General features: G+C 45.1%; 3 protein-coding genes across 7 annotated transcripts; 2 read left to right on the top strand and 1 right to left on the bottom strand.

Annotated features, from left to right (window-relative positions):
- Positions 1-158,544: 158,544 nt before the first annotated feature.
- On the bottom strand, positions 158,545-221,876 carry SPCS3 (signal peptidase complex subunit 3). The gene is made up of 5 exons (XM_086962459.1): positions 221,616-221,876; positions 208,436-208,509; positions 192,389-192,465; positions 189,910-190,025; positions 158,545-158,906 (listed from the first exon to the last, which is right to left on the bottom strand). The coding sequence occupies exons 1-5, from the start codon at positions 221,756-221,758 to the stop codon at positions 158,774-158,776; spliced, it is 543 nt and encodes a 180-aa protein (XP_086818585.1). The 5' UTR covers positions 221,759-221,876; the 3' UTR covers positions 158,545-158,773.
- A 118,423-nt stretch (positions 221,877-340,299) lies between these two features.
- On the top strand, positions 340,300-925,703 carry ASB5 (ankyrin repeat and SOCS box containing 5). 5 transcript variants are annotated; one of them, XM_086962453.1, is made up of 7 exons: positions 340,300-340,541; positions 679,075-679,154; positions 759,366-759,473; positions 819,117-819,267; positions 819,370-819,504; positions 879,910-880,101; positions 925,420-925,703. In XM_086962453.1, the coding sequence occupies exons 1-7, from the start codon at positions 340,346-340,348 to the stop codon at positions 925,563-925,565; spliced, it is 1,008 nt and encodes a 335-aa protein (XP_086818579.1). In that variant the 5' UTR covers positions 340,300-340,345; the 3' UTR covers positions 925,566-925,703. The 5 variants fall into 5 exon arrangements, with proteins under 5 accessions (XP_086818579.1, XP_086818584.1, XP_086818580.1 ...); XM_086962454.1 differs by lacking the exon at positions 340,300-340,541 and adding an exon at positions 559,772-560,065; XM_086962455.1 differs by lacking the exon at positions 340,300-340,541 and adding an exon at positions 665,570-665,736.
- An 87,243-nt stretch (positions 925,704-1,012,946) lies between these two features.
- SPATA4 (spermatogenesis associated 4) lies at positions 1,012,947-1,153,024 on the top strand. Its single transcript, XM_086963326.1, has 6 exons — positions 1,012,947-1,013,156; positions 1,020,810-1,020,939; positions 1,037,073-1,037,191; positions 1,084,065-1,084,285; positions 1,136,976-1,137,098; positions 1,152,432-1,153,024. The coding sequence occupies exons 1-6, from the start codon at positions 1,013,038-1,013,040 to the stop codon at positions 1,152,557-1,152,559; spliced, it is 840 nt and encodes a 279-aa protein (XP_086819452.1). The 5' UTR covers positions 1,012,947-1,013,037; the 3' UTR covers positions 1,152,560-1,153,024.
- Positions 1,153,025-1,153,433: the final 409 nt, after the last annotated feature.

Genomic DNA, 1,153,433 nt, shown 5'->3' with positions numbered 1-1,153,433 from the left:
TGCTAGGGTTCCCGGAGAAACAATGTAAACATACAGCTCTGGCTCCGGGCCCATGTGATATCCAGTCGCCCCAGTCAGATCTTCACATTGTGTTTTATCATACAGAAAGAGAAGGTTTTATTCTTCCAATTGTAAGGTGCCACCTTTTTTCTCAGTGTAGGGTGGCATTGTATTTTTTAAAGACTCTTTCTGATCACTTGGTTTGTTTTTCTGTAGCCACTTTCCTCTGGGCTTGTTTGAGAAAGAGAAAGGCCCAGAAAGGCCCGAGCCTTAACTACTTATTGTAATCATGAAATTAATGTACCTAAACGAAGTGTTCTCGGCCTAATGTTTTTAGTGAAGATTTTAAATGTTTTAACTGATTTATAACATTGTTTGTGAAGATTTTAAATGTTTTAACTGATTTATACCATTGTTTGTTCCGTATATACAATGTGATGTGATGAAATTGTGCTTTTATGATGTCTGTTACAGAGATCGAATAAGGATTTTGACTGTCTGACTGAGTGGAGTTTGGAAAGCAGTAGCTGGCGTTTGGTTGAATCAGTCTAAAGCGTAAGGAGTTAATTTTATACTTGCATTTTCAAGAGTCCTGTTAAATCCTCTGTCTCGTGAGTGATTTGTGCTGACAACTGTCTGGTTTGGCACTGTCCTAGACTACAGGCTTGCCAGCATAAAATGGGCCAGGGAGGATGAGCAGCAGGTGGAGCAAAACCCTTCTAACAAACGGAAAGACTTCCAACTATGCTCCCCTCCCTTCCAAGTGGAAAGAGGGCGGTGTTTTTCCTGATGCCCGAGGCCTCTGGGAACTAGCACGACCGACTGCCAGGAAGCGTTACCATACGGAGCCACTAAAATTAGGGCTCCCCTCATCGGCTCTATTCGCAGCCAGATCCCAGCGCGTGCATATCAAATTGTACTGCACATTGGCTTCCCGCAGTCCCGCCTATGAGGCCAGTCTCTTATCCCCTCACTCCATCACACTCACAGGTGGTAGAAGTGAGGGTACCGAAAGTGAATTAGCAGTACAAATGTACTGTGAATGATGTTTTCAGCTGGTCACATCTGCTGTGCGTTTAAAGACAGAGTTCAGATGTTAGGCTCATCTTCTGGCAATTTGCTGTTTATTCTTTTAACATAAAGACTGGGGTTTCTACTTTTATTTTCTGACTGCAAAGTATGAGGGTTTTGTATAGTGAACTATTCCACAATCTTGCTAGGGCATGCTGGCATGCTTTAGTATGTCTTTGCTAACACACAGCAACATCTAAATACCTATAAATGAACTGTACAAATATTTCAAAATAAGTAAGCAGGTTCAAAAGCACAAAGTGTTTTTTTCCTAAATCTGAAGTATGATGGAAGCAAAGATTGTATTAGGAACAAGACAAATCAACACATTTTACTTGGTGATGCAAGTATTTGCTGAACCGAATTTCCAAACATTATCTTTTGTGTGCAATATAGTTTCTCCAGTAAAACTGTATGTCTGTGCTAATGTAGTGGTCAATTCAAAGGAAACGTGCTCTCTGTAAACACCAATGTGCTACTACAACATGCTTTAGTAATATATTTGTGACAGTGTGCTTCAAAATGCAGCATGCCACATGCTTCACACTCTCTTGCTGAATGAGCGTGGCTCTTGTTCTCTGTTTGTGAGGTTTGGATTGTTCCGAATCTCTATGAGTTCAGTTAAGTAACTTTGATGGCAGCACCCGCACTGGAAATTGTTCCAAGACCACTGCATTCCATAGGGCAGTGTAAAACAAAACAACTCCATACATGAGGCAGAATACATGCATGATGCTTTGGGCCTACACCATACAATGCACTATTTGTGAGAAACAGGGTAGGAAAGGCATCAAACACTTAAAATGGGTTCGAATGGAAGGCAGGTAAATGCACGGCAAGCTGCTAGCAATGCTGCTAGGAGGCTCCACATTCTTTCTTAGGGTATGGTTGTCATGGCAATATGTAGTTTTGCTTCAGCTACCTATTTCCCCTCTTAGTGTTGTTTTGCTGCACTTTGGTGTATTATACTGTTGTCTCTGTGCATAGCGCACACAAACAAAAAGGTCTGTAGGGAAGGTGATGTGTTGGTTCTTTAGACTCAGGTAAGGTGATGCATTAGTTCCTTGCTCCGGGGTAAGTGATGCGTTGGTTCCTTACTCCTGAGCAGGGGAGGTGATGCATCGGTTCCTTACTGGAGAGGAGGTGATGCATTGGTTTCTTACTGCGTGGGGAGGTGATGTGTCGGTTTCTTACTGTGTCCCCCAACGATGCGGCTCACCTGGCGCTTCAATGCGATGAGACGATCTGGGACGTTGAGTGGGTTCTTGCAGCGGCATAGCAGGGCTTGGGTCGGAATCGGGGCAGTGATCTTGGAATTCGTAAATCGTGCACTCTATGTGATGTTCAGCGATTTCTCAAGCTGCGGGCAGGCGCTGTGATGATATCTTCGGCGTTGCATCGGAAACAGATGCGGATGCATCGTGCTTCTTGGTGTTGCATTACTTTTACAGCTCCCAACAGCCAGAACAACCTCCATAGGCCCAAAACAGCTACAGGCGCCCCTTGGCAGGTCATAACTCTCAACAAGGAAGTTCAGGGAAGCTACGGGTGAAGTAGTTGTGTCCCTGAGACTTTAGAACAGGAGACAAGCTCTTCTTCAAACCCTTGGATATCTTTCCCATCCTGGGGACACAGCAAACAGCAAAGTCCTTTTTTCTTTTCCTTGGCAGAAAGTAGCCTCTGCAGGCCAACCCCAGACAGCAAACAGCACAGGGGCAGCATTCCTCCTCAATTTCTCCAGCTCTTCTCCTTGGCAAAGGTTCCTCTTGATTTCCCGGAAGTGATCTAAAAGTCTAGGGGTATGGGCCCCTCTTTTTATATAGTACATCTTTGTCCTCTCCTGGCCCAGGGCTCTGAGCACAGTCCAAACCAGTTCTGGGGGACACTTTGCAAGTGCACAGCAACCTCCATAGTCAGTGTGAGCTCTGGCTCCAGACACACCACAGGGGGGCAGAGCCACCACTGTGGAAGGCAGGCACAACCCTTTTCAGGTGCAGTTGTTACTCCCTCCACTACTCCAAATGCAGACCAGGCCTATTCAGTCTAGCACTGACTCTTCCAGACTCTCTGGAGCCACTGCACACCCCCAGCCCCTGTCACTTCAAAGCCAGACAGTCGAAACACATCCTAGCAGAGGCTCACTGGATGGCTAAGCAAGAAAATACCTACTTTCTAAAAGTGGTATTGTCAAACACAGAATGTAAAAATCACCCTCACTAAAAGATGCATTTTAACATTCTGAATTCAGGCATACTAAACTTTATTTTTCTATCTGGTTCCCAGGGGCAGTTATGCTTATAAGTTGTTATAAGCAAACTCCTCATTCTATCCTATGGGAACAGATAGCCTTACAATAGTGAAAAATGAAATTGGCAGTATTTCCCTATCAGGGCATGCCACACATGTTAGGAATAGAAGTCATTAATCCTCCTTGCTGTACATATCCCAGAATGCCTTAATTTAGAGGTATAGTGTGCTTTCTCAGACTGCCTGGATATCTTCGCACTACAACTCCCAGAATGCCTTGTAGTGGAGAAGTAAGAGTGTGCCGTCCCCTTATGCCCAGGAACCAATCAGACACTCTGAAAGGAGGTTCATAAGCCTCTCCCATCAAAATGGCGATGCTTGGTTTTCCACGCCAAACCCTCCCCGTATTTCCTCGTGTTCGTTTTAAAGAACCTTGGACTCCGTTTGGGAAGTAGATCAGTCCGAAGAAACATACTCAAGTCCCTTTAAGTGGGAGTTCGACGACTTCCAAGAAGCCCCGCCTTCTACTGACGTCGACAGTCCTGAATGGGTGAAAACAGGGGAAGCCCTGTACGCGGGGTGTGACGTCATCGGCGAGCCAACGGACGGAGGACGCGAAGCACACCGATTGAAGGAAGAAGACGTGGGAGAAAACCGAGGACGAGAAGCAGACGGAAAGCCAGGAGGCCAACGTTCCTGCGATTCGCCGTGCCACACTCCCGGGGGAGGAGTGTGGCTTAACCAGGTACGGCGGCGTTGGGCGGCCTGGGTGGGGAAAAAGAGTGCCCCGTGTGAATAGTGTATAAAGCCCTTGTACGTTCCATCCTCTGTGTTCCCTTTCTCCCTTCCCTTCCAGCTCCCCTCTCCGATTATCGTACCTTCCCTTCGTACCTCACTACTCTCCTTATTTTGCCACGTTTCTCGCACTAGAGTGTTTGTGTATACCCCGGTGTCCCACACATTCACGGGAATCCTTTGGGTGCAACACTTATCAGATAAAGCGACTAACGGCCTCCCTCTGTCCATTCTCTTCCATGTTGCCGGACCGGGAGACGAGAACCAACTAACAGCCCGTAGCCTACCTGGAGTAGTTCCGACGCTGAACCTTCTTGCGTGCCCTGGAAACTCCGAGCTGTAAACCTGCGTGTCCCGAAGACCTCCACCACGGATAAAATTGAGTTTGCGAGGGAGAGACTTACATTCCGTACCAAGAGAACTTTAAAAATAAAACCCAGTTTAAAACGGTATACTGGTCAAGTGTCTGTTGAGCCTGTTGTTACCACTGTGAGTATCCCTAGCCCCCCTGCCCAGGCTACAGACCTTTAACCAACTAGTTACTGAAACCCAATGGCCTGTAGAAAAACACACTTCTCTCTTTTATAGAGGACTGAAAGACAAATTTAAAGATATCTTATCGCAGATAGTCGACCCTCCTGAAGAATGCTCACCATTCATGGATTTGGTGGTAAAACTCGATCACCCTCTCACGGAACGTAAGGGAGAGAAGACGAAGGGAGAATTTCTGAAACTCATGATTTCTCGGCCAGAAAAAAGACATCCCAAAGACACCAGTGAGCCTATGCAAATCGGTGGAATCCGTGGTCCGTTGACCCCTGAAGAGAAAAAGAAACGTAGGAAGCTCAGTCTCTGTCTTTACTGCGGTAAAGGTGGGCACTTCGCAAGAGAATGTCCCGTGAAACCTAAAGTCCCTGCCCGAGAAGCACAGGGCAAGATAGCCAGAAGCATGCCCTCGGGAAACTGAAAGACTTGGGGAGTCACTCTTTTTCACAGACCTCTCAATACCTAGTAAATACCTGGTCTCCTATCCCCAAGCCCTTCACCATTAATGTGGTGTTTGTATTGCCTTCTCAGTTTAGACACACCATGGCTATTCTCTTATATTCCGGGGCTACTGGCAACTTTTTGGACATACCATTGGCTAAGTCATTAGGTCTAGACTTTGTACCCAAGAAACATCCTGAAAAAGTTAGAGCCGTGGATGGGTCAGAACTGTCTTCAGGGATGATATTATATCATACCCCTGAAGTCATCGTTAAGTGTGACAATGGCCACTCTGATGGTGTGTCTTTTGATCTCATTGATACGCCCAACTTTGGAGCCATCTTGGGAGTACCATGGCTCCAAAAACATTATCCCCATATAGACTGGATAGCAAGAACCGTCACTCTACGTTCTCCTAATTGTTTGACCCATTGTTACCAGGACATATCCCACTGGCATACACCTATATATTGTGCCTTGACCACTATCGATGGTGCCTCTCTACCCAGGGAGTATCAACAATATGCTGATGTCTTCGATGAAGTAAAAGCAGTAGCCCTACCTCCCCACAGAACCTACGATTGTAGGATAGACTTGGTACCCGGTGCGGATCTACCTGTAAGCCGCATATACGCTCTCACTGAGACGGAAAACAAGTATCTCCAGGACTATCTGAAGGACATGTTAAAAAAGGGGTTCATTAGACATTCTACATCACCCGTCTCATCCCCCATTTTTTTTATTTCTAAACGGGGGGGAGGTCTCCGGGCATGTTTGGACTACCGCGCCTTAAATAAGGTGACCGTAAAAAACAAATACCCTCTTCCGCTCATCTCTACCCTGTTGGATCAGGTGAGGAAGTCCACCATATTCACCAAATTAGACTTAAGAGGGGCCTACCACCTGGTCCGCTCCAGGAAGGGAGATGAGTGGAAGACGGCTTTTCGGACCAAGTTTGGCATGTATGAGTACTGTGTCATGCCATTTGGTCTGTGCAATGCTCCCGCAGCATTTCAATTCTTTATTAACGAAATACTGCGGGAATACTTGGACATATTCATCATAGTATATATTGACTATATACTAATCTACTCCAAAAATGAGACCGAACATGTGACACATGTACAATCCATCTTGAGCAAACTAAAAGAACATCATTTGTTTGCTAAATTGGACAAGTGCATCTTCCACACACAAAGTGTTGCATTCTTGGGGTTTATTATCTCACCCAACGGTTTTCATATGGATCCTGCCAAGGTTTCTGCCATGGTGGAATGGACCAGTCCTACTTCTGTAAAGGAAGTCCAATCCTTTTTAGGATTTGCTCATTTTTACAGAAGGTTTGTCTGCCATTTTCAGATCTTGTTTCTCCTATAACCAAGTTACTAAAGAAGGGGGTTGAATTCAAATGGGACACTGAGGCGGAGAAGGCTTTTCAAGTTCTAAAAAACAGGTTCACCTCAGCTCCTGTAGTCAAGCATGCTGACGAAACTCAACCGTACTATCTAGAAGTAGACGCTTCTTAATATGCTGTGGGCAGGGTCCTATCTCAAAGTGACAGTGAAAAGAGGACACTCCATCCCGTCGCTTACTATTCCAAGACATTGTCCCAGTCTGAGCAAAACTACACGATAAGAGAAAGAGAACTGCTAGCAATAAATATGGTTTTTCAAGAGTGGCGCCATTATTTACTAGGGTCCCCCCATTTGATCACTGTATATTCTGATCATCAAAATCTGCAATATTTCTGTACGGCCAAAGCCTTGACTACACGACAATTGCAGTGGGTCTCGTTCTTTAGCGAGTATGATTTTCAGATACATTTCCGTCCTGGAATTAGACAGGGAAAAGCTGACGCTTTGTCAAGATTGGGTAAAGAAAACAAATGTGCAATTGAAATGCCTTTGCCTATTATCCTTGAGCATAAAATCATCGCTGTAGGGGATGCGGAGGCGAATTCCCATACCTTCCTAGCACATCTCGAACAATCTTATGCTAGCATAGATCACGAGAAATGGTTCGAAGACACAAACAATGTGATCATCGACAACTTGTTGTTTCATAACCATAAACTATTTTTGCCCACCAAAGAAATACAGTTGCTTAATATACAATTGTGCCATGACTTACCTTTAGCAGGACACCCTGGAGAAGCCAAGACGAGACAAATGTCTCAGAGATGGTTCTGGTGGCAGGGAATGTCTCAGGACATAACTGACTATGTCAAGACATGTCCTACCTGCGCCCGTCAAAAATCTACACACACTGTACCTGATGGGTTGTTGCAGCCCCTCCCTGTACCAAATAGCCCATGGACCTCTATCAGCATGGACTTCATTACTGATTTGCCTATGACAAGAGGATACACCGCTATATTGGTGGTGGTAGATCTAATGTCAAAGATGGCCCATTTTGTACCCCTTAGAAAGACGCCTACTGCATTAGAACTCACAGAAGTTTTTATACAAAACAGTTTGCGTCTGCATGGCCTCCCATCTATGATCATCTCAGACAGAGGTCCGCAGTTCATCTTTAGATTTTGGCAAGGATTGTGCCTAGCTCTCCACATAGACCACAGATTGTCTTCCCCATATCATCCCCAGGCAGATGGGCAAACCGAAAGGACCAATCAAACATTAGAACAATACCTACGTTGTTTGATCACTACCACATGTCAGGACTGGGTACAGGCTCTGCCCCTCGCCGAGTTTGCCTACAACAACTCCACTCACTCTGTCTCCAAGATCTCTCCATTCTTCTTTACAAATGGTTATCATCCCAAATTCCTCCCACTAGAACTCCCTCCCTCTGTTGCACACACACCCGCTTTGGTAGACCACCATAAGAATCTCCTAAAAATCTGGAAACAAGCCAGAGTAGAGTTAACACAGGCTAAGGAAAACATGAAGACACACGCTGATAAGCATAGGCGTCCCGCTCCCGAATATAAGGCAGGGGATAAGGTTTGGCTGTCCTCTAAGAATCTTAGATGAGAAGGTCTACGCAAACTACAACCACGCTTCTTGGGACCTTTTACAGTCAAAAAGGTCCTTTCTCCAGTGGCCATCAAATTGAGTCTCCCCCCGCCCCCGAGATACAGATACACCCTGTCTTTCACACCTCCTTACTAAAGCCATACTTAGTTCCTGTTCACCCTGAGCCACCTCCACCCACTGTGAACATAGAGGGTGAAATAGAATACGAAGTAAGACGTGTATTAGACTCAAGACGCTACAGAGGGAAATTACAATATCTGATTGATTGGGTAGGATACCCTCCCAAAGATCTAACCTGGGAGCCATCTGAAAATATACATGCCCCCAGATTAATTCGAAGGTTCCATGCTTTAAACCCCTCCAAACCCAGACCTGTTAGGCGGTATTTAGGGGGGTACTGTTAGGAATAGAAGTGATTAATCCTCCTTGCTGTACATATCCCAGAATGCCTTAATTTAGAGGTATAGTGTGCTGTCTCAGACTGCCTGGATATCCCCGCACTAGAACTCCCTGAATGCCTAGTAGTGGAGAAGTAAGAGTGTGCCATCCCCTTATGCCCAGGAACCAATCGGACACTCTGAAAGGAGGTTCATAAGCCTCTCCCATCAAAATGGTGACGCTTGGTTTTCCACGCTAAACCCTCCCCGTATTTCCTCGTGTTCGTTTTCAAGAACCTTGTACCTTGAACTCCGTTTCCCCGGTAATTAGCATATTGCCGATTGTGAGACCTTTTTGAACTATATCCTGGGATCCTCCTGTGAGCTCCTGTGACTCCCGGAAGCTATTGGTCATTATCACGGTATTCCGCCGCACGTCTACAGATCTACCCGACTACTTGTTTTTTTTGGCAGAACAAAACTTTATTGACAAGCAACATCGCACTGGCTACACTCGTAGCGTGAGTCTGCAGAGTGAGTTCCTTGTTCCATTTCACCCCGGTGCGTTTAACCACTGAACCTCTGTGACTGTGTGCAGGAATTGGTGGCGTTTTGTTTTCTTTTTTGTTTGAGGCCGATTTCTGAGTAAACGCGAGGACGCGTTTCATTGGTATTGCCATACGGCTATTCTGTCTCCTTTGGTTTGAAAGATGCGCGGACGCGTCAACCTATTTTTATGACATTTTGCAGAGGTGAACTCTCCACTGCTTGGACTATACACGGGAAGAGTCTTGCTATTTACTTTTGTTGGACATCGTGTACCCCCGGTTCTTAGAGACAACTTGCAAGGATTATTCAAAGGGGGAAGTCACAAGTTGGCTTTTTGTTGCTTACAGAGAGACCAAACAAACATTTCTTTTTGTTTCTTCTCTTTATTTCGAAGCTATTATCAGATTCCTTTTTTGCATCTTGATTCACCAGGTCAGGTGAGTGTGGGACAGCACATTAGCCTATGGGTAGTTCAGAGTCACACTGAGTATTCTCCCTATATTAATGTTTACTCTCTTGTGTTTGTATCTTTCCCTTCTGCAGTGCGCTGTGCTGAATTGAAGCCCGGTTTCCACTACACCCCTACGGTGTGGGTAGACCTGTTGGTTTTGTCTCTCTCTTTTTGTGAGATAGTTACCCTCTCTTTGGTGTTCCTTGAGTCACCTAGGGGGTGGTATGTTATTGGAGGAGAGTGACACTATCTTCACTTCTGAGGAGATTGGATTTCTGCCTGGACACAAGTCTACGCCAGACAACACACATCAGGGCTTGTCCTACTTTTCACATACACTACACCCTGTTCACAGGGGTACCTTGGCCCTCCCTTAGGGGTGACTAATGTGTAAGAATAGGGAAGGTTAGGGCCAGGCAAGTGGGTGCTCTTGCCAGGTCGACATGGCAGTACTAGACTGCACATAGGCTCTGCAATGGCAGGCCTCAGCTACATTTACAGGCTGCTTATGTGGGTGGCACACTCAGTGCTGCAGGCCCACTAATAGCATTTGATTTACAGACCCTGGTCACACACAGTGCACTGTACTAGGGACGGACTAGTAAATCATGGAATCATTAATCCATAACAACAATTTACAAAGGGGGCACTTGCACTTTGGCACTGAATAGCAGTAGCAAAGTGCCCAAAGCATCTAGACCAGCAAAACGAAGTCAAACATACAGCAAACACACAGGAAGCACAGGCAAAAATACAGGGGAAACCCACGGCAATGATGCCAGGTCTAATATTCACGTTGTTGGGGGTGTGGAAAGGTATGTGAGTCAACCATGTAAATATATGCTTCAGCTTGGGCACTTTCGTAGATTAATGTGCATGCATAACTAAGGCTTTACACCCTCATGTTGAATATTCCTTTTACAAACATTTCTGTCTCACACAAATTCCTGTAGCATTGCTTCTTTCATCCTTGTACACCACACTTTGACTTTTTCAATCAACTGCATATATTACTTTTCCTTGTGTTGTGCGCCTTGCTTTTCTATTAGAACACCTGGTAAATAATTTATTACCTACACAGTTTTGAACAGAAAGTTTGCTTAGGAATGAAAACAAGAGGCGAGTGGCAAGTGAGTTTCCTGCGAATGTGGTTCTCTTCTAAATGTAATCTAACCTGTAGTTGGATGGAAATAAAATGTTCTGGGCTCTCTGCATACTGTACTCAGGGGCATATTCACAAGGACTTATCTCCGAACTATCCCCACTTTAACTCATAAAAAGTGGTGATAGAATTAACACCCCATTTACAAGCTGGTGCAAACTGCAGAAAACACCAGTATTCCTGCTATAACTGCCCCCAAATGTATCTCCACCAACTAACACTAATGGGCTGCAGAATTGGTGTTCTCGTGCAAAAGCATACGAGAAAACCACAACACCACATTCACAACGAACTGCCAGATCTGCAAAGTGAACTAAAAACAGGGGATAACCCGCATTAGCAACAGGGATTTTACAACTGCCTTTTGCTGCCAGTCTCATAGTGACACCTGGTTTCCAGCAGGGGCAGTGTTGGGCCGGGAGCTAAAAGTAGTGATGATGGGACTTTTCAGGGGAGAATTGGCCATTCACAACATATCGCCGGCTATCGCTGGATTTTAATTCGCCATTGTGATGTACGTGGGTTTTGACACCCCTTCCCTGTTACTATCGCCATGTACAGTGGGCTTGAAAATACCATGCTAACATGGCGATATTAATCAGGGTTAGGCAGCTTTAACTTTAACTTTTCTTTTAGAACCAGACAAAAGAGCGTACAGAAATGCTATTAGAAATTACAAGTTGGAGATCAAAAAAGCTCAATCCCAGCACTACACACAAAAGATCAATGATGCTAGGTCCAACTCGAGGGAAATATATAGAATAGTAAAAAGTCTTACTGTACTTCCCCAGCCTCCGTTAAAAAGTAAGGATTTACAAGTTCGTTGCAATGAGCTGGCAGACTATTTTTTCAACAAAATAGATTGCATTTACTCTGCTTTCCCTACTATCCACACACAGAATCAGTTAGCTATTGCCGGCCCTTTCAATTACGGGGCAGTAGACAATAAATCTCCAGTATTGGAGAATTTCCCATTGCTGCAATCGGACCTATTAGCTAGCCTAATGACCCAGGTAAAATCGGGTTCTCCCAGCGACTCGGCTCCTCCTAAGTTTCTAAGGACCGTCAGTCAGACCATTCTACCGGTCATGTTAAAGGCACTCAACGCTTCGATTTCCACCAATATAGTCTCCCCTAAGTGGAAAGAAGCGAGGGTGAAAGCACTTGCTAAAAAACCCAATATGAGCGTTACCAATCTGAGTAACTATCGTCCAATCTCTTTGCTCCCCTGGGCCAGTAAGCTTCTAGAAAAATACATCAATGGCCTCCTGACCAAGTTCCTAGAGGAAAATAATCTCCTTGATCCTTCTCAGACCGGCTTCCACCCCAAGCATGGGACGGAGTCGGCTCTGTTGGCGGTCCTGGAGGAAACAAGGGGTATCTTGGATCGAGGAGGATCGGTGGCAGTCATCCTCCTCGACCTCAGTGCCGCTTTTGACACTGTAAATCACACCATCTTGTTGCAGCGCCTCGGGGAAATTGGGATTCAGGGAGGAGCATTAGAGTGGATCCGCTCTTTCCTATCTCGTAGACAATTTCAGGTCTTTGAGGGAGCAACCATCTCTACAAACAAGCCCTTGGACTGTGGAGTTCCACAGGGCTCCTCATTAAGCCCGACGTTATTCAACGTCTACATGAGACCGCTAGCTGGGATCGTCCGTCCGTATGGCATTAAGATCGTAACATACGCGGATGATACCCAGCTGGTGGTCTCTATCATGCGGGCTGGAGACCCTGTAGGGGCGGTGGACCTAGCGGGATGTCTGAGCGAGGTCAGCAGATGGATGACCCTGTCTTGTCTCAAACTCAATGGAGACAAGACAGAGGTCATGATGCTGGGACATCCGGCACCATCCACGATCAATCAGATCTGGCCTGCATGTTTGGGTACTCCTCCAGCCCCCAGGGATGCCATCAAGAGCCTGGGAATCTGGTTGGATAAGTCCCTGACGTTTAACCATCAGGCCACTGTACTATCTGCCACCTGCTTCGGCCTCATCAGAGTATTGAAGAAGATTCCTCCGGTACTACCGTTTGAGGCTAGACAAACTGTGGTCCAAGGACTAATACTTGCGAGGCTAGACTTTGGAAATGCGCTCTACCTTGGGGCTCCTGACTCCACGCTAAAAAAGTTGCAGGTAATTCAGAACTGCGCAGCTCGAACCCTGCTCCAGCTTCCCCGCAGGACCTCTGTGAAGGCTGGATTGAAAAGACTACACTGGCTTCCGGTGAAAGACAGAATCAGCTTCAAATCCCTCTGTGTTGCTCACCAATCCTTTTGGGAAACTGGGCCACTGATCAGTCGCCCTTTAGTTGTTCCCTATCTTCCCAGCAGACAGCTTCGGTCTACCAACGCCTTATTGGCTGTTGTGCCAAAAATTAAAAGGGCTAGATCAGGAGGTCGCTCCTTTTCTCTAAACGTAGCCAAATTGTGGAACAGTTTACCCTTTCACCTCAGGTCCAACTCTGACCTCACTTCTTTTAGGAAAAACCTAAAAACTTTCCTGTTTAATAAATAGTCTGCCCTCCTGTATCAAGCCTCTCAGGCAACACTTGTTAGTTACTAGCGCTGGGACGCCTCCGGGTAGCTATTTTTTTGCGCTTTACAAATTTATTTTCATTTCATTCATTTCACTTTCTTCTGGCCAGATTATATGCTGGGCAGAAGAAGAGGATTTAGAAGGAGTAGCTCTGTTATGTTTTATATCATCAGGAAAAGTAATAATACATCTTTTTTACTGGTAAAGTTGGATTTAACATTACTATTATAGAAATACCACTTTTAGAAAATTGAAATTTCTCTGCTCTTTAGACTCTGTGTGCCTGCAGTCTGTCTCTATACCACGCCTGGGGTGGGTGAAAGCTTGACTTCATGCATTTTCTCTGGACAGCCACACACAAAGGAAGGTTAGGTGAGTCTGAGTGCCCATCTGCAACCTGATGGCTTATCCTGAGCAGAATCAGAGGGAGGAGCTGACACTTACACCTGAATAGGTAGTGCCCTGCCCCAAAACAAAGGGTTGATTACCCCCTTGAAGTGAATATGGAGCCAGGGATAGGAAGAAAGGGCCTATGTGGATTTTAAAGACCCTTCTTTGAAGTCATACCCAGTTCAAATGTACAACTGGGTCTAAGTACTGGGTCTCTGACTTCACCAAATGAGACACTTCTGGGCCTGTAAAGAAACTCTGTCAGGAAGAAAGACTGCTGTGCTGCTACAAGGACTGTCACTCTGTTTGACTGCTGCTCTGGAGGAACTACTTGACTGCTGGGCTTCCCTAATGCCTGCTTCTCTCTGGCCATGCTGAAGAAGAACTAGACTCTGCTTGAACTCGGAGTATGTATCTGACTTACCCTGACTAGGATTGTGGTTCCTGCTTGGACAGGGTGCATACCTCTGCCAACCAGAAACCCAATTTCTAACATAGGTGATCAGCAACAAGGACAGAACTTAAGTTTGTGCAGTGCCATACATTAATTGTGTACACTATAATTCATATCTAAGACCGTTACGAGTTTTAAATTCTCTTTTTTCTCTCAATTGGTAATTTTGACTCCTGCTTTACCATCATCAGCTTTGGACTCTTTTTATTGCTGCACGTGTGATACCTTGTTAAAATGACAATGGATCTCAACTGACTAGCATACTACACTAGGAGTGAGCTGAAGAAATTCTGTAAGTAGAGGGGGCTGAATGTGGGCAGGAAAGCTTTCCAAGTAGACCCACAAATGGCCCTCCTAGCCTATGAAGTATTCTGGAGGCTGCAAGCAACAACAGAGGAGGAGAACCAATGAGGGAAGGACCCATCTGCCTCCAGAAGGGGAACCAAGATACCCAGGATGAGGCAGGGAGCAGTGCATCTACCAGGGACCTGTCACGTACATACTTATGTTATGTTATGTTATGTTATGTTATGTTATGTTATGCTATGTTATGGGTGGTTTTGTAGCACGCTCAATTACTCTGGAGTATCCTGGCGCGAAGAAAAATGTGGAGACATCAACACCATTGAGAGCTACATCAAGGCTGAGCTGCGTAATTTGTGCAGAGAGAGAGGGCTGAAAATCCCTATGGGTGATCCAAAGTTGGAGTATCAGATAGCCCTTAAAGCCTGGGAGGAGGTCCACAGAATGCAATCTGCACCACAAGAAGAGTTTGAAGATGGCTTGACTGTGCATTCCCTTTAGACAGTCACACAAAAAGGAGGGTTAGGTGTGTTTGAGTGCCCATCTGCATCATGAGGACTCATCCTGGGCAGGATGGTAGGGAGGAGCTGACACTTACACCTGGATAGGCAGCATCCTGCCCCCACACAAAGGGTTGATTACCCCCTGTAATGAGTATTGACCCAGGGCTATGAAGAAGGACCCCTGTGCACTTTAAAGATTCTTCTTTGAAGTCACCCCTACTTCAAAGGCACAACTGGGTATAAGTACTGGGTCTCTGATCCCACCAAATCAGACAGTTCTGGACCTTTAAAGAAACTCTGTCAGGAAGAAGGACTGCTGTGTTCCTACATGGACTATCACTCTGATAGACTACTTCTCTGGAAGAACTACATTTTTGCCCTGCTGCCCTGTTGTGTGTTTCCCTCCCACCCTGCTGTAGAAGATCAGGACTCTACTTGAACCCAGGGTGACCCCCAAATACTTGTTGGCTTACCTCCTATTTTTGAGACTCAGGGATATCAAAGTCTCACCCCTTGTTCCTGTTCCTAGACCATTCGAAGTGAACTCAAGTGCGTGCTCCAGTCGAACCACTGAATGCGTGTAGCAGAATTGACGCATCATTGCTGTTGTAGGAGCAGAATCAGCACATCACACTTGGAACCTGCAAATTGCTTTAAAGAATCAATGCATCAGAACCAACGCATCGCTGCCGCTGCAGTGTGGGAAGATCGACTCATCCCGTCAACTGCATGGAGAAACCCGGAGCATCGTCTGTGGAACCAAAGCCTCTTGGTTCATCTTCTGCAGTACCAGTGCATTGCCACCACTGTGTAAAGAAAATCAATATATTTCCTGGACTGCAAGATCGACAGCGATGCATCGCTCTGCTGCACCCTGCATCTCATGTTGCCACCAGGATCAAGGTACTTTGTACAGCAGGCCTTGCATGGCTCCTGTATCCGGCCCAGGGTCCACCGCAGTCAGCCTGAACTCTTGACTTTGCCCCAGTTCAGCATGACCCGATAACCCCCATAGGAGCTTATTGCTTCTAAGCGCTATTTTTACATTTCATCTTTAAAAATTAATATCTCAACTTCTAATAATTGGATTTTTGTCGTTTTAGTATTGTTTTATTCATATGAACAACAGCTATTTTTCAAAACTGGTGTGGAGTCTTTGTGTGGTGTTTTTACTGTTACTCTTTGAAGCATTGCACAAACATTTTCTATATTGCCTCTTAAGTTAAGCTTGCCTGCTCTGTGACTAACTACCAGAGGGTGGGCACAGGTTCATTTATGGTGTGTATCTGAAATACCCTGAGTAGGATTGTGGTTCCTGCTTGGACAGGGTGCATACCTCTGCCAACCGGAAACGCAATTTCTAGCAGGGGAGAACTACCCAACCACTTGCGAGTTCTATTCACTAAGGCTGAATACCCTGGAGGGACCATCAGCATTGGCGTGTTCTGACCCAGGGCAGGGTTCCACTGAAAAAGTCCAGTCCACAGCTCAACAATTGTGGATTTTTGCACCGCATTTGCTTTAGCCACCTGAGAGAACTGTGGTCAGTCTGAACCCGGAAGTGAGTCCCATACCAGCATGGTTTCAGCTGTGCCAAGACCACAACAAAGGCTTCTTTCTCAATAAAACTGCTACTCTGATTCCTGGGAAGTAGCTTCTTAGAGTTGAAAGCCACAGGTTTATCCAGACCCTCCTCATTTAACTGTGATAGGACTGCCCCTATACCTGGCTCGAGGCATCAATTTTGGGCAATAAACTCTGGGAAAAAGTCAGGGGCTTTGAGCAGAAGGTCTGTCTAATCTACCTAATCTATAGATCACCGGGGCCGAGCACATTGTTTGTGCCCAGCCTTAAGGAACAAGTCATTCAATTGGCACTCCGATACTCCAATTTGTTAGTGCTGGGGGATTTAAACCTGCACTTTGATGATAAGGAGAATCTTGAAGCGCAAGAACTCCGTCAAGAAATGGCTACACTACAGATGGATCTACAATCTTCCCTCACAACCCACCAAGGGGGCCATTTGCTGGACTGCTAACTGGGGGGGGGTAACAATTGATAATCCCATTGCTGATTTTAGTGTGTCAGTTCCCAAGCCCACTCCCCGCATGAAGGGGGCAGAGGGTAGCTTGTTTGTTTGTATAAGCTTTATTCGAGACAATTCTCATAAAAGCACATAAAATCAGAACAATTACACAAAAATACATAGTCACAGAGTAAAAAATTCATTAAACACAGTGCAGCTCATACTACATTTACACATAAAGCAATTTATACCAATAATATTGCATAAAAATTTGTTAAAAGGGAATACCTGGTTACCTGCTACCCCCCAAGGACCGTCGTCTTATCGCCCAAGCCCAACCCATGTATTTGGCTACCCCTATGACTATCGAATCCTGGTTTGTTGTGCATAGGATTCTTAAGGCCACTACACTGTCTCGTGTCCCCAGGTTTTTGCATACCGGCGAGAGCCATTTTCTCCTCGGATTTACATAGGCTTGACATGCGAAGAGAAAATGGCCTATGCTCTCCTCGGCATTTTCGCAAGCAGGACATAAGTTGTTAGTGGGTCTGTGCCAGCCAGATGTCAATTTCTTAAGGGGGATAGATCCTGACCTTAACTGAAAGACAAGTTTCCTGTCCATAGGTACCGTGATATTATCCCAGTAATTTTCTAGAACAGGAAAAATTTTAGTCTCCAGGAAACGACCGGACATAGAGTCTGCCCTGGTGTCATTCAGCATCTTACCTCCCACTCAATCCCAATATTGCTCTTTGAGGGCTTCTTTGCTTGGGAAGATTTCTCCCTCGGGGTTGTTCCAAAGATTCGAAAACCCTAGATTTACCAACATGGTCTTCAGGTGTTTTAACCATTTTATCTTATGGAAGATATCTTCCTTGATTATCCACAGAAAGCCCTCTGCGTATTGTCTTATTTCTGGAGTCGTCCAGAGGCGTCTCCAGTAAAGGACTGGGCGCAATCGAGCTCTGTCGACAATCGTACGTCTGCCTAACTCCAAGAACAGTGGGATTAGGGGGGTGCTCTGTGGGAGTCCTGTAATCCCTCGCATGAACTTGTTCTCGGATGTCTGAAGAGCCACCAGACTATCCCAAGCCCATAGTTCCGCACCGTATAGAGTGGCACCCAAAACCTTCGCATCATACACTGTCATTGCGGGTTTTATAGGTTTTGTTTTTGATTTACGGTGTTCCCCCCTTAGAGCACCTGAAAGCTGCTGGTGCTTTAGGACTACTTTGTTCACATGATGCGTCCAGCCAGTCCCCCCCGCAATCTGTACTCCCAAGTATGTGAATTCATTAACTATATCAAGCCTGCTGTTATTTAGGGTTATCTTGGGATGACTCCTGCATCCTGCAGAGAAGGCCATTAGTTTAGTTTTTCCTACATTTACCTCTAGCCCGTGCTCCATGCAAAAAGCATCAAAAATGCTTAATGCACGTTGCAGCCCCATGGGGGTCTTAGACAGAATGAGAGTGTCGTCAGCGAACATCAGGATCGGAACCCTGGTGTCCGCTAACGATGGGGCATCTACACTAGCCTTCAACATTCTCTCGACTATCCCGTTAATGAATAACGAGAAAAGTAGAGGGGCCATGGAACAGCCTTGCCGAACACCCCTTTCCACAGGGAAATCCAATGTTGTCTCCCTACTTCCACCCCACTGGACTCTAGCAAAGTTGGATTCATGCAGTCGCATGATTAATGTTAGCAGATCTGCAGGAATCCCCAGCTTTTGGAGAACCGACCATAGCTTGTACCGGGGGACTAGATCGAACGCCGCCCGTAGGTCGACAAACGCGACGTACAGGCTGCCCCTTCCCAGTTCGACGGTCTTCCACCGCAATATGGTGAAGCGGAAGACCTGGTCAATGGTACTAGTTGCTCGCCTGAATCCCGCTTGGTATGGGGAGAGGGCACTATTATCTTCTACCCAGTCCATTAGCTGGTTTGTTACCATTCTCCCAACAATTTTCTGTATAGTGGCTATTAAACTTATAGGCCTATAATTAGCAGGCAATGAGGGATCGCCCTTCTTGTGGATGGGGATAATGGTTGCACCCTTCCAAATATCTGGGACCACTGCCCCCTTTGCTAGGGCATTTGCTACAAGGAGGGTGTATCTCGCCCATCTAGTCACATCATATTTGAAAATATCAGGGGGGATACCATCTGGACCAGGCGCCCTCCCACATTTCGCGGAGCAGATGGCAATTTCCGCTTCACTAAGGGAGAATAGATCTTCGGTTGCATAAACCGGTATTATATTATCGGCTGCCACGGGTTTGTTACTTTCCGCGTACTGTGGTCCGAAGTAATCGACCCAGGCTTCCACTGGTACATTGTTGTCAGGTTTTGCTGGGCCCGCACCACTACCCCACTTGATAATTTTCCAGAATAACATTGAGTCTTTGTTATCAGAGGCTTCTTTTAATTGGGCCCAATGGTCTTCGTCCCATTTCTTTTTGGCACGATAGATGGCTAATTTGTACAGTTTCCTATTCTCTGTCACTGCAGCACGGTCCCTGTTCCTTATAGCATGCCCCAGGTCTAGTCGTGCTGTTCTACAGTGGTTATCAAACCACCTACCCACTTCCTTAGTTTTCTTCCCTTTTCTTTTCTTAATGAAAAAACATGGTCTTAAAAGGGAGAATAACTTGTTGTGGATTTCAGTGATGCCGTTGTCCCCTGGAACCACTGGGACTGCTGCTTCAATCGCGGAAATTGCACGATCAACCTCATTGTTAATATATGTCATAGTGGCCTCATTTGCTAGTACCTTGGGCCATTTTAACCTTCGCTCATCATTACTTAAAAGTGGGTTTTCATCGTGTGTCTCTATAGGGTTTCCTGAACCAGTATTCCACCACCTATGGGACACACATAGGGGGTTGTGGTCACTTTCAACCCGGGGCCTAACAGCCATGTCAACCACCCCATTCCACAGCTGGAGACTACACAATATATAATTAATTCGGCTCCTATTAATACCATTGTCAAAAGTGTAGCAGCCCTCCTTGTCACCAAGTGTCCTGCCGTTAAGAGCTCTTAAACCCTGTTCCAAACAAATTCCGTTTAGTAATAAGATCTCTTTTGTCCATCGCTTCACGGGTTTTAGGTTTAGAGATGGTACTCCCCAGAGATTATCCTCTTCACTCTCCGTAGGGTCATTTGTACAGTCCAAGGGTTCAAAAGTCCTGTTTAGATCCCCAACAATTATCTTTACATTTTCCTGGGAATTGGCCTCCATGGCATCAGACAACAACTCAATAGTGGATAGATTTGTTACTTTGTCTCCTCTCACATAAACATTGTATAAATCAATTGGTTGGCCCTTAGCAACGGAGATTCTTAATGCTTGCCGATCAATGTTTCCCACATCCAGGATTTTTATGTTGATGTGCAGATCCTGTCTGGCCCAAACAGTTAGGCCTCCCTTGGGCCGCCCTTTTCCCCCTTTTGAGGCTGGTATACAATAATTCAAGTAACCTAGGCAAAAGAGTGGATCGCAAGCCCAGGTTTCTTGAAAACAACAAATGTCAAAACCCCTTATAAAATCCACCCAGGATTGGGAATCCAACTTGCTAGCCAACCCGGCGACATTCCAAGATAAAAGTGTACCAATGTCTGCATTTGTCCCGTCCCGAGCCTTGACAAGTGGAAATACTTGGGCTGACATTGGGCTTTCCATAGGACTAGTCAGCCTTTCTAAGTCGTCTATTGGGTCCACGGTTAGATCATCTGTTACTGGGTATAAGGCATTTGTGTTTAGTATTCCCAGTCTTAAGCCACCTTCTTCGGCCACACACCCCGCCTCAATGTTGTTAACCAATAGATTTGTAGCAATGGTATTACCACAAACATCACGTAACCCTTCTACTTCTTTTATGATCCCACTTGTGCTATCAATACCAGTATGTCAATACCCCCAGCCCGAATCCTGCCATCCTACATAGGGATTGTAATTTGTATGTAAGGTATGATTATGACCAGCTGGGGGAGGTGGTAAAGGAATAACTGGCCATGATACAGTAGGGGGGATTAAGGGCTCGTTGAATAGACTTGTAGTTACACTTGAGGGTCGGGGGTAAAAAAAGGTAAGGTCCACAATACCAATACCACCCTTATTTGTTCCCCATCCCTGCCTTGTTATCCATCCCACCACCCTAGGGTCTTGGAAATTAACCACAATACAATCCCCCCCCAGGGTTTTTGGTGTGTAACCCATCCAGTCAATTCTCCTTGCCCCTATTATTAGCCCGTCAATATCACCCGGCAGAGGACGGTTTTCCTTTAACCAGTGCATGGTCTTATTTTTAAGCATCTGGAAATTTTCTCTCTGTCCTGGGGGTAAAGGTGGTACATTGATAAGAACTGCCACATAGGGGAAGGAGTCTGGGGTAAGATTAATTGGGGGTTTTCTATGGGGTGGCTTTGGCAAGGGCGGTGGGATAGATTTGGGAACTTGGGGTACGAGTTGGAGGGCAGGCTTCTGCACCTGTAGTTTGTTATTTGCTTGGGACGATACTAAAGATTTACCTGCCGGCTGGCATACATTAGCCCCGTTTCCTCCCCCCGGGATGTTTGGAGCTATGCGTTTGTTATTGGTTACGTTTACAGATGTTGGTACTTTACCCACTTGTTGACACAATATAGCCTCAACATTCGCAGCGGCCGGTGGATTTTGTGTCTGGGGTATTATGGGCTGTATAGGATGTGTTGAAGTCGACTGCGATGGTTCAGAACCAGCAGTCACTCTCTCAGCCCTATCTGCAGTTTTTACAGTGGCTTTAGCTGGAGGTTTGTTTTGTTTGGGAGGTAAAGGAGAGCCATTTCGGGGATTTCTACCCTTGTCCTGTACATGAGGGTTGTTTACGACCTGGGGGTTTGTGTTTGCTTCCGCCCTATTTGCTTTAATCAGGGATTTTGTAGAATAGAAATTATCTAATGTTGTTTGCTCGAAGTGGTTTAACCTATCTGCGAGCTTAGCAATTCTATCCTCAATAGGGGTAAGTAGTAGTCTAAACATTTTTTCCAGTTCTGGGAGCACATTTGCAAATGATACAGCATTTTCTTTACTTGGTGCATTGGAAACAGTACAAGAATTGTCCGCTATGTCTTGGCTATCCTGGGATACAAGAATAGTTGGTATTACACTTCCTGTACTTTGAACTTGATCATTCACTACCTTTCCACTGTACACAAGTTTATGTAGCTTCCTGAGTTTTTGTGGGGGTCTGACCACCTTTTTGCATTTTTTTACGGAAGCTGGTCGTTTCCTTTTGGACCCGATTTTGGGATTGGTCAATGTAACCTGAGGACCTAGATCAGGGTGCGATATTGATTGGGATTGACTACCACATGGATTATTTGAATCTGCCACGACACTCTTGTTTGTTTTATCGGCCTGAACCTCAGAGTGTTCGTAAGTAACTGGGAGGTTCACTGAAGATAAGGGGGTTACCAAAGTGGGGTAGGCCTAATTTGGAATCTTGTCCATGGAGTTCTTAAGTATTTCAATGGATAACCTACGCTCTGCACGCTTCTCAGCCAAAGTTAGCTCTTTGTCTATTGTCAATGAGCGATTAAAAAAGAATTTGTCTAAGGGACCAATAGCCAGTGGACCAGGCTCCGTTGGAAGAGTCATCAAGTGGCTGTTTGCAGGGCTTGTATTTGTAGTCATTGCCATATTGATTACAGGATAATGCAGGAGTGTCTATGTCACTTACTGAGATGGAGGATGTATGGCGCTGGCAAGAGGGGTGGCCCAGCCCGGCCTCCTTCGGCCCCGGACGGCCACAGACGGTCCCGCCCTTGTCCCGGGCTTCTCCCGGCGCCCTCCCGCGCAGCGGGGTCGTAGTACACTGACAAGGGGGAAAGGGTGGGGCAGGGGGCGTGGCGATCAGGGAGAGCGACCCAGGTGTTGAGGGTTGACCGCACGCAGGGGCTCCTGGTAGTTGGAGTCCCTGCCGGTCCGCTCGCAGCCCTGTGCCTGCCTGCTCTTACTTGCCCAGTCCGAAATCCAATTCCTGTGGCACAGCGCCCCTTTGACTCACAGCGCCTCGCACCACGCGGCGAAGCGGGACCCGCGGAGCGGGTCCGGCGAGGAGCTGCTTCAGCAGGGAAGGGTCCAGGTGCAAAGAGAAAGACCACGGCAACGGTCAGTCCAACAGAGAGTCCCACGACGATCTAGGCGAAGGCTGCTTTCACCGCTGCTGGGGCAGGGGGCGTGGCGATCAGGGAGAGCGACCCAGGTGTTGAGGGTTGACCGCACGCAGGGGCTCCTGGTAGTTGGAGTCCCTGCCGGTCCGCTCGCAGCCCTGTGCCTGCCTGCTCTTACTTGCCCAGTCCGAAATCCAATTCCTGTGGCACAGTGCCCCTTTGACTCACAGCGCCTCGCACCACGCGGCGAAGCGGGACCCGCGGAGCGGGTCCGGCGAGGAGCTGCTTCAGCAGGGAAGGGTCCAGGTGCAAAGAGAAAGACCACGGCAACGGTCAGTCCAACAGAGAGTCCCACGACAATCTAGGCGAAGGCTGCTTTCACCGCTGCTGGGGCAGGGGGCGTGGTGATCAGGGAGAGCGACCCAGGTGTTGAGGGTTGACCGCACGCAGGGGCTCCTGGTAGTTGGAGTCCCTGCCGGTCCGCTCGCAGCCCTGTGCCTGCCTGCTCTTACTTGCCCAGTCCGAAATCCAATTCCTGTGGCACAGCGCCCCTTTGACTCACAGCGCCTCGCACCACGCGGCGAAGCGGGACCCGCGGAGCGGGTCCGGCGAGGAGCTGCTTCAGCAGGGAAGGGTCCAGGTGCAAAGAGAAAGACCACGGCAACGGTCAGTCCAACAGAGAGTCCCACGACGATCTAGGCGAAGGCTGCTTTCACTGCTGCTGGGGCAGGGGGCGTGGCGATCAGGGAGAGCGACCCAGGTGTTGAGGGTTGACCGCACGCAGGAGCTCCTGGTAGTTGGAGTCCCTGCCGGTCCGCTCGCAGCCCTGTGCCTGCCTGCTCTTACTTGCCCAGTCCGAAATCCAATTCCTGTGGCACAGCGCCCCTTTGACTCACAGCGCCTCGCACCACGCGGCGAAGCGGGACCCGCGGAGCGGGTCCGGCTTCAGCAGGGAAGGGTCCAGGTGCAAAGAGAAAGACCACGGCAACGGTCAGTCCAACAGAGGGTAGCCTACAGAGGAGGTGGGCTAGGTCACCGTGGTCAATTCTAATGTTGCCCTTCAGAGGGAAGGTCCACCAAGTGGCAGTGATATCGAGATGGCATGCACCTGCACTAGACAATAGGATCACCATGGCCCTAGATCAAGTTGCACCTTGGTCAACTAGTGCCCCTAGAAGACTAGGGCTCTGAGATCCATGGGTACAGGAAAGGTAGTACTGCCAGTAGTCAAAAGAGTCTGGATGGGGGGGAAGATCTTTCAGATGGCGGGCGGCGAAACTCTGGAAGGACCTTCCACAGTCACTTAGGTCTGAACCAATTCAAGGGAATTTTCCGAAAGAAATTAAAAACATGGGTCTTTCCACATATAATGCCTCAGTGAGGGATGGTTGTTATCTGGTGCAATCTGTCCGGAACGGGTTATCTTGCTGCAGCGGGAGGCCATACTGTGTAGTATAACCATGTGCTTTAGAAACTCATTTATTATTATTATTTATGTACTCATGGCTTGTTTTAAGGAGTCAAAGACTTTCTGACAGGCCTCTGTCTAGCTGAACTTCCCAGGCTACTTCTTGGAAGTCGTCTCAGTCAAGGGGGCAACAATGATGCCATATCTCTTAACAAACCTCCTGTAGTACCCGTTGAGGTTCAGAAGGCCCTTACTTCTATATGGGTTTTTGCAGGCTCCCAGCCAGGAAAGTGTATATTTTGACATGGTGAACCAGGTGCCCCAAGTATATCACAGAACACTACTACATCTGGCTCTTACATGCCTTGATAGTCAGGCCTGCCAGTCACAGGGCCTGAAGCACTTCCTGGAGGTGAATTAGGTGGTTCTTCCAGGTGCTGCAGAAGGCAGATATGGCGTCTAAATAAGCAGTACTGAAGGCCTCCATCTGAGCCAAGACCTGATTCACCAGCCTCTGGATGGTAAGGGGGCATTATTGAGTCCAAACAGCATCATGTTAAACTGAAAATGGCTCTCTGAGGTAGAAAAGGCCAATCAAAAGTGCTCAGGAACTTGGCATCCCCAGCCTATCAATGAACTCATCAGCTCAGTAGATGGGATGAACATCAGTCATGGTGACTGGGATGAGTCCTCGGTAGTCAACACAGAACCTGAGTTCTGAGGAGGTGCTCAGTGGGGCCACTTTAGGTACCAGCCCCACTGGCTGAACCCGGGACTACTGGTGGGCTCAATTCCAGCATCTTAATGACATCAGCTTTAATGCTGGCCCCCACTTTGCCAGACAGCTGGTACATTTGATTTTTGACAGACAGACTGTACCCAGTTTCCATATCAAGGTTACACAAGTGTGTATGCCCAGATGGGTGGGGAAATAGAGAGGCAAACTGTTCAAGTAACTAGCGACAATCACGGCTTAGCCCAAACTTAGCAACAAGCATTGCCTGCATGGGGGAACTCTTGGTCTGATCCTCTGTCTCTAGTGTTAGGAGTGTGTCCCTCCCCACCGTGGGCATGTGTTTCCACAGGCTACCCCCCAGTACTCCTCTGGAACCTTGTGTACCTTGAGTGCAACTTCATAAGCAGCAAACCACTTGTCTGTCATCTCATACCACATAGCTATGTACCAGCTCCTTGGTATGTGGACCTTCAACTTCCCAGGCCGAAGACTTGTCAGTCCCAGAGGGAACTGAGCCGCAAGAGCTTGGGACTTACATGGCAGAGCTTTTGGGCCCAGGGGGACCCTCTAGGGAAGATCTGTGCCAGGGGAAGAGAACCTGTCTCAATCTTCAAAGCCTGTCAGTGGTTCCCACAGGACCTATTGGGAGGAGGGGCTCCTATACATTAAAGCCACATTCCCCTAGCTTGGCATCTTGGCCAGACAAAAAATGTGGAGTAGGTTGGTGAACCACTTCTAATGGATAGTTATGTTTTAGAAGGAGAAGGAGTTTTGTAACTCCTGTGACACCTATCAAGCCAGTGGCAAGACCGGTAGCAACCTAAGGTCCCCTTAATTTCACTTCTAGTGCTTAAGGATCCTTTTGAGAGGGTTGGGATTGACACTGTTGGTCCCCTTGACCCTCAAACAGCATCAGGACACCAATGTATTCCGGAGGTAGTGGATCATGCCACCAAGTATCCTGAGGCAATTCCCCTGAGGACCAGCACTGACCCTGTATGGTGAAGGCCCTCCTTGGCATCTTTACCAGGGTTGGGTTTCCTAAGGGGGTGGCATCAGACAGAGGTACAAACTTTATGTCTGCATATTTAAAACACATGTGAGCTGAGTGTGGAGTGACCTATGCTACCCCATACAGTTTGCAGACAAATGGCTTTGTTGAAAGGTTAAACAAGACCCAACAAAAGGTATGATTGGTTGACTCCCTGAAAAACTCAGAAGAAGATAGGATGTTTTACTACCAGGCTTGCTTTTTGCTTACAGAGTGTGCCACAGAAGGGAGTAAGCAAGAGAAACAATTGATGGACGGAATGCTGGATAATGCAACATTCAACCCCGTCTCGAAGATCTGGGTTAAAACCATCATTCTTTTGCTCACCACACCACCCCAGTTTGGACCCAGGCACTTGGGAATAGAAAGGGACTACCAGTCCCATAATGCCCCAAGATGCTGCTTTGGTGCAGTGCAGTTCAGGAACGAAATTCGCATTTCCAATGTCTTTTTCCCCTTCTCTCATCCATGATGGCGGTGGAAGAGAGAAGGGGAAAAAGACATTGGAGTAGTGTTTAACAGAATATTTCCGCGTTACCAACGACGCGCATGCAGGACCCTCCCATATCTGAGACCAGAAAACCATGGGACTATCCTGAATTTATCGTAGAAACGAAGACATTTTCTGGCCCGCTACCGTACCATCTGCAAAATCACGAGAGTGACTATTGAGAACTGCGCATATGGCGATGGATGAGAGAAGGGGAAAAAGACATTAGAAATGTGAATTTCGTTCCTGAACTGCACTGCACCAAAGCAGCATCTTGGAGCATCATGGGACTGGTAGTCCCTTTCTATTCCCAAGTGTCGGCATGAGGTGCAGGGGAGCCAACCACCACTGGGCAAGGAGGAGCCAAACAGAATTCAAGTAAAGGAAACGCAATGCTGGGACCACGAGCATTTGAAAAAGGCAGCAACGCGAAAACCGGTGTACAGGTTGACTTTTTTCTAAAAAAAAAAAAAAAAATAGCAACGCGAAAACCGGTCATGCAGAGTTGGTCTGAATAAAGAAACCGCGAAACAAAGCCCCACCGTGTCCTGTTATCTTTCCTGAGCAGAGTAGTGTTTGACAAAATATTTCCGCGTTACCCACAACGCGCATGCAGGACCCTCCCATATCTGAGGCCAGAAAACCATGGGACTATCCTGAATTTATCATAGAAACAAAGTAATTTTCTGGCCCTCTACCGTACCATCTGCAAAATCACGAGAGTGACTATTGAGAACTGCGCAGATGGCGGTGGATGAGAGAATGGGAAAAAGACATTGGAAATGCGAATTTCGTTCCTGAACTGCACTGCACCAAAGCAGCATCTTGGGGCACTATGGGACTGGTAGTCCCTTTCAATTCCCAAGTGTCGGCATGAGGAGCAGGGGAGCCAACCATCACTGGGCAAACAGAGCCAGGGAGGAGCCAAACAGAATTCAAGTAAGGGAAACGCAATGCTGGGACCACGAGCATTTGAAAAAGGCAGCAACGCCGAAACCGGTCATGCAGAGTTGGTCTGAATAAAGAAACCACGAAACAAAGCCCCGCTGTGTCCTGTTATCTTTCCTGAGCGGAGTAGTGTTTGACAGAATTTCCACGTTACCCACAACGCGCATGCAGGACCCTACCATATCTGAGGCCAGAAAACCATGGGACTATCCTGAAATTATCGTAGAAACGAAGTAATTTTCTGGCCCTCTACCGTACCATCTGCAAAATCACGAGAGTGACTATTGAGAACTGCGCAGATGGCGGTGGATAAGAGAAGGGGAAAAAGACATTGGAAATGCGAATTTCGTTCCTGAACTGCACTGCACCAAAGCAGCATCTTGGAGCATCATGGGACTGGTAGTCCCTTTATATTCCCAAGTGTCGGCATGAGGTGCAGGGGAGCCAACCACCACTGGGCAAGGAGGAGCCAAACAGAATTCAAGTAAAGGAAACGCAATGCTGGGACCACGAGCATTTGAAAAAGGCAGCAACGCCGAAACCGGTCATGCAGAGTTGGTCTGAATAAAGAAACCGCGAAACAAAGCCCCACCGTGTCCTGTTATCTTTCCTGAGCAGAGTAGTGTTTGACAGAATATTTCCGCGTTACCCACAATGCGCATGCAGGACCCTCCCATATCTGAGGCCAGAAAACCATGGGACTATCCTGAATTTATCGTAGAAACAAAGTAATTTTCTGGCCCTCTACCGTACCATCTGCAAAATCACAAGAGTGACTATTGAGAACTGCGCAGATGGCGGTGGATGAGAAAAGGGGAAAAAGACATTGGAAATGCGAATTTCGTTCCTGAACTGCACTTCACCAAAGCAGCATCTTGGGGCATCATGGGACTGGTAGTCCCTTTCTATTCCCAAGTGTCGGCATCAGGTGCAGGGGAGCCAACCACCACTGGGCAAGGAGGAGCCAAACAGAATTCAAGTAAGGGAAACGCAATGCTGAGACCATGAGCATTTGAAAAAGGCAGCAATGCCGAAACCGGTCATGCAGAGTTGGTCTGAATAAAGAAACCGCAAAACAAAGCCCCGCCGTGTCCTGTTATCTTTCCTGAGCGGAGTAGTGTTTGACAGAATATTTCCGCGTTACCCACGACGCGCATGCAGGACCCTCCCATATCTGAGGCCAGAAAACCATGGGACTATCCTGAATTTATTGTAGAAACAAAGTAATTTTCTGGCCCTCTACCGTACCATCTGCAAAATCACGAGAGTGACTATTGAGAACTGCGCAGATTCTGGTGGATGAGAGAAGGGGAAAAAGACATTGGAAATGCGAATTTCGTTCCTGAACTGCACTGCACCAAAGCAGCATCTTGGGGCATCATGGGACTGGTAGTCCCTTTCTATTCCCAAGTGTCGGGATATATATATATATATAGTTCATATGTCATGTTTTACGGATCTCCTTCCCTGCCATTCCCTTCCTTCCCTCACTTGATCACCTTAATAATCTGTGCAGTTATAACAATCAGATTTAAGGCTATCAAGAGGGGGACCACTTAGAGCAGTGAGCCGATCCTGAGGGACTCGATTATTGAGACTCAACAGTACACAATGAAAAATCATTGAAAGGAGCAGCTCAGTTGTTGGCTCTGCAGGGTGTACTGCTTTTTACCCCTTTGTTTTTCCTAACCTGTGGTTGGTAGCTATAAGACTCTGGGCATTTTACCACTACTGATCAGTGCTAAAGTGCATATGCTTGCTGTGTAAATTGTTATGGTGATTGGTTATCCATGATTGCCATATTCGTTTTACCAGTAGGTCCCTAGTAAAGTTCACTGAGTGTGCCAGGGCTGGTAATTCAAATGCTACTAGTGGGCTTGCAGCACTGTTTGTGCCACCCACATGGGTAGCCCTATAATGTTGTCTCCGGCCTGCCACTATAGTGCCTGTGCGCAGTTTGTTAATTGCGATGTTGACCTGGCCAGTGTACCCGCTTGTCAGGCCTGACCCTTCCCTTTTCTCACTCATTGGACACCCCTATGGTAGGCCCAATGTATCCCCCTGGGCAGGCTGCAGTGTATGTGAAAGATAGGACATGTACTAGTGTGGGTACATGTCCTCATAGTGAAGTACTGCAAAATTCGTTTTTCCCTATTGAAAGGCCATTTTGCCCATAGGACAGAATGGGGAATGCTGTGTAACATGTTCACCTGCATATCTTCCCATAGGAGTGAGAAAGAAAATTGGAGTGTGGTATCCCTGAGCTCAGAATTTAATAACACATTTTTTTAGGAAGGATGGTTTTTAAAGTCTGTGTTTGATAATAGCACTTTCAGAAAGTGTCTATTTTCTTGCTGAACCTTTCTGTGTGCCTCTGCCTGTTTGTGGATTGACTGTCTGGTTTGAGAGTGACAAGGGCGGGGGTGGCTCCAGGAGTCTGGGTGAGTTAGCACTAGGCTGAATAGAACTATCTGCATTTAGAGTGGTGGGAGGAGTAGAACCTGGTCCTAAATAGGGTTGTGCCTACCTTCTACAATGCTGGCTCCGACTGCTGCGGTATGTCTGATGACTCTGGCCCACACTAACAAAGGAAGAAGTTTTGCACTAGCAGGGTGCACCCAGAACTGGTTTGGACTGGGTCCAGGACCGCTCACACATACAGAACAAAGACTTTTGGGGAATAAATAGGAGAGCTGAAACCCCTGAACTTTAGACTACTTTGGAACCAAGGAGGAAACTTTGCTGAGGAGAAGAGCTGAAGAGCGGAAGGAGAAGAGCTGCCCTTGCTGTGTGTCTGGGATTGGCCTGCAGATGCAATTGCTGCAAAAGGAAAGACAAGGGACTTTGCTGTGTGCCCTGTGAAAAGAAAGTCTCCAAGGGCCTGAGAAGAGCTGGACTCCAGTTGTGGAAACACAGGGATATAAAAGTTTCCAAAATTACTCCCTGATCAAGAGGAATCCCTGCCAACGAAGATCAGCTGAAGAGACTGAGGAGAAGTACTGCCCAAGTGTGTCTACGGCTGGCCTGCAGTTTGCTGTTTCTACTTAGGAGAGGACAAAGAGGCTTTGCTGGGTGCTTTGTCCCCCCCTGCTTGAAGAAGAACTTTGCTGAGTGCTGTGTCCAACTGAAGAGAAGTCTCCAAGGGCCTGAGAAGAGCTGGCCTCCTTTTTCTGAAGTCCCAGGCACAAAAGGACTTCACCCCCAGCTTCCCTGAACTTCCTTGCTGGGAATTTCAGTCTGCCAGGAGGGCTGGTAACTGTGTGTGAGGTCTTTTTGCTGCTGGGAGCTGGAAGCGCGACGCAATGAGAGAGAAGCGCGATGGCACCGCAGCAGCCGCATCGCTAAGGAAGCGTATCGCTGTGCTGCTGATCCCCAATGCATCACTGGAGAAGCTTGTTGCAGGGCCTGTCGCAACTCAAGAAATAACCAATTTCGCCGACGGGAGTGCACGCTTCGCATCCACATTGTCGCATCGTATCAGAGATGCCATTTTATCGCATCGCAACCGGAGAGCAGGAAGAGTCAATGCATCGCCTTCTCTGTGACCCTTTTGTTTGTTCTGCGTTACTTATCTGAGGTACTTTGAGAGTAAAGTGTTGCATTTACCATCTAAAAGTTATTTTTTGCAACAACCCTTTTTAAAGACATTCTACTGAGTATGTTGGATTTTTGTTGTGTTGGTCTTGTTTAGTTTAGGTAAAGATATATTTTTTTTTTAACTGGTGTGGTGTCCATTTGTGGTGTTTTCACTGTGTTACTGTGAGTGTTGGTACAAATACTTTTCACATTGCCTTTGGGATAAGCCTGTCTGCTTGTGTCAAGCTACCAAGGGGGTGTGCAGAGGTTATCTAAAGTGTGTATCCCCCTTACCCTGACTAGAAGCAAGGGTCCCTATTAGGACAAAGGTACCTACATCTGCCAACTAGAGACCCCAGTTCTAACATTGGTAGGCAGCGGTGAGGATTTGAACTTGTATTTGTCCTTGACCCCAGTGATTAGTGTACATCACTGGACTAGTGCAGACCACTACGCAACCGCATAATGTGTTTTATTTATTTATTTATCCTCATTTTGCGATTATATGTGTGAGGATTTTGCGGGAGCCCCTTTTGACACCTGTGCCTTCACTGTCCCGTGCTGGTCAAAATCGGGTGGGGAGTATCCCTTTGGTATTGTTCCGATCAGGGGTCTCCTTTATCCTTTATCATACCCAATAATTCGGTTTTGTTTTGGGGGGAGCTAGTCATCCTGGCTACTTGGCGGGAATAATTCCCATCTGAATTATTGTCACCGCTATAATCATTGGGTTTTGTTTTCCGGGGGCAACATTAGTACATTAGGAGTCTGTTTGAAAGGACTGTTTCCAGATTTCCCAGTAGTTTTGCTTTTTGCTGGGTTTTCCTTTTCTGTCCAGTTTGTTTGTTTTAATTATGGAGTTCAGCCAATCTCCGTGTCATGGTGGTACTAGTTTAACCCAGTTTATGCAAATCTCTCTCCTCGCTAGTAATATCAATACAAACAACAGGCTTTCCTGTTTCTTTGTTAGTTTACCTAGATTATGAGTGATGTAAATCCCAAAGATAATAAGAGTAATACTTACATCTGTTTGTTTTCCCAATACCATGCTGATCGTCTTACCAACCTTCATCCAGAAGGTTTTATTTTGTGTTTTATTTTTGGTTCTTTTTTTGATCTGATCCCTGAGTCATCCACGCATCATGTCTCAAAATGGTAAAGCGGCAAGTGAGAAGGCAGAATTGGAGTTTCACATTGAGGATTTGTATTACTACAAAGTAGATCAACTCAAGCAATTTTGCAAAGATTTTGGATGTCCCATGAGGAGCAGCTCTAAGGAGGATGAGCTGCAGAAGGCCTTAAGGGTGTAGGGGGAGGTCAAAGAGGCTGAGGAGACAGAGAATGCAGAAGTGGATGAGGATGCACGAGGGGATGGTTTCAGGTCACAGGAACTGCCTGTGTCCAGAGCAGCTTCCAGGGCTGGCAGCAACCATTCCGCTAGAAGTTTTTCCCCAGAGGAGTTGGAGGGAAAAAAGGGTTAGATATCATGAGTTAGAAGTCATGAGGCTCAAGATGAAAATATTGGAAAGGGAGAATCAAAAGGGTGCAATGGAAGAAAAGAGATTGCTTTAGGAGAGCAAGAAGGTTTATGCTTTGGAAGGATTGAAATTGACCTTGGCACATGAGTTAAGAATGAGGGCGCTTGATTTGGAGCTCGAGAGGCTGGAGGCCTTGAGTGTCTTAGCCAAGAAAGAAAAAAAGTGTGAAGCTCAAGAAGTGAGCTTTGCTGAGTTGGAGGTGAAGTCCAGCTCAGATGGTGGCAGTAAGACTATGTTATCTAGTGCTGAAGGAGAATTATACACACCCAGAGATGTGACGCCTGACTTGAGGGAGGAGGTTGACATACATCAGGAGGTTCAAGGTTATAAGGTAGCTCCAGTGGTGTGCAGTTTCCCTGAAGTAGATTGGGGAACTGACACAGGGGATCATATTCCTAGTGGTGGGAGGGACGCTCCACTGACTCTAGATGAGAGGTACAGGGAGAGGGGTTCCCCCATGGTTGGAGTCCTGGTTTGTGAATGTGGAGACCGCCCAGATGAGTGTGGGTTGAGTGACAGAGACAATCAGACACTGTCTTGCCAATCTCAGGAGAGTGGTGTGGGGTACTTGTGTGAGGCACTGGTGGGTGAGGCAAAGGGTACACTGGTTAACAACTGTGGGGGGCTGTGTGATTAATTTGTTAGAGAGCATATTTTAAGTCCCTGTTTTTCAGAGCTATGCCAACAGCCGGTGGAGTGGGAGTTCTCTGATCCCAGGGAACTTGTGCTGGAGGTAGACTTTTTGGGTGGATTCCAGAGGGTCTGAAGAGGCATTTGGGAGTGATCCTAAAAGGAGTGGCTCAGGTATCTTCCGGTCCTGTGTGATGGAAGAGGTTCAAAGTAGCCAAGCTAGGTCCCGGTGGAGTGGAAGGGGTGTAGGGGCTCATGTCCTGTCTCAGTGGAGAAGGAGTGAGTGTGGGCTGAAACCCAGTATCAGGGCCTGAAGGGTTCCCTAAGGGAACGCCAGGTTGGGGGCCTAAGCTGTCCTAGTAGGCCATTTCAGGGGGATCTCCTAGTGTCAGGAGAACCTGGATCATCTGTAAATGGAGCTCCAGTGGTTCTGGTGTCTGGCAGTGCTGCTCCAGTTGGAAGGGTGCAGAAGTCCAGATTGAGGGGTGAGAGGGGGATGTGTTCCCCAGTGGAAAAACCAGTGGGTCAGGGACCAGCCAGAGGGCTGAGTCTCCTAGGAGTGACCATGGGGACACCACTTCTGTCCTGGGGGATCTTCGTGCATTGTCAGATGGACAGGGGTCGGGAGATCTGTGCCAAGCAGGCCATCCCACAATACATGAGTCATGTGTTACCCTAGGGGGGATACTTTTTGAGTCCCCAGAAGTGCAGGTGTACCAGGCAAGTGTTCAACCGCAGGGTTTAGTCCCTGGGTTTGGAGGCCAATTTCAGGTTCTGCCTGACCTGGAGGGGAGGACATCTGTAATCAGTGTCCTGACAGGGGGAGATAACGTGTGAGTCCCCAGAAGTCCTGGCCTGCCAGGCAAGTGCTCAGCAGCATGGTTCAGCCCCAAGGTTGAGAGGCCAGGTTCGTAGCGCACCCTGCATCACAAAATACGGTGCAGGGTGCGCTACAAAATTTGTTTTATTTATTAAATTGTTTACTTACCTTCAATAATCCATACTCCAGTTTTTAGCAGCCCCCCACCTTGCCCCTCCCCCGCCCCGCCTCTCCGCCCCACTGAAACTCCCTCCACGGGCTGTGGCTGCCTGGGGCTACTGCCCCCCACTTTCTGACGCCACAGAGGGTAGAGAGGCCTGACAGGCATGAGGTCTAGCTCTCATCACTGACAACTGTCAGTGGCCACTGTGGCTGGTTGTCCTGGTGGACAGAGCTGACCGTGGGAGGGGGGCTGGAGTCACACCCTGGGGCTGGACTGGGCCACGTGGGTACTGTCTACCAGTGCCGACACATCAGTGAGCACAGTAGGTTTAGGCACTGCACAGTTGGGGTCCCCAGGTGAGAAGGGTCCCCCATGGTTTAAGAAGTACTGCCCTTACTGTGTGTCTGGGGTTGGACTGCTGTTGCTATTTCTGCCAAAGGAAGGACAAGGGACTTTGCTGTGTGCTGTGTCCCCCTGCTTGACAAGGACTTTGTTGAGTGCTGTGTTCTGAAAAGAAAGACTCCAAGGGCCTGAGAAGAGCTGGCCTCCTGTGGAAACACAGGGATGTAAACGTTCCCAAGGCTACACCCTGATCAAGAGGAATCCCTGCCAACGAAGATCAGATGAAGAGACTTAGGAGAAGTACTACCCAAGTGTGTCCAGGGCTGGCCTGCAGTTTGCTGTTTCTACTGAGGAGAGGACCAAGGGACGTTGTTGTGTGCTGCGCCCCACCCCCCAGCTTGAAGAAGGACTTTGCTGAATGCTGTGTCCAACTGAAGAGAAGTCTCAAAGGGCCTGAGAAGAGCTGGCCTCCTGTTTCTGAAGTCCCAGGCACAAAAGGACTTCACCCTCAGCTTCTTTGAACTTCCTTGCTGGGAATTCCAGTCTGCCAGTAGGGCCTGTAAGTGTGTGTTAGGCCTTTTTGCTGCTGGGAGCTAGAAGCACGACGCAACAGAGAGAAGCGCGACCCCGCAGCAGCAGCCGCTGTCGCATCGCTAAGGATGTGTATCGCCATCGCATCACTGGTGAAGAGTGTCGCAGGGACTGTTATTTCTCAAGAAACCACCTATTTCACCACGCTGCCGTCAGGCGTGCAGGCATCGCATCCACGTTGTCGCATCGCATCAGAGACGCCCTTTTATCGCATCGCAACCGGTGCGCAGGAAAAGCCGACGCATCGCCTTCTCTGCAATCCTTTTGTTTGTTCTGCGTTACGCATCCAAGGCAATTTGAGATAAAAGTGTTGCATTTACCATCTACAAGTTAATTTTTGCAACAACCCTTTTTAAAGACATTCTACTGAGTATCTGTATGTTGGATTTTTGTAGTTTTTGTCTTTTTTTTTAGATAAAGATATTTTAGTTTTCTAAACTGGTGTGATGTCCATTTGTGTGTTTTCACTGTGTTACTGTGAGTGTTGGTACAAATACTTTACACATTGCCTTTGGGAAAAGACTGTCTGCCTGTGCCGAGCTACCTAGGGGGTGAGCTGGGGTTATCTAAAGTGTGTATCTCCCTTACCCTGACTAGAAGCAAGGGTTCCTATGTGCACAAAGGTACCTACCTCTGCCAACTAGAGACCCCCATTCTAACACAGACATATTGGTATATTGCATTTGCAAATTGTCCATTGTGACAAAAAGAGATAAATGAAAACCTTGTCGCAAATTGTAGGTTTTCCTACTCATTTTCATCATTCTTTATTTCAACAGTCAGCTTCTTTGGAAAAAAAACTTGAAGGATCTATATATGATCAGTTGCTGAATCTGGAATTTTGCCTGGTTTTTAAAAATGTATAGCTTTCCTGGATCACCCATGGTTTCCATCACAACCTGAAAGTAGGTTGAGAGCAGAAAAAATAGGGAAAGAAACTACCTCTTTGAAAAATGCCAAAACTGTGGTAAAAAATTAAGGCTAGGGATGGGGTTTTTAGTGTAGTCAGGAAGAATGATGCTCGGACTAATGCGTGCGTTGTCTTCTATGGACCTGTGTTGGTACCTTGCTGCCAGGTCAGGGGATTTACCCGATAAACCCCAGAATTGTGTGAATCACAGAATCCACCCTAGAAAGTAAGCGCAGTCCTGGGCACACATGGTGGGGATATCACAATGTTAATGTACTCTCTGTACTCCATTCAATCAATCAGGAGTTTGTTTAAGCGTGACTACTCACCCGTAAGGGTCTCAAGGCGCTAGGGGTGAGGGGGTGGGGGGGTGCAGGTTCCATTCCATCAAGGAGGGGGTCTGTCGAAGAGCCAGGTTTTGAGGTTTCTTGCGAAGATGGGGAGCGATGGTGTCTGTCTGAGGAGGAGCGGAAGGGCGTTCCATGCTTTGGCCGCGAGGAAGGAGAAGGAGCGGCCTCCCGATCTGGTCTTTCTGGTGTGGGGGACCACGGCGTAGGAAAGCTGGGCTGATCGTAGGGTCCTTTGGGGTGCGTGGAATTTGAGTCGGCTGTTCAGGTATGCTGGTCCGGTGCCGTGGAGGGCCTTGTGTGCGTGGGTGAGCATCTTAAAGGTGATTCTCGCCTCGACGGGGAGCCAGTGGAGTGTGCGCAGGTGCTGGGAGATGTGGCAGTGTTTTGGCAGGTTGAGGACCAGTCTTGCGGCGGCGTTCTGGATGTTCTGTAGCTTGCGGATGAGGTTTTTGTTTATTCCGGCGTAGAGTGCGTTGCCGTAGTCGAGTTTGCTGGTGACCAGGGCGTGAGTGACCGTCTTTCGGTGTTCGAGGGGGATCCATTTGATGGTCTTACGAAGGAGGCGGAGGGTGTGGAAGCAGGAAGATGAGACAGAGTTGATCTGGCGGTCCATTTTGAGCTCGGAGTCCAGGATGATTCCCAGGTTGCGTGCGTGGTCTGTGGGGGTTGGCGGGTTTCCGAGGGCGGTGGGCCACCAGGTGTCGCTCCAGGCATCGGGGTTTGGGCCCATGATGAGTACTTCTGTTTTGTTGGTGTTTAGTTGAAGGCAGCTGTTTTTCATCCATTTGGCGACGGCTTCCATGCCTTCTCGAAAGTTGCGTCTGGCGGTGTTGGGCTCGTTGGATAGGGAGAGGATGAGCTGGGTGTCGTCTGCATATGACACGATGTTGAGTCCGTAGGTTCTGACGATGGGGGCAAGTGGAGCCATGTAGACGTTGAAGAGCGTCGGGCTGAGGGAGGAGCCCTGGGGGACTCCGCAGGTGATCGTTGTGGGGTCTGAGAGGAAAGGGGGGAGTCTGACCCGCTGCGTCCTGCCGGAGAGGAAGGAGCAGATCCAGTCGAGGGCCTTGTCCTGGATTCCTGCATTGTAGAGTCTACGTATTAGTGTGCGGTCGGAGACTGTGTCGAACGCCGCTGATAGGTCGAGGAGGATGAGGGCTACTGTTTCTCCTTTGTCCAGTAAGGTGTGGATGTCGTCTGTTGCGGCGAGGAGGGCGGTTTCCGTACTGTGGTTTTTTCTGAAGCCGGATTGGGAGGAGTCGAGGATGTTGTGTTCTTCAATGAATGTGGCGAGTTGGCTGTTGATGGCTTTCTTGATGACTTTCGCTGGGAACGGGAGCAGGGAGATGGGTCTGTAGTTTTTGAGGTCGGTGGGGTCCGCTGAGGATTTCTTTAGGAGGGGGTTGACCTCGGCGTGTTTCCAGTCGTCGGGGAACGAGGCGGTCGCCAGGGAGCAGTTGATGGTTTGGCGGAGCATGGGTGCGATGGTGTTGGCGGCTCTGTTGAAGATGTGGTGGGGACAGGGGTCCGTGGGGGCCCCTGAGTGGATAAACTTCATTGTCTTCAGTGTGTCTTCGGTGGTGAGGGCTGTCCAGTCATCAATCGCTGGTTTCCGGGTGTCGGGGGTGGTTGGTGAGGGTTCAGTGTGTTGGTTGTCTTCGTCGAAGTTGTCGTAGATGCTCTTGATTTTGTGGTGGAAAAAGATGCTGAGTTTGCCGCAGAGGTCTTGTGAGGGAGGGATGTCGGTAGACTCGCTGGTGGGTTGGGCGAACTCCTTGATGATGCTGAAGAGTTCCTTGCTGTTGTGTGCGTGGGTGGAGATTCTGTCTTCAATCGCTTTTTTCCTCGTTTCTCTGATGAGTTGATGGTGGGCGTTGGTGGCGGCTCTGAAGTTGTTGTGGGCTTCTGTGGATTTGGTGTTTCTCCAGGCCTTTTCAAGGCGGCGGCATGTGGGCCTGGACTCTCGAAGTTTGGTGGTAAACCAACTGGCTTTCTTGGCACGGGTATTGTTTTTCTTGAGGGGGGCTATGGTGTTGGTGCTGTCCGAGATCCATCTATGCAGGGTTCAGGCTGCGGTGTTGGGGTCGTCGTTTTCCGCGATGGTTGGGGTGGAGTTGTTGAGTGAGGAGGTGAGCTGGTCATCGGTGATTTTGGTCCAGTTTCTTTGTGGAAGCAGGTGCTGATGTCTGTGGATGGTGGGTGTTCTGAAGGTGAAGTGGACGCAACGATGGTCGGTCCATGGGAGTTTGGTGTGGCTGAAGGTGATGGAGTTTCCTGTAGTGAAGAGGGGGTCGAGGGTGTGTCCTGCTGAGTGCGTGGGCTCGGTCACGATCTGGCGGAGTCCAATGTTGTGGAGGTTGTCCAGGAGGGATGTGGTGTTGGGGTCCAGTTGATTGTCGAGGTGGAAGTTGAGGTCTCCCAGCAGGGTGTAGTTGGTGGATGCGATGGCCTGCGGGGAGATAATGTCCGTGATGGAGTTGGCGAAAAGTCCGCTGGGTCCAGGGGGTCGGTAGATGAGGGTTCCTCGGAGGGCGACGGTGGGGCTGGCCAGTATCTTGAAGTGAAGGTGTTCCATCAGTTCTGTGGACTCGTCAGGGAGTGTGCTCAGGCGGAGGCTGGATTTGTGGACGATGGCGATTCCTCCTCCTGGGTGGATGGGGCGGTCCTTCCTGGAGATCTTGTATCCTTGGGGGATGGCGATGGCGATGTCCGGTCCCGAGGTGGTGTTGGTCCAGGTTTCGGTGAAGAATGCTATGTCTGGGGTGGTGCTGTTGAGGAGGTCCCAGATTTCTGTTGCGTGTTTGTGGAGGGATCGGACGTTGAGGAGGATGCATTGCAGGGTCTTCGGTTCGGTTGTGTTCTTGTGGGCGGGTTGTGCTGGATCCGTGTTCTTGGCGGTGCTGCAGGTGTGCAGGCAGCGGTGACAGCTGAAGGGTCCATGGGTGTCGGCTGGTGATGCTAGCTTGCATTTGTTGTTGCAGACTGGGTTGAGTGCGTGGAGTGCTGCTGGGTCGTAGCGTTGGCGGGGCGGAGGTCCAGGGTTCCTGGTGCTGGTTGCGGACGGGTCGCAGACGTGCGCCGACGTGCTTGCCTTTGACGCGCCTTCGGTGCACCAGCAGCGCGCCCGCAGCCCGCGCCCGCTGTGCGGCCGCCATTAAGTAGGGGTCGGGGAGGGCTGGACAGCTGAGAGGCGGGGAGGGGAGCTGGATTGGGCCGGTCGTGCTGGGAGGGGATGGGCCGCGGGGGCAGCAGCGGCGGGGAAAGGTAAAGGGAGGAAAGAAGGGATAAAGAAAAAAGGGAAAATAAGCAGAAATAAGGCACAAAAGAGCAGAGATGCAGAAAAGAGCAGAAAGGTGAAAGATAGAAGGGGTAAAAAAACGAGTGAAAACGAGTGAAGGAGCAGAGGGAGAGAAAGGGAAAATGGGCAGAAATAAGGCACAAAAGAGCAGAGGTGCAGAAAGGTGAAAGATAGAAAGCGAAAAAAAACGAGTGAAAACGAGTGAAGGAGCAGGGGGAGAGAAAGGGAGAATGGGCAGAAATAAGGCGCAAAAGAGCAGAGGTGCAGAAAGGTGAAAGATAGAAAGGGGAGAAAAACGAGTGAAGGAGCAGAAAGAAAGAAAGGAGACAGAGTTCCACTGGACCACCAGGGATGAGGCGCAGGGAAACCTGCGGGTGGAGGAGGGCCTCGATCACCAACACTGAAGAGTGCAGGGGCAGGGGCACCTCACTTAATGGTGGAGCTGCGAGGGTGGGAGAGCAATTTCACTGACAATGAGTCAGTGGTCTTGCTCGCCTGTCCCCGCAGTGGCCACCATTAAGTAGGGGTCAGGGAGGGCTGGACAGCTGGGAGGCGGGGAGGGGAGCTGGATTGGGCCGGTCGTGCTGGGGGGGGAGGGGCCGTGGGGGCAGCAGCGGCGGGGAAAGGTAAAGGGAGGAAAGAAGGGATAAAGAAAAAAGGGAAAATAAGCAGAAATAAGGCACAAAAGAGCAGAGATGCAGAAAAGAGCAGAAAGGTGAAAGATAGAAGGGGTAAAAAACGATTGAAAACGAGTGAAGGAGCAGAGGGAGAGAAAGGGAAAATGGGCAGAAAAAAGGCACAAAAGAGCAGAGGTGCAGAAAGGTGAAAGATAGAAAGGGAAAAAAACGAGTGAAAACGAGTGAAGGAGCAGGGGGAGAGAAAGGGAGAATGGGCAGAAATAAGGCGCAAAAGAGCAGAGGTGCAGAAAGGTGAAAGATAGAAAGGGGAGAAAAACGAGTGAAGGAGCAGAAAGAAAGAAAGGAGACAGAGGTCCACTGGACCACCAGGGATGAGGCGCAGGGAAACCTGCGGGTGGAGGAGGGCCTCGATCACCAACACTGAAGAGTGCAGGGGCAGGGGCACCTCACTTAATGGTGGATTAAGTGAGGTGCCCGTTCCCGTTTCTACCATCTATACGTACAACCTACCACCACTGATTTGTGCTTCTTGTTTTGACCCTCTGGGTTAATTTTACATCTAAGTCACCACAACTGCTCACACTTGTATATTATGTCACATCACCTCATGTACCGCGTTTTCCCCTGCTTTTTCATGATCTCCAACTGATGACAATGGCACACTCACAACTGCCACTGTATTTACTGTTTTCCCGTGCATCTATCATGAGATCCAATCCATGAGAGTGGCACATTCACAACAGTCACTCTTCACCACACACTTTGTATAGTATAACTATCTTCAGATGCACCAAGGGTGATCCCTTCCCCACTGTTACCCATGTATGACAATGACTAGGTTACCCTCTGTTTACCCTGTTTCCCTCACCCAATGTTTTGTATCCTTCCCAGCCCTGAAGAGTCACAGGACTGCTCCTAGTGACAAAACATGTGTCGCCTGCTCTCCGCACTAGTCCAAACACGTAACAGCCCTGAAGAGTCACAGGACTACTCCTAGTGATGAAACACGTGTTGGCTGGTTGTTTGGTCCAACACAGTCGTTGCTTCGTGATACAAAAACTTTTCAAACTTATGCTGGTGTCGACCATTGCATTTATGTAACGCATAAGACTTACAGTAACATTGTGATATCCCCACCACGTGTGCCCAGGACTGTGGTAAAAAATTGTTTATTCAGCTCTGTTTTTTCCTGAAAGCTGATAAGATGTTTACTTTAGCAAAGCAAACCATTTGTTGATGGCATTTTTGGGGGTGAAAACAGACCTTTTATCCAGAGCACGTATTTCCTATTTTTCCCACAAATACACAAAAAAAAATATTTTGCCTAATTTTACAGTTCCCACCAGGGGGATCCACAAATCCTGCACACCTTTAGAATCTCCAGGGTGTTGGAAAAAAGGAGGCACATTTGGAATAGATACCTATATGGAAAAAAGTTATGAAGCCTAAGAGCAAAGTACCCCAAATAGCCAGAAAAGTGCTCAGCACGGGGTGAGGTGCAGCAGTTCAGGGGTTGACAACAAAGGAATACAATCCTATCATGATGCCCTTTCATTGTGTTATAGGACAAATGATATTGCCATTGTTTGGTCTGTGGCTTCTTATATATGGTGCGCTTTGCTCATCTTGAAGAAAGAGCCGAAGTCAGCTCTTGCTCAGTGTTTGTTTTGCACAATGTTATTACCCTCTTGATTTACGTTTTGTTTTGCCTATTTTGATAAACTAGCCATAAAAACGAATTGCTATTTGCTAGTATTGTAATATCATCAACCTCTTTAACATCTTTTCTTTCTTCGGTATCCCTGATTGTATTTTGACAATTATATTGGAATTAACTTTAAAGGTATGTTTTATTGTTAGGTGGAAGTTTTTATTGGATTTATTTGGTTATGTATTTTAAAAATTGTCTCAATTATTAACTTTTTTGTGTCGATTTTACCATTTTATGGCTATAAGCTGAAACATCAATAAACCAATAAAATATATTCCTAGGTGTAAGTCTTAGACCAGAAAAGTTGACCTAGCTCTATTGCGCCGCCAGGTAGCACCACATCACTGACTTGACTCTAGTGCATGCTTGGAAGTGACATCACATCCGTGCTCTTCCTTGGTGCTCTGACAACAATTTGCCTTCTTTTCCACTTCATTATAGACTGAGATGAAATGTAAATAACTAATTTCGATCTTAATACAATGCACAAAATCAGGAGGCATGTGGGTTGGGGATGAACCTGCTGATGCCTAGAGTTATATGAATATATAAAAATAGTGTTAGTGAAGGTATGTACCTAAGGGGCATATTTACAAGGGCTTTATCTCCGCTTTTTTAGCTTACAAAGCCAAAAAAGCAGAGATAAAAACAGCGCCCCATTTACAAGAGGGTGATAACATGCATAATCGCATGTTAGCACCCATTTCCCCAAAGCCTCCCTTTGCATCTCCAATGAGATGCAAAGTGGGCGTTAGTGGTACCCCAGATGAACTACCTTGGAAATATCGCTAATGTTTACATCGCAATATTTACAAGGCAGCCCACATGATTTCAGCACACATTAGATTTTGTCGAAAACAGCCGTTTTCGCCAAAATCTCACGTCTGCTAAAATCCTAACTTAGCAATCCTTTACATAGGGGTGGATTATGCTGATACGACCCTGTGGGTTGTATCAGCAAGGTTATCTCCCTTTTGCAGGGAACATCGCTGGAAAACTAGCTATGTTCCCTGCAAAAGGGCGATGACCTCCCTATCTCTGGAATTTTTATTGAACTGGAGTAAACGCATTGTTAATTACGTACTACCAGGGCGATAAAAAACAGAGATGGACGGCGATAATAAAACTATCGCTCAGCACGGCCAGCGATGATTATTGCTGGCCGTTGTTAATATGCCCCTAAGTCTTCTGATGTATACCTCTACCTGCAGACGTCTCACCTCATGAATCAATACGCCCTGGAGAAGAAAATCACAAACAGCAGTGCCATATGAACCCATGAAGGCAACCATCCCTGCCAGCTCAGTGTGGAGAAACTTATTTATGAAAGGAACAGGCTAGACCCTCCCAACAGCCTAACACATGACCCAGCTAGGAACACTTCTGGATAGTAGAAATTCACTGGTCTAGCCTCTGCAAAGTGGGCCCGGAATCTCTAAAACACCTCACATATAGACACCTAGGAAAGCCCACCTCATCGGGACATTTTTTTCAACGCGCTATAAAGAGTTTTATTTAATATTTTAGGCAGTATGACCGGATATCAATCTAAGTCAGACAATGCATTCTGTTAAGGTCGAACAAGAACTCGTCATCCAAAACATTACCAAAATGAACAACGTCACGCTCAAAACCAGGCAGTAGTGAGCAAAGCAGCCTCTTTTTATCTTCATTCAAAAGGATGAATAATGTGGAAGAAGTAGGAACAGATGTCAACATAGGAGTATAAATACCTCGGGCAGAAAGTCAGCATCGTAGGACACCAACCACACCTGTAGTCCTGTACATGAACCAAAACAAAACAGTGTTTTGGCAGTGTAGTGGCAAAACCGACTCCACTAAGGTTGTTACGAACAAAGATATTCACAACAGCAGGTCAGAAGAAAAAAGTGTTCTTGTAAGCATGTTGGCAAAAGATGACACGGAGTATACCACATGTAATGGTTTCCCCCATTACCAGTCTTGGCACATGAGTAGTCCCAATATGATGGCCTGCACATAAATAGCAGAGCACAAAAGCCCATGTAATTTCTACCCCATTACGTTCATAAAAAGACCAGGCATTAGCCACCTGTACGCAGGATCAAACTTCTCAATAAACGGTAATCTGAGTATGCGTTAAGTATCCTTTTTTCCTAAATCAACAGATTTGATCCATAAAAGGTAGACTGAATCAATGGAATGGGAGAGGTCAAGAGAACAGGTATACGATGAGTAGAAAAGCATGCAACCTTCGACATTTCTACTCACTGCAACTGAAGGAGCCAGGTTCCCTCTCTTGATTGGACTCTGGAACCCTCAGTCGATGGACCTTTTGTGTCTGCTTTAAAGGTGTAGAAGGGAAAAATAACTCATTCAGTTGCAATCACTGGTGCAAAGAATCAGGAATCCAAAGAATCACAGACTCCAGATTGTCAACTTTAGTGGGTTTATAACAAAGCCAAAAACAGCTGGACATACAGGCACCTCAAGAAGAGGTTGTAAACATACATTGAAACTAATACAAAGCCAAGCCTACGACCGAAATTCAGCTTCTGGAACATGAAAAGGATAACAAATTCCAAGACCAGAACGCAGGTGGTAAGTGTCCCACGTCTAGATTGGTCTTCATTTGAGGATCATAAGTAAAAAGCATTAGTCTGTCGCTACTCTACCGCTAACGTGACATGCCTACTTAGCATTCCCCAGGCAAGTCAGGAAAAGGTGTGCGCACTTGAAGACTTCCTAAAAAGTACACTCATGTTGTATGGGTCAAGTAGCCAAAGGCTACAGAGCTCGTTCTAAGATGCTCCTTCTCTCTCCATCCATCTCCTCTCCTCTACTAACTCAACCCCAAGGACACTGTCCCTAATTCAAACACCAAAATATCTGCTCACATCCCCTACTCATCTCCTCATCCAGTTAGGCGCTCCTCATAGGTGATTTTCCAGTAAGTTTTGATACTCTCAGCTCCTGGCTCGTGACCTTGATTCCTAGGCATTCTCCGGTGAGAAAGAACACCATCCCACGTTATTAGCGCTTTCTTGGATAAATGTATTATTTCCTCCCTTAAGCCTAACGCTTAAAACAAAGCGTCATTCTAACTAACAAAGACGAGTTTCTCCACCTGTAGTAAAAATGTGAGAAAGGAACAAATCTAACACACACACGAAACTCAAACATCCTCTATGACTAAAGAACACCAGGGAGAATACATTTCAGGCCTACAGAAATTGGCTAACATAAGTAATTAATACATAGGCCTCATAAGTTTACATATAAATGCACTCTTGCACTGAGCATTTCTAAATCAACAGGTTACATGGGCACATCAAATGCGTGAATAAATGCAAACAGTTAGCAGAAATCTACACGTTAATGTTTTCAGCTAGACATGCATGTATTGCAACCTTATTTTCTCCATGTTTATATGGAAAATGTCTCTAACACATCATGTTTCATTTTATTACAGTACACATTCTACTATAAAATTCACTAGAGTGGGAATAGTAATTTTTACCCCTACACTATCCAACGCTTTCCCTACTGTTGCACTCTCTGGAGTGGGAATAGTAATTTTTACCCCTACCCTATCCAACGCCTTCCCTACTGTTGCACTCTCTGGAGTGGGAATAGTAATTTTTATCCACCCGCTACCTAATGCTTTCCCTACTGTTGCACTCACTGGAGTGGGAATAGTAATTTTTACCCTCCCGCCATCCAACGCTTTCCCTACTGTTGCACTCTCTGGAGTGGAAATAGTAATATTTACTCCTACGCTATCCAACGCTTTCCCTAATGTTGCACTCTCTGGAGTGGGAATAGTAATTTTTACCTCTACGCTATCCAAAGCTTTCCCTACTGTTGCACTCGCTGGAGTGGGAATAGTCATTTTTACCCCTACGCTATACAACGCTTTCCCTACTGTTGCACTCTCTGGAGTGGGAATGCAAATTTTTACTCTCCCGCTATCCAACGTTTTCCCTACTGTTGCAGTCTCTGGAGTGGGAATAGTAATTTTTACCCTTCCGCTATCCAACGCTTTCCCTACTGTTGCACTCACTGGAGTGGGAATAGTCATTTTTACCCTCCCGTTATCCAATGCTTTCCCTACCGTTGCACTCACTGGAGTGGGAATAGTAATTTTTACCCTCCCGCTATCCAACGCTTTCCCTACTGTTGCACTCTCTGGAGTGGGAATAGTAGTTTTTACCCCTACGCTATCCAACGCTTTCCCTACTGTTGCACTCCCTGGAATGGTAATAGTAAATGTTACCCTCCCATTATCCTTTGGTAAAAATATTGTATATTTTTTAACAATATTTGTTAATATATATATATATATGTACAAGCTTACCCGTCGCACGTTGCTGCGATCTCAAAAGAAAAGGAAATTCAAGGCAACTCGTTATGATAACATTTAAATTTACATTGTGTCATTGTTATTGAAACTTATTCATTTTATTTTTTAAAACATTTCTAAGTGTGGCTTGAGCAGTGCGTCCTCGATTGGCTTCCAATCTTGATTCTGGTTGCTCTCCTGTTTCATTCGAGCGGGCTTGAGCAGTGCGTAATTGATAGTTTTCCAATCTGGATTCTCGTTGCTCTCCTGTTTCATTCGAGCGGGCTTGAGCAGTGCGTAATCGATCTGTTTCCAATCTTGCTTCTCGTTGCTTGTTTGTTTGAGAAGAACGGGCTTGAGCAGTGCGTACTCGATCGGCTTCCAATCTTGATTCTCGTTGCTCGTTTGTTTGAGAATTACGGGCTTGAGCAGTTTGTATTTGAACAGCTTCTTATCTTGCTTCCCGTTGCTCGTCTGTTTCTGAAGCTCGTAATGCCTTTTTCTTTCGTGCTTCTGATGTAGATTGACCAATCGATTTCCGTTTGGGGGTCATAACTGTCGATGATGCTCGCAAATTCGCTGTCTATTTCAGTATTCGAACGATTATGAGGGCCCTGGAGGGCCGATTTAAAAAAAAAATTGACAGGAAGCTTTACAGGAGTGTACTCAACAACTTCCCAAAGTTTCATGGCGATCGAATGAATGGTGTAGTAATGCATAAAGGACAGACAGACAGACATACTTTCGTTTTTATATATATAGTTTAAAAAATAAATGTGTATGTTTATTTTATAACTTAAATTAATCATTTAATAATTTCAAGGTTATTTAAGTATTTTTAAGTATGTTTTAGTTAATTATATTTATTATTTAATTAATTTTAAATTACTTTTAAGACATTTTAAAAAATTCAATATTTTGACTAACTATATTTTTTAAAACAATATTTTTGATTCAATATTTTTGTACTTATTGTTTTGAGATAGGAATTCGATATTTTTGCATCTATATTTTGGCCTCGCTACTTTGTTAATTCTATATTTGTGTATTCGATATTATGTCAGTGATCCACAGAATTCATTACGTAGATTGTGTTGGAGCTGATTGTATAGTAATGTGTGGAAAAGAAAGGAAAAAAGAAAAGACCTTTCCAGATGCACACTATGTATGCTATATAATACTCTTTGGTCACCAATAAAGTGTGTTAAAAAAAAGTCACAACCATCTACAGCTCCCTGTAGAGAGAACCAACCTAAACAGAAGTTGTAGCCAGCTTTCCTTGCCGGAACTTTTCTAGATTTTTGAGATTCTCGTAGTAACTGCCCTGCAGTCTCTCCATTCTCCTTTCCCGTTTTCTAAGAAATCTCTCAGCCTGTCCTGCTTTATGCCATTTTTAGGCTCATATCAATCCAACCAAAGGAAGCATGCAAATCACTACTAATATGATTGGCTTCAAGATATAACCAAGGCTTGTGATCCAGCACTGCTCCAAACCAAACCTCCAAACCATCACTATATTTCCTAGGAGTTATCACACTTTACTCGTCGGTGGAGCCCATGACACCGCGAGTCAATCATTCACACAAATCACCCTGCTCCCAAGATCAGTGAAGACTAGAGGAGGAGATGCTGGATTTATGCGGAGTGTTTTATTTCTTGTAATTAGTCTAACATTTTATACACTATATACATCTGCAGTTTATCGGTTTTACCATGGTTTTACCTTTAAGAAACATTTAAAACACCTCACCATTAGGTCAATGGATCAGCTAGTAAAAGTTAACTAATGGACAACAAGACCAGCTTAATTCTCTATTTAATTCATTTTTATTTAGAGACTTTATCTCCTAGCATGACCTTATTTTATTTAGCCTTAATTCAATAATCCTTAGACATTTAATTAACCTGAAGAAAAGAAAGTTAAAATTCAAACAGTTTAAATTTATTAACAGAATAGTTCAGAAAATAATTCAAAACCATTTTACCAAGATTTCAGTAAATGGACATCAGGGTTAGCGCAGGAAAGTTCCCAAAAACTGCCTCTCTATTCTTTCTTGATGTTCACCTCCTGAGGTTCTGCAAATTATTAATTTGTTCGTGCTCAGCCTCCATTTTGAGATCGCGCCATTTTGTGTTGCCCTCACTCAAGTAGCTCGGCGAACGCGATGTTTTTGTTGTTTCTGCTTTGCATGTCAGGTGGCTACCTCGCCTATGTTTGCTAAAGAGTGTCAGGGTCTGGCCGAGTACACTAATTCCTGCCTGAGCTGATTAATCCCCGTCCGGACTACATGTCATTTCACACCATTGTTTCCTTCAAGTTATCTTATCTGCTGTCCTTCGCTACATGTCTCATGCATTCTCCTGTTTCTCAACTGTCCTTCTACGACACGCAGCTGTGTTTTCTCTGCTTGTAAACCGAATTGTGTGGATTCACTTGTGATTTACTTAAGGGGTCGAATGACAAACAGAACCGGGAACTTGAGTTGCTTTTGATCTTAAAGCATTGTCTATATCATTTGCCTAGAGCTCATGCTCATGTTTGATTGCATTTTGCATTGTGTTGTATCATATATAAACCTGTGCGCCACTGAGTTAAGTGGCAGTCTCTTTTGAACCTCGTTGTACTGACGACTTCTAAGACCACTGTACTAGCTGCAGCTAATAAATACCATCTTCTACGCCAGACGAAAAGTCTGTGTCTCTGTTTTGACAAGGCAGGTGATTCCCTGGGATTTAGGCGTACCCTGCGCCACCGGGCCTTAAGGCTGTAGTTCTCCAACTGGAACCCAACGTGGGGCGACTTCAGCAGTAGCGGTTGAGCCCGAGGGTCGTGAGGAACCCCGCAAGAAAACTCCAGAGGAAGCGCACCACGTGATCGACCCCTGTATCTCGGAAGTGGACGAAGGTCTTTGACGGCGCGGCTACTCCTTTCCGACGGCTGCTGACGACTGCTGCCCTGACTGTCGAACTGCCTTGGACCCTTCTGAAGTTTTGGTAGAGCGAGACGATAGACGGACCTTCGCTGTCGCAGAACGATTCTTAGTTAAGTATTTGGTGGGTCGCTCCCACAGACCTTTGTTTTGTTTTTGTTCTTAGTCTCTGTTCAGATATTGCAATAGCTGAAGCCAAGGGGTAAGTACGATTGTACTGTTTCACTGATCTATACCCCTTGTTGTTTGTGATCAGTCTAGAGAAGTGACGATGCCTGGACTGAGTAAGTTCAAAAGATTTTGTTGTTTGGGTTGTACAGGGGATTCCCAGTTGGAGGAATCATGTCCGATCCCTCTGGTTGGAACTCCGACTTATGAGCTCTATTCGAAACATGGTATTGGTCCCATTACCTTAAACGAGACATGGGTCCGATATACGAAAAATAGTGGAGTTTTGAGATGGCCCCAGAATGGTAGCTTTGATCCCGCTATATTAGATCATTTGGAAACAATTCTGTTCAGAAGAAAAGCCCGGCCGGCTATGTTTGACTCCTTTCGTCTCTGGCGTAAAGAAGCCAAACAGAAAGAAATCAAACAAGCGAAAAAGGATAAGAAAGCACAAGACATGTCAGTCCTGCAGGCTGCCCAGCAGTTTAAGGACAACAAAGTAGATGATGTGAAGGAGATATCAGAGAGACAACATCGTATGGCGATAGATAGATGCTATCTGATGTTGCCTACTTCCTCTTTAGATAAAAGTAAGGAATTAGAAGAAAATTCCCTAATGTCTTGTTTATTGAATTCACCTCCGCCCTATGTTCAGAATGCGAATGCACCTCCGTTACCCCCTCCCGTCGCTCAACAAGTGGTTGCTCAAATACCGATTGTACAGCAACCAGCTCAGCCCCTTAATGCTTCCTTGCCTGCTTCTGCTCCGCCCTCACAGCTTGTACTTCAGCTCCCACCTTCTCCCGCTCCTATTCTTCAGCCTGCTACGTTTCAGTCTCCGTTGCCTTCTGCATCTGTAATACCTCCTATCCTTTCAAGGGATTCTCCTATTTCACAGAGGAGGATAGCAGATGCGGTCTCAAGTTTCTTTTCTCCTTTTGTTAGGTCTATAAAAATGTCTCCAGCTTTCTCTAGACGACAATCTCGTTGTCAACTTTCTTTTGTGGATGAGAAAGTAGCTTTGGGTACTCTCGCTCGCAAATGGATTGAGCATGGACCAGCATATAGTACCAATGATATCATGAGTTGTTTTTATCAATTGGGGGAGCCCACGCAGAGATATGTTTTCAACATTATGTGTCAAACTCTTATTAGAAGTTGGGAAGATATGGAGTTAGATACAGTTCCTTCGGACCTCCTGAAATTACAAGCTGATTTTGATAAAGGTTTTATTGTAGGGCACCAAGTTGAGGAGGCAGTAACTGGACTCATTGCGTTTCGAACAATGTTTCTGTCCTTGTCTTTTTCTGAGGCTGATCCCGTCAATAAAAAAGGTAGCAAGAATTATCCGATGCGTGAAGTTCCTCCGTATGGAGAGAAGAGGTGCTTGGTCCACCTCAAGTCCCTACTCATTTCCAGCGTATAGGGGTTCATGAACCCTGGAAGAGGTCTGAAGTATTGGCGCTTAAGCAAACTCTTCCCGACCCCCGTAAAAATCCTTCTGGATATTACAAAGAATTGTCCCAAACAGTTGACGCTTGTATTATGAATTTGGCTGACATTGATATGTTATTTGGAAATGTTGTTCCGCAAGATATATGGGCACGGATTCGTAGGGAGAATCATTTGGCTGAATTGGGTGGTGATTGGGCTGCTATTAGAGCTGCAGATGCGAATTAGGTGGGTGGTGCAAAACCCGAGGATTAGATTACGGCTCTTCCAGGTAGAATAATTGAGTTGATGAAGACAATGATGCCTGCAGTACGAGTAAATTGGGATAAGTTGGCCGCGTATAAGCAAAAGAAAGATGAAAGTGTCTCGGATTTCTTCACTCGTTTCGAAGAAACGTTTATAGACCATAGTGGTCAGGACTTGAGTGTAGAGGGTGGTCAGCGATTGTTTGTGGACAAGTTTGTATATAATTTGCTTCCCGAATTATCGAATAAATTAAAGAGTTCTGAAAGTGCATGGGCTGTCTCTTCTCCTGCTAAAATATTGGCTACTGCACAGTATTATGAGAATAGGGATAAGGAGGAGAAGTAGAAGCAAGAGAACGAAAATAAAGATTTGAAAAATAAAGTAATTTTACAGCAGGCGTATCCGCCTTGCTCGAATCAGCATCAGCAAAACCCTCAGTTTCAGCAGCCTCCACAGTTTCAGAGATTGTTGCAAAAGCCTGAGTATTTTACACCGAGACCTTCATTAGGTCCTAATCAATGCGCATATTGTAGGGAAGAAGGACATTTCAAGAATAGTTGTCCGGTCTTATTACAGCGTAATATTGGGATGTCTGCTTCCCGAGGTCGTGGTAATTTTCAGACAGGATATAGAGGTAGAGGACGAGGTGCGTCCTCTCAGGAGCAGCGTTCTCTCGTCCCATCCACTTCGAATTACTTTGACCAGCAGACAGTTCCGTCTATGCAGTATTACAACGATGATTACTACGTTGAAGAAAGGGCTGACAATTTTCAGACTGAATAGGACAGCCATGGACGAAGTGAGGGACTTGTGTCGATTCCAGTAGATCAAAATGGGCCGTATGTCACTGTCAATGCAATGGGTGTTTCGGAACCGTTTCTTTTGGATACTGGTGCGATGAGAAGTTCTATCATTTATTCTAAACTCCCTGGGGGCACCTTTGTCTGGCTTAATAAATACTTCTGTGGGATTTTCTGGTGCTCCAGTCCGTAATCCGGTTTCTTTCCCCTTGCGTTTTTTTGATTGGTCCTTATGATTTATAAGCTCCACTTATTTTGACAACTGGTTGTGGTGAGAATTTACTGGGCTTAGGTTTGTTGAAACGACTTCATGCAACATTGTATTGTTCCCCTTCTGGTGTGCATCTCACGTTGGAAAAGAGATTGATGTCTCCCATGTATTTATCTCGGGACAAGTTTCCACCTGAGTTACTTTCTCTCCCAGAAAGTCTTTGGGCCACGGGCCCGAATGAATTGGGTCATCTTGCGATCCCACCATAAGTTATCACAGTTAAAGATAATGTTAGAATGCCTCGCATTCCCCAATATCATATTTCTAGTGATGGAGAGAGAGCACTGTTGGCTATTGTTGATGACTTCATTCAGAAAGATGTGGTCAATCAGACTAGAGGCAATGTTTGTAACAGCCCTGTTCTTCCGATTCCTTAAGAGGACTGATCCTTCACAGCCTCCTGTCTATAGATTTGTGTTTGGCCTAAGGGAAGTCAATAAAATAGTGGTACCGCAGTTTCCTGTTGTTCCGGACATTACAGCTTTATTGACAATGATTCCTGCTTCAGCGGTTTGGTTCTCGGTGTCGATCTTAAGAATGCTTTCTTTAGCATTCCCATTGCTGTCTTTGCACCATGGAAAATCGTTCATCCGACAGCATGTCGTGGTGTGAAAATAAATTCAAAAGCAAGCTCTTTCTTCACTTTCAAACATCCTCTTTTATACCCTTTTTCCCTAACTATCTATCTTAAATTTGAAACTTTTAGGGTCTTCGCTCAATTACATTGGTCCATTTAAGGGGTGGATGAGCATCACCTCATCTCCTCATTGTCCATATTTCTGACAAATCATCGTTATTATCAAAATAAGGTTCTGATTGTTTATTATTGTATTTTCTTTTCAGAAGTGTCCTTTAACTTGTCACTTGGAGCAACTTTCTCAGCCTCACGACGAGGTCATACAAATCTTGGCACCCTTCTGCACTCCAGGCCACGCTGACCTTGACCCATGCTGTACAGGCACAGACTGCTTGCACATCTCTCTAGCATAGTCGCGCATGCATAAATGACCACAGTTTCAGAGTCTCGCAAACCTTCCAACTTAGTCTAGGCTGCATGGGCCTTAATGGGAACTATTATAGAAACAAACACAATTAAACGTTAGATTTCAAAGTATAGCCTTTCTGTTTACCTCCCCTCTTTCTAAGATAACCCTGTTAGTTATTACCTAGCATTTTAGCCACGATTAAGCATTGTTTTCTTACCATTCTCCATCATTTCTGCCACAATAATACATATAGGAAGCTTACATGCACGGATTTTCATTAGATCATGACATTTGCGTACTATATTAGTATAACAATTTTACTTAATTCGCATATTATGATTCGCAACACAAGCAAATTAGTATCCCACATGTATTTATGTATGTGCTTTCTATTCTATGTTGGTTAATTTCAAAACCACATGATTAATACATAATACAGTTATGGGAAAGAGATTTCACGAGGGGTATACAAACATTTTTGTTTTCACCCTCGCTCCATCACTTGCAAACCACCTGTCGACTTTTCAAGTCCTTTTCCAACCTTGTTACATATAAGAGGGGGGTCCCCGTAGGAAAGGGATGTGTCTTGTAAATAACAAACACAATATATTACAAAAACCACAAATTAAGAATTCTGTAAGCAAAAATCTGATTGGCATATATTATTTAATGACCAATGCTATATGATTAATAACTGCAATCTGGAAATCATGTAAATTAAGGGCCCCGGAGGGGGGGAGAAAAGAAGGGGAGGGGTAGTGCTCAAGGGAGTGTAAAAAAGTTATGACAAAATGTAAGGCAGTAACAATACAGATTGACAAAAGTTATCAAAGGATAATCTGAATACAAACGTCCCAAATCAGGACTACAAATTCAAGAACACATAAAAACATTACAATTCAACGGTCACAGCTAATTATTAGCGAATTCAGGAGTGTGCCGGAAGGAAATTAAAGAGAGAACAGTCGATGTTTCGACCCCTATGTCTAGGCCAGTTGGAGTCCTTTTACGGGGTCTTCATCAGGACAACATGTGAGAGAAAGGTGGGGCCATTCTGTGTAAAAAAATGCAAAAACGTATTTGACAGTGATCTATAACGTAGGATGCAGGACATCATCCTGTCTAACATTTAGACACAAGTAGAAAAGAGTCATAAATGATTTACCATGGTTGAAGACCCCAAAAGGGTTCAATATATATGCAGGAGGACCACGCTTTATGTCGTGGTGGATCTGCAGGTGATAAAACTACCAGCAATCTGTAAAGAATAAAGAGAACTTAATTTGAATATCTGCAGTTAAACGCAGAGGGATAACAGCAGTTAGCCTGAGTAGGCACATTCTACACGGTCCTATGACAGGACTCGGAAATTTCAAATTCAGGTACTAGAGACTAATCTCGGCTACATGGAGGTAACAGGTGATGATAGATAAGCACATGACTGCAGTGCTTAGTATAACCAAGTGAGGAGCGTGAGCTATGGATACTCAGCATGTTGTTATGGCAAATACTCACAATAAAAGGTGCTTGGTTTCACCGCTAAAGATTAGGCTCAGACTGTACGTGGCATAGTTAGGGAGTGACAGTCAATTCGGGTCGATGTATTGCCTGGTGACAAAAAGGACATTTTTAGAAAGACGGGCGTATATTATCACACATTGTCATCTATCTCCACGAGAAACACTCTTACTTGTGCAAATGAAACAGCTAGAAGGTTCCAAGAGGCGGCACCTTGCAATACGGCGCCTGTCCGTAGAAGCTGGGAATGGTATTCAGCGTGATATGCCGGTGTTAAAGTCTACAAAAAATGAAGCCGATTTTCTGTGAGAGCAGGGCTTACGGGTTAATAGTTGACAAACGGGAGTCTGGAAACTGCTAGGAAAAGTACTTACGAGCTACAGCAACGTTGCTGTCTGCCAAAAGGGTTTCGTTACGTGAGGCGGGTCCAATCTTGTAATCTTTTTATCTACAATGAAATACAGTGAGTTTGCTTAAGAGGCGAGACGCCGTGGGTTGAAAAATTACGAATTGGAGTCACTAGAGAGATTACTTACAGAAAATGCAGCGCCAGCCCTGCCTGCTACTTGACACACGATCGCAAACTCCGCAGTGGGAGCTTCGCGGAGTTGGGGGCGGAGCAAAACTACACGCCGGTATAGAAATGGAAGAGTTACTTCCCATAGCCTACACGTTATGTCAAAATACGGTGCTGGTGGAAGGCTCAAGTTTTTTAGAAACCCTATGATGTATCAATACCAACAGTTGTGATGAATTATTGACAAGAAAATAACCCAAAATAGTGCAGCACTCGTACAAGAGGCTGAAAACTATTTCATACATTACTGCAGCAATTATTAAATAAATAAATGAAGGACTGACAATGTTCCACGCGACTCTTATCACAGAAGGTCGTAGGTGGAAAAGGTGGCATAATTCATAAGGAGTTAGACCCATGTTATTTACACTGTAAAAGGCATTAACTATTTTAAATCAGTCAGCAACACAAGGGTGTTAAAGGTTAGTATACAACCATTACCACAACATTTGAGTACTGCTAGCCGAGTGCTGCCAGTTGAGATAGACTGCTGTCTTGTTCATTAAGCCCATTTTTAATGGAGTCCAGAAGGGACATCCATTTAGACTCTCGGGTGTTAAGTACAGTGGGAAGATTGCCCCCTCTTCTACCCAACACTACCTTTTCGATGACGAACCACCGTAGGTCTGATACAGCGTGTCCAGCCGCCCCCCAATGTTCCACAAGGGGCGATCCTGCAACTTTACACCTCAGTCTACTAGAGTGAGAGGAGATTCGGGCTTTGATTTTCTGCTGGGTTTGCCCTACATATAATTGATTGCAGGGGCACTGGATGATATAAATTACTCCCATGGAGTTGCAATTCGTGAAATGTTTTAAATTATATGTCCTACCACCATGGACAAATGATTTGATCTGGATGGTAGTGTCACAAGCTGTACAAGCACCGCATCTAAAGTGGCCAATCACTGGGGGTAGGTTCCAAAGAGTTGTCAAAGTGGGTTGGCTTACTGGCTCTAAATAAGAGTGGACCACCATATCCCTGATGTTTTTCGATCTCTTGAAGGAGTGTAAGGGTAAATCCTTTTGGTTGATCACGTCTGCGACCAGAGGCCAATTTTGGTTGATTATTTTCTTAAAATCATTACTGCGTGTAGAGAAGGTTGTGACGCAGATTATTCGATCACCGGTATCTCGGGGCATTGTCTCTGGATTAAGGAGGGCATCTCGTGGATTGTACCAGGCTCTTTTTCTGGCTCTCCTCACCATCCTTGATGGATAACCTCTTGAGATGAGACGTTCACTCAAGACTTCAGATTCTCTCATATAGTTGGCTCTTGTGGAACAATTCCTCCTGATTCGGAGGAATTGTCCGACCGGTAGATTGTCCTTGAGGCCTCTCGGGTGGTGGCTCTGGTATTGCAATAATGAATTGCGTTCCGTTGGCTTCCTGAACAACGTTGTATGTAACTTTTCGTCTTCCTCATAGATGGAAATATCCAGGAATGGTATGGTGTTGTGACTGGATTCCATTGTGAACTGGATGTGAGGATTACGGGAGTTAAGCCAAACATGGAATTCTTTTAGTTGGTCTAGATTGCCTTCCCAGATACAGAGCACGTCGTCGATATATCTGACCCATAATGACAGATTCAACTTGTAGGGATTTGTTGTTGGAAAAATATGTTCCTGTTCAAAAGAATCCATATATATTATAGCCAGATTAGGGGCAAAGGTAGCCCCCATCGCTACTCCCTTGGTCTGCAAGTAGAACTCTTCCTGAAAAATAAAGAAGTTGTGCATCATAGCCAGCTCCAGTAATTCAATGATGAAGTCCGTAGGCACCTGGACGGGTGCAGGTCTTTTGTCCAGAACCTGTTTCATAATTTCCAGGGCATGTTGTTGGGGAATGCTAGTATAGAGCGATACTATGTCGCAAGTGACTAGCAAGGCCTGTGTGGGATTAAATGATCTGTCATCGATCAGGTTAATGACCTGAGTGGTATCTCGTAGATAGGCTCTGGTATTGAGGGCAATTGGCTTGAGGAAAAAGTCCACGTATCGGCATAACGGCTCTAGTAATGATCCGCAGCCGGACACTATAGGGCGTCCGGGGGGGGTGTTGAGGTTCTTGTGCACCTTAGGCAAGGTGTAGATGGTCGCTAGTCTTGGAAACTTTTGATTGAGAAATTCAAATTCCTGTTTGCTCAAGAACCCTGCATCGAGGCCTTTCTGTGTGACTCTCAGAATAGTATTGGCCAGATCAACTGAAGGATCGCTGGGTAGGAGCCGGTAGCTGATCCCATCTGATAATTGTCTCCGAATTTCTGCCTTGTAGTCTGAGAGGTCCTGCACAACAATTGCACCGCCTTTGTCCGCGGGTTTGATGACTATGTTTTTATTGTTGCGTAGTGTTGTCAAAGCCGATCTCTCTGTTTTGCCCAAGTTAAGCTTAGTGAATTTTGGTTGTAGAAGGGAACGATCTATCGACGAGATCACCAAATCCTCAAAGGCAAGAATCCGAGGGTTCATGACATAAGTAGGCGGAAAGAAGGTGGACGGTACTCTTAGACCAGTTACTGAGCCTTGGTGTCTGGATATTTGGTTTCGAAAGTAGTATCGCAATCTAATCTTTCTGAAAAAACTATAAAGTTCTGTCTTCAGAAGGAACTTATTGACTGAGGCGGTAGGGACATATGAGAGTCCTCGGCCGAGGACCTTGAGTTCATCGTCATGTAAGTCGTATGTGGAGATGTTGATCACCGGACTGGTGAGAGAGACACAATTGTTTGGTATGATGGTTTCAGGTGCAGTTTGTCCATTTACCATCTGTATGTGTTCCTGCGTGTGGAGATCTCCCCGTGTACTTCCGGACGGAAGGTCACCTGCTTCTGTTGTTTGCCCCGTCCGCCGTCCCAGCCTGTCTGATTCTGAGGTTGACCTCTGGATTGGCCCCTGGCCCAGTTGTTGCCGCGACCACGTGGGGGGCGCCATTGGCCCCTGCCTCCGTCTAAAAAACGAGGTTGAAATTGTGGTGGGTACTGTTGATAGGCTTGGTCTTGTGGCGGGTAGGGAGGGTAGGGGTATGAATATGAGGTACTGGGTCCAGCTTCAGCTTCGCTTCCAGAGCTGTAAGAGGAGTCGGAGAAAGTTGTAAAATTCCGTCTTCCCCTGTAGCCCCCTCGTCCACGATTAGTAAAGCGTCCCTGGTTATCTTGTTTGTAATAATCCGGTTGTAAATACGGATAGACCAATTTCTTGTCAAACAACCGAAGGTCTCTTGCTAGTTTTTCCAACTTTTTTGTTTGGGCTGTGGTGTCGAACTCTTTGATAGTAACTTCCAAATTCTCCACCGCCTCCTTGGCTTTGGTTAAGGTGTTATCTCCCAAAATCTCGGCCTTCAAATCAGCAATTTCTTTACTTATCGAAACTACTTGTTCAGCAGCAGTCTCAACTCCCAGCACCATCCAGTGCCGGGAGCAGTTGTTGGCCACGTAGGAGAAACCCTCTTTGAACTTGGGTACATCTACGAATATTACTGGCTCAATTTTAATTTGCAAACCCACTGGGATGATATTCTCTTGCAGATACCTCGTGAAGAGATGACCATGTAGCCGAGTGCGAATGAGTTTTTTCTCGAGTCTTTCCAATCGGGAGATTTTGTCATTTAACGTAATGTCAATTGTCGGGACTGATGTAGAAAGAAAGGTAGTTGAGAGATCTTTAGTTAACTGATTGATATACTCTTCAGTATAGGAAAGTAATTCAGATTCAACCATGGTGTGATGGGTTTAAATGGGGAAGGGAACCTCGCAGGTCAGCACCTGCTCAGAAGACGTTACATAAGGGGGGGTTTTACCCATGCAGTCACGGGGACCTGGGCGCAATATGTTACATATAAGAGGGGGGTCCCCGTAGGAAAGGGATGTGTCTTGTAAATAACAGGGGCCCTTAATTTACATGATTTCCAGATTGCAGTTATTAATCATATAGCATTGGTCATTAAATAATATATGCCAATCAGATTTTTGCTTACAGAATTCTTAATTTGTGGTTTTTGTAATATATTGTGTTTGTTATTTACAAGACACATCCCTTTCCTACGGGGACCCCCCTCTTATATGTAACATATTGCGCCCAGGTCCCCGTGACTGCATGGGTAAAACCCCCCCTTATGTAACCTTTTCCAACCTTGTGCCAAACTCTCTCTGTTGCCAAGTCATGGATTGCATGATGAATCTCAATGATGTTGCTTATATATTACCTCAGATCCTTGCTATGGTCTAGCAAATAAGTACAGCAGTGTTGGACCCTTAAAATTTTACAGACTCCACCCTCTTTGGCCAATAATAAGTCGAGAGCAAGGCGGTTCGGCATCACTATAGACCTTATCGACATCATCTCTCTGTCCACAAGCAACAAAGATTGGGCTGTGTTTGCTGACAGCTTATCCACAATAGTTGACAACCTTCTAATCTTCATATCATTCAAAACCACTCCCAAACTTGGTATCATTGCTCCAAATACATCTCCAACAATCTCTCCTGCACTTGCACCTCACTTTTCCCTAGGATGTAATCCACCTTCGGACGAGCCCAAATCCTCAACATGATAGATCTTGGGAAACACAACAGCCACATAGCATGTACCGTACCAATTCAGTGGTAGCCGCACATATGCATTCTTTCCACACACAAGATACACATTGGGCACCATTTGCACTGCTTCAATTGTGAAGATGTGAGCACACACACTTTGTCCAACAAAAATCTTATCATAGTAAGTCTGCACCTGTCTAAAGCAAAGTTCTCCTAGCTGTTCAAAATCTAAAGCTATTGGACCGTAACTCCCTTTTGCCTTATGGGCCAACTCCTCCTGGGTCCATGTAAACTTCCCATCCCTACTATTTAACTTGACAGGTAATTGTCTATGTCTATCTTCTAGTTGATCTAAGAATTTCTTTTCTATATACATTAGTAAGCATGTCAAATTATGACGATTAGCATAAGCTGTATCTAGGGAAATGGTAGATATGAAATACTTCCCTATTCTCCGTAAAACATACTAAGCAATAAACTATATGAAATTCCATAAGTCAGGGGTAGGTGATGGTAGCAAATACTCTCCTCCACTGACGCAGGCAACTGCATACACACATAACAATCTCTCACACCCATCGTATTGACATACTCATATAGCAGCTTTGCGTAAGCATCAGGGGCCAGATGTAAAACCATTCAGTTTTGCAAGAGGCAAATTGCGTCGAATTGCGACTCGCAATTTGCGACTCACAAACGTGAATGTACAACCGTGTCTCAGACACTGTTAGCGATTCCTAATGGGTCGCAAATTGCATGCCTTAATAATATTCATGAGGCAAGCGCAATGTGCGACCCCATTGGGAATGGATAGCACTCCCAGGGATGGTGACCTGGTGAGGAACTGCTACGTCATCAGCACAGCTCCTCCGCAGCTGATGACTGAGCGGTTCCGTCATCAGCAGGGAAGGCGTTAAAGGAGCTAGTGTATCTTAAAAATATGTTTCAGAGCTGGAAAACTTTGGGGGAGCATTCATTCAATACCTGGGTCACTGCCTACTCCCCCTGTGGTCACCCAACAACGTTCACAAAGGGGAAGATGCCCCAAGCTGGGACACTGTCCACTTTTTGGAACACCTTTTGTGAATCATTTACCAGTGATAATGATGGTAACTGATCAATGGTTTGCGACTGCATTTGTGGTCACAAGCCATGGATTCATGTCCCACTGATTTCTAATTGGGAGGGGGATGCCCCTTCTTAATTGTAGTTTGATATTGGTCAGTAAACTTAATTTGCGAATTGGAAAGGTTTTTCTGGCTCTCAATATAGTGTTATTGCATACCTAAAAAAAGAGGCGCAACTAGGGCCAAAACACTGAGGGGGGGGGGGGGGAGGGAGGGGGGGCTACTAAAAATTTCGGATGTTGGGGGCAAATTCTCCCAGCAATAGGCAGAGTGGAGATGAAGGGGTGAAAAAACAACAATGAATCATTAACACGTAAATGGTCTTTTAAAGACCTGTGAAGTATTCGGGTGTGGCTGCGATAAGCTCAACAAGCATTGGAAATGCAATAGGTCTTGGATTTATTTGAGTTAGAGCTAATGGCATTGTAAATGGCAATGTCTTTTAGCCATGTGTTATGGAGTGTATGCATGTGGTGTGTAGTGGAATTATGTGGGTTGGACTGGAATTGTAGCAATGGTGGCATGCTGTGCTTTAGATGAATATGTAAAGTGCACCATACTGTGATTGCTGCAATTGCACTCACTCTGCACTAGCATTCACTCTGCACTAGCACTCACTCTGCACTCGCACTCACTGCACGCTCACACAGTGTTAACCCTGCATACTCACACACTGCTCACCCTACACACTCACACACTGCCCACCCTACGTAATGCAAAAAGACCTAGCTCTGCCCTTCGGCCTGTGTTGCAATCGTACAGTAGGTAGTGAGTAGTTGCCCTTGATTGGTTGGGGTGTCCCCTCTTTGCTGCTCCCCTCACAGAGGGCCGGCTGCCTCAATGAAGCTCCCAAGACACCTGTTCAGCTGTTCTTTGTTTTAGCTCCTGTGTGTCAGTGCACCGTGTAAGCGCACAAGCATACCCTGCTCTCTCTGGAACACTCACACTGCTGAGTCACTCGCACTCTGCAGTCACTCAGCAGTCACTCACACTCTGCAGTCACTCTCACTCTGCAGTCACTGTGCAGTCACTCTCACTCTACAGTCACTCTGCAGTCACTCTCATTCTGCAGTCACTCTCACTCTGCAGTCACTCTCACTCTGCAGTTACTCTGCAGTCACTCTCACTCTGCAGTCACTCTGCAGTCACTCTCACTCTGTAGTCACTCTGCAGTCACTCTCACTCTGCAGTCACTCTGCAGTCACTCACTCTGCAGTCACTCTCACTCTGCAGTCACTCTCACTCTGCAGTCACTCTGCAGTCACTCTCACTCTGCAGTCACTCACACTCTGCAGTCACTCTACAGTCACTCTCACTCTGCAGTCACTCTCACTCTGCAGTCACTCTCACTCTGCAGTCAAACTCACTCTGCACTCAAACTCACTCTGCACTCAAACTCGCTCTGCTCTCACACTCACTCTGCACTCAAACTCACTCTGCACTCAAACTCACTCTGCACTCAAACTCACTCTGCAAACACACTCACTCGGCACTCAAACTCACTCTGCACTTACTCTACACTCACTCTGCACTCTGCACCAACTCTGCACTCTGCATCAACTCTGCACTCTGCACTCTGCACTCACTCTGCACTCACTCTGCACTCACACTCACTCTTCACTCTGCACTCACACTCACTCTGCACTCACACTACAGTCACACTCAATCTGCACTCACTCTGCACTCACTCTGCACTCACACTGCAGTCACACTCACTCTGCACTCATACTGCACTCATACTGCACTCACACTGCACTCACACTCACTCTGCACTCACACTGCGGTCACACTCACTCTGCACTCACTCTGCACTCTACATTCACTCTGCACTCACACTGCATTCACAATCATGCTGCACTCACACTGCAGTCGCACTCACTCTGCACTCACTCTGCACTCACATGGCAGTTGCACTCGCACTGCACTCGCACTCACTCTGCACTCACACTGCAGTCACACTCACTCTGCACTCACACTCACTCTGCACTCGCACACATTCTGCACTCGCAAACACTCTGCACTCGCACACACTCTGCACTCGCACTCACTCTGCACTCGCACTCACTCTGCACTCGCACACACTCTGCACTCGCACTTACTCTGCACTCGCACTCACTCTGCATTCACTCTGCAGTCACAGTCACCGCTCTGCACTCACTCTGCAGTCACACTAACTCTGCGCTCACTCTGCAGTCATTCTGCAGTCACTCTGCAGTCACACGCAATCGCACTCACTCTGCACTTACTCTTCACTCTGCACTCACTCTTCACTCTGCACTCACGCTGCACTCACTCTTCACTTGCACTCACTCTGCACTCACTCTGCACTCAGACTCACTCTGCACTCACTCTGCACTCACACTCACTCCTGTGTGTCAGTGCACTGTGTAAGCGCACAAGCATACCCTGCTCTCTCTGGAACACTCACACTGCTGAGTCACTCGCACTCTGCAGTCACTCAGCAGTCACTCACACTCTACAGTCACTCTGAAGTCACTCTCACTCTGCAGTCACTCTCACTCTGCAGTCACTGTGCAGTCACTCTCACTCTGCAGTCACTCTGCAGTCACTCTCATTCTGCAGTCACTCTCACTCTGCAGTTACTCTGCAGTCACTCTCACTCTGCAGTCACTCTGCAGTCACTCTCACTCTGCAGTCACTCTCACTCTGCAGTCACTCTTACTCTGTAGTCACTCTGCAGTCACTCTCACTCTGCAGTCACTCTGCAGTCACTCACTCTGCAGTCACTCTCACTCTGCAGTCACTCTCACTCTGCAGTCACTCTGCAGTCACTCTCACTCTGCAGTCACTCGCACTCTGCAGTCACTCTACAGTCACTCTCACTCTGCAGTCACTCTCACTCTGCAGTCACTCTCACTCTGCAGTCACTCTGCACTCACTCTGTACTCACACTCACTCTGCACTCAAACTCACTCTGCACTCAAACTCACTCTGCACTCAAACTCGCTCTGCTCTCACACTCACTCTGCACTCAAACTCACTCTGCACTCAAACTCACTCTGCACTCAAACTCACTCTGCACTCAAACTCACTCTGCAATCACACTCACTCAGCACTCAAACTCACTTTGCACTCACTCTGCACTTACTCTACACTCACTCTGCACTCACTCTGCACTCATACTGCACACACACTGCACTCACACTGCACTCACACTCACTCTGCACTCACACTGCACTCACACTGCAGTCACACTCACTCTGCCCTCACTCTGCACTCTACATTCACTCTGCACTCACACTCACTCTGCACTCCTCTGCATTCACACTCATGCTGCACTCACACTGCAGTCGCACTCACTCTGCACTCACACGGCAGTTGCACTCGCACTGCACTCCACTCACTCTGCACTCGCACTCACTCTGCAATCACTCTGCACTCACACTGCAGTCACACTCACTCTGCACTCACTCTGCACTCGCACTCACTCTGCACTCGCACACATTCTGCACTCGCAAACACTCTGCACTCGCAAACACTCTGCACTCGCACTCACTCTGCACTCGCACTCACTCTGCACTCGCACACACTCTGCAATTGCACACACTCTGCACTCACACTCACTCTGAACTCGCACTCACTCTACACTCGCACTTACTCTGCACTCGCACTCACTCTGCACTCGCACTCACTCCGCACTCACTCTGCAGTCACACTCACTCTGCACCCACTCTGCAGTCACACTCACTCTGCACCCACTCTGCACTCACTCTGCACCCACTCTGCACCCACTCTACAGTCACACTCACTCTGCAGTCACTCTGCAGTCATTCTGCAGTCACTCTGCAGTCACACGCACTCGCACTCACTCTGCACTTACTCTTCACTCTGCACTCACTCTTCACTCTGCACTCACGCTGCACTCACTCTTCACTTGCACTCACTCTGCACTCACTCTGCACTCACTCTGCACTCACACTGCAGTCACACTCACTCTGCACTCACTTCACTCACTCTGCAGTCACACTCACTCTGCACTCACTCTGCAGTCACACTCACTCTGCACTCAGTCTGCAGTCACACCCACTCTGCACCCACTCTAGTAGAGAAGTGTGCTCAATGGTTAGAGCGGCAGACCCTGATGCAGTAGTCTGGCCGGGGCCAGGGTTCAATTCCCGCCTCGGCGGGTCTTGGGCTCAATTTCCTCGGACCTGATCATTCTCGCCTCGGTGCCTATTTTGATCATGAGCCCCACTCTGCACCTCTGGGCAATAGCTTGCTTAATCTCTACAACGGCCCCAACAACGCTGAGGATGCCTGACTTCACATTGGGGGTGCCCAAGAGTGAGCTCCTCACAGGGAAAGGCCAGGAAGGGTTCCTCGGCGATATTCGTACAAGCGCTGAGATGCCTCCGGATGGTCGTGCGCTATATAAGTGCGTAATTATCCTTAATTATCCTTATCCTTACTCTGCAGTCACACTCACTCTCCAGTCACACGCACTTGTACTCACTCTGCACTCTACACTCAGTCTGCACTCACTCTGCACCCACTCTGCAGTCACTCTGCAGTCACTCTCAGTCGCACTCACACTCTGCACTCACACTCATTCTGCAGTCACACTCACTCTGCAGTCACACTCACTCTGCACTCGCACTCACTCTGCACTCACTCTGCACTTTGCACTCACTCTGCACTCACACTCACTCTGCACTCACACTGCACTCACACTCACTCTGCACTCACACTGCAGTCACACTCACTCTGCACTCATTCTGCAGTCACACTCACTCTGCATTCACTCTGCAGTCACTCTGCAGTCACACTCACTCTGCACTCACTCTCTGCACTCACACTCTGCTTTATTGTAAAGCCCTGACCCCCCCCCACCCTACGCGTGGCCTATATTGATGCCACCCCTTGGCCTCCATTTGCAGAGGGCTTTTGGAACGTATTTAAAAAAGGTGATACAAGGACGGTTTATGTTGGCCAAAACCCCTCACATGCACGTGGTCTTTCTTGCCTTAGAAGTGCTTGTGCACGCAGTTCTTCTGCTGATGGTACGAATATTCGAGCCTACGAGAAAAGCAAATGTTTGGAAAACATTGTCTTTTTAGGGATGCAGCCTGACTTTGAGTTATGTCTGCCTGGCACGGTGGGCAGGGCACCCGTGTCATTTTACACAAACCTTACGGATTTCCAGTTTACTTCTACTCAGTCTCGAAGAAGACCGCTATGCATATGTGTACATGTGACCTTTCGCGCTGATGTCTTGTAGTGCGTGTTTTTATGATTCAATATCGGGTCAATTGTTTTGTGTCTGCTGTACTTGAATTGATTGGCGATATTGGCCACATCACGTGCACGATAATAATGAACACTCTTAGAATAGGTCAGCAGTAAATTGTGGCATGCTAGCGCTTATGCAAAATACTATAGTATATGATGTTGTTTTCACCGTTGCCAGTGTTATTTTATGAAATAACCTTTTGAGAAATAAAATACAGCAGAACGCTTTTACCACCAACAAATCAAATGCTGCTGAGATGAGATGACCTCTAACATGTTGGAAGTACAGCCGACTAGGGACGCTTTAGTAGGCGCTCAACTGCCTAGGGACATTTTGATAAACTACAAACGTGAGTAGACCTTGCTGCTGATCTACACGTAACGGAAAAGCGCACAGAATAAGTATTTCCATATTTCGAGGCTCCCCTTTTCCGCACACGGGTTTTGTGCCTTGAGGACGTTTGGCAGACAGTGAGATATTTTGGTTTGGTTTCTTTCCTTTGTATGTGACAGACTTGTGTGCGCACGGCTTATGGGCATCTGTGTTCTTATGAAGAACCATTTGGTATTTACTTGGATGGCACACCGTTGCTCCAATTAACGGGGTTTGCCTTGTTATTTCATTGGACTGTTTTTAAGCTCAGTTGGTGACCAGCGTGGTCTGATTTATTTATTTATTTATTTTTTGGGGCACACCCAAAATGATCGTGCTAGAACCGTAAGATACATTTTATCTTGACAATGCGATGGTAACTTAAATACCAGCTGATAGATATTTTGGCATTTGTCATACATTTGTAGGCAGTGGATAAACAAATCTTTGTATTGCAACTATATTTTGCCCACTCTTCTGATTTTGATTTTTGAAATCTATTTGTATTTTTAGATGCTTGAAATATCGTGTTGCTGAGAATTTGTTGGGGGTGGGAGGGGGTGTAAGGCTCTCCCGTGCCTCAAAGAATGTGTTATCTGCTTGTTATATAAACAAGCAGATAACAAGACCTAACAAAGAAGCTCGTGAGTTGTGCCAGGCACGCACCACTGCGAGCATATGTTTTGAATTATCTCGGCTGTCAAGCCATGATAATTCAAAACATATGGCCTTCTGGTGCCATAACAGACACCAATAGGCCATAGGCGGAGCTACTTGGCCGCCTATGGCCTATTGCGTGTTCTGTTTCTAAAGCACACGCACACGAAGGCCAATTGCAATGCACCTAGCAAAAAAAATAAAAACACGAAAAACCACGAGCAGCCTGGAATTCGTTAGGTACGTTTTCGGAAGCCCTGAGAAAAGGACTCGTAGGCCACGTCCACTGCTGACGCAGTGGGACGATAGGCCCGAGCCCTAAAAACTGTGTGTGTGCTAACCCAGGAAGCTGTCTCAGCCTGGGCTGACACACATGACGGGGGGCTGGCTGAAGCCCTTTGATTCCTATGGGCGTTGCGCGCCTGCCTAAAAGCCATTTTGCAGATTCTGAATATAACAGGGCTTGCGAGAGCAAAATGGAGTGTACATCGTGCCCAAGATCAGCTTACGTGTTATGGTGTTTACATTCCCACCTCGAGTCCCAGGACGATATTAAAGAATAAAGTTAGGACGTCAGAAAAGTCAAGTGAGAGCTGTCTTTCTCAAATTACATTCCAGCCCATCCAATATATTATGTATTTCACTAAAAATAAAGCTAATCCGCTTTTCTTGTACTGAATGTTGGCGATATGATCTTTCAGACGTCTCCTCTCCCTTCCAAATATTAAAAGGTGTGTATCTTTAACAGTTTTGATTGGAGAAGGGACACAAGGAGAGTTCCTAGTGACAAACTTCCTATTGATAGTTATGCATAGATATTCATTTTACGGTGTACAAAGAAAAAGAAAGAAAAAACAAGAAAGGTGTAACGAACGATGCGTTTAAGTTTTCTTGATATTCTCAGGATCACTCTTCTGACTAAAGCTAGACATTTCTTTACACCGCCACTGGGTGGCAGAATGAACCAAACTATCATACGCATAGAGCAAGAAATACCGGTTCTTGCTATAAGCATGCCCAAAAAAAAAAATTGATATGTGTAGATGAAATGCAGAATTCTTTCTAAGCTGCTTACAAAAACGTTTCAAGGTGTTCTCTAAACAGCGACGAAAACCTTAGTATTAATTGTCAGCAAACACACTAAAGTTTCCTATTATGAAAGATGAGCTGGAGGGCAAGGATGTGTTTGCCCCTATCTGATTTCAACACACATTGGCAGCAAATGCATGCGCGGCTCCTGCTGCAGATCACACTGTGCACGCGCAACGTTAGAACCCGTGCATTGTAAAGCGAATGTTTCCAAACTTTCATATGGGCTTCCCCATGCAAATAACGGAACTCCTCTGCCTGTGCCACATCACTAAAACTGTCATACGAGTAACACGTCTACACAGCGCTGACAGTTTAGACTTTTCTATAGTACACCCACACAACGTATTTCAACAAAGTGAGTTAGAAGCAAGCAGACAGCACAACAACATACCTACAGACACACAAGTTAGAGAGTAGGAGGAAGGAGATTTGTGAACTTAGGGGCTTATTTACAAGCCCATTGCGTCACCAGGCACACTGCCTGCCCATATTTACAAGGCCACATAAAGTCACCCTGCGTGACTTTTCATGGCCTTGTAAATAAGGGGGAACGATTCTCAGATAACAGCGACACTGACCTGGGAGAGACCTTGCATTTTCAGGACCAGAGAAGCGCAGGAGCGCCAACGACCGAGCACGCCGCTCACACCAGCCGCCTCGGGACTACAGATCCCGGCGTCCCTTGCTGCGGCGCCTACCCTGACGCGCTTGCAGCGACAGGAGGGGCCTTAAAAGAACTGTGCCCTCCGCGTAGCGGGACGCATGCGGCACGCCCGGGGCTAAGCCCGGGCAAAGGGCGGGCCCTCTACGGCCCTCATCGGCCAGAAGAGACTGGACTGGGCCAGTAATCCTGACCTAAAGTCGTCGAGGTATACATATCTGCCATTTGGCTATCCATAAGTCATCAATGTGCGGGTAGCGTGAATAGATCTTGCTTATCTCATTGTATTCTTTGAGCAGGGTTTTCTGTCCTACAAAGGCGCCCGCATCTACTGAGACGGTCATCTCAAAAGATACTTTATTAATAGCATGGAGATGCGTGAGACAAGAAGCAGGGCAGCAGCGAGGGGGAAGAAATTCACAGGCACCCTAGATGATTTTATTGTAAGAACAAATACACTGATAGACGAGGGGATTTCTTTGATGGAAAGAAGGGTATCGCAGGATTTGGCTTCTGCAAAACGGTCCTCTATGGGCCATTTTGCTAATGTACGGAGCCCTAACAGACGAGAGAATAATATATTATCTATGGACGTGATTAGTACAGCTGTTTCTCAAGCTGTTTCTCAAACCCCTAATCCTACTCAGACTCCCCTAGTTCATACCTTACCACCCCCCCGGCATCCACTAGTGTCTTGATACATGTAGCAGCCTCACCTAAAGATAAAAATGTCGTGTTACAGGGGATAAAGGAAGGGGCAATTCCTAAAAAGAGAACGAACCAAAATATGCCTACTAAAACTCGTGGTAAAGATCTATCCAAAGATACAAGTAATGCACTTATTGCTACTGATACTGATATACACGGAGAAGACGGCCCCCTAACATATTGCCCCTAGCTATTCTAGATGACACCATTTTGGATGACTCAATGGCTGATATAATCTCCAATAGCTCTAGAAATAGTTCCCCAGAGGGAAGCGTCAATACTAGCAGGGGAAAAGAGAGTACAATGCTATATATGCTGGAGACCTTAATGAAAACTCTATTAACCCCACTGACAGAATTTCTCAAGGAGATTGAGAAACAAATTCAAGATTTGAAGAGAGACACACATATGCAGTATGAGAATCTGGCCAAACGGATAGCCGATTCAAGCGCGCCCAAGGCCAAAGCCATAGCAACGACATCTAATAATTCTGGCCCTATATTGGCAAAGGGTGTCCCAAATAGCACCTCATCAAGAACAAATAATCCTGAAAAAGGAAAACTCCCTAGTAAACAGCTATTAAAAACTCAATCAATACCTAAAAACGCAGCCCCACCTGCCAAGGAAGTATCAGCTCCACAAACTCCTGTCCAATTACCTGATAAAGGCCAACCAGCTAAAACTGATGTGCGTAGAAGTATAAATTTACCCCAAGAGCATCACCATATGTTGTGGTTCTAACTGGGGTCCCGGAACTGGGTGCACAATCCACTGAAACCAGTGGGGCACTCGTAAACAAGGTTATCCATTGGCTTAACAATAACTACCCTCTCCCGCCAGCTATTAAAGCAACATTTTAATGGTAGAAAGGGTACCATGGATTGGGTATAACAGAAAAAGGGCACAGGGTGACTGTGTGGTGATAACTTTTGAAAATTCCCGTACTGTGGAGTACATTACAACGAGGGCCCCTAGAAACCATGGCCTGTCCATTGTGGCCAGGGCATTACCCTATTTCTACTCTCATGGGGAACATTCGGATAACAGATGGAGCTGGACTAGGGACAGCCGTTATCCAAGGGGCGGAAATGGTGTGGATTATGACAGGAATCAGCATAATACACAATGGGGAGGGGTGAATGAAGATGGGTGGACCGTGGTGAAACGTAGGGAGAGGATTCCTCATTTCTTCCCGCAAAGGCATGATCCAGGATGGTTCGGACATCAGCAATTTCCTCCACCACTTACTCCATGCTACAATCGTTTTGATTGTCTTGAAATGGTGGATTGACTCCCAGAGGCTGAAGAGGTATCTAAGTCACCTATTCCTGTAAGCCTGGGGGAGATTAACTCATCAGGGCATGATGTGTCACACGAAACTCGAGTGGAGCCCATGATAACACAAGGGATGCTGGGTGGCCAAGCAGGGGTTGCTGTAGAGGTGTTGCCTAAAGAAGAATTCTGTAAGGTGGTCTTTTGGAATGTGGCAGGCATTAAACAAAAAATCCTCAATCCATTCTGGGATGATGTAATTACTGGTGTAGCCATTTTAGCCCTACAAGAAACTTGGGTCATTGCACCGATACATTTAAATGGCTACAAAACCTACTTTACTCCTGCGGTGGGGGGTTCATATGGAAGACCCAAGGGAGGATTGATAACGTATATATCTAACCTGCTAGTATATGATAAGATTTCTTTCTCCCCTGGATCCAGTTATTACCAGAAAATAGTGATAGATACAAGGAAGGGTCTAAGGATTGTCTTTTTAAATTTCTATAATAATCTTCCAAGTAGCATGATTAAGGAAGTACTCGTTATGATAAGTGAAGATATACAATCTGAAATTGATTAAAAAAAAAGGGGGTGAAGTAATGATACTATGGGGGGGTGACTTTAACTGCTCATTGTGCAAAAAGCGTCAAAAGGGTATATGCGGCCTGATGTTGGAACAGGATATTAATTTAACGCATTTTGAACATACCCTATTTGGAGATTTAGTCAATGAGATGATTTTTAATTATTATTTTGGGTTTACGAATTAGATAGCCCACCACCCAACGTCATTTGCTCCAACTTTTGTGGGTCGGGGGCCTCGACTATCATTGATTTTAGCCTCTGTACAAATAGCTCTGCTGGAAGATTGACTAGCTCTAGCTTAATGGACCTAGCATTAAGTGATCACTTCCCACAGGTAGTAGAAATGGAGAACCTATTTGTCTCATCCCAAAATGTACCAAGCTCTAAGTATATGGCGCAGGATGTGAAGTTAGGTACCCAAAATGGTTATACTCTTAAATGGAGTGAAGTGGTCCCGGATGATTTTTTGTCCAAAGTGGTGAATAAGTGTATGAACAGCTTTTTGATCTGCCTGGATGAGCACGCAGAGAGTAATGATATTTTAGCTCATTTTAAAATTATTGCTACCACAATTAAGGAGGTTTTGTGGGTTACACGTAAACATTGCCTAAAGACTAATAAGAAATGGTTTGATAAGAAGTGTACTAAAGCCTTACAAATCTTAAACATGCGATTCATCAGAGACCACGGGATGTAACTCTAATCAGAGAATTAAGGAAGAACTACAACACAGTACTGAAAGACAGGAAGGATCTGATAAAAAGGGAGGCTTGGGACGAACTTTGTTCGACGTCACAATCGAAGGATCAGGCTGCTTTTTGGAGGGTTATAAATACTCCGCTCCTTTATGACAATAAAGCACGCATGGAAATTGCCATTACAGAAGATGAGTGGGTGGCTCTTTTCTCCTCCCTCTATATGACTGCTGAACTGGTGCCCGATACAGGCCCTGATTCCATGACGGCAAATATGGATCTACCAAAAGATTTGGTCGTAACCCTTCCTGAAGTCCTTGCGAGTCTGAAGGCAACTAAGGGGGGTAAGGCGGCTGGACCCGATGGCATACCAGCTGACCTTTATAAGGCTAATACTGATTTATGGGGGCCAATGTTGGTCCAGCTTTTTAACGTTGCTTTGGCAAAAGGCCTAATCCCTACCTGGTTTACGTCAATCATTGTCCCGAATTTTAAGAAAGGAGATAGGCAGAATTGCACATGTTATAGGCCAATTTCTCTATTAGATTCCTCCATAAAAATTCTTGGGAGAGTGGTTTTAGTTAAGCTGCAATGCTGGGCAGAAGAAAATGGGGTGATAAGTGATTTTTAATACGGATTTCAAAGGGGTTTGGGGACTATAGAGCAGGGGTTAAACTTATTTATTTTGCAACAGAAGTATATAAGGGTTAAAAAACAACGCCTATACCTCACTTTTGTCGACTTATCGTCGGCCTTTGATTGTGTGTCCCATAACAAGCTGTGGGAAATAATGGCTGAACTGGGGGTAGATAATGCTATTATATGCTTCTTGAGAGATTTATATTCTGGGGCCACTGCAACGGTCCGGTACGGGAAAGAGGGTGAATGTAGCAGACACTTTGGGATTGGTCGTGGTGTACGCCCTTTTTATTTTTAGTGTACAAGCTGTGGGAAATAATGGCTGAACTGGGGGTAGATAATGCTATTATATGCTTCTTGAGAGATTTATATTCTGGGGCCACTGCAACGGTCCGGTACGGGAAAGAGGGTGAACGTAGCAGACACTTTGGGATTGGTCGTGGTGTACGCCCTTTTTATTTTTAGTGTACATAAATGGTCTGGAGCATAGCCTCGTGCAGGAGGGCAGGGATATGCCTATGGTGGGAAGGAGACCTGTCCCTGCTCTACTGTATGCGGACGATGCAGTCCTGATGGCACGCACCCCAATGGCACTTCAAACTTTGGTTACATCTTTTAATAGTTTCATGCTTAGCTTGGACCTGAAAATCAATTGCTCCAAGACATTCTCTATGTACTGTGGGACAAGAACAAGCAGGCATTTGAAGCCTATTTTTATAAATTCCAATCCCCTAGAGAAGACCTCTACTTTCCCGTATCTGGGCATCTTGTTTCATGAAAGTGGCCCATGGACTAGTGCAATTAATGCTAGAACCCTGTTGTTTTCTAAAACTGTTATGGCTCTACAGTGTTTTCTAAAAAAGTTGGGGCAAAAAACCCATAAGGGAACTTTTAACCATCCACAATGCCACTTGTATAGCGGTAGCTATATACGGTTCTGGATTATGGGGTTACTCTAATGTCAGTACGATTCAAACCGTGGAAAATAAGTTTTTACGGCACATCTTGTCCATCCCAGAAAGCACTGCGACTTTTATATGCCATGCTGAATTGGGTTTGGTGTATATTACTGATATAATTAAGATCCAGACGATTCTCCTTTGGCACAGGGTTTGGACAAATGATGACTGTGTGGTCAACCGGGCTATCTTAAAGGACGTACTAGTACTTGATAATATTAATAATTTTAAATGGATATGTTATGTTAGAAATTTTCTTGAAGAACTGAGCTGTGTTCAATATTTTGAGGACCCATTATCTATGGTACACATTTCAAGGAGTGGACTAAAAAACTTGTGTATCGATCACCTCATGGAAAAAAGACGACTAGAGGAGGTGAAAAAAAAGACTGTCATTGCCCACCAGGCGATCATAACTGGAGAGAAACTACAGCCATATTTATCTCTATAAATGTCTAACCATGAACGTTTCCTTTTAACCCGGTTTAGACTCAACATTGTTTTTAGGTTACTATCTTTCCCTGAGATGAATTGTTGGCTGAAAGACTTGTGTCCCTGTCCATGTGATGATGTGTCCCCGCAATCCGACATTCACATTTTATATTTTTGTAAATTTTATATTTATTATCGCAGAAAACTTTTCATCCCAATTCTTACAGATCTAAATGTATATAGATGTCGCCTAGCGTTTTTAGAGTTTCAAAAACTGGAAACTGTTTTTATGGTAGCGTCACTCTCCGAATTTCTTAAATTGGTTTTTAATTGTCGTAAAACCCTTCCTATGAATTAATTCTTATGCTGTATTTATGTCTTTTAATATGTCTTTTTGCTGTGATTTTAAATAATAGTCATCCAACCCATTGTAAACTGTATTTTACATGCTAATTTCATGGTTATTCTTTGTTTTTAACCGAATAAAGTACTTTTGAACCTTGAACCTACACCCACGCAACGTATTTCAACAAAGTGAGTTAGAAGCAAGCAGACAGCACAACATACCTACAGACACACAAGTTAGAGAGTAGGAGGAAGGAGATTTGTGAACTTAGGGGCTTATTTACAAGCCCATTGTGCCACCAGGCACACTGCCTGCCCATATTTACAAGGCCACTTAAAGTCACCCTGCGTGACTTTTCATGGCCTTGTAAATACGGGTGATAGAGCGCGCAGGTCACCCGGCTAGGATATTTTTACTAAATACTCACCTGGGCCCATAATTTTCAAATTGCACCCTTAACATTCACTTTGGGTAACTCACGCTCTACTATCAGTATATCTTGTGATTCTTCTACTTATTTTGATTCCTGTATCTATAACCTAGCAATGTAGATATTAGGAACCCAATCACCTAGGATCAGGGAGTTAAGTCGAAATATTAGGTAGTCAATAACATTTATAAACATTTACGAAATATGAAATAACCACAGACTCTGGGTAGGTTCAAAACTTTATCTAATCATCATCATCATCATATGTCATGAGCAGAAAATTGAAGGTGATAAGGCTATCAATAACTAGAATCAGAAACAGTATATAGCATGAATAAGACAGAGTATGCTTAGCATCTAGCATTTTAAACTGAAGGATAGGTGAAAACAAGGAACATACTAATTTAGATACCAGGCTTATGCAACATTGATTAAAGGAGAGTAAAGAAAGGGAGCATGCTATATTTAAGAGTCTTTAGAGCAGTTTAAAGAAACCTATTGTAATTTGAGATTCAATTTTAGCTCAAATATTAAAAGGTAGGTAAGATTTTGAACATACTATTCAATTCAGCTTATCTCCTAGAGGTAGGGTAAGATAAGGAACATAAACTAAAATAGAAACGATTTAGCATTAACTAAAGGTAGGTCAAAAAGTGGAACATGCTAATAGACGAGAAATGCATGAAAATCTCATTTATAAAGGGACAGGGGAGAAAAGGGAACATATGCAATTGCGCTTTGCAATATTCGAGAATTAGAAATGCAAATATAGATAAGCAATCCCCCACACCGACTTTATATTTACCTAGGATAGAGTGAAGACCAACCCTGGCCACGGGTCAGTTTGGAAAGACGGGAAGGAACCCTCAAGAACTTAGGTGCCAGTAGGCGAGCAGGTACAGCTCATGGACAGTCAGGACAGGATAACCCCAGGATTTGGTTCAGGACCGGGTTCTCCAAAGGGTACGACCAACACCGCAGCTTCGGTTGCAACGCCTGTGCTACTCCCTCTCTGCAAGGAATCTGCCAATAACCCAGATTGGGCTCTCGAACCTCCCGGCAAAGTGCTTCGCCAGCACTTTCAATTACCAAAACCCCAGAATGGGTTTCTCGAACCTCCCAACAGAGTGCTCTGCAGCTCTCTGTATCAGTCACCTATAGAGTACGTTGGGTCAGTGACAGGTCAGCTATTCGGACAAGTCGGAAACATTCTCTAAATAACCTACACTAGTTATACTGTTTTTCGGGTCAGTGTACCACCTCCCAATGTTGCAAGTATAAGGATCCCCAATTTTGATTGGACAAAGGAGGAGGACAAATCATCACACCACCTAAATTTTAGACTTTCTCAGGCTTCTTATTTAAATCTTGCTCCCGCCCATTGAATTTGGGTTCTCATGATGTCTTCATTTCGTATAACAATAAATGTTCTATTTACAAATACATTGTATTCGTTTAGAGTTCGTGAGGTTAGGTTTTCAGGAGCATCTTCTCAGTCAATCTACTCCTTGGCAGCTTTTCAAAGGTCATCTGCTCTGGAGACTCGCGAATCTCGTGCAGACGCAGTATTGTTCAAAATGGGGCATAGCATAATTCAACGGGTCAAGTTTCGAAGTGTACATGAAATGGAAAAAAAACAGTTTTAAAACATAGAAAAAATGATTTCACTGTATACCATGACCTACTATACTATTCCCATTAATTTATAATAACTAAAGCATTTAGTTTTAAGCAGAACAAACAGCTTAGCAAAAGCAGCAATGCAAGCTTTGAGCATGTGAGAACACAGAGCAGCCATATTAGTTGAATTGCGCATGAGCAAACACTTTCCCACCAGTACTGCGAGTACGTCACATCACATGGGTATGACCGACGCATGCGCAGTCTAAATTCCCGCGTAGCAGCGACCATTTTGTAGTGCAAGGGTATTAGGATTAATAAACACATAGGCAAGAGTCTCTTGGACACCCCGTATAATGAAAAAAAACGTGCAAATTAGTAAGACGAACATGTTGATTATTTTATTAACATTATTTGAGGTTCATGATGCAAGCAAGTCGCTTAACGTGCGAATCCCTGCTCCATCACGGGCCCCTTTCACGCATTACCCTTTACATGATATTGTAGATACGGTGCATTCCAGCCCTTTTTTTTTACGCATGGCACTGCAGCAGGAAGGCTTACTGAGCTGCCATGCCTCAATATATAGTAAATGACACCCTTAATGTTTCCCAGTAACGTAGCAAGAGTGCTCAATCGCCTTATGCAAGCAAGGGAAATGGGCCCCAAACTATCCTAATGTGTTAGTAAAAGATCGACATAACTTGGGTTCAAGGTGTGCCCTCACAAGAATCAGTCCTCGGGATAATGCATTAGTAACTGTCACCAATATTGGTCAGTAGAACTCAAAAAGAGGTTAACACACCTTAACTTGGGACGTCGAGATTCTCCTGTAAATGGATTTTAAGGAAATTATCAGCCAATGATGTAGTTTTAGGACCATCAATTTGGTCATTCACCAAACAGGGTGGGGGCGGGGTCAATAATAACCTGACAAGCCAAACCTGGGAACAGGAATCCATCACTATGGAACTGAGGTATATCACACAAGTCATAACTGATGGCTATACTGGATCAGCGAAGTGTGCAATTTAAAATAGAAAATAGTTAGTAAAATAATCAGGGAAATGATAGAAGAAACAGCCCTTTCATTGCCAAAAGCAAGAGCTTGCTCAAATGTAATGAAAACAGAGCCATGTTCCATAATCCTTGAAACATCTGGTGTTGGGTATCAGTGTTGGGGGATGGCAGCAGGGATTGGTCAATTTCGAACTTCCTTCACCTCCCTGTACCCACTAAAAGGTCAGTCAGTCTAAATCGAGATGTTCAGACATGGTGTTTTTTTCAGTAGAGGGTTTACTGACATTTTGTTTTAGCTTGGAATGCCAGAGACAGGACAAATGACCTCATACAGTATTACCCACTAAAATTCTATCTAGTGGGGTTCCCTAGTCGATAATGGTAGGATCCTGATCTGTGAGAATGATGGAGAGGGTGGGAGGGGTAGTTTGCTCTTTCAATAGTGTTTCATTGTGAACCTTTTGCCCTACTTTTAAGATTAGTAATTGATATAGTTTTACTTTCACTTTTTCCCGCATGGTGCTGTGATGTTCACAACTAACATAAGTGAAAGACTAGGCAATTGACTGGGCAGTATCTTGCAGTTCTGATGACGAAAGGGGAGATATGTGGCCTCGTGGCAGCTGGTGCTTTTCGTTCTATATTGTTTAACTGTCATTATTATTATTATTTACCTTTCTTTTTGTTTTTTACTGGGAGCGTAGGTATGGCCTGTCAGGCCTTTAAGTCCAAAAACCAACAAGCATTTGCAATGCAATAGGTCTCGCATTTATGAGAGTTTGAGCTAGTGGCATTGTAAATGACAATGCCTTCTATTTATGAGTTGTTTTTAAAACAGATAAAAGGCATTTTCATTTACAATGCCAATGCCAATAGCTTAAACTCTCTCCTGAAGAACTTGGAACTAGAATGAAGGTGGTGGTTAGGGTCCCGCTTTTATACACGACTTCTAGACAGGGGATGTGGCTCTACTGACTCAACAAATAAAAGGGCAAATCTCATCTAGAGACTAACTCACTTTTCACAGCAGAGTCTACAGTCCCATATCTCACCCTCCCATCCACCAAATGGCAGTGCTCAGGAAGACTACTCAGCAGTTCCTTGCTAACTAAAAAGGTTTGTAGAATTTCTAAAGCCAGCCTTGTTCTAGACCTCTAAGTTCAGTGTCTGAGTGTCCTCTTTCTATATACATAATTATAGGCAATGCACTTCCACTGTCTAGGAGCACAGTTCTCACCCTCCATGTTGGCCTAAACCAGGCATATCCAAACTGGATTCCCCGACCTCCATTACTATGGCTTTTTTGCCCCATTATGAATATGTTACACTTATTTCAGTTTAAGGTGAGTTTAACATGAATTCAGAATGTCAGCCCAAGGATCTGCCTATGCACATGGGAGGGCAACTTTACACTGGTGTGCCTGTAGGCTTCAAACTCAAGTGACACAGATAAAAAGGCATGGTTACAATGTTGAATTCTATTAACCACAGCATGTGGCCACCATACCACTAAGCCTATACCGACGTCAGGAAATGTAGTCCACTGTCAGTAATGAGGGTGCCCTTGCTGTGCCTCTCCAAGTCACAGAACAGGTCCAGTACCTCACATGATCAGGGACGGACATAGGCCTCTGTGCAAGGTTAGATTATCATAATGTCTCAGCCACGATAATAGCCAGGATAACAGATATACAATCGGTTTGTGTGTATTGGCATTTATATAGCGCACTACTTACCCATAGGGTCCCAAGGCGCTTCGACCGCTGCGAAACCCTTCCTGGCTTCCCTGAGAGATGGTCCCTTAATGGGTATCTCCAGGGTGAGACCAGGCATCCCCGGCGGTCTGGTGGGGCCGTTAGTGAAGATGAGGCAAGCTAATGCCCAGAGTTGCCGAGTGTGATCACTGATCAGAGTGGGCACCGAGGCGAGAGAATTATCGAGTCCGCTGACCCTGGTCCCGAAACCTGCCGCGCCGGGAATCGAACCCTGGTCCCGTGCCGTCCTCTGCTCTCGGGTCTGCCGCCTCTAACCAGTGAGCCACACTACTTCACTTTTGGCATCCTGTGCAGGTCAACATGGCTGTATGTCATGCAGGGGACATTACAATTCCAACAATCTATCAGCCAACGGCTTTAGTCTGTGGCAAGGGGTTCATAGGCTGTATATTTTCAAACGCATACAGTAGTTGAGCTGAAATCTTCAGCAGCCAGCCTCCACCTCTTAGTGAGATAGATAGCAGGTTCAGCCTCTTCTTAGCAATGGAGAACTCCTTGGGCTGGCTGGGGTGCTCTTATTAGCAGTAGGCTAAGCAGGCAGAGCTATAGCAGCTACAGGCTTGGTCTCATTGAGGAAGAAGTGAGGCAGAAGTAAGCAGCAAGCCAGCTTCACCCTCTGGATAGCATCTTCAACAATGGGGTTCACACTGGTTCTCTGTTCAAATACTGTTCAGTGAGCTACAGCACAGCTAAGACGTATACTCATAAAGGCTGAAAGTTGGGCAGATGCCTTCTGCCAATCACTCCCCAGTGCATTCGCACAATTTCAAAGATCAAGCCAACCAAGTCTGGGTTTGATTTTCTCTATTCAACAAAAAAAAGGAGTCTGGAATATTAGGAGCCTCATCCTATGTGTATGGCCTAAGGTGAAGCATCTATGGGGTCAATTCGTATTCCCTCCAGGTTAGCTCTAAACAAAGAATAGAGAGAGAAGAAGTTGGAGACAGTGTTGTCTTCTTTTGGAAACACTCATTCTCCATCTTCCAAACACCATTCTCACATTATCGGAAATGTTTGCAAATGTTTATGGATAACCCTAAAATCATGTGCACAACAATGCTCACTAAGTCCTTTACCAGAATTGTACACATTACTACTCGCAGGCAGGCAGTGAAAGCATGCTTCGAAGGAAGGGATATCCAGCTAGCCTGTCGCATGGTTCAATTAACCCTTTGCGTGCTCCCGTCGGCTGTTGCCCGACGGGAGCACTACCTCCCTAATGCTGCCGTCGGTCAACGGCTGATGGAGCCCCGCCCACCCTTTAGAACGCCAGCACCGCGGCTGAAAAACCGCCGCAGTTAAGGCGTTAATTGGCGCAGTCGGAATAAAGCTAAACACCAGCACTTACGTAACTCTTCAGAAAAAAAATAATTGGTCACTTCTCCCGTCAAAATGAACTATAAGTGGAGGCACAGGATTAAAGGTTATAAAACAAAATGATAGTGACCCACAACTTCTGGAACATGATCAAATGGTTTACCGTAAACATTTTGCACATTGCTATTTTTTGCACATAACGGCCCTCACTTAGAGTTAATTTATGGTTTTATGAATTTAACGATAATTTAAAATGGCTGTTTCACTGATTTGTCTTAGGGGCACTGTTAGACCAGGCACCATTGGTGTGGGTTTCCGATCCATTTTTTGCTGTTGCCTCCTGTGTTTTTGCTATGTTTTTCCTGGTCTAGATGCTTTGGGCACTTTGCCACTGCTATTCAGTGCCAAAGTGCAAATGCTCCTTATTGTAAATTGTTGTATGGATAAGTGGTTCCAGGATTGGTTATTTGATTTACTTGTCAGACCCTAGTACAGTGCACCATGATTGCCCTGGGCCTGTAAATCAAATGTTGCTGGAGGGTTTGCAGCACTGATTGTGCCACCCACAGAAGCAGCCTGTAAAATATCGCTCAGGCCTGCCATTGCAGAGCCTGTGCGCAGTCTTGGACTGCCATGTCGCCTTGGCTAGTGCACCCACTTGCCAGTCACTAAACCTTCTCTTTTCTACATTTTAGCCACCCCTAAGGTAGGCCCAAGGTGTTCTACCTTTCACATACAATGCAGGGTGCATTGTATGTGAAAGGTAGGACATGCCCTGATGTGTGTGTCATGTCCCGATAGTGAATGACAGCTAATTTTGTTTTCACTATTGCAAGGCTACCTGTTCCCGTAGGCCAGAGTGGGCAGTTTGATTACATCATCTTATTATCCTAAGTGACTCAGGGAACTAGGTAGAAAACAGAGTTTAGTATGCCTGAACTCAGAATTTTAAAATACATCTTTTAGTGGGGTGATTTTTACATTCTGTGTTTGAAAATACCACTTTTAGAAAGTAGGTATTTTCTTGCCTAACCATCCAGTATGCCTCTGCTAGGTTTGTGTAGTGCATGTCTGGTTTGTGAGTGACAGGGGGCTGGAGAGGTCTTTGGCTCCAGCAGTCTGATGAGTCAGGGCTGGGCTGAATGAGACCTGGGTTGAATAGAGAGTAGAGGGTGGAGATCTCCTTTCACTTGCCTGAGCCTACATTGAATAGAGAGTAGGGGGAGGAGTTTTACTTTCAGCTACCTGGGCCAGGTCTGCTTTCAACAATGCGGTCTCCACCTCCTGCCAGGAAGCTGCACCAAGGAGGACAGAACTGGTTTTGACTAGGTACAGACACTCTCTGCCTTCAGAGAACAAAGGATTTAGTAGTATAAATATTGGGGCTCAGACCCTAGAACTTTAGATCACTTCTGAGAATCAAGATAAACCTTTGCCAATGAGAGAAACCAAGGAAGCTGAAGGAGGAGACTGCTCCTTTGCTGTGTGCTGTTTTGGGGTTGGCCTGCAGTGGTTAATTATTGCCAAGGAAAGGAGAAGAGGAACTTTGTGTATACTTTGTCATCTTGAGAAAGATCTCCAAGGGCTTGAGCTGAGCTTGCCTCCTGTTCTGAAGTCTCAGGGACACAAAGACTTCACCACCAGCCCCCTGGAATTTCCTTGTTGGGAATTCTTCCTGCAGAGAGGTGCCTGCTGCTGTTTTTGAGACCTCTATAGACTGCGTGTCGCTGGAAGAGTAAACGCAAAGAGGAAGGTGCCTTTGAATAGCTAAGGAAGCATGCCGTCACTACAGCTGTTCGCTGTTGTATCTCCAAAGAAGTATGTTGCATCACCGGAGAAGCGTGCTGATGCCGCAGAGATTGCCGTTGCATCACCAGAGAAGCATGTCACCGGGCCCGCTGGGCGTGCAGGCATCGCATCCAAGATGTCGTATCACATTAAAGACGCCATTTTGTCACATCGCACGGGATCGTCACATCGCATCGAGGCGCCATCTTGTCTCATCCTAACCAGAACGCAGTAAGAAACGGATGCAGCACCTCCTCTACGGAAAGGAACAGATGCACCTCCCCAGAAGCAAGGAACCGACTGTCATGTCTCGGCGTTTGCCGATCCCAGGAGGGCTCCGCCGCTCCTATACAGGAGACCGAGGCCCTCACTGCCGGGCCAGACAGCTTCGTTGGACCCTGTTCTTCAACGAGTACAACTTTACGATTACGTTCCGACCCGGAAAGAAGAACGCCAAGGCAGACGCCCTTTCACGTTTGGAAGAAGCCGTCGATGCAAACCCTACCACCGAGCCTGTTCTTGTTATTCCAGAGCATCGTTTCCAAGGGGCTATAGTATCATCAAGGTTCCTGGCTCAATTACAAAAGGATGTACACCAAACCTGTTCAACCATTCAAGCGAATGGTCTTCAAGGGGTAACGTACACCGATGGTTTCCTGTACAAAGATAACAAATACTGCCTGCCAACGGTGCCCAGACAACAGCAAGCACTGCACATGCGTCATGATCATGTTCTCTCCATTCACTCTGGGTACCACAAGACACTCGATCTACTCCAAAGACATTTCTGGTGGCCCACGATGGACACAGGCGCTAAGAACCACGTGAATTTTTGTGCCATCTGCCTCCAGGGCAAAAACAGATCTGAACTGCCTACTGGACTATTGCGTCCCATTCCTGTCCCTCCATACCTGTGGCACACCATATCCATGAATTTCATAGTGGAACTTCCTATCACTAAAAACGGTTACACCACGGTTCTCACCATTGTGGACCATCTCACTAAAATGGCTCATTTTGTACCTCTAAATAAACTACCCACGGCAACCGAACTGGCTCTGGTCTTCATGCATGAAGTAGTCCGCCTTCACGGTATTCCATCGGTGGTTATAACGGACCGAGGGTCGTAATTCGTGTCCCGCTTCTGGAAGGAAGTATGCAGGGCTCTGGATATGGATGCGCATCTGTCTTCCGCATACCACCCCCAAACGGATGGACAGGCAGAGAGGACCAATCACACCATGGAGCAATACCTCCGCTGTTTGTTGCTCGCTGTCGACCGGGAATGGGCTGATGTGCTATGGTTGGCGGAGTATGCATACAACAACAATCGGCAATCCGCCATCGGCATGTCTCCTTTTTTCTGCCTCCAGGGACGGCAGCCCGAACCACTGCTTGGGGGGAACTACTGCCCAGCCCCTTGCCCACTGTGAGGGCCTACCACGGAACACTTTGCACCCTCTGGCAGCAAGCCCGGTTCGAGTTGGCCAAAGCTAAAGAGTCCTACAAGATGCATGCCGATGCTCACAGGCAGAAAGAACCGGACTATCACACAGGTTACATGGTATGGCTATCCATGAAACACCTTAACGTTTTTGGCTCCAAAAAACTGCTGCCTCGCTATGTGGGGCCATTCGTCATTGAGAAGGTGATCAATCCGGTGGCCATGGAGCTCTCTCTGCCTCCTCACATGAAAATCCACCTGGTATTTCACGTTTCCCTTCTGCGCTCTGTCCATCCTGAGTGCACCACTGCTGTTCCTCCTACTCCAGTGCAGATAGAGGGCCATGTGGCGTATGAGGTCAGGGCCATCCTGGATTCTCGTCGTACCAGGGGGAGACTCTACTACATAGTGAACTGGAAGGGGTATGGTCCCGATGAGCGATCCGGGGAACACCTGTCTCATGTACGCCATGCTCCCAGGCTGATCTGTGCTTTCCATCTGAGTTACCCTCTTTGCCCCCGACCTGCCTCTTCTCTCTGACCTCCGGGTTGTGGGTGGGGGGGTCTGTTTTAGTAGGGGGCTCTGCCGTCGGAACCTGCATTTCCTTCACCACGCTGAGGGGCTTATTCACGGGATTATCTTAGCACCGCAGCGCTTCCAGGTACTTTGTCGTTACGCGCAGGATCGCATTCTTTGTTATAGCTTGCAAACCGCGCTGGAGCGCATTTTGTTACTTCGGGAAATCACGGTGGTACTGTCTTCCCCTTACTCTTTGCTGCCAAAGCACAGGAAAGGGGGTGGTGATGAACAGAGTGTCTGAATTAAGCAGACCACTCTTACCCAGTCCAAAGATCAGGGCTTGATCCATCACCGGTATTTATCTCACTGCCCCATCCCAGCTCAGAACCTGGCTATATGCAAATCAGTCTGTCCCTGGCCCAGTGCATCATGGGAACAGGGCAGACTAAACTACCAAGCCAATTCTTCACCAGAAAGGAGACAAGCTACCGGGGACCGGTTTCTGGCATTTCAGCCTTCTTCGGCCCGGCTTGCTTGAATCCTGATGGTGCAGTGAGAAAGGGACTCATGTCTGAGTAAACCCTGCCACACCTATAGTGGCCAAAAACGATTCAGAAAAGGGGGTGGTGATGAACAGAGTGTCTGAATTAAGCAGACCACTCTTACCCAGTCCAAAGATCAGGGCTTGATCCATCACCGTTATTTATCTCACTGCACCATCCCAGCTCAGAACCTGGCTATATGCAAATCAGTCTGTCCCTGGCCCAGTGCATCCTGGGAACAGGGCAGACTAAACTACCAAGCCAATTCTTCACCAGAAAGGAGACAAGCTACCGGGGACCGGTTTCTGGCATTTCAGCCTTCTTCGGCCCGGCTTGCTTGAATCCTGATGGTGCAGTGAGAAAGGGACTCATGTCTGAGTAAACCCTGCCACACCTATAGTGGCCAAAAACGATTCAGAAAAGGGGGTGGTGATGAACAGAGTGTCTGAATTAAGCAGACCACTCTTACCCAGTCCAAAGATCAGGGCTTGATCCATCACCGTTATTTATCTCACTGCACCATCCCAGCTCAGAACCTGGCTATATGCAAATCAGTCTGTCCCTGGCCCAGTGCATCATGGGAACAGGGCAGACTAAACTACCAGGCCAAATCTTCACCAGAAAGGAGACAAGCTACCGGGGACCGGTTTCTGGCATTTCAGCCTTCTTCGGCCCGGCTTGCTTGAATCCTAATGGTGCAGTGAGAAAGGGACTCATGTCTGAGTAAACCCTGCCACACCTATAGTGGCCAAAAACGATTCAGAAAAGGGGGTGGTGATGAACAGAGTGTCTGAATTAAGCAGACCACTCTTACCCAGTCCAAAGATCAGGGCTTGATCCATCACCGTTATTTATCTCACTGCACCATCCCAGCTCAGAACCTGGCTATATGCAAATCAGTCTGTCCCTGGCCCAGTGCATCATGGGAACAGGGCAGACTAAACTACCAAGCCAATTCTTCACCAGAAAGGAGACAAGCTACCGGGGACCGGTTTCTGGCATTTCAGCCTTCTTCGGCCCGGCTTGCTTGAATCCTGATGGTGCAGTGAGAAAGGGACTCATGTCTGAGTAAACCCTGCCACACCTATAGTGGCCAAAAACGATTCAGAAAAGGGGGTGGTGATGAACAGAGTGTCTGAATTAAGCAGACCACTCTTACCCAGTCCAAAGATCAGGGCTTGATCCATCACCGTTATTTATCTCACTGCACCATCCCAGCTCAGAACCTGGCTATATGCAAATCAGTCTGTCCCTGGCCCAGTGCATCATGGGAACAGGGCAGACTAAACTACCAAGCCAATTCTTCACCAGAAAGGAGACAAGCTACCGGGGACCGGTTTCTGGCATTTCAGCCTTCTTCGGCCCGGCTTGCTTGAATCCTGATGGTGCAGTGAGAAAGGGACTCATGTCTGAGTAAACCCTGCCACACCTATAGTGGCCAAAAACGATTCAGAAAAGGGGGTGGTGATGAACAGAGTGTCTGAATTAAGCAGACCACTCTTACCCAGTCCAATGATCAGGGCTTGATCCATCACCGTTATTTATCTCACTGCACCATCCCAGCTCAGAACCTGGCTATATGCAAATCAGTCTGTCCCTGGCCCAGTGCATCATGGGAACAGGGCAGACTAAACTGCCAAACCAATTCTTCACCAGAAAGGAGACAAGCTACCGGGGACCGGTTTCTGGCATTTCAGCCTTCTTCGGCCCCGCTTGCTTGAATCCTGATGGTGCAGTGAGAAAGGGACTCATGTCTGAGTAAACCCTGCCACACCTATAGTGGCCAAAAACGATTCAGAAAAGGGGGTGGTGATGAACAGAGTGTCTGAATTAAGCAGACCACTCTTACCCAGTCCAAAGATCAGGGCTTGATCCATCACCGTTATTTATCTCACTGCACCATCCCAGCTCAGAACCTGGCTATATGCAAATCAGTCTGTCCCTGGCCCAGTGCATCATGGGAACAGGGCAGACTAAACTACCAAGCCAATTCTTCACCAGAAAGGAGACAAGCTACCGGGGACCGGTTTCTGGCATTTCAGCCTTCTTCGGCCCGGCTTGCTTGAATCCTGATGGTGCAGTGAGAAAGGGACTCATGTCTGAGTAAACCCTGCCACACCTATAGTGGCCAAAAACGATTCAGAAAAGGGGGTGGTGATGAACAGAGTGTCTGAATTAAGCAGACCACTCTTACCCAGTCCAATGATCAGGGCTTGATCCATCACCGTTATTTATCTCACTGCACCATCCCAGCTCAGAACCTGGCTATATGCAAATCAGTCTGTCCCTGGCCCAGTGCATCATGGGAACAGGGCAGACTAAACTGCCAAACCAATTCTTCACCAGAAAGGAGACAAGCTACCGGGGACCGGTTTCTGGCATTTCAGCCTTCTTCGGCCCCGCTTGCTTGAATCCTGATGGTGCAGTGAGAAAGGGACTCATGTCTGAGTAAACCCTGCCACACCTATAGTGGCCAAAAACGATTCAGAAAAGGGGGTGGTGATGAACAGAGTGTCTGAATTAAGCAGACCACTCTTACCCAGTCCAAAGATCAGGGCTTGATCCATCACCGTTATTTATCTCACTGCACCATCCCAGCTCAGAACCTGGCTATATGCAAATCAGTCTGTCCCTGGCCCAGTGCATCATGGGAACAGGGCAGACTAAACTACCAAGCCAAATCTTCACCAGAAAGGAGACAAGCTACCGGGGACCGGTTTCTGGCATTTCAGCCTTCTTCGGCCCGGCTTGCTTGAATCCTGATGGTGCAGTGAGAAAGGGACTCATGTCTGAGTAAACCCTGCCACACCTATAGTGGCCAAAAATGATTCAGAAAAGGGGGTGGTGATGAACAGAGTGTCTGAATTAAGCAGACCACTCTTACCCAGTCCAAAGATCAGGGCTTGATCCATCACCGTTATTTATCTCACTGCACCATCCCAGCTCAGAACCTGGCTATATGCAAATCAGTCTGTCCCTGGCCCAGTGCATCATGGGAACAGGGCAGACTAAACTACCAAGCCAATTCTTCACCAGAAAGGAGACAAGCTACCGGGGACCGGTTTCTGGCATTTCAGCCTTCTTCGGCCCGGCTTGCTTGAATCCTGATGGTGCAGTGAGAAAGGGACTCATGTCTGAGTAAACCCTGCCACACCTATAGTGGCCAAAAACGATTCAGAAAAGGGGGTGGTGATGAACAGAGTGTCTGAATTAAGCAGACCACTCTTACCCAGTCCAAAGATCAGGGCTTGATCCATCACCGTTATTTATCTCACTGCACCATCCCAGCTCAGAACCTGGCTATATGCAAATCAGTCTGTCCCTGGCCCAGTGCATCATGGGAACAGGGCAGACTAAACTACCAAGCCAATTCTTCACCAGAAAGGAGACAAGCTACCGGGGACCGGTTTCTGGCATTTCAGCCTTCTTCGGCCCGGCTTGATGGAATCCTGATGGTGCAGTGAGAAAGGGACTCATGTCTGAGTAAACCCTGCCACACCTATAGTGGCCAAAAACGATTCAGAAAAGGGGGTGGTGATGAACAGAGTGTCTGAATTAAGCAGACCACTCTTACCCAGTCCAAAGATCAGGGCTTGATCCATCACCGTTATTTATCTCACTGCACCATCCCAGCTCAGAACCTGGCTATATGCAAATCAGTCTGTCCCTGGCCCAGTGCATCATGGGAACAGAGCAGACTAAACTACCAAGCCAATTCTTCACCAGAAAGGAGACAAGCTACCGGGGACCGGTTTCTGGCATTTCAGCCTTCTTCGGCCCGGCTTGCTTGAATCCTGATGGTGCAGTGAGAAAGGGACTCATGTCTGAGTAAACCCTGCCACACCTATAGTGGCCAAAAACGATTCAGAAAAGGGGGTGGTGATGAACAGAGTGTCTGAATTAAGCAGACCACTCTTACCCAGTCCAAAGATCAGGGCTTGATCCATCACCTTTATTTATCTCACTGCACCATCCCAGCTCAGAACCTGGCTATATGCAAATCAGTCTGTCCCTGGCCCAGTGCATCATGGGAACAGGGCAGACTAAACTACCAAGACAATTCTTCACCAGAAAGGAGACAAGCTACCGGGGACCGGTTTCCGGCATTTCAGCCTTCTTCGGCCCGGCTTGCTTGAATCCTGATGGTGCAGTGAGAAAGGGACTCATGTCTGAGTAAACCCTGCCACACCTATAGTGGCCAAAAACGATTCAGAAAAGGGGGTGGTGATGAACAGAGTGTCTGAATTAAGCAGACCACTCTTACCCAGTCCAAAGATCAGGGCTTGATCCATCACCGTTATTTATCTCACTGCACCATCCCAGCTCAGAACCTGGCTATATGCAAATCAGTCTGTCCCTGGCCCAGTGCATCATGGGAACAGGGCAGACTAAACTGCCAAACCAATTCTTCACCAGAAAGGAGACAAGCTACCGGGGACCGGTTTCTGGCATTTCAGCCTTCTTCGGCCCGGCTTGCTTGAATCCTGATGGTGCAGTGAGAAAGGGACTCATGTCTGAGTAAACCCTGCCACACCTATAGTGGCCAAAAACGATTCAGAAAAGGGGGTGGTGATGAACAGAGTGTCTGAATTAAGCAGACCACTCTTACCCAGTCCAAAGATCAGGGCTTGATCCATCACCGTTATTTATCTCACTGCACCATCCCAGCTCAGAACCTGGCTATATGCAAATCAGTCTGTCCCTGGCCCAGTGCATCATGGGAACAGGGCAGACTAAACTACCAAGCCAATTCTTCACCAGAAAGGAGACAAGCTACCGGGGACCGGTTTCTGGCATTTCAGCCTTCTTCGGCCCAGCTTGCTTGAATCCTGATGGTGCAGTGAGAAAGGGACTCATGTCTGAGTAAACCCTGCCACACCTATAGTGGCCAAAAACGATTCAGAAAAGGGGGTGGTGATGAACAGAGTGTCTGAATTAAGCAGACCACTCTTACCCAGTCCAAAGATCAGGGCTTGATCCATCACCGTTATTTATCTCACTGCACCATCCCAGCTCAGAACCTGGCTATATGCAAATCAGTCTGTCCCTGGCCCAGTGCATCATGGGAACAGGGCAGACTAAACTACCAAGCCAATTCTTCACCAGAAAGGAGACAAGCTACCGGGGACCGGTTTCTGGCATTTCAGCCTTCTTCGGCCCGGCTTGCTTGAATCCTGATGGTGCAGTGAGAAAGGGACTCATGTCTGAGTAAACCCTGCCACACCTATAGTGGCCAAAAACGATTCAGAAAAGGGGGTGGTGATGAACAGAGTGTCTGAATTAACACCTTAAGTGCTGCGCCCGTTCAGCGGCCGACGGCACCACCACCTCCGTAGTGCTGCCGTCGGCCGTTGAACGTTCGAACTGCACCTGCGCAATGGAACGTCCAGCACTGGAGCTGGACGTTCCATAGCTGCTAAGGTGTTAAGCAGACCACTCTTACCCAGTCCAAAGATCAGGGCTTGATCCATCACCGTTATTTATCTCACTGCACCATCCCAGCTCAGAACCTGGCTATATGCAAATCAGTCTGTCCCTGGCCCAGTGCATCATGGGAACAGGGCAGACTAAACTACCAAGCCAATTCTTCACCAGAAAGGAGACAAGCTACCGGGGACCGGTTTCCGGCATTTCAGCCTTCTTCGGCCCGGCTTGCTTGAATCCTGATGGTGCAGTGAGAAAGGGACTCATGTCTGAGTAAACCCTGCCACACCTATAGTGGCCAAAAACGATTCAGAAAAGGGGGTGGTGATGAACAGAGTGTCTGAATTAAGCAGACCACTCTTACCCAGTCCAAAGATCAGGGCTTGATCCATCACCGTTATTTATCTCACTGCACCATCCCAGCTCAGAACCTGGCTATATGCAAAACAGTCTGTCCCTGGCCCAGTGCATCATGGGAACAGGGCAGACTAAACTACCAAGCCAATTCTTCACCAGAAAGGAGACAAGCTACCGGGGACCGGTTTCTGGCATTTCAGCCTTCTTCGGCCCGGCTTGCTTGAATCCTGATGGTGCAGTGAGAAAGGGACTCATGTCTGAGTAAACCCTGCCACACCTATAGTGGCCAAAAACGATTCAGAAAAGGGGGTGGTGATGAACAGAGTGTCTGAATTAAGCAGACCACTCTTACCCAGTCAAAAGATCAGGGCTTGATCCATCACCGTTATTTATCTCACTGCACCATCCCAGCTCAGAACCTGGCTATATGCAAATCAGTCTGTCCCTGGCCCAGTGCATCATGGGAACAGGGCAGACTAAACTACCAAGCCAATTCTTCACCAGAAAGGAGACAAGCTACCGGGGACCGGTTTCTGGCATTTCAGCCTTCTTCGGCCCGGCTTTCTTCGTGTCAAAGAAGGAAGGTGATTTGAGGACCTGCATCGACTTCCGGGCTATGAACACCATCACGGTGAAGAACCGGTACCCGTTGCCGTTGATCTCCGGTCTGTTAGACCAGGTGAAAAATGCCTCCCTTACACTAAGCTGGACCTACGGGTCGCTTACCATCTAGTCAAAGTTCGGAAGGGTGACGAATGGAAGACCACCTTTCGGACTAAGTTCGGTCTTTTCGAATACCAGGTCATGCCTTTCGGACTCTGCAAGGCCCCTGCAGCGTTCCAGTACTTCAAAGATTAGGTATTAAGGGAGTACATCTATGTCTTCTGTATCGTCTATATGGACGATATACTGATCTATTCCAGAAGCATCACGGAGCACGTCCACCACGTACGTGCTGTCCTCCAGCAGCTGAGAAAACATTGTTTATACGTGAAGCTGGAGAAAAGCGTCTTTCACTTAACCGAAGTCGAATTCCTGGGTCATATCATCACCCCTGCTGATATACAGATGGACAACAAAAAGGTGGAGGTGGTACTACTATGGCCACTCCGACATCAGTGAAGGATGTCTAGAGATTCTTGGGGTTTTCGAACTACTACAGTTGTTCCATCACGGGATTCTCCAGAATGGTAACACCTATCACTCGTCTCCTATGTAAAGGAGTGCCCTTTTGCTCGGATGCCAAAGTAGAAGAGGCCTTCTGAGAATTGAAAAGACGGTTCACCACAGCCCCCGTTCTGGTACATCCTGATACCGAGTTGTCATTCATAGTTGAGGCGGACGCCTCCCAGGATGCTTTAGGGGGAGTGCTGTTGCAAAGGGACGCTAGCACAGGTCTTCTTCGCCCCGTGGCCTTCTACTCCAAGAAGCTTCAACCAGCCGAACGGAACTACACTGTGACAGATAAGGAGCTTTTAGCGATCAAATGGCCTTCGAGGAATGGTGCCATTACCTGAAGGACGCAAAACACTCGGTAACCATATACACCGACCACAGGAATCTACAATTCCTACAATCAGCACGTCCATTGACAGCCAGACAGCTTCGTTGGACCCTGTTCTTCAACAAGTAAAACTTTACGATTATGTTCCGACCCGGAAAGGAGAACGCCAAGGCAGACGCCCTTTCACGTTTGGAAGAAGCCGTCGATGCAAACCCTACCACCGAGCCTGTTCTTGTTATTCCAGAGCATCGTTTCCGAGGGGCTATAGTATCATCAAGGTTCCTGGCTCAATTACAAAAGGATGTACACCAAACCTGTTCAACCATTCAAGCGAATGGTCTTCAAGGGGTAACGTACACCGATGGTTTCCTGTACAAAGATAACAAATACTGCCTGCCAACGGTGCCCAGACAACAGCAAGCGCTGCACATGTGCCATGATCATGTTCTCTCCATTCACTCTGGGTACCACAAGACACTCGATCTACTCCAAAGACATTTCTGGTGGCCCACGATGGACACAGGCGCTAAGAACCACGTGAATTTTTGTGCCATCTGCCTCCAGGGCAAAAACAGATCTGAACTGCCTACTGGACTATTGCGTCCCATTCCTGTCCCTCCATACCCGTGGCACACCATATCCATGAATTTCATAGTGGAACTTCCTATCACTAAAAACGGTTACACCACGGTTCTCACCATTGTGGACCATCTCACTAAAATGGCTCATTTTGTACCTCTAAATAAACTACCCACGGCAACCGAACTGGCTCTGGTCTTCATGCAGGAAGTAGTCCGCCTTCACGGTATTCCATCGGTGGTTATAACGGACCGAGGGTCGTAATTCGTGTCCCGCTTCTGGAAGGAAGTATGCAGGGCTCTGGATATGGATGCGCATCTGTCTTCCGCATACCACCCCCAAACGGATGGACAGGCAGAGAGGACCAATCACACCATGGAGCAATACCTCCGCTGTTTGTTGCTCGCTGTCGACCGGGAATGGGCTGATGTGCTATGGTTGGCGGAGTATGCATACAACAACAATCGGCAATCCGCCATCGGCATGTCTCCTTTTTCCTGCCTCCAGGAACGGCAGCCCGAACCACTGCTTGGGAGGAACTACTGCCCAGCCCCTTGCCCACTGTGAGGGCCTACCATGGAACACTTTGCACCCTCTGGCAGCAAGCCCGGTTCGAGTTGGCCAAAGCTAAAGAGTTCTACAAGGTGCATGCCGATGCTCACAGGCAGAAAGAACCGGACTATCACACAGGTTACAGGGTATGGCTATCCATGAAACACCTTAGCGTTTTTGGCTCCAAAAAACTGCTGCCTCGCTATGTGGGACCATTCGTCATTGAGAAGGTGATCAATCCGGTGGCCATGGAGCTCTCTCTGCCTCCTCACTTGAAAATCCACCTGGTCTTTCACGTTTCCCTTCTGCGCTCTGTCCATCCTGAGTTCACCACTGCTGTTCCTCCTACTCCAGTGCAGATAGAGGGCCATGTGGCGTATGAGGTCAGGGCCATCCTGGATTCTCGTCGTACCAGGGGGAGACTCTACTACATAGTGAACTGGAAGGGGTATGGTCCGGATGAGCGATCCGGGGAACACCTGTCTCATGTACGCCATGCTCCCAGGCTGATCTGTGCTTTCCATCTGAGTTACCCTCTTTGCCCCCGACCTGCCTCTTCTCTCTGACCTCCGGGTTGTGGGTGGGGGGATCTGTTTTAGTAGGGGGCTCTGCCACTCCTATACAGGAGACAGAGACCCTCTCTTCCGGGCTGAAGCAGAGTCCCGGTCTAGTCTTTCGTGGGCTCTCTGTTGTCCTGCAGCGCTTCAGGGGGAATCGCTTAAGACCAGCGATTCCCGCCGGGTCGGCGCTTTGGATCTTTTCGCTTCCTGGCTCGCGTCTTGCGAGCACCCGAGCAAACATTTGAAAGAGCCAAGGACGCTTCTCCTTCGGCTTTCCAGTTGGTGATCCGTCAGTGGGAGCACCCCTGTCTCTGGGCACGCGCTGACTAGCGTCGGCGTTTCCGGACCTTCCAGCCTTCATTCCCCGTTCCGTCGGAACCTGCATTTCCTTCACCACACTGAAGGGCTTATTCACGGGATTATCTTAGCACTGCAGCGCTTCCAGGTACTTTGTCGTTACGCGCAGGAGCGCATTCTTTGTTATAGCTTGCAAACCGCGCTGGAGCGCATTTTGTTACTTCGGGAAATCACGGGGGTACTGTCTTCCCCTTACTCTTTGCTGCCAAAGCACAGGAGCGCTTGTACTTACCTGCACATAGCGCTGGAGCTCTCTTCACTTTTTACTTTGCCAACCCGTGCAAGGCACCAGAGCTTTGGCTACTTGAATAGCGCATGAGCGCTATTCATTGGGGCAGTAATTACTCCAAGACAAATGCTCATAGAAACACAGGATTGGTTGTGCATGCCTAACAACCACCTGTAATATTTGGTTCTGTTCAGCGCAGGAGCGCTCACGTTATTTTCCCCTTCCTGGTTGGGAGTTCTCCTGTCTTCATTAGTCTTGGTGAGTGGTCCTGTGGTACGGTCTTCTGTATATGATTGGATTGCGGGAATAGGACATGGGAGGTGCAGGACCCTTCTAACCTGGTCTCCTCTTGTCTCCCCAGCTGTTGACCGCTGCCTCACCAAGAGTCTACAGCCACAAGTCTCCTGTCATCCTTCCCTTAATTTTTGGCTCCCTTCCCTGGGTCCATCTACTCCCTGCCGGGTATTTCCTTTCTGCACGGGGTCAGGTGGGGACAGGGGCGGTGGCTCTTGTCTTCTCTGCGGAATCACTTCACAAGCAAGGTAAGCCTTGTGAGGTACCTGATACCGACGCATCACCTTCCCTGCGACCCTTTCGTGTGTTTTGTGTGACGCATCCAAGGTACTTTGAGAGTAAAGTGTTGCATTTACCATCTACATTGAACTAAGCAATTTCTACCATTTTAAAGTCATATTCTTGATATTCTATTGTGGATTTTTGTTGTTTGGTCTTGTGTTAAGTATAGTAAAGATTACTTATTTTTCTAAACTGGGGTGGTGTCCATTTGAATTTTTTTCTCTGTATTACTGTATGCGTTCACAAATGCTTTACACGCTGCCTCTGAGATAAGCCTATCTGCTCGTGCCAAGCTACCAAGGGGGTGAGCAGGGGTTATTTTAGGAGTGTATCCCCCTTTCTCTGACTAGTAGCATGGGTCCCTATTTGGACAAAGGTGCAAACCATTGCCAACTAGAGACCCCAATTTCTAACAGGAACTGTAGAAAAAAAGCCAAATATCACTTACTGGACATAAATCCTTGGCCTTAGCTCTGGTCAAAACGAACTACACCTGCGGACTTATAACCTAACGTTTTGGCATGGACAATAGGGGTATTGCAGGTTCAGACACCCAAATTATTCAGAAAAATGCAGTCTCTGCACATGCCTAAATGTTTTAAAATGAACAACTTCTATATTGCTGTTTTTTATATATATATATTACGATTTCATATAGAGTTAATTATGGTTCTATAAATGTGAAGAGATTTTAACACGGCTGTTTTAACTGTGTAATGGTTTTAATTAATCATGCAAATAAAGATGTACTTACTTACACATTCATACTCGAGAACAGCATGCCGACAATGTCAGTTTGCAAAATAATAAGCAAGAAAGTGCCCCTGTTGGCAACCTAGATATACATAGGAACCCCAAAAAACGAATACAACAGCTACCTTTGGTGACAACTCAGTCTTAAATGGTTAGGGAGGCTACCACATTAGACTAAGGATCCAACCTCTCTCATACATCGCGAAGTAACTCTACAAACTAGTCTTTCCTTCTAGGTTACATGTAATAATTTGCCATTAAAGCACAAGCACCTTAAGTCTGTCCTAAATATGGCATGGATGAAGACCTGAACTGTGTGCTCTGGGAAGTCATTTTGGAGGTGGCCTACTACAACAAAAAACAAAGTGATGTTAGGAATGCATGAATTCATCTCAGCCATTAGTGATTGCTCACCCCGGTATTCCAGGCCATGGTTTTCGCCCCGTGCCATTCTAAATAGAGACCAATCATATGCACATCAGCGCTGCTTGTACTTCAGTACTACAGCCCAATCCAAACTGTTTGGCCAGGAATCCTCCAGATCAAAACACAAGCAAAATTAATCTGGTTTCATCCCACTTAAGTCACATCAGCAAGGGATAGCTTGATTTCAAGGATCACAGAACCGACGTCTGAGTGTATGCGTCACACTTAAGACATAAACTGAAGAAAACAAAAAGGCAATCATTGGAATGCTTGAATTCATCTCAGCCACTCTTAGTTATTTGGGGCCGCATTTCAGCCCACTGTTTTTCGACCACTAGTCACATGCTAATCTGCATTGGTGTTTCTCCAATAGAAGTTGTCCACCTTGACTGCCAGGACATCTTAGCCCTGGAGATGGGCTCATCCTCTTGGCTACGTTAGCAAGCAGAAAAACATGGCTGCTGTAAATTATAGTTTTGATGTGCTAAATCAAATAGGTGCAGTTTAATTTCACAATCCCTCACTTTTGTGTTATTTTAATTTATCTGTGCAACATCACACATCATTAAGACAGTTAATTATAAATTAAATATTATTTTCCCTTCGCAATCTTCTCTACTTTCTATGTTCTCTTCATCATCAAACGTATTAGAAAATCATAATCATCATGAGTTAATCAATGGATACGCTGGGGAAGATCCTTTGCCTCTAAAATCATTTCACACAGAAGCAACACATGCTCAAACAGGAATGCAATTAGCAGGAGAAACAAAACAGTGATGAAGATGAATTTCAACATCTTCATTCCCTGACTTCCAAAAATGAAGTCTAACTAAGACCATCGGTTTTACCATCAGCTTCAATTTTATGCAAGTCTTTGGCAGTGTCATGTATACAATTACCCACTTTATAAATCCCTCCATTTCTATTAGGGATAAAAGTACAACATTCCGTTATGATTTTGGCTGTTAATACAAATTTGAGAGAATATCTATTCTTTAGAATCACGGTTCTTTGTGCCACTAATGGGAACGTTATAAGCTTTAGGGCACTCACAGTCAAATTTGGCACTTACTCCAGTACCCTAGGAATACGACAAAGCTCTATGATGGAGAGGACCATTGTATAACTTAGTATCAGGATAGCAAAGAATCAAGCAGTCACTGAAATGCCTCTTCTTTTTGTGCCTGCAGATTAGGAGGTGGTATAGTGAACTGTCTAACACCAGGTACAACATATCCAGGGCAGTAGGTTTAGGACCAGCCTTTCTGTATCCACACATGGGCAGGGAAGTTACAGTGAGATTCTATTTGCTCTGAGACACTGCTGTGGGAAACAGCACGCAAGAAGGAAAAACAGTGTTCTCGATCTCAACCTGGGTTAGATACTTTGCACTCACCGTGTCCCATACAAATGTTTCCAACTAAAGCAAGATGAATGGAAGTGGGCACATGCCACTGGTCAAGTGGGTCAATTGCCAATACTGAGCAATAATCATGAAGATTGATTTTACCTTTGTCTATACAAATGAAACATATAGATTCACTTGGAGATTATTCCATCTGTTATTGTTTTTTATTTCAAAACCATTTAGACCATATTTTATCAAAAACACTTTCTATACATGTGTAAGAAAATGATAAATCTGACAACAAAGACAAAATCCAATATACAAAAAGCTAAACCTAAATGCGACACCCACAATCTATCTAGACTTTCCCTTACCAAAGCAATCAAACAATCTTCCACAGCCACAACTCACTCTCACTCTTGTCATCCACACAACAGACCAGTGCGAATTAAGCTGGTTAACAAACACTCTAATCCCTACGTCAAACGATAAATCCAAATTGCTTATAAAAAATGTAGGAATAGTTCAAAATAGGCAATCTTCCAAACATAAACGTCTTAAGTCGTTCAATTAATCAATATCCACAATTCGTTTGACAGGGACAAATAAACGGGGTCGACGGGTTTCGAACCAGACCCTTTGTCCGGTTCTCATCAGGACCACAAATATTCTGAAAAATGAAAAAACAAACCTTCGTAAATAAACAACTTTTGACTTTGTTTAGGTCACAAACAACCCTCACCGGTGTCTGCCGCCAACTTTATTTATTATGCAGTGGCTTGTCAAGTTCTACAATAGGGGTTCTGTACACATCTACAAAAGACAAGACAAGACGTAAAAACTTTCAGTCAGCCTAATATCGGGTTAGACTTACTCAACTGCAGGGGCATGCGTAAAGTATTCTTACCGATGAACGGAGTCTCATTCACTTGATGTAACCAGATTCCTTCGTCAGCGACGCAGTCAGCTGTTAAACCGTGGCGTGATCGAGGAAGGCTCGGCTCAATCGTCACCAAACCTGGGTTCACAAATAAATACCTGATTCGGGTTTCTATTCTAAAAACGCTCCCAAATTGAAAAGTTTGAGGTCGTGGAGCAATGATTACCTTGATACGTTCTGTTTTTGGTTGAAATTGCCTACATCACCTCCAACTATGGCTTGTGGCGTCCGTTCCCGAAAAGATCGAAGAGATGTCAGCGCCGCTGAGATCAGTAGTTTTAATATGTGCAACCAATCAGGAACGTCGGCTGGATATCACGTGGTCGGGTGCCGTGTTGTTGGGTCACCATAGTTACCAATTAAACCTTTAGCGCTGTGCACAATCCAATTCCCTAAATGAATATGGCCTTTGGGGGACAATCACCTTAATTATCTTGTCGAAAAATTGCCAAAAAAAACGTGTCAAGGTTGTGAGATAATTTTACGATAAGCCAGTCTTACACTGTTGTCTGCGTTTCACGTGACCAAATATTGAGTTTGTTTTATTCCCACGTTAATTTCAACAAAACTTTATTGGTGCTAAGCACCATGCACAGATTGATTGCAAAAAGCGGTTACTTGGCATTAAGGCGCAGAACTGATCCATTAGGAAATGGCTTGGCGAATTGCCTGCAAGCCCCAATGGATGGAGAGCTTCTTAGAACTATAAGGGCTCTGAGAGCCCTGAATACTATATAAATCAAGGGATTACTCAAGCGTGTTGTGTGCCCAAGGAGGTGTCAGTGGGGTATTCCTCTTAAATATTGAACCTCATTACTCTCTGGCTTGTTAAGGTAGCGGCCATCAAGATTCTGGACTCCCAGATATGATCTAGTCCAACTAGTGTAAATGCTTCATGTACGGAAAATTTCTGACACCTCGTTCAGTCCATGTGTCGCTGTGTTGAATTTCATAATGAGTAGTGCTTCACGTTGGCTTAGCTTGGCCTTAATGTCTCCACCTCTGATATCTACTTCGACTTAGCACATCACTGTCCATCTTAAGTCTTTCTCTGCGTGTTCCTTAGTCTTCTAATGGTTTACTAAAGGGGCATTCAACACATTCCTTCTCAGTCTTGATTTATGTTGGGTGATGCGTTGCCGCACTTCCAGGCTGGTTTTGCCTATGTACAATTATGGACATGGACAAAGAATCCCATAAATAAATTTTTTTGATTTACAATAGGAAAATGTATTGTGTTTCCAATAAATACCTTCATGCGTGAATGCTGCCCCTTCAATAGTCTGTTCGCAACAGACACAAATTCCACATTTGTGGTGGCCCTTTATTGGTTCAAGCCCTATCATGCTCCGTAATGTAGCTCCTTCTAGTTTTGGCAGAGACACTCGTACCACATAGTTTGCAATGCTTTTTTCTTTTTTAAAAGCAAACAGGGGTGGCTGTCGTAGCCCTTCATCCAAGTTTTTTTACCAAATGCCAATTTGGTTTATAATCTTCTTTAGCTGGTTTGCGTTTGGACAAAATGTAGTCACACAGACCATTCTTTTCATATCTAGTTAGGTTCTCTTTCCAAGTAATGTCTCACGTGGCACGGACCAGGCTCGACGGAGAGTGTGCTTCAAAAGTTTTTTTGGAGAGCCTCGATCAGATAAACGGTCCAATAAATTTTTCGCATTTTCAAAGTACTCATCTTTGAAGGTGCAATTTCGTTGTATCCTCAAAAACTGCCCAAAGGGAAGATTTTGCCGTAAATTTCTAGGATGATTGCTTGTATAGTGAAGCGCCTTGTTTCTATCAGTTTGTTTTCTGAACAACGTTGTTGCTAATCTCCCTTCTGATACATAAGCATGTACATCAAGGAATGTAATCCGGTTTCTTGAATAGTTGCAAGTGAATTTAATGCCTTCTGTTCTTCCGTTTAACCAATTGCAAAAACCAGTCAATTGATCCTGTGACCCTGACCAAATCAGAAAAGCGGCATCGATGTAACGCATCCAATTTGAGATGAACTCAGAAAAAGGGTTATTGTTAAAAATGAATTTGTCTTCAAACAGACCCATAAATAACACAGCCAGCTCTGGGGCATAAGGACAGCCCATGGCGACTCCCTTTATTTGATAGAAATATTCAGGACCGAATGCAAAATAGTTCTTCTGCAGGGCAAACTTCGCAAGCTCAATGATGAAACTTGTTGGGACTCTTGCTGGTTGGTCTCTAGTCTCCAGGAATTACGTCAATGCTTCGAGAGCCTCCTCCTGTGGAAGTTGAGTGTATAAAGACACTACATCCATAGTCACCAACATGTGTTTGGTGACATCATATTCAATTGTCGACAAGTTGTTGATAAATGCTGTTGTGTTATAGATGTGCGGGGATTGTTTCAATGAAGGGTTTAAGAAAAAATCTATAGATTTAGAAATGGGTTCCAGCAAAGAGTCACATCCTGATACTATTGGCCTACCAGGTGGATTTGTCTCACTCTTATGGACCTTAGGCAGGACATAAATCACCAGAATCCTCTGGTTTTTGTTTTGTAAAAACAAGTGTTCTTTTGGGCCTAAAATCCCTTGGTCAAATCCTTTCTGTAGAATGTTAAATAGTTGACCCTGGAGTTCCGCTGTGGGATTTTATCCAATCCTTCTATACAACAGCTATCATCGTCCAGTTGTCTCATTACTTCTGCCTTATATCTGGATATGTCCCAGAGGACCACTGACCCTCCCTTGTCTGCCTGCTTGATTACTAACGATGTATCATTTTTTAAAGACATGATGGCATCCTACAACCTTGACACGGTTTTTTGGCAATTTTTTTGACAAGATAATTAAGGTAATTGTCCCGCAAAGACCAAATTCATTTAAGGAATTGGATTGTGCACAGCGCTAAAAGTTTAATTGGTAACCATGGTGACCTCAACAACACGGCGCCCCACCACGTGATATCCAGCCGACGGTCCTGATTGATCGCACATATTAAAACTACTGTTCCCAGCGGCCCCGACATCCCTTCGATCTTTTTGGGAACCGACGCCACACGCCATAGTTGGAGTTGATGTTGGCAATTTCAACGAAAAACGGAACGTATCAAGGTAATCATTGCTCCACGGCCTCAAACTTTTCAATTTGGGAGCGTTTTTAGAATAGAAGCCCGAATCGGGTATTTATTTGTGACCCCAGGTTTGGTGACGATCGAGCCGAGCCTTCCTCGACCACCTCGACGGTCTAACAGCTGACTGCGGCGCTGACAAAGGAATCTGGATACATCAAGTGAACGAGACTCCGTTCATCGGTAAAAATACTTCACGCATGCCCCTGCAGTTGAGTAAGTCTAACCCGACATTAAGCTGACTGAAAGTTTTTACGTCTTGTCTTGTCTTTTGTAGATGTGTACAGAACCCCTATTGTAGAACTTGACAAGCCTCTGCATAATAAATAAGGTGGGCGGCAGACACCGGTGGTGGTTGTTTGTGACCTAAACAAAGTCAGAGGTTGTGTATTTACGAAGGTTTGTTTTTTCATTTTTCAGAATATTTGTGGTCCTGATGAGAACCGGAAAAAAGGGTCTGGTTCGAAACACGTCGACCCCGTTTATTTGTCCCTGTCAAACAAATTGAGGATATTGATTAATTATTTAATCGAACGACTTAAGACGCTGATATTTGGAAGATTGTCTATTTTGAACTATTCCTACATTTTTTATAAGCAATTTGGATTTATCGTTTGACGTAGGGATTAGAGTATTTGTTAACCAGCTTAATTAGCACTGGTCTGTTGTGTGGATGACAAGAGTGAGAGTGAGTTGTGGCTGTGGAAGATTGTTGGATTGCTTGGGTTAGTGAAAGTCTAGATAGATTGTGGGTGTCACATTTAAGTTTAGCTTTTTGTATATAGGATTTTGTCTTTGTTGTCAGATTTATCATTTTCATACACATGTATATAAAGTGTTTTTGATAAAATATGGTCTAAATGGTTTAGAAATAAAAAAACAATAACAGATGGATTAATCTCCAAGTGCCTCTATATGTTTTATTCGTATAGACAAAGGTAAAATCAATCTTCATGATTATTGCTCAGTATTGGCATTTGTTTAGTTGTGACGTTATACGGACTCAGCCTTACTGAGGAGAGTCAAGGCCCTTGGGTGTTTGCTACTGGTCAAGTGGGGGTACAGTCAAGACTGCAAGTGTAACAGTGTCACGTAGTTGGGTTAGGCCCTGGAAGAAGCACTGCTATTTTACATGCACACATTTCTTAAGTTGCCTTCTTTTCTACATGATGACTTTTGACACACATTTTCTTGCATGATTAGTTTCTCTGAAACCACATTGCTTACAAATCCACTTTGTAAGTACACTATCAAGACAACTTGAAATTTTCCTACAAGGCCTAGATACACATTGCGCAAATGTTGTTTGTTATTCATGAGGTGACATGACTAGCAAAAGACAATAAACAAATGGCAGCCTGGACGAAGCCTCAACACAGAAGCATGGATGATGTTATTATAAATACACATGCATTTCCGTGCTCAAATTAGAGGAGCACTGTGCTAATCATTGCGAGTTCGTCGCTGTGTCAGAGTCTCAGTCCAGCTGATTCCTGTTTACCCTCTGCGATGAGGGATGTTCAACTTGTGACCGAGACAGAGACTTACATTCCTTGCCTTCAATTAATGGGGAGTTAGAATATCCAGTAGGAGATTATTGGCAACTAGGTTTGGGGACGCACAGTAGGAGTACCTATATGCCAGCATACATGCACTATTTTAGCACAATTGTGGAATCGTTCATTCTTTTCACTGTCCTTTTATTGCGATTACATTTTTATCTGCTCCTATCCATTAATCTTTGCAGCACTTGTATTTTATACAAGAATCACAAGGGTTCAATCTATATTGAAAACGCCCCCTTGTGTATTTCTTGTGTAGCTTTCTGAGTGAGCAAGAGTGACTGAGCAAAACAGTTCTAGATCTGTTACCACGATTCCTTGGGGAGTCAGGGTTGTCATGTTCTGAGGTTACCCAACCGATGTGTTACCTTAAAAGGTTTAAGGGTAGTTATGGTGGCACTGTGAAATAGCTGGTCTATAGGCCAACATATCCGGAGGTGGTGCAAAGAATCAGTGTGGCACCATCTCAACATATGTTGTCCAACAAATGAACCGTTCCTACTGGGAAAGTGCAAACCATGGATATGTTACCATCAACGTTGGTAGACTGGGTTCTTATTTAATGGATCACCCGAGTAGTTCTCTTGTACATTACCCAGAAACCCCTCCATGCCTACTAACGGGAGACGTCAGTGGTGGTAGGGACAATCCTCCTCAGCTAAGTAGGTAACTTCTAAGTATTGGCTGTAGGTTGCTCAAGCTTGAACTCTTCAAAAGATTTTTCCCCATTGTGTTACCCTCTCTGAATCTCTTTTCAGAATTATGTCAGAAAACGAAAATCTTAATATTACTAAGAACTGCAGACATGCAGTTACTCAGAAGCAGCTACAAAATGGTTTCATACTTACAGGTGGGGATGTAACCATCATGGTTGAGGCTAATGAAGCATATAGGACAGAGGTATTCTTTCATGGGTTACATTCCCCGCAGCAGACAACACGACAAAGCTATTTCACAACTATACGCAAGTTTAATTTTTAAATAACAATACACCATATGAGAAAACATAACATACCATGAACACAGAAATTGGTTTGATGGCCCCCTACCACACACAACAGAAAATGTTAGACTAGGTCCCCTTAGCCATGAGGGAGCAATATGTACAATCTTAGCAAGTTGCATACCACATGCTGATGTTGATAATTTATCAGCAGCAGAATTGTAACGACTATACTGACATTTAGTCACAATATACAGATGTTTGACACAGCTTGCAAACATTAATACTAAAACCTGAGCGGACTTCTCAAGCTGCACAACCATAATTGGCTACACTGGGCATCAGCCCACAAACACTAAATACAGTTGTGGGTAAGTTTCCTATCAGACGGGAGGAGATTCCATTCTGGATTGCACAAAAAGCAAAAAAGCTTAAAGCGGTGTTTCCCCATATGGGACCACAAGAAAAGCACAGGATTTTAACAATTTGCTTACCAATGGGGATGGCTCCCCTTGTGGAAGACTGCACCACATTGGATACAGTTTTTGCTGAAGTATATAACAGAACACTAGTTACTCCATTAGTTGTTTTGCCAGAGGTGCTTAAACAGATTCACAATGAGTATGGAACAGCACCTGCCCTGGATTTGGGGATGAAACTGATGGGCAATTTTGCTGCAGTATCCGCCATGAGGTTAAGTAACATTAAAGTGCTCTGAGCTTGCATTGCCGCTTTCGCAAAGTTGTTTGTTCTGCCTAAACCATAATGCTATAGTTATATTACAGTAATGGGTGCAGTACAGTAATTCATGGTATACAGTGTAATCATTTATTTCTGTGTTCTAAATTGTTTTCTTTTGCTTTTCATGTATCGTATCCTTTTGGGCCTGGGAGGTGCTTATTACTCCATTTTGGAAGTCCCTACTGCGCAGGTCTGGATGCGGAAAGAGAAAACCTCTGCAGCAGTGGAACCCAGCCAGCTGGCCTCCACAGCCAGGATGCCCCTGGGAACCGACCTGCGACCTAGCTGAATGAAGCTGAACCATACAACATTTTGATACAAATGTACATGAATATTGTATTCAATATTGTTCACCGAAAAACATATGTCATGAGAAGATGGAAAATAAGGGGTGGGTACAAAGATTGAATATTAAGCCTGAGAAAGTCTAAAGTTTAGGTGGTGTGATGACCTAACCTCCTCCTTTGTCCAATCAAAATTGGGGATCCTTACACTAGCAATATTGGGGGTGGTACACTGACCCAAAAAACAGTATAACTAGTGTAGGTTTAGCTAGAGAATTTGTCCGGCTTGTCCGAATAGCTGACCTGTCACTGACCCAACGCACTTTATAGGTGACTGAACTCAGAGAGCTGCGAAGCACTCTGTTGGGAGGTTCGAGAAACCCATTTGGGGTTTATGCAGACTTAGAAGTGCTGGTGAAGCACTTTGCTGGGAGGTTCGAGAACCCAATCGGGGTTATTGGCAGATTCTTTGCAGAGAGGGAGTAGCGCAAGCTTTGCAACCGAAGCATCGGGTGTTGGTCGTACCCTTTGGTGAACCCGGTCCTGATCAAAATTCTGGGGTTATCCTGTCCTGACTGTCCATGAGCTGTACCTGCTCGCCTACTGGCACCTAAGTCCTTGAGGGTCCTTTCCCGTCTTTTCCAAACTGACCAGTGGCCAGGGTTGGTCTTCACTCTTTCCTAGGTAAATATAAAGTCTGTGTGGGTGATTGCTTATCTATATTTTCATTTCTAATTCTCAAATATTGCAAAGCATAATTGCATATGCTCCCTTTTCTCCCCTGTCCCTTTATATATAAGATTTTCATGCATTACTCGTCTATTAGCATGTTCCACTTTTGACCTACCTTTAGTTAAGGCTAAATCGTTTTTATCTTAAGTATATGTTCCTTATCTTACCCTCCCTTTAGGAGATAAGCTGAATTGAATAGTATGTTCCAATCTTACCTACCCTTTAGTATTTGAGCTAAATTAAATCTCAAATTTCAATAAGGTTTCTTTGGCTGCTCTAAAGACTTTTCGAATATAGCATGTTCCCTTTCTTTACCCTCCTTTAATCAGGTTGCGAGAGGTTGTTATCTAAATATAGCATGTTCCATGCTATATTTATATATATATATATATATTTATATTATACCTATCCTTCAGCTTAAAGTTCTAGATGCTAAGCATACTCTGTCTTATCCATAGCTATATACTGTTTTTGATGCTAGTTATTGATAGCCTTATCACATTTAATTTCCTGCTCAAGACATATGATGATGAAGATGATTAGATAAAGTTTTGAACCTACCCAGAGTCTGTGGTTATTTCATATTTCTCAAATGTTTATAACTGTTCTTGACTACCTAATATTTCAACTAGACTCCCTGGTCCTAGGTGATTAGGTTCCTAGTATCTATATGTAGGAAGGTGGATATCTGACTATGGTTACCCCCAAACTTTTTGCCTGGTGTTTAGCTGGTTTTTGACATAGTTGGCCTGGGATCCTGCTATTCAGGGCCCCAGGCTGATTGCTCTCTCCTTAAAATGGACTCCATGTACCCTAGGTGCATAACATAATTGGAACTGGTTCATCTTATAGGCCCCTGTAACAGTGTACCATAGGTACCCAGGGCATAGGTGCATCCAAGGCCTACCAGGGGCTGCAGCATGTATTGTGCCACCCCTGGCCTGGCCTCCACATTTGACACAACTGGCTGATCACTCAGCTGGGGTAAGTTGGTGTAATCACCTCTTACTTAGATATAGTATCCCTATATCTAACCTTAAACTGGACACATATGTTCCTATCAGCCACTCCTATAGAAGGCCTCATCAATCCTGGAGGCAGAGTGCTTGGGAATATGTGAGATGGTGCTCTAGCATGAGCTGAGCCTGTCTGCAGCTGTCGGGAACCACTCCCTTAGCTGTTCCGGGATATTGCCATACCATATACTCTTAAGTGCATTATAATCCTCGTGGTTATTTGCTATCTTTGGTTTGGCTTTATCAAAACATGTCGAGTAAGGTGTCATACGAATTGGAATACTATCCCCTCGACAGTTCAGTTCTGTCGACGGGGATAGCATTCCACCCTTCTAGAGGGACATGACATGTGTGTAGCCTTAACCCCGGTCAAAGTTAACCAGAGCCTCAGCATCACAAAATGGATGCTGCCACCACAGACACAAGTCTGACCTCCTGCTGCTGGGAGTCCTTCCAGCGAGGGAGGCTTGGACAAAGGGTTTCCTGCCTTGGGAGGTGCGAGCACCACCCCAGACAGGGTTTTGTGTATTGGGTAGGACAGGGCTGAATAGATTGAGACATGCCCGGGGCACACAAGGTGTCCCAGTGCATAAGCCAGTCCAAACAGGTCCTGGGACTTTCCAGACCCAGGCCTGGCGAGGAGCTGGACAAAGGAAAGGGGGTGTAACCGCCCCCCTTCCTGGTCCCACCCAGAGGAGGGACCTAGTAGGTGATCCACCCCTCAGATTGGGAATAAGAGTGGGAGCAGTGCCATTGCACAGCAGATCATCCTGAAATCAACTTTAAACAAAGATGAAGACTGGACTTCGACATTCTGCTGCTCAGAAGACTGAAGAGAATCTCCCTTGTGGCCTAGGAGTGGCCACTCTGTGAACACAGGTACCAACCAGCGAATCGACGTCTGCTTTGCCGCCGCCTCCCGCCGGAGCCCGAGCCCAGAGCCTGACAAGACCCAGACTCCCAGACTTCTCACAGCCCGATCCACAGTCCCTGCAAAGAAGGGACCCGTGGAGGCACCGAGAGACGTGGGACCGGACATCTTTGGAGACCCCCGAAGAGCTGACTGCGCAGCATCAGAGGCATCCTCGACGTTGTGCTTTGGGGACTAAGAACCCCCACCACCGAGCAGCCCTTGCACCGAAGATCAGCACCCCAGCATCTCCACGACCTTGCTGGTCCGAGTGGTAAGCCTTTTTCGACTCCTGCGTGGCTTGCATTAGCCAAAGCCTGTTTGCTCCGATCAAGTTGCCGACACCGCCAACAGCAAGAAGCCTGCGTGGGACAGCTCGTGACCGACTCCTGGATGTCCTCGACCCCCGGTGTCCACGTGGCTGCAGAGAGCAGCTACACCTCAACGCATGTTTGCACCCGACATCGCCTGGTTCCAATCTGGTTCCACGGTAGTCACTGGCTAGTGACTTTCAACATTGTCCCCTCTGCTTTCAGGTCTTCACAACTTCAGATCCACCCTTGGATCCACCGGAACTCTTCACCTCGAGCCGCCTGCAGCATCTTCAGCTCCAAGCACCATCGACCAGCGTGACGAAACCCGACACTACTTCGACCCTATGCACCCGCTTCCTGTGGGTGAGGTAACTCAGCTCCGCCGGTGTTCCTACACTGGTACACATCTCTAGGGCCTGTGTCTCAAGTTTCAGCTTTCTAGGTTACTCGGAAGGTTCCAAACTAACTAACTTTGTACTTTTTACGCACCATAGACTTTGCATTGGTGAGTGTGTGCACTTTAAACACTGCACCCGAGTCCCGCGGACCTTTCCCGACTTAGTCACTGCTAGTCCCGACCAGCTCCAGCGATTCCCAAGGCCCAAGGCCTGTTTCCTTTCAGATTGGTATCTCTTATACCACTTTCTTAGTATATGGTTTAGGTGGCCCCTAGGGCTCATCCATATTGTGCAACTTTTGTGTATTATAAACTGTCTTGTGTTTAACGCTTGTGCTTCTGTGCTCATAAAGAGTCCAGGGGATACTTTTAGTTAATAAATCTATATATATTTTCAATATATATCTGTGTGGTGTCCTTTCATTTGGTATTCAAGGGGGTTGTGTATGGTAATACAGCTGGCTTCACATGCCTTTCAGAGTTTAGCCTAAGACTTCTTTGTCCACGTTACCACTAGGATAACTGGTCTATAAGGTTGACTTACAACCAATCATCATAAGGGTTGCTTGTCATGGTACAAAGTGATCACTAGAATTAGTGAGCATTATATACCAGGCCAACTTCTCACACTATACTGCTAGGTTATAGATATAGGAATTAGTAGTATAGAGAATCTCAAGATAAACTGATAGTAGAGCGTGTGTTACCCAAGGTAAATATTGACGTGTGTTTAATCAAATTTATGGGCCCAGGTGAGTATTTAGTAAAATTATCCTAGCCGGGTGACCTGCGCGCTCTATCAAGACCATATTAAATTTAATGTATGGCCCTTGTTGGACTTGACCTTTTTTGCAGGGTCATACCTGAACTTTTTGCCTTCCTGCTGTATTTTTTCTGACCTGTTGTTGGCTGTTTTATTACCCTGGGCACTTTACCACTGCTGATCAGTGCTAAAGTGCATATGCTCTCCCTATTGTAAATTGACGTATGGATTAGTGACTCTATGATTGGCTGATTTGGTTTTCTTGTCGGACCCTAGTACAGTGAACTGAGTGTGCTCAGGGCTTGTAAATCAAATGCTGCTGGTAGGCTTGCAGCACTGGTTGTGCCACCCACAGAAGCAGTCTGTAAAAGTGGCAGGCCTGAGACCTCTTTTCAGGGCTACTCATGTGGGTGGCACAATCAGTGCTGCAGGTCCACTAGTAGTATTTAATTTACCTGCCCCGGCACACCCAGTGCAATTTACTATGGACTGACAGGTAAATCAAAATATGCCTATCAGGGAGAACCACTCATAATAATTTACACAGAGAGCATATGCACGTTGGCACTGATTAGCAATGGTAAAGTGTCCAGAGTCCTAAAACCAACAACAATAGGTCAGGAAAAAATAGGAGAAAAAAGCAAAATGTTTGGAGATAACCCAGCAAAAAGGGCCAAGTCCAACAGAAAGGAAATGGGGGAAGTAGTATGAGCCGGTAGCCTTGTGGGGGTATAAAGCAATGCTGGATATATATAAAGGAGCAATCATAACAGAATGTGTATTTGTATAGCACACATTCACCTGTAGGCATCTTGGCGCTGAATAACCGATGTTTATTGTCGCCCAACTCAATGCTATTAATTTTATCGTCCTCAGATGGATGAAAGGCTGAGTGGCCCGAGAGATCGAACACAGGCGCCTGCAGTGGGCGTATTAGTCCACTGAGCTACCCAGGTATTACAGCAACTAAAGCTGGGTTTACAGAAGCCAGCAACACTCAAAGGGAGACTTTTAAAGTGTTGAGGGAGTTAAGCCATAGGAAAGAACTGAATGTAATCTTGGATCCAGAGGAATATAATAAGAAGCAGAACTTCTTCCTAAAGAAACTTAGTGATATTCTAACTGAAGTAAGAAACACCCAGCTCTGTCACTGCCCACTGATAGTGGAGGCTGTGCCTGGCTTCCGGGGTGAGGAGCTTTCAGTGTTCTCACCACTGGACTTTGAGGCTTTAGCAAGGTTAATGACAGCAGTTAAATCTGGCTCACAAGTAGGTCCTTGCCCTCCCAAGGTGTTCAGAATGGCCTTTCCTGTGGTGGAGGGTGAGCTGCTCTTTCTTTAAACTCTTCCCTTGTGGCGGGAAGGTACCACTCAGTTTTAAGAATGCCATGGTAACCCCATTACTGAAAAAGGTGGGGGCAGACCCTAAAAAGCCAATAAACTAACGCCTAGTATCTAGGTTACCTTTCCCAGCTAAAATTGTGAAACAACATGTGAACAGAATCCTGTCAGAATTGATGGAGAAGCACCAACAGGTCTACGCTCGCCAGGCAGGTTTCAGGGCGCATCACAGTACGGAATTGGTGATGCTTTTGGTACTAGATGAGCTCAGGCTGGCGGCTGATAAGAACAAGCCCTCTATGCTGATCCTATTGGAGCTTATAGCCACTTTTGATACGGTTAACCATCAAGTATTGATGGATCGACTACAGGTGTTTGGGATCACAGACTCTGCCTTTCGCTGGATCTCTTCCTTTCTGAAGGATCAGTCACCGAAGGTACAGCTGGGTGTCTATGTATTGAGAGAAAGAGTACTCCCATGTGGTGTTACCCAGGTATCTGCTCTGTCCCACTACTATTTATCTTCAGACTTCGGTGGCAGCAGTAGCACAGCTGAACTGCCAGCTGTTCAATTAATGCTGTTGACACACAGTTGATTCTGCGGATTAATAACTCTAAGCAAGAGGATTTGAACGCCCAGAACATCCTTAGGCTTACGATGAAGTGGATGATGGCTAACTTGCTCAAAGTGAACCAAGATAAGACAGGGGTCCTAGCAATCAACACCTATGGTGATCCTTGGATAGCTAGTTTTTGGCCCCAGGAGGTAGGTGCTACTCTGACATCTGTACTTCTCGTGAAGAGTCTGGGTATTATGTTGAATAAGACGTTGGCAATGACCAGGCAGGCAACAACAGTGGTAGGAAGCTACGTGGGTCTACTTAGGCAACTTCAGAAATTGGTACCTCTCCTATCTTTCTCAATGCTGCAAACTTTGGTTGCAGCACTGATTGTGTAGCGACTGGAGAATGGAAATGCGTTATACATTGGACTCCCGGACAAGCTGCTGGGTAAGCTAAGCTCAAAGTAGTTAAGAATGACGCTACAAGATTAATATTCAATTTACCAAGACAGGCGCATGCCGGGCCACTGCTGCAACAATTGCACTGGCTTCCAGTAAAGCAGAGGGCCAAGTTCAAGGGCATATGGATTGCACATAAGACGCTGTAGGGGATGGTAGCAGTCTATATTACCGGCCATGTAAGGCAATATGGTGCAGGAATCTGTCTTCGTTCCTCTGAGGCATCTTTGTTGACCTGCCCACATTTGTTTAACAAATCGACTATGGGTGGTTGGGCTTCTTCAGTCCTCCTGATACCTCAGCTGTGAAACAGACTGCAGGAAAGTTTGCGAAGAGAAAACAATCTCCTTCCAATTTGAAAGAGATTGAAAACTTTTTTGTACAAACAGGCCTTTGGACATGATAGAGTTGATCGAATGCTTCTGGCAAATATTAGCTGGTGCCTGGCTGCTAACCCTTAGACAAGCGCTAAGAGACCTATGGTAAATAGGTGCTATGTAAGTGGTACTAACATAACAAAACAAGCGACTCACAAATTTGGCTCCAGGACAACAGGAGCGAGAATTAACTAAAATTATATAAGAAACCTATTTTATGCTAGGTAGACATAATTTGGGAGCCAGACCTGGTAAACCACAACTAAAGAGTAATTCTGAAAAGGATAACTCTAAGCAAGCACCGAGTCTTCTATAAAGAAGAAGTGGGATAAGAAAGACAAAGACAACACTAAATTGCGTGTAAGTCTCCTCAACAGGAATCCATTGAGAAGTGCTATTACCTGTGTAACAGTGATAATATTATAACACCTGACAGGTATCAGGCTACTGATACCAGTTAATCTTGTTCCTTTCAGGAGTCGTCTGAGAACGTTCAGAGAGAGATGGGCGGTCAGACCGCAGATCGGAGGAATGTGTGAAACTGAAGAAGTACTCACAACACTCATCAGACTACATCATTAAACAGGAAGACAAACCTAAAACATCAAAACCTCAATATAAAAAGAAGAAGGTAGCTGGACTTAACTTTGTGCATGCAGCAGACACTGCTTGTAAACAGAGAGTTGGCTCTGACCATGCAGGACAGCGCTGCAGAAGTCACAATAGTTTGCCAGAACCTGATGGATGGGGGCAGTAGTGCTGATGGACTATATCAAGTTGGAAACACCCAATACATGGGTGAGTGTCCCACATTGTCTATAGGAGATGCAACTTCAGATAGAGGGGAACATACAGAGCCCCAATAAAGTTCTCTTTTGAGAGAACCTGTAATTTGGCTATGACATTCTTCTGCCAGAAAAAGATTGGCCCCCAGAATTTGTCATGGGCTGCCCAAATGGAGAAATGGTAATACACCCTGCTTTCTCCAACTTTGTTCTGGAACATGTGAAACATTCATATGCCAAGGAGTGGGCGCTAGCACAAGCTCTGGCATTACACCACAACAATGTGCGGAGGGATGATGGTTCCCCTTATCATGAAATATCTCTACGGTCAACCCCACAACCTGAAACACATTACCCCATTAAAAACTAGGCTAAAAAAAAAAAGTTATGGAAATTCTCCAACAACATGAATAACAAGGTGTGATTGAGAGTTGCACCTCTTCTAAGAATAATCAGTTGTTTCCAGTGATGAAACCAGACCATTCCTATCATCTAGTATTAGAGTATAGACACTTAAACATAGCTACTTGCACGTTTGCAGTTCAAAACACACACAGCGTGGCACTAATGAAAAATATAGTGAGGAATAATTACTAAACCACACTAGATATCTTGAATGGATTTTTCTGCCAAAATATAGCACCTGAAAGCAGGTATTTAAGTGCATTCAGTCAGCTGGGTTCTCAAAAACAGTTCTATTGATCACCACAGGTGTACAAGAACAGCCCCTGGCTGCTTTCAGCCAGGGTAACAGAACGTCTAGAAAATGTTGATTCCCAGGCACTTTCCTATGTTGATGACATATATTTGACGGATGATGACCGTTCAATACACTTCAAAAGAGTAGATCACATAGTTGTGGGATTTGCTCATATGGACTACAAATTTAACTTTGAAATAATCAGAGAATGCCAACCTAAATGTCCTCTTTCTGGGATATGAGCTATCAAGTGAAGGCAGAAGCCTTGCAACACATTTCTTAGAGAAGTGTGCACTCCAACTACATTAAAGAGATTACAATCCAAATTTTAGCAGAACATACATCTCATATTACACAGAGTGGGTTAAACCGTTCTATGACCTGATTCGTCCAGACTTTTCAAGCTCACACTACACTACTGAACACACAAACATGCTACGTTCAGTGCAAGCAGACATGCTAGGTTCAAATCATTTACACACGTGTGAATACAACAAACCAGGTGATACATTACATTCAATGAAGATGACACTGTACCAATTGCATTTATACACCAATGTCGAAATGTGTTTTGCACTGACAGAAAAAAGAATGACAGCGGTACAGACGTCTCAGTTGAGGGAGTGAGCACTGGTTCAGAAAAAACAACTTATTGTCGTGACACTGGTGCTGACCTTAGAGGCCGCAAGAACAACAATGGGTAGGGCTCTAATCAGTAAGGCTGAGCCCGCAAATATCAAAACAACCAGAAGTGCCAGTACTGATAATTACTCAAATAACTATACCGGACACAAAAGCCACTGGTCAGTCTGTGTCCCGATTAATCAATAATCTTTATTTTGTTGAAAAACACAGTCAATTTTTTAATAAACTTTTTCTCAAAGCAAACAACACCTTTGGTTTAATGTTGTATATCAAACAAATGCTCTGTCTTGACAGATAGGGCTGGTTGTGCGGTGTTTAAATTGCTTTTCGAATTTATGATTGTCATCTAAGAGTTTGTGCACAGTCAAGCCTTCATATTGAACCTTTGCATTGTTTGGTTTGAGACCCCTAGTTCGTCCAAATCTTTGAAAACCTCTCTCTTTTTTGTATATGGGGTCATGAGTATGTGTGTGAATGTTGAGCAGGATGATTGATAATATGTGGTATGAAAGATGAAAGTTTTGGGTGATTGTATTGGGTTTTGATCTTTCAGATCTTCTTTTTGTACATAGATCAATTTTGTTTCAACACCAGCTGTGGTGTCTATATTTGTCTAACACTTTTTTACATTTCTTGTTAAAACTGGCGTTGTTTGCTTTGAGAAAAAATTATTAAAAAATTGACTGTGTTTTTCAATGAAATAAAGATTATTGATTAATCGGGACACAGACTGACCAGTGGCTTTTGTGTCCTATATAGTTATTTGAGTAATTATCAGTACTGGCACTTCTGGTTGTTTTGACCTTAGAGGCCGTCACAAGAGCAAATGTACAACGGGCTAACTTACTCCCCGCAACAGATGTAGACTACAGATTTGACTCAACACTACAAACATAAGCCTTTTTGCAATATGAACACAAATATCTTTTGCTTAATGAAGTCATGCCTCTTTATCTGTATGATTACTTCATCTATACTGATGGCTCTGCCCAGCCTGCCATAGGGATAAAGCACCAATACTCTACAGCATGCAGAGTCATAAAGGAGCGCATGCAGGAAGGAGAATTCCATCCTGCGAAACCTACATGCAGTCACTGTGTAATTCATATTACTGTGTCCAATCTTATTATGAATATCTACACTATTGAAGCCAGAATGGATTCAGAGATTCAAAAGGATGCATAATCAAGCACAAGAGGCGTTGGCAGTAAGTGGCAAAGCTGAAAGATTTCTTGCTACGGACTCATGTAATACACACATTGAGTCGTCAACATGTTGGCGTACACATTGCAGGAAATTTCGTGGCTGATGAAGCTGAAAAAGCAACAGTGCAAACATCTGCAGTCCGTGCGATAACACATTCTAGTACGAGAATAGACAGAGTCATGGTGGCTGTCAACACTGCACGCAACAGCACCCACCTGCCGAAAGGTTGTCCACTTAAGTACTCCTACAAGTTAGATGCACAAAATAAACTATTTGCTCACATTTCTGAAGTGGAGGATAGAGTAATACCAAATTCAGACTGCAGGTTAGGCGTAATTCTATCTGCACACAATAGTCTTTCATCCTCACAAGCAGGGGTGGCTTCTACAAGCTCTCTATTGCAGCAACGCTACAGGTGGCCGGGTCTTTACAAACAGACCAAGGACTTTGTCCTCAAATGCAGCATTTGCCAGCAGATGAAGGGTTCAACAATGGCACGTCCACCACATAAACCTCTACTGAGTTCAAACTAACCCCTGGCTTGTGTTTCCTTAGACCATTTCAGCCCTTTATAATCAGATGGGGCTTAAAATGACATCTTGGTTGCAGTGAATTCTTGCTATCAGTTCCTGTGGGTATGGCCACTGGGGTCAGCTGATGCCTGAATGTTATAAAGTATCTGCAAGTCTCGATCAGGACATACGCAGTGGACACTCTACATTCCAACCAAGGTCCAGCGTTCGCCTCCAGAGCATACAAAGATGCCAAGGGAAGTTTGGGTGCAACTGTGATAATACTCCCTGTACCATCCTGAGGGAAATGTGGTTGTGGAGAGAAAAAAACAGGACTCAAATCAGTCTTTAATAGCCAGGTTATTAGGCACAGGTCGCAGGTGGGTCTATCATCTATATGGGGTCCAGGGGCACTGAACAATGTGCCTAGAAAATCCTTAAGTGATCAGACTTGCTATGAAATCCTGTTTGGAGTTAAAATGTGGGTCCCTGACTTTGACAGTACCAGCACACAGGCGGCGGAGACACTATTTGATCTAAACAAACGTCTGACTGTTTTACAGAAAATGAACAGTTTCTGGGACGAACAAAGCCACATCCAAGCAAAACACACCACCACTAGTGAAGTGAAGGAAGTACTAGCAGTTCCAGGTTGAATCCCGAAGATTTGAGATCTGGTCAGAGATAATATTGTGGATCAGAAAGAATTTGGGCCATTTTACAGAGCACCTGTACCGGTCTTGTCCAGTGAAGGTATCAGAAATGTACGTTCCCCACCTCTTGCCAGATGCGGAAATAAGAGATTTGTCTCTATCGATCTATATTGATCTGATAAAACCACATTATGTGGCCGATACTCAACAGTAAGCCCGCATGGACTCCTGGGTAGTTACCTGCCTCCTTTCACTACCCTACAGGAAGGTTCTATGGAACCTTTAATTACTGAAGATGCCTCCTTTCCCTGGCTGGGGATAGCAGAAAACAACAATGAAGTATGCCTTTAATACATTATTGTAACAACTACTATACAATCCCCTTGTACAGAAACACTGATTTCAATTCAGAATCCTGACATGAATACTGTCTACGTTAATGTACCACAGATCGAGTCAATTCCCATTTCTACAAAATGTGTAGAGCTGTCAAAAATAGATGGCACCACCTCTGGCTACTTCATAGACTCTGATGGCTTCTCTTCAGATTCATTTGAGCGCCCATGACCACCACTTCTACCATTTCAGATAAAACTGCGGGTTTTCTATCTTTGGCTGAAAAATACATACTTTGTCCCTGCAGTGACAGCATTTTTCCTGCTTCTAAACGGACACGATCAGAACTCTCTGCAGTGCAACTGGTGAATTTGGTTCTAAAACCACATTCATCATCACAAATTTTAGCTGTTACAGTTCCTGATGGCATTGTTTGGGATAGGGTATTGTATGATGTGCATGGCCACACTGAACTTTTACAGATTCCACATTTGTTTAAATTATCATTGAACAACATTATTAACCTTAGTACGATCTCTGATGATTGGGATATTGTCAAAAAGAACAACTGACGGATGGAATGCTAAAAAAATCAAACATTCACCCCTAGTCACAGATCTGGGTTTAAGCCGTAGTTATTTTGCTCGCCGCGCCACCCCAGTTTGGACCAAGCCATATGCAAATTAGTCTTGACTCTGCACCCAGCCATATGCAAATCCGTCTTGACCCTGCTCCCAATGGGAACAGTCCAGCCTGAACTCCTAGGCCAGTTCTTCCCTTGACCGGAAACAAGCATCCTGGGACGGGTTTTGGGGTATCACTCCATATCAGCCAGGCTGGCTTGACTCCAGTGGCATAGTGAGCATGGGATCTACGTCTTGGTGTACCCTTCCCACTTAGGGCGACAAAGGCAAAAAGAATGAGCTTCATTACAAGGAGACCTAATACATACTAAAGCACTACTGGGAGCGCAGGATATTGCAGCCAGATCTACAACTACACTGTGCATTTAAGGCATATCAGGGCAAGATGCATATGGAGGGAGATAAATCGGGACGCCTTTTAGCCTGTTGCCTCCGCAGAACGGCTTCAACACAACCTATTATTAGAGATCACTTGGATCACATACACACCAGCCAGGCAGACATACATGAGGCCTACACGGAGTATTATCAGAGAAAATATATAATCCCCCACATGTTGAGCACCAAGCAGAATTACAAACTTGCTTGTCGGCTTAGAACAAACAATCCGTGACACACTAGTGAGAGAGGAGATGAATAACCCTGTGATGGTGCAGTGGATACACACGGTGATAAAGGGAACTGCCACATTCAAATCTCTAGAATTGGACGGATTTCCTGATGAGCTTTATAATGCTTATGTGCCATACTTGGCCCCTAGATTTCTGGAAGTATATCAGGCCGCCCTAAACGAAGTGAGCCTGCCATAGTCTATGCGTGATTCCCTAAAGGTATCACTAATTAAACCTGACAGAGACCCGATAGAACCGACATCCTACCGCCCATTGTCATTGTTGGGAATGGACTATAAAATCCTGAGGAAGGTGGTGGCGCTCAGCTGATTAAACATACAATTCATCTGGTCCATGCTGACCAAAATTGTTTAATTCCAGATAGATCCACCACACCTAACATCAAGAGGCTGCCGAAGGTATTGGAGTTTGCCCCAGAGTGGTGGCCATATGTGGTCTGCCTGAGGTTAGACTTAGAAAAGACATTTGAGACCGTCAACTGGGGCTACCTTTTGCCACCCTATCTCTAGCGACTAAAGCCTGGAATCTCCTTCCTAGCCATTTCCGTTTCATTCAGACAGAATTCATTTTCAGGAAAGCCTTGAAAACCTGGATCTTTGGAGCCTCAGAAGCCTTAAGTCTCTCACTTATCTGATTTCTGCAGTTTACACTCTGAACGTTAAGCACTGCCTGCTTAGCACCATGATGGTCTTAGGACCATGACAGTTGCGCTCTATAAATACTAAATACATAAATAAAATGGGTATTGCAGGGAGTTTGCTGAGATTCATATGACTCTTCTGTACAATGCCAACTGCTGGGTACAAATAGGTCAATATGTGTTGCCCTCTTTCTTGGTGAGCAGGGGCACTCAGCAGGGTTGTCCCCTCTCCTCTCCCCTCTGCTCTTTGCCCTGACAATGGAGCCACAGGCCCAGCGGCTCTGTGAGTAGGGTAGTGTCTGGGGTATCCCATTGGACAATGGAGTCCATATAGTCTCATGATGAGCTTCTTTATATACGGGACAGTAGCATTGAGGGTCCCCATGATTGCAGGGATTTCGGTAGGTGTCAGGATTGGGAGTCAACTGGACAAAATCTTGTGTAATTCCTCTACGCGCAAATTGCCCTCCCTCAGGAAGTTAAGGTGGGAGACCAGGAGGTGAGGTGGGAACCTCCCACTTTCCGTTATCTGAGTATCCGCATCTACCACACTACACAGGATCTCATTGGTGGGAATTTGACTAGGACAACAGGGTCAGGAGATTAGTGCAGACTGCAGTTGCCACTGGAGAGGGGAGGCCTAGAAGCACCAAATGTTAAACATTATTTAGCGGCGCAGCTGCAGTGCCCTACAAGATGGTTAGCCGGGGAAGCAGCTGGATGAGGTAGGCGGGTTGCCCACACTCAGAGTGCAAGAAAGGGGGGGGGGTGAATAGTCTGGTGAGCAAAGTCTACCAATGCTATAAGAGAGACTTATGTACTATGCCAGACATAACTCCATACTCTCCGGCTATTGGCCGGAACCTCATGGTGCCATTTCACACACACATAGGTAGGGGAAAGTTTGGCGGTATGGCGAGAGGCTAGGTTACCCTCTGTAGAAGACCTGTTTAGAGACAGGGCACTATTACCCTTTGGGCAATTACAGGAGAAACATGAGTTGCCGGTGGGGCATTTTCTAGCCTATGGAATGCTAGTGGTAAAGTTGGGTTGTCTGTGGAATCTAACAGATAGTGAACCGGAACAACACCCACTGACTCACTCCATACACATTATGGGTTATGGTCACAAACTCATAACCTGGTTCATTAAAGCCTTGGCTCACCCTACTACCGAGCCCTTGTTACCCACACTCAGACTTTTGGAGATGGATATAGGCCATGACCGGACACTTAAGGAATGGGAACGAGCCATTCACTATCCACATAAGGTGTTCAGAAATGCCAACTTCCTGTACATACAATAGAATATATTTCATAGGGGATATCTCATCCCCAATTCCTTACATACAATATTTGGCTCCTCCCCTCTCTGTCCTAGGTGCCATATGCACAACACGGATATGGGCACATCTTCTGCCCAGCCGCTGAAGCTCTGTGGACTGAAGTTAAAAATACACCAACTATACTGACCAATAGTAAAGACCTTTACACTCTGGAAGGTGCATTACTGGTGTTATACAGGCTTAAAGGACCCAAAAAGTGACCAGCAGATTTATAGATTTGGCGATGCTCATCACTCGTTGTGCCATAGCGATGCACTGGAAAGCAACCATACTTCCGACAGTAGAGCATTGGTGCGCAGCAACACAAAAATGGGTTAGGGAGCTTGTGTTGCGGAGGGAAGAGGCTAGGGGCCTTTGCAGGGTCCCTATTGCTGAGCATAGGGAGAATATATTCCAAGAGCTGCAAGAAATGCAAGAATTTTCCTCAGACGGGTAATAGTTATTATAACTTGGGGTGACCCTAGTAGAGTTTGGTGAAGCAAGAGACGTAAACTTGTAAACTTGGGGATTTATAGAGCGCAGTTGTTGCCCGAAGGCGTCCAAGCGCTAGGATAACCGTAACCTACAGAGAACAAGGAAGGGGAAAAAGACAACGGTTTTAGCAAGCGGATGTGAATAGGTGAGTCTTCAGTTGCTTGCGAAACATAGTAAGGTTCTGAGTGGCTCTGAGATGAAATGGTAGAGTATTCCAGGCCTTGGCTGCGTTGTACATGAACGTCCTTCCGCCGGTTCTAGATCTTTTTATTCTTGGGACTACTGCTAAGAGAGTCTGGGTCGAACGAAGGCTACGATTTGGGATGTAATGGGTGATCAGATCACGGGTGATGATAGGTCCCATGTCCCAAAAGGCTTGATGGGCTATACATAGCGCCTTGAACAGAACTCTCTGCCGGACCGGTAGCCAATGAAGGCTAGTCAGTCCGGTCCTCACTGAGTGTCTATGAGGGATTTTAAGTAGAAGGCGAGCTGCGCAGTTCTGTACAGTTTGCAGCCTACGAAGGGTGTATTCTGGTGCACCCAGATAAAGTGCGTTGTTAAAATCAAGACGGGAGTGAATGAGCCCTTGAATGGCAGCCTGTTTGGCTTCCATGGGAAGGAGGGGGAGGATTTTATTTAGCATTCTCAAAATGCCAAAACAGGTGGCTGACAGTTTTGTGGCTTGAACATTGAAAGATAGTGAACTGTCCAGCCACACACCAAGGCTTTTGATGGTGTTTTTTGGGGTTGGAGGGAGTCCTAGGCATGGGGGCCATAGGGAAGGGGGAAATGCCGGCTCTGATGGTCCTAGGAGCATCAGCTCAGTTTTTTCTCCGTTCAATTTCAGGGATGATGACGACATCCAGTTCCTCACTTCCTTCAGGCATTCTCTGAGCCCGCCTGGCGCAGTTCGAGATGTCTCCTGCGCCAGTGAGACCACCAGCTGCGTTATAATTCTGTTATTCCTGATGTGTTATTGGACCGCTGTTCCCACTTCTCGTGTGTGGGAGGAGGAGTGAAGGGGGCTCTGGGGCTATGAGATGGTGTAAGTTGGATTGTTTATACACTTAATACTGCGGGATGCACCCAACAGATGGACTGCAAGCTATAATGTATGCAAACATTATCAATGTACATACTGTTATTATGATCTGCTACTTGGTTTAGTTTGACCCCAATATTATTTCATAATGCACCATGTACTCCTGTCACAGTTTGATATCTAATGTATCAGGCGTCATTTACTAACGTCATTACTCAATTATATTGCATAATGTGCTTATTATGACCTAAAAACCGATAGCACTTGGTTATTTAAAGAACACTGTGATACAATCAAGCTATATTTGGAAAGAACACTAAAGATACTATCATAATACCATGTTGTTATGCCACAATCCACGTTGATATTTGCGATTCACGTTTGGTCCAGGGTATCTGTCAGAAAATTGCTTTTGAATGGTTGCCGTCTTGCAAAGTGTACGTAGTAGACAATATCTTGAGACAGGGTTATATCAGAATCAGAGAACAAGTTGCGATTATTATAAAAAGAACTCTCCCTAGATCTCTCATATCTTGGGATGAATGGTCAGGTGCATAATTAAAGACTTCACCTTTCCTTGGAATCTGGAGACCATCAACGAACCTCCACATGACTCAATTCTTAATGATGTAACCAGTAGAAGAAGGAAGCACCAGTTGCAGCCCTAAAACGCTGATCTAATGTATGATGTCAAATGCATATCTTGAATTAGTATAGTCAGTCAATTTGTATTGAAAGTTACTTAAAACCAGTTCAATAAATAGACACAAACCTGTTTTTTGAAACAATGAAAACATCTGCATATCTATATAAAATATTGTTGTATAGTTGCAAACTGTGCATTAACGTTCTACCGTGTTGCTGGTCTTACAAACGTTTTCAATTATTCCCTTAGCAGAATCACAGCCTACATTATGACCCCTAATAGTTTTGCTTTCTAATTTTTGTAGTGGACGTCTAAACACCTCAACAATTGACAGGCCGTTTGTATATCTGCACTATCACGGCAACCCAGGCTTCCACCCAGCCCTGATCTTCACAATGGGAAGAAGATGGGCGTAAAAGGCACTTTATGAAGTTTGACTGAATTTTTAAGTTAAGGCTGGGGAGTAAGACTTTTGAAAGAGACAACCAATAATCGTCCTCTTTTCAGACTTAATTGTTTACTTTATTATCTCCTACGTATAAGAGTTTACACTTCTCTCCAGCCCATAGTTTGCAACCATGGTATCCTGGGGAATTGTTCCATTCTTCAGACAATTCAAATTTGGATAGCATGCTCTTGAGATAGGTGAGCAATTAAGACATCTGTGAAGGATTCTGTTACTTCATTTCAAACCAGGTTACAGATTTCAAAGGTCCTTCCTGTGCAGAAAGTAGGCAATAAAAATAGCAATTGCGTGTCCAATGTATAAGTCATATCTAGTAGGCCAAAAACTAATCTCAACTGCGTGACAGGATTTGGAAGTAGGGAGATTGGAAATGAACCTTTTTGCGTTGCCCATACGTTTATCCAGTCTATCAGACAGCTTGCCAACAAACAGATTCCTCACTAGCATACATAGGGATAAATATGGCCGAATAGATTATTAAAACTGAATTGTTAATTGGGCTATGTAGATTGAGGTACTACCTCCTATGAAAACTTTGTAAATCTAAAGCTTTATGATGCAATTCTTTATGATGACAGCAAGGTTTGGCTTTGCAATGTTGCCATATGCTCAAGAACTGACGCATTAGACTGCCATCAATCCAATAGGGTATATTTAACATGAGTGTTTCTATAGATACGTATTTCTGTTTATCAATATTTATCATCAAATCGTGGCTGTTGTTGTAAAGATGTAGGGCATTGAGGGAGCACTACAGACCTGTCTAAGTTGCCTAAAACGATGGTGTCATCAACATACTAGAGGGCAGGCATATGAAGATTAGCCAGCTTCAGAGGAAAGTTTCCTGGAGCTCTTAGATGCTTGGACATATCAGCTCTATCCAAGATAAATAATAGCAGGGTCAAAATAGACTCTTGCTGAAGTCTTTGGTTTGCTGGAATTTTCTGCTCATCTTCTTGCCAATTCCTAGTTTAATCCTTACTCCTGTATCACAATGAAGCTGCAAGATGGCTTTTAGAAAGTACTCAGGAATGTCCGACAGGGCTTCGAGCCAAAGTGATAAGGGAAGCAAAGAGCAACACTATTGCATAATTATACAAATTAGGATTTTGTGTTTTAGTATTAACAATGACGTTCCAACATGGAGCACAGCAAATGTGAATGAAGACGCAAGTACAATATTATGTTAGTCAATAGGCTTTATTTCGATAAAAACATATCTTAAAAAGCATCACATAACACAGATAAAAATAACAACACATGATTAAAAAAAGATACAAAGCAACAATAAATTAATTAAGAAGGTCCAACATAGTGGCCATAATTAAACAGTTTCATACAGCCTTATGTTTCCGACTACTTTAAACAATGTCATTAAATCTTTTAAGTCTAATCAGCCATGTCCAGCTTAAAAATGTAGCCATACCACACAGGATCATGGGCCGGGTATCAGACTTCAGGATGTAATGTAAATGTAAATGTATTGGCATTTATATAGCGCACTACTTACCCGTAGGGTCCCAAGGCGCTTCGACCGCTGCGAAACCCTTCCGGGCTTCCCTGAGAGATGGTCCCTTAATGGGTATCTCCAGGGTGAGACCAGGCATCCCCGGCGGTCTGGTGGGGCCGTTAGTGAAGATGAGGCAAGCTGATGCCCAGAGTTGCCGAGTGTGATCGCTGATCAGAGTGGGCACCGAGGTGAGAGAATTATCGAGTCCGCTGACCCTGGTCCAGAAACCTGCCGCGCTGGGAATCGAACCCTGGTCCCGGGCCGTCCTCTGCTCTCGGGTCTGCCGCCTCTAACCGATACGCATAGCGACTATGTGGTGTCTAGTCCCCAGTTCCTTGCACAGAGGTTTTAACCACCTCTCTCGCATAAATTTGTAGGCAGGGCATTCAAAAAGGAAATGGGGTACAGACTCAACCCTAAATTCACATATTGGGCAAAAAGGTGAAGTTTGGGCCGGAATATTCCAACGGGCAGTTAGTTCACCTACCGGGAGCATGCCTATTCTGAATTTAAAATACAGGGCCCTATCTCTAGATTTTGAGATTAGGTCAAGGTATGGTTCACGGGAGGGCATGTCCTTAATCATAATGAACTCACTGGTTGTTCTACAGTGTTTGGGGTCAGAACTACTCCTCTCATCCACCCCGTTCCAGTAAATCTTCTTGAGGACAGACTTAGGGGGGGCTGATCTAGATAGCCAAGCCTCCCTAAGCCCCAACTCCCCAAGCAGGGATTTGACGTCCCTGAGCCACCTGATTTTTGACCACCCGGACAATGACAATACCTCTTTTAGGCCTTCCGCATAGCTGGCAAGTTCTGGCACCCTCCACAAGCGGGCCCAAAGTAATAGGGGGCGCAGCATTGCCTGATCTTTAATAGTGCGGCATCCCATATCTAAAAGCAGAGGGAGCGTTGGAGTACTCTGGGGGAGGGCCATTAGATCCTTCAGAAATTTATTTTCTGAACAGGATAGCAGGTCAATATTATGGGTTCCCCAGAGCTCAGCCCCATAAAGTGCTGCACTGACACCTCTCGCCTCATAGATGTCTAGCACAGGGCAATGGGTTTAAGGGAGGACGTCCGCTGTTCTTTAAGTAAGGCCCCCACCACCCTTTTGTGACCTAGAAGTATCTTATTGAGGTTAGAGTTCCACCGCATAGAGTCGGATAGGCGAATGCCTAGGTAATCAAACTCCTTAACCCTTTCCAGGGGAACCAAGTTTAGAGTGGGAGCCCGCCCAAGCTTTTTGGGTGGGTTCAGTACCAAATACTTTGTCTTTTCAGTGTTGATCGTTAAACCCCTACTAACACAAAATGATTGGAAACTATCCAGAAGTCTCTGTAGGCCCATGGGGGATTTTGAGATTAGGAGGGTATCATCGGCGAACAGGAGGGTTGGTATTCTCCTGCCTGCCAGGGATGGTGAATCAGATGGAATCTCCAGAAGATGCTCCACCACTCCGTTCACATAGAATGAGAACAGAGTGGGGGCAAGTACACACCCCTGGCGGACTCCCCTGTTCACTGAGATTCTGGCGGTCTTCTGGCCCTGCCTCCCCCATCTCACCTGAGCGAAGTTTCCAGAATGGAGCTTCACCAATAGGGACACTAAATAGGGCGGCATCTCCAAAACGGACAGAACCTTCCACAATTGATCCCGGGGCACCAAATCGAAAGCAGTCTTAAAGGCAAGATAGAGACTGCCTTTCCCAAGTACAACTACCTTCCAATAAAGGAGCAGCAGTCTAAAAGACTGCTCAAAAGTTCCTGTACCAGACCTGAACCCTGCTTGATAATCAGAGAGGATTTTGTGGTCATCAACCCACTGTAGTATCCTACCCAGAACCACTTTGCCTGAGACCTTCTGCGTGGAGTCTATCAAGCTTATAGGGCGATAGTTAGCTGGATCGTCCCGACTCCCCTTTTCAAAAACGGGCACAACCTCAGCTCCCATCCATGATTCAGGGATTGCCCCCCCTAAAAAGTAGCGTTAAGCAGGGACGAGATGAGCCTCCCCCACTCTTCCAGGTTCAGGCGGAGAAAGTCCCCTGGGATCCCATCAGGGCCTGCTGCTTTATTTGGGACTAGGGACTTAATTAAACTCTCCACTTCTTTAGCAGTGAAAGCCAGGTCGTCACTTAACCCAGATGGGACCAAATAAGAGAAATTTGTCTGCCCCTCCTTTAAATCCGAGTTACCAGTATAGAGTAGAGAAAAATTATTAAACCATGCCTCCTCAGTGATGCTGCATGTAATAAGGGTGTCAAGTGGCCTATTCCTAGCTCTTACTGTATCCCAAAAACCCTTGGGATCCTGCCCTGCGCTGGCCTCCTTCAGTTTACACCAGAACTGGTCCTCCCAATCATTTTTGACTTCAATGACAGCCTGCTTGTAATCCTTCCTAGCAACCTGGATCAATCCCGGTCTCTTAAGTTTAACTGCTTCCACCAGTGCTCTTTTCATTTGCCTGCATTTCGTGGAGTACCACCCCGGGTGCCCTCATGCCTACGGGCGCCACTAGTTGGGGGACCCTGACTACGGGTTAAGAATAATTCTCCCAGGGCTTTAAAACAGCTGTGATACCTCCGGGGGATCCATGGTGGCGGGCGCCAGCCGAGTTACAGCGTTTTCCAGGAGCACCCCTAGAAGTTCAACCTTCCCCTCGTCCAGGGCGACCGTGTGCCATTTCAGACGCCTCCCACAATTAGCAGGACATACTTCCCCAGTTATACGCTGCACCGGTGGTACCTGTAGGCTTTTTGATAGTGACCATAAAGGGGACAGAGTCAAAGATAAAGGGTTATGATCACTGTCCGTAATGGGTAACACTTCCATATCCCGCGTATAGGCCCAGAGCTTAAAATCTAAGAGGATGTAGTCAATTCTTGATGAGTGGTCAACCCTATTAAACGTGTGTCCACCTGAGGGGTCCGAAAATTATCTACCATTGACCGCCCTTAGACCAAAGTGCATAGAGATCGAATTTAGCTGGATTGCCCGTTGGGACCATCTCTTTATAGGTGCTATTTCTAGGGAAGGAATACCCCTCCTGGCATCCTCATCTGAAGTGCCCAAAATATCGTCAGCCGCCAGGCGCTCAAATGTGCAGTTAAGGTCACCAGCGACCATAACATACATGTCCGGGGAACACTGGCTGAGTTCGTCTTCAAGCGCATGTAATAAGGGTGTCAAGTGGAGAAGTGTGGCTCAGTGGAGAAGTGTGGCTCACGGTGTAGAGCAGGCAGACCTGGAAGCTGAGGTCAGACCCGGGACCAGGGTTCAATTCCCGACGCGGCAGGGTCTTGAGCTCAAATGTCCACGGACTCGATAATTCTCGCTTCGGTGCCTGCTCTAATCATGGGTTCTCACTCTGCAACTCTGGGCATTAAGCTTGCTTAATCTCCACAACGGCCCCCTGCGGCGGGATGCCTGGCTTTCACCTTGGGGATGCCCTGTAGGGGCTATCTCACAGGGAAAAGCCAGGACGGGTTCCCAAGGCAAGCGCCGGGAAACCTCCGGGTAGCTGTGCGCTCAATAAATGCAATAATAATAATGTAGAGTTTGTGATGGTAATCCCCCATTCGGCCCTTTAGCATAGATGTTGAATATCTCCAGGGTAAGTCCTCTATTAGGCCCCCTAACTGATATTCTCAGTAGGTCAGGAGACTTTGTGTCTTTAAACTTGATGTGACACCCCAGTGAAATGCTAACCCAGATAAGAAGGCCTCCTGGGGGGCGACCCCTACCAGCAGAGGGGGAGGTTGCAGGAACAAAGTACGTGGAATAACCAACCTTTTAACAAGGCTCCAAGCACCAGGTCTCTTGAAAAATACATATCCTGAAGGATTCAATGAAAGTGTTCCAGTCTTGGAGATCAATGTTTTTGGTAATGCCTGCTATATTCCAGCTCACGACCTTCACATTACTGTCTGCTAGGACTTGTTCTACTGGTGGCTGCATTGCAGACATATTATGCCTCGAGCCGTACTCTTGTATTTTACCCTCCAACTCAACTGATGCACAGTAATTTCCAAGCGGGGACTAAACGGGTACAGACTTGGGGAAGAGGGTTGGGGAGCTTGTTTATTATGAAACACTTAAACACTGTAGAAGCCCAGCGACTAAACAATTGAGAGCAAAGGAATAATACGAAACCGGGTTCTTTTTGTCCCAGTGATCTTACATTAAGACACCAAGGTCTAAGCCCCCTCTTGAAGCAGTACAAAGGGATAGTTTTTAGTGTAGGTGTCAGACCTTAAAAAGATGGAGGTAGACAATCCATTTTTTGAGAGATAGAAAGGCCTGTTTGGTTTCCATAGCAAATATTCAGGAGTCTCTTCCATTACAAGGTCTTGTAGGACCCTTACAATCCTAGCATATTCTAAAATGCAATGAGAACAACATCCTGTCATTCCTTAAAGTGTTCATCTCTGAGATATGATGAAGGGTAATGGAAAACTACTGATGGCATCAAAGTGATTAGCACACAGATATATTTCTGCAATAGGTAAGATGTTACCTCGGTTTAGAATACGGAGTCAAATTGTAATTTTTCCCTAATGCCTTTGTGCTCACATTTTGCTAATTTAGTAGCCATATTATTGAGAGGTTTATATTCATCCAATAAATCAAAACGAATTAAAAGCACCCAACAAATTAATATACTGAACCACAGTTGAACATGAGAAGACTGCAAGCCAATATTTTTCTAAAATAAATTTGAAAAGATAGAAGATGACTCAGAGGGGAACGGAACTGGCCTCTATTCAGGAGCAGGCAGAAAATGCTGGGCTCCTTTCCGGTTACAAACTCTCATAAAACCCAAGTTCTTAACTTTCACTCTACTGTACCAGAAATAGGAGGCTGCATGACTACAACTTATTTTGGGGTGCGTATCTCCCCTTGGGTTGAACGGATATGGAGACTTAACTACGAGCCGATGTTGCCATCTGTCATTCAAAGCTTGAAAAGTTGGAATAAGCTTCCAACCAGGCAACCGTATGATCTCGATGACTTTCGAAGATTTGTAAATTTACAGTTGACGATTGATCTTCCAAAACAGTCTTTTTAAAAGTATTAACAGATAAGAGATTACCTCCTAATGCAGCAAATGATCCAAACACCTCAGGATTCTGATTTATTGCCATGCTTATTTGATACTAATCTGAAACTACGAGTTAGCACAATGTATTTACAGCTTTGCCAATATAGGAGGGATGATAGTCCACGCCTGCCCACTAAGTGGACTCACACTCTAGGCATAGATACTACTCCTGTAGACATAGTGTCTGCTTTAGATACTCTGAATGGGGCAATTCAATCTATTAGTTTAAAAGTAAAACAGCAAAAATTTCGTATCTGTATGCTGTACTACACTCCTGAAAAGATTGCGAAATGGGCATCATACACACAGGGAGATGGGGGAGATAGGAGGCCCTGCCAGAAATGTGGAATGGTTGCAGCTAATATCGTACATAACTTTTGAACCTGCCGTAAACTTGATATATTCTGGGAGGAAATTACTCAAATTATTGGTAGTTGCTTGGGACTGAATATTTTTTCCACTGCAAGAAAAATTATGTTTGGTGACAAAGAGGAAGCTAACAGGGGGTTGAGATCTTTTTTTCCTATTATTCTAGTCTTTGCATTGCGAGAGCATGGATCTCGCCGAATCCCCCTGTTGCATTAGAATGGTGGGCAATTATAAGGATCTCTATGAAAGGGAGAGAGCTTTAGCAAAAATTAGAGGTGTGCGTTCGCTTCAGAAACTAGACCGTATATGGAAGGTTTTTTTTTCTCATGTTGAATTATGATCTAAATTGCTTTTTCTTCATTATTATTATTATTTATTTTTGTCTTCATGGGGATTTTTATGTATATGTGCTAACATTTTCTTTTTTATATTATTTCTGTACTTTTTGTAATTTATCTTTGTACCCTTTGGCCCAAAAAAAAAGAAAAAAAGGAAAGATAGAAGATGACTTTATACCCTTTTGCAAGCCATTTCCACATCATTTGGGAACTGAAGGAACAGACGAAAAAAAGATAGACAGAGAAGGAAGGAGAGCATAAATCAACAGCAGAAAACACGAGGCTGGAGACAGACAACACAACTGCGTTCGGTACTCCTGGAAATCTGGGTAACATAACATCATTGATGATAGGCATGTCCTGCGCCAAACAAGGTTTCTTTATCTGGATACCTGATAGCCAAAATGTGAGTATTGCAAATAATAAGTGTGGATATTGAAGCCTTTGTTTCAAAACCGACCCATAATTGTGCGAGTTCCTCTTTCCACCTCAGGATCTAAGGAATACTGTGGTATACCAGAAAGTTTCTTTGTAGAGTTTAGCTGATCCTGCACAATCTACATCACTAGCATTTTAAGACCACAAGGAGGAAAAACCCTGTGCCAAAATACCAGCTACAACTTAGAGACTTACCATGGGGCATGGACCTTCGGGAAAAAACATGCTGGTCTGTAATTGGACCAAGAGAAATAGATACCGGATTGCCATGAGGAACCTGTATATCTGTAATGCCAAGTGCATCAACTGTTTTGTTTTAAAGAGGAAGAGTAGGGAACTCCTTGTTTTTCAGGACCGATCAGCTAGTTGCAGTACCTATGAGAAACCACGAACCATGCTTTCTGTGGATAACAGATCGTGCATATACAGCCCTTTCTGGGCTACAAAAAACTAAGACTGTCCTAAAAAGTCAGGCCCCTATTTGGAGTGGAGGAGGGAAATTGCTTTGATCATTCGGGCAGATTCTTTTCCAGTGCATCATCTGATCGCAACTGCAACAGAATAAGTTACCATGAGTCACAAATTCTCACCTCCCAGTCCTAGGCTGCTCCTGGCACTTCACTGTATACAGCCTGTTTCTGCACATTTTCAGTGGTTAAAAACCACCTGCACAGAATCATGGAGCAGCATATGTACTGCTACTCCATCATACATGAACAAGGCAGTGCATACAGTAACCCACAGTCTAGTGGCATGCATTACAGAAAGTGCATTTTCTTTGGTGATTAAACTCTGCCTAGTCTCTGTCAGAATAATTCAATAAAAGAGTACAACAGCACAAAACAGGGCCTTGCTACTGTTCCATGGTACAAACACACAAGACCCAATGCACTGAACTTTGTGTTCAGAAGACACTGAGAACAAAGATATGCCAATATGTGGAATTTAAACAATACAAGGGAGCAAAATGCCCACCATAGGTATACTAGTGCATGGCCCTGTTGAAAAATAGATTCTCTATACTTATGTTCAACATTATTAATTATTTACTAAATGCATCTAATATGGTGGAACAATGCAAATGATTTTGACTACTACAATTCAACGCTTAAAGTCCCATAAATGGGAACCAACATCACTACTTTAAGTCCTGTCTTAGTCGTCTGGTTTTTCCTGCTCCGAGCAATGTGTATTGTTGAACCTGGCCCTCTCTGCATGGTCACCCCCATCCCCAAACCTTTTGCCTTCACAGGTATGTACTATTAAATTTTACATGTGCAGTAGCGAAAAACTCACAAATTCGTTTTTCGCTACTGTGAGGCCTAACTCTTCCACAGGATAACATTGGGTTACTGTTTAAATTTATACCCTGGAACTACCTTAACGAATAAAATATTTCTGAAGAGGACTGCTCCAGACTTATTTTAAAATTCATCACCCATGCACTAACCTATCTTTACCCTCATAAAAATAAAAATAGTATACTTGTAAAGCGCACAGCTGCCCCAGCAACGGGGCATCCCAGCGCTGTATAACGCTGTGGAACCCTTCCTGGCTCTCTATGGGAGATGCCCCTCCTGGGCACCCCCAAGGTGAAGCCAGGCATCCCAGTGTTGTTGGGGCCGTTGTGGAGATTAAGCAAGTTATTGCCCAGAGTTGCAGCGTGGGACCCATGATTAGAGTAGGCACTAAGGCGAGAATTATCGAGTCTGCGGACATTGAGCCCAAGACCCTGCCGCGTCGGGACTTGAACCCTGTTCCCGGGCCTGATCTCTGGTTCAGAGTGTGCCGCTCTAACCAGTGAGCCACACTTCTGCTGAGTCATACTCGCACGCACCTTCTGGCTTCTTCAAAAGATCTCCACCAAAGAGCCCCATTTGCGGGAGTCCGTCGGGCATTGCAGTGCCGGCCCAACGAGGAGCAGAGCCCAATGATGAAGCATGACATCCTCCGGGGTGTGCGAGGGCATCACGAAGAAAGACCTCCCCTTTCCCTTGTCCCTTGATAGGAACTGCACATCCCTTTCAAGCATACCTTTTGTATGGAAGCATGTAGAAATCTCATGTTTGGTATCTAAGGAATTGTAATGTAAAATTCTCTAATGGTAAAATCAGATTTTAAGTCACAACTCTGAAAATGCCACTGTTAGAAAGAGGTCTATCATAGCGGGGAGTGATCCAGTTGCGGTAATAGGATGCAGGTTCAATATGCTTATATTCAAAAACAGAGATACCCCCTACACCATAGATGTATCACTATTCTGCGCCTGACACCACAGAAATATTCCACGTCTACTTGGCTAATCAAGGAAACGGTTTCCTTGTCAGATTCTCCCTGCTACTCTCACTTGCCAATATCCTTGATACAGGTATAATCAGTGTGCTATTTAGACGATGGTCAGCTTCCTCTATAAGGCTCAAGTTAAAAGTAAATGGTGTTCTTTCTTGAGAGTTCCCGATAGGCCAGAGAACTGGACAGGGATGCCTCTTGTCGCGTATGCTTATTGCCTTGGTAATGGAGTCGTTCAATGAGTGTATCTGAAATGGCGCACAGACGCAAAGGAGAGGCATCCTATCAGTAGCATCACGGTCATGCGTAGGGGAAATTTTCAACGTCTACGGAAGGGACTTAGGATGGAGTATTAAATGGTAGAAAGCACTTGTGTTTCCCCTGGGCCCATGGTCAGCCAGAAGAACTCCTCCCGTGCCTCTCAGAGTGGAGCAAGAGCAGTTCCAATACTTGGACCCTTGGATTGCCAGGGACGGGACGGCCCATTATGAGAGTAACGTGACCCCGCTTTTGCATAGACTAGAGGCCTATGCTACGCATTGGAGGACATTTCCGTTCCTCCTACTCGGTAGAGTGGCTTTGTTTAAAATGATCTCCCTACCAAAATTAATTTATATTCTACAAAATAACCCAGATATCAGAGGCCTTCTTCCGTAAGATTAATGGCTCTTTGAGGAAACTGCTGTGGGTGGATGGACTGCCATGTGTAGCCCTCCGCATCCTAAAACAGTCCACGTATAATGGTGGATTAGTGCTGTCAAAAGTCCGCAAACACTATGAAGTGGCTTGTTTCATGCAATAAACAACTGGCCATACGCGGCATTAGACAGCCGGTGTTAGAAATGGGATTTCTGGTTGGCTAAGGCTTGCGCCAAAGCCAGGCAGAAACCACGTCTCTAGTCAGGGCAAGGGAGTTACACGCTGAAGATAACCCCTGCTCACCCTCTTGGTAGCTTGGCAGGAGCAGTCAGGCTTATCCTAGAGGCAATGTGTAAAGCGTTTGCGCAACACCCACACATAGCAGCAACAAACTAGGCACACCACAAAAGAAACTCCACACAAGGTTATATAAAAAATAGATTTTGTATTCTCATAAACACATTAAAAACATAATCACACATTTACACTGTGCCAACTGGGCATGGGCAATATTCACAGGGGAATTATATACAGGACCAGGCCAATCGGGCCATGGTCAGAACCATCAGAATGCAGGTAAGTAAATGCAAAACACAACCAGTAACTACTGATACCATAATGACCTAAGCATTATATCACATTAGACATAAACCCACAGAAGGCCTACACCTTATCAGCATAAACACATTACGCAAAGGGCCTCACTAGCATAAACACATTTCGCAAGAACCTGGGTGCATACATCACATTTGGCACATTTCCGAATATCACATAAATTACAGACCCCTTGGCCAACTGGCCTCCCCAGAGGTGCGCAAACGCCCTGTGTCCAGAAAGTCCGGGCTGTTACCTATGCAGCGGAATCCAAAGTGCGCCATTGCGCTAGGGCAAAGGAGTGCATCTCACTCCTCCTCAAAACCTGCCCCCAAAGAACTGTGGCCTAAACGTTGCAGCTGGCACTAAGTGCTGGGCAGCTTTAAAGCAAATGAAGGCCCTGGCACCACTGTACCTCCTGTCCCACTTAGGGACTCTGAATCCATATTGTCCAATTCTCGTCAGCTGCCCACGCTGGTGCGGCGCAGCTGTGGCACTTTCCTACAGTGGGACCCGGCACCTCTCTGCCCTCTGGACCCCACGCGGCTTTAATACATGCCTCCCCTCGTTGGGGCGGTCCGCTCTCTGGCGGGACTGCCCAGGCACCAACAATGTGCCTCGATATGCCCCAAGTCACTGGGGGGCTTTTATGCTTGAACAAAAACTGCCCCTAAGCAATGAAGCAGCCGGCTGCCAGATGGGGCCGCTCAGAAACTCAGCACCCAGGCGTCAACACAAAGAGCGGTTATTTACCCGCTCTCCGGCTCCCTCGCGCTGGAGCCGCGTCACCGCTCTTCACCCGGGCCCCCTCCTGGGACCAGGGACTTCTGTTTTCTTCGGCCCCCACCGCGAGTCTCTCCCTCGTACCAGTGCTGCCGGCCTCCTCACTCGCGGGGCTTCCCTTCGTTATCGGAAGCCCCACCCACAGGAACACAGCCCCACCTGCCTTTCGGGTTGCGCTGGGCAGGGCCTGGAAGAGATTCCATTGCGGCTCGGGCCTCGGCGGTGATTTCTCGCCAGCAACGCGGGGTAGGCTCCCGCTAGTTCAATAAGGTATAAGCGGGGTGGGCACCCGTGTTTTCGCAGACTCCATAAGTGGGGTGGGCACCCGCAAAGCACCAAACGAATGCGCGGTAGCCACCCACCATTTCTGCATCACTGGGGGAATCCCTACGCCGGGGGATTCCCTCTCTCTCTATATGCAGCGGAGAAATGCAATAGCCCACTAGCTCCTTGCAGCAAAGAGCCAGGTGCTCTTGAAAGTAAACATTCAGCGCTCCCAAGCCGCTTTAGAAGAAAACCAAGTTCCTGTGGTCCAGAGAATATGTTCTTAAAGATGAGGGGGCAGTGCAGGGCCCAGGGAGGTAGCCCTAATGGCAGCCCCGCCTGGGCCCCAGCAGCAGCACGCCCCAGCAGGATCACCACCAAGGTACATAACTGAACCCCATTATGGGGTCACAGACCCTTCTTTTATACACCCTTTCTTCTTTGTGTCACAGCACAGGGCTTGGGGATACCAGTCAGAACTGGTTTAGGGGAGATTTGGAACACTTTGTTTGCCAAGCTCCTCTTCCCCTTTGTCAGGTGGGGGCTTGCCATGAGACACACCACAGGGGGGCAGAACCAGCATTCACTAGGAAAGCACCATCCTATTCCGAGTCAGGCGATAACCCCTTCCACCACTCTTACTCCAGGTGTACCATTCAGCTCAGCGCTGACTCACCCTGCCACTCCTGGAGCCACCCACACCTCTTAGCTCCTGTCAATCACAAGCCAGACATGCAATTCACATCAGGCAGGCAGACACATAGCACACAGAAATGCCAACTTCTAAAAGTGGCATTTCTCCACCAGTCACCATAAATCTGAGCACACCATTGCACAGCATTTATCCGCACACGTTCATACATACTAAACTCGACCCTGCACTCCCCTCATACCAGGAATTAACATGGAAATACTTATCCCCAATGTATTGCTATGGGACGGCAGGCCAATATCGCCACACGTACACAGAGAGCGCATGCACTTTACACTGGGCCACAGTGCTAAAGTGCATAGAGGCCTGAAATCACCAACACCAGGTTACAGAAAAAGGCTAGGAGAATGCAAAAAGTTTCGGGGTGAACCTGCCAAAAGGGCCAATTCCAACAGCCGGCGTATCACCATGACCTAGATGCAATGGCGGTGAAGGGTTACCTTCATGTTCTCTATAGTGGTAAACTTGATTCTAGTGCCCCAACCAAGACAGTAAGTAGGATTTGGGGGATCCTATTGAAGGAAATGGTTTTGGGAAGGAGGCTGACCCCGAGAACACCATTATGGGTAGGTATGAGACTTATGGCAGTGTCAAACCAACAGGGTTGCAGAGGGTGGGGCCTGATTGCCCTCTTCACACTTGATGAGGTCTGGGATGAAAATGGCGTGGTGCGGTCTGCACACCTTAGAGATGAATAGGATAAGGGTCCCTCCCAATTTCTTCCGTATTAACAATTGAGACACACCCTAGGAAAACATATAGCACCAGATGATGACACGATGGACGTATCCCCATTAGAAAGACGCCTTCCAGATGATCACATGCTATTTAAATGTGATTTCCCTAACTTAAAAGACTCTCATAAACAATTTGCAGAGGGAAAAGCTCACATTTACAACTGAAATGGTAGGCAGATGGGGGTTATTTGGAGGATGATGAATGACAGGAGGCACTACAATTCCCGAGAGAGGTGGCTATTCAGGTGCGATTGTGCCTCAAATTAAAATCCTTCAAAGAATTTACTACAGTAGGACACTTCTGCACATTATTGGAATGGCAGTGACTGATGAATACCTACAAGCCTGTAGTCAGAAGGGGTGCTTCACACATACGCTGTGGGAGCGCCCAAAGATCCACCTTTTTTTGGAGGACATAAAGGCTCGGTTGGAGATGGCGATTGGGGAACCACTTATACTACAGGCTGATACTGTTCGGAATGTGGGTTTCCGAAAACCTTAACTGTACTCAGAGAACCTTAGGGAACTTAAGGTTTACCCTAGGAAAGACATCACGCGGAGATGGGTAGTATAGTTAGTTTAAGAGAATAGGATTAGTCAAGAGAAGGATGTGTGCCGCACCGGAGAAAGACTGGTCTACAAGGATGCCCGAGAAAGTGTGGGGGAGATGGCCTATACATTAATAAGAGGCTAATAAGGAGACAGGGGTACAGCTGCAAAAGGGAGGACACGACAACGAGGGTTGGCAGGGAAGAGAACGGCTAGAGAATGAATATCCGGATAGACCAATTGAAGTATTGTTGTGAGTTTTCACAGATTCAGGCATCTGCCCTTACCCTGGTCGTTTAATAAGTTACTTTTACTGTTATAGTGGGTTGGAGAACATGGGTGGGGGTTGACGTCACTGTACTGTTTGGTTGTGTTGATGTTACACTAAATATTTATATGTTTTGGAAAATTAATAAAAATTACTCCTATAAAAAAGTGGTGTTATTTTTGGTTTGATAACTAGAAGCCATGTGTTTCAGAGAGAAAGATAGTTCAACTGAATGTGCCAACGTTTTACTTCATTTAGAGGCAGACTAGCTATACTAACACATACATTCAGTTGCTTGTTACCATGCTTAATTTAACTGGCTTAGCGCTCTATTAAATAATGTCCACACAATGACAACCTTAAATAATGCTGAATGAACTCAAAAGCAAACAAATCTGCATTTTTGTTTTATAATTCATACGATAGTCATTGTGAAGGATTTGTTTCATTTGTTCTCAGAAAAGGAATGCCGGGGGCACTCCGAGGGATATCCTTTTCCCAAGCTCACCACTTTATGATCAGATTAAAATGCAGTTATCACTACCTCCAATGTTATAGTGAAATAAAAACATTCACAGAGGGTATTATAGTTCAAATTTCGAAATTAGCATAACGGAAACAGTGTGCACTACTTTGTCAGTCAAATGAGGGCACCCTCTCAAAGCAGAACCTCATAATCAAGAAAAGGAATTAGATGTGCTGTTAACCATTCACAGCACTAGCAATATGAGTTCAAATGACACTTTTATTTGAAATTCTCCTGCTCCCCCTCTGTAAACAGTGTATAGCAGGTCCAAAAAAGCCTGTTACAACAAGATTATCCAGTAGATCAGTCAATCAGTCACTAGTCTGTTCACAGTGCTGCCATTTCTCACACGTAGAATATTGGGGTTTTATTTAGATATGTAAAGGCCATTTTTACAATTCATAGCTTGAATCTTTAGCCATTATTTCAGGCCTTTGTGCTCCGTGCCTACTCCGCAAGAGGAAGGGATGGGGAGGGGGCGGGGGGGGGGGGGGGTAGAGAATCTACAAGTATATCTCACATAGGAGCATTACCACCTGGCTCACTATCAGAAAAAAATAGTTGGCAAATTGTAAAAGGCTGTCTCTGGGAAGTAACTGATCCAGTTAGACAAGATGATGATAAGAAGGAACAATGTTAAATGTGTGAACTTTACAAAAATCGATTTACATTTTAACTGCGATTTCAAAATATTAAGGGAATCCTTGCATGCTTAATCATTTACTGTTTTTCTGCTTTACACATTTTGGTGGTGATGAGTCAAGCCAAAAAATTGTTCTATTAAGGATGCGACCAAGCACAAGACAGTACAGTGATGGAGGATATGTTACTCAAGTACACACCTAATGGCATGTGCCACTAACACAAACACTTCTTTTTTTTATTTACAGTCTTATTTCTTAGGCAGAAAATTTCACCAACGTTTGACGCAAAGTTCGAACTTTAGAAGGAAATACAAAAACTCTAATATGACAATACAAACTGTAGTTTGGTGTTTCTTATTGCAAATTATCCTTCAGCTCATACACAAACTGTGCCTATCGAATATCCCACCTTATATGGCAAATCCATCTGAAAAACCCATATTGGGTATAGCAGGCTGATGTGTTTCACTAATTCAACTATCGATACAGGTTATAGTTGATGCTCACTGCGTTCAACCCTGAATTTCTTTCCTGTAGCTCATGATTGTCAGTCAAGTGATCATGCTATAGACAACTAGACCTACTTATCCCATAAAATGCACTATAGCAGTGTAGCACATTCACCTCTCCATCTACCCCTCTTGAATGATTCAATAGTGAACTATACCAATATAAACCAGTCAACATTCTGCATGTCCACTGCCTGATCCCCATCATGCTCAGTGTTAGACCTGGCATCATTGGTGTGGGTCTCCCTTCCATTTTTTGCTGTTGCCTCATGTTTTTGCTGGTTTTAGATGCTTTTGGGCACTGTGCCACTGCTGTTCAGTGCCACAGTGGAAGTGCTCCCTATAGTAAATTGATGTATGGGTTAGTGACTCCATGATTGCCTTATTTGGCTTACTGTCAGACCCTAGAACAGTGCACTGCGTGTACCCAGGGCTGATGACTCAAATGCTGGTGTTGGGCTTGCAGCACTGATTGTGCCACCCACCGGAGCTGCTTGTAAAGTGTGTCTCAGGCCTGCAATTGCAGAGCCTGTGTGTAGTCTGGTACTGCCATGCTGACTGGGCAAGTGTACCCACTTGCCAGTCCCTAAACCTTCCCTTATATACATATTATTCACCTCTAATGTAGGCCCATGGGCAGGGTGCATTGTAGGTAAAAGGTAGGCCATGCCGTGATGTGTGTGGCATGTCCTAATAGTTAATTACAGCTATTTTGCGTTTTTCACTATTTCAAGGCTACCTGTTCCCCATAGTCCTGTCACCATGCCTTCTCTTTGCATACTGTGAGGTGCCACAGAAGTTCTTAGGGTTCAGCCCCTTTGAACTTCTCTATGGTCACCCAGTGAGAGGACCTTTGAGTTTGGTCAAGGAGGGCTGGGAGCAATCTCCCAGGAAACCTCTCCAGGATGTATATAGCTAAATGCTGGCCTTCAGGAACCAAACTAGGCGATTCAGAAAACTCGCTGAGACCAATCTGGAAGCCAGTGAGGAGGAGATGAAGCGGTGGTACTACCAGAATGCCACCCTGGTTGAGCTGCAGCTTGGTCAGAAAGTGTGGGTCATGGCCCAGTGGAGCCCTGTGCGCTCCAGGATAAGTGGACCGGACCATTTGAGGTGGTGGAGCGCAAACGTCCGGGTACCTACTTGGTGGATTTACGGTCTCCCAGGAGCCTCTTGCAAGTCCTGCATGTCATTAGAGAAGTCCGAAGTGGGCATGCTCCTAGCAACAGATGCTGAAATGGAGGAGGAGACTGAGCCTCTTACTGACCTCCTGTCTGCAACAAAGCGAGATGGGGCAGTTGATGGAGTGAACCTCTCTTCCACCCTGACCCCTGAGCAACAGAATGACTGTCACCAGTTGCTGGGACTTGAGAGGAACGTCTCCATGACTGATGAGAACCAAGACTTTGTGGTGTGTTTTTCCTTTGGGATTCAATCATTTGCTTTGGGATAGGGAAGTAGGAGTCTGGAGAGCTGCACCCCACCCCACCCCCTCTCTTTTCTTCTTTTAGTTTTTTGCCAGGGCGACAGGCACTCTGCAAGTTTAAAATGGGCAGTTTCAAGCCCAGAGTGCAGGGCAGTGGGGCGGGGGTTTATTGGGAGCTGGAACTTTTGTTTGTTTGTTGTTGTAATTGTTACATCGGTGCGCAATATGCGTTCAACCGTGGAAGGGGTGCTGAATATATAACTATGGAGGATTGCACGACTTATGAACTGAAATGCAAGTGTGATGGGGATAAAAACGTTAAAATTCTGAGTTGGAATGTCAACGGGTTGAGGGACTAAATCAAACGTAGTGTTGTTCTCCAACACAATAAGAGGCAGGCAGTAGATATCTTTCAGCTCCAAGAGACACACCTGATCGGGAATCTATGTAAGGCAATGCACAGAGAAGAATACAAGATGGTTGCACATTCGGGATTCACCTCTGGTTCCCGGAGTGTGGGTATCATGGTGAAAAACACGCTCCCTCTTGCCATAAGCTCCACATGGGTGGACTATCGAGGCAGATATGTTCATGTGTCCGGGGTGTGGGAGGGCCGTCTCATCACCTTTATGTCCATATACATTCCCCCAGGCCTGCAGGGCACTACGTTCGCTGACTTAGGTGCGGTGCTGCTCACTATTCCAGATGGTCTGTTAATTCTAGGGGGCGACTTTAATGCAGTGGTCTCGGGCATGTTAGATAGATACCCCCCTCGAGAGGTGGGGCCATCTGCACATTGGCTGCCAGATTTTCTTGAAGCGCTGGGACTGGTCGATTGATGGAGTCTACCATTCGGACCAGATACAGCACACCTTTCATTCTGGGACACATCACAGCCTCTCCCGATTAGACTATTGTCTCATACTTGTTGCACAGGTCGCCTACATAAACTAAATCAAACACTTGGCTAGAGGCATCTCCAATCACTCGCCCATCTGGGTCTACATGGTCCTTAGTCCGAGTAAAGTGGGGAGGTTAGTCCCAATTAACCCTTGGTACCTTCGTAACCCTAAAATCCATACAAATCTAATTAAAGCCATGGACAAATATTTCGCCGACAATGTGGGGTCAGTATCCTCTTCCCAGACCCTGTGGGAAGCATTCAAGACTGTAATTTGGGGGCAGGCCCTGCCACTGATATCTGGCTCCAAGAAAGATAAACAGAAAGAAGTTCTCGAATTTGACATTTGTAGACTGGAGAGGGACCTAGAATCTGGGGTGATGCCAGTGAAATGTAATCTACTGAGCCTAAAGCAACATGATTAAAAGGCTCTGGTCTCAGATAGGGCCAAGACCCTGAGCAGGGAACAACAGGGTAGTATCTACGATTTGGGAAATAAAGCAGGGAAACTCATAGCGTGGCTGGACAGAAGGGAGTGGGTGAGCCGGCTGGTCTCGGAGCTTGAGGTGGAGGGAGGCATCTCGATTATAGAGCCGCAGGAAATAGTGGACAGATTTGCTGGGCATTTCCAGACTGTTTATACAACAGTAACTTTCCCCACAGAGGTGGATTCCCAGGAACTACTGCGTGATATTACGCTCTCCTGCCTCTCCCTTGGTGACCGAGACTACATGGATAGCCTGTTGACAACGGATGAGATAGCCCAAGCGTTCCGCTCATTAAACTCCGGGAAAGCTCTGGGCCCCAATGGCCTCCCCATTGAGCAATACAAACTGAGACCAGATAAACTTGCCCCTTATTTGAAATCTATGTTTGAAGAATCCAGGGAAGCAGGAGTTTTGCCCAGGGAGCAGAGAATAGCCACAATTGTCACTATTCATACACAAGGAAAGCCCAAAACAGACTGTGCCTCGTACAGGCCAATCGCTCTCCTAAACGCTGAGCCCAAAATATTGGCCAAACTTTTAGCTAACCACTTAGTAAACGTGGTCAGTGGCTTAGTGCATCCAGATCAATCCGGCTTTGGCCCTGAACATACACGGAGTCCACAGGGAGCTAGATAGGGCCCACACCCATCGAGAGCCAGCTGTGATTGTGTCCCTAGACGCGACCATGGCCTTTGACACCATTGAGTGGCCCTATCTCTGGCCAGTTTTGGCAAAGTTGGGATTCGGTCCGGAATACATCCAATGTGTGCATCTTTTACATTCTGAACCACTGGCTCAAGTGGTGGTAAATAACACTTGCTGGGGAGAAGATCCAGGAAGCTGAAGGAGGAGACTGCCCCTGTGCTGTGTGTTTGGGGGTTTGCCTGCAGTGGTTGCTTCATTGCCAAAGAAAGAAGAAAAGGACTGAATGTGCTTTCTATCAACTTGAAGAAGAATCTCCAAGGGCTTGAACTAGAGCTTGCATCCTGCCGGAAGTCTCAGGCATACAACAGCCATGACTCCGCGCAGCGGACGCGCTCAATGGACGCGCCGTACTCGCGCCGGAGTCAAGCCAGAGTCCAGCCCGTCTGCGCCCGTCCGCGCACTGGCCGGGCACAGGGCTAGGAACCCTGCTGGGACCAATAAAGGGAGCTATAGCAGACAGAAATTATTAGCCCTAAAATCGGATTGCGGATGAGACCTACATAAATTCGATCCCTCAGATTGGACAGGCCCGGTGAGTTGTCAGGACTGCCACTGTATTTTCACGTGGTCTCAGGTCTCCGCCCTCTTAACATCTAATTGTACCCTAAAGGCAGGCTTAATCAATGCTAGATCTCTGCCAAAGCATGCCCAGCATATTCAGGATCTTCTAATCGATGACAACTTAGATTGTCTCTTTATTACAGAGACCTGGCTTAAACCTCCTTTAGGGAAACAATGGATTTATTGGGTCTCACAATTTGTGACACCCAAGCCACCCATGAGGCTGGACATACGATAGATTGCATTGCCACTGATTTAGATATTTTAACAACAGACCACCCGAAACCCCAAACGTGGACGGATCACACATTAATACCTTTTACGTTCTCACTGGAGACTAATAGAAAGAACAAACATGCAGAAGAACGCAACCTGGCTAGGCAAGATGACTGGAAAGCTATTATGAACCACCCAGAACTAACTACAATGGCTAGAGAATGTAGACCAAGGCCAGTAGATTCTCCAAACCTAAATACTTTTAGGGCTTGGATGAATGAACTGAAAGGTATGGCTGGACAGGGAAGAAATAAAACCAGACCCGGTAAAAAGAAGAAATCCGCCCCTTGGTTCGACCTAGAACTTAAAAACAAACAGGGGGAGCTACGTAGAGCTGAACGTAGCTGGCGGAAAAATTATCACAGTATAGAACGTGGTAAATACAAAAAGATTAAGAGTGTGTACCACGCACTAATCAAACAGGCAAAAACAAAGTATTTAACGTCAGCAATAGAAACAGCTAATAGCAAACAAAGCGATTTTTAAGATTGTGAATGATTTTAATAATCCTAAATGTTTAATGCAGGACATTCCGCCCTCACAAATACTCTGTGACTCTATCGCAGACTTCTTTGAAGAAAAGGTTCAGGGACTGACGAAAGACTTTGAGGTCCCTATACCGGGTTCAAGGAATGAGGATGACAACACAAGGCAGGAGATAACCCGGTTCACAGCCTTTACCACAATTAGTCCGGAGGAGACTAAGCAAGCCATTTTGGCAACAAAATCGGGATCACCATTTGACCCATGCCCCATTGGACTCCTACATCTCATTGCAGAAATTGTCAATCCAGAAATAAATGACATCGTCAATAACTCACTGTCTACGGCCAATGTCCCCTCAGAGTGGAAATTGGCAGCAGTGAAACCTTTGCAAAAAAAACAGCTCCCGGACCCCACTATACTTTCAAATTTACGTCCCATTTCACTCCTCCCGGCACTGTGTAAAATCACAGAGTCAATAGTAAATAAACAGCTTACTCGCTTCCTGGAAAACAGTGAAGCATGGCACCCCAACCAAGCAGGTTTCAGGACCCAACATTCTATGGAATCAGCTCTCCTGTTCACTACTGAAACTATCCGATCAGCCCTAGACCAAGGAAAGAAGGCCGTCCTGATATTATTAGATCTGTTGGCGGCCTTCGACACGGTCTCACATGTTATCTTAATAGACCGGCTAATAACATCTGGCATCTCAGGCACAGCCCTGGAGTGGATAAGAAACTTTCTAAGAGACAGGAGACAAGTGGTGACCTTGGGGGATTTTCGTTCCAGTGAGAAACCACTGTCGACGGGAGTACCTCAAGGTTCCAGCTTGAGCCCGACATTATTCAATGTCTACACCGCACCCCTGATAAAGCTGATATCGTCACTTGCATACATGTAATAGCATATGCCGACGATACACAACTTATCCTGGTAATGGATAAAGATAACCAGGTCTGGGAGGAAAAACTCAAATGTTGCCTAACGGCCACCTTTGATTGGATGCGGAGAAACCATCTAAAATGTAACACAGGCAAAACTGAGATCATGCCTATAGGCCCAAAAAATGATTTCATTCCCAGACTATGGTGGCCCGAGAAGGCAGAAATACCGCCTCACACCACCTCCTCAGCCCGTAATCTTGGGGTACACTTTGACGCCGACTTATCTTTTAAACACCAGGCGTCAAAAGTGGCAGGCACCTGTTTTGGCGTGATAAAGGGACTCAGGAAGTTCTTTGACTTGCTGCCCTTTGAAGCGAGGAAAACAGTTACCGTTGCATTAGTTACATCACGCATTGACTATTGTAACAGCCTGTATGCTGGTACCAAGAAGGTGGTTACCCATAAACTCCAGATGGTACAGCATGCGGCAGCAAGGCTGGTCCTAAAATGGCCGAGAAAATCCTCAGCAACCAAAGCACTTAATGTACTACACTGGCTGCCCATAACAAAAAGGGTCCTGTACAAAGTGCTGATAATTACCTTTCGAGCTGTCCACGACCTAGGCCCTTTATACCTAAGAAAAAAATTCGTAAGATACTGTCCAACTCTAGCACTACGATCCTCCAATGCCAACCTATTGACCGTCCCAGGGTTTAGACTTAAAACCCGTGGGGGCAAATCCCTGGCGGTACTAGGTGCAAAAGCCTGGAATTCCCTCCCCCCACACTTAAGAGCACTGGTCAAGGAATCAGAATTCCGTAAACAATTAAAAACCTGGATCTACAACCTTCCAGACATAACTGCCAGAGCACTAGTATGATTCCGGTCCAGGTCACTCCAAGCAGTAAGGCAACTTTGACATCAGGTTGACCACACATTGGCGCTGAGATGCTCCCTGGAGCGATTGTAGCGCGGTATAAATGGGCAATTACATTACATTACATTACAAGACTTCACCAACCAGCTCCCCCATGAATTCCCTTGCTGTTGGCCTTCTGAGAGACTGCGTGTCGCTGGGAGCTGGAAGCGCGATGGAATGGCGAGAAGCGTGTCACCCCCGCAGCAGCTGTTGTCGAATCACCAAAGAAGCGAGCCGCCGCTGCCATCATCGCATTGCTGAAGTGTGGCGCATCACCGGAGAAGCGGGACAACGCCACAGAGCTAGCCATCGCATCACCGGAGAAGCGCGGCGCAGGACCTGTCGCAGCCCAAAGATAATCGAGTCGCCGAACGTCCATCGGGCGTGCACGCATTGCACCAACGTTGTCGCGTCATAACCAAGACGCAATTTTGCAACATCGCACCGGAGAAGAGAATGGCATCGAGGTGCCATCTTGTCGAATTGTACTTGAGAACAGTAAGAAACTAACGCATCACCTTCCCACACAGTAAGGTAGCGAGCATCAACTCCCCTGAGCAGCAGTAAGGAGCCGACGCTGTTAAAGTTTGCAGGAATCGCTGTTAGCATGAGCTAAAGCCATTTTGTTCTTGGCAGCCATTTTAGTTAGCCATGTGCTTTCTCCTTCTTCCAGAGCCTTGCACATGCTCAGAAAGACCTGTAGCTGCCAGAATGCACCTGCTCCTAGTGTATAACGGTCAGGCTGTTCTCATTGATGTAAGGAGAAATGTCTCCCCTCCCACTTTGTTGAGCAAGCAAATTTTGTATACCCATATTAGTCAATTAGTATTCTTGTATGTGCCAGGACCTCCCCTTGTTCTTATGCAGACTATGCAACAAATACATATAAAAGGTCCCTGTTCTCTGTACTCCTTAGAATATCTCATACAGCAGCCTGAGGGTACTGTATGAAGCAGTCTCCCTAATGTGAGGCTAATAATTACTTCTTTTGATATTACAGCTTCCGTGCCAATCTCTTCTTTGTTGGTTTAAGGACCAGGTGTATCAGTGAACCCCATAAAAGGTTTTTAATTCTACAAAATGGCGCCAAACATGGGACTCATCGGAGAAGCGGCTACCCAAGGGAGTGGTCTTGACGGGAGACAGGAATCTACTGAGGAGGACAGGAATATACTGAGGAGGTACCCTGCGCACGGAGATTCTTAGTTTTTGCAGACCCATGCGTTTCTGGTTTCCCTGATCTGGCCCTTCAGGTGTTAGCCGCTCCCGACTGAGATCTTCCTTGACGTGAGTATTCTAAAACGACCGTTAGGTCACCCAGAACTTGGCAGTGGAAGGCTGGAGATTTGAGCTTGGTAAGGTAGTCAACATTGGTTTGCTTGTTCGGCCAAAAATGTGATTTATGTGATTTGTCTGGATATATGTAAATTGCAATTTATGTAGGCAGGTAATGAGGAGTTTTTAGATTTAGGTATATTAAACAAAAGGTATTCTTCCATGGTGACTCAGTACATCATGGAACTAAACACATACATAACAAGCATTTACAATGCAACGGTTTCGCCTTTGTTAAAGTTAGAGCTATCGGCATTGTAAATGACAATTTTTTTATTTATGTCTTGGTTTTGAAAACCGATAAATTAATGGCATTGTTATTTACATTGCCACTAGCTTAATCTCTCTATGTTCATGTGGCGCAGACTCCGCATCATATCCATCTGGTACTGAACTAGAGAGGAGAAACGAGAGCATGTTCAGAGCTTTTTAATCTCAGAGATGGAATTTACAACACAGTATCGAGTCCACTTGTTTGTCTTGAATGAGAAATGCCATGGTTGTGAGAGTTTGTGTGATGCAGAAAAATCAAACAACAAGGAATATTCAATATCAGCCAAATAACATGTACACACTGTGGAAAGAAGAAGTAAAAACGGCACCCATTTGCACTTGTTTTCCCAATAATGTTGCTCTATTGCAGTGTTCCCCATCATTGAGCTACATAGTTGCAAGTCCTCAACATAACTCATACAAGACCATGCACAGAAAGCAATTAAACACAAATACACCCTCGATATGTCATTGCAAGTCACGCGCAAAACGCCAACATAAACCGATAATGCGGACCTCCAGTTCATTCCAAGGCAAAGTGTTCATGCCATCTTCATGTCATCTTCCCCCAGAGGGACAAGCACAACCTCCCCTACAACAGCGGGCCCTATACGGATGTGCCCAGAGTATTTTTTAGCAAGCAAATAAACAGAGGGCGAAACAACCACCCCTAGTTGAGACAACTAAAATGAATCTGGAGCTTCCTCAAAATCATCTAGACATCCTATGCACTAGGCTCTAAAGACGACTAGAGGGACCTAGTTTGAGCATTAATTCATCCCTCATACTTAGTATAAAAAGAGATATACTAAGATCATTATAAATACTTGTTTTAACCCGCACCACCACATGCGTCATATAACAATAAGCACGAGCGCACATAGACATTTAGTGCTCTTGTAACTATAGTCACAGCATCAATTGAAATTAACACCAGTGTAACACACGTGACGCTCATGCAATATAACAATATGTAACAGTTTTCTATAACTAAGGGGTATGCAGATACATAGTTTATTTCATTTAGTCTCTAAGAGCTCTCATTTTAAGTTTTTTTAGTAAACCATCGGGTGCTATTACATCTCAGACCTATCATCAATCGCTGCACAGAAAGAAAACTTTTTTTTTTACCACTGCGGCTGGGTTTTTTATGTTTTATTCACAAATCAAAACGCAAGCCAGAAATAATGGATTTGCAAAGCTTGTTGACTGTGTTTTCTATTATATTTCTAAACGGGTTTATTCTGCCACTAGACAACAACCCAACATCGTCCAGTCCTTCACTGCTATTAACTACGAAACTGCATTCTGGGACTCCGAAAACCATGAAATGATTTTAAAAAAACACTCACGGATCGAACCGCCGTGTCCTCACAACATGAGGTTGTCTAGCGAACAAACAAACGCGACATGCACAAAAACTTGGAAATTTGGAACTCGATTGTACTGAAATTGGTTATAATAGCATTCTATGAGACAGTAGTTAAAACTTTGCAATCGAGGAACAGGAGCCCTACTACGGTGTGAAAGTGTGGACGGATGTGACCATAGCAGCTAGAGACGGAAGAAGTTGTAGAGAGTTGTTAAATGAGAGGACACCACCACGAAGGGCTAACACTCACCGTTAACCTTACGATCAGTAAAAGAGGGAACTGGATTACGATACTGAGAACTCAGAGCCTTGGCCAACACCGACAGAGGATGTTAACAGCCTACCAAGCGATTGTAAAGCACTGCCCGAATACCTCTCCACATTGCCCGATCTCTCTGACTTTTACACATATGTGTATCTTTTCACATAGCCTCAAAGCGAACAACTTGCCTCCCCCCTGCCAGTTCCTTACCCCGGAGTTGTTACCCAGGACCCAATCCTCCGTTCCCACAATGGCAGCCTCTGTATGTCCACAACGCGATCCCGGAAGCAGAATTCCAGGCCTCCAGAGTTTTCACCAATAGCGAGCTGCTAGGCAATAGAGGAACGATTTACACCAATGAAAAGCGGAGTACTAAAAGAAGGCGACCAACAGGCACCCATCAGCATAACAAGGAGGCCGATATAAACAATAGACAGAAAAGCAACACTACAGAACTTAATGGTTAAGGCGCATAAAAAGTGGACTGCAACAATCAAAGACCATAGACGCAGAAGAAATTGGCTGCCAATAAAATCGAAGAAAGAATATTTAAGAGCCACAGAGAAAACCCAGTTACGCTTAGTTCGCTTGATGACGGCCTGAGTCAAACATTGTGTCAGCTCCTTTCTGCAAACGAAACAGAGCTTCTGACTTTTTAGGTTTCGTCTACGGTACTTAAATACATCGACACTGGGGAGGGAAAAAGACACGGATAGCAGGGCAACAAGTAATGAGGCACGAAGAACGGCACAAACAGGGGGGCAGAGGCTTACCTCATGTCCTGTTAGACGTTGCTCGAGCAGCAAATTGGCGGCCGCAAGGGAGTAAAATTTCCGGATTCGGGGCGTGTTTGGCCGGAATGATGTTAACAAAGGGGTGGAGAGGGAAAAAATCGCGGGAACGCCCCCGAATCTGGTCCGGCCTTGACGGACAGATCCGGCTTCCAATGGCTAGCCTCCATTTATGGAGCTAGCCAATGGAAGCAGAGGCGGGACTAAGCCCCACACTGTAGGAACATAAGATTTCTCCTGGGCGGAGCTAGTGCTCCGGCCCAGGCGAAACCAAAAAAGGATCCTGATCTGCGCACTTAGTAACATTCATAAGTGGTAATATGCAGAGCGCTTTTTGAGTGTTCTGCCAGCCAAACTGGCAAATGTGGTGTATTTTGGCTTCTTGAACATGAAACAGTCTTTGGCCTGTTTTGGTGCAATTTTTTTAGAGCTCTTTGTAAATATGACTTACAATTAGTATTTACAAATGGTTTAGTTTGAGTACAGCCTGTGGGCTGTCTTTTTTTGTGTGGGTTGATTGTGTGTGTTTGACACCGGTGGTACTTGTGTGAGTGAGTAGCGATTGCGCTCTTTGTGTAAGAATGGTAGCCTTAAGCACACTGTGGTGTGTGTTATGAATGTGTGGCCACCTTGTTGAAAATGTTGAAAATGTTTGGAATGAGCTCAATTTGGTTTGTTGTCGTCATTTGTGCTCTGCAGATGCCATTGGGGAAATTACACTTTGAGATTTAAAGAATGAAACATTTAGCATATGGTAGGTAGCTACACGCTACTATTAACAATAAAGTAGTAACAGTAAGATTATAGATGTGTTAACCTTTCATTATTATATCGCTACAGTGGTTAAGCACAAAATTAGAATTCACATTCAATAGGAATAAAATAGGCCTCATAGAAAGGAAGAAAAAACGAAATTGTGTGCTTTGCATAACTAGGACTCCATACAAAATGTTACAGCAATCTCCTTAGATACATTGTATTAGATATTAAAAGGCATTCACATCATCTGAGTGAATTAGTTGTTGCTGAAATAAACACATTACAAAACGATAGATTTTGACTTGCTTGAAATGCCTGACTTTTAAATAAACTGAATTGTGCTCACATTTCACAACCAGAAAGAGTCCTTTTTGCAGATGCTCCAAGCTGTCTCACTGAGCGGAAGCTGTCTGTCTCAACCAAAGGAGATTAAACTTTTTCAGGACTTTACAATACAGCAAAGGGTTTTTCTCCTGAGAAAGGCATAGAAATTGACGCCTGCTGAGTCAATAACACATGGCTATTCCTGGTCACAAGTCACACAGAAAAAATGCTGGGTCAACTAGATCTTAAATTAGTGCAAACATGGTATAAAAAGTGCATTAAAGACTGCTGATTTTAAAAGTTCGAAAAGACAGTTTCATTATTTTGGATAACAGAGAAAAAATTAAAAGTAGGGATTTTCTTTCTTGTTGCCTTTTTAATAAGCACATCCGTGGATATGATGGTAAAATAATTACTGTCCTTTAAAAAGTGACTCAGACTTTTCATGTTTCAGTAAAGCTTTTGCGCTTAGTTCTATAAATGCATTTAATGGCGAAAGGAAAGGAATGAGGCCTGCTTTTCATATGTGGAACCATCAAAAGGGTTGGTGATCATTATTAAGAAAAAAAAAATGAATATATGAGGATTTTTTTTATTAAAAATAAGTGCACTAAAACAGTTTTTGATCCTTATATCTAATAATCCCACTGTGAATAATATATAACTCCTAGCATCAAAGTTGAAATTTTAGCAGCACTTTACCACAATGTGGGGAATAAAATGTGAAATTTCACTTTACCCAGGTCTGCAAAAACTCATTTTATAAGGGTGTACCTTATACATTTCTGATTCCCCCATTCCTGGGATATCTAGGGGTGACCCTGGGGGTCCCTAATATGCTAAAACATTGTAGGTTATCCATTTTTAAGTGCCCATACCACCAAAGTCGAATTAACTTTTTTTAAAGCAGTTCTGCCACTCAGGGCAGTTTCCAAACTGATCTCAGGCTTCAATAATGCACACATGCAAGTACAGAACAAACAGCTGACCTCTATACCGCTAGACAGCACACCACACACTGCACACAAATGAAAATAAGTATAAAGAAACCAGCAGAAGTTATTATCCTACCTTTAAATTATTGGCAAACAAATGGAACAGGACTGCCTTTTCAGCTGTGAGTCTCCAGTTACATTGAATTGGAAAAACCGCATGGAAATACCTTGCACAAAAATGGGACAGCTGGTAAGGGTCAGAGGTCGAGTTCTGCATTTAGCAACCTAGCAGAGCTAAGGGCAAGGTTTGACACTTCGACCTCTGAGAAGATTCTGAAAGAAGAGATGACAGCGCAGGGAGAGAAAGAGAAGCTTTGCTTACTATTTTTGGAAAAGCAAGTTTTGCTCAGTCATATGAACAGAAGGAAAGGCAGTGGTGTATGTGGGCCCTCTGTTGAGCATAGCTCTGCCATGTATATAAAAATGATGCTTTTGGATTACTGTGCAACGGCTGAGATAAGGAGGCAATGGAATTCAGTTTGCATTCATGCGCCCTCATGTTAAAATAGTACAATTGCTACGGGAATCGGATATTAACGCTTTCTAAGTTAACTCAATGTGCTTGTGTTAAGATGAATAAGACAACAGCCACTTTCTAAGATACCTCCTACAAGTTTGTTTGTGCCCAGTTGCCACAAATAGGGGTAGATAGTGTTGAAAGAAGGTCACCTGTTTCAGGTTTCGAACTGTCCAAATGGGGGAAAGGAGTTTAGCTCCTAAGCAAATTAAGGGAAACCAAATTTTTGTTTTCTCTCTCTTTTTCTCACTCCCTTTTGAGCCTGTATAAGCGGTCTAGGAAACGGCCATGAGACATTTAATTGACTATGTTATGTTATGTTATGTAGTTTTGTAAAGCGCACAGCTGCCCCAGCAAAGGGGCGTCCCGGCGCTAATCCTGAAGAGAAAAACAGAACTGAGTTCAGGGAGAAGGAAACAAGAGAGGATATTTCAAGGGAATAAATGAGTTTTTATGGCTCTCCTAAATTGGAGCAGCTCCTCCATTTCCCGAATATGGACTGGTAGAGTGTTCCATAATTTTGCTGCTAGGAAACGGAAAGTACGTCCACCCACTCTGCTTCGATTGAACCGGGGTACCTCAACCAGGTTCTGGCCAGCTGAAAATAGAGCCCGCGTGGGCACATACATGTTCAGCAATGGTCCCAGCATTTTGGGGGTAGACAGTTTTAAGATTTTGAATGAGATACATAAGGTCTTGAACTGTATCCGCTTATCTACAGGAAGCCAGTGGAAGTTTCCGGATAGTAGCAGAGGTAGAGCTAAAACGTGGCAGACCTACTAAGGTCCTAGCAGCTGCATTTTGAAAGCGTTGCAAAAGGGCAATTTCCGCCTTATTCGCACCTAAAAGCAGTGAACAAGCATAGTCCAATCTGGACAGAACCGTAGATTGGACAATCAGCTGCCTGGTAGCAGGATCAAAAAATTTCAGGACCGCTTTCAGACTGCATAGTATGCCAAAACAGGTGGCGGCCACTTTTTTCATTTGGGTACAGAAGCTTAGAGCTGAGTCTAACCAGACTCCCAGATTTTTCACTTCTGTCTTCGCATCTTTTACAGATCTTCTTCAGGCCCGCCAAGATATCGTTGTACCAAGGATTGGCGTCCTGTGTGCGCGCTTTAACCCACATGGCTAGAATAAGTCTATCCAGTGCACTGGTTAACCATGTGCAAAAAGAGTCATGACCTGTCTCAATGTCCGTAAAAAGGCCCAATGGATCAGATTCCAGAAGTGCATGAAAATCCACTAAGCGAAGCTTACGGCAGGGTCTTTTGTGCATGGCTCTTTGAATTTTACACATGTTAGGGGTAGAGATACAAAAAGTCAGCTCCACTAAAAATGATCTGACCAAGCTATAGGTGTAGGATTGGTGGTACTGGACAATTCGAGATTCGTAAAAATCGGATCCAACACATGGCCTCCATTATGGGTGGGGCCTTTAACTAATTGAAAGAGCTGAAAGGCGGCTAGATCCGCAATCAAAATACGAATCGTCAGATCGTGTTCCAATTCAAAATAAAGATTAAGATCGCCCAAAATACTAAAGTTAGCTGACCCCACAGCAAACTTTTCTACAGTCTCCAAAAGAGAGATGTTGAACCCGCACATGGGTCCAGGGGGCCGATATATTAATAACCCTGAGAAGGTAAAGTGGGTGTTGATAGTGATGTTAAAATGTCCGCATTCACCACCTTTCATATTAATCTTCTCAAAAAGGGATAGGCTGATCTTGTGATCACAGCGATGCCGCCACCTCTGGAAGCCCTATTTATCAAAGTGATCGAGTATTCAGGGGTAGTGCTAAGTTTGGAATGGTCGTGAGGTCGTCCCTCATCCATGTTTCCGTTAGGAAGAGGATATCCGGAGATTCATCCACTATGAGGTCGAATATTTCCGCATGGTGTTTCGGTAACGATCTCACATTCAACTGAAGCACCTTTAATCGTTGCTGTAAGGGAGACTCAGAAAAGGCTCCTATGGTAGTAGGAGTAGGGAGACTAAATTGATCACAAATACACATTACCGGGCCACTTATGGGATGAAGGGGGGCCAAACAACCTTGAGGCTTAGAGGGGCGCAGACTAAGCAACTCCTCTCTAGAGTACAATCCAGTAATTATTCAGTAATACGGTTTTAAAATTGTTCGCATTAATAAAAATGAATAAATAAATATGCCTTGTTACTGCCCATCCGGTCTGATGAAAATATGAAAGGATGAGTAGTCTAGATTGCTGTTCCCTTATTTGACCTTTAAAGGGGAACTATGTTATTCTCATGCTACATACAGTTTTGCAAGGGCATTGCTCGTCTTTTATTAGCTAGTCTGTGTAAATAAGCGGACAGCCTTTATTAGCTGGTGAATAGGTTTTGGGTTTTTTTCTTTGAAAATGATGTTGCATAGTCCAGATCATGAAAAGTAGAATGCACAGGGTTCCTAATGTCAGGAAATACGCCCATGTGATCCTCAGCAAAAGAAATTGAAGGACAGTATTGTTTTATAGGACTAAGTTGGTCACATGTTCTGCTGGAGAAATTCATGTACCCACTATGTTTAAGTTTTTTTTATTATGTATGCAATACGAATCCTTGTTAAATTAGCAGTTTTAGATTTTCCTGCTGCACCTATAACATGAAAGCGTTAACCCAAGTGTAAAATGTAGGTGCTTTTATTAAGAGAAATAATTTTAGAAGTGTCTGCATGTTTGTACAAGTAATGCAAGGTTTAGGAGTAAAAGTGTAAAAAATTTCCTTTTTTCTTGAGGTTCTTCAGATGAATAATATAGGAATACACAGATGTAAGGATTTAGAGTATGTCTGTATTGTTTTTCTTTTGTCCTCAGAATTTAGTAAATGAACACAGACTTCCTTGGCTGCTTGGGATTGGGAGAAACGAATCAAATAGTATAACGTATTACTCTTGTCAGTTTACCAACGAGTTCCTTTTATACTTGTCATTAGGTCTAGGGTGTTTTTTTACTCTCAGATAGATGAAGTGGTTCTTGGGTGCCTTGCTAATGTAAGGGGCGCCCCAAGACTAAGGAAGTATTTTGAGACTATCATCTCTGTTGATAGATTATTTCTGTGCCTTGTCTAAAGAGCTTTTGCTCTGTCCATATAGATATTTGCTGCCTTACAACCATTGCCAGGGGAATCAGCACCAGTCCAGCTTGAAGCCAAGGTGAAGGTAACCAGCACAGGCGTTGCTGGCAACTAGGACCTCAGTGAAGGTAGAAGGCCAGAAGCACTGGGATGTGAAGTGTGTACCCCTGCTACTGTCTTGCGCGAAAAACGGGGTCACAAATCAGATCGAGAATTGATGCTTTGTGTATCCAGTTGTTGATGTCCAGTTGAGTCACAGACCGACAAGGACAGCAAGGAGGCTTAGCTTAAGGTGACCCCCTTTGAAATAAGGGTTGCTACAGGTACTTCAGTATTACGCCCCTGAATCCTGATCTCCAAGTGAATGAAAGTCTACACCTTTGTTTGTTGATCAAGCGGTACCTGGGCACAATGTGTGGCCCCAACAAAAGAGCAGTGCGCCAGAGGAGCAACACAGGAGTTAGGGAAGGACTTGAGTTTAGGGTACAGGTGCTGTGTCTCTGGTGCCTGTTAGATTAAAGTGAAGAAAACTGGTGCACTGCCTGAGATCAGACAGGATCGTTGAGGGTACTTGCCCTGGAAGGTGAGTGCCCTATCCAGAAAGAAAGACTTTTTCCTTCTCAAATTGGGCCGTGATTTTCCTGAGTTGCAAGTTGTGCAGCTCCACCGTGGGAACAACAAGAGCCTGCATGTGAGGCTCAAACGGACACAGGGAGACGACTCCCCTTTGGCTAATTGTACAGTGGCTTCAATTTCCCAAGGACTTCTTTTTGTTAGCATTTTACCCCTTATGTCGTCCCATTTTTGAGGAGGAGCAGCCCTTTGCGGCTCCTCGCCCTAATTCCCATGGCCCAGTTTGGTCTTCCTGGTCCCCTGCAGCCAAGATAGTATTGTAATGATCCTTGTATTTTCTTTAATATTTGCATTAGGAATGTTTATTCTGCAAGAGAAACATTTTGCTGAACAATTGATAAATTCTTCTTTGCCCTCTTCCTAAATATATTAATTGATACTCTAGCCCTCAAAAAAAGAACACTGGAAAAGTCTTTTGAAAATATTTTTATTAGATATGTGCTGGTGGCTATTTTGAAATTTAAATAGATGGTCACTGAAACACATTGGAGCCCAGAGACAAAGAATCGGACTGGATGGTCTTGGGATCGGCTTTCAGCTTAGGGTTGGAAAATATTGATAGTTCTGTTTATAATAGCCATTATTTTCTCCTGCAATGTATGTGTTTAATATGACCCAATGCTCTGTTCCCCATGTATTCCTACTTGTATCTCACCAGTTAAAGGAAATGTTCAAATGTAAATGCCCACCTAGCAATGGATTAGGATATTGATGAATAAATGTGCAAAATATTTTCTATGTTCCTTCTCGATCCTAGAGATGTCTTCAGCTCATGCTAAAAGGACCGTCTGTTAAAGTTTGCAGGAATCGCTGTTAGCACAAGCTAAAGCCATTTTGGTTCTTGGCAGACATTTTAGTTAGCCAAGTGCTCGTCATGTGCTTTCTCCTTCTTCCTGAACCTTGCACATGCTCAGAAAGACCTGTAGCTGCCAGAATGCACCTGCTCCTAGTGTACAACTGTCAGGCTGTTCTCATTGATATAAGGAGAAAGGTCTCCCCTCCCACTTTGTTGAGCAAGCAAATTTTGTATACCAATATTAGTCAATTAGTATTCTTGTATGTGCCAGGACCTCCCCTTGGTCTTATGCGGACTATGCAACAAATGCATATAAAAGGCCCCTGTTCTCTGTACTCCTTAGACTGTCTCATACAGCGGCCTGAGGGTACTGTATGATGCAGTCTCCCTCATGTGAGGTTAATAAATACATCTTTTAATATTACAGCTTCCGTACCAATCTCTTCTTTGTTGGTTAAAGAACCAGGTGTATCAGTGAACCCCATAAAAGGTTTTTATGTCTACAATGCATCCACTCCCCTGCGTGTAGGGACCCAACGCATCACTTTCCCTGCGACCCTTTTAGTTTTCTTTGCGTTACGCATTAGAGGTACATTGAGGGTAAAATGTTGCATTTACAACTTGAGAACTGAACTATTTTATAACATTTTAGAGTATATTTTTGACTACAGTATTGTGGATACTTGTGTTAAGTCTATATAAAAATACATATTTTTATAACACAACCTTTGTGGTGTCCATCAGTAGTGTTGTCACTGTATTACTGTATGTGTTCACAAATGCTTTACACACTGCCTCCAAGATAAGCCTGCCTGCTCGTGCCAAGCTACCAAGGGGGTGAGCAGGGGTTGTTTTTGGAGTGTAGCCCCTTACCCTGACTAGACGCAAGGGTCCCTATTTGGTCAAAGGTACCTACCTCTATCTAACGGCTAGGGCGCTCGACCTCGGACCTGGGGATCTGGGTTTGAGTCTCGGTAACGACGGCAAAAACCTCCTGTGATTCTGGGCAAATCACTTAATCTCCCCGTGCCTAAAAAAAGAATGTGTGTCCTCATGTAACGTAACTGGTGCTATGTAAAGGGCTCTGATACCCGGTTCGGGTCTAGTTCGTGCTATATGAAATTCTGCAAAAAAAAAAAAACAACAAAAAAACTAGAGACCCCCAAATCTAACACGCAGACTAACCAACTTATTTACTCCGTTCTAAAGAGAGACAATCTTGCTTGCAACATCAAATGTCCTCGTCAGCAACTCTCATATTGTCAGGCAGGTGATCTACTAGAGATCCATCTCAGAAAAAGCCCTCTGCGCAGAACATTCCAGTTACCTCAGAAAAATTAATAAAACACTTCTAGATATTTAAAACGGTTTCTTTTAATTTACAAGATTGATTTCAAGACCAACAAATATTTATTCCGAACTTCCTTTTTATTTTTGTTTTTATTTTAAAAAGGAATTGTACAGGTCAACAGCTTTTGACTTAAGCAAAGAGTGAGTTTGTAACGTACTGTTCTGAGAGTTGTTAAATACAACGATCAACTTATCTGCACATATAAAAAAATTTTGAGTCAAGTACATGAGAATAACTTAGTAGGTTTTTGTCGTTTCATAGGTCTCTGGGAAGGGAACAGACATATGTCCTGATCCTGTGACAAGAGGTAGGATGCCGGCATTCGGTACAACGTTCCAAGAAAGCGTCAGTGTAATATTCTGATTCCCTCTGTGAATACAAGACAGACATAGATCATAAATTAAAAAATTATTTTGAACACAGCGGTTCTGTACCTCAATTCAGAAGCAATAAAAACAGATGCGCAAGCCATAAAGCAAATCATGGTCATTGTACTACCAAAGAAGAAGCAGGTTTCAAATCCTGGTGTACTTTCCATACAGGGCTTCCAAAATCGTGTCAGGGCACATTCATAAATGTTCTTTCAAGAACAGTGCAACGTCAAGAAAAGTGATAACGGCAGCTGAAGAGGCAAATAATGGCTACAAGAAATGCAGGTGACCCACCAGAATGTCAATGGTAGCTGCAACAATACACATCGCTCAGATCACTTTCTCATACAAAGTTCTCAAATGTTAGCAATATTAAACATATCTAGACTAGTCACTTATAATACAGGTTTTTGTCGGGGCTCTGTTGGTGTGAGAAGGACAAAGCGGGTAGAGTTGGAGTCTGATTTTTTTACCAGGAATGATCTAAGTCAGTTAATTCTGCTTATGGATATGACAAAATCAGTATATTTGTCTTCATTTATGGATATACTGAGTGTTAAGAGAAACTGAATACCATATGTTGCATGATGTCAATAGTCCTTCTGCCCGTAATACGTACAATATCTCCAGTTCTGTGGTGCACAACGCCTTATGCAGGTGCTGTTAGTTGGATATGCCAGCACAATTATTTTCACAGAGATCCTTACTACGGGAAAGGCAGCAGAACTCTGGAAACCTATTTCTCCTAGTAGTGTTTCAGTACAGAAAACATATAGGACTCCCCCAACGCGTTTCAACCACAAATTCCTGCTTTTTCTACAAGGAAGACCTTGTGGTAGAAAGGAAGAGAAGGAACTGATAAGACAATTTAAATTCCTTTCTGGGCACTAATAAAGGAAGGACTAAGACATCTGAATAGGTTGCAATGTGGTAGGTCTAACGAAACGTTTCTTACCTGTTGGTGTAGTTTTGCAGCTTGAATACTTTCTGGATTCACTATGCAGTGCATTATTCCGCGGTCTAGTGCGTGGGTCCGGAATTGTAGTATTTTTTCAGGTTTTTTTTCTTTCTCGTAGCCCAGGTGGGCGTCAACGTCCCACCCTTTGTGGTCCTTCCTGTGACGTCGGCACGCTTCCCCCGGAAGATCCCACCTTTGGGGCGTAATCTTCGGATTCTTTTTTTCTCGTTTTTGTGTCATGTTTGTTCATCTTTTTCCAATCTTTTCAAGTTCTTCCTTTATTTAAAGGAACTTCAGTTTTGTCTCCTGAAGAGTCGGATTGTATACTGTCCTTGTACTCTCCTCCTCCTGTTTCCTCTTTCTGGCGGAGGTGGGAGGGTTCACTAGTGAATCCAGAAAGACTTCAAGCTGCAAAACGACACCGACAGGTAAGAAACTTTTCGTTTTGTAGGGTGAATCTTTCTGTATTCACTATGCTGTGCATAGACTTTGTAGCGGTTTGCTATGTTTGTGGCGGCTGGGTGGAAGATGAGCGTTGGTTGTTTAATATATCTTGAAGCACTTTTTGTCCTACTTGTGCTTCCTTGTTCATTTGTATATCCAAGCAGTAGTGCTTAGTGAACATGTGCACTGAAGCCCATGTTGCGGCCAGGCAGATGTCTTGGATGGGTGTGTTTGCCAGGAAGGCTATTGTTGCTCCCATGTTCCTGGTAGAGTCGGCTTGTGCCCCTCCTAGTAGTTCTTGACCTGCCTGCTTGTGGCAGAATTGTATAGTTTGTGCGATTCATCGTGCAATGGTGCCTTTTGTTACTGGTCTTCCCAGGAAACTGCTTGCGAAGGATACAAAGAACTGCTTTGTTTTCCTGTGCTCTTTCGTTCTTTCCATGTAATGCATTACTGCCCTTCTAGCATCCAGAGTGTGCAGTGCTCTCTCCGCGCTTGTGGATGGTTTCTAAAAGAAACTTGGTATCTGTATTGTTTGGTTCATGTGAAACCTTGACACCACCTTTGGCATAAAGTGTCGGTCGGTTCTCATTACCACCCTGTCATTGTGTATTTGAATGTAGGGTTCCTGTAGCGTCAGTGCTTGTAGCTCGCTTACCCTGCGTAGCGAGGTGATTGCTACCAGAAAGGCTGTCTTCATTGTGAGCATCTGTAGTGAGGCCTTGTGGATGGGTTCGAAAGGCGCTTTCATAAGTTCTGTTAGAATTATATTACGGCGGCGGCGGCATCCTTTTTGGGGGGTCGGGGGGGGCGCTACCTTTTAGCCCCTTCTAGGAATCTCTTTACTACTTGGGATGTAAAGAAGCCCTTTCTCATCTCCCCTCTTGTATAGGCTACTATCGCTGCTAGGTGTACTCTCAGCGAGGTAGAGCTCAGGTTTGTTTTTAGCACAGTTGATTCCTTGGTTATTTTCTTGTGTAGGTTTTCCCTGATGCACCATTGTGTGAATTTTTTCCATTTCGCCCCATAGCACCTCCGTGTGGTAGGTCTCCTTGCCTCCATTAGCACCCGCAGTGTGCTCTCGGGGAGTTTTAGGTGTGCAAACTACGTCTTCAGGAGCCAGGCAGCTAGGCAAAGGCTCTCTGGCTCAGGGTGAAGTACCCCCCCATTTTGCAAGTCTTTTCTTTTTGCAAACTTGTATCGTGGACCCTGCGCCATTTCTACTATTTGTGAGACCAGGACTGCCTGGCCCACTGTGGTGCCACCAGAATCAGTGTCATGTTGCTGGTTCTGCATTTGCTGTGTACCCTGTGTATCAGTGATATCGGGGGGAAAAGCGTAGGCAAATGTTTTTGACCAGCTTATCCACAGGGCATTCCTCTAGGATTGTTCCCCTGGTTGCCTGGATGCGAAGTATTGGCATTTTGCAATCTGGTGTGTTGCAAATAGGTCTATTTTCAGTGTCCCCCACTTTTTGAATAGCTTTTTTGTTTCCTGTGCATTGAGCTCCCACTCGTGGGATGCTGATGTCTGTCTGCTGAGCCGGTCTGCCTCCACGTTGTCCTTTCCTGGTAGGTGTATTGCCAGGAGGTCTATTTCTAGTGGGATGGCCCATCTCTATATCTCCTGAACTAGATTGGATAGTGCAAATGATTGTGTTCATTCATGTTTGTTCATGTAGAACATAGTTGTTGTGTTGTCGGTTTGTATCACACTCTCTGCTTGTACAGTTGTTTCTGGAAGGCTTTTAGGGCAAGGAACACGGTCTTTAGTTCTAGGTAGTTGATGTGCCTGATCGCATCTGTTGGAGTACACAGACCCCTCACCTTGAGCTGGTTCATGTGTGCTTCCCATCCCCTTTGGGATGCGTCTGTGGTGATGGTCACTGTTGGGTTTGGTGGTGTTAAATACTTCCCCCTTGTTATGTTCTGCTTGTTCCACCACGCTATCTCCTCTTGCACTGCGTGTGTTACAACTACTAGATCTTCCCAACTCCCTGTAGCTTGTGACCATTGTTGTTGGAGCCATTCCTGGAATGGTCTCATGCGGAGTTGTATATTGGGGACTAGGTGTATGCATAACGCCATCATCCCGATCTTGCTCGCTGTTCTCCCTGTCAGAGCTTGCCCATTCTGGTATTGACGTGTCTCCTTTATCAAGGCGAGTGTTCTCTTGTCGCTGGGGAACACTTTGCTCTGGATAGTGTTGATCAGTGTGCCCAAGAAGATCTTCACCTGTTTTGGTTCCATCAAGGATTTCCCCCAGTGTATTGAGAATCCCAGTCCTGTCGGCGTCTGTGTGACCCGCTGTGCATGTATTTGGCATTGTTTGTGTGAACTTGCCTATTAGGCAGTCGTCAAGGTAGGGGTATACATGAATCCCTTCCCTCCGTAGGTGCGCTGCTACCGCTGCGAGGCATTTAGTGAAGACCCTTGGTGCTGACTTTAGTCCAAAGGCTAGGGCTGTGAACTGGTAGTGTGCTTTGTTGATGGCAAATCTTAGTAGAGGTTTGTATTGTCTGTTCATGGGAATGTGTAAGTAGGCATCTTTGAAGTCTATGGTGGACATAAAGTCTCTGTCTCTTATCTGAGGAATAACCTTCTGTAGGGATGTGTGGTATCTATGGTTCTGTCTGTCTACTCTCTTTCTCTCCTCCCTCTCTATTGCTTAGAATGTCCCCCTAGGTTCCTCACTTAATGTTCTAGCTTTGTCAGTTACTGCCTGAGTCCTGTTCAGAGCTGACGTTGCTTCGTGTCTGCTGTGAAGGTTTCTCAATAAAGAACCTGTATTGAACCAGACTGATTCCTGCCTGTGATTGGAGATCTGGATCTAACATTTGGCGACGTTTTGGGATTTTTCCTGAATCCTTCACACTCTCAGCACCCACTGAAGCACTGGGAGGCCTACGCGATCATCGAAAAGCGCATGAACCTTGTTCTTCAACTAGCGCAGCTTCTTCAAAAGGTCGTATATATACTTTCCTAACTTTTGGCTGTTTTCACCGGTTCTGCGCCACCTTTATTGTGTCTGCGCACCCGTTACCCTCGAGCGAGCCTATCTCGAGCGCCATAGACTCTACGTTCCCTTCCTCGAGCGAGCTTCAGCTCGAGGATTCCACCAGAACGTACCTGACCGAGTCTTCCACTCCAGCCATCTTCGTCCCTCCTCCCAGTCAGCCTTCGCGCACGTCACAGTTCTCCGCCTGGTCTCTGACGGAGTGACGCGCCTCACGTTCCTGCATTCTACGTGACTCCATCTTGCTAAAGGTCACGCAAGTCTTCACTGCTCATTTGCATGCGCATTCAGTTTCAAGCGCTCGTTTCTCTAAACTCATCGTTTTTTTGGTCACGGTGAGCTACGTTCTCCTCATTCCTCATTTGCATGCGCATTCAGTCTCAAGCGCTCGTTTCTTCAAACTCATCGTTTTTGGTCACGGTGAGCTACGCACTCCTCATCATATTTACAGCGTTGTTTTTTCACTTTTTACCTATTTTTCTTTCACGCTGTCCTGGATTTCAAACAACTTTTTCGATTTCAGGTTTGGTTTTATTCTACTCTAGCCTTTGGTTCTGCTTCTACCAGCACATCTCCTTGAATTCTACTCGATGATGTGCACATCTTACCAAGTACTTTAAACCTTATTTCACTGACATTATTTTTGTGTTTTTCTTGTTTGGCTACTTCATTGTATTCTCTGTACACTTTGTTGCTTTAATATGTCTCAAAATATTGTCACACCTCCTTATTTTCTTCCTGATCCTGGTGTACCTAAAACTAAGTGGAAACAATGGGTCAAGGGTTTTGGCAGTTACATTATTGCCTTAGATGGTCAGAAATATGAACCAGACAGGAAATTAGCCTTACTCTATAACAGTCTTGGAGCTGAAGGTCAACGCATTTTTGACCATTTACCTGCTTCTCCTCAACCTCATGAAACTGAGTGGGATTGTTTTCAAGAAGCTGTTTCTAGATTAGCCAAATATTTCATTGACGAAACTAGTGTTGTTGTGGAGCGTCACAAGTTTTATACTAGACATCAGTTTGAGTATGAGTCAATTGATACTTTCTTAACTGAACTTAGAGTTTTGATATCAACTTGTGAATTCGATGGTAATATTGATTCCTACCTCAGAGATCAGATAGTAGTTAACTGTTATAACAAGAAGGTTCAAGAAAGATTGCTTTGTTGTAGGGATCCATCTCTCAACGAAACTCTTGAACTAGCGAGAGGAATTGAGAGATCTGTCTCTTCTCAAAGGGTTTTGAACAAAAGCAAAGGTGACACCATAACTGAAGCTGTCAGTGCTCTTAACATCAAACCTAAACCTTCCCAGTTTAAAAACAAAGATTCTAGAGAACCTAAAAAAAACTTTGCATGTTTCAGATGTGGTTCTTCTTCACATCTTGCCAATTTCAAAGGTTGTCCAGCTCTGAGTAAAACTTGTCTTAATTGTAAACGTACGGGTCATTTTACCAGAGTGTGTAACAGAAATTCTGTAAAAATTAATGCAATTGAAAATGTTGAGTTTCCTGAACCTGAAAATGTATGTACCGTTGTTCCTTCTAAAAAAATCGTGTTGTACATTGATGCTGAGTTGGATGATGGTGGTCCCATCTGCGATATCACCATTGGTAGCACAGTAATTCAAGTGACGGTGGATTCTGGTTCTCCTATCACCTTTGTCACTGACATTTTGTATAATTTACACTGGAATTCTTCTCAATTATTCCCTCCTGATATTCACACCATTTCATTTGGTGGACATTCCATTGACATGCTGGGATTCTTCAATGATACCATAAAATTTGAGGACAGGTCCATTGCCACCAAAATATATGTTGCTAAAAATGGGTACAACATTTTAGGTTGGAAAGATCAGGGCAAATTTGGAATGGTTTTAAGACCTGGCACTTCCTGTCCTATTTCCTTGGTTGATGTTTGCTCGTCCTCCAATCTTGACCTACAACAACTTTTAGCCAAACACAGTGCTCTTTTCATGGACAAGCTGGGCCTTGTTCATGACTTTGAGCACCGCATTGTTCTCAAAAAGGATGCCATTCCTGTGGTCCATAAAGTCAGGAATGTTCCCCTATCTGTTAGGTCCCAACTAAAATTACACTTAGAGCAGCTATGCCTTGACAAAGTTATTGAGCCTATAAACTCTTCTGAATGGGTCGCCCCCATCGTTATTGCCAAGAAAAAGGGTAGCAAAGACATTAGGCTATGCATCGACCTAAGGTCCTTAAACAAAAACATTTTAATAGATTGTTTTCCCCTGCCCAAAATCCAAGACATGTTGGCTCAACTTGGTGATTCTAAGGTTTTTTCGTGCTTGGACTTAAGGTCCGCCTATCACCAGGTTGAGCTCAGTGAAGATTCCCGTGATTTGACTTCCTTTAACACACCCTTTGGTCCCTTCAGGTTCTTACGCATGCCTTTTGGGCTTGCGTCTGCTGCCTCTGTCTTTCAGAAGCTCATGTTTAAAATGTTTGGCAATTGCAGCAATGTGTTGGCTTATCAAGATGATATCCTTATTTATTCTAAGTGCGGTGATGACCATTTAAAGAAACTGTCTGAGGTGTTGCACATTTTGGAAACCAATGGTTTTACTGTAAAGAAAGAAAAGTGCAAGTTCATGGTTGATAGTATTGATTACCTTGGCCATCACATATCTAGCAGTGGCATTTCTCCCAAACAAGATCTTATCAAAGCCATTGTTGACAGTCCCAGTCCGGAAAACAAAGATCAACTTAGATCTTTTCTCGGTGTTTGCGAGTACTACTCAAGATTTGTGGATTGTTTTGCCCTGCAAACTGAACCATTAAGAAAATTACTCAGAAAAGGTGAAAAGTTTGTTTGGGATGATTCTCTTAATAAGACTTTTGTTCACTTAAAGAACCTCATTGTTCAAGCCCCCTCTCTTCATTCGTTCAGGGATGACATCCAATCCATCGTCACGGTGGATGCAAGTGGCGTTGGGTTAGGGGCTGTTTTGTCTCAATTGGTTGACGGCGTGGAACAGACAGTTGGTTTTTCTTCCAGATCCCTTTCCCCTGCTGAGCGCAGATACAGCACCATTGAGAGGGAAGCTCTGGCCTGTCTTTGGGCAACCAAGCATTTTGAGACTTATCTCTGGGGTAGAAGATTTATTTTGGTGACCGACCACAAACCCTTGGTGTTCCTTTTGTCTGATAAAGACCACAGTAATCTCAGTCCTCGGTTAGTCAGGTTACTCTCAAGAATGTACGATTTTAATTTCTCCATCTCTCATATTCCTGGGGGTAAAAATACCCGTGCTGATTTCCTCTCTAGGTGTCCCCTCAAAGATTGTGTAAATTCTTCTTCCCTTTTTGAGGACTCTGAATGTGTCGTAGGTATGGTTGATGGGTTGTTGTTCTCTGAGAATATCATCAGCAAGGATGAGTGGTTGGATTGTGTCAAATTAGATAAGGTCCAAAATGCCCTCAAGAATCATGTCATCAAGGGCTGGCCCGATGACAGGAATCTTGATTCTGGCCTACGTTTATTTGCCAAAGTTAAAGATGAACTTACTGTTGAGGATGATTTTTTAATGAGGGGCTCTTTGTTAATTCCTCCCAACAAACTCAAACTTAAATTATTGAATTTGGCTCATCTGGGTCATCTAGGGATCACCGGCACCAAGAAAAGGCTACGACTCTACTACTGGTGGCCCAATCTTGATATTGATGTTGAAAATTTTGTGGGTAGGTGTTCCTGTTGTTTTGAAGCTGACAAGTCTCTTAAGCTGCGGAATACTCCCCTTATTCCTGTTCCCTATCCTCAGGGCCCCTGGGAGAAACTGGGCATTGATTTTATTGGTCCCATGTACAACTTGAAGCCTCATCTGAGATTCGCCTTAGTTTTGGTGGACTATTTCTCCAAGTGGGTTGAGTGCAGGTTCATGTCTGATCCTTCCACGGTTGGTGTCATTGATTTTCTAGATGACCTCTTTCACAGAGAAGGTATCCCGAAGTTCCTTGTCTCCGACAATGGTGTCCAGTTCAAGTCCCAGGTCACTCAAAAATTCTTAACAAATCTTGACATCAAACATTTAACTGTTGCCCTTTACAGTCCACAAGGAAATGGTATGGTTGAAAGGGTTAACAAAATGCTAAAAGACACCATCCAATTAGCCTGCATGCAGAATCTGGATGTTTCCAAAGCTGTTAAAGAAAGGTTATGGAGCTATCACAACACACCCCATTCCACTACTGGAATTACCCCTTTTGTCTTATTAAAAAAACGTTTTGGCTCTTCTAAGCTTAGCCCCCCCTGGGTTCTTGACAAAACCAAGGTTGATGGCAAATTACCCAATGTTGATCAAGTTCGCAACAGGGTTGTTTCTATGCAAAACAAGATGAAAGTTGCTTATGATGACAAATTTAAAACTAAAGTGATTTCTTTCAAGGTGGGTGACTCCGTCAAAGTCAAGAGACCTCTCAAAAACAGTCATCATTCCTCAAAATTCTATCCTGCTTCTAAGGTTGTCAGAGTCTCTAAGAATGCTGTTTTACTTTCCAATGGGAAGTGGTGGAGTAAGAGAAATGTTGTTATTGTTAACCCTTTTGTTCCCAAGGACTCTAAAGACCAGGAGGACAGCAACCCTTCTGTTTCCTCTTCTTGGGATCTTCAGCCCTCCACATCTTCTCATCAAAGAGACTTTTCAGCCCATCCTGGTTTTGATGATTTGAATCTTCCTGGGCCTTCTTCCTTGCGTTCGGATCAATGTTCTCCTTCTGATGTCATCAATGATGTGTGTACATCTGATGTTCATCCTGTTGTTTCTGATTCACCTTCCAATGTCAATTCTGCTCTGCTTAACCTTCCTCCTCCTCTCAGGCGGAGTTCTCGCAACACTTCTGTTCCTGCCTATCTCAAGGACTATCAACTTTAATCTTTTCCTTTTTATTTCTTACTCCTTTCCTTGCCTCTGTCTTTTCTCTTTGGGGAAGGGAGATGTGTGGTATCTATGGTTCTGTCTGTCTACTCTCTTTCTCTCCTCCCTCTCTATTGCTTAGAATGTCCCCCTAGGTTCCTCACTTAATGTTCTAGCTTTGTCAGTTACTGCCTGAGTCCTGTTCAGAGCTGACGTTGCTTCGTGTCTGCTGTGAAGGTTTCTCAATAAAGAACCTGTATTGAACCAGACTGATTCCTGCCTGTGATTGGAGATCTGGATCTAACAGGATGTCATCTTGAATTTTTGAGTCTTTATGTATTGGTTTAGGAACCGTAGGTCCAGGATGGGTCTTAATGTTTCGTCCACCTTTAGTACGAGGAAGTAAACTCCCTAGTTTCTTTCTTTGAACAGTACTGTTTCTATCCCCTCCTTGTGGAGGAGTTATTGTGCTTACTGTTCTTTTGCTGAGCGCGCCTTGCTTTTTGGTTTCCTGTTTGGAAGATTCTTTTCCAGTTCTATACAGTATCCGAACTGTATGATGTGCAGTATCCATTTGTCTGTTATTTTCTTTCACTCTTGGAAGAAGTGCTTTAGTCTGCCTCCTACTGGTGTTACATGTTGGTTGATCCCTGATTTGAGTTGGTGTAAAACTTTTTTGGTTATTTTCTTTTGACCCTCCCCTAGAGTTGTTGTGTGGGTGGGCAAGTTTGGTGGAGCAAAGTCACTTTGAGGTGGGTTGCTGGCCCCCTCTTCTGGTTTGTCCTCGTCCATTCACCCTCCCGCGAAAGGACTGGCCCCTAGGTTGGTATTGCCAGGTTTGCTGTTGCGGACCCTGCTGCGCTTGATTGTGGTCCTGGTAGTTCTGCTGGAAAGTCTGATGTGATGTTCCCGGCTTGTTTTCCCCTCTTCGGTTTGGAATCTGTGTCGGGGTGCCCCTTCTCATGCCTCTGAACATGGACCTTGCAGTTTCATTTTCATTCCTCAGCTGCGTCCGTTTCTCATTTTCTGGCGCTCCGAACAGTGTTTCACATTGAAGGGTGTGTTTAGGATAGTATTCTGGACTTCCGGCTTGAAACCGGAGATCCTCAGCCAGGCATGTCCAGGGCTGATTTGAGGCATGAGTTTGCCATGTTCTTGCCTTCCTCCACCAGGTGAGCTGCTCTCTGTTGGTATTGTTCAGGGAGGTGTTTGAGTAGCTTTACAACCTCCTCCCAATGCGGTTATGTATGCCTAGGGAGTAGGGCATTAGAGTTGGCAATGCGTCAGTGGATTGCTGCATTCCTCTCTATTTTTCTTCCAGTGAGGTCTATCCTATTATTTTCCTTGTCTGGAGGGGGGCCTGAGTTTGTTGGAATGTTGGCCCTTTTTCTGGCTGTTGCTGCAATGATGGAGTCAGTTGTGATGGATCCCTGGATATATAGTGGGTCCTTAGAGGAATGTTTATACTTCTTCTCTGTCCTTGGTGTGACCGATCTGCAGATTGATGGTTCCTTGAGTGCTTCCCTTCCCTGGTCCAGGACACTTGGGAGCATTGGGAAGAATTGAATTGACTCCTAGTTTGAGTGGAGAGCAGGGTCTCTAAGAGGAAACAGGCTTTTGGTTTCTCTTCCTCCAGTTTCACCCCATATGCAGCTGCCGCAGTTCTGATGACCATATTGTAGATGTCAATGTCATCTGGCGGCGAAGGCCTCGAAGGATACATTTCTACGGCCTCTTCCTGGCTTTCGGCATTGAAGTCCTGCCAATCCAAGTCCTGAACCACCAAGGATGCCGACCCCAAACTTGTTTGTTGGTCTTCCTCGCCTTCTCCCTCCTAATAGTATAGGCCCTCTTCCTCCTGCTGTTCCTCGGGCTCCGGAGTTTTCGGCGGGTCTTTGGCGTCGAACTCCTCTTCGTTCTCAACCTCTACAATTGTCGTCGGCTTTGACGGAATGGTGAACCTTTTCATCAGTTTGTCGAATTCCTTTTTCCTTTGTAGGATACTGTCCATTTTGGCCTGGAGCCTTCTCTTTTTCCTCTGCATCTCGGCGGCCTGTCGGGCGTTGAGGGTTTCAGCCGATCTCTTTGATGTTGTCGAAGTCGGTTTGGCTCCTTTTCCTTCAGCATCGAGGCGCCTTTTCGGGGCCGCGCTTCGACAACCTAGGCTTGTCTTGAGATTTCGCTGACTGGGAGTCCTTTTCGAAAGATCCGCTGGGCTGTTTGTCCCTGGATGCAGCTGCTTCTGTCGAATGTGTCAGCGCCAGTGCTCCTTTTGAGGACTTTGACTCTGATTTTCGAGGGTCTGTCGGGGTAGATGCCTCTCTTACCTCCTTTGTGGATTTCATATCGGTCTCTACGAGAGTGTAGTCATCTGGTCCCTCAGCGATGTTGTCCTCTTCCCCACTGGAGAGGTCCAAGTCCCGGAGCGACGGAGGTTGACCTTGGCCTTGCATGTTGTAGTTTGCTCTCCTCTGTCTTTCTCTTACCCAGAGTGTCTTCTGGCTGAATGCCGAGCAGGCGTTGCAATCCTTGCTCTCATGGTCGACCGGCAGACAGAGGTTGCAAACCGGATGCTGGTCCTTCTGCCTGGATTAGTGGTGGCAATTACAGAAAAATGTTAAAGGTATTTTGTCCATTCCTGTGCTCAGGGGGCCCCCTGTATGCGCATTCTCCGTTGGACGTCAAAGTTTGATATTCTCTCCTTCTTCGTCATCCCGGCTCGGTGTTCTTGATTGCGAGATGTATTCCCCAATTTCTCTTGTGGTTTTCTGTCTTTATTTTCTCCTTTTCTCCAAAAACTCTGGAACCTCTCGGTGACTATCCAGACCCAACGGCGGAAAAAAATCTGAAGATGGCGCCCAAAGGTGAGAGCTTCCGGGGGAAGCGTACCGACGTCACAGGAAGGGTGGGACGTCGACGCCCACCTGGGCTATGAAAAAAAAAAAAAGAAAAGGAAAACTAGAAAAAATACTACAATTCCGGACCCAACCACTAGACCGCGGAATAATGCACAGCATAGTGAATACAGAAAAATTCACGCTGCAAAACCATTAGACTCATTTCCATATTTAAAAATAGATAGCTTCAAATATGGGTTGCGAGAGGTGTACCTTTTTTGCCAACTGTGCCACAGCAAATGTCAGCTGGGCTGCTTTGTGTTCTTTGTTAGTTAACCTCCTCATTTGTACTTGTATGAGGTGGCCCTGGGTCCATTAAAAAAACAACAACAAAATAAGTGATCAGTTCAGTTGTTTTTAGTCAAACATGACTTGGGGTTCATGGTCATCGATTTTGCCTACAGTACGGCTCCAAACCAAGTAAATGTGTAGTAACCATACACCCATCTTGTCCAGCTAGACTGAATCGACGTCACGCCGCTCCATTAGGGGTATGATCTATCGATTTTAAGACCCTCTCCCATATCTGTAATATTACATTTAAAAAGCAAGGATGCAAGCACAGAGCCCTGCTTAAGTTTTTCATTTCTAAAGATGTGCTTGACTGGTATAACTGTTGTTTCCTTATGTAATGCACAACCACGAGTTGTTGTTTAACTGCCGTACTGCCCTCAGCAAAGTAAGCTGAATACACCTATTCTCAAGTTCTGTCCATAGCAGGCCCTTGTACATGCAATCAACACCAATTCGAAAATCCACAAAACAAAAATGGAATACTAAAGAATTTAGTATCATGTTCACTTAGCAGTTTGGGCTGGACTGTTCCCATGAGGCACAGGGTCAGACTGATTTGCATATAGCCATGTCTGAACTGGGGTGGCAGAGTGGGCTAAAGAACGGTGATGGATTAAACCCAGATCTTTTGACTGGGTGTGAGTGTTTGATTGGTTCAGATGCTCCGTCCATTACCACCCCCTTTTGTACCGCTTTTGGCCGCCATAAGTGTGGCAGGGTATGCTCAGATGTGAGTCCCTTGCTCACTTTGCCACTGGATTCAAGCAAGCCGGGCTGAAGAGGGCTGGAATGCCAGAAACCGGTCCTCGGAAGCTTGTTTCCGGTCCAGGGAAGGCATGGCTTGGCAGTTCGGGCTGGACTGTTCCCATGAGGCACAGGGTCAGACTGATTTGCATATAGCCATGTCTGAACTGGGGTGGCAGAGTGGGCTAAAGAACGGTGATGGATTAAACCCAGATCTTTCGACTGGGTGTGAGTGTTTGATTGGTTCAGATGCTCCGTCCATTACCACCCCCTTTTATACCGCTTATTATCTCCAGCACTAAGATAGTGTCCATTGTACTGCCTTCTTCCATGAACCCTGTTTGGTATCTGGGGAGAAGCTGATTAATCACCAAACTCTGCAGTTTTTCCAATAAGAGCATGGCATAATGTCCATAAATAGCCTTTAATTCCCCAGGTATTCATGGCTGCTCTTTAGGTTTCGCCTGCACACCGTGCTTGTGAAATCTATTGCAATCAATATAAATATATAATGGGGCTTACATCCCACCTTTGCTTTTCATTGGTTCTAGTGTTTGCCACTTACTTTTCCTCCATTTCTATTGGCTGTAGCATATTATTTCCTGTTGTTCCCGTGTGCTTCTCATATCAGTTTCCAATGACCCAAGGAACGTTTTAATCTGCTTTGGAACATTTTTGTTTTTTTAAGTTTCTCTACTGCAGAGTGCTTTTTTTGTGTGCAATTTTACATAGCGGGATACACAAGCATCAGTTCTATAATTTAGGTTTTCCTGCATGGTGCTTGTTTTTTGGTGCAATTTCACCGCATCGATGCTGCGGCGATTTTTGCGCTGTGCGGCTTTTTTTTAAAAAGCCGCGTTACATGACGAGCTCAGCTCGTCATCAGCACACGCCACCCGTGGCTGATGACGAGCTGAGCTCGTCATCAGCAGCGAAGGGGTTAACTTACAGACGGACATATTACAGGCATGAGAGATTAAGTGGCACGGGGGGAGATTAAGTGAAAGCAACTTGCTCAGAATCTCAAAAATTAGAGCTTCCTGCCGAGACTTGAACCCTTTTCCCCAGCTTTAAGCTCGTCCTCTCTAGCCCTTACACCAACTAAATTCTGAGCTCTTTTAAGAGACAAGTAGATCAGCATACAAGATGGCTGGCACTCCTTTGGAATGCACAATTAAAATGCACCCCATTATGCGTTCCCAAGCAGGGCCGGCCGTTTTGTTTCATTAGTTGTTCTTGCGCATTTTTAAGCATGCTTTCTTTGCGTTCTATAAATATCTCCTGGCAGGGAGGAACAGCCTTGATTGCATGAGGAGAAGTAGAAGCTCCAGCAGGTAATGCGGCTGAATAAATAGTACAGAGCCGGAAGCTTCTAGAAACGAATAAGGTCTATAGTCTTCTGTGGATTTGGTATTTTATGGTGATTAGAGAGGATGGGCCGCTAAAAATTCCCTGAGGGAAAAAAATACCTCTTAATAATGACATTTTACAGCTGCAAACCCAAGGCAATGGTATAAAGTAACGATTATCGTTGTAATTGAGGTAACAAGTACTACATTTGCCATCGATTAGCAAGCTGTAGAAATATGGTTAATGCCAGCAGTATTTCAGTAGTTTCTCTCAGCTAACGCTTTGGACTGCTAAGTAGTTCAGTCCTGGTAACGCACTTGGGTGAGATGGTGTGGGATGGCAGATTATTTTAAAATGAATGAAACAAAATGACTGAGCTCTAGACTAATAACTGGACTCTTGTTTCAAGAAATGCTTCATCTTCAAAATTCTGCAAGCTTCAAACAAATGCCACTCCTTCCTTGCTTAGTTTGACACCATTTTAAAGGGTTACAGCGATTGGTGATCATGAATAATAATGAACAATCAATAATAATAAAATAATAATAGGGACATTTATAAAGCGCTGAGTTACGCGCACCGGCGTGTCCACACGCTGAAAAAGTGGGAAGAGGCGGCAAGCAGGGAACACAGCTGCCGAGCAGGCAGTTACTTAGCATAGAGGTGGGTTTTAAATTTCGCTCGGAACCTCGCTTCCTCAGGTTCCAGGCGCAGGTCCACTGGGAGTAGTTTCCAGTAGTTTGCCGCTAGGCACCTGAAGGACCTGCCTCCCATGCGGGCTTTCTTAACCCTGGGGATCCTCAATGGTCGAGGTGCCCTGCCATTCAAGATCCGGTGACAGGTGCAGAGGGCTTTGTATTCCACTCTGCTCCTCACAGGAAGCCAGTGTAACTTCTGCAGGGCCGCCTTCGAAGGCGCCCTTTTGGGCAGCCTGAGGATCAAACGTGCTGCCGCATTTTGCAGCACTTGGAGGCGTGCCATGCTTTTCTCTGGTGCCCCCAGGTACAGCAAGTTCCCGTAATCCAACCTGGCGGTCACCAAAGCATGTACCAGGGTTTGACGGGCTTCAATCGGGAGTAGGTCCAGGACTTTCCTCAATCTCTTCAGTACCCCAAAGCACACTCCAACCACCCGATTGATCTGGGGCCCGAAAGTAAGACCCGCATCGAACCATACCCCCAGGTTTCTAGCCTCCTGGCAGGGGGTGGGAGTTGGTCCTAAGCATGGTGGCCACCATGCCGATGACCAGGCAGACTGGGCTCTCCCTACCACCAACACCTCTGTCTTGCTGCCATTGAGTTTTAAACAGTTGATGGCCATCCACTCGGCAAGTTCTTTCATGCACGACCGGAAGCCATCTGCAGCAGGACAGGGCGCGTGTGACAGGGAGATAACCAGTTGCGTATCATCGGCATACGAAACCAGTTGGATTCCATGGCTCTCCACAATGGAGGCTACCGGCGCGACATACATATTAAAAAGGGTCGGGCTCAGGGACGAGCCCTGAGGCACGCCTTGGCCCAGGTGTACCTCTTTAGAATAGCAGTCGCCTTGCCTCACTCGAAAACTTCTCCCCGTGAGGAAGGCCTGGATCCATCTCAGCGCGGTGTTAGCGATGCCACCTCTGTTCAGACACTGTAGCAAGGTGGTATGTGCTACAGTGTCTAACGCCGCGCTGAGGTCAAGCAAGATAAGGGCCATAGTTTGGCCTTCATCTACGCCCGGTCTCAGATGTTCTGTTGCCATAAGAAGGGCGGACTCAGTAGAGTGACGTGGTCTAAAGCCAAACTGCGTGGCGTGGAGCAATCCAGTCTCCTCCACATGCTTCATGATTTGGGTATTTACCACCTTCTCCGCCACTTTGGACAGGAAAGGCAGGAGTGAGATGGGCCTCAGATTTTCTAATACCTCAAAACCAATGTGGGGTTTCTTCCGGAGCGGGAGCACCACTGCCTGTTTCCACCCCTCAGGCAACATTCCCGATCTGAAGGAGGTGTCCAGGACATGCCTTATGTAGGGCTCCAGTGCTTCCAGGCTGTCCCCCAAACGTTTCGGGGACACCGGGTCCAAAGGGGAGCCTGATTTAACAGAGAGGCATAACCTGACTAGGTCCTCAGGAGGGTGGGTACTAAAGTTTGTGAGAAGCCCCGCAGTCTCTGTATCCTCTGATGCTACCTCAAATTCAGCCCCTGTAGGGGGGGGGGGGCGGGGGGGTTAGGAAAGGTCGAGTAAATTTTCTCGACTTTGGTGGAGAAGTATTCAGCGATGCGGTCACATGATTCCGTCGAGCAACTCTCCAGATCTGCAGGTTAGTCTATGGTGGTCAAAGACTTATAGATGCCGAAGAGTTCTTTGGCCGAGTTTTTTGCCCCTGAAATTTGTCCTGCATAATAGGCTGCCTTAGACTTTTTAATCAGCCTGTGTTGAAGGCGCCTTTTTTCTAAAAACAGTTCCCTGGCCTGAGTATCATAGGACACCCTCCAAACTCTTTCGGCTCGCTTACATTCCGCCTTTGTTTTCCTCAGCTCTCCACTGAACCATGGGGCTGATCTTTCCTTGCGGCACATGCGGATGTGCGGCAGAGTGGAGCGGTCTGGTCAAGCGCTTCTGTGATGCGCTTATTCAGGTTAGAAACCGCCGTTTCTATGTCCTTGCCTCCAGGCTGGCCGTCTCTGATTAAAGCTCGATTAAAATCCTCCAAGGAGAATTTAGCCCACTTCCTCCTTAAATAGTTCAGGGGGGCCTGACTAGGTTTAGTGGCTTTGGGGCTGTTTATAGAGAAAGCCACCAAAGAGTGGTCAGTCCAGGGGATCGGTTCAGTTGCGGACACCTCAACCCCTCCCCAGTTAGCGAAAACCGGGTCCAAAAGATGCCCCTGCCGGTGCGTAGGGCTTGAAAGCTTCAGTTCAAGCTGAAGGGCTTGGATATCCCGGCAGAATCACCATTTACAGAACGGCCCATTTGTCAGCAGTTTGGATCTAGGGTATGCAGAGAAAAAAATGCATGTGCTCCCAAGGTGTAATTCAATAACAACTGACCATCGATTAATGCAGGAGTTAAATGGGTTATACTTTGGGAAGAGTGATGAACCTACACAAGTAAACTCCTTTTACCCCTCTGGAAATGCAAACATTTGGCAGGAAGGATAATGAACACGGGATCGAAAAACAAGCACATAGATTGTAAGAGATACCTGAACAGCTTTAGAACTATAGCAACATTATGTAGATAGTATTATTTGTATTACATACATCTATCTAGGAGTATGCATGTTACACTGATGGAAACAGCAAACCGCTGTTGCACAACATTGCTCAAGAAAGCTCAGTGTACACAACGAGACAACTACACAATCACAACAATATCCTTTGCCCATGTAGTGCTTATTCCGTCATAATAAGTAGGCAATACATGGGGAAAAGACAGTGTTGTAATTGTATTATATAAGGAGAGGAAAGTTTTGCATGAATACAATCTCCACCTGGTTTCAGAGTTTGCTGTTTTCCCATGTTTATGCCTTGGCATCTGATCTTCGAACTGGCAATAAATCTATTCGAGTGGTCGTTATCACTTAAAATTAATGTTCAGTTTTATTGGGAGTTAATTCTAAGCCGTTCTTTTATACCTCAGCGTAGGAGGGGCATCAGTGTCGAAATTTTACCATGAAAGCTCACATGCAGAAAACTTTGTAAACTATGTATTGCAATCGTAGAATTGGCGAGAATCACTAAAAGCTAATAAGAGGTTTTTTATTGCAAATTCTTGTAAACACCTGTAATCATCACATAATAAATATGCTCTTTTTGTACTGGTGTCACCTATTCAATATCATCTTCTGTCAAGTTAAGGCAACAGTCCAGCCTGGCTGATGAGTAGTGTTACACCGAAACCGGTCCGACAAGGTTACTTTCTGGTCCAGGGAAGACCTGGCTTGGCAGTTCGGGCTGGACTGTTCCCATGAGGCACAGGGTCCCGCCTAATTTGCATATCGCTGGGTCTGAAGTGGGGTGGCGAGGTGAACCGAAGAATGATTATGGATTTAACCCAGATCTGTGACTGGGGGTGAGGGTCTGAAAAGTTTCAGTGGTCCGTCCAGCATCTCCTTGTGTTTGCTTTGTGAGGGAACAAGACCTGAAAGGACTAAATCACGGCACCCTGGATGACAGAATTCCCTGATGTGATTAGCATTTCTGGAGAGCAGAAAACCAAGGGTACTGTGGGAAAACGCAAACATCAACTTTTCAGACATGTTTAGAATAATACAGTACCTTAGGGGCCGGGGACCCTTCCCCATCCTGGATGGAGCTCTCATCTGAGGGCCGATTGCAGATTCCTGCAAAGACTTTTCAGCCTCAGAGTTAGCACTTCAACAAGGGTCACCAAGGGGAGCAGGTCATGGGAAATGGCCCACTCACTCAGTTAACCATTATATGTGGGCATCTTTCCTTTTTGAGATACAAGCCATGGGAGCCCCATTACTGAAAGGGAGGAATAGCTGCCTGAAATTGAAGATCCTATCCAGTATAGGAGTCAGACTTCAGTTGTAGTGGAAAAGAGTTTCACTTGTAAGAAAGGACTATCAAGGGAAATCGCCAGCGTAGTGACCATTAAACCCAGGAAAATCACATTAAGTTCCACTAGGTTTATGTGGAGGCAGGTTTTGGATCAGCTGCATAAAATGTTACTGGGAGGTACCCACACTGTGTATAATACGCCCCCCCCCCCCGGGTCCTCTAACAGAAGAGGGTCATAAACAAGAAACACAGCTGAAGCAGACTGAAGTGTCACACCGATCAGATTTTAAACATGCGATTTCATTACAAGACAGGAGGCTACATTATGCATTAATCCTTTAATGCAGCTCACAAACAGCCGCTTACATCACAAAGACTAGAACAAGAACAAAGTGACATCATAGTATCAATAAAAGGCATGTGCCAGAGAAGATCAGCATCTTTTAAATGCGGCTCGCAAACTGATAAGTTGCTCTTATTTACTCTCTCGGTTTTCTATTTGTATTGATACTTTATTGATTGCCTATGTTTTTATCTAATACCTAGATTCATTACCACCTTACTTTGTAATGGTAAAAGTTATGCTGACTGCCTGCTTGCTTTGATTCCTTATTGCCTGCTTGCTTTGTTTGCCCTTTCCTCGTTGGATTCCCGCTAGCATGTGATCGGCTTCAGATCCCACCTTCAGAATCCTCCCATCGACTTCCAATTTTTGGTTGTCGACTTTCCGCCCTCCACCCAGTTTCTACCCTGTGCTCTAGCAGTGCTCACCACGTCCCTTTACCAGCGCGACTAGCGGTGCTCACCGCGTCCCTTTCACCGCCTTCATGCCTTTTTCTTCGAGTCTCCTGAGACGCCCGTGGTGCTTGAGGCGGCGCGTCCCCTTTCCTAAAGCGAACACCATTGAGGAGTGAGGAACGAACCTTTGCAACGGTGGCGTTATGCCCCCTGCCTCCCCAGGTTCATTCCTCACATCAGCTAGCTCGAGCGCATCTGTTGCGCTTCTGCCGATTCTCCCCTCTGCCTGGCGGTCAGCTGTTGAGATTGTCGGAGGGAAAACCCCTTCACTTGCCATTTATACGTCTCTTAGGAATCCCCTCCACTTGTCATTTAAACGCGATAATAGACAATTTAACGCTTTTACCATCTCTCATAATATTAGCCTTAAAAAAAAAAGCGGAGAGGATTTATTAGACACTAGAAACAAGACCCTTTATCTAAATTAACACCAATATATATTCTGTTTAAAATATAAATTACCTTTATTAATTCACCTTATTGTACCTCTTATCTTCAGTTTATATTATAAATATATATACTTTATTAACCATACATTAACTGGGTTATGTCGGACATGGAATCAGACGATGCTGTTGCTAGCTCCCCTAGCCACACTAGTGATTCTTTTAAGAACTTTCTTGAGAAAGAGATGCGGTCAAGTATGCTGGACACACTTAAAGAAGTGATGTCGCATAAAAGACCATTATCTAATGATGGCAACACTTCTCGTGATCCAGAATCTGCTTACTCTAAAGCTCATAAAAAAGTCAAACACTTTGAAGGCACTACAGGAGGTCTTAATACCCCACTTGACCTGGGAGGTCCTAGCACCTCACGCAGTATGGGAGGCCATAGCGCCTCAAGAGATATTGGTGCCCCTCGCGTCACAAACAGGATGGGTTTCCCTAGCGTCACAGATTTGGCGGGTGTCCTCAGCGGCACAATTGACGATAGTGCGTGTGTTGACTAACTCAAATTCTGATGAAGAAGAAACCTTCAATGACCCTTACGACGAGTTCGTACTTGACCTTAATGACCAGAATCTAGAAGATTTGGATCTTAATGTTCCTTCCGAGGTTGACTCTTCCCCTTCCTCTAAAGACACAATTTTTGAGCCACTCGGTGGTAAGATGTTCTCCCCGAACAACATCTCCCGTCCTAACAGTTGTAGATGGTTCCCACATGACCATGTTGCCACGTTCGTTACCAAATGGCTGAGGAACTCTCTTGAGAGAGACACACACAATACAATGCGCTCAGAATGCCCTAGGCCATATATCGAAGACAAGGTCGGTCAGACCCCAATCTTGATCCTGACAAAAATTTTATTCAAACTGGGAAAAGATCCCAGGAAAGGCCTTGAAAGGGCCCTTAAGGCTTGTCAAGATCGCATTCTCGATATTCTCGTACCTCTTACTAGAATCCTCGACTTAGCAGAGGAATCCCATATATCTAATTCACCTCTTGACATTAACTTAATTAGGGGTTGGAGCCAGAGGGCTATCGTACTTCTTGGTAATGCCAACTCTGGTCTCAATATCGAGAGAAGGAAGACTATCCTTAATATGGATTAACCCCAAACTAGGTGACCTCTGTGAGAAAGAACCTTCAAGTAAACCCAAAGGTCTACTCTTCGGAGAAGACTTGATTAAAACCATCGGAAAGTATGTTTCAACTTTCACCGCTCTAGATAAAGCCCATAATAATACGAGACGAGTCTTTCCTACAAACCTTTTTGGTCAGGCCGGGAGAAGGGGCCACTCTTCCGGCCGCGGAAACCTCCGGCCCTTCTCATCTGGTAGAGGCAGAGGCGCCAACGGTAGAGGCTTCTACCCCTCCAACAAACAATTTTATCCACAGAGAGGACGAGGTTCCCGTGGCAGAGGCTTTCCCTCCCGTGGAGCTTCAAACAACAACATTCAAAGTAAGTGCTTTTCCTTCTTCTTCCCCTCCCAGGGTCGGGGGGAGGCTCAAACACTTATGTTTGGAAAACATTGACTCAGGACCCGTGGGTTCTCGAGACAGTCCGAGGATTCAAAATAGACCCACCTCTGGCTCTTTCTTTAGAACATCCAGCAATTGTCAAAGAGGAAGTTTCCTCTATGCTTCAGAAAGGCGCCATTATCGAGGCCCCTTGGTCCCAAAGAAAATTTGTAAGCACACTCTTCTTAGTCGAGAAGAAAGAAAGTTTGGAGACCGGTGATAAATCTTCGGGAGGTAAACAAATACCTCGTTTATCAACATTTCAAGATGGAGGGTATCCATCTTCTCAGGATCTTCTCCTTCAGGGAGATTGGCTAGTCAAATTGGACTTAAAAGACGCCTATTTTACCATCCCTATGGCGATAGAACATCAACCCTTTCTCCAATTTATTTGGGACGGACACCTCTTTCAATTTCAGGCACTTCCTTTCGGTCTCTCATTCGCCCCTTGGTGTTTCACCAAGGTCATGAGAACTATCGTTTCAATTCTGAGAGCAAGAGGTATTCGACTAATTATCTGCTTCATTATAAACAGGGAAAAATCCATCCTGACACCCTCAAAATCCCTAGAGTTCCTAGGTTTTACTGTGGACACCTCCAGTTGTCTCCTCTTACTTCCAAAAAGAAAATTGCCAAAATTCGGAAAGAGATCAGATTGGTTCTGAGACAACAATCTCTCTCTCTCCGAGAATTGGCCAGACTCCTGGGTCTTCTTTCTTCTTCGATCCAAGCTATCTTCCCAGGCCCACTAAATTACCGTGCTCTTCAGAGGGTGAAAGCCAATGCACTCCGTTCCGGTCTTTGGTATGGGGACCATGTTTCTCTAGACCAACAAGCAAAACTGGAACTCTCTTGGTGGCTGGACAATTTGGACGCCTGGAATGGAAGGGCTATCTTCGGCTCGACCCCGACTTTATTTTGGAGTCAGATGCCAGCCTTCACGGTTGGGGAGCACGTCTCCTCGACCAAGACACTGGTGGAGTTTGGACTCATTCAGAGTCTTCCCACCATATACATTTCTTAGAAATGACTGCAGGTCTCCATGCTTTAATGAGTTTCAGACACTCACTTCAGGGCAGATCCGTTCTTCTGAAGATGGACAACGTGTCTGCAGTCTCTTATATCAACCGACTCGGTGGTACGAGGTCTGCGGACCTATCAGATCTGGCCAAGAAACTCTGGATGTTCTGTCTGGAACACAAGATTTCTTTGAGGGCGGAATATCTTCCAGGGAAATCCAATGCCTCAGCAGACTGGAACTCGAGATTCCTTCAAGATTTCAGCGATTGGAAACTCGATGTGTCAATTTTTATTTCCCTGGATCATTTCTGGGGTTCTTTCGACGTGGACCTTTTCGTCAGCCGTTAGACCTTCCACCTGCCTCAGTATTTCAGCTGGATGCCAGACCCGGGTGCTCTGGCTGTAAACGCTTTTCTACAGTCTTGGGCTCCTCACCACCCTTACGCATTTCCCCCATTCGCCATGATCTAAAGGGTTCTACAGAAAGTGAGACAGGAACAGTGCTCTCTCGTCCTGATAACGCCTTTCTGGCCCTCTCAAGCCTGGTTCCCCTCAGCTCTGGAACTTTCTTGCGACATTCCCTTCCTGATTCCCGCAACTCAGGGCCTCCTCAAACGCAAACAGAGAGGATCACCACCTGGTTCTATCAGGGAGTTTGAACCTTCTTGCCTGGAAAGTGTCAGGCAATCTAACCAATTGTCTGGACTTTTGTCATCTGCTCTCACTCTCCTTGGAGAATCATGGGCACCAGGAACCCACTACAGATATAATAACATCTGGAAAAAATGGTCTCGTTGGTGCTTGGAGAGGAACTTTAATCCTGTGGAGGCTCCTATCATTAATATAGTTAATTTTTTGGTAGACCTCTTCGACAACGGTCTCTCCTATAGGCCAATTAACTGCTTTAGATCTGCAATTTCAGCAGGACATTCTCTCGTCAACGGTAAGACGGTAGGTACAAATGTTATCATTTGTAGAGTTCTTAAAAGTATTAGGCTTAAAAGACCTCCTCGCCCTAAATACCAATCTGTTTGGGATGTTAAACTTCTGCTTGACCTTTTTTGTTCATGGCCTGACAATTCTCTTCTTAACAGGAAATGTCTTCCAAATAAGCTTGCCTCTCTTTTGTGCCTAGTTTCTTGTTGCAGAGTTTCAGATGTCAAAGCTCTGGACATCTCTAATAGATGTCATGACATGTTTGGTGTGAAATTTGAAATCTTTAGGAGAACTAAAACCATGTCCGACTTTATCTTTTATCCTCGTTTTGATTTCTGCAAAAAACTCTGTGTGGTTGATTGCATGAAGGAATATGATTCCAGGATGTCTACTCTTCGTCCTCCTGATGCAAATCAACTACTTGTTTCCTATGCCAAACCCTTTAAACCCATCTCGTCCTGCTCTATCACAAGGTGGGTTAAATTGGCTATGAACTTTGCTGGTTTTGACCAGTCTAAATTCCAAGCTCATTCTCTGAGAAGCGCAATGGCCAGAAAATCATACTGGTCTGGTGGTAAGTTGGATGCTATCCTTAAAGCTGCTGATTGGTCTAATGCCTCTACCTTTGCTCATCATTATTGTAAACCAATAGAACATGTTTCTGACGTTATTCAAGGCTACCAACATGCATAATGTAGCCTCCTGTCTTGTAATAAAATTGCGATTCTCCTATTAACATGACCAGAGAATCTGGATTTCATTAAAGACACGGAGGCTAACATTATCCCTCCCATCCCTCCCTGGAGGGAAAATGAGGATTAATTTGGTTTACAATGTTATGCCTTTTATAATCTTTGTTTTCCATATCTTACTGTACTTCTTTTGAAGGATAATGTTCCATATGCTATTGTACCTCCTTTGTAGGATACTGTGTTCCTTTCTTGATTTGCTATATTTTCTTTTCAGACAATTCGAATTGATGGATCTCCATGGATTTTTCAACGTTCGCTTATCCTTCTTTCAAGATTACAGATTAATTCTTCGTTTGCAGCTTGATCTGATGTTCGGATGCATTTAAAAGAGGCTGATCTTCTCTGGCAGATGCCTTTTATTGATACTATGATGTCACTTTGTTCTTGTTCAAGTCTTTGTGATGTAAGCGGCTGTTTGTGAGCTGCATTAAAGGATTAATGCATAATGTTGGCTTCTGTTTCATTAATGAAATCCAGATTCTCAGGTCATGTTAATAGGGGAAATCGCAATTGTCCTTCACAAAACCTACTCACCGCTTTCTAACCGGCTGTGCCTACGTCTGTCGAGTTCTAATCGGCTGTGCCTACTTCTGGCGAGTTCACCCAACTAAGTGGCCCTGGTACAATCGCACATTGGTGGTATGCTTAATTAAAGGGCACTCCTTGCCAGAAATATGTGTTGCCCTCTCTACTCGCCATGAGACCTTTTGATCTCATGTCTATTTTTGTGTATCTGGTTTTGAATTCTCATAGTGCTTGTAGGAGGTCTAATCAGGTTACATTTCAATGCCAGGGACAAATGTTGAGCTTACTTCTATACCCCAATGTCACAAAAATAAAAAGCACTCTCAATAGGCTTTGGTAATTAATCAATCAATCAGAACAATTTGTAAAGCGCACTACTCACTCAGAAGGGTCTCAAGGCGCTGGGGGGGGAGAGGGGGGGACATGGGGGGAGGGTCAGTTACTGCTTAAAAAGCCAGGTCTTGAGTTGCTTCCTGAAGGAGAGATGGTCTTGGGTCAGCCGCAGGTGGATGGGGAGGGAGTTCCATGTCTTGGCCGCCAGGTAGGAGAAGGATCTTCCTCCGGCGGTGGCTCTGCGGATGCGTGGTACGGCGGCGAGGGCGAGGCTGGTCGATCGCAGCTGGCGGGTGGTCGTGTAGAAAGTGAGGCGGTTGTTGAGTTACTTGGGGCCCAGGTCGTGGAGAGCTTTGTGTGCGTGGGTGAGGAGTCTGAACGTGATCCTCCTGCTGACGGGGAGCCAGTGCAGGTCTCTCAGGTGGCAGGAGATATGGTTGTGGCGGGGGATGTCCAGGACGAGTCGTGCGGAGGCGTTCTGTATGCGTTGAAGTCTTTTCTGTAGTTTGGCAGTGGTTCCCGCGTAGAGGGTGTTCCCGTAGTCCATTCGGCAGGTGACCAGTGCCTGGGTGACCGTCTTCCTGGTTTCGGTGGGGATCCATCACAAGATCTTTCGGAGCAGGCGCAGGGTGTTGAAACAGGATGACGAGACGGCGTTGACTTGTCTGGTCATTGAGTGGGCGGAGTTCAGGATGAAGCCCAGGTTTCGTGCGTGGTCCGTTGGCTTGGGGGTGGTGCACATATGCTGCATTATTATAGTTTTAAAATTCTTGAGTATAAAGCATAGGTATTCTGATGTATGTGCCGCTTAATGCAAATCGCATGTAAAAAGTGGGATGATTACATGTTTGGGTGCATTATATTGAGTCAGTATTGTCATATTGTATAAATCCTTCATCCGTCTCTATCTTGACAGTTGTTTTATTTCTTGTTTCATTATGTCGGTGCATAGATTGGTTCTTGATCAATTTGGACTTGTCAATCGTAACTTCTGGATGTGTTCCTGGTTTTTGTTTAGATCTTCGTCAATTGTTAGTATTTGCCAGAGCTTCATCAGAATTTACTTCAAGCGCTTTTCTTATAAATTGGCAGACATGTCATGTTTACAATGGTTGAATATCTTTGTGGTTCTTTTGTGATTTGGTTTTTGGTAACTTATTCTCAAGTATTAGTTCTGCTTTTTCTTGTTTAAATCAGTTTAAACCTGCACTGTGCACTTTAGCAGTCAATTGTTCTTCGGTTTTCTTGGCTTCTCTTTGATACTCCAATTCCTCACAGTCGAAATATTTTGATGTTATAAAACTGCTAAATGGAATATTGAGGGAGGGGAGTAGACCCAACGGCTGGGGCGGTCGACCTCGAATCTAGGGAACTGGCCAAAAATGAATGTGTCCTCATCTAATGCAACTGGCGCAATGTAAAGCGCTCCGATACCAGATTCGGGTCAGGTTCGTGCTATATAAACCAGTGTTAAATATATATATTTTTTTATTTGAATTTTAAATTCTACAGATTACAATTAGTAGAATGTAGTATTAGGTTTGCTTACAGTGGTGTAGAGTATAGAAGGTTTTTAATCATCAGTTGCAGATTAAGGAATGCAACTTACCTCGTGCCTGATTTTATAAAAACACAATGTTGTCATTCAGATTGTTGATAAACTCAACTGCTTGCTGTTCCATGGTATTTGAGATGAAAAACAAGTAGTCTACTTAGGCGTCCAGAGGACAATTTTTGCTACATCAACAGTCAAAGCAATCATTTGATTCCACCACCCTATAAAAGAGATTTGCTATGGCAAGGGAAATCTGTGTACGCCTCGTGTGTCAGTAATTTTTCTGGGCAAGAATAGATTATTTACCAAGATAAATGTAATCAGTAGCATTGCTATATGGTCACAGAACACACAAAAAAAGCACAGGCTTATTTTACATTTGCGTGCTTAATGGAAGCATTAATGGTTATTACATATTTTTTTAAATGCTACATGAGGTTTAATTTCTGTAGGGTGTCATTTGGGTCCTGCACATGAAAGGAGAGTTTACACATATGAATAGTGGAAAGGGTATATACGATTTCAGTTGTTCATGAGAAAGGCTGCAATGGATGATAGAATGAGTATATCATAGGGCTGTTGCAGATTTCTATGAATTGTTGGGGTGAAGTTAATAGTTTGTGTTTTTGGGTAACCCTCTTACGAGTACTTCAAGTTTATACCAAATCAAAATTCTTTTTTCAAGCCATGACTGTTCTTCATGGAATACTCTTCTTGCATGCGTTTTATCAGGTGTTCTGTTATTGGTGAAAGCAAGTGTGCATCCTTAAAATACATATAGATGTATTAATAATTATGATGGTCTATCTTTGTCCAAAGACTTAATAGTAGGTTATGGAATTTACTGGACTTCTTGTAGAGCTTTTTTTCCCTGGGTAAAGTCATTTTGTCCTTTAGTTGGAGCCAGTTTCCATGTCCAGTTTTTTTCCAATATTTTGTCACAAGGTTGTGAAATGTGTCAATATTGTTTTAAGGTGGCAACATTGGATGAAAGTAAAGGGACGTTTTCATTTCAGGCCACTTTCCCCTGCTTGATATGTGTTAATGAACTGACACATTATAACAAGGGGATCTGGTACCCCTCCCACTGCACTGCACGCATACATTTTGATTAACTTTTAGATTATTCTCATCATACATACAGACGCAACTATAGGAGTGCAGACCCACCCATTTTTAGGTCTCGCCTGTCGATGCGCATGCGCATCGAGCAAGGCGAGAGTATTGGCACTTATCCGCTCTTTATCCACACTGCAAGGAATCGTGGCGATTCCTTGCAGTGCACGAAAAATTTAAGCTCAATGCGCATGCGCATTGAGCTTAAATGCGCGTGCACATGCCCCCAGCCGCCTACTCTCTCTCACAGCCTCCCCCAGCTCCGCCCCCTCACTACTTGATTGCACGGCCGCTAGGCCGTGCCTCCCCTACTCTCCTCCCCCCTCCTCCTCTCCTCCCCTGCCTGCCTGCCGCTAGGCCGTGCCTCCCCTACTCTCCTCCCCCCTCCTCCTCCTACTCTCCTCCCCTGCCTGCCTGCCGTGTCGCACCTCTCCCCTCTCCGCCCCCTCCCCTGCCCGCCCCCTCCCCTGCCCGCCGTGTTACGGTGAAAGGCTTGTTTTTAATACACTTCGACCTCTGTGTCTGTCTCCATTCTGATGATGATTGAAATTCCCCTGCTTTCCTGCTCTGACTCACGGCAGTCGCTCCTGACCTCCGCAGAACGTGCAGGAAGTCCAAACTCCCGAAGGCCAGCGTCCACTGAAATATAAATGACTGCCGAACTCGCTGCGCGGGAAGGCGCATTGTAAATTCAGGAAGTGCGCATTCGGGTTAGGAGAGAAAGGCCATCCACGCGCCCCGCAGATTCTCCAGAGACTGGTGGCATCCAAGCGTAGCTGTGCGTGAGCGTTAGTGCTTAAGACACTGAGGTGACGTTGTCAATGCTCATCAGCGAGAACCTGCGCGCTCCTGCTCCTGACGGAGGCTCCTCTGCTCTGGCATGCTTCTGCCTGTGGTGGTCGAGCGTCCCCTCAGCGCACCTCTTCCATCAGGTCTATCTCTCCGACTCCGTCACAGCTGCACTTCCATTTTCCTTTAATTGCCTCTGCTCCCGGGAAATTCTAAGCCCGCGCCTTAACGTACTAATAACGCAATTTTCAATGTAAATTGCCAAAATTCTCCTATATTCCCTCTTTACTTGTTGATTATTAGTGCAGTTTGGCAAACTATACACTTTCATATTGTAGCGCTTTGGTATCCGAAACCATTACACGTTTGAAAATCGTATGCGTCCGGTTATGCAAAATAGTACTTATATGCAGGACACACACATTATTCACTGGGCACGAAGGCATAGGTGTTAATGTGCTATAGGGCATATGCGTTGCTTCTTCTGCTCCCCAGCGTAGACTCCTGATGGATATGTGCTCAACCCCTCCCCCTCACCCTCAACCCCTCACTCACCCTCAACCCCTCACCCTCACTCACCCTCACCCTCACTCACCCTCAACCCCTCACCCTCACTCACTCACCCTCAACCCCTCACCCTCAACCCCTCACTCACCCTCACTCTCACTCACCCTCACTCAGCCTCAACTACTCCCCCTCACCCTCACTCACCCAAAACCCCTCACCCTCACCCTCACTCACCCTCAACACCTCACTCACCCTCAACACCTCACTCACCCTCACCCTCACTCACCTTCACTCACCCTCAACACCTCACCCTCAACCTCAACCCCTCACCCTCACTCACCCTCACTCACCCTCACTCACCCTCACTCACCCTCACTCACCCTCACCCTCACTCACCCTCACCCTCACACAGTGCAATAGTTCTCAGACCATTTCAGTTAGAGCTTTTAGAAATGTTTATGGCTTTTTTTATTTGTAATACTTTAGCATTGGCTACAGGAAACAAAAATGCTAAACATTTACAAAAAAACCCCATAAACAATTCTAAAAGCACTAACTCTAATGGTGCGAGACCTATTGCATTTCCAATGCTTGTTTATATGTGTCAATGCCACAATCTACTGTAATTAATACTTTTTGATTTGCTAAGTTACCTGTCGTGGATCTATATTCATTTTCTAGTTAAAATACATTTTATAGAGAGTCAATGTCTGCTGTATATAGAACTTTAGTTGCTGTGGCATCCTTTGTTAGCAGTTGTTCATTCTATGGACTGGTTGTAGTATACTCGGGCAGAAGCTTATCTTGCACTTAAAACATATTGCAGTTCCTTCGTCAGTCAGGTTGAAGAAATGTTGATCACCGTTTTATCCGTTTTTATTTCCTGCTTGTGGTTTATTGGCTCTTGGCATTCAGAGGCTTTTCATCCTATACTGCTCCATGTTAGTCTACCTCTTTCGTTGCCAGCTGTCTTTTTGGTTGCACATTTTTTTGCCCAAACAAATGCATATTTGTTCTACAAATTGCCGCACTTTTTTCCATAGTTCATCATCTACTGATGTAATGGCTTCTGAGCAGTAATGAAAAGTTGTGTTTTCAAACCTGGTTACTTGATTCTACAGTTGCCATTTTAGTTACTAAATCAAACCTCTTCATAAATGTACAGACTGGGCCACATTTGTATTTCATTTTTTTTATTTCAATCCCCGATAAACTTGCAACATTTATTTTAATGCCCATTGTGAAAGTATCCTTTTATTTCAGGATTCCATACTGCTCATATATATTTTCCATTGATATTTTAATTCTTCTAGAAATCTTACTCTGTGTGTAATTTGAATAGCACAAACCTAGCTGCAAGATAATGGAGGCCTGTACCAAGTCAACAGTTTACAGTAGGACTAGACACAAAAGAAACGAAGTTGCATTTGAATCCCTGCTCAAAAATGTTTTCAATTTAGTATTACATTTGGACATTTATTCAGTCAAGAGAAACAGAAGCAAGGCAAATAAAACTCAAGCAATCTTTTAAAAGAAATTCAAAGAAAATTGTGATATTGTAAACCAACACACTCTGGTTAAAATGATACAAACTGTTGCCACTTACTTCAGACCATTTCCATCATCAAAGAAGAAGTACTTTGACTTTATGTCTCTCATTGTCAATAATGGATTATCTCCTCGGAGGATGATTTTGTCCCAGAGAACTACTTGATTTAAAGCCTAAAAGGCAAATAGGCACATATTAAAATAGCTTAGATTGGTTAACAACATTTAGTAAATAGAAGTATAGTGTATTCTTGGTAAATATGTAGTACACAATGAATGTTCATGGTATCAATTAAGCAGAGCTCTACCTATGCAGGTTGGTATATATTTCACAGGCATCAATGATCAAAACAAACAGAAAACTATTAGAACAAAAACAATTTAAGAGTAATTCCTTAACAAGTATTTGCTATGTACATTTGCAGATATTACATTATTTACAATTTAGAAGGAAGTAAACCTAATCACACTTAGGCCCTCATTTCAAGTGCCCCCCTTAATTACCAAGGAGCCTGTAACTGCAGTTACGTGTCCCATTGAAGTTTACTTTCACAGTTAGATTTTTCCTGCTTAAAACTGCTAAAATCTATGTGGAAAGTCTGGAGGAAATGAGAATTTGATCGGAAGATTCAGACATTGAATTAACATTTCCCCCAGTAATTCCTCATTTTTTAGTGGTTTTCTCCACTGCTAGAGTTACCGTTACTGTTATCCCTGGAGTCAGTGACTCCAGGGGTAGGCAAAATTTTCCAGGCCTCTCGTAATGAGGACCTTAGTCAGTAGTAGTCTTCTATCCTTGGAGATAACATATCCCCTAGGCAAGAGTCCCAGCTTGTTGCTACAAGGTTTTTCTGGCCCCAATTTTGGAAAGACATGCATGCAGCAGTACTCCACATCTTAGGCAAAGGTTCTGGTCCTGCGCCAGTGCTCGAGCAAGAAAGAGTAAAGCAGGAACAGGCTAGATAATGTCATTATGGTGCTGTGGAGTTCGTAATGACAAATTCCCAGCACCATATTACTGCACTTACAATGTCTAAGAATTGACTTGGACACTTTAGGGGTACAGGGCTCATGCACCTGTACCCCCACCACTGGATAGTGCACCCAGCTAGAGGGGTGGTTGACCTTTGCCAGGGTAGTGGGTTGCAGGCATGGCACACAGGGATGTGTGCCATGTCCACTCTTCACTTTGTTCTGACCAAAACACATAGCCTGCAATGGCAGTGTGGGTGTGTGTGTGTAAAGGTACAGGGCCTCTATGTAGGACACAATAAGTGTTGCAGTTCTCATAAGCCTTCCCCACAGTGCCCTTGGTACCTATGATACCATTTACAAGGGACTGACCTGTGACCAAATAGTGCCAATTGGCTTTTGTTTTTAAAGCAGTTTAGGGAAAGAACATAGGCCCTGGGTACATGTTTGGCAAGAACCCAGGGCACACTCAGTCAAAGTACATCAGCAGTTTGACAAAAAATGTGGGCAACCATGCAGAAAGAGGGCACTTTCTTACAGTCACCTACTTGTTTTGAGTAGGTCACCCGTAGCCCTCAAGAAAAGCTAGCAAGTAGCTTCTTCTCCACTCATAGGAACCTATGTACTACACAAATACAGACTGCCGTTTGTGGAGGGGGGATTTGGGGGGGGGGGAGAGAGAAAGAAAGCACATAATCTACTAATCTCAAACAAATGTAAATAGCTACTCTTTTGGTCAAGGTACACATTATTTTACCCTTGCTGTTTCATTGGCTCTTGGTCCAAATTCAATAGAATGCTTAACAGTTTATTTTTTTGATTCGTAAAGCATTGAGCTGTTCTCTCAAGAATGCGTAGAGCATGAAGTTACCGCCTGAAGTTACCATGTTCCTTTTCATTTTGAAATTGTTTCCTCCTTTTCATGACATTCAGAGTTAGCACATGAAAACAAAGTATAATAAATATGTATGTTTTCTTTCAAGTTCGATTTCCTAATTCTCTTAATTTCTTGATTATCAATTCTTTTGCTGGGGTCCAAAAACGTTTTCACTATGAACTGGCCAATACGAGGATTATCCTACAGCTTTTGGATCTCTCGCAATCTCTAGCCTTTTTTGTTTTACTACTTGATGTCCTTTTTCTGATAGTCTAGAAATCTCTGACACACACACACACACACACACACACACACACTGACACACACACATAGAATTCTTAGTGAAGAAAGGTTTCTGTAACAAGATTTGTGCGGACGCTTTCCATTGGATGGGTAGACCAATTGAAGCTCCAAATACATTTTAAATTCCTCCAATCTAGCACAACGGTTTGAAGAGAGTTAGACTTCCTCCATTGTTTTGTTACTTAAGGGCTACAACAGCAGATGGACATTGAACATTAGTCCCAAATGTAATCTCCTAATTACTTTTTAGAGAGGAAAACGAAGAGAGCACAACGAAGAGAGCACTAACATAACCCTTGACTATTTAAGTAATAAATGTAGAGACTAAAGTAAAGATCACAATTAAAGTTTTTGGAAAAACAGGATGTGGGAAATATATACTTACATTACTTCTTGTTGAATATTCAGCAGACAAGTATAAGAATAACTGCTTAACGTTCCAGTCAAATATTGGCTGCAGATGTGAGTTGTTAAAGAAAACAAAAGTCTGAAACGGTTATTCACCAATTTATGAATCATTACAGATTTAGGATAGACTACAAGTCACAATTTGTGTAATTTCAGACAAAGAATTTAATTTATTTAATCTCTTTAATTGGAACATGAGAGTCCTAAATTGTGCAGAGACAAATTAGAAATAAAGAATCAAAAAAATAACGGCATGTTACAGTTAAATAAGACCCTGCAAGCGGAGAGAGATAAATAGAACTTTTAAAATGGCATCAAGTCAAGACAATGCCTGCCAACTAAGACCTAAATTGAAGAATAAAAAAAACACATTACTGCCAAAGAGAGTACAAACCAGGTCTGTGACTAGGCGTCCATACCACCTAAAGGAATGACAGCTAGTAAGTCAATGTAACATGTTACCCTCACTTGCCCTGGATCAGTCCTCTTCAGCTGTTGGCTATTTTGGGTCAGCCCCATTCAGACGTTGTTTGTTTGATTTCTCTTACTTTTAACCCCTTCGATGCTCATGACGAGCTCAGCTCGTCATGCAGTACACTGCTCGTGTGCTTATGACGAGCTGAGCTCGTCATGAACAATGGGTTTCAAAGCCTCTCAGCACAGGAGGGGAATTGCCTTAGCATTCAAGGTGTTAAAACAGCTTAAAAGAGTATTGCGGTGATTACGGTTTTGCAGTTTACATTCTGTGTAAGCAATTGATAACAGATTTCTTCTATGGGGGTCAGAAAACCTCTAGTCACTACCAATCAACATCACACACTGGCTGGCAGTCCATATGATGTGTGGGCACGCAGGGGGAGAGGCTGGAGACAGCAAAGCAACTCCTAACAGAGGGACTATGTTATCATTCATAAAGTTCAGCAGGGCAACAGTGTGTCGTGCTCCCCTAGACCAATCCCCAAATGGACTGAACAGAGTCACTGCAGGAAACCTTCAATCAATATGGGGTTGGTATAGAGTATCTACACACCCGTAAGGGTCTCAAGACATGGGGCGGCTCCATAGGGTGCTGTGGTCATCTGTAAGAGCCAGGTCTTGAGGTCCTCCCTGAACTGGAGCAGTGATGGGCTTTGGTGGAGAGGGAGGTTGTTCCAGGTCTTGGCTGCGAGGTAGGAGAAGGGCTTTCAACCCGTTCTGGTCTTGTAGATGCGTGGAATGGTGGCCAGAGAGGTCAGCTGAATGGAGGTTTCTCTTGGCTGCATGGAAGGCGAGGTGGTGGTTTAGGTATGCTGATCAGATGTTGTGGAGGAGCTTATATGCATGCGCAAGGAGCTTGAAGGATATTCTTCTTTCAATTGGGAGCCAGTGGAGGTCTCGCAGAGGTGTTGGGTGATGTGGTTGCGGCGTGGAGGTCTAGGATCAGTCTGGCTGCGGCGTTCTGGATGGTCTGTATCTTGTGAAGGAGTTTTTTGTAAATTCTGGCTTAGAGAGCATTGCCGTAGTCCTATCTGCTAGTAATGAGTGGTGTGTGATCATTTTTCTGGATTCGGAGGGGATCCAACTTAATGGTTTCTGGAGTATGTGGAGGGTGTTGAAGCAGGCAGAGGATACAACGTTGATCTGGTGGTTCATGGGGAGTGAAGAGTCCAGTATGATGCACAGGTTTCGTGCATGGTCTGTCGGGGTGGGAGGGTTCCGAGGACGGGAGACCAGCCGGTGTCGTCTCATGCTGAGGGGGTGGAGCCATGGCTGGGGACTTATGTTTTTTCTGAGTTGAGTTTCAGGCAGCTGTCCTTCATCCAGCTGGCGATGGCTTTCATCCCTTCTTGGAAGTTGTGCCTGGTGATGTTGGGTTCCTTGGTGAGGGAGAGGATGAGTTGGGTGTCATTGGTGTAGGAGATGATGTTAAGCCCTTGGATTCCGATGATGGTGCGAGGGGGGTCATGCAGATGTTGAAGAGGGTGGAGCTGAGGGAGGATCCTTGGGGTACTCCACATCTGGTCTTTGTTGGTTTCTGAGAGGTAGAGTTGGAACTTTACAGCCCACACAAAGAAATGACATAGAATAGAATTAGGATGAGATGCTGTGCTGCTCATGTGTTTTGTCCTAGGCACCCGGATCCTTGAAATACTCAATTTGTACAATTACAACTATTGTGACTTATTCAACCAAAGCAATGGACCTGGAGCGGATGTGGTCTCACGGCAAGACTGTCGACTTTGGAGTTGGGAAATCAAGGTTCAAGCCCTGGGGTCGACTCCACATCTTAAGATTCTGGGCAAATCACTTAATCTCCCTGTGCCTACAAAAAAAATAAAAAAATTAATGTGTCCTTGTGTAACGTAACTGGTGTTCATGTAAAGCACTCCAATACCTTTGGTTTGAGTTTGCGCTATATAAAACTGCATAAAAAAAGTACCTTTTTTTTAATACATAATACTGGTTTGCTGGGATGGATATAAAGTCAAACTTAAGAGCAAGTTTACAGATCCAGCCTTATTAGTACAGTGTTTAATTGCAGGACTTGGAGGACCGCCAGGGAAACAGCAATTACATGCAGATTGTCTGAACTGGTAAATTGGGATGAAACTGAGAACAACAATTTAGACAACAAAAGCAGGAGACGTGACATAGAAGAAATGGAATGATAAAATCACTCATGTATGTGGAGACACACCATGAATGGTATGTACATCTATAACAGTATTTTAATCCAGAGGGCACACGTATAAACAATGTGGAGTAACCAAATGACTACTGGCAGTCAGGAATACAGCACAACAAGAGCTTAGTATAATTTACGAACTGGAGCAGAACCAGAGCAGCTGTTGGAAATACTCATCCTGAAAGTAGATCCAAAACAACTGTTGCATAGCTCAGGGAGGTAACTAGCCTTCAGATAGCTACATGATGCAGACACAGACATACACTGTATAAATATTTGTATACACAAATGTTTTGTGTATAAGATGTATGAGACACTCTGCATAATGCAAACAAAATATGAATCACCAGGATGCAAATTTCAGACTGTTTTATGTATTATTCAATAAAGATATGAAAACATTATCGCACAGAAAACATACAATCAGTGAAAATGTAATTTAAGGATATATGTACAAAATGAATGAGAGGTCAGAAAGGGGAAACCGACACCCATATAATAGCCTTCTTATAATGTGAGGCTATGGACAATATTTGCTTTGCCAGAAATGCATTTTGGTTTCTAATACCAAAAGCTTTTTACTTCATCTGGAATTGGGTAAAATTGCCACCTGGAGCGCTACACCCTCCAGTTATCATTTTTTCTCTCCGGTAAAGTCCAACAGGGTTTTATGTTGGCCGGTGTAAGCCTGCTCGAATTTATGCAGAATGGTGTTTAGGAGACAAACTAAAATAGGTTTGTCCTGATCATCCCACAAACCTAACATATTTTGTATATTCCTAACGAGTAGCACATTCATTGAGTTCAGGAACCACCTAGCCCCACTTTGGTGGGGACAGAAAAGTCAGAACTGCAGGTGTTTGCTAAAGACGTCCCTTATCTAGCTAGACCTTTAATTTACTGTACACATTATAGCCAGGTTCCTTGACTAAATTGTGGGGGGGAAGGGGGAGATTTAATAGTGGTTCCTGGCCTCCACTGGGGAAAGTTCCACAGTGACTCATTTTGCCTGGTCAGATACATGAAGCTCCTGCCATGAAATTGATAGGGTGGAACCATCAGTTAGAAGGGATGGTCAATAAAGAAAATAATAATACAGTCTACCGATGTCTAGAATTAAATTAAAGCATTTTTGTTAGAAAACTTGGTGTTGATTCAAGGAGCTTGCAGTTTGCACAAATCAGCTAGCTCAATGCATCAGCAGTAGAAAACACACTTTATATGCCAATTGGTGTTCTAGTTAGTCCCCTTGCCAAGCGTGTCATCGAGGCAACACTGACTGGTTATAGAGAAGTTTGATTCGAACATTTTGACCACACTGAAGCTTCATTAGATCAAATGTGCTTCTGTCTCACAAATGTACAAAGAACCAGGTTTTTAGAAGGTATGGTATGTCTTTCGTGACCCGTTCACACGGTTGATGAAGGACAAGAGAAAAGGAACTTCAGCACTCTGAATCCTGAGTGGGTGAAAGCAGCAATGTAAAGAAGGCAGGATGAGGAAAAACTAAGCTTTCACAATTTTGCACGAACTGTTCAAGTTCAAAAGTAATTCTTACTTAAAAATCCAGGACAAAACAGCTCTACACAAAGGTGATCTTAAGACAGCCCCAGCACCTCTCTCTAGTCTTTCTGCACTACAAAGACTAACAGCACTCACAGTTTTTGTCAGCTGAAACTCGCCCCACTTAATACTTACAGTGGGCATTTTCTTGAATATTTACCAAATGACAAATGTTTCAATAGGCGTTTCTAATGAAGATTCGTTTAAGGGCCATGAAGCCCCACAGAACAGTTACTACACCTTTTGTTCACATTTATATATAGCACTTCCTACCCTCGACGAGGCATCAAAGCACTTTTCAGCAAGTAGCATGCTACTCCGAAACCCATAAAGGATTAGTGGAGAATTTGCATAGTGAAATATGAAAGTAATTTGATTGGTGGATGCTGGGATGCCTACTGGTAACCAGGCGCTATACAAAACTCAGAATAATAATAATAATAATAATAATATGTTAGTCAGTTATTTGGATTGCAAATGATAGTGGAGGGATAGAGAAGGGAAAAAAGGCTTGCATATATATTGCGCTTGCTAACCCTGGTGAGGTGTTGGAGTGCTTTTTCGGTGAGTAGCACGCTACTCCGGAACCCACAAAGGATTAAAGGTGAATTAGTATAGTGAAATTTGAAATTCATTTGAGTGGTGGACATGTTAGTCTTATTTGGATTGAAAAGGATAGTGAAGTGATAGAAGGGAAGGATTTAGAATGTTTTTGTTTGTTTTGGAGCTCATAGCAGTAGGAGGAGACTTGGGATGAGTAAATGGGTGGTGGAGGGGGATGCGTAAAAGGAAGTTGGACGAGGACAAGTCAGAGGGAAGGTTTAGAAAGGCTTGTTTTGGGATATCGGAATAGTAAAAAGACGTATGAGATAATGCAAGGAGGGGTGGATTAGGGAAGAGTCTCAAAACGGTTATTGTGGGGATCATAGTAGTGGTATGGGGTTTGGGATGAATGAGAGAGTGGGGTTAAGGGATATATTGATGGGGGTAAAGGGTGAGAAAGTGGCTAGTGCATTGGAAACAGTAGTAGAAAGAGGTTTGAGATGAGTCAGAGAGTTTACGTCGAGGATATATTGAGAGCAGAATAGGGTGAGAAATAGGGTAGTGCATTGAATATGCTGAATTAGAAGAAAAGAAATAAATAAGTAAAAGTAATAACTATACAGATCCAAAGTAATAAAGATATAGGTCCATAAGTACATGGAAGGTCTATAGATGCATAAAGGAAGGTAGTATATGTAGATCAAAGATGCATTAAATAAACTCTGGCTTTCAAGTGTTGTACTTTAAATTAGTTTTATTTTTATATATTTTGTAGATCAATAGTGAAGCAATTGCAGATAGTTATGATAAAAAGATGTACTTATTTATGCAGTCACGTATATACATATTAAAAACTTAGAATAATGCAACTATCAGTAATATGTACATTTGTTAAGCATAACTAATGAATATCTATATATTATAATTTGTTTTGTTAAACATAAGTATTCTACACATTTATACAAAGCAATACACATATAGGTACATATCCATACTACAAATAAATGGTTTTATACAGAGAGATATGCTGTATATTTCTATCTATCTGTTTGAGAATGGTGGTCGGGCTTACTTTTGGAATTATCGCAGTTTCTGCATAATGCATTTTTAGTTCTTGAAATTTTCATTACATCTTATGTTATTCATCTGTGGCTATTTTTTATTTTTGTTTTAACATGCAGTTTGTTCTACTTACTACTTGCATAGTTAAGCCTTCCCTTCAACTAAGCTAACAAAACACAAATAAAGAGTAATCTAGAAATACAATGGTCCATTAGGAAGCTTCATGAAACACTTGTGGGGAAGCTGTTGCGTTGCATCCAAGTGACAAATACTGTCCATAACCTCATGGCCTAAGGAATAAGAGCATGCAAACTTTGCAAATTACATTTTATTGTATTAAACCAAGCCATACCAGGATTGCTCACCCAAGATATCAAAGCATTCTAAACAGCACAGAAACGCTCACCAACAGACACCTCAAGTGCCTTCCACTCATATGCTACGCTTCTGCAATTTCATGTTCTGTTGCGGAGATAATACGTTTAACGTTGCTATGTCCTGCAGAAACTGCAATGGATTTTGTGATTTAATATCCTGGGACAAATGTGATAGGCTTAGTAACATCATATCCTGCTACTGATGTCATATCTTGCTGCAGCTGTGATAGGATCAGCAGCATCATAGCCTACTGCAGCCTTGACAAGATCAGCAGTGTCTTATTCCACGGTATATGTGACAAGTACAGCAGTGTTGTACTATAGTAGCAGTGTCACCAAAGTCATGCAACATATACCTGAAGAATTTTTTTCCTGCTGGATAGGAATGGATAACTACACCCTCAGAGGCTAAGCAGAGTGTGTTTAAGAGACTGCTTAATATGCTTTATAGTTTAAACTGTGTTTGGAAAGTGCATGTAACACTCATTTTTTGCTAGAAAAAGTGATTTAAGTGAGCGAAAAGCAGTATTTTCAGTGGCTTTAGATTTTGATTTGGGACTTGCTTGCTGACACAAACAGGACATGAAAAGTGTGGATTCAGCCTGTCTGTATCAAAGGAGATTCTGACTTCAGAGGCAGCTTTCCCTGCCCCCTCGCCATCAGCCTGTGCTTACCTGATTGGCCATTCTAGACAACCCTGAGCCCTCCTCCTTCCACACCTGCAACCCCTTAAGGTCTATGTAGGGAACCCCAAGACAGCCACTTCGTCTTGTAGCCCAGCCTCTCTGTGCTCTAAACATCCCAGTGAACAAGCAACAGCAAAGGTGCCAAGAATATAGACTTTTACTGTGTATTCCTGATACTTTAAAACTGCAGTTTTTTCTATCCATGACGGCTTAAATTGAAATCTTGGATTCTGTGCAATCTGCATTTTTAGACCTATTCAATCCAACTAATAACGTTCACCACTCTAATTAATTTCATATTTCCCTATTACTAATTCCCCACTAGTCTATTTTCGATTCCGGAGTACTGCGCTACCCGCCGAAAAGCGGTTAAACACCCCTTCAGGGGTAGAAAGAGTTATTTAAATGCAAACCCTTCCCTCTTCTATCTGATCACTATCCTTTTTCAATCCAAATAAACTCACCCGCCGCTCAAACTAATTTCATATCTCCCTATACTAATTCACTACTAAACCTCTCCAGGTTACGGAATAGTATGCTACTCGTTAAAAAAGCACTTTGACGCCTCAGAAGGGGTATTAAGCACTATATAAGAAGGCAATTACAAATAGCATATGCTCTGTGCAAATATCACACTACACACGATTTATTAATGCCGACCAGAAGATTATTAGCCATCTCTCTCTAATAATTCACATTATTTCTCCCGTTTCACAGACTTCAGCACACACACTTAAACAAAACCAGCATTGGAAATGCAATAGGGCTCGCATTAGGAAAGTTTGAGCTATTGGTGTTATAAATGAATTATTTTTATTTATGTGTTTTTTTTAAAATAGCTAAATTAATAGCTTTATCATTTACAATGCCAATAGTTATAACTTTCGCAAATGTGACACCTATAGCATATGCAATGCAACATGTTTTGTATTTACATGACTTAGATGTATTGATATTACAAATAACAATGGCTTTTAATTTTTTTTAAATAATTAATACTTAATTTATTTAATTTGTAACGGCAATAGCTTAAACTTTTGTAAATAACATTTGTGAAGATTATGTTCAGTGTTTTTTATTGTGACGAAAATCCAAGACCAGAAGTGAAATATTAACATCTTTTTGTGATTTGTAATAAAGCGTGAAAGCTTGAAAAATTGAAAGAACATATTTGAACCAGTGATGCTGTGGTTGCGCTGAGTGGTGTGTGCATCGGTGTAGCTGTTTGGTGGGTGCATTGGTGGAGCATCGGTGGAGCTGTATGGTGGGTGCCACGGCGGAGCTGTTTGGTGGGTGCCATGGCGGAGCGGTGTGGTGGGTGCCACGGCGGAGCTGTGTGGTGGGTGCATTGGTGGAGCTTAGTTGGAGCATCGGCAGAGCTGTGTGGTGGGTGCCTCGGCGGGGCTGTGTGGTGGGTGCCTCGGTGGAGCTGTGTGGTGGGTGCATCGGTGGAGCTGTGTCGGTGGAGCTGTGTGGTGGCTGCATCGCTGGAGCTGTGTGATGGGTGCATCGCTGGAGCTGTGTAGGTGGAGCTGTGTGGTGGGTGCATCAGTGGAGCTGTGTGGTGGGTGCATCGGTGGAGCTGTGTAGGTGGAGCTGTGTGGTGGGTGCATCGGTGGAGCTGTGTCGGAGCTGTGTGGTGGGTGCATCGGTGGAGTTGGGTGGAGGGTGCATCGGTGGAGCTGTGTAGGTGGAGCTGTGTGGTGGGTGCATCGCTGGAGCTGTGTAGGTGGAGCTGTGTGGTGGGTGCATCGGTGGAGCTGTATGGTGGGTGCATCGGTGGAGCTGTGTGGTGGGTGCATCTGTGGAGCTGTGTGGTGGGGGCATGTGTGGTGGGTGCATCGGTGGAGGTGTGTGGTGGGTGCATCGGTGGAGGTGTGTGGTGGGTGCATCGGTGGAGGTGTGTGGTGGGTGGTGGGTGCATCGGTGGAGCTGTGTGGTGGGTGCATCGGTGGAGCTGTGTGGTGGGTGCATCGGTGGAGCTGTGTGGTGGGTGCAGCTGTGGAGCTGTGTGGTGGGTGCAGCTGTGGAGGTGTGTAGTGGGTGCATCTGTGGAGCTGTGTAGTGGGTGCCTCGGTGGAGCTGTGTGGTGGGTGCCTCGGTGGAGCTGTGTGGTGGGTGCCTCGGTGGAGCTGTGTGGTGGGTGCCTCGGTGGAGCTGTGTGGTGGGTGCCTCGGTGGAGCTGTGTGGTGGGTGCCTCGGTGGAGCTGTGTGGTGGGTGCCTCGGTGGAGCTGTGTGGTGGGTGCCTCGGTGGAGCTGTGTGGTGGTTGCATCAGTGGAGCTGTGTGGTGGTTGCATCAGTGGAGCTGTGTGGTGGTTGCATCGGTGGAGCTGTGTGGTGGTTGCATCGGATCGGTGGAGCTGTGTGGTGGTTGCATCGGTGGAGCTGTGTGGTGGTTGCATCGGTGGAGCTGTGTGGTGGTTGCATCGGTGGAGCTGTGTGGTGGTTGCATCGGTGGAGCTGTGTGGTGGTTGCATCGGTGGAGCTGTGTAGGTGGAGCTGTGTGGTGGGTGCATCGGTTGAGCTGTGTCGGTGGAGCTGTGTGGTGGGTGCATCAGTGAAGCTGTGTGGTGGGTGCCTCGGTGGAGCTGTGTAGGTGAAGCTGTGTGGTGGGTGCATCGGTGGAGCTGTGTCGGTGGAGCTGTGTGGTGGGTGCATCGGTGGAGTTGGGTGGTGGGTGCATCGGTGGAGCTGTGTCGGAGGATGTGTGTGGTCCTGCATCGGTGGAGCTGTGTGGTGGCTGAATCGGTGGAGCTGTGTGGTGGCTGCATCAGTGGAGCTGTGTGGTGGCTGCATCGGTGGAGCTGTGTGGTGGCTGCATCGGTGGAGCTGTGTGGTGGCTGCATCGGTGGAGCTGTGTGGTGGCTGCATCGGTGGAGCTGTGTGGTGGCTGCATCGGTGGAGCTGTGTGGTGGCTGCATCGGTGGAGCTGTGTGGTGGCTGCATCGGTGGAGCTGTGTGGTGGCTGCATCGGTGGAGCTGTGTGGTGGCTGCATCGGTGGAGCTGTGTGGTGGCTGCATCGGTGGAGCTGTGTGGTGGCTGCATCGGTGGAGCTGTGTGGTGGCTGCATCGGTGGAGCTGTGTGGTGGCTGCATCGGTGGAGCTGTGTGGTGGGTGCATCGGTGGAGCTGTGTGGTGGCTGCATCGCTGGAGCTGTGTAGGTGGAGCTGTGTGGTGGGTGCCTCGGCGGAGCTGTGTGGTGGGTGCCTCGGCGGAGCTGTGTGGTGGGTGCATCGGCGGAGCTGTGTGGTGGGTGCATCGGCGGAGCTGTGTGGTGGGTGCATCGGTGGAGCTGTGTCGGTGGAGCTGTGTCGGTGGAGCTGTGTGGTGGCTGCATCGCTGGAGCAGTGTGATGGGTGCATCGCTGGAGCTGTGTAGGTGGAGCTGTGTGGTGGGTGTATCGGTGGAGCTGTGTCGGTGGAGCTGTGTGGTGGGTGCATCGGTGGAGCTGTGCCGGAGGAGCTGTGTGGTGGGTGCATCGGTGGAGTTGGGTGGAGGGTGCATCGGTGGAGCTGTGTAGGTGGAGCTGTGTGGTGGGTGCATCGCTGGAGCTGTGTAGGTGGAGCTGTGTGGTGGGTGCATCGGTGGAGCTGTATGGTGGGTGCATCGGTGGAGCTGTATGGTGGGTGCATCGGTGGAGCTGTGTAGGTGGAGCTGTGTGGAGGGTGCATCGGTGGAGCTGTGTGGTGGATGCATCGTTGGAGCTGTGTGGTGGGTGCATCGGTGGAGCTGTGTGGTGGGTGCATCGGTGGAGCTGTGTGGTGGGTGCATCGGTGGAGCTGTGTGGTGGGTGCATCGGTGGAGCTGTGTGGTGGGGGCATGTGTGGTGGGGGCATGTGTGGTGGGGGCATCGGTGGAGGTGTGTGGTGGGTGCATCGGTGGAGGTGTGTTGTGGGTGCATCGGTGGAGGTGTGTGGTGGGTGCATCGGTGGAGGTGTGTGGTGGGTGCATCGGTGGAGCTGTGTGGTGGGTGCATCGGTGGAGCTGTGTGGTGGGTGCATCGGTGGAGCTGTGTGGTGGGTGCATCGGTGGAGCTGTGTGGTGGGTGCAGCTGTGGAGCTGTGTGGTGGGTGCAGCTGTGGAGCTGTGTGGTGGGTGCAGCTGTGGAGCTGTGTGGTGGGTGCATCGGTAGAGCTGTGTAGTGGGTGCCTCGGTAGAGCTGTGTGGTGGGTGCCTCGGTGGAGCTGTGTGGTGGGTGGAGCTGTGTGGTGGGTGCAGCTGTGGAGCTGTGTGGTGGGTGCATCGGTAGAGCTGTGTGGTGGGTGCCTCAGTGGAGCTGTGTGGTGGGTGCCTCAGTGGAGCTGTGTGGTGGGTGCCTCGGTGGAGCTGTGTGGTGGGTGCCTCGGTGGAGCTGTGTGGTGGGTGCCTCGGTGGAGCTGTGTGGTGGGTGCCTCGGTGGAGCTGTGTGGTGGTTGCCTCGGTGGAGCTGTGTGGTGGTTGCATCGGTGGAGCTGTGTGGTGGGTGCCTCGGTGGAGCTGTGTGGTGGTTGCATCGGTGGAGCTGTGTGGTGGTTGCATCGGTGGAGCTGTGTGGTGGTTGCATCGGTGGAGCTGTGTGGTGGTTGCATCGGTGGAGCTGTGTGGTGGTTGCATCGGTGGAGCTGTGTGGTGGTTGCATCGGTGGAGCTGTGTGGTGGTTGCATCGGTGGAGCTGTATAGGTAGATCTGTGTGGTGGGTGCATCGGTGGAGTTGGGTGGTGGGTGCATCGGTGGAGCTGTGTAGGTGGAGCTGTGTGGTGGGTGCATCGGTGGAGCTGTGTCGGTGGAGCTGTGAGGTGGGTGCATCAGTGAAGCTGTGTGGTGGGTGCCTCGGTGGAGCTGTGTAGGTGAAGCTGTGTGGTGGGTGCATCGGTGGAGCTGTGTCGGTGGAGCTGTGTGGTGGGTGCATCGGTGGAGTTGGGTGGTGGGTGCATCGGTGGAGCTGTGTCGGAGGAGCTGTGTGGTGGCTGCATCGGTGGAGCTGTGTGGTGGCTGCATCGGTGGAGCTGTGTGGTGGGTGCATCGGTGGAGCTGTGTCGATGGAGCTGTGTGGTGGCTGCATCGCTGGAGCTGTGTGATGGGTGCATCGCTGCAGCTGTGTAGGTGGAGCTGTGTGGTGGGTGCATCGGTGGAGCTGTGTGGTGGGTGCATCGGTGGAGCTGTGTGGTGGGTGCATCGGTGGAGCTGTGTGGTGGGTGCATCGGTGGAGCTGTGTGGTGGGTGCATCGGTGGAGCTGTGTCGGTGGAGCTGTGTGGTGGGTGCATCGGTGGAGCTGTGTCGGTGGAGCTGTTTGGTGGGTGCATCAGTGGAGCTGTGTGGTGGGTGCATCGGTGGAGCTGTGTCGGTGGAGCTGTATGGTGGGTGCATCGGTGGAGCTGTGTCGGTGGAGCTGTGTGGTGGGTGCATCAGTGGAGCTGTGTGGTGGGTGCATCGGTGGAGCTGTGTAGGTGGAGCTGTGTGGTGGGTGCATCGGTGGAGCTGTGTGGTGGATGCATCGGTGGAGCTGTGTGGTGGGTGCATCGGTGGAGCTGTGTGGTGGGTGCATCGGTGGAGCTGTGTGGTGGGTGCATCGGTGGAGCTGTGTGGTGGGTGCATCGGTGGAGCTGTGTGGTGGGTGCATCGGTGGAGCTGTGTGGTGGGTGCATCGGTGGTGCTCTGTCGGTGGAGCTGTGTGGTGGCTGCATCGCTGTAGCTGTGTAGGTGGAGCTGTGTGGTAGGTGCATCGGTGGAGCTGTGTGGTGGGTGCATCGGTGGAGCTGTGTGGTGGGTGCATCGGTGGAGCTGTGTCGGTGAAGCTGTGTGGTGGGTGCATCAGTGGAGCTGTGTGGTGGGTGCGTCGGTGGAGCTGTGTCGGTGGAGCTGTGTGGTGGGTGCATCGGTGGAGAAGGGTGGTGGGTGCATCGGTGGAGCGGTGTCGGTGGAGCTGTGTGGTGGGTGCATCAGTGGAGCTGTGTGGTGGGTGCATCGGTGGAGCTGTGTAGGTGGAGCTGTGTGGTGGGTGCGTCGGTGGAGCTGTGTCGGTGGAGCTGTGTGGTGGGTGCGTCGGTGGAGCTGTGTCGGTGGAGCTGTGTGGTGGGTGCATCAGTGGAGCTGTGTGGTGGGTGCGTCGGTGGAGCTGTGTGGTGGGTGCATCGGTGGAGAAGGGTGGTGGGTGCATCGGTGGAGCTGTGTCGGTGGAGCTGTGTGGTGGGTGCATCAGTGGAGCTGTGTGGTGGGTGCATCGGTGGAGCTGTGTAGGTGGAGCTGTGTGGTGGGTGCGTCGGTGGAGCTGTGTGGTGGGTGCATCGGTGGAGTTGGGTGGTGGGTGCGTCGGTGGAGCTGTGTGGTGGATGCGTCGGTGGAGCTGTGTGGTGGATGCGTCGGTGGAGCTGTGTGGTGGATGCATCGGTGGAGCTGTGTGGTGGGTGCATCGGTGGAGCTGTGTGGTGGGTGCATCGGCGGAGCTGTGTGGTGGGTGCCTCGGCGGAGCTGTGTGGTGGGTGCCTCGGCGGAGCTGTGTGGTGGGTGCCTCGGCGGAGCTGTGTGGTGGGTGCCTCGGCGGAGCTGTATGGTGGGTGCATCGGTGGAGCTGTGTCGGTGGAGCTGTGTGGTGGCTGCATCGCTGGAGCTGTGTGATGGGTGCATCGCTGCAGCTGTGTAGGTGGAGCTGTGTGGTGGGTGCATCGGTGGAGCTGTGTGGTGGGTGCATCAGTGGAGCTGTGTGGTGGGTGCATCAGTGGAGCTGTGTGGTGGGTGCATCAGTGGAGCTGTGTGGTGGGTGCATCGGTGGAGCTGTGTGGTGGGTGCATCGGTGGAGCTGTGTGGTGGGTGCATCGGTGGAGCTGTGTGGTGGGTGCATCGGTGGAGCTGTATAGGTGGAGCTGTGTGGTGGGTGCATCGGTGGAGCTGTGTGGTGGGTGCATCAGTGGAGCTGTGTGGTGGGTGCATCGGTGGAGCTGTATAGGTGGAGCTGTGTGGTGGGTGCATCGGTGGAGCTGTGAGGTGGGTGCATCGGTGGAGCTGTGTCGGTGGAGCTGTGTGGTGGGTGCATCAGTGGAGCTGTGTGGTGGGTGCATCGGTGGAGCTGTGTGGTGGGTGCGTCGGTGGAGCTGTGTGGTGGGTGCATCGGTGGAGTTGGGTGGTGGGTGCGTCGGTGGAGCTGTGTGGTGGATGCATCGGTGGAGCTGTGTCGTGGGTGCATCGGTGGAGCTGTGTGGTGGGTGCCTCGGTGGAGCTGTGTGGTGGGTGCCTCGGTGGAGCTGTGTGGTGGGTGCCTCGGTGGAGCTGTGTGGTGGGTGCCTCGGTGGAGCTGTGTGGTGGGTGCTTCGGTGGAGCTGTGCGGTGGGTGCCTCGGTAGAGCTGTGTGGTGGTTGCATCGGTGGAGCTGTGTGGTGGTTGCATCAGTGGATCTGTGTGGTGGGTGCATCGGTGGAGCTGTGTGGTGGGTTCATCGGTGGAGCTGTGTGGTGGGTTCATCGGTGGAGCTGTGTGGTGGGTGCATCGGTGGAGCTGTGTGGTGGGTGCATCGGTGGAGCTGTGTAGGTGGAGTTGGGTGGTGGGTGCATCGGTGGAGCTGTGTCGGTGGAGCTGTGTGGTGGGTGCATCAGTGGAGCTTTGTGGTGGCTGCCTCGGTGGAGCTGTGTGGTGGGTGCCTTGGTGGAGCTGTGTAGGTGAAGCTGTGTGGTGGGAGCCTTAACGGAAATTACAACTCTCAAAACAAAAAATCTATCCTTTAACGATGCTGGATAAATTATGACAAGTGCTTGCTACTGTTCCAACAGATACATGCAGAAAAATATGTAGTACGTTATTCTGGAAGGAAAACTAAATCACAGAAATGAAAAGAGTACGAACCGTAAATGAGAGAGGTTTGTTTGTTAACATCTGCATTGGGAGAAGGTTTTGTTAAACCTGTCGGTGTTTAATTAATACCGAAGCTACACTATATTTTAAGGAATGACAAATTTTAACGGTCTGCTTAGAAAATGATAAGTAGCAGGGCAAAATAAATCGCAACAATGTGTGCAGAAAGGAAAGAAAATATATATGAATGTTGTCTGGGCACGGCAACAGCACATGGCAACATAACTGCGCCTTAGCTAGCTACTACACAGTGCACTCAGTACTTAAACCAAAACTCCGAAAAGCCCTCTTAAGAAGCATGGAATTCGTGGACCTAAGTTATTGAGGCACATTTTTGGGGGAGATGTGTTCCCAAAAGACGGCACACTGATTCACTCAAAAAATGGTTTTACTGACAGAGCGGCATTTATCTTTACAGAAAAGGATACGGCATGCATTCCATGTTTCTTTTCAAGCAGAGCATAAACAGTTGTTGCAGCAAGGGGCGGGAAGATTAGGAGACGAAACTGAAAATACGGCCAGCAGGCAGTGAATAATTAGGAGGTGACAAATGACCTGGGACGGCTGCCTTTTGATGTGGTAATGCGAGGCAGGCAGGCAGATGGCTGGTGGCATTGTGCACGCGCTTTTTAGGGCTTGCGCAATGACCTAAAAAGCACATGCACTCAAAGGAATCGCCAGTGGAATCGCCAGTGGTGGTTAAACACTGGATAAGCCCCTATAGAGCTTCCAGCTGTGTGCATGCGCACAGCAGGCGAGCCCTAAAAATGCTTTAAGGTTGAGGCAGCAATCCAGAATAAATTCTCAGAATAAGCATGTATTCTGCCTTTAACACACACCGCAAGACATTTCCTTCCAAAGGTCCGATGACAAAGAATAAAAAAACTTTAAACATAAGGTTGACACTGGTCATACATACAGGAAATGGATGTACGTTTGGCAGGAGAACAGAGATCAATAAAACTAATGAAATCTGATGGTTTTGGTTTAAGAAGGAGATCAGTCATGGAAGGAGCATCAGCTGATGGTAATTTTAAAATGTTCTGGAAGTAAACTGTATAACGTGGGGTAAGTAAAAGAATCATTCACGCTGCGTTTTTAAAGTAGAACGAAGGAATGGACGAGAAGAGAGAGGGAATGCTCTAAATGTCATCAGAATAGAAAAACATTAATGAGAAATATCCACACAATAACCATCCAAAACATTCAAAAGTAGAAATACTGTAGACAACCTTGACAAATATTGCATTTTTGTTGCATATCCTGCATGGTTCGAAATGAAGATTTGCTACTTAAAGGATATTGGCATTGATATCAAACGTGATGAATCCCAGGTCACTTTGTTCTCGTGGTCCAGTAAAATCTTCAACATTTTTCCTGAAAGAGATAGGTAAAATTTAAAATCTGCAACTGTGCTTTCCTATAATGGCCGCTAAAACAGTTGCACATAAGGATTAAGAGGTGATCAGATACAATCTGTCCTCCTGCATTGGAAATGGCACAGCGCATTAACTTTGCAATTTCAAGTGACTGGCTCGCAAAAGTAAGACTAAAGATTAGTACCAAGAACCAGACACCATCATCTTCAAACAACACCTTGGTAGACTCCACTGCAAGGAAACTTGGGACAAGAGATAATAGTTGAGTAAACCCTACAACGGAAGCAAAAGGGACTCAGAAAAGTTTACACAGAATAGACTGCACTTGGAGGATTTTCTCTAGCCCATCTAACACTTCAAACCTCATCCACTAGTTACTAGTAAAACAGTCACAACAGAACGCTTCACCATAAGGATATTCAAAAGGAAAAAAAATGTGCATTGGCTCTTCATATAATGAATGCAACACACACTGCAACTATGATAGTTCGGTAATGAGCTGACTAATTCCTTCACCGAAATCCATTGCTACGCTGAAAGACTGGGAAAGCTAGCAGAGATTGGGAAAGCTGGAGGGTCACTGATCTGTCCAACTCCAGCAAAGGACATTTAGCAATTCGAGACAACCCGGGTTTGGGAAGTCAAAATGCCTATCAATCCGGTGAGCAACAGGATGCTGAAACTTCCAAATACAGATATAGATAGTTGAATTTAGCCCTGTAACTGCTTCAAACGTCATCCTTCTCTCATGCTGTTTTTGCTCCACAATAAAACAAGCGATTTTTTAAATGTCAACTGCGATATTACCAATGATTCCACAAATCGGTTATTGACCCATACTAGGTATTGCCAGTTCAGCTAGCCCAGTAGGACTACACTAACCTTATTCAACAACGTGCATATTCAAAGATCTGTTAAAGCTGGAAATTCGAGCGATACATTAATAACTCATAAGCAAAAACAGAGAGCCCGTTCAAGCTAGAGTTTAATGTAAACTTTCTGATCACTTCAATTAAAACATGGCGCTTTAGTTAAATTGGTACATAAATTTGTATTAAAAGATTTTATGGGGTATTAAGTAATGTTGTTTAAAAACGTAAGTCTTTGCTACGCAGTATGTGCCTGCCTTCAGTGACCTTACGGGAAGTGTTTGCCAAAACTATGTCTGGAAAAAAAATGTGTTGCTTTAATTTAGCACTGAATCAAAGGAGAGAGGGAGGACTAGGTAAGCTAGTCTGAATCCCCGCTTTTATATATCAAAAATCAAGAAAGACTAGCTAGGTTTTTTACAGGTAAGACTCAATGGAGTACGTATGTCAAGGGAAACCAGTAGGTTTTTAGGTCTCGCCTGTCGATGCGCATGCGCATCGAGCAAGCGAGACTATTGCGAGTTATCCACTCTTTATCCACTGCAAGGAATCGTGGCGATTCCTTGCAGTGCCCGTGACTTTTAAGGTCAATGCGCATGCGCATTGAGCTTATGCGCATGCGCATTGACCTTAAAAGCGCGTGCGCGTCCGTCTTTGTTTACCCACTCCGCCCCCTCCCGCCGTGTCGCATTTCTCCTCCCCCTCCCCTCTCTTCCTTCCGTCGGCTCCCCTTTTTCCACTCCCCTCCCCGGCCCCCCCCTTCACCACATCCAGATTGGCCCCTTGCTACCACATCACACCCCTCGCGACCGGCTCCCCGCTCCGCCCCCTCCCGCCGTGTCGCATTTCTCCTCCCCCTCCCCTCTCTTCCTTCCGTCGGCTCCCCTTTTTCACCTCCAGCGAAGCCCGCAGTGCCCCCCACCTCTCTCCCACCTCCAGCAAAGCCCGCAGTGCTGCCACCTCCCTCCCACCTCTAGCGAAGCCCGCAGTGCCCCTTCACCTCCCTCCCATCTCCAGCTAACCCACAGTGCCCCCCCCACCTCTCTCCCACCTCCAGCGAAGCCCGCAAGTGCCCTCCCCTCCTCCAGCCATGCCCTTCCACCTCTAGCGATGCTCGCAGTGCCCCCCACCTCCCTCCCACCTCCAGCGAAGCCCGCAGTGCCCTCCCCACCTCCAGCCATGCCCTCCCACCTCTAGAGTTGCCCGCAGTGCCCCCCACCTCTCTCCCACCTCCAGCGAAGCCCGCAGTGCCCCCCACCTCCCTCCCACCTCCAGCCATGCCCTCCCACCTCTAGTGATGCCTGAAGTGCCACCCCACGTTCCTCCCACCCCCAGCGAAGCCCGCAGTGCCCCCCCACCTCCCTCCCACCTCTAGCCATGCCCTCCTACCGCCAGCGAAGCCCGCAGTGCCCCTTCACCTCCCTCCCATCTCCAGCTAACCCACAGTGCCCCCCCCACCTCTCTCCCACCTCCAGCGAAGCCCGCAAGTGCCCTCCCCTCCTCCAGCCATGCCCTTCCACCTCTAGCGATGCTCGCAGTGCCCCCCACCTCCCTCCCACCTCCAGCGAAGCCCGCAGTGCCCTCCCCACCTCCAGCCATGCCCTCCCACCTCTAGAGTTGCCCGCAGTGCCCCCCACCTCTCTCCCACCTCCAGCGAAGCCCGCAGTGCCCCCCACCTCCCTCCCACCTCCAGCCATGCCCTCCCACCTCTAGTGATGCCTGCAGTGCCACCCCACGTTCCTCCCACCCCCAGCGAAGCCCGCAGTGCCCCCCCACCTCCCTCCCACCTCTAGCCATGCCCTCCTACCGCCAGCGAAGCCCGCAGTGGCCCCACCTCCCTCGCACCTCCAGCCATGCCCTCCCACCTCAAGCGATGCCGGCAGAGCACCCCCACCTCGCTTCCACCTCCAGCCATGCCCTCCCACCTCTAGCGATGCCCGTAGTGCCCTCCCACCTCACTCCCGCATGGGCCCTTTGGTACTCCTAATGCCCACTCGCCCACCAAGTGCTCTTTCAGAAATTTGCAGAGGGCAGGGTCGTGTGCACTAGTGACACAGGAATATAGTCACACGAGTGCTCAAAAGCGCACAACTACTACAAAAGTTCCATATATATATAAAAAATAGTGCGTTCGAAAGTAGTTTGCTTAGTGGCTTCAACACTCGTTGCTGACATCTGGTGTGGACGGGTTGAATCGTGTAAGGGCCGACTCTGCCTTTTATCCTTCTACGGTTGATAAATTGACATTGGTAGGCAATTACAGCGCGTTGACATCCCAAGGTCTGCAGTATTCTGGAGTTTGTGAAGACGAAAGGTATGAGATTGTACAGTGGAATGCTGAACAGTTTAATGAATTTTTGAGCACCAAGATCTGTATAGGGGTTATATATATAGCCTCTTTGATCATTCTGTGTTTTATTGGGAAATGCGAAGAATATATTTGAAATGTGGCTCTGATTTAAAACTGCCGAGTCCTTACAACGTGAGAGCAAAGGCTGAGTTTCAAATTATAATATCAATAACTCGTCTTTTATATAACACTTCATACCACATTCCTAACGTGTCTAAGCGCTGTTACTGTTACTTAATTAAATGATACTTGTGCACTAGTGACATGGGAATGAAAAGACACGTGAGTGCTCAAAAGTGCACAACTACAATGAAAGTTATATATATAAAAAATAGTGTGTTTCAAAGTAGTTTGCTTAAGTCCCGGGAGGTGGAAACAGCAGGCAGCTGCCATGATTTGTTTCCTTGTGGGAAACATTCCTTCAGCAATCAGTTTACCAGTCCGGCAGGAAGGACTTTGATTACTATCTGTGTCACCATCTTTTGTTAATCTAGGAGCAGGAGCCCCAACCTAAACATTGATTGCTTTTCACCACATGCTTGCTGACACACTTAACACTTTCTCCATGCCGTCTGCACTTTCACTTTCATTTGATTTGCAATGATGGCCGCTGCACACACCATTCTCGGAACGTTGCCCTTGAGCAATGGCAGCCGCTTTTCGATTTTATTTTCTGCGTGCCTTCACTTATGTTTCGCAATGCCCTGCTTTCCTGACACAATGTGATCCGGGCTTTAGGCTTATATTCATTCACAAGGGGGGAGTTGTCCCCAGTTTTCCACTTAGTCAAATACATTTTGAGCGTTTCTTAAGATCGCTCAGGGACATGTAACTGACAACTGTCTCGGGGCTCCGTGTGAAGTAATTAGCTTCAGCTCCAGGAACATGGACACAAAGCTAAGGATCTACTTTGAAGGTATTTTATTTTTGGTACATATAAAGTACACGACTTCAAGAACACCTGTGAAGCCTGGGTTTCCCAGAGAGCAGAACCGGTTCCTCAATTGCATTGCCGAGTTGTGAATCACATTCATATTAAATGATAAGGGTGTAAGCGGAAGTCATACCAGGGTTAATCAATAACAAAAATACACCTAAATATGTTATGACCATTTCCATTAAAATCACTCATACTAAACAAAACGAAATTCACCATGCATACCAAAACAAATATGTTCTATCTATCTATCTATCTATCTATCTATCGCCCTCACTCTATCGCCCTCACTATATGTATCTATTTATCGCCCTCACTCTGTCTGTCTATCTATCGCCCTCCCTCTATCTATCGCCCTCCCTCTATCTATCGCCCTAACTCTATCTGTCTGTCTATCTATCGCCCTAACTCTATCGATTGCCCTCACTCTATCTATCTGTCTATCCATCTATCGCCCTCCCTCTATCCATCTATCGCCCTCCCTCTATCTATCGCCCTCACTCTATCGATTGCCCTTACTCTATCTATCTGTCTATCTATCTATCGCCCTCACTCTATGTATCTATCGCCCTCACTCTATGTATCTATCGCCCTCACTCTATCTATCTATCGCTCTATCTATCGCCCTATCGCTCTATCTATCGCTCTATCTATCGCTCTATCTATCTATCTATCTATCTATCGCTCTATCTATCGCTCTATCTATCTCTATCTATCGCCCTCACTCTATGTATCTATCTATCGCCCTCACTCTATGTATCTATCTATCGCCCTCACTCTATGTATCTATCTATCGCCCTCACTCTATGTATCTATCTAGCGCCCTCACTCTATGTATCTATCTATCGCACTCACTCTTTGGCCCTCACTCTATCTATCGCCCTCACTATATGTATCTATTTATCGCCCTCACTCTATCGATTGCACCCTCAACCCCTCACCTACCCTCACCCTCAACCCCTCACCCTCACCCTCACTCACCCTCAACACCTCACTCGCCCTCACCCTCACTCACCCTCAACACCTCAACCTCAACCCCTCACCCTCACTCACCCTCACCCACCCTCACTCACCCTCACTCTCACTCAACCCCTCACCCTCACCCACCCTCAACCCCTCACCCTAACTCACCCTAACTCACACTCACCCTAAATCACACTCACCCTCACTCACCCTCACTCACCCTCACCCTCACTCACCCTCACTCACCCTCACTCTGACTCACCCTCAACCCCTCACTCACCCTCACCCTCACTCACCCTCACTCTCACTCACCCTCACTCTCACTCACCCTCACACAGTGCAATAGGTCTCGGAGCATTTGAGTTAGAGCTTTTACAATTGTTTATGGCTTTTTTTTATTTGTAATTCTTTAGCATTGGCTACAGGAAACAAAAATGCTAAAGATTTACAAAAAAAACCATAAACAATTCTAAAAGCACTAACTCTAATGCTGCGAGACCTATTGCATTTCCAATGCTTGTTTTGAAAGCCCTCACCCACCAACCTAGTTGGTGGCATGCTTCATCATCGGGCCCACCACAGTGGCACCTAACGTGCCCCGGGTGTGCTTCGACGCCAGATTACTGCGGAGCTGGTATAATTACTGAGTGTGCAGTGTGGTGAGTGTGAAGGTGAAGATTAAAAAGCCATACAAAAATCCCAGCACCCGAGGGTAAAAAATATTTTAATAAAACTGGGTATCTGTTGGCACATTAAAAGGCAGACGGACACGGTGGAGTATGGATTATGACCTCCAGTGTCCTGTGTGGTCTACATGTTTCAGCCTGGCCTTTCTTAATTTGAAACAGGCTTTCCTCAGGACCAAGTGAGTATGTGTGGGGTTATAAAGTTAATTTACAGTGAGTGTTTTAGATTTTATGTGTGGCACGCACTAAGGTGCTATATGGGTGAGAAGGGGATTCCCTCTCGCTTTGACAGTATTTTGCTGTTCAAAGCCTCCTTGGGTCGCCTGGCAGAGAAAAAGACCGAAACTCTCGATCTGGTTCCTCCTTGGACCTGTCGTCCTTCTGCGGCGCCCGGTTGTGCTTTAATTTAGTACATTCAGAGCAGTTATGACAGCCATTTAGTCAAGGTAGACATACATTTCATAAACGGATATAAAGTCTAAAACCACACACGGACCAATACAAGTCTGTGAAATGCAGTCAGATTAAATGAAAACCAGAATAAACACGCATTGTAGGAAGCCGGCTCCTTATTTAGTATATCAAAACAAGATATACTGTGCAAAGAGTCCAGGGTCCAGGGGTTCCCCAACAAGTAGATAGGGTTTGCTCTAGCAATCCCAAGGTGCTCTTTTAGGGAGTAGTGTGGTCAAGCAGCCTTAGGCTTATCAGAGAGGAGCGTTAGACATTTGCACATACACATACTAGTCAATAAATGATGCACACAACTCAAGGAGATCCACACCAATTTATAAAAATAACACGTCACCTTTAAATATGTTTAGGCACCAGAATCAATACAATCAGGTAAGTACGTTTTTCAAGAGAAATACTTTTGCCTTTAAAGTCAGCACTACGTTTTTCAGAAACTCCAATGTTATCCGATGAAAGGAAAAACAAATACGGGATACAAGTTCTTTCAACAACTTACAAGACCAATCTCCGGGACTTGAGGTGCTTGGGCAAAGGTCGAAGGCAGCACCAGCATTTCACATCCAGCAGCTGGTTGCAGTGGTGACAGTGTCAGGTGCCCTATGCTAGTCAGTGTGGGTTGGTCTTACCCAACAGATGCTGCAGTATTGGACTGGAAGGCCTGGTGGGCTAAACCAACACAACGGTTCAAGTCTTGATATGCTAGGGTGCATCAATGGTCCTCTTCTCCTCGGGCCAGGCAGTCGGGTGCAGAGGGTCTTTGAGGTGTTGGTTTTTCTCATAAGGAAGCACTCACAGTTGAGGGGGGCCTACACACTGAGGCGGCTTTGGAGAGTTAACGAGGGGGAAGCCACCATGGACTCTGTCTCTGGAGGCTGAGTACCACTGTGACATCGTTGGCCCACTTCGACTCGGGGACTCTGGTACTGTGGTGGTTTGCTGTGTCGGGATTGAGCAGTTTTGCAGTCTCACAGCTCGGTCTTTGGTATCTGTAAAATACAGGGAAATGGCTCTGCTGTTCCATAGGGGTTTCTCAGTCTTTGGAGAACTGCTGGCAGTCCTACCAGGCATTTGGGGGATCATCAGCTTGCAGGGCGAGATGACTTTGGCACAACTGTCGAGAATAGGCAATCAGGCAAGGGCTGGTGCCAAGTCAGTTGCTTCTTATGCAATTCTTGCTTTCACGGCTCTTCGGCCTATCTTCTTTTGGTCAGCAAGATATGATTCTCTGGTGCTGGGTGTGAGAAGTTAGCCTGGCATATGATGTCCACTAGTTCTAATGGGCACCTTGCACCAGTCTAATCGACCCTTATTGATAGAGGTTGTAAAGTCAACTTTATAGACAGCTATCCTAGTGGTAGCATGGACCAGCAGTCATCAGGCTAAGACTTCAGAGAGCGTATTAAGCAAGTTGTTTACCAATTATAATCTCTTGAGTACCAAATGAAAGGACACCACACATGTTATATATCAAATATATATGTATTTATTCTAAACACAACCCCTCTGCACTCTTTATGAGGTCAGAGGTAAAAGTACAATACAAGTTACTCAATTACTATACGATAAGTTGCACAGTGTACGTTCTGCTCTAGGGGCCTCACAAATCATATACTAAAATAGTGGTAGAAGAACCACGAGAGAATTAGAAAGCAGGCCTGGGGCCTGTGGAATCACTGGGGCTACTCTAAACAACCAAAGGTTAGGAAGTAGGAGGCCCACGGGCGACGCGTGCAGTGTCTAAACACAGCCGCGGGTTACCATTGACTTTCTATGGGAAACAAAGAAGTAACAAATATACAATTTAAGGACACTTCCGGGTGGACTATGATGGAACCCTTTTAAACTAGGAGACTCCGAGAGTCAAGACCCACGGGAGCACTGGAGTACTCGCGTTACCTCACCCAGGGAAGCCGGGTGCATAGGTGTCTTTTCGTGAAGGGTTTCGTCGTCGTTTTCAATGGAGAGCTGCAAAGAAGTTCTGTAGATGACCAGAGGAAAAGTGTCCGGGTGGAACGAAGATCTGTAGAACCTGAAAGCAGAAGGGACAGAGTCTGGGTAACTTGCCAGTGACCAGGGCGGAGATAGGAAGATGCCACCAAATGTCGGGTTATTTCAGGTGAAGATGTGAAGTTTGTCTCTTCAGCCATGAGGACCAGGAGGCATCGGCGACGACCAGGAGCTGGATTCGAGCTGTCCCACGAAGGATCTAGTACAAGCCTTGGCAAACGCAACCCACGCAGGATGTCGAGATTGGCTTCGGAGCAGACCAGCAACGTCTGAGGAACTTCTCCTTTGTAGAGAAGTTGGAGCAAGCCAGGAGCAACCAGAAAAGCAAGTTAGATGTAAAGGAAAGTCTTCGGGGGCTCACTAGCCAACGGACTAAGAACCGCGAAGACGCGTTGAGCTGAAATGCAAAAGCGGGGGCCCACGGGCCTCGTGGAGTGGGGGCCTCTGAGCTTCGGTGCAAATGGTGCTCCGGTCTGGGGCTTCAAGCACCCCAATGCACTACTTCGAGTTACCTCGTGAAGTGAGGGCAGCTTCCAAAATGCAGGATGTCCAGTAGTTCTGGTCCCACGTCTCTCGTGTCCGCCACGGGTCTCAGCTTTGCTGTGAGCGAAGATCGGGGTCAGTCCATGTACTGTATCGCAGATTCTTCGGGATCCGGCGAGAGCCTCGAAAATGCACACCGGCAAAGTTGCTGTTGGTGCCTGTTTGAACAGGGTGGTCACTCCTTGACCACAAGGCAAATGTCTTCCATCTTCCAGTCGAAATGGAATGTCGAAGGTCCAGGATTTATGTTTCAGAGTTTCGTCCAGGGTAATCTAAAGTCCTAGTGACTGGGCTCCTATACTTATACTAAGTTTAGGGGCTGGACTACCCTAAAGGTCCCTCCTATGGGTGGACCTGGAAAGTGGGTGGTTACACCCCTTTCCCTTTGTCCAGTTTCACGCCAGAGCAGGGGCAGAGTGCCCTAGCAACCGGTTTGAACTGGGAAATGCATGGAGCACCTTGTGTGCCCCAGGCAGTGTCTGGAAAGCATTCACTGAATGCAGCCCTCCCTGCACCAATACACTAAAGCCTGTCTGGGGAGGTGCTGGCACCTCCCTGGACAGAAAACCTATTGTCCAGGACTCCCCTGCCGGAGTTTCGTCCAGCAACAGGAGGTCAGACTTGTGTCTGTGGAAGCAGCATCCATTTTGTGATGCCGAGGCTCTGTTTAACTTTAACCGGGTAAACCCGTAACTACATGTCTTCTCCCTCTAGAAGGGTGGAATGCTACCCCCGCCGCCAGGACTGGTGGGGGAGGTAGTATTTCCAAAGTGTTTGACACCTTACACGACATGTTTTGATAAAGCCAAACCAAAGTTAGCATTAACCGCGAGGATTATAATGCACTTAAGAGTATATGGTATAGCTATATCATAGAACAGATGTAAGGAGGTGGTTCCGGAAGCTGCAGAAGGGTTCAGCTCATGCTAGGGCACCCTCTCACATAAAACCAAGCACTCTGCCTCCAGGATTGTTAAGGCCTGCCACAGGAATGACTTATAGGTGCATATGTGTCTATATGTATATATAGATATAGGTATACTATATCTAAGTAAGGGGTGATTACACCACCATACCCAGGCTGTGTGAACAGACCTGTGGTGTCAGTTTGGAAGGCAAACCAGGGGTGGCACAATACATGCTGCAGCCTAAGGTGCACCTAAGCCCTGGGTACCTATGGTACACTATACAGCGGCTCACAAGGGTAACCCAGTAACCAATCTGGTATGTACCTAAAGTACATGGTATCAATTTAGAGAGATAACAGGACTGTGGGCCTGACTAGCAGGTCCACAGCCACACTAAAGTCGAAAAACCAGAGAATCACAGCAAAAAGTGGGGGTAACCATAGGAATCAGACCCTACTCTCCTACACTGGGGACTCCTGTAAATACAGCATTTTTAGGGTGTTAGGAGAATGTAGGATAGTAGCCAATGGGCTATACACCCTTGGGATCACTACGACCCCTATATGACCACTTCGTGGGGGAGGACATCATAACCCTGTCCCGGAATTTCTGATTTTGCTATCACCAAGATGGCACCTTTAAATAGTCACATCCACTTCAAGTAGCCCACCATAGGTGTGGCATTAGCCTGAGGGCGGACATGCCTGTTCAACTAGCCAATTTCCCCACCCGTCATTATGCCAAGTGGCTCTGGAAAAAAGTGGTCAGCTATTTCTCCAGGGAAAGAAACCAGATTTGCATACGAAAGGCGGTAGGCCCTTTGAAGCTCCCTTGCCTAAGAATACTAATCTGCAGGTCATCCTTTTGGAGGATGTGTACCATACCCCCTGCCTGAAAAGGCTTGGTTTATGGCCCCCAGAGAGCAAAGGCACTCGCCCTTTGGGGGTCAGAAACTCATCTCTGGTGGCAAGTTGGTTAGAACCAGTCAGTCAGAAGATGCTCTTTGTGTTGCTGTATTACTAAATACAACACTGGCATCAGTGCAGGTTTATTATTAAAAGATGTTTGATACCAGAAATCTCTATTTTCAGTGAAGCCATCGTGTAGCTGGGAAATGCCTATACATTTACAAACTAATTTTCTCGAGTGTCCAGTACATTCTTTCAAAATGGCTTCCCTTATCACTTGTACTGACAGCAATGATACTGACAAGTACAGGAGCATATCTGCTCACACAGTTATCCCATCACATGTAGTATAGTAGACCTGCCTAATGTGGTAAGGCCTGTAGTATGGGTGACTTATTTACACTACATGCAGTGTGGGCAGGGCACACAGGCTGTGTGCCATGTTGTGTTTTCACTTTTGTGTGCACAAAGACACGCGGCCTGCAGTGGCAGTTTGCATGAGCTTGGTGTGGGGGCCCTTACAGGGCACATTTTGTGATGCCGCCCATAGGGATCCTCTTTAGTGCCTTAGGTACTATTTACTAGGGACTTTCAGAAGGTACTAAATGTATTGCCAATTGGGGGAAATAACTGTACAGTTTTGGAAAAGAGCTCTAGCACTTGGGGGCCTGGTTAGCAGGAACCCAGTGCACTTTCAGTAGAAATCAAAACCCAACCAGGCAAAAAGTGGGGGTGACCATGTCGAAAAAGGAACTTTCCTACACGCATCGAAACACAAATCACATTTGCTTAAGTATAGTGAAAAAGTTTTACCAAGCTTCACTAACACATACAGTATAGGCAATGCAAGCTTTTCCAGTACAAAAACTTGCACCTTATATAGTGGCAATTGCATACATTTCCACGCTCACAAACCAAGTCTAGCAGGGTATAAGAGCAGGTCAAGCTTCCCTCACATAAACACAACAGACAGAGCACAGAGTGCGCAACAGTTCCAGATTGCCTCCTAAACGCAGAGAGAGATGGGAATATGTGGCCACGTGGGCTGAGTGCATGGATTTTGTTTTTATATTAGTAGGCAGAGATGTATAGATGAGAAGTTAACTTCCTACTTTTGCTCACCAACTAGGAGAAACTCATGCTTCAAAGCTTAGGTTAAATTGTGGTGTAATGGAGTAAGAGGTGACGGAAGATAATGTTTTGGCTGCATTATCTAGAACAGCTTGAGTTCGTGATTCAGGCATCGAATCGGGACCCACACTGGCAATGCATAATTCAATGTAACTGCACAAAAAAGACGAACATGCAAGAGGGTGCATTGCGAGCCATCATGGAAGACACGATAGCAAAGTATAATTAAAAGGCAAGGAGTGAGTCTGAAGGGATTCCCTGCACACAGCAATTAGTTTGAGAAAACAAGACACGTATGGACTGCTTTTGGAAAGACCAGGGTATTAACAAGCGACTTGCCAAAAAAGGTCTCCTGATGGTCTTATTATAGTATTCACCCAGGTTCAAGTGTTTATTTATTAGGTGTGTTAATATGATAACAGTAATGTTTGTAAGACACTGGGCTCACTATACATCAGGAGTACAGCTGAAGGCAAGAAAATGTAGTCTCCGGATGGTTCAGATTCTGACTGGTGTGCGCAGCACAGTGAAATGAACAAACCTGTCTGTAAATGTTTTCTTTTTTCTGTACTTCCTGCTGTTATGGCTATATTAGCCGAAATAAAGTTGAAACAAACAAATCTGATCAATTTGATGTGGTGTAACAGTTCACTATGATATAGTTTATTGCATTTACGACTGAGCGTCTTCATAATGTTGTAAGATGACGATTGGCTATCAATGATCTATATGAATTAGAAATACATTTCATTCCATATGTTAAAGATGGGAACTGAAGAGCTTAATGGTCGCGACTCGCATAAAATAAAAAAAGATTACCCCTAAGTCCTGCAAAAAAGGTCAGCAAGTACAGACAAAAAGCTACTCAAACAAAATTAAACGAAATGCAAGATTTGGTAATAAAAAACATTTTAAATCCCATGTTAGACACAGGTTGGATAGATACACGCTCGAATAGCACAGCGGTCGGGTCTAAACAGATTGTGGCGGAGGGAGGAGCTGGGTGTCGTGCCTCTAGCCGATTGGCTGTATTGCAGGAAATCAATTTCCCGAAAGAGGACAAGCATTATTCGAAACAATGCACAGTGATGTTAAAGTCCGCATGTACGAGGTCGAAAAAAAAAGACAGGCGACAAGAAGACAGGGTAGAGATCGCCTCTTTTAGCTGTCAATGCTTTCAGTTTATGCCGATGAGCTTGTGTAAGAAGTTTAATGTGACTGTAACGAATGTAAGCAAGGGGAGAGTGGTGATGCTTGTGCATGAGATGATTAGGGCTTAATAGCTGGCTACCCTTTACTCCAGGATGCTCCTAAGCAATGATACTTACAGCATGACCCGGGATACGTGGATGTCCACCGGTACGACCCTCTCCTTAAAAGCAGTAGTGATGAAGCAGCCAAAGGTGAGGGCGGCCATGACGCTCAGGGAGAAAGCGAAGAGAGAGTTGGCTCGGGACAGTGCAGTATTCATGGTGGCAGCGGGAAGAGAGGGTAAGACTGCAATCCAAATGCTTAAAACGCGGTGCGAGTCGTCAGCTCCCCCGATGCACCGCACGCATGCGCGCTACAAACATCAACTTGTCTTTAGGAACTGAGAAACACTAGACCGTGCTAGTCGTAGAAATGACCCATTTGATTGGCGATCATCTTAGGTTGTAGGCTAATTGATCAACTTCCGGGGCAAGGGGTAACATGCTACCTCTCAGAGGCTGATTGTCGCCCTACTGTTTCCGCGTACAACTCGATCTGCGTTTGCGCCGTGCTACCGTGACGATCATGTATTATGTTTCGGGCTGTTAAAAGTAATGTCGCTGTATTTTTTATTTTTTATTTATTTATGCGTTTTTATATAGCGCGAACTTTACCCGAAGGCGTCAGAGCGCTTCACAATAGGAACAGAAAATTACAAGTGAACAAATTACAAAAGCAGACAATAAGTTACATGTGGTAAAAGTGACAATTGTGAGCAAAACAAAATACATGAGGTAGTAAACAGTGCATTACAGGAGGAAAGAGTGACAAGTGTGCAGGTCACAAGCAGGGTCGGATTGGGATCACAATTCGGCACGGGCACTCCCCCAAAAAGTGTCCCACTTTCCCGGATCGTTCCTTTTATGGATCACCATCTGGTTAGTCTCCTTAGACTAATTTTTTTGAGAAATGTTTGAAAAATTTAATATTTTAATGCTTCTAGAACCATTGAGATTGGCATAACTAGACTCTCTGCATACTGGCGAGGAGAAATAAAATAGCCTAGGTCCACAACACTTGAACTGGCTAGGGTTACCACATGGACGGTACCAAATAGAAGAAAACCACCCAAAGCCGGTATTTTTTCATCTGACAGGTGTGTACTATTGATAGAGCGCGCAGGTCGCCCGACTCTTTATTTCACCAAATTGTACGCACTTGGGCCCATAACGTGTTTAATGCTGTCCTTTTGTGAATCGGGCGAGCTTACACATCCCTATCAGTAATTTTTGTGTTTTTCTTACTATTGATTCCAGTGTACTTGACTTACCAATCCTTGTCACAGGTACCTATGTTCCTGATGAATTAGGAGCTAGCAGGGGTAGGAGATAAGGCTAACCAAAATACCTTGTACATTTGAATAATGCTTTATACTATTGTAATAACCACAGACACCTGAAGGGTTTTCAAGACTTTATATAGTGGAAAAGTTATATTCCTTATGCCATGAGAATAAAGTTTTCACAAATTAGAGTATCTATAACTAGGATCAGGACTATAATGTAACTATGAATGAGAGTGAGCACCATTGAATGCCAGAAAACTAAAGGAGTAGGGTAACAGGGAACATGCTATTCAGTTTCAGGCTTATACTAAGGCAGGTAAAGTGGAAACAGAACCTACTATAAAATTCATCAGTGATTTATATGAGATGGAACTTATGCTCTTTTCTAAATATGACGACTTAGATTCTAAAGGAAGGGTAAGAATGGTACACACTGAATAAGCAGACAATTTAATAATATTCTACAGGTGAGGGTAAAAGTGGAACATAACTAATAAAACAGTTTTCATGTAAAGTCCTTTAGAGAAAGACAGGGAAAATAACATAGGCAATGATGCTTTATTAAAGGAGGAGAGGAAAGAGTATAGATAGACGGACACCCACAGATATATATTTACCTAGGACGGGAATGAGGACTAACCCTGGCCTCGGGTCAGTTGGGGAAAAAGGCGAGGACAAGGACCCTCAAGGACTTAGGATGCCAGTAGGCGAGCAGGTACAGCTCATGGACCGTCAGGACAGGATACCCCTCAGGATTTGGATCAGGACTGGGCTCATCAAAGGGTACGACCAACACCTGCAGCTTCGGATGCAACGCCTGCGCTACTCCCTCTCTGCACGGAATCTGCCAATAACCCCGATTGGGTTATCGAATCTCCCAGCAAAGTGCTTCGCCAGCACTTAAAACTATTCCACCCCTTGGAGTTTGTGGAAATTATGGACAGAGTGCTCCGCAGCTCTCTGCATCGATCACCTATAGAGTTCGTAGGGTCGGTGACAGGTCAGCTACTCGGACAAGTCGGACAATTTCTCTATCTAAAACTAGGCTAGTTATACTGTTTTCGGGTCAGTGGACCACCCACAAATGTTGCAAGTGACAGGATCCCCAACTTTGGATTGGACAAGAGAGGTGGTTAGGTCATTGTCACCACCTAGAATTTGGTGTTCTCATAATTAATATGTAATATTTCGAACCCACCCCTTACATTCCAGTTCCCATGGCATTTGGAAGGTATAGTACAATAGGACACACATAAAATATAAACGTTGTTTCAGTTTCAGGTACAGCTGAAATCTTCTCCTGGAGCAAGGGTCACTTTCTCAGGCCCATCTCAGCTTCGGAAGCCAGCTGGCTTAGTTCCACTCCTGCGCAATTCGTTTTCTCCCTCATCACGTGATTAGGGTGACATGGGTTTCAAAGGTGGAGTGGCTCCCCTTCCCCAGGCCCACAAATACGCAGTACATGAAAAGTAAGCGAAAACAAATTAGAAACACAAAAAAAATGATTACACTGTATACCGTGATTGGCTATACTACATCCCTTACTTCATAATATCTATAGCATTAGGATTTAGGCAGAAATAGACAGCTGTGCCAAAGCAGTGGCAGCAAGCAAGATGCATGTTAAAAACAAAGCGGCCATGTTTGCAATAATGCGCATGTGCGAAAAAATCCCTCCAGAACTACGAGTGCATCACATCACATGGGTATGACCGACGCATGTGCAGACTGAAATCCCGCATAGCAGCGCCCAGTCAGTGTGCAAGCGTTGTTAGGATTAGAAAACACATAAGCAAGCGTCTCTGGGACACCCGTGTGTAGTGTGAAAGTGCGATATTAATACACGAAACGAGTTGGTTACTATTTTAAAGGTTAGGCGAGGCGTTTGAATCCAAGCAAGTCGCATAACGTGCGAATCCTTGCTCCATGATATGATCTCAACCAACTCCGGACGGCAGCTCACCCAAATATACCTTGGTGACTTCAATCTCCACTGGAATGACCGCAACGACGCAGTGGTAAATGGTCTTAAAAATTTCCTCGCTGCCCTTAACCTCACCCAAATATGCAACAGCCCAACCCACAAGAAAGGCTCTACCCTCGACCTGATCATCTCCAAACAGGAATCTATCCAACTCGAATCCATCCAACCCTGTGACTGGTCAGATCATTATATTATCACATTCTTTATCAATGAAAAAGTCAAAGTCATCCCGGCTCAACTCTCCAAGCCCAAAGTCTGGAAAAGAGACTTGAAAAAACTCAAACCAGGCTCTTTGCCCCCTAACAGTTGCAATCTCTTACTCCCACCTACAGGCGCCACGGACGTCCAAACTCTGACTGACCACTATATCAATGCTATGACCTCTATAATCAATGAGGTCGCACCTATGCAGCTAAAAAGAGTCTCTACTAAAATCTCCAAACCATGGTACGACGGGAGTCTCAACGAAGATAGACGAGACATGCGAATGGCAGAACGGACCTGGAGATCAGCCCCCTCTGCAATGCACCTAAAAGATCTGAAGAAAAAGAGAAACGCCTACTTCAGGAAAATAAAACGCTCAAAATCGGACTTCTTCAGCCTCCAACTCGACCAAGCAAAAAACCGCCCGAGAAAACTGTTCGAGCTAATCAAGTCACAATCAAAAGAGCAACCGCAACCACTAAACACTGGGCGTGAGGCACCCTCCTGTGAAGACTTCGCTGCTTTCTTTATCCAAAAAACCGACAAAATAAAAAGCGATCTCCTCATTGACGCAAGCCTCTACTCCAAACCCCAATGCCTAGCACCCACTGAACCAAAAAACAATGCTACATGGTCAACCTTCAGCATATACTCGGAAGAAGAAATTGGCAAACTGCTCAGCACCCTGAAACCATCCAATCACCTCTCGGACCCCCTCCCTGCCTCCGCAGTAAAAGACTTTACCCCTTTTCTTCTCCCTCTCTGGACTAAAATTATCAACAGCTCTCTCCAACAAGGCAGCATACCTGACTCCCTCAAAGTTGGCCAGGTCACACCTCTACTAAAGAAACCTACAGCCGACCCCTCGGACCTCAACAATTACCGTCCCATCACCAATATCCCCACTCTCGCCAAACTGCTGGAAAAATGCGCACAACTACAATTGTCTAAACACATTGAGCAATTCGATCTCCTCAACCCTCACCAGTCAGGCTTCCGAGCAGGACACAGCACAGAAACTGCTATGACTCACATAATTGACGACGCACTTCAAATGCTAGACCAAAACGACACCTGCCTCCTCATCCTTCTTGATCTCTCCTCAGCATTCGACACCGTCAAACATGAGAATCTACTAGAACTACTAAACACAAGAATGGGCCTATCTGGAACTGTCCTCAAGTGGTTCACTTCCTTTCTTCACAACAGGTCGCAAAAATTCAAGAGCAACAACCTGATGTCCTCGCCAATACCTGTAACGCTAGGCGTCCCCCAAGGATCTTCTCTATCCCCAACTTTGTTCAACCTAGTCATGGAGCCTCTCACCACCTTGCTACAAGCATCCAATGTACGCTTTCACATGTACGCTGATGACACCCAACTTTACCTCAAATTACAATCACCCAATGACATCCTGCTCCTGAACACAACGATCAGTTGCACCCAATCCTGGCTTGCCGATAACCACCTCAAACTCAATGCCCTGAAAACAGAGTTCCTTCTGATCTCACCTCCAGCTAAGATATCAACCACTCAACATTGGCTTAAGCACCTAACTGCACTCGATGTCCAACCCACCATCGTGGACTCAGCAAAATCTTTAGGCATAACTCTCGACACTAATCTCAACATGCAGCAACATATCAGCAAGGCAACAAAGGGAGCGAACTTCCAGATCAATACTCTGAGGAAACTCAAACCCTACCTCCCGGCCAAAGACTTCCAAACTGCAGTACAAGCACTAGTCATCCCACAAATTGAATACGGCAGCACCGCCCTCTGCGGACTCCCCCTAACTACAACCGCACCACTAAAAGCTTCTCTAAATGCTGCAGCGAGACTCATCACTGGGTCAAAAAAGTACTCCCACATTACCCCTGACCTGAAATCCCTGAATTGGCTGCCTTTTGAAGGCAGAATACAGCTGAAAATCGCCTGCATGACACACAAGGCGGTACACCTAAACTCACCCGGCTACCTCGCTCAGAAGTTGACAATCTCTGGGGGAATTAGAAACACGAGAGGCACAAACAATCTCCTGCTAAAACCTCGAAGATTTCGGAAGGAAAAAACATACAAGCGCTCCTTCTCAGGAATGGCGCCTAGGATCTGGAACTCACTCCCTCCCGAAACCAGGCTGATCTCCTCCACTACACTCTTTAAAAAAGAAGTAAAAGCTATCCTCATGGCTAAATACACTTGAGCTGCTATCTCGAATCCCATTAACACCTTGCACCGTTCTGTATTACATGTTTGATTCTTGACTTATTTGTATGAGTTGTTGTATCATCCACATGAGTGGTTGTGTCACTTAGTAGTACTATTATACTGTGATTTATTGAGTTACTCGTCTGAATATGCTCCCCCTTGCACCCTTCTATGTAAAGCTTGATTAGCCTGTTTGACTTTGCTCCCTCATGTACCCGTCTATGTAAAGCGCTCTGATATCTGTGAAGATCTTGTTTGCGCTATATAAAACTCTTTAAATAAATAAATAAATAAGTAAGGCGAAAGCACTTTAAAATGTGTTCTAAAGCTGGCTTAATACTCTGTGACTGATAGTTTAAAAAAGAAAAGCTGAAAAAATATGTTACAATGGAATAGGGACTTTTTTTAATATAAAGAGTTCTCTTTACTCATCATTGCCCGGCCTTTGCAGAATCTATCTGTTTATTTCTTGTTATTATTTTTTTGTAGTTTTATATAGTGTGAACTCGGCCTGGAGTCATTAAATCAATGTACATGGCCACCAGTTACAGTATACAAGATTATGCTAATATATTATACAAGATTAAATTAAATTTTAGAGTTGAGCCTGTGAGAGCATGCCCTAGCTAATGTTTACAAAAAGTGCTTGGAGCACGGGCATTGCTTACTATTTGTGCATTTGATGTCAGTCTTCTTTACAGGCTCCCTAATTGGCCAGACCAGGCCAAACATAATTTCTGGTCATTTCTGTGGTGTAGGGCCAGAGGTACAGATTGATTCAAGGTAAACTATGCCCATCTGCTGCTCACGACTGATTGAGATACTATTTCTTTCCCCGTCCAACTACCCCTGCCTGCTGCTCCCTCCATATCTTTTGCACTTTTTTTCTTCCTTTTCAAATTTTCAACATGGTCTAAGGCGGAGAGAGGGAGTGTTTTTTTTAGGTTTCAGTTGCGGCCCTGGACTTAAAAATATACGAAAACTCAGTAATAGTGTTATTCTTAAACAGTGGAAAGAAGTCCACTGACAACTTTCTCTCATGTTTCCCCAGTGGTATAAACACTATAAGTGAGTATTGCTGGGGCACTCATATTTCTGGTTTAGCAATATCCCTGGACTGCTCAAGGCTGCAAAGAACAGAATCTGAAAATGTGCTTGGGGAAGCCCCCCTTTGTGCCCCAATGTCTTCTTTATAAATGCAAAGGGCTGATGTGTTATGTATTTGTTTTATACAGCGCCACCCCTTGACCTTCTCAGTGCCTCGATGTAGTCACAAATGTGCGTTGTGACTAAACAATGAGAAATCTGGATACAGGTCAACACTCCCTTACCATTCTCTGATGTTTTCCATGCCTGAACGTTCCCTGAAACCCGCAATCCTAAAAAAATAATACATTTTAAAAAAACCTGCACCCCACTTTTCAAGAAGTGCAAATTGCATAGACCTTTCACAAGCAAGGAATACCCCTCCTTTGCATCAAATATCTTATAATAAAAACAAACTGGTTCGGGAAGCCCTTCTGTGGCTGCCTAACACCCTTTCTCTCTGACAGCAGAGAAGTCTCTGATAATTACTATTTAGGAATCTTGTCCTACAGGAGCTCATGGTTTACAGGTGACTCCTATTTCATGATGTAATACTCTATTCAGCTTTACTCAGTTACCTATAACCAGGGGCCCATCTGGTTTTGCCACATGTGTGCACTTGCTTTTTGTTTCGCCGACATTTTACTGTACTGCATTGTTCATTTAACTCATGTAAATGTTTGTTTAATGCACTGATACTGCTCCACTCAGAGCTTTCTGTACTTTTATAGACACACATTTTGTGCAGTGCTTCAGGTCTGACCTTAATGCCATATCCAGTCTTTAAGCCACGCACCCCCCCCTCCACACCCCCTAACAAGGCCTAAAAGACACTGGGGCTGAGGTGACAACACCTGGCTGCTAGGAAGGCCGCTTATCTTACCCCCCTCCCTGCCCACCATAGTCTGAGGTGAGAATGACACAAAGGCTACAAATCACCCCGCGCATATTAACAGCCTCCCTAGTTCCCCCATAACCTGAAGACTATGGCCCAGCAGGGGATGACACTGCTTCTGGACAGGCAGGGTGCCGAGGCGAGAATGCCCTAAAGGCCAGAGCAACACCAGGCCTCCCGTCTCAAATTGCAGCAGGTCAGGAGAGAGCGTGTTGCTGGCGCCTCATTAAATTGCCGTGGCCTGTCGGGGATTAGGGAAGACTGCAAGTCTCTTGGGCCAGTTTGCAGAGGCCCAAAAAAAACGGCCCACAAGTGCCCCTGGGGCACCGGCCCATCGGCCAATGCCCGAGTGCCCGCCTTCCCAATCCGACCCTGGTTACAAGAGAAAACAAAGTACAATTAGAGGTAATATAGTGCAATATATGCTAGACACAGAGGCACAAGAACAAACGTTACGCAGCCAGCCATCCATAAAGGGCTGTAAGCTGAAGATGTATAAGGCGGTGACGGATAGACAAACGTTCACTGATTCTGTGGATGATATTTCTTTTGTTTCAGATGTCCACCTCCCTGAGTGTCATACGACTGGCCAAACTCTGTCTGTGCGCAAAATAGTGGCACATTTCTCTCCCAATGTCCTTCAGCAACCGGACCGCGAGCGGTGTGTTCCTTAACGTACTGACGGTGATTTTTCGGATTAACTGTGTTGTTCTCTCATGTTTCATAAATGTTGAGCATTGTTTGATTGATCCTGTTTTAATATAATACATGTGTTCTGGTAGTTTAGTCAACCTAAGAAATTAGCCGTGATAAAAAGACTGAATGGACTCCTTGTTTGCTAATTTTGTACATTGGGTTGTTTTGTAGTTAATACTTAAATTTGTTGTATGCTTCTTTTTAAACTGTCTCATTTATGGCTACATTTTTATGCCGAATAAAGATTATTATTATTGTTAATGGACTTTTGCGCTCTCTGCTTGACTCTTCTCTTTTAGATAAACTTAATAAATGGCTGACCATTTCTGAATTAACAACAGACAAGGTCTAACGTTTAAAGATTTGCTTAAAGTCAGGGCTTTAAGTGGGGGGGTGGGGGAGGAAGAGGGGGAAACTGGGCATGCCCTAAAAGGGCCGGGGCAAACCTCTTATAGGGGTGCAGCCTATCCAAGTATCAAGGCGCCTTGATACCTTCGGGTTTAGTCTGCGCGTTATAAGTTGCATAATAAATAAATAAATAAAGTAGGGGCGTGGTATAAATCAAGATAACTAGCATTGTGGGCTTAAGAAAATCCCCTCAAATTATCCTAACACTATCTTTAAAGGGTTTCCCTTCCTTCTACAACGCAGCTCACCTAGCATGACGTGGCCACTTCTCAGTAGTGAGCAAAATGAGCATGCACACATCGATGTGCATGCTCTCACTGCAGTAAAAAAAAAAAACTACCTTTGCGAGGCCCGAAAATAGAGCCCGATAGAGACTCGTTTCGAGGCCCACTGAAAATAACTGCCGGTGGTCAGACCCGGCCCACTTAAAGCCCTGCACCCATCCATCCTAAGCACTGCGCCATCCAACCATCTTACAATCCATCCGTACATTCCTACCTATATACATACATACATCTGTCTCTGCACCTATCCTAAGCATCTATCGGCCCACCCGCCTCTCCTAAGCACTGGTCCATTCATCTTTCCATCCATTCATCCAGCCAACAATTCATTCAGTCATTCAGCCAGCCAGCTATCCATCCACACATACATACATTGTCCCTGGACGAATATATGACGTCATCCCGCGGGATAACATCCCGCATACCATTAGTCCGCATTTTTGATAACGCAAACCCAAAACAACGAAATACCATTATCCCGCAAACATTTATTCCTAATATGCCTTTACCACGCAGAAAAAATACCTAAGCCACTGTTTGCATTTCGCAAAAACAAAAACATAAAAGACATGGTTGTAAGATCGCGTATGCCAGTAAGTAAAGAAGACAGACAAAGACACATCATTACTTGGGACCCAGTAATTGGAAACCATAAGTGCGGAATCTGTAAAATTTGTCCGCAGGCAATTGAAACAAAAGAGATTCAACACAATGGGATTACCATAACACTAAATTACATGACAAATTGTAAAACAAAAAATATTATATATTTATTGTTATGCCCATGCAACTTGGGATATGTTGGAGAATCTTCCCGTTCTATCTATACGAGAGTCACGGAGCATAAATCTGCGATTCGAACAAAAAAAATGAATGCTCCACTAGTAGCCCATTATTTTGAATATGATCATAAACCAGAAGAGATCCAATGGATCATCTTGGTGAAGATTACCCAAAAAGAAGGACTGTGTATTGACAAAATCCGAAAAAAACGCGAAGTTTATTGGATATTTACTCTAGACACAATCAAATCAGGATTAAACATCGATATTCCCTGGGAACAAGCAATTATATAGCTTAGTCAGATTTATCTATGGTTCTATATTAACTTGAGGCCACAATGCAAAATAAACCCCTTTTTTTATAGAGGCTTTAATTTTTCATTCTATCTCCTGTTTTTGATAAACCAGTTTAGTAAATTCATTGCAGTAATTAATCCTACAAGTTGCGCCGCCTTATTACACTGTCTAGATATGGTTTATGAATGTCGGGTTACGCACTCACTACAAGCGGCTAGTCCATCCTTTATCTTTATGCCGAACAGTGGATAACATGGTGACGCCGCATTACGCATTTCGGTGCGGAAAGGAACATCGCCATATATCCGAGGCCATATCAGATTTTAAGGTTTGTAAACAAGGTCCGTGAGAGGGTAATCCGTAGACAGGATAGAATTCTATTGTATTTTGAGCACACTGACGCTTAATAGCGGTGTTCTTTTTGCTTTTTTATCTATTCCAGAAACATAGAAAAAAGAAATCGGACGGCCTTAAATTCTACTTTACAAAATCGAAAATAAAAGGTAAACGTTATGAATAATACTTTAGAATAGTACCTACAGGGGGGGCGTGGTCTGGACGCCGGCTAAGATGGTGGCGTGACCTGGAGGCTCCGTCACCGACCTCCGCACCTCATCGCTTTCAGGCTCCTATTCCGCATTTGCAGCGGACATGCACCAAGGCTCTTGCACCGGAACATGAGGAGAGCCTAGCGCCCTCATTGTTTCCCGGTTCTGGCCAATGCGGAGGTGTTTCCTGACGAAGTCCCGTTCCAGCGACCTGCGGCTGTCATTTTGACTGGTAGCCGCGATATCGAGCGACGGCCACCTGGAGGCTTCTACAGGCTCCTGCTCTGCTCCTTCGCCCTCTGGTGGGCGCTTCTCACCCTACTACTTACTGGTGAGCTTACAGAGTGACATTCCTCTTTTCCCTGCATGTTTTCACCACCTGCGGCTTGCCATTACAGTTATGGGCGCCATTTTGAGGTTCTGGTGATTTTCTTCACGACCTGATGCTCCTCGGACTTCCAATATGATCCGCAGTTGTTTCTTCAACAGCTCCCCCATCAAGCGCTCTTTCATTATGTGCTTTTGACATTGCTTACTTTTCCCAGGATACTTCTATTTCACAGCGCTTCAGCAGTGTATGACGCATCGCCTTTTGCGTCCCTCTTTGCTCCTTCACCTCTGTGTTCCTGTATGGATGTGCGCCATGCCTTCTCATGTTCTTCCAATGTTTTCTACACTTAAATCCTTCTGGAGCAACATTTCTTCCCTCATGCTTGTCGCAAATTGTATTCAACTTTTCAATTCAACCATTGTCGCTATGTTAATTTGAGGTAAAGTCCTCTCTTCTAACTGCATTGGCTGTATTTACTACGCTATTTACTATATCATAAGAGGTCCTATTGCTCTATTGACTTTTTCAGGCTTATTATTTCCTCCCCTAATATACATGGGGAAATTGCGCAATTTAAAGATAGCCACGATATCGAAGTTGCCTCTTAGTTCTGACTCTGATACTCCTACACAAGATATGGAAGAGAGTATGCCGGCTAAATCTGATTCTCAGCAGGGCGCCATTCCTAAGAGTCAATCCGGAGGCAAATTGTCTACTTCCTCCGTTTCAACATCTTCCAAACGCTTGAAGAAAGACCCACCATCTCCTGGGAGTGCCTCTTCTGCTGCCTCTGCTATGGAGCTCATCTTGGAGGAACTACGGGCTTTCAAACCCTTTATGGAGGCCACTACAAGCAACATGCAAGCCATGCAGGAAAAGTGGACATCACTGGACTCCCGAGTTTCTTCTTTGGAACTCTCCTCAGACTCATTACATTCCACCTGCTCACGCATCCCTTCAATAGAATCAGAGATCCTACAACTTAAACGTCTAACTGAGGATTTGGAAAATAGAAACCGCAGAAACAACCTACGCCTATACGGACTTCCGGACCTCTCAGAGGGGACCAACCCCACTCTCTTCTTCCAGTCCTTCCTGGCCAAGATTCTGGATGCTCCGAACCTGTCTTCCATCAACATCCAACGCGCTCATCGCCTCGGTCCTAAGACTACCTCGAAGCCAAGGGGCGTCATCATGCTGTTCCTGCAGTTCACTGACCTCTTGCAGGTCCTTTCAGCTGCCAAACTCAAAAAACAAATTATGTGGGAAGGACATCGTCTATACCTCTCTCAGGATGTCTCCAAGGCTACTGCAGATCGGAGAAAGAGATTTTTGGACATGAGGCCTCAACTCCGTGCTCTTGGCGCCAGATATGGTCTTTTGCATCCGTGTCTTTTCAAGGTTACATATAAAGACAAGACGACCACATACGAGGATCCTGCAGCTCTGCGCGCCTTTCTTCAACAACAAGTGACGGATGTTATGGACACTTCCAAACCTGGTTGATTGGCTTCTTATTCACTTTGTTTCTTCTATGATGAAGCCTTGGCGTTCTCTTATTTAGCGTTGTTGCTGTATTGCGTTTCCCTTTTCTCATGTTTCCGTTCTCCTAAGTATCCCTCCCTGTGACAGTTGTGTTGCATTTTCTCCTAATGTTTTTATCCCTGGTTGTTATCCCCACCTGATGTTTACCATAATGGATGTCATTTAGCCTTTGGCCCTGTTATAATTTTCGTTACATATTTTACTTTCTTGATCCTTTCGGATTCCCTCACCTCTCTTAATTTGTTCTTTCTCATTTTTTCAGATATGTCTCCTTCCTCTCCATCCTACCGTATCCTATAATCCATGTATGCTGCCCATTTTTGTCTCGTACCTTGGAGGGTTGGTGTCGACCCCGGTTGTCACTGTCGCCGTCTCCCGCTTCCGCCACCCCCATTCCTGTTCTGGTGTTTTCGTTTTCGTAAGTATGTTTTTCAGTCGTCCGTTTTGGACGTGTACTGTCTTCCGGCTCGTTCTTGTCTCTGTTCTTTCTCCTCCCTTTTTCCTTCTGACTTTTCTTACCATTTCTGCTTTTTTCTCTTCCTCTTCCTTTTTCCCCCTCCCTTCTGCACTCTTCTTTCCTTTCTTTTGTACTATCTTCTTTCTTCTTCTTCAATTTTTCTCTTCAATCTTCATTTGCTTATTCTTTGCAATCGATTAGTCTTGTTTTTCTCTCTTTTCTAATTTTTACAATTTTTTCTTGTTCATTGCATTTGTTAAGCATGTTTTTATTATCAATCTTTTTCTACTGTTTTATTCCGAGTTACAACTTGGAATGTTAAGGGATTAAACAATCCCATCAAAAGGCAAAGGGTTCTATCGCATTTTGCTAGATTGCATACAGATGTTGCCCTCCTCCAGGAATCTCATTTATCCGAGGAGGAGGCTCTCAAGTTGAAACGTTGTTGGGTGGGCCATGTTTTCTGCTCTCCTACTGTTGATAAAAAGAATGGTGTTGTGATTTTACTTCACAAAAAGTTGAATGTTACCTCTATTTCGCATGAATGTGATGTTAATGGTCGTTGGGTCATTGTTAACCTTTTAATTGATAACATTCCACTCACGATATTCAATGTGTATGCTCCTACAGGAATTGATAAATCTTTTTGGCCCTCTATCTCGGACAAGCTTGTTTCCCTCTCTGGGGACTATATTCTCTTTGGTGGTGATTGCAATCAAATTATGGACCCCTTCCTGGACCGAAACTCTAAGACTAGATTTATTCCCTCCAAAATGCACTCTCAATTTGTCAAAACCTCCCAACACAACGCCCTAGTGGATATATGGAGATTATGCAACCCAGATCTCAGGGAATACAGTTTCTTCTCCCCCCGCACCAGTCCCAATCCCGCATTGATCACATTTTCCTCAGAAAATCCCTAGCTCAACATGCCATTCGTTCTGAAATAGGCTCAATCCTTCTTTCTGACCATGCCCCTGTCTTTGTGGATTTAGATCTTCTCCCCTTTTCTTCACCCTCTGGCCGATGGAGATTTAATAACACCCCGCTTCAAGACCCCAAATTCTGATCCGAATTCTCTACCTTTGCTAATGAGTTCTTCCTTCTTAATTATACTCCTGATTCATCTTTCGTCATGGTTTGGGACTCCTTTAAAACAGCCTCTAGAGGTTTTATTATCAACTTCGTTGCAAAACGAAAGAAACTTCGGGAAGCTAAATCGGCTCAAATCCTGACAGATATTAAACGCTTGGAGCTTGAATATTACTCCTCCTCTTCCAATTCCTCCCTTAAACGTCTTATCGAAGCGAAGATCTCCTTCAACAAATTCAGACCGAAGCAGCCTCTAACATGTTATTAAAATGTAATTCCAGATATTACGGTGGTAAAAATAAGATGGGAAAGCTCCTTGCCAACTATTTGAAAATCCGGAAGGAACGTACGAAAATTGAATCCATCCGTACTTCTTCAGGTGTCTCTTGTTTTAAAGATAAGGACATTCTCTCTGAATTTGTCAACTTTTATAATGCCTTATATACCCCTGAATCCGTTCTCTCACCCTCTGATCTTGACTCTTATTTCCAAGCATTACTTTCCCCTCCTACTTCCCATGTTAATCTCGCTTCATTAGATCTTGATATTTCCCTATCGGAGATTTCTCTGGCGGTTTCTAAACTGCGTCATGGTAAAGCTCCTGGGCCCGATGGTTTTACTGTTGAGTTCTACTCCCACTTTGCTTCTCTCCTTCTTCCTAAACTCCTCCTTCTCTTCCAATCCTTTATTTCAGCTTCTGCTTCGAGCGGTTCTTTTCAGCAGGCTTTGATTTGCCTGATTCCCAAAGACGATAAAGATCACTCTCTTTGCAAAAATTACCGCACGATTTCTCTCGTTAACACGGATTACAAAATATTAGCTAAGATTCTTGCTCTCCGAATGGATCCCCTTCTTCCTGACCTACTTGGCCCGGAACAATCTGGGTTCGTAAAAGGCCGCCTTTCTTCGGACAATGCGCGTGTCTTCCTTAACATTATCAGCAAATCTCCCCGTTTGAATCTTGCCTTTGCGGCTATATCCTTAGACGCAGAAAAAGCTTTTGATAGGATTGGTTGGGATTTTATGTTTCGAGCTCTTCACTGGTTTGGCATCTCTCCAAAATTTATTTCCCTCATTTCCTTGCTTTATTCTAATCCTCAAGCTTCCATTTTTGTTAACGGTATGACCTCCGATTATTTCTCCCTGCATAGGGGTGTACGTCAAGGCTGTCCTCTTTCTCCTCTTCTTTTCGTTATGGCTCTAGAACCTTTTCTTACTAAAATCCGTCAGGATGATACCATTTCCGGATTTCATTTTGACTCCCAACAGGTTAAACTATCGGTATATGCAGATGATATCCTCTTTTATTGCTATGACCCTTCATCCTCTCTACCTTCCTTTCTCCAACAAGTCTCCTCATTCTCTGCGGTATCGGGTTATCGATTGAATGTTGACAAATGTGAGGTTCTTCCTCTAAATTCTCTCTGCCTCCACCATCACTTCGCCCAATCCGGTTTCTCGTGGCAACCCTCCAAAATTAAGTACTTGGGTGTCCTATTCGCTCCTACTCTCTTGGACACTCTTAAGCTTAATTTTACTTATCTTACTAAAAAGTTGGATACTAATATCACCCGTTGGCATCCTCTCTTTTTGTCTTGGTGGGGGCGCCTTAATACTATCAAGATGATGCTTTCTCCCCTCCTTCTTTACACCCTTTCCATGCTCCTGATACGTATTCCCCTTTCTTCCTTGAAAAAAATGGATTCTCTGCTTTTGAAATTCCTTTGGCGCGGTAAACGCTCCAGGATCGCTCTTGCGACCTTTCGACAAGATAAAGCTCACTCCGGCGTCCGTTTTCCGGACTTTAGGCAGTATCATCGAGCTTTTTCTATGAAACAAACTGCTCGGTGGCTCTCGGATGATCCCCCCCTTTTATCCTCCAGTATGGCTCTCCATGGAGTCTTCTTTCATCTCTCCCTTCACTTTCCGTGAAGTTTTGTCCTTCACCTCTAGCCCGGCCCGCCTCCGCACTCCGATTATCTCCCATTGTCGCACTCTTTTCCTTCCCTTCCTGTCTTCATCTTTCCCTTCCTCTCAATCTTTTCATGACCAACCTATTTGGTTCAATTCTCGTCTTCAAATACGTAATCGCACGATTTACTGGAAGGTCTGGCACTCACGTGGTTTATGTTGGATTTCTCAATTACTCTCTCATGGTGTTCCTTTATCTTTCTCAGTATTACAGTCCTCCTTTCACTTACCTTCCACCACCCGCTCTCAATATGATTCGCTTTTACCTGCTCTCATCTCCTTTCTTCGGTCTCTACCTCCCTCATATGATCTACCTACTGACCGTCAGACCACCTCCTCCTTGCTAGAATCTTCTCCCTCCGCTTCTTCTCTTTATAATTCTTTTCGTTGTTCAGTAGATAGGGCAAAATCTAAGCTTGAAGTTACATGGGAATCTGATTTCTCTCAGGATTGGTCCACCCTTTTTTGGGATAAGATCTGGTGTAAACTTCATAAGACCTCTAGAGCTGCGAATACTACCCAAACTTTGTATTTTCTTTATCATAGAACCTTATTTACTCCCCTCTCCCTCTCACGTTTCTCACCTGATACTCCTTCCACCTGCTGGTCGTGCCCCTTTCCCTCAGCTGATCTCAAACACATGCTTTTCGAATGTCCACACATTTCCCAGTTCTGGATTTCCGTTTGGGCCCAAATTCAGAAAATCTTCCACCTCCGAATCCCTTTTTCCCCCATCTTGATTTTTCTAGGTTCCCTGTCTCCTGACCTCCCTCCGTCCTCTGGCCACTATCAACTCCTGGACCTCTTAATTGCTATTGCTTTCCACACTATTACCTCTAATTGGAAACATGCTGCCAATGTGTCTTATCGTTCTTGGTGGAATGCAGTATGTTTCCATCATCGATTGGATACAAACTATGTCACTCCCATCTCACTAGCTATCAAGCGGGACCTTTTATGGCTCCCTTTGGTCTCTTATCTCCCTTCCACCGCTCCTGCTTGCCCCTCCTTAGCTCCTGATTCTGTTGAGGTTCGCAAACCACCTTGAATTTACTTTGCCTTTTTATTTCATGTTTTTTCATTATTTGTATGCAGAACATGTATTTATCTTTTTTATATTGTACATGCTCATATTTCACATGCTCATTGTAATATCTGTTTATTATACTTTGTAATTTTCCTTAAGTTGTAATTATTATTATACCCCTTTGCTGTTTCTTCTTCCCTTCTCTCCTTCCTTTTTCCCCCTTTTTCTCTTATTTCAATAAAATCAAACTTAAAAAAAAAGAATCGTACCTACAAAATAGATTCTAACATAATGAGACATTTAAAACAGTGTTGTGATTTCCTTTAGACTGTACCCACTGAAATAACACAGATGGCGGTCTGAAATAGATATATCGATCAACTACGATAAAGCTATACAGTTTAACAATAAATGTTCGGCTGAACACAACATTTTCAAGGGAAACAGAAATTTCGAGATATAATATAAATGACTATAAGAGGTATAAACATTCATAAATAATGCCACCTTTTTTTGTCATTGCCTCCCCTCTATCACCCGATAGGCATAGAGCTTCATTCCCTTTACACCTGGTCTGAACAACATCTGCAACTAATCTAATTGAAACTCGTTTATTCCACCTGGACACTGAAAATAAATTAAGGTATAAGAGGATATTATTTAGAATATAGATTCCACACTTATTTATAGGAACGGTTAGTTGAAATTATTTACAATCTAGTCGAAAAGCGCTGCTTTGAAGCTATTTAAATGCCACCTGGTAATGAATGATTGCCCTTCCTTTACGATGACTAACGCAAACTATTTTCTAAAATTTGACTGCAGACAAATAGTCTTCTTCTTTTTAAAAAAATATATATATCTGGCGAATGCTTGGGGGTTTAAATAACATCAGGTCTGTGTCACGCCAGGTGACAATAAAATGCACTCTTGAAAACTAGCCAAATTTTGTTTACTTTATCTATAGAAATAAAACATGATGCTCAGTTAAAGTCTTTCTTTATTATTCACAGAGCTCCTCCCCAGACTAAATACCTATAAATTTATAATCGAATGCTTTGATCAAAGGACTGAAGTCGTGATAAAACAAAAGATTTAAAAACGAACCGTATATCACAGTATTTTTGAAGAAAGTAAGTTCTAAACTTGACAAACTTTAAATAACATCAGGTCTATGTCACGCCAGGTGACAATAAAATACACTTCTGAAAACTAGCCGAATTTTGTTTATTTGATCTATAGAAATAGAACATGATGCTCAGCTAAAAGCTTTTTCATTATTCATAGAGCTTGATAAACTTTAAATAACATCAGGTCTGTGTCACGCCAGGTGACAATAAAATGAACTTTTGAAAACTAGCCGAATTTTGTTTATTTGATCTATAGAAATGGAACATGATTCTCAGCTAAAATCTTTTTCATTATTCACAGAGATTCTCCCCAGACTAAATACTTATACATTTATATTCGAATGCTTTGATCGAAGGACTGAAGTCGTGATAAAATAAAAGATTTAAAAAGGAACCGTATATCAAAGTACTTTTAAAGTAAGTAAGTACTAAACTTGATAAACTTTTGATCAAAAGTAATAGCTATAGAGAGTTACCACAGTATAGAAGGCAGTTAACCTATGCACTGGTTGGATTTAAATTCTCTGTACAATTCTGTGTCCCTTCTCTCTCTTTTTCATTTTGGATCTCTTGCATATAGAAAAGACACAGATTCAGATACATTGTAGAAAGTAATTGTTTAAGATATTTCTGTGGAAGAGTTTATTATGATGTAAAATTGACCAATATCACTAAAAGTAATGAACTGTACAGATATAACCATGTCTAGGCCACATGTTGAGAATTAGTATCTATCCTGATCAATCATAATATGGATAGTAGTGCCACCTGCCTTTCTCTTTTTAAATAATTATATAAAAATAAAAAATACTGACCCTATGATTAAGTAGATCTAAAATGTACTGTATAATATGTGTTCATATAATGCGACTGATATATATATTTTTATGTTGTTTTTTTCTGTAGATTTCTGTTGCACATTGTCATGTTTGTAATTTGCGAATGACGGTCACCTGACAAAGGCCATAGGCCGAAACGCGCGTAGTTCAATTCCACTGCATTGCCTACCTCAATATTTCATCGACCGAAATTTGTGTCTGTTTCTGTTATTTTTTCACTTATGTATATGTTATGTAATTATATGTATTTTATGTAATAGATCATTGATTGTATAAACAAAATATATTTATAAAAAACAGTGAGACAAGAAATACAAATTATCTTTATACACTAAAGAATATATACAATAAAAACAAAAAATAAACAAAACATTTTGGTTTGTTCAGTAATGATTGAAAGTCGCTTGATATAGTCTAAATATTGATTAAATAGAGGGCAGTTGTTTAATAAGTGTTTGCTAAAGAGAGCTTTGCTCTCCTCTTTTCCCTATTTACCATGCATGCCATCACAACGCAAAGGCTTGCCTGGTGTAGGAATATACTTTGTAAAAGTACTATTATATATATATATATATATATTTTCTTTTCACGAGTGCCGGTAGTGGAGAAGCACTGTCATCGGGCGGTCCGAGCCGGGCACCGGCAGTCCCAATTATAGCTTTCACGAATCAGTTCAATGCGAATTGATAGCCCGGACACTTTTTCTGTGCAATTATAGTAAAGATTTATTGGCAACAACAACGCGTTTCGGCGGTTAAGCCTTGATCACGCTTACCGTCTCGCCACAAACAAAGCCATTTAAATCCACAAACGAGTGAAAAACATAAACAAAGGACTGTTGTGTGGATTCACCCAAAATCGCGGTGAGTGTGTCGGCCATCTTAGCATGTCATTAGAGCCAGTTTGGATCAACATTATGACACACAAATAAGTTGTAAAGAACCAAAACAAAGCTAGTACACTTTAACACCTTAGCTGCTTTGGAACGTCCAGCTCCAGTGCTGAACGTTCCATTGCGCAGGTGCAGTTGGAACGTCCAACGGCCGACGGCAGCACTCCCGAGGTAGTGGTGCCGTCGGCCGCTGGTATAGGCGCAGCGCTTAAGGGGTTAAAATAAAAGAATATCCAGCAATATCAATTCCATTATTAGAATGCAAAACAGACATCGCGCCCCAGTGGGCGATTTGAGACTGTAAATACCAAAGAGTCCTCCTCGCCCCAGTGGGCGTTGCAATGAGAGTCATTGATAATGACACAGTTCTCCTCGCCCCAGTGGGCATGGTATAAAATAAGTCCAATGTCTCTTCAAAAGATGGGTTCTTCACAACAATACACCTAATCTGCAAAACAGTTTCTAAATACCTGAAAAAAAGGAAAAAAAATTTAAATTACTGAAAGTCAGTACTAACAAGCTAACATGCCACTTAACATTTTACTTAATGGAGATGTATTGCTAACTCTTCATTAACATTGAGGCCCCAAGGTACAGTGCAATCGAAATCAATGATATAGGTCGATTCAAGTTTTCTCAGAGAAAGTTCGCAGTTGCCCCCTCCCACCCCCAAATCTATTTTGTCAATCACCACCATGCGAAGTTTGGTTTCATCACTGTAGTGGTGTGTCTGGAAATGGCGAGCTACAGGGTATGTCTTGGTTTTGTTTCTAATGGCTCGTAGGTGTTCCAAGATTCTCTTCTTGGCTGTATGTTTACTGCTACCCACATACCACTTATTGCATGGACATATCAAAATGTATACACAATAAGTGGTATCACAGGTCAGGTGTTTTCTTATATGGAATTCCTTCCCTGTTGTTGGAACCACTAGTTTATCACAATTGACACTCCTTCTGCATGCTTTGCACTTTTTACAGCACCTGAAGCCAATTTTATTAGAGGGGGTGATGTTCCTGGTAAGTGTGACATGGTTGTGACTGAGTTCGTCTTTTAAAGATCTACTCTTTCTGAATGTAATCTGAGGATTACTGGCAAGGTCAGATTTAAGATGTTCATCATTCAACAATACATGCCAGTGTTTGTTGAATATGTCTCTTATATCAGTTGCTTGACCACAATAGGTGGTAATAAACCTGACATTCTTGGTAATATCTGATTCCTTGGTGGGATAGAGCAGATCAGTCCTAGAAATCTTTTCAACTCTTTCACATGCATTCAAGATGGTTTTGCTGCTATATCCTCGTTCGGTAAATCTGTCACACATTACTTGTTTCTCCCTTTCAAAGGATTCTGTGGTGCTACAGTATCTCTTGGCCCTCAGTAATTCCCCATATGGAATACTTTGTATCAGCTTGCGGGGGTGCGAGCTATTAGCCCTGAGTATGCTGTTACCTGCCGTTTTCTTGCGATGTAAGGTAGTTTCAATGATGGGACTATTGATGTTAACAGCTATATCCAGAAACTCAATGTCTTTGTTGCTATAATTAGCAGTAAAGACCAGATTTAAATCATTGTCATTGAGTTTCCTGACAAAATCAATGGCAGTCTGTTCTGAGCCATTCCAAATAATAAAAATGTCGTCGATATAGCACAGCCACAGGGCAACCTTGGTGTCGAATTCCTCCATGCGTCCAGCCACCTGCTCCTCCCACCAGCCCATGAAAAGATTTGCGTAGCTGGGGGCGAAGCAGGTACCCATCGCGGTGCCCTGTGACTGTCTATAAGTGTCCCCATCAAAAACAAAAAAAATGTTGTTCAGGCAGAATTCAATCATCCCAACAATCATGTTGGAATGATCGACCATAGAGATGGAACGGGTCTTGAAAAAATGTTTTATGGCATTCAGTCCAAGTTGGTGCTTGATGCTGGTATACAAGCTACCAACGTCCAGGGTAATTAGAATGTAATTGTCCTCCCAAGGTATGCCATTGATACTAGTCAGAAAGTGGGTACTGTCTCTTAGGTAGGATGGTAATGCCAGGACATACGGTCTTAGAAAATAGTCAATAAATCTTGACGTATTTTCTAGCAGAGAGCCCATGGAAGACACAATGGGTCTTCCTGGGGGATCTGCCCGGTTCTTGTGGAGCTTGGGCAGAAGGTAAAGAACAGGAATCCGGGGATGTGGGCAGTAAAGATAGTAAAATTCTTCCCATTCAAGCAGGCCCTTTTCTCTCCACTCCACTAGCATTTATCTGTAGGTAACATTAGAGCACAGCACTTCAGCCATATCAGATTTGACATAGCATGAGCCATCCTGTAGTTGGCGGATGCCCTCTGCCAAATACTTCTTTTTATCTAAAACCACCACATTGCCACCCTTATCGGATTGGCGAATGACAATATTTTCATCTGCTTTCAAGTTGTCAATCGCTTGAATCTGTACTTGTGTTAAATTCCTCCGATACATAGGGGTTTTGTTGGGTCTAAGTTTTTTCAAATCTGCTAGAACACCTTTCTCAAAAAGATCAATGGCTTCACATTGTACATTGGGCAAAAATGTTGACTTAGGTTTAAAGTCACTTCCTGGATTAACATCAGTATTAGTCCCCCATTCATCCCAATTAGGATTCTCTTCAGCATGTTGAGTATCATTGAGTAACATATTACCCATCATTATGTCCTCAATATTCAAATTACTCACAGTGTCTTGTGCTCTGTTCATCTTGTCTCTTCCAGGTTTGGTATTAAACCACTTCTTGAGTTTCAACTTCCTCGAGAAGAGGAACAGGTCAATTCTGGTACGTGCAAAATTCATGTTGGTGGTTGGGCAAAAGGAAAGGCCCAGAGAGAGAACATCCTGCTCATCTCTGGACAGTGGACGCTGGGAGAGATTAATCACAGTCATTGTGTTTTCTGTTGTTTGCTGCCCCGTGTTTCCACTCCCATGGGGGCGCTCTCCGCGTTTCTTCCGCCTTGCTTTGGCTTTGCGGTTCCTCTCGTTTTTCCTCTGTTTCCTCTGCCTCTGCCCCTTTGCGCGGCCTGTTCGTGGCCTTCTGTCCTTGTCTGGTTGATCATCTGGAACTGTAACAAAAAATTCTTCTGTGTTCTTTGAAGAGCCGGTGTAATCTCTTGGTTGAGGGCAGACATTGAGGCATCAGAAAGATTATCGTCTGATATGTCGCTTTCACTGATTGACACCACAGGCAATGACGGTTGCTTTGGTTTAGCTCCTCCTTTGTTTTTGTCAAAAAGGTGATCATATTTCTTGTGGAATGTGAGGGTGCGACCGGACTGATAATCTTTAAAATCTCTTAAGAATTTTCTTTGCTTTTTGGCCGTTATCTCTTTTTCAAGTTTATCCATCTTGACAGTCAGATTTTTTGTAAATTCTTCCAGTGTTTCCTTAGTTACTAGACTGCTCAGTTCTTCTGTGATCCTGTCGATTTCCGCCAAGATTTTGGCTCTGTCTTTTATGGCGTATTTGACAAGGATCCTCATCATGACTAGTGAGCAAGATGCAGAGTTATCCGACCATTCTTCAAGCATTTCTACATCTGGGTCCTCATACGTGGGGATTGTGAATATCCTCAGTCCACGAGAAACTCTTTTCACATCCACATAGCGTTGTAAACTTTCTGCCTCCCACCATTTGTTAAGCTCTTTTTTGTACAATTTCTCAAGAGTGTTGAACAGCGTCTGAGATTTGATTTCTTCCGTAATGCTCACTGAGTTGTTAACCGTAGCATTGTCAGTTACATCTTGGGCAAAAAATAGCTAGTCAGCAGTCTGCTTTCTGCGAGACTCGAGAGCATTTGCCAGCATAATAGTACTTTGGACAATTCCAAATGCACAGAAAATGCCGGTAAGCGAACACGCCTGTTCGCAATAGTAACCGGCTCCCTGGCGTGTTCTGGCTCTGTGTATCCCTCTGACTCTTCCGAGATATGCGTGCCCAACAACACTACCGCACTGCGCGAGAACGCGCACACAGGGCTCGCTGGACGAGCGGCAGTGCAACGCTCACCTCGAGGAAAAGTCGGGTTCCACGTCAGGCGTCTGGATTTTCCTCTGTATCAGGTGAGTTCAGATTTCACGTCTGGCGTCGCAGTCAGCGGCGAAAAGTGCATCAATGCACCCAGAACGACAAGCGTTCGTGATTCTCACCAAGCCAGAGCAGGGGTTAGCGCTTCCACATGAACAACTTCTTTTCACGAGTGCCGGTAGTGGAGAAGCACTGTCATCGGGCGGTCCGAGCCGGGCACCGGCAGTCCCAATTATAGCTTTCACGAATCAGTTCAATGCGAATTGATAGCCCGGACACTTTTTCTGTGCAATTATAGTAAAGATTTATTGGCAACAACAACGCGTTTCGGCGGTTAAGCCTTGATCACGCTTACCGTCTCGCCACAAACAAAGCCATTTAAATCCACAAACGAGTGAAAAACATAAACAAATGACTGTTGTGCGGATTCACCCAAAATCACGGTGAGTGTGTCGGCCATCTTAGCATGTCATTAGAGCCAGTTTGGATCAACATTATGACACACAAATAAGTTGTAAAGAACCAAAACAAAGCTAGTACACTTTAAAATAAAAGAATATCCAGCAATATCAATTCCATTATTAGAATGCAAAACAGACATCGCGCCCCAGTGGGCGATTTGAGACTGTAAATACCAAAGAGTTTCATTTAGCCCAAGTGGGCTATGCATACGTAAAGTATCTAATACATTGTTATACCAACATACGCACCAGTAATGTGCAAGCACTATTGGACTGCATTTACATGATGATGTCTTTTTTGGATATCTGCATCAATAACAAACTTGCTTGCACATTACTGGTGCGTATGTTGGTATAACAATGTATATGATACTTTACGTCTGCATAGCCCACTTGGGCTAAATGAAACTTGGAGGATTGACATTAATCATCCCCCTTTTGTGACTCATTATGACCATGCAGCCATTAAGATAGCAAATGTATCGATACTTGCCATAAACATGATAACTGCAAACGAAGGAGGTCTTCACATGATTGAAGAGACGATACGAATGTGCAACGTTATTAAATGTGTAAATTTTGGTGCTTATATTATTTAACCACATCGCTGCTGTGGTTATTTTTCCCCTGTGCTGGATCCTCTTATTTCCCATTGTTCATGACGAGCTCAGCTCGTCATCAGCACACGACACCCGTGGGTGATGACGAGCTGAGCTCGTCATCAGCATCGAAAGGGTTAAAAAGAATAGCCCATATGCACGTATGAACTGTGGACTGAAATGATTGTATTTTAACTGTACGATCTGATGCAGACATAAATAATGTACCGTATGTATTACGGGGTAACACGAGTATCTGACCTTTCTAAAATGGCCGGCAGGTTTACTCTTACCCAGCACAGCACCTTTCAAAGAGTCCTATGTCTATGTTGTTTTTTGTGTACACTGTTTATTTAAATTGATTACGTGCACTGAGGCTCTCGAACGTGATCAAGGCTTAACCGCCGTAACCCGTTGTTTGTTTGCCGCAATAAATCGTTTTTTGCAGAAGGAAGGTGTCCGAGTATCTTTTGATATAAGAAAAGATCGCTGAAATTATATATATATATATATATATATATATATATATATACAAATATATTTTACAAAATTTAAAAATAAACTTTTTTTTCATTTAAATTGAATTATTTATAATTATATTTGTTAATAAATATATATTTAATACATATATATATATATATATATATTTTTTTTTTTTTAATTACCCTATAAACCCTTAAAAAATATCCAACCCTCGTCCCTTAAAATACCCCTGCACCCCAAAATCATAGCCCACCCTTACTCCTTATAATACCCTAGCACCCTTAAACAATAACCCATCCTGACTATAAAAATACCCCTGTACCCCTAAACCCAAACCTACCCCTGAACCCTAAAAATACCACTGTGCCCCAAAAACCAAACCTACCCTGAACCCTAAAATACCCCTGTACCCCAAAATCCACTCCTAGCCCTGAACCCTAAAAATACCCCTGTACCTCAAAACCCAAACCTATCCCTGAACCCTAAAAATACCCCTGTACCCCAAAAACCAAACCTACCCTTGAACCCTAAAATACCCCTACACCCCAAAAACCAAACCTAGCCCTGAACCCTAAAAATACCCCTGTACCCCAAAAACCAAACCTACCCCTGAACCCTAAAATACCCCTGTACCCCAAAACTCAACTTTCACTGAACCCTAAAAATACCCCTGTACCCCAAAACCCAAACCTATCCCTGAACCCTAAAAATACCCCTGTACCCCAAACCCCAAACCTAGCCCTGAACCCTAAAAATACCCCTGTACTCCAAAACCCAAACCTATCCCTGAACCCTAAAAATACCCCTGTACCCCAAAACACAAACCTACCCATACACCTAAAATACCCATGTACCCCAAAACCCAAACCTAGCCCTGAACCCTAAAAATACCCCTGTACCCCAAAACCCAAACCTATCCCTGTACCCTAAAAATATCCCTGTACCCCAAAACCCAAAACTTTCCCGGAACCCTAAAATACCCCTGTACCCCAAAACCCACACCTAGCCCTGAACCCTAAAAATACCCCTGTACCTCAAAACCCAAACCTATCCCTGAACCCTAAAAATACCCCTGTACCCCAAAAACCAAACCTACCCCTGAACCCTAAAATACCCCTGTACCCCAAAAACCAAACCTAGCCCTGAATCCTAAAAATACCCCTGTACCCCAAAAACCAAACCTACCCCTGAACCCTAAAATACCCCTGTACCCCGAAACCCAAAACTTTCCCTGAACCCTAAAAATACCCCTGTACCCCAAAACCCAAACCTATCCCTGAACCCTAAAAATACCCCTGTACCCCAAACCCCAAAACTTTCCCTGAACCCTAAAATACCCCTGTACCCCAAAACCCAAACCTATCCCTGAACCCTAAAAATATCCCTGTACCCCAAACCTAGCCCTGAACCCTAAAAATACCCCTGTACCCCGAAACCCAAACCTATCCCTGAACCCTAAAAATACCCCTGTACCCCGAAACCCAAACCTATCCCTGACTCCTTAAAATCTCCCTGTACCCCAAAACCCAAACCTAGCCCTGAACTCTAAAAATACCCCTGTACCCCAAAACCCAAACCTTTCCCTAAACCCTAAAAATAACCCAGTACCCCAAACCCCAAACCTATCCCTGAACCCTAAAAATACCTCTGTACCCCAAAAACCAAACCTACCCCTGAACCCTAAAATACCCCTGTACCCCAAAACCCAAACCTAGCCCTGACCCTAAAAATACCCCTGTACCCCAAAACCCAAACCTATCACTGAACCCTAAAAATACCCCTGTACCACAAAACCCAAACCTATCCCCGAACCCTAAAAATATCCCTGTACCCCAAAACCCAAACCTAGCCCTGAACCCTAAAAATACCCCTGTACCCCAAAACCCAAACCTTTCCCTAAACCCTAAAAATACCCCTGTAACCCAAACCTATCCCTGAACCCTAAAAATACCCCGTACCCCTAAAACATATACCCCAACACCCCCAAACACACCCTTAAAATACTCTTGAACCCCTAAAACATATATCCCAACACCCCCAAACTAAAACCATATACTTACCTTACACTCAAATATTAAAAACATATGCTTTTACCAATCATGCTTTTACAATGAATTCCGTTGTAAAATCATGCGTGGTAAAAGCATATAAGATATAATGGCATACGTTTTAAAATTTTGCGGACTGATGGTACTTTCGTTATAACGGTATGCGGACTGAAGGTATGCGGAATGAAAGTTGCGGTATGAAGGTGATGAACCTCCCTGGACCTATCCTGAGCATCTATCAGCCCACCCGCCTATCCTAAGCACTGTGCTATCCATACGCCTTTACATCCATCCATACATACATCGGTCCCAGAACCTATCCTAAGCATCTATTAGCCCACGCGCCTATCCTAAGTACTGGTCCATGCATTCATTCATCCCTCCATACATTCATCCATCTGGCCATCCATCCACTCACCCTTAATTCACCTATCCTAAGCATCTATTAGCCCACGCGCCTATCCTAAGTACTGGTCCATGCATTCATTCATCCCTCCATACATTCATCCATCTGGCCATCCATCCACTCACCCTTAATTCACCTATCTGTCCTTCTTTCCGTGCACCCTCCGCCCCCAATCCTAAACACCCCGTATTATACTCATCCACCCAGCCTCTTAATGGGCCGAAAAGGCTGGTGATAACCATTGACAGGCAGTTGTTTCTTATAAAGAACAAGATACTGAATAACTGTAGTTCTTACATTTGAGAGAGAATACCAAACAGCTAATTTGGGGTGGTGAGAACCTGCCCTTCTGTATTTCCATGTGAAGCACAGTATAGGAAAATAAAGGTAATTCCAGCGCTACTATCTTCATAATAAAGAGGGGGTGTGAGAACTAAGTGAGCCAGGCACAGTGTGTGTATTCATAGTACTAAAACAAGACACTGTGAAAGGTCAGAGTAGGGTTGTGCTGGAGTTGGCTGCCTGTGGTTTTCTCCAGAGGCGTAACTAGCGCCAAATTTCGTGGAGGTTACTTCTTCCAGCAATAGGCAGAGTAGAGCTGCAGGGTCTCTAAAAATGGGTGAAAAACAACATATCTTCATTTACAAGCAAATGGTCTTTTAAAGACCTGTGAAGTACTCTGGTGTGTGTGTGTGTGTGCCCGGAAAGCTGTCTCAGCCCGGGGCAATGGGCGTTGCACGCCTGGTTGTCTCTCTCCTAATCATCCCACGATGATGTTGCTCCTGTGCTGTAAAAAGGGAAGGGAAATCCTGAGAGAAAATGGCTCTCTTTAAAGGATTGCCCTTCCCCTACAACACGGTTCACCTGGCATGACCTCTCCACTCCTCAGTAGTGAGCGATGTGCATGCTCCCACTGCAGTCCAATTAAAAAATAGAAAACAGACTACCTTTGCGAGACCTGAAAATAGAGACCCGTTTCGAGGCCCCCTGAAAATTACTGCCGGTGCTCAGACCCGGACAAACCCTGCTTAAAGTAATTCAGTTAGCGAAATCAAGAGCATTAAATGAAAAGATTAGTATTTTGTGATCCGAGAGCTCAAAGCTCCGACAAACCGGCAGAGACTCGCCTACAGAAATGGAGTCAAAGATAGGGTCTTCTTCAGCATGGAGAAATCACACCTTTTATAGGAATTTAGACAAATTTTCATACATTCTCTGCATGGAATTCAATATTTAGGCTTTTCTTCAATGATAAATATGCAGAAAGAAACATTTACTAATAGAACCCATTTGTGATTCTCTCACCATTCTACTACGTTGAGTTCAGGTGTCCCCTTAGAATGTGAGTGTGTTATATTGTATGTTATCTAGTCTGAGACTGTTGATTTGTCCTTGGAAAGACACATTCTTTTTCCTGTGTGACTGTCGTTTCATATCATGTCTAATAGATTATTTCTTATTAAAAATATAGACAGTAGAAAAGGTATTGTGGTGTACTGCGATGGGAAATCCAAAATGGACTACAGAAGCAGACGGTCGTGCCCCAAGTCAAGCCACCTGCAGTTTTGTTATTTATTTTGCACACATTTTTTAAAACAACATTCACAACCCATATTTATTTTTTTATATAGCGCGGACATTAGTCAAATGTACTAGAGCGCTTTATAATAAAACATGCTTGCTACATTACCTTAAAAATAGCAGGTGATCACAAACTGCACAGAATTACTGTTCGTTATAGAAGTTTCTAGATTACAAGATAGCAGATCGTTACGTAAGGCGTAGATTTACAGTTGTTTGACGATGTAGGTAGTATAAGTAGAAGCAGTGAGCAGTTTATTAAATGGTGAGGTCAAATGAAACGGAGGTAGTGCAGTTAACCAAAGCATTAGAGATGAGAGCTTATTTGTATTGGAGAGTATAGACATCAATTTTGATCCTCTTTGACAAAACAGCGTGATATGAATTAAACCATTTATGGATCGCACCAATCTTTTTTTTTTAGTGTCTCAAAGAGCTTATTGTGATTTACTGTATTGAGAGCTGCTGCTAAACCAAGAAGGATCAGTGGGAGAAGCTGTCAGAGTCTAGAACATGAACATCATCAACCACCTGTTGCAGTGCTGCTTCTGTGCTTCAGCCGTGATTGGAGCCAGATTGGAATTCGTCCATGAGGTTGTTGTCTTCGATGTGTTAGGTGAGCTTCTCCGCTACACATCTGATAATTTTAGCAAGGAATGGCAGATTGGCGATAGGGAGATAATTGTTGAGGATATTCCCATCTGCAGAGGGTTTTTTGAGGAGAGGGGTTGTCTGACCCGTTCTTGAGGCAGTCAGGGTATGTTTCTTGGCTGAGAGAGATATCCATCAATCTTGTCCGTGCGTGTAAAGGCCTTTGGCATTGTTACCTGGGATAGGGGCCGCTAAGTAGTTTGAAGGTTTGGCTTTCATAATGATTTTAAGTATGTCTTCCCAATGATATCAAAAGTTTGCTACGTGTTCTTGGATTTGCATACCCAGATAGGGGTAGGACTGTCATCTTGGCATAGAAGTGATTTTACTTTGAAGTCAAAGAATTGTGCAAATTCTTTTGCTTTTATGGATGGATTTTAAAATTTGATGGAAGTGAAAAAAGATCAGAACAAAGAGTTGTTTATGTCGATTCTTGACTGAATGAAGGAGGGATCTAAATTGATTTGATTTCTCACAGAATATACTTTTTCGTATACAGATCTTGCATTTTGGAGGCATGGTAGATTAGTAGTGGAGGGAGACTGTCACCACTTTTTCTCTAATGTTCTCAGAGCTTTTTGTTAATACTTTAAGGCCTTATTGAACAATGGAGCAGATGGTTTGGAGTGGAGGTACCTCATCAAGCAAAACAGAAAGACTAACAAAACAATGAGCAGTCAATTCAGTCACATCTGTGACGGGGCTAATGGGCAGTAGTACCTTCTGTGCATTGCAGAGTATGCTGATGTTCTTTGTGTCACAAAACCAGGTAGGAGCTCCTTTTGGTTTCCTCACGGTCATGAAATGAGACTTGTAACAATAAGGGGGATAAGAAAATGGTCAGACGAGTCTATCGGTAAGAGCAGGTCATTTTTGGAGATTATTAGGTCAAGTATGGAACCTTTTGTGTGTGTTGGTTTTAGGTTGTGGTGGATCAGGTCTTTTCCACAAAGGAAGACAGCAAACAAGTTCTCTGCAGAGTCTTCTGTGATGCCGCAGTGAAAGTTAAAGTCTCCCAGAAAGATCACTTTGCGTTGATTGGTCACTTCTGAGATCCATGTATTACTCGATTAAAGGCTTTGTTATCACCTGGTGGGTGGCAGATGCCTTTAAATTTGAAAGGGGAATTGTGTTGCACTCGTAGGTCTGGAATTGGGCATTGAAATGTGAAACGGAGCTGTTGGGTATCTCCCTGTATTGTGAGGAGTCTCTGAAGACGACATCAGTGCCTCCACTGACTCTACCTACGCAATTGTTTCTGATGAGTAGTTTGCAGGAAGTAAAAGATTTACAGGCACATGCATCAAGCAAAATTAGCGAATCGCAAATAAAGCCTGTTTGCGAGCGCAATTTAGCTAATCCCAATGCAAGAAACCAAATCGAAGAAAAAAACCATGAATTTGCTAAAATAAGGATTCACAGAATTTGCGGAGACATACTTAGCGAAACCCCTAAATGCGAATTGCTTTTAAAGAATCGCAAACAAATGCATGAAAAATCGCAAATAGCGTTTTTTGCTAAATTCGCTATTTCTCAAGTGCAATTTAAGGAGGATCACAATTAGGTGGTCACCAAGAGTAAAAATGCCTTACAGGTGCAAATCATCAGAAACCTATTTAAACCGACCCAGGAGGCCTCTGAACCTTTCACAATGGCAGCGCTTTACCTGATGGCGAGGAGGATGAGGCTCTAGGCAGCAGCACAGCGAAGAAGGAGAATACAGAAGCGCATCTACAGAGTGTGCATCACATTGTTAGGACAAACAGATGAAGAAATCTACGACAAGTACAGGCTGAATGGTGCCATAATCCGTGACCTTATAGCAGAATTGGAACCCCTAATGCAGCGCCACACTCGTAGGACCCATGAAGCTCCCATTCATGTGCTGGTCCTATGTTTACTACACCTACTTGCGTCCGGCAGTTTCCAGGGGGTAGTAGCTGTTGCTGGAGTGGGTCACAAAGTTCCCTTTCACGTATGTTAAATTATTTCCTGAACGCCACGATGACAAGGATCCATAACCAGATTAGCTTACCCACAACCCCACAGGAATTAAATAAGTCCAAACAGGACTTCTACCGGGTAGCCTTGTTCCCACACGTAATAGGATGCATAGATGGTACGCATGTTGCCATGTGTCCCCCAGCTGTGAATAAATAAATTTTTAGGAACCGTAAATCCAATCACTCACTCAACATACAAGTAGTCTTCAACACCAACCATATCATCACAGACATTGTGGCTCAATACCCTGGAAGCACACGTGACTCCTATATATTTAGACACAGTGGCATGCACACCCATCTGCTCAGGCGTGTTTTTGGAGAAGGACATCTGCTTGGTAAATGCATGTAATGGTTCCTCACACACAATGGCCAAATGGCAGTGCATAACGGTTACTAACCCTTTGGTCACTACCCTGTAGGTGACAGTGCATATGCTGTGCGAAACTACATAATGACTCCTTAACTCAACCCAGCTACCCCAAATGAGCAGAGGTACAATGCAAAGCACATCGCCACATGAAATGTCATCGAACGCAAATTTGGGCTGATGAAAAGTCGCTTCCGCTGCATGCACAAGACTGGCATGCGTTTCAGTACCGGCCCGACATCTGCTGCAGAATTGTGGCTTCATGTGTAATGTTGCACAATATTGCTACCAGTAGGGGCATACCCATTGAACTGACCGACAGTGAACAAGAGGAGGACAACCAGCAGGGGCCACAACTAAGACCAGCACATGGGGCAAGCTCAGCAAAAGGGTGAAGGAGACATGCAGAAATCACACAACAATATTTCTGAGGTGAGTAATGATGAGATAAGACACATCATTTATGAACTGTACTATATCTATCATAATAAAATCGTGTTGTAGGGTTAAAGAACACATATAAGGTGCCAAGTAGCACAGGGATTGCATTCTTAAAAATAATACAATGACCTAATCATAGGACTTGAAACTGATTGGCTCTGGACATGCCTGTCTATCTCTTCCTACCACGCATCCCCAGTCGCCTGCTTCATCTCCATCCCCGATGGAGGCTACGGAGTGTGTTGTGCTTCGAGTGGTGTGCCTCCTGCAAGTGGTGACTGGCGCTGACAGGCTACTAAGGCTTGAGACCTCCTCACTCCCCTCTTCCCCTGTCACATTGCTAGCCCCAACAGTGGCAGACGGCATCTGAGAAAACCATTACTATATTTACTCAACGTTATTGTCCAGCACTTCAGGACTTCGTTTTGAGCCAGCTGGGTGAATATTATCACCGGCAAAGCTGCGTTTTTTGAGACAGTAACTACTCCTGAAATTGTTTTGCCCAGCCGGGTGGAATTATCACCGGTTGAGCGACTACAGAGACTCTTATTCCATTATACAGCCCTGAGGTAGTCGCGGAATTATTTTCCACATGCGACGAAACACGCGTCGGCTGGTTTCTGTTTTGGCTCAATGAAAACTGAATTAAAAGACAAAGCAACACCCTACCTACAAGAATATGGATCATTGTTTCTATTTTTAATTAAGATTTTGTCAACATATACACACTGTTTGATTACTGTTATGTGTGCCTAGGTTTTTTCAGAAATTTTTAATTGTGAGGGATTTTCCAACACTAAATTGAGGGGTTATAGGGCTTATCCCCTCACCTAGTAGCACCATACAATTTGTGTGCCTATTCACACTTGCGTAAACTAGCAGAGTGCCATTTTTCCAGAGCCACTAAAAACCCTCCATCAGAGACCTACCTCCTCTATGAGATTTTCAATTTCCCTCTCACTAAACTTCAGCTTGCGTTTCCTCGCTGGTGTAATCTCCGCTGATGCTGATGTATCATTTTTAGCAAGGGGCAGGTCTGCAAGCAAAGTAGTTGGATGTCCTGTTGTGCTCTTGCACTCAGCCTACTCCTCTCACTCTCACTGAGCACTGAATGAAGCATAGGCTGAATGACTTCCTGGTTGTGATGTCATCACCATTCATCAAAAGCGACCAGGCTAATAGCGATTTTGCTAATAGCGAGGTCGCAAATAGGCATTTCGGAAATAGTGCGTCTCGGCGGCTGTATCGCAATTTGTGATTGCGAATTTTACCAATTAGATACTATTCGCTAAAATGGCCATGCATTGGAAATAGCGATTCTTAAAGAGCGATTCCTTATTTTTCGCTATTTCGGAATCGCTATTTTGCATGTGCCCATTAATATGTTGTGTGATGCGTCATTTAACCAGGTCTCTCTGAGGATTAGTAGGCGAAGGTTGTAGTTTGTGACAGTGTCCAACATTTCTAGCTTGTTTTTCATTGCTGATCAGCAGTTATGGATCATGCAAACTAAAGCTGAGGTGACTGGTTTGGTGTAAGGTTTGTCTGGAGTTTTAGTCATTATAAGAGTAATGTTTCTGTTAGGCAGTACCTGCTTTAGGTGGGTCTGATGTTTGGAGCTAGTCAAGAGAATTCTTGGTATTGTGTGATGTTTTGAGTTGTCCTCTTGGGGGTAAGGGAGAGGACTGTTCCTTGTTATTGAGTTTATCAGGTGATGTACCCTCAGCTGGGGGAATACAAATTCTAAGACAGCATTGAGCTTAGGTCAGATGCAGTAATATCCAGTTGGGTGAGTGTTGAGTTGAGATGTCTAGTTGGTGGTCTAGGTTAAGCAAAACAATGGTGTGTGACTTTTTGTGGTACTCATCTGAAGCTTTTGCCATTGAAGGATGATTGTCAGAGATAATATTTAAGCATTGAAGGCAATTGCAGACCAGGGTCTTGATGGGTTGTGCTAGTCCGGGGTTAGTAGTTGGGGGTTGGTGTAAGGTTTTCATTGGCGAGGTGATTTGCTGTATATTATTGGGGCTGTCTGATCTTGGGTGGGAGCAGTCAAAAAAGTGTGAGGGTATAAGCAAGGTATGAGGGATTTAACTTCTGTGGGTAGGCTTTTGGTGTGTGGAAAGATATGTGCTTGTGGGATTGAACAACGTGGCGAGTAGTGAGAGGTAGTGTGTGAGTGAACCATAAAGAAGAGAATTGTGTGTAGAGTGCCGTCAGTTTGTAGAAGATGTCTGTCATGACGGAGGGGTGCAAGTAGTGGCAAGTAGTGGTGCAACAATATCATGTTGGGAGAAGCAGTAACAATGGTGGCAGCAGAGGGATTGTAGTCAGTAGTTAGTGGGGATTATGTGTGCTTGAATTTTGATCCAGGGCTTGGCATCCAGTGCGACCCTGCTGTCTAAGCTACCCTGCACATCAGGAGGCAACCCTTTATTGACCACATTATAACACAATATGGCATTACCCCCTGTCAATTCCCAGCCCTGACCTATTTCCTGGGTCCATTTTACTTTAATGTTATTGATGTATTGACTAAGACTTGAGGAATCCAATGTCTTGCCTATTGGGGTATTTTCCTCATCTAACCCTACACTACAGATCAGACGAGATTAAATTGAGACCCATCACACCTGGCATCAGTGAGGGTCACATTTCTAACTCCAGCCTTTTGAAATACTATGCCTGTTTCATTCTATATGAGGGAACTAAGCAGACCTTTTACATCCCCTACTGCCAGGGTGATACCTGCAGTTTGTTTTTCACATGCCCTAATCTATTTCCCCACTTTCTTTGTAAGTAGTGGAAACTGTTTTCTGAAGTTTTCCTTGTCTATTTGTGGCCAAGGAACAAATATGTGGTGCCCCCGGTCCCTTACGTATCAGGGGCATATGATGCAAAGTGGTTTTAGCATGCAGGGAATGGTGCCGTCTGGTGTACCTCTGCCATAGATGGACATTTATCACTTGTCCACTAACCTCCCTGCATCCCATTCTGGGGTCTGGCCGTTCATAGATGTTTTAAAATCGTAATTGCTCAAGCTCTGTTGCTCGAAGCTTTCTAATTCTAGGGAGCACATCTTGCTCTCATTCCCTTGCGTCAATCAGTTTAGGCAGTCTCCATGTGCCCCTTGTGTGGTCTAAGTCAATGAGTGGCCTCTCTTGGCTATCATAGGTGGAGTGGCTTGCTTCTGGGGTTTGAAGCAGTTTACCCATGCTCTCCACACACTATTCTGTCTGTTAACTTTCCAAAACATCTCTGAATTTGCCCTGAAAAGTCCTCATCATACCTGTCTTCCCTCACTTCACTTGTCTCTCTCCGACTCTCACTGCATGATAGCCATATGGGGGTGGGGGAACAGATGGGGTATTACGATTATCTTCTTGTGAACGGTCTTTTGACTTTTTACAAAATATTCTCCAATAGGCTACGGTGACTTCCCTTTTTTTTAATTTGGCTCATATTTACTTCAGAGGTATGTGACAACATGCTCAATTAATTCTGGACTTCCGGCGCTCCTTTTGTGTAGTATGCGAGCACCATGAGCGCTATTGACCGCAGCTGCAACCTGGAGAAGATTTTCTCTTCTAAAAGCAGCTAAATCTCCTCAAAAAGAGAATTTGGAGTTAAAAAATGTTTCAAAGGGACAGTTACCGTTTATTTTTTGTGTGAGGAGCCCTTTTTTTATTTAATCAAGGGGGAAGTATCCCAGCCCCAGAGACTCCAACTTCCTGTTCCTGTCCAGCAGGCTCCTCCTCGTGCTTGGCCCACCTCCTGGTTAATTTTCATTTAGATTTGGGCTGCATATATCATTGCATTTGAGGACTTTGTTATTGTGATATTACAAGTTCAAAAACGGATTGGTGTCAGTACAACGCGTTGTGTTACAACGCATTCCGTTACAACGCAGATTTTACAACGCGGGATCCATTACAACGGATGTCATTACAATAGCCGGGCTGATGAGAGGTGTTACCTCGAAACCGGTCCGGTCCTCGGATGCTTGATTCCGTTCTGGGAAGGACATGGCTTTTGTAGTTCGGACTGGACTGTTCCCATGGGGCACAGGGTCAGAGCTGATTTGCATATCGCCATTGTCTAACCCAGGGTGGTGTGGAGTGCAAAAAAACGATGGATTTGGGCCCAGATCTTTGGACTGGGGTGAATGTGTGACATTGATCCACATTCGGTCCATCACCTGTTGTGTTTGCAATTACCGCCATAAGTGCGCTGAGGATGCTCAGACGTGGGTCCCAGGCACTCCACACCACTTGGAGTCAAGCTAGCCGGGCTGATGAGAGGTGTTACCTCGAAACCGGTCCGGTCCTCGGATGCTTGATTCCGTTCTGGGAAGGACATGGCTTTTGTAGTTCGGACTGGACTGTTCCCATGGGGCACAGGGTCAGAGCTGATTTGCATATCGCCATTGTCTAACCCAGGGTGGTGTGGAGTGCAAAAAAACGATGGATTTGGGCCCAGATCTTTGGACTGGGGTGAATGTGTGACATTGATCCACATTCGGTCCATCACCTGTTGTGTTTGCAATTACCGCCATAAGTGCGCTGGGGATGCTCAGACGTGGGTCCCAGGCACTCCACACCACTTGGAGTCAAGCTAGCCGGGCTGATGAGAGGTGTTACCTCGAAACCGGTCCGGTCCTCGGATGCTTGATTCCGTTCTGGGAAGGACATGGCTTTTGTAGTTCGGACTGGACTGTTCCCATGGGGCACAGGGTCAGAGCTGATTTGCATATCGCCATTGTCTAACCCAGGGTGGTGTGGAGTGCAAAAAAACGATGGATTTGGGCCCAGATCTTTGGACTGGGGTGAATGTGTGACATTGATCCACATTCGGTCCATCACCTGTTGTGTTTGCAATTACCGCCATAAGTGCGCTGGGGATGCTCAGACGTGGGTCCCAGGCACTCCACACCACTTGGAGTCAAGCTAGCCGGGCTGATGAGAGGTGTTACCTCGAAACCGGTCCGGTCCTCGGATGCTTGATTCCGTTCTGGGAAGGACATGGCTTTTGTAGTTCGGACTGGACTGTTCCCATGGGGCACAGGGTCAGAGCTGATTTGCATATCGCCATTGTCTAACCCAGGGTGGTGTGGAGTGCAAAAAAACTATGGATTTGGGCCCAGATCTTTGGACTGGGGTGAATGTGTGACATTGATCCACATTCGGTCCATCACCTGTTGTGTTTGCAATTACCGCCATAAGTGCGCTGGGGATGCTCAGACGTGGGTCCCAGGCACTCCACACCACTTGGAGTCAAGCTAGCCGGGCTGATGAGAGGTGTTACCTCGAAACCGGTCCGGTCCTCGGATGCTTGATTCCGTTCTGGGAAGGACATGGCTTTTGTAGTTCGGACTGGACTGTTCCCATGGGGCACAGGGTCAGAGCTGATTTGCATATCGCCATTGTCTAACCCAGGGTGGTGTGGAGTGCAAAAAAACGATGGATTTGGGCCCAGATCTTTGGACTGGGGTGAATGTGTGACATTGATCCACATTCGGTCCATCACCTGTTGTGTTTGCAATTACCACCATAAGTGCGCTGGGGATGCTCAGACGTGGGTCCCAGGCACTCCACACCACTTGGAGTCAAGCTAGCCGGGCTGATGAGAGGTGTTACCTCGAAACAGGTCCGGTCCTCGGATGCTTGATTCCGTTCTGGGAAGGACATGGCTTTTGTAGTTCGGACTGGACTGTTCCCATGGGGCACAGGGTCAGAGCTGATTTGCATATCGCCATTGTCTAACCCAGGGTGGTGTGGAGTGCAAAAAAACGATGGATTTGGGCCCAGATCTTTGGACTGGGGTGAATGTGTGACATTGATCCACATTCGGTCAATCACCTGTTGTGTTTGCAATTACCGCCATAAGTGCGCTGGGGATGCTCAGACGTGGGTCCCAGGCACTCCACACCACTTGGAGTCAAGCTAGCCGGGCTGATGAGAGGTGTTACGTCGAAACCGGTCCGGTCCTCGGATGCTTGATTCCGTTCTGGGAAGGACATGGCTTTTGTAGTTCGGACTGGACTGTTCCCATGGGGCACAGGGTCAGAGCTGATTTGCATATCGCCATTGTCTAACCCAGGGTGGTGTGGAGTGCAAAAAAACGATGGATTTGGGCCCAGATCTTTGGACTGGGGTGAATGTGTGACATTGATCCACATTCGGTCCATCACCTGTTGTGTTTGCAATTACCGCCATAAGTGCGCTGGGGATGCTCAGACGTGGGTCCCAGGCACTCCACACCACTTGGAGTCAAGCTAGCCGGGCTGATGAGAGGTGTTACCTCGAAACCGGTCCGGTCCTCGGATGCTTGATTCCGTTCTGGGAAGGACATGGCTTTTGTAGTTCGGACTGGACTGTTCCCATGGGGCACAGGGTCAGAGCTGATTTGCATATCGCCATTGTCTCACCCAGGGTGGTGTGGAGTGCAAAAAAACGATGGATTTGGGCCCAGATCTTTGGACTGGGGTGAATGTGTGACATTGATCCACATTCGGTCCATCACCTGTTGTGTTTGCAATTACCGCCATAAGTGCGCTGGGGATGCTCAGACGTGGGTCCCAGGCACTCCACACCACTTGGAGTCAAGCTAGCCGGGCTGATGAGAGGTGTTACCTCGAAACCGGTCCGGTCCTCGGATGCTTGATTCCGTTCTGGGAAGGACATGGCTTTTGTAGTTCGGACTGGACTGTTCCCATGGGGCACAGGGTCAGAGCTGATTTGCATATCGCCATTGTCTAACCCAGGGTGGTGTGGAGTGCAAAAAAACGATGGATTTGGGCCCAGATCTTTGGACTGGGGTGAATGTGTGACATTGATCCACATTCGGTCCATCACCTGTTGTGTTTGCAATTACCGCCATAAGTGCGCTGGGGATGCTCAGAGGTGGGTCCCAGGCACTCCACACCACTTGGAGTCAAGCTAGCCGGGCTGATGAGAGGTGTTACCTCGAAACCGGTCCGGTCCTCGGATGCTTGATTACGTTCTGGGAAGGACATGGCTTTTGTAGTTCGGACTGGACTGTTCCCATGGGGCACAGGGTCAGAGCTGATTTGCATATCGCCATTGTCTAACCCAGGGTGGTGTGGAGTGCAAAAAAACGATGGATTTGGGCCCAGATCTTTGGACTGGGGTGAATGTGTGACATTGATCCACATTCGGTCCATCACCTGTTGTGTTTGCAATTACCGCCATAAGTGCGCTGGGGATGCTCAGACGTGGGTCCCAGGCACTCCACACCACTTGGAGTCAAGCTAGCCGGGCTGATGAGAGGTGTTACCTCGAAACCGGTCCGGTCCTCGGATGCTTGATTCCGTTCTGGGAAGGACATGGCTTTTGTAGTTCGGACTGGACTGTTCCCATGGGGCACAGGGTCAGAGCTGATTTGCATATCGCCATTGTCTAACCCAGGGTGGTGTGGAGTGCAAAAAAACGATGGATTTGGGCCCAGATCTTTGGACTGGGGTGAATGTGTGACATTGATCCACATTCGGTCCATCACCTGTTGTGTTTGCAATTACAATGCATGGCATTACATCGCAGATGCTATTACAACGCATGGCATTACATCGTAAGTATAGGTAAGTATACCTTTTTTAAAAAATGTTATTTAGTTTATTGTAATTAATTTTTTTTAAATAATTTAATTAAAAGAAATTTTAAAATTGTCATTAAATTAATTTAATTAAAAAATATCTATTTAATAAATGTAATTTTATTAAAAATTGTAATTAATTTAATTTAATAAAAAAAAAGTAATTAGTTTAAAGTACATATTTTTTATAATGAAATTAAATTAAATTAATAATAATTATTTATTTTATTTAATTAATTTAATTAAAAAATGTAATTAATGTAAAATAATTAATTTAATTTATTAAATATATTTTAATTAATTTTAAAATGGTAAATATAATTTAATTATCCCTAAACACAAACCCTACCCTAAAACCTAAAAACACCCCTGTACCCCAAAACCCAAACCCTGCCCTAAAACCTAAAAACACCCCTGTACCCCAAAACCCAAACCCTACCCTTACCTAAAAACACCCCTGTACCCCAAAACTCAAACCCTGCCCTAAAACCTAAAAACACCCCTGTACCCCAAAACCCAAACCCTGCCCTAAAACCTAAAAACACCCCTGTACCCCAAAACCCAAACCCTGCCCTAAAACCTAAAAACACCCCTGTACCCCAAAACCCAAACCCTACCCTAAAAACACCCCTGTACCCCAAAACCCAAACCCTGCCCTAAAACCTAAAAACACCCCTGTACCCCAAAACCCAAACCCTGCCCTAAAACCTAAAAACACCCCTGTACCCCAAAACCCAAACCCTACCCTGAAGCCTAAAAACACCCCTGTACCCCAAAACCCAAACCCTACCCTAAAACTTAAAAACACCCCTGTACCCCAAAACCCAAACCCTGCCCTAAAACCTAAAAACACCCCTGTACCCCAAAACCCAAACCCTGCCCTAAAACCTAAAAACACCCCTGTACCCCAAAACCCAAACCCTACCCTGAAACCTAAAAACACCCCTGTACCCCAAAACCCAAACCCTGCCCTGAAACCTAAAAACACCCCTCTACCCCAAAACCCAAACCCTGCCCTAAAACCTTAAAACACCCCTGTACCCCAAAACCCAAACCCTGCCCTAAAACCTAAAACCACCCCTGTACCCCAAAACCCAAACCCTGCCCTAAAACCTAAAAACACCCCTGTACCCCAAAACCCAAACCCTACCCTAAAACCTAAAAACACCCCTGTACCCCAAAACCCTGCCCTAAAACCTAAAAATACCCAAACACCCCAAAACATATACCTCAGTACCCCAAAACATATACTCCTATACTCATACTTATTTAAAAAATCACTTAAATTAATATATTTAATTTATAATATTTAAAAACATAAATAAATATTTTTTTTATAATTAATAATAATTAAATCAATTAAATAATATTAAATAAAATTTTAAAAAAATTAAATACTTACCAATACTTACGATGTAATAGTATGCGTTGTAATAGCATCTGCGATGTAATGAAATGTAACAAAAAGAAATCTGGTACACTGAAGCCCTAAAAACTGAGAAACAAAAGTGTAGAAAGCTTGAGAAACAATGGAGGAAGAACCACTCCAGCGAAAGTAAAGAGCTTTATCAGCAAGCTGCCTCCTCCTACTACAATAACATAAAAAAGGCTAGGAAAACTAGCTTACAGTCCCAAATAGACGGAGCAGACAACTCTACCAGAGAACTTTATAAAATCCTAAGAAGTTTCACCAACCCCACAGCCTGCGAAAGTCCTGACACTTTTTCGCAGGATCTGTGCAACAAAATATCCCTATTTTTTGAGGAAAAAATTGATATCATCTATAAAAAAATACTGGCCAAACACCCCAACAATACAGAGACGGCTGACGCTCCCTGTCCACTAACCAATACTGAAACTTTCATTAAGATTCCGGAAATCTCTAAGGACGAGATAAAATCCTTATTAAATACCACTAAAACAGGGTCCCCTCTTGACCTTCTTCCCCCCAGAGTGATGAACATGCTCTGCACCGACCTCTGTCCCTCTATCCAGAGAGTTTTGAACCTCTCCTATACAGAAGGCAAACTCCCCCAACAATGGAAAGAGGCAGTGGTGAATCCTATTCGTAAAAATACCACCTCCCCATGGACAGAACTCTCTAACCTCCGTCCCATCTCCTTGTTGCCCCTCCTGAGTAAATTGGCAGAAAAACATGTCAACATCCACTTGTCCAGGTTCATTGAGGCGACAGGGGGCCTGGACCACTCCCAATCTGGGTTCAGGCCCAACTACAGCACCGAATCTGCTCTCCTCACCGTGACCGATAACATCAAGATGTCACAGGATAGAGGAGGCTCAATGATTCTGGTGCTGTTAGACCTGTTGGCCGCATTTGATACTGTGTCCCATAAGATCCTCACGAGCCGTCTACAGGGAGTGGGCATAGGAGGTCAAGCCCTCTCTTGGCTGGAGAGTTTTCTGTCCGGGCGCTCACAATCCGTCAGCCTGGGACCATACCGCTCTGTTTCCAGGGTGCTCACGAAGGGGGTGCCACAGGGCTCATGCCTAAGCCCCACATTGTTTAATGTGTACGTGGCCCCCCTCGCTGAGATTGTGAGAAAATATGGATTCACCCCGGTGTCTTACGCTGACGACACCCAGCTCCTCTATCCTTTCCATTCCTTCAACTCCAACGTTAGGGACAACTTTGCAGAAGGAATGAGGGCCATCTCCAATTGGATGGCTGTTAACCGCCTCCAATGCAACGTTGGAAAAACGGAGCTAATGCTTTTTGGGAAAGCATCCATACTGTGGTCCCCCGACTGGTGGCCCCTTGACTTGGGACCAGTACCCACCCCTAAACTTACAGTAAAAAATCTAGGGGTGAAGCTGGATCGGGACCTTACCATGAAGGAACACGTGAATGCAGTGGCTGGGTCATGCTTTCACACCATCGGCCTGTTAAGAAGAGTCTTCCCCTACCTTTCTGACAGCTACAGAAAGACCCTAGTGCAGACTATGGTGATCAGCAAAATTGATTACTGTAATGGACTCCTTATTCAAGCTAATGAGAGTGCTATTAATCGCCTCCAAGTAGTCCAAAACACTGCAGCAAGACTGGTTCTGAATGCCCCCCCCAGAACTCCCTCTAAACCCCTGCTGCGTGAACTGCATTGGCTGCCAATAAGACAACGCACCAAATTCAAGATCTGTTGCATTGTCCACAAGTGCTTGTTCGGGAAAGGTCCTGACTACCTGGTCCAAAAGCTACCTGTCTATAAACCTGACAGAGCCTTGCGGTCAAGCAATCAATTGCTACTCAAAACCCCTCTTGTCAAAAAAACCAGACAAGGGGGCAGAGCATTCTCTTTGGTAGGGCCCAAGCTCTGGAACAATCTTCCTACTGACCTCAGACAAACCCACAATCACTCCTCTTTCAGGAAGAAACTAAAAACTGTATTATTCCAGGAAGATTAAATATCCCCATTCATCAGTGTTCATCCACATTCTCTGTTCTATAGCAACTACTCCATCTTGCGAGCAAAGCGCGGAGATACCTCGTAAGGGGTCGATTCTTGCGCTATACAAGAACATAAAATAAATAAATAAATAAAATAAATGCCATGCATTGTAATGACATCCGATGTAATGGATCCCGCGTTGTAAAATCTGCGTTGTAACGGAATGCGACGTAAAAGATGCGTTGTAAGTGTAACATACCTCAAAAACTGTTGTATAAGGGTGTTGTTTGATAGAAGTCATGCACCAGGATTTATTTGTACTTTTATTTGATTTTTAAAATGTTTTGTGGTGGGTGGTCTGCAGTTTTAATAGTTATTTTTTTCATGTAATTTTTCTTCTTTTATAAAGTAAAAATGTTGAACAGTTCATTCCTTTTTTTCCATGTTTTTTAAATAAATTTGTAATATTCATTTAATTCAATATGTGAGCTAGTCTGCCAATTGGCCTTCAAGCCAGTATGCCCAGTGCTAGTCATTGGTGCATAAAAACAACTGTTCCTGTGGTTTCTGTTGAATTGAAACATCATTTAGGCCATGGATAGCATTGGATTCAAGTACAAAATGTGTTTTTTTGGGGTAGTTCATGTTTTTTTTCTGCAAACAATGTATAGATGGGGTAATTATTTGATCCCTTTGGAGGATGTGCGTTGTGAAACTTTTTTACCCAGTTTATTTTCATGTTTAGCATTGCTTTATTATTGCTGTTTCCTCCTCTGTTACCATGCCTCCTTTGTCTGGCCAGTGTGGGAGCGTGTTTACCATAGGCCACCATATGTCTTTGTTCCCCATGCCATGCGGCCAGGGGCCATTTTGTGTAGTCAGTGCCCATAAGCCTGTGTGTTCTTTGTTTTCCATGACCCTGCTTGTTATTTGACCATGTGACTGGTGGCCATTTTGTGTACTTTTGCTATAGACCTGCATGTGTTCTTTTTTTTCCATGCCTCCTGCTTGTTGTTTGACCGTGGGGCTCTTGCCCATTTTGAGTTGCCAGCCAGTGTGCCTTTGCCGTAAGCCTGCATGTGTTCTTTGTTGTGGCCATGCTTCCTTGCTTTTTGTTGTTGTTTGACAACATGGCTGGTGTCAATTTTGTGTAGGTAGCCAGTGTTTCCTATGCAATAGGTCTGCATGTGTTCTTTGTTGTGGCCATGCCTCCTTGCTGGTTGTTATTTGACCATTTGGCTGGAGATCATTTTGTGTAGCCAGCCAGGGTGCTTTTGCCATAGGCTTGCATGTGTTCTTTGCTGTGGCCATGGCTCCTTGCTTGTTGTTTGACCATTTTTCCATGTTGTGCAACCATCAGTTTTCAAAACCATTTTGTTTATGGAGGCTTTAGCCTTTTTGTTTGTGCTAATTTTTAAAAGTTTCCCCTGTTTTCAGTTTAGTAAATTAATATGCTTGAGGTCTATTAGGTCAATGCTCATACTAAATGTACTGTATGAAGAGTGTTTTATATTATTATATATCTTTTTAGCATTTTTCACCTGCACCACTCCTTGCTTCCCAAACCCCAATCTGTTTCTCTCTCTTTTTTATTTTTTTATCTTCACAGCAGCAAAAGAAAATGCATACAGCAAAAGAAGAAAAAAAAATGGAAGAAGACAATCAAAATCCAAAAATTACATTATATATAGCATATTTAAGATTCATAATAATCCCAAAATGATCCCCAAATGTTAATGCCAGTCTGAAGTTTTTTAGCCCCTTTAACAGAAAATAAACTCGATTCTAAATTATACAAATTGTACATTTTAGCCCGCCAATACTCAAATACAGGAGGATCTTTATGCAGCCACTCACTAGCAATGCAAAGGCGAGCAACAGTCATAGAAAAAAAATATCAATTGTCGATGCTTATGTAATGCAGTCACTTGATTATTAGATGGAATCATCCCCAATAACATAGTAACGGGAGTAATTGTCAGCAGAGAATTCATGACATAAGACAAAAATGTCTCTATATCCAAAATAAATCTAAATAATTCAAAACAACTAAAAAAGATATGCAAACTATCTGCATTATTATCCCCACAACGGAAACACTTTCCATGAAACCCAGCTCCTCATTTAGACATTCGTGCAGGGGTATAATATAGATCAAATATTGTTTTAAAACATTGTACCTTAAATTGGCTGACATTAATATCTCCCTGGAACTAACTATAATCTTCTCCGTAGAAATGTTTTGTTCTCCCAATTTCGTGGACCATTTAGCATTGTATTTATCAAGATCATCTGGTTTATATGACAATAATAACTGATATAGCGCACCAATTCTCTCCTGTCGTCTAACCAACTCTATAATGGAATGCAGTGCAAAATTTACTTTTGTCCAAGCTAAAAAATCCCAGATTTGTAAAAAATTTAAAAACTGCAATTTAGATAAATCACATTGTTTGGCTAGTCCATCAAAGGATTTACACACCCCAGATGAAAAAATCCCATAAATTAATAATGCCTTTCATTCTCCAACCATAAACTATGTTATTACCCAATATAGAAGGTAGAATCTTAACAGCATTCAGGGAGGTATAATATGATATTGTACCCAGAGGGTCCAATTTTTTTATTCTTTTCCATACTTTATACAACTTTAAACCGAGTGCGCTTAAAATAATATCAATTTCTCTAAATAAACATTGTCTCGCTATTGGGCCCAAAAGTATTAAAAAAATCGTAGGGGCAGAGGCGTTATTCATAGCGCCCTTCCCCATTAACATAACATGCATTTTTAGCAGGAAGCATGTATAGAAATATAATGTAAAATCCGGTATGGATAATCCCCCTTTATGAAATGGCAGCGTAATGAAACGCATTGTACGCCTAGGCTTGATCGGGGTCCATATAAACTTGCCACAGATTGATTGAAGGTGTTGTAACCTGGCATTTGTTACTTCCAGTGGAACAGACCGAAACAAATATAGAACCTTAGGTAAAATATTCATTTTTATATTACTGTGCCCAATTAACATAAAATGCAGGCATTTATCTAGTGTATATCTAACGCTCTGTAGTAGTAATTTCCAGTTCACATCCATCACCTCAGTCATGGAGTCACAAATTAAGATACCCAAATAGGTGACCTCCTTCACCACTCTAACATCTGTCCATGCAATGTTATCTTAGCACAAAATTTGAGTTTTAGCAGCATTCAGTTTGTAACCGGAAAATTGACCAAACGCTGCGGCTAGGCGTTCTATCTCTACTATTGCCAGAGATGGATCTGTCGTGGTCACGGCAATGTCATCCGCATAAGCGAATACAGAAAATTGATAATCATGTACCACAAAAGGAGGAATACAGAAATTATGGGCTAATTGTTCTATAAAGAGATTAATGTAAAGGGCAAATAAGAGGGGAGAACAAGGGCAGCCTTGTCTAGTACCCCTGGAAATAGACACCGCCTCAGAACATAGACCCTTAGCAGAATTTTTAGCAGTAGGGTTAAAATAAAGTGCCTGCAGAGCTGTGATAAATCGATTGCCAAATCCATAGTGATACATCAATTGCCAGAGATAATCTAAATCCAGGCGATCAAACGCTTTCTCAGCGCCTAATAGAATCAAGCCTAAGTCCCTCTTTTCAGAGTATGCAATATCAAATAGTGTTATTACTTTATTAACATGCGTAGCCGTACCTCACAGAGGTATAAACCCATGTTGATTTAAAGAAACTAACAGCGTGATTACTTTAGATATCCGGTTTGCTAAAATGTTGGAATAAATCTTACCGTCGCAATTTAAAAGCGAAATCGGACGGCAAGATCCCACTAACTCCGGGTCCTCACCAATCATTTTCTCATGGTAGTCCTGTAGTACATCAGTGTCTTGCTTGCACCTATCAGGTAATACAGAATCTTCCACACGGTAGCCCAAACCCACAAGACGTAACAGGAGACATAAACACACCACCTTTAGAAAAGGGTTTTATTTTACAAAATGCAAGGACTCCTTCTTTTAGAAAAAGGCTTAGTGTTTTATTTTACACGATTCTCTCTAACAGAAAGGCTTTCCCAGATGCCAAATGCACATGATTCAAATACACAAAGAGATATATATGTTTATATGCAAGCAATAAATACACAACTGGTCAATATAATGCATGAATAATACTGATGAATAAACAAGCAGCAAATAATATAAAATAAGACTCAAGCAAATATACTAGGATGTCCTGCAAGAGATCAGAAAGATATTGTTAGACCTGTCATCATTGGTGTGACATCGCCCTGGTACAGAACACGCCAAAGTTGATGGTCTGTCCAGATTTTTCTGCCTTAGTGAAGAGAACTCCCAAGGGGAAGGTTTGCTCTCCCCACATTTCAGCCGGATGGGACACGTGTTAGACCTGGCATCATTGATGTGAGTCTCCCTTCCATTTTGTGACTGATTGCCTCCTCTGTTTTGATATGTTTTTGCTGGTTATATGCTTTGGGCACTGTGCCACTGCTGATCAGTGCCACAGTGCAAGTGCTCCTTATGTTAAATTGATGTACTAATTAGTGATTCCATGATTGGGTTATTTGATTTACTTGTCAGACCCTAGTCAAGCGCACCATGTGTGCCCAGGGCTTGTAAATAAAATGCTGCTGGTGGGCTTGCAGCAGTGTTTGTGCCACCCACAGAAGCATCTTGTAAAGTGTATCTCAGGCCTGCCATTGCAAGGCCTGTGTGCAGTCTAGTACTGCCATGTCGACTTGGCAAGTGCACCCACTTGCCAGTCCCTAAACCTTCCCTTTGCTTCATGCTAGACACCCCTATGGTAGGCCCAAGGGCAGGGTGCATTGTAAGTATTAGGTAGGACATACTCTGATGTGTGTAGCGTGTCCTAATAGTGAATTACAGCCATTTTCGCTTTTCCCTATTGCAAGGCTACCTGTTCTCCATGGGCTAGAATGGGCAATTAGATCATTACATTCTTATAATACTAACTGACTCAGGGAACATGGTAGAAATTCAAATTTAATATGCCTGAACTCAGAATGATAAAATACGTCTTTTAGTAAAGTTGGTTTTAATATTCTATGTTTGAAAATACCACTTTTAGAAAGTAGGTATTTTCTTGCCTAACTGTCCAGGCCTGCCTCTGCTAGGTTGTATATTCCTTGTCTGGGTTTGTGAGTGACAGGGCTGGGGGATTCCAGGAGACAGGCTGGGGCAGCCAAGTAGTGAATAGAGAGATCTGCATCTAGATGGGAGGGATAATTGCACCTGGGAAAAGAATAGGGCTGGGCCTTCCCTCTACAATGCTGGCTCCACCTCCTTTGGTGTGTCTGATGTCTCTGCCCTGCACTGTGAAAGGAGAGAAGGAATCATGTCAACAAAGTGTCCAGAGCTGTGCCCTTCCTCCCCTGTGCTGGCTCCAACTCCTGTGGAGCTGCTGATGTTTCTGCCCTGCACAGTGAAAGGAAGGAGAGAGTCATGTAAACAGAGTGCTCAGCTACTGGTTTGGACTAGGCAGAGGCCTATCTGCCTTCAGGGAACAAAGGATTTTGGGGTATAAATATTGGGACCCTGATCCCAAGAAATTAGATCACTTCTGGAACAAGAAACCTTTTGCCAAGGAGAAGAACCAAGTAAGCTGCAGGAGTTTTACTGCCCCTCTACCAGTGTGATGTTTGCTGGGTTGGCCTGCAGTGGGTGCTTCATTGCCAAGGAAAGGAGAAGGAACTTTTTAAGGACATTCATAATTTACAGAATATTCTCCAAGGGCTTGAACTGAGCTTGCCTCCTGCTGAAGTCTCAGGGACAAAAGACTTCATCTCCTTGTTTTCGCATTGCAACTTTGTAAATGCTATATTAACCCAATTAGACACTCATTGCACAGCCAACACCGCAGTGCCAAATTAAACCATGCAGCAGTTAGATCATCATGATCGCAAAGACGAAATTCCATGGGTAGGGAGTGAGGTGATGATTGATGATGGGTGGGATACATAATATCTGTCTCACTTAAAAAATGCTGAGTCAAGGGAGTAGACAGAAATACCACCCCAACCCTTTGAACCAAAGCTTTGACAAAACCATTCCAAGCAAGTGAAGTAGGTGAGCACAACCCTATCTAGAAGAGCTCCCTTGTTTCTTTATCCAAGCAAGAATCCATCCATCATTGTATTGTTCTTCTAGTATTCTTAATCTTCACACTATTTAAGCTTTACATTCTCTCATCCAGTCTTTCACCAATGAAAACCATCCATCCATACATATCCATCCATTCAAACATGGCTCTCAACGAACTTTTCTCAACATACATTTACCCACCCACACATCCTTTCACCCATTCACCCATCCGGCCTTAACCCACCCAAGCATTCCTTTCACTCACCCAGGAAGGCATCCTTTTACCCATATCCTTTCATCCACCCAAGCTGGCATCCTTTCACCCATATACCTTTTTATCCATCCTTCACCCACCCATACATACTATCATCCGCCAAAAGAATCTTTCCATCCACGCATCCTTTCATTCATATTATATTTAACCCAACCTTTTCCTTTCATTCTTTTTATCCTTTTCCATCAACCCATTGTTGGTAAAGTTCATTATGAACCTTAGCTGCTGAGTTACAGATAGAAGAGATCATTAACTACTGAACTCCCACTGTTTCTGCTAAAGTGGCGTGTTCAAGAGTCAATGCCCTTGCAGTGAGTATATTACTAATACTCGCTAAGCAATCAATGTGAGTTACCACCGCCCGTCCATGCTGCCTCTGGGACCCCCCTTCAAATGCCACTGCCACGTCTGCTCTGCTGGCACTCTCGCTGCTGACGCTGGCACTGGTGATCCGTGAGGCTAGACAAAACATTACCTTTTAGATGCCAGATACGCCTCCCCCAATTATTATTTTGTTTTGCAAAATATAAACACAATACATCACTACAGTTTGGTTACAGCAAAATATCATGTTAGGCATTTGTTGATTGCCAATGTTTGAAAAACCAGATTGTCAAGCCAACCAAAAATGTTTTGTAATTGAGGGGCAAAGCTATGATGAATCTGAGTTATTGAAGGACAATGAAGGGGGTGCAATAATTGGTCAGTGAAGGACATATGGTCTTGGCAAATGCAATGGGGCCATCCTCATACTCCCGGACGTACTGCGCTGTCATCAACTGCTTGTAAACTATGATAATAATACAAGCATGACATGGGTGGTCCTCCATGACCATTTCCACTTTTTCGTTTTACTGTTTGAGCATGAGCAAGCAAAAAAAAGTCTTTGCAACTAACATGCATAGATTACCCTACTTGGGCATGCAATCTTCACAGTAGAGTACCTGACCTAAACTGGGTTCTCTGAGTCTTACAGTACCACCAGTCCACAAAATATACGAGGTGAGAGGGAAATCTTACAGACAAAGCAGAAGAAAGAAAGCTACGGACAGACGAGTACAAACCGTTTGAAGTCAAGTACAGAAACTTGAAATATAGAAAATAAGTAAATAGAATAATGCAGGGATAAGAAGAATTTAGGAAACAGATCAAATGAAGAGGATTTGGAAAAAAATTAGGAGACAGGCAAAGTAAAAAGTAAAAATAATTCTAAAAGTGGAGCAGTAAAAGGTAGCAAAATAATAATAATATTAACAACAGGAGGACTTACTGGTGCCAGCAGATCAGGCACCACCGGCTCCCTCACCTGCCTCGGTGGATCCAGGACCATCCTTCTTTTTGCCCCTGGATGCTGATGTAAGAAATTAAAGACCATTAAAAAAAGATTAGCAGTACAGTGAATATTCTCCCCAAAAATATTTTGACAGGTAAGGCATTTCCTAAACCTAACCCTTTTCAAAATTTCCTAAACTACATTTTGGAACTACTAATAAATTGCAACAAAATTATCTTTGCTTTTCATCTGATTCTCAATCTCTCAACCCCTTTTGATGGACTAACTCAGTCAGCATTTTTTTCAATGCAAAAATGCATGCGAACTACACATCACTGGGAAATTGCTTGGGGTTGTGACTAAACAAGCTACAAAAAAGAAAGGCAATAAAGCACAGAGAAGTGAAAGAACGCTAACTCACTAATACTAATAGAGGGTAGTCTCTGCATGACTTCTTAAATAATCAGCCCAAGCGAGCGCCAATGAGCAGGGTTTGGTAGCGCCGAGCACTTGGCTAGATGATGTTCACATAACATTTGTAACATAAACTTAACTTACCTCTGAGTGTGAGCAGTATGCTTTCTATTTGGGAAAAAAATAATAGAACACGACAAATAAATATTTATTACACACCAAGCTCCGCACTTACCAAGCTCCGTAACCTCAATGCCCAGCAGGTCGAGCAGGTCCTGTTCCCTGTCCAAGATGTCAGCCCACCAGTGGGTGCGCTGGACCGCAGAGCTGTGGCGTCCAAGCTCTGCGGATGCTCCCTGAGGCTGTACCCACAGCCAGGCCTACCGCCTGGTGCCAGGGTGTAGAGGAGGTGGCGCTGCACATAAAAAACTAGCATAGCCAACTCCACCTCTGAAAACATGGTGCGGGGCTGCTCCCCTTCGCTGCGCCACTGACTGCAACGTTGGCGACAGGTGCTATGGATGGTTCAGGGGGGACTGGCACTGCCGCTCCCCTGCTCTGCCAAGTCGCTGAGTGGGGGGAAGAGAAGAGAAGAATAGAAACAGGAAAAGAAAGAAGAAAAAAAAAGAGAAATTAAAGCAAAAAAATCACACACAAAAATTACAAAAAACTAATAAAATACACAAACTCAAAGACACACTAATATAATAAACACGCATTTTCAATGCAATGGTTGTCGCATTTATGATAGTTTAAGCTATTGGAGTTATAAATGACAATGCCTTTTTTATGTCTTGGTTTTCTAAACAGATAAAAAAAAGGCATGTCAATAGCTCAAACTCTCGCAAATGCGAGAGCTATTGCATTTGCAATGCAATCGATCTCACATTTGTGAAAGGTAGAGCTCTTGGTGTTAAAAATGACAATGTTTTTTACTTTTGGTTTTTTGTATGCAGTGATGTGGTGATATTTGGATAGTGCTATTGCTATTTTTATGCGTTTGTGGCGCTAGAGAAGCAGAAAATGGCAAACAGGTAATGTGGGAGGGGAGACAAGAGTAATACGCTGGCTATTTTTTTTTTTTAAAGTAACATTATCCTGGAAAAAGCAAACACTTATAAGAACTGCAAGATTAAGTAAAGCATGTGAAAGGTATCAGGAACAACATGGATATCTTAACGCTTTTACAGTTAGTGTTTTTGCCTGAAAAGTTAAGGGCATAACTTCAGGGACCTGTTTTAATGTCCATTGCCTATATCCTTAAGAAACGTGAGCAGAAGGGTTTAAAGAAGAACACATCCCTGAACACATAGCTGCTGTACACATTTTATAAACTAAAATAAGGAAAACAGCTGATACAATGTTGTTCAAAGAAAGATGAGAACACAAAGTTAGCACTTCACTGGCAAACTCTGTAAAGTGGCTAAAATGTGCCATTAGTTTTAAATGTATAATTTCCCACGTACATGCAGAGATAGATAGATTTTGCACTGCTCCATGTATGGAGTGAGTAAACAGTGCAGCTGTTGCCACACAATTATGTGTAAAGGGGCATGGGCTTCGTCCATATGTAGGAAGTCAGGAGTGAATGTTTTGATTAGGCAGAAGTTGTGTGCTTCCAAAAAAGAGTGCTTGCTAATCACACAGCTGGATCATTTAGTTTATCCATTTGCCTAAGCTTGAACTTTCAAGGGCAGCCACAAAACATTTCAATACTATTAAAGTGTTGTAGATAAATAGCTAATTTATGTTGTTTTCTCTGAGAGCAACACAGATGGAAGCAGGGCAGTCACTAATCTACATGGAGTTTTAGGCCTAGCTGAACAGTGCAACTGTCACCTGTCCTATTAACCTACACCAATATTATTCTATAGTTATTTATTCCAAATGAATAATATGTCTATTGCCATACTATTTACTGATAATTCTTCACGTCACAATACAAAATTCCCTTTAAGCCAGACCTATTGGCATTGGCAATGCTTGTTTTATTTTACATTCTGTTTTTGTAGTCTAATATTTTTAACTGATAAATAAACTATAAATATAAGCATTCCATGAAAAAAAAGAAATTAATAATTAGGATACTTGCTCGCCGTGGGCTAACTTGAGAGGTTTTTTTTCTGGTGTTCTAAATGTAAATGTAGCCCTGTCCTCCTAATGTTAGCTGCTCCCACTTGACTGCATAGTTCAGCATGCTGAAAGTATAATGCTTCAAAAGACAGTGGTCCTTAGCTTATCCAAATCAAAGGTGTGAATGAAATATAGGCCATAATAGGAGTCTATATTTGTCCACTGTCCAGCCGGACAGGGTATTTATTTAAACAATGAGAAACAATTAAATAAATGTTTTAGGCACAGTCCTGTACCTTACTCTGGAAGGACAAACAACATATAAGAAGAAAGAGTTTCACAGGCAAAAGAGAGCAATGCTGGCCACTTTCAAATCAATATTAGATTAAAGGTTTGCCAGGAAGTGCTAGACACAACTAAAATACAACACAATGGCTAGGTTGTGAGAGCACTACATTAGTCGACGTTTCGATCCACTTTTGCTCTAGTTACACGGGATCATCATCAGGACTAGGATTGAAAACAAATGCCTGTCTATAAATGTAATACAACCGCCTATTAATAGGCTCTTTTTATCAGTAGTGTTTGGCGAGTCCACCTACATCATAGCAACAGGCGGATAGGATATTGTTCCCTCGCTTCCAGACCCCCACCTGCAACGGAGTCATTGCACTCCCACAGATACAGCACGAATTACGAGCCCAACCCGGCAGTTCGACCTACGCTGCTCGGACGAAGGACAATGCACCAGAGAAATTTGGGTGGCGGTTAAACAAGACCCGGCAAGCCAATTGCATCTGCGCGGACCCCGTAATTCAGGCAGAGGAATCTTACTCTGACACCGCGGTTTACACCAATTTATGTAGGTGAACTGAAACTGAATAACGCAGAGCATAATTACACCATAGCCAAGAAGGAACTACTGGCCATAAAGGACGCCTTCCTGGAATGGCAGCACTGGCTGATGAGGGCCCAACATCAAGTAACAGTATACACAGACCATCGCAACCTTCAGTTCATGAGAGCCACCCGACATCTCAAATCTCTCTTTTGCTGAAAGTAAGACAAGGGATCCAGTCCTTTGGCTGGAGAAGGTGGATGAAGCATAACCCTGGATGGCAGATATATCATGGAATACCTATGAAACAACAGCAAGTATTGGTTCCTACTCCTGAGTTGAGAAAACTCGTGTGCCAGTGGTGTCAGGACTTCACCACTGCCGGTCATGTAGGTGGGAAGAAAATGTTGGAGAAAGTACTGCGTCAGTTCTGATGGCCCACGGTCCGTCCCGATGTTTTGTTGTGGGTGAAACGGTGTTCCACCTGTGCCCAGATGAAGACGGATCACCGTAAGATCCAAGCCTGCTGCAACCATTACCCACACCAACATCCCCTTGGGAAAAGATCTCTGTGCACGTCATAGTGGGATTGCCGCGGGGCCAAGGGTGCACTGCCATCATAGTGGTTGTGGACTGTTTATCCAAGATGGGACACTTCATAGCCTGTAAACAAGTACTGTCTGCAGGGCAACTGGCATGATTATTGCTAACCAACATAGTCAGAATACATGGCCTTCCCAGGGTAATCGTATCGAATAGGGGGACTCAGTTTACTGCTCTCTTCTGGGAAACATGGTGCTCCGAGTTGCGGATAACATCTTCGCTTTCCCCGAGTTTCCACCCCCAAACAGACGACCAGACCGAGAGACTTAACCAAACTCTAAAGCAGTTTCTCAGGTGTTACGTAGAAAACCACACAGAATCGTGGGTGGAGTGGTTATGGTTAGCTGAAATCACTTACAACAGTGCCACACATTCTTCCACACTACATTCATCTTTCTTTAGCACCTATGGTTTTCACCCTCGGTTCAGTCCCTTTTCTCTCCCCAGTCACAACACAAAACTCCCTGAGAGACATAAAAGAATGCTACATATTAGGAAGACCTTGCTTGATACGCAGAACAGTCTACAATATGCCAAAGAACAATACAAGGGGCAGGCAGACAAACACCGTAGACCTGGCCCTACGTACAAAAAGGGTGAGCTAGTGTGGCTGTCCACAAAGAACATCCAGTTAAAAAAAGCATAGCGTATTTAACCCCAAGTACATAGGTCCTTACAAAGTGGTTAGACACATCAATCCGGTCACTGTGAAGTTGAGGCTGCCTACACACTTCCGTATCCATCCTGTTTTTCATGTTTCTCTGTTGAAGCCTTCTCATAGCCCTGTTAAGAAACAACCTGTACCTCTTTGGGTGCATCAGGACCCTGAATATGAGGTGAAGAGTATCCTAGATTCCAGAATCACAAGACGTAAATTGTGGAATCTTGTATTGTGGAAAGGGTTTAGGCCAGAGGAGGATTGCTGGGAACCAGCCGGGGCGGTGCATACAGCTCGGATGATGACTGCCTTTCATAGGAAATTCCCAGACAAACCTTGTGCCTGTCAGTTATCTCCGAAAGGGGGATGTTCTGTCAGGTCGCATCTACCCGGTAGTCACTGACACGCACACACGATCAGGACAACCCGGAAATAGCCGGTCTGGAACTACAGTTACCGGCTTGCACGACGCCTACAACGCCTCACGTAATTCTGACCCGGATATAACGAGACGGAGGAGGCAGGACACTGCCGATAATTCAGAGTGCTCCATGGTGTTTTCCTGTTACGAGTCGGTCTTTGGACTCCATGCGTGCTGCTGCTCTTTGGCGTACGCAGAGGGGGTAAGGGTGCTTTGCACCATCTATTGGACTTGTGGTTTGTGCTATGTGGCTGTGCTCAATTATCCTCCATTGGCGAGACCAGATAGCTTGGTGGTCTATTGCGGAGAGAGTCCTGTGCGCTGGGGTTAGAGCGTTGCCCTGTTGGCGAGATCGCTCTCAAGCACGTTCTCATGCAGGGGACGCATCCAACCTTTTTGTACTCCTTGACTCAGTGCCCCGCCTCTGTGTTTGGTCCCATTTGAGGTCAAAGTGGGATTGGCACGTTTGGAACATTTGTGCCGAGTATGCTGGGTACAAGATTGCGTCCAGTGCCACATTTCACTATTCTGAACTTTTCAGATCTTTAATAAGCGCTGGGTATTGTACTCAGTCTCTGAGTTTGTTTTCCTGCCTGCGCATAACTAACTTTTACCTCAGTCATTTTGGTATTGTGAGATTTCACATACCAAGTTTCGTTGGTTCCTGCTTCAGAACGGAATTTTTCTCATGCTTCATTTATATTGGTTGTTTAGCCACACCTGATCTTGGTCATTATGTTCACACTGTAGGAGAGAGTAAAAGTGGAGAGGTATCCAAGAAGAACCTACGGTTGCATACCAAGCTGTTCTACTCCTAACTAGGGTTTGTGGGGGGGTTGTTTTACGTATCAATGTGTTTTCAAGGGGCAAATGTGCTATATTAGGCATATCTCAACCTCATTGTTTATTTTCTCTTCCTTTTAGCTTTTGTGTTGTAATTTTGCAAATTACCCTCTTCTCTCTCCTAATAAGCGCTCCTTCTTTTGATTTACAGGTAGCGTGCTACACTCATTTCATCAGTATTGTTTAGTAGTGTTTTACTTGGATGTGTCTTCTGGTTATTTAAGCTGGTATTCTTCTGTGTCACCCCCAGATCTCCTTCCCTGCTGTTCCTTCCCTTTCCTTCCCTTGATTGACTATCTCACTAGTCCGTGCTTATTTATAATCCGGACTTGGGGCAGTCGAGAGGTGGACCCCATTAAGCATTGGCACAACCCTGAGGATTCTGGAAGGTTAAAGGAAATAAAAGGGCGATGTAAACCCTTTGCAGGCCATACCTAAAATAGAAGCCCAATCTCCCTTAAAAGGAAGACTAAACCACGCAAATAGCCTACTGGAAAAACCCAACTGACGGCGACGATCGTAAAGTGCAAAAAGCCCAAAAATACAAGGACAAGCAACGATACTGGAGCCACAGTGGTGGAGGCTGCAGTAAATAAAGGTAGCAGTAACACAACAGTGGCATTAAAAGGAGGTGGGAAGAAGAATGCTTTATTTGAATGTAAGCTGCTAGGGACCTGAAGCTTAACACAGACAAACAGTAACAGAGCAGTAACCATGAAAAAAATAGTCCCCTAAAGGACAGATAAAGGATCACAGCGGAATGAGACAGTACTAAGTCCCAGTTCTGTGGGAGGAGCGGTAGAGTGAAAGGAGGGACAAAGAGGCAGGACCGACCACTATCAAGCAAGTATTTTTAAAGGACACTGACACAGACAAATGAAAAGCAAAGGCAAGAAAGGGGATGGAATAGAAGTACACATACTGATTACAGCAGGTCTTGAGGAGACAGGGTGTGCGCTGTCTAGCTTGACCTAATAAAAATGAGGAGTAGATAAATTTGATAGGGGGAGGACTAAAGAGATTAAGTAGGATTGAAAAGTGTGCCCTAGCACCATAAATAGAGCACAAACAAGATGGCCTTGCCATGCGAACCGTTTTCGTATGTGATTTCTGGCACGAGAAGGCAGTTGTGTTGTGTATGACGTAAAACATAGCACGAACGGGGGCCACGAGCACCTCCCCCTGCTCGCAGAACCATAGTGATAACAGATTTCCACATACCATGACTACTTGAACTTCTCCCGGGCCTAGTACTGGAGTGCACGGATCACTTCTGCAGCACGTGGGAATCATGCTTGCTTAAAGATGATATGCCACATAATTAGAAACATCCATACTCTTAGACTGCTGTGGAGTGAATTCTAGTGTGCTTGCTGATGAGGGAAGTTAGCAGAAACTCTATGGATGCCACTTTAGAAGAGGAAGCTGTGAAACATATGCTATTCTATAACATAACAAGTGTATTTGTAAAGTGCATGTTCACCCAGTGCATGTCCTACCTTTCACATACCCTACCTTTTGCACCCTGCCCATGGGGCTACCTTGAGTCTACCTTAGGGGTGCCTTACATGTTGAAAAAGGGAAGGTTTGGGCCAGGCAAGTGGGTGAACTTTCCAGGTCAACATAGGAGTTTAAATTTGCACTCTCAGATACTGCAGTGGCAGGTCTGAGACATGATTGCAAGGTTACTCATGTGGGTGGCACAATCAGTGCTGCAGGCCCACTAGTAGCTTTTCATTTACAGACCCTGGTCACACCTGGTGCACTTTATTAGAGACTTACTAATAAATATAATATGCCAGTCATGGATAACCAATCATAATCACAATTTACACAGAGAGTAGCTGCTCAGCAGTGGTCAAGTGCCCAGAGCTCTAAAACCACAAAAAACGAAATGCAGCACACAGTCAAAAACAGTAGATCAGAAGCAAAAAAGACAGGGGAAAAACACACCAAAGATGCTAGTTCTAACCATGTCTTGTTTATCTTGTCTGTGGCCCAGCAAGAGCTTGCAGTGGGGACTGTTAAAGGTTACTTGTCATCCATCTCTGCCTTTTTATGTTTGTCGGACCAGCCATACTTATTCAAATCACCTGTTATGATGCGTTTTCTTAAAGGTTTGGTGGTGGTATTGGTGGTGGTGGTGGTGGTATTGATGGTGGTGGTATTGGTGGTAGTGGTGGTGATATTGGTAGTGGTGGTGGTGATATTGGTAGTGGTGGTGGTATTGGTGGTGGTGGTATTCGTATTAGTGGTGGTGGTTTTGGTATTGGTACTATTGGTGGTGGTGATGGAATTGGTGGTGGTGATATTGGAGGTGGTGGTGGTGGTATTTGTGGTGGTGGTATTAGTGGTTGTGGTATTGTGGTGGTGGTGGTATTGGTGGTGGTATTGTTGGTATTGGTGGCGGTGGTATTGGTGGTGGTTTTTGGTGGTGGTGGTATTGTTGGCGGTATTGGTGGTGGTGGTAGTGGTGGTGATATTGGTAGTGGTGGTAGTGATATTGGTAGTCGTGGTATTGGTAGTGTTGGTATTGGTGGTGTTGGTGGTGGTATTGGTGGTGGAATTGGTATTTGTGGTGGTGGTATTGGTATTGGTGGTGGTGATACTGGTGTTGGTATTGGTGGTGGTGGTGGTATAGATGGTGGTGTTGGTATTGGTGGTAGTGGCATTGTAGGTGGTATTGGTGATGGTGGTATTGATGGTGGAGGTGGTATTGGTATTGGTGGTGATGGCATTGATGGTGGTGATGGTGGTATTGGTGTTATTGGTTGTATTGGTGGTGGTGGTGGTGGTATTGGTGGTGGGGTATTGGTGATGGTGGTATTGGTGGTGGTATTGGTGGTAGTGGTATTGGTCGTAGTGGTATTGGTCATAGTGGTGATATTGGTGGTGGTATTGATGGTGTTGGCATTGGTGTTGGTGGTGGGATTGGTGGTTTTATTGGTGGTGGTGGTGGTATTGGAGGTGGTGGTGGTATTGGTGGTGGTAGTATTAGTGGTATTGGTATTGGTGGTATTGGTTTTGGTATTGGTGGTGGTATTGGTGGTACTGGTTATAGTATTGTTGATGGAAGTATTGGTGGTGGTGGTATGGGTATTGGTGATAGTAGTGGTTGTATTGGTGGTGGTATTGGTGGTGGTGGTGGTGGTGGTAGTATTGGCAGTGGTATTGGTGGTGGAATTGCTATTGGTGGTAGTATTGGCATTGGTGGTGGTATTGGTGGTGGTATTGGTGGAGGTTGTGGTAATGGTAGTGATATTGGTGGTACTGGTGGTGGTATTGGTGGTGGTGGAGGTGGTTGTATTGGTGGTGGTGGTATTGGTGGGGGTGTCATTGGTGGTGGTAGTGGTGATTTTGTTGTTGTTAATAAAACAGGCTTTTGAAAACAATCCGTCAGGTGACTTTAGTACAAATGACATGTAGCACCGCACTAGAAAGATGTTTCCGGAATAAAATAACCGAGACAATGTGAAGGAAATAAACCCAACTATTTGCGGAACCTCGTTTCTGCCCTCATAAATGGTTGTATTTTCAAATATTCAAAGCTGCGTAACAGAAACCAGGTTTCCTTCGGTTTTGGCTCTTCGTAAGGTGCTACTCACAGTGACAGTTTAATCTGCTAATAGAAGAGAGCTCCCGTTCAACGAGGGGTCTTCGGGCCTACTTCAGACTCTGTCTTTTGGGGTTCATGGGGTTGCAGAGCCACACTCACTCCTGTTCTTTTTTTGGCATTTTTTCTTGTGTACATCGCCAGTTCGTATTCGCGGCCCTTGTTAGAGCTTGGAATTAAATGCATTGCAAACGGGGGCTAGAGGACCCCCACATTATGTCCACTTTCGGTTTGGTTTTAGGCATCAGCTGCTTCGTGTTTTCTGAGTACATATTTCTACATTTCATATCCCATGTTCCAGTACACCCAAATATACATTTATGAAGAAACTGTTCTGATATGAGTGGAGAGAGGCGCCTCGCCCCCTTGCACCCTGATGTTCGTGACACCCAGAAGGGATCAAAAGCGCCATCACCATTACCTATTGAATAAAGCACTTTAGTGACCAGCAAAGATTGTTTACTGACCATGAAGGGAATAAAACCGTGGGAATAATTAAAGTGAAAGAGCCGTCTGGATACTTAAAGTGAAAGTACGCCGTGCAACACAATAACATGAAATTAAATAAACAAGTAGTCCTTATAGAACACATAACACTTATAAGTGCAGGGAAATTGTAATTTACCGGTGCTCCTCGCATAAAACCGGAAATGACGTAGTGGAGCTCTTACAAAAAAAGGTGCCAGGAAATAAAAGTGAAGCAGGAGTAAACCAATTGCAACAGCAGGCTGGACTACACTCAGTATGAGTGATCACCGCAGGTCTTACTGATAGTGCATGTGCGCTGAAGCTCAACCTAAAAATGGTCTTACCAGTGGCAATAACATCAGCCCACCATGTGAGTGAGCTTAAGGCCCTCAGTCCAGCAGCCTTGTACCACCTTTTTTCCAGACAAACTGATGTAAAGAACTCAAGCTGTGTTCCTGCCAAAGGTAGTGAAGCTTTTTCATGTTGGACAAACCATTACTCTTCCAACCTTCTTGCTCTACTTCCTTGAAAGAGAAGGAGAGGCCATATCTTTTGAACCCTAAGAGAGTGCTGAGCTTGTACATCAGTCACAACAAACATCGGGTGGACAATCAGCTCTTTGTGTGGGCTCCATAGGGCAGAGAAGGGCAAACAAGGTGGTGCAAAAGCGGACCATTTTTATGATGGATATTCCTCTGTATTAAGATCTACTATGTATTAGAGCAGCCACCAGAAGGTTTGAGGGCTCACTCCAGCAGAGCTAAGGCTGCTAACACTGTGTTAGTATGTGGAGTTCCTGTCCTGGATCTGTCAGGTTGCTGTATGGGCATCAGTGCATACAGTTCACAAAGCCCTATTACCTTGACAGTCAAGTCTGTCAGGCATTTTACCTGTTGGGTTCTGCAGGATGTTTTGATCTGTGCGATTTCACAAACCCATCACCTTGGAGTTACTGCTTTGGTATTTATTTACAAGGTAAGGAATCTGCAGTTAGAAGTATCTATGAGAAGAACAAGTTGCTTACTTTTGGTAATCGCACTTTCTGGTGGATACTCTATCTATCCGCAGATTTCTCACCTCCCTGCCATTACCCATTCTGTTGAATAGTCTCCAGTTCCAAATAAAATGACCCAGTTTAGAACTCTGAACACTGGTCCTTCTGATCCTCTAATGTTCTCTGTGTCTGAGGGCATGGACAAACTTTAAGAAAGAAACTGCTGTTGGCGCCCATGGGTGGCGTTTAAATGCAACTCCAGTTGTCACTTCGAGAGTGGAACAAAGTCAGAGCGGAGTCACACAGAACCTAATTTTTGAATCAAACCCCCAATCAGATCAAGTGGGTAACTGAAAACAGTTAGAGAATCCTGTTGTTAGGCGCAATGGCTCAAACAACATTCATATTTAAAAATGGCTCTAATGTCTGGAATCTTCTGGTACAAAGCAAACCTCAAAGGCCCTCAGTCAATCTGCAAAACGATAGCATTTACTCACAGTCAAGGGTCATTTGCAAGTGTAATGTTTGACTTCCAGTTCACCAAACTGGCTGCAACAGTTATCCTAGACAACTATATGACTTGGGGGATTAGACAATAAACACACTAGGATTTTAAAAATGTAATGTATATTACCTGACCCTGCTAGATAAAGCACGACCTTTAGGATTATTAATTTGAGGGTTTGGGAACATTGAGCACAAGCAGACAAATAAAACTCACAACAACTTGGGTGCTCCATTTCTTTAAGAAGTGTCACTATCCTGATATGAGATAGATTGCCGTGTAAAAACTCTTTGTTCCTCTGAATGTTTCTGCCTGTCCATTTTGAAAGGAATGGATGTTTTCTCTTAAAACTCTTGAGTATCTAGCTGATGCTTCAACAGTATTATGAGTATTTTGAACATAATATCCATGGCATATTATCATTACCTCAGAGATATCACCCCAGAACACCCCATAACCTGGTGTATGTGATAGCATACATTTCGCACCTTCCTATTTAAAGATACCACCTACAGCATTTCTGCACTCCTCCCTCATTAGCAAGTATAAGGACACTAGAATATAGTTTCTAGCAGTCTCGAGAATGCTTATGTCCTCATTACATGCCTATTTACATATTTACACATATTGCCCACATGCTGCAAAAGTGACCATGACAAAATGCGAACCTGCAACAATAATAGTGACATATAACTCACTAAATCTAGAAGTGTGGATGGATAACACTCTGGCCTTTGAGGTCTAAGCTAAATCTGTTGTTGGTACCTGTTTTGGACTCTTGAGAAGTCTTAAACCTATTTTGGGCATCTTTGACTCCCATATCCATCAAATTATCTTTCAGGTGGCTGTTCTGTCTCGGCTGGAGTATTGTACCATTTATACTTAGGAGCCAATAAATTGGCCACGAAAAGACTCCAGCTAGTCCAGAATGCAGCTGCTAGGCTGCTCTTCTCTCTTCCTAAGTTCTGCTTTGGTATAGGCCTTTTGCAAAGGTTACACTGGCTCCCTGTGGAGAAGTGCATTCATTTTAAGACTCTTTTCATCGCCCATGAGAGTCTTTACTCCAAGGGTCCCCCTATTCTGAGCCAGCTTATAATCTCTTGCCAACCCACATGCTCCATGCTTTCTGCCAACCGTAACTTGGCTATAGGTCCTCAAGTCAGGAGAGTCAGAGCCTTTTTTTGCCTTGACCCCCTCCCTTTGGAACGTTCTTCCTCTCTTTATTAGAAACATTCTTAATCACCTTCTGTTTAGGAAATCCCTCAAGACTTGGCTTTTCTCAATCTAGCCTCTCTCCCTTATTTTTGGGGCGCTGACTGCTGCAGTTGAGTGTTCTTGAGGCCTAGCGCTGGGAAGCCCAATTGTGGGGGCAGCCATGCGCGCTTTACACATCCTCTACAAATCCTGAAACATAACATAACATAACCAAAGATGTATGGGAGGGGAAAGTAATGTGTTTTAACACCATGATATTTGACAAAACACACACATGTATTCTACAGGAGACAGATGATGGAGTAGTCTAAATGTCACCACTTACAGGCTGATAAATGAGATACTGTGACTTACAGGTTTTTTTTGTTTAAATCTTTTTATTAGGGTTTTTGTACCATATTCAAGCAAGATCCCATGTGGGACTCATAACAAATTACAAGTTTTGCAGTATAAACATAAACAGTGCTTAGTATCAGTTATCATGGCTCATCAACAGTAAAACAAACTCCAGTTTCCAGAGTGCGGTAGGTGGGAGAAAGTGAGGGATCTATAACGTGACCCCCCTGTGTGTTGTGGGAAACTGTCTCATCATGATTCATCTATATCTTTTACTATTTCATAATAATTTCCCCTTCTGTTTTCCAATTCTATCTCTTCTCTCTTTCTCTTTCTTGCTCTTCGTTTAGTATCCAGTGTTTGTTTCTTGCATTTGCAACACATATATTAACATCAGCATTAGTATCTCTGTAGTTACAGCAATTACAGGGTTAGTATTCTCTCTGGTAAGCTATTACCAAAAGTAGAAAACCAGTTACCCACTGAGGAGAAACCCTTACCCAGTCTCTCCCAAGCACCACCAACCTTCATTTTAGTTAAGTTTTCCTGCAAATCTGTAATATTCCTAATATATCCCTCCAGGCTCTTACTTTTCTCAGGGATATAGGTACAGCACTGTTGAATTTTCAACATAATATAGACTCCACCCTCTTTTACCAATAACACATCAAGGGCAAGTCTATTCTGAAAAACCATAGACATTATAGCAACCATTTCTCTATCAGTCATTACGAACCTACCAGCAGTGACTGTTGATAAACGATCAACCACTGCAGACAATTTTCTAATTTTATGTAAATTTAGAATTACCCCAACTGAAGGTATCAATGCTCCAAAAATATCACCCACAATCTCTGCAGCACGAATTCCCTTTTATTTCATGTTCATTCATTCTTCTTTTTGATTTTTATCCAAATGGTACACTTTTGGTAAAACTATTCCCATATAACAGCATTCATACCAATGTGGAGTCAACCTATAGTAGGCATTTTTACCAAACACATAATATATTCCAGGGAAAACAGAATCTATTTCTCCTCTTATTCCCTAACCTCCCGTAATTAGGAATGAAATAGCTGTTAAAATCAGTTTTTAATCTTAGTAAGCAAAGCTTTCCCCTATGATGCCAAACCAGAGTCATTGCAGCATATGTCTCACCCTTCTTGTAATCACCTTCTCTAAAAGCCCATGGAGGTACACGTGACTTTTGCTCAGCGGCTTTTTCCTTAAAACTCTGTCTTCTATCTTCTACTAAATTTATAAATTCGATCTCCTCCTGATGCATACTACAAGTTAAATTATTATGTGTGCATTTAGGTCACCCCCTCAGACACAGTTAAAGGTAATTGCATGCAGACATAGCAATCTCTCACACCCATAGTATCGACATACTCATACAACAGTTTTGTAAAAACATTTAACTAAAAATCATTAATTGAGTTGTCTTGATGATATATATTATCACCAGTTATTTTCTCAATATTAGTCTGTGGTTCTTCTTTAAGATTTCCCACTCTAATTTTTCACTCAGCACACTATCAGTAACATTATTTTTAGTAAGGTACATACAATAAGGCACAACAACAATTAGTGTTAACCAAACAAACATTAGTAGTAAAACATTTATAAAGCAAGCATTAATACATCTACGTTTAAAACTTTGGTTTAGATATCCAGTCACTAATAAATCATCCTTTTGCCATTTTAATATTGTAAAAATTCAAAATCAAAAAACTAGACTAAACTAAAAGAAAAACTAAAAAACTAAACAGATATATAGTTTATCCAAGCACTTCTTTAAACCTTCTTGCTTCACCCCCTTTTTAGGTGGAGCTCTCGAGACCTCTTGTATCTACTTTAGTATATACTTATATACCGACTTCTTTCATTTGTCTGTTTCAGTGTCATTTAAAAATACTTGTTTGCTAGTGGTCAATCCTATCTCTTGTCCCTCCTTTTGTCTTTGGTTTCCTCTCACAGTAGTAGGGACCAACTACTGTATAGTTACGCTCATTTTGGGGACTATTTTCTTTCTCTGTTTCCTGCTCTACCTTCCCTCACCCCTCCTGCCCACCTCCTCCCATGTGCTACATGCTCACCCCCACCTACCCCTGCTTGGTTGTGTGTTTATTCCCCAAAATCCATATTGATCTCCCCGTTGTCCTGTTCTCCCTGCTGCACCTGTCATTTCATCAGTCACAGAGAGAAATGGCTGTTCCGCTGAATACTGGAATATGTAGTTCTTTTTTCCTTTGTACTGCTCTAAGTGCACGAATAGCACGTGTTGCATAGACTACATATCCCATCATGCCAATCGCATTCTCACTGCGTGTTGATATCACCACCATAATCCATTTCAGTGTGTGCTAGTGTTTTCAGTGTGCTCTGGCATTGTTATTCATGCCATATATTAGTGCTGCAGCGGAGGATCACAAAGGAGGTGGCTGGGGCTCAGGAGACAGAAGCAGGTTGCTGTGTAAGTAACACAGGCTCAATTGACCCTCACTTTAGCAGCCAGCAGAGCGCAGTTTACAAATTCCTCCGACTCCATCCATTTCATAAACCTTGGAGGGAATGCCTCACTGTGATAGGCCCTTCATCACTTTATCAAAGACAGTGCATTTACAAATTCTTGTTTAAAATGAATTCTGCATCTAAACAAAAGCTGTGTCAAACATAGCTGAAGATGCTGTTTTGTCCTCGCTATCGGCCAGGGGCCGAGTACTTTCCTCCGGGTTGTGATCACGCGCTTCACCATCTGGGACTGTGAAGGCAAGCTTCGGATGCTGTACTTGATTGAGAAGGCACTCAGCCCACACCTTTCACTCCAGCACCCACACCTGTCTGGCCTTCCTCACATTTAGCCAGCACTGTGTCTTGATCCGCTGGTCTGGGACTGCAGATTAAGCACCATCTCTAAATATTAGCTGTCTGAAATATTACCCGGGGGAAAGCTGTACTCTCTTCTCTGTCGGGCAGGGGCAGAGTGTATTTTCTCTGAGTGGTGGACACGTTTCACTAGCTGGGACTGCATGGCAAATGTCCCTGCGCTATTGCTACTGCCTTCAGGGGATGTACTTGGGTGGGTACTCTTCTACCAAGGCTCAGCTCACTTTCCCTTTAATGACATCACTTAGGTCCCCATTCCGAGGAGTCTTGGAATACTGCACTGTTAGCTAGTCACTCAAGTACTGATGCCACAGACATTGGTAATTCCTGGATGTGGGAGTACCGCGGCATTCTGAGTGGCAGCTAAGGGACTCCACATAAAATAGTGGCATTGCTGAAATCAGTGTTACTACTGCTGATGAGTGCTTTAGTTCTCCATTTCCAGCTGGTTAACCACAGGGAAAGTCCTCAGGTTTCTGGTACTTTTCTTTGAATAGCCATTCGATGCTTTACAACTGTAGGAACATTCACAAAGTGTGTGATGAATTGTGACTCACAAGAAGTGGGGCAGCACATTCCCACTCCTTCTCCTTGAAGATTGCAATAGCCTTCAATGTGTTTACTGCAGCACAGAATGACAAATGCAAATCGCATGGCAACTTTGCTCATTCTGAATTGTAACTATACATTCTGCAAAGGCATCTGCATTGGGAGGGAGGAAGGGGGTGACAAGCACACCGACCACCATTTGTGTGTGTAAAAGGCCGATTTATTGAAACAGGTGCACATCACACATAAACTGGCAATCTGCCTTACAAAACTAAAACCTCTCGAAACATCGAATTACCTGACCCCCTTTACTTTTCCTCCCCCCACCCCTACGATCACCACATGATAAAATTCCCCATCCTGCAAGATACAATAAATAACTTCAAATACATTACATAATACACAATGTTATCACATACATTATAACTCCAAGCCTCCCAAGACCTACAGTCATATTTGCCTTCTTGCAACTGTAACTAACTACCCTCTAATGTAACTTCCAAACTGCTTAACCTTTCCCCGCTCCCGTTCCCCAACTCCCCAAACGTAACCATAACTTACCAAACTCCAGCCAAACTTGGCCAACTTCAAAAACAACTCTGCCACCCAGGAAAAGGTGGAAGGGTAGGTGGTTCCACCACCTCTCCCTTTTCCTGCCACCCTCCCCCCCCAAAGCAGACACTCCAAACTCCCACCGGTCCCCACTCCCGGCGCACACCCCACAACCTGGCCAAAACCTCACTGAGCTCTAACAAGTACAGGTCCATACCTATGCGAGAAAGGTGGACCCCATCACCCCTGAATAACCCTGGCGCGTCGTACTTGATATCCCGATGCCAAATACGAGAGAAACCCAAATGCCGACAGAAACGCACCATCTCCACATTAATCTTACGTCGCGCCTTGTCCACTGCCTGCGGCTTCACCGCACCTCTCCAAACTCTCCGCGGGACCAGCTCGGTCTAAACCACAGTACACCCTGACCATGTCCTCCGCAGCTCTGCCAAATCCCTTTTCATGGCCCGCATTAAAACCAAACCTGTTTCTTGCACCATATCGTTCTCCCCCAAGTGGAGAACTAACACGTCCGGACACCCCCTCCCTGTCACCAGACCATTCAATGTACTTATCAGCTCCTTCCAGCGCATGCCACCTCGCCCTGACCAAACAACCTGAAACAAAGCAGGATTAAACCCCAGATTTTCACCAAAATAGCTATCCTGCACTTGCAGCTTGGCCCTCTTCACAAAGGAGTTTCCCACACTCCATATCAACACGTCCCACACCAGGGGACCAGCCACAGAACCTTAAACGAGAAACAAGATTAAGTACATAGGTCACAAAACACACCGCGCGTTCAAAGAGTCTCAGCGCTGCGCAGGTATTTCTGATAACCGATGGATGACCACCTTCCCAGCCGCATGATGTCCCCTTGTCCACATCCCCGCCTGTGCGCCTCCGACGCTGCCCCAATACGAAAAGAGTGTGTGCCATAATGTCTCTCGTCAACCCCCAACGTGGCCAAAGCGTACCGCAACACGACTAACAGCTGTGAACCCGTCGCCCCCTTCCCATCTGCTTGTTGAAACACCTGTCCCTCTGCCATCTCACCCCCCTGCCATCTCCATCCCCATCGCACCGGGCACATGGCCCCTTTCGCCGCCTTCCGCAACACTACCCCATGCCAACGCTCCGCTGGTCCGTCCTAGACTTCGCAACCAAAGGGGCACCTCCTCCTGCCGCAACTGCACCTCCGACCAACGCAGCCCATGACCGGCTCTCGAACCCAGGAGCTCCGAAACCCGAAAAGCCCCCGCAAACATCCACGCCATCAAGGTAGCAAAACAGGCAAGTTTCCGTACCATCCCTACAAACTAAAGGCAAAACCCCCACAATCCTCTCCAACATCTCCTTCAACAGGGGCGGCCGAACCGCCCCAGACCTCCCATATTCCCGTGCCAAACCCTCCAGCATCCTGGACCTGAGCTCCCCCGCAGATGGGGCGTACCCCCACAACAGCTTACCCATGAACGTAATCCCAGCCAGCTTGCCCGCTATTGTAACCCGCGATATACCTTTGCCGATCATGGCCAAAATAAACTATACCACATCCTCCTGTCCCTCCCTCCCCGGGGCCCGCCAACGCGCCCCAGACACCACAAACTCCCCCCATGCAGCCACATACGTCATCTTCGTTGACTCCGCCAAGGATCCTAGAACCAGCTGCAACATCCTGTGTTGCCCCTGTACCACATCTGCGGCGGCATTGGCGTTGGGTCGCGATCCGCGTCCTTGGCTAACCCACGGAATCTCCCCCACTGCGAACGAGACAAAGCATCCGCAATGTCATTGTTAATCCCGGGAACATGCACCGCGCGAAAAGCAATGTCGTGGTGCAGGCAGCCCAACAAAAACACTCGCAGCAGCTTCAACACTTGCTCATCCCTGGCAGACTGGCGATTCACCACTTGGACCACTGCCATGTTATCCACATTGAAAGTCACCCTCCTGTGGGCGAATGCCTCCCTCCACTGCAAGACTGCCACCACCAAAGGGCAGAGCTCCAGGAATGCTATGCCCACTCTGGGGGCCGCTGCTCCGCGCACCACTTCCCGTGACAGTAGAGTCCGAAACCGCCACTGCCTGCCGCTTCTGAAAAAATCTGGACATCCCATACCATGTCCTCTGCTCTCTGCATGGGGACCCCGTTAAAGTGCTGCTGAGAAAATTGCCACATCCGCAAATCCTCGCGAACGCCCGCTGACAAACGCACGTGGTGAATGCGGGGGCCTCTTTCCAACCAAGGCCCTACCCAACCTCCTACAGAAAGGTCGCCCGACTCGCACCACTCTGCACGCAAAATTAAGGTGCCCCAACAGCACCTGAATCTCCAACACGTCACTTTGTGCTTTGCCTCCATCACCTCCAACAGCCCCAACATCTGCTGCTTATTTTTCACTGGTAAACGGGCCTCCATCGACACCAAGTCCAGCTCAATACCCAAAAATGACAGCCCCGTGCCTGGCCCCACTGTCTCCTCCATCACCTCCAGCAGCCCCAACATCTGCTGCTTCTTTTCCACTGGTAAACGGGCCTCCATCGACACCGAGTCCAGCTCAATACGCAAAAACGACAGCGCTGTGCCTGGCCCCACACTCTGCACGCAAAATTAAGGTGCCCCAACAGCACCTGAATCTCCAATACCGTCACTTTGTGCTTTGCCACCATCACCTCCAGCAGCCCCAACACCGCTGCATCTTTTCCACTGGTAAACGGGCCTCTATCAACACCGAGTCCAGCTCAATACCCAAAAATGACAGCGCCGTGCCTGGCCCCACTGTCTTCTCCGGTGCCAATGGGTCCTCCATGATCTCCTGAGACCTGTCCAGCGCAACCTGGCAGTCCGTGGAGTCTGGGGCCCCGACCAAGAAAAAGTCATCCAGGTAGTGCGTAACTCCATGGTGACCTGTCCGTTCCGTAAAAACCCATTGCAGGAACGTACTAAAACATTCAAAAAGCCCGCACAACATCGAGCAGCCCATCGGCAGTGACTTGTCCACATACCAGCGGCCGTTAAACTGGATCCCCAGTATTCACCAGTCGTCTGGGTGAACCGGAAGCAGCCAGAAAGCCGACTTGATGTCGCACTTAGCCATTTTTGCCTCTGCGCCTGCCGCCACCACCAAGCCCATGGGCGTATCAAACGAAGAGTAAGACGCTGTGGTCTCCCGCTCATCAATGTAGTCGTTAACCGAACCACCCTCCGGCCATGACAAATGTTGGATAAGGCGAAACTGCCCTGCCTCCTTTTTGGGCACCACCCCGATGGGGGACGCAATCAATTCCTGCAACGGCCAGTTTTCAAACGGCCCCACCAATTGGCCTTCAGTGACCTCTTTCTCCAGTTTGCACTGCACCACCTCCGGGTGCTCCCTGGAAGACTGCAAATTGTCCGCCCATCTCCTCTGCTGAGGCCCCGCATAGCCCAAACGAAACCCGGTCCTCAACCGATCCGCGGCCCCCATGTCCGGGTAATTCTGGAGGGCCACTATCAACCGATCCACCCTAACCGGAATACGGGCCCTTTGGCCCAGACCCCTTACCTCCTCTACCACTGCCCGACTGCTGTGTGTTGCACGACCGCGCGCTCCCGGCCGGGCCCTGTTGACCCCCGTGTTGCTGCCCCGGGGGCCCCCAACATCGAACCACGGGGTGGCCGTATTCGCCGCAACCGGAACACTCATGCTTAAAGTGGCAATGTTCCCCAGCGCATGCTCCTTTATTGAAGTCCTAACAGGCCCCCAACGATCCGGACTGATTTTTGAACCTGGCCCCCACCCCTCCTTGGGTGGGGCGCCCCTGAAAGGGCTGGTATATAATAGGTAATACACTGGCCGCAAATATGGTCTTGTCAGACCCCGCCAGCCCCATCGTATGCTGCCAGAGATCGCAATCCAACTCGCCCCATTTTGCCTCGGGGTCCCACGCCATCCGTGCCCGAAACTCCTCATCGTACTGCGCCCTGGCATATCCGCCCCTGTGATCTGCGCCTTCCGAATGACATCCATGTATTTGAACAAGGACACGAACGCTCTGGAAATTTTTCGCAATAAACGCTCGCAAAAATTAAAAATGCCGCCGTCCAGTTTTCTAAGCGAAACAAAAGGGGATGATGGACGGAGCATTTGAGCAAATCAAACACTCACCCCCAGTCAACTGATCTGGGTTTAATCCATCACCATTCTTTAGCTCACTCAGCCACCCCAGTTCAGATATGGCCATATGCAAATCAGTCTGAACCTGTCCCTCATGGGAACAGTCCAGCCCGAACTGCCAAGCCATGTCTTCCCTGGACCGGAAACAAACATCCTGGGACCGGTTTCGGATTCATAATCCTCATCAACCAGGCTATCTTGAATGCAGTGGCCAAGTGAGCAAGGGACTCACGTCTGAGCACACCCTGCCAACTTAGGGCGAACAAAGCGAAACAAAAGGGGATGATGGACGGAGCGTTTAAGCAAATCAAACACTCACCCCCAGTCAACTGATCTGGGTTTAATCCATCACCATTCTTTAGCTCACTCAGCCACCCCAGTTCAGACATGGCCATATGCAAATCAGTCTGACCCTGTCCCTCATGGGAACAGTCCAGCCCGAACTGCCAAGCCATGTCTTCCCTGGACCGGAAACAAGCATCCTGGGACCGGTTTCGGATTCATAATCCTCATCAGCCAGGCTATCTTGAATCCAGTGGCCAAGTGAGCAAGGGACTCACGTCTGAGCATACCCTGCCAACTTAGGGCGAACAAAGCGAAATAAAAGGGGATGATGGACGGAGCGTTTGAGCAAATCAAACACTCGCCCCAGTCAACTGATCTGGGTTTAATCCATCACCATTCTTTAGCTCACTCAGCCACCCCAGTTCAGACATGGCCAGTTCAGACAGTGTTCTATCGTCAGAGGAACTTTTGGCCTCTTCTGCAGCCCATACGCTTCTTCCTTCGAACCCTCCTTTGCCCAAGCCTCCCGATGCAGCAGCTCACACCACGCCAATCTCTGCGGGCCCACCAGGAGGTCGATCCGCCCTGCTTCACTCAGCAGGCGGATGGCCTCCAAAACTCGGATATCATCGACGGACGCCATCTTTATTATTTCAATAAGGTAAGCTCTCGCCGCAAACCACACTCCCACAAACCACGACAAAGAACACCTGACCAAAAAACACCTCACTACCCCGCTCCCAGCCACCAGGTCATCACTACCTAAAATGGTTGCTGGGAAAACGCGTTCACCCCCTATAAACCCCTTGGGCTTGGAAATCTGAAGTTGGGCTGCCTTTGGGCTACTCCCAGGCAGCCCAAAGCAGCTAAATGGCCGCTCTCGCGCTCGCCCCCCTTCCCCCTCCCAAATCTGCCCGGGGGGGCAGACCTCGCGGCTCGGCTGCCCCCCAAACCCCCCTTGGACAATGATAACTTTAAAAATACAAGGCAAGTGCCCTGATGCTTAAACATGATGTTGAGTAGTTTGATAAGTGTGCTTTTAGTCTGAACGTTTTACACTTTTGCATCCATGTCCGTATACTCTTCTGTGTCTATTAAGGTGGTCCACTTCATAAGTTGGATACATGATGTGGTGTCAGACATGGTTCATGATCCAAATAACTTTACTTGTGGCGTCATCAATAATTTGACTTTTGCTTTCCCTTGGTTGCTCGGCTCACCATCCATTGATGTTTTTCAGATTAGCCATTTCAGTTTTCTTTAATTCTCTGCCCACTTTCTTGAGTGGTGGATGTCCTTGCTTGATTAAACCCGTCATCTGTTCATTTTACACAAAAAAAACCAATTCTCAGCAAATGTAAATAGGTACTTTCTCCCCTAATTATACGAGACATAATAGACTTCTCGTGACAATGTCTGCAATTTGTTGTCATCTTTGCTTGGCAAGTAGGCCTGCTTTTCAGATTAGGGCCCTGAATGTAAGTATTTAAATTTATAATGGCATTATGTCATTGCTTTCACCTAATGGTACTGTTCCTATATTTTGAGTTTTCTATAATTGCCTTACATTTTATATTAGTCCTGGGTGTCAGTCTGATAAAAGCATATATGGCATATTGCATTGGTAAATTAATTGCCAGTGGCTTTTCATCTAACCCTTGAAAGCACCACCAGAACTTGTGTCATAATAACGATTAAGAAAATAGGTCAAATTGAAGTTTAGATCCAGTTTGTATGATTATCAATGTTGTTGCACAAAATCACCAAGACATATTTCTATTCCTTTTGTTTTTTAATAAAACGTAAAGGAATTCAAAAGAAGTTCCCCCTCTGTTTCCCTCTATCTCCATACATTTTTCTTATCATAACAATATCACAGAAGTTGTGCCCTATTTTTATCTCTCTTAGAGTGTGGCGCAGCAGAGAAGTAACGATAAGACAGGGAGGGATTTGTTTCACAGGTTTATTTGTTACAACACAAATATAGATCACTGTCTCTGAATATTTAATCTTCGTGGGATAGAAGAACGTTTTTCTCTCTCTTTTTGTCAGAGAGTATCTTCTCTGGACTTCCGCATCCAAAACCAGGAAGAGTTGACTCGTTGTGTAGAGCCCCAGAGTGATTCGGGTCCTGGAATAAAAGAAGAAAGGAAAAGAAAAAAAGGTTTGATACCAGGGATGTAGTTCCGTAGTTTGAGGGTCTGAGGTTCAGTGTTCTGGTTATCGTATCATGACGATTTTGGTATTAGCGAACCGCAAATGACGAGTGCGGTATGCACGAGTGTTTTCGTCATGTTACACTGATGGATTCACTATGCATTTGACGATTTCGTCTTGAACCCTTGGGTTCCATTTTGTGTACAGCAGCCATTTTGTGGGTTGCCCTCACATTAGACTGATGACTGCAGGATGACTGTGGCCATGCAAGTCTCTAGGACACGTACACCTTTTGCTGACTCCCCTGTGACCTGGGCAAGTTGACTCCACCGCCTGAAGCCAAACTTGTTCGGCCAGTTCCTTTCTCAGTGGCCGAATGAGATTAGCATCCAGGTGCACATGTCGTAAACCTTTCATCGCACACAAACTATGCCTATTCTTACACACACCTGTCTCTGTTTCTTTCTTTATGACTTGCTTTACGATGAGCAGGGGCCCGTTTTTATTGGGGTCTGTCGATATCTGATGGAAATACTGGACCTTGCCGGGTAATTGATTATGAGTTGGACAAACTGAAATGTGGGCTTGTCATCATGACTCTGCTTTTTCTTTGTAGCGAAAATATGTGAATGATCAACTGCAAAATAAGGAATGTTTGCCTGAAGCATGATATTTTGTATAAAAAGGAAAGGCTGGCTTTGTAAGATTGAGCAGTCTCCTGAGAACCTACATGCCGTTGTACTTCTAGGACCTCTGTTACTGGTTGCAGCCAATAAATTTGATCTATGAAGTCATCAAGAAGTATCCCGTGTCTCTGTACTCTAAGACAGGTGAATCCGGAAGACTAAGGGCGTTTTCCCTGGCGCCGCTGGGTTTACATACACGGTTCTTCAGTTGGCGCCCAACTCAGGGCCGACTTCAGCGGTACCGGTCCAAGCCTGATGATCGTGAGGAGCTTCGTGTGAAAATTCTGGAGGAAGGCCAGCCACTTCATCGACCCCTGTATGTCGTCGTGGTCCGAAAGTCTTTGCTGCGAAGTTGCCCGCTTTCCAACGGCTACGAAGGACTGCTGCCCTGACTGTCGCCCTGTCTTGGAGCCTTTTGATGATTTGTAAAGCGAGACGATAGACGGGTCTTCTGGCGACGTCATCGATACCTCAGTTAAGTATGAGTGGAGCGTCTCCCAGTCCTTAGTTTGTTTTTGGTATCCTTCGGGATCGCTTTGATTTGGTACCTGTAGGCCCCAAAGCCGAGGGACTCATGTTTTCACAAGGCTATCGTATTCGATAATCCTTTGAAGTTTGAAGCTAGACTAGTGAGCGAAGATGCCTGGTTTTAGCAGACTTGGAAATTTGTTTTGCCTTGGTTATAATAGGGATTCCCGATTGGAGGATTCGTGTCCGGTTCCTCCGATTGGAACTCCTACGTATGAATTGTATGTGAAACATGGAGTGGGCCCCATTGCTTATAATGACATCTGGGTAAAATATACTAGGAAAGACGGCGTCCTACAGTGGCCCCGTTATGGTAGTTTTGAAACTGAGATTCTAGATAATCTCGAAGTTAGATTGTTCAAGAAGAAAGCCCGGCCGGCAATGTTTGACTCTTTCCGCCTATGGCGCAAGGAAGCCAAACAGAAAGAAATTAAATTAGCGAAGAAGAATAAAAGAGAGCGAGGTTTGTCAATGGTGCAAGCTGCTATAGCGTTTAGGGATAATGAGGAAGAGCAAGAGAGCGAACAGATGCTTAGGGTCAGGAAGTTAGCGGTAGATAAGTGCTACCCAGCTTTACCGCCTCAACAGCAAGTTGAAAAGAAAGGCGCTGAGAAAGATCCTTTAATGTTGCATCTATTGAGTTCGCCACCCCCTTATGCACAGAGTGCTACGGCACCACCGCCACCTTTAGCTGCGCAACATCCAGTTGTTGTGCCACCTGCGATTCCTCCACAGCCAGCTCCTCTTCCGTTGGCTACTGTTCCTTTGGCGCAGCCTTCTCAAGGGCAGCCAACTTTGCCTCCTACTTCGTCTGCTACTCCTACGCCTATTCACACTACTCCTTCTGATTCGACCTTGGATTCTTCTACTATTGTTCCGTCTTCCCTTATTCTTTCATCATCTCCTTCTACAAGACAGAAAATGACTGCTGCTTTGTCTGGTTTTCTTTCTCCTTTATGGGGACAATTGAGTATGTCTCCAGTTAGTGAGCGTAGACAGTCACGTAGTCAGTTGCCTGACACAAATGAACTTACAGTTTTGGATCATTTGGCGCGTAAGTGGATTACGTATGCTTCTCAGTATGATCTAGAGGGTGTTATGGATGTCTTCCTTCAATGGGAAGAACCTAAGCAACGGTACGTTTTTGAGACGATGTGTGGATTCCTCCATGAACAATGGGCTGCAGAAGTAGGTAAAGCTCCTGATGAGTTGTATCGCGTGCGCTCTGAGTTTGCGAAAGGGACCGGTGTGGGTCCTCAGGATGTTGGAAGAGCAGTTGCGACTATTTTGTCGTTTCGCAGTGACACTCCTTCTGAGCGATTGTTTGAGTCCGACTCGTCAGATAGGAGAAAAGCGCATCAATATCCGATGCGTGAGGTTCCTCCAGTTTGGAGACCTGCTGACGCGAATGCTCACCCACCTGTTGTAGCACACTTTCAACGAGTTTGGGTACATGTTCCTTGGAAGCGTGTTGAAGTTTTAGCTATTAAACAGTCTTTGCCTGATCCGCGCAAGAATCCAGCAGGATATTATAAAGAGCTCACCCAGACTGTGAGTTTGTGCATTATGAATCTGGCGGATATAGATATGTTGTTTGGAAATGTTGTCCCACAGCCTATTTGGAGTAAGATTCGACATGCGGACCATGAGCAAGAATTGGGTGCTACGTGGGTTAATCTTCGTGCTGCGAATGAGAGACAAGTTGGTGGTGCTAAGCCTGAAGATCTCATTACTGAACTCCCCAATAGGATTATTGATTATATGAAAACTTTGATGCCTGAAGTGCGCGTTAATTGGGATAAGTTGTCTGCGTGTAAGCAGAAGAAAGACGAAACGGTGTCTGACTTTTTCACGTGGTTTGAAGAGACTTTTGTAGACCATAGTGGTCAGGACATGGCTACTGAGGGTGGCCAGAGATTGTTCGTTGACAAATTTGTACATAATTTGCTTCCTGAGTTGTGTAATAAGTTGAAAGACTCTGAGAGTGCTTGTGCTGTTTCTACATCAGCGCAGATTTTGGCTACTGCCCAGTACTATGAGAATAGACGTAAAGATGAGAAAGAGAAAGAGGATAAGAAGACTAAAGAATTGAAGACTAAGATTCTGTTGCAGCAAGCTTATCCACCCCGCAATAATCAGCGCGATTATCAGCAACCTCAGCAATATCAGAGAAACTCGCAAAGGTTCGAGTCTTCTCAACAGCGTTTTCCTGTAGGCCCTAATCAGTGTGCGTATTGTCAAGAAGAGGGTCATTTCAAGAATAGTTGTCCGGCTCTGCTGCAACGCACGAATGGTGCTTCTGGTGTAAGAGGTCGAGGTGTTCAGCAAACTCCTAGAGGTAGAGGTCGTGGTCAGAATACGCGTTCTTTGCCTCCACAGAATTCTATGAATAGCTTTGATCAGCAGAATGGTGCGTCTGGTAGGACGCCACAGTACTATGCGGACGACTACTATGTGGAAGGTGAGGATACAGATGGTAATGATTGTTAGGACAGCCATAGACAAAGAGAGGGAGTTGTTTCAGTTCCAGTAGATCAGAGTGGACCTTATGTTGAAGTGATTGCATCAGGTTTGTCAGAACCTTTTCTGTTGGATACTGGTGCTGCAAAGAGTTCTATTATGCACTCTAAACTCCCTGGCGCACCTTTGTCTGGCTTAAAGAATGTTTCAGTAGGTTTTTCTGGCGCCCCGGTTACGAATCCGATTTCTAGTCCGTTGTCCATTTCTGTTGGACCTCGTGAATTTGAAGCACCTCTCATTCTTACAACAGGTTGTGGTGAGAACTTGTTGGGACTGGATTTGTTGAAAAGATTGTATGCGACGCTATATTGTTCTCCGTCAGGAGTACAGTTTACATTAGGGAAGAGAGTGATCTCTCCGATGTATGTATCTAAAGATCGACTTCCACCTGAATTGTCTTCTCTCCCTGATTCTCTTTGGGCTACTGGTCCTAATGATGAGGGTCTTTTGGAAATTCCGCCATATGTTGTGACACTGAAAGCGAATGCTAGGTTGCCACGTATTCCACAGTACCACATTTCTAGCGATGGTGAAAGAGCACTTTTGGCGATCATTTATGATCGGATTGACAAGGGTGTGATTGAGGAAACTAGGGGTAATGTGTGCAATAGTCCTGTTTTGCCTGTCCTAAAGAGAACTTTTGGCGATCATTTATGATCTGATTGACAAGGGTGTGATTGAGGAAACTAGGGGTAATGTGTGCAATAGTCCTGTTTTGCCTGTCCTAAAGAGAACTGATTCTTCACAGCCTCCTGTATATAGGTTTGTGATCGATCTTCGCGAGGTGAATAAGATTGCTGTTCCGCAATTCCCTGTTGTTCCAGATATCACCGCCTTGTTGACTTTGATTCCGGCTACAGCCACGTGGTTTTCGGTGATTGACTTGAAGAATGCTTTCTTTAGCATTCCGATTGCCGAGGAGAGTAGGGATATCTTTGGCTTCTCTTTAGGAGGCCGAAGTTTCCGGTTTAAGCGCGCTACTCAAGGCTATTGCGAGAGTCCATCGATCTATAGTCAGGCTTTGAAAACGCAACTTGATCTGTTTGTTTTACCTGATGGTGCTGCTCTTATTCAGTATGTTGACGGTCTGTTAGTTGCTGCTGACAACGAAGAGATTTGTAAAGAGGCTACTTTGTTGTTGTTACGTCATTTGTCTGATTTTCATCATAAGGTTTCTCTTTCGAAGTTACAATTTTGTCGACAAGAAGTAACCTACTTAGGTCACCTCTTATCGAAGGAGGGAAGGAAACTGACCCCAGAAAGAATTCAAGCTATTGCGAAAATTAGTGTGCCAACGACACAGAGAGAAGTACGTGCCTTTTTAGGTATTACATCGTACTGCAGACAGTGGATTCCTAATTTCTCATTGCTAGCGAAGCCTCTGATAGCTCTTACTGTTAAGGATACTCCAAATCCTATTCCTTGGTCTGACGAATGTCAGAAGAGTTTTTCGGAATTGCGTGGTGCGTTGTGTTCGGCTCCTGTGTTGGGTACTCCCAACTACAGTAAGCCTTTCACATTGTATGTCCACGAGAGAGAGGGATGTGCATTGTCAGTTTTGACTCAACAGTTTGGCGATAAGCAGTGTCCATGTGCTTATTTTTCGTCGACTTTGGATCCAGTGGCTAGAGCATTGCCGAGTTGTTTGAGAGCTACAGCGGCAGCGGCTGTTTCAATTCGACAGTCTGCTGGTTTGGTTATGGACAATACCTTAATCGTAATGGTTCCACATGCAGTGGATACCTTGTTGAATCGTACCAAGACACAGCACTTAACTAGTGCTCGGTTGTCGGGTTATGAGTTAACCTTGTTAGCAAGTCATGTACATATAAAAAGATGCAACACGTTGAACCCAGCCACGTTGTTGCCGATTTCAGCTGAGACAGATAATGTTGATGAGCAACATGACTGTTTTCTTAGGACTGAGTAAGAAACGAAAGGGAGGATAGACCTTAGGGATACTCCTCTTCCAGAGTGTGATGGTGCATTGTGGGTTGATGGTTCGTGCTTCAAGTTGCCGAATGGTGATACGACTGCGGCATATGCTGTTACGACTTTGCATACGATTGTTGAAGCTGCACGTATCCCACATAATTCAGCGCAAGCGGCAGAGTTGATTGCATTAACGAGAGCGTGTGTGTTGGCGAAAGGAAAACGAGTGACTGTGTACACTGACAGTCAGTATGCATTCGGTGTGGCTCATAGTTTTGGACGTTTGTGGCGTGAACATGGGTTTCTGACTTCTCATGGTACAAAGATCCAGCCTGGTCAGTTGGTGAATGAACTCCTTGAATCACTCACTTTGCCATTGCAAGTCGCGATTGTGAAATGCAGTGCGCATAAGAAAGTTACTGATGATGTTGGCCGTGGTAACGCGTTTGCCGATGAAGTTGCGAAAGAAACTGCAAGAGATGTGATGAGTCGAATGTATGTTGTGGGTTCGGCGAGATGGGTTCCAGATAGTAGTATGTGTGAAGATACGATTGAGAGTGTGAAATCCATCCAAGCTGAAGCTACAGAGAAAGAGTTGAATGAATGGAGAGAAAGCAAGGGTAAATTGGACTCGAATGGTTGTTGGGTTGATTTGTCAGAACATCAGCGATGGTTGTTACCCGATGCGTATGTACTTCCAGTGGTTACAATGGCGCATGGAATGGCACATATCAGCGTGAAAGGGATTTGCAAGTGTTTGGCTCCAGTATGGCAGAATGTGGGCATTCCCAAGTGTGCAGAAAATCTGGTCAAGAATTGTATGGTGTGTTTGATGTACAATCCTGGTAAGGGAACTCCAACTCCAGCTGGTCATTTTGCCCCTCCAACGTATCCGTTCGAGGCTTTGCAGCTAGATTTCATCCACATGGAGAGGTGCAACAACCTGAAATATGTTTTGGTGGTTGTTTGCTCCTTTTCTAGATGGGTGGAAGCTTACCCTTTGAAGGACAATACTGCCTTGTCCACAGCGAAAGCTCTTATTAAAGAATTTTTCCCGAGGTTTGGTTTGCCGAGAATTATCTGGAGTGACAATGGGAGTGAATTTGTGGGTCAAGTGATGAAGAGAGTGTGTGAGGGACTAGGAATTCGGCAAAAGTTCCACGCTGCAAATCACCCCCAATCAGCTGGTTTAGTAGAATGCTATAACGGCACCCTTAAATTAAAGTTGGCCAAAATTCAAGCTAGCTCTGGTTTACAATGGCCAGATGCTTTGCCCCTAGCTCTTCTGTCCACAAGAATGACTGTACATTCTCGAATGGGTTTGAGTCCGAATGAGGTTGTGTTTGGCTGCCCGGCGAATATTTGGGGCATGCCAAGACCAACAAAGTTCAGCGAACTTGAACACCCTGTGTTGCTTGATTACCTTTATGAATTGACGTCTAAACTGCGTGTCTTACACGAACAGGTTCGTGACACTCTGCCACAAGCTTCTGACGATCCACGACACGCTATTGAACCTGGAAGTTGGGTCCTGGTGAAGAATTTCCAGCGAACCAAGAACGAGCAGCCTCACTGGACGGGACCCCACCAAGTCCTATTAGCAACCCGTTCTGCAGTTCGAGTGCACGGCAAGAAAAACTTGGTGCACGGCGCCCATTGTAAACGGGTTACGTTGCCCTTGTCACACGACCGGTGGGTCCAGGAGGGACTTGCTGATTCTGAGACTGAGATCGTGCCTCGTTTTTTGCCATTCAGTGATGCTCGTTTAACTGGCATGAACACTAAGGAGAAAAGTGACAGTACTTTGCAAGAAGCTATGTCGCCGTCAAATAGATTGAACACTATTGAACCTGACATTGCACAAGATGACCCTGCACACCCCAACAATTAGTAAATACAATGTAAAAGCTTAATATGCATATGTTCACAAAAGATCCAATTGTTCTCCCAAGAATATTCGAGATGTGCCAAAGGTCACACCAGACGACCGCACGAACTACGAGACGCCGGTATTCTACGAACGGCACTTACTTCATTTCTTTACTCTCATTGAAAATATTGGACCTTTGGCACATCTCGAACATATGATCTTCCCCTTTTTTATTGAACCCTGAAGAAGTCCGGTCACGGACGAAACGCGTTGGCTATTGGTTTTTATCTTCAATTGTGAATAAAAGGATTGCTTAAAGAAGAAATCTGACTTTGAATATTCTTGGGAGAACAATTGGATCTTTTGTGAACATATGCATATTAAGCTTTTACATTGTATTTACTAATTGTTGGGGTGTGCAGGGTCATCTTGTGCAATTTGATGTGTACACCAAAAAGGATTTTTTGTTTTCTAATTTTGGGATCTAGGGGATTGTATCCCAGACCATCTGCACCCACACATATGTATACATTAGGAACTTGGTCACCGGTGCAGGCATAATAGCCATAATCCCCTCTGCTGGCTTGAATTTACTATTCTATTGAACCTGAGCCTCTATTCAAAGATCAAGAATTGCCTGGAAGAGACCGCTATAATTTGAGACCGAGATCTATGGACAAATAAAAATTCTTTTTATTTTTGAATGTGCAGCTCTCTCATCTGAGAAACTTGCTTATTTTTGTTTTTGAACTGCCATCTGGTTCAGCTGCTAGGGTCGCGTTGCCTAAGACTTTGGAGTGCAGCTGAAAACGTTAGGTTGACAGTTCTGGTTGGTCTAAGGGAGTTGCCCTGGACTAACAGAAGCATTCCTTAGCAGAATCAACCTACCGCCGCGGGCAGCTACTTAGAGAGGATGGAGTTTTTCAAGATAGAGAACCCTGCAGAAACTGTTAATTTTAAAAGCCAGATACGAAAATTGATCATTCGGAAAAGATTTTTAATATTGTGTGTATTTTTGCTACTGAGTTTAATGATGTTTTTTATTGGTTATATGACATTCTCTTTTCAAGTAACGTTTATGCCTACTGTACAACCTACACCTCCTCCTACTGTTTCTTCGCATTCTTTTCACCCTCTGCCTGAACATGAGTCCATTAGGAGAATGGAATTCGCTAATAATTCCTTTGTTCAGCTTCTGCACCAACACCAGCTAGTAGTGAACACGACTAATTGTTGGGTGTGTGGCCTTATGCCCCATACTACCGATAAAGGTATTCCTTACCTGGTCTTGCCATTTAGTTACAATGGTTCTTTATGGGCGTTTCAGACGATGTTCATATATGCCATTGAACCGTATCCCCCACGTTCCACGAGAAGTAATTCAAGCAACAAAGCATTGGTAGTGGAGATCACAAACATGAGCAGAAACATTGATTCGTATAGAACGATTCCCAGAGATGAGTTGCAAGCTTACGATAGATGGAACATAACAGGATATGGAATTAGTCTGAGTGTTAACCAGCAAGCTAAAAGATCCTCTCCGATTTGGATAGTACCCCATCAGGGTCACCTATGTCTGCAAGGCAATGGCAAGAATCCGAGAGCTCAGTTAGGGAGAAGTGTTTGCACTGAGACGTATGTCTTTGCATCTCGGACTTCCCCGTCGTTTCTAGCAGCTAAGGGTACATATTCCATCTGTTATGACAAGGCGTATACATGGTTGCCCCCTGACTTCTCGGGCACATGTTTTGTTTCTTTTCTGTTGCCTCCCACTTTTACGGCTGCTGCAGATTACCATAAGATGAGAGTTGCTAGAGGTGTCTTCAGTAAGAAGGATACCGCAGGGCAAGAGTTGGGAGATTTCTTTAAGGGTTTTCTGCCGTTCTGGGGACCGATGGCAAACAGCAGAAACCTTCGCCAATTGACGAGAGTGGTTGAGTCCACCATAGTTGAAACTGCCGGTGCCCTTAGTAACTTGACTGCTGAGCTCCAGTAGGATAGACTTATGACACTTCAGAATCGAGTTGCTCTTGACGTCATACTTGCAGATAGGGGAGGGGTATGTAAATTGATCCAATCGAGCTGCTGTGTTTTCATTCCAGACAATGCTCCGACAGTTTTCCAGGCCATTTTCAAGTTACATAAGATCTCCGAGTCTGTACATCTGGCTGAAGGAGATTGGTCATTGATGGGATGGTTCTGGGAACTGTTATCTACATGGGGATGGAAAATTCTGATGATCATTGGGATGGTATTGGCTATCCTTTTCCTGTTCTGTCTCTGTGTACAGTGTGCTCCTGCTATATGTGGACTTTGTGCTACTTCGTGTTCGAGGAGACCGGTCCAGAGAGAGTTACTAAGTACTAGGATGATACTACAGCAACATCTTGATGATCTGATGAATATAGACCTGGATTCAGATTGAAGTGAGTTTAGGTTATTGCCTAATGTAAGGGCAAAAGGAGGGTCTGTAGTTCCGTAGTTCGATGGTCTGAGGTTCAGTGTTCTGAACCTGTTCAATAAAGGTTATCGTATCATGACGATTTTGGTATTAGCGAACCGCAAATGACGAGTGCGTTATGCACGAGTGTTTTCGACATGTTACACTGATGGATTCACTATGCATTTGACGATTTCGTCTTGAACCCTTGGGTTCCATTTTGTTAACTGCAGCCATTTTGTGGGTTGCCCTCACATTAGACTGATGACTGCAGGATGACTGTGGCCATGCAAGTCTCTAGGACACGTAGACCTTTTGCTGACTCCCCTGTGACCTGGGCAAGTTGACTCCACCGCCTGAAGCCAAACTTGTTCGGCCAGTTCCTTTCTCAGTGGCCGAATGAGATTAGCATCCAGATGCACATGTCGTAAACCTTTCATCGCACACAAACTATGCCTAATCTTACACACACCTGTCTCTGTTTCTTTCTTTATGACTTGCTTTACGATGAGGAGGTGCCCGTTTTTATTGGGGTTTGTCGATATCTGATGGAAATACTGGACCTTTCCGGGTAATTGATTATGGGTTGGACAAACTGAAATGTGGGCTTGTCATCATGACTCTGCTTTTTCTTTGTAGCGAAAATATGTGAATGATCAACTGTAAAATAAGGAATGTTTGCCTGAAGCATGATATTTTGTATAAAAAGGAAAGGCTGGCTTTGTAAGATTGAGCAGTCTCCTGAGAACCTAAATGCCGTTGTACTTCTAGGACCTCTGTTACTGGTTGCAGCCAATAAATTTGATCTTTGAAGTCACCAAGAAGTATCCCGTGTCTCTGTACTCTAAGACAGGTGAATCCGGAAGACTAAGGGCGTTTTCCCTGGCGCCGCTGGGTTTAAATACCCGGTTCTTCGGGGACCTTTCCTTACTTCTGTAATAATCGGGGAAGGGAGTGAAGGGCAAGACACCCAGCCACCACCGTGAGTTGCACTACTACCGGGAGAGCTCTGGGAGCTAAGTTACCAGTCCCAGGTGTTTGGCTTATTCTGTAGCCCCGGTGCGTTCGCCCCGCAACTCCTGCCTTCCCCTACCCCAAACGGCGCCCAACTGACCCCGTACCTTGTGAAGCCACAACCCTCCTGGGCCGTGGCCGCTTTCAGTGTGGTGCCGGGAAGGGCCCGGTTTCCTCTTGTCGTCATCTTCGGGTGACGGCTTCTGTACGGGCAAGAACACCTCTTCTTGTCACTTTGGGATCGGCAGCTTCTCCTCAAATGCCCGTGCGATGACAAAAATCCGTATGGATTCCTCGGCGGTTCTTTTCCAGCTGTCCCCAAGCGAGATTGAACACCGCGTCTCTTCCGTTTCCTCCTTTGTGGGCCAGATGGGATCATGTGACCACCCCACGTGAGCGACCGACAGGGATGACTTAAAGGGCCAGTGTTCCTCAGAGGTGATATCCGGAGCCTGATAGCAGATGAGGGAACATGGAGATAGGTGAGAGGCCAAGTGTTCAAGTGACAGTTCCGAGGAGGCAGGATCGTCATGCAGCCCTTCGTCACATAGAGACAGTACAAATTTATGTTCATAACAACATCTCTCTTTGTAAACATTACATATTAAACATTTAAGTTTTTTTTATTCTGTGCATTTGCAAATGCTTGCTTAATTTTAAGTGCCACCTCCAGATAAAAGCTGTATCAAACATTGTAGCTGGGGAAAGCTGCTGTCTCCTTGCTGTTGGGCAGGGGCAGAGTACATTTCCTCGGGGTTGTGAACTCACATTTCACCGGCTGGGACTGTGAACACAGGCTTTGGGTACTCTATGAGAGAAGGCGCCCAGCACCCCTGTCCCGCATTCCTCACCTTCAGCCAGCACTGTGTCTTCCATCCACTGGTCTGGGGCTGCAGTTTAAGCACCAAGCTGTTTTCTCTTAGTCTCTCTTATCTGACCTCAGTGTGTGCCAATGTGTCTTCCTCAATCTTTGTGCTTATACTCCATCTATTCCTTTTCAGAGTGTCTGAAGAATCCTCTGAGGCAGAACCATCTCCCCATAACCTGCCCTCTACCTTTGCAAGCTCAGGGAAGCCCCTCCACGAGTTTGGCTTTTGAAGTCACAGTAGAATAGGGACCACAAGCTACCATTTTATAAGGATCCATTCTGTACCCCATTATTTCCTGAATACAAATGTCGCTGGGGGTTGACTCTGAATGTTTTCCTTTAGATATTTGGACAAATCTATGCAAGTCAAGTCAAGTCATAAGCTTTTATTCGATTTGAAAGTACAAATCATACAAGCAAACATTAAAAAACAATTCCTTATATGACCTCAGTGTGTGCCAATGTGTCTTCCTCAATCTTTGTGCTTATACTCCATCTATTCCTTTTCAGAGTGTCTGAAGAATCCTCTGAGGCAGAACCATCTCCCCATAACCTGCCCTCTACCTTTGCAAGCTCAGGGAAGCCCCCCCACGAGTTTGGCTTTTGAAGTCACAGTAGAATAGGGACCACAAGCTACCATTTTATAAGGATCCATTCTGTACCCCATTATTTCCTGAATACAAATGTCGCTGGGGGTTGACTCTGAATGTTTTCCTTTAGATATTTGGACAAATCTATGCAAGTCAAGTCAAGTCATAAGCTTTTATTCGATTTGAAAGTACAAATCATACAAGCAAACATTAAAAAACAATTCCTTATATATATAATGATGCAAAAATGACTCAGAATGTACACAGGGACAATGCATAATAAAAGGGTAGAGAACATATACAGACAAATAATGGGCAACAGTTAATGATTTATAAATATAAACAGTATAAAAACTATAGAAAAAGATCATATGTGTACAGACAGGAGAAAAAAATATATTTGTCACACCAAGTGATACTTCCTGGCAGCTGTACATTTAAAACAAGGGTCCGAATGGCTCGAATGGGCACGGGAGGATTAATTTGATGTATAAGGAAGGACCGTACGTTACATACTGTAAGCATAATACGGTTTTAATAATTTCTATATTCTGCGTTAACGAAAACATTTATGTACAGACAGGAATGTATAAAAATAATAGCAGTACTATGCTTTTCCTGGCAGCTGTACATCTCAAAGGGCGTAAAACGGGCATAATACAAAGTTAAAAAATGTTTTATATACAGCATATACAAATCATTTATGTACAGACAGGTATGTATAAGTTTATGGCAACACTATACTTTTCCTGGCAGCGGTACATTTCAAAATAAAAGTGGCAACAAAAAAGCAAATGTCCACATTCTCTAGAGAAGATAATAATATCAAAGCAGTCTTTGAAGATCGGATATTATGTTTTATAAAGATGGGCTTTAGATATTTTACCCTTAGAAAGTGGTAAAATTTACAGAAAAGTAAAAAATGGAAACAGCTCTGTCGTGAAGTATTGTCACACGGGCAGGGAGTCTCAGATCTAACTTTCTGGTTTGGGAACGCAACAAGGTGATGTACAATACCCAATCTGACTCGAGTTAATACAAATTGGTGGGATGGACGAGACATGTTCACAAGGTAGGATTGAAGCCCCGGAGTTAAATTCAGTTCCTTGTAGAACTTCACGGTGGCTAACCTACCGTGCACTTTGTCTCGCTCAGCCTTTTTAAAGTTTAAAAATGTTTGTTTGATTTCTTTTTTGGGAATTGCGACTGCCAGTTCAGGATCAAGGAAAACATCAATATCAAATAAAAATGTATACCAGAATTGAATGTATCTCAGCCACTGTATACGTGCCGAGTGGTCCAAACCTATACAATCAAGAATAATCTCTTGAGTGAATCGAGTCTCTGGCTTAGCCCAAATAGAACGCCACAATAAGAGTGGCCGAACGGCTGCTAAGTCAGATATAATCTATGCATATTATAAGGTTTTTGAAATGTGTGTGCAATGAAAGGCCGCCTTTTTTGTACTTATGTTTCATCATTTTTAAACTGGGTAACACAATCTACACAAGTACACTCCGCACCATGCCACATAATTCCAATCAGCATAATTTCTCTCAACCAGGGCCGGACTGGCTACCGGGCATTTTGGAATTCTGCCGAATTGGGGGCTGATTTCACTGTGGTGGGGGCTGATTTTGTTCATGGAGACCTGTGTGTACTTCGAAAGAATTCAAGCAAAACAAATTTCGTTCAGTACTCGCAGGTCCCCATCAACGAAATCAGCCCCCAGATCAGCAGCATTCCATAACGCCCGGTAGCCAGTCCGGCCCTGCTCTCAACACCAGACACTTCCATGCCTCACAATTCAACTCTACACATTTTCATTTGATACCACATAATTCAACAACAAACCACATATTTCAGCTCAACAATACAATTACACAACACACCACATATATCCAATTCACACCACAGAATTCCACATCATGCCACAAAATTCAACAGCCAACCACATAATATAACTCTACAATATACCACTCCTCGAAACAAAATGCCATTCCACATAATTACAACTGACACACAATCTCACTCCACATTATTCCAGTGCATCCAATACCACATAATCACTATCCACATATTTCCACTGCACATCATGCCTCATAATTCCGCTACACAAATTCACTCAACACACAATTCCCCAACTAACATGTCCGGTGCAACCCACATAATTCCAATCCACACTATATACATCTACTCGACTCCACAACACATAAGTAAAATACATTGTCATTTACAATGCCAATATATCTAAATCTCACAAATGCGTGACCAATTTGCATTGCAAATGCTTGTTTTTTTATATATATCTTCACAGCCTTTGACTCAATTCCAACTTTAATGTTCTGTACTCTTCAGAGTGTGTTTTTTTCAATTTTCTACACACCAATTGTAACACTGTTCATATAGGGTGGCTCATAACAGTTTCTGTGACTCAATTCTGCAACAGTCTTTTCTCCACACTGGTTTGTCTTTTCAGCTATTTCAGCCGCCATGTATGTCCATTCAGGTGCTGCATACTTCTTGTTCAGAACCCTTGCTCTTGTTGTTTTCCGAATTGTATCTTCTTCAGAGTCACTTTGTTCAGTTTGACTCGATACTTCTATTATTGTGTTTGGAACCTTTTCTTTCAGACTGTATTTCAGTCTTTTCACTTCCTTTGGCCATATATCCCCCTTTCTTGCTTTTTCACTTGCACAGTTTCACCAGATTCAAGATTAATTTCATAACTTCTTTTATTTGCCTCTTTTCTCATTTGTACTGGTTCTTGAATCAATGTTTCTCCATCGTCGGTATTGACACAGTCTTACGAGACCCAGTAGCTGGTGCCCACTTTATCCAACATTGCTCAGGCTCAGGATCATGCTCTCCTTGATTCTCCGCCTGTTCTTGCTCTTCTTCTTCTGATCTATCAAGTGGGCTTGAGACTCTTATGACTCGCATGAATCCAATTTGGCAAGCCTCCACACTTCACTGCTGTCGTTGTCACCATTATCACTTGATATATCCCATGCCTACGTGGTTCCAAACACGATTTTCTCACATGTTTCTTCACCAGAATCCACTCTCCTGGTCTTAGATCATGTGCTTGTTCTTGCTGTGTTGTGGTTGCGACTTCTCCAACCTGATGAGACACAGAAGGTACCACATCAGCCAATCCTGTGCATTAATTGAGCACTAGATCATCAGTTATATTCATCAGTTGATTTACTGGAACTATTGGCTGCCTCATTGCTCTCCCCATAATCACTTCATGGGGTGATAATCCAGTCTTTTATCAGGAATGCTTCTGAAACCTATCAAAACCGAAGGTAAAGCATCTGGCCATTTCTGTGCTGTGGATGCACATACTTCCGAGAGTCTCGACTTAATAGAGCCATTAACTTGCTCGACCATGCCTGAAGCTTCTAGTCGATATGTTCAATGTAATTTTTGCTCAATTTGCAATGCTGCACAAATCATCCAAATGATTCCATTATTAAAATGAGTTCCTCTATCTGTTTCTAAAGAGACTGGAAATCTAAACCTCTCTTAGTAGCAATTTAGCAACTGTTAGACTATCATTTTGTCTTGTTGGATAAGCTTCTACCCAACGAGAGAATAAACAAACCAAAACCAACACATATTTCAAACCATTACATGGAGGCAACTCAATAAAATCTGCTTGTAGTCTGGTAAATGGACCTGCTGCTTTTCCAATTCGTCTCCAAATGACAACTGTCTTTCTTCCTGCATTCCGCTGCTGGCAAGTTATACACCTCTAGCACAGACTCTCTGCAATGACCCTGAACTTTGGGTTAAACCAAGACTGCTTACAAAGCCTGATCATAACATCTCTCCCTACATGTGTTAAGCCATGATACATCCTTGCCATCTGTGATAGCAGGCTATCTGGCATTATTGTTCTCTCATATATATACACCCATACTTCATCTTCTGCCCTTTGTGTACAACCAGCTTTAATCCATGTTTATTTTTCTTCCTCACTAGCTTCTTCTTGCAATTGTCTAACTTCTTCCCATGTCTCCACAGAAGAGAACATTAGATGACAATTTGTATCAGATTTGTGCGTTACCGGTAGGCGGAGCTAGCGAGGAACATGGCGGCAGGCTGAACGCCGGGCGCAGCGGCTTCTGGAGACTGCCCGATGGCTGAAAACGCAGAGGGAATACAGCGGGACTTCAGGCAGCTGGAATAGGCGCTTAGTGGCGGTAAGATTTGGATGGAGACGATGCGAGAATGAGGTTTTTTTTTTTAAATCTAATTTTTGCCTCCTATTTTCTCCTTTGCTCCCTGAGGTATATCTGTGATCACACGCAGGCTTATTAGCGGCGGCGGAGCTAGGACCTGCTCTTTGGAGTAGCGCGTATGACTCGGAAGGAGTTGTTGGAGGAGGGAAGCCCGGGAGGACGCCGGAGGAGCCTGTGGGTTCGGATACGTTCGGCACTCGCGCAGCTGCAGCTCCGGGGGCCAGTTTGTGAGGGAGTCTACCGTGTCTCCTTATTTGATGCGGTATTTGAACAAACACATGCAGTAAGGTGCTGTGAAGAGGGGTCAGCGCTGAAGCACGATTATATGGAGCTTGATCTAGGAATTGTTGCCCCGGTTGAACCCATAAGCGAGCAATACCGAGAGCAGCGCCAAGAGCGCGTTACGAGGCAGAGGCCAATTGAGAAACCAGCCCCCCCCCCCAGCTGGTTCTGGTTCTGCTTTGGCTTCTATACCAGCTGCTGAACTAGTTACCAAAGGACTAAGTCGGAAACAAGGCCAGCAGCTAGTTACATCCCTTTTCCCGCCTGGGAGACAAAGGAACAGATACCAGCTCAGATCACAACAGGAGCTGAGAGCAGGCGGGGTGTTAGACCCTGTTGAAAGAGAGCGGCCTATGCCTTTAACCCCCTGTAAGGGGAGGAAAAAGGCAGGTAGTATAATAAGAGTTAAGGGGTCTAAAACTGTGCAATTGCCCCTTAACAATGTTTTTAAACTTATTTAAAAATAATGGAGCAGGCTGTTGGTCTAGATATACAGTCAGAGACCAACCTTACTATACAGGGCACTGAGGCTCCTGTGCTCCCTTTAGAGAATCATTTTGCCCCCTTGGCGGGTCTGTCTGATGCCAGGAGTGGGATACAGCCGGAACTGACGGAGGTCGAGGTGGTGGTCGGAGGTACAGGTTTAGAGCCCCGGGCTGACCAGTCAGTATTAAGTTCCTCTACCCCTCTTTCCCCTCATCCCTCTCATAGTTGTCAAGTCCTGGAAGCCTCATATGGGTCCCAGGTCCCTTTGATAATGGCAGTCCCCCCGCCACAATGTGTGGTTATAACTCAGGGAAAGAATTTGGCTCAGGGTCAGGGTCTGGGTCTGGTTCAGGCACAGGGGGGTGGAGGGAATCTGAGAGTTTGGATGGGGACAGGTTGGGTTCCCTTTTTCAGTCCTTAAGGGGGGACTTGATGACTAAATTTGAGATCTCGGAGGGTAATCAAAAGGCGATCCACGACAGGTTTGATCTACTGGAGTCTAACTTAGACAACGTTATTACCCGGACTGGGAAACTGGAAGTGGAAGTTGTAGCCCTAACTAAATCAGTCCAAGGGAATTCAAAGGATATTGAAACTTTGAAAGTACAGAATAGATCTTTGGCTACGGACTTGGAGAGGCTGGAAACCCAAGCTCGAAAAAACAACCTGAGAATTCTAAAGATACCAGAGGGAGAGGAGCTGGACGACATCAAGGGATTTGTCTGTAATCTTTTAAGGGACGGGGTCCTAAAAGACCGTCCTGATATTGACTTGGAGGCTGAAATACAACGGATGCATAGGGACCCCTTCAAGTTACATGCAGACAGGAAGGTGCCAAGGAAGATCTAGGTGAATTTTCAGTCCTTCAGTGTCAAAGAGTTAATTTTGGGGAGATGTCTCGCTAAGTCGGACCTCCACTATCGGGCAATTCCATATCTTATTAGATCTGATATAGGAGGGAGAACAGCCCAGAGGCAGTGGGAGTTGGGCACCAGAATGCCAGAATTAAGATCGTTTGGAGCCCAAGTACAAATGAAGTTCCCCGCCCTTCTAAAGATTATGTGGAAGAATAAAATGTATAATTGTAGTCAGCCTGTGGATGTGGATGACCTTCTAGCTTTGATGAGACAGAAATGAGATGAAAAAAAAACTCAGGTCAAGAAGGAAAATCAGATAGAGGGGAGGGAGGCTTGGAATGAGAAAGGTATGAAATATTGGAGGTAGAATAGGACACATAGGGACACATAGGGACACATGGGGTTTACGTAAGTAATAGGAAAAATGGGGAAAGAAAGGAGTAGTAAAAAAAAAAAACAAAAAAAAAAAACGATAATAGAAATGTATTCACTTAAGCGCTATCTTTTCTTATAGTTGGTGCCATAATAAATATCCCGTTGATGAATGTAGCTGTAGTTTTTTTTTTAGCCAAAGGCAGTTCTCCTGGGGTCCTAAAGGCGGTTTTCATCGTTAGGTATGTCGGGGGGGTTCCTCAGGGGTGGGGTCGGGGAGGAGGGGTGGTGGGTGGTGGGGAAAAAAGTTAAAAAGTCCTCATATGTAGAAAAAAGATTTCACAAGCTCAGGATGGGAGGAAAGGTAGAGTTTGGCTATTAGTAGGTCAATAAGTATTAAAACCCTCTCCTGGAATGTGAATGGTATGGGTGAAGGGAGAAAGCAATCTCGGGTCTGCAAATTTTTAAGAAACACAGATGCCCACTTTATGTTATTACAAGAAACACACCTTGAGCTGAATGCATGTAAGGCACTTTTTGAGAAACTGGGGTGGGTGCAGGAAATTGTGTGTTCCAGACAGAGGGGAGCAACTAGGGGGGTTGCGATAATTGTCAGGGCAAATAGGGGGATAAGGCTGATAAGGTGTGAAACGGACCAGACAGGCAGATGGATTGTGGCGGCACAGCAAGATCGCCGACATACACAACAGCTTCGGCGCACAGACCACGCACCCAACCACCGAACCAACGCCCCCCACCACCACCCTCCGCGCATGGACCCCGGTCAGCACCGAAGACATCATCCACACGATGAACACCATCCACTCCGGATCACCAACCGACCCATGCCCCCACCACGTCTTCAACAAGGCCGACTCCGTCATCGCACCCCAACTCCGGGACATCATCAACTGCTCCTTCAACACCGCCACCTTCCCTGAGAGCTGGAAGCATGCCGAACTCAGCGCCCTCCTGAAGAAACCATCTGCAGACCCCACCGACCTCAAGAACTACCGCCCCATCTCGCTCCTCCCTTTTCCTGCCAAAGTCATCGAGAAGACCGTCACCAGACAGCTTGCCGCCTTCCTCGAGACGAACGGATCCCTCGACCACTCGCAGTCCGGCTTCCGAGCCAACCACAGCACCGAGACCGCCGTCATCGCAGCCACTGACGACATCCGAGCCCTGCTCGACAACAGGGGAACAGCGGCCCTCATCCTCCTGGACCTCTCTGCAGCGTTCGATACTGTCTGCCACCGCACCCTAGTGCAGCGCCTCAGCAACATCGGAATCCAAGAGAAGGCACTAGAGTGGATCACCTCGTTCCTCGCCGGAAGAACCCAGAGAGTCCGCCTCCCCCTGTTCAGATCCGAAGTCATCTGCGGCGTACCACAAGGATCATCACTCAGCCCCACCCTCTTCAACGTCTACATGAGCCCGCTCGCAGCCATCGCACGCCAACACAACCTCAACATCATCTCCTACACCGATGACACCCAGCTGATACTCTCCCTCACCAACGACCCAGCCACCGCCAGAACCAACCTACACAAAGGGATGAAAGACGTAGCCGAGTGGATGATGAACAACCGCCTGAAACTGAACTCAGACAAGACGGAGGTCCTCATCCTTGGATCATCACCCTCTGCCTGGGACGACTCCTGGTGGCCCCCTGCCCTGGGCAGCGCACCCAAACCAACGGACCACGCACGCAACCTGGGCTTCATCCTGGACTCCTCCCTCTCGATGACCAGACAAGTCAACGCCGTCTCATCATCATGTTTCAACATCCTACGCATGCTCCGAAAGATCTTCGGATGGATCCCCACCGAAACCAGGAAAACGGTCATCCAGACACTTGTCACCAGCCGACTGGACTATGGAAACACCCTCTATACCGGAACCACAGCCAAACTACAGAAAAGACTCCAACGCATCCAGAACGCCTCCGCACGACTCCTCCTGGACATCCCCCGACATAGCCACATCTCCGGACACCTGAGAGACCTGCACTGGCTCCCCATCAGCAAGAGAATCACGTTCCAACTCCTCACCCACGCACACAAGGCCCTCCACGACCTAGGCCCCAGGTACCTCAACAACCGCCTGACCTTCTACACTCCCACCCGCCAGCTACGAACGACCAGCCATGCCCTCGCCGCCGTTCCACGCATCCGAAGAGCCACCATGGGAGGAAGATCCTTCTCTTACCTGGCAGCCAAGACTTGGAACTCCCTCCCCATCCACCTCTGTCTAACCCAAGACCACCTCTCCTTCAGGAAGCAACTCAGGACCTGGCTGTTCGAGCAGTAACGGGCCCCCCCTCCACCAAGAGCTGAGGGTGAGTAGCGCGCTATACAAATTTCTTGATTGATTGATTGATTGGCGGCCCTCTCCATTTACAGTATTTGCTATACTTGTGCAGTGTATTATGGCCCCAATGATGATAATCCTGGTCCTCTTTTGAAATTGGCTGCAGGTCTACTTGAGACCTCGGGTCCCTGGATCTTGGGGGGTGATTTTAATTTGGTTTTTGATTATACCTTGGAAAGGACCTCTAAGGCTAAGTACCACGCTCCTACTAAATCACTTTCTGCCCTTGGATCTATGATGAAAGATTTTAACTTGTTGGATGTTTGGAGAGCTAAATATGGCTCTACTAGGGGGTATACATTCTATAGTAAGAAGTATAAACACTATTCGAGAATAGACTACTTCCTGGTGGATCAACATCTGCTTGCAGACATTACCTCCCTTTCCCATATTCCGGTGGGGATATCAGATCACTCTGTTGTCGAATTGGTTTTTTCATTAAGCTCCAGACCCTTAGATATCAGATGGACACTATAGAGGACATTGCTTTTAGATGACCGGGTAAAAGCAGAAGTGAGAGGAAAAGCTATTGAATTTCTCACTATCAACATCGGCTCCTCCACTGTCCAGATCGTGTGGGAATCCTATAGGGATTTTCTACGAGGTGTGCTGAGCTCTTTAATGGCCCATAAGAGGAAGACTATTAAAAAAAAAAGCTTGATGATCTGAAAGCAATTATTGAAAAAGATTCCGAACTACAGGTGGCTATTGTTTCAGACAGAGAGAGGATTCCGGAATTGGAGAAGGAGCTCTTTGATCTACAACTCTCCCTTAAAGTCAGTGATGAAAAGATCATTAGGGAAAAGTGGGAGACCAGTAAATTGAAAAATTTCGAGTATGGAGAAAAGTGTGGGGCCTTTTTCACCTGGAAATCTTGAGAAGAAAGATCCAGGAATAATATCAAAGTCCTAACGCAAAGCGAGACAGGCATATCAATCATGGAGAATGGGGGGATTAGGGAGGAAGCTAGGGGGTTCATGCAAGGCTTATATACGGAAGATAAGAGTTTCGGGATGGAGGAGGCTCCAGACTTGCCTGAGTCAGAGAAATCTGCCCCAAATTTCAGAAACAGATAGGAGGTATTTGGAGAGTGAGATCATGGAAGGGGAAGTAATAGATCAACTCAAGAAAATGGAGCGGGGTAAAGCGGGGTTACCAAGTGAGGTTTATATTGATTATTCAGAGTCATTGGTACCCGTGCTCACCACACTTTTTAATCATCTACTGATTCACGGCCAAAGCATCCCCCTCACATGGGCTGAAGCCACAATCACTCTCATCGCGAAGCCTAACAAAAACCCCCAAAAAAGTGAATCCTACAGGCCTATCTCTCTCCTGAATTCAGATCTGAAGCTTTAGTCGGGGATTTTGGCAACTAGACCTGCCAAAATTATAAAATCTATAATTCACCCAGACCAAAGAGGGTTTATCCCGGGGAGGCAGCTGAACAAGCTAACTTTTCAGGTGATTGGAGCCATAGACTATGCGGAGGATAGGGGGCTGCCGCTAGCTTTAATTGCGATAGATGCGGCCAAAGCTTTTGACCAGGTAAACTAGAAATACTTGTGGGCCACTATAATCTTTATAGAGGGCATTAAATCTTTGTATCAGAATCCACGAGCAAAGGTCCTGGTTAATGGTGGCCTGTCCGACTGGTTTAAAATCTCCTGCAGCACTAGGCAGGGCTGCCCCTTATCTCCCCTTTTGTTTGATATTTATATTGAACCTTTTGTTTGTTGTATCAGGGCGGATCATGTAATTCAACCTTTTAGAATAGCAGACCTAGAGCTTAAGGCCGCATTGTATGCAGATGACCTTCTCCTATACACCTCCAATCACGTGGATGCCATACCTAGGTTATTTTATCTAGCCGAGTAATTTGGAAGGCTTTCGGGATATCAAATAAATAGGGAGAAGACAGAAATATTGGGGTGGAATAATAGTACGCCCATTCAGGGTGCAAAACATAAAATGAGGTACTTGGGAATTTACTTGACTCAAGAACTAAAGAATATACAGAAAATTAGTTGGCAGATAGTAGTGAAAGCAATTATCAAAACATTAACAAGATGGGGTAGTCTGCCATTAAATATATACGGACGAGTTAATCTCATTAAAATGTCTATACTCCCTAAACTAACGTTTCTTTATAATTCCATCCCTTTATCTTTCCCACAGAAAGAGATTATGAGCCTTCAAGGCAAGATTGGTTCCTTTATCTGGGCTTGTAAATCTCCCAGGATAGCCTGGAAAAAGTTAAGGAGGGGGTTAAAAATCGGGGGGTTGGCCCTACCAGACTTACTCATATATTGCCATGCCTTTCATTTAAAAAACTTTAGGTTATTGACTAACAAATTGGACTCAACTTTGCAGGGCCGCTTATTTCAGGCATTGCTGTATGATCTACCACAGGGCCAGGAGTTTTTTTTTTCAAATTTGGTGACCAGAAATTTTATAAAAAAGTCCATCTTAAGATCCTGCAGACGGCTCTGGGAATTCCATATTACCACGCTAATGCCCCAGTTTGGGACTCCCCGGGCAGTCCGGAGTGCCTTCAGGACCAGTTGTCCCAGCCTTTAAAAGCAGCAGGTGTGAGGAGATGGGGGGATCTCTGGGTCAACTCTGGTCTTATAGACTGGGACTCTTTAGTGTCACTGAAAAATGGGTCTTTAACGAGATTCAAGTTTTACCAACTCTCCGCCTGGTGGTCAAGGCAGGCGTTGCAGCGGGAAAGGGATGCTGGGATCCTTGATTCCGTCTGCAGTGGAGGAGGGTGGAAACGAGAGGTCTTGTTTTGGTACAGGGCACCAACGGGGGTAACAGGAATGTTAAACTGTGAGCTGGTGAGTCTCTGGGGTAATGTGATATCAGATAGCTCCGAAGAAACCAGGAAGATCTGGACAGATTCTTTCTCCATGTCCCAGAGTCTAATAAAACCAGCTAATTTGAAGAGAAATCATTTGTTCACGGTCTATCGGGTGTATTGGACCCCGGCTAAACTGTCCAGGGTTACACTGGGGAATTATTGTTGCCCCCACTGTAAATTCCCAGCAACTGATGATATACATATATTTCTAGAATGTCCAGAGAATCTTGAATACTGGAAGGCGATTGTGGATTTCCTGGGGAAGGTTTTAACAACCACTATTATATGCTCTCCGAGGTTAGTTTTCTTTGGTTAACCACCTGGTTACAATATTAACAACTATTCCTCACAATTTATATTCTATGTGATGGTTATAGCAAGGAGAGAGATTTGTAAAGAATGGAAATCAGTGGCCCCTCCCAGGTTCACTGACTGTTTACGAAATATTATGGAAGTCAGTAAGATGGACCTAGCGTGCCGAGCAGAGAGCTCAGAGAAGGTGTGGTCGGAAATGGTGGCCTGGTCGAAGAGGTAACGGTCCTATGATTATGCCAGAAGTTTGTGTAGGTCCTGTCCTCCCTAGGTCCGAGGTATTCCATCAGAGGACAGGGGAGTTGGACAAGGAAACAGCCTACCTCTGGGTGACCCCTGATTGCCGCACATTGAGTCCAGGGCGGTATCAAGTTTGACAGTGTGAAAGGCATTAGGGGTTCCCACCTTGAGCATATATAAGGACAAAAAAGAAGAAAAAAAAGATTTTTGCGTTACCTTGAATTTTGAGCACAAAATCGTGCAACTTGATCAGCATATCTGTTGCCACCGTCACATAGTCGTTTCCGGATTTATGTGCAGAACATTTCACCACTACAATATCTTTGGGTATTTGCAGTGCGACTAACACATCCCTAACATTGTTACTGTTTCGAATTGGTGAACCTGAAGATGTCAAAAGCCACTTTGCATCCACAATTGTCTAAAATCATGCACCACCCCAAAACCATATTAGCTATCAGTGAATATGGTTATTCTCCGATTTTTGCCAATTATAAATGCTCTGGTCAAAGCAACCAGCTCAGAAACTTGGGCGGAGTGTTTTCCTTTCAAGCATGAAGCTTCAAGAACCATAGCCACTGTACATACTGCATAAGGTGCACATTGAATGCCATTTCATCTCTCAAGCAAGATCTATCCACAACCATTACACAATCAGATTCTGGCAGTGGTATGTCTTGAATATCTGACCTTGGTTTTGTACATAATTCAGTCTCATTCAGGCAATCATGATCTGCTTCATCCACCATTTCCTCACAACTTGGACTTGGTAGCAATGTAGCTGGATTCAAATTTGTACATCTTGTCACGGTCACATTCTCCGCTCCCAGTATCACTCTTTCATACCTTGTCAATCGACTACTCGTCAGATGCTATGTTTGAGTTCATGTCAACATAATCTCAACTGAATGTGGCACTAACACTCTCAATGGATGTCCCATCACAATCGATTCAATCTGCTCCAAACTCACACAAGTAGCAGCCACTGCTTTCAAACAGCCTGGTAATTCTACAGCCACTGAATCCAAGGTGGTAGAGAATTATGCCACTGGACAGCGTGCCGTTCCATGCATTTGCGTTAGGACTGAAAGTGCACAACCATCTTTTTCACACCAGAATAGTGCAAAGTCCTTACTGTAGTGTGGCATTCCTAGTGCAGGTGCTCGACAAAGGCTGTCTCACAACTCTACAAATGCCTTCATACATTCTTCATCCAACTCAATTGGATCAACCACATCTTTATGTGTCAATCTCTGTAATGGCTTGGCTGTCAGTTAAAAACCACTGATCCACTGTCTGCAGTATCCAACTATAACGAAGAACATTCAAACTTCTTTCTGTGTTCTGGGAGGACCCATCTGCAAGATCACAGCTATTAGATCTTGTGTTATTTTCCTGACTTCTTTTTCAATTTTGTGTCCCAAATATTGTACTTTTCTTGACAAAATTGTAGGTCACGAGGTGACACTTTATGCCCAACTACACTACTGCCAAATTGTTCAGTAGAGCAATCTTATCTGTCACACATGCTTCCCTCGTCTTTGATGCAACAAGTAAATCGTCAATATATTGCACCAATGCTGAGTCTTCTTGCATCACCAATGACACCAGAAATTTTTTCAAAATCTTACTGAAAATTGAGGGACTCTCAGTATACCCTTGAGGAACTCAGCAGAATGCCAAGACATGGTCTCCAAACCGGAATGCAAAAAGATATTGGCTATCCGGATGCAATGGTATCGAGAATCCCAGCTGGGTTTGGCACTATTGGACAACAAGGTATCACAATCTTAATAACTTTCCTTAGATCTTGAACTATCCTTTACTTCCCGCTCGGTTTCTTAATTCCCATACAAGGACTCCCTAATATCTCTCTCAAAATGCCTTGTTCAATCATTTGTTCAATCACAGGCGTCACTCCTGCAATGGTCTCAGGGCTCATTTTATACTATGGCGTTTTTGGAAATTCTTCACCTTGTTTTACCGACAACTGAATAGGATCAACTCCTTTCATCAATCTAATGTCTTTCCCCAAAAAGTTCCACATATCAGTCATCACTGTGTCTCTCAATTCAACAGGCAAATCCTTTGCTGTAAATAAAGGATACAAATCATTCACCTCTGTCCCTTATCTTGCCAACATTACCTTGAGTGCATTGTTTTCATTTGGCATTTGAAATGCAATGCCATCTGGTGTACAATAGATGGTGCAATTCATCTTACATAACAAATCCGTACCTAACAGCGTAGTGTAGTTCCTATATTCCCAATAGGCTCTGCGCATTGGAATTGACGTAGGACTGACGTCGACTAGGTCTCTATCGAATATATTAAACTTAATTGTGAGTGCCAGCTAGCTCAGAGGTCACTAGAAACTTTCTCGATTACACAAGAAGGGATTTGTTTCTGACAACCGCATAAACATGACAATTTTGTTTCCCCAAGAATAAACGTATCTTCAGAGTCGTGGAAACAATAGATAGATATTTTACTCAGTCAATCGTGCATGCTTTGTTTCATCAGAGGAGCAGACAAATAGAGAGACAGGCGTTATCGATAAAAGGATTTATTGAACAGTCTTCTTTCTCATGCAAGTAAAGTGAACTGCTACAATCGTAATGCAGGTTGCAAAGTATAATGCATACAGCGAGAAGAGTATTATAAAATAATACTGTAAAAGCATTGTACGGTTTCTAAACCATAGATAAATACATACATAAATAACAAAGGCTAAAAGTACTCAACTGGTGCTTCTAAAATACGCCTACCCGGATGTACCTAACCTAAGTCTTGTACGAGGGAAGAAGTAAGTGTGGTGTAGCATAGGTTTAGTTTCTTTGCCAAGAATCTACCCAAGATTTCTCTTAGGCTCTAATCAACTCCATACCTTAGTTTTAGAAGAAAGGAGGTCTGGTATCTCTTGTCTCAGGACTCGATTTTCCAGCTCTTACCCTAGATGGCTCCACTCTCCTCGTGGTGTGCTTGCACGAGTGTTCCTCAGGGAAAATATATATCTCCTGGTTTTCTGAAAATAATCATACGGATCAAATTTAGCTTGAACCTATACTATATTGCCTCTGCTATCTAGGGTAAGAGTATATAACTTAGGACAGATTTTAGTAAAAGATTTTGAGAGCGTATATATACAATTAGTTTTTTATTATACATTTCATACACGTTTGTCTACAGAGAAAGAGGATTCATGCCTCTGGACTCCAGCAGTTCCCTGATACATGAGACACGATAATAGACAGTTTGAATCTACCTTAACTAACAGTTGGTAAGCTTAGTCCATGTTGGATTTATCACGAATTTCCGTACTTTGCCATTGTAATACATTATCTTTTAATATACCTTACAGCTTGATCTTCATGATTCGATTGAACTAGAAGATTTTTTTGCCGTAGATACAGTATATAATTACCATCATCATCCATTTTTGGACAGTCGCAAGGTATTAACATCATGCATGGAGAGTTTGCAGTATTGCCTCCACGATAAAATAATGCATGCTACCGTCCTTCTTTTTAGAAGACACCTGTTCTTTTTAAAAGACACCAGTACTTTTTTAAAAGACACCCGTTGTTTAGAAAGTTATAAATTGTGCTTTCTTATTTTTTTCCGTACACGTCTATATTGACCACACTTGGGTGATTTTTGTAATTATACTTTTTCACTCGTGCTTATCACTCCGAGGAAAGACTACAAATGGGTCCGAGATATATGGCGTTCACATGTAAATATCTCAGTTTTGTGTAATTAATAGTCCTGGAGTATGTATATATAAACATATTTTTTGTTCCTAGATATTGTTCTTTAAAAGCCCTAGTCCTGATGAGGCCCAAAATTATTTGTGCTGAAACGCATCGACATTTGAATATCAAGACACCACCAAAATTTGAAGACTCATCAAAAAATCTCCGATTAGGAGTTTTCAAAAAAGAGAGGTTTAAATAGATATATACCTCATAAGGCTCCTATTGATTGTATGGTTGATCTTGTTTTGGATAGGAATGCTTCTAATACATATTTTTTAGCATCCTTTGTTACAAAAGAGGGGCTACAATTGATTTAAGTGTGTACATTGTGTATATATATTTGTGTATATTTGATACATGTATTGAATTTATATGTTTGTTGTATACATGTGAAAGTTAAGTATATATGTATATACTGTGGTTGACTTTGAAATAAGAAGAGAAATATCTTTTGAAAGAAAAAACATCAAGATAACAAAGAACATACTTAAAAATATAAAAAACAAATAAATACAAAATAGATCTTGTATTGTGTGATACATTTGGTCACAGAGGAATTTTCAAGAATATAGATAGATTTCCTAGCTCATTGATTTGAGAGAACAGAGAGATCATTTATAGATCTCTTTTTTGCATTTATGATTCGTTTATCCTTTCCTTGGCATCATTTTTTTCTACGATAATTGTATATTTTTCCCAGATGCCATAGGGTTATATTGGGTTGCCCCCTGGTGTAATATGTGATCTCTGTTGAAGTCATGGCAACTAATTGCAAATTTGTGAATGTGGGCATTTATCCCTGGCCACCAGTATGTCTCCTTTAATTCTAGTATAGATTTAGAGATCCCTTGATGTATCAGACCCTCTCCCAAATGTGCTTCGTGTATCAAAGCTACTATACGTTTCCTGTTTGGAATTACGCTATCCCCCACTCCAGGGATTCGAGCAAAAGGAACAGAGTTGGCATCAATTATGTATGAATATTCGAGTGGATATTTTAGAGGTAACGCTGCACCGCTACCTTTGCTTGTGGCATTGACAGCTAGCATTATTTTGCTGTCTATTTTCGTTTTCGAATGAGTGATTGCAGCTACTGAAGCCGTTTGCACAGCTGCCTTCGCGGCTTCACCAGCCAATGAATTCCCTGCAAAATGAACGCCATCACACTGATGACTCAGTGTATGGATCACATGAGACTTTTGTAGATCTTTCTGTAATTGAACACTCGTTACCAAAGCAACTTATACTTGATTGTGCCACCTTTTGCATCTATGAAACTGTTTTGAATCCAGTTGTGCAAGTATTCATTGTAAGATTGTACTCAGCAATAGGAATCGCACACTATGAGTGTTGGGAATTCGCGATCTGTATTTTCAAGCGCCATCTTGAATGCTTGTAGTTCAGCTCGCTGAGCTGTACAATCTCCAAGAGATTGAGTTTTTGGGACCATAGGTCGGAATTTACCATCGCGCCAGCGACCTTTAACGATTGTGCACGCAGCAATATAAGCTTGTTTACCCCCAATTGCGGGCTGTTCTGATCCGTCTCTATAAATTATACATTCCTATTGTTCTAGAGGCAGAATCTCAGTGGGCAGAGGACATTCTTGTTCGTATTGTAAAAATTCTTGAGTTTTTAGGTGAGGTTCAAAAACCTATTCAATGTCTGTTGCAGCAAGAGAGTTAACCCATTGTATCCATCTTGGATGTAAAGCCTTTGCATTCGGAATTCTTGCCTTTGTCACTGCCTCTAAGGCAGGTACAGGTGTAACAACCATTATGCGCTTTCCCTGTGCGAGGGCTCTCTCTTTTGCTACTACAGTTTGAACCGCTGTCAGAGTTTTTTCTGTAGAAGTGAATTTCATTTCAGCTTGTGTGTACAAGTGTGATTTTTAAGCTATTGGTACTTTTTCTCCTTTATTAAAGGTTAAGTACGTGAATCTGCAACTTCCTGGGATGATTTGGATGACAAGGTTGCGTACGTTTACGCGTCTCTGTAAATGTGTTGTTGCTAACATGTCTGTTTGCACTTAATGCAAAATTTCTGTGTGTTTTTGAGTCCAATTAGTTGTTTTGAAATCAGGTTTGAATAATTCGTAGAGAGGTTTAACCCTTTCTGCGTAATTTAGAATGTATGGTCTTCCAAAATTTTGTAAACCTAGAATTGATTGTAAGTTTTTCCGCGTTTTTGGAGGTTGGAGCAGCGTACACTTTTCTAAAAAGTTGGCTGGAGAGCTTTTGCCTTCACTTGATAATTCGTTTCCTAGAAAAAGGACGTTGAGGTGGACAATTCTTGATTTCTTAAAATTGAATTTGTACCCTTCAGATGCGAAGCCAATTATTATGGTGTTCACCCAGTTCAAGAGCCTGTCCAAGTCATCGACTGTTAGATAGATGTAATCGACATAAGATAATGCCTCATCATACGTTTATAGTAACTCTGTTACTCTAGCTAAAAATAATCCCGGACTATTCTTGAATCCCTGAGGGAGACGACAGAAGTGACGCTGTGTCCCCGTAATTGAGAAAGCGGCCAAGTACCTGCTTTCAGGTGCAATGTTTTGACAGAAGAACCCGTTAGAAATATCTAATGGGGTTTTATATTTTTTACGCACAATATAATTTATTTGTGCTGCACTATGTGCAATTTGTACTGCAAAGGTTTTGCAACAAGAGTTTAAATGTCTGTGATCCAAAACTAGACGATATGTATTGTCTGTTTGGAGACAGGAAACAAAGGATTGTTCATTGACGAGGTGCATGTTTCAATCACACCTTGGTATTCAAGTTGATCTAATATCTCCCTGACCTGTTTTTTAGCTTCTTGCTTAACTGGATACTGCCTCTGTGCAGTTGGTTGAGTTTTTAACTGGATTTTATGGTGAGGGGAATCCTCATCCCATTCTAAATGATTTTTATATTATGATGGAGCCTGGGCTACAGCCCATTTTCTGGCATAGGTGTATTTTAAGTGAATTGGAATATGATTGGAGAAGGCTGGCATAATGATGTCTTCGCCATGTGGGCACTCTCTGACAAATTTTGGTGGCCAGTCTTTTTCAGCTTGAAGAATGTCATAACCCTTAGAGAGCTTCTCCCAAAAGAGTGCACTTATTTTCCTAGCTATGTCCCCCTCCACCCAGAGCGTTACTTCATATAACTTATGGGGTACACTAACCCTAGTATCTGCAGTTTCAACTTGGATGTACTCATTCAAGTCCACTGTCTCCAGATGATCCTTCACGATCTTGTGAGCTATGGTGACTTCTGCTGCACTGTCCAGCATTGTCTGGGCCCACTCCCCGTTCTTGAGTTGTGTCCTCAAGATCCTCAGCATGTCTGATTTTTAGACCTGCTACCTTCTCTTTGGTGAATTGAGCTTTCTTATTTTTTGGAACGTGTTGATCGTCATTGGACTTCATGCGTTCTTCCTTGTGTTCTGACCATCCTCTTCCTTCCAATTTCTGTGAGGAAGTCTGAAACGTACGAGAGGAACGTGTATCAGTATCTTGATATCTATCAGGTTTTTTTTTAAATTATCCCTGTTCCTGAGGTAATACCTCTTTTCAGTGGGCTCCTTTTGAGGAGACCTTCCTCAGGGCTGAGAACGCTTCTCTTTAGAAGTTTCTTTAGTGTTATCCCACTTCTTTTTGGGAACAGTGAGAATGTTTTTAATAAAGACCTTTTCAGGACTTTCTGTTAGTTGGGGTTTGACTGGTTTCCCACCCAAACTATTTCTACCTAGTTCTTCATAGGATTTTTCAATTTTTCTGGCCAGTTCATATGGCTGCTCAGTTACATCAAATTCTCTTAATTTTTTTTGGCGGATCGCCACAGATGCTGCCTCACCTTTAATATTAGCTAATATTATAGCTGAGACCTGTTTGAAATCTCTCAGTAGTTTCATACCCAGATTTAAAGCAAGCAGGCTCTGTCCTGTATGCATTTTGAATCTGTTTCAGGACATCTGGTATTACCGCCATAGACGGAACACCATGTGTTTTTGTGTAGATTGTAGCAAAGACTGTACCCCAAGTGTTGCAGTCCTCCAGATGTGGTGCGATCCCCATTAGTAAACTGATTCTTAGAATCCTGTGTTTCTCATGAGGGGTAGTATTTGGAAATACTGCCTCGATTTGAGTAATTTCTTGAGCTATCCAGAATGGAATTTGTTCCATTTTTGCGGGCAATTTACCAATGACTGATTGTATAGTCTGTGGTGTGAATTTATTTGTGTTCCCCTCGTGAGGGAAGAAGTAAGTGTGGTGTAGCATAGGTTTAGTTTCTTTGCCAATAATCTATCCAAGATTTCTCTTATCTAATCAGCTCCATACCTTAGTTTTAGAATGAAGGAGGTCTGGTATCTCTTGTCTCGGGACTCGATTTCCCAACACCCCGCAAGGGAAGCTTGGAAACACTGGAGCTGGATTCTCGGCAAGAGAAAGGACAGCGTCTCTATCCGTGCGTCAACTGGAGGGTCGGCTTCCTTCAGCACTTGCTGTAGCGAGCTGCTCCGAACCACTGTGTCTTGCTAGAGCAAGTGAAGGCATATTTATACCTTGAAGGTGCCTAGTTTGACGTAAAGTCGGGCATAATAACGACAGAAAAGAACCCAGAGGAAATGGTAGTTCTTTGAAAACTCCATGAGTTCTTGGACAAATCAATATTCAAGCAAGGGGATGTCCCTGACTGCTTAAGCTGATTTTCCAAGAAATCGTTGTGGTTTTGTGATACGGGTGGAAGTAGCCATGCCGGTATTTGGACTGCATGGGCTATGTCTAAATATGGGTATGATTTCTATGCCTATATTAGGACAATGTGAATTGTACCTATATAAGGGCATGAATCGGGAAATATTCGCTCGGATCCTAAAACGCCATACAACAACAGGTTAACTGGACTCATATCACACATCACAAAACGATGCCAGTCCCTAAACTCTCCAATGTGTACGTTCATTGGTTTTGTCACTGAAGTTTTGAATAACTGATTTGAAACACCTGCAGCTTGGATAGTATCTCCTGAGAGGGGTAGGTTTGGAATTTCCACAGTTCTCACGGTGGAACGGGAAGCACCAGTATCTACAAGGAATGTAACAACATTACCTTCAACTTTTACATCCAGAAAAGGACCACACTGATCTACCTCTAAGGATGCGCGAAGCACCCTCTCCTCCTCCCTCCTCAGGAACCGTCATTGAGATGTATCTGAATCACTCTCCTGGCACTGTAACCAGTATTGTGAAGCCATTTGTACATTTTGATTATTAACAACTTGTTCTCCCGTATGGAAAACCACATTCACACTGTAATTTTGTGCTTGAGCATTCACATTATTTGGCATTGGGGCTTGTGGTATTTGTACTTGTGTAACTACCTGTTGTTGCTGCTGTTGGTTCGTATTCACTTCATTCTGCATTGGCGGATTGAAATCCTGATTCATTGCATCATTTTCTAGGAAAACCCTGCACTTGTGTTTTCAATATCCAACCTTGCCGCATGCATGACAAGGTTGTTTCTTTTTTATTTCATCCTCGTTACCTCTACCTCTACCTTTTCCTTGAGTAAGAACACCTCCATTCATCACGAAACCTCCTATGTTAGAAATCTGACCATTTTGAATATTCTGATTCTGACCTTTTCCCTGAAAACTTGTTTGAGAGTAATCCAAAAATTTCCACCTTTCTGTGCTGCTTTTATTTGTGCCCACATTAATTTTTCTTTCAGCTTCTTGTGTCTTGATTCAATATCATCACTACAATATTTTGCATATCGTAGTATTCCATCTACACTTTTATTTTTCCAACAAATCAAATGCTGTGAAATCATGTTACTAATTTCTGGTTTCAAACCAAACACAAACCTATATACCAAATGTCCAATATCTTTGTCAGGTATGCTCTTAAAACTACTATACTGTTTAAACAGATGTAGTAGCCTCTCATAATAAGCATGATTCTTAATCAATTTTTACCCAATGTGTCTCTTTTGGTGAAATGTATCCCTTCAAAAAGGTAATTACTTGATTATATTTTTTCATCACTTCATCTGACCGGGCTCCAGTCTTTGCATCTCTAGGATATTCCTCTTTTTGCCAATCTGTTGCAATCTTACACTCATTCCACAAATCAGCTGGAACCACAATATCAAATAACCCCTCCAAATCTTTTAACAAAACTTTTGAAACCTTTACAAACCTCTCTACTTGCTTGTATCATTCAACTGTTTTTTCTCTCAATCTAGGAAACTCATTGGTGAATGACAATATATCTTTTCTTGACCAAGGAACGTGAACATATCCACATCATGGTACCTCTCTCATTGGATATATCATTTCAGTCGTGGTTGTCTCTATCCCTGTCTCCCTCAAGGGATACACAGATCAGGCTCCTTTATTTGCAAGCATTTCTTCTTTCTTTTTAGACCATCTGCCCTTTCAACGTTCCAGTTTACCCCATTGTTTCAATGTATTAATCAACTCCATAATCTGCAACCGTTTACCAGAAGCATTCAAACTCTCCAAATCTTTGTCACTAAAATCCAATTTATATGTCTTTTGCAAAGCCTTTGATTTCTCAATGTCAACTACATAAGTTTGTGCAATTTCAGCAAACTTCTCATAAAGACTCTTCACTCTCATTGTAATATTTTTACACAAAAACAACAATTCTTCTTCCTGATATTTATGCAATCTCTCTGGACTAATCGTTCCTAGAATAATTTCTTCCAAACCTGCTTTTAATCTGCTCTCATCCATGCTTGTACTCACTTTATTAGACACCATCCCTCTAATCCATTCATCTAACTCTTTGGGTGAAGGTCCTACTGAACCCCCTGAAGTAGGTGTTACTTCTCTAACATTCTGTACTAATCTTCTAGGTTCTATCTGTACATTTTGCTTTGGGGTTTCCACTGCTCTCTCTGTAATATAAATCAACGTTCCTATCTCATTTGCTTCAGCACCACTATTAACCCTATCATTATTAACAGGTACTGTCAAAGCATGCACTTGTGAAACATTTTGGCCCTCACTATACAATGGAACTATGCAACCAATTGTCATTGGAACTTCTAATGCTTCTGCATTTAAATTCAACTGAGTAATCCTTTTTGTCTAATCATCTTTTGCTTTACTCATTCCATTTGTACTGCTCACTTGCGAAGGCTGAGGAACGTCAATTTGAATCAAGGGAGCATTTGGAGTAGGTATGTCCTGCTCCTCCTGATATGGTGGAGGTCTGTTTAACAATAACTCATCTAATAACTCATCATCAATTTCATTTGGATCTAGCTCAGTACATTCTACATTGTTCTTTTACTCCTCACATTTTCTTCCAGTCTGATCCTCTACTATAACAACCGGGTTAAACGTTCACCTCCTGCAATAATATCTCTCCTCCATCTTTTTATCTGAGCATCCATTTTTGCCTCTGAATTTCTACTCACAGTATTTCTATATTTGGTTGCAGATCTGTCTCTTTCTGTCTTATACGCGTCATGTTCCCATTCCTCAAGCGCTTTGTACTGCATAGGTTTAGGATTTGGTCTCAATTGATTCATTTGATATCTCAGGTTCTCTAAAATTCTCACATTAAAAGTACCATGTTCTGGAAATGCCATATTCCCATCTCCTTCTGTAAACTTCACCCAATTCTCCAACCATGTACATCTATGTAATCCTCATTCTAATCAGGTTATTTATTTTGTTGAGAGGTGCACTCCTTTATTTTCCGTTTTATTATGAATAATCCTCCTCAGGTGAAAATGTACAAAAATAATATTCAAATGGTGCTGCACCGCTGTGTATGCTGTTGACACATGCTACTACTCAGCAAAATGTACAAGAGCACGTTCTTGGTTGCGGTGTGTACTGTTCACAATAATGCATCTTGAATTCATCACAATTTTAAACGACAATATGAATATGCTTCTTATTTGCTTTCATCAAACATTTTTTTTGATCATTGTGTAATCAATTCATTATCCTTAGTACCATAATGCTAGTACTTAATACATATTCTTTACAGCAAAAAATAATCCTTCATCAAAGTTTTGCTCTATTACAAATTACATTATATAACATACAAAACAAAACATATCATCTCATCAACAAAAACATAGTTTTCTGTTCGTTTGTCATGCCCGATGCATTTTGGGACTGTGAGGTCCCCATATCTGAAACCCAAGTGAAATGTACAGGTTTAAACAATTGTAATAAACATGGAGTCTCATATGCAGACAACAACCCTTCATGCACTGTGGGTTCTAATGTACCATTCCTGGTGTTTATACCACTTCATTGTGAATTCTATATTCGATCAATTCAAAAAAAGTTATTTGTTTTGTGTGTGTATTAATTTATGTAAAATGCATGCTAGTGCCATGGTGACTTTGTTAGAGTTAGTTTGTTATCACACCACCAGATATGTGCCCCTTTAAAAGTAGAGGTGATGATACTGGATTCCATGGTACCTACCTCTTATCGTTATCTACAATCGGGAGTTTATTGTGTCAAGAATATAGATATGATCTGCAATACAATCCAGAATCACACCTAATCAAAAAAGAGGTACAATGAGTGAACTAACCAGTCACTTTAATGTGTTGCTCAAGCCATTGGTAACAATAGGATTGCGCTCACCTTACAAGTATGCAAATTCCTCAAACGAGTCAGTCCTACGCCCAAAGTTGGATACCTGAAATGACTAGTGGGTGCAATATTGTAAACTATCTGGTAACTAATATGACTAAAGCACAAAAGAATACCGTTGAATCTCACCGTCACACACTCAGTCTGCTTACCTGTAATTATGTTTCTGATGCTTCCCGTATATGCTCTATGGATCCTGTTTGTAGAGTGCACCGAGTGACACTAGATACTGACTTCCCTTCCAGGCTGTCCTGCACTTCCTTGAGGGGAAGAGGCTGACACCTGAACATTATAAGATACGTTTTTGTTGAGAAAAACAACCTTCTGTGAGGGGGTCATGTTACGTTGACTTGTATTGAGAAAAATTGTATACATACTACTAGGTCAATTACGTGTTTTTTTCTTTCTTAGCTCCAGCTGTCTTTTGATCTTTTGCTTTGGTGCCTACTATTTTGCATTAAATGGTAGCTAGCCTTTAGGTTTCCTCCATGTTGTTGTTTTTTTTTAGCACTATATAATTTTCCTGACATTGTTCTTTTTTATTTACATTGAGCCCATGTGTCCCAACATTTAAAGGTGCATGATTTATTCTCAACAAAAGAATGGTGAATTTCTGAAGCTCCCATCTCTTTTTTCAATTCTAACCAAGTACAATGTTCCTACAGGTGTTTTCCGTATGCAGTGTGTAGGGGGAAATATGTTTACTACACTCTAATATTAGTGTACATCACTGCTGTCTCTGTTACCTAGATGACTTTCTCTGTATTTTCAGAAATTTGACTAGTCTTTTACATCCATATTTAGGAAAGAATGGTTTTGGTCGACTTTGGCGGAATGGGCGTAGGGCGATGGTGTGGTGGCCAGCTCCCACACAGTCAAAGTCGTAATTAGGCCCTTGGTCTTGCTCCAGTAGTACCAGATCAGTCCCCTCTAAATGTGAACACGAGCACTTGGGGCGTTTCATGTATAAAAACAAAAAAAACTATCCCCCCAAAAAAAGATGGGTAAAATGCTTGAATTATTCTCACCAGTTGATAGTTACACAACATTACAATCCAGTCCATAATGTTGTTGCCCACTACTCCACATAGACACCAACTACATGTAAGCCAGATTTGGGGCCTAATTACGACTTTGGCAATGTGGGAGCGGGCCCCCATGTCACCTCTCTGCTCCCACACTGCCAAAGTCGACCGCCAACCACCCGCCAGATTACAAGTTTCCTCGTGGTCTGGTGGGTGGTGCTTTGGTGGTCCTGCGGTGGTGCAGTGCTAAGGCCCAAATGTGAACCTTAGAACTGCAGCGCTGAGGGACGACCTTAGCCCGCTCCTGCACATCATGGACTGTAAAGGCCATGCCGTGCAAGAAGAGGGGTGCAAACACACAGGGGGGCACAACATGTGCTCCCCTATATGCACCCCCATGCACAGGGGCATCATGGGGCCCTGTAGGCCCCCTTACTTTCCTGACTGCCACACTTTTCATGGCAGGCTCCCCTTCATGAAAAGTGCGGAGGTGTGGAAAGTCGTGACATGCTTTTTTTCCAGAGTTTTATATAGCGCAAACTTGCCCCGGAAGTGTCAGTGCCCTTTACATAAGCACCAATTGCGTTACGGACGGACACAATAATTTTTTGGTAGGCATCACGGGATTAAGTGATTTGCCCAGAATCACAGGATGTTGAGCATCCCTGCAGAGACTTGAACTTGGTTCCCTAGTGTTGAGGTCGACCACTCTAGCCGTAAGAGCACATGGTGGTGCAGCAGCAGCACCACCAGCATATTGCTGTCCAAGACTGCCACACCATTGCCAAGGGATCGCGGATCCCCAGCGGTTGCGGTGTTCCCGTGATTTTCCTAATATCTAAGTTGAAATATGGCTGTGCCACCGTGAGTTTGGCGATTCATGGACAGCCAAACTCATAATCTTGCCCTTGGTCCTTCTCTAATAGGAATTTTCCTGCCCAGCCAGGCCCTATTTAGGCGGGAGTACATACAACCCCAAATCCGGTCTCAGCCTTTTGGGCCTCACATACACTTCACTGAATCATATTCATGCATGCAGGGTAATGCTAGAGACATCATGTCCATGAAGATTGAGCCATCCTAATCAGCTCCTGTCTGGTGCATATCACACTGTTCTCCCAGGTTACATCACCCTGTCACTCTATGAGGTACAACCCTCCGTGCCACCTACGTTTTATAGCTTCTATAATTGTGCGTGAATGCACTATTCAACAGCCACTACTATTTGCTTTGTCAATGCTCAAATCAAATCAGGTGTTTGTTAAGCACGACTACTCACCCGTAAGAGTCTCAAGGCGCTGGGAGTGTGGGGGGCGTTCGCAGGTTCCAGTCCATCAAGAAGGGGGTTCGTCGAAGAGCTAGGTTTTGAGGTTTCTTGCGAAGATGGGGAGCGATGTTATCGGTCTGAGGTGGAGCGGAAGGTCCTTCCAGGCACTGACAGCGCGGAAGGAGAAGGAGCGGCCTCCCGATCTTTTCTTTCTAGTGTGGGGGACCAGGGCGTAGGAGAGCTGGGCTGATCATAGGGTCCTTTTGGGTGCGTGGAACTTGAGTCTGCTGTTCAGGTATGCTGGTCCGGTGTCGTGGAGGGCCTTGTGAGCGTGGGTTAGCATCTTGAAGGTGACTCGATGGGGAGCCAGTGGAGTGTGCGCAGGTGCTGAGAGACGTGGCAGTGGCTTGGTAGGTTCAGGACCAGTCTTGCAGCAGAATTTTGGATGTTCTGTAGCTTGCTGGTGAGGTTTTTGTTTATTCCGGCAGAGAGTGTGTTGCCATAGTCCAGCCTGCTGGTGGCCAGGGTGTGAGTGACGGTCTTTCTGTGTTCGAGGGGATCCATTTCAAGGTCTAACGTAGGAGGCGACGGGTGTGGAAGCAGGAGGACGAGACAGGGTTGATCTGGCGATCCATTTTGAGCTCAGAGTCCAGGATGATTCCCAGGTTACGTGCGTGGTCTGTTGGGGTGGGCAGGCTTCCGAGGGCGGGGGGCCACCAGGTGTCGTTCCAGGTGTCTGGGTTTGGGCGCATGATGAGTACTTCCATTTTGTACGTGTTTAGTTGTAGGCAGCTGTTTTTCATCCATTTGGCGACGGCTCCATACCTTCTCGAAAGTTGTGTCTGGCGGTGTTGGGTTCATTGGATAGGGAGAGGATGAGTTGGGTGTTGTCTGCGTATGACACAATGTTGAGTCCTTAAGTTCTGACAATGGGGGCGAGCGGAGCCATGTAGATGTTGAAGAGTGTAGGGCTGAGGGAGGACCCCTGGGGGACTCTGCAGGTGGTAGGTGTAGAGTCTGAGAGAAAAAGGGGGAGTCTGACCTGCTGCGTTCTGCCGGAGAGAAAGGAGGGGATCCAGTCGAGGGCCTTTTCTTGGATCCCTGCGTCGTAGAATCTGCGTATTCGGGTGCGGTGAGAGACTGTGTTGAACGCCGCTGAGAGGTAGAGGCGGATGAGGGCTGCTGTTTCTCCTTTGTTCAGTAAGGTACAGATGTTGTCTGTTGCGGCAAGGAGGGCGGTTTCCATACTGTGGTTTTTTCTGAAGCCGAATTGGGAGGAGTCAAGGATGTTGTGCTCTTCCATGAATGTGGCGAGTTGGCTGTTGATGGCTTTCTCAATGACTTTTGCTGGGAAAGGGAGCAGGGAGATGGGTCTGTAGTTTTTGAGATCGGTGGGGTCCGCCAAGGGTTTCTTCAGGAGGGGGTTGATCTCAGCGTGTTTCCATCATCAGGGAACGTGGCAGTTGCCAGGGAGCGGTTGATGGTGTGGCAGAGCATGGGTGCGATGGTGTTGGCGGCTCTGTTGAAAATGTGGTGGGGGCAGGGATCCGTGGGGGCCCGGAGTGGATTGACTTCATCGTCTTCAGTGTGTCTTTGGTGGTGAGGGCTGTCCAGTTGTCTATTATTGACTTCAGGGTGTCGGGTGGTTGGTGAGGGTTCAGTGTGTTGTTGTCTTTGTCGAAGTTGTCATAGATGCTCTTGATTTGGTGGTGGAAAAAGGTGCTGAGTTTGTCGCAGAGGTCTTGTGAGGGAGGGATGTTGGTGGACTCGCTGGTGGGTTGGGCGAACTTCTTGATGATGTTGAAGAGTTCTTTGCTATTGTGTGCATGACTGGAGGTTCTGTCTTAAATCGCTTTTTTCCTCGTTTTTCTGATGAGTTGGTGGTGGGCGTTGGAGGTGGCTCTGAAGTTGTTGTGGACTTCTGCGGATTTGGTGTTCCTTCAGGCCTTTTCGAGGCGGCTGCAAGTGTGTCTGGACTCTCGAAGTTCGGTGGTGAACCATCTGGCTTTCTTGGCTTGGGTGTGGTTGTTTTTTTGAAAGGGGCTATGGTGTTGGCGCTGTCGGAGATCCATCTGTGCAGGGTTCGGGCTGCGGTGTTGGCATCGACATTTTCCGCAATGGTTAGGGTGGAGTTGCTGAGTGATGAGGTTAGCAGTTGGTCGGTGATTCTGGTCCAGTTTCTTCGTGGGAGCCTGTGCTGGTGTCTGAGGATGGTGGGTGTTCTGAAGGTGAAGTGGACGCATCGATGGTCAGCCCATGGGAGTTCAGTGGTGTGGCTGAATGTGATGGAGTTTCCTGTTGTGAAGAGGGGGTTGAGGATGTGTCCTGCTGAGTGCATGGGGCCGGTCACGATTTGGCGGAGTCCAATGTTGTGGAGGTTGTCCAGGAGGGATGTGGTGCTGGGTCCAGTTGGTTGTCGAGGTGGAAGTTGAGGTCTCCCAGTAGGGTGTAGTTAGTGGACTCGATGGCATGCGGGGAGATTATGTCCATGATGGAGTTGGCGAAAAGTCAGCGAGGTCCAGGGGGTCGGTAGATGAGGGATCCACAAAGGGTGGAGTTAGAGCTGGCCAGTATCTTGAAGTGAAGGTGTTCCATCAGGTCTGTGGGCTCGTCGGGGAGTGTGCTCAGGCGGAGGGTGGATTTGTGGACGATGGCGATTCCTCCTCCAAGGCAGGTGGGGCGGTCCTTCTTGGAGATCTTGTATCCTTGGAGAATGGCGATGGCGATGTCCGGTCCCGAGGTGGTGTTGGTCCAGGTTTCGGTAAAGAATGCTACGTCCGGGGTAGTTCTGTCGAGGAGGTCCCAGATTTCACTGGTGTGTTTGTGGAGCGATCGGACGTTGAGGAGTATGCATTGCAGGGTCTTCAGTTTGGTTGTGTTCTTGCAGGCGGATTGTGCTGGGTCAGTGGTCTTGGCGGTGCTGCAGGTGTGCCGGCAGCAGTGACAGCTGAAGGGTCCGTGGTGATGCTAGCTTGCAGTTGTTGTTGAGGCCTGGGTTGAGAGCGAGGAGTGCTGCTGGGTCATAGCGTTGGCGGTGCAGAGATCCAGGGTTCCTGATGTTAGTCGCAGTCGGGTCGCAGACAGGGTAGACGTGCCTGCCTTTGGCGCCCCTGCGGCCGCCATTAAGTAGGGGTCTGGGAGGGCTTGACAGCTGGGTGGCGGGAGCGGGGAGGGGAGCTGGTTTGGGCCGATCGCGCTGTTCGTGCTGGGGGGGAGGGGCCGTGGGGGCAGCAGCGGTGGGGGAAAACGGGCTAAAAAAGGCTAGAGGAAAAAGGCAAAAAGAGAGAGAAAAGTGTAAATAAGGCAGCAAAAGTGCAAGAAAGAGTGACATGGAGGACACAGGAGAGTGAAAGGGGAAGATTGAGATGAGGATAAAAAACAAGTGAAAAACGGAGGAAAGACACAGGAGAGTGAAGGGGGGAGCTTGAAATGAGGGGAAAACAACAGAAAATGGAGGTTAAGACCCAGAAGGAGAGTGAAGGGGTAAGATAGAAGTGAGAGAAAAAACAAGTAAAAAAGGAGAGAAAAAGCGGAGCAAGAGAATGGAGTCAGAGGTCCACTGGACCACATGGGATGAGGCGCTGGTGAAACCTGCGGGTGGAGGAGGGCCTGGAACACCAACACTCGAGAGTGTAGGGGCTCGGGGAAGGCCTCACATAATGGTGGAGCTGCAAGGGAGGGAGAGCAATTTCACAGACGATGAGTCAGTCGTCTTGCTTCACATTTCATGTATTAAAGTGTAAAAGAACTAGCACAGTAAAGAAAGATATTTAGGTGTCAACATTATTTGAACACTACCCAGATCCAAACGTTGAACTTGGGCGTCGACTTCAAAGCTCCCAGGAAAAGATCCATTGTCATCCTTGTGCTCCAAAAATTAGGGATGCTTATCGTGCCTGGGCTTTAGGAAACCCATGAATGTAATGTCATACAGAGGCTTAGCTAAGACAATGTTTTTAGAGAACAGAAATACAAGTCAGTAAGACCGCTCAGCGGTTAGTGGCATGCCAGCCGTGATGTCCCGTCTCAGAATATAATATGTTGTAATGAAAAATGCCATTCAGAATGTCTGGAGGTGGTGCTTGGGGCTGCTCTGCTCCAGCTATGCACCCTCGGGCCTTAGGGAGAGTGCAGTGGGAACGAGAGTTATGTACAGTGTAAATAATCCCCATATTTTGGGCAGCGGGCATCATGACCACCTGATATCATCTTTCCGTGGAGCCAGCTGTTCTGGAGAGCTTCTGGCTCGAGCCATGTGACACCGTCAACACATTCGAGATTCGTTCGTAAACGCTGACTAAAAACTCTAGTGCAGCGATGACGGAGCTTGAGGAAAATCGCGCCTTTACCGAGAGGCTATGCAGTGTCTACTTCACTGTCCTGGCTCTTTTCTGTTTTAAGTTGTTTGTGAAAATCAGCCTTGCCTTGCTGAGTCACTTCTACATTGTGAAGGGGAACCGCAAGGAGGCAGCAAGGATAGCGGCCGAGTTTTATTCTGTCAGTCAAGGGCAAGGTATGTGTTTGCTTATTCTCCCACCCCTCCCTTCGTCCATATGTTTGCTACCGCCATTAATACTGATATCTGGGGGGGGGGGGGGGGGGGGGGGGGGGGGCGGATGCGCTCTGTAATTGTCCGCTGGGAAGCAGAGAGTGGATTGAACTTTCTGTATCTGTTCATGCTCTTGAGTAGTAGTGTTTATTTTATACTTCAGTACAGACTCATTCCAACTAAGTACAAGGAAGGATTTGATAGCACCAGCACTTGCTTACGGCAATCAAAATAATGGTAGAAGTCAGTTTAAGATTGTTGATAATGTATAAACAATAGTCCCCTGGAACAATGCAATGCAGTGCAGTGTTGTATGAAACATTCAAACCCAAAAAAGTGACTGTGATGACCACCTCCCTAGCGTATTTATTGGAGCTTGTGTCGATGTTAATGTATTTTCCTTAGCTGAAAATTCCTAAACAATACACGTTTGCTTAGATAACGTGATATTCACAAAGGTGATGAAGCTATATTAAAGGTCAAATGGCAACAAACGAGGAATGATAATAAAAGGTTTACTACCCTGATCTGTGAAGTGCACATGGCAAGGGGAAGCAACACATTTTGAATGAATGAGCCTCATGAGCGCCACTGCGGTCAGCTGTTATGCAATAGTGTACGGTGTCGCGAGGAGGACGGAACTATCTTTTACAAACCGGAAATGATCCGTCAGAGAACATGATGTGCAATGCTTTTGTTCCATTTCTCTACCGCATCTTGTAAGAGATCACTTTTCATTTATTTTCTGAGAGTTTTCAAACTTTCTATCGCGTGCCAAGGTTAGCTCATTGAGGACAACAAAAAGAAGGTCTGTCATTTCAAGGTATAAAAGTAGCTCTGGTAACTGACTGCTAACGAAAGGAGGCATTTCAGACAGATTCAAATGTAAGCCCCTAAGATTCGGTAAATACTTTGTCTTTTGGAGAATGCTTGGGGAGTGGCATTTTAACTGTGTTTCCTCTGTTTTTTTTAACCCAAGGAGTATTCCATGTGTTATTTGACGCTTGCTGTTGCTGCAGCTAGTGGGTGGCATCCTCCTCGCTCTCTACAGCAATGTGGCTGGATTTATCAGTATGGAAAGGATCACGGCTTTGCAGTGGGAATACATGACTAAGCTACCCTGGCAGTGCAGTCAGATGTTTCGAAAGGTTAATGCCGTTCTGTTTTGTCTAGCATTTGGTTTCCAGAGATCCACTAATTCTCTTCTTGCCAAGGGTTATTATTGACCAACCAAGGACATAATTTAAGGATTGCCTCAAAGGTATTGTTTTGTATTGTATTGCTGCATTTATATAGTGCTACTACCTGTATGTGGGGTGCTGAAGCACTTGCCTACATGCAGGGCACAAGTCTTATAAAAAGAAGTGGGGGAACTGACCATGTTGGACACTATGCAAGTGACATCATGACGCATGCCATCACAGCACATGACGTCACGACGTAGCGCTATAAAAAAAATAAAATAGCGTAATTTAGATTATTTGTGTAAATACAGGGACAGACCACCCCATCTGACAGTGACTGCACTTATATACAGGGACAGAAGAAAGGCAAAAGCATGCCTCTCTTAAGTACCAGTGATGAGCTAGCAAGCTGTGTGCCTTTGTTTCTCCTCCGAAAGGCTAATGTCGAAGAAACTCTACACCGCCGATACGAAGGTACACCAGATCGAGCCCAAGAATCTCCACAACATTGTAGACCAGGAGCCGGCTGCCCTCAAAAAAATATCCCCAAGAAATTGGATGAATTTCGCTTTGACAGAAATGCCACAAAGAGGACTTTAGGAACATCATGCCTTCCCTCCATGTGAGCCATGAAATGGCTTTCTAAGTCCTACCAGATTTAAATCCCGCCCTGATGAAGACCTTTGTTTGAAATATTTCACTCTGATCCTATCAACTGAAGGTCGAAAACGTGTTGCTTGACGATGAGGGAGGCTCAGATCAATCTAACTTAAAAATATTGATTTACATCAGGCTCAACTGAGCTGAAAAGTTAATTTTCCTCTGACCTCTCTAGGATCTTAACAAGGACAGTATTGAGGACTGAACAAAATATAGTCCCAACTGTACGACAAGGAAGTAGGACAGATCATTGTTGTTCATATGAAATGTGTAGTAACACTGCCTTAACCTGGTACCTAATTGCTTGTACGCTTTTTTCTAAGTATTATGTCACATTAATGTTTGTCATGTAAATAGTGCACATTTGTCTTGTGTTTCAAGTATTGTATGTTTCTAAACAGAAGGGGTTACATGTCCTTAAATATTATGTGATGGCAATCTCTGTTTTCTTATTTTGAAAAACAAAGAATGAATTCATAAATAAATGGTAGCCCGGGTTAATTGAGGTAACCACTGAGGCAAAATGATACATTGTTGGTGTTAGAGATATTTTGTTGTGCATAGATTTGTTTCTCCTCCATGGCATTTACATTTGTGTGAGGTTCCAGGACGCCTCCAGTCAAGATATTAAAAAAAAGAAGGCCTAATGGCCCCTTAACTTCGCCCCAGCTAGAGGTGAAAAAAAGCCCCTCTCGCTACCTGCACGTTGCTGCTGGGAATGGAAAGCAGACAACGTGCAGGCGCTGCTGAACGTGTCCCGGTGTCTTACACCAGAACAAGTTCAACATATTTGTGTTGGGCCCAACTTCTTGGCAGGGGGGACGGCATCCACCCTGTGAAAATAGTGTACCTGCGTGTACCCCCGTCACTCGCCCTGCCTACATGGGTAGCACGCTACACCTTGTAGGGTGTGTGGTTGGAAGGATGTTGTCTTTGTTTTGGTTCTATGTGGGAAGAGTTCTTATATTGTGCGTGATGACCACTGAGGTTATTTATGGGATGCAGCATGTAGCATTGTGGTTGATGAGGAAGTGTGAGAGATAGATGCACCTTTTTATAGTTTTCAGTATGCTGTTATCCTTAAACAGCTCTGCTGGTCCCTTTTTAGTATTTCTTATCACATAGTCTGCTTGGCTGATTTTTGCACTGGGTTGTCCAATCAGAGATTTTGTGTATAGTTGTGGCCCTGAGCTGGCATAGTTGGAGGGAGAGAGAAGTGGAGAGCTCTGTTGGGATGGGCATTTTTATTATTATTCCACATCTAAATGTCTTTGTGAGATGTAAAGAAGTGGTCAGATTGTATAAATATTTGGGACCTGCAGTGCTGACTATATTAAAGTACTCCGAATTGTTCAGCAGTGTGTAACAGCTGGGATCTCTTTAGTTATTTGATGCCTGTTCATTTAGTGATGTTTGTGTTTTTTGTTTGCACACTGCTGGTGATGGACAACCCTCATAGCAGATCTGTCTTGTGAATTAAATAAGTGTAAGTTACAATTCCCTACTGACTAGTGTGTATTATGGTCTTAATATTATTGTGGGCCATAACTATTATATATTCATGTACATAACTATATAATGCCACAGAGAACCATAGGTCAGCTCTTAGCTCACATGCACATCAAAAGTAGTTTGCTGGTTGAGTTGTTTACAATTTCTGGGCTGTAAGCTGATGATTGCTCTTGCTGGTGCAACTGTTGCCTGGGCTCTGTTGCTGGGGTGTGGGTGATACAACTATCTAGGAAGTATCCATATGTTCAACTGCCTTTGAATGTGTATATGCTCCTGGGTGCTTCCAATGTTGGCTGGTGGTGAGTTCTAGAGCTTGGTGGCTTGTACTGAGAAGTGCCACCTACAGATTATCTATGGTAAAGTGGTATGATGAGAAGTTGTGCAAGCCTGGACCACAGAGTTCCCCTTAGCTTTTATTGCTTGCATGTAACCTGTAGGCATAGCATTTCTTTCCTTCACGAGACTCTGTGGACAATACAGAGTACCTTGTACATTGCCCTTCTAGCTGTAGGTAGCCAGTGGAACGATATCTGGAGTCTTGCATTCTCTTGAGTGAAGAGCGAAAATAAGGCATACAGAAGCTTCTTGGATGAGTTGCATTTCGCCTATGACGAATGCGAGTATGCCAAGGTATAGGCTGTTGGTATAGTCAAGCTAGGAAATTACAAATGTGATTATGGCTTACAGTTTTATGTTGGTATGCAAAGCATGGGAAGATGCAATGTAGTGTTGTCACTGTGCAGAAGGTACATTTTGTGATGTTAACATGTGGTATTAAAGGAAGGTCTGAATCCATGGTTACTCCTAGGTTACTAACTTATCTTGATGTTGTTGAAGGGGCTTTAAGTCCTCTAGATCATATGCCCATGGGCTGGTATTTTGCCATTCTCTACAGGTCACAATATCTGTCTTTGCAGTATTGCGCTTTAGATTCTTATTCATCATCCATGTGTTAATGGCACAGAGTCAGTTATCAGTTGTGAATTGTGAAAGTCTTCAGGACTATCCATTTTTAAATGTTTAGTGTGTCATCTGCACAGTTGTAACAGGTGAAGTTGTATTATTTAATCAGATTTGGTAAGACGGTTAAGCAGATGTTAAATATTAGAGGGGATATGATGGACCTCTGAGGAATGCCACAGTGTTGTGGGCGAGGAGGTGATGTGAAAGGTGGTAGGTCGACTACACTTTGTCTTTCAGGTAACCGGGCTAACTACTTTATACTCCTTCACAGCCTATTCAAGATTTAACACACTGATCACAAAATCAATATCAAGACTGGAAAACAAACAGGACTGTAATTGAGACATGTTTACTTCTTTAACTATCGTAATCTTACCACGGTGAGCCAAATTCAAAGGCTCCTGAGATGAGCTAATAGTTCAAAAAAGGAACACAGGTAGGAATTCTTGTTCCCAGCAGCAATGGTGTAGTCAGGAAGTGGAAATAGTGAAGAATGGAGATGAGCTGCTGTGCTGTGTCTCAGTTGCCTGGCATCTGCCATAAATCTCCTCACTGTCCCTTTGGTTCCTTTGTCACAGCCCGAGTCATGGCATATACTTTACTGGTACTCCAGACCATTTGAAGCATCATTTACCCACATATAAGCTCATATATCCAGGCATAGCCTCATATGACCAAATAGTGCCTTATGTGATTAGGTTCTAACTTTCAAAACATTCTCAGCTAAGTCATTTACCGAAAGAGATAAGCAGCAAATCAAGGTGTGCATCAATGCTACATTGTGATTAAATTAGCCAAACATATTATTCATGTTTCCTCCTAAAACAGCCGGGCTTATCCATAGGTTGTGGACTGCATTCTCCTGTCAGGCTATTTACCCATTACCTACTTGTGTCAGAGAGTGGAGTCAACTACTCACTCATTCACATGTACTACCAGAGCGTGTGAACATTTCAATTTGGAATATATTTGGCTATGTGTCTATTTACTTTACATTGGTGATTCATTTATGCTGCTTTTTACAGTGTATATCATTTTGTGTGTTTTCAAAATGGAAAATAGTGTATTCTTTGTGCATTTGCATTTTTTCCATAGCAGTTAGCATTCTACTGTTATAAATACAAAGCGGGGCTGCTCAATTTTTAGGTTGAGCCCACTAGACAGTGCATGCGCTGTCTGTTGCAATGCGTATTGTGGCTTACTACGAACAATGTGGGGATTGGAACTAGCCCATTTCTCACCATTGATTGACATCCCGTGTCACTCTTATTTGCCTGCTTCTTATTGGTGTTCCAGTTTGTCATTCTTGTGTTTGTCCCAACCATGGAGCATTTCCACTTTACAATCTTTTTGATTGGCTGGAATCGCTGCTTCCACTGCTTGTTTTTCAAGCACTCATTTTTGCTTTTGTGTGAATAACCTCACTAGTGTGTGTATTTTTGAGCCGCCTCCCTTGTACTTCTAGCTTGCACTTTGTGTTGCTCTGTTCTATTCTGACTGCTTCTCTGCTCCGCTCCCTCCCTCTTGTGTTTGCCTGTGTGCTTCTTCCAGTTGCTTTTCACAAATCGTATCCTCTGTGTTTCTTTTCCCATAACACTGTGTTGCTTCTGCTCCCTCCTCTCCCTGTTGCTTTTGTGTCCCCTCCAGCTATCCTGTAGCTTTAATGTAATCTATAGTGTTGTTCCAGCAGTTCTCCCACCTTGCCCCATGTTTCTTTACTATTCCCCCTCTCACCGTCCCATTTGCTGTTTTGCTGTTAGCCCCACAACCCTTGTTTTGCTTCCCCCCTCCTCCACCCTCCCCTGTGTTACTTTTGCTTCCCCTACCCACTTAAAAAAAGCTTTTCTTAGTTACAGCTCTAACTCAGTTTGGTAACTGAAAAAAAAAGTACACGTCATCTTGATTTTGTGGAAATGACCATGGGTGGTGTTGAGACCTACAAACTGATGCAGGCAGCTGCCTCAAAGACATTTGTTAACATTTTAACCACGCTAAAGACCATCGCGTATACAATGCACCATGCCTAAAAACATGTCAAAGCCAATAGGTAACAAAGGTGAGACCAATTGGCTTTGCAAATGCCTGTTCGTATTGTGTGCTCATTAGATGGATGGTGGTAGGCATTTTAGAATGTTGAGGCTGACTGGAATTTTTGTCAGGTTTGAGTAAGGGAGATACAGTCAGAAGGTGTGACGAGAAAGTGCTGTGAAGACAGATCTCTAGGATCTGTGGCAATTTACTCCAGGCTATTAAGCCTGGAGTAATTCCCTAGGAGGTCTCCCTCTGCAAAATTTTCTATTTCCTCTTATGCAAATAGTGTTTAAGGGGACCCAAATAGGCTCTTTTGATCACACACTCTAAACTGGAGACGTCTTTCCCGTACTACTGATGAAGCTAGGTGTAGAGATAATACTTACATGGATACGGAAAAAATAAGCTTGGTGATCCCATTGATCACTGTGGCTTTAACAGGGGACACTGACAAGCTCCCAGTCCGGAAACAGCTCTGGTGACACAGTATGAGTGTGAGCATGAATGACTGTGTAGGTGACCCCATTTCTTGGAAAAAGAAAGAGAATAATTTTCCTAAGGACTGTTCGAATAGTCGATAGATGGCTATAAATGCTATGGACATACCGCTCTGCTTAAGTTTAACAGGGAACATTGCAGGTTTATCTGGTCAAGTCCTGTGCAGCAATTTTAGGTTTGCAACCTCTCCTCAGAGGCTTGATTTGTCTTAACTATATTAGTATTACCGCCTCGAAACATGTACTCGCCCACTTCCAATGTCAAGTCAGATTTGATCAGGGCTATTTTTAGAACCTACTAGTCTGTTCTGGCAGTGAACTTGAGCTGGAAAGGAACATGTGTTCTGTTCATTCAGAAAGTCAGTGAACAATAAAGATGCCATTAACTATTTTTTTTATCTTGACACATTTGCAGTCTGTTCAATGAAAGAGGTCAAATGTCAGTTTGTCTTTTTACTAATTGCTGCTTGGAAAAATTAGTTTATTTTCTCTTACTACAGTTAGGGTTTTTCCTCAAGTGAGCTGTCTGAAGATGTCAATTTTTTTCCAACACATAACATTTAAACAAAGCCTGTAAGTGGATAATACACATATTTCAAAATATATATGGAATTTTGAAAGGACATTTTTTTGTAAATAAGAAGTGTGATGCAAACAAAGATTTAAATAGGAGCAAAACAATTCAGAACACTGTACTTGGTGATGTGCAAATGACAGATATTTGCAGAAATTTGATTTCCAAATATTATTGTTTGTACACCATATAATGTTATCAATAATACCACTTCAGGAGGACATTTTATGGCCTCTTCAGTGTAAAAACTGCTGATTGCAAATGATAGTGTGCTACCACTTCATGCTTTAGCTATGCATTTATTAAAAGTGATAGTTATTAAACATGATTTGAGGAACATTCCTTTCCCCGGCCAGATGGCACGGCTGTTAAAAAAGTAAAAGGGAAGTCCGGGTTCATGTACACCCTATATATGTCCAGATTTGTATTCTATATGGAGCAAAAGTTTGGTCTAGGAAATCAAACAAAAGAGTTTTTTTGTACTGCAGACATGCTGAATTCTTATACTTGAAGGTGCTCTCATATGTGATCATGAAGAAAATGGCAGCTCAGTGAATTAAAATATTTGCCCACGATCACATAATTTGAAACCAGTCTATGGCTAACGTGCATTCCAAATAGGTTGAGTAGAATATGTAAGTCACTAGACTTACAGGTCTAGTAATGCTTTTATGATTTTTTGAGGCCTGGTAATTTGCTAGGTTGAGGATATTTTAAAAGCTAAAACAGCAAATGTTTCAGGAACGTGTAATGCTGTAATTTCCAATGGTGCTAATGCAGCATTTAGGAACTACTGGCCAGATGTACTAACCATCTTTAGGTTTCTCCTGCACTGTGCTTGTGAAATCTCTTGTATTTAATATATCTTAAAACAGGGCTCTTATCAGTTTCCATCACTGAATTACTGTGTTCATTCACTTTTGTGTGGAACTTATTTTTGGTAACTTTACCTGGTTGCATGCATTTATGATGCTTTTACTAAAACTGTTCACACTTGTCCCGCTAGACATCTCCACCGCGTCGATGATACGCAGCATGTAGGAGTTCTACTTGCTGGGGGACTAGGTTGACGGTTGAGTCGATCCTTGCCTACATAATTATGTGCCATCTGGCCCGCTCACTATGCTGATGCTACAAGTACAGCTGCTTAGCTAATTGTATGGCTAAATAATACAATTTTCAATTATTATTATTTTATTTGTACACATTATATATAGCAGAGTGACTTACAACTTTGGTCCTGATGAATGTCTTCAACTACACAGTCATGCACTGCAGAAACATATTGACCACAAGATAGCGTAATATCCATATTCCTATTTCACCACGCTTTTAATTCCTATCCTTTAGGGCATTCGAATAAAGTTTTTTTTGCCACCCATGAGGTAGTTTTATTCTGCCCCCATAGGTAGTAGTACTAAATGTGCTATAAAACATCCATTCTACTTTCCTACGGGAAAGTCATAGCCCACACTGGGTACCTTGCAGTCCCAGTGTGTGGAGGGGACCCTATGATGAAACATGTCACTCTAGGGTGAGTGAGGGTTCTCATCCGAATACAAGCGGTGCTCCACATTCCCCCACATCTCCTTTTCTCTATACCCCCATACATAATGTGAGTTGATATTCTAGTTTGGAGGAGTACAGCTGAAGTTGGGTAATTTACGCTCCTTTGAGACCCCCCTTTGGGTGAGACACACACTGCTTAAGTGCCATTCACTATCAAGATAAGATCTCTTCCTACGGAAAAGGCAGACAGATTCTAACAGTATGCTGGAATGCTTGTTTTTTATTACTTAGTTGTGTAAAGCAGATGCTTTAGCCTTAGAACATTTGTGGCATTTCCTGTTCATGCCTCAGTACCTTTTTTTGCACTTAGTATACATTATCGGATAGATTTTGTTCAACTTAATCTCTTTGGTCATTATGATCAAATTCTAAATGTTATGATAAACGTTGCATATTAAAAATAAAGTTAATATGCACAAGCTATGCCATATTGTATTACTAAACAGGCAGCCACAAGTGCAGTTACCTTGCAGACAACAGGGTAATGATTTTATTGGTGCAGCAGGTGCAGTAGCACCAGGCCCAAACGTTATCAGAACTCCTGTAAACATATAATATTGCTATATTTGAATACTAAACATGCAGTCACAATTGGAGTTACCATGCAGTTGAAAGGGACTTGATTTGAATGGTGCAGCAGGTGCAGTGGCATGGGGGCCAAAAGCTCTAGGGACCCCACTAAACCCAGATTATTGCTAAACTTTAAAACTAAACAGGCAGTCATAATTGCAGTTACCTTGCAGCTAACAGGGTCATGATTTCAATGATGTAGCAGGTGCAATGACACCAGGACCAAAAGCTCTAGGCACCCCACTAAACACCTATAGTTGCTATGTTTTACTACTAAACAGGCAGCCACGAGTGAAGTTACCTTGCAGATAACAGGGTCATGATTTGAATGATACAGTAGGTGCAGTGGTACCAGGCCCAAAAGTTGTCAGAACTCCTCTAAACACCTAATATTGCTATATTTTACAACTAAACACACAATATTTCTATTACATCAATTAATTATATTGTATCCCTCTTTCATTTTATTTTTCAAAATGTTGCTATTACTTACCCGCACTATACCACAGTAACAGCACAATCTATTGACTTTTTGTACCTAAACGAGTCAGAACACTTTACCAGACTTTCTGTAACTTATATTGTCCAACTACTCAGCAATCTACAACTTACAACAAAAAACAGATTATTATTAATCACATAGGCGAAACCTAATGCATTTACCAATGCTTGTTGTGGTAGCAAACACACTAAACGGAGATTGAGAATACAAAAATAGATTTTCCAATGTAAAAATCTAATTTTATGAGTCAGCAAAGTTTTCCAACTTCTAAAAAGGGATTCTGAATGGATACCGATTAAGTATTTGGAAAGGGCATGTTGCAGGCGTCTCTACAAAAAAACAAATCAGTATGTGATGTATCACTGTTTTGTGACCAAAATCCGGTCACAAAACGTTGAAAAACTGCACACTGCCAATTTGGGGTGGTAAACTAATCACTTTGTGAATGTAGTAAACAAAATGCTGGAGAGTAGACAGTGGCCAGGGAACCACTTTCAACTATCAAACACATATTCAAAAAGAAGTAAACTTTTGTTTTTTAAATGCAGCACCATTTCATTTATGGAAAACAGGCTGCGCTAAAAGAAAACCTTATTTCAAGTCGATCACAGACATGGTGATATGCTGACCCTAGTATGCTCCTATCCCTGCGAGGGCCACTAAAAGTAGTGAGTTGCAATTTGCAACCTATTTCTTTAGTATTCACAAGGTAGGTTGGATTTCAGCTTTGATTCAAAATTTAACAAACAGACCTATTAACACATAGGTCGGTTCATAGCATTTCAATATCTGGTCTCAAAATGAATGGTTGTAACTTGCAGCAAGTTTTTTGAGACCAGCATTCAGTACATCTGGCCGATAGGTCTTACTTATATTTTGGCGGACTATGCACTCCTCTTTATTTGTTCCGCCACGCTATTAAGAGTCAGGGGAATCTCCATGTTTCTGACAGTATATCCTCCGCTGGCTCTGCTGGTGGAAACCTGACACTGACGGCCCGACTGACATTGGGCCTCAGTTAAAGTAACTCGGACTTTCTGCACCATTTGGCATGGATTTTCAGGTGTGATTTTTTAGGTCTCGCCTACGCAGCGCACATGCGCGCTGCATAGAAAGAGACCTAATGCCATCGGCACATATTTCCCAGCAAACACATGCACACGTTGCATTGCTTGCAATGGCAACGCGTGCACGTGTGACGATTTCCTAATGGGAGCGCGCAGCGCCATATGGTGGCGCCATATGGTGGCACGCTCCCGCTAGGAAATCGTGCATGCCCCCTCCCCTGCTACCGAGGCACGCGCTTGTTTTGTTTTGTTTTTTACTGTTTTTGCCATCGTAATTAAAACTCCTAGACTTGATATGTTCACATTGTTGAGTCGGCAGCGGGGATCTCTTGTTGCAGGCACCTGACCAGAAAAGAAAAGCATATGTATATATCCACGTTCTAAACTTAAATTGTATTTTTACTCTTCTAAAATGCTCCTATCAAAAATTGTCAGTGTTTACATGCCATCGATTTCTTCTGTGGGTTATAACTACGTTTAGCCACTAGGTGGTTGTGTTATACTATATTTGGGAGGAAGATACAGAGACAGCCAATCCCAGCGACCACCCAGTGGAGCTCAGAAACAACCGGGAGCGCCACGAGGAAACTACTGGCCCTGTGTCTGGAGGTGCTGGCGCTGCTCACCCTGTTACCCATGCAGGTGAGCGCATGGGGGTCGCGGTGTGTGGGGGTAGGGGTTGGGTGGTATTATTTACTGCCAACATACTGGAACAGGGAGCAGACGCCACACACACTAACTGAACAGTGCAAGGCAATTGGCACAAGGGCGTGGTTATGGAGCGTGCAGCAGGTGCAGTGCCACCGGGGCCAAGAACCTTGAGGAGCACTCTACACCGCAATCAACTACCAAACCAGGCGTCATGCGTGCCTGTAACATCGAGAAGACACCGCTCCGAAAAATTGAACAAATCACAAAAATCAAATTCAGCAAAAGGATAGCCACTGTGACACCAGGGGTCGGGTTATTATTTTATACATCCACGTATGGAGCGCTGAAATAATAGCCCACAATCCCTCTTTGACGGAGAGTATCTTTTTATTGCAGTTTTTTTTTAGAACATTTGTAAAATGCGTAAGCCCAGCATTTTAACCCTCTCCTTTAAAAATTATGGCCATATCTACTTTATATAACTTCTTCATTCCTGAAATATCTGCCACTCCGGTGCAAGTCGAAAGCTCCTTTTTTCTGCCTCACCCCCACCACTGCTTCGGCAGTTCCCACATGTTGGCGTGCGCTTGATAGCGGTAACCTGATATATTGCTCCCCCCTCAGAGTGCGGTGTCAGGTGAGCATCTGGCTGCGGTGATTCGAATTAAACAATGAGGAACATTGTTGTGGCCTCTCCATGACTTATGTTCAAATTTACATGGCAAATGTAGCGCAGGTTCTCTTTTAGAATAGATTTGAAAATTTACTTGTGTGGGAGAAAGTGTTTGTCACATATCTAGGTTTCTTTATCCCCGCCCCCCCCCCCCCCCTCAACATATTTGTATATCATAAGTTTTTCTTCTGTTGTATTTCTCTCCCGCCCATACACATTATTTTGGTCTTCTCACTGGAAGGCGTTCACTTTGGTGCTTTTGTACTGTATTGTAGCTTCATTCATATAGCTTTTATTCACAGTGCCGGGTATCTAAGCGCGTTATCTGACGCTATACTGTAAAAGCGTTCTTGGATGAAAAGTTGTTGTGCCCGGTACTTAACGCCCTCTTCTCTCCCCAAATATACTTTTCTGAGGATCTCGCTCCCCCGCCGACTCCCCCCCACCACCCACGCCGTGGGTAAGTTTTCCTTGGAGATTAAGTAAAGTCTACAAGGTTTAAATCTACACAGTGACCAGGAAGGGAATTTCTGCACATTACCTGTCCTCAGTGCCTGAGCAACCAAAAACTGATATTCCAAGTACGTCATTGGGGGATTGCAACATGAGAAAAAGTCTGCCTCAGCTTGTCTATTCCAAGAGGTAAGGAATCCCTGACAAAAGTCCCACCAGCAATGGATTTGCCTGAGCACTGACACTCCCACTCCCTTCACGGACATGCACACTCCTCCTAGACTCATCTTTGTCTTAGATGTGAATCATTGTGCTATATAGCCCAATGCTGTTTCCTTGCTCTCCTTCATGCTCTCAATTGGAATGTTTTTTTTCTCTCAACTTTGGTAGAATCAGTCATTTCAGAGGTTCTACGGTCCTTCATAGGATGAGGAGCTGTTTCAAAGTAGGTTCTGTATGGAAAGAGAACAGATACCCAACATCTGCTGCCATCGAGTGGTATAAAGAACAATGGACTGGGATAGTGTCCAGAGTAATCAGCTGTAACTGAGATTAATTCAAACATCCCGCTCAGTGTTTTGCACTGAAATACAGGTGATGAGTTTAACAGGTATACCCCGGCGTGTGTCTTGTGCTTGCAGGTTTCCTTAGCTGCCTAAACGGGGAAGCTCGTAGAAACGGACAGCATTCATTCAGCGCTATAGTGTAATGAACTGGGCAGACCATTTTGTTCAGATTGGAAGCGCCTGGAGGTGGTTCAATCTGCTGTGGTGCTGTATCTAAGTCCTCGCACTCACACTCCACACACATCTGGGGCTTCCAAAGAGGCCCTGGTTGCTCCGGCACTTCGTGCAGACACAGGCCACGGCAGACACCAGGTAGAGCAGGCAGCAGAGGCAGGCAAAGAAGGAGACAGCCAGGTAGATGTTGTTTGATTGGTTGGAGGTTCTTTTCTGTCAGTTACCAGGGCGACCTCGGTTCCTTCCTCCCTCTCTCTCTGTGCAGCTGTTGCTGCCTAGAGTGGGGCCTGTCCTGCCCTTTAACCTAAAGCCTCCCCCTCCTGATATCACTGCTAGCGTAACCCACTCTGCATTCTTTAAAACATCTGGCAGTGGCAGCAACTGTTTTCTCTGGCTGTTTTATTTATTTATTTATTTATTTATGCGCTTTGATATAGTGTGGACTTTACCCGAAGGTGTCAGAACGCTTCACAATAGGAACAGAACTGATACATGAGAACATTACAAGTGAACAAATTACAAAAGCAAACGCTAAGTTACATGAGGCAAAAGTGACAATCGTGAGCAAACAAATACAAGAGGTAGCAAACGGTGCATTACAGGGGGAAAAAGTGACATGTGTGCAGGTTACAAAAGCGTACAAAGTACAAGTAGAGGTAAAATACTGCAATACATGCCAGACACTCAAACACAAGAACAAACGTTACGTAGGCAATGGTGCCACTTGTGCAAGTATCGAAAGCAAACAAAATGTACGAGGTAGCAAACAGTGTGTTACAAGAGAAAAGTGACGTGTTCATGTTACAAAAGAGTACCAAACACAGGTAAAAGGGTAATACTGCAATAAATGGCAGACTCTCAAACCACATGAACACACTGGGAAGGCACTTCCATAGTCATGGAGAATAGAATTCTCTATAATAAAAGGTCTGCCTTCAGATAATAGAGAGGGCATGAATTAAATTTGGAATTGTCTTTGAAGGAGGAGAACTTTGCGGTCAGTTTTGAAGGCCTGGGAGGAGGAGGTGGTCCGGAGCTGAGGCGGAAGTGAGTTCCAGATTCTCACCGCGTTACCTGAAAAGGATTGAGCCATCGATCTTTCCTTCTTGAAAGTGGGAGGTTCAAGCAGTACATTTTCCGCATTTCGTGATGGTCTAGAGCCTCCAGAGAGTTTCAGTTTATTCGCCAGGTAGCGAGGAGAGGAGGAGTGCAAGGCTTTGTGGGTGATGCAGGCAGTCTTGTAGATAGATCTTGCCTCGATGGGAAGCCAGCAGAGGGTGGATAACATAGGAGTGATGTGGTCGCTTCTTTTGGCCCCATAAATAAAAAGAGCTGCTGAATGGAGAACAGACTTAAGGGTCTGCTCCCATTCATTCCATCCCACTTTTTTCCCTTTCGTTACTCCAGTGCATTTGCAGACAGTCAATGGCACTGGTTGTTCGAGGCTGCGAAAGTCAATAAAAAAAAACTACAGAAAACGTAACATTCATTGTGCTGCAAACCAGCACTCATCGACAGAGAAAAGAAATGGAACAAAATAGCACGCAAGGCACAAAATGTAAAAATAAGTTCTTTCCAAAAAGAGGTTGTTTTTTTTTGCCTTTCCTATAAAACTCTAAAATCCCATATTCTGTATAAGAAACTTTAAACCAAAATAGCTGTCTTTTTTTGGGTGTCTACTTTGGAAACAGGGTTCCTGAACAAGTAGCTGCAAAGGTGCCCCCCTGTCATGGTTGACCCCCTTCAGCCAGTCCTGACTGCCTAGCCAGCAGCATGTATTTTCTGGATATTAACCCATATTTATAAAAAATAAAACTAAAGTCCCAGACCAAAACGTTTGGTTAGCTAAAGAGCCAAGACTCGTTGAAGGAGCACAAACACCACGATACGGATCAACCCAGGTTTATTGTGTCACAACAGTATATTTCAACATCTATCTTTTGCTATCATCTATTTATTCGAGTCACCTGCTTCCATCCTAGTATTTGTTATCCATAAAGTTGGTCTTTGCAAATCTGTGTAAAATGTTTTGATCTGGTTAAGTCGTGCCTCGGCTGATTTCAAACGAGTCTATGTATTCCCTGGCATACATACACAGAAACACAGATTGCATGGGGCTGCTGGGTTGTACTGAGATTTGCTCAGTATGAAATCAGAATGTGTAGAATTAGAAGGTAGAATGACTACTGTGTATTCTACTGTTTCTTGTTAGTTTTATATAGCGGGAACTTGACCCGAAGGTATCAGAGTGCTTTACTTGAGCACCAGCTGCATTATAGACGAACACATTCGTTTTTAGGCACTGGTAGATTAAGCGATTTGCCCAGAATCATAGGATGTAGGAGCTTCCCCCCAGACTTGAACCTGGTCCCCCAGCTTCAAAGTCTCTGCCGTAGCTGCTAAGCCACACCCTCTCCCCAGGTTATGTGGCGCATGGTCAGCCATCTTCTATTTGTTCCCGCTCATTGTGGGCCTTTCGAATCTTCAATTAGATCCTTGTTATTTGAAGCCTGCGAGTTTGTCTGTTCTTCCGAGGGTTTCTCTTCTGGTGGCGACCAGTTATATATCCACCCACCTCCTGGCCCACCTAGGAGAAGCTTGCAGGCAACACTGGTTGTCGATTTTGATATCCAAGCCAGGTAACCTTGAGGGATGTATGGATGTGGTAGCATGTCGAGGGCTTCAGGACTTAAACAAGCATTTGCAATGCACTAGGTCGCGCCTTTACACGAGTTTGAGCTATTGGTAGTGTAAATGACCATGCTTTTTATTTATGTTTTGGTTTTGAAAACATAAATAAAAGGCATTGTCATTTACAACGCCAATACCTTAGTCTAAGATAAAATTTCGGGGGGGCTGAATCTTTAAGCTGAATCTTTAAGCAGTAGGCAGAGTGGGGCTGCAGGGGCTCTTAGAAGGGGCGAAAAAACAACGCCTAATTAACATGCAGATGGTCTTGCAAAGACCTGTGAAGTGCTCGGGTGCGGCTGTGTGTGTGCCCTGGAGCTGTCTCAGCCGGGCTGACACACACGACGGGGGTGGCTGAAGCCCCTTGAGTCCAATGGGCGTTGCGCGCCTGGTCCCCACAAATAGTGTCACTCCTGTTTTCTTGAGACTTGGGTCTCAGACTCTCAGTACTGTGTGTTAATAGGATTATGAAGCTGATGGCTCCTCCTCCGGGACCCGACATTGAGGGAGTATATGGAATGAGGCAGCTAAATCCTGCACACAGTGCTGCAAATCACGGTGCAATTCATAATTTCCTGTGGGAAGTAGAGCGCCATATGATTGGGTCGAGGTCTCCTGCAGCTGGGAGGTCGTTATGGCATATGGTTGGGAGATATGTTTAGCAAAACAGCTTGGCATTCGCAAAGTGAACCAAAATTACTTAGATGCGAACAATATATATATGACTGAGCCAAACTATCTAGACCTGACAATCATGAAAACCACGCAGATAGAATTTGCCAAACTAGCAGAGCAAGAGGTTACCCAGGCAAATATGCCAGGGCACTTATATATGGTGTGGTAGAACAGCCTGGCAGAACTCTTGCTGCACTGACACGACTGCCAATGTTGACCCTAGACATTGCCGATATTAAAGCTGACAATTGAAAAATGTTATATGATGTGGAACATATATCTGAATATGCTTCATATTACTCTAGCTTTTATGCTTCCTGTGAGTCCCCATTTGATGCAGAAAGGCTGCAATTTTCTGACCCCATTGTCTTGGCCTGGATCAATGAGGTGTGCCAGCAATTCCTTGCAGAACCTATTACATTAGATGAGATTAAGACAGTAATATCTAGTCTGCCTACATGTAAAACTCCAGGGGCGATAGCCCTCACCAGAATTTTACAAAGCTTATTAGCACATATAGGCAGGGGCTGATTCTCCATTAGGGCTCTGGGGCTGCACCCCCCTGATATTCCTTCACATTCCTGTACAAATATTAAATAGATTGATTTATTTAGAGATAAGATCGTATCTCAAAACAAATTGATGCATTTAAGTCTGGGCTGTGTGTCCCAGGTTGCCTACCCCGCCTTGCTCTGAAGCAGGAGACGGAAGCCTGGCAGTAAATCAACTTTCTGAACTGTGACGCACAACGCAGGACTTGCTATTCTAAAGCCCTTCATAATGAATCATTCCTATTGTATTCTATGCAGGGCTCGAAAACTCATAAATATGTTACTAGACCTGCATGTCTAGTAACTTTAATAATCTACTCGATCTAACCGTAATGTACTTGAACTATGAACTGATCTTAAATTGTGTGATCCTAGGCAAATATTTTGTCTTAAGGAGCCCTTTTTTCTGCATTATCACATAAGAGAGCACCTTCAAATATGCAAGTTTACTGTTTCTGCTATACAAAAAAACTTTTTATTAACTAGACTAAATTTTTGCTCCATGTTTAACACGAATCAAGCCCATATATGGGGTACACATGATCCCCAGCTTGCCTCTTAGGGTCAGTTCTACGACCATATTTTGTGGTCACAAGCGGGAAATTGGCCCGTTTGCAACCTCAAAAAAGGGTGGTGGTATGTACAAATGCTATTTTGCAACTAGATGGTTTGCAAAATAATGTTTGCGAGTCGCTATTAGGAAGGGACGTGTCAAAGGCGCCCCTTCCTAATAGCGATTCAGAATGGTATGTACCATTGTTTCAGTCGCAAAACACTCGAAGTTTGCCACCTACTTCAAGTAGGTGGTAAGCCACTCGCAAACCCCTTCCCTTTGTAAATGGGTGCAAAAATATTTTTAAGAGTAGGCAGTGGGCCCAGGGACCACTGATTGCCCTTAAGAAATAAAAATACAAATGTTCATTTGTTTTTTAACTCATCCTGTTTCCTTTAGGGAAATGGGGGCTCATTTGAAAGAAAAAGTTGCTTTATTGAAAACGCAAACACAGACATGGGCGTTTGCTGTACTCAGCAGGCCACTATCCCTGTATTTGCAGGCCATTCCCAATAGGTCCTAAATTGCGACCAGCCTTTTGAATATTAATGAGGCAGGTCCCTTGCGACCCATTTGAAAATCGCAAACAGTATCTTAGACACTGTTGTACATTCCATTTTGCGAGTCGCAAATTGTGAGTCGCAAAACATTGCAGTTTGCGACTCGCAAAATAGAATGGCTGGATATCTGCCCTTAATTCAATAATAGCACTGTCATCTGGGCAGGAACAGTAATAATTCCCAGGTCATGTTTAAAAACTAATTTTTCATACATATATTAATAAAGCATGAATTGGTAGTGCACGGCCATTAACAGATAGCATATTTTCCATTGAAATGGCCACAAAACGTTCCCACTAACATGTAGTTTCACTGATGATAGCCCATAAATAATGTTTCGAAATTGGGTTACTGCAAAAATATTACAAATTTGTATATCACCAAGTAAAGTTTTCTAATTTGTTTTGAGCTTATAAAAAAATATTTCACAGCAGAATTACATAAATATGTCTTCATAACTAATGAAATATATTTGAACTGTTTGAACAGTTCACTAAGCTATTTCAGTGTTGTATTAGAAAAAAAGCCTGACATCTTACAGCCTTTTATTTCCCAAGCTTTGCACAGTTCAATTGTAACATAGTTCACTTTTCAAATTCCTCTAACTTCAGTCACAGAAAAATAAATGTTTAGCTAACATTGCAGAAGAGGCTGGGTTGTTCCTGTTCTCCTATGCGGATGACACCCAGATTATCTTCTCCCTCTCTGCTGAGAGAGCATCTGTGAAATCTGCTCTACAGCTAGGTTTGCGTAATATTGCATCTTGGATGCCTACAACGAAACACAAACAAAATGGAAGTACTCATCATGGGCCCAAACCCAGACGCCTGGAACGACCCCTGGTAGCCCCCACCCTCGGAAGTCCGCTCACCCCCATGGACCACGCATGCAACCTGGGAATCATCCTGGACTCAGAGCTCAAAATGGACCGCCAGCTCAACTCCATCTCGTCCTCCTGCTTCCACACCCTCCGCCTCCTACGTAAGACCTTCAAATGGATCCCCCTCGAACACAGAAAGACCTTCACTCATGCCCTGGTCACCAGCAGGCTCCACTTCGGCAATGCACTCTATGCCAGAATAAACAAAAACCTCACGACAAGCTACAGAAAATCCAAAACGCTGCAGCAAGACTGGTCCTCAACCTGCGAAGCCACTGCCACATCTCCCAGCACCTGCACACACTCCACTGGCTCCCCATCGAAGCTAGAGTCACCTTCAAGATGCCGACCCACGCTCACACAGCCCTCAACAACACTGGACCAGCATACCTGAACAGCTGACCCTACGATCAGCCCAGCTCGCCTACGCCGTTGTCCCCCGCACCAGAAAGACCAGACCGGGAGGCCGCTCCGTCTCCTTCTGCATGGACAGTGCCTGGAACGACCTTCCGCTCCACCTCAGACAGATAACATTGGTCCCCATCTTCGCAAGAAACCTCAAAACCTGGCTCTTCGACAGACCCCCTTCTAGATGGACTGGAACCTGCGAACCCTCTCCACACCCCCAGCGCCTTATTTGAATTGATTTGATTTGATTTGGATGCAGGCTAAATTTTTTTAACTCAATGGGGAGAATACTGAGATCTTGATCCTGGGGAGGAATAAAAGATCTTTGGGGCCCCCAACATTGGCCTACTGAAATGGATGCTTTTCCTCAGCCTTCTTGCCATATTCGCAATCTAGGCTTCATCACAGATGATTTATTATCTAAGAAAAACCAAGCAGTGAAAGTGGCTGCAACTTGCTTTACCATACTGAAATGGCGTAAAACGATTATCTGGTTGCTGCCCAGCTCTACCCAGAGAACCGTGGTCCAGGCTCTTGTTACCTCAAGACTGGACTACGGTGACATCCTCTGTCTGGGGGCAAATAACGAAGTGGCCCGCAAGCTACAGGTAGTCCAGATCTCCGCCGCCAGACTGATCTGTCAGGTTCCCAGAACTGCCTTAATCTCAGGCTCTCTGTATGACCTTCATTGGCTCAGGGTGGAGAGCCGAATTAAGAGCTACATGTTTAAAATCAAATCTGGAGTGGCCCCTAATACCTACAGGGTTGGTTTGCCCCTACTTGCCCTCATGTGCGCTCCGCTCTGCCACTCAGGTGAAGTTCTCTGTTCCTACAATTAGACTGTCATGTATGGGCTGTCAATCCTTTGCCTACTTAGGCCCCACTTTGTGGAACTCTCTCTCTGTGCCGCTTCGCAATGAAACTGTATATGAGAATTTCTGTAAACGCTTAAAAACTTGTCTGTTTAACCAATAATCGTGGCTTCCTTCTGGTCATTTTTAGTTGGCGCCAGGAAACCCTTTTTGGGTAGCTGTTGCGCCTTAAAAAGTAACATAACGTAACATTAAAGATAAACTGACTTTTGACCTCTGTCTCTCGCAAATTGACAAGACAACAAGATTTAAAGGCATCTTTATTGCTCCTTCACTTTGTGAGCAATAAAGATGCCAGTAAATCTGGCTATCTCGTCACATTAGCTCCACTTTCAGAGACAGAGGTCAAAAGTCACCTTGTCTTCCACAGAAGTTAGAGGATTTTCAGCTCCCCAGAAAGGGTGAGTAGTCTCTAAAAATAGCTTGTCCTGTTTAATCTTGCTGACAATGGAGTGGGCAAGTGGATTTTTCGAGCCCTTTTATGGTAATATCCACTGTAGGCAAGTGATGCTTTCAGCATCATAGTTTCGGGCATTCAAGTCTCCATCTCTGCATGAGAGCAGCCATCCGTCATTCACAGGCATAGACCCCATCCTATCCCATTAGTCACACATAGGAGTGAATGCACGCATGTGCGATCTGGTGCCTTGTTCTCAGTATTGGTAAGTGTTTGAATAAAAATCTTCTGTTATGTACATTTTTCTGAGACCCCTCGCCACCCTAACCTTCCCCACTGTGACACCCCTGGCTACACGCCGCTAGCCCCGTTAGAAGTGGAGCTGCTGCATTTGTTCCCCCACAAAATGGATCCAAAAGTGGAGAAGGCCAGGGTTCTCTTACCCTTGTGAAGCTGATGCAAATCCCCCAGTCAAGGGCAAAGCAAGAGAAATGTGCTTACACTAGACAGTTTTCTGCTGTATGACATTAAAACCAGCAGTGAGTACTGAGTCCTGCAGAGAAGTACATGATGTGCGCCTTAAAGTCTCTCTAGTCAAGCTGAGCTATTTTGGCTTAGTTGATATAAATGCATTGCAGTTCTAATGTGGTCTGCCTGCACAGTGTCTTTAAATCAGCTGCATTGCTTTCTGCAAGCACTACATCCCTGTAGGCACATGTCCATGCTGCTTAGTCTCCAGACCGAGAGCATGCAATGCAACCTTCGTATTAATGGCACAGTTTTATGTTCCCAATGTTTGATTAAATGGTACTCTGAAATCAAAGCATGGTGAGCAGTTTTTTAAATTTGATTTACAAGATAAAGGTGGACATTGGCGATCATAGTAGTCTGAACCAATGCCCTTCAGCCGCAATACTGCAGTTTTGCATGCCAGTGACATCCCCCTAACAACATTAATGACAAAAACATGGATTGATTTACGAGCAGTCAGTATTAAAAACATTAAGGCAATACATGTCAGCTATATAGTTCCTATCTTATTTCAAGTTTTGCTTAATCTTGCTTCCCTCAAGAGTTAGCTATTTAATCATGTTGTGTTTCTTTCTGTATTTTTCTTCTTGCATACTTTGAGCTGTGCAGGTGTTTATGAGGGGCTTTGATTGAGGGCTCTGACGCTGAAGTGAAGCAAAGTGCCTGTCCATGGGTTGGCCTCTCTGCAGAGCACACAGAACAATGGTCCTTATGTAATTGCAATTTTGTGAGAATGTGTATGAAGGTAGGCACAGATGGCAAAATATTTATAGGGGAAAAGCAAAAGTAAATAAATTGCTTAAATGTGAGTGAGTGCAGTGTATATTTGAAAGTGGTGAAGTGAGGGAGATGCAAGGAAGTGCATTTGGGTAAGAGTGAAAAGAGGGTGCTGAACAGGAAAGAGAGGTGGTTGATGATGAGCGTGATATGCAGAGAAAAATGACATAAATATCTAACATAAAGCACACATAACTGAAGGGCAAAACTCTTTCCACAGGCCATAATACTATTGAAATATTAGAACTGAAACATTTTGAAGGTTAATCATTTATAACAAATCCTTGTTGTTACTCATTTATGTTAAACAGCTAACAACCATTTCCTGGAACAATGGCTGAATCAGCCTATTGCTCTTAATTGTAGACCTCACCGCGTGGACTCGGCATCTCGCTTGGTATTATATTAGCCGCTTAACGGCAGCGGCAATTCCGCCGCGGTACGGCCGTTTAGCGGAATAGGCGGGCCACGTCGGCAATCGGACGTGCGCAGCGAACGCAGCGAAGGGGTTAGACAATAGTCTGAACATGCAAAAGCACATCAGCTTCCTCACCAAAGGAGCACATTTCCAACTCAGCATCTTAAGGAAGCTCAAACCCTTTCTCCCTGCCCAAGACCTAAAGGTTGCAGTGCAAGCATTAGTGATCGCAAAGCTGGACTATGGCAGCCCAATGCTGTGTGGCTTGCCCAGAGGGAGAACGGCTCCGCTTAGGGTGACCCTCAATTCTGCAGCTAGGCTCATAATGGGAACTAAAAAATACATAGAGCCTTTGATGAGGGGTCTATTTAGAGACAGATTCATATGTGCCACGATATACCACTGAGGAAGGGATTTTTCCCGAAATGCATTGGTGTTCGTCAATAAAGCGTCACGTGGAAACATTTGTCATGCCTGTGCCTATTTTGAATAACATTGAATGGCAACAAAAATGAGTACAATGAATTGAAGAAAACAAAGGATTAAAAAAGATTAATTATGATGGTGAAAATTCTGGAATAAGTAAAGAGGTTTATAAATTGTATTCATTGGATTCATTTTGACATTGGCTGTGCAGCTGGAAGGGGATCGTAATGAGGTGCCCACGTGTTCTCACTAGATTGCAGCGCGATCGACAGAGCACGGAGAAAGCTTGCATGCCTACAATGTTGAATTGCGAGAGTACGCTGATGATGGTATACAATTAAAATGGGAGTAACTAAAGTGAAGGTGTGCATCTAACCATCCCGTATTTGTAACTAAAAAATACAACCATATCTCTCCGGAACACCTGGCCCTGAAGTGGCTCCCATATGAAGCTCAGATACAGTTGAAAATTGCATGCATGGCACAGAAAGCCATCCACTTCAAGACTCCACTGTACCACGCCCAGAAATTGGAGCTCTCATGTGGTACAAGAGCCTCCAGAAGTGCCAGCACCCTTTTAGTCAAACCACAAAAATTCAAGAAAAGAAAGACTTACAATCAAACCTTCTCAGGAATGGCGCCGAGGATCTGGACCTCTCTCCCCCCGAAGTCAGGGTGATCCCTTTTACTGTCCTCTTCAAAATGGAAGTTAAAGGACTGTTGATGAAGAAATATCTGACTCAGTCCGCCTGCCCCACTTGACCTGGGATCCATAGCTGCTGTTTGTAGAGGCCTTGCTGGCGTGATTGCTGGACATTTTTTTGAAATGCTGTACTTTTCGCTTTTTAGACTCTGTATCTTTACCTAAACCCTCCTTGCTGCATAATCTGTAAAGTGCTCTGATACCCTCGGTGGTCATGTTTGTGCTATATAAAACTTTATAAATAAATAAACCATTGACAAAGCCTATTGTACTAACAGGTTTTAGGTGTAGGTCAGTTGTTGTGTTATATATCTGGATGCAATTACATCTCAGAGAGAAACCAAAATTCTGGTTGGGTACCACTCTGTGGAAATCACAGTAGTGTATTTTAAGTTTTCTTTTTTTTTGCGAAGTAACACATTTTTCATCCAACTTAAAGACCTATCTTCACATATTTCTATATGCCCGATTGCAATCAGCAGCTGTGAGCCCTTCCCAAAACCTGGTTAGGGCATTTTCTCCCAAAGTTGATGTCGCATAAAGTTCAAGACACCGGGCAAGCACACACTTTAAAAGGCTGAAGTTGTACAATTTGCACATTAATGTAACTGTTGAACACATTAATGCAGTAAGATATAGGGCAGTTTTTTAATGTATTTAATATTTCAAAACTATACATTCCCACTAAGCCATGTTTTATCGCTAAATGAATTTGCTTAAAAATGCACCATTTGCCAATCTGTTTCATTTTTTTTCTCTGGATGAGGATCCAGCCTGGACCCCATGTTTATCCATTAAGCTTTCCTACGTCGCTCACTACATAAAAGTCATACCAAACATTTGCACCTCACCACTTTCAAATGTCACCAGCCGCGACTGCATATAGGCCCCCAAACCTTTGCAATTATAGGAAGAGTCCCTGACGAGGGATGTCCTTCTACCTTCATTGAGGGAGATGATTCTCATTCCACTGCTTAAACCTTACAAATGCACAGAACTTTGCAGATCGTATTTCCCCCTTCTCCCTTTTCAACACAGATTCGAAAATCCTAGCCAAAGTTTTGGTGAGTAGGCTGCTACTGTTACTACTGCTGTTACTGGTGCTGCCAGATCAGGAGGATTTCATCCCAGGCAGATCTACATTCCATAATTTAAGTTGTCTGTTTGTGTTTCTACATCAACATAATCCTGATGCAGAATTGTCTGTTATGTTATTAGAACCTATTATAATAGGAAGAGGCACTCAGCACGGATGCCATCTCTCCCCAGCTCCCTTCACTGTAGCCCTATAAGCCCTGCCTGTGTGATCAGGAAGCATCATGCTGCCAGAGGACTTCACTTTGAGGAATGTCATTATATCTCTATGTGCAGATGATATTGCACTTTATTTATGCACCCCTTCACAAAATCTAAGTCCAATTCATTCAGTTGAAACGATCAGGAATAACCATCAGTTGGAATGTCTACTATTTTTTCCTGACCCTCAAGTACACATCTATGCTAACTTGACTTCCTGCATCTCTGCTGCTATACCTCAGTTAAACATTTGGACGTTTGGATAGCCCATATAGAGAGACAATCCTCACCAAAAACATTACAGAGCAGATTACGAGGTAGAATATGTTGCCTTTGTCTCTAGAGGGCAGGCTTGCATTTATGAAAATGATGCTATTACCCAAGTGATTACCTAAGTGATTATACCTACTCTACAGTATCCCCACCCCACCGAACCAGCACTTCTTGAAAGAACTACGCTCAGACGTGATTAGTCTCACCTGGGAGAGGAAAAAAAACATCACATTCAAGAGTAGCTCTCCTTTACCATATAAACAGGGCAGCCTTGAAGCTCCAGATTTTGATGTATACCATTGCAGTGTGAAAGCGCAGTCTACATAAGACTGGGTGAATCCACCCCATACAAGCCTCATTTAGGAACTGAAATAGATAAAGTGCTGCCTATGTCTCTCCTCGCATTGGTGGGGTAATTTCCCCACCCAGATTGAATAAAAATAAGTACAATCTCCTGCAAACTGAACTCATGGTGTAAACCACGGAAAAGAACTGCATGTCCTGTATTGTATGCACCAAAAAAATCCCTAGACCAATACCCTTTAAATGGATTGACACTGGAGATTGTGATTATGAGAAGACTATGCACATGGGGACTGCATAATCTGGGGGACATTTTTCCCGCAGGAAGTTTTATAGATCAGCCATTCACGATAACGGCACCAAGCCACTCCCTTGTAGATACCTTCTAATAAAACAGACTTGGCTCACCGTAGGTCTATGCACCCAACTTTCCTAGAGGAACCTACGATATGTAAAACTTTATCACTTCTCAAGACACTAACATCCAATAAACATATTATTTGTAAACTATACAATACCATGGGAGAAGGAACTCTGGTGCACCATATGTGATAAATACTGGACGTACTATTGAGCTCAGACAGGGACATTGAACCGAATGGTCGACCAAGTCTTTTAGATTATACATTTCTGCATCTGTTTTATAGTACTTTCCTCAAATTAAAACAAGTAAGTATAACAGAGGACACATATTGCAAAAGATGTCACACAACTGATGCCGCTTTCTGCCACCTCTCCTGGGGATATTCTGAGATTAGAAGATACTGGCAGGAAATCTTTGTGCAGCTTTCCTGTATGATTTATGGAAACATCTCAGCATCTACGATGCTGGCTTTTTTGGACTACCCAACTGGTAAAATACGGTGATTTACATCTATAGCCTTATTGGTAGTTAAAAAGAAGGGTTATGGGGTAGGAATCATTCATGATCAAACAAAGCATGGCTGTCTGATATAATCTACTGTAATGACCAACTTGAGAACTACTACTCCATTATATCTCCGGCACACACACCCAGGGACTTTTTGGCACATCTGAAATTGAACTTAATGACGAGGAAGTGGCAAACGCACAGGATGAGGTGTGGTCGAGACTTTAAGATATGATTGTGACTATTCTAGCCTACATCGAGTAGCGTGTACGTAGAGGATAAGGCCCGATGAGGAAGGAAAAGATGTATGGGCCTTTGTGGGACACCTCCCTATGGTCTGATGGCAGACAATCTATATTTTTTTTAAACATGCTTTATTGATTTTCCACACATTTCGTTATATTCAAACATGTTTAAGCATTTGTACATTGTTACCATTCCGTTTAACGCTGTATGTAACATGGTCATAATCTCTGACATGTTATGCTGCATATCAATGCCATAGGTATTCGTACCCAATGCAATTGTATGTTGTGATATAAGTAGGCAGTTATCAATAATAGCAAACTTTTAACTAGTAACACCTGTTCACCCGCCCTATTCACAACATGATTTCAGTTACGTCCCATTACTGTTAGTCTATTTCTTTACATAATCGTATGCATCTTCCCATCTCCGTCCACTATATTAAGGTTTTGTGAATCTCGACTACATAATAACCTGTTGCATGTTCGTTGTATGAGGCATATTGTCAGGGTTAGTGTTTTTAAAGGCTTCTAACATTACGTCCCATTCCATTGATATTGGGTTTTTCCGTAGTCCGCGGGCCTCCTCTCGGCGTATGGCAGCACTTTTAGCCCCACCCCACCGTAATATTTTGCTGTGCCATGTCTATATTGCAGGGGGTTTATCTGATTTCCATCGCATGGTGACAGATCTCTTGGCAAGTATAAGCGCCAGATCCAGGAAGCGGAGACGGACCTTTTGCAACTAATTACGCTTACGGAGGCCCAACTGGCACTCCTGCACTGAGCCGTCTATTTGAAGATGCGAAGTCTCCTCTAGTATTCCTTTGACCTCTCCCCAGAACTCTCTTAGGCGGGGACATGCCCACAGCATATGAATTAAGTCAGCCTCTGACAATTTGCATCTAGGGCATTGATGTGTCGTGTTTGGATACATCCGCTGTACACAGTGTGGTGTGAGATAAGCTCTATGTAGGACCATGCATTGTTTGAACTTAAACTTTGCATTTCGTGATACTTTCTTTGGATGTTCCAGAATATCCACCAATTCCCTGTCTGATACTTCCCATCCTACGTCTGCCACCCATTGACCTCGGAGAGCGTCAATGGGCATTTTAACATGTGCCCAGATGCTCAAGTATTGCCATTTGATAAGATTACATCCCTACCCCATGTAGTAAAGAGATGTGACTAGCACATGTATCTGGGTTTAATCCCAGCGGGGGGACCTGTGTCTTTTAACATATTGCAGTATTGCAGCGTGTATCATATATAGAGTGCTTGGTGCTCCGGTTTCTCTTATAAAGTTCTCGTGATCCATTAGAATCCCCCCATTAAGGAGCGCCCCTACCATCACCACACCTTCATCTAACAGTGCTCTAATTTTGTGTTTTGTGAGTCTACCGCTCAGTAGTGGGATCCCCATCAATGGTATGTTGCCTGTGTAGGGGACACAGCCAGATGTATATTTCAGTGCTTTCCTCCAGCACATCAATGCAATGTGTAATAAAGGTGGTACATTCGAGGAGATTTTACACAGTGGTAATAATAGTGTGTGCAGCTGTCCCTGTTCAATGTTTTGTATAGTACATCCAATTTCTTGCAGGTTGCGACCTGCCGTCCAATAGGACAACCACTGCAAGTGGCTCGCATAATAATAGGCTCGGAAATCCAGCACCCATAGGCCTCCACTGTTTGCGGATGCGTGGATGTGCCTATTGGTATCCCACAATGAGCAGCCTCTTGTCTTAGCTGATGTGCGAACTGCTCTAGTGCCAGTACGTACAATAGTGGGGACAGCCCTGTTGCGTGCCCCTGTGTACCTGGTATTCTCGTGAAATGTGTTTACCGGACCTGATCCTCGCTGTCCAAGCCTCGTAGAGCAGGTGTATCCATCGGAGAGAGTCGGGAGGCAAACCAAATTTTTCAATAGCCTTGAACATATAATCCCATGACAGCATATCAAATGCTTGCCATAAGTCAAGTGCGACAGAACCAGCATTTTTGTATTGTTCTGGATTAGTTGCCATTATATGTTACAACCTCTTTATATTCAATGACGTGATGCGTGCTGGTATGAATCCACGTTGGTCAATGTGTATTAACCTATTTAAGTAGGGATGTAGTCTGTTGGCTAAAGCTTTATTCAATATTTTGTTTTCTGTTGCTAGTAACGATAATGGGCGGTACCCTGACATGTCAGTCTTATCCCTCCCTCGTTTTGGTAGGGATACTACCAATGCTTGTGCAGTAGTGCAGGGGAGGTGGCCTGTCTCAAGCGACTTGTTGTACAGCTCTTCTAATTGAGGAAGTAAGACCTCCGAGTAAGCATTAAAGAACTCCACCGGTAAACCGCACAAGCCGGATGCTTTATTACACGGGAGCCCATTAATAGCGGCCATTTTTTCCGCCCTGGTGATGGGGCCTGCCAAAGTGTTTCCCATGTCTGCTGGGACCCGCTGGACCGGTAAGTTTGCTAGGAATGTATCTATTAAGGTGGTGTCCAGTGCGGGTGGTTTGCTATACAGTGTTTCTGTACTGAAGGCGTCATTAATATCACATTGCATATATACCGTGTTACCCCTGGGCGTGGAAATTTGACTGATGACAATGGTTGGTGGATCTTCTCCTAGTATCTTTGCTAACAGGGTCCCTGATTTATCTGCTTCAGAGTGCTTTATCTGAGTAAAGGCCCTATAATCGATAACCCTAAGGGTTTCTAATAGCTCCGCATTTTGGATACTTGTAATGTAGCCTGTTTGGTGGGATCATTTGCAACTTCTTGTTCCAACCCTTTCATATTATCCTCTACTGCCCTCAGGTTCTTATGTTCCTCCTGCCTTGCTCCCACTGTGGCGCTGATTACAGTTCCCCTGATTACTTCCTTGAGTGCGTCCCATTCAACTAAGATTGAGGACGCAGTGTTTCTGTTTTCAGAAAAATAATTTGTAAGTGTAGTTGACAGCGTATTGCGAAATACTGCGTCTTTCAGTAATTGGAACCAAAGCTTCCATGTAGGCACCGGGGTGGGTATTCTACCCCAGTTAAGGGAGATCTCCAGAGGGTTATGATCTGAGAAGGTTTTTGCTAAATATGTAGTGTGCGTCAATTGGTCAGCTATGGAGAGGGAGCACATGATTCTATCTATTCTGGTATGTAATTTCTGTACTGGGGAATAAAAGGAATATTCCTGGTTCAACGTATTCTTCAGTCTTCAGTCTCCACACATAACATAAGGACCTCCCATCCACCCATTTGCATTGTGCCTTTGCCTGTTTGGCTGCCCCCGCTCCATGGAGGGGCGGGAGAGAGTGGTCAAATCCGATGTCAACAACCTTGAGGCATTATGCCTCCCAGAAAGTATTTGTTGTGATCAAAATTTGGAGCTTATATATTTCCCAATATAACATGTATACCATCTAGTGTTCCACGTAAAAATGTGTATCTACCCTGTGCATCTATCCTCTTATCTAATACTTCAAGCGGAATCCCATATCTGATCTAGATCGTTACACCCCTGGCGAATGGCGAGTAGTTAGTAGAGAATATCTGACCCCTCCATTTCTTCCGCATTTTTGCGGCTTCTGATTCCGTCAAGTGGGACTCCTGCAAAACAACTATCTGCACCTTACGCCTAACCAATTGTGCATGCATCCTATGCCTCTTTTTCACTGAGCCTAGTCCCCGAACATTCCAAGTAATCAAGTTATATATGTCGAGCTTGTGTTTTGTCTGATAACTATGGTGTGTGTGTCCAGAACAAGGGATAATAAACACAATATAGAGCATATCAGTTGCTGCTTGCCAGAGCCCCTAAACTACCATTGTAACATCAATACAGGGCACTGCTAGTGAACCAAGAAAAGCCAAACCAGAAACACAACATATTGAACTTTGTTGTAATGAACTGTTGCATTCGCAAATAGGGGAATGACTCTCACACCGACCATGTGACAATATTCACAGTCAGTAGCTCCTCTGAGCCTGAGTTAATACATTTGTCATCATCATGCCGTAATATTCACATAAGCAAAAGGATATGTGTGTCCATGAGTTCTCGTGCCGTTGCCAACGTGCTTTGCTGTTGCATGCATGTACAGGGTAGTCCATTCTATATTTCACAAACCCAACAGGTCTTCTGCGGTTTGCGGTGTCACTGTGGGGAATAGTGCTAGGCTGCTCTCCCAGTCAGATCTCACTGCACTGCCTTCTGAGGATTCCATGTCCATTCATGAGACATGGTCTTTGTAGATTGTTGTTGCCGCCAGAGCTGTGTTTTTGCTTCTTTGTACTTGATCCTGAGTAGGGAAGAGAATTAGTGGATTATAGGTAATCTTTGTGTTGCGGCGCGATCGCCAGCCTTGCAATTGTTTGGGGCTGTTTGGCAGCCTCTAGGGGGTATTTACAGACAATGAGTTCAGGTCCATGACTTCGACCCACTCCTCTGCATCTTCTGGACTTTCAAAGAAATACATTTTTTGCTCATAGATTATTTTCAAATGTGCAGGATATAGTAGTGCATATTTCAAGTTCAAGTCTCGTAATTTCCTATAACAACCTGAAAGGAGGATCTATGGCATTGCACCGTGAGTGTATAGTCAGGATAGAGCGATATTTGACAGTTTTCAAAGCGGATCTGAGGTCGCTCCCGTGCCTTCTGAAGTAGGATCTCTCTATCTCTGTAATTTAGGATCCTGAATATCAGTGACCTTGGTGGCGCACCCACCTTCGGTCTACAAGTGGGGATTCTGTGGGCTCTTTCGATGCAGAAGTAGTCAGATAATCCTTCAGGGGCTACATGTTCTCGGAAGCACTGTTCCATAATGGTAGCGGCATCTGTGCCCTCGCTTCTTTCCGGGAGCCCAATTACACGCACATTGTTCCTCCTAGCTCTGCCCGTGGACAAGCTACATACATTGTTCATTTCCTCCATAGCTATTGATGTGTTGGCACATGTAGATTCACGGTGTGTCACTAAACCAGTGAGATTTACCTATGACTCATCAATATGATATGAAATTGATCTGTACACTGTGAAGATGTTATGTTTTTGGTTGCCTTTCATTTTTATTTGAAATCTTTATAAATAAGTAAATAAATATGTGGTAATCCGATAGCATAAACAGAAAGAAGTACAATGTTATACATAGCCTGCAAAGGCTAGAAAAAAACAACTTTAGTAACTTATTCCCATCTTTTAAAAACTTCAGCCAATCAGGTTGCCGCATCCTGGTGATCACTCCCCTCAGATGCTACCATAATTGACATTTTCTACTGTATGTCTTATGATGAGTGTCACCCTTAACTCTTCTCAGTTTATCTTCAGAAAAATCTTGAATGTGCAACTTCTGGCTTAGTTACTGGAGTTACTTAAAATCAACTACTTAACGTGTTGACAAAAATGGACTTAACAACATGTTAGACTCCTCTAACTACTACTCTCTGAGGTACCATACAAGGATTCCACCTACTGCCTCCACCCTTCGCACAAGGTAAAAAACTGTAAAAACAGTCAATGTACAATCTGAGGTACCACACAAGGACTCCACCTACTGCCTCCACCCTTCTCACAAGGTAAAAGACTGTAAAAACAGCCAATCTTTTTCTAAAACTCTAAATGGCAGAGAAAGGAGGCTTCTGCTATGGCTGCAAAAAATCAAATCCAATGAAACACCAGTGTCAGGGTAATATAGTGATGGCTTACCATAATCAATAAAAAAACACAAAAGATAAAGGTCAGGAGGGCAATTGTATAAACATAGAACGGAGCAAGAACCTCCAAATAAGGCTTCTAAAAGAGTCAACACATGTCTGCAGGAGAGCAAAGCCCATGCTGTGAGCACCATCAAAACCACAAAAAGGACATTGTTTCCTCTTAGCAAAAGCCACGATCAAACCCTTCAACACCATCAGACAAGGTATCTATTAAATTTAGAAAATCTGCCTCAGCACTGTCAATGGAGCATTTGTCAACAATAGAAAAAGCATCAACAACAGGTAAAATATCAACAAAAACCTTGATGAAAAGCTTGTCGAAGAGCTTGATGCTGGGACTGGCAGAGACATATACAACAAATGTAACTACATTGACTTTGATGTCAAGGATCATGATTATGGTCAGTTCCCTATCAATGACAATCTATGATAACTTACACGTTGCCAACGATGGTGCCACCATCGACGTGAACACTATCGACCATGACAATGAAAGAAAATAAATCTCACTAATTTCAGAAGGGGGCATGCCGCTGATAGTAAGGAATCACCCCTACCACCAAGCCACATTTTTGACATGTAGGACTGAGGTGGTGCCGGTCCTTTTGGTCCATCCTACAGTCTGACAGATCATCCAATAAAACATCAGGAAGATGATAAAAAATACATGTAGGATAGCTACTTCCTTCAGACAGACACCAGTGAGACACACAGAGCTAGGCATGTTCACTACATTTCGGAATATGAGCATTATGAACAAGAAAATCAATACCATGAGGAGATAATGCAGGTTCCAAGGGCTTTATGAAAAACCTAACATTGATGCTTTGCAGATTATTACAAATTCATTCCCAGAGCCTTCAGAAACCACTTCACCCAGGCAACCTTATTTACTACTGAATTCTCCTTGCATGCAGCATCCTACTCTATGATTGACTTGTAATTCCTAGGCAAACTCCACAACTAAAGACCACAATGGCTCCCTGTAGTGATGGCCATAGATGACAAGGACGTCACGTAGGTTGAGCACAAGCATTTATTAAGAGCAAGGTAAACACTGCGACCTCAGCCACAGCCTACGCTCATGCAGCTTCCCACACAGTGATCCCCGGCGCTCGCCTTGGAACGCTGGTCGCGGTGACATTCTAAGTGATGTCACCGCGAGCAGCTCCATCACACGCGGAGACGCCGGGGGGTGAAGATGGTGGAAGATACCACACTCCCTTAGACAGTGACATTTGTTGTGAAGGGAAAAGAGAAGAACGTGAAGTACAGGAGGAACATTATGTTAGCCCAGAATGGGATGACTATTTAGCACGTATCTGTCCTCCAGAAATTTTTCACCCTATTGATTCACCTGTGAACAATATCAGGGGTTTCCATATTCATTTAGAAAGAGCACTAAAAAGATTACATTTTCCAATAACAGTAATCACACTGCTCTCTCAGTGATTTTAATGAACCCTCTCAAAAATAAGTTAAAGCTGTTCCAATAGTCAACTTTACTTGGAATGAGGGTATTAAGGTATTGAAAAATCATACCACAGACTTTGCTGTTATCCCTTAACTCACGGGTCTTCAAACTGTGGGGCCCGACCCCCAGGGGGGCCGTGGAGTGATGCCAAGGGACTCGCGCCTTCACAGTCACACTTCTGGAGAGGCCCAAGGGCTTCAGCCCCCCTCCTCCCTCGTGTGTCTCTCAGCCTGGCTGCTGCTGCAGTGAAACTCAAGCTGCTGGGGGCTCGGCTGGGCAGTGTCTGGAGTTATCCCCTGCAGGCTGAGTTTTTCACAGGTCTTTAAAGACCATTTGCATATTTACATGTCTTTGTAAACTTGTTACAGAGGCTTAGTTTTTTTTCCTGGTTCCAGTACCCCCTGGGCCCCCACTCTGCCTGTTCCTTACATTTGTATTTTACAATTACTGTTGTACTGTGAGAATGCATTTAATGAAAAGGAATATAAAGTAGGATTGCCAAAAGAAAAATGCCTGCCTGTTTTGTTTAAAGAGCCTGTAAAGACCTCCCCTTGACACTAAATAGACTTTTAAACACAAAAGTAGGTATGCATTCCTTATGTGACTTTTCTGTCTTTTTTCTCTTCATCAGTCATGGATCATTGAGGCAGCCCTAGAACACAATTAAAAGTGCTTTCTATTTATATGTGCTGTTCAAAGTATGCACAGATAAATGCTGAAAATACAGCTTTAGGTGACTGCTTATTTTTGTACCGACTGTGCCATCAAAATAATCTGCTGGCAACCCTAACTATAGGACTGTAAGTTTGTTGCAGGATAAGCACATTATTTATTTCCTCCACCCTCGATCCCCGATTAATGCCGCAATAGTTTAACTTAGATCTTAAACCCTACGCCGCCGTCAATAACATGATGAGTTACTTCAAGTGTCTGGAATGCTCCCTGCATTCAGACAGCTTGCTCCTCATTCTCACCCTTCACTTTCACTCTCACCCTGCACTCACACTGATCACCATGCACTCACACAATTCACCCACTCACCCTGCACTCACAGTGATCTCTCTGCACTCACAATGCACTTGCGCTTTTCACCCTATACCTCACCCTGCAGTCACAGGAGTACACTACTCATCCTGCACTCATGTGACACTTCACTCACCTGTCCCCCTCACTGCTCAATATGCAACTTACTCAAACAAGCCCATCAGTAATCATACATTCATTCGTCCCATTCTGAACTTGCATTAGCACCCAAATTCATAAATTCATACGCCACCTCACTCACCCTGCGCACTCCTCTTACCCTACTCTCGCACTGTTGCATCGCTCACCGTGCACTCACATGGGCACTCTTGTCACCCACACAGCCTGCTTCTGGCTATATTATTATTTACATTTGTGGTGCGCTACTGTTACCAAAAGATGTCCTGGGGCTAATAACTATCTGCTTCCTGTAGGCAAATGAGAAACACGCAGAAGGAGAACCAGACACATGGGCTAACCTACAGAGCATAGAGAAAGGTTTTTATATCTTTCTAAAGGAGAATAGATTCTTGGTGGAGCGAAGCAAAGGAGGGTGTAAGTTCCATAACTGCGCGGCCTGCACCAAAACAGCGAGATAGACAACTCATGCCTTCTTGAATTAGGGAACAATAAGCAGAGTGGCACAGGCTGAGAGGAGCATACGGGTCTGATCCATATGCTTGGTGAGTAGGCATGAGCGGATTTTGCGGATTGGCAATCCGCGAATTTGCGGATTTGCGAATTTGCGGATTGCGAAAATCCGCAAAATCCGCGCGGATTTTTTTTTTTTATGTTCGCACGGGTTTCTGCAAGTTCGCGAGGGTTTTGTACAATTTCGCAAATTGTGAAATTGTACAAAACGCGTGCGAACTTGCAGAAACCCGTGCGAACACAATGTGCTGCCCAGTAGGGTATGTGCCTCTTGTATGAATGAAAGGTCAGAGAAAGATCAGTTCAGCAGATGAAGAGAAAGAAGCTCCTGGTCACAGGAACAGCACGGGTATTGCGCTCGTGAAAGTCAAGGATGCAAAGCCTATCCAGCATCACAGCTGATTTTCCACGGTAGATTTGGGAAGAAGGCACACCTGTCCAGCCTCGACGACGCTCACGATTGTTTTTGGGCTAATGAATGAGTCACTGAATTTGAGCATCAACTAGTTCGAGCGACCATGTGTGTGTTACTATGCAATCGCCCCGAAGGGCGCAGGGGTCCCTTGAGTGAGCTGCAGACCTGTGCCCAGCCATGCAACTATTTTACAATGGCGCCAGCAAGCTGCCAGCGCCGTTGTAAAATAGTTACAAAGTTAGCTTGCACAGGAAGCACTTAGATAAAATAAAGCAGCACCTGCTTCGTTTTATCTAGTGGTTCCTGTGCAAGCTAACTTTGTAACTATTTTACAACGGTACTGGCAGCTTGCTGGCGCCATTGTAAAATAGTTGCATGAGTGGGGGTTCAACTTTTGAACCCGTTAGGTTCGCGGATTTTTTTTTGCGGATTTTGCGGGAAATCCGCAAAATTCACGGATTGCGGATTTCCCAAAAATCCGCAAAATCCGCGAGCGTAACGGTTTTCCCGCTCACACCTATTGGTGAGGAGAGATGAGAGGATGAGAGAGGACAGCAAGGGAGTGAGAGAATTCGATTGAGGAGGTCAGGTATGAGGAGAAATGTGAATTGCCGAAGAGAAGTGTGGACACGGAAGATGTGAGTGTGAACCAAAGGTGAGGGCTTCTGCTAGAACAAAGGGGGGTTGTGAAAGTTGAATGGGGGGACTGGAGAGGTGTAAGAGACAAATAGACAAAAATTTGAATGGACAGACGAGGTGAATGAGAAGTGCTGAGGGGCACGGGAGGTGACAGGACCAGAGAGGCCATGAGATAAATGCGAGAGACTGTTGGAGATGAGGGCAGTGAAAAGAGAGAATGGCAAAAGGTGAAGTGAGAGGTTGAATGGGGAGAGTTCAGAAGCTGTAAGCTGCATGGGTAAACTGCTCAACTCTGCACAAAACCGCCAGGTTTTTAAGGGACCCCGGCTTCTCCTGGCCAGGGCAAGGTGAGCTTCTAATGTGGCAGCACATATTCCTGTGTAGTGGAAGGCCCTTCTCAAAGGTTGACTAGAAATCTTTCTGATGTTAATTTCTGTATTTTGGTTATAAATAGGTACTGATGGGGTGAAATCTTTCCTCAGTGTTACTGTGTGTAAAAAATGTCAAAATAATGAAGCAATGCTATCCCAAAAAACACAGCATCACATAACATCACTTACATTTTCTTCCCACACAATTTAGTCAAGCCTGTCGCGTAATTTGGTCCTCACCTGCCTCATAATTCTAGTAGCCCTGCCTACAGGTTTAGAAATTTTTGTCAGGAGAGGGTCCCAATGCCTAAAAATGTTGACAGGGGGGTCTCGGCGTCCAAAAGTTTGAAGACCTCTGCCTTAACTGGACCAGTAATATAATTTCCCTAAGGATTCTCCTGTTTGCTTAACTGCCCGCCCTAAAGCTGATTCAGCAGTGATGCAAACTGCTCAGTGTCAATCGAGGAATCTGTCCACAGCATGCACAACACCACCTGACTAGGAAGAAAAGCATCTGAAAAATATAGGAAAATGATTCTCAAACATTCTGGCAACAACAGTTAAAGCATCCAATTCCTTAGCCATTTTAAGTCGGTACAATCGACAGATGTGGTTAGACATACCAGCATATATTGAACTTCCACCTCAAGATAAATGTTCTCCGAAGCCAAGGATGGGTAAAATCCCCATCCTTCAGAACTGAGGTCCAAAGTAAGACCTTGCCTTTTGATGGAGAAGCACTCTTCGGAAAGCATGTGGATGCAGTTGATCAAAACAAACAAAGATACCTTAAGATCTCTTGGTAATCTGCAGCAGAGACAACAACCTTGTCGAGGAGTGGTTTGAGAGGGCAATTCACTTATAGAGATGGATATCTGTCCTATAGATATCAGCCATACCAGCACTCTCAACAACATTATACATCACAATACCCTCACCAACAAAACAGGCCTCTGCAAGCAGCATCCTATACAAAACAAGCACCCAGGAGAAAACAAATCCCCCAGAACAAAAACACAGGAAGAGGGCAGGCATCGACCACAATAACCACCACCAAGGAGGCGCCGACCACAATAACACATTCCCCGAATTCAGTCAGAGGTCAAATATTCAACTATTACACAGAATCGGAGATTATAACGACAGGTCATCAAGTTCTGGACTTTATTTCATATGGTAGCCCTTTGAGATACATTCAAAAACCTCGCCATACCCCACCTCGAAGGAGGTTCCATGTGTATCACCATCTCTTGCTACTGTAAGTGTGGTACGTGCCAAACAAAGAAACTATAGAAATATTCCCTCTCACTCAGAAAGGTAAAGGTTTCTATTTCAGCTTTTCCAGTTTCTTCTTGATAAAGAGCAAAATGGGTAATGGAGACCTATTCTAAATCTGAGAAACTTAAACAAATATCTCAGGAAACAATCATTTTGCGTGGTCGCACTTCAAAAAACATACAACAGGAGTAAACCCGTTAACCCAGTTGAGACCGGGTAATAGTTATAGCAATAATACAATGTCTCAACAGGGATATCATGTAAGCAGACAAATAAAGAGTGAGTAAATCACATAGCACCAGGAAAAGAGAACAAGGGAGACCAAAGGATAAGTTAAAGTTATTATTTGCATATAGAAGCACACAGGAACAAATAAATTGTGGTAACCAAAACAATCAGAGGTGTACTGGCAAGGTGAAAGTGAATAAATGGCGTTCAGACTGTTTAGACGGATTCCAGACACCCCCAAAGGATATGTTAGTCTGTAGATCAGATAACTCACAGTGCCACCATAAGTCCCACAACCTTACCAAGGAGCAAATAGTTTCAGGCAACTATCGAACATGACAACCCTGACCCCTCATGGATTGTGGAAACAGTACAGTACTTTTCACTCAGTCACTCTTGCTCACTTTGTCTCAGAGAGATACACAGAATAAACGGTGGGTATGTTTTCAATAAGTATTTATTGAACCAGCATCATTCTTGTATAAAATATGTGTGCGGCAACAACCATTAGACAGAAACAGATATCTACGATTACAAGCACCAATAGAGTAAATAAAGGGTAGAATTCTACCATGGTGCTAAAACAGTGAATATATGCAGGCATATAAATACATGGCAGTAATCAAAAGTACTACTAAAATGCAAACCCTAGCTAAGTGTTTCTAAGTATACCTACCATGTATGTAGGTGTAAAGCCAAGAATCCCACTAGGAAAGAGCCAACCATAATACCTTATGTGAGAGAATGAAGGTCCCCGTCTTGGTCTAGATTTGGACACCCTGCAAGGGATATATGGCCAGTGCATGCTGGGGTGTCTGCGTGGAGGGACTTCAGCGTCTCGTGTCAGAATGGACGTTTTTTCTCTGCTTTGCCCAGCGAAGATGTGGTACTTATATACCCGAAACATACTCTCAGTGGTTCTACCTAGCATGGTACTGTGGGCATGTTAGCCAAGGTGGACGATAGCGGTTACTTTTGTACAGAGTTAAAATGCATAAGATGGTAATCCTGCTGTGATACTAAGAATCCTAATGCATAATAAATTAGGGTAGTTTTCGAAGAAAACCACACAACCTGTATTCAGCACCTAACTAAGTAAAAGGTCAGCGCCAGAGCCGTTATGTAGAGCACGGTAGAACAAATGTGGGTAAAAGGCCATGCAACTACTGAGGTCTATGTTGGGGTACATTGGGGTTCATAACACCCACTCCTCATCTGACTGAATGATAGAATCAACAAACACTAAAATATGCCTGTCTAAAAAGCATAAAAAAACATTGCTAAACATGAGTATAAAAACACCAAAAAATATGGTATGTGTTAAAAATTATGCAAAAGTTAAAAAGCGTTATAAGTCTTCTAAATAGTCAGTATACTGTCAAACCAACTGAGTACGCCAAAAGCCATAGTGCTCAATGAGAGTAAGGGAGAAAAATAAAACAAAAATTATGTTTTTGAATTCCAATTTGGGTTGTTTTGGAAACAGGCTAAATTGTACCCATCACATGGAGAGTCACATGTTTATGTGTCCTGTGTGGGAGATGCAATATCATTGCTACTTGCATTCGCAGATGATGGTCCCTGTTATACCTCCTGGTCAATGGAGCAAAAGTGATCTTCCCTGGTTCCCACAGCTGCTGCTAAGGAAGCACTCAATGCCTCTGAGCATTTTGCAGAGCCGGTGTCCATTCAAACAGGAGCTGAAGCATCCTGTGGTGGCTCTAAGAATGCCGACATCAACATTGGAATGCGCTGGCGCATTCCAATGTTGATGTCACAGGACTGAGGACACAGAGCTACATGGGGCATTAATGGGTCCAGCAGTACGTCTGGAGGCGCAACCGAAGGAAGAGTTAGGCAGATGTCCAACACTCATTCGTATCCGCAGAATAGGCAGCAGAGGACAGGCAAGATGCAGTCAACCCAGACTGATATGAACGATAGGAACCAATCCTCGTTTAGCACCCGAAGCTGAGGTGCGCCGAGATGGAGTACCATTTATTTATTTATTTGCGGGTTTGTAGAGCGCTTGAATCGACTCCCAGTGGAGTATCTCTGCGCTTAGGAGCCAAGGACGAAAAGAACAGAATATCAGTGGTGGGACCTAGATCTGATTACTGAACAGCAGGGTTTTGAGCTGCTTTCTGAAATTTAAATGCTCTGAGCATTGTCTGAGGGGCAAAGGGAGTTTGTTCCATAGTGAGGGTCCCGTTATAGATAAAGCTTTACCGCCAGGCCTGGCCTTTTTTGCACGGGGTACCACCAGAAGAAGTTGGTCGCTAGATCTGAGAGAGCGGGTCGGAATGTAAGGGATACATTTATTTTCCAGGTATGCAGGCCCTTGTCAGTTAAGACTTTTGTGTATTAGACAGCATACTTTGAACTTCGTTCTCTGCCGGATTGAAAGCCAATGCAGTTGGTCCAGAAGAGGTTGAGATGCTGTTCTAGGGGGGACATTCAGGACTAAGCGGGCCGCCGTATTCTGGATAACTTGTAGTTTAGCCAACACACACTTGTTTGCAGAAAGTAGTAGGCCATTGCAATAGTCGATGCGACTTAACACAAGTGCCTGTACCAGAGTTTTCCTGAAAGAATCTGGGAGCAGGGGGAAAACTTTGCGCACCAGGCTAATAGTGTGGAAGCAGGAGCCTATAACAAAGTTGCTGTGTTGTTTCAGCGATAATTCTTGGTCTAGCTTTATCCCTAGATTTTTAACGACCTGTTTGGGTTCTGGAGCCGATCCCAAGTCTTGTGGCCACCAGTCCGGGGTCCACAGCATTTTGGCCTCCCCGAATAACATGACTTCTGTTTTATTAACATTGCACTGGAGGCAGTTGAAGGACATCCATTGTGCTACAGCCTTCATGCATGATGAAAAGGAGCTGATTACTTCAGTGGAGAGAGTTTTGAAGGGGAAGAGGAGCTGTGTGTCATCTGCGTATGACACTGGAATGAAACCATACGTGTGCATCACTCTTGCCAGGGATGCCACGTAGATGTTAAAAAGGGTTGGGCTCAGACAAGTGCCCTGTGGCACCCCTTTCGAAATCTCCACCTCCTCTGAACGGTAAGCACCCATGGTAACACTCTGGGTGCGATTAGTTAGGAAGCTCCTTAGCCAGGCGAGGGCTTTGTTCTTTATTCCAATGTTAGCCAACCGGTCAATTAAGATGGTATGTGACACGGTGTCGAACGCTGCCGACAGATCTAATAGTACCAGGATAACGGCATAGCCTTTGTCCTGGTATATGTGCAGATCGTCCGTGACTGATAGAAGGGTGGACTCAGTACTATGCTTTGGCCTGAACCCAGATTGAGAATAGTCTAGGCCACCAGCAAGTTCAATGTATTTGGACAGACAGTGGTTAGCATGTTTTTCAATGAATTTCCCTAAGAATGGCAGTAGGGAAATGGGCCTAAGATTGGTTAATTCGGTCCAAGGAATGGCAGTGTTTTTCCTTATTGGTCTTACCATGGCTTGTTTCCATTCCCTGGGGACGTCACCTGAGGTTAGTGAAAGATTCACAAGCCTCTGAATCACAGGGCATAATTCTTCAGCTAGAATGGGCATTATTCTAGCTGGGATTGTATCGTCTGGGCTTCCATTCTTAATCTGTGTGGATAACGATGATACCTCCTCTGCAGTGATGAGGGTGAAACAATCTAGGGTATGCATAATCTGATTTGGTTCATCCTTAGTTAGAGGGAGTGATGGGATCGTACTATATGCCCTGTTAGAATTGGTTATTTTCTCGTAAATTGTGTTAATTTTCTTAGTAAAGAACTGAGAGATATCATCACATAACTATTGTGATGACGACTCAGAGCTTTCACAAGCCACTGGTTTTACGAATGTTTGTAAGATTTGGTACAGAACCCTAGGGGAGTTTCCTGCAGCTGTAATTTGGGACGTGATGTGCGTTTTGCGTGCTGTACGGATGGCTTTATGATAAATGTACAGAGAGTTCCAGTAACGGTTCTTATCGTCCGCTTGGTGGGACGATCTCCATCTTTTTTCCAATTTCCTGGCAGTGTTCATGGCAATGTCACACTAGGAGTGCTTTTTCTATTTCTTTGGAGGATGGGATGTCCATTCCGTACAGGAAAATTACAACCAGGATATCCACTACAATTAGCAGGACAAGCGGAAGCCCTCTAAAAACACTTTCTAATATGGAGTGTACAAATGATGGAATAACTCTGAAAAATGTCTGAAAGGTGCTCATTAGTTCAGACCCTATGCTCATAAATAGGTGTACTATCCCACTTGTATCAGACAAGTTAACCCCTTCCATGCTGATGACGGAATCGCTCCGTCATCAGCTACAGTTGAGCTGTGCTGATGACGGAGCGGTTCCGTCATGGCCCGGCCGCCGCGCCTGCGCGGCGCTGATTTCGCGCCTGCGCGGGCGTTCTAAAGAGCGGGGCGGGTCATGACGGAACCGCTCCGTCACCAGCACAGCTCAACTGTAGCTGGTGACGGAGCGGTTCTGTCACCAGCATGCGGCGGCCGCGCGGCCGCCCCGCCCCTTTAGCGCTGCGGCGGAATAGCCGCCGCAGCGAAGGGGTTAAAGATACGATGTACCATTTCCTCGAAATGGAGCAGGAAGTTAGTTTGGACTGGTGCCTGTATCTCAGCTGAAGACCTTGCAACCAGGAGATAAAAAGTCTCTCGGGCTGTGGTTAAGGCCACACCCTTCTGTAAAAGCATGGCTTTCAGTCTGCTCAGAGAATCAAACCGTATAAAGGAAACATTTAACAAAGACCATAGCGGCGCCTCCCTGACAACAATACTTGCATACTACAATTAACCCTGGAACTTACTGTGACCATGCCTGGCAGCATCCACTACAACCTTGATCATTCAACATCAAATAACTCCCATTCGAAAGCAGTTTGAACACTGGATGAATCACTGCAGCTAGGGATCCTTTCAAGTGACCTGATAGGTTTGTAACTGAAGCAGTACATGCTCCGTGAAGCCTAATTAGAGACCACTTAACAAATTCTGACAGTCTTAACCACTGAGAAAGACTTCGAAAGCGCTAAAAATGCTTATTGAGGACACTAATCTGCATGTTCTCTTCTTAATGGAAACATGGATGCACAAGGAATCAGCCCCTGACGTGGTCTGTACATTACCCCCAGGTTATAATATCCAGTACAGAGATCGCGTGGGGGAAAAAGGAGGGGGCATTGCCATAATTCAAAAAGATATTTTCAATTGTAGAGTTAAACCCAACTTAGTACTCAACTGTGAGAGCCTTTTCTTCTCTATTTCGCTCTCAGCTACACTGACTTTCTCTGGAATTCTCCTTTATCGTCCGCCAGGGCTAGGGGGGCCATTTCTTAGCTCACTCCCAGAAGTTGCAGCGTCGCTAGCAAAAGCCTCTAGTAATCTTACACTGATTGGGGACGTAAACCTTCATTTTGAGGACCCTAGTTAAAGGGAGGCATTTGAGCTGATACAAATCTCACCGCAATACAACTTATACGAAAAGTTACAGTGCCTACGCATATAAAAGGTCATACCTTGGACCCTGTATTCACTAATATCTTGGAGTTGACGGTAGAGACTCCTATTGCTCCACCATGGACCGATCATTTAATGATCCCAGTCTCTTTAAAATCACTCTCCCACTGGCAATACAAAGAGAATAGCTCAATGAAAGCTCTACCATGGTCCAAACTTTCCGTTGAGGCATGGTCAACACAACTTATGAACTCAAATCCACTTTTGAGGCAGACATCACATCGGTAACTAAGACCTTCGACTTTTGCTTGGAATCCACATTGGATGAAGTTATTCTGGTAAAAAAATTGTAATCGAAGGATGAGAGAAAATATTTTTCTGTGGTACACACCTCAGTTTAGATTGCTCAAACAAAAATTCTAACAATTTGAGAGGATCTGGGGGAAGGACTATAGTGGAAGCAGCAAAAATATATACAGAGAATCCATAAAGCAGTATAAAAAGGGCACAGTCATTTTTTTATGATGATAAAATCAAGGTAGCATCAACTGCACCCAAAGAAATCTTTCGGATGACCAAATCTCTCTTGGAGTCTATTCTCCAAGATACTTCCATAAATACGTCCAATGGGCGGTGTAATGAACTGGCTAGTTACTTCCAGGGAAAAATAAAATCTATTTATCTGACTCTCCCTGATTCCCCACTACCTAGTGACCTAGACACCACTTTGATTGATGCAGCTGGGCAGCATGGCTCTAACCCTAGGAGCATGAAGGAAGGAGCCACTCCCACCCTGGAGGAATTTCCTCTCTTAGATATGGAGACTCTATCTGAGATTTTTGGTAAAATAAAATCAGGTTCTCCTCTTGATCCCGCCCCTCCTCACATTTTATCCAAGGCCAAAGACGTGGTTTTACCAGCCATCCAGGAGGTGCTAAACCTGTCCATGTTCAACTGATTCATGCCACCGGCCTGAAAGCATGCCATGGTAAAAGCATTACTGAAAAAACCTAGCCTCGACCTGGAGTACTGAGCAACTACTGGCCTATATCCCTGCTACCCTTGCTTAGTAAGATCTTGGAAAAGCATATAAATTCCACCCTATCAGCCTTCCTAGAAACCCATGAGTTACTTCATTACTCCCAGATGGGTTTCCGCCCACAACACGGCACGGAATCTGCATTAACGGCTGTGGTTGAGGAAGCTAGGAGGATAGTAGATCAGCGAGGAGTAGCGGCCATCATCCTCCTAGACCACAGTGCAACCTTTGACACAGCCAACTTCAATGTTCTCATTGACCGGCTAAGAAGAACCGGGGTAGCAGGAGGAGCCATTTCCTGGATTCAATCTTTCCTTAATGGCAGGACTTTTCAGGTCTTTACGGGGGAATCCACCTCCAGGCCTCTTTCCCTGAACTACAGAGTGCCCAGGGATCCTCTCTAAGTCCCACGTTATTCAACGTATATATGAGACCACTGGCCGAGGTCATCCAGCCGTTCGGGATCAAAGTGGTCACCTATGCGGATGACACTCAGCTGGTGATATCTCTAAACCATCTGGGGACTGACCCTGCAGGCCTGGAGCTCTGATTGGGAAAAGTTGCAAACTGGATGCAACGTTCTTGTCTCAAACTGAACAGAGAAAAAACGGAAATCATGTACTTGGGCAATACTGCCAAGTTAGTTCCCACACTGTCCTGGCCTTCCTGCCTGGGTGCCCCCCCCCCAGTCCCGAAGTCCAAGATCAAGAGCTTCGGTGTGTGGCTGGATGATTCGCTCAAACCCGACCAGCAGGCAGCGGCTGTGAAAGGGGCTTGCCACAGGATCCTGAGCATGCTACGGAAGGTTCTTCCGCTACTGCCCACTGGAGCTAAGAAAATTGTGGTCCAGGCCCTGATTCTCTCACACCTGGACTACTGTAACTCACTGTACTTGGGGGGCCCCAAAATCTACTCTAAGGAAGTTTCAGGTGGCACAGAATTGCGCTGCTCGACTTCTGACTGGTTGTGGCAGTACGCAGTCATCTAGATCAAGTTTGAAAGCCCTTCACTAGCTGCTGATAAAGGAGAGGATCTACTTTAAAGCCTTACGCACTGCTCATAAGACTCTTAGGGGCATAGGCCCCTGAATTAATAAGTCTCTGATCACCGCCTATCTTCCAAAGAAATCTCTACGCTCGTCGAATTTAAATTTAGCCTGCATTCCTAAAATCAATAGTTGCGTAGCGGAGGATGCTTCTTTTAAAATAACATAGCCAACACCCTCCCCCTCTATCTGCGGCTTCAAACCTTCTAGCTCTCCTTCCGGAAGGGTCTTAAATCATGGCTATTCCAGAACAGTTATTGGATGCCTTAGGGTAGTCATGCGCTTAACAAATGCAAATTGTTAATAATAAAAATAATAATAATAATAACAAAGGTCATAGCGGAGCCTCCTTGACTGTGTGGGTCAGTGGAAAAAATATTTGCATACAACAAGTAACCCTGGAACTTACCGTGACCAGATATGCGATGCCTGGCAGCATCCCACTACAACCTTTATCATTCAACATCAAATAACTCCCATTTGATAGCAGTTTGAACACTGGGCGAATCACTGTAGCTCGGGGTCCATTCAGTTGACATGAGATGTTTGTAACTGAAGCATTACAAGCTCTGTGAAGTATAAATAGAGACCACTTAGTGAATTCTCAGTCTGAACCACTGAGAAAGACTACAGTGTCTCCATTCCTGCATCTAAACCTGTAAGGAAATTCCCAAGATGTATGTATTCCTTACCCAACATTTCATACCTGCCTGCTTGGTGATACTGTAGCCCTGCAGCTGATCCTAGCTGGTACCGGCTTTAGAGCGGTCTGCCAAAGTGAGATGCGCCTGGCCTTGGTGCGAGTGAAGCAGACCGCCCCAAACATCAAAATATGCCTCAGAGGACGCGGAGAGGCCCTATCAACCGGGTGTCCCATGTAGACAGCTCGATGAGCCGAGAAGGTGAGTGCGGCCTATGCCTCCCATTGAGGCCGTGCTCTTGTTGCCTGATAGCTGCGTAGAGACGGAGCTGTGTGCCGCGGCCGCCCAGATCCCTACCTGTGGTAGAGCGATCACCTCCGTGCCAGCTGGACTGGAGGTGTGGCAGTGATCCAAGCTGCACGGCTTCTCTGCGGCCGCCTGAGCTCCCTGCTGTAGAGCTACTGCCGGGTGTGTGCGGCGGAGGGCGGTGGTGCGGCCTAGCCCTGGGTGAGGCTGCCCAGCTGTTATGTGCCAAGGGGCAGATTCTGGCTGACATCTGGAGGCTGCCAGGGATACAGCCAATAAACAGAGACGCGCCTGGCCTTGGTGTGGGCGGAGCGCCCCCCTGATCATCGGAGCATGATGGTAGGGACGTGGAGTGGCCCTGTTCCCAGAGAGACCCGCAAAGATGACGTGATAAAGGAATGCAAGTGTAATAATGCAGACCCTCATATAGTGGAGCATAAGAGGAGACAAGCCATCCATTGAGTATGCTTCATCCTAACAGCATTCAAAGAATGGGGCCTGCGCCAGGCAGCTTTCAACGCAACAGATGACTAATCAGCTGAAGGCTACACAGATTGCCACACTCTCTTCAGTGCCTTTGGATCGAGTACAGAGCCCCTCACCTCGAGGCTACACAACTTAGAATCACCCACTTGGGAGACAACCGTTAGAAGTTGGGGGTATGGTCCTGCCTGCGGAAGTGGCCGGACTAGGCCCTGGTGCAGCTTGTTGGTTGGGCAGACCCCTGTAGCGCAACTCCCCCAGTGTGTACCCTGCAATCTCATTATATTCTGGCAAACTGCAACAACCCTGCATTCTACCTCGATCCTTGACTCCTGTGCCACTCCCTTTAGACCCTTGTTGCCTGGCCACCATGTCTAAGGGTCAGGCCACAAAACAGAGTTCAATGGATACATACACGGAGCAGGCACCGGCCCTGCAGCCCGGGCGCCGCCTCCCATACACCTACAGAGAACGCCACACTTCTAGTGGCGTTAACCCAATCAAATGACATGTTGGACGCCAAAATTGGCGCGGTTGGTACGGATGTCATGCTACTATGCTGTGGAGCGAATGGCGCAGGCCGAAACCAGAATATCGGGTGCTGAAGATGCCATCACCGCACTACAAGGAAAAGTCAACACCCTAGAAAAGCTCACTCAGGGATTGGCTACACGGGTCGAAGGTAAAGAAGGATGAGCCCTTCATAATAATCTGCGTTGGTGGGAATCCTGGAGGGGTGTGAGGGTTCAAATATGTGTGCTTTCCTAGAACAATAGCTCAAATCCTGGATCCCGGATGGCACTCTGTCCCCCTTTTTCGTCCTGGAGAAAGCTCATTGGGCGCTTGCGGCCGAGCCGCCTCCAGGGGCCCACCCTTGCTCAGTCATTGCACGGATCCTTAATTATCATGATCTGGACGTCATCTTGAGGCAGGCCCGCACGCAAAAGTCAATTACCTTCGAGACTCATCCAATCATGATTTTTACAGACTATTCTAAATTAGTGCAACAACAGAGACAGTCTTATGTGGCTGCCAAGACGCGCCTTTGTGAGCTGCAGATTTCATACATGTTGCTCTTCCCACCCCATCTTATAGTCAGCCATAAAAACAGTACCCTGTTCTTTGACACTCCTGAAGAGGTCTTTCAATGGACGGATGAACGTCATTCAGTCAAGGCCTGCACTGTACCGCCTCTTGACTCATTTGTCATCGGTAAACCCACGCCTCCATCAGCACAAGACCCCTAAAGATAAACAAAGTCACTGATCAAGGTCATCCTGACGCTACCGCTCTTGTGGTGACAAACAATGCAGAACCCAGAAAGACGATCCATAAGCCTTGACACGCCAGATCTTTCGCCTACATGACCAAAGAAGCAGTGTATCTTATACTTAAATAACCTCAAGCCAGCGCATTATGGGCTACTATGCATAAACTGTTTTAAAAAAAATAATAATTCAGGTCCCCAAGACATTTATATAGGGATGGGACCTTTGGGGAATCTTTGTACTGGTCCAGCCCTCAACCCCGGTTGGGGTGGGAACTGCATACATTCTGCGCCAGATACCTCGGTATTCTTTGTGGTATAGGGGTGGGATCGGGTGGGTGTGGGTGGGATGTGGGCGTTACAGTTACAATTCCCTTTAGATGTTATAGTTTCTTTGTGCCACCAATATATTGTCCTCTCTTGGTATTCGCGCTGGGTCTCTTCTAAAGTCTCAAACTATACTCCATGGTGCTGCACCAGCATAAGTTTGGCTCCGTTCGGAGCCATTAAGGTAGTCTCCTGGAATGTACGTGGCCTCCTAGATAAGATTTAGCATGGGGCAATCCTTAAATATGCCAAAAGCTTGGGTGGATATTCTGTTCCTACAGGAAACTCATTTAATTGGGACCCGTACCCCATGTCAGGCTTGCTTCGGCTTCACTCAAGTCTTCCATTCAGGCTTCACACTCAGTCCAGGGGGGTAGCATACATACGTGGGCAGATACGATGGGTAGATACCTGCTCAATAACTGTACTATCAGTGGAGACCATATAATAATGACTTGATTATATAGAACTCTCTATACTTTTACTGTAAGAGGGGCAGTATGCATAACCAATCTCTGCCACGGACAAGCTCCACTGACTCAACAATCGTGCCCAACTCTAAGTGTTATGTAAACTTTAAAAGTTTGGCAACCCACCATACAATCACATCATAAACAGAGATACAAAAGGTGTGAAAGGTTAGAAAGTACCTCACATAAGCATCACCCAAGGAGCTACTGGTTGGCACTCACCAGTTTTCTCACATTGTCATCATTGGTAACTTTCATGACCAGAACAGAAAAGGGGAAAGTGGAAAGCTAATATGCCCAATTTTTGAAGTTTTGTGAGAAAAAGGTGAAGTGTGGTGTCAATGCTTGTGTCATCAATCACCATCTAGACCCCGTAACCTGCAAATGGGGAAATTGCTTTTCCAAGCTAAAATGAGTTGTGGCTCACTTGCAATTGTACATACTTTATTCTTTGCAGTGACCGCACTCAGATTAAAAACACAGCGTGTTTATACCGTTATAATTGGAACGGCCAACAGTCAGTGGAGAAACTATAGTGCTAGGCAGCATATATGCTCCCCAGACGCTTAGTCAGGCTTTCACTAAGTGCCTCGTTGACTTTTGGGTATCATTACCTGATGTACTGGCACTAGTGGGGAGAGGCTGGATTGATGTACTGGATCCTGTCCTTGATAGATGCCACCCCACCAAAACACACAACATACAAAGGAAGCCTCAAATGGGGCATATGATACAGACCTTAGGCTGGACCGATCCATGGCATACTTTTCACCCTTCAGATGCTAGCTGTTAGAAATGGGATTTCTGGTTGGCTGAGACTTGCGCCAAAGTCAGGCAAAAACCACCACTCTAGTTAGGGCAAGGAAGTTACACTCCAATGGTTACCCCTGCTCACCCCCTTAGCAACGTGACACGAGCAGCAGGTTGATCCCGGAGGCAATGTAAGTTAAGTATTTGTGCATGCACCCACCAGCAATAACATCCCAGGCCCCCCAGAAAAGGAACTCCACACAAGGTTATATAAAAATAGGCTTTGTATTACCAAACACATTAGATAATAAATACACACTTTACAATGTACCATAGGCACGGGTAGAATTTACAGGGGATTATATACATGGGACAGGGCCACACGGACCACTGTCAGGAATAAGCACTTTTAGAACTAGCCTTTGGTAGGATTAGAACTTTGTAGAAGTAACACTTTTAGAACATAGAACATATAATAACTGGCGGCGGGTACGGACTGTACCTTCCGTTCGGGTTGCGCGGGACAATGCGGGTGATCTCCTCAGCAGGCCGGAGCGGGCGGGAGGCGGCCGGCACGCTACAAGCGTGCGGGCGTTTCTCGCCTCCCAAAGGCTCCGGGCTATTTTCAGCGGCCGGAGTAACCAAGGTGTGCGGCTCAGAGGAGGCGGAGGGCAGGGTTCGGGCGGCCCAGCGAAGTGGACGCGGCTCAGAGGAGAGCGGCGCGGCTTGAGGCAGGAGGGCGGCCAGGCACGGGCTGCAACAGGGGGGTGAGCGAGGCACACTTCAGGCGGGGCTCCAGTGGCCCAAGGGGATCAGACTAGTCCCAGCAACTTGGCAGGGAAGACACAATAGAGTCCACTGGTCCTGGGACTCTGGTCAGGGGCGAGCTTAGTATCAAGCCCTTGGAGATAGTTTTAGGCACAAAAGCTTCACACAGGATGCATGAAAACGCATTCAGCGGTGTAGGTAAGCCACTTTGTACATGATGCATAAAAACACATTCAGAGGTACCAGAACACAGGGTGAGCAAAACACGGACTGGGACGGATCCAAGATGTTGTTCTCTTCGAGGAAGCTGGTCAGTTGTTTGTTGATGTCCTTTTCGATGACCTTCATCGGGAACGGAAGCAGGGAGCTGGGTCGGAAGTTCTTGAGGTTGTTGGGGTCTGCCTTGGGTTTTCTTGAGTAAGGCATTGATCTCTGCGTGCTTCCAGCTTTCGGGGAAGGTCGCTGTCTCGAAGGAGATGTTGAGGGTTTTAAGGATTTGGGGTGCAATGGTGCTGCTGGCTTTGTTGAAGATGTGGTGTGGACGGTGTTCACGATCTTGATGGTGTCGTCGTTGAAGTTGGTCCAGGCGAGCAGGCAGTTGGTGTGTGTGGTTGTTGTAGGAGCAGGGGTGTCAGCAGTTGCCGGGGTGGTGACGACGTCAAAGCTGTCGTGGATATCTGTGATCTTGCGATAGAAGAAGGTGGCTAGTGAGTCGCACAGGTCTTGTGATGGTGGGATGTTGTTGATGTTGGAGCTGGGGTTAAAGAGTTCCTTCACGATGCTGAAGAGCTCTTTGCTGTTGTGTGCATTATTGTCGAGGCGGTCTTTGAAGGTGGTCCTTTTGGCGGATCTGATGAGGTGGTGGTGTCGGTGGGTGGCGTTCCTGTGGGCTGTGTAGCTGTCCGGTGTTCTTTCATGGGTCAATTTTTTTCTAGCTTTCGGCAGATTCACTTTGAGGCCTGGAGGTCTTCAGTGAACCAGCTGGCTCTCTTGCTGATGTGGGTGTTTGGGGGTTTCTTGAGCGGGGCGAGTGTTGGCGCAGTTGTCAATCCATAGTCTTAGGCTGCAGGCTGCGGGCTGCGACGTCAGGGTCGGTCGGGGCTGCGGGTGGGCTGTGGGCGATGGAGATGGTTAGCTGGTCCTCGGTGACCTCGCTCCAGCATCGGCAAGGCATCTGCTGGGTGCGGTGGTGTGTGGTGGGTTTCTGGAAGGTGAAGTGTATGCAGCGGTGGTCGGGCCAGTGGAGTTTGGTGGAGTGGTTGAAGAAGACGTGGGTGCTTGCTGAGAAGATGGGGTCGAGCGTGTGGCCAGGGGAGTGGGTGGGTGTTGTGAAGAGTTGCCTGAGTCCAAGGTTTCCGAGGTTGTCGATCAGGGTGGAGGTGTTGGGGTAGTTGGTGTTCTCGAGGTGAAAGTTCAGGTCCCCGAGGTGGATGTAGTCCGTGGAGGCGAGGGCATGTGTGCTGATAAACTCAGCGATGGAGTCGCTGAACTGCGGCCGGGGGGTCTATAGATTAAGGTGCCTCTGAGGGTGGTGTTGGGGTCGGTGTGAATCTGGAAGTGAAGGTGTGCAGCGGTGCTAAGGGTGTCGTCGGCGTCTGTCGAGATTTTGAGAATGTTTTTGTGGACGATGGTAATTCCTCCTCTTGCCTCATTGGTGCGGTCCTTGCGGGTGATCTTGTAGCCTTCCGGGATGGCTATGGCGATGTCAGGTGTCGAGGAGGGGGTCAGCCAAGTATCCATCAGGAAGGCGACATCTGGGGTGTTGGTGTCGAGTAGGTCCCAGAGTTCGATGGTGTGTTTCCGGGCGGAGCAGTGTCTGATAGCTGGTTGGCTAGGGCTGAGTCATCTGGCTACATAACCCCAACTGTGAAACAGCCTTGTTTCTCCTCACTCACCCTTATAAAGTGGTATTGGTAAACCTGGGATCCTTGGTTGGCTGAGGTAGGTACCTTAGGCCAAATAGACACCAGCGGTTCAACGTCAGGGAAAGGAAGGTCACCTTCTGAGATAGCCCCGCTCACCCCCTTAGTAGCTTGGCACGAGCAGCCAGGCTTATCTTCAAGGCAAATGTGTAAAGTATTTGCAACCATGCTCACAGCCACCCAATGATGACACCACAAATAGACTCCACACAAGTTTTATAAAAACGAGTATAAACTTTCTATGAAATGATATACGATAAGCCCACACAATATAAATCCACCATATGCGTATTTGTAATATTTCTCCTGGCTGGTTGTTAGCCCAGCCAACCCTTGTAAGTTCCTGGCAATATTAATGAGTACTTCTAAACGTTCCACTGCAGTCCTAATACAATGTTATGCAGTTCGTAATGCTAGAATCAGGCACTTTTGTAATGTAAAAATAATTCAATGCGTATGCAACAATCAGGCACTTTGCTATGTAAAAATAATGCAATGCGTAGCTTGACAATCTGGTACTTTACAATGTAAAAATAATGCAATGCGTAATATAACCGCCAGGTACGTCGTTATACAGATGTAAGGCACTGCGTAATAAACTAATCAAGTAGTTTGTTATGCAAGAATATTGCAGTGCGTAATACACTAATCAGGTAGTTCGTTATGCAGAAACAATACCATGCGTCATACACTAATCAGGTTTGTTATGCAGAAATGATGCAATGTGTAGTACAACAATTGGATACTCCGTTATGCTGAAATGGAGTAATCCGTACTACACTCTGGCACTGATCACGGTCCCTCATGCAGTCTCTCCGCCACTCGTGCTTACTTATAGGTAGCCTCTTTCAACAGTTGCCCCCACACAGGTATGATATAACACAAAAATTGCAGCTCCGCGCTCCGACCCCAGTACTGATACTCCCTTGGCAATACGGGCCGCAATACGAGCCAAAGCAGAGGCTTGCACTGCTGAAGTGAGAGAGAGGATGAGAGCCTCTCCCTCCTAGCCCGCGCGCCGCTCCAGTTATCGACACACGTTACTGGGTGGGCGCAAACTCACTCTCCTCTCCTCATCCAGCGGTTTGGGCCTCTGATGCAAACTTTGGAGCTTGGCAATGGCGGGCTCGGGCCGGCGGCTCAGGGCAAACACGCACAGCGTCACTGAGACTTCCTTGAGCTTCAGGTGCATGATCACTGGGCACTCCACATGAAGGTCTCAGGCTGCACGAAGATCACGCGCACAGCGCCACTGAGACTCACTTTCACTCCGGATGCACGATGACAAGGCAAATCCTCACAAAGTTCTCATGGTGCACAACCACATTCACACAGCGTCAATGAGACTCACTTGGATTCCGGATCACACAATAACAATGCAAATCCTCACGAAGGTCTCATGGTGCACAACAAACACCACACAGCGTCAATGAGACTCACTTGGATTCCGGTGCACACGATAACAAAACAAATCCTCATGAAGGTCTCATAGTGCAAAACGCACACGCACACAGTGTCAATGAGACTCACTTGGATTCCAGTGCACACGATAACTGGACAATCCTCACAAAGGGGTTCAGGCTGCACAAAGCACACACACACCGCGTTGCTGATCCTTGCTTGGACTCCAGGTGCCCACGATCACAGGGCACATCTTACGTGTGTCTCAGGCTGCAACAAGCACGTGCACACAGCGCCGCTGAAACTCTCCTGGAAACCTTTGTGTTCCTGTGTTTCCGCAACTGGGAGCCAGCTCACCTCGGGCCCTTGGGGATAAGTTACTTCAGGACACAGCACACAGCAAAGTCCTTTCAAGCATGGGGACACAGAACACAGAAAAAGTCCCTTCAACCTTTCCTTGGTTAAAACAGCAAACTGCAGGCCAGCCCCAGAACACCCAGCAAGGGCCAGTCCACTCCTTCAGTCTTTTCAGTTGTTTCTTCCTTGGCAAAGGTCCTCTTGACCACAAAGTAGATCCAGCATTGTTCACACTTGATCAAGCCATTATCCAAAGTTCATGGGCTTCAGCTCTCATAGGTATACCCCTCAATGGCTTTGAAGTCTTTGTGTTCATGGGGCACTGACCCCTGTTCAAACCAGTTCTGGGTGCCTCTCTGCCAGTGACATCTTCTTCCTTTGATTAGTGGGGGTCTGGATTCTCAATCACTCAGCAGGAGATGGGACAATTGTTTAATAGCAGCAACCCAGGCCTCTTCATCTCTACAGGTATTTTATTGTATTTTAAATAAAGTGTGTGCACGTTTAAAATACATACTGCAACAAAAGTGTGTAGGTTTCAAATACATACCACTACCAAGCAAAGCAACTGTGTTTTTCTTTTAGTTGCTCTGTATGTATTTTAAACATGCACACGTTTGTTGTGGTATTTATTTTAAACGTGACCATACTTTTTAATTTCTCTTGATGCGTTTAAGACGTTTTAACCAGTTTAAGACGGCGATATACGTCTGTTACTTTTCACTTGGGTTAGTTCCATTTCCATTGCCACACGATTCCACTATTTAAAACACATCATGACGATCACACGGAGGAGGTGCTTGGGGTGCAGTCAGTGACGTCACACCGCAGTGCTGTTTCTCCAGGACAATACAGCAGGTGCTGCATGGGCTGGCAACAAGCTTTAGGCTCCTGTTTGCTTTGGGTGGGAAGTGGGTGTTGGCCGCGCACTGAGCAATCAAATCTGATTTGTTGGTGTATGTGTGGAACTATCTTTGTGCTGTGCTGTTTGGAAGACATCTCACACTGTGTTCAGGTTGGCCAATGTTTTCTGTTTGCAGTACACAAGAGTCTCATTCAATGTGCAGAAGTCTTTACTCATTTGCATCAGAAGATCTGTGTGCAAAAGTCTTGAGAGTGTGTGCAGCAGGACCATATCTCAGATTGACTCTGTATATAACAGGACATCTAAATGCAGTTTGTGTGCAGTATGTCCCAGTCTCTAAGCTGCTGGCCTCTTCCAGTTTGTGTGCAGAAGGCTTCTTACTGTTTGTAACTCTTTAAGTTCAGTCTCTATGATTGTTCAGGTGTTTTATATAGCACTAACATATTGCGTTACTGCCATCACAGTGTGTTCTTTATTGATCAATACTATGCATATTAAAATCCTTCAGTTTGGTTCACAACTGAGTTTACAGTCTGACACTATGACAAGCATAGTTCGTAGTTCTTTCAGTTCCCAATTTATTGTATACAAAGTAAATCCAATTTCGTATCAAGTTTCAAATAAAAGATCCAGATAGTTGTGACTGTAATATTATATTAGCTTTTCATAACATCGGCCCTTTTACGAGAAGTATCGTGACATATCAGAGATTACATTTACTTCATGATAAGCTTGAGTCCAACAAGATTAAACAAAGGAAACGTAGCAAACATTTACTGATTATTAATATATTGTACTTTATCTGCTTGGATTAAGATTATAATTAGTACAGTTCTTTAGGGGATTAAAACCACTGAGCACAAAAACATATCTTTCAACTGCAGGTTTTCAAAGTACATAAATAAAAGGTATTGTCATTTGCAATACCAATAGCTAAAACTCTCGTAAATGCGAGACCTATTGCATTGCGCAAATACCCTTCCTTTGTGTGCACTTTCAAATTCATCTCAGCAGTTTTCGGTCTGATCTCAGATTATATATGAAACCTTATATTTAGTATCCCCCCCCCCACCCACCTTACAGGTCATACAGATGCGAGACCTATTGCGTTGCAGACGCTTGTTCATTTTACCACTTGACTGGCCGTCCTTCAGTTTGTTACGACTAACCACTTTGACCGTTTGATTGTGGACAATTATGTATGAAATGTGATCCAGATCACACCACAGCTGAAGGTCGCAATCTCACTAGCACCGCGGTGTGCTTCATTCTAACATATTGACAGTAAATAACCACGTCCCTTTCACTTCATTCCCTTCATTTGTTTGTACACCGCATTCTTTTGCATAACAATCATTACTAACTTTAATAAGATGCAGTAATTGCTGTCCACTCTCAACATCCGATAGCGCGTTACTTTTCTTCTATACTGTTGCATTGGAAAAAAAATCAGCATGGTGTCTAATGCGGTATTTTATGTGTGTGTATGCACACCTAGATGTGTGTTCTCTGCTATTGGGGTTTTATGCGTATCTGTGTGTGTCAGTAAAGTGAGATGCATCTGTTGTTTAATTCTTGCACGGCTACTTTTCTGTGATGCCGAAAAACCCTTAATCCAACTCCAAGCCAACGAACGGTGAAATGATAATCTCAGGCCTCTGCGGGTCTTGTATCCTGCGTTCCATGGACTAAGCGACCGACGCTTACTCATAGCTAGTGCAGGCGTTTCTTGGCATCTGTTTAACAAAAGCATCACAGTCTAAATCCTGTATTATAAATGTTATGATCCGTGATTTATAATCAAAGGAAAATATAGATCCAGAATGGCCTCTTCTATCAAAGGAATTTTCCACTCTGACCCTTTGACAATATTTTTGTTAAATGCGGCCAGATTTTTTTTTCTCCAATTATTACTGGTTCTTTTTCTGAACAAGGACAACTCTTTATCGACCAGATTATACACCCTCTTAAAAAAAACAAAATCTGTAATACGTTTTTGTTTTGTATGGTGCATTCATGCAGGCACACAATGTCCATGCACACACACACTGATATTAATCATACATTAAAGAACACATATAGAGACAACAACATACCGACACTGATCCATTTCATCCACTGTGCAGCACACAAGCAAACAATCGCACACAGTCCATCGCTCAAACAAACAAACCCCAAGCAGCGACAGTGTTTTGCCCTAGCTATTAACATGCTGCAGTGTTACCAGGCAGTCCCACCTCGCTAGGATTCCAGGCATTAAATTGTAACAATTGCTTCTGGCATTATTGAGCATCACGGCTCTACTACAGCAATTAGCAAAAATAACACTTCTATAGTAAACCTTCATGGAATCAGTCAGCACAAACACCAGTGGCCTCGTGCAGTAATAAGCCTCGAGGCCTGATTTAGAGTTTGGCAGAGGGGGCTCCTTCATAAACCAGACAGATATCCCTCCCACCTTATTACAAGTGCATTAGGATAGAATGCACTTGTAATAAGGCGGATGGGATGTCAATCAATCAGTCATTTGTAATGCAGACTACATACCCGCGAGGGTCTCAAGGCGCTGGGGGGCGCTACTGATCGAACAGCCAGGTCTTGAGCGTCCTCCTGAAGGTCAGCAGGTATTGGGTCTGTCGTAGGCTCAGTGGGAGGGTGTTCCATGTCTTGGCGGCGAGGTGGGAGAAGGATCTCCCACCGGTGGTTGTTCTGAAGATGCGCAGGATAGTGACGAGTGAGTGGTCGGCAGAGCGTAGCTGGCGGTTGGGGATGTAGAAGGAGAGCCGTCTGTTGAGGTGGGCTGGGCCGGTCTTGTGGAGTGCCTTGTGTGCGTGGATGAGGAGCTTGAAGAATATCCTCTTGCTGACGGGGAGGCAGTGCAGGTCCCTTATGTGGGGGGGTGATGTGGCTGTGGCGTGGTATGTCGAGGATCAGTCGTGCTGAAGCGTTTTGGATGCGTTGTAGTCGTAGAGGGTGTTTCCGTAATCAAGTCTGCTGCTGACAAGGGCCTGGGTGACTGTCTTTCTTGTATCTGTGGGGATCCATCTGTAGATCTTGCGGAGCATGCGGAGGGTGTTAAAGCAGGAGGAGGAGACGGCGCTGACCTGCTTGGTCATTGAGAGCGTTGAGTCGAGGATGATTCCCAGGTTGCATGTGTGGTCGGTGGGTGTCGGTGCTGCTCCCAGTGCCATCGGCCACCAGGAGTCATCCCAGGCTGAAGGGTTGGAGCCTAGGATGAGGACCTCCATCTTGTCCGAGTTCAACTTCAGACGGTTGGTCTTCATCCAGTCGGCGACGTCCTTCATTCCTTCGTGGAGGTTGGCTCTAGCGGTGATGGGGTTCTTGGTGAGGGAGAGTATCAGTTGAGTGTCGTCGGTGTAGGAGATTATGTTGAAGTCGGCTGTAAGGCGACGTGTGCGAGCGGGGCCATGTAAATGTTGAACCGTGTTGGCTGAGGGAGGATCCCTGGGGTACGCCGCAGATGTTCTCGGAGGCTTTGGACCAGAATGGGGGAAGGCGGACACTCTGGGTTCTGCCGGAGAGGAAGGAGGTGGTCTATTCCAGAGCCTTGTCTCGGATCCCTGCGGCATGGAGGCATGCGCGTAGTGTGCAGTGGCAGGCGGTGTCGAAGGTGGCGGAGAGGTCTAGGAGAATGGGTGCTGTGGTCTCGCCGTGTTCCAGCAGGTTCCTGATGTTGTCGGTGGTTGCAATGAGGGCGGTCTCGGTGCTGTGGTTTCTGCGGAACCCTGACTGGGAAGGTTCCAGGATTCTGTTTTCTTCAAGGTATCGGGTTCGCTGTCTGTTGAGGGTGTTCTCGATGACCTTGGCCGGGAAGGGAAGCAGAGAGATGGGCCGGAAGTTCTTGAGGTCTCTTGGGTCAGCCTTGGGTTATTTCAGTAGGGCGTTGATCTCAGCGTGTTTTTCTAGCTCTCTGGGAAGGTCATGGTCTCGAGGGAGAGATTGATGACGTTGCGCAGGTGGGGTGCGATGGAGCTGCTTGCTTTGTTGAAGACGTGGTGCAGGAAGGGATGTGACGGAGAGCCGGAGTGGATTGTGCTCATGGTCTTGATGGTGTCTTCGGCGCTCACGCTGGCTCAGGCTAGCAGGGGGTCGCGGTCGATGGTGTGCGGAGGGTCTGTTGTGTTGCTGTCTGTTTGGTCTGTCTGGGTGTTGAAGCTGTTGTGGATGTCTGCTATCTTGCGGTGGAAGAAGGTGGAGAGGGAGTCACACAGGGCTTGTGACGGCGGGATGTCGGTGTTGGAGCTGGGGTTGGAGAGTTCCTTGACGATGTTGAAGAGCTCCTTTCTATTGTGTGCGTTGTTGTCGAGGCATTCTTTGAAAGAGGTTCTCTTGGCGTCCCTGATGAGGTAGTGGTGTCCTTGTGTGCTGCGCGGTTGTCCGGAGTTTGTTCGCTGTGCCATTTCTTCTCTAGTTTCTGTCCGGCTTGCTTGGAGGCTAGGAATTCTGGGGTGAACCAGCTGGCCCCCTTGCTGGTGTCTCTGTGGGGGGGGTTCTTCAGCGGGGTGAGAGCGTTGGCGCAGTCTTGGATCCAGCGTCTGAGGCTGTGGGAAGCGTCGTCGGTGTTGGAGGGTTCGGTGGGTGGGATGAGAGCGAGGTTTGCATGTAGTTGGTCTTCGGTGATTTAGCTCCAGCAGCGGCGGAGGATCTGTTGGGTGCGGTGGTGTGTGGTGGGTTTCTGGAAGGTGAAGTGGATGCAGCCGTGGTCGGTCCAGAAGAGTTCAGGGGTGTGGCTGACGGAGACGTGTGGGCTTGAGGAGAAGACAGGGTCGAACCTGTGTCCGGTGGAGTGGGTGGGCGTTGTGACGAGTTGCTTTAGTCGGAGGTTGGCGAGGTTGTCGATCAGGGTTGTGGAGTTGTTGTTGTTGTTGTTCTCAAGGTGAAAGTTCAGGTTTCCGAGTAGGATGAAGTCGGTGGAGGTCAGGGCGAGCGTGCTGACGAAGTCGGCGATGGAGTCGCTGAACTGGGGGTAGGGTCTGGGCGGTCGTTAGACTAGGGTGCCTCTGAGGGTGGAGTATGGGTCTGTGTGGATCTGGAAGTGCATGTGTTCGGCGATGCTGAGCGCGCCGTTGGTGTTAGTCGAGTCCCTGATGCTGTTCTTGTGGACGATGGCGATTCCTCCTCCGACTCTGTTGGTGCGGTCTCTGTGGGTGATCTTGTAGTCGTCTGGGATGGCTATAGCGATGTTAGGTGCAGAGGAGTTGTTCAACCAGGTCTCTGTCAGGAAGGCGAGGTCCGGGGATTTTGTGTGGAGCAAGTGGGTGCGGTCTTTCTTGGCAGGTGGTTCGTCGGTTCTGAGGCTGGTGTAGCTGCAGTTCCAGCAGGTGAAGGGACCGTGCGTGCGTTTCATGGCGGTCTTGTAGCAAGTGTGGGTCCATCCGGGGTTGAGGGAGTGGAGTGTGCTGGCATCGTAGCAGCGGCGGTAGTCGTGGCGGGAAGGGGGCCAGGGGTTCTTGCACTGGGCGCGGACGGGCGCAGATAGGCTTGCCTTAGGCTCGGTCACGCAACGACCGGCATATATGGGGAGGTGGGAGGGAGGAGCAGCTGGGAGGTGGGGGCAGCGAATGGGCAGTGGGCAGTCAGGGGGTTGGGGCTGCAGGGGACACAGCGGCGGGGGCGGTTAGGGACGACGGAGGGAATAGAAGGAAAAAAAAGGGCACAAAAAACAAGGGAAAACCGAGTGGAACAGAATGCAAAAGTTATATGACCCTCAGTGTTCCTAAGCAGTATTGAGTCATATTGTGTTTGTCATACCAGTATGAGAATTTCATTCTTGCTGATGATAGATTAATTGAAATGAAATTTTCTATGATCTTCGTTTTGACCTCATTAAAGCTCAAAATTCATGTATTTCAATCGCTTTCAAGTAAATAAAAAATGTACATTATTTGCTTGAGACTTAGTCATGCTTTGGCTTCATAAACAAAGTTGTCATCTCTTACGGTACAGTGTGCACAGTTTTGTGTTCCCAATCCCAGTGTAACAAGCTATATTTAAAAGTGTTCATGCTGAGTGTAGTGCAGACGATTTTCAAACCAACATTAAAAATCCAGAAGTACTCATATACCCATCATCACTGACACCAGCCACTAATGCATAAATATGGCACAGCACTAGCCATTAATGAACCTCAACAGCCAAGCCAATATATGCATGAATGGACTCATGCAGCATTGAATATGAACATGACCCACTTTTGAGTACCTTGCACCCTGCCAGACAGGTGCTAAAACCTACCTTAGGGTGAAATATTAATTTGTAAAAGAAAGGTTTAGACCTGTAAAATAGTTTATTCTGACAGGTAGGATTGGCAGTTTTAAACTGCACTCCCAGACTACAAAAGGAGGCCTCCGATTTGGTATGTCACTGCTTTGAGTGGCACATTGTGTGCTGCACCCAACTAGTGACATTCTACCTACAGGTCTTGGGTACACTTTGAACCATGTAGTAGGGATGTATAGGTAAGTTAAATGTGCCAATAATGTGTATACCAATTTCATCTTGTCTAAACAAGGAGCACAAACACTTTACCACTGGTTAGCAGGGGCAAAGTTATCAGAGTTTTAGTGCCAGCAAAGGCAGTCAAGGCAAATATCTTTGGGACTACCACACAAAATATGGTCATTTTCAACAAGTCTCAATGGCCACAGACAGTAATGAACACTAGTGTCTCAAGCCTTACTTGAACTTCCATGGCTCCAGGCAATAATTATATTGAATGGCCCAAGCTGTAACCAATCTTACTGGCCAAGGTATTATGATAACCATTGGCTCTAACCGTTTGGAATATAATTTGAACAAGGTATTATTGAGCATCACAGGTCCCAAGGAGCAGTGGACCTCAGCGGGCACTGACATTGCTAATCATCAATAACCCTAGGTGATAATAAATGTCCTGAAGATTAACCCCATCTGGGGACCTATTTTCAGAAATAATATAACATGATGTCATGCCATGTCATCATGGCATGACAGACTTTCTGAAACTGATCATTTTTCTCCCAAAGCACTTATCAGACCTCACTCAAGTGGCCACTGGGAAAGCAGGGGCTCTTGGGCCTCATCGTGGGTTGATGTCATTTATCTCTGATGTCCTTGGTCTGTACTAGTGTGGCTCTGATAACTGGGCCAAGTACAACCCCTTCAGCACTTGACTCTAAGAGGTAGCAACGGCAAGCAGTCACAGACTTGAAATGTCCAACCCTATTGCTTGACTTTCTAGAAAGAAATTAATGCTCACTGGAACAGAATTACACACATGAATATAGTCACAAAACAATTTAGTGTCCTGGGTGCTGTTAGGTCTCCCCCAACCGGTCCTGCTTCAGTGGGGACTCCAGGGATCTTCTGAAGTTGTCAAGCAGAGAGGTGCAACGGTCCCAGTTGAAGGTTTGATCATGGTGCAAATGGTTAAGCTTCACATGGTTTGATTCTCCTGGCTCAGTGGGTCCATGCTAAGCCCAGTCCTCTCGGGTCAGTGCAGCCAAACACAGGCAGATCTTTTATTATCAATATGGCAACGCACAAGCTTCTCTTCTGATGGTGACCTGGCAGTGCACAAGACAATTGTTTGGATGCCAGGCCGCTACACACAGGGGGATTGTTTGATTGCAATGCTGCAATGCACAGGCCAAATTTGACACCAGGGCTCACCGATTGACCTCCTGAAGAGTTCATAAGCTCCTTCTCTCAGTTAGCAGACAGGCACGCTTTTAGGTGCTTCACGTCAAGTTCACAGCTCTTCTAGCAAGAGATCATACTCAGTCTGGGCCGGCTTTAGGGTGGTGCGACCGGTGCAGCCACACCTGGCGCTGACTTCGGAGGGGTTTAAAAGCACATGAACTTCCTTGCGAGTCCAGCAGTTTTCAGGCAACAATAAAAATGTCAAGCTAACTCTGGTGATTAATGTTCTTACAGGTGAGAGAACGGAAATGTGTCTAGTGGCAGTTTTATCTCTTTATAAAGCAGCATGGAGGGTTAATGTGCCTGCAAGCAAAGAACACGTAGTATGCATTTCACAGAACTGAGTGTGCGTGAACTATGAGTAGCACTATAAAAAATGAGATGTATGACACAGAGAGACTATGCAGAACTGTGGTTCACTGTTGGAGAGTGGTGGTGAGGGAATTCTTATAGAAGGAGGTCATGGGGAAGGCGCCAAAAAAGATTGTCACACCTGGCGTCATAAGTGCTAGTACCAGGTCCTGGACTCAGGTGATGTTCCCCTACCTCTAGGAAGAAGAGTGTCAGGCAGACACCACCACTGGTTGCACAGCAGTGCTTTGAGGACTGTGTGAATTACTCCGTTCCTTGGTCATAGAACTTGGGACTGGATACAGTAAATTCAGGCAGGAGATGTATACCTACTATCTGTATCTTCAGAACTGTTTTGGCAGTTTCACCTTTCAGATATCCTTTCCAGAGTCCTCTCCAGACACAGCCTTTGCGTAGAGTGATGCTTCTCACAGCAGGGCAGTCTCCAACTTGGAGCACCAACAACAGAAGCGCACAGAGGTGTGATGTTCCTGCACCTGGCTGTCATCAACCAAACAGATATTGTAAACAGGTCCCCTTCAATTTACACAACACAATCTAGAGTTCCACCCTTCATCCCTGCCATCACCATATGGCAGAGTTCAGGGAGACTACCAAACAGCTTCATTCCAAGCATAAGACCTAATTGAATTTCTAACAGAAACTTGTCTCCACTCCCCTCACATCAATATCTAGACCTTTTCCCTCCAACTTCAGGAATGACTGCAGTACACTTCTACTGTCTGAGAAACCAGCTGCACTTCCCTTGTGTGCAAAAGGCCAGGCCTGGAGTATCCAAAATGGATCCCACAAGCCTCCATCACTGAGGCTTGCTCACACACACCATTCATATACCACACAGGCTACTCACACAACTATGCACAGCATATTCTTTGGATGTTAGAGCTAGGAATTGTAGAAGCACATAGAAGAAACTTTACACAAGTGGGTCAATAGCCCTCCTCACAGTAGCATAGATAAAAAGGTCTGGTCACAGCTTTGAATTCACAAAAGACTGTATGCTAGCCACTACTCATACGTACTAATCTGATGGCAAGAACAGTAGTCAACTGCTCACTGTCTGTCAATTGGGGCACACTCGGTGTGCTCCAGGTCGCAGGAGAGGTCAAGGACATCACTCATGTCAAGGGACATGCCTAGATGAATGTGACACTGGGGCCAAAATAAAAAAAAAAAGATACAAGATAACCATAGTGGGCACTCATGGGACGGGAACCCCATGCAGGGAACATTCCTGTCCCAACAGCACTCTGCCATGTAAAAGATGCCAATGTGGAGGAGCTCACCTGTACTGCAGACAAGTTTAAATTTTAGTGACCTGGCCATAGCCAGCATGGTGGAGATGCTTATTCTCAAAAACATAATTTTTAAAAGAAAAGTTACAATGAGTTGATACATTCATATTGAGGCATCTAAACAAGTTTTCAGTTTGTATATGATTGCTGAATTATTAAGCCTTAGGACATCATGTTTTCCTAGTTCCAATTCTGAAGAAAATGTTATTCGCAATTGAGCTGGCTGACATCGCAGTAGTTGTTGTACATTAGGTTAAAGTATGTGTTGTGAAGCTTTAATTTCATAATATGATAACAAAGGGCCTCATTTAGATCTCGACGGATGGGTTACTCTTTCACAACGGTTAACAATATCCTGTCTGCCGAAATATAAATCCCATTATATCCTATGGGATTTATATTCAGCGGACTGGATATTCATCACAGTTGTAACCAAGAAGTATTGTAGTGTAGTTCCTATATTCCCAATAGGCTCTGCGCATTGGAATAATATATCCTATAGATGTGACGTAGGACTTAGGTCGACTAGGTCTCTTTCGAATATATTAGACTCAATTGTGAGTGCCAGCAAGCTCAGAGGTTACTAGAAACTTTCTCGAATAAACAAGAAGGGATTAGTTTCTGACAACCGCATACACATGACAACTTTGTTTCCCCATGATAAAACGTATCTTCAGAGTCGTGGAAACAATAGATAGATATTTCACTCAGTTATTCGTGCATGCTTCATTTCACCAGAGGTACAGAGAAATAGAGAGACAGGCGTTTTCAATAAAAGTATTTATTGAACAGTCTTCTTCCTCATGCAGAAGAAATGAACTGCTACAATCGTAATACTGGCTGTAAAGTATAATGCGTACAGTAGGAAGAGTATTATAAAATAATACTGTAAAAGCATGGTATGGTTTTTAAGCCATATGATACATACATAAATAACAAAGACTAAAAGTACTCAACTGGTGTTTCTAAAATATGCCTACTCCGATGTACCTAAATTAAGTCTAGTACGAGGGAAGAAGTAAGTGAGGTGTAGCATAGGTTTAGTATTTTTGCCAAGAATCTATCCCAGATTTCTCTTAGGGAAATCAGCTCTGTGCCTTGGTTTAGGATAAAGGAGGTCTGGTATCTCTGTCTCGGGACTCGATTTCCCACCACCCCGCAAGGGGAGCTTGGAAACACTGGAGCTGGATTCTCAGCGAGAGAAAGGCAGCCTCTCTGTCAGTGCATCAGCTGGAGGGTCAGCTTCCTTCGGCACTTGCTGTAGCGAGCTGTGTCGGGCAAGTAGATAGTCGAACTGCCCCAAACCACCGTGTGTTTGCTAGGGCAAGTGTGGGCATATTTATATCTTGAAGGTGCCTGGTAAAGTCGGACATATTAACGTCTGCCAAGTTCCTCTCAGGTCACAGTTCCACTCACAGGCACACAGCTGCATCTCCAAAGCTCGTCAGCTTGCTGGCTCAAGGGAGCCTTTTAAACAGAAAGGGGGTTGGGAGCACAATGCCTCACAGTCCCAGCACAGTTCGCCCCTTTGCATCCTGGTAAATGCAGTACACAGTTCAAACTTACTTCAAAATTTGCTGGAGTTTTTCACCAAAGTTGGTGCAGACATTGCTGTATATCTCTAGACACGTGTTTCTGGGTTGAGCCCGTCTGCAGTAGAGAGCAGCAGTATTAGAGAGCAAAGAAAAACCATCTGGAGTTGCTGGAAATGCTGCCAAGTTCCTCTCAGGTCACAGTACCACTCACAGACACACAGGTGCATCTCCAAAGCTCATCAGCTTGCTGGCTCAAGGGAGCCGTTTAAACAGAAAGGGGGTTGGGAGCACAATGCCTCACAGTCCCAGCACAGTTCGCCCCTTTGCATCCTGGTAAATGCAGTACACAGTTCAAACTTACTTTAAAAGTAGCTGGAGTTTTTCACCAAAGTTGGTGCAGACATTGCTGTATATCTCTAGACACGTGTTTCTGGGTTCAGCCCGTCTTCAGTAGAGAGCAGCAGTATCAGAGAGCAAAGAAAAATCATCTGGGGTTTCTGGAAATGCTGTCAAGTTCCTCTCAGGTCACAGTACCACTCACAGGCACACAGGTACATCTCCAAAGCTCGTCAGCTTGCTGGCTCAAGGGAGCCTTTTAAACAGAAAGGGGGTTGGGAGCACAATGCCTCACAGTCCCAGCACAGTTCGCCCCTTTGCATCCTGTAAAATGCAGTACACAGTTCAAACTTACTTCTAAATTAGCTGGAGTTTTTCACCAAAGTTGGTGCAGACATTTCTGTATATCTCTAGACACATGTTTTTTGGGTTGACTTCGTCTTCAGTAGAGAGCAGCAGTATTAGAGAGCAAAGAAAAATCATCTGGGGTTGCTGGAAATGCTGCCAGGTTCCTCCCAGGTCACATTACCACTCACAGGCACACAGGTGCATCTCCAAAGCTCGTCAGCTTGCTGGCTCAAGGGAGCCTTTTAAACAGAAAGGGGGTTGGGAACACACTGCCTCACAGCCCCAGCACAGTTCGCCCCTTTGCATCCTGGTAATTGCAGTACACAATTCAAACTTACTTCAAAATTAGCTGGAGTTTTTCACTAAAGTTGGTGCAGACATTGCTGTATATCTCTAGACACGTGTTTCTGGGTTGAGCCCGTCTTCAGTAGAGAGCAGCAGTATTAGAGAGCAAAGAAAAAAATCATCTGGGGTTGCTGGAAATGCTGCCAAGTTCCTCTCAGGTCACAGTACCACTCACAGGCACACAGGTGCATCTCCAAAGCTCGTCAGCTTGCTGGCTCAAGGGAGCCTTTTAAACAGAAAGGGGGTTGGGAGCACACTGCCTCACAGTCCCAGCACAGTTCGCCCCTTTCCATCCTGGTAAATGCAGTACACAGTTCAAACTTACTTCATAATTAGCTGGAGTTTTTCACCAAAGTTGGTGCAGACATTGCTGAATAGTCTGCTCCCCTCTGTGCCAAAGAGATTTGTTTATCTGTAAGGTTAAATCCAGTAAACAATGACGTGGTGTTGATTAGACACCAAGGCACATAGCCTGAAATATGACTTTGTAACGTCCAGCCTAGCAGCATTATAGAACGCAATTGAGACTGACCATGTTGCAACATGAGCAAGTCCTGTTCCATTATGTCTATGGCAGAGGATACAATGTTGTCAAAAGAATAAATTCTGTTTGACAGAGTTGTTAACCCATTATCAACTACAGAGAGAGCTTTCTCTAAATTAATACGATCAATTTCTCGTATTCGTTCTGCAGTTTCCATTTGCGTGATTTTCCATGCCTCATTATAAGCAGCATAGATACCGGCGTATATGAAACGTTTATGACGTGGTTTACAAGGCCCTAGTATGAAGTCTCTCAAATCAAAGCCATCTTTAAGTAAAGTTAAGTGTTGTTTAACCTCTGTAAGTGTAGCTTTTTGTAGCTACTCAAGGCACAATTTTCCTACACTGTATGTTGTTACTATCCCTGGATGTTATCTCTGGACATATGGGTCTGGCCTAGTTACTGTAAACCCTTGTGTCTTGTTCAGGAATCTATCTTGACAGTTATTCGTGTCTGTGGGCCAGATTAACCATTTTTTCCAATCAGCATCAGTTCTGTTTTTAAGTAAAATCGATGTTATGTTGACCCCTCCCTCTGAAGTGTTTTTACTATCAGCTGTAGGTACAGGTATGGACGATTTGTTTAAATCTTTTATCTTGGCAAGGCCAAGACAGGATGTTTGTTGACTGTGTCATTTAAAAACAATATTTGTTCAGGAATAATACAGGCTCTAAATAAACCTTCTATTCCATGTACTTGCCAGTCTTTTGAGCCCCAGACAGTTTTTGTTTCTATGCTGTCACTCCAGAAGTCGAAACCTAACGAGGACATCTGAGCATAAAAGGCTGCTGAATAAATTTATTTTGTATTGGTCAACATACTTTTCATTCCTGTCTTATTAACATTTTTAAAATAAAATGTTTCCGGATTTGTGATATTGAAACCTGAGAAGTATGGACATTTTTCAAAAAATGTTTTTGAGCTACCCTTTGGTGGCGTTGGACAATGTTCCCATTGATTATAAGTATAAACATTTCTTGGGTTTGCAGATTTGTGCAAGTAATGATGACCATAGTGATTATAACTGTACATTTGTTCATAATCTGATGAACCTTCTAAATATTCATGGTTTGTAAATTTTGCTGACATCTCTAAATCTGACATCATATTATTAACAGTCTCAAAGTCCCAATCATCAGAAAATGTGCCGGGTGAAACAAAGTCACTCAAGGAAACCTTAAATTGATGTGGAATCTTCAACAGCTCTGCAGGACCATAAATATCATAATCAGTTCTGTCCCATGCTATACCACACCAGGTATAGGAACGGCTGTGATGTTTACTGATGACAGGTCTCTTCGTTGACAATGAGATGATTTGTGTGGTTCCAGGAGCAAGTTGATGTTCTTACTTGCTGTGTCCATTTTACTATATTTTCCATCTATCAGCTTTCCCAAACTTAAAATAATAATGAGCCAAAGTAGGAGAAAAAGTACACCTAACACATTCCAAAATTCAACCCATGGCGAAACCAGATAGGCCTTTTCTAGTTGCTGAAAAGTTTTTGTTACTTGGTCTTTAAAAGTTTTATTTTCTGGCATTGTTTCCGGCTTACTGGGATCCTCAGAAAACGTATGAAAGTTGATGAAATAGCCAGATGAAGTTCTGTCAATTGTTGGTATTGCATCTGGATTACTCGAAATCACTGGAGCTGCTTGGCCCCTTGTCATATTAGTATAGTCCGAAGCTATATCATTGTAGACAGGAGTGTCTTGACGAACTGTTATTTGGGTTTCAAGAGGCACACGTTCCATGACTTTGATGCATAGTACTTCTTTTCGTACTGCAGATTTTTCAAAGGTGATGAGTCTCTCAGTTTGATCCTCTTGGATAGTAGCAAGATTTGGTCTTCTGCTACATCTTTGGAGTCCACTGGGCCTACTACTTATTATCGGCCACATGATGTGGTTTGACCAGGTCAATGGATACGATCCTGTTCTCCTTTCTTCCAGCAAGGGGAGGCAGTAACACTGTTCTTGATCCTTGCATTGCTAGCACAGGTACTGGTTTTCTGTAAGAAGGCCCAAATTCCTTATTATCCGCTATTTTGTCTCTGACCAGTTCTCCAATCTTTGAAATCCAGACAGGCCTTGCTGGGACAAGTGGTTTTTCTTCAGTGGTCGTTGGCTTCTTGTAATGTGTTGCTTAGACTTCTTTTTGTTTCATTTAATTCCTGTAAAACATCCAAACGGTCTTTGTTATCAAAGGGTTTTTATTCTACCACTGAAGTATGACAATCGAGGTCTTAGACAATCATTCTAGTACCAAAAAGAATGTCATATGGAGTGATTCCACCCAGAGAATTTCTTGGCAGATTATTTAAACTAAGTCGGACACTTATTAGATGCTTGACCCACCCGTCACCCGAACCTAATACCCTAGCTGTTACAGATTACTTTATGTCCCGGTTTTTTCTTTCCACTACAGAATTTCTCTCAGGATGGAATGGATTTGAGTACCGCAATGCAATGCCCACGCTGGCCATGGCCTCTTTGTAAGCGCGAGACCTAAACGCAGGACCCTGGTCAGAATGTAGCGTGCCGATTGCATATGTGCCGATAAAGACTTGCAAATCTTTTATAGCAGTTCGGACGTCCGCCGAGCGCTGAGGCCACATTCAAATGAATCTTGAGCATGAATTCACTGCGAACATGATATATTTATAGTTGCCATCTGTTAGAACTGGGGGTTTCTAGTTGGCAGAGGTAGGTACCACTGTCCAAATGGGGACCCTTGCTTCTAGTCACGGTAAGGATGAAACCCTCTGAGATAACCCCTGCTCACCCTCTAGGTAGCTTGGCACGAGCGGTCAAGGCTAATCATAAGGAAATGTGTAAAGTATTTTTACCAACACTCACAGTAACACAGTGAAAACACCACAAACTGACTCCACAACAGTTTAGAAAAATCAATGTATTTAATCTAAACTACACAAGACCAAAACAACAAAAATCCTACATACACAGTTCAAGAGTTCTTAAGGTTGCGATAAAAAGAATCCACAGTTGCGTGAAAAGTTCACAGTTGCGTCACGTTTATTCAACTGTACCTTTAGATGCGACAAAGTTCCAAAAAGCAGAAGCTGCTGTGGTGGAAAACAAGCGATGCGTTGCTCCTGAGATCTTGCGATCTTGCAATCTTTGCGACAGCCCAGCTGCAGCAGCGGGCGTTTGCGACGAATCCGGTCTGTATGGGGAGGAAGGCCACTTGTATGGATTCCGGTGCGTAGGTTCCGTAGGAAGTTTGTTCTCGCAACGGCACAATGCGACGATCTCGTAGGGGCTGCAATAATCTCCGGGCGACAATGCGCGATCCAGCGGCGATCTCTCTCTCACAGCTCCTCGATGCGATGGCTCTGTGACGATGTTCCCAGCGACGTGATGCGTCCGCAAGCAAGCAGTGCGGCGATCTCACCCAGCGATGACAGGCTCTGCTACGATACTCGCAGTGATGGCGATCTTCCCGCAAGCGAAGAATGCGACGTCTTTGGCAGCAGCAACAGGCGCTGCAACGATCTCGAAATCCGAAGCGGCTGGAATTTCCTCGCACTGTCGGGGATGCGCTCGGCAGCGAGTGATGCGATAACTTTTCTGTAGCAAAGTCTTTAAATCTTGGGTTCCAGCTTGCCAGCACAGGTACAACTTACAGAGGCACCACACATAGGCCAGGCACTCCAGGAAGGACAGAACTCTCTCAGTAGAGCTCAGGGGAAGCTGGGGGTGAAGTCCTTTTGTTCCTGGGACTTCAAAACTGGGAGCAAGCTCTTCTCAGGCCTTTGGAGATTCCTTCAAGCAAGGGGACACAGCACAAAGCAAAGTCCTTCCCCTCTCCTTGGCGGCAAAGCAACAGCAGGGCAATCCAGCATAGCAACAGCAGGACAATCTTCTTTCTTCAGTTTGAGCTTTCTCCTTGGCAGAGGTTCCTTCTTTATTCCAGGATGTTCTAATTTTCTGTAGTCAGGGGTCCTATACTTCTACCCCTAAAAGTCTTTGTTCCCTTTGTGCAGGAGGGCTCTGAGCCCGGTCTGAACCAGTTCTGGGTGTTCCTTGAGCACTTTGTTTTCCTGGCTTCTCCTTTCCTTTCAGAGTGAGGGGCGGGTAGTCAGCCATCCAGCAGGAGGTGGAGCCAGCATTGTGGAAGGCAGGCACAGCACTATTCAGGCCCAGGTGCTATCTCCTCCCACCACTCAAGTTGCAAATGCAGTCATTCAGCCTAGGGCTGACTCAGCCAGCCTCCTGGGGAATCCCCAGCCCCTGTCACTCTCAAACCAGACATTCAATACACAAATAGGCCAAGGCACACAAAAAGGGCAGACAAGAGAACAGCAACTTTCTAAAAGTGCTGTTCTCAAACACAGGATTTAAAAACAACCTTTCCTAAAAGGTGTGTTATTAAATTCTGAGTTCAGGGATACTAGACTTTTAAGTCCTATCTTGTTCCTATGGGAGGATATGCTGGTAGCCACTGTAGCGAGCATCCCCCATGATAGCCCATGGAGCAAGATTGCCTTGCAGCAGTGAAAAAATAAAATGGCTGTAATTCACTACCAGAGCATGTCACCTGCACAAGTACATGCTCTACCTTTCACATACACTGCACCCTGCCCAAGGGGGTACCTTGGGCCTTCCATAGGGGTGACCAATGTGCACAAAAAGGGAAGGGTTAGGCCTTGTCAGTGGGGACACTGACCAGGGGGGCATGGCAGTTCACAGACTGCACACAGGCACTGTGGTGGCAGGCCTGAGACACCATTTTGGGGCTACTCCTGTGGGTGGCACAATCAGTGCTGCAAACCCACTAGTAGCATTTGTCATCACCATCCCTGGCACACCCAGTTTACTTTACTAGGGACTTCTTGGTGATACAAATATGCCAATCATGTATATCCAATCATAATTACAATTTACACAGGGAGCACTTATTCTCTGACACTAATCAGCAGTGGCAGAGTGTCCAAAGCATCTAAACCTGCAAATACATAATCCAGCACAGCATCAAAAATACAGGAGGTAGAGGCCAAAAAGACAGGGGAAACCATGCCAAAGATGCCAGGTCTAACACGTGTCCCCTCCAGCTGAAAGTGGGGGGAACTGCCCACCCCCTTAGGAGTTCTCTTCACTAAGGCGGAAAAATCTGGACAGACCATCAGAGTTGGCGTGTTCTGTACCAGGGCGGTGTTCCACCGTAAAGTCCATTCCCTGTAGGGAGATGGACCACCTCAACAGTTTTGGGTTCTCACCCCTCATCGGCATCAACCATCTGAGGTGCCTGTGGTCTATCTGAACACGGAAGTGAGTCCCAAACAGGTAGGGCCTCAGCTTCTTCAGGGCCCAGACCACAGCAATAGCTTCCCTTTCAATAGCACTCCACCTCTGTTCCCTGGGGAGTAGCCTCCTACCTATTAAAGCTACAGGCTGTTCCCAGCCCTCCTCAGTGATCTGTGAGAGTACTGCTCACACACCATGCTCTGAAGCGTCTGTCTGCACTATGAACTCACTGGAGAAATCAGGTGCCTTGAGCACCGGTGCTGTGCACATGGCAGACTTCAGGGTATCAAAAGCAGTCTGGCAGGCTTCAGTCCAGTTCACTTTTTGGGGCTGATTATTGGAAGTCAGCTCTGTCAAGGGGGCAACGATGGTGCGTATCCCTTGACAAACCGTCTGTAATACCCGGTGAGACCTAAAAAGGCTCTCACCTCTGTCGGGGTCTTGGGGGGCTCCTGAGCCAGAATGGTATCAATCATTGCCTCTAGGGGCACCACCTGGCCGCTCCCCACCTGGTGTCCCAAATACACTGCCCTATCTGGCACTTGCTGACCTTGATAGTGAGGCCTGCCCTTTGCAGAGCCTTCAACACTTCACAGAGGTGTTGCAAGTGTTCCTCCCAAGTGGAGCTGAACACTGCAATGTCATCCAGGTATGTGACGCTGAATTCCTCCAGCCCGGTCAGTACCTGGTTAACCAATCTCTGGAAGGTGGCAGGGGCATTCTTCAACCCAAAGGGCATGACTCGGAACTGGAAGTGCCCCTCTGGTGTTGAGAAGGCTGACCTCTCCTTTGCCCCATCAGTTAAGACAATCTGCCAGTACCCAGATGTTAAATCAAACGTATTGAGGTACTGGGCAGCTCCCAACCGATCCACGAGCTCATCAGCTCTTGGGATGGGGTGTGCGTCAATCTTTGTGACCGCATTGAGCCCACGATAGTCCACGCAAAACCTGAGTTCTGGAGTGGCACCGGGCGCAGCAGCTTTTGGCACTAAAACCACTGGGCTAGCCCAGGGCTGCTGGAGGGCTCAATCACCCCTAGCGCCAACATCTTGGAAATCTCTTCCTTGATGCTGGCCCTGACCTTGTCAGCTACCCTGTAAAACTTCTGTTTCACAGGAAAACTATCTCCAGTGTCCACATCATGGACGCACCAATTGGTGATACCTGGGGTCAGGGAGAACAGAAAGGCAAACTGACCCAGCACTTGGCGACAGTCCCTCTGCTGTTCTGGGGTCAGGGTGGGCGAGAGGACTACACCATCCACTGACCCGTCTTGCTCCTTAGCTGCAAGGAGGTCAGGGAGAGGATCACTATCCTCTTCCCCTCCAGCATCTGTAGCCATGAGCATTGTCACTTCAGACCTCTCAAAGTGGGGTTTGAGGCGGTTCACATGCAAGACTCTCAGGGCTTGCCTGGGGGTCTTCAAAATAACCAGGTAGGTTACTTCGCTCTTTCGCTCCACCACCTCATATGGCCCAGTCCACTTGTCTTGGAGCGCACAAGGTTCCACTGGCTCCATCACCCCCACTTTCTGCCCAGGTTGAAATGCGACCAGTTTGGTATTCTGGTCGTACCTTCTTTTCGTTTCTTCCTGGCTAGCTTCCAGGTTCTCCTGAGCGAGCTTCCTGAAGCGTTGTGTCTGGTTGCGGATGGCCAACACAAAGCTGAACACTTCCTGGGGGGGTTTCCCACGGGATTTCTCCCACCCCTCTTTCACCAGTGTGAGAGGTCCTCTAACAGGGTGGCCATACAGGAGTTCAAAGGGACTGAACCATAAGGACTTCTGAGGTACCTCCCTGTAGGCAAACAACAGGCATGGTAACAAGACGTCCCACTTCCGTCTCATGGGCTCCGCGAGGCCCATAATCATACCTTTCAGGGTGCGGTGAACCTTTCAACCAACCCATTTCCTTGAGGGTGGTAAGGAGTGGTGAATTTATAAGTTACCCCACACTCCTCCCACAGAGACTTCATGTACCTAGAGATGAAGTTGGTACCCCGGTTGGAGACCACCTCTCTGGCGAACCCCACATGGGAAAAGATCCCCATCAATGCACGGCCCACCAGGGGTACTGTGATTGTCCTGAGTGGGACTGCTTCCGGGTACAGGGTGGCATGGTCCACCAAAACCAGGATGAACCTGTTGCTTAAGGCTGTCTTTGGGTCCAGGGGCCCCACAATGTCGATGCCCACCCGCCCGAAAGGGGTGCTCACCACAGGAAAGGGTTGGAGGGGTGCCTTGCACTTCACTCCAGTCTTGCCACTGGCCTGACATGTTTGGCAAGACCTACAAAGGAACCAACATGCTTCCTCATCTGGGGCCAGTTGAAGTGGGTGACAAGCCTGTTTAGGGTCTTGTCTTGCCCCAGATGTTATGCGAGAGGTACATCTTGAGGCAGACCCATTAGGAAGTTCCTGAAGCGCACGGTTACCACCAGCACACGGGCTGCACCGGGCTCAGCAAACTTAGGCTCGCTATATAACAAGTCACCTTCCCAGTAGATGAAGTGATCTCTGGCCGCTCCACCTGCTGCCTGGTCTGCTGCCTGGTCTGCAGCCTGTTGCTGCATACCAACGAGAGAAGGGCACTCTTTCTGCTCCTTGCAGAATTCCTCCCTGAAGGACCCACCTTCTTGCTGCCAATGGGTCAGCTCAGGTAGGTCGCCCAGTTCGGCCACCTGTTCCCCTGTAGGTTCCAGGGCATCCCCCTCAGGGTCTGCTTCCTCCTGGACCGTGGGAATGTCTGGGGCTGGTTTCCCGTGCCCTCCGCCCCTTCCTCTCTTGGCAGGTCTCTGGGCCACTGTTTCAGGCTCCAGTTCTGCTGAATCACCCCTATTGGATGCCATAGCACGCGTGGTCACACAGATCCACGCAGGCAACCCCAACATTTCCAAATGAGTTCTGTGTTCTACATCCTTCCATGGAGAACTCTCCAGGTCATTACCTAGCAGACAGTCTACTGGCAAGGCATCACTGACAACAACTTCCAAAAGACCAGAGACTCCCCCCATCCAAAGGGAACACGTGCCACTTTGCAGAGGCGCACTGAGCTGTCAGCTGCAACTACGGGGTGGAGTACATTGGGGATACACTGCTCTTCAGACACCCACTGACACCTCACGGATGTCACGCTGGCTCCGATGTCTCTCAGAGCCTCTATCTCCCTCCCATTGACGGTCACCTTCTGCCCATATTTCTTAGTGTTCAGGAGCAGTAAGGTTTCCTGGACCATCTCTTGGTCTCCTAAAGAGACAAGGGACATAACTGCTAGCCCCTCCTCCCCACTAGAAATCAAATCCCCCCCAAAGCTACACTTGCTAACCCTGGGGCTGGAGCACCAGTGGGTGCTGGGGGTCTCTTGGGGCACCGGTTGGTAACATGTCCCACCTCATTGCAGTGAAAGCAGGTAGGGGGACCTTGGTTGTCCCGCCTGCCCCTAGAGGGCCATGGGTGCCTAGGTCTGAGGGTTGGGATTCCTTCTCCTGGGAACTATTTTGGGGCCCTTGTGAGAACTCCTTTTGGTTACCCTTGTCCCCCCCACTCTTCTGCTGGGGACCCTGCCCACATTTGGCTGTGGTACCCACAATTCCTCGGTGGACCCTGGTACTGGTCCAGCGGTCCGCCTCCTTAGCAAGCTCAATGGGGTCTGTAAGCTTGCTGTCTAGAAGATGCTGGCACAGCTCTGGAACACAAAGACTACTCAAGTGCTCCCAACTAATTAAATGCAACAACCCCTTGTAATCAGTTACTTTGCTGCCCTTCATCCAACCTTCCAATGCACGCGAGTACAAACTCACACACTTCATCCAAGTCTCTGATTCTTTCTTCTTAGAATTTCTAAACTGCAGTCTGTACTGCTCTGGAGTAAGTCCATACCTGAGACATAGGGTCTCCTTCATATTGGGGTAGGTCATGACACCTGCTTATTCTAAGGGTTCTAGAGCACTCCTCCCAGAAGCCTCGAAATGTTTCCACAGGCCCGGCCCCCAATGCTGTTCAGGCACACCATTCATTCTCAATGCAATCTCATAAGAAGTAAACCGGTATAAATATCCTCACTCCTATTGTAATTCTGTAGCAGATCCTTGGGAATATATACTTTACCCCCATGCACTGGCTGTGCGCTGCCACCATTTGAACTGGCATCCACCTCCTTGGCTTTAAGATCCAGTTCTCTCATGCTCAACTCATGAGCCAAAAGCAATTTCTTTTCCTCCAGGGCACGGGCATTTTTATTTTCCTCCTCCGCCCTTTCTTTCTCCATTTCCAATTGCTTCAATTTCATCTTCAGGACTTCTAAGTCATGTTCTTTCACTCTTTGGTTCTCCTCTAACTCTTCCTGGGTGAAACTCCTACTGGAATGGGTGCTGCCAGGCCTTGAGCCTACTCTGCTCACAGGCAGATCTGTGATTTGAAAACCATTCCCTGTACTTGCATCATTTCCCTCTTTTGCCCCCCAATGGGCCTTCAAGATTCTCCGCAACTCCTCCTTCCTGAGAGTGCTCTTTGCAGGGCACCCAAACTTTTGGCAGAATTTCCTAAGATCTTTTGCTTTGTAGGAATACAAATCTTCAATGACAAACTCCAATTCTATTTCTGCTTCATCACTGAGTGCTTTTCTATTCACAGATATGATGCTTTGAAGAGTTACTCAAAAATAGAACTAAAAATTAAAAAAACAGTAGTATGCGGTGGCGTAGTGGTCTGCACTCACTAGTGATGTACACCAATCACTGTGGGTCTAGTACAAATACAAGTTCAAATCCCCACCGCTGACCAACAATGTTAGAACTGGGGGTCTCTAGTTGGCAGAGGTAGGCACCACTGTCCAAATAGGGACCCTTGCTTCTAGTCAGGTGACTTTGTCCCTGCTTGCGGTGACCTTGTCCCTGCTTGCAGGGCCGGTCGCTCCACACACCGCGCGGCTCCCCCTGTGTGTGCCAGGACCCCTGACCCCTCCGCTGCAGCCTCGCTACAGTTGTGTGCCTGGAGTGCTGTTGCCAGTATCTTTAGCCTGCGCCTTAGCCTGTGCCCCTGTGTTTAATATTTTGTATTTCTTTGTGCCATAGCCTGTGCCCCTGTATTGCCAGTCTGCTGTTCTGTTTTTCGCCGTCTCCGTGTATCTTGCCGCCGCTTCTCCCACTCCCCGCTCCCTGCCGCTGCTCATCTGCGGCCCGCCCACTTTTCTTTTTTGTATCCCGCCCATTGGACACCCCGCTCCCGCCTCCCAGCTGCTCCTCCCTCCCACTTGGCCATTTATGGAGGTCGCCGCATGGTGGTGAGCTGTGACCTTGTCTCTGCTTGCAGGGCTGGTCGCTCCACACACCGCACGGCTCCCCCCGTGAGTGCCAGGACCCCTGACCCCTCCGATACTGCCTCGCTACAGCCATGTGCCTGGAGTGCTGTTGCCAGTATCTTTAGCCTGCGCCTTAGCCTGTGCCCCTGTGTTTAGTATTTTGTATTTCTTTGCGCCATAGCCTGTGCCCCTGTATTGCCAGTCTGCTGTTCTGTTTTTCGCCGTGTCCGTGTATCTTCCCGCCGCTTCTCCTCCTCCCCCGCCGCTGCTCCCCCTCCCCCGCCGCTGCTCCCCTACGGGCCGCCCACTTTTCTTTTTTGTATCCCGCCCATTGGACACCCCGCTCCCGCCTTCCAGCTGCTCCTCCCTCCCAATTGGCCATTTATGGAGGTCGCCGCACAGGAGCGCAGCGGACGGGTGCAGCGAGCGCGCCGATTGTGCACCGAAGGCGCGCCAAAGGCAAGCCCGTCTATGCCCGTCCGCACCTGGACCGCCCCCAGCGCCAGGACCCCTGGTCCTCAACGCTGCCACCGCACCCGACGAACCTACGACGCCGCCACCCTTCACGCACTCAATGCTGGCCAAAACACTGCCTGCTACCAAGCCACCCCGAGGCGCACACACGGACCCTTCACCTGCCAAGTCTGCCAATTCACCTGCCTCTGACCCTGCACCGCACCCGCCAAGCCGAGCACCAGCAACAACTCCCTGAAGTGCATCCTGCTCAACATCCGCTCCGTCCACAGGGACGCCGTCGAACTCTGGAACCTCCTCGACACCACATCACCGGACGTCGCCTTCCTCACGGAAACCTGGATGAACGCCTCCTCAGCTCCCGACATCGCCATAGCCATCCTGGATGGCTACAAGATCACCCGGAGGGACCGCATCTACCAAACCGGAGGAGGCATCGCCATCATCCACAGAAACACCATCCGCATTACGACCAACTCTGACGACACCCTCACTGCCGCCGAACACCTTCACTTCCAGATCCACACAGACCCCAAGACCACCCTCAGAGGCACCCTCATCTACAGACCCCCGGGACCACGCACACAATTCAGCAAAGCCATCGCAAACTTCGGCAGTCCACACGCCCTCACCTCCACAGACTAGATCCTCCTAGGGGACCTCAACTTCCACTTGGAGAACAACAAGGACTGCAACACCGCCACCCTGCTGGACAACCTCGCCAACCTCGGACTCAACCCACCCACCCACTACGCCGGCCACACACTTGACCCCGTCTTCTCCTCCAGCAAGCACATCTCCTTCAGCCACTCCACCGGACTACACTGGACAGACCACAACTGCGTCCACTTAGACTTCAGGAAAACCACGACCCACCACCACCCACAACAGGTTCCCCGCAGAAGCTGGAGCAAGATCACCGCCGACCAGCTCGCCACCACCCTCAGCCAGAACCCGCCCACCAACACGACAGACCCCGTCGATGCAGCCTGCAACCTCACACAGTGGCTCACCGACTGCGCCGACAAACTCACACCACTCAATCAATCAATCAATCAAAGACATTTATAGAGCGAGCTACTTACCCGGAGGGTCTCAAGGCGCTTGGGGGGGGGGGGGTGCTGCTACTGCTCGAACAGCCAGGTCTTGAGCTTTTTCCTGAAGGAGAGGTGGTCTTGGGTCAGGCGCAGGTCGGACGGGAGGGAGTTCCAGGTCTTGGCGGCCAGGTAGGAGAAGGACCTTCCTCCTGTTGTCGCTCTTCGGATGCGGGGGACGGCGGCGAGGGCGTGGTTGGTCGATCGGAGGTTGCGTTTGGGAGCGTAGAAGTTGAGGCGGTTGTTGAGGTAGCTCGGGCCTTGGTCGTGTAGGGCTTTGTGTGCGTGGGTGAGGAGACGGAAGGTGATTCTCTTATTGACGGGGAGCCAGTGCAGGTCTCTTAGATGTCCGGAGATGTGGCTGCGGCGGGGGATGTCGAGGATGAGTCTGGCTGAGGCGTTCTGGATCCGCTGGAGTCTCTTCTGGAGCTTGGCGGTGGTTCCGGCATAGAGGGCGTTGCCGTAGTCCAGTCGGCTGGTGACGAGGGCCTGGGTGACCGTCTTCCTGGTCTCAATGGGGATCCACCGGAAGATCTTCCGTAGCATGCGCAGGATGTTAAAGCAGGACGCGGAGACGGCGTTGACTTGTCTGGTCATGGAGAGGGAGGAGTCCAGGATAAAGCCCAGGTTGCGTGCGTGGTCTGTCGGTTTGGGTGCGGTGCCCAGGGCGGGGGGCCACCAGGAGTCGTCCCAGGCGGAGGGCGAGGAGCCCAGGATGAGGACTTCCATCTTGTCTGAGTTCAGTTTCAGGCGGCTGGTTGTCATCCACTCGGCTACGTCTTTCATCCCTTCGTGAAGGTTGGCTCTGGCGGTGGCGGGGTCGTTGGTGAGGGAGAGAATCAGCTGGGTGTCGTCAGCGTAGGAGATGATGTTGAGGTTGTGTTGGCGTGCGATGGCCGCGAGGGGGCTCATGTAGACGTTGAAGAGGGTGGGGCTCAGCGAGGATCCTTGAGGGACGCCGCAGATGACTTCGGTGGCCTCTGACTTGTACGGTGGTAGACGGACTCTCTGTGTTCTTCCGTCGAGGAAGGAGATGATCCATTCCAGTGCCTTCTCCTGGATTCCGACGTTGCTGAGGCGCTGCACTAGGGTGCGGTGGCAGACAGTGTCGAATGTCGCGGAGAGGTCTAGGAGGATGAGGGCCGCTGTTTCGCCGTTGTCCATTAGGGCTCGGATGTCATCGGTGGCAGCTGAAGAACCCTCCCAGCAGACCCGGCAGCAGGAAAGCCTTGTGGTTTACCAACGACCTCAAAAACTCCAAGAAAAACTGCCGCACCCTCGAGAAAGCCTGGCGCCACGACCAGACAGCAGAACACATGACCGCCCTCAAGAACGCCAACCGCAAACACCACCAGCTGATCCGCACCACCAAGAAGACAGCATTCAAAGAAAGACTGGACAACAACACCCACAACAGCAAGGAACTCTTCAGCATCATCAAAGAGCTCTCAAATCCCAGCGCCTGCAACAACGACATCACTCCCTTGCAAGACCTCTGCGACTCTCTCGCCTCATTTTTCCACCGCAAGATCGCCGACATACACAAAAGCTTCAGCGTACAAACCACGTACCCTACCGCCAAACCAGCGCCCCCCCACCATCACCCTCTGCACCTGGACCCCTGTCAGCACCAAAGACACCACCCGCATGATGAACACCATCCACTCCGGCTCCCCTACTGACCCCTGCCCACACCACATCTTCAACAAAGCCGACTCCATCATCGTACCCCAACTCCGGGACATCATCACCAGCTCCTTTGCATCCGCCACCTTCCCGGAGAGCTGGAAACATGCCGAGCTGAGCGCTCTCCTCAAGAAACCCACCGCGGACCCCACGGACCTCAAGAACTTCCGCCCCATCTTGCTCCTCCCCTTTCCACCCAAAGTCATCGAGAACACCGTCAACAGACAACTCTCCGCCTTCCTCGAGACCAACGGATCCCTCGACCCCTCACAGTCCGGCTTCCGAGCAAACCACAGCACCGAGACCGCCCTCATCGCAGCCCACACCACATCTTCAACAAAGCCGACTCCATCATCGCACCCCAACTCCGGGACATCATCACCAGCTCCTTTGCATCCGCCACCTTCCCGGAGAGCTGGAAACATGCTGAGCTGAGCGCTCTCCTCAAGAAACCCACCGCGGACCCCATGGACCTCAAGAACGTCCGTCCCATCTTGCTCCTCCCCTTTCCAGCCAAAGTCATCGAGAAGACCGTCAACAGACAACTCTCCGCCTTCCTCGAGACCAACGGATCCCTCGACCCCTCACAGTCCGGCTTCCGAGCAAACCACAGCACCGAGACCGCCCTCATCGCAGCCACCGACGACATCAGGTCCCTGCTTGACAACGGGGAAATGGCTACCCTCATCCTCCTGGACCTCTCAGCAGCCTTTGACACCGTCTGCCACCGCACCCTGATACAACGCCTCAGCATCGCCGGAATCCAAGGAGCGACCCTGGAGTGGATCATCTCATTCCTCGCCGGAAGAACGCAGAGAGTCCGCCTCCCCCTGTTCCGATCAGCGGCCACCGAAGTCATCTGCGGTGTCCCGCAAGGATCCTCACTCAGCCCCACCCTCTTCAACGTCTACATGAGCCCTCTCGCAGCCATCGCCCGCCAACACAACCTCAACATCATCTCCTACGCCGACGACACCCAGCTGATCCTCTCCCTCACCAACGACCCCACCAACGCCAAAGCCAACCTCCAGGAATAAATGAGAGGCGTCGCAGAATGGATGAAGATCAGCCGTCTGAAACCGAACTCAGACAAGACGGAAGTCCTCATCCTCGGACAATCTCCCTCCGCCTGGGCCGACTCCTGGTGGCCCCCTGCCCTGGGCAGCGCACCCAAACCAACGGACCATGCATGCAACCTGGACTTCATCCTGGACTCCTCCTTCACGATGACCAAGCAAGTGAACGCCGTCTCATCATCCTGCTTCAACACCCTGTGCATCCTCTGAAAGATCTTCTGATGGATCCCCACCGAAACCAGGAAGACGGTCACCCAGGCCCTCGCCACCAGCCGTCTGGACTACGGGAACACCCTCTACGCTGGAACCACAGCCAAAATCCAGAAAAGACTCCAGCGCATTCAGAACGCCTCAGCACGACTCATCCTGGACATCCCTCGCCGCAGCCACATCTCCGCCCACCTGAACGACCTGCACTGGCTCCCCGTCAACAAGAGGATCACGTTCAGACTCCTCACCCACGCACACAAGGCTCTCCACAACATGGGCCCGAAGTACCTCAACAGCCGCCTCACTTTCTACACACCCACCCGCCAGCTCCGATCCGCCAGCCTTGCCCTCGCCACCGCCCCACGATTTCGGAAATCCACCGTCGGAGGAAGATCCTTCTCCTACCTGGCAGCCAGGACATGGAACTCCCTCCCCACTCACCTATGGCTGACCCGGGATCATCTCTCTCGAGCAGTAGCGACCCCCCCCTCCTCAGTGCCTTGAGACCCTTACGGGTGAGTAGCGCGAATATACAAAGTCTGTGATTGATTGATTGATTGCTCTGAGATAACCCCTGCTCACCCTCTAGGTAGCTTGGCACGAGCAGTCAAGGCTAATCTGAAGGCAATGTGTAAAGTATTTGTACCAACACTCACAGTAACACAGTGACTCCACAACAGTTTAGAAAAATAAAGGTATTTAATATAAACTACAAAAGTCCAAAACGACAAAAATCCAACATACACAGTTTAAGAATATGGTTGCGATAAAAATAATCCACAGTTGCGTGAAAAGTTCACAGTTGCGTCACGTTTAGTCAACAGTACCTTTAGATGCCACAAAGTTCCAAAAAGCAGAAGTTGGTGCGGTGGAAAACAAGCGATGCGTTGCTCCTGAGACCTTGGGGAGGCGTTTGTGACAGCCCCGCTGCAGCAGCGGGCGTGTTGCGACGAATCCGGTCTGTATGGGGAGGAAGGCCACTTGTATGGATTCCGGTGCGTAGGTTCCGTAGGAAGTTTGTTCTCGCAAAGGCATGATCCGACGATCTCGTAGGGGCTGCGGCGATCTCCGGGGCGACGATGCGTGATCCAGCGGCAATCTCTCTCTCGCAGCTCCTCGGTGCGATGGCTCTGCAACGATGTTTGCAGCGACGTGATGCGGTCCGCAAACAAGCAGTGCAGCGATCTCACCCAGCGATGACAGGCTCTGCGACGATATTCCCAGCGATGGCGATCTTCCCGCAAGCGAAGGATGCAACGTCTTTGGCAGCAGCAACAGGCGCTGCGACGATCTCGACCACCGTAGCGGCGGGAATTTCCTCGCACTGTCGGGGATGCGCTCGGCAGCGAGCAATGCAATAACTTTTCTGTAGCAAAGTATTTAAATCTTGGGTTCCAGCTTCCCAGCACAGGTACAACTTCCAAAGGCACCACACATGGGCCACGCACTCCTGGAAGGACAGAACTCTCTCAGTAGAGCTCAGGGGAAGCTGGGGGTGAAGTCCCTTTGTTCCTGGGACTTCAAAACAGGGAGCCAGCTCTTCTCAGGCCCTTGGAGATTCCTTCAAGCAAGGGGACACAGCACAAAGCAAAGTCCTTCCCCTCTCATTGGAAGCAAAGCAACAGCTGGGCAATCCAGCATAGCAACAGCAGGACAATCTTCCTTCTTCAGTTTCAGCTTTCTCCTTGGCAGAGGTTCCTTCTTGATTCCAGGATGATCTAATTTTCTGTAGTCAGGGGTCCTATACTTATACCCCTAAAAGTCTTTGTTCCCTTTGTGCAGGAGGGCTCTGAGCCCGGTCTGAACCAGTTCTGGGAGTTCCTTGAGCACTTTGTTTTCCTGTCTTCTCCTTTCCTTTCAGAGTGAGGTGTAGGGTCGTCAGCCGCCCAGAAGGAGGTGGAGCCAGCATTGTGGAAGGCAGGCACAGCACTATTCAGGCCCAGGTGCTATCTCCTCCCACCACTCAAGTTGCAAATGCAGTCATTCAGCCTCGGGCTGACTCAGCCCGTGTCCTGGGGAATCCCCAGCCCCTGTCACTCTCAAACCAGACAGTCAATACACAAACTGGCCAAGGCACACAGAATGGGCAGACAAGAGAACAGCAACTTTGTAAAAGTGCTGTTCTCAAACACAGGATTTAAAAACAACCTTTCCTAAAAGGTGTGTTATTAAATTCTGAGTTCAGGGATACTAGACTTGTATGTCCTATCTTGTTCCTATGGGAAGATATGCTGGTAGCCACTGTAGCCAGCATCCCCCATGATAGCCTTTGGAGCAAGATAGCCTTGCAGCAGTGAAAAACGAAAATGGCTGTAATTCACTACCAGAGCATGTCACCTGCACAAAAACATGCTCTACCTTTCACATACACTGCACCCTGCCCAAGGGGGTACCTTGGGCCTTCCATAGGGGTGACCATTGTGCACAAAAAGGGAATGGTTAGGCCTGGTGAGTGGGGACACTGACCAGGAGGACATGGCAGTTCACAGACTGCACACAGGCACTGCGGTGGCAGGTCTGAGACACCATTTTGGGGCTACTCCTGTGGGTGGCACAATCAGTGCTGCTGGCCCATAAGTAGCATTTGTCATCACCAGCCCTGGCACACCCAGTGCACTTTACTAGGGACTTCTTGGTCATACAAATATGCCAATCATGTATATCCAATCATAATACAATTTACACAGGGAGCACTTACACTCAGACACTGATCAGCAGTGGCAGAGTGTCCAAAGCATCTAAACCAGCAAAAACGAAATCCAGCACAGCATCGAAAATACAGGAGGTAGAGGCCAAAAAGACAGGGGAAACCACGCCAAAGATGCCAGGTCTAACACCATCCCTTTGTAAGGGACCACGGTGGTCCAGGTAAACACATGCTAATGGTTTATCTAAAATTTGAAGGGGCGTCTGCGCTGGGCGTTTCACTGTTGAAACTTTCATTTTCTGGCAGATTTCACTTTCCAAAACATAGTTTCTGGTCTGTTTCCTCATGCGTGGCCACCAGTATCCTTGCTTTAATAATGACACTATGGCGGAAACACCTGCGTGTGCAGGGGCAAGCCCTTTATGCGCTGATCAAATTAGTTCTAATCTATGTTCCATGTTTGGAATTACTTTATCCCCCACTCCAGGGATTCAAGATAAAGGAACGTTATTTGTATCAGTTATATATAAGATACTTGAGTGGAAAGCCTTTCAGTAACGTTTTACCGCTGTCTTTATTGGTAGCGGCCTGCATGATTTCGCTGTCTATTTTTGTTTTTGAACGGGTGATTGCAGCTATGGAAACCATTTCCACAGCTGCCTTTGCGGCTTCATCAGCCATTGAATTCCCTGCAACGTGAACGCCATCACACTGATGACTCAGTGTATGGATCATGTGAGTCTTTTGTAGTTCTTTCTGTAATTGAACTACTTGTTCCCGAAGCAACTTTCGCTTAATTGTGCCACCTTTTGCATCTTTGAAACCGTTTTGAACCCAGTTCTGCAAGTATTCATTTTAAGATTGGACGCAGTAATACGAATCCCACACTATGAGTGTGGGGAATTCGCGATCAGTATTTTCCAGCGCCATCTTGAAAGCCTGTAGTTTAATTCGCTGAGCTGTACAGTCTCCTAAGCATTGAGTTTTTGTGACCATAAGTCTGAATTTACCATCGCGCCAGCGACCTTTAAAAATCGCGCACGCAGCACTATAAGCTTGTTTACCCCCAATTGCGGGCTGTGCTGATCCGTGTGTATAAATTATACATTCGTACTGTTCCAGAGGCAGAATCTCAGTGGGCAGAGTACATTCTTGTTCATGTTGTAAAAATTCTTTTGTTTTCAAGTAGGGGTCAAAAACGTATTCAACGTCTGTTGCAGCAAGAGAATTAATCTATTGTATCCATCTCGAATGTAAAGCCTTTGCATTAGGAATGCTTGCTTTTGTCACTGCCTCTAAGGCCACATTATACGTTTTCCCTGTGCGAGGGCACTCTCTTTTGCTACTGCAGTTTGAACCACTGTCAGAATTTGTTCTGTTGAAGTGAATTTCATTTCAGCTTGTGTGTACAAGTGTGATTTGTAAGCAATTGGTAGTTTTTCACCTTCATTAAAGGTTAAGTACGTGAATCCGCATCTTCCTGGGATTATTCTGATTACAAGGTTGCGTACATTTACGCGTGTCTGTAAATGTGATGTTGCTAACATGTCTGTTTGCACTGAACGCAAAATTTCTGTGTGTTTTTGAGTCCAATTAGTTGTTTTAAAATCAGGTTTGATTAATTCGTAGAGAGGTTTAACCCTTTCTGCGTAATTTAGAATGTAAGTTCTTCCGAAATTCAGGAAACCTATAATTGACTGTAAGTTGTTCAGCATTTTTATAGGTTGGAGCAGCGCACATTTCTCTAAAAAGTTTGTTGCCAGGCTTTTGCCTTCACTTGGAAGTTTGTATCCTAAGAATAGGACGTTGAGATGGGCAATTCTTTATTTTTTTTGATTGAATTTATACCCTTCAGATGTGAAACCAAGTATTATGGTGTTCACTCTGTTCAAGTGCCTGTCCAAGTCATTGTCTGTTAGATAGATGTCATCGACATAAGATAATGCCTTAACATCATACGTTTGTAGTAACTCTGTTACTTTGGCTGAAAATAACCCTGGACTATTCTTGAATCCCTGGGGGAGACGACAGAAGTGACGCTGTGTCCCCATAATTGAGAAAGCGGTCAAGTACCTGCTTTCAGGTGCGATATTTTGACAGAAGAAACCGTTAGAAACATCTAATGTGGAGGTAAGATGGCGGTCTAGCGTTAGACCGGTTTGCAGCACTTTGCTGAGCTCCGCTACACTGCAAGGTCCGAGGATGGCCCAAGCCGCTATCGCTCGTTCTGATGAATGAGAATCAGAAATGACTGTGGGCTTCTTTGATAACTAAAAACTGATGGCCGATTGCTGATTATCGCAGAGAAATTGTAGAAGCCGAGGGAAACCTGAGTTTATGCCCTAAACCTGCACTCCTGCTTTTTGCCTCTTGCTACTTTAAAACGGGACATTATGCTACAGGGGGTATGTTATGTTATGTTATGTTAACGATATTTGTTATGCGCACAGCTGCTCCAGCGAAGGAGCGTCCTGGCGCAGTGACAAGGTAGGACATAACATAACAGAAGCTGAACAGGGGAGACATTAAGAAAACTGACTAAAACAGGAAAGTTTTGATAGCTTTCCGGAAAAGCAAAAGGTCCTCCAACAGGCGGATTTCAACCGGAAGGGAGTTCCAGATGGTTGCAGCTTTGACACTAAAAGAGCGTCCTCCCGCACGGCAGAGCCTGAATCTAGGGACCACAGCGAGGGCCTGGCCTTGAGAACGAAGGGTGCGTGTGGGTACATAGAAGGACAGGAAGCTAGACATAAGTTGGGGGCCTATACCTTTCAGAATTTTGAAGGTCAGACAAAGGACCTTAAAATGGATTCGCTTCCTCACTGGAAGCCAGTGCAAGGAGCGAAGGACACTTGACACAGGACAAAATCTGGGCAGGCCAACAATCGCTCTAGCCGCAGCATTTTGTACCCGTTGTAAACGGGTGATTTCTGCCAGGTTAGCCCCCACCAGGAGAGAGCTGGCGTAGTCCAGGCGAGAGATGACAGTGGCCTGGATTACCAGCTGCCTGGTTGGGGCATCAAAAAATTTGAGGACAGGTCTTAAACCCCTAAGGAAGCCAAAACAGCAAGCTGCTGTTTTCTTGGTATGGCCAACGAAGGTAATACCGGCATCCAACCAGACTCCCAGATTTTTCAGTTCCGACACCGGAGTCGAGTTGATCCCAGCTCTGACGGCCACCATTGGTCACCCCATAAATCCACTCTCTTTCCGACAATCATGACTTCTGTGTTGGTGGCATTGAGCTGGAGACAGTTCCCTGTCAACCAGCTGGCCACCGCCTTCAGTCCATCCTGAAACCTGGGGGCATCTTGTTCCGCGTCCCCGCTGAGGGTAACCGCCAGCTGTGTGTCGTCGGCATATGAGACCAAGGTCAGGCCCCACTGCCTAGCGACCTCAGCCAGCAGTCTCATGTACAGATTGAATAACGTGGGACTCAGCGAGGATCCCTGCGGAACCCCCATGGCCAGCGGCTGGAAATTGGACTTGAAGGGAGGGATGGCCACACAGAAGGAGTGATTGTCAAGGAAGGAGCGGAACCACTGCAAGGCCTAGCCCCCAACGCCAATCTCCTCGAGCCGGTGCAATAGGATACTGTGGGAGACCGTGTCAAAGGCGGCGCTGAGGTCTAATAATATCAGCGCCGCCGTCTGACCAGCATCCAACACCGCTCGTAGATGCTCTACCATCACGAGGAGGGCGGTTTCCGTGCTGTGCCCAGCACGGAAGCCATTCTGCGTGGGGTCGAGGGCATTAGTCCGGACAAGATGTTCTGACAGGGCCAGATTGACATGAGCCTCCTTTATCTTCGCCGGCCAGGGTAACAGTGTGATAGGGCGGTAGCTTTACAGTAGTATTACAATGCAGCAAAATTAGGGGAAGCCATGAAAAACACTCAAACTTACCTGGATTTTCACGGAGATTTGTGGCTCCCCCGAGCAGCGCATCGAGCGGGCTCCGACCTGTTGCAGTGACTGTGCTTCGGTGGGCGTGTCAGGCGGTACAGCTGCCGCAGCAGAGCTCCGAGTTTGTGGTGTGTGGCTTCGCCTGCCGGGTGCAGCTGTGTCCGAGGAAGAAGACTCAGAGAACGCCGAAACTGCCAGCAATGCCGCCGAAAAATGCTTCAGCCGCCGCAGCCAGAGCACGGGTTGCGAAGGCAACCAGAGCACTTCGTAAGGAGGTGGAAAGGCAACAACGAGAGGGCTCATTGGACGGGGAAGAGTCTGACAGTATACCAGCCAAAGCAGTGAGATCTAAGGCAAAGAAACAACAAACAACACTGCCTACGACCAACACTCCAAGACAGGAAGTCCTCGCCTCACGAAGAAAGCTAAGTACTACTGGGGGGAGGTCAGTACTTGATTTATTGCTGAAGAAACAATCGGCCCAGGCCAGTCCTCGGGCTGAGGCTGAGTTACTATTAATACCTTCGAATGTTGGTCAGAACAGTATGCTGGATGAGGATTCCTCAGCCCTTGCCACGTCTCAGACAAATAACGTTCTGGGCTTAAACAATGGAGCATCTGACCCTCTAAATGCTCCTGCTATTCTCCAGCCAATAGTTGTGGATATGCCGAACCTAACCATCACTGAGACTTTTGAGACCTCTGAACCCATACAAACCAGTGAGTTGGCAGAGGGGACAGAAACTAGCGAGAATCAGGCTGAGGAGGGACGCGCTATGTCGTTCACAGGCCCAGGTGGAAACATTTTAGGGGTACAGAGTGAGCTGACTAATTTGACTGTGGAAATAAGAGGCCCAGCCCCTCTAGGGCGACTGGGACAACAACATGCAACAACAACAAATTAAAGATAAGACGTTCAATATTTTTAGTCCATGTTCATTTAGATGATTTTTTTATATTCCTCAAAAAAAGTTTTTTAAAAAAGTTTTACATCATCATTGTTCCACTACATTAACAATGTTACAATCATCATTACAGTATATGCATTATTACTTTCACACCCAATGCATTTCGAGACAGAAGTCTCTTCTTCAGGGGTATAGCTGAAAAAGAAATTATATACAATGAGACCAATTCATTTGCAAAAAAGAGGATTACGTTCTTGAAAATCAGAGATCAGACCCAATCACCAGCACCTGTGTAACACACCACCTAAACCAAACTTACTGAAAATCTTCACTGCAATCCTGTTAAATGAAATAAACCAGAAAGTAAAACTCAACATCATATTCCAATTCAATCTTTGCCCAAATGTAAATTATCAACGACATAAGCAAATACCTTCAAATGCTAGTATGAATCCTGATGTTGACAGATTACTATGCTCAGACAAACTGGCGCTGTAAAATTATAATGGCTCCAATTAGAGTCTTACTACTAAAAGCCGAAATAGATACCACAAAAAAAAGACCAAGCGTAACCTTACCTAAATGAAATATGATGACAAACAACTCCAATATCTGTCAAAAGAGCACAGTAATAAACGTTTTGGTGGTGAGAGTATAACGGTTCTAAACAAACACTGTCATATCAATTTGACTGTGGAGGCAGCACCAGCTATAAATCAGACTATATCTATAACACCGACTTTGCACTCAGTCGCCTCTGAAGTATTACTGTCTGGATCCCCACATATGCATCTTGAGCAAACTGCAGCAAATGAAGGTATCAATGAGGTACCAACGAATGTAACCTTGCTACAAACTGCTCAGATTCCTGAGGGTGAAAAAGAAATTAGTGAATTTTACTCTTTCTCTGACGAGACCGGAGAGGTCGGAGCTGATGTTGTAGGGGAATGGTAAGAGAGCTATGAGTCTACGGAGGAGGAGGAGGAAGACGAGGAATCGGAACCTCATCCTTATTCTTCAGAAGATAGCTATGGGGAAGGAACACAGAATGCTAACACCGTTAAAGCTAAGTCTAAAGCAGGGTCTAGAGTTATGCAGAGCAATCCACCCAAAGAACGTTCTGATTCCAGCCATGGTGCCAGCTCCGGTATCTCGGAGATACCTCCCATGGCGGTTGAGACTATTCTACAAGCGATAGCAGCTCATAGAGAAGAGACCGCGCTAGACAGTAAAAGATCTCGGGCAGCTTTGCGCAAAATGCAAGGGGTTGTCAAGAAGCTCTCTAAAACCTGCAACCATATAGGCGAAAGAGTCACAGAAATGGAAGTAAGGGTGATGTCAGCGGAAAAAGACTCCTCTGAGAATTCTGAGAAAATCAAGCTTCAGGAGGCAGAGCTGATGGATATTAAATGGAAGCTTGAGGATTTTGAAAACAGGCAGCGTCACAATAATTTGCGCATTTTAGGCGTGCCGGAGAAAATGGAGGGGGAGAATATGCGGGCTTTCAGCTATGGAAACCATTTCCACAGCTGCCTTTGCTGCTTCATCAGCCATTGAATTCCCTGCAACGTGAACGCCATCACACTGATGACTCAGTGTATGGATCATGTGAGTCTTTTGTAGTTCTTTCTGTAATTGAACTACTTGTTCCCGAAGCAACTTTCGCTTAATTGTGCCACCTTTTGCATCTTTGAAACCGTTTTGAACCCAGTTCTGCAAGTATTCATTTTAAGATTGGACGCAGTAATACGAATCACACACTATGAGTGTGGGGAATTCGCGATCAGTATTTTCCAGCGCCATCTTGAAAGCCTGTAGTTTAATTCGCTGAGCTGTACAGTCTCCTAAGCATTGAGTTTTTGTGACCATAAGTCTGAATTTACCATCGCGCCAGCGACCTTTAAAAATCGCGCACGCAGCACTATAAGCTTGTTTACCCCCAATTGCGGGCTGTGCTGATCCGTGTGTATAAATTATACATTCGTACTGTTCCAGAGGCAGAATCTCAGTGGGCAGAGTACATTCTTGTTCATGTTGTAAAAATTCTTTTGTTTTCAAGTAGGGGTCAAAAACGTATTCAACGTCTGTTGCAGCAAGAGAATTAATCTATTGTATCCATCTCGAATGTAAAGCCTTTGCATTAGGAATGCTTGCTTTTGTCACTGCCTCTAAGGCCACATTATACGTTTTCTCTGTGCGAGGGCACTCTCTTTTGCTACTGCAGTTTGAACCACTGTCAGAATTTGTTCTGTGGAAGTGAATTTCATTTCAGCTTGTGTGTACAAGTGTGATTTGTAAGCAATTGGTAGTTTTTCACCTTCATTAAAGGTTAAGTACGTGAATCCGCATCTTCCTGGGATTATTCTGATTACAAGGTTGCGTACATTTACGCGTGTCTGTAAATGTGATGTTGCTAACATGTCTGTTTGCACTGAACGCAAAATTTCTGTGTGTTTTTGAGTCCAATTAGTTGTTTTAAAATCAGGTTTGATTAATTCGTAGAGAGGTTTAACCCTTTCTGCGTAATTTAGAATGTAAGTTCTTCCGAAATTCAGGAAACCTATAATTGACTGTAAGTTGTTCAGCATTTTTATAGGTTGGAGCAGCGCACATTTCTCTAAAAAGTATGTTGCCAGGCTTTTGCCTTCACTTGGAAGTTTGTATCCTAAGAATAGGACGTTGAGATGGGCAATTCTTTATTTTTTTTAATTGAATTTATACCCTTCAGATGTGAAACCAAGTATTATGGTGTTCACTCTGTTCAAGTGCCTGTCCAAGTCATTGTCTGTTAGATAGATGTCATCGACATAAGATAATGCCTTAACATCATACGTTTGTAGTAACTCTGTTACTTTGGCTGAAAATAACCCTGGACTATTCTTGAATCCCTGGGGGAGACGACAGAAGTGACGCTGTGTCCCCATAATTGAGAAAGCGGTCAAGTACCTGCTTTCAGGTGCGATATTTTGACAGAAGAAACCGTTAGAAACATCTAATGTGGAGGCAAGATGGCGGTCTAGCGTTAGACCGGTTTGCAGCACTTTGCTGAGCTCCGCTACACTGCAAGGTCCGAGGATGGCCCAAGCCGCTATCGCTCGTTCTGATGAATGAGAATCAGAAATGACTGTGGGCTTCTTTGATAACTAAAAACTGATGGCCGATTGCTGATTATCGCAGAGAAATTGTAGAAGCCGAGGGAAACCTGAGTTTATGCCCTAAACCTGCACTCCTGCTTTTTGCCTCTTGCTACTTTAAAACGGGACATTATGCTACAGGGGGTATGTTATGTTATGTTATGTTAACGATATTTGTTATGCGCACAGCTGCTCCAGCGAAGGAGCGTCCTGGCGCAGTGACAAGGTAGGACATAACATAACAGAAGCTGAACAGGGGAGACATTAAGAAAACTGACTAAAACAGGAAAGTTTTGATAGCTTTCCGGAAAAGCAAAAGGTCCTCCAACAGGCGGATTTCAACCGGAAGGGAGTTCCAGATGGTTGCAGCTTTGACACTAAAAGAGCGTCCTCCCGCACGGCAGAGCCTGAATCTAGGGACCACAGCGAGGGCCTGGCCTTGAGAACGAAGGGTGCGTGTGGGTACATAGAAGGACAGGAAGCTAGACATAAGTTGGGGGCCTATACCTTTCAGAATTTTGAAGGTCAGACAAAGGACCTTAAAATGGATTTGCTTCCTCACTGGAAGCCAGTGCAAGGAGCGAAGGACACTTGACACAGGACAAAATCTGGGCAGGCCAACAATCGCTCTAGCCGCAGCATTTTGTACCCGTTGTAAACGGGTGATTTCTGCCAGGTTAGCCCCCACCAGGAGAGAGCTGGCGTAGTCCAGGCGAGAGATGACAGTGGCCTGGATTACCAGCTGCCTGGTTGGGGCATCAAAAAATTTGAGGACAGGTCTTAAACCCCTAAGGAGGCCAAAACAGCAAGCTGCTGTTTTCTTGGTATGGCCAACGAAGGTAATACCGGCATCCAACCAGACTCCCAGATTTTTCAGTTCCGACACCGGAGTCGAGTTGATCCCAGCTCTGACGGCCACCATTGGTCACCCCATAAATCCACTCTCTTTCCGACAATCATGACTTCTGTGTTGGTGGCATTGAGCTGGAGACAGTTCCCCGTCAACCAGCTGGCCACCGCCTTCAGTCCATCCTGAAACCTGGGGGCATCTTGTTCCGCGTCCCCGCTGAGGGTAACCGCCAGCTGTGTGTCGTCGGCATATGAGACCAAGGTCAGGCCCCACTGCCTAGCGACCTCAGCCAGCAGTCTCATGTACAGATTGAATAACGTGGGACTCAGCGAGGATCCCTGCGGAACCCCCATGGCCAGCGGCTGGAAATTGGACTTCAAGGGAGGGATGGCCACACAGAAGGAGTGATTGTCAAGGAAGGAGCGGAACCACTGCAAGGCCTTGCCCCCAACGCCAATCTCCTCGAGCCGGTGCAATAGGATACTGTGGGAGACCGTGTCAAAGGCGGCGCTGAGGTCTAATAATATCAGCGCCGCCGTCTGACCAGCATCCAACACCGCTCGTAGATGCTCTACCATCACGAGGAGGGCGGTTTCCGTGCTGTGCCCAGCACGGAAGCCATTCTGCGTGGGGTCGAGGGCATTAGTCCGGACAAGATGTTCTGACAGGGCCAGATTGACATGAGCCTCCTTTATCTTCGCCGGCCAGGGTAACAGTGTGATAGGGCGGTAGCTTTACAGTAGTATTACAATGCAGCAAAATTAGGGGAAGCCATGAAAAACACTCAAACTTACCTGGATTTTCACGGAGATTTGTGGCTCCCCCGAGCAGCGCATCGAGCGGGCTCCGACCTGTTGCAGTGACTGTGCTTCGGTGGGCGTGTCAGGCGGTACAGCCGCCGCAGCAGAGCTCCGAGTTTGTGGTGTGTGGCTTCGCCTGCCGGGTGCAGCTGTGTCCGAGGAAGAAGACTCAGAGAACGCCGAAACTGCCAGCAATGCCGCCGAAAAATGCTTCAGCCGCCGCAGCCAGAGCACGGGTTGCGAAGGCAACCCGAGCACTTCGTAAGGAGGTGGAAAGGCAACAACGAGAGGGCTCATTGGACGGGGAAGAGTCTGACAGTATACCAGCCAAAGCAGTGAGATCTAAGGCAAAGAAACAACAAACAACACTGCCTACGACCAACACTCCAAGACAGGAAGTCCTCGCCTCACGAAGAAAGCTAAGTACTACTGGGGGGAGGTCAGTACTTGATTTATTGCTGAAGAAACAATCGGCCCAGGCCAGTCCTCGGGCTGAGGCTGAGTTACTATTAATACCTTCGAATGTTGGTCAGAACAGTATGCTGGATGAGGATTCCTCAGCCCTTGCCACGTCTCAGACAAATAACGTTCTGGGCTTAAACAATGGAGCATCTGACCCTCTAAATGCTCCTGCTATTCTCCAGCCAATAGTTGTGGATATGCCGAACCTAACCATCACTGAGACTTTTGAGACCTCTGAACCCATACAAACCAGTGAGTTGGCAGAGGGGACAGAAACTAGCGAGAATCAGGCTGAGGAGGGACGCGCTATGTCGTTCACAGGCCCAGGTGGAAACATTTTAGGGGTACAGAGTGAGCTGACTAATTTGACTGTGGAAATAAGAGGCCCAGCCCCTCTAGGGCGACTGGGACAACAACATGCAACAACAACAAATTAAAGATAAGACGTTCAATATTTTTAGTCCATGTTCATTTAGATGATTTTTTTATATTCCTCAAAAAAAGTTTTTTAAAAAAGTTTTACATCATCATTGTTCCACTACATTAACAATGTTACAATCATCATTACAGTATATGCATTATTACTTTCACACCCAATGCATTTCGAGACAGAAGTCTCTTCTTCAGGGGTATAGCTGAAAAAGAAATTATATACAATGAGACCAATTCATTTGCAAAAAAGAGGATTACGTTCTTGAAAATCAGAGATCAGACCCAATCACCAGCACCTGTGTAACACACCACCTAAACCAAACTTACTGAAAATCTTCACTGCAATCCTGTTAAATGAAATAAACCAGAAAGTAAAACTCAACATCATATTCCAATTCAATCTTTGCCCAAATGTAAATTATCAACGACATAAGCAAATACCTTCAAATACTAGTATGAATCCTGATGTTGACAGATTACTATGCTCAGACAAACTGGCGCTGTAAAATTATAATGGCTCCAATTAGAGTCTTACTACTAAAAGCCGAAATAGATACCACAAAAAAAAGACCAAGCGTAACCTTACCTAAATGAAATATGATGACAAACAACTCCAATATCTGTCAAAAGAGCACAGTAATAAACGTTTTGGTGGTGAGAGTATAACGGTTCTAAACAAACACTGTCATATCAATTTGAATGTGGAGGCAGCACCAGCTATAAATCAGACTATATCTATAACACCGACTTTGCACTCAGTCGCCTCTGAAGTATTACTGTCTGGATCCCCACATATGCATCTTGAGCAAACTGCAGCAAATGAAGGTATCAATGAGGTACCAACGAATGTAACCTTGCTACAAACTGCTCAGATTCCTGAGGGTGAAAAAGAAATTAGTGAATTTTACTCTTTCTCTGACGAGACCGGAGAGGTCGGAGCTGATGTTGTAGGGGAATGGTAAGAGAGCTATGAGTCTACGGAGGAGGAGGAGGAAGACGAGGAATCGGAACCTCATCCTTATTCTTCAGAAGATAGCTATGGGGAAGGAAGACAGAATGCTAACACCGTTAAAGCTAAGTCTAAAGCAGGGTCTAGAGTTATGCAGAGCAATCCACCCAAAGAACGTTCTGATTCCAGCCATGGTGCCAGTTCCGGTATCTCGGAGATACCTCCCATGGCGGTTGAGACTATTCTACAAGCGATAGCAGCTCATAGAGAAGAGACCGCGCTAGACAGTAAAAGATCTCGGGCAGCTTTGCGCAAAATGCAAGGGGTTGTCAAGAAGCTCTCTAAAACCTGCAACCATATAGGCGAAAGAGTCACAGAAATGGAAGTAAGGGTGATGTCAGCGGAAAAAACTCCTCTGAGAATTCTGAGAAAATCAAGCTTCAGGAGGCAGAGCTGATGGATATTAAATGGAAGCTTGAGGATTTTGAAAACAGGCAGCGTCACAATAATTTGCGCATTTTAGGCGTGCCGGAGAAAATGGAGGGGGAGAATATGCGGGCTTTCGTTATTAAACTTCTTAGCGAATCTATGCCTGAAGTTCAAAACTGGAATTGAGATGTGGAAGTACAGCGGGCCCATCGAGTCCCATTCAACCTACCACCCAAGCCAGGGGTCTATCCCCGTGCCATCTTAGTATATTTCGGAAATTTTTTGCTACGGCAGGTGGTGGCTGAGAAAGCGAGACCTGATCACAAATTATCTTTTAGTGATTTTTCATTTTTTTCAAGGCCCGATTTTTGTCACGCAACCGTGGAAAGACGATGGCGGTTGCACCTACTGATTAAACCATTCCAAGATAAGGGAGCCTTGGCATACCTGAACAACCCTGCAAGACTTAAAATTATCCATGGTGGTCAGACAAAGTTTTTTCAGTCTGAAATGAAAGCAAAAGCCTATCTTGATGAAATATCCTAGATAAACTCATAGGCATTTCTAGCAATAACCTGTTTATGCTCAAGCAAGAACTACATTTAATCGTTATCGATCTGTATTATGTAATATATATGTCGATACTCTCGTACTAACTGGCTGATATGAGCTGAGAACTACATTGATGTCTGACAAGATATAGAGGCCACGTTGGTCATGGGCATGGTTTATAAGTTTTCTTCTTATTTTGTTCGTTATTTCACTATTAGCTTATTTTCTTTTGTTATGTCAGGAAGCGGTAGCTCAGTAGAAGTGCAGCAATTACATCACACAGACTCTCGTGGAGTCTGAATGCCTACGCAAAGGGGAGAGAGGTAAAAGGGGAAGGGCTTGGGGAGGGTTTTGGGGAGGGATTCTTGGGGTAGTGGAAGCGGGGGGTGTGGGGAAGGGGAGGAAAAAATAAAAAATGAACCAGGTCTATTAGCAAGAGTAATGTTAATTTTTGAAACAATGGGAAAGGAGATACAGCAGGACAAGGAATACTATTTGAACAAGGCTATCAGGCAATCTTTCTACACTAACAATGGGTAAACTTAGTGTTCAATCCTGGAATATAGGGGGGCTTTTATCCAGAGACAAGCGCCTTAGATTGGGGGAATTAATAAAATTAAATCCTGTAGATATTTTGTGCATTCAGGAGACACATATTCCTTGGAGTAAAAGAGCCTTACTAAGTCTTAAGGGGTATAACCTGTTGATAACAACATCCCAATCTACAAATATCAGGGGTGTAGCAATTTTTGCTAAATCCTGCTTTGGCCAGGGAATACGTTTTCTATCTGACGCACATGGAAGGTGGGCAATTGTTAAACTAGCCAACGGAATTACTATATGCTCCGTTTATGGATCAAATCATGATGATCCCGCAGTATTTGAAATTTTGGAAACAGAATTAGCCACGTGGCAAGGCCCACTCATTTTCTGTGGCGACTTTAACATTTCGCTTTTGCCTTCACTCTCGATTCAAGCGCCAAAACAGAAATATATGGGCCGGAAACCAAGGGTATATCGCGCTGTTAAAAGTCTGGTATATAGCTTGGGTTTAACTGATATATGGCTACAAAACAATCCAAACGACCCTGGCTATACGTATTTTTCCCACCCCCATCAAAAGCATGTCCGGATAGACTACATCTTTATTTCCAGGGACTTAGCACCTCATTCATTCATAAATAAACCACCTAAAATAATCTCGGATCATAATCCCCTAGTACTACTAACTACTTGCGATACCAATCCTGCTCAAAAGTGCTCTTGGTCCTTTGATAGGACGCTGCTATCTAATAATGAATACATCAATTATATTAAAACCTGGACTGTTGAATTTTTTAATATGAATCGCTTTAGCGCGTCTAGAAACATTGTTTGGGATACCTATAAAGCTGCATTAAGGGGCAGACCATTAGCTTCCAAAATAAAGCTGGAATAACCTTAAAAAAAGAGTATGAACTGAAAATTGCAGCCTTAGCTAAAGCCGAGGAAGAACATACTGTCAAGATAATACAAAAACAAGAAGCCAGGCATTTGATGATGCAGGTAGCAGTGCTGAAATCCGAATTAAACACTAAACTTAGCCAGAAAGCCGCCCAAACATATCAAACACACAGGAAACAAGTTTATGAAAGTGGGGAGAAAGTGGGTAGACAATTGGCACTTTGTACACAACAGAAAAATATTAGGAATAACATCTCCTCAATAGTAGATAATGGGCAGACTTTTACCCACACGACAGATATCAACTACCAATTTCAAAGGTATTACCAGAATCTCTATTCGGAGGAAACTCCAGCTACTGAAAAGGATATAATAGATTATCTGGATAATTTTCTCACTAATTCTGAGGCTATGAAGTTACTAGATGATGTCACTAAGGAAGACCTGGAAAAAGAAATCACATTAGCAGAGGTGGGTACTGCTTTATCATTATTATCATCTGGCAAAGCAGCAGGCCCGGACAAATTACCGATTGATCTGTTTAAGATTCTTAGCCACCAACTATGTCCTATCTTACATGACTTATTCCTTGGGATTCAATATAATGGTGTTCCACCAGCCTCCTGGGACGAGGCTATCATAATCGTTTTTCCAAAAAAGGGAAAATCCCCCGAACAGTTAACCTCTTATCGTCCTATATCCCTGATCAATTCGGACTCCAAATTGTATGCAAAGGTATTGGCACTAAGACTCAGTGGGGTCGTTGAACATCTTGTCTCTCCATGGCAACATGGCTTTATTCCTGGTAAAGGAACTACAGAACATACCCGTCGGGCTATTACCTTATTTGATGCCATGTTTGCCGCGGGGGGACAAATGTCGATGATCCTACTCGACGCTGAGAAAGCCTTTGACCGCGTCTCCTGGGACTTTCTTTGGGAAGTTTTGAAACTTAATAATTTCGGCCCTAAATTCATCAAATCTATTAAGTCAATGTATCTCCGCCCTAAAGCAAAAATTCTAGCAGCAGGGCTATTATCTGGACATATCAACATTGCAAGGGGCACTAGGCAGGGGTGTCCTTGCTCACCCCTGCTTTTTGCTCTATATATTAACCCCCTTATTTTGAAACTATTAGAAAGCAACATTATTAAGCCTGTTACTAGTCATCACTTTGAAACTAAAGTATTGGCCTATTCCGATGACATCGCGGTTACTACATCTGATCCGATTGAGGCTATCTGTGAAATAGAGAAAGTGACTACTGAATTCGGACGCTGTTCAGGTTATTCTCTTAATAAAGGAAAAACGATTATTCTATGTACTGATAATACCATCTGTCAGGACCAACGAAGAGCTGAAAAGGCCACGTATTTGGGAGTTGTTCTTTGTGCAAATACTAAGTTATTACCAAAAGCTAACTTTGATCCACTACTGGTCAAGATCAAGAACGATTTCGAAAGGGTTAATAGCCTCCATCTCTCTATTATAGGAAGAGCTAATTATGTAAAAATGAACACGCTACCCAGATGCCTCTATTTATTCCGAGCAATTCCATTAGCCATTGATCAGGAAACGCTAGAACAGCTTACCCCCATGATTAATGGATATAGTCTTGAGAGCCCAGAAGGTTGTGAAGAAATACCCTCAATATATGAGCTCCTTTTAGGTCAAGAGGCTAAGGGCTTACTCTTACGGAAGACCGAGGCAAGAAATTATAAGGTCTTTAAGGGAGAAGTTATAGCTAGCGCATGGAGAATTTGGAATAAAGTGGCCAAATATATGCATATCGGGAAGATTAACCGATATACGCCGCTCTGGCGCTCTAATGCCATTTAAGGCCGGGATCTCGCTTCCGTCGTAAAGAAATGGGATAAGCTGGGAATAAGAACAATTGGCGAGTTTTTAATAAATGATTTCGAGACCACCTTTTTTGATTGGAAAGTAAAATATAATTTAACAAATGGAGACTTTTTAATATTTGCGCAGATATTTGCTAAATTAAAGGCCAAAGAGTCCCTAATTTGTCTTTCGAAAAATTTAAATTTTCGATGCAATTCCTAGAATAAACACCAGGATCAGAACCTTGTATAATATTCTTTTGAGTCAGAAACATGATGATCTTGATAAAACTGAAAATAAATGGGCTACAAAATTAAACAATCCTAATGTAGACATTGATAGAGGGTTAGAGATGAGCCAGAAGCTACTTATGGCAAGCAATCTTAAAGCGCAACTTTATAAAACTATATTTGATCTTTATTTTACTCCCGCCAAATTGTTTGCATGGGGTAAACGTGAGAATGATTTATGCCCTAGATGTACCCAAGGGCCGGCAACCCTTACCCATATGTTTTATAGCTGTCCTGACTTGATGTTGATCAAAAATATGATATTTTCCTTTTGGGAAGAGGTATTTAGTCATAAAATACCAGAATCATAAACCTTGTTTTTACTAGGCCATGATTATTCCTTAAATTTAACTAAATCTGAAGAAAGATTAATCTTTATAGGTACAGCAGTATTAAGGATAATTTTGTCCACTCGCTGGAAAGAAGCAGACCCCCCAAGCTTTCAGATGTGGTTAGCGCGTTTCCTAGCGGTCTATAGACATGAAATTGCTATATTTGAAACAAGAGGAGTCAAATCTAGGGCGTGCGGGGAAGCACTCTGGCGTCCAATTATTAATTGGAAAGCTGGCATTATTTCTAGTGGTATTGGCTGATCTAAAAAATTTATGTATTCACTTTATATGTCCTAAGTACTTACTGTTGTACCTGTGTTGATTCTGTCTAAATTAATGTTTCCTTTTTTTTTAGCTTGATTAACTGCCCAGCTTACATCCCCTGCTGTATACTGTATTTATTAATGTTATGTTATTCTCTTCTCTTTTACTTTTTGTAAAATGACTCTTGCTTTTCCTGGTAAAAAACAATAAAAAAAAAAGAAATATCTAATGTGGTTTTATATTTTTTACACACAATGTTATTGATTAGTGCTGCACTGTGTGTATTTTGTACCGCAAAGGTTTTGCAACAAGAGTTTAAATGTCTGTAGTCCAAAACTAGACAATAGGTATTGTCTGGCTTGGAGACAGGAAACAAAGGATTGTTCATGGATAAGGTGCATGTTTCAATCACCCCTTGATATTAAAATTGATCTAAGATCTCCCTGACCTGTTTTTTTTAGCTTATTGCTTAACTGGATACTGCCTCTGAGCAGTTGGTTGAGTTTTTAACTGGATTTTATGGTGAGGAGAATCCTCATCCCATCCTACATTATTTTTATATAATGCTGGAGCCTGGGCTACTGCCCATTTTCTGGCATAGGTGTATTTCAAGTGAATTGGAATATGATTAGAGAAGGCTGGCATAATGATGTCTTTGCCATGTGGGCACTCCCTGACAAATTTCGGTGGACAGTCTTTTTCAGCTAGAAGAATGTCATAACCCTTGGAGAGCTTCTCCCAAAAGAGTGCTCTTATTTTCCTAGTTATGTCCCCCTCCATCCGGAGCATTACTTCATATAACTTAAGGGGTACACTAACCCTGATATCGGCAGTTTCAGCTTGAATGTACTCATTCAAGTCCACTGTCTCCAGATGATCCTTCAGGATCTTGCGAGCTATGGTAGCTTCTGCTGCTCTGTCCAGCATTGTCTGGGCCCACTCTCCGCTCTTGAGTTGTGTCCTCAAGATCCTCTGCATGTCTAATTTTTAGACCTGCTACCTTCTTCTTGGTGAACTGTGTTTTCTTATTTTTTGGAATTTGTTGATCGTCTTTGGACTTCACGCGTTCTTCCTTGTGTTCTGACCGTCCTCTTCTTTCCGATTTCTGTGAGAAAGTCTGAAAGGTACGAGAGGAACGTGTATCAGTATCTTGATATCTATCAGGTTTTCTCAAATTATCCCTATTCCCGAGGTTCTACCTCTTTTCAGAGGGCTCCTTTTGAAGAGACCTACCTCTGGATTGACAACGCTTCTCTTTAGGAAGTGTCGGTTTAGGGTTTTCTCACTTCTTTTTAGGAGTAGTGAGAGTGTTTTTAATAAAGACCTTTTTAGGACTTTCTGGTAGTTGGGGCTTAACTGGTTTCCCACCCAAACTATCTTTACCTAATTCTTCATAGGATTTTTCTATTATTCTGGCCAGTTCATATGGTTGCTCAGTTACATCATGTTCTTTTAATTTTTGGCGGACCGCCACGGATGCGGCTTCACCTTTAATATTTGCTAATATTATAGCTGAGACCTGTTTGAAATCTTTAAGTAATTTCATACCCAGATTTAAAGCAGGCTCTGCCCTGTATTCATTTTGAATCTGTTTCAGGACGTCTGGTATTACCGCCATAGACGTAACTCCATGAATTTTTGTGTAGATTGCAGCAAAGTCTGTACCCCAAGTGTCGCAGTCCTCCAGGTGTGGTGCAATCCCCACTGGTAAGCAGATTGTTAGAATCCTGTGTTTCTCATGAGGTGTTCTATCTGGAAATACTGCCTCTATTTGAGTAATTTTCTGTGCAAACCAAAATGGAATGTGTTCCCTTTTTGCTGGCAATTTACCAATGTCTGATTGTATAGTCTGTGGTGTAATTGTATTTGTGTTCCCCTGGTAAGGGGTTTGTTGTGGGATCCTGATAGTAGGTTGGACTGTTAGAGTCCGCATGACATATTGAACCAATTGTCTATGTATTTTGATTAGTTGTTTTAGTTGAACTAATAGTTCTGGACCTGTCATTCGTTCAATGGCAGGATGTGGTGTATAGCTGGCTAGTACCGGCCATGTTGCTCCTCGTCTACCTAGTGGGCCGAGCCTGGTAATTTGATTTTGATGTTGTAGGGCGCCTTTAAACCAGAGCGCATGCTCTTGGTATGTTAATGGAATCTCTATATCCTCGAAAGAAACGTATTCCTCTGGAGGTCCCTGTACTTTGTAGAAATGGAACACTTGGGTTAATGGATTTGCTGCCGGGAAGACAATCCATGAGTAGAATACCTCTGTCTGCCGATATTCGTGTGCCTCTATGACAAAAATTACCCTACCACCTCTCGATGATAGACCATTTGTTATAAGCTTTATAGTGATTGTTTTGCTTAAGTTTTCCGGGATGATTATAGCATCTGCGTCGTCTTTATTAAACCCTGAAACGTCAAAGCCTGGTCAGGCTGCTGCTGCAGTTCCACCAGTTGAGTTGTTGTCGTTAAGCGACATTGTTTAATGAAAGTTTGCAGAGCAAGCTTCAAGGAAACAAAGTTACGGTGCACAATATTTTGGAACACTGTATCCTTCAAGGTTGAAAAAACCAAAAACTAATAAATAGGATTTTCGTCCTACTCAGTAATGGCGCATATTTTATCCTTTAACCCACTCCAGACGTCTATTGGAGTATTTTAAGGGAAAAAGGGGTCTCTGTGAAAAGCACGACTGAGTTACTCTAGTATCTAGCAATAAATGAGTGCCTTTCCAAAAGGTGGGCGCCATGTAGTGTAGTTCCTATATTCCCAATAGGCTCTGCGCATTGGAAAAATATGTCCTATAGACATGTCGTAGGACTTAGGTCGACTTGGTCTCTATCGAATATATTATACTTAATTGTGAGTGCCATCTAGCTCAGAGGTCACTAGAATCTTTCTCGAATAAACAAGAAGGGATTAGTTTCTGACAACCGCATAAACATGACAGCTTTGTTTCCCCAAGATAAAACGTATCTTCAGAGTGGTGGAAACAATAGATAGATATTTTACTCAGTCAAAATGACTGAGTTTCATCAGAGGTGCAGAGAAATAGAGAGACGGGCGTTTTCAATAAAAGAATTTATTGAACCCTCTTCTTTCTCATGCAGAAGAAATTAACTGCTACAATCATAATACTGGCTGTAAAGTATAATGTGCACAGCAAGAAGTGTATTATAAAATAATACTGTAAAAGCATGGTATGGTTTCTAAGCCATAAGATACATACATAAATAACAAAGACTAAAAGTACTCAACTGGCTTTTCTAAAATACGCCTACCCCGATGTACCTAACCTAAGTCTAGTACGAGGGAAGAAGTAAGTGAGGTGTAGCAAAGGTTTAGTATTCTTTGCCAAGAATCTATCCAGGATTTCTCTTAGGGTCTAATCAGCTCCGTACCTTGGTTTAGAATGAAGGAGGTCTGGTGTCTCTGTCTCGGGGCTCGATTTCCCAACACCCCGCAAGGGGAGCTTGGAAACAGTGGAGCTGGATTCTCAGCGAGAGAAAGGCAGCCTCTCTGTCAGTGCTTCAGCTGGAAGGTCGGCTTCCTTCGGCACTTGCTGTAGCGAGCTGCGTCGGGCAAGTAGATAGTCGAACTGCTCCAAACGACTGTGTGTTTGCTAGGGCAAGTGTGGGCATATTTATACCTTGAAGGTGCCTGGTTGACGTAAAGTCAGACATAATAACATCACCAAAGAACCCCAAGGGAATGGTAGTTCTTTGAAACGCCATGATTTCTAGGACAAATCAATATTCAAGAAAGGGGATGTCCCTGACTGCTGAAGCCGAGTTTTCCAAGAAATCGTTGTGGCTTTTCGGAACTAGTGGAAGTATCCATGCCTATATTTGGACTGCATGTAAATATGGGTATGATTTCTATGTCTATATAAGGGTAGTGTGAATTATACCTATATAAGGGCATGAATCAGGAAAATTACACTAGGGTCCTAAAACGCTATACAACAGTATGTCTGCCGATATCTAAATCAGGCCGACAGTATGGATTCTTGCAGGTATCATCAGATATTTAAATTATTTGAAATATGACTCAAAGGTTAGTTACTCACATGTATACAGTTCTGAACGGCAACAGCATTTCTTAGCCATTCCCTTTGTGAATATAAAACAGCCATACAAATCTGCAATAAACATGCACTATTATTCACAGTTGGTTGACCATGCCCATAGAAGAGTCAAACACATCTATACAAAAAACGTCCAAAATGGTTCCAATATTTGTTAGTAAGATAGCTCTTCATATCACATCAAACTGGGAAGGTTGAATGCCTGAGTTTACCTTGCCAGGAATCAGATTTGATCTCATGGTATGCAGGTTAGCACAGATGTAAATGGCCAGGCAGTCGAAAAAAAATGCGGCAAGACAATGCCATAAAAGAACATCTTTAAGAATATATTTGTATACACTTCTTAATTATAATTTACTAATAATTTAAAAAACACATTAAGCAGACAGCTCATAGAAAAAACTGCATATTTAAAACACCACACAAGAGATACATAGAAATTGGTGAACTTATAAGACATAAAAAAGGTCCATTCAAGAATATATTTTCCTAATACTAAGTGTTGCTCAAATAAAATTAAGGACGGCACACCATATTTCTACCAAATCTAACTATTGTAAATACTGGGAGCCCAATTTACATCATCTATAATTCATAGACCGTAAAACTGGTACTAAAAATCATGACAGTACCATTTTACAAAGGTAACAAAAAAGCACAAGATGAAGGGAAACATCCATTACAACACAGTCATTACAACGACCTACCTTTACAATTCATACCATTACAACGCAAGCCATTACAACGAGTTATATGGTAAATAATGGAGAATTTTTTTAGCATTAGGGTGGGTATTGGTTTTGAGGTACATGAGAATAGAAATTTCTACCCCTACACTATCCAACACTTTCCCTACTGTTGCACTCACTGGGGAGAGAATAGTAATTTTTACCCCTACACTATCTAACACTTACCCTACTGTTGCCCTAAAAGTATTATACATTGTAATGGCATGCGTTGTAATGGTATGCGTTGTAATAGAATGCATGTAATGGTAGTTTTAAAAAATGTGTTGTAATGGCATGCGTTGTAAAATCATGCAATGTAATGGTAGTTGCAATGTAAAGACTTCGTTGTAAAAGCATGCGTTGTAATAGCATGCATTGTAACATCATATATTCTAGGATGAACGGTAGATTGACCTGAGCGATTGTCACCCGGGCACTTAGAAAGATTATCAAACCAGGTACCTTGTTGTGGGAAAGCAAGAAAAAAATGTAAAGAACGCAACCTTAGCCTAGTTAGATATAGTGTGAATTGAGAGTTCACTATAAACTTTAAGTAGAGCTCTAGCTCATATTGAGGGGTAGAGTTAGATATCTTTTCTGAGTGGTCATCTGAAGAGCATTAGCTCCACGTAAGTTCTGGAAATTGGCATGTAAAGGAGTCATTATCCGCGCTTTTGCCTTTTGACCTATTAGTTCAGGATTAGTATACAGCTCTGGTACCCCTAGGCTTAAAAAAAGTACTCTTAACGTAGGCTAGCCTCGGTATGCTAGCCACCTTGTCAAGGGCCATGCAATCTAAGATTATATTTTTAGTGAGGCCCAGCTCGCATGATTGCCACAATTTTACCAACAACAAAAGAAGAGCCAGCCCTAAAAGATCTTCTCAATAGATCGGGCCAACCTCAGAATTACAAAAAAAGGTTGACTGTGAATGAGGGAACTCAAAGAAATCACGCAGAAAGCTATTTTATAATTTCTGTAAATTGATGCTATTACAATACCCCCACACACCTGCCACATAAGAAGCAACTGAGATGCATTTAGATCGAAAGCAATCAACTCCTTTACTGGCCTTTGCCCCAACTTTGATGCAAAACTAAATATTTCTTCAATTGCTCTTGAGAATTGCAGTGCTCTAAGCGGCAACAAAGGGCCCCTTTTAAGATTAAAGTCCAAAGGGACACCTAGAAAGTTGAAGCTGTCAAGTTTTAAGACTGGTGATCCCTCTATATGGTGCTTTTTTAGTTTTGTACTTTTATGCCCACATATTAAAACAAAGGTCTGAGCCCGATTAACCTTTAATTAGGAAGAGGTCATTTGCAGTGCTAGCTATGAGGACTGCTTCATCTGTTTAGAGGAGGGTAGGGATGAAGCGATTACCCACCCAGTATGTTTGCCCTCTTTTGAAGAAGGTGCCCCTTTATTATTATTCTTATTATCATTCCATATTTATTGAGAGCATAGCTACCCTAATGCATCCCAGCGTTAGCAGCAGGACAGGAGGATACAGAAAAATTATAGGGTGGCATTTTGAAACAAACATGTTTTATGAGGTTTTCGAAAGAGAAGATCGCAAGACTCTGAGCGAAGATGTAAGGTCAGGGTGTTCCAGATTCTAGTCACATTGCAAGAGAAGGACCTACCTCCACTTCCTACCCTCTTAGTTTTGGGAACGACCGCTAGGTTTAGATTAGCTGAGCGGAGACATTTCTTAGGGCGATAGAAGGTGATGAGGGTGATATTAATTATTGGGCCCCTCCCCCACAGGGTCCTGTGGGCTATACACAAAGATTTAAATGTTATTCTTTCCGAGATTGGCAACCAGTGTAGGTTCATCAGAGCCAGCTTAACTGACTGATTTTTGGGAATGCCAAGCAACAACCGGGCAGCGCAATCCTGAGCAACTTGGAGTTTCCTTATTGTTGATTTAGGTGCTCCTAGGTAGAGGGAATTGCCACAGTCCAAATAAGAGAGTTCCACAGCCAGGATCAGAATTCTTCTTGCCCCCAAGAGAAGGAGAGGGAGAACTTTCCGAAGCAGTCTGAGAATGCCATAGCAAGCTCCTGCCAATTTCACTGCTTGGTGGTTGAATTTTAAGGAGTTATCCAACCGGATGCCCAGGCTTTTGATCTTAGTATTAGGGTTTGGGGCAGGGCCACGTGTTTAAGATCCATGTTAGTCACGTTGCCCAGGAGCATATGTTCTGTTTTTTTCTCAATTGACCCTAAAACAGGAGTGATCCATCAATAGTGCAACTTTCTCCAGACAGGTACGACCAGAGCCAAGTAATAACACCACCTGAGACACAGATCCTCGTAAGTCTGTTTAAGAGAATGTCAAAATTGACCGTATTGGATGCAGAGCTTAGATCAAGGAGGATAATGACTACTGTTCCTAAGAATTCAGAGGGGGTCGTATTGACATATTTTTCAACTATCTCAGAGATCACAGGAAGTAAAGGAATGGGACAATAGTTGCCCAGGACATCTGGATTTAGACTCAGAGTTTTGAATAGAGCCTTCACCATGGCATGTTTCCAAGTTTGCAAGCTATACAACAGATTTTCCGGGACTTATTAGCTGCTGAATTAATTATTCCTTCATAGTAAAGTGCATGTGCTTTTTTATTTCAGTTTGGTAGAGTTTTATAGACTCTAAATCTAAATCTAAAATAAAAATTGAGCTAAAATACAACCTTGTCAGTCTCCCCGACTGCAGTTTATGGTGGATGTGCAGTCTCCAGAAGGAGAATAGTGAATCCTTAACGAGATATCACAGTGTACATGGTGTATGAGAGTAACTAAGGGCCTTATTACGATGCTGGTTGTGACGAACGTATGACCAACATAGTTTCAGGAGGGGAACCGCCCGACAAGTAGTCCTCAGTTCCACTCCCAATATTATGATGTGACTGTCAGCACGGCAGTCTGAAACAAAGCCTTTACAATTACGGCTTGTGCTGCAGCCCTTTTCTGGGCCGCAGCACAAGCTGCAATGGTAAAGAGTACGTTTCTAAACAACTATGCACCTTGTGCCAGGCACATTATGGTTTGGGGGGCACCACATGTGCCCCCAGCCCATACAGCATAGGCCTAGCCGAGATGTATTAGGGGCCCCTAAAGTCACTTTCCGACAGCCTTTCCATGTCAGAAAGGCCAACATGGAAAAGCTGTCGCAAGGGACACACTAATCCCTGTGGGGGTGCCTCCGCAAGCACCACCTCCACTATAGGGATTAGGCCTCCGATTGACGCCCCAAAGGGATCCTTGATCCTGTTGGAGGCTGTGGTCGGTCCTTCCGATGACATCACTCCAACCGTCAGCATTGCAACCCCGCCATTGGACCGATGCCTTGGATGTCGTACGGACCACCACAGATGGGCTGTCAGTGGCAGTCCAGCCGAGATCATAATAAGGCGCCAGGTGTTTGACCCACAGCTTTGAATGATTTACAGTATCAAAGGTGTTTGATAAGTCCACAAGGCCAAATGCAAGGCACTGTTTTTGGCTTGTACATATTTGCCAATTAGAAGACATAGATGTTTAAACATTGCTCTGTAGTTCCAGTCCCCTGTCTCAATACATACTGTAAACCTGAAATGATATAATTTGTCTCTGCCCAATCTTCCAGTCTAGCCAAGAGAACCCTGGCAAAAATCTTCACAGTTGGGTCCAACAGAGATATTGTTACGTAGCAAACAGGATTGTTCCTGTCCCTGTTCTTGAAAATGGGCACAATAGCTGCTTCATTCCATGTGGGAAGAAGAGGTCCAGTATACAGCATGAAAAACATTTGTGAGATGGGGAGCCCAGAGATCTAGATTTTCCTTAAAGATGTCCACTGGAACACCATCTGGACCCAGCGATTTGCCCCTATTATTCTTCCTGATGGCTAGAGCTGCATCCTTGGGCTCGATGGTGAGGCTGAACTCGAATGTCCTCTCCCTATCACGCCCCATCATTTCACAGAGGCTTTGTTCCACAGAGCCCTCACTCCTGGAATTGAAAACCTGGGAACAATGAGCAACCCAGGTTTAAGCTGAAATTAAGCAGTCAATCATAGACGAGGAGCCCAGACTAAACAAGAGTCGATTAATTGCCTCCCAGAAATGCTGGGGGTCCTTCACCTCCCCTGCTTTCCGAAAGGTCAGCCCAAGCTGATTCTCTAAGTTTGAGTTTTCTATCCCTGAGTGTAGCTTTATAAAATGATGATGTACTTTTAATATTCTCCTGATTTCCTGGGCGAGATTTTAGGGCCAACTTCAATGTCTTATGGGCTGCAGAACAAGCTGAAGTAATCCATCGTTTAGTGGGGGGAACAAGGGACTTGCTACTCAAAATACTGTTGAGGAAAATACATGGCATATGTTAGCGAAACTGTATATTATCAAACTAGAATATATAACAGTGGATAAGAGAAGGCAATCACGACTGGCTCCAGTTTCTTACCCACTCCTGGCAGCTATCAATTTAAAGTAAGTATAAATGGATTATGATCTCTCAAACAATATATTAAAACTCTAAAGTCTGAAATGAAGAAACTATAAGCCTTTGAAATTAACATAAAATCAATAAATCTCTGTGCTCCACCCCTATAAACATTGGGTGAGAGTTAAAAAAATCTGGGCCACATTCGCTGTCAAAAAGAAGGCCATTATTAAAAATCTGATTATTGAAGACATCCCATAAACTGTATGCTTGAAGTAGGCAATTTCCTAATTGAAATGGTCCTCCAGTGCAAAGAAAGGCGGCCCACTAAAAGGGCACTGGATACAGATAAAATGGCCCACCCATAACATGCGCTCTTATAGTTTAGTCTTGCAACCTAATCGGCCAGCATGTCTACCCCATCTCAAGATTGATGGTCAAACAGATCATAATAGACATTAACAATCATTAGGTCAGCTGGAACTAAAATAGACAATGTCAGTACTGGGAACCAAGGGGTTGAAAACAAAAACTTTACCTTTGGACAAGAAAAATGAGCTGAAATCAAAAAGCCTAGCCCGCCCTTCACCTTCCCAGTTGGGGATTGACTTTCGGGGGTACAAAAGCCTTGAAAGCCATCCACATAAAAGTCCTTGATAGCCCCAGTCTCTTGCACTCAAATTATATCAAAGCCCTTTATAAAATTGACCCAATCTTCGTTAGACAATTTTGAATAAATCCCTGCGATACTGCATGCTAACAGTTTGTGGGGCATGGAAAATGGGATGATCTTTCACTTTACAACTGCCTTTTGAGGGGAGCTCCCCAATGTTGGTTGATGGACAAGTGTATCCAGGGATAGGGGTGTTCTACCTTTAATGGATTTATATATCAAACGTTAAAGGAGGGGGATTGAAAGTTGAGGACTGTATGTGTTAATACAGTATCTGCAGAGTTTGTGATAGATGGCCAGTCAACTTTATTCAGCTTTCCCTTTGGCCCTGTAGTATTCCTTAATGAACTTCTAAGCCCTTGCCCTTCTTCCTCAGCACACCGTGATGAGTGTGCTGCCCGCGAGCTGACACTGAGTTGGGACACCACTGTGTGTTGAGAAGCCAATTACCTAATGGGCCATCCTCCCGGTTGCAGCATAACGCACTGCAGCAGTCCGTAGCAATGTGTGCAACACAGTTTAAGGCAGTGTGCTCTTAAGAGCAAGGTAGAGCTGAGCCATCACTTCAGTGGGAGTGGTGGTGGCAAGATTCAAAAAGACCCCAGGCGATAACGATTCAATGCGGAACCGGCACTGAAGAAAGCTGAAGAATGCTGAAAAGCATCTGCCAATCTGTTCCGCAGCCGCATGGACTTCTGCTGTTATTTGGTAGAGATTAAAACCACTTGAGAAGAACCCTTGCTCTGTCGGTTGCGTTTTCTACTGTGAAGGGGATATTGTAGTATATATATATTACCTACTGGTGGTCGCCATTAGGTAGTTATAGTTAGGACCTAGTTTCCATAGGAAGAACATTTTTTGTTTTGCTTATAACTTTGGCGTCGTTTGATGAATCTTCATGAATTTTTTCCAAACTCTTTGTTCATATCAGCTCCTATGTTGAAAGTTTGTGGGTGATTGGTCAAGGGGGGCTGAGATAAAAGGGGGGTCCCAAAACGTGTTTTCTCCATAAGAAACTTTAGACAAGGCTACAGGTCCAACGGGTGAATGGAATTAGGCCAAATTTGGCAGGGAGAAGGGTCTTGGTCTAGAAAACACACTTTTATTTATTTGGTGTAAATCCGTTCAGTAGTTTTGGAGAAATATAGAAATTTACAGATATCGATATTTGGGAATTCTACCATCTGATTGGCTGAGGCGTTAGGAGCACAAGCTTGCTGCTTATTGGTTGCGAGCGCTGCGAGCGGTTGCAACTAGGAAGTGTTGGCCGCCATTTTGTAATTCCATTGAAGCGAGAAAGGGGGAAAAAAGGTCAAAAAAAGTAGGAAAGGAGGGTAGGAGCACTGTAAGCTCTGTGGGGGAGTGCAAAGCGAGGTAGTCACTCCTACCGGTCTGAAAGTGCGGTGTTGCTCAGAGTGACATGGTGCTGAGATGATATGCTGCTACACTCAGGTATGAAACCGAGAGACTAAACCATGAGCTCATTGCTGTAAAGTGATGTGCTCTGGTCTTTGTAGCATACGTGGGCAAGTAATGTTGGTAGGCGTTTATACCATACAGGGTGTGGGAAGCAAACTACTGACCGCTATCGTGCGTTTATACTATACCGGAAGCGGGAAGCGAAGTACTCACGCCTACCAGTGAGAAGACTTGGGGATCAAACCAAGGTGATTGCTGTGAAGGGATGGGCTCTGGGCGCTGTAGTATACGTGTACAAGTAGTGTTAGTAGGCGTTTATACCATACAGGGAGTGGGAAGCGAACTACTGACCACTACCGTGTGTTTATACTATATCAGAAGCGAAGTACTCACGCCTACTGGTGTGAAGACTCGGGGATCAAACCGAGCTGACTGCTGTAAAGTGATGGACTCTGGGTGCTGTAGGATACTAGCCGCTGTAGTATAACTGTGTAAGTAGTGTTAGTATGCGTTTATAGTATATAGGGAGTGGGTAGCGAACTACTTTCTCCTACTGGTCTGAAGACTCTGGGAACAAACCGTGAGCCTAAATCTGGAGCTCACTGCTGTAAAGTGATGTGCTCTGGGCGCTGTAGTCTACCTGTGGAAGTAGTGTTAGTTTGCCTTTATATAATACAGGGCATGGGAAGCGAACTACTCACCCCTACCGGTCTCAAGACTCCTGGATGAAACCATGAGCTCATTGCTGTAAAGTCATGTGCTCTGGGTAGTATTCCAATGTAAGTCATAGTAGAATGTTAGTATGTAATTCTACTATAATGGAAGTATGTAATGTTAGAATGTAGGGCTGTCATGAGGGGAACCTTGGAGAGTTTGTACACGGTGCTGGAGAAGATGGTTGCCTTGATATCTGCTCCTGTTGGTGGGTGTTTAATGTGTCTTGTTTTTCTGCAATAAATCTACTTATCGGATCCATTGCTTTCTGCCTCTTCACTACGTAAATATGGCAACCGTTTTCTTCATCTAGCTGTTTCTCCTCATCCCAGGGTCGTCGGCTCATTGAACTATGTCATCCAACCTCTGGTAGGATTTATATTTTTAGATTTTGTGCTTCCTCTGCCTCTTCACTACACTCTGGTCGCTGTACTACACGTGTGTAAGTAGTGTTAATAAGTAGTGTTAATATGCGTTTATACTCATCAATGCGACCTCCCAGGCGCAGCTCATACAATGTCCCGAGGTGTGCATCTGCGGGACATTTTCTGTTTGCTATTAGAGGGTGGTGCATGGCTCCCACCCTGTGATAGCAAATCCTTGTTTGACTAGTTGAAGAGAGAGAACGAAAACCTTGTATCGCTTTAATAGAGCGGATCCGGATGGTAAAAATAGGGGGGAAAAAAAGCGGGGTCTCACTTGTTGATGTAAATCAGGCTCTTGGTGGGTAATGTTCTGTGGCTAATCCTATCATTATATTGCGGGGTCTCGGTAGGACTGGGGATCTTAATGTCAAATGTAAATTAGGCGCGGAAGGGCACAGAGATGTTTCGCTGCCTAGGGGATCGCCACCTTCCCAGGTATTGTTTACTAATTGGTCGGGGGCTTCGAGGCCAACTGAAGTCCGGGGATCGCCACCCTCCGGGGGTTTACTTAAATATACAGGGTGGGCCTCGGCAGTCCCTGAAGCCGCAGTGGTCCTTGGCAGTGCCTTATTGGCTCTGTAATCACACGGGCAGTACTCATGGTGTTATAAAGTGATACAAGCATTAAACCCTTGCAGTTGTAGAATTACGCAGGCTTCATTTATGTAATAGTCTGTTGGTTTATATTTGGTAGGTGTACCGCAAAATTACAAATGTTTTCCCTCATAACCTTCTATAAACAGATGATTTTTACAATAAACTACATACAAGTATTGTCAGAAAAAGAAGACCTACACACTCACTCATTTATTGGAAAATAAAATAACCTTTATTAAAACAACACAAATAAATGGAAACGCAAGTTTATTAGAACAAACAACAGCATAACATGAAATACATGGGTGGGACTCCTCCGGAAGCAGCGTACAAAACCTGAAAGACAAAAATGAAACATAATTATGTGTGCCATGTGGAAGAGGAAAAGAAAGGAAGTCCGAATGAAAGGAAGATAGTGAGAAGGGGAGGGAGAGGGAGTGGGTGGAAGGGAGAAGGGGAGGGAGAGTCACAAGAACAGAGGGAGGAGGAGGCAGAGTGTTGGCCTACTGCACCCAGCCCTCAGTGTTTATGACTCGTCACCCATCTGTCTAGGATGCTGGTGTCCGCGAGAAAGAGTGTGGTCCAGCAAGTCCTTAAAATGAAACATATCAATGAGGCCAGAGATTAAATAATTCGCTACGGGAACATCGCTATCCTGTATCTGTGCACCCAGGGTGCTGTACCCCAGCACCTTCTCCTGCACTGTGCTCAATTGTAGGTCCTGCGGACCAAGGCTTCACTGCTCACCTGCCACCATCGGTGTGTCCAACGACGTGTTAGAGCAAGCTCTGATTTTGGAGTACCTCTGTAGGGTTGGAGAGCAGGTCTCTGGTCGAGGACGGTGTCTTGAAACCATGATGGAAGGCGTCAGAATGCAGAGGGGATCATGACGGGGTGAGAACCCGGTCTGCCCATTTTGGCCCAATCAATTCAGTGTCTGAAAAGGGAGAAATAATGTAATGGTGGAAATGTCTGGAGGTAAAGGAAGGTTTATTTCAAGCTTAATAGAAAACACCAGTTGAGTGTATCCTTTGTTTTTCAAGTTCGATCTACCAACTGTTAGTGGTAATCGTGGTTTAAAGAGGAGTTGGAGTGCACGAGATTACTCAAGGTTAAATAATAATAGGCTATGCTAACGTTTACATACAAAGGAACAGAGCACATGCTAGAAGCATAATGTGCACGTGTAATGTAGTGGCTGAGGCCTGTGTGCATGTACACTTAGTAATGAGCTCACTTCAGTGCCCCAGAACCCAACGCCACGTGTCTGTAGGGCAGCGCTGCCTGCTGGCTCAGGCTTAAAGTACGGTCCAGCAGGTCCTTTAAATGAGATAGATGAGACTGAATGAGGTCAGAGAGCACATCATTACAGACAGCAACATCGCTTTTTCGCACCTGCGCACCCAGGCTGATGCACCCCACCCCTCCCGCAGCACTGTACTTCACACGTGTCTGTAGGTTAGCGCTGCCCGCTGGTTCAGGGCTACAGTACGGTCCAGCAGGTCGTTAAAATAAGACAGAAATGTGACTGAACAAGGTCAGAGATCACATCATTATGGACGGCCAAATTGCTTGTTTGCACCAGCGACCCAGGCTGATGCACCGAACCCCTCCCGCAGTATGGCCAGAGATTAGATTATTAGCTACGGGAACATCGCATGCCTGCACCTGTGCACCCAGGCTGCTGCACCTCAGCCCCCTCCCCCGCACTGTGCTCAATTGTAGGTCCTGCGCAACGAGGGTTCACTGCTCACCTGACACGTTCGGTGTGTCCAACGACGTGCAGGTGCAAGCTCCAAGTCCGGGGTACTTTTGGAGGGTGGGAGATCAGGTCTCCTGTCGGGCACGGTGTCTTGCTACCACAGAGGAAGATACTACACCTAGTTAGAAAAATAGAGCTTAATTTATTGAACAATACAAGACCAGAACAACAAAAATGAAATTAGTAAAACTGGACTTATGAATGAATATTATTTGGAAATATAGTGCTTAGAAGCATAAACTGCCAACCAGGGCTATCTGGTCACCCTTGATGAGGACAAAGTCAAATGTTTGGGCTGACTGAGTGCAGGCTGGCTACGGGGTACAGGTTTGAACCACTGCAAAGTACCTTAGTTGCATCGTCAACGGGGCTGTGATGCGAGAAGCAAAGAGGTGGTGCATCATCATCAAGCCACATACTGTAAACCAAGCGTCAATGTCAAGCCACACAAGCCGAGGATGCATCAGGAATGGAGGCGAGGCACCCCACAATCGGAGAAGTGATTTACTGGATCCTTGCGATGTGTAGCTGTTGAAGGGATGCGCCGGTTCCGAGTGTTACAATGTCGTTGATACGTGGATTTTGCATGGTGCAGCACTTTATACCCACTTCCAAGGACCCAAGACTAGATTGGCACCACTTGGCAGGGGAAGACTTTCAGATGGCAGAGTCCAGGTGCTGTTTGTCCCTGAGACTTCAAACAGGAGGTAAGCAGACATGCCCTTGGAGTCACTCTGGGTTCAAGTGATGCAGGTCCCGTCCTTCTCACCCGTAGGGCAGTAGGCAAATCAGCACAGCAGAAAAGCAGTTCTTCCAGTGCAGCAGTCCAGCAGAGTTGCTGTACTTCAGCAGTGCAGCAATCCTTCTTCCTGGTAGAGTATCCACAGGTCCAGAACTGTACTGAGTTGGTAGGGTCAGAAGTCCAGTTCTTATTCCCAATGATGCCTTTGAAGTGGTGGAGACTTCAATGAGGGGCTTTGAAGTGCACGGAGCTCTTCCTTTCCTTCGCTGGCTCCAGACTCAACACAGGGGGGGGGGGTTAAGCAGTCCTTCATGTGGGGACAAGACACAGCCTATTCAAGTGTAAGTGTGAGGTTCTGCCCAGCTCCTCCTTCCGATCCTGCCCAGGATGGCCAATTAGGATGTGGATGGCCCATCAGTCACACCTAAGCTCACTTTGTGTGTTGCTATCTAGAGAGATGCACAAGCCCCAGCTGTCAACCACCCCAGTTGTGCATTGGAGACAGGCGGCAGGCTCACAGGGCTAAGAGCAGAAAAATGTTATCTTTCTAAAAGTTCAAAACACCACTCTAACTGACTCTATTACTAAACACCTTTATTTTTATTTGTGCCCACTCTACTTAATAGCAGTGATCACCATTTATTTTTTCATACATCAGTCTTATCAAAAATTATTTCAATTTTTCACATTGCAGTACACAGGAAATAAAATATGAACACATCACAAATATACTTTACAAAATATATCTTCCTCACCACAAAGAACAAATTTGATTGCAATCGTACTTTACAAACCAGCATATACATCATGATCAACAAATAAGACAGTACTGAATTTGGTTGCCAAAGAAGTAATACTCTTTGTCACCATCTACCACATGACTGTAAGTTCCTCCCTGATGGGCCTATCACCACAGTGCTGAGCTGATTGTGAACATAGGAGTGGCTCTGTTGATATTCAGTACCATATTCCATAGGTCCCAACACTCAGTATTATTGTGCACTCATTGGCTGAAGATGTGTCAACGTGTTTCGAACCCTTATGATTTCAAGGTTCTCTTCAGGACTCAGAAGTGACATCAATCTCTTCCATTTTGTTAGACTTGGCTTTTACAGCAGGTTCACCCCAAGACTTTTTGATTTTTGGCCTCCTGTTTTTGACCTTGTTTTTGTTGGTTATAGGACTCTGGGCACTTTACCACTACTGTTCAGTGCTAAAGTGCATATGCTCTCCATGTAATTTGTGTTTATGGATTGGTGTTTCCATAACTTGCTTATTTAATTTATTACTAGAACAGTGCACAAGTGTGCTGAAGGCCTGTAAATACTACAAGTGAAACTGCAGCAGTTATTGTGCCACCCGCTCAAGTAGCTTTTCAAAGTTGTATCAGGCCTGCTACTGCCATGTCGACCTGGCAAGTGCACCTACTTGCCAGGCTCTAACCTTCCCTTTTCATACATATAAGACATGCCGCAGGTAGGCCCAAGGTACTCCTGTGGGGAGGGTGCAGTGTATGTGAAAGGTAGGATATGTACTGGTGTGTGTTACATGTCCTGATAGTGAAATATTGTGTAGTTTGTTTTCACAGTTAAAAGGCTATTTCTCCCATAGGTTAACATGGAAGCTGCTTGGTGACACCTTACCAAGGTTTCTTGCCAGTGGAAGCTAATAGAAAAATAGAGTTTGGTATGCCAGAACTCAGGATTTAAAAATACATCTTTTAGTAAAAATGATTTTTATATTATGTGTTTGAAAATACCACTTTTAGGAAGTGGGTATTTTCTTGTCTAACCATCCTGTGTGCGTCTTCCTTATGTGTATTCCCTGTCTCAGTTTAGAGTGACAGGAGCAAGGGATGTTCATTCACACTAGACAGAAACAAGGGGGGATTGAGGTGTGTTATGCCTTTCCTGGGTGACTTGTAGCCAGGCTGAATAGACCTGGCTCCATTTAGTAGTGGGGGGAGTTGTTGCTTGCACCAGAATGGACTGTGGCTGCCTCTCACAAAGCTGTCTCCATCTCCTGTGGTGAACCTGGCCCAAGCCAGGCTGAACTGATTTATGTGTGCCAGAGGAACAACTTTGTTTGTTCCAACCTCAAAGAAAAATGTGGAATAAACATTGGGGCCGTGACCCCAGACCTTTATATTACTGCTGGACTAAGGAACCTGCCAGGAAGAAGAGCTGGAAGAGCTGAGAGGAGAAACTACCACTTTGCTGTGTGCTCTGTTGGGTTGGTCTGCAGTTGCTGCTTCTACCTCGGGCAGGGAAAGGACTGGACTGTGCTTTCTGCATCGTAAGTATCTCCAAGGGCTTGATGTAGAGCTTGCCTGCTGTTGAAAGTCTCAGGGAAATCAAAGTCTTCCACATCTTCTGGGTACCGACTTCTGGAACTGGATGTTTCAGCTGCCACAGAGAAGAAAAGGTAACCCACTTCCGTCAATGATGCAGCTGCTGGCTCAGTGACCCTAATGCACAGCAGAGGGCACCTCCGCACTTCGCACCACAACCCTGGTCTCACAGACGCCACTGTCCGACGCCGTCACTGAGGCACTGCTGGCACAGTGACCTGTGGGCACCGCACTCTGTACCGCCTTGCTTCACACTGTCTCCCTTATATCCTTAACAATGCCTGTGATACCATCATCAACATCGCTGTATGCACCATGACGTGTGACCACCGCTCATGGGAAAAAAGGAGCACAGTTCCACTCTGCAACGTAGCCCTGGTCTCACCGCCGGCCCCGCTCCAAGCTGACATTGCGCCGCTGCCTGCACCGTTGTTTGGGGTCACCACTAGTATGTAAGTTACTCGACACACCGCACCGCTCCATCTCACACTGCAACCTTGGACTACCGACGCCAGCGCTGTTGACTACAGATCGTCAACCGACACCACTGCTTGCACTGCAACCTGTGGCCCCACACACCGCATTGCCCTGTCTCGCACCTAAGCCTTGTGTCTACCGATGACAGCGCTTCAGCAATTATGATGCCGCTGCCTGCACCTTGACCTGTCAGCACTGCAACGAGCACTGCCCCACTTCACACCGCTGACCTGGTCTCACCAACGCCGCTGGATGACCGTCACCGAGCCCCTGCCTGCACCTGACCTAAGGGCGCTGCACATTGCATCGCTCCGCTTCACACCACAGCCCCAACGCCTGCTGATGCCGGCGCTCCTGACACCAAACTCGCAGAGTTCGACCTGCAACACGTGTGGATTTCAAGGGCCCGACATCTGGAACTGATGCCTGCCGACGTCGCTCCTCTGAAGCTCACCACAAGGCCCAATGCCCAGCATCTCCGAAGGTACTGTTTTACGGTTTCACAAGTCTCTCCAACACAGTAACTGGCCCGCAACGTTGCGGTCGGCCAGAACTGTAAGATTTGTTTGCTCACTACATCGTGTTAGCCCCGGACAAGCTGTCGACTTCAAGGAACTTTATATAAAGTCTATATTTTTGCTTTATTGGTATTCTGGATTACTGTATGTTGCATTTTTATTGTTTTGGTCTTGTTTTACACAGGTAAATATCGGGTATTTTTCCAAAACCGGTGAGGTGTCCTTTTGTAGCGTTTTCACTGTCTTACTGCTGGTTATGTGCAAATGCTTTACACACTGCCTCTGGGATAATCCTGACTGCTTGTGCCAAGCTATCAAGGGGGTGAACAGGGTTTTTTTTAGATGTGTCATTCTATTATCCTGACTAGAGTGGTGGATTTTGCCTGGCTTAGCAGCAAGTTCTAGCCAACCAGAAATCCATTTCTAACACATTTCTTTAAAGGACATGATTAAACTTTTTTTTAAAAAAGCATTGCAACATCCAGCTACGAAGCAGATGTCCTGCCACCCCCATGGGCTGCTGGTGTACTATAAAGAAAGAAGAAAACAAATACTGAAGTCTAAAAGAGGAAGTAAGATTCCAACACCTGTGACATTTAGATGCCGATTACGATGTCAGTCAGAAAGCATTCCGACCGACTCGGTTTTGGAACAGTTTCCTACCAAATAGGATTTGGGGAATCCGACAGACTGATTATGATGCTTCCAAACACTGTTCAGTCGAACTCCCATTGAATTCAATGGGAGCCTGTGTTCCGACCGACTACACAGACTCCAATCGAAAAAAGGGGTGGTTGCGGAAAACCTTGCACCCTGTGGCGGGCACCCCATGGTGCCTGCCACACTGTGCATGGTTTAAAAGGGGAATCCCTTGGGTACCCCCATACGCCCCAAAGAGAGACCTCAGGGTGAAAGGGGGCCTGCTACAGGCCCCCAAAGTCAGATTCCGATAGCCGATCTGTTTTGGACAAACCGAGTTGGAAAGGCTGTTGGAATCTGACATCATAATCGCTCGGTCAGAAGAGCCATAGAGCCATACGAGTCTGCTCCGACTGACTCGGTTTCTCCAAATGCACGTTGGAACCAAGTCAGGAGGACCGAACAGTTACCATCCTAATCCGTCAGTCAGAAATGTTTCAAAGTCGGTCGGAAACAAGACTTCCGAATCAGATTCAGACTAACCGAATGCCATGCGGAGCCTTTCCAACCGACATTGTAATCGACCCCGTATTCTTATCAGTGCGGTCATGGATGGAAAAAGTTGATAACTTCAGAAGTGGTCAAAATCATTGGTAAGGCTTTTTTGAAGTTTGATCGTGTCCTTTGAAGAAATGGAAGAGAGATGGGGTATATTTAGAAATGATTGTCTGCCCAACAGTGATCTTTATACCTTCAAATGAAACAGCTGTCACAGCGGTTCTTCTGAAGGCACCAAAGGTTTGGTGGACAGCAGTCATCATTTTGTTTTTCAAAACCAAACTTTCAAGAAAAGAGTTTGATTTTGAAGAACAAATCGCTACTGTCTTCCGCAATCTTGGAGTTTTCCCCTGGGTGTGGCGATCAATATTTTAATTTATCTGTTTGTCGCTTCCACGTTTTCCCTGTGGTGACAGAAAGGGACATCACACCATCAGCCGTAATAGGATGGGCATAGTAATGCCCTTACTCTGACAGCCAGCACTACGTTAGTCCGTCAAAGTACGTTTTCTGTTAATGGAGTCAAGAGGTTAGGTCTCTATTAGCCTTGCATCTAAAGGGATTTTAGGTAAGGCCGGGCATACTCTCTACACATTATTGGACTTGGTATACAAAAATTCTTTAGGTATGTTGACTATGTTTTTTTTTCTTCCCCGTTCTTTCTCTGCTCACAGTGTTTTGAAAAGATACTTCTGCTTTGATTTGCGACAGACCCTAGAGAAATCCAGCTAATGAATCCTGCCTTACCTTTACTACAGTGTGACCCGAATCCTATTTCACAAAGGGCCTTACTGTAAATGCAATTCCACAGTGATTTGTGCTGCAGCTCTAAGATTGTGACTCTATGCACCTTTTAGTTTTCTCTCCCTCTCTGCCCAAATTCCCTTCAAGGCAAGTATTCTTTTGCCTCCCCCTCAGGTCACATCTGCCTTCCTTCCCATGCTGCCCTACTTACTCTGAGTTTAGAATGCTTCTTACTCAAAAATAGAGTGTTAGAAGGTGGTTCTGACTCTATGGGCCGCCCGGATTGTTTGCTAATTTTTGGAGCTTTTACTGTGGGGGAGCCTCATAAGTTGGGACTCACCCACAGTAAACTCATAATGAAAGAGACTGCACCTGGGGATTTTACTGGTGTACACCTGGCTTGACCAGGCAACTGCGCAGCAGCTGGATTTAGGGACACCGGGCTGGTTACATGCAGACCCATGTGTACATGCCTGTGCACACGTGTAGGGGCTGCGCAGCGGAGATTCCTAGTGTGCGCAGCCAAGGAGCAGGTGCAGATAAGACTGATGTGGCAGGACTTATGCAGTATGAAGTGGTGACATGGAATAGGTTTTATACACTGGGAAGAAATATGCCAGGGAAAGTCAATGTGTTTTACTGTTTTTCACTTCATTATTCCCCTATGGGGATGTGGAGCCCATGGGCTAGAGTAATTTTCATAAGGCCTAAAGATTCGAGACCTGCACTAAAGTCCACTGTAACGGATGTGAGAAAGAGTATTCTGCAGAGTCCAAAGTCATATTTGTACTGCTTTTGTATCATCCAGGACTGTCATATTTCTCTGAGCCAGCCATAACCAGACCCTGGCTGAGGGTTGACCTCAGCAGGATGGATTGATAACCTTTCTTCCACAAGCTAAGGCCTCCTTTCCACCGAAGATGGGTGGGGCTGCAGGCTCATCCCTCATCAGCTATCACTGGGTGCCAGGCACCAGGCTGCACCAAGGAGGGAAGGCAGTGAGGGGGGAAGGAGATTTTTCAGAGACCATGTGGCCAGAGACCCTGGACAACACCATTTTGAACAAACGCAGAGGCTAGACAAGAAGGAGGGAGCAGGGGCAGGGACGTGATGTGTCGCTGTTTGATAGGACAAACAGAGACTTCCTGCCAGCCCCCTACTCAACTTTTAAAAAGTGCTTGCACATGAAGAGAAACGCTCTCTGGGGTGTGGTCTGCTGAGGCAGAAGATGCTGGAGCCTGGCAATGGGCATTGGAAGGGGGAACCCCATGACTGCCCCCCAGGGCCCTGAACAGCGCCAGGAGAAGAGTCCAGGACCAGTGCACAGAAGCAGGGACCTTTGCGCAGAGAGAAGAGAGGCCCAGGAGAAGAGCCAGGTGAAAGGCTGGCGCAGGGAGCCAGTGAAGGCCTCTCCCTGCAGAGTGCACCCTCTTGAAAAAAAGTAGGACGAAGGAGAGTGCTCCCAGTGGCTGGGGGACGCCATTAGGAGCAAGAAGACATGAAAATGGAGATCGGACCCCCAGGTGCTGAGATCTGACCACAGGAAGGTAGGCGACCTTTGACCCCCAAAAAGACCGATGACGACGCACATGGTGCTCCACTGCCCGTCTCAGAGATGCCCCCATGGTGGTAAAGGTTCCGGGGGCTGCCCCCGTAAAAGAAGTCAAGCAGGTGGAGGGGGTGCCCTCGTGCTCCCAAGTGAAGGTGACCAAAGGGGCCTGAAATCCCATCCCCAGACCCTGCCAAAGTCAGGGTGTGCCGTCACGCACCCCACGAAAATCTGTCCAAGGGGCCCGGAACCCCATCCCCGGACCCCGCAGAAGAGCCAAGTTGGCGAGCGCCGTCGCTCTCCCCGTGAAGAGGGCACTGAGGAGGGGAGGGCATCATCGTGCAACCCCCCTCACAGCCGAAGTAAAGCTGGGGAGCGTTGTCGCGCTCCCCATGAGAAGTGCCCAGACGGAAGGCCAGGAGCCCACCCTGGCCCCCAACGAACAAGACTCTGGGGCCCGGGACCCAATCCCCGGGCCCCGAAGAGGGAGAAGGAAAGGCGGGGAGTGCAGTCGCGCTTCTCGTGAAGATGGCCCCCAGAGACTCCAAAGATGATCTGGGGCCCGGGACCCCATCCCCGTGCCCCGTGGAGAAGGCAGAGACCAGGGAAGTGCAGCTGCGCTCTCCCGAGGGCTGACCGGCCAGATCATGCCTTCGTGTCTGCCCGCCGGAGCAGGCAAAACAGAACAGCCGGGCCGGCTCCCGCTGCAGCACGCGATGGTGCTGGTCGGGCGGGGAGTCTGCGGGGGCGGAATCCTTGGGCTGCCCTTCAATGAGGAAGGCGTGCGGGGGTCCCGGGTGGGGCAGGGCACCCAAACCCAAGGAGTCTGCACCGGGGCCCGCATGGGACCGGGCCCCCACCAGTGGCATGAGCGGCGGGGGTGGGCTCATCGAGCCGTAATAAACTTACCTGGGGGTCCGGGTGGAACCGGGACCCCCACCGAGGCCTGCAGAAGAGGTGAGAGGTCGCTTGCTGCATTGCGGCTCTCCTCAGCACAGCGGGAGAGCCGCTAATAAAATATTCATTGCAAAAGAGGAACCCCCCTATAATGCCTTGCAGGCCTGGACTGGTCTGAAAGGAAAAAAATGCTTTTCCTCTGCTTATAGTGGCCCCAGGAGGACAGGGTCACAACAACGTGAATGCCAAGGTGCAGGGGGAGCTGCAGGAGCAATATGTAGGAGAGTAGGGTCTGCTATCCTATGGTCACCCCCAATTTTTGCTTTTTGCTTCACTGGTTTATGACTTAATGTGGCTGTGGGCCTGCTAATCAGACACACAGCCTGCTGTTCTCTCTCTAAATTACTGCCAATGCACTCTAGGTGCATTACGAATTGGAACTGGTTCACCTTGTTGGCCCCTGTAACAGTGTTCCCTAGGTACCCAGGGCATAGGTGCATCCAAGGCCTACCAGGGGCTGCAGCATGTATTGTGCCACCCCTGGCCTGGCCTCCATATTTGGCACAACTGGCTGATCACTCAGCTGGGGTAAGTCGGTGTAATCACCTCTTACTTAGATATAGTATCCCTATATCTAACCTTAACTGGACACATATGTTCCTATCAGCCACTCCTATGGAAGGCCTCATCAATCCTGGAGGCAGAGTGCTTGGAAATATGTGAGATGGTGCTCTAGCATGAGCTGAGCCTGTCTGCAGCTGTCGGGAACCACTCCATTAGCTGTTCCGGGATATTGCCATACCATATACTCTTAAGTGCATTATAATCCTTGCGGTTATATGCTAACTTTAGTTTGGCTTTATCAAAACATGTCGAGTAGGGTGTCATACAATTTGGAATACTATCCCCTCGACAGTTCTGTCGACGGGGATAGCATTCCACCCTTCTAGAGGGACACGACATGTGTGTAGCCTTAACCCCGGTTAAAGTTAACCAGAGCCTCAGCATCACAAAATGGATGCTGCCACCACAGACACAAGTCTGACCTCCTGCTGCTGGGAGTCCTTCCAGTGAGGGAGGCTTGGACAAAGGGTTTCCTGCCTTGGGAGGTGCGAGCACCACCCCAGACAGGATTTTGTGTATTGGGTAGGACAGGGCTGAATAGATTGAGACATGCCCGGGGCACACAAGGTGTCCCCGTGCATAAGCCAGTCCAAACCGGTCCTGGGACTTTCCAGACCCAGGCCTGGCGAGGAGCTGGACAAAGAAAAGGGGGTGTAACCGCCCCCCTTCCTGGTCCCACCCAGAGGAGGGACCTAGCAGGTGATCCACCCCTCAGATTGGGAATAAGAGTGGGAGCAGTGCCAGAGCACCTCAGATCATCCTGAATCAACTTTAAACGAAGAAGACGACTGGACTTCGACATTCTGCTGCACAGAAGACTGAAGAGCATCTCCCTTGTGGCCTAGGAGTGGCCACCCTGTGAACACAGGCACCAACCAGCAACTCGACGTCTGCTTTGCCGCCGCCTCCCGCCAGAGCCCGAGCCCAGAGCCTGACAAGACCCAGACTCCCAGACTTCTCATCGCCCGATCCACAGTCCCTGCAAAGAAGGGACCCGTGTGGGCACCAAGAGACGTGGGACCGGACCTCTTGGAAGACACCCAAAAAGCTGACTGCGCAGCATCAGAGGACTCCCTCGACGTTGTGCTTTGGGGACTGAGAAACCCCACCACCGAGCAGCCCTTGCACCGAAGATCAGCCCCCCAGCATCTCCACGATCTGCGTGGGGCCCTTTTGCATTGTGCCACTCGACGCGCCATCCCGGCCCCTAGCCACGTGGTCAGCGGCCATCTTGGCGACGAAACCGACAAACTACACCACGGGTCTGGTTGCTCCAGACTTGCCCTCGCTCCTGTAAAAAGAAGCACCCGCTCTGACCTTGCTGGTCCGAGTGATAAGCCTTTTTCGATTCCTGCGTGGCTTGCATTAGCCAAGGCCTGTTTGCTTCAATCAAGTTGCGACACCGCCAACAGCGAGAAGCCTGCGTGGGACAGCTCATGATCGACTCCTGGACGTCCTCGACCCCTCGTGTCCACGTGGCTGCAGATAGAAGCTTTACCTCATCACCTGTTTGCACCCGACATCGCCTGGTTCCAATCTGGTTCCACGGTAGTCACTGGCTAGTGACTTTGAACATTGTCCCCTCTGCTTTCAGGTCTTCACAACTTCAGATCCACCCTTGGATCCACCGGAACTCTTCACATCCAGCCGCCTGCAGCATCTTCAGCTCCAAGCACAATCGACCAGCGTGACGAAACCCGACACTACTTCGACCCTATCCACCCGCTTCCTGTGGGTGAGGTAACTGAGCAACGCCGGTGTTCCCATTACAATCTTTGAGAGTATCATTTGAAAGATCATACAGGTACCTGCTAGGTACATATAAAACAAGACTAGTATACTTAAGTTCTACTGAACTTAGTTGTTGTAGAGGATAGGGAGTAGCACACCCTGACTACAACTACTAGATAGGTTTAGTAGGTAAACACCAGTGTAGGTAGATTGCAACATATCCACCCACACTAGAGCAATGTCTGGAGCAGAGGGTTCCACTGGGAATGTCTCTGTTGAGAGTGACCCTCCAAAGGCACCATCCAGATTTGCAATCTTTTCCTTTAAGGAACTAAGGCAGCTTTGTGCCTTAAGAGGTCTGAAGACAGGGCCATCCCCTACTACAGACAACCTTAGAGAGATCTTAGACCAGTCTGAGACTCTAAAGTCCTCTAAAGCAGACCCCACAGGGAATGCTGAAGGAGGCTCTCCTTCTGAAGATGACAACACTGATGCCCCTGTCCCCATAGTCCAGGTAGATGAGGGTGACCAAGTCACTGGAGCTCCTCAGGTAGATGAGGAGGAGGAAGAAGAAGAGGAGACAGAAGGGGGGGAGTAGTGATTCTGATGATGGTAGAAATAGCCAGGTGCTAGTCAGCAGGCTTAGCCAGGCTAACTTAAGTGTATTTGGGACTGAAGCAAGGATGACCTTTCCCAGGCACCCAGGTGGACTTAACCAGGAGCGTAGGAGGAGAAGGAATCACTCAGGTGACTCCAATACCTCCCAGGCTTCTAGAGGTTCTCATGGTCACTCCAGAAGGGAGATGACTAGCCCTCAGAGAAGGGAACATGAGGCCAAAATGAGAGAGGCTGAGCTTAGGATCCAGAGACAAGAATTAGAAGTTGCCCTGGCCCAAGAGAAACTTGCTAGAGCAAGACAGCCTAGAGAGAGTGGGGTAATAGAACCCACTGGTGGCAGCATTATCCACAAGGATAAAGACAGGTCTTTTGATAACAGAAACCTGAGTAAGATTGTGCCCCCTACAAAGCTGGGGATGATATCCACAAATGGATGACTGCACTTGAGAGAGCCTGCAAAGTACAGCAGATCCCTCAGGAGCAGTGGGCAGCAATCTTGTGGCTCTCCTTTGAAGGTAGAGGCCGAGACAGACTTCTCACAGTTAGTGATGGGGATTCTAGAAACTACCTGGTCCTGAAGAGTGCTCTGATTGATGGGTTAGGCTTAACCACTGAACAGTACAGGTTAATGTTCAGAGATACCCAGAAGACACAGACTCAGGACTGGTCTGAATTTGTTGAGTGTGCCACTAAGGCTCTGGAGGGATGGTTGCTGGGAAGCAAGGTTACAGACTATGAAGGATTGTACAATTTGCTTATGAGAGAACACATTTTAAAAAATTGTTAGAACCAGCAGTTGCATCAACATTTGGTTGACTCAGATTTGACCTCTCCCCAAGAATTGGGAAAGAGGGCAGATAAATGGGTTAGAACCATAGTTAAGCAAAAGAACCAGAACCAGAACCAGGGTGGTGACCAGAAGAAAACAGACCAGAAGGGTGGGGAGCAGAAAGCTAAAGACCAGAAGTCTTCAACAGGGCCCCAAACTAATACAGAGGGTGTGTCCCAAACTTCTAAGAAGAAGAAGAAAGAAGGTCAAAGAAAACCCTGGTGTAGTACTTGTAAAAACACATCTCACTGGACAAGTGAGTGTAAAAAGGGTGGAGCCCCCAACACTGCAGCCCCTAAGGCACCTGTACCCACTAGTACAGCTGGCAGTGTTGGTCCACAAACCAAGGGGGTAGTGGGTATCACCTTGGGAACTGAAGGAGATTCTGACCTAGTCAGAACCCTTACACAGGCTGTTCTGATTTGTGAGGGGGACATAGATTTGACCCCTACCATCAGCCCCAGTAATCTGGGCAAATACAGACAGACGCCTTTGATTAATAACAAAGTGGCTCAAGCATACAGGGACACATGTGCCAGTGTCACTATGGTGACACCTAACTTTGTAGACCCTGGACAATACATGCCAGGTGATAATTACCTGGTGACCAATGCCAGCAATGTCACCACTACCCATAGTGTGGCAATTGTTAACTTTTCCTGGGGAGGGGTAACTGGCCTAAAAAGAGTTGTGGTTAGTGCTGATCTCCCAGTTGAATGTTTCTTGGCCAATGACCTGGGGAGCTCTCTATGGTCAGAAGTTGAGTACAGGACTCATGCAGAGATGTTAGGGATATCATCACATGTCCTTGCTGTGACCAGGTCACAGGCTAAAACGTGCCTCTCTGAACCTCAGGTCTTGGATCCTGGAACAATGGACCAAGCACCTTCCAAGAAGAAGAACAGGAGGGTAAAGGCTGTGCCTTCCCAACTGCCTACAAGTGAGTATCAGCCTTCACAGGAAGCTGGTCGTGAGACCCCTGAAGGAACTGTCTCTGAAGAACTTGAACCTGATCAGGTTGAGTTTCTGGGGACAGGGGGACCTTCTAGGGCAGACTTGGGGCAGGCTCAGTTAACCTGTCCTTCTCTTGAACCCCTCAGACAGCAGGCTGCTGCTGAGGCTGCTGAGAATGCTCAAGGTGCCCATAAAGTTTATTGGGATGATGGACTCCTTTATTCAGAGGGTAGAGACCCCAAGCCTGGTGCAACCAAGAGGTTGGTTATACCTCTGCAATTTAGGGGCTTCCTACTTACCTTGGCCCATGATATTCCTTTAGCAGGACACCTAGGCCAGAATAAGACGTGGGACAGGCTTGTCCCTCACTTTCACTGGCCTCACATGTCTGAAGACACCAAGGAGTTTTGTCGCTCCTGTGTAACCTGCCAAGCCAGTGGTAAAGCAGGTAGCACCACAAAGGCCCCCCTGATACCACTACCTGTGGTGGGGGTTCCCTTTGAAAGAGTGGGGATTGATATTGTAGGTCCAATGGATCCCCCTACAGCATCTGGGCACATATTCATACTGGTGGTGGTGGACCATGCCACCAGGTACCCAGAGGCAATTCCACTTAGGACCACAACAGCTCCTGTTGTGGTCAGGGCCTTACCTGGAGTTTTCTCCAGAGTGGGGTTTCCTAAGGAGGTAATATCTGACAGAGGTGCCAACTTCATGTCAGGATATTTGACAGCTATGTGGAAGGAATGTGGTGTTAAGTACAAGTTCACCACTCCTTACCATCCACAGTTTAATGGGCTTGTTGAAAGATTTAACAAGACCCTAAAGGGTATGATCAAAGGATTACCAGAAAAGCTCAGGGGGAGACGGGACATCCTTCTACCCTGCCTTTTGTTTGCTTACAGAGAGGTCCCTCAAAAGGGGGTTGGTTTCAGCCCCTTTGAATTGTTGTTTGGGCACCCTGTAAGAGGACCCCTATGTCTAGTGAAGGAAGGATGGGAGTTACCTCTCAAAAAGCCTAAAAAGGACATAGTGGACTATGTACTTGGTCTCCGCTCCAGGATGGCTGAGTATATGGAAAAGGCATCCAAAAACCTTGAGGCTAGCCAAGAATTACAGAAAGCTTGGCATGACCAAAAGGCTGTCTTGGTTGAGTACCAGCCAGGACAGAAGGTATGGGTGTTGGAGCCAGTGGCCCAAGCAGCACTCCAAGACAAATGGTCTGGACCCCATACAATTCTGGAGAAAAAGGGAGAGGTTACCTACTTGGTGGACCTAGGAACTCCCAGGAGCCCCCACAAGGTGCTCCATGTCAACAGACTAAAGGCATATGTCAACAGGGAAGACATGGGCTTGCTCATGGCTACAGATGAGGGGCAGGAGAAAGAGAGTGACCCTCTCCCAGACCTGCTCACTCAGAACCCTGAGGATGGCTCAGTTGATGGTGTGGCCTTAGATGGCAGCCTCACTGACCATCAGCAACATGACTGTAGACAAGTTTTGCAGGCATACAGGCATTTGTTCTCCTTGACACCCAGTCAGACTAACTGGTGTACCCATGTGGTGGACACTGGTGACAGTCTTCCTGTAAAAAGCAAGATTTACAGGCAACCTGACCACGTCAGGGACTGTATAAAGACTGAGGTGCAAAAGATGCTGGAATTAGGTGTCATTGAGCCTTCAGAGAGCCCCTGGGCTACCCAGTGGTTCTGGTCCCCAAACCTCACACCAAAGATGGCAAGAGAGAGATGAGGTTCTGTGTGGATTACAGAGGACTCAATGCTGTCACCAGGACAGATTCCCACCCTATTCCAAGGGCAGATGAGCTCATTGACAAGTTGGCTTCTGCCAAATATTTGAGCACATTTGACTTGACAGCTGGCTACTGGCAAATCAGGTTAGCTGAGGAGTCTAAAGCCAAAACTGCATTTTCTACCCCAGGTGGGCTTATCAATTTGTGGTAATGCCCTTTAGTTTGAAAAATGCACCTGCCACCTTCCAAAGGTTGGTGAATCAAGTCCTTACTGGGTTGGATGACTTTTGCGCAGCATATCTGGATGACATTGCTGTCTTCAGCTCCACCTGGGAGGATCACCTGGTCCACCTGAAAGAAGTGCTTAAGGCTCTGCAGAAGGCAGGCCTCACTATCAAAGCAACAAAGTGCCAGATAGGGCAGAGTAAGGTTGTATACCTGGGCCACCTTGTAGGTGGAGGCCAAGTTCAACCACTGGAGAGTAAGATCCAGACCATCAAGGACTGGTCCCCTCCAACTACCCAGACTCAGGTCAGAGCTTTCTTGGGCCTAACTGGGTACTAAAGGAAGTTTGTTAAGAACTATGGGTCCATTGTGACTCCTCTTAATGATCTGACATCCAAGAAGATGCCCCAAAAGGTTCAGTGGACAGTAAACTGTCAAAAGGCATTTGATGACCTGAAGAAGGCCATGTGCTCTGCACCTATCCCGAAGAGTCCTGACTACTCAAGAGAGTTCATTGTCCAAACAGATGCTTCTGAGTTGGGAGTGGGAGCAGTGCTTTCACAGCTTAATGTAGATGGTCAAGACCAGCCCATTGCTTTTATTAGCAGAAGGCTGACCCCCAGAGAAAAATGTTGGTCAGCTATTGAGAGGGAGGCCTTTGCTGTGGTGTGGGCCCTGAAGAAGTTGAGACCATACTTGTTTGGCACTCACTTCAAGATTCAGACCGACCATAAGCCCCTCTTATGGCTTAATCAGATGAAGGGTGAAAACCCCAAACTACTCAGGTGGTCCATTTTACTAGAGGGGATGGACTTTACAGTGGAGCACCGCCCAGGGACTGACCATGGCAACGCAGATGGTCTCTCCAGGTACTTCCCCTTAGAACATGAAGACACAACTGGTCAAGGTTAGTCTAATGTCCCTGCGTTTGGGGGGGGGTTGTGTAGGAGAGTAGGGTCTGCTATCCTATGTTCACCCCAAATTTGTGCTTTTTGCCTCACTGGTTTATGACTTAATGTGGCTGTGGGCCTGCTAATCAGACCCACAGCCTGCTGTTCTCTCTCTAAATTACTGCCAATGCACTCTAGGTGCATTACGAATTGGAACTGGTTCACCTTGTTGGCCCCTGTAACAGTGTACCCTAGGTACCCAGGGCATAGGTGCATCCAAGGCCTACCAGGGGCTGCAGCATGTATTGTGCCACCCCTGGCCTGGCCTCCATATTTGACACAACTGGCTAATCACTCAGCTGGGGTAAGTTGGTGTAATCACCTCTTACTTAGATAGAGTATCCCTATATCTAACCTTAACTGGACACATATGTTCCTATCAGCCACTCCTATGGAAGGCCTCATCAATCCTGGAGGCAGAGTGCTTGGAAATATGTGAGATGGTGCTCTAGCATGAGCTGAGCCTGTCTGCAGCTGTCGGGAACCACTCCCCTAGCTGTTCCGGGATATTGCCATACCATATACTCTTAAGTGCATTATAATCCTCGCGGTTATATGCTAACTTTGGTTTGGCTTTATCAAAACATGTCGAGTAGGGTGTCATACGATTTGGAATACTATCCCCTCGACAGTTCTGTCGACGGGGATAGCATTCCACCCTTCTAGAGGGACACGACATGTGTGTAGCCTTAACCCCGGTTAAAGTTAACCAGAGCCTCAGCATCACAAAATGGATGCTGCCACCACAGACACAAGTCTGACCTCCTGCTGCTGGGAGTCCTTCCAGTGAGGGAGGCTTGGACAAAGGGTTTCCTGCCTTGGGAGGTGCGAGCACCACCCCAGACAGGATTTTGTGTATTGGGTAGGACAGGGCTGAATAGATTGAGACATGCCCGGGGCACACAAGGTGTCCCCGTGCATAAGCCAGTCCAAACCGGTCCTGGGACTTTCCAGACCCAGGCCTGGCAAGGAGCTGGACAAAGGAAAGGGGGTGTAACCGCCCCCCTTCCTTGTCCCACCCAGAGGAGGAACCTAGCAGGTGATCCACCCCTCAGATTGGGAATAAGAGTGGGAGCAGTGCCAGAGCACCTCAGATCATCCTGAATCAACTTTAAACGAAGAAGACGACTGGACTTCGACATTCTGCTGCACAGAAGACTGAAGAGCATCTCCCTTGTGGCCTAGGAGTGGCCACCCTGTGAACACAGGCACCAACCAGCAACTCGACGTCTGCTTTGCCGCCGCCTCCCGCCAGAGCCCGAGCTCAGAGCCTGACAAGACCCAGACTCCCAGACTTCTCATCGCCCGATCCACAGTCCCTGCAAAGAAGGGACCCGTGGAGGCACCGAGAGACGTGGGACCGGACCTCTTGGAAGACACCCGAAAAGCTGACTGCGCAGCATCAGAGGCACCCTCGACGTTGTGCTTTGGGGACAGAGAACCCCCACCACCGAGCAGCCTTTGCACCGAAGATCAGCCCCCCAGCATCTCCACAATCTGCGTGGGGCCCTTTTGCATTGTGCCACTCGACGCGCCATCCCGGCCACTAGCCACGTGGTCAGCGGCCATCTTGGCGACGAAACTGACAAACTACACCACGGGTCTGGTTGCTCCAGACTTGCCCTCGCTCCTGTAAAAAGGAGCATCCGCTCTGACCTTGCTGGTCCGAGTGATAAGCCTTTTTCGATTCCTGCGTGGCTTGCATTAGCCAAGGCCTGTTTGCTTCAATCAAGTTGCTGACATTGCCAACAGCAAGAAGCCTGCGTGGGGCAGCTCGTGATCGACTCCTGGACATCCTCGACCCCTCGTGTCCACGTGGCTGCAGAGAGAAGCTACACCTCATCGCCTGTTTGCACCCAACATCGCCTGGTTCCAATCTGGTTCCACGGTAGTCACTGGCTAGTGACTTTGAACATTGTCCCCTCTGCTTTCAGGTCTTCACAACTTCAGATCTACCCTTGGATCCACCGGAACTCTTCACATCGAGCCGCCTGCAGCATCTTCAGCTCCAAGCACCATCGACCAGCGTGACGAAACCCGACACTACTTCGACCCTATGCACCCGCTTCCTGTGGGTGAGGTAACTCAGAAACGCCGGTGTTCCCACACTGATACACACCTTTAGGGCCTGTGTCTTAAGTTTCAGCTTTCAAGGTCACTCGGAAGGTTCCTAACTAACTAACTTTACAACTTTTACGCACCATAGACATTGCATTGGTGAGTGCGTGCACTTTAAACACTGCACCCGAGTCCCGCGGGCCTTTCCCGACTTAGTCACTGGTAGTCCCGATCAGCTCCAGCGATTCCCAAGGCCCTAGGCTTATTTCCTTTTGGATTGGTATCTCTTATACCACTTTCTTAGTATATGGTTTAGGTGGCCCCTAGGGCTCATCCATATTGTGCAACTTTTGTGTATTTTAAGCTGTGTTTTGTTTAACGCTTGTGCTTCTGTGCTCATAAAGAGTTCAGGGGATATTTTTAGTTAATAAATATATATATATTTTCAATATATATCTGTGTGGTGTCCTTTCATTTCGTATTCAAGGGGGTTGTGCATGGTAATACAGCTGGCTTCACATGCCTTTCAGAGTTTAGCCTAAGACTGCTTTGTCCACATTACCACTAGGATAACTGGTCTATAAGGTTGACTTACAACCGATCATCATAAGGGTTGCTTGGCATGGTACAAGGTGATCACTAGAACTAGTGAGCATCATATACCAGGCCAACTTCTCACACAATGCAGTCTCCCCTAGCACGAAGGAGAAAAGTCCCACCCGAAGTGTCCTGGGGATTTCAAAGAAATCACCCCTCAAGGGCTCAGCCAAAAGTCATCTGCATCCCCAAGGCTGGACCTTTTGTTCTACAGCTGGGGGTGTGCTAGGGACTGCCTCAAGTAGTGAAGGGCTGAGTTAGGGGATGTCTGGAGAAGGGCATTTCCTGGAGGTGAAGAGGCGTAATTGCAACAGAAATGCATTTTCTAACGGTTATTTCTTTTAGAGGGACTTAACTGCACAGTGTCTATTGTGAAGTATTAGATAAAGGTGATGTCATAACCAAAGTGGGGTTATGTTGCCAGACATTCCTGCTAGGGTGTCTGGCTGTATATGTGTAATCCTGTGATTTCAACTGTGATGCCTTTAGGGGCTGTAATTGCAAAGCATTCTAATGATACCCAAATGTGAGGAGTACCCTCATTCTAAAGTGATGCTTAAACATGTATTCTCGCTGCTGCACTTAAGTGAAGAACCCTGACTGCTAGCCCTTTAGATGTAGAGGTGCATACTTCATGGTCAGTAGGAAACGGTCAGTCAGAGTTGTGTGTCACCAAGGCAGGGTTACCTATTCTAAATGCTTGTTGAGATAATGGGGTGGGTCACCACTGGGATGGTGCCAGTGCGCAGTGCCCTCGGTCCAGGTTATGTTCAACTAACTGCATTGGGGGCAAGATGATGTGCATACATGGGAGTGGTGGTACTAGACCCCACCCCACCTGTGGGAGGGGTGGAGATGTTATGCAATGTCACAAAGTAATTCCAACAGCTTATGTATATTTGTAAATTGGTGCATAGTATTGAGTAGTGTGTGTGTTTAATAAATGTACTCTTACTTTTATAAAGCAAAGTACAGACTGGACAATCAATTATTGAGTGTTATTTCTGCGCACCAGCAAATGGCGATCACTAGCCCACACCACCTCCCTTGAGTAAGCCTCAGGCTGCTCTGCGACGCTACCCTCTGAGAGTCAGGCACTACAATTGGGTGTTTGATTCCTAGTGAAGGACAAATGTAGTCATGTTATTTGTGCAGGCTTCACAGATGCTGCCTCGTTTTCCAACATAGAGCATATGTTATTAGTCCCAGTGACAAGAAGATGTGGCCTGGTTGTGGGATAACGTCCAGGGAAACTGGCTGAATACTATTGTGCTAAGAAGCCTCTGAAACGTGGCAGTTGGCCACATCATTTAAATAGTTATGAATTGTGAATGATAGCAATTATGTCTGAACCACGGGAGTCTCTCCTAAATGAAAAGGAGTAAGCCATCCCATCACACTTTCTAAATGTTAAGGAATGCAATATGACATCTTCTCAAAAGACATTGTTGAAGCAGAGGTAATGAAAACCTAAGGATTCCATTTACACATTGTAAATGTGATTTTTGTAGCTATTTTACAATAGATGTTATTGAAAATAGTTTTTAATAAAAATGTTACACTTTGGACAGCAGTTGGTTGCTGAGTTATACAAAACAGGACCTTTAATTCCGTGTTACCTTTTTAAATACAACTGTAGACACATCTTGCATCAGCCGCTTCAGCAATAAGCAGCACAGTATAACTTTTAATGCATATTTTCAGTTACGATAGTATTCATTTCATTATGCTAAATGCAAATAAACTATCCTTTTTCTTTATGAACACAGGCACAGACTGTGTGATGGCTGCTTAAAGCTCATGTTGCAGTTTGCTCCATATGCAAAAGGGAAACCTTCTCCTGTAGGTATACATATGAAAGCTAATGTATGAGCACCTTGCACCATCTGTGCACACATTACAGAGGACTTAACAAAAGGTACATTATGCAAACTTAATTGCAAAATAGTTTTACAAATTTCTGAAAGTACCTATGTAGCTGGGAGTTGTTGAACATGCTGAAAGATCAACATCCAGAGTTCAGAAATGAAATATGTTCTGGTTGCATCTATCAACGGAACGCTGGGAATGCCACGGAGGACAGTGCTGTTTCCGCCAGCAGTTGATCCACCGCAGGTACTGCATCAATCACTCTCTGAGGTCGCTTGATGACAGTGAAAGAAGGCATGGACTGTGGTATTGCCCTCTCAGGCAAAGCTCTTGGGAACGCTGCGGGCGTTTGAACTGTTGCTCTTTGGGACAGCCAGAGCGTCCTCATCGAGGTCATATGTTTGTGCTCAGATGAGGTCAAGGATTTGGCAGCTCGAGCGGCCGCCGTTTTTGTCTGCCGGAGCTGCAGTCGTTCTTTTCTTAATCCTTTCGCTGCGGCGGCTATTCCGCCGCAGCGCTAACAGGGCGGGGCGGCCGCGCGGCGGCTGCATGCTGGTGACAGAACCGCTCCGTCACCAGCCGCGGTTGAGCTGTGCTCATGACGGAGCGGTTCCGTCATGGCCCGCATGCTCAATAGAACGCGCCGCGCAGGCACGGCGGCCGGGCCATGACGGAACCGCTCCGTCATCAGCACAGCGCCACCGCAGCTGATGACGGAGCGGTTCCGTCATCAGCAGGGGAGGGGTTAAAGAGAAAGGTATTCAACATGATCTAGTTTCTGGATCCTTCAATTCTGTGGAACAGCAGCATACTACATGGTGGCGGCGTGGCGTCATCACTGTATATGATCCCAAGGCATTGCTTCGCAGTGTATCAGGAATTCTCAGTCCGGGATGGTACTTTCTTTCATTTGCTGACGTCACTTCCTGGCCTGATAATATATATGAAGAAGCCTACACTGAGGATGCTCCCAACAAAATTCGAAAACAAATGTTTTATTCCGTTTCTCACCTCCTTGTTAATAATCATTGTCACTATTTTTTCCGAATTAATCGTCTCTGAAATCTTATTTCAAAATTGCCTTGCTCTAGACCTGCTATTGGTTCTCCGTCCTGTGGTCGTCTACAGCCCTTTTTCATTTTTATAGATAGACAATGACACCACCGTGAGGTATTTTAGGCTTTTAAGCTTATTACTTTTTGTAGCTTTTTTCTGAAGAACACCTGCTGCCTTTCATATGATTGTTCGTGAGGCAGCGCAGTGAGTACATAAAGAATCGCCCAAATGTCTGGCAGTCAGGAAGGAGAATAGCGAGCGCCCATGGCGCCCGTCTCTTGACAAAAAAAGATGGATGTCCTCCCATGCAATATCTATAAAAAAACACATGATGACCATTCATGATAATAAGAATCTTTTGAGGCTACACACGTTACTTTCTCATAAATGTCCACACATTTTAAGACTTCTGTTACCATAGTAGTTGGCCCTCTACTGTCCAGTAAAATTCAGTTAGAGAACATTCCCATACCATATGACACCTCTATGCCTGAGTATCTCAGGCACTCTTTTGCGCTTGGCAGGACAATAAGATATAGTTTAAGGTAGATGCCATGCAGTCTGTCCAGTTACTCAAATTGGACAGAATTGTGTTTGGCATTGCGGCCCAACTTACTCAACTGATTGGAGCATCTGTCCCATAGTGAATCTGTCAACACATACTCCAAATCGCTATTCCACTATTAAAATATTCATTCACACGTAATAGGGGTTATCCTTCTATGTAACCCAATACAGAGATGTAACTTTTCCTTTTTCCCTAGAACTGAACTAGAATAAGAGCCTTAATTAACGCATTGTCAACAAGTTGGCATGGAACGTTTCAAGCTCTAGATGTTTGAATCAAATTATCTATCAATGTGTTATACATGCTTGAGCACCAGTGTATCCAGTGACATAATTCTATTGCCGGAGACCTGCTTCGTCATGAATGTAACTTCATTGAAAAAGATAAATATAGACAACTGGCTCATGAGGGCTACACCACTAGTCTTTCTGTGATGTGATCCTACTGTTGAGATAAGTCAAATTTTTGCTGGGCAGGGTATGACAAACATACTGGGCTGTGTGAATGTGGGATAGACAGTAAGATTTTATTGCAACTATTTGTGTCTCCTGCGACTACAACAAATAATGGAGCCTCTTCGTTTGAAATGAAATGAAATGAAATGAAAAAATGCATTTGTCTAGCGCATGGCTACCCGGAGGCATCCCAGCACTGGAAGCAGCAGAATAGCAGATATGTGAAGTTCCACCAGCTAATGGAATAACCAGTTCTTTAACAGTTTGTGGAAGGCCAGGTGGTTGGTTTCCTTTCGTAGGTGGGGTGGAAGGGAGTTCCAAAGCTTGGTTGCATTATATGAGAATAGCCGACCCCCGCTTTTGGCTTTCTTGATCCTTGGGACAGTGACAAAGTTCATAACCTCAGAGCGAAGACTTCTGTTAGGCTGGTAGGGCTGTGAAGAATGGTGGGGTCCTTTCCACCTAATGACTTGTGAACGATGCACAGAGCTTTGAAATGAACTCTCTCCCAAATGGGGAGCCAGTGGAGGGATTTCAAAGCAGGTTTAGCTGAGTGATGTGTAGGAGTACCCAGGAGAAGTCTTGATACCCAATTTTGTATAGTCTGGAGTTTTGAAAGGTTTGCGGTAGGAGCACCCAGATAAAAGGCATTCCCATAGTCCAGCCGAGACAGGATGAGGGCCTGGACCATGATTTTTCTTGCCTGGAATGGAAGAAGTGGGAGGACTTTTTGAATCATTTTCAAAATACCATAGCACGTGGCCGCCATCTTCCGGGCTTGTGTTTTGAAGGTTAGGCCTTGGTCCACCCAGACACCCAGGCCTTTTAACTGAGTCTTTGGGGGTAGGGGACCGAAGGTGGGCGGCCATATTGAGATTAGATCAAGGGGGAACAATTCCCAAGATCACTATCTCGCTTTTTTCCCCATTCAGTTTCAGGAAGGAATCATTCATCCAGTTGGAAATTTCTTCTAAGCAAGGGCGAAGACTAGGGGGGTAACTTTCAGCTTGATTAAGCCCTATCACAAGTTGCGTGTCATCTGCCTAGGTGACTATGTGTACACCAAAAGGTAATACCACCTCTGCTAAGGAGCTCATGTAAACGTTGAACAAGGTGGGACTCAGGGATGACCCCTGCAGTACTCCGCAACAAAGGGGCATCTGTTTATAGGTCACCACATTGTCAAAGACCTGAAAGGAACTGTTACTCAGAAAGGACTGTAGCCATGACAGAACAGTTCTAGTAACTCCCAGTTTTCTGAGTCTATGGACCAGGATATGATGGTTTACTATATCAAAGGCCGCGCTGAGGTCCAGAAGAATGACCACAGCGATGACTCCGGAGTCCACAATTTTTCTAGACTCTTCCACAACTGATAACAAAGCTGTTTCAGTTCCCTGATAAGGTTGAAAACCTGTTTGGGGCAGGTGGAGGAGTTTGTGTGTCTCTAAGAAAGTGGACAGTACAGAATTGATGTGTTTTTCTGCGATTTTGCTGACCCCAGGAGAAGTGATATGGGGCGGTTGTTTCCCAGATCCGAAGGTTCAAGCTGTTTTTTTAAAAAAAAGCCTCAATATTTCTCATCCTTCGTGCCACTTAAGACTCTGGTGCTTAAGTGTGCAATTTTCTCATGCATGTTATCTCACGTGCCTGGGACACTAAATTCTCATTTATTTCCAGAATATCACACGCAAAAATATTGACACCAGAATATTAACAACCACTATATTGTCACATAACAATATGACTAGATTAAATGTTCTTCAACATATGTAGATGGCGAGTCAACAATAAGTATTTTTCTGTATATTCTTAATCTTAACAACACTGTAGTAGTCAATATAATGAAGCTAATATTTGTTTATGATGATAATTTATTTCTCATTTCTGTGGTATGCAACCACAGTTTCTTATGCATGTTTGTGAATGTTAAGTTATGTTATGCATATTGTAGAGAGTGCTATCACTCAGGAGGGTATCCTGGTGCTGAGCAGGTGTGAGCTAGCCAAACCATAGAGACAGGCCTTCAGATTCATGCCGAATTCAAGAAGTGAGGTGGAGGCTCATATGTTAGTGGCAAGTCATGCCATGCTTTAGGAGTGATGTAGAAGTCTCAACCAATGGATCTGGCGTTCTTTATGCTGGGGATGTGTGCAACTAAGAATCCAGATGAGCGGAGGTGTCTGGAAAATTCGAGGAAGCAGATTCAATTGTTGAGGTATACTGGGCCAGTGTTTTGTACCTTGAAAGTGTGGGTGAGGAGTTTGAATTTGGCTCATTTGTGTATAGGAAGCCAGTGGGGTGATGTAAGTGAATCTTAGGGGATTGAGAGTGATTCTGACTTCCAAGTTATGAATGGACTGGAGCTTTCTGGTGAGTTTTTGTTGATGCCAGCATACATGGTATTCCTATTGTCCAGTTTGCTTGTGACCAGGGTAACAGTGAGAGTTTTCTAGTTGTTGATTGGGAGCTTTTTGAAAATCTTCCTCAGCATCTTCAGGGTATGGAATTATGAGGCGGTGAGGCATGCGGTGGTGAGACGGTGAATGTGCTCTCAATGATGACCCAGAGGTACTTGGCATGGATGGTGAAGGTCAGCCCTACGTAGGTTGGCCACCAAGTGGAGTCACAGGGTGAAGTTCTGTTCCCAAAGATAACAGTTTTGGTCTTGTCGGTATTCAGCGTAAGACAGTTAGTCTTTATCCAGTGGGTGATTTCAGTCATGAAGGTATTGAACCTAATTCGGGAGATGGACGTCTTTCCCTTGAGGGTTGTGTGTCATCGGCATAGGAGAGGACGTTGATGTGAGAATGAATGATGCTGGCTAGAGGGATCATGTATATGGTGAAGAGGATCAACTCAGGGAGGATCCTTGTGGAACTCTGCATATGAGGTCGATGGCTTGCAAGATGTATGGGGCAAGGCACTACGTCCTTTCAGTCACGAAGGAGCAGATTCATCGGAGTGCGTGTCCTAAAGATGTCATGTAGGCGTTGAATGAGGATTTGTGGTAGACTGTATCACATGTTTCGGAGGTCCAGTAGGATGAGGGCAGGCGTTTCTCCTATGTCCAGGGTCATGCAGATGTCATCTGTGGCAGCGATGAGAGCAATTTCTTTCCTATGGTTGGGTCTCAAACCAGACTGAGTGGTGTTGAGGAGTTGGGGGTCATTAAGGTATTCAGTGAGGCATCTGTTCATGATTTTCTCTAAGACTTTAGCTGGGAATGGTAATAGGGAGATCAATCTGTAGTTGGCGAGTGTTGAAGGATCAGCGGGGTGTTTCTTCAGAAATGGGACAACAGTTGCATGTTTCGAAGCATTTGGGAAAGTCCCAGAAGAGGCGGAGGCATCCAGAATGGGTGTGAGCATGATGCTAATTGGTTGTAGTTCTCTGGAGTAGGCTTGGTGGGAGCGGAGGTCCAATGGCCACTGAGTTAATGGACTTCATGTGGTGGTGGTTTCTTCTAGGTTGATGATGGGCCAAGTGGTTAGCATTGGTTCTTTGGATGAGATCAGCAAGGTCTGTCGGGTCTGGCTGTGGGTCGAAGTTGATGCAAATGGCAGTGATGTTGCGGCAGAAGAAATGAGAGAGATTGTTGCAGAGTTCCTGCAAGGGAGTGATTGAGTTGTAGGTGGCCGCTGGTGAGGTGAACATCTTTATAATGGTGAAGATTTCATAGCTTCTGTTGATGCTGGCTTTGGTGCGGTCCCCCAGAGCAGCGCGTTTGGTGGTCCAGATCATTTGGTGATAGCGTCCCACTGTTGATTTAAATTTGCTCCTGTTTGCTTTTCCCTGGCTCAATCTCCATTTGCTTTCTAGACACTTGCAGTGGTGTTTCTTCACTTTGAGTTCCTCAATCTACTAAGTGACCTGGAGAGTAGATCTTGTTGTATTGACGTGTTTGAGGGGGATCAGGGAGTCAGTGTAAGGGTAGATCCAATCATTGAATTTCTTGATGGTTTATGGGAGGCTGTTGATGTGTTCAGGTCAGTGGGTGTTGCTAGCGGTGTTCCAGTCCTTGTAAATGATTAACAAAAGGCCTGTGCACACGTCTGAGTGTAGTGGGTTTTAGTGTAAAAACCAAACTTCTAACACAATGATCTTGTAGAAATAATGAAGGTTGACATCTCGAGTTTTTTCAGTAGATGGATTTATAAGTCAATCCAGATCAGTACAGAGTAAAATAAACCAGCCGACACATGTTTTGTCACAACGTGTTACAATCAATTGTGACTCTTCAGGGCTGGGAAGGACACAAAATAAACAAGTAAAATAAAATAAAAGAATCAAGACGCTAAATTAAATTTGTTGTGTGAAATACAATTTTTTTTTAAAAAGGAGAGAAAAAAAGCGCAACAGGAGTCATCGCAAAGGAAACACCCTGCAGAAAGTGAAAACCCTATTGTGCAAAGGTACATCATTGTAGTGACTTCCTAATACATAGAAAACCCCAAATTGTGCGAGGGTGTTGTAATCATTGAAGGCAAGTAAACTTTAGGTGTAAGCGCAACGGAATTCAGCCATCTAAGAGAAGATAAAAAATCATAGTTCCGCACAAGAACTGTACACCCGAAACAATTGGTGCTTCGTTTGATGAGGGTTTATAGTATCTGCGCCTAAGAGAAGACCAAACTATACACAATATGTTATGCTAGCAGACCGAATTTGTTTGAGTCGTAACACATGTATGTTGAAGTTCAAGATTAAAGGAAAACCAAGAATAAACCATCTGAAGTAGCAGTGCATGGCCACGTTAATGTCTAGATAACATGCTCTCAAGTTCTTGCACAAAAAAGTGACTAAAATTCAATATGAAACGTCCAAGTGAAAAAACATTTTAAATGAGCTTGAGGTCTCATTTTAAGTCCTCCAAATAGAGCTATCCCAATACTTTTACAAGAGAGAGAATTTACATGCGATGCCTCCAGATAGAGACCAAAAAACAACAAAATAGAGCGTAAAGTCATATATAGCCAGGGTGCATGCTGTCCATGAAAATCAAATCTATGTGGCAATCCTGCATCATATGCCTTAATGTGAAATCAAAAAACGGTTATTATGAAAGAACGATAGAAGAGATAAAGAGAGAATGAGACCGCCATGTACTTGTTTGTTAAGTGTTATCCCCCAGGTACAAATCTCATGATTATGAAAGGTTGGAGGTCAAAACCATATGTCGCTGCCAAAACCATAGTATAAAGAGAGAGAAAAGGGTAAACCGGGACTCGTGTGAATTGAGTCTAAGACACCCTAGCTAAGTGTTAATTAAATAAATCATAAAGGCTAAGGATTTACCTGTTTGGTTACAATATGGGGGCACAAAAATGAACACGCCAGTGATAATTCCAACCCAGTTGTGGTCAAAGGAATGAGCGATCCAGGCTAAAGATCGGGAGATACAATTTCCACATCTCCGCACGTCTCCAGGTCAAGCGACACGATTGTAATGGACGGGTGCGTCCGATACGGTGGTGGATCCGTGCTGTAGTTGCAGCGCGTCTCGCGATCTGTTCTGTTTTTCCGGGTATGGAGCCAACACAGGAAACGGAAGCCTTATAAATGGAAATCGATGGAACACTAGAACATGAGAGTTCAGACGTGTCCACGGGTAAACGTGAAAACCAGGAAATGAGGTATTCTCCCGGGTGATAGGTTGAAACTTGAAAAGGAATTTAATAAGTGTCAGCACAATTGTACAGGTGTCAGCCAAACGGAAAACGGATAACACAGAGATCGTGTTGTGAGTCCATAATGTGAAAACAAAATCTAATAAAAGGAAGAAGGGTGTTGTATCGAGCGGTGTGAGCTGACTATATATGACAACATGAAGTGAGCTGTTTAGGGGACAGATTGTGCAGCAGAAAGGCACAGAACGAACCCCATGGTGAAGGTTGACGGAACTAAAGTAGGTCCAAAATTAAGATAAAACCCTGGGGAAGGTAATAGGAAGAAAATAAGGATACCATGACTAGCATATCACCAATTAAAGGGAAGGTAGCAGAGAAATTACACAAAAGAGAGAAGAATTATGGAGAACACCATGAGTCATGTATCCGACAATGAGGGTAACAATACATTGGAAAAATAGATAACCCGGCAAGGCATGCATATATACATTATGAAAACATGAAAGAAAGAGAAATGTCACTTTATAGCATTGTTCAAAGACAAAAATGTTCAGTGTGGAGTTACTGGGAACTACTGGTTAGGCTCCGCTGCCTGCAGCTGCGCTGGATTACTGTTGAGGACACCTTACAAGGAGAAAGAAAGTGGGCAGCGCATAGCACTAATACCCGCTACTAGAATCATCATGATCAAACCGGACATCAGGCAGCCAAAGCTGAATTTTGACGCCGCAAAGAAGAGCAACGAAACACGCAGGATGCTCAGGACCAAGCAGGTAGACCGCTGGACAGTCCACAGGACATCCTTTGTGAAGTTTGACAGGGATTTGCCACCATAGTGGACAAGGTTGACAGAATGTCGTCACGGATGGACGCCATTGCACATAAACTAAATGGCCATGAGGATAGGATCAAAGAAACGGAAGGACGTATCTCCGAGTCGGAAGACACGACCTCCAGACACACGACGCAGCTCCCCCACATGGACAATCTACTGAGGGTCATTGCTGTGAAGAATGAGGACTTGGAAGCGCGCAGTAGGCGCAATAATATTCGCATTTTAGGAATTCCTGAGACGACCAACACTGTGCGGATGGAAGAATACATAGAGAAAATGCTACTAACGGCGATTGGCTCAGAGGCCTTTTCCAACCAATTCATAGTGAAGCAAGCCCATAGGTCACTGGGACCTAGGTCCCAGCCTGGTACCACTCCGAGGCCCGTAATAGCGCGACTTTTGAACTACAGGGACCGTGATGTAGCTCTGCGAGCTGCGCAGAGTCATCGAACCCTAACATACGACGGAAACTCATTCTCCATTTATCCCGATTTCACGCCTGTAGTCCAGGAGGAACGACGGAAATTCTTGGACGTCAAGATTAAGCTGAGCAAAGCTCAAATTGACTACGCGCTTTTGTATCCTGCACGCCTAAGGGTTACGCACCAGGGTAAACAGAGGTTCCTCACTAAACCGCAGCAAGTAGAGAACTTCCTCAAACTAGTGAAAAAAATTAACAGACCTGATGGAGGCACGGCAGAATCCTGGAGGTCCCCGTTGGTGGGGGCAGAGGAAGACGCACAATGAGACGATCTCCTCAGGCTATGGACACTGTCACAAATTGTTTCGAGTCACGTGAGTTATACGCTGGCAGACAGTAATACCAAGAAACATTTATCTTATATGAATGATGATCATATTGTGCTAACATAACTGCTCACCAGGCACCCTCTGCCCATCAGGGCCTGTGGCTCCGGCTGCATTGGGCTCTGTGACGATGGGTTGCTGTGTTGCCACCTAGAGCTGGCCCCAGAAGGGTATAACCCCGGGATTGTCTGCTGCATACTGCTTGCAGGGACTAAACTATTGTTCTTGTTGATAACGGGTGGGCTGGGTGGGTCTATATTGCTGGCAAGTTGGGGCTGCTTCAGTGGGGGAAGTGGGTGGGAGAGTGAGTTGATAGGGAATTGGTTACTTTGGAGTGGGATTGCGTACAGGGAAACGGTCTTGCTACCAAGATCATAGACTCAACAGGTAGACTACAGGTGGACGGTAGGGCAGACAACATGACGTTATGCAATGTGCACACATGGTTGCAGGACAGAGCACTACAGAGGTGCAGCTTGACCCTTAAGATGACTTGGGTATATGACTGACACTGACACAACACAACTGAATATCATTACGTGAAACTTCAGGGGGTTGGGGGACCCGAGGAAGATGCAGCAGATCCTGGCTTATTTAGATAGGCACCAGACACATATAGCCATGCTGCCGGAGACTCACTTCACCCCCCAGAGGGCCTCTGCGTTCGCGTCCAGATGGGCAGCGCACAGAATCTTCTCCTCTTATTCGTCCTACGCAAGGGGGACCACCATATTGGTAAAAAAACAAGTGCCCTTCCAACTGGCTGGAACTTCCAGTGACGATCAGGGGAGGTACTGCCTGGCTTGGGGGATGCCTGGGGTCGGAATCAGTGACTCTAGCGTGCTGTTATGGGCCTAACGTAGGTGCACCAGACTTTTTTACCTGTTTGTGGGAGGCAATTAGAGAGATAGGCTCAAATCACATCATATGTGGGGGAGATTTCAATGTTACCTACGCTCCGAACCTAGATAGGTCTCACCCAGGCCCCAGCCATTGCACGAATGCAGGCACTATGTTACAAGACACAATTAATAAATATCAATTGCTTGATCCGTGGAGACAGACCAATCCCCTGGCACGTGAAGGGATGCATTACACAGCACAAGCCGCGTCACGGGCAAGACTAGATTATTGCATTATATCGCGGGGACTGTGCCCAGCAATCTGTAAGGTACAACATTTAGCTAGGACATACTCAGACCATGTACCAGTTAAACTCACGCTTTCCTCGGGGGACCTCAGCCCCCCGCGGTGTGCTTGGAGGCTAAATGCACGCATCCTTTTAGACACAGTTTTCCAAGAAGAATTGCGAGAAGAGATACAGGAGTTCCTTGAACGGAACAAGGGCACAGTACAAAACGTGGAAATCATCTGGGAAGCATTTTAGGCCACAATCAGAGGGTTATGCATATCTAAAGTGGTGGGAGTATTAAAAGACATCACTAACGCACTTCGGAGACTGGATGCAGAGCTCAAGGCACTGGAAGCATCGCTAGCACTCAATCCGGATGGGGCTACACAACATGAGTTTAGGGAGAAGCTTACGGAATACATGGATGTGGCACAAAGAGAAACACGAGTTAGAGGCAAACACTGGGTGGCCCGCAGATACGGGGATGCAGAGAGGCCCGGCAAGGTGTTAGCAGACATGATTAGGAGGCCACGCTATTCCAATTACGTGGTGGAGCTAGAGGGGTCAGAAGGGCCACACTGTCGGGACACTGCAAGCATACTTAAAGCTTTCACACGCCACTACACAGAGCTTTATACTACTACCAGGGGGGACGATTTGGACTTTGAGGCATATCTGGAGGATGGAACTCTGGGTTGGTTGAGCGACGTACATCATGAATTTTTGTGTGCTCCCTTTGAATTAGACGAGGTCAGAGAAACCATCATGCAAATGCAATCCGGAAAGGCCACAGGCACGGATGGCATTCCAATAGAATTCTACAAAACCCATATAGATCTGATGGCCCCAATCTTGCGCGAGGTCTATGAGGAGTCACTGGAAGTGGGCTCCCTCCCACCGTCCATGAGAGAGGCTCTCATTATCTCTCTTTTGAAACCTGAGAAGCCACTGCACCAATGTGGGTCCTACCGGCCACTCTCCCTTCTCAATTGTGATGCCAAAACTCATTGCCAATCGCCTTAGCTTGTTGTTAGACCACCTGATTCTGATGAAGTCTGGATTTGTGCCCGGAAGGGCCACTTCACATAATTTGAGGACTCTTTTTACAATTTTGAACAATATTTCCCCGGATTTACCCTTGGCTGCAGTCTTTTTGGATGCCACTAAGGCTTTCGATTCCATTGAATGGGATTATATTTTTGGGATAATGCTCCGGATGGGGTTCCCACCACTTTTTTTTGTCTTGGATTCGACTGTTGTACCACCGACCAGGTGCTAAGGTACTTATTAATGGTCACACGTCTCAAGTTTTCTCGATTACCAGGGGTACCCGACAGGGGTGCCCGCTGTCCCCCTTGTTGTTTGCCTTGGCAAGGAGCCGTTGGCGGCGAGGTTGCGACAACACCATAATGACAAGGCCTTGTGGTGTAACATGAGGCAGTTTGTAATTTCCATGTATGCCGATGATATTACTTTATATGTGAGAGAACCCCAACATAATTTGAACCCACTCATTTGGGAATTCATTGTATTTGGGAAACTTTTGGGGATCCAGATAAATTGGGGAAAGTCCTGCCTTTTCCCACTGACAGATTCAGTGGTTCGCTTTCCATTAGACTATCCACTAGAGTGGTGCGACGACGAGCTGAGGTATCTGGGTGTCCGAGTTACCAGAAATAAGGATGAACTTATGAGGCTTAACTATGGGGTTACGCTGAACCTCGTGACGGACTGTGTGACCCGCTGGATAATACTGCCGCTTTCTATGGCAGGGCGGGCGTCCCTCATTAAAATGGTGATTCTACCCCAATTGCTCTATCTTTTTTTAAATATACTGTATTATCCGGGAAGATATTTTTAAAAATCTCTTAAGACAGAGCTGATCAGATTGGTGTGGGGGGTGGCAGGCAGCCTAGGCTGGAGTGGGCAGTTCTGACAAGACCGTATTCATCAGGGGGTATGGGATTCCAGACTTTGAACTTTATTACTTAAGCACACAGGCCCATTATGTCTATTTCTGGGTGAATCAACCGAAATACATGCCGCAAATAGCGGCAGAACAGTGGCTTGCACACCCGATCCCGATAGAGGGAGCCCTTTATGCTACAGCAAATAGCCAAGAACGGATGCAAAACACTGTTAATGCTACAATCACGGCATGGCGACACATTGGGCATTTACTGAATGCCCCATGGTCTTTTCCCCTCTCCTACTGCTTGCATATCACCCAAATATGCCCCTTCTACAGGAAACGCTATTTCATAAGTTTCAGGAGAGAGTAGCTCTCAGAGCCTGGGAGACCTGTATCAAGATGGACAGTTTCAAGAGTCGGAGAGTGTATTTCAGGGAGTGCAACAGACCCCGCTGGATGCCTTTCTGTATATACGGCTCAAGCAAGGGGTCCGATCCCTGACTTCAGAGTTTCCGACTGAGCCCCCGGCACTTGCCCCACTACAGTTGATTCTCCAACAAACATCGCCTAAACGTCTAGTATCACTGATATACCGTGCAGTTCATACGCAGTGGGAGATGCCGACTTCGCAGGCTCACACACGATCGGGAGACGAACTGGGTTTTATGCTAACGGATGACCAATGGGAATATTGCTGTTCGCAGACAGAGTGAGTTTCAACTAGCAGTAGGCTGCGTATCATACACTATAAATATTTGCGTAGATTGCATTATACGCCAGTCAAGATGCACAAGTACCAGTTATGTAGCACAGACAGATGTGACAGATGCCATACGCCACAGGTCGATTTTCTACATCTGGCTTGGGAGTGTCCAGGAGTGCCTGAATATTGGGGACATGTATTTGAGGCCTTGACTGTGATGACCAAAACGCATATAGAGCCCACGCCGCTGCTGGCCTTGTTGAGCTATGTTAAACATGTCCCGGGGACGCACCGCAAGTATGTAGCCCTTGCACTACTCATTGCCAAGAGACGGGTGGCCTGTAGGTGGGGCAGGGGGAGGGCACCCAAATTTAAGACATGGCTCAATGATATGATTTACTTTCAGGAGCAGCTCACTAATTATGCCGAATTGTTACCTAGTGCATCCCGACCCAGGGATATTTGGTCACCACTAACGTCCTACCTACTGGCACGGCCACGTGTATCTCCGGCAGCTACGCCATCAGGTTAGGCCCCATAAACTACTCGGCCAGGGGGGCCTGGTGTGGGGGACTGCGAATCCATGTTGTGACTCACATGTGGGATATTCCGGTTTAGCTGCATTAACTGTCACACACATGGGTGCACGTCACTGACAGGATTGCACAGCCAAGGCCTCTAAGGGTGTGTCGGAAGGAGATATACCCCTATGGGAAACTGCAAGTTCTCGGACGAGTATACAAAGAATGGTAATGTGATTTGTGATGCACTATAATATAATCAGAATTAAGCACAAACGGGAATGTATGCTTGAGCCGACCGTACCTATATTGATAGAAGTGTAACCTACTTAGTTGTTTGTATAACATAGTTAAATAAGATAACAGTTTGGATTTCGAGACCAAATGTTTAATTTGACGTGGCCGGCCCGAAGTGGTTGTAGGTGGCATGCTGTGTATTCATACGCTGATACTAATGCTATTTACTTGACTGACCACTATGCTGCCGGCCTGAGCAAGGTTGTAGGCACCCAAGCTGTGTTCAACAGTACATGCTATTAATAAAGGTCTATGAAATTAAAAAACATAATAATAATTCAGTCTGCTAGCATAACATATTGTGTATAGTTTGGTCTTCTCTTAGGCGCAGATACTATAAACCCTCATCAAACGAAGCGCCGATTGTTTTGGGCGTACTGTTCTAGTGCGGAACTATAATTTTTTATCTTCTCTTAGATGGCTGAATTCCGTTGAGTTTCCACCTAAAGTTTACTTGCCTTCAATGATTACAACACCCTCGCACAATTTTGGGTTTTCTATGTATAGGCTTTCCTGTTTTCAGTTTCTATTTTTGGTAAATTCTGGTGGTGTTTTTTCAGTGTTTTCCATTGATTTCAATACCTAAAAAAAACAGTGATTTTCAGTGATTACTCATTTTTGCACCATAAAAAAACAACTGAAACAGTGTTTTACCGATGTTTATGGAACACTTTGCTTTTATTATTGCTTGCTTTCTTCATTGATGCATAGTATATAGACAGTGTATGTACAGTGTACATGAGGTCCAAATACATTTTTACAAGTCAAACTTACTGTAGTACACCATACAATAATTCTTCAGTGAGTCTTTGGTCATTCGCGCTTTCTCTTTCCTTCCCAATATCACGAAGTGGTGTTTTCCTATATTTTTGGATGGGTATGCCTACTCTGTACAACATTAGCATTAGTTGGTGCTCTCATCTTGGCGATGTTTTTTGCGGCAGCTATCACTGACAAACTGGCAATGTTAGCAGTTTGCACAAGCATGGGAATGGGGCGATGAATCCATCGCCACATTTTCCGCGCTAAAGTCCAGATAAATCGGCGATAAGTCCTTGAGAATATGCCCCTAAGCTGCTTCCAGGAGCTGAGCAGAAGTACAAGGAGGTAAAGGAAACAGAGTCTAAATGTACAACAGAGGGTCATGAGTGAGTAAATACACTTTACATAGTTTACATATTTACATAGCTCCCAGAGGCGCAACTAGAATCGAAATCAGCAGAGTGTAGCTGCAGGGACTCTTTGAAGGGATGAAAGAACAACAAAACCTTGTTAAGTAAATGGTCTTTTTAAAGAGATGTGAAGTACTCAGGTGCGGGTGTGGCAGACCACAACAGCTCCTCTCCCCCATGTGAGCCAGGCAGGGGGCCTGGTGTTGCTCTGGCCCTTGGGCCAGTCACACCTCGGCTCCCCATGAGCCGGACCGGCCCAGAAGCAGTGTTTTCCCCTGACACCTCTGCGCCATGCCACCACAGGCAGGCCAATGGGGGTGTACATACAAGGGATGTCGGCCTTCATTCCACCTCGCACACTGTGTCTTTAGGAGTCCTAAAGTTAGGAGTCCTAACTTTACTACTACTAAACTGAGAAATATCCTAATTTTAAGTCTTTCGGTATTCACAGAAGGCATTTAGGAGTCCTAAAGTTAGGAGTCCTAACTTTACTACTACTAAACTGAGAAAAATCCCAATTTTAAGACTTTAGGTATTCACAGAAGGCATTTAGGAGTCCTAAAGTTAGGACTCCTAACTTCTGTGAATACCAAAACGAGTAAGTGCCCTCTGTCAATCAATCAATCAAGAAATTTATATAGCGCGCTACTCACCCGTAGGGTCTCAAGGCGCTTGGGGAGGAGGGGTCTGCTACTGGTCGAACAGCCAGGTCTTGAGTTGCTTCCTGAAGGAGAGGTGGTCTTGGGTCTGACAGAGGTGGATGGGGAGGGAGTTCCATGTCTTGGCTGCCAGGTAGGAGAAGGATCTTCCTCCGATGGTGGTTCTTCGGATGCGTGGAACGGCGGCGAGGGAGGATGTGGCTGGTTGATCAAAGCTGGCGGGTGGGAGTGTAGAAGGTCAGGCGTTTGTTGAGGTACCTGGGGCCCAGGTCGTGGAGAGCCTTGTGTGCGTGGGTGAGAAGTCAGAATATGATTCTCTTGTTGACGGGGAGCCAGTGCAGGTCTCTCAGGTGTCCAGAGATGTGGCTGTGCCGGGGGATGTCCAGGATGAGTCGTGCGGAGGCGTTCTGGATGTGTTGGAAGCGTTCTGTGAATACAAAAATGGTAGTAAGTTTAGGATTTTGCCTTAAGTTAGTTCTGTGAATCGGGCCCTGTCTCTTTGACCTGGCTCCAAATGATACCTCTCCTTCCCAATCAAAAACACAGCAGGGCGGAGCATCTGCTCTGCACGGCCTCCCCCGGCACCCCTCTCGGCTGAAGGTTTGTACAGCTACAGGCCACACACATATTCATTGCACTCATAGCCCTTTGCTAGAGATTCCACAGTGACGAGATTCATCTGATGAGTGATAACAAGTGTAAAGTGAAGGGTAAAAAGGTCACACCCACTTGGCGATATGAATTGCCTCAAGGCACCATTTTTGTCAGATAAGCCCAAATTTCCCACCGTAATGGTAATCAACTTGACGACCTCAGAAGGATCAGAAGGATGCCGGAATTTCACCCTCTGACTTGCACGTCACACACAGGTGTTAGCAGCGAGCGTTTAAGTAACTGGGCCATTTTTCGTAAATAGGCCAGCACTTGAATTAATATGTAGATTCTGCACCACAGTTTTTACTAATTGCGGCCACTTAGGGATCCTGGTGTTGAACGATGGGATTTTAAACACTGCCTGCCTGGGCAGGCCACTGCTGATAAAATCTGAAGGCTGCAGAGAACAATCTGTTAATGGCCGCCTTCCTGGAATCCTAAATATGTTCCATGTTGAATGAATGCGCTTACCTCGGAGAGTTTGATGGCCAGAGCTATGAGACAGAGGAGGAAGCACCCCAATAACATAGCCCGGGAAATCAAGCAGACCACCAGCAACCCGCCGATGCTTACTGGATTCTAGCGCCTGGAGCGTGCAGTGCTCTGCCACCACATGCTGCGATCAGTGAATAGGTGTTAAAGACAAGTGGCACGCAGTGGAGTAGTTGCGGTGTCAGATGCAGTTTAAGGACTCATGGCGAGTGCTTAGACGCCACCGGCATGGTTAGCACCTCCTTCTCTTCAGGTTCCTATCAAACATCAAGGAAGGCCTGGTGTCTCCCTGGGCAGGAATATGTAGAGGTTAACCCCATTCCCTTGTCCCTCCTGGAGCGCCTGTTAGTCTACGCCCCCTTTGTTGTAACATTCTTCTGCCACTCACGCTACCACAGTTTCCATTAGATGCCCCAGGCAGTGCCAGCCAGAATGTTTCTGAAGTACATTTTTTGTTCTATTTTGTGACAAATACATTGGCTATTCCTCTACGAGATAGAGTGATTAAGATCCTTTTTTCTTTTTCCTTTTCCTTTAATTTGATGCAGTGCTATACGCTCCATAACTGTCCTGCCTGCCATGTCACTGTTCTCGAGGATGCCGGGCCCCTCGCCGGGCTGTCAAGGAGGTCGCGGCTGCAGCGTCCCCCCTCGCCTGCCTTTCTCTGGCTGTCAGTGAGCTCGGGATAGCTGAAATACAGCTCTTCTCACCTTTTTACTAGTTACCGTGTATGTGAGCTCCAATGTGTAGTGCCTCCCCTTCTCTTACCCTCTCTGGTGCCGGCCTCTTTTGCTACCCTGGTACTTTGGAGACTCCAACCCGTGTGCTCTCAGATCACGAGTCTGCCTCTGTACTCACGCGCTGCTGCTGCTCCTCTCCAAGATTTCCTTCCACGTCACTCTTCGTGCCTCTAGCGGCAGATTCCGCCAGACGATGTTGTGAGTTTTGTGTTGCAATGCTTTGGCTCCATCAAGTGGCCAAACAGTGCAACACCTATGAAAATCAGTGACACTTGGTTTAAACCGGGTCAGCTGATTTTCATTCAGTAGGGTATTGTCGGTCAGAGTCGGGTTTTAACCGAATTCCGGACAGCCTATCTATGTATTATGAAGTCACCACAACGATGTACCTTTGCACAATAGGGTTTCCACTTTCAGTAGGGTGTTTCCTTTGCGATTACTCCTGTTGCGCGTTTTTTGTCTCCTTTTTTATTTTTATTTCACACAACGAAGTTAATTTAGCGTCTTGTTTCTTTTATTTTACTTGTTTATTTTGTGTCCTTCCCAGTACAGAAGAGTCACAATTGTAACACGTTATGACGAAACAAGCGTCGGCTGCTTTATTTTACTCTGTGTCAACCTTCATTATTTCTACAAGATCATTGTGTTAGAAGTTTGCTTTTTACACTAAAATCCACTACACTCAGATGTGTGCACAGGACTTTTGTTCATTTTGTACATGTGGGCTCACATCCACACTTGTGCAGGGGTTGTTTGACTTGGGTGTGCTCTCCCCTGAACTGTTTGCACCGTGTACTCATTTGCCTCAGTTAAGACTCATATACTGTAATCCCTGGCTGACCTCGGGATTGGGTTCAGGCAATAGATCCAAGATAGCAAACCCACCATACGACAACAAAGTACCAACTGACCCAAAGTATAGGTAAGGCTTTACTGAGACAACACTAATGCCCCAGTCCAATCCTCCAATGTCACGTATTAAATAAAGACCGGGTTCTAGTCACCCTTCATAAACCAGATATATCAACTCGCACCGTCCTCCGCATGAATGCCGTTCCTGGCACTCCCCAACGGAGGGCACTGTGCTAAGAAATGGCCGAAAATGCCACTCGAGTGTGTCTGTAAATCACAAAGGTGAACGATATCTCCCTGGTCTACTGTCCCCCGCAAGAATGCCAGTCCCGGCACTCGCCAACGTGGGGTACAGTGGTTACGCTGTGGTCAGCAATGCCACTCAAGCGTGGGGTTCACGACTCTGTGTCTGGAGCGAATAAACTCGGCTCCCCCTCAAGAGCTGGTTGGCTGGACCTGTGCAGTTCTATGTTCCAAAGGTCTATTGAGTGAGGCGTTCCCTAGTTGAAGAGAAGACGTTCAGAGACTATCGATAGGAATGCCCACGAGGGGTGTGCAGCGAAGACGGGACGCGCAGGAGCAGCCGCTCGACTGGCGCAAGTTTCCCGTGCAATCCCGCAATGTACAAACAATGGCCCCGGCAGACCCACAACAAGTCTTCAGTTCGCCCTCTCTGGTCGGGTCGTGGGAGAGCCGATGCTTGGCTTGCTGAACACCCGCACCTCAGCACGCTCTGGCAGGAAGACGAACAAAGGAACGCTGTTCCTTACCTTTCACGGTGTTTCCCCGTACCTCAGCTCTGGCTCAGCAATATCCGACGCTGTTCTGGTCGGCCGCCATTGTTTTATGTGCTTCCTGGCGTGCGCATGCGCCACGCACAGTATGGCGGGATTCGTAGTTCCCTCAGGGCTTTTGCTGGGAATTGTAGTTCCATCTTCGCCCATGATTGTGATACAGGCCGATATCGCACCGTCTGCCGCACAGTACCCCCCACGAACCGTGACTTATACGCACATGCTAGAGTGCCATCACTTTCTGTGAATAATCTAAACCCCTCACCGATACAGTACAGTTGTAAATGATGCTTTTCCAGTTTCAGCAGGCGTATCTGGTGGTGGTGTGTGTGCATTTTAAAGGGACAGTAATGCTGAACTTCACAAGAGCGTGGTATGTCTAGGAGATGGGTGATGGCTCATCAACTCTGATGTTGTTGAAGGTGGTGAAAATAATCCAGGAGGTGTCCGTACTGTGGCTATTCAGTCTCATGCGTGCTTATTCATTCACTGCTTCTGCAAACTATATCACCCAATTCAGTGACATATTTCTGGTGAGCGGTGTTTCTCAAACTGTGGTGCTTTATGTTACTGCTGATCAACTCATTTGCTTCTTTGCATTGCTTTGTGTGTAGCTTTATATGGGGTTATAGGGTTGCCCTTCCCAAGATGGCCGCAGACTCTTTGGAGATTAGGAACTGTCATGGATGGACAATGGAGTCATGTGGCAATGGATGCTGGTCAGGTGGGATAATGAAGATTAGTAGGATGACCTTTAACCTATACTGTGGCCCCATTTAGTTTATGACTGTGACAGTCTGCTTCTTTGTACAGTTGTTTGTTGCTTTTATGGGTGTCACCCTTTTTCTGCCACCCCCATCTGTCATTGTCTGTTGCAGTGTAGTCTTCTCTTTGGGCCACTGGACCCTGGATTCTGGCCAACAATAGAATTAAGGTTGGCAGTGTTATATAGTCCAAGACCAGCGCTCCCACTGTCGAAGCTCAACAATCCCAATGCCTTGTTCTGTCATCTGAGCTTAACAGCCCTATTTGATCCCGGTTTAGAGATGTGGAATATCTGGAGCTGGTAATCTTGGACCGCTTCCTCCTTGTGATGAAAATGGGTTCCAAATTTGGTGGTGCCCAAAAAAGACGATCCATGAAGGCCTAGGAGTTCCAAGATCTGGCTGCCTTTGTTGCCTCTCTGCCACCATTTTCATTGCGGCCTCATCTCCATAAAAGAGGCGGCAGACAGGTAACTCATGATATGTTCGGTGGTGCTGCAGCAGCACTGCCAGCATATTGCAGGTCCCTGACCGCTGTGCGACTGCCTCAGGATCCTGGATCCCTGGCGGACACAGCAGTCCAATGGCGGTCCGACCACCACACTTGTAATACTGTGGGCTGGCTGCGGTGTGGCAGTGGTTAGACCGCCACCGCGAGTATGGCAGTCCTATGGACTGCTGTACTTGTTAGAAAGACCTCAGTATATGAATTAAAAAAAACAAAGTTATATGCCCCTAGGTTAAAATCACTTAAGAACACCAGCACAGCCACTCAACACCACATCGGAAAGACAGTAATCCAGCCTCTCCTGCATGAGTTCGCCTTTAGACTCAAGACAATAGGCTGCTCTTCCACATCTGACTGTTAGGTGGAGGGTCAGAACAAATGCATGCTCAATATACTACACTGCATTTCTCATTTTCACGTGGGTTTGGACAAAAGGCCACACACACACCCTGCATGCCCACAACCTCATCTACAGGGAAAACCCTATATTCATCCCACACCACTCGGACCCTTTAGCCCGGGAAATGTCTACAAGCATTCCACCCACAACAAAGCCCCACCCCATATGCAAAGCCAAATCACAGACAAGCTCTGCACCAAAATATTAAGTAACTAGTTCATTTTTTTACTTGCACTTGTTGTCTTGCTTATTACCATAGCCCTGCCTCAAATTAAAAATAAGGTAGATTAAAAAACTTTGTGTTTCATGTTTCTTGCTTTGTTTTTTTTCTTTTCTCTCTTTCTTTCAAAGGTGCTTGCTGATTGATCCCTGTCTAGCTAACAACATTGAAGATGCATTTATACCCTATATTTACTTTTGCTATGATAATGTTGACTCTCCGTATCGACAGCCTTATGCAGTGCAAATGGGCAAATAAAACATACTCCTTTAAAGGAAGTGCTAAAATTTGTTTGGATGGAAGTGTCATGCAGAAATGATCATATCTACGTTGGAAAGGCCCTTTATAAGAAAAGTATTATAACAAACTCTCATTTTATTTGTCATTTGTTGATTTTTTTAATTAATAAAATCTGAAAAAACACCTGTACCCAATAGATGTGGCGATGGGAAGAGTATATTGATGTTTCCCCTTCCTCCCTTCATAACTAGATACAGTTGAAAATGTGAGTCGGCAACAGTTGTCCAGGGGAAATGCACACTGAATCTTCTCCAGTCACATTCCATATAGATCATAATTCTATTTATAAATGGTGCACAGTACATTCATAATTTTTCTCTTTCTGTAATAGAGGCTGGCTTCTCGCTTAGGAATTTGACATTTCTATGTATATCAATTGAACATTGAAGACAGCAGTGGAATAGTTTGATTTAAAATGTTATAAAAGATATCTGTATTTTTACATACCTTAATGCACTTATGTACATCAGTGACATGTGTGCTAGATATAGATTATCACAAAACACTCCTATAAAATACTTATAACCACTTTAGAGATTCACCTGGGAATCCACACAACCACAACCACAGTAGAAAGCCCCAAGGAATGCTACAGAGGTATCACACGCACCTCTTATGAGCGAGCTTCCAAGCTCCTTCAAAGAAATTCTCAGAGCTGGGGCAAGCCAGAAAGAGGTATTCCTGCAAAAGGAAGCACCCATGCATTCATGTTTATATTGAAGGTACACAAAGTCCTTAATGAGTGTTGGTCCTTGAATGTGGCAGGTGACATGGAAAGGAGTTGGCTAAACATACATTACAAAAGACACAATAGAATTCCTGGGTCTACTGAATTGGAAGAATGCTAGTGGGGTGTCCCTTTTAAAGGATGGTTTCCTTCACCCACCCGAAGGTGGCATCCGTCATTATAGGGTAACCTCCTCGCACTAGTGAGAAGTTTTGCACTCTACAAATCAAGGCCGGACTGGAAACCACAACTGGCCCTGGCAAAATGCACGGCCGCCCCACCCCCTCCCCACTCGGAGGGAGGGGAGAGGGGGGCCGGTCGTGCACTTTATCGGGGCCGGATTTCGTCTGATTTTGTTACAGGGCCGATTTTGCAGCTATGCTGCAAAAACGGCCCAGTAACAAAAACGGCCCCCAGGGGCCCAAAACCAGACCCCACCCGTGCGGCGCACCGGGGGATTGCCCGGTGCCCGCTATGGCCAGTCCGGGCCTGCTACAAATGCATGTTACATTACATTACTGGTGATGTAGGAATGCCTGAGCCCTTGATGCAAGCGTTCAGGAAACGCAAAAGCATAAAAGATCAGGTGTTCAAGTCTTTACTTCCTACACAAACCAGGGGCAATCAACTGTTGCTTTGGACATACCACCGGTCAAGGGGCATTTCAAGTGTGGCAAGTGCAAGGATTGCTCCATGATCAAGGAGACTAAGGGCCAGATGTAGGAGCCTTAATACCGGTCGGAAACGGCCGGTTTCACACAAAATGGCACACAAGCCAGAAACAGGGGTGCAACAGGGTGTCAAAGTGACACCCTGTCACCCTTGCAAAATCGGTAATTTTACCGATTCTGTAATTACAGAATCGGTATTTGCCATTGATACCTATGGGCTTCAAGGCCCATAGGAATCAATGGCAAATACCGATTCTGTAATTACAGAATCGGTAATTACCGAATCATACAGATTCGGTATTTTTACCGATTATTTTACCTACATAGCAATTACCGAATAGTGAATACCGAATCTGTAAAATTCGGTATTTACCATTCGGTAAATTGCTATTACCTACATCTAGGCCTAAGAGTTTCATGCACAATGACTACACTCACACACTGCATGATCACACTAATTGCAACACTATGGGGGTAATATATGATATATCTTGTTCCTGTGACTTCCTATACATTGGATTACACAGAAAGTGAAGATATGCATACTACAACAGTGCAGTAGACTATGATGCAAGGTTCAGGGCGCACCCCTTGTTGAGCACTTCACCACGTTTGGACACCCAGCTGAGAGCCTGAAGTGGTGGCTCATTGAGAAAGTAAAAACAAATCCCGGGTGTGGGGGGGCACTTCACCAACACCCTTAGTGTTAGAGAATGCAAATGGATACATACCTTGATACTACCCTGAGAGGAGTGAATGAGTATGAGGAATTTGCCAGGCAGGTAGCCACCTTAAATAATGGCTGAGGTTTTGAAAATTGTCTGCATTGTATTCAGCTTATACCTCATACCGGTGTGAATTTCCAATCCAATATAACAGTGTATATACTCTTTTCCAGTGTACAGTTTTTTAACTTCACATTCATTGTATTATACACTGTAGCTGTTTTGTCTTTTGCTACAATAGCTGTCTCATTCCTTACATATTTGTACATAATCCAATTGCTTCATTGTATTGTATGTTCATTGTATATATTGTTACATGGTCAAGTACGATTTGCAATTATGTACCTGTATGTTTTGTGCCACTATTCTGTTCTGTTTAATTAATTGGTTGTTAATATGTTATACTGTCAACTCTGTGTTTAGCGCATTCCGGTCATGTATTCAAGTCTTAATGCCTTCTAACTAATTATTAGGTAATATGCCGAATTGTCTACCGTGTGTTGAGCGCATTCAAGTCATCAACCTAGTCCGACATTCAGACTATTCCTATAAGTCTGTTTTCCAGTACAGGTCTTCCCTACTCGGGGCAGAGGGTGCTTTCAGAGTGACACGCAGCGCTCTGTTTGCGAGGCTTGCATGCTTTTGGCATCCCTTTATTACAAACGCTTAACGCGTCGGCCAGTCTCCTGTTAGATACTGACGGGTGAGGATCGTTCATCTCCGATGTGAAGAAACTGCATTTCAAAGGTATTTTTCAAGAGGCCCACAGTTGTCTCTCCTTTCACCGTCCTATACGCGTTTCAGTACTATGGGACAAATTCACTTAATATTTCATTTATATTTTTAGATTGAATAGGGTGATTGCTTCCCCTATCGAAGGAATGCTGATTGCTTTCGCATCAATTGCATCTTACATCCAGTATCACGGATGTGTTTAATTTGGATTTGATTTGGGTTTTGGATACCCCCTCAAGCATTTCAGCAGATGTGATGTCTTGTTGAGTGTTTCACACCGCACTACTATTATGCGGGTACGTTTTCTCCAGTAATTTCGCACCTTCAGTAATTGCATTTTTACTGGTATTGGTACTTCCATTTATTTGTAGACTACCGACTCTCGGGAGCTGTGGTCGGGTTTGCCATTTACAGGCTCCTGATATAGGTCACTAATTCAGACACCCACAGGACACACCTTTTGATTTCTGTACCATACATCATTGAAGTTTAAGCTTATCCTCCTAGGTTGCCGCCCATACTTTCCGCTGTCCTGAAGAAGAACCACTAGCAGATGTTTAATAATGCCCCCTACCAAAAACATCGACACATACCCCCAACCCCGGGTCTGTACCACATTCTACTACCCCGTCAAACCAACAGCAGATGATCTTTCTCTGCGCCTATGAAAAAATTTACAAAAATTATAAAGGGATGTATTGTGGACAGGCCATAATACACTGTTGTATGTTTTACTAATAACCAGTGTGGATTGTAAAACTGTTGAAATTACTTTTACCTTAAAGTCTCTTCTTCTCCCATCTTCTGCGCACACAAGCACTATCCCTTTCCACCCTCTTCCTTGTACAACCTTCCGAATGGTATACACTCTGTAATGCATTTACCATTTTGGTATATTTAAGAATCTATAAAATACAAAGTTTTCTACCGAAAAACAGTGGGTGTCTTGCCCTGGTGCATATTTGAAAATGTTATTTTATTATGTATTAATTACCATGTGCTGATTCTATAAAAGCAACAAATTGCACTTGAATTCTGAAAGTCTTTGACTTGGTGCTCTCTAAATAAGCCTGAGACCATTTGTTATCTATACTACATTACATTACAAGGCTGCGTGGTGCTATTTCTTTCTCTAGCACACAACAAAATGTAAATGTCTGTAAATGAACTGTGCAGCTATTGCAGAATATATTAGAATTAGAAAAGTACAGATGAAGCAATTTTTTTGTCATTCTTAAGTGTGGTGGAAACAAATATTTAATATGATCAGAACAAATCAATGCACTAGGTGATGACATTTCCACACATTATCGTTTGTGCGCAGTCTACTTTTATCAGTCAAACTGTATGTCTGTGGAAATGTAATGGTCATTTCAATTGAACATTTATCGTCTGGAATGGCAGTGTGCTACCACACTATGCATACTCCACTTTACCCTACTCCAATCCACAATGCGTCACTGCACTCTACTCTACATTACTCTACTCTATGCCACTTCACTTTATGCCTATGCCAATGCACTCTACCCCACTCTACTCTAGTATGCACCACTGCATTCTTAACCACTGCACTCTATACCACTGCACTCTATGCCACTCTACTCTGCAAAACTGCACTCTGTGCCTCTGCACTCATGCCATTGCACACTACTCTGTACCACTCCACTGTACGCCAATACATTCTATATCAATCCACTCTATGACAATCTACTCTGCACGCTATGCCACTCTACTCTAAGTCACTGTACTCTACCATGCGCCACTCCACTCTACTCTGAAACAATCTATGCCACTGCACTCAGCAATACTGCACTTGGCCCCTCTTTACTCAGCGCCACTCCACTCTGTGCCACTCCACTCTACTCTGCGCCACTTCTCTCTACTCTGCACCACTCCACTCTACTCTGCGATACTGCACTCTACGGTAATGCACTCAACACCACTTTACTCAAAACCAGTGCACTCTATGCAACAGCACTCAATGCCAATCTACCCTGTCCCACTGCACTCTACGCCACTATATTCTACTCTGCAACAGTTCACACCACTGCACTCTACACCATTGTACTCTATGTCACTGCACTCTATGCCACACTATTCTACTCTGCACAACTGTACTCCATGCCAGTGCTCTCTGCACCACTCTACACCACTGCACTCCTCACCAATGCACTATACAACCTTCTACTCTGCAACACTGCACTTTCTGCCACTGTACTATACGGCACTGCACTCCACTCTAGAGCATCCTACTCCACACTACTCTATGCCAATGCACTCTACACCACTGCACTCTATGCAACTACAGTCTGCATCACTCCACTCTGCACCACTGCACTCTACCTGGCATCACTCCACTCTGTGCCACTTATCTCCACACCACTGTACTCTGCAACATTGAACTCTCCGCCATGGAACTCTACACCACTCTCCTGCCCGCCACTGCACTTTATCCCACTGTCCTCTACTCTGCGCCACTCTACTCTTCACCACTCTACTGTCCTCTACGCCAATGCACTGTACACGCCTGCACTCTATGCCACTCTACTCTGCATAGCTCCACCCTAACCCACTGCACTCTATGCTAATCTACTCAAGGCCACTCTACTCTACTCAAAAAGAACAGTTGATGGACAGAATGCAGAACAATGTCATACATTCACCCCAGTACAGAGATCTGGGCCTAAATCCATTGTTTTTTTGCTCACCATGCCATTCCAGTTTGAACCCAGTCATATGCAAATCAGTCTTGACCCTGTGCCTCATGGAACAGTCCAGTCCAAACTGTCAAGCCAGGTCCTCCCTGAGCTGGAACCAAGCATCCTAGGACCGGTTTCGGGCTTTCAGCCCTCATCAGCCAAGATAGCTTGACTCCAGAGGCATGGAGAGCACGGGACCCACATCTGGGCATACCCGTTCCACTCTTGGTGACAAATGCAAAAAAGAATAGTTGATGGACAGAATGCAGAACAATGTCATACATTCACCCCAGTACGGAGATCTGGGCCTAAATCCATAGTTCTTTTTGCTCACCATGCCATTCCAATCTGAACCCAGCCATATACAAATCAGTCTTAACCCAGTGCCTCATGGGAATAGTCTAGCCGAACTGCCAAGCAAGGTCCTCCCTGGACTGGAACCAAGCATCCTAGGACGGTTTTCGGACGTTCAGTGCTCATCAGCCAGGATTGCTTGGCTCCAGTGGCATGGAGAACACAGGACCCACTTCTGGGCATACCCGTCCCACTCGGGGTGGCAAATGCAAAAAGAACAATTGATGGCAGAATGCAGAACTATGTCATACATTCACCCCAGTACAGAGATCAGGGCCTAAATCCATCGTTTTTTTGCTCACCATGCCAGTCCATGTTTTGGCTGAAGAGGGGTGAAACCCCAAAACTGGTCCTAGGATGCTTGTTTCCGGTCCAGGGAGGACCTGGCTTGGCAGTTTGGGCTGGACTGTTCCCATGAGACACAGGGTCAAGACTGATTTGCATATGGCCAGGTCTAAACTGGGGTGGCATGGTGAGGAAAAGAATGATGGATTTAACCCAGATCTCTTGACTGGGGGTGAATGTTTTGATTTGTTCTGCATTCCGTCCATCAATTGTTTGTCTTTTGCTTTCTTGCCTTAAGTGCGCCAGGTATGCCCAGATGTGGGTCCTGGGCTTACTGTGCCACTGGAATCAAGCTATCCTGGCTGAAGAGGGGTGAAACCCCGAAACCGGTCCTAGAATGCTTGTTTCCGGTCCAGGGAGGACCTAGCTTGGCAGTGCGGGCTGGACTTTTCCAGTGAGGCACAGGGTCAAGACTGATTTGCATATAGCCAGGTCTAAACTGGGGTGGCATGGTGAGCAAAAGAATGATGGATTTAACCCAGATCTCTTGACTTGGGGTGAATGTTTTGATTTGTTCTGTATTTCGTCCATCAATTGTGTGTCTTTTGCACTCTAATCTACTCTGCATCACTGCACTCTACGGCACTGCACTCCTTGCTATTGCACTCTACGCCACTACACACTACTCTGAAAAAATATACTCTACGCCACTGCACTATACACTGCTCTATTCCACTCTGCGCTGCTCCACTCTGCGCTACTCCACTCTACACCACTCCACTCTATGCCACTACGACACTGCACGCAATGCCAATGCACTCTTCACTCAAAACAAATGCAATCTACGTGACTGCACTCTATGCTAATCTACTCTGCACCACTGTACCTTATGCCAATTCATTCTAGGCCACTCCACTGTTTGACACTCCAGTCTACAATGCATCACTGTATGATGCTCTACTTCATTAAACTCTACTCCACTCTTTGACACTCTACACCACTCTATGCCACTCCACTCTTCCACTCTGCAACACTATTCCAATTGACAATGCTCTACGCAACTCCCTCAATGCCACTACATGCCACTTTATTCGACTCTATTATACGTCACATGAATCCACTCTACTCCACTCCACTACACCACTCTAAGCCACTCTACTCCAAGTCTATGCCACTCCATTGTATGACACTCTATCCCACTCCACTCTACCCAGCGCCACTCAGCTCTATAAGACTCCACTCCTCGCCATTCCAAGCTCCCACACTACTCCAGTCTATGCCACTCCACTCTATTACAATCTGCTCCACGGCACTCTACTCTACCACACTCTAGTCCGCACTACGCAGCACCCTCTATGCCACTTCACTCTACAACACTCTATCTCCACTCTGACCCTCTACTCCACTCTACGCTACTCAACTCTACTCCCCACTATGCCTTTCCATTCTATGACACTCTACTCCCTCCACAACACTCCATGCCACTCTGCTTCACTTCACTCAACTCCACTACACCACTCCATCACACTCTAATCTGCTCCACTTGCGACACTCCACTCCACATCACTCACCTTTACCCCACAACATTTAGCCATGCTGAACAGCAGCCACACTACTGTACAGCATGGCTAAAACATATTAGCGATGCCAATAGCTCTTTCCCAGGCGAGACCTGCTGGTTTTGACAAAGCTTGCCCGCCCCCCCCCTTTTTTTTTTACTGTGGTGGCTATCTGAGGCAACAATTTGGTTTCCGTCCATGTGGTTAGCAATCTTGCTGAGGAACTGCAGCTCCGAGCATTTGCAGAACTTCGTACTTTACAGCTTTGATGTACCACTGAACAGCAGGCAGGCAGGCTTTGGAACAAATGTGTGCTGAAAGTAAGCCCATCGACATCCACCCTCGACGAGCCGGGAATAGGGCTATTTATTATGCTAGTCCCGTTAGATATTCCATAACTGAAAGTACTTTCCACCTTACAAGTTCATGCAAAATAATGCAGATGATCTCATGTTAAGGCAAATACGATTGTCTGATTCTACCACCGTGGAATCCCTTGACATTGCTCCAAAGGACATCCGTAAGCAACACAGAATTGACAAAAAAGATGGTGGAGTGGCAGTTACATCAAAGAATAAAATCACTAGATCTAATAACCTTTCCCACCATCAAAGAAGTTGAAAGTTTACTTTTAGTTATGTCATTAACCGTTTTAAATACTATATCAATGCTCATCACCTACCCCCCTACAAACATGAGCTCTTTTCTACTAATAGTTGGTGACCACTCAGTCAATCAAATATTTGAAACTACTATTTATATGAGATTTTAATTATTGTGATGACGACCTATCTGATCATAATACAAAAAAGTTTTTAAATTCCTGTTTAGCTTGAACATGTCTCAGGTAATGCATTGATACATGATAACGACAACATATTATACCATTTATGGACATGTGATCTTTTTTTAAAAACATGTTTTTGGTTTTGCAGAAACAAACAACACTTTTAGCTCTTTTTGAAACACCCTTGACCAGAGGCGTACATTTCCCAACATCATAGACTCACCCTTTCCCGTGGAGGTAATGTTAAATCTTATGGCCCATCTCACTTTATCAGTATTTATTCACAGTTGGACATAGAAGCCATATCATTAACCAACAGGGCTCACTTACCCTCCCTTCAACCACAACAGGGTCTTCACCCCAATCGATGCATTTCATGCATCTGCCGTTATTTCTCTTAGATTTTCTCAAGCCAGTGCAAACATCCTCTGCTATTTTCTGTTTGACCTCAGTTCCTACTGCCAAACAGATCAGCTTTTCTAAGGGAATCTCAGCTTACACCGGAACTTCGTTCCCTATGCTGCAGTTTTGTTCTTTTCCTCGTCCTCCATGTTGGCTGAGCATCGTCAGCCACTGATGCTATTTGGCTGTTTCAGCCCAGCCCACGATGCTTTCGGATGTTGATGTTAGGGTTGACTAGGCCAGAAACTCGCTCATTTTGTGGCCATATTGGTTGCCTCTCTCACCGCCATAGCCATGTAAACTTGAAGTAGAAAAACTGTAAGTCATCACTTGTCTCTGGTCATAGCATAATATTATAAAATATACTCTTCAAACAGTGAAATTAGAGATCACCTCAAAATAGAGTAGAAACACATTCAAAAATGGAGTAAAATAAACCCTTGTAAGTTTACAGAAATCCTAGATAATATATTATACACTAAAGATCTACCAGTACAAGAACAAAGTAGTGTTAATCATAATTAGATTTAAGCTATCACTGATTCACTTGTCCCTTCTACACTTAAGCCCAGAGCCTCACACAGGAAATCTGCTCCGTCTTGTATTACACCTAGCAGAACCATCCTGTGTTAAGATAAGTGTAAGCACAGCTACAATGAAAACGCAAAACTTGATTTTAAATTATCTATGAAAAATTGCCAACTTATTTTAAAGAGGCTAAGCAGTCATACTTTCCTAATAACATCAATACATCCAGTGATCCCCAGACACATTTCACATTATTAAAGGGATATCTGATGGTACAAGACCTACTCAAGAAATAACTCTCTCCCAATCTGCGATCAGCTAAATAAATATTACTTAGAAAAAAAAATCACCCTTAAGAGTGGAAGTTTCCTTAAGCCATAACAGAATTTGAGCGTAACATGTCCATTTTCTTACATTACACACCTTTCTTCCTGAAAGAACTTACCCCCGCTTTTTATTAGCTAAATTCCCAAGCCTCCTCTGATCCTTGGCACCTCACATTTTTTTGAAAGAAATATAAGTTATTATTGCAGGCCTTCTGGAAACACTTCTCAATTTTTTATCAAAATAGGACGTAGTGCCACAGACCTTTAAATCAGTCATTGTAACTCTAAACAAAGCTAAATTACTCGAGAAGCATATATCAAAACAGCTATTTTCTTATCTTAATGACCCTACCTCCCTTCGAACAATTCAGGCCAACTTTATACCACCTTATAGAACGGAACTTGTTGTCTCGCTGTTCAGGACGATCACCATATCCTATTTGTCTGCCTTAAAGCAACTGGTATAAATGGTACTGCCCTAACATGGTTTAACACTCAATTAATCAGGCTCCTTCCATATATGGCACACAATCTTGCATTAAAGTGCAGAGTCCCACATGGGTCTGCTGTCTCACTCCCACTTATTCGATACATATGTAAGCCCTCATGCTAAAATATGTCAAACAATGTGACCCAACCTTTATATGGATGCAGCTGGTAAACAAATAATATTTCGGCTATGAGGACCCATTAGCTAAAGCCAGACCGTACAAAGAGACATGAAGATTATTCAGAACTGAATAGTCAGCAACTGTAATGAACAGAAGTAAAAACCTATGGACTTCAAGATACGTGCTTTCTGAGACAGGCATACTTTCCCCACCCGTGCTCACGATAAACAATTTAGGAGTTATTTTTGACATCAATTTATCTATGAACAATAATTTTTCCTCAGTTGTACTGAAAGGTACTTTTTAATAAGTCTTCCCATTTCTAACCAGTGAAAGCAAACCACGTCAGTACCTGCCCTAATTCAATCCCAACTAGACTCTGCTAACTCTCTATATGTTGGTGCTCTCGCCTACCAACTCCAGAAGTTATAAGTAATCAAAATAATGCTGCAGCCTTGATACTGGAGCTCCTAGACTTTCTCATGTCCATACACTAGCTTCCAATAAAAGAGTTAATAAAAGTTAAGAACTTGAGTATTGTTGCACATTCCTTTCACAGGCAGACCCATATTTTCATTAGACACAGAACTTAAACGTTATATGCCACGATCCAGTACAGAAAATCTGCTAAAGTCTAGGATTCTTTGTCTAACAAATTTCATGCCAGTATTTTTAGGACCATGGCTCTTCATAAAAGCTTCTAATTGTCTAGTAGTGCAAATGTACTGGGAAGAGGTGCATCGGCGATGACCATTCCCGATTTACCCGTTTTGACTGACCCCCCTTGCTTATAACCTTTATTTTGCTCCTCAGGCGATTAATCTCCGCTCCTTTGACTGGAATCAGGGACGCTCCCTTCTCCTGGGGGATTTTTTGGAGGATAGAGAATTACGGTGGAGAGAGGACTTGGTTACGGGGTTCACCCTTACCTGCCAACATGACTTCCATCTGACACAGGCCCTTCATTAGGCCAGCACACTCCCGGCATGTCTGGCATGTCAACGAAACGTCATACCCATAGAGTTCATTTACTTGAATGATATGCGCTGCAAAGGAATTTCTTGGCCTATCACCCTCTGCTGCAGTGGACTCCCCTTAAAAAACATGCATATGTATTAAAGTGGGAGAGGGATTTGGCTGCAGAGCTGTCAGCCGACACCTGGGGGGTGGCGATCTGGCAGAGGGCAGAGCGGTCATCGATTTGCATTCACTGTATGGAAAACGCCTATAAGATACTTACCCGCTGGTACTTAATGAATGCTCTTCTGGCCAGGATGTTAGGGGGCTCTGATTTATGTTGGAAGGGATGTGGTGAGAGGGGTACCTTTCTACACACCTGGTGGGCATAACCTAAGATCCAACCTTTCTGGGTAGAGGTGCATAGTATCATATGAGTCATTACCAACGTCCTCCTCCCACTTGACCAGCAGCAATTTTATTAGGTGATCCTGGGGCAGATCGCATTTTTACCTCATCAACCCCTCAGAGTCAGCTTATATCTCAGCTACTTCTTGCAGCACAACTTTGTGTGACGCAGTTCTGGAAGCAACCGCTATCCTCTCCTGTAGCAATGTGATGGGGAATGTTTGGGCTCTGTATGCCATTAACAAGTTGGCTCCTCTTCTTCGTGACAGAATGGCTAACTTTGACACAACCCTGGGTCCTTTTACCACCTGTGTTATTTATTTATTTAATGCTTTATTTAGCACACAAATGACTCAGTTCGGTATCACAGCGCTTCACAATTCAATAGCATTATACTTCCGATATACAGTTTGACTATCAAGCATTAATGTTCACTTTTAAGTGGAAAGCATTTGTACATACAAATAATACATGCTTTAAAGATTACTAGAGATCAACTTGCATTACAATAGTATGTGTCCTAAATATTACACCATGTGACATTTTAGAAATGCTTGTCCTTCGAATACCCTATATCATTTAGTACAGGGACTGTTCTTAGCAAACAAACTGATTATAGAATATAGAGCTAAATCTAGGAGTATGATCTGTGATGAGCGATAAGATAGTTTTATCTCCTATAAATTGGAGGGTCTGTTATCTTGCATTTATGTAATCTCCCGGAACAAGCAAATTATAGAAAATCAAGAGATTGTCTGTTAGCCTCAAATAAGACCATAGACATGTTCGGTCTGCTGTTAGTTATGGAAGGAATTTGCATCTTAGAAAGGTCTTAGCTTTCTTTTTGAATACTGAAATGGTCGGGATTCTTCTAATGTTTGGGGTAAGCAAATTCCATATTCTTGGTGCAGCTCCAGAGAACGTTCTATCATATGTTCTCTTCTTAAGGAAGAATGCAGGTTTCAGTTAAAGATCTCTGGTGCTCCAAGAGAATCTGCTGCCTCCAAATATCGTAATTCGATTTTCTGGGCTAGATATAGTGGTTGTTTGTAGTGTATTTTCTTTGTATGTGATGCATGCCATTTTAAGTTGGATTCTTGCTTTGTATGGCAGGCAATTGAGCGCTTTCAGATGTGGAGTGATGTGGTCAAATTTTCGAGAGCCTGTTATGAATCTTGCGGCTTACCGGAGCTATTGAGATTTTGGGTTGTCCTGATAAAGATGACTATTCTCATCAACAAGCCAAAACGTATCACCAAACATTAGATTCAGAAAACCTTTTCTTTTCTGTAATGGGAATATGCAGCCAATGGATCCAAATCAGCAAAAATAAAAAATACTTTAGGTAAACGTTAGTTACCCACAAAGGAAAATGTGAATCGAAAAGTGTTCATTTATCTCCCAAGTTTAAATGTCACAAGGGAAATCCTCCCCCAATAAAAATAGATGAACCAGTCTTGTATTTTAAGAGTTAAAAGAAAAGCAGGAAGTAAAAAAACACTCTATGATTCTGCAGCACCACATCCATACAGAAGAAGTAAGAAATCAGATAGTCACTTATCGGTATCATGTAATAAACCCAGCACACACTGCCAACAGGATACGAATTACAGCTAAACAGCTGTTCTTAGCAACAGGCTTGTAGAGTGCAAAAGGTCAGGAGACTTCCAGGAAGAAGAAATGAACTGAAATAAATCAAGTGCTCCTCACCCTGCAGAAAATGAAAAGACACCAGATGGTGTGTATCAAAGAACAACCAGAGCAATCCTCCCCATGGAATTTAACAAGAAACCTGAGAACTACAGAAAACAAGCATTAGAAATGCAATCGGGCTCGGATTTATTTGAGTTTGAGCTAATGGCATTGTAAATGGCAATGTATTGTTGCTATGTGTTATGGAGTGTGTTCATGTGGTGTGTACTGCCAGTGATCTCCTTGTGAGTGTGAGAATATTGCACCGTTACTGCCTGTGATGTCCTTCTTGTGAGTGTGAGAAGCTTGCACCTCTGCTGCCTGTGGTCTCCTTGTGAGTGTAAGAAGCTTGCACTGCTGCTGCCTGTGATGTCGTTCTTGTGAGTGGGAGAAGATTGCACCTCAGCTGCCTGTGGTCTCCTTGTGAGTGTAAGAAGCTTGCACAGCTGCTGCCTGTGATGTCCTACTCACTACTCTACTCACTACTCTACTCTACTCACTACTCTACTCACTACTCTGCACTCACTACTCACTACTCTACTCACTACTAACTACTCTACTCACTACTCTGCACTCACTACTCACTACTCTACACTCACTACTCACTACTCTACTCACTACTCTACTCACTACTCACTACTCTGCACTCACTACTCAACTCACTACTCACTACTCACTACTCTACTCACTACTCTACTCACTACTCTACTCACTACTCTGCACCCACTACTCACTACTCTGCTCACTACTCACTACTCTACTCACTACTCTACTCACTACTCTGCACTCACTACTCACTACTCTGCTCACTACTCACTACTCTGCTCACTACTGACTACTCTCCACTCTACTCACTACTCACTACTCTAGTCACTACTTTCTACTCACTACTCTACTCACTACTCACTACTCTACTCACTACTCACTACTCTACTCACTACTCACTACTCACTTCTCTACTCACTACTCTGCACTCACTACTCACTACTCTACTCACTACTCTGCACTCACTACTCACTACTCTACTCACTACTCTACTCACTACTCTGCACTCACTACTCTACTCACTACTCTACTCACTACTCTACTCACTACCCACTACTCTACTCACTACTCTACTCACTACTCACTACTCTACTCACTACTCTACTCACTACTCTGCACTACTCTACTCACTACTCTACTCACTACTCTAATCACTACTCTACTCACTACTCACTACTCTACTCACTACTGTGCACTCACTACTCACTACTCTACTCACTACTCTACTCACTACTCTGCACTCACTACTCACTACTCTACTCACTACTCTGCACTTACTACTCACTACTCTACTCACTACTCTTCTCACTACTCTACTCACTACTCTACTCACTACTCTGCACCCACTACTCACTACTCTGCTCACTACTCACTACTCTACTTACTACTCTACTCACTACTCTGCACTCACTACTCACTACTCTGCTCACTACTCACTACTCTGCTCACTACTGACTACTCTCCACTCTACTCACTACTCACTACTCTACTCACTACTTTCTACTCACTACTCTACTCACTACTCTACTCACTACTCACTTCTCTACTCACTACGCTGCACTCACTACTCTACTCACTACTCTGCACTCACTACTCACTACTCTACTCACTACTCTACTCACTACTCTGCACTCACTACTCACTACTCTACTCACTACTCTACTTACTACTCTACTCACTACTCTACTCACTACTCACTACTCTACTCACTACTCTACTCACTACTCACTACTCTACTCACTACTCTACTCACTACTCCCTACTCTACTCACTACTTTACTCACTACTCTGCACTACTCTGCACTACTCTACTCACTACTCTACTCACTACTCTAATCACTACTCTAATCACTACTCTACTCACTACTCACTACTCTACTCACTACTGTGCACTCACTACTCACTACTCTACTCACTACTCTACTCACTACTCACTACTCTACTCACTACTCTGCACTCACTACTCACTACTCTACTCACTACTCACTACTCTACTCACTACTCACTACTCTACTCACTGCTCACTACTCTGCACTCACTACTCCCTACTCTGCACTCACTACTCTGCACTCACTACTCTACTCACTACTCTGCACTCACTACTCACTAATCTGCACTCACTACTCTACTCACTACTCTACTCACTACTCTACTCACTACTCTGGTGGTGTTAGTACTGGTAGTACTGATGGTGGTAGTACTGGTAGTAGTGGTGGTTGTGGTTGTGGTACTGCTAGTACTGGTATTGGTAGTACTGGTAGTGGTAGTACTGGTGGCTGTAGTAGTGGTAGTACTGGTGGCTGTAGTAGTGGTAGTACTGGTGGTGGTAGTACTGGTAGTATTGATGGTGGTAGTACTGGTATTTCTGGTGGTAGTGGTAGTGGTAGTACTGGTGGTGGTGGTAGTGGTAGTACTGGTGGCTGTAGTAGTGGTAGTACTGGTGGCTGTAGTAGTGGTAGTACTGGTGGTGGTAGAAATGGTAGTACTGATGGTGGTAGTACTGGAAGTACTGGTGGTGGTGGTACTGGTAGTGGTAGTACTGGTGGTGGTGTTACTGGTAGTACTGGTGGTGGTGGTGGTACTGGTAGTGGTAGTAGTGGTAGTACTGGAGGTGGTGGTACTGGTAGTGGTAGTACTGTTGGTGGTAGTACTCCTGGTGGTAGTACTGGTAGTGGTGGTACTGGTGGTGGTGGTACTGGTGGTGGTGGTACTGGTAGTGGTAGTACTGGTGGTGGTACCGGTAGTGGTAGTGCTAGTGGTGGTGGTACTGTTGCCCGTAGTACTGGTAGTGGTAGTACTGGTGGTGGTGGTACTGGTGGTGGTAGTACTGGTGGTGGTAGTGGTACTGGTATTGGTAGTACTGGTAGTGGTAGTACTGGTGGTCGTGGTAGTGGTAGTACTGGTGGTGGTAGTACTGGTGGCTGTAGTAGTGGTAGTACTGGTGGCTGTAGTAGTGGTAGTACTGGTGGTGGTAGAAATGATAGTACTGATGGTGGTAGTACTGGAAGTACTGGTGGTGGTGGTGGTACTGGTAGTACTGGTGGTGATGCTACTGGTAGTACTGGTGGTGGTGGTGGTACTGGTAGTTGTAGTAGTGGTAGTACTGGTGGTGGTGGTGGTACTGGTAGTGGTAGTACTGGTGGTCGTGGTACTGTTAGTACTGGTGGTGGTGGTAGTTGTAGTACTGGTGGCTGTAGTACTGGTAGTACTGGGGGTGTTGGTGGTACTGGTAGTGGTAGTACTGGTGGTGGTGGTACTGGTGCTGGTGGTGGTACTGGTAGTGGTAGTACTGGTGGTGGTACCGGTAGTGGTAGTGCTAGTGGTGGTGGTACTGCTGCCCGTAGTACTGGTAGTGGTAGTACTGGTGGTGGTGGTACTGGTGGTGGTGGTACTGGTGGTGGTGGTGGTGGTACTGGTAGTGGTAGTACTGGTGGTGGTGGTACTAGTGGTGGTAGTACTGGTGGTGGTAGTGGTACTGGTATTGGTAGTACTGGTAGTGGTAGTACTGGTGGTCGTGGTACTGTTAGTACTGGTGGTGGTGGTAGTTGTAGTACTGGTGGCTGTAGTACTGGTAGTACTGGGGGTGTTGGTGGTACTGGTAGTGGTAGTACTGGTGGTGGTGGTACTGGTGCTGGTGGTGGTACTGGTAGTGGTAGTACTGGTGGTGGTACCGGTAGTGGTAGTGCTAGTGGTGGTGGTACTGCTGCCCGTAGTACTGGTAGTGGTAGTACTGGTGGTGGTAGTGCTAGTGGTGGTGGTACTGCTGCCCGTAGTACTGGTAGTGGTAGTACTGGTGGTGGTGGTACTGGTGGTGGTAGTACTTCTTTGCAGCCTACAATGCTGGATTGGGGGTGCAATGTTCCTGTACGCAGCATGAGACTCTTATTCAGCCTTCTTTCCAGCTCTTTGTTATTGTATTCTAATATGGTCTTCTATTGTATAGTGCTATAACCTGACCTAGAACAGGGAGAGTGGTTTTCATGAACAAGAACTAGCGAACAGGATGGCCATCCGATGAGAGTATCAGAGTAACCGCACACTACTCCATCCCCACCCCCTCTAACCACACCACACCTCCATTAAGATCTTCGGTGCCAGAGAAACGATGCAAAGCTGCCTTACATTAGCCTCAGCCACCACTCCCTGCTCACCTAAACTGACACCATTCGGTGGCATGTTTCTTTAATAGCAGCCGCGCGCTGGTTGGGTGTCTTCTTGCTGCTGTCATGGATACTTCCGCCATTCCTTGAAGCAGCCTGGTCCTGCCTGCTCGGTAACAAGTCCTCATTAAGATAATGTACAGCAGTTGTAACCGATAGCCGAGGCCTGGCCAAAGGATCTGGGTGGAACCCCCTTTACCACACCACGACGGCTGAAATGTAGCGCGTGGGGGGCAATTGCCTCCCCAGAGATGGCAGATAGGAGTGGGAGGAGGCCACAAACACCAAAACTCATGCCGCCCGGGGCGCACCGTCCTCCCACCTCCGCCCCCCTAGCTACGCCACTGTTCATAGGCGACATTTCAGTGATAATCAGAAGCTTTAAGTACAAGGTTGCTGGCAGGCCACCAAACACAACACTAATCCATTTTGATGGTCCGGAGGAAGGTAATCTTTCGTACTTCAATTTATTTTGTTTGGATTGCCGAATTAATATTTTGTGTGATCACCAAAATAAGCACTAATATGCTTCGAAATGACTGATTGCCTGGGTGATACGGGACATTTGAAGTATCTGACCTATACGGTGTGTGTGAAGCAAGCGCCATGCTCATTAAAGTAAAAAATACTAAAAAATAAAGCGCTGTGTTCCTGAAGCGGGCGCAGTGCTCATAACTAAAGTTAATTAAAAAAAAGAAAATAATGAACCAGAGTGCGGTGTCCCTGAAGTGGGCGCCGCGCTGCCTATTAAATACAAAAAATCATAATAAACTGAGCGCGGCGTCCCTGAAGCGAGCGCCGCACTCAAAGTATTAAAGTGTGAAATAAAAAAAAACACAGCACGGTGTCCCTGAAGCAGGCAGATTGAGGGTGGAAGACCATAAAAAGAATCAGTATTATGTGTGGACTGTCGTGCGCAAAAGGTAAATGTTAAACGCGCGCATGATACATGCAGTGCAATGGTGAACGCGCTCGCACCATCTGGATTGCATTACACTCTGACAGCTCCTAATTAAGATTAATCACTCTGCCGTGCTCGTTCGCGCACAGAATATGCCATACAACTGCAATAAATGACGGACGAAAAGTAAATATACCCTATCACGTCAAGGCTACTAAATAGACAGCACAGCGAAGACGAATCACTAGGCAGATGCCATAAAAAACGCCGGCGCGCACTAAAGAATGTGCCAGCCAGACCGCTTTCAGAATTCTTTTTTTTCTAAATACAAAAGAGCTCGCAAGCTCCGCCCCCCACTTCGTGGAGACGGAGGCCCGAGCCCTAAAAACGCAGACCTCCTTTGGCCACCAAAATTCATAGTTCCTTTTACAAGAAACATTGAAATTCTGCCAAAAACCGGCATCCCAAAATCTTCACTTCTTCAGCTCCACCGAAGAAAATAACTAACTTCACAGGTGAATGTATTTACGCACATCTGCCTACATGTAAGAACTTTATTGATAGTCAAGCCCCCTCCTGACTGATGGAGCTGTTTGCAATGGACCATGGGAGTTGTAGTGAACTTCATATATGCACATAGAGGAAATAACATTGTATTACCTTTGTCTTTTATTGTGGGGTTCTTGAGCCTGCAAATGAAACTTGAAGGCGCCTATGCCTGCTTTTTCCTTACAATTGAGGCTTTAAGGCTCAAGGTTCAAAATAACTTTATTCGGCTTCAAAGACCATCAAAGCTTGACAAACATACATTACACTCTAAAGAATTTTATCCATGACATATTTGTGCAACAGCATAAATAAACTCGCAAAAAACAAAGATTTCCAAGCATTCCAGCAGTTAAAAAGGGATATAAATCTTGGTATAAAGTACTTGATACAACAGGTTATAACACCAATCCTAAAATTTCATTGATACATAAAAAATAATGTTTAAACAGTTGCAACATTCACGATCATCTATTGTGATTCATAACTTTTTCTATTGGCCATTGCAACATTAATGAAAACTAATCAGAGCAGTGCAAATTTCTAAGGTAGCCAAAGAGTGCAAGACATTAAAGTCTTCAATATAAGTACAAGGCCGATATTTTTGCAGGGTGCTCTAGCTGCCAAATAAACACAAGGGTAAGGTGTGAGTTTGTCGACCTAACCTGACTGTTTTCGAAATGCCACTAGAAAGTGGAAAGTGCGTAAACGAAATCTGGTTAGAAGGAATCGAGTCTGGGCATTGGTAGTATAATTTAAATTAAATTGCTTTTGTGCAGGGAACAAAGGTGAAGAACCTGACACCTCTCCATGAGAGCGACGCTCGCCCTATAATATTACACCTTTTTTATAGTGACTTTCGCATTTGAGTTAATACTAGCTGGGTTATCATAATAGTGCCCCAAGCCTATCTAATGAAGTCTATCTCTCACAAATTGGAGCCAGGGGATTGACAAGGCACTATTTAGATGGATACAATCCTTAATAATGTCCCTAGTAAACGTAAAATCCTTAAACAGCCAGATTTTTGCCCACAGAAACAAAGGGGCAATATCTATTTGATCCTCTAAAAATTCCAGCCCCAACTCATGGTGGCAAAAGAGTGAGAGGGCACTATTAGGGGTCATCAATAGACTTTTAATAAATTTGTGTTCCACAACCTGTAGGTGGTGGCTTTTAAGGTAACCCCAAACTGCTGCCCCGTAGGATGCGACAGATAGACATTTGACTTTGCATAAAGTAACCCGCTCTGCCACCGGCTTGTGACCTAATTTACAGGCAAAGCGGAATAGACCCTCCACAACCCGGCTAGCATGTTGCACCCTGGCAGTGACTAGTGGACCCCAATTCATAGTATTATTAAAACTATTCCCCAAGTATGTAAATTTAGTCAGCTTATCAATAGTCTCACCCCTTACAGCAAACTTTCTTGTTTTAGTAGATTTTGGGCCACACGCCGTAATATAAGATTTAATAAATTGGCGTTTAATTCAAGGGCCGACATAAAATCCGTAAAAGCATTAAGTGACTTTGGGAGGCTTTTTGCTGTCAAAGCCATTAGCATAGTGTCATCCGCATAGGATAGTAGTGGGACCGGGTTGCCACCAATTCGGGTAAAGTCAATTTCCTCGTCTATTAAAAATGCCCCTAGGCCATTGGTATACATAAAAAAAGGCATGGATCTAAAATGCACCCCAGTCATACACCGTCTGTAGAGACAATAGGTCTAGTGTTTTCCCCCTGGGGACCATATCGCATAACAACAGAGGTAGAGGCATGAAGCCTGCGCAATAGGGAAATTAGAGCTTTCTCAACACCCATTGTCCCCATTAGTGCCCACAACTTCTCCCGATTAACAGTAGCAAAAGCGCTGGACGAGTCCATGAAAGCCAGGTGGATAGAAACCCACCTCGCCCTCATGTACTTGCCCATAATCAGGGACAGGCTAAGGTACTGCTCTGTAGTGCCCATTAGTGCCCAACCCCCTCCTGTAGCCATATTGCATCCTTGACATGATAACTGTGTTGGTTGCCCAGGTTTCGAGTTGTGCGAGGACGACCCTTCCCAAAACCTTAGCTGGAGCATCAGTAAGGGAAACTGGCCTATAGCAGACAGGATCACTCCTATTACCCTTTTTGAACACAGGAACCACAATGGCCATTTTCCATGACACTGCGATGGGCCAGTCACCACTGATTTAAAAGCATTGGTCAGCAGGGGTGCCCAAAGATTGGGGTTGCTTTTAAACAAATCCAAAGGGGCCAGGGGCTTTCATACAGATTCCTTTTGCTAAGGCCTCCTCAACTCATCCTCAGCTACCGTCCGTCCGCCACCCCGAGGTGGAGGGACCGTCCGCAGGGTCAGCGGCGGTCCCTCTGTGTGAATTAGGATGTGACTGCCACCCTGGCGGTCACATCCTGTACATTTAACATTGCGGTGGGTGCTGCTTGAAGCAGCACCCGCCTCAAGTTAAATATGCATGCTTTCCATTTGCATGCACAAAACGGCAGGCACCGCGCGGTGCCTGCTGCCTTGTACATGCAAATGCTGAGGGGTACCATAGGTACCCCCATGTGCACCCCCCACCCCCCAAGAATTGCGTGACCCAATATGGGTGATGTCCCCTAGTCACAGCTTGATCCCATGTAGGGTTGTAAGAGTTCAAAAACAGAAAGTTCAATTTCAATGATCCGAGATTTTCTTTATTTTTCAATCCTATTCAATATTATTTCATGGTTTCAAATTTCATATCTTGCATTTTCAAAGTAAATTATTATGCACCCAGCTTTGTGTCCAAGAACATATTCATATCTAATGCATTTCGGCTGTTGAAGCCTTCATCAGGGATATAGATTCTACAACCAAAATAGATAAATCATGCATGAGGGTATTTAGGAAAAATACATCATTTCAATGGTTAAAGCAAAAAGAATAGTAATCATAGTATCAAGTTATATATCTACAACTAATAAATGCGAATGTTCAGATAGTGCCAGAATGAAAGTGAAAAGCACAGGTGATATAAAGACACCACGGGTAATTCAATTGAGTTCTCCAAGTAAAAAACAAGAACAAAAGATATGTCACATTGCAATCACCAAAAATAATAACCAAGTGTGTCAGATGGTGCCAGAATAAAGGTGAAGAGCTCGGGTATGTAAAATTTCAACGGATCTATGCTATTCAATCGTCGTGGTAAGAAGCAAACGAATATCTAATTGTGATCACAAAATCAATAATCAAGTGTGTGCCCAGATAGAGGAAAAAGAACATGTGTGTTCTCAATAAAGTTGCAGTGGAATGAATGTTCCATCTTCCGTTCGGTGCATATACTGCAATTAATTAAAAAACGGTCTAACTCTCCTACGTGTTATGGGAAGGAAAATAACTGACATGCAAGTGAACTTCAATCCTCGCTAAAAAACGCCGTTCATCTGAGTAAACCGGCAGCCTGCATAGCCGCGTTATCTATTCTAGTGCTAAAATCGAGGTAGGACTTAGCCAAAAATCTCAGTGGGTGAATCAAACCTTTTCCCGGCGGCCATCTTATAATGGGGTCATAGTGAAGATCTACAATATCAATATCAGTAACAGTGAGTTATTCTCACACTAAATGTATATAAAATGGAATAGCGACGATTTAGAATGACTAAGAGAATATCAATGATATTCAAAATGAAACGAAGTGGGATTGCATATAACGGTGAATTACCATATTGGAACGGGTCATATCCCTTACTCTTAATGTGATATCCCTCAAACATAAAGATATATCAAAACGTGTTATGTGTATCATGTACCTACAGTACAACTGTGGAATAATAATTAACAATTAGTATCTAGTGAAAAATAAATAATGAAAAAGATTGAAATGTGCAAAAGTTACACAAGTATACAGTGGTGTAGATATGGTCAGGGCGAAAAAAGAGAATTAGCAAGCAATATCGATTCATGTGGGTATATCAGAAATCTATAAAAAAAACAGCTGTATTCAGTCCAGTCATTCATTCCAACTGGCTTCAATGTATCTAATTTTTAAATCCAGAACTTTTCACGTTGTAAAAACTTCTTGTTGTTGTCCACACCTTCTCTTTTTGCTACAACTTCTAAGATTGTGTATCTTAGTTGACTTATGTTGTGTGATGCCTCATTGAAATGAGCTGCAATTGTCGATTTCATCTGTTTGTTACGGATATTAGATTTATGCTCATTCAATCTTGTTTTTATCTTCCTCTCAGTTTTCCCTACGAAGCCTTGACCGCAGGGACATTTCAGTAAATAAATGACATTCATTGTATCACATGTAGCTGATACATGTAGTTTAATTTTTAATTTTATGTCCTTTACTTGCATGTGTTATAGAATTTCCTCTGATAATACTATTGCAATGACTGCAATTATGGCAAGGTAATGTTCCATGAGATGTTTCTCGGGGGTGTTGTGTTCCTTAGGTTTTATTAAGCTTCCCAAATTTTTGGCCCTTTGATAGGCGAACAGAGGCATTTCACCGAAGATATTGTTGAAATCAGTTTCTTGTGATAGTATCATCCAATGTTTTTTTCAGGATCTTTTTGAACGCTTGGCTTTTAGTAGAATATTTTGACACCACCACTATTCTCGTGTTTTCCTTAGTAATATTTAGTTAGTAATTCTCTCCTACTTTTTTAGTGTACAGCGTGTTCGAGCCTCTTTCAGAACCTCTGGTGGGCAACCTCTCTCTTTAAATCTGTTTTCTATTTCAGTTAATCTGATTTCTGCTTGTTCTGGTGATGAAACTATTCTTTTCACACGTATCATTTGAGGATATGGGAGATGCTTTTTTAAGGACTCTTGGTGAAAACTGTTATGGTGAAGTAAATTATTTCGGTCTGTGGGTTTCCGGTAAATGTCTGTTTGAAATGAACTTCCCATTCTGTGAATTGCTACATCCAAAAAAGTAATCCTGCTTTCATGAATTTCAGATGTAAACTGGATTCTTTCATCTCTTGAGTTCAATACTGAGATGGCATTTACAAGTGTTCTTTCTGAACCAGTCAATATTATAAACATGTCATCTATATATCTCAATATGAGTTTAGTCTGTGATATCCATGGTTCCTGATTTAGGATGTATTGCTCTTCAAATTGTTCCATGTAAAGATTTGCATATACAGGAGCTGCCGAATTACCCATCGCAGTACCTGTCTGTTGTAGGTAATATTGAGTCTTCCATTTGAAATAACTGTTGAAGAGTGTGAAATGTAACAATTCCATTAGAAATATTTTGAAATCTAAGTCTAAATCCGTACTCAGCAGTGCATGTTCGATCGCTTCTATTCCCCGTGGTGAGGTATTGAGGTATGTAAGGATTTAACATCCATGCTGCAAAGAATTATGTGTTCGTCGCTAGTTATTTGAATTTGCTCTAATATTTCTAAGAAGTGGGTCGTGTCCTTCACAAATGTCATCATCCTCATCACGCTAGGTTGTAGATGTTTGTCTAGTAGTTGTCCTATCGGTTGATGAATGCTTCCTATAGTTGACACAATTGGTCGAAATGGCGGATTCTTGAGATCTTTATGTATTTTAGGTAACATATGGATCACCGGCCTCTTTGGATGACTTGTGCTTAAAAATCTCTTTGTTTTCTCATTGATCACTCCATTGTTGTATGCTTTGATGATGATTGTTTCAAGATGTTTTGAAAATTGCTCTGTCGGATTACCATCCAGGGGTAGGTATACGCTTGTATCCGTTACGTGTCGTTCAACTTCTCTTTCATAATGTGAGGTGTTCATTATGACTATCGCACCTCCTATATCTGCCTTTAGGCAAATGATTTTTTGGTTTCCAAGCTATTTTCTGTAAAACCTCATTTTGTTTTTGGGTCAGGTTATGGTGTCTTGTTTTTTTAGAGAAATTTAATTTGGATAATTCCATTCTTACCAAATTTTCGAAGGTGTCCAATGTTTTGTGAGACAATGGTGCTGTATAGGTACTGTGTGGTGATAAGCCCAAAAGCTGATCTTCTTTCATGTCACTTCTCTCTGTGACAATGTTGGTGAAGAAGTGTCTTAATCGTAGTTTCCTCATTAGTTTATAAAAACTAATTTCCAATTCCAATTTGTCTGTCTCCGTTGTCGGGACAAAAGTCATCCCGTTTTGCAATGTTTCCATAGAGATCCTATCTAGATCATGGTCTGAGATGTTGATGACTAAGTTGTTTAATTCAAATTTTTCTTCGTTTTGTCCTTCTTCTTCTCTGCAGCTACGCTCCGAGTATTTGGTGCGTATACCTAGGGGGCCCGCAAGGGCCCCCCAGAAGCTGTTTTCCACATGCTTATCCACGGCGGTGAATCCGCCGCGGAAAAGCATGTTTTTACACACATTGTAATTTGGCTGGCGGTGTCTTGCAGAATTCACCACCAAATTGCAGCCAACACCCCATGGATCAGCAGCGGACGGATCTGCCGTCCGCCGCTGATCCCACCTCCATCCTAATCTGGCAGTGGGTGTTTTAAAGGGCCGCAGTTGTGATTCCGCATCCCCCGGGCCGGCGGTGGCTCTCGCCGGCCCAGAGGGTGCGGAATCACCGCAATCCTAATCAGCCCCTTAGTTGGGCAGCCAAGGTTAGGTCTGAAGGTGGATCCTCGCACTGAACACAGTTTAAATTAGCTATAGCTGAGAAATGGGATTCCCAAGCATCCCCCACAGATCAGGGAGTCCATATGCTCAACCTCGTCCATAAGGAAGGGGTGATTCCAAAACTTTTAACGTTTTTGAGGACACTGGCTCTCTCCAAATATTCCCAAGCTAATCTCCTCAGTTCTTCTTTCCTTTGGTTAATAGCACTTTTATATGCCTGGCTTGCGCTTTTAATTCAGGTTCTATCAGGAGGATTAGCATGGAGGGACATTTTAAAATTCTTTTGGACTCTGGAACACTCTTTATTAAACCACCGCCTCTGTTGGGATTCCCTTATCTGTCTTTTAGCTACATCTGCACAAACCAGTTCAAAATCGTGAACAACCTCATCTGGTGGAGCGTCATGTTGAAGGCATTTCAAAATAGAATCCTCATTTGCTGCCACAAATTTTCCCTTAAGTTTAGCAGGGCCCATTTTACCCCATTTTTCAGATTGAGCTATTTTCTTGGTAGTGCTAATTAGGTTATACAAAGAGATTGCAGATGGCTCTGTGAGTAGTTTGCTACCAATGTCAATAGCATCTGGGACTCTCTCTAGTTTGATGCCTTGTAAACTAGATCTTCTTGTTTAGGCTGTACTACCCACACATATGGGCAGTCATTCGAATTTACTCAATCTAGAGAAAGCATCAAAGCGGTTAGAATGGATAAATGAGGAGGACTGGGTGTGGGGGAATCTACTCTGATGTATCAGTATTGGCTGTTGTCTTCTGTTGGTCCCTGATTGGGAGGATAGAAAAAACTGAGTAGACGAGCCTTAATCAATTCACTAGATGAATTTCTGAGGTGTATCAGGGCAAAATGCGTGAACCTCATATCGCTAAAATTAAGCAAAACACAATCCCCATCCACACATTTAGCCGTGTGGCCCAACCAGCTCACCCGCCTTGCCATATTAATATGTTCAGGCCAGAACACCAATGCGCAGATTTGTTGATTAGCCTCTGGCAACGTTCTTGTTGTCCAGGGAGGAGATGGGGGACCCCTGTCAAGATCAATGTGTAAGATGTGCAGTCTGGCGGTAGATCTAAAATATCGATTGAACCCCTCCCACCTTGAGGACCATGCACTGGGCCATTTGTATTTGTAAGGCCTTGTGGCGGTCTCCCCCCACTCAGAGGGCCGGGGCTAGCTCGATTTATAACCCCATGTCTCCGCTTTCGGTTATCCCCCAAAAGATTCATTTCCCGCCCCAAATGTCGGAGGCATTGAATTGTTATTGGCGTTAGTGGGGAGGAGCTCTTGGGAGGAGATCTGGTTATTTGTAATAGATGGACCGCTTATAGGTGCCGACCCAGTCAAAGAGGAACTACGGGTAACATCATCTACCCTCTTATTAGTGCTACTTGGTAGGGTGGCCATGTTGTCTTGTTTTCCAGTTGTCATTATTTTTCTCTGAACCATTCAATAATCGGACCAAATGCTCTTCTATGCAAGCTAGATGGGCTAAAATGAGTGCCAAGGCTTCCTGTACTGCTTTACTGAATTTGTCAGTGGGTATGTCCATTTCAACCTGTGCGGTGATCTTTCCTCCTCCAGCACAAGATTTACATGGGTGAATTTGTTTAGGTCTCTTAACCCTTGGTGAATAACCCTCCAGTCTATGGTCAACCCCTGCCCCAGCCAATTTGGTACACTTCCTCTTTCCTCCTGTTGCAATCTGGGACCCAGTCTACCGTAGTTGCACAGAGGGTAAGCTCAGCTCCATTTTGTGTGGGACATAGATCTCCCTGGTCCAGGACTACAACAGCTGGTGAAAGTGGGACTTATAGCCCCTGAGCAACATCAGTACCATCCACGGCGATATAAGAATCAGAAGTGGCGGAGCTGGTAGTTCAGGGAGTGGGTCTAATGAGAGTCTAGGCACAGCCTTTTCTATTCCCTTATTAATAGCCCCAACCAGTTTCACCAAATTGTATCTTGTCATCTTTATCCCGGAATCCAGGCAGGAAGAACCAAGAGGGTAGGCACAGCCTAGCCTCCTCCAGGCTCCAATGGGCATGGACGGGCCACCCTTGGCCCGGGCTTTGCCCGGGCGCGCCCGCCTACCTCCTGTGCTGCAGGAGCCCTGAGTTGTGTTTATGCAGCCTCAGGCATAGGAAGACCACGTTGGCGCCTCCTGGCGTTAGGGCTGCTCGGGAATGGAGTCCTCAGTGGAAGTGTGGCATGGGGCTGAGATGGGCTCCTGTTCTGCGGGAGCCCTGAGCTGTCTTTATGCGCCTCTGGGCATTGGAAGACCACATTGGCACCTCCTGGCGCTAAGGCTGCTAGGGAATGGAGTTCGCTGTGAAAGTGTGGCGTGTGACTGAGAAGGGGAGAGCCCCGAGCTGTCTTTATGGACCTCTGGGTGCGGGAAGACCACATTGGCGCCTCCTGGCAATAGGGCTGCTGGGAAATGGAGTCCCCAGTGAAAATGCGGTGTGCGGCTGAGAATATAACTACATTGCCAAGCCTTAAACCCCCCTTTTATTGCATAAAGGTCACCCTTAAGGTAGGGCCTAGGTAGCCCATAGAGCAGGTGCATTGTAATTAAAAGGTTGGGCATGTTCTTTTAAATTATATATGTTCTGCAAGTGAAAAACTCCTGAATTCGCTTTTCACTACTGTGAGGCCTATTTGCTTTACAAGATAACATGTGTTTTCCGTATTACGTTTAATAAGTGCTAAATTTTGATTTCGAACAGATATGCATTGCATGTTTGGCATCTATAGAATTGTAGATAAAAATCCTCTTTAATTGTAAAGTCTGAGTACAATTTTGAGAATTGCACTTTTAGAAAGTTGGCATTTTCCTGCCCTTTGCCAATTGTTGCCTGCAGCCTGTTCTAGGTCACATGACTGGGTGTAGTTGACAACTAAACTTTGTAAATTTCTTTCAGACAGTCACACAATAGAGGGATTAGATGTGCCTAAACCGGTCATCTTCTGGTATGATAGGAGGACACAGCTGGGCACAGCCCCTCTTGCAACTAAATAGGCTGTGCTCTACCTTCACACAAAGGGCTTGACACCATTGCATTGTTCCTGCAGCCAGAGCATGGGAATCAGGAAATTCCAAGAATTTAGAGAAACCTCTACAAACCTCTCTTACTTCAAACTGGGCATCAGGTATAAATATTGGACCCCAGTCCCCTAGCCCTTCAGTACACATTTGAACCTGTGAAAGAGTCAGAAGAAGGACTGATGTGCTGCTGTGCTGCAGAAAGAACTGCCACCTTCCTTCCTTGCTGTTCTGCCCTGCTGTCCTCCTGACTGAGTTAGAAGGACTAGACTTGCATTTTGAACCCAGGACCACCAGAAGGACTCCAAGAGCTAGATGGCTGGCCTCCTGACAGAAGCTTCAGGGAACAACCAGCGTTCTCCATCTTGAGCCCAGCACCTAGACTCTGCCAGATGTGAGTTCTGTCCTCTCAGGTGGCGCCACCCCAGTCCCTGAAAGTGGGCCTGAAGGTGCTCTGTCAACCCATCTGTAGTGCAAGCAGCACCAATGCATTGCCTCCCAAAAACTCTGCATCTGACCAGCTGCGCAACACAGTCTCTAACTCCGCATCAGGACTGCTGCCTGACACATCCATTGTGCAGGAATTCGCATCACTGCCCGTAGCTTCCCAGGAACCAGCAGTGCCTAGTGCAACCTCAATGCAGGACTTTGCATCGCTAGCCTCTTGTCAATGGCATCCTGAACGGTAACTTCGACAATAACGCTGGCCTCCACATCGCAAGCCCCGCAGCTTCTTCAGAACCAGCCAGCGTGAGACACATCTTTGAAGCAGGACTTTGCATCACAAGTCTCTCCTTGACAGCCTCCTTGCCATTGTTACAGGATCTCACATTGCAGTCTCACAGCTCCTAGGAACAGTCTTTCCTTAATGCATCCTTAATGCAGGAATCTGCAATGCTCTCCAATTAGGGTTCAATGTACCCCTTGATGACTGGGCCTAACTGGATCCCTGTAGCTGGCACACATTGAACTTGTGGGCTTGTCCTTGTCTGGCACAACAATATAATTAGGCTGTGGGGTTTTAGGTTTAAACCTATAATAACGGTTAAAACCCCACTGAAAGAGAAATAGCCTTCACCAGTGAAAACAAATAAACACTGAAAAAAGACCTGCACAACCACAAACTAAATGCCATTCAAAGAAAAGAAAAAGAGAATGAAAGAGTCGTTTTTTTTCTTCCTGAAGGGGCCAATACAATGTAACTTTGTTATACAAGGTAGCAGTAAGAAAGACTGGGCTAACATTCTGCTTGAGTTTTGTTGGTTAGGGATGCCACTAAAATATTGTTTCTTCTTCCTTTTGCTTGTGGTCTTTGGTCTAAAAATGCAGGGTTTAGAAGCATATTTTAGGTCTAGGTTTAATTATTTTATAAACTGTAGACAATCAGGAAATATCAAAATCATATTTGATATTTGGGCTGCATTTGATTCTTTCACTAATAGGTAAAATGGCTGGTTTAATAAGAATCTTTCCTACTATGTTTCATCACATTTACCCACAGAGAAGGGGTAAAAACCCTTAATACATCAGCCCCCAGTTTCTAGTGGGTCAGTATTGATAGTAGGTGAAATGCCTATGCCTCAGGCTGTAAACATTCAATGCAAGGTATAGTGACAAGTATATGAAAAAAGAGCGCTATCACCAAGCATCTGGGATAGTGGTGAAAACATGACACCAGATTTTGGGAAAACATGAAACGCAGTGTCACTTGGAATGCTCTGCAAAAAAGGTTCTGTCCAAGTTCAACAAGGATTGGAGTGATATTGTTTTTGTTTGCAGTGATTCAGCTACGTATATGAAAATATTGTGTGATGACCTATCAAAATGGATACCTGAGCTGAAGTGAATCCCTGTAAGAGATCCTTGCCACTTATTGGATGGTATGCTGAAAGCATCTTTACAATCTTCAAAGTTAATGAGGGATGTTATTGACTTTATAGTCCATTCTGGTGCACTGTATTCTTTTTGCACAGGAACTAAAACGCAAATATTTATCATTCTGTGGTTTATGTGGCATCAAAGAAAGAGTCATCCCAACTGTGTCCCTTACCTGATGGTACACAGTCCAAGGGGCTATGAAAACTATAGTATCCATGTGGCAACCAATTACAGAATTTTTGCTGAGTGATGATGCCAAAGGCAAGAAATGTGAGGATCTTTGGTCGCATATTGATAACACAGATGATCACCCACGCACACAAAGCTCTCCACGACCAAGGCCCGAGCTACCTCAACAACCGAATCAACTTCTACGCTCCCAAACGCCACCTCCGATCCGCCAGCCACGCCCTCGCCGCCGTCCCACGCATCCGCAGAGCCACTACAGGAGGAAGGTCCTTCTCCTACCTGGCCGCCAAGACCTGGAACTCCCTCCCGGCCGACCTGCGCCTGACCCAAGACCACCTCTCCTTCAGGAAGAAGCTCAAGACCTGGCTGTTCGAGCAGTAGCGGCACCCCCCCCCCCCCCAAAGCGCCTCGAGACCCTACGGGTAGGTAGTGCGCTCTATAAATGTCTTTGATTGATTGATTGATTGATTGATGTGAAAAAAGTACACTCTACTGCATTCTTACATTTTTACAGGAATACATAACTGCTGTAGTGGACTTAATAAAAAAACTAGTCTGAAAAAAACCTTGTCTGCCAAGTGTTCAGCATAATTGGTGTAGATGTGAAACATCTCCTTGAGAGTAGGATGGACAACACCTTTAGTGACTTTAGCACTGCAACATGTTCCATGTTAAGAGTGCTTGCCACTTGGTAATGTTGAAGAGCAATTCAGGAACGTTTATTTTACAATGTATAAAAAATGGCTTGCAATGATGCATAGAAATGTCCCTTCACCACCAATGCCATTTGAAGTCAATGAAACCTCACTGTGGTACTCTGTACGATTCATAGATCCCTTCAGTAAAGGGGAATTTCCTCCATAGTTTCAAAAGAGCTACTTCATTTTTGACCGCCTCAAAAGGGCATAAGCACCCAGCTCAACGCAAATGTTGCAGAACCTCCCCTGAGAATCGCAATCTTCAAGTGCATCAGTATTGGCATGGAAAGCTATGTCAGTGGCCAGAGTTAACACATTGTGTACTGGCTGTTTTGGCGTTGCCCGTCCCAAGTGGCAATGTTTAGAGCGCCTTTTCACAGAAGTTTACATGGAAAAGAAAGAGCGAGTGCACATGACCAAAGACTTACTGAAAAATTGTATGGTGTACTACAGTAAGTTTAATCTGCAAACATCTATTTGGACCTCATATACACTATACGTACACTGTCTATATACCATGTGCTATCAGTGAAGAAAGCAAGCAATAATAAAAGCAAAACGTTCTATAACCACCCGAAAAACACGTTTCCGTTGTTTTTAGTGGCACAAAAATGTGTAACCACTGATGACAACAGTTTTTTAAAGGTATTGAAATCAATTGAAAACACTGAAAAAAAATCAACCAGAATTTACCAAAAATAAAAACTGAAAACAGGAAAGCCTAGATATATTCACAGTTGGCGCTTTGTGCATTTTGGCGCTATTTTCACTTATATCTATTGAATTGCATTTCTCTGGTTCTGCTGATTCGATTTTTGTCATTTTGTTCTTAAATTATTTATTCAATATTTCTCTATTTTTCAAAATTGGTGTGGGATTTTTCTTGCGTCATGTTTCAATGTATTACTGTTCGAAGTACTGCATAAATACTTTACACATTGCCTCTAAGTTAAGCCTGACTGCTTTTGTGCCAGCTACCAGAGGGTTAAGCACTTGTTACTTCACTCTGACAAGGATTTTTGTTGTTGTCTGAGTAGCGTTTCACGCCCCTCAACCGCTAATCCAGTTTTTTACAGAACCATATTTAAAGCACACACAATCAAAAGAAAACAGAAGATGAATGTTATACAGTGACTGGGCCTAGTTCCTCAGTAGTACAAGTGTAAAAAGAAAAAAAATAATTATTGATAAAAAAACTGGCAAATAAAATACCCTTTTATTTTTTTTAAAGTTTTTAAAAAATACATATACACTTAGAAGGCCTTTAAGCCAGCCCGCTTCATCCATTGATCTGCTGTAACTTCATTCACATTTTCTTCCACCCATCACAACCTACAGCATAGGGCAATGTACTAGCCCACTTCAGCCATTGGCTTCACTCTGTGAGAGTGACAACATTTTTCGCCGTTACTGTTTCCTTCCTCATAGAGAGAGAGGACTGCCACTGTCAGAAAGTAATCAGATTCCATCTTTGGTCACCACCACTTCACACAGCACTGCACACCAGTACCTAAGGGAGCTCTTGGAAGTGGTGAAGAAAGTGGCACTAGCACAGGCTACTTAGTGTTGGCGAGCAGTGAGAGATAACTATTAAAATGGGATGTGAGGTGCAATCTGGACGGCCGTATTTCAATTGTCTTTATGTTCCTAGCACTCTATGTGGCTGCAGCTCCCAGCAGAATGTTGAATAAATATCACTGATCTAAAAATACTTGAACGTAGAATTTCACTGTTAACATTTTTGAAAACTATTGAACGTATATGTAGAGAAATTATACCCCAGTCATGATAAATTGAAAAAATATTTGTATATTAATTGTAAACATAAGCATAAATAAAAGTGTTAAGTAAATTATTCTGAAGGGACTTAAGGCTCTGGCTACATATTTATTTGCTGTGGGCTAAAACGGTAGTCATAAGTAAGAGTTGGGGGCACTTTCGCAGTTTCACTCTGCGGAATTCAGCGGAATTACATAAAAACTCTGCGAGATTCCACAGTGTTCCCAGAGCGACCAGAATTCATCACATTTCAGTGCTTGGACTTATTTTTAGTGCTGGGAGCTTGTTCCGCACTGAAAAATCAATACGAATAGCACCACATGGGGTGCCAGAGGGTGCTGCTTCTTTCTGCCACACAAGCAGATTTTCTGCTTGAGCTGCAGTTTTCTCTAGGTGAACGGTCGCAACCTGCCATGACCGCCCACATTGAGAAATCTCCCCAGGAGGCGTTCTAGCACTCAAAAATCACCTTAGGGGATGCAAATTCTTGCTCACTCTCGCCAACTTAACATTGGTGAGCCGCGTGCAAGAAAAAACCCTGCCACACAATGGCTGGCTGAGATTTACCACCACTCCATGTTCCAAGCGGAAAACAAAGTGGACAAAACTCTGCCATTGGAGTGGAATTATTCGCCCACCCTCAGTCATGAGATCCATCCCGACATTTAATCTATCCATATCTCCCTGTCCTCTTTCACGTTCTATGCTGCTGCACGCTATTATACAGCAGAACCCCTTGCCTTCTCAACCTCTAAATTAATGGAAAATGGGGAGGCACAGAGCTGTTTACCATATTGCCTCCTGCACCCCTACTAGAATAACAAGTGACTGTTTCTCTCAATAAGAATCTTGCTCCTCCTAATTGTCATCATTTTGCTACTTTTATGATGATTGTGCTTTGTTGAGAAATGTAGTGCGTGTTCTCTGCCAGAAAAGCTTGGTGAAAAGTGACTGATGGTTAATATGCCAAATCTAGAACACCACTTCTCTACTTGTTTCACTTGCAAGCCTACTGTCTCTCTTATAAGTGTTTCAAAGCTTGACATCTCCTTCTGATCCAGTGCTGTCTCTTGGCCCATTTTGTTTGTCTCTATAGTTATATTTAATTATTTGTGTAGTTTATTTTGTCTCACGTGGTTGAGGGACTCCATTTTAGCTCTCAGCTAGACAGCACTTGCGAGGTCTCTTCAAAACATGTTGTATATACTTTGTGGGCTTCAGCCTACCCATAGGCTTCCCATTTCCTTTCTCCATCATCGCTCTCATATTTATTCCAATTATTCCAATTTGTCCATGACAGGTATGCGTTATGCCTCTTACTGTGATAAGCGCCCCCCTTCAGAGCATGGACCAACTACTACTATCCATCCACTACTCTCCATTTTGCAACTGGTTTCTGAACTACTTATTTCTTTAGTTTGGAGCACTTCACATGAGTGATCATATTTTTAATCTTGTTCTTATCTTGTCACAAAGTCTGCTTTTCCTGTGAGAAAATGTCTGCCTTTCATGACCCCTCTGAGCATGGGTTTGTTACTACCCCTCCCAGAAAGACCACTCTCTAAGCATCACATATGAATTAGTGGGAAATTGTGTTTTGTCTCTGCAATATTTGTTGTGGCATTTATGTCCCAAGAAATATAACTGTGTTGCCCCCACTACAAAATGCTATCTCGGTATAAATCCTTTCTATCACTGCCCACACCCACAGCCCTTGTCCTTTATTGTGGCTACCTAGTTCTGTAGGGCGCTTCAAAGAGCTTAGGGCTTAACAGCAATACCCGGCTGGGTGCCGTGCCCACTTCTTTTGTTCCATCTTTCCTGGTCCACAAAGAGTGCTGGCTTTCATCACTGTAGATCTGCTTAATCGAAAAACAGTAATTACATGTTTTGTAGCACAGTATGCACGTAGGGCATACTTTTAGGGAATTTGAGGTGTGCACAAACCCAAATCATGACCTACATACTCACAGATCTAAAACACAAAGGGCTTCTGTCTCTGCAGCTTAATAATTTCCAGATCTGCATGCTTTACCCCCTGCCCCTCCACCCCTGAAGCTTGACTGCTGCCAGGCTGCTGGATATGTGAATTGCTCTGCATTTGTGACTGACTACCTGCTCCAGCAATATGCATCTCAACAGTTGCACAACAGAATGTCTCCTGCTGTCAGTACTATTAAATGTTTTGGGTGGCTTAAATAGATTATTCTTTTACTCTGTATTGTGCATATTACCAAAAGAGCATCTGTTAATTTTGTACAGATCAGGGATATTTACCGATTTGCCAAAAATGAGACTCTGGTCAGGTAGAAGAAGCTGTGATTCAACCTCAAGTTCCAGACATTTCAATTAGGCCACGTCTCGTGATTATCCCATCCAATCCCTTTCTGCCTCCTAATGAAACTATTTTCCGATTAGGAAGCGAGGACTCCCTCTTTGTTTAGAATAAGGGGGATGGGAGAGGGCTAGAGCCACAGTAAATGGATGTGGCATTTTTATGATTCCTGACGGTGAATGTAACCTCTATGGAGTGTTTCTATTCCACTTAATAAAAATAGCTGATAAACTCCTTACAGTGGCTACCACGGACTCGCCCACAGCGGTATGGAAATTAAGAACTCGTATGTTCGACTTTAGCAAGAGAGATGTTGTGTTCAGAAACCCAAGTGGAGACAGAATTGTGTCTCTTCACCGATCTCTAAATTATGTCACGCCATACAACAATATACAGCACACATTTTCTAGGCTATTGCTATTAAACTAATTTGGCATGGATTTTATAATTGATTGGCCATGTCCAGGTGAAAGACTTGCACATCATATTCCAATCTCTTTTACTAGCGTTTATTTCGCAGAGGTCTTTTGTTGTGGAATGAAGTAGGTCTGTGACGCGCCTAGGAGGGCTACATTTTATTAAGTCACAAGTCTGCCTAAATAGGGAAACGACCACGTATGCGGCTCAAGTTCATTTTCTCTCTGAACTAACTAACCTCAAGTGAGTTGATATGACCATATTCATACCTTTTTTCCGCTTGTTGGCATTTTGAGATGTCATTTTATGATACACGTCGTGATGGTCTTGTTTCCCTTAATGTTTTAATGAAATAGAAGCATAAAGTTGTTTCATGTGAAAGCAACAGCCAGCCCCTTACCCCCTTTACGTTTGTAGGCCTCCGCTAGACTAACACAAACGCAGGCGTTGTGGCAGCTCAGTGCATAAAACATAGCTAAAACACATTCATATTTACAACATCTATAGCTCTCAGATTGCAGAGACCTATTGGCTTTGACAATGCTGCTTGGCAGCATACCACTGGGGAGCCCAGTTGTCTGATATGTGACGCCTTCACTCTACCCCTGGCAACAATTGCACTACACATATGCTTATCAGGGTAAATAAAGGTTTAGCAACTTCTGAGTTTCACAGCAATCTGCTGCAGTGGGTGGGTGTTTTATTGTGTTTTGATAAGATTAATTAAGTATGGCTTTTATACAAAAGTTAGCATCAAAAGTTTTAAAGGCCTGGAAAGCAACCTCAGTAACAGTTTTTCACATCCAGAAAGAACTGTAAAATGCAAACGACTGGTTTTGAGCATTTCGGGCATTTAAAAAAAATGTCAACAGAAAATTGCCAGTGTACTGAACATAAGCGCGACAGCTCCGTGATGTAACGAGATCTGTTTTGTGTTCACTGGAAGTTAACTAGAGCATAGGACCGGTAAAGACCAGAGCTGCAATCCAGTTAGCATTTTAGATATTTGATAATTATATACAGTTTATGTGTTTTTGATTAGGATTTGTATATTATATGTAATTAAAGTGTTTAAACAGAACCCCTGAAAAGGCTTATGCACCTCTCTACATATCACTAAAAGAAACATCACATTTCCAAGGGGACATTTGGGACTTTACTGTTACCCTTTCTAAACTACCCAGTGCAGCTCCTTCTGCTATGTGTAACCCTCATTGTAATGTGACCAAAAAACTGCTCCAAAAAACATGACAGACCCAACATAAATGAAGAAAATTAATGATGTAACTTATTTTTTAATTTTTTTTTATTAAATCACAAATATGTAATACAGCTAATACTACAATCGCATACATTGTTAATATAGGGTTACACCATTGTAAGATCCAGTAAAAATACTACTAGTTTTTTTCTTTTTTTCCCTCTTGTCTAACCAACGCCCCCCCCCCTCCCACGTCCCCCACCACCCTATCCCAACTATAGATAATGTGAACAAATCGAAATAGTACAGCAGAACATCATAATAACAGCAGTGTAAAGCGATACCACAGTAATCAGTCTAACATTTCTCAAGTCTAAAAAGTACCCCTCGTAGCCCATGTCTAGGTCATATCTAGGTATTCCAGCAAATAAACAGTTAGCGGAGCCCAGAAATCTATGCGTCTAGAGGCCTCAGGTTACTCCTCTGCATATACATGTAATTGTTCCGTACAGTCTACAAGAGCACAAACCCATTTTCTCAGTGTCGGCACAGCTTTGGAAGTTTTGTACATTGCAACTTCACGTTTAGCCATTAGGCATAGCTATTGCCACAAAACGCCTATTATATGGCTTGATTTTATTCAATATTCCTAACAGGCACCCTTTAGGTTCACAAGCAATATATTCATTTATCATATCTGATAGTGCATTTACCATCCCACTCCAACATTTAAATATGGCCGAACATAACCATGCCAAGTGCACCAAGTCCGGGATGTAATATATCTGATGTATATATTTGAAATGAATAATACGCAAATTACAATTGGCAGTTAAACGTCCAGTTATTTTACAGCGAATTTTCCAATTAGCTTGTGACATGGGAGTCTCCAAAACAGCATTCCATTTGTCCAATGCCGGGGAGTTGTCCATTCATTCTCACGTTGAGATGTGGAGTATATTCTAGTAATAAATCCCCTACATTCACCACCCTTCAAAACCACCTGCAACATTTGCGGTTCCTTTGGAAAATCAGGCCACAGGGCGCGCAACACCGCCCACAGCCTGGCATATATAAACCCATACATAAGTTTATACTGTTGCCCAGCCTGAAACTCTAACATAGTCAGGAAATTTTAATGTCATTACATGTCCCCCACTTTTGTAATCCCTACACTTTGAAGAACATTTAGGGCCCCATGCTCCTGCGCCACTGATATCCCCGGATATGCCTCAATTGGCATATCAAGTGCGTATATATACTTTTCCCTGCCCGTTTAGTTAGAGTGTCCATACAGTGCAATCAACTGGGTTAATTTCCTTATAACTACCACTGTTACTTTTATGAAGAATCACTGCCGGCAATGGCATTGGAAGCACAGTGTCCGCCTCCACCGCCAAATGCGGCATGTACTTCTTTGTAAACAGCCAATAATGCGCAAACTGCACCTAGGCACTTAGGTAGTAAAGGTGTATGTCTGACACCTCAAAGCCACCTCTCTCAGATGGCTGCATCAACGTATTGCAGCTGCATCTCGGTTGCTTGCCAGCTCATATTAGTAACAGTAAGCTGGTTTGCAACGTTTTGAAAATGGTGATGTTTAACCTAATTGGGATATTAGTAAAGAGATACAACAACTTGGGAATAACGTAGGGGCATATTACCAAGCAATAGCGATAATTAACGCTATTGCTTGGTTAGAGACAAAAATTTACCGCAGCGCTGCGGCGATTTTTACCGCAAATAAACCTTGGTATTACCAAGGTTTAACGCAAATGCGGTAAAAATCGCCGCAAAGCATGAATATCGCTGAAAAGTCAGCGATATTCATGCATTAGCGAGCTAATGCTCTTAGCCATGTTACCCACCTCCCATTGGATAACATGGCTAACAACTGCTCAGGGCAGGTGTTAGCTTTTGGAGATATTCCCGCTTAGCGCGAATATCTCCAAAAGTTGGTAATAGGCGATAGCGATGTTAGCGACTGTTTTCAGTCTCTAACATCTTGGCACGCCCACTTTGCATCTCATTAGTGATAAATATCACTGACATGCAAAGTGGGGCCCAAGATGGTCGCTATCTCCTACTAGCTGTCGCTAACTGGTGTTAGCGGCAGCTAGGTAATAGGGAGATAATTTTATCTCCGCTTTCTTGGCTTTTAAAGCCAAAAAAGCGGAGATAAACCCCCTTGATAATATGCCCCCTAATTTTTACAACAGCGATTCTATCCACTAGCTACAGCTGCAGTCGCTTGCAACATGAGATTTGATCAGTAATTGCAGTGACAGCCCGTCCATAGTTCATAGGTATTACAGTATCCGGTTCTTTATGCGCCCAGACCCCCAAATATTTCACCGGGTCAGCCGAACAGGCGAGCAAATAATCCGGCACCATCTTTTGAGTACAATAAGTCCGTGGAAAAATTGCGGACTTTGCCCAGTTGATCCCCAGCCCTGATCTTTATTCAAATATAACATACTCCCGCAACAGGGGGGAGTTGTGTGTCTGGATCTCGGACATATAATAACATGTCATCTGCATATAGCAAGATCATCAATGGATGCTGCCTGACCACCAGTGTGGCCAGAGAGTGCTTCTGCCTCATCTTGCATGCTAATGGCTCCAATGCCAAAGAAAAAAGCAAACCAGTTTGGTCCAGGAGAACCAACTTGGGTACCAAAAGCTGCAGTCTAGATGCAATAATGTTTGCTGGTATTTTAGTATCTACATTTATGACGGGCAGTGGCCTGTAAGAATCACATCTATTAGCTACTTTTTCAGGTTTCAAAAGCGTAACAATCATAGCTTCCCTGCGGGACAGGGAAAGAACTCCAGTTTCATTGGCTTCAGTGAAGAGTTTTAATAATTGCAGAGCAAGCACTATAATATAAGCTTTATAAAACTCGCTGGGCAAGCCGCCCAGCCCCGCAGCTTTACAGGTAGGTAGGGACTTATTAGCTTATTTTACATCGTCCTCATCAAATGGTTGAAGCAAATACTCACGTTGCCCATTGGACAACCATCCCAATTCTATGTCTTCTAAATATACGTTTATCTCAGCCTCAACTGTCTCTTACCCGGCCCCTTATAATTTAGAATAGAAGTCAAGAAACACTTTACTAATTTCAGATGCGGAATGCTTAACAATTTCGTTTTCATCTAGTAGTTCAGTGATTTGTGCCTGTCCTCTGAGGGCTGCCAACATTTCTGCCAAAGAGCTACTGGGCCTTCTACCCTACCCATAGTATTGTGCCCTTGAACACCTAGTTTTGTGCAATATCTCCTGAGCTGCAGTCTGATTATGTTCAGAGACCAGCTCTCTAATCCGAGCCAACACTGCAGGTGTCGGCATAGCCCATAATCTCTTTCTAACAAGCAAATTTTATCTGCTCACTTTCTTATTCTTTGCCGAAGGTCTTTCAACACACTGGCATGCCCACCCATACATAGTCCCCTTATTGTAACTTTAAATGCCTCCCATAGAGTGCCTGTACTAACCGCTGATGTCGTGGTCCCTTGAACGCCTCTCAGGATCGGCTCGTTGCTTAAATGGGTCCACCTATTCACAACCTCAATTCTGAACTGCCATAACGACACGGAAGATCAAGGGGGTCAATCGGGGAAAGGAAAGGATGGGAACAGCGGGAAGGGAGACCTGTAAAGAAGGAAAAGTTTCTGTAAGATATAGGTTCAACATAAACAAGTATAACAGACCCTGCTTATTTCCACATGGCAGTCCCTGTCTACCTGTAAAGAAAAGAAACCGTGATGGATAGCCTGGTAAAAAAGGACGTTTGGGCAGTCCTCTGAGCCTTCTCTAGGCTCCCTAGTTTTCTACGTAGTAGCAGACCTTTGTATAACACTCAATATTGGGTACTGTGGATAAATGAACAACATATAAACAGCACTTTACCATGATTAAAACCTCACTTATGCATTTTTACATGGGAAAGATAATGATGTTCGGTACCCACACGTATGGGTGTGTATGTAGGATTCACAAGGGAAGAAAGATAGGCTATTCTAGCTACCACTCTATGATCACCTGCTAAAGATGAGACACATATACACACACATCAAATTCAAATATATATATATCTTGGATTCAATAAAGAGTTTTGTAAATCAAACGATGCCTGTAAATATTCAGGTTGAGTTCCTGTGACGGTCTGTCTTTTGAGTACTGAAACGATATACCACCTGGTATTAGCATTCACCCCCAAGTGCGAGTGAATCGCAGTAGAAGGGTACACAATGTCATCAGCTTTGGGAAAAAGCTATAGTCTGAAGGACACGCTATGCCCTCGTGTAGAGTAGCTGTCGCTGAGGAGCTAGCTCTCTGGATATGCAAATGACTCTTGGCGGTGTCACCGACACCAGTAATTGCAGCTGAGGAGCGAGCACTTAGAAAGCTTCTCAAATGCCCAATTACACACTGCACTCAGTGCCTGCTGCGGCTGCTCGATGCTTTATAGGCCCACTTAATTTGCAGCAATGCCTGCCCAGGTGGGCTAAGATGCGTGGCTCACCGTCACAACTCCGGGCCCCGAACCAGGCCTCCAGATCCTTTCCAGCGCCGCACATCAACACAGTTCTTTTGGAGGGCTGCAAGTTCACACTCTTCTCGCCTCCTCACATATTGCTATGGCACCTGCCTCCTCAGTGCTCCAGGCCGCCACAGCATCCCCTCAGTAGCGTGGCCTAATGTTTTCATGACTTGGCCACAGACGCGCCACACATGCCAATGCCCCGCTGCTTACGCCGGATCCTGTCCACAGGAGCGCCGGATCATTCACCCCACCGTCACAAGCCCCTCACCTCGGCCGGCAGTTGCAGGGTTTCTGATTCTGGGCTCCGTCTTTTGTCAGAGGTTTCAGCAGTACTCGGCAGGCGCTGTTTTGCTGCTTACATTACCCGCTCCTTGCTCACTTTTTCTCCACCTCCGTTGGGGTCCCGGTGCACAATCCATATATTGCTGCACATCAGAGCACTTCACCAATACGTTACAGCTGCCGATGCAGCGCGTTGCCGCAATTTAACCAGGATAATTGACAGATTATTCAGACGGCCGGCAGAGCTCCACTAATCCGCAGCCATCTTGCTGTGCGCCCTCTAGCGCCCCAAAATAAATGCTTTATTTAATTTTAAAATGAAGGGGCTCTGTTATTTTACATGTGTTTTTTAGTATGTGAGAAAGTTATCCTTTTTGCCCTGATCACCAAAAATGTTTTGATTGGTACTGGTGGTAACTTGCTCTGACTGTGCCGTGGGCTCTGCTTACCAGGGCCGGTGCTCTGATTAAAAGGATATGCAAATTGGGTGTAATTATAATTGGTACTGACAGCCTAGCTGTGAATCCTAGTATATAATAGGGCAAGTAGATTTAGAGGCCCAGTAGACTTAGTGAATTTAAGTGTGCACTACTGTGGTGCCTGCTGTCATTTTAAAGGCAGCACTGCCTTTCATGCCGCTTTTACCATACATGTATATGCAAATTTGACTTTGGATTCAAAGGTACTTCCACAGTTTCAAACTACCTTAGTTGTGCATATATGTCACCCCTAAGGTCTCCCCTAGGTGACCCTAGAGTAGGGTGCCTTGTAACTATAAGCAGGGACATTATAAAACATGTTTTATAAACCCTGATGAGGGACAAGCTGCCAATTCCAAGTTTCTCAATTATAGTGAAGGCTCCATAGGCTAATATTGAGATCTTTTATTTAAGTATACATATTGACAGGAGCCACTTAAAATAAACTTTGAGGTGTCAATTTAATAGTTAAGACAAAAACAACAACTTGCCAGTGTTAGATTTATAATAACTATTACAGAAAATAATTTATAAAACTTCCTTTTCTGTGAGCCAAAGTTCAGCCTCCCAGCTACCCACTCCTGATTGGCCATCTTTTCCCATGCTGAGTCAGAGCTGCTTGATGAGGTGTGAAGTGTCCTGTCAGGGTAGACAATGGATTTCCTGTGGGTGGCGAACTTCAGCCGTAGAAGCTAAAAGGCAATAAGGGGTGGGGTACCAATCTGGTCTTCAAAGGAGAATGACAGTTTGGGAACAGCACAGGCTGACCCCCACATCCTGCACCCTGAGCCACACCAGAGCCTCAGTAATTAGATTATTCAGGGGGTTGGTAGGGGTGTGTTAGTGAAACTAAGCCACACCAGTGGGTTGGCTTAGCCAGATCAAACCACAAAGGAGAAGAATTCTCCATGTTGGATTTTGAGAGGATGATGCTTTCTGGGACAAGATTATGCCACACTTTGGTGGAAGTGATCATACACCTGGGTGGCAGCCTGTATTCCATTGGTCAGGGCTGGCCCCTTGCTTGACGCCCAGAGACTGTGAATAAGTATGGGACAGCTGCAAAGCTCCTCATATCTTGTGTCTGATACTACAAGGAGGAGAAGAACTGCCATGCTGGAATCTAGATCTGCACCCAAAGGACTGCCCTCTGAAGGACCGCACTGGCTGCACAATCTGGTGCTACAGCCCTAAAGATTTTGCCTTGCTGCAAAAAGGTTTAAGGAGTGGATCCATGCAATCTACAGGTTACCAGACCCCACCTGCATCATCTCCACCAAGAGTTCCCATCCAGTGAACTTTTGAGGATTTGGCCAGGTGCACTGTGGGAACTGTAGTCCAGTCATCCCAAGGACCATCTAGGGGATTCCAGACTTTTGGATTTGTGTTTTTGTCCAATTAAACCCTCAAGAGGAACTTCAGGAAGAAATTCCAGAAGTTTGGAGAGGTTTGGAGTCAATTTTAGAAAAAGCTCCATAAGGTGCCCGACTCAACGTTGAGAGTCCAGCCAGCTACCTTCAACCACGACCAGGCCTGGATTTGTCCTGCAAAAAACTCCGGAGCGCCAGACTTCCAGGATTTGATGAGGCCTCACAGAGAGGCAATACGACTATGTTGCATCCAAATCGCCCTGCTGGAGGAGAACACTCAACATCGAGAGAAAAATCGTCCAGCAAAGGTAACATTTTGACCGAGGCCTCCTGCTTAGTGTTTCTGTCTAGGTCTCATCTCTGTCACGGTCAGCCTCCAACCTTGAATTTGTCTCAGTGAAGCGTGACCAGATGTCCCAAAGTGGCGCTATACATTTTTAAGCACTAGAAAGTGTTTGTTTAAAAATTCATATCTCGGGTTCCGTACATTGAATGTTTGTGTTTTTGGTGTCTATTTGTGCGTAAGAATATAACCTATTTTTGTAAATTGGAGTTGGATTTTTATTGTGTATTGTGTCTTATTTATTTAATATATTGGTGTTTTTAAATGTTGTGCACACCTGTCTCCTAAGTTATGCTTGCCTGCTCTTTGTCAGCTACCAAGGGTTGAGCAAGCAAATCATTTATTGAGACCTTGACTGACTCTCCTATTGTGTTTGTGGCCTTATTACTAGTGGTAAGTCACTATTTATCCTAACTAATAATCCACTGTCCAAATGAGTAATAAAAAAAAACACCAAGACCTGCTTGTGATTGGTGTTCACATAAATGTAGCATATGGGAGCTTTACTTGGGCCTGCCAATTAATATTGGAGCATGAAAAACACGTCATCTTTTCCAAACAGCTGCTCAGCCAAAGGATTGAGACCATAAACTATTGAGCAACACACTTTGAACTCTTAAACTGCTGCCTTGCAGGAATACATTTTTATGAGATCTGGGTAATATTTTTGTTAAATCAAAGCATTAAAATCAACAAAATGTCTAAGTGAGTTTGTTACTTGCTTAAATGTGCAGTGATGTCAAGATTGCAAGGCAAGGTAGACTTGGCTTCCCTTCTAGGGAGGTTAGCAAATGGAGTACCATTACTGTACAATGTAATTTCAGTTTTTTTCCTGGACTTGCAAATTTAAGAAGTGTGTTAAAGCATTTTATAAACAGGCATTAGCAAAGTTAAAAGGTCTGACTTAAAAGTGCTAACAATTGCAAGCATTTATGCATATCTGTGTTTGCAGGCATTGGCATATTAAAGCAAAACCAATTGAGTTTGTCAATGCTTGTTGTAATTTGGAAGCAGTTTCCATAGAAGATTTGGTTGTATGTTGTACTCTTTCAATGACGGTTCATAAGGAAATATTGCTTCCAGTTTTTAGGCGAGTAAACAAACTGCTCCCAATTATTATGAAATATGATCATTTGGTCATATGAAATAATTAGGTATAGTCAATGTAATTACAGCTTCTTCTTAAGTAAGGATGTTTAATAGTGCAATATGTTGTTTTTATTGGTGCACAATAAATGTTTTTATTGCCTGATTGGCATAAAATCAAAAAATACATTAAACTTGAAACTTCTCTAGAGGATGCGGTACAGACTTGTCTGCTTCATATGTAAATGTCTGAATAAATACACATTTTACATCTCACTGTTCGGTCTAAAGAATCGATGTAGATACTCTGATAAAGGTGGTAAAGAACCTCATGAGTTTACATCATGAGCTAATGATGGTCCCTACTTGGCTCGAAGGAGGGTGGTCATTTTCTGTAGAAGGTGTGCAGTTCTGGAACTCTGCCAAAAAATAAAAAAATTAAAAGCTTAAATCATATGCAGCCAATTGTAATTATTCTGTGCTGCATTTTAGTTGATGGTTTTTGTTTTGTTTGCTAATTGCTAGACATGCACCAACCCCGGCAAGTGTGCATTTAATAAATAAATTGTGTTAGTCAGTTATAACTTTGTGTTGGCCTTAATATAATACAGTTACTTTTGCCCCAGTGCACAGTCATTAAACCAGCAGCATCAGTCCAAACATATGGGGTTGATCATTAAAAAAGTTGGCATTTTCATGCACAGGGCGAAACTGTGGTCCTGTGTATATGGTAACCATGTTAAGAAAGAACATTACATTGAAAGTGTTACGAAAAACGAGAATCAGAAAGCCGATTGGTCAACATAATGAAAGAATGAGAGGCAAGTCTTTAGAGATTTTGCAAGAGTGAAACAGTGAAGTACAGAGTCCACATATGTTTTCCAAAGGTCTTCCATTTGCACAGCCACCATTGGTTGTATGTTGGTGAGTCGCAGATTGCTGAACGGAACAGAGGCTCCCATTGAAGTGAATAGGAGGCTTTCCGAATTGTGTTCGGAAGCATCATAATCGGTCGGTCAGAACCTCCAACTGCGACTCAGTCGGAACAGATTGTGAGAAGGGGTCGGGAGGTTTAATGTCCGACCAACATTGTAATCAGGCCCTAAAGTCTGTCCATCCGTGAGGCCATCCCATCTGGATACTGAGGGCTCGATTACGAGTCTGGCAGTCCACAGACTGCCAGAGATATGCGGGCTTGGCAGTCTTCCGACTGCCCTATTCCAATTAGTAAGGTCGGACTGCCATTGTCCGCGTCCAGGGAACCACCGTTCCCGGAGGCATTGCATCAGTCTTCAGGCCACAATATGCCTTGCGAGACCGCACAGTCCCGCCAAGCATATTACGAGTTTCCTCTCCGCCACAGTTTTCATGTCGGTTCCTCCTCCAAGAAACTCATGACAAGGCCCCCTTGTGCTTCACAGCCATGGGGTACATGCAGGGGGGGCACAATATGTGCCCCCTGGTGTGCATGCACCCAGTTTCTGTGCGGCATACTCATTTTCTGAGACACCCCCATGGGAACGTAAAAAATAAGCCCGGCAGACATGAAAAACACTCGTCATCTGGAGGATGGCCCAAAAAAGGGTTTGGCGGTGTGGCAGAGGGGTGCCCTGAATCTTCACCCACAACTGCCACAAGAGGACCAGAAAAGGTTTAGTAGTTGTCTTCAAGAAGACATTACAGACCACAGGCTTCCATGAATGTGACACAACCAACGTGACTCTCTTCTAGTTTCCTGCTCCTACTCAAGTACCTTCTCCAGCAAATTCATGTTAATAAAGAGACATCTGCCGATTAAGAAAATATTCACAGATAACTTGCTGGAGGCATCACAGTAAGCTGCAGCAATTTCTTTCTCCTGGGAGACCTATATATCTAGTTCAAATGCCCTGGCCTTGCACAACCAACGCCAACTTTGAAGCCTTCGGGCTATTCCAGCTTGTCTCTGAACCAGCACATGCTACTTGACACACCTTGGGTGCAATCATTGCTCCACTGGAACCCATAGCAATTATCACCTTATCTCCTTACTTTGTGACCCACCCCAAAGTAAACACTACAGCAGCGACCACCAAAACTGCTTACAAATAGTGGACGAGGTTCAGCCTCTCAGTATTTGACTCTTATCTCACCACAGCCTCTCCCACTACAATAACAGAGGAGTAACAATTCTACAACTGGATCTTTGAAGGCTTCAATACATTGATAAACCTGGAGATGTCCACATGCTTTAATCATAGAATGAGCAACCTATGGCTCAAAGCCAAATTACAGTAAATAAAAAAAAAATTATAATACACACCACCAGTAAAACAGCAGGATCATCCACTCGGAGCGCAAGCAGGCTTGTGCCCTTTAAAGCAACATTTCCTTCTGAATACCTTCAAAGGATCTTCTCAGAATGCTCTTTGTCCAAATTCCACATTCACAACCCTTTTCTGACAGTATTGAAAATTAGACTTCATATTCGATCACTAACCAAGAAAAAGGACCTCAAAACAAGAAATTCAGTTCAATTCTGACCCATCATCACAGTAAAATGAATCGGGAAACTAATTGTAAGAGCTGCCTTCAGACATATTTCTAGCTTTATAGAAGGGATCAACCTCATCGTAATTCATCAAGTGGACTTTTGTTGAGTCAGAGACAACAAATCCACCAAAATATCCATGCTGAACAATCTAAAAAAGATGGTGGGCAATAATGCTGAATCTTTCTGCCACCTCTGACAAAGTCCACCGCCGGCCCTAATGCTGAGGCTATAAGAGCTGGTCATCTATGAAAGCATTTAGATTTCCTTCATCTATCAGCAGGTCCAGGTTTAACTTTCTGCCCCAGTTCATGACGGCGCCTTTCACTACAACTGTGGCACACCTCAAGGCTCAATCATCTCTCAACTCCCATTAATATTCTACTTCACCTCACTGCCAGACCTCATCAAGTCCTTCAACTTAACCTGCTAAAACCACACTGATGACACACAGGTCATCTGAAATTTGGAAACTGAAATTATTATTATTATTAGCTTTTATAAAGCACTTAGCTGCCCAAAGAAGTTCCAGCGCTGGCGTCTAGACAGGGTCACCAGCAGGCTATGCACCAGGTTGCTGGTAGAGCCAGGTCTTAAGAAGTCTTCGGAAAGGAAGCAGATGGGATTCAGCTTGAAGGGAGGGAGGCATTGTACTCCACAGTCTGGCCACGTTGTAGACAAATGACCTACCTCCACTTCTTGCCCTATTTATTTTCAGGGTTACTACTAGGTGGAGGTGGGTAGAGAGGAGGCCTTTTCAAGGGAGATAAGGGGTGATCAGTGTTCTATTAATAGCTGGGCCACTACGCCAAAATGTTTTATGAGCTATGCACAAGACTTTAAATTTGACTCTATTGGCAACAGGTAGCCCGTGTAGCTTTCTCAGGCTGGTTTGGCTGATTTGTTTTTCGGTACCTCCAGCAATAATCTGGCAGCACAGTTCTGGGCCACTTGGAGTTTCCTTAGCGTTGCGACGGGAGCTCCAAGGTATAAGTAGTTCGCATAGTCCAGGCGAGTTCGAACCAGGGCCTGAATCAGGGTCCTCCTGGCCATTATTGGCAAGAGGGGTAGAATCTTGTGCAGTAGTCTCATAGCACCGAAGCAAGCTCCTGTTACTCTTACCGCTTGTTCTTCTAATTTAAGGGAGCTGTCCAGCGAGACACCCAGGCTTTATATCTCAGATTTTAGGGAGGGGGCTGGTCCCAGGCAGTTTGGCCAGATCTGTTTACGGTCCAGGCCGGAGGTGTTGCCCAGCAGCATTATTTCGGTCTTTCCCCATTTTGCTTAAGGCAGGAGTGTTCCATCCATGAAGCCACTTCTTCCAGACAGGTTTCAGTCAAAGGAGTGGTTGTGTGGGCCATTAAGGGAGATTACCAGTTGGGTATCATCTGTGTAGATGACAATTTTTATCCCGTAAGGCAAGGTGATGTCTGCCAGTATCGGCATATACACATTGAATAATGTGGGGTGCAGGGAGGATTCCTGGAGCACTCCACAACTGAGTCCCAAGGCTTTAGAAGTAGCTTCCCCTGAGAAAACCTGGAAGGTCCTATTTTCCAGGTATGACTGAATCCACTTGAGAACCTTCCTTGAGACACCTCTCCTCCTGAGTCTCTCCCCTAGTTTGTCAAGGTTCACTGTATCAAATGCTGAACTTAAGTCTAGGAGGATGACGGGCCACTGCACCTCCTTGATCAAGGATATGTTTGGTAACATCCACCGCAGCCAGCTGTGCAGTGTCAGTGCCATATAGCGGCCGGAAGCCTGTTTGTGTGGCGTGCAGGGGACCATTCTTTTCAAGAAATTTTGAGATGATTAAATTAACATGCTGTTCCAAAGCTTTAATGATTGTTGGAAGCAGAGATTTTGGGCTGTAGTTTCCCAAATCATCCGGATCCAAGATAGGTTTTTTTAATAGCGCCTTCACCATGGAATGCTTCCAAGGTGGCGAAACAAGTCTAACCAAGGATTGATTCATTATTTCGAGCAAGTGGGGAAGAATCACTTTTCCAGCTTTGAGAAGAATGTGGGGTGGTGGATGAGCTGTACTCATCAGGATTAGACCACTGCTTCCAAGCAGTCAATGAACAACTGCTGAGTGACCTTCTACAACTTAACTCTTCCAAAATGTCGATTCTAATGAGGAAAACTGATGAAATACACCTACAACCATCAGGCTTCAAGAACTCCACACCCCACCAGCAATATATAATGAAATAAGGCATATGGGAGCGTTTCCTGATATCTCAAATAAACCAAATCACAAGAAGCATCTTCTACATTATGGCCAACTCTTCAATGCATCTTCCTTCATGTATGTTGTCCTCAGAAGTAGCAAGCTACTGTCACCATTGTCTTATCACGCTTGACTAAAGTATGCAAATGGTCTTTACCTATAGTGCCCATTTGAATCCAAAATCTGCCAAATATCTAAAACGTGTTTTTTGCCCAAGGGAATGCTTCACATCAGTGCTCCTTGCACTTCACTCACTCCCTGTAGCCAGATGCTCCACTCTTAGGAAGAAATGCATTGGCGGAACCTTCTCATAAAAAGCTGCAAAACTTTGGAATTCCTTCCCAACAAAAACAAGACTTATTTGATATCACCTGAAATTCTGCAAGGAAATGAAGATGCAGCTCTTCTCAAACAAACGATGCAGAATTGCACCAACAACCAACCAAATCCCTCATAAAAACACTGCCCTACATGCTTGCCCCACATGTTGTGCCTGTGACAGAAATGGCTCAAACCAAAGTCAAATGTCCTTGGTTGGATCTGTTCCTGTTTTATCAGGACAAGTGGGGTAATGCTGGGTGGTAGGAATTTTGTGACTTCCTTCTGATTCCAGAACCATCCATCACAGACTTGTAAAGAAAATGCATGATCTTAGGGAAAGTTTGAAGTTTGCAGGGCATTGTGGGTCGGAAACCGTGTGGGACCTACACAAAGCACAACAACCCTGGAATCCTCTGGTTTTCTAGTTTAAAAAAATTGTCTGTGGTTGGTAGCTTTGTATGTGTGGTGCTACCACATGGCCCCAAATACCGCAACTATTTGCACTGTTTATCTCTCAGCATAGCACATTAGAACTTTTTGGTTGGCAGTCTCTTGTGCCACCCACTTAAGTGGAGGTCCGTTCTTATTGGGAGATGTTGTGGCTCCTCACAGATTCCAGAACTTTCTATCACAGAAATGTGAGAGAACTGTGTGTTTATTTTGCCAAAGTTTGAGGTTTCAAGGGCTTCTGGGTACAATTACTAGTTAGAGCCACCCAAGTAACCCCACCCTGTATTCCCCTAAGTGTCTAGTTATCATAAACGAGCAGGTTTACTAGGTTTCCCTAGGTGTCCACTGAGCCAGGGTTAAAAAACAATAGCTACCCACACTGCAAAAATGAGTCCGTTTTCAATGGAAAAATGTCATGTGTCCATGTTGTGTTTTGGGCCCTTTTCTGTCGCAGCCACTAGGCATAGCCACAGAAGTGAGGTCATATTTTTATTGATCAACTTAGAGGAATGTTAGGTGGTAGAACATTTGTGGCTCCTCACAGGTTCGAGAACTTTCCAACACAGAAATGAGAGGAAAATGTGTGTTTTGTGCCAAAGCTTGAGGTTCTACACCTGTCACTGGCCATGCAGGACTTTACGCCTGCTGCATCTCACCACTCCGCCCACATCACAGGGTGCACTTCGGAGTTAAATTTCCCAAAAAGTCTAAATGGCATGTGTGTAGACTAAAAATCATTGATTCAAAGTCCCGGGAACTTTAGTAGCAACAAAGTAGAATCGATTGGAAAGTACTCCGGTACACATGTGAAAACTGCGTGTCCTTGAGCACCGAGTATAATACACATTTATTACCACTTTCCCTATAATTATTGCAGAGCGCATAATGCTGTAGACCTGGTTACCACAATTTATAAATGATAATAGAAGCAGACGAGGAACAAGCATTGCTAAATGCAGTTAAATATGCTACAGCTAATAGAAATGGAGGAAAGGTAAATGGCACGCACAAGAACCTATGAAAAACCAGGAAACAGAGGAGGCGGGATGGAAGTATTTTTTAAGTTTATATTAAAAATAATAGACTTCTCAAGCACAGCACAAGCGCTGTGCAGGCGAAACCTAGAAAGTATTGCCCTGAATGTGAACAGTGGAAAGATGCAAGCCATTCAACCAAAAGGAAGGTAAAGAAGGTATGCTCATGGAGATCGACAAACAGAAGAAAATGTAGGAAAGCTATTGAGTGAGAAGCAAGGAGCTGGGAGGGACAAGAAAGCCAATCAGTGGTAAGCAATGGGCTGTCCCATAACCCATTGTTCAGTTTGTTGTTGCTCACAATAGGTCTTTTCTACAACAGACAGCTAAAACCTCTCTATAGACAAGTCTAAATAAGCATTTGCAATGCAATAGGTCTTGCATTAGGAAAGGTTGAGCTACTGGTATTGTAAATGACACATTTTTTATTTATGTGTTGGTTTTAAAAATAGCGAAATTAATAGCTTTGTCATTTACAATGCCAATAGTTTTAACTTTCACAAATGTGACACCTATAGCATTTGTAATGTAATATGTGTTGTATTTACGTGACTTAGATGTATTGATATTACAAATAACAATGGCTTTTATTTTTTTAAAATAATTAATACTTAAATAAAAGCTATTGTAATTTATAATGGCAATAGCCTAAACTTTTGTAAATAACTTTTGTGAAGATTATGTTCAGTGTATTTTATTGTGACGAAAATCCAAGAACAGAAGTGAAATATTAACATCTTTTTGTGACATTTGCAATAAAGCTTGAAACATTGAGAGAACATATTTGAACCAGTTGTTGTTGAATGGTTGCACAGATTGATGCTGTGGTGGCGCTGAGTGATATGGTGGCGACGAGTGATGCTGTGGCGTTCAGTGAAGCTGTGGTAGCGCATAGTGATGTTGTGGTGCCCCTGAATGATGCTGTAGTGGTGCTAAGTGATGCAGGGGTGATGCGATAGATAGATAGAGTGAGTGTGATAGATAGATAGAGTGAGGGCGATAGATAAATAGAGGGAGGGCAATAGATAGAGGGAGGGCGATAGATAGATAGAGGGCGATAGATAGATAGATAGATAGATAGATAGATAGATAGATAGATAGATAGATAGATAGATAGATAGATAGATAGATAGATAGATAGATAGATAGATAGATAGATAGATAGATAGATAGATAGATAGATAGATAGAGTGAGGGAGGGAGATAGATAGAGTGAGGGCGACAGATAGAGTGAGGGCGAAAGATTGATAGAGTGAGTGCGACAGATAGAGTGAGTGCGATAGATAGAGTGAGGGCAATAGATAAATAGAGGGCAATAGATAGATAGAGTGAGGGCAATAGATAGATAGAGAGATAGATAGATAGATAGATAGATAGATAGATAGATAGATAGATAGATAGATAGATAGATAGATCAATCAATCAATCAATCATAACACTTGTAAATAGCACTACACACCCGTGATGGTCTCAAGGTGCTGGGGGTGTGGGGGGTCCTGCTAGTGATCGAAGAGCCAGGTCTTGAGGAGTCTCCTGAAGGCCAATAGGTCCTGAGTCTGTCGTAGGTTGGTGGGGAGGGTGTTCCAGGTCTTGGCGGCGAGGTGGGAGAAGGATCTGCCGCCGGTGGTCGCTCCTCGGATGCGGGGGACTGTGGGGAGGGCGAGGCTGGGGGAGCGGAGCTGGCGGGTGGGGGTGTAGAAGTTGAGTCGAGCGTTGAGGTATGCTGGGCCGGTCTTGTGGAGAGCTTTGTGTGCGTGGATGAGGAGCTAGAAGGTTATCCTCTTGTTGACGGGGAGCCAGTGCAGGTTTCTGAAGTGTGGCGTGATGTGGCTGCGGCGGGGGATGTCAAGGATCAGACGTGCTGACACGTTCTGGATGCGTTGCAATCGCCTCAGGAGCTTGGCCGACGTTCCTGCGTAGAGGGCAATTCCGTAGTCCAGCCTCCTGGTGACGAGGGCCTGGGTGACTGTTCTTCTTGTCTTGGTGGGGATCCACTTGAAGATCCTGCGGAGCATTCGGAGGGTGTTAAAGCAGGATGAGGCGACGGCGTTGACCTTCTTGGTCATGGAGAGGGTGGAGTCAAGGATGACCCCCTATTACGTGCGTGTTCGGTGGGTGTCTGGGCTGTTCCTAGAGTTGCAGGCCACCAGGAGTCATCCCAGGCTGAGTGGGTGGAGCCGAGGACGAGGACCTCCGTCTTGTCCGAGTTCAGCTTTAGTCGGCTGTTCCTCATCCATTCAGTGATGGCCTTCATTCTTTCGTGGAGGTTGGTCTTGGCGGTGTGAGGGTCTTTGGTGAGGGATATGATCAGCCGGGTGTCGTCGGCGTAGGAGATGATGTTGAGGTCATGCTGTCGAGCGACGTGGGCAAGGGGTGCCATGTAGATGTTGAACAGTGTTGGGCTGAGGGAAGAGCCCTGGGGTACGCCGCAGATGACCTCAGTGGCCGTGGAGCGGAAGAGGGAGGCAAACGCTCTGAGTTCTGCCAGAGAGGAAGGACGTTGTCCAGTCCAGGGCCTTCTCTTGGATCCCGGCATCGTGTAGGCGTGTGCGTAGTGTGTGGTGGCAGACCGTGTCCAAGGCGGCTGACAGGTCCAGGAGGATGAGGGCTGCTGTTTCTCCGTTGTCAAGCAGGGTCCTGATGTCATCTGTGGCGGCGATGAGGGCGGTCTCGGTGCTGTGGTTGCTGCGGAACCCGGACTGTGACGGGTCCAGGATGGGGTTCTCCTTGAGGAAGCGGATCAGTTGTTTGTTGACGATTTTCTCTGTGACCTTCAGCAGGAACAGGAGCAGGGAGATGGGTCGGAAGTTCTTGAGGTCCTTGGGGTCCGCCTTGGGTTTCTGGGCATTGATCTCGGCATGCTTCCAGCTTTCTTGGAAGGTTGCTGTCTCGAAGGAGGTGTTGATTACTTTCCGAAGCTTGGGTGCGATGGCTGTGCTGGCCCTGTTGAAAATGTGGTGGGGGCATGGGTCCAGTGGTGATCCGGAGTGGATGGATAGATAGAGTGAGGGCAATAGATAGATAGAGTGAGGGTGATAGATAGATAGATAGAGTGAGGGAGATAGATAGATAGACAGATAGATAGATAGATAGATAGATAGATAGATAGATAGATAGATAGATAGATAGATAGATAGATAGATAGATAGATAGATAGATAGATAGATAGATAGATAGATAGATAGATTGATAGATAGATAGATAGATAGATAGATAGAGGGCGATAGATAGAGTGAAGGCGACAGATAGAGTGAGGGCGACAGCTACATAGAGTGAGTGCAACAGATAGAGTGAAGGTGATAGATAGAGTGAGGGCGATAGATAGAGTGAGGATGATAGATAGAGTGAGGGCGATAGATAGAGGGAGGGCAATAGATAGAGTGAGGGCGATAGATAGAGTGAGGTGGCCTCGTGGTGGACGTGGTGGTGGCCGTGGTGTTGGTGGTGGACGTGGTGGTGGTGGATGTGGTGGTGGTGAAGGTAGGTGTGGTGGTGGTGGACGTGGTGGTGGTGGAGGATGTGGTGGTCGAGGACATGGTGGTGGTGGACATGGTGGTTGTGGACGTAGTGGTGGTGGATGTGGTGGACGTGGTGGTGGAGGTGGTTGTGGACATGGTGGTGGAGGCAGTGGTGGGTGTGGTGGTGGATGTGGTGGTGTTGGTGGTGGACATGGTGGTGGTGGACGTGGTGGATGAGGTGGTGGTGAATGTGGTGGTGGTGGACATGGTGGTGGTGGACGTGGTGGTGGTGGATGTGGTGGTGGTGGACATGGTGGTGGTGGATGCAGTGGTGGTGGACATGGTGGTGGACGTGGTCGTGGTGGACGTGGTAGTGGTGGACATGATAGTGGTGGATGAGGTGGTTTTGGTGGTGGACATGGGGGTGGTGGTCATGGTGGTGGTGGATGTGATGATGGTGGACGTGGTGGTGGTGGACATGGTGGTGGTGGTGGACGTGGTAGTGCTTGACGTGGTAGTGGTGGACATGATAGTGGTGGATGAGGTGGTTTTGGTGGTGGACATGGGGGTGGTGGTCATGGTGGTGGTGGATGTGATGATGGTGGACGTGGTGGTGGTGGACATGGTGGTGGTGGACATGGTGGTTGTGGACGTGGTGGTTGTGGACATGGTGGTGGTGGACATGGTGGTTGTGGACCTGGTGGTGGTGGATGTGGTGGTGGTGGTAGTGGTGGTGCACTTGGTGGTGGAGGAGGTGGGTGTGGTGGTGGTGGACGTGGTGGTGGTAGACATGTGGGTGGTGGACGTAGTGGTGTTGGATGTGGTTGTGGTGGATGTGGTGGTGGTGGATGTGGTGGTGGACATGGTGGTGGTGGCTGTGGTGGAGGTGGCCGTGGTGGTGGAGGACGTGGTGGTTGTGGACATGGTGGTGATGGTGTGCGCTTACTCACGGTTGTGGACGTTGTTGTGGACATGGTGGTGACCGAGTGCACTAACTCACAGCTTCGATTTCCGTGCAGCGGGCACACAGCCGAGGTGGTCTGTGCGCAAGGAAGGAAATGAGTGAACTGGGGCAATAATTAGGGTTCAGTGGGCCCTTGGGTCAAGTCGCCAGTGCACCTGCTGCGCCAAATGGAAGCTAGGCCCCAACAGTGGTAGAAAGCTGCAAGGAGCCTGCTTCCGGGCACACAAGTGTGCACTGTGCACCACGAAGATCACAGGTACAATCCGAAGTAAAGTAGACTCCTATGCATAGCTGAGAGGCAGCGACTTGGATTGCAAATGTTCCCCTACTTTGAGAGGCGAGATCCCCAGAGACCAGCCCTAGGTGTGCCACAGAGCCCATGCCAGAGTGACTGCGCACACACCGCCTGCTCCCGGGTCACGGGGCACTGTTCTGCCCTTTAAATGGAGTGTATTAGAAGTTAATAGTTCATTACATTTTAAGAGCCTCTTAAAGTTCCGTTCGGTGACCGGCGCATTCCAGCGCCTTAATGAGCCGAGAGCCTGCCTCAGGGCACACGAGGGCCGGAGACAAGGGCAGAAAGGGATCGACTGGGAAGAAAGAGCAATCAGGGATGGGAAAAAGAAAGAAAAAAAAAGAAAAACAGGGAGGAAAAGTGGTAAGTGACGTGAAAAAAGAAGAAATGGCTCAAAAGAGAAGATAAAAGGGGGTGCGTTAGGGACGAAGGACAGAAGAGGAAAAACAAATGAGCATGGAATGATAACAAACGGGGTGGAATAAAAAAACTGCGCAATAAAGAGTGAGGGGTGGGAGGAGATACCGAAGTTGAGAAAACGGGAACGGACGCACGTAGAAAACAGAAGAAAAGGTGGAGGTAGGGAGAGAAGGGGGTTAGGAGAGGGACAGAAAGCGAAAGAAGGGAGAGGATGGTAGAGGGGAACAGAGAGAGAGACGCTACGGGAAGAAAGTCGGAGAGCAGAGATACAGAGGGGAGAGAACCGGGGAAAGCAGGGTAGTACGAGTAGCAGAGAGGGAGTAAAACGGAACAAGCTCTCGGCATTGTGTGGCGGGGGCAGGGGAGCGGATTCCTTGTGTATGCAGGGGTGCACTGGGCACCACGAAGATCACAGGTACAAACCGAGGTGAACTAGACTCCTACGCATAGCTGAGAGGCAGCGACTTGGATTGCAAATGTTCCCCTATTTTGAGAAGCGAGATCCCCTGAGACCAGCCCTAGGTGTGCCACAGAGCCCGTGCCATAGTGACTGCGCACACACCGCCTGCTCGCGGGTCACGGGCACTGTTCTACCCTTTAAATGGAGTGCATTAGAAGTTAATAGTTCATTACATTTTAAGAGCCTCTTAATGTTCCGTTCAGTGACCGGCGCATTCCAGTGCCTTAATGAGTCGAGAGCCTGCCTCAGGGCACACAAGAGCCGGAGACAAAGGTAGAAAGGGATAGAGTTGGAAGAAAGAGAGTTCAGGGGTGGGCACAGGAAAGGAAGAAGAGAGAAACAGGGTGGAAAAGTGGTAAGTGACGTGAAAAAAGAAGAAATGGCGCAAAAGAGAAGATAAAAGGGGGTGCGTTAGGGACAAAGGACAGAAGAGGAAAAACAAACGAGCATGGAAAGATAACAAACAGGGGGTGGAATAATAAAACAGTGCAATAAAGAGCGAGGGGCGGGAGGAGATACAGAAGTTGAAAAAACGGAGACGGACGCGCGTAGAAAGCAGAAGAAAAGGTGGGGGTAGGGAGAGAAGGGGGTTAAGAGAGGGACAGAAAGCGAAAGAAGGGAAAGGATGGTAGATGGGAAGAGAGTGAGACACTACGGGAAGAAAGTTGGAGAGCAGAGATACAGAGGGAAGAGAACAGGGGAAAGCAGGGTAGTACGAGTAGTAGAGAGGGAGTAAAATGGAACAAGCTCTCGGCATTGTGTGGCGGGAGCATGGGAGTGGATTCCTTGTGTTTAAGAGCTTGCAGGAGGAGCGGCTCCTTTAACAAGCTCTCTGCATTGCATGGCAGAGGCGGGGGAGCGGATTACTTTGAAGTCTGATGCCACGGCTCATAGGCTGCCAAATGGTGTACTATGTGCACGTGCCCGGCTCTCATGCACTGTAGGCAATCCGCCTTTGGGTGCATTTTTCAGAGCCCTTACTTTAATCTCGCCAAACATCCCTAACGGATGGCTTAGGCGAGACCTAAAAAAATATCAGGATTGTTTCAAACTGTTACATTTTTTGGCTGAATCCTTACCTATGTTGACACTGGTATGGTCGTTATAATTTGTTGGTTTGATAAGAAGCCTCGAATATTCTTCTCCCTGCAAAATGCATAATGTATATTAAAACTACCTATACAACTATCCATTGCCTCTTAAATAAAGCCTAAATATGGCCTGCAGAAAAGAACTCTCATCCGAATTCTACTTAAGGAAAAATGAGAGGAGAAAAAAAATCTCACCAATCTTCTTACACCATACTTTTATAATTTTTAAATGTGTCTTTTTTTGGGCACTCAGATTTTTAATAGCATATCATGCCTCAATTACAAACCAGCTTTCTCTTCAGTCAAGCGCCAGCTTCACTTCTGCATTTCGCCATAACTGGCTGTGCAGTGAATGCATTGGTAATGCCGTAGAACCCTGGCAGCCCGCCAGGTGCGCAGACAACAAACGAGCGTGTTGGAACAGTTCTCAGAACTGGCCTCCCAGCAACGGAAGAATCACTGTTGACAGTCGAGCTCCCACTTGAACCACTACTTTTCTGAATATATATATAATACGTTGTTGTGGCCGTGGTTACTAAAAGCAGCTCTGAAAAGAAAAGTGTACTTAATATTTTGTATTCAGTATTAAAATAAATACACTCTAGTTTACTTATAATCGCGGGAGTAGTTAAAAATTCCTCGCGCTGCAGTTGAGCGGATTCTTTTCTCCGATTTAAAAATAGAAAATGTTGGTGCAACGCTACCATCCCCCACCGTGTGCACATTGGCTCTGCCGAGCAACTGGCTGAACGGATTTCACTGATGTGGCCACTCTGAGCCCCAGATCCAGCGTGGGAACTACAACTGCGGGAAAAGAAATAGGTCACTATTACATCTCGACAGTTTTAGGACGATTACCTACTACAACAAGTATATGGATACTTTAGATGGAGAAGGGGTGCACACCGGTACTAGGAGCACTGTGGCGGGTCACGGGAGCAATCGTGGAAGAGTCGGGACGAAAAGAGTACTCCCGAGAGTAGAGGAACTCCCCGCTAAGCGGAAAACCTGCTGGGCCATCCTCACCAGCCAAGGTCAGTACAAGCCTGTGCTGTGGCCGACAGCATAAGGCCTTGAACAAGTCACAGTGAAGCAATACACATTAACAGCTGTAGAATGTAATATTCCGATTGTGAAGTGTTTAGCACCAACAGTGCAGTGTTTGTTCAGGCATGTGCATGTGTCAGGATTAAGTGTGCAACGAATTATATAAACAAATGTAAACGTTAAAATAAATGATTGCAAATCGCTATGGGCGTTAAATATCTCCCCCCTTTGTGAAATTTCGGAAGGTCAAACCGGCCGGAATTTAACAGGGGAAAAAGCTTACATAATTTAACTTACCATGCAGATGTTGATTCAGTAAGGACCAAAACCCGCATTTTATTCCCCCAAAACTCATGATAGATGTTATTTATCCCACCCAGTAAATAACAAACCCTGCAACATCTTTATGAGGTGCGATAAAGCATCACAATTGCGACAAACTCTGAATCATGACTGGTGTCACTTGAATTTTAGTCTTGTGGTAGGGGGGAGTTAATAAAACACACAATCAATCAATCAATCAAGGCATTTATAGAGCGCTCTACTCACCCGAAAGGGTCTCAAGGCGCTGTGTGCGTGTGTGTGTGTGGGGGGGGGGGGGAGGGGGGGGGGTTTGCTGTTTCTGCTCAAACAGCCAGGTCTTGAGTAGCCTCCTGAAGGTCAGAAGGTCTTTGGTCTGCTGTAGGAGGATGGGGAGGGCGTTCCAGGACTTGGCGGCGAGGTAGGAGGACGATCTGCCGCCGGTGATCGTTCTTCGGATGCGGGGGACAGTGGCGTGGGCGAGGTGGGCAGAGCGGAGCTGGCAGTGTGGGGTGTAGATGGTGAGTCGTCTGTTGAGGTATGTTGGTCCGTTGTTGTGAAGTCACTTGTGTGCATGGGTGAGGAGCTTGAATGTGATCCTCTTGTTGACGGAAAGCCAGTGCAGGTCTCTCATGTGGGGGGTGATGTGGCTGTGGCGAGGGATGTCATGGATCAGGGGTGCGGAGGCGTTCTGTATGCATTGCAGTCGTTTCAGCAGTTTGGCTGGGGCTCCTGCATAGAGGGCGTTTCCGTAGTCCAGCCTGCAGCTGACGAGGGCCTGGGTGACCGTTCTTCTTATGTTGGTGGGAATCCACCTGTGGATCTTTTGGAGCATGCAGAGGGTTGAAACAGGAGGATGAGATGGCGTTGATTTGCTTGGTCATGCAGAATGTTGAGTCGAGGATGAATCCCAGGTTGCGTGCGTGGTCGGTGGGTGTTGGTGCTGCACCCAGGGCAGTCGGCCACCAGGAGTCGTCCCAGGCTGAGGGGGTGGAGCAGAGGATGAGGACCTCCGTCTTGTCCGTGTTCAGTTTCAGACATGGACACCTACCCGTTCACACCTACCCTTTACCCCATAAGGTCAAAATCCTTTGTATAGCCACCAGATGCTATGTACTTGTCTCTTCTTGAATTGGTGCAAGTTTGTTTTGCCACAACTCAGAGAAGAACCCAATGACATTGCTCACTCCTGAGGCGGAAGCCGGGAGTTTTTAAAACTGTTTAGAATTTTCTTTGTGTCACAAAATACTTTGTTTTAAATCTATCACGCGCTAGCAAAAGCGCCAGGGCACTCACCTTGTGCACTTCGCGGCGAGCAGCGGAACCAGCGCTGTGTCGTCACCGATCCCAGCTAGGACCAAAACGCCAAGCTCGGCGAGGACTAAGGCCACGCCCCCTGAAGGCCACGCCCCCCCTGTCGCAGTACTTAACGCGCTGATCACTAGCGCCACAGTCTGACATTGCTCACTCCTGAGGCGGAAGCCGGGAGTTTTTAAAACTGTTTAGAATTTTCTTTGTGTCACAAAATACTTTGTTTTAAATCTATCACGCGCTAGCAAAAGCGCCAGGGCACTCACCTTGTGCACTTCGCGGCGAGCAGCGGAACCAGCGCTGTGTCGTCACCGATCCCAGCTAGGACCAAAACGCCAAGCTCGGCGAGGACTAAGGCCACGCCCCCTGAAGGCCACGCCCCCCCTGTCGCAGTACTTAACGCGCTGATCACTAGCGCCACAGTCTGACATTGCTCACTCCTGAGGCGGAAGCCGGGAGTTTTTAAAACTGTTTAGAATTTTCTTTGTGTCACAAAATACTTTGTTTTAAATCTATCACGCGCTAGCAAAAGCGCCAGGGCACTCACCTTGTGCACTTCGCGGCGAGCAGCGGAACCAGCGCTGTGTCGTCACCGATCCCAGCTAGGACCAAAACGCCAAGCTCGGCGAGGACTAAGGCCACGCCCCCTGAAGGCCACGCCCCCCCTGTCGCAGTACTTAACGCGCTGATCACTAGCGCCACAGTCTGACATTGCTCACTCCTGAGGCGGAAGCCGGGAGTTTTTAAAACTGTTTAGAATTTTCTTTGTGTCACAAAATACTTTGTTTTAAATCTATCACGCGCTAGCAAAAGCGCCAGGGCACTCACCTTGTGCACTTCGCGGCGAGCAGCGGAACCAGCGCTGTGTCGTCACCGATCCCAGCTAGGACCAAAACGCCAAGCTCGGCGAGGACTAAGGCCACGCCCCCTGAAGGCCACGCCCCCCTACCCCCTACATCATGTGTTGCCACCGGAAGCGCAGCGGACGAGCGCAGCGGGAGCGCCGTTTGCGCGCCGAAGGCAAGCCCGTCTGTGCCCGTCCGTGCCGAGGCCGGGCCCAGGGCCAGTCACGCTGCCCAATCCACGGTACGTACAATCCTTTCACCTACCTATACCAGAGCCGATCTACTTGCTCTAAACCCCAACATAAATCATTGTCTGAACACTATCAATGCCGAGACATGGTTGGGACCTGCATGCTGTCACCATTGCAGAAATCTCCTCACCCCGGTAAAACAGTCACCTAACATGAACAATACAACCTCATTACGAGGAGCCTTGATCAACGCAAGGTCCATCTGCAAAAATGGGGAACACATTCTGGACCTCATTACGGAAAACGACATTGACATGCTCTTCATAACCGAAACCTGGCTGAAACCATGGTGCAACCCGATTATTGCCCAAACTGTCCCCCAAGGATACCTCTTTCAGAGGATCGATAGACAGGAACTCAGGGGAGGTGGCCTAGCCATCATCCACCGAGATTCCCTAAAATACACCACTTTCGATCTTACAGACGTAAAAGGGGCAGAAAGTATGGGTTTCTGCTTCCAACTTAATGAGGAAAATACCTTCGCGGGAGCCCTCATCTATCGCCCCCAGGACCACAAAACGGCTTCTTCGAAAGTTTCGAGGATGCTCTCAGCACGTTAATCTTAAAATACTCCAACTTCACAGTTTTGGGTGACCTAAACTTCCACTTGGACAAACCCAGCGACCCCAACACCGTATGGCTCAACGACTTAACCAAAATCCTAGGACTGGAAATACTGACCAAAGTGCCCACGCATAAAGCAGGTCATATACTGGACTGCATTTGTACTAATACCAAAACGCTATCAGTCGAAAACCCGGTGATCCAAACCTGGACCGACCACTGGCTAATCCCTTTCAATCTCACCACCAATAGGAAAATGTCCCATACGGCCAACCAAAAAATCGAAATCCCAAGACAAAAAGATTGGAAAAAGTTGGCCAGCTCACCCAACCTCCTGCCCACCGCAGAGAAATCCAAACCACTGCTATCTGGAGACACAGAATCCGACTACAAAATTTTTTGCAATTGGATATCAGAGTGCAGTGGTCCGGCCACCTCAGAAAAAAAGGAAACAAGAAAAATACAGAATAGAAAATCCGCACCCTGGTTCTCCCCCGAGCTTAAAACCAAACGGACTGAGATCAGAACTCTCGAAAAGAAATGGCGTTTAAACTATGATCCGATGGAAGCCCTCACCTATAAAAACGCCAGGAAAATTTATCACTCTATGATAAAAAACGCCAAAAAAGACCACTTTCTTCTCAAAATCAATCGGTCCAATAACAACCAAAAACAGATCTTTAAAATTGTTGACGAGTTTATGAACCCCAGAATCCTCAGGCAAGAAATACCACCTTCACTGGCCCTCTGTAACGACATAGCCAACTATTTCGAACAAAAGATACTTAAACTTACCACAGACTTCCCTGACCCTCCTGAACCCCCTCGCTACGACGAAACGCAACCAATTGACAACAAACCCCAGCTGGAAAACTTTACCTACATTAGCCTCGAAGAATCTCGGAAAGCAATTCTCGCCAGTAAATCAGGCTCCCCGTTTGACCCATGCCCCCCATTACTGCTCCACACTCTAGTGGATACGGTAAATCCAGTCATAAACTCCATCATAAATTCCTCCCTGGCCACTGCATCCATACCGGCCGAATGGAAGCTCGCGGCAGTTAAACCTCTGCAGAAAAAGACTCTTCCTGACCCCACCACGCTCTCCAACCTTCGTCCCATCTCGTTGCTTCCTCTACTGTTTAAATTGACTGAAGCTGCAGTAAATAAACAGTTGACCAAACACCTTGAGGAAAACAACCTTTTTCATCCTAACCAGGCTGGTTTCAGGGCCAAACACTCCACGGAGTCGGCCCTCCTACATACTAGTGAAACCCTGAAGATGGCTCTGGACCAAGGGAAAAAGGCCGTCCTGATCCTGCTCGACCTGTCGGCGGCCTTCGACACGGTCTCACACGCCGTGTTGATAGGCCGCCTGACAGAGTCAGGACTAGCAGGAACCGCCCTCAAATGGCTGAAAAACTTCCTAAGCCATAGAAGGCAAGTCACCGTGCTAGGAAATTATTGCTCGGATGAAAAAACCTTAAAAACCGGGGTACCCCAGGGCTCCAGCCTGAGCCCGGTTTTGTTCAACCTCTATATGACCCCCCTGATTGAACTCATCACATCCTTCAATATCAATACGATATCCTACGCTGACGACACCCAGCTTATCCTAGTACTGGATAACGACTCCTCTAGAGCGGAGGAAAACCTAAAAAACTGCTTGACGGCAACCTTTGAATGGATGCGAAAGCACCATTTAAAATGTAATTCAGGTAAAACTGAAATCCTCCCTTTTGGCCAAAACAACCTTTTCTCCCCTTCCAATTGGTGGCCCCAAGACGCCGAGATCCCACCAAACACCATCACATCGGCCCGTAACCTTGGGATAAGGTTTGATGAAGCCTTATCCTTTAAACAACAAGCAGGCACAGTGGCAGGGTCCTGCTTCAACATCATAAAAAGTCTCAGACGGTTTTTTGACTTCCTTCCCCTAACAGCCAGAAAGACTGTTGCAGTAGCCCTCATCACATCTCGCTTAGACTACTGCAACAGCATCTATGCAGGCTCAAACAGAGCGGTTCTGCACAAGCTGCAGATGGTTCAAAACGCCGCCGCCCGTCTGGTGCTAAGACTACCCCGGAAATCTTCGGCCTCAAAAGCACTCAAAGACCTGCACTGGCTACCTATCCACAAAAGAGTATTATTTAAAATCCTACTCATCACGTTTAGAGCTTACCACCAGTCAGGACCGACCTACCTGTCCCAAAGGTTTGGAAGATACACTCCCTCAAGATCACTCAGATCATCCAACCTAAACCTACTTGCAGTCCCCAAGTTTAGACTAACCACGAAAGGCGGAAAATCCATCGGAGTACTTGGAGCCAAAGCCTGGAACAAACTCCCACATCAAATGCGCTTAATCCACTGCGAAAAACTATTTCGCAAAACGCTTAAAACATGGATCTTTAAAGCTGAAGACTCACTCTGCCTAGCACTAATCTAACCCTCTCTGTATTCATCGACCAGGACCTATTAACATGACCAGCCTTGAGCTGCACCCCCCCTTCTTTTCAGGACAGTGATGTCTAGCGCCAAGATGCTCCTTGGAGTGTAAGTGCGCTCTATAAAAGCCTATTAACATTAACATAACGATCCCTGGGAGATGGACCCATTCTCACCACATTCCCTCCACCACAAATTTAACGGTGTGCCAACGATAGCATGGTAGCGCTTTGGAACTCAATGCCAATGGTACATTATCTTATGCTGTATCACGCCTGGGGAGTATGTCTAGTTAATTTAGTTGTTTATTTGCCAAATGTCAATTGTAATGTAGGTACCAGGGGCACAAGAAAGGATCCCCGTAGAGAAGACACCAAACAAGGAGGTACAGCAGATGCACGATTTATTCATTTTCCATGTGCAGCACTACAAGTCCGCGTCCAAGTCAAGAATACCGTTAGCCCCGCACCCCGGGTCTTATATCTCTTGCCCAGCCTCCCGTGCAGGCTCCCCAAGGTTAAATGGTAACAACCCATGCCATGGCATACTAGCAGTTACTACCAGGCATTTTATGGTCACAGTTTGTGTGTATGCCACAACAGGTGTCTCGCTTGTGAATAGAAATACTCAAACCGCTTTTCAAAGATAAGTACCCAGTAAAGTTACGCATGGGCATCAACAGCGAGAGCACACAAGGTGACACTGAGGCACCATGCTCGTCCAGGCAAGCATCCAGGCACCCAAACATTCAATGCAAGACTCTCACACCAACATTCTATGCATCGCATTCACACTGGCCGAGCAGCTAGGGAGTAAGTAACCAGATAAATACATCATCTAATTGTATTGTCAGTTCTCTTTCACAAGCCTCCTGGTAGAGCCATCTGTGGTATGTGTGGTTTTCTTTATATAGAAGCATGCTATAACTTGCGTCGTTCTGATTTGTCCTGCCACCCTTTCTCAAGTGGTGCTAGGTTCCTTGTCTCTCCTTGTCTTACTGGTGGTGCAACACAGCCTAAGGTGGAGATAATTAAAGTGGCGATAATTAAAACACTTCAGAGAGCCTAAAATTCTATTTAACACCGATAAAGCACTTGATCATTTAATTGCGGGATGTATTGCTCAGTTTGAGGCATCCACATTCTTTCTAAGAAAACATTTCAGCCCTAACCATGGGGTCAAATACTGAATAGGGTATGAAGATAGAAGGATGACTTGTGAGCCCCATTTCCTTTCCTACCAAGTGGCATACCCTCAGTGTTGCAGAGACCAGAGAATAGACAGGTAATGTATCCCAACATTGTTCTTTTTCTTTTCTTTGTCATCCTTCAGCCACTTTGTCAGTTATCTGATGTTGCATAATAGTATTAGAACAGCGTTTCCCAACTGTGGGTCGTGCAATACTATTTTTGGTGGGTTGTGAAAGTCCGAGCAATAATTAAAGATGCCTTTAAATTCTATATTTATCTTGTCACATTTGCTGGCCTTAAATGCCATAGGTAAAATGTCATCCCATGCCTTCTGATAAATTGTTGCATATGGATTTTTTAACATGGGGATTGTTGTTTACAAACTCTTCTCACATCACAGTCAGAGAAAGAAAATAAGTTAATTATGTTACTTTCTTGCTTGGGTGCAGAGAGTGTGAAAAACTGTAAAATGTCATTTTTATGTAACATACAACAACATGTAAGTGCCTGAAAATGAACTAAACACACTTGGCAGTTCAGAAAGTAAATATGAAGCACTTTTTTGTAATTCTGAAGTGTGATGGAAACAAAGATTGTAATAAAATCAAAATAAATGAAGACACGCATTATTGGTGATGCGCAAATGATCAATATTCACTGAAACCAGATTTCCACACATTATCATCATCTAGATGTAGTTGTGATAAATACTTTGTAAGTTGTATATGTCCTCCTTGAATCAAATAAACACATAAAGAATTTGAGACCTTTGTGCTATTTTTAGTGCTATCCTACACACTTAAGTGCAATGAATTTTATTTTCATGGTCTTCTTTAGAACTGCTGATATACCGAGTTGTGGATCACATGCATAGCATACTTGAATGGTGTGGTTATCTCTAGCCAATGTATTCAGCCTGGGGTTCACTTAATAGCACAGATATGGAGAAACTTTGATTGGCAATTTCAACCATGAACATAGTAACTTTAAATGAATCTCTCCTAAAGCAAGCCCCTTTATCTTGTCATTGTTAATGATGAAGTGTGCTAATGGTTCTACGGTAAGTGCCAATGATAACAATGGGGCCGATTCACAGAACTAATCTGAGATAAAATTCTAAACTTACTACTTTTGGTATTCACAGAAGGCATTTAGTAGTAGTAAAGTTAGGACCCCTAACTTTACTACAACTAAATGCCTTTTGTGAATACCGAAAGTCATAAAGTTAGGATTTTGTCTCAGTTTAGTAGTAGTAAAGTTAGGAGACCTAACTACTTTACTACTAAATGCCTTATGTGAATACCAAAAGTAGTAAGTTTAGGATTTTATCTCAGATTAGTTCTGTGAATCGGCCCCCAGGAGAGTAGGCAACCATGTCTGCTGCCTAACTTTATGTCTGCCTTTCCAGATAAGAGTAAATTTGTTTCGTTCGTGCAATGGAGATTGATAAATGGTTAGTACACATCTTACGAACCACTCTTGAGACCCATCAAAGGCCCAGTCTACCCTGGAAAATTGGAATCCAGTGATACATTAACAACCTTCTTGACCTGCTTTTTGACAACATCCATCAAAAGAACACTTTTTTGTGTTGTCACTTGCTCTTCAGTTTTAATTAAAGCTCGATTGGTCTGTCTGTTTAATGGTGCATTAGCTAGCCTGCATGAGAAAGTCTTTACAAATATCTTTCAATATAAATTGAGGAGCAAGATGGGTCGCTATGAAGAGCACAAGGTTTGGCTCATTATTGGAATTGAGAACCAACAAGATTGCATCATTGATGGTATTGCAGCAATTGACATACTCATACAACATCTTAACAAGCACCACGAGGACGCCCTTACATTCACCATTTAGTCAAGAACATGAACAGAACAAATCTACATGTTCCGACCACTGGAAAGTCTCTATGTTTGGTTTCCACTGTTTCTAGCACCTCCTTGAGTTTGGAGACTAGTGAGTCTCTCATTTTCTGTAGCCAAACTGCCTCAGTAAAAAAGTATGTGCAGAAAGTTACCTTAACCCCTTGGCCGTGGGGGTCATTCCCCCGCGGTGCTGGGGGGCGGGGGGGGGCGCGCACAGCGTCCCCGTGCTCATCACGAACCTTAGCTCGTCATGAGCCAAGGTGGCCGTTTCCGTGGAACGCTCGATCAGCAGGGGAATTAGCCCCGCGTGCGAGCGTTGGAGCTGTTATGACGAGCTCAGCTCGTCATGAGCACGCGGCAACCTGGCTCATGACGAGCTGAGCTCATCATGAGCATGGGAGGTGTTAAGGACATCACACCCCACATATTTCCACAAATTCCCCTTCTCGTTTGTTGCCAAGTCTCATTTCTTCTGTGTGTTATTTTACGTACTGACAATGGATCTTCGAGTAGTGCGTCATTTAACCTTCAGTTGTTGCATTTGTTTTATCTTCCCTGAAACCCATATTAATGCACAAGTGAGTGGGGCGTGGTCATAACTTATTTCAGTCGCTTGAAACTTGATGAGCATTCTTTTGTATACTAAATTATACTTGAAATTGAAGCTACTGATAAGAACAGTGAAACAAGCTTTGAGCGTTGAGGTTTCTGGCTTGCAATTAGTGGGGTGTTTGTAAAAAAGTGTATATTATTTATAGATGAATTACAAAACTGGGTATAACAGAAATTGATTTGGTTTATTCTGAATTACCTGTACTTTAAAATATGGTGTATCATTATGTAGTTTATACATGGTTATGAGATTTGAAATTGTAACAATAATCTTGTAGAAAATATTTAGTATGTGCATCAGTTTGATTAGCTTGTATTTTAGGCTAATTTAAACAGATTTTTTATTTTGGATTCATTGAAATAATTGTTAATAACTATGTATATTGTATTGTTTTGTTTGTATATTGTTATGATTCAAATTAATCAAAGCAATGAAAACAAACCTTTGTGACTTTTTAAATTTGTTTTTATTGTTTTTTTAAAAAAAAAATGCAGTTACATTTATCACATAAATTAACAGGTATATGCATTGAAACATTGTTTTATGTTGTGCTAGATATCTGTTTCATGTTCTTCACTGTTATTTTTCACGCATACATCCCAAACCAACAATAAACCCTTCTCAACTAAACATTACATATTTGATAATCAACCCTATACTCCACATGTAGTATTGTAGAGAGGGTGGGGAATGCTTCTATGATGTAATATCGAGATAAATACTATCAGCATACAAACATTTCATTAAAAAATAGAGAGAACACAAATATCTTCATCCTATACATAAAATATAGAAACACAAATATCAAACACAAAAATATAGCCTTACACAATATCTAATATACCTAAATATTAAACACAAAAATAAAGAAATACTAAACATTGTCAAAACATTACTAAAATCACCAAATCAAAAATATTGTGAAATAAAACATCTCTAAAAATCATTTAAAATATGTATTTATACATAATTTTTTAAAACTAAATATATAAATAAATTACACGAAGGATGATTAAACACATGTAAATAAATAGCATTTAACATATAAGGTATAAAAATAATGACATTTCAAATTGCTTACTTATCAACCAATGAAATGAGACTTTCCAAATTGAAAAAAGGTATAACAAGGAAACAAAAAAGGCAGAAGAATCCACAACTGCTGGAAAGTGTCACTCTGCCCAACTGAAGCTACAGCCTGAAAGGTTGCAATGCATGCAATAAATGAAATTAAATATGTACAGTTTTTTAAAACAAATTACAAATATATGTGAAAAAATAACAAAAAAGAAAATATTTAAAACTACTTCCCACACTATTTCGTTACTACATGTATAACCTGATTCTACAATATGCACACAAAAAATAATATAGATGACAATATATTAAATAAAACTATTATACTGCCAAGTATGTGGAAAATTATTTTAAAAAACATCATGAAAAACATTATATGCAATATTACAAAATGTAGATTAACTGCAATTATATAAACATTTTATGAAACCTTTGTATCTTTACTTGAGATAAAATATCCCACAATATAAATGACATCACAATATTACAGAAGCAATATTGAAGACTGACAGTATTTTAGACAGGATATCAAGGTAGAACACTTGGGATCAGCCGTGTAGGTGTTCACCACAATTTCTTCCTCTCTGCGGGTTCATGTGCAGTTGCCATAGAGCCTTTTTTTCTCTTTCCAGTGTAATGCCTGATTCTCAGCACTGGTCCATTGCACTATTGCACAACTGTGTTGTACCACCTACTGGGTCCGGGGGCTTTCAATACCATTGCTATGGCTGTCCCTGCTAACAGAAATTAAACAGCCAAGAACTTTGTCCCAGCTCTCAAACTCCCTTAATCATGATGAACAGTCCCAATAGGCAACATTTTGCAGTGTACTTAATTCTTTCTGGCTTGTGTGTCACCGAGCAGAGATCTCTGTTTCACTGTGTATCTTTGAGTCTCACGTCCTCTAGCCGGGATTTGAACCCAACTGAGATGGCCATAGTCCATCATCTCATTGCTGAATTTGAGCTTTTTGAGCATACATCACCAAGTAAGTTAAGGACCCCTGCTTTAAGCAAAGGGTCTGTATAACAAACCAAGTTTACCTGCAAATCTTCTCTGAAGTATTTGTTGTTCATTGTCATGTGCATAAATGAACGCCATTGACAATTGTGACCCTTGCTTTGTCCCATTTAAACTTATGCTTTACCCTTTATTATCCTTTGTATATGCTTCTACAATATACTGAAAACATCTACCCATCAAAATGCACATACCTGCAGGCAGCCACTGAGGGAACTTTCGGGATCTGCAGCAGGTCTTTTTCCTGGAGGTAACATATGCCATTTTTAACCTGGGGTAACTCATTCAATATAGCAAACCATTTGCCAGCCTATTTAGGCCTTACGCGTTATGTGTTGTCTCATTAATTGTGCGTGGAAGAGTGGGGGTCATGCTTGACAGCCACCTCTCTCTGTGACTTCTTTATCTCCCCTTTCCTCTGTGTTCCTCTGTGTCTCCCAAAAAGTAACAAATGTAATTTTGGTTTTGGAATAGAACTCCCACTCTTTTCCACATAGATCCCCCATTTCCAACTCTGGAACCAAGCTTACTTGAGTAAATAACCCCCATTCTCCAAAGAACATAACCCCAAACCTTGTTAGGTACAAGCTCTAGCAACTGATATCAAGATAATGACAGCTCTGTCATGAGCCCTTCCATAGAGGACTGTGCAACTGAGTAATCCTGGAGCTCTGCTACTCGGCCCACCATACAGGTGTAAAAGGCTTACTTGAGGAGACTGCCAGACAGTGCCTGGTGACAGTCACTGCAGCAATTAAGGTATGTCAGAAAGCCTTGTTGCATGCTGCCTGGCTGAGACTACTCTGTGGGGCTGCCCTATGGTCATCCTACTTGCTTAAGTGGTCACTGGCTGAGAAATGCATGGTAACCACAACTGCCCAGGGTGATGCTCTATGGGAATCTGTGACACATGTCAGGTGCCTTCCCAATGCTTCAGTGTCTATATGTGTGGCACGCAGCATGAGGAAAGGGATTGATATGGGTGATATGCACCAGGAGTGTTGAGATATCTTGCATAGGCGTCCATAGTGGAAGAGGTTGGACCTCATAGTTCCACTGGAGACATGTCTTGTTCTGCGAGGATCTGAGCGATTAGACTGCAACCATACTACAGACCAGTCGCGGCTGGCATGAGTCGTGGGTTCAGGGGGTCGCGCAGGGTTCGCCTGGGGAGGTTAATTAAAAAAATATGTAAAATTACCTTCCTGGGTCCCGTGCCGTCTTAGCTCCTGGCCGGATCCCATGGAACAGGAAGCAGGCAGCCTTCCTCCCCTCCCCTAAGCCATTTACAATGCTGCAATGGACGGCGCCCAGCCAGGTGCCTATGGGGAGGCCATTTCCTCCATGTAGGCTGCATGCAGCCTACATGCAGAAAAGGGAAAGTTCCATGACTGGTTTGGACACTCAGGGCCCACAGCTTTGGGCAAGCCACTCCTCCCCCGGTCTCGAGCTGACCCGCCCACCCCCAACCAAGCACTTCTGCTTTTTCGCAGTGCGAGAAGCACAAACGTAAAATGGTAGTTTTACCATTTTATGTTTCTGCTTCTCGCACTGCGAGAAAGCACTGGGTTGACACTCCTCTGCCCTAATGGAGGAGCCCTGCTACGGACCATCAATAACAGCAGCCATGTGGTATGAAAAGTGAGCATCCAACCAGCTGTAGGCATAACTTTCTCAGATTAGCAAGTAAGCCAAATCGTTTGCCAGAAAAAGAATATTTGTCATTGAAACTGAATCAAACTGCATATTGAGGGACACAACTCAGTTGGGCCCATGCTTGGATTGTATTGTTTCTGATGGGCTTTAATGGGTTTACAAAGGACTACCAATGACTTCTTGTTGATCAACAGTTACCAACTAGAAAAGGGGCAGGCTATCGTGTAGTGTTTGGCATGCTTGTTAGTCGGGGATTTTCTCCCCAAACTACCTTTCTTGCTGATTGTAAGTCTCATTGTGTTACTTTATAATGTAAAAAATCCTTACGTTTTCATGTATTGAAACCGATATTATGTAAAACACTCTGTAACCAATGTGGGTCTTCTTCATGGTAGATAATACTGCAAATAAATAAATAAAGTAGGCTGGGTTCATAACTTTCTATTAGAAGTGAGCGTTTCTCAGCTCACCAATCTTCATAGTGGTACTCCACTATTTACCAATACTTTCCTCCATCCAGGATTTGGAGATGCCCTGAACCTTACCCAACCACTTCCATGCTCAACTAACACAAAAAGGATATTGTGTACCATGCACTAGTTGATGCCAGTGTCTTTAAGCTTCAAAGGTACAATGTGGCCAGGGCCAAACTGGGAACCTGGCTTTCCTTAATAAATAATGGAAAACAAATGTTTATGAAAGTAGGCTTTAAAGCTATTTGTTTTGCATTGTTCATTTAGAAGAGCTGGCATCTCCCCAGCAACAAAATCAGCCACCTCAGTAGTGAACCTGGACCCCACCCTTCCACCCCAGCAAAAAACGCCTGGTAGCCAGTCTGGCGCTGAATGTGGCAGATGTTTGTCATTGCATTCATTCTTCTTCTGCTTACTTTTCATCATTATCCTCCATCTCTCTGCTCTGATGGAATCTCTCTGTATCCTTTAATTCTTTTCTCCTAATGACCATCTTGCCATTTTCAGTCTCTGTTTTTTCTTTGAGCTGGACCTTCTTTCCATCTGAATATTTTCCCCTTTCATTCTTTGCTCTCTTTTCTCAGAAATAGACCTAAGATTGCATATGCTTTTGCCAAGGGATTGGCTAAAAAATGTTTTTTTGGTATCTGAAGGATGGAGGAATAGGTGCCTATATCTATATTTGTTTCCCTTGATGCAGAGGGCTGACTGAAAGGCTTTACTTTTCTGGAGGGATACTGTTGCCTAAACACCACTGGAAGAGGGTTTGCAACACAAGCTTAGCTTCTCCATAATTCTTTTTTTTTCATCAGAGAAGTGAACTCTTGCTATAATATTAGTTGGAACGTTATTCTGCGGGCCCACTGATGTACCTGATCTAGTTTAACAGGCTCCTCGTCTGAACTCTCAGCCCCCAGAAGGTCTTGTACATATTTCTTGATGTTGGTCCCCTGGGGACACATCTAATGCACACCTTGTTCCTTGGAGATCAATTTTTAAGCCCTCTTGTTTCTCTTTTGGAATGACATGCTGTTCTTCTTATATGAGCTGTTCTTCTAATATGAGCAATTTTTGATCCTGTGTCCTTTCATCTGTTGTTTTCGTTATTTGTTCAACACAGTCTTCTAACCGAAGTACATCTCTATGGATCCTGGGAAGACATTTTCAAGGTTCCCCAATGCTAGCTTAGTTTCTTCCTTGATGTCTTGGAAATGCTTTCCTATTAAGAGTATGTTTTCTCCCTCATGTCAGTTAAGTTGCTCATTGCTCTTTATAAGATGCTGGAGAACAAGTATGTGCAAAAAATTATTTGTTGTGCCTCCCTTGCTGCAGCATCATTTTAATGGAGGAGACTTCACAGGGCTTGAGATCTTTAAATGAATGTTTAGTTTAGCTCCGTTTGGTGTCCGGTGTCTAATTGTTTAGTGTCAGAAAGTTCTAACACATACTCTGGATCCAACAGAAAAATTGCACTCTTTCATCTCTCACCACTTCCATCAATGACTACATACAAGAATAATATGAGGACTAGCATGTAACAGGGTGCATAAGAAGGATGGAGTTGATAGAGAGGCCCGGGAAATTGGACCTCAATGCTCACTACAGTTAGATCTCATGACGCTGGTGAATGCACATGCCGCAATGAGAGGGTAGGATCTGCAAGTGGCAGTTGGTGCTGTGTCAGCTCCCACAGTTGGTATGGTGAAATGGAAAGCAAGGAAAGGGAGCAGGTCTTTGAGTGTCCTTTGGTAGGATGGTTTAGCTGGCGCTGTGGAAAGGCAATGGGAATAGCTGCAGATTGTCAGCCTACAGGGTAGCAGGTCGCCATTTACTTCCATTAAACAAATGTGACCCACTAAAACAAAAGAGCAAGTGGCTTGAATTCCAACTGCCAGTGGTGATTCAGGACAGCCATTGAAGAGGTCGGCTTACCTTTTCCAAGACCTATATAAAGCGCTCAGATAGGCCACAAGGGGGAGATGCGTCTTGGTGGGAGAAAGGGTAATTGATACTCAGACTTTTTGCTTCACAGAAAAGTGGAGAATAAACTTAAGAGGATGGGAATGAGAGAAGCAGAAGGGACATATGTTAATTGGTGGGAGGAAGAATACGTGATATCCTGCTTTTCTACTTCACAGGATACCTCAGCCTATCAGGATAAGTGATTTTTCTGGGCAGTAAAGGGGACAATGGAACTCTCATTGACTGGCGGAAAGGCCTAAGGGGCACACTATCACACCTGGGAGGAATGATGAGAAAGATTACATGAGACACAAGTGAAGAGTTGGCAGGTGGGAGGACTAATGGATGTGAATTAATATTCCCACAGCAAAGTGATGTACAGTTTCAGTCCTAGAAAACAATAAAGTTCTCTGTGGCAACCTTTACTGGACCATCAGAGTTTTTGATGAGAGGAGTGTCGCAAGTGGTGTTAGAAGTGGGATTAAATTCACCAACATTCATTGGAGATTTTGATTCAGCAACAAGAAGAACAGTTCACTCAAGCACTACTAGCACAACTACAATAGGGACAAGTAGATTATAATTAGGCTATCGGGTTTTAGGTTTAAATCTATAATAACTAATAAAACCCCACCAAAGGAAAATAGCCATCACCAGTGTAAACATATAAACACTGAAAAAACACATTTGCAACCACAAACTAAGGGGCCGATAAGAATTGCGGTGATTCCGCATCCTCCGGGCCGGCGGAAGCCACCGCCGGCCTGGAGGATGCGGAATCACCGCTGCGGCCCTTCAAAACACTCACCGCGCTGGGATCAGCGGTGGACGGCAGGTCCGTCCACCGCTGATCCGCTGGGTGTTGGCCGCAATTTGGTGGCGGTGTCTGCAAGAAACCGTCAGCCAAATTACAATGTGTTTCAAAACATGCTTTTCCACGGGGGATTCACCGCCGTGGAAAAGCATGTGGAAAATAGCTTCTGGGGTCCCTTGCAGGCCCCCAGGGTGTCGAGGTTGGGGGGTGCACATGGGGGGTACCTATGGTACCCCCCAGCATTTGATTGTACAAGGCGGCAGGCACCGCGCGGTGCCTTCCGTTTTGTGCCTGCAAATGGAAGAAATGCATATTTAACCTTGCAGCGGGTGCTGCTTCAAGCAGCACCCGCCGCAATGTTAAATATACAGGATGTGACCGCCAGGGTGGCGGTCACATCCTAATTCGCACGGAGGGACCGCCCCTGCGGACGGACGCAGGTCCGTCCTCCATCCTAATGAGGCCCTAAGTGCCGTTCAAATAAAGGATAAGTAGAGTGAAAGAGTAATTTTTATTGCTACCTGAAGGTGCCAATACAATGTAACTTTGTTATACAAGGCATCAGCAAGAAAGACTGTGCTAACATTATACTGCTTGAGTTTTGTTGTTTAGAGATGTCACTAAAATATTGTCTCCTCTTCCTACTGCTTTTTTCAGTTTTGTGGACTTTGGTGTAAAGGTGCAGTGTTTAGAAGCAAGTTTTAGGTCCTATATAGTCATTTTATATACTGTAGAGAATCAGAAAATATCAAAATCATAGTTGATATTTTGGTTACATTTCATTTCAAGGTTAGGTAAATGGCTAGGTTCATAAGAATCTTTCCCAATATGTACCTTCACATTTACTCACAGACAGAGAATGAGTGCAATCCTTTGATACATTTAGCCCCCTAATTTCTAGCGAGTCACTATGATTGTAGGTGAATTGCCAAACACTCCAGGCTTTAAACATTCAATGCAAGGTGTAGTTGCAGGCAGATGTGAAAAGAATGTTGTCACCAAGCATCTGAGAATGTGGTGAAAACATGACACCAGACGTTTGGTAAACATGGAACAAAGTGTCACTTGAAATGCTGCTGTAAAATGTTCCTGCCAAGTTCAATAAAGATTGTAGTGATATTGTTTGTATTTGCAGTAATTCAGCTACATATATGAAAAAGTTGTATGATGACCTGTCAAAATCGATACCTCAGCTGAAGTGCTTCCCTGTAAGAGATCCTTGTCACTTGCAATATGGTTTGCTGAAAGCATCTTTACAATCTTCAGAGTTAATGAAGAATGCTATTGACCTTGTGGTCCATTCTGATGCACTGTTTCATTATGCCCTAGAACTAAAATGCAAATATTTCTCATTTTGTGATTTGTGGGGCATCAAAGAAAGAATCATCCTAACTGTGTCATTTAGCCAGTGGTTCTCTGTCGTAGAGACTGTGAATGCAATATTATCCATATGGCGACCGTTTACCGACTTTTTTGCTTAGTGATGATGTCAGAGACAAGAAATGTGATGATCTTTGGTCACATATTGATAGTGATCTGAAAAAAGTACAGTCTACTACATGCTTAGGTTTTTACAGGAAAACATTACTGTTGTAGTGGACATAATCAAAATACTAGAGTTGGAAAACACTCTTGTCTACCAAGTGTTCAGCGTAATTGGTGTAGATGTGAAACATCTCCTTGAGAGTAGGCTGGGCGACACTTTTAGTGACTTTGACACAGCAACATACTCCGTGTTAGAATTCTTGCCACTTGGTAAGCAAAGAAATTTTGAGGAGCATTTCAGGAAAATTTATTTTACAGTGTATGGGAAATGGCTTGCAATGATGCATAAAAATGTTTCTTCACCAACCATGACATTTGAAGTTAATAAAGCGTCACAGAGTTACACTGCACAGCTCTAGATCCCTTCTGAATTTTCTCCAGACTTTGAAAAGTTCTGCTTTTTTTTTAACCGCTTCAATAACTGAGGGCATATGTGCTCAATTCAAGGCATATGTTGCAGAACATGTCCTAGAGAATTACGATCTTCAAGTGCATGGAAAGGTATGTCATTGGCCAGAGTTAGAAAATTGTGTACTGGCTGTTTTGGTGTTGCCTCAAGTGGCAATGTTGAGATGGTCTTTTCACAGATAAACGTTTACATAGGAAGGAAAGAGCAAGCACATATGGCCAAAGACGACCTAAAGAAGTATTGTATGGTGCACTACAATAGGTTTGATTTGTAAAAATTTATTTGGACCTCATATATCCTGTACACATACTGTCTATACACATGCACTATCAGTGCGGAAAGCAAGCAATAATTAAAAGCAAAACATTGAATAAACCCCGGAATAACACTGTTTCTGTTGTTTTTAATGGTGTGAAAATGTGTAACCACTAATAACCACAGTTTCTTTTAAGGTATTAAAAAAAATGAAAAAACCCCAACAGAATTGAACAAAAGTAAAAACTGAAAACAGGAAAGCCTAGATATAGAGGTGCTTGTACCTCTACCCTTTCACTCCACAGTGCTTCAGTTGGCTCATAGTTATCTAACTGGAGGTCATCAGGGGCCGAAAAAGATTCAGAGCCTAATGTTACAAAGGTTCTTTTGCCACTCTGAAATCGCTCACAATTGTAAAAAGTGTCCAGTCGATCAGCTGAGGAATTCTTGCAAATGTACCAAAAAAGCCATTACATCCACTGCCAGTGATCAGTGGATTGGAATGAACTTAGTTGGCTTAATCCAATCATCTGGAAGAGCCCATATGAATATTCTAGTAATGGTGGATTATGCTATAAGGTGCAAAGAGGATTTTATTTAGAGGAACTACAACTGCACACCTCTGGGATACCCTTATATCATCCTTAGCCTGAGTGGGGCTGTCAGAGAGTAAAACGGATTAGGGTACCAGTGTTCTTTCCTCCTTGATTAAACATCTGCCCAGTACAACATATTAAACACATTAAAACCCCCATATATCATATGCAGAGAGAATGTTTTGGTATAGACTATAACAAAACCATTAACCAGGTGTTGTGTAAGGTCATAAGCCTCGACGGCAATGCGTGGGACAAATTATTACCTCCCGAAATGTTAATGCTAAAATGCATCCTTTAGGCAGGGTGTTGCTTGATACCACTCTTTCACTGGACTCCCAATCGAGAGAACATTCAGCCAATTGTTACGACCTTCAAAGAATGCTTAGCAAAATTCTAGCTTTGCTCCTCCAACTTTCTAGAAGGCTTGTTGTCTAGGCATTGGTCCTAATGCTACTGCACTATGGCAGCTCTCTGTATCTGAATGCACCTCGATACGTAATTAAGAGGCCTCAAGTAATACAAAATGCAGTGGTATGCCCCCTTTTAAACATTCGTAGATATAAACCTGTCCAGAATGCCTTGGAAATGCTTTACTGACTCCTAGTCAATCAACACAGGGAGTTTAAGGCTCTATGTTTTGTCACATTCAGCATTCCACCCTAAAGGCCTGCCTCTATAGCAGCACATGCTGCAGACGTACACACCAGGGAGGGCTCTGAGAACAACAAATGTGCAACTCATGAGGGTTCCAAAAGTTTGCTGGAAGAGATGCAGAGGGCGGTTTTTTGCCTATCTTGCCCCTAAACTATGGAACTCCTTGCCGAGTAGGTTGCGCCTGATGAATAATGAACATACCTTCCGGAAGTCCCTAAAAACATGGCTGTTTGGAAATTAGTCTGTTCTTTTGGCCTGTAATCACTAAGTAGCGCTTGTTGTCAGCAAGTGTGAACTGAATGCTAGTGCTGGGATGCTTGCGGGTAGCCATGCACTTTATTAATAGACTGGAAAAGGCCCCTACTGATTTAAGTATACAAAAAACAGTAGAGTGACCCTGAACCTAAACCTAAGGAAAAGGATACGGGAGGGGAACAACCCACCAGGGAAGTAAATATAAATAACAACATTAAAGGGTGGTTCCCAATAATCTAGCGGACCAATAGGTTCCAATATTAACAATTGCCCACAGAACAGCTGATTGTATTTAAATCATTTTATTATCATTTATATTTGTAAAAGTTCATTACTTCAGTGAATAGAGCAACATATATAATTCATATAACGTTCGCCCAGAACTACAAGGAACAATAAAAACATTTCTCCTAAAACATTCATCCAAGCAATAAATCACAATCACACTCATGAAGCAAAACATCCATCTAAATACAAACGACTAAGCAAAAACCACACACACTCTCATCAGTCAGACAGAAAGAAGTGCAGTTCGTAAATCACTTCCTCTACTATGCCATGTGAGGCCTGCCGCCTACCATCTGCTTTTGGTTAGACTTTGCCGAGTCCCTCCTCACTGATATGCTGTGCTACGATGCTGTTTGCCCAGAAAGTTTTGAAATTGGGATAACTCTTTTCACCTTAAAATTTTGAAGGACCTGGATGGCCGTATAAATTTAATTGACTAGCGCCCTGATGAAGGAGTTCCCCACTGTGGCATTTTACGAAACGCGCGTCGGCGCTTCTTTCTATCTGACTGATGAGAGTGTGTGTGGTTTTTGCTTAGTCGTTTGTATTTAGATGGATGTTTTGCTTCATGAGTGTGATTGTGATTTATTGCTTTGATGAATGTTTTAGGAGAAATGTTTTTATTGTTCCTTGTAGTTCTGGGCCAACGTTATATGAATTATATATGTTGCTCTATTCACTGAAGTAATGAACTTTTACAAATATAAATGATAATAAAATGATTTATTCAGCTGTTCTGTGGGCAATTGTTAATATTGGAACCTATGGGTCCGCTAGATTATTGGGACCTTCCCTTTTATGTTGTTATTTATATCCCTACTGATTTAAGCCCTTCTCTTCAGCCCGCTCTTGGGTCGACAACCAAAGACATTACTGGATATGGCTGAAGAAGAATGGGAGGATGAAGAGAAGAAAAGTACAACTCTTGTCCAGTATGTACTATCCTTACAGGAATGTTTGGAGAATATGTTCCCAGTAATACCTCTCAGTAGCAGACAAGTACTAGTAGAATAATCTCCCATCATTACAGAGTAGAAACAAAACTTATTTGACCTAATAGAAACAAGAAATGTATTTTCCCGCCTTCTGGGAAAAACCACCACGATTGAACATGCAATTGAGACAACTGAGCACGCTAGAGTTTGAATAAGACCTTACTGAATTACTTAACCTAGGAGAAATGTTGTGTAACAGGAAGTGGAAACTATGCTAAAATTGAAGTTCATTTAACCTTCATGCAGTGACTGGTCCTCCCCTATTGTTCTGGTCCCCACACCTGATCCAAGTATTCACTTTGATTCTAACTTACCACAAGGTAACAGTTTATCTTCTTTTGGCGCTTACCCCATTTCCCGAATGGAGGAGTTCATTGAGAAGTTAGGAAAAGGCAAATTAATTAGTGCACTTGACCACACTAAGGGATACTAACAGGTTACCCTATGTCAGTGCCTCCCATACTTTTAGAACCACAATCTAATTTTTAGAAATTTCATGACCAACCTAGCCGTTTATGGACATGAAGAGGGTGTTTTTTTTAATGGAACTAAAGCATTGTATGGTACAACATGTTATTTACAGACAGCACATTTTTCATTAAAGTAGCGACTACATTTGCACAGACATATCGTTTTACTGATAATGTTATATTGCAAACAAATGATAATGTGTGGAAATCAGGTTTCAATGAATATTTATAATTTGTTCATCACCAAGAAAAATGTCCTGATTTGTTTCCATCACACTTCAGAATCATAAAAAGGTGCTTCATTTTTGCTTTCCTAACTACAGAAAGTGTATCATTTATTTACAGGTATTTACATTTTACATTGCAAGAAAATGACATCCTAAAGCCTTTTCTTTCACACTCTTTGTACCCCAGCAGAATTGTCACATAATTCACTTTACTTTTCTTTCTGGAGCGGAGTTCATATACACCACTCCCCATTTTAAAAACATAAGCAGCAATTTGTTATAAGACGTAACCAGACATTTGACCTCCATCTTTGAAGAGCATCAATTATGACAAGATAAATACAGAATTAAAGGCATTATCATTTATGGCTTGAACTTTCATGCAACACCAAAAATCGGCCCCTGGTCCACAGTCTGGGAAACACTGCCCTAAGAGCAAGAGACTGCCACAAAAAAGCATGTTCTTCTCTAAATGGACGGTATCAATTCAGGATTCTTCATTTTGGATTGCTTGGGACACCTGCCACTGTTCAGAGACTGATTGATACTATTTTGGACCTTCATCAGTCTTGGTCATTCGCACACTTGCATGATATTTTGATCTGTGGGGACATAATCAACATCTGGGGACTTTCTTGAAAGTCATAGAGGAAGTTGGGCCCATGGTGTATCCTTCAAAATCTACACTAACATCAAAAGAGGTCAATCTTATCTTTGGACAGTGGTTTAGTTTGAACACAAAAAAGTAGGACTCTTAGATTTATTCCCGGCCAACCCTAAACAAGAATGCATGGGCATTCTTAGGTTTAGTTTAAGTTGGATATTACCAAAGATTTATTCATTGATTTGCTGATGTAGCTGCTCCTTTCATGTCCTCATTAAAAAATGTCTTTTAGACTTTACAAATGGCTCTTATATTTGAACCAGTTTTACATTTTCCACATTTTAATCAGACTTTTTTTCCTTCAAACTGATGCATCAGAAGTGGGTTTGGCTGCAGTAGTGTCACAGAAATTTAGTGGAGGGCCCCATCCAATAATTTCTAATAACTGGAATCACTCTAATGCAAACTGGCCTACGCCACTCTGGACGAACAGTTTGTTGTGTTCTATCTAGGACCCCGATCAATATTTTGACCTCATGCCCCTATACGGCTATAATCAATTGATATCCCTATAATGGCATAACCGATCAGAGCCATATTTCAGTAACTCGTCTCTGCAGCTCATTACAGTAGGTGACACAGCAGAAGCCACTTCCTTAGATTCCTAGATAACACACCAAGTTCTTTCGACAGCTCAAACCCCCCAGCAACCTGGGAAAGCCCCGCTTGCTTTGTTTTGATTTGTAATAGAACTCCTAACGAGCACTGTAAGAACGACCAGTTCTTAGTGACATCTTTATTGATGTCTTATGTCCAAAAACTTACGTTAAACTCGGCACCTTTCAGGTATAAATAATACCAACGTTGCCTTAAGCAACCACGACGGTGGTGGTGAATACAGGAGCAGAACAGCTGTCCCTTGCAGAGAGCTCAGCAGATGCGAGAAGCCCAAGGACGCTGCCCCTCCTCCTTGACGCGCTGAGAAAGACGCTGTCTTTTCTCCTGCCGAGAAAATCCAGCTCCGGTGTTTCCAGCCTACCCTTGCGGGTGACTGGAATATCGAGTCCTGAGAGGAGATACCAGACCTCCTGCATTCTATTCCAGAGTTACAGTGCTGACTAAACCCTTAGAGAGAATTCTTGAAGCAAACCCTTGGCAAAACCAACTTAACTTAAACTGCTACTTACGTACTCCCTCCCACGTATTAGGCTTAGGTCAGGTACACTGGGGTAGGCGTAGTTAGAAGCACCAGTTGAGTTAATTAGCCAAATGTATATATGAATGTATATATTTTATTCATTTTAACCATCTTATGGCTAAGAAACCATATCAATGCTTTTACAGTATTATTTCGCAATACTCCTTTTACTGTACGCACTTTTTATAATAACAAGTCTTGCAATTGTGGCAATTCATTTCTCTTGCATGAGAAGAAAGACTGTTCAATAAATAATACCTTTTATTGAAAACGCCCGTCTCTCTAGTCTCTGCATAACTGGTGAAAGTAATTCTGCACAACTGAATGAGTGAAATAGCTGTCTATTGTTTCACACGACTCTAGAGATTGACTCTTATTCTGAGGAGCAAAGTTGTCATGTTAATGCGGTTGTTGGAAAACTGAATCCCTTCTTGTCTGAGCCAGGGAAGCTGATCACTTCCTATTCAGTCAAGAAAGTTTCCAGTGACCTCTGAGCTAGCTGGTACAAACCCAATTAAGTCTAACATAGTCAGTAGAGACCGAGGAGACCGCACTCCTACGTCTACACTGCTGTTTATGTTATTCCAATGCGCAGGGCCTATAGGGAAAATAGGAACTACACTACATGGCGCCCAACGTTTGGTAAGGCAATAAAACTAACGCAAGACGTTAGAGTAACTCAGTCGTGCTTTTTCACACAGACCCTTTCTACCGTAAATACTCCAATAGACGTCTGGAGTGGGTGAAAGGTTAAAATCCACCCGAACTTAGTAGGAAGAGATTCCTATGTAAAGCTTCTGGTTTATTCAACGTTGAAGGACACAGTGTTCCAAAATATTGTGCACCTAATCTTTGTCTCCTTGGAGACCTACTCTCCAAAACTTTCATTTATACAATGTCAGTAGAAGACAACGGGACCGCTGATGCCACAGTAAATGCGACTCAGCGGGAATCCGATGAAACAGGAATTTACCCACCGGGTGCAAATATCATCCCGGCAAACATAAGAAAAACTATAACGTTAAAACTTATAGAAAACGACTGACCTCACGAGGTGGTACCGTCATTTTCGTGATAGAGGCACACGAATATCGGCAGACAGAGGTATTCTATTCTTGGATAAACTTTCCAGCGGCAAACGCTACAACACACAAGTTTCACTATTACAACATAGAGGAACCACCGGATCAATACGCTCCTTTCGAGGAGATTAAAATACCATTAAAATACCAAGAGCACCTGCTCTGGTTTAAAGGCGCCCTAAAACACAATGATCACATCACCAGGCTCGGTCCACTAGGTAGACCAGGAGCAACGTGGCCGGTTCTAGCCAGCTGCACACCACATCCAGACATTGATAAAATGTCAAAAGAAGAGCTGTTAGCACAGCTAAAAACATTAATTAAAATACATAGACAGTTAGTCCAATATGTAATGCGGACCTCAGCAGTCCAAATAGCTATTAATGTTCCACAGCTGACCCCTCATCAAGGGAACACAAATAAAATTACACCACAGAACATACAATCATGTCTTGGTAAAACACCCATAAAACAGCAACAAATTCCTTTCTGGTTAGCACAGAAAATCACTCAAATAGAGGCAGTATTCCCAAATACTACCCCTATTGAGAAACACAGAATTCTGACTATCTGCCTTCCAATGGGGGTCGCACCACACGTGGAGGACTATGACACTTGGGGTACAGTCTTTGCTTCCATTTACACAAAAACACATGGTGTTCCGTCCATGGCGGTAATACCAGATGTGCTAAAACAAATTCAGAATGAATACGGTCCAGAACCTGCTTTAACTCTTGGTATTAAATTACTGAAAGACTTCAAGCAGGTCTCGCCTATATTACTAGCCAACATAAAAGGAGAAGCAGCATCTGTGGCGATCCGCCAGAAATTGAAAGAAACAGATATAACAGATCAACCAATTGTGCTTGCTAGAATTATAGAAAAATGCTATGAAGAATTAGGAAGAGATAGTTTAGGTGGGAAACCAGTAAAACCCCAACTACTCGAAAATCCTGAAAAATTATTTATTAAAAATAATCAAAATACTCCAAAGAAAAATTGGGATGGAAATAAACAGTCCACTCCCAAGGAAAAAGTTTTCCAGTCCAGAGGAAGGTCTCCTTGACGGAGGGAAAGAACTCCGACTCGAGAACACCAGTCTCCCCAGAGGGAGCACTCTGAGAAAAGACTGACTATGAAATATATGGCCCGGTCGAGATCTTGAAATATCCTCACCAGTTCAAGGTTTCATTAAGTGACTTTGTAAAACCAAGTACATCCTCTGATGATTGGGATTTTGAAAGTATAAATAATATGATGTCGGCAGTGTTGTCAGCAAAATTTACAGAACATGATTATTTACAAGGTTCATCTAATTATGAACAAATGTACTGTTTTTCACATTATGCGGATCACTATTTACATAAATCTGCACAACCGAGAAATGTTTTTAAATATAACCAATGGGAACATTGTGCTACACCACCTAAAAGCAGTTCAAAAACATTCTATGAGAAATTCCAATACTTTTCAGGGTTTAACACGAGTAATGCAGAAACATTTTATTTTAAACTGTTGGATAAAACAGGGACGAAAACCATGCTGACAAATACTAAATTGATATATTCAGAAGCATTTTATGAAAAAATGATTACATTTGGTTTTGATTTCTGGAAAAATAACATTGAAACAAAAACAATCTGGGGTACAAAAGATTGGCAGGTACAAGGCCTAGAAGCATTATTTCGAGCCTGCATGATCCCAGAACAAATAATGTTCTTAAATGACACAATTCATCAAACGACCTAACGACCTGTCTTGGCCTAGCTAAGATTAAGGACCTAAACAAACCGTCTATTCCAAAACCAATACCTGATAATGCAACCACAGATATTGAAATAGACGCATCCAAAATTTTAAATGAAAAAGAACACATCCTGATTGGGAAAAAGTGGTTGATCTGGCCTATAGACACAAATAACTGTCAAGATAGATTCCTGAACAAAACACAAGGGTTAACAATGACCAGACCAAACCCTAGATACTCCCAGAGACAACATCCAGGGATAGTAACAACATACAGTGTAGGGAAACTCTGCCTTGAATGGCTAGAAACATCCACACTGGCAGAAATTAAGCAACACTTATCTTTACTTAAAGATGGTGCTGACTTGCGTGATTTCATTATGGGACCACGCAAACAGCGTCAAAAACGTTTCATAGCAGCAAGCATATATGCGGCATACAACGAGGCTTGGAAAGAAACTCAAATTGAAACAGCAGAGAAAATATGTGAAATTGATCGTATTATTTTGGAAAAATCACTTTCTGTCGTGGACAATGGGTTAATGACTCTGTCCTCCTGAATATATTCACTGGACAGTATTGTATCATCTGCCATCGATATAATAGACAAAGACTTGCTAATGTTACAACATGGCCATTCCCAATTACGTTCTATTGTACAGCTAGGCTGGACATTGCAAAATCTTCATTCGGGCTATGTGCCATGGCGTCTAATCAACACAGCGTCATTGTTTTCCATCTTTAACCTTACTGATAAACAAATCAGTTTGGCACAGAAAGGAGCAGACTATACAATCCTGAGCATCGAAAAACTTGAGAGATTACCATTGACAATGTCAGAAAGACCTGTCATTGAATGGATAATACACGGGATTATTACAATTCCGATAACAACTTTCCAATTTAAAAATTGCCTTGAGTATATACCGGCAGGCCAGTATGAAAAGTTAGGTAAAGAGTACATTAAGTCGTCATGGAAATTACCATATACACACACATGCTACAGTGACAACAACAAAAATGTATTTCTTAGTGGTGAAAATTGCAAACATTCACTAAGCGGTATACTTTTTTGCCAGGGTATTAATTTACATGGGGCCTGTGAAGGGACTTCAAACAACCTTTCATGCCACCGGCACCTCACACCTGCAACGCAGATAGAGCCTTTCTTTAAGCAACTTTCTCACAGGAGTTACATTCTAATAACGGATCACAGCTGTTGTGGCTTGGTGCCAGGGAAAGCATATCTCGTAAGCGTAACTTCCATGGTCACTTGCTGTATGCAAGCATTGTATCCAAACGGCCCTGGAGATTCCGAGACGCCGATTTGGCCTCCTTTGAAAATCTCTTCTATACGAATTGATACTTTAAGCAGAATGAAGTCTGTGCTTTTACAGACAACAGTGCCCATCCCGTCATCAAAAGAGACGTATGATCTCCAAGTTGCAAGGACAACATCGGAGATACATGAACTTTTATCAACAAATTGCCCCGTGCATTTCACAGAAATGCTCAGTCAAATCCTAAATATGTCGGATGCCGTCGGTATCTCGAAGGTATTTAAGACAATTTTTTCGGGATTGCTAACACCATTCAAAGCAGTTCTAGGCATTATTCCACATTTTGTCCATTCGGTCTTTGGCGGCCTACCTCTGCTTTTGGGACTCATAGCAGGCATTTTATTTATGACCCTTCTGCTTCGATCTGGCAAGCCAAAACACAGACATGACTCCGGCAAGGGTGGAAGAAATGATCCTAGCAATACGCTACCGGGACCGCATAACTAAGGTCCTTGGATTGGCCCGGCTGAGAGATCTGAACATGACCTGTTTTCTTTCATTCAGACCAATATGGCAGACCTGCATCTTACCTGTGCTTCGATGTATGCTATGCGGAGAAGAATGCGTGTTAGACACCTGTCTTGCACTACCATCAGCAGTACCAATGGATATCGATACTTTGCTATGTCCTGTAACGGCTCACGCATCGTGTTGTCCCCAGCAGCAACCGATCCTGATGACGGCATTCGTTGAGACTCCTGCGCTACGACTAGGTGGCGACAGTGAAGCAATAAATGAAAGCAGCATTACCCAGGTACGACCTTCTGTGAACATTGCTGATCCAAACATCGATGATAGCTATCATTCTCACAACTGCCAGGTTACTACACTATCGAACCTGGTAGAACTGTCACCTGAATATGTAGATGTATTCTTTGCGAGCCTGTCTGATATGATGTTCTCCCCTGAACAGAAACAATGAATTTTGGAAAACAATCCGGCGCACAGCGTTCCCATGAACTCTGAATTCAGCCTTCAGTTTTGATCAACAAAACTACTGAAAAGCGTTTGGAACTCTATTTTTCCCGCTCCCCATGACATTTTTTTTTTTTGAATCAGACTGTCACGAAGCCGAGCTCCCTGACTTGGATGAGCTCCCTGACTCGGACGGACGGGGTGTACCTGCTAACGTTTCTTCCTTTCCACCCCGTCCGCAGGATCCTTTGGACGTTTCCTGGGTTTCCCCGGCTCTGCCTCCAGTACATCCGTCTCTGTATCCACCTTCTGTGACGCTGGGGGCGTGTTCTCCGGCATCTCCAGCAGTCGACCAATCAGGTGACCGGACGTCATCTGCCACTGTCCAATCGGACGAGCTGGGGGCGTTTAAGGAAGCCCCGTCTTGGATTTTCGGCGCGGAACCATTGGGACGCCAGGCGAAGCACGAGGAAGACGCCAAGCACGCGGAGGACGCCACGGAGGAAGAAGGAGGAACTGTCGCGGAACCGCTTCTGGGACCCCTGGAGCAGAGACTCGACAAGCCAGGAGGCCAACGTTACCACGAGCCGCCCCGCCACACTTCCAGGGGAGAAGTGTGGCTCCACAAGGTACGAGGGCGTTTTCAGGGATTGTTTAAATCATGGGGTGGGACGGGGTAGCCTGAGGGTGGTCACGATCGCCGTACTTTCCCGTCGGCCTACACTCATAGACTGCTATAGATGGTGGTAGCACCCTGGTGATCCCTCACTACCCTACCCTCCTCTCACCTGTTGTACATATCGACCCCAGCCCCTAACGTGGCTGCTTTTCTTTTCCTTTTCCCGAGCGTATCTCTGGACCAGCGGCCATCTCTGGTTGAGTCAAGACAGGAACCGAAGACCCCGGAAGTTTCCCAACGGAGAGAATCCAAGCTTGTGTTGTGTACCCTACTGGACATTGTGTTCTTGAACCCCCTTTTGAGACTACCCCGATATTGTCAAACCGAATAAAAACGGTTAAAGATAGACTCCAACTCGTGGCGACTCTCATTCTCCCGACCCCGCTCCCCACAAGTGGTGCTGTGACTCGGATCAACCAGTGAACCACGCCATCCGATACAGAATGGAAAATATACTGACCCAAATGGAAGCAGACAGGACTGCGTTTTCCCAAGCCATTCAGACCCAGTCAGATAACATATTAAAATTGGCGGAGGGACAAACACAACTAATGGCTGTGTTAGGACAAGGAAGGGCTACAGCCCCACCTCCAGGCACTGTTGTACCGCTACAGAAATTTAGTCCAGGAGAGGACCCCCTTGCTTTCTTTTTGAACTTTGAGAGAGCTGCAAGAGCCAGTTCCTGGCCTGGGGATAGGTGGCCTTTCTATTTGGCGCCTTTGTTAGTTGGTGAGGCCCAGGCAGCGTATCAGACAGTGAACCGGGATGGAACCACTGCTTATGCGATTGTGAAACAGTATATCCTCGATAGGTTGGGGGTAGACGAGGAAACTCATCGACTTCGGTTTCGTCAAGAAAAAGGGTCTCCTGGGGATTTACCCAAAACCTTGTTTTTCAAGTTAAAGGAATCTGCGGACTTATGGCTAAAGCCCCATGAAGGAAACTTCGATGCCATAATGAACAAAGTGTATCTTGAACAGTTCATCGAGGCCCTTCCCTATAGCACGCAGAGGTGGCTTAAACAACATGCGGGTTTAACATTGGAGCATGCTATAGAAATGGCGACCTGTTACGCCCGGGCTCAGGGTAAGCCTTACATGAGGGAACCTGAGAAACCCACTAAAGTCTTGCCACCTGTCAAAACCGACAAAAAGTTCCAAAAACCAATTTCAGAACCACCAAAGGTGCGGTTCCAACGACCTGAACTTCCAAACTCAGGACCTCAATGTTATGACTGCGGAGAGTGGGGTCATATTGCTCGGTTCTGTAGGAAAAAGAAAGAAAGAGAGGACGAACCCATGGACGTGAGCTATGCTCCGAGGTCCATACTGTATGCTCAAGAAACCGGAACCACTTTCTATGTACGGGTCTCTCTGAACGGTACTAGTATAAGAGCATTGTTGGATTCCGGCTGCAAACATTCAGTTATAAGAGAAGAGCTGGTAGACCACAGCTCTCTCATTGCGGGGAGGCGGGTCAGTATCCGTTGTGTCCATGGGGACGTTAAGGAATATCCTATAGCCAAAGTCACGTTGTACACACCTTCAGGGAAAAGCATGGAAGTTGTCGTAGGGGTTATGGCTGGTCTACCCGAACCCATAATCATAGGGACAGATAACCCTTCCTTTAGCACTTTGTTGTTAGATACACTTCATCACTTGTCCCTTCCCCGTGATACCTTGTTAGCCGCAGAACCCTGGGCCAGGGACACCCATTTCAGGACTGCTCAATTGAACGATGCAAGTCTCACAAACGCATGGCAGGTTGCACGAAACGGACAAGATCCGTCCACCAGAAGTTATCCCACTTTCATTAAGAAGAATGGCCTACTTTATAGACTCGCCAAAGCTGACGCTGAACCTCAACTGCTGGTCCCGAATGATTTCCGTGATCAGATATTGTTTTTTGGTCATGCACATCTGTTAGCTGGCCACTCTGGGGTGGAAAAAACGGGTCAGTCCATATTGCGGCATTTCTTTTGGCCAGGTATTTACGCCCAAGTGCAAAAATATTGTCAGGAGTGTAGAACATGCCAGAAACGGAACCCCTATACTCCTCCTCCTGTTCCTTTGGTACCCATGCCTATTATAGGGGTCCCATTTGATCTCATAGGAATGGACCTAATCGGTCCTTTGCCGAAATTCTCACGAGGACACCAGTACGCCCTGGTCTTGGTTGATTACGCCACGAGATATCCCGAGGCTTTTCCTCTTAAAGCAGCCACTTCAGCAGCGATAGCCCAGAGGTTAGTTGAGGTATTCTCTCGTATGGGTTTTCCTAGGGAGATTGTTACCGATCAGGGCACTCCTTTTGTTTCCCGTTTGATGCAACAGGTTTGCGTACAATTAAACATCAAACACATTAAGACATCTGTGTATCACCCCCAGACAGACGGCTTGGTTGAGCGATACAACGGCTCCCTTAAGCTAGCGTTAAAGAAATTGTTGTCTGGTGATGGAAAAAACTGGGATCAGTTACTGCCTCTGGCCCTCTTTGTGCTCCGTAGTCAGAAACAATCTAGTCTAGGGACCTCTCCATTTGAATTGTTGTTTGGGAGACCCCCTAGAACGCTTCTTGAAATCACTAAAGATAGTTGGGAAACTGAGGGAGCACAGGAAGCTGAAGCCCTATTGCCAAGCGCGAGCTGAGCATCGGCAAGCGCGCCCTTAGGGCCCGGCCCCCCGGCCCCTGCCCCCTACTTGATTTAGATAGGGGCGGCCGGTCTGCCCCAATGGGCGACCGGCCGCTTATCTCTTCCGGGGCAGGAGGACGCACTACCGGTGCAACAGAGGGCGGAGCCTGGTGACCTATTTAGGAGCCAGGGGCAGGGACCCCAGCCTCTCCTTCCTCTGTGGCACCGGATCGTGGCGTCCTCCCTCTTACACCCCCTTTGTTTAATTTTAAACTAGTTTAAATGTTCTTCGTCCCTCGTCCGGAGTTGGAGGTCGGTGTTGACTTCATCCCAGCCTAACGCGAGGAGGAGAGGCGCGTGGGAGGCGACGAGGAGGAGAAGGGAGGAGAGGCGAGGTTGCAGCCGTCCATCTCACTTGGCGGAGAGCAGAGTAGCCTACTTCCGGTCCACGTGGCAGCTACGAGTGGCAGTGTCCTTTTATCGGAAACCAGCTCGCACCCGTCCTCTAGGATTCCAAGAGATCAGGTGCCCCTACCCTGACCGAGCCTTCAGTCTGGAGACAAGATCGAACCGACATGGCGGCATTTTTCAGGAGACACCCATGCACGGGCTGCTGCGGCACCTTTCCCAAGAGGATAGCTCGGTCGGTCAAAGCACATCTTGCAAAGAATGCGCGTACAACCAATATGCTGCAGGTTTACATCTGACTCGAACTTACATCCTTCAGAGGTTGATAAAACAAGCACTAATGCATCCATGGTCACAGGCATCTGTTACTTCCACTACTGCTCAAAGGTTCAAGTAGCAATCGCTGCAAGACAGAGCACTGACTATACCTGCACCAAGGGATGTCACCGACAGTAAAGACGCACTCAGCATTGCCACTCGGAAATGACCATAACCCGGATTATTCCGCGTAAAATAACAGTGATCACCTCAGTAGGGTACCTCGTTTGGGAGACCCCCTAGAACGCTTCTTGAAATCACTAAAGATAGTTGGGAAACTGAGGGAGCACAGGAAGCTGAAGCCCTATTGGATTACACCAGGCAACTACAGAGCAGGCTACACAAACTTAGGACACTTGCTCACGAGCATTTAGCAGTGGCTCAAACCAAACAGAAAACCCTTTATGATCGTGGTACGAAGTGGAGGGTATTGGATGTAGGCGATTGGGTTTTGATTCTATTACCCTCCTCTACACATAAAATGAGGAAGGAGTGGCAGGGACCCTTCAAAATTTTGAGGAAAATAGGACGCACTACCTACTTGGTACAGTTAGGAAGAGGCAAAACCCAAATGTATCATGTCAACATACTTAAAAAATGGTTAGGGAAACCCCCCCAGACAGTCAATGTGGCGTCTCCTGTACTCGATACAACCCATACAGTCAGTGCTGCTCCTATCAATCCTGATCTGTCTGCTACCCGGCAACAAGAAGTTAAAGACCTACTTTTGTCTCATACAGAAGTCTTCTCGGATCAACCGGGCCATACCCACTTGGCGGAACACAGTATTCCTACTCTCCCCAATACAGTGGTAAAACAAAAGCCCTACCGAATCCCAGAGGCAAGACGCTTAGCATTCCAGGCTGAGGTAGACAGTATGCTGAAATCCGGGATCATAGTTCCTTCCCACAGTAACTGGTGCTCACCGGTGGTCTTGGTACCGAAGCCGGACGGTAGTATCCGCTTTTGTATCGCCTTCAGGGCCGTTAACCGGGTGTCTAAACAAGACGTATACCCCTTACCTAGGGTCGATGAACTACTGAATGCCTTGGGGAGGCTCGGTACATCACCACCATAGACCTCACCAAGGGATATTGGCAGATACCCCTTGCTCCTAAAGACATGGAAAAGACGGCCTTCTCAACCCCTTCTGGTCATTACCACTTCACGGTACTTCCCTTTGGGTTGCATGGGGCGCCAGCAACGTTTCAGAGGGTCATGGATACACTACTGGCACCGCACTTACGCTATGCGTCGGCCTATCTAGACGACATTGTAGTGTTTAGCAAGACATGGGATGACCATTTGAAACACCTTGAGAATATACTGACAAGTCTAAAGGATGCCAATCTCCACATTAATGCAAAAAAATCCCGATTTGCTTTCCAGCAGGTCAAGTATCTCGTGTACCTCTTAGGGGACGGTCAGATTAAACCCCAGACTGAGAAACTAGAAGCGATCAAAGCATTATCCTACCCCTCTACAAAAAAAGAACTCAGGGCCTTCTTGGGGTTGGTGGGTTACTACCGCCGGTTCATTGCTCAGTTTGCTAGTCTGGCCGGTCCTCTCACTGACCTCCTCGGGAAGAACATTAAGTCTGCTGCACTCCCCACTCCTTCTATTGTGCAGACTTCGGCCTTCCAGGCTTTAAAGGACGCTTTAGTTATGAGAAACAAGGGTACCCCTTTAGTCAAAACCTGGGGTCAAAGTATTGTTAAAGAGAAACAATGGTTCTGGGTGGCCTAAGAAGGTCCTAGTAATGAAAAATATAGTTCTAGTAAATGAGTTAATCTTGGGAGACAGTTTTGTAAGGTAACAAACATATAAAGGACTTTATTAATGTTTTCACAATTATGTTTTCTCGTTTTTCAGGTGCTCACACATGTGACAAGGTGCTTATAGTGACTGAGAGAGATATTAAAAAACTATATACAAAGTGTCACAAGCAAGGGTATTCCCCAAAAAAATATATACAGTAGGGAAGGGGAGTTTCCTTGCAAGGGTCGACGGCGTTTCGATCTAACATGACTTTAGATCATCATCAGGACGTGAGCTTTCTTTGCACGAGATGATAGATTGATTATCTGACTCGGCGATCAACTTGTTGATACTGTGAGGTCTTTAGTCCAATCAATTTTATTTTGGCAAGAAATTTAATTATCCATTCTTCTAGGGTAGTTCTAGCTCAAAAGGTTCATCACAATCAATAATGGTCCAATTACTCGTATTGCAGAGGTAGATGTATTGAATGGGAGCGGGTTATTTTTCCGGTATTATTTGGTGTCCCACGTTCCGGCGGGAATTGATCGCCGCGGTCCGTGGCTAAGCTACCTCTGCTTCACTGCTACGGCGTCTGGAAGCAGTTTTTTAATATCTCACTCAGTCACTATAAGCACCTTGTCACATGTGTGAGCACCTGAAAAACCGAGAAAACATAATTGTGAAAACATTAATAAAGTCCTTTATATGTTTGTTACCTTACAAAACTGTCTCCCAAGATTAACTCATTTACTAGAACTATATTTTTCCTTACTAGGACCTTCTTAGGCCACCCAGAACCATTGTTTCTCTTTAACAATTAAAGGACGCTTTGACTTCTTCCTCTGTTCTCATTTCTCCTGACTTCCTCAAACCGTTCATCCTCTAGACGGACGCTTCTGGGGTTGGTATTGGAGCGGTTCTTTCCCAGGAGGATGAGAATGGGGCTGAAAACCTGTGCTCTTTATCAGTCGCAAGCTGTTTCCTAGGGAGCAGGCGTATTCTACGATTGAAAAGGAATGCCTGGCTGTCCGTTGGGGAGTGGAAAAGTTGAGATACTATCTCGAAGGGAGGCCGTTTGTGTTGTATACGGATCATGCTCCCTTGACCTGGCTCCAACGTAACAGAGGGAACAATGATTGCATCCTGCGTTGGTTCTTGGCCCTGCAGCCTTTCCAGATTGAGGTCCGTCACGAAAGGGTTCTTTGCAGGGGAATGTTGACTTTCTGTCCCGTTATCCGATTCCCCCCGATCGGGTCAATCCTGGGGGTGGGATGTGTCACGAAGCCGAGCTCCCTGACTTGGATGAGCTCCCTGACTCGGACGGACGGGGTGTACCTGCTAACGTTTCTTCCTTTCCACCCCGTCCGCAGGATCCTTTGGACGTTTCCTGGGTTTCCCCGGCTCTGCCTCCAGTACATCCGTCTCTGTATCCACCTCCTGTGACGCTGGGGGCGTGTTCTCCGGCATCTCCAGCAGTCGACCAATCAGGTGACCGGACGTCAGCTGCCACTGTCCAATCGGACGAGCTGGGGGCGTTTAAGAAGCCCCGTCTTGGATTGTCGGCGCAGAACCTTTGGGACGCCAGCCGAAGCACGAGGAACACGCCAAGCACGAGGAGGACGCCACGGAGGAAGAAGGAGGAACTATCGCGGAACCGCTTCTGGGACCCCTGGAGCAGAGACTCAACAAGCCAGGAGGCCAACGTTACCACGAGCCGCCCCGCCACACTTCCAGGGGAGAAGTGTGGCTCCACAAGGTACGAGGGCGTTTTCAGGGATTGTTTAAATCACGGGGTGGGACGGGGTAGCCTGAGGGTGGTCACGATCGCCGTACTTTGCCGTCCGCCTACACTCATAGACTGCTATAGATGGTGGTAGCACCCTGGTGATCCCTCACTACCCTACCCTCCTCTCACCTGTTGTACATATCGACCCCAGCCCCTAACGTGGCTGCTTTTCTTTTCCTTTTCCCGAGCGTATCTCCGGACCAGCGGCCATCTCTGGTTGAGTCAAGACAGGAACCGAAGACCCCGGAAGTTCCCCAACGGAGAGAATCCAAGCTTGTGTTGTGTACCCTACAGGACATTGTGTTCTTAAACCCCCTTTTGAGACTACCCCGATATTGTCAAAGCGAATAAAAACGGTTAAAGATAGACTCCAACTCGTGGCGACTCTCATTCTCCCGACCCCGCTCCCCACACAGACATTTTTCAAAATATTTACTTTTCCTGGCACAAATACTTTTGCTTAAAGTAGAACTGTTCATAAAGAACAGAGCTTCTATTTTTAAATAGACCTAGAGACAAAAAACTTTACCTCAGCCTCTAGCACATTTTTACAGCAATTGTATTTATATGTGATGAAATAGTCTCGCCATTCTTTTCTGTATTTAGAGACTTTTCATGTGTAATTTTTTCGCAAATTCGTCCAAATTGATTACATATGCAATCATTTTTTGAATGATTACTATGCTTGAAAACGTACAGTACCTATATTCTCATGTATTTCATATACACCATTTCAAATGCAATATGTATTTTGGGATGGGTAGGAATACACGCGCATCCTATTGCTTTAGTTTTTAGTACTTTGATCGACATAAATTCGTGGAGTGGGTGTTGTGTTCTATCTCGGACCCCGATCAATATTGTGACCTCATGCCCCTATATGGCTATAATCAATTGATATCCCTATGATGGCATAACCGATCAGAGCCATATTTCAGTAACTCGTCTCTGCAGCTCATTACAGTACATGACACAGCAGAAGCCACTTCCTTAGATTCCTAGATAACACACCGAGTTCTTTCGACAGCTCAAACCCCCCAGCAACCTGGGAAAGCCCCGCTTCCTTTGTTTTGATTTGTAATAGAACTCCTAACGAGCACTGTAAGAATGACCAGTTCTTAGTGACATCTTTATTGACGTCTTATGTCCAAAAACTTACGTCAAACTCGGCACCTTTCAGGTATAAATAATACCAACGTTGCCTTAAGCAAACACAACGGTGGTGGTGAATACAGGAGCAGAACAGCTGTCCCTTGCAGAGAGCCCAGCAGATGCGAGAAGCCCAAGGACGCTGCCCCTCCTCCTTAACGCGCTGAGAAAGACGCTGTCTTTTCTCCTGCCGAGAAAATCCAGCTCCGGCGTTTCCAGCCTACCCTTGCGGGTGACTGGAATATCGAGTCCTGAGAGGAGATACCAGACCTCCTGCATTCTATTCCAGAGGTACGGTGCTGACTAAACCATTAGAGAGAATTCTTGAAGCAAACCCTTGGCAAAACCAACTTAACTTAAACTGCTACTTACGTACTCCCTCCCACGTATTAGGCTTAGGTCAGGTACACTGGGGTAGGCTTAGTTACAAGCAGCAGTTGAGTAAGTTAGCCAAATGTATATATGAATGTATATATTTTATTCATTTAACCATCTTATGGCTAAGAAACCATATCAATGCTTTAACAGTATTATTTCGCAATACTCCTTTTACTGTACGCACTTTTTATAATAACAAGTCTTGCGATTGTGGCAATTCATTTCTCTTGCATGAGAAGAAAGACTGTTCAATAAATAATACCTTTTATTGAAAACGCCCGTCTCTCTATTCTCTGCATAACTGGGGAAAGTAATTCTGCACAACTGACTGAGTGAAATAGCTGTCTATTGTTTCACACGACTCTAGAGATTGACTCTTATTCTGAGGAGCAAAGTTGTCATGTTAATGCGGTTGTTGGAAAACTGAATCCCTTCTTGTCTGAGCCAGGGAAGCTGATCACTTCCTATTCAGTCAAGAAAGTTTCCAGTGACCTCTGAGCTAGCTGGTACAAACCCAATTAAGTCTAACATAGTCAGTAGAGACCGAGGAGACCGCACTCCTACGTCTACACTGCTGTTTATGTTATTCCAATGCGCAGGGCCTATAGGGAAAATAGGAACTACACTACAAGTTCTTGACTCTGAAATGATCTGTTGAGTCTCTCGGATACTACCTAATCGGGAGACATTTTCATTCAATACTGACCATGCCCCATTATCCTGGTTGACTCAAAAAAAGGCAGTAATCACCAGGCTCTTCACTGACTCTTCCATTTTTCTGTTACAGCCTTAGTAGGTCGGGACTCTTGGAATATGTGGGAGTTGAGGCAGAGACTTAAATGCTAACCTACCAATTCTCCATATTGTGGGATCTACACTGACCAGGAAATGGCTACACTGGGCTTTGGAACTTCACCAGAAGAGGGTATAATGGAGACACACAAACAAACACAGTAGCTTTCAGGGTGTTCGGTATGGGCATGGGTTATGTCTCAGGAGTGCTTTTAGTGGTGCAAAAGAGTATTCAGTTTCCCTAGCCACGGATTGCTAGCTATGCGTAGGCTGAAGTGTTAACAAGTGTTGGTGATAATAAGTGCAGTCTGCACAATTTTAACTGTGATGCACATAAAGAACAATGTTTGTATATAGAAATGTGAAAAGAGTGTAGGGTCTGACAAAAGGGCAGAATCATTTTAGGAATTACTCTTACCCAATACTCCATGGGGCTAATCTTTGACAAAATGCAAAATGTACCAGGAATCCCACTATGGGAGTGGGAAGCATTGACGGTAACCGGCAGCGTCTGACCAACGAGGTAGTAAGGGCCTCATAGAGAAGCACAGTTGACAGGAGGCAACAGAATCACAGATCTGGAAGATGAACAGAGATCGAAGAAAAGAGAAAACAACAATCTGTAGGGCTGTCGAATGGTGAACAAGAATTATTGGCAACAGTAAAGTAGAAAGCTGTGCAGTGTTTGTCTCTTCTCGTTGCCTTAATTTAAACAGTGTTAATATGCCTTCTGGTTGTCTGTTCCTTATCCAATCATTGAAAACCCTTTCTGTTTGTGTGTAGAATGGTCCACCTCTGCACGTAACTCCCCATCTGCCATAGACCATTGCTTTCTATTTATTTATTTATTTATTTATGTAGTTTGTAAAGTGCCTGAATCACCCCATCCGGGGTATCTCCATGCTGTGACTGCCAGTGCCGCCAACCTAGAGAGGATGAATCAGAACAGTGTTGTCTTCAGCAGCTTTGTAGGCACAACTGGCTAGGGAGTTGGTTCCAGTAATGCAGGGCTAGATGGGAGAAAGCTTTACCACCCATACGGGCTAGTTTGTAGCGTGGAGTTAGAAGAAAAGCTTTGTGACCCGACCGCAAGGGCCTAGGTGGTATATATCTGACCAACGTTTCTGTCAGATAGATGGGACCCATGTTGTTCAGGGATTTGTACACCATACAACAAACCCTAAATTTAATTATTTTTCGCACTGGAAGCCAGTGACGTTTTTGGAGTAAAGGAATAAATGCTGTTCTGGGAGGGGCATTGGTCACCTAGTGGGCCGCCTTATTCTGAGCTGCTTGCAATTTGTTGAGGGAGATTTCCTTGGCTGAAATCAGCAGAGCCTTGCAGTAATTCAGGCAGCTCAGGATCAATGCCTGGACTAGGGTTTTGCATGTGAAGAGTGGCAGGAGGGGGAAGACCCTATGGAGGAGGCCGAGTGTGTAATAGCATGCCCAAGTAGTGGTGGTCACGTGCTCCTCCAGTGTTAGTTTCTGGTCTATCTGCACCCCTAGGTTTTTCACCACCTGTTTAGGGGAGGGAGCTAGTTCCTCAGGCCACCAACTGGGGGACCATCTCACTGTGGCTTCTCCAAACAGCATATTTTTGGACTTTTCAGCATTAAGTTGCAGGAAGTTTTTTCTCATCCAATGTGCGATGACCTTCATACCGTCCGAAAAGGTAGACTGAATGTTGAAGTTGGTTTTATCAAAGGAGAAAAGAAGTTGGGTGTCATCGGCATAGGAGATTGGAATGAATCTCAATTTCCTTAGTAGCCCAGCCAAGGGGGTAACCTAGCTGTTAAATGATGTAGGACTCAAGCAGGAGCCTTGAGGAACCCCCTTGGTAACTCTGGTGGTCTGTGAGCGAAAAGAGCCCAGATTGATGGTCTGGGTTCTATCGGTTAGGAAATTGGCCATCCATTTTAAGACGTTCCCCTGGATCCCTATGTCCTTGAGTATCTTTAGTAGGATCTGGTGGGAGATGGTATTGAATGCTGCTGACATGTCAAGCAGCACCAAAAGTATTGCCCGCCCATTGTCATTTAGCATTCAGATGTTATTAGTGACTTCCACCAGCTCTGACTCAACGCCCGGCCTATGTCGAAATCCAGATTGTGAACGGTCAAGATGTTCACCTTCTTCCTATCTTCTACCTACTCATCTCTGTCCCCCGTTCTTCTGATTCTTGTACTAATCCTGATATCCCAGTTGAAATGCACAAAAATAGGATTCCATGTAGCCTATGGATGCATCTGCAATGACGAGATGGCAGGACCTGCAAGTAATGTGTAGGTCTCATGGGGACATGGAAAAGGAACGGACCTCCAGGCATGTCTTTGGGATGGGCTGGGGAAAGGTAATGAGGGCCATTGCAGATTCTTGGCTCACATTTTAGCAGGCCAATTTTAGAACTGGGGTTTCTGGCTGTCAGAGTATGCACCCTGTACAAGCAGGAACCACCACTCTAGTCAGGGTAAGCTAGATACACGCTAAGAGATAATCTGCGCTCTCACTCTGGTAGCTTGTTACAGAGCAGTCAAGCTTATCTAAAGAGGCAATGTGTAAAGTAATTGTGCAAAGAATACACACAAGGGGGGCTGGAGGAGATTTAAGGACCTGTGTGGGCAACCTCCCCACTCATAATAACTAACACAAAAAGAGTCCACGGGTCCAGGGTAGAAGTCTGAAGTGCAAGTGGATTTCGTCAACCATGTGCTCGAGGGGGATCCTTTTTAAAGATGGTTCCCTTCACACACCAGAGGTGTCATACTTCATCACAGGGGTGCCTCCTTGCATAAAGAACCTGGCCTCCACGCGGGCTACAACCCCCTCGCTGCGAGGGAGGAGCACGGGATGTTTTATGTTGGGAAGGAGGGTTAGTCTAAACCCTATGAGAGCGTGGTGTGCTCAGTGTTAAGTGCAGCGCTAAGGTGAAAGTGGTTAAATCGGCTACAAGGTTAGCTCTGTGGCAAACTTTAATCAGCTCACTTGTGACAGGATTAAAAACGAATAGCTAGTAATACGTCTGCGTCATTAGAGACATCTGTATTTGTTTATGATCAACATGTTTCTGCCTGAGGACCTGTCATAGTGTTGTGACTTTCATCAGGATCAACATACAGCTACAGCAGCAAGTGAATTGCATGCACATATGAAAAAGTGTGCAAAGTAACCGCGGTGTAATATACTCAGCTAGTGGTCCCGTAGTTCAGTAGGTTTACTGTTGAAACCTGTGATAAGACAAAAAAAACAACACTGTGCACTATGTACAATGAACAAGAATTGTTTGAATAACATGGTTGAACCACAGCACAACAGGTTATCACTATAGTCGAGACACTGGACGTAGTGAAACCACTAAATCCACATGAAATGTGATTAAGGGATGCGTGACTCACCCACAGAGGTTAAAGAATTTACAGTATCTGTCCTGGCCTATTAGTCAAGGTACATACGCCGATCCAAACTAACAGAAAAGGTGGTGGTGTTAAAGGTAAGAAAAAGTCAAGAGAATGGCTCAAAATTAAATTTGTGTGCCTACAAGAGCAAGAGCAATCAAAAGGACCTCAGTTTGCAAGGCAATTTATTTGCAAGACTAGTTTGCCCACCTCGAAGATAAGAAACATAAAAATGAGTATTTAGAGGAACCAATTAAACCTGGTGGGTCAGTTCACGTAAATGGTGGCTTTTTTCCATTATCTTTTCATTCCTAATTTAAAATTTTCATGATTCATTGAAGAATCCTTGCATTTATTCACGTTTTTAATATATGACTATCGGTTGGGGAGTATTTTTTCTCTTAATTTTTCCTCTTATTTTCTCCATAGATGCATGCAAAATCTTAATCCTTTGGGGCATGGTGTTTTTCAAGCACCGGTCTATTAGCCTTATAAGTGATACAACTCTTTGATTAACATCCCTCTTTTATATTTAGTCTTATGACAAAACTGTTTTATCAGCAAAACCCTGGGCATATACACCTAGGTTTCTTGTGTTGTCTATACTGTGACGGAGTCCTGACGAAGGCTTTGCTGATACGCGCATAGTTTGTCAACAAACCACCAGTTTCTTCACATCGCTCTGATATGTATTGTACATTATAAATAATCATTGATCGTGTACTATTTATCAATGTGACATATATGCTCTAAAGAATTGAAAAGTATCTAGCCTTTTTTTGTATGAATGTATCATCTATGAACCAATTTGTCATGTATTTACGGATCTGTATGACAAACAAAAAATAAAAAATAAAAAATAAAAAACATTATACAAAAAATATATATAAAACGTTTTTTACACAAATCGAAAAATATTTTTGATAGGAAAAAAAAGATAAATAAATAATTGAATGACATCAGTTATTGTCAAAATTTTCTGCTTTCTCATATAATAACTGCAAGTGCTATAGATTTTTTCCCGCACATTAAGTTAAAATACCTTGCCCAGATGTGTTTTTCACAGTCTGATTATTCCTTGTTATAGGGTATTTTTATACTATAAACAGGGATCCCAGTATTTTTCAAGTAATTCAAGTGAGATGGTGTTAGACCCGGGATCCCTAGTTGGCTGAGGTAGGTACCTTAGGCCAAATAGGGACCCGCTGTTCCAAGTCAGGGAAAGGAAGGTCACCTTCTGAGATAGTCTCGCTCACCCTCTTGGTAACATGGCACGAGCAGCCAGGCTAATCTTCAAGGCAAATGCGTAAAGTATTTGCAACCAGGCTCACAGTAACCCAATGATGACACCACGAATAGACTCCACACGAGTTTTACAAAAACGAGTATAAACTTTATACGAAAAGATATACGATAATACCACACAATATAAATTCGACATGTGAGTATTTGTAATATTCCTTCTGGCCGGTTGTTAGGCCAGCCGGCACTTGTAAGTTCGGGCGATATTAATGAGCACTTCCAAACAGTCTACTGTAATCCTGACACCATGTTATGCAGATTGTAATGCTAGAACCAGGCACTTTTGCAATGTAAAAATAACGCATGCGTACTCAACATTCAGGCACTTTGCAATGTAAAAATAATGCAATGTGTAACACAACAATCAGGTACTTTGCAATGTAGAAATAATGCAATGCGTAATACAACCACCAGGTAAGTCGTTAGGCAGAAATAAGACAATTCATAATACACTAATCAGGTAGTTTGTTGTGCAGGAATAATGCAATGCGTAATATGCTAATCAGGTAGTTTGTTATGAAGAAACAATGCAATGCGTCACACGACAATCAGGTCGTTCGTTATGCAGGAATAATGCAATGCGCAATACTCTAATGAGGTACTTCGTTATGCAGAACTGATGCAATGTGTAATTCGACAATCAGGTACTCCATTATGCAGAAATAGAGTAATCCATAATACACTCCGGTACTGATCATGGTGCCTTAGGCGGTCCCTCCGCCACTCATGCTGACTCACAGGAAGCCTCTTACAACAGTTGCCCCCCACACGGGTATGGTGTAACACACAAAGTGCAGCTCCACACTCCGGCCCCAGTACTGCCACTCCCTTGGCAAAACGGGCTGCAATACGAGCCGAAGCAGAGGCTTGCGCTGGTGAAATGAGAAAGAGACCAAGAGCATCTCCCTCCGAGCCCGCGCCCTGCTCTGCCCCAGGAGTCGACACACGTTACCTGGGGGACGCAAACTCACTCTCCTCTCCTTCTCCATTGACTTGGGCCTCCGATGCAATCTTTGGACATGTCAACGGCGGGCTCAGGCCGGCGGATCAGCTCCTCCGGGGCTGCGGGTCTGGGCCTCAACTGCTACGAAGATCCCAGGCTGCCACAGGGCACACACATCACATGTCGCTGAGACTTCCTTGAGCTTCGGATGCACGATCACTCCACACGAAGGTCTTAGGCTGCGCGATGAACACGCACGCAGTGTCATTGTGACTCACTTTAACTTCTGGTGCAGGATAACAAGGCAATCCTCACAAAGGTCTCCCGCTGCACAAAGCACACGCACCCAGCATCGTGAGACTCACTTGGATTCTGCGTGGACGATACCAGGCAATCCTCACGAAGGTCTCACGTTTCACAAAGCACGCGCACACAGCGTTGTGAGACTCACATTGATTCCATTGCACGATACAAGGCAATCCTCACGAAGGTCTCACACTGCACAAAGCACACGCAAACAGCGTTGTGAGACTCACTTGTATTCTGGGTGCACGATAACAAGCCAATCCTCACAAAGATCTCACACTGCACACTGTACAAAGCACATGCACACAGTGTCGTGAGACTCACTTGGATTCCGGTGCACACAATAACTGGACAATCCTCACAAAAGGTTCAGGCTTCAAAAAGCACACACACACAGCGCCGCTGAGACTCTCCTGGAAACTTTTGAGTTTCCGCAACAGGTAGCCAACTCACCTCGGGTCCTTGGAGATAAGTTACTTCAGGACACAGCACAGCAAAGTCCTTTCAAGCTGTGGGACACAGCAACCACCAGAGTCCCTTCAGCCTTTCCTTGGTTAAAACAGCAAACTGCAGGCCAGCCCCAGAACACACAGCAAGGGTCAATCCTTTCCTTCAGCCTCTTCAGTTGTTTCTTCCTTGGCAAAGGTTCCTCTTGACCACGAAGTAGCTTCAGTCTTGTTCAAACTTGATCAAGCCATTCCCCAAAGTTCAGGGGCTTCAGCTCTCATAGTTATACCCCTCAATTTCTTTGAAGTTGTTGTGTTCAGGGGGCACTGACTCCTGCTTAAACCAGTTCTGGGTGCCACCCTGCCAGTGACACCTTCTTCCTTTGACTAGTGGGGGCTGGATTCTCAATCACTCAGCAGGAGAAGGGACAATTGTTTTATAGCAGCAAGCCAGGCCTCTTCACCTCTAGGGGCTACTCCTCCCCTACACTGCAGATGCAGGTCAGCCTGTTGCTGTCTCACCTCCTCCCCTGAGTCAAGACATTCCCCAGATCCTATCACTTTCAAATCCAGGCAGTCAATCCACAACCAGGCAGAGACACGCAGAAATGTTAGAGTACAAAAACCCAGACACTTCTAAAAGAGTGGCTTATAAACACACAATGCAAAAATTACCTTCATAAAAAGATGTGTTATTACATTGTGAGTTCAGGCATATTAAACTTCACCTCTCTATCTTAAGCCTTTAGGAAGATAGGCTGGAAAACACATTACACAGCCTTCCCATTCTATCCTATGGGTAAGATGGCCTTTCCACAGTGAAAAACTAAATAGAGATTATTTCACTGTCAGGACACAGCACACACCTTAGCACATGTCCTTCCTTTCACATGCACTGCATCCTGCTCAGGGGTTACCCTAGACCTACCATAGGGGTGTCTGATGTACATAGAAAGGGAAGGGCAAGGTCTGGCAAGTGAGTGCACTTTTCAGGACAACATGGCTGTTTAACAAACTGTGCTACCATAGGGACATCCTCCGGTTCTATGGCTTCCTGACCCCAGGGGATTCTCTTGGTCACTACTCTCTGGGCCAACTATGACGTTTCGTGGTTGCTTCCAGACAGTTGGGGCCTCTCTAGGGGTGCTGGTCCCTTGCCAACCCCCACCTAGAGCGGTATCCCTGGAAGAACCATCATTCTGGATACTGTTCCCAGTTATCCTGTCCTCCAGGTTAGATATGGGTATGCCGGGTCTGGTGGCTCAGTGGACTAATGCATCTACTGCAGGGGCCTGTTTTCAATCTCATGGTCACAGGTTCAAATCCCGGTGGGTCCACTCAGCCTTTCATCCATCTGAGGTCGATAAAATGAGTACCATTGAGTTGGGTAAAAACAAACATCTGTTATTCAGCGCCAGGATACCTGTAGTGGTGAACGTGCGCTTTACAAATACACATGTTATGTTGTTGTTATATGGGTGCACCCTGGTCACTCCTAGGGGACCCAGCCCTACTGGCTGGACATGGTCCCACAGGTTTTCCCACTGGTGGACACCTTCCTCCCTAAACCTTCCATTTAGATTTCTGTGCCTGCCATTTAAGAATGGCACCCACAAAGTCAGGCCAGCGGGAGGTCTGGTGAAAGATGCCCCACCCCCTCCTGACGCTAGGTGTTATTACTCGCTCATCTGGCAAGTAGGCGTTAGGCCTCCCACCGGGTGCTCGTGTAAGGAACCCTCCAGTCTCTGGGGTGGGGTGGTGAACCCCTGGGGATGCTGCTCACACTCCCTCCCTCTCTTCTGAGACAGGGTGCTAGCTTGCATGCCCCCCCCCACTACTTTGGGACCTAACGGTTCTACTTTGCCTCTGTTCCCTCTCTAGGGCCCTTACAGGCCCTTGGACCCGTGACCGGGGGTCTGGCTCTTGTGTGAGCTCCCGGGATTCAAAGAGCTCGCACGTTAACACGGGTTGGCGCAATCCTGGAAAACAATTACTGATCCTAGGCTCCCTAGGGATAAGGTTGAGCACCCCCTTGAAATCATTTGCCATGCTCACCAACAACCAGTCATCCAGTGCACGCTTGTACTCATCCACACTTGGCACTGGCTGTACGCTGCCACCATTCAAACAGGACTCTGCCTGTTTAACCATAATGTCCAGTTCCCTCATGCTTAACTCATGAGGTAAAATAATCTTTTTCTCTTCCAAGGCGAGAGCGTTCCTGCTCTCCTCTGCTTGCTTTTCACTTTCAATGAGCAGCTTCCTCTCCTCTGCTTGAGTTTTAAGTTTTAAAACCTCCAAATCATGCTCTCTGACCCTTTAGTTTTCCTCTAGCTTCTCAGGTGAAAATCTCCTCCCTTAATGGCTACTACCAGCCCCTGAAGCTGGTCCCTTCACTTGCAAATCCTGTGTACCAAATCCATTCCCTGGATCATCCTCATCCACCTCAACATCACCCGCCTCCTAAGTCCCTATGGTTTTCCACCAGGCTCTCAAGGCCATCTGCAGCTCCCCCTTCTTGGCGCTACTTTTCATGGGACATTCCAAAGCTCTGCAGAATTGACTCAATTGATCAACTTTGTAGGTAAGCAATGCCTCAATGTCGAACTCTAATTCTGATACCTTATCGGCTCCTTGACTCATCTGACACATGATGTGTGGCTTAAAGGTAGCTCAAAAATAAAAGCAACAGATCAAGAACACAATAAGTGGTTGCGTCATGGTCTGCGCTAAACTTGTGATGTACACAAATCACTGTGAGTGAATTAGCAAATACACATTCAAATCCCACACCGCTGACCACCAAATGTTAGAATCCCACACCGCTGCCACCAAATATTAGACCCGGGATCCCTGGTTTGTTGAGGTAGGTACCCTAGGCCAAATAGGGACCTGCGGTTCCACGTCAGGGAAAGGAAGGTCACCTTCTGAGATAGCCCCGCTCACCCCCTTGGTAGCTTGGCACGAGCAGCTGTGCTTATCTTCAAGGCAAATGTGTAAAGTATTTGCAACCACGCTCACAGTAACCCAATGATAACACCACAAATAGACTCCACACGAGTTTTATAACAAGCATTTACAATGCAATAGGTCTCGCAGCATTAAAGTTTGAGTTATTGGCATTGTGTATGACAATGCGTTGCATAAATTTTTTAGCAAACTTTGAATTGGTGAGCAGTGAGACTGTGTGCAAGAGTATGCTGTTGCTTACAGCTGTTATTATTCACACAGCTCTGATGATGCACCTCACGCACAGGGCTGACGCAGTTATTATTCACACAGCTCTGATGATGCACCTCAGGCACGGGCTCACAGCTGTTAGTATTCACACAGCTCTGATGATGCACCTCAGCACGGGGCTGACACAGTTATTATTCACACAGCTCTGATGATGCACCTTATGCAGGGGCTCACAGCTGTTATTATTCACACAGCTCTGATGATGCACCTCAGCATGGGGCTGACGCAGTTATTATTCACACAGCTCTGATGATGCACCTCAGCACTGGGCTGACGCAGTTATTATTCACACAGCTCTGATGATGCACCTTAGGCACAGGGCTGACGCAGTTATGATTCACACAGCTCTGATGATGCACCTCAGCACTGGGCTGACGCAGTTATTATTCACACAGCTCTGATGATGCACCTCAGCACTGGGCTGATGCAGTTATTATTCACACAGCTCCGATGATGCACCTCAGCACGGGGCTACCGGTAGTTATTATTGACAGCTTCCTCTCGCAGCGAGCCCAGGAGGCACGGCAGACAAAGCGATCACTTTCATTTTCTCGATCGCTTGAAAAACAAGACAGGTGCATGCAATGACAACCAGCATGGGGACGTGTCTTAGCCCGGCTCACGTAGCCCCGTAGTAATCCTACACAATCCTGCTGTAAATCCTAAATCCGCGATATCCTACCTGTCGTCCCTGTCACCACATACCCTTGCCTGCAATCTGCGACCTCCGGAGCTGCAGTGGACCGCGGAGCCCCAGCCACCCAACATGGGAGTGTTTCGCGCGGCCCAATCTGCGACTGCCGTTGTGAGCTGGTGCCAGAGTGTGGCATGGACCCGGAGTTGTGCAGGTGCCCGGACCCCAGCCCTGACCTGACGATGACCGCTAACTCTGCTTAGCGAAGAGAGTGCCACAGGTCCGTGCCTCCGTGGTTTTCCTGGTTGCTGCCGGGGCCGCAGCTGAGCGCAGAAGCATTGTCCACCGCGAGAATTGTATGCAGGAGCTGTTGGGCACCAGTGACCCCAAGCATTGCATTAGCAGAGTGCCGGTCCTTGCTTTGTGAGACTAGGTTGGTAAAATAGTTCAGGGCGGGGCAGAGTTCCATTGTTTATTTCACACGATGTAGAGATAGTTACATTGGAAATGAAGCAGACAAGGTTTTTAGCTCAGGAGGTGAAGGCACGCCTAAGATGTGATGTTTTAGCTGTGCATTTGTATTCAGTTTATATTGCTCGGCTACGTAAGGTGCACCTGAATCCCCCTTGAGGTTTTAAGTTCACTTGTGTGAACACTTCGAGAACGTCATCACCCACAAGAATTTAAGGGCAGCCAGTACTTAGCTGCAGGTGGAGTCACGGAATTTAAGATGGGCTTCTCCACCTGCAGAAGGAGTTCTATGCAGTTCATCCCTCACCCCCAGTCCTGGCGTGTAACCTCAGCGTGATTCTTTACATGGGATAAAAATATGTTATGTTATGTTATGTGAATGGACATTTGTTAAGCGCACTGTCACCGTGGGTTTCCTGGCGCTGTCCCCAGGTGGAGTTGTGTGCACCTCCTGCCTCTCAAACGCGAGGCAAACGGGGGTGATGGATGAATATAGCGGATTAGTAAAGGGGGATGTGGGTAGGCAGAGACTGGGCCAGTAGGGGGAGGGCCGACGCGCATCTCTCACCTGTAAGGGATCCAGTCCGAGTAGTGCTTCGAAGTCAAAGCTCACTCGCCAGCAGCGGCAGGCCCCTGAGCAGGAGATGAGACGCCGTCGCTGCCCCCCTTGCACCTTTGGGACGCAGCCGCAGCATCCTCCGGGCAGGCCAGCCGGCCGGGGTGAGAAGGGGAGAGGGCGGCTTCAACCTCGGCGAGGGGGCGATGTGCGCCCGGTGTCCCCCGAGCTGGCGCCTGTCCTCAGCTCACAGGGATTCCCTCATTGTGTCCCTTTTGTGGGGGCGGATCCCGGGGAGGGCGAGCCTGTGGTGCACAAATCTCCGAGGTGGGCTGACGCGCACCGAGCCCTGCTCCCCATCAGCGCCAGCCAGCCTCCCTCCAAAGCAGTGGCTTCATCAGCACCAACGCGCGGTCCCACTCCACGGCGGGGCCGCAGAAATAACGTGCTCCTGACCCTAAGGCGGCAGTGGCAAAACGGCGCTCTGCCTACCTCTACAGCCCTGCTGTCAGCACGGAGAAAAGAGCGCCATTGAGCACCAGTCCCACAGCGAGACGGCAGGAGACAGGCAGCTCCTTTACCACCCGGCAGGACACAGGCAGCTCCTTTACCACCCAGCAGCCCCCGTGCCAGAGGCTGTCAGACAGACACGGCGACAAACACCGCCTCAAAGAGCAAACGTGCCGCCGCCTGTCCTTCTTCACATGGCAACTGAAACCCGGCGGCGGCGGGGGCACGGGGGGGGCTGGGGTGTTCGGTGCGCTTGTGTGTGTGCGCGTGTGTGTATGTGTGCGGGCGGGGGGGAAGTCTCTGTATGTGTGCGTGCGTGTATGGGCGCTCGTGTGTGTCTGTGTGTCTGTGTGTCTGCGCATGCATGTGTGTTTGCGCTTCCCAGGAGACAGGAAATGGCCACAGCGCGCGCGTTCGCGCGCACGTGGCCCGCTCCGATCGCCTTCTTCAAGATGCGCGCGGCATTCTCCTGTCTCCTGGAAAGCTGTGTCGCTGAATATAGGTCTCTGCGAGACCGCGCTTACGCGAGACCTAAAAACGTGTATAAACTTTATATAAAAAGATATACGATAAGACCACACAATATAATTCCGACATATGATTAATTGTAATTTTCCTTCTGGCCGGATGTTAGGCCAGCCAGCACTTGTAAATTCTGGCAATATTAATGAGCATTTTCAAACAGTCTACTGTAATCCTAACACCATGTTATGCAGATCGTAATGTTAGAATCAGGCACTTTTGCAATGTACAAATAATCCAAAGCATACGCAACAATCAGGCACTTTGCAATGCAAAAATAATGCAATGCGTAACACAACAATCAGGTACTATGCAATGTAGAAATAATGCAATGCGTAATACAACCACCAGATACGTTGTTATGCGGAAATAAGGCAATGCGTAATACACTAATTAGGTAGTTTGTTATGCAGGAATAATGCAATGCGTATTACGCTAAGCAGGTAGTTCGTTATGCAGAAACAATGCAATGCGTCATATGACAATCAGGTAGTTCGCTATGCAGAAATAAAGCCATTCATCATACACTAATCAGGTAGCTCGTTATGCAGGAATAATGCAATGCGTAATACTCTAATCAGGTACTCTGTTATGCAGAAATGATGCAATGTGTAACATGACAATCAGGTATTCCGTTATGCAGAAATAGAGTAATCCGTAATATAGTCCGGCACCAATCACGGTGCCATAGGCGGTTCCTCCGCCACTCGTGCTGACTTGCAGGTAGCCTCTGGCAACAGTTGCCCCCACACGGTGCAGCTCTGCACTCTGGGCCCGGTACTGCCACTCCCTTGGCAATACGGGCTGTGATACGAGCCGAAGCAGAGCCCGCGCCCTGCCCCAGGAGTCGACACACGTTACCTGGGGGGCACATACTCACTCTCCTCTCCTCTTTCAGCGACTTGGGCCTCCAATGGAATCTTTGGAACTTAGCAATGGTGGGCTCAGGCTGGCAGCTCAGCTCCTTTGGGACTGCCGGTCCGGCCACTGCTAAGAAAATCTCAGGCTGCCACAGGGCACACGCACACAGCGTAACTGAGACTTTCTTGAGCTTCGGGTGCACGATCACCGGGCACTCCATATGAAGGTCTCAGGCTGCATGATGAACACATACGCAGCATCGCTGAGACTCACTTTGACTCCGGGTGCACGATAACAAGGCAATCCTCACGAAGGTCTCAGGCTGCACAAATTACACACACACAGCATCTTGAGACTCACTAGGATCCCGGTGCATGATACAAGGTAATCCTCACGAAGGTCTCTCGCTGCACAAAGCACACACACACAGCGTTGTGAGACTCACTTGGATTCCGGGTGCATGATAACAAGGCAATCCTCACTAAAGTCTCACGCTGCACAAAGCACACGTATACAGTGTCCTGAGACTCATTTGCATTCCGGTGCACACAGTAACTGGACAATTCTCACAAATGGTTCAGGCTGCAATAAGCACACACACCCAGCGTTGCTGATCCTCGCTTGGACTCCACGTGCTCACAATCACAGGGCACTGCTTACGAGGGTCTCAGGCTGCAACAAGCACACGCACACAGCGCTGCTCAGACAAAACTGTTTTTATTGTGCATTGTATCCTGGGACCCCTTTTCCCTTTGTACCTCTAGTTACCCAGGTCCCAGTGACTCCCTTGGGTTCACCCATTCGTTGTAATGCAGGCCCACTAGTAGCACTTGCATTACGAGCCCTGGCACACATAGTTCACTTTAATAGGGTCTGTACCAGCAAGGCAAACATACCAGTCATGGACAACCAATTACCATTACGCTTTATACAGGAAACACTTGCACTTTGACACTGTTTAGCAGTGGCAAAATGTCCAAAGCATCTAAATTGGCAACAACATGGCAGAAAAAAGGTCTAGGAGGAAAGCAAAAAGTTTAGGGAACTTTAGCCAAAATAGGTCAAGTCCTACAGATGAGTCAAGTCGTTTTCCTCAGCAGGGCATAGATCAGCAGGCAGCGGGGCAGCACAGCAAAGAAGAAAAGCAGGTCTTCCACAGCAGCGGTGAAGCAGAGTGGCAATCCTTGTAGCACAGCAGTCTTTACTCCCTGAAGAGTTCTTCACAGGTCAAGTAGGGTACTGTCTTGGTAGGGTCAGAGGCCCATTACTTATACCCAATTGTGCCTTTGAAAGTGGGGGCCTTCAAACCAAGCCCCCCGTTCTTCCCAGCCCTGGCTCCAGACTATCAGTAGAGGGAATCAGCCCACTGTGTAGGGAACATGAATCTGCATATCCAGCTGTAAGTGTCAGCTAACCCTACCTCTTCCTGCCCAGGAAGAGATATTAGAATGCAGATGAAATTGCGATTCTCATATTTACATGACTAGAGAATCTGGATTTCATTAAAGACTCGGAGGCTGACATTATGCATAAATCTTTAATGCAGATCCCAGCAGCCGCATCACAATATAACAGTTCCAAAATAGAACAAAGGCAACAGCTAAGAGCCATGAGCCAACAACACACAGCCTCTTTTAAATGAGGAAAAAAAGTAGAAAGTTCAGGAAGAGTTCAAAGGCTTGAGAAGAAGAATCCACAACGGAGGAGGTGGAAGGCAGGACATCACGAAACTTGACCGTAGAAGGAAGAAACCCAGGAAGGGCGATCCAGGAAGGACGATCTCCGGATCAGGCAACATCTGAAAGGACAAAGAAATTAGTCCAAGAAGCCCAAAGGAAACAAATCCAAACATGTCACAAGGTTAAACAAGGCAGAAAGCATTGTAACAATTACAATTGTACATGGTAAAATAGAAACACCAATACAATAGAAACGCCTCCGGTGGAGGGAGGGGGGGATAATGTCAGCCTCCGAGTCTTTAATGAAATCCAGATTCTCTAGTCATGTAAATATGAGAATCGCAATTTCATTACAAGACCGGAGGCTACATTATGCATGTTGGAAGCTTCCTAAAACAGCATCAGACATGTGTTGGATAGGTTTACAGTAATGACGAGCAAAGGTACCTGCATTGGACCAGTCAGCAGCTTTCAAGATGTCATCCAACCTACCTCCAGACCAAAGTGATTTGCTAGCCATAGCGCCTCTAAGGGAATGAGCTTGAAATTTGGTCAAATCGACCCCAGCTAGGCTCATAACAGATTTAATCCATCTAGCAATAGAGGGGGAGCTAATAGCCCTATGAGGTTTAACGAAGGAAATTAACAATTGATTAACGCCGACTGGACGAAGTCCAGACATTCTAAGGTCATACTCCTTCATGCATTCCACAACGCAGAGTTTAGGATGAAGGTCAAAGCGAGGATAGAAAATGGAGTCGGACATTGTTTTTGTCCTCCTGTGGACGTCAAACTTAACACCAAAAGGGTTATAAGAACGATAAGTAATATCGAGGGAACGAATGTCTGAAGACCTTCTGCAAGAAACAAGGCATAGAAGGGTAGCCAGTTTAAGAGAAAGATTCTTCCTGTTAAGGAGAGAATTAGAAGGCCAGTCAGAGAAGAGACGAAGAATCAAGTCAACGTCCCAAAGGACGTCATATTTGGGTCTAGGAGGCCTTTTGATACGAATAGCCTTCATGACCCTACAAATAATGACATTTTTACCAATGGACCTACCATTAACAAGGGAATGGCCTGCAGAAATTGCAGATCTAAAACAGTTAATAGACCTGTAACTAAGACCTTTCTCGAATTGCTCAACCAGGAAGTTGGTCACATTAACAATAGGGGCCTCCAAGGGATCCAGGTTCCTTTCCAGGCACCAACAAACCCAGAGTTTCCAGATTCTATTGTATCTATAATGGGTGCCTGGGGCCCAAGACTCCCTGAGGAGGATTGAAGCTGAGTCCGAAAGGCCTGAGATTTCATTAGATCTCCTGACACCTTCCAGGCAAGAAGGGATAAACTCCGATTGAGGATAAGAGGGTGAATACGACCGTCCGAGTCCACGAGGAGATCCTCCAGTGAAGGGATCAGGAAGGGAACGCTGCAAGTCAATTCCAGAGCAGTGGGAAACCAGGCCTGGGAGGGCCAGAAAGGAGTTATCAAAGTGAGGAGACATTGTTCTTGTCTCACCTTCTGGAGGACTCTCTGAATCATCGCAAAGGGGGGAAAGGCATATCCCCGGACATCCCTCCAAGGCTGGAGGAAGGAGTTGAATGCTCGAGCACCCGGGTCGGGCATCCAGCTGAAATAATCTGGAAGTTGGGAGGTGAGTCTGCTTGCAAAGAGATCCACCTCTAGAGGGCCCCAAATGTGATTTAAAGTCCTGAAGACGTGAGGGTTCAGCTTCCAATCGCTGAAATCCACAAGGAACCTGGAGTTCCAATCCGCGGATGAGTTGGCAGAGCCCGGAAGGTATTCTGCTTTTAGAGCAATCTTGTGCTCCAGGCAAAACATCCAAAGTTTTTTTGCAAGATCCGAGAGATCCGCCGACCTCGTACCTCCTAGGCGATTGATATAAGCCACTGCCGACATGTTGTCCATTTTCAAAAGGACAGACCTTCCTTGAAGCGAATCTTTGAAGCTCATAAGATCATAAAGTCCGGCCGTCAGCTCCAGATAGTTTATGTGGTGGAGAGATTCGTCCTGAGACCAAAGTCCTCCAGTGTTTACATCCGAGAGGCATGCACCCCAACCATGAAGGCTGGCGTCTGATTCCAGAACAAATTCCGGGGAAGAGCCAAAAATGGCCTTGCCGTTCCAAGCCTCCAGATTGTTTAGCCACCAAATCAATTCTGAACGAGAGTCTGAGTCCAGAGAAATCTGATCTCCGTACCAAAATCCTGACCTCAGGGCTCTCGCTTTGACTCTCTGAAGAGCCCGATAATTGAGTGGTCCTGGAAAAATCGCTTGAATTGAAGATGAGAGGAGACCTAGTAACCTGGCTAAGTCCCTGAGGGAGAGAGACTGTTTGCTCAGAGCATGTTTTATTTGCTTCTTTATTTTCGCGATTTTCTTTGAAGGAAGGAGGAGGAGACAACGGCTGGTATCGACCGTGAAGCCCAGGAATTCCAAGGATTTTGAAGGAGTCAAGTGAGACTTTTCCTTGTTTATGATGAAACCTAGACTTTCTATGAGGTTCATCGCAAAATCCAGGTCTCGAATTAAGTGTGACTTTTCTTGCGCCATAATTAGAATATCGTCTAGGTAGATAATTAGACGAACACCCCTTGATCTTAGGTGGGAAACAACGGCTCTCATCACTTTTGTGAAGCACCATGGTGCGGAAGAGAGACCAAATGGAAGAGCTTGAAATTGGTACAGTCGCCCTTTCCAAAGAAATTGGAGAAAACGTTGATGGGCTTTGGCCATGGGGATAGTAAAATAGGCATCCTTGAGGTCGAGTTTGGCTAACCAGTCCCCTTCTAGGAGCAGATCCCTTAGGAGGTGGATACCCTCCATCTTGAAATGTCTGTAGGAAATGAATCTGTTTACTTGGCGGAGGTTTATAACCGGCCTCCAACCCTTGTCTTTCTTTTTGACCAAAAAAAGGTTGCTCACAAAACCTATGAGATCCATAGGGACCTCCAAGATTGCACCTTTCTGAATCATTGAAGAGATTTCCTCTTCTATTATGTCTTGTTGTACCTGCGACATTGGAATACATTTTGGGAGAGAAAGCTGAATAGGTTCTTGATCGAAATCTATCGTAAAACCCCTTACAGTGTTTAGAACCCAAGGATCCTGAGTGATGGATTCCCAATTTTTTACGAAATACTTCAGTCTCCCGCCCACCTTTGAAGGGAAAGAAGGGAAAGGTAGAGGGGAAGCACTCACCCGAGGGGTTGGTTTGGGTGTTAGACCCACGTGCTCTGAATCCTCTGCCACGTTGTCCTCTGCCTCTTTGCGGGTAGAATTGCGGACTAGAATATTGATACTGTTGGTATTGTTGGTATTGAGGGTAGCCTCTGCCACTTCCACGAGATCTGAGATTGGGCCTCTGAGAGAAACGGCCGGAAGGTTGGCCGCGTCTTCCGGCCCTTCCAAAAAGGCCATTTCCAGTATTAAAAACCTTGCGCATGTTTTGTTGCGCTCTGTCTAAAGCAGTGAATGTAGAAACATACTTGCCGAGGGATTTAATTAAATCTTCGCCAAAGAGAAGTCCTTTTTGGTTATTAGAGGGCTCTTTATCGGCGAGATCGGCGAGTTTAGGGTTAATACGAGTGAGAACCACTCTACGCCTCTCAGCATTAATGCTTGTATTAGCATTTCCCAAAAGAATAATAGCTCTTTGGCTCCATCCTCTAATGAGCTCGGTATCAAGATGGGTTCCTTCTAGATGGGCCTCCTCTGCGGAGTCGAGGATTCTTGTGAGAGGGCCAAGGACGTCAAGGAGACAATCTTGACAAGTTTTGAAGGATTTTTCGAAACCCTTCCTTGGATCACGTCCCAATTTAAAAAGGAATTTGATCAAGTTGGGATCAAGATTTGGGGTGTAGCAGGTCTTATCCCCAACCGAGGGTCTGGAGCATTCTGCTCTCAAGATGTTACGAGTTTCCCTCTCCAAGGGATATCTAATCCATTTTTTAACAAATTTGGAAACGTGTTCTTGAGGGTACCATTCAGAGCTTCGAGGATGTCTTAAGTTTTGAGGAGAAAGCATCTCCTCACCCAAGGGGTTACATATAACATCTTTACTGGAAGGGTCCGTATTATCTAGGCCATCTCCAAAATCATGGTCTTGGTCATTAAGGTCGAATATATATTCGTCTAGAAACTCAGAATTAGAATCATCTGAGGCATTATCATCGTCGTAGTGAGCATTCTTAAAATGTGTGTCGCTTCGGGCACTGATATTCTTTGTGCCGCCAAGGGCACCCAAACTAGTTGAGGTGCGAAGACCTCCCTCATTCCTTGAGGTACTAGGACCTCTAACTGTAGATGAGGTGCCAAGACCTCCCATGCTCAGGTCAATATTATTACTCTTTTTTAGTCTTTTGCCAGAGATAGAATTATTTTGCTGAATAGAACGTTTAGAATTCATTAGTGCAGGATGAGCCTCTTTGAGAGACGATCTCACTTTGAATATATCAGTGGTGACATCCTGACAAGGGGCAGAGGCCTCTTCAGAGCCAGAGCTAGACATTAGAGTTAATAAATTACACCCACGAAGTAGGAGTTAATTAGGAAAAAACGGGGTGAAAGCAACTCGAAATGCTGAGAAAACAACTCGAGATGCTATAATATTGAGGATTTTAAACCATATGGTTGACACGAGTAAACTGTCGTTTGCCGGTAAAGACGAGCGCTGTCAGGCGAGGGGGGTTGCCATAGAGACGCGCTAAAGTATGTGGACGCGTGCGGAATAGAGGAAATGCCCTTAGCAACCAAACGACGCGGCGTCGCTGTTGCTAAGGGTCATTCCTCGAAAGCGCCACAGACTTGCGTTGCTGAGCGCGAGGAAAAGCCGGGCAATAACAAAGGAAGAAAACAAGGTATTAACTCGATAAATAGCGACGTGTAGCGTCGGAAAGGCAATAAGTTAAGAAGTAAGGGAAGAACAATACTTACTTCTATGAAAAAACGATGTGTATCGCCAGAGAAACTTGCGAAGAGCAATTTACATAAAGCAAAGAAAGCGTCAAACAGCAAACGATCGAGTGGGGGGGGGGGGGGTTTGAGATGAGGGAAATTTCCATATATTGGAAATCGGTACTGGAAGGGGTGTGGGATTAAGGGGGAAGGAAAGCACCACACCATACACCACACCATACAAGGAGACTCATGCTAAAGTCAAGAGAAAAAACCCCAAAATACTTATAATCATTAGATAAAACTTAAATAATCACTAAACAATCAATAGAGTATAAAATATAAGAGAGTATAAGGTAAGACTTATCTGCTTGGGAGCCGCATTTAAAAGAGGCTGTGTGTTGTTGGCTCATGGCTCTTAGCTGTTGCCTTTGTTCTATTTTGGAACTGTTATATTGTGATGCGGCTGCTGGGATCTGCATTAAAGATTTATGCATAATGTAGCCTCCGGTCTTGTAATGAAATCTCTGTCACACCCACCCTTCCTGTATTTGTGGCTGTCTAGAGAGAATGCACAAAGTGCAGCTGTCCCCATCCCAGATGTGTATTAGAGACAGGCTGCAAGGCACACAGAGCAGTACAAGCAGAGAAATGCCCACTTTCTAAAAGTGGCATTTCTAAAATACTAATGTTAAATCCTACTGTACCAATCTAGAGGAATATCATTACTATTCCAAGGATATAAAACATGATGTGGCTATTCCTTTCTGATTAGAAATTACAGCTTAAAAGTGTATTAAGGAATCTCCCATGCTTTCCTATGAGAGGAGTAGGCCTCACAGTAGTGAAATATGAATGTGGGTGTTTGTCACTACCAGGACATGTGAAACTTAAAAGTACATGTCCCACCTTTTACTTACACAGCACCCTGCCTTAGGTCTACCTAGGTCCTACCTTATGGGTAACGTATGTCTAATAAATGGGGAGCTTAAGTCTTGGCAAGTGATTTTAAATGCCAAGTTGAATGGGAATAAACTGCACACACAAGCTTTGCGATGGCAGGCCTGAAACACGTTTGAAAGGCTACTTTTGTGGGTGGCACAGTCAGTGCTTCCGGCCCATTAATAGAAGTTAGGTTACAGACCCGGGGTATATGGTATACCACTTTACAAGGGACTTATTAATAAGCTGAATATGTCAATTGGGTATGCACCAATGCCACCGCGTTTAGGGGAGAAGCACATGCACTTTAGCACTGGCTAACAGTGGTAAAGTGTTCAGAGTCCAAAGGCCAGCAAAAAGGTACAGCAAAAAGAGGAGGTAAACAGTCAAAAGCTTTGGGGTAAGACCACCCTAAATATGACAGGTCTAACACTGCCATTACTGGCATCTCAGGGAGGAGGGGGGCAGACACAAGCTTTAAAGAGAGCAAAAGGTAGAACCTAGCAGAACCGCAAGAACAAAATCGGGGGTGGTCTTGCTTTCACCTGCCTCTAGTGATTCAGAATAGTCCCCAAAGAGGTGAGCTTATCCTTTCAAAGACAAATATAAAGCCCTAAGACAGGTCACAACAGCTAGTACTTTGTGGGAGGAAAGATACCTGGTAGCCTGCTTTTCGGATCCACAGAACCTCTCAGTATCAGAGAAGTGATTGTCTGGGAAGCAAAGAGAATAATTGAACTCTCATTGGCTAAAATAAACACCTCAAGGAAAAGACAGGACACTGTCATACCAGATAGCAATTACAAGGAGAGAGAAATGAGATTCACTGGAGAGAATTGGGGGATAGACTAAGGAAAGGAATTAATGATTGCACAATGATAGTGACGAACAATTCCAGAAATAATAAAGTTCTCTGTTGGAAATGCTTTTGCAAGTAGAGTGGTTTTAATAAGAGAGGAGGGTCTCACAGGAGAAACAGGGAAAGGTGAATGGGATGAGAGTAAAACAGAGATACCTGATACCCCCACCCTGGCTCATCAGTTCAACTGGACAATGACATTTGCAGGACAATCTGGGTATCTAAAGGCAATAGGAGATATCTTAGTGACCTGCCATATAGGTCCTGCTTCTAAACATAAAAATGAAAATATACACCTTAGGTTTATCTCTGTATTACCAACATTCTGGGGCAGATTTACAAGCCAATTGCGCTACTTTTGCATAATTTTTAACATGGGAAAAATGACGCAAAAGTGGCGCAAGGGGCTTGTAAATCTGTTGCTCTGTGTTCTGAAATGTAACTTGCTTCTTTTAAAATTGAAGAATAATCGAAAATTAATATATTTATGTATATTCATCAATACTTCTCCCTTATTAGTAAGATGACTACCTCAAGCTTCTCAACTATAAATACTCTTCCGTAGATGAAGTTAGTTCCTACTTGAATCTTTGTGGCAGCAAAAAATTATTAAAGGGCATTAATATTTTGTGGTTCCAGTCATTGTCAGTTCATATATTCTTTGCTAAGAACTCTACCTTACGCTTCATCACATGTACATATCATGAGTGACATTATCTTGACAAGTATTCTTTCTGTTCCATTATAGGATCCAGCCCCAAGATTAAACAAACAATTTCTAAAGTTTTTTGCAATGCTCAAAGTCAAATATTTAAAATAGTTAAAATGTTGTTTACTCACCATTTTCAGAATACTTCTATGTATTCCCTAATGTCCTCCTACAAACTCTGAAGAAAGCAAGCATTCTTTGCAAAAGGAAATTCTGAATCTAAGTAGGAAATTCCAGATGCATCAACATTTTATTATTATTGCATAGCATGGACAACGTCAAACATGAGGAATGTTCTATCTGACAAGTCAAAATGATTGTTGCTGTCAAAAACACGTATGTGCTCATCAACTACTGGGAAAAGTAGTTCTTCGGCAGGGAGCTGTTGCATACTGTTTTTTCAACATACATGAAACCTCACGCCATGGAATAGGCATAAACGGTCTAGAGCATTGCACACCCATGACTGCTGAGCATGTTGTCTGACATGCTGCATGCCAAGCTTCCTGACAGTTAGCAACATTCAATTTGGTGCCCACATGCCAGTCAATCACAATTTCTTCCTTCAAGGGCCTTCCACTTACTGTGTGGCTGCTAGCCCAACAACCTCCCCCCTTTGACCAGATTTATTTCACTGACTGATCTAATTAGCCTCAAAGTATATGCAACGCAAAGGGGGTGCTCCTACCAGTTGAATGAGTTTGCGCTGTTGGGATGCAGTCTCAGCATGTCTGGGCGTTTTTCCCCTCAGTTACAGCATGCCTAAGCTTTTGCCACGGAGGACCACTTCTCTTATCTTTCCTCCAATGCTTAAAGTGGGTCAGGGGTTTTATTGACCAACGTGCAGTACAGCTGCAAAATCCCCTTCCCCAGCAATTCTGTCGTAGTAATTTTGGCCATTAACAGTCTATAACCGGAGAAGGCCCGCAACTGTTCCTGGTACATCTCTAGAGCGAGGAGACATATGTAGGTAACAATAGATTAGTGCCTACGCATATCATATGTTTTTGCAATGTACATAAAGGCTTTCATGCTTTGCCAGCTTAGATATTCTTTTGTTATCCCGGGATGAAAAGCCCTCAACATTAGCAGTGTGTTATAGCCAGGTACCACTTCAAAGGGGTGTCTTTACTGTTAGCACTCTGGGTCATTTGATCCATTTCATAACTTAATGCCAACACACCAGGGAGGTACGGGTGGGTGGAGGGAGGTCCGTGTATTGGTTAGGGCCATAAAGCAGACTGTACATGTCATGATTCTCCAAGAGGAGCAGTTCCAAGGCAATCACAGGATTTGCACAATCTGCAAACAGCCAATCATTAATCAAGACAATATGACTAGCCCAAAATAGCATGACATCTGCTATTCCCAACCCTCCATCCTAAGGGTTCAGTACAAATTTGCGATATGCAATCCAGTGGGGTCTCCGCCCAACAAAAATCCTGTCATCTCTGACAACATCGATTGGAAGAAAACTTGTGATATTTCATAGGGAAAATTCTGGAGGATATATATTAGCTGAAGTGAGAAACCATCATGAATAATTCCTCCTACCCACTACAGTGAGCAGAAGGGCCAGACATATAGCCATGTCCTTACGCACTTGGATAATTAGGGGAGTGATATTAAGGTCCATTTTTGTTGCCTATTTGTTGCTATGCGAATCCCTAGATACTCAAAATTTGTGTCAGCCCATTTTACGTCTGTCATTGTCACTATTTCATTATGCATCCCTGCAAGTGGTGTGTATATACATTTGAACCAATTGACCTTCAATCCAGAGACTTTATGTAATATCTGAAGCATCTGCATCAATCTAGGCAGAACGGTCTCTGGTTCACTCATATAAACCAAAATGTTGTCAGAATATAGTGGTATTCTGTCCTCAGTGTTTCCCGTATAGCTGACCCCACACAACTACCCATCTCTCTGAACCCCTTTCGCCAATGGTTCCATGGCCAGTTCAAAGAGGAAAGGTGACAAAGGGCATCTATGTCATGTACCTCATCCAGTAGGGAAGGGGGTTACTGCCCACCATTCACCCTAACCCTTGCCCCTGGCTCGAAGTGCAGTGGTGAAACATAGCGACGAAAGGAAAAACTAAAGTTCATACCTTCTCAAATCTGAAACATTGAGGCTCACTCGACAGAAGAAAAAGCTTTTTCAAACTCAATGGGGACCATGGCCCTTTGCACTGGATATGTCAGTGGTAGAGCCATTTGGTAAAGAAACATTTACAAGGACTGTTGCCTCTAAATTTATACTAGGATATGAACCTTTATAAACTGCAGTGAGTCAATGGCTTACCGGGTTTTAGGATTACTCACATCAGAACTCTCCGCAAATCATGTGGCAGCTCCCCCTGCTTTTACTGCTATAGTGTTCATATCCATGAGCAGAGAAACCAAGCGAGCGGCATACTTCTTAAATACCTTAAGTGGTAGCTCATGTAGACCTGGAATCTTACCAGGTGGGAGGGAGTTAAGAGCAGTTAGCATCACCACTTCTGTTAGTGCTTCCTTTAACGTTAGTCAGTCATTGTTAATGAGCGAGGGCAATATCGAGTCTTCCATGATCAGGTTGCGGTGCCCACCAGTGAACAACATTGCTTCACATATAAACGTGCATAGTAAGAGGCACATTGCTGGTCAATTTAGTGGGAGTTGATGAGAGTATGTGACCTATGAGAAAGAAAACTGGGAACCATTTTAAACACCTGGTCGAGAGTTGCCAGCCAGTATAATAACGTGCCAGCTTTGTCTCTAACCTCAAAGATCTTAAAATGTGTTACAGTGCAGTCATAAGAGTCAGAGTCAAACAATTTGTGAATGACAGCTGGAGCAGCTTTGTCTTAGGTCCAGTTTGATCATCTGGGGGATCAATTCCGTCCATTTCGCCCCTGTCTATTTCGGCTTCCAACTCGAGGATTTTCGCGTTGTATTTTTGATTTGGCCACTGTTTGGTAAGAAATTGTCTCTTCAGGACTGATTTAAGGACTTAAGGGCCTCTCAAAGTGTAGTTGGGGAATCAGCTGTGCCTGTATTTAAATCAACATCATTTGTAATATGTGTCCTTAGAAAGTCACTAAAGGTCTCATCCTGGAGCCACTAGGCACTCAACCTCCACATACCCACTCTTCACCCTCCAGGCCAGTGTTTCCCAAACTGGGGTCCGTGGACCCCCAGTGGTCCGTGACACATTACAAGGGGGTCCTCAGACAGCAGTTTTAAAAGAACTCCAAAATTCCTTGTAGAATTAGCAGTTTCGAGCAACAATACAATTGCAATTGCAATTGTGGGTGTACTTGTAAAGCGCACTGCGACTCCATGGAGTATCCTGGCGCTGAAGACCACTGGGGAACCCGTCCTGGTTTTCCCTGTGAGATGGTCCCTTTCTGGGTATCTCCAAGGTGAAACCAGGCATCCCCGGCGTCTGTAGGGGGCTGTTGTTGAGATGAGGCAAGCTTAATGCCCAGAGTTGCCGAGTGTGTTTCCTGGTTAGAGTAGGCACCGAGGCGAGAATGATCGAGTCCGTTTTGACCCTGGTCCACGACCCTGCCGCGTCGGGAATTGAACCCTGGTCGCGGGCCGTTCTCAGCTTACGGGTCTGCCGCCGCTAACCAGTGAGCCACACCACTCCAGACAAGTGTCAAGATAACACCAGTGATCAGTGTACCTGCTGGAGAGAGATGAGAGTATTGTCCAGTGGCAGGTTTGACTTATCTAATGTAGCACAGAGGGTTAATATGCCTGCTGCAAAGAACGCGTTTCATGAATTTTAAAAAACTGTATTTTATATGCATAGGTCAGGGCATTACTTATTTTGTCACAGAGATTCTTTTGTTACTCTTCAGCTCATAAGAGACAATCATAATCTAGCACAGAGACCTTTAAACTGTCATCAAAGAGCTGCTCAAAGAGCTGCTTACATACTGCATAGTACAAGTTAGTAACTTATGTTTTTCCATGTCTTGCATTATCCTGATGCTGCTAAAGGGGTTTATTTGGGTGGAAATACATTTTTATTGTTAAAGTCAATGCTAACCACTGTGTTGGGTTCGGAATCCTGAGTTTGTGCTTTTCCAGACCAAGCACACTATGCCTACCAGTATGAATGACATGTAAATCCTACACCTTGTAGTCCCCTTTGCCTTATTTAACATTTTCTCTACAATGATTTACAAGTATGATTCATTGCCTCTATATGTGTTTATTTATTTTATTTATTTATTTTAAAAATGTATAAAGCGCAACATATACCCATGGGTGTCTTGGCGCTGTGACTCTGCTAAAGATCTCTGATTAAGCGTTATCTATGTTATGTGTGTTATCTATGTTATGTTTATGTATTATCTATGTTATCTATGCTATGTGTGTGATGTAAAGTGCTCTGACATTCAATTTTATGAAGCAAAGGAGTTTGGTCCTAAACCATGGAGTGGGCTGGACCCTTTTAATCAACAAAATACACAAACTGCCCACACCATCCTTGTTTTCAAATCCTTATTTTAAGAACCAAACCAAAAAGTTAATTTTAGTTTGTCCGGGTACCTTTATTTATACCCTTATGATTTTTACAATTCTTTTCATAGACTCTTTTTATCACATTTGTGAATGAAAAAAGAAACATATATACATTCAATACTATTTAAAACACATATGCATAATACATGACATCACGAATAAAGAAATAAATACAACGTATACATCCTACATACAAAACAGACAATACATCTCAATGTGTTTGTACTTAAATAAATCAGTATACAAATCGATATTCAAAAGATAACTTTCAGACAAAGTAAGAGAAGGAGACAACTTCACCAAAAGGTGACCAAATTTAAAACCAGCTGTCACTAGTTTACTCAATCAATGAGAATATTTGCTGCTTAGATTTTGCCGACGCATTTCGAATCCAAATAAGTAAGTTCTTGGATTCTCATCAGGGCTCTGTCATTTATCTGCAATAGGTGTAAACAACATATGTACCTGCGTGAATTGGGCCAACTGTATCTTCTTCTAAATCGATATGCCCTTTGACTGCTTGGTTGTGTCACTTATTCCTACAAACAAAAGATTTTTATTCTAAGAAGGCTAAGCTTTTTTTTTTTTTTTAAACAAAAAAATGTCTTATTATGTACAAAAAGCGCTATCGGACTGACAAAGATAGGCGTACCTTATTTATAGCTCAATGTGTCCAATGCACCGGGAGCCGTTATTTGTTTCCACTTGTTCTGTATATAAATTTCTTTGCCTCTGTCACAGCTTATTATGTCTCGAGCTGGCGGATTAAGGTAAGGAATAGAGTTTAATCTAAATTGGAGGACACCAATACTTCGTCTCTACCCAAGCGGCGTGTGCATATTAGTTGTAGCCTGTCTACCTGATCGTGCTACTCGACTGGTTCACCACCGAGTGTCCGCTGTATTCCCGGTCACATATATCGTCCCGATACCTGATGAGTAAACAAACACGCATTAGAGACCTCTTAAGTCTTCGTTTGCTTGAGTCTACATTCATTAAGAGGGGAAGGGAAACATGTTACCTCTCTCTCCCTCCGCTAGCAGTCACGTTTCCGATTTCACCCGCAATAGCGGCCATCTTGGAAAAGTCCGGTATATATTTCATGATGGGACAAAGGGATCATGGTCCTCGTAGTTTCTCCGTCTAACCAGTCAGATAGTAGTCTGCATATCTCAAGACTCATCTATATTTACGTAGGTCCCAAATATTTATTTTAGCAGCCTGACTTTTTCCGTCCAAGAAGATTCTTTACTGCACTCTTCATGTTAAACGGAAATGTCAAAAGGTCCAAGCTAGTTATTAACCAAAAGCCTGTCTGTGCTATCATAACCTAGATATTTCTGATAAATTGTTGAGACCTGTTTGGGTGCTGTTAAATTTTAGAATTAAATAAGCCTCTTTCTGCAGCAACACTCCATCAACATCAACCGGGCATTTTGTCTGATTCATACTGAATAAGATTGACCATTTAAAATCATTCACGCCATGCCCTTTTTCCTCAAAGTGTTCTACCACAGGGGCCGTCATTACTTTCTTTTTTAGCCTAGACCTATGTTGGGTAATTCTCGTATTTACTTGCTGGTTTGTTTTACCAATGTAGATCTTACTACATGGACATGTTATTACGTAAACAACGTTTCTCGTTTTGCAGTTTGTGAAACCAGGATGTTTCCATTTCACTCCTGCATGGACAAACTCACTTCCTTCGATGGCATTCGGACAAGCCACACAATTCCCACATTTGTGGTGTCCTTCCACTGGCCTCATATTCCATTGAGATAATAGAGTATTTTTAGATTTTGGTAATGAAATATCTGCTCGCACAATTTGTTGCCCTACACTCTGGTTCTTCTTATATGCAAAGATGGGGTGTGGGAATGGACATTCAAGTCCCTCAAGTAAGTGCCAGTTTTTAAGAACCATCTGTCTCATTTTATGGGTATCTGGCCCAAACGTGATAACGCAGACCAGTCTATCCAATTCTCGCTTTTCTTTAACCTGGAGTAGGCATTCCCGGGGAGTAAATCGAGCCCTCTTGAACGAATGTTTTAGAAGTTTTTTTGGGGACCCCCTCTGTACCATTTTTCCGCAAAACGTCTCGGCATGTTGTTCATAATCAGTTACTTCGGTACAATTTCTCCTTATGCTTAACAATTGCCCATAAGGCAAATTGGCTTTTAGACTCCTGGGGTGTGCACTTTTATGATGTAAAATAGTGTTTTTATCCGTGCTTTTCCTATAAAGAGATGCTTTAAGTTGTCCCTCAACGCATGTTAATTCTAAGTCCAAGAATGTCATCTTTGTTTGGCTATACTCAATGGAAAAGTTTATATCCTGATGTCTGGCATTAAGTCATTCATGGAAAACTAATAACTCCGCCAGGCTCCCCTGCCACAGGAGCCAGACGTCGTCGATATAGCGGAACCATTGGCTGATTTGATCTTTAAATGGATTTTTGTTTTCCACAAATCTTTTCTCATATTCGGCCATAAAAAGGACTGCCATCTCTGGAGCATAGGGACAGCCCATGGCCGTCCCCTTAATTTGCATAAAAAATTCACCATTGAAAGAAAAATAATTCTTTTTTAGGGCAATTTCTGCCAATTTCAGAATAAATGCTGTTGGCACTCTATGTGGTCTTTCCCTACTTTCCAAATATATTTCCATCACCTCTAGCGCTTCATCCTGGGGAATCTGCGTGTAGAGGGATGTAACATCCATAGTGACCATTATTTGAGTATACTGGTCAAACAGGGTCCCTTCGACTTTTGTCAAAAAATCGGTGTATCTCTCAGGTACGATTTGACATTTCCTAAAAAAGGCTTAAGGAAAAAGTCGACATATTTCGAAATAGGCTTGAGGCAAGAATCACACCCAAGACTATTGGGCGCCCTGGGTGTTCACTAAGGTTTTTGTGAATTTTTGGCAATAGGTAAAAGACGGGGATTCTAGGAATTTATTTTGCCAAAAAAACACATTCTTTCGGACCTAGAAATCCTCTCTCCTTACCTATTTGCAGACTTTCTGCGATTATACCTTGAATCTCTTTAGTTGGATTTTCCAGTAATTTACGATACCATATGTTGTTATTGACTTGTTTAAGGCCCTCCGATAAATACATATCGCGGGGCCAAATGACAAACGCCCCGCCCTTGTCAGTTTGTTTAATCACCACTGAGGTGTCTTCTTTCAAGCTTTTGATGGCTGCTCTTTGCCCAAAGCTAATGTTCTATTTTACATATTTTTTGGTCTTCTCTAGTTTATTGATCGATGACAGTAAGACCTGTTCAAAAGCGTATATCTTTTTGGATATATTCTGGCTAGGTATAAATCTAAATTTATTCCTAAGCCCTGTTGTCTCATTACTGGAACTAGTGGTTGATTTGCAAAAAAGGCCTTTAGTCTAACTTTACGACAGAACTCTATTGCTTCTAATTTAAGTTTAGTGAAGTCGGTCTGTCTACATGGTACGAATTTTAGCCCAAGAATCAAAACCGATTCTTCGTTTTTAGACAACACCTTTGTGGATAGATTAACTATTGAGCTCGGTCCTCCTATGATTTGTAAAAGCGGTTCCGAGTCCTCATCTCCCATGGTGCTTTGTACCTGGGTTTTGGTTGTTGGCCTTGATCTAAAAAAGCCACTTGTTTCTTAGAATTATTGCCTCTTGTATCTGACCCAGATGAGTCTGAAAAGGTGATAACATGATTTCTAGACTGCCCTTGATAGGTGTATAGTGCCCTCCGAGAGTCTGCCTGAGTGTAATAATTTTCCTTCAAAAAAGGATATGTCTTCTTCAGGTTAAAGGATTTTGAGTCTTTTTTGTATTTGGCACTTTTGTCATTAATGGTGTTATCTCTAAAGGTCTGGATGTCCTTTTCTATTTTCTCTAACAGTGTCTTTGCATCAGTAATAGTCTGGTCGTTTTTAATTGCTTGTATTTATTCTTCTATTTCTTCTGCCTCTTTAAGACATAATCTCTGTGCAGTTTCAATCGTGTGAACCATTAAGTCACGACTGCACTTCGTATTAATGCAGCTAAAACCTTTTTTGTACTCCGCGTCCTCCACAAATATAAAAACATATCAGGACAGAACTTCACGGGCACTTTCTCTTGAAGCACCTCACGGGGGGCACCATTCCTTGGGGTCCTCAAGTGAAAAATACTCTGGTGATATTTGTGGAGGACGCGGAGTCCAGATCAATCCCAAGGAAAACATTTTTGGTGACTGCCCCACCATTTGTAAGTGGCATGATTAACTCTCCCACTACCTGTTGGAAAATGTCATTGAGGTCCCTGCACTCTCCACCCCCCGGTTCGGTCACAAACAGGAAGTCGTCCAGGTAGTGGTGCTTGCCTCCCTCTAGGTGTCTTTCATGCAGTGTCCATCCTAGTAAAGTACTGCATTTTCCAAAATATGCACAAGATATAGAACATCCCATGAGCAGCACCTGGTCAAAGTACAGCTCCCCTCCAAATTCAAAACCCAGGAGATGGTAGCTTTTAGAGTGGACTGACAGGAATCAAAAGGTGGAATCTAGGTCTGTCTTCGCCATTAAAGCCCCCCGCCTGGCAGCACATACCAAGTAACCCATATCTTCTAATGACACATATCCCACTGTGCAGTCCTCAGGGTTGATCTTATCATTAACTGACTCTCCCTCTGGAAATGACAAGGGTTGAATGAAACTGTATTGCCCCTGCTCCTTCTTGAGCACCACTCCCTGTGGGGAGACTACCAGACGAGCTGGCTTCCCTGTGCCTAAGGTACCTTCTATCCTGCCCAACTCTTTTTCTTTCAATATTTTCTTGCACACTATCTCTGGGTGGAGGAGCGCAGAATGCAGGTTAATGGATTCCCCTGTCTTGATTCGCCCCAGTACCAGAACCCTGAAACCTCTTTCAAATCCTTTGCATAATAATTGTGAATATGCCTTATTGAAGAACTTCTGTCTTTCTTGGTGACCCTTGAAATGGGCCTTCTGAAAGGGCTGATCCTACCTCCCAGGCCCCGGCCTGGCCTCCCTTGCTACCATCATCTTGTGCATGTAGCTAGAAACGTCTTCTTCATACCACTCCATGTGTGGGTGTACTTGCATTTTTATCTAAAGCTCTTATCCTAATCTAGTCAGGCTTCTCCTGAGAACTGCCTATAAGCTTTGTGAATTTTTGATTTTTATAACCACAAATCTTTGGCACAATGGGGGAATATTTCAACTATCACACATGCCATTATCCTGAAGGCATCCAGATAAATATCAAAGTTCTTCTCTTTCCTTACCCGCTCTGTATCCTTCCTATCCTCATCCTTTTTGTCGCATGTCAGGAGGTCTAATCCTTCTTTTTGTATCTCTAGCAAATAAATAATATCTATAAATTCTTTGTGCCATATGCGTTTCTTTATTGTAAAAGTCACCAGGCTAGCTGGCCCTGTGGGTTTGACTACCATTGCTGGATGACCCAGTGTTCCCCTCCTGTACGCCTCTGGTGCTAGACCAACCTGTTCTTGACCTTTGGCCTGATTCCCTCCGCCTTGCCTTAGAGGGGGCTGGGAGAGCTGTACTTATTGATTGGGTCTCCTCAATGGTGTGAACTATGCCAGGGACCTGTGATGCTGCACTCTGTGCGGCACATGGGTTTGCCTTGTTACCCCACACTGCTTCAGCCCCCCCATTGTTGGCAACCAGCATTGGCACAATGATCTTAAGCAAGCCTGCACAATGGCACTTATCTGTTCACCCTCTGTAGCCTTTGCCTTCTTGCTGGCACTGGGTGCTGCGTCAGGCGAGGGCTGAGATGTCTGCCCGTCTTCGCTCTGTCCTTCTACCCTTTTCCACTTGTGACGTAGGTGCAAAGGGGCTTATTTGGCTCTTCTGTCTCTTCGATCTCTGCCTGGCACACTGTGTTCTACTCTTCACTTATGCTCTTGCTGCTCAGTTCTTGTGAGCCTTCTTGATCGCCTTGACCCCATATCAGCTGGGCCAACAGCCAATCCTTGCTATGAGTGATGGCTGCCTCTCTTGCTGCCCTTATTATCTTCTCAATCTCCTCTGGTTGCATACTGTTGTTTGGTTCGACCATCCCTGCTGCCAGACCACCAACTGTTGTTAGTCCTTGCCTCTTTTTGCTCATGTTGCCACCCGTTTGGGCTTTTCACACCAGCCTGGGCTGCCCCCAGCTAACCTAGATATCTGGGTCATGTCGCCTCTAACCAGGCTGTTCCCACGTGCCCTACCCCTTTACGGGGCTCTTCGCCCAATTAGGCTGTCCCGGGGGCCTGTGGTAACACTGATCAGCTGCTCCATGGGTCGCATTGCCTTCCTAGCCTCTTTCCTGGTGCTTGTGGTAATACTGATCAGCTGAGCATGGGAGTAGGAGCGAGGGAAGGGTACTCACGCCCTCACTGCCGGTGGGAGTTCAATGCTGCACGCACCCTTCTTTTCAGGGTTAGGCTGCCGAGCAGAGTCGCGTTGTATCGCTATGCAGGTGTCCTCTGCCGGACCCTGGCGATTGGCCTGCTGCGCCTTTAAGACCCTGGCTCTGCTTCAGCTCCAAAGCTGCTGTCCCTTTGTGGCACTGTCCTTCTTCCTCACCTTTCTGTCAGCCTGATGCTCAAGCAAATGCTCATTGCTGCCAAAGGGGGAAGATACCTTACTGCTCGGGCAGCCTCCGACTGCTCGCAGGGGAGGCACAACACTGCAGACTTGGCAGAGACACACAGGGAGGCCACCGGCAAGCTCCTGCAATGTGCCCACACTATCCAGGTGCCCAGAGTCATGTCATTGTTACCAGCAGCAGTCCTCAGCAGGCACAAATCTAGACCCACTGAGATGCTAGGGCAAGCTGCTCACCGGGTGTCAAGGGCAGTGGAACGAGATACCTGCCGCCGGTGCTGCCAGGAGTGCTCCACTAGGGCCGACGATGACTTTCTGGTTGACGAGAGATCCCAGCTAGAATAGGAGCATGCAGAACTACAGCAATCGAGTGCCTCTGCCCCAGTGAGTCCAAAATCGATTTACAAAAGGGGGTGGTGATGAACAGAGTGTCTGAATTGAGCAGACCACTCTTACCCAGTCCAAAGATCAGGGCTTGATCCATCACCGTTATTTATCTCACTGCCCCATCCTGAATCCTGATGGAGCAGTGAGAAAGGGACTCATGTCTGAGTATACCCTGCCACACCTATAGTGGCCAAAATCGATTTACAAAAGGGGGTGGTGATGAACAGAGTGTCTGAATTGAGCAGACCACTCTTACCCAGTCCAAAGATCAGGGCTTGATCCATCACCGTTATTTATCTCACTGCCCCATAAGCGTGGAAGGGTATACTCAGATGTGAGTCCCTTGCTCATTGCACCATCAGGATTCAAGCAAGCCGGGCCGAAGAGGCTGAAATGCCAGAAACCGGTCCCCGGTAGCTTGTTTCCTTCCCAGTGTAAGAATTGGCTTTTGTAGTTTGGTTTGCCCTGTTCCCATCATGCACTGGGACAGGAACAGACTAATTTGCATACAGCCAGGTTCTGAAACTGGGATGGTGCAGTGAGCTAAAAAACGGTGTTGGATCTAGCCCTGATCTCTTGACTGGGTGAGAGTATTCTGTTTAATTCAGAGACTCTGTCCCTCACCACCCCTTGTTGTAAATATTTTTGTCCACCCTAAGCGTGGAAGGGTATACTCAGATGTGAGTCCCTTGCTCATTGCACCATCAGGATTCAAGCAAGCCGGGCCGAAGAGGCTGAAATGCCAGAAACCGGTCCCCGGTAGCTTGTTTCCTTCCCAGTGTAAGAATTGGCTTTTGTAGTTTGGTTTGCCCTGTTCCCATCATGCACTGGGACAGGAACAGACTAATTTGCATACAGCCAGGTTCTGAAACTGGGATGGTGCAGTGAGCTAAAAAACGGTGTTGGATCTAGCCCTGATCTCTTGACTGGGTGAGAGTATTCTGTTTAATTCAGAGACTCTGTCCCTCACCACCCCTTGTTGTAAATATTTTTGTCCACCCTAAGCGTGGAAGGGTATACTCAGATGTGAGTCCCTTGCTCATTGCACCATCAGGATTCAAGCAAGCCGGGCCGAAGAGGCTGAAATGCCAGAAACCGGTCCCCGGTAGCTTGTTTCCTTCCCAGTGTAAGAATTGGCTTTTGTAGTTTGGTTTGCCCTGTTCCCATCATGCACTGGGACAGGAACAGACTAATTTGCATACAGCCAGGTTCTGAAACTGGGATGGTGCAGTGAGCTAAAAAACGGTGTTGGATCTAGCCCTGATCTCTTGACTGGGTGAGAGTATTCTGTTTAATTCAGAGACTCTGTCCCTCACCACCCCTTGTTGTAAATATTTTTGTCCACCCTAAGCGTGGAAGGGTATACTCAGATGTGAGTCCCTTGCTCATTGCACCATCAGGATTCAAGCAAGCCGGGCCGAAGAGGCTGAAATGCCAGAAACCGGTCCCCGGTAGCTTGTTTCCTTCCCAGTGTAAGAATTGGCTTTTGTAGTTTGGTTTGCCCTGTTCCCATCATGCACTGGGACAGGAACAGACTAATTTGCATACAGCCAGGTTCTGAAACTGGGATGGTGCAGTGAGCTAAAAAACGGTGTTGGATCTAGCCCTGATCTCTTGACTGGGTGAGAGTATTCTGTTTAATTCAGAGACTCTGTCCCTCACCACCCCTTGTTGTAAATATTTTTGTCCACCCTAAGCGTGGAAGGGTATACTCAGATGTGAGTCCCTTGCTCATTGCACCATCAGGATTCAAGCAAGCCGGGCCGAAGAGGCTGAAATGCCAGAAACCGGTCCCCGGTAGCTTGTTTCCTTCCCAGTGTAAGAATTGGCTTTTGTAGTTTGGTTTGCCCTGTTCCCATCATGCACTGGGACAGGAACAGACTAATTTGCATACAGCCAGGTTCTGAAACTGGGATGGTGCAGTGAGCTAAAAAACGGTGTTGGATCTAGCCCTGATCTCTTGACTGGGTGAGAGTATTCTGTTTAATTCAGAGACTCTGTCCCTCACCACCCCTTGTTGTAAATATTTTTGTCCACCCTAAGCGTGGAAGGGTATACTCAGATGTGAGTCCCTTGCTCATTGCACCATCAGGATTCAAGCAAGCCGGGCCGAAGAGGCTGAAATGCCCGAAACCGGTCCCCGGTAGCTTGTTTCCTTCCCAGTGTAAGAATTGGCTTTTGTAGTTTGGTTTGCCCTGTTCCCATCATGCACTGGGACAGGAACAGACTAATTTGCATACAGCCAGGTTCTGAAACTGGGATGGTGCAGTGAGCTAAAAAACGGTGTTGGATCTAGCCCTGATCTCTTGACTGGGTGAGAGTATTCTGTTTAATTCAGAGACTCTGTCCCTCACCACCCCTTGTTGTAAATATTTTTGTCCACCCTAAGCGTGGAAGGGTATACTCAGATGTGAGTCCCTTGCTCATTGCACCATCAGGATTCAAGCAAGCCGGGCCGAAGAGGTTGAAATGCCAGAAACCGGTCCCCGGTAGCTTGTTTCCTTCCCAGTGTAAGAATTGGCTTTTGTAGTTTGGTTTGCCCTGTTCCCATCATGCACTGGGACAGGAACAGACTAATTTGCATACAGCCAGGTTCTGAAACTGGGATGGTGCAGTGAGCTAAAAAACGGTGTTGGATCTAGCCCTGATCTCTTGACTGGGTGAGAGTATTCTGTTTAATTCAGAGACTCTGTCCCTCACCACCCCTTGTTGTAAATATTTTTGTCCACCCTAAGCGTGGAAGGGTATACTCAGATGTGAGTCCCTTGCTCATTGCACCATCAGGATTCAAGCAAGCCGGGCCGAAGAGGCTGAAATGCCAGAAACTGGTCCCCGGTAGCTTGTTTCCTTCCCAGTGTAAGAATTGGCTTTTGTAGTTTGGTTTGCCCTATTCCCATCATGCACTGGGACAGGAACAGACTAATTTGCATACAGCCAGGTTCTGAAACTGGGATGGTGCAGTGAGCTAAAAAACGGTGTTGGATCTAGCCCTGATCTCTTGACTGGGTGAGAGTATTCTGTTTAATTCAGAGACTCTGTCCCTCACCACCCCTTGTTGTAAATATTTTTGTCCACCCTAAGCGTGGAAGGGTATACTCAGATGTGAGTCCCTTGCTCATTGCACCATCAGGATTCAAGCAAGCCGGGCCGAAGAGGCTGAAATGCCAGAAACCGGTCCCCGGTAGCTTGTTTCCTTCCCAGTGTAAGAATTGGCTTTTGTAGTTTGGTTTGCCCTGTTCCCATCATGCACTGGGACAGGAACAGACTAATTTGCATACAGCCAGGTTCTGAAACTGGGATGGTGCAGTGAGCTAAAAAACAGTGTTGGATCTAGCCCTGATCTCTTGACTGGGTGAGAGTATTCTGTTTAATTCAGAGACTCTGTCCCTCACCACCCCTTGTTGTAAATATTTTTGTCCACCCTAAGCGTGGAAGGGTATACTCAGATGTGAGTCCCTTGCTCATTGCACCATCAGGATTCAAGCAAGCCGGGCCGAAGAGGCTGAAATGCCAGAAACCGGTCCCCGGTAGCTTGTTTCCTTCCCAGTGTAAGAATTGGCTTTTGTAGTTTGGTTTGCCCTGTTCCCATCATGCACTGGGACAGGAACAGACTAATTTGCATACAGCCAGGTTCTGAAACTGGGATGGTGCAGTGAGCTAAAAAACGGTGTTGGATCTAGCCCTGATCTCTTGACTGGGTGAGAGTATTCTGTTTAATTCAGAGACTCTGTCCCTCACCACCCCTTGTTGTAAATATTTTTGTCCACCCTAAGCGTGGAAGGGTATACTCAGATGTGAGTCCCTTGCTCATTGCACCATCAGGATTCAAGCAAGCCGGGCCGAAGAGGCTGAAATGCCAGAAACCGGTCCCCGGTAGCTTGTTTCCTTCCCAGTGTAAGAATTGGCTTTTGTAGTTTGGTTTGCCCTGTTCCCATCATGCACTGGGACAGGAACAGACTAATTTGCATACAGCCAGGTTCTGAAACTGGGATGGTGCAGTGAGCTAAAAAACGGTGTTGGATCTAGCCCTGATCTCTTGACTGGGTGAGAGTATTCTGTTTAATTCAGAGACTCTGTCCCTCACCACCCCTTGTTGTAAATATTTTTGTCCACCCTAAGCGTGGAAGGGTATACTCAGATGTGAGTCCCTTGCTCATTGCACCATCAGGATTCAAGCAAGCCGGGCCGAAGAGGCTGAAATGCCAGAAACCGGTCCCCGGTAGCTTGTTTCCTTCCCAGTGTAAGAATTGGCTTTTGTAGTTTGGTTTGCCCTGTTCCCATCATGCACTGGGACAGGAACAGACTAATTTGCATACAGCCAGGTTCTGAAACTGGGATGGTGCAGTGAGCTAAAAAACGGTGTTGGATCTAGCCCTGATCTCTTGACTGGGTGAGAGTATTCTGTTTAATTCAGAGACTCTGTCCCTCACCACCCCTTGTTGTAAATATTTTTGTCCACCCTAAGCGTGGAAGGGTATACTCAGATGTGAGTCCCTTGCTCATTGCACCATCAGGATTCAAGCAAGCCGGGCCGAAGAGGCTGAAATGCCAGAAACCGGTCCCCGGTAGCTTGTTTCCTTCCCAGTGTAAGAATTGGCTTTTGTAGTTTGGTTTGCCCTGTTCCCATCATGCACTGGGACAGGAACAGACTAATTTGCATACAGCCAGGTTCTGAAACTGGGATGGTGCAGTGAGCTAAAAAACGGTGTTGGATCTAGCCCTGATCTCTTGACTGGGTGAGAGTATTCTGTTTAATTCAGAGACTCTGTCCCTCACCACCCCTTGTTGTAAATATTTTTGTCCACCCTAAGCGTGGAAGGGTATACTCAGATGTGAGTCCCTTGCTCATTGCACCATCAGGATTCAAGCAAGCCGGGCCGAAGAGGCTGAAATGCCAGAAACCGGTCCCCGGTAGCTTGTTTCCTTCCCAGTGTAAGAATTGGCTTTTGTAGTTTGGTTTGCCCTGTTCCCATCATGCACTGGGACAGGAACAGACTAATTTGCATACAGCCAGGTTCTGAAACTGGGATGGTGCAGTGAGCTAAAAAACGGTGTTGGATCTAGCCCTGATCTCTTGACTGGGTGAGAGTATTCTGTTTAATTCAGAGACTCTGTCCCTCACCACCCCTTGTTGTAAATATTTTTGTCCACCCTAAGCGTGGAAGGGTATACTCAGATGTGAGTCCCTTGCTCATTGCACCATCAGGATTCAAGCAAGCCGGGCCGAAGAGGCTGAAATGCCAGAAACCGGTCCCCGGTAGCTTGTTTCCTTCCCAGTGTAAGAATTGGCTTTTGTAGTTTGGTTTGCCCTGTTCCCATCATGCACTGGGACAGGAACAGACTAATTTGCATACAGCCAGGTTCTGAAACTGGGATGGTGCAGTGAGCTAAAAAACGGTGTTGGATCTAGCCCTGATCTCTTGACTGGGTGAGAGTATTCTGTTTAATTCAGAGACTCTGTCCCTCACCACCCCTTGTTGTAAATATTTTTGTCCACCCTAAGCGTGGAAGGGTATACTCAGATGTGAGTCCCTTGCTCATTGCACCATCAGGATTCAAGCAAGCCGGGCCGAAGAGGCTGAAATGCCAGAAACCGGTCCCCGGTAGCTTGTTTCCTTCCCAGTGTAAGAATTGGCTTTTGTAGTTTGGTTTGCCCTGTTCCCATCATGCACTGGGACAGGAACAGACTAATTTGCATACAGCCAGGTTCTGAAACTGGGATGGTGCAGTGAGCTAAAAAACGGTGTTGGATCTAGCCCTGATCTCTTGACTGGGTGAGAGTATTCTGTTTAATTCAGAGACTCTGTCCCTCACCACCCCTTGTTGTAAATATTTTTGTCCACCCTAAGCGTGGAAGGGTATACTCAGATGTGAGTCCCTTGCTCATTGCACCATCAGGATTCAAGCAAGCCGGGCCGAAGAGGCTGAAATGCCAGAAACCGGTCCCCGGTAGCTTGTTTCCTTCCCAGTGTAAGAATTGGCTTTTGTAGTTTGGTTTGCCCTGTTCCCATCATGCACTGGGACAGGAACAGACTAATTTGCATACAGCCAGGTTCTGAAACTGGGATGGTGCAGTGAGCTAAAAAACGGTGTTGGATCTAGCCCTGATCTCTTGACTGGGTGAGAGTATTCTGTTTAATTCAGAGACTCTGTCCCTCACCACCCCTTGTTGTAAATATTTTTGTCCACCCTAAGCGTGGAAGGGTATACTCAGATGTGAGTCCCTTGCTCATTGCACCATCAGGATTCAAGCAAGCCGGGCCGAAGAGGCTGAAATGCCAGAAACCGGTCCCCGGTAGCTTGTTTCCTTCCCAGTGTAAGAATTGGCTTTTGTAGTTTGGTTTGCCCTGTTCCCATCATGCACTGGGACAGGAACAGACTAATTTGCATACAGCCAGGTTCTGAAACTGGGATGGTGCAGTGAGCTAAAAAACGGTGTTGGATCTAGCCCTGATCTCTTGACTGGGTGAGAGTATTCTGTTTAATTCAGAGACTCTGTCCCTCACCACCCCTTGTTGTAAATATTTTTGTCCACCCTAAGCGTGGAAGGGTATACTCAGATGTGAGTCCCTTGCTCATTGCACCATCAGGATTCAAGCAAGCCGGGCCGAAGAGGCTGAAATGCCAGAAACCGGTCCCCGGTAGCTTGTTTCCTTCCCAGTGTAAGAATTGGCTTTTGTAGTTTGGTTTGCCCTGTTCCCATCATGCACTGGGACAGGAACAGACTAATTTGCATACAGCCAGGTTCTGAAACTGGGATGGTGCAGTGAGCTAAAAAACGGTGTTGGATCTAGCCCTGATCTCTTGACTGGGTGAGAGTATTCTGTTTAATTCAGAGACTCTGTCCCTCACCACCCCTTGTTGTAAATATTTTTGTCCACCCTAAGCGTGGAAGGGTATACTCAGATGTGAGTCCCTTGCTCATTGCACCATCAGGATTCAAGCAAGCCGGGCCGAAGAGGCTGAAATGCCAGAAACCGGTCCCCGGTAGCTTGTTTCCTTCCCAGTGTAAGAATTGGCTTTTGTAGTTTGGTTTGCCCTGTTCCCATCATGCACTGGGACAGGAACAGACTAATTTGCATACAGCCAGGTTCTGAAACTGGGATGGTGCAGTGAGCTAAAAAACGGTGTTGGATCTAGCCCTGATCTCTTGACTGGGTGAGAGTATTCTGTTTAATTCAGAGACTCTGTCCCTCACCACCCCTTGTTGTAAATATTTTTGTCCACCCTAAGCGTGGAAGGGTATACTCAGATGTGAGTCCCTTGCTCATTGCACCATCAGGATTCAAGCAATCCGGGCCGAAGAGGCTGAAATGCCAGAAACCGGTCCCCGGTAGCTTGTTTCCTTCCCAGTGTAAGAATTGGCTTTTGTAGTTTGGTTTGCCCTGTTCCCATCATGCACTGGGACAGGAACAGACTAATTTGCATACAGCCAGGTTCTGAAACTGGGATGGTGCAGTGAGCTAAAAAACGGTGTTGGATCTAGCCCTGATCTCTTGACTGGGTGAGAGTATTCTGTTTAATTCAGAGACTCTGTCCCTCACCACCCCTTGTTGTAAATACTAGTGAGTCCAAAGCCTCCTCTTTTTCCATTGATCCCTCTGCACCGTTCCAGCACTAACAGTGCCTGGGTACGGGAGCTTCTCCTTTTAATAGGGCCTCGATGCCCTGCGGACACATTTCAAACCCCGCGCAGTCTCCCCATTGGCCTTTTTGTGCCATTCCTTCCCCTTTTGGCACTCTTCTACCCCCAGAGCCCTTTCAGTTGGACTTTAGGGTGTGTAACTTCCTAGCCTTTCTTGTGTCCCCTCCCGAGTACCACTGTTCCCGGGCCTTTGGTGCCGTTTACCACACGTGCCCCTCTAGCCCCCTACAGGTGCAGGCCTCTGCTATTCTAAGCTCAGTCACCGCTGCCTTGAAAACAGAGCAATGTTTACCAGTGATCATGCCTGGTACTAGGGGTCATAAGACAAGAAAAGGCGCCAAATGTGAGCAGCCCCAATGTAGGCACTTCCTTCATACTTTTCATGATCCAATATTAAATATATACTTTTACATTTTTTCACTTTTTTGCGTCAAGGGAGACAGCTCAACTTCAGCCAGCAATAAGGCCCAGAGTAATTTAACTCTGAGTCCTCTTTACGAACTGCCCCAAAACTCCAAAAGTACAAACTATGAGATGCAGCAACAAACTTCTAGCACATGGGTAAAACAGACCCCAACATGCGCTTCCTGCTGCTTGACTGGAGCTAAGAACCACAGCCAAGTACAGTAACAAAGCAATCTGAAGTTACTAAGTAGCTCAAACTATAAAAAGTGTAAGACGTTTTTAAGACATTAAGTTTTGCAGACCTCTCTGGTGCTTAAATGATGGAGCGCAAATATCCATTTCCAATTGCTGCCCAAAAACAACTATGATACTACCATTTAACAGCTTGCGTTCAGCAACCTAACTTGTAATACAACTTCATCACACAAGATCCTACACCAAAGAAACAAGGAAGATAGCAGCGATGCGCTGTTGAAAATAACTCGGTTACTTACAGGGAATCTTCGTTACTCCAAGTCATAGTCTTCCTCATCACAGTCATCCAGGAGCACTACATGTTCCAGGCACCGCATTCATCCATATAAAAAAAATCCCCACCAAACATGGTGGCATAATAGGAAGTACCTGTCACCTGACCTATAAGATTGGGGCAACCCCAGATCACATCCTACAATACCCACAAGTAGAGAAGCAACCCGAAAGTAAAAGCAAACCATTTGTTCGTCTTCGAACACCCAAGGGCGGGAGGGAGGGCTCATGACTGTGACTAGGAAGACTATGACTCAGAGTGCTGAAGATTACCGGTAAGTAACCAAGTCATTATCTTCCTCCTCGGTCTATCTCGTCACAGTCACCCAGGAGCATATACCCAAGCGCCAGACTAACAAAAGAAACAGACAACCAAAGGATGCTAAGAAAATTTATTTGCAGACAAGCACAATCAGTGAACAGCAGCAAAGGCAGCGGAGCCAAAATCCCCAGAAAACACCTCCCCCATCTGCAACTTATAATGGGAGATGAAGGTATGAGGGGAGGACCAAGTCGCCGCTGCACATAAATCCTTCAAGGAGGGGCCCTTAAAAGAAGCCCAGAAGGAGCCACACCACAGGTGGAACGCCCCTGAATAACCGGAGGAAGAGAAACCCCTGAATGAAGAGAGGCCAAGGAAATAGTGGACTGAACCCAACTCAAAAGAGTAGCGGTCGCAGGGCGATGACTTTGCAGGGCAAGACCAAAGGTCCGCTCAAGGTAAATAACAGGAGCACTCATGAAATCCAGCGAATGAAGCAGGATTTCTTCCACCGTTAAGGCGTTAGGGAAAAAGGCTGGTAGGACTATGTCCTGGGACAAATGGAAAGGAGAGGACACTTTGGGAAGAAAGGCCAGGTCAAGGCAAAGGACCACCTTGTCAGGAAAAAAACGCAAGGGACGATGGCAAAGCAAGGCACCAAGCTCCCCCAAAGGCCTCCCAGAGGCAATAGCCACCAGAAAACACACCTTTAGTGTAAGAATCTCTAAGGACAGAGAAGGCAGGGACAGGGGCTCAAACGGAAGGCGCAAGACATGAAGGACCAGAGGAAGATCCCAGGTGGCACAGGAGAAGCAACAACAGGCCGTCAAAGAAAAAAAACGTGGAAAAGGCGAGAAGCCAAGGAGTTCTAGGAAAGAAGAGAGGTACTCCTGATAGCCTTAATGGCAGACCCCTGGCTGCGGCGAGTAGAAACAGACAGCCCAAGCAAGAAATCATCCCGGAGGAACACCAATAGTCAGGGATAAATTCCTGTGAAGAACACCAAGCAGAGCAATTCTTCCAGTGACGTTCGTAAAACCTAAGGGTTCTGACCTTCCAAGAATTCTCAATTAGAGCAAGGAGTTTAGTTCAGCACTTTCAAATAACAATATACATATCCAGAATGTAATGGACAAGCGTAAAAAACACAAGTTTTGCAATGTATTTACTTCTACAAATGAAGTTTTCAATAGACCAAAGATATCTTTTCAAGAAGAACAATTGATCACAAATGATTCATAGTTTTGTTGCTAATTGGTTTTATTTCTTTCAGTGTTCCCAGCATAGAATTTGCCAACATGTGTCTTGTCTAAACATAGACTTTTTCAAGACAATTCACACGTTCGCAGTCCAAACGTTTCTATCACGAGCTAATGCGTAACCACAATGTCGGAGATGCTACACGTTGAGTCTCCTAATAGAATCAGGCTTCTTCCGGCGGTACTGAGAGAAAAAATCTTCCTTCACATCCAAAGGAACAACAGTCTGAAAGGCTAAATTGTCCTTTAAGTGAGTCATCACCTCCTTCAATTCAGCGCCTTTACCAAAGGGTCCCCGCTGTTCCTCATCTGAACCATCAGAGACTGGGTCAGGCTGAGAAGAAACTGTGGGATTTTAAGCATTGGCCCATTCCGAGCCGCAAAAGCGGAATCCACTGCCTTATTAATCATTGCCTGAAGGACAGCAAGATGCATGCTCACAGGCAGCTGGGAGGAAGAAGGTTCAGACTCTGAACCAGAAGACTGCTGTTAACCCTTTTCACAGCGTTTACCCTCCATGGCTGCATCAAAAAACACAACTGCCGACAAGGGGGAATATCAAACATTTAAAGGCATGAGAGACACTGTTGTCAAGTGATCCAGCGGGCCTGACAAAATTCTGTCTCATAAGCAACACCCAACACCATGATACTCACCATAAATCATAAACTCTACATAAGGCCCATAAACGACCGAGACATGAATTGGCCAACTGAATCATGTGACCTAATTAATCAGAACTATTCACAAAACTATTTACATCTATATACAACTGCAGTTTATCATAATCATGTTTATAAATGAAAACATTTAATTAAGTCACCAAGGCAATGGATTAACTGATGGTAACTAGACTCAAAGTAAACAAGAACAGCTTGTCATTTCAAAATCTAATTTATTAACTTTATTTTCAAATAAAGAGCATTTTAATAAGGAATCTTTTTATTTCAGCATTTATTAAGCATCATTTAATTAAGTAAAGGCACATTAGTCTGTCAGTTCAAAACGAATAAGCATGAAAGTAATTAAAGCAAAAGAATCTCATTCCCTAAACCCTATTTCCCTGTCTAAACTTATTAGAACCTAAAAGAAAAGATATTAGTTCCGGTTTCCCTTACGTGAGTCAAAAGTCCGAAAGCATCTCACGCCCTTCAGGATTCAGGAACGAGCCAACCCAGCTCTTCCCAGGGGCCAAGTTTTATACCTTTTCTCTATCTAAAACTAGCTAAAAGAATACTTTTTAAAAGACATTCAGCACTCTCATTGGCTGCCAGCCGTCAGTCCACATTAGATCATCGCTTCTTCATTCCAAAATCGTGCCTTTCTTTGACAGCTTTGTCTATTGTCCACAAACGACATTAGCTTCCGAGGTCATTTGCAACAACTTATTAAATAACAGTTCGCTGCTTCCTCAGCTTGGCTTTTCTGCCAGTTCCTGTCCTTGGAAAATTATACAACACGGAGCACATCCTGCACAGTTCCACATATTTCGTTTACTGACGATTATGAACGTGACAAATTCTTTTTTTTCATTCTTTGCTGTGCTCGGCTCATCATGACAGGATTCAAAACACCCATTTAAAAGCTAGGCCTCAGGCCTCTTTCTTGAAGAACTATTATGCAAGGAAACACAAAACGTTAATTAATTTGAGTAATGAAAATCGTTCTGTTACCCAACCCCTTTACTAATATTAACCCATTAGTTTATGTTATCTAGCTTTAAGCACGAGTAAGCAGCGAATATAAAGACCTTTTTCACACGAGCGTCAGGATTCTCCACGAGCCTCTGCCACATACAAGACACGACTTAGACCAAAGCACATTTATAATAAGCACATGCCATTATTTAAACAGCCGCAATTAATGTTGACAAAACAAATAGACAAAGTTGATTTATTATTTTTCAACATACCTGCAAATGCAACAAAGAGCACATGATGTTAGTCCCTCATGTTTGTGAATGCATTTTTAAACTAGGTTGAATTAATACAAAACATGCATAAACTCATTAATATTATTAATTGATTATGGAAGTTTAATTCTGCGAGTGAAAACACATTTTATTTCTAAAACTCGCTTCCTCAACTCCCTCATCTGGTGATTTCTAAATCACCAAACATTACCCAAAAATTTTACCAAATTTTTAACTTTTGAAGACATCATATTTTGAACACTCTCTGTGTTAGCATTTTTAAACCCCTGTCCCATCAGTTTGTCTGCAACTCTCATATTGTGCTCTACGAACTCTTCCATTTCAATTTCCTTCTCCTGTGCCTTTTTAGGTCTCGCCTGTCGATGCGCATGCGCATCGAGCAAGCGAGACTATGGGGGCTCATCGACTCTTTATCCAACTTGCAAGGAATCGTGGCGATTCCTTGCAGTGCCCGTGACTTTTAAGCTCAATGCGCATGCGCATTGAGCTTAAAAGCGCGTGCACATGGCCCCAGCCGCCTGCCTTGCCTACTCTCCCGCCCCCTCACTTCTTGATTGCACGGCCGCTAGGCCGTGCCTCCCCTACTCCTCCTCCTACTCTCCTCCCCTCCCGTCTGTTCCCGCACTCCTCCCACACCCCCGCTCCGCCCCCTCACTCTCTCTGCCGTGCCTCCCCTACTCCTCCTCCTACTCTCCTCCCCTCCCGTCTGTTCCCGCACTACTCCCACACCCCCGCTCCGCCCCCTCACTCTCTCTGCCCGCCCGCTCTCCACTCTAGATGGCCTTGAATCCAGAAATGGACCTCTTCATCCGTCGAATAGTGCCTGCACGCGTCCCCGTTCGGCGCCCTCCCCCAACCCCTTCGTGCACTCCAAGTGCCCTCTCCCCGCCCTCCTCCTCCCGTGCGTACAGGAAGAACTTTTAGCACCTCCTTGAACCCAGAAATGCATCTTTCTTAATCCCCCGAATCCTGGTTGCACGGGTCCCCCCTACAGAGCCATTACGCTGCCCCCCCTCCTGTGCAGCCTACGTGCCCCCCCCCACCTGCACCCGTGCTACAGGCGCAACTTTCAGCACCTCCTTGAACCCAGACATGGGTCTTCTTCATCCCTCCACTCCTGGCTGCACGCGTTCCCGCAGAGCGCCCGAGCCCCGCCCTCCCCGTGCGTGCAGACCTAACTTTCAGCATATTCTTGAACTCTAAGGAAGACCTCTTCCCACGAATCATCTCCCCCTCCAGCCCCCATCAATGGGACCTGAGCCCTCTGTCCAGCGCCGCCTTCCCTGCTCTCCACGTGCACGTGTGCCGTGTGAGTGCACGCCCTTCGTGCACTCCAAGTGCCCTCTCCCCGCCCCCCTCCTCCCGTGCGTACAGGAAGAACTTTTAGCACCTCCTTGAACCCAGAAATGCATCTTTCTTAATCCCCCGAATCCTGGTTGCACGGGTCCCCCCTACAGAGCCATTACGCTGCCCCCCCTCCTGTGCAGCCTACGTGCCCCCCCCCCACCTGCACCCGTGCTACAGGCGCAACTTTCAGCACCTCCTTGAACCCAGACATGGGTCTTCTTCATCCCTCCACTCCTGGCTGCACGCGTTCCCGCAGAGCGCCCGAGCCCCGCCCTCCCCGTGCGTGCAGGCCTAACTTTCAGCATATTCTTGAACTCTAAGGAAGACCTCTTCCCACGAATCATCTCCCCCTCCAGCCCCCATCAATGGGACCTGAGCCCTCTGTCCAGCGCCGCCTTCCCTGCTCTCCACGTGCACGTGTGCCGCGTGAGTGCACGCCGGACTACTCTGGGCACGCTCTTGAACCAAGTGATCGGCCTTTCTCCATCCCTCGGTGCATGGCCACCCTTCCTGGGACACGAAGCTCCCCTCACTCACCCTCACCCTCACTCACCCTCAACCCCTCACCCTCACTCACCCTCACTCACCCTCACCCTCACTCACCCTCACCCACACTCACCCTCACTCACCCTCACTCACCCTCAACCCCTCACCCTCACTCACCCTCACTCACCCTCAACCCCTCACCCTCACTCACCCTCACTCACCCTCAACGCCTCACCCTCACTCACCCTCAACACCTCACCCTCACTCACCCTCAACCCCTCACCCTCACTCACCCTCACTCACCCTCACCCTCACTTACCCTCAACCCTTCACCCTCAACCCCTCACTCACCCTCACCCTCACTCTCACTCACCCTCACTCACCCTCAACCCCTCAGCATCACCCTCACTCACCCTCACCCTCACTCACCCTCAACCCCTCACCTACCCTCACCCTCAACCCCTCACCCTCACCCTCACTCACCCTCAACACCTCACTCGCCCTCACCCTCACTCACCCTCAACACCTCAACCTCAACCCCTCACCCTCACTCACCCTCACCCACCCTCACTCACCCTCACTCTCACTCACCCTCAACCCCTCACCCTCACTCACCCTCAACCCCTCACCCTCACCCACCCTCAACCCCTCACCCTAACTCACACTCACCCTCACTCACCCTCACCCTCACTCACCCTCACTCTCACTCACCCTCACTCACCCTCACTCTCACTCACCCTCACTCACCCTCACCCTCACTCACCCTCAACCCCTCACCCTCACACAGTGCAATAGGTCTCGGAGCATTTGAGTTAGAGCTTTTAGATTTGTTTATGGCTTTTTTTTATTTGTAATTCTTTAGCATTGGCTACAGGAAACAAAAATGCTAAAGATTTACAAAAAAAACCCATAAACAATTCTAAAAGCACTAACTCTAATGCTGCGAGACCTATTGCATTTCCAATGCTTGTTGAGTTTGTAAATCCTTCTCTTTTCCCTCACATGCTTCTTTCTCTTGTGAATCATGCAACTAATTTTTAACAAAAGAGTCACTATGACTATGGTTATTACAGGATAAAGCAATTTGCCAATGATTGAACTGCCAATTTCTCTTAACCATTTCCCAATTGCTGTAAATCTTTTGCTCAGACGTTCTGAAAAATTGTCATTTTCCAGGGGCTCTATTTCTGGATGAAATTCAGTGATGTTTTTGATAAGCATCTCTATATTCTGGCTCTTATCTGGGATATAAGTACAGCAATGCTGGACATGTAAAATCCTGCAAACTCCTCCCTCTTTTGCTAGCAGAATGTCTAATGCAAGACGGTTCTGCATAACCATGCTTCTTGTGGCAACAAGTTCTGTGTTAACCAATTGAAAACCACTTGCAGTATCTGTGGACAATCTATTTACTATTGTGGAAACCTTTCTGATTTTTATTGCATTCAGGGTTATTCCCACCATAGGAATTATTGCACCAAATATGTCACCCATGATTTCTGAAAAACTTACTCTCCTGTACCTGTTCAGGTGTTTGCCAATTGCGAATGAACCTTCTGCATTTCTGTCCACATGAAAAATTTATGGAAAAACGAAACCAAGGTAGAACGTCCCATACCAATGGTTCCGGAGGCTAAAGTAAGCTTTGTTCCCACAAACAAAATAAATTCCAGTGAAAATTGGATCTTTGCCTCCTTTAAATCCCCATCCCCCTATGATATGATAAGTATCATCACATTGACTAGCTCCCACAAAATAATTGTCGTGTGGAGTGGTGTGGCTCACTGGTTAGAGGCGGCAGACCCGAGAGCAGAGAACGGCCTGGGACCAGGGTTCGATTCCCGACGCGGCAGGGTCTTGGACCAGGATCAACGGACTTGATCATTCTCGCCTAGGTGCCTACTCTAATCAGGGATCACACTCGGCAACTCTGGGCATTAAGCTTGCCTCATCTCCACAACGGCCCCTCACAAACGCCGGGGATGCCTGGTTTCACCTTGGAGACTCCCAGGAGGGACTATCTCACAGAGAAAGCCAGGACGGGTTCCCCAGCGGTCTATAGCGCTACGAGGCCTGCGGTGCGGGTAGCAGTGCGCTTTACAAGACACAATTAATTAATTAATTAATTAATAATGTGTTATCTCTCCTAATTCAGAATTTCCCACTAACAGGATCATCTATATGAATAGCAGCATAACTATTTCCACCATTAAGCTTCTCATCCTCGAGCTGCCAAAATCTGGATTTAGTCTGTTTCAGCATCTCATTTCTTTTATAAATCGCCCGTCTCTCCTCAACCAATTTCAGGAAAGATTTTTCCTCTTCTCTCATTTTGCATGTTAAATTGTTCTTGTAGGCATATTCATAGGTAAGTTCATTAGTCACTAAAAATAATTCCCTCATCTGTTTAGCAGGTCTAACTTTGTTTAAGCTATTTACAACTTTGAGGTTAGCAAAAATGTCGTCATTGTCCGAGTAATAGTACTCCAGACGACCTGTTTGATAGAACAAACTAGCTATAACACTGCATGTCATGCCATAAGTAAGGGGAAGCATGTTGTACTTAACCCCCTCAGAAACTGAAGCAGGAAGCTTCACACAGACATAGCAATCTTTTACATCCATGACTTTTACATATTATGACAAGAGTCTTGAAAAATAATTATTAGAAAAATCACCAACAGATCTATCTTGGTGGATCTCTGGTTTGTGCTCAATAACTCTATTAGTTTTGCCTACAACATCATGAACAGCTTGTTTAGATTTAGCTTTGCTTGTCATGTTAGCCTTGTAATTCTCTTTGTCTATGCCAAAAGGAAAGATGACTGCCAAAATTAACCAGACCAAGATTATTAGGATCACACAAATAGAAGACATTGTACAACATCTTCTAAAAATAGCACACCTTGATTTGTCAGTATTAGGCATCTTTTTTTTTACAAAGTTCTTACTTATATTAAATTCAAAAACAAAAATTTAAAAATAGTATTATACACCTCCCCTTTTAAAAAAAAAAATTTTTAGTAACCCTCTAACAGCTTTTCTTCGACCTTGTGTCTTACATCAATATGTTTTTCCAGATAACACAATTTCTTCAACCTTGTGTCACCTAACACAATTTCTTCAGCCTTATGCCAAAAATAAACCTCAACCTAAAAGAAAATGGACCTAATCATTGTCACTGGTTTCTTCCAAATCTTCCTGACTACTACTACTGATTTCCACCACAGGTGGTATAATTATATAAGTCCATTCAGGGGACTTATACTTTTCATTTGGCTTTAAAGGTATTTTTACCCTACTGCTAACCACTTCAATTTTCTTTCCTGCTTGACTTTTCTTATCAGAGTCACCCTTTTGACTTGATATCTCATTAATCTGCTCCTTTGACTTGTTTATCAATTAGAATTTTAGATTTTCTCTAGGCCAACTATCTCCTTTTCTTATGAATTTCTTCTTAGGCTCAGTTTGGTTACATTCAGCTTTCCAAGCTCTTTTTCTGAATTTTTTTATTTCAGACTCTTCACACTCTCATCCGAATCTGTTTCAGAGATTTCAAATTTATGTCTAGGATTTTCTTTACTCGGCAGCTTCACTCCGTTATGAACATTATCCTTGTAGCTGGTACTCTGTAATTCGTCTTCTTCTTCTGGAATTACTTCTAACTTCCGAGTTTCAGATTTCTTATTCCTGCTTTCAGAGCTTTCAATCTGCTTTTCAATACTCTCCTGATCTTGATTTCTTTCTATCTCTGATTCTTTTTCTTCTGCTTCTTTTTCTAGCAGATCTTCATCATTTTCAGAATCTAGAATCACAATCTCTAGATCTTTTTCATTCAATGGTTGATCTGCATCTGAACTTTCCAGATGTTGACCCTCTTGTCGATCTTCAGAATCTGGATTCTCTTCATGTTCTTCTTCAGAGTCTGAATCAGTTGATGTGTCACTATCCTCATCAGGATTATGAGGAGGTGGTACACGAATGGTATGACTTGCATGCACCCACCTTTTCAAACCTTTGCATTTAACTGCATTTGTTGTGACTAAAATCACCTGTCTTACTTTTTGCCACCTGGGTACTAAACCGTTCCTTCTTCGGTGAAATTTTGTCCTCACCCAGTCACCTGGTAACAGATCATGAGCTTGCTCCTTTTCTTTTGAAATCACATCAGTTCCCACCTGATTGAATACAGAAGTTACCACATCAGATAAGTTCTTGCAATAATCGATAATTGCACTTTCATTGATACTAAGAACTTTTCCAATTGGTACAAAAGCTTGTCTCATTATTCTCCCCATAAGTATGTCATGCGGGCTTAAACCTGTCTTTTTATCTGGTGTGCTTCTCAAAGACATTAAGACAAGTGAAAGTGCATCTGTCCACTTCATTCCTGTAGCTAGGCACATTTTTGCTATTCTGTTTTTTATTATGCCATTAATTTGCTCAACAACTCCTGATGCTTCTGGTCTGTATGGACAGTGTAGCTTTTGTTTTATATTCAGAGCTTCACAAATCAATTGTAACAATCTGTTTCCAAAGTGTGTACCACGATCACTTTCAACAGTGAATGGAAATCCATACCTCGGTATGATCTCCCTTAAAAGCAATTTTGCCACAGTAACGGAGTCATTGTGACGAGTTGGGAACGCTTCCACCCATCTTGAAAACAGACAGACAATCACTAGGACATATCTTAGTTTATTGTGGGGCGGCATATCAATGAAATCCATTTGCAACCTGGTAAAAGGACCACCCTCCCGTCCTATGGTTCCCATGCTCACAACTGTTTTTCTGTTTGGATTGATTTGCTGGCAGATCAAGCATCTCTGGCAAAGTGATTCTGCAATAATCCTAAATTTTGGATTATACCATGTCTGTCTAAAAAGTCTGATCATGGAATCTCTTCCTAAATGTCCTGGACCATGGTACATCCGTGCCATGTCAGCAATCATGCAATTTGGCATTACAGGTCTGTCATCTTTGTAAACCCAAACCTCATCTTCTTCCCTCTGTCTGCAACCATCTTTTAGCCATGTGTTTTTCTCCTCATCATCTGCCTCATCTTGTAGATCTTTTACTCCTTGCCATGTTTCAACTACAGATATTAGCATGAGAGAGTTCAAAATATGTTCATTGTCTTTTTCCCGATTAATTGAAAAATTGTTTTTCGCACAGTAACGTGCAATTTCATCAGCAAATTATTTACCTTTAGTAATATAGTCTTCACCTTTTTTATGTGCTGCGCATTTTACAACCGCAATTTTCTCTGGTAACTGAATGCCGTCAATTAATCTTTTGATCAATTTTGCATTCCTGATTGGTGTTCCCGCAGAAGTTAAATAACCTCTTTAAGACCAAAGCTGGCCATAGTCATGGACTACGCCATATCCATACTGACTATCAGTCACTATGGTAACTTTTTTCCCTTTTGCTCTTTCACATGCACGAATTAAAGCAATTAATTCTGCTACTTGAGCTGAACGAATTCCTTCAAGAGTTGAACCTTCAACTACTTATGCAACTGTGCAGACTGAATATGCTGCTCTCAGAATGCCCTCATCTGTTCTTAGGCAAGAGCCATCAACAAAGTAAACAAAGTCTGACTGAGGCAAAGGCACATCTTTTATGTCTTTTCTAGGTTTGGTGCAGTAATCTAAAACATCCAAACACTCGTGATCAACATCAACTTCATTTTTGATTTCAGTAATAGCACCATCTGGTAACAATGTGGAAGGGTTTAGATTCACACATCTTGCAATCGAGACATTATCTGATCCCAGAATAGCCTTTTCATATTTGGTCAACCTGTTACTCAATAAGTGTTGTGTCTTACTTCTGGTAAGAAGAGTTTCAACTGAATGAGGTGCATACACTTTTGCAGGAAACCCCATTATGATTCCTTCACTTTGCTCAAGGCTTACACTTGTTGCAGCCATTGCTTTTAAGCAACCTGGTAATGCTTTTGCAACAGGATCAAGAACAGCTGAAAAGTAAGCTATTGGCTTTCTCAGTTTTCCATGTCTCTGAATCAGAACTGATAATGCACAACCTTCCCTTTCACTGCAATACAGCTCAAATTCTTTGTCATAGTCTGGCATCCCCAATGCTGGAGCTTCACACAGACTTTTCTTTAGCTGCTCAAAAGCCTCTAACTCAGTTTTTGTCAAAGTAATCGGGTCTTTTACGTCTGCTTTTGTCAGTCTTTGTAGTGGTTACGCAATTACAGAAAATCCACTAATCCATTGACGACAATAACCTACCATTCCTAGAAACATTCTGACCTGCCTCTGTGTTGTTGAAGGTTGTATTGCTCGAATCATTTTTATTCTCTCAACTGTCACTTGTCTGATTCCCTTGGCAATTCTGTGACCAAGATATTTTACTTCTTGCTTGCAAAACTGTAATTTTGCAGATGACACCTTATGTCCCTCATCTGCCAATCGATTCAAGAGTGTAATGGTGTCTGTTACACAATTTTCTCGTGTTTTTGCAGCCACTAGAAGATCATCAATGTACTGGACCAATGTTGATTTTCCAGGCAAATCTAGATCTTCTAAAGATTTCTTTAACAATTGATTAAAGATAGATGGACTCTCAGTATACCCTTGAGGGATACGCCACCATGCTAAGATACGATCTTGGAATCTGAACGCAAAAATTTGTTGGCTTTCTGGAAGCAGTGGAACTGTAAAGAAGGCATTACACAGGTCTATGACTGTGTACCATTCTGCCTCGTGCGGAATCTGATATAGAATTACTGCTGAGTTTGGTACAACTGGACAACATGGAACAACTATTTGATTAACCTTTCTCAGTTCCTGAACTATTCTGTAAGTTCTGTTTGGCTTTTTGATTTCCATAATCGGTGAATTACATGGGCTGCTCTCAATTTCCTTAAAAAAACCCTGTTTTATGAATTTCTCAATTACAGGAATGACACCCTCAATAGTTTCAGCTTTCATTTTGTACTGAGGAATATTTGGAAAATCTATTCCTTGCTTTACAGTAATTTGCGCTAGGTCTACATGTTTCATCAAATCCATTTCATCCCCAGTTAAATCCCAAATTTTTGGATTAACTGCCTCTTTCAGTTCTTCAGGTAAATTGTTTTTATCAAAAGCAGGGAACAATTTATTTTCTTCTTCAACCATTAACATTGTTAATTTATACAGTCCATCTTCTCATAAAGTTTGGAGCTCAATACCATCCGGTGAACAATATATTTTGCCGTTCATCTTGCACAAAATGTCCCTCCCTAACAGGTTAACAGGACTGCTTTTACAGACTACAAATCTGTGTTTATCTTTGTAATTTCCAATTTCAATGTTAACTGGTTCTGTTAGATCTGTTTTAATCTGTTGATTTGCTACACCTACTACTTGGATGGACTCACCAGAGAGAGGAAGGTTTTCAATTTTCACTGATCTAACAGTAGAACGGGTAGCACCAGTGTCCACAAGAAAAGGGATTTCTACATCATTCACTTTACCATTCACAAATGGACCTGACTGATCTACCTCAAGAGTGGCTCGAAGCACACACTCTTCTTCCTCTCTCAGGCACCGTCATGAGTAATCCTCTGAGTCACTGCCTTAATTTTCTTTTAACCAAAATTGCTGAGAAACACTTGACACATTCACTCTTTGTGATCTATTTACCTGGTCACCTCCGCAGAATCCAGTCTCAGGACTGAACCTTTGTGCATTCATACAATTTGGAAGTGGCGGTTGTGGAATTTTACTCTGCTGATTCAACTGGCTCTGCTGATTTGCTAACTGTCGCTGTAGCTGTTGCTGCTGACTTATTTCATTTAACTGTCGCTGTAGCTGTTGCTGCTGATTTATCTCATTCTGCATCTGTGGATTTAATGATTAATTTTTAAAATTTCTGGGCGGATTCTTACACTCACGCTTCCAGTGTCCAATTTCGCCGCAATTAAAACATGAGAGCTTCTGCTTAATTTCTTCAATATTTACATTACATTTTGGTTTATTAATAAAGTTTCCCTTAAATTTTCCTTGATTCTGCTGAACATTTTTTTTTCTAAAGTTGCTATTTGCTGTTCTGCTACCTTCACTTGTGCCCACATTGCTTTTTCCTTAAGCTTTTTCTGCTTTGCATCTATCTCATCACTGCAGTATTTTGCTTTTCTTAGAATGTCATCCACTGTAAGTGATTGCCAGCTGACAATTCCGTTTCTAATCACTAATTTCAGGTCTCAAGCCATAAACAAACCTGTAAATAAAATGGCTCATGTCCTTTTCACTTACTTTTTCGTAACCACTGTATTGTTTAAATACCAGCAGTAATCTTTCATAGAAGGAATGGACTGATTCTTTTGGCTCTTGATTTGTTCTATCGATTTTAACCCAATCTACTTCTTTTGGAGGAATCTTGTTTTTCAGCCACACAATTACTTTGTCATAGAAATCCATGACATCAGCTGAAGGGGCTCCTGTTATTTTATTTCGAGCTGTTTCTTCTTTGGGCCAACTTACAGAAATGTTACATTCTGTCCAAAGATCTGATGGGACAACAATGTCAAAGAATCCATCAAGATCAATCCACAGAACTTTTGAAACCTTAATGAATCTGTCTACCTGACAATACCATTCTACTGGCTTTTCTCTCAGGCGAGGGAAATCATTTGTAAAGAGCAAAATGTCCTGCCTTGTCCATGGGACATGAACATAACCTCCACCAGCTATTTCCCTCATAGGAAACTCATTTGCAACTTCCCCTCTTTCTCTTTTTTCTTCTTCTCTTTTCTTAGTCCATTTCACTCTCCATTTACTTAATTCACCTAATTTTTTTAGAAATACAATTAATTCTTTTACATGCGTTATCCTACCTGTGGTATTTAGATTTTCAATGTCTTTTTCAGAAAAATCCACTCTGTAATGCTTCGGCAATTGTTTTTGTCTACTCAAATCTATGTCTAATTCAGCAGCCACTTCTTCAAATTGATCATATTTATTTTTCGCTTTTCATTGTATACTCTTACAGATAAATAACAATTCATCATCCTGGTATTGTTTTCAACAGTTCGAATTGTGCCAATAATTAATTCTTCCAAATCTGCTTTTAATTTTGCAACATCAACTTGTTTAGATTCAGGAACTTGTGGGGTTAAAGGAGTTTGTGTCAAATCTGTTTTATTTATGCTCTTTTCTGCAGATCTAGAATCAGATCCTGCAACTGATGGTCTCTGACCATTTGACAAACTTTGATTAAAAGTTAAATCTGGCATTGTTTTTTCTCGACGTATTTCTGATAATTCTGAATAAAATTTTCCAGCAACTTTCTGAATTTCCGTATTTAATGGAACACCTAGAGCTGAGTGTCTATTTTCTCCTTGTTCAAAAACCGGTACAACAGGACCAATTGTTACTGGTACTGTTACTGCTTCCATCCCATTTGTTAATTGCTGTATTAATACTTATTTTGCTGTTATATATTGTGAAATATCAGGTGTATTCCCAAGTTCCTCTGTCCTTTTTACATTTCTAGGGAATTCATTTCTTTGTTGTGGAATCTCTGGATAATTTCTGCTTTCACTTGGAGTATTAGAATTACTTCTTGACCCTACTCTTTCAGGTAATCTTAAAAATCTGGGTGAATTTTCATTAGATTCTCTAGGAGGTGCACTAGGAGAATTTCCTAAAGAAACTCTCGGGGTAGACTGTGAACAACTTGGCTGGTAAGGTGGTGGATTATTACGATTTGTGATAAAAATTTCTTCTAAAACCGCATCATCTAATTGTTCATCAAGATGAACTCTCTTTCGGGTATTCTTTTGACTTGCTGTTTCAGTAACCATCTCTCTAACTAGGTAGAGACCATCGCACATATCAGCTTTTCTCCACCGACGCACTCTATCCTCATGAGTATCCCTATGAATATCTCATTTAGGACCTCTTGTTATACCACTATTTTCTCGATCAAGTTCATACATTTCAACTTCCCATTCAACTAAAGCCATCATTTTTTCTCTCAAGTTTCTCAAAACCTTAATATTAAATGACCCATCTTCCGACCATGCTAATACACTATCGTCTTTGGTATATTGCATCCAATTTTCAAACCAAAGAACAGTATGATAACCATATTCTCCTTCCATATATGCTGCAGGTGTTTTGTATTTATGAAGTAATTTTCCACCACGCGTTACAATTTTCTTATCGGGATGAATATATTTTTCAATTTCTGAAACCATGAAGGCTTTTTTTCTTGTTTTCTGTACCAATAACTCATGATTTAACACTATTCCGCTTAATTTGGAAAAGATCATAAGTATTTCTTTGTTGTTCCGCTACTCTAGGCAATCCGTGCGGAAATCTCACCAACAAGCCAATCAGGTTAAGCCACGTCACTACTCTGCTCAACCAATAGAAGTACTGTTTTCAGAAAGGACCCATCAGCTAATAGCTCGTTTTGGTCACGTGAACCAACCAGTGCACTAGCTGTGACGTATGTCAACCAATCGCAGCGCGAACCCTGTGACGTATAATGCCGCTGCAGCTTCACTGTCTCCGCTCCGCAAACTCACCCCTCCTTTACAAAATATTTTCAAAGCGCCATTTTAAAAACAATTCTTTTCAATGAAATTCAATTTAGTAACTACAGAAAAACAAACCATTTGTCTGTTTCACTAAATAAAGTGATAGTTTTTATCAATCATTTGAGTACTCACTCTTGTGAAATAGACAACGCTATTTTCACAAAATCATTTATACACTTTCAAACGGAAAACCCTGACCATGTATACATGAAATCTTCGGCAGGACTTTAACCTACCAATAGAAATCCTCAATCGCCAGTAAGAATAGACGACGCTTCCTTACCCTTCACTCAAGCTTGGAAAAATCCTATTACTCTTTTCACAGCGAGTTTTAAAACAGGCTCTTAGTCCCTATACTCAAAGCTACAATTTCATAGACAATCCTCATTATACATACAACCTGTCATACCTAAAATCCCTAAACTTGTGCTGTACGTCCACAACACTAGCGATATATCAATATCACTATTCTGAAACTGAACAAATGAACTGTGTAACCTCACTTGTCACACTACTCTTGTCGGCAACGGACCAGGAATTTTCACACTGCTGGAAAAAACCTTTGGACTACATATAACAACTAGACAAACTTAACATGTGTTAAACATGTATCCTATGTATCTACATGTAGCATGTCAGTTACCATAGTAACCATCCTCTGCTACCAGAGAATTGATCCACCGGGCCTGAAGAAATTCTGTCTCATAAGCAACACCCAACACCATGATACTCATCATAAATCATAAACTCTACATAAGGCCCATAAATGACCGAGACATGAATTGGCCAACTGAATCATGTGACCTAATTAATAAGAACTATTCACAAAACTATTTACATTTATATACAACTGCAGTTTATCATAATCATGTTTATAAATGAAAACATTTAATTAAGTCACCAAGGCAATGGATTAACTGATGGTAACTAGATTCAAAGTAAACAAGACCAGCTTGTCATTTCAAAATCTAATTTATTAACTTTATTTTCAAATAAAAAGCATTTTAATAAGAAATCTTTTTATTTCACCATTTATTAAGCATAATTTAATTAAGTAAAGGCACATTAGTCTGTCAGTTCAAAAGGAATTAGCATGAAAGTAATTAAAGCAAAAGAATCTCATTCCCTAAACCCTATTTCCCTGTCTAAACTTATTAGAACCTAAAAGAAAAGATATTAGTTCAGGTTTCCCTTACGTGAGTCAAACGTCCGACAGCATCTCACGCCCTTCAGGATTCAGGAACGAGCCAACCCAGCTCCTCCCAAGGGGCCAAGTTTTATACCTTTTCTCTATCTAAAACTAGCTAAAAGAATACTTTTTAAAAGACATTCAACACTCATTGGCTGACAGCCGTCAGTCCACATTAGATCATCGCTTCTTCATTCCAAAATCGTGCCTTTCTTTCAGAGCTTTGTCTATTGTCCACAAGCGACATTAGCTTCCGAGGTCATTTGCAACAACATATTAAATAACAGTTCGCTGCTTCCTCAGCTTGGCTTTTCTGCCAGTTCCTGTCTTAGAAAATTATACAACACAGAATACATCCTGCACAGTTCCACATATTTCGTTTACTGACGATTATGAACGTGACAAATTCTTTTTTTTCATTCTTTGCTGTGCTCGGCTCATCATGACAGGATTCCAAACACCCATTTAAAAGCTAGGCCTCAGGCCTCTTTCTTGAAGAACTATTATGCAAGGAAACACAAAACATTAATTAATTTGAGTAATGAAAATCGTTCTGTTACCCACCCCCTTTACTAATGTTAACCCATTCGTTTATGTTATCTAGCTTTAAGCACGAGTAAGCAGCGACTATAAAGACCTTCTTCACATGAGCCTCAGGATTCTCCACGAGCCTCTGCCACATATAAGACACGACTTTGACGAAAGCACATTTATAATAAGCACATGCCATTATTTAAACAGCTGCAATTAATGTTGACAAAACAAATAGACAAAGTTAATTTATTATTTTTCAACATACCTGCAAATGCAACAAAGAACACATGATGTTAGTCCCTCATGTTTGTGAATGCATTTTTAAACTAGGTTGAATTAATACAAAACATGCATAAACTCATTAATATTAATAATTGATTATGGAAGTTTAATTCTGCGAGTGAAAACGCATTTTATTTCTAAAACTCGCTTCATCACAAGCAACCGATACTGCCAGCTTGACGTGGCACGCTGAAGACGGCAATCTCATGACTATAACCTTCCTCAGGAACCATTCCTCGAGGAAGACAGTATCAGCAGGGAGACCGGAACACAAGTAAGCTGCAGGCCCAAATGCAGACTCAGGCACCCGGCACAATAGTCGAGGTGCATATGGCAGAAGCAAAGACCGCCGCTCCTTACCACTAAAGAGCAGGAGCGGCGCAATCACAAAAACCCACCACCGCCGCTCCCTAGTCACCCAGCGCAGGAGCAGTGGCGAAAATAAAGCATAAAAATAGGAAGTACACCGCCGCCCCCAACCGCTCGGCACGGGGGCAGAGGTGATCAGGAAGACATACAAATCGCAGCACCAGCGCATAGAGTGGAAGAAGTGCCAGTAGGGAATGAAGAAAAAAATAAAAAACAACACATGGAGATGCTATAGGGGTCTCCATAAATATAAAAGAAAAACATACTCATCACCGTAGTAGTGCTGCGTCAATGTGTGTACCAACCGAAACACAGAGAAAAGAACAGGATGTGATCTCGGGTTGCCCCACCCTTATAGGTCATTTGACAGGTGCTTCCTGTCAGGCTGCCATGTTGAGTGGAGATTTTTTTATATGGGTGAATGCTGTGCCTGGAACACTTAGTGCTCCTGGGTGACTGTAAACGAGGAAGATGGAAGAGTCAGTATTACACATATTCACTGTTTTAGTCTGAGTGAGCTTACAAACAAGGTTTGCGGCACACTGTCAGTATTAGGACGAGCCTGGTTGCGCCTTCAATAAGAAGGCTGCTGTGTTCTACGGTTCTGATTGAGCACACAATTCTCAGGTTCGGTCATGCGTCGTGGCAACACTACCTAGCCCTCCGAAAAAAACAAGGAATTCCTTTCGGTTTATTTTACAAGTTAGTTGGTGGCCCTAAGCTTTTAACTGTCTCTTGTTTGTACGTTACTTTTACGGCTTACATTTCTGGGTTCTTAGGGCCAAGATGCCATTTTATGTGTCCGTTACACTTGCAAATATTTATTTCATTTAATCATTGTTGGACTTGGCCCTCTTGGCAGGGTCATCCCTGAACTTTGTGCCTTCCTCCTATACTCTCTCTGACCTGTTTTTGTTGGTTTAATGACTCTGGGCACTTTACCACTGATGACCAGTGCTAAAGTGCATATGCTCTCCCAATGTAAAATGTAACTGTGATTGATTTCCATGATTGGTTCATTGGATTTACTGTCATTCCCCAGTAAAGTGCACTAGGAGTGCCAGGGCTTGTAAATGCCAATGCTGGTAGTGGGCCTGCAGCGCTGGTTGTGCCACCCACAGAAGCAGCCTTTTAAAATATGTCTAGGGTCTGCCATTGCAGAACCTGCGTGCAGTCTGGTACTGTCATGCTGGCTGGGCAAGTGCACACACTTGCCAGCCTCTAAACCTTCCCTTAACTTCATATTAGTCACCCCTATGGTAGGCCCAACGGCAGGGTGCATTGTAAGTGTAAGGTAGGACATGCTCTGATGTTTGTGGCATGTCCTAATAGGGAATTACAGCCAAATTCGTTTTTCACTATTGTAAGGCTACCTGTTCTCTTAGGCCAGATGGGCTGCTGGAATTATTACACTCTATAATCCCAGCAGGCTCAGGGAACATGGTAGAAAATAAAGTTTAGTATGCCTGAACTCAGAATAATAAAATACTTCTTTTAGTAAAGTTTATTTTAATATCCTGTGTTTGCAAATGCTACTTTTAGAAAGTTAGAATTTGCTTGCCTAACCATTTCAGCCCGCCTCTGCTTGGATGTGTATCTGACTGTCTGGGATGTGTGAGTGACAGGTCTGGGGGATGACAGGTGGTGATTGCAAGGATTACACCTTAGTGGGAGGTAGGAGTGCCCCTGGACTCTTAATAGGGCTGTGCTCTGCCACCACAATGCTGGCTCCGCCCACTGGGGAGCGACTGATGACTCAGTGCTTCGCCCTTCCTGGGCCAGGTGCAGGCTATCAACAAGGTACTCCTGGCTGCCCCTGGCCACACAATGCTGGCTCCACCTCCTGTGGAGCGTCTGATGTGCCTGCCCCTCACACTGAAAGAAGACACCGGAGTACACCCAACAAGTGCTCAGAGACTGAATGAAGTTATGCAAAGGCCCCCCTGGCCTGAAAAGATAAAAGAAATGCAGTATAAAAGTAGGAGCCCTGCTCCTTGTAAATTAGAATCCTGTTTCCCACAAAGAACCTCTGCCCAACTAGAAGGAGAAGAAGACGCTGTAAGGACTGGCCTGCTGCTTGCCTTTCTGAGGAAGGAGAGGAAAAGACTTGCTGAAAAGACTTTGCTGACTTGTGCTAGAAACTTTCTCCAAGGGCTTGACTGAGCTTGCCCCCTGACCTGAACCCCAGGACCAGTGGCATCTGCCAGCCGTGTGTGCCTCCCGCCGGAGTAAGACTGCGCCCCTCATCGCCCCCTCCTAGGGCTGTGGCACTCAGGAGCTCGCCTGCCCTTTACCCGCGAGAGCCTCGCTCCTTGGAGTCGCTCTCTGCCCCTGGGTCAGGCTGCCTGCTCCTCTGCCCCTGCCTGCCACTGGAGCGGCTGAAGTGCTCTTGCCCCTCCCGCCGGAATTTCCTCCAGGCCAGTGACCTAAGCCGAGACTGCAGCCCGCACGAAGGACCGTGCCCTGCTGTCCCCGCTCGCCAACCCGAGGAGTTTGCAGGCCGCGCCGCCCCCCTGTTGGGAGACCCCAGTACCATCTGTACCGGGGTCGTGGGCCGCGCCCGCCTGTGTGCACCCACCTGCTGCAGACGGACACCCAGAGAGTCGCACTGCCTGTGTACAACTCGTCCCCCCAAGGAAGGAATTCAAATCGGGCTCGGGCCCGCAACGTTTTATTTCCCCATCAGCCTTCCCTGTGCCTTGGCCCAAGAGGCTTCTCTCATCACCTCCCTGCTCCTCACTGCAGCTGAGAGCCCCCACCTCTGGAAAAGGCCCAGGGTTCCTCCAGGCGCCTCTCATCACCTGCTTGCTGCTCCGCAGCTCAGCCCCCACCTCCGGAAAAGGCCCAGGGTTTGTCAGGCCCATCTCTGGTCTCCATTCAAAGCGCACCGCGAGATGTGTGAGCATTGGTAAGGCCCGGGGTTTTCTTCCGTGTGGAGCACAGAGGAGCGCTGCGAAGCTCACAGAGGCGCTTGGGAGCGCCATACCTTCCAGGAACAGGGCAAGAGGCCCCTATTATTGCATAACTGGAACTGAGAACTGTTTAAGTGAATTGAACTGAAGAAGAAAGACTTTTTGAACTACGAGAAAGAGAACAATTTGCCTATTTACAACCTGGTGGCTAAAGAACAGCGTTATTGATGGTCTTGTGATAAGTCTGATCTGATATATATATTTTTACATAAAGGAACGTATTTTTATATATTTCCAGCCTGGTATCCATTTGTGGGGGGATTGGTACATTTTGCTGTGTGTGTGAATACAAATGCTTAACTGAATAACGCCTGAAGAATAGCCTTGGCTGCTCACGCCACGCATCTAGAGGGTGAGCAAGGGTAATTCTAAGGGGTCATCCTTCGCCCTGACTTAGAGGAGAGGGTCCCTGCTTGTCACACGTGAATACTTGCGCCAACCAGAGACCCCCAATTCTAACAATCATTAAATGCTTATGACAGGTAATTTTTGTTTGGCTAAATAATGAAAAATGTGGAGGTTTCGCCTTTTCAGCTGAATAAAGGGTTTTCAGCTCTCTGGACTTTACAGAGATGTGCTGAGGAGCCTCACAGCCACATGCGCACACAGAAGCCGGATTAACAAGTGGAGGATGATGAATGTTGTGGGCTTCACCCAACCCCACAGATCTCCACAGTTGCAGCCTCCACAATAACATGGGTGATGGCGTCCTCAAGCATGTTTTCTCATGTATGTTCGTCCTTGATCCCAGCAGCATTTGCTGATGATGACATATACAATTTTCCCCGAGACCCAATTTAAACTCTGCCAAGTGTTCTTTTACATTTACACATGGAAACGTTAGTGTTTGAAACATATTAAGGTGTAGAAATAGAAATCAAACCGAGTAGCTCCGATTTCTTATGCCTTACTCTCTCCCGCCCGGCCATCATACTTTAACATAAACCTTGGCATTACACGTTGCAAAAATTAGCAAAAAAGAGTTTTCCGAAAGAAGGATAAACGATGGAAGCGAAAGACAACTGAACTTAGGCGGTGCTTCTCGGTGAAAACCAGAAGTGACATCTCGCTGGGGGAACCAGTTAGGAGGCTGCAGTTAAGAGCAATACTGCACTAAACTAATAGGAGGGCAACAGGTGGGAGCAAAGGCATTTATCGAATAACTTAAGGTCTTCCAGACAGCACATGCGCGCTGCCTAGGCTCGACCTAATGATGACTGTATTGGCATAAATGCCAACAGCCTGCAACGGCTGGGTCAGAAAGGAGGAATGCCTATGCCACTGCAAATCATGATCATGTATCCCTATCTTGTAAAGCCAGGAAATAAGTACAATTTGATCCACATTTGATGCCCAATGTCAATAAACGGCTTGCCGGTCCAATAACATCAAGGCAGTCACACAATCCTTGAGATCTGACTTTGAAGATTGTCAAAGACTGACACCAGGATAAACTCAATACCAAGGGCAAGATGAAACCCTGCTTTAGAAGGATCCAATATATGTGATACGTCCACGACTTTGTGTATAATTATTGATTTGATAATTAATTATAGGTAAACAGGTGGAAAATGACACAGTATGCTTTATCTGAGAGGAGTACATTGCTAACTACTGAAACCATACCTATATCCCATTCATCTTTGGGGTGAAGCATGTCACCGTGGGGAAACCCTGGTGAGTGAGGGGACTCAAGAAAGAATTTTTTTTTTCTTTCTACAAAACATAACTATTCCAACCCCAGTGAGTGTTGTGAATACCGGTTACTGATAAGCTAGGCTCTTGATCCCTGGTTTCAAGGGTTTCATGTCAATGTTAATTTTTAGAGGGTGAGCCTAGCCTTTTTCCCTCTTTCTCCCCCTTACTTTGAATATGTATTGTTTCAGCCCCATGCCTCTTCACACCTACTCAGGGAGCAGCTTGGCTCAGGCTGTTAGAGGCTGGCCAATCAGAAGAGGCTGCTACAGGGCTTTTTTAGGTAACTTCAGGAAAGTAAGTTCTAAAAGTACTTTCCTGCAATAGTTATAATAAATCCGTCCTTGGCAAGATGTTGTATTTATTGTCACTGATATTTTGATACTTTGAAATATGTTGCTGGGTAACTCCTGTCAAAAGTTATACTTTATTAACGTGTAATAGAACCTTCCCATGTTATCCTAAGGAGCTAATCGCTCTACAATGGGGGAAAACAACTTTTGTTGTTTTTCCCTCACCAGGGTAAATAAAACATTTTATAATGTCCCTGCTTTTTATACCAGGGCACCCTACCCAGGGGCACCTAGGGCAGACCTTAAGGGTGACTTTTATGTAATAAAAAGGTATTGTTGGACTTTGGAAGTAATTCTAATTCCAAAGTCGAATTTGGATACAGTTGTATTTTAAACCCAGCCTGCAAGGCAGGGCTGGCTTTAAAATGACACTGGACACCACAGCAGTGCACACTAAATTGCATTTAATCCATTGTGGTCTCTAAAGCTACATGCCCTACCATATACTAGTGACTTACAGTTAGGTTGTATTAACCAATTGTAATTACACCAATTACCATATACCTTTTAAGGACAGAGCACTTACCCTGGGTCTGGTTAGCAGAGCCCCAGGCACTTTCAGTCACTAACCACCTGTATCAGTCAGAAAATGGGGTGATGACTTTCTTACGCACTTTGAGTGTCACACAAAGAACTGAAATGTCCAACATAAGCATACTGCAGTGCAAACAAAGAAGTGTAACACGCCACGTAAGCAAACCTTCTGGTGCTATTTGCCTTGAGTGATGTGATTTTTTTAACTTTAGCCCTCCCTCATATAAACGTTCGCATTGCTGGTGTGAGGCCATGCATTCTCTCTCCCTGGATATGGTCAGCTGTATATAAAAAAAAACGAAAATAAACGAAGATGTGTGCGAAATAAGCATATAGAACGCATAGTGCAATATGAAATTCTGTACTTTCGAAGGATGTCAATATGCTCGGCAAAACATAACAGCTGGAAATTAATGTATATGGTAGGTACCCTCCTCTGAGCTATTTCCTTGAAGCGGTGACAGGAAGCAGTCCATGTACTTCCTGGGTTCCTTTCAGACAGCGGTGAGCCGAAGCTCTTCCACGGAACAGTTCCGAGACCCACCTGAGAGGATGAGCGTTTTCCGTTCTCATTACAATTTGACGGAAGTACCATGGGGAGACGGGGACTTAGGTAATGCGTAAAATGAACGTTGCCATCTCGGTGTGAGTGTTTCTGTGCTCCGGTGCCCGTGTTTACAGAGCAGAGCAGGAACTGTTATTTGTAAATTATGTGCCAGATGGCGCCGAGTTTGTAACGCCCCCTAAATATAGCACGCCAGAGGCTGCCTGTTGACGAACGGGCTGACATACAGCCCCAGTCACTGGAAGTCTGCTAATCGCTGGGCACACTTAATGAGTTCACTCTGCTGTTTCAGGCTTATCAAACTTGGCGGTGAGTTCGCTGCGTGCTCCCGTTGTTGCTTTTTAACTATAGCATTTAAAAGCGAGTGATACGTGCTCTTTTTATTGCGTGCTTAGCATGAAAGCTAGACTACCGCAGTTTCAAGCAGGTGCAAGAATGGCGTGAAATGCATGTGCAATGACACAATATAAAAAAAATATCCTAAATAGTGGAAAAAAGTAGAACACGCACATGCAAATGAGAGGTGGCTATTTTTATGAATTAATTGTATGCACTCTATAGTCTCTCATCTCTGTATGATGAATAGATATTTAGAAAACGTCTTCCTTGTGAATAAGTTCCCAGATTTTAGTAGTTTTGCCTAGCCCCGAATAACATTTGTTGAAAATCGAATGAGCGTTGAAATTACATTTAAACAGCTTTCAAAAACTGTTTTTTGGATACACTCAGAGCAGAAGGTTGTGACCGACAGCTAGAACTCCAGCTGACCGAAGCAGACACAATGTTCTAGGTATTATGTGTATATGTGAAAAAGTGACAAACTTTCATCTGGGTGCTGAATGTCTTTGAGAGTAGTACTGTCTTCGATTCTAGCATCTGTCTCGTTTGTTTGCATACTTTCAAGCCAAATAATGTATATTTTTCGGGGACTATTTACATTGTCAAACCTGCTGTTTGATAGAAATAACCATCTCTACGTTTGTATGCTCGTGTTCTACTTTTTCCTTCCACTATCTAAGATCTTTAGTTAACACAGACTGATGGACTAAGCTTTCGAAAAAAATAAGTATTAGCCGGGCTAGTTCAGGTTTTTGTCCACGAAAAGAAGTATTTTTCTAGCGTGCCTATTGGTCAGCGTGTTGTGGATTAGACTGGGTACAGCACAGAGTGACTCATCATTTCGGGAAAGGACGAGGGGCTGACTGAGTCTTTTGGCAGAGGGGCTGCAAACATTAAAAAAAAATTAAATATACAGACTCCATGTATTTGTCTCCACGTTACGGGGCAGAGAAGTCACAGAACTGCGGTAGCCAGTACCAGAGTAGCCAGCCGTAATGGCGACAAATGCGATGGCCAAGAGAGCACTGCATGTGACTTTGGAAAATATACTGTCACCCCAATTAAGTTAGCTGAATATTCCAAGGGAACATGAGATACCGTGTATGTCTATGTCACGTGCAGGATAAGAGACAAATGATTAAAGATAACGCAGTGCAGACTCCTGGCTGCCTGAGCCTAACTTTGCTGGGCTGAGGATGTCACATCTCCTGTGGGCGTAACCTCCTTAGCTCTGCAAAGGTCTTCAAGGCTTCGCCCCTTGTGATGAGGGGGGCAGTCAGTGATAGACTTGTACCTGGGCACTTCAGTTCTAAGCTTTAAAAGGCCCAGTGCTGAGTGTCTTCAGAGACTCCTCGACACAGAGTGCGTGCAGTCAGCAGTCTCTCTGACCTCATCCTACTCTGTGACTAGTTGACTGCAGCATCCCCTCATTGGCTGATCTGAGTTTACCCAATAAGGGGAGGCAGCTGTCCCAGCCCTCCTGGCACCTCCAAGGCTTCCTTCTCTGAGAGCGGCAGCAGGTGAGTGTTGCGTTTGAATTGACTGGTGCATGCGTGTATTTATGAATGTATGTGTGTGTTTTGAATGGATGTGTGTGCACATGTCTGCATTTGAATGCATGGGTGTAAGTTAGTGAGCATGTGTGTGTGGGGGCCCCACTCCAAGCTGTACTTACCGTCCACCACTGCAAAAAAGTCAAAATAATAAAACAAAGTCTTCATAGACTTGGAAGATCTTAAAGGCCCACATTGGCTGGGCTGGCACCCTTTGGCAAGGGTTAGTTATATGAATTCCATGTGTTCCGTTGCCAGAGTGCTGTCCAGCTCGGAAAAAACATATTTCATTAATAATTAATACATATAGCATCCTTTATCATGCCAGAGGGCACAATTAATTTATTTTGGAATGCTCAAGATTATCAATTCAATTTGAAAGCTTTATTCGACAAGATGTCATAAAAGCAATACACAATACATCACAATACGATACACCATAAATAACACATAACTATACAAGTGCTTAAAAAGTTATTAAATTCAATATGTTCCTGTCGTTACTATACACGCCGAACTCAGCGCTCTACTCAAGAAACCTACAGCAGACCCCACCGAACTCAAGAACTACCGGCCCATCTCGCTACTCCCGTTTCCAGCCAAAGTCATCGAGAAGACCGTCAACAAACAGCTGGCCACCTTCCTCAAGACGAACGGATCCCTCGACCCCTCGCAGTCCGGCTTCCGAGCCAACCACAGCACCGAGACCGCCCTCATCGCCGCCACCGACGACATCCGAGCCCTGATGGACAACGGAGAAACAGCGGCCCTCATCCTCCTAGACCTCTCCGCGGCCTTCGATACCGTCTGCCACCGCACCTAGTGCAGCGCCTCAGCAACGTCGGAGTCCAGGAGAAGGCACTGGAATGGATCGCCTCCTTCCTTGACGGAAGAACACAGAGAGTCCGCCTGCCACCGTACAAGTCAGAGGCCTCCGAAGTCATCTGCGGCGTCCCCCAAGGATCCTCGCTGAGCCCTACCCTCTTCAACGTCTACATGAGCCCCCTCGCGGCCATCGCACGACAACACAACCTCAACATAATCTCCTACGCAGACGACACCCAGCTGATCCTCTCCCTGACCAACGACCCCGCCGCCGCCAGAGCCAACCTGCACGAAGGGATGAAGGAGGTAGCCGAGTGGATGACGACCAGCCGCCTGAAACTGAACTCAGACAAGACGGAGGTCCTCATCCTGGGCTCCTCGCCCTCTGCCTGGTGGCCCCCGGCCCTGGGCACCGCACCCAAACCGACAAACCACGCACGCAACCTGGGCTTCATCCTGGACTCCTCCCTCTCCATGACCAGGCAAGTCAACGCCGTCTCCTCAGCGTGCTTCAACATCCTGCGCATGCTACGAAAGATCTTCTGGTGGATCCCCACGGAGACCAGGAAGACCGTCACCCAGGCCCTCGTCACCAGCCGACTGGACTACGGCAACGCCCTCTACGCCGGAACCACCGCCAAGCTCCAGAAGAGACTCCAGCGGATCCAGAACGACTCAGCCAGACTCATCCTCGACATCCCACGAAACAGCCACATCTCCGGACACCTGAGAGACTTACATTGGCTCCCCGTCAACAAAAGAATCACCTTCCGTCTCCTCACCCACGCACACAAAGCCCTACACGATCAAGGCCCGAGCTACCTCAACAAACGAATCAACTTCTACGCTCCCAAACGTCACCTCCGCTCAGCCAGCCGCGCTCTCGCCACCGTCCCACGCATCCGGAGAGCGACAACAGGAGGAAGGTCCTTCTCCTACCTGGCCGCCAAGACCTGGAACTCCCTCCCGGCCGACCTGCGCCTGACCCAAGACCACCTCTCCTTCAGGAAGAAGCTCAAGACCTGGCTGTTCGAGCAGTAACGGCACCCCCCCCCTAAGCGCCTTGAGACCCAACGGGTAAGTAGTGCGCTCTATAAATGTCACTGATTGATTGATTGATTACATGTTTAGCAAGATTCGTATATGATCAATTAAAAATTACTACACAGTTAAAACCAATTTTGAAAACATCTGGTGATTTACAAGCTAACACCATGTGGTTAAAAAAGTGCGAGAGCGTATAATCCAGGCCCATGTTAGGAATTTAGCTACAGCTACCGCTATACAGGGTGTACAATCTGACTCTTAATATCCTTAACACTTCTATGTGCCTTCTGGTACCCAGGTTTAAACAAATGGGTTTTAACCATTTGCGGCGCAGGCATCATAAAGGGGACATACAAAAAATAGATGTGCTATGGTCTCGACCAAACTATTACAATTATCACATGTATCATCTTTTGTTAGAGTCCAGTTACAAGTAAAAACTTTTACAGGGAGTGACTCTACCCTGAACTGAAAATATAATTTGCGATCTAAGGGACACTCTATGATGTCCCAATATTCCTCACAAAGGGGACGCGATTTATAGTCTAGGAAGCAGCCAGTTAAGTTGGTGTTATTTTGACCTCTTTGGATTTTTCCCCAGACCATTTCCCAGTATTTATCTTTCAATTGAGCTTTTGATGGAAAAGGTATTGAGTTAGGATCTTCCCATAGCTGGCTGAGGTCCAGCTCTTTTAAATGTGACCTTAGTTCTTTAAGTCACTGGATTGTATGGTAACAATCAGCCTTAATCACGTCCCTCAACGCAGTGGTTTAATGAATCAATGCTGGGGTGGTACAAATACGTCTCCAATACAATAGTGGACGCAACCTCGCTATGTCCACCACATTTTTCCTACCCAAATCTAAAAATAGCAGAGCTATGGGTGTGCTTTGTGGTACGCCAACCAAACTACGTACAAATTTCCTCTCTGCTAATGCCAGTTGGCTCAGGTTTGAAAATCCCCTACAGCTCAGATCCGTACAAGGTAGCATTTAATACTTTTGTGTTATAAATCTCCAAAGCAGGTGATATTAGTTTAGCAAGAGAAGATTTATATTTCGAGGATAGAGCCCCTGTAAGTTGGTGAAATTTTAAAATGGCCATATCTGTATGACCTTTCCAACCCATGTTACCCTGAAGTACTTCCTCGAGGGGGATTTTGTTCAAAATGATTTTGCCTTTGTAGGATTTCCGCAGGTTCAGGGACATATACTTGGTCTTTGAGGTGTTGATCTCAAGACCTCGCAGTTGGCAAAATTCCCCGAATGCATTGACGGCCTTTTGCAGCCCACTCGGGGTCCGCGAGACAATCAGCATATTCTCCGCGAACATGAGGACAGGCACCCTGACCCCCGCCAGCACCGAGCGTCTGTTGGGGAACTGCTTAGATGGTCTACTATACCATTAATGTATAGTGAGAACAGAGTGGGTGCCAGGACGCATCTCTGCCGGACACCTCGCTCGACAGGGAATGCGTCGGTAACCTCTCCCGGGGCTCCCCATCTAATTCTAGCAAAGTTGTTCTCATGTAGGCGAACGATAAAGGTCAATAACCCGGGAGACATCCCCAACTCAGTCAAAACCTTCCACAATTTAGAGCGTGGAACTAAATCGAAGGCCGATTTCAGGTCTACAAAAACTGCATAAAGTGACCCTTTTGTTAGAACAACATTCCTCCAATAAAGTGAGATAAAATAAAAGACTTGGTCAATGGAACTGGTACAGGGGCGAAAACCGGCTTAAAATGGGGATAGAATATTATGTTCCTCAACCCAGGTTTGTATTTTATTTTGAACTAATCTACCAATAATTTTTTGAGCTGAGTCTATAAGTCTAATAGGTCTATAGTTACCTGGGAGGGATTTGTCACCCTTTTTAAAAAACGGAATTATTTCAGTCCTTTCCACGATGAGTGGATCGGAGCACCCCTTGCCACAGCGTTAGCTAGGTGAGAAAAATACTGGCACCAGGATGATCTATTGCTTAAAAAGACATCAGCAGGGATGCCGTCCATACCTGGGGTTCTGCCGTTGCTCACACAATCTAATGCTGCATTCACATCTTTCGCAGTAAAGAGCTCGCTTTGGTAGAAAACGTTCGGTGGTGGGAGGAGCTCCAACTCTACTGAGCAGCAAGCATACTGTGGTTTGAAAAAGTCCAACCACTGGCATTTTGCGACGTTGTTATGTGGGGGTTCCGCTACTCCTCCCCTATCCCATTTCATAATATTCCAAAATTGCCTTGAATCTTTTGCTGCACAGGCTGACTTCAAATGCCGCCACCTATCCTCGTCCCACTGTTTTTTGGCATCTCTCTGGGCTCGTCTGTATAGATCCCTTGCCTCTCTCACTTTTATGGGATTCTTTGTCCTCAGTTCAGCGCTCAGAGTTTGGCGGGCCAATTTACACGCAACATTATACCATCTAGAGATATGCACTTTTTTTCCTCCCTTTTCTGATTTTATAGCCTTGGTGAAGAGGGATTTAAGTCTAGAGAATAAATTAATATGAGCCTCTAACATTATTTCGGGAAAATTCAGGCAGGAGGATTGTGGGTTCAAAAGGGCCAATTCATTGATAACCTCAATTTTGAGCATCTCCATTTTTTCAGGGTTCTCAATGAATTTGGCCCACTTAATGTGGCGCATATTATTTGTGGCAACAATATCTAATGTGCCCATACCTCCCCTTGGTAAACCCTCTCTAACCCCCCAGTAGGCTTGAAATGTTGAGCAAAGGGGATTATGGTCACTTTCCAGTCTAGGTGTAACAACCATATCTACCAAATACTGCCATGATCTTATATCCACCAACAAGTAGTCTATTTGGCTACTGTATCTTCCATTATCAAAGGTGTTTGCTCTCTGTTTATCGGAGGGGGTTCTTCCATTGGCAGCTCTAAGCCCTCTTTCCAGGCACATAGCCTTTAGTTGTATAGCCGCAGCTGACCAACTCTTTACAGTGGGTACTTCTAGTTGCGGAATTCCCCATCTGCTATCCTCATCTGTAGTGAGAATCTGGTCCTCTTGCCCCACTGGTTCAAAGGTTGTATTAAAATCACCGCCCACAATGGGGATTAGCTGCTCTGGTAGTGCCTCAAGCTGGAAATCGAGAGCAGATATTACCTCCGATATATGTCCCCTTGCTGTCCCCCTGGCATAGAAATTAAAAATAACCACCCTCATGCCATTTGACCATTCAAGCTTAATTGACATGATGTCATGCATTGGTGGCTTCATTTGTTGCACCTTGCATCTTAGGGACTGGCGAACCCATATTATAAGGCCACCGATTGGTCGACCTTTTTGTTTTTTAATAGCAGGGGCATAGAAGTTAAGAAACCCCTGACGAAAAACCGGAGCTATTGACCAGGTCTCCTGAAAGACATTGATATCATGCTGGTCTATAAACCTGCACCATTCAGGAGATGTTATGTTATTGCCAATACCCGCTATGTTCCATGTGACCAGGGACAATCTTTCCTCGCTTTGAGGCCCGGGAGATACATTTGGTAAATACTCAATTCCTAGGCTGGCGCCCTCTGACTCTGATGGATACTCTATGTACCTTGGCTGATCGCTATCTGTTGTACAAGGATCACGCTCCCTGGAGGGGTCTAAACCAGTCACAAGCAAGGAATCGCTGATGCAGTTAAAAACAACATTCACTTTTAGTGATTCCAATGGAATTATCGATGGTTGCAAATCTTTACTAGTAGTAACTACGTTAACCTGATTCAAGGGATCGTACACTCTACTGTGCAATGATTTCACTCCCTGGGAATAATTTTGGGCACCATGCAGTCAATCACATTCCTCCATATCCGTCAAAACCCCAAACCGATTTCTCAGACTGATTCTCCCTTTCATCAAGGGAGTAACTCTTCCAAATGATCTAAATGGATACATAGGCCTTGCCCTGAGTCAACTATGATTTGTTTCACACCAGCTCCTGCTATAAAAGAATTCAAGAGTTAGGGGGATTATGGATGAGTTCCTTAATTTTGGGGGAAGTAGATTAGCCAGGACATCAATCAACATCTGGGGACTCGAAAAATGTATTGCTCTGCAATCTCCCCCAAATTTTTTATCATGATCGCCTAGCCATGACACCCTTCTAGCCATGATGATATCCCCAGCAAGTTGCTGTTTACCCCTAGCAGATATCCTCATATTATTTGTCAGTCAATGTGTGGTTTTATAAATCAAAGAGGTTGCAGTTTCCACTTGCCCAGATCCCAAAAGGGGAGCATTAACCAAGACCAATACTAGGGGTAGGGCCTCAGAAATAACTTGGAATGTTTTTCTCGGTCGAGGGGATTCAGTGCATGTATCTAAATAAGCACCTACACCAGTGGCTAGAGTAATGGTGGGCGTGGATCCTCTCTCCTGGTTTATTGGAGCAGCAATGGTTAGGAAGTCTTGATTCTTAGATGCTAGCCCCACCCTGGCCGATGTACCCTGGTTTGAGGGGGATGCATCAACCAACCCATTTATGGTGCTTGCCTGACCTTCCGGTACCTGAAATGGTGCTAGACTTACACAGGGGGCACTAGACTGCGGTTTTGTGCCACCATTTTGCTCTAGAAAAGACATCCTATCTTCAATGGTAGATAACCTGGCTAAAATGGGGATCAAAGTATGGTCTAGTTTGTCCTTAAGTATAACCCAAATTGTGCTGGATAAATCCTCCAATGAAGGTTGGAGAGTCGGAGGTAATTGTTTAGATGATTTTGGCCTTGCTTTTGGATTCCTTGCCCCCTTTTAATTTGCCTTTCTTGGAGGTGCCAACCCACCAGCCCTAGTGCATCGTCTTAATACAGGAGCAGGTGACATGGAGATACACGATGACATATCTTTGGCAATATTCAGAGGGGATGCATTTATGGACAGGACATGGCTACTCAATAACGTAGATGATGGATCAACCGAGTCTATTAGGTCTTGAGGTACCCCTGGAGATTCAGTCTGTGTTTCTGGGATGTCATGTATCATAGCAGTAATAGTGTGACCTGGATCCAACGAGAGCCTTCTTTCGTTCTTTCAATTTCCTCGTTTAACATACTTGATACTTTTACCAGGTATGAGTCCAGTGTCGCTCCACCCCCACCATTAGGTTTACAGCCATCTAATCTTTTTTTTCCATGATGGTTCAGCACAGTAGATAGTTTAGTACAGTACCTGGGCATATGGTAGATGTTGAGGTGGTAGCCCGGCACTGCCCCCTCCGGCCCCGGACAGCCACAGATGGTCCCGCCCTTGTCCCGAGCTTCTCCCGGCGCTACCCGCGTGCATCCCGCGGGGCGGGAGGCGTTCCTTGCTTTTAATGCACCTCTGGGCGCGTCGGGAGCGTCTCTACAGCTGAGCCGGACCCCAGGGCAGCTGGGAATTGTAGTTTTTCCAACTGCTACCAGGACCGGCGTGGTGACCCTGCAGCCGTTTCCCTCACGGCGCGAAGAAGGGTGAAGATACCGTTGCCCTCACGGCAGGAAGCAGGTATGATGAGCCGTTGCCCTCACGGCTTGGAAAGAATCTCCTTCTGTGTCAAGAAGATTATCTATCTGGTGCTTGCTTTTCTGTGAGGTTCATAATTCACGGTACTCCACATGGTGAGGATAGAGTCATTCAGTCTTTTATTATTTTCAAGGCATTTTTAGGTCAGAGCTACCTGACAGTGCAAGCTGTCTGGTTGGAGAAGACATAATACAGGCTTACTAAGAACATAGAAGGGCTTGGAGTCCGCCCTTTTATTAAGATTGGCTGGCTTTCCTGTCACCCTCATTTGGCTGCTTCTTGTGTTAGTCCCTCCCATGACACAGTGTTTCTTTTCTCATTGCTTGATTGGGTAACTTCTAAGCTGCCTCTGCTTTCTTTTAGAGACTACTTTTTCCTTTTTGTTTAAGCACCTAATGACAGTTCAAGTGTGCTCCAGCTGTTTCCCTCATGTGATTTTCTCCCTCCCTCACTCCTTTTGCCCATGTGCTTTGGTGATTTGCTTCTCTCTCCACCTGCTGTGTTGCGACTCTCCTTACCCCTAGCCAACACACTCCCGCAACCCACTCATCCACTTTTTTAAAAGCAGGTTTCAGATCAGTAAATTAAATTAAAAAACTGTTATTTTGGAGGCACACAAATGCTCTAGAGTGCCTGCACAAAGACGTGGAGAGTGCATCATTCAATAAAAAAAAAATGTTTTAGCTGTGCTGCACAGCAGCCGCTATGCAGCATGGCTAAAAACGCTTGCAAAGCCAATAGGACTTATAGGTGAAATGCATTGGCTTTGGCAATGCTCGTTAGTGAAAGCAGAGGACCAGCCTAATAACACAGCAACGAAGACAGAAGTAACATACTGTCAATGTTTTTTGAAAATATATATATTAATGAGTCAGCACCATTAGGTTAGATCGTACTTTATAGAACAAAAATATTTTGGTAACAGGAGAAGTAAGGAGGCTACCTGAGAAAATCCTATTGCTTTGTATATGCCATTTGTACATATGTAGTATTCATGTGGGGTCCCCAACCCTTTCTGTACTGAGAGCTACTTCTGATCAGTGAAAATCATCGAGAGCTACTGAAGGTTAACCAACTCGCAGATTGTTTCCAGATGCCCCCACGCCCAGCATAATCGACTTTAAGCCTAGTGTCAATTGAACCAGGTGCCATGGTTTGAACAAAATACTTTGACTGGGGGCACTATGACCGGGCTGCCATGTGTGTCAGTGAGAGTGTGGTCTTTTGGGGATGTATGAACATGTGTGCGTATGAGTCAAATATATGCGTATGGGTGACTGAGAGACAGTGTTGTATGTACTTGTGGCACAGGACATGCCTTTCGCCATGTGACCCAGTTACATGTATAACACAAATGGGAGGTATTTAAAGTGCAGAAAAATGTTCTGCAAAATGTTCAGAATATGGTCCAGTGTTCTGGACTTTAAATTTCTCTAACTTAAAATAATGGCCGTATTTTTCTCTTAGAAATATGGCACTGCATTGAGAAAATTAAACGCAAGAGTTTACTTTGTTTATATGGATTCCATACAACTTATAATTAAAATGTTCTCTCATTTCCAAGAGTCATATATACAAACACCAAGCATCTTGCTCCCAGTGGCCTGTAGACATGGTGCTATATTTATAACAGAAAAAGACATTTGTTTAAATGGGAGGAATTGTAAGTGAATAAACATGCTTTATTAAGCTTAATTGCTCAATTGAAAATGGAAAAAGACATTAATGCTTGTGGTTCTTGCTTCTACTCCTGTGTTCATGGTCCACGAGGAGCTATGGTTGCCTTATCTGTCAGATCTCATTGATCTACACCCCTTGATCCCACGCGTCCAGGGAACAACCTAAGTAGAGAGATAGTCAAGGACTGCCTGGAGCTGGATGGGTGGAGGTCAGTCAAAATACTGACGTATGTTTGGACACCTTTGTCAGGCTAGGTTGGCCTTCCCTTTATGAGTCGTTATCGACTATTTTGAAAGCGGACATTTCTTGGACTAGGGATGATTTTTTTTTTACTACGGAGGAAAACTAAGAGGGGGGGGTATGGAGCTAGAGAAACTCTTGGTCCGAGGATAAGCATTGATCATAAAAGGTCCTGCCATTGAGCCTTACTTGCTTAGTACCCTTAATGTTCATCATCAATTCCTCCTTACCAGATTTAGGTTCAACCAGTTCCACATGCTCCACCAGTTCCACATGTTTTTGGCCCGTGGAGCACTAAGTTGAGCCCTTGTACTTGTGACAATTTCTCTCCTTGGGACCTGTTGCAGGACCTCCTACATTTTGTGGTTTTTATGACACTTCTCTAAGAACATTTTTATTGCATTTGATGAAATCTTTGTATTTTGCTCAGGTTAAGCCCACTCCTATGTATTTACAGCTACTCCCAGATCTATATATATAACCAGGGCACTAGTCCTAAAAAATGAAAGGAAGTGACGTCACAAAATGTAGCTTGCACTCAGTTGCAGTTTATAGTTATCGAGCTCCCGGTAAAATGAGTGGGGGGACGCCGTCCACCCGCATGGTACCCCGACTCGAGCCATGTATGTAACTTATACTGTTGCCTGCTTTCTGGCCTGATCGCTGAGGATGAGAAAGACGTTTGAAGAGGGTCCCGGAAATCTTACCCGATCGTCTTTTGTTCCACTGGGGGAGTTGTCTTTATATATAATGTAATTTATCATGCCCCATCCTTACTGGTTATTTATCATGTTTTTAAATCATCAGGTATGTTTATTTATTTGCCACTTTGAAATGAGAGAAAATGAAAATGAAAAGATAATCATAAAGGTAACTTTTTATTTGAATTTTTCTCCCATTGAAAAGCATTCAGAAACATACTTTTATTCTCACACTCCAATAATGAGTTCACAAGAACTTTTATTTAAGAGTTAAAGACTTCAGTGCTTCACCTCCGTCACCCAGCCGGGCCCATGCATCTGACTGAGCACAGCTCATTATCAGGCAATGCTATTTGCAGCCCTATGATAATAATGTAAGGTAAAAACAGCCTTCCCTTAACATTAAAAGAGAAATGTGACCCTTTGCTTATTTAAAAAATGAGCTTGAGCTGGGAGCAACTGGTGGCTCGCTATCCACTGGTTAGAGACACCTGTGTAAACCTAGACATAAGATAAAAAAATGTGGATATCATGGTCCACCTAGTCCCTGGCCTCATCAGTATTGCCATATGTCGGTGAACGGGTTGACTGTGTAATGCGGTGGCCTACACGCATCAAATCATTGAATTTCTGTGCAGAGTAACTTCAAGGCACCAGCTCTCACTAATGTGCAGTGACTACAACACTAATTTTGGACATGGTTGGAAAACCTCTGTTAAATAGTGAATATGTTGTGCGCAAGTGCACATGTAACTCGTGTGCCATAACTATACCTATGCCTTTATGTTTAAAACAAAAACATATTTTCTGCACGTGCCAGATATGGCATAGATAGCGACTACTGATACACAGCATAAACTCCGTGGCAAATCTACTGCACAAAACGAGTGAACCTTGATGGCATTGGTACTGGTGGATAAATCTAATGAAAACCCACCATGATGCTAATTACGGTGGGCTGGAGTCACCTGTAAATCTTAAGATATCTAGCTATCATTTGTGTTTGAACTAAATGTACATTTAATTCATGTCACTCGAAGGGGAAAATCACGAGCAATGGTCGGGGAGTTATATATAATCTGGTTCATCCCACATTAGATTGAGAGGTAACTAAGCATGTTATATATAAATTTGAAGCTGTGTTGTGCTAGCAAGCTGCTTGATGATATGCAATGATATTGATGGGGAAGGGTTGTGATACTGCCTTGTTTTTGGCTTCATTCTTTTTATTGTTATTTATAAAGATACTGCTGTGTGTCAGTTGATATTGCCTGCTTTCTATTATGAAGTATTGTGAATTTAACACAGGTTAAACATTTTCATAAAAAGAAATAAAAAAGTAACGTTCTTCAATATTGCTACCACCCTACTGTTAAAGGCCTGTAGTCGATTCTTTCAATTATTACTCAAACATGTATATTTTTTAATAATTTCACTTGTCTTCCATGTAACGTTGTGTTTAACTGAACTGAACTTTTATTGTTGTAGGGTCCTGGGCCGATCGTTCGCCATTGCATGAAGCAGCCAGCCAAGGACGCTTGCTTGCTTTAAGGACCTTACTATCCCAGGTACCATGCAATTTTAGTCTTTTAAAACATAGAGCACTGCATTGTGTTTTAGTGTCTTTCTGTAGATAATAAATGCACATTGTCTCATTGAAAATACATACACTGGAATTTCTGCTATTCAAAAGAGGGGTAAAGGTATTAGATTTTGATACTTTTTTTCATGTTGTTACTTTTTACAATAGTCGCAAAGTACCTCTGTGCGACCTTTCGAATCCACGGATTTCAAAGGATACCTCATAAGATGTATACTAACACTACGTTTGTCTGAAGCGGTACTTTGTCCGTGTATTAATGAAGTGGAGGATTATAAAGTGGGGGAATGAGTAGGAGACCCCTAATCTTATTAGACTCTATGGGCCCGATTTACAGAACTAACTTAAGACAAAATCCTAAACTTACTACCATTTTGGTATTCACAGAAGGCCCTTACTCATTTTGGTATTCACAGAACGCACTTACTCATTTCGGTATTCACAGAAGTTAGGAGTCCTAACTTTAGGACTCCTAAATGCCTTCTGTCAATACCGAAAGTCTTAAAATTAGGATTTTTCGCAATTTAGTAGTAGTAAAGTTAGGACTCCTAACTTTAGGACTCCTAAATGCCTTCTGTCAATACCGAAAGTCTTAAAATTAGGATTTTTCGCAATTTAGTAGTAGTAAAGTTAGGACTCCTAACTTTAGGACTCCTAAAACTGAGAAAAATCCTAATTTTAAGACTTTCGGTATTCACAGAAGGCATTTAGGAGTCCTAAAGTTAGGAGTCATAACTTCACTACTACTAAATTGAGAAAAATCCTAATTGTAAGACTTTCGGTATTCACAGAAGGCATTTAGTAGTCCTAAAGTTAGGAGTCCTAACTTTCCTACTACTAAATTGCGAAAAATCCTAATTTCAAGACTTTCGGTATTCACAGAAGGCATTTAGGAGTCCTAAAGTTAGGACTTCTAACTTCTGTGAATACCGAAATGAGTAAGTCCCTTCTGTGAATACCAAAATGAGTAAGTGCCTTCTGTGAATACCAAAATGGTAGTAAGTTTAGGATTTTGTCTTAAGTTAGTTCTGTGAATCGGGCCCAATGTCACCAGGAATACGTTGCATCAGACCTGGGATTTTATCACTTTCATGTATCATTGGCGTTCTAGTCTTGGTTCATATGAATTAAAGTGCTTGGAATAAACTATATTCCCATAGTTTGTAAAGCAAGCTCCATTTGTGTCTCCAGTGACATAAACATGTTTGTCAATCTTAGTGACTGGTATCTCAATGTATTGTCTGAGCAGTCCCTGGCCCAGAAGGCAGCCTTCGCGATGTGTTGCCACAAACTAAAGCTGGCCACAGAATGTTCCCTGGGTCATCACCTCTGGTCCGAATTGGAAGCAAAGCATATCTCCCTTGCACAGATTTCTCAGCTTCAGGCCTTGAGCATCCTGGGTTTAACCAGCGCTTGGGACTCACCCATAAGCCACCTGAAGTTTAAAAAGCTGGTTAAAGCAAGCACACAGCTGCTGTCAGTGCTTGAGGACAAAGACTGTCTGTCTAGACATAAACATAGTTGGATGACACTCCACAGATATACCAGGCTGAAACCACAGGGCCACTAAAACAAATCCTATAGTGACTGGATTAATTTACAGTTACTGAAATACAGGCTGGTATTACCACCGATCTTAAGTCACTGCCCCCCATGGAAAATGGGCGAAGGGCAAGACATTTATCAGCTATGTGACCAGGGGCAGGAGGATATTATTTATACACTTTGCTTGTGCAACTCTCCTGAAAAGAAAATGGAGCGACTGAGGAATAGGGCCCTGTTGGGAGGCAGTGATGGCCTGCTTTGAACCAATGGACATTAGGTTGAACTGTGCAACTGTGAAATTCTTACAGAGATTCAAGAAAATGGCGGGGGCCAGGGCTTCAGTAAATGTGGGAGGCATGCGATTAGCATAAATAGCTTAAATAGCTCAGCTTATATTATTTCACCTGCACCTCCGACCACAGGGTGGTAGACCCTGAATCACTAGTAATATCCCCAATCCAGCACCACTCAATACAAGTGGCTGCTTGATCGGGGAGTTGACGGTAAAACCTTTAAAGTCAACTGCCACTGTCCACAGATATTGCATTTAACACCGCTCTTTATTTCATATTTACATACAGTTACTACAAGCTGGCTAAAGCACTAATGCACTTAAACTGCTGCACCCGCACTTTACATCAATAAAGCCCATTGCACCTTAATTGACGCACTTAGACTTACATGCTTAAACAGATAATAACAATCGCTATAAGTGCACATCTTATTCCCGCCTGGCTACAGGCCAGGTACTCCCAGATGACCAGTTTCATCTAACCAGAGTATTTTATTCATATGCACCGGCCTCCAAGCCGCACAGCACACAAAGTCTTGGAGCCAACCTACCTTAAGGTATAGGGCGAGTAGAGAGTCCTTTCCCCTAAATCTGCTTATCTAAGTCTTGATCAAGATGGTTTTATGCTTTTTAGTGCAGATGTTGATGGCATCATGTGTACGTTTATATGTATTTTAAATGTATTTCATTGCGCATTGCTTTGCAAAATTTTTAACAATCAACCAATAAAGACTAACTTAGTCTTGGTACATATGAATTTAACTGCTTGGAATATACTATATTTCCATAGTTTGTAAAGGCTAACTCCAGTTATGTCTCCTGTGACATACAGAGTCATTTGGCAATCCTAGTGACTGGTATCCCAGTGTATTGTCTGGGGCTTACTTTGAAAAAGGCATGTTCTCCTCTTAATGTCCTAGCAAAAGCTCCCCAGAGAGCCATATCTTGTCCATAATAATCACAGTAATCAAAAACCATCTGTAAAACTCCCCTGTCATCATGTGATGTATCAGCTAATGGCTGACCATCAACTGCTCACTGATTCCTCTGTAATGGGAGTTGTACATAAACCATTGATATGTTATCTTCAAGGTAACTATGTATATATAGCAGAGCAGACAATGTGTAGTTATGCGTCAGATGCACATTCCATTACGAAGGCATTTTTTGATTTGCCTATAACTTTTGCCCCCTTTGCACAAAGTTTGGCATTTACTTGGTGTGATCAGTTAAGATCCATAATGCCAATGTTCATTCAGATCAGTGCAGGGGAAAAAAGGTTAAGGTAGGGGGCTGAAAATTATGTGCATTCCTATTTTGGTCACATAACAAATTTTGCTTGAGTCGAAAGTCAAAACCACTGAATTAATTTACACTAAGCTTGGCATAAAAGTAGAAAGCCTACTCAGAAAGCATGCTTTTGTTGGTATGCTGTAGATCCATTCAGCAGTTTTTGAGATAATTGTTAAAAAATGTTTCAGGGAAGACTTCAAAGGGATAACACCCTTTTACAATGTGGGCTGAGCCACTTTTGTTATTTCACCGCAGTCATTACAACACTTGCTTAAACAACTCATCTGCCTTAACCATGCATATTTATTTTTGTTCATCTTTATTTATAGGTTTTTTTACACTGTTGCCAAAACTCATCTGCCTTAACCATGCATATTTATTTTTGTTCATATTTATTTATAGTTGTTTTTAGGTTTTGACCTGGCGAGGGGCACGCAGTGCCCCTCCTAGATGGAAAACTTTTGTCTTCAGTAGGGATGTTTGGACCGCCTCTGTTTCCAATTGGCTAGCTCCATAAATGGAGACTAGCCATTGGGAGACAGAGGCTGTCAATCACGCTTTCTTGCGAAAACGCGATTCGGGGGCGTTTCTCGTTCTTTTTTTAAGCCCCACCCCTTTGTCCTGGGCCGCGCTGTGATTGGCTGCCGGCCCGGGACACCCCCGTGACGTCATTTCCCGGGCCGCGCTGTGATTGGCTGCCGGCCCGGGACACCCCCGTGACGTCAGCCAATCACAGCACGGCCCGGGACCTGACTTGTTTTTATTTGCAGTGCCTTTAGAAATTTGTAAACTTGCGTGCATGTTGCTTTCACATCCCGCGCTTGCAGCGCTCTGCTTTCATTTGACATGTTAGGTTCAAAACCTGCAATAAGTAAGTGCGCGTTCACTTTGCTCTCCTTGCTCCCTTGTTGCTCCTCTTTTGTATTACATTGCTCAGGTGTATATTATCTTACTTAATGTCCCGTTGCTCTAGTTATATTTTATTCGGTTATGTTATTTAGTATTTTATCGAGTTGCTGTAGTTTGTGCTATCCCTAGCGCCTGGTATCCAAAGAGGGTCTTCAAGGCGCTCAGGTGATGCGAGTCGGTGGCAGCATTGCCTCGTTCAGCTGGGTTAGCAATATCTGGTGGCTGCGATTGCAGAATAGACTCTTCCTAAATAGATGCTCTCGCACTGCGCGCCTGGCACGGGCGCCTCCTCGCCGTGTACTGAACCCACCCACTGCACCAGCAGTGACGTGGTCACCAGGGCGAGGCTGCTCCTGAAGACCTGGGTGGAGGCGAGGCTCAGAGCGCCCAGGTTTTCTGACCGAGTGCCGGATTCAACCCCTCCTCTGAGTCGCAGTGACTACATGATACATTTACCTGGAAGCCTAGCAAAATGGGTTACTTGTGATTTCTTTATGCACAAGGAGATTATGTGATTCACACCATAACAGAATATTGAGCCGACGCCAGCCCCGAACCTAGTTCCTCAGGTCCAAAATCGACAGGTCTGACCACTAGACCGCAACCTCTTGGTAAATAGAAATATGGCAAACACATCGCCATACCCGACTTAAAGCACTTGTATTCCACTATTTACTACAGAATACATTTATTAGCTGGGTGTAAAGCCCCCCCACCCCCCAAGTTACGCCCCTGAATGTTTTTTACCTGTGCACGGCATACTTAGCTGGTATGTTCTTAATTTTCCCAATTTACTATTCTTTTCACGCATGACCCTTGTGTGCTCAAGTGTCTCTCATTTGCACTGACTCACGATCCTCACTGTAGCTCTCAACTTTTCCATTTCGTAACAAGGGTACTTGTGATAGTTAAGGGGTATCGGATCAGCCAGGAAAGTGGACATTTTTGGCTATTTATGAAATCAAGTGAGACCCTACAAAGGAGCCGCTTTTGAGCTACGCTACACCCTCGTTTAGGTACACATCTCACATCAGATGTATATTTCTCGTTTTAGACATGTTAATTCGTTCGCACAAATTTCCTTCATTTGTAAACATGCATTTCACTTGCGCACAGACTTATCGTTTGCAAACATTCCTCTCAGTTGGACGTGCGTGCCCACATTTGTAGCATCTCTCAGTTGCACACTTGGCCCCTATTTGCCCACGTGCCTCCTTTCTGTGCTCTGACCTCATTTGCTATATATAATTATGATTCCATCCAATGATAATCGTTTTCTAAAATTCAGGGTGGGTTCATCATCGGTGCTCAGTATTCCTAGTCACACCACTTTCCCACAAGTCTCTAATTTGTATCACTCATTTGCATACGTGCCCCAAGGTGCACGCATGCCCAATACAGATACGACTGAGCCTCGTGGTGCAGGCGGGCGTTAAGCGTAACAGTCCACAAAGTACTGAAATGAAAGAAAATACATTTTATAAACCCGCCTTCTGACCCCATGTCTTCAGGGTCTCTCACAGACAGGACTGACATTTTACAGCACAATGGATTCTGGGACTGGAAGTTTCAATTTTCATATAACAATTATTAAACTACAGAGGCAGTGCTAATATCTGCAGATTTTATAGGAGAGCATGTGTCTCTTAAGATGCCGTTCCAGTTGCCTGGTACACCCTGTGTCGTATATCACTAATTACTATATTACCTGCGTGTGTGATCACGTGCTTCGGTGCACCCGTGTGCCTCTATGTATTAGTGTGTCTGTCTCACAGGGTCCGTGTGTTTCTCAGCGAGTGCATGCATGTGTGCCCAATTGTAGTGCGGTTTCTATGTATGTCTGTAAGTGGAGTTCAACAGAGGGTAAAAGACATTGTCTTTTACAACAACATTACTTGTACATATATTGTGTTTCTGGCCCGCATTTTCTGCAACACCAACAATTTAACCTCCTGAATGCAGGGTCCTGTAGGCAGGCGTAATAGCAACCCTGAATCCTTCAAACACAGTTTTGAATGTGAGCCTGGTCAAATTCATGTCAGTATTATTGCATATGCTGAAAGAACAGGAAAATGGTGAATGAAGTCAGCGCCATTCATGATTTCGACATCAACATTTTAGAAAAAGTAACTTTAATTTTAGAACAAATTCCTGTGCTTTTATTTTTTGTTTTGTCTGGTTTGGTGAATTTTAGACTATGCTTATTCCTCACCCCTGTCCCATGTAGTTCCCCCTACAGCACATCAGCACTTTGTAAACAAGGTAATGCCTTTTTATCAATTATATATTGTATACTGTTTTATATATCGGCACAGACACTTTATAGGATTTTATCATGTCTGTTTTTGCACGTAAGGCAGATATCACGTTAAATGTTTTATGTTTGTTTGATTTTAAAGTTTTTTATTAATCATGCAGTAAACTTTGATTTACGTTGGCTAACACTGGCTTGCCTTATTTTGAATAATAAGGATTAATTTCAGATTGAGAGCAATAAAGAGAAATGATGTTGTCACTTAAATTAATTGTAATTTAAAATCCTCTTTAATGGTAAAGTCGGATTTTAGATTATAATTTTATAGATAACACTTTCGGAAGTGAGCATTTTCCTTCTCAATGTTTCTGAGACCTTTTTAGGTCGAGCTGGACTCCAGTATACTTTAGTATACCTATATGACTTGAATATGTGGACACGAGTCGGACGCGCGCATTTTCCGACTCGGATTTGGCCTCGTGGGCGCGCTTTTGCTGCTGGCTGTTTGCTGTGAATGTGTGCGAGCGCGACTCTGCCATGCGCCTTGGAAACCGAAACCTAAGAGCCGCGGGACGTGAGCTGTCTATGGTAGAAGCTCACGCGCGCGGCTCTTAGGTTTCGTTTTGACTTGTTAATTTAAGGTGTGCGTTATAAGTAGTTAATTGAAGTTGAAAGACTTAAAAACGTATTTTTGCCACGTCTTTGACCCCCACCACCTCTAGCTCACTCATCCCGCCCCCATTGCTCCCAGCATCACAGCTCACTGTTTGCACGCTGATGCAAAACACCAACCAGCCCAAAACGCTGGTGCAGACATATCCTAAATTAGCCCTTCACATGCTCACTTTATGTGCTCGCCATTGCAGCATGAATTTTCAACCGAGTGAGATCCTTGTGCATAACGCTTGCTCTAGCGACATCTTGTGGCAAATTGGTTTAATGCACTCAAATGATTATTCACTCCAGCCACTTGCTTTCGGGGCGCGAGCTCGTAAGATCTACTTGCTATAAGCCAGGCTGAAGTTAAACAAGCATATTAATTAGGATTTTGGTTGTAAGCACAGGCCTTAGTTTAAAATGTTTTAGAGATTTTGCAGGAAGATATCAACCTCTGGAGCCTCGCAGTAATCACGGCTTATGGTCCTGAAACCAACAACAAATAATATCAATGATGCAAAATATATTAAAGGGGTCACAGAATTGTGAAATAAATACGTTTTTATGAATATTGAACGGCACAACAGCTTCCCCCTCCACCTGAGAGAAAACACTGACCATACCAGCCCGGGAGATTAATGAAAGGTACAAAGTGAACAATTGGTTGTGGGAAACCATGCATCAGGATGTCCTTATAGAGCACTATGCAAACTGTTTAATTTGAATGGTAAAATCGAAGTAATGAGCATGTGTACAGTGGAGCAGCTGTGAGAAGATTTGGAGATACAAATCCTTGTAGGTCGCCTCTCATTCAGGCTGTCACACACAGCACCCTCACACACCGCACCTTCACACAACGCACCCTCACACACCACAACCTCACACACACCGCACCCTCACACACACCACACCCTCACCGCACCCTCACACAAACCGCACCCTCACACAAACCGCACCCTCACACACACCGCACCCTCACACACACACCGCACCCTCACACACCGCAACCTCACACACTGCACCCTCACACACTGCACACACTGCACCCTCACGCACCGCACCCACACCCACCCACACACACACCGCATACACTGTACCCACACACACACCGCACCCACACACACACCGCACCCACACACATACTCTGCACCCTCACACACACACACTCTGCACCCTCACACACTCTGCACCCTCACACACAGCTTATCTGTTATTTTCTTCATTTATTAGAAAGTTTACTCCCTTTAAGATCTGAACACAGCTATCTGGTCCTGTTTATGGCTAATAGATCATGTCTGTAGCCACACTGCACCCTCACACACACCGCACCCTCACACACCGCACACTCACACACCGCAACCTTACACACACTGCACCCTCACACACACTGCACCCTCACAGACACTGCACCCTCACATACCGCACCCTCGCACACACTATTCCCTCACGCACAAACTGCACCCTCACACACACACTGCACCTTCACACACCGCAGCCTCACATACCGCACCCTTACACACCGCACCCTCACACACATTGAACACTCACACACTGCACACTCACACACCACACACACAAACCGCACCCACACACACACACACAGCACACACACACCGCACCCACACACACACCGCACCCACACCGCACCCACACACACCGCACCCACACACACCGCACCCACACACACTCTGCGCCCTCACACACTCTGCGCCCTCACACACTATGCACCCTCACACACACTGCACCCTCACACACAGCTTATTTGTTATTTTCTTCATTCATTGGAAAGTTTGCTCCCTTTAAGATCTGAGCACAGCTGCCTGGTCCTGTTTATGGCTGATAGATCATGTCTATAGCCACACTGCACCCTCACACACACTGCACCCTCACACACACTGCACCCTCACACCACACCCTCACACACACTGCACCCTCACACACACTGCACCCTCACATACCGCACCCTCACACACCACACCCTCACACACCGCCCCCCCACACACACCGCACCCTCACACACACCGCACCCTCACACACACCGCACCCTCACACAACGCACCCATACACACACACTGCACCCTCACACACACTGCACCCTCACACACACTACCCCCTCACATGCCACACCCTCACACCCCGCACCCTCACACACCGCACCCTCACACACTGCACCCGAACACACACACTGCACCCGAACACACACACTGCACCCGCACACACACACTGCACCCGCACACACACTGCACCTGCACACACACTGCACCCTGACACACACTGCACCCTGAAACACACTGCACCCTGACACACACTGCACCCTCACACACCACACCCTCACACACCACACCTTCACACACTGCACCCTCACACACACTGCACCCTCACACACACTGCACCCTCACACACACTGCACCCTCACACGCCGCACCCTCACACGCCGCACCCTCACACCGCACCCTCACACACACCGCACCCGCACCCGCACACACCCTGCACCCGCACACACACTGCACCCGCACACACACTGCACCCGCACACACACTGCACCCACACACACACTGCACCCGCACACACACTGCACCCGCACACACACTGCACCCGCACACACTGCACACTCTGCACCCTCACACACTCTGCACCCTCACACACTCTGCACCCTCACACACTCTGCACCCTCACACACTCTGCAATGGAACATACACTCCAAATACCACTCAGTGCCACATAATTATATGCAACATAATTGCACACCTCATACTTACACTCTACTCAATGCAACATAAATTCACTTTATCTGTCTATCTATCTATCGCCCTCACTCTATCTATCTGTCTATCGCCCTCCCTCTATCTATCGCCCTCCCTCTATCTATCTATCGCACTTACTCTATCTAGCTAGCGCATCACCACAGCATCACTCAGGGCCACCACAGCATCACTCAGGGCCACCACAACATCACTATGCGCTACCACAGCATCACTGAATGCCACAGCATCACTCGTCACCACCACAACATCACTCAGCGCCACCACAGCACCAATATGTGCAACCATTCAACAACAACTGGTTCAAATATGTTCTCTCAATGTTTCAAGCTTTATTACAAATGTCACAAAAAAGATGTTAATATTTCACTTCTGTTCTTGGATTTCCGTCAAAATAAAATACAATGAACATAATCGTTAAATATTTACAAAAGCTATTGCCATTATAAATTACAATAACTTTTATTTAAGTATTCATTCTTAAAAAAATTAAAAGCCATTTTTATTTGTAATATCAATACAGGTAGGTCACGTAAATACAACACATATTGCATTACAAATGCTATAGGTGTCACATTTGCGAAAGTTAAAACTGTTGGCATTGTAAATGACAAAGCTATTAATTTCGCTATTTTCAAAACCAACACATAAATAAAAAATGTGTCATTTACAGTACCAATAGCTCAAACTTTCCTAATGCGAGACCTATTGCATTGCAAATGCTTGTTACTGTTTGCGAGAGATTAAGCTATTGGCATTGTAAATGGCAATGCCATTTATTTATCTGTTTTCAAAACCAACACATTTAAATAAAAAAATTGTCATTTACAATGCCAATAGCTCTAACTTTTACAAAGGCGAAACCATTGCATTGTAAATGCTTGTTTTGCAATGTTGCCAAGTATTTTTATGTTCTTCTGAATTATATTTTGTGGTTCAGAAGATTCTCATGTTGTTTTTCTGATATGTCACTACAAATCCCAGAGTGCCACATTGGAGGCTGGCCCGGGGGATGATGTTTCAGCAAAAAATAAAATGAAAGAGTCACCGACCGTGAGCAAGACCATTTGGTTGAAACGCGTTTCTGTTATGCTGGTGTGCTCTTAACAATAAATCTACTTATTTGAGTGCAGCAACTTTTCTTTTTGAAGGACTACCAGTAGATAATATATTTGGTAGTAAAATATATATATATATATATATATATATTTATAAATCACTATGTTTTTTTTTAAAACAGATCCAAATTGTGAAATGTATAAAAATGTGATGTTCAACATGGGGTTAATGGCAAGGGTGGTTCTTACTTGTTTTGCACCGCCCACCATGTATTCTCCACTCCTTAAGTACCCTCTTCCATTACAAGCAATGTATCATGTGATCAAGCCTCCGGCTGGAGGCGAAACGCGTCATGCGGGCTTGCTGGGTTGTAAACTTTAAACTGAATTAAATCACTGCACTGGAATTCTCTTTGGGTCTGCCTTATTCGTTTTACCTGACAGTCTGGATTCGACTGTTGATGCTGTGTGAGCGGTATCGAGCGAAGTGAGAAGGACATTTTGCACCGGAATCGGCTTCATCGGTGCAAGGCAGATCCCTCCCCCTTGGGTTTGGCCTGGCGGTAGGAAGCAGCTGTTCCGCTAACCCGGAACTTTTACACAGCTTCGGCAAGAAGCACACCGCGCATGGTCCCTGATAACCGAGAGAATTGCCTGCCTGTAAAGGAACGGGAGTCAAGTCCATCAGAAGGGAAAAAAACCTGACGGCAGCACTGACAGCCCGTACTGAAGGTAGGACAAAATCGGAAAGTATCAGTGGGGAGTTACACAGACTGTTTTTGAGCATACGCTAGCTCGGAGCACGAGAAGCAACGGCTACAGCTGTGGCAGTGAACAAATTCAATAAATTAATTACCCGTAACACTTAAATCTAAGGTTGCAAGCATAAAAATGTCCGCGGATACGTTGCGCGAGAGGGAAGAAGCGGCGGAAAGCATGTTCGATAAATTCCCAGCTGGGGAGACGAACCCGTCAAGTATGGCGGCAACAAGTATTAAGGACAATGCAAATCCCACATTAAGAGACCACTTCAGAAGGTTGGAGAAGCTGATTAATAAGGAAACCTCCAAGTGGTGGGAGAATAAATCACTTTCACGTTACATAGAGGTTGGTAGAGTCCCGAGGGGGCTAAGAATATCCCTGGCTCCAAGTTATGAGACACCGGACCCCGCTATGCAATCTGAGTGGGCGGGTACGAACCTGGAGTGCTCTGCTAAGCTGATGGCAATTGTGGTCCGCTATGCGGAGAGCGACCGATTAAAGATACAAGCAGAGATCGAACAACTTGAAACTGTCATACAAGGCTTTGGACCCAGTGAGGAGGCGGTAAAATTCAGAAATGAAATGATGCAAAGGGTAAAAAAGGAAGAAGAAATAATCAAAAAACGCAAAGCGTTCAAGTTCGAGCGAGACCGTCTCGACTATTTACACAGGCAGATATTTACGTATGCCAAAAAATACGAAAATGTCAAAGCACGTGCAAGGAAAACCAAACAAATGAACACAAACAATAAAACGGTGTCAGTCTCATTGACAGATATCAGTGTAACTTCAGGAAGCGAGACGGAAAACGAAGCTGCGGGACCCTCCACGGTAGGGTCGGAAAAGCTAACACCGGCACAGGAAGTAGGCTGTCTATGCCAAGATCGACGAGAGACATTAAGATCTCGTGCCAAAGGAGGTCAACAGATAAATGCTACAGGGCCAACCAAAAGCGGCGGGCCAGGAGAAAATGTAGCAGGCGTAAAACAACCAAACGTGAATCAAGCAGCAAGGGGACGCTGGAAATCGAATCGGAAGCAGCTCCCCAATTGAACAAACAATTGATTATAAATCTGACCAAAGTTACCCTTTCCGCCAATGATGAAATGATCCAAAGCTTAGGATTATCTTACTGTGCACCCTCAAACTTCAACTATGTCGATACTAGAATGGACACTTATCGCTTCATAAGAAAGTTAAAATTGAACAAATTCTTTCTTTTGCAACCAAAGAAGAAAAAAAAAATTATTGAAACATCGCAAAAAACTTCCACATTAGTAGCAGAAGATCGTATGGATTTTGATGAAATCTGGAGTCTACAAGGAGAAGGAGCGATAATAAGCGACCTACCTCTAATAGTTTCTAGTGAAGACCAAGCAGTCAACCAAACTCCATTCAAACCAAAATCAAAGTTCCAACCTATTTTGACTCATGACAATTTGGAGGTATATCATGACCTAATCATCAGGGACTTAAAACAACTCTATGCCAATACAAACAAAAAACAAAGAATTTTTGACAAGAAAAACCAATGCTACTACAACCTGATCAAAAAACTGGAACAGGAACAAGACATAATAGTCCGCCAAGCGAATAAAGGCGGGAACATCGTTCTATGGCCAAGGGATATGTATGTGGCAGAGGCAGAAAGTCAGCTTTTCGACTCTTCATGTTACAAAAAAAGCAACTTAATAACAATCAAAGCTGCTTGGCAAGATCAAAATTTGAAACTAATGGCATGGCGAAGTGCAAAATTACTGTCCAATGATGAATATAATTTTATGAAAAAAGAACATCCGGCTATACCAACTTTCTATTTGATACCGAAAGTTCACAAGGATATACATGTGCCACCTGGGAGACCGATTATTTCGGCGATCAATAGCGCAACAGAAAATATCTCTCGCTATATCGACTTTTTCCTCCAAGAATGGGTAAAAGGGTTACCATCATATGTACAAGATACTGCAGACTTTATCAGAAAAATTGATGGTATGGTTTGGAATACTGACTATTTGCTTATGACACTAGATGTTACGTCTCTATATACATCTATCAAACATTCTGATGGGGTACAGGCAGTTGAATTCTATTTGAACAAAAGACCAATTAACTTTTCGGCTCACAACAAAATGTTGCTAACTATAATTCAGTTGTGTTTAGAGAACAATTATTTCCTGTTTAATAATCAAATTTATCAACAGGTTAGGGGTGTTGCAATGGGGGCCTGCTTCTCCCCCAGTCTAGCATGTCTTCACATGGGGCTGTGGGAGGAGCGGGTCCTGGGCAGCATCCTCAAACACATTACTCAAAATCATATGTTACTCTATTTAAGGTATATTGATGACCTGTTCATGGTCTGGAAAGGAACGCATGAGCAGGCGCAGGATTTTGTTAAGGAGCTGAACAGTAATGATTTAAATTTGAGATTCACTGCTAATATAGATGCGAGATCAGTGGTGTTCCTGGACATGGAAGTATATATAAGAGACACAGGGATAGCCACTAGGTTACATAGGAAACCTACCGCAGGTAATACCATATTACATGCGTCCAGTGGGCACCCTTATCACTTGATTAGCAGCATTCCCTTTGGGGAGATGCTGCGCATCACGCGTATAAGTAGCACAGATGAGGAATGCATCAAGTCTCAGAATGAGAGCAAGGCACGGTTTCTGTCGAGAGGCTATTCCTTAAATACTATCCAGAGAGCCATTAAGAGAGCAGCTTTGATAACTAGACAATAAGCATTAGCAATAAAAGAAAAATTGATTGTACAAACAACAGAGGACAAACAGATAAAACCGAGAGTGATTATAACTTACAGCAGACAGCATAAGGAGTTACAACGTATATTTTATAAGAACTGGGACCTAATCACAGGGGATCCTGTGATAGGGAAATTTGTAATGAGTAGACCTGACATTACATTTAGGAAGTCTATCTCAATGGGAGATAGATTAATGAGTAACTTCCTTGAAAAACGAGTTTCAGACACCTGGGGTGCTATTGGAGGAGGATTCAAAAAGTGTAGTGTTTGCAAGGCATGCAAAAATGGATGCAATAAGACAGAATATACGGTGCCTTTTAAAATCAAGCCCGTAAAAATCAAGAAAGGCATGTCTTGCAGAACTGATTTTGCAGTATACATTCTTCAATGCCCGTGTGATCTCCGCTATGTGGGGAGCACACGTTTTGCCAGTACACAAGCGTGTACTGCAACATATTAGGACCATTGTGGGAAAAGATCAGGCATACCCAGTGGCTCGCCATTTTGAAAGTACATATAATAGTGATCCTTCGTCTTTGCTGTACTATGCTATTGATTGTGTAATGCCACTTAAAAGGGGAGGAGATCGAGATGCTCAACTTCGCCTATTGGAGACAAGATATATAATTGAGCTCGACAGTAAGGCCCCACGGGGCTTGAACGCGAGCGAAGATTTGTACACCTGTTTGTAGATTTAGTTACAGGGTGAACTTAGTGGTCATTTCACTCTACATAATTGATGTTTCCTTTTCCTGTGTTGGTTTTTCCATTTTTTTGGAGTTGGGTCTCTATATGTGAAGGGAATTAAGAATTTAAAGATGACAAAGAACCAAAGGCTTTTCCACCCTAAATTCCCTCTGACTTTCCCATGAAATTGTTTTTAAAACCACTTATAAGAAATTTTGCACATCTTTGTTTAGATAATTTTGCACATTATTTGCACTAGGTTATTAGCGAATTTCTTGGAAGAGATTTATAATGTACGAAACTGGAGAGGATACATACTATGACGAATTAGGCCCCTTTATATGTATTTGATAGGGATTCACACCCTACCCATTTCCATATTCTTGAATATGGTGGATGGGAAATATAGGTGGATCTGTGACTATAGATAATGAATAGCCGGATAGTCTCAGGTAGAAACTAGTCTTTATGGGTGATAACAAGTCTGTTAGATTTTTGTAGATCTAGAATACTTAACAGTAGGTCTTTTATTTGTAAATAGTGTACATATGGCAATGAATATGGATTGTTCTTATGTTTATTTATTTACATATACACAGATGAGAGATGTACATACATATATTTTTCTACATACTAATATTTGGTCTAGAATGTATATTGTATAGTTTTGTAATTTGCGGGATGTTGCACAAATAATCTACAGATAAATTTGACCATGTTTATGACTAGTTTCAGACTAGCATGAAAATGTGGCTGGTTAACTAACAGTTAACACAGGCTCAGTTGCGCACAACTCTAGTGAATTCTATTGATCAAACCTTTTTAAACGTTTCAGCACATATTTTTATTCATGTGTTTTTTGCTAATCAGTCAAGCTTATTTCAACACGACATTATGTACTTATACATGAACACATGAATTTCCATTTGCTAAACCAAAATCAAACAAATATATACATTGAAAAAACATTAAATTTTCTTGTATGCATCGTAGTCCGCCCAATGCATTTCGGGACAAATGTAGGGTCCCTTCGTCAGGGGCAATGCTGCAAAATAACATATACAGGCACATCAGTCTCTTTTATATATATTACACATGGTTCATTTCAATTCTTTGTGTTTCCACCACCAAAGAAAAACACACCAAATGAAAACACACCCATAGTGCATTAACCAACAAATACTCCTTAACCCAAAGAGCGTATACAAACTACTCACATTTACACACAAGTAAATGTACTTCTTATGAGCTTCGTTTCTTCTAGGTCCAAACACAACTATGAAAAGCAATGTAGAAACAAATCAGGCTACCGCCTAAGGAAACGTGAGTAAAGACTCTGACCACAGTAAACTCAAGCGTTATATAAATGCATACCTGCATATACTTCAGGTACATGCGTTCTGAAAACCCTTTCTCCTCTCAATACGTGATCGTTTGTTCGATACCTGTCTGCAACAAAAAGATAGAACACTAAATATGCTGTTCGTTTCCGCAGTTAACCCTAACCAAAACTCAATACCTCACTCTATCAAGATCCTTACCATTTACATCAGAGAACGCAGCTCACCAAACAATCCACAAGAAAATCTTCCGACAATCGGAGTCTCCTGCGTTTGTGCTACCAGTATCAATTCCTGGTTGAACTACTATAACCTTCATCCCAATTGGTTACACCGGAGATACTCTCCACCAATCAGATGCGAGATACCAATCCTGATCGTGTACGTCACGCGTAACCACGGAGACCGAACTCTAATACTATCGTGCTTGCCAACCTAAACTAACTACCTGCTCTGAGCAAAAACAACAGAACATGGTAATAGAATACCAATTGCTAGTTGCAATAATAATGTTCAGATATATGTTTAAATACCCGACAATTTCTGTGTTCAACCGAAATGAAAGACACGTACCATATCATAATGCACCAAAAACGCGAATACACGTGCAAGTTTAAACCTCGTGTCACATCGAGTTTCAAAAAACTTTGTTGAACCCAACAGACACGCAACAGTCACTGTCTGTGATCAATGTCAATAAAAAAAGTACCCACCAGATGTAAAGTTCCACACCAAGAGTGACAATAAAAAAAGTGAGAGAAAAGAAAGGAGATGTGCAAAGAAAACCATGAACCAGCATTATGCATATATTATGATGATGAGACCAAATCAGAAATTGTTGTTAAAAAACAATCAGTTTTAAGCAATGATATTATGAATATATTTTGATGACGAGACCTAATCAGAAATTTGTTGTTAAAAAACAATCAGTTATAAACAATGATATACAATCCCTACAGCAGATTCAATATATGACATTAGAAACACGTTTACAATAGTGATCACAAAAAGCTGCTCAACTCAATCCGGTCATTCAATCCCCCAGGGGTCAGTGTCCCCAACATTTTTATCCAGAATGATTCTCTCTGTAGTAATTTCTTATTCCTGTCACAACCCTCTGTGATTGATACTGTTTCAAGAATGGTAAATCTGAGTTGGGCTATAGTATGTTTTTTTTCTAGCCAATGTGTTGCTAAAGATGATGTCATGGATTTATTTCGTATTCTGCTTTTATGTTCTGAAATACGAATTTTCAATTTCCGCTCAGTTTTTCCAACATATAAAAGTCCGCAAGGACATTTAATGGTGTAAATAACCTGGTTATTGTTACAATCTCCTTCAAATTTCAACTTGATGGTTCTTCCAGATTGAGGATGGGTGATCACATTACCAACCATCACATTGTTGCAATGCACACAGTTTGTGCATCTCCTCATCCCTTTGTAATCCTTCTTTTTAGCAGTCTCTGAATGTTTCAACAATTCTTTCAGGTTTTTAGACCGAGTGTAGGCAAACAAAGGTTTATCGCTAAAGCTGTTGTGAAAATCATTTTCTTGCTGAAGGAGTTCCCATCTTTGGTGTATGATGTTTTTCAGCTTTTGTGAGTTAACTGAGTATTTTGAGACAAACACATTCCGTCTCTGTACTTCTTTGTGTTTTTGTACTAATAAGTCAGTACGGTTTTTCTCAATAGCTTTGTTTTGTGCTGTATCCAGTATATCAATCGGATAGCCTCTTTTTATGTAGTTTTCCTTGTATTCCTTGATATACTCCAACATTCATTCTGTCCTGTGACTATTCTCCTGATCCTTAAGAATTGGGAGTATGGAAGATTCTTCAGTAGATTCGGAGGATGAAAGCTTTGAAAAAGCAGCATACTGTTCTTATCAGTTGGTTTTCGATACAGAGAGGTGTTAATCCTTTCTCCATCCAGTTCTACCATCACATCTAAATATGCTATTTTTGATCTACTGACAGTATGTGTCACCTGAATGCGTGGATTCCTTGAATTTAATGATGCAATGTTGTGATGTAGTTGTGCTTCTGTACCAGACCATATTAAAAAAATATCGTCAATGAAACGACAAAAAAATTCAAGATGTTCTGTCCATTCTTTATGGGCAAAGACATGTTCTTGCTCGAATTTTGCCATGTAAGTGTTGGCAAATACTGGAGCCCCAGTAAAGCCCATTGATGTTCCATTCAACTGCATGTAAAATCTTTCAGCCCATTGAAAATAGCTATTCTTCAAACAAAACTGCGTTAACTCAAGTAGGAACACTGGATTGATTTCCATTTCTGGATGTTGCAACAACATCCATTCTTCAGCTTCAAGTCCGTCCGTGTGTCCAATCGATGTGTACAACGACACAACATCTATAGTGCATAGAATTAATTCTTTACCTGCTTGTAAATTGACAGATGTCAGCTTTACTAAGAAATCAGTTGTGTCCTGTATATATGTATGCCATTTTTGGATAAATGGTTGCAAAAAATAATCAATTATTTGCCCAGCCGGTTCAAAAATTGAGTTGCAACCTGCCACTATTGGTCGAAACGGTGGATCTACCAACGACTTATGCACTTTTGGCAGCATATAGATCTTTGGTTTGCTTGGATTTTGTAACATGAGAAATTTAGCCATGTTTGGTGTGATCCAGTCTTCATCAATAGCTTTGTTTATCAAAGATTGTAATATCTTTTGGATTTTACTTGTAGGGTCTTGTTGTAACAGTAAATAAGTGTTGGTGTCATTCACATGTTCCTCCACTTTTCGCTGATAGAACTCGGTATCCATGAGTACCAACGCACCCCCTTTATCCGCTTTCTGAAATGTCAACTCTGTCTTTTTAGATAATTGAACCAATATGCTTCTTTCCAATCTATTCAAATTATTCGGTGTTTTTCTACTTTGTCTGTAGTTCAATTTCTTCAAATCCTTTGTTACCAGTGTTTCAAAAAGGTCAAGTGTCTTGTGGGAAGTAGGCACCTCAAATGTACTTTTTGGTCGAAAAACTTCTACTTTCTTTTCTCCTTGGTTTTCATCTGTGGGAACTACATTATCGAAAAAATTCCTCAGCCTCAAAATTCTCATAAACTTATAGAAAGCAATTTCATCCTCAAATTTGGAGCCCATATAAGTGGGAACAAATGTTATGCCTTTATTGAGGACTCTCTCTTCATGTTTGGTCAAAGAATATTTTGAAATATTTATTACGAGGGTTTCCCCTGACTCCGTAATCCTTTTTTCAGTTGTTTCTCTTTCTCCTTTTCTCTGTCCTCTCCTTGTTTTTTTGTTAGTTCTTGTTCTGGTGGACGGTCTATTTCCACGACCTCGGTTAAAAAAGACACCTGTGGGCTTGAAGTACTTGCTTTCTCTGTTTGGATTATATTTGATGACTGTGTTGTTTTTATGGGTGCTCGGGATGAATCTATATCACGATCTGTGGCTAAACTTTCTTCAGATGAGGTTGTGGTTGGTCGTCGAGTAAAGCGTCTCTGGGCATACACCTCTGCCCAGGTGTATGCCTCATTCAACTTATAATCGATTGTATCCCTCTTGAACTTTCTTAGTTTAGTCTCCTGCAACTCTTTTCCGTATTCGTCCAATTTAATATTAAGATCACTCAAAAATCTCCCAAGTTCTTCTTCTGTCATTCGTTCAGAGAGATCTGATTTGATGGCAAAAATTTCAGTTTTGAGTTCATCAATGGTTTTCGCTAATTCTTCAATGATGAGAAGGATTAAATCCAATGAGCATTTGTTTAGTATTTGGTACCACTTCTCCATAAATTGTGAATTGTTTTTCAGGCGATATAGCATGGGTTTAATTGATAACCTGAGTCCCCTCGGGATTCGTTTGACCTTATGGTATTGAACCAACGTAGATGCATGTAATCTCTGATTGAGTTCACGTCTTGATGCAAATTCTAATTGTTTCAATTGGTGACCTATGGATGTACTGTGTGCCTGTAGATTCGTGACTTCACTAATTAACCCATATACTTCAGCTGCTTGTTCTGCTGTGTATCCTCTTGTTGTTGCTCTATTTTCCGTTAAAGAAGCTATTGCATCAAAAGACATTTTGAACTAGTTGTAGTGACTGTGGGTGCTCTGGAGCTAAGGTGGGTAGCGTTAAGAGATGAACAATTGTGCACCGAGCACTCCTATTTAATTCCAAATTTTTACTAAGTCTGAACCTAATATTGTGATCTGTGTGCTGCGACTGATTGAGTGTACCCAAACACTCTACAAAGTAACATGAAAATGTGGCTGGTTAACTAACAGTTAACACAGGCTCAGTTGCGCACAACTCTAGTGAATTCTATTGATCAAACCTTTTTAAACGTTTCAGCACATATTTTTATTCCTATGTTTTTTGCTAATCAGTCAAGCTTATTTCAACATGACATTATGTACTTATACATGAACACATGAATTTCCATTTGCTAAACCAAACTCAAACAAATATATACATTGAAAAAACATTAAATTTTCTTGTATGCATCGTAGTCCGCCCAATGCATTTCGGGACAAATGTAGGGTCCCTTCGTCAGGGGCAATGCTGCAAAATAACATATACAGGCACATCAGTCTCTTTTATATATATTACACATGGTTCATTTCAATTCTTTGTGTTTCCACCACCAAAGAAAAACACACCAAATGAAAACACACCCATAGTGCATTAACCAACAAATACTCCTTAACCCAAAGAGCGTATACAAACTACTCACATTTACACACAAGTAAATGTACTTCTTATGAGCTTCGTTTCTTCTAGGTCCAAACACAACTATGAAAAGCAATGTAGAAACAAATCAGGCTACCGCCTAAGGAAACGTGAGTAAAGACTCTGACCACAGTAAACTCAAGCGTTATATAAATGCATACCTGCATATACTTCAGGTACATGCGTTCTGAAAACCCTTTCTCCTCTCAATACGTGATCGTTTGTTCGATACCTGTCTGCAACAAAAAAATAGAACACTAAATATGCTGTTCGTTTCCGCAGTTAACCCTAACCAAAACTCAATACCTCACTCTATCAAGATCCTTACCATTTACATCAGAGAACGCAGCTCACCAAACAATCCACAAGAAAATCTTCCGACAATCGGAGTCTCCCGCGTTTGTGCTACCAGTATCAATTCCTGGTTGAACTACTATAACCTTCATCCCAATTGGTTACACCGGAGATACTCTCCACCAATCAGATGCGAGATACCAATCCTGATCGTGTACGTCACGCGTAACCACGGAGACCGAACTCTAATACTATCGTGCTTGCCAACCTAAACTAACTACCTGCTCTGAGCAAAAACAACAGAACATGGTAATAGAATACCAATTGCTAGTTGCAATAATAATGTTCAGATATATGTTTAAATACCCGACAAGTTCTGTGTTCAACCGAAATGAAAGACACGTACCATATCATAATGCACCAAAAACGCGAATACACGTGCAAGTTTAAACCTCGTGTCACATCGAGTTTCAAAAAACTTTGTTAAACCCAACAGACACGCAACAGTCACTGTCTGTGATCAATGTCAATAAAAAAAGTACCCACCAGATGTAAAGTTCCACACCAAGAGTGACAATAAAAAAAGTGAGAGAAAAGAAAGGAGATGTGCAAAGAAAACCATGAACCAGCATTATGCATATATTATGATGATGAGACCAAATCAGAAATTGTTGTTAAAAAACAATCAGTTATAAACAATGATATACAATCCCTACAGCAGATTCAATATATGACATTAGAAACACGTTTACAATAGTGATCACAAAAAGCTGCTCAACTCAATCCGGTCATTCAATCCCCCAGGGGTCAGTGTCCCCAACATTTTTATCCAGAATGATTCTCTCTGTAGTAATTTCTTATTCCTGTCACAACCCTCTGTGATTGATACTGTTTCAAGAATGGTAAATCTGAGTTGGGCTATAGTATGTTTTTTTTCTAGCCAATGTGTTGCTAAAGATGATGTCATGGATTTATTTCGTATTCTGCTTTTATGTTCTGAAATACGAATGTTCAATTTCCGCTCAGTTTTTCCAACATATAAAAGTCCGCAAGGACATTTAATGGTGTAAATAACCTGGTTATTGTTACAATCTCCTTCAAATTTCAACTTGATGGTTCTTCCAGATTGAGGATGGGTGATCACATTACCAACCATCACATTGTTGCAATGCACACAGTTTGTGCATCTCCTCATCCCTTTGTAATCCTTCTTTTTAGCAGTCTCTGAATGTTTCAACAATTCTTTCAGGTTTTTAGACCGAGTGTAGGCAAACAAAGGTTTATCGCTAAAGCTGTTGTGAAAATCATTTTCTTGCTGAAGGAGTTCCCATCTTTGGTGTATGATGTTTTTCAGCTTTTGTGAGTTAACTGAGTATTTTGAGACAAACACATTCCGTCTCTGTACTTCTTTGTGTTTTTGTACTAATAAGTCAGTACGGTTTTTCTCAATAGCTTTGTTTTGTGCTGTATCCAGTATATCAATCGGATAGCCTCTTTTTATGTAGTTTTCCTTGTATTCCTTGATATACTCCAAACATTCATTCTGTCCTGTGACTATTCTCCTGATCCTTAAGAATTGGGAGTATGGAAGATTCTTCAGTAGATTCGGAGGATGAAAGCTTTGAAAAAGCAGCATACTGTTCTTATCAGTTGGTTTTCGATACATTATTTACTGTATTTACTGTTACAACAAGACCCTACAAGTGAAATCCAAAAGATATTACAATCTTTGATAAACAAAGCTATTGATGAAGACTGGATCACACCAAACATGGCTGAATTTCTCATGTTACAAAATCCAAGCAAACCAAAGATCTATATGCTGCCAAAAGTGCATAAGTCGTTGGTAGATCCACCGTTTCGACCAATAGTGGCAGGTTGCAACTCAATTTTTGAACCGGCTGGGCAAATAATTGATTATTTTTTGCAACCATTTATCCAAAAATGGCATACATATATACAGGACACAACTGATTTCTTAGTAAAGCTGACATCTGTCAATTTACAGGCAGGTAAAGAATTCATTCTATGCACTATAGATGTTGTGTCGTTGTACACATCGATTGGACACACGGACGGACTTGAAGCTGAAGAATGGATGTTGTTGCAATATCCAGAAATGGAAATCAATCCAGTGTTCCTACTTGAGTTAACGCAGTTTTGTTTGAAGAATAGCTATTTTCAATGGGCTGAAAGATTTTACATGCAGTTGAATGGAACATCAATGGGCTTTACTGGGGCTCCAGTATTTGCCAACACTTACATGGCAAAATTCGAGCAAGAACATGTCTTTGCCCATAAAGAATGGACAGAACATCTTGAATTTTTTTGTCGTTTCATTGACGATATTTTTTTAATATGGTCTGGTACAGAAGCACAACTACATCACAACATTGCATCATTAAATTCAAGGAATCCACGCATTCAGGTGACACATACTGTCAGTAGATCAAAAATAGCATATTTAGATGTGATGGTAGAACTGGATGGAGAAAGGATTAACACCTCTCTGTATCGAAAACCAACTGATAAGAACAGTATGCTGCTTTTTCAAAGCTTTCATCCTCCGAATCTACTGAAGAATCTTCCATACTCCCAATTCTTAAGGATCAGGAGAATAGTCACAGGACAGAATGAATGTTTGGAGTATATCAAGGAATACAAGGAAAACTACATAAAAAGAGGCTATCCGATTGATATACTGGATACAGCACAAAACAAAGCTATTGAGAAAAACCGTACTGACTTATTAGTACAAAAACACAAAGAAGTACAGAGACGGAATGTGTTTGTCTCAAAATACTCAGTTAACTCACAAAAGCTGAAAAACATCATACACCAAGGATGGGAACTCCTTCAGCAAGAAAATGATTTTCACAACAGCTTTAGCGATAAACCTTTGTTTGCCTACACTCGGTCTAAAAACCTGAAAGAATTGTTGAAACATTCAGAGACTGCTAAAAAGAAGGATTACAAAGGGATGAGGAGATGCACAAACTGTGTGCATTGCAACAATGTGATGGTTGGTAATGTGATCACCCATCCTCAATCTGGAAGAACCATCAAGTTGAAATTTGAAGGAGATTGTAACAATAACCAGGTTATTTACACCATTAAATGTCCTTGCGGACTTTTATATGTTGGAAAAACTGAGCGGAAATTGAAAATTCGTATTTCAGAACATAAAAGCAGAATACGAAATAAATCCATGACATCATCTTTAGCAACACATTGGTTAGAAAAAAAACATACTATAGCCCAACTCAGATTTACCATTCTTGAAACAGTATCAATCACAGAGGGTTGTGACAGGAATAAGAAATTACTACAGAGAGAATCATTCTGGATAAAAATGTTGGGGACACTGACCCCTGGGGGATTGAATGACCGGATTGAGTTGAGCAGCTTTTTGTGATCACTATTGTAAACGTGTTTCTAATGTCATATATTGAATCTGCTGTAGGGATTGTATATCATTGTTTATAACTGATTGCTTTTTAACAACAAATTTCTGATTTGGTCTCGTAATCAAAATATATTCATAATATCATTGCTTAAAACTGATTGTTTTTTAACAACAATTTCTGATTTGGTCTCATCATCATAATATATGCATAATGCTGGTTCATGGTTTTCTTTGCACATCTCCTTTCTTTTCTCTCACTTTTTTTATTGTCACTCTTGGTGTGGAACTTTACATCTGGTGGGTACTTTTTTTATTGACATTGATCACAGACAGTGACTGTTGCGTGTCTGTTGGGTTCAACAAAGTTTTTTGAAACTCGATGTGACACGAGGTTTAAACTTGCACGTGTATTCGCGTTTTTGGTGCATTATGATATGGTACGTGTCTTTCATTTCGGTTGAACACAGAACTTGTCGGGTATTTAAACATATATCTGAACATTATTATTGCAACTAGCAATTGGTATTCTATTACCATGTTCTGTTGTTTTTGCTCAGAGCAGGTAGTTAGTTTAGGTTGGCAAGCACGATAGTATTAGAGTTCGGTCTCCATGGTTACGCGTGACGTACACGATCAGGATTGGTATCTCGCATCTGATTGGTGGAGAGTATCTCCGGTGTAACCAATTGGGATGAAGGTTATAGTAGTTCAACCAGGAATTGATACTGGTAGCACAAACGCGGGAGACTCCGATTGTCTGAAGATTTTCTTGTGGATTGTTTGGTGAGCTGCGTTCTCTGATGTAAATGGTAAGGATCTTGATAGAGTGAGGTATTGAGTTTTGGTTAGGGTTAACTGCGGGAACAAACAGCATATTTAGTGTTCTATCTTTTTGTTGCAGACAGGTATCGAACAAACGATCACGTATTGAGAGGAGAAAGGGTTTTCAGAACGCATGTACCTGAAGTATATGCAGGTATGCATTTATATAACGCTTGAGTTTACTGTGGTCAGAGTCTTTACTCACGTTTCCTTAGGCGGTAGCCTGATTTGTTTCTACATTGCTTTTCATAGTTGTGTTTGGACCTAGAAGAAACGAAGCTCATAAGAAGTACATTTACTTGTGTGTAAATGTGAGTAGTTTGTATACGCTCTTTGGGTTAAGGAGTATTTGTTGGTTAATGCACTATGGGTGTGTTTTCATTTGGTGTGTTTTTCTTTGGTGGTGGAAACACAAAGAATTGAAATGAACCATGTGTAATATATATAAAAGAGACTGATGTGCCTGTATATGTTATTTTGCAGCATTGCCCCTGACGAAGGGACCCTACATTTGTCCCGAAATGCATTGGGCGGACTACGATGCATACAAGAAAATTTAATGTTTTTTCAATGTATATATTTGTTTGATTTTGGTTTAGCAAATGGAAATTCATGTGTTCATGTATAAGTACATAATGTCGTGTTGAAATAAGCTTGACTGATTAGCAAAAAACATATGAATAAAAATATGTGCTGAAACGTTTAAAAAGGTTTGATCAATAGAATTCATTAGAGTTGTGCGCAACTGAGCCTGTGTTAACTGTTAGTTAACCAGCCACATTTTCATGTTACTTTGTAGAGTCTTTGGGTACACTCAATCAGTCGCAGCACACAGATCACAATATTAGGTTCAGACTTAGTAAAAATTTGGAATTAAATAGGAGTGCTCGGTGCACAATTGTTCATCTAGTTTCAGACTAGGGCACTGGCCCTGAATTTTTTATAAATTACTATGTTTTTTTTAAAACAGATCCAAATTGTGAAATGTATAAAAATGTGATGTTCAACAGGGGGTTAATGGCAAGGGTGGTTCTTACTTGTTTTGCACCGCCCACCATGTATTCTCCACTCCTTAAGTACCCTCTTCCATTACAAGCAATGTATCATGTGATCAAGCCTCCGGCTGGAGGCGAAACGCGTCATGCGGGCTTGCTGGGTTGTAAACTTTAAACTGAATTAAATCACTGCAATGGAATTCTCTTTGGGTCTGCCTTTTTCGTTTTACCTGACAGTCTGGATTCGACTGTTGATGCTGTGTGAGCGGTATCGAGCGAAGTGAGAAGGATATATATATATATATATATATATATATATATATATATATATATATATATATATATATATTACCTACTGGCGGTCACCAGTAGGTAGTTATAGTTAGGATCTACTTTCCATCGGAAATCCGCAACATTCTATTGGGAATAACTTTGGCGCTGGTGGACGAATCTTCGCGAATTTCTCAAAGTTCGTGGCCCGCTCCTTCCCTGAAAATGTGGGGGGGGATTCGTCAAGCGGGGGCCGAGATAAAAGGGGCGTCCCAAAACGTGTTTTCCCCATGTTAATTTCCATAGGGCGGTCAAACTCTTTTTTAGTCCGAACGGCTGAATGGATTTCCACCAAACTTGGCAAAATTGTAGGGACTGGTACCCTGATGTGCCTTTGCTATGTCTCAAGATATATGTTCCAGTGGTTTTTACAAAAATGAACTTTGAAAAAATATATATTGGGCTACATTGGGCTATATATATGTTAGAGCCCAAATGTAGCCCAATGTAGGCCAATGTAGCCCAAAGATGGCCACCAGAGACAAAAAAAACAAATGTAGCCCAAATATCAGCCAGATGTAGCCCAACAATTTGCTATTAAAAACCTATGAAATTCACTGAAAAAACCATAGGTTTCACACACGTTATAGTTAGGAATTAGCATTTAAAAAACCTTTGAAATTCACTGAAAAAAACATAGGTTTCACACACGTTATAGTTAGGAATTAGCATTTAAAAAACCTTTGAAATTCACTGAAAAAAACATAGGTTTCACACTAGTTATAGTTAGGAATTAGCATTTAAAAAACCTATTAAATTCACTGAAAAAACCATAGGTTTCACACCAGTTATAGTTTTTTTTTTAAACTTTATTTTTGTCGCAGACAGTTATGGCATACAAACAGTTGTGCCGACAGCTCCAATAAAATAACAACATTTTGCCACGCAACATGCTGCTGTGCACACGGCCTATCAGCCCACATCCCTGAGGCCGGGCGGCGGTAGGTGGTAGCATGTAGAACTGGCAGTGAACCTAGCAATGCAACTGTGCAGCAGGATATTCTGATCTGCTTTTATTTTTTTTATGTTATGCAGGTTACCCCCCAACTCCCCCATAGAACCCCCCCCCCAAAAAAAACCTTGGCAGTAATGACAGACATGTGTATGCAGTTCGTTCACCTCATTATGGCACTCCTAGCGGCAGATAAGACAGCAATAATTACCCAGATTAGGAATGAAACCTTCAGGTACCAAAACCGAACTTTTCCAAATTGTAACATATACGTGCGTGAAGGGCCAGGCACTCCCCCAAATCACTGCCCTCCCTCTCCTTCCCCTCCACCCTCATCCTCAGACCCTGTATCCCCAGGGGTGAACAACTCCGCACTCGTGCCATCTGAATCCTCGGTGGTCGCTCCCACCACTCGCATCATTCTCCACGCAAGCAGGTCGTCCTGTAGCTTTACATCTCTACGCACGTTCTGCATGAAGGTTTCCTCTGCTAGGGACCATTCCCCCACATCCCTAAGCCACTGCGGCACCTCCGGGGCCCTCTGTCCCATCCATGTAATTGCCACCCTTCTCCTTGCCAACACTAAAAGTAGTTGTAACATTTTGTACGACAGATTACACTTCTTGGGTTTGGGGACCAAAGCTAATAAACAATGAAGGGGGGTCAGCTCCTGTGCGAATGTGCGCCACCACTGACTGCTAGAAGGCTTTAACTAATGGGCAGTCCCACGCCAGATGGAGGAAGAACGCACCTGCCGCGCCACATCTAGGGCAGTCATCCAGTTTGTCCGGGGAGATACGTCTCAAGGTAACCGGAGTCACATATGTGCGATGTAGAAAGTTAAAGTGTGTCAATTTAAACCGTGCATTGCACGACACCTTTCGGGTGAGAGTGTCTATGCGCTAAAGCAATCCCCAGGTCAGTCTCCCAGGCCGCCCACGCCGGGGGGACCGGTGGGGTGGAGTCCTGCCGCATGGCTGAGTACAATAGGGCTATCAGCCTCTTGCCCTTACCACAGGAAAGGATAATATTGAGGGTATGGGGCACCGGGGGCGCGTCAGGGAATTGAGGCCAAGTATCCCGCGCCATTGCTTGAAGGCCTCTATAGTGTAAGAATTGTCCTTCGCCGAGTCCGAACGTCTCCGTCACCCGCTCGATGGATAGAAATGTGTCGTCCGGGTAAAGGTCAGCTAATAACTCGCATCCACCCGCTCTCCAGTCATGGAATGGCATATGTACCTCCATGTCCAACACTGGTGCCATGATCCATATCGGCAGCTCTCTGTGAAAGGGGGCCCTCCGTAGGACTTTTTCCACAAACCGCTGCCAAATTGCTGCAGTGTGGCGCACTACGTATGGCAGATCTGCATCTGCACCCCTGCCGCGCATCAGGGCCCTCTGTACCGTTCTCTCGTCCGCACTCCCTGCCAGGAGTTGCAGTTCCCAGGTGTCTGAGTCTGCGAACCACCTGGCAGCTGGCAACAGCTGAGCTGCATAGTAGTAAAGGTCAAACCTTGGCGCCTCCAACCCCCCCCTCCTACCAGCTCCGACCATCGTGTGCAAGGCAACTCTACTACGCCTGCCCGCCCAGAGTAAGGACGTAAGAAGTGTATTAGGCGTGCGGAATATCCGCGGGGGAAGTGGGCACAGTGAATTCTACAATACATATAGCGCTCTCGGCAGCATCACCATTTTTGCCACTGCCAGGCGTCCCATTAGGGATAGGGGCAGGGTGTTCCAGAATGACACCGATTGTTGTAAGGAGTGAACCACCCTATCCGCATTACGGGTCAGCAGCTGTTCGTCTGACGACGCCACCTGTATCCCCAGATAGCGGAAGGCTTCCAGTTCCCACCGCAGTCCAAGGTGTGGTAAGTCCCCGCGCACGTCCATATTACATCCCGCTAGGGGGAATATCAGGGACTTCCCTGCATTGATACGCAGGCCCGAGGCTGAACCAAAACGGTCCAGCAGCCGCAGCAAAACCGGTAGCGCTTCCCGCGGAGACGTTAAATAAAACAGAGCATTGTCTGCATACAAGGACACCGTGTGTACATTACTCCCCACTTTGATTCCCCCATTGAGACATCGTGGTACCGACTTCCACCGCTAATGGCTCAATTGCCAGTGCGAACAGGAGCGGTGAGAGGGGGCATCCCTGACGTCTGCCCCTCTCCAACGCCCAGTCTTCAGATCGTGCAGCCCCAAGTTTGACTCTGGCTCGAGGCGCCCGATACAATATCTGGATCCACCTGCGAAACACGGGCCCCAATCCCACCCGCTGAAGCACCTCTAACAGGTACCCCCAGCTAACTGTATCAAATGCTTTGGCCACGTCTATTGAAACCAGTACCTGGGGATCCTCCCTGCCGCGCACCTCATGCATGATATGGGTTAATCGCCGCAGATTCATTGCGGTGTTGCGTCCGGGGATAAACCCGCATGGTCCTGGTGAACCAACTGGGCCATGTGTGGCGCCAAGCGAGCGGCTAAGAGTTTGGTCAGGATCTTCACATCCGTGTTAATCATTGTTATAGGGCGGAATGCCGCGGGGTCGTAACCATCACCACCCGGCTTTAGAAGCATACAGATCTCTCCCTGATACATTGTGGGCGGGAGGGATCCATCCTCCAGTGCCTTAAGGAAGACCTGGAGGAGGAGGGGGCCCAGGACGTCACCACGTGTGGTCACACCAGTTATAGTTAGCTGGAAATGTTACTGACATAAAACCATTGAAATTCCCACGTTATAGTTAGTTGGACTCACTATAACTTGCGCGCCTGCAATGCACTGCTGGTGACGTCAAATATTACATCACTCATGACATGGTCAGTGACATCACTCATGACATCACTGATGACACCATCCTTGTGACAGAGTGACAGACCTCCTTTCAGTGTAATGTAACCCTTGAAACACATATTCAAAAATAGAAACTAAAATTTTCAAAAAAATAGAGATACCCATACCAGTTTCAACAACCAATTCAGTAATACCACCATCTATATACACATCCACTCATTCACAAACAGTTCTATATAGTCACTCATACATATATTCACTCATCATATGTAGTGAAACACCTACACATCCTGTTATACACCGACAGTCATCCAAAAGTTACTCACACACATAATCACACATGCAAATAAACTATTGATCATCCATTTATTTGCATATACAGCTATACACACACTACCACCTTACTTCTAAGGAAACTTACACATACTTACTCTCTTAAGCAATCACTTATAGAAACACATACTTATTTAAACAGGAACTCTTACAATCTCTCACTCTCACATATACTCACTTATATACATCAATACTCACATATACTAGATTAAAACATATGTAGTTACTCATTAAGACACTAGTAAGACAGTCATTCACTCACTAACACACACATATACACACTCATCCACCCATTCAGTCCTTTACATATGCTGTCTTCAAAACACATACAAACAGTGAGTCAGTCATTGATGCGTCTATGTGCTAAGTAATACCCCCACCAAACCATACAGACACTCATACTGATACTAAAAAATATAAAACAACAAAAAAGAATAAAAAAACAGTGACACCATCCTTGTGACCGAGTCACAGACCTCCTTTCAGTGTAATGTAACCCTTGAAACACATATTCAAAAATAGAAACTAAAATATAAAACATATTGATTTTTCAGAAAGACACTCATACTGATACTAAAAAATATAAAACAACAAAAAAGAATAAAAAAACAGTGACACCATCCTTGTGACCGAGTCACAGACCTCCTTTCAGTGTAATTTAACCCTTGAAACACATATTCAAAAATAGAAACTAAAATATAAAACATATTGATTTTTCAGAAAGACACACATTCCCTGGATGGTGTCATCAGTGATGTCATGAGTGATGTCACTGACCATGTCATGAGTGATGTAATATGTCACGTCATCAGCAGTGCATTGCAGGCGCGCAAGTTATAGTGAGTCCAACTAACTATAACGTGGGAATTTCAATGGTTTTATGGCAGTAAAATTTCCAGCTAACTATAACTGGTGTGAAACCTATGGTTTTTTCAGTGAATATATATATATATATATATATATATATATATATATATATACCAATCCCCTCCAAATTGTGAAGGAAGCCAGGACGCTCAGAGTTCGTTGCAGAATGTTTTAATGGCAGCAGAAAAAGGTGCGACGCGTTTCGCCGATAAGGCTTGCTCACGCTCGTCATCCACACATAGTCAGCCATTTTTAAATGCTGAAAAACACACCCCCAGTGTACTATAGTGCACACAGACGTTAATACAAAGTCGCCATCTTATAATACATAAAATACAATGAATGATATACCCAACAGTGTAATTCATGCAAAATAAAGCATAATATGCGTGAGGGGTTAAACATAAATATTGCAAAGTATATGCTCCGAAAATCTCAGCCAATTATATGATATTAGGTTACAATCCCCTCTTGCGCTGGTAAAACCACATAGTCCATTACAAATTGTTGACATGATTATTGGGTGTCATTCAATCTATTTAGAGCTGCTATATTAAAGATCTTGTGATAGCGAGAAGTCGCGATCATGTGGTTTACTGGGAAACATAATCCCCGCGTTCGTTGGCTGCTGTAAGTGTGCCTGAAGTAAAACCCCATGCGATTGGATATCGTCGCTAGGCAACGTGGGAAACAACAGTTTGTCACGTTAAAGAAATGTAACTGCTAAGGCATCGCCCAAGTGGGCAAATAAATACATAGTGGTGTCAAATTTCAACATTTTAGACACATTCCATAATGTTACATATGTAAAGTCCAGATGCGCAGTGAATAATCATTGTTCGCGCCAGATCAGTGACAGTTCAAGGTCCTTGCCCCAGTGGGCATTTATGTTGTATTTCCACAAAATGTTCCAAACGAAATAGTATTCAGATCCAATCACCTCATGATATTACGCAATGCCACATAACGTCTGTGAAAGAAAAGGTTTCATGTGTAAGTGAGTAAAAATGAAATAAAAGGATTAAAATACAGACAGCATATATACAGTGCAGTTAATTGTAATGTGTGTATCACTCTTCATGTAAATGTATGGCCAGTTCCTCACTGGTATTCAATCCCACAGGGGCCAGACATTGAAAATCTATAATATATCTGGATTCCAGTTTTCTCATGGACAACTCATAGTTACCACCCCGTACCCCCAGATCCACACAATCAATCACCACCATGCGTAACTTCGTTTCATCCTGCATGTGATGGTCAAAAAAGTGTCTGGCGACAGGATATTGCTTGGTATGATTCCTTATCGCTCTCAGATGTTCTAACACCCTCTTTTTGGCTTCATGTTTGGTACTGCCCACATACCACTTGTTACATGGGCAGATTAACAGATATACACTGTAGGGGGTGTTGCAGGATAAGCTCTTTTTAATGGTAAATGACCTAGATGTGCCCGGTATGGTGAGAGATTTACAATTGGTACTGAATCTGCAGGCCTTACATCTCCTACAACATGTGAATCCATTAGATGTGGCTTGGGAAGGGGAATTGATGTCAGTCACATAATTGTTACTGAGTTCGTCACGTAAAGATCTACCCTTCCTAAATGTTATCTGTGGATTGTCGCCTAGATATTTTTTGAGGTGATCATCCGTATTTAGGACATGCCAGTGTTTTTTAAGTACTTGTCTGACATCATGGGATTGGCCAGAAAAGGTAGTGATGAATCTGATGGTTTCAGTTTGTTCTTGAGGTGGTTTGGGAACTAACAGTTCCTCACGGGATTTACTGCAGCTACGTTCTATTGCTTTGGCAATAATTTTATTGCCATAACCTCTTTGTCTGAACCTTTGGCACATGATTGTTTCTTCAGCCTTGTAACTTTCTTGTGTGCTACAGTTTCTCCTGGCACGCAATAGTTCCCCATAGGGGATACTGTACACAAGGCTTTTGGGATGGCAACTGGATGCTTTTAGAAGGCTGTTCCCTGCTGTACTTTTTCTAAATAGTTTAGTGGTCAGGGTGTTGTCGATCACTTCTACTTCTACATCCAAAAACTCCATCTTCTTCCTACTGATATGTTCAGTCAGAGTCAGATTGAGTGTATTGATATTAAGTTTGTCAACAAAATGTTTGGCCGACTTCTCATCACCATTCCAAATGAAAAAAATATCATCAATGTATCGCAGCCACAGGGACACATTGGTGAATTCCGCCATCTCTTGGACAACCTGCTCCTCCCACCAGCCCATGAAAAGATTCGCATAGCTGGGGGCGAAGCAGGTTCCCATGGCCGTGCCCTGTGACTGGCGATACATGATGTCATTGAAATAAAAAAAATTATTGTTCAGACAAAAGTCTATCATAGATAGAAGCATTTGTGAATGCAATAGCAGGGAAATAGACCTGGAGTTCAGATAGTGTCTAACAGCTTGTAGTCCATATTTATGTTGGATGCTTGTGTACAAACTGCTCACATCCAAAGTGACCAAAGTGAAGTCACGTTCCCAGTGGATGCCATTGATTATGCTCAAGAATTGGGTGGTGTCTTTAACATAGGATGGTAATCCCACCACAAAAGATCTTAAATAGTGGTCAATGTACTTTGATGTATGTTCAAGACAAGATCCTATTGAGGAAACGATCGGACGACCAGGTGGATTATCTGGGTCTTTGTGGAGTTTGGGGAGGAGGTATAATATTGGAACTTTGGGATGGGCACAATATAAATATTGGTATTCCTCCAATTCAATTAAACCCTTGTCTCTCCATTCCAGTAATAGATCTCTGAACTTCCCTATTGATCTTAATACATCATCCCTATCACAAATGCAGTAGCAGGTGGTATCCTGTAGTTGTCTCAGGCCTTCCTGGATGTAGTTCTGCTTATCTAGTACCACAACATTGCCCCCCTTATCAGATTGTCTTATAACAATCTCTTTATCTGATTTAAGGGAATCAATGGCTAGTAATTGTGTCTGGGTTAAATTCTTGTTGTTATAGGGGATTTTCTTGTATCTCAGCTTCACAAGATCTTTAAGTACACCACGTTCAAACACATCAATAGAATCACATTGAATAGTCGGTAAAAATACACTCTTGGGTTTAAATGTGGACCCCGGATTACTATCTAAATCCAAACCCCAACTTTCCCAATCAGGTTCATCAAACATGTTTTCATTGCTACCATGAATTTCCTCAAGAAAAAGAATATCATTTACATCAAGGTTACTCAATGAGCTACTGGCTCCTGTGGCCGGTGGGTCCTTCACTTTGGTACAGAACCATTTTTTTAATTTAAGTTTTCTGGAAAATAAAAACAAGTCTATGCGAGTCTGGGCAAAGTTCATATTCTGTGATGGACAGAAGGAAAGGCCAAGTGCCAAGATCTCTTTCTCACCTTCAGTTAGCACATGGCGTGAGAGGTTCACCACTGTTTTGTTCATTTGGTGTTCTTGCTCCTTGTAGACATTCCCATTGGAGCTTCTGTTGCGTTTGTTCCTCCTCCTCTTTGCTTTCTTGTTCCTCCTGTTCCTCCTCTGCTTCCACGTCCTCGACCTATTTGATTCCCCTTGTCCCCCTGAAAAGTCTCTGTCCGGTTCTGACTCATCATCTGATATTGAGCTAAAAAATTCACCCTTTTCTTTACAGCCGCTGCAGGTTCTTGAGGGATTCCAGAGTTGGAAGCGTCTGATAAGTTACCGTCAGATACGTCACTTTCCACCACCTCCACACTTGGTCCTGATTTCTGTTGACCTGTTAGTGCTAATCCCGTGTTCTTGTCGAATAAGTGATCGTATTTCTTTTGAAAAGTCAAGGTGCGCCCAGACTGGTAATCTTTAAAATCCCTTATAAACTTCCTTTGTTTTTTGGCAGTAATTTCTTCTTCTAATTTATCCATTCTCCCTTTGAGCTTTTTGAGATGGTCATCCAATGCTTCTTTGGTCATCAGGGGTTCAATTTCTGCCATGAGTTTATCTATGTCTTCAAGGAGCTTTGCACGGTCTTTGAGGGCGTATTTCACCAAGATTCTCATCATTATTATCGAACAGGAAGACGTATTGTCCGACCATTCGTTAATCATATCGGGGTCTGGATCCTCATAGGTGGGGATGGTGAAGATTCTGAGGCCCCTAGGTACTCGTTTGACCTCAATATATCGGGATAGGGACTCCGCCTCCCACCACTTTGATAGTTCCTTTTTATGCAGTTTCTCAAGTAAGCTCAATTTCGTTTGTAGAGTTATTTCTTGGCCATTGCTGATCGGGGTCATGGTTGGTTCTGCAGTGGTGCTGGCCATATTAAAGAATAATTTATCGGCTGTCTGTTTGCGACGAGAATCCAAATCTCCCGCCATGCTTGTATTACTTGAGGCAACAAACTCTGTGCGTGTCGTGTCGCTTATGGTCTCCTTTATAAGCTTTGACACGCTTGCCTACTTTTGTGTGGTTCCGTTGGTTAGGTAGAGAGCCCGTACTCTGCACGCCAGCACGCGAGCCCCTGGATGTTCCCACCCAGTCGCTTGCCGCCGGCACGCTTTTCCCGGTCCTCCGCTGCTCCAAGGTAAACAATACCGTCCACGTCACCGTTGGGCATATACGTACACTCGTAATGCAGTGTTCAAAGATAATCTCCCCACTGCCGTTCGTTACAGCGGGATCCACACGGCGTATGGACACAAAAGGTCAGCCCCTGCACTTTGTCAATTTTTGTCTCTCCTCCAGTGCCGGTAGGTGCTTGGGGTTGTCTCGGCGCGGTCCTGGTTAGGCCACCGACAGGCCTATAATATATACCAATCCCCTCCAAATTGTGAAGGAAGCCAGGACGCTCAGAGTTCGTTGCAGAATGTTTTAATGGCAGCAGAAAAAGGTGCGACGCGTTTCGCCGATAAGGCTTGCTCACGCTCGTCATCCACACATAGTCAGCCATTTTTAAATGCTGAAAAACACACCCCCAGTGTACTATAGTGCACACAGACGTTAATACAAAGTCGCCATCTTATAATACATAAAATACAATGAATGATATACCCAACAGTGTAATTCATGCAAAATAAAGCATAATATGCGTGAGGGGTTAAACATAAATATTGCAAAGTATATGCTCCGAAAATCTCAGCCAATTATATGATATTAGGTTACAATCCCCTCTTGCGCTGGTAAAACCACATAGTCCATTACAAATTGTTGACATGATTATTGGGTGTCATTCAATCTATTTAGAGCTGCTATATTAAAGATCTTGTGATAGCGAGAAGTCGCGATCACGTGGTTTACTGGGAAACATAATCACCGCGTTCGTTGGCTGCTGTAAGTTTGCCTGAAGTAAAACCCCATGCGATTGGATATCGTCGCTAGGCAACGTGGGAAACAACAGTTTGTCACGTTAAAGAAATGTAACTGTCACTGATCTGGCGCGAACAATGATTATTCACTGCGCATCTGGACTTTACATATGTAACATTATGGAATGTGTCTAAAATGTTGAAATTTTACACCACTATGTATTTATTTGCCCACTTGGGCGATGCCTTAGCAGTTACATTTCTTTAACGTGACAAACTGTTGTTTCCCACGTTGCCTAGCGACGATATCCAATCGCATGGGGTTTTACTTCAGGCACACTTACAGCAGCCAACGAACGCGGGGATTATGTTTCCCAGTAAACCACGTGATCGCGACTTCTCGCTATCACAAGATCTTTAATATAGCAGCTCTAAATAGATTGAATGACACCCAATAATCATGTCAACAATTTGTAATGGACTATGTGGTTTTACCAGCGCAAGAGGGGATTGTAACCTAATATCATATAATTGGCTGAGATTTTCGGAGCATATACTTTGCAATATTTATGTTTAACCCCTCACGCATATTATGCTTTATTTTGCATGAATTACACTGTTGGGTATATCATTCATTGTATTTTATGTATTATAAGATGGCGACTTTGTATTAACGTCTGTGTGCACTATAGTACACTGGGGGTGTGTTTTTCAGCATTTAAAAATGGCTGACTATGTGTGGATGACGAGCGTGAGCAAGCCTTATCGGCGAAACGCGTCGCACCTTTTTCTGCTGCCATTAAAACAATCTGCAACGAACTCTGAGCGTCCTGGCTTCCTTCACAATTTGGAGGGGATTGGTATATATTATAGGCCTGTCGGTGGCCTAACCAGGACCGCGCCGAGACAACCCCAAGCACCTACCGGCACTGGAGGAGATATATATATATATATATATATATATATATATATATATATATATATATATATATATATATATATATATATATATATATTCACTGAAAAAACCATAGGTTTCACACCAGTTTGTGAAACCTATGGTTTTTTCAGTGAATATATATATATATATATATATATATATATATATATATATATATATATATATATATATATTCACTGAAAAAACCATAGGTTTCACACCAGTTATAGTTAGCTGGAAATTTTACTGCCATAAAACCATTGAAATTCCCACGTTATATATATATATACATATATACATATACACATGTATATTCACTGAAAAAACATAGTTTTCAGAGACGTTATAGTTAGAAATTAGCATTTAAAAAACCTTAGAAATTCACAGAAAAAAATATAGGTTTCAGGGGATTTTATAGTTAGCTGGACATTTTACTCGTACAAAACCATAGACATTTCTCAGTTATATTTAGTTCTGCTAACTTTAACTCACACACCTGCAATGCACTGCTGATGGTGTCACATATTACATCATTCATGACATGGTCAGTGACATCACTGATGACATCACTGATCAGGTGTGCTTGTAAATCTGCCCCATATGTTCTTAGGTATTGGCAGACTGATACAATAAGAACATAGTGCTGGATGGGTGATTGCAGAATTGCACGAGACTGACAGGAGGTATCCTTCACTAAATGGGTACTACTTCACTATTTAATGGAGTGGAGTGGACCAATAGTATAAATTGTAGAGATTTGTAGGGATTATGCACAGATTATTTTATGTGTATTTGTGTTGGTGCCTAGGTCATTTTATAAGAATACCACTAGTAACTGGAATGATGACCGTGCTGCAAACAGAGTGAACACTTAATTTCTAAGTGCGTACGTATTGGTGGAGTGATAGGATAAGTAGATAGTGGTAGATAAGTGGTAGATAAGTGATTAAAGAAGTGCATGGGACAGACTGGACGATTTCTACACTGCATGAGTACTAACTGGGTATTTTGAAGAGTGTATCAATAGTATGTGCTTGTTAGAGGTCTGCTTGGTTAGTGCACAAAATATTATAGCTGTACTTGTGTTAGTAGCTAGGCCATTCCATAAGTTCATGACTAGTAACTATAATAGTTACAGTATTACAAACAGAGTGTGTAGTGAATTTACAAGTGCTTAGGTATTAGTGGAGTAATAGGATAAGTAGATATTGCTGGATGGGTGATTGAAGAAATGCATGGGACAGGCAGGAGGATTCCTGCACTTCATAGGTACTAACTGGGTATTTAGAAGAGTGTATCAATAGTTTTTAGCTGGTTAGAGGTGTGCATGCATAGTGTACAAAATATTGTACCTGCACTTGTATTAGTGACTACACCATTCCTTAAGTATATGACTAATAACTGGAGTAATTTCAATGTTGCAAAGAAAGTGCATGCTGAATTTATAAGTGCTTAGGTATTAGTGGAGTGATAGGATACGTAGATAGTGCTGGATTGGTGAATGGAGAAGTGCATGGGACAGACAGAAGGATTCCTAGACTGCATAAGTACTAACTTGGTATTTAGAAGAGCGTATCAATAGTATGTAGCTGGTAAGAGGTCTGCATGCATAGTGCACAGAATGTTGTAGCTGTGCTATTATTGGTGTGTCTATGGTTTCGAGAATGGTAGTCTGTATTTTAGGGTGTAAAAAATGGTGTGAGGAGGTGCATCAGATGATCACGTGGATGATGTCATCAGCAATGTAATTTGAGATGTCATCATTGATGTCATTCGTGATGTCACTGACCATCTCATGAGTGATGTAATATGTGACGTCATCTGCAGTGCATTGCAGGGGCGCGAGTTATAGTTAGCACAACTAACTATAACGGCCGAATTTCTATTGTTTTGTACGAGTGAAATGTCCATCTAACTATGACTTCCATGAAACCTGTGGGTTTTTTTCAGTGAATTTCTGAGGTTTTTTAAATACTAATTTCTAACTATAATGTCCCTGAAACCTGTGTTTTTTTTCAGTGAATTTTATATACATGTATTTAATCTCCTCTCACTCTTACAAGGAAGGAATCAGCACTCAGGTTGTAGTTTGGAAGTATTTAATCTGCAAAGGACGTGATCCATGCATTTCGGCTCACCCGAACCTTGATAGCGATACAAGACGTCATTGTAGCATCCTTATTTAAATGTACAAATGCCTAAAGTTGGCAACATTAACAAAGGACTACCTATTACTTTAATCCAAAAAGCTGGCGACCATATTGGCCTGGTCACGATGTGAAAATTCAGGAATTGATACAATAAAGAAAAGAAAACAAGTGTTAATATGCACACAGTGTCATTTCAGCATATCTTGCCCCATGACCGCCATACCTGTATGTTCATCAACGTGACTTATTCATAATAAACATACTTAGGATTGCAAACATCAACATAAACAATGGACCACACATTACTTTAAAGAAAAAGGCTATCACCCATATTAATCTGGGCATGTTGCTTATTATAATGGTTCTTACATGAAAAAAAGGGGTGTTAATGTACACACACTATCCCTAAATAAAGTTCTAGCAATTATAGTTCCATTCACAGCTCATTTGAGATGTCATGAGTGATGTCATGAGTGATGTAACTGACCATGTCATGAATGATGTAATGTCTGAGGTCATTATCAGTACATTGCCGGGGCGTAAGTTATAGTTAGCTCAGGTAACTATAACTGCTGAATGTCTCTGGTTGTGTATGCAGCAAATTTCTAGTTTTTTTTAACGTTAAGTAAGATGCATATCATAATGGATGGTGGGGTGTTGAAAGCAGGGCCTGGCATTGTGCTGCCTCCACCCAAGCTTGCTGCGCCTGCCTTCCCTCCTCCTAGCCATCCATTTTCCAAGTACATGTCCCAGCTCCCTTATTACAGCCCTCTGTGGCTGTTGTTCTGCCACTGGCCTTCCCGCCTTCTCCGAACAGTTAGCTGGCTGCCCTATCCACCTCCTCCCTATCCTCTGTTGTCTGAATCCATGGACTAGCCTCCTCCCTCCTGCCATGCATGGTCTGATGTGCTGCCACTGCCCTCCATGTAGCATGATGTACCAGTCCACTCCTCCTACCCTCCATTGCCCAATTCTATGCCCCATCATTGACCTCCTGCTTAGCCCCTGTGGTTACTTTGCACCCCTATTCTCCTTCTCCCTGCCCTCTGATGTCTGTGTGCATGCCACTGCTCCATCCCTTTTGCCCACTATGTTCAATGGACCTGCCACTCCTATCTACTCTGAGTGTTCTGTTGAGCTGCCACTCCCCTCCCACCTGCCTAGCATTGTCAGATGATTGTAACCCGTCCTTGCCACCTCCACCCTGCCTGTCCACATTCCATGCCCCTATCCCCTTCCTCCTGTCCTCCATGGTCCATTTTACTGCCACACCCTTCTACCCTCCCTGGTCTGTTGTGCTGCAACTGCTCCTCCTGCCTGCCCCGCATGGTCTGTTGTGAGGCCACGTCCCCTGAACTCTCTTGTCTGTGCCCAGGTCCTGACCCTCCCTTCTATCCTCCATGGTCCTTTGTGCATGCCCCTGCACCCTCCTTCTTGCCCATCACAGCCATTGTGCTGCCCCTAACACTCCCGCTTGCCATGCATAATCTTCTGTGCTGCCACGGCCCCTCCCACATTCCCTGTGTGGTCAGATAGCTGCCCCTGACCCCTTCCTACCTTCCTTCCATGGTCTGTGTGTATGCCATTATAGTCTCACTGTTGCTCTCCATGGTGTCTTGCTTCTAGTGCCCATACTGCCTGACCTCCGTGGTCATCTTGCTGCTCCTGCCCTGCCCCCTTGACCCAGCCCTCTGTTTCCATGTGCAGACCCCTATTCCTTCCCTCCTGGATTGTCTGTTCCATTGTAATGCACCTGATCCGTCCCTCCTGCCCTCTTTATGGTCCGTTATGCTGCAGCTTTCTCTCATGTCTGGCCATTAAGGTCATCTAGCTATCATTGCCCCTTTCCCCTCTGTTCTCTGTTGTCCATGGGCATGGTCCTGTCCCCTCCCTATTGCTTTCTATGGATTGTTGTGCTGCACTCCCACCCCGCATGCCCTGTGTGGTGTATTGTGCTGCTGCAACCGTTTGGTGCACCTCTCCATGTCCCTCCTGTCCTCTGTTACCCGAGTCCATGTCCCTACCCCAATTCCTCCTGCCTTACATGATCCAATGTACCATGCTTGCCAACATTTTGATCTTGGTAAGAGGGAGATTTTGAAAAAAAACTGGGGGATTGATTTTCCCCCTTGACTTACATTGAAAAAGAGGAGATTGTAGACAGGAGACAGATCAAATAAAGCCCATTTGGGTTTAAAAACATTAGACATTTCCTGGCTGAATCGGGTCTGTTGACATGTATGGTTGTACTACCACTGCCTATTCCTTCTGCCCACAATGGCCTAATATATTGCCACAGCCTCTCTTGCCAGTTCTGTATTGTTGGTTTGCTGCCCCAGCCCCCCTTTCCACTGGCCTCCATAGTCTGTTGTGCTGCCACTGCCCTTCCTGCCTGCCCAGTGTGGTCAAATTGTTGACTCTGCACCCTCCTACCTGCAATTTTCAGAGTCCCTGCCCCTGGTCTCTGCATCTCAACAGTATCCTAATGAACAACTAGATTGTTAACATTCTATATTCATTGCAAAAGTGTGGAACTCCTGACGTTATCTTGATGTAATCAAAACTGTAATATCTAGAGCATTTCCTTTACAAATTACATATATGAGAGGGTCTTATTTGCATCAAAATTATGGTTAGTGCTCTAAAAACTAAAATGAGGACGTTTTCTGAGTTTTCAAATAGCGACAAAGCACTTTTAAATTATTTGTTATCTATATGTTTTTGTATCCAGTTGACCACTGGATTAAATGTCACACTTAGGGGAGAGGATATGGCGTTACTTCCAGAGCTGCAGACTTTGCAACTGGGGAACCAGGTTGGAGTTTCTGCTTCAGCTCAGCATTCTGTGATTCTGGTCAAATCCCCATGTCTAAAACCAAAATGAATTTGTTCTTGTGTGATGTAACCAATCCTCATGTAAAGCACTCCAATACATGACAAGTCTGCACTATATAAAACTGCAAAAACACAAAAAATATAAAGTGTTTTGCACACTTCTGTCGTTGGGCTACATGTGGGCGATATTTGTGCTACATTTGGGCTCTTTTGTCTCTGGTGGCCGTCTTGGGAGATGTATTTGTTATGAAGTTTCCTAATTTCCTCATTAACTGCAGTCTCCTCAGTAGGAAATGCTTTCAGTTTTTTACTTTGATTCCATCAAGAAGGTATTCATATATCTCACACATTTGCCATTAATTCTGAATGTTAGCACTCAAGTTGCTCATTAGATCACTGTAGTAAAGCTACTGCTCCCCAACGGAAATCTGCTGCTGGTATTAAAAGTGCATGTTTCAGTCTGCATGTCAGAATATTTTAAAGAAATAGAATAGCATTTGAGAAGTCACTAAAAATGTGCCCTAATGTTTCTTTCTTCAGCACTAATCTTAATTTCTATGGCAAAATGAACCCCCTCATTGTGTTCCTTTTTAAATTAAATGTTTAAAGTGTTACTAGTGTATTCCAATCAAGATGGCTTCAGGTGTGCCATATTTTTGTCCTAAGTAAGACAGTAAGCACTCTAGTTGTTCTCAAGAACACTCTGGGACATTCTGTCATTGAGCTATGGTTGTATGTCACTACAACGCAGGCTATTACCACGCGCGCCATTACAACGCTGTTTTTACAACGCAAGTCGTTACAACGACTTGCGCTGTAAGCGCTGGATAGTGGAATAGTTACATTTTCTATTCCAACTCCAGCTCACGTTACAGTAGGGAAGGTGTTGGAATAGAAAATTAAACTATTCCCTATCCAACAGCGCCCTCCAGTGCAAGTCATTCTAACGACTTGCGTTGTAAAATCAGTGTAGTAATGGCAGTGATAGAGCGCGCAGTTCACCCGGGTCACCAATTTCTTACACGCACTGGGCCCCGGCGTGCATTTGATTTCAATCAGTGATTCTCGTGAACCGGGTGAGATCCTAGCACGCTACTATGAGTAATCAATGGTTTCAGGATTACCTCTGCTTACCATGCACCTGACTTACCGCAGGCACAAACTTACGATGGACCTAGAGCTAAAAGGGAAAATAGTAGACAGGACCTTAAAACATTTCTTGCGTCCATATATTTTATCCACTTTTCTGTAAAATGACCACAGACACCTGATGAAGTTTAACACTTTATATGAAAATTCAAAAAGAAGATGCCAAGACAATAAGCGATATGCAGAACACTATGTCAAACATTAATATCAACACCAATAGGTAACTTTGCACGAAGAAAATCACGACCATTAAGATATATGGGAAAACTAGAGGTGGGGTTTGGCATAGAACTAATCACTGCAATTTTATACTAAGACAAGAGTTGTGGAGGGACCTAAAACATGTACTTATCCTTATCACTTAAGACTACTCTTACTAAGTTCACTGCAAACCACTAAAGGAAAGGGAAAAATGGGAACATGCTATTATTTATGACAAAGTCAATGAGCTCCTAAAGGAGGGGGGGAGAGAAGGAACCCAACTAAATCAGACGCATATACTGGATGTTTCAACGGCAATAGAGCAATATCACAGGTAGAATGCTTTAATAGATTATACGAAAGAGAGAGAGAGAGAGAGAAAACAAGATACAGAGAATACGCAAACCCACAAACAATATTTACCTAATTCAGATTTGAGACCAACCCTGGCCACGGGTCAGTTGGGAAGACGGGGACAAGGACCCTCAGAAAAGGCACACCAGAATGCGAACAGGTACAACCCACGGACAGATCAGGACAGGATACCCCTCAGGTTCGGGTCAAAGGACTGGGCCTCCCAGGGAAACGACCAACACCCACAGCTCCGGACAGCAACGCCTGCGTTACCCCTTTCTGCAAGTAATCCGCCAGAAAACCCCGATTGGATTTTCGAATCTCCCAGCAAAGTGCTTCGCCAGCACTTAGGAATTTCCACCCCTTAGGAGCTTGTGGAAAGTATGGACAAAGTGCTCCGCAGCACTTTCAGATTGAACACCTATTGAGATCGTAGGGTCAGTGACAGGTCTGCTACTCGGACAAGTCGGACAATTTCCATAAGCCAAACTAGAGTAGTTATACCATTTTGGGGTCCCTCAGACCACCCACTAATGTTGCAAGTGACAGTTTCCCATATTTTGATTGGTCAGGAGAGGTGGTGCGATCATTACCACCTCCTAAAATTCAGCTTTCCCAGATTTAATATTCAGGTTTGCATACCCGCCCCCCGGGTTCACGTTCCCATCCATAGAGTACAACAGAAAATATGAGCGCATAAGACGGTTGCAACAAAGTCTGTTAAACTCAAGGTGATTGTCCACATTGTGTGCTGGGTTCTCAGGCGCATTTTGCTTCAGGAGCCAGCTGGCTTGGTTCAGCTTCTGCGCAGTCGAGTTTCTCCCAGGTCACATGGCAAAACCCAGAGGCGCTTCAAATATGGTGTATCTTAAGAGCTCCCAGCCCCAAAAACGCGGTACATGAAAAGTAAGCGAAAACAAATTAATATCACATCCAGAATGATCACACTGTATACCATGAAAAATCTTATCCAACCCTTACTTTATAATGACTCTAGAATTAAGGTTTAGTGCGAAAAGATAGATAGGCTAAAGCAGCAGCAATAGCAGAGAGCGTGGTGAGAGTCAAGCGGCCATTTTAGTAATAGTGCGCATGTGCACAGAACTCCCTCCAGAATGCGAGTGCGTCACATCACATGGGTATGACCGACGCATGTGCAAACTGAATTTCAGTGAAGCAGCCGTTTTTCTTAGTGCAAGCTTCGTTAATATGAAAAAGACATACAGGCAAGCATCCGGGGACACCCGCGTGTTTGGAAAAAACGTGTAATAAACGACAACAATGATTTTAGTAATATTATACATTTTGGCGAGGTTCTTGCACGGGGCAAGGCGCGTCACGTGCAAATCCTTGCTCCATCAATCCCCTCTTTGATGATATTTACTATCATCACTACATAATGGAAACCGATGCCAACTTTTCTCATTCATCCACATCACTCATTTCTATTTCAATGAATTTATTGTTCAGTTTTCTTTCAGCATCTCTATGAGAGTGGTGATTTTTCGCCTTTTTGTAGATAGTATTCTTTAATTCTTCTAATTCCAGTTCATCAATATTTCTTTTCACCCCTCTCTGATTTACTGTGTATTTCTTTTTACACTTCTGACATTTGCAGCAGATAAAAATAATCAATATAATTATACCTATCACAACTATTGGCATCAGTATTTTCCACAACAGGTTTCTACCTAAGTTAGCAAACCAACTACCTATAGAGGAGAGACCTCCAGTCAGTCTTGTCCAGGCACTGTCAACCTCCAATGGTTTGAGTTCCTTTTCCAAATTGGTTATGTTCTTCACATATTGTTTTAATTCGATACTTTTATCTGGAATGTAAGTGCAACAATGTTGCGCCTTCAGCATTCTACAGACCCCGCCCTCTTTTGCTAATAGGGTATCAAGGGCAAGACGGTTTTGTAAAACCATTGATCTGATCGCAACCATTTCAGTATTGACCAGCAGGAATCCAGCAGCAGTGTCCGTTGATAACCGGTCCACTACTGTAGACAATTTGCAGATTCTATGGGTGTTCAGAACTACCCCCATTCCAGGTATCAGTGCACTGAAAATATCACCTATAACTTCACCTACACTTTCGCGCTTACTACGCACTAAGCCATTAGTTTTTTCATCGCTTCCAGCTGCATTATTCACATGGTATATTTTCGGGAAAACAATGCCAAAGTAGCAGCTTCCATACCAGTGATCCGGCAATTTGAAATAAGCCTTGTTCCCACATATATAATATATTCCGGGAAACACAGGTTCTGACCCATTTTTGAAACCCCAACCACCAATTACCTTGTAATTATGTTCACACTCGCTGGAACCGATGAATTCATTGTTATAGTACTCTGTCTTTTCCCTATGGATACAAAGTTTCCCCTTTCGTTCAAAATCCAGCAACAAGGCAGGATTAGCTTCGCCTTGTGAGGTGTTATCCATGTGTTCAGCCCACCTAGGGACTCTATCTTTTTCATCATTTGCTTTCTTTTGAAACTTTTCTCTCCTTCTGTCTGCCATCTTTATAAACATCTTTTCCTGCTCTTGCAGAGAACAGGTCAGATTAGATTCTCTTGCTTCATTTAAATCTATATTACCTATAGTCAGAAAATATTCTCCCATATAACGGGTCACGTCACTTGTAGTATGTACACGGTTCAAGTGTTTTCTAACAGGAAGTTCAGAAAAAACTACGTCATCATTTGAATAATAGTATTGCAAGGTGCTTCTATAGAACAAGCTAGCTAAAATACTACAGGAAATTCCATAGGTTAACGGTAGGTGGTGATATGTCACACCTTCAGCTACTGAGGTAGGTAGCTTCATGCAGACATAACAATCTTCTATTTCCATAGCTTCTACATAATGCACTAACAAGTTAGCAAAAACATTTAGGTGTGTTCTATTTTTCATTTTGTGAAAATGTAGTCCATCCTCATCTGATGCTTCTAAGTTAGGTCGTGTGTGTGTCGAGCCTACTAGTTTGTCGCGTCTTTCTAAGCTTCGTGGCGTTTCTGCAGTCGGGTCAGCCCCTACGTCTACTGCCTCAGGTTCAGTAGGGGAAAGGTTAGGATTCTTACTGATCATAAACGGTAAGAAGATTGTTAGTCCTATCCATATTATTATTAGCACAGCTACGCTACATAAGCATACTTTACAGCAAGTTTTTAGACACCCACATCTGGATCTCCCAGAGACACTCGGATCAGACATTCTAGCTTACAGGTGGCTTTCGCTGCCCCTCTTCGTTTCTTTGCACCCAAGGCTCACTTCTGGGCTTTTTCAAGGAGGGTCTTCGTCAGAGCTCCGATCAGCAATGGACTCGTCTTCACTGTTGCCACTGTGGTGTGGTTCGTCTATTTCTTCCAACACATAGTAAGTCCACTCAGGGCTTCGATACCGTTTGCTCTGTTTCTTTATTCTGTCGCTCTTTCTCAGCGATTTTCCTTGGGCTGTCCTTCTTTCACTTTGAGCCCTTTTTCGGTCTTTGTCGTTTTCTGCGACTGTCTTTAGTCTGAGCCTCAGTCTTTTTACGTATCGGGGTGCACTTCTGCCTCCTTTCCTCCCAGTAGTTGAGGAGACTTGGCCTTCTTCGTGCACTCTTTTTATTTTTTGTTGTGGCACATCTGTTTCCCTACCTGACTGGCTAGTTCCAGGTCTTTCATCTATTTCTTCTGCCTGGTCCCTATTCTGACCCTGCTCAGATTCAAATCGCACTTTCTTTTTATTTTTGGTTGCTGTTGTTTCCGCTGTCTGAGCACTTTGATCTAGTTCTATCTGTTCCTGTTCATGCTCTTCGATCCCTTCGCTTTCTTCTGCATGAACGTCAGCTCTAATTACTATCTGTCCCTTTCCAGACTCCGGAGTTCCAGGAGGAGTCTCGATGCCTTGATCTGACCCTACTTGGCCTACGTCCTGATCAGGTGTGATGTGATTCTCTTGGACCTGATCTGCTTCGTCTATTTCTAACTCACCTGGACTATCCCACTCACTGTCTAAGTAGGAATATTTCCGGGTTCGTATTGGATCATGAACCGGGTCGTCGGCGGGATACCATTCAACGCCTTGACTTGTGCTCGGCAGCTCGATGTCAGCTTGTTCCGGACTCTCCTCTTCGGAAGCCTCATCAGCTGAGCTGCCTTCAGCTACAGTCGCGTCTTCTCCAGCTACCCGCTTGGTGTGGCTGGCGTGGATCCACTTCGGTACGCCCGCACACTTTACAGCAGTTGTAGTGACGAGGATCACTTGTCGTGGCTTTCCCCACCTGGGTTTCAGGCAACTGCTCCGGGTGTGTTTCTTTAACGCCACCCAATCTCCTGGATGCAAGTTGTGTGCTGGAGTCTTTGGCCACTCGTCTTCTGTCTCTCCAATCTGCTGAGAGAGAGAACGCACTTGGTCACCCAGCTGCTTGCAGTATTCTAGCACCATATCATCAGAAATGCTTAGCAGTTTGTGTCCGGGTACCCATGCCTGCCGCATCACTCTTCCCATCAACACTTCATGGGGACTCAGGCCAGTCTTTCGGTTCGGGATACTTCTCAAACTCATCAGCACAAGGGGTAAAGCCTCTATCCAGTTAATTTTTGTGGAATCACACATTTTCCCCAACCTGGACTTCAGGGTGCCGTTTATTTGTTCCACTACTCCAGAAGCCTCTGGATGGTAGGCACAATGTAGTCTTTTCTTCATTTTGAATGCTTTACAGAGTTCTTCTAGCACATCGTTGGCAAAATGCCCACCTTGGTCCGTTTCGATAGTCTCTGGGATTCCATACCTAGGTATCAACTCCCTGAGCAACAGCTTAGCTGTAGTTAGGGCATCAATTTTCTTTGCTGGGTAAGCCTCCACCCACCTGGAGAACAGACAAACTATGACTAGGATATATCTATATCCCTTGCAATTTGGCATGGTTACAAAGTCTGCCTGCATTCTTACAAAGGGACCTACTGCCTTCCCAATTGTACTCTGTTTTACTACAGTCTTTTTTCCTGCATTAAATTGCTGACACACTAGGCACCTCTGGCAAAACCTTTCCGCCTGGTTCCTGAATTTTGAGTTACAGAATACCTGTTCAAACACCCGACACATAGCGTCTCTTCCCATATGTGTTGGTTCATGTATCATTCTGACCATGGGGTCTACCAAGCTATCAGGCAGTACGGGCACCCCAGCCGGATTTACCACCACACCATCCTCTCTCAACTTGCATTCATTTGCTGCCCACCTGCCTTTCTCTTGCCTGTCTGTTGCCTGTTGCAACTCCTTTAGTTCTTCCCACGTTGACACATTCTCAAACAACATAAGTTGGCAGCTGTTTCCACTCCACAATGCAATTTGGAGAGACATGTGATGTCGGGCACAAAACTGTGCCATTTGGTCAGCGTATCTATTACCGGCGGTCACATCATCATTTCCTGATCTGTGAGCCGCACACTTGACCACAGCCAATTCTTTGGGCAATTGGATAGCTTCCAGTAAGTTATGCACCACTTTTCCATTTCTGATAGGGGTGCCGGAGGAAGTCATGAATTCTCTTTGCAACCACAACTGGCCGAAGTCATGAACAACCCCGTAACAATACTGGCTGTCGGTGTACACAGTTATTCTTTTGTTCTTACCCCTCTTACAGGCTCTGGATAGCGCGATGAGCTCTGCCACTTGTGCAGATTTCACCTCGCTTAGGTATGATGCCTCTATGGTCTTCGTCAATGTAACCACAGCATAGGCAGCACTCAGGCCCCCATTCTCATGTCTTAAACATGAGCCATCCACGAACATTGTCTCATCCCCATCAAGTAATGCTATTTCACGAATGTCTGGACGGGGCTTTGTACTGAACTCAGTCAGATCAATGCAATTATGGTCCCCTTCTTCTTCTGATTCTACATCCAGAGGGACAGGTAACAGTGTCGCTGGGTTTAGGACATTGCACCGGGAAATGGTGACGTTTTCAGCACCAATCAAGATTCTTTCATACCTAGTCAGCCGACTAGGTGTGAGGTACTGGGTCTTAGTTCTAGTTAGCAGGATTACAACAGAATGAGGAACATATACAGTGACGTGATGTCCCATGACAATGTTCTCACTCTGTTCCAGACTGACACAAGTAGCAGCAACTGCCTTCAGACACCCCGGCAATCCAGCAGCCACCGGATCCAGGGTGCCCGAAAAATAGGCCACTGGGCGTCTAACTAATCCGTGCTCCTGAGTCAGGACTGAAAGAGCACAATTTTCTCTGGTGTCACAGAATAGTTCAAAAGATTTAGAGTAGTCCGGCATACCTAATGCAGGAGCGGTACATAGGCAATTTCTCAATGTTACCCAAGCATTCATGCTTTCACTGTCCCAGCTGACGGGGTCTTCTACTCCTTTCTTGGTCATGTTTATCAGGGGCCTGGCCAGTGCAGCAAATCCTACAATCCATTGTCTACAGTAACCCACAACTCCTAGAAACATTCTCACTTCTTTCTGAGTTTTGGGCAGTTCCATTGCTCTAATTATTTTGATTCTTTCAGTAGTTACTTTCCTGATTCCTTTTTCTATCTGGTGCCCCAGATATTTCACTGAGTTCTTACAAAACTGCAATTTGTCAGGCGACACTTTATGTCCTCCCTTTCCTAGGTGGTTCAGCAAGGCAATGGTGTCAGTGACACAGTCAGTTTGGGTTTTAGATGCCACTAACAGGTCATCTATGTACTGCACCAGAACAGACTCTCTTGGCAGCACTAGGGATTCAAGGCACTTTTTCAATATCTGGTTGAAAATCGATGGACTCTCGGTGTACCCCTGAGGGACACGATTCCAGACATAGATATGGCTGTCGAATTCAAAACTGAAAAGGAATTTGCTTTCTGGATATAATGGGATGGAAAAGAATGCGTGGCACAGATCAATGACAGTGAACCATTCTGCATTCCAGGGAATCTGATAAAGAATTACTGCAGGGTTGGGTACAATAGGACAGCAAGGTACAACAATTTGGTTTACCTTGCGCAGATCCTGCACTACCCTGTACTTCCCACTAGGCTTTTTGATCCCAATGATAGGCGAGTTACAGGGGCTGCTCATCACTTCTTCTATGATTTCGGCTTCGAGCAGCCGGGTAATTTCAGTCGCCACTCCTGCTTTCACTTCTGCACTCATCTTATACTGTCTGGTTTTGGGGTATATAGCATTCGTTTTTATTGCTATTTTAACTGGGTCCACATTTGCCATCAGGCCTACATCTTTTCCTGTGAAATCCCACACTTCTGGTACTACTCTTAATTGGAGCTCTTCAGGTAAATCTTCAATTGTCAAAGTCTTAATATCAGCATCTTGTCTAACTAACATCAGTTTGTATAGGCCATCTTCATCGGGGGTCTGAATTTCGACACCATTTGGTGTGCAGTAGATGGTACAACGCATCTTGCACAACAAATCACTTCCTAGCAGGTTTACGGGACTGGAATCACAGACCACAAATCTGTGCATTTCCTTGAAATTTCCTATAGAAATTTCCATTGGTTCGGTTACTGGAGTACTTATTATTTGATTTGAGACTCCCACTACTTGGATTGCTTCTCCCGAGAGGGGTAGGTTAGGAACATCCACTGTTCTTACAGTAGATCTGGTAGCACCAGTGTCCAACAGAAAGGTGACATCTTTTCCTTCAACCTTTCCTTCAATGTATGGTCCAGTCTGGTCTACCGGTAAGGAGGCGCCAAGCACGCACTCCCCATCCTCCCCCCTCAGGCCCCGTCAATCTTGATCTTCACAGAGGAAGGTGTCATTTAACAAATACTGTGGAATGACTGCGTTTCTTTCATTCTCGACCTCCCATGCTTCCGCCCTTTCATTCTGCTGACCCTGATTCTTAAAATTCTGTCTAGGAGCGCGAGGCACTGGGGGTAATTTTACCTGTTGCTGGTTCTTTCTCGTCCCCTCTTTCGGCACCTGTGGATTTAAACCATTTACAGGGGCATTACCGGCCTGTAGGTGTGGACACTCGTCTCTCCAATGCCCTATCTGGCCGCACCCATGGCACGGGAATTTCTTCATGGCTTCTTCTCTACTCATTTTAGTGCGGGGCTTCCCTCCTCCCCCAGCAGTGGCATTCTGAGCATTATTATCAGAAGTCAATCTACTTAACTGCTTTTCTTGCTGTTCGGCTAATTTCACCTGTGCCCACATTACCTTCTCCTTGAGGGCCTTCCTTTTGTTTTCGATTTCATCTTCGCAATATTTTGCATATTTCAGGACAGTATCTATTGGTTCTCCCTGCCAACTGATTTTATTGTCTCTAATCCATTGGGAAATTTCAGGCCTTAATCCTAGCACAAATCTGTAACTGAAATGTGTCATGTCTTTCAGGTCCACATTGTCGATACCACTGTATGTTTTAAACACTTGCAGTAACCTTTCATAATAGGAGTGAACATTTTCATCACGTTCTTGGGTGGTTCTGTCTATTCGGGTCCAATCTGTTTCCTTTGCGGGAACCTTTTTCTTAAGGTACTGTATGACCTGGTCATATTTCCTCATTACATCAGGTGAGGGAGCTCCGGTCTTCTCATCTCTGGGATATTCATCATTAGGCCAATCAATTTCTATCTTACATTCGGTCCATAAATCTACAGGGACCACAATGTCGAAAAACCCATCCAGGTCTTTCAGCAGACATTTCTGAACTTTTATGAAGCGTTCTACCTGCCTGTACCAGTCAACTGGCTTCTCCCGTAATTTCGGGAAGTCATTTGTAAATGACACAATATCCTGTCGGGACCAAGGGACATGAACATATTTTCCTCCCGGGACCTCCCTCATGGGGCACAATTTTTCGGCTGGTGTTACTTCCTTTAATAACAATTCCGAAGTCACTGACCCAGCCCTGCTGCTTTCCTTTTTCTTTGCCCACCGGGTTCTCCATTTCCCCACTTCGCCCCACTTCTGCAGGAGTTTTAACAATTCCTTTACCTGGACCTGTTTTCCCATTACATTCAGGCTTTCTAAATCTTTGTCTGAAAAATCCACTCTGTAAGGTTTCTGAAGGATTTTGGAGCGACTAACATCTATTCCCATTTCTTCTGCTGTATCCATTATTTTTTCATGGAGCGACCTAGCACTCCGGGTAAGATTTTTACTGATAAACAGCAACTCTTCTTCGTTATACGAGCTTAGGCGCTCTACTCCTACGTTTCCAGCCATCATTTCTTCTATTTCTATTCTCAATTTATATATTTCCAATGCTTTAGGTTGGGGAGTGGCCTCCTTCTCTAGCTCCTTTGTCCATCTGTCTAATTCTTCAGGGGAAACTAAAGTGGCACTCCTAATTCCCGTTGCACTTTCAATTCCCACCTCCTTTGGTCTGGGCTGACTTCTTGTCCCTATTACACTGGCCCTTGATTCCCTTATGGGCAGATCCATCAAACTTCCAGATTCACATTCACTCTCTTGATCCTCATCTATGAATATCTCCTTCTTCATGGTCGGGATGCTAGAAGTGGGCAGCATCGAGGGGAGACCAGGAGGCTGGGGACTGGTCATGTCTTTTCTATACAGTGGGATAGCTGGACCAATAGTTACTGGAATAGTCAAGGAATCGGGATGGGGCTGCATTTGGGTAATGGTTCGAATTAACTCATCTCGCTGTTTAGTCAGGACCTCTCTCTCTTTTTCTCCTAATACCTTTCCAGTAGACTTGTCATGCAATACCTGGGGTACTAAGGACGGATAAATATTCGGAGCGGTCGGAGTGACCAGTCGCGGAGGATCTTCTCCGAATGGCTGATAATTCGGGACTGTTGGTTTGGGTCTGCAAAACCCGTCCCTTCCACTGGTTTTACTGTCTGTCCCGGTTCCATCTGTATCACTATCTCTCCTACATCTGGGATACTTTACAAAGGGATTTCGAGAGGGCACAGGTTCTGAGTCTGCATCATAGGGAGGTGGATTTTTCATTAGCAAATCTTCCAAATGGTCATCATCCAAGTCCCCCATAGGAGCTAGGTGATGGGTCTTTTCTTTGCATTTTCCTTTCCTTTCCTCAACCACCCCCATCATCGGGAACAGCCCTTCAGTTATCATAGACTGCCTCCACTGTTTCATTTTCTGCTCTTTAGTTGGCGTTGGAAGCTTAGGATACCATTTACTCACTCCCTTATCCATCCTGGGTTTATCTCGCTCTGCAGCCTCAATCTCCCATTCCTCCAGAGCTTCGTACTGGGTCAACCTAGGTCTAGGGTGCAATTCATTCATGCGGGTCCTTAAGTTAAACAGGATCCGACCATTAAAAGTACCTTCAACAGGGAATGCTAGAACTCCGTCATCTGCAGTATACTTTGCCCAATTTTCCAACCAAACACAAGTGTGATACCCTTTCTCAAACATCATGAAAGAAGCAGGAGTATTCGGCGGGGGAATGAGCACACCTTCCCTCGTTCTAATGGGCTTGTCGGCTTTGAAAAAATTCTTTATTTTGTCAGAAAAGGACAACTTCCTCTTTATTCCGTACATCATGTGTGGTCTACCTCGCATAAGCTGATCCTTATAAAATCCTAGGTATTTTGGATTCGGTATAAAATCTGGATACCACATATAATCTTCGGGACTCTCTTTGAACTCGGCTTGATCAATTTTGTTTACCTTTGTGCTTCCAATGCTAGCGCGACTTCTATTTCGCACTACCCAATCAGGTCAGAGAATACAAAAATTCTTAGCCAATGGGTGCGCGGCCTTTTCGCGAGACAGAGTCTCACTCTGCGGCACTCACCCCTCCTTCACAAATTCAGCTTCACTACACGCCCGCTGTCTTGACCAATACCAGCGCGGCACGGAGTGACGTCAGAGCAGCTCTCCGACTGACTCCCTCCTTTACAAGGTAACGGAAACTTTTAACTTTTCCTAAAGTGTAATTGTAAAACTTAGTTACCAACACACAACGTCTGCCACTATGTCTGAGTGTTCTAAAAAGATAGAAAAACTTCCTTTTACTGCAAGTAAACCACTTCTGTCTACTTCTCATTCACTCTGGGTAGACTTCTTTGCCTAACCTCACACTCGAGTAATATAGAACCCGTTATTCTTCCGACTCATCCACTGTCATCAGGGATATGTACTGAGCCGGGATTTCACCAGCGAACTATTTTACTTACCAGACAAGCCTCGGAGACCCTACTACTCCTTCCGTATGCGACCCTTACTAGGTGATATCGCAATGAAAGTTTTATACCGGACTCGTAGCTATCAATTATTCAGAGATAACAAAAGATCCTAATTAGTGCTTCCAGTTATTCATTTAACCCTGCACTAATGATTCAGACCCTAGTGACTTCAACAGCTAACCGGATTCTGCTCACCGTTAGCTAAAATACTTCCCCGGGGATTCGGACTACACTGAACATCCACAAACAATTCTGGGTTAATTCAACATTTATAGCAGCAATGGAAAAATCATATACATTTACATATAAAATTTTAAAACATTTCAAAAAAAAAATTTCAAACAATATAATAAAATCAGCAGCACATTAATTTTTTTTTTTTTCTTCACGGTTTGTTTCTTAACTTTCCCTGTCTACCTAATCTAACTAGTCCAAACCATCCTCTGGCTGCCAGAAAATTACTGATAGAGCGCGCAGTTCACCCGGGTCACCAATTTCTTACACGCACTGGGCCCCGGCGTGCATTTGATTTCAATCAGTGATTCTCGTGAACCGGGTGAGATCCTAGCACGCTACTATGAGTAATCAATGGTTTCAGGATTACCTCTGCTTACCATGCACCTGACTTACCGCAGGCACAAACTTACGATGGACCTAGAGCTAAAAGGGAAAATAGTAGACAGGACCTTAAAACATTTCTTGCGTCCATATATTTTATCCACTTTTCTGTAAAATGACCACAGACACCTGATGAAGTTTAACACTTTATATGAAAATTCAAAAAGAAGATGCCAAGACAATAAGCGATATGCAGAACACTATGTCAAACATTAATATCAACACCAATAGGTAACTTTGCACGAAGAAAATCACGACCATTAAGATATATGGGAAAACTAGAGGTGGGGTTTGGCATAGAACTAATCACTGCAATTTTATACTAAGACAAGAGTTGTGGAGGGACCTAAAACATGTACTTATCCTTATCACTTAAGACTACTCTTACTAAGTTCACTGCAAACCACTAAAGGAAAGGGAAAAATGGGAACATGCTATTATTTATGACAAAGTCAATGAGCTCCTAAAGGAGGGGGGGAGAGAAGGAACCCAACTAAATCCGACGCATATACTGGATGTTTCAACGGCAATAGAGCAATATCACAGGTAGAATGCTTTAATAGATTATACGAAAGAGAGAGAGAGAGAGAGAAAACAAGATACAGAGAATACGCAAACCCACAAACAATATTTACCTAATTCAGATTTGAGACCAACCCTGGCCACGGGTCAGTTGGGAAGACGGGGACAAGGACCCTCAGAAAAGGCACACCAGAATGCGAACAGGTACAACCCACGGACAGATCAGGACAGGATACCCCTCAGGTTCGGGTCAAAGGACTGGGCCTCCCAGGGAAACGACCAACACCCACAGCTCCGGACAGCAACGCCTGCGTTACCCCTTTCTGCAAGTAATCCGCCAGAAAACCCCGATTGGATTTTCGAATCTCCCAGCAAAGTGCTTCGCCAGCACTTAGGAATTTCCACCCCTTAGGAGCTTGTGGAAAGTATGGACAAAGTGCTCCGCAGCACTTTCAGATTGAACACCTATTGAGATCGTAGGGTCAGTGACAGGTCTGCTACTCGGACAAGTCGGACAATTTCCATAAGCCAAACTAGAGTAGTTATACCATTTTGGGGTCCCTCAGACCACCCACTAATGTTGCAAGTGACAGTTTCCCATATTTTGATTGGTCAGGAGAGGTGGTGCGATCATTACCACCTCCTAAAATTCAGCTTTCCCAGATTTAATATTCAGGTTTGCATACCCGCCCCCCGGGTTCACGTTCCCATCCATAGAGTACAACAGAAAATATGAGCGCATAAGACGGTTGCAACAAAGTCTGTTAAACTCAAGGTGATTGTCCACATTGTGTGCTGGGTTCTCAGGCGCATTTTGCTTCAGGAGCCAGCTGGCTTGGTTCAGCTTCTGCGCAGTCGAGTTTCTCCCAGGTCACATGGCAAAACCCAGAGGCGCTTCAAATATGGTGTATCTTAAGAGCTCCCAGCCCCAAAAACGCGGTACATGAAAAGTAAGCGAAAACAAATTAATATCACATCCAGAATGATCACACTGTATACCATGAAAAATCTTATCCAACCCTTACTTTATAATGACTCTAGAATTAAGGTTTAGTGCGAAAAGATAGATAGGCTAAAGCAGCAGCAATAGCAGAGAGCGTGGTGAGAGTCAAGCGGCCATTTTAGTAATAGTGCGCATGTGCACAGAACTCCCTCCAGAATGCGAGTGCGTCACATCACATGGGTATGACCGACGCATGCGCAAACTGAATTTCAGTGAAGCAGCCGTTTTTCTTAGTGCAAGCTTCGTTAATATGAAAAAGACATACAGGCAAGCATCCGGGGACACCCGCGTGTTTGGAAAAAACGTGTAATAAACGACAACAATGATTTTAGTAATATTATACATTTTGGCGAGGTTCTTGCACGGGGCAAGGCGCGTCACGTGCAAATCCTTGCTCCATCAGCAGCGCGTGGTAATGCCCGCGTTCTAAAGGCTGCTCACCTTGAGCTATACGTGGGCTACATTTGGGCTCTTTTGCTCTGGTGGCCATCTTGGGAGACTTATTTGTTATGAAGTTTCCTAATTTCCTCATTTACTAGTCTCCTCAGTAGGAAATACTTTCAGTTGTTTACTTTGATTCCATCAAGAAGGCATTCAGATGTGTCACACATTTGCCATAAATACAGAATGTTATCACTCTAGTTGCTTATTAGATAACTGTAGTAAAGCTACTGCCCACCAGGGAAGTCTGCTGCTGGTATTAAAAGTACATGTTTCAGTCTGCATGTCAGAATTTTTTAATGAAATAGAAGAGGATTTGAGAGGTCACTCAAAATGTGCCCTAATTTTTCTTTCTGCAGCACTAATCATACTTTCTACGGCAAAATGAACCCCCTCTTTTTGTTCTTTTTAAATTAAATGTTTTAAGAGTTACCACTTTATTCCAACCAAGATGGCTTCAGGTGTGCAATACGTTTGTCATACGTACGACTGTTAGCACTCTAGTTGTTCTTTAGAACACTCTGGGAAGCTTCAGTAGAACACAAAGGAATCAACTGACAGTCTCTGCCGTTTTGGATGTACATGTTTTACTGAGAATGTCAGACTTCATTCTCACATGACTGAGAAAGATAATGTGAATTTACAGAAAGTATGCTCTCAGTTTAGCTTATAGATCACCTTCCAAACCTCTGTGGGAAAAGCATGAGAAAATAGTTTTCTCTCAAACATGATTCATGATATCCCAGCAGAAGGCTTTTTCACATGGTAAAATCACCTTAGAACACACCACAATTCCTAAAATGAGTATGGTACCATCAACAAATGATTTATAATGTAACTAAAGTCTTAAAACCTTCAATTAACTGCAATGCTTTTTATTGAGGTGCTATCTTATATAATGGTCCCAAGATGGCTGCCAACACTTCTTGGATGAAGTGCTGACAGCCAATCAGATCTCACAATGAGATGTGGGGTTAGGCTCCGCCCAGATATATATTTCTTTTTCCATTAATATTAAAAAAACTACTGAACAGATTTACACCATTTAACAAAAAGGTCTCTTTCTGAACCAAGGGCTACCTTTTGGCCAAATTTAGTGTAATTCCGTTCAGCAGTTCGGGCTGTAGCTGTGTCTAAAGTTTCCTATGGAAAATTGCATGGAAAAACATGTTTTGGGACCCCCTTTTTTCTTGGCCCCCACTTACCGAATCACCCCGAAACTTTCAAGATAGGAGCGGAACGAAGCGGGCCATACGTTTTGAAAATTTCGCGAAGATTTGTCAATCGGCGCCAAAGTTATTGGGAATAGAATGTTGCGATTTTCCTATGGTAACAAGGTCCTAACTATAACTACCTACTGGCGATCGGCAGTAGGTAATATATATATAAATATATATATGATATATATGTATATATATATATATATATATATATATATATATATATATATATATATATATATATATATATATATATATATATATATATATATATATATATAGAGAGAGAGAGAGAGAGAGAGTTTTTTGTTTTTCCAATAACATTGGCATCGCTTGACGAATCTTCAGAAAATTTTTTTTTTAGTTCAGCGGCTAGTTGAAAGTTTCGGGGTGATCTGTCAAGTGGTGGCCGAGAAAAAAGGGGGGTCTCAAAACACACTTTCCACATGTTATGTCTATGGGGATTTTTCATTATTTTAACACAACTACAGCCGAACCACTGAACAGAATTACAGCAAATTGGCAGACAGCTAGATGTTGTTTGAGAAAGCGTTCTTTTTGTAATTTGGTGTAAACCTGTTCAGTAGTTTCAGAGATATTGAGTTAAAAAAATATAGAAATCTTTCTCTACCACTCTGCAAACACACCTCCTGGTGCACTACTAGTTGAGCGATGAAGTTCCCTTGGCTGCTGAGGGCCCTTGGGGGCGAACAATCCCTACTATTACCGCAGGATTGCTAAGAGGTCTTCGGAGCCCCCAGCCCTTTTCCCACTACTCTGCAAACACCATTACTCCTTAAAAAACCATAGAAATTTACTGAAAAAAACAAAGTTTACAGAGACGTTACAGTTAGGAAATGAAATAAATGAAACCTCAGAAATTCACTTAAAAAAACAAAGGTTGCAGGGATGTTAGTTAGGCACAGGTTTCACTCGTACAAAACCAGTGAAATTCAGCAGTTATAGTTAATAGATCTAACTATAACTCATGCCTGCGCAATGCACTGCTTATGACCTCACATATTACATCACTTATGCCATGGTCAGCGATGTTATAGTTAGGTACAGATTTTACACACACAACACCATATAAATTCAGCTGGTATAGTTATACGTATCTCAAGAAACTACAACTCGTGCTCTAAGGTAGCTATAACTCCCGCTCTCGCCATGCACTGCTAAATACCACAAATATTACATCAGTCATGGCATCTTCTATGACATCAATGATAATATCACAGCAACAATTGTAGTACAATCTCAACCGATGGGTGTTGAAAATAATTGAATACATTGCTTCATAGCCTCGTAATTCCCTTTCTATCGTCTTAGCTCAATCAGCCAACACTGTGTGCAAGCTCTTTAAGAAGAAACCCATTTCCCAAATTACAGAGAGGTGCAGGGGGGAGCATACTCTTATATCTTCATGTTTGGGAGGTTTTCAACTCATCAACCTGAACTGGATTCAGTACTTTTGTCAAGCCAGCCCATCACATCAATTTAAACCGCATTACCAGAGATTCCTACTCCTGAGGCGGAAAGCCGGGAGCTGCACTTTGTGATTGCTATTGCTTATAACATTCTTTTAATCATTTGAGTGTTGTTAATCCTGTGTTTTTAGCCTACCTTTGACCCACTGCTTCACGTTCGGGGAGCCTGCTGATTAGGAGCAGCGCCTCCCTCACTCAGTCAAAACGCCATTGACGGCGTGCAGCGAGGCCACGCCCCCTTTCTGGCCACGCCCCCTCCGCCGAGTTTAAAAGCACTGAATACGAGCGCATGACCAGAGATTCCTACTCCTGAGGCGGAAAGCCGGGAGCTGCACTTTGTGATTGCTATTGCTTTTAACATTCTTTTAATCATTTGAGTGTTGTTAATCCTGTGTTTTTAGCCTACCTTTGACCCACTGCTTCACGTTCGGGGAGCCTGCTGATTAGGAGCAGCGCCTCCCTCACTCAGTCAAAACGCCATTGACGGCGTGCAGCGAGGCCACGCCCCCTTTCTGGCCACGCCCCCCGCCTCTCCTACACTATATAATGTGTCACTGGAGGAAGCCCAGCGGACGAGCGCAGCGGGAGTGCCGTTTGCGCGCCGAAGGCGCGCCTAAGGCAAGCCCGTCTGCGCCCGTCCGCGACCGGATCGCGTCCAGCGCCAGCCATGCTGCCTGTGTCCAATCATACAACCAAAGGACAGTCTGGTCTGGGGCGGAGCTCCGGTCACTGAATATCGCCACTATTTGTGAGTCGCCTAAACTCAATCTGACGTCTTTGGTTCTCCCACCCCATTGTCCACACTGCTAAAAGTCTCTAGGCATCGTCTCTCCCCAAACAACCTTACCTCCCAAAACAGCAAGTAAACCATCTCGTAACACCTCCTCCACCCAACTTAGGATCGGTCTACTTAATTGCAGATCCCTACCTAAGCATGCGGATGATTTATACTTGCTAATAGCGGACTCAAAATGGGATGCCTTGTGCCTCACAGAGACATGGCTCAGTGAAGACAATATGGCATCCGTTTCGTTAGCAATCCCGCCAGGCTTTAAAATGAGTTTTTCTAATAGAAAGGATGGCCGAAGAGGTGGCGGAGTTGCTTTCATCTACAACGAGAAATACACATTGTTGTCCTCCACTCCCACCACATTTCCAAGTATTGAGGGGCTACAATTCTGCCTCCAAATCACCCCCCAACTGTCCCTCACAGGCCTAGCCATTTATAGACCCCCGGACTGCCCGACATCAGCCTTGAGTGAGCTCATGGACTTTATAGTCCTCAGTTCTCTAGACCACTCCCATTATATCGTTGCCGGCGATTTTAATCTTCATGCCGACAACTCTGATTGTCCACAGGCCACTCACCTTATCTCTACCCTGCAATCAGCCAATCTTACTCAAGTCATTGCAGGTTCCACGCACCGGGCGGGGCATATGCTGGATCTTTTCTTTTCCAGCATAGCGAATACCATAGCCAACTCTCCGCTACCACTGCTCTGGACGGACCATTACTTAATTACAATGGCCATCTCAATTCCCGGCCAATCTCAGATCACAGGGAAACGTTCCTATGTGCGGAGGAAATGGGACAATCTAACAGCGAACACACTGTGTCCGGCACTTTGTGCAAACCCCCTACCCCTTACCTCGGATGTAAACTATGATGCGGCATCGCTGAACCTCTGAATAGGTAAAATAGTGGACTCTGTAGCGCCGGCCAGCATCGCTACGTCTCGCAGAGAATCCCCCTTCTCCGTGGTTCTCCCCTGAACTCATGGCCGAAAAAAGTAAATGCAAAAAGCTGGAGCGCCTCTGGCGAACAAACTACTGCGATTCAGCCAAAACCAGCTATAAAAAAGCCCATCATGCTCTACATTTATCCATCAAAAAAGCCCAAAAAATTTTCTTTGAGACCTCCATCCAGCAAGCGGAACAATCAAGCAAGGAAGTTTTTAAGATTGTTCAATCTTTCTTTAAACCCAGAGCTATTGAGACGGACATCATCCCATCCGTAAAACTATGTGAATCCATATCAGACTTTTTCAACACCAAAATATTAAAAGTGTATGATACTTTTACGGACCCCGAGCCGACATTAATGGATGAGCTGGGAGTCTCGGAGCTTTCTACCACCCCCCTAAATCAATTTCAGCCTATTACTTTCTCGGAGGCTTTGAAAGAAATACAAAAATGTAAATCCGGAGCTCCTGATGATCCTTGTCCACCTAAACTGTGGAAATTAATGTCTGAGGCAATCGCAGTTCCCCTCTTACACATTTGGAACACGTCCATCGCAACTGGCACGTTTCCAGACTGTTGGAAACAGGCCACTCTTCTTCCGCTGAAAAAAAAACCCCAAGGAGCACCGGATGATCTGAGCAATCTCCGACCCATCTCGCTCCTTGCAGCCCCCTGCAAAATGTTTGAAAAAATGATCCAACGGCAGTTAAACAATTTTGTTGAAGAAAGCGGTGCCCTACACGAAACTCAGTCTGGCTTTAGGGCCGGCTTCAGCACCGAGACGGCCCTTATTGAGGTTGCCGAGTCAATCAGGTGGTCCTTAGATTCAGGGGCATCAGCTACGCTGGTGCTCCTGGATCTTTCCGCCGCTTTTGATACTGTAGATCATAGCAGACTGCTGACTCGGCTCAAGGACATTGGGCTTGGAGACAAAGCACTTAATTGGCTACTATCCTACCTCACTAATCTCTCCCAGAAAGTGGCCCTGGGTCCCTTCTCCTCTGGACCTAAAAACCTCTGGTGTGGTGTTCCTCAGGGGTCGGCACTTAGCCCTCTGTTGTTCAATGTCTATTTGGCCCCGCTTTTTACATTGATTGCCAATTGGGGGGTCAAGGCAATATCTTATGCGGACGACACCCAACTAGTCTTCCCATATACAGACACGTCTGAGGCAGCCTTCAGTAAAATCAGGGGTTGTCTTCGAGACGTGGCCAAATGGATGAACACTAATAAGCTCAAAATTAATGCGGGCAAAACGGAGGTGCTATTCTTCGGAAATCTCAAACATCCCCCTCCGGACCTGTGGTGGCCAACGGAAATGGGCCCTGCCCCTTCTCCTGGAACCCATGCTAAAAATCTAGGAGTAAGATGGGATGAGAACCTGTCTTTTTTGCCGCATATTCAACAGCTCACCGTTGGCTGCTTGCACAAACTCAGAAATTTGCGGAAATTTCTGCCTCTGCTACCTGTCGAATGTCGAAAAACGGTTGTTCACGCAACAATCACATCTCGACTTGACTATTCTAACGGCCTCTATCTTGGTTTGCCCAAATATGCGGTAAAACGCTTACAGATCTTGCAGAATGCGGCTGCGAGATTGATAAAACGTGTCCCTTTCAGGCCGCACATCTCTCCGCATCTGCACGAGCTGCATTGGCTGCCAGTGGCTAGCAGAATTAAGTTTAAGGTGCTTACCCTTGCCTTCAGAGCGCTAAAAGGCAATTGTCCCAACTATCTAAAACTCCGACTCCCCCGCTACCTCCAAAAACGAGAGCTGCGCTCCAACTCCCTGGGGCTGTGTGGGCTACTGTTAAGCCATTGCCCTGCTCAGGAATTTGACCCTTAATCATTTGAGGTAAGGGGCATAACGCAGTGATGATTGAACACAGCAGGTCTAGGTAAAGATGTGCTGTATGAGCCTCCCTTTCCAATGAACCCAGCTACAGTTGGGGTTGCCAGCTTGTATCCCATTTCCACCCAAGGTCTCCTGAATCCCCAGGAAACTAATCACTTGTTCAATTAGAAAGAGATATTAGCAGAACTAAAGATAGTTTGCGTCCTTAATTCAGTACAGTGTGGTAATGAGGAGGTAATGAGTTAATTATTTATTTGTAACCTCATCACTCTAATTCATCTTTTCGTCCAAGTCTGTAGTACATGAAGGCTTATGACTATGTGGAAAGTTGTCATTGGGAATCTTCAGCAGAGCTACTGGAAGGAAGAACATCAATTTATTAATGAAATAGCTGGTAATAAATTAAAGCAATCCACGACAAGGTCTCCCATGCTGTAGAAAATAGTATTGAATTGCCTCTGTCTTAACAGTTTTATATGTGAATTTGAACAGGAAATATATATGTTCCTACCTCACCTTGGATGGCGGGAAGAAAACCACAGTACTATTCTGGGAATTTACCAACTGAATAATTTTGATTAAATGAATTCAATGTATTAGCTTGTTTTAAATGAAAAAAAAATATTTAAATTCTATGCAGTCTGTTAATGTTTTATTAGGAATGAAATAAATAAATAAAAACAGATTCTAAGGTGTGTGTCTTTCAAATGAGTACATAATGTCATTTTTTTACATCATCAAATACTACTTCACATTGATTTGCAGGGGCATGAATTTGTTTTCTAGGAACCAAACGAGTTATATTCCATAACCCTGTCAAAGACTTCGGTTTTCCATAGACATCCACACACTTCTATGGTATGTCCTTTTCAGATCAAGCTAGACAGCACATGTGCTGTCACGTCGAGACCTGCTGTAATCAGTCTGTGGGCATCAAGTCCATCCCCTTTCTTGCCATTGTTTTTCATTTGTCTATGTCCTTTAAAAATCCTTGCTTGCTAGTGGTCACTCCTTCCTCTTTGTCACTCCTTTCTGTCTTCTGTTCCTCCCACAGAGCAGGGACTTAGTACTGTCACATTCCACTATGGTTCTTTATCTGTTCTTTGGGAGACAATTGTTTTGGTTTCCTGCTCTGTTACTGTTCGTTTGTGTTTAGCTTCAGCACGCTCTCTGCTTACATTCATATGTAGCATTCTTCCTCCCACCTCCTCTTAATGGCACAGTTGTGTTACTGCCGCATATTTTTACTGCTGCCTCCCCAACTGTGGCTCCTGCTCACATTTTTTGTATTTTTTTTTACTAGGTTTTTTGAAGTTTTCGATCTCCATGGTCAAGAGGGCTGTTTCTAGCAGGACATTTGCTTGGTTTGTGCTTCCATTTAAGGGGAATTAGGCTTGATTTTTAGGTATAGCCTGCAAAGGGCTTACATCCCGCCTCCTCTCTTTCCTGGCTTTTCATTGGTTTCCGGTGCAGGCCTCTTACTTTTCCTCCAGTTCTATTGGCTGCAGCATATTGTCTTACATTGACCAAATGTTTTTTTTTTAAAGCAGATTGCATGCCGCTTTAGCTTCAATAATGGCAGCCGCCGGGCTTAACGTTATCCTACCTCTCCGAGCAAGGTGCCCACATTAATATTACACAGGGGCGCCATGCTTTTCGCTTCAGTGCGGCTCCCGGTTTCATATCAGTAACACAGACGCCACGCTTGAATAAGGCGCGATGCCTGTGTTGATAATATGAAAGCGGACGCCATGGTGCAGCATAAAGTTTCATAAAGTTTATGCTGCAACACGGCACCCTCTTTCATATCATCAACACAGGTGCCGCGCTTTTAACCCCATATTCAATTCTATAATTGGAGAGCAGAGTGTAAAAGCTCCCGGTGTGTACTTGTTCTTAATGCATCAGCCCAGGCTCCGCCTCCTCCTGACTCCTATCCAGGACAGAGAGCAGCCAGGCCCACTGTCAGACAATCTTACTACTTGGTGTCACCACGCACCGTGCCCTGCTGCCTGTTGTTGCCTCTTTTCTTGACGTGTCTAGGTAGTCTTTGTGCTGTTGCAGCAAAGAGTACATGCAACCATGTAGCAGTCCGACTTGCCCCCATTATCTCCCTCTCCCACTGCTAAAACTCTCAGAGTAAGATTTTTTTTCTTGTTACCTTTTGCTTACATATAAGCTCGTTTGACTTGGACACTTCGTGCAGTTCATTACGTCCTCACTACTATTGTCAATGTGTTCTGTCGAGATTCTTAATAAAAAATTGTTTAAATGAGACAGCGTCTTTCTCTTCAAGTTAATTTGTGGCTAGCACTTGCAGGTGCGGTTAAAATGTTAGCACTCCCCAGCGTGCGCATGGCAACATGTGGCTCTTCAATAGACAGTTCGTCCTGCTTCTCCGCTAGACTGAAAGCCTAATAACTATTAAGATTGTTATTACTGTCACATCTGTGTTTTGCTGGCATGTAAACAGCGTGGGAATTCCCTTAAATCACAGTCTGTGAAGCTTTCCTCATCAGTGGAAATTACTTTTAAAGATGCTTAGTGGAGGAATGTAGGATCTGCTTTCATGGTTACCCCACTTTTTGCCTTGTGTGATGCTGTTTCTGACTGGTATGACTGGGATCCTCTAATCAGGACCCAGTCTCTGTGCTTTCTACCCAAAATTGGCATGGTAAGTACTAAGCCACACCCCAGATTGACTACTGGTGTACCCTTATGAGTCCCTATTATATGGTACCAAGGTACCCAGGGCATAGGTACACCAGGGGTCTCCCATGGGCTGAGGCATGCATCATGACCACCCATCGGAGGCCTCTCAAACTGTCACAACAAGCCTGCCATTTTAGCCTCTGTAAGCCAATGCTAGCACCATTTAGAACATATATAAGTTTGCTTATATCAAAGGTCACTACACCTAAAACCTATGTCACCCCTAAGGCAGGCCTTTCAATCCTGAAGTTAGGGTGCTCGGTTCTAAGTGTGAAGGTGTCCCTGAATGAGCGGTACACCCTTACAACCTTCGCAGTCCAGTCCATTCTCCTGGAATGTAAGTGCATCAGCCATTCCAACATGTAGAGTGGCCATGCGTCATTATGCAGTGATCATCTGTAAGCTGGCTGTAATGAATCCTGTCATGTTTGGTATCAAAAAAATTGGAATCATACCTCTCACACTGGAAACGGTGTTCGAAGTATGATTCCCTGCACTGTAAAGCTCCTCCAGGAGGCCCTCAGTGCTCCTGCTACCAGTCTTCAAGAACAGGTCAGCAAGCTAGGTCTGCTGCCGACCAGAGATATGTTTCTGCCCTCCTGCTGCTGAGCAAAGCTCGAGCAGGGGAAGGCTAGAACAATACAGGGCGGTGTGACCACCTCCCAGACAGGGTTTAGTGTATTGTGGCAGGGTGGGGGCGCTTGCCAGCGTCACTGAGACTGTTTGAAGGGCACATTTGGTACCCTCCTTGCATACTCCAGTTCAAACCAGTTGAGGTAGTCATTGGCTCCCTCTCTGGCATGAAATTGGACAAAGGACACAGGAGTATCCCCCCCACTGTCCAACCCATCCTCTTGGAAGGACCCCTGAATTGTACTAACCCTTTCCATAGGGTACAACAAAAGGGCTTACCTGTGGGTGGGTCCTCAGATTTGTTGTGGGATCCATTTTCAATTCAACTCAACACCATATTCAACCGTCTGAATACTCTGACCGCGTTGGACTGACCATGTCGAACCGACCACATCAAACTTTGCTCTAGGAACCGAGATCACATCCAGGAAGACTCCAACTGCTCCAGGTCTCTGCGTCCTGCAAGTTTGCTGCACTGTCAGTGTCCATGCTCCATACAGGTTACTCACAGGTCCTGTGGACAGCCAAGACACCCAAAGGAATCTCCCTTAGAGTGAAGGAGTCACTCCCCTGCATCTGCATGCTCCGCGATGTAACTGACCGGTTTACGGATCCTGGGCTCCTACAGACTCCAACAGGCTCAGTAACACAGGAGGTGGTTCTACAACTCCCTCGGGTCTGCACTGTCTTCAGACTGAGTTTGCGGACAGTATCCCTAGTTAGCACCACTGGAACTGAACCCCTGTGCACCGCGTCGGCTGGCTGTTGCTAAGGCTGGGTGACTCTTTTCTCCAGAGATCTTCGGGTCCCTTTCAAGAGACTTCTTTTATTCCAGTGGGCTCCCCTGTTGCTCATGCCCGGCTCAGACTTATCTGTGCGTGGTAAGTCTCTTAGACCTTACTGGTCCAGACACTACACCTTTTTTGCATGCCACATTGTTTACAGTTGCCAAGGCTTGTTTGTGCTTCCGACAGACACCGACCCCTCAACTCTCAACATCAGACATGGAACAGCTCATGAACTGCTCCTGGCCTACCACAGCGTCGCCTGGTCCACCGCGTTGCAGCTCCAAGGTCATCGTCAACTCTTCCGCATCACCGACATCGATGGGCATTCGTCGTCCGTGCCTCCTGGTCACTCCTAAGTGGCATAGAATCTGTTCCCTCTGCTTGCAGGTGCTTCACAGCTTGAATCCACCTTTGGGTTCCACCAGACACTTTTATCTTCTTCGCCAGCAGCATCTTCCTGAAGTCCTCTATTGAGTTTTACAGCGGTTTCCCATGCCACTTCGCACCGATGCACGCCTCTTCCCTGGCATAGGTATCCTGGTTCCTGGGGTATTCATGGGTGGGGTGGTCTCCAACCTTCTGTCTTCCACAGGGTTCCTTCAGGGTGCACTGGGAAGGGTCCTTCCTTAGAGTCGTGGTCCGCATACCACTATTTTAGTATATGGTTTGGTCTCCCTCTGGGGACCATAGTGTATTGGTGCTACTTACCTGTTTTATTTGCAAAGTATTATGTGCACTGTTGTTGGACTTGGCCCTTAAGGCAGGTTCACCCCTAATCTTTTTGCTTTAGATCTGTGGTATGTATGGATGATTTTCTGGTCTGTGCGCACTTTTTCTCTGTGTCCCAGAGTAAAGTGCGTGCATGAAGTTAGGCTGGCCTGCTCTCCCATAGGGATGCATGGGGAATGTCTGTGTCCCTAGTAATTCCTGATGTGTGGGGAGTGCATGCTCGAGTTTGGTATGTGCATGTTCGTGGGAATGAATGCTTCGCAATGATGTATGTTGCGTGAGTGTGGCATGTGTAGAAATGCCATTTCTGGGACTTGGCATATTGCTGTAAAATATGCCTGCAGTGTGATTGGCTGGAGCCAGCTGGTGAGCCTGGCTCCAGGAAGGCTGGATGGGTCTGCCCGGTGGTGAGTGTGAGATTAGCATGCTTGATGGTTTGGGAGGAGTGCCCCTGGTCCCTGATGGGCCTGGACTTTCCCCAGACAATGCTGGCTCCACCCCCTGTAGTGCGACTGATGGCCCTAGCCCTGCCAGTGAATAGAGAGGGTGGTTGAGGTAAACAGAGTACTTCAGAACCAGCTGCGACTGGTTTTCCCCCCACCCTGCACCCTGAGACAAAGGGTTTTCCTGTATAAGAAGGGGCTGTGTCCCCATACAATTTGTCCTGTTCTTGGTTCTGCCTAGGATCCTTGCCAGAGGGGGCTGTTGCTGCTGCAGGGGCCAAGAGGACCGCCACTTGGCTGTCTCCCTGCCTGGAGACCCAGTGTGCTGGCTCTGGCCCTGCCATGCCCCTCTGCCTGCCTCCAGACCCTGCTGGAGCTGTTGCTGTGCCTGGAAGCGCTTTTGATTGGATTTGTAGCGCTAGGAGCGCTTTCCTGGTGCCCCAGCGCTCAATAGCGCTTTGCTTAGCTTTCCAGCGCTGAGCGCGCTTCTTCTTTGTCCCCGAGCGCTTGGGAGCGCTTTATTTTGCATGACCGGTGCCCACCCGGCATTGGGACTGAGATTGCCGATTTTGCGGCATTAGCGAGTGCCACCTCGCTTTATTTTTAATTAGAAGGCCGGTGCCACCCGGCATTGCCCCGTGGTATTTATTTCATTACGAGCCGGTGCCCACCCGGCATTTCCAAGGAATCACCGCCGCAGCCCAGGAGCACCGAAAGCTGTTGCCGGGCCGCTGCCTTCCGCGACCCGGAAGTCCCGCCTCCTGACCCCCAGGGCCGCGCTGCCATTGGCGGCCCCAGCGGAAGTCAGGCGGAGGGAGAGCGAGACAAGGCCAGGCGGGAGGCGAGAGGAGCAGCCGGCTCTGTCCTCGAGGCTCCCCGAGTGAAGGAGAGCCTCGCGCCGGCCGCCGAGGAGACGCCTCCAGCCCCAGAGACCCGGTGAGTGCCTGGAGAGGGAGAGGGGCGTCGGGACACAAGGCTGGATGGGTCTGCCCGGTGGTGAGTGTGAGATTAGCATGCTTGATGGTTTGGGAGGAGTGCCCCTGGTCCCTGATGGGCCTGGACTTTCCCCAGACAATGCTGGCTCCACCCCCTGTAGTGCGACTGATGGCCCTAGCCCTGCCAGTGAATAGAGAGGGTGGTTGAGGTAAACAGAGTACTTCAGAACCAGCTGCGACTGGTTTTCCCCCCACCCTGCACCCTGAGACAAAGGGTTTTCCTGTATAAGAAGGGGCTGTGTCCCCATACAATTTGTCCTGTTCTTGGTTCTGCCTAGGATCCTTGCCAGAGGGGGCTGTTGCTGCTGCAGGGGCCAAGAGGACCGCCACTTGGCTGTCTCCCTGCCTGGAGACCCAGTGTGCTGGCTCTGGCCCTGCCTTGCCCCTCTGCCTGCCTCCAGACCCTGCTGGAGCTGTTGCTGTGCCTGGAAGCGCTTTTGATTGGATTTGTAGCGCTAGGAGCGCTTTCCTGGTGCCCCAGCGCTCAATAGCGCTTTGCTTAGCTTTCCAGCGCTGAGCGCGCTTCTTCTTTGTCCCCGAGCGCTTGGGAGCGCTTTATTTTGCATGACCGGTGCCCACCCGGCATTGGGACCGAGATTGCCGATTTTGCGGCATTAGCGAGTGCCACCTCGCTTTATTTTTAATTAGAAGGCCGGTGCCACCCGGCATTGCCCCGTGGTATTTATTTCATTACGAGCCGGTGCCCACCCGGCATTTCCAAGGAATCACCGCCGCAGCCCAGGAGCACCGAAAGCTGTTGCCGGGCCGCTGCCTTCCGCGACCCGGAAGTCCCGCCTCCTGACCCCCAGGGCCGCGCTGCCATTGGCGGCCCCGGCGGAAGTCAGGCGGAGGGAGAGCGAGACAAGGCCAGGCGGGAGGCGAGAGGAGCAGCCGGCTCTGTCCTCGAGGCTCCCCGAGTGAAGGAGAGCCTCGCGCCGGCCGCCGAGGAGACGCCTCCAGCCCCAGAGACCCGGTGAGTGCCTGGAGAGGGAGAGGGGCGTCGGGACACATTGCCGGTGTCCGCCCCTCCCCCGTAGCGCGATCTTGCGCGCATTGCTGTGTGAAGCCCGAGGGCTTCAGGGGGCATTTCTTCTTGATCCCGAGTCCCCCGTGAGGGACTCCAACGACCCCATTTGTGCTGTACGAGCCCCGAGGCTCGAGGGGGCACATCTGCGTTTTCGAGCCCACGAGGCTCCGAGCTCCCCATTGTCCTGTGAGCCCAGAGAGAGGCTCATCGCCGGTGTTTAGAGCGCTGAAGCTCTTTTAGTGCTTATTTCTTTTAGAGCCCTGAGAGAGGCTCTGGGGCATTTTTGATCATCCTGAGAGCGCTGGAGCTCTAAATTGCACATTTTGCTTTGGAAGCCCCTGAGAGGCTCCTTGTTCACCTTGGTTCTTGAGCCCTCCTGGCTCCAACGTTTGCCCAGTTCTATTTAACAACTGTCCAGCACTTAGTGGACAGTTGCCACGTTTAGGCTTTGTGTCTGTGCTGCCTGCGCAGACCCCCCCTGACACTGAGACTCAGGGCATTCCGCCCCTTTCGAGGCCAGTTGGCCTGAGGGACCTTTTGAGTGTTGTGCTTTGTGGACCCCGCGCATTATTTCTTGCTATGTAATTCTTGCGCATGTGTTCTAACCTGTACCTTTTCTAAAAGTGACCTGATTAGGTATCTTATGGTTATCCCCTTTGGCTAAATGTGACCTGCAGAGAGGATTGTTTAGGTTTATCCACTGTACTAAATGTGACCTGCACAGTGAAATGTTGATTCTGCTTACCTTTTCTAAATGTGACCTGCAGAGAGGATTGTTTATGGTTATCCCTTATGCTAAATGTGACCTGCAGAGAGGATGGTTGATGTTGCATTTTATGTTTAGGTTTCCTTCCCTTTGCTAAGAGTGAACTGCTTAGGTGTTGGTATTCCTTCCTTAGGTCTTAGTTACCTGCGTGATTTACCTACAGTGAGTTAGGGTTGCGTAGGAGGTCCTTAATGTTCCAGTGATTACTGGATGTGTGTTGCATTTATAATTTTGGTGCTACTCATTCTATGTTTACGACATAAGTGTATATCTACCAGTATTATTATCTAACAAGTGCCTACCCCTGACAGTGGTCCATGTGGCCCTGTCCTGTACATAATTCCCCTTGTAAATTCTGCCCGTGCCTCTGGCACATTGTACAGTTTGCGTGTGTTATCTAATGTATTTTGTTTATTATAAATACAAAGGCTATTTTTGATATATATCCTTGTGTGGAGTGTTTCTTTGTGGTGGGCCTTGGGTGTTGTTGCTGGGGTGCATGCGCAAATACTTAACTCATACCGCCTCCAAGTTTAGCCTAGACTGCTCGCGCCACGCTACCTAGAGGGCGAGTGGGGGTTGCCTTGGTGTGTGACTCCCCTGCCCTGACTTTAGAAATGGTGATCCCTGACTGACCTCGACGCGAGTCTTGGCCGGCCAGGGTCCCGTTTCTAACATTGGCGGCAAGCGGTGAGGATAAGGATTTGTGTTTGCGCTGTACCACAGTGGCGACAGGCCACACTTCAAAGCTCTGCATTTTTTTAGATAACCACATTTTGGGGATTATTGTTTTTTAGGGAAGTTTAGTTTTGCTTCTCCTGAAAGGTGTCATTTGTATTTTGTCCAGTACCTTGTTCCCCGCCCTGCACCCAGAGTTTGGTACCTGTGTCACTAGTGGTCAGGTTGAGAGAATCAGAGGTGGTAGAAACTGCCTTACCAGTCCGAGGGGAGGGTTGTGTGTGAATGAGTGTGTGTTACGCTGGACAGTGGAGTGCAAGTTCTCTGAGAGATAGGAATCTTGCTGAATTTTGTGATTGTATTCTCCTGTTTAGCTCAGACCCCCAGGTTCCCTGTGTCAAACTTTTCCTGAGAATGTCCGCAAAAATGGAGCCAGTTTTTGATCTCTGTAGTCTGTTTAGGTACAGTAGATTAGAGCTGGTCAGATTCTGCGAAAAGGGAGGCATAGAGGTGAGTGAGTTGGTTACTCAGTCCCAGCTTAGGGACAGCCTGATCCTGTGGCAAAAGGGTCAGTGGGAGCTCGAGCACAGTGAGAGAGAGAGGGCCCGGGCCGCACGCCATGAGGGTGGTGAGTCTGTGGGGAGCCCTGAAGATTCTGTTGATGAATGTGAGTTGGATGGTGATGACAGTGGATGGATGTCAGCAGAGAGTGAGGACCCAATAGATAGGGAGTCCCTTGCTGGGTCCAGTGTCAGTACCAGCGCCCCATCCCTTTCCCTGTCCCCAGAGGAGTGGTTGGATAGGAAGGAAGAGAGGGCCTTGTTCAGGGAGAAGGTAGCCCAAGAGAGTAGGTTACCCCCTGAGTGCATGTGTAATTGTCTGGATTTCCCAGGGAGGGTGGAGTCCAGTGGTGGCAGCTTTTTAAGTGTTGGTGTTGACAGTCCCACTCCCAGTTCCCCGAGTATGGTTCCTGTTTCCCCCGCAGAAGAGTTTGGGTTGAAGTTCAGGAGACTTAGGAAACTGCCTCATCAGTCTTGGGAAGACTTTGAGGATGAGTGTTGTGGAGCACTGTTTGATTGGGAAAAGGCTCACGTGAACGACAAGTCTGGCGGATTGTTTTGCATGGTTGTCACAGAGCACCTGCTCAGTTATTGTGCGCCAGAGTTGCGCCAGCACCTGTTGAAGTTTGGATCGTTTATTGCATGTGAGCTTGCAGCGGAAGCAGACCGTTGGGAGAGTGCAAGAGGTTCCTTAGCGCCGCTAGTGAGTAATTCCAATAATAGTGGGTCAGGTTTTCTCCAACCCAGCGTGGTGGAGGAGGGTGAGAGTAGCCCAGCTAGGTCTCAGTATAGTGAGGAGGGTGTAGGGGCTTGCTGTCTGTCTCAGTGGAGTGGAAGCGAGTGTGAGACCGAGAGTCCCCAGATGCCCGAAGCCCTGCCTCAGAGCCTAGATGGTTTCTTTAGGGAACACCAGGGTGGGGACCTATGCTTACCTGTTAGTCCACTTGAGGGAGATCTCCTAGTGTGTGGAGGACCTGGAGCATCTGTGAGCGGAGCTTCTGTAGTTGTGGAGTCTGGCAGTACTGCTCCTGGAGGGAGAGTACAGAAGTCCAGTGAAAGGAGTGATTTGGGAGTGACCTGTGAGTCCTCAGAAGTCCTGGAGTGCCAGGCAGTGATTCCACCAAAGGTTCTAGACCGGAGGTTGGAGGTCCAGGTTCAGGGTTTGCCTGACCTGAAGGGTGGGAGTACTGTAATCAGTGTCCTGACCAGTTCTTTCTCAAGAGGTACCGCCCCGGTTGGGAGGGAGCAGGACTCTGGAAGGGGGTGCAGAGGGTGGGAAAGCCCACCTCTGACCCCGGTACCACCTGAGGGGTTAAACCCTAGGTTGGGAGAGTGGTGTTTAGAGGGTACCCCTCGCAGGAGGAGGAGGAACCCTAGGAGAAGAGGTAAGGGGAGGAGAGCCTTCCCTGAGACTCCTGGTCCACCTAAGGTTGTAGACCCTAGGCTGGAGAACCAGTGGCAGTCTAGCCCTGTCTTGCAGACAGGAAGAGTGGAGCATGGCTATTATGTGCCAGGGGTTACTACCCCCCACTTGGTGAGTTGGCAGGATCCAGTGGCACCTGGGTGGCCTAGGGCCTGGTCCTCGCCGAGGGCAGCTGGAGAGTACCAGTGGGGTAATCCAGTGAGTCCCTACAGTAGCTTTAGAAAGAACCCCAGGGGTTCACAGTGGCGTAAAACAGGAGGGTGTCCCTGCAGTTGCGGGCCCGCGTCCGTGTTTTATCGCCCCAAGCAGGTAAGTCCATCACGGTGGTGATTGGTCTGCCCTGCGTTTTGGCTGGAAGGGGGTTGTGTTGGACTTGGCCCTTAAGGCAGGTTCACCCCTAATCTTTTTGCTTTAGATCTGTGGTATGTATGGATGATTTTCTGGTCTGTGCGCACTTTTTCTCTGTGTCCCAGAGTAAAGTGCGTGCATGAAGTTAGGCTGGCCTGCTCTCCCATAGGGATGCATGGGGAATGTCTGTGTCCCTAGTAATTCCTGATGTGTGGGGAGTGCATGCTCGAGTTTGGTATGTGCGTGTTCGTGGGAATGAATGCTTCGCAATGATGTATGTTGCGTGAGTGTGGCATGTGTAGAAATGCCATTTCTGGGACTTGGCATATTGCTGTAAAATATGCCTGCAGTGTGATTGGCTGGAGCCAGCTGGTGAGCCTGGCTCCAGGAAGGCTGGATGGGTCTGCCCGGTGGTGAGTGTGAGATTAGCATGCTTGATGGTTTGGGAGGAGTGCCCCTGGTCCCTGATGGGCCTGGACTTTCCCCAGACAATGCTGGCTCCACCCCCTGTAGTGCGACTGATGGCCCTAGCCCTGCCAGTGAATAGAGAGGGTGGTTGAGGTAAACAGAGTACTTCAGAACCAGCTGCGACTGGTTTTCCCCCCACCCTGCACCCTGAGACAAAGGGTTTTCCTGTATAAGAAGGGGCTGTGTCCCCATACAATTTGTCCTGTTCTTGGTTCTGCCTAGGATCCTTGCCAGAGGGGGCTGTTGCTGCTGCAGGGGCCAAGAGGACCGCCACTTGGCTGTCTCCCTGCCTGGAGACCCAGTGTGCTGGCTCTGGCCCTGCCTTGCCCCTCTGCCTGCCTCCAGACCCTGCTGGAGCTGTTGCTGTGCCTGGAAGCGCTTTTGATTGGATTTGTAGCGCTAGGAGCGCTTTCCTGGTGCCCCAGCGGTCAATAGCGCTTTGCTTAGCTTTCCAGCGCTGAGCGCGCTTCTTCTTTGTCCCCGAGCGCTTGGGAGCGCTTTATTTTGCATGACCGGTGCCCACCCGGCATTGGGACCGAGATTGCCGATTTTGCGGCATTAGCGAGTGCCACCTCGCTTTATTTTTAATTAGAAGGCCGGTGCCACCCGGCATTGCCCCGTGGTATTTATTTCATTACGAGCCGGTGCCCACCCGGCATTTCCAAGGAATCACCGCCGCAGCCCAGGAGCACCGAAAGCTGTTGCCGGGCCGCTGCCTTCCGCGACCCGGAAGTCCCGCCTCCTGACCCCCAGGGCCGCGCTGCCATTGGCGGCCCCGGCGGAAGTCAGGCGGAGGGAGAGCGAGACAAGGCCAGGCGGGAGGCGAGAGGAGCAGCCGGCTCTGTCCTCGAGGCTCCCCGAGTGAAGGAGAGCCTCGCGCCGGCCGCCGAGGAGACGCCTCCAGCCCCAGAGACCCGGTGAGTGCCTGGAGAGGGAGAGGGGCGTCGGGACACATTGCCGGTGTCCGCCCCTCCCCCGTAGCGCGATCTTGCGCGCATTGCTGTGTGAAGCCCGAGGGCTTCAGGGGGCATTTCTTCTTGATCCCGAGTCCCCCGTGAGGGACTCCAACGACCCCATTTGTGCTGTACGAGCCCCGAGGCTCGAGGGGACACATCTGCGTTTTCGAGCCCACGAGGCTCCGAGCTCCCCATTGTCCTGTGAGCCCAGAGAGAGGCTCATCACCAGTGTTTAGAGCGCTGAAGCTCTTTTAGTGCTTATTTCTTTTAGAGCCCTGAGAGAGGCTCTGGGGCATTTTTGATCATCCTGAGAGCGCTGGAGCTCTAAATTGCACATTTTGCTTTGGAAGCCCCTGAGAGGCTCCTTGTTCACCTTGGTTCTTGAGCCCTCCTGGCTCCAACGTTTGCCCAGTTCTATTTAACAACTGTCCAGCACTTAGTGGACAGTTGCCACGTTTAGGCTTTGTGTCTGTGCTGCCTGCGCAGACCCCCCCTGACACTGAGACTCAGGGCATTCCGCCCCTTTCGAGGCCAGTTGGCCTGAGGGACCTTTTGAGTGTTGTGCTTTGTGCACCCCGCGCATTATTTCTTGCTATGTAATTCTTGCGCATGTGTTCTAACCTGTACCTTTTCTAAAAGTGACCTGATTAGGTATCTTATGGTTATCCCCTTTGGCTAAATGTGACCTGCAGAGAGGATTGTTTAGGTTTATCCACTGTACTAAATGTGACCTGCACAGTGAAATGTTGATTCTGCTTACCTTTTCTAAATGTGACCTGCAGAGAGGATTGTTTATGGTTATCCCTTATGCTAAATGTGACCTGCAGAGAGGATGGTTGATGTTGCATTTTATGTTTAGGTTTCCTTCCCTTTGCTAAGAGTGAACTGCTTAGGTGTTGGTATTCCTTCCTTAGGTCCTAGTTACCTGCGTGATTTACCTACAGTGAGTTAGGGTTGCGTAGGAGGTCCTTAATGTTCCAGTGATTACTGGATGTGTGTTGCATTTATAATTTTGGTGCTACTCATTCTATGTTTACGACATAAGTGTATATCTACCAGTATTATTATCTAACAAGTGCCTTCCCCTGACAGTGGTCCATGTGGCCCTGTCCTGTACATAATTCCCCTTGTAAATTCTGCCCGTGCCTCTGGCACATTGTACAGTTTGCGTGTGTTATCTAATGTATTTTGTTTATTATAAATACAAAGGCTATTTTTGATATATATCCTTGTGTGGAGTGTTTCTTTGTGGTGGGCCTTGGATGTTGTTGCTGGGGTGCGTGCGCAAATACTTAACTCATACCGCCTCCAAGTTTAGCCTAGACTGCTCGCGCCACGCTACCTAGAGGGCGAGTGGGGGTTGCCTTTGTGTGTGACTCCCCTGCCCTGACTTTAGAAATGGTGATCCCTGACTGACCTCGACGCGAGTCTTGGCCGGCCAGGGTCCCGTTTCTAACAACTGTGTTATATCTACGGATAGGATATATTGTTATGTGTGAGTGAGTGTCTGATAATAAATACTTATTTTTGTAAATATACTGTGTGGTTCTTTTTCACTTAACCTATACCAATAAGATTAAAATTTGGTAAAACAAGCTGCTTTACACTCCTTCTGGACTAAGCCTGAAGGCTGCTTTCCACAGCTACCACTTAGAGAGCTTTATAAGGTTGTATCAGACCACTAAAATCACCATAAGGGTTGTCTGGATTAGTGCAGGGTGCTACACTCACACAAGTAGCACCATATACTAAGCCAGCCTCCTACACTCAGTTATTGGGTGTAGATTGCAAATTACATTAGTGTTGTTTGGGCTGAAATAAAGTTTTAAATTAATGTAGGGAAATTACATTTTCCTGCTATATTTTGTGTGTGGAACATGCTGCAAAAGTGCAATAATGGCCAAAGTTATGGCTGTATGCCCGATACATTTTCAAAACATGTTTATTATTTTACCATTTATTGTGTTCCATGTTTTATTTTTTTCAAATCTGAACTATGAGAATTTAAAAACACGAATATTTCTCTGTTGGATGCACATTCTACTGTATCTTTTAAAGCATGTTTTATTGTGATGCGAATGTTTATTTGCGTTATTTAAATTATTATTACAACTATGTGTCCAAGTGTGTGTTTTACGTCTATGGCCTACTGTACACCTCTTTCTCTCTTTCTCACACACAATTTATACTTCTCTGCGTATAGTTCATTCAGCACTTCATGCACAAACTACCTGTCCCTCTCTATCTTCATTTCTATCTGTTGTCTGCAGCTCTCAACCCCATCTGTTCACCATGCCACATAATTCCACTACTCAAATATATTACACAATGACACCGAACACAATTCCACAGTTGGCAGTTCCAATACAACCCACACAATCCCACTGCACATCACATACAAGCAAAACGAATCCACATGGGTAATAGACATTATTAACAACACCAATAGCTCTAACTCGCACAAATGCGAGACCTTTTGCACTGCAAATGCTTGTTTATTATTGTTTCCACTTCTTGCAAAATCCGTTTCTGATGAATGATATGTTTATGTCACCCTACCAAATTCCCATGCCCATGCTAATATCTGCTACGTTGTTTCAGTTGACTCTCACCATATGTAAACAGATACAGTTTTCAACATGTTAAAATGCGATCTTGTTTGTGAAAGTACACAAATGCCGTGTGCTGACACAAAACTATCTCTGCTTTTTAATTTTAGGGTATGTCTTTTCAGACCACAGTTTTAAACAACATAAATACACACTTGTCATGTGTAGAAGGGCTGTTTTAGTGTAAAACCTAAAAACAAATTAAGTATCGAAATTCTTGTCTCATTTAGGGCCACAATGTCAATACGCTGACCATTGATCATGTTACACCACTCCACGAGGCCTGTATGGGAGATCATGTAGGATGTGCAAGAACCCTTCTTGAAGCTGGAGCAAATGTGAGTACTGGTCCTGGGTTCTGTATAGCGTTAATTTGTTTCTAGTTTTCAATTTTTTCTGAAGAAAAATAACCAGTTATATTATGCAGCGTTACGATATGAACACATCACTGCTACTATTAGATGACTCTGTATGAGGTATGCCTTCTACCTGGGGTAACTGCAACATCTCCAGATGCCATGATGCATAACACATCACTGAATAATTATATAGGTTAATATCATTGGTAATACATAGTAAATTGAGACAGATGGAATCATAAACTCGGGAGCAATCTTCACATAACTGTAAAGGTTTCACTTATTTTGCAGTCAGCTGACATCAATCAGTACCAATATATTGGTAAGTGATCCAGTGTATCATCGTGCAAAGCACATGCTGTATCAAAACCAATACTTAAGTAATATATGTATTACATTATCAAGATTGTATTTGAAGCTATGTACTTATGAGCTCAAAATGGCCTCAACGTATGGATGGGATGGAGCGGAAATCCCTGTAATAAATGGCTGTAATTGCTAGAAATAATTTTCTTGTCTCTATCCTTAAATTCATTTTTAGGTCGAGCTTTAATCGACCTGTTATATCTTTTCTGTGGGGTGTGGCAAACCTAGCAATTTCCATTCGTTGCAATCTGTGGCATTCACAAATGCAAGCTGCTTATTGGTGTGTTTCTGTTAAAGTCCCTCCTTAGTGTGTTTAGCTCTCTTTCCGGCGATTTCACTCAGAGAGCATTTTGGTCGGCCATCACACAGTACAGCATGTGATGGCCTCTCTTCCCTCCTCACATCTGGCTATTGCAGGCCAGGCGTTGTTTTTATTTTGTAGTTTGAATCGCACAAACCGGACCCGAAGGTCACTGATTACGTTACACAAGAACACATTCATTATTTGGTAGAAGTCAATTTTTACAACGTGTGACAGACAGCCTGATCCCAAAATGGATGCGCGGTGCCCAGATGAGCATTTACCAGAATAGAAACAAAGCTCAACCAATTTTTGTTTCCCAGACGTCATCACCCATGTGTCCCATTGGTAGCCTTACTGTGAAAGGAGTAGGGAGATATGGCGCTGTTAGGTCTGTGACCGATTTGGTGTAGGGTTCAGACTGCTGTACCTTGGTAGTCTGGAGGGCTACCCCCTCAGTGGGTCAGGTTGTGAAGCAGGGTCTGAGCTGCAGGTTGCTAATTAACAAAGGGTCTCATTGTACTCTCTGCATCGACATTCACTATCTATACGTCATTTGAACTCTCCCACACATACCCCCTCCTGCCCGCTTCAATAATACTGTTTCATACTTTGAGGATAGAGTATGTATAGTTATTAGTTTACACCACAGATCCCCTGTCTGTGCGGTGCAGGTCTCATCGCTGATCGGCACTCCTTACTTTTTAGGTATCACCTGGCGAAAGCAGCGCATGCGCTGCCTCGCCAGAAAGGACCTTTTGGAATCAATCTCCCCGTGGGCTCATGCATGCGTCTGCATGGACAAAGATGGCTGCTCTCGCCATCTGTCCATAGCCTACAGCATGCACATGTCCATGGGACTGTGGACAGTCCGACTCCATCTTGCGATGCTTTTGTTGTCATAGCAACAAAAATGCCGCTGCGCATATGGGTGTACAAAATGTGCACGCGTGCGCAATGCTTTACATCGTGCGAATGTGCACGCATGCAGGCTCCACTCTTGGGCTCTCTCTATCTCTCGCAAATTACAGGTCTTCAGAACACGCGGATTCAAGTCTTCACTAGAATTTTTTCTTTTATTTGTTCTGCATGTATTTATTTGCATGTAATAATGTAGTATCCTCAGAGCATTATGAATAGCGACAAATCGTTAAACTCTGCAAATATGTTTGGGTTTTATATTTCAACCATTGTCACAATTGCATTAATGGCTGATTCACTCTCACAGACACTCTCTCACAGACTCTCTCTCACACTCTCTCACAGACACTTGCTCACAGACACTCTCTCACAGACACTTGCTCACAGACACTCTCTCTCAGACTCTCTCTCACAGACTCTCAGACACTCTCACAGACACTCTCTCACAGACACTCTCTCACAGACACTCTCTCACAGAATCTCACAGACACTCTCTCACAGACACTCACCGACTCACAGACACTCTCTCACAGACTCTCACTGACATTCTCTCACAGACACTCTCTCTCAGATTCTCACAGACACTCTCATACATACACTATCACAGACTCTTACAGACACTCTCACAGACTCTCACAGACTCACAGACACTCTCTCACAGACTCTCGCATACACTCACACAGACTCTCTCACATACGCTCTCTCACAGACTCTCACAAACCCGCTCACAGACACTCACACTCTCTCACACACTCTCTCACAGACACCCTCTCACCAACACTCTCTCACAGACACTTTCTAACAGACACTCTCACACACTCTCTCACAAACTCTCTCACAGAGTCACAGACACTCTCTCACAGACTCTCACAGACACTGTCTCACACTCTCTCACAGACTCTCACAGACACTCTCACAGATACTCAGACTCTCACAGACACTCTCTCACAGATTCTCACAGACTCTCTCTCACAGACTCTCTCACAGACTCTCTCTCACAGAATCAGACACTCTTTCACAGACACTCTCACAGACAGACTCTCACACACACTCTCACATACACTCTCTCACATACACTCTCACAGACTCCCTCACAGACTCTCACATACTCTCTCACCGACACTCATAGACACTCACAGACACTCTCTCACAGACTCACTCTCAGACACTCTCTCACAGAGTCACACAGACACTCTCTCACAGACTCTCAGACACTTACAGACACTCTTTCACAGACACTCTCACAGACACTCTCTCACAGACACTCTCTCACAGACTCTCTCACAGACACTCTCTCACAGGCACTCACAGACACTCTCTCACAGACACTCACAGACACTCTCACAGACACTCTCTCACAGACACTCTGACAGACACTCTCTCACACTCTGACAGACACTCTCTCACAGACACTCTGACAGACATTCTCACAGACACTCTCACAGACAGACTCTCACAGACACTCTCACAGACATTCTCACAGACACTCACACAGACAGACTCTCACAGACACTCTCACAGACTCACAGACACTCTCTTACAGACTCTGTCACAGACTCTCTCACAGACACTCTCTCACAGACTCTCACAGACAGTCTCTCACAGACTCTCACAGACACACTCTCACAGACACACTCTCACAGACACACTCTCACAGACTCTCTCACAGACACTCTTTCACAGGCTCTCACAGATACTCTCTCACAGACTCTCACACTCTCTCACAGAGACTCTCTCACAGAGACTCTCTGACAGACACTGTCTCACACTCTCTCACAGACTTTCACAGACACTCTTACAGAATCTCACAGATACTCAGACTCTCACAGACACTCTCTCACAGATTCTCACAGACTCTCAGAGACAGTCTCTCACAGACACTCTTTCACAGATGCACAGACACTCTCTCACAGACTCTCTCCCACAGACTCTGTCTCACAGAATCAGACACTCTTTCACAGACAGACTATCACACACTCTCACAGACACTCACATACACTCTTTCACAGACTCTCTCTCACAGACTCTCGCTCACAGAATCAGACACTCTTTCACAGACACTCTCACAGACTCTCACACACACTCTCACAGACACTCACATACACTCTCTCACAGACACTCTCACATACTCTCTCACAGACTCACAGACTCTCTCACTGACTCTCTCATAGACACTCATAGACACTCACAGACACTCTCTCACAGACTCTTACAGAGTCACACAGACACTCTCTCACAGACTCTCATAGACACTCTTACAGACACTCTTTCAAAGACACTCTCACAAACACTCTCTCACAGACACTCTCACAGACTCTCTCACAGACACTCTCTCACAGGCACTCACAGACACTCTCTCACAGACACTCACGGACACTCTCACAGACACTCTCTCACACTCTGACAGACACTCTCTCACAGACACTCTGACAGACACACTCTCACAGACATTCTCACAGACACTCTCACGGACACTCTCACAGACATTCTCACAGACATTCTCACAGACACTCTCACAGACACTCTCACAGACATTCTCACACACTCTCACAGACAGACTCTCACAGACACTCTCACGGACACTCTCTCACACTCTGACAGACACTCTCTCACAGACACTCTGACAGACACGCTCTCACAGACACTCTCACGGACACTCTCACGGACACTCTCACGGACACTCTCACGGACACTCTCACAGACATTCTCACAGACATTCTCACAGACACTCTCACAGACAGACTCTCACAGAAACTCTCACAGACATTCTCACAGACACTCTCACATACAGACTTTCACAGACACTCTCACAGACTCACAGACACTCTCTTACAGACTCTGTCACAGACTCTCTCACAGACACTCTCTTACAGACTCTCACAGACAGACTCTCACAAACACTCTCTCACAGACACGAACATACACTCTCTCACAGACACTCTCACAGACTCTCTCACAGACTCACAGACTCTCTCACAGACTTTCTCACGGACTCTCTCACAGACACTCATAGACACTCACAGACACTCTCTCACAGACTCTCACAGAGTCACACAGACACTCTCTCACAGACTCTCATAGACACTCTTACAGACACTCTTTCACAGACACTCTCACAAACACTCTCTCACAGACACTCTCACAGACTCTCTCACAGACACTCTCTCACAGGCACTCACAGACACTCTCTCACAGACACTCACGGACACTCTCACAGACACTCTCTCACACTCTGACAGACACTCTCTCACAGACACTCTGACAGACACGCTCTCACAGACACTCTCACAGACACTCTCACGGACACTCTCACGGACACTCTCACAAACATTCTCACAGACACTCTCACAGACATTCTCACACACTCTCACAGACAGACTCTCACAGACACTCTCACGGACACTCTCTCACACTCTGACAGACACTCTCTCACAGACACTCTGACAGACACGCTCTCACAGACACTCTCACAGACACTCTCACGGACACTCTCACAGACATTCTCACAGACATTCTCACAGACACTCTCACAGACAGACTCTCACAGAAACTCTCACAGACACTCTCACAGACATTCTCACAGACACTCTCACAGACAGACTTTCACAGACACTCTCACAGACTCACAGACACTCTCTTACAGACTCTGTCACAGACTCTCTCACAGACACTCTCTTACAGACTCTCACAGACAGACTCTCACAAACACTCTCTCACAGACACTCTCTCACTGACCCTCTCACAGACACTCTCTCACAGGCACTCTCTCACAGACACTCTCTCACACTCTCACAGACACTCTTTCACAGACACTCTCACAAACACTCTCTCACAGACACTCTCACAGACTCTCTCACAGACACTCTCTCACAGGCACTCACAGACACTCTCTCACAGACACTCACGGACACTCTCACAGACACTCTCTCACACTCTGACAGACACTCTCTGACAGACACTCTGACAGACACGCTCTCACAGTCACTCTCACAGACACTCTCACGGACACTCTCACAGACATTCTCACAGACATTCTCACAGACACTCTCACAGACATTCTCACACACTCTCACAGACAGACTCTCACAGACACTCTCACGGACACTCTCTCACACTCTGACAGACACTCTCTCACAGACACTCTCACAGACACTCTCACGGACACTCTCACAGACATTCTCACAGACATTCTCACAGACACTCTCACAGACAGACTCTCACAGAAACTCTCACAGACACTCTCACAGACATTCTCACAGACACTCTCACAGACAGACTTTCACAGACACTCTCACAGACTCACAGACACTCTCTTTCAGACTCTGTGTCAGTCTCTCTCACAGACACTCTCACACAGACTCTCACAGACAGACTCTCAAAAACACTCTCTCACAGACACTCTCTCACAGACACTCTCTCACAGAATCTCACAGACACTCTCTCACATACACTCACCGACTCACAGACACTCTCTCACAGACTCTCACTGACATTCTCTCACAGACACTCTCTCTCAGATTCTCACAGACACTCTCATACATACACTATCACAGACTCTTACAGACACTCTCACAGACTCTCACAGACTCACAGACACTCTCTCACAGACTCTCACATACACTCACACAGACACTCTCACATACGCTCTCTCACAGACTCTCACAAACCCTCTCACAGACACTCACACTCTCTCACACACTCTCTCACAGACACCCTCTCACCAACACTCTCTCACAGACACTTTCTAACAGACACTCTCACACACTCTCTCACAAACTCTCTCACAGAGTCACAGACACTCTCTCACAGACTCTCACAGACACTGTCTCACACTCTCTCACAGACTCTCACAGACACTCTCACAGCCTCTCACAGATACTCAGACTCTCACAGACACTCTCTCACAGATTCTCACAGACTCTCTCTCACAGACTCTCTCACAGACTCTCTCTCACAGAATCAGACACTCTTTCACAGACACTCTCACAGACAGACTCTCACACACACTCTCACATACACTCTCTCACATACACTCTCACAGACTCCTTCACAGACTCTCACATACTCTCTCACAGACACTCATAGACACTCACAGACACTCTCTCACAGACTCACTCTCAGACACTCTCTCACAGAGTCACACAGACACTCTCTCACAGACTCTCAGACACTCTTACAGACACTCTTTCACAGACACTCTCACAGACACTCTCTCACAGACACTCTCTCACAGACTCTCTCACAGACACTCTCTCACAGGCACTCACAGACACTCTCTCACAGACACTCTCACAGACACTCTCTCACAGACACTCTGACAGACACTCTCTCACACTCTGACAGACACTCTCTCACAGACACTCTGACAGACATTCTCACAGACACTCTCACAGACAGACTCTCACAGACACTCTCACAGACATTCTCACAGACACTCACACAGACAGACTCTCACAGACACTCTCACAGACTCACAGACAGTCTCTCACAGACTCTCACAGACACACTCTCACAGACACACTCTCACAGATACACTCTCACAGACTCTCTCACAGACACTCTTTCACAGGCTCTCACAGATACTCTCTCACAGACTCTCACACTCTCTCACAGAGACTCTCTCACAGAGACTCTCTGACAGACACTGTCTCACACTCTCTCACAGACTTTCACAGACACTCTTACAGAATCTCACAGATACTCAGACTCTCACAGACACTCTCTCACAGATTCTCACAGACTCTCAGAGACAGTCTCTCACAGACACTCTCTCACAGATGCACAGACACTCTCTCACAGACTCTCTCCCACAGACTCTGTCTCACAGAATCAGACACTCTTTCACAGACAGACTATCACACACTCTCACAGACACTCACATACACTCTTTCACAGACTCTCTCTCACAGACTCTCGCTCACAGAATCAGACACTCTTTCACAGACACTCTCACAGACTCTCACACACACTCTCACAGACACTCACATACACTCTCTCACAGACACTCTCACATACTCTCTCACAGACTCACAGACTCTCTCACTGACTCTCTCACAGACACTCATAGACACTCACAGACACTCTCACAGAGTCACACAGACACTCTCTCACAGACTCTCATAGACACTCTTACAGACACTCTTTCAAAGACACTCTCACAAACACTCTCTCACAGACACTCTCACAGACACTCTCACAGACACTCTCTCACAGACACTCACGGACACTCTCACAGACACTCTCTCACACTCTGACAGACACTCTCTCACAGACACTCTGACAGACACACTCTCACAGACACTCTCACAGACACTCTCACGGACACTCTCACAGACATTCTCACAGACATTCTCACAGACACTCTCACAGACATTCTCACACACTCTCACAGACAGACTCTCACAGACACTCTCACGGACACTCTCTCACACTCTGACAGACACTCTCTCACAGACACTCTGACAGACACACTCTCACAGACACTCTCACAGACACTCTCACGGACACTCTCACAGACATTCTCACAGACATTCTCACAGACACTCTTACAGACAGACTCTCACAGAAACTCTCACAGACACTCTCACAGACACTCTCACAGACAGACTTTCACAGACACTCTCACAGACTCACAGACACTCTCTTACAGACTCTGTCACAGACTCTCTCACAGACACTCTCTTACAGAATCTCACAGACAGACTCTCACAAACACTCTCTCACAGACACTCACATACACTCTCTCACAGACACTCTCACAGACTCTCTCACAGACTCACAGACTCTCTCACAGACTCTCTCACTGACTCTCTCACAGACACTCATAGACACTCACAGACACTCTCTCACAGACTCTCACAGAGTCACACAGACACTCTCTCACAGACTCTCATAGACACTCTTACAGACACTCTTTCACAGACACTCTCACAAACACTCTCTCACAAACACTCTCACAGACTCTCTCACAGACACTCTCTCACAGGCACTCACAGACACTCTCTCACAGACACTCACGGACACTCTCACAGACACTCTCTCACACTCTGACAGACACTCTCTCAAAGACACTCTCACAGACACTCTCACGGACACTCTCACAGACATTCTCACAAACATTCTCACAGACACTCTCACAGACACTCTCACAGACATTCTCACACACTCTCACAGACAGACTCTCACAGACACTCTCACGGACACTCTCTCACACTCTGACAGACACTCTCTCACAGACACTCTGACAGACACGCTCTCACAGACACTCTCACAGACACGCTCTCACAGACACTCTCACAGACATTCTCACAGACACTCTCACAGACAGACTTTCACAGACACTCTCACAGACTCACAGACACTCTCTTACAGACTCTGTCACAGACTCTCTCACAGACACTCTCTTACAGACTCTCACAGACAGACTCTCACAAACACTCTCTCACAGACACTCTCTCACGGACCCTCTCACAGACACTCTCTCACAGACACTCTCTCACAGACACTCTCTCACACTCTCACAGACACTCTTTCACAGACACTCTCACAAACACTCTCTCACAGACACTCTCACAGACTCTCTCACAGACACTCTCTCACAGACACTCACAGACACTCTCACAGACACTCACGGACACTCTCACAGACACTCTCTCACACTCTGACAGACACTCTCTGACAGACACTCTGACAGACACGCTCTCACAGACACTCTCACAGACACTCTCACGGACACTCTCACAGACATTCTCACAGACATTCTCACAGACATTCTCACACACTCTCACAGACAGACTCTCACAGACACTCTCACGGACACTCTCTCACACACTCTGACAGACACTCTCTCACAGACACTCTGACAGACACGCTCTCACAGACACTCTCACAGACACTCTCACGGACACTCTCACAGACATTCTCACAGACATTCTCACAGACACTCTCACAGACAGACTCTCACAGAAACTCTCACAGACACTCTCACAGACATTCTCACAGACACTCTCACACACAGACTTTCACAGACACTCTCACAGACTCACAGACACTCTCTTACAGACTCTGTCACAGACTCCCTCACAGACACTCTCACACAGACTCTCACAGACAGACTCTCACAAACACTCTCTCACAGACACTCTCTCGCAGACCCTCTCACCGACACTCTCTCACAGGCACTCACAGGCACTCTCTCACAGACACTCTCTCACACTCTCACAGACACTCTCTCACAGACACTCTGACAGACATGCTCTCACAGACACTCTCACAGACACGCTCTCACGGACACTCTCACGGACACTCTCACAGACATTCTCACAGACATTCTCACAGACAGACTCTCACAGACACTCTCACAGACATTCTCACAGACACTCTCACAGACAGACTCTCACAGACACTCTGACAGACACTCTCTCACACTCTGACAGACACTCTCTCACAGACACTCTGACAGACACGCTCTCACAGACACTCTCACAGACACTCTCACGGACACTCTCACAGACACTCTCACAGACACTCTCACAGACAGACTCTCACAGAAACTCTAACAGACCCTCTCACAGACATTCTCACAGACACTCTCACAGACAGACTCTCACAGACACTCTCACAGACTCACCGACACTCTCTTACAGACTCTGTCACAGACTCTCTCACAGACACTCTCTTACAGACTCTCACAGACAGATTCTCACAGACAGACCCTCACAGACACACTCTTACAGACACTCTCTCACAGACTCTCTCACAGATACTCTCACAAACACTCTTTCACAGGCTCTCACAGATACTCTCTCACAGACTCTCACACTCTCTCACAGAGATTCTCTCACAGACACTCTCACAGACTCTCACAGACACTGTCTCACACTCTCTCATAGACTCTCACGCTCTCTTACAGAATTTCACATATACTCAGACTCTCACAGACACTCTCTCACAGACACTCTCTCACAGATGCACAGACACTCTCTCACAGACTCTCTCCCACAGACTCTCTCTCACAGAATCAGACACTCTTTCACAGACAGACTATCACACACACTCTCACATACACTCACATACACTCTCTCACAGACATTCTCACAGACACTCTCACAGACACTCTCACAGACAGACTCTCACAGAAACTCTAACAGACCCTCTCACAGACATTCTCACAGACAGACTCTCACAGACACTCTCACAGACTCACCGACACTCTCTTACAGACTCTGTCACAGACTCTCTCACAGACACTCTCTTACAGACTCTCACAGACAGATTCTCACAGACAGACCCTCACAGACACACTCTTACAGACACTCTCTCACAGACTCTCTCACAGATACTCTCACAAACACTCTTTCACAGGCTCTCACAGATACTCTCTCACAGACTCTCACACTCTCTCACAGAGATTCTCTCACAGACACTCTCACAGACTCTCACAGACACTGTCTCACACTCTCTCATAGACTCTCACGCTCTCTTACAGAATTTCACATATACTCAGACTCTCACAGACACTCTCTCACAGACACTCTCTCACAGATGCACAGACACTCTCTCACAGACTCTCTCCCACAGACTCTCTCTCACAGAATCAGACACTCTTTCACAGACAGACTATCACACACACTCTCACATACACTCACATACACTCTTTCACAGACACTCTCACAGACTCTCTCTCACAGACACTCACCGACACTTATAGACACTCACAGACATTCTCTCACAGACTCTCACAGACTCACTCTCAGACACTCTCTCTCAGACTCTCACATACACTCTCTTACAGGCTCTCATAGACACTCTTACATACACTCTTTCAGACACTCTCACAGACGCTCTCTCACAGTCAATCTCTCTCACAGACACTCTCTCACAGACACACTCACAGACTCTCTCTCACAGACAATCACAGACACTCTCTCACAGACACTCTCACACTCTGACAGCACTCTCTCACACTCTGACAGAATCGCTCCCACAGACACTCTCTCACAGACACTCTCACAGACACTTTCACAGACATTCTCAGAGACACTCTCACCGACAGACTCTCACAGACATTCTCAGACTCTTACAAGCACTCTCTTACAGACTCTCCCACAGACTCTCTCACAGACACTCTCTCACAGGCTCTCACAGACACTCTCACAGACTCTCACAGACAGACTCTCACAGACAGACTCTCACAGACACTCTCCCACAGACTCTCACAGACACACTCTCACAGACACTCTCTCACAGATACTCTCACAAACACTATTTCACAGACTCTCACAGATACTCTCTCACAGACTCTCACACTCTCTCACAGACACTCATTTACAGACTCTCACAGACTCTCTCACAGACTCTCACAGACACACTCTCACAGACAGACTCTCACAGACAATTTCTCAGACTCTCAGAGACACACTCTCGCAGACACTCTCTCACATACTCTCTCACAGATCCTCTCACACAGGCTCTCACACTCTCTCACAGAGACTCTCACAGACACACTCTCACAGGCAGACTCTCACAGACACTCTCTCACAGACTCTCACAGACACACTCTCACAGACACTCTTTCACTGACTCTCACAGAAACGCTCTCACAGACTCTCACACTCTCACAGACACTCTCTCACAGACACTCTCTCACAGACACTCTTTCACAGACTCTCTCTCACAGACTCTCTCACAGACACTCTTACACTCAGAGACACTCTCTCGCAGACTCTCACAGACACTCTCACAGACACTAACAGACACTCTCTCACAGACTGTCACAGACACTCTCACAGACTTTCTCACCGACTCTCTCACAGACAATCACTTTCTCTCACACACTCACAGACACTCTCTCACCAGCACTCTCTCACAGATAATCTTACACTCTCTCACAGACACTCTCTCTCACAGACACTCTCACAGACTCTCTCTCACAGACACTCCCACAAACTCACACACTCTTACAGGCACTCTCTCACAGAGACTCAGACTCTCACAGACACTCTCGCAGACTCTCACAGACTCTCACAGACACTCTCTCACAGACTCTCATGGACACTCACAGACTCTCACGGACACTCTCTCACAGACACTCTCTCACAGACTCTCTCTCACAAACTCTCTCTCACAGAATCAGACACTGTTTCACAGGCACTCTCACAGGCACTCTCACAGACAGTCTCTCACACACACTCTCACAGACAGACTCTCACATACACTCTCTCACGGACACTCTCTCACAGACTCTCTTTACAGACTCTCACAGACTCCCTCTCACAGACTCTCAAATAGACACTCGCAGACACTCATAGACACTCACAGACACTCACAGACACTCTCTCACAGATTTTCACAGACACACTCTCAGACACTCTCTCAGACTTTCACAGCCACTCTCTGACAGACTCTTATAGACACTCTTACAGACACTCTCTCACAGACACCCTCACAGACACTCTCTCTTACACCCTCTCACAGACTCTCACAGACACTCTCACACAGACACTCTCGCAGACACTCTCTCACAGACACTCTCACAGACATTCTCTCACAGACACTCTCTCACACTCTGACAGACACTCTCACAGACACTCTCTCTGAGACTCACAGATTCTCATAGACACTCTATCACAGGCACTCTCTCACAGACACTCTCTCAGAGCCCCAGACACTCTCCCACAGACTCTCACAGACACTAACTCGGCACTCTCACAGACTCTCACAGACACTCTTTCACAGACACTATCACAGACACTCTCTCACAGACACTCGCAGACACTCTAACATACTCACAAACACTCTTTCGCAGACTCTCACATACACTCTCTCACAGACACTCTCTCACACACTCTCACTGACTCTCAAAGACTCACCCTCACAGACTCTCACAGACACTCTCACAGACACTCTCTCACAGACTCTCACAGACACTCTCTCACATACTCTCACAGACACTCTCTCACAGACTCTCACACACACTCTCTCACAGGCACTCTCTGACAGACACTCTCTCACAGACTCACAGACACTCTCACAGTCTCTCACAGACTCTCAGACACTCTCTCACAGACTCTCACAGACACTCACATGCAGTCTCTCACAGACACTCACAGCCACTCTCTCACAGACTTTCACAGACACTGTCTCACAGACTCTCACCAACACTCTCACTCCCTCTCACAGACTCCCTTTCCCACTCTCTCTCCCTGTCTGTCTCACTCTCACTGACTGACTCACTCTCTCTCAATGACTGACTCTCTCACTGACCGACTCTTTCTCACTGACTCTCGCTCCTACTCTCTCTCACTGACTGACTCACTCTCACTGACTGACTCACTCTCTCTCACTGACTCACTCTCTCACTGACTGACTCTTTCTCACTGACTCTCTCTCTCACAAATTCTCCCTCACTGACTCTCTCACTCACTCTTAATGACTGACTGACTGACCTTCACCCTCCTGTTATTTATGCCCCCATAATAAAAAAAACACAACAAGCAACCATTGGGACAGGCAGATACAATTTGCCAGTATTGAAAGGACAAAAACACTCAAGACATTATTTTTAATACTTTCTTAATATGGTCGTTTAGTTGTACATAATGCTTTTTTGGTCATATCTAAGGTAACAAAAATGCTTGTGACACTTCTTTATTATAACTTTTCAGCATGCTGCAAACTTCTGTACAGCACAGCTTAAAGACATAGGTAAAGTCAATATTTCTGGCTGGACACTTATAAGTTCCCAAAGGCCAGACCTATTGGCTATGCCAATGCTTGTCCTGGAGTGTTTTAAAAAATGTTTTTTGCACACTCCCCCTTGATGAGCATTGTTACTTCGAGCAGACTGTGAAACAACCCTGGTGTTCTACTCACCTGCTGATGCCTGTAGTCAGATACTACAAATCACCCACTACTGGCACACGTCTGCAGAGGGGGCTCCGCTGAAGCAGAACATTAGCTGGTTATTACCTTGGGCAGACAGTAAATATCAATCCCGTTTGTGCATAGATTATTAATTTAACAGACCGGTTGTAATTTGGGCCTGCTTGATAAAGGTAAAAGAGGCTATAGCGAGGATCTGACCAGGGAGTCTCAAGTGAGAACAACAAGAAGCAAGGCTAAAACTATAGAAACTTCAGGAAATGAACTACAGGGCCCAGGGTGCACTTGGGGGGAGGTTCACAATAAAGCACAGGAGCTAAAAAAAAATCTGAATTAGCTTTAGATACTAAAAAACAACAAAGAAACAAGAATAAACTCAAGAATAAGAGCTTGAAAGCCCCAGGTGACATTACACCATCACTGCGCTCTTATTTTAGAGTCCTACCCCAAGTTCTGCAGATTACACAGATTACGCAGGATATGGCAGCAGTAGCTATGGAAAGCAACAAGCAAATGCAGAGCAACCCCGATCTATTATCAAATGGGGGTGTAATCAATGTACAACAAGATGAAGGGCAAGGGGCCGAAGCTCCAGCTATTCCACTTACACCTTTGGCTTCAAAAACCTCTACAGAGAAGGGAACTCACAGCGCAATATCTCAAGAGGGGGCGTCCCTGGACGCATCAGTTGGAAGGGAGGCTGAGCAAAACACAGCTCTAGATTTTGGTAAATCGCTCGAGGCTATAGTCTCCTCCATCGCAACAATGAGAGAAGAGATTAGACAGGAATTTGTAGTCTCTAAAGTAAATCAAAACGAAATAAGAGCAACCTGTGAGGAACTAGGTCATAAGGTTGATGGCCTTTATGAAAGGACCGAGACTCTAGAAAGCTCTGTGGGTCTACTAACTAACAACTTGGAGTGCGCCAGGTCAAAAATATACAACCTCCAAAAAGAGGGAGAAAACATGAAAGAGCGAATAGAAGTGTTGGAAAACTTTTCTAGACGCAACAACATTCGACTTTTGAAGATCCCGGAAGGGAAGGAAAGTGGAGATCTCAAGGGATACATAACAAAACTAATAAAAGAGGCACTCAACTTGGAGGAAACGGTTGAAGAACTCGATAAGGACATCCAACGGATACATAGAGATCCATTTCGTTTGAACCCAGCAAGGACTAAACCTAGGAAAGTGTTAGTTAACTTCCTGACGTATACTCTTAAGGAGAAAATACTAAATTTAGCCCTGAAAGCTGGTACAATAAAAGGTCCTGATTTTTCTTTTGAGATTCGCTCTGACCTCTCAAAAACGACACTGGACAGACAGTGGGAATTGGGTCAGCGCATGGATAAATTTAGATCTTACGGGGCAACGGTGCAGATGAGATTCCCTGCATTTCTGCGCATCATGTATAACAATAAGATGCATAATGTCCGCACTACACATGATGCAGATGAGCTGTTAGAATCTATCCGAGATCATGCCCAAGCTCAAGCCCACGACCAGGCTCACTCTCATAAGGTTTAGAAATCAAACTTCTATATAGATAAATGAAAAAGGAAGATATCAAATAGGGAAATCGGTAACACAAAAGGGAAAAATGAAAAGCAGAGAAGGAAAAAAGGGGGAAAAAGGGTAAAAAAAAAAGAAAAGGTGGAAGGGTAAAAAAAACCACACAAAAAACACGCACAATAAATATAGATAGTCACTGGAGATCGTGCATAGGGAAGGGGAGGATTGAATAAAAAAAAAATTTTCTTTTTTTTTTTTTTATCTACTTGAGGTTCAATTTTTTTTTCTCTACTTGCTCACAGATTAACATACTCTTGTAAGATTAGGTAGCAGTAGTAGCTCATGGATGGGCTGTAGACGGGCGTTAACCTGGCTAAAGATCAAGCCAGAGTAAACAAGGGGGGGTTTCCCGGGGTAAGGGTAGGGGGGGTGGTGGTAGAATAGAAGGAAAAAAAAAATCCTCATTCGTGCTCCTCTATTGTTGGTTTAAACATCCAATCATTACAATTTTCACTAAAACAGGCTTTTTCCATGCCAGGTCTAAGAAAATTCCATATAAATACCAAAAAACGAAGGGTGTTAGGGATAGATGCAAAATATGACATGTACTAAATTTTTGTCCTGGAACGTAAATGGTCTGCGCGTGAGAGGAAGACGTGAGCGTATACTACAATATCTGAGAGACTCACGGGCGCAGGTCATAGCGTTGCAGGAAACACACCTTCTCAGAACAGAGGCAAATATCATATTAAAAAAACATAGGTGGATTGATAAATTTTGTTCCACAGACCATAATGCTAACATAAGAGGAGTAGTATTCATTTTTAAAAAATCTGCAAAGGCAGAAATACTAGATTGCAGGGAAGACCAAACAGGGAGATGGCTATTAGTAAGAGTTTCGCTTGATGGTCAGATTAGAATTTTGGTGGGTTATTATGGCCCAAATTCGGACGACCCATCACATCTAGACGCAATAAGGACCCAATTACTAACAGCGCAAGAGCCAATAATCTGGATGGGTGATTTTAATGTCGTTCTTGATCCCAAACAAGATAAATCAATAAGATCTAAAACTATTGGCTCTATTAAATCCAGAGAAACACTTAAAACAATTATGAAACACATGGGTCTGGCAGATTTTTGGAGGGAAAAAGTGGGTAAAAAGATTGGGGTGTCTTATAGGAACAGCAGGTTTAAACATAAATCCAGAATAGACTATGCCTTTTTTAGTTACTGTCTAAAAGACACTCTAGAATCAATTGAATATTTACCATCACATCTATCAGACCATTCGGCATTAGAGTTCACTCTTAAGTCTGACACCACTGTCAAACACCCTTCATGGTCCTTTGATAGGACACTCCTGCTTGAGGAAGAGGAAATTAACTTCCTAATTAAGGAATCTATAACCTTCTTCGATTTAAATAGAAACTCAGCAACCCCAACAATCATCTGGGAGACATTTAAAGCGTTTTTAAGAGGGCAAATTACTAACAGAGCCTCCTATAGGCGGAAGGTATATTTTGACAAGATAAATAGAATAGAACAAGATATGAAAACTTTACAGTCAAAAACGGCCTCGCCATCAAGAACAGCCGAAGAACAAGAAAAACTGGCTGAAATGAAAGCTGAGTTAGAACATACACTGCAGGAGAGAATAAATAGAAGGTGGGAAGCGAGTAAATCTTCTCAATTTGAGTTTGGAGAAAGTGCAGGAAAAATTCTGGCTTGGAAAATCAAATCTGATAAAGCCCTAAACTACATCAGGGAAATTAAGATAGAAGGTGAGCCAGAGACAAGAACCACCAGTCCTGAGATAGGGAGAGCATTTCTTGAATTTTTTCAGGATATTTACAAAGAGGATCTCCCCAACGATCCAAACGCAAGAGATAGCTGGTTGGAAGTCATTACACTACCAACCTTCTCAACAACCCAGAGCAAATCATTAGAATCAGACATCACACAAGAGGAGGTGAAAAAAGCTATCAGTCAAACTAAGAAAGGCAAAGCAGCAGGCCCGGATGGTTTGCCGGGAGAGATATATAAAGCTCTTGAGAACGCCATTACACCTGTACTAACTGAACTCTTTAACGGCATTCTAATGGAAGAACAGCCTATGCCTAAATCTTGGGGTGAGGCCACAATTGTTCTCATCCCAAAACCAGGGAAATCCCCATTAGAGTGCGGGTCATACAGACCAATATCGTTACTTAATAACGACTATAAAATTTTTACAACTATAATTGCCACAAGATTGGCTAGCGTTATTGGTACTGTAGTCCATCAAGATCAAAATGGATTTATTAAGGGGCGACAATTAGCTGAGCTAACGCGTGAGCTAATCGGGGCTATAGATATTGCCACTGCTTTCTCTCTCCCCTTGGCCACCCTGACTCTAGACGCAACTAAGGCGTTTGACAGAGTTAATTGGCTCTACCTAAATGACGTCTTAAAAAAATTCAACTGCGGTGAAGTATTCTGCAGTACTATTAAGCAGCTATACAATTCACCATCAGCTAGACTGCTGGTTAACGGGTCCCTGACTGAAGCATTTAGCATTACACGAGGAACAAGGCAGGGCTGCCCGCTTTCCCCTCTCCTATTTGATCTATACATCAAGCCTTTTGCCCAGGTGTTAAGGGAAGAGGCTAATATTTCATCCTTCTGTTTCGGAGAGTGGGAAAGACGTGTAGCACTATATGCAGACGACATCTTAGTGTTTACATCTGATCCAGTCAAAGCATATCCAGTGGTTATACAACGGGCTGAAGAATTCGGCCACGTCTCGGGTTACGACATAAACTCGAGTAAGAGCGAGATTATGGCATGGAACCTACCCAACTTAGATGTTGGGATAAACATCTCATCCTCAATGCGGTATCTGGGAATCAAAATAACCCAAGACGTGGGCAGCCTTGCACAAACTAATTTGGAAAGAATACACAGTGAAAGCAAAAGACTTATGAAATCTTGGACACATCTTTCTATAACAGGAAGGGTAAACTTAGTCAAAATGTGCATTCTCCCAAAATTCACCTTTCTTTTTAACACTATCCCAATCGCTATGGACACAAAAATGATGGAAAAATGTCAAAGAGAAATTAACTCTTTTATATGTAACTACAAGACCACAAGAATATCATGGAAGAAGCTCAGAAGAAGAAGAGAAAAAGGGGGCCTTGCACTACCGGACCTAATGTTCTATTCATGGGCCTTTCAGATGTCTTATTCTAGAATGCTTCTTAAAATGCCATCTAATTTACCTAATACATCCATGTACGGGGCCATGCTAAGGGGGACAAATCTAGCAGCAGATGGCTTTATGTTTAAATTTGGAAGTCAGACATTCTTCAAAAATATAAAATTGAAAATATTACATTCATGGGCCAGAAATTGGTTTAACATTAGGAAAAAACTGGGATTATCCTATTACTCAAACTATTCCCCAATTTGGGACCCCTATGTCTGAAAGACAATTTGTCCACTATAATAGAACAAGCAGGCATTAGTAAATGGGGCCAACTATTTAAAGAAAAAAAACTGATAACTTGGGACGAGCTACATGACCAAGTAGGCCCTGGGCTTTCCAGATATATTCAACTGGATAGTTGGGCAAGATCTGAAACCCGCATAGATAGTAATATTGGAAAAATAAGCTAAACGGAAAAACAAATGGTAGAACGACCAACTGGAGGAAAAGAAGTAGCTAGATGGTATTGGCTTCTGCTGGAGGAAAGCGAAGGGGAGTTTAAACTCCCGGATGAGTTATGGGGGACAGAAATTGGGACTCCATGCGAGGAGAAGTGGATAAATTCCTTTGAGCTATTACGTAAAATTGTAAAGCCTTCTTGGCTAGTACGAAATCACATTTTCTCGGTACATCGGCATATTTAACACCACGGAAACTCTCTAAATATCAAATGGACAAGAAATGTAATAAATGTAACTTAGCAGATGCATGCGATGTACATATGTTCCTAGAATGCCCTAATATAGCAAAATTCTGGGAAGACGTGAAAAACACTTTAAATTCCATACTAAACACATCCTTGTCAATAACTCTCCCACTTGTCATCTTTGGGACGGAAGACAATATCACAGGCAAGGAAAAGTCATTTCTTTTTTACGCAATTTTATTAGCGAGAAGGCAGATTTGCATACAATGGGTAGAGAAGACACCTCCTTTACACTGTTCATGGCTCACATCATTATACGAGACATCCAAAAGAGATCTAAAAAGATCTGTAAGTAAGAGAAAGTTGGCTTTCTGGGATCTCTTAACCAACTGGAGATGATCCGGGGTTCTTTTTTTTTTTTTTTTTCCCCGGGTCCGATGATTATGCCATCTTTACTCTTTTGGACCAAGGGCTAGGACAGTTTCGAATAAGGTCCGGCAGGTTGAAATACACCTAGATGGAGTCGAAAGAACGTACCCCTAACTGCTGTTCTCGGTATATATCTCCCACCACCAGTATATATCACGTCAGCAATGTTGTGCAAGGTGGTTGGTATTTTCCGTCGAAAGGGGAAGGCAGATGAGGACAACAAAAAATAAAAAGGTAAATTTACACCATTGAGTATTTTTATGTTTTGTTTGGTAGTCACAAGGTACGAGTTAACAGTAATAATAATCTATCTATACTTCTATTATAAAAAGAGAGAGACCAAACCTTTGAGGCAGGTAATCTCAGTAACCACAGCACCAATCACAACACCCAATACAGCGTTGGAAAGGGCAGTTGCAGCAGAAGCACATAGGCTATGCAGATGGCCACCATATACATTTAAAAGCTAAAAGATCCGTGCCAGCAAAGTAGTCCCTTGTGGGTGTGTATGCGTTGTGCTGTGGGCATGTGTGCTGGGGGCCTGACAAATGCTGGGGACGTGTGGTACGTTCCACCCTTCATGCCATCATATTGTGTGCAAACGCTGGGGGCCCTCATCAGCGCGCCCGGCGGTCCAACATCCGGTTTCTCAGAGCCCCCTTTGCTGCGTTGCCATGCTGCACTCACCCGCTCTCTGGCCACAGGGGCCCCGGACTCGTCTGTCACCTTGGGGGACATGGAAGCCCAGAGCAACACCAGCCCCAGGTATGTGCCGATCACCAGCACACTGCGCACGACGAAGCCCACCTTCAGCCGCATCGTCCGCTGCCTGTCCTCGGTCCCGCTTGCTCCCCCCGGCTCTCAGCCGCGCTCCCTCCTCCGCCCCTCGCGGCTCTTCCGGATTACAGTCCGCTCCTTCCCGGTGCTGGCCGCTCTGCTGCGCGTCTCCTGCAGCGGTGCTGCCCCCTTACAACCCTTTGCACACATTGCATTTCTGCCACGGACAACGTCGGGGCAGGCTGCTAGTAATTAATAACAGTAAGTTTACGATTGCGGAGACCTGCGCTATCTTTTTATGTGAAGAATTCTTCGCCCTGACTGCGGAATCTAAATAGTCGTAATATACTGTTAACACATACTTTGTGAATACCTAACAAAACGTAAACTTCAGTTCTTGATATAGACAGATTTAAATAGAATTAATGTGACAGAATTTGTTACAAATATATACTTGTATGCACTATTTTTATAGTGCAAACCTAGCCAAAAAGCAGTTGAGTGCTCTGCAGCGTTGAAAGCTAAAATACAGTCAACAAAATATGGAAGTGATAGCTGTTTTTTTTAGCACAATTTACTGCAATGTTATGCAGGGTAGGTTGGGTAGGATTGAGTATGTAGGATTGGTTAGAATGCACTGTGTGTGGTATTTAGGGTAGGGTAGTTGCTTACGTTAGCTAGGGTACGGCTGGATGTGGTAGGATAGAAAATGTTAGCTCAATTAAGGTAAAGAATCCAGTCAACAAAGAGGAAGACACGTAGCTAAAAAAAGCCATAACTCAGCAATTGTAATTTTGTCAGCAAACTAAATACCTCAGAGAACAAATAGTAGCTTTCAATTGCAAACAACAAATCATTCTGCAGTGTGAAAAAGTACTAATTGTGAATAGCATACGTACACCAATGTTATGTTATGTTATGTTATTTTGTGTCTTTTATAGCGCTCGGCTACTCAAAAGAGTGTCCCGGCGCTTTATTGACAACCTAAAAAAGACAAACACAACGCAACGATTAAAAGAAACAGGGTCAGCAGAATACGGAAATCTAGGAAACAAAAAGCCAAGTTTTCAGGCCCTTCCTGAAAGCCAACAGATTTGAGGTGCTACGTAACGTCAGGGCAGAGAGTTCCAAAGCTGTGGGGCCCGGAGCATAAAGGAACGACCTCCCATACGAGCCTTCCTCACACGAGGGACAATAGCAAGGAACATCGACTCTGACCTCAGAGATCGGGAAGGACGATAGGAGACGAGCCTCTTCTGCAGGTATTTAGCCCCTGTGGCATAAGAGGCCTTGTGAGCAAGAGTTAAGGCTTTAAAAACTATCCGCTGTTGGATAGGCGGCCAATGAAGCGACTGCAACAAGCCAGAGACTCTGACTCGCCTATGCAGGCCAAAAATGGCACGCGCTGCCGCGTTCTGGACCTTCATCCGTTGCAGGAGATATTCCGGCAGGCCAAGATATAGGACGTTGGAGTAGTCCAGTCTTGAACCGATCAAGGCCTGTACCGTAATCCTCCTGTGGTCCTCAGAGAGAAAAGGGAAAAACTTCCGAAGCATGCAGAGAAGACCAAAGCAGGTGCCAGTGAGGGCAAGGATCTGAGATCTTAAAGTCAGACCGTTGTCAATTTTGATCCCCAAATTCTTAGCTGACTGAGACGACCGCCCCGGAGGAGACATGTCAGCAGGCCACCATACCTGCCAATCCGGATCGGATTGACAACCGAAGAAGAGCACCTCCGATTTATCTGAGTTGCACTTGAGGCTGTTCAGTTGGAGCCATTTAAAAACAGCCCCAAGGCACTCATGGATACTCTCTCCATCAAAATCCTCTCCTTTCCGACAGGTAAAGAGCAGCTGGGTGTCTTCTGCGTAGGATACGATCTGGGCCCCGAAGGACTCGGCCAGAGCCGCCAGAGGGGTCATAAAGATGTTAAAAAGAGTTGGGCTCAATACAGAGGCCTGCGGGACTCTGACTCCCAATGGCGGCATCTCAGCAGAGCTAGAGGAGGCCCAGACCCTTTGTCGGCGGCCGGCCAGAAAAGATGTAAACCAGCTGAGCACCGTCCACCTCAGACCGATCTCATGAAGTCTGACGAGCAGATCCTCAAGGGGGACGGTGTCGAAGGCCGCCGACAAGTCGAGCATGATCAGCATGGCTCTGCCACCCAAGTCCAGCGTCTCCTTGATGGCCTCAGACACCTCCAGCAGCACCGTCTCAGTGCTGAGATTAGGACGAAACCCGATTGAGTGGAATGAAGCAGATTGTGTGATTCCAAAAAATTAGAAAGAACGTTATGCACGTGCTTCTCCAGGGTCTTAGCCAATGCAGGGAGAAGAGAAATAGGTCTGTAATTGGCCAAGACCTCGGGGGCCAAACCGGGCTTCTTAATAAGGGGAATGACCATAGCCTGTTTCCAAGCCAAAGGGACCACACCCTGGCTCAGAGAAAGATTCAGGAGGGGGTTGACCAGCGAATTTACCACTGCCGCCATCTTCGCCAGAAATTTGGCCGGACATGGGTCGAGCGGCGATCCGGATTTAAGATTGGCCAAAAGTGTCAGTGACGAAGCAGTTGAAATAGGTGGAAAGTCTGACAGGACTGGCCCTAGGGGAACCGATGGAACTGGACCAGCCTCAGAGCAAGGGGAGGCAACGGCCGGCCGCGGTGGAAAGGAGTCCTGAATCAGCTTAATCTTTGTGGTGAAGAAGCATGCAAGATCCGATGCCCACGTGTCTGGGGGGGCAGTCTGGGTCGCATTCGACCGTGGGGCAACAAATTCCCTGACGATCGTGAAGATCTCTTTGCAGGAATTTGAGGCATCCTCAATCCTCCTAGCAAAGTAGCTCTTCTTCTCAAGGAGAATATCTCGGTGATAGGCTTTGACCATGGTTCTGTATTCGAGTCTGGCAGCTGGATCGTACTGAGCTCGCCAGGCCCTTTCCGCCACCTTGCACTGCCTGCGGGAAGCAAGCAGCGCTCCAGTGAACCAAGGAGCAGAAACCCGTTTAGGCGATGAACGGGGGGCTCTCAAGGGGGCCAAATCATTCAACCTGTACACAAACCAGGCCTGCAAGGACTCCAAGTCCCTATCCAAAACCCCCGTAAGAGGGCAAGGATGTTCGCACAGTGCCTGTGACAACATTTCTGGAGTCACCCGGTTAAATGCCCTTGACGCTGATCCTAGCTGTCTAGGGGCACTACTCAGGGGTTTCTTATTGCCCAGTATGTAAAAGTTGACCAGTCGGTGGTCAGTCCACAGGACCGGCAGAAGTGCCGTCACCTCTATGGGGGACGTAGAAAAGACCTGATCCAAAGTATGGCCTTTGTCATGCGTTGGTTCAAAGAGATAGGGGGCTAAGCCCAAGGGAGCCGTGATATCGGATAGTTTATTCACATCTGGGTCCAAAGCATCGTCCATGTGAAAATTGAGGTCACCAGCCAAAATGCAATGGTCCGCTCTCATGGCCAACGTTGACATAACAGACTGGAGCTCTTCAAAAAAAGTACCTGCTGGACCAGGGGGTCTGTACACTAACAGCCCTTTCACTGACTGATGCGGCGCCAATGATAAAGAAAAGGCAAGGGATTCAGACCCTTTGATAGCCTCAGTGGGAATAATAGAACATACAACGGATTTCTTCACCATGAGTGCTACACCACCGCCCCTTCCTTCCAGTCTATCCTGCCTGTAGATGCTATATTCTGGAGGGATCGCAGAAGCGATATCTGGGTTTGAAGAAGCTCCTAGCCAGGTCTCAGTAAGCATCAGGCACACCGGTGTTTCCGTAGTCAAGAGGTCAAAGAGCTCCTGAGCGTGACTGCGCACTGACCTGGTGTTTAACAGCATACAAAGATGCTTCACAGAGGCCACCTCCCGATCAGGGAGTGTCCGTGAAACATTGGCTGGCGACCAGCCACAACCCGGGCATCTCCTCTTGCCCCTATAGCGACCTGGAAACACCTTAAAGCAAACGCACAATACCTTTTGTAAGGACCGCAGTTGCGAAGATGTGTAGTCATCATCGAAATGCCATAGCTTGCTGGACAGCCCATTCAAGCAATGGCAAACCATAAAGAACTCATGAAAGTCTGAAGTGCTGTAATTATTATACTTTATTGTATAATTACTGAATAGAGGTCATTTAGACAACTAAAGAGGTTTGTAGCTAGACCTAAAATCGTGGGTAGTTGAGGACTATAATGCTTAAAACTGATTAAACTAGTTGGACCCTACAAGGACCCTGGGATTTGATGCTGCCTGCATCAAAAATTACTACTTAGATTACACTTTGTTTGTAGGTTGATTTAGTGCAAAGGATTTGAAAGACAAATTCTAATCAGAAAGATTGTGCTCTGTATAAGGCGTATCTTTGAGATTGTAATAAAGCATCCCAGAGAAGGTATATGGGCCTTTTAAACCGGGGTAAGAGTGCTACTTTTTCCCAGCCTAGGGGAGTACCAATTTTATATCTCTACCAGGCAACTAATTAGGTTTCTGCCCTTCACACATTGAATTTTGGTGTTTGAAGTGAGGCCAGTTGTTTGTCAGGTCAAGTTACAGCAGTTCTGTTGTAGCCAGTGATTCACCTTTCATTCCCTATGCCATAGAAACCAGCCCAATGTGCTACTAATGCGAGGGCATCCTTAAGTTGATGCAGAGGCATAGTAGTCATATATATAGGAGAAGGAGTTATTTACTTTCAGTATCGTTTTTCTGATGGATTGGATGCACCCACAAATAGCTGCGTTTCCAATTGTAGCTCCGTCTAGCGCTGTGTCTTTCTCGTAACCCCTAATGAGTTTGGAAATTAGATGGAAGTAATGTCATGTGTGTCAGGTGGTGTCTTTATTGGGCAACGTCATCACCTCAGGTTTAAACTTGACAATTCTTAAGGAGTTGCACTGGCAACATAATAAGTGTGGAGTGTGGAGTGGTGTGGCTCACTGGTTAGAGGCGGCAGACCCGGAAGCAGAGAACGGCCCGGGACCAGGGTTCAATTCCTGACGCGGCAGAGTCGTGGACCAGGGTCAGCGGACTCGATAATTTTCGCCTCGGTGCCTACTCTAACCAGGGATCACACTCGGCAACTCTGGGCATTAGCTTGCCTCATCTCTACAACGGCCCCCCACATTCGCCGGGGATGCCTGCTTTCACCTTGGAGATACCCAGTAGGGACCATCTCACAGGGATAGCCAGGACGGGTTCCCCAGCGGTCTACAGCGCCACGACGCCTCAGGGCAGCAGTGCGCTTTACAAGACACATACATTTACATTTACATTCACATAACGCCCATTGTAGTAAGAACGGTATGCTTTTGACACTTCGACGTCAAGATATATATTTTTTAAATTGACACACAAGATTAGAAAGCCAGACAGCCTATAGGACAATGTAGAGATTTTATAAAAGAGTGGGACGGCCAGACCCAGTCAGCTAGGGCCGGACTGGCTGTAGCGAGCACTGGGCATTTTCCCAGTGGCTTGGAAGGGTAGGGGCCGGTTTTGGACCTATGGGGCTGTGTTTGTTACTTGGGGCTGGTTTTGTAGCAGTGCTGGAATAGTGGCCCTCTGTAACAAAAGCAGCAGCAGTGTTTCACACAAGTATTCCCCTATCAATGCACCACCACCCGGGGCTGATCCAACTTAATTGCCAGGGCTGGTTTGCGTTCTCAGCACGGCCTTGCACTCAGCCATATACATCAAACTCCTTTTGACAGCTCTCTACTGCCTCTTAGTCTTGATTTGAGTTTCAAAAAAGTGAAAATAGAAATGATTGTGCACTGATGGAACCTTTTTGGCTCCTGATGGACTCAGTAGAATGGTGATGTAAATGTTAAAGTGGAATGCAATGAAGGCTTGCTTAGAATGTGGAATTACACAGTTACACACAGACGAATAAAGAAGTGTAATACTAAGCTCCATGTGTGGTATAGTCATTGGCGGGTACCCAAGTTGGGAAGGACGCTACAACTGCCGACGAGCTCGGGGATAAGTAACCCAAAGATCAACAGTGCTCTCTCAGAGAGTTTGCCGTGGTCCAAGCAAACGCTTGGACCGCGGGTGTCTTGGTGCTTGCTGAGCCAGAACATGCAGAGACAGAATCTGATCTGATGAGCCATGTTTTAAGCTCCTTCCTGAAGCAGAGCAGGGGGCAGATGGCTTTGAGATGTGGAGGGAGGGTGTTCTAGAGCCTAGCCATACTATTGACAAAGCTCCTTCCTCCCCAGTTCACTTTCCTGAATATAGTAGTGGCATTCATTGGGGCAGTAGCCGAACTGAGATTTTGGTTGGGAGTGTACCACTTAAGATGTTCCCATTAAAAATCAGCTCCTTCCTGATGTGGGGCTTTATGAGCCACACAGAGTGCTTTAAATTTGATTCACTTTTGGACCAGGAGCCAATGCAGTTTTCAAATACCTAAAGAAATCAAATGAAATTTAGGAATATTCAGAATCATTCAAGGTGCTGCATTTTGGACTGATTGAAGCTTTCTAATCAGTTTTTCCTGTAGGTTCATGTACAATTCATTGTAGTAGTCCAATTTTGAAAGGTCTAATGCTGACTAATGCTGACACCACAGTATTCCTGGTATTGCTGGGATTAAACGGGAGGCTTTTTCTCATCATTCTAATAGTGTGGCTAGCGTAAAAAACTACCTTGGATACTTGAGCTCCAATTTGAGCATGTCATCAATAATAAAGCCCAGGTTTTTGGTTTTCGTCATGGGTACAGGTGCTGTACCTAGGGTATCATGCTGGGGTCCATGCAGGGAGACGGATACCTCAGTTTTACCTGAGTTGAGTTTCAAGCAATGCATATTCATCCATGAGCTGATGGCAACCATGCAACATTGGAGTCTTGATTGACCTGAAGGGTTTTTATCAACTGTTGAAACTACCAGCTGAGTGTCATCAGCATAGGAGGAGATCGGATTTAGGTGGAAGCTTCTCATCAAATATGCTAGTTCCAAAACATATATATTAAACAGGGGGGATATTCACAAGAACGTGTGATAAACATCGCAAATTTAGCTTAACGCAATTTTGCATATCGCAGTCTATCGCGACAAAATAACACAGTTTTAACATTCTATTCCCAACCCGGCGGCACCATGCTATAGTAGCAGGATAACGCGCCAAATGACTGCGTAAAAATCAAAGCGACGCAGAGAAAATGTGAAACACGAACACCAAAAAAGATGCGCTGCCCCAAATCGCAATACAAAAATTAGCAACAACCAGTGACAGGCCTGTAATCCCCACGTGTCATGCGGAAAAATGCACTATAAACGCAACAAAAAACACACCAAAACCAAAGCAAACTGCGTAGCACCATGGATGCACCTGGACCGAGTGCAGAGAACAACCCGAACCCCACAAGCCCCATGGGGGACCAGCCAGGAACCCCATGTTTGGGGAAGGGCAAGGAGAAAAGGAAGAGGAAGACTGGGTTCAGTCCGCAGGAAGACCAGGTCATCGTCACAGAGGTGATAGAACATTACCAACAACTGTTCGTCACTTCCACTGCATCATTGGCAACACAAACGGAAATATGGCAGTCTATCTTCAACAATGCTAATGCAGTCGGAGTGTCGAGGAGGTCAATGGAGGAGGTCAAGAGGTGCAAAACCAGACTAAACAGAAACTCACCGCCAACAGGAAGGCAGCAAAGGTGACTGGAGGTGGGAGTCCTGCGCCACAGGAGGAGCTTAATGAGCTGGATGAGCTGGAGGATATGGTGGTTACAGCCATTAGTGTGGAGACGGTGCAAGGAGTTGGGGGTCTGGACACAGCTCGATATGACCTGGCCCAGCAGCAGCAGGTTGAGTAATGACCAGGGAATGGGGGGATGGGGGGAGATGGGCACAATAGCACACAGGCACAATCATGTGTAGCTCACTGCACATGCACAATGATAGTGGAACATGTCCCTGATACCCTTGCCACACTGCAGCACACATAGAAACACCAAGTAGCCACCCGTTCACAATGTGGACAAATGGGCCCACTCCATATCACCAATGCCACAACCTACCCATGCACATGTGCAGAATCCAGAAAAGCAGCGGGTCTGTTGAGCCACACTGACAATGCAAGTGACACTGCATGACCAATAGCATGGCTGCAGTCAAAATAATTGATATGGTGCACAATTCGACATTGAGGTGGCCCAGTGTGGATCACATCCATAAAGCAGCAGGTCACACTCTGACACATTCACGTGCACCTACAACCCATGACGTCAATAACACATCAGCAGACAAACAATGCACAAGACCACAAAATCTGTCCAAGAGCACAAATGACCCAAGTCGCAAACATCCCAGCCCCAAAAAGCACACAAGTCAAAGGCACACCGCCTCAAAGGGGTAAAGGTCCGCTAAATCAGAGCTGCAGGGGCGACTCTCCCACAATGCAGCACACACACATAGCAATCACAGATCATCAACATTGACGACAATGTGGTACAAAGTGAAACACCTACACCACAGGACAGAGGACACAACTGGTACCTCTTGTGCATAGTAACTGGCTCTCACATCTGGCATTGCATGACACTGTGAGATGATAATGCACGAGTATGACCACACATCCGTCATGTAGTCGAAATGTCCACTGTCTGCCATCAAATAGCCAGCTCCACCAAAACAGTCTCAATGTACATTGTCATGCAGTCTGTATGTAAACATCTACAAAGCGTCAACATACATGGGACACTCTGTTAACCTGCATCTCTCCTTTACATTGCAGAGGGACAATCAACACACCTCCTGCAGAGCAGACCACAAATCTTATTAGTGATGATAAAGAGGACCTGCACATACGTTCAGACACCATCCAATGGCTGTTGGACATCCTCGCACCCCACCCCCAGGAGCAGGGCAGACCAGCTGCCTCGAGGTGACCCCACCCTTCACAGACCACACAGCAGGAAGCACACACCACCACAGCTGTCTCATAGGACCCCCCGACCAACATCTGGAATTCCAACACCTTGTGTTGGGTTGCCAGGAGGAGATGGCTGATCAGCTGCGGGTGGGTTTCGAGCTCGTGGCAGGCATACTTGATGCCATACATGGGTGTCTGAGTCCCATCATGGACCACTTACAGTCCCTAATGGACACCCACTTTCAGCACCATGCTCTCCTACAATCCTTGGCTGACATCGCTGGGGCCATTACTCTGATACAAGAACTGTCTAGTCAGAAAGGCACCAGCGATGACAGCACAGAGTTAGCACAGATGCGCAGGACAATGGAGATCACCTTCGCACCCTGATGCGTCAGTGGCACACAGTGATGAAGCCATAACACCACCACACACACCTGACACACCAGACACAGAAGACGTATCAGTGGAGTAAGGTGTGGATGGTAATGACTGTGTGAGGAAGGAGGTAGTATTGTCCATCCCCGCCATATGGCCTGTCCGGGAAACAACCTTTACAATGCAGTCATCACATTGCACTACATTTACAACACAGTCATTACATCGCAACATCCTTTACAACGCATGTCACTACAACGCAACCATTACATTGCATGTCACTACAACGCATGATACTACAACGCATGTCACTACAACGCAGGCATCACATTGCAGGTCATTTAAACGCATACCATTACAACGCATAGTACCCCTACACTATCCAACACTTACCCTACTGTTGCACCTCCTGGAGTTAGAATAGTAATTTTTACCCCTACACTATCCAACACTTACCCTACTGTTGCACCCCCTGGAATTAGAATAATAATTTTTACCCCTACACTACTACACTATCCAACACTTACCTTAAATGCAATGTAATGGTATGCGTTGTAATGGTATGCATTGTAAAGGTATAATGCAATGTTATGGAATGCGGTGTAAATGTAGTTTAAAAAAATGAATTGTAATGGCAAGTGATGTCAATCACTGTAGCATTGTAATCAATCAATCAATCAAAGCATTTATATAGCGCACTACTCACCCAGAGGGTCTCAAGGCGCTGGGGGAGGTGGGTCCGCTACTGCTCGAACAGCCAGGTCTTGAGTTGCTTCCTGAAGGCAAGGTGGTCCTGGGTCAGGCGGAGGTGGGTCGGGAGGGAGTTCCATGTCTTGGCGGCGAGGTAGGAGAAGGACCGTCCCCCTGTGGTGGCTCTTCGGATGCGGGGGACGGCGGCGAGGGCGTGGCCGGTCGATTGAAGCTGGCGTTTGGGAGCGTAGAAGTTGAGGCGGCTGTTGAGGTATCCTGGGCCTTGGTTGTGTAGGGCTTTTTGTGCGTGGGTGAGGAGTCGGAAGGTGATTCTCTTGTTGACCGGGAGCCAGTGCAGGTCTCTCAGGTGTCCGGAGATGTGGCTGCGACGGGGGAAGTCCAGGATGAGTCGTGCTGAGGCGTTCTGGATCCGCTGGAGTCTCTTCTGGAGTTTGGCGGTGGTTCCGGCGTAGAGGGAGTTGCCGTAGTCCAGACGGCTGGTGACGAGGGCCTGGGTGACCGTCTTCCTGGTCTCGGTGGGGATCCACCGGAAGATCTTACGTAGCATGCGCAGGATGTTGAAGCACGACGAGGAGACGGCGTTGACTTGTCTGGTCATGGAGAGGGAGGAGTCCAGGATGAAGCCCAGGTTGCGTGCGTGGTCTGTTGGTTTGGGTGCGCTGCCTAGGGCGGGGGGCCACCAGGAGTCGTCCCAGGTGGAGGGTGAGGATCCCACGATGAGGACTTCCGTCTTGTCCGAGTTCAGTTTCAGGCAGCTGTTCTTCATCCATTCGGCTACCTCTTTCATCCCTTCGTGAAGGTTGGCTCTGGCGGTGGCGGGGTCGTTGGTGAGGGAGAGAATCAGCTGGGTGTCGTCGGCGTAGGAGATGATGTTGAGGTTGTGCTGGCGTGCGATGTCTGCGAGGGGGCTCATGTAGATGTTGAAGAGGGTTGGACTGAGTGAGGAGCCTTGAGGAACGCCGCAGATGACTTCGGTGGCTTCAGATCTGAACGGGGGAGGCGGACTCTCTGTGTCCTTCCGGCGAGGAAGGAGATGATCCACTCCAGTGCCTTCTCCTGGATTCCGACGTTGCTGAGTCGCTACACTAGTGTACAGTGGCAGACAGTGTCGAAGGCCGCGGAGAGGTCTAGGAGGATGAGGGATGCTGTTTCTCCGTTGTCAAGCAGTGCTCGGATGTCATTGGTGGCTGCGATCAGGGCGGTCTCGGTGCTGTGGTTGGCCCAGAAGCCAGACTGCGAGAGGTCGAGGGATCCGTTTGTCTCGAGGAAGGCGGCCAGCTGCTTGTTGACGGTCTTCTCGATGACTTTTGCAGGAAACGGGAGCAGCGAGATGGGGCGGTAGTTCTTGAGGTCGGTGGGGTCGGCTGATGGCTTCTTTAGTAGAGCGCTGAGTTCGGCGTGCTTCCAGCTCTCCGGGAAGGTAGCGGTGTCGAAGGAGGTGTTGATGATGTCCCGCAGGTGGGGTGCGATGACAGCGTCGGCCTTGTTGAAGACGTGGTGAGGGCAAGGGTCGGTAGGAGATCCGGAGTGGATGGAGTTCATCGTGCGGACGGTGTCTTCGGTGCTGATCGGGGTCCAGGTGCGGAGGGTGGTTGTGGGGGGCTGTGGTTCGGGCGTGGCGTGCGTCGGTTGAGTGCGGAATCTGTTGTGTATGTCCGTGATCTTGTTGTGGAAGTAGGAGGCGAGGGAGTTGCAGAGGTCTTGTGAAGGGGTGATGTCGTTGTTTCCGGCGTTGGGGTTGGAGAGCTCTTTAACGATGTTGAAGAGTTCCTTGCTGTTGTGTGCGTTGTTGTCCAGTCGTTCCTTGAATGCGGTTTTCTTGGTGGCGTGGATGAGTTGGTGGTGTTTTCGGGTGGCGAGCTTGAGGGCAGTCATGTTGTCCGCTGTTGGGTCTCTGCGCCAGGTTCTCTCGAGGGCTCGGCAGTTCTTCTTGGAGCTCTTGAGTTCGTCGATGAACCATGGGGCTTTCTTGCTACTGGGTCTGCTAGGCGGGGTCTTCAGAGGGGCGAGGTCGTCTGCGCAGTTGCTGATCCACTTCGCGAGGTTGGTGGCCGCCTGGCTTGGGTTCGTTGTGCTGGTGGGAGGGTTCATGCTCAGGGAGGTCGCGAGCTGGGCGGCTTTGATCTTGTTTCAGCTTCTGCGTGCAACCTGTTGCTGGTGGTGGTGGATCGTGGTCCTTCTGAAGCTGAAGTGGATGCAGCTGTGGTCCGTCCAGTGGAGTCCGGTGGTGTGGCTGAAGGCGATGTCCTTGCTGGATGAGAAGACGGGGTCGAGTGTGTGTCCGGCGTAGTGGGTGGGGGTGGTGACCAGCTGCTTGAGTCCCAGGTTTGCGAGGTTGTCCAGCAGGGTGCTGGTGTTGCGGTTTTTGTTGTTCTCCAGGTGGAAGTTGAGGTCCCCGAGGAGGATGTAGTCAGCGGAGAGGAGGGCGTGCGGGCTGATGAAGTCGGCGATGTCTTCGCTGAATTGTGTGCGTGGTCCCGGGGGTCTGTAGATGAGGGTGCCTCTGAGGGTGGTCTTGGGGTTGATGTGGACCTGGAAGTGCAGGTGATCGGCGGGTGCGAGGGTGTCGTCGGTGTTGGTCGTGATGCGGATGGTGTTCTTGTGGATGATGGCGATGCCTCCTCCGGTCTGGTTGATGCGGTCCCTTCGGATGATCTTGTAGCCGTCTGGGATGGTGATGGCGATGTCGGGCGCTGAAGAAGCGTTCATCCAGGTTTCCGTGAGGAAGGCGACATCTGGTGAGGTTGTGTCGAGCAGGTTCCAGAGTTTGATGGCGTGTCTGTGGACGGAGCGGGTGTTGAGCAGGATGCATTTCAGGTGGCTGCTGCTGTTGCTCGTCTTTGTCTTGGCTGGAGTAGTGCAGGTCCGGATGCAGGTGAACTTGCAGGAGTTGCAGCAGAAGGGTCTGTGGGTGCGTCTCGGGGTGGCTCGGTAGCATCCTGGGATTCGGCCGGCGTTGAGTGCGTTGAGGGTGGCGGCGTCGTACGTCCGGCGGTTGGGCTGGGGTCTGCGGGGGCCAGGGGTCCTGGCGCTGGGCGCGGTAAGGGGTGTAAGGGATGTTGCGGTGTAAAAACTGCATTGTAAAGGCATGCGTTGTAAATGGATCCTTTGTAAAGTCATACATTCGGCCTGTCCCTGCCTGGTTCAGCCATATGCATCATGACCTGGGACAACATCACTGACTGTCCCCTGGAACGCTTTGTGACATTCACCTGGACCCCGACATGGACTGCCACATGTGCTGTGGTTACCAATGACACAGCAATCCGGTTGCGGACTGAACTCTCCCTCTTCCAATTCACTTTTCATTCCCCAAAGGACTCTGGTTGGCCCACCACTGGGCTGCCATGTAATGTGGGCTTGACATGATCATGTACAGCTGCAGCTCCGGTATTCACCAGAATGTGAATAAAACATTCATATCACACAGACGTGTCCTGTGTATGTTCACTCAAGTATAAAAGTATGGATTGATGTAGGGACATTGATTGCACAAGAAGGTACACCTTGGTAAATTACATCAATGCGCATGTTTGACCCTGAGCCACATGGCCAGTTAGATGACGATGAAGGTGTGAACTAGCTGTTACCTCATTGCACATGAACAACAATCTCGCAACCCCCCAACGTAGGCACACGTCCATGTATTGAATAGGGCTGTGTGTAGATATGACAAAATTGTTAGCTGGCCAGAAGTGTTGTCCTCCATCACATGTGACAACAGAACGTCTCTTCACATACCTACTCACACACATCTGTGTGGACACAGTCTGTTTTGATGTATGACATTGCTCTACATGGCCAAAAGTAGGACACCATACTCACATTGCTGAAGACACGTAAGTGCACAGTTCTGCCAGCAACTATCCCAAACATAATGTCTGGCTCACAGAGGTTGGGCTGTCAAAAGGGACCCACGGCCATTGTACAGACGTCAGTCAGTTCCTCCCTATGTACGGGCAATGCTCATTGAGGCACACGATTTGTCATTCTAATCAACACTCATCACAGTTGAAAACTAGTGAAGTTGCATAGACTTTATTAGCATGTGTGTCAGTACAGGCAAGGCCAGGGCCACAACATGCAGGGAAATGCTTAAGATACTTACACGCAGCATGGGAACATGTTGAGGTTCAGGAAATGGGGAGGCAAAAATGTGTACAAATCGTTACAGATGGCAACGCGCTCAGCCCACCTTGCCTTGCTGGATGAGTCATGTGATGTTTAGCGTCTGCTCATTGCCCTGTGTCAAGGGACATGACTCACTGCCCACGGGATCGGCATAGTGCTGTACCAACGGACTTCGCTGACTGTCTGCTCTGCTGAAAGTAACGCATCTGCCCCGGACTCTCTCTGACCATGACCCCATCCTACGGGAGCTCCTCATTCCCCAGACGGTCCCCAGCATTGTTCTCCTGTCGCTTGCCCCCAGGGGCATTGTGGGACGCTGCTTTCCGCGAGTCAGTCCGAAAGGAAATGGTGGAGTACTTCTCTCATAATGAGGGTTTAGTGGATTCTCCGTCCATCCTTTGCGAAGCCCTAAAGGAGGTACGTGTATCGTGAAACAATCTGGTGTATTAAAGGCCATATGAGGGAGACTTGCACAACCAGAACTTTATATTCATACTCTTGAGATGGAATTTTTCTACTCTAAAGACAAATTGGCAGCTATCAGGAAGAAACTGATAGAATTTTGCAGAAGAAGCAGTTCGAGAGAATAACTTCTGGAACCATGACGCAAAATCCCGCCACTATGGGGAGGGAGGCTGCCCAGGGACGACCCTAAACAATATGCTCAACAAACAGGCTGCATCTACCTGCGTGGTGGACCTGTTGGATGACAATTTAGAACTCCAATCCACCCCCTTGGGGCTTTTGAGTATGATGACCTCCATGCACACTAAACTTTACAACGCTGATTCTATTCACAACGAGAGCTAACTGCTTGCCTGTCTGAATACGATCTAACTATTATGGCTAGACCGGGCCCACCTGGCCTACCTAGACTTCCTGTTCACCGTGGGAGAGATAGGACAGGGTATCCAAAGCCTTCTGGTTGACAAAGCACCTGGTCTGGACGGCTTAACCACCCCCTTTTATAGAGAATATTCATTGATTCTTGCACCTCACATACTCTCCATGTTTCAAGAATCTCTTGATAAAAGCTCCCTGCCACCTTCCCTCAGAGAGACCGTCATTGTGATGCTTTTCAAGCCAGATAAATCCGCCTCTCATTGTGACTCCTACAGGCCACTTTCTGTGATAAATGTGGATAACAAGATTTTCACCAAACTCTTGGTGACCCGCCTCCTTCCTCTCCTGCCTACGCTAGTGAGACCAGATCAATCTGAGTTTATTCCGGCTGCTCCACATCACACTAAAATCCACACCATCTTTATGGTTATACATCATCTTCACCCCCAGGTGTCGGCAGGGGCGGCCCTACTTGATGCCACGAAGGCTTTTGATTCGCTGGATGGTCCTTTCTTTTCCCACTTCTTGCACATTTTGGACTCATCTTTCGTTTTCTCTGTCATATATGACTCCTCTACACTTTTTCCATTGCCAGCGTACCACTTAATGGTGTGATATCCAACCCATTCTCGGTCACTCACTATACATGCCAGGGCTGTACACTGTTGCTAATTCTATTTGCCATGAAAATGGAGCCCCTTCTATCGCACGTTATCTCAACACCATGCCCACTGGGGCCATAGCTTTACCACTAGGGAGCTGAAAGTTTCCATGTATGCAGAAACTGTCACCCTATATGTCTCCAGGCCCCAGGAGAACCTCTTTCCAGTGACCCATGAGGTCATACGATTTGGAGGCTTTTCAGGCAAGCAGGTCTATTCATCCAAGTCAATACTATTTCTCCTTACAGAAGGCACCCACCACTTCACTACAAAATACCGGCTGAAGTGGGAATCCAATCCAGTATGCTATTTGCGCTTCTGGCTTAGTCGCGTTCCAGATGAACTCTGGAAGGCCAGTTATGGCTGCGCTGTCATGTGGCTAGAAGACAGAGTACCTATGGGGGCATGGCGACTGCTGTCACTCTCAGGTCGGATGGCAATAGCAAAAATTATTATTCAACTGAAGTTTCTATATCTTTTCCCTAATGCGTTTATTTCCCTAATGGCTATTTTCATAAGGCATCTGAGATCTAACCTCATAGCACTGGTTTGGGGTAGCAAGCACCTCCACGTTTTATGGGAGCTTCTCACCTTGCCACTTGCTCAGAGTGTTCAGGCCATTCCAGCCTCATACCGCAATTGCAACCAGCTGTGCGATGCCATGGCCCCTGCCCACCGTTCTTTATCCACCTAACAAGGGCAGAGATAGACACTGGGAAGTGCATGCGCTGGGCATAGGATGGCATGTGAAAAAGTGCAGGGCTCCCCAGCCTTTATACTACCTCTATGCCCCATGAGCGAAACCCCCAGTTACTACCCCTGCAAGTAGGGGAGCTAGGGCATGGACACGTGGATGAGGCCTTATAACATTCTCAGACCCTTATCCGGGAGACACTTTCATAGCAACGTTTGAGGCCCCTGCACCCACACCTCCCACCACTTTGGAAAAATTCCCCTACTATCAACTTCATGTGGCTGCCGCACACTCCACAACACGTTCCCAGCTTCCCCTCTACATTCCAGGCTTTAGAACACATTATCACTAATCCATCACTGCGTAAACTAGCCTCCTGCCTGTATCCCATCATGCAACACCCTTCACCAATCACAACACTGACAGTGCTAATAGCGTGGAAGGCTGACACAGAGCCCCTATCACAGATACCCAGTGGTCCTATTTCTGGGCTCAGATGGAGACACTTTCACTCAACTAAAGGTTAAGATTTGTACACTTTAAATTCCTACATCGCCTGTACCGTACTCCCGTACAGCTCTCTAGAATGGGGTTGGTCGCCGACCCGCAGTGCCTCATGTGCACTTCCTCACTGATCTCCTTTATACACCTGGCACTGTCCAAAGGTTGCGGAATTTTGGGAGGAAGTTTTCTTTACCATTCGTACCATCACTGGACACTTACCCCTCCGCAGCCTGCTGGTAGGCCGACTGGGTTACGTCAAAGACGTTCCAGCCTGTGACTGCTGGCTCACAGTAAAGCTTCCCATGGCCGAATGGAGAGTGAACATGAATTAGGGCCGGCGACCTGCTCCTACAGTCAATATTTGGCTATAGAATGTTACATATTGCCATGAGCAGCTCTCTCACTTCTGGCAACTGATGCTTTTATGATCCCGCCCGAAACACATATTGGAACCTTTTCTGTCATACATGTGCCAGGAGAATCTCACTCCGAGATTACCACTGATCACTCTGGGTCCTAAATGCTTCTTCAACTAGTCTAGGAGTGATAGCACCATTGGTGGATCCATTGGTGGATCCTGTTGTCTGTTGCACACCCACCTGGCATTCTGAGCTCCTTTCTATGTCTGTAACATGTTGTAGCATGTAACTATATTCATGATGGTTGTTAGTCCTGTATTCGCAATGTTTTGACTGACTTGAGTGGGAATATCAGGTAGGACAGTGGTAACCTTCTACACTATTGTGAAATCGTGTGAAGTTTTCGTTACCCTTTCCCCCGGCCACTCCCTCCCTGGAACCACTTTCTTTTTTCCTTTCAAACTGTTGTAGAGGTGTCACTGTTTTTCTTTTGACTTAAATGCCAATTAAAATAAATAATTAAAATCAAACATCAAAGGATTAGCATGATTATTGATTCAGTGAGCTACGAGGAGTGAAGAAGAGGGTAGACTTTTCTGAGCAAGGATAATTGGAAATTAGGGCTTTTAAGCACTAAATCTATCTGCAAACAGAAGGATCTTTTGATACGGAATATGGTTCCTAGATGTTTCGATTTTGTCATCTGGTACGGAGATGAACCTAAAGCCTAATGCCACATGAAATGTATGCTTGGGTTTGAGTTAGGCCTGTTGTGTAAGATGGGGACCTCAATTTTGTCCCCAGTTTGACAAAGAAGGCTCTTCCTCAAGCATAAGAAACAATATTTTGCTGTGGTCAGACAGGTTTCTCTTTGATCAAAGAACATTTTGTGAATCATTGGCATAGAAATGGAGCTGGTAGGTATTCATCTGAGCAAGAGGGCACATAGAGCATTGAATAAAATAAATGACACCTATGAATCAGTTCAGTTTGAATCTTTATTGAACTATCAAAATAGGTAGCCATAAAAGTACAATAATATTCAATTTAAAAACGAATTTAAGAAAAGCAGGTATAATCACGAATTTAAAATCAATTCATTTCTTGCGTTATATCAAGGTACATTCTCACATTAATAGACTTCAATATAAACATGTCATCATTACAGCATAGAGGAAGATCGTCTACAAGGTTAAAATCAATGTAATTTATTTTTTACACTATAGCTCAATGCTTTTCCTCACATGGATCGATTTCAAGATGAACAGGGCAACATTGTAGCATGCCAGAGGATCACCTATTGTCACCAGGAATGTTATTGCTACTTTATGTGACCTAATATTATGGGCGCCAAACAATGGTTTAAGATAAAAGCACCTACAATTATGATAAAAGTTACAGAACAACATAAAGTGCAATGGGCTTTGTTTACTTTTGTTATTGCAAGGACATAGTTCCATGTCAGATGGATGAGTCCTCATTTTTGGAAATGCACCAAGGTGATGAACAATGTCACATCTCAATCTTAATAGCATAAAGCGGTGCTGGACATAGCTCACATATGACACGTAATTATTAGTACCCTCCTCTAAGCTATACGATTTGTACAGGGTGACAGTAGGTTTGTTCTGCTCAGCCTTTGATCTCAAGTCCATCCTATACTGTAAATAGGAGTCCCCAATCTCCTTCTTTGTATGGAACAATATTTTTGATTTTCATACTGATCTCTTAGAAAAAAAAATTCTAAAGTGGAATTAATAAATAATAACCATGGAATTTTTGGTGCATCGTACAAATTGAGGCAATCTAAAATAATTGATTTGGTAAGAGCCGTTTCTTTCCTTTTCCAAAATGAGGCCCACAATAACAGACGTCTGGCCAATAAAAGGTCTTCTAAAAACTGGAGCCCCATCTCATGATGTACAATAGAATTTGAAGCAGATGGCGGTAAATATAATAAATGTTTCAGGAAACAATTTTCTTGCGTTTGCAGGACCAAGCTCTTTACGTAGCCCCAAAGACCTGCCCCATAAAGAGCTATACTTGCTCCTTTTGCTTTATATATAGCTACCAGCTTGTTAAAAGGCCTATTCCCTAATTTTGAAGAAAATTTCGAAATCTCTTGGATTGCCCTGCTCATTTTAGCTCTAGTATTTGAAATATGTTGGGACCTGGAGCCACTGCCCGAAAATAAAATGCCAAGATAGCAAAATAAATTAACAGTATTAATTGGGGTACTGTCAATAAAAAAAGTTTTGCAGGGTTTTGGTTTCGGCCCACAGACAATGATACATGTTTTTGATTTATTAATTACCATTTTCCTTTGTGTCATAAATGTTGAGAACGCATCCATCAGTCTCTGGAGGCCTACTGGGCTTCTTGCTAAAAGTACAGCGTCGTCCCCATATAATAAAATGGGTATCGGATGACCTGCCACCCTTGGAGCATCGGCCTGTATTGTCTGTAGATAATTATCTACCCCATTAATAAAACGAGAGAATAAAATTGGTGCAAACAAACATCCCCCCCTCTTTAAATTTGGATGAAAATTCCCCCTGGGTGCACAAACTTGGCTAGTTAGGTTTTCGTATAAACGAGAGAGAAGCCCAATAATTACCCTTGGTGCACCCATAGAAATCAGGGCTGACCAGAGTAAATTATGATCGACCAGATCAAATGCACTACTTCAATCGGCAAAGCATAGATATAGGGTACTTGCCTTTGCCCTAGTATACTTACCGATAAGTAGCTCTGGATTAGTGCATTGCTCTATGGGCCCAAGTCGTTTCCTGAACCCAAACTGCACTGAGGTTAAAACCGAGTACTCCAGTGCCCATTCTTCGAGTCTTAAAAGCAATAGTCTGCTCATCACTTTCAAGGCAGTGTCTAAAAGTGAAATGGGGCAATAGTTTTTAGGATCTGTTTTATCCCTTTTTTTAAACATCGGTTTGATGATTGAATCTCCTTATGTCTGTGGAATTATGTCAGTGATGGCTGAATTAAACGCTCTCATTAGGATGAGTCTCCATAGGACAGATTTACTGGGACACCTATGAGTCATGCGATACTCCACAGTGTATTGGATTTAAGATTGATTTTGAAGAGCTGATCCAAACTTGATGGTTCCTATTTGTCTGGAATTAGCGTGTTCTGTTAAGGATAGATCCTAACATACGATCCAGTCCTTCAGACAATTTAAAATGATCTGGTGGTCCTCATCGGCCAACATTGAGGAGGATGAGTTGTTTGTGTCCAGAGCTGATAGGATATTTTCTGGTTTTTATTAGTACTAAATCTAATCCTCTTCCTAATGTGAATCCTGATTTAATAATATACAGGTGTTTATTGATTCCAGATGATCTTGGTGTTATTCAATGATCTCCCTTTCCATTATCTTGCTAATGGATATAAGATTATAGATTGATCTAAAGTTAGCTAAAATAGAGGGGCCTGCTCAAGGATGTGTTTTTGGTAAATGTGTAATAGCCTCATCTTCAAACTGAACTGTAAAGGTTCCCTGTGAGACAGAGAGCTTTGATCACTTCAACAACTTATGGCACCAATGAGAGAAAACATTCTGTGATCCATCATGTTGCAACAGGGTGAATCAGAACATTTGATGTTTGTACCTATGTTGCTGAACCTACGTCTTGATTCAGTGTCTCAGGAATGAACTGCATAATGTTGTGGTAATCGTGGAGAAAGTCAGAAAAGGGTAAATTGATGGATTTGGGGCCCTGATAAAGTTTTCATGAACTTTTCATATCTTTGACTTGATAATGATGTAGTACAGCTAAGATGATGGCATAGGTTTGTTTTCCTAATTATCAAGAGAAGAAATTTCCCAGAAATGTTTTGAAAGATGGAACTACTCTCTTTAGAGGATATAAGTGTGCATTGACCAGGATAATATTCTGTTTTACTCATAACATTTTTGTGATGACCTCTTGTGGGTATGGGGGGGCAAAAGGGCGCTAAGGAAAAAAAGATGATAGCAGGCTGAGGCTGCTTTGAGTGCATACCTTCTCTGTTGTTCCCTCTGCTCAGGTCTCAGCACATATTCCTGCTGCCTGTGGATGGCGGAATTGGGAATACATTATATTGTTGTACTGTGGGGCTTTACTAGCTGCTACATATGTGTCCTAGAGAGCCGTTTTTGCTCAAGTTGCCAAACTGGCTGCAAAAAAGGTGAGTGTGTCCCTCAGCAGGCGCAGGGGAGGCGCAGTCCCGGACAGCATAATAGCACGCTGCAACCCTGCAGGCCCGCAGGACGGCTCAGAGCAGCAGCCGGCTCCCTCACAAATTTGTCAGCTGGTGCTGACACTCCCTGCAAACCGTCCTGGACTGCTTGCTGTTGTGAGTGCTGTGCTCGAGTCTGCTCTCTCCCCCACTGCTATCTCGTCAATAGCCGAGCTGCTGTTGGATGCTATCAGGATGAGTGAGATGGAGACGCGTGGACAAATGACTCCACCTGCTTTTTCAGAGCATACTACTGCACCACTCTGGCGAGCTGCCTCGCTGCATGTTGCCCTTTGATCTGATGCATGGTTTACTAATCCTTTGGTGCTTCGCGATCACTTAGCTAGAGTGCACTCTACTCAGTTAACCCTAGCTTTTACATCACTATTAGAGCATCCAGAACAACAGGTCACAATTAAAGCAACTAGTAACTCTCAGGACTCCTTCCTTGGAAACTGAGGCATCTGCTTATAAAACTGCCCCTTCTCAGGAGGTTTGTAAAACAAATTCTGCTGCTCAGCTCTCTTATACGACTGTATTGCAAAAGTGGGAGCCAGGCTACAAGGGCAGCCTAAATCAGGCACATGTGAAACGATAAAGGAGTTTAATACCTCCGCAGCTTATAGAGATCTGGGTGCCCTTGAACAGTCTGCTGGACAGCATGTTGTTGACGGCCATACCAATATCTGAAACAGAGGTATTTAGTGCACGCATGCTCAGGGCAAGTCCTCCCCTAAGAGCCGTCAGATTGATAACCTGGAATATCAATCCAAGCTTCAGGGAGCGAGTCAGGGTACTCTATTAATTTTACTATTGATAGCCCAAAGCCTTTCATTGCCACTATTGTCCAGCTCAACCAAAGCCCTAGCTGTGAAATGTTGAAGCACTATGCCAAGGTTAAGCTGCACATTAGGGATTCCTTGTTGTTTAAGTTTAACCTACCCATTCCCTTTTTGGCGCAATTGGGGTAAGTCTGTTTTGATTGAGGAGAGACATCCTTTGGCTATAGCAAACGCTATCGGATGTGGCTGTGAAAGATTTCTCACTAGCCACCGAGAGCTTCAATCTTCAACAGAAGATGGCTTACACTCAAAGCACCACACTTACTTCAAGGGCAGTCAGAACGCATGAGGGCCAGCTCTCACTGGTTAAATCCGAGTTGGTGGACCTGGCAAACTGCCAGTGGCGGAATAGTCTTAGGATATCGAGGATCCCTAAAGAGGGAAGAAGAGGACGATCCTTGCCAGTACATTATCCAGCTGTTTCACCTTGCCTTTCCAGACTTATCGGACTGGGACCTGGATTGTCAGATTCAGCATACACACCAGCTCCAGGTTTTCACTCAGACCAGACCCAGCAGCAGCAGCCAGAGAAGCAGGAGCGCCGAAGAAACACCAAAAGGAAAACGCTCCAGCCAACCGCCCGCCCACCCTTGCTGATTGCCTCGCTGATTGTCCCACTCAGGGTCCTTCCCCTCTCTATATTGCCACAGTACAGCACTGCATTGCACTGGAGCTCGGAGGTTAGAACTTGGTGCTCAGAATCAAGAACCAAGGCCTGTAGCGGGAGAGAGCTTGTGCCAAGTGCTGTGAAAGCCACCAGGGGCGAGACATGAGGTACGTGGAGCGAGGTGTCCTCACCCTCACTCTCACGCACTCACTCCCACTCACCCCCACTCTCAACCACCCACAGCAACCATAGTCAACCAGAGGCAGCGCAAGGACTTCGGGCCTAGAAAGTTGGGCGCAGAATGCGTCGAGAGTGCGGCAGCCCTATTGGCGGCTGCAAAGTGTAGTGCCCAGCAAGATTTGCCTAAGCGACCCAACTAGGTTGGGTGCAGCTTGCAGTCCGACAGTGTGCCCTGCTCTCCGCCCAGGCTCCGGTTCTGACTCTGCTTGACCCCAAAAACTTCCAAAAATCCTCCAGCATTTTTGCCCTGGGACCAGGGGATTTTGCCGGGTAGGTTCTCTCAGAGAGATTCACCCTTTCAAAAACACCAGGCCAATACCAGCTTCGATCACCAGGCAACCAGGACCATCACTACCATCAGTACTGATGGACAGGGGTACTCAGAACCCCCGGAATCTAAGAGCTCAGAGTATAGAACAATCATGCGGACAAGAAATGTGGGTTTGGCCCAGCTTCAAGCTAACTATCGCCCACATATATCCCCAAGACGTCAAAAGTCTAAGATGTTGTATCCTCCAGGTAAAGGATGTGTAAGATCCGGTTCAACCCCCGGGAGGGCCAACAATTGGATGAGCAACCAACTAACTCTTCTCCAATTCTAAGTGCAAAGACTATGAATTTAAATTCAAATTCAAATTCAAAATAAAATTAAGTGAACTCAGCGCAAACGGCAACAGGCACAGTCCCAATGGCAATAGTGACGTTAAAGCCTATTTTCAACAAAGAAGAAAAAAAGGCAAATCAAGCCATCCTGGCAATCCTGGAGAAATAGTGGGCGCACCGAACTTTGAGACATGCATCGAAACGATCGCTAGCACAACATCATGCACCAATATATACAAGACTTTATGTCAAAGATCTCCACTTGCGACTCCACTTTCTCCGGAAATTATCATAGATGAGGGCAACAGCGCTCAAGTACAAGAGCTCTCACTTGATCAAGGCCAGTTTTGCTCCAACAACTTAGCAAACTGTACACCAGTGTCTGCAAATCGAGACAGCAGACCCATGGAAGCTTACCCCACTACCCTCTCAGAGGCAAGTGAGGAATTTCCCCCCTTAACAAGACACAATATGGGCAATTGCACCATTCCTTTGAATCCTCAGCTGGACCCACTGGCCTCCTCCTTCATGCCTGCCCTGCCCGCCGAGCTCAGAAGTGAGACCTCTCCATCTAAAGGGTGTTAGAAACTCGTCAAACCCAAGCCTCCTTTGATCTGCAAACAAGCCATGGCCCGCCAAGCCCAGACTCAATTGATTATACAGCAGCATTCGATGGAGTAGACCGCAACATTCTATGGCAGAAGTTGGCACGTTGGATCATCAGCCCATCACTGCTACAAGTCATTAGATCCCTGTATTCACGAACCTGAGTGAAAGTTAAACTCTCATGTGATTCCACTAAAGAACAAATCAACACGGATAACGGGCTAAAGCATGGTTGCGTCCTTGCCCCATTACTCTTTAATTTATACACAGCGGATATGGGCAGGTGTCTGCATGGAGCCACTCTTGTGACCCCCAGGATCGGGCAAAATAAGATCCAGCTGATGCAATATGCTGACGACCTGGTCCTTTTGGATCATACCAAGATTGTTCCCCAAAAAGCATTGACAGCACTCTCAGAGTACAACGCCAAAAACAAGTTGGTGTCCAACCCAAATAAATCCAAGATAGTGATCTTTGACTACTCTCCGAAAAAAAGCTGTAAAGTGGAGGCTGGGCCCATTAACCCTGGATTGGCACAATCGTATAACTATCTTGGGGTATGGATCTGTGAAACTGGGCGCTCACAGGTTCAGCGCCACAAGCTTCAGCAGAAAGGGAAAATGGTTATCTACGCTATCTGCAAACTCTATGCCGTGTTAGAAAGCCCTACAACAATGGCTATTCAAAGAGTCTTGAGGACAAAATTACTACTGTCCCTCAACTATGAGCTACAGGCATTTCCAGGTAAATTCGCACAGGACCTGGAAAAGATAAATTGTGCAGCTTACAAAAAGCGATTTAGTCTACCAGCCTGCACCAGGAATACTTTAATCCGTCTGGAATTCAATCTTAAACGACAAACTTTGGAAGAATTAGCGGCTTTAGGTAAATACTTTTATTTCACAACTGTGGCATCAGAGCCTCAATGAAGGCTGTTAATAATTATATCTTTCAACAACCTGGCAATCACTGGTCTACTGGCCTCTCCTCAGCCAAAGAACTCTTGAAACTACCCACAGAGAATTGGGAATCCAACATAATTAAGTATACTACCATCAAAATAGCAATAAAAAAGCAAGTACGATCATGCTCTCGTATGTTGGACATTGAAGCTCTGGCAGCCAGAGGCTTTCACGGGCCCCAAAGTTCCCCCCACACATCACTTGGCCTTAAACTACACCTTACGCAGCCAGTGGGGAGACTAGCCCTACATAGGATTCTTGCAGTCAGATTACATCATCTCCCCCTAAAAGAACTGTACCCAATGGTGAAAGTAAGACCGGTCAACACAGAGTGTTACCTCTGCAACTATGTATATGAGTTGCTTGCTCACATCCTACTTTGCTGTCCTGCCTTGTGGCTAGTTCGCCGAATCCATCTAAAACCCATTCTTCTTCAATTGGGAACGCGCACAGCAATGAGACAGTCCAACAGTTATATTTATTGTACACTGTGAAGCACATGGCCAACTTTGCTAAGTTTACTCATCACACCCACACAGCTCTTATGGATAAGTCTATATTAGTTGTCCATAGCAATCCTCCGGGCGAGGTGCCTGCCCAGTTTGGCCACCACTGAAAGACTGACTTGTTATTATTTCCGTTGTTTTAAACTAATAACAACAAAGGAAGTTTTATGAAAATATTGTGTACATATATTTATCCAATTTTATTATTTTTTATATATATATATATATATTGGTTATTTTTGTATTGGTTTTTATTAACCACACAAATAAAGAATTCATTCTTTTATTCATTCATATACTTCAGCTCTGGATCTCCATTGTGCCGCAGGTATCAAACTGAATGCCAACAGAACCAGGCCCCTTCCAAATCTGATATACATTGGGACCTTTCTCCTGCCTCAGGCAACCTATTTAAAAGCTTGTCCATCTACGTCGGTAATTGTGATCTTGATTTTTTCCCATTTGCGTTCTGACTTCTGAAAGCTGACTATGGTTTGCAGGTGGAGGCTGCGACAAATGATCAGCCCTTGGAAAGTGGTTGGGGCTGAGGTGTTCCTCCAGCAGCCTGCCTGCTTAAAAACCTCAGTTTAGTGGGAAAACATGGACTTGCTACGTGGAAGCATATGCAGAAATAATTCTCTGGCAGTGGCAAATGCAGGCAGAGCAGAATGGTTCGTTTGGCAGAGCTAAACTGAGTAGTGGCACTACTGCAGCAATGTGAACATTTTTCTAGACGTTTTTTCCTAAAGATGTATTTGATATTTGATATGCTATACCCAATGTATGATACGCTGTGTTTGGATCCAACTTGAGTCTATTAGCTCTCCGAGGTCTGCCCACATTCACAGGTATACTTAATTTGTTGAGCGGGGGATAGGATGTGCAGAAGGCTGTCGTCCAGTGCCGACAGTCGATGAGGTGGATTGATTTTTTCCAAAACAAGTGGGGGTGGGGTGTTTGAGCATGTGTGCGAGTGTTAGGACTGTTGGTGACTTTTTTGCTTTGCATGAGGGTGGGTTTCTTCTGGTTAAATGTTAAAATAAATAGGTATTGTCACTAGACTTTTGGTTTTTGTTTGTTGGACTGATTTAAAGAATGGCACGTCTAGCAGGGAAAAAAGATTTATATTTACATGGGGAGACATGAAGTTTCCAAAGCTATAGATCCGGTGGGTGAAGGCTTAGCAACACACACTGCATTGGTTTAAAATAATGTATTGGAATGTGGCTGGTATCCGAGGAATAGTACTGATACCCATTTGCGCCTTTGAAGTAAGGGGAGACTTCAAAGAAGGCTTTGTATTGCACAGAGGTCTTATTTCCTCCCCTGGATCCGGACTCACTGCAGAGGGCGTATGCAACCCTTTGTGTGTGGACAGGGCATTACCTATTCAGATGTAATAATGAGGCTGTGCCTATCTCCTCCTGCCTATCTCCTCCCTCCCATTTCCCAAGAAGGTCCATCAAGTCACACCTAAGCTCCCTTTGTGTGTGACTGTCCAGAAGGAATGCACAAAGCCCAGCTGTCACCCAACTCAGAATGAACAGCGACAGGCAGCAGGCACCAAATGGCTCAACTGAGAAAATGCCAGTATTCTAAAAGTGGCATTTACAGAATTGCAATTAAAAATCCAATTTCACCATAAGTTATGATTTTAAATTGTGATTCCATAAACACCAGACTTAGGTGTCTTATTGCTTCACAATCAGAAATTCCACTTATAAAATTTAATAAGGAAATTCCAATGTTATACTATAGGAGAGATACGCCTTGCAGTAGTGAAAAACAACTTTGGGAGACTTTGGGAGTTTTTCACTACCATGACATGTGAAACCTAAAAGTACATGTCCTGTCTTTTAAATACATTGCACCCTGCCCTCTGGTCTATCTAGGGCCTACCTTAGGGTTAACATATATGTAATAAAATGGGAGTTTAAGGCTTGGCAAGGGGATTTAATCCCAGGTTGACATGCCCTGTGGGTTATACAGGGTCTACCTTAGGGGCGGTTTATACATATAAAAAGGGAAGGTTTAGGCCTGGCAAGATATCTATCATGTCAGGTCGAAGTGTCAGTAGTAACTGCACATACAGGCTCTGCAATGGCAGGCCGGATCTATGGTTAGAGGGCTACTTAAGTGGGTGGTACAATGAGTGCTGCAGGCCCACTAGTAGTAGTTAATTTACAGGCCCTGGACATAGGTAGACTTATAAGTAAATTAAATATGCCAATTGGGGGTAAGCCAATATTACCATGTTTATGAGAGAGAGCACAAGCACTGTAACACTGGTTATGTTATGTTAATTTAATTTAGAATGCACAAATCACCCCAGAGGCGTATCTCAGTGCAGCTCAGAACATAAACAGGTAGGCCAGACTCTTAGGCTGCAAACAACTCAGTCTTGAGAAAAGGAATTTTAAATGATCAGTACATAGAAGTAAGCGAAGTGGGAGCTTATTATAATGAAAAGGAGCTAAGTAGGAAAAGATCAATACAAGAGTGGAGGCAGCACCAAGAATGAAGTCACAGACTGGTCACTTAATTTCAAACATGTTCTTTATTTATCTTCATAAAAACGCTCGACAACAGCCAACGCGTTTCGTTCCTCTGAAAGGAACTTCCTCAGGGCTGCAACATGAGACAACGGCTAAATAACCACATACATATACATAAGAATATTTACATTTAGACATCAACAAAATATATATATATAGAAATACAACATATAAAAATACATCTGCACATCTTTAATCCTATTCACATAGAACAAGACATGGCACTAAAACATAACATATTTACATCCAATCTACATTCATGGAAACATCCCATATAGACAATGGTTGACCAGAAAATAGACCCCCCCACTCCTAGTCATATGGTTAGTCCTATACAGTATCACAAATTGCTCTTAACGCCTCAAGGAGAATGATTAAATTAATCAGAAAGGGAAGAAGATTAAAGAGATATATGCATAGAACAGATGTCAAAGAGGCCTGGGGGAAAAACAGGACTCCTTGAACACAACACAAGAAAGAATATATGAAACAAATAAAACAACAAGAATAAACGTGCCCTCACGCAAAAAATGTATGGATTGATTCGTAGCGTGGGGCCAGAATATTGGCCTTGAACGTAATAATTCCAATCCTTTCTATTTCTTAGTCCTTCTTATTTTCCATGGAACAATACCATGATATTTCTGCGATGAACAGAAAGATGTAAAGGACAATATATACGTCCAGATATCCAAACAGAAAGAGATGTACAGAACAACATATACGTCCAGGTTTCCAAACATTAATGGACAAATAGATGTCCAGAATGGGGGAAAAACAACCAATCTACATTGCTCTACCGACTATATTAACACCCCGTTCATCTATGAACACTACAAAAGAACAAAACAGTGTTGCCCTACAGAGCGCCCACATCCTCACCTTGTCTTAAAAACTGTACACAGGCGTAATTAGAAATTAGGAAATCTGTCTCTGTCACACCATCTTAACGCCGGGAGATGCAGCAGTTCCACTGAAAATTTGCAAAGTAAAACTTGTTATATAGAAAAATAAGAAACAGATAATAACAAATAAATATATATACAAAAGATGTACATAACCTAAATCCAAATACCTATAGATGAATTGATCCTATGTCTACTAAGCAGAAATATATAGACACACAATACCTAAAATCCAGCAGTTCGGTAGTTGGTAATAAAACTTCTACCCGGTGCTTAGGATCAATTTGCGATGGTGTAGATTCGGTGTTGTTACTCATAACCAGATGATTGAGCTACAGCACAAAACACCATCTAAAAATAAAGTAAGCCAGGTCAAATGACCAAATAATTATATATTATATGATCACCATATAAACCAACCACTTTGGGTTGTTACTTTAGACAAAGAACAGCATGACACGTTCATTCATTTGAGGAAAAAGAGACCTAATATTCTGGACAACAGATTTTCAGTTTTAATACAAACTATCACACATTTGACAATTGAGGACAGAACGTTGTTGGCAAAGAGTTACGCCCAACAATGTAGTAGGAAAAGGACCTTCCACCTGAGCAAGATTTTCTTATCCGGGGGACTGTAAGCAAGGTTTTGTCACTGGCCCTTAACGGTTTACTTGGTCAATATGGCAAAAGCTTTGAAGACAGATAGCTTGGGCCTTTTCCACTTAAGGACTTATGTGTCAGACAGCAAATTTTGAAAATAATTATTTTGTAGATTGGCAAGGAGGAGAAGAAGCTGACCTGGGTGGACGATTGGTGATAAGATGGGCTGCTGTGTTCTGAATCACCTGCAGTTTATTTATAAATGTCTCATTGTAAGCTAATAAGGCATTACAATAATCTAGCTGGCTGATAACCAATATTTGAACTAAGGTCTTCCCATATAGTGTGGAAGGAGAGTGAAAACTCTCTGTAACAAGTGCAGCATATGAAAAAAACAGGTCCCTATGGTGTTGCCAACCTGCTCTATCATAGTGAGTGCTTGATCAAGTCGAACTCCCAGATTTTTTACAACCAATTTCAGATTAGGTGCAGCACCCAAATCCGAGGGCCACCAGTCTGGTGTCAGGAGCTGTTGGGTCTTACCAAAGAGCATAATCTTGTTCTTACTGATGTTCAGCTGTAGACAGTTTTCTGTGGCAATGGATCTCATACCAGCATAAAAGTGCTCTTTTGCATTAATCAAGTCTTTACTAAGTGTGAAAATTAACTGTGTGTTGTTAGCATACAATAAACGTTCACAGCCAAAAGCTCTGGCAATTTTGACAAGGGGGCTGCATAAATGTTAAAGAGAGTGTTGCTTTAAAAAGAGTCTTGTGGCACCCTATTTATAAAGTGTGTGATTTATAAGGGTCCAAATTAATCGTCTGGGTACGAACAGTCAGAAAATCCTTGAACCATTATAATTCTGTGCCGTGGATTACTATCTCCTGCAATCTTTGAAGCAATCTAGGACGGGATACTATATTGAATGCTGCTGAAACGTCCAACAGCACAAGCAGTGATGGAGTGTTCATGTTAAGAGAACATCTTTTTGAATTTGAAACCGCAATTAAAGTTGTGTTGGTGCTTTGCATAGGTGTAAAGGCTGATTATGACGGATCCAACAACTTATTGGTTTCAAGATACTCCATGAGTTGAGCAGCGGTAAAGTGCACAGTCCTAAAACCAGCAAAAACTAGATCAGAAAAATGGAGGGAGACCACCCTAAGGCCGTCACGTCTTACATGGTTGCACTTTTTTTCAAGCCCAGTTTGGAAATTAAAAAAAAAGGCAATTTTGTTTTATTTATTTCAGTTGAAAATGGGGATATATTATGAATAGGTTTCAAATAGAAGTTGCGTTATGTAATTTGCACTATAGATCATTTATCCTCAGATCACCAACCCTTAGTAAATCAGAAACCCAAGAGATACCATGGTATACAGATTACGGAAGCCAGAGAAGATCTTTTTACACTTAATTATGTACCATTAAATAGTCAAATTAAATCATTACTTACAAAATTAAATCATTTACCAATATCGATAATAGGCAGAACAGTGCTGATCCGTATATCTGTTCTGCTGCTATCTAATATTTTATACGCTGCTGTGCCCTGTATTTTGCAGATTACATTTTTTAAAGAAGTTTAAGAACAGTTCTCTACCTTCATGTGAGTCAATAATGTTCCCAGAGTAGCACTAAATATATTGTACAGGTTGACAAAGGATAGTGGCCTGACTTTACCAAACCAGAGAGAATATTACTTTACAAGCTTTGCATACTTTTCTGTTTGTTTTTTTAAAACCCAAGGAGGTGACAGGCTAATGGATAACTTCTTTTTAGATCTTGTACTGAAAGAATATAAAATTCATGCTCTTTTACGCCTGACCAAGTCACCGAAAAAGTCAATTATAAACACTTGCAGTGGATGTTTAAAGAAAAGAATAGATGTTTACATACCTGCTATACCCGTTGTCCATGGATCGACTAGACTAGTAGACATCTCAACTGGATATTAACTTTTTGTTGATAAAAAGGCAGCTTACAGATGGGTAATCAATGGATACACATATATCAGAGATTTCTTAAACTACAACTCAAGGAAAGAGTGGATTGATGTAGGATTAGGTACTCAAAGCTATCCATTCAATGGTCCTTCCTTCAAATCAGACATTTTTTAAAGGGTCTAGATCCTAAAACTATAAGGGCTAGATCGAAACTAGTGGAAGATTTGATTGAAATAAGCACACACATATCCATAAAGTACTGGAAAACCAGACTCTCTGAATACATTGAGGCCAATATCTTTACCAGAATTAATCAGAAATGGCATTCATGGGAAGAATTGCCCATTACAGCAGAGTTTTGAAATAAGATAAATCTTTATACCGTTTCAGTACTGAAAGGAGCTAACATTCGGCGCATGCAGTTCTATACCAAATGGCATCTATATAAGACGCTTTCTTTTTTAAATAAAATGAATCCTCAAATATCAGTAAAATGTTTCAGATGTTTGATCGAGGCCGAGAGTAGTTGGACACATATTATTTGGAAATGTCTGAAGATGATGGAATATTGGGCTTCCATTTATTTATTTATTTTTATTTTATTTATTTGCAGGTTTATAAAGCGCTATAAATAAACTCCCGAAGGAGTATCTCCGCGCTGGTGACACCTGGTATAGAACATGAGATAGACCACAGGGATTAGAAATTGTAACAGGGGACTATTAAGATCCAACAGGATGGATATTAAAATGAGCTGAACAGAAAGGTTTTCAGACATTTTCTGAATTTAAGGTGATTGCTACATTGTTTTAAGAAGAGCGGGAGAGAGTTCCAGAGGCTAGGACCTACCACAGACAGTGCCCTGCCTCCTGACCTAGATTTAGGTATTTTAGGAATGTTTAGCAGCAGCTGATCACTAGACCTGAGGATACGGGTGGGAGCATATGGAACAAATTTAGTGGCCAGATACTCTGGTCCCAATTCATTAAGGCCTTTATGGATAATACAGCAAGCCTTAAACTTTACTCGTTGCCGTATAGGCAACCAGTGTATTTTGTGCAGTAGTGGTTTAGAGGGGGACATAGGAGGTGCATTAAGCACCAACCTCGCTGCTGTATTTTGTACCACCTGTAGGCGGTCCAGAACCTCTTCGTTAGCTCCTATCAGGAGTCCATTACAGTAATCAAGACGGCTGATAACAAGAGCCTGAACTAAGGTTTTCCTATATGAGTCAGGGAGGAAAGGAAAAATCCTTCGGAGGAGACCTATTACGTGGAAACATGTTCCTACAGTAGTGGTGACATGATGTTTCATGGTCAGTTCTGGTTCCAATCTGACTCCTAGATTCTTGATTACTGTTTTGGGCTCAGGAACTGGGCCCAGATCGAGAGGCCACCAGTCAGGAGACCATTGGACCTTTGCTTCCCCGAAAAGCATCACCTCCGTTTTTCCAACGTTGCATTGGAGGAAATTGGAGGACATCCACCTTGCAACTGCCTTCATCCCATCGGAGAAAGATTGTATTATCTCCGGTGTAAGATGTTTAAAAGGGAAGAGCAGCTGCGTGTCGTCAGCGTATGACACTGGATGGAATCCAAAAGCTCTGGTTACATCTGCCAGGGGGGCCACATAGGTGTTAAATAGGGTCGGGCTTAGGCATGAGCCCTGCGGGACCCCCTTGGTGATGTTTACCTCCTCCAACCTAAAATCACCCATGGTGACAGATTGGGTGCGGTTGGAGAGAAAGCTTTTGATCCATTCTAGTGCTGTACCACCGATTCCACTCCCAGACAGGCGTTCAATAAGGATGTTATGAGAAATGGTATCGAACGCTGCCGATAAATCTAGCAGCACCAGGACCACAGAATAACCTTTGTCCTGGTACAGCCGAAGGTCGTCTGTTATCGACAGCAAGGCCGTTTCAGTACTGTATTTTGGCCTGAAGCCTGACTGTGATGGATCGAGGCTGCCAGATTGTTCCAGATAGGTGGATAGGTGTTTATTGGAATGCTTTTCGATGAGTTTCCCTAAGAATGGTAACAGGGAAATAGGTCTGAGATTAGACAAATTGGTCCAGGGAAGTGTTGTATTCTTCCTGATAGGTCTAACAAGAGCTTTTTTCCAGCATTGAGGAACTACTCCAGATGTAAGTGAGAGGTTCACTAGCCTCTGAACGTCAGGGCCCAGAGTGCTCCCTAGTGGACCCATAAGTCTGGCAGGTAGCAAGTCTGCGGGGCTTCCACTTTTAATATCCGTGAGTAGTCTTTGGACCTCACTCAGTGATATTTCCGGAAACTCATTAAAGGAATGAGAGTTTGTAGCTTTAGTAGATGCCATCTGCACCAAAGCAGAGTTATCCTGACTGCTTTTATCAATGTTAGATGTCTCTATTTTCTTATAGATGGCATCAATTTTATCAGTAAAGAAGGTCGATATACTGTCACAAAGATGTTGTGAAGCCATATCAGCACTTTTGCAAGCTGTGGGCTTCAGAAAAGTATTGACAATCTGGTACAAGGTCTTAGGATCATTACAAGCTGCCTCTAACTGAGCGGTGATATGGTTCTTGCGAGCAGAACGTATGGCTTTGTGATATGTATTGAGAGCCCTCTTGTAGTTAGTTTTATCTCCTTCCAAATGAGATTTTCTCCATGTCTTCTCGGACTTCCTAGCCATTCGTTTAAGGCTGTGCAAATCCTCCGAATACCAGACTTCATGTTTCTTAGTAAGACTCGTTTTAAAAGTCTTTATCGGGGCAATTTGTTGTACTACATCACTAATTGCTAAATCCCACTTAGAAAGAGCGCTATTTATGTCGTCTGTACATACAACAGGGGGGGAGAGATATTTTTGTTCAAAGATAGAGTTAGTGATTTTATGCCACTGCCTTCGTTTAGATGGGATGTGGACATGAGGAATGGATCGAGGACCATTTATTGGCATGAAGAACTCAAGCATGAAATGATCTGTCCAGGGGTATTGTTTAGGTATATTGCATTCAGTACCAGGGAAGTTGGTTATTATCATGTCCAAAGTGTGTCCTGCTTGATGTGTAGGTCCACTATTGTTTTGTTTTAGTCCCAGAAGAGAGATATCGGTCATGAAGGATTGTACCTCACTGTTATTTTTCTCCTCACTATGAATATTAAAATCCCCAAGTAATAAAAAGTCTTTATCTGGGCTTACATGTGGAGCAAGTGCTTCCACTAACAATTTGGGCATATTTTTTAAAGGGCCAGGAGGGCGGTAAACCAGAGCTCCTTTCCTACTACATTTTGAAGATGAATCAACCCTAAATGTCAACATCTCAAAATCAGGACTGCAGCATTCATCTAAAACTGAAACAGAAATATCGTCTTTAAATACGATTGCTAGTCCTCCACCAGTTTTTTTTGGTCTATCCAATCTAACAATCTTATAACCCACCGGTATGCCAAGGGTAATAGCGGGGGTAGTGTGTGGTTTAAGCCAGGTTTCTGTTAGGAAACACATATCAGGTTTGTAAGTAGAGATAAGGTCCCAGACCTCAGTAGAATGCTTAACTAGAGATCTAACATTACACAGTAGGTTGCTACCTCCAAGAGTTAAAGTAGTCGTGATGTAATCAGAACGTTGTTGGATAGATATGTTATGCGTCAAAAATTGTGTATGACAAGACCTACATGAAAACGGCCCTTCAGGGAGACAGTGAGATGATGGGGAGCAATTTGGCGATAGCAGATTAGGGCGTAAATGATGTAAAGTGTGAGAGGAGTATACCAACCTAGTAAACGTAGTTTCTCCAGGCGGTAGAGCAGCCCCTAGCCACGTCCAGTCGCGGACGGGCGCAGACGGGCTTCTCTCTGGCGCGTCGCTGCGCGCGACCGCTGCGCGCTTGCTGTGACGAGGGGGCTAAATACCTCCCAACGTGCAGCAAACTAGAGCGCTAACCGCTGTGTGATAGCGGAAGTGACCTGGCTCTGCCTGACCCGCCCTCCGCTCAACGGCACTGGTTGCCGAGTCGGACCGGGGCGGGCAGGACAGGAGATCGAGCTCAGGTTAGGTAAAGTAAATATGTGATGTGCCTATATTACTTTTAGCGTGTAGCGCTGCTATCAATCAGCAATGACTATACACTTTTTAAAACACGGCGCTGTTAAATTGTGTCAGGAATCCATTTTACAGTTTTCAGTCACAATCACCTTTAAAATCAAATAAAATGCAGCGTAAGTCTAATGCTCTAGACCGGGGCGTCAGCGGGTCGGGGAGACACTGCCACCGTCCTCCCTACCGCAAATGCCGCCTGCTCCTCGCTGCCTAAATACCTCCCAACGTGCAGCAAACTAGAGCGCTAACCGCTGTGTGATAGCGGAAGTGACCTGGCTCTGCCTGACCCGCCCTCCGCTCAACGGCACTGGTTGCCGAGTCGGACCGGGGCGGGCAGGACAGGAGATCGAGCTCAGGTTAGGTAAAGTAAATATGTGATGTGCCTATATTACTTTTAGCGTGTAGCGCTGCTATCAATCAGCAATGACTATACACTTTTTAAAACACGGCTCTGTTAAATTGTGTCAGGAATCCATTTTACAGTTTTCAGTCACAATCACCTTTAAAATCAAATAAAATGCAGCGTAAGTCTAATGCTCTAGACCGGGGCGTCAGCGGGTCGGGGAGACACTGCCACCGTCCTCCCTACCTCCATACGGAATTATTGCCGGAACACGATCAATATTGATTAACCGAACAACCCACAGTTGATATTATTGGGCTATCCATCGGTGGCCTGTTTTAGTGCAGATCATTAAAAAACACATTTTCACATTAATTGCAAGGTGTATAATCCTGCAAAATTAGAAAAGAACGTAAATCCCCACATTTGAGCAACGGGGAGCCAAAATGCTGAGAATAAGCGGGCTAGAGAGATGCAATGCATTGCATCAGGCTCATATATACAATTTGTGAAGCAATAGGAAGTGTTTGTATAGATAAGCTGTGCAGTAGGGATTTGCATGAGATCATACAACTATGTTGAAAAGTCGAATCAGCAAGTGAAATTTGAAAAATATGGTAATATATAGAATTGCTGCTATAGTTTAATATGATAAATCAATGTGGTGTTTTAAATTGGTTTGTGAACCCTGAAATATCTGGTATTATCAAGGACTGTTTGTGTATTTTGATAAATTGATGTGTTCTGTAAAGTATTACAATAAAAAAAATATCCTCCTCCTCTCAGTTAGGAATTACAGCTTATTAGATTCAATTAAGGAAGCCGCAATGTTATCCTATGGAATGGGTAGGACTCACAGTAGTGAAAAACAAATTTGGGAGTTTTTCTGTACCAGGACATGTAAAACTTAAAAGTACATGTCCAACCTTTTAATTCCACTGCACCCTCCCCTGTTGGCTACCTTAGGCCTACCTTAGGTGTGACTTATATGTAATAAAGGGGGAGTTTAAGGCTTGGAAAGGGGAGTTAATGCCAGGTTGACAAGGCAGTGTGACATATAATTCAGGCTGCAATGGCAGGCCTGCAACATGATTTAAGGTGCTACATAAGTGGGTGGCACAATAAGTGCTGCAGGCCCACTGGTAGCATTTAATCTACAGGCCCTGGGTACATTTTATACTACTCTACAAGGGACTCATGAGTAAGTTAAATATGCCAGTTATTTGTATGCCAATCAAAGCATGTTTAAAGGAAAAAGCACCCGCGCTTAAGCACTGGTTAGCAGTGGTAAAGTGCTCAGAGTCCTAAAGCCAACAAAAACAAATTCAGCAAAAAGTGGGTGAAAAAAAGGCCAACAGTATATGAAGCTGGTGCTGGACCCTGACTCTGTAATTATCTCCATCACAATCATAGTTGCCCGCTTGTGTATCGCTAGGGAAAGGATTAGTCAGATCCACCCTAGGGCACGTGAGTTGTGGTCACTTCTCTGTCAGGTATATGAAACAGAGACTGATCCTAAGTCTTAAAGGCAATTAGGGGGGAAGCGTGTCTTAATCAGATATGGGTAGCTGTATTTCCGCCCTGATATTAGACTTCACTGTGCTATCTCTCATGTAATTAATCATGTACACTGCCAAGTATTCATAATAATCTTGTATTTATTAATTAACTGCTTGTGACCAAATCTAGTTTAAGAAAAAATAACAAAAGATTTAATTTTGTTGGTCTGGGATTTGAGTTTTTTCCATGCTACTTCAAGATTAAGTCCTCTCCTTTCCATTGTGTTTAAATATTTTATTATTTCATAGATGATTTGTGCTATATCTGAGGGTGAGGTTGTCTAACATTCCTTACCCTTCCGGGCTTATCTCACAGGGGTTATTCCTTACCCTTCCGGGGTTATCTCACAGGGGAATACCAGGACGGGTTCCCCAAGCAAGCGCTTAGATACCGGATCGGTGATTTGCGCTATATAAATACATGTACATTTACATTTTACATTTAACATTGTTGAGGAGATGTCATTGCATGTGTGTCTCTTGTGATGTTTAAGGAATGGTAGTAATTTAACCTAAGTGCAAAGTATAATTTTAAAACTGGTGAAACTTTTGTTGCCTGCAGTACACCGATCAAACTGTTGACAGTGTAGTTATTTTCAGGCAATATATGAAAAATCACATGTAGTGGACAAGACAGTCAACATTGGTAAATGCTGCCCAAACCTTTCCACAAATCCAAAGACAACTTTATTGTGATATTACTTTAGTTTTAGGTAGAGGGCAGTAAAAAGGCATTATTTTGATGCATCTGGTATTTTCCAGGTAAATGCTACAACAATTGATGGTGTAACTCCGTTATTTAATGCATGCTCAAGAGGCAGTGCTAGTTGTGTGGATCTTCTGCTGGAGTATGGCGCAAAAACGCAGTTGGAGTCATGCCAGCCTTCACCGACTCATGAAGCATCCAGTAAAGGTACAGTTCAATGAATGTGGTATGGTAGATGTAACAACTATCTGCTAAAACATAATGACATTTTGAAATGGCTACCTAACATGTCACGTGCTGTATTGGCAGGTTACAGCGACTGTTTGGAAGTACTGATCACCTGGGGTATAGATGTTGACCAAGACATTCCTCATTTGGGAACTCCTCTTTATGCAGCTTGTAAATCCCAGCAAATCCATTGCATTCGGAAACTTCTTTACGCAGGTAACAACACTGTGAGTTCAATAAATCTATTCAAATCAGCATGCTATGACCATGTACAACTCCAGTCGGTTAAGACCTTTAAATGCTTGTTTTACTATCAAAACAAACAGGCAATCTCGTGTTTTGAGGAATCTTTTGAGAAAGATGGGAGAAAGAAGATTAACAGACTTCTGATGTAGAAAATACAATTATGTAACAGACAACCTATAGTTTAAAATCAGGTTATATACCAGAGGAATTTGATTACTTTTGGCTATTATTGTATTGTTCACTGTACACGAGAAAGCAATATAATATGAGTAAACCATTTTGTCTGGGGATAGATGCATATGGGTACTTCAAAATGAATACTGCACAGATAGATATATTACAACTTCTAAACAAAGCAGAATTAGGCTACATCTCTAACCACGTTATACACATGATAACAGATATTTTATATAAAATTAGTTGCATGAATCTAGCTGGGTGGAGGGTTAGATGCAATGAAAAATGTTCTTCACTGCTCATCTAGGTAATTTTCTATCCACTGTAGGCTTCCATTTGCCAGTCATCTTTTTTTTGCAGATGGAGTCCCTGTCCTTTTGGAAGGTAAAACACATGATCACTAACCAGCATGCAGACTACACCTATATTTACCAGCTGAAAGGCTTGCTTTGCGCGATCCACGTTTTGATGTTAAAAATATGCCTCACATGTACTCCATGATGGAATTCACACTCTTCCTGAACACCAACAGGCACCATGAAAATGTAAAGCTTATGGGGGCGTGGCTTAGTAAGGCAACATAGTGGACGTCTGCTAGTTGCTGTTCTTATCCAACATTATCCTACCCACAATAATCTGCTCACACCGCCACTGCCTCTTGGATTGTCCGACAACCGTGAGCGCTGCTTGGTGGCTGCAGGAGACCCACTGCACCTGGACGGGGCTCTGCCGTCGGGGCCTAAAGAGAGAGTCTGTGGTGCCTGACCCGGACTGCGGCGGTGGGCCGCAATTGGGGCCTGGAAGTTGGTGTGGCTGACACGGGAGCAACATCGTGCGGTCTGGCGCCTGTGGAGTTTTGGGCCTTAAGCCCGCATAGTATACAAAATGACCACACAGACACTCAGCAGCAGGGTACTGTAACAGGCCCAGGGCACGTGCGCCCAGCCCCTTTTATTAACAGGGTCACCTGACTGGTGACGCCTGTGATGGGTGGGTGTTAGTGTGTGTTTAGGAGGGTGAAATACTAGAAAGTGTCCTGCCAGACACTACATCCCTCCCAAACTTTAATGAGAAGAAGCAAACAAAAGTCCAACCTGTAAGAAAACAAATAAACAACACGTAGCACCAAATGAGTCTCTTCAGGCTGTCAGCCAGGCAGCGCTGGAGCTTTGGACCGCATGGTCAGGATGCTTTAGTCCGCCATGGCGATGTACTTCAGACCGGCCTGGTCTCGCAGTGCTGGAGTTTATTTACAAAGTTCAAGTATTGGTGCATCTGGAGCAGTGGTGGAGTCCACTCTGGAGATCTCACAGGCGCTGAGGTTTCGGTGGACGGCAAACTTCCCGCTGTTGGGGATGATCTCGGTGTATGAGGCCTTCCCTTGGAGGCGCCGTGTTTGATGGTCTTTCTAGCTCCTGACAGCAGACCAACTTCAGACTTGCCTCTCGTACCCGGACTCCTCTCTCACGGGAGCCTCCTGGAGGGCCTTCCTGCCGGGCTGCCATGGAACCGTGTGGACTGTGTGGGCTTTGTGTAGGCTGCGTGAAGGCATCGCTGAGGAACTGCCAACAGGACCACAGCCAAGTCGCTCATGTAGCCGCAGACAGTGGTGTCTCGGTCTAGACGTTCTCACCGTCAGGATTCAGGTTCTGTGCCTTCCTCCGGTGGTCTTTGGTTGACCAGTCTTTGACTGTGACCTCCATGCTTCCTGTGCCTGTCGTGGAGGTGCTGCCTACGCATCTCTCCTATTTGGATTCTCCTCTCAAAGGAACTCCGCGAGGTCCTTGCCCCTGGATTGCCACATGACTGTGTGGACTGTGCAGGACTTTTCGTAGGCCGCGCTGAGGGGTTGCTGCGGAACTCCCAACAGGGCCACGCCAAGTCTTGTGTAACCTCAAGATGGATATTCCAATGGTCGGGTATGCTCTACTTCGGCAGGCTTCATGTTGACGGGGCATCAGAAGGTTCCTGGGCGGCTCGCCTCCTTGAACTCTGGTTGTCTGGAGTGTGGGGATCCACTTTGGTGGTGCGATGCTCCTTGGTGATGATGCACATGGATGACGATGACAAAAACTGTGATTTTCCTTCAGTTGGGCAACAGGCGGTGATCTATTGTCTTGGGTGACCGTTTGGAGTGTGGAAGACTAGAGGGACTTCGCAGGCAGTGTCTTCGTCTTGCTGTTCTTCACCCATGGCATCTGCTGTGAGGAGCAGGGATGCCATCCGACTTGGACTGCCGATGCTTGGGACTGGATGGTTGCGCTGGGAAGCGTTGGAGAGAGACGCGGTTCATGCTGGCTGCGGCTTACATTTGGGTCTCCAATGGAGCTGTCTCCTGGGATGTTGTTCAGGCTTTGGGACTGGACTGTTGCACTGGGAAGCGTTGGAGAGAAACACAGTTCGCGCTAGCTGCGGCTTACAATTGGTTCTCCCATTGGGCTGTCTACAGGGATGTGCGTCTGGCTTGATTGCTGTCTGGTGTCTCTGGGTTAGCTCATCTTGTGGTGGTACGAGTCCTCTGTCCTGTCGCTCTGCTCCTTTTTCTCCTGCACGCCTGTGGTGGTTGTCTGCCCTGTGGTGTTGTGCCACTGTTCTTTCTTCCTTCGCGGAGTGGCGTCCTGCCACTCTCTTTTCCTCCTTCTGACCAGGTCCTCACTTGGAAGTGGCGTACTGCCACATGTCTCATGTTTGCACCACATGGACATCTTGCTGGTCGCGTCAAGTTCTTGGTATGGTCTTCACTCTTCTGCGGAGCTATCGCAGGTCAGGTCATGTCAGTATGACTTGCTTCTTTTTCCTGGTGACCTTTCACGGGCACCATTCCCTCCTCAGGGATTTTGCAGTGGTCCTCTTCTCTTCACTTGAGGGCGTCGTGCTTGCGCCTCGAGGCTTCGGGCGTGCATGGTCGAATTGGTCACTTCAAGTGACGTGCTCCATTCTGGCGGTGCGACTGTGGAGTCCAGGCATGTGTCCTCTAACTTAAGAACATACGTAGTGGAGGGGCTTGCACGTGGGGTGTGCTACTATCCCTTTTGCCTGTTGTGGATCTCTGGCGACTCCGTCTTGAGCCTATGTGAGGGAGGACACTCTGTTGTGTTTTGCCCACTGCGGACTTTCGCTGGCATGGTGGAAATGTAGAAGATCCCCCTGCGGTCTTCAACATTGCTTTTCTCTGACTCTCCCTTTCTTGCGGTGATGGCTGTTCACCATCAAGGGTGAGTGGCACTGTTTCCTTGCTTGAAGTGGTGGCAGACAGCCACTGGTGTTGCATATTGCTCACTTCTCTCCTCAGGTGTGGTTCTTCCTCGTTGTGTGGCCTCTTCTCTCTGGCCGGCACGTAGTGCGCTTTCACAGGGAAAGCAGATCTCTGGCTGCCAGCCGTGGCAGCGGAATTAGCGTGCTTTTACAGTCTCTGGTGAACCACTATTACATCCTCGGGGCGATGCAACTTTGCTGACCCTGTGGGCTGTGCTGCTCCTTTTCTTCTTGATCTACCCCTTGTCTGCAGAGTTACAGTCTCTTGACCTGCTCCGGATAGGCAACTCGTTTGAGCGTGAATGGTACTTTTGCTGAGTTCCTCTCTTGTCTCCTCCATGGCATAGTACGGCTAGTGTGTCAGGATGCACGTGTTCTGTCAGTCCTGCAGTCACAGAACGGTTCCGCTGGGAGAAGGTGGGCGGCATACTCTCAAGGTTATTTGTGGCAGAAAAGCGGTATCTTCCAGTTTATATACCGTTTTGTTTGCGCTGACAATGTGATTGGTGTGCCCCTCTTTCCTAGTTTGTGCTTAAGTGTTTGTGGCTATGTGTTGGGGCATTGCTCATTCTCTTTCATGCCCAGTGTAGAGTTCGTGTCGCTGGCATCTTCTCCCTCAGGCAGATCAGCGGTCCTTTTGGCAATGCTGCCTTTCCACGTGTTGCCCTACAGGCTTACAGATGTGTCTCTCAGGGGGTAACCTCTCCTTCCTTCACTTACAGCCTACCCTTTTGCATAGAGTAATCTTGTGGGCCTTCTACTTTGTAGTCTCTGTGGTGCCTCGTGTGCCTTCACTGTGGCACAGGGACTTTGCTTTAGTCGACAGCCGGTTATTCAACGTAAGAAGCAATGCTGGCGAGACACCACCAGGTGGCACTGCAGCTACCATTCTTAGCTTTGTGCAACTACAGGTTGAAGCTTTCGCTGGCAGAGCGGGAGGTCATCGTTGCTGCATTGGGTTGTTGTGCCACTGTTCTTTCTTCCTTCACAGAATGGCGTCTTGCCACTCTCTTTTCCTCCTTCCGACCAGGTCCTAACTTGGATGTGGCGTCCTGCCACGTCTCATGTATGCACCACATTGACATCTCGCCAGTTGCGTTAAGTTCTTGGGACGGCCTTCACTCTTCTGCAGACCTGTCGCAGGTCTGTCCTGTCAGTAGAACTTGCTTCTTCCTCTTGGGGACCTCTCACGGACACCATCCCCTCCTCAGGGATTTTGCGGTGCTCCTCTTCTTTTCACTTGAGGGCGTCGTGCTTGCGCCTCGAGGCTGCGCCATCATAACACTTGAACCTGCCTCCCTTTGGGCATGCTTGGTGGAGTTGGTCACTTCGAGTGACATGCTCCATGCTTGTGGTGCGACTGTGGCCTCCCGGCACGTATCGCCTGACGTCATAACATACATCGTGATGCCGGCTTGTGACATGGGGTGTGTGACTTTCCTCTTGCCTGTTGTGGATCTCTGGTGACTTCGTCTTGAGGCAGTGTTTGGGTGGACATTCTGCTGTGTTTGGCCCACTGCGGAGCTTCGCTGGCATTGGGGAGATGTAGAGGATCTTGCAGTGGTGGCTGTTCACCATCGGAGGTGAGTGGCGCTGTTTTCTCACTTGCAGTGACGGCAGACAGTCACTGGGGTTGCGCATTGCTCACTTTTCTCCTCAGGTGTGGTTCTTCCTTGTTGTGTGGTCTTTTCTCTCTGGCCGGCATGTAGTGCGCCTTCACAGGGAAAGCAGATCTCTGGCTGCCAACCGTGGCAGCGGAATTAGCAGGCTTTTACAGTCTCTGGTGAACCACTATTACATCCTCTGGGGGCGGGGCCACTTTGCTGATGTTGTGGGCTATGCTGCTCCTTTTCTTCTTTGATCTTACCCTTGTGCGCAGAGTTACTGTCTCTTGACCTGCAACGGATAGATAACTCGCTTGAGCGTGAATTGTACTTTTGCTGAGTTCCTCTCTTGACTCCTCCACGGCATAGTACAGCCAGTGTGTCAGGATGCATGTGTTCTGCCTGTTCTACTGTCACAGCAGGGTTCCTCTGGGAAGAGGGGGGCGGGCGTACTCTCCAAGTTATGTGTGGCAAAATAGCCGCATAGGCCAGCATATATACAGTTTTGTTTGGTCTGACAATGTGATGTGTGTGTGTGCTTAAGTGTTTGTGGCTATGTGATGGGGCATTGCTCATTCTCTTTCATGCCCAGTTTAGGGCTAGTTTGGCTGGCAGCTTCATCCTTAGGTAGATCAGTGGGCCTTTTGGCAATGCTGCCTTTCCTTGTGTTCTAGTGAAGGCAGTGGAAAACCACTGACTACATGAAGCACAGCTGAAAACAACCAGTGTTTTTAAATAATTCCCAACAATTCAAATAGCTTTTAACAAACAATGTTTTTATCTTTTGCGTTTTGAGCAAAATTATCATGCGTTTAGCATTCAATGCATGTGATTATTCACTTATACTTTTACACAAGTAGTAATTCCAAAAATTGAGTAGTCATAAGTAAGGCAAAAACCATATGACCATATGAGCATAAAATATCACATTATGACTTATCAAGTGATATTACTGTGCTACTGTTAAACAATATACTTTCATTCCCAATGCATTTTTGGGTTTAATTGATCACTTACAGGTGTGCAGGAACACATTAAGTATTGGGCTTTCCTTGTGTTGCCATACAGGCTTACAGATGTGTCTCTCACGTGGTAACCTCTCCTTCCTTCACTTACATTCTACCCTTTTGCATGGAGGAAGCTTGTGGGTCTTCCCCTGGGAAGTCTCTGTGGTGGCTTGTGTGCCTTCAATGTGGCATGGGGACTTTGCTTTAGTCAACACCCGGTTATTCCACTTAAGAAGCGATGCTGGCGAGACACCACCAGTTGGCCCTGCAGCTACTATTCCTAGCTTTGTGCAACTATGGGTCGCAGCTTTCGCAGGGAGAGCGGGAGGTCATCATTGCTGCAGTGGGCTGTTGCAGAGGTATGTGATCGCACTGCATACTTCATGCTGTACGGATGGGCTTTTGACAATTTCCAGGTTCAAGTGCAGCTATTCAGTCACCCGGTGCCGCTCAACGGGCTCTACACACACAAATACTTTAGCTCATCTAGCCGAGTGGGCGCGCTGGAGTGGCAGAGTAGTTTGCTTGCTGGAGGGGCAGGGGTTGCTGCTGCTCAGGCGCAGTAGCGCTGAGTTTCATTCCAACACAGGCTTCAGAAGACTTCTCCCTGAGTGCGCCATGGGCCTCTCCAGTTTCAATGCCTGTTACAGGCGGTGTGACGGGGTTAATGTAGGACTTCCGTATACCCTTGCAAGTGTCTTTTCAGTCCCAGGTCGAACACGTCCTGCAAGCAGGTGGGGTCTTGTCCTATTCTGCCGCAGGGAGGATAACAGCATGCAGCCGACCTACGGGAGCGCTGCTGGTCGGGTCATGCTGGGAGGCTGTGGGAGCACTGGGGCATGTGCACATGGGGTGCAGAGTTCCGGCGTTTGTGCTGCACGTCTTCTTGGCCTTGGAGCGGTGAGGTGGGCAACGCTCTGGTGTGCTATCGCAACCTCTCCAGCCGAAACAGCTTGTCTGGTTCTACTGGGGCTGCAGACACGGGCGCGGCCTCACTCCTCCACTATGGGACAGGCAGTGACAGCCAGTGGGGGTCATACCCCTTGGTCCGCCATGGCTAGTTTGAATTCCTCCTCCCCCTGCCCGGCATTTGGCAGCTGGCAGAGCTTCTGGCAGGTACGGGTGTGCACTATGGGTGCACTGTCTGCCTCAGTGTGGGCGCAGTCTTCATTCTGCCATGTGGAGGTGGGTCAGCAGTAGAGGAGTGCCTCGAGTGTGGAGATTGCTACAACACGTCCTAACACTCGCCCGCCGACAGCAGGTGCGTGGTGGGGTCTAGGCAGGGCCACTCTCAGCTCCTCTCACCTGGGGACTCTGTCCGTTATTGGACCGTCATAGTTCTCTCGCCTCACGTGGGCAATGCTGGGTGGAGTCTCACCTCCTATGGTGCCGATCGCATCGCCTGTGGTCACCTCGAGTCCGGTGCTGGCCTGGTCAATGCAGCGGGCTGCAGCCGGGTCAGTATGCTGTCTGATGCAGGACGACTGGAGGGCGCTTTTCCAAGCATGCCACAGCTCCAGTGCTGCAGTTTCTCAGCAGCAGGTGTGGGGCGTGCTCTCTGTGCGAACTACACTTTCCCCCACACGTAACTGGGACACAGCCTCCTCCCACTTGTCGCCATTGTGGAGTTTTGGGCCCTAGACCCGCATGGTATTCAAAATGACCACACAGACACTCAGTAGTGGGGTACTGTAACAGGCCCAGAGCACGTGTGCCTAGCCCCTTTTATTAACAGGGTCACCTGACTGGTGATGGGTGGGTGTTAGTGTGTGTTTAACAGGGTGAAACACTAGAACGTGTCCAGCCGGATACTACAATGCCCTAACGTGATGTCCCCTGGCCCGACAGCCGAGGACAGGGATCCCCCTGCTCTGGTGGGCTGCCCGACACTGGGTGAGGTGCAGTCCGGGCGTGGTGAAGGCATGTTGCTGCCGCAGTTTGGCCTCCTAAACCAGTTGTGGTGATTGCAGGGGGTGCGGTCGGGTCCCCAGTTTGGGAGTGGCATGTCCCGGGAACATAGGAATCTGTAGCTTCTGAAACGTGCCTTCATTGCTCGGGCCGAGATCTTGAAAGGGCCCTGAAGAGCAAGTGGATGAAGGTGCGTGGCTCTGGGCCACCAAGGAGAGGGGAAGCCCCAGAGGCCTTGTAGATTTGGGCCATAAGACTGTTTTGGGCCGGGATGTCCCCCTTTTTCGGCGATAATGTGCATGATGCACTCTTTGGGCTCTGGGCCACAGGGAGGCCAAGCTCCTTAAATGAGAAAATTTGGCCCGATAAATTTGGCTGTTCAGAGTATGTCACCCTGTGTTGCCCCACAATGTTGACTTAATTTCTCACTGCAAATAGGATGGAGAGGGATAACAAGCCCACTTGGGCAATGGCCAACATGGGCGAATTTTGCGAATCTGGCGTTCGCGAATTTGCGTATTTGCGAACTCGCAATCCGCAAAATCCGCGAATTCTCGCAAATTTGCGGATTTTTTTTGTGTTCGCAAGGGTTTCTGCCAGTTCGCGAGGGTTTTGTACCAGTTCGCAATTGCGAACTTACTTGTCGGCTCGCCACGGTCGCGACTATGTTGTTTCTACGTCTGGTTCATCATCACAGGTTCCCAGCACCCTCTGTTTCACCACTGCCACCCTCTGTTTCACCCATGCCACCCTCTGGTATATCAATGCCACCCTCTGGTTCATCATCACTGTAGATTAAGTGACGCATGGCCTCATAAATGAGGCCTTCAGTCTTCTAGTCATGCGTCATATTAAATTTATGACGTATTATGTCGGAAGTTCTTACAGATACGTCAGTATTTCAGACGTATCTGTAAGCGCAAAAGTGATGCATTGCTGGAGTGTGTCACAAAAATGATGCAACTCCAGCAATGCACCCTTTCACATGGGGCCAGGCCCCATGTGAAAGGGCCTGCATGCCTGCTGTGAAACTGGCGTAAGATTTGGACGCAACAGCGTCATAAAAGTGACGCAGTGATATCTCATAGATTTCACTGCGTCACCTCTACAACCCTTTCTTGCGTCAATACGTCCCTTTTGCATACATTACACCTGACGTAGGTATAATGTGGCGCAGGGGCTTACAAAGTGACACATCTACCTAGATGCGTCACTTTGTAAATATGACGGAATAAGGTGCATTATTTACAGCCCTGGTGCGTCACAAAAAGTGACGCACCGGTGGCGTTAAAGTGGTGCATGGCCTCATAAATGAGGCCTTCAGTCTTCTAGTCATGCGTCATATTAAATATATGACATATTATGTCGGAAGTACTTACAGATACGTCAGTATTTCAGACGTATCTGTAAGCGCAAAAGTGATGCATTGCTGGAGTGTGTCACAAAAATGATGCAACTCCAGCAATGCATCCTTTCACATGGGGCCATGCCCCATGGGAAAGGCTTGCATCAGTCTTACGCCTGCTGTGATACAGGCACAAGATTTGGACGCAACAGCGTCATAAAAGTGACGCAGTGATATCTCATAGATTTCACTGCGTCACCTCTACGACCCTTTCTTGCGTCAAAACGTCCCTTTTGCATACATTACACCTGACGTAGGTATAATGTGGCGCAGGGGCTTACAAAGTCACGCATCTACCTAGATGCGTCACTTTGTAAATATGACTGAATAAGGAGCTTTTTTTACTGTACTGGTGCGTCACAAAAAGTGACGCTCCGGTGGCGTTAAAGTGACGCATGGCCTCATAAATGAGGCCTTCAGTCTTCTAGTCATGCGTCATAATAAATTTATGACGTATTATGTCGGAAGTTCTTACAGATACGTCAGTATTTCAGACGTATCTGTAAGCACAAAAGTGATGCATTGCTGGAGTGTGTCACAAAAATGATGCAACTCCAGCAATGCATCCTTTCACATGGGGCCAGGCCCCATGTGAAAGGGCCTGCACGCCTGCTAAGATTTGGACGCAACAGCGTCATAAAAGTGACGCAGTAATATCTCATATATTTCACTGTGTCACCTCTACGACCCTTTCTTGCGTCAATACGTTCCTTTTGCATACATTACACCTGACGTAGGTATAATGTGGCGCAGGGGCTTACAAAGTGACACATTTACCTAGATGCGTCACTTTGTAAATATGACTGAATAGGGTGCATTATTTACAGCACTGGTGCGTCACAAAAAGTGACGCACCGGTGGCGTTAAAGTGATGCATGGCCTCATAAATGAGGCCTTCAGTCTGCTAGTCATGCGTCATATTAAATATATGACATATTATGTCGGAGGTACTTACAGATACGTCAGTATTTCAGACGTATCTGTAAGCGCAAAAGTGATGCATTGCTGGAGTGTGTCACAAAAATGATGCAACTCCAGCAATGCATCTTTTCTTACCCTTCTACACCCCCTTTCCTTTTCAACATTTTCTTTGAATATCCACATTCCCCATGTTCACTCTCCTTCTCCTTACTTTCCTTCCCAACACTCATCTTCTTTCAGTCCCCCTACTTCACTTCCTTTCTCCTCTCATACCTTTCTGTTCTTTCTTACTCATTTTCCTTTCCATTATCAATGCACTCCACTTCACTTACTCTTTTTAATTTTTTTAAGAATATAGCTCTTTGATGAGAATTGGAGGTAGTTCTGAAAAGAACTTTTTTTTTTCTTCTTTTTTCTTTTTTTAGAACAGAAAGAAAAACAGGGAATTGAAACTACTCAACAGGAGCAAAAAAAACAAAAAAAATTAGGGCTGGGAACGGCAGCTATGGTTCTCCAATGCTCGAACCATGAGCAGGACACTTTGCTCCCCAAAGGTAAGTAGTTGATCGCAGTATCTGCATTTCAGGACACCTTTGTTGAATGCAGGCTGAATGTTTGGAACCAGCTCCTGCGATCTCCCCCTCACAGAAGTAGTTGCTCCTCCGGTGGATGTAGAGGCCCCATCACTGGGAACCTCTTGTTCCAGAGCCCTGACACTTTCCCGGGCAAAATTCTGGGGGTGCCTCCTCTCCACATGGCGAAGCACTGTGGAGTTCCCAAAAGAATATTTCTTCGTGGGGTCACCCCATGACAGGACTGTATGGCAGATCCTGCACTCCACTTTTGGAGCATTCACCTTTTTCTGGTCATCTGGTATGGAAAAAAAATTCCAGATGAATTGCTCTTTCACCTTTGGCTGAGGAGGCTCTTCATCAATGAATTCAGGCTCATCTTCACTGCTGGATGGTCTGGCAGCCATGATTAACCAAGCAAGACCGAAGAGAAAAAAAGGAAGGTCTTTCAGTCACAAAAGTAAAAGAAGAAGTGAAGGAATGGGTGGGGATTTCATTCTTTGTAAAAATAACTGTTAGCAACCAATGAAAAGTGTTATTTTAAGGTCACATGACTTGACGCGCTGACGCTGCACGCACCGGAGCGCTTCCGGGGGCGCATACGCGGCGCGAACGTAGGCGCTTCCGGGGGCGCATACGCGGCGCGAACGTAGGCGCTTCCGGGGGCGCTTACGCGGCGTGCCAAAGTGACGTTTTGATAGTTTCACGGAAATGCAAAATTATTTTCATTTCCTTATTCAAAAAAACTGCTTTTATATGTATGGTACTAAATGTCTTGCGTTATTATTTACTTTTCATTCATATTTTTTTACACGAACGCAAGTAGCTCTCTGGGTGCGCTCTCCGGAGAGCTTACCGGTGCGCGGACCCAGAGCGCCCCAAGAAAAACTAGTAAAAATAAATAAATAAATAAAATATTATTATCAAAAAAAGTAATACTAATTAATACTCACACAAAACAGCAAATTAAAAAAAAATCGTAGGTTACAAACTCGATATAGAAAGGAATTAGCATTTAAAAAACCTATGAAATTCACTGAAAAAACCATAGGTTTCACACCAGTTATAGTTAAGAATTAGCATTTAAAAAACCTATTAAATTCACTGAAAAAACCATAGGTTTCACACCATTTATAGTTACCTGGAAATTTTACTGACATAAAACCATTGAAATTCCCACGTTATAGTTAGTTGGACTCACTATAACTTGCGCGCCTGAAATGCACTGCTGATGAGGTCACATATTACATCACTCATGACATGGTCAGTGACATCACTCATGACATCACTGATGACACCATCCTTGTGACAGAGTGACAGACCTCCTTTCAGTGTAATGTAACCCTTGAAACACATATTCAAAAATAGAAATTACCATTTTCAAAAAAATGGAGATACCCATACCAGTTACAACAAACAATTCAGTAATTCCACCATCTATATACACATCCACTCATTCACTAACAGTTCTATATAGTCAATCATACATATATTCACTCATCATATGTAGTGAAACACCTATACATCCTGTTACACACCGACAGTCATCCAAAAGTTACTCACACACATAATCACACATGCAAATAAACTATTGAACATCCATTTATTTGCATATACAGCTATACACAAACTACCACCTTACTTCTATGGAAATGTACACATACTTACTCTCTTAAACAATCACTTATAGAAACACATGCTTATTTAAACAAGAACTCTTTTAATCTCTCACTCTCACATATACTCACTCATATACATCAATACTCACATATACTAGATTAAAACATATGTAGTTACTGATAAAGACACTAGTGAGACAGTCATTCACTCACTAACACACACATATACACACTCATCCACCCATACAGTCCTGCACATATGCTGTCTTCAAAACACATACAAACAGTGAGTCAGTCATTGATGCATCTATGTGCTAATTAACACCCCCACCAAACCATACAGACACTCATACTGATACTAAAAAACATCTAATAACCCATATACACACATATGTAGCTACTCACCAACCCATGCAGCCACTTATACACAAAGTGAAACACTGATACAAACATTTAAATATTTAAACAATACTCGCTAATATATGTATTCACTAAGATACACTTAATAAGCCAGTCAACCAATCAATTTTTTTTTTTAAAACATCCATTAAGACACTTATTTAAACATTTATTCTTCCATCGACCTTTACATATACATATATAAAACATATTTATTTTTCAGAAAGACACACATTCACTGGATGGTGTCATCAGTGATGTCACTGACCATGTCATGAGTGATGTAATATGTGACGTCATCAGCAGTGCATTGCAGGCGCGCAAGTTATAGTGAGTCCAACTAACTATAACGTGGGAATTTCAATGGTTTTATGTCAGTAAAATTTCCAGCTAACTATAACTGGTGTCAAACCTATGGTTTTTTCAGTGAATTTAATAGGTTTTTTAAATGCTAATTCCTAACTATAACTGGTGTGAAACCTATGTTTTTTTCAGTGAATATATATATATATATATATATATATATATATATATATATATATATATATATATATATATATACACATACTAGATGTTGTCACATTATATAATCTGTATAATTATAAATTTTTGCATTTACCACTTGTTTTTCTAACCGATATACGGTATGATTTCTTTACTTGAAGGGTAATTGTATGTGGTAATGAACACATTTTATCCACTATAAGATGGTGCTTATATTAGACCTAGGGTTAGTCCTTTACCTATGTCTGTCACCATGAAGGAGCTTTATAATGGAGTCATGTGCTTAGTGTCATTGACACTGACGAAGGCTGACGCCGAAACGCGTTTGTTGTTGATTTTTCATTAAAAAAGACCGCTGTGAATTTTCACCACCTCCGGAGTGCTGTCGTTCCTTTTGAGGGAAGGGACTTCTGAGCGTTATATATATGTATATATATATATATATATATATATATATATATATATATATATATATATGCATATATATATATACATATATATATATTCATTGAAAAACCCATTGGTTTCACACATGTTATAGTTAGCTGGACATTTCACTCATACAAAACCTTTGAAATTCCCCCGTTATAGTTAGTTCAGCTAACTATAATTCGCGCGTCTGCAATGCACTGTTGATGACGTCACATATTACATCACTCATGACATGGTCAGTGACATCACTCATGACATCACTGATGACATCTCAAATGACATCACTGATGACATCATCCAGTGAATGTGTGTCTTTCTGAAAAATAAAAACTTTTTTATATATGTATATCTAAAGTTTGATAGAAGAATAAATGGGTAAATAAGTGTCTAAATGGATGGTTGTTTTGCAAAATTGATTGTATAACTGACTTATTAAGTGTATCTTAGTGAATACAAGTATTAGCGAGTAATGTGTAAATATGTAAATATCTGTTTCAGTGTCTCACTTTGTGTATACGTGGCTGCATGGGTTAGTGAGCAGCTACATGAGTTTCTATGTGGGTTATTAGTTGGTTTTTTGAGTATCAGTATGAGTGTCTGTATGGATAGGTTGGGGGTATTAATTAGCAGATAGATGCATAAATGAGTGACTCACTGTATGTGCTTTGAAGACAGCATGTGTTCAGGACTGTATGGGTGGATGAGTGTGTGTATGGGTGTGTTAGTGAGTGAATGACTGTCTCTATAGTGTCTTTATGAGTAAATACATATGTTTTAAATTAGTATATGTGAGCATTGATCTAAATAACTGAGTATATATGAGAGTGATAGATTGGAAGAGCTCCTGTATAAATGAATATGTGCTTCTATAAGTGATTGTTTAAGAGAGTAAGTATGTGTAAGTTTCTGTAAAAGTAAGTGTAGTGCTGTGTGTATATCTATATATGCAAGTAAATGGTTGTTTGATAGTTTATTTGTATGTCTGAGTATGTGTGTGAGTAACTCTATATATGAGTGTAGGTATGTAACAGGATGTATAGGTGTATGAGTACATATGATGAGTGAGTATATGTATGAGCGACTATAGAACAGATGGTGAATGAGTGGATGTGTATGTAGATTTTGCAATTACTGAATAGGTTGCTCTTCTAACTGGTATTGGTATGTACATTGTTTTGAAAATTGTAGTTTCTATTTTTCAATTTGTGTATCAAAAGTTATATTAGGGTGAGAGGAGTTCTGCCACTCTTTCACAAGGATGATGTCATCAGTGATGTCATTTGAGATGTCATCAGTGATGTCATGAGTGATGTCACTGACCATGTCATGAGTGATGTAATATGTGACGTCACTCAATCAACACATCATCCACACTTGCTGCATTCCTTAGCTGTGATTATCAACTATTCTTCTATTTCATATTCCTATTCAAAGTGCAGGCCTTTATTGAGCCTTTTCATTGTAACAACTACCCTGGCCGAAGGCACTGTAAATTTGCACACTTGCTCCCTTTCTTGGCTGGGGTTATCAATTATTCTTCAATGACATATTTTGATTCAAACTCAAAGCCCTTTATCGAGCCTTTTTGTTGTGACTACTGTTCCAGGAATTCTGCTCCTACACAGAACTGTGCATAAAGACTTAGGACCTCAGTCAATTACAGTATAGTCTTACACCAGTCCAAAACAAGGAGTAAATAAAGACACATGCAAGTTTGAAATGTTTATTTCTAACGCTGTGATTTCATGTGCAGTAGCTTAGATAATACAACCAAACATATGATCAAAAACAAGGTTGTCAGCATTGTTACTATTCCATAAAATACAAAGGGAGAAAGCATCCTATAATGCTAACAGGAAAAACACATTTAAAATATACGTACATTTCACCCTCCCTACCAAGCAGGTTAGTTTATAACTACAGAAGGTCTCATAGGATTACATGGGCGGACCCATACCTCTGGTACTCAGCAGTAGTGGATCACATTGAGTTCTGCACAAACTGTCAGGATACCAATGTTCTCCAACTGTGTGTAATTATGCCTCCACAATGCATTATTAAACGCGCCAGTATCAGAGGTGGTCACAGCTGCATATGTGTTATGGGTCGAACGTGCAACGAACATTCCGAATAACAGACACAGTATCCAAGATAACCTTGATCTTCCATGCTCTCACTATACACACTAAACTAACGAGACAGCTTAGAAATGCAGCAAAACAAGTTATTCTCATGTGAAGCAAAATACTCAGTGTTCCCTAAACAATAGCACAAGTGCGTATTGTGTGCAAAGCAGAGCAGGAAAGCAAAAAAAGTGTTTAAGCTTGTAATAAACCCATGCTAACTTAACACGTTGTGAGTGCAAGGCTCAGCCCACAACACCCTCCCTCGATCGAGGCACGTGATATAAACGTGGGCGAATTTGGAACGCAGAGTCCAAGCCGGAAAAGCAAAGTCAAGTTCAAATTTGCAAAAAAATGTATTCGATGTTTGATAGAAAACAGTAACTAAATAATAAAGAATAGGTAGAAAAATCAAAGATTCTTAATCCAACAGCGTATATGCACAGTATGTAGCCACAGCCTCCAAGAGGAAGTCATTGTTTTCATCTGAAGACATTTTAGCCATCCAATTCAATAGTGAGAATGAACATACATGTTCCTCAACGACCGGAGCCTCTATCACCATCGCAGGAAAAATCAGGTCATCTTCAATGTAACTGCGTGCCAAGAAGTCAAGCGCCTCTGCAAAGACATTCCAACGTCCCATTATTCTATGTATCGCTGCTAAAGCCATATCCCGCCGCCAGAACAGAGCAAGTCATGAACCACTAAGGGGCTCATCAGCTGATCATAATCCACGTTGGGAGACACCGTACTGCAGAGACACAAATCCAGGGCCCAGTCGAAATCGCAGCTCAGGCAATGGAAAAGAGGTTGAATGCATGTGAAAATGAAAATCGAAACGATAATCCATAAACTGCACTCAATGTAGCCAGAGGCAGCGCTCCATAGTAACTAAGCATTCGGTTGTGGAGCAGCAACAGCCGGGACATATTCTTGTGAGCTGCAGGATGTGCATCCATATTTAAGTAAACAAATTAATAGAAGCACACCTGCAACTAATGCGAGTATTAAGGGGAATCCGCCAAAGATGCTGGCAAAAATCGAATGAAAAAATGCAGAGAAGACTCCGAATATAGTTTGAAAAGAAGTCACAAGGCCACTACTTCTAACTTTAAAAAAGTAAGGTAACCCCGTAGTCAAGGACGCATTAAAGATACTCTAAATTAACTCCCCAAAATGCAGGAGCACATCTGTATTGAATAAATCATGCACTTCTGTGCGGGTGTTTGCTACATGAAGGACAAATGTTTCTCTAGCAGATGTCAGAGCGACCTCTTTTTGAGGCAATAGCGCTCTTATACGGCTCATTTGATTGACTCTGCTTTCAAGGTCGGAATCGACGGCCAGATGGAAATATCCAGCTTCCCATGCAGAGGAGTACACACAACTTTTTTATAGCAAACCACTCGCTCAGTTACCGTAATCATGTAAGAGATGCCTGCTAACATCTCACAACAATCTGCATTATTTCAAATGAAATAACTCCCGTTTGCCAGTAAATTGAACGTTGGTATGAAAGCAGGTGTTCGAGTGCCTTTCAAAACTCAGGCCAAATTAGGCGCATCTTGATTGCACGAGCCATGCAATTGTATGTCTCTACAAATGAAGGAGTGATCTGGTGCTATTGTGCAATCCTCGCCATTCAGATAGACTTCTTTTCCCTCCCTCAGGCACCTATATGTAAATGATAATAACCAAGCTTCATAGAGATAAGCGCTGCCTAAAGATCCATCTGCCTATAGCATAGTATTTCATGCAAACCTCAAACTTAAACAGGCTAAAAAGTAATCAAAAGATTACTTTATTTGGTATTTCATAACCATAAAGCATACGTATCCAAAAACATTTTAAAATAGCAAACACATTAAAAATTCCTTTAGTTAAAAGTGTCTTTTCTCGTATTTTCGTTTACGAATTAACCCAGTCATTATCGGAGGTCTAGTTCTGTTTTTTGAAGCTGGATCTCTACGGAATTCATAACTTTACCCCGCGGCATATCAAAATGTTTGAACCTGCTCCCATCCAGCTGGTCACGGCTTGCCTGCAGGTACGGATCTGTAGCATATTAAAAATTGGTTTCAGTAAAATTTTCCTTTCTTCTTTAAAAGACTCACACGTGCACAGGAGGTGGCACAAGGTCTCACTGTGATAATCACATGATCTGCATCTTCGTTCCTGGTGAGTGACCTTCCATGACGGAATCAAGTCTTTTGTAAAATGGTTGCCCATTCTGAAAGCCATGAATTTTGTTTTTAATGATAGCCGGAAGTGCGCGGTAAGATAAGGTTGAGGTTTTAGTCGTTTATATGAATTTAGAATGGTCCATGCGTGTCGACGTTTGGCCAAAGTCTTTTTATCTTCAACCAGAGATAGGGCTTTTGCATTTAGATTGCAAATTTTTTTAAAGGACGTTGTTTCCGGTGGGTTGTTCCAGATCTCTACTATTTTTAGGGTATCTAGTGATGCTCTCAGGTCATGGCCCCATGAGTTGGGTTCCTGTTGGTCATATTGTTTTTTAATTTCTTGCCAACATAAGTTGTTTAAGGATCCTATTTCCGATAATCTCAATTTCCAGCACCATTTCACCAGAGTTGCTTTCCTCTGGTAGATTTGATTTTGTAGACCAAATTCTAGCCTATTTGGGCAGGGGCTGCTCCTTTGTATATGTGAAATACAGATTTGTAGATTCTTGTCTGAAGTGTGTTTAGAATTGCAGCTTCTTTCCCATGCCATATGTGACGTCATCAGCAGTGCATTGCAGGCGCGCAAGTTATGGTAAGTCCAACTAACTATAACGTGGAAATTTCAATGGTTTTATGTCAGTAAAATTTCCAGCTAACTATAACGGGTGTGAAACCTATGGTTTTTTCAGTGAATTTAATAGGTTTTTTAAATGCTAATTCCTAACTATAACGGATGTGAAAGCTATGGTTTTTTCAGTGAATTTCATAGGTTTTTTAAATGCTAATTCCTAACTATAACTGGTGTGAAACCTATTGTTTTTTCAGTGAATTTCATAGGTTTTTTAAATGCTAATTCCTGACTATATATAAGGCCCCAAACCTATGTTTTTTTCTCTGAATTTCAAAATTTTGTCTATAGCTATGAAATGTAATATTTTTGAAAATGAATGAATCCTATATTTTATTTGTATTTAAAACAATTTCTTAAGGTATATTTTTATTTGTATATTTTTTTTTTTTACCCTGGAGCTCTCCCGGGGCGCACCCCGGTGAGCGCCTCGGAAAGCGTAGTCTTTTGAAGCGCCCCAGGGCGCGCTCCGGAGAGCGTCCCGTTAGCGCTATTGCCGCGAACGAAAACATCATTGTGACGTATCGCATAGCCGCGTCCACGTGATACGCACGGCGTAAGCGCACCCGGAAGCACTCAAGCTAATACGATCGCGCAGCGTAAACATCCGACGCGCCGCTTAAGCGCGTCGGTCATGTGACCTGAAAATAACACTTTTTATTGGTGCAGAACAGTTTTGGTTTCATAATGATGAAATCCCTGGTCCTGTGACCTGAAAATAACACTTCTCATTGGTTCAGGCCTTTTTTTTCCAAATGATGAAAGACCCCACCTTTTTTCCTCATTCTGACTTTGTCCTTTGACTTAGGAAGACCTGTTTTGCAATCTTTGAGGTATATTTTGTACTTTGAAATGGCTACAGTAGCAGCAGCAGCTGGAGCATCTGCACCACCGCCACAACCACCAAGAGGACCACCACAAGATTACATTGATGGTCAACAAGAGGAGGAGGAGGAGGAGGAGGGGAGGAGAAGGTGGCTGCAAGAACACAATACCCCACCAAGCCAAGACCACACATTGTATGGGAGTTTTTTTCGATCCCAGAGGGCAAGAAAAAAGTTAATGCGGCCAAGGTGACTTGCCTAATCTGTGGCATGGAACTTTCAAGGGGGAACGCTAATAAAAAATACTCTTTTGGAAACAACACCATGATTCACCACATGCAGCGCAGGCATCCGATCAACTATTCTGCTGCAGAGATGAGGGAACTAGCCAGTAACCCTCCCCAATCTTCAAGGACCACCTCCAAAAGAAAGCAACCCACTCCATCGGGACCAGAGGAAAGGGAGACGATCCCTTGCATTCAGCCACGGTTTGCGGATTTCCGAATAACATGTATTCATTGTGGTAAGACCATCTCCTATGGTGAACTGAGCATAAAGCTCATCGTCCTTGCTGGGGACAACCACAAATCCCCCCAAAAACCCTCATTTTTTCTTATTTTTTTTTTTGCTCCAGTTGAGCCATTTTCAATTCCCTGTTTTTTCGTTTCTCCCCATAAAAAAACCAAAAAAATATAAAATAGTTCATAAAAGCCAAAAAAAGTACAAAATGTTCCAAAAACACTAAAAAAATATGAAACAAAAAGAAGAAAAAAACAGTTCTTTTTAGAACTACCTCCAATTTATAAAAAAAAGGCTACATTTCTTTAAAACTCTGTCATTCTTCTTTCCCCATGGGCCGCTCCTCGGTGCGCGTACTGGGCGCTCCCCCCGCGCAAATCAAAAAAATTTTTATTTTGCACCGCGGGGCCTTTTTATAGCCCCCACATCAAACCTAGGGGGTCAGGGGGGGTCTACCCTGCCCCCTTATGGTCATTTCCCCCTTTTTTTTCCACCTCTTGTGTCTCTATCCTACCGAGACACAAGATGGTGGCCGGTCCGGACTGTTTTGAATGTTTACAGACACCCGTGAGCCAATCAGCTTTCAGTGCGCACCTCGCGTGTCGCGCCCGCTGCGCTCCCCGGTGCGCGTACCTGGGCGCGGCCATAGATATATATTTTATTTTTAACCTAAATTACTCAAAATCCACTGGAGCACATATCTTGAGACATAGCAAAGGCACATCAGGCTACCAGTCCCTACAATTTTGCCAAGTTTGTTGGAATTCCATTCAGCCGTTCGGGCTAAAAGTGAGTTCGACCGCCCTATGGAAATTAACATGGGGAAAACACGTTTTGGGACCCCCCTTTTATCTCGGCCCCCGCTTGACGAATCCCCCCAAACTTTCAGGGAAGGACCGGAGCGCCGTGAGGCAAATTTGAGGAAATTTTCAGGCAGATTTTTCAACCGGCGCTAAAGTTATTCCCAATAGAATGTTGCAATATCCCTATTCAAAATAATCCTAACTATAACTACCTACTGGCGACCGCCAGTAGGTAATATATATATATAAAACAGGCCGATAAGGGCGGCAATGTGGTCCTTTGGCCCAGAGAAATGTATGTACAACAGGCGGAGTCACAACTGAATGACACATCGTGTTACCGCAGGAGTAACATACAGATTGTTAAGAACACATGGACTGAACAGCATCGTAAACTACAAGTGTGGAGAAGTGCTGGTTTACTCACACATGAGGAATTCAAATACCTCAGAAAGGACCATCCTGTGATCCCCACGTGGTACTTACTCCCTAAAATTCATAAAGACAATCTTGTACCACCAGGCCGCCCGATCATCTCGGCTATAGACAGTTCCTTAGAACACGTGTCCAAATACATCGACTTTTTTCTGCAAAACCATGTCAAACAGCTTCCTTCCTATGTCAAAGATTCTTTTGACTTTCTTGCTAAAATTGAACATTTCATATGGGAGGATAACATGGTGCTTATGACTTTGGATGTATCATCCCTTTACACCTCTATCAAGCATGAGGATGGACTCAGAGCCATGGATTATTATTTAAACAAAGACTTACCTCTCCCCACGGCACATAACAAAATGTTGGTTGACATGACCAGGATGTGCTTGGAACAAAATTTCTTCATTTTCAATGGCGCAATCCACCACCAGGTCAGAGGTGTGGCGATGGGGGCCTGTTTCTCACCTAGCTACGCGTGTCTTCATGTTGGGCTATGGGAGGAACAGGTCCTAGTCGGTCAGCACCATGATTTCTTTTCTCATAATATTGTTTTATATTTGCGTTACATTGACGATGTGTTCTTGATTTGGAGGGGGAGTGTGAATGAGGCCAAAAAGTTTGTTGATTTGATTAATTTGAACACCATTAATCTCAACTTTACGGCTAATTTTAGCACTGAGTCTATTTGTTTCCTTGATGTTGAGGTATTTGTGGAGGGTATTGGCCTCAGTACCAGATTATACAGGAAGCCTAGTGCAGGTAACACTATCTTGCATTCTAATAGCCAACACCCAGCTCACTTAATTCGGAGCATTCCCTTCGGGGAAATGCTCCGAATAAGAAGGATCTGCAGCACAGATGCCGAATGCGCGGCTGCGCAGGAGGCATGCAGATTACGCTTCCTGGCTCGGGGCTATTCTAACGAAGTCATAACCAAGGCTATCACACGCTCCAATTCAGTAAGCAGGCAAGAGGCACTAATTCCCAGAACGAGTAATGCCCAACTGACTGGTAACATGATCAAGGATGCTCAAACAGGTTCCCCTAGAGCTATTTTAACTTTCAATCGCCAGCATGGGGCTCTTCGTAAGATTCTTAATAGGAACTGGAATCTGGTTCTTAGTGACCCCGTGATAGGTCACATGTTGGATGCTAAACCGGTTCTGACTTTCCGAAGATCCCCTTCGATGTCTAAAGCTCTTGTCAGCAACACTTTGGAACCTAAGTCTTCTAACACCTGGTCTGCATTAAAGAAGGGCTTTAAAATCTGCCCCCAATGTAAGGCTTGCCGCTTTGGCAGTAACAGGACACATTACAAAAGTCCTTTTTTTGAGCATCCAACTGCCATCTCTAAATGGCTTACATGTAAAACAGAATATGCCGTTTACGTGTTGGAGTGCCCTTGTGGGCTACAATACGTGGGCAGCACTAAGCTGCCCGCCCACAAGCGCATCCTCCAGCACATAAGGGCTATTTCTGGACATGATCAAAACTATCCGGTTGCCAGGCATTTCCAGGACAAACATCTAGGTGTCCCTGATTCACTTCTCTTCTTTTTAATTGACTGTGTGGAGGCTTCAAGGAGAGGAGGTGACCGTGAGGCTAAACTCCGGCTCCTGGAGACTCGATACATTCTGGAGTTAAACACCAAACACCCAAACGGTCTTAATGACAGGGAAGACCTTTACACTTGCCTCTAAATCATTTTCATACCTGCCCATGCCTGTCCGGATATTTTATAACTCAATTTACTGTTCCCTAATAAATGTTTCCTGTTGTATATATGATGAATTTTTCTTAATCTCCAGCACATTGCTGTTCATGATTTTATCCCTTGGAATCATCTATTTTTAATACCTTGCACTTTACTGAATCCTTGCACTTCACTTAATGCACTTTATCTGTCTATGACAATTATCGTGACTTGCCCACTTGGGCCCTATTTTGAACGCATACTTTGGTGTCATTACTTTGCTGCTACTTGATATTTTTTATTTGCGCGATTTGCAAATATTATACCGACTTGTACATACTGGAATGTTTGGTTTTTAATACTGTAGTTTGTACATAGATGAAAATTTTTTTATCATGTGCATTTATATAACAGTGTTTTTTCTATTGATCAAGTTTTACATTTCTTCATGGTTTTAACCTGTACATACTGATTCATGTACTTTATTGGTTAGAACAATATGAATTGTTCAATCTTGATGCTTGGCAAGCCCACTTGGGCAGTATTCACCATTCCAATGTATTCATATGCAGCAAATGCGTGTTTTGAAGTATTTCCTTCATTTCCATGACTCACTTTTTGCACTGTCACTTTAAAAGTCTAGCTCGTTGTACACTGTTTGTCATGTGATCAAGCCTCCCTGGAGGCGAAACGCGTCATGGCGGCAGCGCTGGCTCTTAGAAAATAAACACTTTTCACCAGCACCTTTTGGGTCGGCTCTTTGTTGCTCAAAACTTGGAGACTTGCTGTTCCATGCAACAAGGTTCGCTATATATATATATATATACACACACACATTACATTAGACTACAACTGCACTCCTTGAGTACCACTGTTGTCGTTCTCTAGTCCAGACATTAAGTTGGCTGCGGGACATGGAGATTCATTGGCGATTCCCTCTCTGGGGCCCCTGTTGGGGTCTAGGGAGCAACTCTTCCTCAACCAATACTTCTTGTTGTTTGAAGTATTGGGGTGAGGGGTTGGGGGGTTCTTGTGCTCTATGTTGTTATACTGCACAGCTTTGGTACAAATACTCCTGGTAATCCATATGTCTGCGCCCATGGAGATACCTGTCATAGCTATTAATGGTGGATGTAGAAGGTGGTGGCCCTAAGAGTCACATACGAATTCTCACATGGAAAGTCTGGGGTGTTCTTGATAAAATTAAACACAGCGCTGTGTTGAAACAGGCAAAGAGACTAGGGGCTGACATTCTTCTTTTACAGGAGACACATCTCTTGGGGTCCAAGGTATCATGCTTGGATTGCTTCGGATACACACATGCATTTCATTCTGGGTTCACTAGGAGCTTACGGTGAATTGGTATATTAATTCATTGCAGGGTCCCATTTCAACTCAGTAGAATATGGACGGATGACTATGGTCTTTATGTCATTGTGACCGGCACACTTTTGCCAGAATGTGGAAGGCAGACTCCCCACCATTAGTAGGGGCCTTGAAGAAAGTTATAGATCACTGTTTGGGCCTTGAGATTGCAGTATTCCAGGCTGGGGGCTCGCCACAAAAAAAAACACATTAAAATATGGCAGCATTGGGCTGATTATAGAGGCATATGCCGGGCTTCGGTGGATACTGTTAAAGCTCATTTGGATATGGAAATACAAACATATGGAGCCATAGCATGATGGTACATTATGGGGCTGGTATCTTATCTGGATTGGGCTCTTTGAGGGACATATTGGATTGGAGGGGGGAACTGGAAAGTCTGTGCCTTTTTTAGTTTTATATTAGTTTATGGATATTCACCTTACTCTACTTTATATATGTATGCAGGTCGCGTTGGTCTGATTATGTTGAAAAACCCAATTAAATTTGTTGTGGAAAAAAATGTAAAACTTACCATTTCAATTCGTCAGCAGTGCCTACTTTGTGGACTTACAAATCAGCACGAATATTAACCCCAGGACGCACATCACAAACATAACAAAGTTTACCTCTCACCAGCTACTCTTGGCTCAAGAGTGAACCTCTTTCTACTAGAAGCAGACTTCATACCTGCTGTGCAGATACTTTTTATGTCCCTTCTCAGTGGAAGAAATGCTGTACTGGCCAGGATCTCCTGATCCTCCTGACAACACACAAGAGTGACATATTTGATCGTAATCCTTCAAAAACATATAACACGATTACAACAAATCTCATGGAATTCTTTTAGATCCCAGTGATCACCCATTTTACAATAAAGACACCCTATATTGTCTATAAAGACATCCTATATTGTCCACAATGTGTTAAACTCCGCGACACAACCATACTTGGCATCCAAAAGCAGCATCTCTGAGTATATACAAAAAAAAAACAACAACATCACTAGTCTGAAACCAAGAATTGCAACAGGAAGGCTAGATGTCACAGACGCTACTCCTGCAGGACCTTGAAAACTGTGCTTAACCCAATCCATGTAGCTCCATTCTGCCTCCATGTCGGAAAAGGGAAGAAATCCTTACTGAATAAGGCACATCTTGTCACAATATAACCACTTCATTACCAGACCTTAAGAAGATAGTTTTCCCTTCCCATGTCCCCAGCACCTCATATTACCCTCTACTTCCTGAGCAATGTTTCGTTTGAGTGTAATAACCCAGTTACTGACCATCCATACTGATTACCCACCCGTTCCATCCTCCCTGACCTTCTCTATAGTAACATGCTCTTCAAGCGGCATATTGTCACATATATCCTCTCAGACCCATAACTGAAGAGCTTCTTGTTCTTTTCTGGTCTACTAACTGTATTCTTAGTCAATTGTTGTGAAGTACCTATCCTCACTGTAATAAATTGGCTTATTGGTTGAGAGGGGTGTTAACCCTTCTCAAGAAACAACACAATCCTTGTCAGGGTGAACCACAAAAGTTAGTACACTAACATGTGCTTAACCCTCTGGTAGCTTGGCACAAAAGCTGGCAGGCTTAACTTGGAGATACTGTGTTAAGCATTTAAGCAGCTGGGAGCATAGCCGCATAGCCTTAAAGCTCAGCCAAGTCCCTGGGGCAAATCATCTCCATGGGCGGCTACAGCGCCCCAATCCGGGTGGCATTGAAGTATCTGTACAAAGCTCACGATTCCCCACTCAGCAATCCCGATTGGGAGCCATGCAATAGAGCAATCAGCGGTACCCCAGCTGGGCCCGCGCGGAGTGTTGCAGCAGGGAGCTGAGGTGGGACATGCCCTTGCCCCGAAAGCAGGGTTCGACTGTGGCGTTGTTCGTGGCAAGTAGTGGATCCCCCAGGCCTCGCTGAATGCCCTGCACCTTGGAGAACAGTGAGAGCCGACTGGCAAGGGTCCCGGTGGGACACCAATGAGCAGACTGGTAAGCAGAACGCCAAAGAGCTCCAGCTGCCCGACAAGCCCCCTGAGCAGCATCTTCCCCTCACTTTGTATCTATGTGAGGAGAGGCAGCCGTAACTCGCTCCACCACGCAATTTCCTGGTGGGCGATAATTGCAGTTGCGGCCTCCCAATGCCGCCATCACAGGCCCTCCGCAACTAGTTCCAGTCAGCAGAGTCTGGTGTTGAAGTGGTTCTGTCCCAAGTGGACCTCCGAGCACAATACATAGTGGCAGACCCCATTTTGCAGCGAGGCAAAGGTCACACGACTCAAATAAGGGGCGGTTCTAACAGGCTCCTTAGATCAAAGAAAGCTCAGTGAGTGGGGAAATCTTAACAGGAATCAACAGTACACAAAGTACGGCATGGTTGTTACATACAATGTGAGGCGACCGATACCGGGGAAAGAATAAGATGTACTGCGTCTCCGTGGCAGAGAAAGGAACAGTGCCAGAATCTGCTCCCTCACCGCACTACTGCACAGGGATTGGGGAGCACCTGAACGGTTCAAAAAGAAGATACCTACTGATAAATCACTGTCGCACCTCCCCCAAGGCTTCATTATCCCATACTGCCCTCGTTGACAGTAGGAACTTGCTGAGACCAGTTACAGCAGGGCAACTTACCGTAGTCCATAAAATCGGTCTCCAACTGTGTTAGACCTGTCAGCCCTGGGGTGGTCTTACCCCGCATTTTTACCCTTTGTGCCTCATGTTTGCCACCATCTTTTTGTTGGACCTAGGCCTCTGGGCGCCTTACCACTGCCAAACAGTGCTGAGGTGCAGGTGCTCTCTCCTAATAATATGGCTGCCACAGGCCCTTGCTACTGTGAAGTGGCCATTGAACATGCACGCACCAGTAGTTAGGATCAGGCTGGGACATTCTGATACTGTTTCTTTGCTGTCCCGCCTTTTTGTCCCATAGACCAACATGTAGAAGCTCCTGGAACCTTCCCGCCCAGGGAGGAGTTATGCTTTGCCGCCCTTACAGGAGGTCCCCTGACCTAGGGGTATAAGAGGAAAGGAGGGAAACCTGACTAGTCAGTTGGGGCACCACTGGACCTGGGGGAAGCTCTGCCGGAGTATAGGCGGTTGGGCCTAGGGGAGGAACCTACACTATTGAGACTGACTGAGCCTAGGCCCTGCTGTACTCAAGATAGCTGAGGGACTCTGCCAGCCTGCTGACCTTGCCCAGTGAGGGAGAAACCCAGGGAACCAACTCCAGTGTGCTGCAAGGAACCCTTCTGCCTTTTATGCCTGCCAACTAAAGCCCTACCTGTCCCCCAAGATACTGCAATCCAAGAGCCTGTAACTAAGACCTGCTAACAACTAGCGCTGGGACTGAAGTGCTGGGGACCCTGTGAGAGCTGTTGCTGCTGGGGGATCAACAGGTAAAGCACTGTGCCCGCCTAGCGCTTTATTGCCCTTGCACTGTGCCCACCTAGAGCTATAAGGCCAGAACTGTGCCCACCTGCACTATGGGGAAGGAATCTGTCTATGCTGCCCAGCGCTATGTCCTTTGAGTGCTATTTGCCCCCAGATCACCTCCGCAGCCCAGGACTTGGCCTAACTGCTGCTGCTGTGCCCCTGCATGCTGTGACACTCAAGCGCTGGGAGCTCTGAGCTCTGTTTATCCAATCGCTGCTACTGCCCCGGTACCTGTGAACTAGCGCTGTGCTTGTGAAAGCGCTAATTGCCGAGCATCACCGCTGCGGCCCGGGCGCCATGAGGACTAGGAGCGCTGTCTGCCGAAAGTCATTGCCGCGGCCCCCTGCGCTGTGGGAGTCCGAAGCGCTGCGGCCCAGGCGCCACGTGAGAGGAATCTGCTGTGTGGCCGAAATCACCGCCGCTGCCCAGGCCGCCAGACTAGGAGAGCGTGCAGTCCTCTGCACCGCCCTGGCCCCCGGAGTGAAGGGAGGGCCACCGCGGTGTTGGAGGAGGTCGCGCTGGGCCAGAGAAGGCAGAGAGAGCCTCAAGTGACTGGGGCGCCGGTCGCGTGTTCGGCCACACCCCCCTACGAGACGCGCACCCATTGGCGGATGCGGCCGTGCCCCCAGGATTCAGAAAACCCACTGGTTCCCGGGCTGGGGAAGGAGCTGGGAAGCCCGTAGCCTGACCAGGCCACAGAGCGGGGGCCCGAGGAGCGCGGGAGCCCCTGGTGCCTTGAACACATGAAGCCACAAGGTAACCCCCCTGGGAAGGGTGGAAACATCGGCGGGGATAGCGGGGCTGCCGAGTAGCCTCACCAAATCAGAGTGCCAGCCCCGTGACCGCCCCTCCCCTCGGGAGACTGCAACCGGGCCACAAAGGCCCCATTAACCCCTTCTTGTGAGAATTGCTAGGGGCTGGGCCGTTAATTGGACACTGAACTGCCTTAGTCAACCTGAAAACTAGGGTGCAATCCATGCTGCCGGGGGTAGATCTGTATTGAGGGTGGTATCTTGGTGCCTGAGAGGTACTGCCTACATCATCCACCTGCCTAGCAAATGTCCCTCAGGTAAAATACCGGCAGCCAAGGTGTTGCCCTATTGAATGTGTGCATAAGAAATATTACTGAAGCTGTATTAATGTTACTGAGGTTGCATTCACGCTACTGATGCCTTATACATGTTGCTGTGCAGAGGGGAATGTTACTTTTACTAATGTTTGCATAAGAGATGTTGCCTATGATATCCCTGAATATCACAAGTGTTATTTTTATGAATTGATGACAGATGTTGACTCCATTAGCCTAATTCCTTCGGAAGTGTCACCTGCCTGAACTAAGTGTAGATAAAGAGTCTTAATTTATAAAACAACCTGGTGCGGTGTCATTCTATTGCATGCGAGTTACTGTCTCAGTGCGAGTGTGCCTTTCTCCCTCGCGCCAACCTACTTTGTCGGAATTGGTGACCCCAGTTCTAAAAAACTGCAACACATTTTGGGACATGATCACCAGTGGCCCATGGACAAGAGTGATCCAAGACAAAAAGAAGCTTGTGTTCAAAAAGATTAGTGGAGGTACAGAAACAACGGATACAAGCATGGCGGAAGGGATGGATGCCACCGCACCACCTCTAGCGGCCCCACAGGGTCAAGAATCGCTGCTGGCAGAACTGCTGGCAGATGTCCGGGCCCTAAACACTCGCTTCGACACCCAGGACGGCAGATTGGACAAAATGGGGAACAGACTAGACCACCACGAAAGGCGCTTAGACACTGCGAAAGGCTGAATATCAGACTTGGAAGACAGATCAGCACAAGCCAGCAAAAGGATAGAAAGGGTGGAACTGGTACTCAAGATGATTGCAATTAGGAATGAGGATTTGGAAGTTAGAGGAAAATGCAATAACCTTCGAATTCTTGGGATGCCAGAATCCACAAACACGGGTCGTCTCGATAAGTTTGTGGAGAAGCTCCTGATAGACCTATTTGGGCATGAATCCTTTACTACCACTTTTGTAGTAGAAAGGGCACATCGTACTATTGGACCACGTCCGCACCCCGGCTGTCCTCCTCGTCCAATCCTGTCCCGTCTTTTGAACTTTAAGGACAGAGATTTTGCACTGCAACTAGCTCAGGAAAAGGGAGCACTAAACTGGCAAGGGTCCTCAATTTCCTTATGTCCGGATTTTACAGTCTTGGAGCCAGGAGGAAGTTTGTTGCAGTGAAGGCAACACTGCGTAAAGAAGGACTAAAATATGGGATGCTATACCCCGCCAGGGTAAAAGTTGATGTCGACTTAAGATTGTGGATATTCGATACCCCCATGGCTGTTCAATACTTTCTTAAGGCACCAACCAGTGCTTGGGCTGGACAGAAATCTCCGTCACCAGGCAGATCCCCATGCATACAAGACTCTGTCACTATCATGGAACTGTTCTCCATCAGTTGAAGATCGCCCGGTGCCGAGAACTTTAGCCCAGTGGGCGTCTTAGATGTCATATGTCCCCAGGGATGAGGCGTAGCGTTGCCACCCCGTGCTTAGGCACCTGATTCTGATATACAGTACTAGCTTAGTTACCGATAAATGTTTAAGTGGTTACTCAAGGGTTGGAGTTTCCCCAGTAGACAAGACATGGGGATGCGTGGTGGGAGGGGGGTATTAGAGAAACAGGCTTGTTTCTTTCTTTCTTTTTTTCACAGCTGCAAACGCAAAATGTATATTATCAACTGTGGTTCATATTGTAGACTAAAATCACGATTGCTTAATGTCACTTGATTCTAGACACACAGGAAACATACAACTCATGTCCTGGAATGTGCAAGGGCTTAATGACACGTGCAAACACAAGCAAGTCTTACATCATATACAACAACATCATGTTGACATAGTTGTTTTGCAGGAGACACATGTGGCCCGCATGCCTCCCCAAACGTTGCCGTTATCTGGGGCCCTGCTCACTATTTTGCAGGCTATAGTTCTTATGCAAGGGGAGTTCGATCCTTATACATAAACACATATCCTTTAAAACAGTGGACATATACACATATTGGTAAAGGGATGGGTCCTGGGAAAAACAATATTACTGGTTAATGTTTACGCACCAAATGTAGACGACCCAGACTTTTTTGTAGAACTACACTCCCACCTAGACAGGATGGAGGCGATCACATTTGTATAGGAGGTGACCTAAATATACTGCTCAACCCTAGGTTGGACAGCACAGCCGCAACATTGAGTGCAAAGCCAAGAGCTATACAAACCTTAACTAGTCTGATAGAAACGTACCATTTATCAGGCGCTTGGCGCCATATCCATCAGGAACCCCAGTATACATGCAATATTCGGCCCCACACAATACCTGGACCAGGTTAGATAACTGGTTGTTATCTCCTGGTGTGATCACATGGTCATTTGACATCACACACCTACCACGCATGTTATCAGATCATGCCCCGGTCTTACTCAAGTTACAGGTCCCAGGACCTGCTGGGGGGACGCCTCAGTGGAGATTTCCTGATATGGCCATCATGGACCTGGTCTGCGAAGCAGAACTGGGTCTAGCAATAGAAGAATACTTTGAAAACAACATAGGTACAGTGAAGACCTAAGCCACACTCTGGGAGGCTTTTAAAGCGTATATACATGGGTTTGTATCTCAAAAGGGCAGGTATACTCAGGGACCTACGTTGCACATTGTCTTGAAGCGCAGTTGGGAGCTGTGGATGCTGAGCTCCTGACATCATGGTCAAGTACAGGTCTCAGACAAAGGGCAGCATTGCTTGCTGAGTATCAGGAAGAAGTGGAAAGGGAGTCCCAATTCTTGGGGAAGTACGCAACAGCTAGAAAATATGGGGAGGGGGAAATACAGGGGTGTATGTTGGCAGGGCTCATACAACCCAATAAGGGACAGACAAGCCTCATGGGAGATGACAAAGCACTAATATCGGACTGTGATGGTATAAAGGAGAGAGTATTGGCATACCATAATGAGCTTTATTCTACTAAAGTATCCGCTGACACGACTGCTAGTAACACCTACTTAGATGAAGTGGCTCTGGTTTGGCTAGATAATGCTCACAGATAATTTTTGTCCGAATCCTTCACAGATGACAACGTAATCCAAGCAATAGATTACATGGACGGCTCCAAGGACCTTGGGTTAGACAGGTTCTCTGGATGTTTTTATAAGGCCTTTAAGAAGGACCTAGCCCCTCACTTCATTGAAATATACCAGGAAGCGATTGAATCAGGTCTCCTTTTGCCAACTATGCGGAAGCAGTAATAACTCTCCTACTGAAAGCAGCTAAAGATCCGCAATTCTGTGGTTCATGCAGGCCTCTTTCTTAGCTGAGTTTTGATTATAAAGTTCTAGCTAAGATGATGGCCACCAGACTGTTGTTGGTAGTGGACCAAATGATTTCTACAGCAGAGGCAGGTTTCATTCCGTGCAGATCCACTGCATTGAACTTACAAACCTTATTCACTACATTACATAGGATGAACCCTACACTCCGGGCTGTGGCAGTCCTATTAGACGCCGAGAAGGCCTTCGATTCATTAGAATGGCCCTTTGTATGAGCAACATTGATCCAGTTGGGAATGCTCCTGCGTTTCACATAGGTGTTCTCCCTTCTCTACACGTGCCCATCGGCACTCGTGAAAGTGAATGGCTCAGTCACAGAATCCTTCACCCTGTCTGGAGGGACCTGGCATTCATAAGGCGATGGACCCATTAGTGCGTCACCTACAGGTTCATCATTCTCATAGGGGACTACAATTTAAAACTGGTCCGTTATTGATAACGTTGTATGCCGATGATATTATACTATACCTGAGGCATACCTGAGGCACTCGGATGACAATCTAGACCCGATTCTCAGAGAAATTGCTTGTTACAGTGCCCTATCGGGCTTGCACATTAATTGGAATGAATCGGAGATTTTTCCGCTGATGGATGCCCACAACAATCGAAACTCAGAATTTCCTTTAAAGTGGTGTGAGGATTCGGTCAAATATCTAGGCATTCATATCCATAGAGACCAGGCACAAATTCTCCACCTTAATTATGGCCCTGCAATGGAAAAATTAGGAGAGAAAGTAGAAAGATGGTTGAAAGTTCCATTGGCTATGGCTGGGAGAATCGGTATAATTAAAATTGTTTTCCTCCTGCAGTTTTTATATCTCTTTCAGAACATACCTTACCTTTGAATAAGAGTTCTTTCACCACTTTGCGTACACAACTAATACACTTGGTCTGGGGGGGAAACAACCCAGGATCAGTTGGGATATCCTGACACAACCATACGAGAGAGATGGGTTTTGGATCCCTAACTTCAGAGTCGATTACTTGGTCGCCCAGTGCAGTTTCTCCAGACACTGGTTCCATGCTGATGCTCGGGTGCCCTACTTGTGCCCAGAGTGGACCTTTCTTACCCTACCTGCCAACAGGATTGGCTAGAGACCCACAAGTCCTTCAGACTTTATCCACTTCCAGGTGGGCTTGGAAACAACTGGCTCAAATGACTTGTGTGCAGATTCTTTACTCCTCCACAATCGGTTATCAGGTAACCTGTTGGTTCCCATTACACAAGAAAAGGTGAACACATTTGGAGACATGTTCCCAGATGGACACATTTACTCTAGAACTGAAGATATACGCTTTAGTGAAGCCACCTTCATGGATGTAATGTAATGTAATGTAGATACTTGTAAAGCGCACTGTTACCCCATCTCGGGGTGTCCTGGCGCTGAAGACCGCTGGGGAACCCGTCCTGGCTTTCCCTGTGAGATGGTCCCTTCTGGGTATCTCCAAAGTGAAACCAGGCATCCCCGGCGTCTGTGGGGGGCCGTTGTAGAGATGAGGCAAGCTGAATGCCCAGAGTTGCCGAGTGTGATCCCTGGTTAGAGTAGGCACCGAGGCGAGAATTATCAAGTCCGTTGACCCTGGTCCACGACCCTGCCGCGTCGGGAATTGAACCCTGGTCCCGGGCCGTTCTCTGCTTCCGGGTCTTCCGCCTCTAACCATTGAGCCACACCACTCCACACTGTGTCAGTTACAGAATGCCCTTAGGTCACAGATCCCTAGTTACCCCATAGAGCCTCCGGATTTTCCTCCTCTGACTTTAATCATACTAGATACTGAAGGGGGGCATTTAATGTCCACAATGTACAAAGCTGCAATTGCGCTACTCCCAGCAAGGGATGCCAAGACACCACAGGCATGGGAGCAAGATATAGGGCAACCCATTACAGACGATATTTGGACTTATTGTTGCAACCAAACATGCACAATCTCCTTTAATCACAAACACAAAATATTAAACTTAACATTTCTAAGGGGGGCATATATTACACCAGCCAGGGTACATCAGGGTGACCCAACACACCCTCACAGCTGCCCATGCTGCAACACATCGATGGCAGACTTTGCGCACATGTCATGGACCTGTGGAGGAGTAGCCTGATTTTGGCCACAAGTTTTTGTAGAACTATCGAGAGTAGTGGAAATACCTATCCCACCTACCCAAAACTATCTTAAGGAAAAAAATTGCGTAAGATCAAGCGCGATGGTAAGGATTATAGAGAGGGACGAATCTATACGTTCGCAAAGAGGTTTGATACCATCACTGGGTCTGAAGATAGGAAAAGACCAAGGAAAGATAGTGAGGAAGTTAGAACGGCAAGTTCTTTGTCATCTTTAGATAGTGCATCCTCCAATACCACCACAGGTTCACACCCTTTAGGGGAGGGATCACTACCTTTCAAAAGGAAATGGCGAGACTCAGAATAAGTGGGAACTAGGAAAAAAAGGGGCAACAACAAAAAAGACAAGGAGAGGGGGCAGAGGAAGCAAGGGTGGTACGGTGGATACAGTCGAAGACCCACTCAGCAGGTCAGAGAGGGCAAAGGCCAGGCAGAAATAATAATCGATGCAGACATGGCATATGAGTTGGAGGGGGACAGGGAGAATTTGGAATTGAAGGTTGTTAATTTGTCATTTAGGACATTGAATTTGGACGAAACTAACTTACTTTGAAAGGGTATTGGCTTTTGCCCTACCCAGGAGAGTGATTTTGCCAATGTACATGTGGACCTTTTCAAATTTTCTAGATTGTTTAAATTAAAAGATTTTTTCAATGACAACCTGCTAAATAACGATGTTACTGGGGGGACTATGGAGAATACGAATGTGACTATAGCTGAAGTCAAGAACTTGCAATGTCTAGTTTCTCTGAGTGATAGAGTGGAGGTTGGAGTACACTCAATACTAGAAGAATTGAACATAAATGAAAAGACCACTTATGACAGTGAGTTGCGTTCAAAATCTAAATTCACGCCGACGACTTACCATCATAATAGTGACATATTCACTGAATGTGTGAGTGAAGGTATGTACAAATTAAAGAAACAGAGTAGGTGCCATCACAAATTAAATCATAATCTTACACCAGGAGAGAGGGAGGCACTCAAGAGACTCAGAAATGACAAAGAAATGTTATAAGGGAGGCAGACAAGGGCGGGAACATTGTTGTCATGAACATCATAGATTACAAGAAGGAAATTGAACGTCAACTGGGGGATTTAATTTGTTATGAAAGAATAGATCACAACCCCACTAAGGAGCTAACTATTGAGATCAATTTGAATCTCAGTGGTTGTATGACGATCCATCGTGTACTTTGATTTCGCTCACATTTACAGCCGTCATTTACATTGCCATTGTTTGCATCGCACATTGTTGCGACACTAATGCGGCCAAATCATTGGATATCGTGTCACATCGCAGTGGTTACATTGCGTGACATGACAACGCGCACATGCATTGCTAACAACGAAGCCTTTATAACTGAGTATTTGGAGCATATAGAGATGACTTGGCTCACTACGGAGCACAGAAAACATCTCATGGCACCCCTGGACCCCTATGAAATAAGGTCGGCTGTAGTTGGGATACAAAGTTCGCAACAAAAGTGGCGAAGGCGCCACATGGCTCACATTTACAGCGCGTCATTTACATTGCCATTGTTTGCATCGCACATTGTTGCGACACTAATGCGGCCAAATCATTGGATATCGTGTCACATCGCAGTGGTTACATTGCGTGACATGACAACGCGCACATGCATTGCTAACAACGAAGCCTTTATAACTGAGTATTTGGAGCATATAGAGATGACTTGGCTCACTACGGAGCACAGAAAACATCTCATGGCACCCCTGGACCCCTATGAAATAAGTTCGGCTGTAGTTGGGATACAAAGTTCGCAACAAAAGTGGCGAAGGCGCCACATGGCTCAAACCCCTGAACAAATATATATTTAGCAGTGACAGTAGATTTGCTGCATTGGCTGGGTTAGATCGAGCAATTTAACATGAGAGGTCAAGGAAAAGTGTGCTTATTCATATACTGAACATGCCATTTTAAGAAATCCACAATTCTTCAATGCCTACAGGGAATACAGTTGACAATCCTATATTTTTACGAAGAAGTGTGAAATGCATTGAAGTAACAATAAACTCTTTCATATTTACATGCAAATATGTTTTTTTTAGTGTAAGTAAACGAGAATATAAGCACTGGAAGGGGAAAGAACAAGTAATTACAACCTGTACTCCGTCACTCAACCTTGTGGAACGAAAGCCCGGGGCAGCATAAAGCACAACACAAATCTTCACCCTAGAGTCATAATCACCACACTCCATGCCTGTCACACTGATCAAAGAGAATGCATTAAACAGCACGATAAATCAGCTGGCACAGAAATAAAGCGTATGTCCCGCTGAACGGCAAGGATGAAAGGAGCACCTCAGGTGAAATGTAAGCAGTGTTAAGACTTCATGGCAATGCCTACTCCCTCAACATGTGACCAAGATATTTTTATGGTTAACTCTGGACGATTTGCAGTCACCTGCGGGCGTAGCTAGTTAAATTTTTTTTTTTTACAACAACTACAGTAAGTGCATATATGGTTTATCAGCAATGAGGGAAAATATGTTGGCTGGTACCAAGGGTACAAAAGGTACACCCATACACCCCCCACCCAGGCCCCATACATGCATCCATCCAGACACCCATCCATTCATTCACCTGCCATCTATTCATCCATCCATCCACCCAGCCACTCACCACACTAGTGATAGGCACTGTCTTTTGAAAATTGTATATAAAAAGTTAATGTAGTGGTGCACTTGAGTCGTTGATAGAAGGCTCGAACCCTGGTTCACAGCACCAAAGACGGCAGAGCTATCCGTCATACCACATATTGACTGTCTGCAATAAAAAGGCGTGCAATTAATTGCTGGCACATCCTCCAAACATCGGGTAACATTGCATCATTCAAGAAAAAGGCCATTAGTAACATCCCCCCAAAGTATCTGACAGTCTGCATTTTCGCTATGTGCACCTGTCACCGGTTTTGTAATTGTTTAGGGGAAAGTAAAGTACGTGACAGTCTGCATTTTCGATATGTGCACCTGTCACCTGTAGTAAAGTATGTGACAATCTGCTTTTTCCTCAAGACGGCAGAGCATTCCGTCATACCACATATTAACAGTCTGCAATAAAAAGGCGTGCAATTAATTGCTGGCACATCCTCCCAACATACGTGACAGTCTGCATTTTCGCTATGTGCACCTGTCACCGGTTTTGTAATTGTTTAGGGGAAAGTAAAGTACGTGACAGTCTGCATTTTTGCAATGTGCACCTGTCACTGGTTTTGTAATTGTTATGGGGAAAGTAAAGTACGTGACAGTCTGCATTTTCGCTATGTGCACCTGTCACCGGTTTTGTAATCGTTTAGGGGAAAGTAAAGTAGGTGATAGTCTGCGTTTTCGATATATGCACCTGTCACCTGTAGTAAAGTACGTGATAGTCTGCTTTTTCCTCAAGACGGCAGAGCTATCCGTCATACCACATATTGACAGTCTGCAATAAAAAGGCGTGCAATTAATTGCTGGCACATCCCCCCAAAATACGTGACAGTCTGCATTTTCGATATGTGCACCTGTCACCTGTATGTACGTGACAGTCTGCTTTTTCCTCAAGACGGCAGAGCTATCAGTCATACCAAATATTGACAATCTGCAATAAAAAGGCGTGCAATTAATTGCTGGCACATCCTCCCAACATCGGGTAACATCGCATCATTCAAGGAAAAGGCCGTTAGTAACATCCCTCCAAAGTATGTGACAGTCTGCATTTTCGCTATGTGCACCTGTCACCGGTTTTGTTATTGTTTAGGGGAAAGTAAAGTATGTGACAGTCTGCATTTTCGATATGTGCACCTGTCACCTGTAGTAAAGTATGTGACTGCTTTTTAAGTGCAGGCAGCCTGTGGGTCTCCAGCACGAGGCTGAAATTACCGATGTAATTGCATGTGGCATCGCAGCATGGTACTGTCAGCATTTAAGTGCACGCGGCCTCTGGAATTACCGATGTAATTGCATGCGATATTAATGGCATCGTGCCGTTGTAGCATGCACAGTAGAAGGCTGCGATGTCAACGTTCCTGTGATGTAAAAATCGTGGTGCGATGGCACCGCGATGTGTTGACACCGATGTAATTGGTGTTTCCCATCTCAGTGAGTGGAGGGACTTGGGTTTACTTAGTGACCTTGAATGGAGATACCTTAGGGTTGACAGCCCCAGATTCCCTTGTATTTACATCCTCCCTAAAATTCATAAAAGGGGGGATTTTTCCCCAGGGAGACCAATAATTTCAGGAGTAGGATCGACAATGGAAGGGCTCTCTGAATTTATTGACCTTAAACTCAACAGACATGTCTTGGATTTACCTTCATATATCCAAGACAATTTCAAGATTTTGAATAGTCAGATGAGTTGTTCTTTGTGACATTGGATGTAACAAGTTTATACATTGGCATCCAACATGAATTTGGGCTTAAAGCCACAGAATTCTACTTGGATAGAGATGGAGCGGACCATTTGGATCAGTATCAGATGGTACTTGAAATGATGAAACCAGTTCTTACAAAATACTATTTCTTGCATGATAGAATGTGGTAGCATCAAAAGAGAGGCACGGCCATGGGATCCAGGTTTGCTCCCTCTTACGCCTGCCTCTTCATAGGGTGGTATGAGAGGAGGCATGCCTGGGGCAGATGTGCCTCCCCCTGGATGGATAATATCGTCTTTTGGGGGAGGTACATTGAGGATATTATTTGCATATGGTCTGGTACCGAGAGACAACCTCTTGATTACTTTGAGTACTTGAATAACAATTCTCTCAATGTCAATTTGACAATTGAATACAGTGCAGGAAGCATCAATGTTTTGGACCTTCACTTTTATGTGAAGGGTGGGCTAATTAATTAAATAAAAAGGTGTCAGATGAAATTGAAAAAGACAATAATTTTACAGATAACATGAGTATTCAATACGTTCATTCATTCCAAATGGATGTACACTGTCCATTCTTTTAATTCAATGGTTCTTGCGTTGGAGAAGATATTTTCTGTTATCTCGGCCTTCTTGTTTCGATACCGCTTATAGGATCAAGAATTTGAGTTGACTTACGTTGTGTCTGTTTTGAGTGAAATGGTTTGCCATAACTGATTTGGGATTCATTGTTTGTATATTGGATTTATGTTCATTGATTCTTATTTTCACTTTTCTCTCAGTTTTTCCAACATATACTTTGCCACATGGGTATTTTATTAAGTAAACTACGTTCATTGTGTCGCACGTGGCAGTTACTCTGAGTTTGATGTTGTGACCTTTCCTTGGATGGGTTATTGATGTTCCTATAATGATATTATTGCAGTTGTTATATTATGTTATGTTAAAATCATTTGTAAAGCGCGCTTACACCAGACGGTTTCATGGCGCTGTGAGCAGAAGGAGCAATGAGATGGTGGCAGAAGCTTACTCATATGCCTGAGAGAACAGAAAGGTTTTAAGAAGAGTTCTGAGCTGAGTGTAGGAGGTTTCTGATCTTAGTTCCGTGGGAAGGGAGTTCCAAAACTGAGGGGCCAAGAGGGAGAAATTAAGGTCGCAGTGCTTTTTCTGTTTAATAGAGGGAATGATAAGCAGATTCAAGTGGGAGGAGCGGAGTTCACGGACAGGAATATAGTGATGTATCAAGGAAGAGATAAATACCGGTCCATGGCCAGCCAGGGCTTTAAAGATAGTGCATCCCAGTTTAAATATACAACATTTAGCCACCGGGAGCCAATGAAGGCTCCTCATCAAAGTTGTTGCAGTCATGGCAGGGAACAGTTCCTTTGTGACTTGATCTGCGTTCTGCCAATATGTGTTTTAGCATTTTCCCCATGTTTTTGTTCCTTGTATAAGCAAAAGTTGGTAATTCCTTGAATACATGGATTCTATGGTTAACATGGGCCAGTGGCGTTTGATAATGTGTTTCAATTTTAGGCTGGCTGTCGAGAATTTAAATACCATAACGATATAATAGGTTTCGGTGACTGTTTTTATTTGTAATAGGTCTTCTCTTTTGTGTTGTTGACATCTTCGCTCAGCTTCTAGCAACACTTTTTTGGGATAACCTCTTTTTTCAAAACATTCCATCATTTCTTGAATTCGAATTGCCATGGTTTGTGGGTTGGAAACTATTTGTTTAACACGTAACATTTGGGAATACGGCAGATGTTGTTTTAAAGAATCCTGATGAAAACTTGCATAATGCAGTGTGTTGTTCCGATCAGTGGGTTTCCTGTGTATGTCCGTCTCAAAATTGTTATTTGCGATGGTTATTTGAACATCCCAAAAGTAATTTGTTTATCCTGTATGTCATATGTGTATTGAATTCTATCATTTATATGGTTCAATTCATTCAGTGCTTCAGTTAAGATGGATTCAGGACCATTCCATTCCATATTTGCGATGGTTATTTGAACATCCCAAAAGTAATTTGTTTATCCTGTATGTCATATGTGTATTGAATTCTATCATTTATATGGTTCAATTCATTCAGTGCTTCAGTTAAGATGGATTCAGGACCATTCCATACGATGAATATGTTGTCAATGTTTCGCAAGAATATTTTGCTATATTTGTTCCAAGGGTTTTTTAGTTAAGATATGATCTTGTTCGAAGTTGTTCATAAACAAATTAGCATACGCCGGTGCGGCGCAATTGCCCATTGATGTTCCCGTGGTTTGTAAGTACTATTGATTTTTCCAAAGGAAATAACTTTGAAACAACGTGAATTGTAGTAGTTCCATTAGGAAAACTTGCATGTCAAAATCGTTGTCGGAGTGCAACAGTGCTTGTTCTACCGCTTCCATCCCTAGTTCATGTAGTATTGAGGTGTATAATGACTTTACGTCTATGGTACTCATGATGATGGTTTCGTCTGGCTCGATTTGAATACTTGCAATTTGTTCAGAAAGTCGGTAGTATCCTTCACAAATATTTGCATCTTAAACACCAATGGTTGTAAATATCGGTCTATGAATTGACTAATGGTTTCATTCGTTGATACTATTGGTCTAAACGGTGGGTGAATCGGGTCCTTATGTATCTTAGGAGCCATGTAGATAGTTGGACTCTTAGAGTGTTCCTTAATGAGAAATCTTTTGCTTTTTTCATTGATTACTCCTTTTTCAAAGGCCTGTTGAAGAAGTTCTTTGAGCATGTTGTGAAAAGCTTCTGGAGGATATGTATTCAATTCAATGTATGTTGTTTCATCCGTGAGATGTTTGATGACCTCTGTCTCGTATACAGTCATGTTTAAGATAGCAAGCGCTCCTCCCTTATCTGCTTTTTGGCATATAATGTTTGGATTGTTTGCTATTTTTTTGATAATACCCAGCTCTTTTTGTGTGAAGTTAGTCTTTGTTCTTCTGTTCTGGAGATTCAATTTTAACAGACCTTGTTTCACCAAACTTTCAAATGTGTCCCATGTCTTATGACTAATAGGAGCCATATATGTCAAGTCAAGTCAGGGACATTTGTATAGCGCACAAATCACATCCGAGGAGTCTCATGGCGCTTGCGGCAGTCTCTGACAGACGGAGTAGGGCAGTTAATTTGCAAAAAGCCAGGTCTTTAACCTCTTACGGAAACAACTGTGTTCAGGGATACTATGGAGGTGGAGGGGCATTGTGTTCCATGAAGCAGGAGCCAGAAACGAGAACGCACGACCACCATTTCTAAAGGTTTGTATTCTCAGAGGTGTCAATAGGAGTTCGTTTCTGGATCTGAGTTCTCTTTGAGGCCGATACCATCTTAGTTTTTTTGTCCAGTACTTGTGGCCTCTTTCATACATCTGTCTATGGGCCAGGCACAGAGTTTTAAAGAGGATTGGCTTTTTTACCGGGAGCCAGTGAAGGCTTCTCAAACAGGCAGCTGATGGAGTTCTTCGCAGGAGGTTGAGAACAAACCGAGCTGCAGTGTTCTGAAGAACCTGGAGCCTGCTCAGATGATGTTCATTTATGGAAGCTAAGAGCGCGTTTCCATAGTCCATTCTATTTATTATTACACCCTGAACTAAGGGTTTTCGGGCCTGAACGGGAAACCACTTGAAAATCTTCCCCAAGCTACGTATTAGTCCGAAGCAGGTACCAATGATGTAATTAATTTGGTTATTCATGGATATTTTATTATCCATCTGGAAACCCATATTTCGGACTGATTTCTTTGATACTGGGCAGCTGCCTAAATTAGTTGGCCACCAGTCATTTGTCCAATGTTCTGCCGCTTTGCCGAAGAGCATCATTTCTGATTTACTGCTGTTTAACTGAAGATGATTAGTAGTCATCCATTCCTCAACCTGGATCAGGCAGTTTTTGAAGCGTTGTTTGGTTTCATTTGGATCAGGATCCAGTGTAACTAAAATCTGGGTATCATCGGCATAAGACAGAACATCAAAACCATGAGCTCTGATCACTTTGGCCAGAGGAGTCATATAGACATTAAAAAGCATTGGGCTCAAAATAGAGCCCTGTGGAACGCCCATTTTAACAGGACTTTCACCTGCTCTGTTTTTATCGACCTGGACCACTGTTGTGCGATTGGATAGATAGCTGGAAAACCATTTTAGGGCATTTCCTTTGACACCAATCTCCCACAGCGGTTGAATTAAAATGTGGTGGGAAATGGTGTCAAAGGCCGCAGATAGATCGAGTAGGACGAGGATGGTTGACTGGCGTTTATCCAATGCCAGTCTGATATTATCAACAACCTCGACCAATGCAGTTTCTGTGCGATGTAGTGCCTTAAAACCCGATTGCGAAGGATCCAGGAGTCCATAGTTTTCGAGATGGCTCACAAGCTGTTTGTTGGCAAGGGGTTCGAGCATTTTCCCCAAATCTGGAAGTAGAGAAATGGGCCGATAGTTTAGAAGAACGTTAGGGTCGGCCATAGGCTTTTTCAAAATGGGCCTAACATTTGCTTCTTTCCATATTGTTGGGAAGTCAGCATCCGTAAATGATTTATTAAAAAGGTTAGTAAGATGTTCCACTAATGCCGGCTTAAGTATAGGAAAAAGTTTGGGGGGAATGTGGTCGGAGGAAGACCCTGACTTAATTTTCTGCCCGGCAGACATGGTCGCATCACAGTCACATATGGCGAATTCCTCCATAATATATGAAGAGTCAAATAGTGATATTGCCAAGGCATTGGACTGAATTGGGTTAGAATGGGAGGGAAAAGAGAGATGAATAGTAGTAATTCTGTCCTCAAAGAATTTAGATAGAGCGTTAGTCCACTCTAAGAAATTCGGGGATACTAGCGAATTCCTTGGGATGGTGAATTCTTTCATGATTTGAAAGAGTTCTTTAGAGGAATTTTGAGCTTTATTTATCCGCTCCGTAAGAAATGCTCTTTGTCGACTTTATGTCTCTCATATAACTGGAATGCAAGAGTTTATATGTTTTCCGATCTGTCTGATCTTTACTTTTCCGCCATTTCTTCTCCGCGGTTCTACATTTTGATTTCATGATTTTCAATTGTTCTGTGAACCAGGGGGCAATTCTGATCAAAGGAGCAGTTTTATCCAGTGCTGTTTAGATGACATTTTTTATTAAAACAAGGGTAAAGTGATTTTTTTTCAGGGGTCTCTGTAATGTAAGGCCATGTACTAATGGCCCTTTTGTTTTGGCCATAGGAAAAGAAAATTTTAATAGATAGTGATCTGTCCAGAGCAATGAAATGGGAGGGGCTGCTGTCAGATCAGAGGAATTAGAAAAAAGGAGGTCCAGTGTATGGCCAGCTTGATGTGTGCGGCCTATGATCTTCTGATCAAGGCCTGGAGTATTCATACTAGATATTAACTTCCCGGTGTCCGAATCAGATAGTATTTCCGCATGATGATTAAAATCACCTACTAGGAGAAATTTATCAGAGGCTAGAACTTGAGGTACAATAATTTCAAGCAACTTATTAGCAAAATCTCCTTTGGCACCAGGGCGGCGATATATTAGGGCTCCTTTCCAAATATTATTCGGTTGTCCCTCAATCTTAAATATAAGAATTTCTAGGTGAGCTTGGGGGTAACAGTCCTCTCAATTGATATGGTTCTGTATTTGTTTGGGGTGTCAATATGTTGTCAAAATAATTACGCAATCGTAATTTTCTCATAAGCTTGAAGAAATTGACTTCAAGTTGCTGTTGGTTGTGTGTACATATGAAGTACCCTTTTGTAATGTTTGTGTCTCTATATCGGTAAGGAGTTGATTTGATATGCTTATAACCAAATTAGAGTTGTTGTTCATTTCTTGGTTTTGTCCTTCTTGTGCCTTGTTCTTGGTGTTTCCTTTTCTCTTTCTTTGACTCTTCCTGGGTCGCCCTTTTGTGACGAACCTTCCTCTAAAAAAGGCTGTTCTGATTTCTGTGCTTGTCCTGATGTCTGGGCTGTGTTTTGTGCATGCTCAGATGTTGATAGTACTTTAGTTCTAACTGGTCATTGAGTAGTGTCACTGTCCGATGATGACGTATCAGTGTTTTGTGAACACGGTTTGTTCTGCTTGCCTCTGGCATAAATTTCAGCCCAACTATAAACCTCCCCCAGTTTATAGTCAACGGTATCTCGTTGAAACTTACGTATTTTTCTTTCATTAATTTCTTGGGAATGTCTTGTTAGCTGTTCATTGATATCTTCAAGGACCTTGGTCCATTCTTCTGCAGACATTGAATTGGTTCATTCATTTGATACCATAACTATCTCCTTTGATAGATCTTCTAGGATAAGCGATAACTCATCAATGATTAATAAGATTAAGTCCAAGGAACACTTGGTAGTGGGCATACGTCAATAAAAAAAGGTATGGGGTCTGCCATTAAACCCAGAGATCTATAACTGCTTAGCTTTAGTAGTGAGGAAGGGTTTGGGCAGATCTGTCAGATGGCATGGCAGGGCTCTTTATTGTATATGGTCTATTAACCATGTTGATGACATTATTTACATGTATATGTTTAATAAATGTGTCACAATTATTGCATCTTAGAGCAGGATAGATTAAATAAACATTGTAAACTTCCTTCATGTTTCTTTTCTATCTTGTGGATAAACACGAGTCAGAGCGAAAGGGCGTGTCCTGTTACCGAAAACTGAAAGGGTCAGGAGCTTTGTGTTCTGGGGTGCCAAATCACTTGTCTCTCTGGAAAGGTTAAGAGGGCAAGTGAGACACTATAGCTAGTTGGACTCTGGCTCATAGATATTGATGTAGTATGGTGACTCAGTCCCCTGCATACTGATGTTCTATGGTCCTAAGCATAATGCTGTTCCTGAGCAGAATCCCTGCAACAAGACGGACTAGCGAGGCACCTTGGGCTGATCGACGAGCAGGTAGGTCCCTTTCTTTTGTTAGTGCTCATACCACATTTTGGAGAAAACATTTCTAAGTCCCAACTCTTACAGTTTGTCATGAGCAGCACCTTCAGCACCACCACAAAAAGCCCAGAAATAGAGGGGAACCACTTGGGGGGTTCTGGACTCGCACCAGCGGAGACCGGGTGCAAGGTCTCTGGAGCATGATATGTCCCTGTAGCTCACAAAGGAGGCCAGCTAACATGCCCTTGGAGTAACTCTGGTAGTCCTGGGTTCAAGCAGAAAGGCAGGCCTCAAGAAGCAGGGCAGTCCCCTGTTAGCAGTAGGGTCATCCTTCTACGACAACTTCGTTGATCATCCACCAGATGCCACAGCCGGCCCCGCCCCCCAGAGACACCAGCCAGCCCACCATCCCCAATTGGACACCGATCACGACTGAAGACACCGCCTCAATCATGAAAGGCATCAACTTTTGGGGACCCCACTGACCTCTGCCCTCCTCACATCTACCAGAGAGCTGCAGCCGCCATTGCATCCAAACTACAATGCACCATCAACACCACCTTCAATACAGGCACCTTCCCAGATGACTGGAAGCGCACTGAAGTCAGGCCCCTGCTCAAGAAGCCCACAGCTGACCCCACAGACCTCAAGAACTACTGCCCCATCTTGCTCCTCCATTTCACAGCCAAAGTTGCAGAGAAAACAGTGAACTGACACAATTCATCGACGAGAACACCGTCCTCGACCCTTCCAAATCCAGATTCTGAAGCAACCACAGCACAGAGACTGCCCTACTTGCCGCCACAGACGACATCCACACCCTCTTGGACCAAGGCCACTCCACAGCCCTAATCCTACTCCACCTATCAGCGGCCTTCGGCCCCATCTCCCACTGTGCACTAGTCACCAGACTACACAATGCTGGCATACAATGAACAATCCTGGACTGGATCCGACCATTCCTCACCGGAACAAGCCAAAGGATCAGATTGCCACCCTTCCTCTCTGATCCCACAAAAATCTCATGCAGAGTCCCCAAGGGGTCATCTCTAAGCCCGACCCTCTTTGATATCTACATGGCCATCCTCACAGCCTATCCTACGTGATGACACCCAGCTCATCCTCTCCCTCACTAAAGACCCCACCACCGCCAAACTCAGCTTTCAGAAAGGAATGCAAGACGTCGCTGTCTGGATGACCAACAGCTGCCTGAAATTCAACGCAGAGTAGACAGAAGTCCTCGTCCTTGGAACAACCCCTTCACCATGGGACAACACCTGGTGGCCGACAGCCCTTGGAAACCCACCTACCCCCTCAGACCATGCCAAAAATCTCGGCATCATACTCAACTCATCAATCACCATGAACCAACAGATCAATGCTGTCACCTCCAGCTGCTTTAACACCCTCCGCATCCTCCACAAGACCTTCCAATGGATACCCCTGAGTCAAGGAAGACAGTCACCCACGCACTCATCACTAGCAGACTGAACTATGGAAATGCAGTCTACGCCGGCATCAACAAACCCCTACTCCGCAAACTCCAGACAATACAGAACACCGCCGCCAGACTTGTCCTCTGCATCCCCCGCACAAACATATCAGCCAGCACCTACGAAGGCTCCACTGGCTCCCCACGGAGAAAAGAGTCACCTTCAAAATCCTCACTTACTCCTACAAGTACCTACACAATGACGGACCCAAATACCTCAACGACAGAATCAACTTCCACGTACCCAATAGAAACCTCCGATCTTGCACCCTCACACTGGCCGAAACCAGCGCATCCACAGAGCCAGAGCAGGTAGAAGATCCTTCTCTCAGATTGCAGCCAAGACCGGGAGCGAAGTTTGAAGTGGTGGAGTCTACCCCCACAACTGGTTTTGGAAAGTTCCTTCCCCAGCAATATGTAGTCTAGGGTGACAAAATGACTGTTGTTAAAATCCTTTGTGATTGTTCTGTAGGCAGCCCTTTGATGTAAGTGGGGCATGGAACAGCTCCACTCCTTCCATCCTGGCAGGATGGACAATCCCCCTTTGTTTCACTGTCTGGGAGGAATACACAAAGTCCAACTACCAAGCTTTTCACAACCCCCGTGACCCAGGACGCAGACTGCAGGTACCAAATAGGAGAAAATGTCAACTTTCTAAAAGTGCCTATTTCGGAATTTGAGGTTTAAAATATGACTTTACCATGAAAGACAATTTTAAATAACAATACATTTGAGACCAAATGTGACATTTCTACCTATTCCCAATCCAGAGGTAGTACTTATTAAATGAAACAAGGTAATCTAATGTTATCCTATCAGAGAGGTTGGCCTTACATAGTGAAAACACATTTATGAGTTTATTACTACCAGGACATGCAAAACATGCAAAGTCATGCCCTGCTTTTAAATACAATGCACCCTACCCTGCGAATGTTTAGGGCCTACCTTAGGGGTGACATGTATGTATTAAAAAGGTAGGTTTAGGCCTGGCAAAAAGGTTATTTTGACAGGTTGAATTTGCAGTTTAAAAATGTGCATAAGATGTAATGGCGAGCCTCAGATATGCTTTAAAATGCCACTTTAGTGGATGGCATAATGAGTGTTGCAGGCCCACTAGTAGCATATAATTTACAGGCTCTGGGTACATGTAATACCATATACTAGGGACTTACAAGTACATTAAAAGTGCTAATAATGTGTGGGCCAATATTACCATGTTTTAAGGAGAGAGCGCAAGCCCTTTATCAGTGTTTGGCAGTGGTAAAGTGCACAGAGTCCTAATATCAACATAAACAAAATTCTTAAAACAGGAGGAGAGAAGGCAAAACGTTTGGGAGAAAACCGCATCAAGGGTGACAGGTCTAACACTCACCCATCTGCCACTTAACATTCCACCACTCCTGCTGAATTTTTATTACGTCTATCCCCCACCACTAACGTTTAGCTATCTTTGCGCTCTTGCTTCCCATCCCATGTTATTATTTCTCCTGTAACATAGTATTCCTGTACAGTAGCCCACTACTTTGTAGCTAGATTTGTGGCATGTAACTCACACATACATAAAGAAGAATGCTTCATCTTTCCACACACTAGTAAAAAAGTGAGTTTTTACTGTTGGCAAAAAGATATGGCTTAAGTTAATTACATTACAAGGAAAGATACTTGGTAGAGAAAGACAAGTGCTATATATATATTACCTACTGGCGGTCGCCAGTAGGTATATATAGTTAGGATTTTTTCTCTATGGAACTTTTGAAAATTCTATGTCTAATAACTTTGGCGTTTGTGGACGGAATTGGCTGAAATTTTCAGGAAAATGGCACATTTCGTTTCTGAGCAGCCCCTGAAAATTTGGGGGGGTTTCGTCAAGGGGGGCCGAGAAAAAAGGGGGTCCCAAAACGCGTTTTCCCATTCATTTATCCATAGGGCGGTTGGAATCACTTTTAGCTGGAACGGCTGAATGGATTTACACGAAACTAGGCAAAATTGTAGATATGGTTTGCCCGACGTGCCTTTGCTATGTCTCAATATATGTGCTCCAGTGGATTTTGAGAAATTAACGTTTTAAAAAACAGCTATATCTGTGACAGCGCTCCGGTTAGCGCCCCGGTTCGCGTACCTGACGCGTAACGGAACTTCGCGAAGCAAAGCTGATTGGCTCTCCGGTGTCTGTCAACATTCTAAACAGTCCGGAGCGGCCGCCATCTTGTGTCTCGGTAGGATCGAGACACAAGAGGTGAAAAAAACAAAGTGGGAAATGAGCATAAGGGGGCAGAGTACATCCTCCCTGACCCCCTAGGTTTGATGAGGGGGCTTTAAAAGGGCCCCGCGGGGCAAAAAAAGAATAATTTTATTATCGTTTTTTTTGCGGGGGGAGCGCCTGGTACACGCACCGGGAAGCGGTCCAGGGAGCGTAATATACGGAAAAAAGAATGAAAGAATGTTCAAATATTGTATGTTTAATGATTGTTCTTTTTGTTGTATTTTTTTAAATTTTTTTTTATTTAAGTACCAACATGTAGGCACCAATGCAGAGTCTAAAAATAAATATACACCGTTTTTTTTGTAGATATCTTGCATGTAGTTTCAGAAGTTATTGTGGTATATGGAATTCATAGCATAGTCTGTGAGGAAAGCAGAAAGAACATGGAGGCAGGAGATGATAAAGAGATGTTAAATACACATTGGAGATAATATAGTGGGAGAAAGGAAGTAACTATTAGCAAACTTACTATGTAACACAAAAAAAGTCGCACAGTATATTTTAAGTCTCAGTTTATATTTTATCTTTTTGGGTACTATTTCATAATTTTCATATTAAAAAGAATAATGTCTCAAACAATTTTAACTTTTAAACTTTAAATTTATTGTTCTGATTTTTTATAATCTAAGAGAATTTGTAGCATTAAATCATCAGGAATGTCCTCCTTTTCATTCCAAGAATCACATTCACATTCTTCAGCACATTTTAATAATTCTTGGTCTACTGATTCATCCATAAAGTCTAGTTCTTCTTTTTCTTGGTTTGGATTGCTTTCAATCTTAATTTCAAATGAAATTGTATTTTCTTTTGGCTGTGCTTCCATTTTCTTGCTGTAAATTGCATAAAAAAAATATATCAGTGGAGATAGGGCACTGTTGGGTTTAAGTTCAGACAGGTGCTTGTGAGTTTTTAACAGTGAAGTAATCTTTGGGCAGTGCATGGTTTCAGGCAGGAAGTAAAACTATTAAAAAGTGCATGTGATGAAGCCTAAGTACATTCATAATTATACCACAGAAGCCTAACTCAATCAATAATTTAAATAATTAAGTCTTTCTCAATGACTAACTCTTATAGAGGGACAGTATGTAACTATCTGAAAACGTTTTCCTTATTTAATTTAAAGTGCATAACATAGCTCTCCTTTCAAATTTTTAAAATTATATCTTACCTTTGAAAAAGAAGTTAAAGTTCACAGTCAAAATGCTCTTGAAATGTACTTCAGGAAGTAGTAGTCAAAATGGCTGCGTTTCTCTCTCTTTCTTTATATATATTCAGGTACATAACCAATCAAATGTCATGAAATAATAGTAGAAAATGAAAGTAACATTTTAATTGGTTGTCAATTCTAACACTTCATATGTGTTTCTGTCATGTAATTTACGTCAGGATATTTAGTCAGTCCTTCAGCATAATTTTCTCAATGGAATTCCATCAAATTTGGGTAAATGGTAGGGACTGCTATGTAGTAGGGCCTATTCTATATTTGATGAAAGTGTCTCCAGTGGTTTTTCTGTAGATTACTTTCCCACCTTTTTTTAGCGAGCGCTCACCGGTGCGCGCACCGGTACGCGAACCGGCAGCGTTACGGGAGTCCTCCATTTTGTGTATTGGTAGAATTGAGACACAAGATGGAGGGGAAACAATGTTCGGAATGGGTAGAAGGGGGCACGGTAGACACTTTGAGACCCTCTAGGTTTTCTGAGGGGGGCTTAGGATGCTGATATATGCAAAAATAAAAAAATAAAATTTAAAAATTTCACGGAGGAGCGCCCGGTACGCGCACCGGTAAGCGAACCGGGGAGTGTAGTTTGGTGAAAAATTGTGAAAAAAGTTAGAAAAAGATAAACGTTTACAATGATCAGAGTTAGGGTAGCTCTGAAAAGAGCTATTGGGTTCTGTGGCCGATTTAGGTACCTACAAGTAGGTTCCAATGCACAGTTTTAAATTCAGGAGGAATATTCTATTCCCTTCATCTGAGAAGTGCACACCATCTCCTCTGTAGATGTCTTGCATGTTGTAACGCAAGTTATTGTTGTATATTGAACCCATTCTAAAGTCTCTCATGTAAGCAGAAACAGATTTATTCACATGTTTCCAAGCTTTCTCAAATTGCGGACAAAATTGGTTGGACCAGTTCCATTTCTGTCTTTGGCATATATTGGAATATACAAAGGCAGTTTGGGGAAAAAGTGTCATCAATTGATGAAAGGTGTCCTTTAAAAGCATTTCCAGACCAACCCCAGTCATAGTGCCTAAATCATTTCCACCACAGTGCACCATTAATAGGTCAGGGTTTGGCAGATGCATAAAACAATTATAATAAAAACATATAAAATATATTTTTCATTTGAAAGAAGAATACATTTTACAGCTTTTGATATTTGCTATTAAAAAACAATTGAAATTCACTGAAAAAACCATAGGTTATAGACCATATATAGTTAGGAATTAGCATTTACAAAACCTTGAAAATTCACTGAAAAACCATAGGTTATAGACCATATATAGTTAGGGATTAGCATTTACAAAACCTTATTTTACTCACACAAAACCATTGAAATTCGCATATATAGTTAGTTGCACTAACTATATATCGGCACCCGCAATCCACTGCTGATGATGTCACATATTACATCATTCATGACATGGTCAGTGACATCACTGATGACATCACTGATGACATCTCAAATGACATCACTGATGACATCACTGATGACATCTCAAATGACATCACTGATGACAACATCCAGTGACTGTATGTTTCTGTAAAGTTAAAATATGTCTTACATATTGGAGAATGAGTGAATGTATAAGTGTCTGGATGAAGGATTTAGTAGGTGCATGACTGACTGTATGAGTGAGTGATTAAATGTGTCTCACTGAGTGCATGGGTTAGTGACTAAACTGTCTTAATTTGTGCATCTTTATATCTGTTGTTCTGTAAACTGCTGCATGTGTTGATCAGTAGCTATATGAGTAACTATATGGATTATTGATTGGTTGCCCAAGTATTTGTATGGGAGACTGAGTGTGTGTGTGGGTGGCTTGGAGGTGTATGAATCTGTGCATAGATGTGTGAGCAGTTGATTCACTAGATGTATGGGTTCAAAAGTGCATGTGGAAACAGCTGTATGGGCGGTTGACTGTGTGCATGAGTGTATTGGTGATTGAATGGATATCTCAGTGCTACATGTCCAAGTAAGTACATATGTAAAACACAGTACATGTGAGAGTTGACATATATTAATAACTGTGCATAAGAGCCAGTAAATGTGTGAGTGGCTGTATGGATCATTGTGAACTTGTATCAGATATTGTATAAGAGAGTAAATATGTGTTAGTATATGTTTGAATAAGTAAGGTGTGTATAACATCAGCAGTGGATTGCGGGTGCGCGATATATAGTTAGTGCAACTAACTATATATGCGAATTTCAATGGTTTTGTGTGAGTAAAATAAGGTTTTGTAAATGCTAATCCCTAACTATATATGGTCTATAACCTATGGTTTTTTCAGTGAATTTATATATATATATCATTTTTTCCGCTTTCCTGATGCGTTCTGGAATCTCGCCAGCCAGCAAGAAGCACACAGACACGGACCAGTTAGGTGCTGAAGTTTTATTTTGCAGAAAAAGTGAAAGACGTTTCGGCTCAACGGAGCCTTGTTCACATGACAACGTTTCTTTGAAAGGACAGCCCTTTTAAAGTGCAAGTGTTAACAAAATTGACACCACCTGTGAGTTTTAAGTATGGACATGAAAGACATACTACGTCAATTTCATAGTTGAAATACAGCAACCGAAATCAGTTAGTACATTTAAATTTCTATAAAATACCATAATTGAATTCATTTGCTAATATGACATTAAAAAAGTGTAAATCCTTGTGGGTTGGTAGAGAAAAGAATCTCAGTAAAATACATTTTCTCTTATAGATTACGATTCAGGTTTTTATGTGCTACATGACTTTAAAAAGCAGTTTGTACCTTCTGCTCTAAAACATTGCATAAAATGGTTAATTGACTGACCTCTTGGTAAGGGAATAATTTAAAGTACAAATGCTTTACTAAAGATGTGCAAATATTGCTCTCAGTGCTCACTTCTTGTGCAAATATCGCAAACTGTGCCAAATATAGCAAGTTGGGCATAATATCCCCCATCTTCATGTGCAAAATACGCTACTATCTCCAATCCAAAACCCGAGTCCAAATTCAAACACAATGTTAATACCTTAACCAGTAAATCTTAAATATAAAATATACGCCTGGTATAGTCAATTAATACAAAACATATTGAGTTTGCATCGCATAAAAACCTGTTATTTCTAGATCATTTAGACATTTCAACAACCCACATAATTCACAATCTTACTATAAATAATATAGGCAAAAAACAGACTTCATAGTCCTTACACTGTGATAACAATAAAAAATCCCTAAAATTAAATCACAGAGGACTGATTGAATATAAGGGTCCACACAGTCCCTATCTGTATAAAGTGCCCTTAAGTGGTGAAATTAAAATCAAATTTCATTTCAATATAAGTAGCAGCAACGTTCAGTTCTATTTTCTGATGTATATCTAGTCGCAGCCTTCCCTTGGTGCACATGTGGTATCACCCAGCCGGGTGGTTCCTACAAGTACAACCCACAGGGAGGAGACCTTTAACAAATAGATGAAATCTTATGGCAAGCACGTGTATAAGTCTTCTGTAACATTGAGGCCTACAAGGGTCTTTGTATTGAGCAAAAGGATATATTTGGTTTCGAGCCTACTTAATCTGGCGTCCCTGTCCCCTCCTCTTCTGCTATTAATGACTGCATCAATCACCCAATATTTTAGGCTGGTGTTATCACTCTGATGGAAATCCCTAAAATGGCGCGCCACTGGGTAGGTGTTGTCGCCATTTGTGATTGCACCCAGGTGCTGGAGGATGCGTTTGTGAACAGCATGTTTGGTGCTGCCCACATACCTGAGTTGACAGGGAATATAGACTGCAAATTCCGTTTTGCAGGTAAGGACCTGTGTAATCGGATGTTGAATATCTGAAAAATCATCTTTGTAGGTTTTGGTGTTTTCTCCGTGGAGGCAGGCTTTACAGGTCTTGCATCTGTAAAAGCCTTTGTTTTCCTGCCACCATGAAGATTTCACAAAGGGTTCAGGATTTGTTACTACTATATGATCACGTAAGGAGGGAGCTTTACGGAAGGTGAGGGATATTCTATTAGGGACACTTTTGCCAATAATATTATCCTTCATCACCAACTGCCAGTGTTTGTCAATAATCCTACGCACTTGATGGTGCTGTTTGTTGTATCCTTTTATTATCCGGAAACAACTAGCTCCCTTCTTCCCTACATCTTGTGTGTCACTAGTAGATATTGCCTGTTGGTCAGATTTCTTCACCAAAAGTTCTTCCCTAGATAATGCCATAGATTTATGTTTGGCCCTCTCAATTAATTGGCTCGAATATCCTCGTTCAAGAAAGCGCATCTTGCTTTCTCCTTGAGCCCTCTCTAAATCGACAGAATTGCTACAAACTCGTCGTAGTCGTAGCATTTCCCCATAGGGGATGCTGGAAACCAAATGTGCCGGATGTGCACTTGCAGCATGTAGAATGTTATTACCAGCAGTCGCTTTAGGGAAAATTCTGGATTCAAGTTGTCCGTTGTTGATATATAAATCAGTGTCGAGGAATGTGACTTTCTCCTGACTGAGGGTGGCTGTAAATTTCAAATTTAATTTATTGTCATTGATGTCATGAATGAATTTCAATGCCTCATCCTGACTGGCCCTCCAAATCACCAGCAAATCGTCGATAAAACGAAACCATGCCACCAAGTTATTACGAATATTGTGCTGGTATTCATAGCCAAGGACCAGCTCCTCCCAAGCCCCCATGTGCAAACATGCAAAGCTTGGAGAGAAGCTGGCTCCCATTGCTACTCCCTGTAATTGGCGGTATAGTTGCTGGTTGAAAAGAAAAACATTATTGACCAAGCAGAATTGTAACATTTCTAGAAGCATTGTATTGTGTTCATTACACTCAGGGCCCCTTCTAGATAGATAATGTTCAACTGCATTTAAACCGTCACTGTGAGCCATACTCGTGTATAGTGATGAAACATCCAGTGCAATAAGCCAATCACCAGTAACCCATTCCACATTTTTGATTTTCATTTAAAAATCCCCATTGTCTTGAACATATGACCCAAGTTGTTGCACATACCCCTGTAAAAAGTAATCTATATAAACAGAGGTGTGTTCCACTAACACTCACACATCTGCCACTCAATATTCCACTACTCCTGCTGAATTTGTATTACGTCTATCCCCCACCACTAACTTTTAGCTATCTTTGCGCTCTTGCTTCCCATCCCATGTTATTATTTCTCCTGTAACATAGTATTCGTGTACAGTAGCCCACTACTTTGTAGCTAGATTTGTGACATGTAACTCACCCATGCATAAAGAAGAATGCTTCATCTTTCCACACACTAGTAAAAAAGTGAGTTTTTACTGTTGGCAAAAAGATATGGCTTAAGTTAATTACATTACAAAGAAAGATACTTGGTAGAGAAAGACAAGTGCAATATATATATATATATATATATATATATATATATATATATATATATATATATATATATATATATATGTAAGAGCAAATGTCCTGGGACTTTGGGTGAGCACACAACCACCTCCTGCCTTCCAGCTCTACTTGTGCAGCCTGCCGATTTAAGCATCCGTTTGTCGTTCGTATTGCCAACGCGTTTCGGGGCCCAACAGCCCCTTCTTCCTGGGCAGACAAAGCTTCAATGAGACCTGCATTGATTCATTCACCAACTTTATTGACAACATTTCCCTCCACTGGGCGTGTTTTCATCTCTCGCGTCCCTGGTGCATGATGGGAGATGCAGTTCATGATGCCGGTGGTTATTTCCTTTAAGTAAGTTCATTGATGCTGTCTCTTGGTCATTATATACAATTTCGTTAATCCTCTGAGTGAGGTGCCGGATGGTTGTAGGCAGGCTAATTTCGCACTTTGGACGTGGTGCTGCGCTGTCGTGAACAGTTCCGACATAGCCTACTTGCTGTTGATTGTTGTTCTCTCCAGCCTGTAGTGGTGCCTCTCCCCGCGGCCAGGCAGCCGCGTGAATATGTAAGAGCAAATGTCCTGGGACTTTGGGTGAGCACACAACCACCTCCTGCCTTCCAGCTCTACTTGTGCAGCCTGCCGATTTAAGCATCCGTTTGTCGTTCGTATTGCCAACGCGTTTCGGGGCCCAACAGCCCCTTCTTCCTGGGCAGACAAAGCTTCAATGAGACCTGCATTGATTCATTCACCAACTTTATTGACAACATTTCCCTCCACTGGGCGTGTTTTCATCTCTCGCGTCCCTGGTGCATGATGGGAGATGCAGTTCATGATGCCGGTGGTTATTTCCTTTAAGTAAGTTCATTGATGCTGTCTCTTGGTCATTATATACAATTTCGTTAATCCTCTGAGTGAGGTGCCGGATGGTTGTAGGCAGGCTAATTTCGCACTTTGGACGTGGTGCTGCGCTGTCGTGAACAGTTCCGACATAGCCTACTTGCTGTTGATTGTTGTTCTCTCCAGCCTGTAGTGGTGCCTCTCCCCGCGGCCAGGCAGCCGCGTGAATATGTAAGAGCAAATGTCCTGGGACTTTGGGTGAGCACACAACCACCTCCTGCCTTCCAGCTCTACTTGTGCAGCCTGCCGATTTAAGCATCCGTTTGTCGTTCGTATTGCCAACGCGTTTCGGGGCCCAACAGCCCCTTCTTCCTGGGCAGACAAAGCTTCAATGAGACCTGCATTGATTCATTCACCAACTTTATTGACAACATTTCCCTCCACTGGGCGTGTTTTCATCTCTCGCGTCCCTGGTGCATGATGGGAGATGCAGTTCATGATGCCGGTGGTTATTTCCTTTAAGTAAGTTCATCATGCACCAGGGATGCTTAAATCGGCAGGCTGCACAAGTAGAGCTGGAAGGCAGGAGGTGGTTGTGTGCTCACCCAAAGTCCCAGGACATTTGCTCTTACATATTCACGCGGCTGCCTGGCCGCGGGGAGAGGCACCACTACAGGCTGGAGAGAACAACAATCAACAGCAAGTAGGCTATGTCGGAACTGTTCACGACAGCGCAGCACCACGTCCAAAGTGCGAAATTAGCCTGCCTACAACCATCCGGCACCTCACTCAGAGGATTAACGAAATTGTATATAATGACCAAGAGACAGCATCAATGAACTTACTTAAAGGAAATAACCACCGGCATCATGAACTGCATCTCCCATCATGCACCAGGGACGCGAGAGATGAAAACACGGCCAGTGGAGGGAAATGTTGTCAATAAAGTTGGTGAATGAATCAATGCAGGTCTCATTGAAGCTTTGTCTGCCCAGGAAGAAGGGGCTGTTGGGCCCCGAAACGCGTTGGCAATACGAACGACAAACGGATGCTTAAATCGGCAGGCTGCACAAGTAGAGCTGGAAGGCAGGAGGTGGTTGTGTGCTCACCCAAAGTCCCAGGACATTTGCTCTTACATATTCACGCGGCTGCCTGGCCGCGGGGAGAGGCACCACTACAGGCTGGAGAGAACAACAATCAACAGCAAGTAGGCTATGTCGGAACTGTTCACGACAGCGCAGCACCACGTCCAAAGTGCGAAATTAGCCTGCCTACAACCATCCGGCACCTCACTCAGAGGATTAACGAAATTGTATATAATGACCAAGAGACAGCATCAATGAACTTACTTAAAGGAAATAACCACCGGCATCATGAACTGCATCTCCCATCATGCACCAGGGACGCGAGAGATGAAAACACGCCCAGTGGAGGGAAATGTTGTCAATAAAGTTGGTGAATGAATCAATGCAGGTCTCATTGAAGCTTTGTCTGCCCAGGAAGAAGGGGCTGTTGGGCCCGAAACGCGTTGGCAATACGAACGACAAACGGATGCTTAAATCGGCAGGCTGCACAAGTAGAGCTGGAAGGCAGGAGGTGGTTGTGTGCTCACCCAAAGTCCCAGGACATTTGCTCTTACATATATATATATATATATATATATATATATATATATATATATATATATATATATATATATATATATATACATATATATATATATATATATATATATATATATATATATATATATATAGACATATATATGTATATAGACATATATATACATATATTTATATATATATAGACATATATATGTATGTGTATATATATATATATATATATATATATACACATAAATGTATTTATATATATAGACATATATATGTATATATTTATATATATACATATATATTTTTATATATATGGACATATATATGTATGTGTATATATATACCAGTCCCATCAGGCACTGGGACATTTGGACTGCCCACCAGGGGCGTGCCATGATCATTATCAGGGCTGGTACCTGCATTCCCATAATCAGTTCGCCAAATCCTCTGAAGAGAAGGCGGGAGCCTTCGAAACGCGTCAGGAATTCCACGGCGAAACGGGACTGAATCACTTTCTCTTGAGCTCCCCAGCTATTCAAGCATGCTGTGGCAAGAAAGACGAGTTCAAGCTTCTCCCCGCGTGTGTGGCTGTGTCTTTACACGCGAGCGTACATATATATATATATATATATATATATATATATATATTCCTTTCAAATGAACACTTGTTGATTGCTGTTGCGCTCCAAAACAAAGGGTGTGCCGTCTCTTCATACCCAACAAGAACGGTCCCTTCAAAAGTCCAATTCCCCCTTCATAACAAAGGATGACAATGCAGTGTGTGGTTGCTCATAGATTTATTAATGTCTAGCCACCATCGTATGCGTTTCGGCTGTCACCAGCCTTGTTCACCTATATTAAGGTGCCATTACACTGCTCTTTTGTTAGTTGCAATCATGATGTGAAAATCATAAACAGTCTAAACAGACTGGTAGTTGTTTGTTACAATCTTTCTGGTCTTTCTTTTCTTGACAGTGTTTGCACAGGGTAATTTAACAGACCGGTCAAACTTATAGTGTTAGGAGAGAAGGAGAAGAGACATTTGCCCACTAGTGCTGAATTACAATTGAAATACAATTGAATGACAACACAATGCAGGGTGATTGAAATACCCACTTTGGGATTTATTATAAGCATATTTGCACAAGTGATACTTACCAACAATGATGATTTAATTGTTTTTACAATTATATTTTTAGTGATCTGTTCATGTTTCCCAAAGGAATTGAGTAATGTATAAAATGTTATGGAATGCATTATGAATATTGGGCATGTAATAGAATGTCAAACCTTGCAGTAGTAAATACTTGGTGAAAACATTGTCAAGAAAAGGAAGACCAGAAAGATCTTAACAAAAAACTACCAGTCTGTTTACACCCTTTTTGATTTTTATGTCAAATTGCAACTAACAAAAGAGCGATTGTATTTGCACCTCGATATCGGTGAACAAGGTGGTGGCAGCCGAAACGCGCATGATGGTGTCCAGACATTAATAAATCTGCGAGCAACCACACGCAGCATCGCCATCCTTTGTTGTGAAGGGGGTATTTCAATATATATTTAGTAACTAAATAACTAGTGTCTGTAAGATGTAGGATAGATGCTTCCCACAAAGAACAGCAAGAACAGCTCAATTTCCCACTTTATCCTCTACTATTAAATTGCGTGCAGGACCTCTCTGAGGTCATTACAAAAGTTTTCCCAGCTGAGTAGGTCTCAGGAGATTATACATCACCAATGGCTTATACGCAGTACCCCTATAATGAAGGGTACCCAGAAACCCCTCTGAGAAGTCCTCTGAGAAAAATTGCTCCACTCTGGTCTGGCAGATATTCAAACTTCAAAAGATGTACTGACTCGGGTTGGTGGATAGTAGCTGCTCAACTGTTAGGATTTGGAAATATAAGCCGGGGGTTTATATTTAAACTGGGTGTCCAAATTAAATAATTTAAATATGTCATCTTTATATCTTTTTTCTGTTTTTATTCAGGAGCAAATGTTCAAAAAGGCCGATATCTGGAAACCCCGCTGCATGCTGCAGCTCAACAACCCAGCACAGAGGTTGTAAATTTACTTCTTGATTTTGGTGCAGATATTAATGCTAAAAACATAGATTTAAGGAGACCTGTAGAGGTAGCAGCCCCAAGCAGTCTGGTTGAACGTCTTTTGCTTCTGTATGAAGGTAAGTTGGCAGTTTAATAATTTTGCCATAGCTGTTTTAAATTGTTATAACATCTGCTTTCCACAGCAGGCAGCATTTATTCTTTTAGATGATAGAAAGATGGCTCAGCAAGGCTAACTCAGCATTTCAGTGATTTTATAACATTGAATTTGGAGTGAGGCACACTTTTTAGGTCTAGTTAGAGACCGCTTTAGCTGTTACCTAGTGGACATATGATGAACAAAAAATAAATATACTGAGTAGCTTTAGATCAGCGCCCACAACAACTGCAAGTTTAGCAGGAACCACAGCAGCGACGATAGCTGTACCCACAGCCCGGATAACAGCAAAGACAACAGTTGACACCACTAACAAAGCAATGGCCCAAGGTTCCATCGCAGTAGTGATAGTTACAATGACCACAGACTCAACCTCAGCATGAACCACAGCTGCCACCATAGTAGTAAAAGTAACAGCAACAATGACTTTTACCACAGCAAGGACCCTGGCAACAGCTACCCCACCAGTAGCCACAATAGTTGGCACCACATTCACCAACATATTAACAAAAGCAATTGAATCAAAAGTTGTAGTCACAGTGGAAACCACTGTAGTGTTGACAGTTACCACCACAGCGCTGACCACAGCAGTGACTTCGGTATTAAACACTGCTGCCACCATAATGGGAACAAAAGCTTTGACTTCATCTATAACCACAACTGAGACCGCAGAGACCACCATGGCACAAACAACAGCAGCAACAGCAATATTTAGCACAGCAGGGATGACAGTAACAACAGTTAGGAGCACAGTAGAAAAAAAGCTGCCACCATTACAGTGAGCACAGCAGCACCAATAGCTGGCATGACAGTAGCGACTACAGATGCCAGAACAGTAGTGACTACTGCAGGGGCAACAACAGCAAAAACATCTGGAAGGCTTGGCCCACAACAGTGAACACAGCTGCAATCACAGCAGGGACACCACCAACAGCTACCACATTGCCAGGGATTATAGCAGCTACACCAGTGGCAAGCAAAGATGGAAGCAAATCAATCCATAGTTGCCGCCATGGGAAGGGCAGAGCAATGATGCTAGCATTACCATGCAGGACCAAAGCAGAGTCCATAGATGCCATTGAAGCAGGGGCAACAGTTACAATGACAGCTGTTGCCGCATTGCTGTCAATAGTAATAACCACAACTATAACCCCAGCAAACACCACAGCAGGAACAACAGCACTGAGTGCAGCTACCATCTTAGCAGGGACAACAGCATCAAAAGCTGCTTCCGAAATGTCAGCAACAACAACAGCAACAGTAGCTGCCACAATAGCGTTGGCCACATCCACCATCACAGAATTAACAACTGCTGCAAAAATAGTTACAACCGCAGATTGGACCACAACAGTTATCCCCCCTTACAAATCTGAAGTAGACAGAGCAGAGATCGCAAACAGCAGTGACCAGAGCAGGGACCAAAGCAGTAACAACTGCCATCTTGGCAAGGTTAACAAGTGCCATCAAGACTGGCAAATCAGCAGTGACCACAGTTGTAAAGCAGAAAAGCCAACAAAGTAATATGTAGAATACTTGAAAGTATTTCAGCTACTGCTAATTGCTCTGATCTGTATTCCAGTCCATTATATTATTTTGGCCACCTCAGGAAGGGAGAAACCATATGTAAATCAGCTTTTTTCTTGGTTCAGTAGGAACAGTCCAGCCCAAACTGCTAACTCTGGTGCCTCAGTATATGAGCACAAGCAGATCAAGACCTGTTTCTATTCTTTAGGTCCCATACTGTGAGGATGTAATTTACACCATTCGTATTCCTTGTGTTGTTCATGTATATTAAAACCCAAAGTCACCTTATTTTGTGAACTTGCACAAAAGAGAAAGTGTAACTAAGATTGTCATGAAGGGTCACCTAAGTAAAAGAAGGATGCATATTATGCATCGTACTGAGAAAAGTTACTGTGTGTTGAGATCACGTTAGGTAGATGACGCAAGATATTTAAATAAAGGTTGTGCAAACAAAAATATTACAGAATAATTGTTTAACAGTAAGAAATAAGATCAAAGGATTAAGCAACTTGATATTGCAGGAGTTAAGTGCCAATCCCACAGGGTAATCTTATCGTGTGTTCGGTTTATCTAGTATGAAAAAAACAATAGTAGTAGGTACAATGTAGAAGTTGATGTTAAGTGTATCCAAATGGACTTCACAGTGAGTAGAGATTATAAGTAAAGAATGTTATGTTTCGTGAATTTGTAGAGCATGAGGGTATCCAGGCGCTCAGTAGGGCAGTCTTGAGGGCCAAGGAGGAGATCAGGCCTGTTTCATCTGGAAGAGCCATGTCTTGAGGGTCCTTTGGAAGTCCATGAGGGAGAGGGAGGTTCTGAGGTGTTTCGGAAGGTTGTTCCAAGTTTTCGCTGCAAGGTATGAGAAGGAGTGTCCTTCGCTTCTGGTCTTCTTGATGCGCAGGAGGTGTCCCCTTGCCTGGGGCGCAGATCCAAGGTGTCTGGTGGGTTAGGAGAAGTTGAGATGGTGGTTGAGGTAAGCTGGGCCGGTGTTGTGGAAAGCTTTGTTGGTGTGGGTGAGTAGCTTGAACTTATATCTTTACTGGGCTGGAAGCCAGTTGTGATTGTTGAGGTGTGAAGAGATGTGGTTATTTCATGGTATGTTCAGGATGAGTATGAAAGCGGAATTCCGGGTTAATTGGAGTTGGGGCAGGACATGGGCTGTGATTCTGATGTAGATGGAGTTTCTGTAATGAAGTCTACTTATGATAAGAGCCTGGGTGACCATTCATCTGGTGTTCAGTGGGATTCACTTGAAAATCTTGCATAGCATTCACAGGATGTGGAAGCATGATGTGGAGATGGTGTTGATCTGACTGCTCATGGAGAGGTTTGTGTCCAGGATGATCCCAAGGTTCTTGGCATGGTCCTCAGAGGTGGGTGGGGGGTCAAGTGTGGAGGGCCACCAAGAGGCGTCCCAGGGGATTGTTTTTTGCCAAAGATTGGGACTTCAGTTTTGTCTGTGTCGAGCTAGAGGTAGTGACCTTGCTCTTGCAGTTGGCGAAGTTTGCTTTGGAGGTGCTGGTTGAGTCATTAAGGGAGAGGATGAGCTGTGTCATTGCCATAAAATACTATGTTGATGCCGTGGATTCTTACGATGTCCACAAGGGGCGTCATGTAGATTTTGAAGGTTGAAGAACATTGGTCTGAGCAATGTTTTTGTGGGACTCCACAGATGAGTTTTTTGGGTTCTGAGGCATAGAGGGAAAGTCTAACTGTCTGTAAGGATGGAGGATATCCACTTGAGGGCCGTTCCACAGATACCTAAGAGCTGAAGCTTCCTGATGAGTGTGAGACCAGACCGAAAGCTGCAGAGAAGGTGAGGAAGATGAGTTTGGCTGTTTCTCCTAAGTCGAGGATGCTTCTGATGTCATCGGTGTCCGCAATGAGGGCTGTCTCTGTGCTATGGTTGGTGTGACAGCCTAATGTAGAGCTGTCTAGGAGTTGATTGAAGTCTAGTTAGTTTGAAAGCTGGGTATTGCCGACTTCCTCCATGACTTTAGCTGGAAAAGGCAGGAGTGATATGGGTCTGTAGCTACTGAGGGTGCTGGGGTCCTCTGTTCGTTTCTTTAATTGAATTCTGCATTTTTCCAGCAAGACTTGAAGGTGGCGGTGGTTATGAAGGTGTTGATGATAGCAGTGAGCGCAGGGGAAATGATTGTTCTTCCAAGGTTGTATATAAAGTGGGGGCTTGGATCTGAGGGGGCTCCTGAGAAGAAGGTATTCATCAGGATAGTGGTGTCTTCATTTGAGACTGGCTTCCAGTTGATTAGCTGCTGTTTCACAATGAAGAAGTGTTAGGCTGGTCGTGGAGTTCATATAGGTATGCTGTGGATCGAAGGTGTTGTAGATCTTGGCAATCTTCTGTTTGAAAAAGTTTGAGAGGTCATTGAAGAGTACTTAGGATGGGAAGATGTCTTTGACAGCTGCTGGACTGGAAAACTCTTTGGCAATGGTGAAGAGTTCTTTGCTGTTGTTGCAGCTGGCTTCAAGTAAAAGAGTTAGGGCCTTTTTCTTTGCATTTTATAGTTCTTGGGGTAGATGTTAAGGGCGGCTTCTTTTGTGCATCTTGTGGTGGTGTTGTTGTTGAATGTCCATTTTCTCTCAAGTTGTTTGCAGTCGCCTTTGGACTCCCTGAAGTTGTTTGTGTACCAGCTAGGTCACTTGTTGTATTTGTGTGTCTTATTTCTGGTGGGAGCAGTCTGGTTGGTGCAGTCAGTAAGCCATTTATTGAAGAACTTAGTGTCAACATCGTGGTTGGGTGGGCGTTACTGTAGGTTCTGGTCCAGTATGGTTAAAAATATTTTGCCCCAGTGTCTTGATGGTGCTTTGGGTTTTTCTTGTGGGGTGGTTTGATGGGCAGGTATCTTGAAATGTTTGCTGTAGTGGTCGGACCATGTGAGTGGGGTCATGTGGGTGGTGGTATTCCTGTTGTTGGAGGAGAAAATAGGGTTGAGCGTGTAGTCTGCTATGTGGGTTGGTCCTTGGACAAGCTTGCTGAATCAGAGGTTGCTGAGGCTGTCAAGGAGAGCCGTGGAGTTAGAGAATGTGGTGTCTTTCAGGTAAGTAAGTAAGGTTTATTGTACAGTTAATAAAAACTCACAATGTAAAACATACAAATGTATAAAAATACAACCAGGGTTACAGTTGAAATATAATAAGAGCAAGTAGGCTTGCTCATTAAGATCATAAAAGTCACAATATGATTTGGTAAAGACAATAGAGATTAAAAGAACAAAGAACTCCATGGGGCTTAGCACAGCTTTGGGTTGGCTAGTGCTTTAGGTGAGCCATATGTCTGTTTCATGAGTCTTATGGCCACTATATCAAAAAATGTTGTTAGTCTGCAGTTTAACTGAGTCTCTTCGGGATTAAAACACAGCATCACGGCCTGCCTGCAACTTGTTATGCCCTTCTGGTTCCAAAGGGCCCGGAGTAGAGATCTCCTTATATCCATAAGGTTTGAGCAGATGCAGATTATATGAATAAGGTCCTCTTTTCCTGATGAGCAGAGTCTGCAGCTGTTAGCTGAGCTTTCCCTTTTCCAAGGTGCCAAGTGCGGTAATATGGGTATGATACCAAAGCATATGTTTAAGAACTTATTTTTTGTTGTCTGCGTGAGGCCCATTTTTTGGTATTCTTGTGGTTTCAGAGTGTTATAGTCTTTCAACACGGCCCATCCATGGGCCCTCTTAGCCAGGGTGTCTTTGTCCTCAATGGATGAAATCGTCTTGGTTACTTTTGTTACCACTTTTTTAAAGGTTTTGACGTCGATGACTCCCAGAGGTTTGTTAGTTCCAAGATCTCCAGTGAATCTTGTAAATAATTCCTTGCCGGTGAGTTCTCTAATGGATAATTCGGTCCAGAGTTGGGCGTTTAAGGATCCATGGTCAGCACCTCTGATTTTTCACCAAGTTTTAATATATGCGCCCCTTCTCTCCACCGTTTGTTTCTGTAGCCCGAATTCAAGGCGAATTTGAGCTGGCGATGTATAGGTGGGTAGATGGTATATTGCCCTATATGCACGACTAATGGTGTTATCTAATGTTGTGGTGTCTTTTCCTTGCATGGATTCACTGCCATACGTGGGTATGGGTTGCAAACGCGCTCTTATCACCTGCAGAAGGGGGTTCAATGACCGGTCTGGGAGAGCTTTCTTCAGGGGCTTAATCGACAAGTAAAATGTTGTGCCCTTCCGACGAATGGCCTCTAGTTGATGCCTGAATGAGCCTCTATTGTCTATAAGATCGCCTAGGTATTTTTAAGTGGCTACCTATTCTAGCCTCTGTCCGTCCAGAAACCAAGCGAGTTTCCTTTTTTTGTTATAATTCATTGTCATAACTTTTGTTTTATTTAAGTTGATGTTTAGTGAGTTGTTTATGGAAAATATGTTGGTTGTATCCAAAAGGTTTTGGAGACCAATAGGGGACTGGCTTATAAGGACCAACAGCCCGATTCATCAAAGAAAATAGCGCTCGCAAAGGGCCAGATTCTGAGAATCTGGCCCTTTGCGAGAGCGATTTTTGCATTTGGGATTCAGCATCCCAAATGTAAAAATCGCTAATTGCGATCTCGCAATTTTGCGAGGATTGACATTTAAGGAATCTCTATTTGAGATTCCTTAAATGCAATTCAACATCCAATTTAATTTTGCGAATTCGCAATTTCTTGCCGCAATTTACCGCGAGGTCAGACCTCGTGGTAAATTGCGAAAACTCAGAAAAATGCATTTAAATGCATTTTTCTGAGTTGCATGTTACACACACACATGTCCTTTGGACATGTGTGTGTGCAACACCTGTGTAAAATTTGATTTGAGGGGTGCTACAGGGTGTCCTTTGGACACCCCTGGCACCCTTCAAATCGCTATCTTATTTGCGATTAGCAAATTGCTAATCGCAAATAAGGAATACTCCCCATTCATTCCTATGGGCCTTTTGGCCCATAGGAATGAATGGCGAGTTATTCCTTATTTGCGATTAGCAATTTGCTAATCGCAAATAAGGAATATGTAGAAATCGCATTTCTTCATGCAATTTCTACATGAATCCCGTTTTGCGAGTCCTTAATAGCGATTCGCTATGAATCGCTATTAGGGCCTCGCAAAACGGGAGTATGATGAATCAGGCTGCAAGTCGTCAGCGTAAAGGAGGTTTGAGAGTGTGGTGCCGCCTAGCCGCGGGGCATGGGATTTGATTTTCTCCAGTTTGCCGGGGAGATCTGCGAGAAAGAGGTTGAACAGCATAGGGGCTAGGACAAAGCCTTGTTTCAAGCCTTTGGTGGTGCTGATTTGCCTTGAAATGTGTGTACCGGAGCCCAATTTGATCCTAACCCAGGTGTTAGTATGTAGCATGATCAGCTGCTGTAGGAGTGGCCCTGGAATCCCCCATCTTTCCAGCTTCTGCCAAAGTTTGCTCCGGTCTACATGGTCGAATGCGGCGCTATAATCGATAAAGCACAGGAATAATGAGCTCTTGATGGATTTTACCGCATCTGTCAGAAGAGTTAGCGCCATGATGTTGGTGATTGTACCCTGGCCTCTGCAGAGTTCGGTTTGGGTAGCCGGGATGATGTGCTTTTCGTTTGCCCAGGATGTTAAATCCTCCAAGACGAGGCCTGCATAATACTTAGCCTCTGTATCGACTAAGGCTATTAGTCGATAGCTACTTGGGTTATTCCTTTCACCCTTTTTATAAATCGGGCTTATTATGGAGCCTCTCCAGGTTGTTGGACATGTTACTGTATCCCTTATTTCCTGGAAGACTGGTGCCATGATGCTACTCCAAAGGTCAGCGTCTTGTTTATATATTATTGACGGTATCCCATTAGGGCCCGGGGCACCCTCGAGTTTGCCTTTTAAGATTTGTTTTCTGATTCTGGCCGCTATTTCCGAGTGCATGTTTTCCTCTCTATTTATGATTGGTACGTGTCTTGTTGTTGCTTCCTCGTCCGGCATTGCAAAGTATTGAGGGGGTAATTTCCTTGTGTGGACATTGGTCAATTCATTATCATGCCAGTTTTGTCGGGGCTCCGATTCATACCAGATTCCCGGGCTCTACCTCTGGGGGAACACTCCGCTAGGTTTTCGGTGTTGAAGTGAGCTGATAAGTAGTTTGCCCAGTCTGATTCGGATATGTTAGAATTGATACCTTTGTGACCTGTGCGTTGGAGGGTGCAAATCTATTTCCAGAATCTGGAGCTGTTCTTCTGTTTTGAATCGTGTAAGATTTTTACCCAGAGGTTGTCGTTCAGCTGCCTTTTCCTTTCCCAGGTCTTCTTCTTTAGCTGTGCTTTTAGGGTGCATAGCACCCTTTGCGGAGCTTCGTTATTTGGATCTTTGCGTCGCTGTCTCAGAGTCTAGTTTATGTCCCGTTTTAAAGTCTTTATCTCTGGTGTTATTACTTTCCCGACTATGTTCCGTGGTGTGTTTGCATTTTCTGTTTTTAGCTCTGTGGCATGTTTTGCCCCGAATTCCTTTATGAATTCACCCCAGGCATTTAGTGGGCTTTTGTCTGAACTAGATATCTGGTGCATGATTGTTTTTGCACTGGTTGATCATTCCTCAGCATCGTCAGTCTTACACCTTATTCGCTTGTAGTTTGAGGTGTACTCTGTGCAGATTTATATTCTTTCCGCTGCTTGGTTCCTGTAGGACATGCATAGTTTCATTTCTAGCGGCAGGTGGTCACTTTGGCCACTGTCTCCTACCTTGAACGAGCTGATTATTTCAAACAGAGGTAGGGTCGCGAGAATGAAGTCAAGGTGAGAGGAAGTGGTTGAAAACAGATATGTTGGACCTGATGCTGTATCCTCTGCAAATCGACCATTGAGTACTCTCAAATTTAGCTGCTCGAGGTCTATCAATATCTGATTTGAGCATTTTGTATATTTGTTTGGTAAGGGAATGGTTTGGTTTGGGATTTCCCACGTGAGGTCCATTATCTTTGTCATATCGTCGACTGGTTTCTTTCCAAAAAGATGGAGGTTGAAGTCACCAGTTACGAGTATATTCTCCATTAGCCTTTCCTCCATAAGTCTTGCCAATTCGCTGTGGAGTTCCCTTGCCCCCAATTGTCTATGCTTTGAGTGTATATATGTGTTTATAATAAATAGTGGTTGAGTAATTGTATTGATTAAGGTTGTTACAGCGAATGCCTGAATCGCACTGGGGGGAGTGATTTTTATCGCAATTTCTTCTATTGCTCCAATGGTTGATATTGAGGCAAATGACGCCAGGCCACCTGAACAATGGCAATAAGAGGAGCTTCTAGTTGCCGGATGGATTAGAGTTGTATAGCCTTGTAGTGATATGTCATGTTCTTCCCAGGTTTCCTGGAGTAAGATCAAATCAAACGAGTTTAAGTAGTTTGGTATTTCGGGGTCCTCAAGTTTATCTGAGAGACCGTTGATGTTCCAAGTACATATTTTAATTTTGGGGGTAGCAGCTATCTTGAAGATTGGTGCTGTTGTTCTTTGTCAGTTAGTGTCCCCTGCGGGTATTGTCCGCCGTATTGTTGTTCTATTTATTTCAAATTAGTGAGGTATGAGGTGTTGTAAATGCGGTTGGTTGCTGTCAGCTCCTGGGGAGTAACTATGTGCTCCTTTCAGTATTGATTTGGCTATTTGTTCCCTTTCTTCAAGGAGCGGGGTTGGATAGGCTGGCCATTTTCCTGCTTCAAGTTTTATTCAACACTGGGAGAGTCTAAGTGATTATCCCATAATTAAGTTTGCAATATCGTTTGTTTTTCAGGTAGTCTTTGTTGTTTCGTGTATTTGTCGGTCGGTGGCGGGGAGAAATTTGATTCCAAGCAAATCTATTGTATTGATGTTTTTTAATTTATCGATTGAAGTGATGAGCCTTAAGATGTTGCCCCTGTTTAGGGTGTCCACTAGTCCTCTAGATTTAAATTCTGGAATGAAGAGAATTATGTCTGACTCTTTTGTCCCAGGAGACAATGTTTGCTGGTGTATGTGTGTCTCACTTTGGTTTGCCCCGTGTAGTTGTCGAAATTTGATTGTTTCAGCACAGCGTAATATGCGCTCTCCCTCGGTTTGCTCCTTGGTCTGTGCGCTGACTACTTCTGTAGTGCTTATTTTCCTAGGGTTCCTCGTGGGTTCATGGGTGGAGGTCTCAGTTCTGCTACAGATACATTTTTTGGGAGAAACAGCGATTATGAGGCCTATGCTGGCTGTGGTAGACTCCTCTAAGGCCTGCCTCGCGGCCTCCATAGCAGGTTGTGATATAGCCACCGGAGAGTTGCCTGTGGGGGGTGGTTTTTTTTTGTCCTTCCAACTGTGCTTAGTGTCTTTGCAATCAGTGAGTATTTGTGTAAGGGTGATGATTTTATATGTTCAGTTTCTGGCTGCTCCTTACCCCGTGATGTGATTTGAAGATTCTCGTTGGTACAGTCTACTCCTGTCGACTTTCGGTTCCTACCCTTTCTTTTTTGTTTACGGCGTGCACGCGCGTTCAATGGGCTCGCTGGATCACCTCTTTCTTTAATTGAGATATTCTGGGGGGACTCTTCTAATGAGACATTGGATATACGTGGTTGTCGCCATTGCATGATGATTCTGTGAGTGTCGTTGCAGGTTCCTTGTGGACTTTTGTTGGGGATTAATCTGCTAGGCTTAGCCTCTTCTATAAGTGGCGTTGTAATGTTTAATTTTAAATCCCCAAAAGATTTCCCAGCATCGTGAGCAGTGTGGATAGTTTGTCTATTATTGGTGAGCAGACACAGTTTGTTCTTTCTATTTGTATTAGTCTTGCTGCCTCTTGTCCTCTTTTTATGAGGCCATTGAGATCTGCAAGTTTTCTTCCTATCCCCATAGTAGCCTCTTCTAGTGTTTGCAGGACAGTTAGCTGCAGGTCTAGTTTGTCCGATTGTTATTGTAGTGCTGTTGATGACAGCTGAATTGTGTTGAGTAAGTTTGCCCAAAAGGTTTCAGTAGGGCTTCTGCTCCCCTCGGTTGGCTGGTGTGAGCTCTCTTCGCTGGTGCTGTTTGTAGATGACTTAGAGTTGTACGATGCTACTAGGTCATTCCATTCTTGTGATGCCAAGAAGGTCATGTCCCTGTCCGAAGAGATTGAATCCCTGCATGCCAAGTTAGGGGAGAGGTTTACGGGATCATTTTTCGTATCCTGCATATCGGCTATCGGGATGTCCCTTTTGATTTTTGCTTCAGCGCATGAATTGTTGTTGTATGCATGTGATGTAGCGCTCTCTTGTTCGTTTATAACTTGTACCTGTTGGTTAAGGTGGGTGGGGGGGTATGGGTAGTGGATGGCTGACATCTTATGGTGTTGATAGCGTGGTGCTCTGAGAGCCCTTCGGGCTCAAGGACATATTTGCTCTGTATATCTGCTTCAGGCGCTAGCCCCATTGAGGTTGTTTCTTGGTCGCCTACCCTAGTTGATGGGGTAGTTTGACTGGTGTCACCCTCAGTTGATGCAGATCTTCTAGGTACTTGTGCCCATTGTAATTCGGCCCCTGTTATACTTCTTGTGTGGGCCGGGGTCTCCATTGGAATTGATGATGGGTGTACTGTGGAAAATTAATACGGTTTGGTAAACATTATCCGCGCCATCTTGCCTTTTCCCCCGATGCCACACTTTTTGTCGTGCACATCCGCCATTTTAGGTGCCTTGGTCAGAACCACCCTCTGCACGCCGCTGACCCTCAGCATGGCTCCTCGCCCTCACAAGCACCCCCCACGCACTGGTCACCCCCGCTCTCTCATGCATAGACCATAAAACCTCTCCATCTGCGCTGCTCTCCCATGAGAATCACACCCCTCTACCGCGCAGCTCTACCTCGGAACCCCATCCTGTTCCCAGCGCTACACCTCCCTCCATTCCTTTCATGGTCCCGGATCCTTTGATAAAAAAACCCCTTTCCTTTTGTGCCCGTTTGTCTTACTCGTTCCCAGGCCGCCACCTGACCCTGCGGATGCTGTTATCCCCCCCCTGTACAGTAGGAAGCTTCCCTCATCAAAGGATCCACGAGTTGATCAAAGCCCCCACCCCATGAGATCCGATCAACCTCACACATTCCGTGAATCGGCGGAATGTCCAGCTGTGCGATAATCATCACCTGTTGTGACCAGGGTGGGGACTTCAACTGTAAATGTGTGTGGGAACGGGCCTGAAGCGGGGATTCCGAGGATGTCTTTCCGTACATCAAAGGGTTGACAGAGATGTGTTTTATGCAATAAAGTAATAAACTCGTATATAAGAGGCCAGGCCTCAGAGATGCGGTTAGAGCACCTCGTGACGATACTTGCTGTCCGAACTGATGTGTTCTCCTCCGGAGAGAATAAACCCTTGTTTCCAGCCTTCCAGTCTCCAGCGCCAGCCTCTTCATTGATTAATATTTTGTGGGTGAAAGAGGCGACAACGCCGGGCAACACTTAAGGATCTTTGTTTATTGGTTGCTTCCTACCTTTTTTACATGTACCTCTGCAACCGTATAGTTTGGTACCTGAGGAAACAAGCGGTTTGCACCAGCGAGGTGCAGTGGGGACTGTAGGCCTGTGATGATGTCGTTAGTTGAGTATATAGCTTTTCGTGGATCTTTTAGAAAAGTGAATTTTGTGTAGATTTTTGGTTGGTAGTAGCTTTTTGGTTTCCTTGAGGGCTGGTCATCTATGTTGATTAGTTCATGTAAGTTTTTCATTTTTTAGTTTCTAGGCGTTTGTTTTTGTGCTTTTGCGTTACCTTGCTCTGATGATGTTGCTGGGCTTTGAGCATTGCCTATTAGCGCACCTTCAACATTGCAGTTTTTGATATCGTTGAGATTACATTTTGGTAAGATGGTGTTGTTGTTAACCTTTGTACTGTTGGAGTTTGAGTTGTTTTTGTCTAAGGTCTCTAGGCTTGTGGCCATTTTGTTCCTTTTTCGTTTGGACGGTGGCCTTGTTGGGGGTTTTCTTTCTCTTCCAGATCTCATATTAGTCCTACTTAACCCCTCTCCTGTCCTGTGTCGCTTGTGTCTCTCCCAGTAACTGGCCGGCTGACCCGGAGGCTGGTTGGGGGTCTGCAGCTGTGAAAAAAAATGCGACGGGAGGGTATGAATGAGGGTAAAAATTAAAAATGCCAATTTACAAATTCTGAGTAGAGACTTTACTCATGGTAGGCAAGTCCGGTCTAGGTTAGTCTCAGTAGGCAGGGTGTGGGCCCCAATCGCAGGAACACAAGGACATTATCGCCCACACTTGATTCCTTTCCCGCTCACCTGCAGTCCAGCCCACCAGCTCACCTTCTAGTGTCGGGGCTTGGGTGGCGGTCGAGGTCGAGGTCAGGTTTGCAAGTACCTCCTGGGCCCACTTGTGATATATCCTCAGGGCACAGTCGTCTACTTCCTCTCAAACTGCCTTTATCCGTGGCTTACGGTCTTTGACGCTGCCACAGCGGTTTTCCCATGCCACTGCCGCTGCAGATACCCAAAACGGCACACACTCTTTGTAGGCCACTTTGGAGACTCTTGGAACTCCCTGGGTTTGTCAGCTGCACTCTGTGGGCTGGCGGGTGGCAATAGGCGATCAGGCGCTGTGACCGGCTGTAGAGGCAAGGGGAGCGGAAGCAGGAGCAGGAGCCGGCCGAGCCGACCGAGACTGGGGCTCTACCGCTCTACCCCTCTGTTGCTTGTGGGCTCCGGGTGCTCCGGGGGACACAGCGCACCAAGGAACAAGCTCGGCACTGTGGTATGCGATGCGGTGACGGCACCGTAGTATGTGATGCAGTGATGGCACGGCTGCACGGCGGCAAGGCTCTTTCCTCCTTCCTCCTCTGCTGTGGGGTGCTTCGGCGGCTGCGGCAGCGTGGAGGACTTGCTTGTCTGGTGAGCCCGGCGCTCTGGGGAGACATGTCCGCCTCGCTCCTCAGGTTGAGTATGTGGTGTCCTTCAGGTGGGAATTGAGGTCCCTTTGGAGGATCTAGTTGATTGATCTGACGGAAAGGGGAGTGATGAAGTCTGTGATGTGGTTGCAGAATTATGCTTGGGAGACAGTAGGCAATGGTTCTCCTAAGTTCGACGTTGTAGTCCATTTGTATTTTGAAGTGGAGGTGTTCCATGAGGTTGGCGTCCAAGTCTGTGGAGTTGGTGCAGTCAATCGTGTTGTTTTAGATAATCGTGAGTCCTCCGCCTGGTTTGTGGGTTCAGTCCTGGTGTATGATTGTGTATGCGGGGGGATCTCTGTGGCAATGTTCTTTGAGCCATGTTTCAGCCATGTGAGTTGTTGTTCAGGAGGTTCCAGATTTCAGTGGAGTGTTTCCCAAGGGATCAGATGTTGAGGACCATGGTGGACGGTTGATGTGGAATGTTTGAGGTGGCCTGCGTTGGTTGTTTAGAGGTGGTGGTGTAGGAGTCTGAGGTGTTGCAGGTGAAATCACAATGGGTGCAGGAGAAAGGTCCTACCTTAGTACGTGTGGATGTGAGGCAGCATCTTGTTTGCTGGAGTGTGTTGTTTAGGTCATAGGGGGTTTCAGAGGATTAGTAGCGATGTTCCTTGACTTCGGTGGCAGCTGTGATTATGGTGTTACGTTGGATAGTTATGGGCCCAGGGTTCCTGACGCTGGGCGTGGATGGCGCAGACGGGTTTGACTTTGGTGCGTCAGCAACACATCCGCTGCTCTGTCATGCTGCGGCTTGCATTAAGTAGGTCCTGGGGCAGGCGGGGCTTTTATTGTCAGAAGAACGGTAAGCGGGAAAATCAGGGCAGCTACGGTGTCACTTGTAAGTGTATGTAAGAGAAATTGTAACTGTAAGTAAGAGCAAATACGATTTGAGATAAATGAACTGGAAACAGTTATCAAAATGAAATTGCTAATGGATATTATTTACCTATTCAGTTGATACTCTGTACTTCTCCAATATAATGTTGAAGTAATGGTGAAAAACAATGGGTCACCAATGTCCCTACGAGGTAATTAATTAAGAGTGGACGAGAAAAGCCTATAATTGAATATAGGAGAGAGAAGGTTTAGATCCGGGAGTGTTTTAAATAGTATCGAGATTAGGGAAATGGTCAAATGTAGGTCCTAAAGAAAAAATCGGATAATGGCTAGTAAAAGGAAGTACTATGCAATTTTCCACTAAGTCCTGCAAAAGAACCTGATTTTAATCATGAAGTAAATACTGTAATCAGATAGATTATATTCTTTTAGTTAGTCTACTTAATTGGCTTAAATTATTGCAGATAGTGACGTTGTGATGCAATTTAGGTGTCCATGAAAAAGACGGTGTCAAATAAGGTGGAAAATTCATAATTAGGGAGACGCTTATTGTCTCAAAATTAGTAAAAAGCAATTGTGGATGAATATATCCTATCAAAAATTGCACAAAAACCCCAGTCGACCAAAGCGATGAAAGAGTCAATTAACTCAATATAAAAGCTAAGGGAGAATTTGCCCATTAAACTTAAGGCAGCTTCAATAATACAATTTACTGTGGTAATAGAGTGCATTACAAATAACAGTGGCCTGGTCAACATGTTCTGTAGTACACATAATTGGAAAAATATGATTAGCTGCATCTAAGCATTGCTGCAATAGTGAAGTCATCAGAATTATTGGAAAAAATGGTCAGGTTCCGCATTTGTTGCCTACAAAATAAAAATGATGACTAACTGCCACATAAGTCCCAAACTTGAGCATGCGAGCAGGGTAATGAAATAAATAAGAATCTTAGAACCATGTTTACTAGACTATCCATCTACATTGTGACCAATAAAGAATGCCAGGGATGTTCTCAGCACATTTTAAATAGTATACCAGTACTTTAACAATCAGGTACTTGGTCATGTGGCGCACATTGGAAAGTATAGTAAACTTAGTGGCAATCTAATGTTATTGATAAGGGCCAGATTAACAGTGAATGGGTAAATCCAAAATAAGAAAGTGGAGTAGAGAATAATATTATGAATTGTTAAAAACTGATCTGCAGTTATGAGATGTGAATAAAACGTCAGTTACTTTCAGTGCGTTCACACTGCTTTAGATCACTCTGATTATTTGACAACAAATACACCACAGATTTTGGCTTTATAGGCATCCTAATGAACACGATATCTGGTCACTATTCCTAGGTTTGGATGAAAATAACTCAGTGTCTAAATTTTGACTTATGCCTAAAATAGCGCACGTAGGAGGGCTTTGGCCCTCAACACCATGGGGCCTTATTACGATGTTGGTTGGAGCTGCCTCTGACTGACACTGTTGCGGTCTCGGGACCGACTGACCTCCGGTTGTCGTCCCCTACACTGCAATTACAATGCGACCGCACATTATGTGGTCGCATACTCCCATTTCTCTATGGGAGATTCTGTTAATCCCTGTACCGCATGGCAGGGACCTCATGGTCCCCAACTGGAGGCCGCAGGGAGAAGGGGGCCCTCCTAGGGACGCCAAAACCCACTTTCCGACAGGCTTTCCATGTCGGAAAGCCCGGCATGGAAAGCCTGTCGGAAACCGACATCGTAATCCTGACAGCAGAAACACCGTCCTATTGGCTGACGGATTCCTTAAGCCCGTCAGAATCTGGCCAGAATGTCCAGCCAGTTTCATTTTGAACCGCCTAGATTGTAATTAGGCGGTGTAGGAAGCTGGCTCTGTATATACTATGCCAAAGTAAGGTATATTGTGCAGAGAGTCCAGTGGAACCCCAAAGGTAGGCAGAGGTAAAAGTATATAATACCTTACTATCTATTTGTGGTAGTCTGGTAGTCTGGTAAGGTTTTATCAGAGGGTAGTATTAAGCATTTATTGTACACACTCAGGCAAGAAAATATATCAAACACTCAAAGACTGAACTCAGACCAATTTGTTTGTATAGAAAATATTATTTAGTTATGTTTTATTTTCTAGATCCAAGCCAGACCTGGTACAGGTAAGTAAGATAATACTTTGCAAGTTTTTTACAGTGAAATACAAGTTAAATACAGTTTTGAATGCAATGGGTTGGTTTACAGGTAAGTCACCAGTCACAATTACTTTACAGTTACTTTTGATATTACTTTGTGCATTACTTTTCAGATTACTTTTTAAGTTACATTTTCTACTCAGTGTGATATGCCTAGATATCACACTTGGGCATTTCCTAGAGAAAAGGTAAGTAATTTAGTTTTTGTACATTCGCAGTTTATTAAAGTTTCATACAAACCAACTCCACACTTTGGTTTTGGAGTTGGTATACTGGGTTAGAACCCAGGTTCCCCCAGGGCCAAGGATGCTCTCTCTCAAAGCACCCTAGGGAGGTCGGGCTCAGAGTGCTGAGTCCCAATGATATCCAGTGGGGGATAGGGGTGCTACAGTTGGTGGTTGCTTATGAGCAGGCCACACGATTGTGGGAGCAAAGCTCCTGGTGTTAGGCTCAGGGCAAAGGGGGATCTGATTTAGCACACATGGTGCACCCACAGGGGCGACAGCTGCAGGGTGCTGCTTTGGCTTCGGGTGCCCTGTTGGTTTCAATGGGGATTCTCTGGTTGCAACAAACACTGCAGGCTCTGGGAAAAAGATCTTCTGGAGGCAACCACTAGTTGAAGAGTAAGTTGGGAAGCCTGGGGATGCTGGCATACCCAAGGCCATGGGACGTTTTGTGCAGGGGTTTCTTTTGGCATCGGGTTTCTCTTACCGGCTCTGGTCACAGTCATGGGGATCCTCCAGAAAGGGGCTGCAGGCATCAGTTGGAGACTTGAGGTAGGTCGAGGATCACCAGATCCCAGGTCAGGATTGCCGGAGAGATATCCTTGTGGTGTTGAGCCACTCGAACTCGGGCCGTGGGCGTTGGGTGAAGAGTGGTGCAGACTTGCAGATTTGGCCAGAGTCTGCGGGTGAGCAAATCCGGCGCTCACAGGAGACAGAATCTGGTTTGGCAGGTCTTCCGGGTTCCTGGGGGCTGCTGGCTGCAGGACACACTAGGATTTTGCTGTAGCAGGTTAAGGTCAGGACAGGACAGTAGGGCTGGAGCCAAGTCGGTTGGTGTCCTCCTCTTCTTCTTCAGCATGGCTCTTCGGTCCTTCTTCTTCTTGTTTCTTCTTGTCTGAGGAGAAAAGGTTCAGGGTTGCCCCTAAATACTACATTTAGGGGCTTTACACCCCAACAGGTCCCTTCCTTGGGGTGGGTACACCCCCTATTATGCCACTTTCCAGATAGAGGGGGCATAAGCCTCACTCTGGTTAGCTGGGTCCCCCCATCTTGAAGATGGTGGGGACTGAGAGTTGTGCACACTTCTCCTCCTAACTCGGTTTTCCTGTCGATTCTTCCTCCCAAAGTGGGGGTGAGAACCGGTGGGGGCCATTTGCTGGGAAGAGCAAATGGCTGGGGTAGCCCACGAAGGTGGCAGGCCTTTGAAGCTTCCCCTTCGTGGACCCAGCCCATCGTGGGGGAGGAGGCTTGGCACCTCTTTCCAGGATGTGCTTTTTTCAGGACCCTGAGAGCAGTAGGCTGTCGACTCTAGGGTCCAGAAACATGCCTGGTGGTGGCAGCTGGTAAGCAGCCACTCAGCCAGGACACTAGAGTTAGGTCGTTTTTCAGGGGGCATCTCTAAGATGCCCTCTGAGTATATTTTTCATTAAATCCCGCACTAGCATCAGTGTGGTTTTAATGTGCTGAGAAGTTTGATGCAAAACTTCCCAGTTTGCTGTAAAGCCATTATGGGGCTCTGGAGTTCAAAATGACAAACTCCCAGACCATATACTCTTTATAGCATTATTTCACTTACAAAGTCTAATAATTGACTTAGACACGGTTGGGGTACAGGGCTCATGCACCTGTACCCTCACCACTGGTATAGTGCACCCAGCTTGGGGGGTAGCTTACCTATGCCAGAGCTGTGGGTTGTAGGCATGGCACACAGGGATGTGTGCCATGTCGACTTTTCACTTTGCTCTGCACCAAAACACCCAGCCTGCAATGGCAGTGTCTTTGTGTGCAGAGGTGCAGCGCCTTTAAGGGTGGCACAATAAGTACTGCAGCCCTTAGAGGTCTTCACTGGTCACAGTGCCCTTGGTACCTGTGGTACTTTTACAAGGGGCTTACATGTGGCCAGACAGTTGCCAATTGGGTTTTGCAACAGTGCAGCTTAGGGAAAAAACATAGGCCCTGGTACCTGGTTGGCAGGAACCTAGGGCACACTCAGTCAAAGTACATCACCAATAGGCAAAAAGTGAGGGGCAACCATGCAAAAAGGGGCACTTTCCTACAGGCGGTCAGAAGTGAAACCGTAGATTTCGATATGAAAGCCTCCGACTGCAAGTTGGAGAATTTCAGATCAACATAGAAATAGGCCCCCATGTGTTTGCACTGAAAGTAGTATTTCTTAAAAGATTGGGGCAGGATTGGAATTGGTGTGTGGGAAATGGCATCATTCGCATATACATGAAGAAACATCTTGCGAGGTAAGCCAATAATCTTTATATGTGAGTACATTCACTGTACTGCGGAGTAAAACGTGAAATTTGTTGTCTCCACACATCAACCAGATTGCCACACATTAGCCAGGTCATCATGTTCCATGATATGGAGGATCTTTCTGGCAGCAACAGAAAATCCTTTGTGTTCTGTTCCCAATCTGTCTTAACTGTGTACATCGGATACTGTAGTTAAATCTTACAAAAGCAACAGGTCAAGGGGTCTTGGGTCTAGAGAATGATTCCTAAGGGATTGTAGGAACTGTGCTTGAAGCTCTGGACCATGATAGCTTCGCAAAATCAAGTAGGGTTATATATATAAAAGCATATGTTCCTTCCTTTCAAACAGATAGTTGGTCAGGAAGGATGAATCCTTATTATCCAAATATTTTGCTGACAGAGACTGTTATCTTATTTAATTTCTGTTCACCACTTAATTAATCCAATTCACTCTTGATTTGATTGTAAGTTTTTATTGAGAAGAAAAAAGACAGCCGTCACGTGTTTCGCCCTATGTGGCAAATGACGCCAGGGCTTTCTTAAGGCTATAACCGAGTGAAAATACAATCAGTACTGTATAAAACAGTAAAGAGTGACCCCAAAGAGTGAAGAGAAGTGAGGTAAATCAAGTGTGCTGATGAAAAAAGAAAAAAGAAATCCTAAAAATTGGATCTACTTTATTAAGGTATTTAAAAATACGAAATAATTTTTAAAAGAGAGCAGAAAAAAGATCCTGCTTACAAAAAATAATCACAATAGTTGTGAGACTGGTGAGAGTGAACCCTTTGCCCAAAGACGAGGTATCAGAAATAGAGTGTCCTGAAAAACAGTTGATTACAGTAATCACACGTTTATAGTACTTTTAAATGTTTTTGAGATTTTTAAGTTATAGTAAGACTATTTTGAGTTATTTAGAAAAAGTGCATTGGTCCATGGGGAATAGGTGTTTCTATTAGTTAGACAGGATCAAGCAGGAGCAGAGCATGCCATAAGAGGACAGATTTTCAAGCCTAAGGTAGTCTTTTGTAATACCTAAACAATTTGATCAATCTTATGCTCAGGTCACAGCGATAGACATCTCAATACAAAAGCTTGAACATCCAATTCTGGAAAAAGTAAATAATTGTTTTAGTAAGATTACAACCAACTTTTTTGAATGTATGTCACAATACAATTTTTAAAAAGTATATTTCAAAAAATGAACAATATGTTCTCGAGTAGCAAAAGTATGTAAATATCTAGTAAAAATACAGAAAATAAGCAGGATGTTCTCAGGTAGCAGTCTTATATACATATCCAGGAAAATATGCGGGTCGAATAGCAAACTGATTATTTTTCATTGGCTGATGTAGTGTACCATAACATGAACTTTAGTCAATGTTTTTGAGACTTTTTTTGACATAGGCTCACAGCAAGAACTGCTTCAGGAAATACAACATATAGTCTAACTCATTGTTATTAAACGATTTTGCATGGTGTAGTAACTAAGTTCAAGTGAATAGATCAAATACCAAAAACTGGGACAGACTATAAGCGCAAGTATGCTTGATCGTTAAATATTTAAAGGTTGAAAGTATAAGAGGATGAAAACCGCCATTCACACTGTATTTTACATATCTTGAAGTTGTTGTGGAACCTGCCATAAGTCAGCATATCGGTCCCTATCAAGTACAGATCGATCGACAGAGATTCCCTTTTATAACATTTGCAATCCCCACACATCAGTATAGAATTATTTCTATTATCGCGAGCAGGCTAGAGAGAAAAAGTCAGCAATACATTGAATCTAACGGCGTACATAGCGTGGACAGCAGATTGATTTACACTTACTTTTTTAATAAACGGTCCTCAGTAGTCCTCGGTTTAATCCATATTAGCAAGAATCCTGCAATGTAAGTATAGCGGGACCCACCACCATATTAAGTAGTTCTTTTGGATAGTTTAACCCGGAAGTGAACCCCATACACTTCCGGGATAGCAAAGCATACGACGAAGATTAACAGAAGTTATATTTCTTACAGTGTATTCAATTTTATTTAAAAGAAATTTTGTAGAAAAAGAATTACACCTCTATTTATAAGGAGGTTTTATTCAGTCGGCTACTCGTTTTAGATAGGACGTGCCTCACAGTAGAAATGGTAGAAATCGAAAAAGGGACTAAAGCGGCAGCCGGACTAGAATGGCGGCCATATTTGAAAAGGTCCTATTAGCTATATACTATCAGTTATTGACTTAAATGGTAATAGTATCACCAATTATACAGAAACAAAATCAAAAATATAAGCGCAAATGAGGTACTATTTTCAATGTTCAGAATGGATAATGGGTAACAGAGGACTAAAAATTTCTAACAACAAGATAGTACAAATCAAAAGAAGGGGGGAAAGATGATGAGGAAGGGGAGGGAAGTGAGGTCGGCAAGAAAATAGAGACAAATTTAGATGTTGATAAGGATGCATACTTTTAGTTAGCAGAAACGCAACGTCAGAACCAGAAGTCAAAGGTAAATGTCACAAAAGGAATAGGGAAACCCAATAGTGGATTTTTTAAGTCTTCTATACCAGAGACTTATATTCCTAGTTTGAACAGGAGGTATCTGATATGCCTCAGATCTCAAATCTGTTATCTGTAGAGATATGTTTGTGAAATCGATCATTTCTACTGTTTTTAAATTTGAAATATTTGGATGTATTCAGTCTGCTGTTCCTACTAGTAGGATAGTCAGGTTCCAATGCTAGTACCATCGTGTTCTCAGGTGAATATATTGGATAGGCAATGTCCTATAAGTCCTTGATACAAAAATACAATTTACCGTTTCAGAGCCATTCAATGATATACAGTTAAATCTTGGATATTGATTCATACAGTCTTTAAACTAAAGACGTCATGTTTAACAGATGATATCTCATCAAATGTGTCAACCTTACAGTTAATTTTAAAGCCAATGATGCCACTCATGTTCTTTGTTAAGTCCCTTTTCGACAGTTTCCAAGCCTATGATCAAAGTGCTTTCCTCTTTGCGGAGGTGTAGTTCTAGGTTCCCACCTCGTTTCTGATGTTTCAGTTTTTTAGGCCAAGGTAAACCACGTTGGTGCTTTCACAATTGATGAAATCATTTATTTTGAGAGCATTGCAGTTGACTGTAACTTCTTTCATTTTCGATTTACCCAATTTGCATATGGAGCAGTTTAAGCAAGTAAAGAAGCCTTTGGGTTGTTGCAGAAAGGTTGTTGGCTTTTGTTTAGTTTCCAAATAGGATGGACAAAGAATGTCTCTCAAATTTTTACTTCTAGAGAAACTAAGTTGTGGTTTTTCATGAAGAGCGGTAGATACAGTTGGATTGTCTTTCAGAAGATGTCAGTGTTTTGTTAGGGGTTTTCAGGATGTGGTGCTGTATTGGCTATTGAAGTGAATCACTGCTTTACGATCTCTAACATGATTGTTATGTAATAACAAATGTCTTTCAGTGTCAGCATGTTGTTTCTGAGCTGTATTGAGGACATGTTATTTAAGTCGTTGTGTTATTTTGTCAGATGTGGGAAGGGGGCGCACGATCGGCATCCACTCACCTCCACTGCGGCGTGCCTCAGGGCTCCTCCCTGAGTCCTACACTATTTAATGTGTATATGGCCCCCTTGGAGGAAGTGGTGGCTCCATTCAACATCAAGATCGTGAGCTATGCCGACGACACCCAACTGGTGTTCGCCCTCTCCCAATCCTCGGAAAACTCCCAGATACTCCATGCCTGCCTTTCACAGGTCCATTCCTGGATGGGGGACTCAGCACTTAAACTGAACGGGTCCAAGACGGAGATTATGGTGATGGGACCTAAAAATCCCTCCCTTTCCTGCTTGGCCTGGCCCAGTTGTCTAGGATCTCTCCCTGAACTCAAGGATGAGATCAAGAGCCTGGGCATTTGGATGGAACGAGATCTCTCCCTCAGAACCCAGGCCTCCAAACTAGCGGGTGTCTGTTTTGGTCTCCTCAGATCGGTACGTGAGGTATTACCACTCATCCCTTTTCTATCTAGAAAGCTCCTGATCCAGGGCCTGATTATGTCTAGGTTAGACTTCAGCAATGTGATCTGCCTCGGGGCCCCTGAGAGCACTCTGAACAGACTCCAACAAGCTCAGAATGCGGCAGCACGAATGCTCTACAACATCCCTATGTCTCGTTCTGCTAAACCAGCACTGAGGGCACTACACTGGCTACCAATACGTGAAAGAGTGAAATTTAAATCCCTATGCCTTGCACACAAAATCTTGCAAGGCAAAGGCCCCCCGTCCTTCAGAAGATGGTGATCCCGTATAAAGCGAGCAGAACTTTACGCTCAGACCAGCAACACCTGACTGTTGTCCCTAGGGTAAAAAAGGCCCGATCAGGAGGAAGGAGATTCTCAGTCAACGTTGCCACCCTCTGGAATGCCCTCCCCCTATGTTTACGCGCAGAACCATGTCTTCTGCGCTTCCGAAAACAACTTAAAACTCTCCTCTTCTGCTAATCTTCTGTCCTTGTTATTTCTGACACTTGCTGGTGGCAAAGCGCTGGGATGCTCTAGGGTAACCGGGCGCTGTACAAAACCGATTTAATTAATTAATTAATTAATTAATTATTTTGTCAGAGTTGATCTTATATTCTTCATTTGAACTGCAGGAATATGTGTTATAGTGTGGCAAGGATGACTGCTTGTTGCATGTAGAATGGAATTGGCAGAAGAAGGCTTTCTATGGATTTTGGTGTTCAGTTTGTTGTTCTCAATGTAAATTGACAGATCCAAATATTCAATTTCAGTTTTTGAAATGCTGTATGTTATGTCAATTCCCCATTGATTAGGGGTCAGAGAATTTATGAAGGATTTGAGACGTTTTTCCGATCCTTGCCACACTAACAGAATGTCGTTGATATACCTGCCCCACATGATTATATTGCTTGTGACATCCTCTGGTCTTTCACCCCATAGCCAGTGTCGTTCCACATCTCCCATCAGGAGGCAAGCATACGGGGGCACAAATTTTGCCCCCATGGCGGTACCTTGAAGTTGTAAGAAGAAGTTGCCATTAAAAAGAAAATACTTGTTTAGTAGGCAAAATTCAAGCATATCCAGAATAATTTTATTTCGTGCAGTCAAGTGGACATATCTGGTCTGTAGGAATATTCTCGTTGCTGCTATTCCATCAGAGTATTTAATTGAGGTATATAGACTAGTGATGTCAATTACAGTTAATATATAATCATCTTGCCAGACTATATTTTCCAGTTTCTGCAGTATGTCTTTAGTGTCCCTTATGAAGGACAGAAGGTCCCTCATTAGTGGTTGTAGCTCGGCATCAATGAAAGCCCCCACATTAGAGCTAATCGAGTCGATTCCTGCAATGACAGGTCTTCCTTTAGGTATCCTTCCTGGTTTGTGCACCTTGGGTAGGAGGTAAAGAGTTGGAATGATCGGTTATTAATGTATAGCAGTTGTTTTTCTTCTATGGTTAAGAGATCTTTTTCATACCATTCATTTAAGAGTCGAAGAAGTTTGTCCTAAATGTCTTTTGTAGGATTGTGGTCCAGTCTCTGATAACATGTGGCATCTTCTAGTTGTCGGTGGGCTTCTGTTAGATAGTCCAATGTATTGAGACCCACCTTTGTTAGCTTCTTTTATTATTAAGTTGGGATCTTGTCTTAATTCCATCAGAGCCTTTCTTTCCTTAGACGAAATATTTTTCAGTATATATTTCTGTTTGGACTGATATTTTTGGAATTCCTTGTCCAGATCTTTGTTTACGTTTTTAAAGAACATATCAATGGAGTTGCCAGATGGTAGTGCGGGGGTAAATTTGGATTTCTTTTTAAGAGGATTGGGTTTTGAGTGAAAATTATCTATTCCCAATTCTTCTGCAGTAGTAGTCAATGGTTCCAGATTGTCCAGTGCCACATCCGTTGACAGTTTGTATCAGAAGATTGATGTTTTCCAAATCCTGTGCAGTTAGTTGACTCGTTTGTTGACTGCCGTCTGCTATGGCTGGTCGTGTTGGATTGCCAGAAAAGAAAGAGTGTAACTTCAATTTCCTGGTAAATTTAAAAAGGTTAACCTTAGTTTGAACAAGATCCCATTGTCCAGTCAGACAGAAAGATAGGCCTTTATTAAGAATTTGATTATGTGTATCAGTTAAAGTGGTTGAGGACAGTTTAATCACCAAGTTATTAGTTATGATTTCAGAGTATTTAGTTCCTTCTTTCTTGCTCTTGTTTGTACTCCCACTCCATTTGGTTTTGGTGTCGCAGAATTTGATGGTCTGGTGCGATTGTCTTGGGCATTGCCCAGACGATGTTGTTGAACTTCCTCCTGAAAATGTACCTTCAGATGAATATTGCTAGTTGTCCCTTGCTCTTCTACAGATTCTACTTCCGAAGAGGTAGGAGTTTCATTTGGAACGTTTGTGTTGATTGATGATGTAGCAGTAGTTATGTTATCATATTTTTTTGCAAAAGTGTAAACTCTGCCCGGTTGGTAATCGGTTAAGTCACGTCGGAATTTACGGTTTTATTTTTGGATTATGTCCTTTTCATATTCATCAAGAATTTTATTCAGAATGTCATAATTTTTTGTTGTGATTTCACCCCAGTTTGCTTCTTCATTTTGTTTAGAGAGAGTATCAACTTCCAATTTGTTTTTCTCAATTCCTCTTGAGCTATATCTATTAGCTATTGTAACATATTATTAGAAGCTGTACGTCACTATCGGAGGAATGATTAAAATCCGTAGTCCTCTTGAAATGAGGTTAGGTTCCAGATATTTTTTAAGGGACGTTCCTTCCCATCATTTTGATGTTTCTTTTTTAGCAGCTTTTTTCAGAGCCTGAAATGTACTTTTCGCTGATAGTAGGTTTGTTGTGCTTGATGTTTTTGGAATGGCAGCACCCGTGGGGTCAAAAGTTTCTTCTAGTCTGTTGTTTCTTCGTTCTCGCCGGTTATGGTAAGTGGACATTTTAGTGCTAGGTTCAATTGTAATGTTTCCAGAACAGTTTTATCAGTATTTCTTGTTTGTATGAGTTTAAATATTGTTACATTCCATCGGTCAGGCAGTCTATATCAGCTAATCTAGACCTGAAGGACCCAACAAAAGCAACAGGCCCAGTTCGTTGTAATCTTAGACTTTTTCCAGAATTGGATGTTCAAACTTTTGTATTGAAATGTCTATCGCCGCGACCTGACCATAAGATTGATGAAATTGTTTAGGTATTACAAATGACTACCTTGGGCTTGAAAATCTGTCCTCTTAAGGCATGCTCTGCTCCTGCTTGATCCTGTCTAACTAATAGAAGCATCTATTCCCCATGGACCAATGCACCTTTTCTAAATAACTCACAATAGTCTTACTATAACTTAAAAATCTCACAAACGTTTAAAAGTACTACATACGTGTGATTACTGTAATAAACTGGTTTTCAGGACACTCTATTTCTGATACCTCATCTTTGGGCAAAGGGTTCACTCTCACCAGTCTCACAGCTATTGTGATTATTTTTTGTAAGCAGGATCTTTTTTCTGCTCTCTTTTAAAACTTTTTTCGAATTTTTAAATACCTTAATAAAACTAGATCTCATTTTTAGATTGTTTTTTATTTTTTCATTAGCACGTGATTTACCTCACTTCTCTTCACTCTTTGGGGTCACTATTTACTGTTTCATACAGTACTGATTGTATTTTTACTCTGTTAGAGCCTTGAGAAAGCCCTGGCGTCATTGGCCACATAGGGCGAAACACGTGTCGGCTGTCTTTTTTCTTCTCAATTAAAACTTACAATCAAATCAAGAGTGAAATAGATTAATTTAGTGGTGAATGGACATTAAATGGAATAACAGTCTCTTTCAGCAAAATGTTTGAATAAGGATTCATCCTTGCTGACCAACTATCTGTTTGAAAGGAAGGAACATATGCTCTTATATATATATAACCCTACTGTAGTTAAAGTTTCACTTCCTCCAACAGATCACCATACGAGGGTCATTGTTTTGACAAATCAGATACAGGGCTGAAAAGAACTGTGGCCAGTTGGTATTTGGTCCACATATGTTCATTATAGTGATGAACAGGCTCTCCAATGCACCTTGAACTACGAGGTATCTGCTATCAGGATTCTGCATTATTCTGCCCCTCTCATCCAAATACCAGTCACCCGGCAAACGTACTGTAAGATGCACACAAATAGTGATAACTCATCCTACCAGGTGTACCCATTTCATGTGATGGGTCAGGTGTATTGCCTGAAAAAAGCAATATGTATTTTGTATCTGTTCAATACAATATGCTGTGATTTCTCTAACTTTGTGTGACCAATTCAGAACCCTCACATTCCATGTCTGTAGTCTCAGAGACAATTTGCATGTTTCAGTCATGAAAAGGGTAGAGGTTCATGGTACATGTTCACATTAATGTATCCACATCTCCAACTCAAATGTGGGTTGTGTCACTATTAGAGATCAAACTTGAATGTGATACACACTCAACCTCGTTGCACTGTTGCTATATGTGGTTCAAAGTTTGAACAACACTACATACTCAACAATTTTTACATAAATAAATGAATAAACATCTGTGTTTTGAAAAGAACAGAAGTCATCAAATTTTTACTGCACAAAATTATAAACATTCTCATTTAAACATTCCGAAACATTTTAGGGAATATTTTCAAAGGTATTAGTAGAACAAACAATCACAGTGATGAATCTTCTCTTGAGCCCAATGCATTTCGAGCTTAACAAGCTCTTCATCGGGGGCCTGAAACTGAGATAAACATGGTATCAACTCACTCGAATTCAAGATAAACAAGGCTTCAGACTTTACATGGCAAAAATTCTAGTGCATGAGAAATCACTAATGAAAGTTGGTGAAATCAAGAGATGAAGTGATAGGATTAAACCATAGCCCACACCGCGGTGCGTGAACAAATTATTATTAAACATACTCACAATCCCAAAGCGATTGTGGACAAAGTCCTTTAGAAAAATCAAAACCTAAAAAACAATTAAGAAAGATGGAACTCTGGAATATGTTCGACAAAGCAAGAATGTGAGGGTAATGGATGAAGCTGTATGGGGCAAATACCTGGAACGCAGATGCTTCACAGATCACTGGGGGTTCGTGGCAACTGGACTAATCTATGCTTAACCGATCACAGCAACCGGCATCCACAATCTGTTGAACAAAACGAACTATAAATACCGGACTCTAAGAACTAGCGAGCTCTAAAGACAAGGAACTCCTAGACTCAAGTCCTTACCTCAATCAAAACGCGTCACAACGAAGGACTGCTCAAGCTCAAACTCTGACCGGGTTCGGGTGATTACCGGAAGCCGCTGTACTCTAAGGTTCCTCTGGCGTCTATAAACAATCAAAACTATGGAAACTGAAGACCGACTGCAACGAACATGTCATCTGACTCCGGGGAAATGACCCAATAACACACCAAAAGACGGGCTTAAAACTCAACAAAACTAAGGTCTAGGCAAACACTGACAAGACGAAGGGGTCCTTATACTGCAGTAATAACTAAATACCAATCTACGGAAATCTGCCCGAATCTAAAAAACCGACGCCATCTTGGAAAGGGAACCGTATACATTCGAAATAAAAAAAGTGAAACGAGAGTGTGATATGAGAAGAGAATAATAGGGTTGGTTGAATGAAGATATGTGAAGGTGAGAAATAATAATGGTGCCATGTTAAAAGAGTAATGCACTCAAATATATTACAATTAATACAAACGCTGGAAATAAATGACATTTTATGATTTGCAGGCACATCCATGATTACAGACCACAGTGCAAAAAAGGGTCACAGAAAACATGATAGATCGATTTTTTCATTGAGACCAGCAGGTTCTTGTGTTTTAAGAAATTTTATCCAGTGAATCTCTCTCTGGAGGAGGGATCTGGTAAGATCAACCCCCTCATGCATTTTTATGAGTTCCAGTATGGAAAACCTAAGCTGGGAAATGTTGTGACTGTTCTCTGACCAATGTTTAGCAAGATTACTCTTAAAGTTTTTATTCCTAATCGTGCTTTTATGCTCAGAGATTCTGGTTTTCAGTTTTCTCTCAGTTTTGCCTGTGTATAATTTACCACAGGGGCATTTAATGTAGTAAATCAGATTTTTAGTGTTACAATCACCGTCATAATGTAAAGTGATTTCTCTTCCATTTAAAGGGTGATGCAGCTTGTTGCCTTCAATCACATTCGAACAATGAACGCAGTTGTGGCATTTTTTCATTCCTCTATGTTGAACATCAGTATTTCCTATTGGTGTAATCAGAAGTTCCTTGATATTTTTGGATCTTGTGTATGCGAAGATCGGTTTGTGGATAAAGATGCCATTGAAATCAGGTTCATTCTGTAGTAGTTCCCAGTGTCTTTTAACTATGTTCTTGATTTTCTGTGATGATGTGGAGAATTTTGAGAGAAAAACGTGCCTCTCATTCAATTATTTGGGCTTCAACATAAGCAGGTTGTCCCTGCTGGTAGTTTGGATCCTCAATTTGGCTTTATCCAGTACCTCTTCAGGATACCCTCTTTCTTTATATCTCTGATGCTGTGATGTTAAGTTCATTTCAAGATGTTCATTCGTGGAACATATTCTCTTAATTCTCATATACTGAGACACAGGTAAGTTGTTCTTCAGATTCAACGGGTGGAAACTGTTGAAGGATAATGCGTTATTGACATCAGTATCTTTGCGATATAGAGTTGTGATAACTTTTTGATTTTGAATGTTGATCTTAACATCCAAGAATGAAATCTCTTTTTCACTGATGGTGTGCGTGAATTCAATCTGTTCTAGACACTTGTTGAGTTCTCCAATTTCATATTCTAAACTTTCTTTTGTGCCAGACCATAGTACAAAGATGTCGTCAATAAAACGGCGATAGATGATGGCATGTTGCTTCCAAGATTCTTTTCCAAATACAAAGTCTGCTTCAAATTTCGCCATAAAGGTGTTTGCATACGCGGGAGCTCCCGCAAATCCCATGGATGTTCCATTCTGTTGGAGAAAAATTTTTGAAGACCACTGAAAATAACTGTGATAAAGACAAAAATGTAACAACTCAAGAACAAAGACTTTGTCTGCTTTAATTGATGGTTGTTGCAACAATGCCCATTCTACGGCTTCCATGCCGGACTGGTGAGGTATAGAAGTGTACAACGACTTAACTTCGATTGTACACAAAAACAATTGATCACTGATTTGTGTTTCCTGCAATTTTCTCAAAAAGTTGTTGGTATCTTTAATGTACGAGGGCCACTGGTGGACAAATGGCTGGAGAAATGTGTCAATGTACTGACCGAGTTGCTCAAAAATAGTGCCACAGCCGGTCACAATTGGACGCATAGGAGGATCTTGTAAATTCTTATGCACCTTGGGGAGCATATAGAGGAGTGGTCTCTTTGGGTACTGAACTGTGAGAAACGATTTAATCGTGTTGGAAATGTGACCTGACTCAAGTGCTTGTGTCAGAATGTCTTGGAGAGTTGCTTTGAGGTCCTCTGTCGGATCTTTGTCTAGTAGGTAGTAAATAGATGTGTCTGCTACGTGCTCATCAACTTTCTGTTTGTACATGGAGGCATCCATGACAATGATTGCTCCTCCTTTATCAGCCTTCTGTATCTGGATTTCGGTGTTCTCCTGTAAGCTCTTAAGGATGTTCATATCATAAACCGATAGGTTTTTCTTTTTAGACTTGCTTAGGTTCAAACGTTCAAAATCATTCAATACCGCATTTTCAAAAGCGTCCAAGATTTTATGAGTGACCGGTGCTTGAAATTTGGATTTGGGTTTAAATTCCAAGAACTCTGGTTCCTCTTTGTTTGGCTGAGGTGGAACAATATTTGTAAAGAAATGTTTAAGTTTCAGGACTCGCATAAATCTAAAGAAAGAGATTTCACACTCCAGTTTATTGGTGTCATAAGTAGGCACGAATCCAAGACCTTTATTTAGCACTTTTATCTCGTCCTGTGTTAACTGAGTTTTTGAAATGTTGAGGACTATGTTTGCCTCTTGCTTCTTGTGCGTGCTCCTTCTGCGTCCTCTGTGGGGTTTTTTGGAGGCTGCTTTCCTGGTCCCCTACCTGGGCTAAAAAAGACTGGTTTGATCCTGCTGTTCTTACAGCTTCTGATGTTGTTGCTTGCGCTGGTTGTGAAACATCATCCATATGAGTTTGAGCAGATGGTCTAGTGATGTTTAAGTCTGTATCTGAAACAAGACTCTCCTCTGAGGTGGTGGGAGCTTTTTTCTTTGGATATACCTTCCTTTGAGCATAAACTTCAGCCCATGTATATACTTCATTAAGTTTATAGTCCAAAGTGTCCCTTTTGAACTTCCTCAGTTTTCCTTCTTGCAACTCTTTGGAATATTTGTCAAGCTTAATGTTGATGTCATTCAAGGATTTTTCCCAATCTGTTTTATCCATTCTTGATTCAAGGTTGTGTTTGATTTCATCAATTTCGTGAGAAAGCTCGTTGATTACTTTGGCTAACTCTTCAATCAATAATAGGATCAAGTCCAAGGAGCATTTATTAAGAATTGAGTACCACTTCTCCATAAACTCCTTGTTGAGGTGGAATCTATACAACATGGGTTTAATGGACATTCTCAATCCTCGTGGGATCCTTTTCACTCTGTGGTACTGCACCAAAGTTGACGCATGCAGTTTTTGGTTTACTTCTCGTTTTGCCAAGTATTCCAGCTGTTTTAATTGTTGTATGATGGTATTGCCTTGTATGTCCGAAGACCTGACATCCTGGACTAGAGAATAAATATCACTTGCTTGTTCGCTGGTGTATGCTAAGATGGTGGCTCTATTTTCTGTTATACTTGAAATTTGATCAAAAGACATGGTTGGGTGCTCACTCCGTATAGACAAAATCTCAAAATGAAGTGGGTGGGTGAGAGGAGCACTCCAATATTTCAGTAATTAGTTAGTTTTTAGTTAAAAATTACTGAAATATTGGAGTGCTCCTCTCACCCACCCACTTCACTATTAGAGATCAGACACTGTTCTACCCATCCCCATCCAAGCTGTCAAACCAAATGACAGTGGAACATTCTCTCTATCAATTTCCAGCTATGGGTAACAAGTATTGCTGTTAACAAATGGCAAGAGTGGTATTCATTCGAGACTGAGAATGCAAGGTATGCCTCTCATTGCAGGATCACAGTGGTAGCCACTCATAAGAAAATGCTGCGGGCAATCCAGAAGTTTGTTGGATAGAGTAACAGTAAGCACAAGAAACACTATGCATAAAAAGACCAGCAGCCCTCACCCCCAACCCTACTCTTCCTGGTGTTAACTTGAAGGCATCGTGCAGTAGATTCAATTTCTGTCTCTAAGTGGGGAGAGCAACACCATAGGCCAGCTCCAACCATTTGGTGTGGACTGCCTTCTTTAGTAATGGGCCTGTGCACAGGTGATGCCCATCATGCTTTCCAGATGGAGCAATGTCCAGAGGTCAGGCTGGTCGTCCATCAACCTACTATTGTGAGCTCAAGCAACTGCAGGCGTGGGCAGCAGCATTCCAGAGCACGCGGATAGAGAGCTGCACCAACTCTGCTGAACTTAGCGATTAAGAATGGCATTTGCACTGCACTGCCCCATCTCCATCTGTCTCACTACAGCAATTCTAATGGTTGTAATCACCACACCCCTAACACCACCAACATCATTGTGGTCGGACCAACCTGGTCCCTGCACCCTTCCGGCAGAGTACTTCTCCACCAATCGAGACTCTTGCCTTCTTGTATCTATTCTGGCCCTCAGATGAGTGGACAGCCACTATTTACACTCTTTTGGAAAACCGCAGGGTAATGCAGCTCTAAAAGTAAAAGAATCTCACACATAAATAAGGGGGATAGGGTATTCTTCTCCACTACCCCAACCCTCCAAAAATAACCTAAACACACTAAGAGGGGTAGAGAGGAACAAGGATCTAGACAAAGCATGCAGGGACACACACAGTGTTTGTAAAAGTTGCCCTTACTCACACACAAAATTGTGTGTGACATGCTTCATCATCAGGTCTGCTTACAATACACCCTGGCATAGCCACGCAGAGGGTGGAGCATAGGGATGGGATAACATAAAACAATACAGACAAACAAAACGTTCATATTCAGAAGGTGAGTACAAAGTGTTACCAACCCTGACTGGAAAAAATGATAAGGACAAGTGCAGTGGAAGTGATGTTAAAACTGCCTCATGGGTAATCTTTACATTATTTTATACATTATTTTATTCCGGAGTCCCATGGACTGGATTAAAAATAGAAAGGGGTGGGTATCTCTATGAGAATTAGGGACTCACATCAGCCCCCCAGGACTGCTAAAGTCAACATGTTTCGACCGAATTACCCTGTGCCCACATTCGGGGGTCACGCCTTTCTTCTTCAGGACTCCTTATCCGGCCCAGTCCACCCTGTTACCTTATTTAGGTTATTATCCAGAGTCAATAAATGCAGAAGTCCTACTTTGTGGAGGTATTCCCCTCTTAACACGGGACACATATACGAGTCTATTATAATCCCGGGCTTGCAATGGCAGCGGGCTGGGTGAATCTCCGAGGACTCAACTGTCCCTTGGACGATTCAAGCCTAATCGGCCGGCCGTGGTCCTACGGTAAAGTAAAAGCACTCAGAGCTCCTTCATCATCTGCAAATCTTCATATATTAGTTCACTCCAGTGCAGATTTGAGTTAGCAAATAGTGTATGAAGTCCGTGAGGTCCGCTGGCGTACTGCGACCTGGATAAACAACGGATGATAAGAACAGTCGTTTTAGAGCACGGCCATTTTCAAACCAGGCAGACTCCGCTTTTCATAGTGTTAATGCATTTTAAAGGCCAAGTGCTATAACACCGTTTCCATCTGCAGTAATCCTGAGATCTTCCAGGATTGTTCTTGACTAAAGTTTCCGATTTGAATTTGGCCTCATGTGAACCTCAAAAATTAGGCTCTTTCAGTTGTATTGCCGCTAAGAGTTATGCAGAGTTGGCCGTAAGAAATGTGGTGATACACGCTCATGTTTGATTGAAAGAGTAGCTCTAGCAAGCTTTATTCTATCTACAAATCAAATAAATCTGACTATCCAGGCAGAGATTTTTATGTAGCAAAATAAACTTCTTTTAGCTTTGTAGCATAAAATGAGAATAAGTCACAAAGAAGAAAGCCCAAAATCTCACCCTTTAAACATTTTTCAGTTATGTGTGCTTCAGTTAGAAGAGGTGTCTCCAAGGTTACAAAGGTCTGAGAGCCTTAGTCCTTAGGCAGCATATCTATACCCCGGGGTACATAGACCAATGGGCTGTGACTTTAAACAGCAGTGCTATTAGTCAGAAGACATAAAAGAAAGCTTGGTTCAGGTTTCTTATAGCAGAGATATTCATCACATAGCAAACATGTAATCAGTAGGTTAAAATATTCTTACAAGTGTTTGCTGTAGGTAACACAGCTACTCCTCACATGGCAGAATTTAAAGGTTTTGGCAATTTTCAGCAAAGCTGCCTAAACAAAACTCAGAATTCAATAGTTATGTTAATTTAGGAAAGGGCTATCCCTTGGCTTATATGAACAGGGTCAAAATGCAGAGAGCAGAGCTATCAATCAGGCTTTTGGCGTAGTTAGGACAGCTGTCTTGTAAGCTGCACAGACCTGGCTCTCTGATAAACAGGGTAATACCACGGGGTACAAGGGATGTACCACGGGATACACATACCAAATAGGGCTATAACTACGGTGAAGAGACCAGACTGGCTTTAAACAGAAGAGCTATCTATCAAGAGCTACATAATACATGGATTACCTGTCCATCAAGTAACATCACCATACATGCTTGGCTTTCAAAATCAGCGCTATCTCTCAGGTTATGCAAATCTTACAGATGGTTGCGTTAGACAGCAGAGCTAGCCCACAGGTGAGAAAAAATGTACATGGCAAGCCTCAGATAGCTCAGCTAGCACAAACTGAGGCTCACATCACACATATATGGCAAACTGGGGTTTGATGTTTGGCTCTAGTTGCATTGCTCCTATAACAAAATGGCACTACTGCAGATCAACCTCCTGAGTTGCTTTGGATGACCCCGAGAGCAAGGATGAATCCTCATTTGAAGCTCAGTCCCTATGTTAACTGTTCATTCACCTGCAGAGGTATTCCTCGGGAGATAGAACCTCACTGAATTAGGCTTTATGTAGTAGAGGGATCAGTTAGGTTACATATATCTTCGAAATAGGACAGGTTTTTCTGTCTCTACAAAACATTCAGGCCTCAAGAAGCAGAGATACTATCATGTAAAATAGAATGTGTATGTGTTGGTTTTAGACACTAGAGCAGTATCTTTTATTTTTCATGTACTTATTACTCTTCTGAAGAAAGACAGACCCTTGCATCATGCAATAATAAGCGTTTATGCTCAGTAGCTTACTATCTTTTCCACCCCTCCCCTCTCTTTCTCTTCCCTATCTCTTTCTTTTCCTCACTTGAATCCACCTCAAATTTCTCTGAGGGGTTTGAGACCTGATCTTCATTACACGTAATATGAATATGTCTGGGAAATCTTCAGGACCTTTTTATTACCTCAAATCTCCCAGCAATATTTGAGAAGACCAGTACAATTGAAAAAAACAAGCATTGGCAAAGACAGTGATTTGCGCTTGTAATGAGCCTTTGCTGATGCTTGTTTGCTTTGGCATAGAGCAAAATATGTTCCAAAATGGCTGCCAGTGCATCTGTACCCATGCACATGCACAGCATGATCTTGCAATGCTTTCTGTCTGTCTGTACATGCACTGGTGGCCATCTTGAATTGTTTTTTCTTGAAGGGAAAAAAGCAGTCAAGATGGCTGCCTTTGTGTGTGCACTCATGCACATGTAAGCTGACGTACCACCAGCCATTCCATGCTACAGCCCACATGCCCTATGCATTTGTACGCATGGATGACCATTTTTAGAATCAATAATTTTTATTATGTGGTATAGAACCGATAACACAGCCCAACTGCCTACATCAACCGGCCGGCAGAGCGAAGAGGTATGGCCAGGACACAGCGTATAGGTCTACAACCCGGAGGGCCACCCCGTATAGAGAAGCTTCAGTCCGTAGCGTTCATGGTAGGCAACTGCTAATATACCACTGTTATAAGAAAAAGAACAAGGAAACAAACACCCCCACCCTCCGCCCCCCCAAAGCCCTCCCCCTTCCAGCCCCCTTTGCATCAGTCTCTATATTTCTATTCTACCCACCTATGGCCGCAAGTCACCTCCCGCAATCACTCAAGCTACGGGTTTGACCCCAACCGGTTCCAGCGGAATAAGATGTAGAATTTGCAGGTACTTTGGGCAAGTGACCTCTCTCATTTACTTGGAAAGGAGCTGCAGAAAATGGGCCCTAGAGCTTTGCGTATGGGCCCTAGAGCTTTGCGTATTCTGCTCCATTCCCATCCATGCTAAGTGAGAGGCGCTCCATTGCGAGGATATGCCAAAGTTTCCGGATCCAATCGAGCGCATCAGGTGCAGCCAGGAAGCCCCATTGCGCTAGAGGAACCTGTCTCGCCGCAAGCAAAGCCAATGCAATCTGTCTACCTCTCAGCGAGCGCAGCAGGAAGGATTTGGGATGGGGGAGTCCTAGCAGTGTGTGTTCAGGGGACCGGTGCAGCGTAACTTGGAATGCTCCATCAATGTCATCAAGAACTTCAGCCCAATATCTCTCCAATTTCGGGCAGTGCCACAACAGGTGTACCAGAATGCCAGGAAGGCCACACCCCCACCAGCAGAGGCCTGACTTAGTTCCGTCTCAGGATTTGATGCGCGCCTGCGTATAATACCAATAAGCGACTATCATAAAGGCCGATTCCGCCCCTGCAGTATTAGAGGCCGTGTGATGAGCACGATAGAAAATATGTTCCCATTCTCTGAGCGTCAAAGGACACCCCAGTTCAGCCTCCCAGCGAACATGCGCCTTCGTACGCTGTTACATTCCGGTAAGTTAAAATAGTCCTTGCGTAATTGGGGGAAGGGGATCAAGCCTTTTAGGTCAAATAGGGAACCCACTCCCTTACAACCTTCCTCTCTCCAGCGATGGAAAATAGGAGACGTACATCCCGGTTGGAACTCAGAATTATCTAAGATAGGGGTCATAGGGGAGGCAAACGTGGTCCAGCCCCTGGGCAATGCTAGCTGATCCCACACCTTGAGAGTCGGCGAGGTTACAGGCGACGAGTAGAGGCCCCATGCTCTGTGCTTGCGCGGAAGCCAAAGTTCCTAACAAATATTGCAGCCAGCCACTGTCTGGTCCATAAAGTTCCAGTGCTTGCTGGCCAAAGGCCTATTCCACTCTGTGACATAGCGAAGACAGATCGCTTGATAATAAGGACTCAATAGGGGGAAGTCCAGTCCTCCCATAGCTTTTGGCGTGATGATAAGCGTCAGCACGAGCCTTGGCCTCTTGTTGCTCCACAAGAATTTATTAAAGATCCCTTGCAGCTTCCGGAGGACACCTGGCAGAGGACTCAGTGGGAGCATCTCAAACAGGTAGAGGATGCGGGGCAGCACAGTCATCTTCACTGCCGCTAATCTCCCATACCAGGCCAAGTTGAGGCGGGACCAATCGTAGAGCGCTTTGGTAGTTTGGTCTACCAATAGCCTGTAATTGAGGGAGACCGTTTTTGCAGTGGAGGAAGTCAGCCGAATACCCAGGTATGTTATATCGGAGTGCACCCACTGAAAGGCAAAGTCCTTTTGAAGATCCCGGACCTCATCTTCAGGGATTGAGATGTTTAGAATTTGCGATTTCGAGAAGTTCACTTTAAATTCCGCCACTTTCCCAAATTCAAGAAGTTCCGATGCAAGGGACCGTAGAGTGGTGTGGGGTTGAGTCAGCGAGAGAATAACGTTGTCTGCATACAGACTAATTTTGTGAGTGTCAGCGCCAAATTTAATTCCCATTATATCCAGATTTGAACGAATGAGTTGGGCAAAAGGCTCCATGTTGAGCGCAAATAGTAACGGTGACAAGGGGCACCCTTGCCGCGTCCCTCTAGCAATGAGGAAAAGGGCAGATCTACACCCCTTCACCCTCACCACCGCCTTAGGAGCCGCGTAAAGACATTGAACCCAGCGAACAAAGTTATCACCGACACCATAAGCCCGCAAGACCTTGAATAGATAGTCCCAGTCTACCTGGTCAAAGGCCTTTTCTGCGTCTATGGAGAAGAGAAAGGCCCGAGTCTGAGAGCAGTGGACCAGGTCTATAAGGTGAAGAATCCGTTTGGTATTGTCCCTTCCATGCCGCGTCAAGATAAATCCGGATTGGTCTGGATAGATAATATCGTCCATCAGAGGGCTAAGACCCACCACTAGGATGCTCGCGGAAAGTTTTGTGTCAATGTTTAAAAGGGAAATCGATCGATAGGAGCCACAGTCTTTCGGATCTTTCCCCGGCTTAAGGATGACCGTAATCGCTGCCTCCGACATGGAGGGGGGGGGCCTCCCTGGTGTCTAGTAAGGAGTTGAAAAGGCTTGTTAAAAGTGGAGCCAGCTCCACACAGTAGGTTTTTAAAAACTGCGCCGGGAAGCCATCCGGCCCCGTAGATTTGGCAAGCTTTAATCGGGCAATTGCTTATATGACCTCCTCTATACATATTGCAGCGTCCAAAGTGTCAACCGACGACTGAACCAGTGGCTGAATGTTACAGGAGTCAAGGTACTCCATCTTCCCTCGCGGGCCTGACGCCTCCCCACTATACAGGCACTGATAGAAGCGACAGAAGGAATCCACAATAAGGGCGTCCGTAGAGTGCTCAACCGCCTGCGAATCCCTAATAGACTAGACAGCTGAAAGCTGCGCCCGTGCCGGTAGTCTATGGGCCAACATCCTACCCCCCTTGTCCCCACTAAGGTAGAATTTATACCTCAAGCGCAAGTGGGCATGTTCCGCTCTATCTAAGTCCAAATGCTTTAACATGTGTTGATTCAATTCCAACTCCCTCCAAACTCGCGGGCCCCCGTCCGCTTGTGTACAGCCTCCAAAGCTCCCACCTCCGCCTCCAGTTCCGCACGCTTAGCTTTGCGGAGCCGCGCAAATGAGGCCGCCAGCGCAATTAACTCTCCCCTCACCACTAATTTCAAGACTTCCCACACCGCTGCCAAAGGTGTACCCTCCTGGTCATTTTCTGCAAGATAATTTGTGATCGCCTCCCGTATTCGGGTCACGACCGATTCCGAATGGAGCAGGGAGTCGCGAAGACGCCAGCCGGAGGGCGGTGGGCGTCCGCCACAGAAGGTAAGCTGAACCGAGATAAGGGCATGGTCTGAGAGGGAACGCGGGGTAATCTGGACCATGGATAAGTAGGGCAGAAGAGAGGTTGTGGCTAAAAAGTAATCGAGACGGGCATAGGTTTTGTGCGCTGCAGAGTAGTACGTGTAGTCGCATTCAGCAGGGTGTTGGACATGCCACACATCATGCAGTCCACCATCAACCAGCCATTGCCTACCCCCCTGTGACAACGCACCCGCCTGATGCGATCGATGTTCAGACCTGTCCATCCCAGGATCCATCACCACATTCAGATCGCCACCCACCAGGATCGATGCGTCTGGAGATGTCAGAACCTCGGAAAGGGCCACCTGCAGGAAGGGTTCTTGTTGTTCGTTCAGGGCATAAAATGACCCTAGTGTAAGCTGCGTGTTCCCCCACTGGACCCGGACCGCCAGGAATCTTCCATTAATATCAGCTACTTGGGAAAACACTTTACAATGCGCGCACGCACTAAAAAGGATTGACCCCCCCATGCTTCTTAGCTGGACCTGAGGACCATATTTGCAATGGAAAGCACCGGTCTCGCATCCGCCTAGTATCTTTAGAAAGAAGATGGGTCTTCTGTAGCAGACACATGTCGCCCCCGCATTCTCCAAGAGGGAGAGGATGGCCGTGCGCTTGACTGGGCTATGCAATCCCCTAAAATTCAGACTCACAATCTTTAAATCTCTACCCATAGTGCCAGCAGAGGGATTAGGATCCAACTAGACGCCCAGAGACAGAGGAATGAAATGGGAAAGAAGGCTGTGACCACAGGCCATATATCTGCAATGTCTGGCCGAAGACTGATGCGGAGCCCCCAAAATAACCCTAAAACCCCAACAAAACCCTCTTCCTTAAATCATAGTGTAGAAGAACAGAACAAAGAGCAAAAGTCACAAGTTTTGTCCATGGACAATAGTTAGTCAAGAGAATCAAACTAGAAGGAGAACAAGGCACCATTCCAGGAAACATAGCGCACCTGATACAGGGCAACTCCACCATACAAGGATAGTGGGATGGTACCACTTCACAACAGAACATTCCCCGCCTCCGGTGCCGAGAAACAGCCCACTGATGCCAATCGAACAGAGCTCAAGGAATGTCATTGTTGTCAGTACCTGTGCCACTGATGTAACAGCCGCTTCTCTTTCCATCAGGCTAGTGGACAAATTCGGTCTCAACAGTCGGGGAGATCCCCCGACCCGCTGCCAGTCAGTGGAGCATCTGCGCCGCCTCGGAGGGAATCCCGCGGGCTCCGATGGAGAGGAGGGCCGCTCCAAACCCCGGACATCATATGCGACGGACAGAGAGCAGATCTGATATAGCTTGCTCTGAAGTTTAAAGATAAGTCGGAATGGGTGACCCCATGAGTAGGGAATGCCCCTTTCACGTAGGTGAGTGTTAATAGGCTTGAATTCTCTGCTGTTGGCGAGGATAGAGGCCGCTAGGTCCTGAAAGAGCGCCGGGTGATGCCCTCGGAATTGCACAGGATGGAGGTCACTGGCCTTGGGAAGGATACGCTCCTTAAGCTGGAAGTCATGCACACAAACCAGATTGTGCGGTGGGGGAGCCTTAGCGCCTCTTGGTAGGCCGACACAATGGACCCAATCCATCTGTATTTCCACTCCCTCTCCTTCCTACAGGATTTGTCAGAAAAGCTTGCAGACATATTTACGCAGGTCATCTGTTTCACCCTTTCACAGCACCGCTCAGATTCTAATGTTGTTACGCCGAGACCGGTTTTCTAAGTCCTCAGCGTGGGCTTGGAGGTCTAGATTTTGCTCCGTGAGGTGGATGACATCTTGCTGGAGCTGATGAAGATCGTCTTCCCGACCCAGGTCGTGCTCCTCCAAGGTTGCCACCAGCTCGCCAATGGCATCTACATCACGCCGAACCTCCCGTAGGTCGGAGGAGAGCTGAGAGCAAAGCTCCAAAATATCTTCTTTTATAGCTGAGAACAGCTCAAGCATGAAGGCTTTGGTCGCCGGTGCATCGTTGTCCTTCCTGTTCCTGGAAGAAGACATGACGGCTAAGTCGCAGGTCTATTCTCCAAGGTGCAAGGCTCAGGTAGAAGCAGTATTACTGCACCGAGGAGCTCTAGCAATGCCCACCGCTGATGTGGTCCAGACCCAGGGCTAGGGCAAAGCAATAAGACACCAGAGTTCAGTAGTAGCTGGTCCACGTGATGAGCGGGGTATAGGTGAGCCCGGGCCTCACGTATGCCGTGAGTCAAATATCGAGTGCATGGGAGGCGCCCCCGCCCTCCCCCCACCCCCAAGTCTCTCCCTTTCAAGGCCCTGCCACGTGCCCATCCCCAAAAATCTCCACTCGGGGGGGGGGCAACACTCACAAAGCCCCGGGGATCAAGCTCCAAGCCGGATTAAAGACCAGGGCAGCACTCCCTCTCAACCCCTCAGGTGGCATAGGCTCAGTACAGGTCCGAGCCCCTCCCTCCTCTCACCCACAAGTCAAGAGTGGGCCCCCTGCACAGACAGATCGAGCCTCCTAGGCCCCAGGCCCCCCAGCAAGGGCCAAAGAGCGATCCCCGGAGGGGGCCGACCACTATTGCTGCAGTTCACCAAGCACCCCACGGCGAGGGGCTCTCCCAGTATGGGCCCCACTCTCAGTCACCATTGCACGGGGGGAGACACAGGCTGCCGCCCTTCAAGACCTCCTCTCCAGTCCAGAAAAGCGCCAGTGCCAGCCCTCCGCCCCCGCTAGCACACCACCACTACACACTCTAAATCACCGGGAGGTAGGGCATCAAGCCACTAGGCCTTATCCAGGCCAGCGCACAGGAGTGACTGCCACCCGAAGCAATCAGGGCAGGGATCGCAAATCTGGGCTTGCGTAGGGCACCTCCTCCCGCCGACCCGCGGGCCAAAAACAGATCCAGCCCCTCTCGCAGTGCTTTCCCGGAACCTCCAGCACCCCAAGCAAAGTTCACCGGAGCATAGCTAATGTCCTCCTAGGGGGGGTGGGGGGGGGGGGTTGGGGAGGACACCCACACCCGCACCCGCTGACACCGCGAAGTCTCACTGCCAGCGGCCCCCACCCCGACTGGTCTTGCAAATACTGCCAGTCCTTCAGTATGCTGCTGTCAATAAGAAGCACATCGGGCTCGCCACCAGGCCCCTCCGTTCAATGCTGCAAGCCTCTGGGATCACACTAGGCACGTACAAGCCGTTCAGACAGGCTCAATACAGGCTCCCCAGCCCCCCAGCAGGACAGGAACACGCCATCCGTTGGTATAAAGACTGAGTCCTGCAACCCCAGGGCCGCCGCTCCCTCTCACCGTGCTGCTCTATGCGTAGGTCGTCTCCTCTCCTCCGCACCGCCTCTAGGCCCTCGCAGGCCTCGGACCCGGCAGACCCACACAACTGCAGGACAGGGATAAGCAGCTGGTCGCCAGGAAGAACTGCTCTCAGCACTCTTGCCGGGAGGGGGGTACGGCTGCACGCGCTGTCAGGCCACGTTTGCTCTCGGCTCCGGTAGCCCTGGGCCGCGCTCCCATGCGGGTCTCACAAGATGGCGGTCAGAAGGCAGACCCTCGATCTCCGCCTTCCGGGCTACTACACAGGACGGGTTCTCGGTTCGCTCACCCCTCCGCTCTGCTGGGGGAGCTGTCAACCCTCCACAGCTCAGGCAAGTTGGCTGCAGCGCTAGTGTCCCCGCTGTCGGACCTCCGTCAACAGATTCACCGGGCCGCAGCAGGGCCGGGGCTGGACGGCTCAAGTCAGCACAGGATGTCACCAATCGCAAAAATATACCCACCACTGGAGCAGGAGGGTCTGCAAGAGCGTCCACGCTAATTTTCCATCGCGGATGGGCACCCGGCTGGCAGATACTCAACGCTAATTAAAGTCGGCGCCGGAGGGACAGGGAAACACGTCCTACTCCGCCACCATCTTGGCCACGCCCCTGGATGGCCATTTTTTAATATTTTTTTATAATATAGAAAAAGTATTGCAAGATGGCCACACATGTGCAGACCTGCCAGCTCACCCATTGCCACCATGTGTCAGACGATTTTGTCTCTCCTCACACGATCACCCAGAGAGGAACTGCAAACACAAGGTAGCAAGCAAAGCAAGTGGAAACCACTGCATATAGTGGATTTCCAGCTCGTCTTTTGCAGCTGTAAGTAGTCGATGTCCATTAAGAGGTGTAAAAATGCCCCAGGATATTGGCAACAGAGTCCCTGACCGTTTTTTTGGGGGGGAGATGGGGAGTGTGTGGTGGGCTTGGTGGAGGGCAGAGTGCTTCTAGGGAGATCTCTCTAAGAAGCCCTGTTCCCTTTAAGGCCCGCCCCGTCCTCACACAGTGACATTTGTTTAAAGGTTGGCAAATCTGTGCTTACATGCCTGCTGATGAACCAGTGGCCATTTTTGGAGTTTGTTTTTGTTCTTTATACGCTAATGTGCACTTAATGATGGCTGATGGCCCTTTTCAAATGGTAAATTAACAAAGTATTCATGAATGACACACATATGCAGGGGCGTAGCTTGATCAGTACGACTGTGGGGAGGTGAGCTTAATATTTTCTGCAAATCACGCTGGCATATCATGTCAGTGGAGAAGTGTGGCTCAATGGTTAGAGCAGGCAGACCTCGATGCAGAGCTCTGGCCAGGGACCAGGGTTCGATTCCTGCCCCGGCGGGTCTCAGGCTCATTAATTCCCCTAACTGGATATTCTCGCCTCAGTGCCTATTCTGATCATGGGTCCCACGCTGCAACTCTGGGCAATAGCTTGCTTAGTCTCCACAACGCCCCCACAACGCAAGGGATGCCTGGTCTGCACCATGGGGGTGCCCAGGAGTGGACACCTCACAGGGAAAGCCAGGAAGGGTTCCCTTGCGGTATTCATACAAGCGCCGGGAAACCCACTGCGGGTAGCTGTGCGCTATACAAGTACAAAAACATTTACATGTTAATCCCTATATGAGATGCAGCGCATGACGGGGCTTAAGGGATAGTGGAAAAGGATGGAGTGCGGATTGTTAATGGATACTTAAAAATGTTGTCAAATAACCATGAGAAGAGAGTGTGTGAGTTTGTCTTAGTATTTAAAAATCCCATGTGAAATCCGACAGACACTTTACCATACCTGACTGGAAACTCCTGTACCCAACTATTAAATAATACATGTATTAGGGGAGTGTAACCCCAAATACTCCCGCCTCCTGACGGTACGCCCCTGCATATATGGATACAAACAAACTGCCCAGTAGCTGTGTACAGCTGCAGGTGTTCACAAAACAATGAAAAGGAAAGTTTATTTATAACAACAAAATTTAGTGAGAGGTGATCATACCAGTGTGTTGAGGGAAGCAATAGTGTGAGCGGCGTGGAGCGAGCAATGAAAACAAGCGAGCAAGGACAATGAAGCGCTCTTATAGAGTGAAAAGAAAAAAATATTTCCCTCACGTCATTAGTGGAAGGATATAAATCATACAAACACTGACACTGAAACTAGTACTGGCCGAGCTGGAAACTTGTACTCAGCCAAGCGGTGGTATTTATTGATAGTCAACGGCCTGGAAGCTCTGTTCATCCACACACACTGATGCAAACACTAGAAAACGAGGTACAAATGTGCTTTCGGCGTAATATGCAAACCGGCCACTTGGTGAGTGGAGCTCCTTGTTCAAGCAGAAGGGATCTGGAAGAATTCATTCTGATCCAGGTATTGGAAAGTCTACAGAAACAAATATCAGACACTTAAAGACGGTCCCGACATTTTCTCTGGGAACCCCCAGCTCATTAGTGATGGCAGCTTTGTATGTAAACGCTGCGAGGTTTGAAAGACGCTTATGTTATTATACACTAGCTTTCTTGTGCTCTCTGTAAGTAGCTGTTATCTTTTTTTTCTCAGTGTTTCTCAGGGAGCCATGTGTTTTCTTTGCCATGCTACCTTCACTTTATGAATGCTTCTTTTCTGATATTTGCCTGCCACATTGAGAATGACAGAACACGGCTGTCTTTGGGATATATTTTAACACGTATGTTGTATTTTCTTCCAGCGACCCCTTGCACTCTTTGCCAACTGTGCAGATTATGTGTTCGGAATTGCATAGGAAGTTCCAGATTACATCTTGTTCCTCAACTTCAGCTTCCAAAGATTTTGACAGATTTCCTCCAGTATCGAGAAAGTATTACAAACTTTTAAAAACATGAAACCCAGTAATATGTGTTTTTCTGTATATTTTCTGTATTATTGATCGAAATGTCACTGTTACACAATAAATCAATAATGTCAGTTGCATTTTCTGTATTGAAATAAAATCGTGTTCATTTTGTTGTTGAAGTACCGCCTGCCCATTTTGAATCATTCCCCTGCATTCAGCAGACTTTTAGGATGCCATAAGCAGCACCCGCCTGTCAGCCCTTTTAGGATTTTGGAATTTCACAATGTGTGAAAAATCTGTGAATTGTGGCTTTTCTAAAAGTCCCATGATCTTACAACAGCCTCTGAAAAATCTAAAAAAAGACCTGTTCATAAAAGGAGGGTAGGCAGAAGAGAATTATTTTTCCTTTCTCTCCTCCTTTGAGAATCCTTCTACTTAGAGCATCCTGTGGAGGTGAAGAACGCTCTAGAAAGCTCAAAGCCTGCTTGCTGCCAGGAGCAAAAGGCTGCTGGAGACAGGAACTCAGTAGATATATCAACATCTCAACCTCCATTGGCAGCCATTTTGTTGTGGGCAACGCTTTTCTTCCATACCCCTCACCATGTACCCTCGTCCCCTTGCAGCACCAGTTTATGAGACACTTTCCTGGTGTCCATTTTTTCCTTGAATCCCCCTCATGTCACTTATACTCCTGACCCTCCCTTCAGAGCAGTGAGCACTCGTATTTTAGGTCGAGCATCAGCGCGCATGCGCTGTCTGCGAGACCTGCTGTAATCTCTCTACACGGAGTGTAATACTGCCTTCTGCTTCAATTGGTTCACTCCCCCGTTGCTTGTATTTCTTGCCCCCTTATTGGTGATGCTCCCGATACTTGACTTCCGTTTCTTATTTCAGGAGCAGCGGCCGACTACAGTTTCATTATGCTGTAGTTGTTTTGGTGTTCCTTTGGGAACTATTTCTTTAAAATAAGTGCTAATGTTATACTATGTGCACCGGCACCGCGCCTCTCTCATCTTTATTTAGACGCCCATAAAAGGTATACGAGTGCCATGCTTTAAATGAAGCACAGTGCCTACTTTTATGTTTTTTTTAAATTACCTTGGCGCCCACTTCATGGGCACAGACGTTTTATTTACAGGGGCGCCGCGCTTTGTTTCAGCATGGCGACTGCTTGTATTTTACATTATATTTAGGAAGCTAGAGGCTGTGCTCAGCAAAACAACGCCCCTGACCTAGAAAGTGCAAGAGCACACGTCCGCCTCTATTCATTAGCACACCCGACTAAGGTGGTGCACCACCACTTCGGGTGCAGCCGCGTAGCTTTTTTTATTACCATGGGTACACGTCCCCCTCGATCAAGCATCACAGCCCTATACAAATATGTCACAACATAGCAGGGAATTAAACATTGTTAATGGTAATAATACACATGAGCAGCGATCACAAGTGGGGCACCACCCCTACCCCCCCCCCCAACCGAACACACACACACACGCCCCTCGCATATTATTACACTATACAGTTTGCGTGGGGTCAAGTCTCCTCCAACTCCAGTTATTTTTTGGGGGGGAATCCTCTAGCACTGGTTGTTTTGGGGGCGGGCCCAGGGAGACAGTTCGTTTATGCTCCAAATCCCATGTCAAAGCGTGCCTCTGTTACTAACAGTAAGTCAGGGAGGACAGAACCACATCTGCCCATTCCACGAAATAAACCATACAGCGAAACAAGCAAAAAATGCAAACTTCGCTTTACTGTCAAATCCCCATTTCTGGCGGGTCAAGCATGGGTAACTACGAGGAAAGAATTAAATGGATTTCAACAAAGTTATACGTGAAACGCTGCTTCTGCTGTTTAACACCATATCACATTTACGTTTCGGATCACAGCTGGCTTACCTCTTTTTGCTCCCATGCATTGCCCGGTACAGTATAGGAGAGGGAGCGGAGGGGGAGAGGCGATTCCATTGGTCATCGCTGCGTCACTAAGGAAACCACAGAAAGGTGTCAAGGGAGGTTTATTTAAATATTCAGAATAAACCTGACACCACTAAATCTGAGGTTTTTGAGCATTTATTCTGCTTAGTTTTGAGACTTCAAAAAGACATTCATAAATCTATTGAACATGTCTTTTAAAAGGAAACACCACATTAGTAAATCACACAATTGCAACACATTTGTATGTGTGATTTAGAACCATTTCTTTTGTGAGACAATATATACAACACATACATAATAAGAAAACGTTATATGTGGCAAAAATATATACAGCAAACCAATGATCACAAGACAAACATCGATAAATTATGTGTGCCAGCATGAAATTAAACCAGTCCTGCATTTGCACTGAAAACACAAGGCGAACAATTTCTCATTCAAAGACACATTTCTACTGTCCTGCCTGTTGGATGGTGGGGATGGTGGGGATGCATATCCTACTTAAGGTTGTTGACAACCTAGAAAAAGGGGGGGAATAAATACTATTTAGCCCCCTCGTGGCACACCCTGTTCTACCTTCCCCCACACTCAACAGCCAACCCCGTTTCGAATCCCCAACAATTCCGGGATTCTCTTCAGGACTCGGACGTGGTTTTGTTTGGGCTCTCAATTGTGCTTCAGACAGATGTCCATTATCTGTTCTTCAATTCATAGTATTAATTGAGGCTTAAATTTGATGGGTGTGTGGGAGCTCTTGATAATGATTTAAAAACGGTCCAGGATCTTGAGACCGGCAGCCGGTTTGAATGAGAAGAGCAAGATGATTTCCCAACTGCTTTTGCATGGCTAAAATAAAAGGAAACAGTCTGGATTATTGCAGAAGAAATTCACGGCAACACGCCAGCAAGCTCAAACTACATTTCACGAGTCTAAAGATCCTAGACCGTTAATCTTTAAGTGTAGCCTCTGCAGTATCCTCACAGTTTTCTTACATTTCTAATATTGTATTTATAGTTACTGTTATTATTAATTGATATGCTATATTAGCACTTAGAATAGAATGTTGGGAGTTGGTCAGCCAATTTGTGTGCTCTTTTTTCTGGCTAAATGTATAGTTAGAGGCCTGCAACAGGAGCATTCTGTGGCTGGGCAGCTCACAACCATCCTCTTGCGGGTTAATAGTGAGCTCTTTGGAAGCATGAGCAGTCTCTCACATCTCACCTGAATGTTAGGGTAAAAAACAGCTCTGTCCTCCTCTGGCACTCTCTCTGCCTCTTGTCTGACAGTTGTATGACCAAACAATTTGGGCAATTACCACGCACGCCTTTTAGTTTGCCGTCAGGACAATGCATGCGCCATACCACGCAAGCATTTACAATGAACATTTTTACCACGCATATAGGTTTACCACTCAAGCCTTTTCTATGAATATGTTTTTGTAAAGGCATAAATGGTAAACACATATGCATAGTAAACATTGACACAAGCACACACAATAACTCACAACTGAACACATAACCGTAATGCCGTTACTAACCATTACTGTGCTTCAACGTCACTCTTTCTGTCATCGTCTTTAGTCTGCTCCATCTCTCCCACCCTCCTCCCGTCCCTCGTCTTGCCGGGTCCACCAATACTGTCCTCTGGCTCCTATCCAAAACTGAACGTGCCTCTTACCCTTGAAGGCAGAGGGTGAGTCTTAGCAGCATTCTTCTCAGTCTCCTGGAGAACGTTTGTTTGTGGCATGTCACCGTGAAACAGCCTGGAGCCTGCTAAATTGGAGGCCCAGCGGGGCTGGTGTGCATCACGGAGAGCCAAGTGCCTGGCCCTGAATCCTAAAACCCTTCCACTAGCCCTGAACACTAAAACCACCCCTTTCCTGGCCCTAAGTCCTACAACTGACCCCTGCCGCAGCCTCCCGCCCAGCCCTGTAACCTAAAAACCCTTTGCCCCAAGGTGGATGTCAAGGGCGGGGCACCCACCTCTGGATGACAGTGGGGGTAGGAGTGGTTCCTGGTGCTTCCACCACTTTACGGTCATGACCATGCATCCTTTACAACGAACATGCCATGCCTTTACCACGCATGCCCGATTTGGTAGTAAAACTTAAACAGAACAAACGCCAAAACTGTTATGCTAAATACCTGTTATTCCTCACAGCACATTGGAATCAAACCAAATATGGGTTCTAAGACTAGTGATTCAGTCTGTATAAACCATTATTTTATTATTTTCACTTTGAACACATCTGTGAATTTCTTGATACAACTTGAACAATTTTTTGATCCCTCTAAACAAAAAAACATTATATACAATGAACCATAAATACAAATGTACATATTCCAAGGCATTTATAACACATTCATTATATCCCAGTCAATCCATACATTCCACATTCACTCAGTCATTCTACAAAAGCATGAAAGAAAATTGTATATTTACATGAAGCATAAAAAACGCCATAAACAATACTTTTTGGAATTTTGTGCTTTCAACAAAAACTGTAAAACAATTGAGATCTATTGGCGTATAAACTGGCGGTCTACGCGTTTCGAACTCCTAATGGATTGGGGAGTTCTCATCAGGACCTCATAACTGTGGAAGAAACCGAAAGATCTATTTATGCCCAGCTCTAAATTCAGTATCATTAGCCTGCCCCTACATGGTGCTTCCACCTCTTACCTCCTAGTGAAGAGGAGTCTCAACAATCGATAATCAATCCGACGAGAAACACTATGACAAGAATAAATGAGCCAACATTACTTGACCTTACAACTTCCAAAGAATTCTTTATAGCGAAAGACACACATTGAACACTCTCACAGTACTCACATATGTCCCAGGACATCTGAGAGCAAAGCAATTGATTGATTTCACATAAGGGCACTATGAATGGAGCCTGAATGAAAAAAGAACAAGGACTAGAAAGGCATTTACACTAGATTCGAACAGTTAGTTGTCACAGTCCTACCTTTTGCGTGCAAATTCCGATTGCAGATTTTCTTTTAAATTGGACTACATTTCCCAGTACCTAACACACTCATCAAGCACTATGTCCATAATGGCCATTCACAAATATGTTTTTTCAATCCATGAGTCACATTCTACATTGTTGTAAAATAATAAATACAGTTCCGATTTAGTACCACTCAAAAATACGGCACCCTTTGACCCTATGTGAGCTATATACTACAACTCCCATGATAACCTAATCGTTCTGTGGTTCCGCTTCCGGTGAAGAGCCGATTCATACCAACACGGAAGTAGCTGGAAATTCGACAGCAGCACCCACAATGATTTATACACACCGGAATTTGCACGCAAAAGGTAGGACTGTGACAACTAACTGGTCAAATCTAGTGTAAATGCCTTTCTACTCGATTCTGGTTGTTTGGACGCGGCTAACACGGACACGCTTCTCCCCTCGCAGGCAACGTGTGAGCGTGATCTCCCCGACCGCTCGATACCACTCACACGGCGTTTGACTACGGAGATCCCCTGTCAGAGGTAAACAACTTCCTCCCGGTAATAGATAGTCCCCCACGTCCCAACAGAGCAATGCATCTTTTAGCAGTCCTTGTTCTTTTTTCATTCAGGCTCCTTTCATAGTGCCCTCATGTGACATCAGTCAATTGCTTTGCTCTCAGACGTCCTGGGACATATGTGAGTACTGTGAGAGTGTTCAATGTGTGTTTTTCGCTAAAAAGAATTCTTTGAAAGTTGTAAGGTCAAGTAATGTTGGCTCATTTATTCTTGTCATAGTGTTTCTCGTCGGATTGATTATCGATTGTTGAGACTCCTCTTCATTAGGAGGTAAGAGGTGGAAGCACCATGTAGGGGCAGGCTAATGATACAGAATTTAGAGCTGGGCATAAATAGATCTTTCTATTTCTTCCACAGTTATGAGGTCCTGATGAGAACTCCCCAATCCATTAGGAGTTCGAAACGCGTAGACCGCCAGTTTATACGCCAATAGATCTCAATTGTTTTACAGTTTTTGTTGAAAGCACAAAATTCCAAAAAGTATTGTTTATGGCGTTTTGTATGCTTCATGTAAATATACAATTTTCTTTCATGCTTTTGTAGAATGACTGAGTGAATATGAAATGTATGGATTGACTGGGATATAATGAATGTGTTATAAATGTTTTGGAATATGTACATTCGTATTTATTGTATATAATGTTTTTTGATTAGAGGGATCAAAAAATTGTTCAAATTGTATCAAGAAATTCACAGATGTGTTCAAAGTGAAAATAATAAAATAATGATTTATTCAGACTGAATCACTAGTCTTAGAACCCAATTTTGGTTTGATTCCAATGTGCTGTGAGGAATAACAGGTATTTAGCATAACAGTATTGGCGTTTGTTCTGTTTAGGTTTAGGTCAGTGGCTTGGCCTTACTGTTGGGAGCCCATACCCAGTAGTGTTTTTTGAGTCGATTTGGTAGTAAAGGCATGTGTGGAAAGGGAAAATCTATTACAATGCAGGCATTACAAAGAAGTGCCTTTACAGCGCAGTCAGTACCACAACTGCAACGTTACCACAAGTTCTATTACAATGCAAGTCATTACAACAACTTGCTTTAGGGAATGCGGTGTTGGATTTTAAGTCCAACACCTTCCCTACTGATACACCAACTGGAGTTGGAATAGTAATTTAAACTATACCAAAGTCCAGCGCTTCCCCAAATGAAGTCATAGTAATGACATGCATTGTAATGGAACTCGTGGTAACAACACAGTCATGGTATTGACTGCATTTTTAAGCGACGCGTTGTTTTGGCATGTGTGGTAACAGATGCTATTCATGTGAAAAAAACATATTCATGGTAAATGATTTGTGGTAACGGACATGCGTGGTAAAGGCATTTACATTGTCAAGGATGCATGCTATCGATCATGTGTGGTTATGATCGAGTTTTAATGGCTGTTTCCAATTAGAGGGTTTAAAGTGTTGTTAAGGTCTGCTTGGTGTAAAGGAATGATTAGAAATGGTGAACCCTGTAATAAGAACAGTACTTGACTTGGAGGGGTGGAAACCTTATTACAGTGGGAAAATGAACAAAGGTGCAGTTATTCACTTCATATTCATATTCAGCAAGAAATGCTTAATCAATGTTCTTTTTGTCATGGAGAGTATACATATTGTTTCCCCAAAGAACCCTTAAACAGTTTAAACTATGATCATTTTAGTGAATTCATTTAATTTCTTACACTGTATATTATAGCAATTGTAGTTTTTGTAAACTTTTGTAAACTTGATATATTATGCAATGTTGGAGTATAGCACACTAGTCGAATGTTAAACAACTCACAGTGTAAATCTGACCAGTTGCTCAATAAAATTATCTGTGGCTCTATACTCTCAGTCATCTGGTTGTCTTTTGTATTCTCTATATTTAACTCACCATCGATGAGTTATTCGTGAAACAGTATGGAAATAGACCGGAGATAACCTTACCAGGCTATGTCCTGCATTAGTTATTGAAGATGAAACAGCATAACAGGCACCATTACTGACAGAATTGCACCTGCACACTGGAGGGGTAAATGACGGATACAAAGAATTTACTTTGGGGGGACATCTGCTGTCTCTCTCGCTAAAAAAGTGAATAGATGGCGCCAAAGAATATAATGATACATCTGCCATTTCCTTTGCTGTTTTTACATTCCAACAATCCTTTAATGGAGAACTTAATGCTTTAGGATACAGAAAACATATTTTGTAAAGGTAATACCTTATACTGAACCAATGCGTGAATGGACTTACATGATGGAGACTTCATCATCAACAATTTGGGCTGGATACAGGAGGGAGGGTGTGGGCTTGATAGGAAGTAATACAAAAGTGATTTCTTCTGTGTGTGTGTAACAATTCAATTATCATCACACCCACGAGGTTTTCATTAATTCCGGCATCGAGATCAGTGTAGCTGTGTCGAATGGATTGCAGCGGTATAAGAAGACAGGGGACTCTGGTCTCCTACAATCAATCACTCCAAGTCGTAAGCTCAAACAATTCAGCAAGAAGCATATTCTCAATGTGCAGTTGTTTCAGAATATGCACCCACACTAGGTGAGTTGAGTTTCTCCCAGCAAAATGGTTTCCTTTTTTAGTATGAAATAAACAATAAAATATTGTGTTACATACTTTATCACTTAGCATAGTGATTTTCCAATCCAAAAGGTTTCTGTTAGTATTATTATTTGCCACATAAGTTTGGAAAATGTGTACCCCTGCAAACATATGCCCTCATATGCGATGAACTACTGGATTAGTTTATAGTGATGTTCATGAATTCCTATGTTTTTCAAAAGACCCTTGTATGTAATTCTAATGCATTTTTTAGCTGCCCATGTGTGCCTGAATGCTTTTTGGGGAAATTAACACCTTCTTAATGAGGATTATTATATAAATATAATATTATCTGTGGAGTAAATCAAAGATATAAAGTGCATTATTTAATCATGAACATTAATTGATCATCGCCAATTTATATTTTACTAATACGTTCGTTCCAGCCTATATGCAGGTAAGATCCTCTTTTCTCCTTGAGACAGCTCCGTTAATGTTTCCATCTTTTTTCTCAATATGCATTAAAAATGGCTGCCACTCTCTTTCCTTTTTTTCCCTTGTCGCATTTATTTTCATGTCTGGGAGTCTTTTTAGGTTTCGTCTGCACAGTGCTTGCTAGGGCTGGCTCCTCCACTAGGGTGAAGTAGCATCACCCCACTGCTTTCTCTCAGTGCGAGAAGCAGAAACATAAAATGGTAATACCTTTCAGTTATTAGCATTTTATGTTTGGTTGCGGGCAGGCAGGGCTAGGACTGGTGTGCCTGTCCACTCCAGAGTGAACAAAGACTGTTTGGTTGGCCCCCTTGGGCTGCCCAAACCAGTTATGCGCACTCTGCCCTTCTCCATGTAGGCTGCATTGCAGCCTGCATGGAGAAGATGGCCTCCCCATAAGCCCCTGGCTGGGTGGCGTCCTGACCAATCAGAACGCTGCTTCCTGTCACTGTGAGCAGGAGAGCAAAGAAGATGCGGGACCCAGCTGGTGGAAAGGTAAGTTTAATTATTTAAATTTAAAAACAATTAACCCTTCCAACGTGACCTCCCTAAGGGACCCCCCTCCATGCGCGCCCCCGCCATGCTAGCCGCGACTGGTGATTGCACTGTGCTTGTTAAATCTATTGAATTTAATATAGATTTTAAAAGGGGGCTTACATCCCACCCCCTTGCTTTCCTTCCCTTTCATCGGTTCCAGTGCTTGCCACTTACTTTTCTTCCATTTCTATTTATTGTAGCAGACTGTTTTCTGTTTTTCCTTGTGTGGTTCTCTTATTAGTTTCCCACTGACCAAGTACTGTGTTAATCTGCTTTTAAGGAACTATTTTTTAAAAGGTATTGCATGCACAGTGCTTGTTTTCAGTTCTTCTCCCGCACAGCTGCTTCCTCCGTCATCAGGTTTATGTGACTCAATCAATTAACTGCTGATGAGAAGGCGTGTTTCTTGTTTGGCTCCCCTTCCCCGTCCCTGCCCTCTCACTCTCTATGTTGCTTTCATCGCTGCTGCACCTGCAGGTCACATTTTCACTTGCAGGGTCGCAAAGTACTAGCCAGCCGATTTCATGAAATCCGCTCGTGCCTACTGTCTCATGCTCCTGCCTTCGTCTCACAAGCTGTGCTACTCTAAGTTAGATCTCATTTGCCGGGCACAGGCAGACACATCTCAGTGCGGAGCATGGACCTCTCCAGTGCTGGGCAGGAATCAGAGCGCTGTCTGAGAAGTATGTTCAACCTCGGAAACACTTTATAAAGCAGCCCGCTGCTCTGTAGAGCAGGCCAAAGTATGTCATAGAAACTTTGTCCAGTGATCTGCTTTCAGCGCGTTGCTATTTTATACAACCTCATTCAAGTGACGATAAAAATGTGAGCGATTTTGCAATCCTAGGTCATTAATATCAAATGATATGCATACCAATCTTTATTACCGGCAATATAAGATTTAAACATGTAAGTGCCATTCACTGTTGGTAACAGCTCTTTCCATCATTAATACTGCCACATCTCACTCTGGAAAAATCAGAGTACCTTGCACCTAACCAGGCCGGCTTCCGCCCTTGCCATTCGACTGAGGCAGTCATTCTTTCAGTGCAGAATACCTTGAGGCGGAATGCGGACGTGGGGATCCACCAGGCTCTGGTGCTGTTGGACCTCTCTGCTGCGTTCGACACGGTCGACTACACCATCTTGGTCGACCGTGTCGAGCAGGCAGGCCTCAGGGGCCCTGCACTGAGCTGGATCCGCTCGTTCATCTCTGGCCGAACTCAATCGGTTAGACTGGGCACCTTTACAGCTCCTACCATATCCACCATCTGCGGAGTACCTCAAGGTTCTTCGTTATCTCCCCTGCTTTTTAATTTGTACCTGCGCCCCCTTTTGTTCTCCCTCAGAAACGCAAAGGTAACCATCTTCAACTATGCAGATGATTTGCAGCTCATCTTTCCTCTTAACACCTAGGACTCAGTGGTAGAATTTCAAAACACCATGTCCCACATTCTGAGTTGGATGAGCTGTAATCATTTGAAACTTAACCCAGGCAAGACCGAACTGGTCTTGCCTGGACAGAGTATACATAGTTGGAATCCCAGCTTCTGGCCCTCCTGCATGGGTGCCCCCCCATCTAAGTCACCCTCGGTCAAGAGCCTGGGCATCTACATCAGTGAAGACCTTTCCTTAAAAAAACAGGTGGGAGCAGTCGTGTCCTCCAGTTTTTTCCAGTTGAAAAAAATCAAAAAAATTGCCTGTTTCTTCTCTTCTGCCGCCCTCACTCAGATCGTCATCTCCTTGGTCCTGTCCAGACTGGACTTCTCTAATAGTCTCTATCTTGGGCTCCAAAAGGGAGAGCTTAGACGCCTCCAGCTGGTTCAGAACCAAGCAGCCAGACTTCTTTTGAACATCCCTAGAAGGCAATCAGTCAGACTTGGCCTGAAACAGCTACACTGGTTGCCGGTTGAGCAACGCGTGGCCTTCAAAGCGGGCTGCATTCTATTCAAGTCTCTACATGATATTGGTCCCCAATTCATTAGAGACTTATTCCAAAGATACAGCCCTTCCCGCAACCTCCGGTCCACCCATAAATCCCTCCTGATTGTTCCTCCGTACAAGAGGAAGCGTCTCGGAGGCAGCTGCTTTGACCACCTTGCAGCTGCCTTCTGGAACTCTCTCCCCCCTCACCTAAAACTGAGTGATAATCTCCTCAGTTTCAGACATCTCCTGAAGACCTGGCTCTTTTCTCAGGCACATCATTGAGCTGCTTTTTTCTACTAATTGACTGACGCGCCCTGTTCCTTCCTACAGCGCCATGAAGCCTCCGGGCGTACGAGCGCTCAATAAATGATGATTAACATTAACATTAACTGTCTCGCTACATGATGTCTCCCTGCCCTCAGACTCCCAATCATCATCTCTCCACACCAGGAGCTCTCTCTGCTCACTGCCCCTTCGCCCTCCTCTCCCTCTGTGTACAAGGTGTTCCCCCCTCTTCCTGCCAGAGCACAAGTCCTAAAAAAGGAAGTTGGGGGACTAACCTAGTTAATCAGTATGCAAGTGGCATCTTGTCGCGTGACATCACGGTGTGTGACATCACAGAATGTGCGGCCACATGCATCATTGTTGCCGTTTGCAATTTCTTAATTGCGAAAATTAAGGAATCGCAATTTAGAAATCGCAAACGGCTATGCATCAAGAAATCACAATATTTTTTGCGATTTCTAAAAATTCCTTAATTGCGATTCACAATTTGCGAATCGCAATAAAGGAATCCCTTCCCATTTATTTCTATGGGCCAAGAGGCCCATAGGAATCAATGGGAAGTCATTCTCAATTTGCGATTAGCAATTTGCGAATCTCAAATTGAGAATGCAATTTCAAGGGTGCAGGGGGGGTCCAAAGGACCTCCCTGCACCCCTGAAATATAACTTTAAGTGCATTTTTCACACACACATGCCCCAAGGGCGTGTGTGTGTGTAAAATGAAACTTTCAAAAATGCACTTTTGTGCATTTTTGAAAGTTTTCGCAAATTACCATGAAGGTTAACTTCATGGTAATTTACCTCTCCCTATTTGCGAATTCGCAAATTTAAAATGTTCATGCATTGCATTTAAGAAATCTCAAATTGCGATTTCTTAAATGCAATCGCAATTTTAGAAATCGCAACATGATTGCAATTTCTAAAATTCCGAAAAACATGATGCATCCCAATTTTGTCAATTGCATTCGCAAACGGACAAAAATTGCGATTCGCACCGTTTGAGAATGCAATTGACAATGATGCATGTGCCCGGTGGCATCATAAGAAGTGATATCAGGTCTTAAACCCTCACATATATGTTTAACATGTCTGTCATGAGACAATTGGAGCACATTTTGAGTATACAGGGAAACCCTCCTGATTTAGGGAGAAGATTCACTTTTGTAAACTACTCATTAAAAAATGTTGCCTTTTGTCAGATAAACTTCCTCTACCCATAGTGCTTTACAAGAAAAACTAGTGATATTTAAATTATTACAAAGCCTCCTCAGGGGTAGCAAGCACTATATGAATTTTATTTATTTTGTGTTCATACTGAAAAAGACCAGCACATCTGTCATTCTTACAGTGCATGCATACATGCATATCTCCTAATCTGATAGAGACTATTAGTTGCAGATTCCTTAACGTAGAATTATCCTCAGGCGTGAGACTGGACCCGGAAAACTTTCTTGCCCAGTATCTCTATGCACCAGGGAGGGGGGGAGGCGGAGGGGGGCGATACCACGCGACTCCTGGAGAACCGGGCCTTATGGGCCTGGCGGCGCAGGGCACGCCTTAAATCCCCGAGTTCACCTGCCTTGTCGAACTGAGACACAAGACACTCTGTTGGGCGTAGAAAGCCAGGTTTATTAGCTGCAGCTAAGCACAGTTGTCCCAGAAGTACGTACAAAGTATATTCTTAACAGACTGCCACTTCAGTCCGTGGCGCACAATCTCTTATAGTACACATATTTACGACATATACTCCCAACACACACAAAGCAGACCAATAGGAGAAGTGAATGAATGAATGAATGATTACACATTTCTATAGCGCATGGTTACCCTGAGGCATCCCAGCGCTTACGTGGTCCAGTCATCTCCATTAACTTTAAACCTGAGATGATTCTCCTCCAAGCGGATAGCATCTGGAAGATTGTTCCAAAGCTTTTCAGCCTGTAGAGCGAAACGTCTGCCCCCGGTGCGCGATCTCCTGATCCTGGGGATTGCCAGTAGCTTCTTATTGCTGGATCTCAGGGTTCTGCATGTTTGATAAGGACTAAACAAAGGTGCAAGAATGTCTGGTCCAGAGTTATGCAGGGCTTTGTGAGCAATAGTCATTGCTTTAAATTCAATTCGTTGTTGCACAGGCAACCAGTGTAGTTGCTTCAATGCTGGTTTGGCAGAGGTTCTGCGTGGGATATTTAGTAGCATTCGGGCAGCACAGTTTTGGATGGTCTGAAGGATTTTGATTGTTCCTTTAGGGGCCCCTAGATAGACTGCGTTGGAGTAGTCTAATCGTGATAGTATAAGGGATTGTACTAGGATCCTTCTAGCCTCAAAAGGAAGTAGTCCTAAAATTTTTCTGAGTGCTCTCATGAGGGCATAACCAGTCCCTGCTACCTTCCGGGCTTGGACCTGAAAGTTAAGGGCTGGGTCAAGCCACACTCCCAAGCTTTTAATTTGCTCCTTAGGGGTTGGAGGCTGCCCCAAGAAGTCCGGCCACCACATATCCACAGAGGTGGGTGGTTTATATCCTAGCATCATGACCTCTGTTTTAGCTCCATTAAGCTTCAAAAAAGAGTCATTCATCCACTCCTGGACTTTGCTAAGACAGGAGGATAGGTTGTTATAAGTCGTCTCCTGCCCAGACAGGGAGAAGATAAGCTGAGTATCATCAGCATATGTTACCAATTGTACTCCCCAGGGTTGCACCACCTCAGCCAAAGGTCTCATGTAAATGTTAAATAGAGTAGGGCTGAGGGATGACCCCTGGGGAACACCACATTGAAGCTGTATTGGGGCTGAAACTATGTCATCCTCAAACACTGAAAAGGTCCGATTGGACAGGAAAGAGCTGAGCCAGTTCAGTGCAGTCCCAGTGATACCTATATCACTCAATCTCTGGATGAGAATCGTGTGATTAACGGTATCAAAGGCCGCACTGAGGTCTAATATTAGTATGGCCGCACACTTCCCTTCGTCCAGAATCTTCCTGGTTTCCTCAATTACTGCCACCAGGGCCGTTTCAGTACCCTGTTTACATCTAAACCCAGTCTGGGTGTAATGTAGCAGGTTATTAGCTTCAATGAAGGTGGATAGAAGAGAGTTAACATATTTTTCAGCAATCTTGCTAACAGTTGGCAGCAGGGAAATAGGACGGTAGTTGGAACAATCGTCGGGATTAAGGTTGGGCTTTTTTAATAACGCTCTTACTCTTGCCTGTTTCCAAATAGGTGGAACTACCCCTGTGGTCAAGGATGTATTAATCACATCCTGTATCACGGGGGCTACTGTGTCTGAGACAAGCTTGAGGATGGTTGGTGGGGCTACATCACTAGGTGATCCAGATTTCAGATTGCTCAGAAGCAATTGGGCCTTGTCGCCATCCAGGGGAGAGAATTCATTAAGCGTAGGTATGTCTTGTGCCAAAGAGGGGTTAGACCTATTGCAGTCACCTGTGGCAGTCGCTTGAAAAGATGCATAGATGTTTGCTACCTTTGCGGCAAAAAAAATTGCCAGGTCCCTGCAACGCGGGAGTGCCATAGTTGAGTCCATAACGGGGGTAGGAGGGGTAACCAAAGCTTTAAAAATTTTAAAAATTTCCCTGGAGGAACTGGCAACTAAAGAGATTTTTTCCTGATAATAGTTGGACTGGGTCACTTTTATAGCCTGCTTGTAATTGCGTAATGCTAGTCTGTAAATATTTTTACTATCTTCACCATAGTCTTTCCTCCACCTTCTCTCCTTCTGTTTACATATCTGTTTGAGAGTTCTCAACTCAGGTGTGTACCAAGTTTTCTTATTCGCCCCTTTCCGATGGGAAAGTTCAGTTTTAGGCAGAGTCACCTCAAGAGATTCCTCTAGCCAATGATTAAAGCGCGCATTTGCCTCTATTGGGTCATTATTATACTCTGGTTTTGTTTTCCTAAGTTCCGATGTCCATTTGTCCACAGGCAATTTGGACCAGACCCTACACATTTTTTTAGAGACATTGGTCTGTATTGGTTGCTTTTAGTGGGTCAAGGAGAAGGACAAGAGGTTGTGGTCCGACCAAGGAACCACTGTTGAGTTTTCGAACTTCAGTGCGTTCATATTGGTATAACAATGGTCGAGAGTGTGACCTGCTCTATGTGTGGGACCTAGAACAATTTGTTTGAGTTCAATCACCTCTAAAGCTGTTGACAGTTTTTGGCAGGCATGGGTGTCTCCTTCATCCAGATGTATATTAAAATCTCCCAGCATAGTAAAGTTAGGGGCATTGCAGGAGAGGTTAATAGCACAGCTCACAAGTTCTTCACAAAATTGGCCGAGGGGTCCAGGGGGCCTATACACAAGGAGCCCTGTGCATGTACAGGTCGAGGACAGTGTAATGGAGAAGGACAGACTTTCTGACCCTTCTATGGAAACCTTCTCCTGTCTGCAAATCACTGATGTTTTATAGATTATAGCAATCCCTCCACCCCTTCCATCAGTACGGTCTTGTCTCATAATTGCATAATTAGGCGGTAATGCTCTTACGATATCTGGGTCGGAGCTCTCGTTGGTCCATGTCTCCGTTAGGAAGAGTACTTCTAGGTCTCGTTCTTCCAGGAGTAATGAGATTTCCAGCGCATGCTTGCGCAGGGATCTGCAATTTATTAGTGCCAGTAAATAGGAGCCAACATCAGGGTTAACAATATCAGCAGTAAACTTAAAATTACAGCCATTACAGGGGATATGGTCATTGACGTATGGAGAAAGGAGATTACAAGTGAGCTTGTGCTCCCTTCTGATTGCCAGGAGTTGATCCCTATTATATGGTCTTAATGGGTTATCGGGAGTCCTAGATGTTAGGGGGGTAGCCCCTAGTCCCGTGCAGGCCCGGACGGGCCCAGACGGGCTTACCTTTGGCGCACCTTCGGCGCGCCGCCGGCTCGCCCGCTGCGCCCGCCCGCTGCGCTGTCGGGAATCAATCTCCATTTATTGGGTGGAGGGGAACAGGAGGTGGGACAACAACTAGTCCGCTCACCTCAATTCCTCCCCAAGATGTCTGCCGGCCCTGTCTCAGACCGCGTCAGAGCCTAGATCGCTCTGCGCGGGGAGCAGGGTTCGAATCAAGCAAGGGTCAGCAAATCTTTTAAAAAGGATCCTAAAATAAATGTTTAAGCGTCGCAACACAATTCAAACATTTTTTTTAAAGTACAGCAGCCTAAACCCCCGGCTTCCGCCTCAGGGGAGATAACACGACACACTTAGTCTGTGCCGGCGCGTTTCTACACGCCTTAAATACAGTGGGCAGGAGGTGGGACAACAACTAGTCCGCTCACCTCAATTCCTCCCCAAGATGTCTGCCGGCCCTGTCTCAGACCGCGTCAGAGCCTAGATCGCTCTGCGCGGGGAGCAGAGTTCGAATCAAGCAAGGGTCAGCAAATTTTTTAAAAAGGATCCTAAAATAAATGTTTAAGCGTCGCAACACAATTCAATAATTTTTTTAAAAGTACAGCAGCCTAAACCCCCGGCTTCCGCCTCAGGGGAGATAACACGACACACTTAGTCTGTGCCGGCGCGTTTCTACACGCCTTAAATACAGTGGGCAGGAGGTGGGACAACAACTAGTCCGCTCACCTCAATTCCTCCCCAAGATGTCTGCCGGCCCTGTCTCAGACCGCGTCAGAGCCTAGATCGCTCTGCGCGGGGAGCAGGGTTTGAATCAAGCAAGGGTCAGCAAATTTTTTAAAAAGGATCCTAAAATAAATGTTTAAGCGTCGCAACACAATTCAATAATTTTTTTAAAAGTACAGCAGCCTAAACCCCCGGCTTCCGCCTCAGGGGAGATAACACGACACACTTACTCTGTGCCGGCGCGTTTCTACACGCCTTAAATACAGTGAGCAGGAGGTGGGACAACAACTAGTCCGCTCACCTCAATTCCTCCCCAAGATGTCTGCCGGCCCTGTCTCAGACCGCGTCAGAGCCTAGATCGCTCTGCGCGGGGAGCAGGGTTTGAATCAAGCAAGGGTCAGCAAATTTTTTAAAAAGGATCCTAAAATAAATGTTTAAGCGTCGCAACACAATTCAATAATTTTTTAAAAAGTACAGCAGCCTAAACCCCCGGCTTCCGCCTCAGGGGAGATAACACGACACACTTAGTCGGAAAACAAGCTATCAGGTGTCTCAAATATGCCCCTTTCTCAAACCCCGTGTGTTACCCCGCCCAACAAATTAATCAGTGCTAGTACTGACAATCCAATTTCAGGTGGCAGGACGTATTTGTGTGTCTCAAAGGATAGTTGTGTAATAAGAGAATACAAGGAGAGAATAGCGAAGGCCAGTCGGATAAGATAATGTAAGGAAAGAATAGGAGAAGACAAATAGTCAGTCAAGACATGTAGTATCGGGTTCCCAAGGCCTACATGCTCCGAAGGCAACCCACTTACATTGAAAGAACTGTTGGCACAGAAACTGAAAAATTCAAAGAACAAGTTTATTAAGACCCCATGGGGTGGTGGTACATTCCTACAGCACCCTTCAGTAATGCAAGAAGTATCACCCCGAACATCGGTGTGACCCGTTCTTTTATACAATTTGCAGGTAATAAAACGATAGGCGGTACAGAATTACAGAGCGTTATGTACATATATGGTCATTTTTGGAACACAGCCAGCTCATTGGAGGGGTTACATCCCCGCTGGTCAGTTTGGCGGCACATTCCGGAGGGGCGACTGGTCAGTTGGGACTGCGCATGTACAAGCTTGACCGTTACTAAAAATAGCCTGTTGCTGGGCAAACTCGAGTGGCCAGTGGCACGGACAACAGACTAAAGGGCACGCTGGCCACGAGGCCGCTCATGATCTAAGATGGCCGCCGTAACATACAAGATGGCGTTTTCTAATATAGCCAAGTTAAGGAAAATAACGTGTAGCAAAGCCAAACGCTAACCCAGCCATCGTCAAATTACGACAGACAGAGATCAATCAACCCAGACATGGATTAGCGAACTCGGCCAGACCCTGACATCGGTTTCGTAAACAAGGGCAGGGAGTTACTCTTTAACAGAAGGGACACGTAGCAGCTAAGAAAACAAAAACACTCTGTTCGCCGTGCTGCCTGAGTGAGGGCAACACAAAATGGTGACGAGACACAAAATGGCGGCCAAATACGGGACGAAGTCAGAAACCAAAGAACCTCACTCCGCCCGACGTCCACCGACGGCATGACATCTACGAGGTCGCATAAGCCCCACCCCGGCGCGCTAACGTCAGTTCTCTTCTTTGACCCGGATCGTGTTCCTGGCCTGTTGCAGGCCTCTTTTTTCTGCTTTTGAGTGGTTTTTTTGGGAAACGTGTGCAAATGCCTTCGGGCTTCAAGACGTGCTCGTCTTGCAATCACCAGATGTCGGCAAAAGATCCTCACTCCATCTGCATGTGGTGTTTGGGGGAGCACCATGATTTCACAGACTGTGAGGCGTGTCCGCAATGAAATTGAAGTCCTGGCCGAACGCCGGATGAAACTCCTTTTGGCATGCATGTCCAGATCAGCGGCGTCGCCGCGTCTGTCCCCCGTGGACGGCTTCCAGAACCGCCGCCTCCGTCTCCGACATCGTCCTGTTCCCAGGCCGCAAGAGCGTCACTCACTTGTCGGTAAGTGTTGCAGTTTGTCCCCGAGAGCTGGTCCTCGGCCTGTTGGGAGCGTGGGTTCACCGCGGGTGGTTCAGCCTGCGCACCGCCACCCTATTGGCCATTTCCCGGCACGGGGCGATTAGAGCACAGATGGAGGCCTATGCGGCGGCCTTGCAGGCCTCGTTGGCTACTCCTTCTTCCCCTCCTGGGATGTCTCAGGATCCCTTGCTGCGTGCGGAGACTTCTGCAGCGTCGCCGGCAGCTCCGGCTCTAACAGGTTTGGCTCTAGGTTTGGAGGATGTGGTGCCCTCAGGGTGTGACCCTTCGGGTTTCCCTCCTTTGGACCACGGCTCCTCTGCCTCACTGCAAACCCTCACGGGGGTCCCTGTGGTGTCGCTGGAGGTTGCCGGGGCTTGGGCGTGTCCTTGAGTCCTCCTTGGTCATCTGGGCAGGCGGCGGCCTTGTCCGAGGCCGAGGTGACGCCGCTCAGGCAGGGTCTGGCTAGGGGTCGGGGCGTGTCCCCGGGCCCCCCTCGTCCCTCAACGCAGGCGGCTGCCTGTCGGAGGTCGAGTCAATGCCTTTTCGGCGCCGTTTCTTACCCGCCCCGGCTCCGACCCAGCCTGGGTCTACTGCGCCGCGCATTGTGGTTGAGGTCGTTCCGGCGTCTCCTTCGGCGCCGGTCGTAGTTGACCTACCGCCGGTCGCAGACTCTACGGCGCCGGGTCATTGATTCATCTTCGGAGGTTCGGCGGTTGTTGGTTTCATCTTCCCCGGAGATGGGTCACAGCCTCGTGGCTTTTTTCCCTGGCATCATCTAAGGACGGCTCTTCGCCGCGGCCGCAGTCTTCACCGGAGGAACCTCAGGCTCCCAATTCCTCGGTCCCCCTTCCCCCTTTCCGGACTTGGCCCTTCCTTCCTCCGGTTTGACTGGGGGTCGTCTTAGCTTGCAGTCGTCACCCACAGAGGAACTGCTTTCCCCATTGCGGGGCTCTAGGGAGGCGGGTGCTGCCTTCGCTTGGGCTGTTTCCACGGCTGCGGAATCTTGCGCAATGGCGATCCAGCTGCTGGTTTCCCCACGGATCATCTTCTGAAGGTCCTCCATCAGGGTTCTGGTTGTCGGGAGCTGCTTCTTTCCTTCGAGGCTTCGCTCCACACTTCTCTTTTGGGGTCTTGGGGACTGACCGCCATGGGGAACCTGGTGCCCCAACAACTTTTGCACCGCCACCGTCCTGCGCCGCATGATCCTGTCTGTCTTTCCCTCCACCCCTCTGCCAGGGGCCCTCTTTTGCAGACGGCCTTTCCCTCCCTGCCATCTGTGTAGTCTTCCCTGTCACGGGAGGCCCGCTGGTTGGATTCCTGGGAGCGCAATATCTTTGCCTCCACCAGTGCGGCTTTGCGGGCCCTTAACACTCTTTGTGTATTGGCTAGGGCCACTTCTTGCTTGTGGGTTTCGGCTGAGTCCCTTTTGTCTGCCGCTTCTCCGGACGGTGCCTGTGTTGATCTGTGGCACCATGTATTGGATGGCCGGGAGCTGGCGGCATTTATTCTTCACTCCGCTCTGGACATTTCGGAGGTGCTTGGTCGTACTATGGCTTCTTCAGGGGCCCTTCGTCGACATGCCTGGCTGCGGGATAGTGTGTTCCCGCAGAACGTTAGGGAACGGCTAGTAGACCTTCACTTCGATGGCACTCTTTTGGTACACGCCTCTGCGGACTCTGCAATTCAGAGGTTTCTTGCGGGACTCCGTCGTCCTCCTCCTCCTTCTCCCCCTCAGTGACCTGTAAGTCGGTCTGGGTTTTGGGAGTTGTTCTCCCGTTGTTTTATGGGGCTTTATAGCGGGTAGCCCCGGTGGTGTGTTCTGTGTGGTTGATGTGCCTTCAGGTCCTTTTGTTCAGACTTTAGTGCTGTTGGCTCCTGATCCGGCCCTTTTTTGAATTGTTATTTTGGCTGTTGGTAAGTTCCGTTGGCCCTGAGATTAGTCCTTCGGTGTATTCTTGTTGGCTGATTGGCAAGCCGTCTGCGGTTCCTCCCCAGGTTTTTCTGTTTGTCCTCTGCTACGGAAACTTTTTCCTAAGAGGGTTCCCATGTTCTTGGGACGTAACATGCCCTATGTGGGGTAATGGTAGAACTTTTATAGCTCTATCATGTGCTGGGGAGGAGTGGTCGTCCTTGGGCCCTATGTGGGGTACTGATAGCTATTATATAGCTCTATCTTGTGCTGGGGAGGTGTGGTCATCCTTCGGGCCTCGGCTCTTCATGGCGTCACTGTGTGTCGCGGATGCAATCCTCTTGCTGATGGTTTGGAGTGGCCTGCGTTGCGCCCCAGTCTGTCTTTCTCCTGGATCGCTGTGTCGCTAGCCCGGTCTCGCCTGCTGTCTGCGGCCTTGCGTTGCAGTTCTGCCTGATTCCACTTCATTCATGGGTCCGTGTGTGCCGGGCCCTCCCTTGGGGCATGTCCCAGCCCTTCTTGGCATTTCCTGGCCTCTGCCATCGTCTGGCGTCTGGCTTGTCCTGGGTGCACCGTTCCCCGGTGTTGTCTGTTGCTGGCTGTGCATGCCGGTGCAGGGGTGTTTTCTTCTACACAATTGTGCCTTTCTCTTCCGTCTGCACTTTAGCAGTGCAGTTGTCCCTGTATTGTCCGCTGCATGCGGCTGGAGTGTGTTTGGCTTTTCTTCAAGTGGGCCCTGCCTCTGGTTCTACCTCTCCTTCCTAAGGGTTGAGGTGGTCCTTCTGTTCCTTGAGGATCTTCCGGCGCTGTCTGTCCCTGCGGGGTGTTGGGCAGTTCTCCTTTGGTGGAGCCTAGGGTATCCTGGCCTTTCCCTTCTTGTCCTTGTGGGATGTCCCCTGCTGGGGCCCTCTGTCTCTCCTGGTGGGGAGGCTCTCTCGCAGGCACTCCTCCCTTTTGGGTATGGCTATGGTATCTATTCTACGTTAAGAAATCTGCGGCTAGTAGTCTCTATCAGATGTACAAGTTACTTACCTTCGGTAACAATGTATCTGGTAGAGACGATTCTAGTCGCAGTTTCCTTCACGACCCACCCTTCCTCCCTGTTCTGTGTGGACCCTCTGCTTTGGGTTCAGGAGTCGCCTCCCTCTGGGTGCCTTGTCTTCTGTGGGTGTCCACTTCATTTTGTTCCAGTCAGGCATTCCTCCAGCTGGTTTCTTTCCAGCATGGGGGCCTACTTTTGCTCTTCCCCCTGTTGTTAGAGTTTCTGGGCCATATGTATCAACACATTTTCCCATAGACACAGAATGGGCAAAACCCTTTGATACATCTGGACCTCTGATCCCCACCTGGTCTTCTTTGTTGGGGGTTCTTTTACCCTTCCTTGGCCTCCTGTTCTTTTCAGGTGGCACTGTAGTCTGCAAATTGATTACCTGCCCTTGACTTCCTTCTCCTTTCAGGTGGTATGGCCATCCTTGGAAGTGTAGTCTGGGGATGGATTACTGTTGCTCCTCTGTTCCGGGCTTATAGCCCTTCCCCTTGTGGTCTCTTTCTCTCTCTCTCTCTCTCTCTCTCTCTCTCTCTCTCTCTCTCTCTCTCTCTCTTTCTGTCACTACGCTTTCAAATGCTTGTACCTCCAGGATGGCTTTCGCCTTGGCTTGCGAGGTGGTTCCACGGAGGTGCGCTTTTCTTGCTATGGCTTCGCTGCTCCGGCCTTCTGGTGCTTTGCTGCTACCTGGTCATTTCGCCCTGGCTTGCACAAGTTGTGCCTCAGAGTAATGCTCCGCTCCTTTCCAGCTCTGGCCTGCTGTTATCGCCTTCTGGTGCATTGGTGTCACCTGGTGCTGTTTCTCACCTTTTGCTTCTCTCTATTTTGTCTCTGGTCTTTTCGCACACTGTTTATATGCTCTCCTCAGTTTTGTTGTGATGGCTCCTCGTTGTGGCACGGAGAAGTTCTCCGAAGCAAACTGATGTCAGCGAGGTCACATAAGCCCCACCCCGGTGCGCGGACGTCAGTCTGCTTCGGAGAACTTTTCCGCACCACACCCACGGAGGACGTTGGGGCGGAGTCGTGCGGTACCGACCCCCGCCAACCCCCTCCAGGCGCGCAGAGATGTTGGGCAAGAAAGTTTTCCGGGTCCAGTCTCACGCCTGGGGATAATTCTACGTTAAGGAATCTGCGGCCAGAATCATCTCTACCAGATACATCATTACCGAAGGTAAGTAACAACAGAGTCTGAACAAAGTGAAAAGCTGACTTTCTTAAGTAAGTGTGAAGTGCTAACAAGATGTGAGCCTTTCTTTCCCCTCTGCTGCATTTGCTTCTAGGTGTGAGGCTCTTGACTGCTGCCAGCCAGGAGACTCGAATAAAAGGAGGCCTGATGACTCCTCTGATTAGGCCTTTGTTATGGTCCCAGCAGGAGTCTTAACTAAGAAAACTCCTTCCCCGCCTGAATGTGTCCTGGTGTTTTGAAATTACACCAGGACAAATTCAGCATACGTTTTCAGTGGTCCCTACTTCTTGGCAGGGTGGACGGTGTCCACCCTGTGAAAATAGTGGGTGGACACCGTCCACCTGCGTGTACCCCCAACATGTGCCCTGCCTCCTGCCCCTTCTGCCTCCTAACCAGGTTTTGTTTTCCTCTCGTTTCTGTTGCCCGTTTGCCCAAACAAAACGGCCAGCGAGGGGAAAAACCTCAGTAAACGTACACCATTTATTTCTTGCAAATTCTACAATATGTTATGTTATGTTATTAGTTATTTATAAAGCGCATGACTCACCCGGGGGCATATCCGTGCTAACTAGACAACTACCTATAGGAGGGAAAGGGTTGGATGTCACGACAAGAATATGAATTTAGTATAAGAAGGCTTTCAAGTGTTTCCTAAAGGCAAGGTGAAATGAGGACTTGCGCAAGGCTACCGGTAGGGAATTCCAATATTTGGGGGCCACATAAGAGAAGTAAGTATGGGCGAATTTTGCGAATCTTGCGTTCGCGAATTTTGCGGATTTGCGAACTCGCAATCCGCAAAATCCGCGAATTCTCGCGAATTTGCGGATTTTTTTTTTTTATGTTCGCACGGGTTTCTGCAAGTTCGCGAGGGTTTTGTACAATTTCGCAAATTGCGAAATTGTACAAAACGCGTGCGAACTTGCAGCAACCTGTGCGAACACAATTATATGAAGAGAAAGAAGCTCCTGGTCACAGGAACAGCACGGGGATTGCGCTCATGAAAGTCAAGGATGCAAAGGGCTCTACCCAGCATCACAGCTGATTTTCCACAGTAGATTTGGGAAGAGGCACACCTGTCCCGCCTCGAAGACGCTCATGATTGTTTTTGGGCTAATGAATGAGTCACTGATTTTGAGCATCAACTAGTTCGAGCGACCATGCAAAGGCCGCCCTCTACCCAGCATCACAGCTGATTTTCCATGGTAGATTTGGGAAGAGGCACACCTGTCCAGCCTCGAAGACGCTCATGATTGTTTTTGGGCTAATGAATGAGTCACTGAATTTGAACATCAACTAGTTCGAGTGACCATGTGTGTGTTACTATGCAATCGCCCTGAAGGGCGCAGGGGTCCCTTGAGTGACCTGTGTAAGGCTGTGCCTGTAACTATTTTACAATGGCGCCAGCAAGCTGCCAGCGCCGTTGTAAAATAGTTACAAAGTTAGCTTGCACAGGAAGCACTTAGAAAAAATAAAGCAGCACCTGCTTCGTTTTATCTAGTGGTTCCTGTGCAAGCTAACTTTGTAACTATTTTACAAGGGCGCTGGCAGCTTGCTGGCGCCATTGTAAAATAGTTGCATGAGTGGGGGTTCAACTTTTGAACCCGTTACGCTCGCGGATTTTTTTTGCGGGAAATCCGCAAAATTCGTGGATTGCGGATTTCCCAAAAATCCGCAAAATCCGCGAGCGTAACGGATTTCCCGCTCATGCTTAAAGAGAAGGCGTTACCGCCCAAGCGTGTCCGCCAAATACGTGGGGTTGACAATACGGCCATTCCGTTCGATCTTAGATTGCTACAAGATGTCTGTTTGCGAAGTTTATTTTGTGGGTATTTAGGACCTATTCCATTGGTCGCTCTGAAGGTCAGACAGCATGTCTTGAAAAAAGATCTCTTTTTCACCGGGAGACAGTGTAGTTCCCTCAATAGAGGAAGAGATGGCATACCCGGGGGATGATTTAAAACCATCCGGGCAGCCGTATTTTGGATGACTTGGAGTTTTGCTATCAGAGTCTCCCCTACTTCTGCTAGTAAAGCATTTGCATAATCCAAACGACTCACCACCAACGCCTGGACCACCTTTCTGCGATGTTTCAGTGGTAAGTATGGGATGATTTTGCGCAGTAGCCGGAGACTGTGATAGCACGAACTCATGATGTTTCTGACATTATCTTTCATAGTCAGCTTGTCATCCAGTTGTATTCCTAGGCTTTTTACTGATGTTGAAGGGACTGGGACTGTGCCAAACTCGGCCAGCCACCAGTCAGCTAGATTGAGATCCTGTCTTTTCCCCAGAAACATCAGCTCTGTGTTCTCTGGTTTTAATTGGAGGCAAGATTCTGCCATCCATTAGCAATAGCCAACATTCCCTTCGAGAACCGCACTTTCTCTTCTAAATTTGTCCCAATGGGAAAATCAGTTGATTGTCGTCTGCGTATGAGACAACCTCAAACCCATAGCGTCGCACAATCTTGGCCAATGGGGCCATATAGACATTGAAGAGGGTGGGGCTTAAACATGAGCCCTGTGGGACCCCCCTCTCCAGCTGGAATTTTTTTGACCTAAAAGGGACCATCATGACCAGTTGCTTCCTATCAGCCAAGAAACTCGTTAGCCATTTCAAAGCAAGATCCCCGACCCCGCAGTCCTGTAGCCTCTCCGCAAGCAGTCGATGAGAAACAGTATCGAATGCTGCGGATAGGTCCAGGAGAATCAGCCTTGCCGATCCTCCTCTGTCAAGGGTCCATCTAATAGTATCTGTGACTGCCAGAATGGCAGTCTCAGTGCTAAAACCCGGCCGAAAGCTGGATTGCGATAGATCCAGGATGTTATTGGCCTCCAAATAGTGGCTCAGTTGTGTGTTTATATGAATTTCCAATATTTTCCCTACCCGAGGAAGCAATGATATCGGCCTATAATTATTCAGGACTGTACACTGTAGGATCTGCTGTTAGTTTTTTAAGAACAGGGCGGACATGGGCTTCCTTTCACGCCATTGGGATAAAGCCGTTGGCAATAGATGAATTAAAAATCTCCTGAATTGGAGGAGCACAGCTCGTTGCAATCAAAGCCATGGTGTTTGGAGGGCATATATCCGTGGGGGACCCTGATTTAGATGCTTGAAGATGGCGAATTACGTCTTCCAGTGAAATAGGGTCAAAATGATTAAGAAGATTCCCAGATGTTGGCACAGAAGCATCAGGACAGCCAATACATTTATCTGAGGGGCGTTCTTGTTGAGAAAATTCTCATATATTAGTTAGATTTTGTTCTGAAAGTAAGATGCTAATGCCTCACAGAGCTCCTGCGGTTCAACGGGTAATTGTTTGCATGCTTGAGGAGAAGCAAAACCCTTAACAATATCGAACAGTACCTCAGAAGAGTTTCCCGCCTGTTTTATTTGCAACTGAATGAATGCACATCTAGCAACATTGATGTTGTGATGGCAACATGATAAGGCCACTTTATAGCTCAATTTATCCCCCTCCTCTTTAGATCGTCTCCAACGTCTCTCCAAGGTTTTACAAGAGGATTTTTCGATTTTTAAAGCCCCTGAGTACCATGGAGCTGACTTCCGTTGGGGTCCAGGCTTCTTGTTATATTCGGGAATAACCACGTCCAGAGTCTGCGTCATGGCCAGATTAAAACTGGTCAATAGAACGTCAGTGTCCTGAAGCTTTAGATCATCGGCAGCCTTTTCATGGAGCGAGAACTTTTCTTTAAATGCCTCCGGGTTAAGCTTCTGCCATGATCTACATCTTTGTGGTCCTAGTAATATGGCGACTGTCTCTTGAGAGGCTTAGTTTCCCACGGGCGGGAGAAGAAAATCAAATAATGGTCTGTCCATGTCAAGGGGTACGAGGAGAGAAACTGTAGGTGTTCCATGTTTGAAAATAACAGGTCCAGAGTATGTCCCGCCGTATGAGTTGGACCGCGTACATGTTGGAGCAGTCCTATATCAGATAGGGCTGAGGTCAGCTGAGAGACTTCGAGGTCGTGTGAGGTTTCTCCATGATAATTGAAGTCACCTAATAGAATAAAGCTACTAGATGCCAGAACCTGAGTAGCTATAAATTTTGTCAGGTAATTGAAAAAGTTCGATTTTGGACCAGGCGGCCGATATAGAAGGGCTCCGTCCCAGGTTTCAGTAGGTGACATGGAGACCCTAAAGATGCCCATTTCCACCTTGTCATTCCTGATCGTGGATATCCATTGAACCTTTAAGTCCTTTTTAAAGACTATTGCGATCTCCCATCCTGATTTTCCCTCTCTGTCTAAATGAATGAACTTGTACACATCAGGGATCGCTATATTGATCACCGGGGCATTATGGGGAGTTAGCCAAGTTTCTGTTAAGAAACATATGTCTGGGGAGTATGTGGACAACATGTCCCAGATTTGAATAGCATGTTTTACCAAAGATCTGACATTACATAGGATTTAGCTAGGCCCCTTGTGGGGTGACCCACTGTGTGTATCAAAACTTGCCTTCCCAATTCCGCACTGGGCCTGCCTTGCAGGTATGCCAGCCTACAGGTCCTTGAAGTACAGTTGGTAATATAGTGGGGCAGATGAGTGTCATATCTTGGTTATTCGAGGCCACAGTACCAATCTCACGCAGAGTATCACTCGTGTAAGTTAACATACCCGTAGCCTGGGGGTTTTTAGTCTGCTTGACAGTATTTCCCGCCTCCTGGCTCGGCCTGGCGCGGACGGGCGCAGACGGGCTTGCCTTTGGCGCGCCTTCGGCACGCCACTGGCGCGCTTGCTACGCGACCGGGAAGGTGTCACTATTTTATGTCCAATGTCAGGTGGTGCAGGAAAAGAGAGACTAGCCCGCTAACAACGCTTCCCCTAAGATGGCGCCTACTGTTAGCGCTGGGAAGATTTCCACCGTCTCTCCGCAGCTCACAATCGGCTGCTGAGCAAAGTATGGCAAGGAGCAGGTAATACAATGAGCAGTGAAGTTTAAAACTAAAACAGCTAAGGAAGTTAAATCCTCGTGTCTAGATTCCCGGCTTTCCGCCTCTGGAATCGTCTAGCGTACACGCGATGAGCCTGGCTGTGCTTTTATGCCCAATGTCAGGTGGTGCAGGAAGAGAGAGACTAGCCCACTAACAACGCTTCCCCTAAGATGGCGCCTACTGTTAGCGCTGGGAAGATTTCCACCGTCTCTCCGCAGCTCCTAATCGGCTGTGGAGCGAAGTATGGCAAGAAGCAGGTAATACAATGAGCAGTGAAGTTTAAAAATAAAACAGCTAAGGAAGTTAAAACCTTGTGTCTAGATTCCCGGCTTTCCGCCTCAGGAATCGTCTAGTGTGCACGCGATGAGCCTGGCTGTGCTTTTTTGCCCAATATCAGGTGGTGCAGGAAGAGAGAAACTAGCCCGCTAACAAACGCTTCCCCTAAGATGGCGCCTACTGTTAGCTCTGGGAAGATTTCCACTGTCTCTCCGCAGCTCCTAATCAGCTGTGGAGCCAAGTATGACAAGGAGCAGGTAATACAATGAGCAGTGAAGTTTAAAAATAAAACAGCTAAGGAAGTTAAAACCTCGTGTCTAGGTTCCCGGCTTTCCGCCTCAGGAATTGTCTAGTCAACAGACACTCTAAACACTATAAAGGTGTTCATCCGAGCACTCCTGTGGTAATAAAGAATAACAGTCCACCAATCGTAGTGTTCCTATTGGCAACATCCAGGTTTAATATTCTTCACAATTCTTCTCATTGTCCAAAGTGCAGCCAACACGTGTTTCGTCTTGTCAGTACAATGACTTAAGACTTCTTCAGGGCTGCAACCCAAATAACAATAATAAGACATAAAGGTTTCCTTCATGGCCATGCTACACCGTAGTGCAACATCTATAACATTAAACTTAACTTAAAAGGGATACACCCTCACACCACCAATTATCATTGAGCTAAAAGTGTACAGGAAAGAAGTATCCACAACCAAATTCACACCAAAGTCACCCAAGGTATGTGCAGGCGTGTAAAGTGTGCCATTATGGCGTGACTCCAGGAAATGTATAGTTCACACTGAGTCATTAATAAGAGTCCAGTTAGACAAAGCAGAGTGGAGGCAACAACTACCTACCAATCTCATCCGTTTCTAAAGTCTTTATTAACGATGTTTTTTTGGTGCATTGTACTTACCTTAACCTGCTGTGCGCTCTTTTCTAACTGTTACCTTCTCTTTTTGACTCTAAACACTATCTTAACTCTGTTGCTGCACATTGTATGTATGCATAAAATGCTTTCCAAGTTCTGCATCAAAGCTCTCCTGTGCAATCCTACAAAGAGCACATGATTACTTATTCCACCAGCAGTGACTACTGTTGTAGGAAGCAACTGGGGGAAGCTCAGTCCTACAACTTCCAGCATGCACACCGCTTTTGGTCAATGCTTAACTCCTTTACCCCCTGCACACCAACTAATGTAATAGGAAACAAGCACAAAGTGAAGTTAAAAACAATATATTTCGTTGTGAATTGACCCTTTTGTTCTTTTCCTTTTTTACAAAACACACTCGACAGTGCTAAAAAAGACACAAACACATATTAACACTGGCTCCTCTTCTTCCTCACATCATGAGGTCCTCACTTCTCAGATTCTGCACCATCCGGTGTCTGGACTCCGGATTCTTGCATGGACGCTGGTGGCTCTCAGGATTTTGTAGTGGTGCAGCACCGAGCCTGGGATTACTCCAAACTGTTTTTAAGTTTCGCCTGCAGTGTCTTTCTTAAAAACAACTCCTTAAACTTTAACAAAATTTCAAAATCTTATATTATACAACTATTAACCAAACACAACTTACAGCAAAAGAAAATAATATTAATCACATAGGCAAAACCGAATGCATTTACAAATGCTTGTTTATCTTTTGTGATGTCAGCTTTTCCTTGCAAAAAACAGTACATAATTGGTATACGATTTTTAAGATAATAATAAGAGATTGGATCAAAATAAAAAAGAGGCAGAGCAAAGGTAAGTTAGAACATTCAGAAGAAATCCCTTTAATTCTGTTAAAGAGTCAGTGTGTACCCATACAGGAACATCTAATGCAGCTAAACTATAAAAGAAAGCAAGAAATCCGGTTGAGCAACACCCTCCGCAAGTTCTGAATGTGATATGGCCCGGTATTGCTGAGTTCCCTCTCTTGACATGATCAGTTAAACACTGTCCCCAAACCTCTCCCCCGACGAAGCATCATTAATAATATCAAACACCAGTTCTTTGAAATAGGGGTCGTATATCCCCGGCCGTATTTATTACAAATTAATAAAACATTATTAACAATTCATAATTAAACACATTTTTGAACATGTACGCAGAAAACACAAACACATCCAATTACATTTAGCAATACAGAGATTGATACATTTTATGGCTAACCTTAACAAGAGTCTAATACAAAGCCATACCTAACCTAAAACTGGAATATGTACAATTTATTTTCTGCGTATCCTGGATGAGCCTACGTGCAAGGTCATGACTGTTCCCAACTAGTTGCCAGGTCTCCCTTAACCGGAGTGACCTTGTGCAGGAGGCCCATGTGCCCACCAGATTCCGTGGGTGCCCCCCACGCTCTTCCATCCTACCTCCCCGGGGCTGATGCTGTGCCAGGTTGGCGCCCAATGCGCCTGCCCGGGGGTTGGCCCAAGCGGCCTACCGGAAGCAGGACTTCCTAACCCGTACCCTTCAGTCTACCGGCCGTAAGTGCCCCCTGGACTGTGATGATGGACCACTCCCCCACCCCGGCATCCCCGTTAAACAATGGGATGTCTACTAAGAGAAGTAACTATTTTCTAGCAATGATTATGTGAGCAATTACATCCCCACCTGCCAGTCCTTCTTGTTACCCAACACCAGCTCTCCCACCCTGATAGCGCCGTAGAAGGCGAGGTAAAAGGCACATCTGAATAACTGGACCTCACTGCTGGAGCTAGATACTTTTCCTAACACTGCTATAATGGCTGTGAGTCCCTCAATGCTAATCAGGTGTCTAATGTCCGGCTGTGGACCAAGAACGTGACTGTGGGATCCCGATGTCCAATCATTGTTTCAACAAACGCCACTGCGGTCATGTGGCGCTTTGCGGAAGCCACCGACCGCCCTCCGTCCCATAGTTCCCTTAAGAATGATAGAGTGGATGCTGGATTGTGCCAAGTTTTTTCCTAGTCCTGCCCTAGGGATGCGCAGTATGCAGTAAATGCCCCCTCATAGACTCGCCTAGTCGTGGGCGCTAAGCTAGCTGCCACGTGGTCTGGTAAGTTGGGGCACCAAGCTGCCACAAATGCTCCAGAAAAGGCGTGGAACAGTCCGCTGCTTCCAGGTGTTGAGACCTGAAAACCTGCATCTTGAAACAAGACAATGCATCAGCCGCGTGGTTGAGAATGCCCGGGACATGCCTAGCTCTAAGCAACACATTTAATCTCATACATTGCAGCACAATTTCCTTAAGCAAGTGAAGGAACATTTTACATTTTGCGGACTGCAGGTTGATGCACTCTACCACTGCCTATTGGGTGGTAAATACCGAATTCAGGTGTGCATGCACATCTGTGCATGCACACCTGTGTCATGTGACACACAGACATGCCCTCTTAGGGCATGTATGTGTGCCACATGTCACACATGCCTGAATATGGGGTGCTAGAGGGTGTCAAAGTGACACCCCTTGCACCCTTGCAGGATTCGGTATTTACCGATTCGGTAAATACCGAATCGGTATTGCCCATTGATTCCTATGGGCTTCAAGGCCCATTGGAATCAATGGGCAATACCGATTCGGTATTTACCGAATCGGTAAATACCGATTCTTACCGATTCGGTAAATTGAAAAAGAAATTTACCTACATCTCACTACTTCTATTTTACCGATTTATAAATACCGAATCGGTAAAATTCGGTATTTATGAATCGGTAAAATAGAATTACCTACATCTGGCCCCAAAAGCTCTGGACTGGACCTGCCTGGGCTGGGCCACACTACCGCGCCGTTGAAGTCACGCAGAAATGCAATCCAAATCTGCATATCCTGCTTAATCTCGCCGAGTATAGTGATGCTTGTACTTGGGGCAGGTTTGGGTTTTTGCCAGGGTCTCACAGAAGTGCCCTTCTTCCACATTGGCAGGTAATGCAACACATTTGTAAAATTAATCCCCTGCTGTGAGTTATTAATTGTGCTGTACGTTTTTATTGTGTATAAAATGGGCTTACAAGCAATATATCCTTAAAACAAGCTTGAGGGGGGCAGGGATGTGCCCTGCCGAGTAATCATGGCGGATGCTATCTGAAAGTGCTTCGGACCATCAGGCCTATTCATCCGGCATCATCCTGCATAAACCCCCTGATTGCAGACCCAGCTAATTCGGGGGCCAGTGGGGGCTCACCTGTGTGAAGCGATGGCAAAGCGAGGCCCATGAAGGGAAATTGGTGAGTGTGGCCCTCAGCTGGATCTGTGACCGGCCGTGCCCCGTGCCCACCTAGGCTCCCTGTGGCCCTGTGCAGTCCACTGCCCCTGGCAGGGGAGTGGATTGCGGAGCAGCAATCCTGCTGAGGCCTGAGCAAGGGTGTGTGTACAGCAGTAGCTGTGGGGGTCTGCGGTGCCGGTGGAGCAACGGAGGAGGAGCCTGACCACGGGCCTGATGAGACGTGCTGGGGTCGCGGTGCCGGGCGAGTTGGGACTTCGGCACTTTTTGATCGTGGCCTGGACATTGCGGTGGGGTGCTGGGGACCGTGCTTTCCCGACTTGGTCACGTCTTCCACCAGCCACGCCCAAGCAGCAGGCCCCTAAAAGTAGGGCTGCCCTGCAGGACCGTGTGGTCACGCCGCAGCTGAGACATGGGAATGGAAGCGGCCAACATCAAATGGCGCCTTGGCCCGACTGTGCTGGGCTTGTATCTGCTTCCCTCCTGGGCCCATTGTCCCTGCATGAACCATCTGTCACATGATGCACCTGAGGCATGCATTCTGGGTAGACTCCAGAAGAGGGAGGACCCTCCTACGGCATTTGTTGGGGGCGCTGGGGGCTGGCAAGGGAGTCCACTTTATGACTAGTCCCTGGCAGCAGACGTGGCTGTGGTAGGCCCGGTGTGGCTTGTGGCTGGGACTGGCTGATTCCAGGAGGCCTGGCCAGCAGCGCTCATACCCGGGCCTGTTGTGGACCACAGACTGGAGCAGTCTGGCAGAGAGGAGTGGGTGGAGCTGGTGAGATCCCCACATTGATATATACTACACCGCATCTCTGCCTGGGTTGGCGGGCCTCCCCTGCGGTGGCTGCCATGATGAAGGACAAATCCCTGGTCCAACAGACAGAGCAAAGCACCTTAGATCATTATACCACTCAAGCGCAGGGGCCACGGGTGGATCTGATGGTGCTGGGTCCACCCCAGACAATGCTGCACTGCTAGCTGCCATTACACTGTCGCGTGACATGCTTAATGCCAATATCGGCACAGTCGGACCAGAGGTCACATTACTCCGACAGGATCTCAGAAAGTCGTTGGACCGCATAACGGAAGCAGAGACCAAAGTGTCAACAGTAGAGGACACTGCTAAAAAAAACAGGCTGACTGTGGTAACCCAAGAGCTAGTTGCACGAGTAGAAGACGCAGAAGGTCAAGCCCAGCAAAACAACCTACGCTTCATGAGATTCCCAGAGGGGTGCAAAGGTGGCTTAATGAAAGTGTTCCTGTCACAGTGGCTGCATTCCATTATTCCAGAAGGTTAGCTATCCCCTGCTTTGTTGTTGAGCTGGCGCACAGGGCCCTCGCAAATAAATCTCCCCCAGATGCCAGACCCCATCCAGTAATTGCCTAACTGCTCAACTACCTGGACAGGGATGCAATTCTCAAATTTGCCCGGGGACACCAAGACAAGCTGACACATGACTCCAGGCCATTATGATTTTCCAGGGGCTTGTGGGGCACAGCAGTTCCAATCCACCAAAGGGTCCCCTTCAGACCCACCATAGTATGGACGGATTTGGGCAGGAGGTATACTTTAATGACGGGAATGCTACATGGGGAATTGTTGACGTTGGGTAGCATCTATGCCCCCCTCCCCTGGGTCACGCATTTCTTGATTGGGTCATGTGCCTCCGGGGGGAACGGCCAAATGGACTGTCGGTGGTGAGGGGACTGGAATGACATAATGGTGGTGGAAGATAGAGGGTGTGCGTAGATGGGCCCGGTCGAAGCTCAGGTGACTCAAAGCAGCATTTCCTGGCATCCTTCCTGGGGTGGACAGATGCATGGAGGGCATACCACACAGCAGAGCCTGTTATACCTTTTCTCCACAGTCAATGGGTCCTTTTTCAGGTTAGATGATCTTTTTCTCCCTAGCTCCCATGTTCTCAGGGTCCCAGCGGTTGCGATCCTGCCACAGGGTTGTTGGACCATTTTCCAGTGGTCCTGATGCTACATATCGGACCCCATAGATCTCCATTTCGGTGGCAAATGTCACCCTGGCACCTGCGTAATCCATCGTACAGATCCATGCTTCACCGATCAATCACGGAGAACCTATGATTTAAAGGCTGATACATCTTCCTCCGGTGTGGTTTTGTGGGAAGCTGTGAAGCATACACTATGGGTAGTTGATAGTAGGTGTTGCACCGGGGAACAGCGTAGCTGAATCAAAAAAGTGGTGGAGTTAGAAGACCAGCAGCGGGCTCTGTAGATTGAGATTAGAGACGGGGCGGTGCGCAGGCTCGACGCCGATTGCTCTTCTCACAACAACTGCAACAATTAATCTTAAACGAGGCCCGGATGGCATGACAAGCAGCGCAGTGTAGGATATGTCAATGAGGCAACAAATCGAAGAAAATGCTACATCGACTGTGTCAGGTGGCGCAGACATCGACGCTGGTGCCTGTGGTATGGGATGTCAGTGACAGGCTGCGATCTAACTCCCGCTAGGGTGCCCAGGACTTCGCAGAATATTATGCGGCTTAATAGGCTTGGCAAGAGGTCCTAACCCATGATCAGAAAGTGGATTTTTTAAGCTATATGCCTCTCAAATTGGTCTATGATTTGGCGCTTATGCAGTTTGACGAGTTGATCACTGAGGAGGAACTAGCTAGAGAGCTGACAGGTTGCACCCGGGCCATGCCCCAAGAACTAATGAGTCCGGGTAAGTTCCTAAAAGCACATATGCGCATATGGGGCCACACCTGCTAAGGGCGTTACAGGAGGCCTCCACGATGCAGATCCTTCTGTCCAACCCGCGGCACGCAGACATCATAATATTCCACAAACCGGGGTGCCCTCCACTCCCCAGAGGAACGCTCTTCATATCGACCAATATCATTGTTAAACATAGAAGCCAAATTATTGGGCAAGGTACTGGCCGATCGTCTTCCCGTATATCCCCGACCTTGTCCATCCTGACCAGGCTGGCTTTTTGCCACAGCGATCCACTCGCCATAACATCACAGGGTCATAATGCACTAACGAAAGTGCCAGGACTGGGTTGTCCGGTGGCCATTTCACTAGCTTATATAGTGAAAGCTTTTGATTCAATCATCTGGGAGTATTTATTCATTATCTTGCAGGCTCTCAATTTTGGCCCACGGTTCCTGGCTTATATCCATCTACTCTATACAGATCTCTCCACATCTGTGCAGGTGGCTGGGGCGCTACATACTCAGAGGCACTAGGCAGGGGTGTTTTCTATCCCCCATGCTGTTTGCGCTTACCGTAGAGCCACTGACTGAATGGGTGAAGCGTGACCCCCTGGTGCGCGATTTTGAATGGATCACCAAGATATCTGATTGAATTGCACTGTTTATTCTCACTGATTCGGCGTGCTCTGGTATGAGAATTTTGCAGATACTACAGGTTTTCAGGCTGACTTCAGTGTTGTATACTAATCTGTCAAAGAGACATATGCAGCTCAGTCTACGGCTTTCAGTATTTAGGGGTTTATATTTCTCCATATCCGGCTATCTCCTTGTCACATAATATTAATCCTCTCTTGCTGCGATTCCACCATCTTCAAGGTGGTGTCTCTGCCGCGATCATTGTATCGGCTCCATAATTCCCAATATGGCATTCCACAACCATGGTTCTTGCAAATAAATGCAGTAATTAACTATTTCCTTGGAGGTGTTTGGTTCAAGTAGCTTTCCGCACTTGTGTTCAATCTACTTTCTGTGGGGGATATCCACAGCGGATGTGTATTCCTACGATGCCGCCTCTCACCTACTTATTATCAATGAATGGTGGCACAGTGAGCAGGTCGACCTGGCATACGCTGTGGAGAGATGGGCTATGGGCAGTCGAAGGGAATGGAATTCCTTTACAGTCATGCGGGTATAGAACACTTATCCTCAGTGGTCAGGGTGGTCATTCAATTATTGCAACAGATTGTTCGACGGTTGGGCTGGTGGAGAGGCTGACCCGGGAGACCCCGCTATGGCGCGGAATCTTCATACGCCAAGTGGGGGCGGCAGACTGGGTTTCGAGCATGGGACCTTATCGGCCTGTCCATGCTGCGTGACGTTGTGAAGGGGAAAGTGCTTATATCCTTCCAAAAATTGCAGCAGGAGTATAAGCTCCACCATAGCCAATTCTAAAAGTATCTACAATTCCAACATGCTCGAACCCCTTATACAAGAGGCATGGCAGACTTGCCGGAGTTCAACCCATTAGAAAGTTGGCTGTTTATGGGGGATCTGGGCACTCATAAGAGCCAACAAATATATCAGACCTTGATTACACACAGCCACACCACCCTGGGGGCACTACAAACTGCCTGGGAGGGAGACATTGAAGACTTAAATGACAATGATTGGACTAAGTCCCTAGCACAGCCCCGAAATGCAACTATCTTGTTGCGCCACAGCCTGACTCAATTTAAATACCTACATCAAGCCTACTACATTGGGAACCGCCTTTGGTGGATGGGGGTGAAATACTCTCCCCTGTGGCTCCGCTGTGGTGTGGAGGAGGCGACTTTCCTCCACACTGTGTTGAGTTGTACTGCGCTGCAGGCTTTTTGGCAATTTGGGTGACTTCTTGTCTTGACCAGGTGTTGTCCTGGCAGGTCCCCTTTGAGCCTTAGTTGGTCCTCCTGGATAGTATAGAGGAGACAGGTGGGAATCGATGCAAACAACACCTTCTGTTTTTGGGGTTGACACAGGCTAAGCGGCATATTGCCCAACATTGGAAAGCAGACTCTCCGTCCTCGGTGGGTGGCTGGAAGGGGGCCATGGGCAGGGAAATGGGGATGGAAATAGCAGTCTTTCAGGAAAGGGGGTGTACCAAGAAGCATAACAAAATCCGGAAGTGATGGGCAGATTATTGGGGTGTAGAATTCCCTCCTGTACAGCCTACCGAAACCCTTATAGAGATGGAGGTGCGGTCAAATGGGTCTTAGACACAGCAGTAGCCCTTATGTCTAATCACACAAGTGCTATGGACATTTGCATTGTAGGAGGTTCAGGGAGTAGTATTTAGTCTGTGCCTGGTTTTTGAAGGTATGTAACATTGGTATCACATCCAGAACTAATGTAATGCTGAATGCATTTATATGTGCAGGCATTTCGGGCCTTGATGTACTGCCAAATAAAACCGTAGTAAAATTGGTTATTAAAAAAACACAAGCTTAAGAGGACTCTCTTCAGAAACAATACCATGAGTGCTGTGTTAGATGCCATTGATAAGGAGAAAACGGGAATGAACCACACCACCACCTGTTCGAAGTGAGTAGGACAAAGATGGCAAGTTCAACTGCCCTGTTGCATCACTGGACTGGATCGACAGAGTGTGGAATCCAAGGCGCTGTTGACTAATCTGGGGAGTTTATGAATTAACTTGAAGCTTGAGTGTAACGGATGCTTCCTCGCGCATTGCTGATTGCAACTATGGCATGAAGGATGGGATATAAACCCATGTGCCTTTGAGTACAACACACTACAGCACCAGGATGGAAATAGGATCAGAGCAGAGGACCAATAGCAAGAAAGTTAAGGGACGCTGACACCAGTAAGACGCGCTTGTTACTAATTGCCGCCAATGCTTTTATTCTTTTAAAACATTGAAGAGGATGAATATTACTTACCCACTTCTGTAACTCACTCTGATTCCTTGCATTCTGTATGGGTTTTTTGTCCACCGCGGGAGTCCCGATTGAGCAAAAGAGTCCTTTCTTCATTTCCGGTTCTTGCTGGCTGCCATTTCGGGCAGACGACGGTCCAGCTTTTTTACACTTCCTGTCCTGGGGGCTTCATAATCAGATGCCGGTCCGAGCATGCAGCAGAAGCACGCAGCAGGCGTGCCGCTTTAAAGACATGCCCATCTGCGCCTCTCTGTGCTTGGCCTGGGTTTACCGCCAGCCCCCCTGCCAGTTTGGGCTCAGAATCTAGGGCTCCTATCACCTACTCTAGGGATACCTTATTATACTTTAATTCTCCACGGAAGGCCTGTACCGGTCCACAGCTAGGCCCTTATAGCTGGGATGACAATATGAAATGTCCGGTTTGCGACTTCTCCCTTAATAATCTTCATTGTACATCCCACGCTGCCACGAAATCAATAGAGACATCACCAAAACAAACCATAGCTAGATACAACTGCACACTTATCAACACCAGATCGCTTGTTAAGAATGCACTAGATATTCTAGTCTATATGGAAAACCAGAATATTGACCTGGCCTTTATCACTGAAACTTGGGCAGACTTAACATTGGACCCAGGCCTATTATCAGCGCTACCAGTAGGTTTCAGGATATTCAGATATGATCGCCCACACAAAAAGGGTGGTGGCCTTGTAGTTATAATTAGAGATCAATTTAAAAAATATTTTTGAAGTTCTTCCTAATATACCACTTTGTGAATCCATACATTTTAAAATTGAATTCAACAGTCAATATTCCTTTAGTGGACTTCTTATTTATAGACCACAGGGGTCTAGATCAGATTTTACTCAATCCACTAAGTGGATGCTGCAGATTTCAGTATCTTAGGCGACTTTAATTTCCATATGGAGATTTCGCTCGATCCAGACTTAATAAATCTACTGGATCATATGGCAGGCGCAGGTCTACCGAAAATCATTGACGGGTCCTCACAAAAAGCTGGTCATCTTTTGGATGGCATTTTCACAGATAATCAACAGCTCCACTGGGTATCCTCACTCCCTCTGACCTGGTCGGACCACAAATCTATTCTGTTCCAAGATAAATGGACTACCTGACCTAGAAAAAATGAACCCACAAATAGGGAATACTACTCGGCGCCCATGGAGCGCTATTGATGCTGATCAGCTCAATGTCTCCTTTGTCCAATCAACTTCTATGGTCTCTTCTGATTTGGACACAGCCGTTCGTAACTACCATCAGTGGCTGGACCTGTCGCTAACTCAGTTAACTCCAGCAAAACAATCTATTAGGTGTAAGACCAATCCTTTCAAACCCTGGTTCAACAATGATCGCAGAAAAAAAGCAGGAATGTAGGAGATCCGAACGTAAATGAGATCTCAGCTTAAACCAGTAGACAAAGAAATATATTTAACTAATCTGAAAACTTACAAAAAAATGATTTTAATTGCGAAAAAGTACTATTTTGCAACAAAAATAGAAGGAGCAATTAACTCTTCCAAGGAACTTTTTGCAACAGTTAAAAAAACTTCCTGACCCTAAAAACCCAAATATCAACAAACAATTCTGCAGTAAACTAGCACTTCACTTTCAGGATAAAGTTAAGTCTGTCTATAATTTCTTCCTAAACTTGAGCCAAATGACTTACTTAGATTCTAAATCTCCAAAAGGAACACACAATATCAGTGTTCTGTCCCACTTTGGACCTCTGACAGTCGATCAGACGCAAAAAATACTGATACAGATCAAATCAGGCTCTCCACAGGACCCTTGTCAGGCCAGAACAATTCACTTAGCCCCAAAGGTGATAGCCTCCCACATCACGGTTATTTTTAATAATCTCCTTGAAGTAGGTTTGTTTCCAAAAGATTGGAGGGTAGGGTCTATTCTGCCATTATTATTTAAAAAAGGCTATCTTAGACACTAGTGACCCCAGCAACTATAGACCAATACCTCAATTACTATTTCCCGCCAAACTGGTTGAAAAAATCATCAATAATGAATTGACCATCTTCTTAGAAAAAAACAAGAGTTTGGATTCTACACAGTTCGGTTTTCGTAGTCATCCCAGCACTGAACTGGCACTGATTACAGCCAAGGAAGAAATTAGCAAATGATAGACAGCACAGGAAATGCGGCTCTGCTCCTTCTGGATCTATCTGCCGCATTCGATACTGTCAACCATGCTCTTCTCATTGATCACCTTGAGTCAATTGGGATCAAAGGTAAGGCACTCAAGTTCCTAAATTCTTTTCTGACCAATCACATTCAAACCATCTCAATAGGTGATTTCACCTCTCCAGCTTTCTCGTTCCCTTGTGGAGTTCCTCAGGGCTCATCCTTGAGTCCTACCTTGTTCAATCTTTATGTTACCTCACTTGCAGCCCAAATTAAATCATTTGGCTTTTCCCTGGTTTCATATGCAGATGACACACAGATCGTTGTCTCTTTCACCAACAATAAGGGATCTAACCAGTTTCACAACTGCATGCTCCATGTTGGTAACTCGATGAGCAGCAATTGCCTGAAATTGAACTCCTCAAAAACAGAGGTTCTACTGTTTGGCAACAACCCTTCCTTTTGGTCAAACAAGTGGTGGCCCCAGGAACTAGGGAATCTGCCTACCCCCAGGGAAATAGCAAACAACCTAGGGGTAATTATTGATACCAAGCCATCCTTAGAAGGGCTAATTATTCATATCACTTCCTTGTGTTTCCCCATTTTTAAAATCTTAAGGAAAGTTTTACCTTTTATTCCACCTATCCTGGAAAAGAGGGTAGTCACGACTCTAATCTCATCCAAAGTAGATTATGCCAATACACTTTTTATTAAAATCCAAAAACGTTTTCTACATAAGTTACAAACACTACAGAACGACACAGCTAGGCTACTGCTGGGCATTCCAAAACATACTTCTGTTTATCATGCACTCATTCAACTACACTGGCTCCCCATTGATAAACAGAACTCTCAGAAGCTCTAACACCCTTCTTCTCATCTGGCTAAAATCACGAAAACAAAAAACTGCAGCCAGGTCCTTCGCTGGTAATGCGCCCAAAATCTGGAACTCTATTCCCCCTCACATCAGAACTATTCCTTCTTTCGCTAAATTAAAAAATCAGCTAAAAACCCTCTTGCTCAATCGAGCCCTAGCAAACAGAAAGAAACAGCTGGAGCCTTGAGATTGACACCTCACCCCTCTTGGATGCAGTGTTTTCAAGTCCTCGCAATGGAACTCTGTGTCATTGTCCTTATGATTGTCTTGCGTTATTGTATTATGTTCTGCTCTCTTTTCATCTGCTCTGTAACTGATGTGAAGCGCTCCGATACCCCCCGGTCAGGCTAGCGCTATGTAAAACTTCTTAAATAAAATAAAATAAACATATACAGTTTAAATCACTCTGCATGCACTCTGCGTTGCCTTCCGGGCACAACATGCTGTTGGCCCAGACTATATTATACAGCATTTTCATCGATATATCCCAACGCGCCCACTGTGATCATCCACAAGTTGAAATCTGGTAATCCCCAGATTTAAGAAAGCCAACTGGGTGGGAGAGGTTTCATTTTATGCACATCAAGATTATGGAATTCTCTTCCTGCAGAACTAACATTCAAAACAAACTTTCTAGAGTTTAGGAAAGATCTTACAAACGTGTCTTTTTTCTAAATAATTCTGCCATCTTCTGGATCTTCTCAGCCTGTCAGATTCTGCTTAGCGCCTAGATACCCCCGGGTGATTGTCACGCTTTACAAATTTTATTTTCATTTCAACTTTTCTTGGAGCCGGATCAATGGTGATCATGTGATATGTTGTATGTGTGTATATCCCAAGTAGGGTATAACATTTTTCACAAAACTAGGCTGCTAGGGAGAGGCGGGGGATGGAGTGATATTTAAAGAAAAGTGGGATTTCACTCCCTTACACATTGACGATGTAGAGGGTACAGAATTATTAGGTTTCACATTGAATGAGGCGAGAGGCCAAAGGTTGTCAGGAATAGTGTGTTCTAGGCCTCCTGGAGGACAAACTCCCCAGTATCAAGCTTTAATTGATACCTTTGTCAACATGTCTTTATCACACTCAAGGATGAATATAGTGGGGGAATTCAATCTCTGGAATAATGGGAATCTTGGCCCACCTCTCTGAGATTTAGTGCAAGCATGAGAGAGCCTCAATCTGCACCAATTGATACTCCAGCCAAATCATCAAGGAGGCCACATCCTAGACTTAATATTTGCTAACCATACGGAGGCAAAGGTGGTCGAAGTATTACCTCAATGCTGGACCAACCATTTTTTAATTCACTTTGCGATAACCTTGCCCAGTTTAAATAACAATACGAATCAGTCAGCAAACTTCCGTCAAGGAAGAGAATGGGCTAAGCTACTAAAAAATAGACAGTCGCAGGACAGAATATATTTGTACCTAGTAAGTCAGTGGAAGAAAACTACCAGATCTTCTGTGATCAAATAAACTATAATTTAGATCAGATTATTCCAATAAAAATGCTAATAAACAGAAAGAAACCGTCAGCCCCCTGGTATAGTGTAGAACTGAAACTGATGCGAAAAAAATGCAAACAGGCTGCAAAAAAATGGAGAAGGTCCTACGATGAATCAGACAAAAAAGCGCTGAAATTACTACAGGCCCAATATAAGGATGCAATTGCTAGGTCAAAAGCTGAATATTATGCCAAAACCATCCTGCAGGCACCTAGCAGTACGAGAACTCTCTTTACTTTAATAAATGACCTACCTAATCCAGTATGTGTGAGCAATAAGGTTAGAGCGACACAAAAGCTTTGTAATGATATTGCTGTCTACTTTGATGAAAAGATCAATAAGATTGTTGATAGTCTCAAATCAAATAATAAAAGCAGCTTGGATGCGGAAAAGGATTTATCTCCAATAGTAGTGATAAAGCAACAGGAAAAGGCAATTGACAGCAATCAACCAGCAACGTTACAGTACTTTCAAATTCCCACTGAGGAAATATTTAATAAACTAGACCTGAGTGTTTCCTCTGGTTCGCCGTTGGATCCTCTTCCGCAGAGGATATGGAAAGAATATCATTCAGAAATATTTCCTTGGTTGTGGCAGATTTGCAGCCAATCACTGGAAAAAGGAACTGTTCCAGAAGGTTGGAAGCAGGCAATGGCGACTCCGCTGCTCAAGAAACCCACACTCGACCCTCAGTGTCCATCAAGCTTCAGGCCGATCTCCCTGCTGCCTTATCGAAGAAGAATTTTGAAGTGGGCAGTTAGTAAATCCCTATCCCTTTAATTAGAAGAAAATCATTTGTTAGATGAGGCTCAATGTGGTTTTTGACCAGGGCACAGAACGGAAACAGCCCTAGTGACAGTACTTGATAAACTAAGAATGTCGTCCGACAATGGCAATTCGAAAGTATTAATATTATTGGATATGTCGGCCGCATTTGACACAGTGAATCATAGTATTTTGTTGAAAAGACTCGAGAACATTGGAGTGAAAGGACTGGCACTGAAATGGCTGCAGTCATATTTGACGGGCAGGCAACAGGCGGTGACAATTCCACCTTTTACATCCCCAAAGACTCCTATGCGCCATTGGGTACCACAGGAATCACAATAAGCCCAATTGTATTCAATATCTATCTGCGTCTTCTTATCCCTATTATTAAGTCCTTTGACATTGTTATAGTCAACTATGCAGATGACATGCAACTGGTGTTCTCTCTAGAAGGAAACCAGGCTGTTTCTCTGGATAAGTTCCAGGAGTGCATGCAAAAGACCCCAAAATGGCTGATAAATAACTCCCTACAAATTCAACGGAGATAGTATATTGGTCTACGACTAAAATTGCTCTTCCCTTCCCTTCCAAAATCAGACTCGCCCCTACAGATAAACCGCAGACTCCAGCTAGAATAGTACATAATTTGGGGGATAATAACCTCCAGTTGGAGTCACAAGTTAATAAAACAGTTGGCATCTGTTTCTCCCTGATAAGAGCATTACGACAGATCCTTCCAATGCTGCCTGCTACTACCAGACCACAAGTAGTGAGGAGCGTAATATTGAGCAGGCTAGACTATTGCGACTCATTGTATCTGGGAGCACCTAACTCAGTGTTACTGAAGTTGCAGAGGATTCAGTTTATAGCAGCCAAATTAGCTTTAAATAGGCAGCGTAGATCCTCAACAACTCTGGCTCTGAAGGACCTTCACTGGCTACCAATCTGTCAGAGAATACAATTCAAATCCCTCTGTATTCTGTTTAGAGCAGTACATGGACTGGGTCCGACATCCTTGCAGGACAAATTTACTTGGTATACTCCCAGGAGAAACCTCCGCTCACCAAGTACAAATCTGGTGACCACCCCGAGATTTAATAAGACTAGGACGGGTGGCAGAGCATTTGGTGTAGCAGCCTCACAATTCTGGAATGATCTCCCCTTATCAGACAATTCCAAACTTTGCTCCCATTTAGGAAGAGTCTAACGACATGGCTTTTCCCGAGGGAGGAGTAATACGAGTTAATCAATACTTGTGGGCAGGTCATCTATATGTGCACTGACAACAGGGTAAGTCTCAGCACCAGGATACCCGTGGGGTGACAGTGTGCGCTATACAAGAACAATTTACATTACATTACATTACATATGATTTACAGTGTAATGCTGTTAATTGTAATCCTTCAGTCCGCTACATTCTGTGGTAGAATTCTTACTGACTGCTTTGTGACATACTGACCTATTGAAGTTAGCACCAGCCCTTTGTGGTGGTAGACCTGCTCCCTGTTGTGAACTCATTTATACTCATTAAGCTTTTCTCTCTGCTTGTTTTGGAGTGTGAATCTGCCTTATGCTGGGTTTGGTGTTGCTCCCAGGCAGGCATTGTGCTCGCCTAGAATTCCTGCAAAATGTAAATATGTTTATGTTTCCATAACTTTGACATTCTCATGTGTCTGTGTTGTTTTTTGTATAAGGGGGTTGATTATATTGTATATTATGTATGTGTGTATTACAATGTAATGTTATTCATTGCATTGCTTTAATTTGCTATGTTCTTTTGGGTCACCAAAGATGCTTTCTCTCCCGTAGTGTAATGTAGTTCCCATATTCCCAATAGGCTCTGCGCATTGGGATAATATATCCTATAGATGTGACGTAGGACTTATGTCTACTAGGTCTCTATCGAATATATTAGTCTTAATTGTGAGTGCCAGCTAGCTCAGAGGTCACCAGAAACTTTCTCGAATGAACAAGAAGGGATTCGTTTCTGACAACCGCATAAAAATGACAACTTTGTTTCCCCAAGATAAAATGTATCTTCAGAGTCGTAGAATCAATAGGTAGATATTTTACTCAGTTAATCGTGCATGCTTCGTTTAATTAGAGGTGCAGAGAAATAGGGAGACGGGCGTTTTCAATAAAAGTATTATTTGAACAGTCTTCTTTCTCATGCAGAAGAAATTAACTACTACAATCGTAATACTGGCTGCAAAGTATAATGCCTACAGCAAGAAGAGTATTATAAAATAATACTGTAAAAGCGTGGTATGGTTTCTAAGCCATAAAATACATACATTAATAAATAAAGATTAAACTGGTGCTTCTAAAATACGCCTACCCCGATGTACCTAACCTAAGTCTAGTACGAAGGAAAAAGTAAGTAAGGTGTAGCATAAGTTTAGTTTCTTTTTGCCAAGAATCTATCCAAGATTTCTCTTAGGGTCTAAGGGTCTAATCAGCTCCGTACCTTGGTTTAGAATGAAGGAGGTCTGGTATCTCTCTGTCTCCTGACTCGATTTCCAAACACCCCGCAAGGGGAGATTGGAAACACTGGAGCTGGATTTCTCGGCAAGACAAAAGACAGCGTCTCTCTCAGTGCATCTGTTGGAGGGTCGGCTTCCTTCATCACTTGCTGCAGCAGGATGCGTCGGGCAAGTAGATAGTCGAACTGCTCCAAACCACCGTGTGTTTGCTAGAGCAAGTTTGGGCATATTTATACCTTGAAGGTGCCGAGTTTGACATAAAGTTGAACATAATAACATCATCAAAGCGTCTCAGTTCTTTGAAAACTCCATGAGTTCTTGGACAAATCAATATTCAAGCAAGGGTAAGTCCCTAAATGCTGAAGCAGAGTTTTCCAAGAAATCGTTGTGGATTTTCAGAACTAGTGGAAGTAGTCATGCCGTATTTGGACTGCATGAGCTATGTCTAAATATGGTTATGATTTCTATGCCTATGTAAGGATATGTGATTTATACCTATATAAGGGCATGAATCTGGGAAATTACACAAGGCTCGTAAAATGCTATACAACACCCACTTCACTTTATTATGTTCGACATTTGCTAAATTCTAAGCACTAAAACATTTCTAAAGCATGTGTTTATAATCCCACCCAAAAATACATTAAATACATTTGAAAATGGTCCTACACATAAAATGAGCATTTGTACAGTACACATTAAAAGGCAATGATTTCATTGTAAGCATATAATATGACGTTGGCAATGCTAACTGAATGAATCACGAAAATTACATTTATGAAATGGCTCTTAGTTACAGAAGAAAAAGTCGAGACCATCCCGTAGCAGAATATATAAACTGTTTTGGTTTGTAGATAAGGTCAATATTGTTTCTAGGAATTATTCAAAGAATTCTTGTTCTCTAAGAATAGTTCTAATTTAAGCAGATTACTTTGTGCCAAAGTTTAGTTTTGGTAAAAAAGTTGAATCAAATTGTAGAAAAATAGAGTTCCAGAGTTAGAAGTTTTGTTTTGAAAAGCGAAGGTCGAATTCAGAGTTCATAGAACGCTGTGTGCTAATTTCAAAAGTTATTCTCGTTGTCAGGAGAAAACATTAAATCTTCTAGGTTCGCAAAGAAATTGTTTGCCACATTAGGTGAAAGTTGAACCACTTCATTAAGTAGATCAATCGTACACAGATGAGAAGCATCGCCGTCAGCGTCAGTCGCATTAGCAATGTTCGCAGTAGATGGTACCTGTGTGCCTGTTGGTCCACGTATCTCAACCTCAGCTGGAATTGCCAGTGAGACCTCAATGAATGCTGTCATCAGGATTGGTAGCCGTTGGGGGCAACACAATGCATGAGCCGTTACCGAACCAAGCAGAGCATCAACATCCATTGGCAGTGCTGATGGAAGTGTCAGACAGATATCTAACATGCATTCCTCTCTATAAAGCAGGCATCGTAGAACAGGTAAGATGCAATCTTGCTAGATTGGTCTGAACGATAGGAACCAGGTGGTATTCAGATCTCTCAAACGAGCCAAGCCAAGGATCTGTGTTATGCGTTCACGATACTGCATGGCCAGAAGAGTGTTCTCCAAGGTAATCTGGGTATCGCTGGTGACTGGACTTGCCATAACGAAGCGGGAGGAATAAAAATAGTATCCCTGCTACGAGTCCCAAGATGAGAGGCAGGCCGCCGAACACAGAGTGCACGAAGTTTGGAAAAATGCCTAGGCATGCCACAAAGGGTGCTAACAGCCCATAAAAAAATCGTCTTAAATACATACACAATACCACTGGTATCAGACATGTTTAAGATACGACCTAACATTTCTGCAAAATTTATTGGGCACTTTGTTGATAATAGGGCATGTATCTCCGAGGAGGACCTTGCAACTTGCAGATCATACGTCTCTTTGGACGAGGTCAGTGGCACAGTTTTTTGTAAAAGAATGGCTTTCATTCTGCTTAAAGTATCAATTCTTATAGAAGAGATGTTCAGTGAAGGCCATAGCGGCGACTCACCATCTTTCTTAGTTTTAGGAAACAATACTTGCATACAACAAGTGACCCTGGCTGACACACTAACGAAATAGGCTATTCCTGGCATCATTCAACAACAGCTGTGATCATTCAACATTATGTAGCCCCCATTGGAAAGCTGCCTAAAAATTGGATCTATCACTGCTGCCGGGGAACCCTGCAGGTGGCATAATAAGTTGTTTGAAGAACCATCGCAGGCTCCATGCAAATTAATGCCCTGACATAGAATTGTACCGCTCAGTGCGTTTTTGCAATTTTTACCACTAAGAAATACCTCCTTTTCCCCACTCCAACATTTGTGTGTGTATGGTAAATCCCAGGTCGACTTTATGTACTCTTTACCCAACCTTTCATACAGGCCTGCTGGTATGTGTTTTAAGCAATACTGAAACTGGAAAATCGTCACTGGTATCGTGACGATGCCATGTATAATCCATTCCACGACTGGTTTCTCAGAAACAGTTATTGGTAATCTTTCCAGTTTTTCTATGCTCAGCACCGTATAGTCTGCTCCCCTCTGTGCAAAAGAGATTTGTTTATCTGTGAGGTTAAATCCAGTAAACAATGACGTGGTGTTGATTAGACGCCAACGCACATAGCCTGAACAAATGTTTTGTAACATCCAGCCTAGTAGCATTATAGAACGTAATTGAGATTGGCCATGTTGTAAAATGAGCAAGTCCTGTTCCATTATGTCTATGGCAGAGGATACAATGCTGTCCAAAGAATAAATTCTGGACGACAGAGTTGTTAAACCATTGTCAACTACAGAGAGTGCTTTGTCTAAATTAATACAATCAATTTCTCGTATTCGTTTATTTTTTTTTAAACACCTTTATTAAGTGGAGCAGGTACATACACGGCATTATGCCTACAACCCATCTGGGCCGGCAGCGCTAGCGTTCAAACATGATCCATGATTATGTACCTAATCTTACACAGCCTTGTGCCGTCAACCCTGGGGTACGGTGGCGCTTTGTGTCCATTAGAATCTTTGGCAACCGCACTAAACCATTGTCTTCTTAATAATGTACCCCGCAACAGTCTGTTTTCCTCACCCGCTGCGGCCACGCCATCCTGGTACACAATTACAGAAAATGAAGGTGCATTTTTTGTCGAAAAAGAACTGTCCCCCCCTCTCCCTAGGTGACCCACCCCCCCTCTTATCAACCAAATGTACCCCAAAACTCCCCCCCCAACTGCGCTTCTAGTTCACTGTCTTTAATGCTGTATAGGAACCCTCGTGGCGGCCGTTCTGTGTCGTCATGTTCTCGTCCCGTGTGCAGTGCCCAGGTCGTCAAAGTTCGCTCGTGTGTCCCACCAGGACAGTGTCCCGTGTGTGTCCCCACATTTGTCGCGTCCCGACGTGGCTGACCATCTATACTCCGCCCAGCCGCTACCCAGTCCATTCACACCCTCCGCAGCCCGCCTCTATCCAGTGTCCTGAGGGTCCCACCCCGGGGTACAAGGCTACTGCGCTCCCTCTGTGGCTCCCTGTGAAGTGTCAGCAGTGTCGTCTCTTGTGTGCCTGAAGGCGTTATATAGAATCTGGCTTGGTAGTTTGGTCTGCCCTGTTCCCATGATGCACTGGGCCAGGGACAGACTAATTTGCATGTAGCCAGGTTCTGAGCTGGGATGGTGCAGTGAGCTAAAAAACGGTGATGGATCAAGCCCTGATCTGTTGACTGGGTACGAGTGTTCTTCTTAATTCAGATACTCTGTCCATCACCACCCCCTTTTCTGAATCGTTTTGTCCACCATAAGCGTGGAAGGGTATGCTCAGACATGAGTCCCTTGCTCACTGGACCATCAGGATTCAAGCAAGCCGGGCCGAAGACGGCTGTAATGACAGAAACCGGTCCCCGGAAGCTTGTTTCCTTTCCAGTAAAAGAATTGGCTAGGTAGTTTGGTCTGCCCTGTTCCCATGATGCACTGGGCCAGGGACAGACTAATTTGCATGTAGCCAGGTTCTGAGCTGGGATGGTGCAGTGAGCTAAAAAACGGTGATGGATCAAGCCCTGATCTGTTGACTGGGTACGAGTGTTCTGCTTATTTCAGATACTCTGTCCATCACCACCCCCTTTTCTGAATCGTTTTGTCCACTATAAGCGTGGAAGGGTATGCTCAGACATGAGTCCCTTGCTCACTGCACCATCAGGATTCAAGCAAGCCGGGCCGAAGACGGCTGTAATGTCAGAAACCGGTCCCCGGAAGCTTTTTTCCTTTACAGTAAAAGAATTGGCTTGGTAGTTTGGTCTGCCCTGTTCCCATGATGCACTGGGCCAGGGACAGACTAATTTGCATGTAGCCAGGTTCTGAGCTGGGATGGTGCAGTGAGCTAAAAAACGGTGATGGATCAAGCCCTGATCTGTTGACTGGGTACGAGTGTTCTGCTTAATTAGATACTCTGTCCATCACCACCCCCTTTTCTGAATTGGTCCCCACATCCAGCATTGCGCCACCGTGCGTCTAGCTAGAAGTAAGCCCATGTCCGTCAATCGCCTGTACGCCACTGGTAGTGCCCTGGAGTAACCCAGCAGCGCCAGCGCTGGGTCCACAGGGAGTTGGTAGTTTAATATCTCGCTGAGCTCTGCTATTACTGCCACCCAGAACTCATATATCCTGCGACATCCCCACGCTAAGTGGAGGAAGTTTGCCACCGGTGCATGGCATCGTTCACACTCCGGGGACTGTCGGAGGCCATAGCGGTGTAACCTTTCTGGGGTGTAATATACTCTTTGCAAGAATTTAAAGTGAATCAACCGGTGGCGTCCATTCAGAGACAGCTTCTTGGTGTTAACGCAACAATATTTCCACATTGCATCGTCTATCGTAAGCTCCAGATCACACTGCCAGGCGAGGCGAGCTTTAGATACCTCCTGAGCTCTATGTGTGTTAATAGCCTTGTACAGGTGTGTCGTCAAATGGCGGGATGACGCGGTGGCTATGATGTGGGAGAGTTCCGGTAGATCAGGAGGCTCCTCCGCGTCTGGGCCTAGTGTATCCTTTAAGGCACTCCGGACCCTATGGACTGGAACCTCTGCAGCAGTGTTGGGTGCTCAACAGCCTGCGCTACCTGGTCCCAGGTTTTAGCTTTCCCCTCCGCAAACAATGCACTAGCTGTTTCAATGCCTAGCTCCTGTAGTACCCGGACTACCCCTCTCTCTGCAATAGGCGGTAGCCACTGTAACCACTCCACTGCCATCAGGGTTGAATAGATCAGTTTGCCACCTCTAGCTTTCATGAGCGAGTGCCAGGCATGTTTTGTCGCCATTATAGAGTCCAGCACACCGGTTCTTCGGTCGACGGGGGTACAGATCGTGGCAGGGAGCGGGAGGGGATCAGCAAAAAGTAATTCCATTTGCATGTGCGGGATGTTCCTCTCACTATGAATCCACGTGTGCAGATGGGCGGCCTGAGCGACCCTATAATATCTCTCAAGGTCTGGGGCGCCAAGGCCGCCCAGCTCATAAGGCAACGTAAGCGTGCTCCACTTAACTCGTGGTTGCCTGCCTACCCAGGCCAGCCGGGTCATGAGCTTTGTCAGATTAACAAAGAAGGTCTTCGAGAGTATAATGGGCAAAGTGGCGAACAAGAAGAGGAACCTTGGTAGTATCACCATCTTCATGATGGCTATCCGTCCCATCAGGGAGAGCGGCAGCTTGCACCACCGTTCCACGTCATCCTCGCATTTACTAAACGCCACCCCATAGTTCTCTCGGAACAACTCCTCTGCTCTAGTGTGGATCCTGATGCCTAAATATCTCACTGGTTCCGTCGACCAGCGTAAAGGGTATTCCATATCGAAACAGCTAGTCATTGGAGTCAGCGGAAACACCACCGATTTTTCCCAGTTGATTTTAAGTCTGGAGAGAGCTCCAAATTGTACCACTTCCCACAGCACGGTGGATAAGTTCACCTCCGGGTTCCGTACATAAAGTAACGTGTCATCAGCATGAGTCGAGATGACTATTTTGTACGTTGGGAAGCTAACTCCCCTATGCCAGTGATATTCCCGCAGTGCACACGAAAGCGGTTCAGCGACCAGGGCATATAGCAACGGTGACAGAGGGCATCCCTGTCTCGTGCCTCTGCTGATGTCAAACGGGTCCGATACTCGTCCCCCCAGGCGCACCCTAGCTATGGGTTTCCAATAAAGCGCTCCCACCATCTGCAGGAACGGTTCCCCCAATCCCAGTCTGCGCAGTACTCTTAACATAAACGGCCACTCCACGGAGTCGAAGGCCTTCTCCATGTCTAAGAAGACGGCTACGGCTTCAGCGTCTTGCTTCACATGCTGCAAGGTGCCCAACACTGTGCGTATGTTGTAAGCGAGGTTTCTCCCAGGCACAAACCCAGACTGTTCCGGGGATACCACCTCCGGAGCAATCAGTGCCAGACGAGTGGCCAAGACTTTGGCATAAATTTTCGCATCCACGTTCAGTAGGGAGAGCGGTCTTTATGAGACGCATACGTTGGCCGGTCTGGCAGGTTTCAATATAGTCACCAATAAAGCTTCTCTCATAGAGCATGGCATGCAGCCCTCCTCTGATATCTCATCAAACAGCGAGAGCAAATGGGGGATAAGTTTCACCTTAAATGCTTTGTAAAACCCCACCGTCAAACCGTCAATACCGGGGGTGCTATGGGCACGCATGCTGGACAGAGCGTCGGAGATCTCGTCCGCCTGTATAGGGGACATCAAGAACTCTCTGTCCGACTGAGCCAGGAAAGGTAACTGTATGTGCTCCAAATAGTCATCCATGTCTGACTCCAGATCTGCTGTTTGTGCCGTATATAACTTAGAATAGTAGTCGCGGAATTCCGTCACTATCTCGTCCTCTGTCGTGACTGTGTCGCCGCTCGTCGTAACCAGTTCAGTCAAGTTGGGGGCTCTCCTAGAGTCGCGTAGTATTCTGGCCAGGAGCGAACTTGGTCGCTCACTTTCACCATAGGTGCGTGCCGTGGCATATTTACCCAAGTAGCGGACTTCTCTATCCGCCTCCTCGTTATATTCCACAACCAGGGTTCTAATACTATCAGCTACCGTGGGATCAGGGTTATTCAGTTGTTGTTTCTCCAGGTCGCCTAATTGTGCTTCCAGGTAGCGCAATCGCTGCCGGATCGCCTTCAGCACACTAGAGTGTTTGGACATTGCAATCCCCCGGATGAAGACCTTGAACGCCTCCCAAACCGTGCCAAAGGAGTCGATGGAGCCTATATTCTGTAAAAAAAACAGATCTATTTCTTCCGCCAGCTGAAGACGTCGTCCAACAACGCATATGGGGGAAACCGCCACGTGAATGGCGGGATCCTGTGCGTCGGCGTCGCCAGTGTCAGCAGCACCGGGGAGTGATCAGACAGAGTTCGTATCAGCACTGTGCACGACAGTATGTGACTGGTGATAGGATAGGAGGCCAACCAATAGTCGATCCATGTGTGAATGTCGTGGAATGACGAGTAGTGGGTGTATCCCCCCTTGATCGTGTTCCTGCTTCTCCACACATCAACTAGATCAAGTGTCAACAACTCAGCCTGGAGTGTCAGAGCAGCCTCCGACGGCCGTCGGTGGGGCCCAGAGGATCTATCCAGCTCCGGGTCTAGTACCAGGTTAAGGTCCCCTCCCCAGAGCATGCGTGCTTCGGAGTACTGTCTGCAGCTGTGCGCCAACTGTTCGTAGAACTCTGGGGAGTCGTAATTCGGGCTGTACACATTTACTACAATCAAGTCATAACCCTTCCCAGTGCATCTTGATATAGAAAAACGTCCCTCCGGGTCGGCACGCAGCAGCTTTAAATCTAGCCCTGATCGCGGGTTAACCCATGTCAGAACCCCCCTGGAGTGTGTGGTAAACCCTGCCGCCGTGGAATGTCCCACCAGACCCCTGTGGCGTAGCATAGCACTGTCTAGTGGGAGATGTGTCTCCTGCAGGAGAGCCAAATCTATGCAGTGTCTCTGTAGATAATGAAGCACTTTCCTCAGATTTCTATAGTCATTCAGGCCTCTGACGTTCCAGGTCATAGCCCGGATGGTGTCAATAGGAGTGTCAGTGTCCGTCATGGGGGCTCTAGACATCTACAACAAATAAAGGTTGTATCACAATAGCGAGCAGCGACGTATCTAGCATCTATAACAGCCAGTGAACATTCTGCGGATTGCAGCCCCCCCCACAAGGTCCCCCCCTTTCCCACCCACAGCAGACCCTCCCCAACCTGGTCCGTCAGTTCCCCACATTCCCTCCCTCCCCACCCCGAAACCAACAAAACTTCAGAACATACCAACAAAACCTCAAAGCAGAGTGCGCGGGGGCAGTGGTAGCCCAGGGACTTAAGTGCCTCCAAAACTCTCAGATTACTCGTGTAGCCATCCGCCCGCCCCAGCCGTGCACTGTGATTTAGAGTAGAGCAACGTTTCCTTTACCAAAGACTCCCCACTGTAGAATCCCGGGATCCCTCTCTGTACAGAGAAGGAAGAGCAGGCATTAGTACCAACGTGGTACAAGACTGAGGTGTAATCTGGGAGTGTGGTACTCATTGTTCATAGTGCCTCCCTCCACCCCTGCTCCCCAAAACACTTATCTGGAGGTGCCGCCTTCCACACAGTCCGAACCCTCCTGTTCAGTGGCTTTCATACGAGGAATGTTCTCACCGGCCACTGTCGCCGGATACCGCCGCAGAGACCCACAGTGCGCGGCCTCCATCACCGATTCAGTCCTGTTCGTCAAGCTGGCTGTCTCCCCCCCGCCGCCTCTGGTGTTTCCTCACTGTGCGAGGCCTGCTCCCTCGACCAGTGGTTCATGGCTTGTTGCAATGCCTTGGGTTCGGTGAAAATGTGTGAATGCCCTCTTCGATTGACTCGCAGCTTGGCGGGGTATAACAGTGCATAGTCCAACCCCATTTCCCTTAAGCGCTTATTATGTGGAAGTAATTTTTTCCGCTCCTCCTGCACCTTAGCTGTAAAGTCTGGGTATAGGGATATGGTAGATCCTTCGTACTGCATCTGTCGCTTGGCCCTGGCCAGCTTGAGCAGCTTGAGTGCCACGTCCCTGTCGTGGTAGTTCAGCAACTTAGCTATAATGGGCCTGGGGTGCGCCCCAGGTTTCGGGCGAGGGGCTAAAGTTCTGTGCGCCCTCTCTACAGTGAACATACTCGAAAACACGTTGTCTCCCAGTAGGGTCTTCAGCAGCTTCTCGACGAAGAGTTCCATGGGACCTGTGTTTGTACTTTCCGGAAGGCCCATAATGCGTAGGTTGCAGCGCCTCGAGCGCGCTTCCAAATCCTTGGTTTTGTCCTGCAGTACTTTCATCATCCTTTCCATCCTCTTATTTGTCGTGTCTAGGTCGGTCTGCGCCTCCTCCACTTCCGTCATTCGTCTTTCAGCCATATCATGGCGCTCCGCATGCTTGTCCAGTCTTTCCGCCATGCGATCCATCCTGTAGGACATGGTGTCCATTTTTGTGCCCAGAGCTGATATGCGTGTCTGTATACTCTGTTCCATCGAGAGCAGCATGGTTTTAATATCCGAGTTTGGGCCTTGAGCTTCGGCCGTATTTGCCGCCGTCTCGACCTCCGTCTGTGGGCTCTGTTGCAACAGTCGCTTCTGCGCGAATGGCAGTTTGCTCTGTGTTCGCTCGCCTTTGCCCATCTTTAGGACCGGTCTTGACGTGGCGGGGCGGGTAGTCTGTCCCGGGCTCCACAGAGGACTCTCTTCCTATAAGGAGCTGGCTGTGGCCTACCCGCTTTGCGTGAGTTACGGCGTGGATTCAGCTTTTTCAGTGTCCACCAGCGTCCTTGTATCGAGTAGTCGACACCCGGGGGTCTTGGCCAATTATAAAATGCGTGCGCCCCCAATGTCTGGTCTGGCTTGTGTGCCCAGGATTGTCCTGGAAGATCTGCTCTCGAAGGTCGAGTGCTCAGGAGGGCCCCCCCAGGGGTAATCAGTGTCCACCGAGGAGCCTGATATAATCCTCAAAGACTGGGTCATCAAGAAGCACTGGGCCTTCCTCTCCGCCGATAACGCTCCTCAGAATGGCGCCGATCGCGCCAGGATTCTCGACGCCACCCCAGAGGCAGCCATGCAGTCCCTGCTACAGTGTCAGCCTGGCAGCGTTTCCACCAATTGGCCCGGTCACAGGCAGCCCGACTCGCTCTGCTCTCTCACCGCCACAGGGCCAGCCGCCACCTCCGTTATAGCTCCAGCGGCGAGCCTTGGGAACGAGGGATTGTTCCGTTCCCAATCAGCGCTCCGCCAGCCCTAGGTCTCCTGCCCACCGGGGGGTAGTTCCGTATGATGGGCTGTCCCAGCCCTCCCAGCGAGTGCAGCTCCCGGCGGGCGCTGGATGCGTCTGGCGGCAAAGGTCCGGGCCGCGCCTCCAACGGTGGCCGCACGTCGTGCCACGTCGCCCTGGCAAGAGAAGTACGGGAGTCCGCGGTCGAGCGGCCTACCACTTCCGGAGCGCAGACAGGTCTTATCGTATACTCCGGCCAGCAGACTCTCCACCTCGGGCGCTTCTGCTGCGCGCCTCGCCTTTAGCTATCCAGGGGAGCAGGAATCGGGAGGTTGTCGTCACTCCAAACTGTAGTATTTAAGGATAAATGTTACAGGCACGGCGGAGCTACGGTCTCAGGCCGCCATCGTGCTTGCCGGCTAGCTCCGCCCCCTTTCTCGTATTCGTTCTGCAGTTTCCATTTGCGTGACTTTCCATGCTTCATTATAAGCATCGTATATACCGGTGTTTATGAAACGTTTATGGTGTGGTTTTTACGAGGCCCTAGGAAAAAGTCTCTCAAATCAACACCATCTTTAATTAAAGTTAAGTGTTGTTTTATATCCGGAAGTGTGGATTTCTGTAGCCACTCAGGCATAGTTTTCCTACACTGTAAGTTGTTATTATCCCTGGATGTTGTCTCTGGACATATCTTGGATTTGACCTAGTTACAGTAAACCCTTGTGTCTTGTTCAGGAATCTATCTTGACAGTTATTAGTGTCTGTGGGCCAGATTAACCATTTTTCCAATCATTAGTTCTGTTCTGTTGTAAAATATAGTTTACGTCTACCACCTCATCTGTAGTTCCAATACTATCAGGTGTGGGTTTAGGTATGGACGGTTTGCTTAAATCTTTTATCTTAGCCAGGCCAAGACAAGATGTCTGTTGAACAGTTTCATTTAAAAACATCATTTGTTCTGGGATGATGCAGGCTCTAAATAAGGCTTCTAAACCTTGCACCTGCCAGTCTTTTGTGCCCCAGACAGTTTTTTAGGTCTCGTTGACTCAGCGCGCATGCGCTGCTCCGAGAGACCTTAGTAGAGTAGTGAGTTTTGAAAATGCTGCTGGCTGGCGACCAGCTTGCTAGAACACGCGCGCGCGAACTGCACAGCACTTTTTCCTGTCGCGAGCGCGCGTGCGCACAACTCGCTTCACCACCCACGGTTTTCGGGTTTTTTTCCGGCCGCGCGGCACTCTTCCCGAAACAACTGATTGCAGAGAAAACTATCTGGCGGGGCAGATGTCATGGTGACTTGTTTCAGTGCTCTCGTGCTCTCTCTCCTCTGCACCCTTCTGCCCTGCCCCCTCTTGACTTCCTCCCCGCCCTCCCTTCCTCTGCTACACCCCCAACTCATTCAAACTCACCACCACCGCGCTAGTGCAAACACGTATCCGAGATAAACCGTACACTATTGTATACAACTCCGTCACACCAAGCACATTACATAAACACACCACACCTAGGAACATCCAACAGAGCGCACACAAATATATGATCCATTGACACTTGCAAAGACATCATAATAAAAGCACCCCTCACCCATGCACAAACAGCAGAGGTACAAAGACTACATACAGCATGAAAAGTGAGCAAGGCATGCACAACACACACACTAACGTAACACATGTAGACTTGTTTTACTGCTGTTCTGGTCTTGTCCAGTGAGTTTGTGACACTTCTTAGGTATTTTTTTTATTGTTCACTTCGATCCTTGTGAAACATTCCTAATTTGTGCCATGAACGTTTCCCTTGCTGATGTTTCTATTCAGTGAATATTGTGCGTAATTAACACTGTGTATGCATAATGCATTTCGGAAACCACAGTTCCAACATAGCTGTTAAGTGTCCAGCATGTTATGAGACGGCTTCAGCCGGTCCTTGAGTTCAATCAAGCAGATTGCACACCTGCATTGTTGTGGTAGTAGTAGATATTCAAAGGCCAACAGGAACCAGCATGCAAAGAATAGTTTTCTGCAATTTAGGGATAGGTCAGAAGTGGCGCGAGGCTATTTAGTGAGTATTTTGTGTTATTTTAAAATTCTTGGCGTTGTTGAATGCTTTTGTGCAAGTGATGTACGTTGCTTGCCTTTGACAGTTTATATCTGGTCTTCTTGGCAAGCAAGGTTCATTTGGAGATAACTCGTAAAGTTTTTTTTTCTTTCAGAAAACCATTTTATACAGATTTGAATTGTAACCACAGTGGGAGAAAAAATGACACTCCCCCCTACCTATCACCCCAAGTACCTTCGGGTCCAGATCTCTTAGCTCCCTGGTGCAAGGACTTAGTTAACTGTACCAACTTAAACCAGTGAATCAATTCAGACTGCAACACACAAAACCAACTCCACAATCTTGCATAGGAAGTGTTTCCTGCTTGCAATCAGTTCCATAAGATTAGTTCAGGGACAGCCGCGGCCCGTGGTACTCCAAACAATCTCTCATTAATGAAGAACAAACTCTAGGATGACTAGAAATGGAATATGCATTTTGAAGTATTTATATTAAAATTCCTATTCTTGTGCACACAATATTAAATGGTAACATCCCAGAAAATAAAAATTAAAAGAAGCTGACTTCATGAACAGTGACAACAGGGAGAAATTGTAACATAGTCATTACATATTGTAGCCCTAACACACTCATTGTGTTATACACAACATCACACTAGTTCTAGCAGAATCAATAAACAATAAGCTTATCCACCGAGTTTTGGAGGTGGTGAGCATGCCTGATTTGTGATAACGGGGTCTCTTGTCTGGAATAGCTTGCCTGTTATCCCGAGCACATGTTCTAGGACATTATGTCTATTCAAGAACAGACACAACCCTCTCACCAGTTCAGTGCAGCTGGAGCCTCATAAGAGTGTTGCCAGAGCAGCCTTGTGTTAAGGCAGTGGAATCTGGTGCCGTGCCATCTGGATTTTCACCCACATGAAGGTACTCTCCTAATCAGTAGACAAATACTTGTGTTTATATAGGGCCTGACCACTGAGTTTATTTTATGTTTATAATGCAAAAAAGGCCTCATAGACTGTAAAGGATCTGCACAAAGCGTGTATTCAATATCCACATGTAGATCTGAACCAGCCATTACAAAAACCTTGAAATCTATGCAGCAAGTGGCCATATTAGAACAGAGGTACAAAAGGGGGTGGTGATGGACGGAGCAACTGAATCAATCAAACACTCACACCCAGTCAAAAGATCTGGGTTTAATCCATCACCGTTCTTTAGCCCACTCTGCCACCCCAGTTCAGACATGGCTATATGCAAATCAGTCTGACCCTGTGCCTCATGGGAACAGTCCAGCCCGAACTGCCAAGCCATGTCTTCCCTGGACCGGAAACAAGCTTCCGAGGACCGGTTTCTGGCATGCTAGCCGTCTTCAGCCTGGCTTGCTTGAATCCAGTGGCAAAGTGAGCAAGGGACTCACGTCTGAGCATACCCTGTCACACTTATGGCGACCAAAAGCGGTACAAAAGGGGGTGGTGATGGACGGAGCATCTGAATCAATCAAACACTCACACCCAGTCAAAAGATCTGGGTTTAATCCATCACCAATCTTTAGCCCACTCTGCCACCCCAGTTCAGACATGGCTATATGCAAATCAGTCTGACCCTGTGCCTCATGGGAACAGTCCAGCCCGAACTGCCAAGCCATGTCTTCCCTGGACCGGAAACAAGCTTCCGAGGACCAGTTTCTGGCATTCCAGCCGTCTTCAGCCCGGCCTGCTTGAATCCAGTGGCAAAGTGAGCAAGGGACTCACGTCTGAGCATACCCTGCCACACTAATGGCGGACAAAAGCGGTATAAAATGGGGTGGTGATGGACGGAGCATCTGAATCAATCAAACACTCACACCCAGTCAAAAGATCTGGGTTTAATCCATCACCTTTCTTTAGCCCACTCTGCCACCCCAGTTCAGACATGGCTATATGCAAATCAGTCTGACCCTGTGCCTCATGGGAACAGTCCAGCCCGAACTGCCAAGCCATGTCTTCCCTGGACCGGAAACAAGCTTCCGAGGACCGGTTTCTGGCATTCTAGCCGTCTTCAGCCCGGCTTGCTTGAATCCAGTGGCAAAGTGAGCAAGGGACTCACGTCTGAGCATACCCTGTCACACTTATGGCGACCAAAAGCGGTACAAAAGGGGGTGGTGATGGACGGAGCATCTGAATCAATCAAACACTCACACCCAGTCAAAAGATCTGGGTTTAATCCATCACCAATCTTTAGCCCACTCTGCCACCCCAGTTCAGACATGGCTATATGCAAATCAGTCTGACCCTGTGCCTCATGGGAACAGTCCAGCCCGAACTGCCAAGCCATGTCTTCCCTGGACCGGAAACAAGCTTCCGAGGACCAGTTTCTGGCATTCCAGCCGTCTTCAGCCTGGCCTGCTTGAATCCAGTGGCAAAGTGAGCAAGGGACTCACGTCTGAGCATACCCTGCCACACTAATGGCGGACAAAAGCGGTATAAAATGGGGTGGTGATGGACGGAGCATCTGAATCAATCAAACACTCACACCCAGTCAAAAGATCTGGGTTTAATCCATCACCTTTCTTTAGCCCACTCTGCCACCCCAGTTCAGACATGGCTATATGCAAATCAGTCTGACCCTGTGCCTCATGGGAACAGTCCAGCCCGAACTGCCAAGCCATGTCTTCCCTGGACCGGAAACAAGCTTCCGAGGACCGGTTTCTGGCATTCCAGACGTCTTCAGCCCGGCTTGCTTGAATCCAGTGGCAAAGTGAGCAAGGGACTCACGTCTGAGCATACCCTGCCACACTTATGGCGGCCAAAAGCGGTACAAAAGGGGGTGGTGATGGACAGAGCATCTGAATCAATCAAACACTCACACCCAGTCAAAAGATCTGGGTTTAATCCATCACGGTTTTTTAGCCCACTCTGCCACCCCAGTTCAGACATGGCTATTTGCAAATCAGTCTGACCCTGTGCCTCATGGGAACAGTCTGGCCCGAACTGCCAAGCCATGTCTTCCCTGGACCGGAAACAAGCTTCCGTGGACCGGTTTCTGGCATTCCAGCCGTCTTCAGCCCGGCTTGCTTGAATCCAGTGGCAAAGTGAGCAAGGGACTCACGTCTGAGCATACCCTGCCACACTTCTGGCGGCCAAAAGCGGTACAAAAGGGGGTGGTGATGGACGGAGCATCTGAATCAATCAAACACTCACACCCAGTCAGAAATTGTAACATAGTCATTACATATTGTAGCCCTAACATACTCATTGTGTTATCCACGACACCTCACTAGTTCTAGCAGAATCAATAAACAATAAGCTTATCCACCGAGTTTTGGAGGTGTTGAGCATGCCTGATTTGTGATAACGGGGTCTCTTGTCTGGAATAGCTTGCCTGCTATCCCGAGCACAAGTTCTAGGACATCATGTCTATTCAAGAACAGACACAACCCTCCCACCAGTTCAGTGCAGCTGGAGCCTCGTAAGAGTGTTGCCAGAGCAGCCTTGTGTTAAGGCAGTGGAATCTGGTGCCGTGCCATCTGGATTTTCACCCACATGAAGGTACTCTCCTAATCAGTGGACAAATACTTGTGTTTATATAGGGCCTGACCACTGAGTTTATTTTATGTTTATAATGCAAAAAAGGCCTCATAGACTGTAAAGGATCTGCACAAAGCGTGTATTCTCTATCCACATGTAGATCTGAAGCAGCCATTACAAAAACCTTGAAATCTATGCAGCAAGTGGCCATATTAGAACAGAGGCGCCTGTTAACGAAATCAAAGAACATGGCAGCCATGCTGATTTGCTGTATCCTGCATTTGGTTAAGAACCTCAATCTTTCTACTAAAAGAAATAAGGGAGCCGAAAATCAAGTGATTAAAGTAGCAGAGTAGGGAATAGAATTGGCCTAATGCCTTTGCTTTTGTTTTATTTTGAGAGATGATATGCTTCTAACAACAAAAAACAACACACAATTATCAACCTCCTAGACACTCTTAGAAATCCATAACAAACTACTGTAAACAAAAGCAGTCCACATTTAAATTAAATACTGTGAAAATAGTCGCATACGGTTGATTACCAATATGAACTAAATATGCATCATATTAATCACATGCATTCACTTTTCATTGATTAATTGGTACATATAATTCAAGCAATGGAGTATCCATATTAGAAAAGACATAATATTCGTTATGGTATATTCCTTTGCACCCATAATATATTTGTTCATTCTAAAAGCTGGCTCGTCCTGCGGGAAAACACTGGTCATTTACATTAGTCAGGTGAGAGACTTTGTAATATTTCCGTATAGGATTGTGTCTTCCCTCATGCACCAATCTTTGGAGTATCACAAGAGCAGTTCTTGGGGGCTCCTCCTTTCCATAGTACCTTTCTGCTCATCTCTTCTATCTTGCATAAGAACCCCTTCAGCACTTCATGTGGTGTATATTAAAAAAAAAGAAAAAAAAGCAATATTTTGGGAAGCGTAATCATCCTGAAGACTCCTCTCTCCACTGCCCCTTCCATCAGGGGGCATTCTCCAATGCAATATCTCAGTATATAAGAACTGGTCAAGGTAATCATTCTAAACATTTGAGTGTCTGCAGATACCCAATCCCCCAGATACTTGAAATTCTTATGTTTCATCCTTGGGGGCATGGGAAGTGTCCCACTCAGCTTCATGCTTTCCAGGAAAACCAGATGGGATTTAACCCAATTAATCCTTTCATGTTGGTGAAAAAATACATTTCAGTCTGGACAGCTGTGGACTTCTCATTGTCAGCCATGCACAGAAGTATATTGTTCACGCAGAGCAAGACTCTTTCTTCCCATTCACTTACCCACGCACCATGTCTAACCTGAGCATCTATTCTAAACAGTTCCGCCAGTGGTTCTACTGTCAAAGCAAAAAACATCAGGGAAAGCGGCTACCTCTCTTGGGCACCATGCTTTATACTATAGATCCTGGATTGTATTTGGTTTACTCATACTGAGGCCATCCAACCACTGGAAAGCAGTCTGACCGTATTCAAAAAGCTGGGTCTGAAACTCATCCCACGCAGGATGTGAAAAATAAAATCCCATTTTACTGAATCAAACAATACCTGAGCAATCGACTCTGTTGCTAATGCAACGGATGCTAAGTTGCTATAGAATCTAAGAATGTTAGGACTAGTGGATCTAAATGACATAAACCTGGACTGGTCCAGATTAGTTAAACCTAGAATTTAAAACATTAGTTTGTTGGCCAGCACCTTTTGGCAGAAAAGTTGCCTCACTGTTCATTACGGAGATCTGGTGAAAGGACCCACATTGCGCCCTCAGTTTTCCTTCTTTGTGTGTTAGTATCATATTAGCAGATGTCAGGTCTGCAGGTAGAGTGCCCTCCTTTTGGGACAAAGGAATCACATATTACAATGGTTCGTGGTTTTTTCAGCCATTTTGGGAATTCATTTGGACCAGGAGTATTTCTGGATTGCCAATGAAAAATGGCAATCCAAACCTCCTCAATGTAAGGCCTCCATTAGGTCTTTTTTCTATTCTGTCGTCAACATACATGTAGAGTAGTCTTGCGCATCATCCACAAATCCTACAATCCACCTTCATGGCATCGGGCTGAAGATAATTTGCAAATCATTCTGCCACTGCCTGATCACACTGTATTATTTCCCTCATATCTGTGAGTATATCTTTAAAGCTCTCTTCTTGTCTTCTACACCAGGCTAAAACCTTCCCAGCTTTATCCAACGTTTCAATGAATCTACATTGCTGTTGTGTATGTGTGTGTACACCTTTATTTATTTATTTATTTATAACAACATTTGTAAAGCGCGAACGAAGGCCCTTGGGCATCTCGGCGCTGAGTTACTGCAGTGTTTAACCAACAAGGGGGGCTGAGGTTCATTGATTAAAAAGCCAGGTCTTAAGTTGCTTGCGGAAAGATCAAAGGGAGGTGCTGGTTTTGATTGAATGTGGCAGTGTGTTCCACAATTTCGGTGCGGCTACAAGAAATCTTCTGTCACCCCATGTGACAGATTTGGTTCGGGGGACCACCAGTTCATATGAGCTGGATGAGCGCAGTGTTCTGGATGGCCATTAGGGGATGAGATTTTGGGTGAAGAACGCGGGTCCAGCATTATGTAGAGCCTTGTATACCAGGCACAGAGACTTGAACTTGATCCTCATTCTCACTGGTAGCCAGTGAAGCTGTCTTTTAGTGGGTGACACCGGTTGGTTTTTGGGAATTCGCCCTAGGAGCCTGGCGGCTGCATTCTGAATAGCCTGCATTTTCAGTAGCACTCTCTCCTGGGCACCTAGAAACAAGGCGTTACAATAGTCTAGGGTAGACAAGACCAGGGAGCTCACCAATGTTTTGCCGGCATTCTCGGGTAGGAAAGGCGGAATTTTCTTGATAAGCCTTAGTTTGTGGAAGGCTGAGGAGGAAATCTGGTTTGCTTGTGGTAAAAAGTTCAGACGATTGTCGAACATGACTCCCAAGTTCCTCACCTTGTTGACCGGGTCTGGGGGCTGGCCCATGGATGAAGGCCACCAAAGGGGGGACCACTTCGGGGATAAGTTGCCAAAAATTACAACTTCCGATTTATCGGAGTTTAATTTCAGGCAATTATGAGCCATTCAGCTCCCAATTGCCAACATGCCCTGATTGAAATTGTTGGCTATTTTAAACCCATCATTCTTGACAGCGAGGACCAGTTGAGTGTCATCTGCGTAGGAAGTGTGGCTCATCCCGTGTGCCCTGATGACTTTGGCAAGGTCCGACACATAAATGTTGAATAGTGTCGGACTTAGGGATGAGCCTTGAGGAACTCCACATGGCAGTGACAGGGGGAGGATTCAAAAGGTCCGACAGTGACGACCTGGGTCCTGTTTGCCAGGAAGGAGGCAAGGAGATTCTTAGCATTGCCTCGGATGCCTACGCTCTCGACACGGTCGACCAAGGTGGCATGGTCGACCGTGTCGAAGGCCGCCGATAGATCCAACAGGATCAAAACAGCTGTTCCTCCCGCATCCCGGATGGATCTGATATCATCTGCCGCTTTGACCAAGGCGGTCTCAGTTCCATGGAATTGGCAGAAGCCAAACTGAGATTCATCCAGAAATTTGTTTTCCTCGATAAAGGAAGAGAGTTGGGAGTTCATGATTTTTTCTACTATTTTCGCTAGTAGTGGGAGACTGGCAATAGGGCGGTAACTTTTAAGTTCTTCCTTGTCGAGGGTGGGTTTATTGAGGAGCGGTTTTATAAGGGTTTTTTTAATGTCTCTGGGTAAATACCTGTACAGAACATGGAGTTGCAAACAGCAGTCATGGCCGGAAGAATTGCCTCCATGATCGGACGTAGGACCTTCAGGGGACATGGGTCTAGGGCCGAGCCCGATTTGATGGACGATACGATGTTCTGTACCTGTGAACAAGTGACCTCTCTGAACTGCGGAAAGATGGGACCCTGATGGTAAGTTGAAGGCCTTTGGGAAGGGGTGGCGTTGTTGGCAAAAATCCGATAGATATCATCAACTTTGCTAAAGAAAAATTTGGACAGAGCATCGCAAAGAGCTTGGGACGGGGGAGGTGTAAGATTGACAGAGAGACCAGCTAATTGCTTGGTGGTCTCGTATAGAGATTTATTCGAGTTTTTTGCAGTTTCTATTTTATCACAGTAATACTTTTTCTTAGCGTCAAAAATAAGGTTTTTGTATTTAGTTGTGCCGTGTACTGCCCTCTCGTATCCTTCAGTTCCGTTATGCAGCACAATATCCTTGGTGCAACAACATTAACTGTTGCATGGTTAAACACTTAGAAGGTCCCAAAGGCGAGACCTATTGCTATGCCAATGCTTGTGTCTCAATGTTGTCTTTCCAATAGTCAAAACCTAATGTGGACAATTGAGCATAAAAGGCCGCAAAATACATTTTCTTAGTATTAGTCAACATACTTTTCATGCCTGTCTTAATAGCATTTTTAAAGTAAAAAGTTTCTGGATTTGTGACATTAAAGCCTGAAAAGTATGGACATTTTTCATAAAATGTTTTTGAGCTACCCTTTGGTGGCGTTGGACAATGCTCTTATTGATTATAAGTTAAAACGTTTCTAGGGTTTGCAGATTTGTGCAAAAAATGATGACCAAAATGATTAAAACAATACATTTTTTCATAATCTGATGAACCTTCTAAGTATTCATGTTGTGTAACTTTTGCTGACATTTCTAAGTCTGCCATCATGTTATTGACAGACTCAAAGTCCCAATCATCAGAAAATGTACTGGGTGAAACGAAATCAATCAAGGAAACCTTAAATTGGTGTGGAATTTTCAACAGCTCTACCGGACCATACATGTCATAATCAGTTCTGTCCCATGCTATACCATCAGGTAGAGGAATGGATGTGATGTTCACTGATGACAGGTCTCTTTGTTCACGATGAGATGATTTGTGTGGTTTCAGGAGCAAGTTGATGTTCTTACATGCTATGTACGTTTTACTATATTTTCCATCTATCAGCTTTCCCAAACTTAAAACAAGAATGAGCCAAAGTAGGAGAACAAGTACACCTAACACAATCCAAAATTCAACCCATGGTGAAACCAGATATGTATTTGCAAGCTGGTGAAAAAGTTATGTTACTTGTTCCTTGAAAGTTTTATTTGCTGGCTTTGTTTCAGGCTCACTGGGATCCTCAGAAAAGGTATCAAAGTTGATGAGCTAGCCAGAGACAGTTCTGTCAATTGTTGGTATTACATCTGGATTATTTGAAATCACTGGAGCTGCTTGTTGTAGTCAGATGCTACATCATTGTAGACAGGAGTGTCTTGACGAACTGTTATATGGGTTTCAAGAGGCACAAGTTCAATGGATTTATTGCATAGTCCTTCTTTTCTCACTGTAGATTCTTCAAAGGTGATGAGTCTTTCAGTTTGAACCTCTTGGATAGTAGCAAGATTCGGTCTTCTTCTACATCTTTGGAGTCCACTGGGCCTACTACCTATTATCGGCCACATGATGTGGTTTGACCAAGTCAATGGACATGGACCAGTTCTCCTTTCTTCCAGCAAGGGGCGGCAGTAACACTGTTCTTGATCCGTGGACTTGTGGAAAAAGGTAGGGCCGATGACCTTTTTCAGAGTTGCCCGGCGTTAACCGCCTCTATTACCATTCAAATTACCAAACAAAGAGGCAGGCGCTGGAGACTGGAAGGCAGGAAACAGAAGTTTTATTCCGACGGAGCAGAACACATCAAATCAGACAACAGGGTATCTTCTCGAGGTGCTCTAACCGCATCTCTGAGGCCTGGCCTCTTATACACAGGTTTATGATCTTTATTACAGTTTATTGCATGTGGCGCATTCTTGCAAATGCTTTGAAGTATGAAAGGACATCCTCGGAATCCCCGCTTCAGGCCCGTTCCCACACACATTTACAGTTGAAGTCCCCACCCCGGTCACAACAGGTGATGATTGTCGCGCAGCTGGACATTCCGCCGATTCACGGAATGTATGTGGTTGATCGGATCACATGGGGTGGGGGCTTTGATCAACTCGTTGATCCTTTGATGGGAGAAGCTTCCTACCGTATGGGGGGGGGCAATAAACAGCATCCGCAGGGCCAGGTGGTGGCCTGGGAATAAGTAAGACACACGGGCACAGAGGAAAGGGGGGTTTTATCAAAGGACCCGGGATCATGAAAGGAATGGAGGGAGGTGTTGAGCTGGGAACAGGATGGGGTTCCGAGGCAGAGCTGTGCTGAAGAGGGGTTTATGGCCCAAGGCATGTGAGAGCGGGGGCTGTCAGCACGCGGGGGATGCCTGCGAGGTCAGGAGAGAGAGAGAGAGAGACGCCCTGGCTGTCGGCGATGGGCAGAGAGGCCATGGCATTTAAAATGGCTGCCGCTTACGCGCACGAATGGGCTCAAAAAGGGGGCAAGATGGCGCCGATAATGTTGACACTGCAGTCTAGGTTTTAACAGTCCTCCCTTTTCAACATATCTAGCCAGCTTGCCTACTCAAGGTCTATCTGCATTAAATTCCTAACCTCGACATCATACAGTGCTCCCATGCGTTCTTTTCCAAAGTCCACAGTCTTAGGGCAGATACAATTCGCACATAATGAACACAGAGGCGGCAGGCATTGAATTCCTAAGCAGAACCCACATATTACAACCACAGGAATCAGGATAATGGTAAACAGTCTCCAGCCCCAGTTCTTAACAGTACTCCAGAACCATCCACCAAGCGACCATTCTTCCTGCTCCTGGTGAACTTCTGAGGAGAGTCTGTGGAGATGTTCGATGGCCTTATACACTGAGGGTGAATTGTCCGGTATATATGTACAGCAGCTGGACCCAATAATGCGGCATGCTCCACCACGATCCGCTAGAACCACATCTAGAACAAGGCGGTTCTGGAGAGCCACCAGGCGGACCGCTTGAAGCTCGGCTGTGTTGTTTGCAAGGATACCAGCTGTGATGTTCATTGTTGTCTCGACTGCCTGAGTCAAATGTCGGATGGCACGGCTGTTTGCCATCAGGCCCCAGAGTGGAACAAGTCCCTTCATTGCATCAAGGAACTGAGCTCCTGTAGAGTCGGCTTGTTCAATGTCCTTGGCTCGTTTTTGTCTATGGTGATTCGCCGGAGCCACATAGGTCGGAGGAAGGATGAAGGAGATAAAACAAGTGCCCCCCCAGCCTTTGGGGAGCCAGGTGTAGGCTTTTGTGCCGCAAACGAAGTACATGTTTGGAGAGGATACAAAGGAAGGTGGATCGGAAGAGTCCAAAGTTCTGGTGAAGCGGCAAGCACTGCGGCCCACCAGCTGTGTCCCTAGCCCTTCTATGCACATAAGGCCTGTGACGTTGATGACAGATAGGGCCACAGTCAGGGTGGCGGCTGTTCGCTTCCAAAGGTAGGAGAAGGTGGGTCTGGTCGGATTGTTGAACACCTGAATTTCAATTCGTTCTTTGGCAGGGATGTCCATGTGGATAGAGTCGTTGGAGGTCTGAGGGCAGAAATGTGTCTTCGTTTTGTTTCGCCAGACCTCATGAAAGAAATGCGTCATGGTTTTGCTGGAGGTGGCATTGTCCCTGTAGCTCTCTTGCAGAAGGATCAGCCAAGCAAGGCAGGAGCCGTGAATTGAGAAGGGTGAAGGGATGAAGGGTATCGAATGTCCAGTGGCGTGGGGTAGCAACCCACAGATCCAGCAGTTGGTGGCATTGGTGGCAAGATTGTGCTGGTGCAGCAGCTGTACAAAGGAGTTATTCCAAAACTCCTTTCGCCTTTCTCTGAGTTGGGGAGAGAGAGAAATCAAATAATGTTCCTTCATGGGGGTAGGCTGTGCAGTGGTCAGGAATGTCTCATGAGAGGGTGCATTTTCTTCCACAATCCAGAGTGTGGTCATGAGGAGAAGGCAGAAGAGGATTGTGATAAAAAGTGCAATTGTCTTTAAACTGTGGATTCTGTCTGTCTTTGGGTTTTTGTAGCAAATTTTCGGATGTCCGGTTGCTTCCATCACCTTCTTATCGGGCGCTTCCATCACCTTCTTATCGGGCGCTTCCATCATCTTCTTATCGGGCGCTTCCATCATCTTCAAGGGAGCTCGGTAGCGGGCAGGACCAAAAACCTCGTCTGGCTTTCTCTCCTGACAGCCTTTGTAGTGTTAGGCCACCGATCTAAGAATTATGACTTAGTCAATGGTCTGCTTAGCCGAAACTCTCTCCTTTCGTCGCAGGTTATACCCTTCTTTGGATGGCACGGTGGGGTCAGGAATCTTTGCAAGTTCAAGTGTCTCTGTGTCTGGGTAGCAATTCAGCGATGGTCGGTCTTTGTTCAGGAGCTCTTCCTGGGTGGTCACGTCTTCGGTCGTCGTCAGAGTCGGGGGAATCCGCTTGCAATGGTGCGCATGCACCCAGGTCCGCTTTCCTTCCACTCGAAGCGCTGTTCGGGTGGTGAGTAGGACTTGCCAGGGGCCCGTCCACCGGGGTTCCAGACTCTTGGCTCACTGGAAATTCTTTATCAGGATGAAATCCCCGGGTTGCAGGTTGTGTCCAGGACCCCTGGAAGCGTCAGGGATGGCATGCAGCACCTGTTGGTGAATGACAGCCAGAGTTTTTGTCAATTTATACAAGTAATCAGACATTAGGACGTCCGGGACGTCATGAATGGAAGTCGGTTTTGGTGCAGACCAGACGCTCATGGGTCGGCCGAAAACGACCTCGTAAGGTGTCAAGTGGTGTTTGGTGGGGGTGGAATGCATCGATAGCAATGCCAGTGGGAGAGCGTCTGGCCATTTCAGTCCTGTGGTAGCCACTATCTTGGCTAGTTTTAATTTTAGGGTGGCATTGTGTCGCTCAACAAGTCCAGCAGACTGGGGATGGAAGACTGCGTGGAACTTCTGTTTTACACCCAGCCCTTTCAAGATGAGCTGGATAACTTCGGCTACCAAGTGGGGGCCATTGTCGCTCCATAAAATTCGACAAAGGCCGTAGCGAGGGAAAAATTCTTTTAACAGTACTTTTGCAGTGGTCATAGCAGTGTTATCACGGGTTGGGTATGCTTCCACCCATTTGCTGAATGCGCACACCACAACAAGTACGTATTTCAGGCCTTGGCATCTGTCTAGTTGGATGTAGTCCATCTGCAGGACTTCAAACGGGTGATTGGGAACCCCAAACCCTCCCCGGGGTACCACAGTTCCTTTCCCGGGGTTATGTTGCAAGCATATCAAACATTGTTGGACCACACGTTTGGCTGAGTCTGTGATTTTGTCGTTGTGCCAAACTCTGGAGACAAGTTCAATCATGGGGGCTGATCCTATGTGTGCAGGGGAGTGTGCCATAGTCAATATGGGAATCAGGTATGAGTCAGGTAGCAACCATTTGTTTGTGTCTTTTGTCCGCCAGCAGCCTCCATCGTCTTTCAGTCCCACCCTTGCCCATTCAGTCAATTCGTGTTGTGAGCTAGCCATTTGAATGTCCCTAATAGTGTCCCTAGCGTCAGTCCATCTCTCTGCTTGGGACCTGGTTACGTACATGCGTGTTGTAGTCCTATTTTCAGCTGTGGTTCGAGCAGTGATGTCGGCTAGTGCATTTCCCTGTCCAATAATGTCTGTCACTTTCTTGTGTGCCTGGCATTTGATGACCGCAAGTCTTTTGGGGAGAAGGACGGCTTCGATCAGGGCGGAGACTAGATCTCCATGTAAGATGGGGGTGCCGTGTGAGGTCAAGAATCCCCTTTCCTTCCAAAGGAGCCCAAAATGGTAAACCACCCCGAAGGCATACTGGCTGTCGGTGTAAATGTTCGCTGTGGTTCCTGCTGCTAGGATGCATGCTCGTGTCAGGGCAATCAGTTCCGCTGCCTGTGCAGATCGTTGTGTGATGCGGGCTGTCTCTACTATAGTTCGGGCCGTGGTGGCTGCATAGGCAGCTGAAGTGGTGCCATCGGGAAGTTTGATGCAAGAGCCGTCCACCCACAGCTCTCCGTCAGGGTCAGGAAAAGCCGTGTCACTGAGGTCAACCCTACTTCTAGTCTGTTCGTCCGTGAGGGTCACACAGTCATGTACAGGGGGCACATTTGGATCGTTCTCCGGTAGGGGCAACAAAGTTGCCGGGTTCAGTGTGGTGCATCTTTTCAGGGTAATGTGGGGTGCGAGCAGAGTCAGTTCGTATCCAGTCAGTCGTGCACTCGTCAGGTGTTGTGTCTTAGTTTGGTTCAGGAGGGTGTCAACTGCATGGGGTACTAATACCGTGAGGGAATTCGAGAGCACGATCCCCTCACTCTGTCGGATAGAGATAGCAGCGGCAGCTACAGCTCGAAGGCAGGCAGGCAAGGCTCTGGCTACGGGGTCAAGAGTGGCAGAGAAGTAAGCGCATGGTTGTTGCTTTGGGCCAATGGACTGGGTCAAGACAGATAAAGCACACCCCTCCCTTTCGTGAGTGTAGAGGGAGAAGGGCTTTGTGTAATCGGGGGTACCTAGGACAGGGGCCGAACAAAGGGCATCTCGCAGTTCTATGAAGGAGGATTGGCATTCAGGGGTCCAAGGGAGTGGGAAGGGGACATCTTTATCTAGCAGAGAGAGCAGCGGTTTCACAATGAGACTGAAGTTTGGCATCCACTGCCGACAGAAGGAGGTGAGGCCTAGTAGGGAGCGGACCTGTTTCTGAGTCTTTGGGACAGGGGTTTCAAGAATGGTTTGGATCCGGTCGGGAGTAAGTTTCCTTCCGTCTTTGGACAAAAGGTGGCCTAAGTAAGTGGCCTGGGGTTGGCAGAATTGCAACTTCTTCTTGGAGACCTTGTGGCCATTTTCCGCAAGGAAGTGCAGGAGTTGAATGGTGGCCGCTAGTGGAGTGGTGTCGGCCGCCAATAGGATGTCATCGACGTATTGTATTAACACCACTCCATCGGGTAACTGGACCTCATCCAGTTGTCTCTTGAGGGCCTGACTGTAGATGCTGGGGCTTTCTGTGTAGCCTTGGGGTGCTCGACAGAATCTATATGAGCGGGCTTTTAGGGTGAAGCCGAAGAGATATCGGCTGTCTGGGTGGACGGGGATAGAGAAAAATGCGTTTTTGAGGTCAATGACAGTGAAGGTGGTGGCAGTAGAAGGAATCAAAGTCAGGATAGTGGTGATGTCCGAGACCACGGGGCACAGGGGTACAACTACTTTGTTGATCTCTCGAAGGTCGATGATGAATCGGTATGCTTTCTCATCTCCCTCTCCTTGTTTCTTGATGATGGGCAAGATAGGGCTGTTGCAAACGTTGCTAACCACTTCCTCTACCACTCCTGCGTCTATCAGTGACTGAATAATCTTTACCAATGCCTTCTCGCCCTCGGGCGATATCCGATATTGTGGAAGTTTTGGGAGTATTGCGTCTGGTCGAACAGTGATGTGCACTGGGTCAATCATCATGCGTCCTACGTCCGAATCTGTCTTGGCCCACAGATACGGAGGCAGAGTGTCAAGTAGGGATGAGTCAGCGTCAGTGATAGAAAACATGCGTCGGGAAGGGCAATGTCTGAGCAGAATGGGGTTGTCGTAGAGAAAAACTCGAACTCCGTCTTGGGAACATCTAATAGTCGCTCGGAAATGCTTTAACAAGTCGAGTCCCATAATGGCGTCAGGAGTATTGGCGGAAAGCAAAAACGTCGTGTCAGTTATGTTGTTCTCTAAGTCAAAGGGGATCGGTGTGGACAAAGGGTTAGTGGAGGGCGTTCCATCGAAACCTATTGATGTTACAAGTGAGCCAGACAAGGGTGCCCTTGGAATCAGTCGTTTAGATAACGCACTACGTGTCGCTCCAGTGTCTACCAGAAATGGAGACTTTGTACCCAGGACCTTAGCGGTGACATAAGGACCTTGCTGGTCAACATAGAGCTCGACTGGATCCCTCCCTTGCCCTTGGCAGTCCTATGCGAAGTCGCGGGCATCGTCGCAGTCAGACTGCTGGTACTGGTTCTGTCGGGGACGGTCAAATGTATTCGGTCTGTTCGATCTATCGTTAGTCATGTAATTTGCGGACCCCCGTTGCTGTCCTCTATTTCTCGGTCCATCCGCTACGTCCTTGGGGTCCCTATTTCTGTTCATCTCTAACAGAACCGGGCACTGGGATTTCCAATGGCCGAATCCTTTGCAGAAGGCACACTGGTCCTCGCTAATGTCTCTACGTCCAATGTGGGGTGTTGGGGTACGGTCTTTAGGAGGTGAGTTCCTAGGGACATTTGTCTGGTAGTTCCCTTTGTATTGCTCTCGTCCTACAGTCACCCCTTGCAACTGTGCAATCATTACCCTCTCTTTTAAGTCTTTCTTCTTTTTCTCTGTTGCTCTATCGTGTTCATTTTTCTTGTGCTCGTAATATTGGGCCATCTGAAGGATAGCCGCGGGTTTGGAGACCGCCCAGCTACTCTCACTGGCCTGCAGTTTCTGAGAGACCTCCGGCGACAAACTCTTTACATAATTCTGGACAAACAGATGGTGTCCGGTTGCAGTGGTCATGTCCTGGCCGCTGTAATCGGAGAACACCGTTTCAAACCAGGAGAAGTATTCCGATACGTCTTCCTGGGGTTTCTGACGACAAGCCGTTACTATCGACCAGTCCACTTTCTTTTCTGGGATCAGGGTTTTCAATTTCTGTACAATTTTGTCTGGGAGGTCTAAAATGGATTTCAAAGGCTTCTGTCCAGGTTCTCGTTGCCTATCTATGCCATCGAGTTGTGACCAGGTATGTCCGAACAGCTCAAGGTGGTCGACTTTCAGGATTTGCTTCCACACATCAGCTGGCAGACATAACCCGAAAAACAAGTCGATGTCAGCCAGGGTCATAATCGTTGAACCTAGGGCTGTACCTAATTCAGTGTAGAAAGCAGTGGGGTTTTTACGTAAATCGGGCAGAGATTTCCGGAACGTCAGAATATCTTGCCGATCCCATGGCTGGTAGACCCAGTTGTACACTACCCTCCCTCTTGCATCTTGGTGGTTGACATCATCGTGTGTTCCTAGACCTCGTGGAGGAACCCAGTAGGGGGCAGCCTCTCTTATAGGCATCATGGTGCTAGCTCGCTCAGTTCGTGGTTCGGTTGCTACGGGTGTCGTGGGTTTAGCTTCCGATTCCTGTTCAGTGAGGTGGCGGAAAACCTCAAGCGTACGCGTAAGGAGGTCCGTCACATCACACTCGCCCTCATCCCCGATATCAACCTTTCTATACAGAGTCGTTAGGCTCTCTGGACCTTTTTCTCGATATCGGTCCTCATACGCATTCAGGGCATGATAACACAGTCGTACGGCAAAATGCCGTCTGTGGCTCCCTGCATATGAGTTGAACATATCCGTGATGTGCTCTTCACTTTCCTTTCTTTCTACCAGTGTCCTCACTATCTTGTCAATCCCTGCTCGCTCATCCTTGCTTAATCTGTTCGTTCTTGCGGAATCAGCCTTTCGGGTCTCTGGGTCATCTAACACTGTCGCTTGTGCTGTATCTAGTACAAGGGGTTCGGCCGGCGCGGAGGCCATAGGGACCGAAGCTCTGGTACCACTCTCGTCTGTGCTTGGGGATAGCGAATGCTGTGCTAAGGGTTGGGAAGGGGCATATGGAGGGGGCATGTAGATGATCGGAGGACCTAACAAAAGATCATCGTTGGCTCGCTGTTTCGAGGGCAATTCAGGATAGAGAGTAGAGGGTGTTCTAACCGGACACTGGCTTGATGTTTCTACCTCTAGTTCCTGTTTGGCTTCTTCTCTTTCCTTAATCTCTTCTTCTAATTTCTTGGCAGCTAGGTGGGCTGCCTTTCGCAGCTCTTTTCCCAACCTACTTTCATTTCTCTTTTTACGCTGTTCGGTTTCTTTGCGCCACATGCCGAGACTATCAAGAATAGTGGGCGTTGTCTTGTGTTTCCCAAGGGCTGTTTCTAGCGCGCTTATTTTATCTTCGTCGAAGGATCCTATCAGTGGCCACTGACTTTTCTGATCCTTCTTCGTATATTTATGCCACAGCTTGCTATAAGCTATAGCGATCAATCCATGCTTCATGAACATGTCCTTATTAGAGGTGTCTTCCAGTGGAGCCGGATGGTTCATCTCTAATAAGCGGTCCGGCTAAACAGGCTACCAATCAGTGGGGAGAAGATAGGCATGACGGATTACAACGGGGACAAAAGTCTGCACTACCTATCTTATCACTGCGTGCAAAGACTAGACAGAATATTTCTATTCTTTGTTGTTTGCAGGCGGTGAATACCTCAAAAGAACCAATATCGACCAGTCAATGTTCGGTCAATCAAACAATCAATGGGGAGAATAAGTAGGCACGACGGGTTACAACGGGGACAAAAGTCTGCGTTACCTACCCTTTCACTACCTGCAAAGAGAGAACCTGTTCTTCCCTGTTTGCAGACAGAGAATCTCCAGAAAACAATCCGCGAACAACAGTTCGGGCCAAACAATCAATCAGTGGGGGAGGAAGATAGGCACGACGGATTACAACGGGGACAAAAGTCTGCGTTACCTATCCTTCACTGCTTGCAAAGAGAGAGCCTGTTGTTTCTCCGTTTGCAGACAGTGAATCTCCAAAAGAACCAACAAAAGAGTAATACTAGTATTATCCAAATCAAACAATCATTTCGCAATTTGTCGCGTTTACGCGACCTTACCCGGACCGCATGGACAGTTTCTTGTCTTCCGAATCCAGCGCCCGATCGTCCTCTATTCTTCGTGATCTTCGCGGCACTCCTGATGGTTCCCAGTCAGGACCGTAGATCACTCGAGAGAGGTCTGTTCGGAACCAGTGAAGTTCGGATGATCGGCTGTCAGACGAGGGTCTATCGGACAGGAGCTCTCCCGATCGTTGCAGTCGTTCACTCTGTCGTCAGGACCTCTCCCACTGGATCCACGAGTCGCTGATGGGCCCCACGTTTGGGACGCCAATTGTGGAAAAAGGTAGGGCCGATGACCTTTTTCAGAGTTGCCCGGCGTTAACCGCCTCTATTACCATTCAAATTACCAAACAAAGAGGCAGGCGCTGGAGACTGGAAGGCAGGAAACAGAAGTTTTATTCCGACGGAGCAGAACACATCAAATCAGACAACAGGGTATCTTCTCGAGGTGCTCTAACCACATCTCTGAGGCCTGGCCTCTTATACACAGGTTTATGATCTTTATCACAGTTTATTGCATGTGGCGCATTCTTGCAAATGCTTTGAAGTATGAAAGGACATCCTCGGAATCCCCGCTTCAGGCCCGTTCCCACACACATTTACAGTTGAAGTCCCCACCCCGGTCACAACAGGTGATGATTGTCGCGCAGCTGGACATTCCGCCGATTCACGGAATGTATGTGGTTGATCGGATCTCATGGGGTGGGGGCTTTGATCAACTCGTGGATCCTTTGATGGGAGAAGCTTCCTTCTGTATGGGGGGGGCAATAAACAGCATCCGCAGGGCCAGGTGGTGGCCTGGGAATGAGTAAGACACACGGGCACGGAGGAAAGGGGGGTTTTATCAAAGGACCCGGGATCATGAAAGGAATGGAGGGAGGTGTTGAGCTGGGAACAGGATGGGGTTCCGAGGCAGAGCTGTGCTGAAGAGGGGTTTATGGCCCAAGGCATGTGAGAGCGGGGGCTGTCAGCGCGCGGGGGATGCCTGCGAGGTTAGGAGAGAGAGAGACGCGCTGGCTGTTGGCGATGGGCAGAGAGGCCATGGCATTTAAAATGGCTGCCGCTTACGCGCACGAATGGGCTCGAAAAGGGGGCAAGATGGCACTGATAATGTTGACACTGCAGTCTAGGTTTTAACAGACTGCTAATACAGGTACTGGTTTTCTGTAAGAAGGCCCAAATTCCTTCTTATCCGCTATTTTTTCTCTGACTACATCCCCAATCTTTGGAATCCAGACAGATCTTGCTGGGACAGGTGTTTTTTCTTCAGTGGTCGTTGGCTTCTGTAATGTGTTTCATTTAAGTCCTGCAAAACAGCCAAACGGTCTTTGATATCAAAGGATTTTTGTTCTACCACTGAAGTATGACAATCAAGATCCTGGACTAGCATTCTAGTACCAAAAAGTATTTCATATGGAGTGATTCCATACAGAGAATTTCTTGGCAGATTGTTAAGACTACGTTGGGCACGTATTAGATGTTTGACCCACCCGTCACCCGAGCCTAATACCCTAGCTGTTATAGATTGCTTTATGTCACGGATTTTTCTTTCCACTACAGAATTTCCTCAGGAAGGAATGGACTCGAAAACCGCAATGTAATGCCCAGACTGGCCATGGCCTCCTTGTAAGCTCAAGAGCTAAAGGCAGGACCCTGGTCAGAGTGTAGCATGCCGATTGCGTATGTGCCGATAAAGACCAGCAAATCTTTTATAACAGTTTGAGCGCTGAGGCAACATCCAAATGAATCTTGTCCTAATAGTTGTGGGACCGCTTTTGTCCATAGGGACGTCTGCATGTAGAAAGTCTAATGCTCTCTAACAATGGTGTCTGTACTGGGCTGGCTACACTGTGTCAGGTATCTGGTGGTGCTCTAAGCTGACTTCGCAATTAATTCCAAATTGTTAAATGTGGGCGCTCATCCCTGGCCACCAGTACATCTCTTTTTATTCTAGTACAGATTTTGAGATCCCTTGATGTATCAGACCCTCTCCCATACGTGCTTCTTGAACCAAAACACCTCTCCGATTCCTGTTTGGAATTACCCTATCCTCCACTCCAGGGATTCGAGCAAAAGGAACGGAGTTAGCATCAATTATGTATGTATACTCGAGTGGATAGTTTAGAGATAACGCAGCTCCATTGCCTTTGCTTGTGGCATTGACAGCTAGCATTGTTTCGCTGTCTATTTTTGTTTTTGAACGAGTGATTGCAGCTACAGAAGCCGTTTGCAAAGCTGCCTTCGCGGCTTCATCAGCCAATGAATTCCCTGCAACGTGAACGCCATCACGCTGATGACTCAGTGTATGGATCACGTGAGTCTTTTGTAGTTCTTTCTGTAATAGAACCACCTGTTCTCAAAGCAATTTATGCTTGATTGTGCCACCTTTTGCTTCTTCTAAACCGTTTTGAACCCAGTTCTGCAAGTATTTATTGTAGGACTGGACGCAGTAATACGAATCGCACACTATGAGTGTGGGGAATTTGCGATCAGTATTTTCAAGCGCCATCTTGAAAGCCTGTAGTTCAGCTTGCTGAGCTGTACAGTCTCCTAGTGATTGAGTTTTTGTGACCATAGGTCTGAAATTTCCCATCGCGCCAGCGACCTTTAACAATCGCACATGCTGCACTATAAGCTTGTTTACCCCCAATTGCGGGCTGTGCTGATCCGTCTGTATAGATTATACATCTGTAATGTTCTAGAGGCAGAATTTCAGTGGGCAGAGGACATTCTAGTTCGTATTTGAGAAATTCTTGAGTTTTCAAGTAGGGATCCAAAACGTATTCAACGTCTGTTGCAGCAAGACAATTAACCCATTGTATCCATCTCGGATGTAAAGCTTTTGCATTCGGAATGCTTGCTTTTGTCACTGCCTCTAAGGCAGGTACAGGAGTAACGACCTTTATGCGTTTTCCCTGCGCGAGGGCTCTCTCTTTTGCTACTGCAGTTTGAATGGCTGTCAGAATGTTTTCTGTTGAAGTGATTTTCATTTTAGCTTGTGTGTACAAGTGTGATTTGTAAGCTATTGGTACCTTTTCACCTTCGTTAAAGGTTAGGTATGTGAATCCGCATCTCCCTGGGATGATTCGGATTACAAGGTTGCCTTCACTTGAAAGTTCGTATCCTAAGAATAGGACGTTGAGGTGGGCAATTCTTGATTTCTTAAAATTGAATTTGCACCCTTCAGAGGTGAAACCAAGTATTATGGTGTTCGCCCTGTTCAAGTGCCTGTCCAAATCATCGTCTGTAAGATAGATGTCATCGACATAAGGTAATGCCTCATCATCATACGTTTGTAGTAACTCTGATACTCTGGCTGAAAATAACCCTGGACTATTCTTGAGTACCTGGGGGAGACGACAGAAGTGATGCTGTGTCCCCATAATTGAGAAAGCGGACAAATACCTGCTTTCAGGTGCAATATTTTGACAGAAGAAACCATTTGAAATATCTAATGTGGTCTTATAGTTTTTTATATTTTTTGCGCACAATGTTATTAGTTTAGTATTGCTAGAGGTTGGGCAGAGAGTGAAGTAGTATGTATGATGGTATGAGTGGTATGAACTTATGGTGACTTTATGGGGGTCTTATCATAAAGAGTTTTCGTATTGTATATATGTTACATAGATTGGTTCATATGAAATGTTGATAAAATCTTTTTATAAAAAGAAATGAATGTGTACCAAATATGACAAAAAAAGAAAAAATGGAAAAGTAAAAAAATAACGTCTAAATAAAATAAAAGTCTCTTTCTATATATTGCATCCCCTGTGAAATATTTTGTGATTCAATCACTGGATTAAACCATATAGGTCAGATTAGAGGTACTTTTGTATTATTGTTGTTCTTCTCTCCCCCCTCTAGACCTTAAATCGCATTGGGAAAACTTTTTATTAGCATAGTTTTTGCACACAATGTTATTCATCAGTGCTGCACTGTGTGCATTTTGTACTGCAAAGGTTTTGCAACAAGAGTTTAAATGTCTGTAATCCAAAACTAGACGATATCTTTTGTCTGGTTTGGAGACAGGAAACAAAGGATTGCTCATTAATGAGGTGCATGTTTCAATCACCCTTTGGTATTCAAGTTGATCTAAGATCTCCCTGACCTGTTGTTTAGCTTATTGCCTAACTGGATACTGCCTCTGAGCAGTTGGTTGATTTTTCAACTGGATCTTATGGTGAGGAGAGTCCTCATCCCATCCCGCATGATTTTTATATAATGCTGGAGCCTAGGCTACAGCCCATTTTCTGGCATAGGTGTATTTTTTATGAACAGGAATATGATTTGAGAAGGCTGGCATAATGATATCTTCGCCATGTGGGCACTCCCTGACAAATTCAGGTGGCCAGTCTTTTTCAGCAAGAAGAATGTCATAACCCTTTGATAGCTTTACCCAAAAGAGTGCTTTTATTTTTCTAGTTATGTCCCCCTCTTACGGAGTGTTACTTTATATAACTTATGGGTATGCTAACCCTGGTATCGGCAGTTTCAACCTGAATGCATTCATTCAAGTCCACTGTCTCCAGATGATCCTTCAGGATCCTGCGAGCTATGGTAACTTCTGCTGCGCTGTCCAGCATTGTTTGGGCCCACTTCCCGTTCTTGAGTTGTGTCCTCAAGATCCTCGGCATGTCTGATTTTAAGACTTGCTATCTTCTTTTTGGTGAATTGAGTTTTCAGATTTTTTGGAACGTGTTGATCATCTTTGGACTTCACGCGTTCTTCCTTGTGTTCTGATCGTCCTCTTCTTTTGGATTTCTGCGAGGAAGTCTGAAAGGTACGAGAGGAACGTGTATCAGTATCTTGATATCTATCAGGTTTTCTCAAATTATCACTATTTCTGAGCTTATATCTCTTTTCAGAGTGCTCCTTTTGAGGAGACCTACCTCTGAATTGGGAACTCAGGCTTTACTGGTTTCCCTCCCAAACTATCTCTACCTAGTTCTTCATAGGATTTTTCTATTATTCTGGCAAGTTAATACGGTTGCTCAGTCACATCAAGTTCTTTTAGTTTTTGGCGGATTGCCACTGATGCTGCTTCACCTTTAATATTAGCTAATATTATAGCTGAGACCTGTTTGAAATCCTTCAGCAACTTCATACCAAGATTTAAAGCAGGTTCTGCCCTGTGTTAATTTTTAATCTGTTTCAGGACGTCTGGTATTACCGCCATGAATGGAACACCATGTGTTTTTGTGTAGATTGCAGCAAAGACTTTACCCCAAGTGTCACAGTCCTCCAGGTGTGATGTGATCCCCATTGGTAAACAGATTGTTAGAATCCTGTGTGTCTCATGAGTTGTACTATCGGGAAATACTGCCTCGATCTGAGTAATTTTTTGAGCTAACCAGAATTGAATTTGTTCCCTTTTTGTGGGTAATTTGCCAATGACCGATTGTATAGTCTGTGGTGTAATTTTGTTTGTGTTCCCCTGATGAGGGGTGTGCTGTGGAATTCTTATAGCAGGTTGGACTGTTGGAGTCCGCATGACATATTGTACCAACTGTCTATGTATTTTAATTAATTGTTTTAGCTGAGCTAACAGTTCTGGACCTGTCATTTGTTCAATGGCAGGTTGTGGTGTATAGCTTGCTAGTACCGGCCATGTTGCTCCTGGTCTACCTAATGGACCGAGCCTGGTAATGTGATTTTGATGTTGTAGGGCGCCTTTAAACCAGAACTGATGCTCTTGGTATGTTAATGGAATGTCATCATCCTCGAAAGAAGTGTATTCCGCTGGATGTTCCTCTATCTTATAGAAGTGGAATACATTTGTTCTTGGATTTGCTTTAGGGAAGATAATCCATGAATAGAATACCTCTGTCTGCCGATAATCATGTGCCTATGTGACAAATATTACCCTACCCCCTCTCGGTTATAGGCCATTTTTTATAAGCTTTATAGCTATAGTTTCCCGGGATGATTATAGCATCATCTTCGTCTTCGTTAAACCCTGTAACATCTAAACCCGGTTGGTTTGCATTCACTGCAGCTCCACCGGTTGCGTTTTTAGACATTTTGTTTGACTGAAAGTTTTCAGAGCAAGTTTCAAGGAAACAAAGATAAGGTGCACAATATTTTCGAACACTGTATCCTTCAACGTTGAACAAAACCAAAAACTAATATATAGGATTTTCGTCCTACTCAGTTATGGTGGATATTTTACTCAGTCAATTGTGCATGCTTTGTTTCATCAGAGGAGCAGAGAAATAGAGAGACGGGCATTTTCAATAAAAGTATTTATGGAACAGTCTTCCTTTTCATGCAAAAGAAATGAACTGCTACAATCGTAATACTGGCTGCAAAGTATAATGCGTACAGCAAGAAGAGTATTATAAAATAATGCTGTAAAAGCATGGCATGGTTTCTAAGCCATAAAATACATACATTAATAAATAAAGACTTAAGGTACTCAACTGGTGCTTCTAAAATACGCCTACCCCGATGTACCTAACCTAAGTCTAGTATAAGGAAAGAAGTAAGTAAGGTATAGCATAAGTTTAGTTTCTTTTTGCCAAGAATCTATCCAAGATTTGTCTTAGGATCTAATCAGCTCCATACCTTTGTTTAGAATGAAGGAGGTCTGGTATCTCTCTGTCTCAGGACTCGATTTCCCAACACCCCTCAAGGGTAGCTTGGAAACACTGGAGCTGTATTTCTCGGCAAGAGAAAAGACAGCGTCTCTCTCAGTGCGTCTGCTGGAGGGTCGGCTTCCTTCGGCACTTGCTGCAGCAGGATGCGTCAGGCACGTAGATAGTCGACTGCTCCAAACCACTATGTGTTTGCTAGGGCAAGTGTGGGCATATTTATACCTGGAAGGTGCTGAGTTTGACGTAAAGTTGGACATAATAACGTCATCAAAGAGTCTCAGTTCTTTGAAAACTCCATTTTCCAGGGAAAATAGGCTGAAAATAACTGTAAATAGTGATTTATCATCCAGCTCGTTTTCCAAGAGTTTGAACTGGCTAAGTCTACCCCAGGACATGTGCACCAGCCTCTGCGTGCCTTTTTTTTTTTAGGCGAGGCATGGGTACAGAAGCCCTGCCAAGTATCATGCATCAGGCGTGAGATTAACGCATTTCAGTGTGGTGATCCACAGAACCGCACTGAAATGCAAAGTCACACATTTACAGCGCCTCTTCAGCTGTCTGGAGTGCTCTTTACTGTCCACTATGCGAGTAGAGTGAGGAAGGTACTGGCAGCGCGCGGTCTGTGCTTCTTGGGACAGGCTTGGGGCTGGCTTAGCTGAGCGTATTCTGGCATAGCCTACAATGTAACCTACTCACCCCACTAGCGCGGCATCAGCACTGACATCAGGAGTGTCAGTTTTGATTTTTCCCAATAAGAGAGCAAGAACAGACTTGTGTCAATCAGAACCTCACCTATAGGCGGGATGTGCAAGAGCGAGGCACTGCAGGATGATCTATGGAAGAAACACATTTTTATTTATGACTTGACCAAAAGGTGTATCGCTCGCATTTCACAACCACGCTTGATTCAATGCAGGGTAAAACGGCCAACAAAAGTTGATTAGCTTAACCTGTTGACCGTGGTGCGAATTCCACTGCGGTGTGGGTTATTTATGGAGTGGACGTGTTTCAGACGGCCCCGGCCATACTCCGCACACGCCCACTGTGACGTCAGAGAGACGGGGGCCGTCCAAAGCACCCAATGGTTAAAGACAGGGTAGGACACGTTACATGCAAATTTGCTTCTTGGACTGGCACAAAATTAACTAGGGTGACCAACCGTCCGTAAATTTCACGGACAGTCCGTAATTTGGACCTCACGTCCATTGTCCGTGAGGATACTTTTTACGGATGCCTTTTGTCCGTAATTTTGGCCATCACAGGGAGCAGCACTGCTCCCTTGTGAGAGGCCTCACCTTCCTGATGGGGCACCTCACGCTCCTTCTTGAGCACAAGAGCAGCCCCTCCCTGCCCATTGTCATTCTGTATAGGGCTGATTGCCACATACAGAATGACAATGGGTCAGTCTGGCCTGGTAAAGCATGTGGCGGCCTCCTCCTGCCTCAGCGTACAGCATAGCATTCTGTAAAATAAAAAGTAAAACGCTAATGCTGCAACTTTAGCAAAGTTGAGAAAACAGTTTATATAAAGAAGCCTATAAAATAAGTTCAAAAGAACGGGTTATCCTTCTTTCACTGTCTCATCATTTTTTCACTGAAGTATTTTCAATATTATATTCAACAAAGCCATGGTTGCTGCTTTTTATTTTAAGCAACTGACAACCATTGACAAAGCCAATAGTCCTGGTTTTTGTTGATGTAATGATACGTGCTGTATTATATATATATCTGGATGCAATGACATAAATACCATAATACCAGTCGGGCGAAACAACTATGCTAGTGCAGATTTTTACCCAAGGTGTTTTAAACTACACCCCTAAATACATCGAACACCTCCTTTGAAGAGACCCCCAGTTTTTTTACACCACTTAAAGCCCTGGAAACAACATCATGTCACAGTCACCTAACATCCTGGCACTGTGCATCATGCATGACTCAGGACTTCTGCGTTTTCAGACTGCCTATGTGCAGGGGCATAGTGAATTTTCCCCCACCCCACCCCACCCCTTGCTTTAGGATCTACAGCAAGGTGAAGTTCTTGATGGGCCTCTTTTGTCTACAACTCTGCAGACAAAGGCTCAGCTCATAATGTGAGAAGGTGTGTGAGTAAATAAGTGTTCGGAATGTGTGAATGGCTGGATGGATTACTAAAAGGATGAATGAAAGGGTGAATGGATAGATAAAAGAAAGGATGGATGGATGGATGGATGAATGAGTGGAGGTATAGATGAGGGAAAAGTGAAATAGATGGATGTATGGGTGGAAGGGTAGAGGGATGGGTAAACGAGTGGATGGGTGTATGAAAGGATGGATGGATGAGTGAAAGCTTAGAAGATGGGCGAGTGAATGGGTGGATAGATAAGTGAAAGGGTGGATGGATTGAATTGATAAGTGAAAGGGTGAATGGATGGATGGATGAGTGAAAGGGGGTAGATGGACAAAAGGATGAATAGATGAGTGAAGAAGTGAAAGGGTGGATAGATGAGAGAACGGATGGATGGATGAGTGAAAGGATGGATGAGTAATAGGATCAATGGATGGAATTAATGAATGGATGAGTAGATGGATGGGTGGATGATGGATGGATGGATGGATAAGTGAAACGGGGATGGAGAGAGAAAGGGAGGATGGATGACTGAAAGGGTGAATGGGTGGAAGGATAAGTGACTGGGTGGATGGATGAGTAAGTGAATGAATGAATGGCTGGATGGGTGAAATGGTAAATGGCTGGATGGATGAGTGAATAGATGGATGGGTGGAAGAGTGGATGGATGACTGTACAGATGGATGGGGTGAAAGGGTGGGTAGTTGAATAATGGATGGATGAGTGAAAGGGTGGATGGAGGGATGGATGAGTGAAATGATGGATGGAAGGATATATGGTGGATAGGTTTGCAAATGGTTGAATATGTTTGGATATAAATGGGCACATAGATGGAAGGACAGACTGAATGGTGAAAGACTGAATAATAGATAAAAGAATGATTACACCTTGTAGCACCCATTATCTTAAGTAACATTTCCTACACATTGACTTTCACGTTAAGATGAGTCATTGTCTCTATATAATGTGTGTGATGTAACACACTCCGACACCCTGCCCTACATAATTGGGATGAGTAACACTATAAGAGAAATTAAATACACATGAGAGACGTTCTAAGTGAAGATGAGGGGCACCATTGGAGGGTGGTAGCAAGGCAGGACTGGCCAGACCGGGCATCGGGTGTTTCCATGGGAGGCTGGAAAGGGGGGACTGGCACTGAAAAGTTCCTTGTATATCCAGTAGTTTTCAAGCAACAATAAAAGCGGCCTCACTTATATTCAGGTGTGGTTCACCATTGTCTGGTGACTAATGTACCTGCTGGAGCGAGATGCGAATTTTGAATTGTCTAAGGCAGCAAGCTGTGGCCATACTGAAAAACTGTGTAGTGCACCATTGTCTCAACCTAAGATAACTTATTTTGACTTGTACTTATATGGTTGTCTATTTACTTACTTATATACTATTGCGCGACCACCTCTGACGTGTCTGTAAAACTTACCTTTTGTCCCGAAGTTTTGTCCTGAATTTTGACCTTTTGTCCTGAATATTTGTCGTGAATTTTGACCCTTTGTCCTGAATTTTTACACTCATCGTCCTGAATTTGCACCTATGCCAGTTGGTCACCCTAAAATGAATACATGCTTTTATTGTGAGGGAGAGGGGTAAGGGTATTGGATGTGGCTTGATTTTGCTGTGCTACTAAAGATAGCAATAAATGTATGGTTTTTCAGGCTTTTAATAGAATGGTGCGACACTTCGTTTTTTTGTTGCTCACATGAGTGTAATTTCTGATATTTGTTTTTCCCTCGTCTTCATTGCTTGCTTTTTGCTCTAGAGGAAGTGTCACTCATAGTCAAACAATGTCACTCATAATTACACTGAAATTTGAAAATGTCACACATAAGCAATCTAAAAACCTTGGCAGCTATGGTACAGGTTGGGGCAAAAATGCCTCTTAGATACTTCTGGCCAGAGGCCCCGCCCCTTCCTCAGGCGGTGAGATCATCTTAGAAGTTGGCAGGTCTAACATTGCCATTTACAACGCTAATAGCTCTAAATCACACACACCCTAGACCTATTGCATTGCAAATGGTAGTTTTACTTGTTAGGCTTGTGCCGTGCTGGTCCTCAAAGTACATCTCACGAAGCTGTAAAGTGGGCGCTTATAGTGAAGGGCTGGTCAGATTCGAAGCGGACCCAATGCAGCCTTTCAGTCAATGCTTATTCATCGAGAAACCGAAAGAGGACGATAGCTGTTTTAAAGTCCTCAAATCGGACTACCAACCCGAAAATGCGTTGCTCAGAAGGCGTGGTGTCTCGAAAAGGGGCTCTGACGTTCCTATCCTATTTGAAGATACAAAATACTCAGTAAAACAGCACGTACTGGAAACGATATGTGTATGAACTTATTTTGGCCTCTCTGGGCCACCATGCGAGTGCTCACGTTGCTTGCCCAGTGTTGCTGTGGCAACAGTCTCCCAGGAGATGTTAGAAGCCGAGGCGGGTATGTCTGTGTCAGAGACGGCTGAACAAGGATCCCTTGCCGGGGCAAGAAGGACTGCACCTGGATATGGCCATGTCTTCCCCTACCAGCTACCCTCATCCACCGCGCAGGACAGGACTGCCCCGTGAAGTGCTGCGCTGGCTCCAGAGCCTGGACCTGACTTTCCCGGTCAAGAACGTTCGCAGGTAACCGGAGCAAGTAACAGCAAGTGCTCTCTCTAAACCAGAATAAGTTCAATAGTATTCACACAGCGCCAACGTAGGCTTCAGGCAACACCTTTTTAGATATACTATTTGCATAGTAAACGGAATGCATTTACATTGTACTTTTATTGATTTAGTTATGTATCACTTTGTCAAAATGCAGTCAGAAGAACTCCGGATTGAATGTATGCTCCCAGGCATCCTAAAGAGAAACCGTGTTCTACTACTATTGCCACGAATTCAGATGAAGCGGCCATTCAGTTCGTCGCTTAAGTTTTGCTTTGACCAACTTCACTTTTATTTTATGTTTGATAAGAGAACGGGCTCTGTATTCCCGAGGCACGGTAGGTCCACTTTATACTGTCCAGTTGTTTGAATTACGCAGCTATAAAAGGTGCAAACTGTGCAGCATACTTTTCCATTAACGAGAATGTGTTGGCATTATAGGGCAACTAATAATTTTGAAATTTTAATTCAAAGTATTAAATATGGATGCTACTGCTATGTACAATGCAAAGATTGCCTCGGAAAGAACACAATATACGTTCTGCAAGTTCAGTTCAAAGCTGTGCGCAGGTGAGCTTGTATGTGTTAGGAATGCTAATTGTAAACATTGTAAAATACTGCATAATTTTTGTCGTGCGTGGAAGCTTCAGAACTCCATTCCTCTATTACTGCCCTTTCTACCATCAAGAGTAAAATAGCTTGTGTAAAATATATACAATGGCCCTCTAAATAGAAAACCTTAAAAATAAACATTAATTATAATAAACGGTGCATCAGTTTTATTTTACCCATCCAGTGATGCTTTCCTTCACTTTTGGGTTTACTTTGTGTTCATACAAGTTGTGAGGAATTTGATTATTTAGAGTGGGTGAACCCTCGTGTCACAAAATTAACCCAAACTCAAGCCCCTGGTATCTATGGCATAGAGCAGACAGCCTTAACTTAGAACAGTGTGTGAAGTATTTATGCATTACCTAAACAATAATAAAGTCAAAATGCAAAACAATAACAATTCCAAACTGAAGTAGAAAAATAGATTAAAAAATAATATGCAAACTGATAAAAAATATAAGGGGAACCGTAATTAGGAATTTTTAAAGTTTTAACTAGAAATAGCAGCAAGAAAAATTTAAGCTCCACTGATAGTTAATGGTCGTGGTAGACAGAGACCAAGTTGCTATTTCAAGGCGACCACAATGGAGCCCGGGACAGATACACAAGGTGGATTGGTCCCGGTAAAAGTCTGGAAGTCAGAAAGTTCAAATGAGTTTCTAAGTCACACGAGTCTGGAGTAATATTTTTAAAAAGTTTCCCAAACTTTCTTCTGGTCCCCAAACAACCACAGGTGCAACCATTGAAACACCTCACAACCTCAAGGGAGCGAATTTGAGACTCACAGGATGTTAGACAGAGGCCAACATCACGGTCCAATACAGATCCATTTGCCACTGGTTTGCTGGGTCCCTTCAGGAAAAGCCCCCTTGCAATTTGTTGCCCCCTAGCCATACAGGAGTTTCGCCATTTGACCATGGAGTCCACTCTTTGTCTTGGGTACATGTGTGTAGGAAAGTAGGATCTGCTTTCATGTCACCCCACTTTTTACTTGTGTCATTAGGTTTTTCTGACTAGTCTGAGTGGGACCCTGCTAATTAGGACCCCGGTCCCTGGGCTTCTTCCCTAAATTGGATATAAATAAATAAATAAATCTGTATTTGTAAAGCGCAAACTACTCACCCTTAAGAGTCTCAAGGCGCTGGAGGCTGTTGTGGAAATTAAGTGAGCTATTGCGCAGAGTCGCACAGTGCTGAGCTGCCGCCAGAGCCGAGGATCGAACTGTGAGCCCAGTGCTCTGAAGTCAGCTGCCCTGGCCACTGCACCACACCTCTCCACATGGTGAGTACATAAGTACACTCCAGATTGGCTACTGGTGTACCCTGATAAGTCCCTACTACATGGTACTAGGTACCCAGGGAATAGGTACACCAGAGGTCTCCCATGGGATAAAGCATGTATTATGCCACCCATGAGAGACCACTCAAATTGTGACTACGGGCCTGCCATTGCAGCCTGTGTAAGCTGGTGCTAGCACTGCTTACAACAGATTTAAGTTTCCTTATATCTGAGGTCACTGCACTTAAAACCTGTGTCACCTCTAAGGCAGGCCTTTCAGTCCTGAAGGCAGGGTGCTTGTTTCTAAGCGTGAGGGTGCCCCTGCATGTGCAGGACACCCCTACAACCTTCAGAGTCCATTCTGCCGGGTTGTAAGTGTATGAGCCATTACGACTTATAGGGTAAGCCATGCGTCATTACGCGATGACGATCTCTAAACTGGCTGTAACAAACCCTGTCATGTTTGGTATGGTGTGGGAGGTATGATTCCATGCACTGTAAAGCTCCTCCCGGAGGCCCGTCAGTGCTCCCTGTACCAGTCTTCTAGAACCAGACAGCAAGCTAGGGCTGCCGCCGACCAGAGACAAGATTCTGCCCTCCTGCTGCTGAGCCAAGCTCAAGCAGGGGAAGGCAGAACAATAGGTATCGTGTCACAGGGAGGTGTGACTACATCCTAGACAGGGTTTAGTGTATTGGGAATTGTGGGCAGGGCCGTTTCTACCATTAGGTAAGACTAGGCAGCCGCCTAGGGCGGCAATAGGGGGAGGGCGGCAAAAAACATGAGTCAGAAAACTGTAAATGGTGAGCAAAAGGTTAATCTTGCATGCATTGAATTGAAGGCTTAAAATAATTCTTTTGCTTTTCAGGTTCGGGAAATACAGCCGAACTACACAAGAAAAGTAGATTGAAATAACCAATTACTATGCAGCATAGTTTAGGCTAATCCCGACCCTCGGAGCAATGAAAAATAGGCAGCTGGAACATCGGTCAATAGGAAAGTACGGTGCGCCATCAAGTGCACTCTGTCTTCCTGACAGGCCTCTGCTCAACACATTGCTGTATTAGAAACAATGAAACCGCAGTATGGCACAGAAAAATGGTCTGCTTGGTGCCTTTATAAAACAGCGTTTTCCTTTTCAAGTTTGCTACAATTTCCTTATTGTAGTGGTTATCAGCATTAACGGTGCTTTACATTGGATCCTACCTCATGGCACTAAATGTACATATAAGTGCATTCGGGAGGCTCACACCTAATGACATTAATTACCCTTGTGTCAACATGTATTACTGATTGTGATTATATGTTTTGAGGAAAGCCTGCTCTTCTCACAGTTACTTTAGGCTCTCAGTCTCCTGCTCACCTTGCCCCACCACGCTTTCAAAGTGCCTTGTTGAATTAAATCCCCTTCCTAGTCACAATCTAATGGAGGTAGGGAATGTTCCAAATGGTGCCTTCAGAGTGACGAAGAAAGGGAACTTTGCTAAAAGTTTGGAGAGAGCATTTTTACTAGCTTCATTCTTTCTGTCATATGATATGTTTTCGACAATTCTTCTCTTTCACCTCAGGCCACTTGACATCTGTGTTTGGTATGTGTTCCCTAAAATCTATATCTTGTACTTCTTCTATCCTCAATAACATAAAGGTGAATTTATCTGTATTGTGGGGTAATGGAACTAAACTAACGTGTTATCGTTATGTCCCTAGCCCTCATCTCATTCATTACTAATGAGGTGAATCCCACCTTGAGGCTGGAAAATCTAGAAGCATGGCGAAAAAGCAAGGTGCACCTATCCAACAGACATACATTTACAGTCATTACCAGCATCCTCTTGTTTTTTCACCCTGCTTGTCTGAGATGGGGTGTTTATAAACTATGAGCTTCTCAACAAGCTCTGTCGTGTATTTCTATATCCCTATATAGGTTCTGCACATTTGAATAACCTACACTATAGCTTTGGTGTCAGACTGATTCTGTACACCCCTATTGGGTATGCTAACCTATTCACCTTTTACCAGCTAGCTCACAGTGCCACTAGAAACTCCTTCGAACAAGGAGGGAATAGTTTCTGGCAACTTTTGAACATGAACAGCCCTGATCCCTCAGAATCGTGGAAACAATGTACTACTTTTCGCTCAGTCACTCGTGCTCACTTATTTGGTTCTAAGAGAGTTAAGATGAAACAGTTGGGCGTGTTACAAAAAGTATTTATTGCATAGGTGTTCTTCTAGTGTAAATGATATGCGCTGTAACAACCATTAAACAGTAACAGAGATATATGATTAGCAGCACTACAAGAATGAAGAAATAGTAAAGCTCTATCATTGAGCAATAATCTTGAATACATACATAGATATAAAACACATGATAAAAATGTGTACTCCTAGGATGCGTCCCTAACTAGATGTACCTAAAATGTACCTAACATCTATGTAGGTGTTGTGTAGGTCCCTCTAGGTTCTAGTCAACCCCGTTACCTTAAGAATGAGAGAATGTGGGACCCCGTCCTCGAGTTGGACACCCTGCAAGGAATGTTTAGACCACTGGTAGCTGGAGCTTCGGCATGCAGGAATAACAGCGTCTCTGGTCAGTGTGTCAGCCAGGAAGTCACGGTCTCCTCTAACTTACTTGGGCAGGATGTGGTATATTTCTACCCCAAGAGTGTCCAATGTTTCTATGTGTGGTTACTGCTGACATTTTGTCGGACGGAGGAAGACGTAAGAGATGAACCTTGTTCATAGATAATGGTTCATGCATAATTTATGAGCCCTATTGGAGATGTATGCTGAAGACTTGTGTTAGGGAAAACCCCTCCTTCTGTATCCTGGGCTGAAGCTAGATATGGTTAATTTCTAAGAACTCGTTATTGCTTAGTGTAGGGGGCTATTGTAGGTGAAGGAACTACCTATATTAGGGTTGCATGATTCATGTCTATATTAGGATAGCTTGAATCATGCCTATATAAGGGCAATGCGATTTATGTCTATATTAGGGCAAGTTATGATTATGCCTATATTAGGACACCTATATGACATATATAACAGCTCGGATCTCTATTATTGAGACCATTGGTTCCCTGGTGCTGTGCAGATGGGGTGGTGTTCGCAGCCTTTAGTAGATGCAAGCGGAGAAATGTTGATGGGAGACTTGCCTTGCCAGGAGCTGGGGAAGTTGTACCAGTCTGTCATTGTTGACGGGATGTTTCCAATGTGGCTGTTCTCCTTGTTTGGCCAGTCTCAACTCTGTACTCTCCAGTGAGTCCTGTGCCTCCACATGCTTCTTGGAGCTCCTCAAGGTGCTGTAGCAGTATTGGCTGCCTTGCAGGATCATGGCCATTGGTCATGCGTGTGCATGGCAGCTGACGTTCTACGGCTGCCCGTACGCCTGCCTACTGTTTAGGCAGCATCATTTTCTGTATGCTGGCTTGGGACCACAGTGGTTACTGTGTGTGTTGTGGATTTCTCTGCTTTGTTACTTGCAGGATTGGTTGCTTTGCATGTGTTGTTTCTAAAGTCTACAATGGGATAATGGTATTTTTCATTAGTGATGATTGGATGAGTGGGAATGTTGTAGAGGTAATGTGTTCAGGTAATCATCTCTATCCTTAGACCTACTTGTCCTCATCCTAATCATAACATCACTCCTGCCCTCAGCTTGGATTGCCTGGCCTTCATTAGAGTTAGGTATGTAAGGAAAATGCTGGGAATGGCTACCTATTTTTTTGCTCTGAAGGGTGGATCTGGCTTGCATTTTCAACATGCTTCTGAATTTTCCCATCTTGAGTTGGGACTCACCTCTCAAGTAATAACTGGGGCAAGGAGGACTAAGATTAATCGAGATTATCAGTAAACAATTCATACTCACTCACACACTAACCTATCCTCTCAATCGTTGCTTCATGTGCTCATATACAGGATGGTAGAAAAGGGGGTGGTGATGGACGGAGCATCTGAATCAATCAAACACTCACACCAAGTCAAAAGATCTGGGTTTAATCCATCACCGTTCTTTAGCCCACTCTGCCACCCCAGTTAAGACATGGCTATATGCAAATCAGTCTGACCCTGTGCCTCATGGGAACAGTCCAGCCCGAACTGCCAAGCCATGTCTTCCCTGGACCGGAAACAAGCTTCCGAGGACCGGTTTCTGGCACTCCAGCCGTCTTCAGCCCGGCTTGCTTGAATCCAGTGGCAAAGTGAGCAAGGGACTCACGTCTGAGCATACCCTGCCACACTTATGGCGGCCAAAAGTGGTACAAAAGGGGGTGGTGATGGACGGAGCATCTGAATCAATCAAACACTCACACCCAGTCAAAAGATCTGGGTTTAATCCATCACCGTTCTTTAGCCCACTCTGCCACCCCAGTTCAGACATGGCTATATGCAAACCAGTCTGACCCTGTGCCTCATGGGAACAGTCCAGCCCGAACTGGCAAGCCATGTCCTTTTGGACCGGAAACAAGCTTCTGAGGACCGGTTTCTGACACTCCAGCAGTCTTCAGCCCGGATTGCTTGAATCCAGTGGCAAAGTGAGCAAGGGACTCACGTCTGAGCATGCCCTGCCACACTTATGGCGGCCAAAAGCGGTACAAAAGGGGGTGGTGATGGACGGAGCATCTGAATCAATCAAACACTCACACCCAGTCAAAATATCTGGGTTTAATCCATCACCGTTCTTTAGCCCACTCTGCCACCCCAGTTCAGACATGGCTATATGCTAATCAGTCTGACCCTGTGCCTCATGGGAACAGTCCAGCCCGAACTGCCAAGCCATGTCTTCCCTGGACCAGAAACAAGCTTCCGAGGACCGGTTTCTGGCATTCCAGCCATCTGATTTGCATATAGCCATGTCTGAACTGGGGTGGCAGAGTGGGCTAAAGAACGGTGATGGATTAAATCCAGATCTTTTGACTGGGTGTGAGTGTTTGATTGATTCAGATGCTCCGTCCATCACCACCCCCTTTTGTACCGCTTTTGGCCGCCATAAGTGTGGCAGAGTATGCTCAGACGTGAGTCCCTTGCTCACTTTGCCACTGAAATCAAGCAAGCCGGGCTGAAGACGGCTGATTTGTTCTGTAAGAGTTTCTGTTTTGAAAAACAGTGCATTCTAAATGGATTAGGAAATGTTACATTTTTCTTGATTACAAAACCCAGCATTTTTTAAAGATTAACTCTATTTTCCTATTTTGAATCCTTCTTTAAATATTACATAAGCTCCAATGGTCCCCAAAGGAGATAGATTGCATAAAAGTCCGCGACAAACCTCTGACTAGCTGTATTTGTGATTTCTTCTCTGCACAAAGAAAAAACATCTGCTACCTGTTTTAAGGGAAGCTGGTTTCTCCCAGGTGAGACCAGCCATGCTTTATTTACAAACATTGGGAAACATATGCATCACATTCTCCATGGCAAACTTTCTAGTGGCAGCTGTTAGATCAAGAAGATGCAAGAACCTGTCAATCCCGTGTGTATAAACTGGTTTTATCGATTCTTAAACTGTTTTTACTGTAACATTATGTCAAATGAACTCGATTGCATTGAAACTGTTTAATTCTATTTTACTTGTATATAATATTGTTTTTATGCCCTTTGTATGATTTTAACCGAATCGAATAAAGTTAATTTGACTAACTGACTGACTGACTAGCTGTATTCATATTTTCTGCACTGCAAGCTGCAATTAGAAAGCATACAAGATTGGATATTGTTGCTTATGCATTCTGTGTTTTTTTTTTATGTAGAGATTTTTCTAATGGCTTACTCATTGCTGAAATTTTCTTCTGGTACTTTCAAGACGACATTCAGATGCATTCATACGAAAATGGCAACTCGATAGAGAATAAGCTGAGCAACTGGTCACAGTTGGAAAGAGTGAGTATTCAGTCCAGAAAACAATTTATTTTAAAAAACTGAGCACAATTTGCTATTTCTACGTTTTCCAACATGTCAAATATGTAACGATTTTTAGGTGTTGCATAAGCAGAGGTTGCGCTGTCTCTTCGAGAGTGTGACATGCTATATTCAGTATAGGTGCATGTAGCTCCACCTACTTTCCGCCCATCTTTTAATTGGCTCCTGTCACTGTCCTTTGTAAATGGTGGCTTTTCATAGGTCATTAGGCGTAGTAGTCCCTCCTTAGTACCGCCCTGTCTCTTCTTGTACCCTCCCATGAGGATATCCGTTACATGTGTTGTTACTCAGACCGTTTTAATTACAGCCTCCGAGCACTATTTTGTTAAATGCACACTCTCCACTTACACTTTTACATTACTTGCTTTAAACGATCGGCGCCTTTGACGAAACATGGCGATCAAGCGCTATTCTGTGCTCCTGTGGCCTGGTCGTCCCCACGCTCCTCCTGCTGCGATCTCCTTTGCCTGCCTTCTGCCGGGCGACCCAGCCGCCGCTGAGCCGCCGGCCCACACCAGAGCACCAGAGTTTCCCGCCGCTGCCTCCCTGCGGCCCCGCCCCCGACAGCCCATTCGCCGACCCGCCGCCGACCCTCCTCCCGGCTGCCCTCTTATGTCACCCCCGCGCCCGCGCAGCGGGCGCGCCGATTGTGCGCCGAAGGCGCGCCAAAGGCAAGCCCGTCTGCGCCCGTCTGCGCCCGTCTGCGCCCGTCTGCGCCCGTCCGCGCCTGGACCGCGCCCAGCGCCAGTACCCCTGGCCCCCACCGCCGATGCAAGACTACCCGACAGACCTACGACGCCGCTACTCTCAACGCACTCAGTGCCGGCCGGAACCCTGCCTGCTACCGAGCAACCCCGAGACGCACCCACGGACCCTTCACCTGCCAAGCCTGTCGATTCACCTGCCACCGGACCTGCACCACCCCCGCCAAGTCGAGCACCAGCAGCAACCACCTGAAGTGCATCCTGCTCAACACCCGCTCCGTCCACAGACACGCCGTGGAACTCTGGGACCTGCTTGACGCGACAGCACCGGACGTCGGCTTCCTCACCGAAACCTGGATGAACGCCTCCTCAGCGCCCGACATCGCCATAGCCATCCCGGACGGATACAAGATCACCCGGAAGGACCGCGTCAACCAGACGGGAGGAGGCATCGCCATCGTACACAAGAACACCATCCGCATCTCGACTAACTCCGACGACACCTTCACCACTGCCGAACACCTGCACTTCCAGATACACACTGACCCCAAGACCACCCTCCGAGGCACCCTCATCTACCGACCACCGGGACCACGCACACAATTCAGCGAAGACATCGCAGACTTCATCAGCCTGCACGCCCTTCCCTCCGCCGACTACATCCGCCTAGGGGACCTCAACTTCCACCTGGAGAACAACGACAGAAACACCACCGCCCTGCTAGACAACCTCACCAACCTCGGACTCAAGCAACTGGTGAACACCCCCGGCCACACGCTTGACCCCGTCTTCTCATCCAGCAAGCACATCTCCTTCAGCCACGCCACCGGACTCCACTGGACCGACCACAGCTGCGTCCACTTCAGCTTCAGAAGAACTACGACCCACCACCACCCGCAACAGGTTCCCCGCCGAAGCTGGAGCAAGATCACCGCCGAACAGCTCACCGCCTCCCTCAACCAGAACACTCCCACCAGTACAACGGACCCCAACGAAGCAGCCAGCAACCTCAACAAGTGGCTGACCGCCTGCGCTGATTACCTCGCACCACTAAAGAACCCTCCAAGCAGACCCGGCAGCAAGAAAACCCCCTGGTTCACCGACAAACTCAAGGAATCCAAGAAGAACTGGCGCACCTTCGAGAAAGCCTGGCGGCTCAACCAGACCACAGACAACAGGACCGCCCTCAAGCACGCCACCCGCAAACACCATCAGCTAATCCACGCCACCAAGAAGACGGCACTCAAAGAACGACTGGACAACAATGCCCACGACAGCAAGGAACTCTTCAGCATCGTCAAAGAGTTCTCCAACCCCAGCGCCGGAAACAACGAAATCACTTCCTCGCAAGACCTCTGCAACTCACTCGCCTCGTTCTTCCACCGCAAGATCACCGACATACACAACAGCTTCGACGCACAGACCACGCACCCTACCACCGAACCAACGCCCGCCACCACCACCCTCTGCAACTGGACCCCGATCAGCACCGAAGACACCACCTGCACGATGAACTCCATCCACTCTGGATCACCAACCGACCCATGCCCACACCACGTCTTCAACAAAGCCGACGCCATCATCGCACCCCATCTCCGAGACATCATCAACGTCTCCTTCCACACCGCCACCTTCCCGGAGAGCTGGAAGCACGCCGAGCTGACCGCCCTCCTGAAGAAACCAACGGCGGACCCCACCGACCTCAAGAACTACCGTCCCATCTCGCTCCTTCCTTTTCCGGCCAAAGTCATCGAGAAGACTGTCAACAGACAGCTTGCCGCCTTCCTCGAGACGAACGGATCCCTCGACCCCTCGCAGTCCGGGTTCCGGGCCAACCACAGCACCGAGACCTCCCTAATCGCAGCCACCGACGACTTCAGAACCCTGATCGACAACGGGGAAACAGAGGCCCTCATTCTCCTGGACCTCTCTGCGGCGTTCGACACTGTCTGCCACCGCACCCTAGTGAAGCGCCTCAGCAACATCGGAATCCGAGAGAAAGTGGATCATCTCGTTCCTCGCCGGAAGAACCCAGAGAGTCTGCCTCCCTCCGTTCAGATCCAAGGCCACCGAAGTCATCTGCTGCGTACCACAAGGATCTTCACTCAGTCCAACCCTCTTCAACGTCTACATGAGCCCCCTCGCAGCCATCGCACGCCAACACAACCTCAACATCATCACCTACGCCGACGACACCCAGCTGATCCTTTCCCTCACCAACGACCCCACCACCGCCAGAGCCAACCTACACGAAGGGATGAAAGACGTCGCCGACTGGATGAGGAACAGCCGCCTTAAACTGAACTCAGACAAAACGGAAGTCCTCATCCTGGGATCTTCACCCTCCGCCTGGGACAGAACGGAAGTCCTCATCCTGGGATCTTCACCCTCCGCCTGGGACGACTCCTGGTGGCCACCGGCCCTGGGCACCGCTCCCAAACCAACGGACCACGCACGCAACCTGGGCTTCATCCTGGACTCCTCCCTGTCGATGACCAGACAAGTCAAAGCCGTCTCATCTTCATGCTTCAACTCCCTGCGCATGCTCCGCAAGATCTTCAGATGGATCCCCACTGAAACCAGGAAGACCGTCACCCAGGCACTCGTCACCAGCCAACTGGACTACGGGAACACCCTCTACGCCGGAACCACAGCCAAACTTCAAAAAAGGCTCCAACGCATCCAGAACTCCTCCGCACGACTCATCCTGGACATCCCCGACACAGCCACATCACCGGACACCTGAGAGACCCGCGCTGGCTCCCCGTCAGCAAGAGAATCACGTTCAGACTCCTCACCCACGCACTCAAGGCTCTCCACGACCTGGGCCCCAAGTACCTCAACGACCGCCTGACCTTCTACACGCCCACCCGCCAGCTACGATCAACCAGCCACGCCCTCGCCACCGTACCAAGCATCCGCAGAGCCACCGCCGGAGGAAGATCCTTCTCCTACCTGGCAGCCAAGACTTGGAACTCCCTCCCCACCCACCTTAGGCGAACCCAAGACCATCTCTCCTTCAGGAAGCAGCTCAAGACCTGGCTGTTCGAGCAATAACATACCCCTCTCCCCCAGCGCCTTGAGACCCTCCCGGGTGAGTAGCGCGCTTTACAAATGCCGTGATTGATTGATTGATTGATTCTTTTTTCTAATTTGCAGCTATTACAACCCTCCTGCTTACCAATCCCGGCCTACCCCGCTCTTTTCTTTCGTTTTATTTGCAGCCATTACAACACTTGCGCATACCAATCCTCCTTATTTTCGAGGCTAAAGCCCGGCACCAATAATAAACACCGAGATTTCTCTTTTAAAAATATTCTCTTCCTGCTTTACGGCTGGCCGCCACGCTACGTGCAGATAAGTTGCTTTATCTTAAAGCAACCACACTGTCCTCTGTCCCACGAGAAGCCAGCGTCCTCATGTGGTTGGTGGGACAGGAAGTCCGTTAAAACCAGGTTGAACACAACAAAGATCACACATCTCACAATGCGGAGCTTCCATAGCTCTGGAAGGGCACAGGTCATCTTTGCATTAGCTCATGCGCACGCTCACATGGGCCATTCCTAAAACTTTAGGCTCACAGGAAGGAGATGTGGCTTTGAGCAGTTCTGACTTATGCAGCCCCCCTCCCTCACATACTACTGCTTTATGAAATGTCTCTGAACTTGGAGGTCACAGCTTGACTCGAGGTAAAGAGCTCCAAGACATGATGGCAAAGAAGTGCTGCAAACACTGCTTTTATCGTGATTATTGCTTTATTGTTTACCAGTCAGCGCAGTGCTCTCTTTCTAAACACTGCTGTGGAAATGGGCGGGTGCATACATGCCAACATTTCAGGAGAGCAAAGTGGGAGATTAAAAAAAAAAACCGGGAGAGTGGGACTTTGGATTGGGTTACTGGCATGTATGGGCTGTGGAAGTGGCTGCTGCAGGATCGGACATTTAAAACGCAAATGCACGTTTTTTTCATACCTTTCAGAAGCATGGAGCATAATGGCAGGCAGAGAGGGTGATGCAAGGGTTGGGCACTGGCCTGGCAGGTTGTTGGTAGTGCATGCACCCCCCACCCCCCTGTGGCAGCCCGGGCTAAAACAGCCCCCCCTCCCCCACCCCACCCACTACTTCGCAGGTCTTTAAAAGACGATTCCCTTGTTAATTACGCTTTGTTGGTTTTCACCCCTTCGAGAGCCCCTGCATCTCCACTCTTTGCTGGAAGAATTAGCACTTTACACAATACCAAACCCTGTCAGCTGAAACCCCAGAGGAATCGGGTTTTTGCTTGTAGGAATCGGGAGGCGGGAGACTAGCCTTCAAATCGGTAGTCTCACGCCTGAATCGGGAGGGTTGGCATGTCTGCGGGTGTTCGCCTGTAGTTCTGTTTTATTGGGACAGGCCAGACATAAAAGTAAGGCTAAAGGTTTTAGTCCTACTTTTATGTCTGGTCTGTCCCAGTCAATGTTTTGGCATTGTTCTGTGCCTTCGAAATAGTAGAGGCCAAGTGCTCCGCACGCGCAGCTATACAAAGTGCATGGTAGTTCCTTTTTGCCACCTTATAGGCTAATTTTGTATCTGGGGTATAGTTCTTTCTCCAGCGTCTCTCAGACGCTTTGCATTTACTTTTCTCCGCTTTTAAACTCTCAGAAAACCAAGAGGCCGGTGGTCGGTGATTGTTCACCTTCTTAGCTGAAAACAGAAGACAAACATCAATGGAATTGAGTATCCAATTTTGTATGGCGTCCGCGTCTGTTACCGAAATTGGGCAGGGGAATGGGTGTACTCGCAGATATAATCTTATTACAGGTTTCAATATTTAGTTTTCCCTAGTTTCTTGAATTAGGCTTATAGCCAGACACATTGGGAACTGGGCTCGAGTAGATTTTATTGATTCAGGAGCCCACCAGGAAATGATCAGACCAGAGAACTGGAAATGCTGGGAGACAGCTGATGTTGGAAAGATTAGAGAAGATATGGTCTAATAAATGTCCAGCAGCATGAGTGGAACCCAAATTACACAGCAGAATATTCATAGCTGCTAGATTTAAGATGAGTGCAGCACTAGTGGCACATGCTGGGTCATCCAAGTGTAGATTGAGATCACCTAAAATGGTGAAAATAGCAGCGTCTAGGAGATAGGGAGCAACTAGATCAGGGAAGGAGTCCGCCGATACCACAGTAGGCCCCGGGGGCCTAAAAGCAAGATGGCAGAATCTTTCTTCCCCTGTGCCGACCCTGTGCGCCCATCCCAGAAGTGTGACCATGGAAATTAACAACCACTCATCTGGGGTCACTCTAAAGCAGTTCTGATACCTCCTCTCCCACTGGGATTGGTTCCTGCCTTACTGGGGGCTGCCTTATTTGGGGGAAAATGCAAGGGTATGCCTAGGTGTCAGCAAACATTTGCCTGAGTCAGGGTAGGGTAGGCCTCTTTCTTGTTAATCAAGTTCCTGGGCACAGCCCAGTGACTTTTCCAGCAAGGGAACAACAACACCTCCCTTCACTCAAGGCTTTTTTTTCAGCTCTGGTAGTAGTTTCTACACCTCATTAAGGGAGCTATTAAGCAGCCAGGCGAAAGTTGGAGCTCATGCAAGTGGGTCGCCTGGGGCTTTAGGCAGGGAAATCTACCTTTCTAAATGAACCTTTCCTTAATACTTCTTACAAATCGGATTTTACCATTAAATTGGATTTTGAATAACTATTAAAGAGTCTTTGAATCATATTTCTTACTGTTTCCTAACCAACATTTAGCATTATTAAATGTAATATTGTTTTCCTGTAGAATGGCCAGCCTTGCTACAGTGAAGTAGCTTATTTTTTTTCACTGCAGGGACACATTTAACATTGCTTTTTATATATCCTACTTTTAAATACCATGCACCTTGCCTTAAAGGCAGTTACGCTGTTTTAAGTAGGACTTTAAATATTTAAAAGGAAGGTTTTGAAAAGTCAAAAGGTGTTACTTTGACAGGTCGAATTTGCAGTTTATAACTGCAATAGCCAGTCTACAAATGGTTGGTCTGCAGTCATCGTTGCACTGCTACAAGTGTGGATGGCACAATAGGTGCTGCAGTCTACTAGTGATATTTAACTTAGAAGACATGGGTACACATTGTACCATATACTAGGCACTTTTAGCTAAGTTAAATATGCCAATTAGGGGGATGCCAATTTTATCATAGTGAAAGAGGGAGTACTGACACTTTACCACTGGTCAGCAGGGGTAAATTGCGCAGAGTTCTACAGCTAGCAAACAGCCAAGGCAAAACAAAAATCTGAGGGTTACCAATCAAACGATACCATTGCCAACCAGAAGCCCAATTTCTAACTGTCTCGATTACAGACATTTTGTTATTTGCCACATTGGTGTCTGTGCATATACTTGAAAAGGAATACTATGCTAAGGGTGAAGCCAGGGTTGGGACAAGGGAATTATTCCCTCCCGTCATGGGCACTATGCTTTGAATAGATTGAAAGAGTTACATCCTGCATTAATTACTTGGTGAAGCAGAAGAGCATTTTTTTACCATTACTTATACATTTCTACGCTTCTCGTGTATGTAGGTCCACCGTTCCTAATCTCCTTTTCTTGAGTTTGGAAGACCTTGATTGTCCATTGTTGTTATTCAGAGTTTAGACTAAAGTATTTAGGACTTTTAAACTGTTAAGTCAAAATCTTCATGAAGATTGAATCTCTAAATATATTGGCTTGGTTTATATGTCAACTCATTTCTTGTTGCCTTTATGAAGTAGATTGATCTTCTGTAGTAATGATGGCACCTTAACAGCATACAGAGTTCTATTTTGAATTTCAGTGTTAAAAATAGGATCAAGTCAGTATTCCTGTAGGAAAATGCCCCTTTTTACATAATCATCCCATAAATTTTGGACTGATGCTGCTCGTTTTTCGCATCTGAAGCACACTGGGCCTTGCTGACCAGACCACAGTGCATGTGCTATGACCCCTCAGACTGTATGTGCATTTCATTAATACCTGATTGGCATATTTTATGTAAGTCCCAATTATATGTTACAAAGGGTAAACTGGGCTAGTAGTTTAAATGTCACTTGTGGACTGTAGCTCTTATTCTGCCACCGATGACGTGGTAAATTGAAGACATAGCTTTAGATCTGCCACTGCTGCCTAGTCGGGCAGCTTTCAAACTGTCAAACTGTCAAACCAACATTGCCATGCCCAAAACCTTCAGTTTTTATATTTATAAGTCACCTGTTATACCTGACATCTTTTGGCATGTTTCCCGTATCTTTTTGCGTTCTGGCATCCTGTTTTGGATGTTATGCTGGATTTCAATTTTGCTAGCTTAGTGTCTCTGCACACGTTTTCACTGCTATTTAAATGCTTAAGTGCAAGTGCTCCTACTGTAAATTGTGTAAGTTGGTTTTCCATGATTGGGATATTTGATTTACTATTAAGTCCCTAGTACAGTGCTCTTTGTGTGCCCATGGCCAGTAAATCAAATGCTACAAGTGGGCTTGCAGCACTGGTATTGCCACCCAAACAAGTAGTCTTTCAAATGTGTCTCAGACCTGCCACTGCAGTGTCTGCCTGCAGTTTTTACTGCCATGTCGACCTGGCAAGTGCACCCACTTGCCAGGCCCTAATCTTCCCTTTTCTTACATGTAAGGCTCCCCTCAGGTAGGCCCAACTTATCCCCACATGCAGGGTGCAGTGGATGTGAAAGGTAGGATATGTACTGGTGTGTTTTACACGTCCTAGTAGTGAAATACTGTGTATTTTGTTTTTCACTATTGAAAGACTGTCTGTCCCACAGGTTATAATAAGAGCTGCACTTCAACAACTTACAAGTGTGACTTTCTATTGGGACAAGATAGAACAATGGAGTTTAGGCTTACTGAATTTAAAAAATACATCTATTAGTAAAGATGATTTTATATTGTGGGTTTCTTGCTTAACCATCCTGTGTGCCTCTTCTTGTTGGTGTATTCACCATCTAGGTTGAGAGTGACATGAGCTGGGGATCTGCATTCATACTAGACAGACACAAAAAGAGGGCTGAGGTGTGTCCTGTCTTTCCTGTGTGACTCATAGCCAGGTTGAATAGACCTGGCTGCATTTAGGGTAGTAGGAGGAGTTGTCGGTTACACCTGAATGGACTGTGGCTGCCTCTCAAAAAGCTGTCTCCCCCTCCTGCAGTGAACCTGGCCTGAACCAGGCAGAACTGGTTTATGTATGCCAGTGGAACTTTGTTTGTGCCAACTTCAAAGGGAAATGTGGTATAAATATAGGGGCCATGACCCGGAGATGTTAGAACTCTTTGGGAATAAGGAACCTGCCAAGAAGAAGAGCTGGAGAAGCTACGAGGAGAGACTACCACTTTGCTGCATTGGCCAGCAGTGGATGATTTTGTCTTGGGTAGTGAGAGGGCTGGACTGGATTTTCTACAAACTTCTTTTTCTGAGTGTCTCCAAGGGCTTGTGGTAGAGCTTGCCCCTGGTTCAAAAAGTCTTGGGAATAGTAAAGACTTAACGTTCCTCTGGATACCTTCACGTGGAACTGTGTGTTGCAGCTGCCAAAGTGGGAAGAAGCAACCCAACGCCGCTGCTGGCTCAGGTACCTGAAGGGAGCGCAGGGCACTGCCACACTTCGCACTGCAGCCCTGGTCTCACCGATGCCATTGGACTCCGTCACCAAGCCGCTGCCTGCACCGTGATCTGAGGACACCGCATGCCACACCGCTGCACTTCGCACTGCTGCCTCGTCGCCGATTGGTGTTCCTGCCTTCAACCGCCTAGAGTTCGATCTGTACCGCGTGTGACTTCAAAGGACAGACAACTCCTCATCTTGTTTTGTACAGATAATTATTGGCTATTTTTCTAAAACGGGTATGGTGTCCATTTGTAGTATTTTCACTGTATTACTGTGTGTTATTTGCAAATGCTTTACACATTGCCTCTGAGTTAAGCCTGAATGTTTGTGCCAATCTCCCACACGAGTGGGCAGTGGTTATCTTAGAAGTATACCCCCTTACCCTGACTAGAAGGAAGGGTCTCTGCTTGGTCAAGGTGCATACCTCTGCCAGCTAGAGACCCCTATTTCTAACATCACCCCAATGAACATCTTAGGAGCTCATAAGGCAGAATACTAAATAATAAAAGGAAAGTCATGCTTCATTTGATGTTTTTCGCACAGTGAAAACTTGCAATTGTCATTCTCACTGTAGCAAGGCTTGTAGTCCTATTAGCTAACGTGCTGTTACACTTGCCCAGCCGCTAAATGCTATTGTCCATTTCGAAAGACTTTGTAGAGAGAGACCCCAGGGGCTGAGCCTTCTTCCACTAGTACCAAGTATCAGTGACTGAACTCTAAGATCTAGTTGGCTAGCCTCCTGCTAAGTTTTAGGGATACAAAAGCGAAAGGAGCCCTGCACCTGAAAAATGTACAGCTGACTAGTTGCCACTGGACTTGCCCTGGACTCTGCTGATGCAAACCATGAAATCTAGTCCTAGCCCCCAATAAGTGTCTCCCGTGTCCTGGACCATTGGCTCAGGTTAGGGTATACCCCCCCCCCCCGAATTGCATCTTATGAGCGTTAAGCAAAAGATAACTGTTTTTGTGTACATAATCGAGGCTCATACACTACGGCCCTTTTCCAGTCCATAGGTGGCCTAGGTTTCCACCGGATCACTCAAGTTTGTCTGTTTGCTGACATCAAACCCAATGCAGGACAGAAGCTGCAGAGTTGCCTATCGACGAGAAAAAGTTCCAGAAAATTTCTACGTGCAGAGGTAAAAATTGGACAAGAACCAACCCGGCTTCTGCATTCAATTACCAGCGCTACATTGTGGTCGGCCTGAAACTTTGACTTTGGCTGTCACCCTCGTGTTCGAGACTCCTAGATGTTTTGCATTGCAGTGATTTATGAAAATCTTCCTAAAATCATAGTTCAGCTTCCCTTTATCAGATTATTGTTATTTTGGTGTCAATTTAAAAATATATACAAATTTTATAAATTGGAGTGGGATTTTTATTGTGTTGCGTTTCTTACTTATTAACTGTTTTGGTACTGATAAATGCTTTACACTGGTTTTCCTTCAAGTTGAACCTGATGGCTCTGTGCCACAGCTACGAAGACTGAAATAGGTTTAATTTTAAGAACCCTGACTGAATCTGATACAGAATAGTGATATTATTTCTTGGCGAGGTCTCACAACCACCTCAACTAATCCACTTTCATACAGTTGCTTTCACCAGGTCATGTACTATCCCTTTAGTTACATTTTTCCCAATAAAAAATGTTTATATGACACAAATTGTGAAGTGGCAGTCAGAAGTTTCATTATTTTACCCACACTTTCACTGATATGCAAACTGGGCTGCTGGCAGGTAAATTTCTCACAAACAATCATTCACTACGTCCATTTGTGTATTCCTATGTATATGTTGAACATAGAAGGGCTCAGGCATGAGCCCTGTGGCACCCCCTTGGTGAGTACTATGAATCGTTTGGTAACATAAGCTATGTACTCGTGTATTTTTACATAGCTCTTACATTAAATTTTTGTGTGCACGATGCATGACTGTACATCTAAGCACTTATTGTGGTAAAATGTGCACACCTGTATTGACACAAATTAAATATATTTTTGGTGGTGGTGGATGTACATACATTGGTGTGTGTAAGTTGTTGGTGTGCTATGCGATATGTAAGAAATGGGCATTACACATTAACTACATATACATTATGAGTTATTTGCAATATATATGTGTAGTGAGGTAAGGATAAGTAGTACTTAATTGTATACACACCAGCAGGGCTACACTCCATCAGGACTTCGTTGCCAGGACACTGCCAGCACAATGGGAACATCTAAATCGGCTTGGGTCAAACCATACAGTCTGCTGGCGATGGAGTACTGTTAGCCAGCATAGTACACTGCTGCTGCAGTGGGAACCTGTCTATTGCCGCAACATCTAAATACAGTGGATGGGCTGCCATTAGCTTGACGGCGTACTTGGAACTGCCGCCACAGCGGGATGACGGGAGTACCGCCAAGATCTAAATTAGGCCCATTGTGTGTACCAGACCAACTATTTTTTATTCTTAGCAAATCTAAATTCATGGCCTTTAGCAAACTAATACCAGACAGGGAAACTAGATCATTTTCACTCAGGTGTAAATAAAACCAACAAATCTGGACACGTTCTACCCACCATGCGTTTTGCATACATGCCTAAAGGTTTGCCTCATCTAATGTTACCCTTTCAACGTCAAGAAATACAATCCTCGCCGCATCCAGACTTAGTTGTCTGCCGTAAATTCTGTCTTCTACTTGCTTTGCTGCTCGGCAGACAAATGAGTGTCCTGCAATCCACACCGCAGATTTAGAACTGGGCCGATCCATTACACAACCTATAAAGGAAAGAATAATGAATCCAACCAAAATAAAATGATATAAACCATCTTATTTAAAAAGGAACATAGAGCTTATAACAGCGAAACTGCCATCTGCCCATAGTTTTACTTTTCATTCGGTCATGCCCATGTGCTAGCCCTCGGTTGCAGTCCCAATCCTTCCCTAGCGCCTTTTAGCCATGTTGTACTGCAGCATGGCTAAAAGTTATAGGAAAAGTGCTGTAAAAGTTTTTTTATGAAGGTATTTTTTTTGTTCTTTACACTCATGTCATACTGCTTTTTAAAAATAACTTTTAGCGATGCTCAACAGCAGCCATGTTGCTCTACACAATGGCTAAAATACACTGCCAAAGTCAATAGCTCCTATCTACATACGCGAAACGTATTGGCTTTCCCATGATTAATCCAGTGCGTTCAGCTCTTGGTACACCTACGCACGCCTTCCCCCCCAGAAGTAAACCCAGCTTGGAGGCATTGTGCTGAATCTAGCTAATCGAGCAGTACTGAGTCTGATTCACAAGGGATCATTTCTAAATTTGCGTTTATTACAAGTGTTGTGAAATGTGTCAAGTTATCAGTGTGCTAGGTGAGGCACTGGAATGAGCTGTACAGGGTAGAGACTTAACTGAACACGCTACATGCATGACAACAAACATATGTGGTCATCAAATACATTTGAATCCCTAGGCAACGCTGGCAACTTCGAAGCACAACATTTGTACTAACAAAAAGAGCGTTAGAGCACTGTATGGGCAGAAGAGAAAACTCCAGGCAGGGAGAGGAAGTAATTAGAGAACACATGAATCCAAAGTACATTTTTCAGAAAAAAGCTGATAATATGTACAAGGAAAAGCAAAAAAGCTTTCTTATACAGGAAGGTAAATAAAAAGTGCTAACAAGCGGCCAGCGTAGGGCGCATCATGTCACTTTTTAGATTGAGCCTAAAGCCAGCACGCATGCGCTGCTCTGTTAGACTTATGGTAGAGGAGTAGGGAATATAAGCCCTGCCCACTCCCCACCCATATTTGCCATTGGCTTGTGTCATTGTCTGTCCTAAATACTGGATTCTGATTCATCAATATGCTTGTTAGTCCCTTCTTAGTACCGCCTCCTCTTCATTTGTCACCTCCGCTGGCGACAGGCCGCTTTACTTCAGTTGTTACACAGTACGTGTTATTTAAATTGTGTGCACTATTTTCTTTAATGAGGTTCTCCTACTGCAGGCATGACATGCTTCGGTGCCTTCTTTACTCCACCCTCCCTACCCTTGTTGTGCCTTCTTTTCCCCCGTCGCCCTTCCTCCCGTTGTCCGTGCCTTCTCCGCCCTACCGTTGACGGTGCCTTCTCGCCCCCCTGCACGTACTCCAGTTGTCCGTGCCTTCTCCCCGCCCTCCCCTTGTCTGTACCTTCTCAACCCCGCCCGCCCTCCCTCCCGTTGTCTGTGCCTTCTCCCCCCTGCCACCCTCCCTCCCGTTGTCTGTGATGCCTACCATTTGCAGTGTAGTAGGTCTTGCATAAATGCGAGACCTATTGCATTGCAAATGCATGTTTTTCTTTGTAATGATGGGTCGTTGAAGGGTAACCTGGGCAAGGGAAAGGTCCAGTGGGGTGCTAGGGAATGCTTGATTCCGTTCTGGGAAGGACATGGCTTTTGTAGTTCGGACTGGACTGTTCCCATGGGGCACAGGGTCAGAGCTGATTTGCATATCGCCATTGTCTAACCCAGGGTGGTGTGGAGTGCAAAAAAACGATGGATTTGGGCCCAGATCTTTGGACTGGGGTGAATGTGTGACATTGACCCACATTCTGTCCATCACCTGTTTTGTTTGCAATTACCGCCCTAAGTGCGCTGGGGATGCTCAGACGTGGGTCCCAGGCACTCCACAACACTGGAGTCAAGCTAGCCGGGCTGATGAGAGGTGTTACCTCGAAACCGGTCCGGTCCTCGGATGCTTGATTCCGTTCTGGGAAGGACATGGCTTTTGTAGTTCGGACTGGACTGTTCCCATGGGGCACAGGGTCAGAGCTGATTTGCATATCGCCATTGTCTAACCCAGGGTGGTGTGGAGTGCAAAAAAACGATGGATTTGGGCCCAGATCTTTGGACTGGGGTGAATGTGTGACATTGATCCACATTCTGTCCATCACCTGTTTTGTTTGCAATTACCGCCCTAAGTGCGCTGGGGATGCTCAGACGTGGGTCCCAGGCACTCCACACCACTGGAGTCAAGCTAGCCGGGCTGATGAGAGGTGTTACCTCGAAACCGGTCCGGTCCTCGGATGCTTGATTCCGTTCTGGGAAGGACATGGCTTTTGTAGTTCGGACTGGACTGTTCCCATGGGGCACAGGGTCAGAGCTGATTTGCATATCGCCATTGTCTAACCCAGGGTGGTGTGGAGTGCAAAAAAACGATGGATTTGGGCCCAGATCTTTGGACTGGGGTGAATGTGTGACATCGATCCACATTCTGTCCATCACCTGTTTTGTTTGCAGGGAATAGCTAACGGCAAGGGGGTACGGGGGGGGGGGGTTGGGTGAAAGGGAAGAAGCAACACAAAGGGAAAAAGAAAATACTACTTCAGTCACTGCGTCTGCAGAAAGAATATCCTAATCAAAATGAGTCAGTCTTTAATTGGTCCATGCTCCTAAGGAAAGGTGATAAGGTAAAGTGGGTACGTGCTGCCCAATTTGGAACAGTGACAATGATACCAACAAATGTAAGCAAAGTGTGGGGTCCAAGCCCTTTGTTTACATTATCTCTCCCCAGTGAGAACTCATGCAGCACATGCTCCATCACAGACTAGGCCTAAAAATTCTGTAACTCACAGTGAGTATAGCCAGTGGCTAAAGTGGTCCGACCCTATTACCACATGCAGTTTACTGTGGTGGGTATAAGTACAATGTGAATGGCACAACAATAGACCAATGGATGAGGAGGGCTTACTGAAAACCTCTGTAATTAACTTGTATATATATATATCATTTGACTAAAATCAAAAGGGCTTAGCTAACTCCAAATACAAAACTATAAATGTTGACATGTGCAAATTGAATGCTTCAAAAGTAACAATGTCCACGTGTATATCAGAAAGCGGAAACATCTTTTAATTAGTCACAGCTGCAAAGTTTTTGATACATCTTCATGAATATTGCTAAAAATAATTAAAACATTTTTTTTTTAATAGTGATGCGGTCCCTTGTGCAGTTCAATGCAAACCCTGGGATGTAGGTTGAAGGATGCACCCAAACAGCCAATAACATTAGGTGTAGCTGAAAAGTCCTCTGGGCTGAGACACGATGTGATTGATAGTTTCAAGTCAGTGTCTGAAAGAAGCTGATCGAAAAAAGCTGTGGTTGAAATTGCAAATCCAAATGTATCTTGTAAGCAGTAGGTGTGTTTGAATTCTTTGCTGCCAAATCCCTGGCCTAAAAGCTACTCCTGTGTAACTAATATGAAAAGAGCTGGTTTAGGACTACTCATTCCTGGGTCTATATTATTAGTCAGACATTTTTGCTGTAAGTAACAGTATATAAGGTTAAAGTATAGTGAGTCGCCTTTATACCCAGTTTATTGGTGGTATGTAAGAACAGTGTAATTAGGTTGGAAAAATCCAGCATTCCCACGTTTATGCTGCCATATCTTGTGTCATTCCCAAGGAATATGTGACAGACTGAGGTACTAGTGCTTGGTAATCAGCCCCAGCTTTGGGACGCTCAGTGGCGGCTCCCTGAACTTGGCCCTGTGCCAACACCATGTAAAGTGGTTAGAAACCTGGGCATGTGACTGGATGTGAAGCTCTCTATTTATTAACTTTTACATTTTTAAACTTGCGCTTTCTGTTTTCTACAACTAATAGGTATTCATACAATTATTACATTTTTCACACGTTTCTTTATCGATTGTGTTCAATGGCAGCAGATAAGCAATGCAGTATTGTTACCTTCTTTTGATGTTTAAAATAATCCTTATTACTCTTCGATACTGTTTTCTTTTGCAAAGTTTTTCTCGAAACGTAACGTGAATATCAGCAGAGAATTGATTGATGGGACAATTCACTGTAAGCCGGGAGCAGCAGAGATGTTATTACAGACCATATATGTTATCTTGACAAACAGAAGGTAAGCAGTGTTCTATATTTTCCTTAATGTCTCCACTTGCCTTTTTGATACATAGAAAGAAAAATAAAAATGTAAGTAAAAAGTAAGAGGACATTTTGACAAGTTCCTGATAAGCGTACATTGCCAGAGTATTAGACAAGGTATAACAGTGCATATTATCATTGAGTTTAAAATAAAAGAGTGCTGTTTCGCCATGTTTGCTGTATTCACTTTCCCAAGAAAGTCTGAATAAGGCTCACTTCAGGTTGTACTAATGGAAGGCCCTGCCTTCCAAATGATAGCTCTGCTGTGAGGCCTATAAGGATCAATTTATCCCCTGATTGATTATTATCCACTGTGCAGATTGTAGAAAAATCTTGGAGGAAATGCCTTGGTTGGGAAGTGCACAGCAGACTGAGCTAGACAAGCCAGCAATTTTGGGGGAAGTGACTTAAATGGAATAAACTGCCAACCTTGGCTAAACCCCTCTTGGTCTTAACTTCTCTATTGAAATGTTTGGGAACTTGGTTTTACAATAAATGTATGAGAGAGGTTTTTTTTCTAAGTTAATTATACATAGGATAAATCAGTACTGAAATCAGTAGACCATAGGCCAGATAATTGGCATGTGACCTGCCTATGACAACAGGGTGGGATATGACTTGTGTCTTCTTATTTTAGTTATCATAGCTATCAATACTATTTTGTTTCATAACCCACTCCTCCCTATTGTCATATTGTAGTCTGGGCCATAGTAGTGACCAGGGTCAAGGGGCAGTAGGACCCTGCACCCCAGTACTGGGAAGCACAGGAACTGGACACCACTTCTGCTCAGGGAGTGGGGAGGGCAGTCCTGGACAGCAAGGGCACGAGCAAGGACGTGCATGCAAGCGCAGCAGCGTGACAAAAGAATAAAGATTATATTGCAAAAACACTTACCTGTCTCTTCGTGACTCAGTGGATACGACAACTGGCGACGAAGGTGGTGGATCCTGATTCCACCAAAAGCGTGTGCCCCGCCTACGACGAACCAGCAGCCCACCCTGGACCTCTGACCACCAAGAAGTGGAATTGCAACATGGGGAGTTCCCTCGAATACAAAACCAGGAGCCTACCCTGGTCCGCCAGGCCCCAAGGAAAGAAGATGCGAAATCAAGAGCCCACCCTGATTGTAAGCCAAGCGGAGCCAGGAGCCCACCCTGGTCTGTGTACAAGTGCCTGCAGCGACATTGGGAGCCCACCATGGCCCCATCAAGAGAGGTGAGGTGAGTGGAGAGCAAAAAGGCACCCGACCATAAAGAAAGCTGACCGCGGACTGAAAGAGAGCCCCAGGCTTCCCACATGTAGATTTTGAGCTGAAATCTCGTGAGAGCTCGGTGGCCATATTAAAGTCAGATGGGACAACCAATGAAATGCTTTCGAAGACCCGGCGGCCATCTTAGAGTCAAGCAATACAACTAATAGCAAATCTCGCCCATACAGAAGTCCCAAGGCCATTTTAGAGTCAGACGGGACAGCCAATGAGAGGCTAGAGAAGGCCAGGCGGCCATTTTAAAGTCAGGCAATATCAAAATACATAGAAAAGGGTGGAAATAAAAAGAAATTACAACATAAAGAGGAACAAAATACAACAAAAGAAGACGGACACACAAAAAAAGGAAGAAATGACAACAAAATGACCAACGCAAGTGACAAAAATAGAGCACAGGCAATATTTTGCAGACCACTACTATTCAGCCTATCGGAACCACAGATAGGCATCAGGTGCGAAAGGTGGATTAGGCAATTTGAACGATACATGCGCGCCACTGATATCGCGGAAGCAAACACGTGGATCTATTTCTAAACTTCGTCAGGGATGAGGTGGATGACCTGCTAATAACATTTCCTGCATAGGAAAGAGCAACATACAAGGGACTGATAAAATGCCTCACTGACAAATTTGACCCACAAAGAAACATAGACTACGAAAGGTACACCTTCAACACCGCATGTCAACGAGCAGAGGAGTCCCGCGACGACTTCGCAACAAGACTATGAAAACTGGTCACATATTGCGAGCTCGACAATGAACAAGCAATATGACTGCGCATCATTGAAGGCTGTTTGTCAGTGGAGTTTCGCACACAAATTCTGAAAGAACCGACCTCGCTGGAAAAAATACTGACCATGGCTCGAGCGGATGCCAGAGCAACAACACATGCCAGACAGACGGAACTAGGAAAAGAAAGAAGAGGGAAGCAAGCGAACCGTGTAATTGGAAACAGCAAAAGAATAGACGCTATTCCGCCAACACCAAGGAGGAAGCATGAAAAAACGTGCTATCAGTGCGGACTTGATTTTCCACATGTCGCTGCATGCCCAGCAATGGGCCACAAATGCAGGAAATGCAACAGAGAAAACCATTTTGCAAGCGCCTGCATGAGCGGTCAATTTAGAAGTGAGAGAGGACAACTGGCATGACAGTGCTAAGCAGGTACGCAAGGCACATGGAAACAACAACTCGCAGTTCCCCAGCTGAATCAGAAGGAGTGGCCATGCCAGAAGTGATATTGGATGCCCCAGTGTAAGATTGAATACCAGACCACATTAATGTGGTAGAGAAACATCAGATCAAGAAAATAGCGACAGGGGACATTGAAGTGGAAGACACAATACACGTTTCGTGTTAGATAGTGGGGCGACATGCAACATAATGTGCTTGTCGGAGTATGAGAAGATGAAAGTGAAGCCGCCGCTATCACCGTCCACTGTTGATGTATTCAGCTGGGGCTCGAGGAAACCTGTAGAAAACATGGGGAAGTTTACAGAGACATTGACTTACAAAGAAAGATCAAGCATCGAGGAAATCCATGTACTACCGGGAGACCTTCCAGCACCCTGTCTGCTAAGCAACATTACAACGCAGGTCTTGGGTCTCCTAGCAATGACATACAGCATGTCAGATAGACGGAACATCCTGCAAGAACATCGGGCCATACTACAAGGGCTAGGAAAACTAAAAGAAAGACAAATAACACTGCACATCAATGAAACGATAAAACCTGTGGCTCAACATCACCGACGAATGCCCATACATTTGCAACCACAGGTGGAGGAAGAAATACAAAGCCTGCTTACCTAGGACATCGTAGAGCCAGCAGACGGGCTGACCCCCCGGGTGTCGCCAATAGTTGCAGTACCAAAAAAGAACACCTCAAAAATTCACATATGTGTGGACATGAGAGTACCTAACACAGTAATTGAGAGGGAAAGACACCCTGGACCTCACCTTAATGACATGATTTGTTGTCTCACAGGCGCATGCCAATTTTCTAAACTAGATCTGTGTTAAGGATATAATCAGTTGGAGCTCGACCCGCAATCACAGAACATCACCACGTTCTCAACGCACATGGGCCTGTTTCAATACAAACGACTCAGTTTTGGCATATCTTCGGCATCGGAGATATTTCAAGAAATCATACTGCAAGTAATCAGGCAGGTGAAAAATTGTTTGAATTATTGTGACGACATGCTGGTATTCGGCTGTTCAGGCGACAAGCACAACATGGCTTTATGTGAGGTCTGCAGGCAACTGGAACAAGCAATACTAACTCTAAATGAAGACAAGTGCGAACTGGGGAGGAATGAACTGGTATTTTTCGGGCACATCTTCTCTAAGAATGGAATGAGGCCAAACCCCAGCAAGGTGGAGACACTGGAAAGGGCAAGTCCTCCAACAGACATCACAGAGTTGAGGTTATTTCTGGTTCTTGCCAGCTACTGCGCTTGTTACATAAAAGACTTTGCCACAAAGAGCACAACGCTGAGAGACCTAACAAAGCAGGGTCAAAAATTCCTCTGGACACAGAAATGCAATTGGGCATTTGAGGCCATCAGACATGCCGTGATGGCTGTGGATCATCTTGCATAATTTGACCAATTGCTATGCACTGAGCTAACAGTGGACGCCAGCCCGGTAGGGCTAAGAGCAATCCTAGCACAACGCATGCCAGGTAGGGATTCGCCCAGAAAAATTGTCGCCTATGCCAGCAAAAGATTGTCTGACATAGAAAGGGCATATTCTCAGCCAGAAAAAGAAAGCAGTTGTATGGGCGTGTGAACACTGCCACATTTTCATCTATGGGAAACCATTTACCATCATAACAGACCATCAGGCCCTAGTGACAATATATGGCAATCCACATTTTCTTTCGACAAAAGGGGGAGATGTAGGGACCAGGGTCCTAGTGCCCCTTGACCCTGGTCACTACATCTCCCCCTTTTGTCTAAAGAAAATTATGAGAGGAGAGAGATAGAGAGAGATAGAGAGAGAGATCATTATCCTTAGCTCCATTAATAAATTTCTTCAATTAGTCTTGTTTGCCTTTTGCTCACTCTTTTTGGACATGTTCCTTCCGTTCCCTTCCGTGATCCTTCTTCTTGTCTCTCACCGTTGTATGTCCTTCTTCTGTTCTTGTCCATAACTTCCTCTCTTTCATGTGTGTCACTGTCCTCTGATGCTGTTTCCTCTCCGTTGTTATCCATTTTCTTTAGCCCCTTGAAGTGAGACTTGTTCCTGGTGATCTGGTAGGGGCCAGACGCAGCCGTAATCATTGACCCTTTATCGCCAGTTGTCGTGTCCACTGATTTACGCAGAGACAGGTAAGTTTTTTTGCAATATAATCTTTATTCTTGTCTCGCTACTGCGCTTGCATGTGCCCTCGCTGTCCAGGACTGCCCTCCCCACTCCCTGACTGGAAGTGGTGTCTGTTTCCTGTCCTTCCCAGCATTTGGGTGCAGCAAGGGCACAAGCGAGACACAAGAATAAAGATTATATTGCAAAAACACTTACCTGTCTGTGTGTGACTCAGTGGACACGACAGTGAGTGCTAAGCTAATCACGGTCTGGAATCCCTCCCAATCTTGTGAACATAATGAAATTGATTTACAACATTGGAGTTAGGCAAGTCCTGGGCCTTGGTAACTACTACCACATTCCCCAAAGGGTTAAACTCTTACACGGACCTAAACATGAGAATCTGATTAGATTCAAGGCTATTCGCTTGGTGTACAAAACCATTCATGTTAAAGGACCCAGCTGGATATATGATATCCATAATGGGCAGAAAATGCTAGGGAAACGTTTGTTCTCTATGGGATTCAGAACTGGAATGCTGTACCTGATAACATTAGAATGGTGGCAGCATGTTAACGTGTGCTCCTTCATAAAAACACGCCTCTTTAAGTAATCCATGGCAGAGTTGGCCACCTACACTTTGACATCTAGGTAACATAGCACCACAGCATCTAGAAACAATCTATTTTTTATGCCAGTTTTATTGAGTAAACGTCAATAAACAACATAAAAAGGCAGGGTTTGCAATGATAGGACACACAGGTGCAGGTAGATCACAGTGACCATGCCATTTTCAAATCTTGGAGAGTAGGGCAACTTGTCAGGGTACAGTGCCTCAGTACAGTTGCACTTCAGGCAGGAGCGAGCATCCTGGGCCAAAGTTCATGAACCACACCTTTGCTGTCTGGGTTAGTCCAAAGTGCCTCGATCTGCAGCAACCAATAACAGGCAGTCAGGCTCCATCTATGCAGGGAATGAAGGGAGAAAACCTAGCTTCTCTGACTCCATTATTGGCCAGTGCACCAGCCCACCTCAGTCCACCAGATCATTGGTGGTAAATAAGGAGGACGGCAGGGGGCACAGATATTTTTCGGTCTGTTGGGGTGGGGTAGAGTAAAATAGTAGATTGTTAGTTGTTTCTAACAATGCCCCATAACTATTAACCATTTCCTGGCCTTGGGGCTCTATCTGTTCTCCAGATGCATGCCACGCTTCCGTTAACCGGTGGCACTGCTATAGTAACAAAGCGATGAATGTCACTCTGGGTGTCAGTAGTTTAGCCCAGGAGTGCCACCCCAATGGTAGTTCCACCACCTCCAAGAAGATCTCAAATACCTTTAACCAAAAGTTGTGTATGCTTGGGCAGTGCCAAGCTAGGTGCATGAAGTCTGTATCCCAGGTCCCACTACGCAGGCAGCAGGATTAAGGTTGCATTATGAGTTGAGCAATTCCAAGTGGTGCGCGGTAGAGGCGATGCAGGAATATGAAATGTGTGAGATGTAGTCTACCATTTGGGGACAGGTCTCGAGTTTGCTTGCAGCAAAATCTCTACTCTTTATCAGTAATAGATCCTGTCTATAACTATTTCCCAGGCATTCTTGGCTCTATAGGTCTCCACAGGGGCCTCAGACTGCATGATTGTGTACAATGCGATTACTAGGTGCATTATGGAGGGGCATGTGATTAGGCTTCCATGGCCCCGCATAGCAGAGATGCTTGTGGGAATTCAAGGTTATGAGATTTGTACAGTCCTTATAGATGGAGGTAAGTGAACCTATTTATTGCTGTGCACTCCATAGCGGTGGTGATGGAGAAGTAGTCAATAAAGCGTCCGTTAGGATGAACATTCCTCATAGTGTGCAATCCCTAAATTTTTAACCTACTAGGGGCTCCTGTGTGAGTTGAATCAGCAGGTAGTGATAAGATTGCACTGGGGCATAGAGTGTATAGACATTTAGCCTTCTGCGGAGGGTGCCCTAGGCCTTTTGATTGCAGGACTCTGTGCTGGTCTCCGTACGCCTGCATGCCACCCGAAGACCGAGAATTGCCATTCAGGTGTTTGGTAGTGCTGTGTCATGTTTATTTGCTACGTGTGCCATTTAAAGTGCGGGTGCATCCATTAATGAGCGAAGTGTGCACGAGGGCACAGGTAATAGAGTTCAAAATCTAGGAAAAATCATTCATTCACATTTTTTTTATTTCCATCACTACTATTCATCATCTTTTTCAAATATCTTTGCTTAGAACACATGCTGTCATGTGTGCTGGGTGAGGGAGCTACAGAATGCAGAAACATGTTACTCATGCCCCGGGGCTTCTCTTTGCTTCCCTGAAGTGATCTCCTTGCTGTCCTGATGTGACAACACTCTAGTACATAAATAGCACTTTCTCACCCAACATCTTCAGTTTCCTTTTTTACAACGACATATTAGGAATTACGAATGCATTGACTGCTTTGTCCATTACATCACCAAAGTTTGTCTTTTTTCTAATTTGTTCTTTTTAGGATAGGTACATTGCTACATCTTGATTTTGAAGCCCAGTCTCTTATGAGAGAAAATTGGTGGCTTGGGCAAGTTTGCTCCCAGAGAGATACAAATCTCCTGAAGTATGAGGCACATGCTCATTCTCTCTGCTAAAAGTAATATGGCTCCACTCTAAATCTTTCTGTAAGACAATTTATGTACATACATATAAAAAGATGAGTGGTAGGTCATTGAGTAAATCCTTCCAGACATATGCACTGGACTGTGAAAAAGATGGGAAAGATGAGCCAGAGCTGCGACCTTTTAGTAAAAATCTTAAAGCAGGCTTAGATCCCAGCCTTTGGCGCAGGGAGTGTGACTACTTTGGGGCCAACAGTGCCATTGATGACAAAATGTGGATAATTTAAAGTGTAGCTACGGTACTTTGGCAATGCTGGGAGTCTAATTTGTGATTTCAGACAGTCCGAGCACATGCATAGTATGGTTTTGAATGTTCCCTCACTGTGCATATTAATGCCCTGTACTGCCAAGGCCAACATGAGATTCTGAGGGCTCATGAGATTTCAACTTATTCTGAAGGACAAATCAATACAAGTGAAAGGTGTGTTCATTATTTTGTGGCCAGTCAGCAATACACATCGCAATAGAGAGTCTAAGGGAGATGGAGTCCCCGAGGTGATGCATGGACCTCCAGAATAAAAACTGACTATAGGCTCTGAGACTGTGGTCGATTACGATGTTCCAGAATTACATTTGATGATTATATTTCTTCTAATACCATTTTTTGGAAAGCTTTTTCTGCTTTAAAAAAAAAGTACATAATCTGTGATACTATATTTATGATATTGTTACAAACATTTTGCATAAAGGCTTGAAATGAGACCCATACAGAACCTTATTTTACTTTTTGCTGAGGCATCAATAATCCCATGGTGGATATCTAGGTGAAGTCAGTTTCATCTCCAACATTTTCTAGAACTACCCTCAGAAAGTGTAATCCTGTGGTGTGTGATCTTCCTCATCTAAGAAATTAACCAATATCAGAATATGTGGGGGTATGCTGCCAATGCCGGGTGGGGGACTAATGTCTTTCCTGCATTGTTTCCTAGTTATCAGCCAACAAGAAATGATGCAGTGGCAAACAAAGTGTTTGTTAATCGTTCCTTTTTCTTGAGTGCTGGTAATGCGGACAGTAATTTGACCAGATGTCAACATTAATGGTGGCAGTTGGTGGAAAATGGCCTCATCGAGCACCGGTCCTTCCCTGAAAGTTTGGGGGGATGCGTCAAGCGGGGCCGAGATAAAAGGGGGGTCCCAAAACGCGTTTTCCCCATGTTAATTTCCATAGGGCGGTCGACCTCACTTTTAGCCCGAAACGGCTGAATGGATTTACACCAAATTTGGCAAAATTGTAGGGACTGGTAGCCCGATGTGCCTTTGCTATGTCTCAAGATATGTGCTCCAGTGGATTTTGAGTAATTTAGGTTCAAAAAAATATATATATCTCCGGGGAGCGCTACGGGCGCGCCACGCGACTTGCGTACGGAAAGCTGATTGGTTCTTGGTTGTCTGTAAACATTCGAAACAGTCCGGAGCGGCCGCCATCTTGTGTCTCGGTTAGGATGGAGACACAAGAGGTGGCCAAAACAAAGGGGGAATTGACCATAAGGGGGCAGAGTAGACCCTCCCTGACCCCCTAGGTTTGATGTGGGGGCTTTAAAAGGGCCCCGCGGGGCAAAAAAAAAAATATTTTTTTTCGATTTTTGCGTGGGGAGCGCCCGGTACGCGCACCGGGAAGCGCACAACAGAGAAAAAAAAATGCCAGAGTTTAAAAATTTTTGGCAATATTTTATAAATGGGGGGTAGTTCTGAAAAGAACTTTTTTTTATTCTTTTTGTTGTTTTATATTTTTTTTATTATTTTTCTGAACATTTTTTTAAATTTTTTGTGTTTTTGAACAATTTTATATTTTTATATATATTTTTTTTTTTTGAGGGAACAAACAAAAAACAGGGAATTGGAAATGGCTCAACAGGAGCAAAAAAAAGAATTACTGTTTTCTTTCCTTGCTGCATTTGTGGTTGTCTATAGCAGTATTTATTAAGGTGACGCTAAGTTCAACATAGCATAAAGTTTTGCCACACAAAATGCAAAGAAATTTGACCTTGCCAAATTTTGGTTGAATATTTGGCACCATTTGCCGTTCTTCTGGTCCAGAAAGTGAGGGTACTGAAGAGGAAGTGCTGGCCACAGGGGGTGGGTTGTGACGAAGTTCCGGGACTTCAGCCTGGGCCAAATTATTGGGATGCCACCTCTCCATGTGGCGGATCATGGTATAGTTACCAAAAGAATATTTCTTGGAGGGATTGCCCCTGGAGAGAACTTTGTCACAGATGAGACAGGTGACTTTGGGGGCGTTCACCTTTTTTTGGTCATCTGGATGAGAAAAAAATTGCCAAATGAAGTGTACTTTGACGTGCCTTTGTCTTGGTTCTTCTGGGAGGAAGCGCCTTCGTTGTTGATCCTCCTCCTTTTCTTCTTGGTCCTCTTCTTCTTGTCCTCCAAGAAACTGTGGTGGTGGACCTTCTTTTCTGGGTGGTGGGGGTGGTGGTGGGGATGCACCAGCTGCAGCAACAAGTGATGCCATTCTTTCCTCCAAAATAGCTCTTGCTCTCTCAATGAAGAAAGTAAGAATGAGGAAAAAAGGAGGGGGCTTTCATTATTTGGAGAAAAAAAATGAAGAGAACCAATGAAAAGTGTTATTTTCAAGTCACATGACCCGATGCGCTTACGTTACGCGCTCCGGCGCGCTTATGTTACGCGCTCCGGGCCGCGCAGCGGAGCGCTTCCGGGTGCGTTTACGCAGCGTCTCATAAGACGCATCACGCGGCTACGTGATAAGTCACGCTTACGCGCCACGTCACGATGTTGTTTTCGATCGCGACATTGGAGCTAACGGGACGCTTCCCGGTTCGTGCACCGGGGCGCTTCAAAATAGTACGCTTTCCGGGGCGCGCACCGAAAGCGCTCCAAGACAAAAAAATAAAAAAATGAAATTTTTTTTAACAAAAATAAAAAATTGTAAGGACTGATAGCTATGTCTCAAGATATATGCTCCAGTTGTTTTTAAGAAAATTTACTTTTAAAAAATATATATTGGCCTATATTTGGGCTTTATATATGTTAGAGCCCAAATGTAGCCCAAATGTAGCCCAATGTAGCCCAATGTAGCCCAATGTAGCCCAAAGATGGCCACCAGAGACAAAAAAATACAAATGTAGCCCAAATATCAGCCAGATGTAGTGCAACTATAGCCCAATGATAGTATGTACCAGAGTGTTCTAAAGAACAACTAGAGCGGTAACAGTCTTACTTATAAAGTAAGACTTTTAGTTAGGAATTAGCATTAAAAAAACCTTTGAAATTCACTGAAAAAACCATAGGTTTCACACCAGTTATAGTTAGGAATTAGCATTTAAAAAACCTATTAAATTCACTGAAAAAACCATAGGTTTCACACCAGTTATAGTTACCTGGAAATTTTACTGGCATAAAACCATTGAAATTCCCACGTTATAGTTAGTTGGACTCACTATAACTTGCGCGTGTAATGCACTGCTGATGACATCACATATTACATCACTCATGACATGGTCAGTGACATCACTCATGACATCACTGATGACACCATCCTTGTGACAGAGAGACTGACCTCCTTTCACTGTAAAGTAACCCTTGAAACAAATATTAAAAAATAGAAACTAACATTTTCAAAAAAGTGGAGATACCTATACCAGTTACAACAACCAATTCAGTAATTCCACCATTTACATACACATCCACTCATTCACCAACAGTTCTATATAGTCAGTCATACATATACTCACTCATCATATGTAGTGAGACACCTAAACATCCGTTAACACACCGACAGTCTTCCATAAGTTGCTCACACACATACTCACACATGCAAATAAAATATTGAACTTCCATTTTTTTGCATATACAGCTATACACACACTACCACCTTACTTCTAAGGAAACTTACACATACTTACTCTCTTAAACAATCACTTATAGAAACACATACTTATTTAAACAAGAACTCTTTCAATGTCTGACTCTCACATATACTCACTTATATACACCAATACTCACATATACTAGATTAAAACATATGTAGTTACTGATAAAGACACTAGTAAGACAGTCATTCAATTACTAACACATACATATACACACTCATTCACACATACAGTCCGGCACATATGCTGTCTTCAAAACACATACAAACAGTGAGTCATTCAATGATGCATCTATGTGCTAAGTAACACCCCCACCAAATCATACAGACACTTATACTGATACTGAAAAAAACATCTGATAACCCATATACACACACATGTAGCTACTCACCAACCCATGCAGCCACTTATACACAAAGTGAAACACTGATACAAACATTTAAATATTTAAACAATACTCGCTAATATATGTATTCACTATGATACACTTAATAAGCCAGTTAACCAATCAATTTTTTTTTTTTTTAAACATCCATTAAGACACTTATTGAAACATTTATTCTTCCATCCAGCTTTACATATACATATGTAAAACATATTTATTTTTCAGAAAGACACACATTCACTGGATGGTGTCATCAGTGATGTCATGAGTGATGTCACTGACCATGTTATGAGTGATGTAATATGTGATGTCATCAGCAGTGCATTACACACGCAAGTTATAGTGAGTCCAACTAACTATAACGTGGGAATTTCAATGGTTTTATGCCAGTAAAATTTCCAGGTAACTATAACTGGTGTGAAACCTACGGTTTTTTCAGTGAATATATATATATATATATATATATATATATATATATATATATATATATATATATATATATATATATATATATATATATATTCCAACAATCCCTCCTTTCATCCAAGAAGGCTCACCGACACTGGCTGGATTGTTTAAAAGTCAGCTTTTAATGGTGAACAGCACGATGACAAGCGGCTACCTCAGTCCAACGTTTCTGCTCCTTCAAGCCTTGATCACGGGCGGTGCCTCTCTGTAACTTTGAACTGCCCACGTGATGTCTTCTCCTTTTATCAGCGCAGGCCATGTTCTCCCACAGAGTGCGTGAAGGTGATTAGCCAATTACACGAGTGAACGCCAGCGTTTATGTGTTCTAATGCTGAACTGCGCACACTTTTTTTCGTGAGTATTTTCTGTCCTTCAGCGCATTTAATAAAGGTAACTTTCATGCCAGTTTGTCGTTTAATGTTACACTCACTGCTTTTTCAAACACTTCCAGCCTGCAATTTCGGACATACGTCCTTCTGCTCCCAACTCGTCTCACTCTGCAACAGCGTCACAGGGGGCAAGCAGGTCGGGCTTCAACAAAATTTAATCCAGCAAAAGTTGCCGAGCAAACCAAGCCCGAACCTTAAAGGGCAGCCAGTGAGTCCGGTGCACGGCTTCCAGTAAATGATTCCAACAATCCCTCCTTTCATCCAAGAAGGCTCACCGACACTGGCTGGATTGTTTAAAAGTCAGCTTTTAATGGTGAACAGCACGATGACAAGCGGCTACCTCAGCCCAACGTTTCTGCTCCTTCAAGCCTTGATCACGGGCGGTGCCTCTCTGTAACTTTGAACTGCCCACGTGATGTCTTCTCCTTTTATCAGCGCAGGCCATGTTCTCCCACAGAGTGCGTGAAGGTGATTAGCCAATTACACGAGTGAACGCCAGCGTTTATGTGTTCTAATGCTGAACTGCGCACACTTTTTTTCGTGAGTATTTTCTGTCCTTCAGCGCATTTAATAAAGGTAACTTTCATGCCAGTTTGTCGTTTAATGTTACACTCACTGCTTTTTCAAACACTTCCAGCCTGCAATTTCGGACATACGTCCTTCTGCTCCCAACTCGTCTCACTCTGCAACAGCGTCACAGGGGGCAAGCAGGTCGGGCTTCAACAAAATTTAATCCAGCAAAAGTTGCTGAGCAAACCAAGCCCGAACCTTAAAGGGCAGCCAGTGAGTCCGGTGCACGGCTTCCAGTAAATTATTCCAACAATCCCTCCTTTCATCCAAGAAGGCTCACCGACACTGGCTGGATTGTTTAAAAGTCAGCTTTTAATGGTGAACAGCACGATGACAAGCGGCTACCTCAGCCCAACGTTTCTGCTCCTTCAAGCCTTGATCACGGGCGGTGCCTCTCTGTAACTTTGAACTGCCCACGTGATGTCTTCTCCTTTTATCAGCGCAGGCCATGTTCTCCCACAGAGTGCGTGAAGGCGATTAGCCAATTACACGAGTGAACGCCAGCGTTTATGTGTTCTAATGCTGAACTGCGCACACTTTTTTTCGTGAGTATTTTCTGTCCTTCAGCGCATTTAACAAAGGTAACTTTCATGCCAGTTTGTCGTTTAATGTTACACTCACTGCTTTTTCAAACACTTCCAGCCTGCAATTTCGGACATACGTCCTTCTGCTCCCAACTCGTCTCACTCTGCAACAGCGTCACAGGGGGCAAGCAGGTCGGGCTTCAACAAAATTTAATCCAGCAAAAGTTGCCGAGCAAACCAAGCCCGAACCTTAAAGGGCAGCCAGTGAGTCCGGTGCACGGCTTCCAGTAAATTATTCCAACAATCCCTCCTTTCATCCAAGAAGGCTCACCGACACTGGCTGGATTGTTTAAAAGTCAGCTTTTAATGGTGAACAGCACGATGACAAGCGGCTACCTCAGCCCAACGTTTCTGCTCCTTCAAGCCTTGATCACGGGCGGTGCCTCTCTGTAACTTTGAATTGCCCACGTGATGTCTTCTCCTTTTATCAGCGCAGGCCATGTTCTCCCACAGAGTGCGTGAAGGTGATTAGCCAATTACACGAGTGAACGCCAGCTTTTATGTGTTCTAATGCTGAACTGCGCACACTTTTTTTCGTGAGTATTTTCTGTCCTTCAGCGCATTCAATAAAGGTAACTTTCATGCCAGTTTGTCGTTTAATGTTACACTCACTGCTTTTTCAAACACTTCCAGCCTGCAATTTCGGACATACGTCCTTCTGCTCCCAACTCGTCTCACTCTGCAACAGCGTCACAGGGGGCAAGCAGGTCGGGCTTCAACAAAATTTAATCCAGCAAAAGTTGCTGAGCAAACTGTGAGAAGGTGGCCTGATATGCAGTGCTCACTATTCTAGTGAACACTATGTATCAGTCCAGCAACCCTTATTGATGATTGGTTGTAAGTCAACCTTATAGACCAGCTATCCTAGTAGCGTGGATACGAGCAGTCTAAGGCTAAAGACTCGAGAGGGCGTGTTAAGCCAGCTGTTATACCACACATATACCCCTTGAACACCAAGTGAAAGGACACCACACAAGTGTTATGAAAATAAACAGTGTATTTATTAAGAATCACAACAGCCCTGTACTCTTTATGAGGACAGGGTACTAAGCACAAAACAAAACCTTTACGAAAATACTTAAGTTAGCACAGTATATACAAATGCCCGAGGGGCACGGAAAACCATATACTCTGGAAGTGGAATGCGAAATTACTAGCAGGTAAGTACAGTACTAATAGGCTTTGGAATCGCTAGATCTTGACTATAGAATCTTCAGATTACTTCTAGGAGACCCAGGGGACTCGGGTGCAGAGTGTGCACTCTCACGCGTGATGCGGGACAAAGTCTATGGTAGCTAGTAAAGACAAAGTTAGTGTTCTCGGGCGAACCCGACCTGGTAGGAGGAAAACGAAAGTGGATTCTGACCCTTGGATAGTGAGGCTATGCTGGGGCACCGAAATGCCGAAGTTACCTAGCCCAGGGGCTGCAGCTGCATAGGTCTCAAAAGACGTCGGGAATCCTCGTAGACGGACCACGAGCCTGGAAGAAAGAAGTTGCTGGCAGGCGACCAGTGAAGAAAGTTCGATGGATCCAAGCCTGGATCGAAGGAAGATGACACCTGAAAGCAGAGGGGACCAAGTTCGTGACTACTAGCCAGTAGTCAGGTGGCACCAGGAGGGCACCGGATGGTAGTCACCTTGACTAGGTGAGTGGGTGACGCTGTGCTCGCAGATCTCACGGACCAGGAGGCGTTGTCGGCGACCAGGATGGAGGAGCGAGCTGTCCCACGAAGATTGAAGCTGTCGGCGTCGCTGGACCCAGGATTGGGCAACAAAGCCTTGGCAAATTCAAGCCCACGCGGTGGACTCAAAATGGCGTCTGGAGTGGACCAGGAGGGTCCGGGGTGCTTCTCTGTTGCAAGGAAGCAAGGGCCAGTCTGGAGCAACCAGACCAGCAGCAGTGATGTCGTCGGGCGTCGTGAAGAAGGCCACAAGCCAGCCGGCTAGTAGCCACACAGCGCGGGGAGCACGCAAAAGCAGAATCGTGGAGATGCTGGAGGGCTGATCTTCGGTGCTGGAGCTGCTCAGGGTTGGGGCTTCTCGGACCCCAAAGCACTCACCAGTGGAGCACACGGTGGGCTTGTTGCAAAGAAGTCGTGCAGTCTTGGCGATCGTCGGTCCCTCGAGGTCTCGTCGCACTCACGGTTCTCAGCTTTGCTGTAGAGGTGAGTAGAGGTCAGAGGTGCCAGGGAAGCCGGGTCTCGTCGAGCTGGGTCGTCGGATTCGTGAAGAAGGACTTGCAGCAGACCGCAGTGTTCTTAGGATGGTGCCTGCGGATGCAGGGTGACTACTCCTTAGCCACAAGGGAGAATCTTGAAGAAGGAAGTCTTGATGTCTTTCGCAGAAAGTCGGGTCTTGATTCCAAAGATGATCTAATTTGAACAGGGGGCCCGCTCCCATCTTTATACTAAAAAAGGGGGCTGACCCGGTGACTAGGTCCTGCCTATGGGTGGGACTAGGAGGGGGGTGGTTACACCCCTCTGCCATGCCGGACTTCCCCAGGCCAGGGGCTGGTGTGCCCCTGGAACTGGTTCAGACCGGCCTATGCGTAGTGAGCACCGGGGTGCCACTCAGCAGTCACCTTCCTGAAAAGCCCTGCCTACCCAGGATACACAAAACCATGTCTGGGACGGTGCTAGCACCGCCCCTGACAGGAAACCCTTTGTCCAGGCTCCCCTCGCTGGAAGGACTCCCAGCTGCAGGGGGTCAGACTCGTGTCTGTGGTGGCAGCATCCATTTTGTGGAGCTGAGGCTTCAGTTAACTTTAACCGGGGTTCACAGTTACATACATGTCGTGTCCCTCTAGAAGGGTGGAATGCTAACCCCGTCGCCAGAATTGGCGAGGGGTTAGTATTCCAATTCGTATGACACCTTACTCGACATGTTTTGATAAAGCAATACCAAAGATAGCATTTAACCGCGAGGATTATAATGCACTTAAGAGTATATGGTATGCGATATCATGGAACAGCTATTAGGACTTGATTCCGCAAGCTGCAGACAGGCTCAGCTCATGCCAGAGCACCATCTCACACGATTCCAAGCACTCTGCCTTCAGGATTGTTAAGGCCTGCCATAGGAGTGACTGATAGGAACTCTGTGTGTCCATTTTAGGGTTAGATATAGGTATACTATATCTACAGCAAAGGGTGATTACACGACTTTGCCCCAGCTGTCATGCAGCCAGTTGTGTCAAATTTAGGAGGCCAGCCAGGGGTGGCATAATACATGCTGCAGCCCCTGGCAGCCCTGGGTACACCTATGCCCTGAGTTACAGGGTCTGATAAGGTGGCCCAGTACCAATTGGTAAATGCACCTAGGGTACATGTTATAATTTAGAGAGAGAACAGCCAGGCTGTGGGTCTGATTGGCAGGCCCACAGCCAGAGAAAGTCGTAAACCAGTGAAACAAAAGCAAAAAATCTGGGTGATCATAGGATTGCAGACCCTACTCTCCTACACAAACCAAGCCCGAACCTTAAAGGGCAGCCAGTGAGTCCGGTGCACGGCTTCCAGTAAATTATTCCAACAATCCCTCCTTTCATCCAAGAAGGCTCACCGACACTGGCTGGATTGTTTAAAAGTCAGCTTTTAATGGTGAACAGCACGATGACAAGCGGCTACCTCAGCCCAACGTTTCTGCTCCTTCAAGCCTTGATCACGGGCGGTGCCTCTCTGTAACTTTGAACTGCCCACGTGATGTCTTCTCCTTTTATCAGCGCAGGCCATGTTCTCCCACAGAGTGCGTGAAGGTGATTAGCCAATTACACGAGTGAACGCCAGCGTTTATGTGTTCTAATGCTGAACTGCGCACACTTTTTTTCGTGAGTATTTTCTGTCCTTCAGCGCATTTAACAAAGGTAACTTTCATGCCAGTTTGTCGTTTAATGCTACACTCACTGCTTTTTCAAACACTTCCAGCCTGCAATTTCGGACATACGTCCTTCTGCTCCCAACTCGTCTCACTCTGCAACAGCGTCACAGGGGGCAAGCAGGTCGGGCTTCAACAAAATTTAATCCAGCAAAAGTTGCCGAGCAAACCAAGCCCGAACCTTAAAGGGCAGCCAGTGAGTCCGGTGCACGGCTTCCAGTAAATTATTCCAACAATCCCTCCTTTCATCCAAGAAGGCTCACCGACACTGGCTGGATTGTTTAAAAGTCAGCTTTTAATGGTGAACAGGCCGATGAAAATCGGCTACCTCAGCCCAACGTTTCTGCTCCTTCAAGCCTTGATCACGGGCGGTGCCTCTCTGTAACTTTGAACTGCCCACGTGATGTCTTCTCCTTTTATCAGCGCAGGCCATGTTCTCCCACAGAGTGCGTGAAGGTGATTAGCCAATTACACGAGTGAACGCCAGCGTTTATGTGTTCTAATGCTGAACTGCGCACACTTTTTTTCGTGAGTATTTTCTGTCCTTCAGCGCATTTAATAAAGGTAACTTTCATGCCAGTTTGTCGTTTAATGTTACACTCACTGCTTTTTCAAACACTTCCAGCCTGCAATTTCGGACATACGTCCTTCTGCTCCCAACTCGTCTCACTCTGCAACAGCGTCACAGGGGGCAAGCAGGTCGGGCTTCAACAAAATTTAATCCAGCAAAAGTTGCCGAGCAAACCAAGCCCGAACCTTAAAGGGCAGCCAGTGAGTCCGGTGCACGGCTTCCAGTAAATGATTCCAACAATCCCTCCTTTTATCCAAGAAGGCTCACCGACACTGGCTGGATTGTTTAAAAGTCAGCTTTTAATGGTGAACAGCACGATGACAAGCGGCTACCTCAGCCCAACGTTTCTGCTCCTTCAAGCCTTGATCACGGGCGGTGCCTCTCTGTAACTTTGAACTGCCCACGTGATGTCTTCTCCTTTTATCAGCGCAGGCAATGTTCTCCCACAGAGTGCGTGAAGGTGATTAGCCAATTACACGAGTGAACGCCAGCGTTTATGTGTTCTAAAGCTGAACTGCGCACACTTTTTTTCATGAGTATTTTCTGTCCTTCAGCGCATTTAATAAAGGTAACTTTCATGCCAGTTTGTCGTTTAATGTTACACTCACTGCTTTTTCAAACACTTCCAGCCTGCAATTTCGGACATACGTCCTTCTGCTCCCAACTCGTCTCACTCTGCAACAGCGTCACAGGGGGCAAGCAGGTTGGGCTTCAACAAAATTTAATCCAGCAAAAGTTGCCGAGCAAACCAAGCCCGAACCTTAAAGGGCAGCCAGTGAGTCCAGTGCATGGCTTCCAGTAAATTATTCCAACAATCCCTCCTTTCATCCAAGAAGGCTCACCAACACTGGCTGGATTGTTTAAAAGTCAGCTTTTAATGGTGAACAGCACGATGACAAGCGGCTACCTCAGCCCAACGTTTCTGCTCCTTCAAGCCTTGATCACGGGCGGTGCCTCTCTGTAACTTTGAACTGCCCACGTGATGTCTTCTCCTTTTATCAGCGCAGGCCATGTTTTCCCACAGAGTGCGTGAAGGTGATTAGCCAATTACACGAGTGAACGCCAGCGTTTATGTGTTCTAAAGCTGAACTGCGCACACTTTTTTTCATGAGTATTTTCTGTCCTTCAGCGCATTTAATAAAGGTAACTTTCATGCCAATTTGTCGTTTAATGTTACACTCACTGCTTTTTCAAACACTTCCAGCCTGCAATTTCGGACATACGTCCTTCTGCTCCCAACTCGTCTCACTCTGCAACAGCGTGACAGGGGGCAAGCAGGTCGGGCTTCAACAAAATTTAATCCAGCAAAAGTTGCCGAGCAAACCAAGCCCGAACCTTAAAGGGCAGCCAGTGAGTCCGGTGCATGGCTTCCAGTAAATTATTCCAACAATCCCTCCTTTCATCCAAGAAGGCTCACCGACACTGGCTGGATTGTTTAAAAGTCAGCTTTTAATGGTGAACAGCACGATGACAAGCGGCTACCTCAGCCCAACGTTTCTGCTCCTTCAAGCCTTGATCACGGGCGGTGCCTCTCTGTAACTTTGAACTGCCCATGTGATGTCTTCTCCTTTTATCAGCGCAGGCCATGTTCTCCCACAGAGTGCGTGAAGGTGATTAGCCAATTACACGAGTGAACACCAGCGTTTATGTGTTCTAATGCTGAACTGCGCACACTTTTTTTCGTGAGTATTTTCTGTCCTTCAGCGCATTTAATAAAGGTTACTTTTTGCCAGTTTGTCGTTTAATGTTACACTCACTGCTTTTTCAAACACTTCCAGCCTGCAATTTCGGACATACGTCCTTCTGCTCCCAACTCGTCTGACTCTGCAACAGCGTCACAGGGGGCAAGCAGGTCGGGCTTCAACAAAATTTAATCCAGCAAAAGTTGCCGAGCAAACCAAGCCCGAACCTTAAAGGGCAGCCAGTGAGTCCGGTGCACGGCTTCCAGTAAATTATTCCAACAATCCCTCCTTTCATCCAAGAAGGCTCACCGACACTGGCTGGATTGTTTAAAAGTCAGCTTTTAATGGTGAACAGCACAATGACAAGCGGCTACCTCAGCCCAACGTTTCTGCTCCTTCAAGCCTTGATCACGGGCGGTGCCTCTCTGTAACTTTGAACTGCCCACGTGATGTCTTCTCCTTTTATCAGCGCAGGCCATGTTCTCCCACAGAGTGCGTGAAGGTGATTAGCCAATTACACGAGTGAACGCCAGCATTTATGTGTTCTAATGCTGAACTGCGCACACTTTTTTTCGTGAGTATTTTCTGTCCTTCAGCGCATTTAATAAAGGTAACTTTCATGCCAGTTTGTCGTTTAATGTTACACTCACTGCTTTTTCAAACACTTCCAGCCTGCAATTTCGGACATACGTCCTTCTGCTCCCAACTCGTCTGACTCTGCAACAGCGTCACAGGGGGCAAGCAGGTCGGGCTTCAACAAAATTTAATCCAGCAAAAGTTGCCGAGCAAACCAAGCCCGAACCTTAAAGGGCAGCCAGTGAGTCCGGTGCACGGCTTCCAGTAAATTATTCCAACAATCCCTCCTTTCATCCAAGAAGGCTCACCGACACTGGCTGGATTGTTTAAAAGTCAGCTTTTAATGGTGAACAGCACAATGACAAGCGGCTACCTCAGCCCAACGTTTCTGCTCCTTCAAGCCTTGATCACGGGCGGTGCCTCTCTGTAACTTTGAACTGCCCACGTGATGTCTTCTCCTTTTATCAGCGCAGGCCATGTTCTCCCACAGAGTGCGTGAAGGTGATTAGCCAATTACACGAGTGAACGCCAGCGTTTATGTGTTCTAATGCTGAACTGCGCACACTTTTTTTGTGAGTATTTTCTGTCCTTCAGCGCATTTAATAAAGGTAACTTTCATGCCAGTTTGTCGTTTAATGTTACAATCACTGCTTTTTCAAACACTTCCAGCCTGCAATTTCGGACATATGTCCTTCTGCTCCCAACTCGTCTCACTCTGCAACAGCGCACAGGGGGCAAGCAGGTCGGGCTTCAACAAAATTTAATCCAGCAAATGTTGCCGAGCAAACCAAGCCCGAACCTTAAAGGGCAGCCAGTGAGTCCGGTGCACGGCTTCCAGTAAATTATTCCAACAATCCCTCATTTCATCCAAGAAGGCTCACCGACACTGGCTGGATTGTTTAAAAGTCAGCTTTTAATGGTGAACAGCACGATGACAAGCGGCTACCTCAGCCCAACTTTCTGCTCCTTCAAGCCTTGATCACGGGCGGTGCCTCTCTGTAACTTTGAACTGCCCACGTGATGTCTTCTCCTTTTATCAGCGCAGGCCATGTTCTCCCACAGAGTGCGTGAAGGTAATTAGCCAATTACACGAGTGAACGCCAGCGTTTATGTGTTCTAATGCTGAACTGTGCACACTTTTTTTCGTGAGTATTTTCTGTCCTTTAGCACATTTAATAAAGGTAACTTTCATGCCAGTTTGTCGTTTAATGTTACACTCACTGCTTTTTCAAACACTTCCAGCCTGCAATTTCGGACATACGTCCTTCTGCTCCCAACTCGTCTCACTCTGCAACAGCGTCACAGGGGGCAAGCAGGTCGGGCTTCAACAAAATTTAAGCCAGCAAAAGTTGCCGAGCAAACCAAGCCCGAACCTTAAAGGGCAGCCAGTGAGTCCGGTGCACGGCTTCCAGTAAATTATTCCAACAATCCCTCCTTTCATCCAAGAAGGCTCACCGACACTGGCTGGATTGTTTAAAAGTCAGCTTTTAATGGTGAACAGCACGATGACAAGCGGCTACCTCAGCCCAACGTTTCTGCTCCTTCAAGCCTTGATCACGGGCGGTGCCTCTCTGTAACTTTGAACTGCCCACGTGATGTCTTCTCCTTTTATCAGCGCAGGCCATGTTCTCCCAAAGCTCACGAAGACACAAGCGAAACATGTTAGGATGACAAGGCTGCCTTTGAAATAAATTGTTGCAGGCTTCATCGTGGTGTGCGGCTAATTACTTTCCTGTCTTGGAAGGTGTTGGGGAGGATGTTTAACGGCGTGGTTCAGCCGTATGCGACGCACCGCCACAAGAGCGCCATAGCCTCACCGAAACTGAACCTTTCTTCTCGGACTGCGCAAGCAATTAGGTCAGGCGGGTGCCACCAGAGACTGTCTCAGGTACTGGTTCTCGGACAACTTTGAAAATGAGCTGTTGGGGACACGATGGACTGTGCACCAAGCCAGGTATGAGCCACATACCCATTGGAGGGTTCAAAAAATGAAAATAAGGAACTACATAGACCACAATACAAAGCGAGGGAATGATAACGCCCACTACAAAAGAAACAAACAAAGAAGTGATGTAGTTCCTCGCCATACCAGTTTTTGATCGGCAGCGGTGTGAAACCTTTGAGAAAGCTCACGAAGACACGAGCGAAACATGTTAGGATGACAAGGCTGCCTTTGAAATAAATTGTTGCAGGCTTCATCGTGGTGTGCGGCTAATTACTTTCCTGTCTTGGAAGGTGTTGGGGAGGATGTTTAACGGCGTGGTTCAGCCGTATGCGACGCACCGCCACAAGAGCGCCATAGCCTCACCGAAACTGAACCTTTCTTCTCGGACTGCGCAAGCAATTAGGTCAGGCGGGTGCCACCAGAGACTGTCTCAGGTACTGGTTCTCGGACAACTTTGAAAATGAGCTGTTGGGGACACGATGGACTGTGCACCAAGCCAGGTATGAGCCACATACCCATTGGAGGGTTCAAAAAATGAAAATAAGGAACTACATAGACCACAATACAAAGCGAGGGAATGATAACGCCCACTACAAAAGAAACAAACAAAGAAGTGATGTAGTTTTTCGCCATACCAGTTTTTGATCGGCAGCGGTGTGAAACCTTTGAGAAAGCTCACGAAGACACGAGCGAAACATGTTAGGATGACAAGGCTGCCTTTGAAATAAATTGTTGCAGGCTTCATCGTGGTGTGCGGCTAATTACTTTCCTGTCTTGGAAGGTGTTGGGGAGGATGTTTAACGGCGTGGTTCAGCCGTATGCGACGCACCGCCACAAGAGCGCCATAGCCTCACCGAAACTGAACCTTTCTTCTCGGACTGCGCAAGCAATTAGGTCAGGCGGGTGCCACCAGAGACTGTCTCAGGTACTGGTTCTCGGACAACTTTGAAAATGAGCTGTTGGGGACACGATGGACTGTGCACCAAGCCAGGTATGAGCCACATACCCATTGGAGGGTTCAAAAAATGAAAATAAGGAACTACATAGACCACAATACAAAGCGAGGGAATGATAACGCCCACTACAAAAGAAACAAACAAAGAAGTGATGTAGTTCCTCGCCATACCAGTTTTTGATCGGCAGCGGTGTGAAACCTTTGAGAAAGCTCACGAAGACACGAGCGAAACATGTTAGGATGACAAGGCTGCCTTTGAAATAAATTGTTGCAGGCTTCATCGTGGTGTGCGGCTAATTACTTTCCTGTCTTGGAAGGTGTTGGGGAGGATGTTTAACGGCGTGGTTCAGCCGTATGCGACGCACCGCCACAAGAGCGCCATAGCCTCACCGAAACTGAACCTTTCTTCTCGGACTGCGCAAGCAATTAGGTCAGGCGGGTGCCACCAGAGACTGTCTCAGGTACTGGTTCTTGGACAACTTTGAAAATGAGCTGTTGGGGACACGATGGACTGTGCACCAAGCCAGGTATGAGCCACATACCCATTGGAGGGTTCAAAAAATGAAAATAAGGAACTACATAGACCACAATACAAAGCGAGGGAATGATAACGCCCACTACAAAAGAAACAAACAAAGAAGTGATGTAGTTCCTCGCCATACCAGTTTTTGATCGGCAGCGGTGTGAAACCTTTGAGAAAGCTCACGAAGACACGAGCGAAACATGTTAGGATGACAAGGCTGCCTTTGAAATAAATTGTTGCAGGCTTCATCGTGGTGTGCGGCTAATTACTTTCCTGTCTTGGAAGGTGTTGGGGAGGATGTTTAACGGCGTGGTTCAGCCGTATGCGACGCACCGCCACAAGAGCGCCATAGCCTCACCGAAACTGAACCTTTCTTCTCGGACTGCGCAAGCAATTAGGTCAGGCGGGTGCCACCAGAGACTGTCTCAGGTACTGGTTCTCGGACAACTTTGAAAATGAGCTGTTGGGGACACGATGGACTGTGCACCAAGCCAGGTATGAGCCACATACCCATTGGAGGGTTCAAAAAATGAAAATAAGGAACTACATAGACCACAATACAAAGCGAGGGAATGATAACGCCCACTACAAAAGAAACAAACAAAGAAGTGATGTAGTTCCTCGCCATACCAGTTTTTGATCGGCAGCGGTGTGAAACCTTTGAGAAAGCTCACGAAGACACGAGCGAAACATGTTAGGATGACAAGGCTGCCTTTGAAATAAATTGTTGCAGGCTTCATCGTGGTGTGCGGCTAATTACTTTCCTGTCTTGGAAGGTGTTGGGGAGGATGTTTAACGGCGTGGTTCAGCCGTATGCGACGCACCGCCACAAGAGCGCCATAGCCTCACCGAAACTGAACCTTTCTTCTCGGACTGCGCAAGCAATTAGGTCAGGCGGGTGCCACCAGAGACTGTCTCAGGTACTGGTTCTCGGACAACTTTGAAAATGAGCTGTTGGGGACACGATGGACTGTGCACCAAGCCAGGTATGAGCCACATACCCATTGGAGGGTTCAAAAAATGAAAATAAGGAACTACATAGACCACAATACAAAGCGAGGGAATGATAACGCCCACTACAAAAGAAACAAACAAAGAAGTGATGTAGTTCCTCGCCATACCAGTTTTTGATCGGCAGCGGTGTGAAACCTTTGAGAAAGCTCACGAAGACACGAGCGAAACATGTTAGGATGACAAGGCTGCCTTTGAAATAAATTGTTGCAGGCTTCATCGTGGTGTGCGGCTAATTACTTTCCTGTCTTGGAAGGTGTTGGGGAGGATGTTTAACGGCGTGGTTCAGCCGTATGCGACGCACCGCCACAAGAGCGCCATAGCCTCACCGAAACTGAACCTTTCTTCTCGGACTGCGCAAGCAATTAGGTCAGGCGGGTGCCACCAGAGACTGTCTCAGGTACTGGTTCTCGGACAACTTTGAAAATGAGCTGTTGGGGACACGATGGACTGTGCACCAAGCCAGGTATGAGCCACATACCCATTGGAGGGTTCAAAAAATGAAAATAAGGAACTACATAGACCACAATACAAAGCGAGGGAATGATAACGCCCACTACAAAAGAAACAAACAAAGAAGTGATGTAGTTCCTCGCCATACCAGTTTTTGATCGGCAGCGGTGTGAAACCTTTGAGAAAGCTCACGAAGACACGAGCGAAACATGTTAGGATGACAAGGCTGCCTTTGAAATAAATTGTTGCAGGCTTCATCGTGGTGTGCGGCTAATTACTTTCCTGTCTTGGAAGGTGTTGGGGAGGATGTTTAACGGCGTGGTTCAGCCGTATGCGACGCACCGCCACAAGAGCGCCATAGCCTCACCGAAACTGAACCTTTCTTCTCGGACTGCGCAAGCAATTAGGTCAGGCGGGTGCCACCAGAGACTGTCTCAGGTACTGGTTCTCGGACAACTTTGAAAATGAGCTGTTGGGGACACGATGGACTGTGCACCAAGCCAGGTATGAGCCACATACCCATTGGAGGGTTCAAAAAATGAAAATAAGGAACTACATAGACCACAATACAAAGCGAGGGAATGATAACGCCCACTACAAAAGAAACAAACAAAGAAGTGATGTAGTTCCTCGCCATACCAGTTTTTGATCGGCAGCGGTGTGAAACCTTTGAGAAAGCTCACGAAGACACGAGCGAAACATGTTAGGATGACAAGGCTGCCTTTGAAATAAATTGTTGCAGGCTTCATCGTGGTGTGCGGCTAATTACTTTCCTGTCTTGGAAGGTGTTGGGGAGGATGTTTAACGGCGTGGTTCAGCCGTATGCGACGCACCGCCACAAGAGCGCCATAGCCTCACCGAAACTGAACCTTTCTTCTCGGACTGCGCAAGCAATTAGGTCAGGCGGGTGCCACCAGAGACTGTCTCAGGTACTGGTTCTCGGACAACTTTGAAAATGAGCTGTTGGGGACACGATGGACTGTGCACCAAGCCAGGTATGAGCCACATACCCATTGGAGGGTTCAAAAAATGAAAATAAGGAACTACATAGACCACAATACAAAGCGAGGGAATGATAACGCCCACTACAAAAGAAACAAACAAAGAAGTGATGTAGTTCCTCGCCATACCAGTTTTTGATCGGCAGCGGTGTGAAACCTTTGAGAAAGCTCACGAAGACACGAGCGAAACATGTTAGGATGACAAGGCTGCCTTTGAAATAAATTGTTGCAGGCTTCATCGTGGTGTGCGGCTAATTACTTTCCTGTTTTGGAAGGTGTTGGGGAGGATATATATATATATATATATATATATATATATATTAACATAATATTAAGAAACAAATATACAATATCTTTACCGTAGGATAGCGTAGAAGTAAAATTTACTATTCCCACTCCAGTGAGTGCAACAGTAGGGAAAGCGTTGGATAGCGTAGGAGTAAAAATTATTATTCCCACTCCAGAGAGTGCAACAATAGGGAAAGCGTTGGATAGCATAGGGGCAAAAATTACTGTTACCACTCCAGTGAGTGCAACAGTAGGGAAAGCGTTGGATAGCGTAGGGGTAAAAATTACTATTCCCACTCCAGTGAGTGCAACAGTAGGGAAAGCATTGGTTTAATTAAACACTTCGACTGAGAGTATAGCTTCAAGAAACAAGTCTGAGGAGTGTCTCAAAGTACAATCAATCAGAGCAGGTTTTATACAGTTTCGAGTGTCTTAAAAGTACATCTGGTGATTCTTGTTTGGTAAAACAATGCGGGCTTGCCTGTGGAGTCGTAAATAAAAGGTCCCTAATAACAAATGCAGGTGGGCCTCCACCTTGCACGGACACAAAGTGGACCAGTGGGTAATGTGTTCAGATGTCCGGCATGAGGGGCATGTGATCATTGTGTTAACTGTGTGTGCAGTGTCCTGATTGGCTGCATGTTCTTAACTCCATGTGACATCTGTCTTTATGGTGTTTTCGGAATACTTGCACCACTCTGGCCATGTGTGCTTTATTGGGGCCAATTTCCCTTGACCATTGTGGTGTGCTGCTCTTATTTTGAGGGTGGACCTGACTTTCCAGTTTGCGTGTTTGTCTGCTGGCTACGTGCCACCCCACCTGTGAGCTGTCAATCAGTTATCGCAGGCCTAGGATGCAGAGCCTGCCTGATCGCGTATTTCTGAGTCGGGGTTGATGGAGAGTTCATGACTGGTGAATTTGATCATAGTGATGCGCCATTGTTCATGTATGTGAGTGTACTATTGTAAGCATTTGCATTGTTTTTATCACTATCTACAGTGGAATAAGGACTGTGAAATGACCAGGGAAAAGTATGTTTATGATGGGCTACCAGCAGTTTCCTCATCTTTCATTCACCTGGGCACCAGACTGAATTTGGAAAGGTATCCAGTAATAGTTAGAACTAGCTGAAAGGTGGTACAATTGGACTCCTGGGTGGCTTTGTCACACTATCAGAAGTGATATCGAGAAACCAGATATAGGTGCCACCTCATTACCCTCATGTGAGTTTCTCTTTTTCCGCACACTATGACACAGATCAGGAGCTCTGCTTCCAACATTTTTTGTGTTTATATCAATTTCACAAAAACCTTTCTAGACAATGCGCAGGCATGTCTCCCAGGAACACTGCAGAGTTTAAACTGCATTTTTTGGCAACAGATGTTGGTCATGGCTCCACACAATGGCTGCCTTTGGTGCCTTGACTCTAAACATGTCTCAGACATCTTCAATGTTCCCTGTGCAAAGCCAACTGCATGGTCAAGCACAACAAGAGAAAGAAAAGGTACTGCTCATCTTCAAGGTGCAGGATCTGTTTCCGCTCTTGGTCACATACTTGAGTAAGTCCAAGAAACACAAAAAGAAGAAGACAAAGTGGAACTCAGAACCCTTCCCCCTTCTGCCATTTCCGTTCTAGAGAGACATTACGCAGTCAGCATTTATAATCTCTGACTCTGGCAGCGTTTTACAACTCTTTCCCAGTTCCAATATTGGAGCTGATGCATCCTGAATTTTATATGTTTTTGTTGATTGCACAGCAAATAGAAGCATTTTGGGAGTCAAAGTTGCTATTAATCCGGATGGTTCTTGTCCCTCCTGTACACCTTCTGGTTCCACAGACCTGTCAGGTTCTCCATTCTGAACTTCTCAGGCTCGTTCTTCCCCAGTTTTGACTGATGCAACTTGAGCTCATCTTGACTTTTGTTCCATGCCACATCGCACCTGAACGCCTTTACTGAAGGTCACTCCAGTAGTTCTAACTAAGACACTGGCCCCGTTTCAAGAGGCACCGGTTCCAAACACCACTCCATTTCTGATTACGACCACTCTTGACCAGGGAGGGCTTTCATATATGTTTCCCCTGCTCCTTTTATTATGTCGCAGTGGGACCTTAATTGCTTTTTGAGCTGCTGTACAGTTGCACATTGCCTCAGTGAATTCCATTTCTCCAACAAGTTTGTGCTTGGGCTCTGGCATCCATTCTGGCGAAAGTGGTGTAGTCTTGTCTGTGATTTTATTCTTTAGTTTCTAAATTGCTAATAACTAAGAAGCACTGAGTAGACTAAAAACTCCTTGTGGTTTTGCCTGTGCAAAAAAAGGAAAGGCACTCAAAAAGTGGACCTGATCAAGGTGGCTGTCTCTTTCCTCAAGTTGTGCTATTCTCTGTCCAAGAAAGATCTTCATGAGGGTCTCTGTGCCAAATCTATTAGGGTGAAAACTGCAACTAAGGCTTTGGCTAACGGCTTTCTAGTGCATGACATGTAAAAAATCCAGTACTTGTATAGCGCACGAATCACCCCCAACGGGGTCTCAAGGCACTGGGGGCCGTTGGGATGATTAAGCGAGCTATTGCCCAGAGTCGCATGGCGATGGGCAGACCCCTGCCGCCGGGGATCGAACCGTGATCCCCAGCGTCAGTCGCCCTAGCCGTGGTGCCACATGCTTAACATCTATCTAATTGTCTGTCCATACCTTTATAAGACATTACTGCATTGCTTCTCAGGTGTCATTTTACCTGCATGGTCCTTCAGACTTTCCTGTTGTGACTGTACTACTCAGACTGTGTTTGGGAGTCTACTGATTTTGTAATGATTCAAAAGGTGGTGAATCTGCTGAGCACACCTGCATTTTGTACTTTCTACCTGGTCCCTGTGAGGAGGAGTCACAGGAGCGCCATAAAACACCCCGAGGTATCCCTCTGTGCAGGGCGCGTGCGGGGATGCAGATCGGGGCGAAGACCGAGCCAAGACGGGCCCACTCTCTTGGCCTTGAGGTCCGGACAGACGGGCCTAATAATGGACTCATGGAGCGTACCACCAAGTCTAGGGAGATGTGGTACTTTCTCTAAACAGATGTTTTAACAGTGATACTAGTTGCCGTTACGGACAGAGTTCTGCACGTAAAATAGGGGTCTCAACTTGCCGATTTCTATATTTTATATAGCCTGTCTGAACAAGAACCTGCAAGAAACATATCTGTGCGGTGTCAGGGGGTTTGACAAATAGATATCACAGATAGAATGGGGAAAAGAAAGGCGGTAATTGCCCAGCCCCCACATGCAAAAAAGGTCCCGGGAGAGACAAAGCAAACGTTACTGAGCTATCTCACAGGGGCAATAGAGAAACAGATATCCTCTGTAGAAGAGTCATTAGTGTCAGGTACGCTAGGCTCGACCGAAGGGCCAAACAATGCAAACGCAGGAGCGGTAGGGGGAGCCTGGGGGGGGGGGGGGGGGGGGGGGGAGGGGGTTCAAATGATATCGTACCCCAGAATGGTTGCATTCACAATCTGTCAGACTAAGTAATACTCGGCGATCATGACTCTTTCATACAATCCCCACAGAAGCAGCAAAAAAACCTGACACACCCAGATAACCAGAACAAGGAAACTGGAAACTGAGGAGGGGGGCGAAAACATAATGATTACAAAGACCATCGCACAGAATTTGGCTAAACCCGCCAAATCTGGCAAAAAAACAACTGGAGTAAAAAAAGCCATAGAAGAGAGGTAATAAGGCAAAAATGAATCCACAGAGCATTGACCTAAGGAATTCAACTATGCTAGTCGAAAAGTTAGACCTTTTCTTGAGAGACTCACTAGCCAAGATGAAGAAAAGAGTAGACCAGATAGAGGTACGTCTGACTAACTTTTTAGCCGAGGAGGAAACTGTCAAACTTCTAACTAATGACCTCAGGCAAGATTGTAATGGCAAACCCGAAATACGCAGGAGCACTAACCAACACCATATCGATCTGAATAGAGAAGCTATAAGGCCTAACATGATCAAATCTCACCAGCTAGATCGCCCTCTTCCCACATGTGTTTCCATACTTAATACAACTGGCCAATACCCAAATGCCATGGTAAACAGGGGCAATAAGGGAGCAGCCACACAAGACCATAGTTCTATCATGACTCCTTGTAATCAACCTAATGCGCCCTTATTTGCCGGGACAATCTCCACTGAACCATCTTACCTAGATTTACCACCAGCAGTTACACCATATACTGTTGTACTTGCAAATGTACCCAGGCTAAGGGCACAAGATAGCGAATCCTGGGAAACCCTAAGAAATAAGTCACTGCACTGGGTAAGTACGAAGGTTGGGTTCATGGAACAACTTTTCATGGAGTTTAAGATGGCCCATAGGGTCAAGTGGGTTGGTAAAGATCGAAAAACCCTACCAGGTGATTGTGTGGTGCTAATGTTTAAAACACCCCAGCTAGTGGAGAACATCTTATGGAAGGCAGAGAATAACTTCACGATTGTGGGGGGCATCAATATAATGCCCCTCAGCTTCTTTTACCAACCGCCTACTGTGCTGGAGAGAGGCGGTATTAGTAGAGACGTTGAGGCAAGAAATCAGTACACATACAATGTATTGGTGGGAAATCAGTTTGCATTACTCCCTTCCCTGGATCGATAGACTGACTGGAGCAGTTACCCAAAATCACCTTATGCAAACCGCAGGCCCACTCCATTCCCAAAACAGTTATTATTGATACTAGGCCTAAGAGTGTCCTTTTAGGAGGGGAAGACAGGTTGAAGAAACAGAGCGAAACTCCGGATGACAATTCCCTAGGTCCCTTTGACATCTCGAACTATAGACCAGTGACAGGGCCGGGAATAAACAAGGATTGGAGTCCCGACACTTTTCCACCCACTGACATACCGCATGACATCCAAAATGTTCTAACTGATAATGAGAATGAGAATTTGCCTAGCCTTGGTGCTGGTAAGTTCCAATTCTATTAAGGACTCGGAGGCGAGGATTATGCCATTCTTTCATCGCTTTATTCTCCACAGCAGCAAAAAAATATATATCACAAACTACTTTTCCCATGAACACAAACTACTTTTCCCATGAACATTCGGGGAAAACAAAGTCAAACATGAGTCCTATCACAGTGTCCATGCACCGGTGGCTCCCATCATGCTCCGCTGTTCTTGCCTCCTCCTCTTTCTTCACGCATCTTGTTTTGAATTATCCGTACCTGCAATATAACACACCATCAGATCCATCCCGTTCCAACAGAACGTCAGCAGTAAAAAGGAAGAGCATTACATCGCAGAGCAATAGCCGCACATCCATTAGAGGAACATAAACGCTTTACTTACTATGCATACGGGGAGGGTCCACTTCAAGGAAGTCACTGGGGGGGATAATCCTCGCCTCCGAGTCCTTAATAGAATTGGAACTTACCAGCACCAAGGCTAGGCAAATTCTCATTCTAGGGCAGGACCGGAGGCTTCGGATTATGCCAGTTCAAAGCTTATCGACCACCAGCCGAGCCACTTCGATAACTGGCTTGAAATAGAACCTCTTGAACGTGGAGTCCGAGGACCAACCAGCCGCTCTCATAAAATCCTCCAGTCGAGCCCCAAGGGCAAAAGCTTTAGAGGCCATGGCCCCTCTTGCCGAGTGAGCCCCAAATTGCTTGGTATCAATCCCCGCCTCCTGCATCTCCCAACGCACCCAGCGGGCGATCGTCGGCGAAGTAACTGCCTTATACGGTTTTCGTAGGGCAATAAGTAGTTGCCGCTCACCCGGAGGGCGAGTATCGTCAGTCATATGTTCATAAGCACGGAGGCACTGCACCACACACAGTTTGGGGGAGTCCTGAAAGGCCGGGTAGGAAATAACCCTAGTAAGGGTCTTGGTCCGCCTGCTGACTGTAAAAGAAACTCCCTCTGGAGAGAAAACCCTGGCCGTGATATCCAGCGCTTGCACGTCCGAGACTCGCCTGCATGACACCAGGCACAACAACATGGCCAATTTAGCCGTCAACTCTTTACGAGATAAGAACCTGTTCGGCTGCCAAGAAAGGAACAAATTCAGCACCCTGTTCACGTCCCACAGGACGGAATACCGAGGCTCCGGCGGCAAGGAAAGCCGTAGACCTCTCAAAAGCCTGCAAACAAAAGGGTGTTCACCAACCGGGGAACCCTGGACCAGGTCATGTCCCGCCGAGATCGCAGACCTGAAAGTATTGATTGAACGATTTTCAGGACATGTACTACAGCTGCCCCCACAGGATCAAAACCCCGTCGCACACACCAACGGCTCCACCTATGCCATGCTGATCGGTAGTGTTTGGTCGTGCTGTCAGCCCAAGCCTTGGAAAGCAAGTCCTCTGTTTTTCCGAAAGGCCAGGCAGCGTCCAGCGACGCCTGAGAGCCTCCATGCCATCAGGTGCAGCGAGCCCTCCTGAACTAACCTGTGGGGAGCTCCTTCTGGATTCAGCAGAATGTGAGGAGACTGGGGGAGTAGGATTGGAGAATCCCAGGAATGTTCGAGTAGAACCGGAAATCAAACTTGTGACCTCCACCACGGAGTGATCATCACCACCTGCGCTAACTGACGGCGCAGCAACGCCGACATGCGCGTTATCATCGAGAACGGTGGAAAAGCATACCCCTGCATGCCCGACCAGTCCTGGAGGAACGCATCGTCGCCTCTGCCAGAGGGTCGGGGCACCAGCTGAAATATCTCAGGAGTTGGTGATCCAGGCGGGATGCAAAGAGGTCCACCGAGTACGGACCCCACCGGTCCGAGAGTCGGGAGAACAGAAGAGGATCCAGCTTCCAAACGCTGGCGTCCATGACATTCCTCGAGTGCCAATCTGCCACCTCGTTCTGGCGTCCCGGCAAATATTCTGCCGTGACCGACACCTGATGGTCCAGGCAAAAGTGCCAAAAGTCCCTGGCGAGGTCCGCCAGCATTTTGGACCTGGTGCCGCCCAGATGGTTGATGTAACGGACCGCCGACACGTTGTCCATCCTGAGAAGGACGCAAGATTGCACTCTGTCCTTGGTCCAACATTGCACTGCGAAGGAGCCCGCTAGCAACTCCAAGCAGTTGATATGTAAGGATTGCTCGAAAGCGGACCAGGCGCCGCCCGTGGAGAAATCTCCGCATCTGACACCCCAGCCTGAACGACTGGCGTCCGACTCTATTACAATGTCGGGAGCCGAGCCGAAAATCGCACGGCCATTCCAGGCTTCCATGTGCGTGAGCCACCACCTCATCTCGTCCCTCACATCGTCCGATAAAGGAATCAACTGAGAGTACGTCAGTCCCCTCCGGAGATGGTACGCCTTCAAGCGTTGCATGGCGCGATAATGGAGGGGGCCTGGGAAGATAGCCTGAATCGAAGACGACAACAGGCCCACCAACCGCGCCAGGTGACGCAAGGATATCAACTGTTTCGCCAGGGTTTGGCGCAACTCGTGTCTGATCCTCGACATCTTCCTGGCCGGCAGACTCAAGGTGGAAGACACCGAGTCTATGTTGAAGCCAAGAAAGGTCGCGCACTACGCGGGAACCAGAAGAGACTTTTTCTCGTTGATCACAAACCCTAAGCCTTGCAGAAGGTTGACCGCTGACTGCAACTGAGACCGCAGCCGCCTGGGGCATTGGTCCATGAGCAGCATGTCGTCCAGGTATACTATCATTCTGACACCTTGGGCCCTCAAGGCCTCCACCGCTGGATGCAACACTTTTGTGAAGCACCATGGCGCCGAGGATAGCCCGAAAGGTAGAGTGGTGAACTCGTAGACCCGACCGTCCCACCTGAATTGGAGGAAACGCCGGTGTGGAGGGAAGATCGGGACCGCCAAGTAGGCGTCCTTTAAGTCGAGCCTTACCATCCAATCGGACGGACGTAAAACATCCCGCAAGAGATGAATCCCCTCCATTTTGAAATGGCGATACACCAGCCATTCGTTGAACTCCTTCAAATTGATCACTGGGCGCCTGCCCCCGTCGACCTTGTCTACCAAGAAGAGATTGCTGACGAAACCTGAGGGGTGTTCGCAAGCGCAACAAATCGCCCCTTTTTGGAGGAGGGCCGCGACCTCTTCGCTCACCAAAGCCGCATCGCGCTGGGAAAAGGAAATGGGGCGAGGACGTTGAAGCTGACACGGACGGCCATGGAACTCCAATTGGAAGCCCTGCACCGTCTGCAGCACCCAAGCATCGCTTGTAAGGGAGGCCCATGCTGGAAAGAACTGCGCCAGCCGCCCCCCCACTCGCAAGCTCGCGGAAGGCAGCACACTCACCTCGACCACCGCCTTGTTGTTGGCCTCTCTGACCACCACGTCCTCCAAACTTCTGCCCTCTTGTGGGGTAGAAATTGTTGAAGCGGGCCTTGTCTTGATACTGGCCGCGTCCGGAGCCTTGTCCTCTGTCTGAGCTGTTGCCTCGACCGAACGAGTGGCCCCTGCCTCGTCCGGTCTTGTCAAAAACACGAGGCGCGAAAACCTTCTTGATGTTTGACTGAGCACGGTCTAGGGAAGTAAAGGTAGCTACGAATTTCCCGAGCTCCTTAATGAATGGGTCACCGAACAAGCCCCCTTGGGCCACCGCTCCTGCCTCCGACGAGGCGAGATAACCCAGATTGGGGTCCACCTTGATCAGGAGAGAACGGCTCCTCTCCGTAGAGAGGGCGCAGTTGGCGTTGCCCAAGAAAATTATGGCCCTCTGGGCCCAGTTGGACAGCACTTCCGGGGAGATCACGTCGCCCGACACCTTGGCCTCCTCTGCCATATCCAAGATTTTTGTCATGGGGCCAATAGCATCCAAAAGTTTGTCCTGGCAGGTACGCCAAGACCTGTCGATCCCTTTCCAGGGATCCTTGACGAACTTCTGGAGGAAGGTCGCCATCTTCGGGTCATGGCCACTTTACCTTCCAACGAGGGCCGGGGACACTCCGCTCGCAGGCGTCTCCGGGCATCCTTATCCACCGGCTTCCTCAGGCGATTCGCGACGTATTGGGCCACCTTGTCGCATGGGACCCACTCGGAGGACCTGGGGTGGACGATGTCGTCCGGGTCCAGCATGTCGGACGGACCCGCGGAGGAGGAGGGTTGTGACGGCAGCCACGACCGGGAAGAACAAGCTTCCTCCTCCGAGTCCGGAGAGTCGACGTCCTGCTGTGGGTCCGGGGACATAGTACTGGGTGAAGGAGGAGGAACTTCCGAAGGAAGAGGTTGAGGAGGTTGCGAGTCCTCTAAGGCCTTGAAGGCGCTCTTCACCCGTGCGAAAGCCGCCGAGTCAACCCCCTCAGTGCAAGGTTTCTTCGGAGGAGGGGGGGGGGGGGAGTGTCCGGGCCGCAGGCCGGAGCAGGTGCAGGAATAAGGGCGGCAAGCTTAGCGTAAGCCTCATCCAGGCGTGCCGAGAGTCGCTGTTCGAGGGGGACCATGGCCTGGTCCACCGCACGGTAGATCGAGTCATCGACCGCCTGGTAAAAATCATCGTCCAAGGGGACGTAATTCAGAGGGTCCTCCTCCGGGTACTGGTCTGCATCCCTCTGCATGGTGAGGTCAATTAGACTCAGAGCAGAGAGGACGTACGGAAACCTAAATGACCCTCCACAGGGCACTCTATGGTCTGGGGGTGTCCCAGCGATATGGGTGGCCAAAGGCACACAATTAACGGGCTTGGCCCTGGAAACGCTACAGCCCTCAGCGTCCTGGGGTGCCCCCCGGCAAAGCGTTCCCACGCCGAACAACGGCACAATTACGACCCGAAGGGTGTTCAAGAGCACAATACAACCCAGAGGGCGTCAAGAAACAAGGGAAGACCTAATTGCGACCCCGAAGGGTGTCAGAGCCGGGAGGCTGGGCACGGGCTACTCGCTGGTGACAGGACCGCGCCAGAACACTCTGGAAAGCACCTGGAAACGGCCCTTAAGCAGACGAGACACCGGCCCCTAGCGGCAAAACCACCGCACCGCACACTGTTGGGCACCAGAATCGCTTAAGGAGCGCACTAGGCGTCCCGCGACTGAAGGGGGGAATCTGTGAAGAAATAACATAACCGACACTTGGCCAAAGGCCTAAGCGTACCACACAGAACCCGAAAACCCAGGAGAGAAGGAAAAAACCAACTTAACTTGCTGCGAGCAGCGAAGAAAGAGGAGGAGGCAAGAACAGCGGACCATGATGGGAGCCACCGGTGCATGGACACTGTGATAGGACTCATGTTTGACTTTGTTTTCCCCGAATGTTCATGGGAAAAGTAGTTTGTGATATATTTTTTCTTGCTGCTGTGGAGAATAAAGCGATGAAAGAATGGCATAATCCGAAGCCTCCGGTCCTGCCATAGAATTTATACTGGAGTATAGCGGGTCTACGTTCCAAATTAACTAATCACCTCTGGCATGAATTTGTGGGGAAATTCAAATTTTTTTGTTTGCAAGACATGTGGTCTCCTATGGAAATCCACATTCAAGGCTATAAGACCTATCACACACCTGCTATTTCATCCATACACGGGAGACCTAAGGGAGGTCTGAGTATATATGTCTCAAATTTGCTGATGTTACACAAAATATCTTTTATAATCTCAGAACCGAATGATCAAATTGTGACAAAGAGTGGGATAGGGTAGAACAGCATAGGATCACTAAAACAGTGGTCGAGAAAAGTTTTAAATCAATCATGAAATGTTTGAATGGTTCTACACCACATGAGGAAGTATTGGAGACCTATGCACAAATAACAGAAATAATCGGGAATACATTGAAAGTCGAAATAAAAAAGGGGAATGGGAAGAACAAGGGGTGGTTCAATAGTAAATGTACAAAAGCCTCTACAGAATTAAAACACGTATTACATAAAAAAGAAAGGGATAGACCTGAAATAAAGCAGTGTAGGAAGGTCAGGCCATGAAAATAGCTAAAATAAAACCTGGGCCGACCTACATAAGGCAAGCGTTAACAAGGATAGTATTGCCTTCTGGCGTGTGGTAATATCCCCATTTTGGACAACAGAAGATACCCCTACCATAGAAATCGCTATTGGGTTAAAAGATTTTCCCCAGTATCTTTGGACAGGCAAGGGAGGAGGATGGCATAGCTGTAAGGGATGCAAGCCTCAGTTTTCCACCATTAGTCTTTCCAATAAACTTAGCCTTCACCCTATAAGAGGCACAATCTGCATTAAAAGTTAGCAAGGGGGAACGGCTCCGGGTCCAGACGGAGTGCCTGTTGACATTTTCAAACATAACATAGAGTTATGGGGTCCACTATTAACGCGGGTCTTAGTGGCTTGCTGCACGATCGGACATAAAGAAACATGGTCAGATTCCATTATGGTACCGATCTTTAAAAAAGTTGACAGACAGAATCCGGCATGTTACCGCCCTATTTCATTGCTGGATTCAGTGGGCAAAGTGGCAGGTCGTATAGTCCTTAAACGACTCCCAACAATGGGCCGAGGACAATAATATTCTATCAGACCTTCAATTTGGTTTTAGGGAGGGGCTGGGCACAATAGAACATGGCCTCAATTTAACCATTTGTATGTGGAAATATACAAAGGCGAGTAAGGAAAAATTGTACCTGGCCTTTGTTGACCTCACTGCCACATTCGATTGTGTACGCCATGGAAAACTATGGAGCATCTTAGCGGCAATGGGGGTGGAGGCTCCTTTAATTCATTTCCAAAGGGAACTCTATACAAATGCAAGTGCTTGGGTACGGTATGGACCCAATGGAGAGTGTACAGCGTCGTTCCAAGTGGAGAGGGGATTAGACAGGGCTGTGTTCTGGCATCTATCCTATTTACTCTATATACCAATGGCTTGGAGAAAGCCATGCTGGAAAGGTGCCGGGACCTACCTCAGTTGCAAAAATGCCCTATACCTTCCCTACTTTACGCAAATGACGCTGTAATTATGGCCTGAACACCAATAGGGCTACAGCGGGCTCTTGATAGCTACAATGAGTTTATGAAAAATGTAGACCTAAGAATAAACACTTCTAAAACTTTCATAATGAACTGTAGGAGAGGCGGAAGGAAGCAGAGGGACATTTATGTAGAGAACAAAAAGGTGGAAACTACTATAACATACCCCTACTTAGGAATTCCTATTGACCTCAAGGGCTCGTTGCATCAGGCCATTAGAGCCAGGAAACTTTTCTTTATGAGAACAACGAGAGCCTTACTGAATTTTTCACAAAAGTTAGGAAAGAGGACCCCAGTAGAGCTGATCAAAATCTATCAAGCCAAGTGCGTTAGCATGGCTACCTATGGGGCTGGGATATGGGGATACCGTGACGTAAATGAAATCCAGAGGGCGGAGAACGCATTTTTAAGGTATTTAGTGGCGGTCCAATGCTGTACATCAACCTATATTTGCCACACTGAGTTAAGGCTATCATATATTACAGAAATAATAAAGGTGCAACCAGTCCTATTATGGCACCGGAACTGGACCCCGTTAAAAACCACATTCAACCGGATCGTATTAAATGATAGTCTTAAATTAGACCACGCCTTAGAGATCAGGTGGTTAAAATATATAAAAGAATTTATGACTGACTTGGGCCAGCCAGAATACTTTGCACATACTACTGAGTAACTGTCGGTCTAATCATAAAGTGTGAAAAGCGTGTCTGACAACTGGCCTCATAGCTGCGCAAGGGACTTCTTCAAGTGAAAAAAGTATCCATCAGTCAACTCTTGTTTCCGCCCTTGTCATCATTTGGGACTCCTTTCACCAAGGAGAAGACTCTTGCATCAGTTTAGAATGTACTGTATGCACAAGGGTAACCCAATGTAGCTCAGTGGGTGAAAGATGTAACCAACTAGAGGTGACTGCGATGCAGTGCGTGAAGTGAGTGAAAAAATGTGAAAAATGTGAAGGGATTTAAAAATTGGATAATAGAGAGCTAAATGACTTTATTAGGTGTCTCTCGTATTTCCAAGTCTAAAAGCCAGTGCGAGATCATAGTAGTTTTAGCAAATATCTACTATATCGATGTAAATGGTCAACATGTTTCTGCAGTTTGTGGACCTCAAAAAGTGTCCGCTGCTTTCTTCAGGACCGTGTCGCTACTGCATGATAATTAAAGAACTAGTGTATTTAAAATCAACCAAAAAGATGTCACCTGGACGTCTTTGTGAAGTACTCGTCCTATTATCGGAGCTAGCATCCAAGTGAAACAGGTCAGTATATCAGACAAACGTAACAGCACATGTAAAAAGAAACACAAACACGCAAATTGTAAGGTAACATTACATACACAATAGATACATACATATATCTTTTTGTGCCACCAGTACCTAAAAATAGGTGTGCTTCGCCTCATGTTAAAGCTGTCGTCCGCTTACCGAATTAGTGGGACGTGAGAACTGCGCCTCACCTGGCTGCGGCTCAGGTAAATTAGAGCACCGCTCTATTAAAAGCAAGCAACATTGATCAGGGACATTTTAGTATCTAATTGTTTGTCCAACATCAAACGCTATTCACTGCTTTCGTGCTTTAGGAGGGAACATAAGAGTCGGGAGCCGCCGACTCTAGTTTCTCCCGGTCAGTAACATCTCAGAAGGCCACCAAAAATTGGACCACCTTGAATCAGGGCTTATCTAAGCGACTTTTCATCTCATATCAGATGTAATATGTCTGATAGTAGCTAATTGGGTCGATGTTAATGCCGTTCTTGCTTATTACTCATCTAGAGAATATCGACCTATAGCTCGTATCATGTGTAATATGTTACGTTGACATGATTTTCTGTACCGCTGTTGCTATTATAAAGTTACAACTACTCAAGAATACGTGTAGATGCCCCCTTGTATTTATTTACACAGCTAACCTCAAAAAAGGTTTTGTATCTGGCATTGCGGGCACACGTTTAGACTTGTGACTTTGTACCCCGATAGTGCCCAAGTTCTAGACATGCTTTATTTCTAAACATGCTTTGTTTAATAAGGCCGATATCGGGTGAATTTGTCATCATTAATGGACAAAATCGCATGACGTACACTGTTGTCTCCGCATCAGCGAGATAGCTGGTTTGTCAACGTGTACCTTTAAACGTTATAACACGAGCTCTTGAGTCTTTTACTGCGCGCACAACTTATCATCGTACTACCTCAAACGGTATACCTGCATCAGTCAAACAGCGCCCATTGGTCTCTTACCTTCCTGTCGGTACTCCGGGCGTCCCTCTGGGCCGTCTCGGGGAGAGAATACTATCACACTCCTTCTTCGACGGGCTCTCTAGAAAGGTTGTTTAAAAACAATGCATGACCATTGTGGAGGCAAATCGATTCGCCAGCGAGGCATTATGGCCTACGGTTCAAACTAACCAACTGATGCGGTCTACCACCAGTATCCAACCTTACTTAACATACACATTAAGAGGGTATGTTAGATTTGTTCTCCCATGTTTTAGACTTGACATATTCCACCTTTTGGTAAGCTTCCCGACCATAAATGGCTGGTCTACAATCTTACCAAATTGTTCTTGTGACGGAGTATCACCCCAAACAACAATCTATGTAGTCCTGTAAATTTTACCTCGAACAGAGGAAGAGGTGGATCAAATCCATACTGAAATTATGGGGTATGAGACAATGCCGTCCGGCCTACCTTGCATTGCAGTATTTAGATAATGACTGCTTTGTAAGACACATAGTCCTATTCTTGAAGTGCACGATCAGACGTAGGAAACCTCTTTGAATATTGCCCCTTTTTAGGTTTCGAACCTGGCGAGGGGCACGAAGTGCCCCTCCCAGTTTGAAAACTATTGTCTTCAGTATGGATGTCGGCCCCGCCTCTGCCTCTCATTGGCTAGCTCCATAAATGGAGGATAGCCATTGGGAGACAGAGGCTGTCAATCGCGCTTTCTCTCGAAAACGCGATTCGGGGGCGTTTCTGGTGCTTTTTTTAAGCCCCGCCCCTTTGTCCCAGGCCGCGCTGCGATTGGCTGCCGGCCCGGGACACCCCCGTGACGTCATTCCCGGGCCGCGCTGTGATTGGCTGCCGGCCGGGACACCCCCGTGACGTCAGCCAATCACAGCGCGGCCCGGGACCTGACTTGTCTGTTGTTGCAGTCGAACTGGCTTAGCAGATCAGCGTGTCATGCACTTTGCACTGGGCTACTTGTTCTTCTTTGACATCTAAAGGTAGAGCGCTAGTACTTTTACACGTGCGTTGCCTTCTTGCGACTCCGTCTCTGCAACTGCGTATTTAACGTCCCGGAGAAAAGTCTCACAACATTGCTCTGTTTTCCAGACACTTGAGGTCCCTTACACTGCAAATAGTCACTGAAGTTCAATAGGTGTGTGGGGGTGGAATCTGTAATTAAATTTGTCAGACTAAAGCGAAATAATACAAGTTTCTTCCTCATCCAAGATGGCTTCTCCTAGCTAGTACTTTAGTCCCTTTTCTCTGTTGACAATAGAACTGTCTGACCTCTGACCCTTTCTGTGCTTGAAGACAGCGTGTGCGGTATACAGTGGTTCGTGCTTCAGGATGGCGGCTTCAACAGGACTGGGTTTCCACGAGATGGGACTGGAGGATCGACTACTTAAGGTGCGGGCGGAAAGGAAGTGGAGAGAAGTTGTAACGTCGCCGTTTCACATCAATCGCTTGCGCACCCGAATTGGAATTGTCCCTGGGCCGCCCTTTCTGATCTTGCCATGGGAGTTCTCCGCCTCTTGTCCCTGCGGTGCGTGCTAGTGACTTGCCATGACTGTGCCCCCTTGGTTCACTATCGACACTAAACTGTCCCTTGATTGCCCCTTATAAAATCCCGGCCAGCCCCCACATCAGATCTGACTATTTTATGAAGCTTCCTACTTCCCAGACCCTGCCACTGAACTCCCCCTCCTAGTGTTCCCTTACAGCCTCCTCTCAGACTGTCACATTATGTATTTGTTCATTCAGTCGTGCTTTTGTATAAGCCGGGCTCTAGGGTATTCAGAGTGCGCATCTCGAGCAGGGTCGGGCTGCCCTGCAAACAGCGCCTTGACTTTTCTCATTAAGGATTCAACCTGTTTATTGAATCTGCTAATGTCTGCAAACAAGCTTTCCAGGGATTAAAAGAGGGAGGGAGGGAGCGGGCGCGGGCCTCCAGCGAGCGAGGGACCCTCGCTTTCCTTCATGTAGGGCACTGTCACTCACAACCTCTTTTACACTCATTAGCAATTGTGGCCCCCAGGGGTCGGACTGGGGGCCCAAAATCAGTCCTGGTCCTGGAGAGACTGTTCAAAGCAGCCCCGCTTCGTATCTCTCTCGCTTTCTCATTTAATTCTCTCTGTCTCTCTTCCTGTCTCAGACACTCTCTCTCTCTCTCTTTTTCTCTCTGCCCCTCTCTCTCCCTCCTATGTGCCGCCCGCCCGGTGCCTCACATCTTAGAACGCAGCCACCCCGATTCGTTCAACAACTGAGCAGCAAGAGTTGCAGTCCCCCGGAAATGCCCATTTGGACAAATAGTCAGTCCTACTCTGCGTGTGGGGATTCCTGCTGCATTTGAATGAGTATGTTTTGCCATGTATTACTTCAAACAAGAATAGGACACGTCTGGCCCTCCCTGTGGGTAACATCCTTGGCAGCTACTTGCCATTAGATTGCTTGATAATATCCGGTCCACACACACTGCCCTCTGCTGGCCAGTGTGCGTCGTGCAGGGTAAAGTGCTTCTGCTATAGCAGTAGCGCTGGAATTAGAGCATCTGGGCTTCTCGGAGCTTTGTAGCATCGTATGTAAGCCATTCATTTCGCGCGCAAGACACTTATTAACGTTCAGGGCGAGGCGAGGCACTCTGTAAATGTTAAGAAAACACAAGCAAGTTACTCGGACAGTGTTTTTAAAAGTACTGTTTAACACCTGTCCTCGGCGCCCTTCCCTGTCTGCTCCTGCGCATCGCTTTCCTTTCTGCATCAGATCTGGAAGCGGCGAGGTCTCTGCAGCATGCCAACATCCCACCTTTAATCCTCAAAAATGATTGTTTGCAAATATGCCCCAATCTCAGTGTGGGGGAAGAAATCCTTTTTTGAGCGCTGTGTGCCCTCCAGTTAGATGGCGAGGCATTCCCACCGGCGCAGCAAAACATAAACTTCGTTCTCCTCAAACAGTAATCAGCAATTTTTCCCAGAGCACATATTTTTTCCTTGCATCTGTTTATGAATTGCTTTTCACAGCTTGAAATCACATTAGAACTTCATAAACCCCCCTTGTCTGCCTGAAATAACCACACACGCTGCTGCCCTGTGACAGCATCACTCGAGAGATTGTACCAGCTGGGCACGGTGGCTCAGCTGTGCAAACACGCGCCGTGGCTGGGGAAGGCAGCTCACAAATGCCAATATATTCATTCACAGAAAAAGCAAAAAAATCTGATTTTACAACTGCCCCATGCTGCGAAAACGTACCCCCTTTGCTAAAAGCTTGATTGCTCATAGAAGGTCCCATCGGGGAGGAGGCGCTGTGTCGCGATAGTATGGGTCATACGCTCCTTACCCAGCATTCTTCTGGCACTAGCAGGGCAGGCTGCTGCCCCAAGCAGCCCTCATAGCAGGCCATGGAGAGCATTAGCGGGCACAGTTACCACTGGTCTGATAACACGGCAGGTAACAGTGCATGCAATATTACAAATAGAAGGCGGTGTTTCTGCGCCTCTGCCTGGACGCTGTGAATTTTCATGTCTACGATGGGGAATAACATGGAAAAGTTGTATTCATTTACCATTTTGAATTCTAGCCAATTTTATGGACATCATGCAACCCACTTTTTTTCAAATGGATATATCGCCAGATATATTGTTGAAGGCAAAAATGAGAGATTTTGTCTAAAATTAGGATTAACGCCCATTTTGGAACTAAATGAGGGAGTGATGGCTCAGTGGGTTTGTTTTGGTGGGGATTCTAATGCCGAAGGACAGAACGAGGCACTTGTCAGTGATGGCTCAGTGGTTTATTTTGGTGGTGATTCTAATGGGGTTGTGTTTAATCCATGGGATGATTAGAGCGAGTTTTCATTGGTTTGGTGTTGTATGTGGTTACTGGTGTCCCTGCGAGCTTGTGCATGTATGTACCTCTAGGCCCCGCAAGAGGTTCTGGCGGTCACACAGAGGTTTATGCGGTACCTTTTGAGATGGGTCACTCAGAGGTTTATGCGGTACCTTTTGAGATAGGTCATTCAGAGGTTTATGCGGTACCTTTTGAGATAGGTCACTCAGAGGTTTATGCGGTACCTTTTGAGATCGGTCACTCAGAGGTTGGTGCGGAACCTTTTGAGATGGGTCACTCATAGGTTTATAGTGAACCTTTTGAGATGTGTCACTCAGAGGTTGATGTGGAACCTTTTCAGATAATGAGGCTCTTAAGGCTCAGAAACCGTCTCCTGTGAGGTGCCTTCACATGGTAAAGAGGCAAAGCTCCATGGGAGGGATAAACATAGGGTTATGAAGTTGGGACATGAATAAGAAGCAAGCAAATCAGAGTGACGAGGGAAAGCCAGTCAATAGTGAGAAATGGGCGGGCTCTAAGCTCTTCTATGTTCATGGTAATGCACAATATGCTCGCAACAGACCGCGCATGCATTGTCTAGTAAGCTTGACCCAATCATCTTCCCAAGCAAAACTCCAAACGGAATTAAAGGAATAAGTAACTTCTCAAATTCTCCGGAACTTTCGTCGCATGAAATGTGTCAGTCATTAGCGGATAAGGGAAGGAAATATTTGTTGTTAACTAGTGAGTTGCTGAGATCAGTACATGGATCTTTCTACATGTAACTACACATTTTAAAGAACATAACTGGCTTTGGACCTGACGGATTAAAAAGCTGAAAATATGTTTGAAAGAAATTACAAGCAGCCCATTGGGAGATTCGTGTCTATTGTACTTTCCACGTTTTCTTGCAGCAGGAACAGGACAGAATGGGGCCCAAATACTGAAAAGAGGGCATTTGTGATATTGTGACCATGTAGTATGCTCTACCTCCACCCTCTTACTCATTTTACTTCGATGATCTTCCAAATAACCATTTCTAGACTCTTCCCTCTTCTATCCTTCTTTTTTCATAGCTCTAACTTTTGCAAAGGCGAAACCGTTGCATTGTAAATGCTTGTTAAAGTATGCTGCTAGGCCTTAATTTTTTATCTTTTTTAGACTTGTGAATGTTGTGCTAACTTTCAATATTAATTCTTTTATGACCACTGTATACTAATTGCAATATGTCATGGTAAAACTGTGCCAACTTTTTAAATGAATTATTTTTTATGACTATTGTATAATAATTGTGATATGCTATTGTGAAACTGTGCTTATATGGTTTTTCTGTGCGCTAAATTGAAAACCGAATAAAGCTAAATTCATTCATTCATCAGAAGAGCAAGGTATTTACCTTCTGTGACACTCTTTCTGGTGGATAGTCTAGTTGCAGACATCCCACAGATTGCCCTTTCATCACTACACTACCCCGCTCCCCCCCCGCACACCTCCCCCCTACACCCATCCCCCAATACTGTGGAGTGTACTTCTGGTAGGTCTTAAGTTTCCAAGAGAGATAACACACAGCATTCCAATTTGTAAGTCGGTCCGCATCTGAGGGCGAAGAAAAAACAGCTCATTACCTGATGTCAGGGTGCAGGTGAGGTACCTGTATGCCACTCCGTACCATCACTTCTGAAGGTGGGGCAGAGCCACCACAGAGTCATTTAGCAGTGTGCTGGAGCTATCGCAGAAAAGTATCTGGATCCAGTCTGGTGCCTGGGATGATTGAAAAGGTGAGAAAGCCGTGGTTAGTTAGAGTATCCACCATAAAGCGCAATACCAAAGATAATTAACATGCTATGAGTATTTGTAAAACACACTATCTTGCTGCTTAGCAGATGTGTGTGCTTAGCCCTGCCTATGGTACGTTGGTTATTTGAAAAGCCGGGTGTTCAGCTTCTTGAAGAATTCAAGAAGAGAGGAGGGGGCACTAATGTGCTGTATGAATCTATTCAGTGCTTTCGGAGTGATGTAAGGGAACGCCCGTTCTCGTGATCTGGGTCTGTGTATGCGTGGGAAGTGTGCCAGTAGGAGTCCTTTACAGTGGACGTACCTGTGTAGTAGATGTGACTGTTCAGGTAGGTGGGGCCTAAGTTGTGCAGTGTCTTGAATGTTTGTGTGAGGAGTTTGAAATGAGCACCTTTCTGTATCAGGAGCCATGTGGAGCTCTCTGAGGTGTGGTATGATGTGAGTTCTGTGTGGGAGATTGAGGATGAGTCTGGCTGCTGAGGTCTGGGTGATTTGTAGTCTTCTAGTGAGTTACTTGGTGATCCAGGTATAGGGTGTTCTCGTAACCTACCTACTAGTGACTAGGAAAAGGGTGATAGTTTTTCTATTATTGCATGTTCTTCAAATAATCGTTTTCTTACTAATTCTAATACAAAACTGATGTAAACCATGAGCTGATGCCTAACACCAACATATCAGTGTATTTACGTTTTCCTGTGTCAACATTCCGAGCTATATTTTCTATTTTATAGAATTAGAACAACTCACCAGGAGGAAATTGACTTTACAGACCGCCCATACCAAGAGATTCTGCCAATGGTCGCTCGAGCAACCGCTTCAAAAGCAGTGAAGAATAACATTACGTTGAGTGAAATGTTGATAGAACCCGATGTAGTTGTCAACAAACAGAAATTTCAGAATATTGTTAAAATACACCTTCAGCAGAGGAAACAAGAGAGAGCAGAGGATCCTAGTAAGTGATTTTGAAAGATAGCTAAATGGTATATGCTCAATTTGGGGAAAATGTAGATGTTACAAATACATGTATTTATTCCTGGTTATTTTATCTCATGGACGAAATAAAACACAGCGGCAGGTATTTTTCCACTTTTCATTTTATGAAAAATGAGCACATCTTTTCACAAGGTATGTACTTTTGGGTGTAAAAATGTTGCCTAATGAAACATATTGTGCCAATTTCTGTCTTGTGAGGCTATCTCCCGCCATAACCCTCATCCACTTGCCTCATTAGTACTTTCATGAGAAGTACGTGTGTGCCGCTTGGGGTCTTCCAAGTTGCTTTCATTCTAAATTGTAACCCTTCCCGGGACATAACCTCAAAATACTGATAAAATTGGGAGGGGGTGGAGGCATCTGCTTTACGTTTTTATACCTAAAAACGAATGTATGCTTGAACATTTACAAATACTTAAAACGGGGTCCTTATAGTTCTTAGACCACCTGAGTTTCTCTGGCAAAGAAGCCTCTATCTCCCTCAGAAAAGGATCTCACATTTTCATTGTGAAGGGAAGTTGTCTAATGTTCTCACATTAAAAAATGGGTTCCTGATGCTAAGACCTGGAACCGTTCTAGCTTGATTTGTTTAATTTCTGTCAGATTGACCCCCATTGATATCTTCGCTGTGAGGTACCACATCCTCCTTCATCTTCACCATTAAGTTGAATCCTTATACCCAGTCACAAGGGCAGCTCAATGTGTTATACTCTTTCTACTCTTATATCTATGCTGAAACAAGAAGTCCTCCTAAAATGTATTATGAGAAGATAGATTAGGGTGTCACGATAGCACAATTGCAGTTGTTCAAGATAATGACTCTTACTGACTTACATTAATTCATTCAGAATTGAAAATATGCTGACAGGAGGAAGTATAAACCTCTTGGGTCTCTCTTTTTGGCACACCTGCGCATACCATCTATGGTGCCTCAGGAAACAGCAGTATTGATGTCCAGAGCCCTTTGCAGCCCTTGATATTCAGGTATAATGCTTTCTTTATTTTGTACTCCACCCATCTGTTCCAAATGAAGACCAAAACGAGATTACAGCCTGCTTTCTAAGTGTAAAGATGTTTGTTTAGATCTTGATAATCAATTGAATAATTACATTGGCCTGCAGAATGCCTGTTGATGGCTTGCTTGGTTTGAGTATCAGATAGATTGTGTCCTCTAATGATGTGGGTTGAATTCCTTAACCCTGAATGTTTCCTGAAAGGCTCTTAGGAGTATTAGCAGTAATTGGAGGGCAAAAGCCTGGTAAAGGGCTACCATGAAGCCATCTGGCATTCTAGCCTTGGAAAACTGTAAACTTTGGATGGCTAGGAAGACCTCCTCATTTAGAATTGGCTCCACCAGACTAGCCTTATCTGTGTCTGAAAATTTGGGTAGCTGTGCCTGAGACACAAAGTATCTTCAGGGCGCAGTCTCTGTTCTTGTGCATATTATTTCTCATAAAAGTTGTGAAAGCATTCTTCTCCTTCTATGCTATGGGCGATGGCATCTACATTCCTAACTTCGGTGACACAACTGCATGCCTGCCTGGATCTTAAATGGTTCGTTAAGAATCTTCCAGGTTTTTTGCCCCTTCAAAAACTGTTGATGGAACTTTGTGAGCAGATAGTTTGCCCTGCCCACCCCTAGCTTCCTAATAGTTACTGTACTCCAGTGACTCATCTACTGCAGGTTCTCTTTTTCAATTGCGCAACTTCTGCCTAAACCTGCCCCCTCAGGTCTGGTTTGATGCCATCCCTCTACAGGGCAATATTATCCTGATTAGAATTTGTTGAGAGGTCATCTGCTATACTCTGGTTAGTGATTAGAAGCATCACTAGATACCTCAGAGTGCATTGTTAAGTCTAGTCCCGTGCTCACCTAACTTAGCCCTTCTAGTACAAATGACACCATGCCTCTCGATCTGTGAGAGTCGTGTCCCTGGTCTACATTCTTAACCTCTGCTAGCAGTTGTATATATTCAGCAACATGTAGTCTAGGCAGGCCTAGCTTTTAGATGCAGTCAGCTTATTCAACCCTTCTCTGTCAAACGGATACTACCCACTTACCTGCAAGAAACTAAGGCATTGGTTGAATTATACTAATTGCACACCAGGCAATAGTGTAATCCTGTGTTCGCAATCTTCCCCTTGTTTGTACCCCCATGGGTATCAATCTGCAGATCATAACCATTGTCTGCCCCCCACCTTTCAACAACCCACAGGCTCCTGGTGTATTAAGACAGAATGCCTGTTGTCCTCTGCTTGACTGTTCTTGAAGGCCTGCCTTCACTCGTCTTCTTCATCTGATTTTTCTTGGGACTCTGGACCGCTGACCTTTTCCAGTTTATTGCTTTTCAGCGACCCACCATTATTTTGTCATGGTGTACTGTCACGGTGCATTGGTGTCTGCTCACTTAACTCCATTCCAGGCCTTTGGCAGATGGCACACCTCTTTGCTGGTCACCGTCATGGGCGTCTTGTCTAGATCACTGTCCAGTATCTCGCAGTCCTCTTCAAAGAATTTAGTTCTCCTGTGCTAGTCGTTCCTTATTATTTAAACAACGTTATTGTCTTTTTTTATATTTGAAGACATCATTGATGATAAACACACAACAATTACGGTTCATAAGGTCAGTGAAAAAAGTGTAGACATTTTAAGGAGTATAACCGTGCAACAAATAATACATACTTACAGGTCAATGTTAGTAATTAATCTGGCGTGGGACAGTATTCCTTTCCATTAAGACAGTATATATACACACGACCATCATAAGTGGATAAAGAAAACAGCCATTCCATAGCTCTCCCGATACTGGTCAGAATGCTCAAACTTTGATTTCAGTCTAACATGGTTAAGCATCATCTTGTGATACTTTTACAGGCTTCTTCTTTGTGTGGAGACAAGTGATAATTCCTGTATCCTCTGCATTGTTCCACACTTAATCTGTGTGTCCATTGTGCAAGTCTATTTTAGGTATGTTTCTTTCAAATATTGTAGCTTGCTTACCACGGCCTATACTTTAGAGATCCCTCTATTGGTGCAGCATTGGTGAAAGTGAGGTCTTTTCTCGTCTGCCTTTTTCTTTAGTGTCTCTTGAACTTCTGCTCGAACAATTGCCTCGGGCGAAATTCATTGAAGTATTAAAGGTAGAATGAGTTTATACGTGTATTTCTTCTCAACACTTCCCCATTGTGGAATACCTCTTCCAGCTGAGAGGGTTCCTCTGAACTCTGTATCTGGTATAACAGGTCTGTAGTGGGACTGAAAATAATTAGCAATATTGGGGATGAAAAGAAAGTCTCTTTCTTCTTCATGGTAAGTAGGTGCCAAAGCTCTAAAGGTATAAACATAGAAGTTAGAGGTTAGCAATTTGGGAAACTATTTCTGTGTTACATACTCAGAATATATTTTAATTGGTTGTGCATAGTCCTCTTCTAAACCTGCCCAGGGTTTGTATGGGGATAGCAATGCCAATCTATTGAGGGGAGTAACTGGGTTGCAATCACGTACGTTTCTACATTAGGGAAACCTAAACCACTTTGCAGTGGGCAAGCATCTGAGACCAAAAGTTGAGTCTCTTGTAATAGAGTTATGTTGACTTATTTTCCGTGTACCCATTTTATAGTGCTTTCCTTTTAATTAGTGAGAGCTGATCTTGAACTTTCTTTTTTTTAATTTTTTTTATTTATTTAGAGCAAAAAATTCAGATAGTACAAAATTACATATTTCATAATCAAGACATACATAATCATCTTATCATCATCATCAAAGCTTTATTTCAATATATATAATATCATAAAAGCACATTTCAAGTATAAAACACAATTCATTGACAATAAATTTTCCTTAAAAAGTTGCTTATAAAAACCTTTGGTATTACAATAAATAATTAAAAAAGTATTAAACTTTATCAGCTTTGTGAATATTTGAGCATATAAAAAAGATACAGCTAAAATTTATCTCATCAAATAGCCTTCAGCCTAATCAACCAAGCCCAACTAAGAAATCTGGCCACCCCACACACTAAGGTTGTGCTAGCATCATCCTTAAGAATTCTAAGTGCAATGGAGTGGTCCCTGGTTCCAAGCAACAGGCACACAGGTTTGAGCCATTTCTGCCTAGATTTTATTTAGGCTGGGCATACAAAAAAGACATGAGCAATATTTTCAGAAACACCTTCACAAATTGGGCAATCAGGAGAAGTTTGATGCGGTGGCTTCCACTTAGAGGTACGATCGCGAAGGGGGAGTGTTCCCATCCTAAACTGAATATAGAGAGATATATCTCTGGGTTTCTTAATGAAATCCAGATAGGGCTCTAGGCGGACCTTTGGTTTGTGCTGTCAGAATTCCTCGGTCAACCTACCTAGATCTGGGCCCCTCTTCTCATGATCATCAACCCATGCCCAATAGGCTCGCTTAGTTTCGATTTTGGACAGCGATGCCCCAGCTTCCCGGCCAGTCGCAAGGCCCGTTTCCAGTAAAAGCTTCTTTATATTAGATATACAACTAATTTTATGGGCTCCATGAAGGTTCATAACCTCTCTTAAACCATCAGCATACCTTGAGAGCTCGGGGGTACGCCATAACCGAGCCCAATATAAGAGGTGACGTAGGGACACTAGGTCCTTAATGGAGCGACGACCCAGGTCACTCAACAGTGGTTTAGTAGAAGTACCCCTCAGGAGCGATGCAAGCTCCCTAAAGAATTTGTTCTCTGCAATGACTAAGGCATCAACACATTCAAAGCCCCAGAGCTCTGCACCATAAAGGGCACAGCCTACAGCTTTTGCAGCGTAGATATCCAGAACAGGGGCAATGGGTTTAGAAGTGGATGCTCGATGTTCCCTCCCTAGTACTCCAACAACCCTCCTATGACTTAGCGGCATTTTGTCAATATGTGGCTGCCATTTAAGCTTGTCCTAAATTCTAATTCCCAAGTAGTCGAACTCCTTTACACTTTCCAGAGACACCCCATCAAGAGATAAGGTGGATCTAGATGATCTACTCGGGTTAAAATAAAGGAGCTTGGTTTTCGATGTGTTTATGGCAAGGCCCCTGAGCTTGCAAATCAAACAAAAGCGGTCTAACAGCTTCTGTAATCCTGCCGTAGTTTTTGATACCAACAACGTATCATCCGCGAAGAGTAGTGCAGGGACTTTATCACCCGCCAAGACCGGGGCATCAGCATTAATTTCAAGCAAAAAGGAAACTACGCCATTCACAAATAATGTGAAAAGTGTCGGGGCCAGGACACAACCCTGGCGTACCCCTCTATTCACAGGGATTTTATCCGTTTTTTGCTCCTGTGATCCCCATCTAATACGGGCATAAGTTCCATCATGCATACGAGCTAGGAGATTCAGAATGGGTAAGGGAATCCCTATTTCCTTCAGGACCAGCCATAGGCGGTCTCGGGGGACCAAGTCAAAGGCGGTCTTTAGATCGATAAATGCCAAATAAAGACCGCCCTTGCCAATGGTAACCACCTTCCAGTGTAAGAGGACCAGCCTAAATGCCTGGTCTATCGTGCTTGTGCAAGCCCTGAAGCCCGCCTGAAAGGGTGAAATAATGCTGTTTTCAACGGGCCAAGAAAGAATCCTCTCCAGGAGTACCCTGCCAACCAATTTCTGCCCCGCATCAATAAGACTTATTGGGCGGTAGTTGGCAGGGTCCCCCCTGGAGCCCTTCTTGTATATAGGGATCACTTCGGCCGCCTTCCATGAATTCGGAACAGGTGAGCCTTCTAACAAAGCATTTGTAAGAATTTCATAGTAAGAGGCCCAACCTTCAGGGTTAGCTTTAAAAAGGTCGCCTGGTACACCATCCTGCCCCGGGGCTTTAGCAGATACAATCTTGGTTAATGCAACCATCACCTCTTTCTTATCTACTTTAATAAATGCAGCCTGACCAGAATCAGTAGCCATGGCACAGTAAGAGGGCCCTGGAGTACCGGGCTGGTCATCGCCCCCATAGAGTATCCTAAAATGCTCGAACCATTCCCTATCTGTTATGTGATTGGGGGTTTGATCCGGGTCACAGCCGTTGGATCTTCTAACTAAGGCCCAAAGTAGTTCTCCATTCTTGGCTTTACAAGCAGCTCTAAGACCGTCCCAATGCGATTCTTCCCACTCCTTTTTAGCTGTTGTAATTGCTTGTTTATAGTGTGATCTGGCCAACCGAACAGCAACTGGATTACCAGATTTAATAGCATTAATCAGGCTTTTTTCCTCCTTCTGCAATTGCTATCAAGCCATTTCTGCACTGGCTTAACAATCATCGGGCTCTTTTTGCCAGGAACTGTGAACAGTTTACCAATCTGGCCTATCGTATCAGTATAAATTATTTCAGCCGACACAGGTCCAACCACGTCCTTACATGCTGCAGAAAGCCTTAAAGACTGCTCACTAAGAATTCCTTCCAGAGCACTTAGTCTTGTTTCCTCCATAATAAACTTTGGCACTTAAGAAACCTATTACAGTTAGATGGTACAACTGTCTTAGTTATTAATTCCGCACTAATGGAGGGACTATACTCCTTCCTCTGCCATGGATCCACCATGGTGAGACACAAGGGAATATGGTCCCTATCTACTGATGGTATGATGACCATATCAACTACTGACTTCCATGCCCTCCTATCCACCATTATGTAGTCAATTCTACTTTCACACGATACTCTATTATATGTATTAGCCCCCTGAGAATCGGAGATGGTACGCCCATTTACAGCTTTTAGTCCTGATTCAATCATTAGGGCGTTCACTTGGATAACAACTGGTGACCATCTCCTCACGGGCATAAGCGAGAGAGACGGGATGCCCCATCGGGCATCCTCATCATAAACTCCAAGGATGTCATCTGCTGCCAGAGGCTCAAACGAACAGTTTAGGTCCCCGGCAACCAGAACTAAGGAGTCAGGAGGACACAGTTTAAGCATGTCAGATAGAATAGAAATAGTGGAGGATTTGCCCCCCCCCCCGGGTGCCTCTAGCATAGACATTAAAAAGTTCCCAAGAGGAAATACCATTCAAGCCCTTGATGGAGAGTCTCATAATATCCAGTGATGAGCAAGTGTGATGAGTAATCTTAAGGTTGAGTTCTACCCTTACCCATGCCATAAGCCTGCCAGAGGGGCGACCTCGCCCAACCGTAGTAGCAGCTACATGAAAACAAGAATAACCCAGCTTGTATTAACGTTCAAGGCACCAAGTTTCCTGGAAGAAACATATATCAAATCCAGAAGTCATTCCAGTCCGGTAATTGGAGCTTGCTACGCAGGCCTGCCACATTCCACGAGACAAGTTTGAGATCATTGGTGTGAACATTACAGGAGATTTGGGCACATGGAGTTGGGCTTAAGTCCTGACTAACAATGTTATTAGCCCTCATGGATTCCAAGACTATAGGTGAGTCCTCTGTGCCCGTGGCCTCTTGTGGTACAGAAGGATGGGGAGAACAACTACCCAAGGGAGCAGAGGAACAGATTAGAGCTCCTACTCCATCATGGAGTCAATCAACAGCTTCCAGACAGTTAAAACGATTATGGGTCGAGATAGGGTCCAAGTGCAGAGAAGGCATAGGCCAACCCACCTGGGGGGGCCCTCTTCCATTTCGCTGCACCATTGTCCAACCATCTGCCTGAGAAATAAAATAACCTGGGGGGTAAAAATAGGTCAGTTGAAGGGTGTGTATAGTCACGCCTGACCTGGGATATCTCCAATTACAAATGTATTCAACAATTCTAGGGTTATTAAAGTTGACCAAGATGCAATCCCCCCTTATATTTTTGGCCAGATGGCCAAGCCATGGCACCCTCCTGATCATGAGTATTTTGCCCACAATGTGAGGGGGCAGTGGTCTATTTATGTTTAGCCAGTGGACAACCCTATTCCGCAGAGATATAGGGGTCTCCACCTCAAATTTACCCAACTCTGGAACCCCTGCTAAAATTACCACAAGTGGACAAACCTCCGGGGGTAGATTTAAGATATTTTTCCCCTTAGGAGCCTGGGCCGTGGGAACCTCGCCACCTTCACTGCTCTGGGGTACATTACGCTTACGTGGTTTATTTACATTAGCATCTACTAGGTCCTTATCCAGAGGTGCAACTGGAGCCCCTTGAGCAGTGTTCGATGCTACCGTGACCTTTGGGACAACAGGAGCTTTTATTCCACTAGGTTTAACTAACGATTTAGCAGCCATGGGAGTAGCGGCCCTTAGCGAGGGATCTACAATTCCCTTACAATCGCGCTCAATCCTTTTTAAATGTAATTAAATTTTACTCAATCTATCCTCTATTGGACGTAAGAAAGCTCTAAGTGTGTCATATATGACAGTTGACTCAAGGTCCGTGGCCCCTTCCCTGTCGCCTTGGCTTGTCATCCCACCTACTTCCTGGTGCGCCCCTCTAGGCAATATAGGATCTACTAATCCCGAGGCAGGACTAGCAGAATCGGCCATATTAGGCCGCTCCAGAGTAGCTGGAATTACTCTAGCATTTTTGGGGGGTTTCTTTTTCCTCCCACCGTTATTCTTTGGAAGCCCTTGTTTATCCTTTGGAATTGCCCCAGTGTCTTTTCCACGTAGTTGTCTAGTATTATACACCTTAACTACATTGGGCACAATAGGCAACTTTTGGGGAGATATCAATAACGAGTCTGAAACCGTATACTCACTATCAGATGGAACCAGCGATAAGTCACAAGAGGGGAGCTGTGGAATGGGGAATTCTAAGATAGGTGAGGCACCAATACCACCATTAGCACCTTGGTGAACAGGAGTCTGCACATTTGCAATGTGTCCCATTGAAGACCTTCTAGCGATGGCTAGTTCCTGGGAAACTCGTCGCTCCATAATTGTGATGCCTTCATCAACGACACAGTTCATCCTTGTTATGAACTGGTCCATGGCTCCCGTGAAGTTGGCAGTGTCCACTCTTCCCTTAGCCTCCTTAGGAGGCATTGCACTAATCCCAATAAGACAGCGATAATATATAAACAAAGTACTCACAAGGGAAGGCCGCGAGATAGATGGAAGTGGGGTGGCCTGACCCCGCCTTGTTTGGTCTTGAACGAGCTTAAACGGGCCTGCCCTTGGCCTGGGCTTCGCCCGGCTCTGCCCGCGCGCGTCCCGCGAAGCGGGGCTCTGCGCCGATGATATGCGCCGATGATATGCGCCTCCTGGCGCTGGCGCGTCATCAGTAATGCGCGACGCAAAGTGTGGCGGTACTGACTCTGGCCGGTGGCTGTTTTCAAGATTGGTGTGGCTGACTCTTGCCGGTGGCGGCGTTCTCCTCCTCCTCCTCCTGGCAGCGGTGGCAGTAACTATGAGTTTGGCTCAGTCCTCTTATAAAAGTCAGAATTCCATTCAACAAAATATAAAGTACAACTTAGAAGTAGAGGAGAAAGGAAACAAGAAATTACAAAGTCCTTACTAATATAAAAGCTTTACAGTTAGGATTTACACATTTCTTATATCATGATACCAGGCAGTAATTGGAGACCAAATTTGGGCACCCCGTATTCTAGATTTTTTTACCCCTGGCTTCATAAATAGCTATCTCTTGCTTGTATGTTCCTAGAAAACGAGTTAACCACATTTGGAAGGTTGGAGGGTCGCCTCTTTCCAGCGAGCTGCCAATTTGTTCCGAAATACCACTGTCCCCAAATATAAAGATAATTCTTCCTCTTTGCTATGCCCAGGAGTGCTATTGTGGCCAAATAAATAGAGTGTAGATGATACTTTGAGATTATGTCCAAAGACCTCTTCCCAATAATCAGAAATCTTTTGTTTACATAAATCTAATTTAGGACATTCCGCAAACATGTGTATTAAGTCTGCAGGTCCCCACCCACATCTTGGACAATTGCTATTTGTTCTTTTACCCCAAGCATATAATTTTGCTGGTGTATAGTATAAATTATATATAGTTTTATAAAGTTGGGCCTTAAGATTAGATGCTAAAAATAATTCAGAGGAAAGTGACAAGGACAAATCAATATCAACATTAGGATTTCCTTTTTTTTGTAAAATATTTTTATAGAAGAAATGTTTCCCCCCTTTTTTTCCCCCTTGATAACATGAGTAGGGCACAATGAGATACAAAATCATAGAACACAAATTCCAATATGCTTAGTACAAAACAATTCAACTTGGGAATATACATGCATAATCATATTCATAATCATAAATTCCAGTATTCGATAATACAAATTCTTCATATTTCATCATTCAGTTCCTAACTTCCAATGAATAAAAGGGCCCCAAATTTGCATACCCAGTTTTTTGCCCTTTTTTCCCTTCCTGGCGTAGATAGCAGTTTCCAATTTTTGAACTGATAATACTTTACCTAGCCATTGATGATAGGCAGGGGGGTTTGGGTCAAGCCAAGCCGAGGCCACTAACAGTCTAAGAATCGCCATTGCAACAAACACAAAGTGTTTACAGTTTAATTGCCCGTTGGGGTTTACCCCCAATAGCATGATAGCTGGGGTTAGCTCTATTGTTTTTGCTAGAGCATTTTGGAAAAAATTTCCAATATCCTGTTTCAACTTATCTAGGTGCGGGCAAATCGAGAAGATGTGTATCAAATTCGCCTCCGTGCTGCCACACCTAAAACAGGTAGTACCAGATATACTCCCCCATTGAGCAATTTTCCATGGCGTATAATAAAGATGGTACAGAATCTTATAGTGTTGGGCCTGAAGAGACGATGAACACAACATTTTACTTCCCATTTCTAGTGATTCAATAAAGATATCCCTATCTATATCTAAATCTAGAGACCATTTATCTGTCCATTTCTCAAGATCATCTTTCTTTAATTTTGTCATCTCTGAGTAAAATCTCTTTATAGTACAGTCAGAGCCTTTTTCTATAAGATCCATCATTATAGTTTTTCCGAAGCCCAATAATCCCCCTTTTTTATTCAATATGCAGCTTCTAATTTGGAGGTATTTGAAAAGGTGTTTTGTATTCAACGTATACTTATTTTTCAATTCTGCGAATTGTAATATACCTTGATCACCTAGCATATCTCCGATCTTACCTATCCCCCGCCTCTCCCATTCTTGATATACAACTCCTGAAAAAACCGCACTGGGTAAGGAAGGATTATTTTTGAATCTGGTGTATGCATTGTATTTCCCTATTCTGATAGATACATCTGCCGTGTGGATTCCTCACCTTGTGAATATCCCCCTTGCGCCAGCAACGTTCGGAAAATTCTTCGTAGCACGCCGGCGTGGACGACGTCATAGGAGCACGGCATCGCGCGCGACTCCGTCTGACGTCACCGACTCCATATACGGCCCACGTCGGCGTGATGACGTCAGTTCCCTTTTTTCCGCGTCGTCGACGCTAACGGTTTCTGGGATCTTCTGCGATACTTTTGTATCTTCTCTGTTTAGATGTTACAGTTTCTCTGTTGGAATTCACTTCTTCGCCGAGGATGTCGTCGAGGAAGACAGGTTTCAAACAATGTGGTTCCTGTTCACAGATGATGTCGATCACCGACCCGCATTCCGACTGTCTGTGGTGTCTTGGTTCGGGTCACGATGTTAAGAACTGTCGTTCCTGTGACAAGATGAACCCCAAAGCCTTGCGAGAGCGGGAGGCGAAGCTTCTGCTTGCAAAGGTGAAGGAAAGAGAAGCCGGAAGGTCTTCGAAGTTGGTGTCCAGGCGCTCGAAGTCGAGGCAGCTGTCGCGGTCGAAGTCGAGGTCGGCTTCGAGGGCCAAGGCGAGGTCGAGGTCAAGAGAGAGATCAAGGTCCAGAGAGAGGTCGAGGTCCAGAGGGAGGTCGAGGTCCGGATCCAAGTCGGCCTCGCGCCATGCTTCGAGCTCCTCGAGAAAGAAGCATAAGAGGAGTAAACATCACTCCAGACACCACTCTGGCAAGGAGTCTTCGGATTCGAGGAAGAAGTCTTGTAAACATCACAAGGACTTCGTTTCTCCTTCTCCGGCTCGATCTCACGTTGGTTCTCCAGTTCAGGAGCCGGAACAGGATCTGGAGTCGCACCATTCATCGGTGCATGAAGAAGAGGTTCCTCGAGCACCGACTCCGGTTGTGGAGCCTGAAGAACAAGAGGGCCAAGGTGCGCCTTTGCCGGATCAGCCTCCTTCGGAGCGGCCGTTGGGTTCGTACCCACCCTTTCCAGGTCCAGGTCAGGATCCCTCGCAGTTTTTAAACGCCATGTTTGGAGTTTACTCGAGGGCAATGTATCCCACTGGTGCGCCTGTTGGTCCCATGGGTCCTTTATCTTTCAATTTGGGTGTGCCCCAGGCTTATGCCCCGGCCCCCTTTATGCCGTTTATGCCGACACCTTGTACTCCTTGGCTCGGTACGGCGCCGCCGAGGTCGTCGACTTCGCTTGCGGCTTCGCCGACTCCGGATCGGCTTCGTGGTGATTCGGATCGTGGTGCTTCCCGTCCTCAGGCTCCTCGCCCGACGTCGGCTCCGGCGCCGTCGGAGTCGTTGCCGGATCCATCGACTTCGGTCCGCATGGAATGGTCGAGGCGCAGGGCTCAACGCCTCTTGGAGGAGAAGGAGTATATGGACTCCGAGGTTGAGGAAGGAGAGTTGCAAGATCAGGGGGATTGTTTTGAGGACCTTCAAAACGCAAGTGGCCTGGAACTTTCTCCTGAGTGGGGTTTGCCATCCGTTTCAGATACTCCATCTAAGGACTTGGCACCCTATCATGTTGTTATTAGGAAGGCTGCAGATTTGCTAGGCTTGACTTTGCCCACAGTTGAATACAAGCCCAACATCCTTACGGAAGTTTTGCATTCGCCTTCTTCAATTGTGGAGCCTACACTTCCTTTTACAGAGGCATTGACTGAACCAATAAAGGAGGTCTGGAAGAGACCTTTGTCTGCTCCTGCGGTTTCCAGGTCAGTGGCAAGGCGTTACAGGGTGGCTCCTGATGACCCTGAGTTTCTTTCCTCGCATCCTGCACCGGAGAGTCTGGTAGTGCAGGCCGCCTGTTCCAGCAGGGCTGCGGGCTCTTTCCCTCAGGTGCCGGCAGACAAGGACTCTAAGAAGTTGGACCAGTCTGCTAAAAAGATTTTCTCCTCGGGTAGCATGGCCTTGAAGTCCACCAATGCTACTTGCCTTTTGGGGAGATACGTTCATGCGTTGATGGACTCTGTTAAACAACTTTCTCCTAAGCTTCCGGAGGGCGATAGGAAGAACTTTAACGAGGTGGTTGCTGATACTCAGGCTGCAGCTCGTATGGTTATACAGAGTGGTATGGACACGGTGGACTCTGTTGCCAGGATTATGGGCTCTACTGTTGCAACAAGAAGGGCCGCATGGCTTAAGTCCTCCGATTTTTCTTCAGATGTTCAGTCTACATTGTTGGACTTGCCATTTGATGGACAGGCCTCTTTGGCAAGAAGGCTGACGTAGCTCTGGAGAGATTCAAAGACAGCTGGGCTACGGCGAAGTCTTTGGGCCTTCAGTCAAGGGGCTCTGCGGCTAGGAAGTTCAGGGGTTTTGGCAGATCCAATTTTCGTCCCTACAACCAAGGACAGCAGCAGCAGCGTCAGAATCCTCTGTATAAAACCTACAGAGGAAAGCAAAGGGGCCGTGGTCGTGGACGCCAGGCCTCCTCCTCCTCCTCCTCTTCCTCTAATAATCAACCCCCTCCCTCTGCAGCAAAGCAGCCCTAGATCCACCATTCTGGATCATGTGGCTCCGGTGGGGGTTCGGCTTACTCATTTTCTACGGGATTGGGAATCGGTTACATCAGATCTTTGGGTTCTCAATCTCATAGAAAATGGGTATGCTCTTCCTTTCCAGGAGTTCCCTCCCAATTACCCTCCTTGCCAGGGTTTTTGTTCGGAGGACCACCTTGTTCGCCTACAGGAAGAAGTCCTGGTTTTGTTCAAAAAGGGTGCGATAGAGGTGGTTCCAGAGCAGGAAAGGGGTCAGGGGTGCTACTCCCGGTATTTCCAGATCCCCAAGAAGGATGGCAGGTTACGTCCAATCCTGGACCTCAGGATTTTGAATCTCTATCTCAAGCAGGAGAAATTCAAAATGCTCACTCTTGCGCAGGTTCTTCAAGCGCTGTTGGAAGAAGACTGGATGGTGTCAATCGACTTGCAGGATGCGTATTTTCACATTCCAATCCTGAAGTCGCACAGGAAGTATCTCCGTTTTACTTTGGGATCGCAACACTACCAGTTTGCAGTCCTTCCGTTTGGTCTTACTACTGCGCCTCGAGTTTTCACCAAGGTGATGGCAGTGGTGGCGGCACATCTCAGGAGGTCGGGGATACCTGTATTCCCGTATCTGGACGACTGGCTGATCAAAGCGGAGTCGCCCGAGAGGGTGCTTCATCACCTGCAAGAGACATCGCAGCTGTTGTTCAGGTTGGGTTTTTCGATAAACGTGCCCAAATCTCACCTGGTGCCCTCCCAGCGCAACCTGTTCATAGGTGCGGTACTGGACACTACTGTATGTCGTGCATTCTCTCCTCCGCAAAGGATTCGCGACATTCAGGAAATGATTCCTTTATTTCACAATGGAGCGGTTGTTCCGGTCCTGAAGGTCCTTCGCCTGCTCGGTCTGATGGCTTCTTGCATTCTCCTGGTCAACCATGCACGCTGGCACATGAGGGCACTCCAGTGGTGCCTCCGCAGGCAGTGGTATCAACACAACGGAGATCTCGGGGAGTCAGTGAAGATCTCCAGAGAAACTGCGGCGGATCTGTCTTGGTGGGGCGTGGAAGGCAATCTGTCACAAGGAAAGCCTTTTCAGCTTCCTCCATCGGTGGCCACGGTGATAACGGATGCATCCACTCTAGGGTGGGGTGCTCATCTGGGGGATCTGGAGGTCAAGGGTCTTTGGTCTCCGGAGGAAAGGTTGCTTCACATCAACCTTCTAGAATTGCGGGCCATACGTCTGGCGCTCAAGGCGTTCCTCCCTTCCCTTCGCGGTCGGTCCGTCCAGGTCCTGACGGACAACACGACTGCGATGTGGTACATCAACAAGCAGGGAGGATTAGGGTCGTGGTGTCTTTGCAAAGAGGCTCTGCGTCTCTGGTCCTGGGTTCAGGACCACCAGATTTGTCTGATGGCGAATCATCTGGCCGGGGTCCTGAACGTACGTGCGGACATTCTCAGTCGGCAGTTCTCTGCCGACCACGAGTGGAGGCTTCACCCGGAGGTTGTTCGCAACATCTTTCAGATGTGGGGAACTCCTCGGGTGGATCTGTTCGCCACTTGCGAGAATGCTCACTGCCCGTCATTCTGCAGTCTCCAGTATCCGATGCAAGGAGCATTGGGGGACGCGTTTCAGTTGAGCTGGGAAGGTCAGCTCCTTTACGCGTTTCCTCCCATACCCTTGATCCTCGGGTTCTGAGGAAGATTCGCCAAGACCGGGCCCAAGTTATATTGGTCGCCCCGGATTGGCCAAGAAGAGTGTGGTACACAGATCTTCTCCACCTCTCCTCTCACCCGCCGCTCCGTCTCCCTCTCAGGGCAGACCTCCTCTCTCAGTTGGAGGGGCAGGCTCTACACCCCCACCTCCAGACATTACACCTTCATGTCTGGAGATTGAACGGGGAAATCTGAATTCTTTCTCTCTCCCTCGCGATATGGTGGATGTCATTCTTTCTGCCAGGCGCGACTCCACCAAGTCCATCTATTCGTATAGGTGGTCTAAGTTTGTCTCTTGGTGTAGGGAGAGGGATGTTGACCCGTTAAGGGCTCATTTATCTGATATCTTGTTGTTTGCTCTTTCTCTGGCGCGGCAAGGGTTTGCTGTTGCCACTGTTACAGGTTACCTTTCAGCCTTATCTGCATTTCTCTGTTTGCCGGATCAGCCCTCTCTTTTTAAATCTCCTGTGGTATTGAGGTTTTTGAAGGGACTCACTAATAGGTTCCCTCCTTCTCCCTTCATTGTGCCTCATTGGGACTTGAATCTTGTGTTGACCTATCTGATGGGTTCGCCGTTCGAACCCTTACACAAGTGTCCAATGAGGCTTCTTTCTTTTAAGACGGTCTTCTTAGTTGCAATTACCTCGGCAAGGAGGGTAAGTGAGCTTCAAGCTCTTAGTTCCAAGCCCCCGTTTTTGTCCATCCATGCTGAAAGAATGGTTCTCAGGACCAGGGCTGCTTTTCTGCCTAAGGTGGTTACTCCCTTCCACCTAGGTCAATCCATTACCCTTCCTACCTTTTATCCTCCCCCACACCCTTCCAAGGAGGAGGAGAGGCTTCATCGCCTGGACCCGAAGAGAGCGGTTAGTTTCTATCTTGATAGGACTAAAGACTATCGAATAGACGATCAGCTTTTCGTGGGTTTTGCTGGCTGCAAGAAGGGCAGATCGGTGCACAAGCGCACACTTTCCAGATGGATTATTCTCTGCATCAAGATTTGCTACTCTCTGGCGGGTAAGGACCCTCCTGAGGGTATTAGAGCTCATTCAACTAGAGCGAAGTCTGCTACTTCTGCATTGTCTAGAGGTGTTCCTGTAGAGGACATTTGCAGGGCCGCGACTTGGGCCTCCCTCCACACTTTTGCGAAGCACTACTGCTTGGATGCTGAGGTGAGGAGGGACGGCCACTTCGCGCGCTCTGTTCTCCAAGATTTCCTGGTGTAGCAGAGTGGACACCCTCCTCCGGGAGTGGGGACTGCTGTGGGACTCTATTCACAAGGTGAGGAATCCACACGGCAGATGTATCTATCAGAAGAACAAGTTACTTACCTTCGGTAACGCTTTTTCTGGTAGATACAATATCTGCCTGTGGATTCCTCACTGACCCACCCGCCTCCCCGTTGTCCACTCTGCTATACCTGGGTTTATGTGCAAATGTAATTATGGTTTTGTATATCTAATTTTGTATAGTTTTGCACTTTAATTGCTTTTGATTTGCATGTACTGTGTACATTGTGTGTATATATATATATATGTATATGTACTCGTTGGTCCGTCCGGGTGCCTCGAAGGCACGGAAAAAAGGGCGGAACTGACGTCATCACGCTGACGTGGGCCTTATATGGAGTTGGTGACGTCAGACGGAGTCGCGCGCGATGCCGTGCTCCTATGACGTCGTCCACGCCGGCGTGCTACGAAGAATTTTCCGAACGTTGCTGGCGCAAGGGGGATATTCACAAGGTGAGGAATCCACAGGCAGATATTGTATCTACCAGAAAAAGCGTTACCGAAGGTAAGTAACTTGTTCTTCCAGCCTTTTTAGAAAATCCTTTCCATATATTATAAGCAGCCATTACTGTCTTAAATCGTGTTCTTTTATAGTAGCTTTCCTCCGTAAATCTCAGAAATATATTTTCAGCATTTGTGCCCAAAACCAAACCATAAATAGCGAGCAAGCCTATCTTGTCCCATCCATCCATCTCTGCCCCTCCAATCAGACCCAACATACCTTGCAGTGCTGCAGCCCAATAATATAACTTTAAATCCGGTAATGACCACCCCCCTCTCTCCCGTGGAAGTGACAACATTAGGATTTCCTAATTTACTAGACCACCCTCTCTCGGTATATTCCAAATCATCTCGTTGATGCTGTATCAATAATTCATAGATGGTACCTATCCTGGTAGAACGTTTTCCTATGATGTCCAGAAAAGGGACATTATCCAAGATCATTTTGGGGGATTTTTGATTAAGAACGGTAGATACTTGAATGTATTTAAGAAAATCATTTCTAGGAATCGCAAATTTTAATTGTAGATTTTGGAACCCTATATTAGGATCATGGCAGAGAACATCTCCCACTGTACTGATCCCCAAACTCTCCCATTTTCTAGCAAGCCCATCGTTAAGTTGGTGTGGTAAGATTGAGCTCTGCCAAAGGGGAGTATATTTGGTATAGTTTGGTATTGATAGAAGTTTAGAAGCTCTTTTCCATATATTTCGTGCACTCTGTATTATCTTAAATGTAATTTTTTTAAAAATAAGATGGTTCTAATTGCTTTAGCAGTAGTCCTCTTGCTTTATTGTCATTTGCCAGTTCATAGATTGATGGTATATCCTGGACTTGTACAGTTCCTATTGCTGCGTTAGAGATAAACAAAGGTGTCATTGAAGGGCTACCCACAGATATAACATAATATTTGGAACGGCTAGCCCTCCCGTTTCGAGGGGTAAAGACAGATATGAGTCTGTGAGAGGGAGTCTGTGAGAGGGAGTCTGTGAGAGGGAGTGAGAGAGTGTCTGTGAGAGTGTGAGAGAGTGTCTGTGAGAGTCTGGGAGAGTGTCTGTGCAAGTCTGTGAGAGAGTGTCTGTGAGAGTCTGAGAGAGTGTCTGTGAGAGTCTGTGGGAGTGTCTGTAAGTGTCTGTGAGAGAGTGTCTGTGAGAGAGTGTCTGTGAGAGTGTCTGTGAGAGTGTCTGTGAGAGTGTCTGTGAGAGTCTGTGAGCGAGTGTCTGTGAGCGAGTGTCTGTGAGGGTCTGTGAGAGAGTGTCTGAGAGAGTGTTTGAGAGAGACTGAGAGAGTGTCGGTGAGAGTCTGTGAGAGAGTGTCTGTGAGAGTCTGTGAGAGAGTGTCTGTGAGAGTCTGTGAGAGAGTGTCTGTGAGAGAGTCAGTTAAAGTGTGTCTGTGAGAGAGTGTCTGTGAGAGAGTGTCTGTGAGAGAGTGTCTGTGAGAGAGTGTCTGTGAGTCTGTGACAGAGTGAGAGTCTGTGAGAGAGTGTCTGAGAGAGTGTTTGTGAGAGTCTGAGAGAGTCTGTGAGAGAGTGTCTGTGGGAGTCTGGGAGAGTCTGTGAGAGAAAGTCTAAGAGAGAGAGTCTGTGAGAGTGTCTGTGAGAGAGTGTCTGTGAGAGTCTGTGAGAGAGTGTCTATGAGAGTCTGTGAGAGAGTGTCTGTCAGTGAGAGAGAGTCAGTGAGTGAGAGAGACAGTCAGCGAGAGTCAGTGAGAGAGTCCGTGAGAGAGAGGTTATGAGAGAGAGAGAGAGTGGGAGAGTGAGTCTGTGAGAGGGAGTGAGAGAGTGTCTGTGAGAGTGTGAGAGAGTGTCTGAGAGAGGGTCTGTGAGAGTCTGAGAGAGTGTCTGTGTGAGTCTGTGAGAGAGTGTCTGTGAGAGTCTGAGAGAGTGTCTGTGAGAGTCTGTGGAAGTGTATGTGAGAGTCTGTGAGAGAGAGAGTCTGTGAGAGTGTCTGTGAGAGAGTGTCTGTGAGTGAGTGTCTGTGAGCGTCTGTGAGAGAGTGTCTGAGAGAGTGTCTGTGAGAGTCTGTGAGAGAGTGTCTGTGAGAGTTCGTGAGAAAGTGTCTGTGAGAGTCTGTGAGAGAGTGTGTGTGAGAGAGTGTGTGTGAGAGTCTGTGAGCGAGTGTCTGTGAGCGAGTGTCTGTAAGCGAGTGTCTGTGAGCGAGCGTCAGTGAGTGTCTGTGACAGAGTGTCTGAGAGAGTGTTTGTGAGAGTCTGAGAGAGTGTCTGTGAGAGTCTGTGAGAGAGTGTCTGTGAGCGTCTGTGATAGAGTGTCTGTGAGAGAGTCAGTTAGAGTCTGTCTGTGAGAGAGTGTCTGTGAGAGAGTGTCTGTGAGTCTGTGACAGAGTGAGAGTCTGTGAGAGAGTGTCTGAGAGAGTGTTTGTGAGAGTCTGAGAGAGTGTCTGTGAGAGTTTGTGAGAGAGTGTCTGTGGGAGTCTGGGAGAGTCTGTGAGAGAGTGTCTATGAGAGAGAGTCTGTGAGAGTGTCTTTGAGAGAGTGACTGTGAGAATCTGTGAGAGAGTCTGTGAGAGAGTGTCTGTCAGTGAGAGAGAGTCAGTGAGTGAGAGAGAGTCAGCGAGAGTCAGTGAGAGAGTCCGTGAGAGAGAATTCATGAGAGAGAGTCAGTGAGAGTGAGTCACTCAGTGAGAGAGAGAGTGGGAGAGTGAGTCTGTGAGTGGGAGTGAGAGAGTGTCTGTGAGTGTGTGAGAGAGTGTCTGAGAGAGTGTCTGTGAGAGAGTGTCTGTGAGAGTCTGGGAGAGAGTGTCTGAGAGTCTGAGAGAGTATCTGTGAGAGTCTGAGAGAGTGTCTGTGAGAGAGTGTCTGTGAGAGTTTGTGAGAGAGTGTCTGTGTGAGTCTGTGAGAGAGTGTGTGTGAGAGTCTGAGCGAGTGTCTGTGAGCGAGTTTCTGTGAGCGAGTGTCTGTGAGTGTCTGTGAGAGAGTGTCTGAGAGAGTGTTTGTGAGAGTCTGAGAGAGTGTCTGTGAGAGTCTGTGAGAGTGTCTATGAGAGTCTGTGAGAGAGTGTCTGTGAGAGAGTGTCTGTGAGAGAGTCAGTTAGAGTGTGTCTGTGAGAGAGTGTCTGTGAGAGAGTGTCTGTGAGAGAGTGTCTGTGAGAGAGTGTCTGTGAGTCTGTGACGGAGTGAGAGTCTGTGAGAGAGTGTCTGAGAGAGTGTTTGTGAGAGTCTGAGAGAGTGTCTGTGAGAGTTTGTGAGAGAGTGTCTGTGGGAGTCTGGGAGAGTCTGAGAGAGTGTCTACGAGAGAGTGTCTGTGAGAGCGTCTTTGAGAGAGTGTCTGTGAGAGTCTGTGAGAGAGTGTCTGTCAGTGAGAGAGAGTCAGTGAGTGAGAGAGAGTCAGCGAGAGTCAGTGAGAGAGTCCGTGAGAGAGAGTTCATGAGAGAGAGTCAGTGAGAGTAAGTCACTCAGTGAGAGTGAGAGTGGGAGAGTGAGTCTGTGAGAGGGAGAGAGAGAGGGTCTGTGAGAGTGTGAGAGAGTGTCTGAGAGAGTGTCTGTGAGAGTCTGAGAGAGTGTCTGTGCGAGTCTGTGAGAGAGTGTCTGTGAGAGTCTGAGAGAGTGTCTGTGAGAGTCTGTGGGAGTGTCTGTGAGAGTGTCTGTGAGAGAGAGAGTCTGTGAGAGTGTCTGTGAGTGTCTGTGAGTGAGTGTCTGTGAGCGTCTGTGAGAGAGTGTCTGAGTGTCTGAGAGAGTGTTTGTGAGAGTCTGAGAGAGTGTCTGTGAGAGTCTGTGAGAGAGTGTCTGTGAGCGTCTGTGATAGAGTGTCTGTGAGAGAGTCAGTTAGAGTCTGTCTGTGAGAGAGTGTCTGTGAGAGAGTGTCTGTGAGTCTGTGACAGAGTGAGAGTCTGTGAGAGAGTGTCTGAGAGAGTGTTTGTGAGAGTCTGAGAGAGTGTCTGTGAGAGTTTGTGAGAGAGTGTCTGTGGGAGTCTGGGAGAGTCTGTGAGAGAGTGTCTATGAGAGAGAGTCTGTGAGAGTGTCTTTGAGAGAGTGACTGTGAGAATCTGTGAGAGAGTCTGTGAGAGAGTGTCTGTCAGTGAGAGAGAGTCAGTGAGTGAGAGAGAGTCAGCGAGAGTCAGTGAGAGAGTCCGTGAGAGAGAATTCATGAGAGAGAGTCAGTGAGAGTGAGTCACTCAGTGAGAGAGAGAGTGGGAGAGTGAGTCTGTGAGAGGGAGTGAGAGAGTGTCTGTGAGTGTGTGAGAGAGTGTCTGAGAGAGTGTCTGTGAGAGAGTGTCTGTGAGAGTCTGGGAGAGAGTGTCTGAGAGTCTGAGAGAGTATCTGTGAGAGTCTGAGAGAGTGTCTGTGAGAGAGTGTCTGTGAGAGTTTGTGAGAGAGTGTCTGTGAGAGTCTGTGAGAGAGTGTGTGTGAGAGTCTGAGCGAGTGTCTGTGAGCGAGTTTCTGTGAGCGAGTGTCTGTGAGTGTCTGTGAGAGAGTGTCTGAGAGAGTGTTTGTAAGAGTCTGAGAGAGTGTCTGTGAGAGTCTGTGAGAGTGTCTATGAGAGTCTGTGAGAGAGTGTCTGTGAGAGAGTGTCTGTGAGAGAGTCAGTTAGAGTGTGTCTGTGAGAGAGTGTCTGTGAGAGAGTGTCTGTGAGAGAGTGTCTGTGAGTCTGTGACGGAGTGAGAGTCTGTGAGAGAGTGTCTGAGAGAGTGTTTGTGAGAGTCTGAGAGAGTGTCTGTGAGAGTTTGTGAGAGAGTGTCTGTGGGAGTCTGGGAGAGTCTGTGAGAGAGTGTCCACGAGAGAGTGTCTGTGAGAGTGTCTTTGAGAGAGTGTCTGTGAGAGTCTGTGAGAGAGTGTCTGTCAGTGAGAGAGAGTCAGTGAGTGAGAGAGAGTCAGCGAGAGTCAGTGAGAGAGTCCGTGAGAGAGAGTTCATGAGAGAGAGTCAGTGAGAGTAAGTCACTCAGTGAGAGTGAGAGTGGGAGAGTGAGTCTGTGAGAGGGAGAGAGAGAGGGTCTGTGAGAGAGTGTCTGAGAGAGTGTCTGTGAGAGTCTGAGAGAGTGTCTGTGCGAGTCTGTGAGAGAGTGTCTGTGAGAGTCTGAGAGAGTGTCTGTGAGAGTCTGTGGGAGTGTCTGTGAGAGTGTCTGTGAGAGAGAGAGTCTGTGAGAGTGTCTGTGAGTGTCTGTGAGTGAGTGTCTGTGAGCGTCTGTTAGCGAGTGTCTGTGAGTGAGTGTCTGTGAGCGTCTGTGAGAGAGTGTCTGAGAGTCTGAGAGAGAGTCTGTGGGAGTGTCTGTGAGAGAGAGAGTCTGTGAGAGTGTCTGTGAGTGAGTGTCTGTGAGCGTCTGTGAGCGAGTGTCTGTGAGTGAGTGTCTGTGAGTGAGTGTCTGTGAGAGAGTGTCTGTGAGAGAGTGTCTGTGAGAGAGTGTCTGTGAGTGTGAGAGTAAGAGTCTGTGAGAGAGTGTCTGTGAGAGTCTGTGAGAGAGTGTCTATGAGAGAGAGTCTGAGAGAGTGTGAGAGAGTGTCTGTGAGAGAGCCTGTGAGAGTCTTTGAGGGAGTGTCTGTGAGAGTCTGTGAGAGTGTCTGTGAGAGTGTCTGTGAGAGTGTCTGTGAGAGTGTGTCTGTGAGAGTGTCTGTGAGAGTGTGTCTGTTAGAGAGTGTCTGTGAGAGAGTGTCTGTTAGAGAGTGTCTGTGAGAGAGTGTCTGTGAGTGTGATAGAGTGAGAGTCTGTGAGAGAGTGTCTGTGAGGGGTAAAGACAGATATGAGTCTGTGAGAGGGAGTCTGTGAGAGGGAGTGAGAGAGTGTCTGTGAGAGTGTGAGAGATTTTCTGTGAGAGTCTGAGAGAGTGTCTGTGAGGGTCTGAGAGAGTGTCTGTGAGAGTCTGTGGGAGTGTCTGTAAGTGTCTGTGAGAGAGTGTCTGTGAGAGTGTGTCTGTGAGAGTGTCTGTGAGAGTGTCTGTGAGAGTGTCTGTGAGAGTGTGTCTGTGAGAGAGTGTCGGTGAGTGTGACAGAGTGAGAGTCTGTGAGAGAGTGTCTGTGAGGGGTAAAGACAGATATGAGTTTGTGAGAGGGAGTCTGTGAGAGGGAGTCTGTGAGAGGGAGTGAGAGAGTGTCTGTGAGAGTGTGAGAGATTTTCTGTGAGAGTCTAGGAGAGTGTCTGTGAGAGTCTGAGAGAGTGTCTGTGCGAGTCTGTGAGAGAGTGTCTGTGAGAGTCTGAGAGAGTGTCTGTGAGAGTCTGTGGGAGTGTCTGTGAGAGAGAGTCTGTGAGAGTGTCTGTGAGCGGGTGTCTGTGAGTGTCTGTGAGCGAGTGTCTGTGAGTGAGTGTCTGTGATCGTCTGTGAGAGAGTGTCTGAGAGAGTGTCTGTGAGTGTCTGAGAGAGTGTCTGTGAGAGTCTGTGAGAGAGTGTCTGTGAGAGTTTGTGAGAGAGTGTCTGTGAGAGTCTGTGAGAGAGTGTCTGTGAGAGTGTGTCTGTGAGAGTGTCTGTGAGAGTGTCTGTGAGAGTGTCAGTGGAAGTGACTGTGAGTAAGTGTCTGTGAGAGAGTGTCTGTGAGAGAGTGTCTGTGAGAGAGTGTCTGTGAGTGTGACAGAGTAAGAGTCTGTGAGAGAGTGTCTGTGAGAGTCTGTGAGAGAGTGTCTGTGAGAGTCTGGGAGAGAGTGTCTGAGAGTCTGAGAGAGTATCTGTGAGAGTCTGAGAGAGTGTCTGTGAGAGAGTGTCTGTGAGAGTTTGTGAGAGAGTGTCTGTGAGAGTCTGTGAGAGAGTGTGTGTGAGAGTCTGTGAGCGAGTGTCTGTGAGCGAGTTTCTGTGAGCGAGTGTCTGTGAGAGAGTGTCTGAGAGAGTGTTTGTGAGAGTCTGAGAGAGTGTCTGTGAGAGTCTGTGAGAGTGTCTATGAGAGTCTGTGAGAGAGTGTCTGTGAGAGTCTGTGAGAGAGTGTCTGTGAGAGAGTCAGTTAGAGTGTGTCTGTGAGAGAGTGTCTGTGAGAGAGTGTCTGTGAGGGAGTGTCTGTGAGTCTGTGACAGAGTGAGAGTCTGTGGGAGAGTGTCTGAGAGAGTGTTTGTGAGAGTCTGAGAGAGTGTCTGTGAGAGTTTGTGAGAGAGTGTCTGTGGGAGTCTGGGAGAGTCTGTGAGAGAGTGTCTACGAGAGAGAGTCTGTGAGAGTGTCTGTCAGTGAGAGAGAGTCAGTGAGTGAGAGAGAGTCAGCGAGAGTCAGTGAGAGAGTCCGTGAGAGAGAGTTCATGAGAGAGAGTCAGTGAGAGTAAGTCACTCAATGAGAGTGAGAGTGGGAGAGTGAGTCTGTGAGAGGGATTGAGAGAGGGTCTGTGAGAGTGTGAGAGAGTGTCTGAGAGAGTGTCTGTGAGAGTCTGAGAAAGTGTCTGTGCGAGTCTGTGAGAGAGTGTCTGTGAGAGTCTGAGAGAGTGTCTGTGAGAGTCTGTGGGAGTGTCTGTGAGAGTGTCTGTGAGAGAGAGAGTCTGTGAGGGTGTATGTGAATGTCTGTGAGTGAGTGTCTTTGAGCGTCTGTGAGCGAGTGTCTGTGAGTGAGTGTCTGTGAGCGTCTGTGAGAGAGTGTCTGAGAGTCTGAGAGAGTGTCTGTGAGTGTCTGTGAGAGTGTCTGTGAGTGAGTGTCTGTGAGAGAGTGTCTGTGAGAGAGTGTCTGTGAGAGAGTGTCTGTGAGAGAGAGTGTCTGTGAGAGAGAGTGTCTGTGAGAGAGTGTCTGTGAGTGTGACAGAGTAAGAGTCTGTGAGAGAGTGTCTGTGAGAGTCTGTGAGAGAGTGTCTGTGAGAGTCTGGGAGAGAGTGTCTATGAGAGAGAGTCTGAGAGAGTGTGAGAGAGTGTCTGTGAGAGAGCCTGTGAGAGTCTTTGAGGAAGTGTCTGTGAGAGTCTGTGAGAGAGTGTCTGTGAGAGTGTGTCTGTGAGAGTGTCTGTGAGAGTGTCTGTGAGAGTGTCTGTGAGAGTGTGTCTGTTAGAGAGTGTCTGTGAGAGAGTGTCTGTGAGTGTGACAGAGTGAGAGTCTGTGAGAGAGTGTCTGTGAGGGGTAAAGACAGATATGAGTCTGTGAGAGGGAGTCTGTGAGAGGGAGTCTGTGAGAGGGAGTGAGTGTCTGTGAGAGTGTTAGAGATTTTCTGTGAGAGTCTGAGAGAGTGTCTGTGAGATTCTGAGAGAGTGTCTGTGAGAGTCTGTGGGAGTGTCTGTAAGTGTCTGTGAGAGAGAGTGTGTGAGAGAATCTGTGAGTGAGTGTCTGTGAGTGAGTGTCTGTGAGGGAGTGTCTGTGAGCGAGTGTCTGTGAGAGAGTGTCTGAGAGAGTGTTTGTGAGAGTCTGAGAGAGTGTCTGTGAGAGTCTGTGAGATAGTGTCTGTGAGAGTCTGTGAGAGAGTGTCTGTGAGAGTCTGTGAGAGAGTGTCTTTGAGAGAGTCAGTTAGAATGTGTCTGTGAGAGAGTGTCTGTGAGTCTATGACAGAGTGATTCTGTGAGAGAGTGTCTGTGAGAGTCTGTGAGAGAGTCTCTGTGGGAGTTTGGGAGAGTCTGTGAGAGAGTGTCTATGAGAGAGAGTCTGTGAGAGTGTCTTTGAGAGTGTCTGTGAGAGACTGTCTGTGAGAGTCTGTGAGAGAGTGTCAGTGAGAGTCTGTGAGAGTGTCTGTCAGTGAGAGAGAGTCAGTGAGTGAGACAGTCAGCGAGAGTCAGTGAGAGAGTCAATGAGAGAGAGTTCATGAGAGAGAGTCAGTGAGAGAGAGTCCGTCAGTGAGAGTGAGTCACTCAGTGAGAGAGAGAGTGGGAGAGTGAGTCTGTGAGAGGGAGTGAGAGAGTGTCTGTGAGAGTGTGAGAGAGTGTCTGAGAGAGTGTCTGTGAGAGTCTGAGAGAGTGTCTGTGAGAGTCTGTGAGAGAGTGTCTGTGAGCATCTGTGGGAGTGTCTGTGAGAGTGTCTGTGGGAGAGAGTCTGTGAGAGTGTCTGTGAGTGTCTGTGAGAGAGAGTCTGTGAGAGTGTCTGTGAGCGTCTGTGAGAGAGTGTCTGAGAGTCTGAGAGAGTGTCTGTGAGAGTCTGAGAAAGTGTCTGTGAGTCTGTGAGAGAGTGTCTGTGAGAGCCTTTGAGAGAGTGTCTGTGAGAGTCTGTGAGAGAGTGTATGTGAGAGTCTGTGAGAGAGTGTCTGTGAGAGTGTGTCTGTGAGAGTGTCTGTGAGAGTGTCTGTGAGAGAGTGCCTGTGAAAGAGTGTATGTGAGAGAGTGTCTGTGAGTGTGACAGAGTGAGAGTCTGTGAGAGAGTGTCTGTGAGAGTCTGTGGGAGAATGTCTGTGAGAGTCTGGGAGAGAGTGTCTGTGAGAGTCTGTGAGCGAGTGTCTGTGAGAGAGCCTGTGAGAGTCTTTGAGGGAGTGTCTGTGAGAGTCTGTGAGAGAGTATCTGTGAGAGTCTGTGAGAGAGTGTCTGTGAGAGTGACAGAGTGAGAGTCGGTGAGAGAGAGTCTGAGAGAGTGTGAGAGAGTGTCTGTAAGAGAGCCTGTGAGAGTCTTTGAGGGAGTGTCTGTGAGAGTCTGTGAGAGAGTGTCTGTGAGAGTGTGTCTGTGAGAGTGTCTGTGAGAGTGTCTGTGAGAGTGTGTCTGTGAGAGAGTGTCTGTGAGAGAGTTTCTGTGAGTGTGACAGAGTGAGAGTCTGTGAGAGAGTGTCTGTAAAAGGGTGTCTGTGAGAGTGTGAGAGAGTGTCTGTGAGAGTCTTTGAGAGTCTGTGAGAGTGTCTGTGAGAGAGTGTCTTAGAGAGTGTGAGAGAGTGTCTGTGAGAGAGCCTGTGAGAGTCTTTGAGGGAGTGTCTGTGAGAGAGTTTATGAGAGAGTTTGTGAGAGAGTGTCTGAGAGAGTGTCTGTGAGTGAGTCTGTGAGAGTGAGTGTCTGTGAGAGTGAGAGAGTGTCTGTGAGCGAGTGTCTGTGAGAGTCTGTGAAAAAGTGTCTGTGAGAGTCTGAGAGAGTCTGAGAGAGTGTCTGTGAGAGAGAGTCTGTGAGAGAGAGTCTGTGAGAGAGTGTCTGAGAGAGTGTCTGTGAGAGTGTCTGTGAGAGTATCTGTGAGAGTGTCTGTGAGAGTGTGTAGTGACCGGATATTTTGCCCTATTTCTGAGTGATGGTGACTTTGGTCTACTACCATCCTAGTATATTGGTTAGATCCCTATTTTTAGCCTATTTGTAGGTCTTGCCTATTGGCTTCGCCATGATTCTATGTCTCTTTTGCCTCTTTTCGGGCCTAAAGGCCTAAACTAGAGAGCAGCCATCTTGTCTTCCTGCCTCAGTTGTCTGAGGCGCTTGTAGGTCAGAAGTGATGTTTATTGTTGAGCCTGTTATTCACTAGTTAGAAACTGGTGACGACCGGCCCCTATCAAAGGAATGTGCTTACTTCCCCGGGCTCTGGACGCAACTACAGCTGGCCACTGTGGGAGCGCAAGTAGTTCGGGGCTTGGTGCAGGAATCCGGTGGGAGGCGGGGTGCTTGCTGGAAATTTCCATGAGCAGAGAGCTTCCCATATTATCAGAGAACAGAAGAGCAGAGAGGTCAGATGGTTTTTGGAATTGAAGGAGTCAGATGGTTTTTGGAATTGAAGGAGTCAGATGATTTTTGGAATTGAAGAAGTTAGTTGAACAGATGGTTTCCAGAGCGGCTGAAACTATATCATTAGATTGAAGTCTGGAGGTGAAGACAGTTTGTGGGAGAGAGGAAGCCAGTGCAAAGTGATCAGTGCAGAGCTGAGGAACAGAGGAGAAGACGAGAGAAGGGTTCCAGTGCTTTGAAGGAGCATAGCGGTGCAGACGTGTATCCGTGGGTGCTGAGTAGAATCTGAGATGAGCCAAGGCACAGAAGAGAGAGGGACCCAGATGACAGCTAGAACCGTACTCCGTAATTATAAGGTGAAGTCTGTCCTGCTATTATAGAGCATCTATACTAATTCTTTCCTTAACTTTTCAAGCTATGCTTAGATTGTTAGGTAGTATTGTGACTTTATAATATAATGTTTTCTTTGTCTGTTATTGTGTAATAAAGGGACCCCAGTTTGTAACGAACATATACTTGAGTATTGTTTCTATGATAAAGCTAACCTTTCTTTACAGCCAGGTGCTATCGTATGGAAGGATGGGCGATTCCCTTCCTACAGGTAACTGATGCGGGAGATTGATGTGAGTTTTATGTTAGGGAATAATTCTTAAGTGTAATAATTTGGCAGTTCTCGTGTGAGAGGATCGGATCTCCTATCTATCACATGAGGGATAACAATTTATATAAGATAGACCACCAGTAAATATTAGGTATAAAGAAACTTCCCCCAATAGAGAGAGAGAGAAGAAGGTATTAATAGGACAGTGAGATTGCTCAAGATAGATCGTTAATGAGAGCACCAATTGGGATTGGTGTGTAATGAGATTGCTCAAGATAAGGCATTAGTGAGAGCACCGATTGGGGATGGTGTGTAATGAGATCGCTCAAGATAGGGCGTTAATGAGAACACCAATTGTGGTTGGTGTGGTATAGTGAGCTGCTCTCCACCATGAGAAGGAGGGTAGAATAGTCCGGGCCAGATTGTCGCGGGGCTATAAGGTAAGATCATAGGATGGGACATGGAATTCCGTAGTTCTTAGTGACTATTCTTAGTAATCCCTTAGATCTAGCAGTGTTTTTGATGATATAAGCTTGTATATTGTGAGTTCCCCATTCCCGGATAAGTATTCAGGAACCATTGTAAATAGGGTCCGGGAAGGGATGGTGTTACGTTTTGGCCGGGTTGGTGGTATCTAGGTGAGTGGGTGATTCTTGGTCTCAGAATCCAGTCATTACAGAGTGTCTGAGAGAGTGTCAGTGAGAGTGTCTGTGAGAGTGTCTGAGAGTGTGAGAGAGTGTATGTGAGAGAGTGTCTGTGAGAGAGTCTGTGAAAGAGTCTGTGAAAGAGAGTGCCTGTGAGAGAGTGTAGGTGTGAGAGTGTATGTGAAAGTAAGTCTGTGAGAGAGTCTGTGAAAAAGAGTGTCTGTGAGAGAGTGTAGGTGTGAGAGTGTATGTGAAAGTGAGTCTGTGAGAGAGTGTCTGTGAGAGTCTGTGAGAGAGTCTGTCAGAGTCTGAGAGAGTGTCTGTGAGAGAGTGTCTGTGAGAGAGTCTTTGAAAGAGAGTGTCTGTGAGAGAGTGTAGGTGTGAGAGTGTATGTGAAAGTAAGTCTGTAAGAGAGTCTGTGAAAGAGAGTGTCTGTGAGAGAGTGTAGGTGTGAGAGTGTATGTGAAAGTGAGTCTGTGAGAGAGTGTCTGTGAGAGTCTGTGAGAGAGTGTCTGTCAGAGTCTGAGAGAGTGTCTGTGAGAGAGTGTCCATGGGAGAGTGTCTTTGAGAGTGTGAGAGAGAGTCTGTGTGAGAGAGTCTGTGAGAGAGTGTCTGTGAGAGAGTGTCTGTGAGAGAGTGTCTGTGTGAGAATGTATGTGAAATTGAGTCTGTGGGAGTGTCTGTGAGAGAGTGTCTTTGAGGGAGTGTATTTCAGAGAATGTCTGTGAGAGTGAGAGGCTCTTTAGTGGCGAGTAGGGTCAGGATTTAATTAACAGTAATAGATGGAAAACCTGAGTGCAATATGACAATGGCCAAAAGCAGGAAAACCTGCATACTTCAACTTTGCAGTAGGATTCACTGTGGTGTGCAAGGCGCTCCGCTTGTAGAACATTTTCAAAATGTACAACATACACCTGAGAGTTTGAAGTGGTTGGTACTGGAGAAGGCTACACTTGGAGTCAGAGGAGGCAACATCCAGTCCATTCTGAATATTAGGGAGTGCAAATGGATGTACCTTCTAGACACAATCTATAAGGGTTTGAACGAATTGGACGTGGGCCCTGCAAAGGTAGCTTGCCTAAAAACAGAGTAATATTGTGCATATATTGTCCATTATGGTGTTCTGAATACCACCTCAATATATAACTCTCCTCTAAACGTTATATGACATGTGTACACCCCTTCAACGCCAAGGCCCACATAACTGTATATGCTATAATAAATGTAGGGCTGCCAAAATACGTGCAACGTAATAGGCCTGCATCAGTATATGTCACATGTATTATCAATCACTATAACAGTATATGCCAGAATACATGTAACACTGTCAAAGTACATGCAATGTTAGAGGCCCGCATCAGTATAAGTCACTTGTATTATCAATCATTATACACTTCTGTTACTGCTTCCCTGTATTCCAGGGGCTTGTTCAGCCGTAGTTTTCTATATGATCTGATCAATTCTCATTTCAGCGTATCGAGTGGTCTAGGCCAATTAAAGCTTCTGTGAAATCTTTCTGCAGTGCTGTAAAGCCCTTTTTAAATTCTAGCACAATTAGCTGGACAATCCCTTTAGTAAATGGTGACTGCAGGTCGGTAGAATCCAGCTGGGTTTTAGTGGTGCTAAAGGACCATTGTATGGTATTTTAGGTTCCCTGCCCTCTGGGTTTGTTTTGAATCAACATATCTTTTATGGTAAGTATCTTCAGGGTCTTCAACCAGGAGGATTCTATAGTTGATGGCATGTGGTCAGTTATGTTAGAGGCAGCAATTATTCTAGTTGGGCTCACACAGAAGTGGCAGATTGACCCTAGATCCTAGGTCCCCAATCCATGATTTAATCTTTGTTGGAGTAGTGCTGAATAATCTCCATGTGGATGGGTGCTGCAAAAATCAGATTTCTGGGTGGGGGCAGTGCCTGAAACATGAATGCCAGCTTTCAGATGATGAGCTACTCAATCACCTGGTGCTTGGGGCTTTCTGATGACTATTTTTCAGAGCCTTGGGGATCATCCCACTGAGCTTGCAGTGATCAGCCTGCTTTAATCATAAAGGTACACTCATCCAAGAATGTGACTGGCCACCATGAGCTTGGGCCTGGCTCATATGGAATCTCTGCACCATACTGCAATATTCTTTAGAGGTCCTTCTAAACGGAGCTGTGGCTGCCTATTTTGATCAATGCTGCAGCGTACAGCTTTACATGGTGGCTGCCATTTTGGATTCTGTGTCTTATCCAGGCAGGGAGGTGGCCGGGTGTTGAAAATATCCACCTCTCTAATACAGCACTAGCGACTTTCTTGCCTCTGCTGAGTCTCAGTCACTTGTGTGATAAATGCCTTTCTAGAAAGTGGTTGCATGCCATAATTTCAATATGTTGGGTCATTTAGGGAGCCCAAAATCCAGAGCTCAGCTAGAATGCGTCTTTCTCGGTCCCTGCCAATCCAATTATGATGCATGTCTTTCCAGGTGAACACAGTTTGAAATGGGTAACCCCATCTGTCCCAACTCTCTTGGTCATGGAAGAATAAAGGTTTAAACCAATCTGATCTTCAATACACGTGCAAGGGGCAGGCAACATGAAAGCAAACCTATAAGTCTTTAAATGTGTTGTCATAAAATAAATGACATGTAAGTGTTTGGTCTCTGCCCTATTCTTAGTGACATTTGCAAAAGGCAGGACACCTGAACACAATTGATGATATAACATTATTTCTTCAGGTGACTATGCTCGACCAAGATATTGCTCATTGCTTACCAAGCCACTGATTTACTCATGGATCCGACAAAATCCTGTCATAGACGAGGTCCTTAAGCTTCCTTTATACCTCTGACCTTTCGGCTTATCTGCATTGTACAACAAGCCAATTTAAATAAGGTGGTCTTTGCGTGCATAAACTAGGGGAATATCAAGAATGCCAGGGTGGAACAGAACCTCGCCATGTTCGTTTATCCAGAGTGTTTTTCAAAATCAGACTGGGTTCAATTTCAGTCTATTGTCAAGAGAGGTTAGTCGTCCTCCAGTCGTAATTGGGCAAGACGAGTGTGTACCTATCCCTAAATTGACCAAGCCCACCAGCAATACTTTCCTGCTTACTATTAAAGGTTTTTCATCCATACCAAATGAGTGTCCCAGGAAGCCACAGCCTTGGCATCATACACGTTAAGTGTAATTTCCAAAAATGAGAACCGAACTTTTTCTTGAAGTGTGCAAGAACATTCATATTTTTCTTATGAGCGTCAAAAGCTTTTCTAATGTATCCTTCTAGGATAAATTCTCTGAGTACATTATCCCAAGATATACCAACTTTGCACTCATTAGTTAGAAGACATTGTTTAAGAGGATGATTTGACTTGTCTACCGCTGCTTTTGTTTTGCCAGCAATAATGTTAATCCCCTTCCTTTGGCAATATTTAGTAAAGGCAATCAAGAATCTCTATATAGAAAGCCAAGTAAGAGCGAGAGGTGCATATCATCCACAGGTAAAACGGTTAGTCCTTGCTCAACACTAATTCTGAGATAGTCTGGTCTCTGTTCTTTAAGGAACTTTTCAAAATCATTAATAAGGAGGTTCAAAGGAACGGGGACCAGCACACAGTGCTTCCTTCCTTCTGATAGAATATCATAATATGCTGTGAGCTCCCCCGTACCCAAAAGCACACATTTTCTGTAGTATGATTATCTAATTCCCTTAGTGCTCTAAATAACGAGGGTGCCATATTTGGGTTTTGTAGCCTCTGCCACAAATTGTCCCTTGCCCCCAGGTCAAACTCACTGTTTAAGCCACTGACTTTCTAATAAATCGGACTTTTTGCGCATATCAAGTATGGTCAGTAACTGCTTAAATGGTTAATACAACCTTTGCGACACAGCCCAGATCTCAGGGTTGCATTTATACATGTAAGGGAATCTGGGCTAGGCGGTTACTCAGTGTTTGGTTCCCTAACTCAGTCTCAAACTCTGCGCGAAGATAAAAGGTTCAATACAAAGGTCAACTGTAGGCAAGGATATTATGTGTGCCTGAGAAATAGAGACCTCAGTAAGGCGTAATTTTAGGTATAATATTGTGCATCACTAAACAGATCTATCAGGAGTAATCATAAGTATTGGAGTAATATTTGTGCCATTTTTACTTTGTTTCTGTACTCAACAGTTGGCCTCAATTTATATTTTTAAAGATACCCCTTCGGCAAAAGTGATGCCACACGCACAGTAAGATATTCCATACAGTTCCAATACATACCAATAATATTGCAGTTAACTTACCCACCACCTTGCCAATAGCTGCTACAGAACAGCACACTGTTGTGGTGACGAGAATATTACCACGGTCTAGGTCAGAGAGGACCAGTGTTTGGCCAACAGTTCTTTCCAGTACACTTCCTTAAGCTGTCTCTTGTCATAGGAATATAAAATAGAAGGGGAAAAAAAAGAAAACCGCCAGCAGGACAGTATTTGAGCCCACCGACAGCAGTCAGCAAAATTCTTTTAAACAGTGAGCTAACGACTTTTGGCTGTGCGAGGCTTTGCTTGGACTAAAACGGATGCTTGTGGCGTTACTGACTGCGTGCCACACCTTGCTCTCATCTGACTTGTTTGCTTTTGAATGAGGCTCTTTAGGTGCATTCCATTGTTTGTGGGAGCCCCTACTCGTTTAATTATTCATTGTCCTGAAGCTAAGGGAGGCGCATCTCTTTGACGTTCGCCTTTCTTCACGGACAGGGCCTGGGGTGACCAACTGGCATGGGTGCAAATTCAGGACAGTAAGTGTAAAAATTCAGGACAAAAATTCAGGACAAAAGGTCAAAATTCAACACAAAACTTTGGGTCAAAAGGTAAGTTTTACAGACACATCAGAGCAGGTTGTGCGATAGTATATGAGTAAGTAAATAGGTAACCACTTATGTACAAGCCAAAATAAGTTGGGTTGAGACAATCTTACACTTCACGTTTTTTTGGTATGCCCGCAGCTTTGAGCTACTGTACAGGTCTTTTTTGTGGTACTTCATATGATAATAATCTATTTATATGGTTACTGCACTAGGATGTCCAGTCTGATATTTTGTTTATAACTCATGGTCCTGAGCAGGCATGTTTGGTGAGAGAAGTAGTCGGGAAGATCTGCTCGGATAGACTTTGTTACTAGGATCTCGTATCTGAGTGCCATTGTGAGATGTAAAGTGACACCCATAGGTGAACTAAAGGGAGGATTGATGTGACAAACCCACTATATGGAACGCATTATGGAACTTAAAATATGGAATCTGACTTTGCTTATGGGGGCTTCGCAAAGAGTTGCACTAGCTGACGAAAAGTCACAAAGGTGGTTTTCCCTGCAGCTTTCTTAAAGCAAGTACTGTGGATACACTATTAGACAGTTTATATTCAATGCCGTGCCTATTGCTACAAACACAATATACATCTCAAGGACAGCTCGTGACACTATGAGGCTCTCCTTAAAACCTTACACCTAAAACAAAACATGCAAACATTTACAATTACTAGTGTAACATTCAAGTAGCAGTTGGGTGTTACTCAAAATGTCATATGCATGCTGTATAGATCTCACACATAAGCACACATCAAATACAGAAAAGTCACACATAGGCAAGGGAGAATCCAGAAAATTAAAATACCTCCCACTTTGAACTAAAGCTCATATGGCACCAAGAAAGCAAAGTAAGTCATTACAACCCTCCCCAGAAAAGCTCTCTTGCCCAAGGATCTAGCCATTCGTCCTTTCATCAAACCCCTAAAATCCACCATTTCACATTTGCATTCTGTCATCCATTCATTCTTTCATCCATTATTTAGTCTTTCACCATTCATTCTGTCCTTCCATCTGTGTGCCGATTCAATTCCAAACCTATTTGCAGACCTATCCATCATCTGTCCTTCCATCCATCATTTCACTCATCCTTCCCTTTATCCACCCTTGACTCATCCATTCTTCATCCATCCATCCACCATATTACCCAATCCATCCTTTGACTCATCCATCCACTCTTCCACCCATTTATCCGTTCGCTCATCCATCCAACCATTTACACTTTCACCTAATCCATCCTTTGACTCATCCATCCACTCTGCCGCCCATCCATCCTTTCACTCATCCATCCAACCATTTACACTTGTACCCATCCAGCCATCCTTTCACTTACTCATCCATCCACCCAGTCACTCATCTGTCCACCCATACCCCCTTTCACTCCATCCATCCATCCATTCATCCACCCATCCTTTCTTCAAGCTCTCCATCCTCCCTTTCACTCACCTATGCATTCTTCCACTCAACCATCTTTACATTCTTCTTTTCACTCATCTATGCACCTATTCGCCCATCCATTCTGCCAATCATCCATCCATACTTTCACCCATTCATCCAACCTTCCTTTCTCTCTCAATTCCCCTTTATCTTAGTCATCCATCCTTCATCGACCCTTTACCCTTACCCCATCCATCCACTCATGAATCCTTCCATTGACCCTATCACTCATACATCATTTCACTCATCCATCCACCCTTTCACTCATCAATCCATCCTTTTGTCCATCCAGCCTCCCTTTCTCTCACTCTTCCATCCTTCCATCCACCCTCTCACTCATATATCCATCCATTCACCCTTTCACTTATCAGTTCATCAATCCATCCATCATTTCAATCATCCATTCACACATTTACATGTCCATCATCCACCCTATCACTCATTCATCCATCCATCCTTTTACTCAGCCATCCACCCTTTTACCCACCCATCTATCCTTCCACCCATACATATATCTATTTACCCTCATCCATCCTCCCACTCACTCACTCATCTATCCTTTCTCTCATTATCCATCCATTCACCCTTTCACTCATCCATTCATTATTTCAATAATCCATCCAACCATTCACCCATTCCTTCACTTACTTACTCACCCACCTTTTTACATTCATTATGATCTGTGCCTTTGTTTGCAGAGTTGCAGACAGGAGAGGCCCTTCAAGAACTCTCGCCATAGTTCCTAAAGCAAGGGGTGGGGTCGGGGAGGGTTCACTGTGCCCCTGCACATAGGCAAACTGAAAATTTGGAAGTCATGCATGATGCACAGTGCTGGGACATTAGGTGACTGTGACATGGTATTGTTTCCAGTGCTTTAAGTGGGATGAAAATACTGGGGGGTCTCTCCAAGAGACTGTCTGATGTCATTAAAGGTGTGGCCAAAAACACCTAAGTCAGTCAGTCAGTCAAAAGCTTTTATTATCGGTAAAAAAACATAAAAAGACATATATACATAATTACAGATAAAATAGTCGATTACTGCTAAAAGTGAGGATAATTAGAAAGTCGTACAATACAATCCTAACACGCAGTAAATTCATGAAATGGTTAAGAAAGGATCATAAAAGTTATTTAGAGCATTAAAAAGGAAATAGCGCAGCCAATAAACAATCCCTGACCATAGTACATATAGAAAACCACATTCATTGCAATGTTTATGCTACTGCAAGATTAGTAATTTGTGGGCTTTCTGTTTTTAATTTTGCACACCTCAAATACCACATAGACAGAAGAAATCTAGCAGTTGGAAACACTATCATGGGGGTGGTATCATATTTAAGGATTCTAAATGCGTCCCTGTAATCCCTAAGTCCCCTGGACTTGCAAAGTTGAATGATCCATTTAGCTCTTGCCCTGGAGTAGAAGGGGCAGAAGAGCAGAACGTGCAGATCTGTCTCTCTTCTACTCGCACACCCTGGGCAGGAACTCGCGATATATAGGGCATTTGACTACTTGTGTGTCACGCCTAGAAGGGGCAATGAACCATGTCTAAACTGGATAAATAGTTTCTTGGCCAGGAGAGGCTGAATTTCATCCAAAAATTTCTCAAAGTGAGGATGGGCCTTGATATCCAGAAAGGTGTTAGTCAGCCTACCCATTGAAGAGTTTGTTGTTATAAGTTCCATTCAGTAGCGCTTTAGTGCTACACTCAATGATTTCTTGGAATACCGGGCACAAGTCTCCTCAGGAAACGATCACATGTCCCCCCTACCTAGAGCATGGCAAAGTTGCTTGATGTGGTTTAACCAGGGGATTTATCCCGTGCTCCCCCTGGACAAAAGGTCCCCCAGATCCTCCCTATAGCTCGAGAGCTCGGGGGTCGACCATAGGCGTCTCCAATACAGAAGGGGACGGTTTGAGACAATCTCCTGAATGGGTATCAAACCTAGATCCAACCGAAGGAGGGTCAGGGGGGTACTCATGGGTAGTCTCAGAAGACGCCTAATAAAGCTATTCTCAGTAAGGGATAGGGGGACAGCACTGACATGACCCAATAGATCTGCACCATAAAGCGCTCCCCCTCTCGCCTGGGCTTTATAAATTTCCATGGGCGGACTCAGCAATTTAAGAGAGGGGTCGTTAAAGATCTTTAAAATACCGCCAGATGATTGGGCCAGCTTCAGGTTAGCCTTAACCATATGAGACCCCCAATCCATTCTGTCGTTTAATGTAACCCCCAGATAGTCTAAGGTGGACACTCGATCCAACACCGTTCCATCCAGGTGGGGGTGAGGACAATTGGATAGTTTGGTGTTATAAACCATGAACTTCGTTTTAGAGAGGTTAATCTCCAAGGGGCAGATTTATGTTAACTGGCGCAGCCCCAGGGATGCGCCAGTTAACATGCGCCACAGTGCGCCACAGCTCCGCCAGCCATGGTGCGCCGCATTTATAATGCGGCGCACCATGGTGCAAAAACGGCACAGATGCGTGACGCATCTGTGCCGGAAATGTGGTGCATTGCTGGAGTTGCGTCGCAGCTCCAGCAAGGCTCGGGGGTGCCCCATTTTAACATTGCTGCGTCAAGACCTACGCCTGCTTCAAGCAGGCGCAGGCTTTTGACGCAGCATTCACTCAGCCACTTTTGCGAGGCGCACCTGCCCCGGAACGCCCACCCTGCGCCGGAACGCCCTCAAGCGGCGCAGGGCTTTACAACGTGACGCATCTGCCTAGATGCGTCACATTGTAAATCGTTCGTAGGGATGCGCCACGTTTACGCCGCCTTGCGTGACGCAACAGCGGCGTAAACGTGGCGCAAGGGCCTCATAAATCTGCCCCCAAGTTCCTCAGTCTGCAGAAGGAGCAGAATGCCTCCAATGTACGCTGTATGCCCATAGATGATTTCGAGAGTAAGAGGGTATCATCAGCGTACATTAGGGCAGGTATCTTACGCCCAGCTAAGCTTGGAGGGTCCAGGTCTCTTGCTCCCAGTAGATGGTCTATCAGCACATTGTGGAAGATGGAGAAGAGCTTGGGGACCAAGACGCACCCCTGCCTCACTCCCTTTTCCTCCAGAAACGGAGCCGACAGCTCCCCACTCCTTCCATATTGCACCCTTGCGTATGTACCATGGTGCATACGTTTAAATAAATGGCACAGGTAGGCTGGGGCACTCATCTCCCACAATATTGCCCACAGCTTATCCCTTTGGACCAGGTCAAATGCGGACCCCAGGTCCACAAAAATCAGATACAGGCTACCTGCCCCAATAGAGAATGTGTTCCAGTAGACCAACTGTAATCTAAACAGCTGGTCAATGGTGGAAACCTTTGCATGGAATACCGCTTGTAGGGAGATTAGGATGTGATGTTCGTCCATCCAACTCTGCAACCTTGTTAAAAGAAAGCGGGCAAATAATTTCTGGAGGACGTCATTCAAGCTAATGGGGCGGTAGTTGGCCGGGTCGAGAGGGGAAGCTTTTTTGTGAATGGGAATGATTTCGGCTCCCAGCCATGTTAGAGGGATTTTCAAACCCTATAGAATAGCAATAAAGTACACCCAGATATAAGGGGCCCAAACCTTTTGTTCACTTCGATATAGGTCGCCAGGAATCCTATCTAGACCCAGAGCCTTCCCCAGCGTCAAACTTCTGAGGGCCGCCTGAACTTCATGGAGGGTGCACGGTGGGCAATCAAGGCCCACGGCCTCCGGGTGCGCTGGTTCAAGAGTACTTAATTGGGCTACTAGATCTACTTGGGATTCAGGGTTGCTGAGTTAATAGAGGGGCTTGAAGTGATCTAGCCAAACCTCTTCACTAAGGTTAGGAATGATGGCAGACGACCCTTCAGCCGACCCACCTCAAACAAGGTTCCAAAAGGACCTATAGTCTCGGGGCTGCTTTAATACTTTCCCACCTTGAGGCCTCCCACTCGGACCAGGCTTCCTTGATCAAACTTTTATATATTTCCCTTGCATTTCTAATGCTTGACTGGGACCCCGATTTTTCCTCCTTTATCAGTGTATTTTAGGCCAGCCTACAGTTTTTATTAAACCAATGATCGCGCTTCGCTTATTTCCCCTTAGTATCGGTAATATAAAAGACTGCAAACCCTGGAGGTGGAGATGGGGGGGATCACAATTAGAGCTTAAAAGGTGAAAAACCTCTGTTAGGGAGCGAGCGACATGACAATACAGCTCAGCTAACTTGTCGGGCGCTAACGCAACCTTCGCCCACCTGATTCGTTTTCCACCTGCCACTGTAACGAGGTTCGAGTCAGTGGTAGTCTCAGCTCCCCCCAGTTCGTTACAGTGACCCAAAGTATTTAATAATTCTAGTGACAATAAATTGTGGTCACTATCGACCCTTGGGATGACAGAAAAAGTTCTCAATCAAGCCCAGAATTCTACATTTACCAGGATATAATCTATAGTCGTGCTTTTCCCTGGTCTATTAAAGGTGCTTGAACCCTGGACATCTGGAAGAAATCTTCCATTACAGGCCCTAATAGAATGTGATACAAGTGCTTAAAGTGGGATGAAAATACTGGGGGGTCTCTCCAAGGGACTGCCTGATGTCTTTAAAGATGTGGCCAAAAACACCTAAGCTAAATATTTGTGCTTAGCATAGTGTGCCGACCGACTGGTATTTTGTTGTTTCTGCCATAGCATTCAGTAACATTACACCTACAACAAGCCAGGACTATTGGCGTTGTCAATGGGTGTTGGTTACATAAAAATAAAAAAAGGCAGCAATGATGGCTTCCTTGTATATAATATTGACAAAGATTCAGCTCTGAAATGATGAGACTGTGAAAGAAATAGAAAAATTTTATTGTATTTAGTTAATTAAAACCTTTACAATGTTGTAACATAAAACAGATGAATTAAAAAGAGTACAAAGTCTCAAATGGTTAAAAGGAAACTTTCTAATAATCCATGGAATTGGAATGTTTGTGAGAGGAGAGAGGGGGTTCAGTGAATTAGTTCATTATACATCCATGCATCCGGCTTCAGAGCTTTAGTATTGTGTTTCTCAGTATTTTGTATTATCTGCAATGAATTTTGACAGAATCTTGCGGCTCTACAAGCTGTCTGCAATTGTTGGCTGTTCAGTGCTAGCATGACATCCGAGCGGCATGATCTGATTTTAAATAAACGGAATGAGTGAAGGAGAAAGTAACGTCTCAGGTTTTTCAGAGAGGGGCAGATGCAAAGTATGTGCAACAATGATTCTTCCTTTTGTCCACATAGTCTGCAGTCAGTTGTCGACCATGTTTGCTTCCATGCTGGTGTATGTTCTTTTAAGGTGGAGGTGCCCAGCCGTAGATTTAGAAGAGTCTTTTGGGCGGCCATGGATATAGGGTTGACTAAATAAGGTTGAGGCTCCATTTTCCCATATGTGGCCAACACCGTCCACCCGTGATTTTTGTTCGCTATTGCTGCTTTATCTAATAGCCATGATCTTTGCTTTGCGGCTCCGTTGGTCACTTTTTTAAAAGCCGCGAAGGTTTGGTTTGTATTCCATGCCTTTTCCAGATTGAGTTCTGACAGGGCGTTCGCGCATTCTGTGTTCCATTCATTTTTTGAATTTCTCTGGTGCTTCATCTCCATCCAACACAAACCCATGAGCGTGTCTTCTTGCGCTGCTCTTAGTTTCCAACATATTTTTTAAATTTCCGCTTGTCTGACTTGGTGCTGATTTGTTAGGCCGAATTCCAGGCGGATCTGCGATTGGGATACGAACCTCGGGATGTGGAAAATATGTTTGAACAGCTCTGACTGTTGCGTGTTCAAGAAGTTTGCATCCTTACACCTGTACAATTCCGACCCGTAAGTTAGAGATGGTAGAAACTGCGGCTATTACCTTCAACAAGTGCGAGTTGGAGGGGCAATTCAATTTTGTTTTCAGTAGGTTTAGTGCAAAACGTAATTTGTTTGCCTGAGCCTTTCTGTGCAATTGGTGGTCATTCAGAGTCCATCTGGAGTCGACCACTATGCCCAGATATTTGTACGAAGCAGATTGCTCTATGGTGTTGCCCGCAATGTGCCATTTGAAGCGTTTCTTCCCTGATCGCGAGGCAAAACAGACGATCTTTGTTTTCTTAAAATTGATTTGCAGGCCCTGTGCGCAGATGTAATTGTGTAGCTTTGTGATGGAGCGTTGGAGGCCCATCGGGGTCTGACTACACAGTACGATGTCATCTGCGTACTGTATGCTCCTAAATTTTATGCTGGGCTAGCTTTGGTGGGTCGCTTTCTGTCTCCGCGATGCTCATGTCCAGGTCCGCTGTGAAGATGTTAAACAGCGTTGGTGCAAGTACACAACCTTGCTTGAGGCCAACATGGGTGGGTATTTTTCTGGTTATTCTTTCTCCGTTCCCTAATTTTATTCTTACCCAGGTGGATGAATATAGGTTGACAATTGCCCGCAACAGCTTTGGTGGTATTTCCCAGGTGGCCATTTTATGCCATAGGGCCTCCCTCGGGACTGTGTCGAACGCTGCTTTTAAGTCGACAAAACACGTGTACAGCTTGGTAGTTTTCTCCCTTGCTTTGTCGACCAAGAGGTTTAAAGCCAGCAGGTTACATAGAGTGTTGGTTCCAGGCCTGAAATCTGTCTTTTTTTCCTACTTTCGCCTGCTTTTTTTCATGAACTGGCACATAGTAGCATGGGTGTTTTTGTACATTTGTTTTGTACATTTCTTCCATCTGATAGAATGCCCTGCCCTCGACCGAGGCTGGAGGAGGCCCAGCAGATCCTTTAAGAGCCCAGACTGGCCCATTGTCATTCTGTATGTGACAATCAGCTGGCATACAGAATGATAATGGGTGGGGTGGGGCTGCTCTTGTGCTCAGAGGAAGAGTCAAGGTGACCCCATCAGGGAGCTGAGGCTTCTTGCAGGGGAACAGTGCTCTTCCCCAATGCCCAAAATTACGTACAAAAGGCGTCCGTAAAAGGGATCGCCGCAGACAACTGATGTGACGTCCAAATCACGTATGGTCCGTCAAATTTACGGACGGTTGTTCACCCTAACTCCACCCAGGATCCAGTGTGTGACTTCAGCATGTGACATTTGACATAGCATCTTGTCTTCAGTGGCCAAATCGGATCAGGAGTCTTGCAGCTTTGTGCATATGAAACGTGTTCTTATGCGCAACTGCTCATTATTTCTTGGTTAAATTCTCACCCAGGGGGGTGCTGTACTGACTCATTCACACTGTGATACCTTTTCAAGGTGAATACTTGTTGATGACCAGTGTTAATGTGAGAATTAATTGGTGACCATTGTTTCTGTGAGTAAACCTGTGTTTTACCATGGCATCAGTTCAGGGGGCAGTACAACCACCGCCGAAATCTGCGGTAAAAGATGCCTCAAAAACAGTCTCTAAGATGGCCTCCAAACAGCCTCAGACTCACTCAGAGTCTGTAAAGAACCCCTCGTTGTCGACAAAGACATTGTCGATGATGAAACCAACTTTGGATTTGGCACTTCAACATTCCTCGTTGGTGTGGGTCGATGATAACCTCTTCGCTGTTGACGTTTCTTCTGTCGACGATACTCCCATCGTCGACGATACCTTCATCGTCAGTGCCCCCTCCGTCGTCAACGACGACTTCGTCGGCGACAATAGTTCTGCCGTCGACGGCATCAATGATGACTACACTGTCGTTGACAACAGTTATTTCAGAATCAACAGTGTCCATTTCACTATCGACAAAGATCTCTTTGATGCCGCAATAAGGAAGGCCATCTTCATTACAATTCACTCCAATTTTGTTAGCCAGGTTTTTGTTGACGATCCCGTCGACAAAAGGTTTCTACCAGGACCCTTCTTAGATCTCTCCTTTGCCTCCTAGTAAATTTTTGTAGGAATCTGAGGATGATGAGTTGTTCAGTCCGGCCCGCAGCCCCTCTCAACTTCATGTAAAATTTCAAGAGGATGAAGATGAATATTATGGCACTCACTACCATCACACTATGGAAAGGTCACAGGTGTTGATGCCTCGCCAAGAACCTATGATTCAAATGCCTATGGCATTAGTACAGGATTTAACAGCTATGCTGCAGGACTAACACACTTGCTTCCCTGCAGACGCATTTTCTGTTGAGAAACACAGGTCTACTCTGCCTGCTTTAGGCTCAGCATCAGCTACAGCACCCACGACGGAGGCTCAGGATTCTGTGCCTGTGCCATAAGATCAGATGCCACAGGATGATGGTGATGAGGATGTCAGTGAGGAAGGTGATATTCCTAAGATTCCTACTACCATAGATGAGTGGGAAGACTACCTAATTCTGACACCTTCTCTGCCTGCTCCTCAAGCAATTGATTCTCCTCTTGCGGATATTGGGTGCTTCCATGCTATGATGGAGAGAGCGGCAACGTGTTTCCACCTACCCATGCCTGTTAAGCAGTCTGACTGCTTCTTATATGATTTTAAGGACCAAAACAGGAAATCTATTCTCATCATAGATCATATCTGGGAAGAAGGCATTAAGATCATGAAGAATCCCTATTCACTGCCAGTAATCCCATTCCTTCCTAGAACTGACAAAAAATACAAGGCCCCTCGACGATGCACCTGCAAGCCTGGTAGGACACCCGAGGCCAGATTCTGTGTCATTTCCCTGGCTGCGCAGCGAAGATCACAGAAACCTTCGGTGCCCATTACTTCCCCATCCAATAAGGATGGAAGGCACTTGGACAATGTTGGTAAGAGATTCACTACTATTGCTGGCGTGTCAGTGCAAATTCCCTAGCAATTCTAGGGAGAAACGACCGCCAAATGTGGTCTGATGTTGTGCATACCTCGATTTGTTTGCCGGACGACAAAAAGCAAGAAGCAAGAAAGATTCTGCTTGAGGGGGAAAGGTCAGCATATGAAATTATAGACATATCTATTGATTTGGCCTCTCTAGGTTTTAGGCAACTAGCTGGAGCAGTTGTTCTCTGTCGCCAAGGATGGCTCATGTCTACCACCTTTCATCCTGAGGTGCAAAGTAAGATCTTAGACATGCTGTTTGATGGGGATGCACTGTTTAGCAAACAAATTGACAATGCCTTACAGGATATAAAGACACAGATACAGCTAAAGTTTTACGAACACCCCAGTATAGGAAGACACCCTTTCAGGGGGCCCATGGGAGGATCCTATATATTCCTTTCGAGGGAACTATCAGAAATACCAGCCACAGACATACCAATATAGATATGGCTATCAACAACAGCAGTCGTATAGAGCCCCTCCAGCTGGTGCTTACTCCTGACAACAAAGCAGAAGAAAGCAGCCCCCTCAGGCCAGGGATAATGCTAGAAAACAGTGACACCTCCGCAGCCCCTGCAACAATACGACCATGCACCAACCCCAAGGCTGCAAATATTTCCTTATATTTCGACCAATGAAGCAAAATCACTTCGAACAAGTAGGTCCTGGACATAGTAAAGAATGGTCATACCCTAAAATTCGTAAAGATCCCACTGCTTCATCCATCTCTGAAGCCATGGTTATGCTCCAGAAAGGATAGGATAACATTTCTAAAGCGCACTAATACCCGAAGGTGTGAAGGAGCATTGGAAACCACATTCTTCCGGCCACCAGGCGTTCGACCAAATGGAATTCTGCTGACCAAAAACTAAAATCTTGGTTTTATCTGCATTATTCTTAACAGAGTTATTCTTCATCCAGCTGACAATGCTTGCCATGCAACGGTTATGTTTTTCTGTGACCAGTTGCAAATCTTTAGAGATTGAAACAATGATTTGCATGTCATCCGAATAGGAAATCACCTGGAACCCAAATGAGCTCACCTAGAGGGGTCACGTAAATATTAAAGAGCGCGGGGTTCAGTGAGGAGCCCTGGAGATCCCTGCAAGGGAGGTTAAAGGCCTTAGCTCTGAAACCTCAGCAGCTGACGATATTCGTTCTCCCTGTCATAAAGGAGTGGAGAAGCTGAAAGGCTTTTCCCATAACTCCCACTTCCTGCAGACGTTGAACCATGCGCATCAGGGAAACAGTATCAAATGCCCCCGACAGATCAAGCATAATCTACGCCACCGATCCACCCTGATCAACCAACATGCAGATATGATCAGTAGCAGCAATGAGGGTAGACTCGGTGCTGTGACCACCGCAGAACCCATTTTGAGAGCCTCGCTCTCAGGTGGGGAAAGGTTTTTATTTCTGTTTCTTTATGATAAAAAAAGAAGTGGGGACAGTGGATGTCAATTTGAGGTCTCAGAAAATTAAACAAATATCTGCAGAAGAAGTCCTTCTGCATGGTTCCTCTCAAGGAAATACTACTTCTTCTCAATCATGCAGATTTTATGAAACTAGTTTTGCAGAATGCATATTTCCACTTCCCTATTCATCCCAAACATCAAATGTGTCTCTGTTTCACTTTGGCAGGAGCTCATTTTCAGTTCAGAATCCTCCCTTTTGGTCTGCGGTCAGCCCCAAGAGTATTCACCAAGTGTCTGGCTCCAGTTGCTGCTCGTCTCAGGATTCAGGGTCTGCAGCTGTTTCCTTACCTACACAACTGCTTAGTGATAGCATCGTCTTTTCAACAAGCTTCAAAAGCAACTTCAATCTGCCTACAAATATTTTGTTCCCTGGGTCTAACTCTCAATTTTCAGAAGTGAGTTCTGCAACCATCTCAAAAGACGCTTTTTATCCATTGCAGTCCTAGACACTATCCTAGACAGAGCATTCTTGTCCACAGAAAGGCAAACACCCCTTATTTCTGAGAGGCGGATAAAATCTCTAATGGGCATTATGTCCTCTGCAATTCTGATGGTACCCTGCACTCATCTCAGAATGAGATCAATACAGGAGGAACTTGACAGTTAATGGCTTCAGGTGACGATGGTTCGACGACCTGGAGCAAATAGCTCCAGTCATGAAGACAGCTCTGCTCTCCTGGCAGCGCTCCAGTAATCTCTCAATAGGACTAACTTTCCTTTCTCCGATGCTGGATTTTGTCCTCACTACGGACACGTCACTAGAAGAATGAAAGGCCCACCTTCAGCACCTCTGTATAAGAGGCAAGTGTTCCAAAGCGCTCTCAAATATGCACATCAACTTTCTGGAGCTCCAAGCCATTTCTCTAGCCATACAGGCTTTCCTCCCAAGGATTCAGGGGGCCTTGGTTCTGAAAAGGACAGATAATACCACATGTATGCATCACCTGCACAACCAATTGGCACATTCTCCCACAACCTAATGCAGGAAGCACAGGAAATCTGAAGGTAGGTTCTCTCTCACCACATCTCTATCAAGGTGGAACATTTCCCAAGAGTGAAGGACAGTCTGGCGGATACTTTGATCAGGATGTCCAACTCCTGCCACGAATGGGAGCTAGATCAGAAGGTTCTCAAGTCCGTTTTCCAGATGTGGACAAGCCCAACTTGGATCTCTTTGCTTTCCGAATTAACTGGAAATGTCAATTCTTTGCCGGCTGGGAGCCAGAAAAAGGTTCATGGGGAAACAGCTTTCTAATAAGGTGGACAGTGATCTTCGCCTACGTGTTACCTCCTTTTCCATTAATTCCAAGGCTTCTGATGAAATTGAAAAGAGGGCTGTACCAAAAGATTCTCTTTGGTCCATGTTAGCCACACCAGCATTGTTTCACAGAGCTTCTCCTGCTCTAAGAATGCAGATCTTTACACCTTCCAGTATCATCAACACTGTTAACAATGAGCAGGTGGGTCAGATTCTCCATCCACATCCTGCCCCACTGCAGCTATATGCGTGGTTACTGAACTCACTGAGTTCAAGGACTTAGACGTGCTGCAGGACTGTAGAGACATCCTTTGACCTTTGCAAGGGCACAGTCGACGATTAAAACTTACACTCTTCCAGGCTAAATCCGGCCTTAAGTTCACATTTTTTTTAGTTACAGCTGGCCCCCATCTCTACTTAGAGGCGATCCTCTGGAGATTTATCTCTTTATTATGTTGACTGGTAAAACAGTTAATGAAAGGACATTTCAGAGTGTACCCTCCTGAAAGAGCTCCTCCTCCAGAATGGAGACTTATTCTGGTTCTGGCGCAATTTATGAAACAACCTTTTGAGCCTATACACAGAGATGAGCTCAGCTACATTTCCTGGAAAGTTGCTTTATTGTTGGCTTTTACTTCTGCCAGGAGAGTCAACAAAATTCAAGCCTTCACAATTAAAGAACCTTACCTTCACTTTACTAATGACTATGTTCTCCTTAGAACAAATCCAGTATTTATTCCAATGGTACAGTCACATTTCCTCCTTAATGAGCCGGTTATTCTACGAACATTCTTTCTTAATCCTATTTCCCCGGCTGAAAAGGCACTTCAGACATTGGATATAAGAACATGCCTCAAATTTTATCTTTTACATACTGAGAGCATCCGGAGATCTGATCAACTGTTTCTGCCCTATGGTGCGCAAAAGGCAGGTACTGCAGTCACTAAAGCAACAATTGCACGGTGGGTTGCAGCTGCTATTCACTTTTGCCATGCTAAAGCAGGCAGACCGCGTTCTTTCAAACCTAAGGCTCATTCCACGAGATCAGTGTCATCCTCAGCAGTACTTTTTGCCAGAGTGCCATATGATCAAATTTGCTGTGCCACGCCATGGAATAATGTGCATAGATTTAAGCGGTATTACTACTTGGATTTGACTATGGAGGCAGAAGCAACTGTAGGACAAGCAGTCTTACGTAATCTTTTTCAATAAGGTAAGCCTCTGTTTTGCTGGTGATTAATTATTAATGCTAATTCAATGTATTTGCTTCACATGTGATTGCTATGTTGAGTTCTCTTTAATCATATATGCTTCTATTTTATATTGTCATACAGATGAAGTAGAAATGGACATGTGTATCTATTTACGAGGATATCTATTAGCCATTCATATGATACCCGCCATCCTTTAATATTCAAATTGTATAACTGCTAGCTATTCTGATTCAAGCACGTGAATCTATGAAAGATGCAATACTGGATAAGAACATTTGTTACTTACCTGTATGTTCAGTTATCCAGTACTGGTATCTTTCCTAGATTTAACATGCGACCCACCCTCCTCCGGCTTGCCTTATTATTGATATATCACTCTTGTCAATTGTGCTAGAGAATCTGAGGGACTTCCTTCTCTGTAGAGTGTTCTAGAGGGTGATAGAGTCTGATTGGCTGTGTTTCAACTTTGTTTTTTTATACAAAATGACAGGGATGGGGTACTGCAGTGACTGTGCAGTGCATTATGGCACATTATGATATGCATTACTACTAATATATATATATATATATATATGTGTGAGACTCCCACCTCGACGGCGGGTAGGATTCAAGCATGTGAGCCTATGAAAGACACCAATACTGGATAACTGAAGTTACAGGTAAGTAACTCGTTTCCTTACATATAAGACCAGTTTGTTTTCAATTGTTTTTCAAAAAAGGTGCAGGAAAGGCTATTAACTTGTAGGAATCCCACTCTTATACAAACTATTGATTTTGCAAAGAGCATAGAGAGATCTATTTTGACCACGGAAGTTATGTTAATGTATTCTATGGTGAACTGTGCAGGTTCTGAGGGCTGCTTGTTGAGTCATTGTCCTGCAGTCCCCTGACCTTTCTAGGTTGCTCTGCTGATGTGGGCTCACTTTATTAGAAATTAAACAAGGACCTGTTCCTGACTGGCTGGTATCGCCTCTGGATTCTTTCTCTACTACTTCCCCCAACTACAGTAGTGTTAACACTTGACTTAATTGTTTCATTATATTACTAGAAGCGTGTGAGCCAATATATATGTTTTTTTGTGTGTAGATGAAACCTGTATTTTGTTTTTAGCTGAAACCTGTTGGTTAACATATATATATATATATATATATATATTCCATATGAAAGATCGCGAAACGCGTATGGCCAAGAACATTGTTCTGCTAGGAGTTTGTTGAGTATGCTGCCTGTCTGCCAAAATGAAGGTTGAAGTAGACGTTGTGTGTGGTACCTCATCCTCCGGGCGCTTTCATATGGAACATATTGCGGTCTGCTCTAGCCGCCGTGGATACCAGTGGGTCCATGCGCCTGTGAAGCAGGGGCACGATGGAGCGATGCATCCGATTTGGTGTGACACAAGAGAGGCAGCAGCTCGGTCTGGCTACTTACAGCATTCCAGATGGATAATCAAGACATAAGCGGAGTATAAGGCGGTATCCAATTTGGATTTTAACATTCATCTTACTACAATGGCCAAAATGCACTGCATGCCCATTGGGGTGGGACTTACTACAAATATCGTGAGTGCGATTGAGTTTTCAAAGCTACTTTTCCTGAGGTTAGCCAGAGAACAAGGGATTGCAGATCTCGAAATGCGTACTGCCAACAACATTGTGCTGCAAGGGCTTTGCTGAGTAAGCTGCCTGTCTGCCAAAATAAAGGTTGAAATAGAGATTGTGTGTGGCACCTCATCCTTCGTGTGCTTTTATATGGAATATATATATATATAACAAGAGTACTTGATACTCGAAACGCGTCGCTTGAAAGGTAAAAAATAAATAACATCTTGCCTGAAGCCGTGGGGTCCGTCTCTTCTTTTGCCACGCTCCGTGGAGGACTGAGGAATTGCTCAATATATATATATGTATATATATATATATATATATATATATATATATATATATATATATATATATATATATATATATATATATATATATATATATATATATCGCTCCAATTTTCCTCATAACCAGGAAAAGAATAGCACTCACGAGGCTTCTTTAGCTCAGCAGCAGTTTTATTTTAAGACAGACGCGTTTCTGAGTATATCCTTCGACACTGACGAAGGATATACTCTGAAATGCGTCTGTCTTAAAATAAAACTGCTGCTGAGCTAAAGAAGCCTCGTGAGTGCTATTCTTTTCCTGGTTATGAGGAAAATTGGAGCGAGATATTGAGCGCGGAAACGCCACCGCGTAAACGGCACCCGACCACAAAGTGCCCTGCTAACGGAGGGGCGAGATATATATATATATATATATACATACTTCAGCATATTGGCAGTTCAATCCATCCAGTAAAAAAACGAATTCTCGAACATGCCAGAGACATTCAACATAACAACCCTAACTACCCCGTTGCTGGACACTTTGCGTTAAAACATCAGAGTGATCGTAACCTTTTAAAGTTCTTTTGCCTAGACCAAGTTCCCACAAAAGACAGGGGAGGAAACAGGGTGTTACAATTGCGGAGATTGGAAACTAGATTTATTATAGATCTTCAAACCAAAACTCCCAGAGGGCTAAATTCCGAAGAGGAATTAGCCATACATCTAGGCTAGTTCACTAGAACAGAGTATATAGACAACTGGCTCTGCATAACTGCTGATTTCTTCCTTTTTAAATCACTGATCTGAGTACAATAAAATTTGAGAATTGTCTACCACATTGCTTGTATTTACTGTGTTAATTATGTAGACTCAATAGACATTCCAAAATGCCCATCCAGGGCTTAATAACTGTTTGTGCAATCTGCTAACAAAATGGTCATAACTAAAATGAGTTGATAATGCACTTAATTTAAACTCATTACAAGATGTCCACCGCACTGTAACTATGAACTTTAGTCCTTCCTTCTTGGTGATCACTAAGAGGAAGTCACATTATTTTTGATTGTGTGAGTAACTTTATTTAACAATGTTACTGACATTAGAAACTTAAAAGTTGACAAAGGCGTGATGCCGAAACGCGTCCTGTTTCTTGATTTTGATTCTGAATCACAATAATAAAATACTGAGCGAACCTTCAGCCTGGGAGTGCGATCCATTCTTTCACGGCCGTGAGAGAAAACCGAGCGTTTATATATATATATATATATATATATATATAAATTTTTATTTTTTTCACTGAAAAAAACATAGGTTTCACACCAGTTATAGTTAGGAATTAGCATTTAAAAAACCTATTAAATTCACTGAAAAAACCATAGGTTTCACACCAGTTATAGTTACCTGGAAATTTTACTGACATAAAACCATTGAAATTCCCACGTTATAGTTAGTTGGACTCACTATAACTTGCGCGCCTGCAATGCACTGCTGATGATGTCACATATTACATCACTCACGACATGGTCAGTGACATCACTCATGACATCACTGATGACACCATCCAGTGAATGTGTGTATTTCTGACAAATAAATATGTTTTATATATGTATATGTAAAGGTCGATGGACGAATAAATGTTTAAATAAGTGTGTAAATGGATGTTTATTTTTAATCAAATATTGATTGGTTAACTGCCTTATTAAGTGTATCTTAGTGAATACATATATTAGCGAGTAACTTTTAAATATTGAAATATATGTATCAGTGTTTCACTTTGTGTATAAGTGGCTGCATGGGTTGGTGACTGACTCACTGTTTGTATGTGTTTTGAAGACAGCATATGTGCAGGACTGTATGGGTGGATGAGTGTGTTTATGTGTGTGTTAGTGAGTGAATGACTGTGTCACTAGTGTTTTTATCAGTAACTACATATGTTTTAATCTATTATATGTGAGTATTGATGTTTATAAGTGAGTATATGTCAGAGCGAGAGATTGTAAGAGTTCCTCTTTAAATAAGTATGTGTTTCTATAAGTGATTGTTTAAGAGAGTAAGTATGTGTAAATTTCCATAGAAGTAAAGTGGTAGTGTGTGTATAGTTCTATATGCAAATAAATGGATGTTCAATAGTTTATTTGCATGTGTGAGTATGTGTGTGAGTAACTTTTGGATGACTGTCGGTGTGTAACAGGATGTATAGGTGTATCACTACATATGATGAGTGAGTATATGTATGAGTGACTATATAGAACTGTTGGTGAATGAGTGGATGTGTATATAGATGGTGGAATTACTGAATTGTTTGTTGTAACTGGTATGGGTATCTCCATTTTTTTTTAAATGTTAATTTCTATTTTTGAATATGTGTTTTAAGGGTTACATTACACTGAAAGGAGGTCTGTCACTCTGTCACAAGGATGGTGTCATCAGTGATGTCATGAGTGATGTCACTGACCATGTCATGAGTGATGTAATATGTGACATCATCAGCAGTGCATTGCAGGCGCGCAAGTTATAGTGAGTCCAACTAACTATAACGTGGGCATTTCAATGGTTTTATGTCAGTAAAATATCCAGGTAACTATAACTGGTGTGAAACCTATGGTTTTTTTCAGTGAATATATATATATGAATGAGATTATCACAGCACCTGCATCTATACAAGTACTTTTTATGAACATACTGTAACACTGGGCTGTAACTGGGGATATGCAGCAAATGGTAACCCTGGGCTGTAACTGGAGATGTGCAGCAAATGTTCTTAACCATTGCTGTCTTCCGGAAGTCGTTTATCCTCATCATGCTCAGCTGTTTGTCACATACTGAGAAAAACTCAAAGTACGTCTTTATACTGTTCCTTGAATTGCTTTCAGCTTGATGGAATCGGTCTCAGAATATGATTTAGTCAGTGTTCATTCTGTATCTGAATAACTGTTAATTTTGTTTCAAGAACGATTTAATGTGAAACCTACTTTGGGGGAACTTGCTGTTCGTCACCCACCTCCAAAACCAGTGATAGCCGAGGATGATAACAGTTTTCATCACAAGAAGTCTTCAACTGCACCTCTGTCAAGTATGTATTTACCTGTTTTTGTTGCATAGTGATAATACTATTTAAAGTGTGTGCTACAAGTACATACATGTGCCAAGAAAGGTTTTAACAGCAGGGTTGGTTTACTTATCACTTTATTTTTAAGCCTACCTCGTTTTTCAATATGGTCAACATGTGTGCACTGAGCCAAACATTGCTTGATATTTGTGGGGCTAAAAATGAAGCACTGGCCATTACAATATGGTTTGATACTCTCCACAGTTGAAACTGCTTCCCTTAGTGTTAGAGTGACACCTCATTATGAATTGATTATCTCTCTGTAGTACTTGAAGATGTCCAAGAAAATTTATTTTATTTATGTTCTGATTGGAATACATGGCAAGAATGATGCCTTCAATATACATAGTGGCCTGGTTCACAGATTAACTTAATGTAGCATAAAATACATAAAGGTATCAGATGCCACACAACAAATACACATTGAGCATTAATTAATTAACTGATCAGAAGACCTCCAACAGATTATAGAGAACAGTGACACAGTCAACTGTTTTGAATAGACCTACTAATAAATATATAAAAATGGCCAACAATCTATTTATATAGGCAGGGTGATGGGGCAGTTCACATGGGAATAAATCAGAAAGTCCATTTTGAAAACATTATGAACAACTGAATATAAGAATTGTAATAAGAGCTCTGTACAACCAACATTGACAGGCATAATAAAAAATCTAGTACTCAAAGAACAGTAAACTAAAACAGTACGGTAGTATCAACAATAGTGTTCCTTGTATAGGGTATAACATATATACACACATTGTTTAATATACCAAATGTGTTAATTATTAATCACTGAATAATGTAACTTCCAAGTGGGCAATTTATATTAGGTAGATTTTATACATTTTGCGATTGATCAAAAATCTCTAGAAGTACGCATTGCTCTTGAAAATCTCTCCAGTTCACGGATTTTTATGGTTTCTTCTGGTGTCCTCTGACATGAGGCTGGTAATAGTGTAGACAATCTTCATCAGTAAGTGTAGCAAACTTTGTAGTAGTACATTTAGCTACTTTAAAAAAATAAATATATATGTTTAACTTTTAAGAAAGGTACATTACAGTTATAAGTCAACTTCCACATGCACCTACTAGGGCAGCTTCCCATAGCAGCTATATCGCCACTGCAGTGCTTCTCCAGCATAAGTATGGATTTCATTAAGCAACCTAGTGTCATCAATACGTTCCCTCCTCCTCCTCCTCTGTTGCCTCCTGGTTCAGATGACCCTCTGCTCTTTCCATGTAATCTTCTAATAGGGTCATCATGTCCGTCCATCCTTTGAGATCCTCCTCGACCTTCTCATTAGTTTGCAGATGCTTTTGATGCTGTTTGTCTTCTATGGCCCATTCTAGAATGTCCCTGACCATATCCCCAACTAATATTCAATTGAATTTGCCTCCCCGATTAAGTTGGACATCTATATAAGGAAGCAGTAAATGCAGTAATGACCAATAAAATGTTTTATTGTCAGTGTTGAGTGCGTATGAATTCAACAAGCACATATCCCTGCAATTTAACAACCCATAAAGGGAAACAAATTTGCTCTCCATATCCACATGCATATGGCGATGTTGACAAGTCACACTTAGGGCCAGCCATATTGTAACCCCAGCTTGCATAGGAGGAGTAGGGCAAGGAAAGCATATGTACCCTCCATTTTTGTTTTTCAGTTTTGTGAGATCCTCTTCAGTTCAATGAGTCTCCGGTAGCATGACAGCTCCAATGCTATTCCTTCAAAGGTACATATGCACTCTATACCATTTTGTATAGGTATAGACCTCTAACGTTCCAGGTAGCTCTGTGTAACGTGTCTGTGTTTACACTACCCATGATCCTGGAGTACCACATCACCCACCCAGTCCAAGCAATTGTTGTGGTAACCAGTCAGTGAGTCTACACTACTGTCCTGGGTGCAGTATTAGAGGTCTGTGTTGTTGCAGCAAGTATGAGTCCCCCAATATGCATAATCCTCCCAACTACCCCCCCTCCCAGGTAAATACCCTCAAAACTTACTCCAGCGGGTCTGTAGTCCAAATCAACAATCTTTGCAAGCAGAAAGTGGTCTTGTGATCTCCACGTCTAGCCAGCAAGACCACTAGCCAGACGCCGACGCCAGGACCCCCACCTCCCTATAAAGGACTCCCAGGTCTTAAGGATACTCCAGTGTTAGGTGTACTTAAGTGCTCCTCAATATGTGGCTTCTGCAGGCAACACTGCTCATCCATTCCTTAATTGTTGTGCTCTTCCCCCAGAGGGCCAGTCTTGCTCTGAGTTTGTCAGTGCCTGCTATTTACAAAAACACAATTCCCATACTTTCTGGAACATGGTCAGCAAGAGCTTTCATCAGTCCTTGAGGAATTTTGGGCTTCCCAGGCTAAAATATCCAGGATGGTCAGGGTGCAACCAATTATGCCATAGGATCTGGACTGGGCACTGCTGGTTGCTTGTTCAGAGCAGTTGGAACTAGGGAGGTGCTTTAGCGAAAAACATGGATGAAATCCAAGAGCTTCTCTAGAGACATGCAGACATTCAATGTTAAGCTATTGAATGGTGATTGCCCAGTAATCTTTGTCATATTAAATAGCTACAAGTGTAAGAAATATCCATCCCAAAAAAAGCATAACATTTTTAGGACGTTAGCAAACACTTCATAATTATGAGCAAGGCAATTTCGCTACAAAAATTTTTTTAGTAAATATTGAACTCAAAAAACGTTATACATCCAGCGACGGCTGGTGGAATTTGAAACTGGTTCGGTGTGAGCATAATGAATCAATCAATGCTAGGGAGCGAGTGATATGAGCAAGCCTGATGGATATAACAGGGGGCCGGGAGATTCTCCCGAGAATATTTTTGTAAAATTGATGTATTTTGGTGCATTTTTCAGCACTACCTCTGTGATAAATGGACTAAAAATACAGTTCTTATAGGCATTCATAAAGGAAAACACATAAAATATATAGTAGATTTTCTGGGTTGACAAGCAAGTCTGACTGGCGAAGGGGTGTATGGCAGTTACTAGGCTAGACTGCTTTGGTTCTATCACATACCATAGGTGCATAAACGTCCACAAGGAAACATACTTGCAATTTTGTTCCTACCGGAAACACAGGCTGGCCACTTCCTTTTCTGCATCAGCTATTCAACATTGATTGCCCAGTAATCTTCAGGATATATTAAATAGCTACAAGTATAAGAAATATGCATTGGTAACAAACGTGTAATTTTTAGGAAGTCAGCAAAAGCTTTGCATTTTTGAGCAAGGCAATTTTGCAAGACCTAAATGATGTAAATATTGTATTGAAAAAAGTTCATATATGGCTCGGAAGCCCTTGGGTCCATCAGTACCTTAGAAAACCAGTAAATAAAAATAAATTGAGAAATTAGACTAATATGCATTGCTTAAAATATAAGAATATCCATTAATAATCTTTCATTTATTTTAGAAAGAAACAACAAAAACTTTATATGTATAAGCAGGCTAGGTAACATTGTTTAAAAATAAAACGTTTTAATTCATTTTTAAATACTTGCATACCACTCTCAGGCCCTTGTGCCTGTCAGTACAGTAGAAAACAGTTACATAAAAATAAATTATGAAAATAAATAAATGTACAATTTAAGAAATATCCTTTCAAAACCAATATGATATTTATAAACTCAAACAACAAAACTATTTTTCATAACACTATGCAAATACTTTGCAGTCCACTCTCAGGCCCTTAGCAGAAAACAGTTCAATAAAAAAAATATATAAAAATAAATGTCCATTTTAAGAAATTACGAAACCAATATGATATTTTTAAACACAATATTTTTAAATATTATTATGTAACTACTTTGCATGCCAATCTCTGGTTCTTGTGCCTGTCAGTGCAGTAGAAAATGGTTAAATAAAAATACATTATGAAAATAACTAAATGTTGTACATTTAGAGGTAAATATACCCTCAAAAACAACATGTTTTTAAACACTCCCAAAAATATTTTAAATAATAATAAAATATGAAAACACATATTTATAAATTCACAGATGCATAAACACACATATATAAATACATATCAACTGTACAGGAGTTGTATGACTATTAAATGAAAGTTGCCAGCAGTACTTCATAATGTTATCAAACAAAACAATCTTGGCTATGAACACCTGAACCTATGATCACACATCAGAACTTTAATATGAACAAACCTTTCAATTGTTCTTTTGTTGAATTCTGGTATTTCCTTTATAAGCTCTTCTTCCATTGATAGCGTAGCCAATGCGTAGCCTAGCTTGAATTATTGTGTTTTGCAAACATGTTTTTACCCTCTTCAGTGTGGAAAAATATCTTTCAGACTCTGCTGTTGTCATGGGTGTAGTAATGACAATTCTTAACAGCTTTATGGTCTCACAAAAAGACTACTCTAAGTTGTTTTCACACAAAAAGCTAAATAAAGCCTTGGCACCACCAGTAGCCTGACAGAAGTCACGTCTCCCATACAGGACTGAAAGTTCTGTACGCAATCTGTCTTTGTCTACCATAGAATAGGCTTCTATCATTTCTGGGAAAGATTTGGCATGTTTTTCAAAAAGGTCACTGCTCAATAGTGTTGCACTTACAAGATGCTTTGAGAATTCAAAGCGTTCTACGACATGGACCACAATAATAGCACAGACTTCATTTGCTTCTTGGGTCAAAGCATTATTTGTAGTCTCCAGTTTACAAATTTAGATTCTTGTGGCAGTGTATAATCCAAAATGTCAATGGATTCCCGTACTTTGGCGATGCTTGTCGCAAAGTCTGTAGTAGCTTTCTGGACAAACATAGTGTCAATATCTCACTTTTGCAATCAATTATATAAAATGTCTATGTTGGGCATTATACTATGAAAAAGAAACAGAAAGAATATAAACTCCCTATCTCCTAATGTTCTAGTAAATCCCTTAGCTTCACTTATTGTATTGAACTCGAAATCACCACTGTTTACAATGGTGGTAATCCATTCAAGAAGGTCGTCTTTTTTATTCATAAATTATGTTTATTACTCGAATATTGAAGTTCCAGCGAGCTGCAGACCCTCTTGGAAGTCTTCTTGAAACTATGTGTTCAAGAATATCTTTTTCAGGGAACGTGCAAAAAATGCTGTTATATCACCCACCTTTGAAAAGAACATTTTAACTCTAGATCTTTTGGAGGAAGACTGTACCATAATTAGGTTAAGTTTGTGGGCATGGCAATGATGTAATGTGCATTTGGGTACACATCCCTGACTTTCTTTTGCATCCCACCACTTGCACCACTCATGATGCTGGGGCCATCGTAGCTTTAAGCAATTACATTTCCTTTAACACATTTGTTAGAAATGGGATTTCTGGTTGGCTAGGGCATGCTCCCAAGCCAGGCAGAAACCACCACTCTAGTCAGGGCAAGGGTGTTACACACTTAAGATAACCCCTGCTCACCCTCTTGGTAGTTTGACAGAGCAGTCGGGCTTATCCCAGAGGCAATGTGTAAAGCTTTTGCACAACACAATCACACACCAGTTACACACTTGCACACCACAAAAGAAACTCCACTCAAGGTTGTGTAAAAATAGCCTTTGTATTAGCCATAAAACACATAAGAATGTAATCACATATATACACTGTTCCACCTGGCACTTGGCATGACTTTACAGGGATTATATACACAACAGGGCCAATCGGGCCACTGTCATAACATTACAGTTAGGTTGGCCAGTAACCACTGGAACCTTTGCACTTAGCATATTATAATATGCAAAACATAATCAGCAACAGTGCACCATAGCAAAGACTGGCCACAGTACACACCTCATAGCATCTCTCAGGCATAAACGTAATTGCTCATAGGGTGCACACATTTGCACAACAGCATAAAAAACATTATGCATAGACACCATCACTGCCCACCTAGGTGCCCCTTCCTGGCAATTGCAAGATATAAGGCCCAACAGCACATCATAATGTCAGGGCACGCATATGTGGCCATTAGAGTGAGGCACTTGCCATGCAATCCCCTCAGCAGTGCACCTCAGGGCATAACACAGCCCATTTCCTGTGATACAGTGATTTTCCACACTCAGCATGGAGCACGAGGCCTCGCCCCAACCTCACACTAAGGTCAGGTGTAGCTCCTCCTCGGCGACAACTCTCAAATCCGGGGCCACTTCTGGGCTTGCTTGGAATGCAGAGACAAGAGAAATGCCTCCAACACCCGGTAAAGGTGCAGCTGCCCGCAACCATGTGGCTCAGTTACAGGATTTTAGGGTAGCACTAAGGAGTAGTAGAGGGCTATTATGAATCAGGGTAGCTCTAAAGAGTAGTACATTTTTTAAGCATCAAGAACGGATAGAATTTATGGGCAGTTTGGGGTTTAAAAGCTTTATGGATGGGAAGCATGAAGGGATAGTAAGGGATTATTAGGCTACAGTTAGATAAATGAAAAAGTGAATACATTAATAAAAGATTTAAAAATCAAAATTTTGGGAATTTTCATAGTTAATCATCAAAAACACCAAATTATTTCCTTGAAATTTTAACTCTCCATACTCTCTGCACTGTCCTGCTAGGATAACCCAACAGGCCTCCCCACCTAAAGACCACAAGTTGGCACCCATAAACAGCTGAATGTGGACCTTTGTGGTAAATAGAGAAGCATGTCCCTCCTTCTGGCCTGAGGTCAAGGATCAGGAGGCTGAGTTTTGATCAAGGTTCTGTCGCAGCAGAGCCGGAGCCACCATGTGTCCTGTTTTGATATCTCTCAGTACTGATCTTGAATGTGATTACATTACTACCAGTCTTAACTCCAATTTCTCCTGTGCTGAAAGAATTAAAACAAGAATTATTACCAACAATTACACTGTAAATATGTAATGTTTCTAGCATATGTGCTTCCTGTACAATACTGTTTTACACAAAAAAATAAACACATGAGTGCAAGTGAGCTCCTGGGTCCCTGCAAGCATGGTGATGTGTGTAATTTTGTGTAGAGTTGCTGGTTTCTGCAAAGAAGTGCATGCACATATTTAAACATTAATCTAAGCAAACAAATGTGTGTGTATTTTTGAGTATGTGTGCAATGCAGTGACTGCCTGTGGCGCTGTGCCCAAACTCTAGAATCCTCTTGTGTAGTGAGCAGAGGTATGGGAACACCTCACGTGACTCTACTGTGGCTTGACCCCAGCCCTGCCTGCCTCTGTGCCTCCTACCAACATGGGCTCCATGTGTGAGGCCTGCCGACACAGCAGTATGGGCCTATAGACCTGATTGTGCTACTGCGGCCATGCCGGAGTCCAACTCATCTTCCTACCACGTGGACCCAGTGTGCAAGGGCGCCGACAGCCAGAGCAGCGACTCCAAGCCCCAGGTACTGTCCCGAGGGCTCGCGGCCTGACTTAAACCCCCACTGCATCGAAGACCTTTCCGAGGCGGCTGGGTGCTCATTTGAGGATTACTATAACTCCTTTAAAGGGAGCACCTGCATCTTTCTTGAGCACTGTGATGCCCCAGGAGAATGAACTATTAACTTTTACTACTGGCATAACTCTTGATACACTGATTAGATTCTTGTCCTTTAGGCCTGGTTTTAATTGGATAAAGCTGGCCTCTTCTTCTACAACTGGTGTGGAGTTTTTTGTGGTATCTTTCACTGTGTGACTATACTATGTGTTGCAATAATACTTTCCACATTGCCTCTTTGATAAGTCTGCCTACTCTGTGCCAAGCTATTAGACGATGAGCAGAGGTAATCTTGCATGTGTATTTGAACTAACCTGACTAGAGTTGTGGGTTCTGCCAGGCTTAGGTGTCTACCCTAGCCAATCAAAGTCCCATTTGTCACAGGGACACATTCAGCAGCCCCTGCACGTTGTCTGCTTTCATTCTGAGCAGCAACGTGCAAAGGGGGATTGGGGGGGGGGGTCGATTTTCCTTTTCAGATTCCAGCAGGACCCATAACAAAGGCTGAAGTTAAAGGTCCATTACACATCCATTTGTTCCAGGGAGCTATCTAGAGCTTCACACCTAGATGCAAATGCCTCGACTGAGGCAAAAGACCTGGCCTCATCCTCCTGGACCTCTCAGCCGCCTTCAATGCCATTTCCCACCACACCCTCTGCACAAGAATCCACGACGCCGGCATCCATGACAAAGCCCGCTCCTTCCTTACCAGCTGAACACAGAGTCAGACTTCCACCATTCAACTCCATACCCACAGAGATCAGCTGCAAAGGGCCTCCGGGCTCCTCCCTGAGCCTCACCCTCTTCAGCATCTACAGGGCCACAATTGCAGCCATCATCAGAAACCACAAACTCAACATTGTTTCCTACTCTGACAACACCCAGCTGATTCTCTCCCTCACAGACGAACCCAAAGCAGCCAAAAGCAACTTCCACAACAGGATAAAGGCAGTCTCTACCTAGTTGAAGGACAGCTGCCTCAAGCTTAACTCAAACAAGACCTAAGTCCTCATCCTGGGATCCACCCCTCAGTACTGCCACCCCTCTGCCTGGGACAACTCCTGGTTGCCCAGGCAGAGGGGAACCAGCAGCACTTAGAACCCCCCCAACCTACTGACCACGAGTAAACATTGGCATCTTCCTGAACTCCCTGCTCTCAATAAAGCACCAAATCAACGCTGTTTCATTCTCCTATTTCCACACACTCCATCTACTTCATGCACTTCTTGCCCATGCAGTCTGCCTTTCGTCTTTTTCATGGCTACGGAAGGGGTGACCCACCACGTTCCACCCAGAGCCACAAGGCCGTGCAAGCTACCCAGCCTCTACGTGGCGGGACTTGGGACCGCACTTCATAGGTCTGGGGGCCAGTGGGCGGGCCAGTCCACCAATGCCCCCCTCTGCAGCAGCCTCCAAGCCTTCCTAGTCCAACCTTTTAGGGAAACGGGTTGCTGGTGGGTGGCAGGATCTGCCAACACCTCCCCCACTGGAACAACATCACGTCAGACAGGTGGGTTTTGCAGATAGTCCGAAGGGGCTACTCCCTCCCCTTCGAGATTACCTCTCCCTCCATGTCACCAACACTCCATTGTATGTTGGAGGATCATTTGATCCTCCTCCACCAGGAAGTTACAGCTCTGTTGGCCAAGGGAACTATCAAACGCGTCGCTGTGCCATAAGTAGGTTGTGGTTGCTACTCCCACCACTTCTTGGTACCCAAGAAGGACAAAGGCCTGCGTCCTATATTAGACCTCGGGGATGTCAACTGCATCCTCTGGAAGGAGAAGTTCAAGATGTTAACTTTGGCTCGGGTCTTGTCTGCTCTCGACCCTGGAGACGGTTTGGTAACGTTGGACTTGCAGAACGCTTATTTTCACATTCCCGTCTTGCCTACCCACCGGTGTTACCTAAGGTTCATGGTAGTCACAAGCATTTTTAGTTTTCTGTGTTTCCTTTGGCCTTACCAGCGCCCCTCGGGTATTCACGAAAGTGATGGCGGTAGTCACAGCTCATCTGCGCAGATCAGGGGTTCCAGTCTTCCCCTATCTGGACGACTGGCTGTTGAAGGCAGGCTCGCCCCAGGCTGTTGTCTCCCTCCTCCAGACTATGGCGAACCTCCTGCATTCGCTAGGATTCACTATCAACGTGCTGCAGTAGCACCTTATTCCCTCTCAGAAGCTCCTTCTCATTAGAGCGGTTCTGGGCACAGCACAGTTTCAGGTCTATCCTCCCCAGCAGTGAGTCTGGGATATTTGTGCTATGATACCAATGTTTCAACCTCTATCCCGGATTTCAGTGAGAATGATCCTGAGGCTTCTGGGCCTCATGGCCACTTTCATCCTGCTGGTGGGTCATGTCAGATGGCATATGCAGGCTTTGCAGTGAGACCTAAAGTCCAGTGGGCCCAGCATCAGGGGAATCTTTCTGATGTCGTCCAGATCTCGGAGTGGACTGCAAGTCAGTTGCAGTGGTGGCTCACAAAACGAGGCTTGGGTCAGCGGCAGATCCTGCTCCCTTCCCCAACCAGAGTTTACAGTAGTGACTAATGCGTCACTTCTGGTTTGGGGTGGCCACATGGGGGTGGCGGAGATCAGAGGCCTCTGGTCTCTGGCGGAGTCCAGGCTCCACATCAGCCTCCAGGAGCTCTGGGCGATTCGTCTTGCACTGAAGGCATTCCTTCCCTCTGTCAAAGGAAGAGTAGTGCAGGTGCTCAAGGAAAACACCACCACCATGTGGTACTGCAACAAACAGGGCGAGTGTGGTCATGGACCCTATGTCAAGAGGCTCTACGCCTTTGGACGTGGATGCAACATCAGGGCATATACCTGGTGGTTCAAGTCCTTGGCAGGTTCCCTGAACGCCAGGGCAGACAAACTCAGCCACCGGTGCATGATGGTGTCTTCACTCGGAGGTGGTGCAAGGCCTCTTTCAGCAGTTGGGAGAGCCTTGGTTAGATCTATTTGCCACCGAAGAGAACACGCAATGTTAGCAGTTCAGCACGTTGGAGTGTTCAAGGCGGCACCCGCTCTTTGACGCTTTTCGTTGGGAGTGGAATTGCAGCCTGTGGTACGCCTTTCCACCTGTACCACTTCTACCCAGAGGGCTGAAGATCAAGTGCGACCGGGCCCAAGTCATTCTTGTGGCTCTGGACTGTGCACGAAGAGTATAGTACCCGGAGCTCTTGACCACTGCCATCGATCCCCCGATCAGACTGCCTCTTTGGGAGGATCTTCTGTCGCAGCAGCAGGGGACAGTCCTCCACCTGAACCTGTCCAGTCTAGACCTCCTTCCGTGGAGATTGAGCGGTGACAGTTGACAGCGTTTGACCTTCCTCCCAAAGACTGTAATGTCATCTTGGCAGCCAGATGGAACACATTTGTGGCATGGTGCACAGCAAAGGCTGTGGATCCCCTTTCTGCCCCTCTTTTAGAGGTTCTCCTCTTCATTCTTTCTTTAGCCCATTTGGGCTCTGCTCTGGGCACTCATAAAGGTTATCTTTCAGCCATTTCAGCCTTTCTGCGACTTCCTGATCAGCCTTCTCTTTTCAAGTCCCCTATTGTTAACAGATTTCTGAAGGGCATTACTCATTTCTTTCCTCCTTCTCCTTTCATAATGCTCCAGTAGAACTTGAATCTTGTCCTCACTTATCTTGTGTGTGCTCCCTTCAAGCCACTACATAATTGTCCTCTTCATCTCCTTACTTTGAAAACTGCTTTCTTGCTTGCCATCACCTCTGCTTGCAGGGTGAGTGAGCTTCGGGCCTTATCTTCCAAACTTCCCTTTCTTGCTGTCCATCCAGACAAAGTAGTCCCTCATTCTAGGCCCTCTTAACTGCCCACAGTGCTCATCTCTTTCCACATAGGTCAGACCATCACATTGCCCACCTTCTTCCTGTTTCTGCACCCTTCCAAAGAGGAGAGACTCCACCTTCAGGACCCAAAACGTGCAATGTTTTTCTACCTTGACCGCACTAAAGACTTCCGGGTGGACGTTCAACTCTTTGTGGGATATGTGGGTGCCAAGAAAGGTCGATAGTGCACAAACGTACCATCTCTCGATGGGTCGTCCTATGCATTAAGATCTGTTACTCTTTGGCTAAAAAGGAACCTCCAGTAGGACTGCTCGCCCACTCTACCAGGGCGACGGCAGCTACTACTGCTTTGGGACTTGGAATTCCGTTGGTTGACATCTGCCAGACAGCAATGTGGGCATCCCTTCACACGTTTATTAAGCATTACTGCCTTGGCAGCCAAGTCTGGAGAGGCAGCTTTTTCAGCTGTTCTGTTCTACAGGACTTCCTGGTGTGAACTTAGTTTGCAGACCTACCTCTGGGGGTGGTATTGATGGGGAATCTTTTCCAAGATAAGGAATCTATAACTAATGGTCTCTTTCAGATGAACAAGTTACTTACCTTCGGTAACGATGTATCTGTAAGAGAAATACGTTAGTTATAGATTCCTTACTGCCCCACCCATCCTACCCCCCATGCAAACTGAATTCTAGAGTAAAGGACTCCCTTCCAGGGCCCTAGTTTTGTGCACCAGTGGTCAGTGTCTTGCATGGCTCTGCGCTTCTGGTGTGGAAAGTCGTGTCAGAACTGACATCAGCGCACAGGGGCGGCATCTAAGTAGGCACCACAACGTCATCCCGGCAACCACAACGCCGATGATGAACGTGGAGTCGACCGACACCACCTACCAACGCGTAGGGGTACTGCTACGAAACAATTTCTCTGGATCCAGTCTGATGCCTGGGGTAATTCTAAGGTAAGGAATCTATAACTAATGTATGTCTCTTACAGATACATTGTTACCGAAGGTAAGTAACTTGTTCTTCTGAAGGCTTTAGGCAGGGAAAGGTAACTTTCTAAAAGTACCTTTTCTAAAATATTTATTGCGAATCTGACTTCAGCAGTGAATTGGGTTTATAATAAAGATTTTAAAAAGTCCAAGAATTAACTTTGTTCCTGTTTCCTTGTCCTAGATAACATTATTAAATTCAATATTTTATCCTAATGCTTTTCTATTGAAACCGCTAACCCCGCTACAGTGAAAATAGCTTTTGAGGCCTTTTCACTCTAAGGACTTTTGAAATTAAACTTTCACATGCCCTAATTTAAAATACCATGCACTCTGCTTTATGGGCAGTAAGGCCTTCTAAGGAATGACTTATTGATATATTTAAAAAGAGGGTTTAGGTCTCTTTGCAGGGGTTATTTTGCAAGTTAAATTTAAAGTTTTAAAACTGCACAGCAAGGTTAGTTACCAGTGGCAGGACTGCTGTCATGTTTTGCATTGTCACTTTAGTAGTGGCAGAATATGTGCTACAGTCCACTTGTGAGATTTAATTTATAGGCCCGGAGTATATTTTACACCATAACCTAGGGACTTATAGGTAGGTTAAACATGCCAATTAGAAGTATAGCCAAGGTAAATGAATTAGGGGTTGATGCACATGCACTTGGGCCTGGTTAGCAAAGTTTCAGTGCACATAGTCAAAGAAAACAGCAACATCAGTCCAAAATGGGGATTATAATGCAAAAATATGCATTTTTTACAGGGTTAAATCAACAACGTATTCTGCACGTTATGGGGTAGGTAAGGAAACTCTATGGATATGTTCAGATCTCAATAATTCCATATTCAAAGTGTTTGGCACGGACAAAGCTAAATATCCTCCCAAGAATGGACATCATCAGATGATGGAGCAGCACCACACAGAGAATCAAAAACATGGTTTGATGCAACCCTATCAAAGCTGCCAAGTCAGTTGATGGTATCCAAAGATTCTAATGGAGTAAAATGGTTGAAATCAGAGATAGGTCAGTGACAATTGTCCATAGGTTTGAGGTTTGAGCTTCGACAATGACAATGTACAAGATAGGAAGGGGCTGACTATAAAAGAAACCCAAAGTACGCCTTTGATGATACTGTCTGAGTAACGTCCAAAGCCTTAAACAAAGAGTAAACAAAAGAATGACGTCCGAAATGAATTATCACGCAGTCACCATTACATGTTTTACTAGAATCCACAAACATGCAACACTGCATTGGTGCTTTCGGAGTCCATTGCGCATATTTATGTGATAATGGCCTCCCTCCTTCAAAGCATCTATTTAGCCACCTTTGGCTCCTGGTATCTGTAGTTTGTCTTGAACTGTGGCTTTATCTGTTTTGATGATATGAGCATACTTTTCAGGGCATGACATATATTAAAATAGTCTGTATCTCTGCGTTTGAGGTCATTCTTGTAGCATAACTTTACACTAGGTCTGACAATCAGGCCTCTGAGTGCATTTTGTAAGACACATTCCTGCTCTGCTTGCGCAGAGATTGACGAATACTGTTTTAATTTTTGAGTGTGTGAAAAATTGCCACATGCCTGTGCTCCACACTGCGCAGCTTGAAAGGGACATGCTTATTTCTATTTTGCTCAGTGTTGGCAATCACATCTGCTAAGGGGCACATCTGTCCCTGGAGAATGACATTACTGCTGCTCTGGATTCGGAATGAAACATGCACTAATATTTCCGATGTGTCAAGTAAAAACATTGTGTTCAGCTGAATGTTGCTATTTACCCGGCATGGGTTTCGGAACGCTTATGGAAGGAATGGCATAAACGCTCCCTTAATTAAATGCAAGGAAGAGATACCAGATCTAGGGAGACATACTGCCTGTTGCGACTACATTCTGAAAACAATCAGGTTCAAATAAGGTACGTGAGGCATGTACTACATTATGCTGGAACAAGACAGCATAATAATATAATGCTGCAAGACAGAAGGGGAGATTGTATAGCAATTGATTAAGTATGTGTATTGAAAAATATTTGAGGGTACATTTTAATAATATCCAGCATCGATGCGTTACATATTAATATGGTGCTAATCGTAACACAGTTTATAAATGGTATATTAGCACATAAAACACCCTCATTATAAGATACCTCTGTGTATATTGATTTGAGGTCTCGGGTTATGGTCCTAATGTATGCTAGAGCTTTTCTGTCAAGTTTATCGAATTCCTAAAACTCCTATATTAAGTGTAGCCCAAGGAGGAAGTGGGAAGTACATATCTATTTTCCTTTTCTCTTAGAATACCAAAGCTAAGTGAAGGAAAGAGGACTAGCACTAAGAATATATAAAATACCTAAATTCCTATTGGGCTGAGTAAAAAAAAAATGTAATTGCATTCCAAGGCTCAAAACCGTGAAGCACAGAATCAGATTGTTTTCACTGTTTGATTTTGCTTACCATATCTGTAAGTAAGGTAGATTTTCTGTATGTTTTAAATAAGGGGTCGGAATATGGGTGTTTTTGGAAAAGAGCTAGGGAAGGGCCAATGCTACTCAGCTGTGAATTTGCACTGGTAACTTTGTAAGCATTACCAAAAGTTCCATTTGAATTTCCTCCATATATGTTGTCTGCACTGCAAAAGTATATGGGAGGAAGAATATGGTTAGAAATCAACATCTTGCATTAATGTCAAGGCGTGCTTCTGCCACCTTTTTAAAATCCCAAAATATGGACAATACTACGTAAATAATAGGAGTAACTCTACAATATATATATATATATATATATATATATATATATATATATATATATATATATATATATATATATATATATATATATATATATATATAGACTTTTTATATGTTTCTGTGAATTCAATGACTACTGTATGGGTTGAAGCTGTAAGTAAAGTATTTTATGTTCAAATATAATATGAAGGTTCCTTTGAATTCCTTTGTGATATTATAAGAAACCATGATCACTGGCCTTGTTTAGCAAACTAACCTTTTTGTTTTTGTTTTGATCTGTTAGAGTCATTACCTACAGACATCAGAAGCAAGGCCATTGTTGTTTTTAAGGAAATCCATGTAAAACAAGCTGAAAGAAATAGCCTTCCTTCTTCCAATCAACATGGTTCTCCAGCCTCCTCATTGGACTGACTCATTATTGTGAAGATAATATATGAAGATAATGTGAACGGGATTTTAATGAATGGAAACACTGATTTGTTTAGAAATCTGTGTTAACTAATGTCAAATGCAATACATGGCACCTCAGTATTCAGTTGTCCTCAGTATTTGGCCAGGGCCCTCTTAGACCGAAAGTAATACAAATAAGCACGTACTGCACATTATGTTTTGCGTAGAGTAGGCGTGATTGAGACAATTTAATGGTGATTCCCTACTTATCTTTTGTCATTTACTTTGGAGAAATATATTAAAAATGAAAGCTAAAATGTAATTGCAAATGAAATAAGGTAAAATAAAATAGAAAACATAGTCATTATGAAGCACAGTTTATCTAACAACTGTTCTTCAATCCATACTTTGTGATAATTATTACTTTGCTAACGAACAAGACAGTATATTGTATATAAAGTACATAAACACCCTTCCTAAACCGTCTTTGGGACTACTGTTTTACTGTATTATCCATGTATTTGTGAAGAGATTCTTTTTTTGTGTTTTTTTTTGTCCTCATATGCCTCCTAGGTTCTAAATAAGCAATCTATAGGTTTACAAGCATTGTGCTGCCGCAGTTGTTTCAACTGGTGGGGACAGCAATGGAGTGTGGGCCTCGTCCCTCAGCAACTAAACTTCAACCACAATGATCGCTGGAATAAAACCATACGGAGGTCACTGGAGTACAGCCAAGATGCTGGTGAGAGCATATAGACGCGGCTATGCCCAATAATGGGATCGATGGCTTAATCATTGGACCTGCGGAAGAAAAAAAAAACCCAGATACTCAATGGTCCCATTTCAGCAAATGCCAGAAAGATGTTTTTTCTGGGTTCCCTGCTCTGGCCAAGTC

The sequence above is a fragment of the Lissotriton vulgaris genome, chromosome 3_1 (assembly GCF_964263255.1).
Source record: "Lissotriton vulgaris chromosome 3_1, aLisVul1.2, whole genome shotgun sequence".
Taxonomy (NCBI): Eukaryota; Metazoa; Chordata; class Amphibia; order Caudata; family Salamandridae; genus Lissotriton; species Lissotriton vulgaris.
Note: the sequence above shows the minus strand (reverse complement) of the source record. Positions and strands in the feature narration are given on the sequence as shown.

Coding starts and splice junctions, on each gene's coding strand:
- SPCS3 (XM_086962459.1), bottom strand. CDS start 221,758: ATGAATACTGCACTGTCCCGAGCCAACTCTCTCTTCGCTTTCTCCCTG. Junction 208,510..221,615: donor CACGTATCCCGGGTCATGCT/GTAAGTATCATT, acceptor TATCTCTTTCAG/GAAAAATGTTGAAGATTTTA. Junction 158,907..189,909: donor GATGATGGAAATGGTCTGAA/GTAAGTGGCAAC, acceptor TTGTATTCACAG/AGGGAATCAGAATATTACAC.
- ASB5 (XM_086962453.1), top strand. CDS start 340,346: ATGACGGAGCTTGAGGAAAATCGCGCCTTTACCGAGAGGCTATGCAGT. Junction 679,155..759,365: donor TAAGGACCTTACTATCCCAG/GTACCATGCAAT, acceptor TGTCTCATTTAG/GGCCACAATGTCAATACGCT. Junction 759,474..819,116: donor TTCTTGAAGCTGGAGCAAAT/GTGAGTACTGGT, acceptor GGTATTTTCCAG/GTAAATGCTACAACAATTGA.
- SPATA4 (XM_086963326.1), top strand. CDS start 1,013,038: ATGGCCATGTCTTCCCCTACCAGCTACCCTCATCCACCGCGCAGGACA. Junction 1,084,286..1,136,975: donor AGAGAGAGCAGAGGATCCTA/GTAAGTGATTTT, acceptor TTTTGTTTCAAG/AACGATTTAATGTGAAACCT. Junction 1,137,099..1,152,431: donor TTCAACTGCACCTCTGTCAA/GTATGTATTTAC, acceptor TTGATCTGTTAG/AGTCATTACCTACAGACATC.